Below are 1,153,433 nucleotides of genomic sequence, written 5' to 3' on the forward strand. Positions count from 1 at the left end.
GGAGGGAGATTCTCAACTAATTATAAACATGATTCAAAAGATCCTACATGACACCAAGATCAACAAAATATATCGCATTTGGATACTTGAAAACCTATTCATATGAGTAGCATTTCTCCTTCCTTCAATTCTAGTGATCATCCCTACTCACATTAGAAGAACTAGAAGTAAGATTGAAAATAAGTTAGTCAATCATGGATGCATGTCATCAACTTCATATATCTCCTCCTTATGGAAATCCTTTGAATACCCTCCCCTTAAGAAATAATTTTGTACCATAGCTAAGTAGGACAAATCAACTTGAACGATCTCTTTCTGTTTTATTTATTCATGATTTTTGTTTGTATCTTTCAGTCTTTAATTGGCCTATGTAATCCAATTTTTAGTTTTTATATCAACAAGCAGAAATATGTCCTCTGTTCTTTTGAAAAGATTGAGATTCTGCGTTTGGTTTGGTTTTCCCAATGACAGAATAACCCAAACCCCCATGATTTAATATGTACTTTATGTTTTTATGTAATACAAAATATTTACTTCACAAAAAAAACATTTGCAATAGCTAATAGGAAATCCATAATAGTAATTGAACATGCAACATGGAAAACATAATATTGATATGTGACAATCGTACATGTAAGACTATATCACAATGATATATTTTGACGGTATGGTCCATATAGTGGCAAAGTTCAAGAAAATTGCCATCTTTTTTAGTTTTGGCAGTGTAAAGTCTCGGTGTTCATCGCAATTCGATGACCTACTTCTATGGTGTTGTAATTGTAATGTCAGAATAATTCATTTGTTTCCAATTGAGCTCCAATGTCACAACTCAATGAACACTTCCTTGAGCTTAGAGGAATCGAGTCGTGATAGATCCTTGCTCCAATTATTTTCCCTGAGCTTCGATGAGACTCGAACCATCACTGCTCCTTGCTCCAATTTTTTTTTGCAATGATTTTTTTTTGCTAAGCTCTGATGAGACTCAAACCATGACTATTCCTTTCTCCAAAAAAAATTCCATAAGCTGAGATTAGATTTATTGCCCCAATTTTTTTCCCTGAGCTCTGTGTTTGATCCTTCCTCCTTGCTCCACTTTCATTCCTTGCTTCACATTATGAGACGAAGAGGCTACATTGCACTCACCCATTCGAGCGTTGCATCAAAGGAGACAATGAAAGGTTGTGAGCAAAATGGTAATCTCAATGATACCCTACTTTTGTGAGTATTTTTATATAAATTTTGTTTAATTGAAATTTGAACCATGATTGTAGTATGAAATTGACCATTCTTTTGTGCCCCACCTTCCTCCTTATCCTTTTACTACTTCTTGAACCTTCCCACCGATACCTTTTCTGCTTTGCTCAAATTACATGACCCTTTCCACCCATAGATTTGGTGTGTAAATTTGACTTAGTCCCTCGACTTGGTCATTCTACTTAGTGGAGTGTACGTGGCCGCCATTGGTTGTACAAAAATAGGCGCATGATTTGTTGCCCATGGTAACTTACAACTCGGCCTGTGAACTGCGCTCCAGAAACTTAGCTTGCAGCTACCCTCCCACATCTCAATCACCGTCATTCTCTTCCTGTGGTCACTCACAACTTGACCCAGGAGCTATATCATGGACTCAGCCTGTATGCATCTTGGGTTCTTTCCTTGGGGGCATAAATCATGGTGTAAACCTGCCTGGATAATGAACTTCCAACCAATGAACCAAACATAAGGTCTAGATTCAGTGTGTAAATTTGACTTGGTCCCTCGATGGGGTATTTCACATAAATCATAGTGTATCTTGACATACCTTGGACATATGCTACATATCTTGGACTACTATCTCAATCTCACATACTCGAATCTATGAAAAATAATTTCACCATAGAACTCAGATATGTACTTCAAAATTTTTGTCAAGTCACCATAGAGTTTGGATAAGAGACATAGAGCTTGATCAAACCCCCACAGAGATTAATTGGATATTTGTTGTAGACTTTGGTCGATGCAACAAAAAATTGATTTTATCTTACAAGACTTTAGATCAAGCTCTTGGATCACTATTATTAATATCAAATCCCACACTTAGTATCAATTTTGATACCAAAATGGTGAGTTCCAATTATGAAATTATAAATTTTGATTCCAAAAGTGTTAATACTAAATTGTTATAATGCATATTTTGATTTCAATATTTTTAATTTATTTTATAATGTGTATAAAGTATCTGAATCCAAGATTCACGTGTATGAATAGCATTATAATGACATACATTACTAAATATATCAAGATTGAAGAGACATAATAAAGTAAAAACAAGTATAACAATCACTGCATTGCAGAGTTGTACTGTTTTCACAAATATTTGAGGCAATGTCCAATAAGGTTCCATATAAACAAATTTATGACTAGGAGTTAGTTATTTTTATCAACTTCCTCACCTTAGCTAAAAACATTATAACTTGTTTTAATTGTGGAAAAATGATCGACAAAACCTGTATCCCAAAAGAGAAGAGAGAAATCAACATTCAATGTTTACATGAAGCAACAAGTATTAATTAAAACTAACTACTAATTTATGAGTTCTTACAGGATATAAGGCATTAAAAATGACAATTGTAGAGGTTTTTAGTCCTTCGTTCAAATAAAGCTTAGTTTGTCGACATCATTATCACTCCCTCAATTTTATTCAACTTTTTTGCGTTGTATCTCGTTTTCCTCAATTCCCTTCCAATTTACTTTGATTACCTCTCCCTTTCACCATGCCTTTGATGACGATGCCCATATGATGCTATTCATTAATGGAGAGCATTATTTTTGTTCCAACAACTCACTATTATGTTCCTTTAAAAAAAATAACAAAAAAATGTTTTTCCTTATTTTCTTATGGGCTTCCACAAATGAACCACTATTTTTTATGTCTTAGTGGAAACATCTAAATATCTGTAGACATTATCCTTTATCCTACCCAACCATATTTCATAATGTGGGTTGTATGATCGCAATATGATCATTCTAACATATTCTCTGAGATAGAATTCATGCTAGGCTTGTTACATAAGAGGTCCAATATAGCGATTCTCAATAGTATAGACATTATCACTTAAGTAAGCTTCCATGAATTCATGTGTGGGTTGTATATTGTCATTGATTCTTATTTCTTGCCTTAGGAATGTCCAGTAATTCTTTTTTGAGTTCTCAATGGTAAAAAAAGTGTTTCCGTGGATTTTAATATATTCTCCCAATAAGTTATTTTAGGATGCCAATATTTTCTCCCTCGATTATCAATCCCTTTCTTTGATAATAAAATATATGCTTCCAATCCTTCTTTTTTTCTTCCATATTAGAAGGTCCATTTACCAATAGATTTGACAATTAAGGTTGCCATGTAAGTAAGTTTGGATGGTCTTCAAGAGAAGAATTCCATAGTTTAACAAGAGGTGACCACTTTCATCCTAAACTAAGGCTTTATATTTCATAATAGGCATGTAGTTAATGGGTTGAAATTTGAAATATTGACATTCTTTGATACCAATTATCTTGTAGTTACCATCCAACATGTTTGGATCCATAAAGCTTCGAATTTAAAGAGTTCATAAATTAGATATGGAACAAAGGTCCTCACGTGTCCTATATGTGTACATCATCTATGCAAATGAAAACATGTCTTTCCACTTTATTTTGCAACTTATACCATCTCATAAGTTTCATCTATGTTTTCATGTTTGTGTCACATTATGAGGGAACCAAATACAAGAATGTCAAACACCATTTTTGTTATTAAAAGGTATTTAAATTCCTACACATTGTTAATTTCATTATTGCTCACATAACTATCCATTTGCTACATTAATATTGGTGGAAACTTTCTATTTTACCTATAACAATTTATATTATCAAGTTTTACCTTGTGTGATTTCATATAATATTAGTTTTAGAATCAATAGTTTTCATAAGATTAATTTTGTAATATATATTCATGTAATGGGTTGTTTGATGTGCCCATTTTATATAGCAAATCCCAATGTATATGCACCATTGGTTTTTGAAGATCATTGAGCCATTTAACTAATTAAGGGACAATAAAGTTTGAACCATGTTTAGAAAGGAAAGACTAAAGTAGACAAAGCCCCAATTTTATGTCCATGTGTAAGCATGATAGATAAATAAGTTGAGAGATTCATGACACTATTGTTCAACTTTTTCTTCTTACCTAACCTTGGTATATAAGTCTTTTCCTTTTCCATTTTGGCATAAACAAATTTCAAGTAGGTATGAGCATGCTTCTCTAAATTCAATCTATGGCTATAGTACACACTATGAATAGCTTGTAATATAGTTATCATGGGTCACCTTAATTACCCACAACCTTTTTTATTTGAATGGGTTAGTGATGGCCCTAAGTATGTCAATGATTTAGAAATAATCATCACACCTTTCAAATAAGTTTTTATTTGTGATCAACACTTTTAGAAATTGATTTATGATTATTATGTTGAAAATAAAATTATGACACTGGAGGAACACCCAATAGTTGCATTTCCTCATTGACCATTTTTCCATGTGAATTCCAAGTCATATTTGAAGCAAATAATATGAGATATTCCTTTATTCTAGTTTGAAGTATCAAGAGCATTAGATGGCGAACCTTACTTGAATTTTTTCCACAATATCATTAAGAATATCCATTATTACAATTCTATTGGACCTATGTTTTAGTGCACTATTATCATTCGTTGGCCTTAAGTCACCATTTTCATATCAATTACTTATTTTCATTCCATAAGCCTACGCATACCATGCACTTTGATAGACATTGAATGTTTCCAACTTCATTATAAGTAGATATCTCTTATTTATTCCCCCTTTCGCGATAATAACAACATTTGATGCTAAAGTATTTAGCACAAATTATCTTTTGAATTTTGATTCACGAGACACACTTCTTTAATACTCTTAACAACCGATCCCAAAGATATTTTTATAAATACAATAATTTTGAAAATAAGGTGTAGTGTGCATGCTTTGAAAGAAATAAATTTCATAAGATAATTTAACAAACTTTATACTAAATTTAGTTTTAGAATATGAATTCATCCTTTGGTTCTTATCACAATTTTACATTGAAAAAATAAAGAATATCTATAGGTGGAGACACCAATTGTAGAGGAGAAACTGCTTCTATTACATCATATAATTTGACCTTAATTTCCTATGAACTTTTGTTAATATCACATTTAAGGGGGTACTAATAAGGTCAAGTAGGTGGTAATTGACCATCTCTTAAGAAATCCTTTTGATATGTAATAGTTCTCACATTGGATGAATCTTAAAATTTGTTACCATATAGTGGTGCAAAGTGCACAACCTCTTCTTGCATAACATTTGAAATTCCTGGTCACATAAAATAAGGCTATTGGTGTGTGTAGCTCTGATAACCAAAGTGAGCTTGGATTCCATAGAAATATGTTACCACAGTAAGCTTGGATTCCACAGATAGGGATGAAACCCATAACAAAGAACCTGGAGTTAGGGGCAAACATGGTTCTCCTTTGCATCACAACTAGAATATATCAGTATAGGATCATTTTTCGATCATCCTATCACTTCCAAAATGAGTGCTCTACCATGTTTCCTTGCATTCATGAGTAAGGAGTAACTAGAAGTCAACTTTGATTCTCCAAATATCAAGTATTTAAGTCTGGAAACCCTACTTAACTCACCCTCTTCAAACCCTAAAATTAAAGAGACTTGCTAAAATACCTAAGGATGAAACTAGGGTTTCAGACCTAGGGCTAGCCAAATCTCTTAAAATAGCCAATAAATCTCAATCCTTTTCAAGGGAAATTATTGGCTAGGGAAGGTTGAATTTGGGGAAAATATGCCTCTTTCTTACTTTGAGGAAATTTTCATGCCTTCCTATACAAAATTGGTGGAACATTGAAAGGCACAAGAAACACATCAAAATATGATAATCAACTATTTAGCTACTCTAAATATTAAATGGTTGGAAATATTATTAACACAAAAAATCAAACAAGTTGAATTAAGATGTTCTAAATAGAATGTTAATTTCATGTCGACTAAAGGATTTAAGAGAACTCATCACTTACATAATTTGAGACAAAAATTACTTTGACTTGATTATTCATTCAATTTTACAATTTTACCAGATTTATTTTCTTTTATTTTACTACTTTGAGGAATTCTTACGGTAGGAAAATAAAATGTTTTCTTTTGTTAAAGATGTATTTCAGAAATATTGAAAAGGGTTGACAATAAGGTAGGAGATTATTTGTTTAAATAATTGAAATAACTTAATGTGAAATTGATTATTTGTTTAAATAATAGAAACAACTTTTATTTTGTTGAAATATGTAGTATGGGGAACATGAACATGATGATTCTGATTGGTTTTATGAGGATGAGTTGTTCATTTCTCCTAACCCAATCATAAGAATCAATAAACTTGTGGTTAGAATGAACAAAAAACTTGTTTGTTTGATTCACATTAGAGATAAAACTCCTGAAATTAAAGATAAGATCAACATATTGAACCAAGATCCTCAGAGATATCAGGTAATAACCATATTTTAAAGTGATTTATTATGTCATAATTTGAGTTATGAAGGTTTTTTTTTCAACTTTTACATTATCTAATCGAAAAAACATTTTCTTTCTTATATAGGATTTTTTGGTAGAGACGCCACAACATTCAACCATCACAAGCTATCTTTCAATGGCAAAGCATGTCATACATGAAGATCCTCTATCAGAAGAGGAGCACAGGGTATCCATTCTAACAATATCAACTAGGGCACGAGGTAAATAATTACCTTGCAAATGAATTTTTAGTATTAATAAATTACTTCAAAGATATTGCCTTTGAATGAGTTCTTTGAATCATTCGGTAGCCTCACATTTTCTTCATGTAGAAAGAGGATTATAATTAAAAATATTTAATTGCAAATGGTGTATTAATTAAAAAAAATTGTTTAAAATCCAAAGAATGTAGAGGATGAGGTCACACAAGAAGAGGAACATATGGCCACATCTAAAACTAATCCTCTTGCCTCTGCTACTGAAGCAGGTAAAGAAAACTTTGATGCTCTTTTTATTAATGAAATACTTAATAATAATAATAACTAGAAATATAAATTTAGCATTTCTTTGTTGTTACAACTAACGATCCACCCCTCTTTTAGTAGCCTCGACAATGTCGTGAGTAAACTAGGTGTTCAATGGGAGCTAGAGAGGCCATAAGATATAAAAGGGAAGAAGCAACCGATGAAGTCATTTCTAAATTCTTTTCAAAAATAAAGAAAAAGAAAAAGAAATGATTTTACTAGTTATATCATTAGAAACATCACATACCATATTATGAAAAGATATTTTTTATGATAAAATTTATTAAGATGAAGTACTTTTTGTCTATGATTAATGAATGAATGATTGTTATATGTTTCTTTATGTACAAAACTACATATGTTTCTTTATCAATTTTCTATTTTTCTAGTGTGTATGTATGAATCTTAATGTGTTGTTATCACCTTTTTTATAATAGATAAATTAGGTACTGGGGAATGGAGAGTGATGAGGGGGGATGGGGGATGGGGTTAGGGGCCATAAGAGCTTCCACCTTCATGTAATTGGCCCTGCTCAATAGAGAATAAATTATAATTTTAATAGTCTTGGAGAAAACCTCCTTCGTTCCAACAGACGAACAACTAAGTCAATGTTGACTTCGATATTGCTCCGTCAAATCAAGGAATGTTTTCTCCAAGATTAGACTACTCCAATAAATTATTATTGAAACCAAGAGGAGCTTATTTAGATAATCATGTGCCTCATCTTGCCTAATTTTTATTTTGTCATAAAAATGTTTCTTAATTTATTTTATTATTTTTCTTATTCTTTATCTACCTTTAACACTTTTTATGTGCATTGCATGTATTCTTATTCCAAAAAGTTGTTATCCATAAATGTAACATGGTTGGAAATAAAGTGGATGAATTTTTCCTCTTGAGTAGCCATTCCATGTTAGGTGTTCACCCTACCTTTTGCATTTCATAAAATATATCCAAATATTATGTATAATGTGTAATTGTGCTATTATTATTCTTATGTTTTAGATTTTGCTAATATTTATTTTCTTGCACAAGTTTATCAAACCCTTTAAATATTCAAGTATTAGATCTCACTATTGATATTCGAGTGCAAGAGAGAATTTATTATCATGATAATTACTTGTAATAAATATGTTTATTTTTTCCTCTTATTATTCATTTTATTTAGTTAAACATAAAGCAATTACACATCAATAATTTATCCATTGAGATAGAGATCACGGTACATAAGAAATCATAGACAAGAGACACCAAAAATTAACCTAGATGCCAAGGGAAAACCCACAACGGGAAAACCTAAAAATCCTTTCCTTATATAATCTTTTGTCAACAAGAGAAATCCAAGTCATATACAAACTGACCAATATAAGCATGACAACTAATTCCTCCAATGCCAAGTCATCCCTCCACCAATAGCCTAAACAAGTCTTCCATATTCATGTCCTTAGATACCATGCCTCTAAGCCTCCTCCAATATACCCTATTTACCAAGAACGTGCATCATTGTATTGTAGGTCAAAACCCTTGGTCTAAATTGTATTCACCAACATCTCAAAAAGCACTTTCAGAGTAGCTATGTCCATGTTCAACTTTGTCAAAACCTTCAATAAAGTATGATACCCTTCACAATTTAGTTTAAAATTATTCTTATGGATTTGATCGAGTGTTTCCATGACCTTACCAATATCATCCTCTTCCTCATAGGCATTTATCATATTAATCCTCAAATTATTTGTTGTGCCCCAAATATGCTTAGATATTAGCAAATTTATAATAGAAGCATATGACTCTACATTGTGTCTATATTTGGGACAATGTTCAATTAAGTGAAAAGATGTCGAGTAGACCCTTGTTGAAAAGGTTAAGTAGAGCTTCTCAAGTATTATGTTCACAAGTACTTTTGGACTTAGAAAACCCTCAAAATTCATGTAACATGTTGCACCTCCATTCTTAAGACCAACATAGACATCTATTGTATTTTGTCCATAAGATGATGGTTGTTCCTAATCAACTAAGTCATACGTAAAGTTTATTTTGACCAACAATTCAACAAGCTCATGGAGGCTTTCTATACAATGAGTCACTAATCAAATAAATAACTGGAATTCCTTGTCACGACATGCTTGTGTAGCACATTTTGACTGAAACAATCTATGACTTTCTAGGGATATATAAAAAAATATATATATATTCATATATATGTATTTTGACTAGAAAAGAAAATATATGAATCATTATATATATTTTCTTCCAACATTCTATGCAATGGTTCCACCATTATTAGGGGATTTTAACCTCACTTGAACTTGAGAGCTGATAATACAATTTGAATTGAAGACAAACCTAGAATTGAGGAAAAAAAAGATGAAACCAATAGCAAAGAACCCAGAGTTATGGGAAAGCATGGTTCTCCTTTGCATCCAAATTAGAATATATTCGTATAGGATCGTCTTTTGATCATAATATCACTTCCAAAATGATGAATACGAAGACCGGGTGATCTTCATTTTCAGAATTTTTACCCGCTCGATCCTGGGACCTATGGGTTATGGGCCCAAAAAGGCTATCCACCACTGCATTCTGATGTCTCTTGCTTCCTTTTAACTAAGGAAGGCCCACGCCAGGACAAACCTAGAACAGACCAGGCGACAACCCCTGATGACCTTGTCATCGTTCTTCATCCGCCCACGCTCTTGACTGCCACGGGTTCTTCATCCTCGTCATCACTACTTTCCAATGCTTGCCTACCAGATGGATTAGAGCCTCTTCTGTTCAACAAATCACCTTCTCCTCGTCCACCTAGATCGATGAATGTATGTTTCCACATCTCTTGGTGGTTCACACTGAATTATAAGCTGAACATCATTGATGTCCAAACCGCGTGCTGCAACATCTGTCGCAACTAGGAGTGGAAACTTTCCAGAACGGAATCCCGCAAGAATCACTTCACGTTGTGATTGTTGTATATCCCCATGCAAAGCACGAGCATTTTGCAAAGATCCAGCGAGTTCAGATGCATCATTCTTTGTCTCAGTAAAAACAATCACACTTCCCCCACTGCTATAGCAGTGAATAACATCTGGTATAACTTGTGTTTTTGCTGAATAAAAACAAGGAAGAACGATGTGTCTCACACTTCTACTAGCTTTCATCTTATCACCTCCCACAAGATCTGCAGTTTTTCTGTCAGGCGAGTCCTGCACACCTTCCGCGGCTGCAAGGAAGGGATCATCCTCGCATCGACATAAATCGGAAGCCATCCCAATTTCCAGATATAATATAGACCCGCGAATTGACAATTTCCAGAATAAAACTCAATTATAGCGCTGCATATTAACATGCCTGTACTGCGGCATTTACATTTTCATTTTCAAGAGAAAATAAGACCGGAAAAACAACAAAGACATATAAATACGCAAGTTCACACAGATACGCTTCTATTACACACAAATGCAGATTACAATTTTAAGGCATTTCAGCCTTAACCCAGAATTTCTCAGGCAACTACATCTCGTCCTCTCTCTCACGCACAGGGTTTTCCTACTCTCGTCTTCTTTATTTTCTCAAGAATCCTACAGCTCTTATTACACATACATTCAGTTTTAACTGATTTTTAACTAAAATTAGTTTATTAACCGTATCTTGTTCAAGATTGGCCTGGCTGTCCATGTGGTTGTCCACCTGTCCTCTTTCTCTATTTTGCTTTCATTGAGGTGTCCGGATGCTCCTGCATCAGACTCCCGAGGTACAAAAATTATGACCTCCTGGTCATATGCTCCAGAGGTACAAAATTATGACCTCCTGGTCATATGCGTTTCCTTCACAATTCGTAATTCTATCCACTGTTTCACTTCGTCAGTGGAACTACCTTCTGTGAGCTGCAACCAAACCTCTGCAATAGCAAGTCCTCCTTGCTACCAGATGCCCTACCAAGCTTCGCTCCTGAGCTTAGTCCTCTAGGCATCTCCGCGGTTCTCTCCTCTCGAACCAATTGAGCACTCCTGCTCTAGGTTTGCTGCAATCCTCTCACCTTCATAAAATAAATTAAAAATTAAAAACTGTACCTCTTGTTTCCTTCGTACCTTCTTTCTTCCTCTCCGCAGGAAATCTTTCCCGCTCTGATACCACTTGATGAAAACGAAGTCTAGGTGATCTTCATTTTCAGTATTTTTACACGCTCGATCTTGGGACCTGTGGGTTATGGGCCCACAAAGCCTATCCGCCACTGCATTCTGATGTCTCTTGCTTCATTTTAACTAAGGAAGGCCCACGCCAAGACAAACCTAGAACAAACCAGGCGACAACCCCTAATGACCTTGTCATCGTTCTTCATCCGCCCACGCTCTTGACTGCCACGGGTTCTTCATCCTCGTCATCACTACTTTCCAATGCTTGCCTACCAGATGGATTAGAGCCTCTTCTGTTCAACAAATCACCTTCTCCTCGTCCACCTAGATCGATGAATGTATGTTTCCACATCTCTTGGTGGTTCACACTGAATTATAAGCTGAACATCATTGATGTCCAAACCGCGTGCTACAACATCTGTCGCAACTAGGAGTGGAAACTTTCCAGAACGGAATCCCGCAAGAATCACTTCACGTTGTGATTGTTGTATATCCCCATGCAAAGCACGAGCATTTTGCAAAGATCCAGCGAGTTCAGATGCATCATTCTTTGTCTCAGTAAAAACAATCACACTTCCCCCACTTCTATAGCAGCGAATAACATCTGGTATAACTTGTGTTTTTGCTGAATAAAAACAAGGAAGAACGATGTGTCTCACACTTCTACTAGCTTTCATCTTATCACCTCCCACAAGATCTGCAGTTTTTCTGTCAGGCGAGTCCTGCACACCTTCCGCGGCTGCAAGGAAGGGATCATCCTCGCATCGACATAAATCGGAAGCCATCCCAATTTCCAGATATAATATAGACCCGCGAATTGACAATTTCCAGAATAAAACTCAATTATAGCGCTGCATATTAACATGCCTGTACTGCGGCATTTACATTTTCATTTTCAAGAGAAAAGAAGACCGGAAAAACAACAAAGACATATAAATACGCAAGTTCACACAGAAACGCTTCTATTATACACAAATGCAGATTACAATTTTAAGGCATTTCAGCCTTAACCCAGAATTTCTCAGGCAACTACATCTCGTCCTCTCTCTCACGCACAGGGTTTTCCTATTCTCGTCTTCTTTATTTTCTCAAGAATCCTACAGTTCTTATTACACATACATTCAGTTTTAACTGATTTTTAACTAAAATTAGTTTATTAACCGAATCTTGTTCAAGATTGGCCTGGCTGTCCATGTGGTTGTCCACCTGTCCTCTTTCTCTATTTTGCTTTCATTGAGGTGTCCGGATGCTCCTGCATCACAAAATGAGTGCTCTGCCATGTTTCCTTGCATTCATGAGAAAAGGGTAACTAGAAGTGAATTTTGCTTCTCCAAATCTCAAGTATATTAGTTTGGAAACCCTACTCAAATCACTCTCTTCAAACCATGAAAGGAAAGAGACTTTCTAAAAGACTTAGGGATGAAACTAGGGTTTTAGACCTAATTCTAGCCAAATCTTTCAAACTAGCCAATAAATATAAACCCTTTTCAGGGAAAATTATTAGCTAAGGAAGGCCAAATTTGGGGCTAATGTGCCTCTTTTTGAATTTTACGAAATTGTTGTGCCTTCCTATACACAATTGGTGGAACACTGAAAGGCACAAGAAACACATCAAAATATGATAATCAATTATTTAACTACTCTAAATATTAAATGTTTGGAAAGATTGTTAACGCAATAAATAAAACAAGTTAAATTAAGATGTTTTAACTAGAATGTGGATTTCTTGTTGACTAAAGGATTGAAGGGAACTCATCACTTAAATAATTTGAGACAAAAAATATGTTGGCTTGATTATTCAATCAATTTTACAATTTTTCCAGATTGATTTTCTTTTATTTCACTACTTCGAGGAATGTTTATGATAGGAAAATAAAATGTTTTCTTTTGTTGAAGATATATTTCAGAAATATTCGAAAGGGTTGAAAAGAAGGTAGGAGATTATTTGTTTAAACAACTGAAATAACTTAATGTGAAATTGATTATTTGTCTAAATAATCAAAATAAATTTTATTCTATTGAAATATCTAGTATGGGGGACATTACCGCGATGATCATGATTGTTTTGATGATGATGAGTTGTTCATCTCTCCTGACCCAATCGTAAGAATCAATAAGATTGTGGTTAGAAAGAATGAAGAACTTGTTTGTTTGAACATTAGAGATAAAGCCCCTGAGATTAAAGATAGGATCAAAATCTTGAACCAAGATCCTCATAGATCTTAGGTAATAACCATATTTTAAAGTGATTTTTTTTTTTTTTCATAATCTGAATTATGAAAGTTTGTTTTTAACTTTTACATTATCTAATAAAAAAAAATCTCTTTCTTATATAGGATTTTGTGGAAAAGACACCAAAGCATCCGACCACTACTTTCCATCTTTCAATAGCAAAGCATGTCATACATGAGGATCCTCTACCAGAAGAGGGGCACAAGGCATCCATTCCATCGATGTCGACTAGTGCACGATGTAAATAATTATATTGCAAAGGTGTCTTTTAGTATTAATCAACTATAATGATTGAGTTCTTTGAATCGTTGGGTAGCCTCACTTTTTATTCATGTAGAAGAGGATTACAATTAAAAATATTTAATTGCAAATGGTGTATTAATTAAAACTTTTTTTTGTTTCAACTCCAAAGCATGTAGAGGAGAAGGATACACAATAAGAGGAATATATGACTGAATCTAAAACTACTCCTCTTGCCTCCGCTACTAAAGGAGGTAAAGGAAACTCTCATGCTCTTTTTATTAATGAAATACTTGTAATAATAATAATTAAAAATAACAATTTAACATTTCTTTATTATCACAACTGATAATCCACCCCTTTTGATACAACCTCGATGACGTCATGAGCACATGACCATGTCATCAATGGGAGCTATAGAGGCCATAAGATCCAAAGGGGAAGAAGCAATTGGCGATTTCATTTCTAAATTCTTTTAAAAAATAAAGACAAATAAAAAGAAATGATTGTGCTAGTTATATATTTAGAAACATCACATACCATATTATAAAAACATATTTTTGATGATGAAATTTATTGAGATGAAGTATTTTGTGTCTATAATTATTGAATGAATAAATGAATATTATATGTTAATGAATTATTGCTATATGTTTCTCTATGTACAAAACCACATTTGTTTCTTTATCACTTTTTTGTTTTGCTAGTGTGTATGCATGAATCTTAATGTGTTCCTATCAACTTTTTTATAGTAGATAGATTGGGTACTAGGGAATGGAGAGTGATGTGGGGGGGAGGGGGGGTGCATGCATGGAGGTGCCATAAGATATTCCACCTTCACATGGTTGGCCCTGTTCAATGGAGAATAATTTAGGGTTTGGATAGTCTTGGAATAAACCTCCCTCATTCCAACATACGAACAACTAAGTCAATTTTGACTTCATTGTGTCGAGGAATGTTTTATCCAAGATTAGACTACTCCAATAAATTATTATTGAAACCAAGAGGAGCTCATTCAGGTATTCATTCACCTCAATGTTGTCTAATTTTTTTGGTCAAAAAATGTTTCTTAATTTATTTTATTATTTTTCTTATTATTTATCTACCTTTAACACATTTTATGCACATTGCAGGTATTAGTATTCCATAAATTTGTTGTCCACAAATGTAACATGGTTGAAAATAAAGTGGGAAAATTGCTCCTCTTGAGTAACCATTCAGTGTCAGGTGTGCACCCTACTTTTTTCATTTCGTAAAATATATCCAAATATTGTGTATAATGTATGATTGTGCTATTGTTATTCTTATGTTTTAGATTTTGTTAATATTTCTTTTCTTGCACAATTTTATCAAACTCTTTAAATATTCAAGCACTGGATCTTATTGTTGAAATTCTAGTGCAAGAGAATTTCTTATCATGATAATTACTTGTGACAAATATGTGTATGTTTTTCTCTTAATATTCATTTCATTTAGTTAAGTCATCAAGAAATTATACATTAATAATTTATCCATTCAGATATAGATCACAATGCACAAGAAATCAGCGATAAGAGACACTAGAAATTAGGCCAGAGGCTAGGGAAAATCCCACAAGGGGAAAACCCAACAATCCTTTCCTTATATATTCTTTCATCAACAAGAAAAATCCAAGTCATATACAAATTGACCAATATGAGAATGACAATTAATTCCTCCAATACAAAGTGAACCCTCCACCAATATCCCAAACAAGTTTTCCATATTCATGTCCTTAGATGTCATGCCTTTAAGCCTCCTCCAATTTACCTTATTTACTAAGCAGGTAAATAGTCATATTGTAGGTGAAAACCCCTAGTCTTAATTCCATTCACCAACATCTCAAAAAACATTTTGAGAGTAGCTATGGTCGTGTTCAACTTTTCCAAAACCTTTAGTAAAGTATGATACCATTCATTTAGTTTAAAATGTTTCTTATGGATTTGATCAAGTGTCTCCATGACCTTCCCAATATCATCCTCTTCCTTGCAGGGATTTATCATAGTAATCCTCAAATTCTTTGTTGTGCCCCAAAGCTACTTAGATATTAGCAAATTTATAATGGAAGCATATGACTCTACATTGTGTCTATATTCAGGACAATGTTCAATATGGTGAAAAGATGCAGAGTAGACTCTTGTTGAAAAGGTTATGTAGAGCTTCTCAGGTATTATGTTGACAAGTATTTTTGGACCTAGAAAACCCTCAAAATTCAGTGCTATACTTTTTCTTGGCATCCATACACAACAGTCTTTTGAACTTCAGGTTGCATGAAGAGTTGTTGAAAACCAAAATTCATGTAACATGTTGCACCTCCATTCTTAAGACCAACATAGCCACCTGTTGTCTTCTTCGCATAATATGATGGTTGTTCCCAATCAACAATGTCATATGTAAAGTGTATTTTGACTAGTATTTCAATAAACTCATGGAGGCTTTCAATACAATGAGTGACTCAACAAATCAATAGCTAGAATTCCTTGTCAGGAAATTTTGATTGAAACACCCTATCACTTTCCAGAGATATATAGAGAAAATTCATATTCATATATGAATTTTAACCATAAAATAAAATATATGAATCATTATATATATTTTCTTCCAACTTTCTACTCAATGGTGCCACCATTATCAAGGGATTTTAACCTCACTTGAACTTGAGAGATGATAATAAAATTTGAATTGAAGGTAAACCTAGAATTGAGGAAAACAAAGATGAAACCCATAGCAAAGAACATGGATTTAAGGAAAAGCATGGTTCTCCTTTGCATCCCAACTAGAAGATATTAGTATAGGATTGTCTTTCGACCATCCTATCAATTCAAAAATGTGTACTATGCCATTTTTCATTACATTAATGAGAAAATAGTTACTAGAGGTCAACTTTTCTTATACAGTGTCTCTAGTCACTACTTGAACTTGTGACATGATTCTAGTCTTTCTTATAAAGTCATGAACCTGCATGTCATCCTCTAGGGATGCAAACCCAATACATTCCTGAAGAAAATTGACTAAGGTAAACTAGTTTTTCTTCACAGAAACCAAGCATTATAAAACACAAAAGCTTGAACTTAGAGTTTTTATACATCCTAACCATGACCAACGTTTTAATTAGTGGGAAATTTTAATTTGGGTTTTATTGAAATTATAATTTAAAATTAATATAAATTTGGTTTAAATTCTATATATATATATATCTATATATATATATATATATAGATATATATGGATCGATATTTTCACTTCATATTTAACTATAAAGTATATAGAATGATGCTTTCGATAATGTGAATCACATTTATCATTTTCTCCATGTAACTCTTCTCACTTGTAGGAGAGGATAACGACTTCACACGGACCACTACATGTGGGATGTATGACTGGAATGATATGCATGTTAGTCACATTTCTAAAATGAAAACCACTACGATGGGAGCATCTAAGTGTGTGACAGAGAGATCAATTATCAAATTTTTGATAACTAATTTTTCCATCACATGCTTAGATGCTCCCATCACCATGGTTTTCATTTTAATAACATTGTTAACACACACATCATTCCAATCATACATCCCACACGTAGTGGAGTGCATCATCTAGAATTTTGGTCACCAAGGTTGGTGGTAAATCTGTCCTTATAGATTTGCACATGTTGGATGTGCTACTTGTCAAACCTGGTGCAACACTCTTAGGATCCAAATCTAAATCAGATGTTATTCTCTTAAGTAGTTATGGTCCTTGGTTTAATCATCAAGAAGTCTTGTCGCCTTATTCTCCATGTTTCCCAAGGTTCTAGCACCTTATACACTTAGCTCTCATGCCAACTCTCCTAAAATTTCCATGGTGGCCTCTTCAAGGATTTTGGATCCCAAGTGGTGTAGCTTCTTGGAATATCATAATGCATCCACATGACCTACACTAATTCTAGACCAAATTACTTGAGCCTTCAAAGGATTCTTAGTGAGGTTGACAACTTCCTCCTAATTCCCCATGATGTCTTCCACATGTTCTAAGTCTAGCATCAATGGTGGCAATTTCACCCTATGTCCACCTTGGCTACTCCTATAGAAAACCTGCTATGAAAACCCCATCCTCTCACCACAGTCCACAAACATTCATTTAGATTGTTGTATTCATTTACTCAAATAACATATTCTCTAAGAATGCCTAAATTGATAAGGAAATCTTCTTACTTTAAAAAAGTATGGTTTCCCACAGATTTCTAGTGAGTTAATTGGGCCTTAAAATCCTCATTTTGAGATCCATTTGTTTTTTAATATGCAATTTACAACCTTGAGATCTTGGCATTTAATAATGAGGAAATCTATGTTGGCATTCTACTATACACGCCAAAATTCATGATGAAATAGGAAATTGAGTAGTCAACTCAATCAAAATCTACATTGAAGAATCCACAAGTGCAATACCAAGAGCTTGTCTTCTCCTCGATCATCATATGTGAGTTTTTAAACTAGTAGTAAAAGAGTATTGCTATATGTGTGTGGATGTATGTATTTGAGGGCAATGGTTTGTAAATAACCTAGTTTTTTGTTTGTTATTATGATGATAAAACCCAATATTTTATTTTATGATGATTAGTTGATGATAATTTAACGGTTTAATAATTATTGTTATTCTCTTGACTTGCAAGAAAATTCCAAAATACCAAATATGCGAAGAAATACAACCCAAAACATAGAACAAAATGAGAAAAACAACAAATATTTTATTATTTAGAGATGAAAGTAATGTTCACTTTCCTCTTCGAGGGGGAAACCTCCAATAGAGAAGAGCTCAATTACAAAATAAGACACGACATTCCTCAATGGGGAGTCTCTATCCTTTATATAGGATTCATACATACAATACCATGGTTCTCTTAATACCATCTATCTAATACCATGACCCGTTTGCAACTAACTGTGGTCCCTTTCTTAAATGCAGGTCAACCACTTACAATTATTAATACGGGCTTTATTGACTCTTTAACTAACTATAACTATGACTCGACCCTATTATATAAATAAATTGGTGAGGGTTGGACCCTAACATGCCCTCCCCCATAAAAATAAGCCTTGTCCTCAAGGCTGAAGTTACGGAAACTGCTGAAGAATAGTGACTGGTTCCTAGGTCGCATCTTTTGGAGAGGTGTCTTTCCACTTGACAAGGACTTCCTTGATCGTGTGGCCATGCAAATGTCGTTCTCGTGTATCGAGGACCTATTCAGGTTGGATCCCAAGTGAACCTTCTTCATCCAATTCAGGTAGACTGGTTTGAATTCTGCAATTATTTCCCACCACTTTCTTGAGGCATGATACATGGAAGACTAGATGGATTTTTGAAGTTGGTGGCAAGGCTAGCTTGTAGGCTACTGCTCCAATGCGCTGAAGTATTTGATAAGGTCCGTAGAATTTGGAGCTAATTTTTGGCAGCCCTTGTCTTTGAGTGATGTTCGCTTATATGCTTGCAGCCTTAGGAACCCCTGATCCCCTTCTTGAAATGTGTGCTTTGAACGATGTTGGTCTGCCTGTTGCTTCATACGCTTATGAGCTTGTGGAAATTATCTTTGAGACGGGCTAGCATGGTTGCATAGTTCTGTAGGAATTGATCCACTGCTTGCACCTTAGAGCATCCAGGGATATAAGAAGTAGGTGAAGGTGGGAGTTGACCATACACTGCTTCATATGGAGTCATCTTGGTGGCTACATGATAGTTATTATTATACCACCATTCAGCTAGAGGTAGCCACTGTACTCATTAATGTTTCTTTTCTGAAGTGAAGCACCTTAGGTATGTCTCCCAACATTTGTTGACTGCTTCAGTTTGACCATCAGTTTGGGGACAATAGGAAGTACTTAGTTGGAGTTGGGTGCCTCGTAGCTTGAAAATCTCTTGCCAAAAGTTACTGGTGAAAGTAGGGCCACGATCAGAGACAATGGAAGTGGGCATTGCATGCAGTTTGAAGATCTAGTCCATGAAAGCTTGAGCCACCAAAGTGGGGGTAAATGGGTGGGGTAGAGTGAAAAAATGAGCATATTTAATGACTTACTTGTTGCCTGAATCCGGAAGACCAGTAATGAAATCCATAGAAACATCCATCTAGATTGAGGTAGGGATGGGCAATGATTGTAAGGTGCCTGGTGATTTGGTTGTTTCTCCTTTGTGGCATTGACACACATCACATTCAACTACAAAAGTAAGAATGTCAGTTTTCATGTCTATCCAAAAGAAAGAATCACGAGTGTGAGCATAAGTCTTCTGAAATCCTGCATGGTTTGCAGTGGGAGATGAGTGCAACTCTACCAAAATTCACATTTTGAGGGCAGATGTCGGTGATATAACTACGCTATCCTTGTAGAGAAAAATCTCATCCTTCCAAGAGTAGCAAATTGAGGAATTAGGATCTGCTCTCAAGTTATTAATGAGTTGGGAGAGAGAGGGATGCGAAAACCATTCCTTGCGGGATTCTTCAATCCAATTTGGTATGGGAAGAGAGATTGATAGCAAGGTGCTTTCATCCTCAAATTGGCGTGATAAAGAATCCATTACTACATTGTCACGCCCTTTCTTGTAAATTATCTCATAATCATATCCTAGCATTTTGGCGAGCCATTTATTTTGCTGGGGCGAGGATAGAAATTGCTCCAAAAAATATTTGAGTCTTTGATGGTATGTGTGGATTTAGAAATGTCGCCCCAATAAGTATGGTCACTAGGTATCTATTGCATGTAATATGGACATCATCTCCTTCTCATAGGTAGATTGTCCCATATTTTTCGCACTCAGTTTTTGCTTGGTGAAAGCCCAGGGTCGACCTTGTCGCATTAAGACAACACCAATACCAGTACCTGAAGCATCACATTCAATCACAAAAGATTTGATGAAGTCGGGTAGTGCCAATACATGAGTGGAACACATGCCCTGTTTGAGAGCCATAAAATTTCTGTTGTGCTGCATCAGTCCAGAGGAATGAATTTTTCTTTAGAAGGTTAGTGAGGCATCTAGCAATGTGACCATAATGGCGGACAAATTTGTGATAGTAGCCAGTGAGACCCAAGAATCCCCTCAAACTCTTCAAGGTTTTTGGTTGGGGCCAATCTTGCATTGCTTGTATCTTTTTGGGATCCACCTAGACACCTTCACGACCCACAATGTGGCCCAAATACTCGACTTCTTCCATGTCAAATGATCACTTGGACAATTTGACAAATAATTTATGATTCCAGAGCAGTTGCAAGAGGAGGTCTACATGCTGAAGATGTTTTTCCCAGGTGAGGCTGTAGATGAGAATGTCATCAAAGAAAATAAGGAAAAATTTTCGGAGATATGGTTTCAGCAGGTGATTCATGAGGCTTTGAAAAGTGGATGGGGTACTACAGAGACCAAATGGCATGACCAAGAATTCATAATGGCCTTCATGAGTTCAGAAATCAGCCTTGGGAATGTCTACTTCTTTCATGCGCATTTGGTGATAGCACGAGCGAAGATATAGCTTAGTAAAGAATTGAGCACCATGTAGTTAATCCAACAAATCATCAACAACTGGGATAGGGAATTTATCTTTGACCGTGAGCTTGTTGAGGGCCCTGAAGTTTGGACACATGCGCCATTCCCCATATTTCTTGAGCACCAAGACCACTGGTGATGAATAAGGATTGATGCTAGGATGAATGACACTGGCTTCAAGGAGGTCCTTGATGATTTTTTCAATTTCATTCTTTTGGGCGAAAGTATATTGATATGGCCGCACATTTGGTGGTTGTGCCCCCGAGACCAAAGTGATGGTATGATCATGTTCCCCTCTAGAGGGTGGAATCTCTTTAGGTGTCAATTCAAGACTTGTTGCATGCCAGGATGAATATGAAGAGCGGTGGGATTGATGGCTTGGATGGCATTAAACTGGGCGATAACTCCATGATGGCCCTTTTTCAACAACTTTTCCATGCGATGCGAGTTGATGATAGAAGGAGCACTTGCCTAGAGTCCATAGAGGGTATGCATGTGGTCATTATAGAATACTAGACCTAATATTTGAGGTGTTCCCCACCCTGTAAACAATGTAAAATAGGTAGGATAAAGATGGTATCCTAGTAGTCTAGGTGAATAAGGAAGTGGATGTCAGATTTACAAAGAAGAGATATTCCATCGTCCAGATTAAGAAATCTTAGGAACACTTCATTTTGATCCATTGACACCTGAGAAAGTTTTGTAGATAGCACACCTTTATGTCGAGCACTCGACCAACTAAAAATACTATCTCCCTCTTCCAATCAAAAGGTTGAGTGCGAATCTAATGTATGTCAGACACAAAGAAATCTCCCATTCATGTATATTGTAATTCCCTTTGGGAACACATATACATGACTAATTATGAGAGAATATGTAATGGTTTCTTTTTTTTTAAACTCATATACTATATTTAATTAACACTAAATTTACATCGCATAGCAAGCTTCTTAGAATGTCATGGCCTACCAATATGTAAACTAGACCAATGCAAAATATTAGGATTGAGCATAGGTCCATCAAAACTATCAAAATATTCATAAGAGGTCTATCAAAACAAAACTAGAGTATGGGTTTCTCCACCCTATAGACTAACTTAACAATAAATAAAAACCAGAGCCCTTAGGTTGAGACAAAATGACATAACTAGCTAACATCAACACAAAAAAATATGCAAGTAAATAGAACCAAATAATCAAATTATGTTTTTACTAACTACAAGTCTATGAAGAGAAATATAATAATTCACCCACCAAATATGAAGAGGAGTTGGGCTCCATGATTTTGAAAAAGGACGATTTGTCCCATTCCAAAGGCCTATGAGATAATGTAATACATTTTTCAACACATGTTGTGCATGTCTTATGCGTTTCATTGAAGTCTTTTGTATGCATTTCAGTTGTAAGGGCTTAAGTCTAAGGTATGCCCAACGGATCTAAATTATAATCTTCAGGTTCTTGTTGGAATTATGGTGCATGTGTTGTCCTTGATGGCAAATCATATATATGAAAAAGAGATGTATGATATCAGTTTAGAAATGATAAAGTGATGTATGATGGCAACTCACATTGTAACAGGTCAATTCATAGGTAACAAAGTAATGGCACAAAAGAACAAGATGATGGGACAAAGGGTTATAGATCAAAATCAAGAAATTGAGGAAAGATAATGTTTTAAGTTGTATACATTGTTTAACTTAGTCTAAGTCACGTATACATGCAGGTACATAGAATAAAAGGCACGTATATGTATGCACGTAGCTTCACAGAAGGAAAAGCGTGTATGGGATGGAAAAATAAGGTTAAAGACTACCAAGGGTCCATACCATGGTATTAGCCCACAATATTGAGCAGAATAACAGTTAGTTGATCGCGTCTAAGAATACCATAGGTTCTAAGTGTTGTTTTGGTCCATGGTATTGACAAAGGCTCGAAGTATATAAGGAGGGGAAAATAAAAGGGCTAGATTTGCAAGTGAAAGGGTTTTTCATGAATACTTCTATTTGAAGTTTATTTTGTGTTGTAAAGGTTATGGTTATGATATAGATCTGAAACATCTTGTGCACCCTTGGATACAATTTTGGATTAGGATTATGAGACCTGAAATGAATTATCATTGTATGATCTGATAATGGATAGGATAGATCTGAGTGCTACCACATTTTTTATGCTTTAAATGATATGATCTCGATATATCTGACATCTTGAAAAGATGTGAAGTTATCAGTCATTATTTTCATATCTATACGCAATTTCACCTCGGTGAAGGCACGTATACACGCGGATTTGACCCTTCCAAGTACCGTATGTAGAGGAAGGGCTCGTTGTTCAGAAATGAATGATATATTTGATCAATGCTGTTGTTTTACTATTGTTTGTCAATGATGTCTTCATTAGATCTGAAGTTAAATTGATTGTATAAGGAGATTGGTTTAGAAGTGTTATGATTCAGTATCTTTAGAGGTATACACAGGTTGAGTCACAGAAAGTAGCATATACATTCAGGTTGTCCTCATTGAAGTAGCGTATACATTTTGACATATGATTTTTTAGGTTGCAGCTAGTTCTAGTTGTTGATGCAGTGTTCTGGGTTCAGCTCTGTATTCTGGTGATAGTGATCAGACTATTCAAATTGATTGATTGTGTTTTGCTTCAGAGTTGATGGGTTTTAATGATTGGTTGACGCAATTTTGTTTGATGGTTTTATTGCAGTGGTGATTGATTTGGAGCTTCAATGTCACGGATGGGTCCAGTTTGAATATTTGATGAAACATGGCCTACATATTTTGTTGATGTGTACCAGGAGTATCCAGTCTGAAAATTTGTGAAACATGGCCCTTGGAGAATGAGCGAAGGTGGTAGATTTCTGTAGGCCAGTGCCTACGTACTGGTAATCATATCAACAATACAAGAGATAGGGGGTTGGAGCTCCCTTCCAGTAGAAGTTGGAAAATGAGTGAAGGTTGTAGCCTTCAATAGGTAGATGCCTGCGTACTGGAAAGAGTCTACACTAGTACAAAACTTGTAAACACTTTTAATAATAAGAATATTGAAGACTGAGACGACAACAATGGTGGTTTTTTCCCACATTCGGTTTCCACCTGAAAAATCCTGGTGTTCATGTGTGCTACTTATGTGTGTTGATTTATTCTGTTCTTATTGCACCTGTTTACTACTTAGTAAATGCATCACACCCTGATTTAAGTTCAATAGACAACGAATTAGTTGTTTTTACAAGTTTATTATCTATACGCCGGTTTCATTCATTGTAGTCGCGGACATACGTTGTTTGGTTTCTGTAAGTTTGCATATACAGTTTGAAAAATAAAATTATTATTGTGAAAGTTTAAATGTTGATTCACCCCCCCTCTTAGTATTTTTCCCAAAAATTGGTATCAGAGCAGGTCCTCCAGAAGAAGCTTGATCGCTTGAAGGAAGATCTCTCAAGATGAGAAATCAAGATGGAATGGCATCTATCAGACAACCAATATTCAATGGAAATAACTTATCATATTGGAAGATAAGAACCAGAGCCTATCTTCAGTCAGTTGGAGCTGATGTTTGGGAAATTGTGGAAGGAGGATACCAATATCTAGCAATAGTCCCCACAGATCCAACAGAAAATAAATCATATGAAACTAATGCCAAAGCTATCAATGCATTATTGGGAAGTCTATCAGAATCAGAATGCGCCAAAGGCATGCAACTCAACACAGCCAAAGCAATATGGGACAAAATCATTCAGAGCTACGAAGGAGACTCCCAGGTAAAACGTGCTAAACTCCAAACTCTTAGAATTCAATATGAAAATCTCAAGATGCATAGTGATGAAAGTATTGCTAGTTACTTTTTACGAGTAGATGAGATTATAAATTGTATGAAGAATCTGCGTGAAGGAATAAAGGAGGCTACTTTAGTAGAGAAAATTTTGAGATCTCTATCTTCTAAATTTGAGTCAAAAGTATCTACCATTGAAGAGAAGTAGGATCTACAATCTGTTACTGTTGTTCAACTTTATGGAATTTTAATTGCCTTTGAAATGAGGAAAGGAGGTCCATTAGAAATCAAAGAAGCTGCTTTCAAAGCCTATGCAAAGGGAAAAGAAAAGGAAGATCTCAAGGAATTAGGATATATATAAGAAGAAGATGAGATAAACTTTGTGAAGAAACTTCAACGGGGTTCCAGAAGATTCAGAGGTAAGCTTCCCTTCAAATGTTTTTCTTGTGATAGAGTTGGTCATTATGTTGGTAAATGTCCTCATAAAGATAACCATGACAAAGGAAAGGATTCTGCAAAAGGTAATAAGAAACAACTTGTTAATAGAAGAAGTTATTAATAAGAAACAACTTGTTAATAGAAGAAGTTATTATACTCATGAAGATAGTGATGGCCTGTCTAATAGTGATGAAGGTGAATCTAATGAAGATATTAAAATACTCATGGATTATGAAAATGATAAGTTTATGGATGCCTTAGAAGAAGAATATTTTCTTGAAGAAATCACTCAACTCAAAATTTGCTTGGATGAAAAGAATATAGTCATAGACACTTTGACACATCAACTCACCGAAAGGGAATGAAAAATTAGAGTGTGAAGTAGTGAGTCTAAGAAAGGAACTTGAGAAAGCAAAATCTCTGAATCTTAGATTTGCTAAAGGATCAGAAACCTTAGATGAAATCATCAAGGTTCAGCGTTCTCCTCCTATAAATATTGTTCTTGGATACATTGGAGAAACATCCCAACCAAAAAAGTCTTCATCCATCAACAAAAGCTATCTTAATGCAGCAAAAACTAGTCAACAATGCATCAATCCTTAGCAAAAGCCTAAAGGTACTCCCCAAGTAAATCATGCTCATTTTACTCCAAGGGTGAACATCAATAGAAGCACTAACCAAAAGGTGAACAATACCAAAAGATTTTATGGTCACAAAAACTTCTTCTTTAATGGACAATGCTTTTCATGCCATAACTTTGGTCATAAGGCTACTCAATGTGTTGCTTACAAAACTATCATGACTAGAGAAGCAAGAAAACAAAGGAGCATGACAGGAATCAAGAAGAGCTCTTATAATAACTTTTCACCTCTTGAAGATGAAATTGAATGTTCATTTTGCAATAACTTTGGTCATGAAGAATCTGAATGCAGGAGAAAATTTCAGCCAACATATCAAAAGGAGCAAACATCATCAAACTCCAAGGTATGGAAAAAGAAGGAATTACAGTCAGAAAGATGTGGCATAGCTCTGTTTGCAAAAGGATAAGAAAATCAATGGTACATTGATAGCAGATGCTCAAAACACATGACAGGTGATAAAGATAAACTCATTTCATACAATGCTTTAGAAAAGGAAAAGAATGTCTCTTTTGGAAATGACACACCAGTTGTCATTAAGGGTAAAGGTTCTGTTTATCTAAAAGAAAAGGTTAAAGTTGGAAATGTTATGTATGTTTATGGTTTAAAGCATAACTTATTGAGTGTTAGTCAAATGTGTGATCAAGGAAATGAAGTTGTGTTTTGATCAAAAGAATGTGTGGTTCGTGAGCTTGACACGGGAAAGGCCATAATCAAAGGTACACGAACTCCAAGCAATATATATATATATATACACACTAGAAGGAGGTCAAGAACAATGTTATCTAAGAAAAATAGAAGAGAACTGGTTATGGCACAGAATATTGGGGCATCTAAGCTTTTCTCAAATAAGAAAATCATGCAGGCTCAAGGTTGTTCGTGATCTTCCAGATATCATCATCCTAGAAAATACCATCTGCAAACCATGTCAATTCGGTAAGAAAACCAAAGTTCAATTCAATGCCAAAGAAGGATCAACAAGTAAGCCTCTTGAACTCATTCATACTGATTTGTGTGGACCAACAAGGAAAAAGTCACCTCGTGGAGAAGAATACTACATTTTATTCATTGATGATTTTTCTAGAATGTGCTGGATTGGTTTACTAAAACATAAAGATGAAGCATTTGAAAAGTTTAAGGTATTCAAAGCTTTAGTTGAAAATTAATTAGATCTAAAAATCAAATGTCTTAGATCTTATCATGGAGGAGAATTCATATCAGATGATTTTTTTGAATTTTGTGAACAATATGGAATAAATAGACAAATCTATGTTGCCAGAACTCCTCAACAAAATGGCGTGGTGGAAAGAATGAATAGAATAGTTCAACAAAATGGCATGGTGGAAAGAATGAATAGAATAGTTCAACAAATGGCTCGAGCTATGCTTGATGATTATGGAACTTTTGACACCTTCTGGGGTGAAGCTACACATACTGCAGTAAATATTCTCAACAAATCTCATGTACATGTAAATAATGATCAAACTCCATATGAACTTTGGTATGGTAAGCTTCCCACTGTAAAACACTTCAGAGTTTTTGGAAGCAAATGTTTCATCAAAAAGACTGATGAAAAACGTGGTAAGTTTGAACACATAGAAGATGAATGAATATTTCTTGGTTATTCATCTAGAATTAAAGGATACAAATGTTATAATAAGAGACTTCAAAAAATTGTTGAATGCATTGATGTTGTAATTGATGAAGCATGCAGAAATCCGAAATAGGTGACATCAACAAAAGAAGATGATAATAATGAAGACGGTGAATTCTTTCCCGTATCAAATCGAAATGATATAGAGGAAGAAACCAATGAAGCATCAGAAGAAGATACATCTGATAGGGAAAAGGCTCCATCCAGGTATGTTCAAAAGAATCATCCAAAATCTCAAATTCTAGGAGAAAAAGGGTCTGGAGTACAAACAAGAAGAACTCTTGTAGGACCTTCTAGTTATATAGCCTTATTATCCTCCATAGAACCACAAAATTTAAATCAAGCTAGCAAATATGAATGTTGGTTTAAGGCCATGAATGACGAACTTGACCAAATTGAAAAGAATGATACTTGGGAATTATTTCCTAAACCTCATGATAAAAATGTTATAGGGACAAAATGGATATTCAAGAATAAGTTGAATGAAAATGGAGAGGTAATTAGGAATAAAGAATGGCTTGTTTGTAAAGGGTATGAACAACAAGGTATAGACTTTGAACAAACTTTTGCACCTGTAGCTAGACTTGAAGCCATAAGAATGTCTCTTGCTCTTTCAAGTTTTCAAAATTTCAAATTTTATCAAATGGATGTAAAATCTACATTTATTATTGGAGATCTAGAAGAAGTATACGTAGAAAAACTAGAAGGATTCATTCCGGGAAATGATGAAAAGCTTGTATGCAAACTCAAAAAGGCTTTATATGGATTGACACAAACTCCGAGGGCATGGTATTATCATATTGACAAATATCTTCAACAACAAGGCTTCACAAAAGGATCTGTAGACAACAACTTTACAAAAATTGAGAATGATAAACTACAAATTATTGTTGTTTATGTTGATGATATCATTTTTGGCAGTAATGAGGAATATATGAGTCAAAAATTTGCTTCTCTTATGCAGAAAGAATTTGAAATGTCTTTACTTGGATAATTAACCTATTTTCTTGGTCTACAATTGCAACAAACAAAAGATGGCATCTTTCTCTCAGAAACTAAATATCTCAAGCATATTATGAATAAGTATGGAATGGAAGATTCCAAACTAGTATGTACTCCAATGGTAACATGATTTAGTCTCAGTTCTAATGATGATTCTCCTACAGTGAATCAACCAGAGTACAGATCTATGATTGGAGGTCTACTTTATCTAACAGGTACCAGAACAGATATCATGCATTCAGTATGAATTGTTGGAAGGTTCCAAGCCAATCTGGAGGAATCACATCTTTAGGCAGTAAAGAAAATATTCAAATATCTCCAAGGAACTCAAGACTTTGGTCTATGGTATCCTAAAGATATAGATCTCACCCTTCATGCATATACAAATGTGGATTGGGTTGGGAATGTTGATGACTGAAAAAGCACTAGTGGAGGTGCATTTTATATGGGATCATGATTAGTATCCTGGTTCAACAAGAAACAAAGTTCAATTGCCTTATCTACAATGGAATCATAATATGTGGCTGCTGCATCTTGCTGAACACAACTTCTCTGGATGATGCAAACATTACAAGATATTCAAATTAAATGTTCTCCACCCATCTCCATCCTATGTGATAATACAAGTTAAAACCTCATCTTCCTCATCTTGCTGTTAAAAACCAGTTTGTTCAGTATACATGTACAAAATCAGAGGGCTTTTATCTATACGTGGATTTCATGAATCAGAGTTGCGTATATATGTGAGTTTATGTGCCAAAAGTAGCATATGTGTTTTTCTGACAGAAAAACAGTGGGTCAAACTCAAAATTAATTTTTGACATGCATGTTTAGTCTGGTGTTGATGGATACAGTCTATTGATATGATGTTTATTTGATTGATGTAGATGACTTGATGAATGAATTGTTGACAATGCACAGGTAGCACAGGTTTAGGGGGAGCATTAGCCTTCAAAATATTATGCATTGTTGGCATCATGGTTATTGAATTTAGCTATGGTCTCAGTTATTAATGTCATTTGATGAAAAGGTCATGTAAAGACCTATGGTGTAATAATATGTCTCTTTCTATCATAGTCTATTATGGATGAGTCCTTTTGGACACATGATGTAATTTGTACCCCCACTATGCATGGGAAGGATGATGTAATAATTGTAATTTTCAGTCATGTATGAACATTTGATGTATCCCCACTTGGTTGGGTGATTGATGTATGTATGAGTCATTGGTGATAGGAAGGTCATACTCACATAGTTGAGTTATAGAGTCATGTTATTCTTTTGAAAAATATTTCTGCAGACTCTACATGTGCTCAGGGGGAGCATGGATAGTATAGTGCATCTCATCATGTACTAAGGGGGAGAATATATTGGTTCACCCTTTTCCCTTGATGTCAAAGGGGGAGAGTATCTTGGTGTTGTTTGATATATCTAACAGGTTCTACAAATTGAAGTGATCAACACCAATATGGTTGCCATCAAGTCCAAAGGGGGAGATTGTTGGCATTATGGTACATGTGTTGTCCTTAATGGAAACTCACATATATGATAATCAGATGTATGCTATCAGTTCATAAATGATAAAGTGATGTATGATGGAAACTCACATTGTAACAGGTCAATTCAGAGGTAACAAAGTAATGGCATAGAAGAATAGGATGATGGGACAAAGGATTTGTTGACGGTGCTGGACCCGCCAAACAGTCACGAGATCTCCTCGGTAAGAAGTCCCAATTAGACCTCAGATCGTTTGGTGTAGGAGTCCTAGCAGTGGGTCTTATGATATCACCTTGACTGCAGTTTCGCACAGAGCCAAGTAAAATGTCCCAGTTGGTAGCAAGGGTGTGACAGCTGCAGCAAGTCAAGGAAGGTGCATGAACTATTCTAACATGCACAAAGTGGGGTGAGTGCACCCCTTGGAAACCTATGATAGCACGTGGCTGGAAAGGAACACACAAGCGAAGATGCATCAAAAACTGGAAAGCAAGTTAGCTAACAATCCAAAGTGATGGTTAAACCAACATCACATTTTAGTAAGATCCATACATACTTATATAGAATAGTCCATACATGCATGCGTGAGAAAATAGATATATAAATCATTTAGAGTAAACAAGATAGCTGGAATGCAATACGACATATGCATCAAACATGCTGGCTCTGTTATATTAAGTAGTGTAATTTCCAGTCATACAATACATCCATGTCCAACCACTAGTTCCGACAGCGGAACGTTACAGTCACTGTTCCATGCTCCTCCAAAGAGATATACTAGCTCTACGTAGTGGAGAAACCAAGGCTCATTACAATACTATCCAAGCTCTCTCTAAGATAGTCCTATCAGAAGCTTGGCTAACCAAAAGCCTCTACAATGAGTTATGAGGGACTATTTATAGCAAAGGGTGGGGTGACCCTTGACATTCCCCTTTGTGATCATTCATCTATCCTCATGACTCTTCAACCACTCTATGACTGTTACATTCAACTATCGACACTTGAACTTACACTTGATAACATGTTACATTACAATGCACATGTACCCATGTGAGACAAAATGGCTTGAGAAAGCCATCAAGACATCACTAACATTCGGACTGTTGTGGTGAGACCAACTCTTTGGCATCCTTGTGATGGTTGATGGTGGTGAATTGATGCCAAGCTTGGTCGCCCATGATGGTGTCCGTGCGCTCAATGGTGACATCCTGCTGAAAGCGAAATCTCGCCTCCGTTGCATCTAGGTACACTGATATGGCCCCTCTGTCCAACTCATTTGATAGAATGCACATAATCATATTGAGTGTGGCTAGATCAACAACATACTTATGCATAGTGTCTATGTTGATTTCCAAGTGTGTGATGGTGACCATGCACGTTAACTTGTCGAAGTACATGTTCAGCTCCAATTATATTTTCTTCTTGTCTTCACCTCGGTGAGTGTGCCAAATGGTTGGGATCACATGCATGCACACAATGACATGCATGTTGCTAAATTCCCTTGCATGCTATCAACAACACTGCTCACCTTGGCTGCTCCATGCCAGCTACTGGGATGGATCTATAACTTGTACGGGCACAGTTTCATCTGTCTGTGCATGTTGTGCCCCCTATTGTACCTGTTCCTACTACAACTCATTCTCTCGTCTATGTAGCACTTGTTCTCGCTTGAGTTGCTGATTCAGCACATGCAGCTCCTTCTTTGTGTCTCTCTCTGCCTTCACGTGATCTTCGTGTTGTGCTGTCACCTCATAGCCTCAATCTCCAACGCTGTTTTCATCATGAGTGGGCCTGCTTTGAACTTGTAGCTTTTCTCCACCTCTGTGTTGTTAACAACCTTCCTCTTGCATTCATTGCGTGTAGGTGTGTTGCCTTCTGCTGCTGCCGATGGTGCTGTTTCCATTCATCTTGATATCCTTGTCCTTGAACAACTTGATCTCTTCATAGATAGGCAAGTTCATAGACACTTGATTGACTGCATCTCCAAGTGTGCTTTGAACGGTGCTTTCGACTCTACTCTCCTGGAAAGTTGTTGTACCTGTGTTGCTGAGAAGCAGACAAACACCTATGATACCTGGAGACATAACAACACTCATGGAAAGAAATCTGTCAGTTGAAAACCAAAACAAACTAGAGGACTGACATGCAACATACTTGTGTGACTGTCTGTGAAGATTGTGTAATTTTCACCAGGAGGCTGGGAGACTAACTACTAAAACTACACAAGGCACAATTTGAGTTGTTAGGAGGTTGACTGATTGCTAGAACTACACAATGCACAATCCAGCCTGGCCTGCTGAGGACTGAAACTGTGCAATGCGCGATATCAGTTAGCAGTGACATGCAACAAACAAACTGCATTACGTAGTTGCTGGGACCAGGAGGACACTGCCTCCAAGAATTGTGCAATGCAAGCCTGAAGGTCAGTGCTAGGCCATACTTGCACAATTTCTGGAGGGAAGGTAGAGCCTTCGCTTCCAGAAATGTGCAGTGATAGCTAGACAAGGCATGGTTCGGGCCAAGGTAGCCCAGACCGGTCGATAGGTGACTGAAAACATAAGAAGTCTGAATGCATGATGAGGTGAGTGAAAACAAGAGTGAATGATCATACATGCAAACAACAAGTGCAATATTCAGAAAACAGGAAATCATGCATGTGTGTGAAGCGAGTCACCGCAATGGCAACCCTTCGTGCAAAAGCAGTGTCATGTATGCGACAACAGTGAGATGCAAACGAAACTAAAACGGTGCTTCTAGAAGCTAACATACATAAAAAAGACAACAAGTACTCATTGAAATCAAGTAGAAAACACTCACATGAAGCGAAACACAAAAAGCGATAGAAACACAGCGCGAGACGTGAAAAGCAGGCTTAGCCTGAAACCACTGAGTTGAATGTGATGACGACTCCTAGATGCAATTTGGGATGTCAGAGTTGCATGGTCAATGTGAGGAATGAGCTTTGTAGTGTCTGGTTGATGAGTTTTGATAAAATCGAGGTTGTGACACGCATGCCACAAATCTAGGAAAAGCAACACTTGGCGGGAGGTTTCTGAAATGATCCTTGCATGTAACCTCCAACTGCTAAAAAGAGATCCTTGAATCAAGGGATGCCTTTGCATGTTGCCTTGGGAGAAGGATTCCAAGCATGCAAATTAGTTTTTCTTGGTCCCAGAGGGAACTGGTCAACTTGAAGGCACATGCATCGGTCTACGAGCCTGGGATGAAAATTTGCGCAGTTTTTAGGCTGAGCAGGTCTAGCTACCCCAGAGGGATTGCACAATTTCTAGGAGGAATAGGTGACTATCTCCCAGGATTGTGCAATTTATGGGTTGAGCAGCTGTCTTGTGTCAGACCTCTCAATTTTCTCAAGGAAGTTTGTCTAACTGTATTGTACAATTTCTTAGCCGAGCAGGCTACCTAGCTGGAATTGCGCAATTTCTGCTAGCTGTTGGGCTAGCTTCCCAAAGGGATTGCACAATTTCTGGGTTGAGAAGCTGTCTGTTTCCCAGAATTGCGCAATTTCTGGGTTAAGCAGTCCTACTTGGACAGATTGTGCAGTTTTTTCAGTGAAGGTTGGCAGGCAGATTTACGCAATTCTGGAGCCCAGCAGGCTGCCAGACGGGATTGCGCAATTTCTGGAGGGAAGGTTGGTTCCCCTTTAGAATTGTGCAATTTCTTGATGGAGCTTCTCAGCCTGTAGTTGGACCAAGCCCGGAGAAACAACCTATGAGGGGGATGCAACAAGCTATCATGCACAGGCTAGTAATCTTCTAGAAAACCTATTGAAGCATATGTACTTGAGAGTGCAAGACATGTTGTTGAGGATGGTTGGTAGGAAGGGTCCAAAATTAAGCTAAGGAAAAATTTTGGAGGGTGATTGTAACCGCTACAACACTTGGCGACACACTGGTAGAACTCCAACTCTCTGAATGGACCTTGTTCGTGAAAAGCAAGTCTAACACCTCCGGAAGTATTGTTCGGGTTTCTGTTCATATTGGTTTCCACACTTGCTATATTGTACGATGTAGCATCTGCCAAGCTCTTGTTCGGTCGACACACATTCCAAGCCAAGTCAATATAGTTGTTTTGAATGGGGTTGAGGGGTATATTGGTGCACAAGCAGTATAGTCGTCAGAGTCTTAGTTTCATCTCTGGTGTTGCTCTGCTACCAGTAGGCCTAGGCAGTACCCTGGTGGAGTCATGCAGAAACACAAGCATTGCTCCTCTGCCAGCAAGCCTGGTCAGTATCCCGATAGATTTACTTGTGTCACCTCTCTATGCAGGAAGCCTTTCTCTTCTTTCGCCTTATTCATTTTTCATTTTTTCGACATTTTTCACTTTTTATTTTCATAACTGTGCATAACACTTATTCATTTTAGAGGCGGAAGAGGGATCCCAACTTATTAAGAGTAGAAGAGGTTGTTCCTTCAGAGAATTGGTTTATTATATACCTCTGACGTGCCTGTTAAGGTTTTCCCCTCACATTACTCTACTTGACTGAGCTGCCAAGGGTTAACCCAAAAAAACTGACTAGAGAAGGTGACACTAGTTAACGTGTAAGTGTTGTGTTTTCACCAAGGTTCACTTTGAACATTACATATTTTCCATCATTGTATCATGGACCAAAAGTAACAAGTTCTTCACACAGAGGTAGGATGACAGATAACCAAGTAGTGATAGTTGCACAAGGCCTCTTGTACTTTACCTAGCTTGTTTCAAGAGTTGCGCACGGTTTCATGCGAAACTAACCTACGAAAAAAAAAAAAACAAACATGCAAAGCAAGTAAGCAACAAGCATGCAAGCAAACAAACTGAAAGAAAACACTATTCCTACTCCTAAGCTAACGGTTCATGGGCCTGATCACATGAAGTGATACTTCCAATGCAGCCACCAACGCATTGGTTGACCTATGTTGGTGAAGGCATGGTCAGCGAGCAACCCGATTGTGCGAACCAAAAAACAAGAAAGATATAACAATGAAGACAAACACACTTCAAGCTTAAATGTGTCCACATGACATAAGTGAGTGCAAGGACATGACATGCAGTGCGTGGACTTATCACGGTGTTGTGCTACACTGTGTGCAGCTATGAAGCATATGCATACTCTTGACTGTGACATGAAAGCAATCGAAAGAAAAAAACAAGACTTGTGTCATGCACGTGTGCTTGCAATGTAATATTCCTCCAATGCATGAGTGATGGGATTGTGCAGTTCGAGTGGAGGAAGTATGATCTGTGTCTGAGATTGATCTTCAATGCACACAAATGAGTGATGAGGAGCCTCAGGTGATTCAACAATCTTCTGATCGGAAGTGAAACCAACCTCAGGACAGCGAGGGCCTGACATAACCATCATCTCGGGTTGAAGTTCCTTGACAGTCTAGGGTGTTTCGACTTCGTCGTTAGATAGATCATGATAAATAGGTGGCTTCAAAAAATCAACTATCATCGTGATTGAATATGGGAGTAAATAGATCACGACAACTACGATCAGAAAAATCAATGATTTCAGCAACATCCTCATGATCTAATAAATCAAATAGAGGGATAGATGAGAAGCGAAAAAATTCATCCTCTGTTTTTCCGGAAATGCAGATGAAAATTCAAGTGGATTTTCAATGAATAATTTATCCTCTCTGTTGTCGAATGATGGATTGACATCTGGTGTGTCCTGTGAGTGATCAACAATGGGTGCATCTGTAGATGGAGATACACACGTGAAATCATGGATGGAAGGTTCACCAAAGATGTTAGGAAAGAACGGAGGAGGCTCAGACAGAAGGGAGTCATCCTTCATCGAGTGTTGATGCTCAAGCTCCCAGTCATACTCTTCATGAATAACAACGCATGTTGGTTCTGCAACACCAACTCCATCAATGGCTTGATCCTCATTTACGATAGGTGTAGAGTCTGGAATGGAAGAACACAAGACAGTATCATCCGGAGGATCATTCGAGTACAAAGATAGAGGTTGTGGTCCAAAATTCATATGACAACTCGATGGACTCACAACCAAATCTGTACGAAAATTTAGTGAATTGATGTTGGGAGGATGTGATAGTTGAAAAAATGTGTGTTCTTGTTCTCCCACATCACTCTGTAGTGGTGGAGTTGTTTGATGAGGGGATGACAGACAGTCACTTGTGATAGCGACCATATCCATATGTGATTGCACAACTCCATCACTGAAGTATGTTGAACAAGGCTTGGGCTCATACTTCTTCTTGGTATTGACATATTTGATAAGGCAATACTCGAATCTGTCAATGAGATATTGAAACTTCATCTAGCTTTTCGGAGCTTGAAATTGCAAAACACGGAAGCACTGCCAAAAATCATCAGGCGATTCATGAGGGGACTTCCCTTGTCGTAATAGTTTGTGGTCAAGATGTTTTGGATCAAAATGATGGAAAGTATCTTCAATGAGATCATAGAAATTCTCAAGTGAGTGCACGATATTAGCTGGTAGGCTGCACAACCACCGTAGTGGAGATTCATGAAGTGTGTATGCAAGCAACATACTGGCCTGTTCATCAGAACATCAATCATCCTCATCAAGCATGGGAAGGAAGTCATGTAAGAACATAGCCCAGGCCACTTTGCCTTCACCATCATACATGTATTTAGACAAGAGATAAAAAAACTCCCTCGAGATCTTGAGAGGTTTGACATGCGAAAAACACCATGGAGGGTTGAGTGTGCAAGACTCCATGATAGATGTGAAAAGGTTCAAAATAGGATGAGAGGACATAACTTGTCATATGGCCCTCCTTCTAGCACCAGAAATGTTGACGGTGCTGGACTTGCCAATAATTTAGGGGATCTCCCTAGTAAGAAGTCCCAATTAGACCTCAAACCATTTGGTGTAGGAGTCCCAATAGTGGGTCGTACGGTATCTCCTTGACCACGGTTTCTCATAGAGGTAAGTAAGATGTCCTTGTTGGTAGCAAGGTTATAGCAGCTGCATCAAGTCAAGGAAGGTGCATGAACGGTTCTAACACACAGAAAGTGGTGTGAGTGAGCCCTTGGAAACTTGTGATAGCACGCAGCTTGGAAGGGAACACACGAGTGAAGATGCATCACAAACTAGAAAGCAAGTTAGCTAACAATCCAAAGAGACGGTTAAGCCAACAACACATTTTAGTAAGATTCATACATACTTAGATAGAATAGTCCATACATGCATGTGTAAGCAAACAAATACATATATCATTTAGAGTAAACAAGATAGTTGGAATACAATACAACATATGCATGAAACGTGCTGGATATGTTATATTAAGAAGTGTAAGTTCCAATCATACAATACATCCATGTCCAACCACTAGTTTTGACACCAGAATGTTACAATCACTGTTGCCTGCTCCTCCAAAGAGATATACTATTTCTACGCAGTGGAGAAGCCAAGGCTCATTACAATACTGTCCAAGCTCTCTCTAAGATAGTCCTATCGGAAGCTTGGCTGACCAAAAGCCTCTACAGTGAGTTATGAGGGACTATTTATAGCAAAGGGTGGGGTGACCCTTGACATTCCCCTTTGTGATCATTCATCTATCCTCATGACTCTTCAACTACTCTATGACTGTTACATTCAACTATTGACACTTGAACTTACACTTGACAAGATGTTACATTACAATGCACATGTACCCATGTGAGACAAAATGGCTTGAGAAGCCATGTAATACATCACTGATGCTTAGACCATTGTGGTGATACCAACCCTTTGACATCCTTGTGATGGTCGATGGTGGCGAACTGATGCCAAGCTCGGTCGCTCGTGATGGTGTCCATGCGCTCAATGGTGACATCATACTGAAAGCGAACTCTTGCCTCCATTTCATCTGGGTACATTGATATGCCCCCTCTGTCCAACTCTTTTGACAGCATGTGCATCATCATCTTCAGTGTGGTTGGACCAGTAACATATTGATGCATAAAGTCTGTGTTGATTTCCAAGTGTGTTCTGGTGACCATGCGCATCAACTTGTCGAAGTACATGTTCAGCTCCAGTCAGACTTGCTTCTTGTCTTCACCTCGGTGAGTGTGCCAAATGGGTGGGATCACATGTGTGCGCACAATGAAATGCATGCTGCTGAATTCCCTTGCATGCGATCAACAACACTACTCACCTTGTCTGCTTCGTGCTAGCTGTTAGGATGGATCTATAACTTGTACGAGTGCAATTTCATCCATCTGTGCATGTTGTGTCCCCTGTTGTACTTGTTCCTATTGCAACTCATTCTCTCATCTGTGTAGATCTTGTTCTCCCTTGAGTTGCTGCTTCAGCACATGCAACTCCTTCTCTACGTCTCTCTCTACCTTCACATGATCTTCATGTCACACCGTCACCTCATAGTCTCAATCTCCAAAGCTACTTTCATCATGAGTGGACCTGCTTTGAACTTACAGATTTGCTCCACCTCTGTATTTCGAGCAACCTTCCTCTTGCATTCATTGCATGCAGGTGTGCTCCCTTTTTTTGTTGCTGATGGTTCTTCTTTCATTCATCTTGATATCCTTGTCCATGAAAAACTTGATGTCTTCATAGATAGGCAAGTTCATAGACACTTGATCGACTTCATCTCCAAGTGTGCTATGAACAATGTATTCGACTCTACTCTCCTGGAAATCCATTGTACCTGTGTTGCTGAGAAGTAGATGAACACCTGTGATACTTGGAGACATAGCAACACTCATGGCAAGAAATCTATCAATTGAAAACCAAAAAAAACTGGAGGACAAACATGCAACATACCTGTATGACTGTTCGTGAAGATTGCGCAATTTTCACTGGGAGGCTGGGAGATTGACTGCCAAAACTATGAAAGGCACAATCTAGGTTGTTAGGAGGCTGACTGACTGCTGGAACTACGCAATGCACAATCCAACCTAGCCTATTGAGGACTGAAACCACGCAATGCGTGATTTCAGTCAGTAGTGACATGGAACCAGAAAAATGCATTGCATAGTTTCTAGGGCCAGAAGGACACTGCATCCAAGAATTCCGCAATGCAAGCCTTTACTTCTGGAAATTCGCAATGCTAGCCACGCAAGGCATGGTCCAGGCCAAGGCAGCCCTGACCAGCGGACGGGTGACTAAAAAAATGAGAAGTCTGAATGCATGATGAAATGAGAAAACAAGAGTGACTGATCATACATGTAAACAAAAAGTGCAGGATTCAGAAAATGAGAAAGCATGCATGTGTGTGAAGCGAGTCACCACAACGATGACCATCTGTGAAAAAGCAGTGTCATGCATGCGACAAAAGTGAGATGTGAATGAAAATTTAAACAATGCTTCTACAAGATAACGGACATCAAAATGACAACAAGCCCTCATTGAAATCAAGTATACTACACTCACATAAAGTGAAACAAAAAAAGCGACAGAAATGCAGCGCGAGATGTGAAAAGTGGGCTCACCCTGAAATAGCTGAGCTGAATGTACCGATGACTCCTAGATGCAATGTGAGACATCATAGCTACAAGGGCGATGTGAGGAATGAGATCTGCAACGTTCGGTTGATGATTTTTGATAAAATCGAGGGTGTTACACACATGCCACAAATCTAGGAAAAGCGACACTTAGCGGGAGGTTTCTGAAATGATTTTTTGCATGTAACCTCCAACTACTAAAAATAGATCCCTGAATCAAGGGATGCCTTTGCATGCTACCTTGGGGGAAGTAGTCCATGACGCAAATCAATTTTTCTCTGTCCCGAAGTAAACTTGTCAACCTGAAGGCACATGCATTAGTCTGCGAGCCTGGGATGAAAATCTACATAGTTTCTGGGTTTTGCAGGGCTAACTGTCCCAGAGGGATTGTGCAATCTCTGGGAGGAACAGGTGACTGTCTCCCAGGATTGGCAATTTCTGGACTGAGTAGCTGTCCTGGGTCAGACCTCGTAATTTTCTCAAGGAAGCTTGTCTTACTGTATTGTGCAATTTATGAGCCCAACAGGTTGCTTGGTTGGATTTGCACAATTTTTGCTAGTTGATGGGCTGGCTTCATAGAGGGATTGTGAGATTTCTAGGCTGAGCAGCTGACTGTTGCCCAGAATTGCGTAATTTATGGGCTGATTAGTCCTACTGGGACAGATTGGGTAGTTTTTCTGGTGAAGCTTGGCAGGCAGATTTGCGCAATTTTGGAGCCTAGCAGGCTGCCAGACAGGATTACACAATTTTTGGAGGGAAGGTTGGCTTCCCTCCAGAATTGCGCAATTTCTTTAGGGAGATGCTCAACGTGCAGCTGGACCAAGTCCGGAGAAATAGCCTGTGAGGGGGATGCAACAAGCTATGATGCACAGGCTGGAAATTTGCTAGAAAACCTACTGAAGCATATGTACTTGACGGTGCAAGATATGCTGCTAAGGATGGTTGGTAGGGAAGCTCCAAAACAAAGCTAAGGCAAAATTTTGGAGGGTGGTTGTAGCCGCTACAACAAGATTACATATCAAAATAAAGAAATTGAGGAAAGAGAATGTTTTAAGTTGTATATGTTGTTTAACCTAGTCCAAGTCGCATATACACGTAGTTACACAGAATAAAATATATGTATGCACACAGTTTCACAGAAGGAAAAGCGCATATGGGATGGAAAATTAAGGTTAACGAATACCAAGGGTCCATACCATGGTATTAGCCCACAATATTGAGTGGAATAACAGTTACCTGATCCTGTCTAAGAATACCATAGGTTCTAAGTGTTGTTTTGGTCCATGGTATTGATAAAGGCTCTAAGTATATAAGGAGGAGAAAATCAAAGGGCTAGATGTGCAAGTGAAAGGGTTTTTCATGAATACTTCTATCTGAAGTATATTTTGTGTTGTAAAGGTTATGGTTATGATATAGATCTGAAACTTCTTATTCACCCTTGGATACAATGTTGGATCAGGATCAGGAGACTTGAAATGACTTGTCATTGTATGATCTGGTAATGGATAGGCTAGATCTGAGTTCTAACACATGCTTTATCCTTTAAATGCTATGATATGGGTATATATAAAGTCTTGAAAAGCTACGAAATTATAAGTCATTATTTTCATATCTATACACAGGTTTGCCTTGGTGAAGGCACGTATACATGAGGATTCAGAACTTCCAAGTAGCGTATGTAGAGGAAGGGCTTGTCGTTAAGAAATTACTGATATATCTGATCAGTGATGCTATTTTACTGTTGTTTTTCAATGATGTCTTCATTAGATATGAAGTTAAATCGATTGTATAAGGAGATTGAGTCTGGTTGACTGATTGATTGAGTAAGAAGGGTGATCTTTGTTTCTATCTATTTATAACTCTGTAATATGGCAGTAGATCTTTAGATTGTCTTTGGTTAGTAAAATTTTGATTCAGAAGGTTTATGATTCAGTATCTTTAGAGGAATACACAAGTTGAGTTACAGAAAGTAGCATATACACGCAGGTTGTCCTCATTGAAGTAGCGTATACATTCTGACATATGATTTTTGAGGTTGCATTTGGTTCTAGTTATTGATGCAGTGTTCTAGGTTCAGCTCTATGTTCGGGTGACAGTGATGAGACTTTTCAGATTGATTGATTGTGTTTTGCTTTAGAGTTGATGGGTTTCAGTGATTGGTTGATGCAGTTGTGTTTTATGGTTTTATTGCAGTGGTGATTGATTTTGAGCTTCAATGTTACTGATGGGTCTAGTCTGAAAATTTGATTAAACGTGGCCTACATATTGTGTTGATGTGTACTGGGAGTATCCAATCTGAAAATTTATGAAACATGGTCCCTGGAGAATGAGTGAAGGTGGTAGCTTTCTGTAGGTCGACGCCTACGTACTGGTAATCATATTAGCCAGTACAAGAGCTAGGGGGTTGGAGTTCCCTTCCAGTAGAATATAGAAAATGAGTGAAGGTTATAGCCTTCAATAGAAGAATCTGCACTAGTACAAAAATTGTAAAAACTTTTAATAATAAGACGATTGAATACTGAGACGACATCAATGGTGGGTTTTTCGTACATTGGGTTTACACCTAAAAAATCCTGGTGTTCATGTGTGTTTCTTATGTGTGTTGATTTATTCTACTCTTACTGCATCTGTTTACTGCTTATTAATTGCATCATACTCTGATTTAAGTTCAACAAACAATGAATTATCTATTTTTACAAGTTTATTATCTATACGTTGGTTTCATTCATTATAATCGTGACCATACGTTGTTTGGTTTCTGTAAAATCGCGTATACAGTTTGAAAAAGGAAATTATTATTGTGAAAGTTTAAATATTGATTCACCCCCGCTCTCAGTATTTTCCCAACAGTTCTATATGGTTGGAGTTCATCAAATAATTAGAGTCTAAATCATGGACAACCTAGCAAAAATATATTATATATTGGTTGCATTTCTAATCTATATTAGTCTAAAAAAATTCTAACATATATTAGTTTCCAATTCAAAATATTTTATGATTATGATGATAATTTAAGTACATAGGTGTGTAATTTCCATGATGAGAGGTTTGAAATATCCTCCCCACATTGTCTACTAGTGATTATAACCTTGAATGGGCTAGCACTGGTCTCTCATCATCATCTCAAAATGACCTGACAGATGAAAATTTACCATGTCTGTCATGATCACTTCACATTATCTCATAGATGACCCCTTTTATAGTTTATATGCATGAATTTTTGTTAGGCCATCCCCTCTACCTAGCTTGTGATTAATTGTGACAACAGGCGAATAAAGGACAATTGATAAGAAGGGGATCATCGTCAGTTCGTTCTCCTCCATCCACTCCATAGCTAGTGATTTCATAATTTTCCACTTCCAACATTCTATTCAAGAAATTCATTTTGGCAGCTAATTCTATTGATAGTCACAACATGCTTGGAAGTCAAGGAAATTGTCATATACACTACTCAACTCAATGGAATCTATGTTCTTTGTTATTGTACTTTCCAATAACAAAGAACTTAGTGTTCATTGAGCTTAGTAGTGTTTCTGAAAATTCCTTTGACTTCTAGGTGTGTTGTCATTATCGATAGAATTATCTACCAAACTGAATTTCCATAATAGAATGTTGGAAGTGGAAAATTAGGAAATTGCTAGCTATGGGGTTATGGAAATTCCAAGCGCCATTTCGTTTTTAATTGCCAACACTGACAGTGTTCCGACATCATTTCCATCTAAATGTCATCACAAATATGGCGAGTTCGTTACAATACTTTGAAAAATTGGTGACTGTGTCGATATTGCAATGTCACTTCCGACGGTAGCAATGTCACAACCATGGCAGGTTCATCGCAATATATTTTAAACAAAAATACAAGTGTGTTGGTATTGCAATGACACTTTTGACGGTGATATGTCACAATATATTTTATAAAAATTGGTGATTTTGTTGGTCTTGTGACGTCGGTTCCGATAGAGGCAATGTTGTAACCATGACAAGTTCATTGCAATATATTTTAAAAAAATTCTAGGCCCGTTGATCTTGCGACAACATTTCTGGCTGTAGCAATGTCACAATCATGGGAAATTCTGACAAGTCTTTGTGACAAATAGGTGTCGGTTCTTCGACGATGCATCCCATCGGACTTTCGCCGAACTAGAAGGGGTCAAACATGTGACTGCACTGGAAACAACGTTTCAAGAAATATCCTTTTGTCATTATAACTACAGAACCTTGTTGGCAGAATGATAAAGAATGATCGAAAATTATATTAGTATTTAGTAGTGGAAGTGGATAGGAATGCTCACAACACCATTTCAAGGGGAAAACCTCCAAAAGAATAGAACTTCAATAAAATGTAAAATATTTCATACCTATTAAATAACTCTTTGCCCATATAAATAACTTGTAGAAACTTCTAATCATAATCAAATTAACCCTTACATTAATGAATGGTCCATATCACATTATTGAATACCGATTATTAAAGGGATTTATTTAATAAGGCCACATACATACCAATGACCCAATGGGCCTTGTTAATGAAAAACATTACATTATTATATTATTGAGTACACATACAAACTACCGTAGTGAGGCTTATTTAATGATGCCACATGAAATTAATGAGTCCACACTCCAATTATCTAGTAAGTCTTATTTATTGAGAATAGTGAGGATGACCATCTTACATTAATGGACAAAGTACCAATATCTATAGAGTTAGGCTAGGAAACTAACAACTTCTATCACACTAATAACACAAATGTTTGAAACTTTTTTTTATAGTTTATTACATTAATTTTCCTTAGGAACTTTAGGGCCAAAATAGTACTATGAATTTGACATTTACACAAGGGATTTGAAAAAGGTTATTTTCGTAAGTTCCCATTTAGAAAGGTTTTTAGAAGAGGCTTTGGAAAATTTTGTAGATATATATTTTACCATAAATACTTTTTAGTGCACCAAGTTATCATCAACACACTAATGTACCTAAAACAACAACGCATTGGTGCTCCCTGACACACGTCTTAGAGAGGTTATGACACAATATGATGGTGCACTAAGTGGACCATAACGCATCATTGAGGTATGTTTACTTTCATAAAAAATCCAAGTGGTGCTTAGATTTTTTATACGACAAATGATAAACGATGCTTCACATCACTTACTAGTTCCAGTTTTCATGATTACCATTTACATACATATGGCGATGTCTAGTATGATATTGCATCTATTATTGTATGATATTGCATATATTTTTTATACATAAGAATTTGAACTTATTGGTATGTCATTTGGTAGAGATTTAATGTAAAGTGGTGCTCCATTGAGTATTTAATTTAGTCCTATTGAAGAAACATAAGAACATATATTTCTTAGTGCATTAATTAGAGAGGTGCATTACACTATGCATAAAAATATATAAAAATTAATATTATATGTTTCTTTCCCATTGCATTTTCTTGTTAGCACTTTATTTGTTGCTTCTTAGATTAAATCGCTCCCACTTACATACTAATAACTCATTGTCCATTAAGTATTGCAACATTATCTAAGGGAGAAGGATTTTAAATTTCCTCTCAAAGATCTCATTTCGATTTTTTCTACATTGGTGCTATAGACCCTTGAGAGTGAACAAAAAAATAAATAAATCATTTTGTTATTCTATTTTAAAAATTGTACTACAATCATTTTCCTTCATATTTATTTGAATTTTATTTTTTTTAATTTTTTCCCACATGATGCATGATGCTATAGACTAATTTTCTATTGGTGCATTATAACTTAGTGTCCTAATTTTTTTTTAGTACACCAAAATTGTAGTGCAACAAAAAAAATTGGCTCATAATCCTAATGCACTACTAGTATTTTGAAATACTATATGAATGATAGAATAAGTAGTTTTTAATTTTTTGTGTGGATGGAAATTAGTTTTATTAGCATCAATTACATCGAAATATCATTGAAAACATCATGATGTTATCAGTGTACATCTAACTATGTGGAGAATTACAATTGCAAGAAGAAAATTTATTTGTTTTTCTACATACTGTATAATGTGCTAATTATGGTAATCACATTTTATTAGTCCTCTATATATAGAAAGGTGCATTAATGTATCTCTTGTTTTACATCTACATTTTTTAGCATTGTTGCACATGGGATCTATTTTTGCACTCCATTGGAAGGTCTCCTTAAAAATCTTCCTCTTTTGAGTTGGATTAACTTCTAGTCACAATAGTTTAAGTATTGTACCTATTTGTCGGATCTATTAATTTTTTTGTTTAAATTTGGAGATAGTAGAGAAGGATCTATATTGCAAGGTTGTTTATTTCTTTTCCTTTTCCAAGTAGTGACCATGGGTTGTTTTAGTTATAGTCATGAGTTCTTGTATATTGCATTTTCCCATAGTGCAAAGAATTTCTTGCACTAATAGAATATTATTTATCAAAACACAAGTAACATCCAATTTGTTGTATAATCGCCCACATACATACCTATAAAGTTGAAAATTTTATAAACTTAAAAAATCTACTTATACAATTTTGTAGTTTTCTCTAAAATTTTTACTTTTTCTTCGTTGTTTGGCAACCACCAAAATCCTAATTTTAAGTTTTATAATTTTATGATTTCATTGACATAAAGAGAATTTTAATTTTTTCTTTGAAAATGTAAAACAAGAAAAAATTCACTTTTAGTACGATTTTGAGACTAGAGGTAATGATTAGATCAACATTTTCAGTTTTGTTGTTTAGTAGTTTACATTGAGTTGAAAACATTGAACAATTGAAAAGGATAGAAAAAAGTATTTTCCTTGCATCTTGGGTCCCATGGAGTATAGAAAGTGATTGTGGTTTAGAGTGAAGAGTAGTGTGTATGGATTGCATGCCTTACACATTTAGAAAATTAATTTATTGGATTACAAGTTAGAATCATATAATCATTGTCATTTTCAAACATTATGGTAAATATTTGTAGTTTAATGAATTTGGTTTCAATAAGAAAGTTACGATTCATGCTTCCTTTTGTTTATTTCAACACTTTGTTATGAAAAGCAACATAGTCAATCTATTCACTCTTTTTCAAGTAATTAATTGGAATAAAAAGCAACACAATATTGAAAAGAACTAGAAATTTTATTTTGATAGAAAAAACACAATATTTTCAATCATAAGGCATTGGTAGTATGTTTGAGAGTAAATGATCCAAATACACATACAACGAAACTGGAAGTCGAATAGGTAAGAGTTAAAATCCTATAGCAGTGAAAGATGCTTGCTAGGAAAGATCCTCTAACCTAGGCATTAAGCAGGAGGCAAACGCCATTTAAGTTTTGAGATTTCCCCTCACACTTAGGTAGTAGGTAGATGGTTAATAGTGGAACTTGGGTAGTTGGAAGGTTACTCAAAATAACACTTTTTATCCCATGTTTTGGCCATGGGATGAAGTCTTATGTGTCCCTTCCCAATTCAAAAGATCGATCCCTAATAGATTTTCCTAGCTATATATCATGAAAATGAAAATTTAGTAGCCTCTTCTAGCCTCTGCATAGGTGACTACAAGTGGTAATCACATGTAGTGGCTAAGTCATATCCATAACCTTTATCAAAGCTCTTCTTGGAAGTTTCCTTAACTATTGAAGGAGTTTTCACCTTTGATGGTAACTTCATGAGGCTATGATAGTTATCTCTGAAAACTTTGCAAGTTAGACTTAGACTGTCATCATCCTAGGCCAACCCTTGAAAGGCCCCTTTTCATATCTTGAATAGTTAGACCCAAGGATTTAGTCACCTTGGGTTATAATTTGGAAATGTGTGTTATTTTGTTGGCATCTTATACAAGTCCTTTGAAGCATGTATAGTAAATTGTTGTTGCATGTACAAGGCCAAACATTTTTTTTGATCTCCAAAACTTAGTTATCTCCCACATAGTTTCAGGTATTTCAAGGTGGTTGATTATTCAAACTATCCTTCAAGGAGGAACCATGGACTTCATCCCTAGTTCATGGAGTTTCCACTAGTGATGAATAGACCTAAATTTTTTGAATCATCCTTGAGCTAATTGGAGGAGGTGGAAACCACATTGAACAAATCCATAATTGGGAAACATGTTTAAGAGAATCCTAATTTGAAGAAGAAGACAATAATTTTTTGGAAATCATCCCACTGTGAGGTGATGAGGCTCCTTCCCCCCCTCCTCAAGGTGATGACAAAGATTACAATTGATCAAACATGGAGGATATTGATAACAATCCTCTAGTTAATTTAAACCCTCCACTTATTAATTTAAGTGATCCTCTTCTTGTTCAAGTAAATGAGTTCCCTCTAAGGGAAGACCTTTCTTCCTTTTATGAAATTATCCATGTCCTAGTTTAGAAATGTTATATTTTATTGAAACATTAGGTTTTGGGGTTAGAAACCATGCTAATGCCAATATTTTTGTTGAGGCTAGAAATGTCCCTTTAGGAATGCTAGTTTTCTAAATGAGTGCCTCTATTAGTGTCCTTAGGGTACAAAAAATGACCATCTAGTAATACGAATAGTAGGAACATTATTCCCAATGGAATCCCTGTTGAAAATGAAACTGTTCTCAAGACTAGAATTCCATTTCGTGGAGGATCTACACCTAATTATTCTCCAAATGAGTGTTTTCCTTTTTATTAGTGGTGGAAACATAAAAAAAGGTAATAATGTATGTGGTAATGTCTTACAAAGTGGGATTCCATGTATGAACCTAGGTAGCCCTAGTTCCTTGTTTATGTTTCCCTTGTTATGTTTGGAACATAAACCTACTACATTAGTATTTCCTAACAAATGAACCCCATTATACATGATCCCACGTGCTCAGTTATTCCCACCAAGTTTCCTTTGGACATCCCGAAGTTTAAAGATAAAGTTGGGGAAGATCCCATAAAGCACATAATGACTTTCAACTTATGATGTTCTTTGAAAAACCTAATGGAAGAAAACATAATATTGAGGTTTTTCAAATAATATTTACAAAGATTTCCATATATGGTACTTGGGTTGAATAGGGCATCTCATTTCTTTTACATCTTTGAAAATTTCATTTCCAATTGTATATCGAATACGCAACAAGGATAGAGTTATTAACTTATTTGCATAAAAATAATCCTATGCATATATTAGATCATATACACAAGTGGAGAAGAAGATAAAGGATCATTCATAGTGAAAAAAATCTAGTGGAATGGTTTATGAGTTTTCTTTTGTTGAGCATCATTAAGTATTTTTATGATTCAGAATTATGTGGGAATGCAACAAAATACATATATACACATAAACACAAAGATACATCAGAAATAAAACTTCATTTCATTAATATCAAAGAATTGAAATATGATTACATACAGAAATGGAAATAGACATGCCTTTGAATTGTGTTACAATGAGGCTCAAGGGCCTTTTTATTATTGAACAACAAGGGAAAAAACTAAACAACCAAAACCCTAACCCCAGGAGATGGAATGGCAAGAGTTTGTGGGCCCTGTTGGGGTTATTTGGGCATCCAACTTCCTAGGTTCGTAACTTCTTCATATTATCTTTGTTTGGAACGTATGATACCTCGCTGGAAAGATATCTCCGAGTACTATAGGATTTTCCTCAGACCCTTGCCTATGGAAATGATCCTGCTGCAAACCTCAAAAAAGCACCATTTAGGTGGTCAAAATTGCTCCGGAAGTTTAGAAACAGGAAAATAGCTAAAAATAGTAAATGTTTTTATAAACAAGGAAACTCATGAAACCGACTGGAGGTCTAGGTGGAATGGGTGGGTGGCCACCAATATCCACTTGGATCAGTCCTCCCTCCTTAGGAATAAATGGTCCCCATTGTATGCAGAGCCTCCATGAGGTGAGGAAATTTCTTTTGAACCTGGTCCCTAGTGAACCACTTTCCCCGGTGAAGTTGGATTGATTTGACAACTCGATATAGCGAGATCCTCTGTTGGTGAGTGTTCTTGATCTGCGTGTCCATGATCCTATCATTTGTGGCCTATTCCATGCAGTCTGGGTTTAACTTCGTTGTTGTGAGTTGTTTTGTAATTTCGGATGTGTCCAATGATGGTGGAAACTATAGCCGAAGGTGGTCCACATTGAATATTGGGTGCAGGCCAAGGAATGATGGAATGATGAGCTCAAAGGCATTGTCCCCTACATCCTTTTTTATTATGTATGGCTCATATCAGAACAGGCGAAGCTTGCGGTGGGCCTAGCAAGGCGTTCCTTCTATAGATGTAGCCAAAATTTGTCTCCCACTTGGAACTTGTGTGGCACCTGATGTTAATAATTTCACTACTTGTACTTAGCATTGGATTTGTCCAATATGTCATGGACCTACTGGAAGATGTGCTAAATGCGCTTAATGAAGTTGTTAGCCTTGTCAGCTTCGGACTGGACATGAGTCAAATCTGCTTGAGTAGCTGCAAATGGTATGGCCACATCAATGGGACATAGTGGATGGAACCCCAATCCCACCTGAAGGGGGTTGTGGCCAGTTGAGATATGGAGAGCTCTGTTGTAGCTGTGTTGTACATAGGGGAGACTTTTTGTTAGGTCCCTATAATACTAGTGATTCCCCCATTAATATTGTCATTGTATCCCTTATTGTTATTGTTGTGCCCCTATTGTCCCCATATTTTTATTATTGTTCCCCATAGAAGCCCACTATTGTTATTTTTGTGTCTTATATTATTATTGTTAGGTCGAATTTGGTTATATTGTGACCCCTTAGACTCCTATATATAGAAAGGAGGTTTCTTCATTTGTATCATCCAAGAATTGTTCATTTGTGTAATGTAAAGGAGGTTTCCCCCTCGAAGAGGTTGATTTCTAAGTCGTTGATCTATCTTTTCTATCTTTTTGTGAGTTGGTTTCATAACATTTGGTATCAGAGCTTTGGATTCTAGGGTTTCGCTGCTCCAAACAGGTCATCGTGGTAGTTTCGCTATAATGTTTTCGCTACGAAGTTTTAGAAGATAAAAAAGAATCCATTTGAGAAGAAATTGGTTTGAGCCTCGGTTCCAAATTTCATATATTTTCTCGCTATATTTTCAGAGATATAATCTGAGGAAGTTAGGGTGTTTGCAAGCTCTATAATTTCATCTCAAACAGGTCATCGTGGAAGTTTTGCTATAACTGTTTTTCTACGAAGGTTCAGACTCTAAAATTAAAACCCATTTGAGCTGAAATCTTGGTGAAGCTCGGGTCCAAATTTCAGATCTTGTCTCGCTATATTTTCAGAGATATAATCTGATGAAGTTATGGTTTTTTTCAGACTCCTGAATTACATTTTATATAGGTCCAAAGGTCGAAACAGTAACACGTGGAACTTCGTACAAGCTCTCTCTACTGAAAAAGTATATAAGAAGGTCATCTTGTGAGGTGGGGCATAACTCTTTCTTGAAGAAACCAATTTTGATCAGACTGGTGGCATTGGAAAGAGGGCACAAAGGGATACTGGAGGCAATTTCAGACCTTGGAGATCCAAAATTACAGAGTTATAGTTGTTTCAATATCGAGCTCCGACAAAGTGAAAAACGGTGTGTAGTTTTCAATTTTTTTTTGCATAAGTTTGGTTTGAAAAATTAGTTTGAAGGAATTCAAAGGGCATAGTGAAGCATTATTATCAGTAATTGATGCCCCAAAGAAAGAAAATGGAAACACCTAGTAAGCAACATGAAAGCTCTAGCATGACTCATGAAGAAGAGGAAGAAATGCAACATGATATATCAAAATTACAAGACCAAGTGCAACAAATTTCACTCGCACAAAATGTAACAGAAGCTAAGATGGATGGTTTAAAGAAAGATGTAGAAGCTAAGATGTATGGCGTGGAATCTAAGATAGATGGTTTAAAGAAAGGCGTAGAAGCTAAGATGGATGGTTTAAAGAAAGGCATAGAAGCTAAGATGAATGACGTGAAGCTAAGATGGATGGTTTAAAGAAAGGCGTAGAAGCTAAGATGAATGACGTGGAAGCTAAGATGGATGGTGTTGATTCTAAGATGGATGGTGTGGAAGCTAATATGGATGGCGTGGAAGCTAAGATGCATGGCATGGAAGCTAATATGGATGGCGTGGAATCTAATATGGAGGATTTGAAGACAAATTTAAAAAAAATTCTACAAGAAATGCTTACTAATGGTGAAAGGGTAGTAAAGGAAACTCATGATGAGAACAAAATAAATGTTAATCATGATTTCATAGACTTGAATGTTGGATCAAAGAACCACCATGTTCCAAAGATCTATAGGATGAGGTTTGATGGCAAGGATCCCACAACATGGATACTACAAATGGAGCAATTTTTCGATCTCCATAATGTACAAAACACACAAAAGGCATGCATTGCAACTTTATATTTGGAACCAAATTAGTTTGTATGGTATCGATGGATTTTATCTCATAAACAAATTTTCACTTGGGCTATTTTTACAGATGAAATGATAGCACATTATGAGGATACAAAAAGCAACACTTTTTGTAGCCAATTAATAAATCTCAAAAAAAAGGGTTCAATGATGGAGCAAATTGAGGACTTCCAAAAATTTAATATAAGGGTAAAATATATTCTAGAGGAGCATAGGATTGATGTGTTCATAGGGACTTTAAAGGATAACATCCAACATGAGGTTCGCCTTTGGGAGCCTGATTCATTGGAGAAGGCGTTCAGGTTGGAAAGAAAAATGGAAAGAAAAATCATGGCAACAAGGAAGCCTACAACTCACAATCATAAATATGGAAGTGTTGCTGCCCCTAGCCATACACAACCTACAAGGTTGACACCACAACAATTGGAAGAAAAAAGAGCAAAAGGGCTTTGTTACAGTTGTGATAGCAAATACACTAAAGGTCATAAGTGTGTTGAGAAGAAATTATTTTACATAGATTGTGAAGAGGAGGATGAAAAGGAACAAGAAATGTTAAAAGAAGAGGATATACACCAGGAACAAACCCTAGAGAAAGAAGAAATGAATCCGACCATATCTTGTAATGCATTGGCTGGAATTACCACTCCTCAAACTATCAAGATAGAAGGGCATATCAAGAAGAAAAAGGTAATAGTGTTGATTGATTCGGGCAGTACCCATAATTTTATTCATTGTAAGATAGCTAAGGAATTGAATTGCTTCCTATATCTAGCACCAGAGTGTCAAGTGAGGGTTGCAAGTGGAGGAACCATAACTTGCTCAGGAAAGTGCCATAATATCAAGTTATCCATGGCAGAATATGTATTGAATAGCCCAATGCTTTCCATTCCAATGGGTGGTGCTGATGTTGTACTAGGAGTCGAATGGCTACAATCCTTGGGTACAATAGCTTTTAATTTTCAATAACTTTTCATGAAATTTTATTTAGAAGGAAAGGAAGTTGAATTAAGGGGTATCACAGGGAAACCAGGAAGGATAATAAGCTCTAACGAAATGAAAAAGCTTCTAAAGAAAGAACAACGAGGCATAATTTCACAATTATGTTCACTAGAGGTTCCCACATCGAAATCATCTATTTCTCCAGATCTCCAAAAAGTCTTGGACAATCATTCCAGGGTATTTCAGACTCCCAAAGGCCTCCCACCTATTCGTGATCATGATCATGCTATTCATTTGATTCCAAAAATTGTTCCACCAAACGTCAAGCCTTACATATATCCCTATGCCCAAAAGAGTGAAATTGAACATGTGGTTGCAGAAATGCTAGAGGCTAGTATAATTCAACCTAGTCAAAGTTCTTTCTCTGCTCCAGTAGTATTGGTTAACAAGAAGGATGGATTATGGTGCATTTGTCCAGATTATAGGGAGTTCAACAAGCTCACTATTAAAGATAAATTTCCCATTCCTATCATTGATGAATTATTGGATGAATTGCATGGATCAATTTACTTCACCAAGTTGGATCTTCGTTCAAGATATCATCAAATCAGAATGAAGACTGAAGGCATTCCAAAAACAACATTTAGAACTCATGAGGGTCATTATGAATTTTTAGTCATGCCTTTTGGCCTTACCAAGCACCTTCTACATTTCAAGTTTGATGAATTCCATTTTAAAACCCTTCCTTAGAAAATTTGTGTTAGTATTTTTTGATGATATACTAATCTACAACAAGTCTTGGAAGGATCATGTTCAACATGTTGACAAGGTGCTCAAACTATTGGAGGAGAAACAATTATATGCAAAAATCTCCAAATGTTTCTTTGGAGTAAGAGGTGGAATATCTGGCTCATATTGTATCTCATGAAGGTGTTAAGGTAGACCCTAGCAAAATTAAAACCATTAAGGAATGGAAAATCCCCACATCTGTAAAGCATTTACGAGGATTTCTCAGGTTGATAGGGTATTATCGGAAGTTTGTTAAGAATTATAGGAGAATAGCAGCACCTTTAACAACATTATTGAAGAAAGATGCATTTTCATGGACTCCAGAAGCAACGACGGCCTTTGAACATCTTAAAGATGCAATGTGCCAAGCACCGGTCTTATCTACACCAGACTTCAAAAAAACCTTTATTTAGGAATGTGATGCCTCAAGAAATGGAATTGGTGTTTTTTTAATGCAAGAAGAAAGACCCATTGCTTTTGAAAGTCATCCAATCAAAGGAAAGTATTTACACAAAGCTATTTATGAGAAGGAAATGTTTGCAATACTACATGCACTTAAGAAATGGAAACCCTACCTAATGGGAAGACACTTCAAGGTAAAAACAAATCATGATAGTCTTAAATACTTTTTAGAACAGAGATTATCTTCAGAAGAGCAACAAAAATGGGTCACAAATATGTTGGGTTATGATTTTGAAATCATCTACAAAAAAGGGAAGAAAAATTTAGTGGCAGATGCACTCTCAAGAAAGGATGAGGATGTGGAAGCATTTCTTTGCACCATTTCTATTATCCAACCAGATTGGATAAATGAAGCAAGGGATGAATGGAAGAATGAGAAAGAAGTGTGGGCACTCATTCAAAAGTTACAACAAGATCCCATCACATCTGATAGATTTATCTAAAAAAATGATTTGTTATGGTACAAAGATTGGTTATACCTATGTAAGAACTCCCAACTCAAACAAAAGATTCTTAGGGAATTGCACACCTCTCCCTTATGAGGGCATTCAGGATTTCTAAAAACTTACCACAGGGTTAAGAAGGAATTTTTTTAGGATGGCGTTAAATCGGATATTCAAGAATTTGTGGCATAATGTTTGGTTTGCCAACAAAATAAAGTTGAAACAATTAAGACCCTAGGTCTATTACAACCTTTATCCATTCCAAGCCAACCTTGGGATGAGGTTTCAATGGATTTTATCATAGGTTTACCCAAGTCCGAAGGAAAGAGTGTTATCATGGTGGTAGTTGACAAACTTACCAAGTATGCACACTTTTATGCATTATCTCATCCATTTAAAGCGAGTACAGTTTCTACTACATTTATGGAAACAATTCAAAAGCTACATGGAAACCCAAATATTATTGTAAACAATAGAGATCCCATTTTCACTGGAAAATTTTGGACAGAATTATTTTCTTGTCTTGGTATACAGTTAGCTCATAGCTCATCTTATCATCCTCAATCTGATGGGAAAATGGATATAGTAAACAAATGTTTGGAAGGATATCTTCGTTGCTTTGTATCTGATAAACATACACAATGGGTCAAATGGTTGCCTCTGGATGAATGGTGGTATAACACTTCTGCCAATACTGCAACAAAAATGACCCCATTTATGGCTCTTTATGGATATCATCCACCATCCATCACATCATATTTAAGAGAAAATTCTAAGGTTCAAGTAGTAAAATATCACATCGAGCATCAACAACAAGTTCTCCAACTCTTAAAGGATAACCTCACCTTGGCGCAGAATAGAATGAAACAGGAGGTAGATCAACATCGCAACGAAAGAAGTTTTGATGTAAGTGATTGGGTATTCCTATGGCTACAACCATATAAACAAATTTCCCTCAAGCAAGCTAAGAATGATAATAAATTATCACCAAAGTATTATGGTCCGTACAAGGTGTTACAAAATATAGGTACTATGGCATACAAATTGGAGCTTCTAGCAGCTTCCCGAGTGCACCCAATTTTCCATGTGTCATGCTTAAAGAAGGTTATAGGTGACAAGCTCCCAGTTCAAACAATATTGCCAAAACTTGATGAGGAAGGAAAAATCATATTGGAACATGAAGTAGTCAAAGAAAAAAGAACTCGACAGCTACGAAATTGATCAATTTCAGAGTATCTCATCAAGTGGAAGAACTTACCCGTTGAAGATTCCACATGGGAGGATAAGAATTTTATACAAAAACATCCAGAACTACTCAAGCATTGAGGACAACAATTTTTTTAAGGAGAGGGGCATGTTAGGTCCCTATAATACTAGTGCTTCCCCCATTACTATTGTCATTGTATCCCTTATTGTTATTGTTGTGCCCCTATTGTCCCCATATTGTTATTATTATGCCCCATAGAAGCCCACTATTGTTATTTTTGTGTCCTTATATTATTATTGTTAGGTAAACTTTGGTTATATTGCGACCCCTTAGACTCTTATATATAGAAAGGAGGTTTTGTCATTTGTATCATCCAAGAATTGTTCATTTTTGTAATTTAAAGGAGGTTGCCCCCTCAAAGAGGCTGATTTCTAAGTCGTTGATCCATCTTTTCTATCGTTTTGTGAGCTAGTTTCATAACACTTTCATCCCTTGTGCATGGATGCTTCGAGTTGTACATGTGCATAATGTCTATGACCATCCTGTTGACGACCTCTATTTGGCCATTAGTTTGTGGGTAGAAAGTTGTGGACTTAGTGAGCTTGGTATCCAACATCGACCAGAGACTTGACCAAAATATACTTAGGAACCTGCTATCCCGATCTGAGATTGACTATGGGATCCCAAAGTGTACCCACACTTGTTGAAAGAAAAGCTTAGCAGTGCCTTCTGTTATGATACTTTTCTTGCACGGTGCCAAAATGGTCATCTTAGAGCATTTGTCGATGACCACAAAAATGCAGTCTTTTCCATGCTTAGTAGAAGGAAGGCCCGACATGTAATCCATGGAGATGGATTCCCAAGGTCGAATAGAATTAGGTAGAAGAGTATATAGGCCTTTCTTCTTGATGGTCGATTTGGCAATGATGCAGGCAGTGCATGATCTTATGTACTTCCCAACATCCTGTCAAAGGTTCGGCCAATAAAAATAATTTTTCACTACTTCCACTGTTTTCTCTACCCCGAAATGTCTAGCAACCTGACTATAGTGTGCCTCCCAAATAATCTTGGCACACTCGCTTGAAGGAACACAAAGGTGTCCCAGGTGGCATAACAGTGCATCCTGGAGGTGAAAATTTGGAACTTTCTTGCCTTTTAGGAGTGTTTGGTATGTGTTGTTGAATTATGGATTGCTCTTGTAAAGATGCAGCCACCCAATAGTCTCATGCCCACAAGAGTCGAGCATAGTGGTCAGTGACATGACCGAAGGTCGGCTGAGGAAGTCTGCAACATTGTTGGTGCTTCCCATCTTCTACTTAATTTTCAAATGGAATTGATTCATGTATGTGTACCATTTCTAATGGCGATTGTTCTGCAACTTTCCTTGTGTCTATATGAATTATAGGGGTTGGTGGTCTGTGTGGATGACTGTTTCCTTCCCTAAAATGTAATGCTTCCATTTTAGACATACCTACATAATGGAATACATCTCGTTGTCATAAGTGGTGTACTTTCAGACTGTGTCGGAAAGTGCCTCACTATGATATGCCACTAGATGCTGCTGTTGAGTAAGAACTACACCAATAGCATATTCAGAGGCATTTGTCTCGATCTCATATAGTTTTTGCAGGTCTGGTAATGTTATCACTAGGGTAGAGTAGAGGTGACGCTTCATCTCGGAAAATTCCTTCTGTCAGGATTCAGACTAAAAGCACTTTTTTTCACTCCTCGCTTGGTGACATGACTCAAAGGCCAAGTGATATGAGAGAACCCCAACACGAACCTGCGGTAGAAGTTGGAAAGACCTAGAAAGTTTTGGATCTCTGTAAAAGTGGTTGGGGCTAGCCAATCCCGAATGACTTGTATCTTGGCTATGTCCACATGCACACCCCACTCATCAATGATGTACCCCAGATATTGAACATAGGTCATAGAAAAAGTGAATTTCTCCAAATTGGCACACAACTTGTGTTGACGCAAGGTTTGGAGGATCTATGGAATATGATGGAGGTGCTATTCCCAGCTGGCTGAAGATCAAAATATCATCCAAATACACCACCACGAATGAGTTGGTGAAGGGTCACAAGATGTCGCCCATCAACCTCATGAAGGTTTCGGGGGCATTCATTGATCTAGGTGGATCTTCAAAAAGTACCAGTGGCATGGTAAAAGGCTCAAAAACCAAAGTGGCATAGTTTGGATAAAATTAGCATCAGATCAAAGTGTTATTCATCCTGATTCCAACAGTGTGAACAACACTCAAATCTGAGTTCATATGAAGAAGTTAGAGCAAGTCAAATTTTATGTTTGACTTGTCTAGGTGGCAGGAGGAGATGACGTGGTAGACACTCTCAACGAATGGGGAAGTGCCAAGTGGCAGACTACCACTTGGTACCACATATTGCATGATGTATAGCAGAAGAAAGAGGCCATGGTTTAAGGAAAATCGACCATTGTTGCGATGCGATCAAATCGTAATCGCATTTTGCAAGGGTTAAAGGATCGGCCCCCCGAACTAGTCCTGGTTGCAATATGATATATCGCAATCGTAGAATCATGTTGTGATTTGCGATATCACAATTTCATTTCGCAAGGGTTAAAGAATCGGCTCCTGGAGCAAGCCAAGTTGCGATGCGATCGAAATCACATAATCATGTTGTGATTTGCGATATTGCAATTGCATTTTGCAAGGGGAAGCAGTTGCATGTTGAATCAAACTTGGGTTTCTGCCGATTGTGATTTGAGATATGGGCTCCTAGATCTGACATATTATATATTATAGTTAATATCTCGTCGGGTTCGTGGTTATCATAGGGTGCTTGATGTATGGGCTTTGGGTTATCCACCAATTGGAAACGCCAATGGGGAGCTGCCGATAGTGAAAGCCGCTGGTTTAAAAATGTGCGGCTAAGATTTTTTTCCATGTTTATAAGGTTTGTTGCCGCATATCATGTGGGACTTGAGATTCTCGTATTAAGAAACAAACCCACCTACTAAACTTGGTCTATTGTTTAGAATTACCTGGGAGTTGAGGGGTTTACCGCCAACATATGAAAAGGACTGTCCGTGTTGTAGAAAGGTAGAGAGTACTAGCAGATTCATTCAGAAGCTATTGAGCGTAGCAGACCCTGACTTGGTAGAAAGCCAGGACCTCACCTTGAGTAGCAGGGAGGTTCCAAGAAGTTGTAGAAGACTCGATTATCCGAATTGGTTTTTCGAATAGGCATTTTTGCATGATTTTTCGCTAGGATTTCAGTGATAATGTATGTTTTCTGAAGCTAGGCTCTCCATTCTTCATCCATATTCCATCTTGGAGGTATAAGGATTGTAAATAATGTTTCTTGTACTTTTATCTCTTTTTATGCCACTTAATGAAAGAAGGCCTCCCCACTATTGAGCAAGGCCCAGAGACATAGTCCAAATTGGACGAACTCTATAATCAAATATTTATGGCATGGTTTCCTGATTATCATGTTATTTCCACGTTGTTTATGTGCTTTTAATTTCCATGGTTTATAAGCTTTGTTTCATGTAATTCTAATGCACATATAAGTAAAATATCTTGGATCAAGTTTGGTATCAGAGCGGGTCTTTGTTGATGCGAATTGCATAAGTATATGCTAACCCGGAACAAGCTACAAAAAGGAGAAGAAATGCTTAAATCATTTGATCCTGAAGCAGGACGTGCACAACAAAGGAGAAACATGGCAAATGAAGAAGCTCGTTGGGAAGAGGAACATAATTTTCACAAGGTATTCTACAATATGGCAGAGAAAGTGGACAAGTTGTTTTCAAAGTATGAGAAGGCACTTGGGCATGGGAAGGAAGGTGTTGATGATAATAGATCAACAAATCATGAAGGTGGTGGAGAAGTGCCTCCTCCCTCTCGTTCTTCAAATGATAGTTCTCATCACTCTAATCGTGATTCCAAACATACATCTAAGAAATAATTCTTCAAGCTAGATGTAAAGTTTGACATGCCCATGTATAATGGAGAGTGTAGTGCAGAAAAACTTAATAATTGGATAAGATAAATAGACGTATACAATTGGATTTAGCAGATCGAAGAAGATGAGGCAAAGGTCTAGTTAGCATATCTTCGGCTGAGTGGCGCTACTCTCATTCGGTGGGAGAGAAAGTTGTAGAAGGGCAACAAAAAGTCGGGTAACCTTCTTTCCTCTTGGTGAAGTTTTATTTATGTATTGAAAGACCAATTTTACACTTTGGGTTATAAACAAAAGGTGTTGATGGAATGGAAATATCTAAGGCAAGGTAAAGGCCAAAATTTGCAAAGCTTCACTGAAGAATTTCAGAAACAAGCATTGAATTTGGGCATCTCATTAGATTCGCCCAAGGCTGTAACTAAGTATGTTGGTGTGCTACATAGTTACATAAGACACTCAATGTTATTGTCTGAGCCTAGTATGATTAATGGAGCTAGCATAAAGTCGAATCATCTTGAAAGCTGAGGCAATAATGACAGAGATGATCAAGCCAAGAAAACATCGTTCAACCCTCACATGGAAAATTCCAGAAGAAAGGAAAGGGGAAGGCTAAGAATATCATCGCAACCAAGAGAGAGGACGAAGCAACACCATCTTGCACACATTGCAAGAGAGAAGTTCATGATGAGGACCATTGTTGGAGGCTACATCCAAAACTGAGACCAAAGAGATTCAGCAGAAAGGGCAAAAAAAATATAGTAGCAATAATGCAACCGGACCTTGGATCAGATTCTGATGATGAGACATTGATCACAGTAGTGGGTGCAAAATGTACTCCTTCTGTTAATAATAGTTCTGATGCAATTGCAAGTGCTAGTTATTTGAATGACCTTGTAAGTAATGAGTGAAAGAGAATTGAATTATTCCACATTAGAGTTATTTTAAAACACACAAACGTGGAAACTCTGCTCGATTCAGGTTCCCAGGAAAATTTAATCTCAGATTCCTTAGTGAAAAAGTTAGGACTCGAAACTAAGCCTCATCCAAGTCCATACCCAGTTGGATGGGTAAGCGATAAAGAAAAATTACAAGTAACCAAGCAGTGTAGATCCAGATTTGTTATTTCTTCCAAATTAGTTGATGAGGTAGAGTTATATGCTATGCCTTTGGACATCTATGGAATTATCTTGGGAAGTCCGTATCTATATGACAGAAAGGTAGTTTTCTTTTGACATGAAAATAAATACCACCTCACAAAGGACAGGGTAGAATATATAGTTAGAGCTCATTATATGAAAGTTAGTGCTAGCCTTGTAAGTGCAGGACAGATTAAATGATTGGTTAATTCTAGTAAAGGGTACATGCTCATGGTAGTGAGAGGAAAAGAGGTCGAGACTGCTTTCAAAGGTTGTGATCCTGATCATAAGAAATAATTGTTTGAAATTATTTCTGACTATGATGGAATTTTTCAGGAACTGATAGGATTGCCCCCCAAAATGGGAAATCCAACATGAGATCCACTTACAACAGGATGCTCCTTTGTCGAATATTTGCATGTATAGGATGGCTTCTATAGAGAGATGGAGGAGATCAAGAAACAGGTGCGGGAGTTGCTAAATCAAGAGGTCATCAGACCGAGTTCTTCTCCGTGCGGCTCACCGATCATGTTGGTGCCAAACAAAGACAACACATGGAGAATGTGTGTAGACTATAGGGCACTAAAAAAACTTACGGTGAAGAATCCATACCCTGTCCCTCGCATTGATGAATTATTAGATCAGTTGAAAAATGTTGTCTATTTTACAAAACTAGATTTGCATAGTGGATATCACCAGGTTAGAGTTGCAGAACAAGACGTTTGGAATACTTTATTCACAACCAAACAGGGGTTGTTCGAATGGATGGTGATGCATTCAGACTGTGCAATGCTCCGACCACATTTATGAGGGTAATGAATGATTTGTTTAGGCCTTTTCTTGATAATTTTGTGCTTGTATATCTAGATGATATTCTTGTGTTTAGTAGGACATGGGATGAACATGTATGTCATGTGAAGGAAGTGCTTGATGTTCTGAAAAAAAAGAAAAATTGTATGTAAAACTGTCAAAGTGTGAGCATGGGAAGACCTCTCTGGTTTATTTAGGTCACATATTTGGTAATGGGAAATTGAAATAGATCCCTCTAAAGTAAAAGCAAGTATGAAGTGGCCTGAGCCCACAAATGTTATAGAGGTTTGAAGCTTTTTGGGTGCGATAAAGTATTGGAGAAGGTTCATTGTGAACTTCTCTATTATCGCAATCCCCTTACACGCATTGACAAGTGTGAAGCAGGCCTTTCAGTGGGGAGGAAAGCAGCAAAAATCCTTCGACATGTTGAAAGAGAAGATCAACACATCACCAATGCTAGCCTTACCAGAACTTCCACAACCTTTTGAGATTGAAACAGATGCCAACAGATATGCCATGGGTGTTGTATTTATGCAACAAAGAAAGATGGTATGTTACCATTCAAATATTTTCTCCCAGGTTGTTGTGAATTATCCCACGTACGACAAGGAGTTGTGCGCCTTGGTTCAGAGTGTAAAGAAGTGGAAACACTATTTGATCAGCTAGGATACCATCATCCATATGGATCATCAGCCCTTGCAATACCTTTAGTCATAGACCAAGCTTCAGAAAGCCCTTCATTTTAGATGGATGGGATTCCTCCAACAGTTTCATTTGGTAATAAAATACAAGAAGGGCGCCAACAACAAAGTAGAATATATGCTTTCTCGCCCTCCTATTTCTTCATATATAGTTTTGTAAAATTCTTCTTTATCATTAGAAATTTATGTTGAACAATATGCTAACAATAATGATTTTAAAGAGATTTACGAAAAATTGACTCGTGGATCATAGGAGGACAATTATTATTTGCAGGGAAAATTATTGTATCACCTTGGAAAACTGTTCATACCCATTGATGAAAGGGTACATGTAATCCGAGAGGCTCATACATTTCTTGTGTCTGGTCATTTTGAGGTTGAAAAAACTTTATGTCATTTATGGAGGTATTGTTTTTGGCCTCATATGAAAAACATTGTGACTCACTTTGTAAAGGGTTGTGTGTTGTGTTCTGTTTCAAAGCCCTCTAATAGAAAACTTGGGTTTTATACACCACTCCCTATTCTGAGTCAACCATGGGAAAGTGTGTCCATGGATTTTGTAGGTGGTTTTCCTATGTATAGGAAAGGTCACGACTATTTGTATGTCATCGTGGATCATTTTAGTAAAATGTGTATTTTAATGCCTTGTAAAAAGCAGGTCACTGTTGAGCAGATTGCTTATCTTTTCTTTCAGCATGTTTGGGTCCATTTTGGGTTTCCCACATCTATTATGTCAAATTGAGACTGTTGCTTTCTTGGAGAGTTTTGGACCATATTGTGGAGAATGATGGACACTAAGATGAAAATAAGTATGGAATTTGATCCATAGAAAGAAAGAGGTCATCAATCACACCGTGGTACCTTGCTACAAGGATATTGTAGAAAACATCCCAAGTTGTGGGATGAACAATTTCCTTTTGTGTAGCATGCATACAATCGAGTAGCACATTCATCCACACAGAGCTCATCGTTCGAGACATGTTTTGGTTACCTAACAAGGGATCCCTTAGACATGGTCTTTGGGAAAGATGAGGATGGAAATGGACAAGATGATAGGGAGAAAGAATGGAATTTTATTCAGCAGATACAGGTGATTCATCAGGCAGTATAGGAGCAGCTGGAGAAGAGTCAGACTCGGTATAACGCTCGACATGATAATCACCGAGTTGACCATTAGTTTCAAGTTAGGGACAATATGACATCTCAGAAAAAATTCCAAGTGGGTGTGTGTTAGAAAATTATATATTATGAAGCAATGGAACACATAAAATATTGCAGAAATATAAACACAAAAAACGCATAAAACAAGAGAGACATAGATATACGTGGTTCACCCAGTTTGGGCTACGTCCACCCCGAACAGCCAGTCCTTCCTTTCTATTATCCAGAAAAATGAAGAGACACAACCTACAGCAAATCCACTATAATATCCTCTGTTTTCTCTCACAGTCTCACCTCTCTGCTTCTCACTCGGAGAATACACATCTATTACACAGCCTCAAATACAATGCCCTCATACAAAGAGAGGGGTTGCCTTCTAGGGCAAAAAACCTTAAACTAAACATAAGTTCTATCGTCAGATCATCTGCCTAATGAACGGACCTAGATTGACTAGAAATTACTATACTTTTACAAGGCAATTTTACATCTATTTTTAGCTTCAGGGGTGTTGCCCCCAAAACCCCCGCCAGGGGACCGCTGGCCCCCGGATCCCCAACCGAGGGGGATTGACCCCCCCGAACCCTTGCGGGGGGGACAAGTCCCCCTCGCACCCCCCCGCGTGGAGGGGTGTACAAACTTCCTGGGGTATACATTCTGCTGAAACAAAGACCTCCAAATAATCATGCTCCATATTCAACAATCTCCCACTTGGAGAATGATTGTATCAACTCCACCGCTGCTTCATTTGCTGGACAATGACTCCTCTTTGGACCTGGCTGTTTCTCATCTTCATTGTCATCCTTGAAGACCAATTGAAACTGAGCATATTCTCAGTTTCTCCCTGGTTACAACGTTTGTTAGCACATCTTCAGGATTCTGGCTAGGGTGTATCTTTTCCAGCTTCAACTCTCCATCTTCCAATACTGATCGTATGAAATGGTACTTGAGCTGTATGTGTTTAGTCCTGGAATGAAATGTTGAGTTCTTTGCAAGATGAATGGCACTTTGGCTATCACTATATAACGTGCCCATATCATGCTCCTTACCCAGTTCACCCATAAACCTTTGTAACCAAATCATTTCTTTACTAGCCTTTGTAGCAGCAACATACTCTGCTTTTGTTGTTGAAAGTGCAACAACACTTTGGATTTTTGAAACCCAACTAACAACTGTTCCACCTACAATAAATACATATCCTGTAGAGCTCCTCCTGTTATCTCTGTCACCTGCCATATCTGCATCAACATATCCCTGTAGAGGAATGTTTGAACAACCAAAGCATAATGCTTGATTTGTGGTACCTTTCAAATATCTGAGAATCCATTTCACTGCCATCCAATGTTCCTTTCCTAGATTGTTCATGTACCTGCTTACAACTCCCACTGCATGTGCAATATCAGGCCTTGTGCAGACCATTGCATACATTAAGCTTCCAACTGTTGATGCATATGGAACTTTAGACATATAATCCATGTCTTCTTGGGTCTTTGGGCACATTTCCTTACTAAGTTTGAAATGGCTAGCAAAAGGTGTACTAACTGGTTTTGCATTGTGCATATTAAATCTTTTCAACACCTTTTGTATGTACTCATTCTAGGACAATGTTAATTTACGATTTTTCTTGTCTCTAGTTATTCTCATACCAAGGATTTGTTTTGCGGCTCCCAAATCCTTCATTGCAAATGAATTTGCCAATTTTATTTTGAGCACATTTATTTCCTACATGTTAGACCTTGCAACAAGCATGTCATCTACATACAATAACAATATAATATAGCTACCATCATTTTGCTTTTTCAGATAAACACAATGATCAGAGTGACATCTAGTATAACCTTGTTTAGACATAAACTTGTCAAATTTTAGATACCACTACCTTGGAGCCTGTTTTAAGCCATACAAGCTCTTCTTCAACCTGCACACTAGTTTCTCCTTCCATTTCACTTCATATCCTTGTGGCTACTGCATATATATCTCTTCCTCCAAATCCCCATGGAGAAAGGTTGTCTTTACATCTAACTGCTCAAGATGCAAATCTTCAACTGCTGCTAGAATTAAAATAGTTCTGATTGAAGTCATTTTAACAACAGGAGAAAATATTTCATCAAAATCAATACCTTTCTTCTGTGCAAACCCCTTCACCACAAGTCTAGCTTTGTACCTCTGTTTTCCTCCATCTTCTTCCTTCATCCTGTAAACCCATTTATTCTTCAATGTAGTTTTTCCTGCAGGCAACCTGACTAAGTCCCAAGTTTGGTTATGCATTAATGAGTCCATCTCTTCTTCCATGGCTACCTCCCACTTCTTCCTACTTTCAACCTGCATTGCTTCTTCATAACATTCGAGTTCACCAGAATCAGTCAACAATAAATAATATAATGAAGGAGAGTATCGTTCAGGGGGTCTGCTTATCTTGGTAGATCTTCTAACCCCACTTTTAGGTGTTTTGGGTGCTTGTTTCTTTTGTGGTGGTTGCTATTGTTGTGGTTGTTGATTATTATTATTTTCAGGCACCTTTACTTTTTTAGTGATTTCATCAAGAACTGCATATTCCTTGTTTTCTTTTTCCTGTTTCTTTTCTTGCAACTAATTCTTATACAAGACCTTTTCATTGAATATTACATCTCTGCTCCTAATGATTCTGTGATTTTCGTAATCATATAAACGCTAACCAAAATCATTAACACCATATCCAATAAAGGTACATTTCTTTGACTTTGCCTCAAGCTTTGTTCTATTTTCTTTATCAATATGGACAAAGGCCTCACAACCAAAAGGCTTTAAAAAGGAGTAGTTTACCTTTTTACCTGTCCATGCTTCCTCTGGAACACCACCATCCAAGGAACTTGAAGGCCCTCTGTTTATTAGATAAACAACAGTATCTACAGCATCTGCCCAAAACTGTAAAGGCAATCCTACATGCAATCTCATGCACCTTGCACGGTCCATGATTGTTCTATTCATCCTTTCTGACACACCATTTTCTTGTGGTGTTCTTGGAACTGTCTTCTCTATACAAATTCCATGCTCTAAACAGTACCTATCAAACTCTTTGCTGCAATATTCACCTCCATTGTCTGATCTAAGAAACTTCAATTTCTTTCCTGTCTCAATATCAACCAAAGCTTTCCATTTCTTGAAAGTATCAAATACATCAGATTTATTCTTAATACAATAAATCCAAGTTTTTCTAGTTGCATCATCAATAAAAGTAACATAATAACGAGAGCCACCGAGAGATGATACCTGAGCAGGTCCCCATACATCTGTGTGCACAAGCTCTAATATTTCGCACTTCTTTTCTTTCCCAACTCTGAGAAATCTGACTCCCTTCTATTTTCCGTAAATGCAATTCTCACAGAAGTCCAAATCAACATTCTTCAAAGTCGGCAAAAAATTCCTTGAGTGAAGAATCTTCATCCCCTTTTCAGTCACGTGTCTGAGCTTATGATGCCATAATGTTGCATCTGCTGCTTTGGAAGTTAAAGCATTAACAGAGTTAGAAATACCATTGCATAAATACAATGTACCAACCTGTTCACCTTTTTCTATTACCAGGGCTCCTTTGGTGACCTTCCAAGCTTTATCTATGAAAGTTGTCACACAACCTTCACCAGCTAACTGCCCTGTTGAAATCAGATTTTTCTTTAGATCTGGAACATGCCTTACCTCCTTTAATAGCCATTGGTTTCCATTCTGCTGTTTTACAAGAACCTTACCCATTCCAACAATTTTACAGGGTTTATCATCATCCAAAAGAACTTGTCCAAAATCTCCTTGAACATAGTCATGAAATTATTTCTTATCAGGTGTGGCATGGGATGAGGCCCCTGAATCTACCACCCAGGAATCAGTAATATTTTCGAAAGAAAGAATCAAAGCATCTTGTAACACCTCACCTATCACATTTGCTTCATGATTGTTTTCTTGCTATGCATCTCCTTCTTTTCCCTTCCGAGATCTACAGTCTTTATTTAGGTGTCCTTTCTTTCCGCATTTCCAGCACACTATCCCCGATCTGGACTTGGATCTGCCTTTCCTTGATTTACTGCGATATCCTAAGCTCTTTCCTCTTTCCAATTTTCTTCCCCTAGACTCTGCACTCAAAGCATTACCCTATGTCTCACCGGAGCTTTTCCGTCACATTTCCTCGCTAAGGATAGCACCGACAACATCATTAAACTTTAAAGTACTAGATCTAGAAACAGAGTTACTAATGGCCATTACTAAACCATTCCAACTTTTTGGTAATGAGCACAAGAATAATAGAGCTCTAACTTCATCATCAAAGTTTACCCCTATAGAACATAACTAACTTGTAACAGTATTAAAATCATTTAAATGGTCTGCAACAAATCCACCTTTTGACATCTTCATATTAAATAACTGTTTCATAAGAAATACCTTGTTTGAGGCCAAGGGTTTTTCATATAGTTTCTCCAATGCCTTAATCAAACCCTCTATCGTTGTTTCCTTCGAAATGTTGAAGGCAGCCGATGCTGCGAGGCACAACCGTACTGTTCTGAGTGCCTTTCTATCAAGAAGGTTCCATTCTTCATCTGTCATACCTGTTGGCATCTTTTTTTTCCGCCCAATGGTAGGTACAGATCTTTCTAATACAGATAATCTTCCATCTGCATCTTCCACAGTGAGAAGTTTTGGCTATTAAATTTCTCGACCCTAAACTTACCATCTTCTGCCATTGCTCCCACTCGAACCAGGAACGATTCTATCCTGCGAGTTTGTTAGCCAAATAGACCTTCGGCTCTGATACCAATTGTTAGAAAATTATATATTACATAGCAATGGAACACATAAAATATTGCAGAAATATAAACACAGAAAATGCATAAAACAAGAGAGACATAGATATACGTGGTTCACCCAGTTTGGGCTACATCCACCTTGAACAGTTAGTCCTTCCTTTCTATTATCCAGCAAAATGAAGAGACACAACCTACAACAGATCCGTTGTAATATCCTCTGTTTTCTCTCACAGTCTCACCTCTTTGCTTCTCGCTCGGAGAATACACATCTATTACACAGCCTCAAATAGAATGCCCTCATCCAAAGAGAGGGTTTGCCTTCTAAGGCAAAAAGCCCTAAACTAAACATAAGTTCTATTGTCAGATCATCCGCCTAATGAACGGCCCAGATTGACTACAAATTACTATACTTTTACAAGGCAATTTTACATCTTTTTTTAGCTTCAGGGGCACTGCCCCTGAAACCCCCGCCGGGGGACCACTGGCCCCCGGACCCCCCAGCTAGGGGGGATCAGCCCCCCCTGAAGACAAGTCCCCCTCGCACCCCCTCACGTGGAGGGGTGTACAAACTTCCTGGGGTATACATCTGGCTGAAACAAAGACCTCTAAACAATCATGCTTCGTACTCAACAGTGTGACTAAAAATAGTGAGGATTCCCTCTCATCCTTTTGTTCACACTAGGTTTCCCACCAGTCCTTGACATGTGGGGAGACTTTGAGGAGTGAAAAAGTAATATTTTCCTGATTGGAAAAGCCATGAACCGAAAAATATACTTCCAAGAGATTTAACCATCTATCTACAACATCTACATCTATCTGGCCTTCAAATATGGGAATGTCAAAGTTAATTTGTGCCTTAAAAGGAGTGGTTCCTTTAGAGTGGCAGCTGGATGAATATGCGTTGCCTGTGGGTAGCCACTATAGAATCTGGGCAGAGTTATTCATCATCACTTTCCTTTGTCACTCAAGGGATTCCTCAAGCAATATTATGAAAGGATCTCCTGCCCCCTCATATTTCTTTTCTTCCGCCATGGGAGGTCGTCAGGGTTTGCGAGGCTGGTCTTGCAAACGTTCAACCAGTTCAAGCCCTAACTTCTTATGCCCTAACCTTGTTGGGGACATGGAAGGAAAAATAGAGAAAGAGAAGACCGCTCTGATATCACTAATCCAGACTTATGCTGGAATGCAACAAAATACATATATACACATAAACACATAGATGCAACAAAAATAAAAATTCATTTCATTAATTTTTTGACTTAGTTATCGGAGAATCCACAGTACGAACCATTTTTCGTCAACGTTTCAAATCCCAACCGGGATCCATCATCAAGACTTTATGAATGATGATATAAGAAGAGCTTATTTGAAGGATTGATTTCTCTGATCAAGGGAGGAGATTAGTGGGAGCTAGCTTCCCTTGATCAGAGAAATCAATCCTTCAAATAAGCTCTTCTTATATCATCATTCATAAAGTCCTAATGATGGATCCTGGTTGGGATTTGAAACATTGACGAAAAATGGTTCGTCCTATGGATTCTCTAGTAACTAAGTCAAAAGATATAAACCACAGATGTCATTTCATTAATATTAAGGAACTGAAATATGCTTAGATATAAAAATGGAAATAAAATAGCTCAGGTGATGGTAGCTTATCTCTAAGAAAATATGTGGTAGCTACATGCCTCTAAACTGTGTTACAATGAGGCTCAAGGGAATTTTTATTATTGAATAACAAGGGAAAACCCTAACAACCAAAACCCTAACCCCGAGAAATGGAACACCAAGAGTTTGTGGACCCCATTGGGGTTAGTTGGGCAACCAACTTCCGGGGTTGTAACTTGGTCACATTATCTCTGTTTGGCACATACGATACCTCGTTGGAAAGATATCTCTGAGTAATACAAGGTTTTCCATTGGCCCCTTCCCATGGGTGTAGGCTTGTTGTAGACCTAAAAAAACACCTTTTAGGGTGTCAAAACTGTTCCAGATGTTCAAGACCCGAAAAGCTGCTATAAACAAGGAAACTGATCAAACTCACTCGAGGTCTAGGTGGAATAGGTGAGTGGCCACCAATATCCACCTATATCAGTCCTCTCTCCTTAGGAAGCAATGGTCCCCATTGTGTGCAGAGCCTCCATGAGGTGACGAAATTTCTGTTGAACTTGGTCCCTAGTGAACCACATGCCTTGGTGAAGGAGTCTACCCGCTTTAACGACTCGATATAGTTGGATCCTTTGTTGGTGAGTTTTATTGATCTACATGATCCGATCCATTGTGGCTTATTCCATGCAGTCTGGGTTTAACTCCATTGGTGTGAGTTGTTTTCCAATGTCACATGTGTTTAGCAATAGTGGAATGTATGGCCAAAGGTGGTCCACATTAAATAATGGGTGCAAGCCAAGGAATGGTGGAATGCTGAGCTCAAAGGAATTTTCCCCTATAGCTTTATTGATGGTGTATGGACCATATTGGAGAGGGAGAAGCTTGCAGTGGGGCCTAGCGAGGCGTTCCTTCTATAAATGTAGCCAAACTTTGTTGCCCACGTGGAACTTGTGTGGCACCCAATGTTGATCATGTCGCCGCTTGTACTTAGCATTGGCTCTGTCCAATATGTCATGGACTTGCTGGAAAATGTGTTGAATGCACTCAATTAAGTTGTTAGACCTGTCAACTTCAGACTATACATGAACTGAATCTGCTTGAGTAGATGCAAATGGTATGGCCACTTCAATGGGACATAGTGGCTGGAATCCCAATCCCACCTAAAAGGGGTTGTGGCCAATTGAGTTATGGAGAGATCTGTTGTAGCTGTGCTAGACATAGGGGAGGATTTCATCCCATGTGCATGGATGCTTTGAGTTTTACATGCACATAATATGTACGAACATCTTGTTGTCAATCTCTAGTTGGCCATCAGTTTGGGAGTGGAAATTCATGGACGTAGTGAGCTTGGTATCCAACATCAACCAAAGACTTGACTAAATTGTACTTAGGAACCTGTTATCCCAATCTGAGATAATGGACTGTGGGATCCCAAAGTGTACCCACATTTGTTCGAAGAAGATCTTAGCAATGGCTTGTGTCATGATACTCTTCTTGCAGGCCGCCACAATGGCCATGTTAGAGAATTTTCTGATGACCAGTAAAACGCAGTCATTGCCATGCTTAGTAGAAGGAAGGCCCAACATGTAATCCATGGAGATGGATTTCCAAGGTGAACTAGGAGTAGGAAGAGGAGTATATAGGGCTTTCTTCTTGATGGTTAGTTTGGGCGTAGGCAGTGTAGGATTTGATGTACTTCCCAACACCCCGTCAAATGTTTGGCCAATAAAAATACTTCTGCAATACTGCCACTATTTTCTCTACTCGAAAATATCTAGCAACCCGACTGCAGTGCACCTCCCAAATGATCTTGGCACGCTCACTTGAAGGAACACATAGGTTTCCTAGGTGGTGCAAGAATGCATCATGGAGGTGAAAATTTGGAAATTTTTTGCTTTCCAAGAGCGTTTGGTATGTGTTGCCGAATTCTAGATCACTCTTGTAAAGATACAGCCACCCCGCAGTCTTGTGCCCACAAGAGTCAAGCGTTATGGTAGCACCATGACCGGTGGTCGCATGAGGCAGTCTGAAACATTGTTGGTGTTTCCATTCTTCTACTTAATATTCTGATGGCGATCATTTTGCAACTTCCCTTATGTCTATGTGAGCTACAGGGGTCAATGGTCTATGTGGATGATCATTTCCTTCCCCATAATGCAATGCTTCCATTATCAGCAGGCCTACATAATGGAATACATATCTTTGTCATAGGTGGGATACTTTCAGACTATGTTGGAAAGTGTCTCACTATGATATGCCGTTGGATGCCCTCGCTGAGTAAAAACTACACCAATAGGATAGTCAGAGGCATTTGTCTCAATCTCAAATTGTTGTTGTAGGTCTGGTAATGTGAGCACTAGCGCCTAGCAGAGAAGATGCTTCAACTTGGCAAATGCCTTCTGTTGGGATACAGACCAAAAGAAATTTTCTTTCACTCCTCCCTTGGTGATTCTACTCAAAGGCTAAGTGATATGAAAGAACTCAAATACAAACCTATGGTAGAAGTTGGCAAGACCTAGAAAGTTGTGGAGCTCTATTAGAGTGGTTGGGGCTGACTAATCCTGAAGGACTTGTATCTTTTCTGGGTCCACATGCACACCCGGCTCATCAATGATGTACCCCAGATATTGAACCTAGGTCATACCAAAAGTGAATTTCTGCAAATTTTCACACAACTTGTGTTTCCACGGGGTTTGGAGGACTTGTCGAATATGGTGGAGGTGCACTTCCCAACTCTGGATGAATATCAGAATGTCATCCAAATACACCACCATGAATTAGTTGGTGAAGGGTAGCAAGATATCTTCCATCAACCTCATGAAGGTTGCGGGGGCATTCGTCAACCCATAAGGCATGAACAACCATTCAAAAAGGCCCTCCTTGGATTTGTAGGCAATATTCCACACATCGAAGGGTTCAAGCGATACCTAATGATAATCACACTTCGATTCAATATTGTTGAAATATTTTTCCCACTTGAGATGGTCCAGAAGGTCATTAATTAGTGGGATTGAATTCCTATTCTGAAAAATGATCTTGTTCAATGCCTGATAGTCAATATAGACTCTCCAGGTCCTATCCTTCCTCTGTACCAACATGATCGGGCTCCCACAGGGTGATGAACTTGGCCTGATGTGCCCTTTCTGCAACAACTCCTAAATATGGCTCTTGATTTAATCATTCTCTAGAATAGAACATCTATAGATCAGTCCATTAGGTAGCAGTGCACCCGGGGTAAGACCGATGGAGTACTTGACCTGATAGTGTAGAGGTATCCTTGAGGTTGAGGTGAATATGTCCCTGTACTACTCCTCAAATTTATCCATTTGTTGCTGTCATGCAAAGGGGCCCTATCTAGAGGCCATGGCCACAATCCTCTTCTTCCCTTGAGGGTGAATCATAGGGAAGATAAATTTCCCAGTCTGGGAAATAATATTACTGCATTGCTTCGCTGTGATCAAAGAAATGGAGGTATGTGGTGCTACCTCTAGTATCCTTTACAACTTATTGCCCAAATTAATAATAACAGTGTGAGGCCTAGAGTCATACACAACATGCCACTTCCACAAGTATGGTTGGTCTAATAATAAATCAAAAACTTCAAGAGGAAAAACATCACACAGTACCTCATCTCTGAAGGGCTTGTTGTTGGAACCACTATTGGCTGACACAAAGATCACACCCTTGGTGAAGCCACCCAATGGTGTACTGTTGCAGGTGTGGTGTGGTTGATAGGCCCATCCGCTTCACAACCTCTACTGAAATGATGTTCTTTTGGCTCCCATTTCTGACAATGAATTACAATGGAGAACCATTCACCCACTTTTGTGAGTGGAAGATTCTCTCCCCCTCCTCTGGATATTCAGGATCATCCTTCTAGATCTTGGTGGTGGAAACAGTGGAACTAGGCTCCACATTGATAATGTGCTTCCCTTTTTCATTCCACTTGTCTGTTTCTAACTCAGAGTCAAAACGTGCATTTGATTCAAAAGCCTTTAGCTCAGCCAACAGTGACTACTTGGCTTGACACTCACTTGTGTTGTGAGTGGGGCTCTTGTGGAACTCACACCATTTCCCTATGTCCTTCTTTGTCTTTGTGGTGTCGTTCTTTTCTTTCATATTTGGCGGGTTTTCTTGGGTCACCCCACCTTGGCATTTTCCTTTTTCTATGGTTTGGGGGCACCTTTACCTTACTTCGTATTCACAGATCCAAAGTCTCGCTTCTTTTGTTTAAACTTATGCTCGATCTGGATAGTGTATCAACAGATAGTGCCAAGTGAGGAGATATCCAGGAACTCCATATTGTCCTAGATGTACTTTTGTAGATAGCCATGGTACTTGAGTACCTAATTCCGCTAAGAATCCTTGACACCCAGCTTCATGAGAAGGGTTTAGAAAATATTTGTGAACTTCGACACATCTTGGTACCTTAGTCCCTTCCCTGCTGCAACATGGTCCACTTTATGTATTTATATTCATAGATCCTGACAGGGTAATATTGTTACTTGATGGCATCACGGAAAGAATTCAAAGTGGGTGTGGCTGAAAACGGTGAGGATTCCCTCTCATCCTTATGTTCAAGTAGGTTTCCCACCAGTCCTTGAAATGTGGGGCAGCTTTGAGGAGTGCAAAAGTAATCTTTTCCCAATTCGAAAAGTCATGAGTAGAAAAATATCCTTCCAACATATTTAACCATCTATCTATGGAATCTACATCTATTTTCCATTTAAATATGGTAATATCAAAGTTAAATTATACCGTAAAAGGTGTGGTGCCTCCAGAGTGGTTGTTGGATGAAGATGTGTCACCTATGGATAGCCACCGAATGATCTGGGAAAAGTTATCCATCATCGCATTCCTTTGTCACTTAAAGGATTCCTCGAGAAATATTTTGAAAGGATCTATTGCCCCCTTGTATTTATTTTCTTCCGCCATGGGAGGCCATCAGGGTTTGTGAGGTTGGTCTTGCAAAGGTTCAACTAGTTCGAGCCCTAACTCCTTATACCTTGACCCCGTTGAGGACATGCAAAGAAAAATAGAGAAAGAGCAGAACACTCTAATACCAATGATCTGAACTTATGCAGGAATGCAAAAAAATATAGATATACACACAAACACAGAGATGCATTAGAAATAAAACTTCAATTCATTAATATCAAAAAACTGAAATTTGCTTACATACAGAAATGGAAATAAACTAGCTCGGGCGATGCTAGCTTATCTCTAAGAAGAGATGTGGCAGCTACATGTGTCTGAATTGTGTTACAATGAGGCTGAAGGGCCTTTTTATTATTGAACAACAAGAGAAAACCCTAAACAACCAAAACCATAACCCCAAGAGATGGAACACCAAGAGTTTGTGGGCCTCGTTGAGGTTAGTTGGGCAACCAATTTCTCGGGGTCATAACTTGGTCATATTATATCTATTTAGTGTGTACAATACCTCATTGGAAATATCTATCTGATTACTACAAGATTTTCCATAGAACTTTTCCTATGGCAACGGACTTGCTACAAACCTAAAAAAAACACCTTTTAGGGGGTCAAAACCATTTCAGAAGTTCAAGACTTGAAAAACTACTAAAAATAGTAAATGATGATATAAACAAGGAAATTGATGAAATCGGCTAGACATATAGGTGGAATAGGTGGGCTGCTAAAAATATCCACATAGATCATTCCTCCCTTCTTTGGAAGAAATGGTCCCCATTGTGTGTAGAGCCTCCATGAGGTATTTCTGTTGAACCTGGTCCTTGGTTAACCACTTGCCCTGGTGAAAGAGTTCGCCCACTTTGACAACTCAATATAGCTGGATCCTCCATTGGAGATTTTTCTTGATCGATGTGTCCATGATCTGATCAGTTGTGGCCTATTCCATGAAGTTTGGGTTTAACTCGGTTGGTGTGAGTTGTTATGCAATTTTAGATGTGTCCAACAATGGTGGAAAGTATGGCTAAAGGCATTCCACATTGAATACTGGGTGTAAGCCAAGGAACGGTGGAATGCTCAGCTTGAAGGAATTCTTCCCTACAACCTTGGTGATTGTGTATGGCCCATGTTAGAGTAGGCGAAGCTTGCAGTGGGGCCCAATGAGGTGTTCCTTCTGCAGTTGTAGCAAAAATTTGTTGCCCACCTGGAACTTGTGTGGCACCCAATGATGATCATGTCGTTGCTTGTACTTAGCATTGGCTATGTCCAATATGTCATGGACTTGCTGACGGATGTGCTAAATGCGCTCAATGAAGTTGTTAGCCCTATCATCTTAAGGCTAGACACGAGCCGAATCTGCCTAAGTAGTTGCAAATGGTATGGCCACATCAATGGGACATAGTGGCTGGAATCCCAATCCCACCTGAAAGGGGTTGTGGGCAGTTTAGCTATGAAGAGATCTATTGTAGATGTGTTAGACATAGGGGAGGCTTTCATCCCATGTGCATGGATGCTTCTAGTTGTACATGCACAGAATGTGTAGAATCATCTTGTTGACGGCCTCTATTTGGCCGTCAATTTGGGGGTGGAAAGTCATGGACTTAGTGAGCTTGGTATCCAACATCGACCAGATACTTGACAAAAATGTACTTAGGAATCTGTTGTCTTGATTTGAGGTAATGGACTCTAGGGTCCGAAAGTGTACCCACACTCGTTCAAAGAAGATATTAGCAATGGCTTCTGTTGTGATACTATTATTGCAGGTCATCGGAATCACCATCTTACAAAATCTATTGACGAACACAAAAAAGTAGTCATTGCCATATTTAGTAGAAGGAAGGCCCATCATGTAATCCATGGAGATGGATTCCTAGGGTCGATTAGGAGTAGGCATAGGAGTATATAGGCCTTGTTCTTGATGGTCGGTTTGGCAGTGGTGTATGTAGTGCAAGATCTAATGTACTTCCCAACATCCCGTCGAAGGTTCGGCCAATAAAAATACTTCTGCAATATTGCCACTATTTTCTCTACCCCGAAATGTCCAGCAACCCAACTGTAGTGCACCTCCCAAATCATCTTGGCACGCTTGCTTGAAGTAACATAAATGTGTCCTAGGTGGCATTATAGTGCATCAAGGAGGTGAAATTTTGGAACTTTCTTACCTTCCAGGAGTGTCTGGTATGTGTTTCCGAATTATGGACCGCTCTTGTAAAGATGCGGCCACCCCACAGTCTCATGCCCATAAGAGTCTAGCAACATTTTTATTGTTTCCCTTCTTGTACTTAATGTTCAAATGGAACTATTGTAGGTATGTGAACCATTTCTGATGGAAATCGTTCTGCAACTTCCCTTATGTCTATATGAACTGTAGGGGTCGGTGGTCTATGTGGATGACCATTTCCTTCCCCAGAATGCAATTCTTCCATTATCAAAAAGTTTTCATAATGGAATACATCTCTTTTTCATATGTGGGATGTTTTTAGACTGTGTCGGAAAGTTTCTCACTGTGATATGCCATCGGATGCCCTTGCTGAGTAATAATTGCACCAATATCATAGTCGAAAGAATCTATCTTGATCTTAAATGGTTGTTGTAGGTTTGGTAATGTTAGCACTGGTGCATAGCAAAGGCGATGCTTCAACTCGGAAAACACATTCTATTGGGATTCAAACCAAAATAAATTTGCTTTCTCAGGTCCCTTGGTGACTTGACTCAAAGGCCAAGTGATATAAGAGAACCCCAACATGAACCTGCAGTAGAAGTTGGCAAGACCCAGAAAGTTGCAGAGCTTTGTTAGAGCGGTTGGGGCTAGCAAATCCCGAATGACTTGTATCTTAGCTAGGTCCACATGCACACCCTGCTCATAAATGATGTACCCCATATATTAAACTTGGGTCATATCAAAATTTCATTTCTCCAAATTGGCACACAACTTGTGTTTCCATAGGGTTTGGAGGACCTCTCGAATATGGTGGAGGTACTCTTCCCAACTCTGGCTGAAGATGAGAATGTCATCCAAATACACCACTACGAATGAGTTGGTGAAGGGTCACAAGATTCCTTCCATTAGCCTCATGAAGGTTGTGGGGCCATTCATCAACCCAAAGTCCCTCTTTGGATTTGAAGGTAGTCTTCCACACATCGGAGGGTTCAATCGATACCTAGTGATAACGGGACTTCAAGTCAATCTTGCTGAAATATTTGGGCCCCTTGATCTGGTCTATAAGGTCATTAATCTATGGGCTTGGATACCTATTCTAAACAATGATCTTGTTCAATGCTTGATAGTCAATACAAAGTCTCCAGGTCTTGTCCTTCTTCTGTACCAACATGATCGAGCTCCCACAGGGGATGAACTTAGCATGATGTGCCCTTTCTGCAACAACTCTTGAATCTGCCTCTTGATTTCATCATTCTAAAAAACAGAGCACCGATATATCAGTCCATTGGGTGGCAACGTACCCAGGGTCAGATCAATAGAGTGCTTGACCTGACAATCTAGAGGTACCCCTGTGGGTGAGGTGAATATGTCCTTGTACTCCTCCTCAACATTGTCCATCTGCTGTTGTCATGTGGAGGGGCCCTATATGGAGGTTGTGGCCAATATATTCTTCTTTCCCTGAGGGCGAATTATAAGGAAAACAAATTTCCCTGCCTAGGATTGATCTTATTGTATTTCTTCGCAGTGATCAATGAAATGACAATAGGGGTGCTACCTCTAGTATCCTGTACAACTTATTGCCCAAAGTAATAATAATAGTACGAGGCCTAGACTCATACACCCATGTCACTTCCACAAGTATGGTTGGCCTAATAATACATCACAAACTTCAAGAGGAGCAACATCACACAGTACCTCATCTATGAAGGGCTTGATGCTGTAGGAAAGGCGACTCTATTGGTTGACGCAGAGATCTTGCCCTTAGTGAAGCCACCTAATGGTGTACGACTATGGGTGTGGTGTGGTCGGTAGGCCCAACCACTTCATGACCTCTACTGAAATGAGGTTATTTTTGGCTCCCGTTGTCGACAATAAATTGTAATGGAGAACCCTTCACCCACATCTATGAGTGCAAGAGTCACTCCCCCTCCTCTGGATCTTTGGGATCATCCTTTTGGATCTTGGTGGTGGAAATGTGGCACTAGGCTATGCATCAATAATTTACTTCCATTTTTCATTCCCCTTGATGGTTTCTAACTCAGAGTCAAAACATGTCTCTGATTCGAAAGCCTTCATCTCAGCTAGCAGTGACTACTTGGCTCAACACTCACTTTTGTTGTGAGTGGGGCTCTTATGAAAATCACACAATTTCCCTGTCCTTCTTTGTCTTCGTGGTGTTGTTCTTTTCTTGCAGCTACGGTGGGATGTCCTGGGTCACCCCGCAGTGGCTTTGTCCTTTGTTATCAAACTTGGGGGCGCCTTTCCCTTGCTTCAGATTAACAAATCCAAAGTCTCACTTGTTCTGTTTAAATTTCTGGTCAATCTTGACAGCGTATTGATAGGTGGTGCCAATTGAGGAGATGTACATGAAATCCATCATGTCCTAGATGTACTTGTGTAGATAGTCATGGTACTTGAGTACCAAATGATGCTCATTATCCTTAATACCCAGCTTCGTGCGAAGGGTATGGAAAAAATTTGTGAACTTCGACATATCTTAGTCCCTTCCCTGCCTCAGTGTGGTCCACTTTATTTATTTATCTTAATAGCTCCCAAAAGGGTAATAATATTCCTTAATGACACCTTGGAAAGAATTCCAACTGGGCGCAACTAAAAATAGTGAGGATTCCCTCTCGTCCTTTTGTTCACAGTAGGTTTCCTACCAGTCCCTGACATGTGGGGTGGCTTTGAGGAGTGCAAAAGTAATATTTTCTGGATTGGAAAAGTCATGAACTGAAAAATATCCTTCCAACAGATTTAGCAATCTATCTACGATGTCTTAGTCTATCTGGCCTTCAAATATGGGAATGTCAAAATTAACTTTTATCTTAAAAGGAGTGTCGCCTCCAGAGTGGCTACTAGATGAAGATACGTTGCCTATGGATAGCCATCAAAGGATCTAGGAAAAGTTATCCGTCATTGCGTTCCATTGTTACTTGAGGGCTTCCTTGAGCAATATTTTTAAAGGATCTCCTACCCCCTCATCTTTCTTTTCTTTCGCCATGGGAGGTTGTAAGTATTTGCAGGGTTGGTCTTGCAAAGGTTCAACCCGTTCGAGCCCTAACTCATTATACCCTGACCTCGTTGGGGACATGAAAATAAAAATAGAGAAAGAGAAAACCGGTCTAATACCATTGATCTAGAATTATGCAGGAATGCAAAAAAAATATAGATATACACATAAACACAGAGATGCAACAGAAATAAAACTTCATTTCATTAATATGAAAGAACTAAAATATGCTTACATACAGAAATGGAAATAAACTAGCTAGGACGATGGTAACTTATCTATAAGAAGATATGTGGCAGCTACATGCCTCTAAACTTTGTTACTGTGAGGCTCAAGGGCATTTTTATTAATGAAAAATAAGGGAAAACCCTAAACAACGAAAACCATAACCCTACGAGATGGAACAACAAGAGTTTGTGGGCCCTGTCGGGGTTAGTTGAGCAGCCAACTTCCTGGGGTCGTAACTTGGTAATATTATCTTTGTTTGGCGCGTACGATGCCTCATTGGAAAGATATCTTTGAGCACTACAAGATTTTCCACATTCCCTTGCCCATATCTCTAGTCCTGTTGTGGACCTCAAAAAAACATTTTTTAGGGGGTCAAAATTGCTCAAGAAGTTCAGGACTCGAAAAATTTCTAAAAATAGTAAATGCTGCTATAAACAGGGAAAATGATGAAACTGACTTGAGGTATAGGTGGAATAGGTGGGTGGCCACCAATATCCACCTTGATCAATTTCCCTTTCAATTGTTTTCACTAAAGAACAAGTGATCCTCAAAGCCCAAAAATTAGCCCTAGTCTATTCCAGTCTAGGATTCTCTATGAAATCATGCCAAATACAACTAGGTTATATATTAAGAAGACAAAATCAAGGAACAACGCTGACAATGTGATAGAATCCATTGGAAATGTAGCAATATATTAGGCCATGAATCAGATGGGGTAAAATATTATATAAAGCAATGCCACTTATTACCACATCATATGCTCAACCTGCCCAAATTCTTATCCATACCTCAAATATTATTACAATTCTATCGATGAACCAAAAAATTAATTATTAAGCCACCATAGGTAAGAAAAATAATTAACAAAAACATAATAATTATAATCAAGGAAAAGGAACTAGCATAATGTTCAATGATAACAAAAACAATGTCGAGATAATAAGAACAAGAAGAAAGATAAATTGTCTTGCATGTTATGTATTAATCATCATTTGACACACCAATGCTCTAAAAGAGAGGAATTTATATCATTAGTTCAATGTGATTCTCAACAAGAACAACGATCAATGCTCCAAAACTAGTTTCCTCCCTATTTGGTTCAAGACAATGATACTTATGATTGTACCTTGACTTGAAGCAACCTATGAGTGCACTTGTTATTTATTGGTTAACACCTATGAGAACCCTCAAAATGGATTTTGCATGTTTGTGTGTGCAAAATGCACAAATATTTCAATATTTGAATGAGATAAACCAAGGCATACACTTTTTTTTCCTTGATCTTGACGCTCAACCACTAAAACCAACTTCTATAACTATATATAATATGATAGGATTGGCTTAACTAGTCCACGAAAGACTAGGATAAAATATTTAGTCGCAAATCCTCTTCTATGAGAAGAAACCTTAGTCTATGCAAGTTTGACATAAGGTCTCTTAGGGTGCCTTAGAGCCATGCATGGCTCCCTTTTCATTTGGAGATACATTTCCTTGAAGTGTGAGAGGGTTTGAATAGAGGTTAAGGTGGGATGAATCTAGGCCCTATATGATTGAAATTGTAAATTTTACACTTTTATGAATGTAATTTCTTTACATGGAATCATATATAAAGTGAGAGATAGGGAATTATACCTTTTATGATCTTCTTTTTTCTCCACTCTGATTGATGATTTCTTAGATGGTTCAACAATATTGAGATCCTTTTAACAATTTTTTACACACTTAAAAGACAAAGACATTGCTCATTGTTTACATAAAATTCCACATAATGAAAGTACATGCACAAAAGCATCAATGAACTTACAATAGGCCCACGATTCCTCTAATACAATTCTATAAAATGAATACATAACTTTAAATTATAAATTGAACTATAATTTGTTGGGCATGGGAGAAGATAGATTTATATATTAAAATTAAGAAGTGTTACAAGAAATATGCATACCTTCTTTTATTGTTGATAACCTTCGCATTTGAGCCTTGGTTTCTCATGCCTTTTCTCCATTTAAACTCTCTCACTTCAAGGACATGGATCTCCAAATGATATGGGATACAAGGATTACTTTGAAGCATGCTAAGGTGTCTTGGTCAAACTTTATCAAATTAAAGTTTCTTCTTAAATAATAGGAATTGGGTCTCAATATTTTCTTATAATCTTTTATTGAGTAATCGTGCTAATCCTACCCATCCTTGAACTTCTTATTTATGGTAAAACCTATATCATTCATACTTTTTTATATTTTCTTAAGGCTAATTTGAGGGTTCTTTCAGGTTTGTGAGAGATTTTTCAGCGAAAATCACATGGAGTACCATTTGTCGACGCGTTTCGAACCAACTAGTGTGGTTCATCGTCAGGACAAGATGAAGAAACAGATCCAGCTTAGCATGCTAAATAGTCTGAGCGGAGCCTCCAACAACTAACTAGACCAACAGCTAGTTTGACATTAGGACCGGGGTCAAAATTATTATATTAGTTTAATTAGTAAGATTTAGGACCAGTATCTATAAAAATAAATAAAATATTATCGAGGGTATTCAAGAAATATTATTAAAAATATAAGTTAGCTAGAATTTAGATAAATAAATGACCTTATAATATATGAAAAAGTTAAATGCCTAAATAAAAATATATAAAGCAATTATATTTAAAAGTATTATTAAAAATTAAAAGTTAATTAATAATTAAAAGGAAAATTAGGTGCATAAAGGACCTTATAATAACAGAATATAATAAAGAATATCAAAAGATGTTACGTTAGTTAGAAAATTAGTTAAAAATAATTAGATTAGAATTTAAATGGAAAATTAGTTATATAAAGGACCTTAAGGTAATATAATATATATATAAAATTAATTGAAAAGAGAGCTAATTTCTAAGTATTATCAAAGTTAAAAGCTAATTGGTAAAAAATGATAATAAACTAATAAATAAACAAAATTAAAAAAAAAAAAGAAAAAAAAAGAAGGAAAATTAATTAAATAAAATAAAATAAATAATATTAAATAAATAAAAATCAGTTAAAAATAATGTCAGTTAAAAAAAAAAAAAAAAATCAATAAATAAATAAAAATAATAATAAAAATCAAATAACATAAAATAACAAATAAATAAAGAAATATAAATAATAAATAAATAAGTAAAAATAAAAATAATAATAATTAAAAATAAAGATAAAAGAAAAAACTTAAAGAGGAGGGCGGAAAAACGACTAGGACGAGAGTGCAGGGACCCAACACCTACTGACTTTCCAGCCATCCTCTCTATTGAGATTGCTTGGTCTCTTTTCAATCTCAAGCGCTTCCCTAAATTTTCGATGATGGAAATGCGAGACCTTAGCAATAACACTAGCCTCCTCAATACAAACATGATGATTGGTTTTCTCAGCATGTTCAGCTAAAGCGGAAGACTTAGCTTTCCTATGCCTAAGATCCGCTGCATGCTCGCTAATCCTTTGATTAATGGAGCGACCAGTCTCCCCAATATAGGGGGTCCCACAGGAACAAGGGATCAGATAAACGCCCTTCATATCCTTAGGGTCGATCGGATCCTTCACCGATTTGAGGGACATACGAATGGTGTTCAGGGGCCTAAAGGTCACAGGGATACTATGCTTCCTGAGAATCCTTCCAATTCTATCGGTGGTCCCTTGAACATACGGAAGATGGACACCAGGAATTCGCTCTTTGGGTTCTCTTTTAGACCGAGAATTCTTGGAAGCTTTAAGGAAATCCCTCTGACCCATGAATCTACTATAACCATTCTCAACAAAGACATCAAGCAAATGGGATTTTTCTTTCTCAAAGCTCTTCTTGTCCGAGGTCCTCAGGGCCCGAGTAGCAAGGGTATTGAGAACACCCATCTTTTGAGCCGGGAAATGGTGGGAACTGGCATGAAGATACTGCTCCGTATGAGTTTTCTTTCGAAAAACTTGATGGGCGAGGGAACCATCACTATTCTTAGAAATAAGAATATCAAGGAATGGAAGGCATCCATCAACTTCCTGCTCCTTAGTGAACTTAATGGCTGAGGATTGCTTGTTGAGATGATAAAAGAAGAGATCAAGCTCATCCTGGCCATGAGACCAGATGACATTGGTGTCATCCACAAACCTTCTCCACAGTTTGGGCAAGAGCTGGGAAGAGTTGAGAGCCCTGGACTCAAAATCTTCCATAAACAGGTTTGCAACAACAGGGGAAAGGGGTGAGCCCATCGCAACCCCACAGGTTTGCTCGAAGAACTCTCCCTCAAAACTGAAGAAAGTGGAAGTGAGACAGATCTCAACCAACCTGGCCGTGTCAGGATTCGTTAGGCGGTTGATCACATCCATGGCCTCATTAATAGGGATGCAAGTGAACAGGGAGACAACATCAAAGCTAACAAGAATGTCCCCAGGATCAAGCTTAATGTCCTTTAGTTCTTCAATAAAGGAAGCAGAGTCTTTTACGAAGGACTCCGAACGACCAACTAAGGGCTTAAGCTTTAACGCAAGGAACTTTGCAAGAAGGTAGGTAGGGCCTCCAATGGTGTTGACGATGGGCCTTAAGGGGGCACCTTCCTTGTGAATCTTGGGGAGGCCATAGATTCTGGGGGTAATAGGGTTGCTTTCAATGAGCTTATGGTGCAAGGAACTCAATGAGCCAATGGATTTAATGGCCACAACCACATTTCTAGCCACCTTCTTCAAAGGATTTTTGGGAAGCTTTTTGTAGCTACCACTATTATGAAGATGATCCAACATCTTGCTGCGGTAATCATCCCTGTTAAGAATGACGGCAGCCCCACCCTTGTCTGCCTTAAGAACAATGATATCCTTGTTCTGGTTTAAGGATCTGAGAGCTAAAGATTCTTCCTTGCTGAGGTTACTCTTAGGCGGCTTAGCCTTTCTCAAGGCAACTGCACAATCCTGCCTAATAGTATCCTTGATCCTATCAGGTAAACTTCGGATCCCAAACTCAATATCACAAATAATGTCCTCCACAGGGATTTTTCTAGGGGCTAAGGCAAAATTTAAACCCTTGCCCAAAACTTTAAAAACAGAAGGGGGAAAAACAAAACTGGAAAGATTAATAACCTTGTTACTAGAAGGAGAAATACTAGCAGCCCTTTTATTCCTATTATTTTTCAAGTTAGAGATGCTTTTGTTAGTCTTGTCCATCCAGTTATTATTAAAAATATTATCATTATTGATATCATTATTACTAAAATGAGCATTATTATTATTATTAACACAATAACTATTATTACTATTATAAGTAATAATGTCACTATTATTATTCATATTGTTATTATGATTCATAATACCATTATTACAATTCTTAATGAATTTACCATTATTATAAGTGTTATTATTATTATAATTATCCTTAATAAAGTTATTACCATTAATCATAATGCGTTCATCACTGTTAATATCACTATTATAACTCTTATTACAAGTGCTGCTCTGTTTATTCATGATATTAATATTAAAATTCCATTTATCATTATTATAAGCGTTATTATTATCATTGCTATCCTTAATAAAATTATTATCATTAATCATAATGCGTTCATTGTTAATATTATTATAACTATTATAATAAGTGCTGCTCCGTTTATTTATGATATTAAAATTCCTATCAACCAAACCAGCGCTATCCTCAGGCAAAGCAACCCCCGTGGGATCTCCAAAATTGAACGAAGAGCCAGGGACGGGGATCGAACCATCGATAGCCTCTCCTTTGCTTACCGGGAACCCGGTTTTACCAGGCGACGGGGACGAGGAGCTATCCAATGGCGACCTCGAATCAAAAGGCTCCACGTTAACCAAACCCAACCGGTCTGGGGAGGTGGAGGATGCGTCGGTCGATATCGCAGTTGGATCCGAAACGCCGAAATCAGGCACAACACCACGGCTGCTGCCTGAAGAAACGTGTTTAGGATCCCTGGCGACAGGATCGAAGCATTGCCCCGCAACGCAGGTACCAGGAATAACGCTGCCCTGAGAGACAAACACCATTTCATGCTCTGCGCAGAGAAGACCCTGCTTACTCCCATCCGGTAAGACAGAACCCATTGCAGCTGAATGCCGGTCTGCAGAGCACGAAACGGCTTCATCAAAGTGCGCTGAGGTATCCAGAGACGGGAAACCAGAGACTCCATCTGAGCGGCCAGATAACCAATCATTCAACGTTGAGATTTGCCCAGATGAGATACGGCTATGGGAAGCAGCTCCCATGGCTCTATCAAGAAACTCTGAATTCTTTCACAATCTTGATATGGATCATAGAAGCCTGAATTCTTTCAGGTTTTTAACATAAAAATGCTAAGCGTTTATGGGTTGATTCAAGGAAAGATGTGGACATAAGGAAGCATTGTCAAAATAATGCCTAAAAACTAGTTTATTTTAATATAAAATAATGTATGATGTATTTGCTTATCTATGTAGTCATATAATTGTGTTGGTGGTTGTGACAATCCCAAATAACTTAAATCTATGTATGCAATGTAAAAATTATGATAAAAATAAAATGGGCTAAGTAATGGGACACATATTCTAGAGGGATGGGGTGATTACTTGTTGGAAATAATATTAATGTACAAAAAATTCAATTAAGGAATTTGAAAGGTCGAGGGAATTCGAAAAGTCAAGAAGAGGAAAAATTGAATTGCTTGAAAAAGGATTGGAAAGAAAAGAGGAAGGGGAACAAAAAAAAAGAGAGAGATAAGAGAAGAAAGAGAAGTTGGAAAATATGAGAAATGACAAAGAGAGAAAATTTTAATTTCCAAGAGAGGTTGAACACTTGAAAGGAATGAAGATTTTGGTTAGCAAAGGAGCTGGAAAAAATCACCAAGTGAGAAATTGATTGCCTCTGGAGTCCCCGGTGACCTAGAGGGTAGAGATGGCATTTCTTAGGAAATCCGAAAAGGTTGGGGTGGAGGAATTGATTCTAGATAATTCATAGAGGATTTCTATATGTTTCTTTGTTGTATGTTGATTTCACTGTGGGCTCTAGAATCCCTGCATTGGGTGGAACCACAATATTGTGTTTTGAAGGGTGGAGATTACTAGTTTCTAGAATCTCTATGTGTTTTGTTGGTTTTAATTAAGCTGGTGGGTGGTGGTGGCTGAATCTTTGGAGTCCCTGTTTCAGTTGATGGATGTGTTTTAATCCCTGAAGCAAAAGATCCCAAAACCTCTAGAATCCATCTCAGGGGAGACAACTACAAGTGAGACTTGGTTGTAGTTGTCTATGGTTGGGTGGAGAGTCATAGTCCCAAACTTAGTTTCCCATTAGTTTTGAGATAAGTATCTCTTATGTTCTCAAGAAACCAAGAATTGTGTGTCTATATATATATATATATATCTATATATATATATATATATATATATATATATATATATATATATATATATATATATATATATATATATATCTATATATATGTATATATATCTATATATATGTATATATATATATATATGTATATATATATATATATATATATATATATATATATATATATATGTATATATATATATATATATGTATATATATATATATATATATGTAGATATAGATATAGATATATAGATATATATATAGATATGTCATTGTTGGTTTGAAAAAGATGTTTATAGATGACATGGTCAATGATTTCATTTTCTATATATTGACCAATGTTTTTGTTTTCACTATATGTAAGGTGTTGGTATGACATGTGGAAGAATTGATTTAGTCCTTGTAGTAACTAGCATTCTCTCTCTCTGAATGCAGTGATATGATTTTGTTTAAATTGAAGTACTGTGCATGTTTACTATGTGTAAATGACAAATTGCATGAAGATGTGAAATGCATGAGATGCATGGTCTTATACAAACATCTTGGATGCAGGGTAATTCACTATTATGGTGTTGGGTTGTGCTGGCAGAAATGAGTGCTCAACAATGTGAATAGATAATTTGTAAAAAAATGTAATATAGTGTTATTTCCATGTTTAGTTTGTTGTATAAGTATTGGAAGATTTATTGCATGCTAATGTGTACATTCTTAATTGAAGGGAAGAAGGTTTTGATTCCATTCCTTGAGGTTCCATTCTGTTATATCATTAAAGCATGCACGAGTTAGTGTATATGGTTCAAGAAAACAATTTTTCTTGTCCGTTAATGAGTTGTTATAACTCTTTGTATTTTGGGAGTTAATGCACTTGAACATTTTGTTAAATTGATATCATGCATATGATTTAGTATTTCTTAAGTGTAGACTTATATTCCTTATGTATATGCTAGCTATTAAGTGCTAGAGATTGTGATTGAAAAGTTGTAAAAGTTTGAAAAGTTCTAGCATTTTTAAAGAGTTGGAAATTGCAAAAAGAATTGCATTTTTAGTCTGCAGGTCAGCCAGGTCAGATGTCAAGAGGTCTGCCTATAAGGCCCAACCTCTGGTGGGATGACCTAACTCTTTGCGCCTGGAAGTCGAGAGGTTAGGGGAGTTAGGGAGGTTGGGGGTCGTATTGCTTGACCCATTTCAATTCAATCCCAGAAAGTGGGAGATGACCTCGACCTAGGTCAGAGGTCAGGGGTTGGGCCCACATGTTGTTAAGTAAGTGCATCATGGAAGGGTCAACCTCGACCTTCCTCAGGGTTCGTACCTTCCATGTGGGGTTGCCATGTGGATGTGTCAATGCCATGTGGGTGCATCAGGTGCCACATGGGTCTATCACGTGGGTGTGTCAGGAGCCACTTGGGTGTCATGATGACATGGCAAGGTGTAATTGACCAATCTTTAAAGGTCCATAACTTTTGATCCATAAGTTGGATTGAGGTGAAATTTATATCGTTGGAATAAGTTTGATGAGATGAACGTAATGATGTTGTTTACTTGAAATTGTAGAAGAGTAATAAAAGTAAAAAAAACTCTGATTCCCATAATTGTACTTTGAGAGCTTGGTCAATAGAGTATCCACCTCCTTATAACTCCGATTGGGGTTGGGGTTAGGATGGGGGTATTTACAAGGTGGTATCAAAGAATCTTCATTCAACACTTGGATTGGATGGGCTCTACCATGAGAAAAAGTAGCATGTTTAATTGATTGTGTGAATGATTGAATGCAAGCATGCATCATTGATATGTTTTTACTGTTACCGTGGAACTAAAAATTTGTGTTGGAAGTAATATTGTGTTGGTAATTCATGCATGTATATTGGAACTAATATGGTTGTTTGTTATAGATAGCCTTATTATGACACTCACAAAAGCAATTCCATGGCATGATTTATTGTTTTTTAATTTTATTTTATATTATTATGTGTCTAATACTTGCATGTGAATGACAACACATCGCAAGAAACAAAAGACACAGAAAGAAAAGAAATGTGGAAAATAATGGTACAAGACAACTTTGATCAGTCGCAACATGGGTATGAATAAGTAAGGATGAATGAGGAAGAAATATTTGTCAGCCAAGGGGGAGGGGTAAACTCTCTTTATTGGATGGATATATTGAGAAGCCTAAAGGATGAGATTTGAAGTTGCAAAGCAGATAATGAAAGGTTTATCAAGGTTCAAGAAAAGAAGGTGGAGGTGAATGTAGTCATATTGCAAAGCCTCTTAGAGTTGTAGAGACAAAAGAAACATGGACATGGAACTAGTCATAGAGGCGAGCAACACTCTTTGGGGTTAGAAGAGAAAAAATATGGGGCAGATGGTGGTAGGTCTAGGAACAAGCACAAAGGTGAAAGTTAGGACACTACAAAAGGAGACGCACTATTGAGAACACTAGAAAGAAAAATCAACACACATGGGCATCACTCTAGTAGGCATTCTATCTCTACTATCAAGATATATCACCATCATTCTCATCACTCTCATCATTCTCATCATCAAAGAAGAAGAAAAAGGGACTATATGCCTAAAGAATTCAACAAGGCCAAACCACCTACATTTGATAGAGAGATGAAAAAATATGAAGATGCAGAAGCATTGTTGTTTGGCATGAAGAAATTTTTCAGAATCCATGATTATTCGTAGAACATAAAAGAAAAAGTGGCCACCTATAATTTGAAAGGAAAATGAGACATACAGTGGGAGGATTTGAAGAATATAAAAGGCATAACTTAAGAGATATTGAAATGGAGCAAGTTTGAGAAATTATTCAGAGATAAATATTTATCAAAAACATATTATAAAAGCAAGGCAAAGGAGTTTTTTGAGCTTAAAATGGGATAGTTGATAGATGAAGAATAATATATTACCAAATTTCTGGAATTGATGAGATATGTGCCATATCTCAAGGAAGAGAAGGAAAAAGTTCAACGATTTATTAGTGGATTATCTATATCATTTAAAGCCAACATAGGGTTTTATGAACCACAAACTCTGAATAATTCCATAAAGAAATTAAAGTACTATTATGAAAATGAAAAGTGCAGACTCAGATTTCAAAGTGATTGGAAATCAAAGAATAATGATAAAGATAATAAGAAATGGCTTAGGAAGACTATGAACAATAAGGAAGGAATGCATTCAACCAATGAAAATCAATTTTAGTAGAAATGTAGTCCAACTGCCAAAGGTAGTACGCATCAGCAAGAAGGAAAATAGTGCAATTTGAAATGAAAGAGCAATTGAAATGTTGTACTTGTGGGGAGAATCACCAAAAGAGGGATTGCCCACACCAGAAAACTGCAGGTCAAAAAATTTACAACACTCAGGAAGCTCAGACTATAGGGGATGTGGAACAAAGTTTTCCAGAATCTATGTAGTTGTCCATAATCGCCAAGAAGACCACTAGGAATCCATCATTAAGATGGGAGTTGAGTTGTTTAATCATATTATATCTATTTTAATTGATTTTGGTTCTAATCACAATTACATTAATCAAGAGCTTGTGGAAAAGTGCAAGTTGGGAAAATAATTGCATGCAAAACCTTGGTTAGTTGAGTTGAAAATGGGAACAAAGAGAAAAATCAATTATTGGGTGGAATCGGGTATATTTGAGCTGAATGATATGCCACAACAACACACTTGAATTTTCTTTCATTGGGTGCATGCAACATTCTATTAGGCATGGATTGGTTGTACATGCACAAAAATAAAGTTGATTGCTATGAAAAGCCTATTGAATGCCTGGAGGATGCTACGGAAAGAATAATTTTGTAGGGTAAGTAGAAGCCAAGTTCAGTGAGACTAATTACAACCATGCAAGCTAAGTATGGTTGTCAAAAAGGTTGCAAATTATTTTTTGTACAAATTTTCAGCGATGGAAAGGCTAATGACAATGCTAGGAAAGAAGAAATTAAAGTGTTGGAAAAGTATCCTATGCTTAAAAAATTCAGAGATGTGTTTCCAATTGATATTCTAGATTACTTCCTTGTAGAGAAGTTGATTTTTCTATCAAATTAATTTCTAGAGCAGTACCAACATCTAAGGCATTGTACGAGATGATTACGCCTGAGCTGGTTGAGTTAAAGCTACAACTGAAAGAGATGATTGATAAAGGATACATATGACCAAGTGTGTTACCATGGGGAGCTCCAGTATTTCTTGTGAAGAAAAAGGATGGGGCACTCAAACTTTGCATTGATTATGATAGTTTTCAAACAAAGTGACAATCAAGAATCAATATTCACTGCCAATGATTGATGATCTATTTGATTAGTTGAGAGGAGCAGCGATCTTATCCAATATTGATTTGAGGTCTGGATATCATCAAGTGTGCACGAAAGAGTACGACATCCGCAAGACTGCTTTACGAACAATATATGGACACTATGTGTTTGTAGTGGTACCCTTTGGGATTACTAATGCCCCTGCCACTTCCATGTGTTTAATGAATGGTGTGTTGTGTGCTTACTTAGACAAGTTTGTGATTTTTTTGTTGATGACATATTGGTGTATTCGAAGACTGAGGAAGAGCATGAGAAACACCTAGTTGTAGTACTAAATTTGCTAAGGGAGCACAAGATTTATGCAAATCTTAGTAAGTATGATATCTTTTAGACTTAGGTACACTATTTAGGGCACATTGTCTCCAAGGAAGGGATCTCAATTGATCCAAAAGTGGTAAAAACCATTATGGAATGGCCAATGATAAAAATATGAATAAGATTAGATCATTTATGGGATTGGTAGGCTACTATAGGAGTTTCAATAGAAACTTCTCCAAGATAGGTCATCCTATCACATCCTTGTAGAGGAAGGGAAAGAATTTTGAATGGATAGATAAATATGCAACAAGCTTTGAGCAATTGAAGCAATTTCTCTCTAATTCTCTAGTGTCGAAGATTGCAGATCCGAACAAATATTTTTTGGTTTGTATAGATGCATACGAAGAAGGGCCCAATGGAGTCTTGATGCAGGAAGGGAGTGTATTCTATTATGAGTCACAAAAATTAAATGGGCATGAGATAAACTTTGTGACTCATGACTTAGAGTTAGTGGCCATTATTCATGCACTCAAGATGTGGAGGCATTAACTCCTCGGTAGAAAGTTTACGTGCATGATAGATAATGGTGCACTCAATATTTATTTGATCAACCTAAGTTGAATGTAAGACAAGCTAGATGGCTAGCTATACTTAGTGAATTTAACTTTGAGATAAAGTACATAAAAGGAAAAGAGAACAAGGTTGTTGATGCACTTAGTAGAAGAATCCAATTGAATCACATAGTAGCCATAATTTCTTACGGAATGGATCTAGTGGAATGGATCAAGCATGCAAGACAACATGATGAGAAATATTAGCTAGTGAAGGAAAAGTTGTAATAAGATGGTGAGAATGAGGAATATCATCTCACAAATGAGGGTCTAATTAGATTCAAGAGCATAATCTATGTACCAAAGAATGATGAATTGAAGAGGATTATAAGGAAAATGTTTCATGCAAAACCATATTCCAGCCATTAGGGATACCAAAAGACTCTCACATTCATCAAGAAGTTTTATTATTGGCCTAATTTGAAAAATGATGTGGCTGATTTTGTTGCAGTATGCATAGAATTCCAGTAGGTAAGGGATGAATGTAAACATCCAACAGGACTATTGCATCCAATTCTCATTCCATAATGGAAGTAGGAAGTGATATCCATGGACTTCATTATCAGTTTTCCAAGAACTTCAAAACAACATGATGCAATTTTGGTTGTGATTGACACGTTGAGTAGGGAAGCTCACTTTGTAGTGGTTAAATCCACCAACTCAACAAGTGAAGTGGCTCAAATATTCATAAAGGAGATTGGGAGGTTGCATGGAGTTCCTAAGTAAATTATTTCAAATAAAGATGCCAAGTTCACTTTCAAGTTTTGGAAGGAATTGTTTGTAGGATTGAGGATCGAATTGGCTTTTAGTATAACTTATCATCCACAAATGGGAAAATAAAGAGGACAAATTGAATCATGGAAGACATGTGTTGGAAATAATACTGAGAGGGGGGGTGAATCAGTATTATCAAGCAATTTACCAAATCTTCCTTATTTGATCTTTTGAATTATTCTTGCATATCAGTACCATAAATAATGAGCATGAATATAGAAAATAGACAGTCACACCAAAGAACACAAGATGTAAGGTGGAAACCCAATGCGGGAGAAAACCACCTGCTGCAATATGTCTCTATCTTCTTTCAAGAAATTATTTTTACAATGATTTTGTACTGGTGCAGTCCTTTACCAGCACGCAGGCTGCAACCTGCAGAGAGCTACAACTCTCTCTCGTTTTCCAGTTTCTCCTGGAAGGGAGCTACAACCCCCTACTTCTTTTCATGAAGAATCAAATGATCAACAAGTATACAACAGATACAGTCCACTACAGATATCAGATCAGTAATTACAGAAATAACCCAGAACACCTTATGAACAGAAATATACAGTCAACAGATCATCTTAAGACAGGGACGCATATTTTCTTTCTGTGACCTGCGACTGGACGCAGTCTACCTTCCACTGTTCTGCGTGCCGACGCACTGTTCCTCTATGCTTTGCTGCGACCGGCGCACCCAGAAACACTATCGCGCCGCGTCTTTTTCTTCAGAGACGCACCCAATAACACAGTCGCGTCGCGTCCTTTGCCTCAGAGACGCACCCAATATCACAGTCGCGCCGCGTCCTTTGCCTCAGAGACGCACCGGAGCCTTTACTGTACTGCGTCCCGGCGCACTTTCCCTTTACTGAACCTGCGTCCCTTCAGATATAAAAGATATGAGGACTTCAGAACCAACCCAAACACTCAGATCCACAGATCTGATCATGCGCCATAGAGATCACAGTCCATTAGAAGATTCGCCTTCATAGATCTGGACTAGATCTCACCAAAAGATCTTCAACCAAGATGATGCTAAATCCAAATGAATTCCTCTGCTTTATATAGGCAAGCTTCTCCCCAAAACATGGAACAATACCACGAGCCGACACCATAGAAACACAAAACCGTCGGCTAGATACCACACAAGAAACCCCCACGTGCTTTTCTCTGCCTTGAAATGTGTGCACTGGGCGGACGCACCTCCTGAACGGCTGGCCTGCGTCCCTGGACGCGGGTTCTGTATGGTATACCTGCGGGGACGCACTTGCTGAACATATTTCCTGCGTCCTTCTTGATTTATCACCTGAATGGGTTTGCCATCAAGGACAACACCTGAATCATAATGCCAACAATCTCCCCCTTTGGACTTGATGGCAACCACATAATCTTCAGCTTCATTCTCCCCCTTTGACATCAAGGGCAAAGGGTATGCTCCCCCTATGCTCATGCATCTCCAGATCTGTAACCAAAAATCCATCATGAAGGAGATAGAGACATATTGCAGCTATTTCCAAGATCTCCTTCTCCATAATGCCAACAATGCATTATGTGCTCCCCCTGAGCCTATACCACCAATAGGAAGATGATCAACAGTAAGATGATGCATCAACAACCCCCAGCTTTTGCCTGAGGTATTCAAAAGTGTCCCTGGGCAACGGTTTGGTGAAAATATCAGCAACGTGTTCCTTAGAAGGAACATACTCCAACTTGACCTTCTGTTCAAGTACTTGTTCCCGGAGAAAATGGTACTTGATTGGTATGTGCTTGGTTTTTGAATGCATAACCGGATTCTTTGAGATGCTGATTGCACTTGTGTTGTCACATAAGATAGGAATAGGAGGTGTACAAGTGATGTGATAATCCTGCAAAGTCTGCATCATCCAAAGAAGTTGGGTGCAACAAGATGCAGCAGCAACATATTCCGCTTCAGCTGTAGACAAGGCAATTGAACTCTGTTTCTTGCTGAACCAAGATACCAGTCTGGAGCCCATAAAGAATGCACCGCCACTTGTGCTTTTCCTGTCATCCACGCTTCCGGCCCAATCTGCATCTGTGTAAGCATGAAGAGTGAGATCTGTATCTCTAGGATACCATAAGCCATAATTTTGAGTCCCTTGAAGATATTTGAAAATTCTCTTCACTGCTTGAAGATGAGTCTCCTTTGGATTTGCCTGAAATCTTCCAACTATTCCAACTGCATGCATGATGTCTGGTCGGGTACCTGTCAAATATAGTAAACTTCCAATCATAGATCTGTAGGTTGGTTGATGTACTGCTGTAGATTCATCATTTGCACTGAGACTACATCCTGTGACCATGGGTGTACATACTGGTTTTGCATCTTCCATGCCATATTTCTTCAAAATCTGCTTGAGATACTTGGTTTGAGATAAAAAGATTCCTCCTTCCTTCTGTTGGATTTGCAAACCAAGGAAATATGTCAGTTCTCCTAGCAAGGACATTTCAAATTCTTTCTGCATGACTGAGGCAAAGCTTTGACTCATAGCCTCTTCATTGCTGCCAAAAATAATGTCATCTACATACACAACAAGTATTAGCAATTTGTCATTTTCAACTTTTATATATAGATTGCTGTCTGCTGAACCTTTTAAGAAACCTTGTTGATGAAGATATTTGTCCAACCGGTAGTACCAAGCCCTTGGAGCTTGTTTGAGACCATAGAGAGCCTTTTTCAATCGGCATACAAGATTTGGATCATTTCCAAGAATGAACCCATCTGGCTGTTCAATGTACACTTCTTCTTCCAAGTCTCCATTCAAAAAGGCTGATTTCACATCCATTTGAAATACTTTGAAGTTCTGAAAACTTGAGAGAGCAAGGAACATTCGGATGGCCTCAAGTCTTGCAACAGGAGCAAAAGTTTCTTCAAAGTCTATTCCTTCTTGCTGCGCATACCCTTTACAAACGAGTCTGGCTTTGTTTCTAATTACTTCTCCATTTTCATTCAATTTATTTTTGAAGACCCATTTTGTTCCAATAACATTCTTATCATTTGGTCTAGGAACCAGCTCCCAAGTGTTGTTCTTTTCGATTTGCTCAAGTTCTTCATCCATTGCTTTCACCCAACATTCATCTTTGCATGCCTCTTTCACATTTTGTGGTTCGGTGGAGGAAAGTAATGCCAAATAGCTTGAAGCTTCTGCAACTGTTCTTCTAGTTTGTATACCTGCTTCTTTTTGTCCCATGATCTGAGATTCTGGATGGTTCTTCTGAACATATCTGGATGGAGTCTTTTCTTCTATTCTTGTCCGTTCTTCTGCTTCTTCGTGAGATTCTTCTTGAGATTCTTCTTGAGGTTCTTCTTCTTCATCATTCTGTCTTTGAGGGTAGCTCTCATCTTCTTCGATGTCTTCACGATGTATTTGCCTAGGAATATATCCCTTTTCATCAACCACTACATCAATGCTGTCAACAATTCTGCCAAGTCTTTTATTGTAGCATTTGTATGCTTTGCTATGTGGAGAATAGCCAAGAAGAATGCCTTCATCTGCTCTAGGATCAAGTTTGCCAAGCTGCTCCTCAGTATTCTTGATATAGCATTTGCTCCCAAAGATTTTGAAGTGCTTTACCGAAGGAGTTTTACCACTCCAGAGCTCATGAGGGGTTTGAGTGCTGTTCACCCGGACATTTGTCTTGTTGAGAATAATAACCGCAGTATGTGCAGCCTCACCCCAGAAGGTTGCGGGGGTTCCTGATTCATCAAGCATAGCACGAGCCATTTGTTGGACTGTTCTGTTCATTCTTTCAACAACTCCATTTTGTTGAGGCGTTCTAGCTGTAGAGAATTCTCTCCTTATCCCATGTTCATCACAGAAATCGAAAAATTCATTTGAAGTAAATTCCCCACCTCTGTCAGATCTGAGGCACTTAATTTTGTGACCTGATTCATTTTCAGCGAAGGCTTTGAAGGTTTTGAATTTTTCGAATGCTTCATCTTTGTGCTTCATAAGTCCTAACCAAACAAACCTGGAGAAATCGTCAATAAATAATATCAAGTATTCCTCTCCTCTAGGTGTTCTTTTCCTGAATGGCCCACATACATCTGTATGTACTAGCTCAAGAGGCATGCTAGCTGATCCTTCTTTCTCTGGAAAGTTAGTCCTGGTTTGTTTTCCAAACTGACATGATCTGCATATGGTGTTGTCAGGAATTTTGATATCTGGAAGATCGCGAACTGCCTGATATTTACATGCTTTCCTTATTTGTGAGAAGCTTAGATGTCCCAACCTTCGATGCCATAACCAGTGCTCTTCATCCTTGCTTAGATAGCATTGTTGTTGTCCTTCTTCAAATATGTACAGATTATTTGGAGTTCTTTTCCCTTTGAGAACTGTTTTACCTGTATCAAGATCACGAACAAGACATCCATTTGATCTGAATATAACCTCGGTTCTTTGATCACACATCTGGCTGACACTTAGTAGATTATGCTTCAATCCATCAACAAACAAAACATTTCCAGCCTTAACATCTTCTTTTAAAGGAGCAATACCTTTTCCTTTTATAGTTGCAGGAGTATCATTTCCAAAAGAGACTTTCTTTCCCTTTTCTAAATTAGAATAAGACTCAAGTTTTTCTTTATCACCTGTCATATGCTTCGAACATCCACTGTTTGATAAGCCATCACTATCTTCATGGGTGTAGTAGCTTTTCTTATTTGTGCTTTGTTTCTTATTCCATCTAACTGGTTCCTTTCCTTTATCCTTATAAGAGCATTTTGCAGCATAATGACCTACTCTTCCACAAGCAAAGCATTTGAATGGTAGCTTACCTCTGAACCTTCCAGAACCCCTTTGAAGATTTCTGACAAAATTTGATTCTTCTTCTTCTTCTTCTGGATCATGGCTTGCTTCATAGTAATCTTCTTTGCCTGATGCTTTAAAAGCAGCCTCCCTTCTGTCTGATGGTCCCCCCTTTCTCATTTCATAAGCAGTTAGAATTCCATGTAGCTGAGACATAGTGAGAACTTTGAGATTTTCCTTTTCTTCTATTGCAGATACTTTAGATTCAAACTTGGGGGATAATGATCTTAGAATCTTTTGAACTACTATAGTCTCTTTTATTTCTTCACCCAAATTTTTCATACAATTAACAATCTCATCTACCCGAAGAAAATAATTAGCCACACTTTCATCATTATACATCTTGAGAGTCTCATATTGAATCCTGAGAGTTTGAAGTTTAGCTTCCTTTACCTGTTCATCTCCTTCATAGCTAGTGATCATTTTGTCCCATATCTCTTTTGCTGATTTGAAGTGCATGACCTTCATGAATTCTGTTTGGGATATACTTCCTAATAGGGTACTGACTGCTTTTGCATTTGTTTCATATGTCTTTTTCTCAGCTGGATCGATAGGAGTAGCTGAAGGAAAAGCATAGCCTGTTTCTACAATGTTCCAAACTTCAGTACCAAGGGATTGAAGATATGCAGTAACTCTTACCTTCCAATAATTGAAGTTTGTCCCATCAAAAACTGGTGGCCTGATTGATGCTTCTCTCTCGTAGTTGCTCATGATGAACGATCTACCTTCAAGCGATCAAGCTTTTCTGAAGGACCTGCTCTGATACCAATTGTTGGAAATAATACTGAGAGGGGGGGTGAATCAGTATTATCAAGCAATTTACCAAATCTTCCTTATTTGATCTTTTGAATTATTCTTGCATATCAGTACCATAAATAATGAGCATGAATAAAGAAAATAGACAGTCACACCAAAGAACACAAGATGTAAGGTGGAAACCCAATGCGGGAGAAAACCACCTGCTGCAATATGTCTCTATCTTCTTTCAAGAAATTATTTTTACAATGATTTTGTACTGGTGCAGTCCTTTACCAGCACGCAGGCTGCAACCTGCAGAGAGCTACAACTCTCTCTCGTTTTCCAGTTTCTCCTGGAAGGGAGCTACAACCCCCTACTTCTTTTCATGAAGAATCAAATGATCAACAAGTATACAACAGATACAGTCCACTACAGATATCAGATCAGTAATTACAGAAATAACCCAGAACACCTTATGAACAGAAATATACAGTCAACAGATCATCTTAAGACAGGGACGCATATTTTCTTTCTGTGACCTGCGACTGGACGCAGTCTACCTTCCACTGTTCTGCGTGCCGACGCACTGTTCCTCTATGCTTTGCTGCGACCGGCGCACCCAGAAACACTATCGCGCCGCGTCTTTTTCTTCAGAGACGCACCCAATAACACAGTCGCGCCGCGTCCTTTGCCTCAGAGACGCACCCAATATCACAGTCGCGCCGCGTCCTTTGCCTCAGAGACGCACCGGAGCCTTTACTGTACTGCGTCCCGGCGCACTTTCCCTTTACTGAACCTGCGTCCCTTCAGATATAAAAGATATGAGGACTTCAGAACCAACCCAAACACTCAGATCCACAGATCTGATCATGCGCCATAGAGATCACAGTCCATTAGAAGATTCGCCTTCATAGATCTGGACTAGATCTCACCAAAAGATCTTCAACCAAGATGATGCTAAATCCAAATGAATTCCTCTGCTTTATATAGGCAAGCTTCTCCCCAAAACATGGAACAATACCACGAGCCGACACCATAGAAACACAAAACCGTCGGCTAGATACCACACAAGAAACCCCCACGTGCTTTTCTCTGCCTTGAAATGTGTGCACTGGGCGGACGCACCTCCTGAACGGCTGGCCTGCGTCCCTGGACGCGGGTTCTGTATGGTATACCTGCGGGGACGCACTTGCTGAACATATTTCCTGCGTCCTTCTTGATTTATCACCTGAATGGGTTTGCCATCAAGGACAACACCTGAATCATAATGCCAACAACATGTTGAGGATGTTTGTGATGCACCAACAAAAGAAGTGGGAAGAGTATATTCCACTTGTAGATTTTGCATACAACAATGGGTACCATGAATCTTTAAAGATGAGCCCATTCAAATTATTGTATGGAAGGTGATGTAATACTCCTATCCACTAGAATGATCGAGTGAATACGGTCCTTATTGAGAATTATATGATAAAAGATATGGACCATCAAATGTAGATAAGCAAAATTTAACGGTGGCACATGACAACATAAAAGCTATGTGGATCAACATAGGGTGCATAAAGAGTTTCAAATTAGGGAACATGTTTACTTGAGAATTAAACCCAAGAAAATACCCTTGAGGATTAGGTCATGTGCCAAGATGGAACCATGGTTTTTTGGACCTTTTGAGATACTTGAAAGGATAAGACTAGTGCCCTATAGGCTGACCTTACCTCCATTAATTAAAATCCATGATATTTTCCATGTTTCTTTTCTTAAAAGATATGTGGATGATTATAATCATGAGATTGATTGGTCTATGCTACATGTGGAACCAAAGGGATAATTCCAACTAGAACCACTTTGTGTTCTAGACCAGTGGAGCCTTATGCTCTAGAATCGAGCAATAAAGAAAGTTAAGGTGCATTGGGCCCAAGGACGCCACTTGCAAAATGGTTGAGTCAATGAGGGAAACATATCCTTATTTATTTGTTCATTGAAGCAAATGTATATAATTGTAAATATTGTATATCGTTGGGTATATAAAACTCCAATAAACTATATGTGTGTGTGTTCTTTAAAGCATGTTTTGGTGTTGCATATGGGATAAGAACATCGAGGACAATGTTCCCCCAAGGGGGATGGATTTATGACAACCCCAATTAACTTATATTTATGTATGTAATGTAAACATTATCATAAAATTAAATGGGTTGAGTAATGGGACATGGATACCAGAGGGATGGGGTGAATACTTGATGAAAATAATATTAATGTGAAGAAAATTCAAATGAGGAATTTGAAAGGTCAAGGGAATTTGAAAAGTTAAGAAGAGGAAAAATTGAATTGCTGGAAAAAGGATTGGAACAAAAAGAGAACGGGGAACCAAGAAGAAAAAAAAAGTGAGGAGAGAAGAGAAGAAAGAGGAGTTGGAAAACAAGAGAGAGAACAAAAACATCAACAGAGAGATAAAATTCAAATTTCCAAGAGAGGCTAAAAAAATGAAAGGATTGAAGATTTCGGTTGGTGAAGGAGCTATAAGAAATCACCAGGTGAGGAATTGATTACCTCTTGAGTCCTAGATGACCTAGAGGGTGGAAATGGTGTTTCTCAGTAAATCCCAAAGGGCTAGGGTAGAGGAATTGATCTTGGAAAATTCCTGGAGGATTTATGGATGTTTCTTTGTTTTATGTTGATTTTACTATGGGTTCTGGAATCCTTGTGTTGGTTGGAACCACAATGTTGTGTTTTGAAGGGTGGAGACTGCTAGTTTCTAGAATCCCTGTGTGTTTTGTTAGTTTTAATTAAGTTGGTGGGTGGAGGTAGCTGAATACTTGGAGTCCCTGTTTTAGCTTATGGATGTGTTTTCATCCTTGAAGCAAAAAATCCCTCAACATCTGGAATCTGGCTCGGGGGTGATAAGTACAAGTGAGACTTGGTTTTATTTGTCTATGGTTGGGTGGAAAGTCATAGTCCCAGACTTAGTTGCCCATTAGTTTTAGGTATATGTGTGTGTGTGTGTGTATATATTTCATTTTTGGTCTGAAAATGATGTTTATAGATGGCATGCTTTAGGATTTCATTGTCTATATGATTGACCAATGTTCATGATGTCACTGTGCATAATTTGTTGGTACAACACGTGGAAAAATTGATTTAGTCCTTACAATAACTACCATGCACTCTCTCTCAATGCAGTGATATGATTTTGTTTAAATTACAGTATTATGCATGTTTACTATGTGTAAATGACAAGCTACATGAAGATGTGAAGTGCATGAGTTACATGGTATTATAGTAACATCTTGGGCGCATGGTAATTCATTGTTATGGTCTTGGGTTTCACTAAAATAAATGAGTGATCAACAATGTTAATAGATAATCTAGAAAGATTTGTAATCTTGTGTTGATTGCATGTTCAACTTGTTGTATAAGTACTAGAATATTTATTGCATGCTAATGGGTACATTCTTAATTGAAGGGAAGAAGGCCTTGATTCCATTCTATCCTATAACTAAAGCATGCATGAGTTAGTTAATATGGTTCAAGAAATAATTTTTTCTTCTTTGCTAATGAGTTGTTATAACTCTCTATATTTTGGGAATTAATGCACTAGAAGATGTTGTTAAATTAATATCATGCATATGATTGATTATTTCTTAAGATTAACCTTATATTCCTTATGGATTTGTTATCCATTAAGTGATGGATATTGTGCTTGAAAAATTGTAAAAGTTTGAAAAGTCTTAGCACTTTAAAGTGCTAGAAATTACAAAAAAAATCGCATTTTTGGTCTGTGGGTTAGCTAGGTTAGAAGTTGAGAGGTCAACCTAGAAGGCCCGACCTCCAGCGGGCCGACCTAACTCTCCACACTTTTAGGTCGGGAGTTCAAGGGTTGGACTGACCGACCCATTTCATTTCAACACTAGAAAGTGGGGGTCAACCCTGACCTAGGTCAGAGGTTGCGGGTTAGGCCCACTTATAGTTGAGTAAGCGCATCATAGAAGGGTCGACCCTGACCTTCCTCAATATTTGTGTCTGCATTATAGGGCCACCATGTGGGTGCATCAGGTGCAACATGGGTCCACCACGTTCCATGTGGGTGCTTTAGGTGCCACGTTGGTCCACCACATGGGTGTGTTAGGTGCCACCTGGGTGTCATGATGATGTGGCAAGGTGTAATTGGCCAATATTTAAAGGGCCATAACTTTTGATTTGTAGGTCGGATTGAGGCGAAATTTATATCATTGGAATCAGCTCGATGATATGAACACAATGATGTAGTTTATTTGAAATTCTGTAAAAGTCAAAAAAGTAAAAAAATTTAACTCTCATTCCCATAACTGTAATTTTGGAGCTGGATCAACAAAGTATGCACCTCCTTCTAACACTGGTTGGGGTTGGGGTTAGGAGGGTGGTTGTTACAACAATACTTTTTTATTGTCGTCTCCTCATATTCTAAGAGACAAATGTAATCCTTTTTATTAAACCATTGGACATGTGATTATGATTACTTTGGGGTTTCCTGAGTTATCAAACGAGTTCAAGATAAACTAGAGTAGTAGAATCTATAACAACAATTAACAATGATGCCTTACAAGTACTGCAACCCACTAATTTCTCCAATGTACAAAGGAAGTTTTCCAGAAATCATGTTAGTTGTTAGCACTCTACATAAAACATGATATTTTAGAAATCCCGTTGATAGGAAGACAAATAACGAATTGAAATGAATTGCATTAATGTTCACAAAAGGCTATTTTACTTTAGTAGAATTAATTTGTTCAATATTTTTAAGATTGACAATGATGAGAAGCCATCACTTACTCTCCTACCATTGTGGATAGAGAAAACATGCCAACAAATAGTGAACTCTAATGTTAATTTAGGGTAGAAAAATGCCAGTGGATATAGACAAGAGTAAATTTATTTTTCACTCGTCTTAGGTGTGAGAGGAAGGCCACTATATATGTGTATGTGTGTGTGAGAGAGATTACTAGAAAATAGTATAAAAGAGATATGTAATTCTTTTCATGTAATATGGAGTTGATATATGAAATTAAAACAAACTGTAATAACCAAAATAAAATATTATGTTGACCATAAATAAAATATTCCAATTTTCTATATAAAAAATAAAAAATATCTTATTTTACTTATAGTTACTTTTTACTTTAAAACATGAAAAAGATGTGTAATTTGTTCAATCCTTAAGTGGGAGTTTATATTTAGTCTCTTTTGTGGTCAACATGAAGTTTACACATGTAGAATACTAAGAAGTAACGTATCTATAATATATTTGTCAAGAGTGAAGAATTTATTACTATTATTTTGTGTTGACAATTATTAAGATCATATAATCGTTAGAGGATAATTTTGCAAAGTTAAATGAATCATAAGTGCAATCAAAATTGGAAAAATAATTTGATGCTAGCATGAAACTCTTCAAAAAATTAAGAATCGAGGAAACACAATCTTATATATATATATATATATATATATATATATATATATATATATATTATAATTAAAACAAAATTATATCTAAATTAAAATATATTAAATATTTTGTTTGACATTCATATTTGATGTTAATATGGAAATATTCAAGAGATTAAGAATTGAGAAATCAAAACACACACGTGTATATATATATATATATATATATATATATATATATATATCAAAACTTTAATTTTAATATATTTCCATATATGAGAAGGACTACGCTGCCCGGATGTGCTCTGCGAGGGTAAGTCGAGAAGGCTTCTGTTGCCTGGGATTCCACCTGCAATGGGTGCAGTCTCTCCTGGCCTCATTCTATGTGGCATGGATTACGCTGCTGCCACATCCTTGCTCTTTTCACCTTTATATTGAAGTTGGTTGGTTCTCCATCATTGATTGTGGACAACTTTTTAGGGATATCAATCAAATGTTGTGTTTGTTATGTCGTTCAATGCATGAACAATGTATACCATAAACAAATTCGTGAAGAAGGTAGAATCAATCCCTTCTTTGGACCTAGATTTTTCTTCCCCACTAAAAAAGAATGTGGAAACTTTAAAGGAAAAAGGGTTATTGGGAAAGATTACTGGCCTATTTCCAAACTATGTAGCCATTGAAGATTGGGTTTATGTCAACTAGGGAAATCATAAACTCTTTTTCTATTGTGGAAATGGGTATTACACATTTATTTTTGAAAACAAGGAAAATAGAGAACAAATCTATAAGTCAGGTCCTTATTTCATGGGTACTAGAGATTTTTTTCTCACTCATTGGCCTATGGAATATAATCCCATTATGGAAATTTCATCTGCACCTGTATGGATCGGATTGCCATTTCTCTGTCTTGTTTGCTAGGGTGAGGGAAATTTTAAGGATATAGGAGATAAACTAAGTCGATTTATTACTAGTGACATGGAACATGGGAACAATTTTCATGTGCTAGAATTTGTGTTGAAATAGATTTCTCAAAAGGCCTCCTTGAGGCGATTCAACTAAATATGGATGATTGGTCTCACCTTGAGGCTCTGTATTATGAACAAGTTCCTTTCAAGTGTAATTTGTGTCATGAGTATGGACACTTTGCGAAAAGTTGTCCAAAAGCTTTAATTTCTTGAAGTTCTCGAAATCCATCACCTCTTGATAAAGGTGAGCAAGGAGAAAATAAACAAGCATTCATTCCTACTAAAAGGAAACATAAGAAGCAACAGACATGTAAGGCCGAATCTCTGCATCAACCCCTTTTGAACAATAATTTTGAAGTCCTGAATGTTCGTGAGGCATAAGGTGAGAATCATGAGGTCCAAGCGGATCAACAAGTACAAATCAAGTCTCTTCAAAGAGTAATATTGTTCCAAAGGTCCTTCTTGATTCAAAAATATGAATAAGGCCCAAATCATGACTCTCCAAAGAAAACTTCTACCATGGAATTTTTTTCTCCAAAGGTTCCTCCTGCAATGAATGATGAAGAATCTAGTAAGGTGGTTGGAAGAAGTTCAATCCGTCCTCTTCTTCCACATCCTATTAAGATGTGCTTAAAATTAGCGTTATTCCCCACCAATAACAAGAAAGAAGAAATATCGTAGTAGAAAGAACTCATCTTGAGCTTTATCCTTCACCTCATGGATCTAGCAGTGGGATGTCTTATAGTAATGTATAGAAATGTTATGTTTTTGCATTTTCTTATGCAAGCAATTTATTAGAATTTACTCCTACTTTCATGAAGCAATAGGAATAAACATTCAAAGATTTAATTTTGGACCTTTGGCCCCCTTTTTCTTATTGGGAGAAGGTTGAGTTTTAGCCTTTTTAGAATTTTGTGAGGAAAAAGAAATGTAACTCCTGATTACTCACCACATCCATTGGCGAATTTTCAATATAATATATATACTCATTCTTGTTTTTTTTTTTTTCATATATATGTATATATATTCAAATTAAAACATATCAAATATTTAGTTTCATATATGTTATCACTCCTTCGAATCTCCAAGGATGAGGAAGAGTCCAGATGAGGTAACCACAAATGAAGCTTTTGACTTGGTATCTAGCCCTACCAAGCCAGAGAGGGCTCTCTCCACAAAATCACAGCCAAGAGGGCTAGATGAATTAGGGTTTTAGGCTAGTTATGATGTGCAGAAGGGTTTGATTGTTTGAAATTGGGTTGCTGGATGAGGATTGGGTCAAAGAGACTAGGTCATGGCAAATAAGGGTATGATTGCAGACATCTGATGGAGCAAGTTAGGTATACATTCAAACACTTTAAGGTTCTTGAGTGAGATGGATTAGATTGGTGAGGTGCTAGAAAGAGAAAGACAAGCATGCATTCTTTCTAAACTGAAGAAAATGGACAAATTATGAAGATTTCCCCAAAACAGAGCATGTAAGATGTATTCTGCATATCAACTTGAAAATCAACATATCATAGAATTGAAATGAAACATGAGAGTAAAAAACATTCAAACATATGAAACATAATAAATAACTATGTCAAAATGCCATACCACAGGTATTCCATCAAAATAGTTGCAACTCATTCATTAAATTTCTACCAAATACTGATTACACTAGCGTCTCTAATCAATACAACAGCGTCCAACTGAGTCCAACCTATGAAAATACTGAAAAATTACAAGATATAGGCCTCAAAAAAACTCCTCGCAGCCTCAGGGGTCGAATCCATGAGTGGAGGAGTAGTTCCACCAAAATCTGAACTGATAGCTAGAGTATAGTGTGGTCAAAGTGACTCATCCCTAATTATAATGAAACTAATTCATTTGAATATCATGATAACATTTACATAATGAATCTACCCCTATGTAACTCATCCACATGATATTTACATTTAAATTCATTAATTACATAGGTAAAATCATCATTTCCCAAGATGAAAATCAAATTTGCAGTGAAAACTTAGAAAAATCAGAAAATTGTTGAGTGCGCAGCGCGAGTGGAAGGTGCGCTCTACGTCTTGCAGGTGAGTTTTAGGATAGCTTATTGGAAATATTATCCTATCTACTTTCCAAATATGTCTTTATTTTTCAGAATGGAGTTGATTTGACCCCTCAAAACGTGTTTCTCCCAAGACTGCTCAATGAATAGCGCCTAGGCAAAAAAAGAGGGAGAACATTGATGTTTTGAGTGTTTTTTCACTTTTTCTCCTGCCAGTTGGACCAAACAAGGCTAGAAAATTGGTTTTCCTGTATTTCTTCCCTACTCTGAATCCAATGGTGGTATTATTTTGGAAAAAACGCGCCTCAAACAAAAGCGCAACGCCCTAGCATTTCAGCTGTCATAAAATTGCCTAGAAATGCACAAAATTTCCAAAACTTCAAAAATTTACTGAATGATGACTGATGATAAGGGTTATGCATGGAGTGAGGCTTTAGAAATTATATCAAGCCTCCTTTTCTCTTATTGCATGATTAGGGTTTCAATTTTGGCATCTGCCCTTTTAAGCTTTGACCTAACAATTTTGTTCCTCATGGCATAATGATTTTCCATCTTTCCCTGAATGTCATTGTCTTTGTTGGCCTTGTCCAAGAGCTTCTCCAAATGCTAGTTTACTCTATCAAGCCACTTCTCTTGGTTCTCATTAATCATGATGGCAAATTTTTCATTCAATGTGAGCTGATTTGCAAGTTCAGCCTCCTTTTGTCTCTCTAGTTCTAGAGCTCTTTTCAGCCCTCTAGTTCTAGGTCTCCTTCTTGTTTCTTGTTCTTGTCCAGGTTCACCATACCTTTCATAGGCTTGATCAAGAAATTCCTTGGCTTTTATTTCTTCTCTTTTTTCCTTGAGGAGCCAAATCTCCATGATTTCATGCTTGTCTTGAAGTTGCTGGTTTTCTTGTTCATAATATGAAATAACAAATTTAGACCTCTCTAAGTTGGTCTGGAGCTCCCTGATGTATGCATATTTTTCTTTGATGATCAAGGAGGTGTCATCATCATCAATCTGATCTAAATCAATGAGATCAAAATCAACCTCTGTCTCATGTAGGTTTGCCTCCTTATGGACATCTTCCGAAATGTCTGCCTCTGTGATTTTTTCTTTACCTTTGTGTATCTGCTTTGTTGGTGAAGAAGGTAGGGCCCCTCCCACAATCTTTGGGGCAAACATCTACCTATGACATCTTTGATAAGTACGTTACAGTATGCCCAACTCATCCCTCTTAGGCTTGATGACCTCAACCTTATTAGTCTGCTCAGGCTCACTGATCTCAGCTCTGCTAGGTGACTCAATGTGCTCATGCAATGGTGATGGTGGAAGTGATGGTGATGAAATGGGTGAAGAGGAACGAGGTGATGGAATGGCAGACACTGTAGGGTGGGATGGAGGAATGGATGTGGAAGGATGAGATGATGAAGTCACATATTGAACATGTTGAATAGGTGGAGCTATGAATATGTCATTAGCTATGAAAGTAGTGCATGCAATGTTCAACTCTTTGAGGTGATGGAGGACAATGATTTTTATGAGGGAATGATGAAAATGACTATTCATTTGGTGCTCATATTCTCTCTTTTGGACAATATATGTCATCTTGTCAATGCTTCAGAAGACGTAATAAGGTAGATTGAGCATCTTGACCTTTGTGAAATGCATGAGAGGCTTGATGTGGTAGGTGTAAAGTCTAGAGAACCTACCTTCACAGGAAAAGTATTTCATAATGATTTTCATCACGGGGGCATATCTGTCCGAGAGGTAAGAGAAAGGAAAACCCTCTTTCTCTCATTTTTGTACCTTGGTTTTATGTAAGGTTCATGGTAATGCTCCTCCAAGTCTTTTTGCTTGAACCATTTTCCCTAACATTTGGGATCCCAGTGGCAATGGATATGATGGAAGTGGACACAGTGAAAGTGACACCAGCAAGGGTTACCTGATTGTCATGGAGATTAGAAATGAAAAGTATGGTCAACATAGGATGATTTTGAACCCTTTGTATCTGCTCATAGAATTCAAAACATCCTACATGCTTGAAACATGTCACAACCATGGGAGAGACCATGAGTTCCCTGGTATTTGTTGGCTCAAGTCTAATGATTCTCCCTTCATTATGTGGCCTCCTCTCTTCTCTTTCTTCCTCCTCACAGTAAATTATGTTCTCTTCTTCTACCATGGTATCTTAGTGTTAAAAACCCTAGGGAGACGAAATAATAGTGGAATGTAGGTATAGGGAGTAGGGAATGGTATGAGGAAATTTCAAGGAGATGGGGGAAGGGATTTTTGAATTGAGGGAGGTGACAGGGAGTAGAACTGATGAGGGATTTGGGATAGGGAATTTAATTACACGTTAGGGGTTTTGGGAGCCTAGGCAAATGAAACACATAGGTCTTAGGGTTTTAAGAGAATAAAGGTTTTGGGAAGAATTAATATGATATGGGGGTTGGGAAGGGGTTTTAATAGTGATGTGAGAAGGGAATAGAAGTGCTTAGGGAGTGAAATTGTTATTGTAATTAGGAATTGACTGTGACACTAGGGTTTCAAACTTGAATAAGACACCAAATTTTGTAATAACACTTAAAACACCACACAATCGAATTAAGAAGAAAATGGATGATGCAATTATGGCTTACTTGCTTGTTGGAGGCGTGGAGAACAATTGTTGAAGTGTTGGAGGCGTTTTGACATTTGTTGTGCAAATTCGGGCAAGTGTGTGGTGTAATGAACATGCATTCCCTCCTTCTTCCAAGCGTGTAGCGCATAACACAGGTGCACAATGCAAAATGCAGGCACGCAGTGCAAAATGCAGGCGTGTAGCGCAAAACGCAGGTGCACATGGCTTCCTCTGTTTTGTCAATTTCACCCTCTAAAATTGAAAATTGCTCTTTTGCTGAGGTTGCTCGATGATGATAAGAGAAAATAAAGTTTGAATTGATGTCTTGAGGGTTTAAATACTTTGTGGAATTTAATTTTTATTCATTTGAAACCCATTTTTCTAATGTTTCAAATTACCTTTCAAACTTTTGCACTAATACCCTTTACCTTGTCTTTTTGGCTTTGCAGATTGATCAATTGCTGGAGTAGGAACTCTTTGATTTGAAATTTATTGTTCAGTTGGCATGTGGAAATTAGTTGGCATCTTGGGAAGTAGATACTTATTACATAAAATTGACATAAAATTACATAAATAAAAAAATAAAATTACATCTCTAGTTTTTGGAATAAAATTACAATTTGGAATGAAACTCATACTTGAAATCAAAATTACAACCTTGGAAACCATGTTTACATGTTTGAAAATCCTCTTTAGATGAAAAATAGATATTATTTTGTTCACTCTCATACTTTTGCTGGCCTTATGCAATGAAATGGTGTTTTATTGGACCTTGGAAAAATGAAACCTAGACACCTAATGAAAACCTTGAGTGAGAAGACTTCATGGTGATTTGACTAACATAAAGACATGATGAATGAGCTTTCATAATTGATGTATGCTCAGTAAGACATGAAGGTGGGCTAGCAAGTATGAATTTTTGAGGGAGAGTGAGGTTTTTTTACTATGACTACCATCAGTGAGTAAATTTTTGAATGAGGACCTAGGTGGAATGACAAAAATTTCTGAGCGAGACCCTAATATGAATATGAAAAGAGGAGTTTGGATCACTGATGAGAGTATGAAAATACTGACACTAACATTGGCCTTATAGGGGATGGCAGCTCCTTGGAGGTTTCAAGAACACCGTAGACCAAGTGCCTAACCATGTGGGCCAATACGGTCAAAAACTTAATAACTAATGAGCATGACTAAATGCTGCAAACTCAAATGACATAAACTGACTTGTGACAAACTGAAAATTGACTGAAAAATGACTGAATACTGACTTACTTAACTGATAACTGAACTTTGAAAATGGTAGAAAATCAGTGAAGCTCCATTGCCTTTACTTCGGGCTCCAAACTCTAGTGATTCTCTACTTCGCACTTGCATAAAGTTAAACTGTTATTTACAATGAAATTGGGAAATTTTTGAGAAGTATGCTTCAGAAAAGATAGTTCTTAAGGAGCCTACCATTGATTGGTCCTCCTAAGCATGGTTCTCCACTCATCTCATCTAGCATGAAAGAATTTTTCCCTCGGAAAGTTGAAATCTTATAAGGCCCTTTCCACCAATTTTCAAATTTATTGTGCTTACCCTTGTCCTCATTTTTGGCATCCCAACAGAGTACCATATCTCCAATTTTGAAGTCATCCTCCTTTGTTTTCCGGTCATAGATTTTATTTATCTTGTCATGGAGCTTGGAGGTGTTCTGAAATACCTCGTCTCATGTCTGCTGAAGGTGAATAATTTGACTGATATGGTGTTGTATATCATTCTCTTCACTCCTTGCTTCTTGTAACAACTTCATGACCAACACTGCTAATGATGAAGGAAACACATTATCTAATCCATACACTGTTTGAAAAGGAAAGAGTCCAATAGACTTCTTACTACTCACCCGATATGCCCACAATGCATTGATCAACTTTTTGTGCCAATTCGTTTTGTTGGCCTCCAACATTTTCTTGATGACGCTGATCAAGGATTTATTGGAGGACTCCGCCAAGCCATTTCCTTCTGGGTAGTAGGTTGTTGAATGTCCCAAATTAATTTTATATCTATCACAAAACTTAGTCATCTTCTTAGACTTGAAAGTTGCTGCACTGTCTATGATGATCTTATTAGGACAACCGAAACGGGACAAGATATTAGTTTCTAAAAACTGAATGATAACAGAATCTGATGCTTGCATGGTTGGAATCGCTTCGATCCACTTAGTAAAATAATATGTAGCGGTCAATATCCACTTGTGTTGTGCAGATGATGATGGGTGAATCTATCCTATGAAGTCGAGGCCCCACTGCTGAAAAGGTGCATGGACTGATATTGGTTGTAGAGGCAAAGGAAGAAGCTTTCGTTTACCTTGGAAAACTTGACACTCGTGAAAGCTCATGACTGCCTTGTAGATATCTGCAAAAAGTGTGGGCCAATAGTAACCTGCTCTTAGTACTTTGTTGGTCGTGTTCTTCCAGTATAGGTGGTCCACACAATCTCCTCTGTGGAAGTCATTTATTACCTCTTTAGACTCATCTTCGGTCAAATAGTTTAGCAACACCCCTCCAGGATCCTTCCAATAAAGTGCACTGTCCATTATGCAATATTTAGAAGCCTTCATCTTCCATGACCTACTCTTAGCCTTAGACATGCCTGGACGGGGGCTTAGATGTTGCAAAACATAGATAATATCAAAATATCGTGGAGATGACAAAAAGATATCAGATACCTAAATGAGATCTACTTCTTCTTGGTTATCGGACAATGCTGATATAAGGTTGATATCTAGAGCATGGAGATTTGACTCAGCCATGAGATTGGCTAAGCCCTGACTCTTGATCAGCTTGGTGGGCCTGATCTCAAGGTCATATTCTAATAATGTTTCTATCCATCTACCTCTTCTACATTCTTGGTCATTCTACATGAGAACTTCTTTTACCACTGTATTAGGCACATAAGCGAGAGTATGCAAATGCAAAATGTAAACTTTGAAATATTTCACTGCTTTTACCAAAGCCAAAGCCTGTTTCTCTATGATGTTGTACCTAAGGGCTGCATCCATGATATTGCGACTGAAAAATGCTATTGGCAGCTCGGTCTTATCCCTTTTCTTCATCAAAATTGCTGCCATGGTATGCTCAAAAGCAAAAGAGAATATTATGAAATCAATGGAGTAATTGGGACTGATTAAAATAGGGGCAGTGGTCAAGGAAAACTTTACTGCATGAAAGGACTTGTGGGATTCTTTAGACCACTTTACATCATTATCCTTTTTCCACATATTCGTCAACTCTCTAAGATGTTCAACCAAATTATGGATAAATCTGTGTAAGAAATTCATATTACCATTGAATGATTGGATTTCTTTTTTGCTGCGAGGGAAATCAATTTGATGAATGGATTCTACATGTGAAGGGTTAATCTGGATGCCATCCTTGGAGATGATGTGGCTGAAAATATTGCCTTCCTCCATGGAAAATAAGCTCTTCTTCGGGTTAAGAGAGATTCCAAACTTTCTTCATTTTTGGAAAATAACTCTTAAATGATGCAAATGCTCATCATCTGAATGTGAAAATACTGTCACATCATCTAAATGCACAACCAAGAAAATATATTTTTTGTTGGAAAAGGCTATGTCCATGGCATGCTGAAAAGTGGCCCCTGCATTTTTGAGACCGAATGGCATTTTTGCATATTTGAATGTGCCCCAAAGTGTGGTAAATGATGTCTTGTCCTGATCATCCTCGTGCACTAAAATCTGATTGTAACCGGAGTAGCCATCCAACAATGACATTTGAGAAGCACCAACAACTCTCTGAAGGATATGATCCATTTTGGGAAGTGGATAATTTTCTTTCAGAGATACTTTGTTTAAGTTTCTAAAGTCTATGCAGAGCCTTATTTCTCCTGTCTTCTTTCTCACCAGAACTAGATTGGATATCCAATTCGAGAATCTGATAGGAACAATGATGCCTACCTTGAAGAGTCTGCTAACTTCTTTCTCTATGGATGGAAGCAACCTCAGGTTGATCCTTCTTAGCTTTTGTCTAAAGGGATTTTGATCGAGTTTTATTGCGATGGTACGCTGAATTATTTTCTTGTCATACTCCTTTAAGTCTGCATAATCCCATGTGAAAACATCAGAAAATTTAGACAATAAATGAATATACTTTTCTTTTACCTCTAGAGATAATGATTTGGATAGCTTGATCATTTTTGGCTTATCTATTGTTCCGATGTTCACATCTTCGACACCTTTCTCCGTAGGAACCAAAGTAGGCTTCCTTGCTACATCATCTCGATCAAACAATTCTTCCAAAGGTATAAGACCTTTTGGAATATTGTTGTCCTTTAGTTGTAGTATATCAACTTGAGCTACCTCGATGACTTGATCATCCTTGTCATAAACTTCATCCATGGAACAATTCTCAAACTCTCCTTCACTCTGAAGAAAGTTATTTACCTGCTTATCATCCCAGAATACTTGCCAATATCGCAAGTTATCAGGAACAGAGGGCCGATGCTTTACATGAATCTCAAATTTCCTGTTTGAAAAGATGGGGATTTTGAAATTGCTTGCAGTTGTAGCCAATGAATCTTCCATAAGATTCTGACTCCTTGGCACAACTGAAATTGTATACTTAGGAAACATTCTCAAAATATCTAATACAACATTCCTATATTGTCTCATTCGTGGATGGTTAGCTTGATATTCACCTTTAACTTGCTTGATCACAAGTTCTAAATCACCATACACAAAAATTCTTCATGCACCCAATTTTTTCAAGATCTTTAAGCCTGTGATCAGTGCTTCGTACTTTGCCTCATTGTTGGTGCAATCAAAAACTAACTTGTACGATCATAATCTAACATTCTGAGGAACCTCACCTTGTTGATGGTGTGGAATTCAGATCCAAATGCCAATACCTACCCCATCTTTCCCAAGAGCACCATCAAAGTCCATGGTCCAAAGACCATGCTCCTCTTCCAAGTGCTGGAAATCTGGTTTCTACTTTAGCTCAACTTTCTGAACTTTTTCTTCATGCCTTTCTGAATTTTCCACTACCTTTTTTGATGGTTGTTTTGAGATTTTCTCTACCTTGTCTGGTGGCTGTTCTGATGAACTTGGCAGATTTTCCTTTCCCTTATCTAAAATTTCTCTCACACAATCTGAAATCTCTGGTACATATTCTATTTCTACAAGCTCACTTTCTACATCATTCAATCCACTATCATTATATAAAATAAATGATTCTAAATTTGTATGTACAACATTTATAGGATGATTATTTGGCCTCTCCTTGCTAGTTATCATAAATTTCATTTTGGTCTCTCAATACAATTTCCTCAATTTCCTGAAAACTGGGATGGTGGCATAAGAGAAGTCTAATTGCAGTGTGCCTCTTAGCTTTGATCCCCAAGACCTTAATAATAACATACCAAACCGTGGTGGTATATTAACTACCACGACATCCATTAAAACATTCTTTGCTGGGATTTGCTCTAGGGATACTACTAAATCCTTGATTTGACCAAGACAACAGACCTTACCAGAATCAAAAGAGTACAAGTCATGGTATGGACGAGTTATATATAGACCCAACTTTTCCATGATGGATTTGGGTATTAGATTATGGGAGGCTCCGGAGTCAAGCATGGAATTATGAAGGTTGCACTGTTGGATTCTCAGACTCAGGTAAAATGGAGGAACCTCGCTATCTTCTGACTGACCATCTATAGTTGGACCAAAAATCAATTTAGGTTGGTCATCCTCAACATTAACCATGTCAGAAAAAGGATCAACTTTCAACATTTTAACTATATGAGACTTGTAATGACTATTTTTGACTAGCTCGGTAAGAGGGATTAACACTTTTAACTTTGAAATTTCAGTTTCCAGACTGAATGAGCTAGATTTATCTACCTCTTTTTTGATGATGTCTCTCTTCTCAGGCTGATATTTTGATGTATGATCCTTCTTCTGACTGTCATGTTCCTTTTTCGGAGTGCTTGTAGATGGCTGATTGAATTTGTTTTGGTTAGCTATTGTAGGCTCTTTACCTTTACTTTGATTACCTTGAGGATTTATTTTCTGTTGGGTATCCTTCTGATGTGATGCCCTTTTCTGAATGGGAGTGATTGGGACATCCCTGTTTCTCAAGGAATATTGCTTCTACTGAGAGCTGAGTGCATTCAAGTATCCTCTTTGATAATCATACGATTGGGTTTCCAATGCATAGCCATTTGCTACTCTGTAGTCTTTGTTTTTGGGTCTTTGTGTTTTCTCGATATACTCCTCATCTTCAGTCAAGAAAATGGGATAGTAATCTTTCTTGAAGAAATGGTTCTCCTCAACAATCGGGTCTATTTCATCCTCTGATTCTCCTTGAGCATAGTTCTGCTAAAAGGGTGTCTAAACTCGCTGTTGTGGTGCTGGTGGCTCAGGAGCTTTCTTCTCTCTTTGTTTTATCTTGTACTAAAATTGCTGTTGGGTTTTGAAATTCAGATTTCTGACTTGTGGCTCCAGCTATCTATCTGAATTTAACATTCGGTCTGTCATCCTCCCCATGGTTCTGATTAGTGTGTCTAGCTTAACATTGGTAGAAGAAGAAGATTCCTCCTTAATTCTTACTCTCCTCTCTGATTTCTCATGTTTTAATTGAGACTTTTTAATAATTAAATTTGCTTCCACGCTTACTGCATTATCCTTCATTTCTTCCAAAGTTACAGGATCTCTTTCCCTTAGTTGATAAGCCATATTCAGATCAAAGGAATTTGGATAGTGTTGAAGTGCCAAATCAGGTGGTGGTTTCATGTTATTTGGAATGGAATTGTAGATCAAAATGAACCTTGTAGTAAAATCCTGAACCATCTCATTTGGATCCCTTTTCAAAGTATTGTACTTCGCCAAAATTTGCAATGGATTTTTCTTTTCCCACCACCAGGCTAAGAAGAACTTGTTTAGCCTATGAGAAGTATCAACAAAGCCAGCTGCCAAACCACGGAACCATTTTTTTCACATCTCCCGAAAAACTTTGAGCTATTAGTCTCATTTTGGCATCATCAGCATTGACCTCCTCTAGATCAATGAAATGAGCCATTTTTTCAATATGTTGTTGTGTTGTGATTACTGGGCTGCCATCAAAAAGTGGAAGTCTTTGGCCATAGGTCTGAGGTAAATCTACCAACTGAGTAGGCAATACTAAGGGATAAAATCTCGCCATGTCTACTGGGGGAGAGTGTATAGGAACTACAATGGATTGCGTTGGCTGGGATGAAGATGAAGATAACAATGCGGATGTATTCGGAGGTGTAGTAGAAGATATAGCATAAGACAAGCTTTCAATATGATACTAGATATAGGATTTTTCTGATATAATTTGAAGCTGGTCAGCTAGGCTTTGAAGTTTATCAAAATTAGACCAAAGCTCGTGCTCAAGTTTTGAAGAGAGGGATTTCGCAGAAGGTCGAGTAAACAAAGATATCGAGGTGGGTAAGTAAGAACCAAACTTTATGGGATCAAACACAATCTTTGTAAGACAAGACTCAGACTTTGAATGAAAAAGGGATAGCTAGAATTGAATATCAAAAGGAAGATCCTTAACACTTAGTAGTTGATCCGGCAGAGAAGTGGTTCTTTCCAATTTTCTACTTCCAGTCTCGGGGAAAGGGATTTTAGGTTTTCTTAACAATATTTCAGGATCATCAATAGGAGAAGGCAGGTTTGTGTCAGGATTTGACCTGGTATATATTTTAGGAGCCAGAGTCTTAAAAGGGTCAAAGACTATGTCAGATAATGAGGATTTAGACTTTGATCAGAACAAGGAGAGTTTCAAACTTCAAAACAAAGGAATGTCTTCAAGAGATAGAAATTTAGGAGCTAATGATCAATACCTTACTCATGGAATGAGTTCTGATTGAACTTGTGATTTGTTGACTGCTTTAGTTTTGAACAAGCCTTTCTGAATCTTCGACTTGATCAGCTGGAGTAGGATCTGGATTTTTCTCTTGTGTTTCTCCTCGAAGCCAACTCTACAATCTTGACGCTGCAACTATGAAATTAGCCTTTCTGAAACTTAGTCCTATCATCCAGAGGACCAAATCCCAATGAAATCTTGTTGTACACCCAGGGAAAATGAATCTTTCTTTCCCCGGCAACGGCGCCAGTGTGTTATCACTCCTCTAGATCTCTAAGGTTGAGGAAGAGTCCAGCTGAGGTAACCATAGGCCAACCTTTTGACTTGGTATCTAGCCCTACCAAGCTGGAGAGGGCTCTCTCCACAAAATCACAGCTAAGAGGGCTAGATGAATTAGGGTTTTAGGCTAGTTATGATGTGCAAAAGGGTTTGATTGTTTCAAATTGGGTTGCTGGATGACGATTGGGTCAAAGAGACTAGGTTAGGGCAAATAAGGGTATGACTGCAGACATCTGATGGAGCAAGGTAGGTAGACACTCAAACACTGTAAGGTTCTTGAGTGAGATGGATCAGACTGGTGAGGTGGTAGAAAGAGCAAGACAAGCATGCATTCTTTCTAAACTGAAGAAAATGGACAAATTATGAAGATTTCCCCAAAACATAGCATGTAAGATGTATTTTGCATATCAACTTGAAAATCAACATATCATAGAAGTGAAATGAAACATGAGAGCACAAAACATTCAAACATATGCAACATAAGAAAAAACTATGTCAAAATGCCATACCACAGGTATTCCATCAAAATAGTTGCAACTCATTCATTAAATTTCTACCAAATATTGATTACACTAGTGTCTCTGATCAATACAACAACATCCATATGAGTCCAACCTATGAAAAGACTGAAAAATTACAAGAAATAGGCCTCAAACAAACTCCTCCTAGCCTTAGGGGTCGAATCCATGAGTGGAGGAGAAATTCCACCAAAATTTGAACTGATAGCTAGAGTATAGGGTGGTCAAAGTGAATCATCCCTAATTATAATGAAACTAATTCATTTGAATTTCATGATAACATATACATAATGAATTTACCACTATGTAACTTATCCACATGATATTTACATTTAACTTCATTATTATTATTATTATTATTATTTTTCGCTGTGGTTCATGGACACCCTGGTCAATGGGTGGCGCTACGTCCACGGAAAAATCTGGGCTGATCTACCCCAAAGGGAATCTAGACCCACGACCCACTAGCTAGGCCTAACCCCAAGGGATTCGGGGAGAATGGACCCTGTGACCTCCCGATGGCGAGGCACTGATTTTGACCAATTGAGCTAACCCTTGGGGCTCATTTAACTTCATTAATTACATAGGTAAAATCATCATTTCCCAAGATGAAAATCAAATTTGTAGTGAAAACTCAGAAAAATCATAAAAATTTTGAGTGCGCAACACTAGTGCCAAGTGCACCCTCCATTTTGCAGGTGAGTTTTGGATGATTTTACGTTGTCCAAACTAGGCTCAGGATGGCTTGTTGGAAATATTATCCTATCTACATTTCTTTAGTTTTAAGAATGGAGTTGATTTGACACCTCAAAAAGTGTTTCTCCCAAGACTGCTCAGTGCGCAGCACCTAGGCAGAAAAAGAGGCAGAACATGGATTTTTTGAGTGCTTTTTCACTTTTTCTCCTACCAATTGGACCAAACAAGGCTAGAAAAGTTGTTTTCCTGCATGTCTTCCCTGATCTGAATCCAATGGTGGTCTTATTTGTTGGAAATAATACTGAGAGGGGGGGTGAATCAATATTATCTAATTCTTTTAATAAATCTTCTTTATTTGTTCTTTGAATTATTTTTGCATGTCAGTACCATAAAATAATGAGCATGAACAAAGAAAACATATAGTCACACCAAAGAACACAAGATGTAAGGTGGAAACCCAATGTGGGTGAAAACCACCTGCTGCAATATGTCTCTATCTTCTTTCAAATTAGAAACTCCTTTTACAATGGTTTTGTACTGGTGCAGTCCTTTACCAGTACGCAGGCTACAACCTGCAGAGAGCTACAACTCTCTCTCGTTTTCCAGTCTTTCCTGGAAGGGAGCTACAACCCCCTACTTCTTTTCTTACAAGGACCACTTTTCATAAATTTTCAAACTGGATCCATAAGCGTCAAATGATCATCAAGTATAAGAGAATCACCTAGTCAACTGTAGTAACCAAATCAACAATAATAGGACCAAACCCAGAACACAACAATGATAAACAAAGATTTTAAGAGAATTAAGCACCCTGCTCAACTGCTCGCCTGCTTACGTAAGCACCCTGCTCAACTGCTTGCCTGCTTACAGTACTCACCCTGCTCAACTGCTTGCCTGCTTACAGTACGCACCCTGCTCAACTGCTCGCCTGCTTACGTAAGCACCCTGCTCAACTGCTTGCCTGCTTATAGTACTCACCCTGCTCAACTGCTTGCCTACTTACAGTACGCACCCTGCTCAACTGCTCGCCTGCTTACGTACGCACCCTGCTCAACTGCTAGCCTGCGTACCTCGCTCTGAATCCATTGAACTGCCTGCGGACCTCCACACCTACAACCCTTCTGTGCCTGCGTACTGGCGCACCTGCAACCCTTCTATGCCTGCATACCGGCGCACCTGAAACCCTTCTGTGCCTGCGTACCAGCGCACCTGCAACCCTTCTGTGCCTGCGTACCGGCGCACCTGAAACCCTTCTGCGCCTGCGTACCGGCGCACCTGAAACGCTTCGTTCCTGTGTATGTACGCACTTTTCTCTCACTGTACCTGCATACCTTCGAGCATAGATGATTTCAAGACTTCAGAAATAACCCAGACAGTCAGATCTACAGATCTGAACATGCGCCGAAGAGATCTCGGTCCATCAGTAGATTCGCCTTATTTAGATCTAGAACAGATCTAGCCCTCATAAGATATTCAACCAAAAGCATACTCAAGCCAAATGATCTCCTTTGCTTTATATAGGAAAGCTCTTCCTTAAATCATGGATCAATACCACGAGCCGACACCATAATAACACAATACCATCGGCTAAATACCAAGAGTAAAACATAAGAAAACCCCACATGTGAATTTCTTTGCCTTGAAATGTGTGCACTCGGGATACGCACCTCCTGAACGGGATAACTGCGGGTATGTACGCACTTTATGTAACACTGACCTGCGTGTACGCACCTTATGTAAAGTGTACCTGTGTACCCCTTATTTTCTTCAATATTTGATAGCTGATCATCAATCTCTGCTGCTGACTTGAAAACTGAGATCTATCACCTGAATGGGTTGCCATCAAGGACAACACTTTAGCCATAATGCCAACAATCTCCCCCTTTGGACTTGATGGCAACCTCAAAACTTCAGCTTCATTCTCCCCCTTTGACATCAAGGGCAAAGGGTTATGCTCCCCCTGAATGTGAACCAGATCTACAATGAAGAACCATAATCCACCATGAAAGAGATAGAGACATATTGCAGCTACTTCCAAGATCTCCTTCTGCACATCCTCCATAATGCCAACAATGCATTATATGCTCCCCCTGAACCTGTACCATCAATCAGAAGAGGTTCAGCAATAAGATGATGCATCAACAACCCCCAGCTTTTGCCTGAGGTATTCAAAAGTGTCCCTGGGCAATGGTTTGGTGAGAATATCAGCAACTTGTTCCTTAGAAGGAACATACTCCAACTTGACCTTCTGTTCAAGCACTTGTTCCCGGAGAAAATGATACTTGATTGGTATGTGCTTGGTTTTTGAATGCATAACCGGATTCTTTGAGATGCTGATTGCACTTGTGTTATCACATAAGATGGGGATAGGTGGTGTACAAGTGATTTTAAAATCCTGCAAAGTCTGCATCATCCAAAGGAGTTGGGTGCAACAAGATGCAGCAGCAACATATTCTGCTTCAGCTGTAGACAAGGCAATCGAACTCTGTTTCTTGCTGAACCAAGATACCAGTCTGGAACCCATAAAGAATGCACCACCACTTGTGCTTTTCCTGTCATCCACGCTTCCGGCCCAATCTGCATCTGTATAAGCATGAAGTGTAAGATCTGTATCTCTAGGATACCATAAGCCATAATTTTGAGTCCCTTGAAGATATTTGAAAATTCTCTTCACTGCCTGAAGATGAGTCTCCTTCGGATTTGCCTGAAATCTTCCAACTATTCCAACTGCATGCATGATGTCTGGTCGGGTACCTATCAAATAAAGTAAACTTCCAATCATAGATCTATAGGTTGGTTGATGTACTGCTGCAGATTCATCATTTGCACTGAGGCTACATCCTGTGACCATGGGTGCACATACTGGTTTTGCATCTTCCATACCATATTTCTTCAAAATCTGTTTGAGATACTTGGTTTGAGAGAAAAAGATTCCTCCTTCTTTTTGTTGGATTTGCAAACCAAGGAAATATGTCAGTTCTCCTAGCAAGGACATTTCAAATTCTTTCTGCATGACCAAGGCAAAGTTTTGACTCATAGCTTCTTCATTGCTCCCAAAAATAATGTCATCTACATACACAACAAGTATTAGCAATTTGTCATTTTCAACTTTTATATAAAGATTGCTATCTGCCGATCCTTTTGAAAAGCCTTGTTGATGAAGATATTTGTCCAAACGGTAGTACCAAGCCCTTGGGGCTTGTTTGAGACCATAGAGAGACTTTTTCAATCTGCATACAAGATTTGGATCATTTCCAAGAATGAACCCATCTGGCTGTTCAATGTACACTTCTTCTTCCAAGTCTCCATTCAGAAAGGCTGATTTCACGTCCATTTGAAATACTTTGAAGTTTTGAAAACTTGAGAGAGCAAGGAACATTCGGATGGCCTCAAGTCTTGCAACAGGAGCAAAGGTTTCTTCAAAGTCTATTCCTTCTTGCTGCGCATACCCTTTACAAACAAGTCTGGCTTTGTTTCTAATTACTTCTCCATTTTCATTCAATTTGTTTTTGAAGACCCATTTTGTCCCGATAACATTCTTATCTTTTGGTCTAGGAACCAGCTCCCAAGTGTTGTTCTTTTCGATCTGATCAAGTTCTTCATCCATTGCTTTCACCCAACATTCATCTTTGCATGCCTCTTTCACATTTTGTGGTTCAGTAGAGGAGAGTAATGCCAAATAGCTTGAAGCTTCTGCAACTGTTCTTCTTGTTTGTACACCTGCTTCTTTCTGCCCCATAATCTGAGATTCTGGATGGTTCTTCTGAACATATCTGGATGGAGTCTTTTCTTCTATTCTTGTTTGCTCCTCTGGTTCTTCTTGAGGTTCTTCTTGAGGTTCTTCTTCTTCATCATTCTGTCGTTGGGGGTAGCCTTCATCTTCTTCGATGTCTTCATGATGTACTTGCCTAGGAATGTATCCCTTCTCATCAACCACTACATCAATGCTGTCAACAATTCTGCCAAGTCTTTTATTGTAGCATTTGTATGCTTTGCTATGTGGAGAGTAACCAAGAAGAATGCCTTCATCTGCTCTAGGTTCAAGTTTGCCTAGCTGCTCATCAGTATTCTTGATATAGCATTTGCTCCCAAAGATTTTGAAGTGCTTTACTGAAGGAGTCCTACCACTCCAGAGCTCATGAGGAGTTTGAGTGTTGTTCACCCGGACATTTGTTTTGTTGAGAATAACAACTGCAGCATGTGCAGCTTCACCCCAGAAAGTTGCGGGAGTTCCTGACTCATCAAGCATAGCACGAGCCATTTGTTGGACTGTTCTGTTCATTCTTTCCACAACTCCATTTTGCTGAGGAGTTCTTGCTGTAGAGAATTCTATTCTTATCCCATGTTCTTCACAGAAATCAAAAAATTCATTTGAAGTAAATTCCCCACCTCTGTCAGATCTGAGGCACTTAATTTTGTAACCTGATTCATTTTCAACCAAGGCTTTGAAGGATTTGAATTTTTCGAATGCTTCATCTTTGTGCTTCATAAGTCCTAACCAGACAAACCTGGAGAAATCGTCAATGAATAATATCAAGTATTCTTCTCCTCGAGGTGTTCTTTTCCTGAAAGGATCGCATGTATCTGTATGTACTAGCTCAAGAGGCATGCTAGCTGATCCTTCTTTCTCTGGAAAGTTAGTTCTGGTTTGTTTTCGAAACTGACATGATTTGCATATGGTGTTGTCAGGAATTTTGATATCTGGAAGATCGCGAACTGCCTGATATTTGCATGCTTTCCTATTTGTGAAAAGCTTAGATGTCCCAACCTTCGATGCCATAACCAGTGCTCATCATCCTTGCTCAGATAGCATTGTTGTTGTCCTTTTTCAAATATGTACAGATTATTTGGAGTTCTTTTGCCTTTGATCACTTTTTTACCTGTATCAAGATCACGAACAAGACATCCATTTGATCTGAATATAACCTCGGTTCTTTGATCACACATCTGGCTGACACTTAGAAGATTATGCTTCAATCCATCAACATACAAAACATTTCCAGCCTTGACCTTTTCTTTTAACTGAGCAATGCCCTTTCCTTTTATAGTTGCAGGAGTATCATTTCCAAAAGAGACTTTCTTTCCCTTTTCTAGAGTAGAATAAGACTCAAGTTTTTCTTTATCACCTGTCATATGCTTCGAACATCCACTGTCAATGTACCATAGATTTTCCTATCCCTCTGCATAAAATGCTATCCCACATCTCTCTGTTTGAGGTTCCTTTATTCTCCATGTTTTGGTGCTTGAGGCTTGTTCCTTTTTCTGTTGAAACCTGCTCCTGCATTCAGAGTCTTCATGACCAAAGTTATTGCAAATAGAACATTCAACTTCATTTTCAAGAACCAAAAAGTTGTTATAGGTCCTTTTTGTAATCCCCGTCATACTTCTTTGTTTTTGAGCTTCCCTAGTCATGATCGTTTTATATGCAACACATTGAGCTGCTTTGTGACCAAAGTTATGGCAAGAAAAGCATTGTCCATTGAAGAAACTTCTGCGGTTATCAAATCTACCAGCCAATTTATTGTAATTTCTATTGTCATCTATTCTTGACCCAAATTGAGAAGATTTTACCTATGGTTGGTTGTAGCTTTTGTTCACCCTTAAGATGGATTGCCCCTGATAGTTTCTGTTTGTAATTCGTCCCTGCTTTACCTGATGATCTTCATTGTGCTTTTGATCATTTCTTCTTGCTGCATCAAGATAACTTTTTGAGGTGGATGCTTGAGAAGTTTCTCCATTATAGCCCAGACTTGTCTTGTTTAGTGGAGACCGCTGCACATTGATAATCTCATCCAAAGTTTCAGATCCTTTGACAATCTTTAGATTAATAGCTTTTGTTTTCTCAATCTCTTTTCTAAGACCAACAATTTCACCTTCTAATTTTTCAAGATGTTTTTCCTTTTCATCAATTTGAAATTATAGAGTATCAATGATCATGTTCTTTTCTTCTATACATCTCTTGAGTCTAGTAATTTCATCATAAAGGTTATCCACATCTATAGCATCCATATAATCATCATCTTCAAATGCCATTAACAACTTATATTCATTACCTTGTTCATCTTCATCACTGTTTGATAGACCATCACTATCTTCATGAGTGTAGTAGCTTTTCTTATTTGCATTCTGTTTCTTGTTCCATCTAGCAGGTTCCTTTCCTTTATCCTTATAAGGAAATTTTGCAGCATAATGACCTACTCTTCCACAAGCAAAGCATTCAAAAGGTAACTTACCTCTAAACCTTCCAGAACCCCTTTGAAGATTTCTGACAAAATTTGATTCTTCTTCCTCTTCTTCTAGGACGTGGCTCGCTTCATAATAATCTCCTTTGCCTGATGCCTTGAAAGCAGCTTCTCTTCTGTCTGATGGACCTCCCTTTCTCATTTCATAAGCAGTTAGAATTCCATGTAGCTGAGACATAGTAAGAATTCGTAGATTTTCCTTTTCTTCTATTGCAGATACTTTAGATTCAAGCTTGGGGGACAATGATCTTAGAACCTTTTCAACCACAATAGCCTCTTTTATTTCTTCACCCAAATTTTTCATACAGTTAACAACCTTATCTACCCGAAGAAAATAGTTAGCCACACTTTCATCATTATACATTTTGAGAGTCTCATACTGAATTCTGAGAGTTTGAAGTTTAGCACGCTTTACCTGTTCATCTCCTTCATAGCTCGTGACAATTTTGTCCCATATCTCTTTTGCGGATTTATAGTGCATTACCTTCATGAATTTTGATTGAGATATACATCCTAATAGAGTATTGACTGCTTTCGCATTTGTTTCATACTTCTTTTTCTCGGCTGCATCTGTAGGAGTAGTTGAAGGAAAAGCGTAGCCTGTCTCTATGATGTCCCAAACTTCTGTACCAAGAGATTGAAGATAGGCAGTAACTCTTACCTTCCAATAATTGAAGTTTGTCCCATCAAAAACCGGTGGCCTGATTGATGCTTCTCTCTCGTAGTTGCTCATGATGAACGCTACCTTCAAGCGATCAAGCTTCTCTGAAGGACCTGGCTCTGATACCAATTGTTGGAAATAATACTGAGGGGGGAGTGAATCAGTATTATCTAATTCTTTTAATAAATCTTCTTTATTTGTTCTTTGAATTATTTTTGCATGTCAGTACCATAAAATAATGAGCATGAACAAAAGAAAACAGATAGTCACACCAAAGAACACAAGATGTAAGGTGGAAACCCAATGTGGGTGAAAACCACCTGCTGCAATATGTCTCTATCTTCTTTCAAATTAGAAACTCCTTTTACAATGGTTTTGTACTGGTGCAATCCTTTACCAGTACGCAGGCTGCAACCTGCAGAGAGCTACAACTCTCTCTCGTTTTCCAGTCTTTCCTGGAAGGGAGCTACAACCCCCTACTTCTTTTCTTACAAGGACCACTTTTCATAAATTTTCAAACTGGATCCATAAGCATCAAATGATCATCAAGTATAAGAGAATCACCCAGTCAACTGTAGTAACCAGATCAACAATAATAGGACCAAACCCAGAACACAACAATGATAAACAAAGATTTTAAGAGAAGTAAGCACCCTGCTCAATTGCTCGCCTACTTACATAAGCACCCTGCTCAACTGCTTGCCTGCTTACAGTACTCACCCTGCTCAACTGCTTGCCTGCTTACAGTACGCACCCTGCTCAACTGCTCGCCTACTTACGTAAGCACGCTGCTCAACTGCTTGCCTGCTTACAGTACTCACCCTGCTCAACTGCTTGCCTGCTTACAGTACGCACCCTGCTCAACTGCTCGCCTGCTTACGTACGCACCCTGCTCAACTGCTAGCCTACGTACCTCGCTCTGAGTCCATTGAACTGCCTGCGGACCTCCGCACCTACAACCCTTCTGTGCCTGCGTACCGGCGCACCTGCAACCCTTCTGTGCCTGCGTACCGGCGCACCTGAAACCCTTCTGTGCCTTTGTACCGGCACACCTGCAACCCTTCTGTGCCTGCGTACCGACGCACCTGAAACCCTTCTACGCCTGCGTACCAGCGCACCTGAAACGCTTCGCTCCTGCGTATGTACGCACTATTCTCTCACTGTACCTGCATACCTTTGAGCATAGATGATTTCAAGACTTCAGAAATAACCCAGACAATCAGATCTACAGATCTGAACATGCGCCGAAGAGATCTCGGTCCATCAGTAGATTCGCCTTATTTAGATCTAGACCAGATCTAGCCCTCATAAGATATTCAACCAAAAGCATACTCAAGCCAAATGATCTCCTTTGCTTTATATAGGAAAGCTCTTCCTTAAATCATGGATCAATACCACGAGCCGACACCATAATAACACAATACTGTCGGCTAAATACCAAGAGTAAAACATAAGAAAACCCCACATGTGAATTTCTTTGCCTTGAAATGTGTGCACTGGGGGTACGCACCTCCTGAACGGGATAACTGCGAGTATGTACGCACTTTATGTAACACTGACCTGTGTGTACGCACCTTATGTAAAGTGTACCTGCGTACCCCTTATTTTCTTCAATATTTGATAGTTGATCATCAATCTCTGCTGCTGACTTGAAGTACTGAGATCTATCACCTGAATGGGTTGCCATCAAGGACAACACTTTAGCCATAATGCCAACATTATTTTGGCCAAAACGTGCCTCAAACAAAATCACAGTGCCCTAGCATTTCAGCTATCATAAAATTGCCTAGAAATGCACAAAATTTTCAAAACTTCAAAAATTTTCCCAAAATTTGTCAAAATTTGCTGAATGATGATTGATGGTAAGGTTTATGTATGGAGTGAGGCTTTAGAAAGTATATCAAGCCTCCTTTTCTCTTCTTTCATGATTATGGTTTTAATTTTGGCATTTGCCCTTTTAAGCTATGACCTGGCAATCTTGTTCCTCATGGCATAATGATTTTCCATCTTTCTCTGAATGTCATTGTCTTTGTTGGCCTTGTCCAGGAGATTCTCCAAAAGATGGTTTACCCTCTCAAGCGACTTCTCCCATTCTCATTAATCATGATGGAAAATTTTTCATTCAATGTGAGATTATTTGCAAGTTCAGCCTCCTTTTGTCTCTCTAGTTCTAGAGCTCTTTTCAGCCCTCTAGTTCTAGGTCTCCTTCTTGTTTCTTGTTCTTGTTCAGGTTCACCATACCTTTCATAGGCTTGATCAAGAAATTCCTTGGCTTTGATTTCTTCTCTTTTTGCCTTAAGGAGCTGAATCTCCATGATTTCATGCTTGGCTTGAAGTTGCTGGTTTTCTTGCTCATAATATGAAATAACAAATTTAGACCTCTCTAAGTTGGTCTGGAGATCCCTGATGTATGCATCTTTTTCTTTGATGATTAAGGAGGTGTCATGTTAGGTCCCTATAATACTAATGATGCCCCCATTACTATTGTATTTGTATCCCTTATTAATATTGTTGTGCCCCATAGAATCCCTCTATTGTTATTTTTGTGCCTTTATATTATTATTGTTAGGTCGGCTTGGTTATATTGTGACTCCTTAGACTCCTATATATAGAAAGGAGGTTTTGTCATTTGAATCATACAAGAATTGTTCATTTATGTAATGTAAAAGGGGTTGCCCCCTCGAAGAGGCTGAATTCTAAGGCGTTGATCTATCTTTTCTATCTTTTTGTGAGCTGGTTTCATAACATTTGGTATCAGAGTTTTGGATTCTAGGGTTTCGTTGTTCCAAATAGGTCATCGTGGAATTTTCACTATAATTATTTTTCTGTGAGGTTTCATAACTGAAAAAAACCCATTTGAGACGAAATCGCGTTGAACCTTGGTTTTGAATTTCAGAGATTTTCGCGCTATATTTGCGGAGATATGATCTGAGGAAGTTGGTATTTTTGCAGACTCTTGAATTACATTCCAAACAGGTGACCTTGGGAAAATCGTCATAACTTTTGTTTTGAGCATCATATTGCAATTTCGTAAGAATTTGTAGAAGGAGGACGGACTGTAGTTTCCTGTGTATATTTTTTAGACCCGAAGGTCAAAACAGTGACACGTGGCACCTCATACAAGTTCTCTCTTCTGAAAAGGTATATAATTAGGTCATCTTGGGTGATTGTGCATAACTCTTTCTTGGAGAATCTAAATTCGATCAAACTGGTGGCATTGGAAAGAGAACATAGAGGGCTGCTGCAGGTCGAAATTTCAGAACTGAAAGATCCAAAATTACAGAGATACATCATATTCAATATCGAGTGCCTACAAAGTGAAAAAAGGTGTGTATTTTTTTTAATACTTGCATAAGCTTGGTTTGAAAAATTAGTTTGAAGGAATTCAAAGGAAATAGTGAAGAATTATTATCAGTAATTGATCCCCCGAAGAAGGAAAATGGAAACACCTAGTAAACAACCTGAAAGCTCTAGCATGACTCATGAAGAAGAGGAAGAAATGCTACATGATATATCAAAATTACAAGATCAAGTGCAACAAATGTCACTCTTACAAAAGCTAACAGAAGCTAAGATAAATGGCGTGGAATCTAAGATAAAGGGCGTGGAAGCTAAGATGAATGGTGTGGAAACTAAGATCAATGGCATGGAAGCTAAGATGAATGGCCTGGACGCTAAGATGGAGGGCATGGATGATAAGATGGAAGAATTGAAGATAAATTTGAATAAGTTGCTATAAGAAATGGTCACTAATGGTGAAAGGGTAGTAAAGGAAACTCATGATGAGAACAAAAGAAATGTTAATCATGATTTCATAGACTCTAATGTTGGATTGAAGACCCACCATATTCCAAAAATCGATATGAGGAAGTTTGATGGCAAGGATCCCGCAACATGGATACTACAGATGGAGAAATTTTTTGATCTCAATAATGTGCAAAACACACAAAAGGAACATATTGCAATTTTATATTTGGAACCAAATTAGTTTGTATGGTATCAATGGCATTTCTCTCATAAACAAATTATCACTTGGGCAATTTTTACGGAAGAAATGACAACACAATATGAGGATACAAAAAGTAACACATTTTTTAGCCAATTGATAAGTCTCAAACAAAAGGGTTCAATGATGGAGCACATTGAGGAGTTCCAAAAATTGAACATAAGGGTAAAAAATATTCCAAAGGAGCATAGGATTGATGTGTTCATAGGGACTTTAAAGGAGAATATCCAACATGATGTTCGCCTTTGGGAACCTAATTCATTAGAGAAGGAATTCAGGTTAGCAATAAAAATGGAAAGCAAAATTATGGCATCCAAGAAGCCTACCACTCACAACTATAAAGATGGAATTGTTGTTAACCCTAGCCTTCCACAACCTATAAGGTTGACACTACAACAATTGGAAGAAAAAAGAGCAAAAGGGCTTTGTTATAGTTGTGATAGAAAATACACTAAAGGTCATAAGTGTGCTGAGAAGAAATTATTCTACATAGATTGTGAAGAGGAAGAAGAAAAGGAACAAGAAAGGTCCAAAAAAGAGGATATACTCCATGAACAAAGCCTAGATAAAGAAGAAATGAATCCGACCATATCTTATAATGCATTCGCTGGAATTACTACTCTGCAAACCATCAAGATAGAAGGACATATCAAGAAGAAAAAGGTAATAGTGTTGATTGATTCAGGAAGTACGCACAATTTTGTTCATTGTAATATAGCAAAAGAATTGAATTGCTTCCTATATCCAGCACCAGAGTGTCAAGTGATGGTTGCAAGTGGAGGAACAATAAATTGATCTAGAAAGTGCCATAATATCAAGCTATCCATGGGAGAATATGTATTGAATAGCCCAATGCTTTGCATTCCAATGGGAGGTGCTGATGTTGTACTGGGAGTTCAATGGGTACAATCCTTGGGTACAATAGCTTTTAACTTCCAAGAACTTTTCATGAAATTTTATGCGGAAGGAAAGGAAATTGAATTAAGGGGCATTGCAGGGAAACCAGGAAAGATTATAAGCTCTAACGGTATGACAAAGCTTCTAAAAAAGGAACAACGAGGTGTAATTACACAATCATGTTCGCTAGATGTTTCCACATTGAAATCATCTATTTCTCTAGATCTCCAAAAAGTCTTGGACAATCATTCCAAGGTATTTGAGACTCCCAAAGGTCTCCCTCCTATTCGTGATCATGATCATTATATTCATTTGATTCCAGGAAGTGTTCCTCCAAACATCAGGACATATAGATATCCTTATTCCCAAAAGAGTGAAATTGAATGTATGGTTGCAGAAATGCTAGAGGCTGGTATAATTCAACCTAGCCAGAGTTCTTTCTCTGCTCCAGTAGTATTGGTGCACAAGAAGGATGGATCATGGCGCATGTGTCCGGATTATAGGGAGCTCAACAAGCTCACTATTAAAGATAAGTTTCCCATTCCTGTCATTGATGAATTATTGGATGAATTGCATGGATCAATTTACTTCACCAAGTTGGATATTTGTTCAAGATATCATCAAATTAGAATGAAGACTGAAGACATTCCGAAAACAGCATTTAGAACTCATGAGGGTCACTATGAATTTTTGGTCATGCCTTTTGGCCTTACCAATGCACCTTCTACATTTCAAGGTTTGATGAATTCCATTTTCAAACCCTTCCTTAGAGAATTTGTGTTAGTATTTTTTGATGATATACTAATCTACAGCAAGTCTTGGAAGGATCATGTTGAACATGTTGATAGGGTGCTACAACTATTAGAGGAGAAACAATTATATGCGAAAAGATCCAAATTTTTATTTGGAGTACAAGAGGTGGAATATCTGGGTCATATTGTATCTCATGAAGGAGTTAAGGTAGACCCTAGCAAAATTAAAGCCATTAAGGAATGGAAAATGCCCACATCCATAAAGCATTTGCGAGGATTTCTCGGGTTGACAGGGTATTATCGCAAGTTCGTTAAGAATTATGGGAAAATAGCAGCACCTCTAACAACATTATTGAAGAAAGATGCATTTTCATGGACTCCAGAAGCAAAAAAGGCCTTCGAACATCTTAAACAGGCAATGTGCCAAGCACCGGTCTTAGCTACACCAAACTTCACAAAAACCTTTATTGTGGAATGTGATGCTTCAGGAAATGAAATTGGTGTTGTTTTAATGCAAGATGAAAGACCCATTGCTTTCTAAAGTCATCTAATCAAGGGAAAGTATTTACAAAAGGCTATTTATGAGAAGGAAATGTTGGCAATACTACATGCACTTAATAAATGACAACCTTACCTAATGGGAAGACACTTCAAGGTAAAAATGGATCATGATAGCCGTAAATACTTTTTAGAACAAAGATTATCCTTTGAAGAACAACAAAATTGGGTCACAAAGATGTTGGGTTATGACTTTGAAATCATCTACAAAAAAAGGAAGCAAAATGTTGTGGCAGATGCACTCTCAAGAAAGGATGAGGATGTGGAAGCATTGTTGTGCGCCATTTCTATTATCCAACCAGATTGGATAAACGAAGCAAGGGGGGAATGGAAGAATGATGAAGAAGTGTGGGCACTTATTCGAAAGTTAAAACAAGATTTCAGTACATCTGATACATTTAGCTGGAAAAATGATTCGTTATGGTACAAAGATTGCTTATACCTCTGTAAGAATTCCCAACTCAAACAAAAGATTCTTCTGGAATTGCATGCTTCTCCCTTAGGAGGGCACTCAGGATTTTTAAAAACTTACCACAGGGTTAAGAAGGAACTTTTTTGGGATGGCCTTAAATCAGATATTCAAAAGTTTGTGGTGGAATGTTTGGTTTTCCAACAAAATAAAGCTGAAACAATTAAGACACCAGGTCTATTACAACCTTTATCCATTCCAAGCCAGTGTTGGGAGGAGGTTTCAATGGATTTTATCACAGGTTTACCCAAGTCTGAGGGAAAGAGTGTCATCATGGTGGTAGTTGAAAGAATTACCAAGTATGCACACTTTTGTGCATTATCACATCCATTTAAAGCCAATACAGTTTCTATTGCATTTATGGAAACAATTCAAAAGCTACATGGAAACCCAAAGATTATTGTAAGTGACAGAGATCCCATTTTGACTGGAAATTTTTGGAAAAAAATATTTTATTGTCCTGGTACTCAGTTAGCTCATAGCTCATCTTATCATCCTCAATTTGATGGGAAAACTGAGATAGTAAACAAATGTTTGGAAGGATATCTTCGTTGATTTGTATATGATAAATAAACACAATGGGTCAAATGGTTGCCTCTGGCCGAATGGTAGTATAACACTTCCTTCCATACTGCGACAAAAATGACCCCATTTATGGCACTTTATGGATATCAGTCACCATCCATCACATCATATTTAAGAGAAAATTCTGATGTTCAAGAAGTGGAACATCACATCAAGCACCAACAACAAGTTCTCTAACTCTTAAAGGATAACCTTGTGTTGGCACATAATAGAATGAAACAACAAGTAGATCAACATCATAGTGAAAGAAGTTTTGATGTAGGTGACTGGGTATTCCTACGGCTACAACCATATAAACAAATGTCCCTCAAGCCAGCTAAGAAGGATAATAAATTATCACCAAAGTATTATGGTCCGTACAAGGTGTTGCAAAAAATTGGTACTATGGCATACAATTGGAGCTTCCTGCAGCTTCTCGAGTGCACCCAGTTTTCCATGTTTCATGTTTAAAGAAGGTTATAGGCGACAAGCTCCCAGTTCAAACAATATTGCCAGAACTTGAAGAGGAAGGAAAAATTATATTGGAACCAGAAGCAGTCATGGAAACAAGAACTCGACAACTACGAAATCGATCCATTTCAGAGTATCTCATCAAGTGGAAGAACTTATCCGCTGAAGATTCCACATGGGAGGATGAGAATTTTATACAGGAGCACCCAGAACTACTCAAGCATTGAGGACAACACTTTTTTGAAGGGGAGGGGCATGTTAGGTCCCTATAATACTAATGATGCCCCCATTATTATTGTAGTTGTATCCCTTATTAATATTGTTGTGCCCCTATGGTCCCCATATTGTTATTACTGTGCCCCATAGAATCCCTCTATTTTTATTTTTGTGCCTTTATATTATTATTGTTAGGTCGGCTTGGTTATATTGTGACTCCTTAGACTTCTATATATAGAAAGGAGGTTTTGTCATTTGAATCATCCAAGAATTGTTCATTTATGTAATGTAAAAGGGGTTGCCCCCTCGAAGAGGCTGAATTTTAAGGTGTTGATCTATATTTTCTATCTTTTTCTCAGTTGGTTTCATAACATGTCATCATCATCAATTGATCTAAATCGATGAGATCAAAATCAACCTCTATCTAATGTAGGTCTGCCTCCTTATGGACATCTTCCAGAATGTCTACCTCTGTGATTTTTTCTTTGCCTTTGTGTACCTGCTTTGTTGGTGAAGAAGGCAGGGCCCCTTCCAACATCTGTGGGGAAAACACCTGCATATGACCTCTATGATAAGTATGTTCCTATGCAAAAATCATCCCTCTTAGGCTTGATGACCTCAACTTGCTTAGTCTGCTCAGGCTCACTGATCTCAAATCTGCTAGGTGACTCAATGTGCTCATGAAATGGTGATGGTGGAAGTGATGGTGATGAAATGGGTGAAGAGGAATGAGGTGATGGAATGGTAGACACTATAAGGTGGGATGGATGAATGGATGTGTAAGGATGAGATGATGAAGGCACATCTTGAACATGTTGAATAGGTGGAGTTGTGAATATGTCATTAGCTATGAAAGTAGTCCATGCAATGTTCAACTCTTTGAGGTGATGGAGGACAATTATTTTTATGAAGGAATGATGAAAAAGACTATTCATTTGGTGCTCATATTATCTCTTTTGTAGAATATATGTCATCTTGTCAATGCTTCAAAAGAGATAATAAAGTAGGTTGAGCATCTTCACCCTTTTGAAATGCATGAGAAGCCTGATGTGGTAAGTGTAAATTCTAGAGAACCTACCTTCACAAGAAAAGTATTTCATGATGATTTTCATCGTGGGGGCATATTTGTCCGAGAGGTAAGAGAAAGGCAAAACCCTCTTTCTCTCATTTTTGTACCTTGGTTTTATGTAAGGTTCATAGCAATGATCCTCCAAGTATTTTTTCTTAAACCAATTTTCCCCAACATTTGGGATCCCAGTGGTAGCTGATATGATGGCAGTGTACACAGTGAAAGTGACACCAGCAAGGGTTATGTGGTTGTCATGGAGATTAGAAATGAAAAGTCTAGACAACATAGGATGATGTTGGACCCTTTGTATTTTCTCACAGAATTCAAAACATCCTACATGCTTGAAACATGTCATAGCGATGGGAGAGGCCATGAGTTCCTTGGTATTTGTTGGCTCAAGTCTAATGATTTTCCCTCCCTTATGTGGCCTCCTATCTTCTCTTTCTTCCTCATCAATGTAATTTTTGTTCTCTTCTTCTGCCATGGTGTCTTGGTGTTAAAAACCGTAGGGAGATGAAATAATAGTGGAATGTAGGTATAGGGAGTAGGGAATGGTATGAGGAAATTTCAAGGAGATGGGAGAATGGATTTTTGAATTGAGGTAGGTGACAGGGAGTAGAATTGATGAGGGATTTGGGATAGGGAATTTAATTATAGGTTAGGGGTTTTCGGAGCCTAGGAAAATGAAACACCTAGGTCTTAGGGTTTTAACAGAATAAAGGTTTTTGGAAGAAGTAATATGATATGGGGGTTGGGAAATGGTTTTAATAGTGATGTGGGAAGGGAATAAAAGTGCTTAGGGAGTGAAATTGGAATTGTAATTAGGAATTGACAGTGATACTAGGGTTTAAAACTTGAATAAGACACCAAATTTTGTAATAATACTTAAAGCACCACACAATCGACTCAAGAAGAAAATGGATGATGCAATTATGGCTTACTTGCTTGCTGGAGGCATGGAGAAAAATTGTTGAAGTGTTGGAGGTGATGAAATGGAGTTTGGAGGTGCTTTGACATTTGCTGTGAAAATTTGGGCAAGTGCACAGTGCAATGAACAAGCGTGCCCTCCTTTTGCCAGGCCCGCAACACATAACACAGGATCGCAGCGCAAAATGCAGGCGCGCAACGCAAAATGCAGGTGTGTAATGCTTCTTCTGTTTTGTCAATTTCACCCTCTAAACTTGAAAATTGCTCTTTTGTTGAGGTTGCTCAATGATGATAAGAGAAAATGAAGTTTGAATTGATGCCTTGAGGGTTTAAATACTTTGTGGAATTTAATTTTTAGTCAGTTGAAACCCGTTTTGCTAACGTTTCAAATCACCTTTCAAACTTTTGCACTAATACCCTTTACCTTGTCTTTTTTGCTTTGTAGATTGGTCAATTGTTGGAGTAGGAACTCTTTGATTTGACATTTATTGTTCAGTTGGCATGTGGAACTGAGTTGGCATCTTGGGAAGTAGATACTTATTACATATAATTGACATAAAATTACATAAATAAAAAAGTTAAATTACATCTCTATTTTTTGGAATAAAATTACAATTTGGAATGAAACTCATTCTTGAAATCAAAATTACAACTTTGGAAACCATCTTTACATGTTTGCAAATCCTCTTTAAATGAAAAAGGGATATTATTTTGTTCACTCTCATACTTTTGCTGGCCTTATGCAATGAAATGGTGTTTTATTGGACCTTGGAAAAATGAAACCTAAAGACCTAATGAAAACCTTGAGTGAGCATATTTCATGGTGATTTGACTCACATAAAGACATGATGAAATGAGCTTTCGTAATTGATGTATGCTCAGTAAGACATGAAGGTGGGTTAGCAAGTATGAATTTTTGAGGGAGAGTGAGGTTTTTTTACTAGGGCTACCATCAATGAGTAAATTTTTGAATGAGGACCTAGGTGGAATGACAAAAATTCTGACTGAGACCCTAATATGAATATGAAAAGAGGAGTCTTGATCACTGATGGCAATATGAAAATACTGACACTAACAATATCCATACTGAAAAATGAGATTCATCAATTAAAATGAGATTTATCAATGACACATAATAAATATTAATATAACATTTGTAATACCTACCAAATATAATACTCAAATGATAATATATATATATATATATATATATATATATATATATATATATATATATATATATATATATATATATATATCTATCTATATTTTAAATAGTCTCCTCACAGGACGACTAAGAGGTTGGAACAATGAGATATTATCCCCTTCACCTAGTTTCAAATCCCATAGAGGGACATATTTGGCCCCTTGAGTAGGCTGCCCCACCCTAGTGGAGTCTCAAATCTTGTTAAGTCATAAATTCCTTGATCCAAAATCTTTTGCTTATAGATGTGTTAAAGAATTACATGCATAAATGGTAGCTTAACATAGAAAACTTAATGTGCACATGAGAGAAGAGGAGAAACACATAAAGCATGAAAGAAGACAACAAACTTGATAACGGAGTTTGTCTGAATTGGACTACATCTCCGGGCCTTGTTCGATCACTGGGAAGGCCTTCATTCATTAAGTGGCATGAGAAAGAAGAGTACAAGCATCAGTCACAAAAAAGGAGTTTTATTCCTCCATATTGAAAAATGGCCAAAAAATGTGGAACTATGATGGAGAAATGGACATTTCCATTGCGTTCGTGGTGTCGAGAAATGCTGAAACCATATAAAATTTGTCAGAATCTGACAATGTGAAAATTCGGCCCTCCTGCAAAATTTTGCCTCGAACTGCGTGCATTGCCTCCTCCCCTTGGCGCACTGATAAACTGCGTTTAAATATAAATTATGGTGCCAAATTTCTCAATAAGTCCATTGTGGTGCAATGGTTATGGATCCAAATAATGTGGAGGAGGTCGGGTGGTCAAACCCCGCCTCCTCCCTTTTTCTACATAACAAAATGTTAAGTTAAGAATTGGTTCGGGCTAGGCCCGCCTTGGGTGGCCCGCCCCCCGTACCTACCTCTGTTGGTCTTCATTGAATGACGAATCGTTATTTTTTTTGGGCGTGGTTGGGTCCGTGCCCCAAGGGCCGACCCACCACTTGTCACATATATTGCATAACGGTGCCAAGGTGTGGGTTGTGGGGTGGCGGGGTCATGGCCGCCCACCCCTTTTGGTTACTGTTTGGTTCTGTGGGAGGGGCTAGGGGTTGTGGCCTACTCATCCACCAATATATATTTATGGTTTGTGCAGATAAGATTTGGGGTGGCGAGGTTGGTGGCCCGCCACCCTTTTATCTATATATATATATATATATATATTGTTATATAAAACAAAGTGTTCATTTTTGGAATTTCGATTTTTGACTGAAGGAGTCATTTTAACCAGGCAACAATTTCGCCCAGAATCTGGCTGGATTTGGACAGATTCTGTCCGTCGGAAAATGTCCAAATTGTGCCTTCATTAATCCTGCCCAGTCATCAAAAAGTCAACCCAAATTTGACTGCCCCTATCTCCTTCATCCGGACTCGGATTGGAGTGTCGTTTGCACCGTTGGAATCAGGGTGACGAGCACATTGATCTGATGTCAAGTTCATCATCTTTCTTCCACTTTGAATTTTGAGACTTTTCCATGCCACTGGTGTCTGGAGATCCACCTGGATCAATCCTCCCTACTGAGGAGCTTTTGGACCCCAAAATCATTTACACTTATCACATTGTTTGTGTCCTTTCAACCTACACTTTCAATCACTTGCACGGAAAACTAGTACATTTGTTTTGTTGCAATCGTGCACACTGTTATCACTCAGGTTGTTCCCTAAGCTCCTCAAAGGGAATACAACCGAGGTAACCACAGACCAATCTTTTGGTTGCAGATTCTAGCCAATCTACAGCCAGAGAGGGCTCTCTCTTTTTAATTTAGCTTTGTTTTGTTGTATGTTAGGCTAGTTATGAAGTACAGGTATTTGTTTGGTGTTTGGATGGTGTCATTCAATAAAACAGGTCTGCAAAGTGTGAGAAGTTCAGACCATTGGGTTAATGGAGTCAATGAAGGTGAACTGCTGGGTGTGATTTCTTTGGCAAAGGAGGAACTATAGAGCAGGATAGTTAAACATGGAACAATATTCAAGCTGGAATAAGATGAAATGGGGTCAAGGAATGAAAGGCAATTAAGAATATTTCATTATGCTAACAGAGGGAAAATGAGTAAATATTACCAAGGAGCAGTTAAGAATTCCTTAATTCTATTCAGAGTGTAATAACCAGGGAGACAAGAGAAATAAAGAATTCTTGCCTGTGCTAGTCCTGAAGAAAACATAAAAAATGACAGGAATTGAGCACAGAGTACAGCTAAGTAAATTCTGAACTATTATTTTTTCCTGCAATTTAAGATTATGATATATAACACACAGAAATAATAACACAAGAGTTTAAAACACTTATTGATCCATGAGTTAACACGAGAATTCTGTAGTATATTCTTCTACCATTAAATCCACAACCAGCATGTTCATCAACAAAGCATTCCAGCAATCTTTATTCAAAAGGGTTCTCAAAATTTACAGCACAAGTCCAGAATGATATTCACCAACCAACAACCCCTAATACATCGCTTGGGGAGGTATTTATATCCCAAAATGTGTACCATCATGTTGTGGGGAAAAGTATCCGATGCGGATGACCCTATCCCTACTCTAAAGGTGACAGTCTTTAGCAACAACTGAAAGTAAAGCTTTGATGATTTCCTTTATGAAAGTACAGAGAGAAGGAAAAGAAGGTCAACCAACCTGGTGTCCTTCGCTTAGTCGATCCTTATCCTCTTTCTTTGTCTCTTGTTCCCAGCTCCTTGCTCTCTTTGCCGGTCCAGCTACACACAGATCCTGCACAAAACAAGAGAGGAAACTACAAGATACATGTACTCATAACTGAAGCATTGATTAGGGTGAATCAAATATACATGTAAATACAATACATCAATGCAATACAAGTATATAGGAGAACATGCAAAACTTTATTGATAGGAGTAACAGGGTTCTGAGAAGGTTACAACCAATGATGGCTCCAATCCAGCAGCACCTCCCCAGCAGCAAGAACTCTCCTCTTCACCTCTAGTAAAACAATCACCCAATAGCTCTAACTGTAATCCAACAGCACCTCCTTGCTTTACACAAAATTCCAGCCTCCTTAGACCTCATAGAAGAGCTCTATATATAGGAGAGAAGAAGAGAGGATGAGTCAGCTTGAGGCTGGCATAGAGCTGACTAGTGTCCTCTCCCTCTTCAGTTAATCTTCAGTTCTTGAGTCCACTTGGAGATCCTTGCTTACACATGGTGATCAAGTACCTCTTACTCATCACAGGGCGAATCTCATGAACCAAGTGTCAGTTTGGAAGCTTCCTGGGCAGTTGACACCTTGCAGGATGACTGTGCCACTTGGCCAATCTCGCCCAGCGCAGGTAGCCTTCATTAATCTTGACTTCCAGCGCAGGTACAAGGAGGGACAGTTGCATTCCAGTGCAGAAGCTCAGTGGAGCAGCTGACATGATCCAAAATAAGCCTGTTTTGAAGTGTTTTCAGGTGGAGAACTGATTGGAAGTGCTGTTGTTTGATGACCTTGTTCTTTTAGGGGTAAGAACAACATGTTTAGGGACTGAGGATCCCTGTAATTATCGACATTTCATGCTCCATGACGCGAGGCACAAAAATGTCTATAACAGTTGCCCCCTAAAGTATGAGGCCGTTTATCGGGTGAAATGCTTTATCTAGAGGATCCGAAGTTCGTTCCAGTGCTGAAGAGGAGCCCTGTAATACAATACAATACAATACATTATTTTTCATTCTATTTTCATGATCTAGCTGAGGCGGGCATTCCCATGCTCATCTTTTATAAATACATTTTGGTACATATGACAGACGATCGTCTGAAGGTAGACTGATAATTTTCTGCTGAAATTATCATCCTTTGAATAGGATGATCATCTGCTGCAATGATGTACATGGCAAATGCTTTTATGTTTCCTGAATATATATCGCAGCCCGGATGGATGAAACTAGATCCGGGGTCTTCAAACTCGTTCGATCTTCACTCTAAGTACAAGTCGATCCATGTGAGAATTGCGCTGAAGTCGAACATGGAAAGACATCGCTTGATTACCGGTCAATAATGAAAACCGTTAACAAGCGCGAGAGGAATCACCAATAATGACGATGACCCTCAAGGTACTGCAGTACAATTCACGTGGCGTGAATAAAGGACTTGGCGTCGAACGCCACGCAAAATCTTCTGGTCGAAGGTCATTGATGTATACCTGTCGCCGGAAGTGAGAAACTTGCCATTGAGGCATGCAAGCTTCAAAGTACTGATGGGGGTGTTCCTAGATCAACTTCTTGGATAATGAGCTGAAGTCGACAAGAAGCGATCCCTCAAAGGAGGGCCTTAATGAATCCCACATCAATGACACGGAACGGAGCTAATGATTTTAGTGGAGGTGAAAACAAACTGTGACATATGATTCAGGGTGGCGATCATGAATGGATGAAGGATAATGTATGGCAGTGGATGGGACACGGTTGACACTTTCAGAATGACCCCTCTTGAACATATAACGACACTGATGCGATGGATCGGTAGCATTACCCCAAATGTGGATGGTTTGGCGAGGACCATGGCGATGAGACCGGTGAATGAAACAACCCAACCCGATGTGGTACGGAGGAAAAGTGTCATGTTCAAGAGTGACTTGCTACCATTAAACTTTGAATGTTCTCCCAATTTTTCCCCAGTCATTTCTGACCAGTACCTCTTTATTTTTGTCAAGCTTGAGGAGGATAACATATGCCTGTTCTATAACCTGCCCTTCGAGCAAGCCCATCGCTATGATTTAACGAGCCTAGCGATAGGGAAACTCGTTCTCGTCTAAAGACAAGTTTGTCGCTATTTAATCATTTTAACGAGTCTAACGACAAAGAAAACTCGGTCCTTTTCATTTTTAGAGAGTCTGAAAAGGTACAGAAAGTCAACTCCATAATTCCTTTTTCGTCAGCTAATCCCTTAAGTCCAAAAAAGTATAAAACAATACAGAAGGGATGGCTGTTCGGTACTTTTAACGAGCCGAACAAGACAAGCGCTCGATCCTTTTGTGCAATAATCCCTCAGGTCCAAAAAGATTAAAATTTAGAGGAGGGATAGCGTTCCGGTCATTTAACGAGCTGGAAGGCCAAAACTCGGCAAACTTTTCATATTTTACGAGTCAGTGAAAAGAGCTGAAAGAAGACTCGTCTTTTGAGGAACGAGTGATAAACAGGGATAGCTACAGATTCCAGGTACAGGTTGGAATTTTTTAATCACGGCAGTGTCACAAGGATGGCTAGGTGAAATCACTCTTCGCAGTTGTTTCTCAAAAGAGGTAAACACACAAATGGAAGTGAATGATCGGCCAAATGATGGTGGAGGTGATGGATGAAAACACGACCAAGGCTCTTATGGCTGATGAATTTACGATCTCAAAAGGTTATTTATCGGTTCATTTTTTCCATGAGCTTGAACTCTGGGGGAAACTTTTGCTCACACTTTTCTATTTTTTAACGAGCATAGATTCAGTCATAAAACTGCTCGAATTTTGCGTTTATTTTTTAACGAGCATGAACTATATGCTAAAACTGCTCGATATACCAGTCATAAAAAAGAACGCCCTCCGTAAGGACCAATTTTTATAGAGCTTATGCCTTACCACAGCTATGCTCCAATTTTGGCAAATTTTACTTTTGCCCCACAGGCTTCTTTCATGCAAGTTTGGAAACGGCTAATCTTAAAACCAGATAAATAACCGCCCCTAGCTTGCACTCCAGAAGGTTTGCATGCCCCCAGGTATAGGATAGAATTTCGAGGCTGCCCCTCCTCTCCCCTACTTCTGCTTTTCTTTGGGTGTTCACATTTACTTGTCATCTTGCCAATCTAATGCTAACGATACTTGTCTTCTCGTTATTCTAAGGGGTCTTACGCAGTACTCAGGCTTCCCGTCGGCCCACTTTTAACAAACAGCTATTTGTGACAATAGAAGAACATCACTCAAAGATAAAACATTGGCATTATTGAGGGAGGCTTGCCTCTTTCTTATTATTCCAAAGACGGTTCGATTTGCTGCCACAGATCAATCTCTTTCTTCGGTGGTGTCTATCATTGGGTTGTCCAAAGACGGTTACCCTCTGTCACAACAATACGGTCTCCTACTTTGTAGGCTGCCCCTGCTTATCCTTCAAAACATATGTTTCGATGGGCGAGGCTTGAATTCAAAGATGGTGACTACTTGTTGCAATAAGGGAATTCCTACTTGGGCATTGCCCACTTTTAGACAAAGGTGAATGACTCTTTGGTCGAACACATAACTTTAACAAAAGATCATTATTCCAGAACAACCCCACTTCCTACGGACGGGGTACGGACTAGTCATGTTCTTCTGCGGAAATTCTTTCTTATACCCGGAGTTTCTTCTGCCCGAAGCAGACCAGGGTGCATGCCCCCTGGGTCCTAGTCTTTCTTTCCGAATCACTCGCATTCATCGGGAAGGAGGACTGGGGGCGGAGGTGTATCTTGAGTGAACAGACCATTTAGGATTGGTATTTGACTATTTGCGATGCGAGATCCCGGAAATGAAAGTTGGTCTATGAGCTTGACCACCCTTCCTTCGTGTGGAAAACACATTACTCTAAAGAGTGAGGAGACTATCGCTCCCATGCAATAAATATAGTCGCGTCCAAGGAGTAGGTTATAATCCAAGGGTCCTTGAACTACCAACACGTTCATCCTGACGGTCTTCCCTTTCAATGTAACAGGTACATCGGGGAGGATCCCTAATGGTCGACTGGTTCCTTTATCAAAACCTGAGAGATTTCTCAACTCAGGTAAAAGCGCTGGGGAACCCAGTGCTTTCCAAGCAACAGAGGAAAGGATACTCATAGACGCCCCTTCATCAATGATAGTACCAGCCATAATCATTCTATAGATCTGGACAATGATTCTGAATGGTGTACTGGCTGGTAACCGGGGTCTGCCTAGTTGATTCCAATCAAAGGATACAACCAGGTTGCTTGGTGGTGGGACCGAATATACGGCCGGATATGACTCTGATGATGTTCCTTCCTGCGATAAAGGAATGGGCGCATTGCCCTGATGCTCATCGGAGTCGGTGCTGATGAAAAGAACCTGGATGGTGTCATCCTTATTCTCTTCAGTGAGGGTGTCGCATGAAGATGACTCTTCGGCGACAGTGTCATTTGAAGACGGGTCTTTAATGACGGAGTCATTGGACGATAGAACCTCTGAAAGAAGAACCGGGCCAACTGCCGTATCGACCTTTAGACTTTCGTCTGGTCTGGATTCAGTAGGTTCATTCTCAATGACCGACACTTCAGCTGACCACTTGAGCGGGTCAACTGGATTTTCAACTATCGAGGGATTAGGCGCGAGTTTTTGATATCCAGGAGGAAGTCGCAACGGTGAAACCGGGCGATCTTCCAAAACTCTCTTTGCCTCATCTAAGAATGGACATTTGTGGAGGGCATGACTGCCTTCACACAATAGACAGGGTGATCTTGGTCCCCTTCTTCATCCTTCACTCTCGCTAGTTGACGGAATGCAATCAACATGACAACCAGAGGTTGATGCTACCGGATTGTGCAACCTTGGGGACCAGTCCCTTAGTATCCGGGGAATACAAGGACAATCACGATGGAAGTGGATCCCTTTGCAAATGACACATGGCGATTTAGGCCCGGTCGGTGCAGTGTGTGTGTTTTTGTCAGCTTTCCTCTGCTTGCCCCCAGTCGCCTTCGCCAGAGGCTCCTTCTGCTTCTTTTCTCTCTTCTTCTTTTCCTTCTTCTCCTTGGCAGGCTGACTTTTGCCGGCTCTACCTTGCGAAGATGAAGGATCAGAGGAAGTATCATAAGAAGTGGAAGGCTGGTGGGTAGTTCTAGATTGTTCTGACTGTTGATTCGACTGCTCAGGATTAGTGGCGATTTGGACTACATTAGTTGAAAAGAGCCATACAGGGAGGCCGATTGTCAATCCTGGAAGCGACAATGTAGCCATATGAGGCGCACCAACATCTCCCCAAGAGGAGAAGGGATTTGGACTTCCGCCAAGGTTACTTCCTTGGTTGGTGGGCTCCATACTTTTCAACTGAAATATCAACGTGGGAATAACAGGTGATTATGTTCCGCTTAAAATAAATTTTATTAACGACGCTTTTAGACACAAACTTGCTTTTTCATGTTTTAAGAGTCGAGAAAAAGCTAAAGATGACTCTAGTCGCCTTCGATGTATTAACGAGCCCGAAGTGACAAATGCTCGGTTGGACTTTTTCAGTTATAGAGTTTGAAAAAGGCCAAAAGAAACTACTCTGGAGATCTAGGCAGAGGGTGTGCCAAACCTTTCGCGAAACCACAGAATACGTTTTACGGTACGGGTGGTCGATCTTCGTGAATGCTGTGTTCACTTCATCGCGATCAGTAGGGTGGCCGACACGGTTTCCTAAGGATAAAGGATAAAAGCCTATAGGGGTCTCCCAATATATGCGACGGTACGCGGGAGCTCAAGTCCGTGTTAGTGCCACCGACTCTCAGGAGGAATCACCCACCTTCGTAGAGATCGACAGTCACTATGTTTAACGACGCCGGAACACGTCTCTACCTAGACCTCTAGATGTTTGCGTTATATTCCAAAGCGTTGTTATGTAAATTGAGTTTATTTTAATGTTGATCTTTCTTAACAGTTTGCCTTTCAGGTTCGCCACGAGATGTATATATACAACTTCCTATATGCAATCTAAGAATGAGAAGCAAATCTTTTCAATCTTTCAACTTTGAAAACCTTAATCTACTAAGGGAAAAGGAAGACACAACTTTTTCCACAGATCAAAGAACACACACTAAAATGCACATTTTCCTAAATCGTCAAGCATACAGTCAAATGCAAAATGCACAATGCATGTATTTCTTTTCGTTATCCTTAATGTTGATGCTAGACAAAAAGGAAACTGTTGTATAATTTTGAATCTAATTTCAAGTAGAAATAAACAAGCTTGTCCACAATCAAAAAGACACCTTATGATAGACTTGTTTAAACACAGGAAATGTATAGATTCAAACCATAAAATGAAAAACAAACAAACTCAAACAGCCATGAACAGTAATAAAACTAGCTCATAAGATCACAAAGACACTTTTACAGTTCAGGGTCTAAGAGGTCACAGCTATACTGGTTCGCTTTTCACAATGGGAAACTGTAACTGAAACAAGAAATACTGAAAGAACATTCACAGTTTCATCACACAACTGAGGCGGAATAATGTCAAGGAGAAGTGGTTTACAGCAAGTACAATGACCAGCAAGCAATCAGCAAAAAACAAGTGAAAACAGGGCTAAGACACAAAGGGAAAGCTGAGCAAGACAATGGCTAACTGGACCAGCGCAGGTTCTAGTCTGCCAATTTGACTCTCAGCGCAGTTCCCGAAGGGAGCATCTGCGCTGTAATGCAGACTGCCTGTGGACAGCCTGCACTGACTCACGAGAGTTTCGTCTACAAAGAATTCCGGGTCATAAAAAGCTCAAAAATGCACTGTTTTTTCTGAAATAAAAAGCTATAGGTCAAGTACAGGCTAAGGGATGATCAAGAGGATGAAGATCTATCACAAAGAGTAAAGAGTCTTTTGTAGATAAGCTCTTCAAATCTTGAATTTGCTCAGCAAATGAGCAAGAGTAACAGTCCCTCTACTTCGCTTTTGATATAGTCAAAAGCTTTTCGATTTGGTACTCTTTTCTTCAAGAAATGAATAGCAAAATACTACAAACACCAACAAGATACTAGGCTCCCCAGTGGAGTCGCCAGTTTGTTGTGGGGAAAAGTATCCGATGCGGATGACCCTATCCCTACTCTAAAGGTGACAGTCTTTAGCAACAACTGAAAGTAAAGCTTTGATGATTTCCTTTATGAAAGTACAGAGAGAAGGAAAAGAAGGTCAACCAACCTGGTGTCCTTCGCTTAGTCGATCCTTATCCTCTTTCTTTGTCTCTTGTTCCCAGCTCCTTGCTCTCTTTGTCGGTCCAGCTACACACAGATCCTGCACAAAACAAGAGAGGAAACTACAAGATACATGTACTCATAACTGAAACATGGATTAGGGTGAATCAAATATACATGTAAATACAATACATCAATGCAATACAAGTATATAGGAGAACATGCAAAACTTTATTGATAGAAGTAACAGGGTTCTGAGAAGGTTACAACCAATGATGGCTCCAATCCAGTAGCACCTCCCCAGCAGCAAGAACTCTCCTCTTCACCTCTAGTAAAACAATCACCCAATAGCTCTAACTGTAATCCAACAGCACCTCCTTGCTTTACACAAAATTCCAGCCTCCTTAGACCTCATAGAAGAGCTCTATATATAGGAGAGAAGAAGAGAGGATGAGTCAGCTTGAGGCTGGCATAGAGCTGACTAGTGTCCTCTCCCTCTTCAGTTAATCTTCAGTTCTTGAGTCCACTTGGAGATCCTTGCTTACACATGGTGATCAAGTACCTCTTACTCATCACAGGGCGAATCTCATGAACCAAGTGTCAGTTTGGAAGCTTCCTGGGCAGTTGACACCTTGCAGGATGACTGTGCCACTTGGCCAATCTCGCCCAGCGCAGGTAGCCTTCATTAATCTTGACTTCCAGCGCAGGTACAAGGAGGGACAGTTGCATTCCAGCGCAGAAGCTCAGTGGAGCAGCTGACATGATCCAAAATAAGCCTGTTTTGAAGTGTTTTCAGGTGGAGAACTGATTGGAAGTGCTGTTGTTTGATGACCTTGTTCTTTTAGGGGTAAGAACAACATGTTTAGGGACTGAGGATCCCTGTAATTATCGACATTTCATGCTCCATGACGCGAGGCACAAAAATGTCTATAACACATCAATATCTCATAAAAGCTCTGAGATAATATCTAAGTTTAACCTAACGTAATTTACAAGTAAGGTAGAAACAGCTAGCTTATGCTGTGCTGGAGGCTAGCTCTTTAGGGTTCAGCTTGCAGGTGTCCTTTGTAGCTTTGTGCTGACTGTTTGTAATAACTATTCCTTGACTTCTGATCTGCTCCTCTTAGTCGGCTCCGATGTTCATTAATTCTGATTTGATTTAGCTTTTAATTCTCCACTGATACTCTTTGACTTGTTTGGATCCTCTTTAATGTTCCTCTGATACCCTTTATTGTTGAACTGCCCTTGCCTACCACTGTATGGCAGAATAGAACTGCTATCGCGTCCCCTTATTTCTTTTTAGTGGGCTAGGAAGTCCTTCGACGCTGGCTCGAACAGTATTTAAAAAAGGAGGGGGACTATACAATGGTAACTTTGCTTGAGGCTGCGAGCTCGTTGTTTGGAGCTTTTCTGGTTGGAGGGGGTCATAACGGCTGAAAATGCAATCTTGGTCTCTTTTATACCTAGAGCGCGCAGGGGCGCTAAATGAAAAAACATAACAAAATGACCTCTTCACCCCTTTTATTGAAAAAAATGATTTTAGGTGGGAGATTTTTGATTTGAAGGACGGATGATGTCAGCGGGAGGTACGGGACAGACGACGTGGCAGATGGGAAGGTGGTAAGTTGCTTTGCCCGCACTATTTTTGGGGACGAGTGATTTCGGGCCAAGAAGGAGCGATATCAATATATGTCGTTGGATGTGCGGAGGTTGATCGGACGGCGGACGGACGATCGCAATATCGCAACGACGGAGGACAGGGGTTTTGGAGTCTTCATATATATATGCGATATGCGATTTTGCGATTTGCGATCAGATCGCATCGCATAATAGCATATCGGATGGTAAGGGGTGAAGGTTTACACAGGCGATAATGTGATATGCGATATGCGATCAGATCGCATCGCAGAATATCATCGGAAAAAACGGAGGTGGCAGGGAAAAACTGAGATCTGTGATTTGCGATTTAGATCGCATCGCGGAAATTCAAATGAGTGTGTTTTTATGGTTTTAAGAGCTCGGGGTTTTGGTTATTAATCAACCAGATGTTGTTTAATTCGTTTGGGCACAGGGATGGGGGTTCTTAATAAGTTCCAAGTAAACTTATTAATCCCAAAGAACATACTTATGGTTATATTTCAACCAGGGCGGGGATATATATTTATATGGGGATTTTTATTATATTTTTAATACGGGGAGGAGAATAAAATGGGATTTATATATATAATAAAGTTAGAAGTTAGTATAAATTTCGACAGAAAGTGCCAAGTTTAATGTTAGGAAACTTAGGCTTTAAAGGGGAAAAAGAATTTATACAAGAAATATGGCTAGCCCCTAAGTAAAACAGATTCTTACTTAGGAAAATGTTATGGAATGAGATGAGTGATTCAGTGATATTAAGCAAATCTTAATATCTTCTAGGGGAAATTAGTAAATGATTTAGGGAAAGGTTTAAGGGGATTTAGTCATGCCTCGCTTGTGCTGCTGCTCCAAGTGAAATATTTGCCATAGTAGTTGCGATGGAGGTAAAATTTAACAGTTTGAAAGACAAAATTTATCACAAGTCTCATTCTGCAACATCAGACTGCCTACCCAGCCTATTACACCTAGCATTTTTTCTTCTTTTCGATTGGGTGTGTTTTGAACTAGCAAACCCTCACTCTCTTCTTTTCTTTTAGCTGCCCTCCTATCTAAGTCTGCCCTTATTTCTTCTAGGGGCTCAGATTTCACTGTTGAGCACCCTTGCTTCTCTACCTAGCTAATTACCTGCCAAGATTGAACAATTTGGATAGGTTTCATTCTCTATCTCTAAAACATGAAATTTAAACATGAACTGGCCAAGATTGAGCTGTTTGACCATTCATCAATTGTGACAAAAATCACTATCTGCACACAATTCAATTCTTCAAAAATTGGAACAGTAGTGGCATTTGAGCTGGCACACTTTCCTGGCTTTTGGTTGGGGTTCATTTCTTTCATTTTTCTCTTGGCCATTTCCTTCCTTTTGCCCTTTGATTTTTCTTTTAGGGCATACCCTCTTTTCATTTTTTAATTTTTTATTTTTCTTGGAAATATGGAACCTTTACAGCATGGAAAGGATGACATATTTGGCACTTTCACAGTCAATCATGAAATATGACACCTATTGGTATAGGAACCTAACACACACCACACATGACTTAAGAACCCTTCCTTGCCAAGAGTTTATAGCACACACTCCTTGGCCAAGGATTACATAAAAAGTAATCAATACCTCAACTACTAATAAAGAAAGGCCAAAATATCATCGTTGCATTTTGAAGTGATAGGAAACACACCATCACTTTTACATTTACTTGCAACGTATGATTTACAATGGTGGCCATAAAAAGCTACTACCTTAGAAAAACCAACTTAATAAAGTAGACCACCGTGAATGGGGTGGATTCATTTGTTGAACATCTTCACCTTTCGGCTCCTCCAACGATGTTTCCAGAGCATGGAGCATTGGACATGCAGTTTGTTGGTGTCCCCCTTTGTTGCAAATGGCTACATCAATTCTTTTTCCTCCAAACTTTCGGGGTTGTCTTAGGGTGCTTTCCCTTGGTGTTCCTCCGATAAGTGTTTATGGGGCCCTCACTATCACTAGACTCTGAGGAGGGAATTTCATCGTTTGTCATTGGCTGGTTACTAGTTGTATTGGAGCTTTCTCCCATTTCCTTTCTGGCGTATCCGAGTCCTGCACAATGCGGCAATTCCTTGACTTCAATGGGGTTTACGATGCATTGGCCTTTGATGCCAAGGCCCTTTCCCTGATACCCCATATTCTTCAATAGTTTAGATCCAATCCCTATAGTATGTTTTTCAAAAGCAACAAATTCATCATCATGAGAATTATATGAAATCAAGGAATCGCTTTTTACCTAGGGATAGCGATGTTGTAGCTTTTCCAAGGCCTCATCCTTGGCTTGCAACTGGCATAGTAATCTTTGTCTTTCTTCCCTTGCCTCCTGTAGAAGTCTCCTTAACTCAACATTCTTTGCTTGGATGTGGAGGTTGATCTTGTCAAGTTCTTGGCGTCCTAGTGTGGGGAGTTCCCTTTTCGTTATGTTTGTTGAAATCCTTGATTCATGGCTAGAATCAGACCCCAAATCTATGGGTCCTCTTGCCACGACAAGGGCTGCAAACTTTGTTTCATCGCCGAAATCAGACCCCAAGTCAATGGGCCTACCTTGTGCAAATCCTGCACCTACGACCTTCTCATTTTCCTTTGACTCAGAATCTTGGTTTTGTTGCACAGTGGTGACGACCTTCTGCTTCCCCTTTCTGTCATTCCTTTCAAGTCTCAGCTCAGGGTGTAGCTTCCAACAATTTTCTTCATCATACCCCTCTTTCTCACAATGTGTACAAGAGGGATTTTCTCCCCTTCTCTTGGCTGTTGTGACTCTCTTTGGGTGGTCATCCCGTTCAGGTGTTCCCCTGTTCTCTAGATGAATGGCCTTTACACTAGTCGAGTCAATGGTAGTAGGTTCAAATAATAATAATTAATGTATAATGTAACTGTGTAATGATCCAATATACTTAGTTACTACTTCAGGTGAGTCAAGTGCAAAGCCAAAATTAAGTGCTTGTTTTCTAAACTCCTCGGTAAAGATTTGAACATCCTAACCTCTACCTTGCCTTAAGTATTGCCAATCCATTAAGGATTTTTGCTTATAACCCAAGGGATAAAATTGTTCCTTTAATGCAGAAATGAAACTAGGCCAGGAAAGAATATTACCCACACTTTTACTGCTTCAAAATTTTCTCTCCCACCAGACGAGATCAGTGCCACTCAGTCGAAGAGAGGCAAACTGAATCTTTGCCTCATCCTCTTCGATCTGCTGAATCCTGCAGTAGATTTCAACCTGCCTAATCGAGTTATTAAGATTTCTTGCATTACCTTCACCATTATACATGGGAAGATCAAATTTGACATCTAATTTAAAGAAAGGTTTCTTATATGCACCCCTTGAATTTCTACGACGATGATGATGAGAGGAAGAAGGGCTTTCACTTGTGGAAGGAGAAGGAGGGGGTTCTTCTTCACCATTTCCATGCACTGAACCTTGTTCTTCTGCCTTTTTCCCTTCTGCTTTCTCCAGCCTTGAAAGAAATTGACCAACATTTTCTGCCATTGTATAGAAGGTTTTGCAGAAATTGAGCTCCTCTTCATAATGAGCCTCTTCATCTGCCATGTTTCTCCTTCGATGTGCACGCCCCACTTCGAGATCAAAAGACTTTAGTTTCCCTTCGCCTCTTCGGAGCCTGTTTCTTGTTAGCATACAAACATGCAATTCACATCTAAAAATACCTGCTCTGATACCACTTGATCCAAAATATTTTGCTTATAAATGTGTTAAATAATTACATGCATAAATTGTAGCTTAACATAGAAAACTTAATGTGCACATGTGAGAAGAGGAGAAAGACATAAAGCATGAGAGAAGATAACAAAACTTGGTAATGGAGTTTTTCCAACTTGGATTACTTCTCCAGGCCATGCCCGATCAATGGGGAGGCCTTCATTCATTAAGTGGCATGAGAAAGAAGAGTACAAACATCAGTCACAAAAAAGGAGTTTTATACCTCCATACCGAAAAATGGCCGAAAAATGCAGAACTCTGATGAAGAAACGGATAGCGCCATTGCATTTGTGGCATTGAGAAATGCTAAAACCATATAAAATTTGTCAAAATCTGACAAAGTGAAAATTCATCCCTCTTGCAAAATTCTGCCTCGAACTGCGTGCACTGCCTCCTCCCTCGGCACACTAATAAACTGCGTTTAAATATAAATTGTGGTGGCAGATTTCTCAATAAGTCTGTTGTGGTGCAATGGTTATGGATCCAAATATTGTGGAGGAGGTTGGGTGGTCAAATCCCGCCTCCTCCCTTTTTTACATAATGAAATGTTAAGTTAAGAATTGGTTCGGGCTTGGCCCGCCTTGGGCAGCCCAACCCCCATATTTACCTCTGCATGTCTTCATTGAATGATGGCACGTTATTTTTTTTGGGCGTGGTTGGGTCTGTGCCCCAAGGGCCGGTCCACCACCTATTACATATATTGCATAACAATGCTGAGGTGTGGGTTGTGGGGTTGTGGGGTCATGGACGCCCACCACGTTTGGTTAGAGTTTGGTTCCGTGGGAGGGGTTGGGGGTCGTGGCCCGCTCCTCCACCAATATATATTTATGGTTTGTGCGGATAAGAGTTGGGGTAGTGGGGTTGGTGGCCCGCCACCCTTTTTTTATATATATTTTTTGTTATATAAAACAAAGTGTTCATTTTTAGAATTTCGGTTTTTGATCGAAGGATTCATTTTAACAGGCAATGATTTCACCTGAAATCTGGCTGGAGTTGGCCGGATTCCATCCACGAAAAAAATTTTGAGAATAGCAACAAGAAATGCTAAAAATAGCATTCAGAATATTCTAATTTTAATCTGTCCTTGAATTAAAATTCGAATTTAGTCTCACTAGCTGCTTGAAAAATAATTAGTTAATTCATCTTGAGTTAATTAGTTGGAGAAATTCAAGCCAGAAGTCTTTGTGAAGTCATGCAACAGTTATCCCTTGAATTAAGGAATTTATCCCTTAATTAAGGAGATAAGGATGAGTTGTATTTGAGTTGTAATTTTAGTTGGCTCGGTTAACTGAGTTAAGTCCAGTTAAATTAGTTCCAAACAGTTTGAGGAACTAATTGTGAGTTCAGTCAGTTAATGCATGCATGCATGAAACTAGTGTACTTTAGATAACTAAATATGCTCTCATAAATAACTCATGCATGTCAGTTTAGACAAAGACCCAGTTGAGATTAAAGACAGGGAAAGTGTACTATCAGTTGCAAATTTTTTCCTATAAGAAAATCTCTTCCATGCATAAGGAATTCATTCCTTGAGATTTGTACAGTTTTACAGTGTGTTGGAGCAGTGTGTGAGATTAGTGTCACACAAGGTTATAGTTGGAGCACCCAGGGAAAACTGCGCAAGGAAAAAGGAGGCTTGGAGGACAGAGGAGAAGGCATATGAGTTGTTTATTCTATCTATGAGTAGCAGTGAGGATTGTACTGAGACCTGGATAACTGTGAGAGCTAAAGATGTGTGTAATCCTAAGATATTTCCACTTGTATGATAATACAGATAGCGGGGTTTTTAGTTGAGGCTTTCCCCAGAGTATTCTTTTGTGTTTCATGTGTATTGATTCTTCTTCTCTGTTATATGTGTTCTGTTTGATCTTGATCAAATAGATTAAGCTTTCGCAAGTTTGATTGTAGAAGTAGATTAAGTATTATGCTTTAGTTATATTGCATAATCAGGTTAATCTACAGTGAGAATTTCTACATGGTATCAGAGCAAAGGTGATCAGAGCTGTGAATAGTATATTGAGAAGGGAAATTTGAAGTTTGATGTTCTTGGTTGCAAGTGCAAAATCGAATTCTTATCACACCTCAAAGTTCACCAATGGCTTGAAACTCGAGTATGCTCTGGATGGCAGCTCAAATTACATAGCATGGAAGGATCACATGGAAGCAGTATTAGAAGACAATGGTTTCAAGGATTTCAATGATCAAGAAATCCCCAAGCCAACTGCAGCTAATGCACAAGAATTAGCTGAATGGAAGAAGTGTGTGGCAAAGGCGAGAAGGATTCTTCTGGAGGGAGTTTGAGACCATATTGTCTTGAGTCTCCATGGGAAGGAGACTCCATTTTCAATGTGGAAGACATCGAAGGACCTATATCAGAACAGTAGTGACCAGAGTAAACTGGCGCTCAAGGATAAGCTTCGAAAAATCAAGATGGAGAAGGGCGACACTATTTCCACATACCTAAACAAGCTCACCACCTGCAAAGATGAGCTTGGTAGTGTGGGAATAACAACAACTAATGATGGTATCGGAGCCAATTTTATTGGAGCAAAGTTTATCGAAGCAGTGAACAGTATACGAAGTAGAGAATTCGGAAAAAAAAAATAATAATAATAAAAATTAAAAATTAAAAATTAAAAATTAAAAAAAAATTAAAAAAAAAAAATTAAAAATTAAAAATTAAAAATTAAAAATTAAAAAAAAAATAAAAAAGTAAAAATAAAAAAACAAAAATAAAAATAAAATAAAAAATTAAAAATAAAGAAATTAAAAAAATTAAAAATTAAAAAAAAATTAAAAAATTAAAAAAATTAAAAATAAAAATTAAAAAAAAATAAAATAAAAATAAATAAATAAATAAATAAATAAATTGGGCCACGAGTTTGCAGAGCAGATCTGAAATTTTTTGTGCAAAATTTTTAGAAACAAATAGCAGATCTGGATTCCTTGCGAAAAAATACCCAAATTCAAAAAAACAATCAGTTGAATTGGAGTTCGGATGAGGGAGATATCGCTCATTTAAAATCAGCGCTTTTTCCAGAAAATTTCATGACGGCGGGAAAGATGAAACAGATTGGTGTGCTAGCCAAGAACCTGTATGCACTTGAGGTACAAGATGCATGCAAAGCCTTGAGGAGCAAGGCAAAGGTTAGATACTTGGTGGTTGAGAGGGAAAGTAAATGACCTCTCAACATGCAGTCCCAAAAGAAGTCTCAGACAATTGTGGAGAAGCCCCAATTGGAGACGCTGAGAGGAGACTGAGTGGAGGCATCCACTCATGCAGAAACCTCTAGTAGGGGGGGATTTTTGAGCCAAGTGGGCATAGGGATCACATGTAGCCATACCTCCAAGTGTGAGGTGGGGCGATGTGAAGTGATAGTCTCAAGAAGGTTGAAATTGGGCAGGGTCCATTGTGAGGTTTTATTTCATGGATCGTACCTTGCTACGAGAGCCCAAAGTTTAGTAGCGAGAGGAATCAGTGGGATTGATGCAGTCAAATGTCAAAGTGACAAAGGCTAGAGCAGTCAGATACTAAAGAGCGCAGAGAAGGATTGACAATAGTGCAGAAAGGCAGAGTCAACAGAAGCGCAAAGTTTTTCAGTTGACAGAGGCAATAGTAGTTAGAGATTTTGATGACAGATGCATCATATTGATTTAGGTTGGATGTTTTTTTGTTTCTGGAATTGCTGGAGCAACAACACTAGAGAGAAGTGTTGCATGCAGAACATTCCAAAGGTTCAAGATCGGGATCGAGTTGAATTCCTTTCTTGTTGAGAGGGAGTGTTGAGAATAGCAACAAGAAATGCTAAAAATAGCATTCAGAATATTCCAATTTTAATTTGTCCTTGAATTAAATTTGAGAATTAAAATTTGAATTTAGTCTCACCAACTACTTCAAAAATAATTAATTAATTCATCTTGAGTTAATTAGTTGGAGAAATTCAAGCTAGAAGTCTTTGTGAAGTCATGCAACAGTTATCCCTTGAATTAAGGAAGTTATCCCTTAATTAAGAAGATAAGGATGAGTTGTATTTGAGTTGTAATTAGTTGGATTAGTTAACTGAGTTAAGTCTATTTAAATTAGTTCCAAACAATTTGAGGAACTAATTGTGAGTTCAGTCAGTTAATGCATGCATGCATGAAACTAGTGTAGTACAGATAACTGAATATTCTCTCATAAATAACTGATGCATGTCAGTTCAGACAAAAACCCAGTTGAGATTAAAGGTAGGGATAATGTACTATCAGTTGCAAAAATTTTCCTGTAAGAAAATCTCTTGCATGCATAAGGAATTCATTCCTTGAGATTTGCGCAGTTTTACAATGTGTTGGAGCAGTGTGTGAGATCAGTGTCACACAAGGTTACAGCTAGAGCACCCAGGGAAAACTACGCAAGGAAATAGGAGGCTTGGAGGACAAAGGAGAAGGCATATGCGTTGTCTATTCTGTCTATGAGCAACAGTGAGGGATTGTACTAAGAGCTGGATAGTTGTGAGAGCTAAAGATGTGTGTAATCCTGAGATATTTCCACTTGTATGATAATACAGATAGCGGGGTTTTTAGCTGAGGCTTTCCCCAGAGTATTGTTTTGTGTTTCATGTGTATTGATTCTTCTTCTCTGTTATATGTGTTATGTTTGATCTTGCTCAAATAGATTAAGCTTCCACAAGTTTGATTGTAGAAGTAGATTAAGTATTTTGCTTTAGTTATATTTCATAATTAGGTTAATCTAGAATGAGAATTTCTACAAAAAAGTCCAAATTTTGCCTTCATTAATCCTGCCCAGTCATAAAAAAGTCAACCCAACTTTGACTACCTCTATCTCCTTCATCTAGACTCGGATTGGAGTGTCGTTCACACCGTTGGAATCAGGGCAACGAACACTTTGATCTGATGTCAAGTTCATTGTCTTTCCACCACTTTGAATTTTGAGCATTTTCCATGCCATTGGTGTCTGGAGATCCACCTGGATCATTCCCAATATAACTCTTGTATAAATTCCTAGTATATTGAGCTTATAGACTGCTAAGTCATAACTTTTTAATATATTTAACTTACAAACTATTGGATATACCTTTAATCTTATTAATCCAACAATAATTTACCATGGTAAAATATATATATATATATATATATCTATCTATATATATATATATATATATATATATATATATATAGATATATATATATAATTAAGAAAACATTTTCTGGTTTCACTCCAAATATTTCTCAAACCCTAAAAAAAATAAAATAAAGAAAAAAATAAAAAATATGTAAAAAATGTTTTTTTTTTCTTTTATTGAGGTTTATAACCGACTAAAATTAATAAACAATATTTAAAAAATAATAATGAAGGAAACACTTTTTGGTTGTACTCCAAGTATTTCTCAAATTCTCAAAGAGGAAAAAATAAAAAATTGATGTAAAAAGTGTATTCTTTCCCTTTTATTGTGCAAAGTCTATAATTCAACAAGGGCAACTGCATAGCGGCAGTCCCTGCCTATAAGAGACTACTAACAGGTCTGAGGCTTCTGCAGTTGTGTATTCTGAATTATTAAGCTACACATTTTTGAGCCACGAGTTCAAAATTCTTATAGATATTTGATATCTTTGTTGTGGTAGAAACTAACATCTGATGATTTGATATCAAGGTTGCCCAGTAAATGGATGAGTATGCTTGTAGTTTACACTGTGTTCATATTGAGTAAGGACTGAGTTTCATATTTATGAATCTTTCCCTGTTTTACTCATCTTCTTCATAATGCAACCATCTGAACCTCAGCGTCCTGATTGACAAGGGGCCCAAAACGCTATAGTTAACTTAAAAGCCCAGCAACAAACCTAAAAGTATGTCAGCGTGGAACAAGGTCTAATGTGTTCAAAACAAATTTAACAATATCGTCAGACATATGAACAGGGTAACCTTGAGCCATGAAAGAAATGAGATGTAAGCACTCCAGAATAGTTACAAAACAATGGGAAAACAACAAACTTAAAAGCACTTTATCCATTTGAGGACCACGACCAGGACAAAAATCCTGCCATTCATTAAGAAAAACAATAACTATTACAGGGAAGTGAAAGTAGCTAAGTACCGTGCATACCTTTGACGCTTCAACCCATTTGTTTTCTGTGAATTCGAGATGCACCACATGCCCTAATGCTGCAATAAATGTTACACATTGCAGTCTCGGGATTGACAAGACTTTTCCTTCCTCCTCCATGAATTATAGCAATCATGGCATAATTCCCAGGTTGATATATTGACTCTTTCAACTGAAGGATCGATGGGCTAAATAACATATGCATGGAGGAGTAGATAGCTAGTGTTTCACGAGGCCTGAGTTTGGAAGCTGGTTAGGTGAAGAATTAAGGGAGGAATTTGTACGAGTGGGAGCACAGCTAGATTTTGCAGTGTTTAGTGAGGAGGAAAAAATGAAGTTGAACAAGGGTGACCTGGTAGAGGTGTCCAGTGATGAAGAGGGGTACAGAGGGGCCTGGTTCTGTGCAAGTTTTGTGGAAAAGCAGGGGGCAGGGTTCATAGTGGAGTAGAGGGACCTTGTGAGCGATGAAGATGAGACAAAACAACTGAGGGAGAAAGTGGATAGCCATCATATAAGGCCAAACCTGCCAGAGAAATAACAGGCTTTAAACTTCTGAGCCATATATAAAGGTAAGGCCTATAGGCTCCTGGCAAAAAGGTAAGGCAAAAGGTGAGCAGTGCTGGGCAGCCAAGTTGGTATGGAAGAACTGTTGAAAGCATCTAAGCGGATGCCGGGAATGGGTGCAATAAAATGACAAACACCATATCAATGGACCCCTAATCTCTCGCATGGTCAGGCATCTTTAGATAAGAGAATACGCTCCCACATTGGTTTTCTTGTAGAAAGCTTTACCACCAAGACCATACTTCAGGTCAAGAGTAATTCTAAAAGATGCAAAAACACATTACAACCAATTAAAGGCTACTTTGAACCAGCATATATTTTTAAGAACTTCAAGTTTTCAGTACTGTATAAAACCCTGTCAAGGACAATTGTATCAATACATTTGACAAACCAGCAATTTTTTTGTTTTGGAAAGTTTAAATTAGCCAGTGAGATTCTTGAAGAAGTTGAAAATCTTATCTTACAATCTGATGTATCAGAAAATTGGTTTGCTCTAAACAAGAAAAGAGATTAATTTATGCACAGAAGCCCTTGTAAATTTAGATACGTAACTATCTAAAAACATTTCAATTTTAAATTGAAAATTACCTAAATGAGAATTTACAACTGGAATCAGGAGGAAAATGGTTAAAAAGAAACTTTTGAGAAGTATTTTGTAAAATAGAAACGTTTACAAGAATATACAATATTAGGCACCCTATATATCCCATTAGCTCTAAGTGTCTTGAAGATTCTGAGATCAACAGGGACAGAGAATCTGAATCCCAAAGTGAGATGAATTTCTTACTGAAATTAGGCAACTATATTATGAAAATGAAAAGTAACTAGTTACTTCACAGATTTCCCTGGCATTGAAAAACTTGAGGGAAAAGATGAAACAGTTATTCAAGCCCACAATTAACTAGGACATTTCAGGTGTCCTGATACCTCTTGCCGCAAGTTGTCATGAATCAGGAACTTCAATTCCCTTGAGCAATTAATTAACAAGAATTGCATTCTTCTGCAATGAAAATGTTAACTTCCTCTTGAACGCTTATACACTAGGCTGACCAGTCTGCTCAAGCCCAAATACAAAGAAAATTCATCACAGGCTCCCCTACCTTTACTTCACCATGTTTTCACCTTTCATACCCCAAGGAAGCATCCCTCCTTTCATGGACGAGTCAATACACACAGATGAAATTGAAATAGGCCTTTGTCTTGTCCTCATCATAGAAAAAGAACCCGAGAACCGACTAAATGAGCTCCTTAGTTGTTTCTTTTCCCCTTCATCCAACTGAGTTTGAGGGGTGTGTTGAACAGTGGCAACATGAAGACCCAAAGGTAGTACATAGTTACAATGTAGTCCTGCATAACAACAAAATATATTTCTATCAGCCTGCAATATATTCAGCAACTTGCCCTCATGTAAATGCTTTTTTATTCTATAATATGCTCGAAGCCCACCTTGTAAGTACTATTCCCCCATATGTAGCTACCCTTTTTCTCTTTCAATAGACAAGCTGACAGGGGTTGTTTTGCTTGTAGCTAAGTAGGCTTATGGATGCAAATAACTACTTAGAAAATTCTAGTGCAGTTCTTAAAATGGTGTGCTCATGGATGCAAATAACTACTTACATAGAAAATTCTAGTGCAGTTTATAAATAACATATGAATTAGGCAGATCAACAAAAAGTGAGCATTATCCAGATTCCAAATTAATTAGAAAAGTGGAAATCGTGAAAGCTCAAAATAGAATGAAGAAGCTAGGTGGCCATAGCCTGTTGTGGAAATAATGTTTGCAGATGTCAGAGCAATTCAATCAGGAACTCAACATATCAGGCAAAATCCCATCTGGGCTATTTAATGCTATGTTTGAATTCACAGGGTCATGGCAGAAAGATGCATCCACCACTGACAATCCTCTCATGAATGAACAATTGCAGAAAGGCTCTGAGTTAAAACAGAACTGAATGTTTGATAAGAAAATATCTTTGAAGGGAGAATTTTGAATGCCTTCTATAAAACTAAGAACATCTTCTGGAGCCTATGCAAAACCTGTAATGGATGTAGAGATGTACCTTTGCAAAGGACACTTGGAGTGCATGCAGAGATGTCACATACAAAGTAGTAATAAATCACCACGTTTTATGCTATGGGCCCACAAATTTACCATTTGTCTAACTCTTTGGGCCCACTACCCTACAACTTGTCTCACATGCGATAGCTCAAACTGCAAGATGGACAACTTGTCTTCGAGAAGGTTCTTTGTTTCGTCTTTCATGCCCAGCATAGCATCCACAATATTGTGCCCAATATTTTCGGCAGCGAAATCTGAAGCTTTCCGACCGCTATGACCATCGAAGATGCCGAAGAAGGCCTGTTTGGAATCGCCATGAACATTGAGAATGGCTTTGTGGGTGTCCTCCATCAATTCTCGCCGACCCTTTTTGCTTGAAACCGCATAATGAAGACCCTGCACATTGACCTCCGTTGCCTGCTCTACTGCTGAGAACAACGAACTTATGTCGGGCAACTGGGGCAGAATATCCAGCCTCTGCAGGCGTTTCCTCTTTAGTGAAGGCGAAGGTCACTTGCGGGCAATCGAACCATTCTCCTCCAGGACATTGACACTGAAAGAGACCACCCTCATGATCAGACTCTTCTTGCTGTCGCTCCACAGAATATTCTCACTTCTGTTATTCAGCTCAGGACTCAGCGCATCGTGGATAAAACTATCCTGGATCTTACATTCTGAGGGAAAACTCACAGAGAAATGTATTTGGTGTAGGTTTATGGACAACACAACAGGTTTGTTTAGTAGTTATAATGAACGTAACTAGGACTAACTAAAATAGGTTCGGTGTATACCCGAGAGAGCAGTGAACTCATTAGGTAGTGAAACTTACTACTCTAATTGCAGGGGCAGCGCTGAAACACGAAGCATCAACAAATTGTGTAGCTTTACTTGATGAACTCACTTTGATGTAGTAGCCAAAAAAAAATAGAGGTAAGAGTTGCTGAACTTACTTTGATATAGAGATGATATAGAGATGATATCTCGTGTTGCACCTCTCCATACATAATACAGACTCTATGTTTCAGTAGTAATAATTTGGCACAGCACAACGTCTACTGTCATGTAGGAGAGAAAAGAATGAGAAACAACTATCACCTTACAGCCCGAGGAAGGATGCTTTGCTCCTAACACTCTCTGCTCTACTCCTCAAACTAGCTCGAAACTGAAACTCACTCTCTCCCCTGCTCCTCTCCTCCAGAGGAAGGATTTCTGGACAAACGTGGATGCCTCTGCACAGCCATCAAACCTATGGCACTTGCAGCATGCAGGGCGCTGCATGCAAGGCACAGAGAACAGGCACTAGAATAACTTTGTTTTGAGAAAACTTAGGATAAATTAAGTTGTGCACACTAAAATAACATCAGGGCAAGTGATGCGGGCAATAAGAAGGTAAATTGAAAACTTTGGTTAAAATTTTCTTGCAGAGAAAGTTCCCAGCATAAACTTTGGTTAAAGAGTAATTAACCCGTACAAATTGATGGTCAACGCGAGAATTAATAGCGAGTCAACACCGTATCGAATGCTATAGTCCCTGCTATGCCAGAGGCAGGGACTAATAAGTTTGATCAAACTTTCTTTAATTCTACCCAATCTATTTAATGGATTCATCCTATTGAACTAAACTTTAAGATGATTCATAATTTGACTTAAGTATATCCAAGTTTGAAAAGTCAAAGAGTGTAAATAATAAAGTGATCTATATGTTTGATGAATATACAGAACATACTCAAATTCATATGATTGGTGACCTAAGAAGTTTAGCAAATGTTAATGTTGTGATATCATAAAGAGAATATAAATAAATTGTGGCAAGGCTAGTTATTTTGTTCGATAAATTGTTGTTGTACAAAAATCTAAATAAAATTTAAAATATGCCATAACTATGTCATTAAAAACATGTTCATTTACTTAAGAAATGGATTTGATTTAAAATATATAGACATGATAAACAAATCCACCCATTTTGTTTTCTCAATTACTCTATCAAATTCCATCCATCCAAAATTGTCCCCTAACATGTTTCATATTATTAAACATTTTAAACCTTTAATTATCAAAATTTAACATTTTAAACCTTTAATTATCAAAATTTTAACATCTACATTGTATTACATTATCAAATAAAGTTTAAAATTTGATAAACATCCTAACAATTAAGAAAAACACACCATAAATTAAATCACTCTTAAAAATATATAATCCATGAATTTCAATATCTTCTCTCGGATTTATTTATTTATTTACATAATTCATTTTATTTAATTTCAAGTTATCTTATTATATTTCTAAATTATTCTAATTCATTTTTTTTTTAAATTAATGCTTTCTCTTATCACAAAAACAAAATTACATTGTTATAGTAGTTGTTCATCTAAGGATTTTGATCGCCCATGGTTTGATAGACCCAAAGAAAAGACTTCCATGGATTTGATAGACCCAAAAGACTCACCCGACTTGGGGATGATCTTCAAAGCGACTTATCTTTCCTCTCTTTCTTACAACCATGGTCCAACTTATAAGAGGTGGATCAACCAAAGTAATTTGCAGATTATTGTTGAGATCCAAAGGAGATTCCTTGTTAGTGTAAAAAGATGTTGATTCATGTGCACACTTCAAAATACCCAAAGATACATCTTGACATGGGCGTACTGAGACCCTTGCCGAATCCTCATAAGTATGATGAGTAGTGATGGTTTGATATTGTTCTTCCGAAATCATATCACCGTCAGGACCATCCTACTCTTGATAAGAAATAGAATAAGTCTCGCCCTCCATAGGGGCGGTTCCCAAGGTTTCCAACTTTTAGATTTAGAAGATCTAATGTGTCATTTCTTCTTGGAATTTGACAAAGGGTGGGAATTTTGTGCATGCGAAGTTTGAAGACAAACGCAGCACCGAAACATTGTATTCTCATAATGTATAGGTTGGGTTCAATGATAATCACTGATTTTTAAATTTATTTTATTTAGTAGCCCTTTCCTAATGTAAATTTCCACACATATTCTTCCATAGGTGTATAGGCCATACTTCCATCGAGAGGTATTTGTGGTAAGATAACAACCAAAGGAATTTCCTATGCCTTGAAAAACTAAAAAGTCTCAAAGATGGGCAGGATAATTTGGAAGTTGAACCCAAATTGAAAGCTTGGTAATCACTACTGAAGAGGGATCAAAATCTGCAAACTAGGGGGTTATGAATAGACCAACTTTACGCCAGAACCCAGGCCTGCCAATTAGGGCCTTATGGTAATCTTTTAGTTCAACAAACAACACTTAAAAAAACCCTTAAAGCAGAAGATGACCTTGCACTTCTTTGTCCAGGCCAAATGAATCCACTTATAAATATCTACTGAACATGGACATAAGCCATTGAAGTGACAAATGAGGTCTGATTCAATGTAGAGCTGAAGGTATTCCTCCAAATTTGGGTGTGAAATTTCAGCGGAACCTCCTTATATTTATCCACCTAGAATGCCCTAGGATCTACCTAGGGTGGTTGAGAGTTGGGTCTTGTTTTTAGGACCTCCTTGAAGGAAAAAGGTTTCAAAGTCGAAGATGCCCCAACGCCCCTGAGTCTACCATTCTAGCATGAAAAAAGAGAGATATAGGCATCCTTCTTGATGCCATAAAATTTGAGCACCTATTCCATCTTAAGTTTCCTTCCTTTATAAAGGAGCCACAATGAACCCACCATAATTCATGTCAAATCTTTAATATTAGTTACGATCTTGAATACATTGTCAACTTCATTGACCATGATGTAGAGGGATTTTCCAGACAGAGATTTGACAAATATGGGGAAGTTTTAGAGATAAGTATCCCAATTCCTTCCTCATATGACTAGATAATTTTGTCAAAGACATTTTGTACTTTCTCACCCTTGCCATTCCATAGGCACGTGTCTTGTTTTGTCATTTCAACAAACATTTTGTGGGCATTCATCCCTCTTTCCACATAGATATCATAAATTTGGTTATACTATTAACATTTACGACATATATGTTGGTGAAAAGAAGAACCCCCTTGCCCTTGGGATTTCATTCACCGACCTCAACTCTGTTCTTGAAATTGGGATCCATTGATTGTCCCTTGTTGTAGGATGGATGCCTTTGGGGAGAGAGAGAGGTTCCACACTCACTGTGTTGCGAGGATAGATCCAAACACTTTTTGTTGTTGTGTTGAAATAGCTCCTTTTCCAAATTCCCAAAAGCCATAGTGATCGATACTTCCATGAATTCCACGCCCACATCTTTGCAGAACCAAATCAACACTTCCCATCTGTAGAATTTGGAAGATTATAATTATTGAAATACTTATATATTATTTGTAACGATGAGAATTTATAATGTTACATCCGACTTAGAAAACTGCATTTTCACATAAATCTTAAAAACAAAATCTTTAGAGAAAGAATTATTCTAATTCATTTTAAATTAATTTATCTTTAAATTATAAATGGTTAAGTAATCATCTTTTTTAACCTATAAATGTCTACTTGTTGGCTCTCTTTATTTTTCAACAAGGTTTTATTCTCAATTTCTTTTAAAATTTCATTATTACAAATAAAAGCCCAAGAATTTGATATGGATATATCATATGACTCTAATTCCCAAAAGGTTCAAACAGGGGTGTGAGGTTCCATAAGGTGTATCCAGTCACACGATATTCTTCGCCTCATGGGAAAACACCAACAATCACTTTATTATAAACTAATGAATTTGGTGTGCATACAAATCCAAATAATATTCACAAAGCTATAATATATTATGATTGAATAAGATGATTTTATGTCTAACAAATGATCTTCAAAGTTAAGGACTAAAAGTGTACATCAAATATATGTATGAAGTGGGAATGATAAAGAAACCTATAGATAATTTTTTAAGTAGAAAAGATAAAGAGAATTGATGTTTAGCTAGTGAATAAAGGCTAAATATATTGGCTTGTCATATTAGGAGGAGATTATCCATTACAAACATAATTGTTGTACTGCAACAAAGGCTTTTTGGTCTTGTGATTGGAATAAGAAATGCCCTCTACGTTGAAGAATTGAGTTGACTATGTGTTCTTGAGACGCATGTGCAAAAGAGATGTCTTATGTACCATTATATGAATTGTAAACTAGTATGTTTTAAGAAGGTTATAACTCAATATGCTTCATGGCCAAACCAAGTAGATGGATGAGAATTTGATTGGTAATGTGGTATTTGGATAGGCACTTCCTTGTTGAAGTGTGAAACCTATGGAAGAGTTTGTGTTTTTACTTAAAAATGTCTATGTGATTATATTAGTGATTATCGAAAAATGTCAATTATCAAGCAAAGAGAAGGCTCCATAAAGCTATTAATTAGCATCACAAATGCAATTGGTTAACTATTCGACAGATCAAATTTTAATTAGACTGCGCAAAAGTACAATTTTGAAACTACACAGAACCATGCAATTCTTTATTTGACTGCAATGTTGATCCATAAAAAGAAATAGTTCAAGAATAGAAATCACAAGAAACCGTAATTATTTGTGTCTGGGTATGTACAAGGCTCAAGCAACTAACTTTGAGATTCTACACACTTTAAGAGGGTACATGAGCCCCCAAGGACTTCTCATGCTTCATCAAAGCACGAGAAGCCCACACAAGAATAAAAAATCATCAATGAGCCAATATTATGACAAATTTGAGTTTTTTTATGAATAACAGGACATTTGGAGCCATTTAACAAGAAGAGAAGAGAAAATTTATGCTGGAAATTTTGTTTTGAGCCTCCTCCTTCAAGTATATATTTTCTTTGGCAATTGTCGAATTTCATTATTTGTGAGTTTCATAGCTTCTTCAGAGAAAAAGTATTTGCTAAGGGAGAAGAAGAGGGCCCTCCTTTAGGGGATATCAAATGGCTACATCAACTTCTTATCTCTTATTGTGTCTTTGAAATAGACCCCATTGTGTTCTATCCATATATAACAAAAATTGTTTGCTTCCCATTCTATTCTTGTTGTATTGTTGATTTCTTAATTTCTCATTCACTCATGTTCAACTTTTTCCTTGTTAGTTTTCGTTTTGTTATTTGTTTTTATAACAACTTCCAACCATATGTGGAGGGGACAACAACCTATGCATATTGTGGAATTTGGGACACCTTTCCATCAAAATCCACATAGCCAAATGGAAAGTCCACACTCTCTTTTTCTCTAACCTCTATTGTTTGCAGGTCCTCTCTCTATTTCCATTTTATTTTATATTTCATTTTCAACCTTTTTTTATAGTCTGAGAGCATTCATTTGGCCTCCTGTTTTTATGTAGATGAACAATGCAACTATTGAAGAAACAGATGTGCAGATCCTACAACTAGTGTTTACATATTGCTCGAAACTACATGACCGTCAGTTACATACCCGCATGGATTTGGGTTTTTCATCATTTGTAATTTATCTCTTAGCCAACAATAATCTCCCTTTTCTCCTAAATACTTTGCAGGATAGTTTAGGCTATTTTGATTAGCATTATCCACTAAGTAAAAGAATCAATATTGTATTTTTCCAAATTAATGGCCCTTACTTCATAGAAAGTCATTTTTTTTAGTTTGGGACTTGAAGGGATCTCCCATTTTTTGGATCATTCTCTTCCCATTGCACCATAAATGATTTGGGGAAATTAGAGAAAACAATGGAAACCATTTTCGCCTCCCTTATGACTAGAGGATAAGCCACATAATTTAATTAGGGGAAAGTAGGTGTCATTTCATATGCATATCTTTCATTTTGTTGCAAGGTACAATATCACCTGTTTCAATAGATTTAAAGGTAAGTATCTATTGATGGTGTCATGTCCCTCAAACATACAGGGGATGTCCCTAATATGAGGTCCTAATTAGACCTCACACTGTTTGGGATAAGAATCCCATCCGTATTATGATTCGACCACCATTTACTTAAATAGCTTCCTTGGCTTGAGTAGTTAACATGATAGAGAAGTGCATATGTACTTTTGAATGAGAAAGAAATGTCCAATTGTAGAATGTATCAGGGTTCTTTCACTGAAAGGAACAGAAGTGAGCCCTTAGGAGACAAGTATTATTATTGATCTAGTGAATACACAAGAACATATGCATGAAAGAATCGTTAGACATCAAGCGAAATAGTTAACATAAATACAACGATCATTATAACTGCCACAACACACTTTCAATAAGATAAACACCCAATCCACTGAAATAGTTGTGTTTCTTCAGTACATAAGAATGACAACATAAACTACAAAACATTAAAATAATAGTCTCAAAACATCCACGATCTATGCATGAAAACGCATTGGCCTAATGGGCTTCAATTATTAAGAAAAAGTTCCTATATACACGAGTACAATGAACACCATTTTCTATAAATAGTGGAGTGTTAGAGCCACCACTTTTTCTCCAAATGAACTATCTCTATCTCTCTAATTCCTTGTGGGATAAGCCCAAGTGAAAAGTCCTCTTTTTGAGTAACGAGTCCTCTTTTATAATAATAGACATGAATCTTCATATCCTCATGACTCTTGAACTTCTCATATAAATTTTCAACTTCTAATGACCTTTGGACTTCTAAATAACCCTTGGTCTTCCAAATGACTTTTGAACTTCAACATGACTTTTGGACTCCTTTGTGTCTTTTGGAATTCTACATGTGACCTTTAGACTTCCACATGTGGCTCTTTTGTCCATACATGACTCTTGGACTTCCACATATTTATATTTACAATAATTACATCATTATTTCCACATCATGATGTGGTGACAACAAGACAAGTCACTAACATTGATGACTTGGACCCATAGTGACTTGTGAATGGAATTCATTAAGAGATGATAATGTTTCCACCTATGTATTCAATTCTTGAGGTTGATTCCTCATTGTTGTTTACATTTTCCATCCAAAGGGTCTTGAGATATATGGAGTCTATATGGATTACTTTGGTCATCATAATATGGTGTTCTTTCACCTATCGCAATCACGTATTCTTTGTCTTTGAATGCTTCTTTGTGTTGCTTCCTTTGATAGATATTGTCATGCCTCCTTTCCATATTTTTATAATAACTCTTGCAAGTAAGATAACTCATGGAGAGCAAGAATCAACCTGAAAAATATCCTACTATATCATGTTTCATGAAAACCTTCCAACTATGAATCAAAAATGCACTTGGGAAAGGAAGGGAAAGCTTTTAGGTGGAAGGCACACTATCAAGAGACAAGGTTTTCTATCAAGCACTAAGAGTGAAATGTGCACTCCATTGGGAGGAGGAGGCTTGATGGAGGGTGTAGGGCATAGTCTCAAGGGACTAGGAGGCTCAATGATGCTATTGATGGAACATGTGCTCAACTAAGGAGGCATGAGTCACAAAGAATGTGTAGGGCACAATGTCAGGAATCAAGGGAGGCGTTATGCTCATTGTTGGTGCACCATGCGATCAGTTGATGGCATAGGGAAAAGTGTCAAGGCTTAAGGAAGGCCTAATGACCACATTTGGTGCACTATGCACTTAACCGGGTGACAAGCTTCAAGAAGGGCGCAGTTTAGAAGAACAAGGAGAGCTTGTAGTTTGAGAGTGCATAGTGCACCCAAGAGAGAGGGAAGGCTTACTCTGGGCACAGAGTACATCCTCAAAAAATAAGAGGGGGTCTAACTAAGCCTTGAGAGGTCGCAGTGCGCTCTCCCATGCTTAGTGGGTAAGCTTTGTGAAACCTGAAATTCATCCAAGTTTGGAGGGTAAGGCATGAGAAAACGCAATGGGTTTAGACTAAAACAAGTGCAACACATAATAACTAAATTAGACATAACTCAATAATGAGAAGTATACATCAAAAATTCAGTTTACAAACACTCTCCAAGTATAATGGACAAAGTATGTGCGACTGCGACCAAAAGTGTCATTTTGTGAATAAAAGTGTACTAAGACTGTGAAGTGCATCATGGATGTTATAAATGGTGCGATGACACTTAGGAAAGAAAAAAGGACACTTGAAACATATGGAGTAACATGAAAAATCACTTGGTTACCAAAAGTGACACTTAATATGACAAACGGTAGGCTCCAAAATTTGAATGTAACAAAGTTTTGGAGGGTGTTGTAGTTGCGACAACACTTGGTGACACATTAGGCGAATTTTAGCTTCTCTTCCTAGGAATAGATTTCAGTAAAGGTTTATCCCTTTAGGAATTATTGATTCATTAATTGGATTAAATTGGATTCCCCATTTAACCTATTTATAGATGTAGCATCAACCATTCGTTTCCTTGGTTTCACACACAAAGATTATGCTATATCACAATTGTTTAAATTCGGGAAATGGTAATATATAATTACGATTTTAAGAAATTCAGAGTATGAGTTTCATCTCTGGTGTTGGTCCGCTGCCAGTAGGTCTGAAAATTTTCCCGAAGGAGTCACTATAGGAGTACGAGCAATGCTTCGCTGCCGCTGAGCCTATTCAGTACCCCAACGAAGTTACTTGCTTCACCTCTCTGTGCAGGAAGCCTTTCTCTTCTTTCACCCTTTATCTTTTTATATATGTTAACTATGCTTTGGCACTTATTATTTTAATGGGGCAGAAGAGGGATCCTGACTTATTGAGGGAAAAAGAGGATGGACCTTCATAGAATTATATATATAACCTTTGATATACGTTTTCTTGCTATAGATTTTCCCCTTATCCTGTCTCTAATAAATTGGATGAGCATGTAAAACACCAACTAGATTTAATGCCAAGTTTGAGGAATAATGATGTTATTATAGATACAAGTTCACTCAAGGTTTTCTTATTGAGTGTATCATATTTTCCATATGGACTTTACTTGACCTAAGACATATTCCCAAACAAAGAATAAGAATTAATAGGTGGCCAAGTGTTACCATCATTACATCCCTTATGTATCTCGCCACACAGCCTTTTAAATCCATACACACACTTTCACACAAGGTCTTAATTATGTGCAATGACCTAAACAAAGGGAAACAAGACAGGACATAACAAGATACGACGAACAAAATAACAAATAAAAAAATACAAACTATATAAGGAACACAAATTGAGCTACTACTGAAAATAATGTTTGAGATCTCGGCCATTAATGGGAATAAGGTCAATCCTCCCATCAAAATATCAACTTGAAAGCATTATGACCAAGCTTTTGTTCAATGGTAAAGGGGAAAATCCACAAAGATTGAAACTTCATGTGTTTTCCTTTCTCTTCATGGGATTTATCCCACTTCAATACTAAGTCACCCACATCGAAATTCTTAGTCCTTGTAAATTTCTTATCAAACCAATGCTTGATACAATTTTGGTGCATGGAAAATCTTTCTTTCGATTTGAGCCTTTCTTCCTCAAGTTTAAGCAAGGTGTCTATCCTACTTTGAACCAGAAAACATGGATTTCCTTGGGACTCTTGGGAGAGTTGCAACGACAAGAGATACATATTGAGTGGTAGGATAATTTTTTTATAATAGGAAGTATGGTGAGGTTTTGAGAGAGGGCTTGGGAATTACATGGTCAGCCCATAGTGCATTCACGAAAGCATTGTGCTAGTTCCTTTGTTCAAAGAAAACAATTTTCTTGATTATGCGAATAAGATTTTTATTTATTGATTCTTCTAAACTATTCCCCTATTGGTAATAATTAAATGCATGCTTCAAAACAATACCATTTTATAATGCAAACTCATAAAGTTTCAACAATGAAAAGTAAGTTTCATTATCAAAGACAAATGATGTTGGAACATTGAACCTGGTTATGATGTTCTGTTTTAGAAATTGGATGACTTCTTGGTCATCGACTTGTCTTAAAGGAACTGCCTCAACCCATCGAGTAAAATAATTTGTTGCTGTTAAAAATGTATCGATGTTGCTTCGATGAATGTGGAAAGATCTCACCATTAACATCAAGTCCCCACTGTTGAAAAGGTTCCTTGACTGCTATTGGTAGCTGTGTGGCAGCTAACTTCTGATCTCAACTTGCACATCTCTGACATGTTGAGCACTTCTGGGTGTAAGCATGATAATCCTTAAATCAAGTGGGCCAATAATAACCAAGCCTCATTAATTTATGTGAAGTTTTGTCACCTGCGGAGTGTCCACCTGTTGGAATATCGTGCAAATATTTTAATACCCTTTTTATATCCTGAGGCTCTAGGCATCTTATCAGGACACTGTTATGGTGCTTCTGGAAAGACACTCCATGTATGAGTTGATAGGATGGGGCTTTAAGGCGAATTTTCCTTTTCTACTTATTCTACAAATGTGTGGGAAAGGTGCCATGCTCTATATATTTCCGCATATATGAATACCAAGGTGTGGTTGAGCTTGTTGGAGGAACTTGTTCAAGATTATACATATCTATTTCTTGTTCCCATCCTAAAATATCTTCTTGTTGAGAATCTCTTGCTTTGACTGCGAGTCGACAAAGGTCATGACCCTTAACAATATGAAATGGCTTTAACTCTAGATGATATACTTGTAAATAGGTCATCCATTTTTCTCTCTTCTCACCCATCTCTTGCTGCACAAAGAGAATTTTGACCATTGGATGAGGAACATATATAATTGTGTGAGCTTTGAGGAGATAGGGACTGAAATTCTTGACTTCTTTATATATTGCATAGGCCTATTTATCAATAGCAAGGTAATTCAACTTTGACCCCTGTAAACCGACACTGATAAAAGATATAGGTCATTCATTTCCTTCATTGTCCTTTTGTGTTAATACGACCGTGATAGATGCATCATAAGAAAAAGTATATAACAAGAAGTCTTTACCATAATATGGACTATACAATGCAAGAGTGTCAGTGATATCTTCCTTAATACAAGCAAAATAATCCTTCTCCTTTTTATCCCATTTTTAGATTGCATCTTTCTTAATTGTCTCTTGTAGTGGCTTGACAATCTGAGCACAATTAGAGATGAACTTACATAGGAAATTAATCTTACCCAGGAAAGACTACATAGATTTCTTATTCACAGAAAAATGGATTTGAGCTATAGTTTTGATTCTTTCTAGATTGACCTTGATTCTGCTTTTGGCGATGATGTGTCCTAGGAGAGTACTTTCTGACACACTGAAGATGCTCTTTTTGGGATTCAATGAAATCCCATACTTACGACACCACTCAGATATCTGATTCAGATGATGCACATGGTCTGATCTCTTCTTTGAAAATACAATTACATCATCCCAATAGACTACAACACTTTGTTGAATCAAGCCATTAAACGTGATGTCCACAACCCTCTGAAAAGTAGCTCCAACATTTCTAAGTCTAAATGGCATGCACTTGAATGAAAAAGTTCCCCAATTTGTTCTGAAGGTGGTCTTTAGACGATCTGGTTCTGCTACTAACACCTAATTATATCCAGAAAACCCATCTAGAAATGAGAACATCTTTGACCCATATACTATTTGGAGTATTTGTTCCATAGATGGCACTGGGTTTTCTAAGTCTAAATGGCATGCACTTGAATGCAAAATTTCCCCAATTTGTTCTGAAGGTGGTCTTTAGACGATCTGGTTCTGCTACTAACACCTAATTATATCCAGAAAACCCATCTAGCAATGAGAACATCTTTGACCCATATACTATTTGGAGTATTTGTTCCATAGATGGCACTGGGTCATTATCCTTATCTGATGCCGAGTTGAGGTTGCGAAAGTTAACACACAGATGTGTCTCACAGGGATTTTTCCTCACATGGACCAACTTGGAAACCCAGGTAGAATGTCTTACTTTGATGATGATCTAAGCATCTAGAAACTTCGTTAACTCCTTTTGGATCAGGGGCTCAAGCATTGGATGAATTTTCCTTAGCTTTTTTTGAAACGAATTTGCCCCTTCTTTAATGGGAATGATGTGCTGGATGATACGCATATCATATGTCTTTAAATCATCGTATTTCCATGCAAACACATCATGGTACTTCTTGAAAATATGAATAAATGCCTGTTATTCTTATGGATAACAACATAAACTAACGTTTACATACTTCAGATCGCTATGGGTTCCCAAGTTGACTTGGTCATACAATAACCTTGAGCTTTGAGTCTTTGTGTTAATTGGTCCTCTTAAACAGTTTGGCAGGTCATAAAGAGTTTCCAGAGACACCACACCTTTAGGAATAATATTTCCTTTTGATGCTTCAACTACTCCCTACAAAGCCTTATCATGCTCATCTTCATCAATGGTCGTATCTTTTAATACATCCGAATTTTCCATAAAATGCAACATCTAATGGTCATCATTAAAAACATAGAAGTTAGTCACGTTATAAGGCACAGATGGTTTATAAATAATCTCTATAGAAAAAACATTGCTTAAAGGTGGCATCCAAGCATTTTCATTAGCTAATATGTCTACGAAAACATTTATAATTATAGGAACATAAATAATATTAAATTCTTTAAAATGAGAAATAAGTCGCCATACCTCTTGCTGGTAGTTTCTCAAATTTGGTGATACACAATGGATAGTGTTCCATACATGATGGGTGACAATATCTTAATCATTGATTACCTTAAGAACCTCCACCTTGAGGTCGATGGCTTTCTTTAATCCCAAAATAAGTGCCTCATATTCAGTGGTATTATTTGTGCACTCGAACTCCAAGCGACATGATAAAATATACCTTTTTTTATGTGGGTCTATAAGAATACAAATAGCTCTGAAGCCATCCTGAGTCTTAGATCCATTGAAATACAAAGTCCAAAAATCAGTAGTTACTAAGCTAGTCCCTACATTACTACTACTATGTACATCTATATTACAAGATTCATTTGCACCAGTTGGAATACAAGGAAGGAGCTCCAACTGTGTATCTGGTGGGATGAGTGATGGTTGCGCTTGATAAATCTTGTGATCAATCTCTAAAAATAAATTTCCAAAAATAATTTTAGCAAAGCTGACTAGCTCATTATTCCCTTCAAACAGTGTCACAATGTTCTTCATATAAGACTTGCTTTTTACTCGAATCTAGTTGTTTTTGCCCTTATACGGAAGCCATAAATGTGTCTAGTCTATTGAGAAATACCCTTATATGTTACTGGACCAATCTCTACTCAAAAGTAAACCATATGCTTAAAAAATGTCCACAATAACAATATTGATGCATTGGTGTACTTTATGGTTTGATGACAAGAAAATGATAACATTGTTGAGTTCACTAATTGCCTGGACCAGTAATCTATCTAGATGTATGATATGTGCATCAACTTTATCCCATTTAGCATTGATTTTCTTGGCTACAAATAGAGGCATTAAAGTTGCGTATGCACTAGAATTGACCGAGCAATTATGGACATTATAATTAGATATTTCAAAAGTTAAGAGAAAATGGGGGCATAGAGTGTTAGTATTTAAATTTACAACATTAATTACAAATTCGAGAATACCAAGAGACTTACCAGACACGACTTGAGAAGCAGAGACTTTGTCCCCTGACGGGGGTTGTGATGAGAATGCTTAGACAATCAAATTGTGTTGGCCTGCTATCTTAGTAAACTTGAAGATTCAAATATTGGCACGATCTCTATTCATATCTTCAATGATGTTATAATCAATATTTTCATTTCTAACATGAAGTGTTGTGGTATCTGGAGATGTAACTTTGTCGTAAACTTCTAGAGTGATGGGCTTGTTTTTATTTCTTGTGGAAGAGTTATTAGAAGTTGAATTTGTTGGGTCGTGTAATACTCTTTCCATGACTAGCCCACGTAGTTAATTGGGGGGTTAGAGGGGGTGGAGCCCCCCCTTCGTTGCGCCGATTGCATAGCGGGGGGGTTACAGGGGGTTTGAGGGGTGCAGGTAACCCCACTCTATGGGGTCCGGGGCAGCGCCTTGAAAAATTTTGGTTTTTGACCCTCTGTTAGGTTGGGCGGACCTACCTATGGTTTTGTGCATGATTTTCGCACATGGTTTTGGACACATTGGTTTTCGGTCCATGGTTTTGGATGCGATGGTTTTCGGTCCATGGTATTGGATGCTTCGGCATGTATAAATATGTATTGTAACATTCAAAGGAACATAATGAAAAATCAAGTTGGTAGTCCCGGTTTTGGGATCCAGGGGAAAATATCTGTGTATATGTGTTTTATATGCTATGCTCTCGCATTGTTTATTTTTTGTGTTTTAGAATTCGTATGCAGGTAATTTTTGTATGGGGTTAAAAGCCTACAGAATCACTTCTAGACTTGTTCTATGTATTCTGAGTAGGTTGAGTTGGTGGTAGAATCTTCCTTAACAATTGTTTATTCAACTCCTACTTGGAAACTAGCCCTTTACTCCTTAGGTTATATCGACTAGTTTTAGAAGGAGGAGGAGCTTCACTTACCTGTGGTTCTTCAACACTTTTCTTATCAAAGTTTAATATTATGTCAAGTGAATTAACTGAGTGTCCTGCACTTGTAATTTCCTTAGACACGACAAGTTCATTTGTCTCTTTAGTATGCTCAGACTGCTCATCTGCTAATAAGGTATCAACAATGTGAGCTTCCATAACATTCATGTTGTAATTCCACTACGGGAATGTCTTCTATGAATTCCACTCCTAATGGAAGGTGCAATAGTTTTCCATGCCTAAAATTTCAATATTAAACACAACATTTGAGCTATGAGCAGATTTGGACGTTTGACTGTTGTTATTTCTTTTAAGGAAAAATGGCTTGGAAGCCTTGTTGTTGATAGATGCCTCACTCGACTTTCTCATTAATTCAGATACTTCATTAGTAAGTATCTTCAAAGATTTTGCCAATCTTTCCATGTCAAAAGAATCATTTTCCTTACTTTTGGTTCAAGAGGCTTGAGGTTTCTTACTCACATCCTTGGAGTCTTTAGAATCATTAGAGTCTACAATGACTCCAATAGAACGCAGATACTTTTCAACAACAAGGGCTTCTGCAAAATTTAAATCCAGTGTCTCCTTTGCATCTCTCTTGGCAAACGTGGATATATTGGTGGGAAATACATTTGTATAATAATATTTAGTGATTTCATCGCGTGGTTTCATATCTGTGAGAAACTTATTCAATATACGGTTAAATATTTGATTGAAATATTTCACCCCTTCTTTGTCTCCCATCTTGAGCTTCCTGCGTTTTTTTAACAACATGGCGGGAGTTTTATCATCTACAAACTTATCTAAAAACAATTTCAAAAAATCCCTCCAATTGCGAATGGATTTGGGCAAAAGATTGTGACAACACATAGATGCTCTACCTTCTAAGGCCTACAAGCAACATCCTCAAATCATACCTCAAGCATTCGCGAATGCATGTAGAAGTTGTCAATATGATCTTCAACTTTTGTCTTCTTGTCAGGATCAAACTTTGATAACAAATTATCTGGATGTTTAGGCATGTGATGAAGATTATTCGAAAGAGAAAGTGGCCCTTGGTCCATCCAATCAAAACCTTGATCAACCATGTCTTCTCCTCCTTCCACCTCTTCCCCGGAAGCTCAATATTCTTCTCCTTCTCTGTTCAAATCTTCATTATAATCAAGTTGTTCTTCGTACCTCAACTATTCTTCGTTAGAAAATTAAAAACATCCCCCGTCACCTTCATCAATATATGGAAGATCACCATTAGGGGAATATTGAGGTATAAAATGGGCCTCCTAAGGAAATTATAAAATAATAATGGAAATAATAAAATATGATTAGATTACATTATCAAATTTTAGAGGGAAAAAAGAAAAAACTATTTTTTCAACTTGTATTTTCAACTTATCTCCCTATGAGTTTACTCAAATTTCTAGAGGAAACACTCATTGGATGCATAATTTGATTCCTTATCCAAGGAGTACCCATGTTACATACTTTCGATGGACCCTACTACATGAAAAATGAGAAATACATGAAAAGGATGATTGCAATCATGTTTTTTGATGTATTTCTCATTTTTCATGTAGCAGGGTCCATCGAAAGTATGCAAGATGAGTACTGCTTGGATGAGGAATTAAATTTTGCATCCAGCGATTACTCCCACTCAATATTTGAGTAAAACCTTAGGGACACAAGTTGAAAATACGAGTTGAAAAAATTATTTTTTTATTTTTTTAATCTTTTTAATTTTTTACTCCAAAAATGGTGAATCATCCCCCATGGTTGACATCATCATCTTGAATCCTATTGGTTCTTATAAAGTTTATTTTGGTTGTACATTTTTCTTATGAGGCCCATTTTAGACCTCAAAATTCCCCTAATGCTTGTTGAATTGTTTCTTCTGAAGTTTCTACTAACTCTTCAAGGGTGACAATAACCAAACCTTCCACTGATGAAACCAATACACCAGTAAGAGTTATCTCTTTCTTTCTTGGATTATGAGGAAGATCATGAGTAACAAGAAGTAATCCAAGAGCTCTTGTGAACTAATGAGTAATTGGCTAGATTGTACAAATTTGATTGTAGGTAACTTCAAAATTTTGTTTCAGACTAAGACGAGAAGAATCTCCAGTTTTAGTAATATAACTTGGAATTGAACTTGGACTAACAAATGTTTCGTTGTTCGAGTGAGGTAAATTTTCAGCCATAAAAAGGTGTCCACCCTCCATCTAGCGCCAAAATTTTGACGATGTTGGATCCCACTAACATACAAGGGATCTCCCCGACATGAAGTCCCAATTATACTTCACACCATTTGGTATAACAGTCCCATTTGGATAATGGCCCGATTGCTATTTAATTAAATATTTTCCTTGGCTTGAGCAACTAGCATGAGAGAGAAGCACACACATGCTTTTGAATGAGAAATAAAGTATGCCTTGTGAAATGTCTAGTGTTAAAATGTATCAGGGTTCTTTCGATGAAAGGAACAAAAATGAGTCCTCAAGAGACAAGTATTAGTACTAATCTAGTGAAGACACGTGAACATATGCATGAAATAATTGTTAGACGTCAAGAAAAATTATTCACATAAATGCAACAATCATTATAACCACCATAACACACTTTAAATAAGATAAGCACCAAACCCACCCAAATAGTTCAATTTCTTCAATACATAAGAAAGCCAACATAAACTGCAAAACAATCAAAGAATAGCCTCAAAAAATCTACAATCTATGCATGAAAATGTGTTGGACCAATGGGATTTAACTATTAAGAAAAAGTTCCAAGATACATGAGTAAAATGAACACCACTTGCTCCAAATAGTGGAGCATTAGAGCCACCACTTTCTCTCCAAAAGAACTATCTCTATCTCTCTAATGCCTTGTGGGAGAAGCCAAGGTGAAAATTACTCTCTTTGAGTAATGAGGCCTCTTTTATAACTAGAGAAATGAATCTTCATATCCTCATGACTCTTGAACTTCTCATATAAATTTTCAACTTCTAATGACCTTTGGACTTCTAAATAACCCTTGGTCTTCCAAATGAATTTTGAACTTCAACATTACTTTTAGACTCCTTTATGTCTTTTGGAATTCTACATGTGACCTTTAGGCTTCAAAATGTGGTTGTTTTTTCCATACATGACTCTTGGACGTCCACATATTTATATTTACAATAATTACATCATTATTTCTACATCATCATGTGGCGATAACAAGACAAGTCACTAACATTGATGATTTGGACCCATAGTGACTTGTGACTAGACTTTCTTAAGAGATGATAATGCTATCATCTATGTCTTCAATTATTGATGCAGATTCCTTGTTGTTGTTTCCATTACCCTCCAAAGAGTCTTGAGATATATGGAGTCTAAATGGATCACTTTGGTCATTGGCATATGGTGTTATTTCACTTGTCACAATCACACATTCTTTGTCCTTGAATGCTTCTTTGTGCTGCTTCCTTTGAAGGATCTTCTCATTCCTCCTTGCCATGTTGTTATAGTAAAACATACAAGTAAGATCACTCATGACAAGAAAACATTAGCCTGGAAAATATCTTATTCTGTCATGTTTCATGCAAACCTTCCAACTGTGAATCAACAATGTGCTTGGGAAAGGAAGGGAGAGATTTTGGGCACACTGTCAAGAGATGAGGGTTGTGTGTTGAGCACTAAGAATGTGTTGTGCACTTCTCTGGGAAGAGGAGCCTTGATGGAGGGTGCAGGGCATAGTCTCAAGGGACTAGGAGACTCAACTTGTTGATGCACCATACACTCAATTGAGGAGGCCTGAATCACAAAGAAGGCACGGGACACAATGTTAGGGCTCAAGAGATGCTTCATGTTCACTTTGGTGTGCCATGCACTCAACTGAGGATGCAGGTCACAATATCAAGGCTTAAGGAATGCCTAATGACCACTTTCAGTGCGTTATTCACTCAGTTAGGTGAGAGGGTTCAAGAAGGGCTATAACACCTCCTCCCACATTTACCCACTTTTACAAGCTCTCCTGGGTAAACATGAGTTGAGTTTTTCTATGATATGACCCGACCTCCAATTTATAATTATGGAAGTGGTTCAAACTAAATGGAAACTTATAGCCATCCGTCAGGGACTACAGACCACATAGGAGCCTGCAAACCACCCCAAGTGATCAATCCCTGATTTGTAACTCTTGTTCACAAGATAATCTCCATAAACGAACCCATAACACCTCACACATGCGTTTATGAGGCTATAAATTCACTCATAAGTCTGATTCCATGTGGTTATGACCCAAAAATTCTAGTTCTGTGCATGCGGTTATGAGATCTGAGCCACTTTTCGATTCTAGCCTCCAGACCACTGCCCATAACCACCTATGACTTTCTAGAAACATAAACAAGATGCTAACAATTCTAACCATTCAAAAATTGAACAAGAACTTGATCTAACCATGTCTAATCCATGATAGACATTTCATCAAAGATGTCATAAAAATATAAGCTACAGGTCATGAATACATATCTGATCAAGCTAGCTGCAACAAAACTTGTTAGCCCATGCACTCATTAACCATTCAATAAACTATCAAATCATGAGGAAGAGCCATAGTTGGAGCACATCATAGAACCATGCTTATAATTGCCATATAACCAGAATAACAACCATGACAAATAAGTCATAAAATCCACATAGTAACAAGTAAAAGTGCTCATAGATCACAATAGGAAAAAATATCATATATTAATTTATGCAAAATCCAACCAAGTCAGGGACTTCCACATACCACCTAAGCATAGATTGGTCTAAACTAAATCTTTCTTTAATCTAATCACCCCTGTGCCATATTCCAAGCATGAATGTGGGATCTCATGGGATAAACCAAGACACAACCAAACAAAGAATCCATAGGTTAAACCACCTTTGCCCTAAAACAACTGTTATCTCACCTAAACTGGTCCCAAGATCACAAAACCAAAACAAGCTTGGATGCCTCAAAATTCCTTCACCATATTTTGAGGAATTTTCTTGTCTCCACCCACCTGTTGAGGGCTTCCTGGAGAAAACCATCTCCACCCGCAACCGTTGCGATTTTCTTAAGACCACCTGATATGGCTCAAAAATCTTTAGGCAATCCAGAGTTCAACCAAGAAGGAATCCCATCACACCATGGCTATCCAAGAATGGCAAGGCAAGGTTTAAACCATTGTAAAATCAAGAAAAGCCCACGCTAATGACAGAAAATGAATCAAATAAACAAATGCATGTACCATGGATTCACGTCTTAGAAAGTAAATCACAAATGTAACCTGTTACCTACAAAATCCTCTTGTTGAAGCTACTGATCCAACCTTCTCCTTTCTTTCCTTTGCTTGTCCTTTTCCTTCCTTTTCTTGCTTGATTGCCTTTCTCCAAATCCAAGTGAATGCCCAAGTGCTCCAAGAATTCTCTAAGCATGCAAGAGTGTAAGAGAGCCAAAAGCTAAGACAAAAGTTGTGAGTTGTTTCTCTAATGCATTTTTATCATTGATTTTCCTTTTCCTTCTTTTTTCTTCTAATTTCCCTTGCATGCAAATTTTTATCTCTTCACCTTCATTTTCTCCTATTTTACTTATTTCTCATAATTAAATGTCAATTAATGCCTCTTTGTCTTTTCCAATACCTTTTCCAATTTCCATATCCATTAATAAACTGCAAGTGATGCCCACTATAATGTTTTCCCAACATTCAACTTGGAATACGTGTCCCGTGACCTTGGTCTTATTTTTCCTTTATTATCCTTTATTACATGAAACTTAAACCCAAGGTTGTTACAAGGGCACAATTTGGAAGAATAAGGGGTTCTTGTGGTTTGAGAGTGTGTTGTGTGCCCAAGAGAGAGGAAAGGCTTAGCCTGGGTGTAGGGCACATTGTCAACAAACAAGGGGGGGTTTGACTAAGCCTTGAGAATGCACTATGTGCTCTCCTAGGCTTAGTGGGTAAGCTTTGTGAAAACCAAAATTTGTCTAAGTACGGAGAGGAAGGTGTGAGAAAACATAATACATTTAGAGTAAAACAAGTGTGACACATACTAACTCACCAATACAAATTCGACAGAACCCAATACTGAGAAGTATACATCAAAATGTCAGTTTACAAACACTCTCCAAGTATAATGGACAAACTATGTGTGACTACGATCAAAAGTGTCATTTTGTGAATAAAAGTGTACTAAGAATGTGAAGTGCATCATGGATGTTCTAAATGGTGCGATGACACTTATGAAAGAAAAAGGACACTTGAAACATATGGAGTAACATGAAACATCAATGGTGATCGAAAGTGACACTTAATATGACAAATAGTAGGCTAAAAAATTTGAATGTAGCAAAATTTTGGAGGTTTTTGTAGCAGTGACAACAAGATAAAATGATATTCACATGTTGACATGATCCAGGTGGCTTCAGAAAGGCTCAAAAATCAAATTCTTTGGATTTCGTCGAAACCAAGACTAAAGAATAGATCTCATCTTCTTAATTCCAACAATGCAAACAACACCTCAATCTGAATTCATATGCAAAAGTTATGCAAAAGTCAAAGTTTCAGTCAAACTAGGAAAAAGTCAAAGTCATAGTCAACATTCTGCCATGTGGCAGGGCATACAAATGACACGTGGCATAAAATTTAGCAAACCAGGTGGACCCACAAGCAGATGATGTGGCAACACCGCGAGTCGACACATGGCAAGTAAGTGACAAAAGTGGCATATGATGTGCACCAATGAGAGCTTGCCACATGGCCCAATCACATGGTGCCACATGGCACCTCAAATTAGGCCAAAGTGGGAGTCATTACAATATGGACATACGATTTCCATATATTATATGGTTTGAAAAATATATTAAAACCAAAATTGGGCTTTAAAACCATATTAAAGCAAAATTGGAAGTCCATGGGTTTTGAACCCAAAACCACCCCAACAACAAGTAAATTAATATGACTATGCCAATAATTGTGCCAACCACACACTTTGTCTTATTCATCCCCACATTGTGTTATAAAATGCCATTCAAATTATTCAAAGGGAATCAGGGAGAATACATGAGAGATGAGGGCGTAGGTATGCCAATGAAGACACGAAACTCAAGAATATTGGCGCTAGATGGAATATTTCAAAGAATATTCTCAATGAAGAATCTTTGTGGAATCTTGGAAATTCCCCAGGGGCAGAGTTTTGAAGGCATTAGAATTATGTTGAGTTATACCCATTTCAACCAGTTTTTCGCCAAGAGTTTGATGGTGCAATCCATTTCTTCATCTGAGCATCATATTTTTCACAAGCGTCCAAAAGAGAATCTTGTGAGGAATCTAAAAGATTCCCAGGGAGCCCAAATATGACTGTGACAGAAAGGGGTTCTGTTTATACTAAGATTTCATGGTTTTTCGTAAGGAACATGATGTCACAAGCTATTTCTTCATCCTAGTAGCTAATTTTCAAGTCGTCCCCAGACTTGGAGGTATAAGGTGCATTGTTTCCATTTGTTCATTTGATTTTTGTTGAGATGATGATTTGATTCTAAGATCCATGTATTCCACATTGTGAGAGGATCATTGTATGCCACTTTATGTGAGATTGTTCCTGGTCATGCTGAAGGAGAAAATCTTGTGAGTGAGAGTTATTTATAGGAGAATGTGTCGTGGAGATACATACCACTCTATATAAGGCAGCTCATCCTTGTATTGATAGAAATTACATCATGTACTCATCATTTTCTTGCAGAAACTATTGAAGCGACCTCCCCACTCTTGCCACCGGGCTTCGAGACGTAACCCACACTAGGTGAACTTTGTTATCAATTTGTGTGTGTTATTTGATTTGATGGTTGCCTTTATGTTTCCTCTTCTTTAAAGTATGAACATGTGGTTTTTCATACTCTTTCACCTGAAATCTGTGAACATCACAGAAGTAAAAGATCTTGGTTAATTCCGGTAGATGAGATAAACATAGTGCAATTCACATATTTTCCACTATGTACCCACGTCACCCCACTTGTTAAACTTCTTTTAGCTCCTCTTCATATGAGTATGATTTTTCATTTGCACTCGTTGAGATCTGGGGGAATCAAAATATTGGATTGGTTTTGTAGAGTATTTTCATTTCACACGCTAAAGTTTCCTAAAGGGAAAGTTTCTATGTTTCAAATGTAAAATGAGCTTAAGTTATCATCCTAACTTCAAGTCACTTAAAATCAAATATAACTTAGCAAATTAACCTTCCCCATCTAGGGGACACAAAATAATTTTATATTTTAAGTTAGGACTTTGAGGTATGCATCCAAATAATCCCTCTTAGTCATCTTCCATTTGAAACATAGAAGTTTTCCCTTTAGGAAACTTTAGATCCTCTACCATCCTATGTAAAATAGTTATAGCATTAAGAAGAAACTCATGCAAGGGGTAAGGCTTTGAACTATGATCTTGGGAGGCCTCTTGGGTCTCCCAACTCTTTGTAGAGGCTCTAACTCCATGGTTGATACACAAAAGTTGGGATTCTCCTGTCCACATTGGACGAAGGTAACTTAGTGGACAAACCTCAGGGAATCCACCCAAGGCAGTGGTTGTGGGTATAAACTACATCTAGATGTGATTTTCAATGTCTACTAGAAGTGTTTCCAACCCTCTTAAGATGTGCCCCAATACTCCTCATTATAACCATGCTTTCAACATTCACTAGTTATTTTTCGATGGAATCATCCCCCACTGTTGAAAAATTTTGATGGCCCAGTTAACTCTTTTAGTATTTCATGTATTAATACCCATTTTCACCATCATTGAGATGGTATGCTGACAACTAGGAAATATCATTTAATGATGAACCCTTTTTTTTCTTTGTTTTATGCATTGCCTCATGTTTCAAAATCCCCTTCATAGTGCACACAACATATCAAGAATCATAGGGAACCATTTAGATCTCGGTGGTCTCGTCACCTTCAAGGCCTTCCACCTTTGGAAGGAGGAGTTAGAGGACTTGCATCTTTTCCTGCTTGATCTTCACCTCAGTGGGCATCATTTGATCCAACCATGTTAGGTTCATCTATCTTAGGCACAACATTTTTAGGTACAATGGTACCTCAAGGTAGCCCTACATCTAACACTTGTCAATATCAAGTCATGGAAAACCCAAATCCAACCCCTAATCTCTCACTTTTTTATTTTTTTAATCTTCCACACTTGTTGAAGCTAACAAATCATCCCATAATGCATCAAACCTTTTGGCCCACAATGGAAACCAAACTACTTTAATATATTCCATAGTTTTATGATAAGTTAGGAGAGGATCTTGATTACCATGTAATTACCTTTCATTTGTGGTGCTCATCAAAAAGTATAACTAACAACTCAATACAATTGATGATTTTTCAATGCATCTTAACTATCTCCTCGACCTACATTTGAGTCCATGACAAAGTCTTTTCTCACATTTTTGCAATTACTAGTCTGTCATGACTTGGGATTGGAATTATTAATAGAGTTTAGAAAAACATCATCTACCCACATCACAAATCATATCCATGAATGGCTAAGATGCTGCAACATCTACAAAATGAAGGTTCCAAAAGAACATCTTTTACACGTTTTCCTCGAGTTGTTTTTCCTGTCATAGAAAATTATGTCGCAACCACTATGCCTCAAGACAAGGAACAAACCATGAGAAAGGCTCAACAATTTGATCTAATTTATGCACAATTGGGATGCCTCTACATGGTAATATTTGATGCCACACAATCCTAACCTTTCAACAAAGAGAAACCAAGGGCATCAATTTTTTTTGATGATCTTATCAAGTCCATTACCTAGTATAACCCTTAGTGTAGGAATCAATTTCCCTATAATATTCATGGAAATCCATATGGGCCACCCCCACATTTTTTGCCATTGGTGTGGTACCATATACACCTACACCCATCTGGGTGGCTATTATAAAAACTCTCATGTTACATCAAGTGGTCCTCCCATGTAGGGAAAATGTTACTCTGCGTAATTCTTATTGGATGTCTACATCCCAATCTTCATATAGGAATATTACACAAGGAAAACCTTACTTCCCTTTGCTTTTCCCACCCCAATCTAACCCTACAAACCAACATCCTCAGTAGGATGCAAGTTTTAACTTTATTCAAACTTCCTTTCTACAATAACAATAGCCCTTTTAGAAATTCAATATGGCCAACACCCGTTCCCAACAAAATAGTGGGAAGAAGTAAGGAAAGAAAAAGAAAAAATAAACTGGGAACATGGGGAAAACCTCCAACAATAAAATAAATAAGGTGGAGGAAATGCCCAAAACCAGAATCAAGATTCTAACCATGGTCCTAACAATTTGCAGAAACAAGGAAAGAACATTGATCTTTGGACTAACTTCTTTTACACATTATGCAGAGAGTATGGTCATTACATGCATAACTGCCCTAAGATTGTTGAATTCAAGCATATGAAGGAGGTTGTGGGTAGTCATGGCCCTAGTGGCTAACCAAGAATCAAGCATAAACTTGTTGTATTATAGACTCCCTTTCCTTAACAAAATGTGAGATCCAACCAATAAGAGACAATGCTCCCCATTTCAATAATTTTGTACTAATAAATTAAAAAAAAACCACCAATTGGGACACCGATATGAATTCTACAAGTATCTTACTACAAACCCACCCTCATGATTATATCCCAATCCCTCTTTGAACGATGATATGTTGTCTACTCCCAGTGCACCCTTGGTGATTCCACATCCGAAAATTGATACATTTTCAATATTGACCAAAGGACCACTAAGGCACACCACTCATAATGCAAAAGTGACACATAGTTTAGCATCATTAATTATTTAGCTCAATCCCATGTTTCCATGTTAGCATTGGATGTTCTTCAAACCTACCCAACACAATTTAAGGAATTTCTCTCACATTGGGGCCAATTGATCCTTTCATTTTTCTATCTTATCACACTTAATTTTAACAACTTGGAATTATGGCTTCCATCACTTGCTACCTTTTAGATCCTTTTTACCATTCATTGTTGGATTCATTGATAAAGTGCATCTACATGCATCATGTCTAAAACAATGTGGCAGAAACACAAATCTCCTGAACTTGTTACTTTGTCCATCACCTTGAGGGTATATGATGATTGCCCTTCACAACTTGATGGCCTCTTTCAAAATGTACTTGTGGAACTTTTAGGGAAAGAAATCCTTATGGACATTGATGTTCTTGGTACCCTTTTGGATTATAACATTTTTTTCTTAATGAAGTTACATGTACGCTATGAAGATTGTAGCCTCAGTTTTTTGTACAATGAGCTTTCGCCATAGTGGAAAGATCATCACCTAGAAAAACTAACACACTATGAGCCTTGACCACCACCCTCTGCAGATAACATGTTACCATTTTTTGGGTCGCAACAAAAACATGTACCTTTCTTCATCGAAGTAGGACCTAAAATCTTTAAAGATTCCTTTCTCCGCGATACATACCTTAGAGACCCCCCATGATGCCTACTTCTAGCTCTACCCTATTTTTGTGTTTACCATTTCTCCCCTAGAATCATATCAAGAGACTCAACCACCTATGGCATAAACATATATGACCTCCATGAGTGATAGGCCATTCATCCCTTATGTTATCACTCAAACACCTTTCTTGTACCCACCACTTGGATTTGCATCACATCGAGTGATGGCCACATTAACCCTTCCCAATATGGTTTTGGCATTTCACATGCGGTATCTAACACCTCTTGTTATGTCCTCCATGCTAGAAGCCATGCCTAATAGTTACATCCATCTCATCTCATCATCCACAAACCAAATTCCTACCAAGCCACCTAATTCTAAGAGGACACTAGATGACACCAAGAAACATACTAGGGGAAAGTAGGAAAAGAAAAAAAAAATGCCTCAGAAAATTCCACCCCTATGGCTATCCCCTCTTGCGCCCTTTCCAATGGTTAGGGTCACCCTGCAAACCTAGGTCTTTCCCTTATAGAGTTAAAGGATTTTATGCATACCACATAGGCACCTCTTTTTCTCCCCAATCCATCAGTTAATGTAATTATACCTACATGCACTAAATCCTTGTGAACTAAGCACATATGCACCATTTACGCTCAACAAAATCACTATACACATTATTGTCCTAATCTCCCATGATATCAAGATGCATTAGTCGCATCACATCAAACATCCATGTTAGATTTGGAATTCCCACTAACATTGGATCCTAAGGATGACCCATCAACCATATATGGTGACAAAAATGATTTCACTTATCTTTGCACAATTATCATCGCACACTGCATACAAAGAATGACTTGTTTATCAACCATTACCCAATATGATATGGTTCAACCACTCATCAAGGCCTAACTGACTCCCTTGGAGTCCCAAATTCCTCCAAGAGTATAAGGAACTATTTACTGGAATTTGTGTTTATTCCAACAACAATAGGAACATCGGAGGTACAAATTTCCTTCTCATAGGGAGAAAGGGAAGAAATGCCACCTCCCCCAAATTCTAATTATAAACACAACTATGAGCACATCTACTTTGATTCTTCCTATGTGGGGCGAATATAGTTAGCCATCTATTCATCGTTTATCGATGTCAAGATCAATTCATCCACGAACAATTTAGCACCAATGAGGACAATGACAAGCCATATCATTTGCATTATTTCCTCCACTATTGGCCCTATGGAATCAAGCTTGAGGTCACATGTTTGTACCTCATTCAGTACCTCTATGTGTTTTCCTTTACTTCATGACTCTTCTCAAACACTACCATCTTTTTTAGAGGTATTCCATTTAGATGAAGACATTCTTGAAGTCATTATAGAAGCTGACCACCCTAGGGATGACATGAATCATCAATAATTTTTACCCGAAGGACCATTCAGACCTCCCATACAACCTGTTGTAGACGTTTATGTAGTGGAGATAAAATATTTCATTCCGTCAAGCCATGTCAATTGGTTTAAAACTCATATTCTTGCAACATACTCCTTCGAAGAAGGTAATATGGCTAACATCTCATCGATTATCAAGATTTACATATCTACTAATGTTAAAATTGGAAACTAGGGCCAAACTCCATGTCGGTCATCTTATTTATGGCAGCTGATATTTTTATTGGATCCCTCTCATTGAGAGGTGTAGGATTGATCTAAAGATCATCCGATTCGAATAAGTATTTATGAAGTTATGAATTTGTTTATGTTATAAAACAAATTGTCAAGACGGCCAGCAACTTGAGTAAGCTCAGAAGCCCAATAGATGTGTCTATTCATCATCTACGTTTTTAGTATAAATAGGTGAGGACTTGAAGTCATTTGGTGAGACATTCTTGAAGTGATCTCCTCCTCTCCACGTCTTAGGTTTTCGGAGAATGAGAGACACCAAAAGAATACGTTGGCCTAGCTGTAGATGATGCCCTAACCTTATCCGCTGTAAATGAAGGCATACATAGGTCATGAAGGTCCCTACACACAATCAATGGAATAGTTGAGCGCAGTCAAATGATGCCCTAAATACACTATCCAGATGCCTTATACGGAGGCCCTATTACGTTGTCTAGAAGCCTCATGCGGAGGCCCTAATAAGCTGACTAGATGCCTTATACAGAGGTTCTTTATACGCTGCCTGAAGAAGTCCTAATACATCTAAATGCGGTCCTAACAAGGAGACCTATTCACGCAAAGGAGACCTGTTCATACATCTAAGAAAAGGAGACTCTATAATGCTGCAAGGAGAGGCTTTCTATACGCTGTCTAAAGGAGCTTCAATGCAGTCAAAGGAAGCCCTAGAAGAGCCCTAGCCACAGGTCTAGAAGAGATCTTAATTCGTTGTTAGAAGAAGCCCTAAAAGAATCACTAACTCATTGTTCTAAGCCGCAGACAACGAGGGGTTCATCAACAGCTAAAGAAGGTATTACACAAGCTCTAAGTAGAGCCACAGGTGGAGTCAAGACCTTGCTCAAATGAAGTTGTATAATCTCAGGTAATAGAGGCAGCAGTGATGTAAGGTCTGAACACATCACCGTAGTTAACTAACCTCTCATGGGAAGAAGGAGTCCTGATACCTGACCTCGGTGGCATACCTGTAGCAACCCCAATACAATGATCAACAGTGATAGATCTTACCTGTAGCATGAACAACAGTGATAGATCTTACCTATAGTAGCCCTATCACAATGAACAACAGTGATAGAATGCCATCTCTGTAGTAATCTAAATAAGGGTAGCATGATGATGATGATGCACATTAGCAAGGGCAGCATGATGATGATGATGCACATTAGCAAGGGCAACATGATGATGATGATGCACATTAGCAAGGGCAGCATGATGATGATGATGCACATTAGCAAGGGCATCATGATGATGAATGAAACAGTGGGCATGATAAATAATGAGCAGCATGATGATGAAATCAGGAGCAGCGCAGTCATCTAGGTTAAACACATGTGATAGTACGGCATGGTGTCACACAGCTATGTGCAGCAAATGAACGAAAGGCATCACTACGATAGGTGAAGCCGTCACCTTGGAGAATTAATTGAAGCAGAATGTCTTCAACTGATCTCATCGTTATAGGAGATGATCTATGCTCAGATCTAGATAAGTCAAAGTGTTGACTTCTGTTGTAAATGTACTATCTCTCTCTCTGTTGAACTTTGAAGAACATAAAAGAAGAATTGATCAAGGGTTCCCCACATTGGGGTTTGTCCCTGGCTAGCTCCATAGCTTGTGTCCTCTTGTCTTGGCTTGTCTTATGCGTTTTATATTTATGTTCTATCTACAGTTTACTTTAATGTTGATGTGATTGCTAATCTGGAAAAGATATTGAGCTAACTGTGAAAATTGAAATAAATTGCTCTAGCATAGAACATACCTAAAATTAACATGGTATCAGAGTTGAGGTGAAGACAATGCCCAAGCAAGAGTGAAAGAGAAATCACCAAAGACAATAGGGACAAGACAAAAGGATCAATGGGTTCCACATCTCTCTTCTAAGTTCACAAAGGGTGAAGTTGAAGCAGAGCATATTATCAGAATGGTGTAGCGGAAGTTTCTGATGGCCCATCTAAAGATCACTTCATTGGGAAGTTCGGATCTAAGGGTGGAAGGAAAGGCGGATGCCTTGGTTACAATAAGTTGGACCATTATGAGAAGGAGTGTCCAAATGGCAGGGACACATCACTTGATGATCATTCCAGGGACATCTTCATAAGAATGGCAGGTAATGCAGTTCATCAAGGAAAAATGGTCAACTCTTCAAAGAAAGCAAGGAACCCCACGTATGAAGAATCAAATATTGTTTCTGATAAGATAAAGAAGTGTTATCTTGTATTGGCCCTCTCCTTCAGATTCTTTGGGAATGTGGCATATTGATTGTAGTGCTTCAAGGAACTTCATCGGATAGAAGGGTGCACTCTCTAATTTGGTAGAGATGGAAACAATCGTGGGATTACACTTGGAGCCGATGCCACCTATCTCGAAAAGGGAATGGAAGTCAAAGGTTTTATGCTGGCATTCGTCGATGGAAAGGTACGTGTTTGAAAATAGAATTTTCGAAGATGTTTTTGAGTTCAGGATTGTAGGAAGTCCACTAGGGACCATGTCCATTGACACATAGCACCGGAGGTCTGTGAGTCAGATGGTGACAGGGAATCCTAAATTCAAAAGGAGAATGAAAGTACATGTCTGAGATGTACCGAAGGAAAATATTACAAGGGGACCATTCCCCTCCTGTAGTAGGGCCACATGTTTGGAACAACCCGTGGAGTTTGAGATTCATGAACGGGAATCTCATGTATACAGGTGGAAGAAAGCCCTCTATGGCTTGAAGCAAAACAACCCAGGCGTAGTATGAGAGGATTGATAGCCGTTTGATGAAGTTGAGATTCACTAGGAGTGAAACCAATCCAAACCATTACCGGAAGGTTGTGGATGATAGGCCTCTCATACCGGTACCTTATGTGGATGAACTATTTCTGACAAGTGCAAACCCTCTCATTTGCAGAAGTAAGAGGGAGTTGGATTCCAGACATATGTTTTACAGTTAGCATGGTGAGCTCATATTTGGTTGAGCCTCACTGGATTGGTGCCAAGAATCTTCTAAGATATCTTCGGGGCACAATCTCTCATGGATTGAGATACACTGCCAGAAATATGAAAACTAGATGATTATTCGAATGCTGACTAGGCAGGCAGTGTGGAGGATCACTAGAGCACTTCTCAGTGTTGGTTCTCTTTGGATTCTGCTTCGATATCATGGGTGAGTAGGAAGCAGAAGTCGGTTGTTATAAGTACCACTGAGACTGGATACATAACTATGAGTATGACCTCGTATGAAGTTGCCTAGTTATGGAAACTCTTCAGTGAGTACACATGATGAATACCACTGTGATTCTCTGTGACAACCAGAGGTGGGATTAAATTATTGAGGAATCCCGTATTCAATGATTGCTCTAGCAGATAGAAATCAGATACTACCTTATCTGGGATATGGTAAGTCGATGAGTAAGGAGGCTCCATCGCATTGAGATGATGTATGGTTGCTACACTTTGTCAGAGCCCCGGGGAAAGATCAAATTTGTGATTTTCCCGAACGACTTGGAGTCGTCGAGAGAGACTTGTAAAAGGGTCCTGCATGTTGCATACTTTGAGCTCTAGGGGCTTGTGGTTCTTACTGGAGCAACATATGACCATAGGGTGACTCACCCTCCCCTGGTGGTGCGCACTGGGACAGAATGATTCGCTCTCCTATGGACAAGATGATTCGCTCTCTTGTGGGACAAAATGATTTTCTCTCTGGTGGTATAGGATGATTCGCTCTCCTGTGTAGCAGGATGATTAGTTCTCCTGTGAGGTCTGGATGATGTGTTCTCCATGACGATTGTGTAGCAAGATGATTAGTTCTCCTATGAGGTCTGGATGATGTGTTCTCCATGACGACTATGTAGCAGGATGATTAGTTCTCCTGTGAGGTCTCGATGATGTGTTCTCCATGACGATTGTGTAGCAGGGTGATTAGTTCTCCTGTGAGGCCTCGATGATGTGTTCCTCATGGCGATTGTGGAACAGGATGATTCGCTCTCCTGTGGGCCAGGATGATTAGTTCTCCGTGGCATCCACTAGACAGGATGATTCGCTCTCCTGTGGACAGGATGATTAGTTCTCCTATCGATGCATCCTACCCATGCAGTCTAGGACTCATGGGAAGTACCTCTCATTTGATCAATGACCAGGGAAATGAGAATAGGGACCATAGTAGTACTGATGGACACATCATTGTATCTACCGTACTCCCTATGCTAGGATGACCTTCATTGATCTGGGATCAATGATACTGTTCTGGGACCAATTGTAGGAGTTGTACCCACTATGACGCTGACTTCGGGTCGGTTGAGACTGGTCTAGGACCAGTGGTACACACTATGAGACTGACTTCGGGTTAGTGGAGGACTGGTCTGGGACCAGTGAGAGTGGCACATACTATGACACTGACTTGGGGTCAGTTGAGACTGGTCTGGGACTAGTGGCATACTCTTTGAGACTGATGATACTGGTTTGGGACTAGTAGTAGGAGTGGTACCCACTATGATGTTGACTTTGTGTTGGTTGAGACTGGTTTGGGACCAGTGGTACGCACTTTGAGACTGACTTCGGGTCAGTGGAGAATGGTCTAAGACATTCTCGATCAATTCTTCTTCTTCATAGTTTAGCAGAGCAGAGCTGAGAAGAGTTGAGCAGAGTAGAGCTAAGCAGAGTAGAGCCAGCAGAGTTGGGCAGAGCTAAGCAGAGCAGAGCCAGCAGAGCTGAGCAAAGCTAAGCAGAGTAGAGCCAGCAGAGCTGAGCAGAGCGAAGCAGAGCAGAGCAGAGCCAACAAAGCTGAGCAAAGCCAGCAGAGCAGTGGAGGGCACTGATGGCAGAGATAGTACAGCCGAATATATGGATTAGCGGATGGAGTTCTCCCTAGTTGAGAGGGAGTGTTAAAATTGGCAACTAGGGCAAAATCCATGTGGGTCATCTTATTTATGGAAGCTGATATTTTTATTGGATCCCTCTCATCAAGAGGTGTAGGATTGATCTAAAGATCACCCAATTCCAATAAGTATTTATGAAGTTATGAATTTATCTATGTTATAAAACAAATTGTCAAGACGACCAACAACTTGAGTAGGCTCAGAAGCCCAATAGAGGTGTCTATTCATCATCTACTTTTTTAGTATAAATAGGTGAGGACTTGAAGTCATTTGGTGAGACATTCTTGAAGTGATCTCCTCCTCTCCACGTCTTTGGTTTTTGGAGAAGGAGAGACACCAAAAGAATACGCTGGCCTAGATGCAGATGATGCCCTAACCTTATCCACTATAAATGAAGACATATGCAGGTCATGAAGGTCCCTACACACAGTCAATGCAACCGCCCTAAGCACAGTTAAATGATGCCCTAAATACGTTGTCCAGATGCCTTATACGGAAGCCCAAATACGCTATCTAGAAGCATCATACGGAGGCCCTAATACGTTGACTAGATGCCTTATACGGAGGCTCTTTATATGCTGCCTGAATAAGTCCTAATACATCTAAATGCAGTCCTAGCAAGGAGACCTGTTCATATAGCTAAGAAAAGGAGACTCTATAATGTTGCGAGTAGAGGCTTTCTATGTGCTATCTAAAGGAGATTCAACGCAGTCAAAGGAAGCCCTAGAAGAGCCCTAGCCGCAGGTCTAGAAGAGATCTTAATTCATTGTTAGAAGAAGCCCTAAAAGAATCCCTAACTCGCTGTTCTAAGCCGCAGACAACGAGGGGTTCATCAACAGCTAAAGAAGGTATTACACAAGCTCTAAGTAGAGCCACAGGTGCAGTCAAGACCTCGCTCAAATGAAGCTGTATAATCTCGAGTAATAGAGGGAGTAGTGATGTAAGGTATGAACACATCACCGTAGTTAACTAACCTCTCATGGAAAGAAGCAATCTTGATACCTGACCTTGGTGGCATACCTGTAGCAGCCCTAATACAATGATCAACAGTGATAGATCTTACCTATAGCATGAACAGCAGTGATAAATCTTACCTGTAGTAGCCCTATCATAATGAACAACAGTGATAGAATGCCATCTCTGCAGTAATCTAAATAATGGCAACATGATGATGATGCAACACATTAGCAAGGGAAACATGATGATGATGATGCACATCAGCAAGGGCAGCATGATGATGATGATGCACATTAGCAAGGGTAGCATGATGATGATGATGCACATTAGCAAGGGCAGCGTGATGATGAATGAAAAAGTGGGCATGATAAATAATGAGCAGCATGATGATGAGAGCAGGAGCAGCTCAGTCATCTAGGTTCAACACATGTGACAGTACGACATGGTGTCACACAGTTATGTGCAGCAAATGAACGAAAGGCAGCACTACGATAGGTGAAGTCATCACCTTGGAGAATCAGTTGAAGCAGAATGTATTCAACTGATCTCATCATTATAAGAGATTATCTATGCTCAGATCTAGATAAGTCAAAGTGTTGACTTTTGTTTTAAATGTACTATCTCTCTCTCTGCTGAACTTTGAAGAACATAAAAGAAGAATTGATCAAGGGTTTCCCCACATTGGGGTGTGTCCCTAGCTAGCACCACATCTTGTGTCCTCTTGTCTTGGCTTGTCTTCTGTGTTTTATATTTATGTTCTATCTTCAGTTTACTTTAATGCTAATGTGATTGCTAATCTGGAAAAGATATTGAGCTAACTGTGAAAATTGAAATAAATTGCTCTAGCATAGAACATACCTAAAATTAACAACTAAACCTGACATCATTGAATAATTATTTTTGGGAGTGGTTTATTTACTAGAAGAGGTTGCATCCTGTACAAATCTCTTTCAAGAAGTTTGAGATATTTTTTCTTGGTCATACATCAAAATGCCTCGACTAAACCCCACCATTATGGAACACCACATTGCCAACATGGACTAATGATTCTCCAGTTCAATAGAAGCTACACTTGTTTCACCCATCTAAATTCATGGATATCGAAGGTGAAATTGATAATATACACAAATAAAGCTTCATATACTCCATTTCTTACACATAATGGGTTTCAAACCCTATCCCTATTATGCAAAAGCATTTCAAATCTGCATTGATTTCTGACATCTGAACAAAGCATGTTTGAAAGAAAAGTTTCATATTTCATTTATTGATTAGTTAATTGATTCTTGCACAACAAATGAAGCATTGTACTTCATGGAAAACTTCTTAGGATACAATTAGATTCAATTTTCCCATATGGATTAGTGCAAGATAGCCTTAACAATTCGTTTGGGCACCTTCACCTATCGTCTTATTCCCTTCAAACTCAAGAATTCCAAAGCTACTTTCTATTGAGCCATGAACTATATTTTTCATGATATGGCTCATCTCATACTTTCTTACTTGGAGGATCTCATTTCTTGTTCGAAAAAACATTCTCAATACTTGAGGATCTTTACATGTTATTCTAACATTGTTTATAATACAAGCTCTGCATGAACCCTCTCAAGTACATGTTTTATGTATCTACTAGAAATTTTCTTGGATTAATTGTATCCCAACAAGGTTTTTGGTTAACCCCTTGACGGTCCAAGCCATTCAAGAGATCCCCCCACCCAAAAACTATGTGCCAACTATGGATCCTGCAAGACAAGGTCAATATCTTGTGATTCTTTGTCCCTAGTTACGCAACTTCAGCTCACAATTTTCTATGTATCCTTTTTTTCGAGATTTTCCATTCCAATGGGATGAGAAAGTTCAACAATCATCATTCTATGCTTTAAATGATGCATCATCAAAAGCCCCATTGGTTAGTCCTCCTGATTTCACTAAGGATTATACCCTTTACAAGTCATCTTCCAAAGTTTCCATCATTAGAGTATTAATTTATGAAGGAGATGACAATCAACAACACTTCATCTACTATGCAAATAAAAACCTATAAAGAACACCCCTCACTTATGAGTAGGATAAAAATTTGTTCTTGGATTAGTGCACATAGTCCAAAATTTATGTCATTACATCATCTTATGGCTATGCGAGTAGTCACAATTTCTAATCCCATGCATTAGTTTCTCAACTGGAGAATGATGAACAATAAGTTTTCTTGATAGATAACAGTGTTCCATGGGGGCATGTCCCCCATGTTGGGGGTCATACTCCCCACATTTTCCATACTCGGAGGAGGGGATGCCTGGAAAACATTTTCCCCAATGTGGGGGATGCATTTCCCCAAAAGGGGTGGTTGTAGGTGACCCCCCTCAAAAAGGGGTGGGCACCCCACTTGAATTTGCCTAAAAGAAATAATTTATGGTTGGGAAGCCTAACATTCAACGCTAGGACCCTACTAATGCTATGTAATTAATGGTAATGTTAAGTAAAAATATATCCTTTTACTTAGTTTTTCAACATTGCCATTAATTATTTCTTGATGTTTGAGAGTGGTTCCAACCTCATTGGATTTCACATGGAGAAAGTAAAATTTTGAATCCAACTCAAAATCCTTTCGAATTAACAGTTTTGAGGACTCAAAGGTTGAGGCAATTGCAATGTTTACTTTGGATTCTATAATGTATAAGGGTATAGAACTAATATTTAATCAAGAGAATGAAGCCCTCTATGTACCTTAATGTTGGCGGCATATATTGTTGAACTCCTCTGTCATGGCCCTTGTAAAAATCTTCCCATCACTCAAAAATAATATCGAGTCAACATGTTAAGATTTTTCTATCTTATTTTAATACTTAAAGGGTGATATTGATGACGAGGATCCCAATATAGGCAATAATGTAGATTTTATGTAGGTATTTGTTATAGCATCATTTTTTTAAATTATATAAGCCATCTGGAGCCTCTTTGTTGATGTATTTTTAGTTCAAATATGGATGACACTTAGTGTTATTTTGATTATAAGCACCATAATGGGCCCATTGCCTTATAATCCATAACCCTTACTTGCTATAGATATGAGAAACTTAGTTGTCTATAATGGCTTGGATGGCTGGGTATGGGGAGAGTATTTGTTGGACAAGAGTATGCTCTAGAGAGTAGAGGGAGCCTTTAACCATCTCCACCAGGTTTTAGCACATAGAGCTTTGTTGAGGGTTTATGAGTCCCTGAGTCCTAGACCTCTTGCCACTTTGGACTGACATAATTTTTCCAAGCTACTAAAGCCCACTTTTTTTGGAGATTGGCTCCCCCCCAAAGGAAAGAGCCTTGGAGGTTGTGAAGTTTATTTAGAATAAATTTAGGGGCAACAAGAGTGGACAAAAGATAAGTGGGAAGAGATTCAAGAACCAATTTTAGCAAGATAAATCGTCCAACAAAGTTTAAAGCACGAAAATTCCAACATGAGATATTAGCTTCAAATTTTAGTAGAAGGTATTCCCAAACAACCTTTATAAGAGGGTGAGTAGTGAGGAGGGCTTCAAGATATTTGGACGAAAGAGAGATCTTATGGAAGTCCATGAATCATGAAATGAAGAGTTGAACCGCTTGAGGAGTATTAAAGAAAATAATCAGAGGTTTACTTTTATTGATTTCCATACCTGAAGAGGAAACAAAAGTGTCAAGGATGTCTTTGAATATTTTATCTTCTTTGCTAGAGGGATGCCCTGGGAGGAGAGTGTCATCAATGAATTGTTAATGGGTAGAACAAATATTATGAGTACCCAGTGGAATACCCTTTAAATGATTATTAGCGAGGGTGTGCTTGATGGAGTGGCTTAAACCTTCCACAACTAATAAAAAGGTGTAGGGAGAGAGAGGGTCTCCTTGATGAATACCATAAGAGGAAGGGGAAGAGGAGGAGGGGGAACCATTGACAATGATTGAAAATAGTGTTTTAGAGACTAGTGCCAGCGCCCAAGAGATTCATTTTCCATGAAAATCATATGATCGGAGAACATGAGAGAGATATTGTCATCTGAGTTGATCGAAGGCCTTTTACATGTCCAACTTAATGATCATACCTAGCTGCTTGGATGATTGGAGGGAGTGAATTTGTTCTTGGACAAGAATGGTACTATCAAAAATCTGCATTCCTTCAATGTACCTAGTTTGATCAAGAGAAATAATACCCAAAAGAATGAGCTTGAGGCAATTGGTAATGGTTTTTGAGATGATTTTGCAAATTACAAATGTGCAAAGAGCTATCGGATGGTAGTCTGAAGGATAAGTGGCATGTTGGGATTTGGGCATAAGAGAAATGAAGGTTGCATCGAAAGCATATAGAACAAAAACAGAACATCTAGAGTCCTTCACGATTTCACAAACATCTTGACCGAGAATGGACTAGTAAGCTTGGAAAAAATTGGTCGTAAAACCATCTAGGCCTGGTGCTTTATTCTTTGGCATGTTCCTGATTACTTCCTCTACGGCTTAGAAGGTGATTTTACTTAGGAGCATTACATTTTGATCTGTAGTAATTAGGTTTGGGATATGCTGAGTGATTTTTTCAATATTCTGAGTTCTATATTGTATGGGCTCTTTGAGAAGAGAGCTGAAATGTTGGGTGAGTGTGGCTACCATTGCCTCATGATCTTCTACAAAGTGATTATCTTGGTTGAAGATTCTGGAGATGCCATTACGGTGCCTGTAATTGACCATGCACTTGTGAAATTTTTTTGTGTTGCGCTCTCCCTCTTTTAGCCATTTTATTCTCAATTTTTCCCGGTATAAGATCTCTTCCTAAGACCTACATTACATATCACATAAGAAACACTCTACATTACCCTTCTATATATTATAGGGGATATGGAGATGTAGAAAAAAAAGTATATTTGAACAACAAGATACAAATATCAGGGAAACAATAATAAATACTACTGCATACTTCGGGGAGATTGGACCTATTATTTGAAAATGCCATAGATGTACCAACAAGTATATCGACATCTGGAGTGAACTCCGAACTAGTTTTTTTTATGGGGTGTGTGTACAAAGGAAGTGTGGATGCGGGGCATATTTTGTTATGACACTTGGTACATTTTACCACTTTTGGTGGGAAGGAGGAAGGGGAAAAAATAACCAGAAAGAACTTATTTCACTATGGGGGACATTACTATGTGCAAAATGGTTGGGTATTGAGACTTTAAAGATTTTCGGGGACTCAAAAAGTGTCATCGAATGGGTACATAGATCTTCACAATTTAATCCTTTAATTATTATTGTATGGATGAGGTGCATCTGGATTTTTGAGAAATACTTTCGTTAGATCAAATACATGCATGTGTACCATGAACAAAATAGGGTTGCAAACATGTTGTCAAAAAGGTGAATTGCAGCAGAAACATGTATAATTCACTTTTATGCATATCAACAGGGTTCTGTAGTTAATGAAGGAACTATAGAGATATTATAACATAGCATTTTCATAATATGAATTTTGAAGTTGTAATGATTCTTATTGAGTCAATGACAATGATACTATAGAAACAATCAGAGGGGTTATACTAATAGATTTCTAAGTGGAATCATAGGTAGATTTCGCGGATATGATATGTAAGCAGAATTTTGTATTTAAGTTTTGAATGGAGGTAGAATGATAAATCGATGACAGAAATGTTTATTTTAGGAGGAATCAATTTGGAAACAAGCTATTGTAATCACTTTTATTAATGAAAGATGATTTTTTTCGACTGCCAAAAAAAAAAAAAAAAACCCTCTTCCTGAGCCATTATTTTGTGGAGCTAATGCTGAAGGGTTGCCTCTACATCTTTACTTTGTTCGGTGATACCTTCATTTATAATTTTTTATTATACTTCTTTCATTTGAACTTTTACTTTTTTGCTTTGTCTTCCCGGATGTGTCCAAAGTCCTTTTTATTCCATTCTCACAACTTTTCTTTAAGGAAATTTAATTGCTACTGTAAGCAAAACATTATTCGGCCTTGAATGCCTACATATTCTTCCTACCAAGGTTCAAGTTTAGCAAGGTAATCAGGATTCCTTACCCAAAAGGCCTCAAATCGAAAGGGTTGATTTTTTGGAGAGGAAGACTAGTCGAGTTGTAGAGTGATGGGCCAATGTTTTGATCTGAAGCTTGGAAGTATTGAAGCATCTATATGCATACCAAAAATGACTAAGGCTTTTGAAAGTTGGAAACAATCCAACTTAAAAGCAACTTGATGTTGTCACCCTCTTCTATTATTCCATGTGTAAATACCATTAGAAGTTTGGATATCCATCAGATTCGTTGAGTCGATAAAAGAATTGAAAGTTATGTATTCTTCTTCCAAACATCTTATACCTCCCTTCTTTTCTTGCAAAGATCGGATCATATTGAAGTCGCCTCCCAAGATCCACTGGTTAGAGGATTCCAGACAAACAATAGAGGAGATGTTGGTAAGGAAAATTCATTTATCCTGAGGGAGAATGGGGCCATAGACATTAGAAATTATACCTAAATGGGAAGAGCCGGGGAGTTGAAATCCAGCCGATAAGATTCACAGGAGAGAGAAAGAATGAGTAATTTCCATTTTCTTGGGGTTCCAACGAATGGAAAGCCCTCTTGAAGCGCCTGAGGGTGCCTCCAGATAGAGTTGATAATCCTTCAGAGGTGTTGATGGGTGCATTTGGTTTCTTGCAAGGGTAGAATGTCTGGATTTCTTTAGAGATGTGATTCTTAAGGATCTGACGTGTAGATCTGTCTTTTAATCCTCTCGCATTCCAAGATATGATCTTCATCATGTAGGTTTGGTGATGGCAAGGAAAATGGAATTCACTGGGGCTACACTACTTGAATCAACCAAAAAATCACCAAGATCTTGAAGGAGTTGGCTATTTGTTCCTTTTTCTCGGGCTCCTCGAGAGTGAGAGAATTATCTTGAACATCATTTCTTTTAATCCCTTGCATGGAAAATGAGCGGCAGGAAGAAGGAGAAGTACCTTGAGCAATTTTATTTTATTTTATTTTATTTTATTTTTTACTTTTTATTTTTTTATTTTATTTTATTTTATTTATTTATTTATTTTTATTTTTATTTTTATTTTTTTAATTTTTAATTTTTAATTTTTAATTTTTATTTATTTATATATTTATTTTTTTTTAGTTTTATTTATTATTATTATTATTATTTTATTTATTTTTTCTTTTTCTTTTTCTGAAGAAGCGCATCCTGATGACGAAGATATGCTCTTGCTATGAGTTGGATCTGGTCCTCGAGAATGGCTACTGGATCCTTGTTTTCTAGTAGATCTTCCTCTTCCATGGGGGTTGGTGTTTCTTCATTAGGAGTCTTCAAAGCTGGTGATGTATCTCAGAGTGGAGGGTCATCTTTTGAAGTGTGATTTGAAAAATTTTCATACTTTGGCTCCCCCTGGGCCTGGGGTCTTTCCTTGTCCTCATGTTGAAGGATGGAGAATCTATTCACCCCTAGTTTTTCTTGAGATGAAGAAGGATACCATTTCTTTTTGGTTTCTTTCTTTCAACTTGCAAAAATGGTGAAGCCATCATTATTCACCAACTGAGCATTCGAAGGATGTGCCATATCTGTGACAAAGGGTTTCTTTGGGAAATCTTTGAAGAGATGCCCATATGCATGGCAGTGTCTATAGTAGAAGGGGATTTTCTGATAATCAATTATTTGTTCCTAGATAATGTCCTCACAAGTGAGATGAATATATATTGGCAGAGGTTTGGTTAAATCCATATAAATGCACAACATGGAATAGGAATTATATCTTCCAACTTTTGTGATGTTAGATGACATAACACATTTCCCAAGCTTATTAACAATTTGTTCTAGGATTTATGGATCCCAATATTAGTATGTGTTACACAAACTATTGTCACCATGACTATTTGCAGTCAGTATGGGTCTATCATCATTCATACTGTCCTCCTAAGCAAGTCTCAAACCTCAACTTTTCATGTCAAGCTTTGAAAATGAGAGAAAGACTTTAAAAATCAATAAAGCTCTGGTTCCGCACTTTCTCTCATTGTTACATGTGGTCCCGCACCCCTTGTTCATATTACCTGCGGACCTGCCTGCTCTGTCTCTAGAGTGGGTGCGAACCCCTGTGAAAGTAAAAAAGGCACAAGTTTATCCTTAAAAACTCACTTTAGGTTAATTCTAGATGATTCTAGAAGGAATTTTGACGTGGATGGTTCGCTCCTAGGTGGTTCATGCATCCCAAAAGTAAAGGAGCTAATCCCTTGATGAGAGGAGCTTATCCCTTTGAAGGAGGGTTTTATCCCTTTGAAGGTGGACCTAGTAACTTCCCTCCATTGCACTATAAATTAAGGCATTGGGCTGGTTGCTAGGGAGGTTAGAAGCTGAACATTTTTTAGGGTAAATGCTGGTGGAATTGAGACTTCCTAGTTAAGCTTGAGAGAAGAGATCACATACCTTTTGGCTTCATTGGGAAGAGAGTGAAACTTGTCAAAGTAGAGGAGACTTCTTGCTGGACCCTGGGAGGAGCTTGTACAGCATCAAGGCACAGGTTGTAAAGTTCTTCTTTGATCTAAATTAATACAATCAGATTCATTTTTCTCAACAAATTGTCTTATGTGATTTGTTTCATGAATTTCTTGATCATCATATAAGTATGCTTTATTATATTGGCTTTTCAGGTGCTATTTAATGTGTGTGCTTGTTTGTGTTTGCAGATTCTCTACAAGGGAGCTCATTTGGATCGACGGAGCGAGGCTTCGACAAACTTGCATTGGACCCAAGGTAGGCCTAAAACACTTGTTTGCCTTTGTTTATAAATTGCATACTTAGAGAAAGATAGGATTTGATTAGTTTGCTTGTCGCTAGATATCTTTAGATACTAGGGAGGTCGGTCTTGTCCGCAAGAACGACTCATTCCGTGTGACAAAATGGCGACTCCACTGGGGACTTGATTTTTTGATTTGCTTTATTTTGACTTCAGAAACTGTGTTTTTGTTTCTGTTTTTGGCTTGATGTGTGTGGGATTGGGTAGGTTATTTAATCTTGAATTATTTTTTGTTTTTCATACTTTTGGGAGAGGACCGCACCCTCTGCTTGTAACACAGTGCGGACCTATCCGCACTTTTTCTTTACACACAGAGCGGTACCGCACTTGTGTGGACTGCGGGTCTATGGACCCTATCAAAATTTTGAAAAACTTAAGATTTTCTCTTTCAGTCAGCTTATGATTTGTTTGGGTGTTTTTGCCTCTGCCCAGACCTGCATGTGACTTGTCAAGAACTTTTCTTAGGTTAATTCCATTGGCATTAGGGTTTTAGGTGAAATTCCTAGAAGTTTTGGTTGCCGAGCTTGATTTTCATTTTGGTCTTGTAGTAGCTCAGAGCTTAGAAGCTTTAGAAGCCTTAGATCACCTTGGTTTTTACTGGCCTTCTTATGAGTCTGACCATTTGCAAAATCTGCCTTTGTTGAGGAATCCATCTTGTGTTTCTCTTTGCGAAACTTCGAAAAGACTTGTGTTAAAAGTTTTGGATTTCATTTTTAGAAAAGAAAACAAAAATTGATTGTTTTTTGACTAATTTGTGATTCTGGACAAATTAGTCCTTAGTGTGCTTATAGCTAAGTAAAACATCCTTGAAAAGAAATCTTGTAAGATTTTACTTCAAATAGTTCTTAGAATTTATAGATCTCAAGATTAGGTTTTTCCATAGTTTTGAGTGTTTTATAGAAAATAAAAAAAATCTCTTTTGAAAAAGTTTGTTTTTGTAATATTTGAGTGTTTGAAAGAAAAGGGAAATTTTCATGAGCATAACTAGTTGTCTCGTTTTTTAGTGTATTGGAAAAGACGAAAAGCTCTTCTTTTGATTTGTTTGTTAAGGAAAAGATTTGTTTTTACAAGCATTTGCATTCTCAACTCTTTCCTAGCTAGAAATTCATTGAAGGGAAAAAATTTCTTATCATCTTAAGTGCATTTTTTAGTGATTTCGAGTCGAGTCTTCACACCATAAGTTTCATCTCCGCACCTCTTGACTTAAAGAAAAACCAATAAAAATAACACTTAAAGTAAAATCTATCTAGTAATCTTTTTATTTCTAGGGCTCTATTACACCAACATAGCTTAGGCTAGTATCTTGGAGTAGGGAGTAATTAACTCTCCAAGATAGTAAAACAAACAAGTAGCTGTATCTTGCGGTAGGAGATAAAATCCAATTGTTACATCTATGCTCTAGGAAAGCTCCTCTGAAAGGAGAAGCACGAGATCATATATGAACCAGTGTGGGAATCAATCCTTCCTCATTGGGAACGATAGAAGATATTTACGTATTAAAAACGGTAAACCTCAGATTAACCATTGTCGAGGAGCCTGGGGTCACTTGTTGGTAAACCTTGGATTATGTCAAGGAGCCTTCAAGGGGATTGAGCTTGTTACTCTACCCTTGCGTGCGTATCGGATCGTAGACTGTTCCCCCAGGTATATTTGTTTCCGTTGGTAACCATAGTGACCATATTCTATAGGATTCTTTCCTAAGGTGACGGTGGAGGGAAGATCCCACTGTACCTGGAGCAGACGTCGGCTAGACTCACTTGGATTTTCTGGGGGGTTCTCTTCACTCGAGACGGTTTAGTGGAGAAACTTGTGTCAGTCTATTCATTAAGCAAGTTGCCAGGGTAACTGTTCCAACCGCCATTTCTGTATTGAACTCCGCGACGTTGGATTTCATCACCAACTAGTGTTTTCGGTACGGAAAGTTACTATTTGTGTGTGGTTTGATCTCCTAGATTCTTTAGGCGTGTGATTCAAAATTGTTTGGTTCTTTAGAGGCTTTAGGTGGTTTTCATTGAGATTTTTCTTTGTTTGCATGTGAAGTAGTTAAAATATTTAATCGTGGCTGAATTACCGAGGAAGTCCCGTAGACTTCGGGGCCAACCTCCTGAGTTTTCACCGAGCTAGCCTAAAGGGCTACGAGCCCTTGTAACTCCTAGAGACAGTAGAGTAGGGTCACCTAAAGAAGGAGAGTCTTCTTTAGTGGTACATCCTGATTATCAAGCTCTAGTAGCAGATTATAATCCACAATCTGTTTCTGTTTCCGAAGTTACTGGTAGTTTTTCATCTACTAGTGATTTAGGTGAGGAACCTGAAATATCTGAACCTAAAACTGAATTTGCTGCTACGCCAACATCGGGATTTGCCTCTCCAACTTCTAGTGGTCCTGGTTCACCCAGGGTAGAAAGAATAATTACCCAAAATCTTCCTTCTGGACTTATAGCTATTGAAGAACTTGCTACTCCGGAAGAAGAAGGTATCCCTATCCCTGAAAATCAACCAGTTATAGAACTTAGGGAGCGTGAATCGATCTTTTACAGTCCGCCTAGGAGCGACGGTTGGTATCTTTCATTGACCAATTTTTTGGAAAACCCGGGACTAGCTTTTTCACCACCTCACATTCCTTTTCACCCAACACCTAGGGGTTACTATCCTCCATTAAATATGTCAAGACAATCATCCATGTTTTCTCAATATCCAGAAACCTTTATATACGACGGTCCTTCTGTTCCCTCTGGGTATCAGTAACTTACTGGTACTTTTTCGGGAGCATCTCCTCAACCTATTGAACAAGGTTTATTAACTAGTAATAACGGAACTAAGCCGTTGAGTGTAGAAGATATTCTTATGATGTCAGGTACTATTCCTAATCCTCAACCTCAAGGTGGCTAGTTACTGCCTAGGGGGCAGCCTCAAAGCCCTCAATTATTGCCTGGGGGGCAACCTCAAGGTACCCAATTTCCACCTTGGGGGCAACCTCAAGGACAGTACATACCCACGGGACAGTACATTCCTCAAGGTCAACCCCAGACTCAGTATGTACCTCAAGGTCAACCCCAGTATCAATATGTACCCCAAGGTCAACCCCAGTATCAGTACGTGCCTCAGGGTTATCAACCTCAAGGTCAGTACCCAACCCAAGGTTACCAACCACCTTCCGGTCAATCATTTGTCCAAGGAGCCGGAAATGTACCTTTGAATTATCAACCCTACCCTCAACCCGGTTATGGTCCTCAATATTCTCAACCTGTTATGGGTCCGTACTCTGGAATGAACGTAGTGTGGGATCCATCTCAATCCCAACAGATCTTGCAACCGAATGTGCAGTTGTCATCTCAAACTAGACAACCCTTGGTTTCTGGTTTAGCCCAGCAACCTATCCAGCCTACCATTCAAACTTCTGCACCTTCTATAGTTTCTTAGCCTGGGCCTAGTTCGCCTCGAACTCCGCCTCAAACGACTACTGCAACTGCTGCAACATCTGTTCAATCTACCCCACCTACTTCTGGAGTATCGACAGCTCTGGTTTCCATTGTTCCTGTATCAACTCCTCAGACATCTTTACCTCAGTCTGGACCCACAATTCAGACTTCGGTTCAAATGCCTATAGGACAACCTGGTCCAAGCACGGTTGTCACAAGTCAAGCTCAATTTACTTATCAACCATACCAGGGATAGTACCAATTCAGTCCTGTTGTGCAACAGCCAGTCTATCAGTATCAACTGTACCCTGGGTATACATATCAACAACCTCAACAACCCCAGTACGGTCCGGTTAATCCTGGTTTTCTGGGAGGATATAATATCCCAAACGCAATTCCAATTCCTAGTTATTCTGGATATCCTCCTCCTAGGGCTGGTCTCATGACCCAAGCTTTCAAGGACCCTAATCGTCAGTTACCGTTCATTGCAACTTTGGACTTGCTTGACTTGTTGCGCCTTACGAACAATCCAATTAACTATCTTCCGTTTTGGCCACCAATTCCGAACAAGTTGCCTAGTGATATTCATAAGTTTGAAGGCAAATCAAGAGAGGACCCGTCGAACCATGTGATGACTTATCACCTCTGGTGTGCATCTAACTCCATTTCAGATGATTCAATCCGTTTAAAGCTTTTCCAACACACTCTAATTGGTCTTGCGGCCAAGTGGTACATTGAGTTACCGCGAGCCACTTTTTATAATTTTAGTCAGTTAGCTACTTCGTTTTTAACTCATTTTCAGTTGCCAGTCAGATATGACAATGGCACGGAATTATTAACTTCATTAAAGTAGTCAACGTCCACTTACATTTCAGATCACATTCATGAATGGAGACGTCGACGGCGTTTAGTGAAAGTTTTTATCCCGGATCAAATCTTAGCTGAATGGTTTGTAAAATCTTTATTACCGAAGATCATTGAGGATGTAGCTAAGGCAGGAGTCATTACTGAAGAGCAAGTAATTTCTCAAGCTCAGTACCTTTACTTAGTTTATACGCAGTCAGGTACGTTACACGAGAAAATCCCCGACCTTCCTAAACAAAATCAAATAACTACAGCTCCTTCAGGGTCTCATGCCGCTGATGGTGTGATTGGTACAGTTAATACCAAAAGTAAGAAGAAGTCTTCCAAGAATTCTTCTCCTATCATAACTTTACCAGATTCCCCGACAGGAGATTCTTCTGCAGAAATTTCCGCTGATATTCATGTTGTAGATTCATCTACAGCCAAATCAAAATACGGCGGTAAGAAGAAAGGGAAGAAGAAAAATAAAACAGATAAAAATTCGAAAGAGAAACCAGAAAAAGAGGAATCTACTGATGAGAAACGCAAACCTCGTTATCCTTGTCTCATTTGTGACGAAGCGCATTTTACAAAAGACTGCCCTCATCGTGCAGAGGTTGCGAAAATTGTCAAAGGTTCCCAAACGCCTGCTGTTTTGAAGGATCCTTTTCCTAGTCAAGACAGTAAGATGATAGGCTCTTCCTCAAATGCCTCCGAAGAACCCATAATGATGATGTCCCATGTTAGGATTACGACTCGATCGCAAGATTATGGAAGTAAAAGTCCTGTTGACGGTAAGGAAGCAGAATCTTCTCATTCGAACCCATCAACTTCAACTCCCGGTTCCGATCCACTACAGATCGAGAAACCTAACCTAGACTTAGTAATCAAACCGCCCGCCAAGGGTATACTTCGAAAGTCAGCTTTCAATCCACATGCGAGAGCGGCTCAGAACTATAACATTGTTGAAGATTTGGCTATTTCACCTTCAGCAATGTCTGCTTTGGAAGTGTTGCAATCATGTCCAGCATAGCGTAAATTGCTATTGTCGGCTATAGGCGCTGTTGACGTTCAGGACTCGAACCTTATAATTTTCGATCTAGAAAGTAGTACACCACGCTTACCTCATCAAATGGCTTTCCAGATTCCAGTGTTAGTAAAAAACAGACCTTGTTATAGGACTGTGATTGATGAGGGAGCCTCAACATGTATTATGTCGATCTAGTGTTGGAGATCGCTTGGTTCTCCTACGCTAAATCAATCCCCAACGATTCTAAAGGCCTTTGATGGCCGAGGGTTTCATCCTTTTGGCATTCTACAGGATTTACCTATAGGGGTTGAAGGCAAAACTATTAATCTAGACGTGGAGGTGGTTGATGCCCCTCTAGATTACAACCTTCTCTTGGGTCGTAGTTGGTCTTACGCTATGACAGCTGTTGTTTCCTCGATCTTTCGGCTTATAAAGTTCCCTCATAATGGAAAGATCGTAACTATAGACCAGCTGACTTACTTTTCATCCGACCCAGCCTCTTCTGAAAGTATTCAGCATGGCGGCAAAACAACTATCCCGTATAAGGATGTTGGAGTAGGACTAGTTAAAGATTCTGGTTTACTGGGAACTTTTCCTTTTCCTCCTATCAACGCATCGTCTTCTACTGCAACCATTCATATGATTTCGTTAGACACTATGTTTATGATGATCCTTGGATCGTACCTTCCAAATCTGAGATAGATTCATTTGGTGAAGTTATGCCTTTGAGTCCATATGAAATTGTGTATTAGGCCGTGCAGTCGTTTTCCGACCCTTCTTCAACCAAAATCGACTTAATGAATGTGGTCCATGAGGAATCATTTTCAACATCAAACTCAGACTCAACAAAATTTTCCGAGCTCATTCACACTGATGAGCAAATTCGTGAAATCCTATGTGTCGATGACTTACCATGGGAAGATCTTCATCATAGATCTTCGTTTTTACCTGGGATTGATCGCTTTGAAAATGATTTTTAATCTATTTTTACGACTGAATATGTCAAGGAACCTCAGAATCCAATGAAAAATCCTGATTCTGAGCTAAGTTTGGGAAATATTTCTCGAACTATTCCTATTGATATTTCGGTTAAGCCTGGAATTGTTGAAAACATTCATATAGGTGCCTCTTGTACGGAAGATGAAATTCAAACATATAAGGCCCTATTTCAAGAATTTCGCGACGTGTTTGCCTGGTCATATGAGGAAATGCCAGGAATCGACCCAGCAATTGTTGTTCATGAAATCAAAACTTACTCGGATGCTAAACCCGTCCGGTAACATTTGCGTCGGATCCACCCGAGAAAAGTTGCTGCCATTAAAGCAGAAGTTGAAAAATTACTCAAAGCAGGTTTCATTTATCCGATTCCGTTAACGGATTGGGTATCGAATATTGTTCCTGTTAACAAAAAGCAAGGGACAATAAGAATATGTATCGATTATAGGGATATTAATCGAGCCTGTCCAAAAGACAATTACCCAACTCCCTATATCGATCAAATCATTGATGATTGTGGCGGCAGTGAAATATTCTCCTTCATGGATGGTTTTTCCGGATACAATCAAATAAATATTCTACCTGCTGATCAACCAAAAACTGCGTTCATTTGTCCATGGGGGACATTTGCTTATTGCAAATTATCTTTTGGGCTCAAGAACGCCGGGGCAACTTTTCAAAGAGCCATGTCTTACACGTTTCATGACATCAAGCACATTGTGCAACCCTATCTCGATGATTTACCTGCTCATTCATTACATCGAGATGATCATCTCATCCATTTACGAGCAATCTTTATGAGGTGTAGGCATTATCGAATTAGGTTGAATCCACACAAGTGTGTTTTCTGTATAGAAACGGGTCGGTTACTGGGGTTTGTTGTTTCGAAAGCCGGCATTCGCGTCGATCCCTCGAAGGTTGAAGCTATTGTCAAATTGCCTCCTCCTTCGAGTCTACGCCAACTCCAAAGTTTGCAGGGGAAAGCAAACTTTTTACGACGATTCATTCCTAACTACACCGAGATCACAAAGGGTTTTACCCGATTGTTGAAACAGAATACTCCATTCTTTTGGGATGAGATAGCTGATAAATCTTTTGATGCACTAAAACACGCGTTGACCCATGCACCATTATTGCATCCTCCCAACTACAACCAGGACTACTTCTTATATCTCACCGCCTCGCATTCCACTATTGGAATGGTGTTAGTTCAGGAAGATGAATTCAGTACTGAACATGTGATATATTACCTTAGTCGCACTTTAAATCCAATTGAGCTAAAATATTCACATGTGAAGAAATTGGCATTGGCAGTTGTTCAAGTTGTCCAACGTTTTCGTCATTACATCTTACTACGCAAGACTACAGTAATTTCTAATTACAACCCTATGATATATATTTTGACCAAACAATTTCTAGGGGGCAAGTACTCCAAATGGATTGTGATCCTGCAGGAGTTCGACTTGGAATTTGAAAAGTTTAAGTCGAAGAAATCTTTAGTTTTTGCGGAGTTGATGTGTGACTTCCCGCGTGCTGACACGGAAACTGTGGTGGAGGAGCCCATTGCGGACGAATCCTTGTTTCTAATCAGCACTTTAGATCCATGGTATGGGGATATCATAGTTTATCTCCAGACCCAATCCTTTCGGCCAGAAATTTCAAGGTCAGAATGTCGAAAAATACAATTCCAGTCCCAACAATTCAAAATTATTGGAGATACACTTTATCGTCGTGGGGCAGACTCTGTTTTTCGACGTTGTTTAACTCATGAGGAAGCTGAAAGGGTTCTAAATGACTGTCACTCTAGAGCGTGTGGCGGTCATATGTCTAGGTTTTCCACAGCCCAAAAGATATTGCGCGCTGGCTACTTCTGGCCGTCTTTGTTTAAAGATTGTATTAGCGCGGTCCGAAAATGCCACAACTGACAAATTTTTAATCGAAAGATGCGCGCTCCACCTGCTCCTCTCCACCCTATAATTGCCGGCGGTCCTTTTGCGAAATGGGGTATCGATTCTATTACATGTAACCCTCACTTGGCTAGGGGGCATGCGTATATCATCCTTGCGGTAGATTATTTTACCAAGTGGGCCGAGGCGATGCCTACATTTGAGGCAGACGACAAAACTGCTACGATTTTCATGTTCAATCATATAATTGCTAGGTTTGGTGTTCCACAAGCAATTATCACTGATCATGGGCATCATTTTCGAAACATTATGATGACTGAACTTACAGGCCAACTTGGCTTGCGTCATGACAGTTCAACTCCATATTATCCACAGGCTAATGGTCTGGTTGAAGCCATCAACAAAGTTCTAGTCATCATGATCTGACGAATCATTGGGATTGATAGGTCGAATTAGCATAACATGTTATTTTCAGTGCTTTGGGCGTATCGAACCTCAGTAAAAACATCAACCGGTTTCACTCCTTTCCAACTAGTGTATGGTCTGGAAGCTGTGTTACCCATTGAATGCGAAATCCCGTCATTGCAAATGGCCATCGAATTACTTCCAACCACTTCCGAAGAGGAAAAACGTTTGTTATACTTGGCTCAGCTAGATGAGAATCGACGTGATGCTGCATTAGCAATCGAAACTCATGCCAAACGTATTAAAGCTCAGTATGATCGAAATGTTACCCCTCGAAATTTTTTGGAAGGAGACCTAGTCTTATTGTACGATCAAGCAAATGATAAATTAGGTGCTGGAAAATTCGTACCCATGTGGCATGGTCCTTATGTTGTCAAGCGAAAGCTGGCAAAAGGGGCCTATGAATTGGTAGACTTTGACGGGGTCTCTTTAGGTAAACCCAGAAATGGTCTTTCCCTGAAGAGGTATTATGCTTAAATCTGGGTGTGGAGATTTTTAGTTACGTTCAGTTTTCTTTCTAGCTGGTGTGTTTTAGATTAAAAAGTGTGCTTAGCTTAGAGAGTGTTTTTGTCATTATTCCTACTTATCTTGGTTTTACTCTTGATATTGCAGATGTCGACGCCTCTCCAAACATACATTGGTTTTGTTGATGGTGCTTGTCGTAATACATGGAACATTTCTTTCGCAGCTTGGGTTATCTATTCGCCCTCTGACGAGTTGGTATCTATGCATGGGGTAAGCCTCGATCAAACAACAAACAACATTGTCGAGTACAGTGCAGTGATTGAATTATTATCTGAATCTATTTCATTTGGGATTCGGAGTTTGATAGTGAGATTAGATTCTGAACTCATTGTATTACAGCTTAATAGAGTATATGTCATTAGAAATCCAGTGTTATTGAGATTATTTTTGAGAGTTCGTCTCTTGGAACGTGAATTTGACTATATTGAATATCAGCATATTCCAAGATATTTAAATACATTAGCAGATGCAATTGCTTCTCGAATGTTAAGTAGACATTTGCAATAATCATACAAGTAAATTTAAAAACATTCCATAACATGTTTTACAAGATAAGCCGGTAATAGTGATATAGTATAATATAGGAGTGTGTCAAATATACATCATCTTCGATCATAGGTTGAAAAACACATTATGATCGGCAAAAATGATAGTACAAAAAGCAAAAAATGTCATATGTGTCTACAACATGCGATCATCCTATCACTGGTGATGATCACGATAAGAAACCACTGTACGGGCCACCCTGCAAAGGAACCTCCTGAAAGGTCCTGGGACCCCAATCACATAGCGCTGTAGCCTAAGAGGAATGTCATCTATGCTAGTCTCCGGAATGTCTGCTGTCAAACGCTCTAGATGACTCTCCAATTCGGCCAAGGTCTCTGCTGATTCGTCCTGTGGGACTGGTGCTGCTGTAGCTGGTTGTTTCCTCTCATAGGGCCGGAGAGCGGCTGGTCACCGTGGACCTACATCTGCATTTGAAACTTTTACTATAAATTTTGGCACGAGATAAAAACAAAAAAAAAAAATTAGGAAAATGTTGAAAATGATTTTACCTGAGTCATCCCATTGCTCTCCTGGTGGAAGAGCCATGTCTGGGTCACCACGAAAATCTACCCCAGCATAAGGAAAGTCCTGAATAGCAAAAAATTGGTTCTCCAACCAATGGAAATACTCAGGAGTGAATCGAACGACTTCTGTCCCCTCCTCAGGATGACGGGCCATAACTGCAACCCATCGCATCAGTTTGGGCTCTCGGGGAAGTCCAGCTCCAATAGTGAGGTGCTGTGGGACCAACATTGGGACCCTCTCCAGACCAAAGCTCATGACTAAAGCACCATATCCAAAGGTATTCAGTTGTCCATTCTTTGCTCTAGTCAGTTGGCCTTTTATATTAGCCAACACAGCATCGCACCAGTTGAAGATGGTGCCTCGAAAGCAGTCTATTGCCATCCGCATTTGGGATCTAGTGGCTATATGTAGTGCTGCGCTCCCGTAGAGTCTGGTAACAGTAAACACAATCAATTTCAGTTCAGGAAGGGATATGGTTTTGATATCTATCCCTTTGTCTCTAGTCTAGGTGTTGCAAAACTCTAGCCGGAGGCTATCGACAGACTGGCCACCTGGCCTAGTCCCGAATAGAGTCAAGTGTTCACCTCTCTTAGGCAAACCAGTCAAAAAGTAAATGTCTGCCGGCTCCATTTCAAGCTGGTGACCACCAATGAAGAAGCATTGGTCCTGTATGCTCCACCTGTCTACCAGCCACTGCAAAAAGTCCACCTGGGCCCTCATGCCAGGTATGGCCTAGAATTTGTATAAGTTGCATGCCTTCAATGCATCAATCGAAGGTTGATGATTTATCGCGGTGAGATCTACATCCTCATGCTCTCGTTCTCGCCAATCAAGCATGATGTATACTCTACATTCAACAAAAAGGCGAATTAGAATATCTAAAAGCAAAATTTTTGGGTGAAATTTGAGAAATTTAGGTTTAAAAACCCTTGCTGCGGGGACCGCACCCTCTCTGTTAGAGACAGTGCGTGGGTCCGCACTTTGCCTTCACGGCAGGTGCAGACCCCTGACTTTTTTCCCTTTACGAAAAAGTCGGGGTCCGCAGGTTACCTGTGCTATGCCTGCAGACCCCCGCACACGGGTTTCTAACCTAAAAATCCCTTAAAAAATGAAATTAAAGCCTAAAAATAAATTTGAAACGGATGAAATGAAAGAGTAGGATGATGTGGATTACCTGGAGGAGACGACGTTCGATTCCAACGGACGGATTTTCCGCAATCTTCACGGGAAGTTTCTGACCAAAAGCTCTATTTTCTCACCCAGAACTCAAACGGTAAAAATGAATTTACAAAAGCCCTTTTTATAAGTTTTTTGAATAAATGAGTTTTTAATTTGTTTATGTTTCACTTTAAAGAGGTAACTTTTGAAGCATTTTTATCCATTTTAAATAGGTATGAGTAATGTTTGAGTTTTTGTTCAGGATAACGGATTTTTCAGGTGAAATCGGTCATTTTCGACGAAAAAACATTAGAGTCACCTTTAAGCTCTTTTCTGACTCCTAAAACATGAAAAGATTGCCGAGTTTTTCTTTTTAAGCTCGTTAAAACGGAACTAAAAAGACGGTCCATTTATAGCTCTTTTTTTACTGTAAAAACATGAAAAGATCGCCGGATTTTTGTCGTTTCAAATTCGATATTGGTTATAAAACGACGTGTCATTGATCGTTTTTTTACTTTTTCGGATCAGAGACACTAACTATGAAAAGTACTCCTTGGTCGTAATGATCAAGCGGTTCTCTCAAGTATTATTTTATACTTTTTCGGGCTTGGGAGACACAAATTTACGAAAAAGGACAACCATGGAGTCTTCTTAAGTTTTTTCAGACTCTCTAAAAATGAAAAACACCGAGTTTCTCCTATATTGGGCTCATTAAAATTTAACAGTAAAGGACCTGTTCAATTACAAACAGGAACGGACCACTCCTTCTTAGGGTTCGAATTTAAACTAAGTTGGACTCATCCGAAGGATGAGCTTATAATCAAGCAAATGTTATCCTCCTCAAGCTTGTCAAAAATAAAGAGGTACTTGCCAGAAATGGTGGGGGAAAAGAGAGAAAAATGAGCCTGTTTGTCATACTTTGTAACCACTCTTGAACACGACACTTTTATTCACCTGGGTTGGGAAATCCTTTACCTAACAGTTGATCAAACCATATTGAAAGTCTTCAGCCGGTTTCTGGGTATTAACTTTGGGTCAATTGTCACCAAACCATCTGCTGTGTCGTTATGTGTTCAAGAGGTCAGTGCAAATAAGCCATTCATCTGCAAAATATCTGTCATCCATCTTGACCATCCCTGAGTCAGTCCTTGCAACTAAATCTCTTCGAACTTGACCTATGATTTCGTGTTGTGGGCTTGCCCACGACGGATCGCTTTCTATCGACTTCAGATCATTATCTAGAAAGATGATCTAGAAATCGTCAGTACCTTGGGATCTGCATGTCTCAATGGCAGGTTTCTCGCCTTCGACGATAGGTTGCATCATTGACCTTCGATAAAAGGATTCCGTGACATGTTCGACATCAACACATCTATTCGCATCTCATGGATTGTACTGAGTACTTTGAGAGCCATTGACATTACTGGTGGTTTCTCTCACACTTGTTAGCAGTTTACATCATTGACTGGTAATCAAGTGGTTTCTACCATGTTCAACTTCGACACATTCATTCACATGGTTAGAATAGTATTATTTCGGGAAGTAGAAATCAAGACCCTGGATCTAGTTTCCACCATCCAGGCTGCGAGGAATTTTGTATTCATTATACAGTGGACTATTCATAAACAGATGGCTGCGTCCATACTGTGTCTACATGTGTCTATACTTGTGATGTATTACAATATCATTCCTATATCAGAGCAGTAGTTAGTTTTCTAGTCAGTTTTGATCTGAGTATGGGAATGCCTACCTTAGCGATGATATGATCTCATATATATATTTTGCATTGAATGTTTTTACAGGTTCCAACCGGGCTCTCCACAAGATGATCCTCGAAATGATAAAGTACTTCACTCTTCCTAGATGATAAATGAAATCCTCATCTACTACAGACTTCGCACTTTAGGGGGCAATCCGTTACACAAAATATTGTCACCATGACTATTTGCAGTCAGTATGGGTCTATCATCATTCATACTGTCCTCCTAAGCAAGTCTCAAACCTCAACTCTTCATGTCAAGCTTTGAAAATAAGAGAAAGACTTTAAAAATCAATAAAGCTCTAGTTCCGCACTTTCTCTCACTGTTACCTGCGGTCCCGCACCCCCTGTTCATATTACATGTAGACCTGCCTACTCTGTCTCTAAAGGAGTGGGTGCAGACCCTTGTGAAAGTCAAAAAGGCGCAAGTTTATCCTTAAAAACTCACTTTGGGTTAATTCTAGATGATTCTAGAAGGAATTTTGACATGGATGGTTTGCTCCTAGGTGGTTCATGCATCCCAAAAGTGAAGGAGCTAATCCCTTGATGAGAGGAGCTTATCCCTTTGAAGGAGGGCTTTATCCCTTTGAAGGTGGACCTAGTAACTTCCCTCCATTGCACTATAAATTAAGGCATTGGGCTAGTTGCTAGGGAGGTTAGAAGCTGAACATTTTTTAGGGTAAATGCTGGTGGAATTGAGACTTCCTAGTTAAGCTTGAGAGGAGAGATCACATACCTTTTGGCTTCATTTGGAAGAGAGTGAAACTTTTCAAAGTAGAGGAGACTTCTTGCTGGACCCTGGGAGGAGCTTGTACAGCATTAAGGCACAGGTTGTAAAGTTCTTCTTTGATCTAAATTAATACAATTAGATTCATTTTTCTCAACAAATTGTCTTATGTGATTTGTTTCATGAATTCCTTGATCATCATGATAAGTATGCTTTATTATATTGGCTTTTCAGGTGCTATTTAATGTGTGTGCTTGTTTGTGTTTGCAGATTCTCTACAAGGGAGCTCATTTGGATCGGCAGAGTGAGGCTTCGACAAACTTGCATTGGACCCAAGGTAGGCCTAAAACACTTGTTTGCCTTTGTTTATAAATTGCATACTTAGAGAAAGATAGGATTTGATTGGTTTGCTTGTCGCTAGATATCATTAGATACTAGGGAGGTCGGTCTTGTCCGCAAGAACGACTCATTCCGTGTGACACTAGGACAAGGAATAAAACATGTTCCATACTAGGAGGTAGGAGAAGTCTTCCTTTTCTGGGTCAAATCGTGGTTTCATGAAAAGACCAATGAAGTTCATAAAATACGACCCTCCTTGTAGTGTATTATCCCGATCTGTGATGTTGTTAAATATGATGGTGAAGAATCCTCTTGACCCTAGTTTTAGCTTGGCTTCTCCCTTGATTGTCCAATTTTTTCGAATCCAATTGAGGAGAGTCTTCTCTGATGGCTAAGGACCTATAAATTTGCAGATAATCGCTTTCTCTTTCATGTGCTCTATTGTTGATCCTAGTTTCTCAACTGGGACCTCCAATAATGGAGCTTCTTGAGCTTGAGGCCGGCATGGCCCTACTTTTTGTTCAGCATTTGCTTGTAGTTTAGGGGAAATGCTTGATGGTGGATGTGGATTAGGGTTGGTTGTTGTTGATCCTGGCGCTTGAGCAGAGGATGACTGACTACTAGACTTACACGGTTGTTGATGAGAGGAGCGACCAACAACGGATTTGAATGAGGAGCCGGCCTTGACCCCCCCATGGGGGTGCCATTCAATTGCATCAGAGGATGTAGAGCACAAATCTAATGAAACCCTAGTTTCAACGTTGATGTCATATTTCCTTCACGTAAAGTAATGGATGTTTCTTAAACTATATTGACTGCTAGGATTTTCTATCATTCCCTTCCCTTTTTTACCCTCTCAAGTTATTGATTATTATTATAAATATAAATAAATATTTAAAAGAAAAAATTAAATAAAAAAATTAATGCAAGAGTGAATTATCCACAATTTAATAATGGGGCAGTCTAATTAATAGATGAAGGGACTTTCTTGGTAAGAATTCAATTCCTTCAAGTAAGATTGTGATTTTTTATTTATTTAAAATGCCCTTATGCATGAATGAATTTAACGCCCTAAAAAACTCATGATTGAACTTTGCTGATTAAACAAATTAAACTTATGTTTAAAAAAAATACCATTTTTTATTTTATTTTTTTTACCAAATTGTAGACAAAATTGACTAGAAAAAATGCCCGAACCAAAAAAAAATTGTCATTTATGAATTAGACTACACATTCAATAATTAAATGTAGCAATAAAAACATAAAATAACAATTGATGTCATATAAAAATACATAGATTAACGTGCAATTTTTTAGCTAGGAGAGTCATTCTACATATCAGAATGAGGGAGATGTGTAATTCCGTGAGTGCTCAACCTCAAGTTCCTTCAAAAAAATATTCTTTAAATAAATAAAAATGTCGGCTATAATAAAAAACAAAAATAAAGAATATATGTGTCTTACTCTCAACATAAATTAAATATTTAAACGTCCATATGAAATATCATAATTATATATCAATTTTATAAAGAATTAAAGTAACTTAAAAAACAATTTTTTTCATTGTGAAAAAGTTGTATTAAAAATATTCTAATACATGACTTAAATAAACTTTTAAAAAATATTTCAATACATTATTTGAATAGAGTTTTTAAATATGCACGTTTACTAATTTATTTCAATTTCAAATTCATGCATATATATAAAGGAAAAAATGAAAAAATATTTTAGTATTGATCATAATAAAATATTTCAATGCAAGAGAAGTAATTAAAAATATATGTAATTCAATAACAAAAAAGATAGGTAATTTATTTAATGTTAGTATCATATTTAAAAAATATTATTAATAATAATAATTCAATGTGAATAATAAATAAATATTTTAATATCTATAGTTAATTAATATTGAAGTATATTTATAAATATAATAATATTGAAATATATTTATAAATATATTAACAACAGAAAAAACATTAAATTTTAATGTAGACACATAATCCATAAATAAAATATTCCAGGTCAAGTATTTAAATGTGTATATATTATATATGATTAAATAAAACTATGTATGCATTATATAAATGAATTGAAAAAAAAATCCATGGTTAAAACATTTTAAGTGGCCTTCTTATTATTTTACATTGTGCCCATTTTTATGTATAGTTTTTGGTCAATTTTGTTTGAAGCCAAGTTTCCAAGTAAATTTTGAAGAAATTAAATCCAGCTTATAAATTCAAAAAGGCAATATTAGGCGATTGAATAATAGTTATCCATGAGATTAATAGTAAATTAATAGTTAATAATAGTTTTAGGCTAATAGTTAATAATAGTTAACGGGTAGTGCAATCCCCTCGCCAACATTTCGTATTGCCTATAACTGCCTTTGAAAAGATTGCCTGTTACATTTTTATGAGGTATGAAGCTTCTGATCTCCGAGAAGAACATCACTCTGGTTTCGTTGCTTAGAGTTTGCCTAAAGAAAGATATGACGACATTGGAGAATGTTTGAATCCTATAAAACCTGAGGCTAAGAGAAATGCAAGAAAAATATATAGCCCACGCATTAAACTTGACTTAGGATCAGTTCAATGAAATACTATGCCAACAGAGTCACAACTGAAGAGGGATAAATTTGCATTCTTTAGTAAGGAATGTTCAAGGGTTGCAGAACAAATCTATCATGCCAAAAATAGAGAGGTTCTTCATTCAATTTCTCTTTGATTATGGTTTTTGAAGTTTGAAACTAATTCATGCCATTTATATTGATTTTTGGGGAATTTAATTTTTAGAAAATTATGCAGATCCCTTTTTTCCCATAAGGAAAAATCGTAATTTTATTAATGAATAAAATTACATTTTGTAGATGCTGAGGCACATATGCATAAAGCAGATCAAAAAACTGTTGTCAAAAGAAAAACCAGAAAACGTATAATGTACAAACGGGGAGGAAATCATGCTTTTCTCCCTTTTTTCTTCTCAACCTTTCGCCATTCCCCTTGAGTCGATGAGGACGAATAAAGTATGAGAGAAGCGCCCTCCATAGGGTGAGGATTTTCCTTGTCAGAATCGGAGTGATCTGGAGAATGTTGTCTTTTGGCTCCACTGGTGTCCATTGTATCTGGTGTCTTCTTCGGCAAAGAGTCCATCAGTTCCTGTGCTACAATTTCCTCTGTTTCTGGCGCCTTGTGTGTCTGATTGTTTGCTTTGGGATGGTTTACGTAGCTTCTTCTTCAATAGGACCATCATCAAGATCTGGTGGAGGGATAGTTGCCTCCTCATCCTCTGCTGCTTCATATGGGTTCATTGTGCGCTACCAGCCTCTTGGTTTTTGTGTTTGTTTCTTGTTTCTTCTGGTTTCTTTTTTGGCTTATGGGCAGTTACTAAGAAGGTGACCTGTTTTTTGACAGCCACGGCACTTGAAGGCCGTGTTCTCATAATCTAGTGGTTGATTCCACTGTGTGTTGTTATGGATCAGAATTATGCTGTCAGGTAAGCCTTGGCTAAGATCTACTTCTACACAAATTCTGGCAAAAGTATGTATACCTCTTGTAATTCTTTCCATGTCTTGCTTGAGGTATTTTCCTATCGCATTCCCCATTGCTTCGAAGACTTTGGGAAGCCAGAAGTGTAGCGGGAGGTTGTGTAACCTGACCCATACCGGCATTTTGGAAACCACCATAGTATTGGCGTCAAAACCTGGGAACCAGGGAGTCATGAAGAGTCCTGCATTGCCCCAGAACCATGGACCCTCATGGAGGGCATATTCCCTTTCCTTGACCGTGTCGAATCTGACAATAAAAAAACCTTTGGAGCATAAATGGATATCACAGTTTGTTGTCCATGTGGAGTAGATCCATTGTTGTAATGCATCTGTTTTGGGCCAAAAGCCATTGAATCTGCATATGACAGCCTTTGTAGAAAAATCAGTATAAAATTTGTTTACCTTAGGCAGAGCGATTATCAATATTGGAGTTTGCATTTTTTGCTCCATAATATAGGGTCCAGGTAGATCTTGTGGTGGTGCTGGCTTATTACTGGCTTCCCCCTTCCCTTTGACAACATCCTTGAAAGACGTTGTACCCTTTGAGATGGGTCTAGAGCTTCCACCTCTTAGCCTCGTGCTTAGTATGATGGTTGAGTCTCGCAAAATTCCACAGTCCTGCACTGTGTATTGGTCTTGTAAAATTTGTCCTGCATATATCAAGATTTGCATGTTTGCTGATATGCCTGTATTTTCTTGTATTTCATATTTTAGATCTTCTATCAACTTCCCCTTCTAGGTTCGCTTGCATATCGTTCTCCCTGACAGGGTTCTGATAAAAATTTGTATCAATTCATGGCCGGAGTCCTTGGTGGCTATTGTTGTTCTTGTCCAGGATCCTTCTGCTATTTGGGCCACCAAAGCAGTGAGATGTTCAAGCTCTCTGAGGGCATTTTTCAGATGCCCATTCATAATGCCCAGGGTTCCTATTTGTATCAAGGAAGCCTGGACCTCTCGATGTATGGCAGTTTTGATAAGGAGAGTCTCGGTCATGAGTTTCTTTTACCCCTTGATGTCATCATCTCGCGTCTGTTTGGAGGAGAACAGGGGTGCTGCAAGCCGCGTGACCCACGACCCTTTATTTGCACCCCTTTCTTTCTTGTCGACCTTCCCTTGTTGTTTTGCCTGAGAATGGCGGAGCGGTCGACACGGGACAGTCCGAAGGAGGATGGGGGTTTGACAAGATGCACATCCTTCAACCCATCGCGTGCAACCCTACCTTGCCTGACTATTTCTCCCTCGTTGTTTTGAACGACGGATCGAACGAGGGTACGGTCTGGTCGATGTTGTGGTAAATCTATCATTCCTTGTCCCGGTGGTATGGATCCCCGCTCCGCCCAGTATAAATTACCCTGAGTTAGGAAAAGAGAACCCACCCTTGGCCAATGTATGAGTCGATCCGCCCCATGGGAATCATTTCTTGATTCAGATCCAGGCCTAAACATTGACAGAGAAACTTGCATGGCTATCCCAATTGCCGAACTCCTTGCTGTTCCATTGCAGCTCTGTTCTCTGGTTCGCTGAGCGGCGGTGATGCAACTCACTCCTTCTGAAACCCTAGCCATCGCTCTCCCTGACTCCCTCCCTCAAAATTATGCAGATCTATTGACTCTAATGTTTAGAATTTTGGACTGGGAAGTTCTTGTTTGTTTAAGAATAGATCTTGCAAATGATATAAAAAATATTTCATACTTTTCTATAGTTATTTTGTTGATGATGATTTACATGTGGTTAGAGAAACTGAAGAACCAAATGAGTTTTGGGATAACTTTGTTAGTGGCTGAGGGCAATGACATGTATATAGAAAAGTTGCAGCGAGAAGAGGAAATAGTAAGCTCCTCTACTGCATTTTTGTTAAGTTGGTGAGGAGAGGACAACCTCATCCTTTTTAGAAGGAATATTGCCTTCAAGTCTCAATTTTTGTGTTTGCAATGTTTTTTCGTTTTCTTAATACCTTTTTAGCTTTGTGCATGCAAATATTCTTTTTCCTTTAGGGCTTTTATTTAGGGTACTTATACACTTGTTAAGAAACTGCAGGTTGACTCAATTTGATGTTGCACATGTCAATTATATTCTTTGTATCTTATTGATTACAGTATATCCAAATAAGCAGAGCTTGTCAAGACAATGGCCACAAGCTCGGGCTTATTCATGCAACTATTATACGGATTTGGTAATCAATCTGGGCTATCGAAACAAACTTTTGTACTATTTGCAAGTTTTTTTAGTGTACATTATTGCAAAGTAACTATAATTGATTGGAAAATTGGAAAATTAGATGCAATTATGCATTTAATGCCTACACCCAAATCAATGCATTTGTTAGGAACTATATATGCTTGGTTGTCTTTGCAATCAATTTTTTACAACCATATGATTTGCAACACCAAAGGTGTTGACAAGAACCTCCTGTGTCCCTTCTCCATCTATTTGATTGAGTAGCCACAATAAATCAAACCCAACAAATGCTTTCCTAATAACAATCTAAAGCAAAATCTGAATATTGTTTGGGCAATCAACAGAATGGCAGGGTGACACAATTAGCAATAGGGATTTTGGGGTAGTTGACTGCACTGGAGATTAGTTATGCACAAGTATCTCAACAAATATGTGGTCTTTAATTGCATTTTAATAACTTGAAAGAAAATCTCTGAAGGCATTTCTATCCTCTTAATGACCTTGGTCTCTGCATTCCCTTGGATTTGATTTTGGTTATTTGTTTTTCATTCCTTTATTTTCTCTTTATTACTAACATTATAATTGGTAGGGTTGGGTACATTATATTGAGCATATACCGATTATTGAAGATGAGGTGTTTGATATACATGTCTTTAGATTTGCTAACTAAAATTCCCACATTTAATATGTCTATGATGAACATCCAATAATGAAACAAAATTGCATAAAAAATTACTTCTTTTTTCTATTATTGTTTACTATAGTAGCTTTATGGCCTTTCCTTTGCAACATGTGGTGCAATTGTTAGTTTAATTTTTATCTAATTTTTCCACTCTAAAAAAAATTTGCACTTCAATTACTAATTTAATTTCTATCTAATTTTTCCACTCTAAAAAAAATTTGCACATCAAGAGATTTGATCCTTCCACATTTTCACTAAATCCATGGTTAAAATAAATCTATACTCAACTCACATTTTTACTAAATCGATAGGTAAAATAGATCTATACTCAACTCAGCGGCCATCATTGTATCTCATTCTATGTTTATTCATTCTGAACACTGTCTCACTTTTTCATGCATTCATTGCTCAAAAGGCATAAGCGGGTAGCAAAGGCGAGTTTGAGTATTTCCGCAAAGAAAACGAAAATCAAAATCTATTTGAAGTGAGATATTATAATCTTTTCATTCAGAATTGGTCACATTTTTGCATATACATCTCTGTTTTAAAAAAAATATAGGTGAATGCAAATATTACCAAATCTGTGAACGGAGAGCCCTCATTCTGTTGAACATGTCCTACGGAAAGCATGGTTTTTTCGCTATAATATATGTCCTGGAAGTCTCATATTATATAACACAAACTCACCTAATAGACGATACCGTAACAACTATGTAGCAAATGGAAGCCTAACCTAATAACAGAATGAAATACGATGAACTTTAAACCTATTAGAGAATTCCCAGCAAACAGTCTCGCGCTTCATAATCTTAATGCTCGAGTCAGCTCTCATCGGCCTTCTTTTCTATCACTATCAACCTTTGATGGAGTTACGTTCCCCTCTGCTGAAGACAATGCCACGCTGCCATGGCTTAAAATTGATGAGCTCTCTACGCTGTTGTAGAATGGTGGTGTTGCTACAACAGGTGTACTGCCACTGCCGGCAATGGCAGCGTTATATTGCAAATCTTTAATATAAGCAGGACGAGAAGCAGCAGGAATAATCTCTACATCACCAATCAACATTGCTAACACTCGAGACATCGATGGACGCATTGTAGGCACAGCTTGAGTGCAAAGAAGCGCTACTTCAATAACTCTGAGGACTTCTTCTTTTGAGCATGTTGATTCTATATCAGGGTCCATCAATTCTAGCGGCCGTTCTTTCTCATAAAGAAGCCAGGTCTGCAAAGCCATGCGATATTGAGGAGTGGGCAGTTAGTAATGGCTAAAGTAAAATTGCATGGATTACATATTAGAATTTGAAGTATACACACCCATTCGAGAAGATGAACCATTTTTTCTGGCAAACTTGGGTCTGTGTTGCTTCTCCCACTGACAAGTTCCAAAGCAACTACCCCAAAGCTGAACACATCTACCTTTTCTGTAAGATGACCTCGCATAGCATACTCCGGAGACAGATATCCACTTCAAACATAAATATGGAACGAGTTGAATTAGATTATTTTAATAGTTAAATTGGCAAAAGTACACATAGATTCATAGAGAGTTATTTCCCTGTGAACACAAAAAAGACACGACAATTTTTCATTTTTGGAGTAAATTTGGATATGTAACCAAACATAGTTTTAAACCATTAACACTTTAAAATGAAATGAAATCACAATTTTCCAAAAATGTTTTGAAGTTTCACATGATAGTATAGCTTTATAAAAGAATATGCTTCAAGGACAAAGACGAGGTCTCTGATTATAAAAGCTTGATGGCAGGAATTGATCCAAACGCCAAGCTGCTGTAGCGCATGTATGTATATATCAAATTTAAAACCATTAAAACATAAATGAAATCATAATTTTAGAAAGAAGTTTCCAAATTTCATTATAATACTATTTATATATCTGTTAAAAGTTTGGAAGATTTTTTTGGGTATATTTTTACTTTGCTATTTTAGTGAGAAAGATGTTTCCAAATTTCATTATAATACTATTTATATATATTTTAAAAGTTTGGAAGATTTTTGGGGTATATTTTTACTTTGCTAATTTACAGGAAATTATTGGAATAACAAGTTTGAGTTGTGAAGATTTTTTGGATGTATTTTTACTTTGCTATTTTACAAGAAATTGTTGGAATAACAAGTTTGAGTTGTGAACTTTCTCAATCCGAATGCCTCCTGAGTTTTTCAAGGTGCCAATCTCAAGTGCCAAATTCATATAGGTAGTATGTCTAATTCATATACCAAATTCATATATGTAGTATGTCTAATTCATATACCAAATTCATATATGTAGTATGTCTAATTCATATATGTAGTATATGTAGTATGTCTCATGAGTTTTTCAAGGTGCCAAATTCATATAGGTAGTCAAAAACACATTTTAAACCATAGAAGCTCACCATTTAACTAAAAATTGTTTCCTTGGATTCCCACCAAAAACTCTAAAACTTTAGAAAACACTTTTAAATTTATTAACTATTAAAATAAATATATATATTTTTAATTTTATACTTCATAAATCTAAATTTCATAATAAATTATTGTTTTAAGCAAATCTTTTGGTAGATATCACATAAGAGAATTTTTTGGCCAACGAGTGTGGTTTATCATCAAGATTAGATTTCTACCGAAAGACTTTGCTTAATTCATTATGAATCACAAAAGCTTGAATACAGAAATTATTGTTTATTAAATTTATTTAAGCCCTGAACAGAGGTTCAAAGCCTGCCTATTCACCTATTCATACTGAAGTAAGAAACTGGCCTAATTTCCTATCCTCTATATATAGGATGACATTTTTCTTTAATTGTAGTTATTTATAATAGATTGCCATTTTCTTTTAAGTAAAGTTATTTTTCAGTTTTACGTAAAAATAGACCTACATAAAAAATATTGTTGAAGATCTCCCTCACTCAAACTGTAAAGCACCTTATGGCTGTGGACACAAAAGTTACATCTTCTAACAGTTAATGGTGAACATAATTTCTCATAGTGGTCAGCAAACCAAAATCTAAGCTTCCAATTCAATCTTACATTGTTCCGGCAACTCTGGTGCTGATGTGAGTTTTCTTGTCATCGAATAGCCTAGCCAACCCAAAATCTGCTATCTTAGGGTTCAGAGAGTCATCCAGCAGAATGTTACTGGCTTTGATATCTCGATGAATTATCCGAGTACCGGCCTCCTCGTGAAGGTAAGTGAGTCCACGTGCAGTGCCAATACAGATATTGTATCGAGTAGGCCAATCCAGTTGTACATGAGATTCCTTACTACCTGCAACATACAAAACGCCAGCGTATTTGTTGCTATGTGGTGAATGAGCAGAAAATGAAAATTTTCAATTCAGAGTAACTGATGAACTCACCTAATAAAGCTTGATCGAGACTCTTGTTCTCCAGGTACTCATAGACCAAGAGCGGGTCATCTGCTTCTAGACAACATCCATGCAACTTTACAAGGTTCTTATGTTGTACTGCGGATATTACAGCTACTTCATTTATGAACTCGCGTTTTCCTTGTTTAGATTCAGAAGAAAGTTGCTTCACTGCCACCATTTCACCATCTGAAAGAGTGCCCTATTTTAGTGCCACAATTGAAAATGACAGTAGTCAGAAAAATTTAAGAGAAAACACAAACAGTACAGGAAGAAATAGTAAATGCTTACACAATTCAATCATGATAGACAAAGTTTCATAACCAAAAGAGTGTAAAAGATGGAAAGAGTATTAACACACTTTATAAACTGCACCATATCCTCCCTCCCCTAACTTATTCTCTTTAGCAAAATCCCCTGTTGCAGTTTTCATATCCGCATAGTTGAAAATTTTCAGTTTCGAACGAATAACGTTTATTGCTGACAAAAAGGAAGAAGTCGTCATTAAGATGGGAAAAACATGCCAACCCTTGTTTCTTCAACTAAATTAAATCAGAAAATGAACATTATAGGAGAAGTATCCTCTGCAACAGTCCTCAATCTTTTGTCAATACCTTCGTCTTCCTCAACATCTGTTGCTGCGCGCTTTTGATCTCTCCTCCTCCGAAGAAGAAAAACCAAAATTGCGCATATCAAAGCTACAGCAACTCCAAGTGTGATTCCAATCACTACTCCCGTCTTACGTTTCTTCAATTTAGTGCCGCGAACAGTGGGAATGAATTCTACACACGCTTAAAAAATTTAAGTGACAAAACAAGCTGAAACGAGAATGCGTTTTCAATTTTATAATTGTACATATAGCATCCTACAGATCGTTTTTCCATCCAACATTGGTGGACAGATCGTTTTTCCATCCAACATTGGTACAAGCCTGGCCTAGACTCAGCCTAGTTTGAAATAAAAAACTCATGACAATAAAAGAAGAATTATTTTAGTACACATCCATGGTGGAAAACTGTTCTGTCCACGACTTTTTAATTTATTGAAACACATTAACTTTTATGATTACCAGGCGTAACACTTATAGCTGACACTAGTGGTCCATAGGATCCTTGGAATGGAATACAGCAAGTTCCCTTTCCAGCCCAGAAAAAATGAATTTCAAGGAAATTTGCTGTTACGTTGGTCTTGTTGAAAGATTTAATAACACCTATATTTGAGCCTCCAGCCTCCTTTCGGATGTCAAAATCTGTTAATACTTTCTGCCCCTGCAACATCAACGTACATAATATTTATAACATTTAGATATGCTATAAACATAATTTTGCCTCAACAGGAACAAATAAAAATGTGCAAATATACTTCAAACATCGATCGTACTTGAACATAAACATCGAAAATGCGTTTTTCAAGACTCTTCCAAGTATTTCCATTTTCAATCTGTATCTCTGCAAATTGTAGTTTTACTGTATATAGTCCATTCTCAAGCCCTAAACCATAGTACCGAAGTGAGCTGGGAGATAAGCGTGCTGTCTCGTACAGTTCTGAATCTGATGTCTTTGTAATTTGAGACAGATTGGTTGCTGTATAAGTTACATGGCTAGAATCCATAAAAGATCCAGTATCGCTGACTCCCCACTTTTTTGTATCGCTGACGTAAAATGAGGCAGCATTGAGTGTTTCGTTCTCCTGCTCATAAACATCTCCTGTAGCATAAGTTGTCTGTCCGCCTCCACAACTTATAGCAAAGCGAGCATCTGAAAAAATGGCCACTCAAACTCAGCTTTGTTAGTTATAGTTTGAACAACACTGAGATGCTCAGTAATACGTCCAAAAAAGTTGTCCTTTTAGCTAACATAAATAGCTACGCTGAAATATAGATTTGAGTACTCAAGAGAATGGAATTATGTCATTTTAATAGCAAATCTACATTTGAAATTTACATGTATGCTTTGTGGTCCTCTCAAATCAACTAATGCACTTGAGGAAAATTGATATTTGGTGATACATGAATGTGTTGTAGCCAGAGAAAAGCCAAAAACTGCACACAAGTTGCACATTGCAATTGAGATTTTAAAAGGCCATAATATTTGTCTTAATAAGGTTGACTTGAAGAATTTGACTATCACAAAATAAGCTTGACGCATCCAATTGATTTTGAAGATCCTTAGTGGTGTGGAGTAGAAGTTAATGATGCATGTGAGCTAATGAGAAAAAGGGAAACCACACAATGAGAGATAAGAGAAGTATATTGTACATTGCTTTGGGAAACCACACAATGAGAGATGAGAGAAGTATATTGTACATTGCTTTACTTCCTCCATTGCGTGACTTTAAAAGAAGTATATTGTACATTGCTTTACTTCCTCCATTGCGTGACTTTAAATATTCTTATGGTATATGTTAATAACTTATATAATAATATGGTTGGCTGGCAACTATGGTTATCAATCCAACCTGCCTAATTATAAAATATTTACAGAATTGTGGTTGATGTGCAACTATTGATTTCAGCATGGATGATTATCAATTGAATATTGACAAACGGAAGCATTCTCAGAGTTAGAGCATGTCTCCAAATTCTCGGTTTGGGGACTGTATGATGGTTTGGGACTACCTATCTCGTATATTAAAAATTAAAAATTTATTATAAATATTTTAGGTTGTTTGTAAATTTAATAGGTTATATAATATAATATTATGCACAACTTTTACATTGGTTAGTTTTGAAAAGGTTTGGGCAATTTAAAAAAGAGCCTAATAACATGTCCTTATTGGTCCTAAACATGCCATTCAGCTCAACTTAAGGAGTAACTATTTTCAATTTGTAATAAGGTCCATGAAGTACCTATGAGATAAAAAGTTATCTCTATAGCAACTTATTTAAGTACGCTAAAACTTTAAAGGCATAAGTTTTGGACATTTTTGTGTTGAAAATCACAACTACAAAATACTTTATTCTAAAAAGAGATTAGATTTATATTTCATATTTTAGGAAGGCGATTGAATATAAATTTATTCAAGCACTAAGTACTCAAATCCAAATCACTACTATCTTATAGTTTTTAAAATGCTTGAGGTTGGGATGGTGAAAGAACATACTTGAATGACTCGTGGAAACACATGTACAATACATAAAGGTTGATATGAGCCAAAATGAGAAGGACAAGAGCAATAACCACAAAGATTATCTTTTTTGAGGTTGGGATGGTGAAAGAACATACTTGAATGACTCGTGGAAACACATGTACAATACGTAAAGGGTTATATGACCTAAAATGAGAAGAACAAGAGCATTAAACACAAAGATTATCCTTTTGAAATGTTGCATTTCTTGGTCTTTTTTTGACATTGCTATGATGTTTGTTACTTAACAAACAATAGTTAAGTCACCAGAAACCCAAATCGAAACTCATCTTATTGACCCATGTTTTGAGTTGCTACTTGTACAACAAATTTAGATTCAACGTAATAAAAAAAAAATGAATGGAAAGATAATATTTTCAATCGTCAATGTCCATTGTCAAAATTGAAGATAGATGATTGGAATATATTTGAAATAAGACGAGAACATCTCAAAATATGTTTATAATGTCATTGAAATCCACTTGGAATGTACTGGGGATGGACAACAAGTCCTTGACCTAGATGAAGTCCTTAGCACTTTGGGGATGTTTTATAGGGTTCCCCAAGTCCTTGAAACCATGGGTATGTGGTTTTTTTGGGGAGATGATTCCTTGTGCAACATAACATGCAATTATAAGAACTAGTCCACATTCACCATGTCAAACATTGATAATATACTATTTAGAACATAACGCTAAGGAATTTAGTTGGTGGCCATTAGTTCTCATCAATGTCAAACCAAGGTTCATAATCAGTGTCCTTAATAAACATTTTAAATATGACCTTTAGTAGATATTTGAATGCTAGTACATCTAAAAGTATTTGAAAAACAAAGCTCCTAAAAATACACTTTCTACTTTCAAAGGTAGATTTACATTGATTTGACCAAAAAAAGACAGAACTATCCATCTCAATGTAGAAGAGGAGATAAAAGACTATATTGCTTAATGTTGAATCACCAACAAAAGTTTTTCTAAATGTACAGAGATGTCTTTCCATAAGGTCTTAGCATAGAAACCCTACCAAAATGTATGTGTTATACCTTTTGTTCTTTCACATTGTACACAAAACAATTTAGAGTGTTATCTTGGCTAATTTGTGTCCTTTTAGGGAAAAACTTGTTAAATAATGAGTTATTTGATTCGATTTAATTTAAAGGTATAAAGTGATAAACATATTTTTTAAGTCACTTGTTTTCTCAATCGTTCAATTTATATCTCTAATTTACTTTATTATCAAGTAAGGGCCTTCGCCTAATCCAACCATAGAGCATATGGGTATCACATATGTATATGGATATGTTATACATTCTCTTTCAAACTCAAATTGTTTTTAGTTTAAGCTCACTTTGAAGCTATCTCATGGTTCAAAGCACAGATAATGTCTGGAATAAGAGACTTACATTTCCCTCCAAGGGAATCAATCATTTCTCTCAAGGACTTAAATATATGAACATGTGAACATACCTTTCTTAGGAACCTTTTTTTTGACCCTAAAGAGAAAACCAAGATAACTTGATGACAATTTGAATCACCAAATGCTACAAGAGCTCATGTTCCTACCATTATAAAATTACTAGACATTCCAAGATGTTAAAAATATGTAACTACAGTCAAATTCCACTTTGGACAGCTCTTTTGATTTAGATGAAATTGACATTGAATTCCTCTTTTCGAGAGGACCAAAATCGACCTAAAGATCACTCAAATCAGATAAGGGAAAGTGTACTTATGAAGGAAATCCCACATATGCACATTTGATCAAGGTCGGCCCTAAAGCAAATTTGTCACCCTTGGAAGCCTATAAATACAAGTGACCTCGAGCTCATTTGAACATCACCAAGAATCTTCTTCTTCTCTTCTTCATCGATTGGGTCACACAGGTCTTAGGCAGGGACGACAACAGAAGTTCGCAAAGGTACGAAATCACAGGGTCCAAGGCTCGCATTTCTTTTAGGGTTTTTGGATTACAATCACAGGCACGCCATAGGGAAAATTCGACCAAAGTCGCTGGATTGCAGGCAGCAAGGGTGCGACTGTTTCTCGCACAACTCCTCCTACATGCGACCAAGAAGTTTGACTCAGATTTGAGCAAAAACCGAAGTTGATCATAGAAAGGAAAAGTTGTCTCTGATATATTTTGATCCTGGAAACTTATTTTTGAATGTTGTTGGGTTGTTTTGTTGATGATATTGTATTGGACTCATTGTATTCTTTGCTGAAAATTTTATGACAATCTAATAGAAGAATAATTTCAAAGGGTTTTCCCCCTACTGGTGTTTTTCCCTAGTCTTTGACCAAACCTAGTGTCTCTTGTTGATGTATTGATTGTCTACTTTTTCATTGCATTTATTGTTCTATCTTCAATTACGGTTGATGAATGGAAAGACTAATTGTAGTTGGAAAGATTGCTAATTGAAGTATTGAATTGGGCTAAATTAATTGATTCATCATAGAACAATCATAAAATTAACATGGTTTTAGAGCTAAGGTGAAGGACAAGCTCAAAAGGAGACAAGAATTGAACCAATCATCTTTGGAAAGTTGAAAGAACCAATCTAGCCAAGTCAAGATGTCTTCCTTCTTCAAGGAAAATGAGAAGTTGGGTGACTCATCCAATTTTGTTGCATGGAAAGTCAGGGTGGAAATCAAGCTGACAATAATGATGTTCTGGACTACATTTAAGGAAAAGTACAGGAGCCTCCAGAGAATGCTTTCGTTGCTGCCAAGAAGAAGAACAAGAAAGGTGAGTTAAAAGAAAATCAAATTATAATTGATGGTTTATGAGGTATTTACTTGCATATGTTGGAAATTTGAGAAGGTCTAAGGATATGTATGATAAGATAGATGGAAAGTACAAAGTCAACAATTTGAATGAAATCATCTACTTGAAAGATCAACTCAAAGAGACAAAAATGAACAAAGGAGAATCTGTGGAAAACTACATAATATAGGATATCTCGTCTTGGAGATCAATTGTAAAGAGTTGGAGAATTTGTGCCTGACAGGGAATTTGTGATTGTGAATCTAAGAGGTCTCCTTCCTATTTGGGAAACCTTTATTACTACTATAAGAAACAACAATGTCCTCCCGTCATTTGATGAAATTGTTGCAAATCTCACTCAAAAAGAATCAAGGATAATATCAAAGAGGAAGGATTCAAAAGCATGAAGAGGGAGAGCTTGCTGCATTCATCACTCGCTGGAAATTCAAGAAATCCTCCTACTTGAAATACAAGAAAAGAATGCTTGCACATTGAATGCTACAATTGTCACAAGAAAGGCCACTATGCTCGAGATTGCCTCGAGAAGAACAATGGACCACACTACAATACTAGAAGCAACAACAAAAGGTTTAATGATCAAAGAAGAAAAGATGACCGGAGGAATGATGCAATGGAAGAAGAAGAAGAAGAGATGCTCCAAGTGATCATGAAGAAGATTGTCGCCCACAAAAGAAGCCAATATTCTCCAGGTATGAAGCAATGTTGTGAATCAATATGAATATATTCTTATTTTTTCCCTTACTAGTTCATCTCCTTCGGATTCGTGGGATAGTGGGGCCACTCATCACTTCTCTGGTTATAAGGAAGTTCTCTCTAATTTGGTGGAGAGGGAGTCAAATTTGAAAATCATTCTTGGAGACAACTCCACTCATCTCGTTAAAGGCTTTGGGTCTGTCAAATTTCCTTTGAATTCGGGAGAATCTATTTTGCTCCGTGATGTGATGTATGTGCTATGAAAATTCCTACACTTTAGGAACCCCTACTGCAGCAAATCCGAATCTACTTCACCTACTTGATTTTTAAATTACATTCATAAAGTTATTCTTCTGAATACTGAAGTAAATTACTTCTGCAGCCTACACTAATTAAATATTTGATCTCATGAAATAGAAAAAGAAACAAAGAACAAGATACATACAACACACTTATTTTTGGACACAATAGTCCCTGGAAAAACCCAATTCGGGAAAATCGGTGCAACAGTTCTGAGGGTTTATTATTATGCAAGAGAAATATCTGATACATATCTAGGATCCTCATATAGCAATCCTTTACAGAGAAAATACTGGCGGAAAATTTGAGTGAGTTTTACCTCACTTCACCAAGCAGAATTCAAGCTGATCCGACACAAGACTGGATAACCCCGACTACTTCTGCACTGGCCCTGTGTTAGCCTTTCAGGCTTTGCATCAGCCCTGTATCACCTCTTCTACCCTCTGCGCCAACTATCCCGGCCATTACGACAGTTCTGGCTGTTCCCGACAGTTCTGGCTTCTGTGTAACAGGCAGATTTTCTGCTCTGCGTAGGCCTTTCTAGTTTTGCGTCAAGGTTGCGTGGGCCCAGAGTGGCCTAGCATCAGCTCTCCTGGCTACTGCGCTGCCTCTTTGTAAGCTCTCTCCGCCTCTCTGTCTGTATCCTCAGGAAATTCCTTCTCCCGGATTCTCTCTGCGCCTCAGCTGCAAGATCTCCCCAATCGATTTCCCTCTTGAGAACATCTCACCTCAAAAAATCGATTTCCTCAATCTCTCTGTGTGTTTCTAAATGAACCCCAAGACTCCATTTTATAATTTTCCTGTTGAGTCTTCAATGGCCGAGATTAATTCTCTAATCAATGGCTAAGATTAAAACATGACCTGATCCACCTTCTAGATCATTCTCACCCATATTTATATTAATACCCATTAGTTTTTTAATTTTCCTAAAAATATTAATTATTTTAATAAAATACAATTCGGGTGGACTTTCACCAAACGGTTTCTGGGTTATTTAGAACTCATGTGCCTTAGCCTCTCCACCAATTTTCAAGGCTAGAGCACTTTCCATGATACAGAAAACTAACACTCCCTCTTAGCAAGGAAAGTGCTCTAGCAACAATGTCCACCTGCATGCTGCTCTATTTCTAAAGCACCTCCTTTCTGCATTGCTCCGCATGTCACTGCCACTACCACTATTGCATATGTACTACAACTCCCTCTCAAACGCTGCATCTGTTATGCGGCTAGCACTACCATTGCTAACTCTGCATCCATACTGCAACTCAGTTGATGAGAGAAGCAACTAAACAACATCCAAAATTAGTTGAACTTAACTGTGTTCAACATAATACAATGAATGTTGGAATCCTACAGCTGTTGATTCTGACCCTCTGGATCTTTCGCGCTATCGCTGACTCCTGCACTGTGCCAACTGCACTGCTGCCAACCTTGCTCTGTGTTGATCAATCTCTCGTCCCCAACGACTGCATCTGCCCTCCAAACACTCCACTGCATCATTTAAGAGGCCCTTTGGATCTTTTGCGCTGTCACTGACTCCTGCACTATGCCAACTGCACAACTGCTAGCCTTGCTCTGTGTTGATCAGTCTCTGGTCCCCAGCGACTACATCTGCCCTCCAAACACTCCGCTGCATCATCTAAGAGTAAGTCCATCTTGCTACTGTTGAATCTTTGTAATATCCCGTTTCAGAGATATTCTCCAAAACCCAGTAACCCCAACCAAATACGTACAAATGATATAATAATCAGGAAGCTTAAAATGATAAAAATGACAGTGGTGCAATATATAATAATATAAACATGAAATATAAGCAGATACTCAAGAAATGCAGAGAGAAATGCTAAGCCATTTTATTATACTGAGCAATAGAATGAGTACAGGAGGTGATCAAAAAGATGGCACCTCGACTTGCACAAGGCAAGTGAAGAAATACACTCAGAATAGCAAAGGAATGGCCTCTCTCTGATTTGCGTCCCAACTGCTGGAAAATTGTCGTGCTGCTACTACTGGAAATCAAATGAGGATTTGGGGCTACTCCCCTCCTCAGAAATAGCTGAAACTATGGAATTGGACTCTACTCAAGAAACCCAGAAAACCCAGAAAGCTCTTCTGAAATGGCTGACCCTCGAAAATCACCCCCTTGGGGTTCTGCGCAGTCCCTCAATGCTTTGCGCTGCCACTGAATGAAACTCTCCAGTAATCTACCTGAAACCTCTACCAAAACCCTCCAATATGCAAGGGCTGATCCCCTGCTCAATCTCCCAGCACAAATCTTGCTGCAAACCCTCAATCCAGAACTCCTGCTAGAAAGAACTGCGTCGTCCCTCTCAGTGCTGCGCAGTCCTCCAAGATGCTCAATCCTACTGCCAAAAATGCTGATGAAACTACTGCAAGAATTCTGAGGGAAATACCATGCTCGAGCAGGCACTCGAAGTCCCTCGGGGCTAAGGGTGAGATCTCCGAACGGAGACACTCAATGCACTACACAGTGCTGCAGACAAGGTAAACAACCAGCGTGCTCTAAGTCGAAGTGACTAGCTCAATTGCACATAATCGAATGCCAAAATGAGGAAGCTCCTCTCTCCTTTATAGCCTTTGCCTCTCTCGATCCCAAGGCCCACCTTCTCCAGTGTAATTCCTCTCTTGCCACGTGTTTCTTCCCTCCTGCGCAGTCCCTCCAAGTGTCTGCGTGGGCTCCATTTCTGCGTCCCCCTTTGGCCCCCTTGGCTCCCCTTTAAGTCACAACGTTGTACTACTAGGAAGTGAATTTTATTCTAAAAGTGAGTCATGTCCCCTTTCCCTCACCTTTTTATTCATAAATAACTATAGAAAGCAAAAATAAGCAAAATCGAATATTCCAATTAGCCATGGCTAATTAGGAATATTACAGTCTCCCCCGACAAAATGTTGCTTGTCCTCAAGCAACTGAAGTGATGGATGCTGCCAGATTTTCTCACTCTCCCAAGTGGCATCATCATTCGGCAAATTCTTCCACCTCAGCAAGAATTCCCGGACTGTCCTGCTCTGCAGCTGCCTCTCCCTGGTATCAATAATAGCCGCTGGCTGCAACACCAAATTCCCCTCATCATCCATGGGTGGTAGCTCATCTGTCACTATCACCTGCTGCCCCAATGCCTTCTTCAGGCATGATACATGAAAAACGTTATGAATCTTGCTGCCTTGGGGCAGCTCCAACTCATATGCAACCTGTCAAATCCTGCATATCAGCTTGTATGGCCCATAAAAGCGGGGCTTGAGCTTCTCAGCCCCCTTTTGCTTCAGTGACAACTGTCGGTATGGCTGTAATCGTAGGTAGACCATGTCTCCTACTTCAAACTCTCTCTCCACCCGACCCCTGTCAGCATACAACTTCTGCTGGTTCTGCACTGTAGCCATGTTATCCTTGAGAGCTCGAAGGATATCCTGACTCTCTTGGATCCAAATCTTGGCTCTCGGAGCCTTGCTATCACCAAACATCATGTCAACAAAAGATAAAGGATGATACCCATACAAAGCATAAAATGGTGACATACTAATGGACATGTGATGTGTAGTGTTGTAGCAGTAATCCCCTAGATGCAGCCACTTCAGCCATGCTCTCTACTGCCCACTCACATAGTTACGCAAGTAGCCCTCCAACCACTTGTTAACTATCTCTGTCTGTGGGTGATAACTGGTGCTCGGTGTCAACTTCGTACCCACTAGCCGAAAAAGCTCCTACCAAAACCCGCCCATGAAACCCCTGTCTCTATCACTAACGATGGTCTTAGGAAGACCATGTAGCCTGAAGACCTCTCTGAAGAACAACTCGGCCACCTGTGTTGCTGTGTAGTGTGAGGATATGGCAAAGAAATGTGCGTACTTCGTCAGCCGATCAACGACGACAAAGATATAATCCTTGCCCTGTACCATGGGCAACCCTATGATGAAGTCCATCGAAATACTCTCCATTTTCCCTCCGGAACGGGAAGAGGCTGCAATAAACCCGCGGGATGGCTCATCTCCCCCTTGTTCCTCTAGCAAACGTCGCACTCACGGATATGTTGGAGTACGTCCACCTTGAGGCCCTTCCATGAGAACCTCTCTCTGATGGCCCTGTAGGTTTTGGTAAACCCCTGATGGTCGGCCAATGGTGAATCATGTGATGCTTGAAGTATCTTCTTCTTGAGCTGAGATCCCTCAGTTAAGAAGATTTGATCCCTGTAGTAGATGATCTCATTGACCACCTGTTGTGGTCACCAACAACCCCCCTCTTTGTTTGATATTAGCAATAACACCAAGCAAAGGGGGACCCTTAGCAAAAAATCCAAAAAATATTTTTATTAAAATTTTTGTATTTTAACTCCCTAAAGCTAGATCGCATCGCGAAAAGAGAGTGAAGCGTTTCCTATGCGCATAAATAAGCTGCAAATAAGCGACGCGAAATTCATCACATCGTATATTTTGAAAGCGCTCTTAAATGAAAAACCTAAGGAATCGCCGACGGCCGATATGCGACGTCGCATATCGCAACATCGCATAAGCAGCACACAGTGGTTAAATGAAAAACGCGATCTCGCGATCTGCGATCCTGCGATTTGCGATCTGCGATGAATGAGACTATCAATTGCTGCGATGACACTTCTCGACATCGCAATCCTCGATGCTGCGATGCGAATCGCAGAAACCACTCATCGCAAAGTTTCCTCGGCATGATCTGTAAACCCAAAATTGAGCGCGCACCTTAAGGGAAATTAATGATTGTACGCCTGAGTATCCAAGGATGATCGTGTTGCGTTTTTCGAAGAGTCAAGTCATTATGAGTGTCATGATTATGCATTCATTAGAACTTAATGTTTTCATGTCAATCTTTTCGTAATTCTTCTTTTCCTTTGCGTAAACTGTAAGGCAGCAACTAATATAAATCAATATGCAGGAAACATCTAAGGAAAAGGCGAAAGCGCCAATACTAGGAGAACAGAGAGGAGATGCCTTCGCAAATGGTTGCCGCATGCAGCAGGACCGCGGATTCCAGAGTATCACTCAACAAACACTGATGGAAATAGACTATCCAAGACTCAGAGTCAAAGGCGCACAAAAGCAGCATGTTTGCAAAAGATCCTGAAGCTCAGACTGGGTAAAGCAAAAAAGAAAAACGCTAAAGAGGGAAGACGCTCCAGAAAAGCCTGGAACAAAGAACGGAAGCAAGTTTCAATACAGAAGATTGTTCAGGCAACAAAATCCCTAACTCATTGAGTCATTCGCACGGCCGGAAACCGAAATAGCAATAGCACAATCAGTTTGAAAGAAATCTGAGTTACACTAAATATACGCGCAGCGAAGACACCCAGTCAGAGGAAGATTTTCAAAAATATCTTCTAGTTTGTCAGAAAGAGGTGCCAGCTCTTGTTATTTCTACTTTTATCGCTTGAACAAAAGGAAAAGACAACCAGCCGACTCTTTCCAGGCGAACCTTGCATTGCTTACAGCACTAAGGAGCAGATACAGAAATGGTTAGAAATTAGATTCAATTTTTTAGAAATAAATTTGTTTTAGTAAAAGGGCGGTCATTTGAAGCCGTTTCCTAAATTTGTGTAATTAAGATTAATTAGTTAGTAGTATTTAACCCTTCTCATGGCATTTGGAGAAGGGTCCAGAAATTTGTCAAAAACTTGTCCTCGGAACATGCACTTCTGCACCCTCAGAGGAGGTTTTGATGAATGGAAGGATCGAGATTTATTTATGTTTGCATTTTAATGTCTGCTACTGATGTTGCACTTCTGTACTCTTAGTAGATATTAGAACAAATAGAGATAAATCGTTATTGCTTGAAGTTTATGAGTGAAATCAGTCATAAATGGTACTTTTATCTCTTGACCAATTTCTGCTTATATTCTTAGAGTGATATGCAGCTGAGTTGTTTGTATGTTAATGTATGAATGTGTGGGTTACCATTTGGCACTTTTGTACGGTGGAGTCATTTATTTGTGCTTGACATATGAATAACTTATTATGCGATATGCTGTTCACAATTGTTCTGTCTAACTTTTTATGCAGAATGGTTTATCTTAATTGATTTCTATTCTTATGATAGCTGAATGATCTTTATTACCAGTTATTATTCGAAATCCTTTTAGATCGCATAATAGAGGAAATTTAGCCCGGGTTAGCGTAGATTAGATGTGTTGTTTTTATTAGATTACAATAGCATAGAGTCAGTTTAGAAGTTAGAATTAAATTAGCATAAAAATATACTTCTATATCAGCATCATCAAACTCTACACACACACACACCCCTTAGATTGGGAAAGTGGTCCCATTATCCCCAGTCGGACCCGCTATACCGAACGGACAAGGAGCTGCCAACCAAGTTCCGGACCGGGTGGGTATCCCCCTTGTTGTCGACCCGATTTCCGGGCCCTCAACATATTTGGCGCTAGAAGGAGGGCACGAACTATGAATGGCACCTAAATCAAAATCTAAATACCATTCTGAGAGTAAATCACCCTCATCAACTCCCCCGACTTCTCTAGTATGGTTAAACCCAGAATTAGAAGTCGCTCGAGTATCCACCACTGCTACACACCCTAATATATCAGACCAACTTATCATTGAACCCCCTGAAATTCAAACTCTGATTCGTAAACTCCAGGGATTCTCTATTTTCAATCAGTGGTCTGATAAATCTCAAAGCAGCGTGACTTCGCAATACAATCCTGCTCATCCCCTGACTAGATTGAAGAGTGAAAAGTTTGGCATCCAGCCAACTGAACTTCCTCTCCCCACTAGGAAAAGAGCAAGGAAAACACCACCAGAGTCTGACAGTGAGACTCTCTCATCTACTTCGTCCATTTCAACTCCCTCACCGCGAAGTCAACCACCCACATCTTCACCCCAAATCACTCATCCATCTTCCACAACCCTTCCTCTTCAATCATTAAAGATCATAATATCTTCATCTTCTCAGCATAAGGGATCATCCCCTGCACTTTCATTAACTAGCAGCTCAACGATGGCCCAGTCTCCATGGAACAACCCTGGGGCGGTTTTAATGCCTCCACCCCTGAGCCCAATACCAACCCATCCTGAGAAATGGCTACCTAAATTCAATCGAGAAACAGGCATGCTAGCTGAAGAGCATATCAATAATTTCATGCTTTCTGTTAATCTCAATGGAGTTACCAATGAGGATGCTGTTGTCCGGCTTTTTCCCTATAGAATGCAAGGAACAGCCGGGTCATGGTACTTTTCGTTACCTTCCGGGTCTATCACAAGCTGGGACATTTTTCAGAATCAATTCCTTACCAAGTTCGGTGATGACAAATCAGCAGCGACATTGATTAATGACCTATCCAATCTTAAAGTTGAGGCTAGAGAACCCATTAAATATTTCAATTTACGGTTTAATAAGATCCTCAACAAAATTCCCGCTGCTTCTCAACCCAGCGAGGAAGTAAGATGTGAATGGTATATCACGGCCTTACCATCAAACTTGGCTATCTTCGTAGATAGGGCAAACAAGACAACCTTAGTTGAAAACTTGACGGAGGCGTTAGCAGTAGAAAAGCGCGTAGTGGCCCTAGAAAAGAGATCTGCAATAGAAGAATGCAAATCTAAGAAAATCTCTTTCAAAGAAGACACCAAGAAGAAACAAACGAAAGATCCTTTCGATTTGGAAGGATTACAAAAAGTGTTAAAGGCCATGTCCAATGAGATGATTGACATAAAAAAACAAGTAGCATAAACTTCTTTGAAAAAGCCCTACAAAGCTTTTAAAAGAAATCCTCCCATGGATGTCAGACCACCCAATGTTGTCTCAAACGTCAAATCTGAAGAAGAACAAGAAGAAGAGAATACCACTGAAGGGCAGACTGATGATGAAGAAGTTGTGGAACTACAAGGAATGTGGGATTTCATCCTCCCACAAGAAGAAGATCAAGAAGCATTCCCGGTTAGCACACGAAGCAAAAACCAACTTGATCCTCCCCAAACTACCCCTAAACAGAAGGGCACAAGCCCTGCAACAAAAGATAAGGTCGCAACAAAGAAAACAACCGCTAGAGCGACCCAATTTAGCCCAGTCCAATCAGATCAAGCACCTCCATCAAGAACACTGATAGTGTCGGATGAAATGGAGTATAACATTATCGATGACATGAAAAAGACTAGGGCTAATATCACTCTTTACGAGTTGAGCAAATTGAAACATCAACAGAAAATAATGATGAAGGAATTACATGTCGTGCCTACTACATCTTTACCTACAGCCGTAGCTTCCCACAACATGGGAAGACCTCCAACCAACACGATCAATAACATTGATCCAAATGACATCGCCTTGATTGGAGGAAGATCAAGATCTCATACTCCTCCTTTTCTCCTCACTTATGAAATTTTCAATAAAAACGTGCACAATTGCTTGGTTGATTCTGGTGCTTCAACGAATATTTTACCCAGATCAATTTGTGCTAAATTGAATGTTCAACCATAAAAATCCTCAGTGCGCATAGTTCAACTTGATCGATCTCAAGTCGAAGTGATTGGTGAACTTAATCAAGTGACCATAAGATTGTCGTCTAACCCGAAGGTATGCCAGGTTATTGACATTCTAGTAGCTGATATCCCTGAATTCTATGGTTTGATTCTTAGCAGGGATTGGTCCAAAAAACTCCACGGATATTTCTCAATCGAATGGTCGCACATGTGGTTACCCTACAACGGTAAACCGAATCAAATAAAGGTTGAACGAGAGTTGCACCAAAAATACATAGTGACGGAATTGGAAGGAGAGAATGAAGCAATAGCATACAACAGCAGTATCATAGGCAATTACTCGGTAGATTCTTTCCTCGGTAATTTCAATGCTCATACCTCGCCTTACTTAGAAAATTCAGTTTTGTCCCAAGTTGAAAATTTTTCCCAAACTGATAATTCGAAATGTGTTACTTTTTTAGATAACCCTGTAAATACATCTTTGTTTTGGAAATTATATTTTGATGGCTCCAAATCTAACGAGGGAGCAGGAGCAGGATGCGTTCTGATTAGCCCAGATGGTAATAAGACCATGCTTATGTGCAGACTTGAGTTCGATTGCACAAACAATACAACGGAGTACGAGGCCTTGGTACAAGGCCTATACAAAGCAATCGGGTTGAATGTTAAGTATCTTCAAGTCTTTGGAGATTCTGAGATTGTCATCAAACAGGTACGTAACACCATACATTTCCTGTCAAGTCATTTAAAGCACTATCAATCTTTAGTACAAGATCTGACTTCACATTTCATAGCATTCAATATTTCGTCAATCCCAAGACTCCAAAATGCAAGCGCAGACATGTTAGCTAACGTAGCCTCTAGACTTATTCCAGGGAAAATTTTAAGAGGCCACCCTAAATTTATAAATATAATAAATGGGCGAATCTCCATGGTATATAGGAAAAATGGAAGGCGATTTTATCAATAATATAATATGTATATATAATTTTTTGGCGAATCTCTCACCAGGCATGGCGAATATTTTACTCAATTATAAAATCTTGTAGGATCTTCGCGAGTCTTTCACTAAATAATAAAACTTTGTAAAGTCGTAGTGAATCTTAGCATAGGCTACATGCTGGTTTAATTCCCCCATTTAAATAGGCTGCATTCCAGGTGAATACCATGGGTCAATACCATGTGCCATTTTTATTTTTATTAATTCTAATATTAGGGTTAATAATGGTTTTTTGCATGGTATTAATAACAATCTAGTCCATGGTATTTGTCCCATAGTATTCTAGCCATAGGTTTCACCTAAATATAACCCATTTTTTGAGTGTTCGTAAATATAAGGTGACTTATGGAGTAAATATAAAAAAATGTTTTATTTGTTTACCATACCTCTCGTTTATTTATATTTTTATTAATTTACCATACCTCTCGTTTATTTATATTTTTATTAATTTACCATACCTCTTTTACAAATATGGTATTTGGCCCATAGGATTCACTTAAATAAAACCTCTTTCTTGAGCCTTCATAAATAGAACAAGGGTTATGGACTAAATATAAAAAGAGGTTTTATTTATTTACGATACGTCTAGTTTATTTATATTTTTATTTATTTACCATACCGTTTGGGTAAGTATAAAAATACGTTTTATTTATTTACCATACCTCCACTTTACTTATATTTTTATTTGTTTACACCTTTACATGTATATAAGGTGACTTATGGAGTAAATATAAAAAATGTTTTATTTATTTACCATACATCTTTTATAAATATGGTATTTGGCCCATAGGATTCACTTAACTAAAACCTATTCTTGAAAATGGGCAAATGGATTCACTTAAATAAAACCTATTCTTGAAAACGGGCGAATGGAAGGTTGTAAGTCCTAATTTCAAGGGCTAAATTTACCTTTTTTACCCTCTCCCTTAAAATAAGGTGGGCTATTTGAGGTGATTTGTAAAAATGTACTATGATACAAAATATTCGCCCACTAAAAATTTAAAACCCCTTAATTTCGCCAAAGGGCGAACATTCGCCCCTAAAATTATCCTTGACTTATTCCCTCCGAAGATTTTAGTCCAGATAGATTCTCAATAGAACTAATCTTTAGACCATCCATCCCTGACAACATCACCAACTGGAGAGTATTCAACGGCGATCCTGACATTGTAAACTTCCTCACTTCTGAAGGATCCTACTCAGACCAAATAATTGACGAAGACCATCATGATCACCAAATACAACAAAATAGCACTAATAATGCTATACCTAAATCGGTGGTTAAGTTAGAAGACTTATATGATCTAAAAAGTCAGTTTAAAAGGTCTGCCAATTCTAAACTCTACAGTTCGACTCTGAACTATGAATTAGTGAACCTAGGAGCCGATGAGAAGCCACAAAACGTTAATCTAGGCCACGGCCTAGCCCCTGAAGCAAAATCAGCATATATCCATCTTCTGGGACAATACAAAAACGTTTTTGCCTGGAATTACGGTGAGCTGAAGACATACAACACTTCTATCATTCAACACACTATCCCTATGATTGACAATGAAAAACCTGTCTAGCAGAAACTCAGAAAAATTCACCCCAACTTAGAAAATCAGATAAACGTTGAGTTAAATAAGTTGTTGAGAGCCAGAATAATTTTCCCCGTTAGACATTCCAAATGGGTATCCAATATGGTGCTCGTTAGAAAGAAAAACGGAGATATTAGGATCTGTATCGATTTCCGGAATCTCAACAAAGCCTGTCAAAAAGACAATTTTCCCCTCCCACCTATGGAGCCAATATTACAGGCAGTAGGAGGCTCAGAATTAATGTCTTTTCTGGATGGATTTTCAGGATACAATCAAGTGCTGGTACATCCCGATGATCAGTTAAAAACCACATTCTGAACCAAATGGGGCACATATGCATATCGGAAGATGCCATTTGGTCTGATCAATGCCGGCGCTACCTTTCAGAGAGCCATGGACATCGCGTTTAAAGGATTAGTTAATAAATCTGTAGTGATTTACCTGGATGATATAACAGTGTACTCCAAGAAGCGAAGTGACCATCTCAAAGACTTGAAACAAATCTTTCAAAGATGATTAAGGTATGGGATTTCACTTAACCCAAAGAAATCTTTTTTCGCATTAAGTGAAGGGAAATTACTAGGATTCATAGTGTCAAAATCTGGTATTCACATTGAACCTGACAGAATCAAAGAAATTTCCGAAATATCCATGCCCCATAACAAAAAGGCCATGCAATCTTTCCTTGGTCAAATCAATTTTGTAAAAAGGTTCGTCCCGGATTTTTCACGTATTATTTCTCCTTTACAAAATATGATAAAAAAGAATTCAAATTTTAAATGGGGTCAAGACGAACATGAAGCATTCAATTTGATCAAACAAGCTATCATCAACGCTCCATCTTTAGCGACCCCAAATTTTTCAGAATCTTTTATCTTATACACATTTGCCTCAGAGAAATCTTATGCCGCGATTTTAACTCAAGCAAATCAAGAGAAGGCGGAAGCTCCAATCGCATTTTTTAGCTCGAACTTACAAGGTGCTGAACTCAATTATTCAGACGTGGAGAAACAGGCATATGCTGTTTTCAAAGCGATCAAGTATTTCAGACCTTTCTTACTTAAAGCCCATACCAAAGTCATAGTGCCATTTCCAGCGGTAAGAAACCTTTTGATACAGAAGGATGTGGGCGAAAAGAGAGCAAATTGGATTACAGCCTTACAAGAATACGATCTTGAGATCAAACCAGCAAACATCGTAAGAGGTCAAGGCTTCTGCAAGATGTTAGCTGGAGCATCGCAAATTCTTGAGAACTCATTGAAGAGGTACATATGTATGAGGTAAGCCTAAACGACGCAGAATCCTTATATGCTGACACCATTTATTATCTTAAAAACGGGTATGCTCCATCACACCTGGACCACACCAAGAAAAGAGCTCTGAGATTGAAAGCTAAACAATACCAACTCATAAATGATGTTCTGTTTAAAAGGAATTATGATTCTGTTCTTCTTAGGTGTCTTGAGAAAACTGAAGCCGAAAAGGTTTTGCAGGAACTCCACAATGGACCAGCAGGTGGACACTATGCTGGAGAAGCTACTGCACATAAAATTTTACGTGCAGGATATTATTGGCCCACACTGTTCAAAGACTCATACAATTACGTAAGGAAATGACAAGTCTACCAGACTGCTGCAGGGAGACAAAAGAAATCGTCCATGCCACTGCAATCGGTTAACATCGAGCAACCATTCAGCCAATGGGGCTTGGACATAATAGGTGAGATCGTTCCTCACTCTTCTAAGAAGCATAGGTATATCCTTATGGCAACAGATTATTTTACTAAATGGGTAGAAGCAGTTCCTCTCAAGACAGCTAATTCTGAAAACATTATTGAATTCATAGATCAATTTATCATCACTAGGTTTGGATTGCCAACGGCCTTAATGTTTGATAATGCCTCATACTTTTCTTGAAATACAATGACTGAGTTTGCACTTAAAAGAGGGTTCAAACTGAAGTATTCTTCCAACTACTATCCACAAGGTAATGGGTTGGCTGAATCGACAAACAAGAACCTAATCAGGATTATTAAAAAGACAGTCGACCAAAACCAAAAGAATTGGCACAAAGCGCTGGTAAACGCTTTATGGGCAGATAGAATTACGAAGAAAGCTTCAATCGGCACTTCTCCCTTTAATTTAGTTTATGGGAAAGAAGTGGTTCTTCCAACTCACCTAGTCATTCCCTCTTTGTCTTTAGTACAATACATCAATGAAGTACCTACTTCCTCCTTACAACTGAGACAAATGGAAATAATCAAACTAGAAGAACGACGAGAACAAGCTAAGAAAACCCATGCTCACCACCAAGCGCTAATAAAATCCTCTTGTGACTCAAGCATAATGACCAGAAAAAACTTTCAGATGGGAGATTTAGTTTTAAAATGGGATAAGGCTCATGAAGAAAAGGGCAAACATATGAAATTTCAGAAGCTGTGGCTCGGTCCTTTTCAGATTGTAGAAGTCGTAGGCCCATCGACGTTCGTGTTGCAGGATTTGGCAGGTAGAAGAGATTCTTTGCCTGTGAATGGACAGATTCTTAAAATGTATTTTCCATAGAAGATCACTCTTCTATTTTTGTAGGATAGTTTTAGTTTTGATTTGTTTTTCTCTTTCTTATAAATAAAACCGATTGTAAATGATCATTAAAAAGGATTCATGAAAGAGCACACCAATTCTCTATCAGATTTTGATTTCGCTTGTACAAATAGCAAAACTTTTCGAAAAATATGATTTTTATTATTGACAAGTAGAGTTAACTTTAGCCTAAATATGATGTTAGTTTCAAACTCAAAAAACTTTGATGAAAGCAACCTTTGGTAAAAAATTGCTTCATGTCAACACAATGAAAGGTATCATCAATAATAAAATAACTATTCTCTGTAAAGCTGCTGTTTTCAAACTCTATTATTGTCGTCCAGAGCTTTCTTAAGGAAAAACAATGACTTCCTCCCTGCTAAAGGAAATCGCAGCATTCAGAGAAACAATCCGAGAAAACACTATATCTCAAAGAATAAGAGGTCTCATCACGAGCCGGCTTATCATGATCACAGATATTATAACTTGCTGACTTTGCCAATACTGTCTATCAAAACAGGGCAATGACTCAAGATTGTTGCAATCAAAAGACAAGGGGTCTCATCACGAGCTAGCTTGTTCAGCAAAAGTGTAAATCAAATGAATGACTGTGTCATAATTTGGCCACCAAACCAAGACATTGTTCTTTAGAGAATAAAAAAGGAAAAAGTGTCAAAAAAGATTTTTCTCTGAAATGTTGTAAATAACCTCAAGCAGGAAAAAGGATCATTGCTGGATAACATGGTAACCCTGTCGAGGCTATGGACGCTTGCAGGCAGCAGAGGCTCTACCTACGACAAATGAGCATATTTTAAAAAGCCAGTACGCAGAGAAGACCTTATTTTATCTTTAAAAAGACCGAGTAATATCTGGTATGAATGCAAGAACTAAGCCTGAGGAAGCAGACAAATGGAATATGAAAAGGTTGAGACAAAGTATCGTTGACAGGATAAGGGGTAACGTACTCTATCTGTCCATAACAAAATTTAGACATATGAAAACTTTTCTGTTTCGGAAGTAGAAATTCAGTAGAAAAGCAGAGATAACTGGTTGTTCACAGTGAATCGCCATTGTTGTCGTCACCAACAACCCCCCTATTTTTTTGATATTAGCAATAACACCAAGCAAAGGGGGACCCTTAGCAAAAAATCCAAAAAATATTTTTATCAAAATTTTTGTATTTTAACTCCCTAAAGCTAGATCGCATCGCGAAAAGAGAGTGAAGTGTTTCCTATGCGCATAAATAAGCTGCAAAGAAGCGACGCGAAATTCATCGCATCGCATATTTTGAAAGCACTCTTAAATGAAAAACCTAAGGAATCGCCGACGGCCGATATGCGACGTCGCATATCACAACATCGCATAAGCAGCACACAGTGGTTAAATGAAAAACGCGATCTCGCGATCTGCGATCCTGCGATTTGCGATCTGCGATGAATGAGACTATCAATTGCTGCGATGACACTTCTCGACATCACAATCCTCGATGCTGCGATGCGAATCGCAGAAACCACTCATCGCAAAGTTTCCTCGACATGATCTGTAAACCCAAAATTGAGCACGCACCTTAAGGGGAATTAATGATTGTACGCCTGAGTATCCAAGGATGATCGTGTTGCGTTTTTCGAAGAGTCAAATCATTATGAGTGTCATGATTATGCATTCATTAGAACTTAATGCTTTCATGTCAATCTTTTCGTAATTCTTCTTTTCCTTTGCGTAAACTGTAAGACAGCAACTAATATAAATCAATATGCAGGAAACATCTAAGGAAAAGGGGAAAACGCCAATACTAGGAGAACAGAGAGGAGATGCCTTCGCAAATGGTTGCCGCATGCAGCAGGACTGCGGATTCCAGAGTATCACTCAACAGACACTGATGGAAATAGACTATCCAAGACTCAGAGTCAAAGGCGCACAAAAGCAGCATGTTTGCAAAAGATCCTGAAGCTCAGACTGGGTAAAGCAAAAAAGAAAAACGCTAAAGAGGGAAGACACTCCAGAAAAGCCTGGAACAAAGAACGGAAGCAAGTTTCAATACAGAAGATTTACACTAAATATACGCACAGCGAAGACACCCAGTCAGAGGAAGATTTTCAAAAATATCTTCTAGTTTGTCAGAAAGAGGTGCCAACTCTTGTTATTTCTACTTTTATCGCTCGAACAAAAGGAAAAGACAACCAGCTGACTCTTTCCAGGCGAACCTTGCATTGCTTACAGCACTAAGGAGCAGATACAGAAACGGTTAGAAATTAGATTCAATTTTTAGAAATAAATTTGTTTTAGTAAAAGGGCGGTCATTTGAAGCCGTTTCCTAAATTTGTGTAATTAAGATTAATTAGTTAGTAGTATTTAACCCTTCTCATGGCATTTGGAGAAGGGTCCAGAAATTTGTCAAAAACTTGTCATCGGAACATGCACTTCTGCACCCTCAGAGGAGGTTTTGATGAATGGAAGGATCGAGATTTATTTATGTTTGCATTTTAATGTCTACTACTGATGTTGCACTTCTGTACTCTTAGTAGATATTAGAACAAATAGAGATAAATCGTTATTGCTTGAAGTTTATGAGTGAAATCAGCCATAAATGGTACTTTTATCTCTTGACCAATTTCTGCTTATATTCTTAGAGTGATATGCAGCTGAGTTGGTTGTATGTTAATGTATGAATGTGTGGGTTGCCATTTGGCACTTTTGTACGGTGGAGTCATTTATTTGTGCTTGACATATGAATAAATTATTATGCGATATGCTGTTGACAATTGTTCTGTCTAACTTTTTATGCAGAATAGTTTATCTTAATTGATTTCTATTCTTATGATAGCTGAATGATCTTTATTACCAGTTATTATTCGAAATCTTTTTAGATCGCATAATAGAGGAAATTTACCCTGGGTTAGCGTAGATTAGATGTGTTGTTTTTATTAGATTACAATAGCATAGAGTCAGTTTAGAAGTTAGAATTAAATTAGCTTAAAAATATACTTCTATATCAGCATCATCAAACTCTACACACACACACACCCCTTAGATTGGGAAACTGGTCCCATTATCCCCAGTCGGACCCGCTATACCAAACAGACAAGGAGCTGCCAACCAAGTTCCGGACCGGGTGGGTATCCCCCTTGTTGTCGACCCAATTTCCGGGCCCTCAACAACACCCTGTACCTGTCATCCACCACCTGCCCATCCAAAACCTCACATACAAACCTGTCCTTGGAGAACTCTACTAAGAGTTGAGCCCTCCAGTCTGTGTCCAAACTCATAAGAGACAACATGGCTGGTCTATGTGAAAGAGCATCTGCTACCACGTTGTTCTTACCCTTGACATACTCAATGTCAAAGTCATATGCTTGTATCTTGCTGATCGACTTCTGCTGCCTCTCTTGTAGCTGCTTCTGCTCCAAAAAGAATCTGAGGCTGTTGTGATCAGTCCTCACCCTAAACCCGTTACCCACTAAATACTGCTGGAACTTTGCCAATGCATGCATGATGGCCAGCATCTCCTTGTCGTATATAGAATACAACCTCTCGTGCAGAAGGAGCTTCCGGCTCTCATAGGCTATAGGGTGACCTCCCTGCATCAATACTGCGCCGATCCCCTCTCCCAACACGTCACACTCCAAAACAAATGGTTGTGTGAAATCTGGCAATGCAAGCACTAGGCAGCTACTCATAACCTCCTTGAGCCTGTCAAAGGCTCGCTGCGGTGTATCCGACCAACTGAAAGCCCCCTTCCTCGTCGAATCTGTCAGGGGTGCAGCAAGCTGTGAGAAACTCTTGACGAACTTTCGGTAGTAACTACAAATGCCAATGAACCCCTGGAGTTCTGTCACGTTTCTCGGCTCCGGCCACTCTCTAATGGCCCTGATCTTCTCCTCGTGGACTCTCACTCCGTCCACCCCTATGATGTGCCCCAAATACAACATCTCCGTCAACCCAAACTCACACTTGGAGAGTTTGGCATAGAACTGCTGCTCTTGCAAGATATGCAACACTATCTCGATGTGCTGGAGATGCTCCTCTCAAGTCCTGCTGTAAATGAGAATGTCATCAAAGAATACCAACACAAACTTCCTCAAGTGACTACAAAAGATGTGATTCATGCAGGACTGAAATGTGGTGGGGGCGTTGGTTAGCCCAAAGGGCATCATCAAGAACTCAAAGTGCCCATAGTGACACCTGAAGGCAGTCTTGGGAATGTCCTGCTCCCTCACGCGAATCTGATGGTACCCAGATCTCAAATCAATCTTTAAGAAGAACCGTGCTTCTCTCAACTCATCCATCAACTCATCGATCCTGGGAATGGGGTACCTGTTCTTCAGTGTCTTCTTGTTCAGGGCCCTGTAGTCAATGCACATTCTCAATGTGTCGTCCTTCTTCTTCACCAACACCATGGAAGAAGCGAAAGGACTCGTGCTTGGCCGAATGTGCCCAAGAGCCAACAACTCCTGGATAGCCCACTCAATCTCATCCTGATAGGCCTTGGGGTGCCTATAGGGGGTGGTAATCACTGCATGTATGCCCTGCTCAAGCTCGATGGTGTGCTCAAACCCCCGGTCCGGTGGCTGTCTTGGCGGAATCTCCCCAAACACTATGGCATATTGGTCAAGGATGGACTGTATCTCCAAATGTACCGTCTGCCCTGTAGTCCCTGCCTCTGATGTACGCAGCTCTACTGCCCACTCTATGTCCCCCTTCCAAAAGACTGCCTCCATCCGATGAGCCGAAACAGTTTGAGGCGGATATGTGTGTTGTCCCTGTATCTTCTCATGCCTCCCTATCTTCTCATCATCCCACTCCATCTCTAGGGTCTTCCAATCTGTCGTGACCTTCCCTAGAGTGATAAGCCACTGGACACCCAGTATTATGTTGGTGTCCAGAATATCAACCACGAAAAAGTGGTCAATCAATGTGTAGGTGACCATCCTCACTGACAGCTTTGGAACATAATGAGCACACATCATGGTCTGATCTCATGGGACCAAGACTGAAAACCCATCAAAGCTCTCTGTCTGTATACCTCTCCGCTCAACCATCTGTGCATCGATGAAGTTGTGGGTTGCCCCACTGTCAACCAAAATTGATACTAGTTGGCCACGTATTGTCCCCCATACAGCGTCAGATACTTGGGAACTCCTCGCAATGCTACAAGGGCCCCTTTGGTAGGTGCAAAAGATGCACCACCTGCTGCTAGCAGTGGAGGTGGCAAAGGTCCCTGGATGGCATGACTATCTCCTGCCTCCACATCATCCTCATCATCCTCTTCCCCACTGCTCTCGGAGAAGACCTCAATAAAATGTGCTTTGCCAGTAGCATATCAATGTCCTGGTGCCCACGGCTCCTGACAGGTGAAGCACAACCGCTTCTTCTTCAGCTCCCTTCTGGCATCATCGTCAATCTGTGCTCGTCCTGGATGCCCCTTTGGAGGTGGAATCCTCACATCCTTCCCCTTAAATTGGAAAGTCTGTCTCTAGGGGTAAGGTGTCGGGTCCTGGGTAGGACATCTTGTAAGTCCCGGGTCCTGCTAATGGCATCCTAGAGTGTGGCTGGTCTAGTGGATCAGACTAAACCCCGAAGTGGCTCTGCTAACCCCTCAACATACATATAGATCCTCTGTGCCGTGGATAGATCTGGCACCATCACTGAGACCCTCAAGAAATTTGCAATGTAGGTCTCTGGGCTCCCTGTCTGTTTGAGCCTCGTCAGCTCAACAAAATGCTGCTCTGGATCCCTCCGATCAAATCGCTCCATCAATCTCCTGGTGAACTCGGCATATGTCGTCACTGTGGAGTGTCCGAGTGTAACCATCCCATGAAACCACCAATCCTGAGCCTCACCATCCAAATGCAATGTTGCCACCTTGATGGCCTCTGTCTCTGACATCTGGTTAAGCTGGAAATAAATGTCCAGCTTCTCCACCCAAGACTTTGCCAAACTGTTTGATGAACCATCAAACTTAGGCAAGTGGAATCTACTCGCTGCACGGTGGGTGTCACCATCATGGTAATGTCGGTACCCTTTGTGATGGTCGCGAGGTCTACTATCCCGCTGGAGCTGAACAAAGTCTCTGAATGAAAGAGCATCCCTGAACTCCTGCCCATAGGCCTGGTACTCTGTAAAATAATTGCCCATATGACCGGGCTCTGCCTCCTGCTGGGCTCCGGCCCCCATGTCTGCTCCTAAGAAAGTGGGCATGGTAGAGCGTGTAGGAGCATGCGAGGCCACTTGCTGCGCTATGTCACGCTGCTCTGGAAAATGATGGGATGCACCCGATCTCTCACCAATCTGAAAAACCCATGGGCTCTCACGCTGTCTGGCCTCTACTGCCGTGAATCTGTGCCCCATCACCTCAATCTGCTTTGACAGATCCTACACTGATTTGAGGAGCATATCCGTAAATCTCTTCCCATCCTCGTTTGCCATCGGATCCTTCTGCTCTGCGTCCACCACAGGCTCCTCCTGTTCTGCGTCCACCACCGAAACACAGTCTCCCTCTCCGTAGGTATTCTCCAACCTACGCCCAGTGTCTTTGTATCTCCTACCTTTGTAACAGATGTAGGGTTTTTCCCCCGGTGTCATAGATTGCTAACTCCACAGGTTGAGCCAGATATATGCTCTGATACCACTGTAATATCTTGTTTCAGAGATATTCTCGAAAACCCAGTAACCCCAACCAAATACGTACAAATGATATAATAACTGGGAAGCCCAAAATGATAAAAATGATAGTGGTGCAATATATAATAATATAAACGTGAAATATAAGCAGATACTCAAGAAATGCAGAGAGAAATGCTAAGCCATTTTATTATACTGAGCAATATAATGAGTACAAGAGATGATCAGAAACATGGCACCTTGACTTGCACAAGGCAAGTGAAGAAATACACTCAGAATAGCAAAGGAATGGCCTCTCTTTGATCTGCGTTCCAGCTGCTGGAAAACTGCCATGCTGCTGGAAATCAAATGAGGATTTGGGGCTATTCCCCTCCTTAGAAATGGCTGAAACTCTAGAATCAGACTCTACTCAAGAAACCCAGAAAAACCCAGAAAGATTTTTTGAAATGGCCGACCCCCGAAAATCACCCCTTGGGGTTCTGCGCAGTCCCTCAATGCTCTGCGCTGCCATTGAATGAAACTCTCCAGTAATCTACTTGAAACCTCTGCCAAAACCCTCCAATATGCAAGGTCTGATCCCCTTCTCAATCTCCCATCACTAATCCTGCTGCAAACCCTCAATCCAGAACTCCTGCCAGAAAGAACTGCGTCATCCCTCTCAGTGCTGCGCAGTCCTCCAAGATGCCCAATCCTCTTGCCAAAAATGCTGATGAAACTATTGCAAAAATGCTGATGGTAATACCTTGCCCGAGCAGGCACTTAAAGTCCCCCGGGGCTAAGGGTGAGATCTCTGAACGGAGACACTCAATGCACTAAACAGTGCTGCAGACTAGCTAAACAACCAGCGTGCTCTAAGTCAAAGTGACTAGCTCAAATGCACATAATCGAATGCCAAAATGAGGAAGCTCCTCTCTCCTTTATAGCCTTTGCCTCTCTCAATCCTAAGGCCCACCTTCTCCAGTGTAATTCCTCTCTTGCCACGTGTTTCTTCCCTCCTGTGCAGTCCCTCCAAGTGTCTACGTGGGCTCCATTTCTACGTCCCGCTTTGGCCCCGTTGGCTCCCCTTTAAGTCACAACGTTGTGCTACTAGGAAGTGACTTTTATTCTAAAAGTGACTCATGTCCCCTTTCCCTCACCTTTTTATTCATAAATAACTATAGAAGGCAAAAAGAAGCAAAATCAAATATTCCAATTAGCCATGGCTAATTAGGAATATTACAATCTTGGGCTCCCGTAGCAAGGAATTGATCCAAGAGGTGAACTCCTCAAGGATCCTGCCCACATGTAGTCCTCCTGGCTACAATTCAATATTGCCCCATCTCCCTCTTGAAGATGTGTGGGCGCTCATGGCAAACTTATCCTCGTTAATCTTTGTTGAAGCAACCTTAGGATCATGTTTCTCATCCTTATCCTTTTTCTTCAATGGACACTAGGATACATAGTGGCCCATCTCGCCACAACTAAAACATTTCACCTTCCAAATGTCCTCCTTTCGCTTTGGTTTCTGCTGTCCCTTCAATGCTAGAGTTGTGTTCTCCTCCTCCTCCGTCTTTGTGCCACTCCCACTGCTGCCATTGAGGTTGACCTTTACTAGGTCCCTCCTTAACTCCTCTTGTTGAAGAGCCGCTCACATCTCCTCCCATGAACGTAGTTTTTCTCTGCCCAATATGCTTTGCACTAAAACTTGCCATTCATCCGAGACTCCATCAGGGCTATCCTCACCATCGCGATTGGCTAAGGAGTGGACCCCACTGCAGCAAACTGGTCTCTGGTGTCCTGAAGATGCTGAAGATAGAGGTTAACCCCTTCTCATTTCTGCATCAAGGTCCGCTGCAACTTCTGCGCTAAATACATCTTCCGCTATTCGGAAGAGCCTTCATACAAAGAAGACAAGCCTTTCCCCATCTCCCAGGGTGTATCCTTTCCCTGCAAGGGTGAGACCACATGATATCAAACTCCATTGAGAATGAGCCTCTTTGCCTTCCCCTTATCGGCCATGTACTTCTTCTTTTGATCGTTGTCAGCATGAACAACTACAACACTTTTGACATTCCTCCATAATAGCTAAGATTTTGGTCTTCCATATGACATAGTTGGAAGCTCCTTCCAACCTGTCCTGATCCTTGAGCCCATGCGATGCCATCTCACCCAACTGTCAAACTGACTCCTCTAGTCACTGCTTTGCACTACTAAGCTACTCAGCAAGTGAGAAATTCGAACTTTCTGGCAGAAAGTTCTCTGAGGAGAAAATTCCTCTTCTACATATCTTCATTCTTTTCTAGCGGATTTCTACCTTGGCAGAAACTACGCCCTTCAAGCACTGCACTGAGGCTCTGCGTCACTCCCTCTGCCTCTGCAAACTCACAAACTAGAAATCGTACCTCTCTGTCGTCTCACTTAGAGAGAGATTTCCTCGGATCTTCTTCCTAGCAAGGACTGCACAATCCCTTCAAGGGGATTCAAATTGCTGCCAAGTGAAACTTTCGGCCTCACTGCTTAGCATTGAATCTGCTCTTCCTGTTTCAAAATCAATGCTCTGATACCATGTTAAAATTCCTACATTTTAGGAACCCCTATTGTAGCAAATTTGAATCTACTTCACCTAGTTGATTTTTTAATTACATTCATCAAGTTATTCTTTTCAATACTGAAGCAAATTACTTCTATAACCTACACTAATTAAATATTTGATTTCATGAAACAAAAAACAGAGCAAAGAACAAGATACATAGAACACACTTATTCATTAGGGGAATTTTGAGGTCTAAAATGGGTCTCCTAAGAAAAATGTACAACCAAAATAAAATTTATAAGAACCAATTGGATTCAATATGATGATGTCAACCATGGGGAATGATTCACCATTTTTGGAGTAAACAAGTAAAAAGATTAAAAAATAATAAAATAATAAAATTACATTTTCAACTTATCTCCCTAAGGTTTTATTCAAATTTCGAGTGAGAGTACTCGTTGGATGCAAAATTTAATTCCTCATCCAAGGAGTACCCATGTTGCATACTTTCAATGGACCTTGCTACACCAAAATGAGAAATACATGAGAAAATGTTATTGCAATCACTTGTTCATGTATTTCTCATTCTTCGTGTAGCAGGGTCCATCAAAAGTACGCAACATGGGTAATCCTTGGATGAGGAATCAAATTTTGCATCCAACGAGTGTTTTGGCTTGAAATTTGAGTAAACCCATAGGGAGATAAGTTGAAAATACGAGTTGAAAATACAGTTTTTTTCTTTTTTCCTCTAAAATTTGATGATGTAATTGAATATTATTTTATTATTTCTACTATTATTTTATAATTTCCTTAGGAGGCCCATTTTAGACCTCAAAATTCCCCTAATGTTTGGACACAATAGTCCTCGGAAAAACCCAATGCAGGAAAAACGGTGCAATAGTTCTGAGGGTTTATTATTATGCAGGAGAAATATCTGAATACATATCTAGGATGCTCATCTACCAATCCTTTACAAAGAAAATACTGGCGGAAAATTTGAGTGAGTTTTACTTCACTTCACCCGGCAAAATTCCTGCCTATCCGGCAAAAGATTGGCAAACCCTGACTACTTCTGCACTGGCCCTGCGTTAGCCTTTCAGGCTCTGTGTCAACCCTGTGTCACCTCTTCTGCCCTCTGTATCAGCTATCCCGGCTGTTATGGCAGTTCCCGGTAGTTCCCGGTTGTTCCCGGCAATTTCGGCTTCTTCGTGACAGGCAACTTTTTGCTTTGCACAGGCCTTTCTGGCTCTACGTCAAGGGTGCATGGGCCTAGACTGGCCCAGTGTCATCTCTCTCGGCTACTGTGCTACCTCTCTGCAATCTCTCTCTACCTCTCTATCAATATTCTCCGGAAATTCCTTCTCCCAGATTCTCATTGCCCCTCGGCTGCAAGATCTCCCCAATCGATTTCCCTCCTGAGAACTTTTCACCTCAGAAAATCGATTTCTTCAAATGAACCCCAAGCCTCCATTTTATACTTTTCCTCTTGAGTCTTCAACGGTCGAGATTAAGTCTCTAATCAACGATTAAGATTAAAATATGACCTAATCCACCTTCTAAATCATTTTCACCCATATTTTGATTAATACCTGTTAATATTTTAATTTTCCTAAGTTTAGACTTAGGAACTCCATTAAAAATATTAATTATTTTAATAAAATACAATCCGGGTGGAATTTCACCAAACGGTTTCTGGGTTCTTTAGAACTCATGTGCCTTAGCCTCTCCAACAATTTTCAAGGCTAGAGCACTTCCTATGGCACCAAAAACTAACATGTGCTAGGGTTAAAGAAAAATTTGGTATCAATATCTGCTTTGGAAGACAAAGGGATGAGGGTTTCCTTCATCAGGGGAAAGGTTCTTACTTGGCCTATTGAATCACCTATGAGAGATGCATTCACATTGGAATCAAGATATGAAGGAATCTACAGAGTTACTGGAAGACCACTTCTAGCATTGGTCCATGATACTAATCATCTAAGCAAGCTATGGCACTGAAGATTGGCCCATCTATATTATGATGTTCTTTCGAAATTGGAAAAATTGGTCTCAGGGATTCCCAAGGTTCAAGCCCATCATGATGGAGTATGCCCAAGTTGTGCCAATGGGAAAAAGACAAGGGGACCATTCCCCTCTAGCGAGAATAAGTCAAATGACATCATCCATCTCATTCATTCCAACGTATGTGGTCCAATGCACGTACATTCTATTGGTGGCCATTTCTACTATATCACCTTCATTGATGATTTCTCAAGGAAGACATGGATATATTACTTGAAGCACAAGGATGAAGCCTTCGAAATGTTCAAGGAGTTCAAAGCTTTGATCGAAAATCAAACAGGGAAGAAAATCAAAATATTTAGGTCCGACAATGGTGGAGAGTACACATCAAAGGAGTTCATTGATTTTTGCAAGAAGGAAGGTATCAAGAAAGAAACAATTGTTCTCTATACTCCCGAAAAAAATGGAGTGGATGAAAGAAAGAACAAGTCCATTATAGAAGCCACCAGTGCCATGCTCCATGATCAAAAGTTGTTGAAGTTCCTTTGGGGAGAAGCAACAAATGCCACTGTATATGTTCAAAACATGGTACCTCATCAAGCATTGGACAACAAGACCCCCGAAGAAGTGTTCACAGGTGTTAAGCCCAATGTTGGTCATCTCCATATCTTTGGTTGCCTCATATACTTTCATGTGCCGAAGGACAAAAGGCGCAAGTTGGAAGCCTCTAGAAGAAAAGGTATGTTTGTTGGGTATTGTGAAAATTCTAAAGAATTTAGAATATATATTTCTGGTCAAAGGAAGGTTGAAATTAGAGGGGATGTTACATTCGATGAAGATTTCGCCCTTAGAAAAGAAAGGGACCTTCCTCTGCCTGCTCTTGCTGAGGAGAACAATGATATGGATATTCTAGATGGTCCTTCCGTGCCCGAATCTGAGATAGATATTGTTGATGATCCCATGGAGCCCATGGATCCCTTAGATCCTCCTCCATGTGATCCTCCCGCTAGGAAGAGGCCACTTTGGCTTTGTGATACTTTATAGGATGACGAGAGACGTGTTCCTGTTCGAAGATCATTTAGAGAAAGGAAAAAGCCATGCAGGTATGCGGGATATGTTGTAGCCATGAGCACTATGATTCAAGACGAACCTCCCACATTCGAAGAATTTATAAAGGAACAAGTTTGGAAAGATGCTATGGCCGAAGAATATGAATCGATTATGAAGAATGACATATCAGATGTTGTGCTGAGACCAAAAGGGAAAAATTTGGTGACTTCTAAGTGGATATTGAAGATCAAGCATGGAGTTGCTGGTAGCATTTAGAAATACAAGGCAAGGTTCGTGGCTCGAGGATTCTCCCAGAAAGAGGGAGAAGATTATAATGAGATATTTGCACATGTGGCTTGATATACAACCATTCGTTCGATAGTGGCCCTTGCCACAAGTCAAGGATGGACCCTTCATCAGATGGATGTGAAGATTGCATTTCTTCATGGCATGTTATAAGAAGAAGTGTATGTTGAGCAACCATAGGAATTTGAAGTAGAGGATCGAAAGACACATTTTTGCAAATTGAAGAAGGCATTGTATGGTTTGAAGCAAGCCCCAAAAGCATGGTATGCGCGCATAGACAGTTATTTGATGAAGTTGGGTCTCACAAGAAGAAATGCCTATCCCAACCTCTACTTCAAGGTAGTCCAAGGTATGTCGTTGATTTTGGTTTTATATGTTGATGGTCTATTCTCGACAGGTAGTGAGCCTCCGATGATCGAGTGTAAGAGGGAGCTAGCTTCTGAATTTGAGATTGCACTACGTTCTAGGCCTTGAGGTGTGGCAAAGGCCTGGAAGGATTTCCTTTCCAAAGGTGTAATATTCCTAATTAGCCATGGCTAATTGGAATATTCAATTTTGTTCGATTTTTGCCTTCTATAGTTATTTGTAAATAAAAAAGTGAGGAAGGGGGACATAACTCACTTTTAGAATAAAAAGTCACTTCCTAGTAGCACAACGTGGTGACTTAAAGGGGAGCCAAGGGGGCCAAAGGGGGACGCAGAAATGGAGCCCACGCAGACACATGGAGGAACTGCGCAGGAAGAAAGGAACATGTGGCAAGAGGGGAATCATGCAGGAGGAGGTGAGGCTTGGGATTAAGAGAGGAAAAGACTATAAAAGAGAGAGGAGCCCCCTCATTTTGATCATCCCGGTTATGAGCATTTGTGATAGTCATTTCGACTTTAGAGCACGTTGGCTGTTTAGCTAGTCTGCAACAATGTTTAGTGCATTGAGTGTCTCCGTTCGGAGATCTCACCCTTAGCCCTGGGGGACTTCGAGTGCCTGCTTGGGCAAGGTATTTCCATTGGCATTCCAGCAGTAGTTTCATCAGCATTTCAACAGCAGTTTCATCAGCGTTTTGGAGGACTGCGCAGCACTGAGAGGAGGACGCAGTTCTTTCTGGCAGGAGCCTGGGTTGAGGGTTTGCAGGAGGATTTGTGCTGAGAGGTAGAGCAGGGGATCAGCTCTTGCATATTGGAGAGTTTTGGCAGGAGTTTCAGGCAGTTTTCTGGAGGGTTTCATTCAGTGGTAGCGAAGAGCATTGAGGGACTACACAGAACCCCAAGGGGGTGATTTTCGGGGGTTGGCCATTTCAGAAAAGATTTCTGGGTTTTTCTAGGTCTCTTGAGTAGAGTCCGATTCTAGAGTTTCAGCCTTTTGTGAGGAGGGGAGCAGCCCCAAATCCTCATTCGATTTCCAACAGCAGCAGCAACACGACAGTTTTCCAGCAGTTGGGATGCAGATCAATGTGAGGCCATTCCTTGTTATTCTGAGTGTATTTCTTCACTTGCCTTGTGCAAGTCGAGGTGTCGTCTTTCTAATCACCTCTGTACTCATTCCTTTACTCAGTATAATAAAATGGCTTAGCATTTCTCGCTGCATTTCTTGTGTATCTGTTATATTTCGTATATATATTATTGTTGTTGCACTACTGTTATTATATCTCTGTGATTTTCTCGGCTACTATACCACTTGTGCGTTTTTCTGGTTGAGATTTCACTGGGGTTTGAGGAATATTCTGGGTTAGGAATATTACAATGGTATCAGAGCATAGATCTGACTTAGCCTATGGAGCTAGCAATCTATGACACCGGGGAAAAACCCTAAATCTATTACAGAGGTCGGAGATACAGGGACACTAGGCGTAGGTTGGAGAACACTTACGGAGAGGGAGACTATGTTCCGATGGTGGACACAGAACAGGAGGAGCCTGTGGTGGACGCAGGACAGAGGGAGCCTGTGGTGGATGCAGAGCGGGAGGATCTGATGATAGATGATGACGGGAAGAGATTTGCGGATATGCTCCTCAAATCCGTGCAGGATCTGTCGAGGAAGATTGAGGTGATGGGGCAGAGATTAACGACAGTAGAGGCCAGACAGCGTGAGAGCCCACGGGTTTTTCAGGTTGGTGAGGGATCGGGCGCATCCCACCATTTGCCAGAGTAGCATGATACTGCGCAGCAGGTTGCCTCACATGCCCCTACACGCTCTACCATGCCCACTTTCTTAGGAGCTGACATGGGGGCCGTAGCCCAACAGGAGGCAGAGCCCAAACATATGGGCGATTATTTTGCAGAGTACCAGGCCTATGGGCAGGAGTTCAGGGAAGCCCTCTCATTTAGAGATTTTGTTCAACTCCAGCAGGATAGTAGACCCCGCGACCATCACAGAGGGTACCAGCATTACCATGATGGTGACACCCACCGTGCAGCGAGTAAATTCCACTTGCCTACGTTTGATGGTTCATCAAACAGTTCAGCAAAGTCTTGGGTGGAGAAGCTAGACATTTATTTCCAGCTTAACCAGATGTCGGAGACAGAGGCCATCAAGCTGGCAACATTGCATTTGGATGGTGAGGCCCAGGATTGGTGGTTTCATGGTATGGTTACACTAGGGCACTCCACAGTGACGACATATGCTGAGTTTACCAGGAGACTGATGGATCGATTTGATCGGAGGGATCCAGAGCAACATTTTGTTGAGCTGACAAGGCTCAAATAGACAGGGAACCCAGGGACCTACATTGCAGATTTCTTGAGGGTCTCTGTGATGGTGGCAGACCTATCCACAGCATAGAGGGTCTATATGTATGTTGAGGGGTTATCAGAGCCACTTTGGGGTTTAGCCCGATCCACTAGACTAGCCACACTCCAGGACGCTATCAGCAGTACCCGGGACTTACAAGATGTCTTACCCAGGACCCGGACACCTTACCCCCAGAGACAGGCTTTTCAGTCTAAGGGGAAGGAGGTGAGGATTCCACCTCCAAAGGGGAATCCGGGATGAGTACAGCTTGACGATGATGCCAAGAGGGAGCTGAAGAAGAAGCAGTTGTGCTTCACTTGTCAGAAGCCATGGGCACCAAGACATAGATGTGCTGCTGGTAAAGCACATTTTATTGAGGTCTTCTCCGAGAGTAGTGGAGAAGAGGATGACAGGGATGATGTGGAGGCAAGAGATAGCCATGTCATATAGGGTCCTTTGCCACCACCACCGCCAGCAGCAGGTGGTGCATCTTTTGCACCCACCAGAGGGGCCCTTGCAGCATTGCGAGGAGTTCCCAAGTATCTGACGCTACGCGTACGAGGGACAGTACGTGGCCAACGAGTATCAATTTTGGTTGATAGTGGGGCGACCCACAACTTCATCGATGCCGAGATGGTTGAGTGGAGAGGTATACAGACAGAGAGCTTCGATGGGTTTTCAGTCTTGGTCCCAGGAGATCAGACCATGACGTGTGCTTGTTATGTTCCAGAGCTTTCAATGACGATAGGCACCTACACATTGATTGACCACTTTTTCATGGTCGATATTCCGGACACCAACATGATACTGGGTGTTCAGTGGCTTATCACTCTAGGAAAGGTCACGACAAATTGGAAGACCCTAGAGATGGAGTGGAATGATGAGAAGACAGGGAGGCATGACAAGATATGGGGACAACACACATATCCGCCTCAGACTGTTTCGGCTCATCAGATGGAGGCAGTCTTCCGAAAGGGAGACATAGAGTGGGCAGTGGAGCTGCGTGCATCAGAGGCAGGGACTACAGGGCAGACGGTACATCCAAATATACAGTCTATCCTTGATCGGTATGCCATAGTGTTTGGGGAGATTCCACCAGGACAGCCACCGGATTGGGGGTTTGAGCACACCATCGAGCTTGAGCAGGGCATACAAGCCATGATTACCACCCCCTATAGGCACCCCAAGGCCTATCGGGATGAGATTGAGCAGGCTATCTAGGAGTTGCTGGCTCTTGGGCGTATCCGATCGAGCATGAGTCCTTTTGCTTCTTCTGTGGTGTTGGTGAAGAAGAAGGACGATACATTGAGGATATGCATTGACTACAGGGCCCTGAACAAGAAGACCCTGAAGAACAGGTACCCCATACCCAGGATCGATGAGTTGATGGACGAGTTGAGAGGGGCACGTTACTTCTCCAAGATTGATTTGGGATTTGGGTACCATCAAATTCGCGTGAGGGAGCAGGACATTCCCAAGTCCGCCTTCAGGTGTCACTATGGGCACTTTGAGTTCTTGGTGATGCCTTTTGGGCTAACCAATGCCCTAGCTACATTTCAGTCCTGCATGAATCACATCTTCCGTAGTCACCCGAGGAAGTTTGTGTTGGTATTCTTCGATGATATTCTCATTTACAGCAAGACTTGGGAGGAGCATCTCCAACACATTGAGACAGTATTGCGTATCTTACAGGAGCAGCAGTTCTATGCCAAACTCTCCAAGTGTGAGTTTGGGTTGGCGGAGATGTTGTATCTGGGACACATCATAGGGGTGGACAGAGTGAGGGTCCACGAGGAGAAGATCAAGGCCATCAGAGAATGGCCGGAGCCGAGAAACGTGACGAAACTTCGAGGATTCATTGGCATTTGTACTTACTACCAGAAGTTCGTCAAGAGTTTCTCACAATTTGCTGCACCCCTGACAGATTTGACGAGGAAGGGGGCTTTCAGTTGGTCGGATACAATGTAGTGAGCCTTTGATAGGCTCAAGGAGGTTATGAGCAGTTGCCCAGTGCTTGCATTGCTAGATTTCACGCAGCCATTTGTTTTGGAGTGTGATGCATCGGGAGAGGGGATCGGCGCAGTATTGATGCAGGGAGGTCACCCTATAGCCTTTGAGAGCCGGAAGCTCCTTCCGCACGAGAGGTTGTATTCCATATACGACAAGGAGATGCTGGCCATCATGCATGCATTGGCTAAGTACCGACAGTATTTGGTGGGTAATAGGTTCAGGGTGAGGACTGATCACAACAGCCTCAAGTTCTTTTTGGAGCAGAAGCAGCTACAAGAGAGGCAGCAGAAGTGGATCAGTAAGATCCAAGCATATGACTTTGACATTGAGTATGTCAAGGGTAAGAACAACGTGGTAGCAGATGCCCTTTCACGTAGACCAGCCACATTGTCTCTTATGAGCTTGGATACGGATTGGAGGGCTCGACTCTTAGTAGAGTACTCCAAGGACAGGTTTGCATGTGAGGTTCTGGATGGGTAGGTGGTAGATGATAGGTACAGGATGGTCAATGAGATCATCTATTACAGGTACCGGATCTTCTTGACTGAGGGGTCTCAGCTCAAGAAGAAGATACTCCAGGCATCACATGATTCACCTTTGGCAGGACATCATGGATTTACCAAAACCTACAGGGCCATTAGATAGAGGTTCTCATGGAAGGGCCTCAAGGAGGACGTACTCCAGCACATCCGGGAGTGCGATGTTTGCCAGAGGAACAAGGGAGAGATGAGCCATCCCGCGGGTTTATTGCAGCCTCTTCCCATTCCGGAGGGGAAATGGGAGAGTATTTCGATGGACTTCATCACAGGTTTGCCCATGGTACAGGGCAAGGATTGTATCTTTGTCGTCGTTGATCGATTGACAAAGTACACACATTTTTTTGCCATATCCGCACACTATACAGCAGCACAGGTGGCCGAGTTGTTCTTCAGAGAGATCTTCAGGCTACATGGTCTTCCTAAGACCATCGTCAGTGACAGGGACAGCCGTTTCATGGGCGGATTTTGGTAGGAGCTTTTCCGGTTGGTGGGGACAAAGTTGACACCGAGTACTAGTTATCAGCCACAGACGGACGGGAAAACAGAGATAGTTAACAAGTGGCTGGAGGGCTACTTGCCTAACTATGTTAGTGGGCTGCAGCGAGCATGGCTAAAGTGGTTGCATCTGGGGGAGTACTGCTACAATACTTCATATCACATGTCCATTGGTATGTCACCATTCTATGCCTTATATGGGTATCATCCTTTATCTTTTGTTGACATGATATGTGGTGATAGCAAGGCTCCTAGAGCCAAGATTTGGATCCAAGAGAGTCAGGATATCCTCCGAGCTCTCAAGGATAACATGGCTACAGCACAGAACCAGCAAAATCTGTATGCTGAGAGGGGTCGAGTGGAGAGGTAGTTCAAGGTAGGGGACATGGTCTACCTACGATTACAGCCATACCGATAGTCGTCACTGAAGCAAAAGGGGGCTGAGAAGCTCAAGCCCCGCTTTTATGGTCCATACAGGGTGATATGTAGGATTGGACAAGTCGCATATGAGTGGAGCTACCCCAAGGCAGCAAGATTCATAACATTTTTCATGTATCATGCCTGAAGAAGGCACTGCGGCAGCAGGTGACAATGACAGATGAGCTACCACCCATGGATGATGAGGGGCATTTGGTATTGCAGCCGGAGGCTATCATTGATACCAGGGAGAGGCAGCTACGGAGCAAGACGGTCCAGGAATTCTTGGTGAGGTGGAAGAATTTGTCGGATGAGGATGCCACTTGGGAGAGTGAGAAGATCTTACAGCATACATAACTTTAGTTGCTTGAGGACAAGCAACATTTTGCCAGGGGAGACTGTAATATTCCTAATTAGCCATGGCTAATTGGAATATTTTATTTTTGCCTTCTATAGTTATTTGTAAATAAATAAGTGAGGAAGGGGGACATAACTCACTTTTAGAATAAAAAGTCACTTCCTAGTAGCACAACGTTGTGACTTAAAGGGGAGCCAAGGGGGCCAAAGGGGGATGCAGAAATGGAACCCACGCAGACACATGGAGGAACTGCGCAGGAAGAAAGGAACACGTGGCAAAAGGGGAATCACACAGGAGGAGGTGAGCCTTGGGATTGAGAGAGGCAAAGGCTATAAAAGAGAGAGGAGCCCCCTCATTTTGATCATCTCGGTTATGAGCATTTGTGATAGTCATTTCAACTTAGAGCACGCTGGCTGTTTAGCTAGTCTGCAGCACTGTTTAGTGCATTGAGTGTCTCCGTTTGGAGATCTCACCCTTAGCCTCGGGGGACTTCAAGTGCCTGCTCGAGCAAGGTATTTCCATTGGCATTCCAGCAGTAGTTTCATCAGCGTTTCAGCAGCAGTTTCATCAGTGTTTTGGAGGACTGCGCAGCACTGAGAGGAGGACACAATTCTTTCTGGCAGGAGCCTGGGTTGAGGGTTTGCAGGAGGATTTGTGTTGAGAGGTAGAGCAGGGGATAAACTCTTGCATATTGGGCAGTTTTGGCAAGAGTTTCAGGCAGTTTTGTGGAGGGTTTCATTCAGTGGCAGCGCAGAGCATTGACGGACTGCGCAGAACCCCAAGGGGGTTATTTTCGGGAGTTGGCCATTTCAAAAAATCTTTCTGGGTTTTTCTGGGTTTCTTGAGTAGAGTCTGATTCCAGAGCTTCAGCCTTTTCTGAGGAGGGTAGCAGCCCCAAATCCTCATTTGATTTCCAGCAGTAGCAGCAGCACGACAATTTTCCAGCAGTTGGGACGCAGATCAATGTGAGGCCATTTATTTTTATTCCAAGTGTATTTCTTCACTTGCCTTGTGCAAGTCGAGGTGCCGTATTTCTGATCACCTCTGTACTCATTCCTTTACTCCGTATAATAAAATGGCTTAGCATTTCTCACTGCATTTCTTATGTATCTGTTATATTTCGTATATAAATTATTGTTGCTGCACTAATGTTATTATATCTCTGTGATTTTCTCGGCTACTATACCACTTGTGCGTTTTTCTGGTTGAGATTTTACTGGGGTTTGAGGAATATTCCGGGTTAGGAATATTACACAAGGAAAATATGTTGTGAAATTGTTAGCAAGATTTGGAATGATAAAATGCAAGTCGCTACCCACACCTATGGAAATGAACTTCAAGAAGCTATGTAGAGAGGTTGCAGGAACCGATTTGGTGAATCCACCCAAGTATAGAAAGTTGATTGGGGCTCGGATGTTCCTAGTGAACATCTGTCCAGACATATTGTTAAAATTGGAAACTATGGCCAAACTCCATGTGGGTCATCTTATTTATGGTAGCTGATATTTTTCTTGGATCCCTCTCATCGAGAGGTGTAGGATTGATCTAAAGATCATCCGATTCCGATAAGTATTCATGGATTTATGAATTTATTTGTGTTATAAGACAATTCGTCAAGGTCGGCAAGCAACCAAATAAACCCCACATGTGCTCAACGTTTTAGTATAAAAGGAGATGACTTAAGATTCATTTCTCACACACACTTCTATCTTGATTTCTCTCCACTTGTATTGAGTTTTAGTGGAAGAGAAATCTAGGAGTGGAAGCCCTAATCATTGGAGAAAAAGAGGCAGCCCTAGACGTAGATGGAAGGCAGCCCTAGACGCAGACTAAAGGCAACCCTAACGCAGACCTAAAGGCTGCCCTAAACGCTGGTTTAATCCAACCCTAAACGTTGATCTAATTCAGCCCTAACGCAATCAAGTTTATGGGCTGCAATGAGGGTTTGTTGTAGGTGACAACATGGTAAGTAAGGGTTGTTCCAAGTGCATAATGCTAGGAAGATTAGGCCGAGGAACAACTGTGTGGACATTGTATTTAGCAGAAGTCTTAGTCGCTGTTTGGAGGGGTCCGAAGTGTTGGAGAAGGGGCCAAGTTCCCTTGTTATCATACCGCAACAATAAGGACTGTTTTAGGATCATTTGGAAGAGTGTAGGGCTGCCACAGTCAAGAGGAGACTTGATATAGCAAGCTGCAAAAAACAGAGGAAGGCTGAAGTTGTTGATGAAGGATAGGCTGCCCAGAAAATGCAGTATAGGGTCTCCTCCTCTCTTATAGGGGCAGCCGCAGTAAAGGAGGGCAATTCTGGGTAGATTGAAGGGTTGTTGTAAGTACCCTAACCAGTCCAAGATTGTTGTAGTCAAGGACCCTAGAACTGTGAGCTGAAGGAAGTGTTAAGGGCTGCCATATGCCCAAAACAACAGTGTTTTGGGCATGAATTTTAGGGACAGCAGTACAACTAGGGCAACTAGGCAATGGTACATACTTATTTAGAGCAGCATAAGTATGTTGGGACAGCAACAATGTTGGGTTGTTCTAAGTATACTGGGATAACAAGTCGTGATGGGACAACAGTACTAGCAGCAATGATATTGTGCCACCGTGTTCAATGGGATAGGACAATGATGAGGCAGTGGCACAATGGGGCAACAATGACATTGTGCAGCAGTGGCACAATGGGACAACAAGCATGGACAACATGGTGCAACATGGCAAGCATGGTGCAGCATGGACAACATGGTGCAACATGGCAAGCATGGATAGCATGGAAAGCATGGTGCAGCGTGGCAAGCATGGACAACATGGATAGCTGTGGCAAGCACATGAGACATGTTGTATGACAACATGGTTCAACAGTGGCACATGGGACAACAGCGCAACATAGGGTGCAGCGTAGTGCAGCATAGTAAGGTGCAACATGATGACAAGATGCAACACAATGATAGGTGAAGGAGTCACCTTGGAGAATCAGTTGAAGCAACATGTCTTCAACTGGTCTCATGTATCATCTTTTTAGAGATGATCTATGATCTTATCTAGATAAGTCAAAATGTTGACCTCGGTTGTAAATGTACTATCTCTCTCTCTCTCTCTCTCTCTGCTGAACTATTGAAGAACATATAAAAAGATATTGAGCTAACTGTGAAAATTGAAAGAAATTTCTCTAGGCATAGAGCATACCTAAAATTAACATGGTATCAGAGCTGAGGTGAAGACAAAGCCCAAGCAAGAGTGAAAGAGCAATCACCGAAGACAGTTGGGAAAGGACAAGAGGATCAGTGGATTCCTCATCCCTCTTCAAATTCACCAAGGGTGAAATTGAAGCAGAGAATATTATCAAAATGGCGCAGCGGAAGCTTCTGATGGCCTACCTAAAGATCACTTCAGTGGGAAGACCGGATCTCAGGGCAGAAGGAAAGGCAGATGCCTTGTTTGTAATAAGTTCGGCCATTATGCGAAGGAGTGTCCAAGGTAGGGAAATATCACTCGATGATGATAACAATCATTCCACAGACATCTTCAATAATCAAAGGAATGATAGATAATGCAGGTCATCAAGGAAACGACCAACTCTTCAAGAAAGCAAGGAACCCTAGGTATGAAGAATCAAATGTTGTTTCTGATAAGATAAAGAAGCGTTATCTTGTATTGGCCCTCTCCTTCAGATTCTTTGGGAATCTGGCGTATTGATTGAAGTGCTTCAAGGCACTCCATCGGATAGAAGGGTGCTCTCTCTAATTTGGTAGAGATGGAAACAATCATGGGATTATACTTGGAGCCGATGCCACCTATCCTGGAAATGGTGTAGGGAATATTACCCCTCAATTGAATGAGGGTAACTCAATTCATTTTCAGAATCTCTTTTACCTGATCGCAAGAAGAACCTGGTGTCCATTTCGGCAATTGAAGTCAAAGGTTTCAGGGTGGCATTCATCGATGGAAAGGTATGTATTTGAAAATGGAATTTTCATAGATGCTTTTACTCATGGGTTCAGGGTTGGCAATTTGTATCAAGTTGCATGATGGTCCATTGGGGAACATGTCAGTTGACACATCTCATCTATAGCACCAGAGGTCTACTTATTATGGGGCCCTACTCGATGTGAGTTAGATGGTGACAGGGATGCTTGAATTCAAGAAGAGCATGAAGGTACATGTCCGAGATGTACTGAAAGAAAATCTTATAAGGGGACCATTCCCCTCATGTAGCAGGTCCTTAGGTTTGGAACAACCTGAGGGATTTGAGATTCATGATCGGGAGTCTCATGTATGCAGGTGGAAGAAAGCCCTCTATGGCTTGAAGAAAAACACCCCAGACTTAGTATGAGAGGATTGATAGTTGTCTGATGAAGCTGAGATTCACTAGGAGTGAAGCCGATCCAAACCATTGCTTTAAGGTTGTGGATGATAGACCTCTCATACTGGCAACTTCTAAGGACGACCTATTTTTGATAAGTGCAGGTCCTCTCATTTGCAGAAGTAAGAGGGAGTTGGATTCCGGATGTGGAATGGTAAATTGCAAGCCTATGACTACCTCGAGGATCTTAACTTTCAGGAGTTATATGGTAGTAAAGCCGGACTAGATTTGGGAAATGCCTCTGAATTTCATAAACTCATTCACGTTGATGTTCTTGGTGAACTTCCATCTGGACATATGATTCGAAGTTAGTATGATGAGCTCATATATGGTTGAGCCACACTAGATTGGTGCCAAGAATCTTCTGAGATATCTTCGGGGCACAATCACTCATGGATTGAGATACACTGCCGGAAATATAAAGATGCATGATTATTCGAATGATGATAGGGCAGGCAATGTGGAGGATCGCGAGAGAACTTATGAGTGCTGGTTCTCTTTGGGTTCTGCTTCGATATATGGGATGTGCAAGAAGCAGAAGTTAGTTGCTATAAGCAACGCTGAGGCCGAATACATAGCTACAAGTATGATCTCGTGTGAAGCTGCCTAGTTGTAGAAGCTCTTCAGCGAGATTTTTGTACACATGATGGATACCACCGTAATCCTCTGTGTCAAACAAGAGGGGATTCAATTATTGAGGAATCCCGTATTCTATAATTGCTCTAGCATATAGACATCAGAAACTACCTTATCTGGGATATGGTACGTCGATGAGCAAGGAATCCCCATTGCAATGAGACTAATGTACAGGTCGCAGACATTCTATCAAAGCCCCGAATGACTTGGAGTTGTTGAGAGACCTTCATATAAGGGTCCTGCATGTTGCATGCATTGAGCTCTAGGAGCTCCAGGGGGCTTGGGGTACTCACTGGAGCAACATGCGACCATAAGGTGACTCACCTTCCCATAATGGTGCGCTGTGTACAGGATGAATGGCTCATCTTTCCCCTGTGATACCACGAGGCGACTTAGGGACAGGATGAATGGTTCTCCTGTCGAGGCATCCTACCCATGCAGTTTGGGACTCATGGGAAGTACCTCTCATCTGGCCAATGAGCAGGGAAATGGGGTTAGGGACCATAGCAGTACTATTGATGGACGCATCGTTGTATCTACCATCCTCCCTATGCTAGGATGACCTTCATTGATCTGGGATCAGTATGAGTGGTTTGAGACATTCTCTTGTGATATTGATCAGGGATCAATAAAACTGACTTCGGGTCAGTAGAAAATGGTATGAGACATTCTCGTTCAATTCTTCTTTTTCATGGTTCAGCAGAGCAGAGCAGAGAATTGCAGGGCACTAATGGTAGAGATAGTACAGTCGGACAGATGGATCAACGGATGGAGTTCTCACTAGTTGAGAGGAAGTGTTAAAATTGGCAACTAGGGCCAAACTCCATGTGGGTCATCTTATTTATGGTAGCTGATATTTTTTTTGGATCCCTCTCATTGAGAGGTGTAGGGTTGATCTAAAGATCATCCAATTCCGATAAATATTAATGGAGTTATGAATTTATTTGTGTTAGAAGACAATTCGTCAAGGTCGGCCAACAACCAAATAAACCCCACATGTGCTCAACATTTTAGTATAAAAGGAGATGATTTGAGAGTCATTTCTCACACACACTTCTATCCTGATTTATCTCCACTTGTATTGGGTTTTAGTGGAAGAGAAATCTAGGAGTGGAAGCCCTAGTCATTGGAGGAAAAGAGGCAGCCCTAGACGTAGATGGAAGGCAGCCCTAGACACGGACTAAAGGCAGCCCTAACGCAGACCTAAAGGCTTCCCTAAACACTGGTCTAATCCAGCGTTAAACGCTGATCTAATTCAGCCCTAACGCAGCCAAGTTTATGGGTTGCAGTGAGGGTTTGCTGTAGGTGACAGCGTGGTAAGTAAGGGTTGTTCCAAGTGCATAATGCTGGGCAAATTAGGCCGAGGAACAGTTGTGTGGACAACGTATTGAGCTGGAGTCTTAGCCGTTGTTTGGAGGGCTCTAAAGTGTTGGAGAAGGGGCTAAGTTCCCTTGTGATCATATTGCAGCAATAAGGACTATTTTAGGATCATTTGGAAGAGTGCAGGGCTGCTGCAGTCAAGAGGAGACTTGATATAGAAATCTGCAGCAAACAGAGGAAGTCCGAAGTTGTTGATGAAGGATCGACTGCCAAGAAAATGCAGTATAGGGTCTCCTCCTCTCTTAGAGGGGCAGTTGTAGTAAAGGAGGGCACTTCTGGGCAGATTGAATGGTTGCTGTAAGTACCCTAACCAGTCCAAGATTGTTGCAGTCAAGGACCCTCGAACTGTGCGCTGAATAAGTGTTAAGGGCTGCCATATGCCCAGAACAACAGTGTTTTGGGCATGACTGTTAGGTACAACAGTTACAGTAGTACAACTAGGACAGCTAGGCAATGGTACATACATATTTAGAGCAGCGTAAGTATGTTGGGACAGCAGCAATGTTGGGTTGTTGTAAGTATACTGGGATAACAAGCCGTGATGGGACAACAGTACTAGCAGCAATGATATTGTGCCACAATGTTCAATGGGACAACACAATGATGAGGCAGTGGCACAATGGGACAGCAATGACATTGTGCAGCAGTGGCACAATGGGACAGCAAGCATGGACAACATGGTGCAACATGGCAAGCATGGTGCAACATGGAAAGCATGGACAGCATGGTGCAACATGGCAAGCATGGTGCAACATGGATAGCATGGCAAGCATGGTGCAACATGGCAAGCATGGACAACATGGATAGCTGTGGCAAGCACATGAGACATGTTGTATGACAACATGGTTCAACAATGGCACATGGGACAGTAGTGCAGCATAGGGTGCAGCATGGTGCAACACGGTGAGGTGTAGCATGATGACGAGATGCAGCACAATGATAGGTGAAGGAGTCACCTTGGAGAATCAGTTGAAGCAACATGTTTTCAACTGATCTCATGTATCATCTTCTTAGAGATGATCTATGCTCTTATCTAGATAAGTCAAAGTGTTGACTTTTGTTGTAAATGTACTATCTCTCTCTCTCTCTGCTGAACTATTGAAGAACATATAAGAAGAATTGATGAAGGGTTTCCCCACATTGGGGTTTGTCCTTGGCTAGCGCCACATCTTGTGTCCTCTTGTCTTGGCTTGCCTTCTGCGATTTATGTTTATGTTCTATCTGTAGTTTACTTTAATGCTGATGTGATTGCTAATCTAGAAAAGATATTGAGCTAACTGTGAAAATTGAAATAAATTGCTCTAAGCATAGAACATACCTAAAATTAACACATATGCTATGCAGTGAACACATTAATTCAATTCATGACCAAGCCTCTCCATGCACATTGGACCGCTGACAAACAAATTTTTGAGATATTTGCATGGGACAATCACACTTGGTCTAATATAGTCTGCTGGAAATGTTCGACTTCATGGATACACCGACGCTGACTAGACAGGAAATGTTATTGACAGGAAGAGTATGCCTGGATTTTTTTTTAGTCTTGGATCTGCAATAATATCCTGGATGAGAAAAAAGTAGAAGACTGTAACATTGAGTACCGCTGAGGCAAAATTTATTGCTGCTAGCATGGCTAGCTGCGAAGTAGTTTGGTTGAGGAAGCTCTTTGGAGAGATATTTGAGAAGGTTCTAGACACGACAGTGATATATTGCGACAACAAGAATGGGATCTGTCTGGCAGAGAATCACGTATTTCATGACAAGGCCAAGCACATAGAGATCCGATATCACTTCATTTCGAGACATGGTGCAGAAAGGAGTTGTTAGACTCCATCACATATCGACAAATGAGAAGATTGCGAATATTCTCACCAAGGATTTGCCAAAAGGGAAGTTCTTGGTATTTAGAGAACAACTTGGAATTATGAATGTGACCCCCCCTGATAAGGGGCATCACTGATCGAGGACACTGAGCCAGATCTTCCCCCCCTGTTTGAGCTCCCAAGGTGTGGAATTGAAATAGAGGGCTCCTGGGGTTGAGGGATCTCTAGAAAATAGGGTATCACCCCTATCTCTTACACATAGGGTTGGAGTAGTAGCTCCCCTATATTGGTCTTTGCAGAGTATACCCCAATTGGCATCATACCTACAAGCTGGGCTTGTTGGGATTGGCCCTCCCGATCTGGCCAATGGGTTGAGGAGGCTTGGGGGCATGCGATCCTTACCTTTTCATAAGTCGGGTATTTCACCCAAGCTCAGATTATGATGTAGACCATATGAATTTTGAGGGTCGTTATTGGGAAGATTGGTAGAAAATAGGATGGGTTGAGTAGTAGCTCTCCTACATCAATTATTGCTTGATATGGGGTCGGAGATATTTAGCCCCTCCATGAGATTTCGGGTTGAGATGTACTCCCTGATGTGGTTTTGGATTGAGATATGCTCTCCGACGAGATAGAGGGTGGTAGCTTTTGCTCCCTGATGATTCTTCTTCTTTAGATTCAAGAATGTTTCAACAGATAGAGTTGAGCAGAGATGGGACATATGATGACAGGATGACATGTTGATCAATGGACAGATATTGACAGGTGGAATTCTCCCTAGTTGAGAGGGAGTGTTAAAAATATGCAACTACAATCAAATTCCACTTTGGATAGCTCATTTGATGAAGATGACAATGGCATTGAATTCCTCTTTTCAAGAGGACCAAAATTGACCTAAAGATCACTCAAATTAGATAAGGGAGAGTGTACTTATGAAAGAAATCCCACATATGCACATTTGATCAAGGTCAGCCCTAAAGCAAATTGGTCACCCTTGGAAGCCTATAAATACAAGTGACCTCAAGCTCATTTGGACACCACCAAGCATCTTCTTCTTCTCTTCTTCATTGATTGGCTTGCACAGGTCTAAGGCAGGGACGACAATTGAAGTTCGCAAACGTTCGAAATTACAGGGTGTGAGGCTCGCATCTATTTTAGGGTTTTTGGATTGCAATCGCAGGCACATCACAAGGAAAATTCGACCACAATCACTTGTTTGCAGGCATCAAGGGTGCGACTGGAAGCCTCTAGTTGCTCGCATAGATCCCTTGCATGCAACCGAGAAGTTTGACTTAGATTTGACCAAAGACTGAAGTTGACCGCAGAAAGGAAAAGTTGTCTTTGATATATTCTGATGTTGGAAACGTATTTTTAAATTTTTTTGGGTTGTTTTGCTAATGATATTGTATTAGGCTCATTGTACTCTTTGCTTAACATTTTATGACAATCTAATAGAAGAAGAATTTCAAAGGGTTTTCCCCCTAACGGGGTTTTTCCCTGGTCTTTGACCAAACTTGGTGTCTCTTGTTGATGTGTTGATTGTCTACTTTGTGATTTCATTTATTGTTCTATCTTCAATCACTGTTGATGAATGGAAAGACTAACTGTAATTGGCAAGATTGCTAATTGAAGTATTGAATTGGGCTAAAGTAATTGACACAACATAGAACAACTTGAAAATTTAACACAAGAAAGACATAGTGAAACCATGTACCATGCTTACCAAATCTTCTTGACCATTGGATACCCTTAATTAGTAAAATCCAAATAATTATAAGCAATGTCTACCACAATAAAACTTCCTTTAAAGCCAAAAATTTGGGAAGTTGAACTTATTTGGTGCTTGAAAAGAATTTGCAAATTTCCATCACCTTGAAATGCTTAAAACCTATTTAACAAATAGAACCAAACCTTGATTTTGAACATCTATTAGCCACAAGCCTCCTTTATTACTCTCAATTCTCTAGAATGTAGATATTCAAAGAAGAAAAATGTACTCCTTGGTCCCCTAAAGGTTTTTCTCAAAGTATATGTGATTCAATTTAGGAAAATTAGAAGCATTAGGGAACTAACGAGAGTAATTCACATGACTTTCAAGAAGCATATTATACAGCATTGTAATAATTCCTACTAAACATATGGTTCTATTGAACACTCACAAGTGTTGGTCTCCACTATAGATAAAACCCAATCTCACATGACCCTAAGTGAGGCATCTATGCCATAAGAAATATCTAAATCATTGATAAGGACCCCTTCTAGGACTTTACGAAGATGGATTCATCAATCGAGAAATGTGTCAACACCAATTAACCATTATTTTATCTTGTGATATTTATTTCGAGCTTTAGTGGTTATGTAAAAAGTCTCTAAACAATTCACTATACTAGTTATTGATGTTTGAGTTAAATATGGAGAGTAAAGAGTTAGTAGCAAAGTGTACATTCATCTCATACAATGAATATTCCTTGAAACTCCCATAAATTAAAATATCCTACAATAAATAGGCTAAATTAAATTAGCCTACAATAAATAGCCTTTGTGAATATGTAATAATAACATAAAGAAGAGTGACTAGTGAATAACCTTCTTTGAGTAACATATGCTAAGAAGGAATATTACCTGCCCAATAACCAACACCTTAATACATGCATCGAAAAATAGAGTGTTGATTAGCTATTTGAACCATGGGAGAAAACCAATCCACTTCTATATATCTATGATAAAGTCCCATTCTAATATGTTGTATGATTTGTCAAAGTCAAATTTATGAAATAAATCTTTTTGTTAGTCCTTTTTGCACATTCAATAGCTTCCTATACTTGCATAATGTTATTAAGAAAACTATAACTTTGATAAGCCCTGTACTCTGCCTACTTTGTGTAATGACACCAGTACCCTCAAGTCATTTTTAAAGGAATGAGGTGTCTAGACCCAACCTCCAAGGTTACTTTATGAAGATGAGGTTATCAAAATCTCCATTCCTTCAACCACATTAAATCTTTTTTCTGAGATCGCCATCATCTTCTGATCATCGAGAGATATTGAATGATATAAATGTCATCAAAATCCATGCTCTAGAAGAATCTATGCCCATCATAAGATTTTACCTCCAAAATTCCATGCCAATATTTGTTCCATTGCCACATGGTAGAAACGTGGTAATCCTTCCCCCCTGTATCCCAAATCAAACAATGCCATGTTAGCTAGTGGAAATCCATGACCATGTGTCAGCACCACATAGGACCACATCCTCAAAAGGATACGTAAGCATGCCTAATGCTTACATTCAAATTTAGAATCATGGAAAATTTTAGGGGCTAATGTTCGCCCAGTGGGCTAATTTTCCATGATTTTTCCACAGAAAAGATTAGCCAATTTCCAATTTTTATAAAAGACGATTCGCCCAAATTTTAGAATATAAAATTATTTTACCTTAAAAATCGCCATCATTATATAGAGACTATATATAAAATCATTATAAATTTGAATAATTTTACAAATATATCAATAAACATTTTATAGTTTTCATATTAGGGATTAGTGAGATTCGCCAATGTTTTTAAACTTCAAGAAAATTCTCCATCCTTAAAATTTTCCTTGTTTAGAATTTCCAAGAATCCCTCTTATAGTGATTTGAGATTTTCAAAACTTCTAGATCCTTTAGGATTTGGGGTTTTCCTTTTTCCCACCGCAATCAATGAGTTTGCCTTTTAGATAATTTGTAGCTCAGAACTTTGAAAAGTCTCATTTAAATAAATCTATATATTTCTGGATCTCTGCTACCCAATACTTTTTTCTATCCACAAACATCACCTCGCCTTCCACTTGGCCTCCACATCAACACCATTGCACCACTCTAATCCACATCATCATTCCATGTCATAATCTATAAATATGAGTCAAAACCATGCTCATCTGAATATTTGAGTTTATATTTTTTCTAAATTCAGTTGGATCCATCTAGATTCAACATCACTTGCCATGATAAGTGACATGTCGATCGCCACATCAACTCATTTGCACCACCACACCACATCACCATGCCACGTTGACATACCACTTCAGCATGTCATGTCACCCAAAACTTGCTTTATGTGCCATGTCATCATGCCACATCCGTATGCAACTACCCATAGGGTCTAGCTATGCCTCCATGGACTCATGTAACTTCCATATGGCCTGCTACTCTAGCAGATAGATTCAAGGTTTTCAATATATCCCTTTCATTTTTTCTAGATGCTTGGACTTCCACTCCCTCACAAACTCTGATTTTTTGTCTCCAACACTTAACAGAATCCAGTGCCAGTCTGCGACCCTTGATAGGTTCTAGATCCTTCCTTCCTCCAAATCATGGTTTCATCACATACAGGTTTCATCATCAACATCCAACATTTTGGAAAAATGCATCTATAAATTTTTTTGCGATGTTTGAACTTTCAGATAACAGATCCTGGATTTCATGTTCACTACACTAAATAGAATTCCTATCTCTTCCCATTTTCCAATCTTCTTGATGGATCACTAAGCCACCAAGAAAACTAAAGCAAGGTCTCCAACAACCTAAGGCTGGTTTGGTTAACAAACCACTAAGCCACTAGGAGAACTAGGAGAGTCTTTGAAAACTTAAGGTTATTCAATTTAGTAGACTTTGTGGTTAAGCCCCTTCATAGCTAAGCTGACAGTCATGGTTCCCACCATCCTATGTGACTAAGGGATGAGGCTAAATCCCGCAATCCCCAAATTTAAAATTCAATCCTTGAAAACCAATGGGATAAACCAAAAATTCAAAACTTCAACTAAGATTTTTAGGTGTCATGTCCCTTCTCAAATGTATTAGTCACGGGGTGCATCTACACATTTTTGGCTTAGGAGGAGGACCCCACATGTAGACTTAGGAACTATAAGGGAATTCTACTTTATTTTTGCAGCTAGTGGAATGTGGGGGCAACCCACATGAGTAATTCGAACTTGGCCATGGCATGAGCTTGGAGGGAATCGAATTAGTGGAGGGAGGGACCCACATGAGGATAAGGGGGTCAAAGGTGATAAAAGGAGAAGGAGCTCTCATTTTGCAGCATCTTGATCATTTGCAAACAAACACACCTTTGTACGCTCTACTGCTTAGCGAGTCTATCGGTTGTTTAGCCACGAATCTTCCAAGCGGGAGATTCAACCTCTTCTTCGGGGGACCATCCGTGCCCGCCCTAGGGAGGCTATTCCACAGGGATTTCAGAGAGTTCAGCACAGTCACACTCTTCAGCCAGCAACACAGAGCAGGGGACTACGTATTTCCTGGGTAGCCAGAAACACGTAGGGGGAGTTAGAGCCAACAGTGAGGACCATAGCTTGCTGGGAGTTACGGGAGCTGGGAAGGCTATTCATTGAGGGCATTTTCGTTGGGTTTTGCAACCAGCTAGACCGAGGTATTAGTAGTATGAATTTATGGGCAAAGGGATTGCATAGAGGCCTCTGGCAGCAAATTTGTGGTGCTTGGGAGAGCAGTCATCTTGGCCAAGAATCATCCAGGAAGCAAGGAGTTAGTTAGCACAGGTGAATCCAGCATTTTAGTGGTGTTTTCAAAGGGATTTGCAGGCTATCTCCTGCAAGTCGAAGTTGGCAACAACAACTGGGGAGAGGCTCCAAGGAGGCAAAAAATCCAAAGTCAAAACCAGAGAAATTCCCTTCTAGTTTTTTCTGGGTTTTGTCCAAGGAGTCCGGGCAGAAAGGATATAATTTTCTGGGCAGTTTTTGGGCACATTCCAGCAGGTCGAAGTTCAGCAGGGCAATAGTTTACTGGGACAACGCAGTGCAGAGTGGTGAAACAACTGGGCAGCGTTCTACTCAGCTATTTCATAACCTAGGTTTTGTCAAGCTTGTCCTCGAGACAAGCCTAGGTGCACCATTTCATTTTATATTGTACCTAGCTCTCAGATTTTATAATATATGGATCATCAGTTCCAAATTTACAGTGTTTTCATGGATGTCTAATGTATGTTTTTAATTTTATGCTGTTGCACTATTTATTTGTTTAAATATCACTCATCTTCCTACTTAGGAACATTACAGTGGTATCAAAGCCTAGTTTTTGGCTCAGCTGTGGGGTTTGTTTCCTATGAGAAGAGACAAAACATCACCTGCTTTAGGCATAGGTATAGGAGCAGAGAACGGGAGTTAGAAATTACGTTAGATATGGAGGAAGAGGGTAAGCAGTGGCCGAAGAGGAGGAAATGGTAGAGCCCAAGAGCAGGGAGGAGATGGCTTTCGATAGCCTCTTGAGGGCCTTGAGTGACTTGGCCAAGGGGCAAAAAGACATGTTGGAGGAGATCAAGTCATAGAACAGGGACAGGGCCACACCTAGAGGGTTTCTATGTGGAGAAACTTTCGGGGCCTCTCATCCTTTCGATCACACCTCACTAACAGTGCAGCACCCTTCAGTTAGTGTGCTGACTCGCGCTCAATGTTGCATGAAGCAGGGACTTTTTTGGAAGTGGGGACGTGGAAGCATCATTTTCCAAAAATCCAGGAAGTGAAGTGTCTCGGAAGCATCTACTATATATATATATATATATATATATATATATATATATATATATATATATATATATATATATATATATATATATATATATATATATATATATATATATATATATATATATATATATATATATATATATATATATCTTTTTATATTTTTTTGCATTTATATTCAAAACAAACATCCCAAATGCCAAATTAGTTGTAGAAGACATGAAAACATGCATATTTTTACATAAATCAAGATAGATATGGCATCCATTCTACATCAACGATTAATTATTCCAGCATCAACCATCTACAATCTAGATTCCTCTTCTCTTGTCTACCCTTCGCCTCTACTTCAATTCTATAGTGATTTTAGTCAACATTACCTAATTTTGATCAAACGGATTAATCCAAGCCTTATAATATGGTAGATAAACCTTAACATGCTTGATCAATGATTTTGACTTGATTGAAGAGTACATAATTGCTAAGGCCGTGACAAAGGAGTTCAACAATCAATAACACCAACACTGGGGTACATATAGGGCGTGTTGTTCTTGATTAAATGCCAATCACATGCCCTCATACATGATATAATCCAATGAAATGCCACAATCCCATTGATCCTAAAAACTATTAATTCTGTTGAATTTTGAATGGGATATGAAATTCTATTTTCTCCATATGATTTCTGATGAGGTTGGAACCGCTCTCAAACATCTTGAGTAATTTCATGGTAATGTTAAAAATTTACGTAAAAGTATGGAAATGAAAGATAAAGAAGAATGTCACTTTTACTTTAATTCTAGGAAGCGTCTAGGGAGCATCAAGGGGCACCTTGGGAGTATTTGGAAAGTGTGGTTCCTCATAGAATAGTTCGAAATTTCCAAAAACAAAAAAAACAAAAAAAGCCCCGTGGAACCATCTACCTTCTCTCGGATTTGCTCGCGATCCGCAGTGGATACACACCCGAACCTCCACAGATCCGCACTCGATCCTTTCCAGATCCGCGGATCGAGCAGTAGGAGTCATGCATCGGGCCCCCACGAATCTAATTTTGCAGGAATCGCTAAAAAAAGGAGGAACCACAAATCCAATTTTCCGATCAGCAGTTCCACCGAAGGATCGGTGGTGGATTCGTACGGGACACGGATCTACCTTTGGATCCTTTGGGGGGGGCAGTTCCTGCAACACTACTTGGGATACATTACCTTCTTTGGTGCCAATGGCACAAATCAAACCCGCAAGGGAGGAAGACACTCCTCAGATGGGGGATTACTTCAGAGAGTGGCAAGAAATGGATGAAGACTTCAAAGAAGCCCTCTCCTTTAGAGATTACAGCAAGCTCAAACAGAGCGAGAGGAACAAGGGGTATGGAGGACAAGGGACCCAAAACTATGAGCTGCAAAGAACTATAAGGAGGATGTATTTCTATATATTTGATGGCGTTTCCAAGTGCACAGCCAGGGCTTGGGTTGAAAAGATGGACACATACTTTCAACTCAACTGGATGATGGAGAAGGAGGCCATTAATATGGCAGCGCTGCACTTGGAGGGGGAAGCCCATGACTGGTGGTTTCATAGCCTAACCACTTTGGGGCATGCCCAGATAGTTTCTTATGAGGACTTTACCCAGAGGGTGGTAGAGCGATTTGATCAGAGGGTTTCAGAAGCATCATTAAGGGAGCTGATGCAACTGCGCCAGACAGGCAACCCAGAGAAGTGCTTCTCATATTTTTTGCATGTGTCAATGATGGTCCCAGATTTTTCTGAGGCAAGGAGGGTATACACCTTCATTGAGGGCTTGCTTGAGCCCCTTCATGGACTAGTGAAGTCACGTAGACCCTCCACGCTGCAAGAAGTGGTTGTGTGTGCCATAGATTTATAGGGGGCCATCCCCAATACCAGAGCACCATTTCCTGCACGGACCCCTTTTCCACAGAAGGGGCATGAGACTAGACCCCCACCACCAAGGACCATGCAGGGGAGGGGGCAATTAGCTGAGGAGACATGGAAGGACCTCCGGAGGAGGAAGCTATGCTTCAAATGTAGAGAGTCCTAGGCACCTGGCCATAAGTGCACTGCAAGTAGAGCACATTACATTGAGGTCTTTTTTGACAGTGACCAGGAGGACGAGGTGGAGCAGGATTGTGGTGGGACAAATGGAGATAGTCCAGCAAACAGAGGGCCACCACCACCACCTCCATAGGGAGGGGCATCTCTTTCCCCATCAGGAGGAGTCCTTGCTTCTTTATGACGGATTCCTAAGTTTTTGACACTCAGGATCATAGGCACTGTACATGGATAGAGGGTGTCGGTGCTGGTGGATAGTGGGGCTACCCACAATTTCATAGATGCATAGTTGGTCCAGAGGAGGGGCCTCACCACAACAAAGTTCAAGGGGTTCTTAGTCCTAGTGCCAGGTGACTGTACTATCCAGTGTACTAGATACATGCCCTCCTTGACAGTAGTTATGGGGAACTACTCGATGACAGACCACTTCTTTGTGGTCGATGTGCCAAACACCAACGTGTTGATGGGTGTCTAGTGGCTGTATTCCCTTGGGCGAGTCACAACGGACTGGAGGAAACTTGAGATGGAGTTCATTGGGCCAGATGGAAAACTGGTGGTCTTGAGAGGCATGTAGTCTTATCGACCTCAGATAGTTTCGGCCCACAAGATGGACGCAGATCTCCGACATGGGGACATTGCATGGGCAGTCGAGTTGAGGATCTCAAAGATCAGGGGACAGGCGCAGGCACCACCAGCAGACATACAGTCTTTACTGGACAGCTATGCGGTAGTGTTCGGGGACATTCCACTAGGGTAGCCACCAGATAGAGGATTTGAGCACACCATTGAGCTAGAGCCGATTATATAAGCAGTTATCACTACTCCTTACAGACACCCCAAAGCCTATAAGGACGACATCGAGAAGGCCATTCAGGAGTTGCTAGCATTGGGCCATATTAGGCCAAGTTCCAGTCCTTTCGCTTCTTCAGTAGTGTTGGTGAAGAAGAAGGATGGAACCCTTCGGATGTGTATTGACTACCAAGCCCTTAACCAGAAGACTCTTAAGAACCGATACCCCATTCCCCGCATTGATGAGCTGATGGATGAGCTTAAAGGAGCCAAGTACTTCTCTTAGATTGATCTGCGTTCAAGGTACCACCAGATCCGAGTACGGGAGCAGGACATCTCGAATACATCTTTCCAGGGCCACTACGGGAACTTTGAGTTTTTGGTCATGCCATTTGGGCTGACCAACGCTCCAGCCACATTCCAGTCTTGCATTAACCATATATTTTGGGGACAGTTGAGGAGGTTCGTGCTGGTGTTCTTCGATGACATCCTGATCTATAGCTGGATGTGGGAGGAGCACCTCCAGCGCTTAGAGGAGGTATTGCGCATTTTGGAGGAGCAGCAGTTCTATGCCAAGCTCTCCAAGTGCGAGTTTGGATTGACAGAGATGCTTTATCTCGGGCATATCATTGGAGTAGATGGGGTAAAAGTTCACGAGGAGAAGATTCAGGCCATCCGGGATTGGCTAGTACCCTGAGATGTGACTATGCTGAGAGCCTTCTTGGGTATTTGCACTTGCTATAGGAAGTTTGTCAAAGGGTTCTCGCAGCTGGCAACACCTTTGACCGACTTGACCAAGGGGGCCTTCGCATGGACTGATGGAGCACAGGCCGCCTTTGATCGCCTCAAGGAGGTGATGAGTAGTTGCCCTGTTTTGGCACTCCCGGACTTTTCCCAGCCATTCACGATGGAGTGTGATACATTAGGGGTAGGAGTTGGAGTTGTGTTTTCATAGGAGGGGCATCCCATAGCTTTCAAGAGTTGGAAGCTCCTACCGCATGAGCTATCATATTCCATATATGACAAAGAGATGCTGGCCATTATGCATGCATTGGCCAAGTTCCGCTAGTACTTGGTGGGCAACTGTATCCGAGTGAAGACTGATCACAACAATCTTTGACATTTCATGGGGCAGCATGGCCTCAACAACAGGCAACAAAGATGGGTCAGAAAGGTGCAAGCTTATGATTTTGACATTGAGTATGTGCGAGGGAAGCACAATGTCGTGGTCGATGCTCTATCCAGGAGACCAGCAGGGTTATCTCTCATGAGCATCTGCCAGAATTGGAAGGCTCAGATGTTGGTGGAGTACTCCAAGGATAGGAGGGCATGCGAGGTACCGGAGGGGGCACATGCAAATGAGCGTTACCGTGTGATGGATGAGGTCATCTATTACAAGGGGCGCATTTACTTGCTGCCCAACTCGCAGTTGAGGGAGAGGATACTCTAGGCAACTCACGATTCACCACTGTTCGGACACTAGGGGTTCTGGAATACTTACATGGATGTTTAAGAGAGGTTCACGTGGAAGGGCCTCAAGGAGGACGAGTTGCAACACGTACAGGAGTGTGAGGTCTGCTAGCGAAACAAGGGGGAGATGACTCACCCTGCAGGGATACTACAGCCACTTCCCATTCCAGAGGGGAAATGGGAAAGTATTTCAATGGATTTCATCACTAGGCTCCCCATGGTACAGCGGAAGGATTGCATATATGTAGTGGTCCACAGGTTGACCAAATTTTCCCATTTCTTCGCCATCCCCACCAGGTACACGACTGCATAGGTTGCCAAGTTGTTCTTCCGGGAGGTTTTCAGGCTCAATGGGCTGCGCATAGTGAGTGACAGAGACAACAGATTTATGGGTGTCTTTTGGTAGGAGCTCTTCAAGTTGGTCAAGACGGAGCTCACTCCTAGCACGAGTTACCACCCTTAGATGGACAGCCAGATGGAGAGGGTCAACCAGTGGTTAGAGGGGTACCTGAGGATTCAGGAACTATGTGACGGGTCAACAGAGGATGTGGATTCGGTGGTTGCACTTGGGTGAGTACTGCTACAACACCACGCACCACATGTCTATCGGTATGACTCCTTTCCATGCCCTCTATGGATATAATGCACTAACTTTTGCTGATATTGTTTTTGGAGACAGTTGGGCACAAAGGCCAAATACTGGGTCCAAGAGAGATAAGATATCCTCACGGCTCTCAAGGATAACTCAGTGACAACCCAAAATCAGCAAAAATTGTATGCAAACTGACACATGATAGAGAGGCACTTTGAGGAGGGGGACTTAGTATACCTTCGATTGCAGCCGTACAAACAATCTACACTGAAACAGAAGGGGGTCGAGAAGCTACAACCACGCTTCTATGGGCCCTACAGGGTGACTAGGTGGGTTGGGGAGGTGGCTTACGAGCTGGAGATGCCTCCCGGGAGTAGAATCCATAACGTGTTTCATGTCTCATGCCTGAAGAAGGTGCTGGGACAATAGGTGACGACAGTAGCTGATCTACCCCTGTTGGATGATGAGGGCCATTTGGTGTTAGAACCAGAGGCCATTTTGGAGAGCAAGGAGAGGAGATTGAGGAGCAGAACCATCAGGGAGTTCTTGGTACGCTAGAAGAATTTTCCAGATGAGGATGCCACCTAGGAAGGTGTGCACATACTGGAGCACCCAACTTTGAGGTTGCTTGAGGTTAAGCAACATTTGGGAGGGGAGGACTGTCATGTCCCTTCTCAAATGTATTAGTCACAGGGTGTAGCTACACATTTTTGGCTTAGGAGGAGGACCCCACAGGCAGACTTAGAAACTATAGGGTAATTCGACTTTATTTTTGCAGCTAGTGGAATGTGGGGGCCACCCATATGAGTAATTTGAACTTGGCCATTGCATAAGCTTGGAGGGAATCGAATTAGTGGAAGGAGGGGCCCACATGAGGATAAGGGGACCCAAGGTGATAAAAGGAGAAGGAGCTCTCATTTTGTAGCATCTTGATCATTTGCAAACAAACACACCTTTGTACGCTTTGCTGCTTAGCAAGTCTACTAACTGTTTAGCCACGAATCTTCCAAGCGGGAGATTCAACCTCTTCTTCAGGGGACCATCCATGCTTGCCATAGGGAGGCTATTCCATAGGGATTTCAGAGAGTTCAACACAGTCACACTCTTCAGCCAGCAATGCAGAGCAGGGGATTGCGTATTTCTTGGGCAACTAGAAACACGTAGGGGAGAGTTAGAGCCAGCAGTGAGGGCCATAGCTTGCTAGAAGTTACAGGAGCTGGGAAGGCTATTCATTGAGGGAATTTTCACTGGGTTTTGCAGCCAGCTAGACTGGGGTAACAATAGTATGAATTTCTGGGCAGAGGGATTATGTAGAGGCCTCTAGCAACAAATTCGTGGTGCTTGGGAGAGAAGTCATATTGGCCAAGAATCATCTGGGGAGTAAGGGGTCAGTTAGCGCAGGTGAATCTAGCATTCTAGTGGCATTTTTAGAGGGATTTTCAGGTTGTTTCCTACAAGTCAAAGTTGGTAGCAGCAGCTAGGCAGTGGCTCCAAGGAGGCCGAAAATCCAAATTCAAAACCAGAGAAATTCCCTTCTAGGTTTTTTAGGGTTTTGTCCAAGGAGCTCAGGGCTGAAAGGATATAATTTTCTGGGCACTTTTTGGGTGAAGTTCAGTAGAGCAGTGGTTTACTGGGACAGCGCAATGCAAAGTGGTGCAGCAACTGAGCAGCCTTCAGCTCAGCTATTTCATCACCTGGGTTTTGTCAAGCTTGTCCTTGAGACAAGCCCAGGCGCACCATTCCATTTTATATTGTACCTAGCTCTTAGATTTTATAATATATGTCTTAGCAGTTCCAGATTTATAGTGTTTTCATAGATATCTAATGCATGTTTTTTATTTTATGCTAATGCACTATTTATTTGTTTAAATATCACTCATATTCCTACTTAGGAACATTACATTAGGCCTATTCCAAGGGTCTGAAACTGAATCCAACAAGGCAGAAAACTTGCCCACAAACTTTTGAAGTCTTTGAAATCTTCAACATCCTATAATGACAGTCCAATAACACTGCCCCAATGAGGGTACTTCTCTAATGAAGACAAAGAGATGGCATGTGGCCAACTCCAAAACTTCACCCAAATGAAATGAGCAACGTTGCATAAAGCGGGGATGATTCAGGTGAGTTTTTTAGAAGCGAAGTGTCAAAAGTGACATTTTCCAAAAATCCTCGGAAGTGAAGTGTCCCAGAAGTAAAGTGAAGTGAAGTGTTTGTATACACACACACATACATACACACACACAGATCAAGTGCTCACAATTCAAAGTTATCAGATCGGTGTGGAACCTAAATGACCACGTAGTGGTCGTCATCCTGAATCCAGTGCAACTCGTTTCACATGAAACGGACACCGTATGCTCCCAGAATCATGTTCTGTTCGCTTTTCCAAATAGCCAAATTTTTGCAAAATGTGATAGCCCAGTCAGCAGTCCATACTGTTGACGTGGCGCTGACTATGCAGGCTGAGGTGGCAGGGTTGATTGGTCAACGAGCCTTTGGCGAATCATTTTGTGCCAAGTGGCAGGTTATCATTGGGTGCAACTGGTGGTTTTTTATTGGGTGGTTAGTGGCCAACCACGGGCTAACATGTGGCCCATCCAGAGTGTTAAAATTGGCAACTAGGGCCAAACTCCATGTGGGTCATATTATTTATGGCAGCTGATATTTTTCTTGGATCCCTCTCATCGAGAGGTATAGGATTGATCTAAAGATCATCTGATTCCGATAAGTATTCATGGCGTTATGAATTTATTTGCGTTAGAAAACAATTCGTCAAGGTCGGCCAACAACCAAATAAACCCCACATGTGCTCAACATTTTAGTATAAATAGAGGTGGCCTTCAAGTCATTTCAACACACTTGGGATCTCTTCCTCTCTCTACTTGTCTTTGGGTTTTAGTAGGAGGAGAGATCCTAAGGAATAATGTTGCCCTAATCTAGAGGACAGAAAGTCGGAACTGCCGGAAAAGCTGGAATTGCCGAAAAAGCCAGAAAATCCGGAATTGTCGGAAAGGCCGGAAAAGCCAGAACTGCCGGAAAAGCCAGAAAAACTGAAATTGCCGGAAAAGTTGGAAAAGGTAGAACTGCCAGAAAAGCCGGAACTGCGAGAAAATCTGGAACTACCGAAACTACCGGAAATGCCGGAAAAGCCAGAACTGCTAGAAAAGGCGGAAAAGATGGAAAAGCCGGAACTGCCGGAAAAGCTGGAACTGCCAGAACTATCAGAAAAGCCGAAACTGCCAGAAAAGCCAGAATTGTCAGGACTGTCGGAACTGTTGGGAACAACCGGAACTGCCGGGAACCGCCGGAACTGCCAGAGCTACCGAGAATGACCGAAACATCCAGAGCATCTGTCTCTGAAGGAGAGCAGCATGCAAGGGACAACTAACTAACATTGGGATAGTTGTATGGTACTTAGTAGCAAATACACCAAGCATGAAATGTTACAGCTAGTATGCAAGGGACAACAAGCAAGCAAGGTGCAGCCAACACATAGGTCAGGATGGCAACATGGTGCAGCAATGGCACATAATGCATTACAGTGATGGTTACAGTCATGATTAATGAAGTGTGATGAGATGCAGCATAGTGATGATGGGTGCAGCGTGGTGCAATGCAACATGATGACGAAATGCAGCACAACGATAGATGAAGGAGTCACCTTGGAGAATTAGTTGAAGCAGCATGTCTTCAATTGATCTCATGTATCATCTTCTTAGAGATGATCTATGCTCTTATCTAGATAAGTCAAAGTGTTGACTTTTGTTGTAAACGTACTATCTCTCTCTCTCTCTCTCTGTGCTGAACTATTGAAGAACATATAAGAAGAATTGATCAAGGGTTTCCCCACATTGGGGTTTGTCCCTGACTAGCACCACATCTTGTGTCCTCTTGTCTTGGCTTGTCTTCTGCGATTTATGTTTATGTTCTATCTCCAGTTTACTTTAATGCTGATGTGATTGCTAATCTGGAAAAGATATGGAGCTAACTGTGAAAATTGAAATAAATTGTTCTAAGCATAGAACATACCTAAAATTAACACAGAGGCTACCACGTGGCAACCCAGGGGCCACCAAAAGTTTTGTTCAAGGTTCGGACAGCAGCATCGGGGGACGAACACGCGACCACCAAGCAAAAAGCCAAGCCAACTACCAACACGCCATCGGAGAAGTTCTTAACCATATAGTCTATGACATATATTTAAAATTAATGTGCATGTCATTTCGGGGGAAAGGGCCAACCCTTGGATGCACCTCCACATGTGACCACCAATGGAGTGGTGCGGGGGCTCGGTCGGCGAGGGCGGGCCGTTGGCCTTAGCCTCGGGCACGTGGCCCCCATATGTCCACGAATTTTAGATTATAGGCATTAGAGGACATTTAAAGTGTTCGACAATTTCACCCTAAAATCGGCGGAAATGGCACCTGGTTAGTGGAAATCTGGGCGAAATTGTAGGACGATGTCGAGTTTTGGAGAATTTGCAGTGCGATTAGTAGAAATACTTGGGGAAGCCATAAATTCTCCAGTTTTTTACCAAATCAGGAGCATAAAGAGTTTGCACAGATATTTTTGGGAATTCTGGAGCCATTGGAATAGGTTTCAGAGCTTTCTGAGCATTGTAAACTGATGTATTCACACTTTTGAGCATAATAGAGAGGGAAAGCCATTGGAAGCTAGACCAAGGAGACGTAGCCCAGGACGGGTGAACTCCTTCATCATGTGCTGCGGTGATACCGTTTTTGGTGATGTTCATGTCTGTTATATGTTGTTGTTCAGTCATTTGTTTATGTTAATTTGTACATAAAATTTACATAAAAACACTCAAAAACTCATGTTTTAAACTTGCAATTAACCTCATGAATCCTTAAGCATTTTTAACATATTCTGAAAAGGAATTTAGTATAGCAAAACTGATTTTCCCAATCAGATCAAGTTTGGTATCAAAGCTCTTGGTTTTCTTTGTGCAAGAAGGATTTAACTATTTCTAATTGAATGTCATGCTTACAAGGTTGAAGCTCAAGAGAAGAGAAGGAAAGGTGGTTGAAAGCCTTGAAGTTGGGTCAAGGAGAAGGAGTGCAAGGTTGCCACAATCTCCTCCACCAGTTCTTCCTCAAGTTGCAGTTGAGGCTTCAGTGAGCATGTCTCATGAAGGAAAGCCTACAAACATGACAGAGGATGAGAAGGTCTTTAGGAAGGCTTTCTTTGATATGACAGAGATGGTGAAGGTCCTCTATGAAGAGAGTAATACCAGACTGCAGGGTGAAAGCTCCAAGTCTCCAAAAGGAGAAGGTTTTTCAGGAGGAGGTAATGGAAACGGAGGTAAACTTCCACCCTCTCCACCATCTTCTTCATCTTCATATTCACAGGAATCTTCACCCTCTTCCACTAATACAACCCTTACTCATACTCAATAACATACCACAAAAGGAACTGGTAAATCACCCCTGTTAAAACTTGATGTTAAATTTGAATTGCCCGTGTATAATGGTGGAGTGAATGCAGAGAAGCTTGACAATTGGGTTCATCAGTTGGAGGTCTATTGTAGAATTCAAAACCTTCAAGATGATAACATAAAAATTCATCTAGCTTCCTTGAGGCTAGAGGGTGTAGCACTAGTATTGTGGGAATCAAAGACCCAAGAAGAGATTAAAAAACACGGTAAGATCTCAATTTCCTGGTCTGATTTCATCGCTGTAATTAAAAGACAATTTTACCCTCTAGCATATATGCAGAAATCCATCATGAATTGGCGGAACTTTAGACAACTTAAAAGTCAAAATGTGCAAGATTACACCCAAGAATATAGAAAAAGTCCTTTAATGTTAGGTGTAGATTTTCAATCACAAGACACGTTGCTGAAGTATATAGGGGGTTTACACAATTACTTTAGGCATACTATCCTTATGTTTAATCCCAATAATATAGATGACGTGTGTGTGCAAGCCACTCATCTTGAGGCAAGAGGAAAAAACACTCCAGAAGAGGGTAGTAAAAAGCCATTTAAGGGTAAAGGAAAAGAAAAGGGTTTCAAAGGGAAGGGAAAGAAAAATGCATCCATTAAGAAGGAAGGAGAGAAATTAACATGCAAGCATTGTTCCAAATAGGGTCATGATGAAGCTCATTGTTGGAAGCTTCATCCCGAGATGAAACCAAAGAAATTCAACAACAAGGGAAAACAAAAGACAGATGCTACCACTCAACAGGGTTTGGGATCCGATTCTGGCGATGAAACTAAAATTACAGCCATGTGTATGAAAGGAAAAGAATCCATTACTAGCACTAGTACTTCAAATTTACACAATGAAACTCTAAATGAAAAGAAGAGGATAGAACTTTTTCACATAAGGGTAATCTCAAAACATAGCAAAATTGATACTCTTTTTGATAGTGGCTCTCAAGCCAATCTCATATCTGAAAACATTATCAAAAATTTAAACATGGAAACCATTCCACATCATAAGCCATATCCATTAGGATGGGTGTGTGACAATGCACAATTGCAAGTAACTAGAAAGTGTAAACTGAAATTCGCCATTACTGCAAATTTCATAGATGAAGTGGAGCTTGATGTTATGCCATTAGACATGTGGTATAGTTTTGGGCAGCCCGTATATCTATGACAGAAAATCTATCTTCCATAGACATGAAAACAAATACCATTTGTTCAAAGATGGAGTAGAATACATTGTGAGAGCCCATAGAAAGAAACTAAATCTTTCACTTGTTAATGAGGGGCAGATGAAAAGACTAGTGAATTCTAGCAAGAATTTTGTGCTTCTAATGATCAAACCCAAAAATGATATTGATAATGAAGCTTTTCAAGGTTCTAACACAAGATTGAAATCTGAATTGGTTGATGTTGTTAACCAATATGATGAGATGTTTCAGGAACCAAAAGGATTGCCTCCCAAGAGAGGAATCCAACATGAGATACAGTTGCAACAAGATATTCCTCTTCCTAACATTGGCATGTACAGGATGTCAGTGATGGAAAGTGCCAAAGTTAAAATGCAAATTCAAGACTTGTTGGATAAAGGGATCATCAGGGCAAGTCCCTCGCCATATGGGTCACCTATTGTTTTGGTGCTAACAAAGGATGGAACATGGTGCATATGTGTGGACTTCTATGCATTGAACAAGATTACGGTAAAGAACCATTACCCACTGCCTAGAATAGATGATTTACTTGATCAATTGAAAGATGCAAAGTATTTTACTAAGTTGGAGTTAAGGAGTGGCTACCATCAAATTAGAATTGCTGAAGGAGACATTTGGAAGACATAATTCAAAACAAAACAAGGTTTGTTTGAATGGCTAGTTATGCCTTTTGGTTTATGTAATGCTCCTGCTACCTTCATGCATGTGATGAATGATGTGTTGAGGCCATTTCTTGATGAGTTTGTTATAGTCTACTTAGATGACATATTAATTTTCAGTAAATCTCGTGATGAACATGTCATGCATGTGAGAAAAGTACTTGATGTCTTAAAGAAAGATCAATTGTATTTAAAGATGTCAAAGTGTGAGTTTGGAAAAACTACTTTAGTTTACTTGGGTCATATTGTTGGAGGAGGTGAGTTAAAAATAGATCCCTCCAAAGTTGATGTCATTTTGAATTGGCCAAGGCCCAAGATAGTTACTGAGGTAAGAATTTTTTTGGGAGAAACCCAATATTGGAGGAAATTCATTGCTGACTTTTCTTCTATAGCAGCTCCTTTGCATGCATTTTCTAGTGTGAAAAAGGTTTTTCGGTGGGGAGGCACACAGCAAAAGGCCTTTGATGCATTGAAGGATAAGATCAGTTCAGCTCTAGTACTTGCACTTCCAGACTTGAACCAGTGATTTGAGATCTAGACTGATGCTTGTGACTACGCCATGGGTGCAGTCCCCATGCAACACGGTAAGCCTATCTATTTTCATTTGGAAACTTTCAATGGTGCAATGATTAATTATCCTACATATGACAAGGAATTCTATGCATTGGTGCAAAGTGTGAAAAAGTCGAAACACTAATTGATGGGTAAGGAAACAATCATTCACACTGATCATCAGCCATTTCAATACTTGCAATCTCAATCTAAGTTGCAGCAATCAAGGCACTTCTAATGGATGGGTTTTCTTCAAAAATTCCACTTGGTAATAAGGTATAAGAAAGGTATCTACAATAAAGTTGTTGATATGCTTTCTAGGCCTATTATTAGTGTAGCTACTTTACTCAAGCATAATTTTGTTTTGCATGAAAGTTATATTGAGCAATATGCATTAGACAATGACTTTTAGGATGTTTATGCAAAGTTGAGTCAAGGTAACCAATTAGAGGAATTGGATTATCATTTGCATGATAACTTGTTGTACCATCTTGGTAAGCTTTGTATTCCACAGGGGGAAAGAGTCAACATCATAAGAGAGGCACATACTTCTCTTATTGCTGGTCATTTCGGTGTAAGTAAGACGATGGCACATCTACAGAGGTATTGTTATTGGCTTCGTATGCTTGAAAGTGTGTCACATTTTATTAAAGAATGTTCATTATGTGTAGTCAGTAAGCCTAGAAATAGGAAGTTAGGATTGTACATACCACTTCTGGTCCTTCACGACCGTGGGAGAGTGTTTCTATAGATTTTGTGGGAGGTCTTCCATTGTCAAAAAGAGATCATGATTATTTGTATGTAGTTGTTAGGTTCAACAAAATGTGTATTTTGATGCCATGTAAAAAACAAATTACAGCTGAAAAAACTTCTCAGTTATTCTTTCATAATGTATGGGTGCATTTTGGATTGCTCACATCCATTGATAGTGATCGAGATTCTCGCTTTGTTGGGAAATTTTGGTCAAATTTGTGGGGATTCATGGACACCAAATTGAAAAAGAGTACAACATTTCATCCGCAAACAGATAGTCAAATAGAGGTGGTGAACAAGACAATGATACATCTTCTTCGTGGGTATTGCAACAAGCATCCTAAGTTGTGGGATGAACATTTGCACTACATTCAACATGCTTACAACTGGGCCAAGCACTCTTCAACTCAAACATCGCCATTTGAAGCATGTTTGGGATACTTGCCTAAGTCTCCTTTGGATTTCATTTTTGGAAAGAATGTTGCTATTGATGGTCATATTGACATAGAAAAAGCAAGAAGGTTCATTGAACAAATCTAATTGGTACACCAAATAGTTCAATAACAGCTGGAAAAGAGCCAAGGCAAGTAGAAAGCAAGAAACGGCAAGCATCGTGTAGGTCACAAGTTACAAGTCGGTGATGAAGTTTAGCTTCACATTAGCAAAGAGAGGCTCCAAGGAGAAGGTAAAAAACTGAAACCAATTAGATATGGTCCATTCAGAATTCTGGAAAATATTGGTAACAATGCCTTCAGGTTGGATTTTCCTTCATATATGCAAATTTATGTTGTTGTTAATGTTGAGAACTTAAGGTTGTATGAGCCTCCTTTGATTGAAGATCAAGGAGAAAATGTCCAAATTCCTTCCATTGAGGATTTTTCTCCTGAATACCTTGATGAACTACAGCAAGACACCATTCTTGACAGAAGAACAAGGTCTTCAAAACGAGGGAATGTGGATTACCTTCGAGTGGGGCTCAAAGGAACAAATCCTTCAAAAGCCAAATGGATCGAGATTGGAAAGGTGAGGGAACTATACCCTCACCTGCTGGACAATTGAAAGTGATCTTTTGGGGTCCAAAAGGCTTCTAGTGGGGAGGAATGATCAGGTGCTCAAAAGTTAGTAATTAAAATTTATCTGATCGGTGTGGAACCTGAATGACCGCATAGTTCTCTTCATCCTAAATCTGGCAAAACTCGTTTTGCGTGAAACAGACACCTTATGCTCCCAAAATCATGTTCTGTTCGCTTTCCTAAATAGGGGAATTTTTGCAAAATGTGACAGTCCAATCAAGCGTCTGTACTGCTAATGTGGCGCTGACTATGCAGGTTGAGGTGGTAGGTTTGACTGGTCAACGGGCCTTCGGCGAATCATGTTGTGCCAAGTGCCATGATCTCATTGGGTGCAGTTGGCGGTTTTTATTTGGTGGTTGGTGGCCAACCACAGGTTGACACGCGGCCCAGCCAGAGGCTGTCACGTGGTAGCCCGGGGACCACCAATATTTTGGGTCAAGGTCTGGGTAGCAGCAGCAGGGGTCGAACCCGCGACCACCAAGCAACAAGCCAAGCCAACTACCAACATGCCATCGGAGAAGTTCTTAACCATATAGTCTGCGGCATATATTTAAAATTAATGTGCACGCCATTCCGGGGGAAAGGGCCAACCCTTGGACGCACCTCCACATGTGACCACCAACGGAGCGGTGTAGGGGCCCGACTAGGGGGGGTAGGCTCTTGGCCTTAGCCCCGGGCACGTGGCCCCCATATGGCCATGAATTTCGGATTATATATGTTAGAGGACATTTAAAGCGTCCAAAAATTTCGCCCTAAAATCGGCAGAAATGGTGCTCGGTTAGCGAAAATTCGGGCGAAATTGTAGGACAGTGTCGAGTTTTGGGGAGTTTTCGGTGCGATTAGCAAAAAGACTTGGGGAAGCCATAACTTCTTCATTTTTTGACCAAATCAGGAGTAGAAAGAGGCAATACATGCATTTTTGGGCATTTTGGAGCCATTGGAACATGTTTCAGAGCTTTCTGAGCATTGTAAATTGATGTATTCACACTTTTGAGCATAATAGAGAGGGCCAAGCAATTGGAAGCTGGACCAAGGAGACGTAGCCTAGGAGGGGTGAACTCTTTAATCATGTGCTGCTGTGATACTGTTTTTGGTGATGTTCATGTCTGTTATACGCTGTTGTTCATTCATTTGTTTATGTTAATTTGCACATAAAATTTACATAAAAACACTCAAAAACTCATGTTTTAAACTTGCAATTAACCTCATGAATCCTTAAGCACTTTTAACATATTCTGAAAAGGAATTTAGCAGAGAAAAACTAATTTTCCCAATCAGATCACACACACACACTTCTGGGACACTTCACTTCCGAGGATTTTTGGAAAATGACGCTTTTGACACTTCGCTTCTCAAAAGCACACCCTAATCATCCCCGCTTCATGCAACATGGCTCATTTCATTTGGGTGAAGTTGTGTAGTTGGCCATAGGCCATCTCTTTGTCTTCATTAGAGAAGTACCCTCATTGGGGTAGTGTTATTGGATTGTCATTATAGGATGTTGAAGATTTCAGAGACTTCAAAATTTTGTTGGTAAGTTTTCTGCCTTGTTGGATTTAGTTTCAGATCATATATATATAATTTCATTACATATATATAATTGTATTTATATTTAAAAAAAACATCAAAATGGCAAATTTGTTGCAGAATATATGAAATCATGCATACTTGTACATAAATCAAGATAAAAATGACATCCATAGAACATTAATGATTAATTATTCGAGCACAGGCATCTAAAGTCTATATTCTATCAATTACAATCAAACATACAAATTTTTAAGTCATATAATAGAAAGCAGACCATTAACTTATGGAATCGAATAGGTTATTTAGCAACTGTCAACAATAACATGATCAAATAGTTATATTTACAAAATAGACCATCTAAACACTGAAATATGAAGACCAAAAGGTCCAAAAAAATAAACTAATCTAGACTCTAGTTGTTAAAAAACCTCTATGTAAAAGAAGTGTTCACCAACTGTGAAAGTGCCCATGTTGCCAAATGTTGTAGCTGTGGGGTAGCACCACCATGCATGTTCCAGCATCACTTATATCGGGATCCTTATCACTTGTATCATCCTTCATTCTTCTCCTATTGTTTAGCCTTTGTATCTACCTCGATTCTCTAGGGACATCAGTCAACACTGCCAAATTTTGATCAAACTGCCTAATCCAAGCCTTAAAATATGGTTAAAAAAGCTTCACATGCATGGTCATTGATTTTGTCTTGACTGAAGGGGGGAGGGGATGGTTCCTGCAACTATTGTCTCACTTCTTTGGATTGAAAACTTCAAACTTGAACTCCAAAACTTGCAAACAGAGAGGCCAACAATTTGGCTTATCTCTTAAGGAAACAAAGTCCCCTAAGCAAAGAATAACCTTCAAGTATTCTCATCACCAATTAGGGATAGAAGACAACTGTTCCATCCCGTAGTAGTCCTAATAATGGAAAGGCACACTAAAAGAACTTGTGCTCAAATCAATTTATACATCATACTTCACAAACCATACATCACACATATATCCCAGGCAACATGTCTCAAAGCATACTTATATAAACATAGTTCATTTATCAGATAATTAATAGCTAGTAACCACACAACAAAACATTGATCCATATCATCATTAAAACATACTTAATAAGCCAACATAGCAATAGTTATGAAACACTAAACTATAATTAAAATAAAAATAAATACACTTATTTGTGTCAGTTTAAGCTTTGTTGGAAATTGAAGAAGGGAGAGCCACTTTCCACCAAACCATAGGCTCAACTACATTGCAGTTTTTTTGCAATTGGCCACCCCAAAGATAAATCTATTACCTTGAGAGGAAACTCACTCAGAGAAATAAAAAGGTTTAATTTAGGGCAGAGAACATGAAGGCCACTGTCCTTCACCTATAAGAATCATCGGTCTACCTTTCAAATATTGATCAAGGTCTTGTTAACACACAATATGGCCACCATGGGCTTGCACAACATAAATGGAGTCCTTCAATGATCCATCAATTCCTCAATAATTCTCTTACTCAGTGCCTTATGTGCTTAGTTAAGTAAAAATTTTCAAAAAATTCTCCTGGCCTTATAGCTCATGTTGAAGGCCTCCACACTAACTTATGCAAATTCAGTTAAAATCAATATTGCAAGCAAGACTATTGTGACTCAGAAGGTTGTGTCTTCTTTTGTTTAGAGTCATAGTACCTGTTGAAAAATGTGTAACTAGGTTCGGTCTTCATAAATATGAAATGTACTTTTGATTCTTGTATATTGTAAAATGAAAGAAAATTTTTTATTGCTATTTTGAAGCATGGGTTTCATGCTCAAGGTCTTTTATTTTAGAGGTCAAGCACCCATTGAGTGCTTCCAGGGTTTGTCCTAGGTCAAGAAATCAAAAGAGTTATTGTCATATGTTGAAGACACCATCGCGCACATTGTAACTTGTAAAAGGAATGATTTTGTATTTAAAAGTGTCAGAATACCCTCCAAGACCAAGTCGGCATGCCAGCTAAGAAGTCAGCCTATTTTGAGGAGCCTCGTCCACCTTAGAAGCCTATATAAAGGAAGGATCTCGATCTCCCTTGGACACACATTCACTTCTCATCATCTAAGCAAAGGAGAAGAGCAAGAAGGCTAGCGAAGAAGGAGAAGGATGAAGGAAGAATTTTTTGGGTTAATGCTCTCACATGTGCAAAGAAGAAGAGTTAGGGTTTGTTGCTTCAAGGTCAAAATTCTCAAGTTGCTGGAAAAGGGACCTACTAGGTCACTCTCTATCCCTAGAGAAGGAAGCAATTCAAGCGAACCTGTTGGGAGTCCTTAGAAGGGTAATTTTCGCTCACACGTGTGGATGAAGTAGCAGTTGCAGGGGCCAAAAATTTCAAACCTGCAGTAGAGGCCGAAAATCTGTATCTAGGGGTCAAAGTTGTGCTGCTGGAAGAGATTTGACTGGGTTTGACTTAGACAAAGGAAACACATCATCAAGAAGGTTGGACTTGGTCTTGGAAGGGTATTGGTCTTGGTTTAGAGGTCTTGGAATTCGTAAAATGAAGAATCTATGAGAATAGAAGATATTTACGGGTTTTCCTCTCAAGTGGAGAGGTTTTGGCCCTGGCTTGCAGCTTATATCCTATGTTCTTGTGTACTATTGTTCTTCTTGTTTTGATAGTTGGTTGATGATAATAACAAAAATAATAATAAGAGAAGCTAATAAGAAAGAAAAAGCAAAAAGACATCACAAGCAATTATCAAGAATAGAGAGATCATCCTAACTATTTCCCTATATATTTCTTGACATGGTATTAGAGCTAAGGTTGGCTAAGGACATAATAAAGATCTCTTCTACATTGAAGAAGTTCCTAAAGAAGTGTACAATGGTGGATGGAAGGGCATCAAAGAAGTATGGGATCTCTTATTTTTTCTTAAGAAGGAAGTGACCAAGACATCTACAAAGGACAAAGGACTATTCTCAAAACTCACTGGCACATTTCAAGATGAGAATATTTGGGTAGCCGATAGTGGAGCATCGAGACATATGAATGGTTAACACTAGTATCTAAAAACATTGTCAGAAGGAAATTCCTCTTACTCCGTAGAGCTTGGTGACAATAAGAGCTACCCTATAAAAGGAATTGGATCAACCTTGTTGGAGCTGGAGAATGGAGGAAATATTCATCTCAACAATATCCTATTTGTTCTAGGTTTGCACAAGAATTTACTTTCCATTTCATGTCTAGAAGATAAGGGTGATATAATTGTTTTCATAGATGGAAAGGTTGTAGTATGGGATAAAAACTCAAGCATAGAAGATGCAAGGATGATTGGGATTCGTGAAGGAAGACTTTATAGATTGTTAACTCCCCTCACTCAAGCCTTTGTCCACATTGAAGTTATCCCATCTGAACTTTGGCATAGAAGATTTGGTCATCTTCACTATAAAAGCTTACGAACCCTAAATTCAATGGTGAATGGCATCCCTGAATTAAAAGAAGATCATGATGGAGTATGCAAGGGATGTGCATTGGGTAAAAACACCAAGAGACCATTTGGAAGCAGTGCTTCAAGGTAAAAAGAAATTTTGGATCTCATTCATTCTGATGTTTGTGGTCCTATGACTCCAAAATCTGTTGGAGGTCATCTATACTATGTAACATTAATTGATGACCATTCAAGGAAAATTTGGGTTTATTTAATGAAATCCAAGGATGAAGTATTCATCAAATTTCAAGAATTAAAAGTTGAAGTAGAAAACCTTACAGAAAGGAGAATCAAGATTTTAAGGTTTGATAATGGAGGAGAATACACATCAGAGGGAATTATAGCCTTCTATAAGGAGTCTGGGATTAAGAGGACGCTGATAGTCCCATATAATCCCAAAAAACCCTACAAAAAGGAGCATCAATATTTTAAGGTTTGATAATGGAGGAGAATACACATCAAAGGGAATTATAGCCTTCTATAAGGAGTCTGGGATTATGAGGGAGCTGATAGTCCCATATAATCCCAAACAAAATGGAGTTGTAGAACTAAAAGAATTGATCGAATGAAGAAAGTGTAAAAGCCATGTTACATGATCAAGATTTGACAATTTTTTTGTGGGGTGAAGCTACTAAGATAGTTGTGTACATACAAAATCGAAGTCCCCATAGATAACTAGATAACATGATTCCCAAAGAAGCATTCACTGGGAAGAAACCAAGAGTGGACCATCTCTGAATTTTGGCTGTCTTGTATATATTCATATACCAAAAGACAAGATAAAGAAATTGGATCCTTTAAGCATGGAAGGAACATTTGTTGGCTACAATAATACTTCAAAGGAATATAGGATCTACATAAAAGAAGGACACCAAATAGAAGTTAGTCAAGATGTGATATTTGATGAAATTATTGCATTCAAGGAATCCAAGGATCTCTCGATGGACTCTGATGATGAAAAACTTCCTATATTTGAAGAGGAAGGTGCAAGGGAGGAAGAATAATAAAACATGAAGATGAAGGTCCCAGTGAACCAGTGGTCATCCCTGAAACTAGAAAGAGACTTGGTTGAAGTCTACTCTACTAGATGCAAAAGGTCATGGAGCAGTCAAAGGCACATTTAGGGAAAGTAAGAAGCCAAAAAGATATTCTAGATATGCAGCATATATGAAAAAATTGATAGAAGTAGAACCATCCACATTTGAAGAAGATGTAACACACCAAGAATGGAAGGATGCCATGAATGAAGAGTATCAATTGATAATGAAAAATGGAGTTTGGGAGATCATGCCGAGGCCTGAAGACACATCTATGGTAATATCCAAATGGCTCTACAAGATTAAACATGCAGCGAATGGAAGTACTGATAAATATAAAGTAATATTTGTGGCTAGGGGCTTCTCTCAACAAGAAGGCATCGACTATGAAGAGACATTTGCACCTACAACAAGGTATACAACTATACGTTCGTTGGTCTCTTTGGTAGCATCGATGGGATGGAACATCCACCAAATGGATGTCAAGACTGCATTTCTGAATGGCACCATTGATGAAGAAGTCTATATAGAGCAACCCTTGGGATTTGAAGTCAAAGATAGAGAGGCTTATGTTTGCAGGTTGAAGAAGGCATTATATGGCCTTAAGCAAGCACCAAGGGCATGGTATGCTAGGATGGATGCATACCTACAAAGATTGGGCTTCACAAAGAGTTTTGTTGATCTGAATCTCTATATCAAGGTTGTGAAGAATGAGCCTGTTATCATTCTTCTATATGTGGATGATCTTCTCTTGACAAGTGTGGAAGGTCAAATCCAAGAGTGCAAGAAGCAACTAGCAGTAGAATTCGACATGAAGGATCTAGGGCTGATGCACTACTATTTGGGATTGGAAGTTTGGCAGGGACCTGATGAGATTTATCTAGGTCAAGGAAAGTATGTGATCGAGATGCTGAAGAGGTTTGACATGATGGATTACAAACCTATGACAACCCCCGTGATCACAAACTTGAAGAGGCTAAGAAGTTTTGAATCAAGCCCTGTGGATCCAACTAGGTATAGACAATTAATTGGCTCACTGATGTACTTGGTGAATACTCGACCAGACATATGTTTTGCAGTGAATGTTCTTAGTCAGTTCCAAGTTGAGCCGAAGCATGATCATTGGATAGCAGCCAAGCATATACCCAGGTATTTGCAAGGAACAATCCACTATTGTTTGACGTATGAAAAGAGGAATGATGTCCACTTGATTGGATATACAGATTCCGACTAGGGAGGCAGTGAGAAGGGTGGAAGAAGCACTACTGGAGGATGTTTTAGTTTGGGACCTGATGAGCCCCAAAAATGGATAATTATTTGGGCTCATTCAACCTCCTAATTCGACTTAATCCACCATTCTCATTAGTTTACTGCATGTTTTTTATTATATTTATGCTAATAGAGTGAATTGGGTTAGTCATTATGCCAACAAGTCTAATGTGTGCTTTGTGTAGCCTTTTTGGTCAATTTGGAGACAAAATTGAAGGTTTTAATGAGCACTTGGCAGCCAAATTCGTGGGAGAACAAGGGAGAGGATTTGTAGGAAGGTGTCCCCTTCATTTATGGGCCCTTACTTCGAATTCTCCACCATCAGCTCGGAGTTCAAGGGCCACCAAGTCAATTAGCACAAGGGCAGCCAAGCAAGTCAAGTAGGACTGCTGTTAACTACAAGTTTTGGGCAGCCGAGTCCCTAAAGTTTAGGAGGACTGTTGGGGTCCTCAATTTGTATAAATAAGAAGGCTTAGGGCCTCATTTTGGTTAGCTAGTGGTTAGTCACTTTGTAGCCAGTAGTTAGTCATTTTGTATTCATTTTGTAGTTCGATTTTTAGGCAGTAGATTAGCTTTGCTTTCAGCACATTTTCAAGTTCTCCTTGTGGACAGTTTTTGGAATGTAACATTTCTTTTGATCAATAAAGATGAATCCAGCTTTGCACCAGCTCTAAATCTCTCTTAGGAGGCTGTAGTTCTTGGGGTTGGGCCCATCTCAAGTGCCCAGTACCTCCTTTGTTTACTTTCATGTGTCTTTGTTGCATTCTTAGAATAAAATCTGCTATTTAGATTTAAAATAGTGTTGTTGTTTAGGTTGCTTTTGATGATTAAAAAGGTTTTTCATGTTCAGATTTGCTTGATAGGTTAATCATAGGGAAGATCTTCAGAAAAAGGCTACCAAACACTTTGGATCTCACCTCCCCCTCAGTGGAATCATGAGTTGGGACCAATGTGACTTTGCTGCCAACAAAAATGCTGTCTTGCTTTGCCATGCAATTCTTAGTGTTGGAATCCTCTTTTGTAGATGCTGATATTAGTAGTGTTTAAATGCTTCAGTTGATGATTTCTTAGTGGCATAAGTTAGTTCATGCATTTCATTTCGAATAAACTGCTGTTCATTTCCTTTTGTTGTTACTTAGGTCAGAATAGAGTAAAGTAACTAGGTCATAGGTTTTATAAGTGTTTGTTTGTTCAGTTTGAAAAACCACTTGCAGAGTACCTATTACTCGTCCTTACCTGCACATACTCCATCCAACCTACCTGTTTCATCCTTCACTTAGAACCCTTACCTTACATTTGCCTCATTCGCTTACTTTGCCATGATTCTCATCTTCTTGTGCAACATCGTTTCATCCCTCCTTGAACAAATCTCACCATCTGCGCCACTCCTCGACTCCATCCTCCAAGTCTTGAACTCCCCTACACCCCTATTTCACCTCCATACTCGTTCCTCCACCTTTTTCCCTCCATCCATTCTCCAAAATCCTCTTTTCAGAACATCCTGTAGAAAATTACAGAACATCCTGTAGAAATCTCTGAACATCCTGTAGAACCCCTGCAGACTTCCTGTAGAAGCTCACAAATGAGGTTTCTTGATAGCCAAACTTTGTGAAACTCTCTGGAAGGGTGTTAGGGACTCTTTAGACCCTCTCTGAACCTTCCCAACCTTTTCCAAACATTTCTCCTCCTTGATCCACCTCTGCACAGTCAAAAATAGTTAAAAGCACATGCATGATAATTCCAACAACTTAAACAAAAATACAAAAAGATGTTTCCTTTAGACAAAGGTAGTCTAGACACATGTATTTCACCTTCATAGAAGTAATGGCATCTCTCTCAGTAGTTTGCATGCTCCCCTTTGCATCAGTAGGACTAGCTGGTAGAATTAGGGTTTGCTAGGGTTTGCGTTTCTTTTTGGCTTTCAGTTTCTTTTCGCAATTAGATTAGCTTCCTTCGAGTTAGCTTTCATCCATCAATTAAAAAGCTTCTTCTAAGAGCTCATAGAAGTTGGCTTAAGCTCCTAGCGGACTTGTGCCAGCTGACCAAGTGACAGCTGCGGCAAGAGCTAGTACTTGTGCATACAGCATCGTCGCTTCCAAGTTTGTTACGAACTACCGGGTTGATAAAATTAAAGAAGGGAGTTCCAGGAGTTGCAGCATTATTGCTGCAATACTGGAGCCCACCATCTTTTTGGCGCCGTTTCCGGGGAAGCATCAAAGTATTGGTGATTGTTGCTTTTCTTCTATTTTCCACTACAACCTTCTGCTAAGTAGTTTATTTCATTTCCATTATGCAATTTCGTTTTTGCAAAAGTAGGCTAGAATTTCCCGCTTTCATAGATTAGCATTTCAATTCCGCAATTTCATTTCTGCAAGCATAGATTAGCATTTCAATTTCGCAAGCGTAGCCTAGCATTTCATTCCTGCAATTTCATCTGAGCAAAATAGATTAGTCCTTTCGTGCTTTCATTTCAATTCCACATTTTCGTTTCAACAAGATAGTTAGTTGCAGTTCAATCTATTTTAGTTTTGCAGGTACAAGAAGAAAAATACAAAAATCAACCAAAAAGATTTCTTTTCATGCCTTGTAGGAGTAGAGATAGTTCAGAAAAATGATTTCACAACACCCCCACTGCTTCACACAGCCAACATTCTCTCTTCTTCGATGGCTGTGATCAAAGAACCCTTAGGTGGACAGCAAGACATATTTGAAGAACCTCAAGGGAAGAAGAAGAAGAAACCATTCCTCTGGAGCAAATGGCTACAAGAAAAAATGTTGGGAGCAGTCCCTTGTCCAAAGACGAATTTGAAGATCAGATAGAAGATTTCAAGAGTGATATGAGGCAGTTTCTTGCCATGCAATTGGATACCCTGTGGATCCAAAAGAAGCAAGAGGAAGCCAAGAGGGCTTTGGTCATCTTTTGTCCCAGGTGCACTAGAAAGCATCCTAGGAACGAATGTCCAATGCACTCCCTAGAAGTGTGTTTCATCTGTGAAGAATACCATCCTACGAATCAGTGCCCTTCCTTGCCCGGAATTAAAGCTGCATATCAAAGAGCCAAAGGAGCCACTGAATCACTCTATTATATGAACCAAAGGAGGCCACATGGACCTAGATCTTACCAGGAGGAACTGTAAGGGACATCCGAGACCTATTATGACCCCTATCAAGCCACTCTCATGCCTTCTTGGGGTCCCCCTGCTCATCCTTCCTAGTTCACACCTCCTCCTTGTTCCTTCACAGATCCATATTATGCCCAACCAGCTGCTCATTCATTTCACTCTTATGCTCAGCCACAGCCTCAGTGGAATGCACCTCATCAGGGTTGGAGGCCCCAATACAACACTCCTCCCCCTTCTTTTCCTCCACCACCTGCTCGTCCACAACCATCACCTCCTGCTCCACCAAGGCAACCCCAAATGCCTACCCAACCACAACCCCATCCACATCCATCTCAAATACACACCTCCACTCAACTACCCGTACCACCATTCCCAAACCTGCCCATTGGAGCAGCTCAACACAATTGCAAAGCTGAGGCACAACATGTCCAAACAACTCCTCTTGAGCTCAATGATCTTCACCATAGCTCAGGAAGAGCATTGCAAAAAAGAGATCATCTTGAAAGCATTGAAGGATCACATCTAGCAAAAGAAGATTCAAGAGAGGGGATCAAAGAACCATGGGCTGCACTTGATGAAGAGAAGAGATCAGAATCAGAGATCAAGAGAGTTCCCTCATGGTTACCATCAAATCCTCCATGTACTCAAGAGAAAGATCAGCAAAAAAAGGAAGATGAGAAGGTCATGATAGAAGGTGACATGAAGAATGATCCAGATCAGCAAAAGGACCAAGGATATCAGAGCTATATTGAGATATGGTTTCAGACGGTCACTGAGTTGCAGTGGTACTCTCTTCCTCAACTATGTTTGATCCCTTCAAAGTCAGATCATTTGGTCTCTGAAATCCGGATAGCTGTCCAAGCATGCATTTCGAGCCTCCACATCATTTTGTCTCTAATCTCGATGTGCACATGGCTCCATTGGAAGTATTCTTACACTTGAAAATGATTTTGCTTTTCAAGTAAGGTAGGGTAGAGAAAAAAAAAGAAAAAAAAAGAGAAAAAATGAAAATAAGAAGAGAATAAAAATATAAGGTGAAAACCTCCTTGGAGGCGCCTTAGATTGGCTCATTGATTGAAAACCTTCATGAGGCGGTCAATGGGTTGGGAAAAAAGAGAAAAGAAAATAAGATCTCTGGGTGAAAATCTCCCTTGGAGGCGCCCAGGGCAGGCAATTAGGGTGAAAACCTCCATGAGGCGCCCTAGTTGTTTTTCAAAAAAAAAAAAGAGAAAAAGAAAAATAAAAATAAACCTAATTTCCATTGGATGATTGCAGGTTGCAAGAAGGACATTGCAGGTCAGGAGGATCACTCAAAGCAAAGACAAAGGAATTTTTGTGCCTTCTACAGGAAGTTCTGTATTTCTACAGGAAACATCCTGTAGAACCTTTGGACAAACCAAATTCAATTTTAAAAGGGAATCTGATGGTGGGAATTTGTTGGTTAGGCCTGCAAGCACCTCTGTGTCCATCCCTCGCCTTTCTCCATCATTTTTCCACCTCATTGTGCTTCTACATGAAGTTCCTGTAGAAATTGTAGGAAGCTAGAAATGGATTTCAAAAAGGTGGTTTGGCGAACATGGTAGCTTCCTCAAGGGTTCAGAAGTCCTCTTGCAATCTTCAAACTCCTCCTCCATCATCTCCATACCTGCATCACAGCCCAAGTTCATTTTTCTTACCATGTAACAAAACTGCAAAATGCCTTGAAGCACAAATACCTAGAACAGAATTTGTTTTTGCCCTAACTTGAAAACCATGCATCCATTTGAAAAATCCTTTTATGGGGAATTGTACAAGGGTGATGGCAACATGCCTGAGCAGTTTCAGCCAATTCCGGTGCACGGTTTCCGAGAAATCAACCTCCATCTCCTTCATCCATTTTTGCATTTTCTCCATATCCGTGCATCCGTTTCAAAACCTGTTTCATGGGGAGATGCACATGGGTGATAGTAGCCTACCCAAGCAGTTTCAGCCGATTCTGATGCACGGTTTCCGAGAAATTGATCTCTGAAATCTTCAGCCATTTTCCATTTTTCTCAAAATCTGTGCATCCATTGATCACAATTTTTCTATGGGAGGTGCATCATGATGGTAGGAACATGCTCAGCAATTTTCAGATCGATCCGATCTATCGTTTGGGAGCAATGGCGAAAACAAGTTTTGATCCTGTGAAAATTCAGTGGCAGCAGCTTGAAGGTGCAGATTTGAATGTGGAAATGAACTCCTGCAGCTGGGATCCGGCCAGAGGACACCTGCACAAGGAAAAAACAACCATAAATCATCAGCCAAGCCCTCATGCAACCAAAGAAACCAGTGCATGCAGCAATGACTAGCCTCAGCACCTCACAGCAGCCATTTGACTTCAGGTACGTGACTGAAACTCGTTCTTCTATTGCACAAATCTAATTTAAAAACTGCATGAATGAATGGAATGGTGGAATTAAGCCACGAATATAGCAAGGTTAACCTGTCATCCAGTTCAATAGCGCTCGGTGGGTGAATGAGACACGTGCGCTTAGCCATCTCAGGAGGGAATCAGAAAATAGGTAGTGATGGACAGTTAAACTTCAGCGTGATTGATGGACGAGATTACAGGCAGAGAACAAATAGTTAAGCATTGCAGGGGACTAACAGTTTGCATGGGCCAGCGCACGTCTCTGCCACCTCACCACAAATCACATAGTAATTAAAGGAATGCTCGGCTGAAGACTCACGTTAACTGCTGTTCATTTACACTTGCAAACCTCTTCGGCTGAATCCTCTGCCTCTGAATTCTGTTAAACTGACGTCCTTCGCCAAGTTTTAAGGCTTGTTCAAAATTCTCCCACATACCAAGATCGTTCAAAGGCGCAGAGACATCCTACAGAAGCCGGCCAGCGTTCTACAGGAAGATGTTCTACAGGAAATACAATATATCCTTCTGAAGCAGAGAAACCCGTGTCTGTTGCGTCGGAATTGGAAATCTCAAAACAAGGCAGGCTCGAAAAAACTCCTCTATGCATGGTATGTTTTGAAAAGGTGGTGAATTGAACAGCATAAGATTGGGGAATCAGAGAAAAAATCTGCCTGTGAATTCGAAGAAAAACGTTTGCCTGTGTATTGCACTAGGTTTCCCAGTTGTTTTTGCATCAAGATTCTCCTACACGTTTCCTGTTTTTAAAAACATTTCTCCTATAGGGAAGATATATGCAGCTGTGGAGGCCAGCCTGTGTATGAAAAATTTTAAATTTGCATATCTGTATGTGTGCTGAGAAGAAAACTTGATCTTTGTACTCTGTCTGTAAAAACAAAATTCTTCTTTTCAAAAGCAGAGAGTCAAATTCAGGATAAAAGCAGTTTAAAACAAAGGGAAATATTGCAATTTGATGTTGTAAGGAGAAGCACATGGGGAAATTCCTTGTTTGGTTTCAGAAAAAAGTGAAAATTCAGCTATCCCTCTGTTTTCAGTTCTACCTGCTTTCTCACCTGAGCATTTTATTTAAAAAAAAAAACACTCAACACCACATGGAGGACAAGCTAAAGGAATTAAGAGAACAATTGGCCATGGTGAGACATATTGAAATCATTACAAAAATCCCAGCTACAGGAGGAAAATGCACTGCTAAAAAAGCAGTTAGAACAACACGAAGGCATAGAGATTTCTACAGGAAGTGAAGGGAAAGAATAGAAAAAAGAGAAATCCCCTGAAATGTTGACAAGGGAAGCAGCAGCTGTGCTTGTTGCATTAAGGCCAAGAAAAGCACAAGAGTTCAAACAAGCAGAATAGGAGGAGCAGTGGAAGGACATGGAAAAGAAACACAAGACATACCACCACAGAAGGAACAAGAAGAATGAGTGAAATGCCAAGCTACTGAGGCCAAAATTGTGGGTGGGATGAAGGCACAAACACCAAGGGAGAAACGATTGCAAACACGGGCAGAGAGGACTGAGAATGTCCAAACAAGTAAGGGCACACCCAAGGCAACCAAAACACAAGTCAAAGAGAAGGCACCCCCAGCTAAGCAAGCCTAATCAAGGAAAACTGTTTCTACAGGAAGCCAACTGACTGCTTCTACAAGAAGCGAGAAAACGGCCTCCCAGCACAAGCAAAAGGGTCCCTACCAAGTTCCCAGGCATCCTCACATCCATCCCCTCCATGAACACTCATTTTTTTCAGGGTTCGGGCACAATTTAGTCATGGTTCAACCTTCTACAGGAAGCTACAGGACTTTCTACAGGAAGTTTTGTATTTTTACCAGAAACATCCTGTAGAAGCCTTTGGGCAGGCCAGAATCAATTATGGAGAGGGATTTGAAGCTTGAAGTTTGTTGAGGAGGCATGAAACCACTCTTTTCTTCCATCCTCCACTGGTTTCATCTCCTTTCACCACCATTGCCACCATCAGATTGAATATATTTGCACAATCATACCAAAGCTAAGAATTCTCTAGAAAAAGGAGCAAGTAGTGGAAAGAAGCAAAGAGGAAAACATGGTTTCATGACAGAGAAGAGGACATCACTTCAGAAGCTTGGCATGACAAGGAGGCCGCAAGGCCATCAAAGATGAGGAGATAGATTGGTTGCTCAAAGGATGAGCAACACCTTCAGTAGGGGGGTGATGATGAGCCCCAAAAATGGATAATTATTTGGGCTCATTCAACCTCCTAATTCGACTTAATCCACCATTCTCATTAGTTTATTGCATGTTTTTGATTATATTTATGCTAATAGAGTGAATTGGGTTAGTCATTATGCCAACAAGTCTAATGTGTACTTTGTGTAGCCTTTTTGGTCAATTTGGAGACAAAATTGAAGGTTTTAATGAGCACGTGGCAGCCAAATTCGTGGGAGAACAAGGGAGAGGATTTGTAGGAAGGTGTCCCCTTCATTTATGGGCCCTTACCTCGAATTCTCCACCATCAGCTCGGAGTTCAAGGGCCACCAAGTCAATTAGCACAAGGGCAACCAAGCAAGTCAAGTAGGATTGCTGTTAACTACAAGTTTTGGGCAGCCGAGTCCCTAAAGTTTAGGAGGACTGTTAGGGTCCTCAATTTTTATAAATAAGAAGGCTTAGGGCCTCATTTTGGTTAGCTAGTGGTTAGTCACTTTGTAGCCAGTAGTTAGTCGTTTTGTATTCATTTTGTAGTTTGATTTTTAGGCAGTAGATTAGCTTTGCTTTCAGCACATTTTCAAGTTCTCCTTGTGGACAGTTTTTGGAATGTAACATTTCTTTTGATCAATAAAGATGAATCCAACTTTGCACCAGCTCTAAATCTCTCTTAGGAGACTGTAGCTCTTGGGGTTGGGCCCATCTCAAGTGCCCAGTACCTCCTTTGTTTACTTTCATGTGTCTTTGCTGCATTCTTAGAATAAAATCTGCTATTTAGATTTAAAATATTGTGTTGTTGTTTAGGTTGCTTTTGATGATTAAAAAGGTTTTTCATGTTCAGATTTGCTTGATAGGTTAATCATAGGGAAGATCTTCAGAAAAGGGCTACCAAACACTTTGGATCTCACCTCCCCCTCAGTGGAATCATGAGCTGGGACCAGTGTGACTTTGCTGCCAACAAAAACGTTGTCTTGCTTTGCCATGCAATTCTTAGTGTTGGAATCCTCTTTTGTAGATGCTGATATTAGTAGTGTTTAAATGATTCATTTGATGATTTCTTAGTGGCATAAGTTAGTTCACGGATTTCATTTCGAATAAACTGTTGTTCATTTCCTTTTGTTGTTACTTAGGTCAGAATAGAGTAAAATAACTAGGTCATAGGTTTTATAAGTGTTTGTTTGTTTAGTTTGAAAAACCACTTGCAGAGTACCTCTTACCCGTCCTTACCTGCACATACTCCATCCAACCTACCTGTTTCATCCTTCACTTAGAACCCTTACCCTACATTTGCCCCATTCGCTTACTTTGCCATGATTCTCATCTTCTTGTGCAACATCGTTTCATCCCTCCTTGAACAAATCTCACCATCTGCGCCACTCCTCGACTCCATCCTCCAAGTCTTGAACTCCCCTACACCCCTATCTCACCTCCATACTCGTTCCTCCACCTTTTTCCCTCCATCCATTCTCCAAAATCCTCTTTTCAGAACATCCTGTGGAAAATTACAGAACATCCTGTAGAAATCTCTGAACATCCTGTAGAACCCCTGCAGACTTCCTGTAGAAGCTCACAAATGAGGTTTCTTGATAGCCAAACTTTGTGAAACTCTCCGGAAGGGTATTAGGGACTCCTTAGACCCTCTCTGAACCTTCCCAACCTTTTCCAAACATTTCTCCTCCTTGATCCACCTCTGCACAGTAAAAAATAGTTAAAAGCACATGCATGATAATTCCAACAACTTAAACCAAAATACAAAAAGATGTTTCCTTTAGACAAAGGTAGTCTAGACACATGTATTTCACCTCCATAGAAGTAATGGCATCTCTCTCAATAGTTTCCATGCTCCCCTTTGCATCAGTAGGACTAGCTGGTAGAATTAGGGTTTGCTAGGGTTTGCGTTTCTTTTTGGCTTTCAGTTTCTTTTCGCAATTAGATTAGCTTCCTTTGAGTTAGCTTTCATCCATCAATTAAAAAGCTTCTTCTAAGAGCTCATAGAAGTTGGCTTAAGCTCCTAGCGGACTTGTGCCAGCTGACCAAGTGACAGCTGCGGAAAGAGCTAGTACTTGTGCATACAGCACCGTCGCTTCCAAGTTTGTTACGAACTACCGGGTTGATAAAATTAAAGAAGGGAGTTCCAGGAGTTGCAGCATTATTGCTACAATACTGGAGCCCACCAGGACCCTCCATGATCTCATGTATGAACTAAAAGCAAGAATCGTTTGCTTTGAGTAGTGTTGGGGCTGAATATATTGCAGCCTGTGAAGTAAGCAGATAAGTTGTATGGTTGAGGAAGTTGTTGTCTGACTTGTTTGAAGGACCAATGGACCCTACAGTGATACATTATGACAAAACCCACTGTATAAGATTGTCTAAAGACCCAGTGTTTCATGGAAATGCAAATCATATAAACAATAAGTATCACTACATTTGAAAGCTGGTGCAGGATGGTGTGTTGCAGCTACTGTATATCTCCACTAATGAATAGGTAGTTGACATCTTGACAAAATCTATTCCTAATAAGAAGTTTGTGTATTTGAGAGACAAGCTTGGATTAGTTGATATATCCTCCCTAGTTTAGAGGGAGAGATAGACACATCATTCTTGTCTTCACTTGGGAAGAAATAATGGAGGATTGGGTAAGCATCTGGCATCTGATACTCTTTGAGGATGAGGTAGGGCATCCAAGATAAGAGTAGTTGTAGAGGAACGATATTCTTTGAGGACTGGGAATCCAAGATAAGAATAGTCCTGGAATGTCATAACCTTTGAACACCCGGGTTGGGTATGTACCTTGAGAGACAATGATAAAGGTGTTAATAAATCATTGGTCCCGCCAACATCTTGTTTTGATATTATGGAGAGATAGAGTTGTTAGTCAAGGCCTTGCTATGCGACAATGTTGCTTGATATGATGCTAAATAGATGGGTTACCAATTCGACTCTTCTTATGAGATCTCTTCAGATTGAGATTGTTCATGTACCATTTATGAATATCTCCCTAGTTAAGAGGGGGTATTGAAAAATGTGTAACTAGGTTCGGTCTTCATAAATATGGAATGTACTTTTGATTCTTATATTTTGTAAAATGAAAGAAAAATTATTATTGTCATTTTGAAGCATGGGTTTCATGCTCTAGGTCTTTTATTTTAGAGGTCAAGCACCCATTGAGTGCTTCAAGGGTTTGTCTTAGGTAAAGAAGTCAAAAGAGTCATTTTCATAGGTTGAAGACCCCATTGGGCACATTGTAACTTGTAAAAAGAATTATTCTTGTATTTAAAAGTGTCGGAATAGGAGCTTCGTCCACCTTAGAAGCCTATATAAAGGAAGGATCTCGACCTCCCATGGACACACATTCACTTCTCATCATCTAAGCGAAGGAGAAGAGAAAGAAGGGTAGTGAAGAAGGAGAAGGATGAAGGAAGAAGTTTTTGGGCTAATTCTCTCTCACACATGCGAAGAAGAAGAGCTAGGGTTCATTGCTTCAAGGTCAAAATTCTCAAGTTGCTAGAAGAAGATCGAAGTTGCTAGAAGAGGAGCCTACTAGGTCACTCTCTAGCCCTAGACAAGGAAGAAAGTCAAGCAAAGTTGTTGGGAGGCCTTGGAAGGCTAATTTTCGCTCACATGTGTGGATGCAGTAACAGTTGTAGGGGCCAAAAATTTCGGACCTGCAATAGAGGTCAAAAATCTGAAGCTGGGGGTCGAAGTTGTGTTGTTGGAAGAGATTTGACTAGGTTTGACTTAGACAAAGGAAGCACATCATCAATAAGGTTGGACTTGGTCTTGGAAGAGTATTGGTCTTGGTCTAGAGGTCTTGGAATTTTTCAATTGAAGAATCTATAAGAAGAGAAGAGATTTATAGGTTTTTGTCTCAAGTAGAGAGGTTTTGGCCTTGGCTTGCAACCTATATCCTGTGTTCTTGTGCACTATTGTTATTCTTGTTTTTATAGCTATTTGATGACAAGAACAAACATAATAATAAGAGAAGAAGCTAATAAGAAATAAAAAGTAAAAAGACATCACAAGCAGTTATCAAGAATAGAGAAATCATCCTGACTATTGCCCTATATATTTCTCAACAGTCCCAACACCCACATGGGGTTTTGTTATGCTCCCATGGGTTTCTCTAGTTCTCTATCTCTCTCACACACTACCACCATATTTGATTGCTCATGACAATCCTTTGTTACCTAACCACATGCACACTTCTGAAAATGAGAATTCAGGATCTCTCCTTGGCCTGCGTGGTCAATTCAAAACTTTGTAGAATGGGTGTGTAGCCCATACCACTAGAGAAATCCAGTGTCACTCCCCATTACTTCCCATAACTATTGGTAGTAAAAAATTTGGACGTTTAATTCAATTAAGATAGGAAACTTCCCAAATCCCTCTTACAACTTCCTCTCAAGATTCGGGATCCATGTTGGGTACTCTCATTTTCAAATTTTGGCAATATATATAAATATTAAAGAGAATGCATATTGCATCACATAAATTTTTTCAAGCTATCCCTGTTTTCCATCCCCATCACTATAAATATTAATTACAAATTACAAAACTTGGGGGTTTAAAAAGGAGTGTTACAATCCCCTCCTCCCTAAAGGAACACCACTATTTACAATAAAAAAATGAACATGCATTTTTCATGGCATCCTCTAGTTCTCATGTTGGCTCTTCTACTCCAAAATGCTTCCACTGCACCTTTGATTTGTGTAATGGCTTAGTTCCAGAATAGGGTTTCCTTCCAAGTATGTATTGGGGTTTTGGCTGAAACTCTCTTTTGGGATCCACCTATATCACAACGTAATCAATAACATGATTAACATTGTATACATACTTTTTAAGAAAAGATACATGAAACACATCACGAGCCTTTACAAAAGGGGGTAGAGCAAGTTAGTATGGCACTAGCCCCACTCTTTCTAGAACTCAAAAGGTCCACAATAACATTGGGCCAACTTGCCACATGTTCCCATTTTTAAGGAACTTCTTTTGGGTACGACCTAGAGATACACATAATTCCTTGTGAGTTCTATTTGGATCTGCATAACTCTTCTTCTGGTCTTGTGCCACTTTTAGATTTTAGTTAATCCACATCACTTCTTGCTCCATCCTTTTTAGGATGTTTTGTCCAATGGTAATTTGATCCACTTGGTTATTCTAGTTGATCAGAATATTGAATTTTTTTCCATACAGTGCTTCAAAATGTACTTATCTTAATTGACTCTTGATATCCATTATTATAAGAAAATTCGACCAGTGGTAGGTATTTTTCCCACTTCTTGGGATGATGCATAACATACATTCTCAACATATATTCTAGTATTCTATTCACCCTCTCCGTCTATCCATCAGTTTGAGGATGATATGATATATTGAATGCTAATTGTGTTCCAAAACCTACAAATAAAGACTTCCAAAATTTCGAAGTGAACTTGGCATCTTGATAAGATATAATTACTTTAGGAATGCCATGCAATCTAAAATTTTCTTTTATAAAAAAAATTGCAATGCCAATTTCTTTATGGGTGGATTTAATAGGAATAAAGTGAGTTTCCTTGCTCAAATTATCCACAGCTACCATAACTGGCAATGCACTGATGAAGTCAATAGAAATGATTTCCCACTTCCATGATGGAATTGGTATTGTTTGTAGTAACCCTATTGGGTGCTTATGTTCCACTTTTTCTTCTTGACATTCCAAACACCTTCGAATGTATTCATAAATTTCTTTCTTCAGTCTAGGTGAAAAATAAAACTTTTGGGTGGTCGTTATCATCTTTTGGTATCTCAATTTGGCTAAGGCATTTTATGTAGCTCATCCATTTTGAGATTTCATAATTCTACTAAATTTGACACATATAATCTACTTTTGTACAATAGTGAATTATCTTGTTTTAGTTAATATCCTTCACACTTGTGTCCTTTAGACTCTTTCTCTAAACATTCCTTCATAGTTTTAAAATATTCATCGTCCCATGAGGCATCTTTGATCATCTTTGCAAGGACTGGGAGTAGAGTGTCAGTATTGGGAGGTGAACATGAGAGTGGTACTGGTTCTACTTCAGCATCAGTATCTACAACCAGCCCTGTAGCTACCTCATCATATTTTGTTCCTAGAACCACACTTGGTTCAGAACCATCTATCTCTTCAATTATTAAGAAAAGGGAGAAAGAAGAAGCTGACCAGTTGTTGAGCAAGTTTCTCTTTTGGATTGATATTCCTTTCAGCGTTGCAAGGAACAATCCATTTTTCCAGCCCGCGGCTGATGCTATTGCAGTTGTTAACCCATGGTACAAAGTCCCTTCTTATGATGACTTTAGAGGGCGCATTCTTCAAAATGAAAAAGTTGACTACACCAAGAGATTGGAGTTTAGGGAATCATGGGCACACACGGGATGCACAGTGATGTCAGATGGTTGGACCGATCAAAAGGGTAGAAGCATTATAAACTTCTTGGTTAATTGTCCCAAGGGGACAATGTTTATGAAATCTGTTGATGCATATGCACATATCAAAGATGCACAATTATTATGTGATTTGTTGGATGTGTTCATTTTGGAGTTGGGTCTAGAACATGTTGTCTAAGTCATAACGGACAATGCTGCAAATTATGTTGTTGTTGGCAAAATGCTTATGGAAAGGCATCCTACCTTATTATAGACACCTTATGCTGCACACTGCATTGATTTGATGTTGGAGGACATAGGAAAAATTCTTTTTGTCAAGGATATTGTTGACTCATCAAAAAACATTACAAAATTTATATATAATCATGCATCTGTGCTTCATTTGATGAGAACATTCACCAACAATAAGGAGTTGGTGCGCCCTGCCATTCATTAGGGGAATTTTGAGGTCTAAAATGGCCCTCCTAAGAAAAATGTACAACCAAAATAAACTTTGTAAGAACCAATACAGTTCAAGATGATGATGTCAACCATGGGGGATGATTCACCATTTTTGGAGTAAAAGAGTAAAAAGATTAAAAAATAATAAAATAATAAAACTACTTTTTTCAACTCGTATTTTCAACTCATCTCACTAAGGTTTTACTCAAATTTCGAGAGGGAGTACTTGTTGGAAGCAAAATTTAATTCCTCATCCAAGGAGTACTTATGTTGCATACTTTCGATAGACCCTGCTACAAGAAAAAGGAGATATATATGGAAAAACGTGATTGCAATCATGTTTTTCATGTATTTTTCCTTTTTCGTATAGTAAGGTCCATCGAAAGAATGCAACATGGGTACACCTTGGATGAGGAATCAAATTTTACATCCAACTAGTGTTTCTGCTCGAAATTTGAGTAAACCCATAGGGAGATAAGTTGAAAATACGAGTTGAAAAAATAGTCTTTTCTTTTTTCCCTCTAAAATTTGATAATGTAATCTAATCTTATTTTATTATTTTCACTATTATTTTATAATTTCCTTAGGAGGCCCATTTTAGACCTCAAAAATCCCCTAATGACACGGTTTGCCACCAATACCATATCTCTTCAATCCCTCTTGAATTCTATGTGGGATGTGAAGAGAATGTTTCTTTCAGATGAGTGGCATACTTTGGCATTTAGCTGCAAACCAAAGGGAGAGGCCATATGTAGATTAGTTTCATACCAGGAAAGCTTCTGGGCGGGAGTGCAAGAGGTGTGCAACATTACTGAACCTTTTTTAAAGGTTCTTCAATTAGTTGATGGAGACAAGCCCACAATGGGCTGCTTGTCTAAGGCCATGGAGAGGGCCAAAGAATCCATTCGGACCTACTATGATGATAAGGGGGATGAGGGGTTTCGAAATCAACTCCTCTTATGGGAAGTGATTGATGAGTGGTGTAACAATACACTCCATCGTCCCATTCATGCTATAGGGATCTACCTGAATCCCACATTTTCTTACTCCAGTGGTTTCTGATTTGATGCTGAGGTCATGGATGGATTCTTTACTTGTGTTCAGAGGATGGTACCATCTCCAGTAGAACATGCAAAAATCTCCAAAGAAATGGAGATATACAAGATGGAACGTGGCACATTGATCCCGATTTAAACAAGAACACAACAAATTACAGAGATAATCATAAACACAGAGATGCAACAGAAGTAATACTTCATTTCATTAATGTAAAATACTAAAATATGCTTACAAACAGAAATGGAAATAAACCAGCTAGGGCGATGGTAGCTTATCTCTAAGAAGAGATGTGGTGGCTACATGCCCCTGAACTGTGTTACAATGAGGCTCGAAGGCCTATTTATTGTTGAGAAACAATGGAAAACCTTAACATCCCAAAACCTAACCCTAGAAGATGAAATGCCAAATTGTGGGCCCCGTTTGGGTAAATTGGTACATCAATTTCCCAGGGTCGTAACTTTGGCATATGATTTCCATTTTACGTGTACAATAGCTCGTTAGAAAGATCTATCCAAGCACTACCACTTTGGGAAGGCAACGGACAAGAACAAGGCAGGGATGGAGAGACAGAATGAAGCTACCGGGCGAAGGATGCTTAGCCAGAAGTTGATTCAAGAAGATGGGAGTTAGCCAATTCTACTCGCTACCGGTCTTGGTAATGGTGACATTATATCACAGCTTGAAGACCGATTGCAGAGCGATCGAGAGAGCCATAATTTGAGCAGGATTCTCTCAAGAAGTACTTGCAAGCAGGAGATGCGCTAGAAGGGTCTGGACACCTCCTGCCCAGTTATTGGCCTTCGATTGATTGAGAGTAGTAGCTGTAGAGCAGTGGACAGAAGTTTCCGTCTACGTAACTCCATGCCCTCATTAAAGGCAGACAATGCAATAGCTTCGGTTCAGGGAGAGGGATAACCAACCCTCCCTATTACGGAGTGTTCAACTAGAAAGTCTTTTGGGGTCAACCCAGGGCCAGATCTTCCAAGGTGATTTGATTCTCCACCCACCAAATCGAATTGAAGTGGCCTCCTAAAGTGGTTTCCCCAACTGAGAGAGTGTTGTTCCACCAAGTTGAAAGCCCCCAGATTTCCCAAAAAACGTCGTTTAGGGCCTCAAAATGGCTCTGGAAGTTCAGGACCCGAAAAACTGCTAAAAATAGTAAACTGGGCTACAATTACGGAAACTGAAAGAGACAGTTGTGGGGGTCCAAATGGAATAGGTGGGTGGCCACCAACATCCACCTGGATCATTCCTCCCCCTTTAGGAAGCAATGGTCCCCATTGCGTTGAGTTCCTCCATCTGCTGAACTTGTTCTCGGGTGAGCTATTCTGCAATCTCTGATGTGTCCAGTAATGGTGGGAAGCATGGTCGATGACGGTCCACATTGAACACTCGGTGAAAACGAAGGAATGAAGGAATGCTGTGCTCCAAAGAATTGTTTCCCATAGCCTTGTTCATGTTGTTAGGACCATGTCGGAGTGGTTGGAGCTTCTGATGGGCTCTTGTAAGGTGTTCTTTCTGCAGATGCAACCAGAATTTGTTGCCCACTTGAAGCTTTTGTGGTACCCCTGTGGGTGAGGAGAAGTTGTTCCTGTGTTCTGTCATGACCGTATCCCTTTGCTGCTGTTGCTGCGTGGAGGAACCCTTCGCGGGGGTCATGGATGTGGTGACGATCTTCCCCTTACTTTGGGAGTGAACCAGACAGATGAATTTCCTAATCTGGGAGATGAGCTTGCTGCCTTTCTTAGCAGTGATCAAAGAGGTGGCAGTAGGTGGGGCTACCTCTGGCATCCTGTATAATGAATCATCCAAAGAAATAATAACAGGGATACATAGCATGTCACCTCCACAAGTATGGCTGGCCTAATAGTACATCGCAAACATCCAGAGGTGTAACATCACACAATACCTCATCTGTGAAGGGCTTGATGCTGTAGGGAAGGCGGCACTGCTGGCGAACTTTGAGATTTCGTCCTTTGTGAAGCCACTCGATATTGTATGGCTGCGGGTGTGGTGTAGTCGGTAGGCCCAACCGCTTCATGACCTCTGTTGAAATGGGGTTCTTTTGGCTACCACTATTGACAATGAATTGCAGTGGTGAACCCTTCACCCACATTTGTGAGTGGAAAAAACGGTCCCCCTCCTCTGGGTCTTCAGGCTCATTCTTTTAGATCTTGGTGGTTCCAACAGTGACGCCAGGCTCCGTATCAATGATCTGCTTCCCTTTTCCATTCCCCTTGTCGGGTTCTGACTCAGGGTTGGAACATGCATCTGATTCTGAAGCCTTCAACTCGGCCACTAGCGACTGCTTGGTCCAACACTCATTTGTGTTATGAGTGGGACTCTTGTGGAACTCACACCACTTTCCTGTGTCCTTCTTTGGCTTCGTGGTGGTGTTCTTTTCTTGCGGCTTCGACGGGTTGTCTTGGGTCACCCCGCCTTGGCTTTGTCCTTTGGGCTTCGGATTTGAAGATCCAAAGTCTCACTTCTTCTGTTTGAACTTTTGCTTGATTTTGACAGCGTATCGGTACGCCGTGCAGAGCGAGGAGATGTTCAGGGACTCCATCTCTTCCTGGATGTATCTGTGTAGGCAGCCGCGATATTTGAGTACCAGATGCATATCAGAATCTTTGATACCCAACTGTGTGTGAAGGGTATGAAAAATGTTTGTGAACTTTGACACATCTTGGTGCCACTGATCCCGATTTAAACAGGAACGCAGCAAATTACAGAGATAACCATAAAGATAGAGATGCAACGGAAATAATACTTCATTTCATTAATGTAAAATACTAAAATATGCTTATAAACAGAAATGGAAATAAACCAGCTAGGGCGATGGTAGCTTATCTCTGAGAAGAGATGTGGCGGATACATGCCCCTAAACTGTGTTACAATGAATCTCGAAGGCCTATTTATTGTTGAGAAACAATGGAAAACCCTTAACATCCCAAAACCTAACCCTAGAATATGAAACGCCAAATTGTGGGCCCCGTTTGGGTAAATTGGTACATCAATTTCCCAGGGTTGTAACTTTGGCATACGAACTCCGTTTGACGCATACAATATCTCGTTAGAAAGATCTATCCGAGAGCTACAACTTTGGGAAGAGGAACATCGGTCTGTGAACCCATGTTGTTCCCAGTTTTCCCAAAAAACGTCATTTAGGGCCTCAAAATGGCTTCGGAAGTTTAGGACCCGAAAAACTGCTAAAAATAGTAAATTGTGCTACAATTAAGGAAACTGAAACGCTGAAAGAAACAATGGTGGGGGTCCAAGTGGACTTGGTGGGTGGCCACCAATATCCACCTGGATCATTCCTCCCCCCTTAGGAAGCAGTGGTCCCCATTGCATTGAGGTCCTCCATGATATGAGGAAACTTCTGCTGAACTTGGTCCCTGGGGAGCCACTTGCCTTGGTGAAGGAGTTCGCCTGCTCTAACAACTCAATACAGTTGGATGTTCTGCTGGCGAGTGTGCTTGATCTGTGTGTCCATGATTCGATCAATTGCAGCTTGTTCCATGCAATTTGGATTTAACTCTGTGGGTGTGAGCTGTTTTGCAATGTCGGATGTGTTTAGTAATGGTGGAAAGTATGGCCGAAGGCGGTCCACATTGAATGCTGGATGCAGGCCAAGGAATGGGGGAATGCTGAGCTCAAATGCATTGTCTACCACAGCCTTGGTAATGGTGTAAGGACCATATCGGAGTGGTCTGAGTTTCCAATAGGCTCCTGTAAGGCATTCCTTTTGCAAATGCAACTAGACTTTGTTGCCCACCTGAAACTTGTGTGGCACACGATGTTGATCATGTCGTTGCTTGTACTTGGCATTTGATTTCTCTAGAATGTCATGGACTTGCTGGCGATTATGTTGGATGTGCTCAATGAAGCTGTTTGCCTTATTTGTTTCGGACTGGACATGAGCCGAATCTGCGTGAATAGCTGCAAATGGCATGGCCACATCAATGGGACATAGTGGCTGGATTCCCAAGCCCACCTGAAAAGGGCTGTGACCAGTCGAGCTATGGAGAGCCCGATTGTAGTTGTGCTGAACATAGGGGAGGCTCTCATCCCATGTGCGTGGATGCTTTGAGTTGTACATGCGCATAATGTGTACAATCATCCTGTTGACAACCTCTGTCTGGCCATCAGTTTGAGGATGAAAGGCTGTGGACTTAGTGAGTTTAGTGTCCAGCATCGACCAGAGACTGGACCAAAATGTACTGAGGAACCTGCTATCTTGATCTGAGATGATAGACTGTGGGATCCCAAAGTGCACCCACACTCGTTCAAAGAAGAGTTTAGCAGTGGCTTCTACTGTGATATTCTTCTTGCAGGCCGCCATAATGGCCATCTTCGAGAACCTGTCGACGACCACAAAAACACAGTCGTTTCCATGCTTAGTGGAAGGAAGGCCTGGCATGTAATCCATGGAGATGGATTCCCAAGGTCGACTAGGGGTAGGCAGGAGGGTATAGAGGCCTTGCTTCTTGACTGTCGGTTTGGCAATCGCGCAGGCAGTGCATGATTTGATGTACTTCTCGACATCCTGTCAAAGATTCAGCCAGTAGAAATACTTCTGTAGTACTGCCACTATTTTCTCGACCCCGAAATGCCCAACACCCCGACTGTAGTGTGCTTCCCAAATCATCTTGGCACGTTCACTTGAAGAAACACAAAGGTGACCCAGGTGGCATAACAAGGCATCCTGGAGGTGAAAATCTAGAACATGCCGACCCTCCAAGAGTGTCTGGTATGTGTGGCCAAAGTCTGGGTCGGTTTTGTAGAGAAGTGACCAATCAGAAGTCTCGTGTCCACAAGAGTTGAGCACGGTGGTTAATGACATGATTGGTGGTCGACTGAAGCAATCTGCAACATTATTGGTGTTGCCCTTCTTATACTTGATATTCAAATGGAACTGTTGCAGGTATGTGGACCACTTCTGATGGCAATCATTCTGTAATTTCCCTTGGGTCTGTATGAACTAGAGTGGTCAGTGGTCTGTGTGGATGACCGTTTCCTTCCCCAAAATGTAATGTTTCCATTGTCAGCAGGCCTGGACAATGGAATACATCTCTTTGTCATAAGTGGGATACTTCTGAACTGTGTTTGAAAGTGTCTCACTGTGATATGCCACTAGATGCCCGTGTTGAGTAAGGACTGCCCTAATGGTATAGTCAGAGGCATCTGTCTCGACCTCAAATGGTTGTTGCAAGTCTAGCAATGTGAGCACTGGTGCCGAGCAGAGACGGTCTTTCAACTCTGTGAATGCCTTCTGTTGAGATTCAGACCAAAAGAATTTTTCTTTCGCTCCTCCCTTGGTGACTTGACGCAAGGGCCAAGTGATATGAGAAAATCCCAACAGGAACCTACGGTAGAAGTTGGCAAGACCTAGAAAGCTGTGGAGCTCCGTTAGAGTGGTTGGAGAGAGCCAATCCTGAATGACTTGGATCTTGGTTGGATCCACATGCACCCCCTATTCATCAATAATGTATCCCAGATACTAAACCCGGGTCATGCCAAAAGTGCATTTCTCCAAATTGGCACTAACTTGTGTTGCCAGAGTGTTTGGAGAACCTGTCGGATGTGCTGGAGGTGCTCTTCCCAATTCTGGTTGAAGATCAGGATGTCATCCAAGTATACCACTACAAATGAGTTGGTGAATGGCCGCAAGATGTCATCCATTAGCCTCATGAAGGTTGTAGGAGCATTCGTCAATCCGAAAGGCATAACCAACCATTCGAAAAGGCCCTCCTTGGCTTTGAAGGCAGTCTTCCACATTAGAGGGTTCGATTGGTACCTGGTGATATCCTGACTTCAAATCGATCTTGCTAAAATATTTTGCCCCCTTAAGTTGGTTCAGGAGGTTATCGATCCGTGGGATCGGATACCTATTACGGACAGTGATCTTGTTTAGCACCCGATAGTCAATACAGAGTCTCCAAGTCCCATCCTTCTTCTATACCAACACGATCGGGCTCCCACAGGGCGATGAACTCGGACGGATGTGACCGTTCTGTAGTAGCTCCTGAATCTGCCTCTTGATTTCATCGTTCTCGAGAACGGAGCGCTGATAGATTGGTCCATTAGGCAGTGGTGTGCCTGGGGTCAGATCGATGGAGTGTTTGACCTGATAGTGTAAAGGAACCCCTGCGAGGGAGGTGAAGATGTCCTCATACTCCTCCACGACCTTTTCCATCTATAGTTGTCGTGCGGAGGGGCCCTGTCTGGAGGTGGTGGCCACCGTCTTCTTCTTTCCTTGAGGTTGTATCATCAGGAAAACAAATTTCCCGGTTTTGGAAATGAGCTTACTGCATTGTTTTGCAGCAACCAAAGAGATGGCGGTAGGCGGTGCTACCTCCGGTATCTTGTACAACTTATTTCCCAAAGTAATAATAACAGCACAGGGCCTTGATTCATACACAGCATGTCACTTCCACAAGTATGGTTATCCTAATAATACATCACAAAATTCAAGGGGAGCAATGTCACACAATACCTCATCCGTGAAGCGCTTGATGTTGTATGGAAGGCGACACTGTTGGCTCACGCAAAGATCTCATCCTTGGTGAAGCCACCTGATGGTGTACGGTTGTGGATGTGCTGTGGTCGGTAAGCCCAGCCGCTTCACGACCTCTGCCGAAATGAGGTTCTTTTGGCTCCCGCTGTCGACAATGAACAGTAGTAAGGATCCCTTTACCCACATCTGGGAGTGGAAGAGACGCTCCTCCTCCTCTGGATCTTCGGGTTCCTCCTTCCGGATCTTCGTGGTGGCAACGGTGGCATTGGGCTTCACATCGATAATATGCTTCCCTTTGTCATTCCCCTTGTCGGGTTCTAACTCAGAGTCGGAACATGCATCTGATTTTGAAACCTTTAGCTCAGCCACCAGTGACCGCTTGGCCCGACACTCACTTGTGTTGTGAGTGGAGCTCTTATGGAACTCACACCATTTTCCCCTGTCCTTTTTCGACTTCCCGGCACTGTTCTTTGCTTGCAGCTTTGGCGAGTTGTCTTGGGCCACCCTGCCTTGGCTTTGTCCTTTGTTCTGCGGTTTGAGGGCACCTTTCCCTTGCTTCGGATTTGCAGATTCAAAGTCTCGCTTCTTCTGTTTAAACTTTTGCTCAACCTTTACAGCGTATCGGTATGTCGTGCCAAGTGAGGAGATGTTTAGGAATTCTATTTCTTCCTGGATGTACTTGTGCAAGAAGCCATGGTATTTGAGTATCAAATGCTGCTCCGAATCCTTGATACCCAAATTTGTGCGAAGGGTATGGAAAATATTGGTAAACTCCGGCACGTCTTGGTCCCTTCCCTACAGCAGCGTGGTACACTTTATGTGTTGATCCTCATAGCTTCCGACAAGGTAGTACTGCTCCTTGATGGCATCCCGGAATGAATTCTAGGTGGGTGCGGCTGAAAATAGTGAGCCAATACTTTCATCCTTCTACTTGCAGTAGGTTTCCCACCAGTCCTTGACGTGGGGGGCTGCTTTGAGAAGAGCGAAAATAATCTTTTCCCGACTGGAAAAATCATGAACAGAAAAATAACCCTCTAGCAGATTTAACCATTTATCGACGGCATTTGCGTCTATCTGACCCTCGAATATGGGGATTTCAAAATTAACTTGTACCTTAAACGGTGTGGCGTTTCCAGAGTAGCTGTGGGAAACCAATGCGTCGCCCCTGGGTAGCCGCTGAAGGATTTGGGCAAAGTTGTCCATCATCGCGTTCCTTTATCGCTCGAGGGCTTCTTCAAGCAAGATTTTGATAGGATCTCCTACTCCCTCGTCTTTCTTTTCATCCGCCATGGGAGGCCGTCGGGTTTTGCGAGGCTGGTCTTGCAAAGGTTCGACCAGTTCAAGCCCTAACTCCTTATATCCCGACCTCGTTGGAGACATGCAAAGAAAAACAGAGAAAAAGCAGACCGCTCTGATACCACTGATCCGGATTTAAACAGGAGCGCAACAAATTACAGAGATAACCATAAACACAAAGATGCAGCGGAAATAATACTTCATTTCATTAATGTAAAATACTGAGATATGCTTATAAACAGAAAATGGAAATAAACAGCTAGGGCGATGGTAGCTTATCTCTGAGAAAAGATGCGGTGGCTACATGCCTCTGAACTGTGTTACAATGAGGCTCGAAGGCCTATTTATTGTTGAGAAACAATGGACAACCCTAAACATCCAAAAACCTAACCTTAGAAGATGAAATGCCAAACTGTGGGCCTCGTTTGGGTAAATTGGTACATCAACTTCCCGGGGTCGTAACTTTGGCATATGATCTCCGTTTGACGCGTACAATATCTCGTTAGAAAGATCTATCTGAGAACTACAACTTTAGGAAGAGAAATATTAGTCCATGGACCCATGTTGCTCCCAATTTTCCCAAAAAATGTCGTTTAGGGCCTCAAAACGGCTCTGGAAGTTTAGAACCCGAAAAATTGCTAAAAAGAGTAAACTGTGCTACAATTAAGGAAACTGAAAAGCTGAAAGAAACAATGGTGGAGGTCCAAGTGGACTTGGTGGGTGGCCACCAATATACCACTGATCCCAATTTAAACAGGAACGCAACAAATTATAGAGATAACCATAAACACAGAGATGCAGCGGAAATAAACCAGCGAGGGCGATGGTAGCTTATCTCTAAGAAGAGATATGGTGGCTACATGCCCCTGAACTGTATTACAATGAGGCTTGAAGGCCTATTTATTGTTGAGAAACAATGGAAAACCCTTAACATCCCAAAACCTAACCCTAGAAGATGAAACACCAAATTGTGGGCCCCGTTTGGGTAAATTGGTACATCAATTTCTCGGGGTCGTAACTTTGGCATACGATCTCCGTTTGACGTGTACAATAGCTCATTAGAAAGATCTATCCGAGCACTACCACGTTGGGAAGGGCACTGTGCTGCCCCCAGATTTCCCAAAAAACGTCGTTTAGGGCCTCAAAACGGCTCTGGAAGTTCAGGACTCGAAAAACTACTAAAAATAGTAAACTGGGCTACAATTACGGAAACTGAAAAACTGAAAGAGACAATTGTGGGGGTCCAAATGGAATAGGTGGGTGGCCACCAACATCCACTTGGATCACACATTTAGCTTTGACATAGCTGTGGTTGATAGGAAGACTAAAATGGTAGGTATGTTTTAGTTGGTTTCAAATTTCATTATCTCTTCAAGTTCATAACTTCATACTTTGCTTCAACTTTTAAATTTTATTTTTTCTTATGTTTATCTTATTTGTTGTAGATGCATGGTGGAGAAGCTATGGTCGCAGAGTACCCAATCTATGAAGGCTTGCCATTCGAGTGCTCAACCAAACATGTAGCTCCTCAGGATGCGAGCGCAACTAGAGTGTATTTGAAAAAATACACACTAAGAAGCGCAATAGGTTAAAACTTAAAATATTCTAAATTTCCAATTAATTTTTTGAATTCATTAAATAATATATTTTTTATAATTACTATTTTATTATTTATAATTTATTAATTTATGGCTCTTGTACAGGTTGGAGTCCCAACAACTTAATGACATGGTCAATGTCTACTACAATCTTCAATTATAGGTGAGGCAACTTGAGAGGACACTTGATGTGGAGGCCATCTCATTAGATGGGATGGGCACCACTGCTGCATGGAGGGTTGAGACCGAGAGGCCTCTCATGGAGTCAGTCGCTGATTGGTTAGAGCAGGAGGTAATGGAGGGGGTAGAGGAGGAGGAGGAGGAGGAGGAGGTGACAACACCTACCCAGGCTACCCCTGTCACCAGTAGAGGACGTGGTCTACCTCCTATAGCTCCTAGTTCTTCAGCTTCTAGAGCACAGCAGAGTCCACTGCCAACTCCACCGCCATCTACATCTAGAGGGAAAGCTATTGCATTTTCTCGCAAGAGGGGCAGAGGAAATCAATAGTATTAGTTATTTGGTTCATTTCATTGTATATGACATTATGACTCATGATATGAGATACATTATTATATTTTTTGTTGATATTTTGAGGCTGAGTTGGGACTCAGGACTTACTATTCAGGACATGATTCACTGTTATGTGTGATGTAGCACTAGAAATGATATTACACATAATATATATTAGTTCTTTTATCATATTTATGTGTCAATGCATTTATTTTATGTTGTAGATGCTTTAGATATTGAAAAAATTGGGAAAAAATGAATATTTTTGTATTTGCTGATTTTTTCCCCTTCGCTAATTTAATCTCGATTGCGATGTTCGCAACATTGAGTTAAGCTACCTTTAAGGCCTCCTTAACTAAGAAAATTCATCTGAATTCATAATCATTCTTGACTGTAATCTCCCCAAAGGATTAGGCACTAGGCTACCATAGGTGATCACCCTAAAACCTATTTTTCTTCACTTTCTCCTCTTTTTTCTAGGTCTAGCCCCATAGGTCACCTAGGGCATCAAATATCTCACAATCTAGCCGTCCAAATACTTCAAGTTTTGGTCCAAACTTGTGCTGGTGTTTCCTCAAAAATCCCTCCAAATTTCATGCCATTCCAGCAGTAGGATCTTGAGATATCACAAGCCCTAGCTCAAAGACCAATTCTTGCCCTTGGTTTCCCTTAGGCTAGAAACCTCACTAGGATCTTTGCATTTCCTTTCATTGAAAATTCATTCCCTGATTCCTTTCCCCTCCCTAATTAGGTCAAGTATATCATTGGTAGCTAAATCCTATCCCCTTGACCTAACCTCGAGTCCACTTGGTCCCATGTGGTCCCATGCATTATCAAGGTTAATTCTTCAAGGATCATTGGGAATCCAAGCTTTCACAAGAATTTCAAGGCCTAGGAACCTCCATTACAAGATACAAACCCTAAACCTAAACCTTGAAATTCCCCTTAAGCCCTTCCTTGAGAGCTTTAAACCTTGCCTCCAAAGCAAGTAGCCACATATTTGAGGCTTTCTTGTGAATATGCTTCTAGGATCACCCCTCACCCTATCATTGGTCTATCCATTTATTGGTCCTCATCATAACGGGTCTCCTCCCATCGATGAAAGTCCATAAAGAGTAGGGAGCCTTGGCTTAGGTGACAGTGGGCTATTGCTCCAATTGCTGCCCTTAGTCTAGTAGTATCCCTTCAAGGACCCCCTTATAGGACCTCTGCTAGATTGAGCGGTAACAAGGATCATCTAGCACATTTAAAAGAGAAAAAATTGACCTTTAATTTGATCAAGGAATGATGATCAATAGGGTTCTATAAGCCAAACAACAACTTTATATTTGATGCATATTTGGATGTGTATTTTGTAGATGACATCAATGATAAACATCAACATCAGGTTATTTAATGAATATGGGTGCAATTGGCTATATTGGAATTGTAAGAAACAATCTACAGTCGAAACTTTTTAGCACAGGCATAATACATTTCAGCTTGGGAAGCAACATGTAAAATTGTTTGGATGCATAGAATTATGAAAGATCTTCATGATATTTAGAAAGAACCAACTACTTTATTGATTGACAATTAGTTGGCAATAAAAATGGCCAAGAACCCAATATTTCATAAAAAGCTAAGCATGCCGACATAAACTATCACTTCATCAAACTACTCATCAACAACATCATTATCAAAGCCAAAATATTGTCTATATGAAGATCAAATTGCATATTACTTTACCAAACTATTAGGAAAAATAAAATTCACATAGATGAAATTGGCATTTGTAAAGATAAACTTTATGATCAAAGGGGGGAATGCTAGCCTAAAATTCCTAAAATTTATTTAGATAGATATTTTTTCTAGAATAATAAACTTCTTCTAGATAGCTGATTTCCCTAGAATAATAAAGTTATTCTAGAAGTTGTGTATACCCTAGGAATAGATTGGCCTCATCAAATCCTTGTCAAAGTGATCATCCTTGAGTTGTTGATCAAGGATACATGGCATGCTAAGATGAGGCTCCAAAGGTTATATGTATGTTATGCCTCTCACCTATTGTGTAGTAATTTATTTTTGATTAATGAAATTACATATATGAGGACACTTGTATAAATTAACATTTCATTTCTAAATTCTTATGACATGGTGAATAATCACTTTGCAAATGTTTTTTTTATATGTACAAATTGACCAAGAGTTAATGTTTGGTGCCTGAGATTTCTTGTTTATGTTTTTCTAGGTCTCTAGGTATGGTTTGTGATTGGAGGACTCATTATTGATTGGTTGCTCTAGATGAGCCTATTGATTGCAATCCTCCTGATTGTACCTTCATCCATCCAGGTGTAGTAGTGAAATATTTTGGCATTCCTTTTGGTATGGGGATCTCTCCAATGGTTATGTGGGATTGATATTTAGAGCATCCACAATGTGGGAAAAGAACACACCTTATTTTGGTAGTAAAAAGAGCATCCTTTCGCTAGAAAACTCATTGTAGTGAGAAGGATTCTTTAAGCCTCACATATTTATTATGTATCTTGTTGGCTTCCGAGTAAGGGTTAGTTTCATAAAATGGAGCAACGTTTTTCATCATACTTATGGGCCAAGTATGAAGGGGTTCGGGGCCCTCATTTGATACCTTCAAGCATATGTATTATGCTTGATAAAGAGGAAGGTATACAATTGATTGACATTACAACTTGTTAGTTTTTTTTAGTCTCGACTTTGGTCAGACAGGCTAAGGAACACAAGATCTCCAAAATCTAGCAAAGGTTTTGGGAGAAAACAACCTGAGACAACTCAATTAAATTAATTGATCAATAATTAAACATTTCCTAAGTCTAACTTAAGAAAAGTGATTAATTAACAACAATTAATTGAGAAAGGTGAGAATGCTCTAGAAACTCACATGGATTGAGTTTGAGTTGATCTTAGCCGTTGATGGGGATCTAATCATGGTCGTTGGTTCACTAACGAGAGATTATAAGAGAAACTCAATGGGGATGGAGAAGATACACTAGAGAAGTTGCGTTCCTTGGCAGATTGAGCTATTCAGCTGCAGCGGTCAAGAAGGGGAGAAGAGTTTGAGCCAGAAGGGGTGCAGGAGCGAGAGGGAGAAACAAAAGTGAATTCTAGAGGAGTTTTCAGTTCTCGAGAGGCAACAGCAAGAGGTCGAGTTATTCCACTAGAGTTTTCACAGGGACTGCATAGGCAACTTTAGAGGGCAATTCGATTTGACTAACAAGGAGGTCGATTAAGGTTTCAAAGGGCGAGATAATTTTCCAGAGGGCTAGAGAATCACTTCCAATAGCAGCAGTAGGGATGACCTCTTGATCATAAGCAAGTTCAGGAAGTGCAAGTTACAATCTACACAACATCCACACAGAGCCCCGCGTAAGGGTTTTGGATAGCGAGTTTGATTGGCCAGTTTGCAACTGGATTTCTTGTGGAGAAGGGAAAAATTCCCATAAAAATTTTGGCCATATTATTTGTTGAGGAATGCCAATTTGGCATTTAGATTGTACTAAAAGAAATCATTGATGCATAATAATAATAAAACCCTCATTTGCTGCACTGATTTTCCCACACTCGGTTTTTCTGGGGACATTTGTCCAAAAATAACAGTGTCATATTTTTATGTGTTCTCTATTTTCTCAGTTCCTGTTTTATTTTCCCCAATGTTTTTATTGTGAAGAAATTGCAGTGTGATTTATTCATTGTTTGTCGTAGCAAATAAACTGCATAATTAATCTGTTAGAAGAATAAAATCCAGTTGTTTCCTTTTCAAGGAATTTTCGCATGGTATTAGAGCTACTTTGAAGACAGATCAGGAGCTCAGCAGCGAAGGAGAAATTTTGCACCCTCAAAGGGAGTCTTTGGGAAAAATTTCTAGATCTGCACAGTGGTCTAGCCAAGCAGTGTGAATTGCTGGGAAGGGGTTCAATTACCAGATGTAGATGCAGGAAAAGTTTGAATTGCCAGTGGTAGTTCCAACAAATAGTGGTATTACCAAGAACCAGTTCTGGTGAGCAAATCAGATATTTTGTTGAGCATATCTGGGCACAGTGATTTTATAGCAGTTCTTGCAATAGTAGATTAGCATCGGGCCAGGAAGAGAAAAAGAGCACAAAGAGGAATTTCTTAGAGGGTTTCCATATCTGGTTCTAGGAGGTAATTTGTGATTTCCAATAGCAGAAGGTAGTACTAGCAAGAAAATTTGCGCATTCCAGGAAGGAGTGTGAGTAGCACAGCAAAAATATGAGCAAGAAAAGGGAGGAGATTCTTATTTATTTTCCTAGTTTTGAGTTTTACATAAATGTCCTCAGTAGGACTTCGAGATTAGGATAGGATAGATGGAGCCTCAAATTATTGTATCTGGAAAGTCAGAATGTCTTTCCCACTAGATGAGCATGGTATGAAGACATATGTAGAGATAGTTGTAGCCGTACTTACAGACCTGGAGCAGCTAGAGAATTACAATAAGGAGATGGCCAAGGCAGGGCAGTTGATCCTTGATGGAATTTGAGATTTTATAGTCTCACACTTAGCGACCATGAATACACCCAAAGAAATGTGGGATGCAGTCGCCACGCTTTTCCAAAATCCTTCCGAGAACCAAAAGATGTTCTTGAAAAAGAAGTTGAGGACCATTAAGGTTCAAGGAGTCACTCCTTATCTCACTCGAATTAAGAATGTCTAAGATGATCTTGCAGTAATTGGAGAAGCACCTAAAGAGAGTGAGCTAGTGCATATAGCTCTCAATGGTTTCACCATGGAGTGGACTACTTTCGTCCAAGGTATCACTGGACGAGATAATAAACCTGGTTGGGATCAACTGTGGGCTAATTTCATGCAGGAAGACATGAGGCTTGCTCTAGTTGAGAGAAACATCAACGACAACAGTAGAAAAGGACCAAAGCGTACAAAGGAAGAGGAGAACTTAGCCCTTGCATGAAAGGGGAAGGCAAAGAAAGGTCCTAGTCAGGCACAAGGCTCACAGGGAGGAGAAAAGAAGAAGAAATATATGTCGAAGATCAAGTGCTTAAGATGTGGTGAGTTTGGTTACTACAGAACCCAGTGTTCGAAGAGGAAGAAGGACAAGAAGGAGAAGCAAGAGTAGGCTACAACTTCGATTGAGATCGACAATTTTTCTTCTAGGTTGGAGGATAAATTCGTTTTGTATCCAACTATACCTCTAGGAGAGAGGTGCCTAGACATTGAACTCTAGACTCCAGAGTTGCAAAGATTTGGGCATGGTTCATAAAGGAGTAGTAATAGTTGTTGTTTACTCCTCATATGGATCATCACCCTTGCTATAAGGGCCGAAAATATTTAGTATCAGATGGATCAATTTTCAGCATGGTGTAATCAGATATTAAGGGACAGTTGCAAAGCTAGTTGCAGTCAAATGTTGAGGGGCGTAGAGCATTTGTAGTGCAGCCAATTACTCAGTGGATAGTGCAGAGAATAGTATCAGTCAAAGACTCGGGAGACAGTTGCAACACAGGGACATAATTGATTTAGAGTTTATTTCTCAGTTGCAGTAGTTGCAGCAGCAGCAGCATGATATCAATGGCAGCATAGATCAGAGTTGGCAACAGTATAAGTAGTACAGTGCAGTGCTAGTAACAACGAAGATGTAGTATGGTTCAACTACAGAGTGGACAATGAATCAGAGTATGCACAGTGGCTTGTTGGGCAATGTGATATGATTGGGAAAATCAGTTTTGTTGTGCTAAATTCCTTCTCAGAATATGTTAAAAGTGCTTAAGGATTCATGAGGTTAATTGCAAGTTTAAAACATGAATTTTTGAGTGTTTTTATGTAAATTTTATGTACAAATTGACATAAACAAATGATTGAACAACAACGTATAACTGACATGAACATCACAAAAAATAGTATCGCAACAGCACATGAGGAAGGAGTTTACCCCTCCTGGGCTACATCTCCTTGGTCCAGCTTCCAATGGCTTGGCCCTCTCTATTATGCTCAAAAGTGTGAATACATCAGTTTACAATGCTCAGAAAGCTCTGAAACCTATTCCAATGGCTTCAGTATGCCCACAAATGCCTATGTAGCCTCTTTCTGTGCCTGACTTGGTAAAAAACTAAAGAAGTAATGGCTTCCCCAAGTCTTTTTGCTAATCGCACCATAAATTCCCCAAAAACCGACACCGTCCTACAATTTCCCCTGGATTTCTGCTAACCGGGCACCGTTTCCGCTGATTTTGGGGTGAAATTTTCGGATACTTTAAATGTCCTCTAACGCCTATAATCCAAAATTCATGGCCATATGGGGGCCACATGCCCGAGGCTAAGGCCAATGGTCCGCCCCCTTCAGCTGGGCCCCCACACCACTTTGTTGGTGGTCACATGTGGATGTGCGTCCAAGGGATGGCCCCTATGTGCTGACCCTTTCCCCCAGAATGGCATGCACATTAATTTTAAATATATGCCACAGACTATATGGTTAAGATCTTCTCCGATGGCGTGTTGGTAGTTGCCTTGGCTTGTTGCTTGGTGGTCGTGGGTTCGACCCCCGCTGCTGCTACCTGGATCTTGACCCAAAATTTTGGTGGCCCTCGGGCTGCCACATGGCAGTGTTTGGCTGGGCCACATGTTAGCTCGTGGTTGGCCACCAACCACCCAATCAAAAACCGCCAACTGCACCCAATGAGATCATGCCACTTGGAACAATATGATTCGTCGAAGGCCCGTTGACCAGTCAAACCTGCCACCTCAGCTTGCATAGTCAGCGCAACATCAGTAGTACGCATTGCTGACTGAGCTGTCACATTTTGCAAAAATTCACCTGTTTGGGAAAGTGAACAGAACATGATTCTGGGAGCATACGGTGTTTGTTTTGCGCAAAATGAGTTGCGTCGAATTCAGGATGACGAGCACTACGCAGTCATTTAGGTTCCACACCAATTCGACAACTTTGAATTTTGAGCACCTGATCAATCCTCCCCACTGGAAGCCTTTTGGACCCCAAAAGATCACTTTCAGTTGTCCAGAAGGTGAGGGTATAGTTCCCTCACCTTTCCAATTTTGATCCATTTGGCTTTTGAAGGATTTGTTCCTTTCTAAGTCTATCCGTTAGAAAATTAATCTGTATTCTACTGGTTTATTTCTTCTACTTGTTTAAATTTGAACAAGTTATTTAGTACATTTAAATACCAAAATAAACACAATATAGTCACAATATCTACAGATCAACAATTGAAAGAAAACAAGCACACAAGTGACACCATTATTTTTGGACAAATGTCCTCGAGAAAACCTAATTCGAGAAAACCGATGCAGCTATTCTAAGGGTTATATTATTATGCAGTCTTTCTAAGTACAATAGGGTGCCTAACCGGCTCACTCGACAGAGAAAAATACACAGCAAAAATATCTCTATATTTGGAAACAAGTATTTAGAAAACCTGTCCCACGAAACCCTCTCTGGCACAACTGAAGCTCAGCGATGGTCCTTCAGGCCTTTGCATCAGCCTCCTGCTGACCCACGTTAGCCCCAGGACCCTCTACGTCAGCCCTCTTAGCCACTGCGCAGCCTCTGGGACCCTCCGCGTCACTCCAACAGCTTCTGCGTGGATGACGCAGTCCCTCTGGCCTCTATGCTGTCTTTGTTGGGCTCCACGTGGCCTGAACTGGCTACTGCTCTTGCTCTCTTTGCTTTTGTGCTGGTCTCTCAGTACTGTCTCTGCCTCTCTGCCTCGTACTCACTGCCCCTTGCTGTTGATCACTGATTCAACTTTGCTTAGCAACCCTGCTCTAGCAAAATGAATGACTAATCACTCGTGTATTCTCCAACTAACCCTCAAGCCTCTTCTTATACTTTTCTCGTTGGTCCTTCAACGGCTGAGATTAAATCTCTAATCAATGGCTAAGATTAGATTTAGCTTGATCCTTATCCTTTGGAACACTCTAAACCAGTTTTATATTAATACCCATTAATATTTTATTTTTACTAAGTTTAGACTTAGGAACTCCATTAAAAATATTAATTATTTTAATATCTCCCAAACCGGTTAGAATCTGCCCAAACCCTTTTTGGGTCTTGGAGATCTCATGTGATTTAGCCTCTCCACCAATTTTCATGGCAAGAGCACATCTAATGCTACCCAAAATCAACACTCCCTCTTAGCGAGGACTGTGCTCTAGTAATACTCCTGACTGAGTATCACACTGATCATCCGGCACTGGTACCTGTGCTGATGTTAGGCCTCCCTTCCCAACACCTCTGCACTGTTGCATCCTGTACTATTTCCCATGGCCCTCCCACTACCACTGCTGCATCTGTACGACAGCTCCCTCTGCATCCGTGCTATTGCTGGTCCATACTCCCAACACTGCATCCGCACTACATCCCCCTCTCATCATGCTGCATCGTGCTATTGCACTACAACTCAGTTACTGAGAAGTAAGTAACTGATCCACCTAATGTTTGACATCCCTGTCAGGCTAAAAACACTTTTGATGCTGAAGCTCGCTTTGCTGCTAAGAAGTGCTCCCTCTACTGACCTCTGCGTTGTTGCAACAACTCTTTGCATCTCGCACCGTTGCAACCCTCTCTATGTCATCCTGCACCATTGTAACACTCTCATGCCTCTCACACTATTGCAGCCTGCCAGTCTCGCGCTGCCCAGGGACATCTGCACTGTAGCACCCTCTACCGCATCATCCGCATTCGTCTCTACCCACGTTTTCCAGTCCTGCTACTCCTCTTCGGGGCTCCCGTAGCAAGGTATAATCCAAGAGGTTGGGTACCTCAAGGATCCTGCCCCTCATCGCCTATAGTCTTCCTGACTACAGCTCGATGTCTCCCCACTTCTTCTCAAGTAGCACACGAGCACTCATGGCACAAAAGTCATCCTCCTCGACTTCTTTCTCCACCTTCGCTGGCGCTGCCTTCGAGTCAGAAGCCTCTCCCTTACTCTTCTTCCTCGGACATTGGTTCGCATAGTGACCAAGTTCCCCAAAATGGAAGCAATTGACCTTGGAGGGGTCCTTCTTCTTCCTCTCTCGTGTTTTCCCGCAGATGCTAGAGCTGCATCCTTTTCCTCTTCCTTCTTGATCAGGACTCCTTTGCTGCTACCTACCGTCTTGGTTAGCCGTCTGATCTCCTCTTGACAAAGAGTCGCCCACAGTTCTTCCCAATCTAGAAGACTCGCCCTGCCCAATATGCTTTGGACAAATATCTCCCACTCCTCATAGACTGCGTTAAGTGTGGTCCTTACCATCAACTCCTGATCTGGTGGCCCCTATGGAAGTCAGTTGGTCCTGGATCTCCTGCAACTTGCTGAGGAAGTGATCTATCTGCTCTCCCTTCTACATCTGGTATGATCTTAGCTGATTCTCAAGGAGCATCTTCCTCTGCACAAAAGTATGTTGGTACAATGTCTTCAAAGTGTCCCACATCTCCTTTTCCGTTTCCTTCTCGGCAATATGTTGGACCACATGATCCTTGACCCCATCAAGGATGATGCACTTTGCCTTAGCCATTGCCTCCTCGTACCTTTCATTAGCTACCGGATCAACTGGGATAGCCATTACTCTCAAGGCAAAGCCCTTGATACGATGTTTGTCTAGAATGGACAAGATCTTGGCCTTCCAGACCACAAAGTTGGACACTCCGTCCAGCCTGTCCTGATCTCTCAGCGCATTCACAACCATCTCACTACTCTTCTTTTGACTCCTCTGATTCTCTCTACTTCCCTCCTGGAAGTCCTCTGTTCGACTCCTGCTGAGTCTCTCTACTTCCCGTCTGGAAGTTCTCGGTTCAACTCTTGTTGAGCCTCTCTAGTTCTCGTCTGGAAGTTCTCTTCTGGACTCCCTATGAATCCCGATTTCCCTCCTGGAAATCCTTCTGCCAGCCATCAAGTTTTCCCTCTCCGATCGTCTGTGCAACTGCAACACTGATTCAGATTCCTTGGCTAGAAATCCACCTCGGCAACAACTCCCTCTACCTTAGTCTTTCCCTGTTAGGTATTGTTCTGACCACAGTACACCACCAACTTTGCTCCCGCAAACTACCTATAGCCTACTTCGCCCCAGCAACTGAAGGACTGAGCCTCTTGGCTCTGCACAATCTCGGCACTGGAAAAACAGCTCCCTCAACCAACTGCGTCAGTTCTCCTGGCCTCTGCGTGAGCCAGTTTCTGCCCTTCTCAGCCTCTGTGTTGGCCTCTCTCTGGCCCGAACTAATGACGCAGTCCCTCTGCGTCAACCCTTCCTCTGTCGCTTCTGCAAGGATCAGCTACTATCACTCGGGATAGTTGATTCTGCTGCAAATGCTCTACTTAGCTAATGCCTTCAGCTCTCCTGCAATTTGCAACCACGCTTTGATACCATGTTGAATTTTCTAAGTCTATCCATTAGAAAATTAATGTGTATTCTGCTGGTTTATTTCTTCTACTTGTTTAAATTCAAACAAGTTATTTAGTACATTTAAATACCCAAATAAACACAATACAATCACAACATCTACAGATCAACAACTGAAAGAAAACAAGCACACAAGTGACATCGTTATTTTTGGACAAATGTCCCCGGATAAACCCAATGCGGGAAAACCAGTGCATTTTGAGGGTTATATTATTATGCAGTCTTTTTGAGTACAACAGAGTGCCTAACCAACTCACTCGACAGAGAAAAATACACAGCAGCAACACCTCTATATTTAGAAACAGGTATTCAGAAAACATTTCCCACAAAACCCTCTCCGGCACAACTGAAGCTCAGTGTCGGCCCTTCTCGCCTTTGCGTCAACCCCAGGACCCTCTACGTTAGCCCTCTGAGGCACTGCGCAGCCTTTGGGACCCTCTGTGTCACTCCAACAGCCTCTGTGTGGATGACGCAGTCCCTCTGGCCTCTACGCTGTCTTTGCTAGGCTCTGTGTGGCCTGAACTGGCTGCTACTCTCACTCTCTCTGCTTCTGCGTTGGTCTCTCAGTATTATTTCTACCTCTCTGCCTCGTACTCACTGCCCCTCGCTGTTGATCACTGATTCAACTTTGCTTAGCAACCCCGCTCTAGCAAAATGAATGACTAATCACTCTGATGTATTCTCCAACTGACCCTCAAGCCTTGTCTTATACTTTTCTTGTTGGTCCTTCAACGACCGAGATTAAATCTCTAATCAATGGCTAAGATTAGATTTGGCTTGATCCTTATCCTTTAGAACATTCTAATCCAGTTTTATATTAATACCCATTAATATTTTATTTTTCCTAAGTTTAGACTCAGGAACTCTATTAAAAATATTAATTATTTTAATATCTCCCAAACCAGTTAGAATCTGCCCAAACCATTTTTGGGTTTTGGAGATCTCATGTTCTTTAGCCTCTCCACCAATTTTCATGGCTAGAGCATATCCGATGCTACCCCAAATCAACACTTTTGGACCCCAGAAATTCACTTTCAGTTGTCCAAAAGGTGAGGGTATAGTTCCCTCACCTTTCCAATCTCGATCCATTTGGCTTTTGAAGGATTTGTTCCTTTGAGCCCCACTCGAAGGTAATCCACATTCCCTCATTTTGAAGACCTTGTTCTTCTATCAAGCATGGTGTCTTATTGTAGTTCATCAAGGTATTCAAGAGAAAAATCCTCAATGGAAGGAATTTGGACATTTTTTCCATGATCTTCAATCAAAGGAGGCTCATACAACCTTAAATTCTCAAAATTAACAACAACATAAATTTGCATATATGAAGGCAAATCCAACCTGAAGGCATTGTTACCGATCTTTTCTAGAATTCTGAATGAACCATATCTAATTGGTTTCAGTTTTTTACCTTCTCCTTGGAGCCTCTCTTTGCTAATGTGAAGCCAAACTTCATCACCAACTTGGAACTTGTGACCTACATGATGCTTGTCGTGCCTTGCTTTGTACTTGCCTTGGCTCTTTTCCAGCTATTCTTGAGCTCTTTAGTGTACCAATTGCATTCGTTCAATGAACCTTCTTGCTTTGTCTTTGTCACTACGACCATCAATAGCAACATCCTTTCCAAAAATGAAATCCAAATGAGACTTAGCCAAGTATCCCAAACATGTTTCAAATGGCGATGTTTGAGTTGAAGAGTGCTTGGCCTAGTTGTAAGCATGTTGAATGTAGTGCAAATGTTCATCCCACAACTTAGGATGCTTGCTGCAATACCCACGAAGAAGATGTATCACTATTCTGTTCACCACCTCTGTTTGATCATCTTGTTCGAATTTCTAAGTTTAACTCGTTAGAAATTATTCCTGTACTATCTGATTTATTTATTCCTACTTGTTCTGTTAATTAACAAGTTATTTACCATGTAAATACTGAAAATAAATACAAGTACAATATCAACACATACAGATCATCAACTGAAGGAAACAAGCACACAAGTGACATTGTTATTTATGGACTAATGTCCTCGGAAAAACCGGTGCAGCTATTCAGAGGGTTTTATTATTATGCAGTTTTCAGAATACAACCTGGGTGCCAGAAATGGCTCACCCAACAGAGAATGCCCTCAACAGTAGTACCTCTCAATCAGAGACGGATATTCCGGCTAAATCACCAGATGAACGATCCCACAACAACACTGCAACAATTTTGCTGCTCTGTGTCACCTAGATAGGGACTGCATCACCCTATCCAGCTCTCTAGCTCCAATCTGCCCCACAAAATCTCTGAACGTCAGCCTCTCTGGCCCATCGTTAGCCTATCTGGCCTAGCGTCAGCCTCTAGAGCCTCTGCGTCTCCCACGATGGCCCTCCTTAGGCTCTGCGCAGCTTCTGGCTGCCTCTGCATAGCCTCTCGCTGCCTCTGTGTGGCCTCTAGCTGGCTCTGCGTCAACCCTCTCTTGGCTTCTGCATTGATGCTCCTGGTACTCTCTCTACGTCTCTACTACTATATTCACTGCCCCAGAAAATCGAATTCTTGATCAACTCGGTGTGTTCTCCAACTGACCCTCAAGCCTCTTCTTATACTTTTCTCGTTAGCGATTCAACGGCTGATTAAGTCCTTAATCAAGGGCTAAGATTAGATCTATCTTGATCCATGACTTTTGGACCATTCTAACTCAGTTCTATATTAATTCACATTAATATTTCATTTTTCCTATGTTTAGACTTAGCAACTCCATTAAAAATATTAATTATTTTAATATCTCCCAAACTGGTTAGATTCTGCCCAAACCATTTCTGGGTCTTAGAGATCTCATGTGCTTTAGCCTCCCCACCAATTTTCGTGGCTAGAGCACGTCCGATTCTACCCCAAATCAACACTCCCTCTTAGCGAGGACTGTGCTCTAGTAATACTCCTTACTGAGTATCACCCTAATCATCCAACATTGGTCCATGTGCTGATGCTAGGCTTGCCGCCCAACATCTTCTGCACTGTTGCATCATGTACTGCTACCTATGGCCCTGCCACTGCCACAGTTGCATCCGTATGACAACTCCCTCTGCATCTGTGTTGCTGCCCATGGCCCTGCCACTGCCACTGTTGCATCTGCACTGCATCCCCTCTCATCATGCTACATCGCGCTGCCCATAGCACTGGCACTGCTAACTACTGCACTGCAACTCAGTTACTGAGAAGTAAGTAACTGATCTCCCAACTCTGACATCTATGTTAGGTTAGAAACACTCTCGATGTTGAAGCTCCCTCTGTCGCTAACAAGTGCTCCCTCTCTGACCTCTGCGTTGCTGCAACAACTCCATGCATCTCGCATTGTTGCCTCACGTTGTCCTGGGACTCCTGCACTATAGCGATCTCTGTCGCTCTATTGACCACTACGTGTCAACTACCCATAGCAGTACACCCCCTTTTTCACAAAAGGGATAGCGTTTGATCGACGTGTCTGTGCCATTCGACTATTATCATCAGCCCGATCATGTTATGTTGTAAACCCAGTCTGCATGTGTAAATTGTAAATAATCTTAGCAGATCTGAATCATGTATGTAAAATTGCTTAGGCAAACCTAATTTTCTAGTGATAATTTACGTTCCGGAAGGTTTTTTGTCTCACCAATCCATGATCGGCAGAGTTTTCCTTCAGCCTAACCCCAAAGCCGGAATGGATTTTGTCATTAGAATCTTAGGGGAATCCTAGTGTGCTTCGAGTCTATGTAAAAGTAATTCGGAAATAATTCTAACTATTTGGTTAGGTTATTACAAATTGCTTGATCTATTAGATTATAGTTGTGTCGCAGAACTGGGTGGTCTGTGAGGGTCTATGTCAAATGGGTTTTCCCCCTTAAGATGTAAAGTGTCTTGAGGGTTAGAAAATGTTTTATCCCCTCATAAGTCCTAAGTCCTAGGTCCTAGGTGTTTTTTTCCAAAGGCTAAGTTCGAGGATCCAAACATAAAAAATAAAAAATAATAAAAAAATAAATAAAAATAAAAATAATAATAATAATAAAATTAAAAAATTAAAAAATAATAATAAAAAATAAATAAAAAATAACTAAAAAATAAAAATAAATAAATAAAAATAAAATTTAAAAATAAATTAAAAAAGATAAATAAAAATTTGAAAAATAAAATAAAATAATAAAATAATAACAAGTCAAAATTTTGAGGAAATAAATGCAAAATTTTAATTTTTTTAATATATTAAAATGCATTTAAAATTTCGACGAATGAGATTAAAAGGGATTTTGATCCTCATCAACGGTCGAGATTAGTTTGACATGGATCACTCGAACTAGCCGTTGGGAACTTTTCCTTTAAATAGGGTGTTAGGGGTCATTTGAGATCATGGGATCTGTGAGTCTTGTGCTAAAGAAAGCTCTCTTGTAGTCATTTTTTGTGCAATAAAGAAAGACTTTGGAGTTGAAAATCTTGCTGGTGTTACTCTTCTGGAAATGCTGTAAGATGTTTTATTTTTCTGCCTAATTTTATTTTCAGCCATTGATGATAACTTGATGAAGATTGATTGAGGCACATGTATCTTGTCTGATCTCTAGGGTTTGAATGATAGTTTAATTTCTGAAATATAATGGCAGGTATCTCCATTTGATTTAAATTTCATTGTCATTTTCTCTCTCTATGTTAATGGTTGATTTTAAGCTGTGTAGGAAATCCTTTTTGCTTAGATTACCGGGCGTTCGGGGAAGTTCTCGGCTGAACCAGCCAACTCCCGGATTGCGTTTTCTGAAAAAGCCCAGCCAGTTTTAATCCTGGGCTTATCATTCGAGTTTTTCTTGTGAATGCATGAGGGTTTTTTGAAGAATCTCATAGTAAATCTAAAATTCTGAAAATATTTCTGTGGCATATTGATAAATTTGGCTGTGTAGAGTCGTTAATCTGTAAATACTGTAATTCTTTAGCTGGTTTTTGGGTTTCTTTTTAGGTTTAATCCTTGCATATATTATTTTTGGGTGTTCTATTTTTTCCCATTGCAGGGTGCAGGTACAGATTTTGAAAAAATTTCAACAGGCAATCTGGAGCAGGAAAGATTTAAAATTTTGATTAAGTTTCTAGATTACGGGTCTGTTACCTCCAATTTAAGTTTCTTTGCTGCCCAAGATCGATTTTTTTTTTTTGCCTACTCCGTCGAAACACAACTTCATTTCACTGCACTATTCCATTACGCCCCTCGCTTTTCTGCTCCCTCGAAGATCTGGCCAATCTCTACCTACAGATCTCTTCAAATCTACGCTGCCAGAACTAGTCTTCCTTACACGGCTCTTCCAGCAGCCATCGCTTAGGCATTTTTCACCCATAACCGCCAGCGTGTTGCCCTAGCTCTCCCTCACGACTATCTTGCGCAGTCATTCCCCTGTTCTTGCATTAAATCCGCAGCTCTATCATCATATTCCCTCATCCTCCACGCAATCTTCATGCTTCCGATCCCGCAGCATCTCCACCATTGCAAATTCCCGCACCTGCAAACAAGACTTAAAGCCCTCATCTCTGATGCAGTTCATCAATACTCCAAGCGTTCCCTTCCGTCGCTACCAAAACGTTGCAGATCCGTTCTTGCCATCATGCCCCATTACGTCCTCCATTTCCTGCGTCCAAACCTGTGTACTTCCCTCTTTTCTCCACGTGAGTTCCTCTTCAAATTCGCTGCCTGCTTCATGCTGCCAAACCCTTCACTCTGCGCTTTTCCTGTGGCTGCGTCTTTTCCATCTCCACGCAGCTCTCTAAGCGTCTTATCCTTCCCATGGCTCTATCTCCTCCGTGCCCTCAACACTGTCTACCTGCATCAAGGAATCTCCTCTCTGCCGTCAAACGTCCAGGCCTGCACACATCGAATGCTCAGCAAAATTTGGATTTCAATTTATGAATGTATTATCTCTTTAGGATTTAAGTTAGCGTTAGTTTTTTTTTTTATTTAGATTTTAGTTTTAGTTTTAGAATTACAATTATTTTTTTAGTTTTATTTATTTAGATTTTATATATGTATGATCAAGTGAGCAGTTGCTTTTTCATTTTTTTTTAGATTTAGATTAGTTTTAAGTTTTATTTTTAGTTTAGAGCATAGTTTAGTTTAGGGTTTGATTATAGAAATAGATTTTAATTTTGAGTTTTATTTAGAATCTAAATTTAGAAAAAAATAAAAATAAATAAATAAATAAATTTAAATTTTAGATTTTGGCTAGGTTTTGGTTTTAGATATTTTAGATTTTAGTTTTAGAAATTAAATCTTTGTTTTAGTTTAGTTTAGCTTTAGAACTATAAAAAATAATAAAAATAAAAAATCATAAAAGGTTTTAGTTTCATTTTAGACTTATTTAAGTTTAAATTTGATTAAGAAAAAAAAAAATTCCCAAAAACATAAAAAAGTAATCCTTAGGCTTTTTTATTTTGTTTTAATCTTAAAATTTTATAAAAATAAAAAAAATACAAAAATCTCAAAAAAATATAAAAAGTTCCCTTTTAGGTTTTAGATTAGACTTTAGTTTAGATTTAAAATTTTATTTTTGTTTTATTTTAAGCTTAGAATTTAAACAAAAAAAAAGTAGTTTAACTAAAAATTGAAAATTCATTTCTTTTGGTGACTTTTGTGGTATCTATGTTCCACTTCTCTATAGTTGAATGCACTTAAATGTTTATTGAAGTTAGCTATATGAAAGTAGTAATTGGCTAGCATTTAAATTGTATGGTTGTTTAAAGCATTCAATCTTTAGAAATTTAATCGCTGGATCATTATTAAAGCGTTGTGAGTTTATTGAATAGCTTGTATTGCTTGGGATATTTGATGATAAATGATTGTTTTACAAGGTTCATATTTCTGCAACATTTAATAAATAATCATTAACTCCATAAGGCATTGGTACTTTAAAATCAATCAAGTGCTAAAATGCCTTGCTGTGTTTCCAAACCCAACTGGTCCACAGTTGGTCTTCCTTTATCCCACAGGGTCTACCCCCCTTAGCCTCGAGAGACGGCTTAAACGGAGAAATTGGGGATCGGGGTGACAGCACCCGGTCTGAGCGTTGTCGCGCTACCCAAACAGTCTGTGCAACAACATTTTTTGGCGCCATTGCCAGGGATAGAGTTTTTTCTGTCCTTGGTTTATTTGACATTCATCATTCTTTCATCTTTCTCATCTTTTCATTTGAGCAGGCAAAGTCAACATTTTTTGGCATCATCTCGTCTTTTCCGCCATTCATTAGCCTGTCAAATAGCCAACATTCTTGGGCGTCATTTGATCTTTTCATCGCCTTATCTTTCGTCATATCATTTAATCAGCACCTACTCTTTAGTTCGTTTCTTGTTTGGGTGGCGACTTCATTTATTTTATTTTTCCCAGACAGAAGCCTCCCTCATATCTGTTTGTTGGTTGCTTTTTGGATCCTAGAATTAGATTCATTATTTAAGTGGCAACTCCACTTCTTTCATCTCTTGATTTTCTTGAGCAGAGATCTCTTTCTATCATCCATTTGGTCCCTCATTATTCATCATGGATTATACATTTACCCCATGTCATTTTACTGATGATCTCCATGATGTTTCGGAAGTGGCCATTTCTAAATTACCTTTGTTCTCAGGTGGTGATTCAGTCGCTGTTAGAAAGAATTTAAGCAAGTTTACTCGTATAATGATCATATTGCAGACTTCCTCAATATAATCATGAAGATGTCAAAATGCATCTATTTGTCCTTTCTTTAGAGGGTGATGCTTGAATTGGTTTAATAATTGTCCTAAAGATTTTTTCACTTCTTTACAAGACATTGTCAATGCTTTTAAAGATAGATATGGTTATCAAGATAGCTCACCTTGTGCCCCTAAAATTGTGCAACAGAATGAAAGTAATCTTATGAAAGATGAAATATTTCAAGACAATTCTTCATATCAGAATGTGCCATCCACATGTACCATTGCAGATCAAATCCATGATAGTGGAAAGCAGGGACAAATTGTAAAAATAGTGTTGACAATGAAAAGGAAGATCAGAAGCAAAGTATACAAGAGCTAATGCGGCTGGTAAAAAATATGGAGATCAATCAAACTAACTACGCCAATAATGTGAGAACTTTATGCACCCACCTGGAAAAACGTAATAAGGAGATGGAGATCATGAAAATTTAAACACTCTAATTACATAACCGACATGCAAAATCAACATGCTAAGGAAATTGAGGCCATGAAAACTAATGCTGACAAGAAATTAGTTTTATGCAAAGCAAGTTATCAGGGTTAAAGGAAAATATGATGACCATGCAAGCAAATCATAAGAAAGAAATAAACTCTATGCAGCATTGCTTGATGACCATAAAGGAAAAGGACAATAAAGTAATAAAAGATATGGAAGCTAATCAGATATGTCTTCAAAATAAGTTATTGACCATGGAAAAAGACCATGCTAGGGAAATCAGTGCTATAAATGTTGAACACTCTAGTCAGATAGATGGCATTAAAATACAGGTTCAGAAATATCAAGAATGGTCAAAGGATGAAAGAAACTAGGGAACGTCAATAGATCAGGAGCCTCCTTATCTGTTGCAACAAGCTCCAACTTATTATGAGGTCCTTTGTTCCATTGAAAAGTGGATAATTGAAGGTGACCTGGATAAAAGGAAAATTAATAATAAGGTTGATGCTCACACGGTTAATCCACCAGTTATAGAAGATCAAGTTATAACTCATGGCACCTGTGAGATTGATCCATCATCCTTGGCAGGGCAGATGCAGAATGAAGAAAGACATGTCACGCATATCTTACATACTTCATCTGAGAGCTTTGAAGCAGAAAGTTCCACGTCATTAGTGACACAGCCTGCCACGAAGAAAAAGTGCAAGAAAAAGAAAACGAGAAGAAGATTTGATGCATCAGACGGCCGTGAGCAACTTGATTTTCGGATAGGAAAAAGTCCTACCGTATGCAGAATTGGACATGGCACATCCAAGAAGCAGCCGATAGATTTGCCTGAAAGCAGGCAAATGTTCAGTATACACTATATTGAACACATCTGATGCCATGGGGCATCCTCTGTATTTCAAACCCTACTCCTTGTTTTTTCAGCATTTTCATTTTTGTTTTAGGATTAGATTTACTTTTCATGTTATTAGATAGTTAATAAATGAAGAGCTTATATCTTTCCTGTGCTTAACGTTATATGATGATTTTTGGATGGACGCTACTTATGTTTTGTTGTGTGTTGCGTGGATGCAAATTCTGGATTCTCACATTCCTACAGTGCAGCAACGTGTCCCCAAGTAGAGCTAGATGTTGACCACTACGTGTCAACTACCCATAGCAGTAAACCCCCTTTTTTGCAAAAGGGATAGCGCTTGATTGACGTATCCATGCCATTCGACTATCATCATCAGCCCGATCATGTTATGTTGTAGACTCAGTCTACATGTGTAAATTGTAAATAATCTTAGCAGATCTGAATCATGTATTTAAAATTGCCTAGGCAAACCTAATTTTCTAGTGATAATCTACGTTCCGGAAGGTTTTTTGTCTCACCGATCCATGATCGGCAGAGTTTCCCTTTAGCCTAACCCCAAAGCCGGAATGGATTTTGTCATTAGAATCATAGGGGAATCCTAGTGTGCTTCGAGTCTATGTAAAAGTAATTTGGAAATAATTTTAACTATTTGGTTAGGTTATTACAAATTGCTTGATCTGCTAGATTATAGTTGTGTCGTAGAACTGGGTGGTCTATGAGGGTCTATGTCAAATGGGTTTTCCCCTTTGAGATGTAAAGTGTCTTGAGGGTTAGAAAATGTTTTATCCCCTCATAAGTCCTAAGTCCTAGGTCCTAGGTGTTTTTTTTAAAAGGTTAAGCTCGAGGATCCAAAAATAATAAATAATAAATAAATAAATAATAAATAATAATAATAAAATTAAAAAATTAAAAGAAAATAAATAAATAATTAAAAAAATAAATAAATTAAAATAAAATTTAAAAATAAATTAAAAAAGATAAATAAAAGTTTGAAAAATGAAATAAAATAATAAAATAATAATAAGTCAAAATTTTGAAGAAATAAATGCAAGATTTTAATTTTTTTAATATATTAAAATGCATTTAAAATTTCAACGGATGAGATTAAAAGGGATTTTGATCCTCATCAATGGTCGAGATTAGTTTGACATGGATCACTCGAACTAGCCGTTGGGAATTTTTGCTTTAAATAAGGTGTTAGGGGTCATTTGAGATCATGGGATCTGTGAGTTTTGTGCTAAAGAAGCTCTCTTGTAGTCATTTTTTGTGCAATAAAGAAAGACTTTGGGGTTGAAAATTTTGCTGGTGTTACTCTTCTAGAAATGTTGTAAGATGTTTTATTTTTCTGCATAATTTTATTTTCAGCGATTGATGATAGCTTGATGAAGATTGATTTAGACACATGTATCTTGTCTGATCTTTGGGGTTTGAATGATAGTTTAATTTCTGAAATATAATGGCAGGTATCTCCATTTGATCTAAATTTCACTATTATTTTCTCCCTCTATGTTAATGGTTGATTTTAAGCTGTGCAAGAAATCCTTTTTTTTTAGATTACCGGGCATTCAGGGAAGTTCTCGGTTGAACCAACCAACTCCCGGATTGCGTTTTCTGAAAGAGCCCAACCAGTTTTAATCCCGGGCTTATCATTCGAGTTTTTCTTCTGAATGCATGAGGGTTTTTTGAAGAATCTCATAGTAAATCTAAAATTCTGAAAATATTTCTGTGGCATATTGATAAATCTGGCTGTTTAGAGTCGTTAATCTGTAAATATTGTAATTCTTTAACTGGTTTTTGGGTTTCTTTTTAGGTTTAATCCTTGCATATATTATTTTTGGGTGTTCTATTTTTTGCCATTGCAGGTTGCAGGTACAGATTTTAAAAAAATTTCAGTAGGCAATCTGGAGCAGGAAAGATTTAAAATTTTGATTAAGTTTTTGGATTACGGGTTTGTTACCTCTAGTTTAAGTTTCTCTGCTGCCCAAGATCGATTTTTTTTTTTGCCTACTCTGTCAAAACGCAGCTTCATTTCACTGCACTATTCCATTACGCCCCTCGCTTTTCTGCTCCCTCGAAGATCTGGCCAGTCTCTACCTACAGATCTCTTCAAATCTACGCTGCCAAAACTAGTCCTCCTTACACGACTCTTCTAGCAGCCATCGCTCAGGCATTTTTCACCCATAACCGGCAGCATGTTGCCCTAGCTCTCCCTCACAGCTATCTTGCGTAGTCATTCCCCTGTTCTTGCATTATATCCGTAGCTCTATCATCGTATTCCCTCATCCTCCACGTAGTCTTCACGCTTCCAATCCCGCAGCATCTCCACCATTGCAAATTCCTGCACCTACAAACAAGACTTAAAGCCCTCATCTCTCACGCAGTTCATCAATACTCCAAGCGTTCCCTTTCGTCGCTGCCAAAATGTTGCAGATCCGTTCCTGCCATCGTGCCCCATTACGTCCTCCATTTCCTGCATCCAAACCTGCGTGCTTCCCTCTTTTCTCCGTGTGAGTTCCTCTTCAAATCCGTTGCCTGCTTCACGCTGCCAAACCCTCCACTCTGCTTTTTTCCTATGGCTGCGTCTTTTCCATCTCCACGCAGCTCTCTAAGCGTCTTATCCTTCCCGCAGCTCTATCTCCTCCGTGCCCTCAACGCTGTCTACCTGCATCAAGGAATCTCCTCTCCACCGTCAAACGTCCAGGCCTGCACACATCGAACGCTCAACAAAATTTGGATTTCGATTTATGAATGTATTATCTCTTTAGGATTTAAGTTAGCGTTAGTTTTCTTATTTATTTAGATTTTAGTTTTAGTTTTAGAATTACAATTATTGTTTTAGTTTTATTTATTTAGATTTTATATACGTATGATCAGGTGAGTGGTTACTTTTTCATTTTTTTTTTAGATTTAGATTAGTTTTAAGTTTTATTTTTAGTTTAGAGCATAGTTTAGTTTAGGGTTTGATTTTAGAATTAGATTTTAATTTTGAGTTTTATTTAGAATCTAAATTTAGAAATTAAAAATTAAAAATTAAAAAAAAAAATCATAAAAATTTTAAATTTTAGATTTTGGCTAGGTTTTGGTTTTAGATATTTTGGATTTTTGTTTTAGAAATTAAATCTTTGTTTTAGTTTAGTTTAGTTTTAGAACTATAAAAAATGATAAAAATAAAAAATCATAAAAGGTTTTAGTTTCATTTTAGACTTATTTAAGTTTAAATTTGATAAATAAATAAAATAAATAAATAAATTCCCAAAATCACAAAAAAGTAATCCTTAGGCTTTTTTATTTTGTTTTATAGTTTAGATTTTTATTTATATTTAAGTTTTATTTATTTAGACTTTGTTTGGTTTTAATCTTAAAATTTTATAAAAGTAAACAAATACAAAAATCTCAAAAAAATATAAAAAGGTCCCTTTTAGGTTTTAGATTAGACTTTAGTTTAGATTTAAAATTTTATTTTTGTTTTATTTTAAGCTCAGAATTTTATAAAAATATAAAAATTAAAAAAGAAAAAAGTTTAACTAAAAATTGAAAATTCATTTCTTTTGGTGACTTTTGTGGTATCTATGTTCCACTTATCTATAGTTGAATGCACTTAAATTTTTATTGAAGTTAGCTATATGAAAGTGGTAATTGGTTAGCATTTAAATTGTATGGTTGTTTAAAGCATTCAATCTTTACAAATTTAATTGCTGGATCATTATTAAAGCGTTGTGAGTTTATTGAATAGCTTGTATTGCTTGGGATATTTGATGATAAATGATTGTTTACAAGGTTCATATTTCTGCAACATTTAATAAATAATCATTTAATCATTAACTCCATAAGGCACTAGTACTTTAAAATCAATCAGGTGCTAAATTGCCTTGCTGTGTCTTCCAACCCAACTGGTCCACAGTTGGTCTTCCTTTATCCCATAGGGTCTACCCCCCTTAGCCTCAGGAGACTGCTTAAACAGAGAGATCGGGGATTAGGGTGACAGCCACCGGTCTGAGCGTTGTCGTGTTGCCCAGACAATCTATGCAACAACACGCTCCATCTGCATCCGTCTCTACCGACATCCGCCAGTCTTGCTACTCCTCTTCGGGGCTCCCGTAGCAAGGTATAATCCAAGAGGTTTGGTACCTCGAGGATCCTGCCACTCATCGCCTGTAGCCCGTCTGACTACAGCTCAATGTCTCCCCACTTTCTCTCAAGTGGCGCATGAGCACTCATGGCACAGTCATCATCTGTCTCCACTTCTTTCTACGTCCTCGCCGGGGCAGCCTTGGTTTCAAAGGCCTCTCCCTTACTCTTCTTCCTTAGACACTAGCTCGCATAGTGACCCAGTTTCCCACAGTGGAAGCATTTGACCTTGGAGAGGTCCTTCTTCTTTTGTTTCTCCCGCTTTCCCGCAAATGCTAGGGAAACATCCTCCTCTTCCTCCTTGATTTTGATCCCCTTGCTGCTGCTTCTCGCCTTGGTCAATCTTCTGATCTCTTCTTAACGAAGGGCCGCCCAGAGTTCCTCCCAATCTGGAAAGGTCAACCTGCCCATCAAGCTCTAGACAAATACCTCCCAATCCTCTCAGACTGCATTCAATGCGGTCCTCACCAACATCTCCTCATCCGGCGTGGCCCCTATGGAAGTCCGCTAATCCTGGATCTCCGTCAATCGACCGAGGAAGTGATCTATCTGCTCCCCCTTCTGCATCTGGTATGACCTCAACTAATTTTTTAATAACATCTTCCTCTGCATGGAAATATGTTGATATAACTTCTTGATCAACTGGGATCGCTATCGTTTTCAAGGCGAAGTGCTTGAGATGATCCCTGTCTAGAATGGACAAGATCCTGGCCTTCCAGACTACGAAGTTCGAAGCTTCGTTCAGTCTATCTTGATCTCTTAGCCTATTCACTGCCATTTCGTTGCTCCTCTTTCGACTCTTTCGAGTCTCTCTACTTCCCTCTTGGAAGTCTTCTGTGTGACTCCCTCTGATCCTTGATTTCTCTTCTAGAAATCCCTCTACCAATGTCGAGATGCCCCACTCCGATTGTTAGTGCAGTTGCACCACTAATCCAGATTTCTTGGCTAGAAACCCTTGGCAATAACTCCCTTCTTCTTGGTCTTGCCTTGTTAGGTATTGTTCTGACCACAGTACCCCACCAGCTTTGCTCCGCAACTTACTCACAGCCTCCTATGCCCTAGCAATTTGAAGGTTAGAGCCTCTAGGCTCTGCGCAATCCCGACACCAGCAAAATCTGCACCTCCTGGCCACAACGTCGATCCTTCCTGATTGAGAAATATGATTGGGCACTGCATAAGTCAGGTCTGCTCCTCTCTGCCTCAGTGCTGATCCTCCTCCTGGCTCGAACTGATGATGTAGGCACTTCTGCGTCACCCCTTCCTTACTGCTTTTTGCTAGGAACAACTTCTGTCACTCGCGGCAGTTGTTTTTGTTGCTACTGCTCGGCTCTATTGATGCCTTCCGTTATCCTGTGATCTGCAACTACCCTTTGATACCATGTTGGAATTTCTAAGTTTAACCCATTAGAAATTCTTCCTGTACTATCTGATTTATTTCTTCCTACTTGTTTTGTTAATTAACAATTTATTTACCATGTAAATATTGAAAATAAATACAGGTACAGTCTCAACACATACAGATCATCAACTAAAGGAAACAAGCACACAAGTGACACCGTTAGTTTTGGACTGATGTCCCTGGAAAAACCCAATGTGGGAAAACCGGTGTAACTATTCAAAGGGTTTTATTATTATGTAGTTTTCAGAATATAACCTAGGTCCCAAAAATGGCTCACCCAATAGAGAATGCCCTCGGCAGTAGTACCTCTCACTCGGAGATAGATATTTCAGCTAAATCACCAGATGAACAATCCCATAGCAACACTGCAGCACTTTTGTTGCTCTGCGTCACCCAGATAGGGACTGTGTCACCCTATCCATCTCTCCAGCTCCAATTTGCCCCACAAAAAGTCCCAACGTCAGCCCCTAGGGTCTGCGTCAGCGTCTCTGGCCCAACGTCAGTCTCTTCCGGCTCTGCATCAGCCTCTGGAGCCTCTGCGGCTCCCACGTTGGCCCTGCTCAGGCTCTGCGCAACTCCTGCCTGCCTTTGTGTGGCCTCTAGCTAGCTCTGCGTCAACCCTCTCCCGATTTCTGCACTAATGTTCCCGGTACTCTCTCTGCCTCTTTGCTACTGTATTCACTGCCCCTCAGCTGCAACTCAGATCACTCTTTCGATTTCCTCAACAAGCCTTACCCCAGAAAATCAAATTCTTGATCGACTCGGTGTGTTCTCCAACTGACCTTCAAGCCTCTTCTTATAATTTTCTCATTGATGATTTAATGGCCGAGATTAAGTCTCTAATCAGGGGCTAAGATTAGATCTGTCTTGATCCATGACTTTTGAACCATTCTAACTCAGTTTTATATCAATTCACATTAATATTTTATTTTTCCTAAGTTTAGACTTAGGAACTCCATTAAAAATATTAATTATTTTAATATCTCCCAAACTGATTAAATTCTTCCCAAACCATTTCTGGGTCTTGGAGATCTCATGTGCTTTAGCCTCTCCACCAATTTTCGTGGCTAGAGCACATCCGATGCTACCCCAAATCAACACATGTGTTTGCAGATGAAATGTTGTACTCTTTTTCAATTTGGTGTCCATTAATCCCCACAAGCTTGACCAAAAATTCTCGACAAAGCGAGAATCTCGATCACTAACAATGGATGTGGGAAATCCAAAATGCACCCATACGTTTTGAAAGAATAACTGAGCAGTTTGTTCAGCTGTAATTTTCTTTCTACATGGCATCAAAATACACATTTTGCTAAACCGAGCCACAACTACATACAAATAATCATGACCTTTTTTTGACAATGGAAGACCTCCTACAAAATCCATAGAAACACTCTCCCATGGTCGTGAAGGAACCAAAAGTGGTGTGTACAATCCTAACTTTCTATTGCTAGGCTTACTGACTGCACATAATGAACATCCTTTAATAAAACGTGACACACATTCAAGCATACGAGACCAATAACAATACCTCTGTGGATGTGCCACCGTCTTATTTACACCGAAATGACCAGCAATAAGAGGAGTATGTGCCTCTCTTATGATGTTGACTCTTTCTCCCTGTGGAATACAAAGCTTACCAAGATGGTACAACAAGTTATCATGCAAATGATAATCCAATTCCTCTACTTGGTTACATTGACTCAAGCTTGCATAAACATCCTGAAAGTCATTGTCTAATGCATACTTCTCAATATAACTTTAATGCAAAACAGAGTTATGCTTGAGTAAAGTAGTTGCACTAATAAAAGTCCTAGAAAACATATCAACGACTTTATTGTAGATACCTTTCTTATACCTTATTACCAAGTGGAATTATTGAAGAAAACCCATCCATCGGAAATGCCTTGAATGCTGCAACTTAGATTGAGATTGCAAGTATTGCAATAGCTGACGATCAGTGTGAATGATTGTTTCCTTAACCATCTAGTAGTGTTTCCACTTTTTCATACTTTGCACCAATGCATACAATTTATTGTCATATGTAGGATAATTAATCACTGCACCATTGAAAGTTTCCAAATGAAAACAGAGAGGCTTACCATGTTGCATGAGAAATGCACTCATGGCGTAGTCACTAGAATTAGTGTGGACCTCAAATGACTGTCTCAAGTCTGGAAGTGCAAGTACTGGAGCTGAACTGATCTTTTCCTTCAATGCATCAAAGGCCTTTTGCTATTTGCCTCCCCATTGAAAAACCTTTTTCACACTAGTTAATGCATGCAAAGGAGCTGCTATAGAAGAAAAGTTAGCAATAAATTTCCTCCAATATTGGACTGCTCCCAAAAAACTTCTTACCTCATTAACTGTCTTGGCCCTTGGCCAATTCAAAATGACATCAACCTTGGACGGATCTATTTTCAACTTACCTCCTCGAACAATATGACCCAAGTAAACTAAATAAGTTTTTCCAAACTCACACTTTGACATCTTTAAATACAGTTGTTTTTTCTTAAAGACATCAAGTACTTTTCTCACATGGATGACATGTTCATCACGAGATTCACTGAAAATTAAGATGTCATCTAAGTAGACTATAACAAACTCATCAAGAAATGGCCTCAACACATCATTCATCACATGCGTGAAGGTAGCAGGAGCATTACATAAACCAAAAGGCATAACTAGCCATTCAAACAAACCTTGTTTTGTTTTGAGTGTTGTCTTCCAAATGTCTCCTTCAGCAATTCTAATTTGATGGTAGCCACTCCTTAAGTCCAACTTAGTAAAATACTTTGCATATTTCAATTGATCAAGTAAATAATCTATTCTATGCAGTGGGTAAAAGTTCTTTACCGTAATCTTGTTCAATGCATGGAAGTCCACACACGTGTCATGTTCCATCCTTCTTTGGCACCAAAACAATAGGTGACCCACATGGCAAGGAACTTGGCCTGATGATCCCCTTTATCTAACAACTCTTGAATTTTCTTTTTACTTTTTGAACTTTCCATCACTGACATCCTGTACATGCCAATGTTAGAAAGAGGACTATCTTGCTGCAACTGTATCTCATGTTGGATTCCTCTCTTGGGAGGCAATACTTTTGGTTCCTGAAACATCTCGTCATATTGGTTAACAACATCAACCAATTCAGATTTCAATCTTGGGTCACAACCTTGAAAAACTTCATTATCAATATCATTTTTGGGTTTGATCATTAGAAACACAAAATTCTTGCTAGAATTCACTAGTCTTTTCATTTGTCCTGCATTAACAAGTGAAAGATTTAGTTTCTTGCTATGGGCTCTCACAATGTATTCTACTCCATCTTTGAACAAATGGTATTTGTTTTCATGTCTATGGAAGATAGCTTTTCTGTCATAGATGTACGGGCTGCCCAAAACTATACCACATGTCTAATGGCACAACATCAAGCTTCACTTCTTCTATGAAATTTGCAGTAATGGTGAATTTCAGTTTACACTTTCTAGTTACTTGCAATTGTGCATTGTCACACACCCATATTAATGGATATGGCTTATGATGTGGAATGGTTTCCAAGTTTAAACTTTTGACAATGTTTTCAAAGATCAGATTGGCTTGAGAGCCACTATCAAAAAGAGTATCAATTTTGCTATGTTTTGAGATTACCCTTATGTGAAAAAGTTATATCCTCTTCTATTTATTTGGAGTTTCATTGTGTAAACTTGAAGTACTAATGCTAGCAATGGATTATTTTCCTTTCATACCCATGGTTGTAATTTTAGTTTCATCACCCCAATCGTATCCCAAATCCTATTGAGTGGTTGCAGCTGTCTTTTGTTTTCCCTTGTTGTTGAATTTCTTTGGTTTCATCTCGGGATGAAGCTTCCAACAATGAGCTTCATTGTGACCCTCTTTGGAACAATGCTTGCATGTTAATTCTCTCATTCCTTCTTAATGGATGCATTTTCCTTTCCCTGCCCTTTGAAACCCCTTTTTTTTCCTTTACCCTTAAATGGCTTTTTACTATCATCTTCTGGAGTGTTTTTTCCTCTTGCTTCAAGATGAGTGGTTTGCACACACTCCTCATCTAGATTATTGGGATTAAACATAAGGATACTATTCCTAAGGTAACTGTGTAAACCCCTATATACTTCAACAAAGTTTCTTGTGATTGCAAATCTACACCTAACATTAAAGACCTTTTTCTAAATTCTTGGGTGTAATCTTGCACATTTTGACCTTTAAGTTTTCTAAAGTTCTGCCAAATCACGATGCCTGTTTGCATATATGCTAGACGGTAAAATTGTCTTTTAATTGCAGCAATGAAATCAGACCAAGAAATTGAGATCTTACTGTGCTTTTTTATCTCTTCTTGGGTCTTTGATTCCCACCATACTAGTGCTGCACCCTTTAGCCTCAAGGAAGCTTGCTGAATCTTTATGTCATCATCTTGGAGGTTTTGAATTTTGCAATAGACCTCCAACTGACAAACCCAATTGTCAAGCTTCTCTACATTCACTTCACCATTATACATGGGCAATTCAAATTTAAAATCAAGTTTTAACAAGGGTGATTTACCAGTTCCTTTTGAAGTATGTTGATGAGGATGAGTAAGGGTTGTATTAGTGGAAAAGGGTGAATATGCCTGCGAAGATGAAGATGAAGAAGATGGTGGAGAGGGCAGAGGTTTACCTCCATTTCCATTACCTTCTCTTTAAGAACCTTTTCCTTTTGGAGGCTTGGAGCTTTCACCCTACAGTCTAGTATTCCTCTCTTCATTGAGGACCTTCACCATCTCTGTCATATCAAAGAAAGCCTTCCTAAATACCTTCTCATCCTCTGTCATGTTTGTAGGCTCTCTTTCATGAGACATGCTCACTAAAGCCTCAAATGCAACTTGAGGAAGAACTGGTGGTGGAGATTGTGGCAACCTTGCACTCCTTCTCCTTGACCCAACTTCAGGGCTTTCAACCAGCTTCCCTTCTCCTCTCTTGAGCTTCAACCTTGTAAGCATGACATTCACTTGCAAACAGTTAAATCCTTCTTGCACAAAGAAAACCAAGAGCTCTGATACCAAACTTGATCTGATTGGGAAAATTAGTTTTGTTGTGCTAAATTCCTTTTCAGAATATGTTAAAAGTGCTTAAGGATTCATGTAGTTAACTGCAAGCTTAAAACATGATTTTTTGAGTGCGTTTATGTAACTTTTATGTACAAATTAACATAAACAAATGACCGAATGACAACATATAACATACATGAACATCACCAAATACAGTATCACAACAGCACATGAAGAAGGAGTTCACCCCTCTTGGGCTACGTCTCATTGGTCCAGCTTCTAATGGCTTGGCCCTCTCTATTATGCTCAAAAGTGTGAATACGTCAACTTAAAATGCTTAAAAAGCTCTGAAACTTGTTCCAATGGCTCCAGAATGCCCACAAATGCTTGTGTAGCCTCTTTCTGCTCCTGATTTGGTCAAAAACTGAAGAAGTTATGGCTTCCCCAAGTCTTTCTGCTAATCGCACCGCAAATTCCCCAAAACCCAACATCGTCCTACAATTTCGCCCGGATTTCTGTTAACCAGGCACCATTTCCGCCGATTTCAGGGCACAATTGTCGAACACTTTAAATGTCCTCTAACGCCTATAATCCGAAATTTGTGGCTATATGGGGGCCATGTGACCGGGGCTAAGGCGAACAGCCCACCCTTGCCGGCCGAGCCTCCACACCGCTTCATTGGTGGTCACATGTGGAAGCACATCAAAGGGATGGCCCTTTCCCCCGGAATGGCGTGCACATCAATTTTAAATATATGTCATGGACTATATGGTTAAGAACTTCTCCGATGGCGTTTTGCTAGTTGGCTTGGCTTATTGCTTGGTGATCATGGGTTAGACCCCTGCTGCTGCTGCCCGGACCTTGGCCCAAAATTTTGGTGGCCCTCGGGTTGCCATGTGGCAGCCTCTAGCTAGGCCACGTGTTAGCCTGTGGTTGGCCACCAACCACCCAATCAAAAACTGCCAACTGCACCCAATGAGATCATGCCACTTTGCCGAAGGCCCGTTTACCAATCAAACCTGCCACCTCAGCCTACACAGTTAGCAATACAGACTGCTGACTAGGCTGTCACATGTTGCAAAAATTCGCCTGTTTGGGAAAGCGAACATAATATGATTCTGGGAGCATACAGTATCCGTTTCACAAAAAACAGGTTGTGCCAGATTCAAGATGACAAGCACTATGTGGTCGTTCAGGTTCCACACTGATCCGACAACTTTGAATCTTGAGCTAAATTTTGAGAACCTGATCACAGTGGCAAGTTGTCATAGTTGTCAAACATTAATAACATATGAGGAGATGTTATGAGGTAGTAGAACACCTTCCTTTCTAAGAGGGAGAGTTATTTTTTGTAGCATCAGACAGGTGTTCTAGTCTCAACTTTGGTCAGAGAGGCTAAGGAACATAAGATCTCCAAAACCAAGAAAAGGCTTCTGGAGAAAACACACCGAGACAACTCAATTAAGTTAATTGATCAATAACTAAATATCTCCTAAGTCTAACTTAGGAAAATTGATTAATTTACAACAATTGATTGAGATAGATGAGAATGCTCTAGAAACTCACATGGATTGAGTTTGAGATGATCTTAGCCATTCATGGGGATCTAATCATGGCCGTTGGCACCAATGAGAAATTATAAGAGAAAATTGATGGGGATTGAGAAGACACACTTGAGAAGTCGAGTTCCTTAGCAGATTGAGCTATCCAACTACATAGGTCGAGCGAGGAATAAGATTTTGAGCTAGATGGGACACGGGAGTGAGAGGGAGTAGCATAAGTGAATTTCAGATGAGTTTCCAGTTCCAAAGAGGCAACAACAAAAGGTTGAGTTATTCCACTGGATGTTGCACAAGAACCACGCAAGCAACTTTAGAGGGAGTTTGATTTGACTGAGGAGTAGGCCGAAATAAGTGCCGAAGGCTGGGATCATTTTTCAGAGGGTTGGAGAATCACTTCCAACAGCAGCAGCAAGCAGGACGTCTTGATCAAAGGAAGATTTAGGAAGTGCGAGTTACACATTGCACAACATTTGCACAGGGGTCTTGGATAGCCATTTTGAGTGGCCATTTTGCAACCAGTTTGCTTGTGGAGAAGGGAAAAATTCCCTTAATAATTTTGGCTAGACTATTTGCTAAGGATTTCCTATTTGGCATTCAAATTGTACTCAAAATATTCACTGCTACATAATAATAATAAAACCCTCATATTCTGCATCGGTTTGCCCACACTGGATTTTTCCGGGGACATTTGTCCAAAAATAATGGTGTCATATTTTTACGTGTGTGCTCTATTTTCTTAGTTCCTATTTTATTTTCCGCAACATTTTTATCGTGAAGAAATTGCAGTGTGATTTATTTGTTGTTTGCCATAACAACTAAATTGCATGATTAATTAGTTAGAAGAATAAATTCCAGTTTCTGCTTTTTCAAGGAATTTTCACATGGTATCAGAGCTATTTTGAAAATAAATCAAGAGCTTAGTATCGAAGGCGAAATTTTGCAGCTTCAGAGGGAGTATCTAGGAAAAATTTCTAGATTTGCATAGAGGTCTAGCCAGGAAGTGCAAATTGTTGGGTAGGGGTTTGATTTCTAGTTGCAGGTACAACAAAAGTTCGAATAGCCCAGTGGCAGTTCCAACAGACAGTGGTATTGCTAGGAAGTAGTTTCAATGAGAAAATTAGATATTTCATTGACCAAATCTAGGCACAGTGATTTTGTAGTATTTTTTTCAGTAATAGATCAACATTGGGCCATGAAGAGAAAAAGCACACACTGAGGAATTTCTCAGAGGGTTTCCGGATCTAGTTCCATGAGGAAATTCGTGATTTCCAAAAGAAGAAGGCAGTAGTAGCAAGCAAAATTGCGCATTCCAGGAAGGAGTGTGTGTAGCATAGTAGGAAACCAAGTAGGAAAAAGGAGGAGATTCCTATTTATTTTCACAATTTTGAGTTTTGCAGAAATGGCTTTAGCAGGACTCTGAGATTAGGGTAGGCTAGATGGAGCCTCAAATTATTTTATCTAGAAAGCCAGAATGTCTTTCTTGCTAGATGAGCATGAACTGGAGACTTATGCAGAGAGAGTTGTAGTTGTACCTACATACTCGTAGCAACTGAAGAATTACAATAACATGATGGCCAAGGTGAAGCAGTTAATCCTCGATGGAGTTCGACATCATATAGTCTCACATTTAGTGACCAAGAATACAACCAAAGAAATGTGGGATGCAATCACCACGCTTTTCCAAAATCCTTCTGAGAACTGGAAGATGTTCTTGAAAGAGAAGTTGAGGACCACCAAGATGCATAAGGGTGAAGGAGTCACTCCTTATCTCACTTGAATTTAGAATGCCTAAGATGAGCTTGCAGCAGTTGGAGAAGCACCTCAAGAGAGTGAGCTAGTGCGTACAACTCTCAATGGTTTCACCTTGGAGTGGACTACTTTCATCCAAGGTATCAATGGTTGAGATAATTTAACTGGTTGCGATCGATTGTGGGCTGATTTCACACAGGAAGAGATGAGGCTTGATCTAATTGAGAGAAATATCATCGATAGCAGTAGCAAAAGATTAAAGGGTCTGAAGGAAGAGGGGAATGTAGACCTAGCATCAAAGGGGAAGGCAAAGAAAGGTCCCAGTCAAGGACAAGACTCACAGGGAGGAGAAAAGAAGAACACAAATTTGTCAAAGATCAAGTGCTTCAGATGTGGTGAGTTTTGCCACTATATGTTAAATTTTCTAAGTCTATCCATTAGAAAATTAATCTGTATTCTGCTGGTTCATTACTTCTACTTGTAAATTTTGAGCAATTTATTTAAAAAATTTAAATACTGAAATAAACACAATATAGTCACAACATCTACAGATCATCAACTGAAAGAAAACAAACACACAAGTGACACCGTTATTTTTGGACAAATGTCCTCGGAAAAACCCAATGTGGGAAAACCAGTGCAGCTATTTTGAGGGTTATATTACTATGCAGTCTTTCTGAGCACAACAGGGTGCCTAACCGGCTCACCCGATAGAGAAAAATACACGAAAGCAATACCTCTATATTTAGAAATAGGTATTTAGAAAACCTATCCCACGAAACCCTCTTTGACACAAATGAAGCTTAGTGCTGGCCCTTCTGGCCTCTACGTCAGCCTCCTGCTGACCTGCGTCAGCCCTAGGACCCTCTGTGTCGGCCCTCTGAGGCACTGCGTAGCCTCTAGGACCCTCTACGTCACTCCAGCAACCTTTGCGTGGATGACGTAGTTCCTCTGGCCTTTGCGCTCTCTGCTCGGCTCTGCGTGGCCTGAACTAGCTGCTGCTCTCACTCTCTCTATTTTTGCGTTGGTATCTCAGTACTGTCTCTGCCTCTTTGCCTCGTACTCACTTCCCCTCACTGTTGATCATTGATTCAACTTTACTTAGCAACCCTGCTCTAGCAAAATGAATGACTGATCACTCTGGTGTGTTCTCCAACTAACCCTCAAGCCTCTTCTTATACTTTTCTTGTTGGTCCTTCAACGATTGAGATTAAATCTCTAATCAACGGCTAAGATTAGATTTGGCTTGATCCATGACTTTTGGAACTTTCTAACCCATTTTTATATTAATACCCATGAGTATTTTATTTTTCCTAGGTTTAGACTTAGGAACTCCATTAAAAATATTAATTATTTTAATATCTCTCAAACTGGGTACAATCTCTCCGAACCATTTCTAGGTCTTGGATATCTCATGCGCTTTAGCCTCTCCACCAATTTTTATGGCTAGAGCACATTCGATGCTACACCAAATCAACACTCCCTCTTAGCAAGGACTGTGCTCTAGTAAATACTCCACACTGAGCATCACTCTAATTATATGGCACCGATACCTGTGCTGATGCTAGGCCTCCCCGCCCAACATCCTCTGCACTGCTGCATCCTATACTGCTGCCAATGGTCCTGCCATTGCATCTGCTTCATTCGTACGATATCTCCCTTTGCATCCATGTTGTTGCTGGTCCATACTCGCAACACTGCATCCCCCTCTCATCATGCTGCATCGTGCTACTGCACTATAACTCAATTACTGAAGAGTAAGTAATTGATCCACCCAACTTTTGTTGATTTGGGGTAGCATCGGATGTGCTCTAGCCACGAAATTTGGTGGAGAGGTCGGGGCACATGAGATCTCCAATACCCAGAAAGGGTTTGGGCAGATTCTAAACAGATCAAAAGATATTAAAATAATTAATATTTTTAATGGAGTCCCTAAGTCTAAACTTAAGGAAAATAAAATATTAATGTGTATTAATATGAATCTGTGTTAGAATGGTTCAAAAAAACATGGATCAAGCTAGATCTAATCTTAGCCATTGATTAGGGACTTAATCTTGGCCGTTGATATGTCAACAGGAAAAGTATAAGAGGAGGCTTGAGGGTCACTTGGAGAAGTACACCAGATGATCAGTCATTCTATTCTCTAGAGTAGAGCTTGCTAAGAGAGATAGAATTAGTGATCGGGAGAGCAGCTGAGGGGCATTGAGTATAGAGAAATAGAGAAGGCAGAGATTGTGTCGGGAGAGCAGCGCAACAACCAAGGAGAGTGATGCAGAGCCAGCAAGGGCTCACGCAGAGGCAGCCAAGTGCTGCGCAGAGCACCAAAAAGGCCAACGTGTCTGATGCAGAGGCCCAGAAAGCTGACGCAAGGCCTCCTGGGGCTAACACAGGGCCAGCGTGATACATAGGGGGGCTGACGCAGTCCAGATTGGGCAGACGCTGGGGTTGCAGGAGCAGTTTTGTGCTGAGGAACTTCCAGAAGAGTTTTCCGGGGTTTCAGCCAGGAGATTTCTCTTAAACTGTGAGGTATAGCTGCCAAGGAAATTCTCTGTTGGGTAGGCTAGTTACGGCACCCAGATTGTACTCTGATATTACTTAATAAGAAAACCCTTTGAGTTGCACCGGTTTTCCCGCATTGGGTTTTTCTAGTGACAATGGTCCAAAAATAATGGTGTCATGTGGTGTGTTTGTTCTTGTTTTTTTTAGTTGCTGATATGTAATATGTTGAGCATGCACTGGTGTTTATTTCCAGTATTTACTTTGTAAATAACTTGTTAAGGAAAAAATAACAAGTAGGTAGGAATAAATTAGATAAAGTGCATGAAGGGTTTCTAAACTAAGTAAACTTAGAAACTTCAACACGGTATCAGAGCGTGATCGCAAATCACAGGAGGACTAAGAGACATCAATTGAGCAGAGCAATAGGAGCAGAAAACCGCTGTCCCGAGGTGACAGAAGTTGTTTCTAGCAGCGCAAAAGCCAGGAAGTGTGACGCAAAGCCAGCCAGAGTCACGCAGAAGAAGTCGGTAACTACGCAGAGCCTCTAAGAGGCCAGCGTTGTTGACGCAGAGGGACAGAGGGCTGACGCAGGGCATCCCAGGGCTGACGCATACCCATCCAGGGTGATGCAGAGCCAGAGTGGGGCAGAGAAGGGCTGACGCAGTTCATAGAGAGGCAGTTGCTGGGGTCTAGAAGGCTGCAGGAATATTGCAAAGTGGAGTTGGTGAGGTACTGTAGTTAGAACAGTACCTGACAGAGCAAGGCTAGAGGAGTTGTTATCGAGGGTTTCTAGCTGAGGAACCTGGATCAACAATGCAGTTGCACAAGATGATCAGAGTAGGGGGCATCTCGACAAGTGGCAGGAGGATTTCCAGGAGGGAAATAAGGACTCAGAGGGAGTCCAGAAGAGAAATTCTAGATGGGAAGTATAGACTCAGAGGAGTCAAACAGAGAACTTCCAGGAGGGAAGTAGAGGAGTGCCATGGCACTACACGAGGTAAGAGACCAGGATAGATTGGACGGAGCATCGAACTTCGCAGTTTGGAAGGCCAGAATCTTATCAGTGCTTGACAGCGATCGTGTCAAGAACTTCGCCTTGAAGGTTATAGCTATCCTAGTCGACCCAAATGAGAATGACAAGTACGAGGAGGCGATGGCAAGGGCCAAGTGCATTATCCTTGATGGGGCCAAGGGACATGTGGTACCACATATAACTGAGAAGGAAATGGCAGTTGAGCTGTGGGAGGCTCTCAAGAACCTGTACCAGCATACTTCTGTGCAGAGAAGAATGCCACTCGAGAACCAGATGAGGTCGTATCAGATGAAGAAGGGTCAATCAATTGACACCTTCCTCAAAGGAGTGAATGAGATCCGAGATGATTTGAGTGTTATAGAAGCGACTCCGGATCAGGAGCTTATGGTGAGGACAACCCTAAATGTTGTCTCAGAAGAGTGGGAAGTGTTTGTCCAGAGCACCCTGGGCAGAGGGACTCTCCTACCTTGGGATGAGATGTGGGCAGCTCTTCTCCACGAAGAGATCAGACGGCAATCGAAGACAGGTGGAAGCAACAAAGGGATCAAGGTCAAGGAGGAGGAGGAGGATGTGGCCCTAGCATCTGGGGGAAAGCAGGAGAAGTGAAAGAAGAAGGATCTCTCCAAGATCAAGTGCTTCCACTATGGGGAGATGGGTCATTATGCGACCTAGTGCCCAAGGAAGAAGAGTAAGAGAGAGTCTTTCGAGACTAAGGCAACGCCAGCACGGGCAAAGAAGGAAGTTTTGACAGATGATGATTGTGCCATGAGTGCACACGCACCACATGAGCAGAAGTGGGGAGACATCGAGTTGTAGTCATGCGGACTACAGGCGATGAGGGGTAGAATCTTTGAGGTACCCAGCCTCTTGGATTAAACCTTACTACGGGAGCTCCGACGAGGAGTAGCATGACTAGCTGGGTGGGTAGAGATGGATGCGGATGGAGTGACCGAGAGAGCTACAGTGCAGGAGTCCCAGGACAATGTAGAGCTAGCAGGTTGCAGTAGTGCGAGAGGCACAGAAGTGTTGCACCAGTGCAGGAAGGAACAGAGAGGTGTGCAATGGTGCAAGATGTAGGGAGTTGTTGCAGCAGCACAGAAGTCAGAGAGAGGGAGCACTTGTCAGTGGCAGAGGGAGCTTCAGCATCAGTGAATGTTTCTAGCCCAAAAGGGAGATCAGTTGGAGGATCAGTTACTTACTTCTCAGTAACTGAGTTGCAGTGCAACAGTGAGCAACACGATGCAACATGATGAGAGGAGGTGCAGTGCAGATGCAGTGTTGGGAGGAAGGACCAGCAGCAGCATAGATGTAGAGGGAGCTGTCGTACAGATGTAGAGTAGCAGTGGCAGAACCATGGGAAGCAATACAGGAGGCAGCAGTGCAGAAGATGTTGGGCAGGAAGGCCTAGCATCAGCACAGGTACCGATGCCGCATGATCAGAGTAATACTCAGTGAGGAGTATTGCTAGAGCACAGTCCTTGCTAAGAGGGAGTGTTGATTTGGGGTAGCATCGGATGTGCTCTAGCCACGAAATTTGGTGGAGAGGTTGGGGCACATGAGATCTCCAATACCCGGAAAGGGTTTGGGTAGATTCTAAACAGATCAGGAGATATTAAAATAATTAATATTTTTAATGGAGTCCCTAAGTCTAAACTTAGGGAAAATAAAATATTAATGTGTATTAATATGAATCTGTGTTAGAATGGTCCAAAAAGGAATGGATCAAGCCAGATCTAATCTTAGTCATTGATTAGGGACTTAATCTCAGCCGTTGATATGTCAATAGGAAAAGTATAAGAGGAGGCTTGAGGGTCACTTGGAGAAGTACACCAGATGATCAGTCATTCTATTCTCTAGAGCGAGGCTTGCTAAGAGAGATAGAATTAGTGATCGGGAGAGTAGCTGAGAGGCATTGAGTACAGAGAAACATAGAAGGCAGAGATTGTGCTGAGAGAGAAACGCAGCAGCCAAGGAGAGTGACACAGAGCCAGCAAGGGCTCATGCAGGGCCACGTAGAGGCAGCCAAGTGCAGCGCAGAGCACCAGAGAGGGCAGTGTGTCTGACGCAGAGGCCCAGAAAGCTGACGCAGGGCCTCCTGTGTTGACGCAGGGCCAGCGTGAGATAGAGAGGGGCTGACGCAGTCCAGATTGGGCAGACGCTGGGGTTGCAGGAGGATTTTTGTGCTGAGGAGCTGCCAAAAGGGTTTTCCGGGGTTTCAACTAGGAGATTTCTCTCAAACTGTGAGGTATAGTTGCTAAGGAAATTCTCTGTTGGGTAGGCCAATTACGACACCCAAATTGTACTCTGATATTGCTTAATAAGAAAACCCTTAGATAGCTGCACCGGTTTTCCCGCATTGGGTTTTTCCGGGGACATTGGTCCAAAAATAATGGTGTCATGTGGTGTGTTTGTTCTTGTTTCTTTTAGTTGTTGATCTGTAATATGTTGAGCATGCACTGGTGTTTATTTTCAGTATTTACTTTGTAAATAACTTGTTAAGGAAAAAATAACAAATAGGTAGGAATAAATTAGGTAAAGTGCATGAAGGGTTTCTAAACTAAGTAAACCTAGAAACTTCAACAACTTCTGACATCCTTGTCAGGCTAGAAACACTCCCGATGCTGAAGCTCCCTCTGCTGCTAACAAGTTTTCCCTCTACTAACCTCTGCGCTGCTGCAACAACTCCCTGCATCTCGCACCATTGCACACCTCTTTGTGCCATCCTGCACTGGTGCAACACTCCCATGCCTCTCGCACTATTGCAACTTGCTAGCCTCGCACTGCCCGGGGACTCCTGCATTGTAGCACTCTCTGCCGCTTCATCCCCATTCGTCTCTACTGACATCTGCCAATGCTGCTACTCTCTCTTCGGGGCTCCCGTAGCAAGGTATAATCCAAGAGGTTGGGTACCTCAAGGATCCTGTCCCTCATCGCCTGTAGTCTTCCTGACTACAACTCGATGTCTCCCCACTTCTTCTCAAGTGGCACATGAGCACTCATGGCACAATCGTCATCCTCCTCGGCTTCTTTCTCTGCCTTCGTTGGCGCTGCCTTTGAGTTAGAAGCCTCTCCCTTACTCTTCTTCCTTGGTCATTGGTTCACATAGTGACCTAGTGCCCCACAATAGAAGCACTTGACCTTGGAGAGGTCCTTCTTCCTCTTCTCCTGCTTTTTCGCAGATGCCAAAGCTGCATCCTCTTCCTCTTCCTTCTTGATCCAGACTCCTTTGTTGCTCCCTCCCGTCTTGGTTAGCCGTCTAATCTCTTCTTGACGAAGAGCCGCCCATAGTTCTTCCCAATCTGGAAGACTCACCTTGCCCAGTATGCTTTGGATAAATGTCTCCCACTCCTCAGAGATTGCATTAAGTGCAGTCCTTACCATCAACTCCTGATCCAGCGTGGCCCCTATGGAAGTCAGTTGGTCCTGGATCAACTCCAACCTGCTGAGGAAGTGATCTATCTACTCTCCCTTCTGCATCTGGTATGACCTTAGCTAATTCTCAAAGAGCATCTTCCTCTACACAGAAGTATGCTGGTACAATGTCTTCAAAGTGTCCCACATCTCCTTTGTTGTTTTCTTCTCGGCAAATATGTTGGACCACATGATCCTTGACCCAATCAAGGATGATACACTTTTCCTTAGCCATTGCCTCCTCGTACCTTTCATTAGCTACTAGGTCAACTCGGATAGCCATTACTCTCAACGCGAAGCCCTTGATATGATGTCTGTCTAGAATGGAAAAGATCCTGGCCTTCCAGACCACAAAGTTGGACACTCCATCCAGCCTGTCCTGATCTCTTAGCCCATTCACGGGTATCTCTCTGCTCTTCTGTCAACTCCTCTGAGTCCCTCTGCTTCTCTCCTAGAAGTCCTCTATTCGACTCGTGCTGAGTCTCTCTACTTCCCGTCTGGAAGTTCTCTTCTGGACTCCCTTTGAGTACCGATTTCCCTCCTAGAAATCTTTTTGCCAACGTCAAATTTCCCCTCTCCGATCCTCTGTGCAAATACAACATTGATCTAGATTCCTTGCCTAGAAATCTGCCTCAGCAACAACTCCCTCTACCTTGGTCTTGCCTTGTTAGGTACTGTTCTGAACATAGTACCCAACCAGCTTCGCTCCTGCAAACCGCCCATACCTTTCTTCGCCCCAGCAACTGAAGGACTGAGCCTCTAGGCTCTGCACAATACCAGCACCGGCAAAACAGCTCCCTCAGCCAACTGTGTCAGCCCTTCTGTCCTCTGCGTGACCCTGTTTCTGCCCTCCTTAGCCTCTGCGTCGACCTCTCTCTAGCCCGGACTGATGACGTAGTCCCTCTGCGTCAACCCTTCCTCTATTGCTTCTGCAAGGATCAACTACTGTCACTCGGGACAGCTGATTCTGCTGCAAATGCTCTGCTTAGCTGATGCCTTCAGCTTTCCTGTGATCTGCAACCACGCTCTAATACCATGTTGAATTTTCTAAGTCTACTAGTTAGAAAATTAATCTGTATTCTATTGGTTTATTTCTTCTACTTGTAAATTCTGAACAAGTTATTTAAAACATTTAAATACCTAAATAAACACAACAGAGTCACAACATCTACAGATCATTAGCTGAAAGAAAACAAACACACAAGTGACATCGTTATTTTTGGACAATGTCCCTGGAAAACCCCAATGCGGGAAACTGGCGCAGCTATTCTAAGGGTTATATTATTATGTAGTATTTCTGAGTACAATAAGGTGCCTAACCGGCTCACCCGACAAAGAAAAATACACGAAAGAAATACCTCTATATTTGGAAATAGGTACTCAAAAAACCTGTCCCATGAAACCCTCTCCGGCACAACTGAAGCTCAGCACTGGCCCTTCTGGCCTCTGCGTCAACCTCCTGCTGACCTGCATCAGCCTCAGGACCCTCTGTGTCAACCCTCCGAGGCATTGCGCAGCCTCTGGGACCCTTTGCATCACTCCAGCAGCCTCTCCGTCAATGACACAGTCCCTCTGGCCTCTGCGTTGTCTCTGTTGGGCTCTGCGTGGCCTGAACTGGCTGCTGCTCTTGCTCTCTCTACTTCTGTGTTGGTCTCTTAGTACTGTCTCTGCCTCTCTACCTCATACTCACTACCCCTCGTTGCTGATCACTGATTCAACTTTGCTTAGCAACCCCGCTCTTGCAAAATGAATGACTGATCACTCTGGTGAGTTCTCCAACTGACCCTCAAGCCTCTTCTTATACTTTTCTTGTTGGTCCTTCGATGACCGAGATTAAATCTCTAATCAACGGCTAAGATTAGATTGACTTGATCCATGACTTTTGGAACCTTCTAACCCAGTTTTATATTAATACCCATTAATATTTTATTTTTCCTAAGTTTAAACTTAGGAACTCCATTAAAAATATTAATTGTTTTAACATCTCCCAAACTGGGTACAATCTATCCAAACTATTTCTAGGTCTTTGAGATCTCATGTGCTTTAGCCTCTCCACCAATTTTTATGGCTAGAGCACATCCGATGCTAACCCAAATCAACACTATAGTACCTAGTGTCCGAAGAGGAAGAAGGACAAGAAGGAGAAGTAGGAACAGGCTGCAACTTCAGTTGAGATCAACAATTTGTCTTCTAGGTTGGAGGATGAATTCGCTTTGCATGTAGCTATACCTCTAGGAGAGAGGTGGGAAGACATTGAGCTCTAGACTCCAGAGTTGCGGAGATTTGGGCGAGGTCCATAGAGGAGCAACAACAGTTGCAGTTTACTCCTCGTATGGATCATCACCCTTGCTATAGGGTCCCACAATATTCAGTAGCAGATGGATTAGTGTTCATCATGGCGCATTTAGATATTGAGAGACAATTGTAGAGCTAGTTGCAGTTAGATGCTGAGGAGCACAGAGCAGTTGTAGCGCAAACAATTACTCAACGGAAAGTGCAGAGACTAGTAGCAATCAAAGACTCAGGAGATAGTTGCAATACAGGGACACAGTTGATTCAAAGTTTAGTTCTCAATTGCAGTAATTGTAGCAGCAGTAGCATGAGATCAATGGAAATGCAAAGCAGAGTTGGCAGTAGTATAGGTTGTACAGTGCAGTGTCAGGAACAACGCAGATGCAGTATGGTTCAATTATAGAGTGGTAAATGAATCAAAGTATGCGCAATGGCTTGGTGGGCAGTAGCAAGTTGTCACAGTTGTCAAACATCAGCAACATATGAGGAGATGTTATGAGACAATAGAACACCTTCCTCGCTAAGAGGGAGTGTTAGTTTTTGTAGCATCAGACAGGTGTTTTAGTCTCGACTTTTGTTAGAGAGGTTAATGAAAACAAGATCTCCAAAACCCATAAAAGGTTTTGGCATAAAACACCGAGAGTAAGCTCAATTAAGTTAAACGATCAATAATTAAATAATTCTTAAGTCTAACTTAGGAAAATTTATTAATTAACAATAATTGATTGAGAAAGGTGAGAATGCTCTAGAAACTCACATGGATTGAGTTTGAGATGATCTTAGCCGTTGATGGGGATCTAATCATGGTCGTTGGTTCACCAACAAGATATTATAAGAGCAAACTCAATGGGGATGGACAAGACACACTTGAGAAGTCGAATTCCTTGGCAGATCGAGCTATCTAGCTGTAGAGGTCGAGTAGGGAAAAGGAGTTTGAGCTAGAAGGGACGCAGGATTGAGAGGGAGAAACAGAAGTGAATTATGGAGGAGTTTCCAGTTTCGGAGAGGCAACAGCAAGCGGTTGAGTTATTCCACTAGAGGCTGCACGGGGACTACACAAGAAGCTTCAAAGGGCAGTTCGATTTGACTGGGAAGGATGTTGATTCAAGTGTCCAAGGCCGAGATAATTTTCCACAGGGTCGGAGAATCACTTCTAGCAATAGCAACAAGAAGGACGTCTTGATCAAAGGTAGATTCAAGTAGTGTGAGATACACGCTGCATAACATCTATGTAGGGCTTGGACAAGGGTCTTGGATAGCCAGTTTGCAGCCGAATTGCTTGTGGAGAAGGGAAAATTTCCGTTAATAATTTTGGCTATATTATTTGTTGAGGATTGCCAGTTTGGCACCCAGATTGTACTTAGAAAATTAACTGTTGCATAATAATAGTAAAACCCTCATTTGCTGCATTGGTTTTCCCACTGGATTTTTTCGCCAACATTTGTCCAAAAATATCGGTGCCATATTTTTATGTGTGCTCTATTTTCTTAGTTCTTGTTTTATTTTCCTCGACATTTTTATTGTGAAGAAATTGTGGTGTGATTTATTCGTTGTTTGTTGTAGGAAATAAACTGCATAATTAATCAGTTAGAAGAATAAATTCCATTTGTTGTTTTTTGAAGGAATTTTCGCACAACTTATTGTAGCATCTTGGTTGTGAAATGTGTAGCCCATTTTTTGGAGGAATGCTCTCCTTGTTATGTATTATTGCGATGTTGTCTTATCATGGCACAACACATTGGTAGGATTAGGGGATATTTTGGATTGTGTAACATAATTTCAGCTCCTCATAGCTTACATATCTCAAGCCCTTTTAAAATTAGAAGTATTTGGGTAGCACAAAGGAAGGTAGCTCATTGCAATGGAAGATGTCAAGTATTCAAGGGGGTGGGATTTGGCCAGAAGACCAATTTGGAGTTGGAAAGTGCAAGGAACATGTATTGCATACATTCCCCATTTTTAGAGGTTGCATCTAAGTAAGAAGAATACTTTTTATTGGAAGGATATGTGGGATCATAGTGCTCACTCTTGGAAGGACCAAAGATCCATTACCCATGAGATTTCCTTGTCTTCAATAGAACAACATACTATTATGGAGATTATCGGTCTTATTCCATACGAAGACTTGTTCAAAATGAATCTAGACATGCCTAGAAGGTTGGTGCCTTTTGGAAATAATGGGAGTGGAGCTTTGGGCAACCCTTGGTCCAATGTGATTCTAGAGGTTGTGCTCTCTTCCTCGATGATGTCATGAGCTCACCACTATTCTTAATAAATGGTGGGTTTCTACTGATGAGAAGAGATGGTGGATTGGGAGATTGCATAATGTGTGGTTGGTTTGGGTCAACTAAAAACTGTTAGTTTTTGGTAGCATCAGATGTGCTCTAGCCATGAAAATTGGTGGAGAGTCTAAGGCACATGAGTTCTAAAGAACCCAGAAACCGTTTGGTGAAATTCCACCTGGATTGTATTTTATTAAAATAATTAATATTTTTAATGGGGTTCCTAAGTCTAAATTTAGGAAAATTAAAGTATTAATGGGTATTAATCAAAATATGGGTGAGAATGTTCTAGAAAGCGAATCAAGTCAAGTTTTAATCTTAGTTGTTGATTAGAGACTTAATCTCGGCAACTGAAGTCTCAACGTGAAAAATATAAGGAGGCTTGGGGTTCATTTAGATACACACACGTAGAGAACGAATTGATCTAGAGTTCGATTTCTGAGCTAGGAAGCTGAAAAATTCAAACTGAGTGATCATTTTGCAGCAGAGGGGCAGGGATGGTTCGGGAATACTGGACAGAGAGGCCGAGAGACACTAGTGGAGGAAACACAACATCTAGAGGGACTGATGTTGGGTCAGTTTGGGGCCATGCAGGCTTGACGCAGAGCCAGAAGGGCCAGCGTAGAGCAGAAGATGCCCTCACAGAGAAAGCTAGAACTATCGGGGAACTGTCGGCCGAGAGCGGTTGACGTAGAAGTTCTAGATGCAAAAGAGATAGTGCAGAAGTTGACGCGGAGCCTGTAAGGCTAACGAAACGAAGGGCCTACAAAGGGCCAATGCAAAGATAGCCAGGGTTAGCCAGTTCTGTTGTCGGATCAGCCGGAATCTGCGAGGTGAAGTGAGGTAAACTCACTCAGTTTTCTGCCATTATATTTTCTCTGTCACTGGATTGTCGGGAGGGCATCCAACATTGTATTCAAAATTATTGCTTAATAATAGAAAACCCTCAGAGCTACTGCACTAGTTTTCCCGCATTGGGTTTTTCCGGGGACTATTTTATCCAAAATTAACTGTGTCATATGTATCTTGCTCTTTGCTCAATTTTCTATTTCATGTAATCAAATTTAAAGAAGTGTAGGCTATAGAAGTAACTTACTTCAGTATTTAGAAAATAACTTGATAATGTATATTAAAATCAAGTAGGAGAAGTAAATTCAATTTTTCTGCAGTAGGGGTTCCTTGAGGATAGGAATTTTCACATGGTATCAGAGCATTAATTTTGAAATAGGAAGAGAAGATCTAGCACTGAGCAGAGAGGCCAACAATTGCATTTGGAAGCAATTCGAATCCCCTTGAAGGGATTGCGCAGTCCTTCTTCGGAAAGTAGAGATTCCGAGGAAATCTCTCTCTGAGAGAGTCGATAGAGAGGTAAGATTTCTGGATAGTGAGCTTGCAGAGGCAGAGAGAGTGACACAAAGCCTCAGCGCAGTGCTTGAAGGGCGTAGTTTCTATTGAGGCATAAATCCCTAAAAAAAGAGAAAAGACACATAGAAGGGGAATTTTCTCCTCAAAGGACTTTTCTCACCGAAAGTTTGAATTTCTCACTTTCCGAGCAGTAGTGCTGAGCAGTGATTAGAGGAGTCAATTCGACAGTTTGGGTGAGATGGCATCACATGGGTTCAGAGATCAGGATAGGTTGGAAGGAGCTTCCAACTATGTCATATGGAAGACCAGAATCTTAGTTGTTTTGGAGGAATACGATCTCGAAGCCTACTTCAAGAGTGTTGTGGATGTTCCCGCTGAAAATGATCAAAAGAAGAAGTACAAGGCCAAGTAGGGGAAGGCGAAGAGGTTCATACTTGATGGAGTTTGAGATCATGTGGTCTCACACTTGCAGGGCAAAGATACAACCCGAGAAATGTGGGAAGCTTTGTCTTCACTGTATGAAGGTTCTTCTGAATAGCGAAAGATGTACTAAGAACAATAATTGCAGCGGACATTGATGCATAAGGGAGAAGGTGTTAACTCCTATCTTCAACGTCTTCAGGACACCAGAGAGCCGCTTGCTGGAGTGGGTTCTACTCCTCAGTCTACTGCGATGCTAAGGACGACCCTGAATGGAGTCTCGGATGAATGGCAAGTCTTCATCCAAAGTATATAGGGTAGGGAAAGACTACCTTCATTGGAGGAGATGTGGGTAGCCCTTCAACAGGAAGAATTAAGGAGGGATCTGATTAAGGTCAACCTCAATGGCAGCAGTGGGAGTGGCATGAAGACCAAGGAGGAGAACACATCTCTAGCATCAAAGGGACAACAGAAGTCGAAGCAGAAGGACATTTCAAAGGTGAAACGTTTCAAATGTGGCGAGATGGGCCACTTTGCATCCTAGTGTTCTTTGAAGAAAAAGGATAAGGATGAGAAACATGACCCTAAGGCTGCTCTAGCAAAAATTGACGAAGATGAGTTTGCCATGAGTGCCCATGCATCTCCAGGAGGAAAATGGGGCGATATCGAACTGTAGTTGGTAGGACTACATGTGGGCAGAATCCTTGAGGAGTCCACCTCTTGGATCAATTCCTTGCTACAAGAGCCCGAGATTCACTAGTAGCGAGATGGACTTAGTGTCAGATGATGCAGTGGGTTGGTTGGAGAGACAGATGCAGTAGCCTGAGACTAGAAACTGATCAGTTGCAGAGCAAGGTTGGCAGTAGTGCAGATGGCACAGTGTAGAAGTCAACAACAACACAGAAGATTCAGAGGGTCAGAGACTAGTAGCAGTCAGATTCCAACATTCACATGGTATTATGCTGAACATAGTTAGTTCAGAAATTTCGGATCCTTTTTCGTTGTTGAACAACAACAATTGGAAAATGACGTAGTGTAGAGCTAGCAGGGGCAGTTTTACCAACAGATGCAGAGGGAGCTGTAGTACAGATGCAACAATGATAGTGGTAGTGTCATGGGCAGTAGTATAGTAGCAACAACAACACAGTGTTGGTGGCAACAATAGTGCGGAAAGGAGATGCTTTAGAGACAGAGCAGCATGCAGTTGGACATTATTGCTAGAGGCTAGAGCACACTCCTTGCTAAGAGGGAGTGTTAGTTTTTAGCAGCATCAGATGTGTTCTAGCCATGAAAATTGGTGGAGAGGCTAAGGCACGTGACTTCTAAAGAACCCAGAAACCGTTTGGTGAAATTCCACTCGGATTGTATCTTATTAAAATAATTAATGTTGATTTTTAATGTACCTTGGACAAGTGGTTTCCCATGGGTTATTCTCTACCTAGGGAAAAGTGTCCAAAATAATTTTTCTTCTAAGTGTGACTTTATAAAGTGAAAGTGACTTTATAAGTGGTAAATTCAATGTTAAATTATAAAGTGAAAAGTGACTTTAGACATAACGTACAGTGTGGGTACTTTATTTAATGGGTGTGTTAAAAAATAGAAAGTGAGAATTAAATGCACATTTGTTCTCATCCCTTGATCTAAATGAATCTGAGCCATTAGATTTTAGGGTTGCCCAAAAGTCATGTAAGGAAAGAAAAGGGAGAAAAGAAAAGAGAGATTCATTCTTCATGAGCTGATTGGAGAAAGGAGGCTGAGAGCTGGAGAAAAGTTCTGAAAGAGAAATTTGTGGCAGCACGCTGAATGAGTGATTTCCGGGCAAAGTTGGGCATGGAAATCATAGCATAGAAGACAACATAAGGTATAGTACGAACAACTTTGAATGTTGTGAGCTGCATGCCATTCAAAAGAAGTTTTTGAAAGGAAAAAAATTGAAAAAAAATCTGTACAGCCCGTACAGTGGTACGGAAATCCATACAGTACAGTCTGTATAGTATATATTTTCAGCGTCAAGTGGGCACAAAAATCAAGGCAAAGTGGGAAAGGTTTTCAAGGAGTTTTGGGTTGAAGAGATAAGTTGTATTTTGTTGTTTTGTTTTGTCTGCAAATGTATTTTTCCTAAACTTGAAAGATAAAAAAATTTGAAGAACTCTCTAACAGGTTTTCCTAGGAGAAGATTGAAGCGGATTTGCCTGGGTCTAAGTTGACCAAAAATAAGTGTATTTTTATGTGTTTTGCTGCTCTGGTTAGGTCCATATTTATTTTCAGCATTTGTTGACAGTCCCATGTGTTTTAATCTGAAAATTTCATGTCCATCTATATGTTGAATGTATGTTTATGGGAAAGGGCATTTAACTGAATGAGAGTGATAAGATGAAATTTAAACTAGGTTGGGATTGTAGGAAACGTTTTTTTAGTCATCAAATTTCAACAATTAATATTTTTAATGGGGTTCCTAAGTCTAAACTTAGGAACATTAAAGTATTAATCAAAATATGGGTGAGAATGTTCTAGAAAGCGAATCAAGTCAAGTTTTAATCTCAGTCATTGATTAGAGACTTAATCTCGGTCGTTGAAGTCTCAACGAGAAAAGTATAAGAAGGAGGCTTGGGGTTCATTTAGATACACACACGAAGAGAACGAATTGATCTAGAGTTCGATTTCTGGGGCTAGGAAGTTGATAAATTTGAAGTGAGTGATCATTCTGCAACAAAGGGGCGGGGATAGTTCAGGAATATTGGACATAGAAATGGAGAGACACTAGTGGAGGCAGCACAGCATCTAGAGGGACTGACGCTAGGCCAGTCTGGGCCCACGCAGGCCTGACGCAGAGCTAGCGCAAAGAAGAAGTTGCCCTCACGCAGAAAGCTAGAACTGTCGCAACAACTGGGAGAGGTTGACACAGAAGTTCGAGAAGCAGAAGAGATAGCACAGACGCTGATGCAAGGCCTACGCAAGGCCAGCGCAAAGATAGCCAGGGTTACCCAATTCTGTTGCCAGATAAACCAGAATCTGCAAGATGAAGTGAGGTAATCTCACTCAGTTTTCAGCCATTATATTTTCTCTATCACTAGATTGTCAGGAGGGCATCCAGCAATGTATTTAGGATTACTACTTAATAACAGAAAACCTTCAAAATTGTTGCACTGGTTTTCCTGCATTGGGTTTTTCTGGGGACTAATTTGTCCAAAAATACTGTCCTATGTATCTTGTTCTTTGCTCAGTTTTCTGTTTCATGTAATCAAATTTAAATAAGTGTAGGCTGCAGAAGTAATTTACTTCAACATTCATAAAATAACTTGATAATGTATATTAAAATCAAGTAGGAGAAGTAAATTCATTTTTTCTACAGTACGGGTTCCTTGAGGATAGGAATTTTCACACAAACTCTAGGTGTTTCCATGGCTAAGCATTTACAGAGGCAAAACCGGTCAAAAGTGGTCTCTTGGATGGGATTTTCCCTTCACTGGAAATTGTGAAGCACCTCATTGGGATTGTTCTTTTGCAAGGTTTGTTGGGAGTTTGTCCCATCTAAGCATGAAACAATTTTGTATAGGAAGTTGCATTGGAGAGCAGTGTTATTGGGTGGTTGTAGATATTTAGTCCACTCTTCTCTTAGTGGTGTTTGCAATACTTGAGAATTTCAGCCTTGTTCTCCATAAACTTTAGTGCAAATATGTTTTTAAGAATGAGGTTAGCTATTTGTTTGCATTTTTTCCATTATGAAGGAAGATGTATGTATGTAGTAGTGTTGAAAACACCAGCACCGACAAAAAATCAGTGACGGTCTAGAAAACATCTATCCACAAACTATGGCGAACATTAAAGAATACAAATTTTATTCATTATTTTCAAAATTGGAAAAAATTGGAAAAAATCGCTTAAAGAAAAAAACATGATTCTTTTGGGCTGAAAAACTAGCTGGCCAAAAATCATGACCAAAAAATCAGCTATGTTATCAACATTGGTATGTAGTTGTTAGCTAAAGAATTTCTATTGATCAAAGTTGCCAAGGGGTTGGATATAACGGCCTATTCAAATTCTATTGTTTTTTCAAATGTAAATATCTTTATACATACCTATCTATTATATTTCTTTTTTCTTATATAAATATTAAAACAATTTTAAAAAATAAAATAAAAATAGTACAACTGATGTTGAAAAAGATTTCCAACTTTCCTATTTTTTTTTTTCATTTCAAATTGGTGAAACTTCAAAATTTTTCCAAATATTTTAACTTCAAATTTTGTATTTGTTTAATTTTATTATAATTTTCTCATTTTGTGACATGATGACTACTGCCAATATTTTATCCAATGATGAGTTCAATTAATCCAAAGATAGGTTATTTGACTCATAGCTAGTTATCTCTGCAATACCAACATATAACCTAAGTCACCTACTTCAGGTTTGTGTTCATGTTCATCAACCATGAAGTTTGAGAAAATATCATCATTGCAAAAAAATGGATAAAATTTATTATTAAATTTTAGGAAATATGAAAATTCTAAATTTGAGTTTAAATGAATTAAATCTGAATTTAAACAAATTTAATCGAATTTGAATTTAAATGCACCTAACGCCAAACTTCTAACAAATTTATTCAGCCGCACATGCAATTCACCGAATTCGAACTTAAAGGATCAACTTCGGTAAACACAGTAACTTAGACTATAACCATGTCACTTTAAGATGAGCCCTAGCCTGGACTTCATGGCTGAACAAATTCTTAAGAGTCTTTAATACCACTCTCTCGGAGCCTGTAAGAAAACTCAAAGTATCTATTGAGTGATGTTCAACGTACTGTACTGTAGCATTGTCTATGTTTTTATTCTGGTTCAAATTTAAGTCATTATGAATTTGTGTCATTTCGAAATAATAGCAATATTTTAAAAGATGATCCCAAGGACGATGATGGCTAGCTATCAGCCTATGTACAGCATACAACAGAGTGATGAAGTTTCAGAAAAGCATCTCAGATAAATGGCCAAATTGGAGGTTCTCGTGTGAGAATCATTTAGGGCAGTTTTAGTTTGGTATCTGCTATCAACTTTAATGGGTGAACATATGAGACAAGGATAGGGTTATAGAAAAATTTATTCTGCAAAGAGCTCATTACTGAATCTTGTCAATAGAGACCAACAAGAAGATCAAAAATTGAATAGACAATGGGAATGGTATCATACCACATTGATTCCTTTGGATTATAATCTGTCTTACAGTATAGTGAATTAATTTTATAATTAAGGAAAAATGCATACTAAAACATACTAAATTGAAAATGAAAAAGAAAACCTTAAATTTGTTAGTCTCATAAATAAAAACCCCATCTCTATGAATAGTTATCCCCCACTTGGCAAGCGTAGGGTCCTATATACAAGCTATCACATGGGAAGAAAACAGAGAACCCTTTGGAAAATGCAGCTAAATGTGGTTAAAAAGGACACAACTAGAATCACTCACAAAGTGGATTTCTTTTATTGCAAGGAAAGGTCCGTTGGAGGCAATCTAACCCTCCCTGAGAAAATCTGTAATAGCAAAGTTGTTGATAATCAACAATTACAATGATTATTCACAAAAGAAACATCACTTAATATTCTGAAATATGTAAAACAGATAAAAATCCAAGCTATTGGTACAGAGCTTTCAGATTCATGCCCAGTTGCTCGCATCCTGAATAGATATTAGACGGATAACTTTTGTGTAGTCTATGAAATTCAAAAACTTTTTCTTGAAATAAAATAATATGTTCAATATTAAGTTTTATCTCAAACTTTTCCCTCCCTTGCTCTCTAAGAAAATATGAACAGAAAGAGGGCATGCCTACCTATTATCTATTTCATTTGTTGTGAAGTAATTTCCTACCAGATTCCTGCATGCCATGATATTGCATATTATAATTTGTACAATGTGGTTGATAGGAAAAATATTTTTGATTATCAAACCCAACAATAGATACTGAAATTTACTAGAAAAGAAGGAAGACTCTAATTATAACAATGATGGAAATAAAGATGGGTGATGATATACAAAGAGAGAAAACAAGGCTAGAGTGGAAGAGCTATATCAAATTTCCAATCATAAGTTTGGAAATTCAACTAATGAAATTACTCGTCTTTGCATACACATTCAAATTGTCGTCGCTTAGCCATGTTGGAAGAGCTCCTGAAAACTGGTTGTAAGATAGATCTCTGCAGACACAGAACATTGGCAATACAGTAAGACATAAATGCTAATAAATTTGAGATCCCATTAACAATAGTATAGGATCTAAATTACATATTTACTGGAGTGTTGTGATTCCTAAAGGTAATATACATTATGTTAGACATTTTCATATAATGTAATCATGTATTCATTCGTACTTTATGTTAATCATGAAGGCTGTATGTACTCTATAATTTATGGTTGTTGTTTGTACATTATGTTAGTCATTAGGGTTTTAGCTAAGCTATGTTTGGTGAGGTATTTATTGTCATAACGCAATTATCTTTTATAAGGATGAAATGTTAAAAGATAATGCATGCCTGTAAAGCCACTTATCTCACATGCAAGGATCAAAGGGGTAAGAGGGCCAATAAATTATAAATAGGCTTATAGATCTTAACAAAGGTTATGCTGATGAGATTGTGGGTAATTACGAATATATTGTTGAAGAGTTTCTTTATTAACAAATTTTATTTGGGAGATTAACATTGTCTATCACATGTCTTGACTTCGTTTCTAGAATGTTAGTGTTACCCACCAAAATGGGTAACCCTATAGGAAAGAACTTTTTCTCCTATTTTGAATATCCAACTAGCCAACATCCCTACATATTTGCTCATTGATGATGATATGCTGGTTTCCTCCGCCATATGTACCATTCATACACCTCTCACCATCCAACATTCCTCTTGGATAAAGGTGGGCTATCATTCAACAGGTACTTTGATCATTTTGTAATCAAGTGCTTTTACTTAATGTTTTGGCCATTTAGTATGGATAAAGGGGTGATCTGGATCACTAAATGATCTTGTCTGTAAGCTTGTTCTCTCACCTTACCAAAGGGTTAATATTTAGCCCTACTCTAGTGGGACCTCCCTAAGGCTTTAGGGTCATATGAGGGGCATTACTTAGGAAACTTAGATTGAAGCGGTGTGTTCAGTATCCTTTTTGATACTTTCAATTCTAATATTCTTAATAGAAAATAATGTGATAAACAAGCAAATTCTACCATGCATACACAAAAATTTAACAAACAATTAAACACCAACAATTCAGCCAAAAAATTGTTGCAAGCTGAGCTATTTTATTATCAAAGAGGAGAGTACAAATGTATGGAATATGTGCACCTAGACTTGCCAAAGCAAGCAAGACAAACCCCCAAGTGAGAGAAATGTTGCTATGATGCTATGAAGTGCTTCTTCCTCAAGCTTTTGTGTTGGCCATGAAAATATGCAACTGCTAGCTAGAAATAAACCCCTATTTGAGCCCTCTAGATTGCTTGGCCAAATTAATTTCAGACTCCCCTCAAATAAACCAAAAATGTTAGGTTTTTGTAGCATCGGATGTGTTCTAGCCACGTAATTTTGTGAAGAGGCTAGAATACATGAGATCTCAAAAACCCATAAATCGTTTCTGGAAATTCTACTTAGAAATTACTTAATTAGATTATTAGTCGTTTTTTAAATATTTCCCAAGTCTAAACTTAGGGAATATGACTAATTAATCAGAACTAATTAAGTTATGGTGTGAATCTAAGTTCCCTGAAATGGGGAAACGGGTATGAGTTTCCGAAATGGGCACGGGTACGAAACGTAACCCCCCCAAATTTTGGAAACGGGGAAACGTGATATATATATATATTAGAATTTAGGACATTTAAGAAATGTTATGTGCAATCATAAAGCATACATGATACATTATAATTTATTACATTTAAAGTTTAAACATTATGATTAAATTTACATCACATTTACTCATGAATGATCACATAATGAAAATAGCAATATCGGAATATCCAAAATCAACCTTTATTATATATATGAGGTTGCAAGTACAATAAAGACTATGAGGTTGCAAGAACTATAAAGACAAAATACCACTGCTCTCTTCCTCTTTTCTCCTTTGCTAAAATCGTTCATCTCCAAGAGAAACGACTTGCTCAATTGTGTGATGAGGGAATGAGGCAAGAGTCTTTTTATAACTTGAGAGAGGCATCTAGAAGCATCCACAAGATATTTTATTCACCCAATAAAAAATTAGAACTAAGAAAACAAAAAAAAAAACAAGAAAAGAAAAATCGCAATATGAAGTGGAAACTCCGTCATACGGCCTGGAAACTCGTTTCCGACCGTACTGGCCACGTTTCCCCAGGCCGAAAACTCGTTTCCAGGCCGTACGATACGCGTTTCCACGTTTCCGTTTTGTTTCCTGGTGGAAACGGACCTGGGGGCAACGTTTCCTGCAACATAGGTGTGAATCTTCTAAAAGCTCACGCAGATCAACTTTTAGTTAAACCTAGCCATAGATTAAGATCTAATCTTGGTCATTGAAGTCTCAACAGAGGATTATAAGAAGAAAGTCGATGGAGCTTGGAGAGCACACTTCAGCAGTTTGATTTCATGAGCAGATCGATTTCTAGAATAGTAGAAGTTAGTTGTCGGAGAGAGAGCTAGTGAAATCGAACCAGTGATTGAGGGGAAGGGACAGTGAAGCTGGAGGAAGATTTCCTTATCCGATGAGTGCATTTGCAGAGAAGCAAATGAGGCACAGAGAGGCTGACATAGAGTAGCACAACAGCCTCTAGAGACAAAGTCGAACTACTGGAGAGATTGACATTTTCAGTTCTAGACACCGGGGAGGAGTCCTAGAGTGTCAGAGAAGTGTCTTTCTGGTCAGCAAAAGGCATAATGACTTCATCAGAGTCTAGTCCGAGGCTAGTTGTCCAGCTAGCTACGCAGAGTAGCGTAGAGGCTGACGCAGAGGCTCAGAGGGCTAAAATTTTGAAGGCAAGTTGTGCCAGGAGATTGCTTGTGGGGTGAGGAAAATTCCTCACTAAATCTTTGCCAATATTTCTCAGTAGAATTGCCAATTTCAAAATCCAGTTATACTCAGATTATTTCATTGCTCCATAATAATAAAACCCTCAGTTGTTGCACCGGTTTCCCGAGTTGGGTTTTTCCTGGGACATTGGTCCAAAATAACTGTGTCATTTTATGTGTGTGTGCTAGTATTTCTTCCAGTGTTTATTTCTTTTGCAGTGTATTTGTGTAGATTGCATTGTGATTGATTCAATATTTGTTGTAGTACACAATAAATAAATTGTTAAGAGTTAATTTAACAATTAGGATAATTATTTCTAGTTGCTGCAATAGGAATCAGGTTTCCAATTTTTCACATAGTATCAGAGCACAGATGATCAGCCGGAGTGCTCAGTAGCGAAGAGGGAGTTTTACTGTTCATTGAGGGGCAACAGTTCAAAACCCCAAAGGCAATGCAGTCACCTTGGCCAAGAGGTCGAATTTTTGAGGAGAAATCGATTCTTCTAAGAGAGGGGCAGAAAAATTCGATCTCTCCAGATCGAGGGTTTGCAGAGGCAGAGGGAGCAGCCAATATTTTTTGCGGAGCAGATATCTAGTTGGACGTAGTAGTTTTGCAGCAATTTATAAAGCAGAGATAGCGTCGAGAGGAAGAAGAGCACACACTGAGTGTGATATCCTTGCTTAGCAATATTACTAAGGGAAATATCAATCTTCCCAATTTTGTCTTATTTCATGTTTGCACTTATGAGATGTGAATTTAGAGGTCCCACATGAATTTTGGGATTAAGTGGGGGCCTGAACAATAAGAAGGAAGGAAAATATTGCGGTTCTGGTGGAGCACGGGGGCCACCCCATAGAGAATTACAGCCCACATTTGGAGTACGTTCTCATTAGAGCGAAGTTGGTGGGGGAAAGTTGAACTGGGCCCACTGGTGATTTCTGGTAGCATCGGATGTGAAGTCTCAAATTTTGTAAGGAGGCTTAGGCACATGTATTCTAAAGAACCCAATAATCGTTTGAGGAAATTCCACCCAAAAACAGTTGTACTAAAATAATTAATTATTTTTAATGGGACCCTAAGTCTGAACTTAGGAAAATAAAATAATTAAAGGGTATTAATTTAAATTTTGGGTGTAAATTCTAGAAGAAGGCGAGGATCAAGCAGAAATGATCTTAGCCATTGATTAACTTCTAATCTAGATCGTTGAATGTCAACGAGGAGATTATTTAAGGAGGCTTGAGGGTCACTTGGAAGATACATAGAGAGAGTTCAAAGAATTGATTTTCTGAATCAAAGTAGCGGTTGGGAGATTTTTGATAGTGAGCTTTTGCAATGAGGGGCAGGGATAGTTGGGTTGGAGTATCTTCTCCGGGACCCATGATCAGCAGCAGAGAGGCAGAGAGACACCAAGAGGAGGTAGCATGTGAAAATTTCTAACTAGATATCCTACTGCGGTGATTAATATTATTTCTTCTACTTATTAATTCAGAAATAAGTTATCCATAGTATTATTACGGCAAATATCGAAATATATTCTACTGCAGCTGTAATATTCCTAACCCGGAATATACCACAAACCCCAGCAAAAACTCCAACCAAATATATGCAAATGATATAATAACCCAGAAGTGATAAAATGACAGTGAAACAACATATAATAATGTAAACCGGAAATATAAGCAGATACAAGAAATGCAGCGAGAAAGTGCTAAGCCATTTTATTATACTGAGCAATAAAATGAGTACAAGAGGTGATCAGACAGATGGCACCTCGACTTGCACAAGGCAAGTGAAGAAATACTCTCAGAATGACAAGAATGGCCTCTCTGCATGGATGCTGCTATTGTGTTGTTGTTGCTGCTAAGAAACAAATGATGATTTGGGGCTGCTCCCCTCCTCGGAAAAAGCTGAAACTTTGGATTCGGGCTCTACTCAAGAAACCCAGAAAAACCCAGAAAGATTTCCTGGAATGTCCGACCCCCGAAAATAACCCTCCTGGGGATCTGCGCAGTTCCTCCAAGGCTCTGCGCTGTCTCTAAAACCTCTTTAAATCCTGCCTGAAACTCCACTTGAAAACTGTGCCAAAAATCCTCTGATTGGCAAGGGCTGGTCCCCTGCTCATTCACACAGCATAAATCCTCCTGCAAACCCCAATCCCCATCAGCTGCCATACTGAATTGCGTCCCTCTCCCAGTGCTGCGCAGTCCTCCAAAATGCTGCTAAAACTACTGCTAGAATGCTGATGAAACTACTGCTGAAACACCAAAGGAAATACCTTGCCCGAGTAGGCACTCGAAGTCCCCTGGGGCTAAGGGTGAGATCTCTGAACGGAGACACTCAATGCACTAAACAGTGCTGCAGACCAGCTAAATAGCCAACGTGCTCAAAAGTCGAAACGACTAGCTCAAAATGCACATAACTGAATGATCCAAAATGAGGGGGCTCTTCTCTATTTTATAGCCTCTGCCTCTCACAATCCCTAGGCTCACCTCCTCCTCCGTGATTCCCCTCTTGCCATGTGTTCTTCCCTCTTGCGCAGTCCCTCCATGTGTCTACATGGGCCCCATTTCTGCGTTCCCCCTTTTGGCCCCCTTGGCTCCTCCTTAAGTCACAACGTTGTGCTACTAGGAAGTGAATTTTTGTTCTTAAAGTGAGTTATGTCCCCCGTCCTCACTTTTGATTTGAAAATAACTATAGAAGGAAAAAATTGGGCAAAATCGAATATTCCAATTAGCCATGGCTAATTAGGAATATTACAGTCTCCCCCAGCAAAATGTTGCTTGTCCTCAAGCAACTGAAGTGATGGGTGCTACAAGATCTTCTCACTCTCCCAAGTGGCATCCTCATCTGACAAATTCTTCCACCTCACCAAGAATTCCCGGACCATCTTTCTCCGTAGCTACCTCTCCCTAGTATCAATGATAGCCTCTAGCTGCAATACCAAATGCCCGTCGGCATCCATGGGTGGTAGCTCATCTGTCACTATCACCTGCTGCCCCAATGCCTTTTTCAGGCATGATACATGGAAAACGTTATGAATCTTGCTGCCTTGGGGCAGCTCCAACTCATATGCAACCTATCCAACCCTGCGTATCACCCTGTACGACCCATAAAAGCGGGGCTTAAGCTTCTCAGCCCCCTTCTGCTTTAGTGACGACTGTCGGTATGGCTGTAACCGTAGGTAGACCATGTCCCCTACCTCGAACTGTCTCTCCACCCGACCCCTGTCGGCATACAACTTCTGTTGGTTCTGTGTTGTAGCCATGTTATCCTTGAGAGCTCGAAGAATATCCTGACTCTCTTGGATCCATATCTTGGCTCTGGGAGCCTTGCTATCACCAAACATCACGTCAGCAAAAGATAAAGGATGATACCCATATAAAGCATAGAATGGTGACATACCAATGGACATGTGATGTGAAGTATTGTAGCAGTACTCCCCTAGATGCAGCCACCTCAACCATGCTCGTTGCTGCCCACTGACATAGTTACGCAAGTAGCCCTCTAGCCACTTGTTAACTATCTCTGTCTGCCCATCCGTCTGTGGGTGATAACTGGTACTCAGTGTCAACTCCGTCCCCACCAACCAGAAAAGCTCCTGCCAAAACCCGCCCATGAAATGGCTGTCCCTATCACTGACGATGGTCTTAGGAAGACCATGTAGCCTAAAGATCTCTCTAAAGAACAGCTCGGCCACCTGTGCTGCTGTATAGTGTGCGGATATGGCAAAAAAGTGTGCGTACTTTGTCAGTCGGTCAACGACGACAAAGATGCAATCCTTGCCCTGTACCATGGGCAACCCTGTGATGAAGTCCATCGAAATACTCTCCCATTTCCCCTCCGGAATGGGAAGAGGCTGCAATAATCCAGCGGGATGGCTCATCTCTCCCTTGTTCCTCTGGCAAACATCACACTCTCGAATGTGCCGGAGTACATCCTCCTTAAGGCCCTTCCATGAGCACCTCTTCCTAATGGCCCTATAGGTTTTGGTAAACCCCTGATGTCCTGCCAACGGTGAATCATGTGATGCCTGGAGTATCTTCTTCTTGAGCTGAGACCCCTCAGTCAAGAAGATCCGGTCCCTGTAATAGATGATCTCATCGACCACCTTGTACCTGTCATCTGCCACCTGCCCATCCAGAAACTCACATGCAAACCTGTCCTTGGAGTACTCTACTAAGAGTCGAGCCCTCCAGTCTGTATCCAAGCTCATAAGATACAACGTGGCTGGTCTACGTGAAAAGGCATCTGCTACCACGTTGTTCTTACCCTTGACATACTCAATGTTAAAGTCATATGCTTAGATCTTGCTGATCCACTTCTGCTGCCTCTCCTGTAGCTGCTTCTGCTCCAAAAAGAACTTGACGCTGTTGTGATCAGTCCTCACCCTGAACCTGTTACCCACCAAATACTGTCGGTACTTAGCCAATGCATGCATGATGGCCAACATCTCCTTATCGTATATAGAATACAACCTCTCATGCGGAAGGAGCTTCCGGCTCTCAAAGGCTATAGGGTGACCTCCCTGCATCAACACTGCGCCGATCCCCTCTCCCGACGCATCACACTCCAAAACAAAAGGTTGTGTAAAATCTGGCAACGCAAGCACTGGGCAGCTGCTCATAACCTCCTTGAGCCTGTCAAAGGCTCGTTGCACTGTATCTGACCAACTAAAAGCCCCCTTCCTCGTCAAATCTGTCAGGGGTGCAACAAGCTGTGAGAAACCTTTGACGAACTTCCGGTAGTAAGTACAAATGCCAATGAATCCTCGAAGTTCCGTCACATTTCTCGGCTCCGGACATTCTCTGATGGCCCTAATCTTTTCCCCGTGGACTCTCACTCCATCCACTCCTATGATGTGTCCCAGATACAACATCTCCGTCAATCCAAACTCACAATTGGAGAGTTTGGCATAGAACTGCTGCTCCTGTAAGATATGCAATACCATCTCAATGTGCCGGAGATGCTCCTCCCAAGTCCTCTGTAAATGAGAATGTCATCAAAGAATACCAACACAAACTTCCTCAGGTGACTACGGAAGATGTGATTCATGCAGGACTGAAATGTAGCAGGGGTGTTGGTTAGCCCAAAAGGCATCACCAAGAACTCAAAGTGCCCATGTTGACACCTGAAGTGTGCGTACTTTGTCAGTCGGTCAACGACGACAAAGATGCAATCCTTGCCCTGTACCATGGGCAACCCTGTGATAAAGTCCATCGCAATACTCTCCCATTTCCCCTCCGGAATGGGAAGAGGCTGCAATAATCCAGCGGGATGGCTCATCTCTCCCTTGTTCCTCTGGCAAACATCACACTCCCGAATGTGCCGGAGTACATCCTCCTTAAGGCCCTTCCATGAGCACCTCTTCCTAATGGCCCTATAGGTTTTGGTAAACCCCTGATGTCCTGCCAACGGTGAGTCATGTGATGCCTGGAGTATCTTCTTCTTGAGCTGAGACCCCTCAGTCAAGAAGATCCGGTCCCTGTAATAGATGATCTCATCGACCACCTTGTACCTGTCATCTGTCACCTGCCCATCTAGAACCTCACATGCAAACCTGTCCTTGGAGTACTCTACTAAGAGTCGAGCCCTCCAGTCTGTATCCAAGCTCATAAGATACAACGTGGCTGGTCTACGTGAAAAGGCATCTGCTACCACGTTGTTCTTACCCTTGACATACTCAATGTTAAAGTCATATGCTTGGATCTTGCTGATCCACTTCTGCTGCCTCTCCTGTAGCTGCTTCTGCTCCAAAAAGAACTTGAGGCTGTTGTGATCAGTCCTCACCCTGAACCTGTTACCCACCAAATACTGTCGGTACTTAGCCAATGCATGCATGATGGCCAGCATCTCCTTGTCGTATATAGAATACAACCTCTCATGCGGAAGGAGCTTCCGGCTCTCAAAGGCTATAGGGTGACCTCCCTGCATCAACACTGCGTCGATCCCCTCTCCCGACGCATCACACTCCAAAACAAAAGGCTGTGTAAAATCTGGCAACGCAAGCACTGGGCAGCTGCTCATAACCTCCTTGAGCCTGTCAAAGGCTCGTTGCACTGTATCTGACCAACTAAAAGCCCCCTTCCTCGTCAAATCTGTCAGGGGTGCAACAAGCTGTGAGAAACCTTTGACGAACTTCCGGTAGTAAGTACAAATGCCAATGAATCCTCGAAGTTCCGTCACATTTCTCGGCTCCGGCCATTCTCTGATGGCCCTAATCTTCTCCCCGTGGACTCTCACTCCATCCACTCCTATGATGTGTCCCAGATACAACATCTCCGTCAACCCAAACTCACACTTGGAGAGTTTGGCATAGAACTGCTGCTCCTGTAAGATATGCAATACCATCTCAATGTGCCGGAGATGCTCCTCCCAAGTCCTGCTGTAAATGAGAATGTCATCAAAGAATACCAACACAAACTTCCTCAGGTGACTACGGAAGATGTGATTCATGCAGGACTGAAATGTAGCAGGGGTGTTGGTTAGCCCAAAAGGCATCACCAAGAACTCAAAGTGCCCATATTGACACCTGAAGGCGGTCTTGGGAATGTCCTGTTCCCTCACGTGAATCTGATGGTACCCAGATCTCAAATCAATCTTTGAGAAGAATCGTGCTCCCCTCAACTCGTCCATTAACTCATAGATCCTGGGTATGGAGTACCTGTTCTTCAGGGTCTTCTTGTTCACAGCCCTGTAGTCAATGCACATCCTTAATGTACCGTCCTTCTTCTTCACCAACACCACAGAAGAAGAAAAAGGACTCGTGCTCGGTCCAATGTGTCCAAGAGCCAGCAACTCCTGGGTAGCCCGCTCAATCTCGTCCTGATAGGCCTTGGGGTGCCTATAGGGGGTGGTTATCACTGCCTGGATGCCCTGCTCAAGCTCGATAGTGTGCTCAAACCCCCGATCCGATGGCTGTCCTAGTGGAATCTCTCCAAATACTATGGCATACCGATCAAGGATGGACTGGATCTCCGGATGTACCGTCTGCCCTGTAGTCCCTGCCTCTGATGCACGCAACTCCACTGCCCACTCTATGTCTCCCTTCTGGAACACTGCCTCCATTCGATGAGCCGACACAGTCTGAGGCGGATATGTGTGCTGTCCTCGTATCTTCTCATGCCTCCCTATCTTCTCATCATCGCACTCCATCTCTAGGGTCTTCCAATCCATCATGACCTTCCCTAGAGTAATAAGCCAATGAACACCCAGTATCATGTTGGTTGCCGGAACGGAGGAATATCGACCATGAAAAAGTGGTCAGTCAATGTGTAGGTGCCCATCATCACTGAAAGCTCTGGAACATAACGAGCACACGTCATGGTCTGATCTCTTGGGACCAATACTGAAAACCTATCAAAGCTCTCTGTCTGAATACCTCTCCGCTCAACCATCTGTGCATTGATGAAGTTGTGGGTTGCCCCACTGTTAACCAAAACTGATACGCGCTGGCCACATAATGTCCCTCGTACGCGTAGCGTCAAATACTTGGGAACTCCTCGCAACGCTGCAAGGGCCCCTTCGGTGGGTGCAAAAGATGCACCACCTGCTGCTGCTGGTGGAGGTGGCAAAGGCCCCTGTATGGCATGGCTATCTCTTGCCTCCACATCCTCCTCGTCATTCTCTTCTCCACTGCTCTCAGAGAAGACCTCAATAAAATGTGCTTTGCCAGCAGCACATCTATGTCCTGGTGCCCATGGCTCCTGATAGGTGAAGCACAACCGCTTCTTCTTCAGCTCCCTCCTGGCATCGTCGTCAAGTTGTACTCGTCCTGGATTCCCCTTTGGAGGAGGAATCCTCACATCCTTCCCCTTAGACTGGAAAGTCTGTCTCTGGGGGTAAGGTGTCCGGGTCCTGGGTAAGACATCCTATAAGTCCTGGGTCCTGCTGATAGCATCCTGGAGTGTGGCTGGTTTAGCGGATCGGACTAAACCCCGAAGTGGCTCTGCTAACCCCTCGACATACATATAGACCCTTCGTGCTGTGGATAGGTCTGGCACCATCATGGAACCGTCAAGAAATCTGCAATGTAGGTCTCTGGGCTCCCTATTTGTTTGAGCCTCGTCAGCTCAACAAAATGCTGCTCTGGATCCCTCCGATCATATCGCTCCGTCAGTCTCCTGGTAAAATCAACATATGTCATCACTGTGGAATGCCCGAGTGTAACCATCCCATGGAACCACCAATCCTAGGCCTCACCATCCAAATGTAATGTCGCCACCTTGATGGCCTCTGCCTCGGACATCCGGTTAAGCTGGAAATAGATGTCCAGCTTCTCCACCCAAGACCTTGTCGAACTGTTTGATGAGCCATCAAACGTAGGCAAGTGGAATCTACTCGCTGCACGGTGGGTGTCGCCATCATGGTAATGCCGGTACCCTCTGTGATGGTCGCGGGATCTTTTATCCCACTAGAGCTGAACAAAATCTCTGAATGAGAGGGCTTCCCTGAACTCCTGCCCATAGGCCTGGTACTCTACAAAATAATCGCCCATATGTCCGGGCTCTGCCTCCTGCTGAGCTACGGCTCCTGTGTCTGCTCCTAAGAAAGTGGGCATGGTAGAGCATGTAGGGGCATGTGAGGCCACCTGCTGCGCCGTATCACACTGCTCTGGCAAGTGATGGGATGCACCTGATCCCTCACCAATCTGGAAAACTTGTGGGCTCTCATGCTGTCTGGCCTCTACTGCCATGAATCTCTGCCCCATCACCTCAATCTACCTCGACAGATCCTGCACAGATTTGAGGAGCATGTCCACAAATCTCTCCCCGTCCTCATCTGCCATCTGCTCTGCGTCCACTACTGGCTCTCTCCGTTCTGCATCTACCACAGGTTCCTCCTGTTCTATGTCTGCCACAGGAACACAGTGTCCCTCTCCGTATGTATTCTCCAACCTACGTTCAGTCTCTCTGTATCTCCTACCTCTGTAACAGATGTAGGGTTTTTCCCCCGGTGTCATAGATTACTAGCTCCACAAGCTGAGCCAGATCTATGCTCTGATACCATTGTAATATTCCTAACCCGGAATATACCACAAACCCCAGCAAAAACTCCAACCAAATATATGCAAATGATATAATAATCCAGAAGTGATAAAATGACAGTGAAACAACATATAATAATGTAAACCGAAAATATAAGCAGATATAGGAAATGCAACGAGAAAGTGCTAAGCCATTTTATTATATTAAGCAATAAAATGAGTACAAGAGGTGATCAGACAGATGGCACCTTGACTTGCACAAAGCAAGTGAAGAAATACTCCCAGAATGACAAGAATGGCCTCTCTGCGTGGATGCTGTTGTTGTGCTGTTGTTGTTGCTAAGAAACAAATGATGATTTGGGGCTGCTCCCCTCCTCGGAACAAGCTGAAACGTTGGATTCAGGCTCTACTCAAGAAACCCAGAAAAACCCAAAAAGCTTTCCTGGAATGGCCGACCCCCGAAAATAACCCTCCTGGGGATCTGCGCAGTTCCTCCAAGGCTCTGCGCTATCTCTGAAACCCCTCTGAATCCTCCCTGAAACTCCACCTGAAAACTATGCCAAAAATCCTCTGATAGGCAAGGGTTGGTCCCCTGCTCATTCACATAGCATAAATCCTCCTGCAAACCCTAACCCCATCAGCAGCCAGACTGAACTACGTCCCTCTCCCAGTGCTGCGCAGTCCTCCAAAATGCTGCTAAAACTACTGTTGGAATGCTGATGAAACTACTGCTGAAACACCAAAGGAAATACCTTTCCCGAGCAGGCACTCGAAGTCCCCCGGGGCTAAGGGTGAGATCTCCGAACGGAGACACTCAATGCACTAAACAGTGCTGCAGACCAGCTAAACAGCCAGTGTGCTCAGAAGTCGAAATGACTAGCTCAAAATGCACATAACTGAATGATCCAAAATAAGGGGGCTCTTCTCTATTTTATAGCCTCTGCCTCTCGCAATCCCTAGGCTCACCTCCTCCTATGTGATTCCCCTCTTGCCATGTGTTCTTCCCTCTTGCGCAGTCCCTCCATGTGTCTGCGTGGGCCCCATTTCTGTGTCCCCCCTTTTGGCCCCCTTGGCTCCTCCTTAAGTCACAACATTGTGCTACTAGGAAGTGACTTTTTATTCTTAAAGTGAGTTATGTCCCCCGTCCTCACTTTTGATTTATAAATAACTATAGAAGGCAAAAATTGGGCAAAATCGAATATTCCAATTAGCCATGGCTAATTAGGAATATTACAACAGCCTTCACAACTAAAACATTGTAGAAAGTAAATGTAAGAAAAAACACTGGCACAAATACAATCAAAATGAGACAGTTATTTTTGGACAATCGTCCCCAAAAAAACCCAATGTGGGAAAATTGGTGTAGTAGATGAGGGTTTTATTATTCTTCAACAAATTCTCATGTACAAATTACAGCTAGCAAAATAGGAATGAGAAATTTTACAGACACTTCTTGACCAAGTTCTACCCTAGTTGAAGCACATCTTCCTCCCCGGAATACTTCTTATCCTCTCTACGTCAAACTTCTCTCCTTGGCTCAGCATCAAGATGCCCACGCAGGCTCTGTGTCAAATTGCCTCTACGCTACCTCTTTCTTCGTCACCCTATTCCTGCTTTGTGTCTTGCTACCTTGCACTCTCTGAATATGATGATGCCCTCTCTCTCTTTCTCACCTACAACTCTCCCTCTGATAAGATTTTCCATTGCCAAACTTCGACCAGTGAGAAAATCGATCTTATTCGGGTAAGTGGGTATCTGCCTCTGGTGTGTTTTCCAAGTGCCCATCAAATCTCCTCTTATAATCCTCTCGTTGATCAATCAATGGCCCATATTAGATTCTAATCAATGGTTAGGATCATTTGACTTGATCTCTACCTTCTTCTAGAAATTCCATCCACAGTTTATATTAATACCCATTAATTATTTTAATTTCCTAAGTTTAGACTTAGGGTCCCATTAAAAATAATTAAGTATTTTAATAAAACTGTTTCCGGGTGGAATTTCCCAAAACGATTTCTGGGTATTGGAGAATGCATGTGTCTAAGCCTTCTTGCAAATATTGAGGCCTAGAGCACATCTGATGCTACCCCAAATCAACGCTCCCTCTTAGCGAGGAACGTGCTCTAGCAATATATTGCTACTGCATACTGCTCCGACTCTGAAGCATCGTCCTCTACGCTGTTGATGTCTGACATGTTGTCCAACAACTATTGCGCTGCTACTGCAAGTGTATTGCTGCGTTTGACACTTCTACTTCCAATGCTACATCTGTACTACAACTCCCTCTTAATGTCTGCATTTGTGTTTTTGTTGGCACTGCCACTTCCAACTGTCCCTTCACTGCAAACTATTGCTGCTACTGATACGGATTTTCAACCATATCCATCTGCTCGCTGAACTAAGGGAACTTAGCCCTTCCGAGAGCCTTTGTGAGTAGATCGGCCACTTGCTCTCCTGTGGGGACATATTGTAGCTGTACTACCCCACGCTGAACACGGTCTCTGATAAAGTGACAACGGATATCTATATGTTTCGACTGATCTTGAAATACTTGATTCTCAGAGGGTTTGATACAATTTTTATTATCGCAGTAAACCTTGGTCACTTCTATCCTTTTTCTGAATAAGCTCACAAGCAATTTTCTGAGCCATATGGTTTCGCACGTAGTTGTGCTGGTTGCCATATATTCTACTTCTGTTGAGCTCAGTGCTACCAATTTTTGCTTCTTGCTGCACCAAGATATCATCCCTGATCTAACACTGAAGCCCTTGAGGTACTTTTTTGGTCTACTGAATTACCTGCCCAATCTGCATCAGTGAACCCATTCAAACGGATGTCCTCCCCTCGAAAGTACTTCAACCCACACCGACTGTTCCATTTACATACCTAAGAATGTGCCTTGTTGCTGCCCAATGCACCCTATTTGGTTCCACCATGAACTGACTAAGAGTTTTGACAGCAAAACAAATGTCTGGCCTAGTGTTGACCAGATACAAAAGCGACCCAATGAGCTGCCTGTAAAAGGTGGGATCTACTTCCTTGTCTTCTGATGCATCTATTTTCTTCGAGTTGGTGATCATGGGAGTAGCCATGGGTCAGCAATCTTGCATTTTGAATCTCTTCAGAATTTCTGTAGCACACCTTCCTTGTCCAAAGAAAATCTCCCCATTCTCTTGCCAAACATCCAACCCTAGAAAATAATGCATCAATCCCAAGTCCTTCATGTTGAATTCGGCTTCAAGATTCTTCTTGCAATCTTGGATGAGCCTAGATGACTCAGTTAGGAATAGATCATTTACATACAATACCATAATAAGCGGCTCATTCTCTATCAACAAATAGTAGAGATTGCGATCAACATCACTCTTGACAAATCCCAACTGCTGCAAGTAACTATCAATCCGACAATACCATGCTCTGGGTGCTTGCTTGAGCCGTACAAGGCTTTCTTTAACCTGTAAACATGAGTTTTCTTCTCATGAGTTTTGAAGCCTTCGGCCTATTCTATATACACCTCCTCTTCTATCACTTTGTTCAAGAATGTTGTCTTGACATCCATCTGGTGAATCTCCCATCCCATTTGAGCTGCTAGGGATATAACAGATCTGACAGAGGTGTATCGAGCAACTGGGGCAAAGGTCTCTTCATAGTCTATTCCTTCTTTTTAAGCATACCACTTTGCCATGAACCTTTCCTTGTACTTCTCTATACTGCCATCTGTAGCATAGTTGATCTTGTAGATCCATTGTGCTCCTACAACTGATCTATCTTCTGGTCTAGGTACTACTTCCCAGACATCATTTGTCATGATGGAGTTGTATTCTTCAACCATGGCATCCACCCATACTTTGTGTTAAACAGCTTCCTAAAAGCTAGAGTGTTCTTCAACCTGAGCTACCAATGCCTGATATCTATCTGGTTGTCTACGCTGCCTCTTCTTGGCTCTAGGAGCTCCAACAAACTCCTTTGTGTCCCTCATTATCTATCATACTTCTCTGTTGGTTCTACCACTGATGGTGGGACGCTCAACCAGTGCTTCCTCCTGATCCTATTGTTCCATCTGTTGAGAATCATCTGCTTTTCCTCCTTTTGAGGAGACACTAATGCTGGTCACTGTACTTGATCTGGGTGTATGTCCTCCTGCCTGTCCTCCTTGCTGCCCCTGCTGCTCTTGGACTAATAGAACATCTCCTGATTGATCTTTTGCAGGTATCTCACGATATTTCTTGAAAGCTCTGACCTCCATGAACTTTGCATCCCGTCTTTCTACAATCTTCCTGCTACCAGGAATGTAGATTCTATATGCCCTTGAGGTATCGTTGTATCCTACGAGATACCCCTTTTATGTAGACTGATTCAGTTTATTGTAGTTCTCGTCTGGAATGTGACAATAAGCCACGGTTCTGAATATCCTAAGATGAATGAATTCCGACTTTTTCCTGTGAAAACTCGTTTGGGCGTTCTCTTCCCCAATGCTCTATGCGGGGTTCTATTCTAGATATATACTGCTAGGTTGCAAGATTTTGCCCATAGATACCTAGGTAGATCCTGATCATACAACATAGCTTTGGCTGCCCCAGCAATAGTTCTATTTTTCTATTTTGCTACTCCATTATGCTCCAGATTATATGGAGTTGTCCACTCTCTTTTGATGCTTTCCTTTGCACAGAAATCTGTGAAGTCTTTGTCTGTATATTCTCCACCATTATCTAAATGCAATATCTTTTATCTTTTTCCCTGTCATATTTTCAACAAGAGCTTTCAACTCTCGGAAATGATCAAAGACCTCATCCTTGGTCTTTAAGAAATAGATCCAGGTTTTTCTGGAGTGATCATCGATAAAGGTGACGAAGTATTCGCCACCACTAAGAGCCCTTGTGGACATAGGACCGTAGATATTTGAGTGTATTAATCCTATACACATTCTGCTCTATTGTTACTTCTGGAAAAGGTTGCTTTCACGTCCTTTCCTAACACACATCCTCTGCATAAGTCATCATGTTCACTACTAAGGACTAATACCCTTGTAACAGTCTCTTTAAGCATCCTCAGTGCTCCATGTTGTAAGTGCCCCATTCGTCTATGCCATAATTCATTTCGCTCCTTCTCACCATTATAGTTGTTGTCTATCAGTGTCATTGGTGATTCAAGCTGTAACCTATACAACTTGTTGCTTCAAACACCAATTTGCTTTATCTTTTTCCAGCTTGGATGCTTGATGTATAATTTATTTCCCATGAAGTATACATCTTATCCCTTGTCTTTTAACTAGGACACTGAAATCATGTTCATTCCTAATCCTGGCACATGTAGAACATTGGTGGCTCAGATGTTGGTCTCTGCTTCTGTCTGAAATGTTATGGTGCCTCTCCCCACTGGAGTACATTTCGTTTTGTTTCCCATAGTTATTTGGAAGTCCATTTGTTCTTCTTGATAGTTTGAGATATGTTCTCGTACTCCAGTCATATGAGATGAAGCCCCACTATCAATGTACCAAACATCCACTGATGCTGAATTTTCTAGGCATACAAATTCTTCATCTAATCAGGTAGATAAATCAGAGACACTTTGAGTATCCATATTGTGCCAATTTTTGACACTATCCTGTCCCAGCAACTGTTGGATGAAAAACTACGTCCCAACTGAGACAACCCTCCTTGTTGAATGTTCTTTTGCGATGTTCCTTCTACCACTAAAAAATTTTGGATTTCGATTGGAAAGACTACCACTCTGTCAACTCACTCAGAGAGAGTTTTCCCGCGAAATCCAATCTCCTTGGCTTGAGCTACGCAATCCTCTGGGAGATTCAAATTTCTGCCCCTGTAGGAATTTCGAATTCCCTTCTCCTTTCAATGCTGGGTCCTCCAACTTTTTTATTCTGCGTTCCTTTAGCTCTAATACCATGTGAAAATTTCTAAATAGAAATCCTACTACAACGATTAATATTATTTCTTCTACTTATTACTTCAGAAATCATTTTTCCACAATATTGTTACAGTAAATATCGAAATATATTCTATTGCAGTGTTCTTAATTAGAACATTGTAGAAAGTAAATGTAAGAAAAAACACTGGCACAAATACAATCACAATGACAGTTATTTTTGGACAATCGTCCCCAGAAAAACCCAATGTGGGAAAACCGGTGTAGTAGATGAGGGTTTTATTATTCTTCAGCAAATTCTCATGTACAAATTACAGTCAGGAAAATAGGAATGAGAAATTTTACAGACACTTATTGACCAAGTTCTACCCCAGGTGAAGCACTTCTTCCTCCCAAGAATCCTTCTGATCCTCTCTGCGTCAAACTTCTCTCCCTGGCTCAGCGTCATGCTGCCCACGCAGGCTCTGCGTTAAATTGTCTCTATCTGCGTCACCCTATTCTTGCTTTGCGTATTGTTGCCTTGCACTCTCTGAATATGTTGATGCCCTCTCTCTCTTTCTCACCTGAAAATCTCCCTCTGATTCGATTTTCTCTTGCCGAACTTCGATTAGTGAGAAAAACGATCTTACTCGAGTAACTGAGTATCTGCCTTTGGTGTGTTCTCCAAGTGCCTATCAAGTCTTCTCTTATAATCCTCCCATTGATCAACATGACCTATATTAGATTCTAATCAATGATTAGGATCATTTGACTTGATCTCTGCCTTCTTCTAGAAATTCCATCCACAACTTAGATTAATACCCATTATTATTTTAATTTCCTAAGTTTAGACTTAGGGTCCCATTAAAAATAATTAATTATTTTAATAAAATTGTTTACACGTGAAATTTCCCAAAACGATTTCTGGGTATTGGAGAATGCATGTGTCTAAGCCTTCCTGCAAATATTGAGGCTTGGAGCACATCTCATGCTACCCCAAATCAACACTCCCTCTTAGCGAGGAATGTGCTCTAGCGATATATTGCTACTGCACACTGCTCTGACTTTGAAGCATCGTCCTCTACGCTATTGATGTCTGACATGTTGTCCAACAACTATTGCGCTACTGCTGCAAGTGTATTGTTGCCTTTGACACTTCTACTTCCAATGCTACATCTGTACTACAACTCCCTCTTAATGTCTGCATTTGTGTTGTTGTTGGCACTGCCACTGCCAACTGTCCCTTCACCGCAAACTACTGTTGCTACTGAAATAGATTTTCAACCATATCCATCTGCTCGCAGAATTGAGTGAACTTAGTTCTTCCGAGAGCCTTTGTGAGTATTGTTGTCGCACAGATTTTTACAACAACGCTCAGACCAGGGGCTGCCACCCTGATCCCCGATCTCTCCATTTAAGCCTGTCTCCCACAGCTAAGGGGGGTAGACTCTATGGGACAATGGATGACCAACTGTGGACCAGTTGGGTTGGGAGACACGATGGAAAACAAGCACTTATTTGATTTTATTAAGTTAATAGACCAGTGCCTTATGGAGTTAATGATTGAATGATTATTTATTAAATGCTTGCAGAAATATGAGCTCATTAACAATCATTTACCATCAAATAACTCAAACAAAGGTTAACTTTTGCCAAATGTGAGATAATCGATAAATGATCAATGGCTTAACGATATTCCAGCAATTAAAATATGAAAGATTAAATACTTTAAATAACCACGTAAATCTAAAAACTGAAACAAAATTTAATAAATCCTAAACTAAAATTAAAAAGAAAAATTTAATTCTAACTGAAATGAAACTATATAAAACAAAGAAATATACGCTATACCTATGCTAACTTACCCATACGCATACAGAAAATCGAATTTTTTGCTGTTGTGTTTTGCAAGTCTGTGGATGAGAATGACCAGACGAAATCGAAAGGACAGCCGCAGTGGAAGTCGACATCAAGGAAGATGGAGCTCAATGGAGGAGAGCAGCGTGAAGGCGTTGGTATTCAGTGTTTTCAGGCATTGAGGATGAAAAAACTGCGCAGGTTTGGACAGCAGTAATGATGGACGCGTGAGGGTTATGGAGTGTGGAAATATCGTAGGTAGTGTGGTAAATAAAATTCGTTTTATTACTGTGTGCAGGTGATAGGGAAAGCGTCGGCTGAGGAGGGAGATGCATAGTGTTTCCAGGACTGACTTTGCGTGAAGAGGGTGATGGCTAGTGTGAGGATGGCAGAAGGGTGCAGTGAAAAACAATGGAATACGCAGGCAGAGGGGCGTGAGGGATGTGGAAGCAAAAATCGATTTTTTTTTTATTTTTTTACTGCTCGATGTGTGCAGGGTAGTGGTAGCAAGGAGAAGGATGCAACGTTTGTGTGGAAATGAACAGGTAGAAAATGCGATTCTGGAAATTTTGCAGCGAAAACGCAGCAGTGTGGAAGGATGCCCAGCGTAGGAGAACTGAAGGGTGAATGGACAGTGCTGTAGTTTGAATAATGCACACTTGAAACAAAATTTCAGAATCCTTCTTCAAAAAAGAAACCCTCCAGGCAGCAGCAGAAAACCCTTGAATTACTTCAGAAATTGTAAAAAAAAAATTTAAATCAACCCACTTCAGATTGCTTGGTGGAGACTCTGAAAAACTTTTAAAACCTATACCTGCAACCTGCAATGGCAAAAACAGAACACCCAAAAATAATATGTGCAAGAAACAAAACTGAAAACCCTAAATCAACTAAATAATTACAGTATTTATAGATTTTCGACTCTTAAGCAGCCATATGTGTCAATAATCACAGTAATATTATCAAAATTTAATTTTAATGTGAGATACTTCAGAAAACCCTTCATGCATTCATAAAAAAATTTCAAATGATAAGCTCGGGATCAAGAACTGGCTGGGCTCTTTCAGAAAACACAACCCGGGAGTTGGCTGGTTCAGCCGAGAACTTCCCCTAATGCCCGGTAATCTAAAAAAAAGGATCTTCTGCACAACTTAAAACCAACCATTAACATAGAGGGAGAAAACAATAGTGAAATCCAGATTAAATGGATATACTTGCCATTATATTTCAGAATCTAAACTATCATTCAAACCCCAGAGATCAGACAAGATACTTGTGCCTAGATCAATCTTCATTAAGCTATCATCAATGGCTGAAAACAAAATTATGCAGAAAAATAAAACAATCTTACAGCATTTCTAGAAGAGTAACACCAGCAAGATTTTCAACCCCAAAGTCTTTCTTTATTGCACAAAAAATGACTACAAGGGAGCTTTCTGTAGCACTCGACTCTCAGATCAAATCCAATCTCAAATGACCGCTAAAACCCTATTTAAAGGAAAAATTCCCAACGGCTAGTTCGAGAGATCCATGTCAAACTAATCTCGACCGTTGATGAGAATCAAGATTTCTTTTAATCTCATCCGTCGAATTTTTAAATGCATTTTAATATATTAAACAATTAAAATTTGCATTTCTTTACTCAAAAATTTGACTTATTATTATTTTATTATTTTATTTTATTTTAATTTTTTTTTTTTAATTTTTTAATTTTTTTTTTTAATTTAATTTAATTTAATTTTTTATTATTTTTTTAATTTATTATTATTATTATTTTTAATTTTTTTTTTAGTTATTTTTAATTTATTTTTATTATTTATATCTTTTAGTTTTTATTTTTTTATTTTTATTTTTAATTTTTTAATTTTTGGATCCTCAAACTTAGCCTTTGGAAAAATCACTTACGACCTAGGACTTAGGACTTAGGAATTATGAGGGGATTAAAACATTTTCTAACCCTCAAGACACTTTACATCATGACTTTTACAACTTTACATCTCAAGGGGGAAACCCATTTGACATAGAGCCTCATAGACCACCCAGTTCTGCGACCAAATATAATCTAGCAGATCAAGCAATTTGTAATAATCCTAACCAAATAGTTAGAATTATTTCCAAATTACTTTTACATAGACTCGAAGCACACTAGGATTCCCCTAAGATTTTAATGACAAAATTGATTCCAGCATTGGGGTTAGGCTGAAGGAAAACTCTGCCAATCATGGATCGGTGAGACAAAAAGCTTTCTGGAATGTAGATTATCACTAGAAAATTAGGTCCACCTAGGCAATTTACATACATGACTCAACTCTGCTAATATTATTTACAATTCACACATGCAGACTGGGTTTACAACATAACATAATCAGGTCGACGATGACTGTCGAATGGCACGGACATGTCGATTAAGCGCTATCCCTTTTGAGAAAAAAGGGGGTGCACTGCTAAGGGTAGTTGACACGTAGTGGTCAACAAGTATATTGGCCACTTGCTCTCCTGTGGGGACATATTGTAGCTGTACTACCCCACGCTGAACACGGTCTCTTATAAAGTGACAATGGATATCTATATGTTTCGAACGATCTTGAAATACTTGATTCTCAGAGGGTTTGACACAATTTTGATTATCGCAGTAAACCTTGGTCGCTTCTATCCTTTTTCTGAATAAGCTCACAAGCAATTTTCTGAGCCATATGGTTTCGCACGTAGTTGTGCTAGTTGCCATATATTCTGCTTCTGTTGAGCTCAGTGCTACCAATTTTTGCTTCTTGCTGCACCAAGATATCACCCCTGATCTAACACTGAAGCCCCTAAGGTACTTTTTTGGTCTACTGAATTACCTCCCAATCTGCATCAGTGAACCCATTCAAACGGATGTCCTCCCCTCGAAAGTACTTCAACCCACATCGACTGTTTTGTGTACATACCTAAGAATGTGCCTTGTTATTGCCCAATGCACCACCATGAACTGACTAAGAGTTTTGACAGCAAAACAAATGTGTGGCCTAGTGTTGACCAGATACAAAAGCGACCCAATGAGCTGCCTATAAAAGGTGGGATCTACTTCCTTGTTTTCTGATGCATCTATTTTCTTCCAGTTGGTGATCATGGGAGTAGCCATGGGTCAGAAATACTGCATTTTGAATCTCTTCAGAATTTCTATAGCACACCTTCCTTGTCCAAGGAAAATCTCCCCATTCTTCTGCCAAACATCCAACCCTAGAAAATAATGCATCAATCCCAAGTCCTTCATGTCGAATTTGGCTTCAAGATTCTTCTTGCAATCCTGGATGAGCCTGGATGACTCAATTAGGAACAGGTCATTTACATACAATACCAGAATAAGCGGCTCATTCTCTATCAACAAATAGTAGAGATTGGGATCAACATCACTCTTGACAAATCCCAACTACTGCAAGTAACTATCAATCCAACAATACCATGCTCTGGGTGCTTGCTTGAGCCGTACATGGCTTTCTTTAACCTGCAAACATGAGTTTTCTTCTCATGAGTTTTGAAGCCTTCGGCCTGTTCTATATACACCTCTTCTATCACTTTGTTCAAGAATGTTGTCTTGACATCCATCTGGTGAATCTCCCATCCCATTTGAGCTGCTAGGGATATAACAGATCTGACAAAGGTGTATCGAGCAACTGGGGCGAAGGTCTCTTCATAGTCTATTCCTTCTTTCTGAGCATACCACTTTTCCACGAACCTTTCCTTGTACTTCTCTATACTGCCATCTGCGACATACTTGATCTTGTAGATCCATTGTGATCCTACAATTGATCTATCTTTTGGTCTAGGTACTACTTCCCAGGCATCATTCGTCATGATGGAGTTGTATTCTTCAACCATGGCATCCACCCATACTTGGTGTTAAACAGCTTCCTGAAAGCTAGAGTGTTCTTCAACCTGAGCTACCAATGCCTGGTATCTATCTGGTTGTCTATGTTGCCTCATCTCGGCTCTAGGAGCTCCAACAAACTCCTTTACGTCCCTCATTGTTTGTCATACTTGTTTGTTGGTTCTACCACTGGTGGTGGGAGGCTCAACCAGCTCTTCCTCCTAATCCTGTCATTCCGTCTGTTGATAATCATCTGCATTTCCTCCTTCTGAGAAGATACTAACGCTGGTCATTGTACTCGATCCGGGTGTATGTCCTTCTGCCTGTCCTCCTTGCTGCCCCTGCTACTCTTGGACTAATGGAACATCTCCTGATTGATCTTTTGCAGGCATCTCATGATATTTCTTGAAAGCTCTGTCCTCCATGAACTTTGCATCCCGTCTTACTACAATCTCCCTACTACCAGGAATGTAGATTCTATATGCCTTTGAGGTCTCGCTGTATCCTACGAGATGCCCCTTTTATGTAGTCTGATTCAGTTTATTGCAGTTCTCGTTTGGAATGTGACAATAAGCCACGGTTCTGAATATCCTAAGATGAATGAATTCTGACTTTTCCCTGTGAAAACTCGTTCGAGCGTTCTCTTCCCCAATGCTCTATGCGGGGTTCTATTCTAGATATATACTGCTAGGTTGCAAGATTTTGCCCATAGATACCTAGTAGATCCTGATCATACAACATAGCCTTGGCTGCCCCAGCAATAGTTTTGTTTTTCTATTTTGCTACTCCATTTTGCTCCGAATTATATGGAGTTGTCCACTCTCTTTTGATGCCGTCCTTTGCACAGAAATCTGTGAAGTCTTTGACTGTATATTCTCCACCATTATCTAAATGCAATATCTTTTATCTTTTTCCCTGTCATATTTTCAACAAGAGCTTTCAAGTTTCAACTCTCGGAAATGATCAAAGACCTCATCCTTGGTCTTTAATAAATAGATCGAGGTTTTTCTGGAGTGATCATCGATAAAGGTGACGAAGTATTCACCACCACTAAGAGCCCTTGTGGACATAGGACCGCAGATATCTGAGTGTATTTATCCTAATACACATTCTTCTCTTTTGTTACTTCTGGAAAAGGTTTCTTTCACGTCCTTTCCTAACACACATCCTCTGCATAGGTCATCATGTTCACTACTTAGGACTGGTACCCTTGTAACAGTCTCTTTGAGCATCCTCAGTGCTCCATGGTGTAAGTGCCCCATTCGTCTGTGCCATAATTCATTTCCCTCCTTCTCACCATTACAGTTGTTGTCTATTAGTGTCATTGGTGATTCGAGCTGCAACCTATACAACTTGTTGCTTCAAACACCAATTTGCTTTATCTTCTTCCACCATGGATGCTTGATGTATAATTTATTTCCCATGAAGTATACATCTTATCCCTTGTCTTGTAACTGGGACACTGAAATCAGGTTCATTCCTAATCCTACATGCAGAACATTGGTGGCTTAGATGTTGGTTCCTGCTTCTGTCTGAAATGTTATGGTGCCTCTCCCTATTGGAGTACATTTTGTTCTGTTTCCCATAGTTATTTGGAAGTCCATTTTTTCTTCTTGATAGTTCGAGAAATGTTCTCATACTCCAGTCATATGAGATGAAGCCCCGCTATCAATGTACCAAACCTTTGCTGACGCTGAATTTCCTAGGCATACAAATTCTTCATCTAATCTGGTAGATAATTCTGAGACACTTTGAGTATCCATATTGTGCCAATTTCTAATGCTATCCTGTCCCAGCAACTGTTGCAGGAAAAACTGTGTCCCAACTGAGACAACCCTCCTTGTTGAATGTTCTTTTGCGATGTTCCTTCTACCACTAAAAAATTTCGATTTTCGATTGGAAAGACTTACCTCCCTTCGACTCACTCAGAGAGAGTTTTCCCACAAAATCCAATTTCCTTGGCTTGAACCGCGCAATCCTCTCCGAGATTCAAATTTCTGCCCCTGTAGGAATTTCGAATTCCCTTCTCCTTTCAATGCTGGGTCCTCCAACTTTTTTATTCTGCTTTCCTTTAGCCCTAATACCATGTGAAAATTTCTAAATAGAAATCCTGTTGTAGTGATTAATATTATTTCTTCTACTTATTACTTAGGAAATCATTTTTCCACAGTATTGTTATGGTAAATATTGAAATATATTCTATTGCAGCCTTCTTAATTAAAACATTGCAGAAAGTAAATTTAAGAAAAAATACTGGCACAAATACATTCACAATGACAATTATTTTTGGACAATTGTCCCCGGAAAAACCCAATGTGGGAAAACCAGTGTAGTAGATGAGGGTTTATTATTCTTCAGCAAATTCTCATGTACAAATTACAGTCAGCAAAATAAAAATGAGAAATTTTACAGACACTTATTGACCAAGTTCTACCCCAGGTGAAGCACTTCTTCCTCCCCAAAATCCTTCTGATCCTCTTTGCATCAAACTGCTCTCCCTGGCTCAACGTCAAGTTGCCCACGCAGGCTCTGCGTCAAACTGTCTCTATCTACGTCACCCCGTTCTTGCTCTGCGTATTGTTGCCTTGCACTCTCTGAATATGTTGATGCCCTCTCTCTCTTTCTCACCTGCAAATCTCCCTCTGATTCGATTTTCTCTTGCTGAACATCGACCAGTGAGAAAATCGATCTTACTCGGGTAATTGAGTCTCTGCCTCTGGTGTGTTCTCCAAGTGCCTATCAAGTCTCCTCTTAAAATCCTCCCATTGATCAACAAGACCTAGATTAGATTCTAATCAATGGTTAGGATCATTTTACTTGATCTCTGCCTTCTTCTAGAAATTCCATCCACAGTTTAGATTAATACCCATTATTATTTTAATTTCGTAAGTTTAGACTTAGGGTCCCATTACAAATAATTAATTATTTTAATAAAACTATTTACGGGTGAAATTTCCCAAAACGATTTCTGGGTATTGGAGAATGCACGTGTCTAAGCCTTCCTGCAAATTTTGAGGTCTAGAGCACATCCGATACTACCTGAAATCAACACAGCACAGACACAGGAGGGGTTGACGTTGGGCAAGAAGGGCCCACACAGAGCTGACGCAGAACCAGAAGGGCTCACGCATAGGCAACGCACTCTTCCAGTGAAGAAATCTGAAATTTGTTAGGGAGCTGAGATTTCTGAGCCGAGAGGGCTGGAAACCACTCCAGAGGGCAGATGTTTCCCAGTTGGGTTGACGCAGAGCCTGTTAAGGCTGATGCAGGGCCAGCGCAGAGATAGTCGGGGCCAGTTGGTTTAGCTGTCAGAATTTCCGAGTAGAGTAAGCTAATCTCTCTAAGTTTTTCTACCAGTTTATTTTTCTCTATAACTAGATTGTCGGAAGGGCATCCAGAGTTGTATTCAGAAACTACTACTTAATAATATAAAACCCTCAGAGCTGCTGCACCGGTTTTCCCGCATTGGTTTTTCCCGGGGACATTTGTCCAAAAAATATTGTCACTAGTGCATCTTTCTCTATTTGTTTTGTTATTGTTTTGGGCAAATTAATTTATTAAATCAAGGTTGCAATGGGTTAGCTTTGATATCTGTTGTAGGAAAGAGTAAATAATTTGTTTCAATAATTAACAAATAGGAGAAGTTCAATCAGTTGTTACAGTAGGTGACTTGGGTGGGATTCTCAAATTTTCACAAGGTATCAGAGCATTGCACGTGAAGCAAGAAAGAACAGTACAAGAGACCCAACACAGAGCAAAAGAGGGAGTTCGAAAAAGCTGCAGGACGCAACATTTCGAAACCCGAGAGGGTTTGTGCAGTTCTAGCTAGAGGCTGAAATTCGAGGCAGTCTCTGTTGATTTGGGGTAGCATCAGATGTGCTCTAACCATGAAAATTGGTGGAGAGGCTAAAGCACATGAGATCTTCAAGACCCAAAAATGGTTTGGGGAAATTCTACCCGGAGAAGGAGATATTAAAATAATTAATATTTTTAATGGGTTCCTAAGTCTAAACTTAGGAAAATAAAAATATTAATGAGTATTAATATAAAACTGGGTTAGAAGGTTCTAAATGACATGGATCAAGCCAAATCTAATCTTAGTCGTTGATTAGAGATGTAATCTCGGCCGTTGAAGAATCAACATAAAAAGTATAAGAAGAGGCTTGAGGGTCAGTTGGAGATACACCAGAGTGATCTGTCAGTGCGATTTTCTAGAGCGGGGTTTGCTAAGAGAAATCAAACCAGTGATCAGAGTTGTAGTGAGGGGCCATGAGTGCATAGCAGAGAGGTAGAGATAGTGTCGAAAGGACCAGCGCAGAGGCAGAGAGGCAGACGTAGAGCCAGCAGGAGCCACGTAGAGGCCAACAGTGACTGCGGAGAGGCCCAGAGGGCCTGCATAAGTGACGCAGAGGTTGCAAAAGTGACACAGGGGGGCAGAAAGGATGCGAAGAGCATCAAAGGGCTAACGCAGAGGGTTTCAGGCTGACACAAAGGCCAGGAAGGTTGATGCAATGCCTCAGAGAGGTGCTGGAGAGAGTTTCGTGGAGCAGACTTTCAGAATATCTACTTCCGAAGAGAGGTATTACTGCCAGATTATTTTCTATGTCAGGTGAGCTAGTTTGGCACCCATTTGTACTCAAAAAAATCTTCTTAATAATAAAACCCTCAGAACTACTGCACTGGGTTTCCCAAGTTGGGTTTTCCTGGGGACGATTGTCCAAAAATAACGGTGTCCCTTGTGTGTTTGTCTATTTCTTTCAGTTGATGATCTGTAGATGGTTGAGACTGCATTGTGCTTATTTCAGTATTTATATGGTTAAATAACATGTTCAGTAATTAAACAAGTAGGTGAAATAAACCAGATAGTGTAGGAAAATTTCTAACGGGTTAGACCTAGAAATTTCAACATGGTATCAGAGCATTGCAGATCACAGGAGAGCTAAAGGTACCAGCTGAATCAGAGAATTTGCAGTAGAAACAACTATCTCGAGTGACAGAAGTTGTTCCTAAGCAGAAAGCAGCAGAGAAGGGGTGATACAGAGGGCTTGCGTCATCAGTTTGAGCCAGAGAAGGGACCAACAAAGAAGCAGTGAGAGCGCAGAAGAGGCTCACAAAGAGCCACGTCATCTTTCTCAGCCAAGTAGGACTGACCCAGTTAGCTAGTGGAGCGATTCAGCCACTGTCGGGATTGCGCAGAGCCTAGAGGCTCAATTCTTCAGTTGTTGGGGAATAGGAAGCTGTGGGCAGATTGTGGAGTGTGAAGCTGGTGGGGTGCTCTTGTTGTCAAGGCAGAACAGTACCTAACAGAACAGAATCAAGCTAGATGGAGTCACTAACTAGGCGGATTTCTAGCCAAGAAATCCATATTAGTGTTGCAGGAGCAAAGGGGATCAGTGAGGTGCGATTCGATTGCTGGCAGAAGAACTTCTAGAAGGGACGTAGAGACTTAGAAGGATTCGAAGAGAGAACTTGCAGGAGAGAAGTAGACACTCAGAGGAGTTGAAAAGAAGAGCAGAAATGGCAATGAATGGACTGAGGGATCAGGACAGGCTGAACGGGGCGTCCAACTTTGTCATCTAGAAGGCCATGATCTTGTTTGTTTTGGATAGACATCGCGTCAAGGCCTTCGCCTTGAGAACCGTGGGTATCCCAATTGACTCGGCTAATAACAAAAGATATGAGGATGCGATGGCCATGGCGAAATGCATAATCCTTGATGTGGTCAAGGATCATGTAGTGCAGCATATTGTTGAGAAGAATACAGCAAAGGAAATGTGGGACACTTTGACGACGTTGTATCAAGGCACTTTCGTGTAGAGGAAGATGCTACTGGAGAATCAATTGTAGTCGTATCAGATGCAGAAAGGGGAGCAGATAGATCACTTCCTCAGCAAGTTGCAGGAGATCCAGGACCAACTGACTTCCATAGGGGCCACGCCAAATCAAGAGTTAATGGTGAGGACTGCCCTGAACACAGTCTCCGAGGAGTGGGAGACGTTCATCCAAAGAATTTTGGGCAAAGCGAATCTTCCAAGATGGGAAGAATTGTGGGCAGCTCTTCGCCAAGAAGAGATCAAACCGCTGACCAAGGCGGGAAGTAGTGGCAAAGGAGCACGGGTCAAGAAAGAGAAGGAAGAGGATGCAACTCTGGCATCTGCAGGGCAGCAAGGGAAGAGGAAGAAAAAGAACCTCTCCAAGATTAAGTGCTTCAACTGTGGGGAGATGAGCCACCATGCAAGTCAATGTCCCAAGAAGAAGAATAAGGGAGAGGCTTCTGACTCTAAGGCAGCGCTAGAAAAAGCGGAAAATGAAGTCGAGAATGATGACGATTGTGCCATGAGTGCTCATGTACCTCTAGAGAAGAGGTGGGCTGACATTGAGCTGTAGTTATGAGGACTACAGGAAATGAAGAGCAGGATCCTTGAGGTACCCAAACTCTTGGATCATATCCAGCTACGGGAGGCTCGAAGTGACAGTAGCAGGATGGCAGAGGTCAGTAGAGGCGAATGCGGATGAAGTGGCAAAGAGTGCTAGAGTGCAGGGATCTGTAGCAACACAGTGAGAGTTGCAGTAGTGCGAGAGGCACAGAGTTGTTGTGACAGCGCAGAGGTAGTAGAGGGAGCACATGATAGCAGCAGGGGGAGCTTCAGTATCAGGAGGGTTTCTAGCCTGACAAGGATTTGAGTAGCTGCGTAGATCAGTTACCATCATCTCAGTAACTAAGTTGCAATGCAGCAGTGGCAGTAGTAGTGCTATGGGCAGCACAATGCAACATGAGGAGAGAGGGTTGTAGTGCAAATGCAGTGTTTGGAGGAAGGACCAGCAGCAGCATGGATACAGGTTATGTCTTGTTATGTTGTCTTGTTATAGTGTTTTGTCTTGTTATGCTGTCAAGTTGTCTCTACCTTATTTTGTCTTATATGGATACAGGGGTAAATTGTAATATTATTTGTAATTATGTTATGAGTAAAATTCCAAGTGTCAATATTGGAATATGAAGAGTCATGATGTAATGTAATGAGTCATTTTGTAAAGAAGTTGAAGAGTCATGAGGGTAGTCCAAAGGTCACAAAGGGGAGTTGAAGAGTCAACCCCTCTTGCTATAAATACAACATCATAACTCATGTAAAGGGCTTTTAGGAGCCAAGCATTTGGCTAGGCTTAGGCTTAGGAAGAGCTTGGGAGTCTTGTGAAGATCCTTGGCTTCTCCATAGTGTAGAGCGAGTATACTTCTTTGAAGGAGCAAGTGTTCTTGACTTTAATGTTCCACTATTGGGGCTAGTGGTCCGTCAATGATGTATGTATGAATGGAACTTTCACTTATAATAAAACTCAGAGCCGGCACACTTTCATGCATATGTTGTGAATATAGTAGGACTATTCTTGTTGTATTTGCAATGTATGTTATTTAACTTACGCTTATGCTTATGAACTATTTCGTTTGCATTTGTATGAATCTTGTTGAATGTGTGTTGTTGTATTAATTCATCACCTTAACTTGTGGACTATTTCGCATGTTAGCTCGTGATGTCATTATGCTCGTGTGTTCCTTTCAAGTTGCGTACTATTACAAGCTTCCAAGGGGCGCACTTCCTTTTCCCTTCATATGTTAGAACCTTCATGCATCGCACTTGACTTTCTGCAAGGTCACACACTTGCTCTCACCAAAGTTACCGTACTTCAGTCTGCGCGTTTTCACAATCAAGGCATAACATTATCACCCATTGCTAGTACTCCTACTCCAAACAGTGTGAGGTCTAGTTGTGACTTCATATCGGGGAGATCTCCTTTAATGTTAACAGGTCAAGCACTGTCAACATTTCTGACACTAGAAGGAGGGCCAGATTACAAGCTGAGCCCTTGAAGTCTGTTTTGAATTTTTGCACTCACTTAATGACTTCTCCCCAAATCATAACCCGAACATGTTTTTCTAGACACACAAATCTGAAAGTGTCGTCGATAATTATTGATATCTTGTCAAATGTGAAATTCAATGGCAAGGGTGAAACAACCTTATTTGAGCACACCATTGATTTTCATTATTTCTGCACAAAGCAATATCCATTGTGAGGATGTTGGTTGTAGGTTGTTCATTCTCACGTTCGAAGGGCGTGTACGAGAATGGTGTAACACATTGCCTAATGACTCCATACACTCTTTCAAACACCTTGTCACAAAGTTGTTTCATGCTTTTGATATGTATGATTGTAAAACTCTGTGCAAGAAAATTATGAATTTGCGAAAGGCACCTAATGAATCTATCCAAGATTTTCATGATCGTTTTATTCATTTATGCTTTGAATTTCTAGAAGATGATGTTGATTGGTCTTTCTTGGTAGACAGATTCCTATATCTTGTTCACATTTCTGAAAATCCGCACGAGTTTGAATCTTTTGAAGCTCTCCCAGCATACCTCGGTATTGGAGATTCTAAATCCGCAACGGATGAAGTTGTTGTTCCAAGTGACCCTCCGTCCCCTTCTGTTAAAATTTTCAACTAGCACCAAACTCCATGTGGGTCATATTATTTATGGCAGCTAATATTTTTCCCTGATTCCTCTCTTCGATAGGTGTAGGATTGATCTAACGATGATCTGATTCTGACAAGTATTTATGGAGATATGAATTTATTTGTATTTACTTGACAAATTGTCAAGATGGGTCAGCAGCTAAATGTGTGACACACATGCCCAGCACATCATATAAGTACGAGTGAGGTTGAGTCATTATCAACTCATCTTCTCTCTCCTCATCTTATTGGGCCAGCAAAAGAGCATCTTCTCTCACACGTGCAAGAAGAAGGACACATTTTCTGTTTAGGGCAGCATTGACTGATTTTAGGGCAACATTGACTTTCTGGGCAGCGTTGACTTTATGGGTTGCGTTGAATTTCTAGGTTGCGTTGACCAAGTGTTGGGCTGTTTTGTGAAGCATTGACAAAGGGCTGACCTGCGCAGGCTGTTTGGGTGTTGTGTTGACCAGTGTTGACCAAAACGTTGACCAGCATTGACTGGTTAGGGCTGACCGCAGACTGCTGATCTTTGACTGTTGTTTTGACTGTTGACCAAGGGTTGTTTTGGGCTACCGAAGTTTGCTGTTGAAGACCGAGTTCTTCAAGGTTGACTAGAAGTCAATCCGGGGTTGTTTGACCAAGTTTGACTTTGTTGATTTAGGGTTTGTTGCTGCTGTTATAAAATTACAGATTTCTGAATTGTACTATTTCTCTCTGCTGAACTATTGAAGATTAAAGAAGAATTGATCAAAGGGTTTCCCTGCATTGGGGTTTGTCCTTGGCTAGCCGCCACATCTTGTGTCTCTTGTCTTGGCTTGTTTTCTGTCGATCTATTAATGTTCTATCAGCATTTTACTTTATGTTTATGTGATTGCTAAACAGTGGCTAATAAGAAGAATTGAAGTAAACTGCTCTAAGCATAGAACATACCATAAATTAATATGGTATCAGAGCTTAGGTGAAGACAAAGCCCAAGAAAGAGCGATCACCGAAGGCTGTTGAAGCAATCTCGAAGACTTCATGGGGTCCTCATCACACTTCCCAGCTGAAGACAAGCTCCATGAGAAGTATGACTATCATGGATGGAAGATGTCTCTCGATCTGACATTAGAAGAGGAGGAAGTGTTGGACCATGTGAGAGGTAGAATCATTGAGCCTCCATCAAACGCATCTACTACTGCTAGGAACAAGGGGACCAGGGGAGAAGTCAAAGCAAAGAAGATCATTCGGGACTCTATCAACAAACGCCTGGTGGCCTATGTTTCCAAGCTGACCACCTCCAAGGAAATCTACGATAGACTGGTAAGCTTATTTAAAGTTAATGATGCAAATCAAGTTTTGTTCCCTAGAAATACGCTGAAGGAAATTAAGAAGGGCAAAGATGAGAGTATGCAATCATATTTCTTAAGGATCACCGAGATCAAGAATGATCTCCTATCAATTGGGGAAGTTGTTCCTAACAGGGAAATGACCATCACAACTCTCGGAGGGCTCCCATCTAAATGGTATATATTCAGAACCACTCTTCTCAACAATAATGTAATCCCAAGATTTGAGGAACTGATGGAAAGATGCATTCAAGAAGAAACTAGGATGGAAGAGCAGGAAATGCCTGCACTTAGAGGCAATCCTGCTGCATTCTCCTCTCATGCTAAAAGGAGAAACAATTCTAGGGCTAAATCCAAAGGAAAGGCCGAACCGAAGGGTGGAAGAAAAGGACGATGTTACAACTGCAACAAAATGGGCCACTATGCGAGGGAGTGCCTGATAAAAGGGACTCACATCATGACGATGACCAAAATCACTCTCGAGGCAATCAAAGGAATGGCAGGTTCAATGGCAAAGGAAAGATGAATGTCGGAAATCAAGGAAGTGGTCAACCCTCCAAGAATGCAAGAAACTCCAGGTATGAATCTAACGTTGTTAACAATAAGCAAGATGAATACTATCTACCAGTGGCCCTCTCTACTACTGCTCGCCTGGACTCACTGGGAAATTGGCTTATTGATAGTGGTGCCTCAAGGCACTTCACTGGTTACAAAGAAGCTCTCTCTAATCTAATAGAGAAGGACACCAACCTGGAAATTGTTCTTGGGGACAATTCAAAATATCCCGTGAAAGGTGTAGGGAATGTCACTCTTCAATTGAATCAAGGTAATAAAATTCATTTGCAAGAAGTCCTATATGTACCTGATCTCAAAAAGAACCTGGTGTCTATTTCGGCAATGGAAGACAAAGGCTACAAGGTGGCCTTCATCGATGGCAAGGTAGGTGTATGGAAAAAAATTTTAAAGATGCTTTCACTCTTGGGTTTCGAGTTGATTCATTATATCAGGTCAGAGGAAGTCTGCTGGGTGTCATGTCTTGTGACACATCTCTTCAATCCAAACATGGCATCAGAGGTTTGCTCACCTTCATTATAAAGCTCTACCCGATGTAAGACAAATGATGACATGGATGCCCGAGTTCAAAGTAGAGCAAGAAGGTGTATGTCCGGGATGTGCCAAAGGAAAGCTCAAAAGGGGACCATTCCCCTCAAGCCATAGCAAGACCTCCAATATATTGCATTTGGTTCACTCAGACATATCTGGTATGATGCCTGTGAACTCCTTGGGAGGATATTTATATTACCTCACTTTTACAGATGATTATTGTCGCAAAACTTGGATATACTTCTTGAAAAAGAAGGATGAAGTGTTCTCCTAGTTTCGTCATTTCAAAGCCTTGATCAAGAATCAAACCGAAAAGAAGATCAAGATCTTAAGGACTGATAATGGGACTGAGTATGAATCCAATGAGTTCCATGGCTTTTGCAAAGAGGCTGGCATTAAGAGGGAGACTACAACACCATATACTCCTGAGCAGAATGGTGTGGCAGAAAGGAAGAATTGTACGATTGTGGAAGCTATCTGTGCTATGCTCCATGATCAAAGGCTTCCGAAGTTTCTATGGGTCGAAGCTGCGAATACCGCCGTATATGTGCAAAACTGATGCCCTCATCAAGCGTTGGGTTCCAAGACTCTCGAAGAAATATTCACTGGTAAGAAACCTGATGTATCTCATTTTAGAATTTTTGGAAGTCTTGTATATTTTCATGTGTTGAAAGAGAAAAGGAATAAATTGGGCACATCTGGAAAGAAAGGAATATTCATGGGCTATAGAGAAAATACTAAGGGCTATAGAATCTGTGGCTAGTCAAAGGGAAGTCGAGATTAGCCATGATGTCACCTTTGACAAAGATATGGCTCTTAGCAAAGTTGATAATCTTCCTACTCTAAGGGAACCTAAAGACGCTGACACTAGGAAACCGTAGGAAAAGGAAGATAAGACGATGTCCGATGTGGAAGAACTTATGGATCCTATTGATCCCCCTCTACAAGAGCCTTCCTCTTCTAGGAAGAGGCCTTCATGGCTCAGGGGGACACTTGATGATGCCGAAGGACACATTGCACCCAGAGGGACTTTCCGTGAAAGTAAGAAGTCGGCCAGGTATCAGGGATACTTGACCATCATGAGCACGATCATCCAAAATGAGCCTTCATCATTTGCAGAAGCTGTCAAGCATCAAGTATGGAAGGATGCTATGACTGAGGAATATGTGTCCATCATGAAAAACAATGTCTGGGATGTGGTCCCCAGACCCCAAGACAAAGCAGTGGTCACTTCCAAATGGCTTTACAAAATAAAGCATGGAGCTGATGGAAGTGCTGAAAAGTATAAGGCTCGTTTTGTCACTCATAGCTTCTCTTAGAAGGAAGGTATAGACTATGACGAGATATTTGCACCCGTTGCCTAATATACCACCATCCGCTCGATCATAGCTCTCGCTGCTTCGCAAGGATGGAACCTACATTAGATGGATGTCAAGACCGCATTCTTGCATGGTTCAATCAAAGAGGAAGTCTATGTGGAACAACCCAAAGGATTTGAGATTCATGATTTGGAATCTCATGTGTGCAGGTTGAAGAAAGCCCTATATGGGTTGAAGCAAGCACCTCGAGCATGGTATGAGAGGATCAATAGCTACTTGATGAAGCTGGGATTCACTAGGAGTGAAGCCGACCCTAACCTTTACTTTAAGGTTGAAGATGACAAACCCCTCATACTGGTGTTGTATATTCACGACCTCTTTCTAACATGTGCAGACCCTCTCATTCACAAATGTAAGAGGGAGTTGGCTTCTGAGTTTGAGATGAAAGACCTCAGACTAATGCACTATCTCCTAGGATTGGAAGTTTGGCAGAAGCCAAGGGAGATTTTCCTATCTCAAGGAAAATATGTGGTGAAGATATTGGAGAGATTCGGTATGGTGGACTGCAAGCTCGTGACTACCCCGATGGAGCTTGACTTCAAGAAGTTAAGCGGTAGTGTTGCTGACCTATTTTACAAAAAGCTACCAAGTATCTTCAATTCATCGGAGCATTGATGTTCATGGTGAACTCCCGTCCGAATATATGTTTTGCAGTCAACACGTTGAGTCAACATATGGTTGAGCCTCACCACACATATTGGATTGGTGCCAAGAATCTGTTGAGATACCTTCGTGGCACAATCACTCATGGGTTGAGATACACTGTCGGAGATGTGAGACTACATGGATATACCGATGCTGATTGGGCAAGCAGTGTGGTGGATCGAAAGAGCACTTCTGGGTGTTGTTTCTCTTTGGGATCTACCTCGATATCCTGGATGAGCAGGAAGCAGAAGTTGGTGGCTTTGAGCACCGCTGAGGCATAGTACATTGCTGTGAGTATGGCCTCTTGTGAGGAAGTCTGGTTACGAAAGCTCTTCAGTGAGCTATTTGGATTTACATTGGATCTACTATGATCTTGTGTGACAACCAGAGCAGGATTTGTTTATCAGAGAATCCCGTGTTTCATGATTGCTCCAAGAATATCAATATCAGGTACCACTATATCTGGGATATGGTGCAGCGGGGAGCAATAAGGCTCCAACATATCGGTACAGATGAGCAGGTTGTCGACATTTTGACGAAGCCCCTAGGAAAGGTCAAATTCTTGGCTTTCCGAAAACGACTTGGTGTCGTTGAGAAACCCTCTTATGAGGGTCGTGTATGATGCATATATTGAACTCTAGGAGCTCCAAGGGGGTGCGGGGTACTTCTTGGAGCGACATACAACCACAGGGCAACTCACCCTCCCCTAGTGGCGTGTTATGTACAAGGTGAAAGGTTTAACCTTCCCCTGTGATACCCCGTGGCAACTTTGGGACATGATTATTAGTTCTTCGGTCAAGGCATCCTACCCATGCAGTTTGGGACTCATGGGAAGTACCTCTCATCTGATCAATGAGTAGGGAAATGGGGTTAGGGACCATTAGTAGTACTATCGATGGACGCATCGTTTTATCTACCGTACTCCCTATGCTAGGATGACCTCCATTGATCTGGGATCAATGATACTGATCTGGGATCAGTGAGAGTGGTATGACACGCTCTGAGACTGACTTCGGGTCAGTGGAGGATGGCATGATACATCCTCGATCATTTCTTCTTCTTCATAGTTCAGCAGAGCAGATCCGAGCAGTGCAGGTCAGTGCATTTGATGGCAAAGATAGTACCGATGGTCAAATTGAGTAGCAAATGGAGTTCTCCCTAGTTGAGAGGGAGTGTTAAAATTGGCAACTAGGGCCAAACTCCATGTGGATCATCTTATTTATGGCCAATGATATTTTTCCTTGATTCCTTTCGTCGAGAGGTGTAGGATTGATCTAACGACATCCGATTCCAACAAGTATTTATGGAGATATGAATTTATTTGTATTTACTTGACAAATTGTCAAGGTGGGCCAGCAACTAAATGTGTGGCATACATTCGTAGCACATCATATAACTACCAGTGAGGTTGAGTCATTATCAACTCATCTCATCTCAACTCATCTTCTCTCTCCTCATCTTATTGGACCAGCGAAGGAGCATCTTCTCTCACACGTGCAAGAAGAAGGATGCATTTTCTATTTAGGGCAGCGTTGACTGATTTTAGGGCAGTGTTGACTTTTCCAGAGACAGAGTGACTAATGGCCATAACTAAACCATTCCAACTTTCTGGCAATGAGCACAGAAATAACAGAGCCCTAACTTCATCACCAAAAGTTACCCCTATAGAACTTAACTGACTGGTAACTGTATTAAACTCATTTAAATGATCAGCAATAGATCCACCTTCTGACATCTTCATATTAAATAAACGCTTCATAAAAAATACCTTATTTGAGGCTGAGGGTTTTCCTTTGAAATATTAAACACTACTGACACCGCTAGGCACAGCCATATTGTTCCAAGTGCTTTTCAGTCGAGAATATCCCATTTTGTGTCTGTCATACTCGTCGGCTTCTTTGTCTTTCCGCTCAATGGTTGGTATAGATCTCTTTGGTACAAATAATCTTCCATCTACATCTTCCACAGCTGGTAGTTTTGGGCGTTAAATTTTTCAACCCTAAACCTACCATATTCCGCCATTGCTCCCACTCGAACTAGGAACCCTTCCCTCTTGCGAGTTTATCAGCCAACAAAAAGACCTTCGGCTCTGATACCAGTTGTTAGAGAATTATATATTACAGAACAATGGAACACAAAATATTGCAGAAATATAAACACAGAAACCACATAAAACAAGAGAGACACAGATATACGTGGTTCACCCAGTTTGGGCTACGTCCATGGAGAAACAGCCTGTACTTCCTTTTATATTATCCAGCAAACTGAAGACTCAAAAGATACAACCTACAGTAGATCCATTGTAATTCCCTTTTCACTCTCAATCTCCTCTCTCTTCCTTACTCAGAACATAGATATACATAGACGCAATACAATTCCCTCATATATAGCAAGGGGTTGCCTTCTAGGACAAAAAACCCTAAGTTAAACTTAACTTCTACCGTCAGATCTCCACCTAATGAACGACCCAGAATGACTACGAAATTACAAAATTTTACAAGGCGATTTTACATCTATTCTTAGCTTCGGGGGTGCTGCCCCCGATCCCCCCGCCAGAGGGGGCTCCCAAAGGTCGCAGTTGCCCCCCCTGGACCCCCCACTACAGTGAATATTTTACGGGCGACATTGCCACCCCATTACGAACTGGGATCCAATGCGGCAATACCTTTGAATACAGAATATAATCAAGCTCCACACCCAACAAAGACACTTGAGCGGTTCGATTTCGTGAGCAGATCGATTTCCAAAGTAGCAGAAGTCAGTTGCCGGAGAGAGCCTAAGATAGAAGCAGTGAGAGAGGGGAAGAGACAGTGAAGTCGAAGGAAGGATTCTAGATCCAGTGAGTGCATTTGCAAAGAGGCTGACGTTGGGGTAGTGCAATAGCCTCTAGAGGCAAAGTCAATTTGCTGAGAGAGATTAACGTTCTTCAGTTCCAGAGGCCGGGAAAGAATTCTAGAGTGCCGAAAAAGCGTATTTCTAGTCATCTGAAAGCAGACCGACTTCATTAGAGTCCACTCCGAGGCTAGACGTCTAGCGAGCTACATAGAGTAGCGCAGAGGCTGACACATAGGCTCAGAGGGGCTGCATTCTGAAGGTAAGTTCTATCGGGAGATTGCCTGTGGGGTGAGGAAAATTCCTCACTAGATTTTGGCTATTATTTTCTCTGCAACATTGCCAGTATTCGGCATCCAGATTGTACTCGGATTATTTCACTGCTGCTTAATAAGAAAACCCTCAGCTACTGCACCGATTTTCCCAAGTTGGGTTTTTCTGGGGACTTCTGTCCAAAAATAACTATGTTATTTTTATATGTGTGCGCTAGCATTTCTTCTTCAACAGTTTTATTTGTGTAGATTGCAGTGTGATTCATTCAGTATTTGTTGTAGCAAACAGTAAATAAATTGTTAAATTAAATTAACAATTAGGAGAATAATTTCCAGTTTCTACAATAGGATTCTAGTTAGCAATTTTCAAATATTCGATCTTGGAGCTCTAGCATTCTCGAGGAGATTACGGAACCTTCAGAGGAGTTGTCGTCGCTTTGCCAGGTGAGTTTTTCTTTTATCGCTTTTTTCCACTTTTTTTGTCGCTTTTTGTCGTTGCCCTTGTGTGAGTGTTGTTTTTCTTGTTTCTCTTCATGGTTGTTGGCGTTTCAACATATTTTAGCTTGTAGAAGTGTTGTTTTAGTTTGTTGTTTTCCTTTCACAAGTGTCGCATTGGTTTTCTTGTTTTTGCACCGATGGTCGTCGTTTCAGCAACTCTCCTTGCATATTTGTTTTTCCTTCTGTTTCTTGAGTTTCTTCACTTGATTCACATTGATTTATCTGTACTTAGACAGATCCACACTCAAGCTCACATCATCACTCATATCTGCTTGTTTCCCACACTTTGACGAAAAAATTTGCACATTCCTTAACCAGTTTTCACCTGGCCCATCTAGGCACTACGCAATCCTAAGGCTCAAGCTGAGATCTTAACCTCTGATACTTTGTAGTGTGCAATACGGGCTGGCCCAACTGCGCATTGCATAGTTCCAAGGATCAGTTTGCTACCCTCGGCTACTGAAACTGCACAATGTGCAGTCTCTCCCAATCTCTACCCAGGCTGAATTGCGCATTACGTAGTCTCAAGCCCCAGGCTGCACCCTTAGCTGTTGGGCCTGCAGAATGCGCAGTGCCCATAACTAGTGCCCCTCACTTGTTCATGGAAACTGCGCAATCACTCTCACTAGTTGCCCAGTTTGTTGCTTGATCATGCTTTGAAGTTAGATTTGCAAAAGCTAATGTTTGCTTTCCATGAGTGCCTTTTTTGTCTGACAAATACCACAGTTGTTGAGCACTTCTCTCCAGTAATCATTGTTACCATGGCACCCAAGAAAGTTGCTTCAAAATATAGCACTGAGAGCAGTACTAGGGAAGCATTTGAGCAAACGTCAGTGGACTTGCTAGTGTATGTGGACACTCAACTGTTTGTAGAAAAGGATTTAGATCTAACATGGCACAAGCTTAAGGAATCTTTTCAGCAAGGAGCTTCAAAGATGATCTAGAGGACCAATAGGTTTACATCAGTGTTTACAGTTGGGATTACACAGGATTGTATGCCGGTATCCAACCTTCCCATGTGCATATGTCATCAGCATACAGTCCAAGGAAGGAAAGAATCCACAAGATGAAAGTGGATACTATTGTTATGAAAGCAATTTTAGTAAGTGAGACAGAGGAAATAGAGGTTGCAAAAAGCGGAATGGAGGAAGAGAACAAGCAGGGAGAAGAAGAAAGGCAATGCATAATAGCAGTAGAAACAACGCAGAAGGAAGCTGGAGAGCATTGATTTCTGGTAGCATCAGATGTGCTCTAAGGCTCAAAATTTGCAGGGAGCCTTGGACACATGCACTCCACAATACCCAGAAATCGTTTTGGGAAATTCCACCTATTGGGAAAAATACTAAAAGGGGGGCGTGAATCAGTATTTACAAATCAATAACTTTTTCATTTCATCATCAGATTTATATACACTACTTCAGTTAAGGGAACTCACGTGTGCACGCAACTCTTCTTAACGAAACCAGTGTATATCTAGTGAACTTATGATTCAGTTAATTCATCATATGTTGATCTTTAATCAATGCATTAGTAGTGCAGTAATAATAGAATAAACCATCACACATAAGCAACACACATGAACACCAAAATTTAAGGTGGAAACCCAATGTGGGAGAAAAACCACCTGCTATTGTCGTCTTTGTCCTCTTTTAATATAAAGAAAATTTGCTTACAATCTTGTACTGGTGCAGACTGATACCAGTACGCAGGCTCCCACCTGCAGGAGGCTACAACCTTCCCTCGTTCTCCAGCGTCTACAAAAAGGGAGCTACAACACCCTAGCTCTTATACTAGCCAATATGTTTACCCGTACATAGGCATCAGTGACAGAAGGCTCCAACCTTCACTTGTTCTCCAACTACTACTGGAAGGAAGCTCCAACCCCCTGTCTCTTATACTAGCCAATATGTTTACCAGTATGTAGGTGCCGGCCTACAGAAGCCTACGAATTTCTCTCTTCCTCCAGGGACCACGTTTCATAAATTTTCAGACTAGATACTCCTGATACACAACAATACAATATGAAGGCCACGTTTGATCCAATTTTCATACTGGACCCATCAGTAACATTGAAGCTCAAAATCAGTCACCACTACAATACAACCAATCACTAAAACCCATCAACTCCGAAGCAAATCACAATCAATCAATCTAAACAATCAAATCATTGTCACCAGAACAAAAAGCTGAACCCAGAACTCCGCATCAACTACCAGAACCAACTACAACTTCAAACATCATATTTCAGAATGTATACGCTACTTAGAAGCGCTGAACCAGCGTGCATATGTGCCTTCACCAAGGCGAACTAGGATATAGATCTGCAGATAAATACTTATAACTTCGCAGCTATTCCAAACTTCATATATACTCATATCATAGCACATAAAGGATAAAACATGTGTTAGCAATCAGATCTAGACTATCCATTATCAAACCACATAATGATAATTCATTTCAAGTCTTATGGTCCTGATCCATCATTAGATATCATCCATCATCAAACACTTAAGAAAAGCACCAGAAACCCATAACATGCATATTTGCTTTTGATGTAAATATTCATAAGATATTCATTGCTTGCACACTTAGCCCTTTGATCTTCTCCTTCTTATATTCTTAGATCCTTTTTCAATAACTCAGACCAAAACCATAGTTATGTTGTTGGTATTCTTTGATGGTATCAACATTCTTTTCTGTGCTCATTACCATGGGTCAATACCATCGTAGGAACCCCTAGTATTCTTTAATCTTAGTTTTCCATCCCATATGCGCTTTTCCTTCTGTGAAAGTGTGTGCATACGTATACGCTCTTTTTGTTCTGTGTACCCGCTTGTATATGCGACTTCGACTAGGTGAACCAGCGTATACTTCTTAAAACATTCTCTTTCTTCAATCTCTAGAGTCTGATCTGTAATCCTTTGTTATTACCTCTGAATTGACCTGTTGCACTATGAACTACCATCATACATCACTGATTCATTTCTGGGTATCATATATGTGAGTTTCCATCAAGGACAACACCTGTATCATAATGCCAACAATCTCCCCCTTTGGACTTGATGAAAACCATATTGGTGTTTATTACATCAAGTTGTAGAACCTGTTAGATATATCAAACAACACCAAGATACTCACCCCCTTTGACATCAAGGGCAAAGGGCGGACCAAGATATTCTCCCCCTTAGTATATGTTGAGATGCACTATACTCTCCATGCTCCCCCTTAGCACATGCAGAGTCTGCAGAAATAATTTTTAAAAGAATAACATGACTCTATAACTCAACTATGTGAGTATGACCTTCCTATCACCAATGACTCATACATACATCAATCACCCAACCTAGTGGGGATATACAAAATTTGACATGATCTCAAAAGTCCTTACATGACTGAATATAACAATTATTACATCATAGGTATTTACATGACCTTTACATCAAATGATATACATGACATTTATAACAAAGACCAACAATCTAGACAAGACTATGATAGTCATCAACCACTATCATACACCATATATGATTTGCACCATAAGCATATGTCAGCAGCATGAAGATCAACAACCTGTATATGTCCATCATCAAAAGAGTTATCTGAATCAAAACAACTATGTGGATCAAGCAATATAAGTATCATCTGAGATTTCATCATAGGCCACCTCTGTCTTCAGCATAGTATGATGTAACATTTCAGCAACATAAGAATTATAATGTACCAAGGTCTTCTAAAGCAAAACATAATGCCAACAATGTATTGTTAGAAGCATAGCATATGCTCCCCCTAAACCTGTTCCAATTGTTCACTATCAGATCTGATCATTGCATTTGTCAATAAGAATTATCAAGGCATCGTCATCAACCAGTTATTCATCAAGTCATCAACAACATATGAGGGCCAAAAGCACTTCTATATATCATCAACACTGAACAGACTATAATCATCATCAATCAGAATATAAAAGATAATTGATAAGTGACTGAACAATATTAGACCCCTTTTCCTGATTTTGTCCCACTTCTTCTTCATCAAACCAACATATACGCAATTGTGCAGCTTCTAACTCACGTATATACGCGACCTGTCTTCATAATAACTCTGTATGAGAATTGGAATACTGAAGTTTCACACTTTCAGCTCCCCTTGAGTTTGTTATGTCTGTATACTAAGCTATGCCACATCTTTCTGACTGTAATTTCTTCTTCTTCCATACCTTGGAGTGTGATGATGTTTTCTCCTTTTGGTATGTTCGCTGAAATTTGCTCCTGCATTCTTTTGCTATATGCCCAAACTTGTTACAAGCATAACATCTTATATGTTTCATATTCCTTCTATAGCAATCAATGGCTTTGTGACCAAACATATTGCAAGAAAAACAATATCCCTTAAAGTACCTGGAAGCTGATGATCTTTCTATGAGACGGTTATTAGCTTGAAACATTCTACTTCTGCATCTGGTTGCAACATGTCCAAAATTATGACATCTAAAACATTCAACAATATTCATTTGATTAACACTTCCATAGTTAGGAGTAAATGATTTTCTTTGAATACTTTATTTCCTTGGTTGTTGATAGGGTAGACCTCTTATATCCTGGTTGAGCATTTTAGAATTTGCATTAGAGTTCCTTGCCTCATCTTGTGAGCTAGATTCACCTTCAACAGTTTCATGAAAACCAAGACCAATTTTGATAGTAGGAGACCTTTGACTACTAAGAATATCATCCAATATCTTAGTACTATCTTGAAATCATAAGTTTATCCTTTTCTTCTAACTTACCTTTTAAGATATTTACTTCAACCTGATATTGCTTTTCTTTTTCCAAATATTGCTTCTTCATGATTTCTTCAACCTTTCTTCCTTCTTCCACTTGTTGTCTTAATTTGAGAATCTCATTTTCTTTTTCTTCAAATGCTTGAAGTAATTTTTCATTCTACTTATTTGAATTTTCAAGATCTTCTTATAGAGAGATGACCTCAGCTTCAAGACCTTCACAGTAACTGGTTCTTTCTTTAAGATCCTTGGTTGTTGTATCATTTTCATTCTCTTCATTTCTCAATGATGTCACTTCATCTTGCAGCGTTTGACATTGATCTTCCTTTTCCTTGTACTGATTCCTTGCTTTGTTTCCTTCCTCCAACTGAGCTAATCTGGTAACTTCTTCTTTGAAGGTACACTCCCTTTTGTTAAATAGATCTTGTTGATCTCTAACTTTATCTGAGAGCCTTTTAACTTCTGCCTTCATTAGATCTCTCACACATTCACTATCTTCAATATAACAGAGAAAGGGATCACCAGAGGACAAAGAATCAGTATCTGATAATTCTTTTGCTTGTTCATCTTCATTCTGAGGTGATTCTGAATCTGAATATTTACTTCCACCTGACAGCCAATCGTCTCTAACACTGCCACTGTTGCTTTGAGCTGTCTTCTTCTTTTGAGTTTCTTTCTTCTTTTGCTTCTTTCCTATTGTCTCTATGGATCTCCTTCAAGCAATCAAGCTTCTGCCAAAGGACCCGCTCTGATAACAATTGTTGGGAAAAAAACTGAGGGGGGTGGGGGGGTGAATCAGTATTTACAAATCAATAACTTTTTCATTTCATCATCAGATTTATATATGCTACTTCAGTGAAGGGAACTTGCATGTGCATGCAACTGTTCTTAAAGAAACCAGTGTATATCCAGTGAACTTATGATTCAATTAATTCATGATATGTTGATCTTTAATCAATGCATCAGTAGTGTAGTAATAACAGAATAAACCATCACACATAAGCAACACACATGAATACCAAGATTTAAGGTGGAAACCCAATGCGAGAGAAAAACCTCCTGCTGCTGTCATCTCTGTCTTCTTTTAATATAAAGAAAATTTGCTTACAATCTTGTACTTGTGAAGACTCATACCAGTACGCAGGCACCCACTTGCAGAAGGCTACAACCTTCTCTCATTCTCCAGCTTCTACTGGAAGGGAGCTACAACCCCCTAGCTCTTGTACTAGCCAATATGTTTACTGGTATGTAAGCATCGGCCTACAGAAGGCTCCAACCTTCACTCATTCTCCAGCTGCTACTAGAAGGAAGCTCCAACCCCCTGTCTCTTGTACTGGCCAATATGTTTACTAGTATGTAGGCACCGGCCTACAGAAGGCTACGAACTTCTCTCTTCCTCCAAGGACCACGTTTCATAAATTTTCAAACTAGATACTCCTGATACACAACAATACAATATGAAGGCCACGTTTGATCCAATTTTCATACTGGACCCATCAGTAACATTGAAGCTCAAAATCAATCACCACTACAATACAACCAATCACTGAACCCATCAACTCTGAAGCAAATCACAATCAATCAATCTGAACAATCAGATCATTGTCACCAAAGCGTAGAGCTGAACCCAAAACTCTGCATCAACAACCAAAACCAACTGCAACTTCAAACATCATATTTCAGAATGTATACGCTACTTAGAAGTGCCGAACTAGCATGTGTACGTGTCTCCACCAAGGCGAACCAACGTATAGATCTTCAGATAAATAATTATACCTTGGCAGCTATTCCAGACTTCACATATACTCATATCATAGCACATAAAGGATAAAACATGTGTTAGCAATCAGATCTAGACTATGGATTATCAAACCACATAATGATAATTCATTTCAAGTCTTAGGATTCTTATCCATCGTTAGATCTCATCCATCATCAAACACTTAGGTTCATACTTCATAAGATATTCATTGCTTGCACACTTAGCCTTTGATCTTCTCCTTCTTATATACTTAAATCCTTTTTCAATACCTCAAACCAAAACCATAGTTGTGCTGCTGGTATTCTTTGATGGTATCAATATTCTTTGCCGTGCTCATTACCATTGGTCAATACCATTGTAGGAACCCCTAGTATTATTTAATCTTAGCTTTCCATCCCATACGCGCTTGTCCTTCTATGAAAGTGAAAGCTCATGCATACGTATAAGCTCTTTTTGTTCTGTGTACCCATTTATATACGTGACTTCGATTAGGTGAACCAACGTATACTTCTTAAAACATTCTCTTTCTTCAATCTCTGGAGTCTTATTTGTAATCCTTTGTTGTTACCTCTGAATTGACCTGTTGCATTGTGAACTGCCATCATACATCATTGATTCATTTCTGGGTATCATATATGTGAGTTTCCATCAAGGACAACACCTGTATCATAATGCCAACAATCTCCCCCTTTGGACTTGATGGCAACCATATTGGTGTTTATTACATCAAGTTGCTGAACCTATTAGATATATCAAACAACACCAAGATACTCTCCCCCTTTGACATCAAGGGCAAAGGGCAGACCAAGATATTCTCCCCCTTAGTATATGTTGAGATGCACTATAATCTCCATGCTCCCCCTTAGCACATGCAGAGTCTGCAGAGATAATTTTTAAAAGAATAACATGACTCTATAACTCAACTATGTGAGTATAACCTTCCTATCCCCAATGAACCATACATACATCAATCACCCAACCAAGTGGGGATATACAAAATTTGACATGATCTCAAAAGTCCTTACATGACTGAATATAACAATTATTACATCATAGGTCTTTACATGACCTTTACATCAAATGATATACATGACATTTATAACAAAGACCAACGATCTAAACAAGACTATGAGAGTCATCAGCGACTATCATACACCATATATGATCTACACCATAAGCATCTCTCAGCAATATCAAGATCAACAGCCTATATATGTCCATCATCAAAAGAGTTAAATCTGAATCAAAACAACTATGTGGATCAAGCAATATAAGTATCATCTGAGATTTCATCATAGGCCACCTCTATCTTCAGCATAATTTGATCCAACATTTCAGCAACATAAGCATCATAATGTGCCAAGGTCTTCTAAATCAAAACATAATGCAAACAATGCATTATTAGAAGCATAAATTATGCTGCCCCTGAACCTGTTCCAACTGTTCACTGTCAAATCTGATCATTGCATTTGTCAGTAAGAATTATCAAGGAATCATCATCAACCAGTTATTCATCAAGTCATCAACAACTTATGAGAGCCAAAAGCACTTCTACATATCACCAACAAACTATAATCATCATCAATCAGAACAAAAAAGATAATTGATAAGTGACTGAACAATATCATATCCCTTTTCCAGAGTCTATCCCACTGCTTCTTCATCAAACCAACATATACGCGATTGTGCAGCTTCTAACTTGCGTATATACGCGACTTGTCTTCATAATAACTCTGTATGTGAATTGGAATACTAAAGTTTCACACTTTCAGCTCCCCCTGAGTCTGTTATGTCTGTACACTAAGCTATGCCACATCTTTCTGACAGTAATTTATTTTTCTTCCATACCTTGGAGTGTGATGATGTTTGCTCCTTTTGGTATGTTAGCCGAAATTTACTCCTGCATTCTTTTGCTATACGCCCAAACTTGTTACAAGCATAACATCTTGTATGTTTCATATTCCCTCTATAGCAATCAATGGCTTTGTGAACAAACATATTGCAAGAAAAACAATATCCCTTAAAGTACCTGGAAGCTGATGATGTTTTTGTGAGATGGTTATTAGCTTGAAACATTCTACTTTTGCATCTAGTTGCAACATGTCCAAAATTATGACATCTAAAACATTCAACAATATTCATTTGATTAACACTTCCATAGTTAGGAGTAAATGATTTTCTTTGAATCCTTTATTTCCTTGGTTGATGGGGTTGACCTCTTATATCCTGGTTGAGCATTTCAAAATTTGCATTAGAGTTCCTTGCCTCATCTTGTGAGCTAGATTCACCTTCAACTGTTTCATGAAAACCAAGACCAGTTTTGATGGTAGGAGACCTTTGACTACTAAGAATGTTATCCAAAATCTTAGTACTATCTTGAAATCGTAACAGTTTATCCTTTTCTTCTAATTTATGTTTTAAGATATTTACCTCAACCTGATATTGCTCTTCCTTTTCCAATTATTGCTTCTTTATGATTTCTTCAACCTTTCTTCCTTCTTCCACTTGTTGTCTTAATTTGAGAATCTCATTTTCTTTTTCTTCAAATGATTGACATAGTTTTTCATTCTGCTTATTTGAATTTTCAAGATCTTCTTTTAGAGAGATGACCTCAGCTTCAAGACCTTCATAGTAACTGGTTCCTTCTTTAAGTTCCATGGTTGTTGTATCATTTTCATTCTCTTCATTTCTCAATGATTTCACTTCATCTTGCAGCCTTTGACATTGATCTTCCTTTTCCTTGTACTGCTTCCTTGATTTGTTTCCTTCCTGCAACTGATCTAATTGGGTAACTTCTTCTTTGAAGGTACACGCCCTTTTGTTAAACAGATCTTGTTGATCTCTAACTTTATCTAAGAGCCTTTTAACTTCTGCCTTCATTAGGTTTCCCACACATTCCCTATCTTCAATATAACTGAGAAAGGGATCACCAGAGGGCAAAGATCAGTACCTAATAATTCTTTTGCTTGTTCATCTTCATTCTGAGGTGATTCTGAATCTGAATATTTGCTTCCACCTGATAGCCAATCGTCTCTAACACTGTCACTGTTGCTTTGAGCTGTCTTCTTCTTTTGAGTTTCTTTCTTCTTTTGCTTCTTTCCCATTGTCTCTACGGATCTCCTTCAAGCGATCAACCTTCTGCCATTAGACCTGCTCTGATACCAATTGTTGGGAAAAAAACTGGGGGGGGTGAATCAGTATTTACAAATCAGTAACTTGTTCATTTCATCGTCAGATTTATATACACTACTTCAGTGAAGGGAACTCGCATGTGCATGCAACTGTTCTTAAGGAAACCTCCGTATATCCAGTGAACTTATGATTCAGTTAATTCATCATATGTTGATCTTTAATCAGTGCATTAGTAGTGTAGTAATAACAGAATAAACCATCACACATAAGCAACACACATGAATACCAAGATTTAAGGTGGAAACCCAATGCGAGAGAAAAACCTCCTGCTGTTGTCGTCTCTGTCTTCTTTTAATATAAAGAAAATCTATTTACAATCTTGTACTGGTGCAGACTCATACCAGTACATAGGCACCCGCCTGTAGAAGGCTACAACCTTCTCTCGTTCTCCAGCTTCTATTGGAAGGGAGCTACAACCCCCTAGCTCTTGTACCAGTACGTAGGCATCAGCCTACAGAAGGCTCCAACCTTCACTTGTTCTCCAGCTGCTACTGGAAGGAAGCTCCAACCCCTTGGCTCTTGTACTCGCTAATATGTTTACCAATACATAGGCGACAGCCTACAGAAGGCTATGACCTTTTCTCTTCCTCCCGGCACCACGTTTCATAAATTTTCAGATTGGATACTCATGGCACACAACAATACAATATGAAGGCCATGTTTCATCCAATATTCATACTGGACCCATCAGTAACATTGAAACTCAAAATTAGTCACCACTACAATACAACCAATCACTAAACCCCATCGACTCTGAAGCAAATCACAATCAATCAATCTGAACATTTAGATCATTATCATGTGAACACAGAGCTGAACCTAGAACTCTACATCAACAACCAGAACCAACTTCAACTTCAAACATCATATTTCAGAATGTATACGCTACTTAAAAGTGCCGAACCAGTGTGTATACACGTCTTCACCAAGGCAAACCAGTCTATAGATCTGCAAATAAATACTTATAACTTCGCAACTATTCCAGACTTCACATATACTCAAATCATAGCATATAAAGGATAAAACATGTGTTAGCAATCAAATCTAGACTATCCATTATCAGACTACATAATGATAATTCTTTTCAAGTCTTATGATCTCGATCCATCATTAAATCTCATCCATTATCAAACACTTAGGTGCATACTTAGTTCAGATCAAGCAAAGCACCAGAAACCCATAACATGCATATTTTCTTTTGATCTAACTCTTCATAAGATATTCATTGCTTGCACACTTAGCCCTTTGATCTTCTCCTTCTTATATACTTAGATCCTTTTTCAATACCTCGGACCAAAACCATAGTTATGCTGTTGGTATTCTTTGATGGTATCAATATTCTTTGCCGCGCTCATTACCATTGGTCAATACCATGGTAGGAACCCCTAGTGTTCTTTAATCTTAGTTTTCCATCCCATACCTGTTTTTCCTTCTATGAAAGTGCGTGCATACATATATGCTTTTTGTTTTCTGTGTACCCGCTTGTATACGCGACTTCGATTAGGTGAACCAACGTATACTTCTTAAAACATTCTCTTTCTTCAATCTCTGGAGTCTGATCTGTAATCCTTTGTTGTTACCTCTGAATTGACCTGTTGCACTGTGACCTGCCATCATACATCACTGATTCATTTCTTGGTATCATATATGTGAGTTTCCATCAAGGACAACACCTGTATCGTAATGCCAACACCACCAGGAGACAGTTTTATTAAAATAATTAATTATTTTTAATGGGTGCCTAAGTCTAAACTTAGGAAATTAAAATAATTAAAGGGTATTAATCAAACTGTGTGTGAAACCTCTAGAAGAAGACGAGGATCAAGCCAAAATGATCTGAGCCATTGATTAGAATCTAATATGTGTCGTTGGCTCTCAACAGAAGGATTATAAGAGGAGGTTTGATGGGCATTTGGAAAACACATCGAGTGGAAGATCAGAGATTGAATTTATGAAGAGAGTAGCGCCGCAGTTGCCAGTGAGATTCGTAGTGATTTCTTGCAGTGAGGGGGAGGGATAGTTTCGGTTGGAGATTTCTCTCGATCTGGGAATACTCAGCAGAGGAGGTAGAGAGAGATCTGGGAGAGGCAGCAAAAAGGCTACACTGGGCAGCGCAGGCTGACGCAGAGGCAGGCTGCAGCACAAAGGCTACACTGGGCAGCGCAGGCTGACGCAGAGGCAGCGCAAAGGCTTGAGGAGATACGTATTTTTGCTGGAGAGGTCGATTTCTAAAGCCGAAATCTGGGTTGTGAGACTGGGAGGACAGAATCGAAGTCTTCGAGGCAAATCGAACAACAGAAAGGGTGACGTTGTCCCTAGAAGCTGTGACGCTGGGCCTTTGCAGTGACTGCGCAAAGATAGCAAGGGACAAGCCATTCTCTGGCTGGATTAGTCGAGATCACCAGTGATAGTGTGAGGTATTTCTCACTAATCTTCTCTCAGTGATATTCACTATACTGGATAGCCAACAAGGCATCCAGAGATTGTATTCAAAAAACCACTGCTTAATAATACAAACCCTCAGTTGCTACACCGGGTTTCCCACATTGGGTTTTTCTAGGGACATTTGTCCAAAAATAATTATGTATTTGTTTCTTGCTCAGTTACTTGCATATAATCTTAATTGGTGAAGGTTGTAGTTTATTAGTTTCGATATTTGTTGTAGGAACCAGTAAATAATTTGTTCAGTAATTAACAAATAGAAGGAACTTAATCAGTTGTTGCAGTAGAAATTTGAGCTACCAAATTTTCACTTGGTATTAGAAGTGCAGGTGAAGAAGGAGAGCAGATCCGGAAGAACCCAACGCTGAAGAGAAGGTGGGTCGAAGTGTTCTGTAGGCATCAAATCGAATCCCCAGAGGGATTGCGCAGTCTAGGCCAGGAGGGCAAATTTTTTGAGGAAGGGCTCTCTCTAAGTGAGTCGTCTGAGAGGTAAGACTTCCAGATCGAATTTTTCCAGTGTCAAAGGGTGCAGCACAAAAGCTTCAGCGAAGAGGAGGTTTCTGGTGTGACGTAATTTTTTGCAGCAATTGTTGTGGCAGAAAAATGACAGAAGGAAGAAGAGAGACATTGTTGTGGGAATTCTTCCTTTAAGGACTTCCAGCCAAGAAGTCTGAATTCTCATTTGCTGAGCAGCAACAAGGAGCAACAGATCTACTAACTCCAACAGGGAGTGCATAGGCCAGCCCAACAACAGTGCAGAGGAGAGAGGAGGCAGTTGGACATTTCGTTGGCATAGATGTTAGCTAATGGGTTGCGAAATCAGGATGATTGGAGGGTGCATCCAACTATCTGATATGTAAGGCAAGGATCTTATGCCTTCTGGATGAGCACGATCTCAAAACATACGTTGACAGTGTGGTAATTGTACCTACAGATCCGGATCCGCTCAAGAAGTACAAGGTCGAAATGGCAAAGGCCAAACGATTGATCCTCGATGGAGTGAGGGATCATGTAGTGTGTCATATTGCCGACAAGGATACTATAGACGCAGAGACAACACAGAGCTTTGAGGAGATCCGTATTTTTGCTGGAGAGGTCGATTTCTAAGGTCGGAAGTCGGGATGTGAGATCGAGAGGACAAAATCAAAGTCTTAGAGGCAAATTGATCAGCAAAAGGGGTGACGTTGTCCCTAGAAGTTGTGAAGTTGGGCATACGCAGTGACTACGCTGAGGCAGCAAGGGACAAGCCATTTTGTGGCTGGATCATTCGAGATCGCCAGTGATAGTGTGAGGTATTTCTCACTAATCTTCTGTCAGTCATATTCATTGTATTGGATAGCCAGCAACGCATCTAGAGATTGTATTCAGAAAACTACTTCTTAATAATACAAACCCTTAGCAACTACATTGGTTTTCCCACATTCGGTTTTGTCGGGGACATTTGTCCAAAAATAATTGTGTAATGTGTTGTGTATTTCTTTCTTGCTCAGTTACTTGTTTCTGCATATAATTTTATTTGGTGAAGGTTGCAGTGTATTAGTTTCGATATTTTTCGTAGGAAGCAGTAAATAATTTGTTTAGTAATTAACAAAGAGAAGGAACTTAATCAGTTGCTGCAGTAGAAATTTGGGCTACCAAATTTTCACAAAGAGTGGGAATAGAACCAGACAACAATAGAGGAAAAGAGCAAATAGATGCAGGACAAGGAGCTTGCTCAGCAGATTAAAGAACTAATTGAGATCAATGACATGGAGGTAGAATTGGAGCCGCAGAATGAAGATGTCGACCTGATGCCAAGCGCACCGCAAGTCACAGTTCAATCTCCACCACCTCCAGCAGTAGAGTTAGCTCCAACCAAGGAAGGGGAAATTGTTCCTCTTGATGATGATCCGGTAATGGGCTTGTACAATCTGTCATATGATGAAATACAGAAGAATATTGTGCAAACACAAAGAAAGAATTTTCCAGATGGCCTCACATCGCTTGCATTCATTAGAGAAAGGGTGATAGTGGCGGACACTAGGAAGAATCCAAATGCCATTGTCGAAGCCAACTTGGCCTTCGCAGGTGCAGCAAGATCAAACACTCAGTATTTGATGGCTGAGAATAAGCAATTGGCACAGGATTTACAGGCTACCAAGCAAGAGGCAGAACAACTTTGCGTAGCAGCACAGAATGTAGCTTTCACACGGGTCCACTTTTAGGAGATGAGAACAATGATACTTGCTGAAGTATCAACACTTGGAGAGACCATGTGCGACCTCTATGAGGAGCTCATTACCGTACATAAGGCAGTTGTCTGCCTACATGGCTTGCAAGAGCAGAGCAAAGACTTCGTTAAAACTCTCAAGAATATACAAGTTGTCATGGCATTTGCATGAATGGACAATGCGACACAAAGGAGCACCACTTAACATGGGAATGAAAGTGAAGCCACAGGAAGTGTTGGAGAAATCAAAGGTCTGAATGTTGATTCAAAACAACAGGAAACTTGCCTCTTTCATTGGTAGTATTCGGGCCTCATATGTACGGTTATACAACCATTTGGATGTCTTGTTGAATGCAAACAAGATCCCATCAGTTGGTTCGCTCACCGAGTCTAAACCCAGGAACTAGGTCAAGCAGGAGAACGAAGAGTTCTTGGAGCAGCTAAGATAGATTGCCACCAAGGAAGATTTGGAGTTGAATAGATAGAACATTCAAAACTACATCAGTGGTCCTCTCCAAATTAGAACAATGTTGCTCATGCTTCAGAAGGAGGTTGAAATTGGTTCCAAATCATTGTACTTGGATGCCATGGAGGCAAGAGTCTGCTTCCAGTCAAACACCATTACGTAATTTGGGGATGTCAATGCCCAAGGAACCTTTCACATTGAAAAATTCTATCAAATAACTAAGGGAAGGGAAGACATTCGGGAGTTCATTCAAAAATTTGATAGGGTAGTCAAGGATATCCCCAATCATTTGAAACCCTTTGAAGCTAACATCCTTGACAAATTCTTAAAAGTCGTGGGTGGTCACTTGACCTATGCATTAAGGGACAAGAAGCCTTCCACTTTGGCTGAAGCCAAAGAGATAGCAATGGAAGTTGAAGAAAACTTACAAATCTCGAAAGTGGATGTCACTGACCACCCTAGAGATAAAATTGAAGTCAAGACGGAAAAATCTAAAGATCAACACGAAGAAACCCTCTTGGCCATCCTTAAGAAAATGGAGTTTAGTGAACAAGTCAACTCATGTGACAGGGTTATCATGAATAAAATAACTACTTTGGAAAGGGCCCAAAAATCTAGTTATATTCCAAAAGGAAAACCCTTTCCCAAAAAGAAAAATGAAGAGGATAAGTCGATCTCATCTCAAATCCCAAACACTTTGGTTCCAACTAACGCAGTTGAGCAAGACTCATCTTCCAAATATGAGAGAAGTGTAGAAGGGGGAAGTGATGATGAAGAAATAGATGAGCAAGCTAACCTTGTATAATCTGACATTTTCAATATTTTGTTGGGAGGTTCATACACAGACCCTCCCATTAGTGAGGTCATCCTTAAAGAGGAAAAGGAAGAATCCATTCTTAATACTGATAGCAAAGGAAGGTTCAAAGGGGTCCAATATTCATGAAAGGACAATAATAAAGACCCTACAACCTCTAAGGAACCACCTAAAGAGGACAAAACATTCATATTCCTGATCGAAACCCTGGGTATGAACCATTTATGCTCACTTTGGCTATCAATGACCTCCTCTTACACAATTGTATGTTAGACTCAGGGGCTTCTGTAAACATCATGCCTTTAAAGATTATGAACCAATTAGGTCTCAACATCACTCGCTCATACAAAAAGGTATGTGGTTTTTTAACTCTAAGCCTGTAGAGGTGGAAGGTCTTATAAAAGACGTAAAGGTCTCTTTGGATTGGAACCCTGATATATCACTTCTCATGGATGTTGTGGTCATAGATGTCCCTGATGTATGGGGGATGCTCTTATCTAGGAAGTGGGGAGCCATAGTTGGAGGCCATCTCCAAATGGACTTGTCATATGCTACTATCCCACAAACCGATGGTACCCCTTTTGTCCTCTATAGAGAGCCTACCTACCTTTCTCATGTGATCAAGCCTGGACCAATCCCATACTATTAAACACATGAAATCGAGAAGCCTTCTCCTATTTTCCCATCACAAGAAGTTTGCATTCTCAAACAACCAAATCACAAGACGAGTAAAAAGTGGAAGCCTAAAAAGGAATATAAGGTCGGGGACTTGGTCTTGGTTGATAGAGACCCAATGCCTATCAAGATTCATGAAAAAGTTGGGGAGAACTATTATTATATGGCTAGACTAAACGACAAACTTTGGTTTGAGCCGGTCAAGTTCAGTCATATCACCCCTTTCCTTGAGACGTGACATTGTACCATATGCATGGTAGAGTAGGATGCATTGCATGTTGATTTTGCATTAGAACTAATATCATATGATATTTCTCATGATAGATTTGTTGCATTTATATTTAAAAAATGGAAACCTAAAAAGGAATATAAGGCCGAGGACTTGGTCTTGGTTGATAGAGACCCAATGCCTATCAAGATTCATGAAAAAGTTGGGGAGGACTATTATTATATGGCTAGACTCAGCGACAAACTTTGGCCTGAGCCGGTCAAGTTAAGTCATATCACCCCTTTCCTTGAGACTTAACATTGTACCATATGCATGGTAGAGTAGGATGCATTGCATGTCGATTTTGCATTAAAACTAATATCATATGATATTTCTCATTATAGATTCGTTGCATTTATATTTTAAAAAAGCATTTGAAAGTTTACTTTTATGAGTCGATTTTATGGGACTAATCCAAGCATGTGCGATCATGAGACACTAAGAAAGCATGTTGCCCCATGTTTTTCATCTATTATATGTGCAGGTAACAGGTCTACGGTAACCAAGAGATTGTTGGAGTTCGAGTAGCTTCATCCACTTCTTCAAGAGATCATGTCCCAGTTGCAGCCAGATGTTACCCACCATTTTGTGGGGGATATCCCTAGGAGAAATTTTTTCTCCAAGATGGCCCTCTGCCAGTAGCCCCTTGCAGCCACCAACTAGCTTGTGCCATTTCTCCGCCACCTGAGCGAACCATGTGGTCCCTCACCCATCTGTTATGATCGTATGTTTGAAGATGGACCTCCCGAACCTAAAGGTATGCCTTGTCATTTGGTAATTGAGTATTGTAGTTTGCTTATCATGGATACCTTTGGGCATGGATTAATGGGGGGATTCGGTGCAAAGAGTGGACTAGGTCTTTCCTCTTTTCCCCTAGACCTCTTTTGGATGTTAACCTTGGATCTTAGTCCCGTGGGATCTCTTTTACTGACCTTTGGGATTTAGGGATGGTGCTACATGGGAAACCCTGATTTTGGTTGAGTGGTCCTACTCCCTCATCCACATTATATCACTCCGCTTCCACTCATTATAACCCCATTCATCATTTATCCCACCTAGGTCCACATATCTCCACTGGGTCCACATAGGGTTAGCCTTCCCCTTCCCCTTTCCCACACCTTGGGTCAGCGCTGGAATGATGCCCTGGAGGTTGATGCAGCTGAAAAGAAAAGTAAAAGAATAATTGGCCATATTCAATGGGAAGATGTACCACAAAATGCAAAATATGACTGAGACAAACACATTTATCACGTGGGCAAAAGCCAATACATGAGCTCTACCCCATCATCATGGCCATCACACTAGATCCTATAGGCCCTAGATGAGCCTCCTTTGTCATTCAAGAACCCATGATTTTCGAATTCCCTCTTGGCTTCTGTCCTACCTCTGCATGGCCCTGTGTGGCCCTGCGTCAGCCTCTCTAGCTTTGCGCTACCACTGCTCCATCTCTCTCTGCCTTCTCTGCTAAGTATTCTCCGACTGGGAAATATTTCCCTTCGAATACTATCCCTGCCTCTCTTTGCAAAAGATCACTATCGAAAATCTCCCCAGCAATTGCTCTGCTTCAAAAAATCAAACTTCTGGTCTCCCCTCTGTGTGTTTTCCAAGTACCCCTCAAGCCTCTTCTTATATATTTCTGTTGGACAACCAACAACCCATATTAACTTCTAATCAATGGCTTAGATCCTTTTGGCTTGATCCTCGTCTTCTAGTAGAAGTTACACCCATAGTTTAGATTAATACCCATTAATTATTTTAATTTCCTAAGTTTAGACTTAGGGTCCCATTAAATATAATTAATTATTTTAATAAAATTGTGTCCAAGTGGAATTTCCCAAAATGTTTTCTAGGTATTGGAGAATGCATGTGTTTAAGCCTCCCTACAAATTTTGAGACCTAGAACACATCTGATGCTACCAGAAATCAACACTCCCTCTTAGCGAGGAATGTGCTCTAGCAATGCAACCTGCTGAAGCATCACTCTGTTTTGTAACATCTCCTTCTGCGCTGCTGATGTCTGACATCCTATCCACCAACTACTGCGCAAATATTGCATCTTTGCTGTTGTTGACCCTGCCACTGTCAACACTACATCCGTACTGCAACTCCCTCTCAATTCTGCATCCATGTTGCCACTGGCACTGCCAGTGCCAGCTGCGTCTACACTGCAACCTTCTCCAACTATTGCTGCTACTGCATCAGCAATGGAAAAGCATCCCCGATTACTAAACTGGTGTTTGGAATGTTGCATCTCGTTGCTGGAGTTCTGACTGCTGCTAGTCTCTATGCTAACCCTCTAAAGCCTCTGCGTTGTTGCTGACCTCTGCTCTGTGCCATCTGCACTGCTGCCAACTCTGCTCTGCGCTGCTCAGTCTCTGGCGCTACTAGCCACTGCAACTGTCACTCTAGCACTCCTCTGCACCAACTGACACTGGTCCATCCTACTACTACTGATCTGGGCTCCCGTAGCAAGGAATTGATCCGAGAGGTGGGCTCCTCAAGGATCCTGCCCATCTGCAGTCCTTTCGAACTACAACTCTATATCACCCCACCTCCCTCTTAGAGATCCCTGGGCTATCACGGCGAACTCCTCGATCTTCACAACTGCAACTTTCAGATCATGCTTCTTATCTTTGTCCTTCTTCCTGAGAGGACACTATGTTGCGTAGTGACTGAATTCACAGCACCTAAAGCATTTGATCTTTGAAACATCTTTCTTCTTCTTCCGTTGCTCCTGTTGTCCCCCTTGGATGCGAGGACTGCATTCTCTTCCTCCTACTTGGGCTTCAACCCACTGCTACTGCTTCGGTCAAGTTTACACTTGACCAAGTCTCTCCTCAGCTCCTCTTGCTTAAGAGTTGCTCACATTTCATCCCAGTTTGGCAAAGTCGCCCTGCCCAGGATGCTCTATACAAAGACTTTCCACTCCTCAAATACTAAATTTAGGGCCATTCTTACCATCTCGGAACCTTGAGGTGTTGACCCCGCAGCTGCCAACAAATCTCGGGTCTCCAGAAGCTTTGCAAGGAATGGATCAATGCATTCCTCCTTCTGCATTTGCATAGATCTCATATTTTTCTCCAAGTACATCTTCTGCTACTCAAAAGATCCCTGATATAGCTTCAACAATGCATCCCACATCTCCTTGGCAATGTTTCTACCAGCAATGTGATAGAATATATGATCCTTCACTCCGTCGAGGATCATTCTCTTTGTCTTCGCCATTTCTCCCTTGTACTTCTTGAGCGGATCTGGATCCACAGGTTTAGCTACCACACTGTCGACGTAGACTTTGAGAAAATGCTCATCCAGAAGGCATGACATCCTTGCCTTCCAAATCATATAGTTGGATGCCCCATCCAACCTATCCTGATCTCTCAGTCCACTGGCTGCCATCTCTGACAATCAAAATGTCGAATGACCTCCTCTCTGCTGCTGTTGCTCAGCAAGTGAGAATTCAGACTCCTTGGCTGGAAGTCCTCTGAGGAAGAATTCCCTCAACCGTGTCTCTCTCTTCCCTCTGATGTCTTTCTGCCCAGCAACTGCTTGTATAAAACTGCGTCCCACCAGAACCCCTCTTCGCTGAATCTTTTGTTGTGTTGCTCCCTATGTCACTGACAAATCTCGATTTGGAAATCCTACCACTGTGTCGACTCACTCAGAGAGAGATTTACCACGAAAATCTTACCCTCCTGACCTGATTGCATGAACCTTTAGGGGATTTGAATTGCTTCCTCTGCAAGAATTTTCAACTCCCTTCCTCCTTCAATTCTGGGCTCTTCCGACACTCTATTGTTTCACCTTCAAATCTGATACCATGTGAAAATTTGGATGCCCAAATTCCTACTGCAGCAACTGATTACGTTTCTCCTATTTGTTAATCACTGAACCAAATTATTTAATGTTTTCTACAGTAAACACTAAAATGAATACATTGCAACCTTCACCATTTAAATAAAATAAGGAAACAAGAAATTGAACAAGAAAGAAATACACAACACATCTACACAGTTATTTTTGGACAAATGTCCCCGGAAAAACCTAGTGTGGGAAAACCGGTGCAGCAGCTAAGGGTTTTATTATTAAGCAGTAGTAATTTCTGAATACAATCTATGGATGCCTTCCCGGAAATCCAGTTATAGAGAATATCAATGGCAGAAAGATAAGTGAGGTTACCTCACACTATCACTGGAAATCCAGGCTAATCCAGCCACTGAATGAACTGCCCCTGGTTGCCTCTACGAAGTCACTGCGTCAGCCCAACATCACACCCTATGGGGACAGCGTCACCCCTTTAGCTGATCAATCTGCTGCTCAGGAAATTTGATTTTCACCTCCTGGACTCACACCCCGGCTTTCGACTTCTGCAGACAATTCCTTCAGCTGATTTTCGAATTCCCTCTTGGCTTCTGTGTTGCCTTTGCGTGGCCCTACGTCAGCCTCTCTAGCTCTGTGCTGCCACTACTGGATCTCTCTCTTCCTTCTCTGCTAAGTATTCTCCGACCAGGAAATATTTCCCTTCGAATACTATCCCTGCCTCTCTCTGCAAAAGATCACTATCGAAAATCTCTCCGCCAACTGCTCTGCTTCTGAAAATTGAACTTTTGATCTCCCCTCTGTGTGTTCTCCAAGTGCCCCACAAGCCTCTTCTTATATTTTTCTGTTGGACAACCAACGTGTTGATTTTGGGTAGCATCGGATGTGCTCTAGCTCCAAAATTTTGTGGAGATGCTAGAACACATGAGATCTCCAGAACCCAAAAATTGTATAGAGAAATTCCACCCGGATGATTAGTTATTAAAATAATTATTATTTTTAATGAGTTCCTAAGTCTAAACTTAGGAAAATAAAAATATTAATGGGTATTAATAAAATTATGGGTGAGAAGGTTCTAAGTGACGAGGATCAAACCTACTTTAATCTTATCCATTGATTAGGGACTTAATCTCAGTCATGGATTCATCAACAGGAAAAGTATAAGAGGCGACTTGAGGGTCAGTTGGAGACACGCCAAGTGATCAAAGAATTCGTAATCTGGGGCGACGTTTGCTAAGGAAATCGAGTTAGTGATCAGAGTTGCAGTGAGGGGCAGTTCATCAAGGGATTTTCATCTGAGGTTGAAGAATACATAGCAGAGAAGCAACGCAGTGCCGGGAGAGAGCACAGGGCCTAAAAGGGTTGACGCATAGGCCGAAGAGCTGACGCAGAGGACGCAGAAGGCTAACATAGGTGATGCAGAAGCCGTGGAGGCTGACGTTGGGCCTCAAAAACAGTGCTGGGGAGATTTTGTTGGGCAGACTGGGAGCAGATCAACATATTTTGAGCCAGGAGAGGCTGACGCAGCTCCTAGAGGAGTGACACGGTTCTAGAGCAGTGCTTGGAGCAGCTTTCGCTGTCTAGAATAGGGAACAGTCGTAGTCATTATGGGGTTTGATCATCCGATTGTTGATTTTCTGGAATATTTGTCTCTGGATAGAGGTGCTATTGTCGAGGATATTCTCTATTGGGTGAGCCATTTTTGACACCTTAGTTGTATTCACGAAATTTGCTTAATAATACAAACCCTCTATATGCTGCACTGGTTTTCCCGAATTGGGTTTTTCCAGGGATGATTGTCCAAAAATAACGGTGTCCCTTGTGTTATTGTCTTAGTTTATTTCAGTTCATGATCTATATATTTGTGTAGGATGCAATAGTATTTACATCAATGTTTATGAAATTAAATAACTTGTTAATGCAAAGAACAAGTAGGAGATTGTAAACCAGTAATTGTAGTAGGGGTTTTTGTTAAATTATGGTATGTTCTATGCTTAGAGAAGTTTACTTATTTTTCTTCTTATTAGCCATAGATTAGCAATCACATATACATTAAGTAAAGTGTAGATAGAACATTAAATGATCAATAGAAAACAAGTCAAGACAAGAGACACAAGATGTGGTGGCTAGCCAGGGACAAACCCCAATGCGGGGAAACCCTTTGATCAAATCTTCTTTTATCATCAATAGTTCAGCAGAGAGAAATAGTACAAAATATGAATTCTGTAATTTTATATCAGCGGCAGCAAACCCTAGATCAGCAAAGTCAAACTTGGTCAAACTAGCTGAAATTGACCTCTAAAATACTTGGTCAATTTCCGATCAACTTGTCCTCGAATAGCCTAAAGAAACAACCATTGAACAGCCCCAATAGTTCACTCAATTTGCAGATTTCTAAAGTCAACCTACAGCCCTAAACTAGGGCAGTCAACACTAGTCAAACCAGAGGTCAGATCACCTCAATTTTCATGCCAAAAATTGTGGCCTATCTAGGAGAGGCAACCACACCCAATCCAAACTTCTGGAAGGTCAACACTGGTCAAAGAGATGACTTTCTGCCCTAGCGTCCTTTTTTCTGCGTCTTCCTTGCACTAGGATGTCTTCCTTGCCCTAGGATGTCTTCCTTTCAGCCACATGTGTGAGAGAGAGAGAGAGGCTCCTTTTATGCGTAGGAGAGAGAGAGAAGATGAGTGAATTGAATTGTCCAAATGAGGAGAATGCTCCTTGTATTTATATGCAAACGTTGAGGTTGAATAGACATGACTATTGGGCTTCTGAGCCTACATAAGTTTGTTGGCCGACCTTGACAATTTGTCCATAATCAAAATAAATTCATATCTCCATAAATACTTATCGGAATCGGATGATCTTTAGATCAATCCTACACCTCTCAATGAGAGGAATCTAGGAAAAATATCATAAGCCATAAATAAGGTGATCCACATGGAGTTTGGCCCTAGTTGCCAATTTTAACACTCCCTCTCAACTAGGGAGAACTTCATCTGCAATCTGTCAAACCGTTGCTACTATCCATCCATCAAATGCACTGTCCTGTACAGCTTGACCCCACTCTGCTCTGCTCGAACTATGAAGAAGAAGAAATGATCGAGGATGTATCATACCATCCTCCACTGACCCGAAGTCAGTCTCAGAGTGTGAACCACTCTCACTGATCCCAGAACAATGGAGGTCATCCTAGCATAGGGAGTACGGTAGATACAACGATGCGTCCATCGATAGTACTACTATGGTCCCTATCCTCATTTCCCTACTCATTGATTAGATGAGAGGTACTTCCCATGAGTCCCAGACTGCATGGGTAGGATGCCTCGACAGGAGAACTAATCATCTTGTCCATAGGAGAACAAATCATCCTGTCCAGTGGATGCCATGGAGAACTAATCATCCTGACCTACAGGAGAACTAATCATCCTGCTCCATAGTCACCACGGATAACGAATCATCCTGGCCCACAGGAAAACTAATCATCATGTTCCACAGTCGCCACGGGGTGTCACAGGGGAAGGTTGAACCTTTACCTTGTACATAGTGCACCACCAGGGGATGCTGAGTCGTCCTGTGGTCACATGTCACTCCAAGAAGTACCCCGTGCCCCCTTGGAGCTCCCAGAGCTCAATACATCATACTCGACCCGCATAAGGGGGTCTCTAAACGACACCAAGTCGTTCTCGGAAAGTCAGGAATTTGACCTTTCCTAGGGGCTTTGTCAAAATGTCGTCGACCTGTTCATCTGTACCGATATGTTGGAGCCTTATTGCTCCTCGCTGCACCATATCTCGAATATAGTGGTACCTGATATCGATATGCTTGGAGCGATCATGAAATATGAGATTCTCTGATAAATGGATCCCACTCTGGTTGTCACACAGAATCACGATGGTATCCAATGTAAATCCAAACAGCTCACTGAAGAGCTTTCGCAACCAAACTGCCTCACAGGAGGCCATGCTAGTAGCAATGTACTCTGCCACACTGCCTGCCCAATCAGCATTAGTATACACAAGTAGTCTCACATCTCCGGCAGTGTACCTCAACCCATGAGTGATTGTGCCACGAAGATATCTCAACAAATTCTTGGCACCAATCCAATGTGAGTAGTGAAGCTCAACCATATGTTGACTCAATGTGTTGACTGCAAAGCATATATTCGGATGGGAGTTCACCAAGAACATTAATGCTCTGACGAGTTGATAGTACTCGGTAGCATTTCGTAAAATAGGTCCGGTAGCACTACCGCTTAACTTCTTGAAGTCAAGCTCCATCGGGGTAGTTACGGGCTTGCAGTCCACCATGCTGAATCTCTCCAATATCTTCACCACATATTTTCCTTGAGATAGGAAAATCTCTCCTGGTTTCTGCCAGACTTCCAGTCCTAGGAAATAGTGCATAAGTCCTAGGTCTTTCATCTCGAACTCAGAAGCCAGCTCCCTCTTACATTCGTGAATGAGAGGGTCTGCACCTGTTAGAAAGAGGTCATCAACATATAGCACCAGTATGAGAGGCTTGTCATCTATAACCTTAAAGTAAAGGTTAGGGTCGGCTCCACTCCTAATGAATCCTAGCTTCATCAAGTAGCTATCAATCCTCTCATACCATGCTCGGGGTGCTTGCTTTAGCCCATAGAGGGCCTTCTTCAACCTGCACACATGAGATTCTCGATCATAAATCTCAAATCCTTCGGGTTGCTCCACATAGACCTCCTCTTTGATCGAACCATGTAAGAATGCAGTCTTAACATCCATTTGATGTAGGTTCCATCCTTGCGAAGCAGCAAGGGCTATGATCGAGCGGATGGTGGTATATCGAGCAACATGTGAAAATATCTGGTCATAGTCTATACCTTCCTTCTGAGAGAAGCCACGAGCGACAAAACGAGCCTTATACTTTTCCGCACTTCCATCAACTGCATGCTTTATCTTGTAAAGCCATTTTGAAGTGACAACTACTTTGCACTGGGGTTTGGGGACCACATCCCAAACATCGTTTTTCATAATGGACTCATATTCCTCGGTCATAGCATCCTTCCATCCTTCATGCTTGATGACATTTGTGAATGATGAAGTTTCATTTTGGATGATCGTGCTCATGATGGTCAGGTATCCTTGATACCTGTTCGGCTTCTTACTTTCATGGAAGGTTCCTCGGGGTGCAATGTGTCCTTTAGCATCATCAAGTGTCCCCCTAAGCCATGAAAGCCTCTTCCTAGAAGAGGAAGGCTCTTGTAGAGGAGGATCAATAGGATCCATAGGTTCTTCCACATCGGACATCGTCTCATCTTCTTTTTCCTTCAGTTCCCCGCTGTCAGCTTCTTTAGATCCCCTTAAAGTAGGAAGATTGTCTACCTTGCTAAGAGCCATATCTTCGTCAAAGGTGACATCATGAATAATCTCGACTTCTCTTTGACCAGCTACATAGATTCTATTGCCTTTAGTATTTTCGCTATAGCCCACGAAGATTCCTTTCTTTCCAGATGCACCCAATTTATTCCTTTTTTCTTTAGGCACATGAAAATATGCAGGGCTTCCAAAAATTCTAAAATGAGATACATCAGGTTTCTTACCAATGAACATTTCTTCGGGAGTCTTGGAACCCAATGCTTGATGAGGGCATTTGTTTTGTACATATACAGCGGTATTTGCAGCTTCGGCCCATAGAAACTTCAGAAGTCCTTGATCATGGAGCATAGCACGGACATTTTCCACAATTGTACGATTCTTCCTTTCCGCCACACCATTCTTTTCAGGAGCATATGGTGTAGTAGTCTCCCTCTTAATGCCAGCCTCTTTGCAAAAGTCATGAAACTCATTGGATTCATATTCAGTCCCATTATCAATCCCTAAGATCTTGATCTTCTTTTCGGTTTGATTCTCAATCAAGGCTTTGAAGTGCCGAAACCAGGAAAACACTGCATCCTTCTTTTTCAAGAAGTATATCCAAGTCTTGCGAGAATAATCATCTGTAAAAGTGAGGTAATATAAATATCCTCCCAAGGAGTTCACATGTATTATACCGGATATGTTTGAGTGAACCAACTGCAATATATCGAAGGTCTTGCTTTGGCTTGAGGGGAATGGTCCCCTTTTGAGCTTCCCTTCGGCACATCCTGGACATACACCTTCTTGCTCTAATCTGAACTCGGGCATCCCAGTCACCATTTTTCTTACATCGAGTAGAGCTTTATAATGAAGGTGAGCAAACCTCCGATGCCATAGTTCGGACTAAAGAAATGTGTCACAAGACATGACACCCAGCGGACTTCCACCGACCTGATATAATGAATCAACTTGAAACCCAAGAGTAAAAGCATCTTTAAAGTTCTTTTTCCATGCACATACCTTGCCATCGCTGAAGGTCACCTTGTAGCCTTTGTCTTCCATTGTCGAAATGGACACCAGGTTCTTTTTGAGGTCAGGTACATATAATACATCTTGTAAATGGATGGTATTACCCTGATTCAATTAAAGAGTGACATTTCCTATGCCTTTCACGGGATAATTTGAATTATCTCCAAGAACAATTTCCAGGTTGGTTTCCTTCTCTATCAGATTATAGAGAGCTTCTTTGTAACTAGTGACATGCCTTGAGGCACCACTATCAATAAGCCAATTTCCCAGCGAGTCCGAGGAAGCAGTAGTAGATAGAGCTGCTGGTAGATAATATTCATCTTGCTTATTGTTAACAGTGTTAGATTCATACCTGGAATTTCTTGCCTTCTTGAATGGTTGTCCTCTTCCTTGATGTCTGGCACTTCTTTTGCCTCTGCCATTTGACCTGCCATTCCTTTGATTGCCATGAGAGGGATTTTGATCATCGTCCCGGTGTGAGTCCCTTTTATCAGGACACTCCCTTGCATAGTGACCCGTTTTATTGCAATTGTAACATCGTCCTTTTCTTCCACCCTTTGGTCTAGCCTTTCCTTTGAATTTAGCCCTGGAATTGTTTCTTCTTTTAGTATGAGAAGAAAAGGCAGAGGGATGACCTTTAAGTATGGGAATTTCTTACTCTTCCATCCTCGTTTCTTCTTGAATGCATCTGGCCATTAATGCCTCACAATCCAGGAATTACGTTATTGTTGAGAAGAGTAGTCCTGAATATATACCATTCAGATGGCAGTCCTCCAAGAGTTGTGAGTGTCATTTCCCTATCAGGAATTACTTCCCCAATAGATAGGAGATCGTTCTTGATCTCGGTGATCCTTAAGAAATATTCTGGCATACTCTCATCTTTGCCTTTCTTAATTTCCTTCAGCTTATTTCTAATAAACAAGACTTGATTTGCATCATTAACTTTAAATAAACTCACCAGTCTATAGTAGATTTCCTTGGAAGTGTTCAGCTCGAAAACATAGGCCACCAAGCACTTGTTGATAGAATCCTGGATGATCTTCCTTGCTTTGACTTCTCCCTTGGTCCATTTGTTCCTAGCAACAGCGGATGCATTTGATGGAGGCTCAACAATCCCGCCTCTCACATGGTCCAACACTTCTTGCTCTTCCAATGTTAGATCGAGAGACATCTTCCATCCGTGATAGTCAGACTTCTCACAGAGTTTGTCTTCAGCAGGGAAGTGTGTTGAGGACCCCATGATTTCTTTTTAAGATAGCCTTGCCAACCTTCTCTTTGGTGATTGCTCTTTCTATTGCTCTTGCTTGGGCTTTGTCTTCACCTCAGTTCTAATACCATGTTAAATTATGGTATGTTCTATGCTTAGAGCAATTTACTTATTTTTCTTCTTATTAGCCACAGATTTGCAATCACATATACATTAAGTAAAGTGCAGATAGAACATTAAATGATCAACAGAAAACAAGCCAAGACAAGAGACACAAGATGTGGCGGCTAGCTAAGGACAAACCCCAATGCGGGGAAACCCTTTGATCAAATCTTCAATAGTTCAGTAGAGAGAAATAGTACAAAATCTGAATTCTGTGATTTTATATCAGCAACAGTAAACCCTAGATCAACAACGTAAAACTTGGTCAAACTAGCTAAGATTGACCTCTAAAATACTTGGTCAATTTCCGATGAACTTGTCCTCAAACAACCTGAAGAAACAGCCCTTGAACAGCCCCAAAAGTTCAGTCAATTTGCATATTTCTGAAGTCAACTTGCAGCCATAAACTAGGGCAGTCAACACCGATCAAACCGGAGGTCAAATCACCTTGATTTTCGTGCCAAAAAATGTGGCCTGCCTAGGAGAGGCAACCACACCCAATCTGCACTTTTGGAAGGTCAACGCTGGTCAAAGAGATGACCTGCTACCCTAGCGTCCTTCTTTCTGTGTCTTCCTTGCCCTAGGACGTCTTCCTTTCAGCCACACGTGTGAGAGAGAGAGAGGCTCCTTTTATGCGTAGGAGAGAGAGAGAGAGAAGATGAGTGAATTGAATTGTCTAAATGAGGAGAATTCTCCTTGTATTTATATGCAAATGTTGAGGTTGAATAGAAATGATTGTTGGGCTTCTGAGCCTACATAAGTTTGCTGGCCGACCTTGACAATTTGTCAATAATCAAAATAAATTCATATCTCCATAAATACTTATCGGAATCGGATGATCTTTAGATCAATCCTACACCTCTCAATGAGAGGAATCTAGGAAAAATATCATAAGCCATAAATAAGGTGATCCACATGGAGTTTGGCCTTAGTTGCCAATTTTAACAGTTTCTAATGTGTTAGATTTAGAAACTTTCACATGGTATCAAAGTGATTGCATATCAAAGGTGAATGAAGACACCAGCCAAGAAATCTGAGAGTTTGCAGCAGAGAAGCAGTTGTCCCGAGAGATAGCGTTGTTCCAGAGCCGAAGAGGCAGAAGGAGGAATGACACAGTGCAGAAGAGGTGACGCAGAGGCTCACGCAATGCTTACGTCAGCGTTCTGAGTTGGGAGAGGAAGATGAAGTAGCCGAGAGGAGCCCACGCAGTAGCTGAATTAGCCATCAAGGCCAGCGCAGAGGCAGCGAAGGGTAGATCAGGCTCACGCAGAGCCACGTCATCTTTCTGAGCCGGGAGGGATTGACGCAGTTGGCTGGGAGGAGCAAATTCAGCCCATGCAGAGATTGCACAGAGCCTGAATGGCTCAGATTCTTCGAGTTGCCAGGGCTAAGGGAGTTGTACAGACTTTGATTTGAGGAGTTGGTGGGATGCTATTTATGTCTGTGTAGAATATTGTCTAAGGAGACTGAACCAAGGTAGAGGGAAGCACTACCTCGACAGATTTCTAGCCAATAAATCTAGATTCGGGTTGCTATGAAAAAGGAGTATTAGAGAGGAGTGTTTTGACGGTTGGCCGGAGGATTTTCGAGAGGGAAATCAGGACTCAAAGGGAGTCTAGATAAGAGGAGCTAGATCGTAATGAATGGGTTGAGGGATCAGGACAGATTGGACGGAGCATCCAATTTTGTCATCTGGAAGGCCAGGATCCTGACAATCCTAGACAAACATCGCATCAAGGACTATGCCTTGAAGGTTGTTGTTGAACCGATCGACGTTGATCCATTGAAGAAATACGAGGAGGCCCAGGCTAAGGCCAAGTGCATGATCCTAGACAGGGTCAAAGATCATGTAGTACCACACATTGCTAAGAAGAACACAACAAGGGAGATGTGGGAGACCCTGACCACCTTGTATCAGGGCTCTTCCGTACAATGGGAGATGCTATTAGAAAATCAGCTGAGACAGTATCAGATGCAGAAAGGAGAGGAGATAGATCTCTTCCTTCTCAGGTTGCGAGGGATTCACAATTAGCTTACTTCCATGGGGTCTACACTGGGTCCAGAGTTCATTGTCAGGACTGCCCTAAATGTAGTCTCCGAGGAGTGGGAGACGTCTGTCATAAGCATTTTGGGCAAAGCAACTCTCCCCAGTTGGGAGGAGATGTGGGCATCTCTTCGACTAGAAGAGCTCAGGAGATTGACCAAGGCAGGGAGTAGCGGTAAGGGAGTTCGAATCAAGGAGGAGGAGGAGGAGGATACAGCTCTCGCATCAGCGGGACAGCAGGGGCTACACAAGAGGAAGAAGAAAGACGTCACCAAGGTCAGATGCTTCAATTGTGGGGAACTGGGACATTATGACACTTAGTGCCCCCGGAAGAAGGGCAAGGGGGAAGCTTCTGAATCAAAGGCTGCTCCAACGAAAGTTGACAAGGAAGGCGACGATGACGATTGTGCCATGAGTTCTCATGCGGCTTTGGAGAAGAGGTGGGGCGACATCAAGTTGTAGTCAAGAGTACTACATGGGGGTAGGATCCTTGAGGTGCCCAAACTCTTGGGTCACATACGGCTATGGGAGCCCTTAACGATAGTAGCATAATGACGGGTGTCGGTTGGAGCGAGGCGTGATGGGGCGACAGTGGTAGAGCTAAAGTGCCAAAGTATGAGGCAGCGTAGTGGATGTTATAGTAGTGCGAGAGGCACAAAGCAGTTTGCAGTAGCGCAGTGGGAGCAGAGAGTCAACACAGATTGGCATCAGAGGTAGCTTCAGGATCACGAGGCATCCATACTAATCAAGATGTCAGTGTTTGGGTGAAGTTTCAGTTGCTTACTTCTCAGCAACTGAGTTGCAGTGCAACAATTAGCAGCGGCAGTGCTATGGGAAACATGATGTAGCATTTTGAGAGGGAGTTGCAGTACAGATGTAGCAGTGGCAGTGGCAGAGTCATGGGAAGCAGTACAGGAAGCAGTGGTGCAGTGGATGAAGGGTAGCAGGCCAAGCATCAGCAGCACAGAGGACCGATGCAGTGGATCAATGTATGCTTCTATGGGGAAGTATTGCTAAAGCACATTCCTCGCTAAGAGGGAGTGTTGATTTTGGGTAGCATCAGATGTGCTCTAGCTCCGAAATTTTGTGGAGGGGCTAGAACACATGAGATCCCCAGAACCCAGAAATCGCATGGAGAAATTCCACCAAAATGAAGAGTTATTAAAATAATTAATATTTTTAATGGGTTCTAAGTCTAAACTTAGGAAAATAAAAATATTAATGGTTATTAATAAAAATATGGGTGAGAAGGTTCTAAGTGACGAGGATCAAGTTTGTTTTAATCTTACCCATTGATTATGGAATTAATCTCAGTCATTGATTCATCAACAGGAAAAGTATAATAGGAGGCTTGAGGGTCAATTGGAGACACACCAAGTGATCAAAGAATTCGATTTTCTGGGGCGAGGTTTGCTGAGGAAATCGAGTTAGTAATCAGAGTTGCAGTGAGGGGCAGTTCAGCAAGGGATTTTCATCCGAGGCTGAAGAATACATAACAGAGAAGCAGCACAGTGCCTGGAGAGACAGCACAGGCCCTAGAAGGGCTGACGCAGAGGACGCAGAACGCTGACGCTGGGTCTCAGAGGCAGCGCTGTGGAGATTTTATGGGGCAGACTGGGAGCAGATCGGCAGATTCTGAGTCGGGAGAGGGTGACGTAGCTCCTGGAGTGATGCAGTTCCAGAGCAGTGCTTGGAGCAGCTTTCGCTGTCCAACATAGGGAACATCAGGAGTCACTGTGCGATTTGATCATCCGATTGCTGATTTTCCAAAATATGTCTCCGGATAGAGGTATTACTGTCAAGGATATTCTCTGTTGGGTGAGCCATTTCGGGCACCCTAGTTGTATTCACGAAATCTACTTAATAATATAAACCCTCTATATGCTGCATTGGTTTTCCCAAATTGGGTTTTTCCAGGGATGATTGTCCAGAAATAACCATGTCCCTTGTGTTATTGTCTCAGTTTATTTCAGTTCATGATCTGTATATTTGTGTAGGCTGCAATAGTGTTTACATCGATGTTTATGAAATTAAATGACTTGTTAATGCAAAGAACAAGTAGGAGATTGTAAACCAGTAATTGCAGTAGGGGTTTCTGATGTGTTAAATTCATAAACTTTCACACAACGGCCCAGATTAACTTCTAATCAATGGCTTAGATCATTTTGGCTTGATCCTCGTATTCTTCTAGAAATTACACCCACAGTTTACATTAATACCCATTAATTATTTTAATTTCCTAAGTTTAGACTTAGGGTCCCATTAAAAAATTAATTATTTTAATAAAATTGTCTCCATGTGGAGTTTCCCAAAATGATTTATGAGTATTGGAGAATGCATGTGTCTAAGCCTCCCCGCAAATTTTGAGACTTAGAGCACATCCGATGCTACCAGAAATCAACACTCAGCAAAGAAGATAGAGCTAGAGGGTGAGTAGCAAGTGGAGCAGGAGAGAAACAACATTCCGGGAGAAAGTTTTCAGTTCTCGAAAGAACCAAAGGAAGGAAGGTCGGAATCTTCATAGGACCAATGTAGGGATTGGGTAGAGGCTGACGCAGAAATCTCACGTAGAGGTTGGGGAAGCTATTTTGGAGGCAGAAAATAGTCATGGGGTGAGAAAATTCTCACAATACTTTTGCCATTGTTTTATTCAGATTAGATTTCTAGCTGGGCATCTAAATTATTGTACTCAAATTTGCTGCTAAACATTAATAAAATCCTCATCCGCTGCACCGGTTTTCACAAGTTGGGTTTTTCCAGGGACAATTGTCTAAAAATAACTGTGTCAATGTTATTGTGTGTGCTAGATATTCTCAGTTTCTAGCATTTTATTTTCCGTAGTATTTGTATAGTGAAAATTGCAGTTGTGATTTTACTTGTTATTTGTCGTAGTAAATAAACTACAGAATTAATCTCTGAGTTAGAAGAATAATCTCCAGTAGCTGAAATAGATAGAACTTTCACACTCAAAACCCCTATTAGGTGGTCATCCTGGTAGAATGTCTCCAAACACTATTGGCTACGTGTCTAGAATGGCTTGGATGTCCAGATGTTGTGGTTGGGGCTTCCCCCCTACGTTTGATATTCTCAGTGTTGATTTGGGGTAGCATTAGATGTGCTCTAGCCATGAAAATTGGTGGAGAGGCTAAAGCACATGAGATCTCCAAAACCCATAAATGATTTGGGGAAATTCCACCCAGTTAGAGAGATATTAAAATAATTAATATTTTTAATGGAGTTCCTAAGTCTAAACTTAGGAAAATAAAATATTAATGGGTATTAATATAAAACTGGGTGAGAAGTTTCTAAATGACAGGGATCAAGCCAAATCTAATCTTAGTCATTGATTAGAGATTTAATCTCGGTTGTTGAAGACTCAATAGAAAAAGTATAAGAGGAGGCTTAAGGGTCAGTTGGAGATACACCAAGATTGATCAGTCAGTTCAATTTTCTAGAGCAAGGTTTGCTGAGAAAATTCGAACAAGTGATCAGAGTTGCAGCGAGGGGCAGTGAGTGCATAGCAGAGAGGTAGAGACGGTGTCGAAGGACCAACGTAGAGGCAGAGGAGGCTACGCAGAGCCAGCACGAGCCACGCAGAGGGCCAGAAGGATTATGCAAAGGTTACTAGGGCCTGTGTGAGTGATGCAAAGGGCCAGAGAGCCAGCCCACAACACTAGAAGGCTAATGCAGAGGGTTCCAGGCTAACACAGAGGCCAAGAGGGTTGACGCAGAGGCTCAGAGAGGCGTTGGAGAGATTTTCATGGAGTAGACTTGCTGAATATCTACTTCCGAAGAGAGGTATTACAACCAGATTGATTTCTCTATCGGGTGAGCCAGTTTGGCACCCAGTTGTACTCAAGAAAAGTTGCTTAATAATAAAACCTTAAGAACTGCTGCACCGGTTTTCCCAAGTTGGGTTTTTCTGGGGACAATTGTCCAAAAATAACGGTGTCCCTTGTGTGTTTGTCTATTTCTTTCAATTGATGATATGTAGATGGTTGAGACTGCGTTTGTGTTTATTTTCAATATTTATAAGGTTAAATAACTTGTTAAGAAATTGAAAAAGTAGGTGAAATAAACCAGATAGTGCAGGAAGAATTTCTAACGGGTTAGACTTAGAAATTTCAACATGGTATCAGAGCATTGCAGATCACAGGAGAGCTGAAGGCACCAGCTGAAATCAGAGAATTTGCAGCAGAAACAATTGTCCTGAGAGACAGAAGTTGTTCCTAAGCAGAAAGCAGCAGAGAAGGAGTGACGCAGAGGGCCTGCGTCATCATTTCGAGCCAAAGAAAGGGTCAGCGCAGAAGCAGTGAAAGGCAAAAGAGGCTCACGAAGAGCCACGTCATCCTGCTCAGCCAAGTAAGAGTGACGCAGTTGGCCAGAGGAGCGATTCAGCCACTGTCGGGATTGCGCAGAGCCAAGAGGCTCAATTTCTTCAGCTGCTGAGGCCTAGGGAGTTGTGGGCAGATTGTGGATTGTGAAGCTAGTGGGGTGTTGTTGCTGTCAAAGCAGAACAATACCTAACGAGACAGAACCAAGGTAGAGAGAGTCATTACCTAGGAGTATTTCTAGCCAAGAAATCCAGATCAGTATTGCAGGAGCAAAGGGATCAGAGAGGAGTGGTTCAACAGTTGGCAAGAGGATTTCCAGGAGAGAAATCGAGACTCAAAGGGAGTCTAAGAGAGAAATTACAAGAGGGAAGTAGAGACTTAGAGGGAGTCGAAGAGAAGAGCAAAGATGGCAATGAACAGACTAAGGGATAAGGACAGGCTGGATGGAGCATCCAACTTTGTCATCTGGAAGGCCAGGATCCTGTCTGTTCTAGATAGACATCACATCAAGGCCTTCGCCTTGAGAACCGTAGCTATCCCAGTCGACCCAGCTGATAAAAAAAAGTATGAGGATGCAATAGCCAAGGCAAAGTGCATAATCCTTGATGGGGTCAAGGATCATGTAGTTCAACATATTGCGAAGAAGAATACAGCAAGGGAGATGTGGGATACCTTGACGACATTGTATCAAGGCACTTCCATGCAGAGGAAGATGCTACTGGAGAATTTGTTGCAATTGTATCAGATGCAGAAGGGGGAGCAGATAGATCTATTACTTAGCAGGTTGCAAGAGATTTGGGACCAACTTACTTCCATAGGGGCCACACCGGATCAGGAGTTAATGGTGAGGACTGCCTTGAACGTAGTCTCCGAGGAGTGGGAAACATTCGTCCAAAGCATTTTGGGTAGAGTGACTCTTCTAGGATGGCAAGAATTGTGGGCAGCTCTTCACCAAGAAGAGATCAGACGGCTGACCAAGGAGGGAAGTAGCAACAAAGGAGGTCGAATCAATAAAAAGGAGGAAGAGGATGTGTCTCTGGCATCTACGGGACAGCAAGGGAAGAGGAAGAAGAAGGACATCTCCAAGATAAAGTGCTTCCATTATGGGGAGTTGGGCCATTATGCAACCCAGTGTCCCAGGAAGAAAAATAAGGGAGAGGCTTCTGACACCAAGGCAATGCCGGCTAAGGTGAAGAAGGAAATGGAGACTGATGACGACTGTGCCATGAGTGCTCATGCACCTCTAGAGAAGAGGTGGGGTGACACCGAACTGTAGTGAGGAGGACTACAGGAGATGAGGGGCAAGATCCTTGAGGTACCCAAACTCTAGGATCATATCCGGCTACGGGAGCCCCGAGAGACAATAGCAGGATGATGGATGTCGGTAGAAGCAAGATGCGAATGAAGTGTCAGAACATTTCTAGAGTACAGGGATCTGTAGCAGCGCAATGGGGGTTGCAGCTGTGCGAGAGGCACAGAGGAGGTTGCAGCAATGTAGAAAGACACAAAGGTGCTTTCAGCAGTGCGAGAGGCATAGAGTTGTTGCAGCAGCACAAAGGCAACAAAGGGAGCACAGGATAGACGGCAAGGGAGCTTCAGCATCAAGAGGGCTTCTAGCCTAACAAGGATGTCAGTAGTTGGGTAGATCAGTTACCAATGTCTCAGTAACTAAGTTGCAGTGCAGCAGTAGCAGTGGTAGTGCTATAAGCAGCACAATGCAACATGATGAGAGAAGGCTACATTGCAGATGTAGTGTAAGGAGAAAGGATGAGCAGCAGCATAGATGCAGAGGGAGCTGTGGTACAAATGTAGCAATGGAAATGGTAGAGCCATGGGCAGCATTACAAGAGGCAACAGTGCATAGGATGTTGGGCAACAGGCCAAACATCAACACAGGTACTGGTGCCGGATAATCAGGCTGATGTTCAGTGGTGGAGCATTACTAGAGCACATTCCTCGATAAGAGCGAGTGTTGATTTGGGGTAGCATCGGATGTGCTCTAGCCATGAAAATTGGTGGAGAGGCTAAAGAGCATGAGATCTCCAAGACCTAGAAATGGTTTGGGGAAATTCCACCCAGTTAGAGAGATATTGAAATAATTAATATTTTTAATGAGTTCCTATGTCTAAACTTAGGAAAATTAAAATATTAATTGGTATTAATATAAAACTAGGTGAGAAGGTTTTAAATGACATGGATCAAGCCAAATCTAATCTTAGCCGTTTATTAGAGATTTAATCTCAGTCGTTGAAGACTCAATATAAAAATTATAAGAGGAGGCTTGAGGGTCAGTTGGAGATACACCAAGATTGATCAATCAGTTCGATTTTCTGGAGCGGGGTTTGCTAAGAAAATTCGAACAAGTGATCAAAGTTGCAGCGAGGGACAGTGAGTGCATAGAAGAGAGGCAGAGACAGTGTCGATGGACCAACGCACAGGCAGAGGAGGCTACGCAGAGCCAGCAAGAGTCACGCAGAGGGCCAGAAGGATTGCGCAGAGGCTACCAGGGCCTGCGTGAGTGACACAGAGGGCCAGAGAGCCAGCGCAGAGCATCAAAAGGTTGACGCAGAGGGTTCTAGGCTGATGCAAAGGGTTCCAGGCTGACGCAGAGGCCAGGAGGGCTAACGTAAAGCCTCAAAGAGGCGTTGAAGAGATTTTCATGGAGCGGACTTGCTGAATATCTGCTTTCGAAGAGAGGTATTACAACCAGATTGATTTCTCTATCGGGTGAGCCAGTTTGGCACCCAATTGTACTCAAGGAAAGCTGCTTAATAATAAAACCCTCAGAATTGTTGCGCGGGTTTTCCCAAGTTGGGTTTTCCCGGGGATGATTGTCCAAAAATAACGGTGTCCCTTGTGTGTTTGTCTATTTCTTTTAGTTGATGATCTGTAGATGGTTGAGATTGCATTTGTGTTTATTTTCAGTATTTATATGGTTAAATAACTTGTTAAGAAATTGAACAGGTAGGTGAAATAAACCAAATAGTGTAGGAGGAATTTCTAACAGGTTAGACTTAGAAATTTCAACACTCAGCTCCACGACCCACTCTATATCCCCATGCCTCAAGTCTGCCTCCATCCTATGCACTGACACTATCTGTGGGGGGTATGAGTGCATGCCTCTCAACAAAACCACCTTCCTGTCAAGCCTCGCGAACTCCATCTCCAACTTCTATTACCCAGTGGTGATGCACCCAAGGGAGTATAGCCACTACACACCAAACACTACGTTGATGTCCAGCAGATCAACCACAAAGAAATGGTCCATCATAGAATAGTTCCCCATCAACACTGTCATCCTGGAAACATATCTAGTAGACTTCATGGTACATTCTCTTGACACCAAAACCAAGAATACCTCAAAGGACTCTGTGTATGCCCCTCCTCTCAACCATCTGGGCATCTACGAAATTGTGGGTGGCCCCATTGTCTTCTAGCACTGAAACACATTGCCCCTACACTGTGACCCTGATCCTCAAAGTAACGTACTTCAACACTCCCAGAAGTAAAGCGATAATCCCTACTGTAGGCAAGAAAGGGACTCCTCCTGGTGGGGGTGGTAGGCCTCCACCTCCTCCTTCTATCACCTGAGGCTCATCCTCACCAACGCCTATCTCCTGCTTTGCATCATACTCTGGCTCACTGTCAAAAAACACCTCTATGACGCGTGCCTTGCCTTTGGTACACCTATGTCCTGGTTCCCATGGCTCCTAACAAGTGAAGCACAACTTCCTCCTATGTAGGCCTCTCCAAGCCTCCTCATCTAGCTATCCACATCCCTGAGCATCTCACTGTGGTGGGGGTCTAGTGTCCTTTCCCCTCTGCTGGAATACAGGTCTGGTGATTATCTGCACTTTGGTCCTGGGAAGAGAACCTGCAAGTCCCTAGCTCTACCTACTGCATCCTGCAAAGTGGCTGGCCTATTGGATCTCACCAAGCCCCTCAGTGGCTTTGCTAACCCCTCCAAAAACAAAAAGACCCTCTTGACTTGCGAAAAATCTGGCACCATCACATATATCCTCAGAAACTCAAAGATATATGTCTCTGCACTACCAGTCTGCTTAAGCCATGTCAACTCTCCAAAGTGCTCCTCCGAGTCTCTCATCTCAAAGCATTCCAGCACCCTCCATGTGAAATCCTCCTAGGCTGTAACTCTTGCATTCCCCATAGTGGTCAACCCATGGAACCACTAGTCATGGGCCTCTCCCTCTATATGTAGAGTGGAAATCTTGATTACCTCCACCTCTATCACCTGGTTAAGCTGGAAATAGTCATCCAGCTTCTCAACGCACACCCTGGCTCAGATCTTAGGCAAGCCATCAAATGTTGGGAGCAATGTTGATAATATTTCTGAAATATCGAGGATATTCGGAAGTATCGTGATATTTTTGGCAAGCTGAAATATCACAATATTTTCTTGCCTAAAAATATCACGATATTTCAACAAAATATTGTGCTACGACATCAAATATTGCTGGGTAGGCTGGGCCGCGGCTAGAAAAGCGATTTTGGTAGTTTTATTTGCTCATTTTGGTTTCTTAGTCTTGGAGAAGGAAGGGGAAGAGCTTTGTGGTGGATTTCAAGGAGGGATTGAGGATCAAACAAACGTTTCACCACTAACTAAAAAAAATTGTGGATCGAGGATTGAAGATCAGTAAGACAAACTTCATTTCTTCCATTAACAGGTATGTTCTTAAAAACCCCTATGTTAATGATTTTTTTCATAAATTTAGGGTTATGCTTGCTTGCCTCTTTGCCTACCAACATTTTGCTTCTTTGCTTTTTTTCCATTTGCTATAATTTTCATGTCCATGAACCAATGCATGGGTTTTCTCCATATTTGGACAGCAAGCTTCATTTTTTTTTAACTTTCTTATGCACCCTCTTATTGCCATTTTTCATTCACATTGTAAATAATCTAAGTCACCTGACACGGGGATTCGGGATTCGATGGATACGGGGATTCAAGTGTCGAATACGGGCACGTTGACCCCTAGTAACTGGACAAGTTCGGATACGTTATATATTATTTTATTTTATATATATGTATATCAAAAATTAGATATTTTATTAATTTTAGGTATGTTCTATGCTAAGACCAATTTATTTCAATTTTCATAGTTAGCTCAATATCTTTTCCATATTAGCAATCACATTAGCATTAAAGTAAACTACAAATAGAACATAAACATAGATCGCAGAAGACAAGCCAAAACAAGAGGACACAGGATGTGGCACTAGCCAGGGACAAACCCCAATGTCGGGAAACCCTTGATCAATTTTTCTTATATCTTCTTCAATAGTTCAGCGGAGAGAGAGAGAGGGAGAGAGAGATAGTACATTTACAACACAAGTCAACACTTTGACTTATCTAGATAAGAGCATAGATCATCTCTAAGAAAATGATACATGAGATCAGTTGAAGACATGTTGCTTCAACTGATTCTCCAAGGTGACTCCTTCACCTATCATTGTGCTGCATCTCGTCATCATGCTGCACCTCACCGTGTTGCACCATGCGGCACCCACCATCACAATGTTGGACCTTATGACCATGCTGTACCCATCATACTGCTGCACTGTTGTCCCATGTGTCATAAACATGTTGTCATACAACATGTCTCATGTGCTTGCAGCACCATGCTTGCCACTGCTATCCATGATGTCCAGGCTTGCCATGCTGCACCATGCTTGCCATGCTGTCCATGCTTCACCATGCTTGCAGTTGTCCATGCTTGCTGCTGTCCATGTGTCTTTGCTGCCATGTCACAGCTGTCCTATTTACTTTGCTTCACTTGTTGTGATGCCACAGCTGTCCTATTTACTTGCACTGTTGTACTATTGCTGCTCCATACTACACCATGTTGCCTTCATCATGTTGACACTCCTTTTATCACAGTGTTGTGCTTTGTTACCCAACACACAACATGTTGCACTACACTTCTTTATGATGTCTGTCATGCTGTAGCAGCATTCCACACCATGCTGCTCCAACACTACCATATCTTATCATTTGTTGCATAGTTCACTGTTAAGAGGATTCTCTATATGGTGCACTGGAAGTCATTCTAATACTAGGTGGACAGCCTTCATGTTAATACAGTCCTACCTATCCTCACATAGCAACATCTCTCTATATGTTGCACTGGAAGTCATTCTAATACTAGGTGGACAGCCTTCATGTTAAGACAGTCCTACCTATCCTCACATTCATTTGGTTGTAGCCTTCGATTCTCCAACAGACTTCCAAACAACCTTTGAAGGACTGCGGCATACCTTAATAGAACCCCTCCCTAGCTGCGTTGCTGCCTTAGGGCATATGACAGCCCTTTGCTGCCCTACGCAAGCCCAACTGTGGTGCTATGGCCTGCGGCCTAGCACAACAACATTCGGTCCTCAAAACATGTCACAATCATCATGCGTTTAGCCCTCAAACTCGGCCTAACAGCTAGCTAAGATGACTGTGTTTTAGGTCTGCGTTAGAAGTCTCTTTTGCTGTGATGATACCTGCGGCTAGGGCACATTTTGCATCAGCTGTAACCCTTCCTTAGATCTGCAGCTAGGGCACATTTAAGGCCTCCTCATGACAGCGGATTAAGGCATCCTTTAGGCAGCATATTAGGGTAGATTAGGGCAGCATATAGGAGCAGGTTTAGGTTGTGAAGGAGCCTCTTTACTATGGCCAGATCTCCTCTCTTGGACTGCAGTTAGATCACCCTCTGCAGCTAGGGCATCATCCTCTAGGACTGCGTTTTTCCCTTGGAGATTCTTCTTTCCACTAAAAACCCAAAACAAGTGGAGAAGAAGAAATCTCAAGAGAGTTGTGTGTACAAATGACTTGCAAGGCACGTGTATTTATACCAAAACGTGGAGCACAAGTGGGGACAATTTAGTTGCTAGCTGACCTTGACGAATTGTCCCATAACACAAATAAATTCATATCTCCATGAATATTTATCGGAATCGGATGATCTTTAGATCAATCCTACACCTCTTGACGAGAGGAGTCCAAGAAAAATATCAGCGGCCATAAATAAGATGAACCACATGGAGTTTGGCCCTAGTTGCCAATTTTAACATATTTCTTACACAAATTCTCATTCATGATACAAATTCATTGATTCAAACATAGATCTTCATCTAGATGTAAGTTTTACAAAGTAACATTGTGCATAAAAATACAATTGCGACATAAATGATAAATCATAAATTATAATACACATTCAATTCATCAATGATCCAATAGGAGAAAGACAAGCTAGTAAGATAAAGATACTGTAGTTTTCTCAGTAAGTCATCAAAATAAAATTATAAAATGTGTTAATGTTTACATAGGTAGTGCAATGCCAATGGAAAATAGAAATAGCAAATACAAAACAATTACAACTACAAGTGTACAAGGCTCAAGGCTAGGTATCTCATAACTCATGAGTCATCAATCCTCATAGTCATCATCAAAATCAGCATCACTGTCCTCATCATCATGGTCACCACTGATCTCCTCTATTGCATCCTCCTCCCCTGTATCCAAAGTCATCATTGCATCTGCTGGTGTGGAGGATGACCCCTTTACAATATCGCCATCATCAAATGTGACAGGCTCTAGCACTGGATCATTGAGATCCAAGTTGGCCAATGCCAACTCAACACTGTCGTCCAGACCCATATCATCTAGAAAGACATCCCACATCTTTGTCTTTCCCTTCAACCACTCATCCCTCTGCCTATAAATAAGATGAAGGTTGGTGTGCACATACACCATTGTCTTTGCCCTGGACTGCTCAAGCTTGCTCTTCTTGACACTATACAAATTCCCATATGTGCTCCAATTCCTCTTGCAACAAGAGGATGAAGTCACCTAAGAAAGGAGCCTCATGGCTAATTGTTGTGGAGGAGGGCTTGTTGCCCCATAATTTGCCCACCAAGAATAGGGCTTCTTAGCCCCCCTGTCTCTAATCAAATCATATCTTGCAAATCGACCAATGCCAGTGGAAAACTCTACAAAGGCATCCTACACCATATCAAGGGATGCTTGATCCTAAAAAACCCTCTTGAATACAACTTTCCTCCCTTGTGAGATTTCAACATCCATATGAGGAGGGAATCTGCGGGAAGGTCTACCATTCAGTCACTCATGGCTATAGTATTTTGGGTTCAAAGAGTGAGCCAAAAAATGTAAAGGTGCGTAATTATTGTCCCATATGTGGACAAGAATATCTTGTATAGTGGCGAAGAAGGCCTTTGATGATGTCTCATACTCGGGTCACTCACTCTATAAAATAATGCTCCTCAAAAACTCAATCATGGAATTCCATCCCTTATAAACCTCTCCTAGGATGGGTTGGTCTATATCAGCAAATTGAAGCAAAGAAATGATAGGGTCCATGATCTGAATAAGTAGATCTACCTTCTCCCACCAAGCATCATCTAACACTGTGTCCTGTGAAAATTCTATCTCTAAAACAACTGATATATTTTTCCTACTTATTTTCCAATAATTTATTTACTAAAACCCTTCAGTAAACATTAAAATAAATTCTGCTGCAGATATCACACCATAATCCAGAAACAAATACATGCACAAGAATCAAAACACATAGACACATATATTTTGGACAATTGTCCCCAGAAAAACCCAATGCGAGAAAACCGGTGCAGCGGAGGAGGACTTTATTAATCAACTATGCTTCAGTACAACTAGGTGCCAAACTGGCTTACCCAACAGAGATAAATTCCCCAGCACTTCTCTCAGCCTCAGCGTCAGGCTTGTTGGCCTCTACGCAACTCCTAGACCCTCTGCGTCAGCACTGGGCCTCTCTGCGTCAGCACTGGGCCTCTCTGCATCACCCACGCAGGCCCTCCAGTTACTGCACAGTCCCGCTGCCTCTGCGTCTGCCTCTCACCCTCTGCATTGATCTTCTAGTGTTGTTCTCGACTCTCTATTCCATACTTGCTACCTCTTGCTTCTGTCCAAACCTCTAGTTCAAATTTCTCAACTAACCCTGCTCGAGGAATCGAACTAACTGGTCTCCCTCAATATATCTCCATCTGACCCTCAAGTATCCTTTTATACTTTTCTTGTTAATGAATCAATCGCCGAGATTAATTCCCTAATAAACGGCTAAGATTAAAATAGATTTGATCCTTATCTTTTGGAAGCTTCTCATCCTTATCTTTATAAATACCCATTAATATTTTTATTTCCCTAAGTTTAGACTTAGGAACTCATTAAAAATATTAATTATTTTAATAACTCTTCATCTGGATGGATTTTTCCAAAACGATTTCTGGGTTTTGGAGATCTCATGTGCTTTAGCCTCTCCACCAATTTTCATGGCTAGATCACATCCGATTCTACCCCAAATCAACACTCCCTCTTAGCGAGGACTGTGCTCTAGTAATACTCCTCACTGAGCATCACTCCAGTTATACGGCACCGGTACATGTGCTGATGCTGAGCTTCCCCGCCCAACATCCTCTGCACTGCTGCATCCTTTACTACTGCCCATGGCTCTATCACTACCACTACTACATCTGTATTGTAGCTCCCTCTGCATCCATGTTGTGGTTGGTCCTTCTTCCCAACATTGCATCTGCACTGCAACCTCTTCTCATTATGCCGCATCGTGCTATTGCTAACTGCTACTACACTGCAACATCATACCCATTTCTTCTACTAAAATGGATTCCTTATCATCCCCATCTTCTCCCTAAAATAATCAAACTTGGTTCTTCCAAGGGCCTTGGTGAGGATATCTTCCACCTGTTCTCCTGTAGGAGTGTAGCTCAACTATACAGCTCCTTGTTAGACACACTCTCTGACAAAGTGACACTAAATATCAATATGCTTTGACCGATCATGAAATACTGGATTCTCATAGAGCTTGATGCAACTCTGATTATCACACATGATCCTCGTCGCCTCCATCTTTCTTCTGAATAGGTTCACAAGTAGTTTTCTAAGCCATATAGCTTTGCACGAAGCTGTGCTTGTGGCCATATACTTTGCTTCAGCTAAGCTCAGGGCTACGGATTTATTTTTCCTACTGCACCAGGAAGCCATTCCTAATCCAATGTTGAAACAGTACCCAGAGATACTTTTCCGATCCACTGAACTTCCAACCCAATCTGCGTCAGTGAATCCACTCAATCTAATATCCTTACTCCTGGTGTACAAGAGTCCATAATCGACTATTCCTTGTAAATATCTAAGAACATGTTTGGCTATTGCCCAGTGCGCCCTCTTTGGTTCCACCACGAACTGAAAAGGGTGTTGACAACGTAACAAATGTCTGACCTCGTATTGACCGGATACATCAGGGACCCTATGAGCTGCCTGTATAAGGTGGGATCAACATCCTTGTCCTCTGATGCATCAATTTTCTTCCAGTTGGTTATCATTGGAGTAGACATAGGTCTACAATCCTCCATCCTGAATCTCTTCAGAATTTCTATAGCATATCTCCCTTGCCCAAGGAAGATCTCCCCCTTTTGCTGCCAAACTTCCAACCCCAGGAAATAATGTATTTGTCCCAAATCCTTCATGTCAAATTATGTGGCTAGATTCTTCTTGCAGTCTCCGATGAGCCTGGACGATCCTATCAAGAAGAGATCATCCACATATAATACTAGGATTAGAGACTCATTCTCTACAACCAAATAGCAGAGATTTGGATCTGCGTCACTCTTGACAAATCCCATCTTCTACAAGTAGCCATCAATTCAACCATACCATGCCCTAGGTGCTTGTTTCAGCCCATACAAGGCTTTCTTCAGTCTGCATACATGAGACTTCTTCTCATGTGTCTCAAAGCCTTTTGGCTGTTCAATGTATACTTCTTCTTCTATCACCCCGTTCAGAAAAGTCGTCTTGACATCCATCTGATGAATCTCCTATCCCATCTGTGCTGCAAGAGATATCACGGTTCTAATAGATGTATACCTGGCTATTGGGGCAAACGTTTTTTCGTAGTCAATTCCTTCCTTCTAAGCATACCCCTTAGCCACAAACCTGGCTTTGTATTTTTCCACACTGTCGTTTGCAGCATATTTAATCTTGTAGATCCATCTCAAACCTACCACCTATTTGTCTTGAGGCCTTGGCACTACCTCCCAGACATCGTTCACCATTATGGAGTTGTATTCCTCCACCAGCGCATGCAACCAAACCTGATGTTGAGCAGCCTCCTGAAAACTGGCACACTCCCCGTCCTGAGCTACTAATGTCTGATATCTATCTGGCTGTTTTCACTCCCTTTTACTGTTTCTTGATGCACCGATGAAATCCTCTGCATCTCACTTATATTTCCCTCTTTCTCCTATGTTGGGACCCTCCTTAGCAATCTTAATCAAGTTGGGTCACCCTAACCCACTTCTCCTAAGTTAAGCACCCAAAACATCAAAATTTACATGCCTTAGACAAAATTGCAAAACAAGTGTAGCCACTGGGTGAGATTAATTAGAGGGGGCAGCACACAAAACAAATGTTTGGGATCAAGAAGAAAGTGGGTTTCTAAAATCCAAGAATATGACTTGGAGATCCATCCTAAAGAGATCCTCAAGAGCCAAGGCCTAGCTAAGATGCTAACTAAAGGAAATGACATCTTTCCAAATTGGTGAGGGAGAAAAATTTGTGCCACATCCATAGAATTAGAAGGAGATGAATGGTACTCATCTATGATATACTACCCTAAGAATTTGTTCGCCCCTCCTGGATTGGTAGATCATAAAAGGAGAGCTCTTAGGTTAAAGGTTGCTATATATTACTTGACCCGAGATGGTCTTGGTTGGATGAGCCTTGATGGAGTTAATCTTCGTTGTGTTAACAAAGATGAAGCTGAGAAACTTATTAAATTATTTTCACGCAGGGTCTTTTGGTGGGCATTATTCTGCTAGAACTGTTGTGCACAAAACACATAGGGCTGGTTACTATTGGCCCATTATTTTTGTTGATACGTTTAACTTTGTTAGGACCTTCCAATCGTGCCAACTATTCACAGGCAAGTAGAAACTCCTTGTCTTACCACTAAAGAGTGTTGTTATTGAATCCCCATTACAACAATGGGACCTTGATTTCATAAGGTATTCAACGAAAACTCTAGTAATGGTCACAAATGGATTCTTACAACCACTGACTACCTAATTAAGTGGGTTGAGGCTATATTCCTACTAAGAAAGCAAATGATCTAGTGTTGATTGATTTCCTTGAAGAACACATTATCACAAGATTCGGTGTCCTTGCCAAAATCATCACTACCAATGCTAAAGCATTCAATTCTATGCCCCTTGCATCAATGTGTTGCAATTATGGAATAATGTTGGCCCACTCTTCAAATTACCATCCTCAAGGAAACAAACAAGCTGAGTCAAGCAAAAAAACCTTATGAAAATTATTAAGAAAATCATAGGAAATAATAAGAGGAGTTGGGATAGTAAAATTAAGTATGCTTTATGGGCTAACCACATAACTATGAAGGCCTCCATAGGTTATAGTCCTTTCCAACTTGTGCATGGGGCGGTAGTGAAGTTACCTATCCAATTGAATTTACTTGTACTTGAGTGCCTTGAAGCATTCTCGAACCAACAAGATGTCATACAATCAAGAATTAACCAAATTGTCGAAATGGATGAGTCAGAGTGCAAGGCCCTTGACCAAGTTGGTAAGAACTAGGAAAGGGTTAAGAATACTTTTGATAAGGAGGCCAAACCCCAAGATTTTGAACCTAGAACCATGGTCCTTTTATGGGACAAGAAAAGAGAGAAGCCCAACATGCATAATAAACTTGATAATCTATGGATTTTCCCATACATAATACTTGACATTGCTAGCATCAATACATATCATCTTGAAACCTTGGAATGAGAGCTCCTCCCATTGCTAGTAAATGGTCAACTCTTGAAAGAGTATTTTCCTAGAAATAATGTAGACATATATATATATATATATATAGCATGCATAGCAGTTTAGTTGCATCGCATGTTGGGTGAGCATTCTAATATTTTGCATTTCATTTCGTGTCTCATGCTAGAGTAGATTACATTTATTATAGATTTTATTTTCTGTACAGATTTATTATCTTCATAAAAACACGGGTGATACCCTACCTCCAATGCACATCCTCCCAAACAAGTTGATTGGAATGTGTAGGTTATAGGTGCATGCGCCCAAGGATGTTGGAGATCTCATGAACTCCCCATTTGAGCTAATGGATCATGCGCTCTATGGTGAGCTCATTTCCCTGGGTTGGATCCAAATGTTACCCACCAAAATGGATAACCCCATAGGAGAAAAAATTTCTCCTACAACTGAAAGCTAGTCAATCAGCCGACAACCAATAGCCACTGACAGCCACCACTAGCTAATGATACGCCATACATCTCCACCACTTGCATCAGCCATTTGCTTCTCACCCATCTGACGTGAATACATGGATGAAGGTCGGTTTCCACTCAAAGGGTACTTTGGTCATTTGGCAATTGGGCACTTATACTTGTTTGTTTTTGGGCATTTAGTATGGATTAAGGGGTGATCTAGAAGAATAATGAGCTTTGACCATGATCTTGTTCTCTCACCTTACTTGGGGGGTTATTCTTTGATCCTAATCTAGTGGGACCTCCCTTAAGGCCCAATGGGTATAGGAGGGGCACTACTTGGGAAGCCTTGACTGAGATAGTGTGGTTCCATCTTCTAATATGCCATACTTAACACCTTCCATCTTACATTACAATCCCATATCTCACCTCTAATACTCAGGTTCAACATGTCATTGGTTCTTTGGGATTTGGCACTCATATGTCCACATACTTGGGTAGGGCCTAGAAACTTTTCCCTAGGAGGTTTATGCAGATAAAAGAAACATAAAGAGCATATCATGGCCACATAAATTTTAGCATGTGGGAAAAGCATAGCATGAGCTCTATGTCTCCCATATGGCCATCACCCAGTTCCTAAGCATTCGTTGCTCGATCACATCAATGGAAGGAACTCTTGGATGTCCCAACCCCGATGAACAATAAACTCACTAATCATTAAGGGCTAACACAACTCTTACATCATTCAAAGCAAGCTCTAAACCTTGAGATATAAGCATCAATACAAAGAAAAATCAAGAACAAGTAAAGGGCACACAAGAGGGGTGGAAAAATAAAGGCCGAGTTGGTAATTCATGCATCCACGATTTCTCCCTCTTCACATCTATACACTCAGGATGTGGACACCCCCATCAGCTGGTCCCTTTGACCATGGAACTTGAACATGAAGCCTTATCCCCTTCATTACCATCATTATATTCACTAACACCTATCAATTGAAGGGTGGATTAGGGAAACACTTCTTCCCTTTAGGGGCTAGAAAAACCTAATAGGGTTAAACTTTAGCCACACCTATCTAGGGAGAAAACACCATTGCGAGATTACGGTCTTGATTTTGGAAGGGGATCCTTGTTTGAAGTATTAAATAGCCCATGACATTCAAGTTTGGTTCACTTAGATGCACTAATGATCACTATCCCCTATCATTGATTGCTTTCACTAGAATTCATGTTGTTAGGTGGTTCAACAACCTAGGTCTTAAACCCCTGATCCATGGGTACCAAAGTCCTCTACAAAAGTATATTGGCACAAATAGATGAAGCATTGAGACTCTTGGGCCTCCTAAGAGCAACATCAAATAACACATGTCCAAGGACACCTCCTACACCCAAGACGTTGGATCACTTTGTACTAGATTCGATGATTCTTTAGGATGACTTAGTTGAACCCAACATGCCTCCAGGCTGTAATTGACACCAATTGATGGATGACAATTGATTCAGAGCCCAAATGAGGATGGTCTCACCATGAGGTACTAGGGAGGGCTTATTTCACCTAAGAAGCCCTCAACACTAGAGCATAGGAGGCCACTTTGAGCAGTTGGAGACACATGGAGGCCACTTTGTGGTGCCTCAGCTTGATCTTGGGACCCCATAGGAGGAAATGAGGTGGATTTGAGGGCCAACCCTTAAATCATGGACTTGACATGATTCTACACCACCTTGGACAACCCATCAGCCTTGTACATGCCATTTGGATCACTTTCATTAGATGATGTCAACCCTAGAGAGCTTACGGCTCACACATGTAGGCTAATTAGAACATATTTCATAAAGTTAGTGGGTTGACTTGTAACCTAACTACATTGTGGCATCAAACTTTTTTTAGGGGTGTTAATAGGCTAATTTGTAGTCATCCTCCTCATATAAATAGAGGATAGGATCATTGTATTTCATCATCATCACTTGTGACATAAATTCAACCCTCATAGTGATTTTTACCTCCTGAATTCTTCTGGAGATGTGACTCTATGGTATATTTTGGCATATTGGAGCTATTTCTTGGCATTGGAGATGTTATCTTGGATCAACAAAGGAATGTTCATGCATTTCGTCTTGTAAGTAAGCCTTGTGTTTGATAAATATTTGATTTTATGTCTAATGTATGGAATGAATTGAGTATCTAAGGTTTTTCTATTATGCCATTTATTATTGAAGATCAGTTGTATATAATCTAGATACATCATTGTATGTGTTGGATACCTATAGTAATAGGTTTCATATTTCATGATTGATTATTGAAAATCCAAATATGCTCTGCTTTGTTACTACAAAGATCCCATATTTCTAGGAAATCAGAGGTGTGTGAAATACTTCAAATATTGAGGACCTTATTACAAATTTTGTGGATGATTCAACAGTTCAAGCTGGATCATGCCATGTTTCAATTTTGAGTTGTAGAATAGAGAAAGAAGTCTGTCCAAACAGCTTAATCTTGGCAGACAAGTAGTTCAGGTAGAGAAACAAAGGTTCCCAAAAGTCTAATCTGGGACCTTGGAAGAGATAAGGGTAGAAGCAGATAGAGTAAAAAAGGAAAAAGCCAAAGAAAAGAAAAGGCAATTGAGGGTTGCAAGTTCAAGTGCCCCTCCAAGGAGAAACAAAAAATGCTAGGTGAAATAGTGGGGTAGGCAGTTGTGGTTGCAGAAAAGACATGTTCACCATCACATAGTTGTCAAAGATGTTTTGCCAAGGCAATGAACATATCAGCAAAAAAGGTGGTGAATTTCATGGATTCACAGCAGAGAGCATCACTAACTTCACTTTTTCCCCTCTACTCCATCATTAACACCCCCTTTCTAAATCCCCCTCCTTCCCTCATACTAACTCCTAACTCTACTATGTAATTCCCCTATTTTACCCCTACCCCTAATAATAATAACACTAAGGTGTATAAAACCCCAAATGATATATATTTTCCCTCCCCTAGGCATAATAGCCGAGAATTCTGCAAAGAGGGACCATAATGGCACCTGGCCACCATGGTGAACCTATCTCCACTATTTTTCCTTTGCTGCAAATCATTTCCCCCAAAAATATACCTTTGCATGGGTAAAACCCCTCTCTAAACCCCTTTGATCTATAAAACCCTCTGCAAACCTTACAAAAATCAAATTTCCGCCTTCAGCACGTTCCCAAATGCAAGCGCGGGTGGTCAGAATCAAAACATTTGGAAAACCATGCCAAAAACCCACAGACGGTTAATATTTCCGCCGCATTATCGGCCGTGCACCTCACACCTCCGCCAGCCGTCGGATCAAGCCTTCCAGATCCGACGGCCCACAGCAATATCGGAGCGCCATCCGCAACCGCACGTTAACTCCCGAGAACGTGACGTTGCGCCTCGTCACGCCTCCGCCACGCGTCGCCCGATGGACCATCTCGGAGCTCCCTCTGACACCCTGGGCGCCGTACTCTAACCGCCCCGAGAGACCGTGACGGTTAGAGCCTTAACCATAACTCTCACGGTTTCACTTCCGCCCGTCCACCATTAACCTTTCTGCCACGTCCAGCTCACCGCTGACTGGACTGCCACCTCACCGCCCTTTGACCGGTCGTCTTCTGCCACGTCCTCCCTGATGATGTCAGCTGACGTCACATCACCGTGACCCACCAATGACGTCATGCTGACGTCATTGTAAAAAAGCGCCAAACGGGTAAAAAACTCATATTAACCAAATTTTACGCGTTTTTTCACCATTTCATCGTTATTCCGTCTGAACTCTCTGCTCAACCATTTCTGCCTGGATTTCCGCCAACCGGCAAAATTAGCTAAAGCGACCACTTCAGCAGCTGCAGTACACCTTGCCACGACCTCTGCACGTCGAATTACAGGTATTTACACTGCCCTGCCTTCCATACGACCTGCATTCAGCTCAAAACTGCTCACAGGCATAATAGGACCATAAGATCGACCTTTTCACCGTTAGAATCTAGTTGTACCTCCACCATTGTCACTGTGAGGTCCAAAAATTCCCTGCAGAGCCGTAATAAGCTGCAATTCATCTAAAAACCCCTCAGTTCTGCGTTTCCCCGGCAAATTCACTACTAAATATCTCTGAACTACTACCAGAAGCTCACTTAGGCCCCAAAGAGGCTCTGTTACCAATTACCAGCAGTATTTCAATTTCTAGCTGGTGAATTCCCCTCTGACAGTTCAGAAAATCAAGCTATTTTCCACTGAGGGCAGTCTGCGGTCTGTTTTTGCCCATTCACCTGTCAGATTGCAATAGTTTACCCCTTCAGAAGCTATGGAGACCCCCATTGCTCTCAATATCAAGCCTATCAATGCTCCCCACCAAGAATTGGCATGGAAGCCCCTGGGAGACATGGACTACCAAATGCTGGACTGGTTTCCTATGGGAACTAAGTATAATATCCTGATGCTAAATGAACTGAGAGCCCAGCACCTGAGTGGAGCAGATATCTTGGGGATTTGGGAATCAAATTTGCCCATATACAACCTTCCCCAAGTTAATCCCATGCCAGAGCTTATCTACAGTTGCCAGGAGTGCTATGACCCCAGCCAAAGGGCAGTCATTAGCCCCACAGGCCTAGTCCTGTTTCAGATCACTCCAGAGAGTATAAATCAGATGCTGCATTTCCATACAGCCAAGAAACTGACCCCTCTTTCCATGCAAGATTTGATAAAGAGAGGAAATAACCTGTCTAATGACCAGATTGTGAAGATTAACCAGCTATTTCTCACACCTAGCTCTGAAGCAGTCAGAACCCCTCCCATTGGGTACCAATGTCTGAATGAGTTGGGCAGAATGCTGGTGGACCTAATTAGCTATGTCCTAGGGTTCAGGGGGCTGGAAGATGTAGATGACAGCATATTGGCAATGCTGTCTATATTTGCCCCGGGTAAGCCTCCAGCTGTGCAGTATGACTATGCAACCTACATTGCAGAGAAGATTCATGATCAGTTCATGAACCTCAAGAGAGAGAGACTGTTCAGATACTCCTCATATATCTACCATTTGTTCCTTTTCAATCAGCCAGCCACCTTCTCAGTTCCTTTGAGGCCACTCAATGCCCAAGGAAGCCCAAGATCAGTTATTTTCTGGACCTCTGTGTTTCATTTTACCTCAGTATCACCTTATACATACTGTGAGTTCATTGATCTGTTTGTTCATCCGGCCCTAACAGTTCTGCAAGGTACTCCTCCTCCCAGATTAACCGACGAAATGAGGAGGATTTTACATCTGAACAAATCCTACAATATTGGCAACTGGTACTTCTACCAGAACCACACAGTCCTTAGGATATATGGCTGTGAATTGAACCCATTTAGATTGCCAAGGTATGTCCCCATGAGGCTTTTTGCCCTGGAGTATTTCAGGCAGTTTGGGAACTCAGATTACCTTCATTTTCAGAGTAGAAACAAAAAGTCACAGCTGAAGGTAAGAAGCCAGCTAGGTTCCTTCTTGTATAACAAGAAAGAGGAAGGATGGAAAGAGGCACACAGCATGCTAGAAGGCCTCAGATTGCAGACCAGTTTTGAGTGGATTCCTTATGACCCCAATCATAGTATCTCCCTCAGGAGAATTAGATACAGACTGGGCAACTATGCACATAAAAGACAACCGGAAATAGAAAAGTATGCCAATGCACTAGATTGGGAAGAGGGTACACTAATAGAACAACTCACTGAGGTAGAACTGCTTGAGAAAGAAGCCAGGAATGTACAAAAGGAAACTGACTTGGAAACTTGTGCACAGGTGCCTTACTCCTACAGAAGACAAAGTGGAACAGCTGCTGGATCTGCAGCAGCACAGCAGCAAACCACTGAAAAGACATCCCAGGCAGCAAGCAAAGACAAAGGTAAACAGGTGGAACAGCCACCTGTATTGACAGAGGAACAAGTGGACACCTTGCTACAGCAGCAAGAGGAAATGGAACAGCAAGAGCTGGGACAGCAACAAGAAAAAGCACAGTCCAGTGAGCAGCCCTTACAGCAGGAAAAGGGGACAGATCAACCTGGCAGTACCGAGCAGCAGCCTCAAACAAATGTGCCTCCCAGGACAGACACCAATGTTGACACATCAGTCCTCCAAACACCACAAAAGGAGGATGTGACAAGGAAAAGGGATAGAGAGACCCCCCACACCTCATCTTTCATCAGGGGAGAGAAGAGACAAAGACTGAATGACTCCCAAGAGGAGGACATTGCAGTAAGGCAAGCCATGGGTATGGGCCCACCCAGTGGAGAACTTTCGGCCAGCTCATCCCAGCGAGGACATGACATGACAATGGGAGGAGAGGTCAGCTCCTCCAGTGAAACAAGAAAAGGACAGTCAAGTATAAAACAGCAATTCATTGACATAAAAAGGAGGAGTGATCCAATAAAAGTGCAGCTATATGATCACTTGTTGAACCTAGCTCCTAGCAACCAGCAGAGACTCATGTCTGCTTTCGATGTGAGCGAAGGCAAAATGATAATGAGCCATTTCATGCCTACATCTTTGCAGCCTCAGTCCACCTCAGATTATCTAAGAACCAACATGGAGGTTCTTGCCAAAGACATACACCCCATGGACAAAATTGAACTACATAAGCAGACTGGGGAAATGGTGTATGCCTCCTTGGCAGATGAGACATTAGAAAATTATAAATTAAAGAGCAGCCTAGACAACACAGCTTCTCAGCTGGAGTTAGAAAGAGCTTCATCACAGGCCAAGGACAACAGGATCAAGTCCTTGGAAGAGGTAATCATAGAGATAGGGCATGACCCTAAAGATGTCAAAGGCATCCAAGAGCTCCTGAAAATAAGGGATGCAGATATGGCAGCCCTAAGAAAGAAGATCAAGCTCCCGGCCACCATCCATCCACAGACCGATGAAGTTGCCCAGCAAAGGCAAGAGAAGGAGGCTACAGATCTGCTGATATCCTTATATAAAGAGCTGGTCAGGACTCAGGACCAGCTAGGACAGACTGAAGCTGCAAAGGCAGCACTACAGGAGACACTAAAGCAAAGAGAAGAGGGCCAACCCTCCCAGCCTCCTCCTATCATAATAAACCTTGAGGAAACCCCTCCCAAGATTACTCCTCCTCTTCAGCAAACAGAAACCACAGCACCATCCACAGCAGCAACAACAACAAAATCAGAACAGGCTGCTAGCTTAGACATGCAAAAGCTGCAAGCTGAGATCCAAGCCATGGAATCTCAAATGAAAGAGCTGGATGAGCTTAAGAAAACCTTGACTAAGGTTAATGAAAGGTTTGACAGGAGTAAACAGAATGAGGCAACCAAAGACAGAGAGGTGAAAGCTCTTAAAAAGAGGATTGCTGAACTAGAGAAGGAGCTTGCACTAGAAAGGGTGACAGCTGAAATGAAAGCAGTATTATGGAGCAACATTGGAAGGTCCATTGCCAAACAGTGGCAATATATTGAGACCATGGATGAGCAAATGGTGCTCATCACCAAAGCAAATAAAGAAATACAGAGAGCCAGGGCGAGCCTTGGACACATGCCAGAAGCTGCCACAAGGATAATCAACACTCTGAACTATAAGACTAGCTCTCAATTAGCTGTCATGGGAATCACTAACAGGACAGAAGCAATTGCTGTAGCAAAGAGAGTCGTTACATTAAGGAACTTAGTTGGAACATTGGAGAGGAGGACCCAGGATATGCAAACTGAGATCAATAGATTCCTGGAAAAATTCGTGACTCTGCAGAACAGAGGCCTCCCCAGCATCTTAAGCAGTGTAGGAAGACTGCTCACCCTGGACAATTATAACAAGAGGATTGATGCCCATGCAGTGGCAGAAATTGCACAACCACCCAGCACTTCAGCAGAGCCAGGGCCAGCCACAGGGCAAAGTATGTATGACAGAGTGGAAAACCTGTTTTTCCTAATGAATGAAGTGGACCATCTGTTTGACACACCACCTAACTTCTTCAAATTTACAGAAGCAGATGAAACTCTGGGTGCAATTCTAGCACACCAACTGCCCACTCAGGATGCCTGGAGAAATTTGACACAAACAGTTCTGTCAGGCCAGAATCAGTAGCGCTGTTCCTACAGGCAAATAAGCATCATGCGCAGGCACAGTTTTGAGGAAAAATATCTACAGGAAAGAGGCAGAGGCTGAGCCAACTCAGCAGGACCATTGAGCTCAACACAAGCAACAGTCACAATCACAGGTGACAAGTCCAAGACACAACGTACAAAGCATTAAAGACAGGTTTTCCAGCATTTACTCAGAAAATCTTGACCGACTTAGCTATCTCCAAAGGCTAAAATATCTTCTGACAGAGCATTTAAATGCCTGTACTCTGTAATCAATGCTGCATTAAATTGTGCCCATAATATCTTAAATAGTTGGTAAGGAAGTAAAATCTGAGATAACTCAGGACTCAGATATTTTGTAAATGACCGCAAGTATATATTCACCCTTCACAGCAGTGAAAGGGGTTGGTTGATAGTTGTTATTTTCTTTTGAAGAGCTCTAGCTCGTTGTAACATTTTCAGAGAATTAATACAAAGGAAGAATGGAATTTCCAAGGCTCGGTGTTCTTTGATGTAGTGTGGTGAAAGATGAATGTTACAGGATCCCAGGGTGTTGCATAAAACAGCAAGTATTCTCAAATCTCTTTGTCATGTGTGTTTTGAGTCTTTTGTTCTCTTTGTTGTTCTAATGTTTTACACTTGATAGCAAGGTGAAAGGATAGTACCAGGATTTAACCATGTTTACCCTGGACTCAAACTGAGCTATCATATATGTTTTCCTCATATACAGTAACAGAATTGTAATTCTTAATTGCTGCAATTCAAAACTGTGTTTTTATTGTAACAGTCATTCTCAGGGATTCAACTTTTGCCCCTAAGACCTCTGTTTTCTCTTCTTAAAGCTATCTGTTGGGAACATATAAATAACTAGTGAAAATTCTTAAATGCTTTCACTGTTTGTGTTACCTGTTTCCAGTCTTTTAATCAAAAATCTGTTCTATTAAACACTCAAATGGCCCTGTAAGTCCCATCTTTCATCTCAAAATTTCAAACACATATAGCTACAGACTCCATTGCCCAATGGTACTCAACCTCTCAAAAAAACACTTCACTAGAACCTAAAAGGAACTTCATCAACCAAACACAAACAAAAAACAGTGCATAATAGCTAGCCTAAAACCCTATAACAAACAGTTACAAATCATAAAGAGAGAGCCCTCTCTGATCACAGTTTGGCTAGAAACAGTGATCCAAAGATTGGTTAGTGGTTACCCCGGCCGTATTCCCTTGGGAGTCATAGGGAACAACCTGGGTGTTAACATAAATGGCGACTCCACTGGGGAACTTAGAGTTTTTCAATCACTATCTATTTCCAAAAGCTACCATCAAGCCTGAAACTAGCCAAGAGGCCTTAGGACTGTTTCTGTAAACACAGGGACAGCTTTAGGGAAGAGCTAACTAGGGAAACTTCATCTTAGTTTTGACAAATACATAGCCATTCCAGAATTCTTACCCAGTCCTTGTACATACAAAACCTTCTGTATAAAGTTCTGAAAGAACACTTAGAAGCTGGCTCCTAAAAGAAACCCAAGGCATACTAGGGCACACCCTGACCCTGATCAACCCATCATTGTTGATAACCCAAATATCATCCCAAAGAACATAAGGAAACAGCACAAGCAGGATAAACCTGCTGATCCAGTTATAAGTTTAGACCAACCTATCCTCATACCCACTCCTTGTAAAGTCCTTTTCCGTTCCACACCTAGTTCCCCTAGCTCATCATCAACACCTCACAGCCCTTCTCTCCCATCTTCACCTTCTGCACATACTCCCTCAACCAGTTCCCCACTTATTACCCATCCTCTTAACCCGGTTACACCTGTAATCCCTGTTGTCCCATTTGTTCCTATTAACCCTATAAATCCCACAAACATGGCTAACAGATATGCACCGCTGCAGATACCAGCCAATGCTCCAGCTCTACCCCAAGACTACCAAACTAGACTCTCATTTTTTGACTCCCATGGCCCTTTGACAGCCATCCAGCATGCTAAAAAGATGCAAGACCACTTTGAGACCTATGAAATAGATGATGACAGTGTTAGAATGAGAATTTTTGTCCAAAGCCTAACTGGGGATGTCAGAACTTGGTTTAGATCCTTGAATGCAAATTCCATTGCAACCTCTGAAGTTCTATACCAGGAATTTACCAACAGATGGGAGAAAAAGAGAGATCCACACCATATACTTGGTGAATATAACACTATTAAAAGAGGTCCCCAAGAAACGGTGTTGGAATATTGTGCTAGGTTTAACAACATATACAATGCTATTCCCTAGAACTTAAGGCCCCCTCCTGATTTGGCCCTTTATAACTTCCCTGATGGTTTTGACTCTGATATGGCCTATCAGTTGAGAGAAAGAGACCCTCCAACCCTTGCAGAAGCCCAAAGAGTTGCAGTCACTGTAGAGGCCAACCTAATTGCCAAAAGAAACAGGGCAAAGCTGGAAAAGAAGGTTGGTTTCAAGGAAGAGCCCTCGGGCTTTGATCAGAAGTTGGATGCAATACTAAACAGCATGAAAAGACTAGGTGAGAGAGTGGAATCAGTAGAAAGAAAGTCATCATGGGAAGCACCACAAAACAATACTCCTAGAAACCCAAATTTTAGGAGGACACAGAACCCCAATATAGGAAAAACAGGTGCTGACCAAGATATCAGACCACCTTTTCAAGAAAATTATGCAGAAACTTCCTCGGCTAATCAGCTCAATGAAGATCCTGAGATCAATTTAATAGGTCTGGATGGTAAAAGCCATGTTTTCCTAACACAAGAAGACCATGATGAGGATGAAAACAAAACATTCCAAACACAATCAGGAGAATCCTTTGACTTTAAGCAAGGATATGATACTGCTGTCTATGAAGTCCATAAGCAGTACAAACTAAGAAGTCGGACTGTAAATGCAAATCAGCCTGAAAAGGTAAAGGAGAAACAGCAATCTAAAGAAGCCTCAGTCACTGAACCTAATGACAAAACAAACTTGCCTGCAAAGGAAGTAGTGGTTGAGGAGGTCACTGAATTTCTGTCCACACCACAAGAGCCCACAGCAACATCATCCTCTCACCCAAATCCGAACATCACCCCTCAAGACATGGGCATGGGGGGCAGGTTCCAAAATCAAGATGAAATCCAACAAGAAGATTCATTGAACAAGGAAAGGACTGCTGTCCGTGACCCTAAAATTCAGGTGGATAAACCCTTTGACCTAGGAACAGAGATTGGCAAGTTAAAGATAGCAATTCCCCTTTCAGAGCTAGCCAAGCATGACATATATAAGCAACAGATCAAGAAATCCCTTCAGCTCACCAACAACAAAGATGATGTAAATGTGCTAGATGACACTCCAGAATTACTGTTTGGTCCAGAGGTAGATGGAAAAACAGTAGTCACAGGGGTTTTACCTTTTTATGTCAGCTTACACGTTCATGATAAAATACTGCACAATGCAATGTTTGACTCAGGTGCATCTCACAACCTCATGCCAAAAGCAGTCATGGAAAGATTAAATTTGGATATAACAAGACCATACAAAGACCTGTTTTCTTTTGATTCTAGTCAAGTAAAATGCTTGGGCCTGATTAAGGATTTATGTGTGTCCCTGGTTCAATTTCCCAACAAAACCATTTTAATGGATGTTGTTGTTGCTGATATCCCACCCAAATATGGAATGCTCTTATCAAGATCATGGGGAGCCAAGCTCCAAGGCTCCCTGCAATTAGACATGTCATATGCAACCATCTCTGTCTTTGGACAACCCAAGAGACTTTATAGGGAAACACTCATGAAATACATGGTCAGCAGTGAAGAAAAGCCTCAAAATTTTCCAATATATGCTGTCCATTCGGACATAGACTCCTTCATCCTTTTCAATGACAGCACAAATTCCTTAAGCAATAACATTAAGACCGAAACACCCATACAAGAACAAAACATCCATCAAACAAGTGGCACCTGCCAAAATTTAATCAGCCCAACAATACCCATTCACCCTCCTTTAGTTGTCAAAAATTGTCAAACAAATGATGAAATTATCCTAGGAGACAAATGGGAAAAGAAACCTCAACTCATGCTCACATGGCCATCCCATGAGAAGAATTTAAGATCCCCTGACCAGCAAGATAGTCTGTGGGTCCTAGAGTTTGATGGCTCAGTTAACAAGTTAGGGGCAGGAGCTGGAGTATGGATACATAACAAAGAGAAAGCCTGTGCACAAGGCCGGGCATATAGACTGAACTTTAAATGCACTAACAACATGGCAGAATATGAAGCTCTGCTACTAGGTCTCAAGATTGCAAAATCATTACAAGCACATAGCCTCTCAATCATGGGGGACTCTGATCTAGTAATTCAACAAGTAAAAGGGGATTTTGTCACCAATGACAAAAGATTAAGGTCCTACAGGTCTGCTGTAATTGAAATACTAGAAACTTTCTCCGAGTTTGTTCTCACAAAGATTCCAAGGGGCCACAATCTCCATGCTCACAGCTTGGCAACATTTGCCAGCACCTTCAAATTCCCACTACAACCCAACAATTGTTTCACAGCAGAAGTCAAATATAGGCCTTCTATTCCAAACAATGTCAAAGAATGGCAAGTATTTGAGAATGATAGGCAAATAAACAACTTTTTAACTTTGCAACAAGAGTTTACAGGATTAAATATTGACCTTGAGACAGCAAGTCAATCTCAAATTGTTGATGGAGCAAGTCAATCACAATTACAGTTTCAACAGTCTGCCCACCCAATGTCACCTAGGACAGCAAAACAACTACTTAGTCCAACCATTTTCGACAAAGAAAACATTCAGCAAATTCACCAAATTGACTGTGAAGAGCTGGGCAATGCTGAAGATGAAATCATACAACTCAAAGACAATCTTCTCCCAGCAGGCCTTACCCCACTAGAGGACATTTTTGACTCAAATGATGTCCCCAGGAAACCAAAGATGCAACCATTAGATGCAACAATTGAAGAATGTAACATTGGTACCACTGACAAGCCTAAAATAATAAAGCTGTCTGCTGCTTTGCCCCCTGATCAAAAACCCAAATATGTTGATCTCTTTAAAGAATTCCAAGATGTCTTTGCCTGGGGTTATGAAGACTTGAAGTCTTATGATACCTCTGTTATACAGCACACCATTCCCCTCAAGCCTAATCAAAAACCATTCAAACAAAAATTGAGAAGAATCAATCCTGTGCTTCTTCCTTCCATTGAAAAGGAATTACAAAAAATGTTCAAAGCTGGGATCATAGCACCAATCAGGTTTTCTGAGTGGATTTCAAATTTGGTCCCTACAAGAAAGAAAACTGGTGAGATTAGACTTTGTGTAGACTTAAGGAATTTGAACCTAGTATCACTCAAAGACAACTATCCCTTACCCAAAATGGACCACATCCTTCAAAGAGTAGTAGGAGCCTCAAGAATATCATTGTTGGATGGCTTCTCAGGTTTCAATCAAATCCTGGTACACCCTGATGATCAAGACAAGACTGCATTTACTACCCCATGGGGTACTTTCAAGTATGTGAAGATGCCCTTTGGATTGAAAAATGCAGGGGCAACATTTCAGAGAGCAATGGACATTGCTTTTGCAAAGGAAATTCATGATTTCTTGGTCATTTACTTAGATGATCTTACACCCTTTTCAAAATCTGACCAAGAACACTTGAAACATCTGAGACAAATCTTCATAACATGCAGGAAATATGGTATTTCCTTAAACCCCAAGAAGTCTTTATTTGGTTTAGAAGAAGGGAAACTTCTAGGACACATCATTTCGAAAGATGGCATAAGAATTGATCCAGATAGGATACAAGCTATCCTACAAATGCCTCACCCAAGGAATGTCAAAGAGCTTCAAGGATTCTTGGGAAAAATCAACTTTTTGAGAAGGTTTATCCCAAATTTAGCAGAATTAATCAGATTACTAAACAATATGCTAAAGAAAGATTCAAAGGTCAAATGGACTGTTGAAGCAAAACAAGCTTTTGAAAGTATAAAATTGGCCTTGACTCAAACCCCAGTGTTAACTAACCCTCAATTTGACAGAGACTTCGTCATTTTCTCCTTTGCCTCCCAACACACTATTGCTGCTGTTTTATTGCAGAAAGATGACCAAGGGAATGAAAAGCCCATTGCTTTTTTCAGCAGAGCTCTTAGGGATGCCCCCCTAAAGTACCAAATAATGGAGAAACAAGCCTATGCCTTGATCAAAGCCATCAAAGACTTTAGGATTTACATCCTTTACTCCCATGTTGTAGCTTATGTACCAAGTCCTATTGTCAAAGACATTCTCACACAAGAAAACTTAGAGGGAAGGAGAGGAAAATGGATTGCAAACATACTTGAATTTGACATTGAAATAAAGCCTACAAAGTTGATAAAAGGGCAAGGTTTGGCTAAGTTAATGACAGAAGCAAATTTCCAAGCCTTAGATATCAACCAACTGGACAGTGAAACAGAGCTGGCGACTCCAAAGATCAATGTAGCCTTTGAACAATCTCCATGGTACTCTGATATCTGTTATGTGTTACAAAACCTGTGTGCTCCCCCAGGACTGTCCAGAACTAAGTCTAGGTTCCTAAAAATGAAAACATCCAAATTTTGTGTGTTAGATGAGAATCTACTCTGGAAAAACCATGAAGGTATTTTGCTGCACTGTCTTCTTGAGAATGAAACTGATAAAATTATGCAAGAATTCCATGCTGGAGACTGTGGTGGACATTTGTACTGGAAGTCCACTGTGGACAAGATATTAAGGGCTGGTTATTACTGGCCCACTATGTTCTCAGATATGAAGAAATTCACAACATCATGCCACAAGTGCCAACTGTTTGAAGGCAAAAGACAATTGCTGCCACTCCCTTTGAGGCCCATTGCAACAGAGAGACCTTTTCAACAATGGGGCTTGGATTTCATCGGAGAAATTCACCCCTCATCTTCAGGACAACACAGATGGATTCTAACAGCAACAGACTACTTCACCAAGTGGATTGAAGCTGCCCCATGCAGACAAGCAAATGATTCAGTAATCATTCAATTTTTGGAGAACAATATACTGGCCAGATTTGGCTGCCCAGACAAGATAATAACAGACAATGCTGCTGCCTTCAGATCCAAGAAGATGGTGAACTTTTGCCATAAATTTCACATTACTTTGGGCCATTCTACAGCTTACTATCCTCAAGGAAATGGTCTTGCTGAATCATCAAACAAAAGCCTGATAAACATCATAAAGAAAGTGCTGGAAGAGAACAAAAAGAACTGGCATAAGAAACTAGTAAATGCTTTATGGGCAGACAGATTAACCACCAAAAGATCAATTGGGACCAGCCCATATGAGTTAGTCTATGGATTAGAGGCCAGATTTCCTTCATCACTAGGTGTGCCAGTTATGAAACTTCTACAAGAAAGCCAAGCAGAGCCAAATGATATGCAAAGAAGGATCAACCAGATAATTTGTCTACAGCAGACCAGAGAACAAGTTTTCAGCAGAGTGCGGATACTACAAGAGAAACTGAAAAAGGCTTTTGACAGAAGAACTAAAGCTGAAGATTTCAATGTGGGGGACAAAGTTCTAAAGTGGGATGCAAGAAGAGAAGAGAAAGGGAAACATGGGAAATTTGATTCCTTGTGGAAGGGACCATTTGCTGTCCAAGCAGTACAAGGTAATAACACTTATTTCCTTAAAAGTTTGACTGTGACTGAACTAGATGAAGGTCCTGTCAATGGCAGGATGCTGAAGCACTATTATGATGGTTCACTATGATAAGGATCCAAAGGTTCAATGTATATATGCAGGCCTACATATGTTTTCTATTGTTAGTTTGTAAAAAGAGGTTTTCCAAGTGCTGCAACTAGCAGCAATAGGCAGATAGAACCAGAGGTTCCCCAACAAAAAGCACACAATTTTGACAGGTTACACGCATCAGATCTCAAAGATTAAGATGGACAATCAAGCAACAAGGCAATATGACCTGCTGTTCTTGGTCTTTCAAAAGAAAAACCATCCCCATGTGGAGCCACTGTTGGATACCTATAGTAATAGGTTTCATATTTCATGATTGATTATTGAAAATCCAAATATGCTCTGCTTTGTTACTACAAAGATCCCATATTTCCAGGAAATCAGAGGTGTGTGAAATACTTCAAATATTGAGGACCTTATTACAAATTTTGTGGATGATTCAACAGTTCAAGCTGGATCATGCCATGTTTCAATTTTGAGTTGTAGAATAGAGAAAGAAGTCTGTCCAAACAGCTTAATCTTGGCAGACAAGTAGTTCAGGTAGAGAAACAAAGGTTCCCAAAAGTCTAATCTGGGACCTTGGAAGAGATAAGGGTAGAAGCAGATAGAGTAAAAAAGGAAAAAGCCAAAGAAAAGAAAAGGCAATTGAGGGTTGCAAGTTCAAGTGCCCCTCCAAGGAGAAACAAAAAATGCTAGGTGAAATAGTGGGGTAGGCAGTTGTGGTTGCAGAAAAGACATGTTCACCATCACATAGTTGTCAAAGATGTTTTGCCAAGGCAATGAACATATCAGCAAAAAAGGTGGTGAATTTCATGGATTCACAGCAGAGAGCATCACTAACTTCACTTTTTCCCCTCTACTCCATCATTAACACCCCCTTTCTAAATCCCCCTCCTTCCCTCATACTAACTCCTAACTCTACTATGTAATTCCCCTATTTTACCCCTACCCCTAATAATAATAACACTAAGGTGTATAAAACCCCAAATGATATATATTTTCCCTCCCCTAGGCATAATAGCCGAGAATTCTGCAAAGAGGGACCATAATGGCACCTGGCCACCATGGTGAACCTATCTCCACTATTTTTCCTTTGCTGCAAATCATTTCCCCCAAAAATATACCTTTGCATGGGTAAAACCCCTCTCTAAACCCCTTTGATCTATAAAACCCTCTGCAAACCTTACAAAAATCAAATTTCCGCCTTCAGCACGTTCCCAAATGCAAGCGCGGGTGGTCAGAATCAAAACATTTGGAAAACCATGCCAAAAACCCACAGACGGTTAATATTTCCGCCGCATTATCGGCCGTGCACCTCACACCTCCGCCAGCCGTCGGATCAAGCCTTCCAGATCCGACGGCCCACAGCAATATCGGAGCGCCATCCGCAACCGCACGTTAACTCCCGAGAACGTGACGTTGCGCCTCGTCACGCCTCCGCCACGCGTCGCCCGATGGACCATCTCGGAGCTCCCTCTGACACCCTGGGCGCCGTACTCTAACCGCCCCGAGAGACCGTGACGGTTAGAGCCTTAACCATAACTCTCACGGTTTCACTTCCGCCCGTCCACCATTAACCTTTCTGCCACGTCCAGCTCACCGCTGACTGGACTGCCACCTCACCGCCCTTTGACCGGTCGTCTTCTGCCACGTCCTCCCTGATGACGTCAGCTGACGTCACATCACCGTGACCCACCAATGACGTCATGCTGACGTCATTGTAAAAAAGCGCCAAACGGGTAAAAAACTCATATTAACCAAATTTTACGCGTTTTTTCACCATTTCATCGTTATTCCGTCTGAACTCTCTGCTCAACCATTTCTGCCTGGATTTCCGCCAACCGGCAAAATTAGCTAAAGCGACCACTTCAGCAGCTGCAGTACACCTTGCCACGACCTCTGCACGTCGAATTACAGGTATTTACACTGCCCTGCCTTCCATACGACCTGCATTCAGCTCAAAACTGCTCACAGGCATAATAGGACCATAAGATCGACCTTTTCACCGTTAGAATCTAGTTGTACCTCCACCATTGTCACTGTGAGGTCCAAAAATTCCCTGCAGAGCCGTAATAAGCTGCAATTCATCTAAAAACCCCTCAGTTCTGCGTTTCCCCGGCAAATTCACTACTAAATATCTCTGAACTACTACCAGAAGCTCACTTAGGCCCCAAAGAGGCTCTGTTACCAATTACCAGCAGTATTTCAATTTCTAGCTGGTGAATTCCCCTCTGACAGTTCAGAAAATCAAGCTATTTTCCACTGAGGGCAGTCTGCGGTCTGTTTTTGCCCATTCACCTGTCAGATTGCAATAGTTTACCCCTTCAGAAGCTATGGAGACCCCCATTGCTCTCAATATCAAGCCTATCAATGCTCCCCACCAAGAATTGGCATGGAAGCCCCTGGGAGACATGGACTACCAAATGCTGGACTGGTTTCCTATGGGAACTAAGTATAATATCCTGATGCTAAATGAACTGAGAGCCCAGCACCTGAGTGGAGCAGATATCTTGGGGATTTGGGAATCAAATTTGCCCATATACAACCTTCCCCAAGTTAATCCCATGCCAGAGCTTATCTACAGTTGCCAGGAGTGCTATGACCCCAGCCAAAGGGCAGTCATTAGCCCCACAGGCCTAGTCCTGTTTCAGATCACTCCAGAGAGTATAAATCAGATGCTGCATTTCCATACAGCCAAGAAACTGACCCCTCTTTCCATGCAAGATTTGATAAAGAGAGGAAATAACCTGTCTAATGACCAGATTGTGAAGATTAACCAGCTATTTCTCACACCTAGCTCTGAAGCAGTCAGAACCCCTCCCATTGGGTACCAATGTCTGAATGAGTTGGGCAGAATGCTGGTGGACCTAATTAGCTATGTCCTAGGGTTCAGGGGGCTGGAAGATGTAGATGACAGCATATTGGCAATGCTGTCTATATTTGCCCCGGGTAAGCCTCCAGCTGTGCAGTATGACTATGCAACCTACATTGCAGAGAAGATTCATGATCAGTTCATGAACCTCAAGAGAGAGAGACTGTTCAGATACTCCTCATATATCTACCATTTGTTCCTTTTCAATCAGCCAGCCACCTTCTCAGTTCCTTTGAGGCCACTCAATGCCCAAGGAAGCCCAAGATCAGTTATTTTCTGGACCTCTGTGTTTCATTTTACCTCAGTATCACCTTATACATACTGTGAGTTCATTGATCTGTTTGTTCATCCGGCCCTAACAGTTCTGCAAGGTACTCCTCCTCCCAGATTAACCGACGAAATGAGGAGGATTTTACATCTGAACAAATCCTACAATATTGGCAACTGGTACTTCTACCAGAACCACACAGTCCTTAGGATATATGGCTGTGAATTGAACCCATTTAGATTGCCAAGGTATGTCCCCATGAGGCTTTTTGCCCTGGAGTATTTCAGGCAGTTTGGGAACTCAGATTACCTTCATTTTCAGAGTAGAAACAAAAAGTCACAGCTGAAGGTAAGAAGCCAGCTAGGTTCCTTCTTGTATAACAAGAAAGAGGAAGGATGGAAAGAGGCACACAGCATGCTAGAAGGCCTCAGATTGCAGACCAGTTTTGAGTGGATTCCTTATGACCCCAATCATAGTATCTCCCTCAGGAGAATTAGATACAGACTGGGCAACTATGCACATAAAAGACAACCGGAAATAGAAAAGTATGCCAATGCACTAGATTGGGAAGAGGGTACACTAATAGAACAACTCACTGAGGTAGAACTGCTTGAGAAAGAAGCCAGGAATGTACAAAAGGAAACTGACTTGGAAACTTGTGCACAGGTGCCTTACTCCTACAGAAGACAAAGTGGAACAGCTGCTGGATCTGCAGCAGCACAGCAGCAAACCACTGAAAAGACATCCCAGGCAGCAAGCAAAGACAAAGGTAAACAGGTGGAACAGCCACCTGTATTGACAGAGGAACAAGTGGACACCTTGCTACAGCAGCAAGAGGAAATGGAACAGCAAGAGCTGGGACAGCAACAAGAAAAAGCACAGTCCAGTGAGCAGCCCTTACAGCAGGAAAAGGGGACAGATCAACCTGGCAGTACCGAGCAGCAGCCTCAAACAAATGTGCCTCCCAGGACAGACACCAATGTTGACACATCAGTCCTCCAAACACCACAAAAGGAGGATGTGACAAGGAAAAGGGATAGAGAGACCCCCCACACCTCATCTTTCATCAGGGGAGAGAAGAGACAAAGACTGAATGACTCCCAAGAGGAGGACATTGCAGTAAGGCAAGCCATGGGTATGGGCCCACCCAGTGGAGAACTTTCGGCCAGCTCATCCCAGCGAGGACATGACATGACAATGGGAGGAGAGGTCAGCTCCTCCAGTGAAACAAGAAAAGGACAGTCAAGTATAAAACAGCAATTCATTGACATAAAAAGGAGGAGTGATCCAATAAAAGTGCAGCTATATGATCACTTGTTGAACCTAGCTCCTAGCAACCAGCAGAGACTCATGTCTGCTTTCGATGTGAGCGAAGGCAAAATGATAATGAGCCATTTCATGCCTACATCTTTGCAGCCTCAGTCCACCTCAGATTATCTAAGAACCAACATGGAGGTTCTTGCCAAAGACATACACCCCATGGACAAAATTGAACTACATAAGCAGACTGGGGAAATGGTGTATGCCTCCTTGGCAGATGAGACATTAGAAAATTATAAATTAAAGAGCAGCCTAGACAACACAGCTTCTCAGCTGGAGTTAGAAAGAGCTTCATCACAGGCCAAGGACAACAGGATCAAGTCCTTGGAAGAGGTAATCATAGAGATAGGGCATGACCCTAAAGATGTCAAAGGCATCCAAGAGCTCCTGAAAATAAGGGATGCAGATATGGCAGCCCTAAGAAAGAAGATCAAGCTCCCGGCCACCATCCATCCACAGACCGATGAAGTTGCCCAGCAAAGGCAAGAGAAGGAGGCTACAGATCTGCTGATATCCTTATATAAAGAGCTGGTCAGGACTCAGGACCAGCTAGGACAGACTGAAGCTGCAAAGGCAGCACTACAGGAGACACTAAAGCAAAGAGAAGAGGGCCAACCCTCCCAGCCTCCTCCTATCATAATAAACCTTGAGGAAACCCCTCCCAAGATTACTCCTCCTCTTCAGCAAACAGAAACCACAGCACCATCCACAGCAGCAACAACAACAAAATCAGAACAGGCTGCTAGCTTAGACATGCAAAAGCTGCAAGCTGAGATCCAAGCCATGGAATCTCAAATGAAAGAGCTGGATGAGCTTAAGAAAACCTTGACTAAGGTTAATGAAAGGTTTGACAGGAGTAAACAGAATGAGGCAACCAAAGACAGAGAGGTGAAAGCTCTTAAAAAGAGGATTGCTGAACTAGAGAAGGAGCTTGCACTAGAAAGGGTGACAGCTGAAATGAAAGCAGTATTATGGAGCAACATTGGAAGGTCCATTGCCAAACAGTGGCAATATATTGAGACCATGGATGAGCAAATGGTGCTCATCACCAAAGCAAATAAAGAAATACAGAGAGCCAGGGCGAGCCTTGGACACATGCCAGAAGCTGCCACAAGGATAATCAACACTCTGAACTATAAGACTAGCTCTCAATTAGCTGTCATGGGAATCACTAACAGGACAGAAGCAATTGCTGTAGCAAAGAGAGTCGTTACATTAAGGAACTTAGTTGGAACATTGGAGAGGAGGACCCAGGATATGCAAACTGAGATCAATAGATTCCTGGAAAAATTCGTGACTCTGCAGAACAGAGGCCTCCCCAGCATCTTAAGCAGTGTAGGAAGACTGCTCACCCTGGACAATTATAACAAGAGGATTGATGCCCATGCAGTGGCAGAAATTGCACAACCACCCAGCACTTCAGCAGAGCCAGGGCCAGCCACAGGGCAAAGTATGTATGACAGAGTGGAAAACCTGTTTTTCCTAATGAATGAAGTGGACCATCTGTTTGACACACCACCTAACTTCTTCAAATTTACAGAAGCAGATGAAACTCTGGGTGCAATTCTAGCACACCAACTGCCCACTCAGGATGCCTGGAGAAATTTGACACAAACAGTTCTGTCAGGCCAGAATCAGTAGCGCTGTTCCTACAGGCAAATAAGCATCATGCGCAGGCACAGTTTTGAGGAAAAATATCTACAGGAAAGAGGCAGAGGCTGAGCCAACTCAGCAGGACCATTGAGCTCAACACAAGCAACAGTCACAATCACAGGTGACAAGTCCAAGACACAGCGTACAAAGCATTAAAGACAGGTTTTCCAGCATTTACTCAGAAAATCTTGACCGACTTAGCTATCTCCAAAGGCTAAAATATCTTCTGACAGAGCATTTAAATGCCTGTACTCTGTAATCAATGCTGCATTAAATTGTGCCCATAATATCTTAAATAGTTGGTAAGGAAGTAAAATCTGAGATAACTCAGGACTCAGATATTTTGTAAATGACCGCAAGTATATATTCACCCTTCACAGCAGTGAAAGGGGTTGGTTGATAGTTGTTATTTTCTTTTGAAGAGCTCTAGCTCGTTGTAACATTTTCAGAGAATTAATACAAAGGAAGAATGGAATTTCCAAGGCTCGGTGTTCTTTGATGTAGTGTGGTGAAAGATGAATGTTACAGGATCCCAGGGTGTTGCATAAAACAGCAAGTATTCTCAAATCTCTTTGTCATGTGTGTTTTGAGTCTTTTGTTCTCTTTGTTGTTCTAATGTTTTACACTTGATAGCAAGGTGAAAGGATAGTACCAGGATTTAACCATGTTTACCCTGGACTCAAACTGAGCTATCATATATGTTTTCCTCATATACAGTAACAGAATTGTAATTCTTAATTGCTGCAATTCAAAACTGTGTTTTTATTGTAACAGTCATTCTCAGGGATTCAACTTTTGCCCCTAAGACCTCTGTTTTCTCTTCTTAAAGCTATCTGTTGGGAACATATAAATAACTAGTGAAAATTCTTAAATGCTTTCACTGTTTGTGTTACCTGTTTCCAGTCTTTTAATCAAAAATCTGTTCTATTAAACACTCAAATGGCCCTGTAAGTCCCATCTTTCATCTCAAAATTTCAAACACATATAGCTACAGACTCCATTGCCCAATGGTACTCAACCTCTCAAAAAAACACTTCACTAGAACCTAAAAGGAACTTCATCAACCAAACACAAACAAAAAACAGTGCATAATAGCTAGCCTAAAACCCTATAACAAACAGTTACAAATCATAAAGAGAGAGCCCTCTCTGATCACAGTTTGGCTAGAAACAGTGATCCAAAGATTGGTTAGTGGTTACCCCGGCCGTATTCCCTTGGGAGTCATAGGGAACAACCTGGGTGTTAACAGTATGTATTACTCATGTATGAAATGTGAATTGCAATTCCCTTGGTGAATATTTGGAATAGCTCTCCCAAGTGGCCTTGATCCCTGACAAAGATAATAGCTAGGGTTTTGAGCTAGCGACAAAAATTCCCTTACTCCTTACCAATATTTAGCAAATATTTCACCTCCATAGACTCCATCATCCCAATGACTATGCATTGGCCTCGTCATTTTGGTCATCACTCATTAGTTTATCCCCAAACTCATTTTCACTCTCCTATTTCTGATTTCAACCCTCTTAAGGTCAAGCCACTAGCTAGGGCTAGGGTGCAAGTTGACCTAGAGGTGCAGTATTGGCTTGTGGAAGGATTCAACATTGAGGGGAGACTTGATTGCCTCAAAATCAATTCCCTTTAGTGGCCAATTCATCCATTCTAAGGCTAAATTCTCTTTCCCTAGCTACACTTTTCCCTCGGAAACCCTAGCTAGCCCTAGGCTTCAACTTGGGGGCTGATTGAAGGTTTCTTGTTCCATTTGATTACTGATATTCATTGTTGGAAACCTTTTCTTGTCCTTTTGATTCTAGGCTAGTTTATTTGGCTTGTTATCTCTCAAGCCATATATCAATTGTGCCCTAATAAGGCCTTACTAGACAATGCAAGTTGCCTTTATTTGCTTGATTGAGCCTTGTATTTAAGAAGAGCCATCCTCTATAATCCTCTCTTGTCACCTTGAGCCTTGAACCTAGCATACCTCTCTTAGGTGACTTATCTAAAGGGAATCCTCCCATTGGTGAAAATCCATAACGAGTAGGAGGTAGTGGTTGTGGTGACAGTGGGCCACACCTCATTGTTTTCCCTTAGTCTAGTTTTAATTTTTTTCCTTGTAGGTTACCTCCCTTACAAGACTTGCTAGATTTTGAGGCAACACAACTCATGAAAGTTTGTTCTTCTTTTAGAAATGTCGATTTTCTTCTTAATGTTAGTCAAAACAAAGAGATACTTCTGATATTTTAGATTAGGGTTAATCTTATTCTCATATTATCTTAATTTTTCTTTTTCCTATAATTCTTTATCACACCACAATTTCTCCTTAAATTTAGACAATAATATTTTTAATATTACTGTTATTTTATGGTGGGGGCTCTTCCTTTATTCTCCAATGATTTAGCCAAATTTTCGCATCTTAACGCTGCCTTCAGTTGAGCCACAAGCGGTTTGGAGTAGAGATTGAATAAATCTTAGGAATCCTCTTATATTCCATGTCGTTTATCTTTTTCTTGTGCATTAAGTACCTAGTCATAGTTTTTCTCTTAATGGGGAATTACTCACTTCCATGAGTATGATAGGATAGGGTGTATTGTCTCTAATTTTGAGATTATAGTTTATAAAACACTTTTGGATTTGCCCTATTTTTCTCCACGATTCTCTATATATACTACAATCCCAAACTTCAAAACTATATATGACAGCAGGAGTGATGAAAATTTCAAACAGGAGTTTTTTCTTATCCCATAACTTATTCACAATTGTTTTCAAGTCCATAATAAGCTTTCCACCCTCCATTTACGCTTTTCTCAATGCTAAAGTTCCAATTAAGCTTGTGATGAAGGTAATTTTGAGATATTTGCATGAAGTAACTTCCTCTAAACTTGGATTGTCATACATGAAACTAGCATAAGTGACATTTTTGGATTTAATCATCATAACCTTCATTTTGTCGTTGTTAATAGTAATACTTGTACTAGAGTAGAAATCCTTGAATATTTTTAGTTGCTTGTCAGGATCATAGGAAATCCTCACCATAAGAATGATACATAATTGGTATAACAAAGAAGGATGGTAACTATACCAATGAGAGTCAGGTTAAAATAGCCTACTTCTTCCAAATATCCCTCTAACTTGTCAATATATATGACAAAAATGGTAGGGGACAGGGATAACCTTTCTTAACTCCTATATTATAATTATTTTTTTTCGACCAGCGCTCAGTGTTCCTAAACTTGGCAACAACACTCATACAACCTTACCACAGTCGCTGTCAGTTTGGAAGAAACTTTTAGCTCTTCTTTAACCTACTCCAAAGGCTAGTCCTCGTAACTATGTCAAAATATTTTTTGAAGTCAACAAAACGATATAGGAGATTAGTTTTATTATTGTGACTTTCCTCCTTAATGATGCTAAGCATAACAAGGTGGTCCACAGTTAAATGATAGCTCCTAAATCCAAACCAGCCTTTAGCTCCTTTTTTTGTGGTTTTCTAGCCATAGCATGGCTAAAAGGAGGCTCATCATAATGGTCCTATAAGTGGAGGGATTGTTTTTATCCCCACTTTAAAAAATTGGCACAATGAATCTTTCGGTCTAGGATTTAGGAAAGCCCCCTTGACAGCTAAACTGAAAAACCTACGGATCTGAGGATATTCATGTTATTATTATAATATTGAATTTGAAGCTGATCTTCCTCACAATTAAAGTCCTATTGAGAAAATCTTAATCATGAATCCTAGTTCTGCCCTTAGCACTGGTCACCCTAAACTACACTTAGTCCACTTCTATTTTTTATTTTTCGAGCAACAGTTCTTGATGTTTTTTTATTTACACGAGTGATCATCAACAAATGTTGGAAACTACTCACTAGCATGGTATGCTTTGCAATGGTAGGTGCCAAATGCTATTTGATATTGGGTGAGCTACATTGACAATTAAATGAGCAATGGCAAATATGATAAGCTAATAAAACATCCGCTATCAAACTGACTTTTTCCCATCAAACAAAAACATTATACATATATTTGGGAAGCATCTAATTTGCATAGGCATCCATCCGAATTATCGTTTGAACTATGCATATCTATGTGGATGGTTATTCACATATAATCCGAGATATGCAAAAAACCGAATATATGCATACCTGTTTGTTTGTTATGGTCTGTGTGTGAGAGAGTGTTAGAGAGAGAAAGAACTTTACATGTAATTAAGGGATGCGATCTTTTGGGAAGGAAGCCTTCCTGATAAGTTGTTATTTCCAAGGAACCTGCAATCATTGCAATGTAAGTTATCTGGCAGGTGATTTTACTTGTGACATGCCATATGTTAAGTTGTTAGAATTTTTGGAGAAATAATTGCATTTCACACAATTTCTGAGCATATTTTTTTATTAAAATACATATATTTTTGTCCAGTAATCCACTTACAAGAATGTCAGACTCCCCAAATTTTGGAATGAATCTGGAATTCCTCCGGTAAAATTATTAAAGCTCAAGTCCCTAGCACAGTAATATGTTCAAGTAAGTAGGCATGCAAGAATAAGACTGTCAATAATAGTCAAACTAAGGGCTGTGTATTGTAAATTAGATTATGATATTTTTCAGAATTCAAACTTCTGTCCTTATATTGTCCAGATAAGAAGCCTATCTCTCCTTTCTCTAGGAGTACCACGAACTAAATTCATGTAATGCTTTCTATACTCACTGAAATGAAATGAAATACTCAATGTGCAAAATGAAAAGGTTTGAAAGTGGTAGCACATTCCTGTAATATGTAAAGTCATATAACTCCGTCTTGCAAAAGACAACCTGCATCCTATTGTAAAAGCAGAAGAATGATGCTTAGGTAGATACGGTATCAATATTTAATTGTCCAACTAGAAGCATGCTCAAGCTGGGTACAGACAAGAAAATCAAAGTCCAAGTAATGTGTATGAAGAGAAATTTTAGAAGGTTGATTCAAAAAAAATTATTTTCACATTATGTTAGTTTAAATTGATTTTATATTACCTATATCAGTGGTAAAGAATTGACCATGGTCCACTGAACATTAATGGAGTGATCATTGAAAAAGGGGTATAATTTTTTATTTTGAAGCAGCTTCTTCATATCACAATTTAGGGTACATATCCAGATTTTAAATTCAATCTGGTCATTTTTTACTAAGTAGCGATGAGTGAGGGAATATATTCTGTTAAAATTGGCCAAGACTTGCACCTGGACCCAGCTATTGTTGCATGGACAAGTGCAAGCACAAACACTGTGACTAGCAGGTCTTGAATTCTGGTGAGGGCTATATTACCTACCTCTTTCATCAACCAGACAAGCTGCAATTGACTAAAGCTATAAAAAAAAAAAAAAAAAAAAAACACTTCTAAGATAGATAGATTTATGTTTTTATGATTTGAATGCAAATTCTATAAATCCACTTGCATATTTTGAGTCAGTTACTGACAGGTTATCTTTAATAGTTTGTGAGTAGCATGAGCATCATCAGCAAAAATTCATAGAGAAATAAGGTATAAGCAATTGAATTAACAAAGAAAAATAAGAGGCTTTCTAAATGTGAGCATAGGAAACACAATAAGAAACACAACGCAGGAAAAATGCACCATCAGAAGAAAAAAAAAATAGAACTGCATGGCATGTGCACAAGTGGAGTGATGAAAATGCTCACGCATGAAGCAAAGTGTAAGAAACGAATTACTGCAACTCTACACTTTATGTTCCATTAGGTATATGAAGGAGAACAAAAGTGGTAGATGGAGAATATTTACTAAGTCTCCTGTGATATATTTCAAACTAGCAGTTGAGGTAGGTAAGACATACAAAAATGCAAAATACATATATAATATATCTCTCAATAAGGAAATTGCCATCAATTTCATCTGGTGGTACACCCTTTCCAGGGAAGAACGGTACAATCCTATGGCTGTTTAGTTCGGATACGAGTATGTATCTATGTTTTTGTTGAAATAGAGGGCATAAACCAATGGTAAAACACTCTGTTGAATGTTAGAGGTTAAAGGAAAAAAACTGTTGGATGTCTTTCTTGCCTAAGAATATTAGGAACCTATTGGTTCATGAACTAGAAATTTGGAAAAAATCCAAAATAAATAAGACAAAGTCCTTCCATTCATTCATATATATATTGAAATAATACTTCTTATATTCAATTAAATATATTTACAACAGCAAAGAAAATATAAAGGTGGAAGGGTGTATACAATGTATCATGTCCCTTCTCGAACACATTTGTAGCAGGGTGTTTCCACACATTTTTGCACAATTTTGGCTAAGGGAAAGAGTCCAACATTTTCGACTTAGGGACTTAGGAGGAAATTCAACTTAATTTGGTTGATAGTGGAAGGTGGAAGCCACCCATGTGGGAATGCAAACTAGGCCATTCAAATGGTTTGGAGGGAATTCGAAGTGCTGGATGGAGGGGCCCACATGAGGCAAGGAAGGCCCACAAAGATAAAAGGAGGAGAGAGCTCTCATTTGGATTCATTCTTACACCTTGCAATCAAAATTACTTGACTGTTCACTCTGCTATTTAGCTTAGTCAACCGGCTATTTAGCCACGAATCTCTCAAGCGGGAGATTCAACCTCTATTTCGGGGGACCATCCGTGTCTGCCCTAGAAAGGTGTTAGGATATTCCGACACATAGGAAGTAGTTAAGTATAACTTAGTCTAGTATAGAGTTAGGTAAAGTGTGTTTCTTTACTATGTACTTTTTGTAACTTACAATCCGACAGTCACGATATGTAGTGATCCAACGGTTCATTCTCTCCTCGGTATTACCGACACTTGATCCGTGGCTTAACACCCGATTGGTCCATGATCTCTATTTAAAGAGCATGGAGGGTCATTTGTGGGGTAACCGTTCATGAGAGAAGCTTATGTAAATTTTCATTCTTTTATTAATAAATTGCTTGAAGTGGCCGCGTTGGCTTAGGCTGTGGACTATTTCCCTCTTTGAGGGTTTTAACCACGTCAAAAATACTGGTGTATTGATCTGTGATCTATTTGTGAGTGGTCTCCTTTGGTGTTCTGTCTGAGGAACTTACCCTGTAAATTCCTAAATGGTATCAGAGCTATTTGAGGGCCACATCCGTTGGTGATCCAAATCTGAAGCCGGTAGAACTGCATCCGACTGTCGTTTTCTAGATCTACTGTTTCTGACTGCTTTCGGGTTGAGAGGACTGCTCTATTGTGTTAGAAGCATCTGTTCCAGTGAGGAACCCCTTTCGTTTCACGCGAAAAGGTTTCTGGTAGCCCTAGCTACGCCATTTTAAGATCTGGAGGTATACAATGTTTATTTGCAGTTTCTAGTTATTTTCTCTCTGTTTATTATTTCGGTTTATTTAGCTCCTTTTTTATTACCGGATCTATACCTCTCATTTCTGCGTATGCTCTTTGCCCCGCGACTCTGTGCGATCTGGGCAAATCAGAAACAGAGAGGAAGGATTTTTCTCGTGCGTATGCTCTTTTCCGCCGCGCCTTAGTGTGATCTCGGAAAATCAGAAACATTGAGGAAAATATTTAGTTTCCGGGTAAAGCTAACTTCAAGCCGCAAGGTTTGTTTTTTTTTGTATGTCCGTGTTGGGTTTTGTGTTTTTTTTTTTGTAGGGAAAAAGAGCTTTCTCAAGTAAGCACGCAACCCAAAGCTTCAGTGAATAATAATAAAAAAAAAAAACCCCTTCCTCTTTTCAAAAAATTACTAAACTTTTAGTTTAGCTCACTTGGTCCAAATCTACTTTATGAGAGTAGAGGTCTTGAGTTCAAGTCTTCTTTTTGTTGAGCTAATTAGATTAAGTTTGGAAAGGGTGCGAATTTTTTTTTTAATATAACATTATCATTCATTTCCGCACATTCCCGCACTTCGTCGGCATCTTCATCAACTTTTCTTCCAAAAGCCATAACTTCTTCATCCAGAAGCTGTTTTCAGAGCCGTTTTTTTTTAACCAGCCTAATTTTTCGAGATCTTTCCATTGGAACACTTAGTTTCAACATCTATAGCTTCAATTTCTATTAAAATGGAAAGTCCATGCCAAGTTATTCTTGACAACACCAACTACTTCCAATGGTGGTCCTACATTGTGGATTTATTTAGAAGTAAAGGTCTCTACAGAATAGCCTCAGGCCATGAAACCAAACCGAAAGATGAAGATAAGGTAGCCAAATGGGAAAATAGGCAAGATCAAGCACGTGGGTTGATAGGGATGTCTATTTCTCTAGATCTTAGATTCCATATTGCAGAACTTGATACTCCCGAGGAAGCAATGAAACAGATTACTAAAGTTTTTGGAATTAAAAATGAACTTAAAACCCATCAACTTGAAAATGAATTGCTTACATTGGACCCCAATAATTTTTCTTGCATTGAAGATTTTTTGTCCAAGTTCAAGACCCTTAGACTTCTCTTGGAAGGTGTTAAGGTTAAGAAAGAAGATAGTAACCTTATCTATTCCATTCTTACTAAGTTGGGACCAATCTATTCTATGTTTGTTTCCACCTTCCACTCTACAAGAGAAGCCTTCATTTCTCAAGAACAAGCCTACAAGTCCCCTTCCTTTGTTCCTTTTGTGATTCTTTAATAAGAGAACAAGAAAAAGTCTTACACCTTGGTCTTCTTAATCTTGGAAACTCTTCTAAGAAAGCGTTAGCTGCCCAACAGCAACCAAATTCAAAGAATCCTAAGAAGTTGTATCCTAAAAGGAATGGTCCTAAACCAAACAAGGGTCCTAAGCAATTTCAGCCTCAAAATGAAAAATCATTTCAACAAAATGATAAGGCAAATAAAAACAAAGGGAAGAAGATTGATAGACGTTGCCACTTTTGTAATCGAGATGGCCACTTAGAATCCAAATGCTTTAAGAAGATGGAAGCCTTGGAAGCAACAATGAAGAAGCATAACATCCATTTGGAGCACTCTTCAACTTCAACTTCATCTTCAGGAATAACACTTTCTGCATGTGGTTGTCAAGCATCTCGGTCTGGCTATGCACTAAACGTATCTTCTTCTTCTCATTCTCATGAGTGGCTCATTGATTTTGGAGCTTCTTATCACATGGCCAAAAACAAAGCCATGTTTTCTTCTTTAAATGATTGTAACACCAAAAATATATATGTTGGTGATGATAGATCTCTTAGTGTTGTAGGGACTGGAACTGTTCATATAGACAATGGTCAATTTAATGATGTATTATGTGTTCCAACCTTATCCTGCAACCTTCTATCTGTATATCAGATAACTCATTTAGGTGAAGGTAAAATCGTTGAATTTTCACCTCCCGATGTTGTAATTAAGGACCTAAGAGATCCTCGACAGATTTTAGCTACTGGCATTGCTGATCACTCTATAAGGTTGTATAAGTTTAACAACTTTGGGTCATCAAATCTTCCCTCAGTATTTGTTGCTCATAACGATGAAGTGAGCAAACTTTGGCATGAGCGATTTGGTCACTTAAACTATCGCTCCCTTCAGAATCTATGTAAAGAAAATATGGTGACAGGTCTTCCAATGGTATCTTGCAGAGATGGTGTTTGTTCCGGATGTGTACTCGAAAAACATCATCGGGATAGTTTTGAAAAACGTGCCTCTTGGCACGCCTCAGCCCCTTTACAGCTTGTGCATAGTGATTTATGTGGTCCACTTCCAGTTGTTTCATTCTCTGGCTACAAGTATTTCTTAACTTTAATTGACGATTTCTCCAGATGCACTTGGGTATACTTCTTAAAACTCAAGAGTGAAGTATTTAACATATTCTTGGCCTTTAAGGCCTTTGTTGAAAAACAATCTGGACATCAACTTCTTAAGCTAAGATTTGATAATGGCGGAGAATATGTTAACAACAAATTCATCAACTTTTGCACTGAGAATGGAATTCAAATGCAACATACTGTTCCATATATTCCACAACAAAATGGTGTAGCTGAAAGGAAGAATCGCACCTTAAAGGAAATGGATAATTGTATGCTTCAATCTAAAGGACTTGGTCTTAATTTTTGGGCAGAAGCAATTAACTGTGCAAATTACATAATAAATTGCACTCCTACTAAGGTTTTAAAGAATATCATTCCAGAAGAAGCATGGAGCTCAATTAAACCAGATGTAAGTCACTTTCGTGTTTTTGGAAGTGAAACATGGGCCCATATTCTAGATGAGAAACATAAAGCTTTAGAACCTAAGAGTGAAAAATGTGTTTTTGTTGGATATTCTGAAGATGTCAAAGGATAGACTTATACCACTTAAGTCCAAAAATGTTATCATTAGAAGAGATGTAAAATTTGCTGAAAATATATCGGCCTACGAGCTTAGTTCGGCGGATGTGCCACCTCTCCCTATCTCTTCTACTTTTGAAAATGTTTCTTCTTCAGATGATGAAAGCGAGGATGACAATCCTCCCCCACCTTCTCAAGATCCTCCTTCAGCTCCTCAGCTTCCAAAATGGGTCCATGCTACTCAGGATGCAACAGGTGATCTTGCTAGTGATCCTACAGATCAGCAACGTACACGTTCTCAGTTCGATAGAGCCTCTTCTTTACTGGCTCAAGCTTCAGCGAATTATGATCCTGACACCTTTGCAGAAGCTTCAGGCCATCCAGATTGGGACGCAGCTATGAATGAAGAATATCGTTCATTATTGGCAAATGATACATGGGATCTTGTTCCTCTAACAAAGGGACAAAAACTTGTTAGATGCAAATGGGTTTACAGAACCAAATATGGACTAGATGGGAACATTGATAAACATAAAGCTCGTCTTGTTGCTAAGGGTTTTTCACAAGTTGAAGGCATTGACTATACCGAAACCTTCTCCCCTGTTTCCAAAATGAACTCTATGCGCCTTGTTCTTTCCCTTGTTGCCTCTTTCAAATGGGAAGTCCATCAGATGGATGTTAAATCTGACTTCTTGCATGGGGACTTGCATGAAGAAATCTATATGGAACAACCTATTGGCTTTATACAAATAGACTCCAGCCTTGTATGTTGACTTAAGAAATCCCTTTATGGTCTCAAGCAAGCTCCTCGGGCTTGTATGCCAAAATGGATAGCTTTCTTTTAGAATCTGGCTTTTCTAGGTGTCATTCTGACAATACTGTCTACACAAAGAAAGTGAGCAAGTCTCTTATCATTCTTGTTCTTTATGTTGATGATCTTATCCTTACTGGTAGTGATCTCAACCTTATCAACCATGTAAAGTCCAGCCTTAAAAGAAGTTTGAAATGACAGACTTAGGACACTTGCATTATTTTCTTGGTCTTCAAGTCTTGCAATCCAAGGAAGGTATTTCCCTTTCCCAGTCCAAGTATGCCTGTGATCTTCTACGCCATTTTCACATGGAAGACTGTAAGCCAGCCCCTTCTCCCTTTCAATCTGAAGCCAAACTTTCAGTCTCTTGTACTTCCCCTGAAGTTGATGCTACCTTATACCGTCAACTTGTAGGAAAACTTTTGTATCTAACCCATACTTGTCCTGACCTTTCCTTTGCTATTGGCCTTGTTGCTTGGTTTATGCAAAACCCACATGAAAGTCATTGGAAATCAGCGAAAATAATACTTCGTTATGTTCGAGGTACAGTTCAGTTTGGGATTCATTAAAGTGCCGAAGCATCTCCTCTATTGGTTGGTTTCACTGATTCCGATTGGGCTGGTGACCCTGATGATCGGAAGTCTACTGCAGGTTATGTGTTCACTCTTGGTTCAGGACCTATTACATGGGCTTGCAAGAAACAAGGTGCCATTTCTCTTTCTTCAGCAGAAGCCGAGTATCGTGGTGCAGTAGAAGCTAGTAAGGAAGCCTTGTGGCTTCGTCAGGTCCTGTCAGAGTTTGGCTTTCAGCAGTAGCATCCGACTACACTTTTGTGTGATAATCAAAGTGCCATTCAACTATGCAAAGATCCAGTCCAACATCAGCGCAGCAAACATATTGAACTGCACATGCACTTCATCAGAAAGCTCATTCACGACCATGTTCTTGAAGTGCAATATTGTTCAACAAATGATCAAGTTGCAGACATCTTTACAAAGGCTCTCACAGAGGCGAAGTTTACTAAACTTCGATTTATGGTTGGATTTCAGGAAGTTGTCACTAAGGGGGGATAGGCTCTAGTGCCTCCTTCCTTCTCCTATTGTGTCATCCTTCAATCCTATCCCAAATTGTTCTTAAGGGAGGATGTTAGGATATTCTGACACATAGGAAGTAGTTAAGTATAACTTGGTCTAGTATAGAGTTAGGTAAAGTGTGTTTCTTTACTATGTACTTTTTGTAACATGCAATCCGACGGTCACGATATGTTGTGATCCAGCGGTTCATTCTCTCCTCGGTATTACCGACACTTGATCTGTGGCTTAACACCCGATTGGTCCATGATCTCTATTTAAAGAGCATGGAGGGTCATTTGTGGGGTAACCGTTCATGAGAGAAGCTTATGTAAATTTTCATTCTTTTATTAATAAATTGCCTGAAGTGGCCGCGTTGGCTCAGGCCGTGGACTGTTTCCCTCTTTGAGGGTTATAACCACGTCAAAAAAACTGGTGTATTGATCTGTGATCTGTTTGTGAGCGGTGTCCTTTGGTGTTCTGTCTGAGGAACTTACCCTGTAAATTCCTACAAAAGGCTGTTCCATAAGTATTTCAGGAGTTCTAGGAGTGTGTTACAGCACTACCATTTAACCACAACAGGGAGTGCGTATTTCTGGCTAGCTGGAGAATACGCAAGGGGAGTTTGGAGCTATCAGTGATCAAGCATTTGTTGGGAGAGTTACAGGATTGGGAGAGCAACAAAGGGCCATCCTTTCTTACGAGTTTGCGTTGATTTGCGGTAGCATCGGATGTGCTCTAGCCATGAAAATTGGTGGAGAGGCTAAATCACATGAGATCTCCAAAATGCAGAAATGATTTGGGTAAATTCCACCCAGTTAGAGAGATATTAAAATAATTAATATTTTTAATGGATTATTGATTTGAGGCTTCTGCGATCTGTATTTTGTGTGGTGTTATCTTCCGGAGTCATCGCATTCATGTTTTTTCGGAATCGACGTTTCGAACCAACCTCTGTGGTTCTTAAGTCTAAACTTAGGAAAATTAAAATATTAATGGGTATTAATATAAAACTAGGTGAGAATGTTCTAAATGAAATGGATCAAACCAAATCTAATCTTATCTGTTGATTAGGGATTTAATTTCGGTCTTTGAATATTCAATAGGAAAAGTATAAGAGGAGGCTTGAGGGTCAGTTGGAGATACACCAAGATTGATTAGTTAGTTCGATTTTCTGGAGCGAGGCTTGCTAAGAAAATTCCAACAAGTGATCTGTTGCAGCGAGGGGCAGTGATTACATAACAGAGAGGCAGAGATAGTGCCAGAGGGTCAGTGCAGTGACTGAAGAGGCTGACACAGAGGCAGCCAAAGCTACAAAGAGGCAGCAGGAGCCACACAAAGGCAGCTAGAGACTACACAGAGGCTGAGGGGCCGGCATGGGTGACGCACAAGGCCAAAGAGCTGATGCGAAGAGGCAGAAGGCTGACGCGGAGGGTTCTAGAGCTACGTTGAGGCTAGCAGGGCTGACATAGAGCCTTGGAGAAGCACCGGAAGGATTTTTGTGGGGCAGACCTGCTGAATATTTGTCTCCGAGAAGAGGCATTACTGACGTGTAAAAATCTCTGTTGGGTGAGCCAGTTTTGCATCCTAGTTGTACTCAAGAAATCTACACAATAATAAAACCCTCAGAACTGTTGCACCGGTTTTCCCGCATTGGGTTTTTCCAAGGACGATTGTCCAAAAATAACAGTGTCTCTTGTGTTTTTGTCTCAGTATTTCAGTTGATGATCTATATATAAGTTAAGGTTGTATCTGTGTTTATTTTCAGCGTTTAGATTTATAAATAACTTGTTAATGTAATAAACAAGTAGGAGAATTAAACCAGAGGATGCAATAGGGATTTCTAATAGGTTAGACTTAGAAATTTCAACATGGTATCAGAGCATTGCAGATCACAGGAGGACTAAAGGCACCAGCAATATCATAAATTTGCAGTAGTAGTAGATGTCCCGAGAGACAGAGTTGCTCCTAAGCCGAAGGCAGTAGAGGAGTGATGCAGAGGGCCTGTGTCATCATTTCGAGCCAAAGCGAGGGCCAGCGCAGAGGCAGAGAGAGGCAGAAGAGGCTCACGAAGAGCAACGCCATCCTACTCAGCCAGGTAGGATTCACGCAATTGGCCAGAGGAGTGATTCAGCGTTTGTTGGGATTGCGCAAAGCTAGAAGGCTCAGTTTCCTCAGTTGTCGGGGCCTAGGGAGCTGTGGGAAGATTGTGGAGTTGGTGGGGTGTTGTTTCTATCGGAGCATAACAGTACCTAATGGGACAGAACCAAGGTAGAGGGAGTTGCTACCTTGATGGATTTCTAGCTAAGAAATCCAGATCCAAGTTGCAGTTGCAAAGAGGATTGGAAAGGAGTGGTTCAACATTTGGGGGGAAGATTTCCAACAGGGAAATTAGGACTCGGAGGATGTAATATCCCGTTTCAGGAATATTCCTCAAACCCCAGCAAAACCCCAACCAGAAAATGCACAAGTGGTATAATAGCCGAGAAACTCACAGAGATATAATAACAGTAGTACAACAAACAATGATGTATACATAAAATATAATAGATACTCAAGAAATGCAGCGAGAAATGTTAAGCCATTTTATTATACTAAGTAATGAAATGAGTACAGGAGGTGATTAGCAAGATGGCACTTCGACTTGCTCAAGGCAAGTGAAGAAATACACTAAGAATAGAAAAGAAATGGTTCTACTCTGAACTGCGTCCCAGCTGCTGGAGAACTGTCGTGCTGCTGCAGCTGCTGGAAATCAAATGAGGATTTGGGGCTATTCCCCTCCTCAAAAAAGGCTAAAACTCTGGAATCGGACTCTACTCAAGAAACCCAGAAAAACCCAGAAAGATTTCCTGGAATAGCGACCCCCGAAAATCACCCCCTTGGGGTTCTGCGCAATCCCTCAATGCTCTGCGCTGCCACTAAATGAAACCCTCCAGAAATATGCCTGAAAGCTCTGCCAACATGCAAGGGCTGATCCCCTACTCAATCTCCCAGCACAAATCCTACTGCAAACCCTCAATCCAGAACTGCTGCCAGAGAGAACTGCGTCATCCCTCTTAGTGCTGCGCAGTCCTCCAAGGTGCTCAATCCTCCTGCCAAAATGCTGATGTAACTACTACTGAAATTATAATGGAAATACCTTGCCCGAGCAGGCACTCGAAGTCCCCCAGGGCTGCGTCATCCCTCTCAGTGTTGCGCAGTCCTCCAAGGTGCTCAATCCTCCTGCCAAAATGTTGATGTAACTACTACTGAAATGTTAATGGAAATACCTTGCCCGAGCAGGCACTTGAAGTCCCCTGGGGATAAGGGTGAGATCTCCGAACGGAGACACTCAATGCACTAAATAGTGCTGCAAACTAGCTAAACAGCCAGCATGCTCTAGGTCGAAGCGACTATCTCAAATGCTCATAACAGAATGCCAAAATGAGGAAGCTCTTCTTTCCTTTATAGCCTTTGCCTCTCTCAATCCCAAGGCCCACCTTCTCTAGCGTAATTCCTCTCTTGCCACGTGTTTCTTCCTTTCTGCGCAGTCCATCCAAGTGTCTGCGTGGGCTCCATCTCTGCGTCGCCCTTTGGCCCCCTTGGCTCCTCTTTAAATCACAACGTTGTGCTACTAGGAAGCGACCTTTATTCTAAAGGTGAGTCATGTCCCCTTTTCCTCACATTTTTATTCATAAATAACTATAGAAGGCAAAAATAAGAAAAATCGAATATTCCAATTATCCATGGCTAATTAGGAATATTACAGTCTCCCTTGGCAAAATGTTGCTTGTCCTCAAGCAACTGAAGTGATGGATGCTGCAATATTTTCTCACCCTCCCAAGTGGCATCCTCATTCGGCAAATTCTTCCACCTCACCAAGAATTCCCGGACCGTCATGTTCCACAGCTGCCTCTCCCTGGTATCAATAATAGCCTCTGGCTGCAACACCAAATGCCCCTCATCATCCATGGGTGGTAGCTCATCTGTCACTATCACTTGCTGCCCCAATGCCTTCTTCAGGCATGATACATGAAAAACGTTGTGAATATTGCTGCCTTGGGGCAACTCCAACTCATATGCAACCTGTCCAACCCGCGTATCACCCTATATGGCCCATAAAAGCAGGGCTTGAGATTCAGTGACGACTGTGAGTATGGCTGTAACCATAGGTAGACCATGTCCCCTACCTCAAACTGTCTCTCCACCCGACCCCTGTCAGCATACAGCTTCTGCTGGTTCTGAGCTGTAGCCATGTTATCCTTGAGAGCTCGGAGGATATCCTAACTCTCCTGGATCCAAATCTTGGCTCTCGGAGCCTTGCTATCACCAAACATCATGTCAACAAAAGATAAAGGATGATACCCATACAAAGCATAGAATGGTGACATACCAATGGACATGTGATGTGTAGTGTTGTAGCAGTACTCCCCTAGATGCAGCCACTTCAGCCATGCCCTCTGCTGCCCATTGACATAGTTACGCAAGTAGCCCTCCAGCCACTTGTTAACTATCTCTGTCTGTCCGTCTGTCTGTGGGTGATAACTAGTACTTGGTGTCAACTCCGTCCCCACTAACCGAAAAAGCTCCTGCCAAAACCCGCCCATGAAACGGTTGTCCCTGTCACTGACGATGGTCTTAGGAAGACCATGTAGCCTGAAGACCTCTCTGAAGAACAGCTCGGCCACCTGTGCTGCTGTGTAGTGTGCAAATATGGAAAAGAAATGTGCGTACTTCATCAATCGGTCAACGACGACAAAGATACAATCCTTGCCCTATACCATGGGCAACCCTGTGATGAAGTCCATCGAAATACTCTCCCATTTCCCCTCTAGAATGGGAAGAGGCTGCAATAAACCCGCGGGATGGCTCATCTCCCCCTTGTTCCTCTGACAAACGTCGCACTCCCAGATATGTTGGAGTACGTCTTCCTTGAGGCCCTTCCAAGAGAACCTCTCTCTAATGGTCCTGTAGGTTTTGGTCAACACCTGATCGCTGGACAATGGTGAATCATGTGATGCCTAGAGTATCTTCTGCTTGAGCTGAGATCCCTTAGTCAAGAAGATCCGATCCCTGTAGTAGATGATCTCATCAACCACCCTGTACCTGTCATCCGCCACCTGCCCATCCAAAACCTCACATGCAAACCTGTCCTTGGAGTACTCAACTAAGAGTCGAGCCCTCTAGTCTATGTCCAAGCTCATAAGAGACAATGTGGCTGGTCTACATGAAAGATCATCTGCTACCACGTTGTTCTTACCCTTGACATACTCAATGTCAAAGTCATATGCTTGGATCTTGCTGATTCACTTCTGTTGCCTCTCCTATAGCTGCTTCTGCTCCACAAAGAATCTAAGGCTGTTGTGTTTAGTCCTCACCCTGAACCTGTTACCTACTAAACACTGTCGGAACTTGGCCAATACATGCATGATGGCCAGCATCTCCTTGTCATATATAGAATACAACCTCTCGTGCAGAAGGAGCTTCCGGCTCTCATAGGCTATAGGGTGACCTCCTTGCATCAATACTGCATTGATCCCCTCTCCCGACGCGTCACACTCCAAAACAAATGGCCGCGTGAAATCTAGTAATGCAAGCATGGGGCAGTTGCTCATAACCTCCTTGAGCCTGTCAAAGGCTCGCTGCGCTGTATCCATCCAACTGAAAGCCCCCTTCCTCGTCAAATCTGTCAGGGGTGCAGCAAGCTGTGAGAAACTCTTGACGAACTTCCGATAGTAAGTACAGATGCCAATAAATCCCCGGAGTTCTGTCACGTTCTTCGGCTCCGACCACTCTCTAATGGCCCTGATCTTCTCCTTGTGGACTCTCACTCCGTCCACCCCTATGATGTGTCCCAAATACAACATCTCCGTCAACCCAAACTCATACTTGGAGAGTTTTGCATAGAACTGCTGCTCCTGCAAGATACGCAACACTGTCTCAATGTGCTGGAGATGCTCCTCCCAAGTCCAATGTCATCAAAGAATACCAACACAAACTTCCTCAAGTGACTACGGAAGCTGTGATTCATGCAGGACTGAAATGTGGAGGGGGTGTTGGTTAGCCCAAAGGGCATCACCAAGAACTCAAAGTGCCCATGGTGACACCTGAAGGCGGTCTTGGGAATGCCCTGCTCCCTCACGCGAATCTGATGGTACCCATATCTCAAATCAATCTTTGAGAAGAACTGTGCTCCTCTCAACTCGTCCATCAACTCGTCGATCCTGGGTATGGGGTACCTGTTCTTCAGTGTCTTCTTGTTCAGGGCCCTGTAGTCAATGCACATCTGCAATGTGTCGTCCTTCTTCTTCACCAACCCCACAGAAGAAGCAAAAGGACTTGTGCTCGGCCGAATGTGCCCAAGAGCCAGCAACTCCTGAATGGCCCCCTCAATCTCATCCCAATAGGCCTTGGGATGCCTATAGGGGGTAGTGATCACTGCCTGTATACCCTGCTCAAGCTCAATGGTGTGCTCAAACCCCCGGTCTGGTGGCTGTGTTGGCAGAATCTCCCCAAACGCTATGGGATATCGGTCAAGGATAGACTGTATCTCTGGATGTACTGTCTGCCCTGTAGTCCCTGCCTCTAATGCACACAGCTCCACTACCCACTCTACGTCTCCCTTCCGGAAGACTGCCTCCATCCGATGAGCCAAAACAGTCTAAGGCGGACAGGTGTGCTGTCCCCGTATCTTCTCATGCCTCCCTGTCTTCTCATCATCCCACTCCATCTCTAAGGTCTTCCAATCCATCGTGACCTTCCCTAGAGTGATGAGCCACTGAACACCCAGTATCATGTTGGTGTCTGGAATATCGACCACGAAAAAGTGGTCAGTCAATGTGTAGGTGCCCATCGTCACTGATAGCTCTGGAACATAATGGGCACACATCATGGTCTGATCTCCTGGGACTAAGACTGAAATCCCATCAAAGCTCTCTGTTTGTATACCTCTCTGCTCAACCATCTGTGCATCGATGAAGTTGTGGGTTGCCCCACTGTCAATCAAAATTGATACTCACTGGCCACGTACTGTCCCCCGTATGCATAGTGTCAGATACTTGGGAACTCCTCGCAATGCTGCAAGGGCCCCTCTTGTAGGTGCAAAAGATGCACCACCTGCTGCTGGCGGTGGAGGTGGAAAAGGTCCCTGCACAGCATGACTATCTCCTGCCTCCACATCATCCTCATCATCCTCTTCCCCACTGCTCTCGGAGAAGACCTCAATAAAATGTGCTTTGCCAGAAACACATCTATGTCCTGGTGCCCACGGCTCCTGACAGGTGAAGCACAACTGCTTCTTCTTCAACGCCCTCCTGGCATCATCGTCAATCTGTTGTTGACCTGGAATCCCCTTTGGAGGTGGAATCCTCACATCCTTCCCCTTAGACTGGAAAGTCTGTCTCTGGGGGTAAGGTGTCCGGGTCCTGGATAAGACATTCTATAAGTCCTGGGTCCTGCTAATAGCATCCTGGAGTGTGGCTGGTCTAGTGGATCAGACTAAACCCCGAAGTGGCTCTGCTAACCACTCAACATACATATAGATCCTCCATGTCGTGGATAGATCTGGCACCATCACTGAGACCCTCAAGAAATCTGCAATGTAGGTCTTTGGGCTCCCTGTCTGTTTGAGCCTTGTCAGCTCAACAAAATGCTACTCTGGATCCCTCCGATCAAATCGCTCCATCAATCTCCTAATGAACTCGGAATATGTCATCACTGTGGAGTGTCCGAGTGTAACCATCCCATGAAACCACCAATCCTGAGCCTCACCATCCAAATGCAATGTTGCCACCTTGATGGCCTTTATCTCCGACATTTGGTTAAGCTGGAAATAAATGTCCAACTTCTCCACCCAAGACTTTGCTGAACTGTTTGATGAACCATCAAACGTAGGCAAGTGGAATCTACTCGCTGCATGGTGGGTGTCACCATCATGGTAATGTCAGTACTCTTTGTGATGGTCGTGGGGTCTACTATCTCGCTGGAGCTGAACAAAGTCTCTGAATGAGAGGGCTTCCCTGAACTCCTACCCATAGGCCTGGTACTCTGCAAAATAATTGCCCATATGTCCGGGCTCTGCCTCCTATTGGGCTACGGCCCCCGTGTCCGCTCCTAAGAAAGTGGGCATGGTAAAGCATGTAGGGGCATGTGAGGCCACCTACTGCGCAGTATCACGCTGCTCTGGCAAGTGGTGGGATGTGCCCGATCCCTCACCAACCTGAAAAACCCATGGGCTCTCACGCTGTCTAGCCTCTACTGCCGTGAATTTTTGCCCCATCACTTCAATCTGCCTCGACAGATCTTGTACTGATTTGAGGAGCATATCTGCAAATCTCTTCCCGTCCTCATCTGCCATCGGATCCCCCTGCTCTGCATCCACCCTAGGCTCCTTCTATTCTGTGTCCACCACTGGCTCCTCCTGTTCTGCAGCCACCACCGGAACACAGTCTCCCTCTCCGTAGGTATTCTCCAACCTATGCCCAGTATCTCTGTATCTCTTGCCTCTGTAACAGATGTAGGGCTTTTCCCCCAGTGTCATAGATTGCTAGCTCCACAGGCTGAGCCAGATCTATGTTTTGATACCACTGTAATATCGCGTTTCAAGAATATTCCTCAAACCCCAGCAAAACCCCAACCAAAAAACGTACAAGTGGTATAGTAGCCGAGAAACTCACAAAGATATAATAACAGTAGTACAACAAACAATGATGCATACATAAAATATAACAGATACTCAAGAAATGCAGCGAGAAATGCTAAGCCATTTTATTATACTGAGTAATGAAATGAGTACATGAGGTGATCAACAAGATGGCACCTCGACTTACTCAAGGCAAGTGAAGAAATACACTCAGAATAGCAAAGAAATGGCTCTACTCTGAACTGCGTCCCAGCTGCTGGAGAACTGCCGTGCTGCTGAAAATCAAATGAGGATTTGGGGTTGTTCCCCTCCTCAGAAAAGGCTAAAACTTTGGAATCGGACTCTACTCAAGAAACCTAGAAAAGCCCAGAAGGCTTTCCTAGAATAGTCGACCCCCGAAAATCACCCCCTTGGGGTTCGGCGCAGTCCCTCAATGCTCTGCGCTGCCACTAAATGAAACCCTCTAGAAATCTGCCTGAAAGCTCTGCCAAACTCTCCAATATGCAAGGGTTGATCCCTTGCTCAGTCTACTAGCACAAATCCTACTGCAAACCCTCAATCCAGAACTGCTGCGAGAAAGAACTGCGTCATCCCTCTCAGTGCTGCGCAGTCCTCCAAGGTGCTCAATCCTCCTGCCAAAATGTTGATGTAACTACTACTGAAATGCTAATGGAAATACCTTGCCTGAGCAGGCACTCTAAGTCCCCCAAGGCTAAGGGTGAAATCTCCGAACGGAGACACTCAATGCACTAAACAGTGTTGCAGACTAGCTAAACAACCAGCGTGCTCTAAGTCGAAGCGACTATCTCACATGCTCATAATGGAATGCTAAAATGAGGAAGCTCTTCTTTCCTTTATAGCTTTTGCCTCTCTTAATCCCAAGGCCCACCTTCTCCAGCGTAATTCCTCTCTTGCCACGTGTTTCTTCCCTTCTGCGCAATCCCTCCAAGTGTCTGCGTGGGCTCCATCTCTGCGTCCCCCTTTGGCCCCCTTGGCTCCCCTTTAAGTCACAACGTTGTGCTACTAGGAAGTGACTTTTATTCTAAAGGTGAGTCATGTCCCCTTTTCCTCACCTTTTTATTCATAAATAACTATAGAAGGCAAAAATAAGCAAAATCGAATATTCCAATTAGCCATGGCTAATTAGGAATATTACAGAGGAAGATTTCCAAGAGGAAAGTCGAATCTCAGAGGGAGTCCAGAAGAGGAGCGGAGATGGCAATGAATGAACTAAGGGATCAGGACAGGTTGGACAGGGCCTCCAACTTTGTCATCTAGAAGGCCAGGATCCTGTCAACCCTAGATAGACATCGCATCAAGGGATTCGCCTTGAGAACCGTGGCTATCTCAATAGACCTAGCTGATAATGAGAAGTATGAGGATGCAATGGCGAAGCAAAGTGCATAATCCTTAATGGGGTCAAGGATCATGTCGTACCACATATTGCTGAAAAGAACACGACAAAGGAGATGTGGGATACTTTGACGACATTGTATCAGGGCACTTCCGTGCAACGGAAGATGCTATTAGAGAATCAGCTGCGATCGTATCAGATGTAGAAGGGGGAGCAGATAGATCTATACCTCCTCAGATTGCAGGATATTCGGGACCAAATTACTTCCATAGTGGCCACGCCAGCTCAGGAGTTCATGGTGAGGACTGCCCTGAATGCAGTCTCCGAGGAGTGTGAGACATTTGTCCAAGGCATTTTGTGTAGAGCTACTCTTCCAGGATGGGAAGAGATGTGGGTAGCTCTTCGCCAATAAGAGATCAGACGGTTGACCAAGGCGAGGAGTAGCAGCAAAGGAGGTCGAATCAAGAAAGAAGAGGAGGAGGATGCAGCTCTGGCATCTGCGGGACAGCAAGGGAAGAGGAAGAAGAAGGACATCTCCAAGGTGAAGTGCTTCCATTGTGGGGAGTTGGGTCATTATGCAACCCAGTGTCCCAAGAAGAAGAATAAGGGAGAGGCTTTTGAATCCAAGGCAGCTTCGACTAAGGCGGAGAAAGAAGTCGAGACGGATGACGACTATGCCATGAGTGCTCATGCACCTCTAGAGAAGAGGTGGGGTGACATCGAGCTATAGTCAGGAGGACTACATAAGATGAGGGGCATGATCCTTGAGGTGCCCAAACTCTTGGCTCATATACGGCTACAGGATCCCTAAATGATAGTAGCAGGATGACAGATGTCGGGAAGAAGCAAGATGCGATGGAGCGACAAGGCAGTGCTATAGTGTAGAGGTTTATAGCAGCGTAGTGGGGGTTGCCACAGCGCGAGAGGCACAATGGAGGTTGTAGTGGTGCGAGAGGCACAGAGGTGTTTGCAACAGCGCAGAGGTAGCAAAGGGAGTACAAGATAGCAGCAAAGGTAGCTTCAACATCAGGGAGCTTCCAGCCTAACAAGGATGTTAGAATTTGAGTAGATCAATTATTTACTTCTCGATAACTGAGTTGCAAATGCAACAGTTAGCAGTGGGAGTGCTATTGGAAGCATTCAAGAGAGAGTTGCAGTGCAGATGCAGTGTTGGGAGAAAGCACAACCAACAACACAGATGCAGAGGGAGTTGCAGTACAGATGTAGCGGTGGTAGTGGAAGAGCCATGGGCTGCAGTACAGGAAGCAGCAATGCAATGGATGTTGGGCAGCATGCCAAGCATCAACAAAGGTACCGATGTGGAAGGATCAGCGTGATGTTCAGTGGTTGAGCATTACTAGAGCACATTCCTCGCTAAGAGGGAGTGTTGATTTATGGTAGCATCAGATGTGCTCTAGCTATGAAAATTGACGGAGAGGCTAAATCACATGAGATCTCCAAGACCCATAAATGATTTGGGGAAACTCCACCCGGTTAGAGAGATATTAAAATAATTAATATTTTTAATGGAGTTCCCAAGTCTAAACTTAGGAAAATTAAAATATTAATGGGTATTAATATAAAATTGGATGAGAATGTTTTAAATGACATAAGTCAAGCCAAATCTAATCTTAGTCATTGATTAGGGAATTAATCTCGGCCGTTGAAGACTCAACGGGAAAAGTATAAGAGGGAGCTTGAGGGTCAATTGGAGATACACCAAAATTGATCAGTCAGTTCGATTTTTTGGAGCGAGGCTTGCTGAAAAAATATGAACAAGTGATCTGTTGCAGCGAGGGGCAGTGAGTACATAGCAGAGAGGCAAAGATAGTGCCAGAGGGTCAGCACAGTCACTGAAGAGGCTAACGCAGAAGCAGCAGGAGCTATGCAGAGGCAGCTAGAAACTGCGCAGAGGCCGAGGGACCTGCGTGGGTGACGCAGAAGGCCAGAGAGCTGACACAAAGAGGCAGAAGGCTGACGCAGAGGGTTCTAGAGCTACGCTGAGGCTAGAAAGGCTGACACTGAGCCTTGGAGAAGAACCAGAAGGATTTTCGTGGGGCAGACTTGCTGAATATCTGTCTCCGGAAAGAGCTAATACTGCCGTGTAAAATCTTTGTTGGGTGAGCCAGTTTGGCACCCTAGTTGTATTCAAGAAATCTGCATAATAATAAAACCCTCAGAACTGCTGCACCATTTTTCCAGCATTGGATTTTTCCGAGGACGATTGTCCAAAAATAACGGTGTCCCTTGTGTTTTAATCTCAGTATTTCAGTTCATGATTTGTATATGAGTTAAGGTTGCATCTGTGTTTATTTTCAATATTTATATTTATAAATAACTTGTTAATGTAAGAAACAAGTAGGAGAATTAAACCAGAGGATGCAGTAAGGATTTCTAACGGGTTAGACTTAGAAATTTCAACAGTTTGGAGCCAGCATCCCAACAGTGTGATTTACAGTTACCTGGGCTTGCGCAGAGAACCATCACTAGGCTCACGTGGGAGTTGGAGGAAGGAATTGTAGAGCTAGAGCTAGCCGGGAGAAGTAGGAGATCACTTGGAGGGCCATTTGAGGAGAATTGTTGGTGTTGGGAGAGCAAAGATTGATAGGATCAGTCACAGTAACAGAATTCGAAATTGGAGGAGGGCCAAGTTGTGAAAGATCAATTTTTGAAGGTTGGAACCAAGGGAAACCCTTTCTGGGTTTTTCTAGGTTTTGGGCAAGGATCACACTCTTAAATTTATAGAATTTTCTTGGGTAGATCTAAGGGGTCAAACAAGGGTCCCAACTTAGCCAGTAGCTAGAGGAGCTAAGGGGAATTTGGGCCAAAATTCCGAGGTCAAAATTTGGCCAATTCCTTCGTGGGTTTTTATGGGTTTTAGGCCAAGAAGCAAGGAGCTTAAATCTCATAATTTTCTGAGCACGGGAAGCAGTGATTCCAGCCCTTCAAAGTCAACAGACAGAGCAGTTTTCTGGGGTAGCGCAGTTTAGTTTGGTGCAGCAGTTGTAGCAACCTTCAGTTCAGCATTTTCCCACCTGGGTTTTGTCATGCTTGTCCATTGAGACAAGCCCAGGTGCACCATTCTATTTTACTATTGTCTTTGCTCCTGAAGAAGTAATAAAATGGCTTAGAACTTCTCTATTTCCAGTGTTTTCATAGGTGCTTAATGTATATTTCTTTTTTCTGATTGTTGGATTGTTTGCATGCTTTGTATATCACTTATATTCATGTTTAGGGACATTACAGTGGTATCCGAGCCATGAACTTGGCCAACTGTGGGGTAGCTATCTAAATCATGGAAGATTTGAGCATATATGCACACTGACGGGTAAACCATAGACAACTTTTGGCTCAAATAATATTTAGTATACAGGAATTCTGGGGTGGAATCCATTGGAATGATGAGAGATTGGCCCAGCTAAGGAAGGCCTCAGACCAAATCCATTCTCATCCTTACAGCAGAGACATTAGTGGTGCATAGGCTGTGGGGGTGCAACCATCTACATTGTGTGGGGAAATTCGACAGAATCAGGGCATCAAATCTCATCAAAAGGAGCAGACAGGATAGGGACAGTTTGAGGGTGAGACCCGGGGGCGGTTTTGCTGGTCGAAACCTTGCTTTAGATCAGGAGCCTAAGGAGGAGGTTTTCTTGGGCACACTAGAGCATGAGGAGCATGTCAATGTGTCCAGTGTGACGCAGGAGTCACCCTTGTTGGAGATTCTTTGATAGCTCTGGCTGACACCTTGGGCAAGAGAGTAGAGCACACACCCATAGGACCTTCCATTGACAAGGTGCCAAGAGACACGAAGGCGTCCACCATTGAGGAGGTGCCATCCGTTGTTGAGGTATCCATTGATGAGATGTTCAGGGTTGTGACTGAGTACTCAGGTGATAGTAGCACACCACAGGTTGATGAGGTGCCGGGAGACATCTCCACCGTTGATGAGGAGTCGATAGGTACAGAGGCATCTAGATCTTTGCCAGAGTTACCCGATGATAGTCACCTGCAGCTGATTGGCAAGTATGTCTTGCATTTTGGATTGTCTATGGAGGAGAAGTTGGAGGCTCATGTTGAGTCCATGATGGAGGAGGATGTGCAACCATCCTTTGGGCTAGCCATTGATGAGGGGTAGCATAGAGACTACACGTTGGGATTTCAGCACAGTTCATTTCAGAGGCACATTGACGAGATCTACAACGTTATTAGCCCACCCTTATGCATTGGATTGAGGGAGGCAATGTTGTCTAGACATACCCTAGGGGATGGTCAAGTTAGCAGGATTGAGCGACATGAGTTGAGTATGACACTACATCAGCTTGGAGGCCTTGTTTCTTCCATAAGGAATTGTACATCCGATCCCTCCATTGGGATTGGGTGACGAGAGGTACTGAGTTGGTACTCGATGGAGCAGACTAGGCAATTGGAAACATCCATGGCCACATTTCAGCAGAGGCCATGGATAACCATAGGGACTCAAGGGCCAAACTGTATCCAGGTGGGATTTCCCATCACATCATAGAGTCGTTAAGTGACGGTAGTAGCTGCGTGATGGATCCGACATTTGGGCGCACATACATTTTCAGATCTCCATCAAAGCCCGGGACAACACTAGTGACAAGATGGTTTGACAGGGGAGTAGATCAATTTCATGAGTTGTCTTGGCATATTGATTGTGCATGGAGTCATAGAGTGATTAGCCTACTCTGGCAGCAGCTGGTAGGAAGAGGTGGCATCGGCAGACCACTGGACAAGGCATTACATGGAGTTGTCTTGGCATATTGATTGTGCATGGAGTCATAGAGTGATTAGCCTACTCTGGCAGGAGCTCGTAGGAGGAGGTGACATCAACAGACCATCGAACAGGGCATTACATGGAGGTGGTGCTATCTCATTCGTATATTGGACACTGGAGCTACTGAGGATAGGCACAATAGTGTCATTCCCATTGGCATGTGAGGAGTCAGACCGCTCAGGTCTTTTAGGGCAGATGGGGAGATGTAGCCCACATCATGGAGGGATTACTAGTAGATTGGTGGATGCGTTGGCACATGCAGGATGGCATATGATATAAGGTGGTACGACGGTAGGCAGTGGTACCCAAGGGTGCACAAGGATATGTCGCAGAGTCCAATCTTATGCAGAGGGATGCAACCTGATGCATACATACCCAATTTTAGAACCTAGCATCCAGTGTTGTATAGAGGTATGCAATGATGAGCAGTGGCCTGCAGAGGAGCATGGAGATGCGTGGTTGTTTGATGTAGCATGTTGGTTTTCATTGAGTGACTCACCTCACATCAAGTACACGTGGGGAGAGCCAGATACAGTGACACAGGCAAGATACGAGACAATACAGGATGGTACAGCAGTAGCACGAGGTATCCATTGGTGTACAGGGATAGGCTGCAGGGTACAGTACCAGGTCGAGGACTACAGGGATACTCGGTGGGATGCAGGGGCATATGGTGTTGCACAGTGAGGTCTTGGAGGGTTGCCTCCAAGGAGACTTATGGGCAGAGACACCGAGCATACCTTTGGGTGTACTTCACCCAGGATCGACGGGGACGCAGATGAGCGATACTCGATGGTATCCATGGGGACTCACATGCCTGTCCCTCTTATACATCACTTACAGGCATAGACGACTTGGTTGTTGTCCTTTGACACTCTGGGCGCGAGCAACAGGGGACAGGGAGCTCACTCGAGATATTGGGATGACACTCAACGCACTAGGGGAGAGACTTCTCAGTGGTGGCATTGGTTCGGTACATAATTTGAAAACCATAGGTTGGGGATGAGCTGATCATCTACAAGGGTGGCATATCATTCATCAGTGAGCCTACGCCTGGAGAGCAGGTCACGAGGGAGACATGTGTCACTCTTTCCACAGGGAATGTTGGGACCAATCATGAGCATAGGATACCGTGTACAATTGAGGTAGCTTTCCAGTATGTGTCCGACCTCCAGACATTGTATTGGCACATTATCAAGAGGGCAGATGGCAGACCCAGGGGAGATGGTTGGCAGGGACAAGAGGGGTCCACATACCCTAAGTCGATTACGAGTATCGAATACCCATCTTTTGGTTCCATTCAGGGGGTAGCTCTTTGGCACACGTGGCTCCCAGCGATCATTGGTACTACACAGTGGCAGGCATAGGCCAGATTAGCATGCATCAGATTAGCCCGCAGTATATGGAGCCTATATAGTGATCACATGCAAGGAATAGAGATGAGGGCCAGAGGAATTCCATCCATTGACAAGGCTATGCCGCAGTAGGTTAGGCTATGGGATGTAGGGATTCAGTTGATCGATAGATCACTCGAGATAAGAAAAGTCATGGCAGAAGGTGATATAGTTCGCTCATGGGATGATACATGGGGGTTCACAGAGGGTTTCATCATATGGGGAGGCAAACGTTCTATGTTGTTGCACAAGTTCAGAGTTAGATTTGGATGGGTAGGTCTTGGTGCCATGGATATGCCTAGGTAGGATGTGTCCCTCCTCTTTTAGTACTCCACCATTGAGTTCCAAGAGAGGAGGATACTGACTATGCACGATGGGGAGTATGAATAGTCAAGGTAGCGTAATGTCTGAATGGTGGCACCACTCTGGGACTAACTGGGAACGGGGGCACCACAACTCTTCACAGCTCAATAACCTTTAGGGATGCGTCAGATACTGCAGGGGGAGATCATAAAGATCTTCCATTGGGCTTTAGCGAGTCACTGATCGAGCAGGGGACTTCTGTTACTTTCACCACGTAGGATAGTGAATGGAGCGAGGGGAGATTCATGTTGGACAAGATTGCCTAGGATCCTGGTATTGAAGGATTCTTTCATATCAGGATAGTGCATAGGTCAAGCATGATCCAGTGGCACATCTGGGACCCTAGCACATTTTACAATGACATTGGGGAGAAGCAGTTAGAGAGGATGCTTGGTTAGGCATTGCTTGAGGACAGGGTATTTTTGGTGCATTGGAAGAGCTTGCCAGATGAGGATGCCACCTAGGAGGGTGAGCATGTTTTGGAGCACCCAGCTTTGAGGTTGCTTGAGGGCAAGCAACATTTGGGAGGGGAGGAATGTCATGTCCCTTCTCAAACTAGTAGGGTGTTTCCACACATTTCTGCACAATTTTGGCTAAGGGAAAGAGCCCTGCATTTTCGACTTAGGGACTTACGAGGAAATTCAACTTAATTTGGTTGCTAGTGGAAGGTGGGGACCACCGACATGGGAATTCAAACTAGGCAATTCGAATGGTTTGGAGGGAATTCGAAGTGTTGGATGGAGGGGCCCACATGAGGCAAGGAAGGCCCACAAAAATAAAAGGAGGAGAGATCTCTCATTTGGATTCATTCTTACACCATGCAATCAAAATTACTTGACTATTCACTCTGTTGTTTAGCTGAGTCATCCGGCTGTTTAGCCACAAATCTGTCAAGCGGGAGATTCAACCTCTACTTCGGAGGACCATCCGTGCCTGCCCTAGAGAGGCATTTCCATAAGTATTTCAGGAGTTTTGGGAGTGTGTTACAGCACCACCATTCAACCACAACAAGGAGTGTGTATTTCTGGCTAGTTGGAGAATATACAAGGGGAGTTTGGAGCTATCAGTGATGAAGCATTTGTCGGGACAGTTAGAGGATTGGGAAAGCAACAAACGGCTAGCCTTTCCTGTGAGTGTGGAGCCAGCAAAGCCAGTATCCCAGCAATTTGATTTACAGTTACCTCGGCCTGCGCAAAGAGCCATTACTAAGCTCACGTGGGAGTTGGATGAAGGAATTGTAGCACTGACGCTGGCCGGGAGAAGTGGGAGATCACTTGGAGGGCCATTTGAGGAGGATTGCTGGAGTTGGGAGAGCAAAGATTGATAGGATCGGTCATAGCAACAAAATTCGAAATTAGAGGAGGGCCAAGCTGTGAAGGGTCAATTTTTGAAGGTTGGAACCAAGGGAAACCCTTTCTAGGTTTTTCTGGCTTTTGGGCAAGGATCACTCTCCTAAATTTATATAATTTTCTGTTGGCATTGTGACACAGGTGTGGCGCTATGGCATAAGTTTTGTCCTTGATGGCAACTCACTCAAGTGGCAAATCACAGTTCAGGCTCTCAAAATGATAGAAAATGAGATACCCGCAGGTGCGCCGAACAAAAGTCGCGGACCCGCAGGTGCTACGAATAAGAGGTGCGGACATACTCGCAAGTTCTCCGAGAAAAAAGTGCGGACGTCAAATTCACACACCTTCATGCATAGAAACGCGCGCACATGGGAAATTTTATGATTGATCCATGGTATTTAGTCCGACGTTTTTGATCCAATGGTTTTGGTCCGTGGTTTTTGTTTCTAAAGTATTGAACCCCGGTTTTGGGTCCCTTGTATTGGCTTTCTATGGTTTTGGTCCATGGTTTGAGTAAGGGCTTGTCTATAAAAAGGAAAGGAGATCATTTGGCTGAGCACTCATGTGTTGAATATATTAAGGAGAGCAAGATCTGAAATTCTGGTGATCGGTTGGTGAGTGATAGCTGGATCTGAATCAAGGAGAAACCGGAGCTTTATAAGGCAGATCTACTGATGGGTCGAGATCTCCTTGGCGCATGATCAGATCTGTAAATCTGATAATCTGGGGTATGCTTGAAGTCTGAAAAACTCTATAACCGCAGGACCACAGGCGCGACACGGTGCAGGTGTGGAGATCCGCAGGCCAATGAAGGAGAAAGTGCGGAGATCCGCAGGTCTATCAAGGAAAAGGTGCGGAGGTTTGCAGGTTTTTCACACCGCAGGTGCAGAGGTTCGCAGGTTTTGCACACCGTAGGTGCGAAGTTCACAGGACTGACACAATGTGGGCATGGAGACCCGCAGATTAGACTCAGAGAAGCCGCGGATGTGCACAGGTTTCTATTGGTGAAGTTGTGGACTTTTCTTGAAATCTGTTTTAACTGCTTCTTTCTGTTATTGTTGTGTTCTGAGTTTTGAATTAGTGTCTGGTTACTGGTACTGTGTTCTGAGAAGTTATTGATTCCGTAGTTGCACAAGGAAGTTTATTAATTGCAGATCTATTTGATGTTTGATTGATATTCATGGATCCAGTCTGAAAATTCATGAAACGTGGTCCTTGAGAGAAAAGAGAAGGTTGTAGCCTTTTGCAGGTCGAAGCCTGCGTGCAGGTATAAGACTGCACCAGTACAAAAGCATTGTAAAAAGAAGTTTCTAATAGAAAAAAGATAGAGACATTGCAGCAGGTGGTTTTCACCCACATTGGGTTTCCACCTTACATCTTGTGTTCTTTGGTGTGATTGGTTGCTCTATTTTTCTTGTTCCTGTTTACTGTTACATGGTTCTGACACACAGATTAATGATCCACATCTGAAGAATATATTAAATTATAAGTCTGGAAGGTATACACAAGTTTCATTAATTAGAACTGCAAATATTTGTATAAATTGAAAAGAGTTTGATAATACTGATTCACCCCCCCTCTCAGTATTATTTCCAACAATTGGTATCAGAGCAGGTCCTTCAGAAGAAGCTTGATCGCTTGAAGGAAGATCTATCATCATGAGCAACTACGAAAGAGAAGCATCGATCAGGCCACCAATTTTTGATGGGATCAACTTCGTCTATTGGAAGGTAAGAGTCACAACCTATCTTCAATCTCTTGGTACAGAAGTCTGGGATATCATAGATACAGGGTACACTTTTCCTTCAACAACTCCTGCAGATCCGGCTAGTAAGAAGCAATCTGAAACAAATGCAAAGGCTGTCAACACTCTATTAGGATGTCTATCTCAATCAAAATTCGTCAAGGTTATGCAGTATAAAACCGCAAAAGAAATATGGGACAAGATCGTTCTGAGCTATGAAGGAGATGAACAGGTAAAACGAGCAAAACTTCAAACCGTCAGAATTCAGTATGAAAATCTCAGAATGCACAATGATGAAAGTGTGGCTAACTATTTCCTACGTATAGATGAGATTGTTAATTGTATGAAAAACTGGGGTGAAGAAATAAAAGAGGCTGTTGTGGTTGAAAAGGTTCTAAGATCTTTGTCCTCTAAGTTTGAATCAAAAGTTTCTACAATAGAAGAAAAATAGAATCTACAAAACCTTACTATGTCACAGCTACACGGAATTCTAACTACTTACGAAATGAGGAAAGGAGGACCATCAGACAGGAGAGAAGCTGCTTTCAAGGCTTCAGGCAAAGGAGATTACTATGAGTCAGGACATATGTCAGAAGAAGAGGAAGAATCAAAATTTGTGAAGAACCTTCAATGGGGTGCTGGAATATTCAGAGGTAAGTTACCTTTCAAATGCTTTGCTTGTGGAAGAGTTGGTCACTATGCTGCCAAGTGTCCTCATAAAAATAAGCTTGACAAAGGTAAGGAACCTGTTAGATGGAACAAGAAACAGAATGTAAATAAGAAAAGCTATTACACTCATGAAAACAGTGATGGACTTTCAAATAGTGATGAAGATGAACAAGGTAATAATTATAGACTCTTAATGGCTTTTGAAGATGATGATTTCTTGGATGCTATAGATGAAGAAGGTCTTTATGAAGAGATTTCTAAACTCAAAATTTGCTTAAAAGAAAAGAATATGATCATAGATACTCTGCAATTCCAACTTGCTGAAAAAGAAAAACATCATGAAAAGTTAGAATGTGAAATTGTGGGACTCAGAAAAGAGATTGAAAAAACAAAAGCTCTTAATCTTAGATTTACGAAAGGATCTGAAACTTTAGATGAGATTATCAAAGTGCAGCGTTCTCCTCTAATCAAGACAGGTCTGGGATATAATGAAGAATCATCTCAAGCGCAGAAGCCATCCACCTCCAAAAGTTATCTTGATGCAGCAAGGAGAAGTGAAAAGTTTGACAATCAACAACGAAGGCACAATGCTGCTCTCCAAGTAAATCGGGGGCAATCTACTTTAAGGATGAACAGAAGCTACAACCAGCCACAAGTAAAACCTTCTCAATTTGCCTCAAGAATGGATGTCAATAGAAACTACAATCATTTGGCTGGCAGATTTGATAATCACAGGAGTTTCTTCAATGGCCAATGTTTCTCTTGTCATAACTTTGGTCACAAAGCAGCTCAATGTGTTGCCTATAAGACAATCATGACTAGAGAAGCTCAAAAACAAAGAAGTATGACTGGGATCACGAAAAGGACCTACAATAACTTTTCTGCCCTTGAAAATGAAATTGAATGTTCTATTTGTAACAACTTCGGTCATGAAGATTCTGAATGCAAGAGCAGGTTTCGGCAAACAACTCAAAAGGAACAAGTCTCAAGTGCCAAAACATGGAGAATGAAAGAACCGCAACCAGAAAGATGTGGTATAGCCTTATATGCGGAAGGGCAAGAAAATCAATGGTACATTGACAGTGGATGTTCGAAACATATGACGGGTGATAAGGAAAAACTTCAGTCATATAGTGCCTTAGAGAAGGAAAAGAAGGTCTCATTTGGAAATGACACCCCTGCGCTCATAAAAGGTAAAGGTTCTGTCCAGTTGAAAGAAAAGGTCAAAGCTGGAAATGTTATGTATGTTGATGGCTTAAAGCATAACCTATTGAGTGTCAATCAGATGTGCGATCAAGGAACTGAGGTAATATTTCGATCAAATGGATGTAGTGTTCGTGATCTTGATACAGGAAAAACAGTGATCAAAGGCATAAGAACTCCAATTAATTTATACATATTCAAAGAAGGGCAACATCAATGCTATCTAAGCAGGAATGATGAACATTGGCTATGGCACCGGAGATTGGGGCATCTAAGCTTCTCACAAATAAGGAAAGCATGCAAATACCAGACAGTTCGTGGTCTTCCAGACATCAGAATACCAGACAATACAATATGCAAATCATGTCAGTTTGGTAAGAAAACCAGAACTCACTTCCCTGAGAAGGAAGGATCAGCTAGCAGGCCACTTGAACTTGTCCATACTGATGTATGTGGTCCATCCAGGAAAAGGTCACCTCGGGGAGAAGAATACTTTATATTATTCATTGATGATTTTTCCAGGATGTGTTGGATAGGACTTATGAAGCACAAAGACGAAGCCTTCGAAAAGTTCAAATCTTTCAAAGTCTTGGTTGAAAACGAATCAGATCAAAAAATTAAATGCCTCAGTTCTGATAGAGGTGGGGATTTTACCTCAAATGAATTTTTTGATTTTTGTGAAGAACAAGGAATAAGAAGGGAATTCTCTACTGCAAGGACTCCTCAGCAAAATGGAGTAGTGGAAAGGATGAACAGAACAGTTCAACAAATGGCTCGTGCTATGATGGATGAGTCTGGAACTCCCGCAACTTTCTGGGGAGAAGCTGCATTTGCTGCAGTTGTTATTCTCAACAAGACAAATGTCCGGGTGAACAGCACTCAAACTCCTCATGAGCTCTGGTATGGTAAGACTCCTACGGTAAAACATTTCAAAAATTTTGGAAGCAAATGCTATATTAAAAATAATGATGAAAATCTTGGCAAGTTTGAACCTAGAGCAGATGAAGGCATTCTCCTTGGTTATTCTCCCCATAGCAAAGCATATAAGTGTTACAATAAAAGACTTGGAAGAATTGTTGACGACATTGATGTAGTAGTTGATGAAGAAGGAAACATTCCTAGGCAAGTAAATTCCGAAAATTTTGAAGATGATGAGGACTATCCTTCAACATCAAATCAGACTTATAATGAAGAAGAAGCTCAAGAGGCACCAGAGGAATAGATAAGGATAGAAGAGAAGACTCCATCCAGATACGTTCAAAAGAATCATCCAGCAACTCAAATTCTGGGGTAGAAAGAGGCAGGTATACAAACAAGAAGAAAAATTGCAAAAGCCTCAAGCTATTTGGCATTGCTCTCCTCCACTGAACCACAAACTGTAAAAGAGGCATGCAAAGATGAATGCTAGGTCAAGGAAATAGATGAAGAACTTGAGCAGATCGAAAAGAATAACACTTGGGAGTTGGTTCCTAGACCAAAAGATAAGAATGTCATAGGGACAAAATGGATCTTCAAAAACAAGTTGAATGAAAATGGGGAAGTGATTAGAAACAAGGCCAGACTTGCTTGTAAATGGTATACTCAACAAGAAGGAATAGACTTTGAAGAAAATTTTGCTCCCGTTGCTAGACTTGAGGCCATCAGAATGTTCCTTGCTCGCTCTAGCTTTTAGAAGTTCAAAGTATTTCAAATGGATGTGAAATCAGCGTTTCTGAATGGAGACTTAGAAGAAGAAGTGTACATTGAGAAACCAGATGGTTTCATCCTTGGGAATGATCCAAATCCAGACTAAAAAAGGCTCTCTATGGTCTTAAACAAGCTCCAAGGGCTTGGTACTATCGTTCGGACAAATACCTTCATCAACAAGGTTTTTCAAAAGGATCAGCAGATAGCAATCTTTATATAAAAATTGAAAATGACAAATTGCTAATACTTGTTGTGTATGTAGATGATATTATCTTTGGCAGCAATGAAGAAGCTATGAGTCAAAACTTTGACTTGGTAATGCAGAAAGAATTCGAAATGTCATTGCTTGGAGAACTGACATATTTTCTTGGTCTACAAATCCAACAAAATGAAGGCGGTATATTTTTATCTAAAACCAAGTACCTCAAGCAGATCTTGAAGAAATTTGGCATGGAAGATTTGAAACCAGTATGTACCCCTATGGTTACAGGATGCAGCCTCAGTGCAAACGATGAATCAGCAGCAGTGCATCAACCAACCTATAGATCCATGATTGGAAGTCTGCTTTATTTGACAGGTACCCAAACAGACATCATGCATGCGGTGGGAATAGTTGGAAGATTTCAGGCAAATCCAAAGGAAACTCATCTTCAGGCAGTTAAGAGAATCTTCAAGTACCTTCAAGGAACTCAAAACTATGGCTTATGGTATCCTAGAGATACAGATCTCACACTTCATGCTTATGCAGATGCATATTGGGCCGGAAGCGTGGATGACAGAAAAAGCACTAGTGGTGGTGCATTCTTTATGGGTTCCATATTAGTATCTTGGTTCAACAAGAAACAAAGTTCAATAGCATTATCTACAGCTGAAGCAGAGTACGTGGCTGCTGCATCTTGTTGCACACAACTTCTTTGGATGATGCAAACTATGAGGGATTTTCAAATCACTTGTACTCCACCTATCTCCATCCTATGTGATAATACAAGTGCAATCAGCATTTCAAAGAACCCAGTCATGCATTCAAAGACCAAGCATATACCTATCAAATATCATTTTCTTTGGGAACAAGTGCTTGAACAAAAGGTCAAGTTGGAGTATGTTCCCTCTAAGGAACAAGTTGCTGATATACTCACCAAACCACTGCCTAGGGAAACATTTGAATACCTCAAACAAAAGCTGGGAGTAGTTGATGCATCATCTTGCTGTTGAATCTTGTCTGTTGTACGCAAATTTCATATGGGGTATACGCGTACATGGATTGGTCAGATACCAGTTGGCACAGGTTCAGGGGGAGCATATATTCTTCTAAATATGCATTGTTGGCATTATGGCAGAAGATCTTGGAGGAGCAAGTACAGAAGAAGAACATGGATGCTGATCTGAATAATGCTGCTAATGTTTTGTCTCTGTCTTATATTTCATTTGTCAAGGTCATGTAACGACCTATTTTGGTTTCCCCACTATGCCTGGGATGAATGATATAATGTTCTTGGTTGTTATATGTAAATTTCTGGATGATCCTCACTTGGTTGGGTGATGAATGTATGTATAGAGTCTTTTGGTGATAGGAAGGTCATTTATGATGGATTATGGTTCTTCTTGAAGAACATTTTTTTGCAGATCTGGCCTACAGTCAGGGGGAGCACGATCAGCACAGCAGAACAGAGTTTTCAGCATGTTCTCAGGGGGAGCATAACCCTTTGCCCTTGATGACAAAGGGGGAAATGATATTGAGGATCTTGGGGTTGCCATCAAGTCCAAAGGGGGAGATTGTTGGCATTATGACACAGGTGTGGCACTATGGCATAAGTGTTGTCCTTGATGGCAACTCACTCAAGTGGAAAATCACAGTTCAGGCTCTCAAAATGATAGAAAATGAGATACCCATAGGTGCGCCGAACAAAAGCCGCGGACCCGCAGGTGCTCCGAACAAGAGGTGCGGACATACCCGCAGGTTCTCCAAACAAAAAGTGCGGATGTCAAATTCACACACTTTCATGCAGAGAAGCGCACGCACGTGGGAAATTTTATGATTGATCCATGGTATTTAGTCCGACGTTTTTGATCCTATGGTTTTGGTCCGTGGTTTTTGTTTCTAAAGTATTGAACCCCGGTTTTGGGTCCCTTGTATTGGCTTTCTATGGTTTTGGTCCATGGTTTGAGTAAGGGCTTGTCTATAAAAAGGAAAGGAGATCATTTGGCTGAGCACTCATGTGTTGAATATCTTAAGGAGAGCAAGATCTGAAATTCTGGTGATTGGTTGGTGAGTGATAGATGGATCTGAATCAAGGAGAAATCAGAGCTTTATAAGGCAGATCTACTGATGGGTCGAGATCTCCTTGGCGCATGATCAGATCTGTAAATCTGATAGTCTGGGGTATACTTGAAGTCTGAAAAACTCTATAACCGCAGGACCGCAGGTGCGACACGGTGCAGGTGCGGAGATCTGCAGGCCAGTGAAGGAGAAAGTGCGGAGATCCGCAGGTCTATCAAGGAAAAGGTGCGGAGGTTCACAGGTTTTGCACACCGCAGGTGCGGAGGTTCGCAGGTTTTGCACACCGCAGGTGCGAAGTTCGCAGGACTGACACAGTGTGGGCGCAGAGACCCGCAGATTAGACTCAGAGAAGCCGCGGATGTGCGCAAGTTTCTATTGGTGAAGTTGTGGACTTTTCTTGAAATCTGTTTTAACTGCTTCTTTCTGTTACTGCTGTGTTCTGGGTTTTGAATTAGTGTCTGGTTACTGGTACTGTGTTCTAAGAAGTTATTGATTCCGTAGTTGCACAAGGAAGTTGATTAATTGCAGATCTATTTGATGTTTGATTGATATTCATGGATCCAGTCTGAAAATTCATGAAACGTGGTCCTTGAGAGAAAAGAGAAGGTTGTAGCCTTCTGCAGGTCGAAGCCTACGTGCTGGTATAAGACTGCACCAGTACAGAAGCATTGTAAAAGGAAGTTTCTAATAGAAAGAAGATAGAGACATATTGCAGCAGGTGGTTTTCACCCACATTGGGTTTCCACCTTACATCTTCTGTTCTTTGGTGTGATTGGTTGCTCTATTTTTCTTGTTCCTGTTTACTGTTACATGGTTCTGACACACAAATTAATGATCCACATCTGAAGAATATATTAAATTATAAGTCTGGAAGGTATGCACAAGTTTCATTAATCAGAACTGCAAATATTTGTATAAATTGAAAAGAGTTTGATAATACTGATTCACCCCCCCTCTCAGTATTATTTTCAACATTTTCTGGGCAGATCTATGGGGTCAAACAGGGGTCCCAACTCAGCGAGCAGCAAGAGAAGCTAAATGGAATTTGGGCCAAAATTTCGAGGTCAACATTTGGCCAATCTCTTCCGGGGTTTTTTTGAGTTTAGGCCAAGGAGCAAGGATCTAAAATCTCATAATTTTTTGACCACGGAAAGCAGTGATTCTAGCCCTTCGAAGTCAACAGATAGAGCAGTTTTCTGGGGCATCGCAGTTCAGTGTGGTGCATCAGTTGTAGCAACCTTCAATTCAGCATTTTCTCACCTGGTTTTTGTCATCCTTGTCCATTGAGACAAGCCCAAGTGCACCATTTTATTTTACTATTGTATTTTCTCCTGAAGAAGTAATAAAATGGCTCAGCAATTCTTTATTTCCAGTGTTTCCATGGGTGCTTAATGTATATTTTGTTTTTCTGATCGCTGGATTGTTTGCATGCTTTGTATATCACTTACATTCCTGTTTAGGAACATTACACAATGGAACCTATATTCTCTTCCTGGGTGTTACTAAATATATTTAAAGTATGAATAGGAATCAGGTTCTAACAACTTGGCATCCTTGATAAGGAAAAGAGTTTTTTTCCAAAAGTTGCAAGCCAACCTCATCTCTCCATATATGACAAAAGGTGGACAAATTGCTAACCTCATTCTCAAAAACACACTTACACCAAAGTTTCCATAGGACATAGAAAGAAAAGATCTTCAAACAATGCAATGCCAAATGCCACTAAGAGAAGAGAAAATTAAAGACCGAAAGTCACCAAACAAGATTGCATGCCAATTCACTCTCTTCTGAAGAATAGTTGAATGTTATGCCCACACATGATCCCAACCACTACTTTCGAACTTAACTTGCTAGAACTCAGACTCGACTGAGTTGAGTAGGTTGACCCCTAATTAAGTAAACTTAACCGTCTTCTTGATTTGGAGACTGGTTTGGTACTAAATGGATCTAGCTTGACTGAATCCATACATATTCAACTATGTTGTTCCAAGACTAACAATGGCTCCTTTTGCAAGAAAAAGTCAAATTTAAAAAAAATTACCTAAACCCTAATACTTAGATACCTAAACCCTAATTCTTAGAAACCTAAACCCTAGAAAAGAACTCTAAAGATTCCCCCCCCCCAAAAAAAACTATTATTGCCTCACAACTCTCTCATTGAGCATTTTGATTTTTGGAGTGTTGTTGAAGAGTAGTGATTTAGAGTGAGATTGGAGCTTGTTTAGCAATTCTATCAGAGTATTTGCAATGAATTTGGCATCTAAGTGAGGAGCTTATGGTCGGTAGTCCATACTCAAGCTTGGAGAAGTTTTGGACTGGAATCTCGTGTCCACTGTCCATTCTTCTTATTTGAAGGTGTGTTAATATTTGAAACTTCCCTTAATTTTTTCTCTCATGATATTGCATATTTGAAATTTGTCTTTTAAGTTTAGTATTTTTAGCCTTCTACTAGTTTGTACTTTGAATTCTGAACCTTGCATATTAAGATATGGTTTGCAATGTTACATATTTGAATTTGTAGATTTCTTTTTATTTAAATGTTACATATTTGAATTTAAATACCATGGCCACAAGAGTCAACGAAGATCCATGCAGGTGTGTTATGAAGATCAAGTGCTTGGAGAGGATTGTAACTTGTTGAGCTTGTGCTTTCATTTGGAGGAGGGTGTGTGGGTTCTTGAATTACCCTAATGTCAAGGCTCTCCTCATATTCCTCTTCTTCAACTATTTCTCAAATCCTGCTAGGAGAGCAAGGCGATTCTTCTTCATTTTTTTTGTACAAGTAGAATTGTATTCTTTTAATTCCACCACTTGGTCTTCCTCAATGGGATCCTTTGCTACTCTTCTCCTTTTGGGATTGAAACCATTCTTCTAGAATTTTTTGTGCTAAATAAATCCATTCTATTTCTTGGATAATGGGAAGCCAACTCTCTAAATCATGACTCCATCTTGCACAAAATACTTCTAGAAATTTTGTAAAGGATGAAAACACACCCTTGCCGAGGTTGTTGAACCAAATTCATGTAGACCCTTCCAAACTTATAGTGAAATGAATCATCATAACACCCTCGTGGATGAGGTCGTTCTTCTTACAATATTAGATGAATGTAGAAAGATGATTTACAAGTAATTCCCCATATCAATGGAAAATCAGTTACCCTAAGGCATAAGTTTATAACCATGGGGAAAATCCCTCGTACCTGAAAAATCAATTGGATCATAGAATGGTGGTGTAGAAATTTTACTGGAGAGAAACAAATTTACTAAGAGAAACATTAACACAGCTATAAAACTCAAATTTTGAAACATAAACATTACACCAAGTTTACCCTCGGAAAACCCCAACCTCAGGAAAAGACCCAACTAATTGAATTCCATTAGATCCCTTGGCCAAACCTAGTCAAGCCACCCAAGTGAGCCATCACCACTCACCTCCTTGGTACATTACAATAGAGTTCTTCCCAGCCTTTTAAATGTTGATTTTTGTAGCATCGGATGTGCTCTAGCTTCGAGATTTTGCAAAGAGGCTAAGACACATTCATTCTCCATGACCCAGAAATCGTTTGGGAAATTTCCATGTAGAGATGGTTTAATTAAAATAATTAATCATTTTTAATGCATTCCTAAGTCTAAACCTAGGAAATGCGATTAATTAAAGGGTATTAATTAAATATGGTGTGAATCTTCTAGATACAGAGGAGGATCAACTCCCAGTTAATCTTAGCCCTTGATTATGTTTTAATCTTGGCCATTGATGCTCCAATGAGAGATTATAAGAAGGAGCTTGATGGGAACTTGGAGAACACACCAAGATAGTGAGTTCTAGAGATCGAATTCTCAAAAGTGGCAGCGCTGAGCTGCTGGAGAGAGATCGAGTGATCTTCTTGTAGTGAGCGGTAGGGATAGTAGACCGGAGGGGATTTTTTCAGTCCCGATGAGTGCAAGGTATAGAAGGCATTGAGAGGTCCAAAGAGGCAACACAGTGCTTCACAGGGAGTCCTCAAATTTGCTAGGGAGCACACAAGATCCAGTGCCAAAAGCTGAGGCGTGAGTCCAGAAGTTCAAGGAGTTGAGTTTCCAGGAGCAGACAAGATCAGAAGGAAGGGCAACACAATCCCTTGAGGCGTGACACAATGATTGCGTGAGCCCACGCAGACACTACGCAGAGATAGCGTAGGGTAGCTCATCCAGAGCCTAGATCAGTGTCAGATCTCTAGTGACAGTGTGAGATATTTTCTCACTATCTCTTTGCCAGTTTATTCTTTGTATCGGATAGCTAGTTTGGGCATCCAATGATTTGTACTCAGATTACTACTACATAATAATCAAACCCTCAGCTGTTGCACCGATTTTCCCACATTGGGTTTTTTCGGGGACATTTGTCCAAAAACAACAGTGTGATTGTGTGTGTGTTTATTTGTCTCTGTGCAGTGTTTTTTTCCGCAATATTTTATGTTTTGAAGGCTGCAGTAGATTTTATTTCGATGTTTACTATGTAACACTGTAAATAACTTGATTCAGAAATTAACAAGTAGGAGAAATCTAATCAGTTGTAGTAGCGATTCAGGTTTCCGAATTTTCACATTAAAGACACCATTCCATGCAATCCACTAGCACAAAACCATGGGCCCAAAACCACTATTGTTGACCCGATCAACCTTGACTTTTTCCCCAGGTCAAGTTTACTTAACAATCTCCCCTTAAACCTTGATTGGCGATTTCCTTCACCAAATCTAGCCAAACTGGCGAAGTGAGTCAACCCCACTCACTCTAGCTTCTACCTCCTCAAAGTTTATACCCAGGGATTTGTTAACCCGACATCCCCCTATCAACTAAGTCTAACACCAAACATTTACTAGAAATTTCCCAGGGTATGCATGCCTTACTAGGTCTTACAATAGTATGCCCATTTACAAACAATTTAAACTTTTTGACTCCATTATAATAATTATTTTTTTATTTTTTTTGTTGTTGCTATGCTAACCCATCCTCTCACCTTGACACAGTCTGTGTCTCATGCTCTCCTATCCAAATCTAACTTCCATGGTTGCATCTCATTTAAACATTTAACATACCTACAACAACTAACCTCCACAGAAAAGTATCCAACTGACATGATTCATTAATGCGTGTAACCCATTTGTCTTGATGTTGTCCTTGACCTATCAAGACCCTTAGTTGTAAATAAATCCAGCTATCACAACTAACATCATTTCTCCACAACCCACTCAACTTTCTCTAAGATCCCATCCTTGCATAGTCTGCTTTTATAAATCATAAGTGTTATAGCTAGCAGTAAATTCCTATGGTTATTTGATCCTAAATAAACTATCTGCATTGGCCTCACTCTCTACATATTTGCTTATCTCAAATTTCAAGCAGACTTAGCAAAGCTACTAAATAGTGCTACTAATCATGACAGATCTAAAAATAATGAGGTGGCCCTTGGTGATTGTGACAAGCCCTCAATCGTTTCCACAAATCTGCCATTATAGTAGGGTCACTAGATCTCATTTCCTGAGACCATACAAATGATCATCTATTCACACTCTCTATAAACCTAAGAGTATCATTGCGATGGTAGGCACACTAAGCCTCATGAAGGAGGCTAGTAGGTTCTCGAACTTGATCCTGATTGTGCTCTTTCTTCTCACATGAGCGCCTTGAACACAAAGTCCCTCAACCTTCTCTCTAAAATGATGGCTCCTCTACGTGCACCCTCAAGGACTTGGGCCACCGTCTTTTCCCTCTTCCCCAATCTCATTCTTTGCTGCCATTCTACCAAGAGAGCATTGGTCTCGTCTTATGCTAATTATTTACCTTGATCGCACTTCTTTGGCTCCTTTCTCATTTTCCGCCACCACCTCCTACTCGTCCTGCCATGCTTGACTCATTCTCGAGCTATTGTTTGAGTTGGTCATTGTAACCGTATTGCTTTCATTATGTAGGCCCTTTGGATTTCTAGTATCTACAGATCACCAGCCACACCCATCATCTTCCTAGCCACTGCCTATTCATTTTCATCCCGGGGTGTACTAGGAATGATACTCTATAATGCACATTGCATAACTAACCACACCACATGATCATGTTTCAGATCAATTTCCATTAGTTCCATTTTGTTCAAACACATCTATCCTCTTGCAATTTTAGGTTGTTGATGTGCTTTATCGGAAACAACATATTAGCATCCACTATACTCCTTCCACCCCCACTGACATTGCAAATAGCAATTGTCGCCTCCTCTAAGTTGTGATCCATAGGCAATTGCAACACCCTTTGTGTTTCATTCTCTTCAGCGCTCCATGACCTAGTCATCATGGCAATTCGAAATCATTTTCATGACTACTTACAACCATGGTCGTGTGTTGGGTTGTCACATGACACAACACGACTACTGGAGGTTCAAATATATTTTCTAGAAGAATGGCCTTCCATGTCACTTCTTTCTAATCTCAAATTTCATTCTCAAGCCATCATAGACTTGCCACCATACATGGCATGCAAGGTCACGTACACATAGGCTTGATTCTTCACATTTTTCACTACGAAAAGAAAACTAGTGGTAGCAAAGGCGTCCTCTTGAAGCAAAACCTGGCTTTGATACGAAATGTAGAAATTTTACTGGAGAGAAACAATTTACTAAGATAAATATTAACACAACAAAAAAGTCAAACATTGCAACATAAACATTACACCATGTTTACCCTAGGAAAAACCCATCTAATGGAATTCCATTACATCCCTTGGTTAAACCCGAACGAAGTAGGCCAAGTAAGCCTTCACCACTCAACTCCCTGGAACATTACAATACAGTTCTTCCCATCCTTTTATAGACTCCATTACATGCAATCCACAAACACAAAACCATGGGCTCAAAATCACTACCGTTGACCTGGTCAACTTTGACTCTTTCACCGAATCAATTTAGTTAGCAGACCTTACAATGATGGTGAATCATGCACTGAAAAATATATGTACCCTCATTGATAGAGGGGTAACAACATAAAAGAAAAAAAATTGAATTTTTTTATTTTTTATTTTTGGTTGTTTGGAGTAAGCTTAGTGTTTTGTCTCAACTTTAGGGCTTATGGGGTCAAGTAAGATGTCCCTCTAAGAAATGGTTATTTATGCCTATGGATTAGAATAAGAGAATAGTGTTTAGAGACCAAGTAATGGTTTGTCTAATCAAGACAAGTCATTAAAACTAAGGCCCTACAAAAAGGGTTTCTATAAAAGGAATATCCTTCACCAACAAGATCAACAATGGAATGGAAAAGAATAATAAAAACCCTTATCAAGGAGCATAAAGCTAAACAAAGCAAGATATTGAGCACTTAAAACACAAAATGAGGAGAAATTGGGAGATACGATCCTAGATGTCCCCTTTCCAAGTGAAAAAAGTTTTCCTTTTAATGGATCGATCTTGCAAGCTAGTGAAAGTCCTAAATTGTTCATAATAATATCTTCAATCAATCAAGAAAAATAGCCAAGGAAGAGAGAGCTCAATGGATTTAACAACATAACACCAAGGAAGGTCTTCTATTAATGGCTTCAAAAAATGTTCTCTAACATTACACATCAATTTGGAATGAGAGGAGGACCACCTTTATAGATGAGGCTCAAAATTGCTTATTCTTTATTAATTAATTTTAGCCTTACGAATCACACAAAAGTGACTAGTCATACAAAGAACTTAAAGAAGACAAATTATCCTTAATATTTATTCCTTACTTTTAGCCTAATGATCACACAAAAGTGAATTGCATCCACAAAACTTAAAGAAGTCAAATTACAAGTAAATGATACTTTTACGTGTGCACAAAGCCCTTGAAAGGGGGGGTGACTTAATTGAATGCCCATCCCAATATCTCAAGTCAAGGCACTTCTAGGAAGCATGAAAGGGACCTACAATTCATAAAATGGGTCATAAAACCCCCAACAGTCAAAGTGATTTCAAATGAAGCTCAACTCTCTAGTCTTGAAGTTGTGTCTTTTGTGAAAATTTCACCACACGAAATTCTATTCTAGCAACTAGAATTAATTCTTCTAACTGTAAATTAATTAACAATTTATTTGCGACGACAAATATAAAATAAATCACACTACAACCTTCACAAATAAAAAATATTGCGGAAGATAAACTAGAATCTGAGAAAACACTAGCACGCACTAAATTTAACACAACTATTTTTTGGCAAAAGTCCCCGAAAAACCCAACTTGGGAAAATCAGTGCAGCAGCTGAGGGTTTTTTATTATTAAGCAGCAATGAAATAATCTGAGTACAATCTATGGATGCCCAAATAGTTATCCAATCAGCAAGTATCTGACAAAAGTAATTAGAGAAAATTCTTTCACTCCACAAGCAATCCCATCACTGGCTCCTCCAGACAATCTGGCCATCTAAACCCTTACACAGTCCTGGCACTGCCTCTCACATGTGTGGCTCTGTTAAGCCTCTGATCAAGCCATATTGTCTGTCTCTATTGCTAGAAGTGACTCTTCGGGCCTCTAGAAAACTTTCTCGACCTATGGAAGTTGAATCGATTTCCTCTCTAGCAAATTGAACTGCTCCGTTGAATCTTCTGTGCATCCCTTGCACAGCTTCTGCGTGGAATACTTTTGCCACATGATGTTGCCTCTTCGGATCTGCAAAACTTCCTCTGGATCATTGTCCCTGCCCCTCTCAGTCTCTGCTTCCCTTCTCTAGCTCGAACTCTTCTGGCTGATGCTCTTTGGAAAATCGAACTACCCAAGGAAATCAATCTCTTGTGCCTCAAGTGTATTTTCTCCATCTACCCATGGACTTCTTATAATCTTTTGTTGGACCTCCAACGGCCAAGATTAAAACTTACTCAAGGGTTAAGATTATTTCTCAGTCAATCTGTGTGAGTCTCTAGATGATTCACATCTTTCTCAATTAATACTAATTAATTAACCCGTTTTCCTAAGTTAAACTTAGGAAATATTTAAAAATAGGCTAATAATCTAAATGAGGCAATTTTAGGTGGAATTTCCATAAACGATTTATGGGTTATGGAGAACTCATGTGTTTTAGCCTCTCCACAATATCTCGAGACTAGAACACCTTCAATACTACAAAAAATAACACTTTGTATTAGCGAGGAAGGTGTTCACAACAGCTACAACACCCTGTATGTGTGTCACCCTCTGTCACGCTGCTAATGTCTAGCCTATTCATTTCTGTAGCATCAGATGTGCTCTGGCCTCAAAATTTTGCAGAGAGGCTAAGACACATGCATTCTCCAAGACCCAAAAATCGTTTGGGAAAATTCCACCTAGAGATGGTTTAATTAAAATAATTAATCCTTTTTAATGTATTCCTACGTCTAAACTTAAGAAATGCGATTAATTAAATATGGTGTGAATCTTCTAGAAAAAGACGAGGATCAACTCCCAGTTAATCTTATCTTATCCATTGATTATGTTTTAATCTTGGCCGTTGGTGCTGCAATGAGAGATTATAAGAAGGAGCTTGATGGGCACCTAGAGAACACATTGAGATATTGATATCTAGAGATCGAATTTCTCAATAGTAGCAGTGCCGAGTTGTCTAAGAGAGTTCAAGTGATATTCTTGCAGTGTGGAGCGTGGATAGTAGACCAGACTGGACTTTTCCAGTTTCGTAGAGTGCAAGGCAGAGAAGGCAACGAGAGGTTTAGAGAGACAGCACAATGCCACGCAGAGGCAGTGCAGTGCTTCAGAGGGAGTACGAAATTTTACTAGGAGAGTCAAGATCTAGTGCAAGAAGTTGGAGTGTGAAACCGGAGGGCCAAAGGGTCGAAGTTCTAGTCAGCAAAAGATCAGAGGAGGAGGTGACGCAGTTCTTAGAGGCTGTGACACAGATCTGCGTAGGTTGACGCAGACACTGCATAGAGGCGACGTGGGGCTAGCCATCCAAAGCCTAATTAGTGTCGGATCGCCAGTGACAGTGTGAGAATATTTCTCACTACCTCTTTGCTAGTTTATTCTCTATATCATATTGCTAGTTTGGGCATCTAATGATTTGTACTCAGATTACTACTGCATAATAATAAAACCCTCAGCTGTTGCACCAGTTTTCCAACATTAGGTTTTTCCAAGGACATTGGTCCAAAAACAACGGTGTAATTGTGTGTGTGTTTACTTCTCTCCTGTGCAATATTTTATTTCCGTAGTATTTTATGTTGTGAAGGTTGTAGTATATTTTATATCGATGTTTACTATGTAACATTGTAAATAACTTGATTCAGAAATTAACAAGTAGGAGAAATTTAATCAGTTGTTGTAGTAGGAATTTGGGTCATCGAATTTTCATATGGTATCAGAGCACTGATCGTAAGCTAGAGAGCTCAGCGCAGAAGGAAGGAGGTAGTTTGAATTTTTGCGTAGGCAACAATTCGAAACCCTCAGGGGTAGCGTATTTCCTTGGACACGAGGGTCAGTTTTTCGTGGAAATTTTATTTCTCTAAGTAAGTCGACAAAGAATAAAATTTTCCAGGTCAAAGAGTACCAGAGGCAGAAGGAGTAGCAGCAGTTTCCTTGCAAAGCAGATCTTCAGCTAGGACGCAGATTTTGCAGTAGTTTTCTAGTGCAAATAGCGTCAAGAGGAAGGAAGAGCACACATTGAGGGAATTATTTCCTCAGGGGACTCCTAGCCAAGTATTTTGAATTTTCTTAGCAGAGCAGCAGTAGCTGTGTGCGGGATTTCTCACTCTAGAAGGGAGTGCGAATAGCTGGGCAGCAGCTGCACAGAGGAGAAGAGGAGGAATTCGACTTTTTCACAGAGATGGCATCAGCTGGGTTGAGAGATAAAGATCAATTGGAATGATCCTCCAACTATGTGATTTGAAAGGCTAGAATTTCCTGCCTTCTAGATGAGCATGATCTCAAAACTTATATCAATAGTGTGGTAGTTGTACCCGCAGATGTAGATCTGCTTAAGAAATACAAGAAGGAGATGGCGAAAGCAAAGCGATTGATTCTCGATGGAGTTCGAGATCACATAGTTTCTCACATAGCTGGCAAAGATACTGCTCGGCAGCTGTGGGAAGCCATTTCTACGTTGTATGAAGGATCTTTCGAGTAGCGGAATATGTATCTTGAGGAGAAGCTGAGATGCCCGAGGATGCAGAAGGGGGAGCATATAGACCCCTTCCTTACTAGGCTTCAAGGTGTCTGGGATCAGCTGGCTTCAGTAGGGACAGCGCCCAAGCCTACAAAATTTGTACAATTAGCTCTGTTGAACACCCTGTGTCAACGACGTCATAGAAATACACCCATTTTTTCGCAAAAGGGATCTATCATATCCAAGTGTTCGTGCCTTTTAGATTTCATCATCAGCCAACAGTTTTGTTAAAGATGTAAACCCATTCTGCATGGCTATAGTTTAAATGATCTTAGTAAGACCATCATGTATGTAACAACTTAGGTAAGCATAATATTTTGATGGCAATTTCTACCTTAGGAGATTTTTTGTCTCACTAATTCATCTATGTCTCTAGACACAAATTATCGACAATTTTTTTCCCTCCAACCTCACCCCAAATCTAGGGTGGATTTTGTCGTCAAGATATTAAGTGATTCATAGTGTTTTTTATCAAGTCTTTGTAAAAGTAATTTGGGAATAATCCTAGCTAATTGGCTAGATTATTTTATTATAGATTACTTGGTCTACTGGATCATATTTTGTGTCGGAGATATGGGTAAATGTTGAGGGTCTAGAACGAACGGGTGTTCCCCCTTCATGTATTAAATTTTAAAATCTTCATGTAAAAAATATTTAGTACATAGTCCTTCATAGTTAGACACCATCGCTAAATATTAGAGGGTTGGATAAATTATTAATCCTCTCATAAGTCAATTTATTAAATATTCTAGCAAAATTAAATTTAAATCCTAAGCCAGAAATTTAATTAATTTTGTGTCCCAAGTAAAATTAAATTCTCCAATGGTGAAATTTGTGGGTTTTAAAGAAGTTAATTTTTGGAGGTCCCCAACCAAGGGAATATTGAGGAAATCAAGAAATTTTGGACCCTTGAGCCTTGGTTGTTAAGTCAAAATCAAGTTTTTGAGGACATTAACTCATAATAATTAATTTTGAGTTAATTAAAAATCAATTAAATGATAAATTCGATTTTTCCTCAAAAATTAAATAATTTTGACAATGATGATTAAAGATTAGTTAAATCTTTATGAACGGTCAAGATTAATTTAACAGGTATCAAGACAACTAGCCGTTGGAGATTTTACCTATAAATTAGAAGTCAATGTCAGTCTGTATTTTGATCCGATCTTTGAATCGTGTACTAAGCTCTCAAGCTCTCTTGTATACGTTTTCGAAATTAATGCAAAAGTCTTAGGGTTTTCAACGTGCTGTGGTGTTCCTCTTCATGAATTTATGGTAACATTGTTTTAATTTCTGCTTAATGTTATGTAAAAACTATCCATCAATAGCTCTTTTAGAATAATTTGAATACAGGTACCTTATTCACTTGGTTGGATCTAGGGTAACATTCTTAATTTTGATTGAAGTATTAGGTATCTCTATTTCTTCATAATTTCATTGTTGTTCTATTTCTCTACTTGATTTGATGGTTGATCTAGTGTTTGCAAGATATATTTTAGGTTTTTGTTGAGAGTTTGAGGACAGTTCTCAGTTGGACCAGTGAACTCTCTACGTTTATTTTCTGAAGATCCAACTTCACATAAGCTCCGGGTCTTATCTTAAGATTAAATTTTTTCTGCAGAGCGTTTTTGGACTAGTACCTCTCTAAAATTTAAAAAAATCTATTTTTTTAAATATTTGTGGAAAAATTGATAGATCTGGCTATTGAGAGTCTTAGATTATCGGATTTGGGAGCAGAGTTGGACTCATACTCCTCAGATCTCATAGATCTACAATCTTTGTGCATAGATCTATAATGTTTTTTTAGATCTGAAATTTTTTCTAACTTGGGTTTCCGGAGTTTTATTTATCTTTGTATATCTGGGTTTTGGGTATTTTAGTTTTCATTTTTGCATGTGTAGATCTGAAAGAGAATTTTTTATTTGAAGCCAGATCTAGGCCTTAGAAGGTAAGATCTGGCCTCAATATTGCAGGGACATTATTCAAAGTTTTTAACACTCCGAGGGTTTTCAAACTTTGGATCTGAGGATTTTATAAGTTTTTCAAGGATAAATCTGAAGTAGAAGAATATATCATTTTAATAAAAAAAAAATCTAGGAATTTTTTTTAGTTTTTGGGCTACCATTTTCTGCTGCATTTTTCTTCCTCTCCCTAGAAAAATTCATTTTTTAACCCACCTCTATGTCTCCTACGTTTTCTTCAGCTCCTTTCTGCTGCCTGCATTTTTTTTTAGGATTCTTTTCCTTCCACGTCCCTACATAGATCTCTCCTCCACTTTCATTACCCTTCTCCCTCACGCGGCTTTCTCCTCATCCATTTTGCATGAGTGTTCTTCTCTCTTTGTAGCTCCAAATCACTCGTGTTGCCTATGTTCTTTAACTGTCGCTGCCCTCCACTCTTGTTGTTCAACCCACAGCTCCAGCTTCCTTTTTCCCATCAAGTCTCTGCTCTCTCCTTCCACTGGCTCTGTGTGCCTCGCTCATTTGACCTGCGCGCGGTGTTCTCCCTCATTGTTGCTCGAAGCTCCTTCCTCGTTGTTGTCGTCGCTCTCTCTTGTAGTCCCTGCTCCCTCGAAGCTCCATCCTTCGTTGTCGACTTGCAGTCGCTACATTTCCATTCTTCCATACCATCGCTCCTCCCTTTGTCGTCACTGCTTCTCTTCGAGCCTGCAGACAAACGATACGAATTCCACTTTTATCTATTTTTTTTTTCTTTGTTTTAGTCTTTGCTTTTGTGTTAGGGTTAGGTTTCATAACATAATAATTCGATTTTTCTTTTGTTGCTTTTCATTTCAATTTTTGTGTTGATTTTCATTTTATTTTATGTTATTTTGTTTTGATTTTGTTTTAAAAAAAAAAAAAATTTCTTCATTTTAAATTTTGTGTGACATTGAATTTTTTTTAGGAATCAATTTTCATTTTTTAATTTTGGCTTTTCCCTTTTGTTTTGATTCTTATGACATTTTGATTTTAATTTACAAAAAAAAAAAAATCTTCTTTTTCTGTGACTTTGATATTTCTAGAAAATTAAATCAAAAGAGAACTTTGTGCTCTCACAATAAAATTTTAAATTTTTATGTGGCCCTTGGCCCATTAAAAATTTAATTCATTAAGCCTTTTGATTTCATCACATTAGTCACATTAAGGAACTTAATTAAGCATTTGCCACATTAAAAATGCTTCATAAAACTTGGGTTTTTCTGTGTTAGGGGTTTTTTGAACTTCAAAATTTAAAGGGAAAATTTTGTGGTAGAAAAAAAAAATAAAAAATTAATTTCTCTATAGTCAAACACGTCTAAATAATTTTTAAATTATCTCTAAAAATTGACTATAGGAAAGCGATAAAAAAATTTCTGGATTTGGTTTACATAAGAAAAATTGTTTTTCTTTGTGTTAGGGGTTTTTTGAACTTTAAAATTTAAAGGGAAAATTTTGTGGTAGTAAAAAAAAAAAAAAAAAATTCTATAGTCAAACACGTCTAAATAATTTTTGAATCATCTCTAAAAATTGACTATAGGAAAGCGATAATTTTTTTTGGTTTTGGTTCACATAAGAAAAATCATTTTAATTCTGGAATTGTTAATTGCTTAGCATTTGAATTCCATGGTTCTGCATGGTATTTAAATTTTTGAAAATTAATTGCTAGAATATTTTGCATGCTAAGGTTTTTTAGTACATCATTTTATGCTTGACATTTATTGAAATTGCTTGTCTTTAAATAACTTTCAATTTGGTGTTAATTGCTTGAATTATTTGATATTTATTGCATGTTAAATATTTTGTGAATATTTCGAGTAATTATTAAAGTACTTTGTCATGGAATTGTGATAAATTGCATATCTTTTGTTACCTAAGTTGAGTATTTTTTGAGCATCTGATATTTAATTGTGAAGAAGCTTTTCTTCTCTTTGAGCTATAATTGTATTAAAAAGAATTAAAGTAAACTTGTGGTTTAATTGTGATATTGCTGAGAGTTTATCTTTCAATATTTGTTTAGTGAAGTGAAAATTTCATTTTGGTGATTAATAGCTTTGACAAATTGTGGCATAAGTGCTTTTCATCCTTGAATCTAACTTCATCTCGTCTTCTAATCATATCGTGCATTTGCATATTTAGTCCTGCATAATTAAAATTTACTTCCAAGCATAAGATTGGTCGATAGAGAGGTAGGTATCCATCTATCTTTGCTTGAGAAGCTTGCTTTAATAGTACTTAAAACGATGACCTTGCAGTCGTCAAAGGCACAACTCTCTGCAGTGCCAGAGGCACTAGGTATGTTAGATTTTCACAAGAGGTATCGTTAGTTACACCTTAGTGTGTTTCACCTTATCTTATCTCTGCCAATTACTACAAAATCTAGCTCAATATAGAAATGATTGAAGGGTTTAAACTTAGATAGAAATTTAACTAAGATTTGCATTTCATATAGGATAGTCATTCATCCAAGCAGTAGTTGCAAATAAATTACTTGGTCCTAAATTTCCTAGCAAGATTGTTGACTCCATAAGGCATTGGTATCAACCGTTTAAATCTAATCAAATCCTATAAGTCTTGCGAAATCTTAATCAAGTACTTGGTCGCTTAACTGTGTCTCTTGAACTGGTTGGTTCCCAACTAGTTCTCTCTCATTCCATTTCCATAGGGTCTACCCCCTTAGCCTGATGTAGGGAGACAGCTTAAACAAAGAGATTGGGGATCAGGGTGACAGCGCCCCGATCTGAGCTGTTGTCGCAGTGGCTAGACATTCTGTGCGACAACATTTTCTGGCGTCGTTGCCAAAGAATATTTTATTCTTAGCACTTCAACGACATTTTATCTTCATTCACCTCATATCATCTTTATTCATTTTGTTGGCAACAACAACATTTTTTTGCACTGTTGCACAACATTTTTTTTAATCATTTAATTTTTATGCCATTCATTAACCCATCAAGGGGCACAACATTTTTTGGCGCCGTTGTATTTCTTCATCTTTTCATCACCTTATCTTTCGTCACCTCACTAATCCTTTCATCTTCTCTATCTGCACATTTAGCACCTAGACATTTCAGTTGGTTTCCTATTTGTGTGACGACTCCACTTATTCATCCATTATTTCTCAGACAAGAAACCTTCCCTGGTATCCATCTGCTTCTCCCTGACTAACCGTTCAGTTTTTACCGTTTGGATCTTAGAGTTAGATTCATGTTCAAGTGGCGACTCCATTTCTTTCATTTCTTACAAGAATTTCTACTAGAAGCTCACTTCTTGGGGATCTCTTGATTTTCTTGAACAACGGTCTCTCTCTAGCATCCATTTGGTCCCTCCTTTCCCTTCAAGCAAGTCATCATGGATGACTTGTTTTCCCCATGTCATTTTACTAACTTTCTTCATGATTTTCCAGAATATGCCATTAATAAATTGCCTTTGTTCATGGGTAATAATGCAATCACTGCTGCAAAACGTCCCTTCATAATATATTATATGCCTTCACAGTATAATTATGAAGATATCAAGATGCGACTCTTTGTCCTTTCCTTGGAAGGTGATGCTAGAAATTGGTTTCGTAATTATCTTCATAATATTTTCGCTTTACAAGACATCATCGATGTTTTTAAAGATAGATATGGAGATCAAGGTGGCTCACCTTGTGCCCCTAGTACTATAGAAAAGGATGAAAGTGATCATGTAAAGAATCCAACTGTCAATGAAAGATTTCAAGACAATTCTATATATCAAAATGTGCCATATTGCGAGCATTGTGAATGTTCTCATGATGAATCCACTTGTACTGTTGCAAGATGAATCCATGATAGTGGAAAAGAAGGAACAAGTTGTCAAATCAGTGTCGAAAATGAAAGGGAAAATGATAAGCATATTATTGAAGAACTAAAGCAATTGGTTAACGACATGCAGTTCAATCAAACACAGCTAGTGAAAAACATGGAACTTAATCATGAAAAATTGACAGCTAATTACACCGAGGATATGAGAACTTTGTACACCAAAATAGAAAAACGTGATGAGGAGATAGAAATCATGAAAATTAAACACTCTAATCACATAGCCACCATAGTAGAAAAGTGTGCTCAGAATATGGAGGCTATGAGGATTGACATGCAGACTCATCATGAGAAAGAAATGAGTACTATTCAAGTAAGTCATAACACAATGATGAAGGACATGGAAGTTGGTCAGATTTCTCTTCAGAACAGATTATTAGCCATGGAGGAAAAGCAAGTGCAATTAATAAAAGATATGGAAGCTAGTTGGATATGTTTTCAGAATAAATTATTGACCATGGAGGAAAGCCATGCCAAGGAAATACAGTTATGAAGTTTGAACACTCTAACCAGATTGATGCCACCAGAATTGAAAACGCCACTCTTCAAGATAAGCTGCAAATGATGAAAAAGACACAAGTTCCGAGACTTCAGGTTAGATCAAAGCACAAAGGATTTGTCACGATTCATAGATCCACTGGTCCACCAAAGCATTTCCCATCTCATCACAAGGAGGTTACTTTTCCCATTAAGGACAAGTCGACTTTGGTTAAGGAAGACCGAGCTTATGTATCACCATTAATAGAGTATATTCAGAATAAGATTGGGCATACTTCAAATTATTCAGATCTTTCGTCCAAACATATTCAATATTAGGACAAGAAATCTATAGTGGTTTCATTGTTGACTTCACAGCCCACACAGAAGAAGAGAAAAAAACAAAAAAGCAGAAGGAAGCAATTTAATGCATCTGATGGTCGAGAGCAGCTCCATTTTCGGATAAGACAAAGTCCTAAGATATGCAGGATCAGGCATGGCACATCCGAAAAACAACCCACAGATTTGCCAGAAAGTAGGCAAATGATCAATATGCACTATATTGAACACATTTGATGCCACAAGGCATCCTTTGTATTGTATTTCTAACCCTACACCTTGTCATTTCAACATTTCATTTCTTTTTTAAGATTAGATTTACTTTTCATGTTAATATAATATTTAATAAATGAAGAGCTTCTATTTTCATGTGCTTAATGTTATATGATGATATTTGGATGGACGCTACTTATGTAATTTTTTGTGTTGTTTGGATGCAGATTCTGAATTCTCACATTCCTTTGATGAAGCAAAGTGTCCCCAAGTAGAGCCAGATGTTGACAACCCTGTGTCAACAACCCCATAGCAGTACACTGCTTTTTTCGTAAAAGGGATCTATTATGTTCAAGTGTTCGCACCTTTTAAATTTCATCATCAGCCGACAGTGTTGTTAAAGATGTAAACTCATTCTGCATGGTTATAGTGTAAATGATCTTAGTAAGACCATCATGTATGTAACAACCTAAGTAAGCATAATATTTTGATGGCGATTTCTACCTTAGGAGGTTTTTTGTCTCACTGATTCATCTGTGTCTCTAGAAATAAATGATCAATAGAGTTTTTCCCTCCAACCTCACCCCGAAGATAGGGTGCATTTTGTCGTCAAGATATTAAGTGAGTCCTAGTGTTTTTTATCGAGTATTTGTAAAAGCAACTTGAGAACAATCCTAGCTAATTAGCTAGATTATTTTATCACAGATTACTAGGTCTACTAGATCATATTTTTTGTCGCAGAAATGGGTTAATGTTGAGGGTCTATAGCAAACAGGTGTTCCCCCTTTATGTATTAAATTGTAAAATTTTCATGTAACATATATTTAGTGCATGGTCCCTCATAGTTAGACACCATGGCTAAATATTAAAGGGTTGGAAAAATTATTAATCCCCTCATAAGTCAATTAATTAAATTTTCTGGCAAAATTAAATTTAAATCCTAAGCCAGAAATTTAATTAATTTTGTGTCCTAGGTAAACTTTAATTCTTCAATGGTGAAATTCGTGGGTTTTAAAAAAGTTAATTTTTGGAGGTCCCCAGCCAAGGGAATATTGAACAAAACAAGAAAGTTTGAATCCTTGGGCCTCGGTGGTTAAGTCAAAGTCAATTTTTTTATTAAATTAACTCAAAATAATTAATTTTGAGTTAATTAAAAATCAATTAAATGATAAATTCGATTTTTCCTCAAAATTAAATAATTTCGACAGTGATGATTAAAGATTAGTTAAATCTTTATGAACGGTCAAGATTAATTTAACAGGTATCAAGCCAACTAATTGTTGGAGATTTTACCCATAAATTAAAGGCAAGTGTCAGTGTGTCTTTTAATCCAATCTTTGAATTGTGTACTAAGCTCTCAAGCTCTCTTGTATAGTTTTTTGAAATTAATGCAAAAGTCTTTGGGGTTTCAACATGTTGTGGTGTTCATCTTCATGAATTTATAGTAACATTGTTTTAATTTCTGCTTAATGTTATGTGAAAATTATCAATCAATAGCTCTTTTAGAATAATTTGAATACAGGTATCTTATTCAGTTTGTTGGATCTAGGGTAACATTCTTAATTTTGATCGAAGTAGCAGGTATCTCTATTTCTTCATAATTTCATTGTTGTTTTATTTCTCTACTTGGTTTGATGGTTGATCTAGTGTTTGTAGGAGATCTTTCAGGTTTTCGTTGAGTGTTTGGGGATAGTTCTCAGTTGGACCAACCAAATCTCAGCGTATATTTTCTGAAGAGCCTACTTCACATAAGCTCCGAGACTTATCTTAAGATTAAATTTTTCTGCAAGGTGTTTTTGGGCTAGTACCTCTCTAAAATTTCAAAAAAAAAAAATTTAAATAATTGTGGAAAAATTGATAGATCTGGCTATTGAGAGCCTTAGATTATCGGATTTGGGAGAAGAGTTGGACTCATACTCCTCAGATCTGATAGATCTACAATCTTTGTGCATAGATCTGTATTTTTTTTAACAATTGAAAATTTTTCTAACTTGGGTTTCTGGGGTTTTATTTATTTTTGTATATCTAGGTTCTAGGTATTTTGGTTTTCGTTTTTGTAGGTGCAAATCTGAAAGACAAATTTTTATTTGATGTCGTATTTAGGCCCTAGAGGGTAAGACCTGGCCTCAAAACCATTTTGCATCGACATTATTCAAAGTTTTTAACAGTTCGAGGGTTTTCAAAATGTGGATCTGAGGATTTTATAAGTTTTTCGAGGATAAATCTGAAGCAGAAGAATATATAATTTTAATAAAAAAGAATTTATGGGAATTGTTTTTTTAGTTTTTGGGCTACTATTTTCAGCTACGTTTCTCTTCCTGTCCTTGGAAAAATTCGTTTTTTCACCCTCCTCTCTGTCTGCTCATTTTCTTCAGCTCCTTTCTGATGCTTGCGTTTTTTTTGTTCGATTATTTTCCTTCCGCATCCCTACGTATCTCTCTCCTCCGCTTTCATTACCCTTCTCCGTCACGCAATTTTCCCCTCGTCCATTTTGCATGATTGTTTTGCTCTCTTTGCAGCTCCTCATCACTCTTGTTACTTGTGTTCTTTAACTGTCGCTGCCCTCCACTCTCCTTCTTCAACCCGCAGCCCAACTTCCTCTTCTTTGTCGAGCCTCTACCCTCTCCTTTCGCTGGCCCTCTGTTCCTCGCTCATCTGACCTACGCTTAGCATTCTCCCTCATTGCTGCTTGAAGCTCCTTCTTCGTTGTTGTCATCGCTCTCCCTCGAAGCTCCATCCTTCGTCATCGACTTGCAGTCCCTGCATGTCCATTCTTCCATACCCTTGCTCCTCCCTTTGACGCCGCTACTTCTCTTCGAGCCTGCAAAACAATATGAATTCCACTTTGATCTAATTTTATTTTTTTATCTTTTGTTTTAATTTTTGCTTTTGTGTTAGGGTTAGGTTTCATAACATAATAATTCAATTTTTCTTTTGTTGCTTTTCATTTCAATTTTTGTTTTGATTTTTCATTTTATTTTATTTTTTGGTTTGATTTTGTTTAAATTAAAAAAGAAAACTAAAAAAACATTCTTGATTTTAAATTTTGTGTGACTTTGATTTGTTTTTAGGAATCAATTTTCATTTTTTAATTTTGGCTTTTCCCTTTTGTTTTGATTCCTATGACATTTTGATTTTATTTTTTAAACAAAAATAAAACAAAAATAAAACAAATTTTTTTAAAAATTCCCCTTTTTAATGTGACTTTGATATTTCTAGAAAATTAAATCGAAAGAGAACTTTGTGCTCTCACATTAAAATTTTAAATTTTTATGTGGCCTTTGGCCCATTAAAAATTTAATTCATTAAGCCTTTTGATTTCATCACATTAGTCACATTAAGGAACTTAATTAAGTATTTTCCACATTAAAATTGCTTCATAAATCTTAGCACATTAAAATTTGCCTCAGGAATAATTTAAAAAAAATTAATCTAATGTTCTTTCTTGGGTTTTTCTTTGTGTTGGGGTTTTTTTGAACTTTAAAATTTAAAAGGAAAATTTTGTGGTAGAATTTTTTTTTATTTTCTCTATAGTTGAACACATCTAAATAATTTTTAAATCATCTCTAAAAATTGACTATAGGAAACCGATAATTTTTTTCCTGGATTTGGGTCACATAAGAAAAATCATTTTAATTTTGGAATTGTTAATTGTTTCGCATTTGAATTTCATGGTTCTGCATGGTATTTAAATTTTCGAAATTTAATTGCCAGAATATTTTGCATGCTAAGGTTTCTTAGAACATCATTTTATGCTCGACATTTATTGAAATTTCTCGTGTTAAATAACTTTAAATGTTTTGTTAATTGTTTGAATTATTTGACATTTATTGCATGTTAAATATTTTGCCAATATTTCGAGTAATTATTAAAGTACTCTGTCATGGAATTGTGATAAATTGCATATCTTTTGTTTCCTAAGTTGAGTATTTTTTGAGCATCTGATATTAAATTGTGAAGAAGCTTTTGTTCTCTTTGAGCTATAATTGTATTAAAAAGATTTGAAATAAACTTGTGGTTTAATTGTGATATTGCTAACTTTATCTTTCAATCTTTGTCTAGTGAAGTGAAAATTTCATTTTGGTGATTAAGAGCTTTGATAGATTGTGGCATAAGCGTTTTTCATCCTTGAATCTAACTTCATCTCATCTTCTAATCATCTCGTGCATTTGCATATTAATTTAGTTTTTTATAATTATAATTTACTTGCAAGCATAAGCTTGGTCGATAGAGAGATAGGTACCCATCCATCTTTGCTTGAGAAGTCTGTTTTAATAGTACTTAAAACGGTGACCTTGTAGTCGTCAAAGCCACAACTCTCTGTAGCGTTGAAGGCACCGGTATGTTAAATTTTCAGGAGAGTATCGTTAATCACATCTTAGTGTGCTTCACCTTATCTTCTCTCTGCCGCTTACTATGAAATCAGGCTCAATATAGAAAGGATTGAAGGGTTTAAACTTGGATAGGAATTAACTAAAATTAACCAAGATTCCTGCATCTCACATTAGTCGTAGGATCTACATTTCATATAAGATAGTCATTCATCCAAATAGCAATTGCAAATCAATTACTTGGTCCTAAATTTCCTAGCAAGATTGTTAACTCCATAAGGCACCGATATCAATCGTTTAAATCTAATCAAATCCTATAAGTCTTGTGAAATCTTAATCAAGTACTTGGTACCAAACTTCACTGTGTCTCCCAAATTGGTTGGTTCCCAACTAGTTCTTCTTCATTCCATTTCTGTAGGGTCTACCCCCCTTAGCCTGTTGTAGGGAGACATCTTAAACGCAGAGATTGGGGAACAGAGTGGCAACCCCCAGATCTAAGCCTTTATCGCTATGCCTAGACATTCTGTGCGACAACAAGTTCTGAACAGTGTTTTCGAAGAATGGCAAGTTTTTTTCCAAAGTATCCTGGGCAGAGAAAAACTACCAAATTAGGAACGTGTGTGGACTGATCTGCAACAGGAGGAGATGAGGCGATATCTGGTGAAGAGCACCATCAGTGGTGCCAGCAACAGCAGTGGGACGAAGCAAGTAAAGGAGGAGGAAGATGTGGTCCTCGCATCTAAGGGGCAATAGGAGCAGCACAAAAGAAAGAAGGACATTTCAAAGATCAAGTGCTTCAGGTGTGGTGAGCTTGGCCACTATAGCAATCAATGTCCTCTCAGGAAGAAGGGCAACGAGGAGAAGCAACACTAGCAGGTTGCATCGACTGAGATCAACAGGTTGTCCTCCAGATTGGAGGAAGAGATTGTCATGATCACCGAGTTACCTACAGGGGTGAGGTGGGGTGATTTGGAGTTGTAGCCTCATAGAGCCACAAGATGTGCAGGATTGTTGAGGAGGTCCACCTCTTGAATCAGTACCTTAATACGGGAGCCCATAGTCAGCAATAGCAGGATGGACCAGTGGCAGTTGGTGCCGTCAAGTTCCAGAATGACAGATGCAATGGCTAGTCGTGACCAGAGTCTGAGAAGCCCATAGCAGAGTTGGAAGCAGTGCAGTTGGTACAGAGCAAAGTCAACAGTGGTGCAGTGGCTTCAATAACAGCACAGAGTCTAGCCGCAATCAGAACTCAGGTGATAGAAACATCATACTGACCACAGTTAGTTCAATATTTTGGATGCTTTTCTATTGCAGTTGTTGTAGTTGCAGCAACAATAGATCGAGAGGCTTGCAGTACAGATGGAGAGTTGGCAGTAGTTCAATACAGTTAGTAGTAGCAAAGATGCAGTTATCAGAGTTGCGCAGTAGTTGATGGGCAGCAAAGCTAGACATCAGCAACATAATAGGAGATGGTGTAGAGACAGAATGATGCTTCAATGGGTTGCAGAACTAGAGCACATTCCTCGCTAAGAGGGAGTGTTGATTTCTGTAGCATCGGATGTGCTCTAGCCTTGAGATTTTGCAGAGAGGCTAAGACACATGCATTCTCCAATAACCAAAAATTGTTTGGGAAAATTCCACTTAGAGATGGTTTAATTAAAATAATTAAGCATATTTAATATATTCCTAAGGCTAAAGTTAGGAAATGTGATTAATTAAAGGGTATTAATTAAACTTGGTGCGAATCTTCTAAAAGAAGACGAGGATCAACTCCTAGTTAATCTTAGCCATCGATTATGTTTTAATCTTGGTCATTCGTGCTCCAACGAGAGATTATAAGGATCTTGATGGGCACTTGGAGAACACACCGAGATAGTGGGATCTAGAGATCGAATTTCTCAAGAGTAGCAGTGCTGAGTTGTCGGAGAGAGATAGAGTGATCTTCTTGCAGTGAGGGGTAGAGATAGTAGACCGGAAAGGAATTTTCTAGTTCCTAAGAGTGCAAGGCAGAGAAGGCAATTAGAGGTTCAGAGAGGCAACACAGTGCCACGCAAAGGCAGCGCAAAGCTTCAAAGGGAGTCCGAATTTTTTTTGGGAGAATCGAGATCTAGTGCAAGAAGTTGGGGTGTGAGACTGGAGGGCTAGAGGGTCGAAGTTCCAGTCAGCAGAAGATCAGAGGAGGAGGTGATGCAGTTCCTAGAGGCTATGACGCAAAGCTGCGTAGGTTGACACAGAGAATGCAGGGAGGCAAGGTGGGGCTAGCCATCTAGAGACTGACCAATGTCGGATCGCCAGTGACAGTGTGAGAATATTTCTCACTACCTCTTTGCCAGTTTATTCTCTGTATTAGATTTCCAGTTTGGGCATCTAATGATTTGTACTCAGATTACCACTGCATAATAATAAAACCCTCAGCTGTTGCACTGGTTTTCCCACATTGGCCTTTTCTGGGGACATTGGTTCAAAAACAACATTGTAATTGTGTGTGTTTACTTCTCTCATGTGCAGTATTTTGTTTGCGTAGTATTTTATATTGTGAAGGCTGAAGTAGATTTTATTTCGATGTTTAGTGTGTAACATTGTAAATAACTTGTTTCAGAAATTAACAAGTAGGAGAAATTTAATCAGTTGTTGCAATAGGAATTCGGGTCACCGAATTTTCCATAGCCACTGCCCACCAACTACTGCACAACTTTGATGTTGCATATGTCCTGCGTCTAACAATATTGTACTGCTGCCTGCGAAAATTATTAAACCAGAATCCCTACTGCAGCAACTGATAATATTTCTACTATTTGTTATATTCCTTGAAACAAATTACTTGTAGTTTCCTACGGCAAATATCAAAATTCATTCACTGTAGCCTTCACTTAATTAAATATAATGCGGAAACAAGAAATTGAGCAAAAAAGAATATACAACACAATAACACCATTATTTTTGGGCAAATGTCCCTAGAAAAACCCAATGCGGGAAAATCGATACAACAGATCTGAGGGTTTTATTATTATGTAGTAGCAATTCTGAGTACAATTCGTTGGATGCTCAACTAGCAATCCGATACAGAGAGAAACTGAACAAAACAAATAGAGGATGCTCTCACCCCGTCACTTGAAGAACTTGACTCTGATCACGCTGCACTGGAGCCTCTACACAGAACTGCGTAATCCTCACACAGTCTTTGCATCACCCTTGCTGGGAATCACGTTGCTCCTCCTTCAAACCCTCTGTTGGCTGGAAATTCCGAATTTCTGACTCCCGGTCTCACATCCCGACTCCCGGCTTCTGAAACTCGATTTTCTCAGCAGGTATTCGATCTCCCTCTAAGGCCTGCACTGCCACTGCGTCAACTCTGCGTGGGTCAGTGTCTGCCTCTCTCTAGACATTGTTTTCCCCTCTCTGCCTTGTACTCTTCAGCCCAGGAAAACTTCCCTCTTCCAGATATTATCTTTGCCCCACTGTAAAAGATCACTTTGATAACTCTTTTAGCAACTACGACGCTGCCCTCTCTGAGAAATTCGATCTTCTTGATCTCTCTCGGTGTGTTTTCCAAATGGCCCTCAAGCCTCCTTAAATAATCTTCTCGTTGACATTCAACGACCCAGATTAGAAGCTAATCAATGGTTAAGATCATTTCTACTTGATCCTCGTCTTCTTCTAGAAGTTACACCATATTTAGACTAATACCCATTAAGTATTTTAATTTCCTAAGTTTAGACTTAAGGACCCATTAAAAATAATTAATTATTTTAATAAAACTGTCTCAGGGTGGAATTTCCCAAAACCCTTTCTGGGTTCTTTGGAATACATGTGCCCAAGTTTCCCTGCAAAATTTGAGCCTTAGAGCACATCCGATGCAGCCAGAAATCAACACTCCCTCTTAGCGAAGAATGTGTTCTAGCAATGCCTCTCACTGAAGCATCATCCTGACTTCATAACATCGTCCTCTACGCTGCGGATGTCTGACATGTTGTCCACCAACTACTATGCTGCTGCTGCAAATGTACTGTTGCTGACACTGCTACTGTCAACACTGCATCCATACTACATCTCCCTATGAATTTTTACATCTATGCTGTTGTTGGCACTGCCACTGCCAATTGCCTCTGCACTGCAAACTGGTGCTACTCCTACATCAGCAATGGAAAAACATCTCAAATTATTGAACAAGTGTTTAGCATAGATGCATCTCGATGCTTAAGATCTGACTGTTGCTAGTCCCACGCCATCCCTCTGAAGCCATTGCGTTGTTGCTGCTAGCGCATTGTGCCTCGCTGCACTGCTGCAACTTTGCACTACACTACTCAAACTTGGCATTCTAGCCACTGCACCTGTTGCTCCAACACTCCTTTGCACCAACTGACACTGGTCTGTCCTGCTAATTCTGATCTGGGCTCCCATAGCAAGGAGTTGATCCGAGAGGTGGGCTCCTCAAGGATCCTGCCCATTTGTAGCTCTTTCAAACTACAAATCTAAATCAGCCCACCTCCCTCCTGGACGTATCTCGGCTGTCATGGAAAACTCCTCCTCTTTGATCTTTGCAGGTGCAGCTTTCGGATCATGCCTCTCATCTTTGTCCTTCTTTCAGAAAGGACATTGTGTTGCGTAGTGACCCATTTCACCACACTTAAATCATTGGATCTTCGAGACATCCTTCTTCCACCTTAGCTGCTCCTGCTACCCCTTGGATGCAAGGGTTACATTCTCTTCCTCCTCCTTGGGCTTCGACCCACTGCTATTGCTTCCATCAAGCTTACAATTGATTAGATCTCTCCTCAACTCTTCTTGCTTGAGAGCTTCCCACATACTATCTCAGTTTGGAAAAGCTTCCCTGCCCAAGTTGCTCTCGACAAAGACTTGCCATTCTTCTGAGACTGAGTTTAGGGCTAGTGTCACCATCTGGGAACCTTGACGTGTAGATCCCATAGCTGCTAACTCATCCAGGGTCTCCTGAAGCTTCATGAGGAACTTTTTTATGCGCTCCTCCTGCATCTATGCAGATCTCAGTTTCTACTCTAAGTGAATATTTCGGTGCTCAGAAGATCCTTGATACAGTGTTACCAAGGCATCCCACATCTCCTTAGCAGTCCCTCTGCTAGCAATGTGACATACCACGTGATCCTCTACTCCATCAAGGATCATCCTCTTGGCCTTCGCTATTTCACTCTTGTACTCATTCAGTTGATCTGGATCCGTGGGCTCAACCACCATGCTATTGACATAGACCTTGAGAAAATGTTCATCTGGAAGGCACAACATCCTTGCTTTCCAGATCACATAGTTGGATGCCCCATCCAACCTATCTTGATCTCTCAGTCCACTGGCTGCCATCTCTGCCACGAAAATGTCAAATTGCTCCTCTTTGTTTCTCACTGCTCCTGCTCAGGCAAGAAGAAAATGGACTTCTTGGCAGGAAGTCTACTAAGGAAAAATTCCCTCACTATGCTTTTTCTCTCTCTTCTGATGTCTTTCTGCCCAACAACTACCTGCAGAAAACTGCATCCCACCAGAAAAACCCCTCTTCGTTGATGGTTTTGTTACGCTGCTCTCTTTACCGCTGACCTATGAAACCGTATTCGTCCAAAACAGGGCACGTGTCTGAATCCCACGAATCTGACACAATTCGATGGGAATTTGAATCCAAAAATGGGACACGACGTGTCCTAACAAGACATGATCGAATCCCAGTCATGTCCCATTAACGGGACACATCGTGTCCCAATTTTGGGATTCGAATTCCAAAAAATTGAGGGTTTATGAGGTTTATGAGGTTTGTGAGGGTTTATGAGGTTTGTGAGGTTTGGGAGGGTTTATGAGGTTTATGAGGGTTTATGAGGTTTGTGAGGGTTTATGTAGATATTTGAATTTTGTATGTACTATGCATGCTATAATGTTACTAACTTACTTTGTAAATAGTAAAACTAACATCTAGATGAAGATCTATGTTTGAAATCAATGAATTTGTATCATTAATGAGAATTTGTGTAAGAAATATCTAATTTTTAATATATATATATATATATATATATATATATATATATATATATATATATATATATATATATATATATAATATAATATATAGCGAATCCTACATGTCGTGTTCCGGGGGGTCAATGTGTCCGAATCTGACACTCGAATACCCGTATCCTACAAATCCCGGATATCAGTGTCAGGTGACTTAGCCGCTGACAGATTTCGATCTGGAAATCTTACCTCAGTCGACTCACTCAAAGAGAGATCTACCACGAAACTATAGCCTTCCGACCTGAACTGCGCAAACCCTTTGGGGATTTGAATCCCTGCCTCTACAGGAAATTCAAATTCCCTTCTTCCTTCAGCATTGTATCTACCAGCTCTGCTCTTCTTGCTTCACCTGCAGCTCTGATATTGTGTGAAAATTCCTAAACCGGAATCCCTACTACAGCATCTGATGATATTTCTCCTGTTTGTTAAATTCCTTGAAACAAATTACTTGCAGTTTCCTACGACAAATATCGAAATACATACACCACAGCCTGCACTTAATTAAATATAGTGTAGAAACAAGAAACTGAGCAAGAAAGAAAATACAACACAATAACAACGTTATTTTTGGACAAATGTCCCCGAAAGAACCTAATGCGGGAAAACCAGTGCAGCAGATCTGAGAGTTTTATTATTATGCAGTAGTAATTTTGAGTACAATTCATTGGATGCTCAACTAGCAATCCGATACAAAGAGAAACTGGACAAAACAAATAGTGAGATGCTCCCACCCTGTCACTCAAAGAATCTGAGTTTGATCACGCCGGACTAGAACCTTTGCGTGGCCTATGCGCAAAAGTGCATAAGCCTCACGCGGTCTCTGTTTCACCATTGCTGGGAATCACATTGCTCCTCCTTCGGACCCTCTGCTCACTGGAAATTCCGAATTTCTGCCTCCCAGTCTCACACCCCAGCTCCCGACTTCTGAAACTCGATTTCCTCAACAGGAATTCAATCTCCCTCTAAGGCCTGCGTTGCCACTGCATCAGCGCTGCGTGGTTCAGCATCTGCCTCTCTCTGGACATCGTTCTGCCCTCTCTGCCTTGTACTCTCCAGCCCAAGAAAACTTCCCTCTTCCGAATACTGCCAACTCTGCATCTGCACTATAACTCCCTCTCAATTGTTGCTACTGCAACTGAGAAGCATCCAAAACACTGAATCAATTGTCTTTGTGCTGCATCTGTCTCTTGAGTGTTAGTTTTTGGTAGCATTGCAAGTGCTCTAGCCTTGCAAATTGGTGGACAGGCTAAGGCACGAGTTCTAAAGAACCCAGAAACCGTTTGGTGAAATTCCACCCAAATTGTATTTTATTAAAATAATTAATATTTTTAATGGGGTCCCTAAAAGTCTAAATTTAGGGAAATTAAAATATTAATGGGTATTAATCAAAATATGGGTGAAAATGATCTAGAAGGCGGATCAAGTCATGTTTTAATGATTAGAGACTTAATCTCGACCGTTGAAGACTCAACAGGGAAAGTATAAAATGGAGGCTTGGGGTTCATTTGGAAACACACAGAGAGATTAAGGAAATCGACTTTCTGAGGTGAGAAGTTTTCAGGAGGAAAATCGATTGGGGAGATCTTACAGCAGAGAGACAGTGAGAATCTGGGAGAAGGACTTTCTGGAGAATACTGACAGATAGGAGAGAGCTTGCAAAGAGGTAGCGCAAAAGCCGGGAGAGTTGATGTAGAAAAGTTGCCTGTCACGCAGAATCCAGAACTATCGGAAGAACCGAAACAGTCGAGGATTGCCAGAAATGTCAGGAACTACTGGAACAGCTGTGAAAGCTTACACAGAGGCAAGGCAATAGCTAGGAGAGCTGACGCAGAAAAGTTGCTTGTCATGTAGAATCCATAACTACCAGAACAACAAAAACTGTCGGGAACTGCCAGAACTTCCGGGAGAGCTGACGCAAAGGGAAGAGAAGGTGACGCAGAGCCAGTGCAGAAATAGTCGGGGTTATCTAGTCTTGTGCCGAATCAGCCAAAATTCTGCTGGGTGAAGTGAGGTAAAACTCACTCAGATTTTCCACCAATATTTTCTTTGTAAAGGATTGCTAGATGAGCATCCTAGATTTGTATTCAGATATTTCTCCTGCATAATAATAAACCCTTAGAACCGTTGCACCAATTTTCCCGCATTGGGTTTTTCCGTGCACTATCGTCTCCAAAAATAAGAGTGTCATATGTATCTTGTTCTTTGCTCTGTTTTCTATTTCATGAGAACAAATATTTAATTAGTGTAGACTGCAAAAGTAATTTGCTTTAGTATTAAGAAGAATAACTTGATGAATGTAATTTAAAAATCAAGTAGGTGAAGTAGATTCAGATTTTCCAAAGTAGGGGTTCCTTCAGTAGTAGGAATTTTCATATGGTATCAAAGCATTGATTTTGAAATAGGAAGAGCAGATTCAGTACTAAGCAGTGAGGCTAAAAGCTGCACTTGGCAGCAATTCGAATCCCCTTGAAGGGATTGCGCAGTCCTTGCCAGGAAGCATATCTGAGGAAATCTCTCTGAGTAAGACGACAGAGAGGTACGATTTTCAATTTGTAAGTTTGCAGAGGCAAAGGGAGTGACGCAAAGCCTCAGCGCAGTGCTTAAAGGGTGCAGTTTCTGTCGGGTCAGAAATCCGCTAGAAAAGAACGAAGACACATATAAGGGGAATTTTCTCCTCAGAGAACTTTCTGCTAGAAAGTTTGAATTTCTCATTAGCTGAGCAGCTGAACAGTGCTAAGTAGTGACTAGAGGAGTCAATTCGACAATTGGGTGAGATGGCATCGCATGGGATCAAAGATCAGGACAGGTTGGAAGGTACTTCCAACTATGTCATATGGAAGAGCAGAATCTTAGTTGTTTTGGAGGAATATGATCTTGAGGCCTACATCAAAAGTGTTGTAGTTGTTCTTGCTAACAATGATTAAAAGAAGAAGTACAAAGCTGAGCAGGGGAAGGAAAAGAGGCTCATTCTCGATGGAGTTCGAGATCATGTGGTCTCACACTTGTAGGGCAAGGATACAACCCGAGAGATGTGCGAGGCCTTGTCTTCTCTGTATGAAGGCTCTTCCGAACAACGAAAGATGTATTTGGAGCAGAAGTTGCAGCGGAATTTGATGTAGAAAGGAGAAGAGGTGGACCTCTATCTTCAGGGCCTTCAGGACAGTACAAACCAGCTTGCTACAGTGGGGTCCACTAAGTGAACCGTGATGGTGAGGATAGCCCTGAATGGAGTCTCGAATGAATGGCAAGTTTTCATCCAAAGCATATTGGGAAGAGAAAAACTACCTTCATTGGAGGAGATGTGGGCGACTCTTCAATAGGAAGAGTTAAGGAGGGACCTAGTGAAGGTTAACCTCAGTGGCAGTAGTGGGAGTGGCACAAAGACAAGGGAGGAGAAGGAGAACGTAGCTCTAGCATCAAAGGGACAACAAAAGCCAAAGCAAAAGGAGGACATTTCGAAGGTGAAATGTTTCAGTTGTGGCAAGTTGGGCCACTATGCATCCTAGTGTCCTTTGAAGAAAAATGATAAGGATGAGAAACATGATCCTAAGGCTACTTCAGCAAAGATTGACGAGGATGAGTTTGCCATGAGTGCCCACACATCTCCAGGCAGGCGATGGGGCGATATTGAGCTATAGTCGGAGGACTACATGTGGGCAGGATCCTTGAGGAGTCCACCTCTTGGATCAGTTCCTTGCTACGTGAGCCCAAGATCCAGCAGTAGCGAGATGGACTTAGTGTCGGATGATGCAGTGGAGTGTTTGGAGGATAGATGCAGTAGCTGGGGACCAAAGACTGATCAGCGCAAAGCAAGGTTGGCAGCAGTGTAGATGGCATAGTGCAGAAGTCACCATCAACGCAGAAGATTCAGAGGGACAACAATAATCAGATTCCAACATTCATTGTATTATGCTGAACACAGTTAAGTTCAACTCATTTTTGATGTTTTTCAGTTGCTTCTCTCAGCAACTGAGTTGCAGTACGGATGCAGTGTTAATAGAGGCAGTGCTAGCAGCATAGCAAATGTAGCGTTTAAGAGGGAGTTGTAGTACAGATGCAGCAGTGGGAGTGGAAGTGTCATGGGCAACATTAGAGTAGCAGTAGAAGCACAATGTTGGTGGCATCAGCAGTGCAGAAAGGAGGTGCTTCAAAAACAGAGCAGCATATAGGTGGACATTGTTGTTAGAGCACTTTCCTCGCTAAGAGGGAGTGTTAGTTTTTGGTAGCATCAGAAGTGCTCTAGCCTTGAAAATTGGTGGAGAGGCTAAGGCTCATGAGTTCTAAAGAACCCAAAAACCATTTGGTGAAATTCTACCTAGATTGTATTTTATTAAAATAATTAATAATTTTAATGGGGACCCTAGTCCCTAAGTCTAAACTTGGGCAAATTAAAATATTAATAGGTATTAATCAAAATATGGGTGAGAATGATCTAGAAGGTGGATCAAGTCATGTTGTAATCTTAGCCGTTGATTAGAGACTTAATCTCAGCCGTTGAAGACTCAACAGGAAAGGTATAAAATGGAGGCTTGGGGTTCATTTGGAAACACACAGAAAGATTAATGAAATCGATCTTCTGAAGTGAGAAGTTCTCAAGAGGAAAATCGATTGGGAAGATTTTGCAACAGAGGGGCAATGAGAATTCAGGAGGACTTTTCGGAGAATACCTATAGAGAAGTGGAGAGAGCTTGTAGAGAAGCAGCGCAGAAGCCGGGAGAGCTGACGTAGAAAAGTTGTCTGTCACACAGACTCTAGAACTGTCGGAACAGCCGAAACTGCCGGGAACTGCCGAAACAGCCGGGAAAGATGATGCAGAGGCAGCGCAGTAGCAGGGAGAGTTGATGCAGAAAAGCTGCCTGTCACACAGAATCCAGAATTACCAGAACAGTCGGAACTACCGAAACTGTCAGAACTTCTGGGAACTGCCAGAACAGCCGGGGGAGCTGATGTCGAGGGCAGAGAAGGTGATGCAAGGCTGACGCAGAGCCAGCGCAAAAATAGATGGGGTTAGCCAGTCTTGTGCCGGATTAGCCAGAATTCTGCCGGGTGAAGTGAGGTAAAACTCACTCAGATTTTTCGCTAGTATTTTCTCTATAAAGGATTTCTAGATGAGCATCCTAGATTTGTATTCAGATATTTCTCCTGCATAATAATAAACCATCAGAACTGTTGCACCGCTTTTCCTGCATTGGGTTTTTCCGGGGACTATTGTGTCCAAAAATAAGTGTATCTTATGTATCTTGTTCTTTTCTCTGTTTTCTATTTCATGAAATCAAATATTTAATTAGTGTAGGTTGCAGAAGTAATTTGCTTCAGTATTCAGAAGAATAACTTGATGAAAGTAATTTAAAAATATAGTAGGTGAAGTGGAATCATATTTGCTACAATAGGGGTTCCTTTAGTAGTAGGAATTTTAACACTGAGCATCTGGCTGCTACTAGCCTCTGCACTTCCCACTAAGGAATCTATGTTGCTACTGAGTTTGCATTGAGCCACCTGCTTTGTTGTCAACAATGCATCTGCGCTCCTCAGCACCTGACTGTAACTAGCATGCAACTGCCCACTAAGGAATCTATGTTGCTACTAAATATGCACTGAGCCACCTACTCTGTTGTCAACACTGCATCTACGCTTCTCAGCACCTGACTATAACTAGTATGCAACTGTCACTCTAGAATCTGACTGCATCGCTAACACTGATCCATCCTACTATTGAATATTGTGGGCCCCTGTAGCAAGGTAATGATGCATGAGGAAGATACATCAATGGATCTTGCCCATCTTTGTGTTGTTCTGGGACTATAACTCCATATCACCCACTTCACTCCTAGAGGTATAGATACAAACATGGTGAAGTCTTCCTCTAGCCTGGAGGACGATTTGTCTATCTCTGTGGATGCTGCCACCTGGTCCCACTTCTCTTGTTTGTCCTTCTTCCTTTCAGGACAATGAGTATTGTAGTGGCCAAACTTGCCACACCTAAAACACTTGACCTTACATAGGTCCTTCTTCTTCTTCTCCCCCTAACCCTTTGATGGTAAGGCCACATTCTCCTCTTCCTTCTGTTATGAAACCAGCTCAAGAAAAGATAGAAAAGATAGATCAACGCCTTAGAATTCAGCCTCTTCGAGGGGGCAACCTCCTTTACATTACATAAATGAACAATTCTTGGATGATACAAATGACAAAACCTCCTTTCTATATATAGGAGTCTAAGGAGTCACAATATAATCCAGCCGACCTAACAATAATAATATAAAGCCACAAAAATAACAATAGAGGGATTCTATGGGGCACAGAAATAACAATATGGGGGTAATAGGGGCACAACAATATAAATAAGGGGTATAACTACAATAGTAATGGGGTAATCACTAGTATTATAGGGACCCAACATGCCCCTCTCCTTCAAAAAAGTGTTGTCCTCAACGCTTGAGTAGTTCTGGATACTTCTGCATAAAATTCTCATCCTCCCATGTGGAATCTTCAGCGGATAAGTTCTTCCACTTGATAAGATACTCTGAAATTGATCGATTTCGTAGCTGTCGAGTTCCTGTTTTTGTGACTGCTTCCGGTTCCAATATAATTTTTCCTTCCTCGTCAAGTTCTCGCAATATTGTTTGAATTGGGAGCTTGTCACCTATAACCTTCTTTAAACATGAAACATGGAAAACTAGGTGCAATCGAGAAGCTGCAGGAAGCTCCAATTTGTATGCCATAGTACCAATCTTTTGCAACACCTTGTACGGACCATAATACTTTGGTGATAATTTATTATCCTTCTTAGCTTGCTTTAGGGACATTTGCTTATATGGTTGTAGCCGTAGGAATACCCAATCACCTACATCAAAACTTCTTTCACTGCAATGTTGATCTGCCTGTTGTTTCATTCTATTTTGTGCCAACACGAGGTTATCCTTTAAGAGTTGGAGGACTTGTTGTTGATGTTCGATGTGATGTTCCACTGCCTGAACCTTAGAATTTTCTCTTAAATATGATGTGATGGATGGTGGTTGACACCCTTAAAGTGCCATAAATGGGGTCATTTTTGTTGTTGTATGGAAGGAAGTGTTATACCACCATTCAGCCAGAGGCAACCATTTGACCCATTGTGTCTGTTTATCAGATACAAAGCAACGAAGATATCCTTCCAAACATTTGTTTACTATCTCAGTTTGCCCATCAGATTGAGGATGATAAGATGAGCTATGAGCTAACTGAGTACCAAGACAAGAAAATAATTTTGTCCAAAATTTTCCAGTGAAAATGGGATCTCTGTCACTTACAATAATCTTTGGGTTTCCATGTAGCTTTTGAACTGTTTCCATAAATGCAGTAGAAACTGTACTGGCTTTAAATGGATGTGATAATGCACAAAAGTGTGCATACTTGGTAAGTCTGTCAACTACCACCATGATGACACTCTTCCCTCAGACTTGGGTAAACCTGTGATAAAATCCATTGAAACCTCCTCCCAACGTTGGCTTGGAATGGATAAAGGTTGTAATAGACCCGGTGTCTTAATTGTTTCAACTTTATTTTGCTGGCAAACCAAACATTCTGCCACAAACTTTTGAATATCTGATTTAAGGCCATCCCAAAAAAATTCCTTCTTAACCCTGTGGTAAGTTTTTAAAAATCCTGAGTGCCCTCCTAAGGGAGAAGTGTGCAATTCCATAAGAATCTTTTGTTTTAGCTGGGAATTCTTACAGAGGTATAAGCGATCTTTGTACCATAACGAATCATTTTGCCAGCTAAATGTATCAGAAGTACTGGAATCTTGTTTTAGCTTTCCAATAAGTGCCCACACTTCTTCATCATTCTTCCATTCCTCCCTTGCTTCGTTTATCCAATCTGGTTGGATAATAGAAATGGCACACAACAATGCTTCCACATCCTCATCCTTTCTTGAGAGTGCATCTGCCACCACATTTTGCTTCCCTTTTTTGTAGATGATTTCAAAGTCATAACCCAACATCTTCGTGACCCACTTTTGTTGCTCTTCAGAGGATAATCTTTGTTCTAAAAAGTATTTAAGGCTATCATGATCCGTTTTTACCTTGAAGTGTCTTCCCATTAGGTAGGGTCGCCATTTCTTAAGTGCATGGAGTATTTCCAACATTTCCTTCTCATAAATAGCTTTGCTTAAAAACTTTCCCTTGATTGGACGACTTTCAAAAGCAATGGGTCTTTCATCTTGCATTAGAACAGCACCAATTCCATTTCCTGAAGCATCACATTCCACAATAAAGGTTTTTGTGAAGTCTGGTGTAGCTAAGACCGGTGCTTGGCACATTGCCTCTTTAAGATGTTCAAAGGCCTTCGTTACTTCCGGAGTCCATGAAAATGAATCTTTCTTCAATAATGTTGTTAGAGGTGCTGCTATTCTCCCATAATTCTTAACAAACTTGCATTAATACCCTGTCAACCCAAGAAATCCTCGTAGATGCTTTATGGATGTGGGGATTTTCCATTCCTTAATGGCTTTAATTTTGCTAGGGTCTACCTTAACTCCTTCATGAGATACAATATGACCAAATATTCCACCTCCTGGACTCCAAAGAAACATTTGGATCTTTTGCATATAGTTTTTTCTCCTCCAATAGTTGTAGCACCCTGTCAACATGTTCAACATGATCCTTCCAAGACTTGCTGTAGATTAGTATATCATCAAAAAATACTAACACAAATTTTCTAAGGATTGGTTTGAAAATTGAATTCATCAAACCTTGAAATGTTGAAGGTGCATTGGTAAGGCCAAAAGGCATGACCAAAAATTCATAATGACCCTCATGAGTTCTAAATGCCGTTTTCGGAATGTCTTCAATCTTCATTCTGATTTGATGATATCCCGAACGAAGATCCAACTTGGTGAAGTAAATTGATCCATGCAATTCATCCAGTAATTCATCAATAACAGGAATGGGGAACTTATCTTTAATAGTGAGCTTGTTGAGCTCCCTATAATCCGGACACATGCGCCATGATCCATCCTTCTTGTGCACCAATACTACTGGAGCTGAGAAAGAACTTTGACTCGGTTGAATTATACCAGCCTCTAGCATTTCTGCAACCATACGTTCAATTTCACTTTTTTGGACATAGGGATATCTGTACGGCCTGATGTTTGGAGGAACACTTCCTGGAATCAGATGAATAGCATGATCATGATCACGCATAGGTGGGAGACCTTTGGGAGTCTCAAATACCTTGGAATGATTGTCCAAGACTTTTTGGAGATCTGGAGAAATAGATGATTCCAATGTGGAAACATCTAGCGAACATAATTGTGCAATTACACCTCTTTGCTCCTTTTTGGGAAGCTTTGTCATGCCATTAGAGCTGATTATCTTTCCTGGTTTCCCTGCAATACCCCTTAATTCAACTTCCTTTCCTTCCTTAGAAAATTTGATGAAACGTTCTTGAAAATTAAAAGCTATTGTACCCAAGGATTGTAGCCATTGGACTCCTAGTACAACATCAACACCTCCCATTGGAATGGAAAGCATTGGGCTAGTCAATACATATTCTCCCATGGATAGCTTGATATTATGGCACTTTCCAGAGAAATTTATTGTTCCTCCATTTGCAATCATCACTTGACACTCTGGTGCTGGATATAGGAAGAAATTCAATTCTTTTGCTACCCTACAGTGAATAAAATTGTGAGTGCTTCCTGAATCAATCAACACTATTACCTTTTTCTTCTTGATTTGTCCTTCTATCTTGATGGTTTGAGGAGTGGTAATTCCCGCCAATGCATTACAAGATATGGTCGGATTTATTTGTTCTTCATCTAGGCTTTGTTCCTGGAGTATATCTTCGTCTGTTGACCTTTCTTGCTCCTTTTCTTCTTCCTCTTCACAATCTATGTAGAATAATTTCTTCTCAGCACACTTATGACCTTTAGTGTATTTGCTATCACAACTGTAACAAAGCGCTTTTGCTCTTTTTTCTTCCAATTGTTGTGGTGTCAACCTTATAGGTTGTGGAAGACTAGGGGCAACAACACTTCTGTTTTTATAGTTGTGAGTGGTATGCTTCCTGGTTGCCATAATTTTGCTTTCCATTTTTCTTGCTAACCTGAATGCCTTCTCTAATGAATCAGGTTCCCAAAGGCGAACATCATGTTGGATATTATCCTTTAAATACCCTATGAACACATCAATCCTATGCTCCTCTGGAATATCTTTTACCCTTATGTTCAATTTTTGGAACTCCTCAATGTGCTCCATTACTGAACCCTTTTGTTTGAGACTTATCAATTGGCTAAAAAAGTGTTGCTTTTTGTATCTTCATAATGTGCTATCAATTCTTCCGTAAAAATTGCCCAAGTGATAAATTGTTTACGAGAACAAAGCCATTGATACCATACAAACTGATTTGGTTCCAAATATACAGTTGCCATACGTACCTTTTGTGCGTTTTGCACATTATTGAGATCGAAGAATTGCTCCATCTGTAATATCCATGTGGCGGGATCCTTGCCATCAAACTTCCTCATATCGATTTTTGGAATATGGTGATTCTTCGATCCAACATTAGCGTCTATGGAATCATGATTAACATTTCTTTTGTTCTCATCATGAGTTTCCTTTACTACCTTTTCACCATTAGTGACCCTTTCTTGTAGCAACTTCTTCAATTCTTCCATGTCTGTCTTCAAATCTATCTTCAAATCTGCCATGTCTCTCTTCAAATCTGTCTTCGAATCATCCATCTTAGCTTCCATGCCCTTTAACTTAGATTCCACGCCATTTATCTTAGCTTCTGTTAGCTTTTGTGAGCGTGACATTTGTTGCACTTGTTCTTGTAATTTTGATATATCATGTAGCATTTCTTCTTCTTCTTCATGAGTCATGCTAGAGCTTTCAGGTTCCTTACTAGGTGTTTACATTTTCTTTCCTCGGGGCATCAGTTACCGATAATAATGCTTTACTATGCCCTTTGAATTCCGTTAAACCAAGCTTACACAAAAATTTAAAAAAAAACTACACACCTTTTTTCACTTTATAGAAGCCTGATATTGAATCTGATGTATCTCTGAAATTTCGGACCATCCAGCTCTGAAATTGCGACCTGTAGTAGCCTTCTGCGTCCTCTTTCCAATGCCACAAGTCTGACCCAAATTGGATTCTCCAAGGAAGAGTTATGTGAAATCTCCCACAGTGACTTTCTTTTAGACTAGTTCAGTAGAGCGAATTTGTACGACGTGCCACGAGTCACTGTTTCAACCTTTGGATCTGAAACACGCATACAAGAAACTACAGTCCGTCCTCTTTCTTTACCTTCTTACGAAATTTCAATCCAATCCCCAGAGAGAAAGTTACGACGATTTTCCCCAGGTCACCTGTTTTGAATGTAATTCAGGAGTCTTCAAAAAGACCAACTTCCTCAGATCATATCTCCGCAAATATCGCGCGAACAACTCTGAAATTTGGACCCAAGGTTCAGCGCGATTTCTTCTCAAATGGGTTTTTTTTGCGACTTATTAAACGTCCCAGACAAAAAGTTATAGAGAAAATGCCACGATGACCTGTTTGGAGCAGCGAAACCCTAGAATCCAAAGCTCTGATACCAAATGTTATGAAACCAGCTCAAGAAAGGATAGAAAAGATAGATCAACGCCTTAGAATTCAACCTCTTCGAGGGGGCAACCTCCTTTACATTACATAAATGAACAATTCTTGGATGATACAAATGACAAAACCTTCTTTCTATATATAGGAGTCTAAGGAGTCACAATATAATCCAGCCGACCTAACAATAATAATATAAAGCCACAAAAATAACAATAGAGGCATTCTATGGGGCACAGAAATAACAATATGGGGGTAATAGGGGCACAACAATATAAATAAGGGGTATAACTACAATAGTAATGGGGTAATCACTAGTATTATAGGGACCCAACACCTTCTCACACTTTGTGTCCTTGCCGCTGCTTCCGTTGATGGTGCTCTTTAATAGAGTTGACCTTAGCTCCTCTTGATGTAGGTCATACCACATTCTGTCCCATCTAGGCAATGTGGCTCGGCCCATGATACTTTGGACAAAGACTTGCCACTCCTTTGAGACACTGTTCAATTCCATCCATACAATCTTTGTTAGTTGAGGTGCCTCCGTAGTGGCTACAAGATGATCACGGACCTCCTGAATCCTGGTGAGGAAGGGATCTACGTCTTCACCCTTCTGCATCCTTATGCTCCTCATCTTTTCTTACAAGAACATCTTCCACTACTCAGAAGTATTTTGATATAGCTGGTCGAGAGCATCCCACATCTCCTTGGAAGTATTCTTGCCAGACATATGAGAGACTATATGGTCCCAGACTCCATCCAGGATCAAACACTTCATCTTCGCCATATCTTTCCTATATTCCTTTAATATGTCCAAATCTTGAGGTACTACCACAACATTATCTGCATAGGTCTTCAGGCCAAATTCATCCAGTAGGAAGGACATTCTAGCCTTCCAGATGACATATAGTTGGAGGCTCCCTCCAACCTATCTTGATCTCTAAGCCCAACTGTGGCCATCTCTGAATCTGATCAAAAATCTCCCTCTTCCTCTGTTCAATTGTTGAATATGCTACTCACACTCCCTTCTGGAGTGAATAACTCTACTTGCAGCTACTGCCGACTGCAATTGAAAAAAATGGATTTCTAGGCTACAAACCCTCTAAGAGAAATTTCTCTTTGTGTGTGCACTTTCTCTTCCACCCAACGTTAATTCTGCTACTGCAACTGTTCCAAAACCCTTCTGTGCCCAAACAAGAAATCTGCTCAACAAAAATCTGAACTACAACTGCCCTTCTACCTGCTAGAATCACTCGAACTAGCAAGAAATATTTTCATGCCAACCTACACTGTAAAATTTAACTTGCTCAAGAAACTCACACTACCTGGTTTAGGCTCTGTGCAGCCACCAGAAATTCGTCACGTTGCTCCCTCTGAACAATGAATTTATGCTTTCGCTTCTGAGCTTCCCTGACTGATCAAAATTGCTCTGATACCATGTGAAAATTTCACCACTTGAAACTTCATTGCAGCAACTAGAATTAATTCTTCTAACTGTAAATTAATTAACAGAGTATTTTCTATTACAAATATCAAATAAATCACACTGCAACCTTCACAAATAATAAATATTGCAGAAGATAAACTAGAATCTGAGAAAATACTAGTGCAAACACAATAAATTTGACACAGTTATTTTTGGACAAAAGTCCTCGGAAAAACCCAACTCGGGAAAACCGATGCAACAGCTGAGGGTTTTTTATTATTAAGCCGCAGTGGAATAATCTAAGTACAATCTATGGATAGCCCAACTGGCTATCCAATCAGCAAGTAGTTGAAGAAAGCAATTAGAGAGAAAATTCTCTCACTCCAGAAGCAATCCCAACGCAGTCTTCTACAGACAATCTAGTCGTCCAAACCCTTGCGCAGTCCTTGTGCTATCTCTCGCACGTGTGGCTTTGTTCAACCTTTGATCAAGCCGTCCCTCCTGTCTCTGCTGCTGGAAGTGATTCTCTAGGCCTCTGGAAAACTTTCTCGGCCTCTGGAAGCTGAATCGACTTCCTCTCCAGCAAATCAAACTGCTCTGCTGAATCTTATGTGCAGCCCTTGCGCAGCTTTTGCATGGAATGCTTCTTCCACTTATTGTTGCCTCTCCGGATCTGGAAAACTTCCTCCCGATCATTGTCACTGCCCCTCTCTGTCTTTGCTTCCCTTCTTTGTCTCGAACTCTTCTGGCTTCTACTCTCTGGAAAGTCGAATTCCCCAAGGAAATCGATCTTTTGTACCTCTAGTGTATGTTCTCCATATACCCATCGACTTCTTATAATCTTCTGTTGGACCTCCAATAGCCAAGATTAAAACTTAATCAAGGGATAAGATTATTTCCCTATCAATCTGTGTGAGTTTCTCGATGATTCACACATTTCTCAATTAATACTGATTAATTAACCCCTTTTCCTAATTTTAGACTTAGGAAATATTTAAAAATAGGCTAATAATCTAATTGAGACACTTCTAGGTGGAATTTCCATAAAAGATTCTGGGTTATGGAGAAATCCTGTGTTTTAGGCTTTAGCCTCTCCATAAAGTCTCAAGACTAGAACACCTCCGATGTTACAAAAACTAACATCCTTAAGCTATGTCCACATTGTCATGTTTGCTTTAGATGAGTGCCATGTCATTTATTCAAGGTTGAAAATCACCCAAGTAATCTGTAATGTTCCTAATTGGAAATAATCAACAAATACGAAAGCAATTTACAAGGAACAACAAAATAGGTGAAGGACACAACCACAAATTAAAACACAACAGATAGTAGCCAATATTTTGAGCCATTTTATTAATAAATTGGGAACACATACATAAAATGATCTGAAATGATAGAACCTAGGCTTGCTATGCAAGCTCCGCAAAACCCATGTGAAAATTTGATGACCCAGATATTGGAAATGGGCCCCCCACGAAATATGCACACTGCCTAGAATTTCTGCTAATTGTTGTTGGAAGGAAACTGAATATTTTCCCTCAATAATGCTCAGATCGATCTAAAATTGCAACCACAGACTCCTCTCCTAAAACCCAGAAATACCCAAAAAAGGTTTGGCTCAACTCCAAGCCAAAATTGAACCCACAATGTGATGTGAATTGCGCAGCTAACCAACAATACACCCTGCTATAAAATCGTATGATTTTGGCTCAAATATTGCTCAAAAAAATCTATAAAGTTAGTTGGAACCTCCTCTGAATAATCCCACAAAAACCTAGAAATCCTTTGGGTTGATTCCAACTTCACCCGATGACCCCAAGAAATGCAAATTTCCCTCTCTGTCAAGCCAAACGAGCTGCTGGAAAATATACTGCTAAATGTGAGCCAAGTCCTCCTGGAAAAACTGCCAAACTCCTGTGAATATCCTCTGATAAATACTCCCTAACTTCGACCATTATCTCTCCACAACTCTACTCCTCCAAACCCTGCAAAATCTTTGATTGCGAGTTCGTGCGCACTACTTGAAATGTATAAATTCGGCCGCAAGATTTCCCTCGAATTCAGCCCTTTAAATCACCAAGGAGAAGTTCGTCCTCCCTATGGATAAATCTCTACAAATTCTCTAGCCCAAATTCTGTTGTTTGTTGGTATTTCTAACTCCCACGAGTTTCCTTCTAGACCCTTGGAGAAATACACACCAACTGAAGGAAATCTTGTGAAATGGCTCCTCAAATGCCCAGAACTAATTCTCAATTTCTCTCCTAGGGTGACACTCAAAGTTTACCTAAGGTAGAGGTGGAATTTCCACCTGAAAATCCCTTGTGCTAAACAACACTGGTTGTCTTGGTTGAACAGCTCAAGAGAACTCGAGTTCAAATGTCAAATTATCAAAGGTTCTGAAAATGAGGCCCTCCTCCTTATATAGTTGTTTCTCCCTTCTCTCCTTTTGGGCTCCACCATTTTGACCTCTTTTCTCTCCCTTCGTATCTCTAGCTTGATTTTCCTAAGGTGTTTGAATTCCCCTATTTGGGTGGCCCCACATCCCACTACCAAATTAATTTTTCCTTTTCTCTAATATTTGTGGCCTCCTTTTCTCCAAAAATTAAGTGGGGACTCACTCAACCCACTCTTCCTAAGTTTTACATGCCAAAATTGCAAAAAGGGAGGTCTATTTAGCAAAACTATTTATTGGGGACATGACAATCCTCCCCACCAAAAATTGCTTATCCTCAAGCAATGTCTAACAAGCGCACTCTCTATCTACTATCCCAAACGGTCGCTGCAAACAATACCAAGATCCCAAATGTGCCACTAAGTCATCCCTGTCTCATGTACTAACCAATCATAAAGGAATCCCTCGACACCAAGATCCTGAGCCACCCTGATCAATGTGGAGCACTCCCTACTCCATTCACTTTCCAACGAGGTACAGGTACCAAAATCCCTCTGCATCCTATCAACAAGTAGAGCATCATAGTAATATAAAGTCCTAACCAACCCCTTGTGAATCTGCTCTACCAAGTAATCTATCTCAAGCACTCCAAGAGCAGATTCCTAAAGATACAATCCAACCCTTGTGGAGATGAACCCTTGCATGCATGAGCTTCCCCTGATCTCCTCCTATTGATCATCCCTCCATGTTGGTGAAGTCCCCCATGCCACCAGGGAATCATTAGAACCCAGTGGAAGACTCAGATGATCTCCCCCTATAATAACCAACTCATCCATAAGAGTAGTTGAACTATCAAGTAATGTGATGTCTGGGTGTCATGCCCGCCGTGCAAAGAAACTGTCGTGTTGACCCTGTGACACTCTGGTCATGACTGGTTGCCCAACATGCTCATACTAGAGCCTCCTCTCCTGAAACTCTCGACCATAATATATTTGATGATCTAGGCTATGCCAAATCTTCCAAGGCGACTCAACAATGCCAAAGCCTATCACTCCATGGCCCATCCCAATCCTGAGCAACAACCTGCCTCGCCATATGGTGAAGACCTTAGTGATCCCTCATGTGTCAGTTTGAGAATGAACTAGGACACCTGCTATCCTAACTGTATCACTAAGGAATGGAGTGTCCCACCAATCAATTGCATCCCTGGATCCTATAGCCATACTAGGGGTCCACAACTCCCAATCCTCACTTCCTACTGTTGTGACATGCTGCTAGCCGCTGGGACCCCTCTAGGCCTCGTCTCTGACCCCTATGTATCCAAAAGATGGGCACCGAGCATCAAGAATCTGTCCCACATATGAAAAACTTATCTGCTCCTGCCAAAGCACATAGTGAAATAGACTATCCTAGCTCTTGATGATGTACTCGGATCCTGCCTAGACCCTAGGTATCCTCCTGCCAACAAGGACTATCATCCCCGGTACCTCATGCTCACATAATGCCTTGGGCTATCCTATCGAAAGCGCACCCTACATCTCACTCATGGTCACCTCCCTAAGTGCGAACTTAGGGATGGAACATACTCTACCTCTATAGTAGGCCACGCACTCCCCAAGGTTGTACTTGCCAGCTCGTGCCCTGACCAATCGCCCCCACTAAGAAGTTCCTCTTTGGACACCCTGTGTCCTACTCAACTGTCTCAAGTAAGTCGCCTGTGTCTTGCTGCTCATGCCGAGACCACCAAGGGGCAACATCCAAATCCTCTGCCCCTGCAAGTAATGTGGAGGAGAGACGTGTATGTGAATCTCTATGGATGTCATCGAATGATGCCCATCTGTGTCCCCATCGATCCTGGGTGAGTTACCCCCAATGACATGCCTATCGTCCCTATCAGGAAGTCTCCCTAGAGGTAACGCTCCAATATCCCATGGGCCAATGTCTATCGTCCCTATCAGGCAGTCTCCCTGGAGGTAACACTCCAAAACCCTACAAGCCAGTGTCACACACCACTGCATATGGCCAAGTATCTCTACACTCCTCCGCATATAAACATGCACCTCCGTGCGCCAAGGCACACGACTATACCTAGTTGCATGCCTTTCTGCAGTGCTAGACACCACTACCAGCAACCATATCATCCTGAATCAGCTGGTATCTATCCTGTGATGAGGTAGCTGTCACTCTATGCAGAAACTCAAGGTGGTGTGAATTTCTCCTCCTACTCCATAGCGCGAACCAACATATCACGACACTCCCCAAAACACCTCTGTGCTCCTTTGCAGGCCACTGCTCCTTGTTGTATACTCCTCTACACCACTGTATGTCTTGGTCTAGTGTAGTATGCGCCATTCCACACCCTGCTCGTATTACCACCTCCACTGTTGCACCACCATACCCTCTGATGCATGGATCTCCCCTCTGAGAGACCCAAGAGGTGAATATCCTTATGTACCAGAGGAGATGCCACCATTGTGCTACTCCTCGGTGTCTGTTGTGTCCCAACTAACTGCAGAAAATCCTCATCCCCATATAATGCTTTGCCTGGTGACCTGCCTATGCCACCTTCGTTCAACTCCTTCCTGAGTAGGTTAACCACCCTGTGTCCCCCCGCACAGTCAATACGCCGAGGAAACTCATGAAATCTGCCTACTCCCCAATCAAACCATCCTGTCACTAGTGTTGTACAGGGCCCTGATGGGGATCTAAAAGTGCGTGTATGCTCAATCACCGGACCCGTCACACCGCCAATGCCCTCACTAGCCAAATCCATGATGTGGTGGTGGGGAGTTCCGCTTGGATCCCAAAACCCATCATCTCGCGTCTCGAGTATATGGTAGGAAGCCCAACTTGGATCCCAATGCCAACCTGGGCCTCCAGTATCCCCAATGTCTGGGAGCTCTTGCTGAGCTTCACTCTCTACTATGACCATCTTCATAAGTGTAACCCAGTCCGTTGAATACCAACTCAAAATATCGCGCCATCCAACCCTAAGCGCGGGATCAAACGCATATGTACTTGCACGCACAACAACCTCAACATGCAAACGCTGCCCCTTGTGCAATGCATGTTGCCTCATCTCACTGTCCTGGTCAACACATGAGATCTGAATAGGTAACTCTTCCTCTCTCTCACCAATGTGCAAAGGTAACCTATGAGTGCTACAAGCCCCATCTATATATGCTTGAAGAGAGTTGCTCTAATGCTCCAATGTGTACTCCTCTAACTGTGTCACTAGGGAATCCAACTATTCCCAACACAAGTTAGTTTGGCCACTGACTCTGCACAAACCACTCTCATGCTCTCCAACTCCTCATTTTGCTACATAATGGTCTCTCAGACTATCGTGGCGTTCCTTTTTAATGCTAGAAGGTCATCCTGGAGCTATTGAAACTATTGTGAGTGGATATCATCTATAAACTCGATCACAACTTTGGATACCCCTGTGTCTCCTGGCACCTCATCAAAGGAGAATATGTCTCTTGCCACCTCATCAACGGTGGATACGTCTTTTGATACCTCATGAATTGGTGGCTCGATGGTGTGTGCTCTACTCTCTCCACCAATGTGTCAACTGGAGCTATTAAAGGAATCTCCTCCTCATGCTCAATGTCGAGAATCTCCTCCATGTAGTGGGCCTTGCCCTTGGTGCACCAGTATGATGATCCCACGCTTAATCTATGCTCCTCAAATGAGAGATCCCTTTTGAACCTGGAGTCTAACACCTCATACTCATCAATCCTATTTACTAAGGACCTCATCAAATCTGCAAAAGTGTCAAGCTTCTTCTCCTTCTTCGGTTCATTTGGAAAATGAGGCATGGTAGGTCGACTAGGTTGGCCATGGGTGTTGTTCTGCTAGACTGTGTGTGCATATGCGTGGCTTCTCTGCTAGTTATGTTTCAACATTCACATCATTTGTTGCATCCTCTCTAGAGCATGTTAGTTTTTCCTCACCAATTGTTGGTTCTGCCTCATCAACTCCTCCATGATCCCCTATGTGCTCTTCCTTTTTTGTGACATTGGAGTGTTTATAAATTCACTAATCACGGTGCATGTATGTCTAAAACCTCCATGATCTTTCTAGCTCCCCCCTAGTTGGTCAAGATCATTCTTTGATACCACTATAATGTTCCTAATTGGAAATAATCAACAAATATCAAAGCAATTTAGAACAACAAAATAAGTGAAGGACACAGCCACAAATTAAAACACAAGAGATAGCAACCAAATATTCTTGGGAACATGTACATAAAATGAGATGAAATAATAGAGCCTGGGCTTGCTATGCAAGCTCTGCAAAACCCATGTGAAAATCTGATGACCCAAATGCTGGAAATGGCTCCCCACAAAATATGTGTAATGCACAAAAGTTTTGCTAAAAATCTCCATAACGAAACTGAAGTTTTGACCTCAATAATGCTTAGATCGGTCTAAAATTGCAACCACAGACTCTTCTCCTAAAACCCAGAAATACCCAGAAAAGGTTTGGCTCAATTCCAAGCCAAAATCAAACCCACAATGTGATGTGAATTGTCCAATTAACCAAAAATACGCCCTGCTAGAAAATTGTACGATTCTGGCTCAAATATTGCCTAGAAAATTCTATAAAATTAGTTGGAACCTCCTCTCAATAATCCCACAAAATCCCATAAATCCTTTGGGTTGATTCCAACTTCACTCGATGACCCCAAGAAATGTGAATTTCCCTCTCTATCAAGACAAACGCACTGCTGGAAAATATAATGTTGAATGTGAGACAAGTACTCCAGGAAAACCTCCCAAAATCTAGTGAATATCCTCTAAGAAATACTCCCTAGCTCCGACCCTCACCTCTCCACACCTCTACTCCTCCAAACCCTGCAAAATATTTGACTGGGAGTTCCTGTGCACTGTTGGAAATGTATAAATTCAGCCCCAAGAATTCCCTCGAATTCAGCACTGCAAATAACCAAGTTGAATCTCATCCTTTTATGGATAAATCTTTGCAAATTCTCTAGCCCAAATTCTATTGTTTGTTCGTCTTTCTCACTCCCACGAGTTTCCTTCAATGCCTAGATTAATTTTGCTTCTAGTTTTTCTTAGCTTTGTAACACTTAGTTTCATTTTGTGCATACTCAAAATTAACACATTTCACTCCACATGCAATTTTTTGAAATCTTGTATTTAAATTATCATATGCATAAGCTTCTAAATTGTAAACTTAAGCGAATTTTATCTTATGTGTAAACACTTCATACTTTGGCAAGTTTTAATTGTTTCGTAATTTCTTCAAGCATATGCTTCACTACTTGGTCAATTTATGCTATATGTCATGGAAACTATTGGAGTACTAATATTTATTTGAAACAATTGTAGCTTAAAGTAATCTATTCCATTTTACTTGCCTATTTTCCATTTAATGGTGTAAACACATATGAGTTCATCTACATTCTAGTCTTTCAAGTTTTGCAACTATCTTATTTCTCTTTGAAGCACACATCTTAGAGACCCTCTACTCTTCTATTGACTCCTCACTGTGACATCCATATCTTTGGGTGAGGGTCACGTCTGAGGATAGAAGAGTTCAATTACAATCTTGTTGTATAGGTAATAAATAAAATTAACCAAGAGCACTTTCCATTATATTTACTTTACTTGTCTCTTGATGGTTTGAGTTTTCATATGTAAAGTTTATTCCAAAAGGAAGTATTTTAATCCATTCAAACACGTGCTTTCTTTTCATCCTTCAAGTCTAATTGCATATTGATGTCTTCGTTTAGCACTTCCTTTATTTTACATTTCCAAGTTAATTACTAATTGTTGGGTTTTGGAAAAACATGTTTCACATGTTTTGATTCATAAAGTTGATTATCTCAAAAGCATTTTTGTATCTTGCAATATGTTGTGCTAACAATCTTTTGTTTACATTTCAAGGTTACTCTGCTTTTTCTTTTGAGAGAATTTCATTTTACTTTGAGCAAATATATCTTTAAATTGTCAAGCAAATTCCTTAGAAGGCACTGGTTTTATGGTTTTTCTCATGTTAATGATTTGCATTGTTATTTCAAGTTGCTCACATCATATTTGCTCATAAATCCTTAAAAGTAATCCATTTTCACTATAATACTTTCCTAGAAACTCACATCTTTTAACTTAATTTTTCATTAGAGACCACCCACCTTAGCTCAAATGAAGAGAGTCGGGATTAGTGTGAAAGCCCCTTCTCTAAATTCCCTACCACCAACCACATCTTGTGGGATTGAAGGTTTTTCTCACTAACTTGTAGGTAGGTGTAGGCAGCAAGTGATAGCATTTTTGGCGCCATTACCAAGGACAAGCTTTCTTGTACCTGGGAAATCGACTAACCTTTTGGTTTTATCATTTTTTACCCTTAGATTTAGATTCTTGCTCAAGTGGTGACTCCACTAAATCCGAATTTTGCAAAAGTCTCTACTAGGAGAAATTCAAGTGGTCTAGTTAGCCCCTCCCCTGATCCTTAAAGTGTTTTTAGAGAGAGGTTGAATAGACTTTATCTTAGTATAGCTCTTGCTAGTCTTGGGCAGGAGGCTATTTCTGATATTCATTTTCTTTTTCAAAAACAAGTAGAGCCTAGCATCATGAATGATATTTTTGCTCCTTGTGAGTTCACTAACATAAATGGTTTTCCTCACAATATCCCTGACAAGGCTATTGAAAAGTTTTTTTCCTTTCAAGATAACAATGCCATTAGTGCTACATCACATGTGAAAAACTTTAATGTTTGTATCTCTAAATGGTGTAACACTGTTAACTATGAGGATGTGAAGATGAAACTTTTTGTTTTATCTTTAGAAGAGGATGCTCTTGATTGGCTCACTGAGAAACCTGCTAACTCATTTAACTCTTTACAAGCCATTGTAACTGCATTTTTAGATAGGTTTGGAGAGAATAAGGAAAATAGACATTTGATCAATGCCATTAGCAACATAAAGAAAAATGAGAATGAAGCCATTGAGGAGTTTAACAAAAGATTCAATGAATTAGTAAAAAGCATGCCTGCTACTGTTAAACCTCCTGATGAATTTCTTTTATGCTCATATATAGATGCTTTTGGTGTTCACACTGCCTATGAGTTGAGGAGGAAGGAGCCTACGAATTTAAGTGTAGCTCAACCTAAAGCCTTGAAGATAGAAAGGGCTAAAAAGCAATCTGGGAAATCTGAAATTCCTGGTTTCAATAGAGTGCCATCAAAATCTAATGATTTCAAAGGCAAGAACAAGGAAGAGACTACACATAATCCTATTAAAGAATTAACTCAACTCATTAAGAGCATGGAAGCAAATGACATTAAAGAAATGAAATCAATGTAAAATAGGTTCGTGGCCATGGAAAGATCACAAGTGCAAAGATTTCAACCTAGGCCAAATGATAGATGGGAAAAGAATAAAGTCCCTCCACAAGATTATAGGCCTCCTAATCCATTGGAATCTACCAACATGGTAGATCAAATTCCCCCTTTTTGTAGGCCATGTAATGAGTTCCATGAAGAGGCCACATGCCCATATGTAAAGAGAATCATGGAAAGTGGCATGTTAAGAGATTAACAGGGGGCCCCTCAACCCACTACCAAATTATTTTTTCCTTTTCTCTAATGTTTGTGGCCTCCTTTTCTCCAAAACTTGAGTGGGGACTCCCTCAACCCACTTTTCCTAAGTTTTACATGTCAAAATATTTTCTCAACGGCAAAATTGCAAAAAGGGAGGTCTACTTAGCAAAATTATTTATTGGGTATGTTGCACTCTGTTGAAGTTTCTAAGTATAACAGTAAAAAACCCTCCATGTACTCACTGGTTTATTTCTTCCTACTTGTTCTAATTAATTAACAAGTTATTTACCATGTAAATACTAAAAATAAACACAAGTACATGCTCAACATATTACAGACCATCAACTGAAGGAAATAAAAACAAGTACACAAGTGACACCATTGTTTTTGGACTAATGTCCCCGTAAAAACCCAATGCGGGAAAACCGGTGCAGGTATCTAAGGGTTTGATTTATTAAGAAATTTCAGAATACAATCTGGGTGCCAAATCCGGCTCACCCAACAGAGTAAAATCTCGGCAATAGTACCTATCTACTCAGAAGCAGATATTCTGGCTGAAACCCCGGATAAACACTCCGGCAGCTCCAATCTGCCCCACGAAACCCCAGCGTCAGCCTCTTCTACCCTTTGCGTCAGCTTTCCCAGCAGTTCCCAACAATTCCCGCCTCTGCCCTCTACATCAGCTTTCCCGGCAGTTCCAGCTTCTACCCTCTGCGTCAGCTTTCCCAGCAGTTCCCAGTAGTTCCGACTGTTCCCGAAAATTTCGGCTTCTGTCCTCTTCGTCAACTTTCCCAGCAGTTCCGGTTGTTCCCCGCTGTTCCGGCTTCTGCCCTCTGCGACAGCTTTCCCGATAGTTCCGATAGTTCCCAACAGTTCCTGCTTCTGCCCTCTGCGTTAGCTTTCCCGGTTGTTCCGGCAGTTCCCGACAATTCCAGATGTTGCGCTGATCCTCCTGGTGTTATCTCTACCTCTCTGCTTCTTTATTCACTGCCCCTCAGCTGCAACTCTAATCACTCTCTTAACTTTCTCAGCAAACCCAGCCCTAGAAAGTCGAAATCTTGATCTCTTGGTGTGTTCTCCAAATGACCCTCAAGCCTCTTCTTACACTTTTCTCGTTGGCAAATAAACGGCCGAGATTAAGTCCCTAATTAATGGCTAATATTAGATCTGGCTTGATCCATGACTTTTGGACCATTCTAACACAGTTTTATATTAATTTTCATTAATATTTTATTTTCCCTAAGTTTAGACTTGGAGACTCCATTAAAAATATTAATTATTTTAATATCTCCCAAACTCTTTAGGATCTGCCCAAACCCTTTCTGGGTATTGGAGATATCATGTGTCTTAGCCTCTCCACCAATTTTCGTGGCTAGAGCACATCCAATGCTACCCCAAATCAACACTCCCTCTTAGCGAGGACTGTGCTCTAGTAATACTCCTCATTGAACATCACTCTGATCATCCAACATCGGTCCCTGTGCTGATGTTCGGCCCACTGCCCAACATCCTCTACAATGTTGCATCTTGTACTACCACCCATGGCCCTGCCACTGCCACTGCTGCATCCATACTGCAACTCCCTCTGCATTCGTGCTGCTGCCCATGGCCCTGCCACTGCCACTGCTGCATCTGCACTGCAACCCCTCTCATCATGCTACATCGTGCTGCCCATAGCACTACCACTGCTAACTGCTGCACTGCAACTCAGTTACTGAGAAGTAAGTAACTGATCTCCCAACTCTGACATCTCCATCAGGCTAGAAACACTCCTGATGCTGAAGCTCCCTCTGTCACTGACAAGTGCTCCCTCTCTGACCTCTGCGTTGCTGCAACAATTGTGCATCTCGCACCATTGCACACCTCTCTGTGCCATCTTGCACTGGTACAACACTCCCGTGCTTCTCGCACTGCTGGCTCACGTTGTCCTAGGAAACCTGCACTGTAGCTCCCTCTCTCGCTCCATCCACATCCGTCTTTATTGACATCTGCCAGTATTGCTACTCATATTCGGGGCTCCCGTAGCCAGGTATAATCCGAGAGGTTGGGTACCTCAAAGATCCTACCCCTCATCTCCTGTAGTTCATTTGACTACAGCTCGATGTCTCCCCACTTCCGCTCAACTGGCATGTGTGCACTCATGGAACAGTCATCGTCTGTCTCCACTTCCTTCTCTGCCCTTGCTGGCGCTGCCTTGGTCTCGGAGGCCTCTCCCTTATTCTTCTTCCTTGGACACTGGGTCGCATAATGACCTAGCTCTCCACAGTGGAAGCACTTGACCTTGGAGAGCTCCTTCTTCTTCCGTTTCTCCTGCTTTTCCTCAGATGCTATGGCAGCATCCTCCTCTTCCTCCTTCTTCATTCTGATCCCCTTGCCGCTGCTTCCCTTCTTGCTTAGCCTTCTAATCTCTTCTTGTTGATTTGGGGTAGCATCGGATGTGCTCTAGCCACGAAATTTGGTGGAGAGGTTGGGGCACATGAAATTTCCAATACCCGGAAAGGGTTTGGGCAGATTCTAAACAGATTAGGAGATATTAAAATAATTAATATTTTTAATGGAGTCCCTAAGTCTAAACTTAAGGAAAATAAAATATAATGTGTATTAATATGAATTTGTGTTAGAATGCTCCAAAAAAGACATGGACCAAGCCAAATCTAATCTTAATCGTTGATTAGGGACTTAATCTTGGCCGTTGAGATATCAACAGAAAAAGTATAAGAGGAGGTTTGAGGGGCACTTAGAGATTACACTGAGGGAGACTAGTCAGTGCAATTTCTAGAGTGGGGTTTGCTGAGAAATTGAACTAGTGGTCTGGAGAGCAGTCATGAGGCAACAAGTACGGAACAAAGAGATGGGAGATCAGTGCAGAAGAGGCAGACACAGAGCCAGAGGAAGCCACGCAAAGGCAGCAGAGACTGTGCAGAGCCAGAAGGGCATGCGTCATCCATGCAGAGATTGCAAGAGTGACGCAGAAGCCCAGAGAGGCTATGCAGAGCCTCAGTAGGCTGACGTAGAGGGTTTTGGGCTAATGCAGAGGGTTTCAGGCTATAGCAGAGGGCGGTAGGGCCTACGCTGGGTTTAGTAAAGTGCTGGAAGTTTGTCTATCTGTAGGTAAGCCAGTTTGGCACCCTGTTGTACAAGAAAATTGTTGAGTAATAAAATCCTCTCTTGCTGCACCGATTTTCCCACATTGGGTTTTTCCGGGGACATTATTCCAAAATCATTGTGCCAATGTGTGCATATTTTTTTTTTCTGTATTACGATGTGATATCTGCAGCAGTATTTATTTTAATGTTTGTTGAAGTAATTTCATGAATAACTTATGATGAAATAAGTAAGAAAAGTAAATCAGTTGCTGTAGTGATAGAATTTTCACATGGTATTATAGCAAGTAATCAGAGACAGAAAGGCAAAATCAATTATGGGTCGAGACCACGATGCAGAGGCATCCACCTCAGGGGACTCACGCAGATTTTCAAAAGATTGCACAAGAGAGAGAGATTTTGATTTCTCTATGTTGGCTTCCAGGTTGGAAGAAGAAGTGGTGTGCATGACTAGTGCTGCATCATCAGAAGTATGGTATATAGACAACGGAGCTTCATGGCATATGACGAAAATCAGGGAGTGTTTCTCAGAATATCGAGAAGAGAAGATGAACTTTCAGATCACCATGGGGAACAAGGTAAAGTGTACTCCAGTAGGAAAGGGTACCATAGTTTTTTAGACAGAAAGGGCAAAGCGGTCTGGTGCCACAAATGTGCTGCATGTGCCAGGATTGGGTATGAACTTACTTTCCATGTCACAACTACAAGGAAAAGGTATACGTCAAACACTTGAGCTGGAAAAAGAAAGTGCAGATCGGGATCAAAAGTAATCGGTTGTACAGATTACAACTAGAATCTCCAATGGCACTAATAGGCAGTCATGGAGACAAAGACTTGAACGAACTATGGCACATAAGGATGTGTCACTTGCACCATGGAGCTTTGAGAATTCTTAGGAGCACTGTAACAGGAGTTCTGGATCTGAGTACGGAACGAGATGATGTATGCAGGGGATGCGCTCTAGGAAAGTATGCCAAGGCGACATTTCCTAGGAGCAACCACAGGGCAAAAAGTGTACTAGGATTGATACACTTAGATATCTGTGGACCTATGTCCGTCAAAGCTCTCAGTGGTGCCGAATATTTCCTTACTTTCATTGGTGACCACTCGAGGAAAACTTGGATCTATTTTTTGAAAACCAAGGATGAGGTTTTCAGTCGATTCAAGGAGTTCAAGGCTCCAGTGGAGAATCTGACAGGTAAGAAAATAAAAGTCTTGCGCTCAGATAATGGTGGAGAATATGTCGATAAGGACTTCACTAATTTTTGCGCTAAGGAGGGCATCAGAAGAGAGTGGACAGCTCCATACAATCCGGAGCAGAATGGGGTGGCAGAAAGGAAAAATAGGACTATTATAGAAGCAGCCAGGGCCATGATGTATGATCAGGATATGCCAAAATTCTTATGGGCAGAAGAATGCAACGCAGCTGTCTACGTTCAGAACACGACTCCTCATTGGGCATTGGGCAAGATTACTCCAGACAAAGTCTTCACTAGGAAGATACCTGAAGTCAGTCATTTCAAGATATTTGGGAGTTTGGCATATTGTCACATACCCGAAGAAAAGAGGAAGAAACTGGATCAGACTGCAGAAAAGGGGTACCTAGCAGGATATAGCGAGAACGCTAAGGCATACAGGATCTATCTTCTAGGGAGCAGGAAGGTAGTAGTACGACGAGATGTAAAGTTCATGGAGGATAGAGCTTTCAGAAGATCTCGCGAAATGCCTTCCAAGGAGCAGTTGAAAGAGGATCTGTTGGTCATGCCTCTTCAACCAACGGAAGTGAAGAATCCTTCCTCAGGTCAGGAAGATTCTCAGGATGAGGAAGAGGAGAAAACAGAAGCACCTATTGGTAGAGGAAGAACAAGCAGGGAACTTTGTTAGATTTTGTGTGATGCAGAGAACTTCATCAGAGAGCCAAGGAACAGTAAAAGGGAGCAAAAATAGTTAGACAGGTATCAGGCGTTGGTAGCTCAAGATGGAGAGCCTGCCAGCTTCAAGGAGGCAGCTCAGCATCAGGTCTGGCTAGATGCGATGGTAGAAGAGTATAACTCCATAATGGTAAAGGATGCCTAGGAGGTGGTATCAAGGCCTCAAGACAGATTTGTGGTAGGTTCAAGATGGATCTACAAGATCAAATATGTTGCAGACAACAATATTGAAAAATACAAGGCCAGGTTTGTGGCTAAGGGGTATGCTCAAAAGGAAGGGATTGACTATGAGGAAACCTTCGCCCCGGTAGCCAAGCATACATCTATTAGAACCGTGTTATCTCTTGCAGCCCAGATGGGATGGGAGATCCATCAGATGGATGTCAAGACAGCATTTCTGAACGGGGTAATAGAAGAAGTATACATTGAACAACCAGAGAGCTTTGAAAATCATGAGAAGAAGTCTCATGTATGCAGACTAAAGAAAGCCTTGTATGGGCTGAAGCAGGCACCAAGAGCGTGGTATGGTCGAATAGATGGCTACTTACAGAAGATGGGGTTTGTCAAGAGTGACGCAGATCCGAATCTCTACTATTTGGTCATAGAGAGAGAGCCACTTATCTTAGTATTATATATGGATGATCTCTTCCAAACAGGATCATCCAAACTCATTGAAGATTGCAAGAAGAATCTAGCCACAGAGTTCGATATGAAGGACCTGGGACGAATGCACTATTTTCTAGGGTTGGAAGTTTGGCAACAGAAAGGAGAAATATTCCTTGGGCAAGGAAGGTATGCTACAGAAATTCTGAACAAGTTCAGGATGGGAGACTATAGACCTATGGCTACACCAATGATCACCAACTGGAAGAAGATTGATGCATCAGAAGACAAGGATGTCGATCCCACCCTATACCGACAGCTCATAGGGTCCCTGATGTATCTAGTCAATACCAGGCAAGATATTTGCTACGCTGTCAACACCCTCAGTCAGTTCATGGTGGAACCAAAGACGGCTCACTGGGCAACAACGAAGCACGTTCTCAGGTATTTACAAGGAACAGTTGATTATAGGCTCTTGTACAACAAGGGGAAGAATATCAAGTTGAGTGGATTTACTGATGCAGATTGGGCAGGAAGTTTAGTGGATCGGAAAAGTACCTCTGGGCACTGTTTCAACATTGGATCAGGAATAACCTCTTCGTGTAGTAGGAAACAAAAGTCTGTGGCTTTGAGCTCGTCTGAAGCAAAATATATGGCATCAAGCACAGCTTCGTGTGAGGCCATATGGCTTAGAAAACTACTAGTAAACCCATTCAAAAGAAATATGGAGGCGACCAGGATCATGTGTGATAATCAGAGTTGCATCAAACTCTCTGAAAATCTAGTATTTCATGATAGGTCAAAGCATATTGATATCTGGTGTCACTTTGTCAAAAATTGTGTCCAACATGGGGCTGTACAGTTGAGCTACACTCCTACAGAGGAACAAGTGGCAGATATCCTCACCAAGGCTCTTGGAAAGTCAAAATTTGACTACTTCAGGGAAAAGATGGGGATAGTAAAGAACCCCTTTCAGAAATAGTGTGTTAGCAGCACGAATGAAAAGGGAGTTGCAGTGCAGATGCAGTGTTGGGAGAAAGGACCGACAGCAGCATAGATGTAGAGGGAGTTGCAGTGTAGATGTAGTGTTGGGAGAAAAGACCAACAGCAGCACAGATGCAGAGGAAGGTGCAGTGCGGATGCAGTGTTGGGAGAAAGGACCAGCAGCAGCACAGATGCAGAGGGAGCTGTCATACAGATGCAACAGTGGCAGTGGAAAAACCATGGGCTGTAGTACAGGATGCAGCAGTGTAGAGGATGTTGGGTAGGGAGGCCTAGCATCAGCAAAAGTATTGATGCCGGATGATCGGAGTAATACTCAATGAGGAGTATTGTTAGAGCACAGTCCTCACTAAGAGGGAGTGTTGATTTGGGGTAGCATCGGATGTGATCTAGCCACGTAATTTGGTGGAGAGGTTGGGGCACATGAGATCTCCAATTCCTAGAAAGGGTTTGGGCAAATTCTAAACAAATCAGGAGATATTAAAATAATTAATATTTTTAATGGAGTCCCTAAGTCTAAACTTAGGGAAAATAAAATATTAATGTGTATTAATATGAACCTATGTTAGAATGATCTAAAAAGACATGGACCAAGCCAGATCTAATCTTAGTCATTGATTAGGGACTTAATCTCGGCTGTTGAGATGTCAACAGAAAAAGTATAGAGGAGGCTTGAGGGGCACTTGGAGAATACACTAAGGGAGACCAGTCAGTTCAATTTCTAGAGTGGGGTTTGCTAAGAAATTGAACCAGTGGTCTGGAGAGCAGTCAGGAGGCAGCAAGTACGAAACAGAGAGACAAGAGATCAGTGCAGAAGAGGCAGACGTAAAGCCAGAGGAAGCCACGGAGAGGCAGCAAAGACTGCGCAGAGTCTGAAGGGCATGCGTCATCCACGCAGAGGTTGCAAGAGTGACTCAGAAGCCCAAATAGGCTGCGCAGAGCCTCAATAGGTTGATGCAGAGGGTTTCAGGCTATAGCAGAGGTCAGTAGGGCCTACACTGGGTTTAGGAAAGTGCTGGAAGTTCGTCTATCTGTTGGTAAGCCAGTTTGGCACCCTGTTGTACAAGAAAATTGTTGAATAATAAAATCCTCCCTTGCTACACCGGTTTTCTCACAGTGGGTTTTTCCGGGGACATTAGTCCAAAATAATTGTGTCAATGTGTGCATATTTTTGTTTCTGTATTACGATGTGATATCTGTAGCAGTATTTATTTTAATGTTTGTTGAAGTAATTTCATGAATAACTTATGATGAAATAAGTAGGAAAAGTAAATCAATTGCTGCGGTGATAGAATTTTCACACTTCTTGGCGAAAAGCCACCCACATGTCCTCCCAATCTGGAAGGGTCGCCCTGCCCAGTATACTCTGGACAAACACCTCCCAGTCTTCAAAGACTGCGTTCAGGGTTGTGCTCACCACCAATTTTGAATCTAGCGTGGCCCCTATGGAAGTCAGCTGATCCCGGATCTCCTTCAATTGACCGACGAAGAGGTCGATCTATTCTCCCTTCTTCATCCGGTATGACCGCAACTGATTTTCTAGTAACATCCTTCTCTGCACAGAAGTATGCTGGTACAATTTCTTTAGGGCCTCCCACTTTTCATGTGTCGTTTCCTTTTCGGCAATATGTGGTACTACATGGTCCTTGACCCCATCAAGGATGATGCTCTTGGCCCTCGCCATTGCCTCCTCGTACTTTTGGTTATCAGTTGGGTCAACTGGGATAGCTATCATCCTCAAGGCGAAGTGCTTGACATGATTTCTATCTAGAACGAATAAGACTCTGGCCTTCCAGACTACGAAGTTTGAGGCTCCGTCCAGCCTATCTTGGTCTCTTACCCCATTCACTGCCATCTCGCTGCTCCTCTACTTCCCTTCTGGAAGTTCTCGATGTGACTCCCTCTAAGCCTCGATTTCCCTCCTGGAAATCCTTTTGCCAATGTCGAGATGCCCCTTCTCTGATCGTCTATGCAACTGCACCACTGATCCAGATTCCTCGGCTAGAAACCCTCGGTAGCAACTCCCTCCTCCTTGGCCTTGCCCCATTAGGTACTATTCTGACTACAATACCCCACCAACTCCACTCTGCAACTTACCCATAGCCTCCTAAACCCCAGTAAAATGAAGTTAGAGCTCCTAGGCTCTGCGCAATGTCGGCAACAGCAAATCAGCCTCCTCAGCCAACTGTGTTAGCGCACCTGGCCTCTGCATGGCTTTGCATGAGCCTATCTTTGCCTTCCTCAGCCTCTGCATTGCCTCTTCTTGGCTCAACCTCGATGACGCATGCATTGTGTCACCCTTCCCTTGTTGCTACTCTACTAGGAACAACTTCTGTCACTCGGGGAAGTTGTTTTCTGCTACTGTTGTTCTGCGCGGCTGATGTCCTTAGTTCCCCTGCGATCTGCAACCACCCTCTGATACCATGTTGAAGTTTCTAAGTCTAACAGTCAAAAACCCTCCCTGTACTTACTGGTTTATTTCTTCCTACTTGTTTTGATTAATTAACAAGTTATTTACCATGTAAATATTGAAAATAAACACAAGTACATGCTCAACATATTACAGAACATCAACTGAAGGAAACAGAAACAAGCACACAAGTGACACCATTGTTTTTGGACTAATGTCCCCGGAAAACCCAATGTGGGAAAACCAGTGCAAGTATCTGAGGGTTTGATTTATTAAGCAGTTTCAAAAAACAATCTGGGTGCCAAATCCGGCTCACCTAACAAAGTAAAATCTCGGCAGTAGTACCTCTCTATTTAGAAGCAGATATTCCGGCTGAAACCCCGGATAAACACTCCGACAACTCCACGGCTCCAGTCTGCCCCATGAAACCCCAACGCCAGCCTCTAGGGACTGCGTTAGCCTCTTCTGCCCTCTACATCAACTTTCTGGCAGTTCCCGGCAGTTTCGACTTCTGCCCTCTGCATCAGCTTTCCCGGCAGTTCTGGCTTCTGCCCTCTACATCAGCGTTCTCGACAGTTCCAGCAGTTCCCAGCAATTCCGGCTGTTCCTGGCAATTCCGGCTATTCCCGACAGTTCCAGCTTTTGCCCTCTGCGTCAACTTTCCCGACAGTTCCGGTAGTTCCCAGCAATTTCCGCTGTTCTCAGTAGTTCCGACTTCTGCCCTCTGCGTCAACTTTCCCGATTGTTCCAAAAGTTCCGGATGTTCCCGACAGTTCCGGCTTCTACCCTCTACGTCAGCTTTCTCGGTTGTTCCCAGCAGTTCCGGCTTCTGCCCTCTGCATCAGCTTTCTCGGCTATTCCTGGCAATTCTGGCTACTGCACTGATCGTCCCGGTGCTATCTCTGCCTCTTTGCTTCTGTATTCACTGCCCCTTAGCTGCAACTCTGATCACTCTCTCAAGTTTTCAGCAAACCCAACCCCAGAAAGTCGAAATCTTGATCTCTTGGTGTGTTCTCCAAGTTACCCTCAAGCCTCCTCTTATACTTTTCTCGTTGACAAATCAATGGCTGAGATTAAGTCCCTAATCAACGACTAAGATTAGATCTGGCTTGATCCATGACTTTTGGACTATACTAACATAGTTTTATATTAATTCTCATAACATTTTATTTTCCCTAAGTACTCCATTAAAAATATTAATTATTTTAATATCTCCAAAACTGTTTAGAGTCTGCCCAAACTCTTTCTGGGTATTGAAGATTTCATGTGTTTTAGCCTCCACCAATTTTCGTGGCTAGAGCACATCCGATGCTACCCCAAATCAACACACTCAAATTGTCAAAGTTCGAGGGAAGCGAAAGTACCAACTTTTTTCAACAAGGAATGGATCACATATCAACGGTCCCTGTGTCATGGTCATCCCATTCTGCAAGTTATATATTGTAAATGATCTTAGTAAAAACATGAGTCTATGTAACAAACTAGGTAAGCCTATAATTTGACAACGAATTCCATCCTATGAGGTTTTTTAACCTCACTGATTACTTGCGTTTTTCGACACGATTAATCAAAAGAGATTTTTCCCTACAACTTAAACCCCCAAAGCTAGGGTGAAATTTATTGTCGAATGATTAGGTGAGTCCTAGTGTTTTAATCGAGTCTGATGTAAAAGTGGTTTGGTAATAATTTAAGTTAATTGGCTAAATTATTTTATTACAAATCACTTGGTTTGCTATATCGTATTGAATTGCAGATGGGTTATGTGTCTTGAGGATTGAAGACGAATGTGTATTCCCTCCTTGAGCCTTGTAAAAGAAAAATCATATGTATTAGAGGGTTGGAAAAATAATTAATCCCCTCGTGTGTAAATTAATTAATTTTTCTGGCAAAATAAAATTAAATCATAAGCCAGAAAATTAATTAATTAGAATCAAAATTAAATTGTCTAGGAAAATAAATTCTTCAAACGAAAAAATTCGTGGGTCTTGAAATAATTAAATTTTAAAGGTCCTCCACCAAGAGAATATTTTATTTTTCAAGAAAATTTGACCCTTGGACCTTGGTGGTTAGGTCAAAGTCATTTTTTTTTAGGAAATTAGCTCTAAATAATTAATTTTGAGCTAATTAAAATGGAATTAAATGATAAATTCGAAAATTCTTCAAAAATAAGAAATCAAAGGCCAAGATTAAAAGACATTGAAGTGTTTATCAATGGCCAAGATTATTTTGACAAGGGTCAAATAAACTAGTCGTTATTTTTCCATTTGAATGATTTATCTATAAATTAGAGAGTCATTTGAGTCTCTAGTCATCTTGATCTCTGGCTAGAATTGCTGGTAAAGCATTGTGTAAATTATTGTCCCGCTAGGAACTATTTTTTCTATCATAATAAAATTATTTCAGGTGCAATTCAAGGTATTATTGCTTATTGATTTGTGGGATGTGCTGACTACGGACACTTCTATATTGTGTTGAATATTGGTAAGATCTGTTTTTCATTAGATGTAGATAAAATCATGCTATTAATAGTTTTGGGCTAATCTTCGCTGGTTTGATACCCCATGTGATTTAACAGATTATTTTTGAGATAAATACATTGTGTTTGCAGGTACTTCAGTCTTTTCCCTCCAAGTTCACAAACTTGGGCCAGAATCATTATTGCTTGGATCTCTAGTTCTTATATGGTGGATTTAATCTTCTCTTGGGCTATAGTGAATCATTAATTTTTCTAAAGTATTTTAGCCATTCGTTCATGTAAAAAAAAATATTGAAAAAATTATTTTCTCAAAAACCATTTAAAAACCCATTTATATTTTGTAAATAAGATTGTAAATTTAAATTGAAAAGGGATTATTGGGACGAACTCGGAGGTGAAGACGATTTCGAGCGAACAGCCAGGGTTTCAGATCGCTGCAGAGGTTTTTCCATGGAAAATTGCAGAAGAGGGAGCTCCCTCCCTCCTACAAGGAAGTTGTGACCAATGAGGGCAAGAAATTTCTAGATAATGGAAAAGATACCGTTGAGGAAGGAAGAAGAAACATGGAAGAAGAGACAAAAGGTACCAAAATGAAGAAGAATAACAGCACTAAAGACAAGGAGGAAGATGACAAAAAACAGGGAACAAAAGACAAAATACAAAAGGGATCTTGTAAACCCAAAGCTAAAATCACACCCAGAGTGGTATTAAATGATCCAGCGCAGAAGGCGCACAGGGATCACATGTGCACCTATGCAATCATCTGTAAATTCATGGGATTATGGCCCACTGAAAAATATTTACAAACATGGATCAAATACCACTGGAAACCTAAAGGGAGCATTGATCTACATCTTGGGTCAAAGGGTTTCTTCACAGTGGTGTTCACTAACATTGAAGATAAAGACAGAGTGTTTGAAGGAGGGCCCTACTTCTATGCAGCAGCAGGTCTTTATATGAGGCCATGGATGATGAACTTTGTACCAGAGCGGGAAACTTTTACTTCGGTCTCGGTCTGGGTAAGACTTTATTCTCTATCTCTTGATTACTGACAAACTGAATTGTTCGCTGCTATAGGCAATAAATTAGGTCGATTTGTTAAAGCTTCTGAAGCCACAAGAAGGGGAAAATACACCTCCTTTGCAAGGATATGTGTGGAGATGGATTTATCCGGAGCTCTTCTAGATGAGGTAATCTTGGAAGTCTATGACGAAGATTGGGTACAAGCAGTAGACTACGAGCACATTCCATTCAGATGTCGTAGATGCCATGAACATGGGCACCTTCTCAAAGACTTCCCTCTCAGCAAAGCAGACAACAAAAGCAAAACTAATACAATGAAAGACACTGATAGTTTTCACAAAGTGGTACATAAAGGAAAAGGCAGGCAAAAAGGGCCGAAACAACAACAAAAGGAAGGACAACAGGTTAGTCAAAACCAGTTCCAAGTTTTTGAAGTGGATGAAGAATTAACAGCAGAAGATCAAGCAAGGGAAAGAAGTCCTGGGGAAAAGGAGAAAGAAGAAAACAGGGAACAAACACAGGAAAATGATAAACAGAAAGAGATCATGATGAGTGATATAGAGCCGGAGATGGATCAGGAAATGACCTAAAGTGAGATGGATCTGGAGGACCATGAGCTTCAGGAGATTCTCGAGAGAGAACACCTAGATCTGGAGGGGTTCTTAATTCAGGGAACAACCGGGGGGGTAGAATCGTTACCTCAAGAAGAGTTAAATAGAATAAAACAGTTGTATTTATGGAGAACTCAGGCTAAGGGTTTGGAGGGGGCAAAAAACATTGGCAAGCAGAGCAATGAAGGAGTAAAAACGATGAAAACGACTCTGGGATTAGCACCTAGAAACCCAAGAAAGAAAAGAGGCAGGAAACAGAACGAGCTATTGATGGAATGTGGAAAGCTCATGATAGACTCAGGTAAGATGAAAGATCTAGCCAGCTATTCCTTTACTAATCTTTAAATATGAAGTTTACATCTTGGAATATTAGAGGTTTAGGAAGCAAAAGGAAACAGAGAATGCTTAGTAATAGACTGAAACATGAGGCTCCGGATATAATTTTTATCCAGGAAACAAAATGTTCCATTCAAAAGTTAAGACAAATACATAGCAAATGGCTCAATAGATTTGAGTTTCTAGAAGTTAAGGCAGAGAATTTAGTAGGAGGTATTCTCACTCTCTAGAATCCTCAAAGAATAGGCATAATAGATGCTGAGGCATCTAGGAATTATTTATCAGTGGTCATTCAGCCTGTTGGAGATAGGGAAACCTATCTAGTCACGAATGTTTATGGCCCTCAAAGGATAGATGAAAAACTCTGGTTCATAGAATCCCTTGTGGATCTCAGGGATAGACATGCAGGGATACCTTGGATTATGGGAGGGGACTTTAATATGATTAAATCTCTTTCGGAGAAAAAAGGGGGAACCAGAGCTCTAAATAAAGACTCTTTGGCCTTTCAAACCTTTACAGATAATATGAAGCTAGTTGATATGGAGACAAACAATGGTTGCTTTACATGGAATAATAAAAGAGGAGGAGAGTCTCATGTAGCCTCCAAGTTAGACAGATTCATAATCTTTGAGGACCTTATGCTAATAGATAAGGAAATAATAACGAGGGTTCTTCCCTTTGGAGGCTCAGATCATTGGCCGGTTCAAATGGAGATTCAGGGCATAGGGACCCCTCAGAATAGACCTTTCAGATTTGAGAATATATGGCTTTCACACCTAGAATTTATGAGCAATATTGAAAAATGGTGGGCAGAAGATTTGCAGATTCAAGGAACAAGAATGTTCCTTCTGCACAAAAGATTAAAGCACATCAAGATGAGACTAAAAGATTGGAACAAGAATGATTTTGGCAACATTTTTGTTGGAAAGAAATCTGTTGAAAACAAAATGCAGGAACTCAACCAAGTCATGATCAAGGAAGGCTTTGATAAAGACAAAAATGATCAAGTCGAGAAACATCATCAAGAATGGGATAACTTGTGTAAACAAGAGGAAATATTTTGGAGACAAAAATCTAGAGTTTAATGGCTAAAAGAGGGAGAACGCAATACTAAATTTTTCCACAGATCCACCATGGCCAACAGAGCTCACAACAGGATCTCTTTGATCAAGAATGAGAATGGGCAGATTCATCAATCCCATGAGGACATAGAAGCTGTGTTGGTCCAGCACTTCCGAGGCATAGCTCAGGAAAACAACCTAGAAAGAGATCATTACATTAGGGACTTGACCAGTCATATTCCTAAGCTAGTGTCTAGAGAGGACAATTTCAACCTTAACAGACCAGTGACTGAAAAGGAGGTCAATGAGGTCCTCAAAGAAATGCAGAATGGTAAAGCACTGGGCCCAAATGGCTTCAATGTTGATTTCTTTAAAGCCTACTGGAATATTGTTAAACAGGATATTTTGAGTGTTGTGGAAGATTCCAGGTTGAACAAAACTATTTTGAAGGTGCTCAATACCTCCTTCATCTCCTTGATACCCAAACAAGACAATGCTCAAACACCAGAAAAGTATAGAGTCGTTGCTTTATGCAATGTGGTCTATAAGATAATATCCAAGGTAGTGGCCAACAGACTCAAACCTCTACTTCCTTCTCTAGTATTGGGGGAACAATCCAGTTATGTAGAAGGCAGACAGATTCTAGACAACATCATTCAAGCTCATGAGGTGGTTCACTCGTTAACTAGCAAGAGGAAAGCTGGAATGATCATGCAACTGGACATAGCCAAAGCATATGACAAAGTAAACTGGACCTACATCAGGAAAGTGCTTATTGCGTTCGGTTTTGATCATAACTGGGTCAGATGGGTCATGGCCCTCGTGACTTCTTCTAGCTTTTCAATTTTGGTTAATGGCTCTCCCTCTGAGATTTTTCTTCCTTCAAGAGGCCTCAGACAGGGAGATCCACTCTCACCCTTTCTCTTCATCCTCATGATGGAAGGACTTGGTCGTTCTATCAAGCAGGCTAGAGTAACGGGTAAAATTCAGGGTCTTCAACTAACAGAGAATGGATAGGTTTTGACTCATCAACAATTTGTAGACGACACCTTGTTATAGGGTATTCCCACAGTCAAGGAGGCTTTAGCATACAAACAAATACTGAATGAATTTGCCATGGCTACATGTATGGAAGTTAATCTTTCCAAAACAAAAATATTTTTCTTTAATACCAATATTGCTATTCAGAAAAACATCTCCAGAATTCTAGGCTTTCAAAGGGATTCCCTCCCTTATAAGTATCTGGGAGTGCCTCTAACTGCAAAACCTTTGCATAAGAGCATTTGGGAACCATTGATCAATAAGATGCAGGACAAAGTCAGGAAATGGACCATCAAATCTTTAAATCTGGCTGGGAGATTGGTGCTGACAAAGACGGTGCTCCAATCCATCCCAGTTTTTATGCTATCAGCTCTCCCAACTCCAAAAAGAGTATTGCAGCAATTCAGAAACATCCAAAGGGAATTTCTCTGGGGCAAGGACGAGACTAGAAATAAATGGGCCTTAGTTTCTTGGGAAAAGATTTGTAAACCCAAGAACCTAGGAGGCCTAGGCTTGGATGATCAAGAGATACTCAGCAACGTTCTAGGGGCCAAACTATGGTGGCGTTGGGTTAAAGATCCAAAGGCTCAATGGGCAAGTATTTGGAAAGAAAAATATACCATCTCTTGGCAACATACTGATCTCATAAGGATGTCTGGAAATATAAGGGGCTCATCCATCTGGAACAAGGCCTAGGAGAACAGAGGCTTAGTACAAAGAAACAGTTTTTGGGAAATCAGAGAGGGTGATCTAGCACTATTCTGGGAGGATAAATGGCAACAAGAACCAACATTGTTAAAACAGGACTTTTTGGGCCTTAAGCATGAGACACATAATCAAGGATTAATAAAAGGAAAATAATTTTGGGATCATACTAACAATTCAGGAAAATGGAGAACTTGGAGAAACATAGATTGCAAGGATGATAGGCCCATGATAACAAAAGCAGAGGCACTCATGAGAATTTTGGAACAAAGGATGATTTTAGTATCTAAGGGGTAGGACCAACTTAGATGGGGCAACAATAAAGAAGGCATCTGTAATATTAAGGAGGCTAAAGGTATTTTTCTTGAGCTGGAATCCCATGCTCCGGACAAAATATGGCTGAACCTATGGAGATACCAAGGATGGATGAAGATCAAACTCTTCATGTGGCTGGTGTATCACAAGAAGATCTTGACTTGGGACAATATCTGGAAAAGAGGTATTATGGGGCCTTCCAGATGCCAGCTCTGTGAAACCCAAGAGGAGACAATGGAACATCTTCTCAATAGCTGCACTTTCACTTCTAGGTTATGGGATACATTTGCCACCATTTTCCAAAAGACTGACAGGGACAAAGAGAGTATCATCAACACCCTGAGCAATTGGAGAAGAAATTTTTCAGATAATGAAGTTCTTAACTATGCTTGGGCTCTCATGCCAAGCTTCATTATATGGAATGTCTAGAAAGAAAGAAACAAGAGAATTTTCAAAAATGAAAAGAATCCATCTCTTTGCCTGTTTGAGCAGATCTTAAAACAGCTCAAGGAAACGGTTGGCACCACAGTGAGGAATCTCCCCAATAATCCTCCCTCAGAGGCTAATAAAAGAATTCTCCGGGAGTTGGGTATGCAGGGGCTCATTCCACAAGGCCTGGACAGGAAAGTTATCCTAAAGGAAACTAAAAAGGAGTTCTGGCATCCTCCCCCGAAAGGTTTTTTGAAATAAAACATAGATGGAGCTTCAAAAGGTAACCCGAGATCTGCGGGTTTTGGAGGGGTTCTGCGAGATGAATATGGGAGCATTCTCTTCCTCTTCCATTGTCATTTAGGAAAAGCTACCAACAACATGGCAGAACTAATGGCTCTAGAGCAATGTTTAGATTTTATAAAGCAGGACGACTGCCTAAATGTGATAATAGAAGTTGACTCTGAGTTAGTCATTAACTCAGTCAAAAGAATCAGTTGTGGTACATAGCCAGAGAAAGTCTCAAATCACTGGAGATTAATCTAGGTATTCCAAAGAATTCAGGGTCACCTTCAGGGACTACGTACGGTAAGATTCAACCATGTACGTAGAAAGGCCAACAAACTAGCGGATATACTGGCAAACCAAGGTGTGAACTGTAAGGAACGCAGAGTTTCAATGGGATGGCAAGTAGTGCCTCAGGGCAGTCTTAAAATTCTCTGTCACAATCAAGCGGAAGAAGATAGAGAAGTGTATCGAAACAAAACTATAGAAGCAAGATCGCTATGATTTGGTCTCTGTATGTTTCCCTAATTTTGGTCAGGAAGGTCTTTGATGAGAGGTAGGCCTCGGTCGGCCTCAACAGCACGGGTAATGTCATCTTCAAAAATCTCTAGTGTTTGGTGGATGGGTTTCTCAGTTTATTGGGTGTTTAGTACAGTTTTGGTTTCGGGTTCAGGAATACTGGCTTGTTGGCGAAGGACGAGATTCCGCTCTTTTCCGGCAGCCGTATTTCACCTTTTTCCCCTCTTCGGGAGACAAAACCCCTAACTGAGTGGCATTGGATTGATCGCTCCCCTCTCAAGCAGGAAGCGGTTTTCGTGATTTGGGAGCGATCCCATACAGTGTCTGACACGTGGCGGGGGGCCGGTACGGTAAACCGCCCTCATCGCACACTAAAGATCGGTACCGTGGAGCAGCGCGATATTGCTATCATCCGTTGGATTTCGAGGTTTGGATCAACGATCAGAAATGATCGTGTAGTTTTGTGGGACCCGAACTTAACTTATTCGATGGCTTTATTTGATTTCGAGTCCGGGTACAATGTTATCTTTCGTGCTTGTTTCGCTTCTAGCTTAGGATCGGTGGATTTCGGGTGGACTACTTGCTCGAGGGTTATCCCCCTAGGTGAACCCGAAATCCTTTTATTGTGGTCTCTATTTCCTCATCGAGTCTGATTCAAAAATTAAAGAGGTTGTTTGTTTTCGTTCCGATATGAAGCCTCGTCTATCAGATCTCTGAAGGCGGATTGGACGGTCTCAACAATTGTTTGTATTGTGAAGGACTCGTTGTTTTGTTTGTGGGCCCTTGGCTCGGTTTTGAGCCTTTGGCTCGGAGCCCAAAGCTTTGTGTGGCTAGTTATTTCTAGGGCCCACATCTCCTTTGGGCTTGTTGTATTTTATGTAATTTGTTTTTTCCATTACAATTGAATAGAAGGACAAACTCTTGCTCTAGCAAAAAAAAAGATAGTAAATTTAAATTGTAATTTATTTTTTCTATCTTGGGTTGGGGTTTTAGATCCATTTTGTATATATTTGGGGTTTGGGTGTTTCTATTTTCATTTTTTGCAGGTTAGATCAAGGACTTAAGTGGAAGAAGAGCTAGATCTAGGCCCTTGAGGGATTAAAGTCTCAAAATTTTTATTTTTCAAGCGGCAAGATAATCCCAAAGTTTCAATGATTTTCAACGATAGGATCTTCAAGGCCTTGGGCCTAGCGTTTGACCTTCAAATGCTCATTTTGCTTCAGCTTCATTACAACAGTTAAATCATTAATTTCTAGGCCTTACAATCATATTATAATTGGTCAACATCGATTAAAATTGCAAAATATAATTTTTCACAAGTTTTGGCCACTTGGGCATCTCTATTTTGACCTAAATCTAACATTTTAGCTTGCTGGAAATTATTGCATAACTGTGAAATTCAAGTCTGAAAATTTCCTGAAGCATATACTTAATTACGACTGAAATTTTGAATTTTCAGTGCCCCAACAAAAACTTACGATTTTTAGACATTTGGTGCAGCGTATTTAGTATTTTTAGCTTCCTCATCTGTAACTTACTGTTGTAATTAGATTATCAGTTCTGAATTTTTTGAATCATATTCTCTAAAAACTCAAAAAATCATTTTTTTCAATTTTGGTGAAAAGTTTCTATTTTTAGAAAGTTTTGAGCAACTATTTTTGGCCGAGTAAATTTGCTGATATGTGGTAAATTCATTGTTTTAATAATCATATCATATCTGAAAATTACTAAGGCAAACTCAACTAGAGTCCTAAATTTGAAATTCTCAAGTTCTGGTGCATTTTGCTATTTTTTGACATATTGGATATCTAGTTTGGGAAGTTTTATGTTGCTGATCTGTTTTTACTTACTGCTGTAATCTTAAAATCAGATCCGAAATATTGTTGAAAACTCCATTGTGATGTGTGCTAAAGAAGCTAAATTACATTGTTGGTTACTTTGGAAATTTTATGCTTCAAGGTGTTGAGTAATTCTCATTATTTTGAGTGGTTTATGCACTGCTGTTATATATTGGTAAACCTAAATTTTCTGAAGTAGTAGTGCTGATATAAATTGTCATCAACATCTTGATTAACTCTTGTTATCATTTGGCATCTTGGGTTATTCAATATCTTGTGAAATTTCCACTTATATCCATAACATCTCACATAGGTTAGTCAATCATTCGAGCAGCAATTGTCTATCTGGTCATTAGGTTCCAATTCATAAGAAGCAAAAATTTGTGACTCCATTAAGGCATTGATCTCATAATAGAAAATCTAATTTAATCATAATCTCTCTTGATTTCAACCAAGTGGCTAGGCCACTCATCCGTGTCTCCCAAGTAAGTTGATTCTCAACTTGTTTTGCTTCACTTCATTCCATAGGGACTACCCCCCATAGCCTATTGCTAGGTGACATCTAGAACGAAGTGGGCGGGGATCAGAGTGATAGCCCCCATCCTGAGCGTTGTTGCGGTGCCTGTACAATCTGAGCGATAACATTTTTTGACGCCGTTGTCAGGGTTTACAACAGTCTATCATCTTATGATCTTTCATCCTTCATTCATTTGTCCCGCCAATTCCACAACATTTTTGGCACCATTTCCGGGGACCAATTCATTGGATTATGGTGTTGACAACATTCTCATTAATCTTCATAATCCTCTTTCACCACACCGCATTCATTAATCTCCTTATCGCCTTATTCACTCCTCAAATCTGCACTTTAGCACCTGGACATTTGGGTCAGTGTCCTGTTTGGGTGGTGACTCCACTGTTTCATCCATTCACAAAATCTTACATTAGAAAGAATCCTGGTAGCTTGGTTGACCCCGCTCTCAGAACTCGGTTAAACAAATTGCATTCTAGTAAGCATTTATTTTTCTCAAACATGGAGTCTTCCTTGACATCCACCTGCTTTTCCCTGACTAACTTTTTGGTTTTTGCCTTCTGGATTTTCGAGACAGATTGATGTTCAAGACGCGACTCCACTTCTTTCATTTTTTGCAAGAATTTCTACTAGAGGCTCGCTTCTTGTGGATTTCTTGATTTTCTTGAGCACGGATCTCTCTCTCTGACATCCATTAGCTTCCCCGTCCCTTTTTGTTGTACTAACACTCAAGGTTATCCTGATGACCCTCCAGAAGAGCAAAACGAGGTTGAAAAATTAATAGAGATCGTTGAAAGAATATAAGTTAAGGAGGATGAACAATTTGCTGATATGCAGAATTTCATAAAGAAGATGCAAGAGAATCAATTACACCATGTTAGTGATCAACAGGATGTGCCGTATTGTAGATATTGTAATCACTGTCATGATGAATCCACTTGTGCCATTGCAAGAAGAATTTTTTATAGTACAAAGGCAAGGGCTAGTAACCAAATTAAACATTTTGACAATGAAAAAGAAAATGATAAGTGTCTTATTAAGGAATTAACTCAAATGGTCAAGGACATGCAGTCTGGTCAAGCAAAATTAATAGCAGATCACACCAGAGAAATGACTTTCCATGGGAAATAGGTTACAGGCAATGGAAGTTTCTCAATATAATCAAATGATCAACTTTCAGAACATGGTGGATACCATAGAGGAGGAATATGTTGAGAAGATAAGTTCCATAAAAGAAAATCTTAAGGAAATGAATTCCATTCAAGAAGATCATAATAGAATGATAAAGGACATGGAAGCTAATCAAATGTCTCTTCAAAACAGGTTATTAGCTAGAGAAGAAAGGCATACTGAGGAGCTGAAAATCATGGAAACTAATCATTCTAATCAAATGACCACCATGCAAGACAATTTGACCACCATGGAGGAAAATCATGCCAAGGAATTCAATGCCATTGAGGATAGGCTACAGAACTTGATTAATGACATGAAGGTTGATCACATACAACAAATGAAATTTATGGAATAAATACATACAGGCGAAATGAATTCCATAAGAACTGAGCATGTCACTCTTCAAAGTGAGCTACAAATGTTGGAGAAATCACAACTCCAACCAAGATTGAAGGATTCGGTACATGAACCTCCCAACTCGTCCAAACAACCTTCATCTTTTTATGAATAAGTCATTGATTCCAATGAGAAATGGTTAAATGAGGATGATCCAGGCAAGAAAGAAACTAAAGGAAATCAAATCAATGATTGCAACACCGATCCAGCACCTTTAGCAGAACAGGGTCACGAAAATAAGGAAGAGTGGGTCACAAAAATCAGTGGCATTCCAAATTTTCCAGATGAACGATATCCGAATTAGATAGAAAGTTGCATGTCAATTGCGTCAACATCAACATCGCATCCTACCGATAGCAAACATAAAAGGAAAAAGAGAAGAAGGAAGAAGTTTGATGCATCTGATGCTCGAGAGCGGCTCAATATTCGGATAAGACAGAGTCCTAGCATTGTCAAAATTCAACGTGGCACATCTGAGAAGTAGCCCACAGACTTGCCGAACTATCGGCAGATGCTCAGTATGCGCTATGTTGAGGGAATCGGATGCCATGGGCATCGGATGCCATGGGCATCGTTTTGTATAGTATCTCTAACCCTACTCCCTTTCATTTATGTCATTAGCTAGTTTATTTCACGCATTTATATTTTGTTTTTTACATTTCAGTTTGTTAGGATAAATTTTCTATCCCAGCGATATTTTCTATATATGCATGATGATTTCGATGATGAATGGATATCTATTTGATAGACTTTTATTTCCTTGGATGCAAGATTATGGGATTCTCACGTTATCATTTGGCATCTCGAGTTATTTGATATCTTGTGAAATATTCACTTGTATCCATAAGCATCTCACATAGGTTAGTCAATCATTCAAGCAACGTGTGTCCATCAGGTTGTTGATTTTTGGGTAGCATCGGATGTGATCTAGCTCCAAAATTTTGTGGAGGGGATAGAACAAATGAGATCTCCAAGACCCAGAAATCATTGGGAAAAATTCCACCCAAATTATGTTTTATTAAAATAATTAATATTTTTAATGGGGTTCCTAAGTCTAAACTTAGGAAAATTAAAATATTAATGGGTATTAATAAAAATATGGGTGAGAAGCTTCTAAGAGACGAGGATCAAGTATAATTTAATCTTAGCCGTTGATTAGAAATTAGATCACGACTGTTGATTTCTCAACAGTGAAAGTATAAAAGGAGGCTTGGGGTCAGTCGGAGAAAACATACAGTGAGAGAAACACTTAAGCTAGTTCGAAATTCTGGGGTGTGGTTTGCTGAGAATTTCGGCGTAAGTTTCTAGTGCAGTTCGGCAGAGGAACTTCAGTCTAAGGCCGAGAATACATAGCAGAGAGGTAGAGCAACACCAGGAAGAGAAAACGCAACTCCAGAAAGGGTGACGCAGAGGCTTGAGGGTTGATGCAGTTGTTGAATTTTCTAAGTCTATCCGTTAGAAAATTAATTTGTACTATGTTGGTTTATTTCTTCTACTTGTTTAAATTCAAAAAAGTAATTTAAAACATTTAAATACCGAAATAAACACAATACAATCACAACATCTACATATCAACAGCTGAAAGAAAACAAACACACAAGTGACACCGTTATTTTTGAAAAAATGTCCCTGGAAAAACCCAATGCGGGAAAACCGGTGCAACTATTCTGAGGGTTTATTATTAAGCAGTATTTCCTTGAGTACAACTCGATGCCTAACCGACTCACCCAACAGAGAAAAAATACACGGAAGAAATACCTCTATATTCATAAATAGGTATTCAGAAAACCTATCCCACGAAACCCTCTCTAGCGACTCTGAAGCTCAGCACTGGCTCTTCTGGCCTCTGCGTCAGCCTCCTGCTGACCTGCGTCAACCCTAGGACCCTCTGCGTGAACCCTCTAAGGCACTACGCAGCCTCTGGGACCCTCTGCGTCACTCCAGTAGCCTCTCTGTGGATCACGTAGTCCCTCTAGCCTATGCGTTGTCTCTGTTGGGCTCTGTGTGGCCTGAACTGACTGCTGCCCTCGCTCTCTGCTTCTGCGTTGGTCTCTCAGTACTGTCTCTGCCTCTCTGTCCAGTATTCGCTGCCCCTCGCTGTTGATCACTGATTCAACTTTGCGTAGCACTCCCGCTCTAGCAAAATGAATGACTGATCAATCTAGTGTGTTCTCCAATTAACCCTCAAGCCTCCTCTTATACTTTTCTCGTTGGTCCTTCAAAGGCTGAGATTAAATCCCTAATCAATGACTAAGATTAGATTTGGCTTGATCCATGAATTTTGGAACCTTCTAACCCAGTTTTATATTAATACCCATTAATATTTTATATTTCTAAGTTTAAACTTAGGAACTCTATTAAAAATATTAATTAATATCTCCCAAACCGGGTACAATCTACCCAAACCATTTCTGGGTCTTGGAGATCTCATGTGCTTTAGCCTCTCCACCAATTTTCATGGCTACATCACATCCAATGCTAACCCAAATAAACGCTCCCTCTTAGCGAGGACTATGCTCTAGTAATACTCCACACTGAGCATCACTCTGATTATACGGCACCGATACCTGTGCTGATGCTAGGCCTCCCCGCCCAAAATCCTCTGCACTGCTGCCCATGGCTCTACCACTGCCACTGCTGCATCCGTACGGCAACTACCTCTGCATCTGTGCTACTGCTGGTCCATCCTCCTAGCACTGCATCTGTAGTGCATCCCCCTCTCATCATGTTGCATCGTGCTACTGCATACTGCTACTGCAATGCAACTCAGTTACTGAGAAGTAAGTAATTGATCCACCCAACTTTTGACATCCATGTCAGGCTAGAAACACTCCTGATGCTGAAGCTCTCTCGACTGCTAACAAGTGCTCCCTCCACTGACCTCTGCACTGCTGTAACAAATCCCTGCATCTCGCACTGTTACAACTCTCTCTGCACCATCTTGCATCATTGCAACACTCTCGTGCCTCTCGCATAGTTGTAACCTACCAGCCTCGCATTGCCCAAGGACTCCTACACTGTAGCACTCTCTGTCGCTTCATCCGCATCCATCTCTGCTACATCCGCCAATCCTGCTACTCTCTCATCGGGGATCCCGTTGCAAGGTATAATCCAAGAGGTTGGGTACCTCAAGGATCCTGTCCCTCATCGCCTATAGTCTTCCTGACTACAGCTTTATGTCTCCCCACTTCTTCTCTAGTGGCACATGAGCACTCATAGCACAATCATCATCCTCCTCGACTTCTTTCTCCGCCTTCGCTGGCCCTACCTTAGAGTCAGAAGCCTCTCCCTTGTTCTTCTTCCTCAGACACTGGTTCGCATAATGACCCAGTTCCCCACAATGGAAGCACTTGACCTTGGAGAGGTCCTTCTTCTTCCTCTTCTCCTGATTTCCTACAGATGCCAGAGCTTCATCCTCTTCCTCTTCTTTCTTGATCCGAACTCCTTTCCTACTACTTCCTGTCTTGGTTAGCCATCTGATCTCCTCTTGGCAAAGAGTTGCCCACAGTTCTTCTCAATTTGGAAGACTCGCCCTGCCTAGTATGCTCTGGGAAAATGTCTCCCACTTCTCAGAGACTGCGTTAAGTGCGGTCCTTACCATCAACTCCTAATCCGACATAGCCCCTATGGAAGTCAATTGACCTCGAATCTCCTTCAACCGACCGAGGAAGAGATCTATCTGCTCTCCCTTCTGCATCTAGTATGACCTTAACTGATTATCTAGTAACATCTTCCTCTGCACAAAAGTATGCTGGTACAATGTCTTCAAAGTGTCCCACATCTCCTTTGTTGTTTCATTCTCGGCAATATATTGGACCACATGATCCTTGACCCCATCAAGGATGATGCACTTTGCCTTAACCATTGCCTCCTCGTACCTTTCATTAGCTACCGCGTCAATTGGGATAGCCATTACTCTCAAGGCGAGGCACTTGATACAATGTCTGTCTAGAATGGACAAGATCCTGGCCTTCCAGACCACAAAGTTGGACGCACCGTCCAGCCTGTCCTGATCTCTCAGCCCATTCACGGCCATCTCTTTGCTCTTCTCTGTCGACTCCTCCGATTCTCTCTACTTCCCGCCTGAAAGATCTTGGTTTGACTCCTGTTGAGTCTCTCTACATCCCATCTGGAAGTTCTCGGTTCGACTCCTGCTGAGTCTCTCTACTTCTTGTCTAGAAGTTTTCTTCTAGACTCCCTCTGAGTCCCGATTTCCCTCCTGGAAATCCTTCTACCAACTGTCAAGTTGCCCCTCTCCGATCGTCTGTGCAACTGCAACGCTGATCTGGATTCCTTGGCTAGAAATCCGCCTCGGCGACAACTCCCTCTACCTTGGTTTTTCCCTGTTGGGTATTGTTTTGACCACAGTACCCCACCAGCTTCGCTCCCGCACACTGCCCGTAGCTTCCTTCGCCACAACAAATAAAGGATTTAGCCTCTTGTCTCTGCGCAATCCTGGCACTGATAAAACAACACCCTCAGCCAACTACGTCAGCCCTTCTAGCCTCTACGTGAGCTTGTTTCTGCCCTCCTCAAACTCTACGCTGACCTCTCTCTGGCTCGAACTGATGACGCAGTCCCTCTGCGTCAACCCTTCCTTTGTCGCTTTCTGCAAGGATCAACTCTGTCACTTGGGACAGCTGAATCTGCTACAAATGCTCTTCTCAACTGATGCCTTCAGCTTTCCTGTGATCTGCAACCATGCTCTAATACCATGTTGAATTTTCCAAGTTTATCCATTAGAAAATTAATCTATATTATGCTCGTTTATTTCTTCTACTTGTTTAAATGCAAACAAGTTATTTAAAACATTTAAATACCGAAATAAACACAATACAATCACAACATCTACAGATCAACAGCTGAAAGAAAACAAACACACAAGTGACATCGTTATTTTTGGTCAAATGTCCCCAGAAAAACCCAATGCGAGAAAACCGGTGCAACTATTCTAGGGGATTATAATTATGCAGTATTTCCTTGAGTACAATTGGGTGCCTAACCGGCTCACCCAACAAAGAAAAAATACATGACAACAATACATCTATAGTTGGAAACAGGTATTCAGAAAACTTGTCCCACGAAACCCTCTCCGACAACTCTGAAGCTCAGCACTAGCCCTTCTGGCCTCTGCGTCAGCCTCTTGCAGACCTATGTCAGCCCCAGGACCCTCTGCGTCAGCCCTATGAGGCACTGCCAAGCCTCTGGGACCCTCTGCATCACTCTAGTAGCCTCTGCATGGATGACGTAGTCCCTCTGGCCTCTGCGTTGTCTTTGTTGGGCTTTGTGTGGCCTGAACTGACTGCTGCCCTCGCTCTCTGCTTTTGCATTGGTCTCTCAGTATTGTCTCTGACTCTTTGTCCAGTACTCACTGCCCCTCGCTGCTGATCATTGATTCAAATTTGCTTAGCAACCCCACTCTAGCAAAATAAATGATTGATCAATCTAGTGTGTTCTCCAACTAACCCTCAAGCCTCCTCATATACGTTTCTCGTTGGCCCTTCAAAGGCCAAGATTAAATCTCTAATCAATGACTAAGATTAGATTTGGCTTGATCCATGACTTTTGGAACCTTCTAACCCAGTTTTATATTAATACCCATTAATATTTTATTTTTTCTAAGTTTAGACTTAGGAACTCCATTAAAAATATTAATTATTTTAATATCTCCAAAACCAGGTACAATCTACCCAAACCATTTCTGGGTCTTAGAGATCTCATGTGCTTTAGCCTCTCTACTAATTTTCATGGCTAAAACACATCCGATCCTAACCCAAATAAACAGCAGTCACTTAAAGGCAGTGATGGGGTTTCTATGAGGCAGATCAAGCAATAGTTCAAAAAATCCATTCTAAGCTGGGAAGGCTCACTGGTAGCAGCTTCTAGAGGACCTAACACAATTCCAGTGCAGAGCTTGGAGCAACAATCGCTGCACAACACTTGGGACACCGCAGCCACCTGTGGGGTTTGTTCATCCAGTTGCTGGATTCGTCAAAATATCTGTCTCCAGATAGAGGTACTTCAGCCAGATTCAGTCTCTACTGGGTGAGTTGGAATTGGAACCCTAGTTGTATTTAAAAATCTGCTTAATAATAAAACCCTCATATCTGCTGCACCGGTTTTCCCACATTAGGTTTTTTCGGGGACGTTTAGTCCAAAAATAAGTGTCCTTTGTGTGATTGTCTCATTTATTTTTCAATACTTGATCTGTATATTGGTGTAGGCTGCAATGTATTTGCATTAATATTTTTTGAATATTTCTGAAAATAACTTGTTAAAATGAAGAATACAAGTAGGTAATGCAAATCAGCGTACTGCAGTAGGATTTCTAGTTTATTAGATTCAGAAATTTTCACATGGTATCCGAGCAATTGCAGATCAAGGAGGATTGAAGCCATGGATAGAGGAAAATCTATGTGTGAATGCAGTTGTCACATGAGACAGCGCAGTTTCTGGCTGAGAGAGCAGAGGAGGGGTGATGCAGTCACCAACGGAGGCTCACGCAGACCCTGCATCAACCTGATTGGGTGACATAGTTGCTGCAGAGGGTAGCGGAGTGGTTACTGGGCCAGCGCAGAGACTGTTGAGTCTCGTTTTTCCAGTTGTCGTGGCTAGAGGCGCAGCGCAAATTTCATCTGGAGTTGCTAGTGGGGTGTTGATTTTATTGGTGCAGAACAGTACCAAGTGAGGCAAAAGAAAAGTATAGGGAATCAATTCCTCAGAAGATTTATTGCCAAGAAATCTAGATCCAATGCTGAGTAGAAGCAAAGAAAGATCAGAGAGGTGTGGTTCGACAGTGGTTGGCAGAAGGATTTCTATGAAGGAAATCGTAATTCAGAGGGAGCTTGTTCCTTAGAGGATTTCTAGTGCCAATAAAATCTGGATCCGAGTTTTGCTGGGGCAACAGTGAAAGAGGGAGAAGATAACCAGTTCGACATTCATTTGAGTAGAGATGGTCGTTAACGGACTAAGGGATCAGGACAAATGGGTGGAGCATCCAACTTCGTCATCTGGAAGGCCAGTGTTGAAATTTCTAAGTATGACACATTAGAAATCCCTATTGCATTATCTAGTTTATTTCTCCTACTTGTTTATCCCATTAACAAGCTATTTATAAATATAAATACTGAAATAAACACAAATGCAGTCTTAACTCATATACAGATCAACAACTGAAATAATCGAGACAAACACACAAGGGAAACCATTATTTTTGGACAATCGTCCCCGGAAAAAGCCAATGCGAGAAAATCGGTGCAACAAATATGAGGGTTTTATTATTAAGAAGCTTCTAAGTACAACTAGGGTGCAAAAAATGGCTCACCCAACAAAGATTGTTACACGGCAATACCTCTTCTCAGAGACAAATATTCAGCCTCTCAGCTCTAGTCTGCCCCACGAAAATCCTTCTGGTGCTTCCTCTTGGCCTTGCGTTAGCCCTGCCAGCTTCAGCTCAGCTCCTAAAGCCTCTATGTCAGTCTCCTGGCTCTCTGTGTCAACTCTCTGGACCTCTGCATCACCCACGCAGGCCCCTCAACCTCTGCGCAATCCCTAGCTGCCTCTGCGTAGCTCCTGCTACCTCTGCGTGGCTCTGGCTGCCTCTGCGTCAGCCTCTTCGGTCACTGTGCTGACCTTATGGCACTATCCATGCCTCTCTGCTATGTACTCACTGCCCCTCGCTGCAACAAACCACTAGCTCGAATTTTCTCAGCAAGCCCGCTCCAGAAAATCGAACTCACTGATAATCTTGGTGTATCTCCAATTGACCCTCAAGCCTCCTCTTATACTTTTCCTATTGAGTCTTCAACGACTGAGATTAAGTCCCTAATCAACGACTGAGATTAGATTTGGCTTGATCTATGTCATTTAGAACATTCTCACCCAGTTTTATATTAATACCCATTAATATTTTAATTTTCCTAAGTTTAGACTTAGGAACCCCATTAAAAGTATTAATTATTGTAATATCTCTCCAACCAGGTGGAATTTCCCCAAACCATTTCTGGGTCTTGTATATCTTATGTGCCTTAGTCTCTCCACCAATTTTCATGGCTAGAGCACATCCGACGCTACCACAAATCAGCAATCCCTTTTAGTGAGGAATGTGCTCAAGTAATGCTTCACCATGGAAACATCACATTGATCCTCCCGCACTGGTACCTGTGCTGATGCTTCACACCATTTGCATTGTTGCTTCCTGTACTGCTACCCATGACACTACCACTGTCACTGCTACATTTGTACTGTAGCTCCCTCTCAATATGCTTCCCATGCTGCCCCTGGCACTACCACTGCTAACTATTGCACTACAACTCAGTTATCGAGAAGTAAGTAACTGATCTACCCAAGTACTGACATCCCGGTTAGTCTGGAAGCCTGAAACTGCCTCTGCTGCTATCCTGTGCTCCCTCTACTACGACTACGTTGTTTCATACACCTCTGTGCCTCTCACACTGCTGCAACCTCCATTGCGCTGCCTCAGATTTTTGCACCCAAGCACTACCTTGTTGCTCCACTACACTTTGCTCCACCCGACCTCTGTCATCCTGCTACTGTTGTTAAGGGCTCCCGTATCCAGATATGATTCAAGAGTTTGGACACCTCAAGGATCCTGCCCCTAGTATGTAATCCTCCTAACTACAACTCGATGTCTTCCCACCTCTTCTCTAGAGGTGTATGAGCACTCATGGCACAGTCGTCATCAATCTCGACTTCTTTCTCTGCCTTTGCTAGAGTTGCCTTGGAGTCAGAAGCCTCTCCCTTGTTTTTCTTCCTAGGACACTGGGATGCATAATGTCCCAGCTCCCCACAATGGAAGCACTTCACCTTGGAGATATCCTTCTTCTTCCTCTTCCCCTGTTGTCCCGCAAATGCTAGAGCTGCATCCTCCTCCTTCTCTTTCTTGATTCGACCTCCCTTGCCACTACTCCATGCCTTGGTAAACCGCTTGATCTCTTCTTGGCGAAGAGCTGCGCACATCTCCTCCCAACCTAGAAGAGTAGCCCTACCCAAAACACTTTGGTCAAATGTCTCCCACTCCTCGGATACTGCATTCAAGGCTGTTCTCACCATGAATTCCAGATCCGGTGTAGACCCTGTTGACCACTACCGGTCAACTACCCATAGCAGTACACCCCCTTTTCTTTGCAAAAAGGGTAGCGCTTGATCGACATGTCCATGCCATTCGACAGTCATCGACAGCTTAATCAATTTATGTTGTAAACCTAGTCTGCATGTATAAATTGTAAATAATCTTAGCAGATATGAGTCATGTATGTAAATTTCCTAGGTGGACCTAATTTTCTAAGTGATAATTTACGTTCCGGAAGGTTTTTCGTCTCACCGATCCATGATCGGCAGAGTTTTCCTTCAGCCTAACCCCAAAGCCGGAATGGATTTTGTCATTAGAATCTTAGGAGAATCCTAGTGTGTTAATCTGCTAGATTATAGTTGTGTCGCAGAACTGGGTGGTTTATGAGGGTCTATGTCAAATGGGTTTTCCCCCCTTTGGATGTAAAGTTGTAAAAGTCATGATGTAAAGTGTCTTGAGGGTTAAGAAATGTTTTAATCCCCTCATAAGTCCTAAGTCCTAGGTCCTAGGTGATTTTTCCAAAAGCTAAGTTCGAGGATCCATTTAAAAATAATTTAAAAAATTAAAATATATATATATATATAAATAAAAATAAAATAAAAAAATAATATATATATATATATATACATATATAAAATAAAAAATAAAGTAAAAAAACCTAAAAATAATAAAATAATAATATTTTGAGTAAATAAATGCAGAACTTCAATTTTTAATACATTAAAAATTCGACAGATGAGATTAAGAGATATCTTGATCCTCATCGACGGTCGAGATCATTTTGACGTGGATCACTCGAACTAGCTGTTGGGAATTTTTCCTTTAAATAGGGTGCTAGGGGTCATTTGAGATCATTGGATCTTGGAGTCTTGTGCTGAAGAAGCTCTCTTGTAAACTTGTCTGGTGCTAATAAAGAAAGACTTTGGGGTTGAAATCTTGCTGGTGTTACTCTCTGGAAGTGCTGTGAGCTATTTTATTTTCTGCATATTTTGATTTTCAGCCATTAGTAACAGCTTATTATAGAGTATTGTTGAGCACAGGTATCTTGTTCACTTGCTAGGGTTTGAATGGTATTAGGTTTTCTGAAGTAATGGCAGGTATCTCCATTGCTTTTTGAGATCCAGTATTATTTTTTCTCTCTTTATTGATGGTTGAAGTGAGCTGTGCAGGAAACCCTTATTGAAGAAGATCAGCGGGCGTTTGGGGAAGTTCTCGGCTGAACCAGCCAACTCCCGCAAGCATTTTCCTGCAGAGCCCAGCTAGTTTTGATCCTGGGTTAATCATTTAGTTTGTTTTCTGAATTGCATGAGAGATTTTCTAAAGTTTTTCATAGTAAATCTGGAATTTTCGATAATATTACTGCTGATTATTGATCAATCTGGCTGTTTAAGAGTCAAAAGCTGTAAATTGCTTAGCTGATCTAGGGTTTCATTTTTGTTTTATACACATATTATATTAGGGTTTGCCTTTCTTCTGCAGGTTACAGGTACCTTTGGAGCAGGGAAAATCAAATATAATTTCGTGGAGCTTCAGTGGTTTCTTTTGGAAATCTGGGTAATCCTTTTCATTCTCCATAGTTGCCAAATCCACAATCTGTCACGCAGTTCCTTCTGGCATTTTCAGCTGCCCAACCTGCAAATATATTTTCACTCAATCTCCACCAGCCCCCAAACGCTGCATAGCTGCCATCAGACCTGTGTTTTCATTCATAAAAACTCCACTCATCCCTGTGGCTCCCTCGCTGCTGTCCAAAAACTACACCTGCCTCAACCCTTTTCTCCACAACGTATTACTCACTCATTACAATCATACCCACGCCCATCCTCCATCTAAACCTGCTGCCTTCACGCAGTCAGTTCAGTGCCATATCCCTTGTCCTTGCTCCTGCGTGAAATCTCCAGCGTTTTCCCTTCTGTTGTCCAACCTTCAGCTGCTATCCAAGCCCACACGCAGTCCAGCAGCTGCTGCTCCACGCTGCCAGAGCTCCGTTTTGCCGCTGTGGAAGACCTGCGTATCAAAAGAAAAATATACGCGCAATTCATAACCGTCCATTTTAATTTTCTGTGTTTCAATATTGGTTAATGTAAGTTAGTATAACGTAGTATATAGTTTCATTTCATTTCACGTAAGTTTTAATTAGATTAGACTTTATTTAGTTTAGGTTTTAGTTTTAGATTATATTCGAATCATTTTAGATTAGATTTTTTTTATTTGGTTTTTTTATTTAGATTTTAAAGTTCTATTTATTTAGATTTTAAAATTTATGATATATTTTAGATTTTAGTTTAAGTTTAGAATTTTATAAATATCAAAAAAATATAAAAATATAAAAAATCGATTTTTTTTAGGATTAGATTTTATTTTAGTTTTGTTTCATTTTAATTTTAAAATCATAAAAATATAAAAAATATCCAAAAGCATAAAAAGTTTTAATCCTTAGGTTCTTTCTGGTTTAGATTTGATTTTTGGTTTAGATTAAAGTTTTCTTTTCTTTTTGTTTTATAAATAGTTAAAAAAAATAAAAATAAAAAAGATCTGGATCTTCCTTTTCATTTTATTTGTTTTGATTTTATTTAAAAGAAAAATAAAAATAAAAATAAAAATGTTTCTTTTAGTTTAGTTTTATATAGATTTTTTTTTTATTTAGTCTTTAAATTTCTTTGGAAATATAAAAATATTTTGGGAAAATTTTTGCCAATTTCAGTCTTGGCTCGGGAATTTTTAGGCTGAGGCTAAAATATTGATGTGGAAATTAATGTTTAATATGATTTGATGTTCATCTGAAGATTAACTGCATGAATGTGATCTTTGGTTAATATTTTACGTGGTTGTTTAAAGCATTTATCTTTCGAATTTTTTAATCGCTGGAATATCGTTATTGAGCTTTAATCGCTGGATCACTATAAGAGCATTGTGTGTTTATCGAAATATCTTGCATTTGCTTGAGTTATCTGATGGTAAATGATTGTTAATGAGTTCATCTTTCCGCAGCATTTGATAGATAATCATTCAGCCATTAAATCTATAAGGCACTCGTCTATTGACTTACCAAAATCAATTTAGTGCTTGTTTCTTCGTGTCTCCCAACCCAACTGGTCGACAGTTGGTCTTCTTCACCTCATAGGGTCTACCCCCCTTAGCCGTGGGAGATAGGCATAAACGAAGAGATCGGGGATCAGAGTGACAGCCCCCGGTCTGAACATTGTCGTGTCAATCTGTGCGACAACATTTTTTGGCGCCGTTGCCGGGGATAGAGTTTTTCTGTCCTTGGTTCTTTCATTTCGAGCTTTTTCGGTTTTTACTTCTTGTTCAGGTGGCGACTCCACTTCATATATTATCTTCAAGAGTGTATACTAGAAGACATCCAAGCAGTCTGTGCAATCCTACTCCTGATCCTGAAAAGGTCCTCAGGGTACGATTACACAAACTCTCTTCTCGTACACTTCTTGTTAACCTTGGACAAGAAGCCCTCTCTGACATTCATTTGCTTTTTAAAGGTCAAGTTAGGCACAACATCATGGATATGTATGCCCCTTGCAATTTTTCTAACATTCCAGGCTATCCCAATGCTATTCCATCAGTTGGGATAGATAAATTGCCTAACTTTCAGGGAGATAATGCTATTAGTGCAAATTCGCATCTAAGAGACTTTAGTATATGGATGGCTAAATATGCAAGGTCTCCTGATTTCGATCATGAAGATGTTAGAATGACTCTTTTCATTTTAACCTTGGGGGGTGATGCTCATGAATGGTTTACTGAAAAACCCCAAAATTCATTTGATTCCTTAGAATCGATCATTAATGCATTTAAAGAAAAATATGGAGATAAGAGAGAAGGAAGACACCTCGTAAAAGCTATTATCCTAATAAAAAAGAGAGAGGATGAAACTGTTGAAGAATTTAATAAAAGGTTTAATGGTATTGTTAGAGAATTACCTCAAGACTATAAGCCTACAGACAAAACTCTCCAAGATTTTTACATTGATGCCTTTATTCCTGAGCCATCTTATGAATTAAGGCGTGCTAAGCTTAATTATTATAGAGATTGCCAAGCCTTAGTTATAGAGCTTGAAAAGGACAAGGCCGCATCTGGGAAATCTGAGATCCCAGGTTTCGATAGGGTTGCAACGAAACTAAAGGAACCTAAAGGAAAAGCAGTTCAAGAACTTGAAAGTGAGCTTGTTCTCAAATTGCTTCAAAAAATTGAAACTATGGAAATTAATCATAATAAGGAGATAACCACTATGCAGAATAGGTTGATCCAAATGGAAAGAGCGCAAACGCAGAATTTTCAACCTCGAAATAATAATAATAGAAATAACAATTGGCAAAGGAAGGGTCAATCTAGTGAGCAGAGACCTCCTAATCCACTAAGTAATTTGGTTGATAATGCTCCTCCTTACTGTCACGTTTGTGATGCTCTTCATGAAGAGGCCGCTTGTCCCATCGTTAGAAGAATTTTGGATAATGGAATGTTTGGAACAGGTGATCAAATAAATGTAGTAGGCAACAAGTTTCCTTTGTCTATGGATGATTGGATAGAGGTCAAGGAAAAGAGTCGTGATGTTGTGAATCCTTCATCAGCTTTTAGTATAAATAACCTTGAAAATGAAGATGATATTTTGGCTAGGTTATATGGTGAAAAACCCTCTCCCGAGCAAATCTTGGAAATTGCTAGAGATAAGGGTTTGACCTATCAGAGAAGGGATAAAGATCAAAGCGGGAATCAAATTCCCCCTCAAACTTTTAACCCTGGTGTAAACTCTGGAATAGATGTCGATTTGGGAAGTTGGTTTAACAATGCAAAAATCTGGGTTCCTGTCTCCGAGATTGCTAAAATCCCTTCCCAAAGAGACAAGTTACTAAAAGCGATTCAAGGTCCTCAAGTCAATACTTCTCAACAGAAGACTCGGGAAGTTGACTATCATGATGCTCCCATATATCTGCAAATCTTAGATGCTGATAACAAAGATCACTAGCCTTTCTTTATCACCTTATTAGTTAATGGGTATACATTGAATAATTGCATGTTGGATTCTGGTGCATCAGCTTGTGTAATGACTAAAAGGGTCATGGAACAGTTTAACTTAAGAGTTTCTAGACCCTACTATAACATATGCGCCATGGATTCTAAGAAAATCGAAGTACATGGTTTAATCAAAGATTTGCAAGTTCATCTTTCAGTTTACCCAGACATCATGGTTGTCATGGATATTGTTGTTGTGGATGTGCCTGATGCCTGGGGTATGCTGTTATCTAGAAAGTGGGCCTCTGATCTAGGAGGAAGTATTCAAATGAATTGGTCATATGCTATGATTCCTTCTCCTAGGGGTGATGGTTTTGTAAGACTAAATAGAGAGCCCGAAAGAAAATTTCATGTTGAAGATCCTAAGAGACCTCACAACGAAATAATCAAAGAGAAATCTGACATTGGGAACTATGCCATCATGTCTAATTTTATAATTCCTCCCGATGATAAGATTAGGGATCTCAAGGGTAAAGTTTGGTATATGTACTTCGATGGTCCATCGTCTAGGCATGGTAAAGGTGCTGGAATAGTGCTTAAATCTCCCCTTGGTCACATTTTCAAATTTGCCTATCGATTAGAATTTGAAGCAACCAACAATGTCGTTGAATGTGAGGCTATATTGTTGGGGCTTGAGTTGGCCAAGTCTTTGAAGGTTAAATTGCTTAGCATTAAGGGGGATTCTGATTTAGTTATCATGCAGCTTAAAAATAAATTCACATGCAGAAATCAAAGATTAAGAAATTATCAAAATGCTGTATGGGATACTATGGAGCATTTTGATGCCCTTGACCTCGAAGCAATTCCAAGAGAGCAAAATAGTTTGGCAAATGAACTTGCCATAGCTGCTACTACTTTCCAGTTATCTGATGAGCTAATTAACGATAAGATCAAAATGGAAGTAATATTTAGACCATCTGTTCCAGATAACTCAGAGCATTGGCAGGTCTTCAATGATGAAAAGCAAGTCATTCGTTTTCTTAATAGTTTGGATGAGTTTGAGGATTTCCGGATAGTTTCTGAGGAGTATGGATCTTTAAATCATGAGCATATCATAAATCCTACTCCTAGGAATGTGGTTGCCTTAGAGCAACATTTTGATCGGCATGATGCCACGAAGCTGAGAGAAGAAAATAAGATGGACCTAGGCGAATATCTCGAGATAAACATTGGTACTTCTGAAAACCCAAAGATCGTTAAAATTGGTAGAGGTACTAGTGTGGAGGAAAGAAAAAGGTTAACTGATTTACTTCGCGAATATCAATATATTTTAGCTTTTTCTTATGATGAATTAAAGGGCTATAAGGAAGATGTCATGGAAAATACTATCCCCTTAAAAGATGAAAATGCTAAACCCTTTCGTCAGAAACTTAGGCAAATTAATCCTAAATTAGCCCCCTTGGTTCAGAAAGAACTTGGGAAAATGCTTGCAGCAGGGATTATCGCTCAAAAAGGCATTCGACATGGTGTTCGAATCTGGTGATTGTTAGGAAAAAGAATGGTACGATAAGGCTGTGTGTCGATTTTCGAAACCTCAATCTAGCATGCAAGAAAGATAATTACCCTTTGCCAAACATGGAGACTTTGTTGCAAAGGGTAACCGGTTCTGGAATGATGTCGCTGCTAGATGGTTTTTCTGGGTACAATCAGGTATGGGTTAAGAAGGAAGATCGTCATAAAACCACGTTCACCACACCATGGGGTACCTTTGAATACATCAGAATGCCTTTTGGATTAACAAACGTTGGGGCTACATTCCAAAGGGCTATGGATTATGCCTTCAAAGGGGTAATCGGGAAATTTATTGAAATTTACCAAGATGATCTTACTGTTTTCTCTAAAGATGGTATCAGTCATGTAAATCATCTTAGGCAGGTTTTCGATAGATGTAGAGAATACGGGATTTCTTTGAATCCAGCTAAGTCTGTTTTTGGAGTAACGGAAGGGAAATTACTTGGCCATATCATTTCTAAGGAAGGAATCAAGATTGACCCTGAGAGAATTGAAGCAATCCAAAAGATTCCTCTCCCTCATAATCTTAAATCCCTTCAATCTTTCCTTGGAAAGATAAACTTTATTAGAAGATTTATTCCAAATTACGCAGAAATAGCGAAGCCTATTCAAAGTCTTCTAAAGAAAGATGCAAAATTTGTTTGGCAAGAAGACAACAAAAAGGCTTTCCAAGAAATCAAATGTGCTATCGCAAGAGCTCCTGTCTTAGTTAGTCTCGATTATTCCAAGGCTTTCATGATTTTTTCTTTCGCTTCCGAAGATACCATTGTTGGTGTCCTGCTCCAAAAAAATAAAGATGGTCACGAGCAGCCTATTGCTTTCATGAGTAGAGCACTTCAAAATTCCGAATTGAAGTACAATACCATGGAAAAGCAGGCTTATGCCCTGGTCAAGTCTCTTAAGCACTTCAAAACTTATGTGGGTTATTCTAAAATCATTTCTTTCGTCCCACATTCTGCTGTTAAGGATATATTAACTCAAACCGATTGCTTAGGGACTCGCACTAGGTGGGTCACTAAAATACAAGAGTATGATTTAGAAATCAGACCCACCAAGCTGGTCAAAGGCCAAGGTTTAGCTCAGATGTTAACTGAAGGTAACGAAAAGACTCTTGGTTTGTTCTGTCTTAGCGATCTATCTTCGCCGGAACTGCAAAGATTAGCAGAGCATGAGTGGTACAAGGACATAGTTTATTACTTGATGAATCTTGCATGTCCTAACCATTTAATTGCTCATAAGAGAAGGGCTCTTAGACTAAAAGCCACTAAGTATTGCCTTATGAAGGATGGCCTTGGGTGGAGAAATCCTGAGGGCATAGTGCTTAGGTGTGTTGATGACGTTGAGTCCAAGAAATTAATCTCTGAGTTTCATTCAGGATTTTGTGGTGGTCATTATGCTGCTAGAACTACCGTCCACAAAATCCTGAGAACTGGCTATTATTGGCCTTCAATCTTTTCTGATGTGCACAAGTTTGTTAGAGCTTGTCAAGCCTGTCAACTATTCACTGGGAAACAGAAGCTTGCTGCCTTGCCCCTACAACCTGTCATTGTAGAGGCACCTTTTCAGCATTGGGGTCTGGACTTCATAGGGAAGTTCCATGAAAATTCTAGCAATGGCTACTCATGGATTTTGACTGCTACAAATTATTTCACTAAATGGGTTGAAGCCATTCCTGCTAAGAATGCCACTGAAAAGGTTATTATGGATTTCATTGAAAATAACATCATTACTAGATTTGGTGTCCCTGCTAAGATCACTACTGATAATTCCAAAGCTTTTAGTTCCTTAGAGTTTTCATCTTTTTGATTCAAGTATGGCATTGTCTTATCTCATTCGTCAAATTACTATCCTCAGGGTAATGGTCTGGCTGAATCAAGTAACAAGAATCTCATAACCATTATCAAGAAGATAGTAGGAGATAATAAGAGGTCATGGGACAGCAAAATCAATTATGCTTTATGGGCAGATAGAATCACTAGGAAGAAAGCTACTGGTAAATCTCCCTTTGAATTAGTTTATGGCTTGGATGTAACTTTACATGTGCACCTCAAATTGCCAGCTTATCAGCTCCTCCAAAATTTTTCTACTAATAAAGATGTTGTTCAGAATATAATAGATCAGATTGTGGAGTTAGATGAAAATCGTAGGACAGCTTTTGATGCTATACGTAAAAATAAATCTAACATTAAGAAAAGCTTTGATAAATTCTCGCGATCTAGATCTTTACAGGTGGGAGATATGGTATTGCTTTGGGACCTCAAGAATGAGAAACCAGGAAAACATAAGAAGTTTGACAGTTTGTGGCTTGGACCTTACATCATTCGAGATATAGCTGGACCAAACTCATTCCACTTGAGCAAACTGGATGGCGAACCACTTGATCTACCAGCGAATGGCCAAATGCTCAAGCTGTTCTTCAAAGATGATATCTGATGCCATAGGGCATCCTTTGTATTGTATTTCTATCCCTACTCCTTGTCATTTCAGCATTTCATTTCTGTTTTAGATTAGATTTACTTTTCATAGTTAAAGAGCTTCTATCTTTTATGTGCTTAAATGTTATATGATGATTTTTGAATGGACGCTACTTATTTCTGTTGTGTGTTGCGTGGATGTAGATTCTGGATTCTCACATTCCTACAATGCAGCAACGTATCCCCAAGTACAGCCAGATGTTGACCAATACCGGTCAACTACCCATAGCAGTACACCCCCTTTTCTTTGCAAAAAGGGTAGCGCTTGATCGACATGTCCGTGCCATTCGACAGTCATCGACAGCTTGATCAATTTATGTTGTAAACCCAGTCTGCATGTATAAATTGTAAATAATCTTAGCAGATATGAGTCATGTATGTAAATTGCCTAGGTGGACCTAATTTTCTAAGTGATAATTTACGTTCCGGAAGGTTTTTCGTCTCACCGATCCATGATTGGCAGAGTTTTTCTTCAGCCTAACCCCAAAGCCAGAATGGATTTTGTCATTAGAATCTTAGGAGAATCCTAGTGTGTTAATCTGCTAGATTATAGTTGTGTCGCAGAACTGGGTGGTTTATGAAGGTCTATGTCAAATGGGTTTTCCCCCCTTTGGATGTAAAGTTGTAAAAGTCATGATGTAAAGTGTCTTGAGGGTTAAGAAATGTTTTAATCCCCTCATAAGTCCTAAGTCCTAGGTCCTAGGTGATTTTTCCAAAAGCTAAGTAAAAAAAACCTAAAAATAATAAAATAATAATATTTTGAGTAAATAAATGCAGAATTTCAATTTTTAATACATTAAAAATTCGACGGATGAGATTAAGAGATATCTTGATCCTCATCGACGGTCGAGATTATTTTTGACGTGGATCACTCGAACTAGCTGTTGGGAATTTTTCCTTTAAATAGGGTGCTAGGGGTCATTTGAGATCATTGGATCTTGGAGTCTTGTGCTGAAGAAGCTCTCTTGTAAACTTGTCTAGTGCCAATAAAGAAAGACTTTGGGGTTGAAATCTTGCTGGTGTTACTCTCTGGAAGTGCTATGAGCTATTTTATTTTCTGCATATTTTGATTTTCAGCCATTAGTAACAGCTTATTATAGAGTATTGTTGAGCACATGTATCTTGTTCACTTGCTAGGGTTTGAATGGTATTAGGTTTTTTGAAGTAATGGCAGGTATCTCCATTGCTTTTTGAGATCCAGTATTATTTTTTCTCTCTTTATTGATGGTTGAAGTGAGCTGTGCAGGAAACCCTTATTGAAGAAGATCAGCGGGCGTTTGGGGAAGTTCTCGGCTGAACCAGCCAACTCCCGCAAGCATTTTCTTGCAGAGCCCAGCTAGTTTTGATCCTGGGTTAATCATTTAGTTTGTTTTCTGAATTGCATGAGAGATTTTCTGAAGTTTTTCATAGTAAATCTGGAATTTTCGATAATATTACTGCTGATTATTGATCAATCTGGCTATGTAAGAGTCAAAAGCTGTAAATTGCTTAGCTGATCTAGGGTTGTATTTTTGTTTTATACACATATTATATTAGGGTTTGCCTTTCTTCTGCAGGTTACAGGTACTTTTGGAGCAAGGAAAATCAAATATAAATTTCGTGGAGCTTCAGTGGTTTCTTTTGGCAATCTGGGTAATCCTTTTCATCTCCATAGCTGCCAAATCCACAATCTGTCACGCAGTTCCTTCTGGCATTTTCAGCTGCCCAACCTGCAAATCTATTTTCACTCAATCTCCACCGGCCCCCAAACGCTGCATAGTTGCCATCAGACCTGCGTTTTCATTCATAAAAACTCCACTCATCCCTGTGGCTCCCTCGCTGCTGTCCAAAAACTACACCTACGTCAACCCTTTTCTCCACAACGTATTACTCACTCATTACAATCATAACCACGCCCATCCTCCATCTAAACCTGCTGCCTTCACGCAGTCAGTTCAGTGCCATATCCCTTGTCCTTGCTCCTGCGTGAAATCTCCAGCGTTTTCCCTTCTGCCGTCAAACCTTCAGCTGCCGTCCAAGCCCACACGCAGTCCAGCAGCTGCTGCTCCACGCTGCCAGAGCTCCGTTTTTCTGCTGTGGAAGACCTGCGTATCAAAAGAAAAATATACGCGCAGTTCATAACCGTCCATTTTGATTTTCTGCATTTCAATATTGGTTAATGTAAGTTAGTATAGCGTAGTATATAGTTTCATTTCATTTCACGTAAGTTTTAATTAGATTAGACTTTATTTAGTTTAGGTTTTAGTTTTAGATTATATTTGAATCATTTTAGATTAGATTTTTTTTATTTGGCTTTTTTTATTTAGATTTAAAAGTTCTATTTATTTAGATTTTAAACTTTATGATATATTTTAGATTTTAGTTTAAGTTTAGAATTTTATAAATATCAAAAAAATATAAAAATATAAAAAATCCATTTTTTTTTAGGATTAGATTTTATTTTAGTTTTGTTTCATTTTAATTTTAAAATCATAAAAATATAAAAAATATCCAAAAGCATAAAAAGTTTTAATCCTTGGGTTCTTTCTGGTTTATATTTGATTTTTGGTTTAGATTAAAGTTTTCTTTTCTTTTTGTTTTATAAATAGTTAAAAAAAATAAAAAAAAAAGATTTGGATCTTCCTTTTCATTTTATTTTGTTTTGATTTTATTTAAAAGAAAAATAAAAAATAAAAATAAAAATGTTTCTTTTAGTTTAGTTTTATATAGATTTTTTTTTAATTTAGTCTTTAAATTTCTTTGAAAATATAAAAATATTTTGGGAAAACTTTTGCCAATTTCAGTCTTGGCTCGGGAATTTTTAGGCTGAGGCTAAAATTTTGATGTGGAAATTAATGTTTAATATGATTTGATGTTCATCTGAAGATTAACTGCATGAATGTGATCTCTGGTTAATATTTTACGTGGTTGTTTAAAGCATTTATCTTTCAAATTTTTTAATCGCTGGAATATCGTTATTGAGCTTTAATAACTGGATCACTATAAGAGCATTGTGTGTTTATCGAAATATCTTGCATTTGCTTGAGTTATCTGATGGTAAATGATTGTTAATGAGTTAATCTTTCCGCAGCATTTGATAGATAATCATTCAGCCATTAAATCTATAAGGCACTGGTCTATTGACTTACCAAAATCAATTTAGTGCTTGTTTCTTCATGTCTCCCAACCCAACTGGTCGACAGTTGGTCTTCATCACCTCATAGGGTCTACCACCCTTAGCCGCGGGAGACAGGCTTAAACGAAGAGATCGGGGATCAGAGTGACAACCCCCGGTCTGAGCGTTGTCGTGTCAATCTGTGCAACAACAGACGCCACGTAAGTAAGTTGGTCATAAATCTTCTGCAATCTGAGGAGGAACAAATCTATCTTCTCTACCTTCCGCATTTGATATGACCGCAACTGATTCTCTAGTAGCATCTTCCGCTGCACGGAAGTGCCCTGATACAAGGTTGTCAATGTATCCCACATCTCCTTTGTTGTGTTCTTTTCAGCAATATGTGGTACGACATGATCTTTGACCTTGTCAAGAATTATGCACTTTGCCCTCGTCATTGCATCCTCATACTTCGCATTATCAGCTGGGTTGACCGGGATAGCCACAGTTCTCAAGGCAAAGTCCTTGATGCGATGTCGATCTAAGACTGCCAGGATCCTAGCCTTCCAGATGAAAAAGTTCGAAGCCCCGTCCAACCTGTCCTAATCCCTCAATTCGTTCACTGCCATTTCAACTCCTCTTCTGGACTCCCTCTGAGTTTTGACTTCCCTCCTAGAAATCTCCCTCTAATGTAAAAACCTTTAATCTCAAGCTAATTTCAAAATAGCAGAACATGAAATTTTGAATACAGAATTTAAATAATTAATCTAATGAATAACCTGTCTACTTTGCTGAAAATATGTATGCTCTGCTGCAATTCTTGTCCGGCTGTTTGCTTTACTGAAAATCTATCTGCTCTGCTGCAATTCTTGTCCGGTTGTCTGCTTTGCTGAAAATCTATCTGCTCTGCTACAATTCTTGTCCGGCTGCGTTACCAAAACGGCCAAAAACCACCCTGTCGAACTGAGTACGACCTGGGTACATAGTTTCAGAATGATTTCCAGTCGAGGCAATCTGATCCCCCGTGCCCAAAAACTCCAGTACAATCCAAAACTAAAAACTCCAAAGTGTCTATATCTCTATGTTAAAATCAGTGAAACAGGAATCGGCGATTAATCGGCAAAATCGCGATTCGGACTCGGCTCGGCCATGAAACGATCTGAATTGAATCTTTGCGAGTCGGCTCGGCCATGAAACCCTAGAAACCACAGAAACCTTAGCACCTGCTTCTCCATTTTTGTTTCCTTCCGGAATTTCGTCTGATCTGGGGATATTTAAAATGGGTATTTCGGGATTACTGTTCTCTGACCGCTTGGCCTTTCCGTTAATATATCATTGATTGATCCGAGCAAATGCACTGGTTTTAAATCAGCGGGGAGTCGTTTTGGCAGATCAGAGACCTTAATGAGCGATAGTTTTAAATTCAACAGATTTTTTCAGAACTGCGTGGGTTCGCTTTGGCAGATCAACGCCCTCACTGAGTGATAGTTTTAAATTCAATAGATTTTGGCTACGATAGTTCATTAATTTTTTCTTTGATTGACCATATTAAAAAAGCGATTTTTTTATTCCCATTACAATGTCGGCATAAAGTTCCAGCGCTAATGAATAACGTGGATGGAACGTAATGTTTGACGAGTACCATTTCTCAGAAAAATATACTCGAATATCAATCCAATTACACTGGCTATGAAAATAAAACAACACTTTATAATAAAATATGATAATATAATATACCAAAAAAATATACTCGAATATCAATCCAATTACACTGGCTATGAAAATAAAACAACACTTTATAATAAAATATGATAATAGAATATACCACCATATTGGTTTTATTGGACTTTTATTTTTATTTAAAGTGTAAAAAAGTGAGATTCATAAAGTAAGTTCCATAAAGTAACTTTAATGGTAATTTAATTTAAATATAAAGTAATTTCAATGATTATTTAATTTAAATATAATAATGGTTAATGGTCATTTAATTTAAATATAAAGTAACTTTAATGGTTATTTATTTTAAATAAAATAATAGTAATTTATTTCAAATATAATAATAGTACTTAATGTTTGAATATTATGATACATTAATTTTAATATTATTAAATTAATAATTATTTTAAAAGTATCATATAGAAGTTCTATATTTTAAATTTTAAATATAATTTCTTATTTTATATAAATTTAATTAATATTTATCAATAATATATTAATTATGCTATTATTTATCTAACAAATATTATATATAAAAACTATATATTTAAAAAGTGGGATACTTATTTATTCATGACATTTTGGACATCTATTGATATTATGCATTGTTTGGACATGCCTTTACCCAATATTAATGAAAAACGGTTTTTTTAATTCAATATATGTGTATATTTTTATTTAATGAATTCAACGATTTTTTGCCGATTTTTTCCCGATCCGATTAAAACTCTTCGCTCTTTTGCCTCACCGATTTATTGCCGATTCCGAGTCTGGTAACATTGGTTAAAATTCCAATTTTTCTCTGTTTTTCCTCCTCCTTTTAATTCCCCGTCCACCGCCTTCCTCCCATCTCCGTGTCATTATTTTGATACATGTAATTTTTATAAAACCAAATCTTATTTGATTTTTGTTGATTTTATTTGAATATGGAGATTTGATTTGATAAGTTTATTTATTATTTTAATGAATTAATTTAATTAATTTAATTTATAATTTTAATTAATTAATTTTATTAATTTTAAATTTTAAATTTTAATTTGTAAATTAAAATTAACATTTTCTGTTAGTTTAAGGATTTATCATATATATAGTGTGATACATGCAGGTCCATGCATACGTAGCTATCGTATGGAGGTCTCGTATGTATGCTAATACTTGTATTTTATTTATAGTTATAGGTGGGTCATTACATACATCCCTCCTTCCAAAAACTTCGTCCCGAAGTTAGGGTTTCTAAAATATATTAATGATTAATGTGAGTATATAAGTCTTTATATTTCAAGATTGAATTCATTTTATATGGGTACTTAAAATTTGTTTTCTTCAATATTTTAAAATTTTACAACTATAATATTCATGTTCTGCCCCAGTTGGTTCCCTAGCTACTCTAGAATCATCTTATCCTTCCTAATCTCTTCCGCTTCCATCCTATCCTCCCTCTACTAGAGTGTTCTATGGCATCAACGATACTAACTAACCATTCATAGACTTTCAAGGGTATCAACGTCGATTATATCAACCTGATTGCCCAATAGGCATCTGGCAGTCATCATCACACGTCCAGGGGAGCGTGATTCGCACAGTCCTCCCATGACTCCAGTTTTTGGAGAATAAACGGTGGACAATACCTCCACCTCTCCTAGTGGGACTTAAATCAATACTCTTTCATGGAACCTCATTGAGCTTTAACTGTATTGAAGTTTTTGTCATCACGTGGCCATTTTGGTAACCTATAATGTAAACACTTGACCATATATTATAACATGTTCATCAATATTTATAAAATAAACAGTTTATGTATAGCTCGTACATATTGTTATCTACAGTACAACATACTTGGTCATGTCCTACTCATGTTATTGGCTTTCATATTGAAATTGTAATCATTCTTTCATTTCTATCTCATTAGTCAGATCAATATGCATAAATAAAGCAAAATTTATAATATCTTAATTCATAGCATAATTCAGGATTTCGATTTTATAACGAAGTTAATCAAATATTGAACTTCATCTTAGTATCCACGCACTAGTAGAATTAAGCAAGTAACATATATCATATTTTAGTACATAAAAATTTCTTCCAAAAATGGTTTTGAGTATCTGATTTAAAGTAAAGTAAATATATACAAAATATGTCTTAAAGTTCTTCAAAATTGACACAAGTTGGGGTATTTTTGACATATGATTTTCGTATCTTCCCAAGTAGTCGATCTAGGACTATACTTGTTCCACTGGACCTTAACTTGGTCTACTAGACGATTACTGAGCTATCCAATACTACGTTCCAGTATATGTAATGGTTCGACCGATATGATTGCTTCGTCCGATACCTGCAGTTCCTTCCATTGAAGGCTATGAGATTTGTCACTTATGTAATGCTTTAATACAGATACATGAAATACATTATGAACTTTATGCAAGTGAGCTGGCAGTGTAAGATGATAGGCGAGAGGTCCAACTCTTTCCATGACTTTAAATGGTCCGATAAATCGGGGTGACAACTTTGTCCCTTTTCCAAATCGGATAGTGCTTTTATTTGGTTTGATGCGTACGAAACCCTGATCCACTACTTCATATTTTCTGTCAATTCTGTAAGCATCAGCATAACTCTTTTGTCTATCCTGTGCTTCTTTTAACCGTTGTCTAATTTGGTTTACCTGTTCTTCCATCTCTTGGATTAATTTTGGCCCTACTATCACCCGATCTTCTAACCTGTCCCAACTTAACGGTGTTCTGCAAGGTCTACCGTATAATGCTTCAAATGGAGGCATTCTGATTGAATTGTGGTAACTATTATTGTATACAAATTCGACTAAGGATAAGTACTTTTCCCAGTGCGATCGCTGATCCATAACATACATCCTCAACATATCTTCTAGTACTTGATTTACTCTTTTTGTTTGCCCATCAATCTCGGGATGATAAGATGTACTCAAATTTAGTTGAGTCCCTAAGGCTGACTGCACGCAAGTCCAAAATCTTGAAGTGAATCACGAGTCTCTATCTGATATTATCTTCTTAGGTATTCTATGAAATCTGGTAATTTCATTTATAAATACTCGAGCTACGTCAGCAACTTCGTAAGTATCTCTTATGGAAATGAAATAGACACTTTTCGTTAATTTATCCACTGCCACCAAAATAGCATTGTGTCTTTGAGAAGTAAGAGGTAGCCCAGTGATAAAATCCATAGAAATGATCTCCCATTTGGTCATAGAAATGTCATGAAGTTGTAGGAGACCTGTTGGATGATAATGATTAGCTTTTACTTGTTGACATTCCAGACATTTTGCAACGAATTAAACGATATCGCGCTTCATGCTTGACCAGAAGAAGAGTTTCTTGGTATCAGTATATATTTTCTTTACTCCGCAATGTGCGCAATATATTGCTCTGTGGGCTTCCTTAAGAATGGTGTTTGGAGGTCCCCATTATCAGGAATATACATCCTTCCATAAAATCGCAAGATTCCATCATCTTCTAGTTCATATCCCTCAAACTTAGGTTCTTTTGACTTTTTACTATCAAGATTAGATCTTACCTTTAAATACCAATTATCTCTTATAAGATGTTCTAGTACTCATTGCCTTAAGTGTACCTTGATAGGTATGAGGGAAAATATTCGGGGTCTTCTGCGTAAAACCTCTGCCACTATATTATCTTTTCCTTTAATGTATGATATTCCAAAGTCATATTCACTTAGGAATTCACTCCATCATCTTTGTCTAGCATTCAAGTCTCTTTGGGTGAACAAATACTGTAGACTTTGATGGTCGCTTTTAAGCATAAAGCTTCGCGCTACTAGATAATGTCTCCATATCTTTAAAGCTAATACTACAGCGGATAACTCTAAATCGTGAGTGGCGAAAAGTTCTTCGTGAGACTTTAACTTCCTTGACGCATATGCTATTATTCCTCTATCCTGCATTAATACTGCACCTAATCCTTGCTTGGATGCATCAGTACATACAGTAAAATCTTTGTCCATATTCGGGACTCGTAAGATTGGTGCACTGGTCAGTAGTCTTTTGAGTTCAGAGAATGCTTTATTACATTCCTCAGTCCATTCATACTTAACACCTTTACGTTGAAGAGTTGTAATTGGCTTTGTGATTTTGGAGAACCCTTCCACAAATCTTCGGTAGTAACCGGCTAAACCCATAAAGCTTCGCACTTCATGTGCATTTTTTGGTATTGGCCATTCCATGATTGCCTTTACCTTCTCGGGATCTACTGAGATTCCTTCACCATATATGATATGACCTAAGTAATGAATCTTTTTCTGAAAGAAAGAACACTTGGATAACTTTCCATATAACTGGTGTTTTCTGAGGCAAGATAATACTATCCGTAAATGGTCTTCATGCTCTTTCTCGTTCTTAGAATAGATAAGAATATCATCTAAGAAAATTTGTACAAATTGATCAAGATATTTGCGAAAAACGTTGTTCATAAGGTTCATGAATATTGTTGGTGCATTAGTCAACCCAAATGGTACCACTATGAATTCATAATGCCCAAAGCGTGTTCGAAATGTTGTTTTAGAAATATCGCTTTCCGAAATCCTTCACTGATGATAACCTGATCGAAGATCAATTTTTGAAAAGACAGTAGCTCCTTTCATTTGATCGAATAGGTCATCAATTCGAAGCATTGGATACCGATTCTTTACTGTAGCTCGATTCAAGTTTCGGTAATCTATTCATAATCTTAAGGAACCATCTTTCTTCTTGACAAAAATTATGGAAGCACTCCAAGGTGATACACTGGGTCGAATGTGTCCTATATCCAATAGTTCCTTCAATTGAATTTGTAATTCTTGAAGTTCTGGAGCTGTCATTCTATAAGGTGTTTTAGAGATTGGTTGAGTACCAGGTTTCAATTCTACTGTGAGATCTAGCTTTCTTTTGAGAGGTAATCCTGGTAATTCCTTTGGAAATACATCCGAAAATTCAGCTAACACCGGATATTGTTCTAAGGATGGTCCTTTTTTTTAACTTACTTCTTGAATAACATATGCCTGACAACCTTTCCTTAAGCAATGCTTCATTTTCATTGCTGATATGTAGCGTAAAGATACTTTTCTCTTGATACCTTGAATTTGGATCACCTCTCTTTCATCATTTATACCGAGAACCCATAACAGCCTACCCAAGCTTGATGAGCTTCTAACCAGTCCATACCTATGACAAGATCATAAGTTCCTAGGGTTGTGACATACACTTTCAATTTAGTCGAACAGACCCCTAGATCAATTTTGCATTGATACACACTTAAGTCTACGGATTGGAGTTCTCCTGAGGCCATTTCTACCTATCTGAAATCATTTTGTTTGCGAGCTGCCAAACCACATTTATTTAATGCATATGACGAAATGAAACTATCTGTGGCACCAATATCAAATAAGATTTTGAATTTTATACCATTAATAATACCTGAAGATTCCACTATAGTGGATTGATGTGTTGCTTGATTGTTGTTGACTAATGCATCAATTCTATGATTGCCTTGGGTATTTGGTATTGGTTCTTTTCCTGTCCTATGCAATATACTTGATGAAGCTTTTGGACAATCACGTTGAAAATGTGGTTCTCCACATCCCCAACAATTAACCTGGGTCGGTCCTCTTGAATTATAATGTGAGTTTCTAGATAAAGAGCTTCGCCCTCTCATGCTACTTCCTCTCGAATTTCTTCCTCTATTAACAGTTCCACGAGATTTCCATGGACTTATGTTTGATGATTCAGCGGCTATAGTATTAGCTGCCATGGAAGCTCTTGCTCCTACACTTCTTGGGGTAAATTTATTACCATAAGGTGGTCTTGGGCTACTTCCCTTGAAGAAATTTTGGGGAGTCTTTCCTGGAAATCCTTATTGTAGAGGTTCTGCTACCCTGACATCCTTTTTGATTCCTAGATGCTCCTCTGCATAGCGACCACATTCTACCGCCTCGGCTATTGATGATGGCTTCCACATCCTAACCAAGGCCCTGATGCGAGGGTTTAACCCAAATATGAAGCGTTCAGCTTGATGTTCATCAGAATCTAAGTAGTGAATGTATTTCACAAGCTCCATAAACCTTATTTCATATTATTCCACTATTTTATTACCTTGAATTAATGTATGAAAAGCCCCGGCTGCTTGTTCTTCAAAATATGGAGGTAAATACTTAGCATGTAATCTTTCCTCGAACAATTCCCAAGGGACATTATCCGTTGTGAGGTGTAGTTGTTTTTCCAGATTTCCCCACCAAATCAAGGCACTTTCCTTTAATTGAAATACGACAATTTTTGTTTTTGAAGAAGAAGAATACTCTCTTAGTTTAAAACATCTGTTCATTCCTTCTAACCATGCCTCAGCACATTCTCCAGCTCGTCCTCCAGAAAATTCTAGGAGTTTAATTTTCTGTAACTCCCTAGAAATATCTTCCTTTGATCTTTTATACTTAGAATTTTTTGGTTCCGCTGAATTGGTTTCTATGGGTTGAGGTTGCTCTTCTTTGGTCTTAGCCATTGTCAACCCTTTTAATGTTTCCAATAAGGCTTCCAATGAGTGCATTATCATGGTCAACTCCAGTGCTAGAGCAATTGGTGTTGATGATGGTCTCAATGGAGACGGTGATGGTGGTGGTGATGACGACGGTGGTGGCGTTAATGACGGGGTCGCTGCCCAATCACGTCGTTGTCGCTGATATGTCCTTACTATCGTAGTGTTTCCTATATACATAATAAAAATGTTAAAATTTTGAGGTATACTTTCAGATTTAACATATATTTTTGCAATTTTAAGGTTACAAACAGGTATAGTTTTTTTTTGCTATTTTTCCCTGCTAGGCAGGTCTTACTGGTACCGAGGTCAAGGAGGGTGGTCTCGCGACCTCCTTGTCCTAATGCATGGTATTCTATCCTAATGCCTCATAATTCTTAATAAAATGCATGGATCGTCATAAACCATAATATTACTTCATAATTTTATATATTATAATTTTTTTTTAAATATAATATAAATTTCATAGAGATAATAAATCACATAAAACATATAATTCATATGTATATATAGAAGATATAAATAATATAAAACCATTATAACAATGTCCTATAATTATGTGTTTATAACATGATACTAAATTATTTATTAAAATTTAAAGATTTAAAAGTTTCTAAAGATTGTAATACTTTGTCATATACTTTATAAAATTGAACTTTAGCGTGTACATGAAATATGCATAAAATCTTAAAATTTTTAATTTAACTATTAAAATCTTAAACTAAACTTTTTGATACAGATTTATTTAATCATAAATTTCAAAATCGTATTATACTTTTACACACTAAGTTTCCAATTAATATAAATTGACGTTGTAATACCTATATTATATATACTCCTTGCACGATTTATAACAAGAAATGCCGATAGTATATGAAAAACTTTTAACATTCAACAATTAATTAATTAATTAATATATATATATATATATATATATATATTAAAATCAATAAACAATGTTCAAATAATGATTTATTAGTAAAACTATATATATATTAAAATCAATAAACAATGTTCAAATAATGATTTATTAGTAAAACACAGTAATGATTCGCATACTACAGCGGTGATTTCAAGTTCCCTCTAAAACTCGGTTAACTCGGTCGATATTAACGCTGACACTATTTACACAGTATCGTATATTTACAAAATGTATAGCACCCACGCAGAAACGCCTCCGTTGAAAAAAATGAAGATAATGTTAATAGTTTTGGCCGGATAGTAAGCCAATTAAAACGATTTATTTCTTTTATAACCATGTGTATATTTAAAAATCTGTGTGTGTTTTTTTTAGATGCAGTAATTAGCAATTGTTATTGTTAATTTAGCATCGTCTCTGTGGTTTCGAAATTAAACATATAATTCCATGTAGGAATTAAATATAATCCCTGTCATGGCTCATTCTTTCTCTAATAAATAATGTTAAATTTATAAAATATAATTTTTCTACTTTGATATTGGCCGGATGAACTATTCTACGTATCACTGTTTTGCCAAATGTAAAGAAATGGTTCTACCACGAAAAAGCTTAATTGACGCGCGTTAATCTTTGGACTTGGTCTGGTTTCACTTGACACCGTGTGACAGTACCCAACTTTAAAGCCGAGTATTTTCACCATGCGGCTAGTCGACTCACGGCATTCTTTCAGGGAGTTTACCACCTCTGCGCTAGAAGGGAACTGACATTTTAATTGATGCCAAGTTTGAGTGGGTCAGGCCACTATGAGGGCGGGCATCAGCTTCACTGTGTTCGGTTTCTTTCTGTGCTCAAGAATTAGACCGAAGAGTCCACGGTCCTCTCAAACCTGATATTTCTAGTATTTCGATTATCGGTTCCAATTACATGCGTGCACACATCTGCACATGCACGCACACTTGCCCTAGCACTCAACATTACCAGAGGGACTCAGTGCTCACATACAGAGTCTAGAGTCTGACGGATATAATTCAATTTAAGTGAGTGCATATTGTAATGATTCATGTTTGTGAAGATGAAAACGGTTGTCAGAAGACTGGAAATTAGGTCGACTCCAAGTCAACAGCAGAAATGAATGCAGTCGTCAATTCCTGTAATGCACTGGGGAATTCTTTTTCTTTTAATTTTTTCTTTCACACAATTTTATTGTTGTTAAATTTATTTTTAGTTTTCATTCACACAATTTCGTTGTTAAATTTATTTTTCATGTAAAAGGAAGTGGGTTAAGCCCAATAGCTGAGAACTGGACTGTCATATTACATATTTATATTTATGAGTTAACAATTTTTTTTGTACAGGATGTTCAATTTGTAATACAGACAGAACTTACAGTTGGATGACAGCAAGGTTTCTATGGATAGTTCGGGTACAAAAAAAAAAATTAAATAAATAAAAAATTTCTCTTAAAGGGTGTACTTCTAGACAAACCTATATGTACAGTATACCTAGGGTTTCAGCCTTTGCAGATTTGATATGTGTAATTTTGATCTTGCCATAAATAAATGTCTGAAGCAGATAGTGGTCGAATTTTCTTAATATCCTTACTGATTTTAATGCAGAGAATTTCTAGGGACAGCTTTTAAGTCTTGTTTGTTTATTTTATGCAAACCATCTAAACACAGATCCAATCCCCTTCAATAATCTCCCTTTTAGTAAGCTCAGATTCAGACAGAAGTTAAAAAAATCTGTAATTTGGTGAAGGGTTTTGGCTTGGGAATAATTGAACAATTATTCTTAGCTACTAAAACGTGTTACAAGGAAGAGCGACATCAAAACATAATACTTATTCACAATTTTGACAGGAATGACATATATATATAACCAACAAAGCTTTTAAGTCTTGTTTGTTTATTTTATGCAAACCTTCTAAACACAGATCCAATCCCCTTCAATAATCTCCCTTTTAGTAAGCTCAGATTCAGACAGAAGTTAAAAAAATCTGTAATTTGGTGAAGGGTTTTGGCTTGGGAATAATTGAACAATTATTCTTAGCTACTAAAACGTCTTACAAGGAAGAGCGACATCAAAACATAATACTTATTCACAATTTTGACAGGAATGACATATATATATAACCAACAAACATGTTGATAGATTTATACATTTAAATACCTGAATTAGTTACTTCTAGCCTACAAGGTCTCAGGTTTAAAAACTGGACTCCCAAGGGTTTAAAAACTTGACTCTAATACCATAATGTAAGAACCTGTAAACTCAAGCTGAACCTCTAAACTCAAGCTAATTTTAAAATAGCAGAACATGAAATTTTAAATACAGAATTTAAATAATTAATCTAATGAATACCAATCTGTCTGCTCTGCTGCAATTCTTGTCCCACTGTTTGCTTTGCTGAAAATCTGTCTATTCTGCTGCATTCTTGTCCGGCTGTCTGCTTTGCTGAAAATTTGTCTGCTCTTCTACAATTCTTGTCCAGCTGGGTTACCAAAACAGCCAAAAACCACCTTGCCAAACTGAGTACAACCTGGGTACACAGTTTGAGAATGCTTTCCAGTCGAAGTAATCTGATCCCCGTGCCCAAAAACTCCAGTACAATCAAAACTCAAAACTCCAGAGTGTCTGTATCTCTGTGTTAAAATTCCAATTTTTCTCTGTTTTTCCTCCTCTTTTAATTCCCCGTCCACCCCCTTCCTCCCATCTCGGTGTCATTATTTTGATACGTGTAATTTTTATAAAACCAAATGTTATTTGATATTTTTTTATTTTATTTGAATATGGAGATTTAATTTGATAAAGTTTATTTATTATTTTAATGAATTAATTTAATTTATAATTTTAATTAATTTATTTTATTATTTTATTAATTTTAAATTTTAATTTGTAAATTAAAATTAACATTTTCTGTTAATTTAATTTATAATTTTAATTAATTTATTTTATTATTTTATTAATTTTATATTTTATATTTTAATTTGTAAATTAAAATTAACATTTTCTGTTACTTTAAGGATTTGTCATATATATATATAGTGCGGTACATGCAGGTCCATGCATATGTAGCTATCGTATGGAGGTCTCGTATGTATGCTAATACTTGTATTTTATTTATAGTTATAGGTGGGTCATTACATCTAAGCCCTGATTTCCTTGCTGGAAATCCTCCCGCCAAATGTCGAACCACTCCTCTCCAATCCTCCTTGCCACTGCAACTCGAATTTGGATTTCTTGGCTAGAAATCCGTCAAGGTAGCGACTCCCTCTACCTTGGTTTTGTCCCCTTAGGTATTGTTCTGCACCGACAGAAACAACATCCCACCAACTTCCCAATCACAATCTGCCCACAGCTCCCCATGCCCTGGCAACTGAAGAAACTAAGCCTTTCAGGCTCTGCGCAATCCCAGCAACGACAGAATCTACTCCTCCTCGCCACAGTGTCGATCCTTCCTGGCTAAGAAAGATGGTCGGGCACTGCGTAGGTCTGATCTGCCCCTCTGCCTCTGCGTTAACCCTCCTCCTGGCTCGAAATGATGACGCAAGCCCTCTATGTCACTTCTTCTCTACTGCTTCTGCTTTGGAACAATGTTGTTTCTCGGGACAGTTGTTAATGCTGCAAATTCTTCATATTACTATTGGTGCCTTCAGTTCTCTTGTAATCTGCAATGCTCTGATACCATGTTGAAATTTCTAAGTCTAACACGTTAGAAATCCCTACTGCATTATCTGGTTTATTTCTCCTACTTGTTTATTCCATTAACAAGTTATTTATAAATATAAATACTGAAATAAACACAAATGCAGCCTTAACTCATATACAGATCAAAAACTGAAATAAATGAGACAAACACACAAGGGACACCATTATTTTTGGACAATCGTCCCCGGAAAAACCCAATGCGGGAAAACCAGTGAAGCAGATATGAGGGTTTTATTATTAAGCAGCTTCTGAGTACAACTAGGGTGCCAGAAATGGCTCACCCAACATATATTGTTACATAGCAGTAATACCTCTTCTCGAAGACAGATATTCAGCCTCTCAGCTCTAGTCTGCCCCACGAAAATCTTTTCAACACTTCCTCTTGGCCCTCTGTCAGCCCTGCTAGCTTCAGCTCAGCTCTTGAAGCCTCTAAGTCAGCGTCTTGGCCCTTTGCGTCAGCTCTCTGGACTTCTGCGTCACCCACACAGGCCGCTCAGCCTCTACGCAGTCCCTAGTTGCCTCTACGTAGCTCCTGCTACCTCTGCGTCAGCCTCTTCAGTCACTGCGCTGACCCTCTGGCACTATCCCTGCCTCTTTGCTATGTACTCACTGCCCATTGCTACAACAAACCACTAGCTCAAATTTTCTCAGAAAGCCCCGCTCCAGAAAATCAAATTGACTGATCAATCTTGGTGTATCTCCAACTGACCGTCAAGCCTCCTCTTATACTTTTCGTGTTGAGTCTTCAACGGCCGAGATTAAGTCCCTAATCAACGGCTAAAATTAGATTTGGCTTGATCTATGTCATTTAGAACATTCTCACCCAGTTTTATATTAATACCCATTAATATTTTAATTTCCCTAAGTTTAGACTTAAGAACCCCATTAAAAATATTAATTATTTTAATATCTCTCCAATCGGGTGGACTTCCCCAAACCATTTTTGGGTCTTGGAGATCTTATGTGCCTTAGCCTCTCCACCAATTTTCATGGCTAGAGCACATCCAATGTTACCACAAATCAACAGCCAGGATCCTGGCCATTTTGGATAAAAAATGCATCAAGGATTATGCTGTGAGGACGGTTGTTGTTCTGGTTGATGTTGATCCTCTCAAGAAGTACGAGGAGGCTCAGGCAAAATCAAAGTGCATGATCTCAAACAGGGTCAAGGATCATGTGATCCCACATATTGCTGAGAAAGACACAGAGGGAAATGTGGGAGGCCTTGACCACATTGTAGGAGGGAACTTCCTTTCAACGTAAGATGTTTCTTGAGAGTCAGCAAAGACAGTTTCAGATGCAGAAGGGAGAAGAAATCGATCCCTTCCTTCTTAGGTTGCAAAGGATTCGTGACTAGCTAATTTTCGTAGGGGCTACACTAGATCCTGAATTTATGGTCAGGATTACCCTGAATGCAGTCACTGAAGACTGGGAAACCTTTGTCCAAAGCATCTTGGGTAGGGCTTCTCTTCCTAGTTGGGAGGAGATGTGTGCAGCTCTTCAACAGGAAGAGATCAGATGGTTGACCAAGGCGGGAAGCAGCAGCGAAGGGATTAGAGTCAAAAAGGAGGAAGATGAGGATGCGGCTCTTCCATCAGTAGGAGAGCAAGGGCAGCGGAAGAGAAAGAAAAAGGACATATCCAAAGTCAGATGCTTCAGATGTGGAGAAATGGGTCATTTCGCCACACAGTGCCCTCGGAAGAAGGGCAAAGAAGAGAAGTTTGACTCAAAGGTTGCTCTAGTGCAAGCTGACAAAGAGGACGATGAGGATTGCGCCATGAGTGCTCATGCACCTCTAGAGAAGAGGTGGGGCGATATTGAGTTGTAGTCGGGAGGACTACACAGATGGGCAGGATCCTTGAGGTGCCCAAACTCTTGGATCACATACGGCTACGGGATCCCTTAATGATAGTAGCAGAATGACAGGAGTCAGTTGGTGCGAGGGATGATGGAGCAACAGTGGCAGAGCTAGAGTGCCAAAGTTTGAAGCAGCGCAGTGGAGTGTTGCAGTAGTGCAGAAGGCACAGAGCAGATACAACAGCAGCGCAGTAGCATCAAAGGGTCAGCACAGATTAGCAGCAAAGGTAACTTCAACATCAAGGGGCATCCAGACTCACCAGCATGTCAACCTTTGGGTGGTTTTTCAGTTGCTTACTTCTCAGCAACTAAGATGCAGAGAAGCAGTTAGCAGTGGCAGTGCTATGGGCAACATGATGAAGCATATTAGTGGCAGTGTTATGGGAAGCAGTACAGATTGCAGCAGTGATAGTGGCAGTGTTATGGGAAGCAGTACAGATTGCAGCACTGTAGTGGACGAGGGGCAACAGGCCGAGCATCAGCGACGCAAAGGACCGATGTCGTGGATCAGGGTGGTACTTCAGCTAGGAAGTATTGCTAGAGCACATTCCTTGCTAAGAGGGAGTGTTGTTTTTGGGTAGCATCGAATGTGATCTAGCTCCGAAATTTTGTGGAGGGGCTAGAACACATGAGATCTCCAAGACCCAGAAACCATTTGAAGAAATTCCACCTGGATTATGTTTTATCAAAATAATTAAAATTTTTAATGGGGTTCGTAATTCTAAACTTAGGAAATTTAAAATATTAATGGGTATTAATAAAAATACAGGTGAGAAGCTTCTAAGAGACGAGGATCAAGTCTAATTTAATCTTAGCCGTTGATTAGAGATTAGATCACGGTCGTTGATTTCTCAACAGGAAAAGCATAAAAGGAGGCTTGGGGTCTATTGGAGAAAACACACAATGACAACGACACTTGAGCTAGTACGAAATTCTGGGGCGTGGTTTGCTGAGAATTTCGGAGTAAGTTTCTAGTGCAGAGAGGGGCCATTCGGCAGAGGGACTTTAGTCTAAGGCCGAGAATACATAGTAGAGAGGTAGAGCAGCACCAGGGAGAGACAATACAGCTCCAGAAAGGGTGATGCAGAGGCTTGAGGGCTGACGCAATCACTTAGAGGCACCGTTAGGGTTTTTGTAAGGCAGATCAAGCAGCAGTTCAGAAAATCAATTTCTGAGCTGGGAAGGCTCACTGGGAGGGTGACACAGCTTCTAGAGGAGGTGACGCAGTTCCAGCATAGAGCTTGGAGCATCCATCGATGTTCATCCAATTGCTCGATTCGCCAAAATATCTGTTTTCGAATAGAGGTACTTCTGTCGGCTTTAGTCTCTGTTGGGTGAGCCGGATTTGGCACCCTAGTTGTATTAAAAAATATGCTTAATAATAAAACCCTCATATCTGCTACACCGGTTTTCCCACATTGGGTTTTTCCAGGGACGTTTAGTCAAAAAATAAGTGTGACCTTTGTGTGATTGTCTCATTTAAATTTCAGTGCTTGATCTATATATTGGTGTAGGCTGCAGTGTATTTGCATTAATATTTTTTGAATATTTCTGAAAATAACTTGTTAAAATGAAGAATACAAGTAGGTACTAAAAATCAGCTTACTGCAGTAGGATTTCTAGTTTATTAGATTCAGAAATTTTTACACGGGTCATTTGGTTCCAATTCATAAGAAGCAAGAATTTGTGACTCCATTAAGGCACTGGTCTCATAATAGAAAATCTAATTTAATCGTAATCTTGGTTGATTTCAACCAAGTGGCTAGGCCACTCATAAGTGTCTCCCAAGTAAGTTGATTCTCAACTTGCTTTCCATCACTTCATTCCATAGGGACTACCCCCCATAGCTTGTTGTTGGGAGACAGCTAGAACAGAGTGGGCAGGGATTAGAGTGACAACCCCCGTCCTGAGCGTTGTCGCGGTTCCTATACAATTTGGGCGACAACAGGGTGCATGACATAATCCCTCCAAGTCATAATATGCTCAAAATAAACCATGTGGCTGTCATAAAATGCCACACATGTGGATCAGCCCTCATTAGTGACAAAAACCAACTCAAAAGTGAAAAATGATGAGTGCTCTACCATCTTCCATGTGGCATGTGTATAGGGTGTGCATGTGGAAGTAAATATCCCATTTGTGCCTTGAAGAGTGTAACTAATTCCTCAATAAATGTTAGACTACCTAGGAGAGTGCAGAACTGGATATCACAAGTAGAATCACCTCCAAGGGCTCATGGCCAATGTGTGGCACATATATAAGAAAAGAGGGTCCATGTGGGGTAAAATAGGTGTGCTAAACCATGGGTGTGACAAACCTTTACAACTTAGTGCAATCACCTTTACATAGCAAATAAAACAGGGGAGTAGTTAGGGATCTTGTTAATCATGTGTCCTAGTAGATCCATCTCAAGATTGCTAAATACCTACCCAAGACAGAAATGTCCAAATTAATAGGAGTTACCATCACAAAGGGGTAGTTGATTAGAGCAATAAAAGCGAGCACCATGAGAATGAGGACTGAAAGGACCAGCCATCATCGTCCACTTGAGGGGATCTAGGATACCAACTAAATAACACCTACACATCCATCATCCCATTATGGCCACATGCAACAAAAATCATCACAATTTTTGGCTCATCATAGTGGTCATGTCTCATGAATAAAATGTAGGGTACACTGTAGAGAATTTGAGGTGTAACGAAAGGCAAAGGGGATTCCTTAGAACTTGAACACTTCGCAAAATTGAATCAAATCCCATCCATGAGCTTAAAACCAATCAATAATATCATTACGACTTTTTGTAAAGCATTGATTTTTTTCCATTTGAATCTTGCTTCATAGAAAAATTGTAGGAAGTCCATCATGTTATACTTTCAGCATTTGTCTGACAAGATTGTTAACCAAATGGCCATTAACTATCTACCCCAAGCCAAGGTTTGACAATGGAATGCCTTATTGAATACCTTGATCGTATTATGGAGAGAAAAAATTGGGCTTGGGAGACAATTACATACAATGCAAAGACTTTGGGAGTAGAGATTCTCCCTTACCAAGATATGACATTGAAATTCTTTAGGCTTTTTCCTGGAGTAATAGAAACCCTTTCTTCTTACTTGAAGAAGAAAAAAAACATTAAAAAAACTTATGTTGAAAATCTATCTAATATCTCCCTCACAATGAGTCACTTCCTTTTATGACACAAGGAAATATAAGTGGTATCCACTCTACAAAAAATAAGAATGTTAGATTTTGATTTTACATATCAAACCATCTATATATAACTCTATAAATGTATTTTTCATAGTTTCGTATGGTTCTTTTGAATGCTTTAAGGATGTAGAAAATTTATTTGTTTCAACCAGCCTAACCTTATAGGTAGTAAATTCAAAAAATCAGTTTATTCTAGCATAAAGTAGTCTATTTCCTGTTTGTTTATGTGCATAGCCAATCAATGTGTTTGTGAGACAATTTTATCCCTGACTCCACATATATTCCAAGAGACCAATCTAATTCTTTCCATTTAACCATTGAACATGCTATGTGATTGAGTTAGGGCTTCTGAATTTATGAGAATGGTCCAGGGCACGCCATAATCCTAGAATCTATCAGAACAATAAACAACAATGTCTTACAAAAATTGCAGCCCACTTAGTTCTCCAATATACGAAGGAAGTTCACCAGAAATCTTGTTGTCTCTTAGCACTCTGCACAAGACATGAAACGTTACAAATATTGTTATTCAGAAGACGAGCAGCAAAGTCAAGTGGCTTGTATTTAGTTAAGGTTTACAAGCACAAGAGGGTATTTCACTTACAGTTCAGTCAAATTTTTCAACTTCTTTAAGAATGACAATGATGAGACACCTGACGTTATGTCACTTATTCTCCTGCCAGCATTCATGGCAAAAATATTCATACAAATAGTGATTTCAGATGTCAATTTATGATCCAATTTACTTAATATGTACACTTCCATTACAAGTTTAAAAAGGACTAGCACAAATGACAATGAATACATTAACAAACACATACAGTTTTGTCAAAGAGGCTAAGTAGGAAACGTTTGAAGGAATTGGACCCTTTAAAGCACTCCCCTCGATCCGCCTGCATCACCATTTGATTCAACATCATGTTCAAAGCCTTCAAAGAATGTAAAATTAAAATGGACAAATGTCTGGACCAAATTTCTGCTTCCAGTGGTACATTAAAATTATGATTAATAGGGAAGAACAAATGTATGAACCAATGTATAATACTTTTATATATTAATAATTTAGGTAGCCTCTTCTTACATTTTGAAAATATTTTTGTATTACATAATTTTTTGAATTAATGTTTACAGCAGATAAGGTGGTGTACAGCTGGTTGGAAGGATCTGCGTTCAGCACAATTCTTATACATATACATATAAATGCTGCCCAAGTTGTTCATAACTACATATACAAATAACTGCCTATACGTACACCCTAACAGTACCAAGTGTGTATAAGTTGACTACAAATCAAGAAAGCCTAAGCTGATGTATGATATGTTAAAAGGATCTTATGCATCTTGAAGATATTCAAATTGATGAGATTAGGATTTCTAATTATCCCATTACTGTAATATCACAAACTGGATATTTGACTAATTTTGCAGAAATATAACTCAACCCATGTTGCTTGGGAGCGGGAGCGGGAGCAACCATTTTCAGAAGCTCACAGTTTGGGAGCGAATCCGAGAGCAATTTTTAATATATATATATATATATATATATATATATATATATATATTTTAATTTTTGATACATATATGTCAACAAAAACATGTAGAATGATGAATTAGACATAAAAAACATAAAAAAACATAGATTGATCATTGAACCATATCACATCAATCATCTAGAAATTATAATCGTCATCAACCATGTCCACAAGTTGGTAAAATACATATTACAACTGCAACATATTGAGTCTCATGAATCATGATTCATCAAATTCAATCTTAAAGTTTCAACTTCAAGCTTTCAAAATTGAAAATTCAATAACATTTATCATCATTGATCACCAAAGTTGTACTTGTAATCTAAGTTTAACCATTACAAGAAGTAATATCTTAGATATTTCTAAGTCCTAACTTCTAACTGTTAACATGATATGAAATGTTATAAATTTATAAAATGAAACATGAATAATGAAATGAAATGAAACAAATTTAGTATTTCACGAAGCATCATATTCATAATTCACAATCATTACCAATGAGTTATAATTGCCAAGGCCCAACTTCAAATTTCAAATTTTCATTGTCACAGTGATATATTGTTTACAAAAAATATCATTATGATATGAAAGAGTCAAGAGTCAAGAGTCAAGGACTCAAAACTCAACAGTTATGAAAACTAAAGTCTAATAGAAACTAAAAAAGACAAGTAAACTATAAATCTACATGTGGCCCTTGCCACGAGAGTCTCCAGGAGTATAAGCAGGTCGTGGTGTCTTTTAGGAGTCTCCCGCACAAACCGACGACCAGAACTAGAACCTCCACGTGAGGGTGTAGATGGAGGTGGCGACAGCAAAGGAACAAGACTCGGACCTCGAGCACTGCTACTGGATGGTGGAGGTGGAGGTGGCATGGCTACTGCAGCTGCTTCATCTTCATCCCTTACAAGTTCCTCTTCCAGTTCTTCAATATGTACAATGCCATCCTCCAAATTGTCATCCTCTGGGTGATTGTCCCAAATTTTATATGTGGGATCCCCATAAGCCCGATCACAGTAATGACTCAACAACCTCAAGTTGTAGTGCACATAAACCAAGCTTTCTACTCGGTTTTCATTGAGTCTGTTTCTTTTCACATTATGTATGTAGCTGTAGGTGCTCCAACACCTCTCTGCAGAAGAAGTATTTACAAGCTGTGAAAGAACTTTTATTACCAATTTTGGCAAAAGCCCCTGGCCGCCATATGTTTCCCACCATGTGAGAGTATCAAATCTATCTCTGTCGTCCATTGCATGGAAGTTACCATACAAACCAGTGCCACTGAAGTAAGTGCCTATTTCAAGGCGCACAGCTGCACATTCCTCCCTGTCAGGTACCAACTTTTCTAATGCTTCCAAATATCCTCTAGTTACCTCTGGATCTAAATGGGGTTTGGTCCTAACCCCACCCCCTGCTGCAGGTTGGCCCAACCAAGATGTAGAGTAGTATTTTGGCGTAATGATATACGCCAAGCAATGTAGTGGAAGATTAAGTCTATTCCATCGTTCACACACACAATCGTGAATCAGTTTGTACAAGTCGGGATCTCTGTTATGAACAATATCTTTTATTTCCCCCAACATGGTATCCATCTGCTCATACACCTCGCCAATCACTGGTTTGTCTATATCTGCAAACCGAATCATGTGATAAATGGGCTTGGTGAAATCTAATACTTGCCTCACACTTGTCCAAAACTGACCATCAAGAGCGGCCTCCTCCACCATTTCAAAACCTCCCCTGTCAGCTGCATTTGTAGCCCTTTCCTTTAATACCTGCCAATGTGGACTTGATACCATGCTAGCCAATGACTCTCTTACCTTCAAAAGGCGCCTGAAGGTGAGGTAATAGCTACCAAATCTGGTCTTCGCAATCTTCAACAACTCCAATCTCGAGTGACTGCGGAAAAGGCCATGGGTATTTCTATTATTTGTAATAAATTTTATCATTTGTTTTCCTTTCTTGTACAAATCACCAATCCATTGGTATTGTTCATTTTTGTTCTTGACAATATCATGCAACAGAAGGTTCAATGTGTGAACCAAACATCCAGACCAAAATATGTTGGGGTATTTATCCTCAATAATTGCTCCCGCTGCCTTACAATTAGGAGCATTATCAGTGATGACTTGGATGACATTGTATGGCCCAATACGGTCAATTGTTTCAAGTAATGCTTCTGCAATGTTGATGGCGGTCTTGAACTTGTCTGAGTAATCATGTGCAGTTAGAAAGATGGGACCACTAACAGACACAACAAGAACACTTATCAATGGCTTGCCTTTTACATTTTTCCATCCATCAGATACAATGGACACCCCATGGTCAGTCCAAGAACTTGTCATTCTATTCAAAGAATGTGATATTTTTGCTTTTTCATGATCAAGGCCAACGGTTCTTGCCTTGTCATACCCAGGGCTCTTGTATCCTCTAGGGGCATCATTTATGGCAGAAACCATTTCGTGCCAATAAGGTGAGCGAAGAACATTGAATGGTATCCCACATGCATAAAGAAACCTGTAAACCTTTGAATCCACATCATTCCTACACCCCTCATCAAGGAAATCTGATATGGTTCTACGCCTTAAAGATGATGACCCTGTGCCTCCATATCCACTGCCTTGGGAGGATGCTGAAGGAGTTCTTTGTGATTGTGTGCTTGGTTCAAAGAAACCCCTTGATTTTTTTGATTTGTATTGGGCTTCCTCCTCTTCCCTTATGTATTTGGCTCTATCTGCTGCTGACACCGCTGTACAAGTTTTGATTCCTATTTGTTTGTCTCCATCCCATGGCCTTTTCCCACAGAGGTGTCTTCTAGCACGGGTGTATGAACCTGTGTAATCAGTGTTGCAATGGGGGCAATGAAATTTAGTGGTTCCACCCCCTCTCCCTGTTTCAGCCCTGTTAACATATTTCCACAATGGGGTTTGGTCTTGTTTAGTTTTTTGAGGGTCATGTTCACCCTCCTCCAACTCCTCCTCACCGGGGTTTTCATCAATTCGACTTTCTCCAGCTTCTTCATCCCCCTCTTCAGTTTGGCCCCTTCGTTTCCTACTCTCCAGCACCATAATAACCATAAAAGGGACCAAGAAGAGGAAAATGCCAAGAAATATAGCCAGGTCCATGTTGTTTGATGTTTGTAGAGTTTTGAATCTGCAAATTAATTTAATTTATTGGGATTAATTAATTTAATTTAAATTCATGATTTTTAAACTAAATAAACTAAATTAATTAACTAACTTACTACCTAACTAAATTAAACTAACTAAACTAACTAAATTACTAAGTTACTTACCTCTGCAGGCTTGCTGCTCGCTCCTTGGCGCTTGCTCCTCGCTTCTCCTTGCTCCTTTGCTCTTGCTCTCCAACAAACTCAACTCAATGAAGTGATAATGAAGTTTTTTTAGGCCCATTGGGCTTTTAAAACAAAAAAAAAAAAATTTAAAAATTTAATTTTTTTTTAGGTCCGCGGAATTTTTTTCCGCCGGATCGCTCCCGGCACCGCCCGAAACGCTCCCGGAGCGATTTTTTAATGCCCGGGAGCGATTGGGAGCGATCGCTCCCCGATTGCTCCCAGGCTTAAAATTTCGCTCCAGGAGCGACGGAGCGACCACTCCCTACAGCGCTCCCGAAAATGGCAGGGAACGCAAATTTTTTTTCGGGAGTGCGCTCCGTAGCCGCTCCCACCCAGAGCGCGATTCGGGAGCGGGTTTGAGGAGGGGGGGGGGGGCTCCCCTGCAGCTATGAACTCAACCAAAATTTCTCCATAAAATTATCATTCATTTAACAGAAAATTGCCATTTAAAACATAACCAATAGAGTGCATGTAATTCAATAATACGATGAGCAGAAATAATCTCAACTTTCATTATAATAAATAACTAGAAAGAGTGTACATGACGATACAACTAAAATCGCTGAGATAGATAATCTAGTCTCCAAAAATAATCTACTCCAATGCTGAAACTGACCCTCCAAAACTGAACTGAAATGCAACTGCTAAGCTCTCCTATAAATTTTGGATGAATTCACAAGTGGAGATGGGTACTCGCCCATTCTCACTAAATCACCCAAGGGTTTACGTCCTGGGGCTACAAATGAAGTAGAGAACTAAGTTCTCAAACCTCTCATACAAGAATAAAGATCAAATCCAATATGTCCTCTAATGGCCTCCTCCTCCTCTTTTATAGATCGGATGGACCCCTTTAGAAGCACCTATTTTATTATTATTATAATCATTGGGCACATTCGCTCAATTAAAATATCTTTTTAATGTGGGAAAATGGTAAATTGGCCAGCATGCCTCCTTAGCGAATTTAGTCAACTTTAGTCAACTTTGGCCTCCAAATAGCAAGATGAATCAGCCCTCAAAACAGCCCAAAACAGGCCAGTCAAATAGCCCACCTGCGGTCAACCCTAGCTGCAGTCAACACTGGTCAAAGTCAATGTTTAGCCTCGATTTCTATGCCTAGAAATGTGGCCTGCCCAAACAGAGATAGCCCTCACAAAAACACTGTCAAAGGAGGTCAACGCACGCTGGTCAACGCTTGCTCAAACTGTCCAGAAATTCGGTCTCCTGAAATTTCGGCCTCTCGAAATTTCAGACGTGTGGAGAGAGAGAGGCCCATAAATCCATACCCAATCAATAACGAGACAAAGAGAAGTGTGAATATGAGTGTGTCCAAATGAGGCTAACTCACCTTCTATTTATATGCAACGTTGAGGATGAATAGATGTCACTATTGGGCTTTTGAGCCTACATAAGTTTGTTGGCCGACATTGACAATTTGACCATAATCAAAATAAATTCATAACTTAATTTGTACATGTCAGAATCAGATGATATTTAAATCAATCCTACACCTCTCGGAGAGAGGAATCCAAGAAAAATATCAGCTGTCATAAATAAGATGACCCGTGTAGAGTTTGGCCCTAGTTTCCAATTTTAACACTCCCTTTCAACTAGGGAGAACTCCATCAGCTAATCCATCTATCAATCTGTACTCTCTACGATCAATGCACTACTCTGCACTACTGAACTATGAAAAATAAGAAGTGATCGAAAATGTATCATACTATTCTCTACTAACCCGAAGTCAGTCCCAATCAAAGGAGAGTGTGTCATACTAATCTTATTGACCCAAAGTCAGTTCCAATCAAAAGAGAGTGTCTCATACCACTCTTATTGACCCGAAATTAGTTCCAATTGATCCCAGATCAATATTGGTCATCCTAGCATAGGGAGTACAGTAGTACACGATGCGTCCATCGGTAGTGCCATGGTCCCTATCCTCATTTCCCTACTCATTGGCCAGATGAGAGGTACTTCCCATGAGTCCAGAAGGATGAACCACTCATCTTGCCTACATGTTGCCAAGGGGTATCACAGGGGAAGGCTGAACCACTCACCCTATGGTTGCTCATCGCTCCAAGAAGTACCCCAAGCCCCCTGGAGCTCCCAGAGCTCAATGTCCATCTCATACAAGACCCTCATAAGAGGGTCTCTCCACGACTCCAAGTCGTTCTCGGAAGGCAAATAACTTGACCTTCCCCAATGGCTTTGTCAAAATATCGGTGACCTGCTTATCAGTCCCAATGTGATGGAGCTTTATTACTCCTCATTGTACCATGTCCCAGATAAAGTGGTACCCGATATCTATATGCTTGGAGCAATCATGAAACACAGGATTCTCTAATAATCGGATCCCGCTCTGGTTATCGCAGAGAATTACAGTGGTATCCAGCACATGTCCAAACATCTCACTGAAGAGCTTCCTCAACTAGACAACTTCACAAAAAGCCATACTAGCAGCTATGTATTCGGTCGCGACGGTGCTCAAGGTAACCGATTTCTGCTTCCCGCTCATCCAGGATATCGAAGCAGAACCCAAAGAAAAACAACATCCAGAGGTGCTCTTGTGATCCACCATACTGCCAGCCCAATCAACATCAGAATAACCATGCAACCTCACATTTCCGGCAGTGTATCTCAGTCCATGAGTGATTATGACCCGAAGATATCTCAGAAGATTCTTGGGAGCAATCCAATGTATATGATGAGGCTCAACCATATATTGGCTCAATGTGTTAACTACAAAACATATGTCTAGACGGGAGTTCACCAAGAACATTAGTGCTCCTATGAGTTGATGATACTCAGAAGCATTTCCCAATTCAGGTCTAGCATCACTCTCACATAACTTCTTAAAGTTAAGTTCCATCGGAGTAGTCACGGGCTTGCAATCCACCATCCCAAATCTTTCCAATATCTTCACAACATATTTTCCTTGAGAGAGGAAAATTTCACCTGGCTTTTTCCAGACCTCCAACCCTAGGAAATAGTGCATCGGTCCTAAGCCCTTCATCTCAAACTGAGAAGCCAACTTCCTCTTACATTTTTGAATGAGAGAGTATGCACTTCCATCAGCTCCATGCTTGATTTTGTAGAGCCACTTAGAGGTGACAACCGGTTTGTCCTAGGGTCTAGGGTCCACATCCCAGACATCATTCTTCATAATTGACTTGTATTCTTCATTCATAGCATCCTTCCATACTTGATGCTTCATGAATTCTTCGAATGATGAAGGCTCATTTTGAATGATAGTGCTCATGGCGATCAAATATCCTTGATACCTTTTCGGCTTCTTGCTTTCACGGAAAGTCCCCCCTGGTGCAATGTGCCTCTCGGCATCTTCGAGAGTCTCCCTAAGCCATGAGGGTATCATTTTGGAGGAGGAGGGCTCATGAGGAGGAGGATCAATAGGATCCATAGGTTCATCAACATCAGGCATCGTTTCGTCCTCTTTTTCACCTTGATTTCTGGTGTCAGCTTCTTTGTCCTTCCTTAGGATAGGAAGGTTGTTGATCTTCCTGAGGGCCATATCTTCGTCGAAGGTGACATCATGACTTATCTCAACTTCCTTTTGACCAGCCACATAAATTCTATATCCCTTAGAATTTTCACTATAGCCCACAAAGATTCCTTTCTTCCTAGATGCACCCAATTTGCTTCTTTTCTCTTTCGGCACATGAAAATATACGGGACTTCCAAAAATTCTAAAATGAGAGACATCGGGTTTCTTACTAGTGAACATTTCTTCGGGAGCCTTGGATTCCAATGATTGATGAGGGCATCGATTTTGAACATACACGACAGTATTTGCAGCTTCAACCCATAGGAACTTCGAAATGCCTTAATCATGAAGCATGGCATGAACTGCTTCTACAATAGAGTGATTCTTCCTTTTGGCCACACCATTCTGCTCAGGAGTGTGAAAATTTCTAAACTGCAATTCTACTGCAACAACTGATTTATTTGACCTACTTATTATTCACAATAAGTTATTTATGAAATCCCTTCAGCAAATATTAAAATAAATTCTACTACAGTTATCACACACTTACCGAAAGAAAAATACATGCACAAGAACCAATCACATAAACACAATTGTTTTTGGATAATTGTCCCTGAAAAACCCAATGCGGGAAAATCGGTGCAGCAGATGAGGGCTTTATTAATATTCAACAGCAATTGCTTTTACAAGGAATGATTTTACAGAGAAACTCAAAGAAAACACCTGAGACTTTCTGACACTTTGGAGACCCTACTCCCACTCCTGTGTCACCTATGTGTGGCTCAACGTGGCTCTGTGGCTATGTGTCCCTCTGCGTCAGCCTGCGTGAGGGCCACGTCTCTCCTTTGGACTGTGTCTCTCTCTGCGTTGTCTCCCACTATCCCTGCGTCACCTCCCCCTCAGTCATTCCTTGCTGCTGATGCCCTCCTCTTCCTCCACGCTGCAACTCTCCCTCCGAAATTGATCTCCTTTACTTGAGAATCGATTTTCCTAGAGATATTGAGTATCTGCCAGTGTATCTCCAAATGATCCTCAAGTCTTTTCTTATCCTTTTCCTATTGATGAATCAACAACCGAGATTAAGTCTCTAATCAATGGCTAAGATTAAAACAGACTTGATCCTCATCTCTTAAAAGCTTCTCACCCTTATCTTTATTAATACCATTAATATTTTTATTTTCCTAAGTTTAGACTTAGGAACCCATTAAAAATATTAATTATTTTAATAACTCCTCATCTGGGTGGAATTTCTCAAAACGATTTCTGGGTCTTGGAGATCTCATGTGCCTTAGCCTCTCCTCAAAATTTCAAGGCTAGAGCACATCCGATGCTACCAAAAATCAACACTCCCTCTTAGCGAGGAATGTGCTCTAACAATGCTTCACTATAGAAACATCACACTGATCTTCTGCATCAGTACCTATGCTAATGCTTGGCTTGTTGCCTCACATCCCCTGCACTGCTGCTTCTTGTACTGCTGCCCATGACACTGCCACTGCCACTGCTGCATTTGTACTATAACTCTCTCTCAACATGCTACATCATGCTGCCCATAGCACTGCCACTGCTAACTGTTGCACTACAACTCCCGACACTTATCCATTTTTGCTATTGAAATGGATTCTTTACCATCCCCATCTTCTCCCTGAAATAAACAAGCTGTGTTCTTCCTAGAGCCTTGGTGAGGATGTCTGCCACCTGTTCTCCTGTAGGAGTGTACCTCAATTGTACTGCTCCTCGTTGGACACAGTCCTTGACAAAGTGACACCTGATATCAATGTGCTTCGACCGATCATGAAATACTGGATTCTCAGAGAGTTTGATGCAACTCTTATTATCATAGATGATCATGGTCACTTCCATCCTTCTCCTGAATAGATTCACAAGCAATTTCCTAAGCCATATGGCTTTGCACGAAGTTGTGCTAGCTACCATATATTCTTCTTCAGCTGAGCTAAGAGCCATGGGTTTCTATTTCCTACTACACGAGGAGGTCATTCCTGATCCAATGTTGAAATAGTACCGAGTTGTACTTTTCCAATCAACTAAACTTCCAGCCCAATCTGCGTCAGTGAACCCACTCAACCTAATGCCATTGCCTCTAGTGTACAATAGTCCATGCTCGAATGTTCCTTGTATATAATGCCTAGTGCGCCCTCTTAGGTTCCACCATGAACTAACTGAGGGTGTTGACAGCGTAACAAATTTCTCGCCTGGTATTGACCAAATACATCAGGGACCCTATAAGCTGCTTATACAAGGTGGGATCAACATCTTTATCTTCTGATGGATCAATCTTCTTCCAGTTGATAATCATTGGAGTAGCCATCGGTCTACAGTCCTGCATCCTAAATCTCTTCAAGATCTATGTAGCATATCTACCTTCTCCAAGGAAGATCTCACCCTTCTACTGCCAAACTTCCAACCCCATGAAATAATGCATCTGTCCCAAATCCTTCATGTCGAATTTTGTAGCTAGGTTCTTCTTGCAGTCTTTGATGAGCCTGGATGATCCTGTCAAGAAGAGATCCTAGATGATCCTGTCAAGAAGAGATCATCCACATATAACACTAGGATTAGAGGCTCATTCTCTACGACAAGATAGTAGAGATTAGGGTCTGCGTCACTCTTGACGAACCCCATATTCTGCAAGTAGGCATCAATTTGACTGTACCATGCTCTAGGTACTTGTTTAAGCCCTTACAAGGCTTTCTTTAATCTACATACATGAGATTTCTTCTCATGTGTCTCAAAACCTTTTGGTTGTTCAATTTATACTTCCTCTTCTATTACCCCATTCAAGAATGTCGTCTTGACATCCATATGATGAATCTCCCACCCCATCTGTGTTGCAAGAGATATCACGGTTCTAATAGAAGTATACCTAGCTACTAGGGCGAAGGTTTCTTCGTAGTCTATCCCTTCCTTCTGAGCATACCCCTTAGCCACAAACCTAGCTTTGTATTTCTCCACACTGTCGTCTGCAACATATTTGACCTTGTAGATCCATCTTGAACCTACCACTGACCTGTCCTGAGGCCTAGGTACCACTTCCCAGACATCATTGACCATTATAGAGCTGTATTCCTCCACCATAGCATCTACCCATACTTGATGTTGAACGGCCTCCTGAAAACTAGAAGGTTCCCCAACCTGAGCTACTAAGGCCTGGTATCCATCTAGCTGTCTTCACTCCCTTTTATTATTCTTGGTGCACCAATGAAGTCCTCTGCATCCCGTAGAATCTGTCGGAGTCCCCGGCTTATTCTTCCACTAGTAGTAGGCACATTTATCAGCGCTTCCTCTTCTTGAGATTCCCCCTGTTCTGAGGCTTTGTCTTCAAGGGGATTTCTAGTACTAGTTTCTGCTGGTCGAAGTGGTTTGACCAACGGCTCGTCTTTTGACTGCTCCTCGGAAGGCATTTCTCAGGATTTCCTGAAAGCTCTGTCCTCCATGAACTTTACATCCCACAGAACTACTACCTTCCTACTCCATGGAAGACAGACTCTATATGCCTTAGCATTCTCGGTATATCCCACAAGATATCCTTTCTCAGCAGTTTGATCTAAATTCTTTCTCTTTTCTTCGGGTATACGACAATACGTTAAACACCTAAATACCCTGAAATGACTGACTTCATGTGTTTTCCCTGTGAACTTCTCCGAAGTGATTTTGCGCAATGCCCTGTGTGGAGTCTTGTTCTGGACATAAACTGTCGTGTTGCATGCTTCTACCCACAGGAATTTAGGCATATCCTGATTATACAGCATTGCCCTAGCTACTTCCACAATAGTCCTGTTTTTCCTTTCTGCTACTCCATTCTGCTCTGGATTGTAGGGAGTTGTCCACTCCCTTTTGATGCCTTCCTTAGCACAAAAATCAGTAAGTCCTTGTCAACATACTCTCCACCATTGTCTGAGCACAACACTATTATCTTCTTTCCCGTCAGATTCTGGAATGGTCATCAATGAAGGTGACAAAGTATTCGACACCACTAAGAGCTTCTCTGGACATCGGTCCACAGATATCTGAGTGTATCAATCCTAGCACACTCTTAGCCCTATTGTTACTTCTAGAAAACGTTGCTTTGGCATACTTGCCCAGAGCACACCCTCTGCATACATCATCTCGTTCAGTACTTAGTTTTGGAACTCTTGATACTGTTTTCCTGAGAATTCTCAGAGCCCCATGGTGTAAGTGTCCCATCCTCCTGTGCCATAGTTCATTCAAATCTTTGTCTCCATTACTGCCTATCAGTGCCATTGGTGATTCTAGCTGCAACCTATTACTTCTGATTCCAATCTGGGCCTTCTTTTTCCAACTCGGGTGTTTGACATATACTTTCTCCTTAATGAAGAAAACGTCATAGCCCTTGTTTCGAAGTTGAGATACGAAGAGTAAGTCCATCCCCAATCCTGGCGCATGCAACACATTGGTTGCTCGAAGCTGCTCTCCTGCTTTGGTTTGAAAGACTACTGTACCTCTTCCTACTGGAATACACTTTGCCTTATTTCCCATGGTGATCTGAAAATTCATTCTTTCTTCCTGATAATCTAAAAAAAATAAATCTCAGATTCCTGTCATATGCCAGGAAGCTCCACTGTCTATATACCAAACCTCAGAGGAGGCAGAGCTTGCTAAGCAAGTGACTTCTTCTTCCAATCTAGAAGCTAACATAGAATAATCGAAATCCATGTCCCTTGTGCATTCTTTTGGAAATCTGCGCGAGTCCCCTTGAGTGGATGCCTCTGCATCATGCTCTTGAACCATAGTTGATTTTCCTCTCCAGTTACCAGATCTCTGCTCTGATACCATGTGAAAAATTCTAAACTGAAATTCTACTGCAACAATTGATTCACCTACTTATTATTCACAATAAGTTATTTACAAAATCCCTTCAGCAAATATTAAAATAAATTCTACTGCAGTTATCACACAATTACCCATAGAAAAATACATGCACTAGAACCAATCACATCAACACAGTTGTTTTTTTACAATTGTCCCTGGAAAAACCCAATGCGGGAAAATGGGTGCAGCAAATGTGGGCTTTATTAATCTTCAACAACAATTGCTTTTACAAGGAATGATTTTACAGAGAAACTAAAAGAAAACACTTGAGACTTTCCCTTTGAGACTTTCTGACACTTTGGAGACCCTGCTCCCACTCCTGCGTCACCTCTGCGTGGCTCTGAGTGGCTCTGCGTCCCTCTGCGTCAGCCTGCGTGAGGGCCATGTCTCTCATCTGGATTGCGTCTCTCTCTGTGATGTCTCCCACTGTCCCTACGTCACCTCCTCCTCAGTCACTGCCTGTTGTCGATGCCCTCCTCTTCCTCCACCCTGCAACTCTCCCTCTGAAATCAATCTCCTTTACTTGACAATCGATTTTCCTAGAGATACTGAGTATCTGTCAGTGTATCTCCAAATGATCCTCAAGTATTCTCTTATACTTTTCCTGTTGATGTATCAATGGCCGAGATTAAGTCTCTAATGAATGGCTAAGATTAAAACAGACTTGATCCTCGTCTCTTAGAAGCTTCTCACCCTTATCTTTATTAATACCCATTAATATTTTTATTTTCCTAAGTTTAGACTTAGGAACCCATTAAAAATATTAATTATTTTAATAACTCCTGATCCGGGTGGAATTTCTCAAAACGATTTCTGGGTCTTGGAGATCTCATGTGCTTTAGCCTCTCCTCCAAATTTCAATGCTAGAGCAAATCCGATGCTACCAAAAATCAACAAGGAGTGTATGGTGTTGTAGTCTCCCTCTTAATGCCAGCTTCTCTGCAATAATCTTGGAATTAATTGGATTCGTACTTAGTCCCATTATCAGTGCTCAATATCTTGATTTTCTTCTCAGATTGGTTTTCGATCAAGGCTTTGAAGTGTTGGAACCAGGTGAACACTTCATCCTTCTTCTTCAAGAAGTAGATCCAGGTCTTGCGAGAATAATCATCCGTAAATGTGAGATAATATAAGTATCCTCCCAAATAGTTTACAGGCATCATACCAGATATGTTGGAGTGGATCAATTGCAATATATCTGTGGTCTTGCTATTACTTGAGGGGTATGGTCCCCTTGTAAGTTTTCGGACATACACCTTCATGCTCTACTTTGAACTCGGGCATACCTGTCACCATCTGTCTCACATCGGGTAGGGCCTTATAATCAAGATGGGAAAACCTTCGGTGCCATAGTTCAGATTGTAGAGATGTGTCACAAGACATGGCTCCCAATGGACTTCCTTCAACTTGATACAAAGTGTCAACCCTGAACCCAAGAGTAAAAGCATCTTTAAGATTTCTTTTCCAAACACGTACCTTTCCATCGATGAATTCCACCTTGAATCCTTTGGTCCTCCATGGCTGAAATGGACACCAGGTTCTTCTTAAGATCGGGTACATATAGTACTTCTTGCAAATGAATAGTGTTACCTTGATTCAATTGAAGGGTAACATTCCCTACTCCCTTCACGGGATAGATGGCACCGTCTCCAAGGATGATCTCCAAGTTTGTATCATTTTCTATCAGATTAGAGAGGGCTTCCTTGTATCCGGTGAAGTGCCTTGAGGCACCACTACCAATCAACCAATTTCCCAAAGTGTCTGGAGGAGAGGCAGTGGAGAGGGCCGATATAAGATAATACTCTTTTTGCTTATCGTTAACAACATTTGATTCTTCATACCTGGAGTTCCTTGATTTCTTGGAGGGTTGACCATTTCCTTGATGTCCCGCATTCCTTTTCCCTTTGCCATTGGACCTACCATTTCTTTGATCGTTGTTGTTTACGTTGCCCATGGAAAGATTGTGATCATCATAATGTGATGTGTCCCTTCTATTTGGACACTCCCTTGCATAGTGGCCAAACTTATTGCAAACAAAGCACCTGCCCTTCCTTCCTCCCTTAGATCCATGCTTTCCATGGAAATGACCTTTAGACCCTGCATTATTTATCCTTTTGGCATGAGCGGAGAATGAAATGGGGTTGCTTCTATTAGAAGGCATTTCTTGCTCCACCATTCATGTTTCTTCTTGAATGCATCTCAACATCAATTCTTCAAACCATGGAATTCGATCATTGTTGAGGACGGTGGTTCTAAATACATACCACTCAGGTGGGAGTCCTCCAAGGGTGGTGAGAGTAAGTTCCTTATCAGAAATGACTTCTCCAATCAAGAGTAGATCATTCTTGATCTCAGTAACCCTCAAGAAATAGGATTGGATATCCTCGTCCTTGCCCTTCTTAATATCCTTCAACTTATTCTTAAGAAATAGAATTTGATTAGCATTACTAACCTTGAACATGCCGACCAACCTGTCTAGATCTCCTTGGAGGTCTTCAATTCAGAGATATAGGCCACCAGACGCTTGTTAATGGAATCCCTAATAATCTTCTTTGCTTTGACTTCAGCCCTATTGTACTTGGTCTTCGTAGCAGTTGGTGCATTTGAAGGAGGTTCAGGGATTTTATCCTGCACATAGTTCATCACTTCTTTTTCTTCCAAGGTCAAATCAAGAGACATCTTCCATCCATGATAGTCAGATTTATTATGGAGCTTGTCTTCAGCCGAGAAGTAGGATGAGGAACCCATTGAACCTTTTGTCCTTGTCCAACTGTCTTTGGTGATTGCTCTTTCACTGTTGCTTGGGCTTTATCTTCACCTCACCTTTGATACCATGTTAATTTTAGGCAACAATGGTATGTTCTATGCTTTAGAGCAATTTTACTTCAATTTCTTTATTAGCCCAGTATCAATATTCAGATTAGTAATCACATCAACATGATAGTAAAATGAAGATAGAACATAAACATAAACAGTAGAAGACAAGCCAAGACAAGAGGACACAAGATGTGCACCAGCAGGGACAAACCCCACTGTGGGGAAACCCTTGATCAAATCTTCTTTTAGTCTTCAATAGTTCAACAGAGAGAGATAGTACAATTTACAAATCTAATAATTTAAAGCAGCAGCAAAAGAGCCCTAACCATAAAAATCACAGCTGGTCAAAATGGCAGATTTGACCTTCAACAAATTTGGTCAACTTCAGTCAACTTCGGCCTCCAAACAGCAAGATGAATCAGCCCTCAAAACAACCCAAAACAGCCTAGTCAAAATCTGGTCACACAGCCCACCTACAATCAGCCCTAGCTGCAATCAACGATGGTCAAAGTCAACGTTTAGCCTCAATTTCTGTGCCCAGAAATGCGGCCAGCCCAAATAGAGATAGCCCTCACAAAAATGCAGTGAAAGGAGGTCAACACATGCTGGTCAATGCTTGGTCAAACTGTCCAGAAATTCGGTCTCCTGAAATTTCGGCCTCTTGAAATTTCGGACTCCTGAAATTTCAGAGATGTGGAGAAAGAGAGGCCCAGAAATCCATACCCAATCAATGAGGAAATAGAGAGAAGTGTGAAGATGAGTGTGTCCAAATGAGGCTAAGTCACCTTCTATTTATATGCAACGTTGAGGATGAATAGACGTGACTGTTGGGCTCCTGAGCATACATAAGTTTGTTGGCTGACCTTGACAAATTGACCATAATCAAAATAAATTCATAACTTCATTTGTACATGTCAGAATTGAATGATATTTAGATCAATCCTACACCTCTCGGAGAGAGGAATCCAAGAAAAATATCAGCTGTGAAAAATAAGATGACCCATGTGGAGTTTGGCCCTAGTTGCCAATTTTAACAATTTTCCATACAGGAAACATAATTAATTACAATTACAATATTTGTGGGTATTAAAAACTGGGGGTATTACAATTAGATGGAGGTTTACTTCTTCTTTTTTCAGAAAATAATCATATGAACAAAAAATTCTGGCCAAAGCATACAAACCATAAATCAATTATTAGTATGGCAGTTGAATTGAATTTGTACAACGACAAATGGAATTTGTATAATTTGTATGGTATTCACCGTTTTTTTATAATTTGTATGGTAGAAAAAATGTAGGGCAACAAAAACAGTACAATAATTGGTCAACTTTGTATGGGAAAAAATTAAAATTAAATTAAACAATGAAAACAAGTTAAATTTGTATGGTGACAACAAATTAAAATTGTATAGTGGTAAAAAAATTGGAGGTGGATTGAATTCGAATTGAATTGTACGATGGTTTTGAGTGGATGAATGGCGATGCAATTAAGTTGTATGGTGTACAAAAGTTGCAATAAGCAATTTTCATTAATTGAGATTAATTTTACACAACAACAACTCTATGACCAGCTTGTATTAGTGAAAAAGTTAATGAGAATTGTATGGGTGGAAAAGCTACAATTTTCCATTCTTTATTTATATCCTTACTTTTTGGGGGTAAATTGTACAGATTTGAAGAATTTTAAATGTGATTTTTGAAGGAATATACACAAATTTATAAAGTTTTTATTTGTTAAAAATGAGTTATAGAAAGGCATAATAAGGGCTTCTGATTTCTTGGAGGTTTTTTTTATATTTTAAAGATAAAATGGCCAATATTAATAACCTCATAATGCTTGAGTTCCATAAATTAAATGGTAAGAAGTTTCCCACATGGAAACAAAAATGAAGCAAATTTTACCATGATTTCTAGGAAATCATTACAAATACAACTCCAAAACTAGAACTCATGACCAATGACTATAAGAAGAAAAATAAAAATACATTACTTCTTCTTACCTTTGCCTTGAAAGAATATATTCTTCGTCACATTCATGGTATTATCAATCTTGTTGAGGTTTGGATGAAATTGAAGGATTTGTATGAAACTTTGAATGAACTTTGAATTGTTTTTTTGAGAAACAAGCTAACTAGTCTAAAAATGGTAACTTTAGATTCCATTATAGAGCATGTTTAGAAGTTGCAAGAACTGAAAAATGAATTATCAGTGATTGACTCGAATATTAAAGATAAGGAATTCATCACCATTCTATTTAATAACCTTCCTGATGAGTATCCAAAGAATGTGATATTTTTGCTTTTTCATGATCAAGTCCAACAGTTCTAGCCTTGTCATACCCAGGGCTCTTGTATCCTTCAAGGGCATCATTTATGGCAGAAACCATTTCATGCCAATAAGGTGAGCAAAGAACATTGAATGATATCCCACATGCATAGAGAAACTGGTAAACTTTTGAATCCACATCATTCCTACACCCTTCATCAAGGAAATATGATATGGTTCTATGCCTTAAAGAGATGTTTGGTGACCTTGTGCCCCCATATCCACTACCATGGGAGGATGATGAAGGATTTCTTTGTGCAGGTGATTATGAACTTGGTTCATAGAAACCCTTTGATTTTTTAGATTTGTATTGGGCTTCCTCTTCTTCCCTTATGTATTCGGCTCTCTCTACTGCTGACACACATGTACAAGTTTTGATTCCTATTTGTTTATCTCCATCCCATGACCTTTTCCCTCAGAGGTGCTTTCTGGCACGGGTGTATGAACCTATGTAATTATTGTTGCAATGGGGGTAGTGAAATTTAGTGGTTCCACCCCCCTTCCTTGCTTCAGGCCTAGTAACATATTTCCACAATGGGGTTTGGTCTTGTTTAGTTTTTTGAGCTGAATCATGTTCACTCTCCTCCAGCTCCTCCTCACCAAGGTACTCCTCTCTGGGGTTTTCATCAAATCCACTATAACCCACTTTTTCATCCCCTTCTTCATGTTCAACCCTCCTTTTTCTACTCTCCAACACCATAATAACCAAAAAAGGAACCAAGAAGAAGAAAATTCCAAGAAATATAACCATGATGTTTGAAATTTGAAGTTTTGAATCTGCAAAAAAATGGAATGGGAATGGGAATGGGAAATAGAGAAAAAAAAATTATTTATTTATTTAGCAATGAACATAAAAAAAATTGCTAGATTAGAGTGTAGATCCTACCTCTTTGGCCTCCAATCCCAAGCTCCAATCTCCCCTTGCAAGCTCTTCAAACTCCTCCAAGCTCCTCTCTCACCAAGCTCCTCTCCTTGCTTCAAACTCTCTCCAAACTCTCTTGCTCTCTCTCCAAATTCTCTTGCTCTCTCTCAATGGGATGAAGTGAATAATGGGAGGGGAGAGGGTTTATTTATTCCCCCCGCCTTCCCTCTCTCCCTTTTTCCCTCCCTTTCCCTCTCTCCTATGCCACAGTCGCCTCTCTCTTGGTCGCATGGGCGTTATTTCCACCGGTTAGGAGCGACTTTTCCAACCGGGGAGCGGTCGGGAGCAACCACTCCCTGACCACTCCCCAATTGGAAAAGGTGCTCCTGGAGCGGCAGAAACGACGCTCCCAACTTCAATCCAAAAAAAACCAGGAGTGGTTTTGCGCTCCCAACCGGAGCGCGGATTGCGAGCGAGAACCGGGGGGCGAGGGGCACTCCCCCACAACCCTGGTATCAACACTTTGTAACTTCATATGTATCTCTTCTTGAAATGAAACTCCCACATTTGAAAATGTTGTAGGTTAACTCCTTTAGGAAAAGCAATGACACAAGAAGAATGAACTTACACCAGAATGAGTTTTTACAAGAAGACACAGAAGAAGAGGTCGTGACAGAGGTCGTTGAGGAGGTAGATCTAATTGACATCAAAATCAAAATTGAAAGTTAAATTTTTCAAATTAGACGGGTACTTCTCAAAATCCTAAGCACTGCAAGTATTGTAGCAACAATAATCATACTGAAAAAGAGTGTTATCTTAAACAAAGACATGAATCTGAAAGAACTAAAAGTAGAGGACATCATATAAGAAGAAGTAGAGGGGGCAGGCATAAAAGTCATTTTGTAAAAAGCAACATTTTGTTTCTTAAGAACTTTCCATTTATTTGTTTATGGCTTTTTACATTGACACCTTTGCTTCTCAATGTGTTTGGTACTTTGATTCTACAACCACCAAGCATGTGACCAGTAAACACGAAATTTTTCAAAACTTGCTCCCTATGACACCGAAGTTATTATTCTTGGTGATGGTAGCACTCATGAAGTACAAGGAAGAGGTAATGTACCCATGCAAGTTGTAGGATAATGTATCAAAAGTATACAAAATGTCTTATATGTTCTTGGCTTGAAAAAAAACTTGCTTTCAACTGGTAAAATTAGTGATGAGAACTATATTGTTGTGTTTGATAAGAAATTGTGTTTGATTAAAGATTGCAACAACAACATTATTGCTATAGGATTATGGTTTAATGATATGTACATGTTTGACAATGTCCCAAAGCAACAAGAAATAATTTTGACATGTTCCACAAGATATGGTCATCTTAATTATTTTTATTTCAAGTTTCTTCATAAAAATAACTTGGTGAATGGAATTCATGATATTGAAGAAGATAAAGGTGTATATGAAGCATATCTGGTAGGAAAACAACATTGCTTAAAATTTGATTAAAAAAAAAACCAAGAAAACTTAGGTACTTCAATTAATTCATAGTGATCTTTGTGGTCTAATGAGAACTCAATCTCTTGGAGGTGTTAAAAACTTTGCCACATTCATCGATGATTTTTCGAGAAAAATATGAATGTATTTTTTGAATAACAAATCTGATGTCTTTGCCATTTTTAAGAAATTCAATACTATCGTTGAAAATGAAAGTGGTCAACACATTAAGGTGTTCAGGGGTGATGAAGGAGGTGATTATGAATCATATACATTTTGTGACTTTTTCCATCATCATGGTATTCAAAAACAAACTTTTGTTGCCAAAACACCTTAGCAAAATGGGGTAGTAGAGAGGAAAATTGATCCATTATGGAAATGTCTAGGTGCATGTTGAAAGGGCATAATCTCAATGATCAATTTTGGGATAAAGCAATTCAGACAACAATGTTTTTGTTAAATCATAGTCTCACAAAGGTTGTTCATGCATAGACTCTTTCTAAAGCTTCATCAGGAAGGAAACTGGATCTACCAAACTCAATTTTTTTGGCTTTTTAGCATATCCACATGTTCCCAATTAAGATATACATAAGTTGGCAGCGAAAAATAGAAAATGCTTATTTACTGATTATAGTACTAAATCAAATGCATATAAATTATACAATCCAATAAAAAGAAAGGTTATTATAAGGAGAGATCTTATTATTCATGTATGAATCCCACATGTGCATACATCCAAATATAGATATGAACCTTTGCATAATGATATTGATAAACATAAATTCAAAAATCCTATCACACATAATAAGTGCAAAAGAAAAGAGGACAAAAGTAGAAGAAGAAAAAGTAGAGCTACAGTTTGAAGAACAAGATGGAAATTGGTGTTCCAATTATGATAGTCAATCTCATCAAAGACCAAAATGTGAAAATTTGGAGACCCAAATTCCCTACTTAAGCAAACTGATATTACTTCTCCTACTTGTTAATTCATGCAAGTTATTTACTGTGTTACACTGTAAACATCGAAATATATACAACTGCAGCCTTCACAACTGAAATAATATGCGGAAACAAGAACTGAGAAAGAAAGAAATAGCACATACAAGTGACACATTTGTTTTTGGACAAATGTCCTCGAAAAAACCCAATGCGGGAAAACCGGTGCAGCAATTGAGGGTTTGTATTATTATGCAGTGATTTCTTAGTACAATTCTTCAAATGCCCAGACTGGCAATCCTATAGAGAGACCTAACTGGACAAAAAGATAGTGAGATGATCTCACCCTGTCACTGGGAAATCTGGCACTGATCTGCGCTGGAGATGAGCCTATGCGTTGTCTCTGCGTAGTAATGCGTCACACCCACGCAGTTACTGTGTCACTACTACTGGGATTGCGCTGCACCTCCTCTGCTTGCTGGAAACTTCGGCCTCTGGCCTCCCGGTCTCACACCCCAGCTCCGGCAGTGCACTGCACTACTGGGATTGCGCTGCACTTCCTCTGCTCGCTGGAAACTTCGGCCCTCTGGCCTCCCGGTCTCACACCACGGCTCCGGCACTGCACTGCACCTCCTGTCGATCCTCTGCTCGCTAGAAACTTCGGCCATCTGGACTCCCAGTCTCACACCCCGGCTCCGACACTAGATCCCAACTGTTCCCCAGCAAAAATACGAACTCTCTCTGAAGCTCTACGCTGCCATAGTGTAGCTCTACGTTGCCTCTGCGTGGCCCAGCACTGCCTCTCCGAACTACTCTCTGCCTTACACTCTCCTGATCAGGGAAACTTCCTTCGGAAAATTATCCCTGCCCCTCACTGCAAGAAATCTCCCTGATCACCTTCTCCAGCAACTGTTGCGCTGCTCTCTTGAGAAAATCAATCTCTGATCTCTCACCTGATGTGTTTTCTAGATGCCCATCAAGCCTCTTCTTATAATCCTCTTGTTGATCAATCAACGGCCCAGATTAGATTCTAATCAATGGCTCAGATCATTTTGACTTGATCCTTCTCTCCTTCTAGAGGTTTCACCCCCAGTTTAATTAATACCCTTTAATTATTTGAATTTCTGAAGCTTAGACTTAAGCATCCATAAAAATAATTAATTATTTTAATAAAATTGTCTCTAGGTGGAATTTCCCAAAACAATTTATGGGTATTCTGGAATACACATGTCCTAGCCTCCCTACAACTTTTGAGGCTTAGAGCACATCTGATGCTACCAGAAATCAACACTCCCTCTTAGCAAGGAATGTGCTCCAGTAATGCAACCTGCTGAAGCATCACCCTAACTTTGTAACATCTCCCTCTGCGCTACTGATGTCTGACATCACTACCCACCAACTACTACACAAATGCTGCATCTGTGTTGCTGCTGACTTTGCACGTTACTGCCACCTGCATTTTCACTGCAACTCTGCTCCAACTGTTGTTGTTGCCTTCTGCAACAACTACAACGGAAAAACATCCAAAGTACTGTACCAAATGTGTTGAGTATGATGCATCCGTCATCTGAGTTCTGACTGTTGCTAGCCTCTGCGTTGTCACTGAAGTCTTTACGTTGCTGGTGACTCTGCTCTGTGCCAACTGCACTGCTACCAACACTAGCTCTGCATTGCTAAATATCTGACTGCTACTAGCCACTACATCTGTCACTCTGGCACCTAACTGCACCACCTGACACTGGTCCATCCTGCTACTGCTGACTATGGGCTCCCATAGCAAGGTCTTGATCCAAGAGGTGAACTCCTCAAGGATCCTACCCATCTGTGGTTCTTTCAAACTACAATACTATATCATCCCACCTCTCCCCTGGAGGTATTTGGGCAGTCATGGAAAACTCCTCCTCCTCGATCTTTGCGGTTGCAGAATGCAAATCATGTTTTTTGTCCTTGTCCTTCTTGAGAGGACACTACGTAGTGTAGTGACCAAATTCACCACACCAGAAACATTTGATCTTTGAGATGTCCTTCGTCTGCCTCCGCTGCTCCTGCTGCCCCTTTGATGCAAGCGCTGCATTCTCCTCCTCCTCCTTGGGCTTCATCCCACTACTGCTGCTGCCATCAAGTTTGAACTTGACTAAGTCTCGCCCCATCTCTTCCTATTGAAGAGCGGCCCACATCCCTTCCCAATCCGACATTTTTTCTCTGCCCAGGATACTCTGGACAAATACTTGTCATTCTTGTGAGACTAAATTCAGGGCCAACCTCACCATCTCTGTAGGCTGAGGTGATGACCCTACAACTACCAACTGATCTCGAACTTCCTGAAGCTTCGATAGGAACGAATCAATGCATTCCCCCTTCTGCATCCTCGCATATCTCATTTTCTCCTCCAAGTACATCTTTCGCTACTCAAAAGATCCCTGATACAACGTAGCCAAGGCATCCCACATCTCCTTAGCAGTCCCTTTGCCAACAATGTGACATACAAGATGATCCCTCACTCCATCGAGGATCAACTGTTGGTTTTTGGTAGCATCAATTGTGCTCTAGCCATGAAAATTGGTGGAGAGCCTAAGGCACATGATTGCTACACCATGTACTTGATGTCCCATGTACCATGCTGTCCCAAGGACCATTGTTGCACCATGTGCTTGTTGTCCCATCTACCATGTTGTCCCAATTACCATTGCTGCTATGTCAAGCCACCAATTTGGCTCCCACTAACTGCCCAACAATCTGATCCACACTGACCTAAGGAACGGATCCAACACACATCACAATTGTTGCTGCAAGTCTGAGTTATTGTTGTGATGTCTGTGACTGGTTAGAGCATATTTACCTACTGTAATAACCCTTGATCAACCACCAAAACAGCCCTCCTTAACTGTGGCCTACTCTTGAAGAGGTGATGGCACCCTTGGCTGCTATCTTGGGCATAGATAGCCCCTAAACAACTCCATGCTGCCGTCCAAAGAGAGTTAGGACCTGCGGCCCACCTACAACATCATACACTGCCCTTCCTTGCACCCAAGACACCTCCATGCAGGTTGAACCAGCCTCTCCTTGCCTCGACCCTCTAGGGAGTTGTCTCGGCCTCCCCTCACAGCAATCCGACCCTCAAACATACCCTAGAAACAACCCTAAAACACCACGTTGTTCTGTCCCTCTTTGCTGGTTAGGGCATCCTTAAAACAACGAGTTAGGGTGCCTCTTTACTGCGGTTAGGGTCACCCTTGGGACAACGTATAGATGAGGGCAGTCTTCCTTGATAGCGTAGAGGATTAGGGCATCTCTTCTTCACAACATGACTGCGTCTTCCTTGCTAGGGCGTCATCTAGGACTGCGTTTAGTCTTCAAGCTTTAGTCTCCTTCCTTATTGCATCTAGGGCTTCCTCCTCTTAGACTTCTCTTCCACTAAAACCCAAAACAAGTGGAGAGAAATCAAGAGTGAAGTGTGTGTCCAAATGACTATCAAGTCACCTCCTTTTATACTAAAACGTTGAGCACACGTGGGGGGTATTTGGTAGCTGGTCGACCTTGACGAATTGTCCCATAACACAAATAAATTCATATCTTCATGAATACTTATCGGAATCAGATGATCTTTAGATCAATCCTACACGTCTTAATGAGAGGGATCCAAGAAAAATATCAACTGCCATAAATAAGATGACCCACATGGAGTTTGGCACTAGTTGCCAATTTTAACAGGCAGAGAGTGATCCAGTAGCCCAGACGCAGAGGTTGACGCAGGGCCATGTAGAGGCAGCGCAGAGGGTGAGAGAGACTCTCAGATTTTGCTAGTGAGAGTCAATTTCAAACGCTGGGAGTCGAGGTGTGAGACTGGGAGGCTGAGAGCAGAGACTCTGGGCAGCAAATCGATCAGCACACTGGCTGACGCAATGCCTAGAGAGGTTGACACAGGGACTGTGTGAGAACTGCATAGAGGCAGCATAGGGCCTGCCAGAGGAACTTCATCCAATATCTGGATCAGCTAGGATTTTCTCAGTGATTGTGTGAGGTAATCTCACAAATATTTCTGCGTGTATTTCTCTCTCTGTAACTGAATAACCTGAGAGGTATTCAGAGATCTATTCAGAATTTGCTACTGCTTAATAATAATAAACCCTCAAATCTATTGCACCGATTTTCCTGCATTGGGTTTTTCCGGGGACATTTGTCCAAACATAACATTGTCCATTGTGTTGTATTTTCTTTCTTGCTCAGTCTCTTATTTCCGCATAATATTTAATTAAGTGAAGGTTGCAGTGTATATATTTCGATATTTGCCGTATGAAACTGCAAGTAATTTGTTTGAAGGAATTTAACAAATAGGAGAAATATCATCAGCTGCTATAGTAGGAATTCTGGTTGAAGAATTTTCACATGGTATCATAGCTGCAGGTGAAGCAAGAAGAGCAGAGTCGGTAGATCCAGCGCTGAGCAGAAGAGGGAGTTCGAAAAAGCTGCAGAAGGCAACAACTCGAAACCCCAAAGGGTTGACGCAGTTCTTAGCCGGAGGGTAGATTTTCAAGGCAATCTCTCTCTGAGTGAGTTGACGGAAAGGAGAACTCCCAGTTCTAATTTTTGTCGGGGCAGAGGGAGCAGCGTTGAAGCCTCAGCGTGAGGAGAGCTGGTGGGACGCGGATTTTTCTGCAGGCAGTTTGTTGGGCGAAAGATCGTCAAAAGAAAGAGGAGAAGCTGTTGGGTCCCTATAATACTAGTGATTACCCCATTACTATTGTAGTTATACCCCTTATTTATATTGATGTACCCATGTAGTGCCCATATTGTTACTATTGTGCCACATAGAAGCCCACTATTGTTATTGTTGTGCCCTACAATATTATTGTTATGTAGGCTTTGATTGTATTGGGACCACTTAGACTCCTATATATAGAAAGGAGGTATTTTCATTTGTAGCATCCAAGAATTGTTCATTTATGTAATGTAAAGGAGGTTGCCCCCTCGAAGAGGCTAAATTCTAAGGCGTTGATCTATCTTTCCTATCTTTTCTTGAGCTGGTTTCATAACATTTGGTATCAGAGCTTTGGATTCTAGGGTTTCGCTGCTCCAAACAGGTCATCGTGGAATTTTTGCTATAACTTTTTTTCTGTGGCGTTTCAGAAGTAGCAAAAGAAACCCATTTGAGAAGAATTGGCGCTGAACCTTGGGTCTGAATTTCAGATCTTTTCGCGCGATATTTGCGGAGATATGATCTGAGGAAGTTGGTCTTTTTGCAGACTCTTGAATTACACTCAAAACAGGTGACCTAGGGAAAATCGTCATAAATTTCTTTCTGAGCATCGGATTGAAATTTCGTAAGAAGGTACAGAAAGAGGATGGACTGTAGTTTTCTTTTATATATTTTTCAGAGTCAAAGGTTGAAACAGTGACACGTGGCACGTCGTCCAAGTTCACTCTACTGAACTAGTCTATAATCAAGTAACTGTGGGAGATTTCGCATAACTCTTCCTTGGAGAATCCAATTTGGGTCAGACTTGTGGCATTGGAAAGAGGACACAGAGGGCTACTACAGGTCACAAATTCAGAACTAGATAATCAGAAAGTACAGAGATACATCGGAGGAAATATCGAGCTCCTACAAAGTGAAAAAAGGTGTGTAGATTTTCTTTAATTTTTGCTTAAGCTTGGTTTGAAAAATTATTTTGAAGGTATTCAAAGGGAATATTAGAGAATTATTATCGGTAACTGATGCCACGAGGAAAGAAAATGCAAACACCTAGTAAGGAGCCTGAAAGCTCTAGCATGACTCATGAAGAAGAAGAAGAAATGTTATATGATATATCAAAATTACAAGAACAAGTGCAACGAGTGTCACTTGCACAAAAAGCAACAGAATCTAAAATGGATGGTTTAAGGAAATATGTAGAAGCTAAGATGGATGGTTTAAAGAAAGGTGTAGAAGCTAAGATGGATGGCATGGAAGCTAAAATTGATGGCATGGATGATAAGATGGATAAGTTGCTACAAGAAATAGTCACTAAGGGTGAAAGAGTACCAAAGGAAACTCATGATGAGAACAAAAGAAATATTAATCATGATTCCATAGAATCTAATGTTGGATCGAAGACTCACCATGTTCCAAAAATCGATATGAGGAAGTTTGATGGCAAGGATCCCGCCACATGGATATTACAGATGGAGCAATTCTTCGATCTCAATAATGTGCAAAACACACAAAAGGTACGTATGGCAACTTTATATTTGGAACCAAATCAGTTTGTATGGTATCAATGGCTTTGTTCTCGTAAACAATTTATCACTTGGGCAATTTTTACGGAAGAATTGATAGCACATTATGAGGATACAAAAAGCAACACTTTTTTTAGCCAATTGATGAATCTCAAACAAAAGGGTTCAATAATGGAGCACATTGAGGAGTTCCAAAAATTGAACATAAGGATAAAAGATATTCCAGAGGAGCATAGGATTGATGTGTTCATAGGATCTTTAAATGATAATATCCAACATGATGTGCGCCTTTGGGAACCTGATTCATTAGAGAAGGCATTCAGGTTAGCAAGAAAAATGGAAAGCAAAATTATGGCAACTAGGAAGCATACCATTCACAACTATAAAGATGGAAGTGTTGTTGCCCATAGTCTTCCACAACCTACAAGGTTGACACCGCAACAATTGGAAGAAAAAAGAGCAAAAGGGCTTTGTTACAATTGTGATAGCAAATACACAAAAGGTCATAAGTGTGCTGAGAAGAAATTATTCTACATAGATTGTGAAGAGGAAGAAGAAAAGGAGCAAGAAAGGTCAAAAGAAGAGGATATATTCCAGGAACAAAGCCTATATGAAGAACAAATAAATCCGACCATATCTTGTAATGCATTGGCGGGAATTACCACTCCTCAAACCATCAAGATAGAAGGACAAATCAAGAAGAAAAAGGTGATAGTGTTGATTGATTCAGGAAGCACCCACAATTTTATTCATTGTAGGGTAGCAAAAGAATTGAATTGCTTCCTATATCCAGCACCAGAGTGTCAAGTGATGATTGCAAATGGAGGAACAATAAATTGCTCTGGAAAGTGCCATAATATCAAGCTATCCATGGGAGAATATGTATTGACTAGCCCAATGCTTTCCATTCCAATGGGAGGTGCTGATGTTGTACTAGGAGTCCAATGGCTACAATCCTTGGGTACAATAGCTTTTAATTTTCAAGAACTTTTCATGAAATTTTCTGTGGAAGGAAAGGAAGTTGAATTAAGGGGTATTGCAGGGAAACCAGGAAAGATAATCAGCTCTAATGGTATGACAAAGCTTCTAAAAAAGGAGCAAAGGGGTGTAATTGCACAATTATGTTCGCTAGATGTTTCCACATTAGAATCATCTATTTCTCCAGATCTCCAAAAAGTCCTGGACAATCATTCCAAGGTATTTGAGACTCCCAAAGGTCTCCCACCTATGCGTGATCATGATCATGCTATTCATCTGATTCCAGGAAGTGTTCCTCCAAACATCAGGCCGTACAGATATCCCTATGTCCAAAAAAGTGAAATTGAACGTATGGTTGCAGAAATGCTAGAGGCTGGTATAATTCAACCGAGTCAAAGTTCTTTCTCTTCTCCAGTAGTATTGGTGCACAAGAAGGATGGATCATGGCGCATGTGTCCGGATTATAGGGAGCTCAACAAGCTCACTATTAAAGATAAGTTCCCCATTCCTGTCATTGATGAATTACTGGATGAATTGCATGGATCAATTTACTTCACCAAGTTGGATCTTCGTTCAGGATATCATCAAATCAGAATGAAGATTGAAGACATTCCGAAAACGGCATTTAGAACTCATGAGGGTCATTATGAATTTTTGGTCATGCCTTTTGGCCTTACCAATGCACCTTCAACATTTCAAGGTTTGATGAATTCAATTTTCAAACCATTCCTTAGAAAATTTGTGTTAGTATTTTTTGATGATATACTTATCTACAGCAAGTCTTGGAAGGATCATGTTGAACATGTCGACAGGGTGCTACAACTATTGGAAGAGAAACAATTATATGCCAAAAGATCCAAATGTTTCTTTGGAGTCCAGGAGGTGGAATATTTGGGTCATATTGTATCTCATGAAGGAGTTAAGGTAGACCCTACCAAAATTAAAGCCATTAAGGAATGGAAAATCCCCACATCCATAAAGCATTTGCGCGGATTTCTTGGGTTGACAGGGTATTATCGCAAGTTTGTTAAGAATTATGGGAGAATAGCAGCACCTCTAACGACATTATTGAAGAAAGATGCATTTTCATGGACTCCGGAAGCAACAAAGGCCTTTGAACATCTTAAAGAGGCAATGTGCCAAGCACCGGTCTTAGCTACACCGGACTTCACAAAAACCTTTACTGTGGAATGTGATGCTTGAGGAAATGGAATTGGTGCTGTTCTAATGCAAGATGAAAGACCCATTGCCTTTGAAAGTCGTCCAATCAAGGGAAAGTTTCTAAGAAAAGCTATTTATGAGAAGGAAATGTTGGCAATACTCCATGCACTTAAGAAATGGCGACCCTACCTAATGGGAAGACACTTCAAGGTAAAAACAGATCATGATAGCCTTAAATACTTTTTAGAACAAAGATTATCCTCTGAAGAGCAACAAAAGTGGGTCACAAAGATGTTGGGTTATGACTTTGAAATCATCTACAAAAAGGGGAAGCAAAATGTGGTGGCAGATGCACTCTCAAGGAAGGATGAGGATGTGGAAGCATTGTTGTGCGCTATTTCTATCATCCAACCAGATTGGATAAATGAAGCAAGGGAGGAATGGAAGAATGACGAAGAAGTATGGGCACTTATTCGAAAGCTACAACAAGATTCCAGTACGTCTGATACATTTAGCTGGAAAAATGATTCGTTATGGTACAAAGATCGCTTGTACCTCTGTAAGAATTCCCAGTTAAAACAAAAGATTCTTATGGAATTGCACACTTCTCCCTTAGGAGGGCACTCAGGATTTTTAAAAACTTACCACAGGGTGAAGAAGGAATTTTTTTGGGATGGCCTTAAATCAGATATTCATAAGTTTGTGGCAGAATGTTTGGTTTGCCAGCAAAATAAAGTTGAAACAATTAAGACACCGGGTCTATTACAACCTTTACCCATTCCAAGCCAACGTTGGGAGGAGGTATCAATGGATTTTATCACAGGTTTACCCAAGTCTGAGGGAAAGAGTGTCATCATGGTGGTAGTTGACAGACTTACCAAGTATGCACACTTTTGTGCATTATCACATCCATTTAAAGCCAGTACAGTTTCTACTGCATTTATGGAAACAATTCAAAAGCTACATGGAAACCCAAAGATTATTGTAAGTGACAGAGATCCCATTTTCACTGGAAATTTTTGGACAGAATTATTTTCTTGTCTTGGTACTCAGTTAGCTCATAGCTCATCTTATCATCCTCAATCTGATGGGCAAACTGAGATAGTAAACAAATGTTTGGAAGGATACCTTCGTTGCTTTGTATCTGATAAACAGACACAATGGGTCAAATGGTTGCCTCTGGCTGAATGGTGGTATAACACTTCCTTTCATACAGCAACAAAAATGACCCCATTTATGGCACTTTATGGGTATCAACCACCATCCATCACATCATATTTAAGAGAAAATTCTAAGGTTCAGGCAGTGGAACATCACATCGAACATCAACAACAAGTCCTCCAACTCTTAAAGGATAACCTTGTGTTGGCACAGAATAGAATGAAACAACAGGCAGATCAGCATCGCAGTGAAAGAAGTTTTGATGTAGGTGATTGGGTATTCCTACGGCTACAACCATATAAGCAAATGTCCCTCAAGCAAGCTAAGAAGGATAATAAATTATCACCAAAGTATTATGGTCCGTACAAGGTGTTGCAAAAGATTGGTACTATGGCATACAAATTGGAGCTTCCTGTAGCTTCTCGATTGCACCCAGTTTTCCATGTTTCATGCTTAAAGAAGGTTATAGGCGACAAGCTCCCAGTTCAAACAATATTGCCAGAACTTGACGAAGAAGGAAAAATTATATTGGAACCAGAAGCAGTTATAGAAACAAGAACTCGACAGCTACGAAATCGATCAATTTCAGAGTACCTTATCAAGTGGAAGAACTTATCCGCTGAAGATTCCACATGGGAGGACGAGAATTTTATGCAGAAGTATCCTGAACTACTCAAGCGTTGAGGACAACACTTTTTTGAAGGAGAGGGGCATGTTGGGTCCCTATAATACTAGTGATTACCCCATTACTATTGTAGTTATACCCCTTATTTATATTGATGTACCCATGTAGTGCCCATATTGTTACTATTGTGCCACATAGAAGCCCACTATTGTTATTGTTGTGCCCTACAATATTATTGTTATGTAGGCTTTGATTGTATTGGGACCACTTAGACTCCTATATATAGAAAGGAGGTATTTTCATTTGTAGCATCCAAGAATTGTTCATTTATGTAATGTAAAGGAGGTTGCCCCCTCGAAGAGGCTAAATTTTAAGGCGTTGATCTATCTTTTCTATCTTTTCTTGAGCTGGTTTCATAACAGAAGCACAGCTGAGGGAATTTCTTCCTCATAGAATTCCGAGCCAAGGAATTTGAATTCTCTAGAGCTGAGCAGCAGCAAGGGGCAGCAATTTTACTTGCTCTAGCAGGGAGTGCGTAGGCTAGCCCAACAGTAGCACAGAGGAGAGAGAAGGCCATTCGACTTTCTATTTTTTTGGCAGAAATAGCAACCAGTGGCTTGAGGGATCAGGACAGGTTGGATGGAGCATCCAACTACGTCATCTGGAATGCTAGAATGTCATTCCTTCTAGATGAGCATCCCCTCAAGACATACGTCGACAGCGTGGTGGCTTAACCAACAGATCCAGATCTGCTAAAGAAGTACAAGGCAGAGATGGCGAAGGCCAAGAGGATGATCCTGGATGGAGTCAAAGATCACATGTTGTGTCACGTTGCTAGCAGAGGGACTGCTAAGGAGATGTGGGATGCCTTGGCCACGTTATATCATGGATCTTCCGAGCAGTGGAAGATGTACTTGGAGCAGAAGCTGAGATCTGTTCAGATGCAGAAGGGAAAGCGTGTGGATCCATTTCTCACGAAGCTGAAAGAAACTTGTGATGAGTTCTCTATTGTGGGGCATGCACCTCAGGATTCAAAGTTGGTTAGACTAGCCCTCAATTCTATCTCAGATGAGTGGCAAGTCTTTGTCCAGAGTATCCTGGGCAGAGCAGCATTGCTAAATTGGAATGAGATGTGTGCAGCGCTAAAACAAGAGGAGCTGAGGAGAGACTTAGTGAAGGTCAAACTTGACGTAATCAGAAGTGGCAGTGGGTTGAAGCCCAAGGAGGAGGAGGATAATGCAGCCCTTGCATCAAAGGGACAGCAGAAGCAGCGAAGACATAAGAAGGACGTCTCGAAGATCAAGTGTTTCAGGTGTGGTGAGATGGGTCACTACGCTACTCAATGTCCTCTCAAGAAGAAGGAAAAGTTTGAGAAACACGATCTGAAGGCTGCACCCACGAAGATCGAAGAGGATTTCACCATAACAGTCGTGATACCTCCAGGAGGGAGGTGGGTTGATTTGGAGTTGTAGTTCGAAAGAGCTATAGATGGGTAGGATCCTTGAGGAGTCCACCTCTCGGATCAATACCTTGCTAAGGGAGCCCAGATCAGAAGTAGCAGGATGGACTAGTGTCAGTTGGTGCCGAGGAGTGTTAGGAAGACAGTTTCAGTAGCTAGGAGTGCCAGAAACTGAACATCGCAGAGCAAAGTTGACAGCAGTGCAAATGGCACAGAGGAGAGGTTAGTAGCAGCGGAGTAGATTCAAAGGGTCAGTGCTGAGACTAGCAGCAGCCAGGCTCTAGCATTTACGTGGTATCATACTGAACACAATTAGTTCAGTAACTTTGGATGTTTTTCTATTGCTATCAGCAACAGTTTGCAATGCAGTGGAAGTTGGCAGTGGCAGTGCTAATAGCATCACAGATGCAACAATTGAGAGGGATTTGTAGTACAGATGCAGTGTTGGTTGTGGCAGTGTCAGCAGTAGTACATTTACAGTAGTAGCGTAGTAGTTGGTAGACAGCATGTCAGACATCAGCAGCGCAAAGGACGACGCTTCAGAATTAGAGCAGTATGCAGCAACAATATATTACTAGAGCACATTCCTCGCTAAGTGGGAGTGTTGATTTGGGGTAGCATCGGATGTGCTCTAGGCCTCAAATTTTGCAGGGAGGCTTGGGCACATGTATTCCAAAGAATCCAGAAAGTGTTCAAGGAAATTCCACCCAGAGACAATTTTATTAAAATAATTAATATTTTTTAATGGGTCCCTAAGTCTAAACTTAGAAAATTAAAAATATTAATGGGTATTAATCTAATTGTGGGTGCAACTTCTAGAAGAAGTTAGAGATCAAGCCAAAATGATCTGAGCCTTTGATTAGGAGTTAATCTAGGTCGTTGTTTGTCCAACTGAAAGATATAAGAAGGGGCTTGACCGTCATTTGGAAAACACACACCGAAGATCAAGAGATCGAACTTCTAGAGCGAGAAGTTCTCAGGAGGAAGTTCTAATCGAGGAGATTTCTTGCAGTTGAGGGGCAGGGATAGCATCCGGAGAGAGAGATTTTCTCAGCCAAAGAATCATCAGCAGAGAGAGGCAGAGAGTGATCTAGTAGCCCAGACGCAGAGGCTGACGCAGGGCCACGTAGAGGCAATGCAGAGGGTGAGAGAGAGTTCGAGATTTTGCTGGGGAGAGTCAGTTTCAGAAGCCGGGAGTTGGGGTGTGAGACCAGGAGGCTGAGAGCAGAGACTCCGGGTAGCAAATCGATCAGTAGACTGGCTGACGTAGTGCCTAGAGAGGTTGACGCAGGGACTGCGTGAGGACTGTGTAATGGCAGCATAGGGCCTGCCAGAGTAACTTCATCCAATATCCGGATCAGCCAGGATTTTCTCAGTGATTGTGTGAGATAATCTCACAAATCTTTCTGCGAGTATTTCTCTCTATAACTGAATAACATGAGAGCTATTCAGAGATGTATTCAAAATTTGTTGCTGCTTAATAATAAAAAACCCTCAAATCTGTTGCATTGGTTTTCCCACATTGGGTTTTTCTAGGGACATTTGTCCAAAAATAATGGTGTCCATTGTGTTGTATTTTCTTTCTTGCTCAGTCTCTTGTTTGCGCATAATATTTAATTAAGTGAAGGCTGCAATGTATATATTTCGATATTTGTCGTAGGAAACTGCAAGTAATTTGTTTGAAGGAATTTAACAAATAGGAGAAATATCATTAGTTGCTGTAGTAGGAATTTTGGTTGAGGAATTTTCACAGACTTAGCTAGTGGTATAGATGAAAAGCTATCTACAATACGTTACATTTTTTTCCTTGGTAGTGGAGAGGGTTCATGGGCAAGTAAAAAGCAACCATGTAGTGCTTTCCACAATAGAAGCAACAAAGCAATTTCTGAAGCAATGAGATTACGAAGAATTTTAAGTGATTTGAAGCTTCCACAAATGCATTATAGAACTTTACACTATAACAACAAAAGTGCCATCAAGATGATTAAGAATCTGATTTATCATTCAAAGACAAAACATGTTGAAATTCAGCATCACTATATCAGAGAACAAGTACAGAACAAAGAGATAGAGTTTGATTTATAGCATGTCCCAAAATCAAGTGGCTGAGGTTTTCACTAAAACACTCAATAGGGAGAATTTTGAAAATTTTGAAAATATGTTAGAAGTTGTTAAAAATGAAATCAACTTATTAGGGGGTATTATATATATATATATATATATATATATATAAATGACACGTAATTTTATTTATCAGATAAGAAGAAAATTGCATTTTGTATATGTGCAGGCACATTTCTTGAAGCATTCATCGACCAAGGACCATGGAAGAATGCATTACATTCAAAAAAAAAACTAAAAACCTTAGGGGCTGAAAACCCTAGGCCACAAAACTATTAAAAAATACATAGGGAACACAAGCCGGCCTAAGAAAACCCCAAAGGGAGCATTAGTCAAAGCCCAAAACGGGCATCGAAACATTACAGTCCTAGTTAAAAAACCCAAACAATTTTTTTTTTAAATGACACAAGGCCAACCAACAGAACCACAAGGGGAGCAAAAACCATAGTGGATTTGTAAGGAGTCAATGACATCTGCAAAGCCCAACCAATAAAATGGTGGCATCCTTGAAGCAAGCAAACCTCGCACCAGCCGCGAAAGAGACAACTGAGCAACAAGGAAACAGGGAAACCCACGATGACCTTCACGCCGACGACCCCAAGAGCGCCAACAGGGAGCGAAAAAACGATGGCAGTGATAAATGAGAGACAGAAACCACGAAAAAACAGACCTCGGATGAAACCGCAACAACTGAGAGCGAGCCCAACATGCACCGCACACTGCTGAAGGAATGCCCATGAACCCACGTTGTCTGAGTCACCAACGAAGAAAGACACCACAACATCGAAGAAAGCGAGGCACGAAATAGGGGCCACGACAGCTATGGTTCAGCCGACTCGCCTTGCTCCCTCATTCCCCAGGGGTATTAGATATTGTAATAATGATTTCATCTATTAATTAATAATATAATTGTGATATTCCCACTTAGCAATATTGCTAAGGGAAATATCAATCTTGCCCAATTTTGTCTTATTTCATGTTTGCACTTAGGAGATGTGGATTCAAAGGTCCCACATGAATTTTGGGATTAAGTGGGGGCCCAAACATTAGGAAGGAAGGGAAATATTGTGGCTCTAGTGGAGTGTGGGGGCCACCCCATGGAGAATTACGGCTCACATGTGGAAGACACTCTCATTGGAGAGAAGTTGGTGGGAAAATTCATGCTGGGCCCACATGGGCATCTTGGAGGCTCTTTGATAAATAGATCAAGAGGCACTCATTTTGGGGGATTCATTCATCTATTCAGAAATTGTGTCTCTGACATAGCACGCTTGAGCAGAAGGCAAGTCTATAGTGTTGTTTAGCACACGAGTGTCTCCGAGCAGAGATCTCAACCCTTGCTTTGGTGGACTTCGAGTGCCAACCCCAGGAGGGAGTCCTGAGTGCGAGTTTGTGGAGAGAATTGACAGCAACAATACAGGGACTGCGCAGCTCTTGGAGGAGGCACACTTGGAAGTTGTGGAGTGAAGGGAGTTAGGCGCCGAAGATTGAGGTGGAGTCCGGAGAAGTGTTGTAGGGGATTTTCCAGCATTTTGGTGGAGTAGTGAATGCAACATTTGCTACAGGTTACATCTTCTGCTTGTGGAGGAGGGCCAAGCATTTGGAGGTAAATTTTGGAGTGTCAAAACTAGGACAAACCCTTTCTGGGTTTTCTAGGGTTTATTGAGGAGAGACCAATATTAATTTGGCAGAATTTTCTGGGCATATTTGAGGGGTCAAATCAAGGTCCCAACTCAGCCAGCAGCTAGAGGAGCTAGGGGAAACTGGGCCGAAATTATGGGGTCAACATTTTGCCAATTCCTTCACGGTTTTTGTGGGTTATTAGTGGAGAGCTCGGGGTTAATTTCCAGGAATTTTCTCAGCACCCGAGGAGGCCCTAGCAACAGTTCTTTGCAGTAAACAACATATTTTTTTGGGTAGTTTCAGCACAAATCCGGAGAGAGCAACAACAGATTTGATGAGGGATTTCTTATTGTTCATTTGGGCTTCGCTAGCTTGCCTTGAGCAGGCCCAGGTGCACTCTTTCCAACAGCTCATTGTACCCTCTTATTATTATAATAAAATGGCTCAACAGCGCAGATTTTCGTGAAATTTCATGGTCTAACTCGTGTGTTTGATTTTCATGATTTTATATCTATGTTTGCTTTGTTATTTATTGTAAAAATTCCCTAGAAATATTACAATAATAAACTAAGTTGTAAGTTATAAATATTTATGTTATTTGCAATATAAATTAGATGACTTGTTCCTATACCCCACATATATATATATAATCTAATTTGACATACTATATTGAAATAATACATCGTTTTCGTTCATTCAGATTCTGAGTTGTTTCTCCTATTCTCTATAGTTTAACAAAACCCATCTCTTACAACACGTCATTAGTTGCAAATGCACACTTACTCCATTGTCCAGGCTAGATTTAGGGCCCATCCAAAATAAACCACTCTTCTGCTGGTCCTTCAGCTTCTACACTGTGACTAATCAATTACACACAATTCTATACAATAAGCACCTTCTTATCAAGCCCAACACCAATATTCCAAATAAATCTTAATTTCGACCATGATATTCTTGAAATGAAATGAAATGGTTTTTAATGACGTCCACGAGACTTCGCGGTCTAAGGGACCACCCACTATGGCTTAATTCATATTCAGTTTTTTTTTTCTGGGCTGATTCTGTTGTTATGGATCTTGAGTAAGAAACTTGTTATGGATCTTGAGTAAGAAATTCTTTGTTTTGTGAAGCCTTGTCTCCTCAAAAAGCTCACTAAGATGGTTCACCTTTATGCTGCTATCAAACTAAGGGATAACTTCATACCCTGCACACACTTTAATAAAATGCCATTCTGTTTCTACCACCCCTTTGTTGAGAAATGCTACCAGTTAATGCTAATACTGCCAAATTATCTCATGGTCATTCGTGGGCATTAATATAATTATTCTATGCAATTCTTTACTATCATTATTATAATTATTTTATGTGCAGTATTCTAATAGTCTCATCAACAGATTATTATTTCAACAGTTCACTATATCAAAGTTAATAAATATTCAAGGGTTTCTCTTTTGCAAGCGTCTTGCCATATGTCAGTTTATCTTGCAAAAATGGTTACAAGGCTAAGTAGAGGCATTTTGTATTTTGCTAGCAATGGGAATTAAGTTGAATGAAAACCAACTACCTTGCACAGAAACAGATGAATGACGATATCTAGCTTGACTATGAAAGTGAACCACACTATATTCATATACATTATAAATCTTCGATTAATTCAAGGTAAACTCAATCACACACATACAGGTCAACGATGTCCTTCCAATTTCCAATGAAATCTGGTATTTCTCCTGTGAATAGATTATCAGATGCCCATCTGCATTTCAAAACCAAAGAAACGTTATCCAAACATGCTAATCTTACAACATACTTTAGAACAATTTTCCAATATACGGAGACTCATTTTCTGATCCGCATAAGGGAAATTTTTAGAAAGAACAACACACTAAAGGATGCCAAGATTAATAGAAACCAAAACTCACAGTACTTTCATTTGTTGTAGCTTTCCGAATGTGGATGGAATCTCTCCAGTCAGTCCTGCGCTATTGATGTACCTATTTCGTAGAAAAATAGAAACAGAACTTCAACACGAGTATCTGAAATGATTTCTTCATGGAAAGCATAAGCACTTTGCGTCCCCAAAACAATAGCTCTTAGGAAATGATTTCGGCTGTATTAATGGTAGTAATTAAATGTTTGGAAGGACAATGATACGATGGAGTGGCATTCATTAAAAATCTAAAAATTTGAAATTATTTTTAAACTCCACGTTACATATACGAGAGTTGCTTGTGACTGTGAGAGTGGACACCCAACATTGTTTTTTCCATTGGTTGGATTGAGTCACTTAGATCGCCATAATAACACACATTTATAATCACTTTGCCTTTATATATTGGGTTCAAACATTAAACAAACTTCTTCATATATAACGTTGGACTATCGAGAGAAAATTTAAATTTGTTATTATCCAAAGACTTTTTTAAAGATCGTATATCGTTGTTGTGTAACGTGCATAAGATTTGAATTTTGTTATATTAGGTATTTAATGAGACTTTGTTATATTATGTATGTTTTCGTAGACGAAAAAAACCGTGGAAAGAATGAAACCATAAGTTAATTTGATTATATGGTAAAAAGTGTATATATCATATATAAGAAATATAAAGACTTAAATATTATAAATGATAAAAACAATTTTTTTCATTAAAAAAAATGTTGACGATTTCCATTAAGATGAAAAAAACTAGTACATATAATTTACATATAGTTAATAAACAACATCTACTACATAGAAAAACTAATATACTTTCAACTATACACACGTATTATCAGTGAATGCCATCTTTATATAAGCCTAAAACTTCCATAATTAAACCGTTAATATTATAATATTAGAGTCATGCCCATGATAGAGAGCCATAATCCATCCTACAGCCATAAATATAGTGAAAAACACGCCGCTTAGGTGATATTTATAGGAACAAAAAATGCCAAAAAGAGAGATTACGATTAACCTATTTGGAGAGTACCCTCCTCCTTGATGTCGCCATTGCAGAAAACCTTTTAATGAAAAGACCCGACATCGCTTCAAAACCCTTTTTGGAAAGTGAGACTGCAACCCCATTTAGCTCTCTAAAAATATGTAGGAAGGAAATGTTTGAAAAAGACTTTCTCAAAGTTTATATGTGAAACATCCAGTTCGACATATTGAGAGCACAAATTTTTGCCAATCCATTAATCCATTCAATGATTACCTTGGCATCTCCAAGACTATTCATCTGCACTAGGTTCAATCTTCTAGCAAAAAACATGACCCCATAAAGCAATGACTTATGCTAGAGTATTAGAACCCTTTCCACTGAACTAAACGGATATAGTGGTATTAGTTCCGATATAAGACCGCTCCACAACCATCCTTACCCTATTGTGCTACCCCATCAAAGAAAACTATTGGATAAACCATATCATGATTGCAGCTCAGATCCCTGCTAGGTTTATTACTTTTCATCTTCTATGCATATTACCCGTAATGTGCACTTATCTTGTATGCAGCCTTGCCAATATCCAAAGGGTATTCATCAATAATCATTGCGTTCTGAGTCCGCCATATACCCCATTTAATGAACCAAGGAAGGGATTTGTGAAAATAGTGATGTATAATCCACCATTTGAAATAAGATGTGATTGAAGAAAAACACCATCTGGACTGTAACATGAAAACCTGCACAACCTTGCACTATATAGCAATAGAAAGGGGACATTGCAGAAATAAATGTAATATACTTTCATTTGTCTCCATGCAAAATATACAACAATTTCAGCCACAAATTCCCCATTTGTCGATGTTGTCCCAAGTTGAAATGTGATTCTTCCACGTTAACTAGCCAAAAAGAATAATCTTTGTTAGGACATTCTAGCGCCATATATCCTTGAACCATGGTTTTTCCATGTTGGGATGTAATCCATGGGAAATGTATGAGTATACTTCTGACACCACCAAATTGCCATTTCTTAAATTTCCATTCCAACATAGCACATCCTCGAGATCCCTCATCGTAATCCCAACCATCCTGAGATTATATGTGTGTGTGTGTTCCACCTATCAGCTTTGGAGCCTCCAAGTTCAATCGCTTCTGCCGATTTCCATTTTAGACTACTATTCCATGGATTAGAGCTTTTAATGACTTGCGATAAAAGGAAGTAACTACATGCATGCAAATGATGTATAACGTCCTCAAATAAAGGTTGACTTTGCAAACCAAGAACGATCTCAATACTAATAAGAATTTTATGTCCATTTCCAAAGGACCATTTCAAATTGTTGAATAGCCAACAATGGATCTTATGAAAACCATTCCAAATGTATGAGCCACTCAGACATGAGTCAAAGCCAGACCTGAATCACTCAGTAGTTGACATCCTTTTTAAATACTTTCTCTTAACAATGTCATACCAAATACCTTCATCCGATAAAGCCCTCCAAAGACTCTTGATAAGAAGTGCCCATCCAAAATTTTAATGTCCTTGAGACCCCAACCACCAAAATCCTTATCACAAGATAATTCATCTAACCGAACCAAATGGAATTTATTGCTACCTCTAGCCCCTTCCCACAAAAACTTCGTCATAATATATTTAATGTGATTGATGATTATGCCAGGAAACAAGAAAAGGTGCATCCAAAAAACAACTATATGTTGAAGGACAGATTGTACAAGAATATACCTGCCACATAGAGAAAGCCATCTATGGGTCCAATGCAATAGCGTGTTCTTGAACTTGTCCATGATCCAGGACCAGTCTCTTAAGCGATAATTATTAGGTTTCAACATGAAGCCTAAATATGAAAAACCCTCATCCAATAGAGCAGTGTTTATCCTAAAAATGCTAGAAATCTCAGCCACAAGTTCATTATTCTCATATGCCTTTATGAGCACAAATTTCTAGTTGTTGGCATATAACCCAGAGGCCTCCCCAAAGCTAGTGATGATATTATGAAGGTAGCACCATTGTGGCTTCGATACTTGTGCAAAAATAAAGACATCATCTACAAACATTAGATGGGAGACAGAGGAATTCTTGATAACCTGCAAGCCACAAAATAGTTCATGTTCTCGTGCCTCCATGATCTTCCTGCTCATACAATTGATCACCAAGAGGAACAATAAAGAAGACAATGAACATCCTTGTTGAAGCCCTCTCCGTGATCTGAAAAAGGCCGATAAGGAACCATTTATCAAAACAACATGATGAACAAATGAGACACAATCCATTATCCAATCAACAATGTTGTTTTTCAACTCGATCTTAAACAAAACCAAATGGATGTATGTAAAGTCGACACAATCATATGCTTTATGTAGGTCTAGTTTAAGTGTCAAGGCTTCTTTCTTATGGGTCTTGATAGAGTGTATACACTCTTGGGCGATGGTGACAACATTATGTATTTGTCTATTGTTGAGAAACCCAAACTGTTCATCTATAATGTATGTCAAGAACTTCTCTTTGATCTTGATTGCAATAATCTTTGAAATCAATTTATAACAATGGTTACATAAAGAAATGGCGCGGTAATCTCTAAATGATTTAGGGCATGAGGATTTTGGAGTGAGAGAAATTACAAAATATAAATTAAGAGTATATAAAAATTAGTTTATCCATAAAGTAAATAAATATATTTTAGTTATAGTATTACAATGTAAATAAAAAGTATCTCAATTTAAAGTGTGAGAATGAAATGGACTAGTTTCTTCTAAGGAAGGTAAATATTTTTCAATTTAATATTTTTTTGGAAGGACATGGAATCTACCAATGCAATACTTTAGGATATTCTATTTATGAAGATGAATTTTCAACAAAACTTGCAAAAAAGTTAAAGGACCATTTATTTTTGACAAATTTGCAGCATTAGGAATTGTTGTATGAAAAGTAATCGTCATTCTCTTGCATGATCACTCTTGATGGATATCATCAATATGCCTTTTTTTTTTTAAATTCTAGATGGATCTCATCAATTTGCTTCTTTGTTTTGTTCAATGGAATGACATAAGGTTATGTCAACAACTAGACTTCTTGTTCTTTTAAAAATGCCTGTCACTACCTTATTCTAAAGATGTAGTGTCATAAATCGAATAGTCCTATGAAGTGAGGATGGTTAGTTCTTAGTGAATAGCCATTTTGTTGATAAATGTTTCCTTGTCGTAAAATTTAAACAAAATAACAGCATAATTCAAGCACAAACTAGTTAGTATGATGCAAATAAAGTGTGAGTGATCATTAACAAATACATTGTACTAGAACTGTAAACAGGTTGCACATGTCACATTTACATAATGAAATTTTTAACACCTTTTGAATGATTATATGACTATTGAAATACTTAACCCTTTACGTATCTACTTGCCACTTAAACCTTTCAAAACTTTTTGCGTAATGATCCATGTATAGATAATTAACATTACTCTAACACTCCATTTAATGCTCTTATTCACCACCATGTTAATCATTGTTGGGTATGTGTTATATTCTTTCCACAACTAGCTCCAAGAGTTGTTACGTTGCACTGGGTGCAGTGAGGGAGTTGCACGGTGGGTAGTAGCCTCCCCTGTTAGGGGATTGCTGCACAGGGTTTGAGGCAATGCCCGAGGATTTTTTTTATGAGGACCCAATCATGGTTGGGTGGACCCAAGGGTGGGGGGCAGACCCAAGGATGGTTTTTGTTCATGGTTTTGGCATTGATGGTTTTTTCCCATGGTATTTTGTAGATATGGTCAAGGGAACTATAGTTATGTTCTAATCCAGGGTTAACGGATTGGCATTTATGAATGCTTCGACATGTATACAATGTATTGTAGCATTGAAAGGAATATAATGAAAAAAAATCTGGTTTTTGCAGTTTTGGAATCCAGGAGAAAAACTCTGTGTATATTTTATATGTTCTCACCATTGTATATTTTTTTCTTCCGTTTTTTAGAATTCGTCTGTAGGTAATTTATGTACAGGGTAAAAACCTACAATCACGTCATTGAAATTTTCAAACTTGTCTTTACCTAGATGGTTGGTAGGCTTGGTGAACATCTTCATGATTTTATTGTATTTATATCTAATTAAATGTTTATGTACCTCAACATGAATGATTCTTGTATTAAAGACTATTTTTTTATAAAATTCATTATACCCTAGTTGTCATACAATAACTATGCTATTCCATCTTAAATTTAATAGAAACTTGAATAGATAACCTGCAATTTGTCATTATTGTTTATCTACATTATCCTCCAATATTTTTTCTATCAAGAAGGTTGGTATGGAAGATACGGTTTAGGGAGAAAATGAGGGTTAGAGTGGATCCCTAGGTTGGATTTATGGAGGATCAATAATTAGTTATTTTTTACATATCCTTGAAAATGTTCCTAAACAATGTGTATGATCATGTAGAAATTATATTGTTTGTGGATCCTCCCAAGTGTGAATATATATAACCTATTATAGAGAAAACAAAGGTGTGCACAAATTTAGAGAGAGAATGGTGGAGAGTGTAACTAATCCATAAACTATAGACTTATGGCCCATCCATTCTCTATTGAGTTGACTTCAAGCTTCTCAATCTTTATTGAAATTTGGATTCAATGATTGTTTGTTTTCTTTTGTTGCAAGGACAATGTCCAATAACAAAAACAAATCCAATTCAATCCATACAATTCCTTTATGCCAATTAACAACATGCTCTATAATCTAAGTGAATAAACCCAATGGGCGTTCAACCATATCTCTAGAATTCAATAGTATTCAAGTCAATACATAGTCATATTTCTATACTTGAGGATGGTTGTAGGTGAAACATTGCATACCCATCATATATTGCAACATTATGACTTCAAGATATAATCTAGGCAAATTGAAATCCAAATTCCCTCTTATTCAAATTCCAATTTCCTTCCTTACATTGGTTATTAACATATTCACAACTAGAACTCTACATGCAACACTTTCTCCCCACTTATGACATCTTCTCGTAATAAACAAGATGCACAAACACCTATATTGGTTATTAACATATTCACATCTAGAACTTTGCATGCAACACCTTTTTCCCCACTTATCACATCTTCTATTAATAAAGAAGATGTACAAACACATGATGGCTACAAAATATTAAATGTGTAATTTAATATGCTTATTTCCCCACTTATCACATCTTCTATTAATAAAGAAGATGTACAAACACATGATGGCTACAAAATATTAAATGTGTAATTTAATATGCTTATATGGAAATGGTTGTAAGTGTTGTGCTTTGAATTCAGGGTGTGAGGAAGCTCTGTGATAGACATGAATTTTACATTGATCCAAATGATACGTTGATTGTAGCATATAACTAGCACAACCATATAAATTAATGTCTAGTAAACATCGATAGACATCAATCCATGATAAACATCAAAACACTTCATGATATATCTCACAATGGTAAATTTAAAAAAAAAAAAATCATAAAATTTAACGAAACTATAACTTTATTATTATTATTATTATTATTATTTATGATAAAAAGAATTAATGTATAAGTTAAGCATATATACATTTAAAAAAATGAGTAACAAGATAATTAACCATGGAGATTTACCCCCCACTTTACCATGGAGATTCTTACTTTGTAAATAGGCTTTGTTACAATACCATGACTCACTACCATGGCTTATGAATACCACATGCCCAAAAAACCATAACTCATTTCATATGCTACTTGTTCATATGTCATTTTTTTAATTAATCAATTTAATTAAAAGGGAAAAAAGGGCATAACTATTTTGGAGATAAATCTCAACATTTGATTTATAAATACTACGAAGAATATTCTAGAATATTTTGTCAAGATTATATCTCTACCATCCACCTAATAAATATTGATAATTAAATTAAAATTTTGGAATCCTTATTCCAAAATAGACACACCGATTCGCATAATTACAAATCACCAACATTTAGTGTCCAAATCATATGATGGTTGTAGCATATACTTACAAAAATAACCAACGTGGAAAATCATAATTTAAGTACTCAATTATCTCAACCAGTGATTAAAAATTTGAGAGATTGGGCTATCAAGATTAAAATGTGATATATGAATGAATAGATCATAAATGGATCATTATGGTTAAAAAATGACTTAGATGTGTGTAACACATCTAAATACCATTTATAGCGATCAAAAAATACACAATAACATAAGAGCGTGTGGTTATCACTACATTAATCAAGCAATAAATTTGATAGTAGTGAATAGAACCATTTGTTAAGCCCAAACAATAAATTTAAACTAGAACTCAAAGGATTGAATTCACACACTATAAAAAATGATACCTATCCTAGAAAACCAAATGGGAAAAGCAACATTAAATTACAATACTCAATTTTAAGCTCTTGGTAATTACAAAATTGCAATGACATTTCAACTATTTAGAGATTTATAGATTACAAAATCAAGAATATTTTATGCAATCCCTTTCTTCTTTCCTAAAGAACCCATTCTCTAATTCTATACAAAAGTTTATAAGTATAATTTTCTTATTGGGAATAGCCAGAAGGATCCATGCCCCCAACACCAATGCTCTTCCTATCCTTTGTCTTTTTCTAGTAATGTTCTAATTTGTGGTTCTTTTGTCATTACCTTTTTTTCACTATTTATGTTTTCATTGGGAAATTTGCAATGTTGAAAATGCACGAAGAAATTCTTAATTTATTTTTGCCCAAAATTAATTAGGAGAATTTGAATTCTAATTTCATAAAAATACTTGGAGGAATTTAACGAAAGTTATATTTCTCTTATCACTCAGTTAAATCAGTTAATTCAAGTTGGAAACACTTGAGTTCAGTTCTACATGATTGATTTCTAATTTGTAGCAATCTAGTTCAGTTAATTTGAGTTATTGTCAGTGTAACTAGTTCTCACTGTTAGTTGAACTAGTGGAGGTTAAGTCAAGGATGTGTAACATTTTTCACACTAAGTGATCATCCAGTTGAATTGATCAATCAACCTAAATTAACTCATCTATGCAGGGAATTCGAGTTACCCAGTTGAGATTGGAGTTCAAGGGCAGTGTGTTATCAGTTGTAGACAATTCCAAATTGTACAGGTGGTGCATGCAGTCATAGAAGGGCCTACATGGATTGCGCAATTCTAATTGGGAATTTCCCTAATTAATAGGGGGCTACTTCCTTGAGGAACAATGCAAGGAAATAGGGACTTGGTCAAGCTTGGATTTTGTTAAGTATTGACCAAAGCTTGTCTAGGAAGCATTGAGATAGATTATACTAGTGTAGAGGTTGCTTGGGGTTGAGCAAGCATTGCATTTCTTCTATATTTTCTTACTAATGCAATACATATAGGAAGGGGTTTTGAGCAATTGATTTCCCCTTAGATAATTCTTTGAGCATATGTGATTGAATTGTGTCTCATGTTTATGTTGTGATTTCTCGATTGATTAATTGTTTCCACTAATGAGTAGAGTAGCTTCAAGTCTTTTGTTTTAGAAAATTACATAAGCAGTTTGAATCTACAAGGAATTTATACATGGTATCAGAGCACAAATCACAATAGAAGAAAAGAATTCGAGTTTGTCTGTGTGGGTGAATCAAACTTGCAGTATCATTCTTCAGAGTCAGGAGGATGTTGTTCTATGGGTTGAGACTCGAGTATGCCCTTGAGGGTAGCTCTAATTATATTGCTTCGAAGGAAAGATGGAAGAAGTGTTGGAAGATAACAAGCTAAAGGAATTCCTAAGTCCCCAACAACTGATGCTCAAGATCTAGTAGAGTGGAATAAATGTGTGGCAAAGGCGAGGAGGATCATACTAGAAGGAGTTCAAGATCTTATTGTCTCGAATCTCCACGAGAAGGATACCCCATATGCAATGTGGCAAGCCTTGATATACTTGTTTCAGAACAATAGTGACCATAGGAAGTTGGCACTGAAGGACAAGCTTTAGAAGATCAAGATGGAAAAGGGAGACATAATACCACAGTACCTGAGTAGATTCACCCAATGTCAGGATCAACTTGGGAGTGTTGTTATTACAATTGTTGAAGATGATCTGGTAAGCCTCGCACTTATAGGCCTTCCTAAGAGCTAGCACAATTACTAAGATTCGGTAAATGGGAGGGAGAAGCTACCAAATTGGGAGCGATTATGGTCTGACTTGGTGCAAGAAGAGATAAGGCAGAACACCAGAGATGGAACCTCATCCAAGCATGAAGATGAGGATAATTGTGCCTTGGCTGGAAAGGAAAAGAAATTGAAAGGGAATAAATCCCAATCCAAAGGGGATTCCAGTCAAGGCGGAAAGAAGTAAGACTTGTCGAAGATTAAGTGCTCTCACTTTCATGAAATGGGGCACTATTCCATGAAGTGTCTAGACAAGAAGGTGAGTAAGAAGTCCTAAGGAGGAGTGGCAGGTGAAGCTCTTGCTTCACAATTCAAACTTGATTTCACCCTCATCTCTTGTATGGTGAGCACTGTGACAAGTAGTGTGTGGTCTCTAGATAGTGGAGCCTGTTGGGCATGGAATCCCCACAAGGCATGTTTTGGGGCTTAAAGCCCAAGTTTTGACCAAGTCTTTTGTAAAAGCTCCGCAAATTGTGGGCGCGAGGCGTGAAAGTATAATAGATTCACAAGGTTGTCCGCCCTAGTTGTTGTAAATTAATGTCGGCTGCATAGACCTACCCATGGTTCGCAAACCATGGGATTGTATAAATAGAGTGAGGCTCTAAGTTGTAAAGGAGATACATGAAATCTAAAAGCGAAAGATTGAGTCTAAGTGTGTGAGTGTGTCTTTGGGTTGTAGAGTAGGAGAAGCCTCTGTAGCTGAGTGCGCAGACCCCTACAGCTGAGTGCGCAGGGTAGGTCGAGTCTGTAATCGTGGGGAAAATCAATAAAGAGAAGTTTTACTACATTTCTGTGTATCTTGTTTGGGTTTAATCCATGATTGAATATAAATTGCAAGTATACTATTTCTTTACTACGCGAACTTGTATAAATGTTTTGTATAACTATTTATTACTTAAGGCATTCAAGTAGGCAAAGATAATTAACTAATATTGGAATATAAGAAAGGTATTGGGTATTAACGCAGAGCGCGGCGCACAACTCCTGGGTAGGGCTTCACAAAGGCAGTGTATCAGGCCGCGAGGGACGGGAAAGTACACAAAGCAACCTGCGCGTAGGAACAAACAGTGGACTAGTTGAACTTCTCAAACATCTCAAGGGTGCGGAAACCTGGTTATAGAACCCTCCCGTACTACTTTAGGTGATACCTCAGTCCACACTCCACAGACTGTTGCCGAAAGGGCTAGTAGTACCGAGATTTTCTTGGCTAACTAACTCTGAACCTGGGTCAGACCCCAACAAGTCAACAAATGGTTCCGTTGCCAGGATCGAGATCTTCATAAGAGATGTCTGATGTCGTATCACTAGAATCCAACAAAGAAAGAAATTGAAGGTTGGTTGGACAGGAAGATTCACGAGTTTGTGGCGTAGGAAAACATGAATCCGCGGCTATCAAAATAAAAGTGGTTAGACTGCTACTTATATACAGAGATCCATGAATTTTTCTTTTTTTCCTTCCCCACTGAGTTGTATGAGTGGATCACGAAGCTAGCATATAGCTAAGGAAGGTATAAACGCGACAAACCGATTGTGTGGACCCCAGAATTGGTGCGTTGATTGGAAGCATCGAAGGATAAAATCGTGTGCGCTATCGATCATTGGCTCGATCGAATCATAGGAGGATTCATCACCGAATTTGCGATAGATACTTCAGTCAGTTATAGTGAGGCAGAACGACACTTCCTCAAGGGACTGCGAGGTAAGTACGTTAAATCTTTAAACACTTGGATTAAAATGCTACTGCGTGAAAAGAAGGTTATGCGAATAAATTGATGTTTGGGGCTACGTGAAGTGGGAAAATCTATAGAAACGAGGGTAGCGCAGAACCAGAAACTAGCCCTTTGATTTCACCTCCGCGAGGGGGCGAAGAAGAGCTCGCAAAAGTCTCGCCAAGAAGTGCGATCAATCTGATAAGACAAAGAATTCCGCGCATACCAACTCCACCTATGCCACCTCTAGTTTCACCATTTTCACCCCCATCTTCGCCCATACCAACCCTGCCACCACCGCGAAGCAATATGGCAAGCGCAATAAAGCTACTAGTGTTTAAGGGAGTAGGGAATGAAGATCCGGACCAATTTTGGTTCATGACAAAAGCTATATGGGAAGCACAGGGAGTCACAGATGACAATATAAAGAAGGCAACATTGGTCAGCGCTCTGCAGGATCGCGCGTTGGCTTGGTACATTAAGCATTCCAACGACAATTCGAATGCAGGGATCACGAATATCCAAGTGGCGCTAAACAAAGAATTTAGCAGGCTGAAGTCAGAGGCACAATCAATCATTGGGTTCAAGGAAATCACAATGCTACCAAGCGAAACCCCATGGGATTTAGATCAAAGATTGAAGTGAAAAATTCACGAAGCAAACATGACATTAACAGATGGGAAACACCGCGAATGGTTTGTAGCATCGTTAATGCCACATCTACAGAACGCGCTGTTGCAACAAAGGCTAAACACTCAAGCCGAGGCCTTGGAGGTCGCAATGAGATTGCACGAGACCCCGATACAAGATCCTAACCTGGGAGTTCAGCAGATTCATGCGCAGTTGCAAAACTTGTGCCTGGAGATGCAGAGTTTGAAACAAGACAGGACAACCCACCCAGAGGTGCGCGACGAGGTATGGTGCATAAAATGCAAGGGTCAGGGGCACGACAAAGACCACTGCCTGGTGTTTGCGAATTACCTTGCGGGAGGAGGGCCAATGCCACTAAGACCGGAGGCACAAGTGGGACCGAGCATGGTGCCTGCATTATGGTGCACGATTTTCCAGATAGGAGGGAAGCATGCTACAGATAATTGCCATCTATTACAGAAGTACACTCAGAATTCACAACAGTTGTTCTGCAATTTCTGTAGATCTGTAGGACATGATGAGCGCACTTGTAGAAGTTATGAGCTGATGATGGATCGAACTCCTACCTACAGAGTTCAGGCCGTAACGTGGCCCCTTGACCAGAATGCAGGATTAGCGCAAACCAGATTTCAGGGGTGCGAACGAGGCCGAGGTGGAGGGGGACCAGGAAGAGGTCGCGGATAGCTAATCTATTACAATTGTGGAGGGATAGGGCATTATGCTCGTGATTGTACAAATCCAACACGACCATCATGTTTGTATTATACGTTGTTTGATCGTGAGGCAGAGGACTGTCCCACACTGATAGAAAGGTTGCGCAACAAGGGAGCACTCCAACCTCCCCCGACCCAGAACCTGCAAATGATGAGGTCTGAGCCGCGCGAGGAGGACCCTAACGTAAATAACGTACTCCAAAATGGAATTACGATAGGGGGTGATAAGGGCAAGCAACCTGAAGAAAGTACCTGGGTTCGCAAGGATCCCACGAAGGAACTAGAATTTGATTTGGAGAGCCCTAAGGAGACTTTCATGGAAGTGTTGTGCTGTACAACAACCCCAACATTTCATAAAATTTTTATACAAAATCATAATATGAAATGGGTCCCTTTTAAAATAAAACTTAAATGTGTAAATAAATTGGTATTAACCCATCATAAGAAAAACCCTTATCAAAAGGCTTAATGTAAATAAACTATTTTAAAAGCCTTTTGAATAGAAATAAAGTGGGTCTTTAAAGAATTATAAAATTCTTCGTTATTACGATAAAGCGAATGGAATATCGCATATCGCAACAACAAAGGAAGCACACACAAAGACATTCTCTCCTATCCGAAAAGCATATTGCAATCGGATATTGAGGAAGCGAAATGACAAAGCACAATGTAATAGAACCCCTTTAATTTCTCCGATGCGATAAAGCGTATCGCCGTCGGCAATCGGCGAAATCATAGTGGCACGACAATAAGGCCCGGATCCATTCCCCGATTGTGATGCATTAATAAGGCGCATATCTCGAGAACATATTTAAAAGGCTTGCATGCATTGTATCACCTTTCGGTGATTGGAGGATGTTTAAGAGAAATATTAAAGCCTTTCCCTTCACGTTATCAATCGCCGATTTGCGATTTACCTCTGATTATCAATCAAAGAAATCTAAGCCACGCTTCAATGAATCATTTGGCATATAAACGACATGATGGGCATTTAAAACCTCCTTTACCATGATTGACAGGTTAAGCGGCTAATCAATGAAGCAGTTAAGGGTAGATCTTTTCATTAGATTTTATCCGCGACGATCTTATTATAATCCATTATCACCTACTGATCGACGTAATTCTTTTTCATTTTCATATTGGTCTATAGTAGCATTTCTCTGTATCACGTTTTTCCCATCGCTTGTGCAGAACTCCGCTGAAATAAGAAATTTGAAACAAATGGGAAAGAAATCAAAGAAATCTGCAGCAGCGGCTCATACAGCAGCAGTCCAGCCAGCCAAGGATCCTCGACCAAGCAAAAAAGGGTTAATCTCAGACACTACGTGCCTCGGTCTTAGAAATACGAGCTGGGAGAGCATTTACAATCTAATAGAAGCAGAAGAGCCTGAGGAGATATCAGAGGAAACCACAGCTGACTCAAGTAACAAATCGGAAGCATCCCTCAAAGATTTAGCTTCTTCAAATTTACATAGAATAGTAGCACAAGCAAAAAATCTCCCATATACTGACGTAGTGAGATGGGTTGTAGAGGAAATTTCAGTCTCAAACAAAATGTTTTGCACAATTGACGGGAGGATATTTGGTTCGTTTCAGCCTGATGATCTAATAAAAATGTATCACTTGCCCGAGCCTAAAAAGCGGTACAACAAAGCCTTCCTTGAAAAATTTGCAAATGAAAACGAGACAGAATCAGCCTCGATTAAGCAGTGGAGACATAATCCCGAGAAGCACAAACACAAATCATCAGGTAAGTACTCTTTGGACTCATTGGCTTCTCCTTACTGTGATGCCGGGGCTATGATGTGTAGAATGTGGGGAATACATGACTCTGCTAAGTTCACCATTGAAATGGTCCCTCTAATGGAGGTAGCAGTCAATAGTTATTTGATGGATTGGGCAAACATTTTTTTCGACAAATTAGCCACAACAATTCTCGAATTCAGATCAAATTCACGTAAAACTACCAGGAGCATTCCCCCTTTTTATTACAATGCTTATGTTATGGATACTCTTTGTTTTAACTCTGAATATCCGATACTCGGATGGAGATGGATTCCCGAAGACCCTAAGCCAATCCATATTTATCATCAAATTTTATGGAAATCTCACTACAAAGATCATTTGTACAAGATTTGCAATGGTTTTGTGTTGTCTGTCTACTATGCTATTTTTGATAAGCCTGCCCCCAGGATTTCCAAGGAAGCAGGGATCGACTTGACTACAATAGGTAACTGATTCGGAGAAGACAAGTTCACTTATGTAAGGCTTTTTGGTAGCCTTACAAAACCCCATGTCCTTCCCTTATATGTGCCCAATAAGCTGTTAGCTCGGGAATTGTCCTATCAGATAATAACAGAAGGGACATCTAAAACCCTTAGAAATTCTAAGAAACATGTATGGCCTACATTTCCTTTAAGATGCGGTGTTTACACCCTCCATGATTACAAACAGGCAGAAAAGGAAGCAAAAAATATACAAATGCTCAATCTTGCAACAATTCCCAACAGATAATATGATCCAAGAAAAGTTGCCTATAATGTTCTTGAACAAGTCAAACTTTCAAAGTTTGATCATGAAAAAGATGACTTTGATGACCTATTTTCCTCAGCAGAATCATTATTTTAGGTAAAAACATTGGCCAGGATCAAGTATCAAGATGAAGGAATAGAAGTGTTCAATAGGCTTAGAGAACAGAGGTTGCAAACCCTACCTCTTGACTTATTAGCCACCACCCCAGCAATCTAGTCAAGCGAGCCTGAACAGCAAACTGTTGACAAATCCCCTACTGTGGAAAAAATTCCTGAGAAAGGAAAAGCGCTAGCACATGAGAAAGAATAGGAGAAAGGACAGGGAAAAGGTATTGAACACATGGATATAGATACTCATATTGATCCCAAGCTCCTTAAAGAATGGAAACAGTTCAATTCCATTATAAAAAGTCCTGAGAGTTCAAAGGGTTTCAGCACGCCTAAAGTGACAATTGGTCACAAGACAACAACAATTACGGTTCCAACTGAAGGAATCAGCGGCCTACCCATAAGTAAAGATGTAGAGATAATTCCTAAGGATCCATCAGATTAAATTGTTTTGCATATAGAAGAAATACCACCTTTAGATGTCTTCTACAGCCCTAAGCATAGGGCTGTAGTAAAAAAACAAATGAAAAAGAGAAGGATTGATCAATTTTCCCTTTTACCTGCACAAACAGAGATGGCTAATGTGGTATGGAAAGAAGAATTCAATCCTTCCGAAAACCTCACAAAACTCTCTCAATATGCCGGGGCTTACTCAGCAGCCACTATGGATAAAGCATCAGAAGTGAGCAATTTACTCAAGGAAAAAGATCAGACAATTGTTTCATTGGAGGCATAGGTATCCCAAAGAAAATAGAGAATAGATCAATTGGAACAGCAGTTAGTAGCACAATAGCAAGTAAACAATCAGCTAAATGAGCAATTGCTCAAGGAGAAGCAGAGAATAGACCAAAGTGCAGTACAGAAACAAAAGGAATTATCCTTAGCATTGGTCAAGCTAAAGACAATTAATGAACAAATGAGCAAAACAAAAGATGAGCAAATCGCTCAACTATCACAACAAATAGAAAAGTTCAAGAGTTTTCCTCAACCAGCAGAGTTCAGGTCCAAAGCTCTCCAGATCAATAAGGCATTAATTAAACAACTAAATTTACTATGTCATAATATTTCCCTTGCTGAGCCCCTCTGTGAGATTGCTTCATCAATGATTGAAAAATCAGTTGACGCAAGACAAAACTTGGAATAGACCAATGAGACATTAATAAACTTTCTTGCCTGGCAAGAAACCAGTGAAGGGCAAGCTGCAAATCTACCTAAAATTTTAGAATCACACAAGGAAATCCTTTTCCTAGAATGGCAATCACAATTGATGAAAACAAAAAGGGAAACTTCAAGATGTAGATCAACAACCAGTAATTTGATTGAGTTAATTTTTGATACTCTTTATCTGTCTAATTTGATTTCACAGTGCACTCCAGGTAAATTGCCATCAGCCAAAGAATTGGAACAAACATGCAATCAAGAATTGTAAAAGAAGGAAAGATTAATCGCAGGCATCCAAAGTTTAACTTGGGACACCTTTTGGTTCTTCCTAGTTAAACCATACAGTCAAAGGGTAGCACTGAAATGTTTAACCAATGCGATCAGTTACATGATTCCCGAAATTCATGATGCTACATATTCAGCCCAACTGCATTCACGTCTGAGTCACCCTCCAGAATTGCAACCAATGCTTGCTATCTGCCAGCTCAAGCCAAAGGATGATCGGCCGAAACAGTGAATCATTCTACCGACTACAAGCAGGCCTATTTTAAGGAGATCTTTATGATTTGGTTATACCACCTAATAGCATTTTTATTTAATAGTCAGTTAGCTTAGATAGTATTTAAAAACCCTTTCATGTCTTTAGAAAGGGTCTTCAATTTTTGTATAAAACTTGGATCGGGAGTCACACTACTGTGCTTCTAATAAATATTTTTTTTATAAAGACCGGGCCTATATTCTGAATTTTAATGAAGAATGCTTTGATGAGATATGAACTACTGCTTTTTGTGAGAGTATTTCTAAGTTAGAAGACAGAATCTGAATGCGATTGATATCGGGAGGGATCCAAATAACATATGGTACTATTATCTATGTCTTTTTTCCATTCCTTTATATGAATCAACATTTATTCAATCTTGCTATCATTGGATATATGTATGTGTTTTAACAGCAGTCCTTATATTTATCACTATTGAATGTTTAAGGAATGTTATTCTTTCAATCATATTTATGTCAATGATATATGAAGAAAAGTGTAATAATGTTTTAATGATTACTTTGTTCAACTACTTGAACAAAGTAATTATCATATGAATGAATGTCTTTGTTTATCAATGGAGTCATCTATATGCCTATTTGTAAATAAAGATCATCAAAATTTACACTAAAGTGGAAATTTACAGGGATAGATTAGTTGTTTATTATTTTGCATTTTAGAATAAATCATCCATCATTATCATTAGATAATAAAAATCAACCACTTATCCATCCTATTTACAAACCATTGGGAAACTGGTCCCATTATATCCAGTCAGAGCCACCACACCAAACGGAAAAAGAGCTGCCTTTAAGGTCCAGACTGGGTGGTTTTCCTCGATGTTGATGCAGTGATTTTCGAGGCATCAACATTTTTGGCATTAGAAGGAGGGCATAAACTGTGAATAGTGAGCCAACCCAAACCTACAACTCATTCTGAGAGTAAATCCCCCTCCACCTCACGTCCGACCTCTCCTTTGCATGTTGGAACTTCAGTCTTCAAACGAGAAGAAGAGGAGTCAACTACCACTACTCAACCCCAACATACCCCAGAACGATTAACTCCTAAGTCTCCTGAAGTTCAGTCTCTTATCCATAAACTTCAAAGCTTTTCTATATCACCACAAAAATATGAGGTATCTCAAGGCAGTGAGACTTTGCAATTCATTCCACCTCACCACCTCACTAGACTTCAAAGTGGGAAGCTTGGTATTGAATCTCCTGAGTTGCCTTTACCTAAAAGGAAAAGGGTAACAAAAACAACTGAAGGATCCGATAGTGAGACTATCTCATCATCATCCATTTCATCTTCTCCAGTTCGAAGTCAGCCATCCACTCCTCCATTACACATTGTTGTTCAACAGGGATCAGGAACTTCAACATCCCAACCACCTCAAACCTCAATATCATCTCCTTCCCAAACATCTAGAATTTCATCGGCAATATCATCTAGTATTAGTTCTACAATGGCTCAGAATCCATGGAATAATCCTGGTGCAGTCATGATGCCTGCACCATTACATCCATTGCCAGCACATCCTGAAAAATGGTTGCCGAAATTTAATCCAGATGCAGGAATACAAGCCGATGAGCATATTAACAATTTCATGTTGGCAGTTAACTTAAAAGGAGTGACAGAGGAAGATGTTGTTGTTAGGCTTTTCCCTTATACCTTACAAGGATCAGCTGGGTCTTGGTATTTTTCCTTGCCCTCGGGATCCATTACAAGTTGGAACATTTTTCAAGAACAGATCCTAACTAAGTATGGTGATGACAGATCTCTAGCAACGTTAATCAATGATCTCTCGAATCTTAGGATAGAATCTAAAGAACCTATAAAGGAGTTCAATTCATAGTTTAATAAACTCTTGAATAAGATTCCAACTGCCTCTAAACCAAGTGATCAAATCATAAGCGAATGGTATATAACAACTTTACCTTCAAATATAGCTATTTTCGTAGATAGAGCTACAAAACCAACTTTCGCTGAAAACATGAAAGAGGCACTTGCTGTAGAGAAACACATTATTGCTTTAGAGAAGAAGGTTGCTCTTGAAGACCAGAAAATCCAAAAAAAATTCTTTCAAAGATGATTCAAAAAAGAAAATGCCTAAAGACCCATATGATATGGAAGGTCTCCAAAAAGTTCTTAAGACTATGTCAAACGAAATGGTAGAAATAAAGAAGCAAGTAGCTAAGACTTCAACAAAAAAGCCATTTAGAAACTTTAAAAAACCTGAATCAAAACCACCAAATGCCATATCCAATGCAGACTCAGATCCCGAAGAGGAAGAAGAAGAAGAAACAGTCTTATCATCCAAAGAACCTGAAGAAGAGGAGACTGTAGAATGTCATGGGATGTGGGACTTTATTTTGCCTAATTCCGATACAGAAAATGAACAGGAAGCTTTCCCTGTAATTACCAGGAGTAAGGGTACTCCTGAACTTGTTTCAATAACTCAGAAAAAAAGGAATGTAGGTACTATACTACCAAAGAAAAGGTTCCCACAAAGAAATCTACAGCGATACCGTCCCAAAATCAGCCATCAGCTTCAAATCCACCTCCAACATCTAAGACATTAGTAGTTACCGATTCTATGGACTACAATATTATTGAAGACATGAAGAAAACAAAGGGAAATGTCACTATGTTTGAACTTAGTAAACTCAAACATCAACAAAAATTGCTGCTTAAGGAGTTAAATGCTGTACCTTCTTCTCCTATTCCCAATGTTGTATTGTCCAACGCTGCTAATGAGACAGGTAAACCACCTCCTGGTAGAGTAGAAGCTACTAATGCTATTTTAATTGGGGATAGATCCAATTCCATACTCCTCCTTTTCTCTTAACCTATGAGATCTATAATAGAAATCTACACAACCGTTTGATTGACTCAGGGGCTTCCTCTAACATAATGCCAGCTTCAGTTTGTCCCAAATTGAATATTGAACCCCAAAAGTATGCAATTCATATTGTACAGTTGGATAGAACTAAAGTCAAGATTTTAGGAGAAATCAACTCAGTTACTATTAGGTTATTAGCTGATCCAAGAGTGGTTCAGAGAATTGATATTTTAATCACTAATATACCTAAATTTTATGGCTTGATTTTGAGTAGAGACTGGTCTGAGAAACTTCATGGTTATATTTCCACCGATTGGTCTCATATGTGGATGCCTTATAAAGGAAAGCCAAATCAGATCAAGATTGATCAGGAGAAACACATGACCCATATTGTTATTGAATTCGAACAAGAAAATCAACCAATAGCTTTCAATAACAATATTTTGGGGAATTACTCATATGAATCATTCTTTGGCAATTTTACCGCTCAACCATCACCTTTCTCACTTAATAATTTCACATCTCAAATTGAAATTTTTTCAAAAACAAATACATCAAGATGTGTTAATGTTGCCGAGGAAACTGTAAATAAAACTGTAGATAAATCTTTGTTTTGGTCATTATATTTTGATGGGTCCAAATCTAGTGAAGGTGCAGGAGCAGGATGTATTTTAGTTAGTCTTGAAGGGGAAAAGACCATGTTATCATGCAGATTGGAATTTGAATGCACAAACAATACAACTGAATATGAAGCCTTGATTCAAGGACTCTACAAAGCAATTGGTCTTAAAATTCAATATTTGAAAGTGTTCGGTGATTCAGAAATTGTTATAAAACAAGTTAGAAATATAATTCATTGCCTTTCTAGTCACCTTAAACACTATCAGTCTTTGGTGTAGGACCTTATATCGCAATTTTTAGCATTCAATATTTCTCCCATCCCTAGGTCCCAGAATGCAGTAGCAGATTTACTAGCTAATGTTGCTTCCAAGCTCCTTCCATCTGAAGATTACAGCCTAGATAGATTATTAGTAGAGTTAATTTTTAGACCATCAATTCCTGATAATGTCACTAATTGGCGAGTGTTCAATCACGACGAAGACATTTTGAATTTCTTAACTTCTGACAAATTCTATGATGATCAAATCATTGATGAAAGTGATCATGACCTTCAAATGAAAGAAAAGCAAGAAGAAAACTCAACACCTAAACCAGTGATCAAGCTTGAAGATCTTTATGACATCAAAGACAAGTTTAAACAGGTGACTAATTCAAAGCTCTAGAGTTCTACTTTGAGATTTGAATTGATAAACCTAGGTACTGACGATAATCCTCAAAACATCAATTTGGGATTAGGACTTTCTTCAGAAGAAAGAATTGCATTGATTAGATTATTGCATAAATATAAAAATGTCTTCGCTTGGAAATATGATGATTTGAAAACATGCGATACATCGATCATTCAGCATACTATTCCAATGCTTTCTAAACAAACACCAGTACAACAGAAGTTGAGGAAGATTCATCCTAACTTAGAGAGTCAAATAAAAGCTGAATTAAACAAACTCTTGAAAGCTAAGATAATTTTTCCTGTTAGACATTCAAACTGGGTGTCCAATATGGTGCTAGTAAGGAAGAAAAATGGCGATATCAGAATTTGTATCGATTTCAAAAATCTTAACAAAGCAAGCTAAAATGATAACTTCCCTTTATCTACCATGGAGCAGACACTCCATTCAGTAGCTGGTTCTGAGTTAATGTCCTTTTTAGATGGTTTTTCAGGGTATAACCAGATTTTGGTCCATCCTGATGACAGACTTAAGACTACCATTAGGACCAAGTGGGGAACTTATGCCTACCAAAAAATCCCTTTTAGATTAATCAATGCTGGAGCTACATTCCAAAGAGCGATGGACATAGCATTCAAAGGATTAATCAATAAATCAATAGTTGTCTATTTAGATGATATTACTGTATTTTCTAAGAAAAGATCAAATCATTTACATGATTTGAAACAAATCTTTGAACGCTGCAGAAGGTATGGTATCTCACTCAATCCAAAGAAGTCCTTTTTTGCTCTTAATCAAGGAAAGCTCTTGGGCTTCATTGTTTCAAAGGATGGCATTTATATTGATCCAGATAGAATCAAAGAGATTTCTGATATTACATTCCCTCATAATAAAAAATCCATGCAGTCATTTTTAGGTCAAATTAGCTTTGTAAAAGGATTTTTTCCAGATTTTTCCCAGATTGTTTTGCCATTACAAACCATGATCAAGAAAAATTCGGTGTTTAAATGGGGGCCTGCAGAAAAAGAGACATTTGATTCCATCAAACAATCAATCATAAATGCCCCTGTTTTTAGCACTCCTAATTTTTCAAATCATTTCATGCTATATACCCTTGCATCTAATTCATCTTATGCAGCGGTGCTGACACAAATTAACAATCAAAACTTGGAAGCACCAATCTCATTTTATATCCCAAACCTTTAGGGTGTTGAACTTAATTACTTGGAAGTTGAAAAACAAGCCTTTGTTGTGTACAAAGCTATTAAACACTACAGACCCTTTCTCTTAAAAGCTCACACAAAAGTTATAGTCCCTTTTTCGGCAGTAAGACAATTACTAGTTCAAAGGGAATTAGGGGAAAAGAGAACAAATTGGGTCACAACATTACAAGAATATGACTTGGAAATCAAACCAGCAAATATTGTCAAAGGCCAAGGTTTTTGCAGTTTGTTAGCAGGAGCATACAATATTCAGGAACCTGAAGGTACAAAAGAGACTGAAGAAATCAATTAGATAAGTATCACTAATCTTGAATCTCAATACGCAGATCTCATTTTCTGTTTGAAAAATGGATATGCTCCTTCTAATCTTTCCTACAAAAACAAACGTGCCATAAGATTGAAAGCAAAAAACTTCATAATTGTAGATGATGTATTATTTAGACGAAATTATGATTCAATTTTGTTAAGATGCTTAGAAAAACCTGAAGCGCAAAAGGTCTTGCAGGAGCTACATGACAGAGCAGCAGGAGGACATTTTGGCGCTGATACAACAGCTCACAAAATCATTCATGCTGGATATTACTGGCACACCCTGTTTAGAGATACTCATGAATATGTAAGGAAATGCCAAAGTTGTCAAATCACTAGTGGAAGACAAAGGAAGCCAGCTTTCCCTCTACAACCAGTCAACATTGAACAGCCTTTTGAACAATGGGGATTGGACATCATTGGGGAAATCACTCCACATTCATCCAAATAGCATATGTATATCCATACAACTACCGATTACTTTACTAAGTGGGTTGAAGCAATTTCTTTGAAGACAACAAACTCTGAAGCAATCATTGAATTCATAGATCAGTTCATTATTACCAGGTTTGGTGTCCCAAATGCTCTTATTTTTGATAATGCATTTTATTTCTCTGGAAATTATATATTTGAGTTTGCTATCAAAAGGGGATTTAAATTGAAGTATTCTGTGAACTACTACCCTCAGGGTAATGGTTTAGCAGAATCCACCAATAAAAATCTTATCAAAATCATTAAGAGAACTATCAAGCTGAATCATAAAAACTGGCATAAATCTTTGATATTTGCACTATGGGCTGACCGAATAACACAGAAGGCCTTCATAGGCACTTCTCCATTTAATCTAGTATATGGAAAGGAAGCTGTCATATCAACAAACTTAGTACTTCCATCACTAGCTTTAGTGTAGTTTATTGAAGAAAGTCCCTCATCTTCTATTCAAATGAGACATGATCAGATCCTGAAATTAGAAGAAGAGAGGGAGAAAGCCCAAATTATACATGCAAAACATCAACAGATTATTAAGTCATCTTTTGATGCAACTTCAACCGGCTCAAAACATTTACAAATTGGTGATCTGGTTTTGAAGTGGGACAAAGCCCATGAGGATAAAGGAAAACACACTAAATTCCAGAAAATGTGTTTTGAACCATTCCAAATTAGCGAGAAGATAGGCCCTTCTACATTCATATTATAAGATCTATTAGAAAAGAGAGATTCTCTACCTGTCAACGGCCTTATCTTGAAAAAATTCTTCAATTGAGGAGGTAACCCCTTCTCCTTTTGTAAATATTTAATTTCCAGCAGAATTTGTGTGAATAAATATTTTTGTTTAAAATCCTAGGAAAAGAAAGTTGTCAAAAGCCTTCCATTGGTCTTTGCTATATGGAAAAAGTTACTCAAAAGAAAATAGTTTTGATATTTACTTTTAAGAAATGGAAGCTTTAAAGGAAAAAGAAAGTTATAAGAAATTAGGTATAATTAGATTCTAAAAACCCCATTTTATTTTTGTGAAATCTTCTCAAAACTTAGAAGTACTGTAAATCATTTTAATGTTTTAAAAAGCCTGAAAACGGTTATCAATACAAAACAGAGACTGATTCAATCTTAGCATCTTCAACTCTCACCCTGTCATCCATATTCTCTTAAGGAGAAAATTGTTCATCCCATCCATCAAAGTTTATAATTACTCAGAGTGTAATTCTAAAATATACTTGATATAAAAGATAAGAGGTCTTATTACAAGCCTACTTACCATGATCATAGGGGAATAGTTCAATTGACATTACCAACACTGCATACCAAAATAGGGTAATGGCTTATAATTATAAGACAAGGGGTCTCATCATGAGCCAGCTTGTTCAGTTAAATTACAACCAGTGAATGGCATTGTCAACAGCTGGTCACCAAACCAGGACAATGGGTTTTTATCTTACAAAATAAGGAAAAAAGGAAAAAGTAATACAAAAAATATGGAAACATATTTTTTGGATTCATTCTTTTTAATTATACTCTGAAATGGATGGAATAATGAATGATCAAATGGTTAAAAGGTAACCCTGTCGAGACTATAAACGTTTGCTGGCAGCAGAGGCTCTACCTATGACAAACGAGTCATTATAAAAGCTAAGTTGGAAAAGTCTTTTGTTTTATCATTATCAACCAATTAAGGTTTACTTAAAACTTAGAATGTATTTAAGTTTAACAAGGGAAGGAAATAGCAAAAATAGTTAACATTACTTCCAGAATCTATGATTATCTAGTTATATTAGATTTTTTCCATCATTTAAGATTTCTAGATTAAGAAAGTTTAAGTATTTTAATTAATTTCTCAGAGATAACTGTTTCTCCCAGTGAATCGCCAATTGTTGCGCTGTGCAACAACCCCTCCATTTCATATTTTTTTTATACAAAATCATAATATGAAATGGGTCCCTTTTAAAATAAAACTTAGATGTGTAAATAAATTGTTATTAACCCATCATAAGAAAAACCCTTATCAAAAGGCTTAATGTAAATAAACTATTTTAAAATCCTTTTGAATAGAAATAAAGTGGGTCGTTAAAAAATTATAAACTTCTTCGTTATTACTATAAAGCGATCGGAAGATCGCATATCGCAACAACAAAAGAAGCACGCACAAAGATACATCCATTCTCTCCGATCCAAAAAGCATATCGCAATCGGATATCGGGTAAGCCAAATGACAAAGCACAATGTAATAGAACCCCTTTAATTTCTCCGATGCGATAAAGTGTATCGCCATCAGCAATCGGTGATCGGTGAAATCACAGTGGCACGACAATAAAGCCGAATCCATTCCCTGATTGCGATGCATTAATAAGGAGCATATCTTGAGAACATATTTAAAAGGCTTGCATGCATTATATCACCTTTCGGTGATCGAAGGATGTTTTAGACAAATATTAAAGCCTTTCCCTTCATGTTATCAATCGTCGATTTGCGATTTACCTCTAATTATCCATCAAAGAAATCTAAGCCACACTTCAATGAATCATTTGGCATATAAACGACATGATGGGCATTTAAAACCTCCTTTACCATGATTGACAGGTTAAGTGGCTAATCAATGAAGCAGTTAAGGGTAGATCTTTTCATTAGATTTTATCTGCGACGATCTTATTATAATCCATTATCACCTGCTGATCGACGTAATTATTTTTCATTTTCATATTGGTCTATAGCAGCATTTCTCTGTATCACGTTTTTCCCATCGCTTGTGCAGAACTCCGCTGAAATAAGAAATTTGAAACAAATGGGAAAGAAATCAAAGAAATCTGCAGCAGAGGCTCATACAGTGGCAGTCCAGCCAGCCAAGGATCCTCGACCAAGCAAAAAAGGGTTAATCTCAGACACTACGTGCCTCGGTCTTGGAAATATGAACTGGGAGATCATTTACAATCTAATAGAAGCAGAGGAGCCTGAGGAGATATCAGAGGAAGCCACAACTGAATCAAGTAACAAATCAAAAGCATCCCTCAAAGATTTAGCTTGTTCATATTTACACAGAATAGCAGCACGAGAAAAAATCCTCCCATATACTGACGTAGTGAGATGGGTGGTAGAGGAAATTCCAGTCTCAAACAGAATGTTTTGCACAATTGACGGGAGGATATTTGGTTCATTTCAGCCTGATGATCTAAGGAAAATGTATCACTCGCCTGAGCCTGAAAAGCGGTACAACAAAGCCTTCCTTGAAAAATTTGCAAATGAAAACAAGACAGAATGAGCCCCTATTAAGCAGTGGAGACATAATCCCGAGAAGCACAAACACGAATCATCAAGTAAGTACTCTATGGACTCATTGGCTTCTCCTTACTGTTATGCCGGGGCTATGATGTGTAGAATGTGGGGAATACATGACTCTGCTAAGTTCACCATTGAAATGGTCCCTCTAATGGAGGCAGCAGTCAATAGTTATGTGATGAATTGGGCAAACATTTTGTCTGACAAATTAGCCACAACAATTCTCGAATTCAGATCAAATTCATGTAAAACTACCAGGACCATTCCCCCTTTTTATTACAGTGCTTATGTTATGGATACTCTTTGTTTTAACTCTGAATATCCGATACTCAGATGGAGATGAACTCCCCAAGACCCTAAGCCAATCCATATTTATCATCAAATGTTATGGAAAGCTCACTACAAAGATCATTTGTACAAGATTTGCAATGGTTTTATGTTGCCTGTCTACTATGCTAATTTTGATAAGCCTGCCCCCAGGATTTCCGAGGAAGCAGGAATTGACTTGACTGTAGTAAGTAACTGGTTCGGAGAAGACAAGCTCACTTATGTAAGGCTTTTTGGTAGCCTTACAAAACCCCATGTCCTTCCCTTATATGTGCCCGATAAGCTGTTAGCTCGGGAATTGGCCTATCAGATAATAACAGAAGGGACATCCAAAACCCTAAGAAATTCTAAGAAATAGGTATGGCCTACATTTCCTTTAAGATGCGGTGTTTATACCCTCCATGATTACAAACATGCAGAAAAGGAAGAAAAAAAAATACAAATGCTCAATCTTGCAACAATTCCCAACAGACAATATGATCCAAGAAAAGTTGCCTATAATGTTCTTGAACAAGTCAAACTTTCAAAGTTTGATCATGAAAAGGATGACTTTAATGACCTATTTTCCTCAGCAGAATCATTATTTCAGGTAAAAACATTGGCCAGGATCAAGTATCAAGATGAAGGACTAGAAGTGTTCAATAGGCTTAGAGAACAGAGGTTGCAAACTCTGCCTCTAGACTTATTAGCCACCACCCCAGCAATTCAGTCAAGCGAGCCTGAACAACAAACTGTTGACAAATCCCTTGCTGTGGAAAAAATTCTTGAGAAAGGAAAAGCGCCAGCATAAGAGAAAGCACAGGAGAAAGAACAGGAGAAAGGACAGGGAAAAGGTAGTGAACACATGGATATAGATACTCAGATTGATCCCAAGCTCCTTAAAGAATGGCAACAATTCGATTCCATTATAAGCAATCCTGAGAGTTCACAGGGTTTCAGCACGCCTGAAGTGACAATTGGTCACAAGACAGCAACAAATACAGTTCCAATTGAAGGAACCAGTGGTCTACCCATAAGTAAAGATGTAGAGATAATTCCTAAGGATCCATCAGATGAAATTGTTTTGCATATAGAAGAAATACCACCTTTAGATGTCTTCTAAAGCACTAAGCATAGGGCTGTAGTAAAAAGACAAAGAAAAAAGAGAAGGATTGACCAATCTTCCCTTTTACCTGCACAAACAGAGATGGCTAATGTGGTATGGAAAGAAGAATTCAATCCTTCCGAAGACCTCACAAAACTCTCTCAATATGTCGGGGCTTATTTGTTGGCATTATGGCTAAAGTGTTGTCCTTGATGGCAACCCATTCAGGTGATAGATCACAGTACTTCAAGTCAGCAGCAGAGATTGATGATCAGCTATCAAATATTGAAGAAAATAAGGGGTATGTAGGTACACCTTACATAAGGTGCGTACACGCAGGTCAGTGTTACATAAAGTGCATACATACCCGCAGTTATCCCGTTCAGGAGGTGCGTACCCCCAGTGCACACATTTCAAGGCAAAGAAATTCACATGTGGGGTTTTCTTATGTTTTACTCTTGGTATTTAGCCGACGGTATTGTGTTATTATGGTGTCGGCTCGTGGTATTGATCCATGATTTAAGGAAGAGATTTCCTATATAAAGCAAAGGAGATCATTTGGCTTGTGCATGTTTTGGGTTGAATATCTTATGAGGGCTAGATCTGGTCTAGATCTAAATAAGGCGAATCTACTGATGGACTAAGATCTCTTTGGCGCATGTTCAGATCTGTAGATCTGACTTTCTGGGTTATTTCTGAAGTCTTGAAATCATCTATGCCCGAAGGTACGCAGGTACAATGAGAGAAAAGTGCATACATACGCAAGAACGAAGCGTTTCAGGTGCGCCGGTACGCAGGCACAGAAGGGTTTCTGGTGCGCCGGTATGCAGGCACAGAAGGGTTGCAGGTGCGCCGGTACGCAGGCACAGAAGGGTTTCTGGTGCGCCGGTACGCAGGCACAGAAGGGTTGCAGGTGCGCCGGTACGCAGGCACAGAAGGGTTGCAGGTGCGGAGGTCCGCAGGCAGTTCAATGGACTCAGAGCGAGGTACACAGGCGAGCAGTTGAGCAGGGTGCGTACGTAAGCAGGCGAGCAGTTGAGCAGGGTGCATACTGTAAGCAGGCAAGCAGTTGAGCAGGGTGCTTACTTCTCTTAAAATCTTTGTTTATCATTGTTGTGTTCTGGGTTTGGTCCTATTATTGTTGATCTGGTTACTACAGTTGACTGGGTGATTCTCTTATACTTGATGATCATTTGATGCTTATGGATCCAGTTTGAAAATTTATGAAAAGTGGTCCTTGTAAGAAAAGAAGTAGGGGGTTGTAGCTCCCTTCCAGGAGAGACTGGAAAACGAGAGAGAGTTGTAGCTCTCTGCAGGTTGCAGCCTACGTACTGGTAAAGGACTGCACTAGTACAAAACCATTGTAAAAGGAGTTTCTAATTTGAAAGAAGATAGAGACATATTCCAGCAGGTGGTTTTCACCCACATTGGGTTTCCACCTTACATCTTGTGTTCTTTGGTGTGACTATCTGTTTTCTTTGTTTATGCTCATTATTTTATGGTACTGACATGCAAAACTAATTCAAAGAACAAATAAGGAAGATTTATTAAAAGAATTAGATAATACTGATTCACCCCCCCTCTCAGTATTATTTCCAACAATTGGTATCAGAGCAGGTCCTTCAGAGAAGCTTGATCGCCTGAAGGTAGATCGTTCATCATGAGCAACTACGAGAGAGAAGCATCAATTAGGCCACCAGTTTTTGATGGGACAAACTTCAATTATTGGAAGGTAAGAGTTACTACCTATCTTCAATCTCTTGGTACAGAAGTTTGGGACATCGTAGAGACAAGCTACGCTTTTCCTTCAGCTACTCCTACAGATGCAGCCGAGAAAAAGAAGTATGAAACAAATGCGAAAGCAGTCAGTACTCTATTAGGATGTATATCTCAATCAGAATTCATGAAGGTAATGCACTATAAATCCGCAAAAGAGATATGGGACAAAATTGTCACGAGCTATGAAGGAGATGAACAGGTAAAGCGTGCTAAACTTCAAACTCTCAGAATTCAGTATGAGACTCTCAAAATGTATAATGATGAAAGTGTGGCTAACTATTTTCTTCGGGTAGATGAGGTTGTTAATTGTATGAAAAATTTGGGTGAAGAAATAAAAGAGGCTATTGTGGTTGAAAAGGTTCTAAGATCATTGTCCCCCAAGTTTGAATCTAAAGTATCTGCAATAGAAGAAAAGGAAAATCTACGAATTCTTACTATGTCTCAGCTACATGGAATTCTAACTGCTTATGAAATGAGAAAGGGAGGTCCATCAGACAGAAGAGAAGCTTCTTTCAAGGCATCAGGCAAAGAAGATTATTATGAAGCAAGCCACGTCCCAGAAGAAGAGGAAGAAGAATCAAATTTTGTCAGAAATCTTCAAAGGGGTTCTGGAAGGTTCAGAGGTAAGTTACCTTTTAAATGCTTTGCTTGTGGAAGAGTAGGTCATTATGCTGCAAAATGTCCTTATAAGGATAAAAGAAAGGAACCTGCTAGATGGAACAAGAAACAGAACGCAAATAAGAAAAGCTACTACACTCATGAAGATAGTGATGGTCTATCAAACAGTGATGAAGATGAACAAGGTAATGAATATAAGTTGTTAATGGCATTTGAAGATGATGATTATATGGATGCTATAGATGTGGATAACCTTTATGATGAAATTACTAGACTCAAGAGATGTATAGAAGAAAAGAACATGATCATTGATACTCTACAATTTCAAATTGATGAAAAGGAAAAACATCTTGAAAAATTAGAAGGTGAAATTGTTGGTCTTAGAAAAGAGATTGAGAAAACAAAAGCTATTAATATCAAGTTTGTCAAAGGATCTGAAACTTTGGATGAGATTATCAATGTGCAGCGGTCTCCACTAAACAAGACAGGTCTGGGCTATAATGGAGAAACTTCTCAAGCATCCACCTCAAAAAGTTATCTTGATGCAGCAAGAAGCAATGAGCAAAAGCACAATGAAGATCATCAGGTAAAGCAGGGACGAATTACAAACAGAAACTATCAGGGGCAATCCATCTTAAGGGTGAACAAAAGCTACAACCAGCCACAGGTAAAATCTTCTCAATTTGGTTCAAGAATGGATGACAATAGAAATTACAATCATTTGGCTGGTAGATTTGATAACCGCAGAAGTTTCTTCAATGGACAATGCTTTTCTTGCCATAACTTTGGTCACAAAGCAGCTCAATGTGTTGCATATAAAACAATCATGACTAGGGAAGCTCAAAAACAAAGAAGTATGACCGGGATTACAAAAAGGACCTATAACAACTTTTCGGTTCTTGAAAATGAAGTTGAATGTTCTATTTGCAATAACTTTGGTCATGAAGACTCTGAATGCAGGAGCAGGTTTCAGCAGAAAAAGGAACAAGCCTCAAGCACCAAAACATGGAGAATAAAGGAACCACAAACAGAAAGATGTGGGATAGCATTTTATGCAGAGGGACAGGAAAATCTATGGTACATTGACAGTGGATGTTCGAAGCATATGACAGGTGATAAAGAAAAACTTGAGTCATATTCTGCTCTAGAAAAGGGAAAGAAAGTCTCTTTTGGAAATGATACTCCTGCAACTATAAAAGGAAAAGGCATTGCTCAGTTAAAAGAAAAGGTCAATGCTGGAAATGTTTTGTATGTTGATGGATTGAAGCATAATCTTCTAAGTGTCAGCCAGATGTGTGATCAAAGAACCGAGGTTATATTCAGATCAAATGGATGTCTTGTTCGTGATCTTGATACAGGTAAAACAGTGATCAAAGGCAAAAGAACTCCAAATAATCTGTACATATTTGAAGAAGGACAACAACAATGCTATCTGAGCAAGGATGATGAGCACTGGTTATGGCATCGGAGGTTGGGACATCTAAGCTTTTCACAAATAAGGAAAGCATGCAAATATCAGGCAGTTTGCGACCTTCCAGATATCAAAATTCCTGACAACACCATATGCAAATCATGTCAGTTTGGAAAACAAACCAGTACTAACTTTCCAGAGAAAGAAGGATCAGCTAGCATGCCTCTTGAGCTAGTACATACAGATACATGCGGTCCTTTCAGGAAAAGAACACCTCGTGGAGAAGAATACTTGATATTATTCATTGACGATTTCTCTAGGTTTGTCTGGTTAGGACTTATGAAGCACAAAGATGAAGCATTCGAAAAATTCAAATCCTTCAAAGCTTTGGTTGAAAATGAATCAGGTCACAAAATTAAGTGCCTCAGATCCGATAGAGGTGGGGAATTTACTTCAAATGAATTTTTCGATTTCTGTGAAGAACATGGGATAAGAAGAGAATTCTCTACAACAAGAACTCCTAAGCAAAATGGTGTTGTGGAAAGGATGAACAGAACAGTCCAACAAATGGCTCGTGCTATGCTTGATGAGTCAAGAACTCCCGCAACTTTCTGGGGTGAAGCTGCACATGCTGCGGTTGTTATTCTCAACAAAACAAATGTCCGGGTGAACAACACTCAAACTCCTCATGAGCTCTGGAGTGGTAGGACTCCTTCGGTAAAGCACTTCAAAATCTTTGGGAGCAAATGCTATATCAAGAATACTGATGAGCAGCTTGGCAAACTTGAACCTAGAGCAGATGAAGGCATTCTTCTTGGTTACTCTCCACATAGCAAAGCATACAAATGCTACAATAAAAGACTTGGCAGAATTGTTGACAACATTGATGTAGTGGTTGATGAGAAGGGATACATTCCTAGGCAAGTACATCATGAAGACATCGAAGAAGTTGAAGGCTACCCCCAACGACAGAATGATGAAGAAGAAGAACCTCAAGAATAACCAGAGGAGCAAACAAGAATAGAAGAAAAGACTCCATCCAGATATGTTCAGAAGAATCATCCAGAATCTCAGATTATGGGGCAGAAAGAAGCAGGTGTACAAACAAGAAGAACAGTTGCAGAAGCTTCAAGCTATTTGGCATTACTCTCCTCTACTGAACCACAAAATGTGAAAGAGGCATGCAAAGATGAATGTTGGGTGAAAGCAATGGATGAAGAACTTGAGCAGATCCAAAAGAACAACACTTGGGAACTGGTTCCTAGACCAAAAGATAAGAATGTTATCGGAACAAAATGGGTCTTCAAAAATAAATTGAATGAAAATGGAGAAGTAATTAGAAACAAAGCTAGACTTGTTTGTAAAGGGTATGTGCAGCAAGAAGGAATAGACTTTGAAGAAACCTTTGCTCCTGTTGCAAGACTTGAGGCCATCCGAATGTTCCTTGCTCTCTCAAGTTTTCAAAATTTCAAAGTATTTCAAATGGACGTGAAATCAGCCTTTCTGAATGGAGACTTGGAAGAAGAAGTGTACATTGAACAGCCAGATGGGTTCATTCTTAGAAATGATCCAAATCTTGTATGCAGATTGAAAAAGGCTCTCTATGGTCTCAAACAAGCTCCAAGGGCTTGGTACTACTGTTTGGACAAATATCTTCATCAACAAGGCTTTTTAAAAGGATCAGCAGATAGCAATCTTTATATAAAAGTTGAAAATGACAAATTGCTAATACTTGTTGTGTATGTAGATGACATTATTTTTGGGAGCAATGAAGAAGCTATGAGTCAAAACTTTGCCTTGGTCATGCAGAAAGAATTTGAAATGTCCTTGCTAGGAGAACTGACATATTTCCTTGGTTTGCAAATCCAACAAAAAGAAGGAGGAATCTTTTTATCTCAAACCAAGTATCTCAAACAGATTTTGAAGAAATATGGTATGGAAGATGCAAAACCAGTATGTACACCCATGGTCACAGGATGTAGCCTCAGTGCAAATGATGAATATGCAGCAGTACATCAACCAACCTACAGATCTATGATTGGAAGTTTACTTTATTTGACAGGTACCTGACCGGACATCATGCATGCAGTTGGAATAGTTGGAAGATTTCAGGCAAATCCGAAGGAGACTCATCTTCAGGCAGTGAAGAGAATTTTCAAATATCTTCAAGGGACTCAAAATTATGGCTTATGGTATCCTAGAGATACAGATCTTACACTTCATGCTTATACAGATGCAGATTGGGCCGGAAGCGTGGATGACAGGAAAAGCACAAGTGGTGGTGCGTTCTTTATGGGTTCCAGACTGGTATCTTGGTTCAGCAAGAAACAGAGTTCGATTGCCTTGTCTAGAGCTGAAGCGGAATATGTTGCTGCTGCATCTTGTTGCACCCAACTCCTTTGGATGATGCAGACTTTGCAGGATTTTCAAATCACTTGTACACCACCAATCCCCATCTTATGTGATAACACAAGTGCAATCAGCATCTCAAAGAATCCTATTATGCATTCAAAAACCAAGCACATACCAATCAAGTATCATTTTCTCCGGGAACAAGTGCTTGAACAGAAGGTCAAGTTGGAATATGTTCCTTTTAAGGAACAAGTTGCTGATATTCTCACCAAACCATTGCCCAGGGACACTTTTGAATACCTCAGGCAAAAGCTGGGGGTTGTTGATGCATCATCTTATTGTTCAACCTCTTCTGATTGATGGTACAGGTTCAGGGGGAGCATATAATGCATTGTTGGCATTATGGAGGATGTGTAGAAGGAGATCTTGGAAGTAGCTGCAATATGTCTCTATCTCTTTCATGGTGGATTATGGTTCTTCGTTGCAGATCTGGCTCATATTCAGGGGGAGCATTAACCCTTTGCCCTTGATGTCAAAGGGGGAGAATGAAGCTGAAGTTTTGAGGTTGCCATCAAGTCCAAAGGGGGAGATTGTTGGCATTATGGCTAAAGTGTTGTCCTTGATGGCAACCCATTCAGGTGATAGATCACAGTACTTCAAGTCAGCAGCAGAGATTGATGATCAGCTATCAAATATTGAAGAAAATAAGGGGTACGCAGGTACACCTTACATAAGGTGCGTACACGCAGGTCAGTGTTACATAAAGTGCGTACATACCCGTAGTTATCCCGTTCAGGAGGTGCGTACCCCCAGTGCACACATTTCAAGGCAAAGAAATTCACATGTGGGGTTTTCTTATGTTTTACTCTTGGTATTTAGCCGACGGTATTGTGTTATTATGGTGTCGGCTCGTGGTATTGATCCATGATTTAAGGAAGAGCTTTCCTATATAAAGCAAAGGAGATCATTTGGCTTGTGCATGTTTTGGTTTGAATATCTTATGAGGGCTAGATCTGGTCTAGATCTAAATAAGGCGAATCTACTGATGGACTAAGATCTCTTCGGCGCATGTTTAGATCTGTAGATCTGACTTTCTGGGTTATTTCTGAAGTCTTGAAATCATCTATGCCCGAAGGTACGCAGGTACAGTGAGAGAAAAGTGCGTACATACGCAGGAACGAAGCGTTTCAGGTGCGCCGGTACGCAGGCACAGAAGGGTTTCTGGTGCGCCGGTACGCAGGCACAGAAGGGTTGCAGGTGCGCCGGTACGCAAGAACAGAAGGGTTTCTGGTGCGCCGGTACGCAGGCATAGAAGGGTTGTAGGTGCGCCGGTACGCAGGCACAGAAGGGTTGCAGGTGCGGAGGTCCGCAGGCAGTTCAATGGACTCAGAGCGAGGTACGCAGGCGAGCAGTTGAGCAGGGTGCGTACGTAAGCAGGCGAGCAGTTGAGCAGGGTGCGTACTGTAAGCAGGCAAGCAGTTGAGCAGGGTGAGTACTATAAGCAGGCAAGCAGTTGAGCAGGGTGCTTACGTAAGTAGGCGAGCAGTTGAGCAGGGTGCTTACTTCTCTTAAAATCTTTGTTTATCATTGCTGTGTTCTGGGTTTGGTCCTATTATTGTTGATCTGGTTACTACAGTTGACTGGGTGATTCTCTTATACTTGATGATCATTTGATGCTTATGGTTCCAGTTTGAAAATTTATGAAAAGTGGTCCTTGTAAGAAAAGAAGTAGGGGGTTGTAGCTCCCTTCCAGGAGAGACTGGAAAATGAGAGAGAGTTGTAGCTCTCTGCAGGTTGCAGCCTGCGTACTGGTAAATGACTGCACCAGTACAAAACCATTGTAAAAGGAGTTTCTAATTTGAAAGAAGATAGAGACATATTGCAGCAGGTGGTTTTCACCCACATTGGGTTTCCACATTACATCTTGTGTTCTTTGGTGTGACTATCTGTTTTCTTTTTTTATGCTCATTATTTTATGGTACTGACATGCAAAACTAATTCAAAGAACAAATAAGGAAGATTTATTAAAAGAATTAGATAATACTGATTCACCCCCCCTCTCAGTATTATTTCCAACATTATTCAGCAGCCACTATGGATAAAGCATCAGAAGTGAGCAATTTACTCAAGGAAAAAGATCAGACAATTGTTTCATTGGAGGCATAGGTATCCAAAAGACAACAAAGAATAGATCAATTGGAATAGTAGTTAGCAGTACAGCAGCAAGTAAACAATCAGCTAAACGAGCAATTGCTCAAGGAGAAGCAGAGAATAGACCAAAGTGCAGTATAGAAACAAAAGGAATTATCCTTAGCATTGGCCAAGCTAAAGACAATGAATGAACAAATGAGCAAAACAAAAGATGAGCAAATCGCTCAACTATCACAATAGATAGAAAAGTTCAAGAGTTTTCCTCAACCAGCAGAGTTTAGGTCCGAAGCTCTCTAGATCAATAAGGCATTGATTAGACAGCTAAATTTACTATGTCATAATATTTCCCTTGCTGAGCCCCTCTGTGAGATTGCTTCATCAATGATTGACAAATCAGTTGACGCAAGACAAAACTTGGAACAGGCCGATGAGACATTAACAAACTTTCTTGCTTGGCAAGAAACCAGTGAAGGGCAAGTTGCAAAGCTGCCTAAAATTCTAAAATCACACAAGAAAATTATTTTCCTAGAATGGCAATCACAATTGATGAAAACAGAAAGGGAAACTTCAAGATGTAGATCAACAACCGGTAATTTGCTTGAGTTAATTAATGATACTCTTTATCTGTCTAATTTGATTTCACAGTGCACTCCAAGTAAATTGCCATCAGCCAAAGCATTGGAACAAACATGCAATCAAGAATTGAAAAAGAAGGAAAGATTAATTGCAGGCATCCAAAGTTTAACTTGAGACACCTTTTGGTTCTTCCTAGTTAAACCATACAGTCAAAGGGCATCATTGAAATGTTTAACCGATGCGATCGGTTACATGATTCCCGAAATTCATGATGCTACGTATTCAGCCCAACTACATTCACGTCTAAGTCACCCTCCAGAATTGCAATCAATGCTTGCTATCTGCCAGCTCAAGCCAAAGGATGATCGGCCGAAACAATGAATCATTCTACCGACCGTAAGCAGACTTATTTTAAGGAGATCTTTATGATTTGGTTATACCACCTAATAACATTTTTATTTCGTAGTTAGTTAGCTTAGATAGTATTTAAAGATCCTTTCATGTCTTTAGAAAGGGTCCTCAATTTTTGTATAAAATTTGGTGTAAGTTTTAACCTCGTACAGAAATTACTTGCATACGAATTCTAAAACATAGAAAATAAATAATGCGAGAGCATAACACATAAAACACATATACACAGAGATTTTCCCCTGGATCCCAAAACCGGGACTACCAGCTTGATTTTTCATTATATTCCTTTCAATGTTACAATACATATTTATACATGCCGAAGCATCCAATACCATGGACCGAAAACCATAGGTAGGTTCGCCCAACCTAATATAGGGTCCAGTTTTTTTTTTCCCGGGGCGCTGCCCCGGACCCCATAGAGAGGGGATACCCGCCCTCCTCAAACCCCTTGAACAGGGGGGGCTACCACCTCCCCCTGTGACCCCCTCGCAGTGCAATCGGCACAACGAAGGGGGGGCTCTGCCCCCCCTCTAACCCCCTGGTTCACTACGTAGATTAGTTGTAGAAAGAATATAACACAAACCAACACTTGGATCGGGAGTCACACTACTGTACTTCTGATATATATATTTTTTATAAAGATTGGGCCTATATTCTGAATTTTAATGAAGAATGCTTTGATAAGATATGAACTACTGCTTTTTGTGAGAGTATTTCTAAGTTAGAAGACAGAATCTGAATGTGATTGATATCGAGAGGGATCCAAATAACATATGGTACTATTATCTATGTCTTTTTTCCATTCCTTTATATGAATCAGCATTTATTCAATCTTGTTATCATTGGATATATGTATGTGTTTTAATAGCAATCCTTATACTTATCACTATTGAATGTTTAAAGAATGTTATTCTTTCAATCATATTTATGTCAATGATATATGAAGAAAAGTGTAATAATGTTTTAATGATTACTTTGTTCAACTACTTGAACAAAGTAATTATCATATGAATGAATGTCTTTGTTTATCAATGGAGTCATCTATATGCCTGTTTATAAATAAAGATCATCAAAAGTTACACTAAAGTGGAAATTTCGTGGGATAGATTAGTTGTTTATTATTTTGCATTTTAGAATAAATCATCCATCATTATCATTAGATAATAGAAAATCAACCACTTATCCATCCTATTTACAAACCATTGGGAAACTGGTCCCATTATATCCAGTCGGAGCCACCACACCAAACGGAAAAGGAGTTGCCTTTAAGGTCCAGACTGGGTGGTTTTCCCCGATGTTGATGCAGCGATTTTCAAGGCATCAACATTTTTGGCACTAGAAGGAGGGCATGAACTGTGAATGGTGAGCCAACCCAAACCTACAACCCATTCTGAGAGTAAATCCCCCTCCACCTCACCTCTGACCTTTCCTTTGCATGCTGGAACTCCAGTATTCAAACGAGAAGAAGAGGAGTCAACTACCACTGCTCAACCCCAACATTCCCCAAACGATTAACTCCTGAGTCTCCTGAAGTTCAGTCTCCTATCCATAAAATTCAAAAATTTTTGATATCACCACACAAATTTGAGGTATCTCAAGGCAGTGAGACTTCACAATTCATTCCACCTCACCACCTCACTAGACTTCAGAGTGGGAAGCTTGGTATTGAACCTCCTGAGTTGCCTTTACCTAAAAGGAAAAGAGCAAGAAAAACAACTGAAGGATCTGATAGTGAGACTATCTCATCATCATCCATTTCATCTTCTCCAGTGCGAAGTCAGCCATCCACTCCTCCATTACACATTGTTGTTCAACAGGGATCAGGAACTTCAACATCCCAACCACCTCAAACCTCAATATCATCTCCTTCCCAAACATCTGGAATTTCATCGGCAATATCATCTAGTATTAGTTCTAAAATGGCTCAGAATCCATGGAATAATCTTGGTGCAGTCACGATGCCTGCACCATTACATCCATTGCCAGCACATCCTGAAAAATGGTTGCCAAAATTTAATCCAGATGTAGGAATACAAGCCAATGAGCATATTAATAATTTCATGTTGGCAGTTAACTTAAAAGGAGTGACAGAGGAAGATGTTGTCGTTAGGCTTTTACCTTATACCTTACAAAGATCAGCTGGGTCTTGGTATTTTTCTTTGCCCTCAGGATCCATTACAAGTTGGAGCATTTTTCAAGAACAGTTCCTGACTAAGTATGGTGATGACAGATCTCTAGCAACGTTAATCAATGATCTCTCGAATCTTAGGATAGAATCTAAAGAACCTATAAAGGAGTTCAATTCACGGTTTAATAAACTCTTGAATAATATTCCAATTGCCTCTAAACTAAGTGAGCAAATCAGAAGCGAATGGTATATAACAACTTTACCTTCAAATATAGCTATTTTTGTAGATAGAGCTGCAAAACCTACTTTAGCTGAAAACATGAAAGAGGCACTTGCTGTAGAGAAACGCATTATTGCTTTAGAGAAGAAGGTTGCTCTTGAAGATAGAAAATCCAAAAAAAATTCTTTCAAAGATGATTCAAATAAGAAAATGCCTAAAGACCCATATGATATGGAAGGTCTCCAAAAAGTTCTTAAGACTATGTCAAACGAAATGGTAGAAATCAAGAAGCAAGTAGCTGAGACTTCAACAAAAAGGCCATTTAGAAACTTTAAAAAACCTGAATCAAAACCACCAAATGTCATATCCAATGCAGACTCAGATCCCGAAGAGGAAGAAGAAGAAGAAACAGTCTTATCATCCAAAGAACCTGAAGAAGAGGAGACTGTAGAATGTCATGGGATGTGGGACTTTATTTTGCCTAATTCCGATACAGAAAATGAACAGGAAGCTTTCCCCGTAATTACCAGGAGTAAGGGTACTCCTGAACCTGTTCAATAACTCAGAAGAAAAGGAATGCAGGTACTACTATTACGAAAGAAAAGGTTTCCACAAAGAAATCTATAGCGATACCGTTCCAAAATCAGCCATCAGCTTTAAATCCACCTCCAACATCTAAGACATTAGTAGTTACTGATTCCATGGACTACAATATTATTGAAGACATGAAGAAAACAAAGGCAAATATCACTATGTTTGAGCTTAGTAAACTCAAACACCAACAAAAATTGCTGCTTAAGGAGTTAAATGTTGTACCTTCTTCTCCTCTTCCCAATGTTGTATTGTCTAAAGCTGCTAATGAGACAGGTAAACCACCTCCTGGTAGAGTAGAAGCTACTGATGTTGTTTTAATTGGGGATAGATCCAATTCCCATACTCCTCCTTTTCTCTTAACCTATGAGATCTATAATAGAAATCTACACAACTGTTTGATTGACTTAGGGGCTTCCCTTTAACATAATGCCAGCTTCAGTTTGTTCCAAACTGAATATTGAACCCCAAAAGTCCACAATTCATATTGTACAGTTGGATATAACTAAAATCCAAGTTTTAGGAGAAATCAACTCAGTTACTATTAGGTTATCAGCTGATCCAAGAGTGGTTCAAAGAATTGATATTTTAATCGCTAATATACCTGAATTTTATGGCTTGATTTTGAGTAGAGACTGGTTTGAGAAACTTCATAGTTATATTTCCACCGATTTGTCTCATATGTGGCTGCCTTATAAAGGAAAGCCAAATTAGATCAATATTGATCAGGAGAAACACATGACCCATACTGTTACTGAATTCGAACAAGAAAATTAACCAATAGCTTTCAATAACAATATTTTGGGGAATTACTCATCTAAATCATTCTTTGGCAATTTTACCGCTCAACCATCACCTTTCTCAGTTAATAATTTCACATCTCAAATCGAAAATTTTTCAAAAACAGATACAACAAGATGTGTTAATGTTGCTAGGGATACTGTAAATAAAACTGCAGATAAATCTTTGTTTTGGTCATTATATTTTGATGGGTCCAAATCTAGTGAAGGTGCAGGAGCAGAATGTATTTTAGTTAGTCCTGAAAGGGAAAAGACCATGTTATCATGCAGATTGGAATTTGAATGCACAAACAATACAGCTGAATATGAAGCCTTGATTCAAGGACTCTACAAAGCAATTGGTATTAAAATTCAATATTTGAAAGTGTTTGGTGATTCAGAAATTGTTATAAAACAAGTTAGAAATACAATTCATTGCTTTTCTAGTCACCTTAAACACTATCAGTCTTTGGTGTAGGACCTTATATCGCAATTTTTAGCATTCAATATTTCTCCCATCCCTAGGTCCCAGAATGCAGCAGCAGATTTACTAGCTAATGTTGCTTCCAAGCTCCTTCCATCTGAAGATTACAGCCCAGACAGATTCTCAGTAGAGTTAATTTTTAGACCATCAATTCCTGATAATGTCACTAATTGGCGAGTGTTCAATCACGACAAAGACATTTTAAATTTCTTAACTTCTGACAAATCCTATGATGATCAAACCATTGATGAAAGTGATCATGACCTTCAAATGAAGGAAAAGCAAGAAAAAAACTCAATACCTAAACCAGTGGTCAAGCTTGAAGATCTTTATGACATCAAAGACAGGTTTAAATAGGTGACTAATTCAAAGCTCCATAGTTCTACTTTGAGATTTGAATTGATAAACCTAGGTACTGACAATAATCCTCAAAACATCAATTTGGGATTAGGACTTTCTTCAGAAGAAATAATTGCATTCATTAGATTATTGCATAAATATAAAAATGTCTTCACTTGGAAGTATGATGATTTAAAAACATACGATACATCGATCATTCAACATACTATTCCAATGCTTTCTGAACAAAAACTAGTACAACAGAAGGTGAGGAAGATTCATCCTAACTTAGAGAGTCAAATAAAAGTTGAATTAAGCAAACTCTTGAAAGCTAAGATAATTTTTCCTATTAGACATTCAAACTGGGTGTCCAATATGGTGCCAGTAAGGAAGAAAAATGGCGATATCAGAATTTGTATCGATTTCAGAAATATTAACAAAGCAACCCAAAATGATAACTTCCCTTTACGTACCATGGAGTAGACACTCGATTCAGTAGCTGGTTCTGAGTTAATGTCCTTTTTAGATGGTTTTTTAGGGTATAGCCAAATTTTGGTCCATCCCGATGACAGACTTAAGACTACCTTTAGAACCAAGTGGGGAACTTATGCCTACCAAAAAATGCCTTTCAGATTAATCAATGCTAGAGCTACATTCCAAAGAGCGATGGACATAGCATTCAAAGGATTGATCAATAATTCAGTAGATGTCTATTTAGATGATATTACTGTATTTTCCAAGAAAATATCAAATTATTTACATGATTTGAAACAAATCTTTGAACGCTGCAGAAGGTATGGTATCTCACTCAATCCAAAGAAGTCATTTTTTGCTCTTAATCAAGGAAAGCTCTTGGGCTTCATTGTTTCAAAGGATGGCATTTATATTGATTCAGAAAGAATCAAAGAGATTTCTGATAAAGAATCTACCTACGTATCATGGGGTGCGTTGCATATCAACGAAGGTAAGGAATCTACCTACGTATGATGGGTTGAGTGAGGTGGATGACTTCTTGAATAGATTTGAAAAAGAAGTGTTGGAACCACAACGGTTCGAAGTGTTAAAATGGGTACTGTGCGCTACGCTCGCAAGATGGTGGGGTATGAACCAAAGAAGTTTTGAGGACTGGCGCGACTACAGAAGAATGATGCACATGTAGTTTGGGAAGCCTCAGATGCGATTAACAGACAAGATTTCTAGACGAACGATCCGCGCGCCCACCTATCCAGATGGTTGCAAGCATATGGTGCAAAACCTGCGCGGATGCATATAGTCTTTACGTTAGGAGACACGGTCATTAAGCAGGTGTGGGCAAGGCAATGGCGTGAATGTTCCCCCCAGTTGGGGCCACAGAGTATGGAAAGACCAAGTGCACCGAAGGACATCCACGCAGAAGCCTTTAACAAAGTATGCGAAGCGCTGAACAAGGTCCACAATGCGAAGCGAACTACTGGGACCTGCACGTGCCAATGGTTCTATGGGCTAATAGGATAGTGTGCAAGAACTTGACGACGCAGGCACCTCCGTGGCTAGAATATGAGGCAACTACGGTAATCCCCATGATGCAGGAATTGTCTAGTCCACGCATGGTAGCACCAGTAGATATGACGGCTCGCGGCGCCTTGAAAGAAGGGATCACACAGCCAAAAGAAGCAGAACGCTTGGGACTTGAGGAAGAAGTCCAACAAAGTAATTTTAGGCTCCAAGAACTTTAGAAGGAAAGGGTGCGATTAAGGAAGAAGAGCACTCTGGTAGAAGTGGAAGTCAAGAAGTTGGAGAACGAGATAAATAAAGATTTTCTCGATAAGAAGACTAGGGTGGAAAAACAGGGTGCGCATGATCCCACTGACAAGTTTGAGGCCTATCGCCATGAATTGATCAGTCTGATGCCTTGGCTTGGACCACACATTACTAAGTGAATCAACCACGGTAGTGCGTTGCAGATGGTAAAGTGTGCGATGCCGCCTGTAACAATGAAAGGTGGGTATTTCCCAGGAAAAGTGATGGATGACAGGATGAAACTTTACACAGGTGGTGCGACCACCTGACTAGCTGAGGGAAGTACAGTCTTAGTGCTCCAGGCAGTTGAAAGGAAGTGCGGGACTATAAACTACTCTACCCGGGAGCTGTGCGCGTAAGCAAAGAGTCACAAGGTCCGTGACCACGCATGGGGTGCTGCGTTCCTGCGCAGGTTTGCCAGAAAGTGACCATTGAAGTCACTATTCATGATGGGATGCTCGACTTGAGCCCAAATGGAGCGGGCAACAGGCATTTAAGATGTGAATTATGGGCAAGATTTGGGAAAATCTACCACCAAGGGAGCATTTATGAACCGAATTTGGGGGGAATGGCTGAATTGAGTTATTGAGCAGCGCCTTGTTTGTTTGGTGTTGAGTGTTGATTGAGCCCCTGAGTTTGAAAGTGCTAGATTTATGGACGGACACGATGGCAGCATCTGAGGAAGTTATGAGAACCCCAAAAATAACCGTTGAAGAAGCCGCACAGGCCCTAACTGTGGGGGATGCACTAGAAGGCACCGGGACCGTGGTAGAAATCCCGAGATCACCACGCATGCCAAGACCCAAGAAGGACAAACAAGCATTGGTTCCCGCACATGTGTCCTTGCAGAACCCGCTACGCACCAAGCTGACAATGGAGGACAAGGGGAAAGCCGTTACCATTGAAACTGATGAAGAAGAAGAAGACTTGGAGGACCTAATTATCAAAGAAGACGAGGATGAAGGCATGGAGGCGGAAGCTGAGCTTGCGCACCCTCCTCTGAAAAAACTGCCCGCCTATGTCCCCCCATGTAAAGGAAAGGCTAAAGTGCCCAGGGACATTGATGAGACCAAGAGCTCACTCCAGACTCCATTCCTCCCAGACAAAATTATCTTTGAGGGCACGCACTTGGGACGAGTGCCAGGCTTAAAATTCAAAGATTGGGACCTCACTGACCACAAGAAGTTCCCTCATCTTGCAACTGCAAACCTCATGAGGCCCTAGCAAAACACCGCGGTGGGGGTTACAGAGTTAGAGCTACGAAAGTGGTTACGTGGAGTGGAAAAGGCCAGACTTCTTAACCTGCTTTGGGTTTCGCATTTCCATCGTGCCCCAATAACCATTTTCGTCATCAGGGAGTTGCTCTGCCTGGTGCATGATGGGTGTTTGTGGTTGGAGGAGCCCATCACCATCATGGCAGACTTGATTCACCACATTTCCTGACTTCCATGCAAAGGAGAAGACCTCGCGGTCATATCGGAAGGGAAGAGTAGTGACTTGGCCATCGCGGAGGCCATGAAGAAAAAGTACAAGCTGGAAAAGAAGAAGAGGGGCTACGCCATCTCTAGCATCAAGGACAAAGTAGTATGTGTGGTGACCCAAATCCTGGCAGGAAAGGTTATGCGCAAGTGCCGCGCAGATGAAGTACCCGCGCCGGTGGTAGCACTGGCTGAGCAGTGCGCGAAGGGGTTCCACTTTAACTAGTCCGCATTCCTCTGTAAGGAATTCTTGGAGAATTTCCGTGAAGCCCAGGAACAAGGCAAGTCATAGTGCTCATGGCTGGGGAGTTTCCGGAGGATAGTCAATTCCCTATAATTGACAGGGATTTACCAGAGGCCGCGAAGTATGCTTCGCTATGGGCCACAAATGATGCCACTAGGATCCGTGACAGTAAAATATTTTGGGTGTCCATGGAAATGAACCTTAGAATGGGGATCAACCGCAAGCCATAGTTGTCGCCCACTGTCTACAACAGTCTACAGAGTTTTGCGAAATTCAAAGCAGACATGCATAACATTTACATCAGAGCGCGTAAGGACCCGACCAAACAATAGAGGAAGCTACCCTTTGTAGCCACAGACGATGTCATCTTTAACACCCATGAGACATGGCCGTCGGAGTGGCACGCTCCAGACATCACAGAGATAGAGAAGTTGGCGGCTCAGAGGAAGAAAGATGAGGCCAAGCTACGCATCGCACAATTGGTAGAAAAGAGAAGGGAGGAAGCAATGATAGTAGAAGTGCGGACGGTGTGGGATGCTACACAAAAAGCAACTGAGCAGGCAAATGCCGCAGCACAGGAGGCAGCTGCAAGGGTGGGTGAGGGCCAAATGACGCCTTCGCATGGGCTGAAAGCAGAGGAAGTAGAGACAGAAGTGGGAGGCGCAGATCCACAAACCACGTCAATACAATTGAAGCGCCAACACCCAATCGAGTGAGGAGGGTTGCGTAAGAAGGTCAAGGCATCTAAGTTGTCTATTGAACCAATCACCCTAACCGATGGTGATCTACACGACATCAATGAGACAGTGCGCGATGTCACCTTTGAGGCTCTCCAATATTTCATGCAGGAGAACTAGATTGTGTTGGGGGCCCTCAGAGCGCAGTTGCAGGAATTACATGTGCGCCCTCCTCAGGTTGATACCTTTTCGACCAACCTCGCAGTGGGAACAACAACAATAGAACAGATGTTGCGCGCGTGGATGAAGAATACCATAATGCTACCGAAAGGGGAACTTGTGATGACAAATGAGGCCGACAGGCCTACGGTGAGCACGCTGAAGGGTCTCGATATTAATATGGCTGCACTCCCGCGAGAGACCTTATATGTTTTGCAGGATGGGAAAACCGCAGAGCTGCGAGCTAGGGAGAGCCGCATAGTGCAAGTCCTCAGCGAGCAGAAAATCAATATGGAGCAATTGAGCTTGCAGCGCGATGAATTGGTGTCGCAGAATCAATAGCTGGTACAGGTAATCGACAAAGCTTGCCAAAGCATCCTGGAGTTGGCCATCCCAGCGGACATACCAGTAGAGGCGCGCATCCACAGGTTAGCAGAAGGGGTGTGTGAGGTGTGGGAGGAAATGACAACGGTTCAGTTGGATCTGAACCTTCAGATAGCCGAACTACGGTTAAAGGCGCAGCCGTCCACCCCTTTGGAAGTCAGAGAACAACGCGCTAGCGCTATCACAGTGGGACTGGACAAGATTGGCGGTGCAGTGCGAGACTGTACCAACATGTTGGAAGAATCACTTGATGTCCTCACAAATCTGCAGGAGGACCCCAATATCCAGCGCCTCGAGACAGAGGCGCGAGAGCTCGAATAGCAATATGACAGCATCCGAGGAACTGTGCAGACAGTGGTCCTCACTTAGAGGCTTGTGCGGATGTAATAGGCCAAGGCGCTGAAAGAACAGGTGGATGCGACACAACACAAGGAAGCAGTCCTGAGGGCGCGTGTTCAGCCTTGGATCGACGAGGCCTTCGCCATCATAACAGAAATTGAAGGCAAGCTGGCGCACATGCAGGGGATTCACATACTGATGTAGAGAAGCACTTCCGACACAGAGGTCTCAGAACAACGTATGCGGAAAATCTAGCAAGCAACAGCTCAGTGCGCTGCCGACCTTACAGTAGCTCGGACACAGTTTGAGGGACTTTGCGCAAAGATCTCCGCGCCAACAGAGCGACTCGAGGGCGAGTGACGATATTTTTGTTGGGGGCCTGTTGCGCATGGAATCCCCCCAAGGCATGTTTTGGGGCTTAAAGCCCAAGTTTTGACCAAGTCTTTTGTAAAAGCTCCGCGAATTGTGGGCGCGGGGCGTGAAAGTATAATAGAGTCACAGGGTTGTCCGCCATAGTTGTTGTAATGTAATGTCATCTAAATAGACCTACCCATGGTCCGCGGACCATGGGATTGTATAAATAGAGCAAGGCTCTAAATTGTAAATGAGAGACATGAAATCTAAAGGCAAAAGATTGATTCTAAGTGTGTGAGTGTGTCTTTGGGTCGTAGAGTAGGAGAAGGCTCTGCAGCTGAGTGTGCATAGGCCTACTAGTCCGCAGCAGAGTGCGCGGACCCCTGCAGCTGAGTGCGTAGGGTAGGTCGAGTCTGTAATCGTGGGGAAAATCAATAAAGAGAAGTTTTACTACATTTCTGTGTATCTTGTCTGGGTTTAATGCATGATTGAATATAAATTGCAAGTATATTGTTTCTTTACTGTGCGAACCTGTATGAATGTTTTGTATAACTAATTATTACTTAAGGCATTCAAGTAGGTGAAGATAATTAACTAATATTGGAATATAAGCAAGGTCTTGGGTAATAACGCAGAGCACAGTGCACAACCCCTGGGTAGGGTTGCGCGAAGGCAGTGTATCAAACCGCGAGGGACGGGAAATTACACGAAGAAACTTGCGCGCAGGAACAAATAGTGGACCAGTTGAACTTCTCAGACATCTCAAGGGTGCAGAAACCTGGTTCTAGCACCCTCCCATACTACTTCAGGTGAGATCGCAGTCCGCGCTCCGCGGATTGTTGCTGAAAGGGCCAGTAGTACTGGGATTTGCTTAGCTAACTAACTCCGAACTTGGGTCAGGCCCCAACAAGCCAACAGGGCCTCATTCCATATGAAGGGCAACTAAGAATTCTTTAGTGACTTGGAGGAGAAGGACCTTCAAATGCACATCGAAATGGGAGATGACGGAAGGTATAGTTCTATCGGTATTGGTACAATTACGTTTTAGAGGAAGTTTGGCTCCCCTCTCAAATTAAATGTGATATATGTTTTGGGTTTGAAGAAGAATATCGTTTCACTTTCTATGTTGGAAGAACATGACTACGATGTGATATTTAGCAAAGGAAAGGCTTTCCTTAGACACATCGCCATAGTACAAGTGAAGTGGATTGGGGTTCAGATGAAGAACATCTACAAATTGGATGTAGTAGACTGTGCAACATTGAGCACAAAAGCAAAGAAGGTGAAAAGCTGAGACATCGGTGAATTAGAGATACATCAAAATGGTGTACATTGGGGAAGTACATGAAAGCCACCTTCAATGAGCGGGAGAGTAAAGCGCAAGCAGTCCTTGAAATATTTCACTCGAATGTGTGTGGGCCTTTCTCAAAAGCATCCATGGCCAAACACATGTATTATGTCATATTCATAGATGATTTCTCACGGAAGTGTTGGATCTTCTTCATGCAGAAGAAATACCAGACATTCTCCAAATTTTTTGAATTTAAATCACTTGTTGAGAAAGAGATTGGTAGGAAAGTGAAGGCTCTCATGAGCGACAACGGTGGAGAATATGTGTTGAATGAATTTAAGAAATTTTGTGCAAAAGAAGGAATTCGATGGGATTTTACAACACCTCATAACCCACACCAGAATGGGGTGGATGAGAGGAAGAATAGAAATATTATGGGAGTTGCACGGGCCATGTTGCATGATTAGATCCTACTGTTCCACTTGTGGCCTAAAGCATGCAACACAACTATTTATTTTGAGAACAGGAGTCCTTACAGGATTCTTGGCATGAATACACCAGAGGAAACTTTTTTCAGGGAAGAAACCAGATGTGTCACACTTCAAGATCTTTGGATCATAATTTTACTGTCATGTTTCCAAGGATGCAAGGAAAAAACTAGAGCCTATAGCTGATTTGGGAATATTTGTGGGGTACACTAAAACTGTAGGAATTTACAGGGTAAGTTCCTCAGATAGAACACCAAAGGACACCGCTCACAACCAGATCGCAGATCAATACACCAGTATTTTTGACGTGGTTAAAACCCTCAAAGAGGGAAACAGTCTACGGCCTGAGCCAACGCGGCCACTTCAGGAAATTTATTAATAAAAGAATGAAAATTTACATATGTTTCTCTCATGCACGGATTACCCTACAAATGACCCTCCATGCGCTTTAAATAGAAATCATGGACCAATCGGGTGTCAAGCCACGGATCAAGTGTCGGTAATACCGAGGAGAGAATGAACCGTCGGATCACTACATATCGTGACCGTTGGATTGTAAGTTACAAAATGTACAACGGTAAAGAAACACACTTTACCTAACTCTATACCTAACTCTATACTAGACCAAGTTGTACTTAACTATTTCCTATGTGTCGGAATATCCTAACATCCCCCCTTAAGAACAACTTGGGATAGGATTTAAGGATTTACAAATATGACACAATAGGAGAAGGAAGGAGGCACTAGAGCCTATCCCCCCTTAGTGACAACTTCCTGAACTCCAACCATAAATCGAAGTTTAGTGAACTTCGCCTCTATGAGAGCCTTTTTGAAGATGTCTGCAACTTGATCATCTGTTGAACAATATTGCCCTTCAAGAACATGGTCATGGATGAGCTTTCTGATGAAGTGCATGTGCAGTTCAATGTGTTTGCTGCGCTGATGTTGAACTGGATATTTGCATAGCTGAATGGCACTTTGATTATCACACCAAAGTGTAGTCGGATGCTGTTGCTGAAAGCCAAACGCTGACAGGATCTGACGAAGCCACAAGGCTTCTTTACTAGCTGCTACGACACCACGATACTCTGCTTCTGCTGATGAAAGAGAAATGGCAACTTGTTCCTTACAAGCCCATGTAATAGGTCCTGAACCAAGAGTGAACACATAACCGGCAGTAGACTTCCGATCATTAGGGTCACCAGCCCAATCAGAATCAGTGAAACCAACCAATAGAGGAGATGCTTCAGCATTGTAATGAATCCCAAACTGAATTGTACCTTGAACATAACGAAGTATTCTTTTAGCTGCTTTCCAATGACTTTCACGTGGTGTTTGCATAAACCGAGCAACAAGGCCAATAGCAAAGGAAAGGTCAGGACAAGTATGGGTTAGATACAGAAGTTTTCCTACAAGTTGACGGTATAAGGTAGCATCAACTTCAGGAGAAGTACAAGTGACTGAAAGTTTGACTCCAGACTGGAAGGGAGAAGGTGCTGGCTTACAGTGTTCCATGTGAAAATGGCGTAGAATATCACAGGCATACTTGGACTGGGAAAGGGAAATACCCTCTTTGGATTGCAAGACTTGAAGACCGAGAAAATAATGTAAGTGTCCTAAGTCTGTCATTTCAAATTTCTTTTTAAGGCTGGACTTCACATGATTTATAAGGTTGGGATCACTACCGGTAAGGATAAGATCATCAACATAAAGAACAAGAATGATAAGAGACTTGCCCACTTTCTTGGTGTAGATAGTATTGTCAGAATGACACCTAGAAAAGCCAGATTCTAAAAGAAAGCTATCCATTTTGGCATACCAAGCTCGAGGAGCTTGCTTGAGACCATAAAGGGATTTCTTAAGCCGACATACAAGGCTGGAGTCTGTTTTTATGAAGCCAATGGGTTGTTCCATGTAGATTTCTTCATGCAAGTCCCCATGCAAGAAGGCAGATTTAACATCCATCTGATGGACTTCCCATTTGAACGAGGCAGCAAGGGAAAGAACAAGGTGGATAGAGTTCATTTTGGCAACAGGGGAGAAGGTTTCAGTGTAGTCAATGCCTTCAACCTGTGAAAAACCTTTAGCAACAAGACGAGCTTTATGTTTATCAACTTTCCCATGTGGTCCATACTTGGTTTTGTAAACCCATTTGCATCTAACAAGTTTTCGTCCCTTTGGTAGAGGAACAAGATCCCATGTATCATTTGCCAATAATGAATGATATTCTTCATTCATAGCTGCTTCCCAATCTGGATGGCTTGAAGCTTCTACAAAAGTGTCAGGATCATAATTTACTGGAGCTTGAGCCAGTAAAGAAGAGGCTCTGTCAAACTGAGAACGTGTGCGTCGCTGATTTGTAGGATCACCGACAAGATCACCTGCTGCATCTCGAGTAGCACGAACACATTTTGGAAGCTGAGGAGCTGAAGGAGGATCCTGAGATGGTGGGGGAGGATTTTCATCCTCACTTTCATCATCTGAAGAAGAAATGTTTTCAAAAGTAGAAGAGATAGGGAGAGGTGGCACATCCGCCGGACTAGGCTCGCAGGCCGATATATTTTCATCAAATTTTACATCTCTTCTAATGATAACATTTTTGGACTTAAATGGAATAAGTCTATAGCCTTTGACATCTTCAGAATATCCAACAAAAGTACATTTTTCACTCTTAGGTTCTAAATATTTATGCTTTTCATTTGGAATATGGGCCCACGCTTCACTTCCAAAAACACGAAAGTGACTTACATCTGGTTTGATTGAGCTCCATGCTTCTTCTGGAGTGATATTCTTTAAAGCCTTAGTAGGAGTGCGATTTATTATGTAATTTGCATAGTTAATTGCTTCTGCCCAAAAACTAAGACCAAGTCCTCTAGATTGTAGCATACAATTAGCCATTTCCTTTAAGGTGCGATTCTTCCTTTCAGCTACACCATTTTGTTGTGGAGTATATGGAACAGTATATTGCATTTGAATTCCATTCTCAGTGCAAAAGTTGATGAATGTGTTTTTAACATATTCTCCGCCATTATCAGATCTTAGCTTAAGAATTTGATGTCCAGATTGTTTTTCAACAAAGGCTTTGAAGGCCAAAAATATGTTAAATACTTCACTCTTGAGTTTTAAGAAGTATACCCAAGTGCGTCTGGAGAAATCATCAATGAAAGTTAAGAAATACTTGCAGCCAGAGAATGAAACAACAGGAAGTGGACCACATAAATCACTATGCACAAGCTGTAAAGGGGCTGAGGCGTGCCAAGAGGCACGTTTTTCAAAACTGTCCCGATGATGTTTTCCGAGTACACATCCGGAACAAACACCATCTCTGCAAGATACCATAGGAAGACCTTTCACCATATTTTCTTTACATAGATGCTGAAGGGAGCGATAGTTTAAGTGACCAAATCGCTCATGCCAAAGTTTTCTCACTTCATCGTTATGAGCAACAAATACTGAGGGAAGATTTGATGACCCAAAGTTGTGAAACTTATACAACCTTGTAGAATCATCAGCAATGCCAGTAGCCAAAATCTGTTTAGGATCTCTTAAGTCCTTGATTACAACATCATGAGGTGAAAATTCAACGATTTTACCTTCACTTGAATGAGTTATCTGGTATACAGATAGAAGGTTGCAGGATAAGGTTGGAACACATAATACATCATTAAATTGACCATTTTCTAGATGAACAGTTCCAGTCCCTACAACACTAAGAGATCTATCATCACCAACATATATATTTTTGGTGTTACAATCATTTAAAGAAGAAAACATGGCTTTGTTTTTGGCCATGTGATAAGAAGCTCCAGAATCAATGAGCCACTCATGAGAATGAGAAGAAGAAGATACATTTAATGAATAGCCAGACCGAGATGCTTGACAACCACATGCAGAAAGTGCCATTCCTGAAGATGAAGTTGAAGTTGAAGATTGCCCCAAATGGATGTTATGCTTCTTCATTGCTTCTTCCAAGGCTTCCATCTTCTTAAAGCATTTTGATTCTAAGTGGCCATCTCGATTACAAAAATTGCAATGTCTATCAGTCTTCTTCCCTTTGTTTTTATTTGTCTTATCATTTTGTTGAAATGGTTTTTCATTTTGGGGCTGAAATTTCTTAGGACCCTTGTTTGGTTTAGGACCATTCTTTTTAGGATATGACTTCTTAGGATTCTTTGAATTTGGTTGCTGCTGGGTGGCTAACGCTTTCTTGGAAGAGTTTCCAAGATTAAGAAGACCAAGGTGTAAGAGTTTTTCTTGTTCTCTTATTAAAGAATCACAAAAAGAGTCAAAGGAAGGGGACTTGTAGTCTGTTCCTTGAGAAATGAAGGCTTCTCTTGTAGAATGGAAGGTGGAAACAAACACAGAGTAGGCTGGTCCCAACTTAGTAAGAATGGAATAGATAAGGTTACTATCTTCTTTCTTAACCTTAACACCTTCCAAGAGATATCTAAGGGTCTTGAACTTGGACAAGAAATCTTCAATACAAGAAAAATTATTAGGGTCCAATGTAAGCAACTCATTTTCAAGTTGATGGGCTCTAAGTTCATTTTTAATCTCAAAAACTTTATTGATTTGTTTCATTACTTCATCCTATCAAGTTCTGCATTATGGAATCTAAGATCTGGGGAAATAGACATCCCTATCAATCCACGTGCTTGATCTTGCCTATTTTCCCATTTAGCAGGCTTATCTTCATCCTTCGGTTTCTTTTCTTGGCCTAAGGCTATTCTGTAGAGACCTTTACTTCTAAGTAAATCCTCAATGTAGGACAACCATTGGAAGTAGTTGGTGCTGTCAAGGGTAACTTGGTATTGACTTTCCATTTCAACAAAAACTGAAGCTAAAGATGCTAAAACTAAGTGTTCCAATGGATAGATCTCGAAAAATTAGGCTGGTTTAAAAAAACGGCTCTGAAAACGGCTTCCGGATGAAGAAGTTATGGCTTTTTGAAAAAAAACGTTGAAGTTGCCGACGAAGTGCGGGAATGTGCGGAAATGAAAAAGTCCGCCCCCACAAAATGGAGACTTGAACCCAAGACCTCTACTCTCTTAAAATAGCTTTGAACCAATTGATCTATACAAAAAAGTTGCAAAAAACACAAAACCCAACACGGATATGCAAAGAAAATGAACCTTACGGCTCGTAGTTAGCTTTAGCCGAAAAACTAAATATTTTCAAAAATGAACCTTGCGGCTCAAAGTTAGCTTTAGCCGGAAACTAAATATTTTCCTCAATGTTTCTGATTTTCCGAGATCACCCTAAGGCGCAGGGAAAAGAGCATACGCATGAGAAAAATACTTCCTTTCTGTTTCTGATTTGCCCAGATCGCACAGAGTCGAAGGGAAAAGAGCATACGCAGAAATGAAAGGTATAGATCCGGTAATAAAAAAGGCTAAATAAACCGAAACTGAAATAAACAGAGAGAAAATAACTGTAAACTGCAAATAAACACTGTATACCTCCAGATCTTAAAAATGACGCAGCTAGGGCTACCGGAAACCTTTTCGCGTGAAACGAAAGGGGTTCCTCACTGGAACAGATGCTCCCAACACAACAGAGCAGTCCTCTCAGCCCAAAAGTAGTCAGAAACAGTAGATCTAGGAAACGGCAGTCGGATGCAGTTCTACCGGCTTCAGATTTGGATCACCAACGGACGCGGCCCTCAAATAGCTCTGATACCATGTAGGAATTTACAGGGTAAGTTCCTCAGACAGAACACCAAAGGACACCGCTCACAACCAGATTGCAGATCAATACACCAGTATTTTTGACGTGGTTAAAACCCTCAAAGAGGGAAACAGTCCACGGCCTGAGCCAACGTGGCCACTTCAGGCAATTTATTAATAAAAGAATGAAAATTTACATATGTTTCTCTCATGCACGGATTACCCTACAAATGACCCTCCATGCGCTTTAAATAGAAATCATGGACCAATCGGGTGTCAAGCCACGGATCAAGTGTCGGTAATACCGAGGAGAGAATGAACCGTCGGATCACTACATATCGTGACCGTCAGATTGTAAGTTACAAAATGTACAACGGTAAAGAAACACACTTTACCTAACTCTATACCTAACTCTATACTACACCAAGTTGTACTTAACTATTTCCTATGTGTCGGAATATCCTAACAAAAACACCTCACAATTATCATGTGTACTTGCCATCTCTTAGTATGACAGTTGTTAGGACAGATGTGAAGTTTGATGAGGAGAAGGCAATGAGGTGTTTTCTTGAGAGGGAGCTTCAGTTGCATTCAATTGAGGAGATTTTAGATCCAAAGTAAGAACCTTAAGAAGCTGTGGAGTAGCCACAAGCAGAGGAATAGAGAATGGAGACACACACTCAAGTAGATACATCTAGATATGGAAGGAAGTGCACTAGAGAAGCTAACAGATTAATGCAGGATGCTAGATAGAATGTGGGATCACCCACATCACAACATAGGCAGAGAAGGTCACCGGATTGGTATACTGGCTACATGGCTCTGATGAGTGAGCTTGTAGAGACTAAGACATCCTCGTTAGAGGAAGCAATACAACAACCAATATGGGTTGATGCCATGGTAGAGGAGTATGACTCCATTATCAGAAATAGTGTTTGGAAAGTGGTCCCAAGACCAGAGGATAAGTGAGTGGTAGTTTCCAGGTGGATCTACAAGGTGAAGCAAGTAGTATATGGAAGCATTGAGAGACACAGGGCTAGATTTGTGGCCCAGGGGTTCTCTCAGGTGGAGGGAATTGACTATGAGGAGACCCTTTCTCCAGTTGCAAGGTACTCTTCAATCAGATCAATTCTAGCTCTTGTAATGCAGATGGTATGGAAGATACATCAGATGGATGTGAAGACAACATTCCTCAATGGAGTGATTGAGGAAGAGGTTTACATCGAGCAGCCATAAGGATTTGAGACCTTCAACAAAAGTCACATGTGTGTAGACTCAAGCGAGTGCTATATGGCTTAAAACAAACACCCCATGCTTGGTACACCAGGATCGACATATATCTCACTGGGTTGGGCTTCATCAAAAGTGAATAATATGAAAACCTTTACCATATTGTTATTGAAGGTAATTATTGATTATAGTATTATGTGTTGATGATTTAATTTTAATCGATGATGAGAAGTTGATCAAGTCTTGCAAAGAGGATTTTGCAAGAGAATTCGAGATGAAGGACCTAAGGCTCATGCATTATTCCCTCGGCATGGAAGTATGGCAAGGAGATGGGGAACTGCTTGTCTCTCAAGGCATGTATGCCAACTCAATACTGAATAATTTCCACATGGAGAGTAGCAAACCTATGGAGACTCCTCTAGTAGGGAATTGGAGGAAGGAAGATGCTACTTCAAGTGAAGTAGTGGAGGCTACCATCTACAGACAACTTGTGGGTTCACTTATGTATTTGGTGATCACATGATCATACATGTGTTATGTATTTAACCAACTTAGTCAAGCTATCGTTAAGCCTACCAAACTATATTAGAAGGAAACAAATCATGTGTTGAGATACCTTAGACGCACCAATATTTTTTGTCTTTGGTACAAGTAGACAAGCAGAGTGACGCTGCAAGGCTTCACAGATGCAGATTGGGTGGGTAGTCCATCAGACAAGAGGAGCACATCAAGAGGTATTTTAGTGTTGGGTCAACAACAGTTTCTTGGTACAACAGGAAGTAGTGATTTGTTTCCCTCAGCTCAGCAGAGGCAGAGTACATGGCTGCTATCCAAGAAACATGTGAGGCTATCTAGATGAGAAAGATCCTTGTTGGGTTATTTGGTCAAATGATGGATCCTACAGTGATTTACTATGACAACCATAGTTGTATCAAACTCTCTGAGAATCCAGTTTTTCATGATCGGTCCAAGCATATCGACATTCAGTGTCACCATCTACAAGATTGTGTGCATAGGTGAATCATGTTGTTGGAGTACATTCCTACAAAGGAAAAAGATGCAAATATTTTGACAAAGACATTGTCAATATGAAAATTTGATTTCCATAGAGGCAGGATCGGCGTAGTAGATAATCCCTTTCTTGCTGAGAGGGAGTGTTCAAAATGCAGCAAGAAATTCCTAATTTAACTTTTCCCAAAATTATTAGGAGAAATTCGAATTCTAATTTCATAAAAATACTTAGAGGAATTTAACTGAAGTGATATGGCTCTTATCACTCAGTTAAATCGGTTAATTCGAGTTGGATGCACTTGAGTTCAGTTCTACATGGTTGATTTCTATATTGTAGCAATCTAGTTCAGTTAATTTGAGTTATTTTCAGTGTAACTAGTTCTCACTATTAGTAGAACTAGTGGAGGTTTAGTCAAGGGTGTGTAACTTTTTTCACATTGAGTGATCATCCAGTTGAACTGATCAATCAGCCTAAATTAACTCATGCATGCAGAGAATTTGAGTTACTCAATTGATATTGGAGTTCAAGGGCAGTGTACTATCAATTGTAGACAATTTCAAATTGTATAGGTGGTGCATGTAGTCAGAGAAGGGCTACAGGGATTGTGTAATTATAATTGGGAATTTACCTAATTAATAGGGTTTATTTCCTTGAGAAAAAATGCAAGGAAATAGGGACTTGGGCAGGCTTGGATTTGGTTAAGTATTGACCAGAGCTTGTCTAGGAAGCAGTGAGATAGATTATACTAGTGCAGAGGTTGCTCGGGCTTGAGCAAGCATTGTATTTCTTCTCTATTTTATGACTAATGCAATACAGATAGGAAGGGTTTTTAAGCAGTTGATTTCCCCTTAGATAAATATTTGAGCATATGTGATTGACTCTTGTCTCATGTTTATGTTGTGATTTCTTGATCGATTAATTGTTTTCGCTAATGAGTAGAGTATATTCAAGTCTTTTGCTTTAGCAAATTACATAAGAAATTTGAATCTACAAGGAATTTATACAAAATTCTATAAGTATAATTTTCTTATTGGGAGTAGCTAGAAGGATCCAAGCCCCCAACTCCAATGCTCTTCCTCTCCTTTGTCTTTTGCTAGTAATGTTCCAATTTATGGTTCTTTTGTCATTGGCTTTTTTTTTCAATATTGGTGTTTTCATTGGGAATGCATCACTTAGAGGTGAGAAATAGTGGATTGGATAAGTGGGGCTCCATTCAAGTTTTCAACTACTTCCTCTAGCCTCATCATCAACCTCGGAACCTCAAAATTTTCTTCCATAGCCAACCTTCTAACTTCATTATCCTTTTTCATTGAGTTAAGCCACCAGGTCCATTAGCTATTTGCTCAAATCCATTTCAAATCAATTATCACCAATGGGAGGATTTTATTCTCTATAATTTTATCTATGCAGAAGGTTGAAGCATATGTCCTCCACTTGTCTCTCTAATTCTATTAATCAATCAATTATGAAGGATACATGCTTCTTTTTTTCTTTATTCAGGGTGCATGTCTGCACATATTCCATTTCGACCAAAGATGTTAGTCCTCTTATTATGCATGCTTTTATTGCGTAGCTTTAGCACATTTAATCAATATATATTTATTCTCTCCCACATATAAATTCACTTCCCCTTTCTGTAGTTATGGGTTACCAAACTTCACTTCACTAGAATCTAGTAGTGCAACTATACACCTTACTTCATAAAAAAAAAATTAGCTTTATTTTGAAAATATAATTTTCCATATTCTAGTGATCATCATGGCATATTTATCTTGGGTCCAACTAAATGTTCATGGCTATACTAGATCATGTCTACTAAGGATTCAAATATATGACTATATTGAGAACAACTATCAAACACAACATTTATGTTTCAATCCTTCACTTGAACTTTGATTTGGAATAATGCATTTATCTCTCCACTTTCCCTTTATTGTTGCAATGTGTTGTATACTATGGCTTACTATCCACATCAAAGGTGCTTTGTATCATTATTTAATTTTTCTGAGTAGCTATTTTTTCTCCTAACCTAGACTTGTGCCATTTTTGATGTAGTTCTAGATGAAGTTTTCAACACTTCTCATTGATGTGGTCATCGACATCACAATGTTTGCAATGCCTATTAGGATACTTCCTTTTCTAGACTATGGCTACAATCCTTTCCCTTTTTTACGTGTTGGTCTATTCTTGGTCATTTTGTTGTTACACCTTTTTGGAGTCCAAATAAATGTAGAAGGATTTGTTGCTTCTTCATCTATGATTTTCACATCGAGGAGTTATGATTTTATTCAAATATGGTTGAATATCACTCCAAGGTAATTCACCACCGCCCTCATCTCCTCTATGGAGATACCCATCTTGATGGCTTGCTTCTAGAATTTCGATGTGTATTCTTGTACACCTTGTCCTATTCTTGTTGAAGGTATTACCATTTCATGAGCTCCTCTTCCTTGTATCCAATGGAATAAAATTGTGATTTTACTAATTCCTTGAAATCCTTTCATTTGTAGTCGTGATCTATTTTCTATCATCAATTCATCTACATAGCTCTCCCACTATAATAGAGCATTTTTGGTCATCTTCAAATAGGTAAAATAAATCTAATGTGTTTCTTTTATTTGGGAAAAAATAGATAAACCTTTAATTGTTTCAACCATCTATTCATTATTTCAATGTTAACTTGATTATCAAACTTTGGTATTTCAAACTTCACTTCAAATTTAAATGGAATATTGGAAAATGAAGGAAGATATGTGTTTTTACCTAAGTATTTGGTCTTTTTTCCTTTGGAATTTTATAGGTTGGCCTTATCTTCTTCAACCTCAATATTTGTCAAATGCCCTTGTTCTTCATCACCAACATCCATGTTACTATCTTTGTCATTGAAGGAATGATTTTTTCTAGCCAAGTAAACCTAGGTTCCAAGTTCCTTGTCTTGTTCTTCATGAGAAATTCTATCATTCTTGGATTTTTTCTCCTCTCTAGGCCTTGCAACAATGATTGTAAATTTTTTAATATCTATTGCAAGCATATACCATAGACATCTTTCACCAAGTTTCTTTTAAATTAGGTATAATAAATTATGATCCATAAAGGGTAAGCTCATGGCCTATCTTTCTATCGGACTATCAATGAGGAATGTAAGTATATTGATTTTACAATTCTTTGTCAATATGAGTTCAAGATCCTCGATCTTTGTTCAAATTTAGATTAATTTCTTGCTTGTTTGTGGTACATGGCCAATGCCCAACAATATAAATAAGTCCAATTATTTCCTAACAACCATGTTATGAAAATTAACAACACAATACAATCTAAGTGAGCGTCCCCAACACTCCTTAACAATATCTTTGCAATTTGATAGACATTCAAGTCAATATGTCATGTTCATATATTCAAATGTGATGATAGTTGTAGGTGAAACACAACATCAACGTCATAGATTGGAACCAATGTTTTAAAACTCAAAATTATCCTTGAAATCAAATGAGGATAAACTCTGAGGATAATCGGACTTGGACCAATTTGAATTTTATGACTTGATCTACTTAAAAATACATAGAATATCAACATTTTATTGAAATTTGTTTTTTAAAGATTCGAAACTATTAGAGAAAAAATATGCAATGTTTACTCTTGTATCTATCATTTAAGGGTGAAGGCATCAAAATGTCACCAAGTGCAATACATATTAGAAAGAAAATACATAATAATAAAGCTCCAAAGATCTCTAGGGTCCAAAAAGCAACTAGTTATAAGCTACTGGCCTACTACATATCATTGCTGAACATGATCAATCATCAAACTCAACACCACTGTTATAAGTAAAATCCTTGGCATGAGCTCACTCTAAATCACAACTCTTTAATGCTGCTCCAAAAGATACAAATGCTCACAAATGCTCAATGAGGGAGATGTGATAAAATAAAGGGTGAGGGTGGGGATGATGGGGGGTGGGGGGGTGTGATAGAATCTAGGTTTTATGTAAAAAAAAATTAATGATTTTTTCCTCAAATAGTGCACTACATTGAGGAAATAGACTAACTAAATCGATGAAGTAAGGAATTGGCAAAGCTGATATGTTTGGTACCAAATTAGCTAATGTGTGCATCAATTCATCTAGTTAGGTACCAAACCAATCTTAAAACCAATTAGATGGTTGATTTTATATTGTTTAAGGTCAACTTGGTCAACTCAATAGAGTTTGAGTTTGATTTGATCAATTTTTGAAACATTGATTACAACATTGTGGCTCCAAGATATAATCTAGATAGATTCAAATCCAAGCGACCTCCAATTCGAATGTTAATCTATTTCCCCCCACTAATTATTAACATATTCACACCTAGAACACTATTCTTGACATTTTTTTCTCACTCATCACATCCTCAAGTAATAAATAAGATGCACACTCTCATGATGGCTATAAAATATTAAATGTGTACTTCATATTTCCATACAAAAATGATAATAAGTGTTATTACATGGTTATTACTATGTGTTGAATTGAATGTGTCAGGAAGGTTTGGGTTGTATGTGGAGTTTACACAAAGACAAATGATAAACCGAATACATAGCATGTAATTATAAAAATCACTATTTTTTAGTCTCTGGATTATATGCTAATTATAACAAATATTACATAATGCAACAATGTTCAATAAACCCACAATTAAAGTGCTCAATTACCTAAACCAGTGATTAAGGAAATTGAGAGATTGGATTGTGGGGATTGAAATGGGATATACAAGATAATAGAGAATATATGTATTGTTGTTGATATAATGAATTAGATAAGAGGAAAAAATAATAATTATCATTGATAACAATCAAACCAATAGGAAATAGTGTTGTGGTGTAGGGTTGTAACTATAAGCAAGAAAATGAATTTGAGACTGGTGAACATAATTTTTAATTAAACCCAACAAAATTAAACCAAAAGTAAAATAACCATATAAACAATAACATATTTATGCACCATAAACAATAGTATTTACCCTAGCCCATGGGGCTTTGGATTGATAATGAATGGGTGCACTGTTAAGGCACTCCTTGTGATAGGTCACTGGTTCAAATCCTTTGTGGGTGCTTACCTACCAAAAAAAATAACAATAGTATTTACCCTAGAAACCTACATGGGAAGATGGACATTGAATGACATTACTTGTTCTTGAGTTCTCAATAAACACAAAATTTCAATGTTGCTTTGACTCTTTAGAGCTTTAAATATTGCAAACTTAGAATTTTTTGATGCAATCCCTCTCCTCTACTAAGGAACCCCTTATTTAAAATTGTAGGCACAATTTTCTTTGTAGGGAGTTGTTGGAAGGTTAGGTATCCCCAAGTCTTCAACTCCCCCAAATCTAACACTCTTTCTTTCCTTTGTATTTTGCTTATAGTATTTTGATTCGCAACTCCTTTATCATTTGTCTTCCTCTCTTTTATTTCTTTATTTTTCTTTTTGTACTTTCATTAGTATTGTAATACTTAGAGGAAATTCATAGAATATTGGACAAGCGTGTAGCTCTTCCCATTATCAATTGAACTTGTCATCAATCTTGTAGCTTGAAGTTTTTCTTTCGTAGCTAACTCTCTGATTTCACTGAATATTCGTCATTTCATTAAGCTATTAAGTCCATTTATTTTTTGTTTGGATCCACCAAAATAAATTACATGTTATGCAACCAACTCACAAAATAGAAAAAGAGATAGATCAACAACTTCAAAATTAGCCACTTTGAGGGGGAAACCTCCTTTACGTTACACAAATGAACAATTCTTGGATGATACAAATGACAAGACCTCCTTTCTATATATAGGAGCCTTTGGGGTCACAATATAATCAGAGCTTACATACCAATAATATTGTAAGGGCGCAAGAATAACAATAGTGGGCTTCTATGGGGCACAATAATAATAATATGGGGACTACATGGGCACAACAATACAATAATGGGGTTGCACTAATAACAATAAGGGTCTACACTAGTAGTATAGGGACCTAACATGCCCCTCTCCTTCAAAAAAGTGTTGTCCTCAAAGCTTGAGTAGTTATGGATGCTTCTGTATAAAATTCTCATCCTCCCATGTGGAATCTTCAGCGGTTAGGTTCTTCCACATGATGAGATACTCTGAAATTGATCGATTTCGTAGCTGTCGGGTTCTTATTTCTGTGACTGCCTCAGGTTCCAATATGATTTTTCTATGAATAAAATTATGGGTACTACCCGAATCAATCAACACTACTACATTTTTCTTCTTGATATGTCCTTCTATCTTGAGAGTTTGAGGAGTGGTAATTCCTGTCAATGCATTACAAGATATGGTCAGATTCATTTCTTCTTTCTCTGGGGTTGGTTCCTGGTGTATATCCTCTTCTTTTGACGTTTCTTATTCCTTTTCTTCCTCCTCTTCCCAATCTATGTATATTAATTTCTTCTTATAACACTTATGACCTTTAGTGTATTTGCTATCACAATTGTAACATAACCCTTTTGCTCTTTTTCCTTCCAATTGTTCTGGTGTCAAACTTGTAGTTTGTGGAAGTCTAGGAGCAACAACACTTCCATCTTTATAGTTGTGAGGGGTAGGATTCCTTGTTGCCATATTTTGCTTTCAATTTTTCTAGCCAACCTGAATGCCTTATCCAATGAGTAAGGTTCCCAAAGATAAACCTCATGTTGGATGTTATCCTTTAAAGTCCCTATGAAGACATCAATACTATGCTCCTCTGGCACATCATTTACCCTTATATTCAATTCTTAGAAGTCCTCAATGTGCTCCACCATTGACCCCTTTTGATTAAGATTTATCAATTGGCTAAAGAAGGTGTCGATCTTTGTATCCTCATAATTTGTTATAATTTCCTCCATAAAAGTTGACCAAGTGACAATTTGTTTACGAGAAAAAAGTCATTGATACCATACATATTGATTGGGTTCTAAATATAAAGTTGTAATGCGTACCTTTTTTTTGTTTTGCACATTATGGAGATCAAAATATTGCTCCATCTATAGTATCCATGTTACGGGATCCTTGCCATCAAAATTCCTCATATTGATTGTTGGAATATGGTGGGTCTTCAATCCAATTTTAGAGTCTATGAAATCATGATTAACATTTCTTTTGTTCTCATAATGAGTTTCCTCTACTACCTTTTCGCCATTAGGAAGCATTTCTTGTAGCAACTTTGTGAAACCTTCCTTCAAACCTTCCATGTATTTCTTCAAATCATCCATGTTGCTTTTCAGTTTTTCTTCTATACCATCGATCTTAGGTTCCATCTTAGCTTCTGTTACATTTTGTGAGAGCGACATTTGTTGCACTTGGCCACGTAATATTGATATATCATGTTGCATTTCTTCCTCTTTTGTATGTGTCATAATAGGGATTTCGGGTTACTTACTAGGTGTTTCCATTTTTTTTCTTTGGGGCATCAATTAATGATAATTATTCTTCACTATGCCCTTTGAATCAATTCAAACTATTTTTTCAAACAAAACTTATGCAAATTTTAAAAACTACACACCTTTTGTTTTTTACTTTGTAGGAACTCGATATTGAATATGTTGTAACTATATAATTTCGGCTCTTAAAGGTCTAAAGTTTCATCCTATGGTAGCCCTCTAAGTCCTATTTCCAACCCCACAAGTCTGATCACGATTGGATTCTTTAAGAACGAGTTATGCCCAATCTCCCATGATGTCCTTATAATTTATAGACTCGTTCAGTAGAGCGAAATTGTATGCAGTGCCACGTGCCACTGTTTCCACCTTTGGCCTTGAAAAAGATAACCAACAAACTACATTCCGTCCTCTTTTTGTCACATTTTACGAAATTTGAATCTGATGCTTAGAGAGAAATTTATGATGATTTTCCCTAGGTCACCTGTTTGATATGGACTTCTGGAGCCTGTAAAAACCATAACTGCCTCAGTTCATATATCCAAAAATATAGCGAGACAAGTTTTGAAATTTGGACATGAGGTTCATCAACATTTTGGCTCAATTAGGTTTTAATTTTAGCATCTGAAGCTTCGTAGAAAAAAGGTATAGAGAAAATTCCACGATGACCTTTTTGAAGCAGCAAAACCCTAAAATCCAAAGCTCTATTACCAAATGTTATGCAACCAACTCACAAAATAGAAGAAGAGATATATCAACGACTTCAAAATTAGCCTCTTTGAGGGGGAAACCTACTTTACATTACACAAATGAACAATTCTTAGATGATACAAATGACAATAACTCCTTTCTATATATAGGAGTCTTAGGGGTCACAATATAATTAGAGCCTACATAACAATAATATTGTAAGGGCACAACAATAACAATAGTGGGCTTTTATGGGGCACAATAATAACAATATGGGGACTACATGGACACAACAATACAATACAGGGGTTGCACTAATAACAATAGGGTCTACACTACTAATAGAGGGACCTAACATTACATATTGATACTTAGTAACTATTAATAATAAAAAATATTGATAAAAATAATTAACCACCCACAATCATAACCATTAACCTTGTGACCAATAAATAATTATATATGTGGCCATAGAAGTTTTGATGAATCATACTTCAATCATGTATTCAATAATACAAGAAATATTAGACATGTTTGTGTTATTAAGTATTTACCTCAGTAGAATGGAGTATTTCAAATTAGACAATGGTAATACATATAATAGTCATGGCTTTGTTTAATCTCTACCCATCCAATAATGTTGGCTTAGGGGGTCCTGACCCAGGTTCAGAGTTAGTTTCTTCAAACAAATCCCTACATTACTGGCCCTTTCAGCATCAATCCGTAGTGTGCGAATTGAAGTCTCACCCGAAGTAGTATGGGGGGATGCTGAAACAAAGTTTCCGCACCCAGAGATCAATGTGATGTCTTCTTGAGGCCTGGATCTGCCTCCATGCAGATCGATAAACCTTTATGGCTTATCACTATAGATTCCCTTAATCGGCCTTTAGACCTCCGCAAAGGTCTACGACTGGCTTTTGCAGACCTTGAACAAGCAGATTATCTACTTACGCGCATCTTATATTACCTTTAGGTTGGTATTTACTTAGATCTACCCAAGTGTTCAATAACTTTAATAAAAAGTATTAATATCTTCGCATAAACACTTAACAATAATTGCATTTAGATAAAAATACATATCAAGTAAAGTCGCGCATCAATACATTGTTATTTCATAAATGCATCATTCATCACAACATATATCGCAATCATACATAACAGAAGTAAAGATATAAAACAGAAGAATTTCTTGTAGCAATATTCTTTATTGATCTTCAGTGTAAGTTTACGGACTTAATACTTCCCTGCACACTCAGCTGTAGGGGTCCGTGCGCTCAGCTGCGGATACTACTCTAGGCCTCTACGCACTCAGCTGCAAAACCTCTTCCTCCTCTAAGACTTATACTTTTGCACTAGTATTCTGTCGTCGTACCCATAGGTTACTTCTTACTATCCCTTAGACTCTCTAAGACACACCTATTTATACAATTCCATGGTCGGTGGACCATGAGTAGATCTACAAAAAACGACTCAAGGTGACATAAAAGAGGGTAAAAACCCTTTTTGACTCTTAACTATCTACGCGCTCTGCGACCACAACTTGCGGAGACTTTACATCTTTTTACATCAAAAATTGGGCTTTTGCCCCAAAACTGACCCAGGGGACCCCATCCCAACAGGCCCCCAACGCAAAGGTTGTGACTTGCCCTTGAGTCACTCAGCTGGCATGGAGATCTTGCTGCGAAGATCCCCCAGATTGTTAGAAAATTATATATTACAGAGCAATGGAACACATAAAATATTGCAGAAATAAAAACACAGAAAACGCATAAAACAAGAGAGACACAGATATATGTGGTTCACCTAGTTTGGGTTACGTCCACGGAGAAACAACAAGTCCTTCCTTCATATTATCCAACAAACTGAAGAGATATAACCTACAACAGATCCGCTGTAATTCCCTCTTCACTATCAATCTCCTCCCTCTTCTTCACTCAGAATACAATTCTACATAGATGCAATACAATTCCCTCATATATAGCGAGGGGTTTCCTTCTAGGGCAAAAAACCCTAAATTAAACATAACTTCTACCGTCAGATATCCACCTAATGAACTACCCAAATTTACTACGAAATTACAACATTTTACAAGGCAATTTTACATCTATTTTTAGCTTTGGGGGTGCTACCCCCAATCCCCCTGCCAGGGGGGGCTCCCAAAGGTCGCAGCCGTCCCCCCCCTGGACCCCCCCGCAGCGAATATTTTATGGGCAGCGTTGCCGCCCTATTATGAACTAGGGTCCAATGTAGCAATACCTTTGAATACAGAAGACAATCAGGCTCTACACCCAACAATATCCCACTTGGACACTGATTATAGCAACTCCATTGCCGCTTCATTTGCTAGACAATGACTCCACTTTGGACCTGGTTGTTTCTCATCTTCTTCATCATACTTGAAGACCAATTGAAACTGAGCAGATTCTCATTTTCTCCCTGGTTACAACTTTTGTTAACATATCTGCAGGATTCTGGCTAGTGTGTATCTTTTCCAACTTCAACTGTCCATCTTCCAACACTGACCATATGAAATGGTACTTGAGCTGTATATGTTTAGTCTTGGAATGAAATGCATATTTCTTTGCAAGATGTATGGAACTTTGGCTATCATTGTATAACCTGCCCAACCCTTGCTTCTTACCCAATTAATCCAGAAACCTTTGTAACCAAATCATTTCTTTACTGGCCTCTGTAGCAGCAACATACTCTGCTTCTGTTGCTGAGAGTGCAACAACACTTTGCAGTTTTGAGAACCAACTAACAGATGTTCCACCTACAGTAAACACATACCCCATTGTGCTCCTCCTATTATCTCTATCACCCACCATATCTACATCAACATATCCCTGTAGAGCAATGTTTGAACCACCAAAGCATAATGCTTGATTTGTGGTACCACTCAAATACCTGAGAATCCACTTCACCGCCATCCAATGTTATTTTCCTGGATTGTTCATGTACCTACTTATAACTCCCACTGCATGTGCAATATCAAGCCTTGTGCAGAGCATTACATACATTAAGCTTTCAACTACTAATGCATATGGAACTTTAGACATATGAGCCATTTCTTCCTGAGTCTTGGGACAATCCTCCTTACTTAATTTGAAATGGCTAGCCAAAGGTATACTAATTGCTTTTTCATTCTACATATTATGTTGGAAATACTAAGGGGGGGTGAATCAATATTTCTTTTTCTGACTATTGTTTTACCAGTTAAAACATTTCTATTAAAAACACAAGATGAACAACAAGAATAAATGCTTTTATTAATATAATCTTTGCAGTAAAATAGATACAATATATAGGTGGTTGCAATCAGTTGCCAAGCACCAACTTGGACTTTTGTGAGGCTCCAACCTCCAGAGCTCCAACTCTATTTTTCCAAGGCACCAATCTTGGACTTAGGAGCACCAACTCCGAAGGACTTCAATCCTTCCAGTTCCTGAGACACCAGTTCCAAGGACACCTATCCTTCCTACTTCTGAGGCACCAATCCCAAGGACTCCAATCCTTCTTACTTCTGAGGCATCATCCCCAAGGACTCCAATCCTTCTTACTTCTGAGGCATCAGCCCCAAGGGTTCCAACCCAATCTTGTAAAGGCATGTTTGATAGTAATGTTCTGCTCTCAGAACTCTTCTTTACTGAGTTCTATCTATTTATAGCTTCAGTGTATTTTTCATGCTACAGCATCAATGCAAACCAATCTTCTTATGAAGGAGTCTTTACAACTCTTCATACTACGCACACAAAGTCTCCAGTAGCCTTCATGACCTCTGATAATGTCTCCACATAGCTTTAATGAGTCCACTATTAGCTGCACTAGGCTCTACATAAGAACCAGCTTTGTGTTCAAGTATATGTTCTTATTGTCACAATGAATGCTTCAACATGACTGTTTCTCTGCTGGCTACTTCTCCCCTTCGACTGTCTCTTGTCTTGTTGGTCCTTCGGCCCTTTTTATTTTCTGCTGGACCCTCTCCAGCTGCCTCTATTTCCTCCAACTGTTTCAACAACACAACAACCACCTTCAACACCCATTGTTCTCTATTTTTGTTGTTGTATACATTTATGATGCCTCTAACTAGCAGTTTCCTCTTTCCCCTGGCTCTTTGGCTTCCTCAACACTCGCTTCAGCTCCCTCTGCGCTGGCTTGTCCTTTGGCTTCCCTCTCCTTCATTTCTTTGGCTTTTCGGTCGTTGTAGCTCCCTCTGCCTCGCTTGATCCTCAGTTCCTGTGGCTTCCTCTGCGCTGTCTTTACTTCTTCGACTTCCCGATTCTTTGGCTACCTCTGTCTATTCAGGTTTGCAAATGCTCATAGGACACGTTCATTCACAAGAGAGGACCGAATAATACACAGAGAGAAAACTGCTGCATGTTAAAGCTGTAACAGAGCCCTGTTTTTTCAATGATAATAGGCATACACAGAGACATTTTTCTTTAACAGACATGCCACGTTCCAATCACAATCACAATCGGCTTTAGTTTAGCCTCCTGAACTATCAGGTGCATTTTATATGGATCTTTGGCCTTAAAACCCCGCGCAATACAAAAAATTGAATATATAGAGTTATATGAAAAAAACACGACCGAACTGCTTAAGGGTGGACTTCAAATTTAATTCACCTGAGTCTATAACCGCATCGGATCCGATGTGCAATCGCAATCGGTAGTCGCACTCATGACATTGCTGATGGCCGATGGCCGATTATCCACTGGACGCGATATTATATTAAGCAATAGTTGATAACTCCATCGGATCCGTGGAAAGGCCTTACACACTTGCGATATGGTGGATGCGATATCATATTAAGCCCAACTATAATGTTGCATCGGGTCCGGTCTTGCAATCGTAATCAACGCTTTGTGGAGGACAACCCTTTGGGCATTATTGCGATGGGTGGATGCAATATACAATAAAATGTCTCATAATGTGCAGTGGGTCTGCACATATCACAGTTATATGATATCCATATATATATTGCAGTTGGGGGTTTCGGGGTGATGGCATGGTAGAACCCACCAATTCCACTGTCGCCGATATATATATATATATATGCTGATATATATATATTTCTCCGCTCCGATAGTGTATTCCAATACAACTATGATTTCCCCCTCCGATAGTGTATTTGTAATACAACCAAGTCTTCCACCTCTGATAGTGTAAATGCATATATATGTGAGTTTTGGCCTCCGATAATGTTAATGCATATATATGAGTTTTGGCCTCCACTAAGTATTTTCATGCATATACGTGCTTTCTGCCTCCGATAGTGTATTCTTTGGCATTCTTTGCCATGCTTTTCTCTGATAGCGTATTTGCATGCATATATGCTCTCTGATAGCTCCCGATAGTGTAAATGCATCCATATATGCTCTTTGATAGCTCTGTTTTTCTCTTTGCTCCTCCAATAGCTCTGTTTTGCTCTCCTCTGGCATGTTGACTCCTATTTTGATGACTTCTTCCTCTTGATTCTTCTTGGGCATGTATTACATGCAATGCTCCTTTGATATGGTTCCTCTTGCTCCAATGTGGCTCCTCTTGTTCCAATGTATTCCTTTGGCTTTGCAATGTCTTTCAATGACCTCCTCTTGATACCTTCATACCTTGATGGCTTCTGCCTTTTCCGACATGCCTCTCTTGCTCTGATATTCTGCCATATACTTTGATATTCCTCCTTTGTTAACTCTTCATTAACAAACTCATGCTTATGGCTTAGCTATCCTAATGGCCTTGCTCATGTCTCTTCATGGATCTTCTCTGCTTCCCATTGGCTTCATATCATCATCTAGTATCTAGAATATTGCCATATTGACATAAATGACAACCTAGGTCAACAATCTCCCCCTTTGTTATTGATGGAAATATTCTTCTTCTCTCCCCCTTTGACATCAATGGCAAAGGAGTGATCTGGGACTCCCCCTATCAAATTGCCTCTATTCTTCATGAGTGGTAGATCTTCATGGGTTTGTGACTCTCCCTATCATAGTGCTCTTCTTCTTTTTACTCAAGATAGAAGGATTGATGATTTATCATCAATTAGCACATCATTCCCTCATCATGTCTCAGAGCTACTTTATCATGGCTTCAACAATTCTTAAAAAATGCTCTACTTCAATGCTTTCAATCAGATTGCAAATAGCCATACACCAAGTGTCTAAGTCCAGGTTTTTATGCTTCAATCCATGTTGTTATCTCCACAGTCAGAATTGAGAGGCCTTCATAGTCTGAATCAAGAGAAAATGCCACTGAAATTTTCTTTCTTGTTATCTTTCTTCAGATCCGAGTTCCTTTGTGTCTCTGTGCTTCTCCTTGAGTCACTGCCATCCAGTATTCAACATCATTGCATTTGGATGAAATGGTGAGAGGTTGTGCCTTACTGTTGCTATATTTTCTCAGTGACCAGTCTTAGCATAAGTTATATTTGACTGCACAACATTCTCCTTTCTATGAGCCATATTTTCCTTGTGTTCTTGTACATATCTCAGCAAGTTATTTCACTAGCAGATTTAGATATCCAATCTGTGACTATCTTTTAAAATCATTCTGTTGATTTGCATCTTTTTGTAATGCTTCAGTTTTGTTATATGCTGCCCGTTTCTCTTACTTCAAACTCCATTCCAGAGGTATCTGTTTGTTTGAAGATTGCCTCTATTAGTGTCCATAATTTTTGTTCTCACATCAAATCCCCAAGTCAAGACATTTAGCATCTGTAATATCAGCACCATAATTATTTGCCCTATTTCTCTAGCGTTAGATGACTTTCTTCGTTGCTCCAAATACTACTAACTGATTAAGTGGAAAGCTTCTTTAACAACAGTCCAAAGAATGTTTACAGGATCATGTTCTTCTATGGAGTACTCCTGAGAAATGATCTTCATCAAAGAATGATTGTTAATATAGCTCAGCAAGGATTTTATAAGGACACTTTCACTAATAGCTTCTGCAATAATGATCAAGAATCACAGGCTCCCCCTAACTGTATGCATCATCTCTTTTTGGTAGAGTCTTCCCATCAAATGCTTAGATTGTCAAAATTCAGGCCAATGACATATGCTATTCGCTAGAGAGTTCAAGGGACTTTCGGATTGTATTTTCTTCCTTCTCCATACTTGTGTAACTTTCTTCTTTTGCATGGTTCTAGCTTGTGTAAGAGCCCAAGTTAAGTTACAATCACGTGCCATATGACCAATGTTGTGACACTTGAAGCATTCTACATTGTTCATGAATAAGAATTCATGATTTCTTCCTGCAAAATTGTTTCTTGGAGATTGTTGGGGACTATAATATCTATCTCTATGATATGATTTACAGTCTTTTACCAGGTGACCAAAGTTTGTACAAGAATAACAATAACCAAAAAATGAACTTTGGTACCTGGGAGATGGAGATTTCCTTGATTTACTTCTGAAGCATTTCTGCCTTGAGATCCTTTGATGATAACCATTGCCTCTCATATCTTTGACATCATCTACATTTCTTCTTGGAGCAGGATTTCTTCTATTGTAGCCTTGATTTTTCTCCTTGCCTTTGTTGGAACTGGGGGCATCACCATTTCTTTCTAGCTTCTTCACATCCCTTTTGTTTGAAGCATTTGCATTCTTGTTTGAGGATTCACCTGCATACCCGAGACATGATTTATTAAATGGACATCTGTGATAGTTGAGCATGTCATCCAAGGTCTAAGAGCTCTTCAAGGTTTTTTTCATCCCTTCAACCTTTTTTTTTGAGGAAGACAATCTCTTCTTCCAATCTTTCACATTCATTATTCTTCTTAGCAAGTTGTTTCTTAGTTTCTTCCTTGATACGAGTAGCTTCATCTGCTTCTATTTTAAGGGAGATGATATCTAACTTCATTTTGAAGATTTCTTCATTCTTTGCTTGACTGCTCTCCATTTCTTCCTTGATCCTTGTAGCTTTACATGTTTCAGCCTTGAGAAGCTTGATGTTAGATTTTAATTTGAAGATTCCTTCATCCTTTGCTTTTAGTCGACAGATCATGGTGTTTCTTTCCTTTCCTGCTTCATCAAATTGTCCTTCTATGACTTCCAATGCTTCCATGGTCTTTTCAGCTCCTTGTGCTTGTTTCCTTGCTTCTTGTAGTTGAGATTTGAGAGAGGAAACCTCTAACTTGTACTAACCAATCTCTTCTTCAAGTTTGTTCAAGCTCTTCTGCCATTGTTCAAGTTGACTTGACAAGGTATCTTCCCGTTTCTTTGCTTTATCCAATTGATTTGTCATGGATATGACTTCTTCATGATGCTTTCTTTTTCTTTGATGAAATTCCTTCTTAAGCTTAGCAAGCTCTTCATCCCTTTCTTATATTTGAATCTTGACAAGATCAACTGTATCCCTTGTTTGATCTTGGTCTCCAGCTAGTGCTATCTTCTTAAGTTCCTCATTTTACTTTTTCAAATTGTTAATATCTTCCATGGAAGCCATAAGTTGAGCAAGGAGATCTTTTATAAAATCTTTTTCATTCTCTTCATCTTCTAGGTCTACTTTGGCCTTGATGTCATCATTCTCATTTTCAACTTTTATGATGGGTTCCGGACTTCTTTCTTGATTTCCATCATCTTCTTGACTGATGGTCATGGTCAATGCTCCTTTTGAGTGAAGGTCATGAAGTTTGTCCCATATACCCTTTGCTGATGAATATTTTCCTAGATTGTTCTTTATAGAATCAGGTAGTCCATTTAAGATTGCCTTCATTGCTTTTATATTGTAGTCCTTGGATTCTCCATCCATACTGCTATCATCAATCACTGATTTCCAGACTTCAATGCCTTGAGTCTGTAAGAAATTCCTCATTCTTGCTTCCCCTATATTAAAGTTCCCATTGAACCATAGAGCCTCCTCAAATTGATTGTCTTCTATCTTAGTAGTAGAGGGAGACACATCCTTGGGAGGATTGGAGAATTTCTTCCTTGACTTCACCATTTTTGTTCTAAAGATCAACCTTCAAGCTGTTAAGCTTTGAATGAAGGTACTGGCTTTGATACCAATTGTTGGAAATACTGAGACGGGAGTGAATCAGTATTTCTTTTTCCAACTATTGTTTTACTAGTTAAAACATTTCTATTCAGAACACAAGATGAACAACAAGAATAAATGCTTTTATTAATATAATCTTTGTAGTAAAAAAGATACAATATATAGGTGGTTGCAATCAGTTGCCAAGGACCAACTTGGAATTTTGTGAGGCTCCAACCTCTAGAGCTCCAACTCTATTTCGCCAAGGCACCAATCTTGGACTTAGAAGCACCAGCTCCCAAGGACTTCAATCCTTCCAGTTCCTGAGACACCAGTTCCAAGGACACCTATCCTTCCTACTTCTGAGGCATCATCCCCAAGGACTCCAATCCTTCTTACTTCTGAGGCATCAGCCCCAAGGGTTCCAACCCAATCTTGTCAAGGCATGTTTGATAGTAATGTTCTGCTCTCAGAACTCTTCTTTACTGAGTTCTACCTGTTTATAGCTTCACTGTAGTCTTCATGCTACAACATAAATGACAACCAGTCTTCTTATGAAGGAGTCTTTACAACTCTTCATACTGCCCACACGGAGTCTCCAGTAGCCTTCATGACCTCTGATAATGTCTCTAGACAGATTTAGTGAGTCCACTGTTAGCTGCACTAGGCTTTGCATAAGAACCAACTTTCTATTCAAGCATATGTTCTTATTGTCACAGTGAATGCTTCAGCAAGACTGTTTCTCTGCTAACTACTTCTCCCCTTCGATTGTCTTCTGTCTTGTTGGTCCTTCGGCCCTTTTTCTGTTTTGCTGGACCCTCTCCAGCTGCCTCTATTTCCTCCAACTGTTTCAACAACACAACAACCACCTTCAACACCCATTGTTCTCTGTTTTTGTTGTTGTATACATTTCTGATGCCTCTAACTATCTGTTTCCTCTTTCCACTGGCTCTTCAGCTTCCTCAATGCTCGCTTCAGCTCCCTTTGCGTTGGCTTGTCCTTCGGCTTCCCTCTCCTTCATTGCTTTGGCTTTTCGGTCGTTGTAGCTCCCTCTGCCATGCTTGATCCTTGGTTCCTGTGGCTTCGTATGCGCTGGCTTTACTTCTTCGACTTCCCGATTCTTTGGCTACCTCTGTCTATTCAGGTTTACCAATGCTCATAGGACACATTCATTCACAAGAGAGGACCGAATAATACACAGAGAGAAAACTACTGCATGTTAAAGCTGTAACAGAGCCCCGTCTTTTCAATGATAATAGGAATACATAGAGACAATTTTGTTTAACGAACATGCCACGTCCCAATCGCAATCACAATCGGCTTTAGTTCAGCCTCCTGAACTATTGGGTGCATTTTATATGCATCTTTGGCTTTAAAACCCCGCATAATACAAAAAATTGAATACACAGAGTTATATTAAAAAACACAACCAAACCGCTTAAGGGCTGACTTCAAATTTAATTCACCTGAGTCTATAACCACATCGGATCCAATGTGCAATCGCAATCGGCAATCGTGCTCATGACATCGCTGATGGTTGATGGTCGATTCTCCACTGGACACGATATTATATTAAGCAGTAGTTGATAACTCCATCAGATCCGTGGCAAGGCCTTACACACTAGCAATATGGCGGATGCGATATCGTATTAAGCCCAATTATAATGTTGCATTGGGTCTGTTCTTTCAATCGCAATCGGCGCTTTGCGGAGGACAGCCCTTTGGGCATTATTGTGATGGGCAGATGCGATATACAATAAAATGTTTCATAATGTGCAGCGGGTCCGCACATATCACAGTTATATGATATCCATATATATATCGCAGTCGGGGGTTTTGGGGTGATGGCATGGTAGAACCCGCCGATTTCACTGTCGCTGATATATATATATATATATATATATATATATATATATATATATATATATATGACGATATATATATATATATATATATATATATATATATATATATATATATATATATATATATATTTCTCCGCTCCGATAGTGTATTCCAATACAACTATGATTTCCACCTCCGATAGTGTATTTGCAATACAACCAAGTCTTCCGCCTCCGATAGTGTAAATGCATATATATGTGAGTTTTGGCCTCCGATAGTGTTAATGCATATATATATATATATGAGTTTTGGCCTCCACTGTGTATTTGCATGCATATACGTGCTTTCTGCCTCCGATAGTGTATTCTTTGGCATTCTTTGCCATACTTTTCTTTGATAGTGTATTTGCATGCATATATGCTCTCTGATAGCTCCCGATGGTGTAAATGCATCCATATATGCTCTCTGATAGCTTTGTTTTGCTCTTTGCTCCTTCGATAGCTCTTCGATAGCTCTGTTTTTCTCTCCTCTGGCATGTTGACTCCTCTTTTGAGGACTTCTTCCTCTTAATTCTTCTTGGGCATGTATTGCATGCAATGCTCCTCTGATATGGTTCCTCTTGCTCCAATGTGGCTCCTCTTGTTCCAATGTCTTCCTTTGGCTTTGCAATGTCTTTCAATGACCTCCTCTTGATACCTTCATACCTTGATGGCTTCTGCCTTTTCCGACATGCCTCTCTTGCTCTGATATTCGGCAAGATACTTTGATATGCCTCCTTTGTTAACTCTTCGTTAACAAAGTCTTGCTTATGGCTTGGCTATCTTGATGGCCTTGCTCCTGTCTCTTCATGGATCTGCTCTGCTTCCCCTTCGCTTCATATCATCATCTAGTATCTAGAATATTTCCATATTGACATCAATGACAACCTAGGTCAACATATTAAACCTTTTCAACACCTTTTCTATGTATTCACTTTGAGATAATGTTAATTTGTGATTCTTCCTATCTCTAGTTATTCTCATACCAAGGATTTGTTTTGCAGCACCCAACTCCTTCATTGCAAATGAGTTCACCAATTTTCTTTTGAGCACATTTATTTCCTGCATGTTAGAACCTACAACAAGCATGTCATCTACATACAATAATAATATAATATAGCTTCCATTATTTTTCCTTTTGAGATAAACACAATGATCAGAGTGACATCTAGTATAACCTTGTTTAGACATAAACCTGTCAAATTTTAGATACCACTGCCTTGGAGCCTGTTTTAAGCCATACAAGCTCTTCTTCAACCTGCACACTAGTTTCTCCTTCCCTTTTACCTCATATCCTTGTGGCTGCTGCATATATATGTCTTCCTCCAAATCCCCATGGAGAAAGGTTGTCTTTACATCTAACTGCTCAAGATGAAAATCTTCAGTTGCTGCTAGACTTAGAATAGTTCTGATTGAAGTCATTTTAACAACAGGAGAAAATATCTCATCAAAGTCTATACCCTTTTTCTGTGCAAACCCTTTCACCACAAGTCTATATTTATACCTTTTTCTACCTCCATCTTCTTCCTTCAAATTGTAAACCCATTTATTCTGCAATGTTGTTTTTCTTGCAGGCAACCTGACTAAGTCCTAAGTTTGGTTATGTGCTAAGGAGTCCATCTCTTCTTTCATGGCTTTCTCCCACTTCTTCCTGGTTTCTACCTGTACTGCTTCTTCATAACATTCTGGTTCACCAGAATCAATCAACAATACATAATATAATGAAGGAGAGTATCGTTCAGGGGGTCTACTTATCCTGGTAGATATTCTAACACCACTTTCAGGTGTTTAAGGTGCTTGTTGCTGTTGTGGTTGTTGTTCTGGCTGTTGATCATTATTATTTTCAGGCACCATCACTTTTTTTGTGATCTCTTCAAGCACTGTGTATTCCCTGTTTTCATTTTTCTGCAGTTGATCCTTAAACAAAACATTTTCATTGAATATGACATCTCTGCTCCTAATGATTTTGTGTTTTTCATAATCATAAATGTGATAACCAAAATCATTAACACCATATCCAATAAAGGTACATTTCTTTGATTTTGCCTCAAGCTTTGTTCTATTTTCTCTATTAATGTGGACAAAGGCTTCACAACCAAAAGTCTTTCAAAAAGAGTAGTTTACCTTTTTACTTGTCCATGCCTCCTCTGGAATACCACCATCCAAGGAACTTGAAGGCCCTCTGTTTATTAGATAAATAGCAGTATCTACAACATCTGCCCAAAATTGTAAAGGAAATCCTACATGCAATCTCATGCAACTTGCACGCTCCATGATTGTCCTGTTCATCCTTTCTGACACACCATTTTCTTGTTGTGTTACTGGAGCTGTCTTTTCTTTGCGAATTCCATTATATGAATAGTACCTATCAAACTCTTTGCTACAATTTTCACCTCCATTTTCTGATCTGAGACACTTCAACCTTTTTCTTGTCTCATTTTCAACCAAAGCTTTCCATTTCTTGAAAGTATCAAATACATCAGATTTATTTTGAATACAATAAATCCAGGATCATCAATAAAAGTAACATAATAACGTGATGAGCACATAGTATGCACAAGCTCTAATTTTTCACTCTTCTTTTCTTTCCCAACTCTGAGGAATCTGACTCTCTTATGTTTTGCATAAACACAATTCTCACAGAATTTTAAATCAATATGCTTCAAACCTGACATCAAATTTCTTGAGTGAAGAATTTGCATCCCCTTCTCACTCATGTGCCCGAGCCTATTATGCCACAATGTCGTATCTTCTCCTGTAGAGGTTAAAGCATTAACAAAATTAGAAATACCATTGCATAAATACAATGTACCAACCTTTTCTCCTTTTGCTATTACCAGGGATCCTTTAGTGACCTTCCAGGTTTTATCTGTAAAAGTAGTCACACAACCTTCACCTCCCAACTGTTGAAAAATGGCAACAAGAAATTGCTAAAAATAGAATTGCTAAAAATAGCACTGCTAAAAATAACAGTTTGGGTATCAGTGCTGGATTGGGCAACAGGGAATGAAAAATGGAAGTGCTAAAAATAGAAGTTCTATTTTTAGCAGTTCAGTGTGGATTCCTATTTTAGTCAATCCCTGGACTAGAAATAGGAAGTAAAATTTGAATTTGATATTAACAACAATTTGTAAATTAATTAATTAATTCAGTTTGAGTTAATTAGTTAAGGAATTATGAACTTGAAGTCTATGTGAGGACATGCAACAGTCTCTCCTTTGATTAAGGATTTAACCATCAGTTAAAGGATGAGGATGAGTTGTAATTAGTTGGCTAAGTTAGCTAAGTCAAGTCTAGTTATATTAATTTAACAAGTTGTTAAATTAATGAGATTCAGTTTGATAATGCTTGCATGCATGTAACAACTGGTATTTTCAGATAACTGAAGATTCACTCATGGATAACTCATGCATGTCAGTTCAGACAAAGAACCAGTTGAGATCAGATGGAGGGACAATGTACTATCAGTTGCTAGGATATTCCTTGGTGAATATTGCTTGCATGCAGAAGGAATATTATTCCTTATGGATTGCGTAGTTGGACTTGAGGTTACAGCAGGTATGATGTGGCCAATTCACACATGTTATGACATTGGACCCCAATCAAAACTACGCAAGGAAATAGGAGCTTGGAGGACTTGTGCAACCTATATATACAGGCCTAGGTAGTCCATGAGCTACATCATCAGAGTACAGAGAGAGTAGGATAGCTTTTGAGCTGATTCTTTTTGTATGTTGTTGAGGATTTTCACTTGATTGATAATACAGAGATGGGGTTTTAGGCTGGTGCTTTCCCCACGTTATATCTTCTGTGTTATGGTTGATTACTTCTCATTCTTAGTTATATTTGTTCATGCTTGATGTTGCTCATGTTCAATTAAGCTTCCACAAAGTTATGGTAGATGTAGATCTAGTATTATGCTTTAGTACATTGCATATATCAGTTTGATCTACAGGTGAAATTTCTACATGATATCAGTGAGCTAGCTGATTTGTAGAGAAAATTCTACACCAACTGCCCTGTTGAAACAAGATTTTTTTTCAGATCTGGAACATGCCTTACCTCCTTCAATAGCCATTTATTTCCATTCTGCTATTTTATGAAAACTGTACCCATTCCAGTGATTTTACAGGGATTATCATCACCCAATCGAACTTGTCCAAAATCTCCTTGAACATAATCATGAAAATGTTTCCTATCAGGTGTGGCATGGAATGAAGCCCCTGAATCTACCATCCAAGCATCAATAATATTTTCTAAAGAAAGAATCAAATAATCTTGCAACACATCACCTGTTACATTCGCTTCATGATTATTTTATTGTTGCATGTCTCCTTCTTTTCCCTTCCAAGACTTGCAGTCTTTCTTCAGGTGTCCTTTCTTCCTGCATTTCCAGCACACTATCCCCGATCTGGACTTGGATTTGCCTTTTCTTGACTTACTGCGATATCTAGATCTCTTTCCTCTTTCCATTTTTCTTCCCCTAGTCTCTGCAGTCAAAGCATTACCTGATGTCTCATCGGATCTTTTCCATCATATTTCCTCACTAAGGATTGCACCGATAACATCATCAAACTTTAAAGTACTAGATCCAAAAAACAGAGTTACTAATGACCATAACTAAACCATTCCAACTTTCTGGAAATGAGCACAGAAATAACAGAGCCCTAACTTCATCATCAAAATTTACCCCTACAGAACTTAACTGACTGGTAACTATATTAAATTCATTTAAATGATCATCAACAGATCCACCTTCTAACATTTTCATATTAAATAAACGCTTCATAAGAAATACCTTATTTGAGGTCGAGGGTTTTTCATATAGTTTTGCCAATGTATACATTAAACCCTCTGTTGTCGTTTCCTTTGAAATATTAAACGCTACCGACGCCGCTAGGCACAGCCGTATTGTTCCAAGTGCCTTTCTGTTGAGAATATCTCATTCTGTGTCTGTCATACTCATTGGCTTCTTTGCCTTTTCGCTCAATGGTTGGTACAGATCTCTCTGATACAGATAATCTTCCATCTTCATCTTCCATAGCTGGTAGTTTTGGTTGTTAAATTTTTCGACCCTAAACCTACCATCTTCCGCCATTGCTCCCACTCGAACCAGTAACCCTTTTCTCTTGCGAGTTTATCAGCCAAATAGACCTACGACTCTGATACCAGTTGTTAGAAAATTATATATTACAGAGCAATGGAACACATAAAATATTGCAGAAATACAAACATAGAAAACGCATAAAATAAGAGAGACACAGATATACGTGGTTCACCTAGTTTGGGCTACATCCACAGAGAAAAAACGAGTCCTTCCTTTATATTATCCAGCAAACTCAAGAGATACAACCTATAGCAGATCCGATGTAATTCCCTCTTCGCTATCAATCTCCTCTCTCTTCCTCACTCAGAATATAGATCTACATAGACGCAATACAATTCCCTCATATATAGGGAGGGTTGCCTTCTAGGGTAAAGAACCCTGAATTAAACATAACTTCTAATGTCAGATTTCCGCCTAATGACCCAGATTGACTACGAAATTACAACATTTTACAAGGCAATTTTACATCTATTTTTAGCTTTGGGGCATTGGCGGGGGGGCCTCACAAAGGTCATAGTCGCCCCCCATTGGACCCCCCCTGCAGCGAATATTTTATGGGCGACGTTGTTGCCCCATTACGAACTGGGGTCCAATGCGGCGATACCTTTGAATACAGAAGATAATCAGGCTCCACACCCAACACATCTCCACCTACACTACTGCTACTTCATCCGCGTTTTGCGTGGCTACTGTTGGAAATAATACTGAGAGGGGGGGGGGTGAATCAGTATTATCAGAACTATAAAACTTTTTCAATGCTCAGAAACATATACGCTACTTTCGTTAAGTGAACCAGCGTGTACACGCAACTGTGTCTAAAGAAAACAGCGTATAACCAGAAATCTTATAATTCAGTTAGTTTATCTTCAGTTAAGTGCATAAGGACATTATTCACCATATTAAGAGTAAACAGATGCAGTAGAACAGATCACACAAAAACCACACACATGAACACCATGATATAAGGTGGAAACCCAATGTGGGTGAAAACCACCTGCTGCAAGTCGTCTCTATCTTTCTTTAATATGAAACTTCAGTTTACAATCTTTTTGTACTGGTGCAGCCTTATACCAATACGCAGGCTACAACCTGCAGAAGGCTACAACCTTCTCTCGTTCTCCAAACTTCCTTGGAAGGGATCTCCAACCCCCTTTGCTCTTGTACTAGCCGAGATACTAGTACGTAGGTGCAGGCCTACAATCTTCTTTCTTTCAGGTACCACCTTTCATACATTTTCAGACTGGATATTCCTGAAGCACAACATTACAATCTGAAGACCACAATTCATTAAACTCTCACAACAGATCATTGAAGCACTAGCATCGTCAATCTTTGAATCACTGAACCACTGAAACCCTGTCAATCACCAGTTACCAGAACACAGAGCAGACTACAGAACTCTGCAATAACAGTCAGACCCAACTGTAAACCCAAAAATCAAGCTTCAAAAGATATACGCTACTTCAATGAGAGAAAACCGCGTATACACGCGCTTTTACCGAAGGCAACCTGCGTACAGATCTAAACATAAATTCTCTCAACTTGTAGCTATACCAGACATCAGTTAGACCCAGAACATAACATTGCGTCAGTATGCAGATCTAGAAATACGCATAATTAACCATATCATAATAGTGCATTTCAAATCATAGATCCCGATCTATCCTTAGATCTAGTCTTCCATCAACCGAAGTGATCTCTCCTTAGCTTAGATCAAGCAACCCAGAACCTGCATACCAGATCTCTTTCCTTTTCAGATATTCAAGCCTTTTCAAAAAGATGTGTTTGCCTAATAACCTTCTTCTCCTTATATAGCCTTATACCTTGCTCAATACCAAGAGCCAAAACCATAGAGATCCAATACCATCAACTTAAAAACTAGGGATCAGCACGTCTGTCGAGATACTTTGGTCAAAAGACATAGGCTCAAGTACCGAGGACTAACTACCACGGACCAAAAGGAAGTTTCCCGACATATACGCCCTTCTCTGTTCATGCATCTGCGTGTATACGCGCCTTCTTATATAGCTCTCCTGCGTATACGCGGCTTAGTATGCAGATCACCAGCGTGTATACGCAACTTCGACTTAATTAACCTGCGTATATGAGATTTTCTTCATTCTGTAGTCTGAACGGAGATCTGTCATCAAAGAGAGTTGCCATCAAGGACAACACCAGAATCATAGCGCCACACCTGTGCCAAAATGCCAACAATCTCCCCCTTTGGACTTGATGGCAACCTCAAGCTCCTTAGAATCATTCTCCCCCTTTGTCATCAAGGGAAAAGGGTTGTGCTCCCCCTGAGTACATGCTGATACCTCTGCTTGGCTGTGCTGAATCATGCTCCCCCTGATTGTAGGCAAAATCTGCAAACGATGTTCTTCAAAGAGAACCAAGACTTATACATCATAAGGGACCTTCCTATCACCAAAAGACTCAATACATCCATACTCCCTACCAAGAGGGGACACATCAAAAACAACCAATTACATCATTCATCCCAGGCATAGTGGGGAAACCAACATAGGCCATTACATGACCTTGACACCATAAAAGAGATATCACAAAAGAGATACATGGCATAGAGACAACAGATCTAGACCAAGACTTATGAAAGTCACCAGCAGTATCTGATAAACATCTTTTAGATCAGCAACCAGGATTTCTTTCTGAATTCCTTCTCCTGAAACCAACAACCAAAACATCTAAATGCCAACAATCTTTATGAGACTTTTAAGCTGCTCCCCCTGAACCTGTGCCTGAAGAATTCTGGCATACCCATCTCAGACCTTCTCCAACCGGAGTCTGCCCTTGCTGTTCGGAACTCCATATACGCGACTTCTCCTGCATAAAATAGCGTATGCACGCGGATATGCTTTCTGCAACACGCGTACACCATACACGCAACTTTCCCACCATAAATCTGCGTATATACGCGGATATCCCTTACGTAACTTGCGTATACCAACTTTTCTGTAGAACAGACAAGCTTCAACAGCAGGATGAAGCATCAACTACTCCCAACTTTTGTCTAAGATATTCAAAAGTTTCCCTGGGCAGTGGTTTTGTGAGAATATCAGCAACTTGTTCCTTAGAAGGAACATACTCCAACTTGACCTTCTGCTCAAGCACTTGTTCCCGAAGAAAATGGTACTTGATTGGTATGTGCTTGGTCTTTGAGTGCATGACTGGATTCTTTGAAATGCTGATTGCACTTGTATTATCACATAAGATAGAGACTGGTGAAGTGCAAGTGATTTGAAAGTCCTGCAAGGTCTGCATCATCCAAAGAAGTTGTGTGCAACAAGATGCCGCCGCCACATATTCTGCTTCAGCTGTAGATAAGGCAATCGAACTCTGTTTCTTGCTGAACCAAGATACTAATCTGGAACCCATGAAGAAAGCACCACCACTTGTGCTTTTCCTATCATCCACACTTCCAGCCCAATCTGCATCTGTGTAAGCATGAAGAGTGAGATCTGTATTTCTCGGATACCATAAGCCATAGTTTTGGGTCCCTTGAAGATACTTGAAGATTCTTTTGACTGCCTGAAGATGAGTTTCCTTTGGGTTGGCTTGAAATCTTCCAACAATTCCTACTGCATGAGTAATATCTGGTCGGGTACCTGTCAAATAAAGCAAACTCCCAATCATGGATCTATAAGTGGGCTGGTGAACTGCTGCTAATTCATCATTTGCACCGAGGCTACATCCTGTAACCATGGGTGTACATACTGGCTTTGACTCTTCCATGCCATACTTCTTCAAGATCTGCTTGAGGTATTTGGTTTGAGACAAGAAGATACCTCCTTCATTTTGTTGGATTTGCAATCCAAGAAAATATGTCAATTCTCCAAGTAGTGACATTTCGAATTCTTTCTGCATAACCAAGGCAAAGTTTTGACTCATAGTCTCTTCATTGCTGCCAAAGATAATATCATCTACATAAACAACAAGAATTAGCAATTTGTTATTTTCAACTTTTATATAGAGATTGCTATCTACTGATCCTTTTGAAAAGCCTTGTTGGTGAAGATATTTGTCCAACCGATAGTACCAAGCCCTTGGAGCTTGTTTGAGTCCATAGAGAGCCTTTTTCAATCTGCATACAAGGTTTGGATCATTCCCAAGAATGAAACCATCTGGCTGCTCAATATATACTTCTTCTTCTAAGTCCCCATTCAGGAAGGCTGATTTCACGTCCATTTGAAATACCTTGAAGTTTTGAAAGCTTGAGAGAGCAAGGAACATTCAGATGGCCTCAAGTCTTGCCACAGGAGCAAAGGTCTCTTCAAAATCTATTCCTTCTTGCTGGGCATACCCTTTACAAACAAGTCTGGCCTTGTTTCTAATTACTTCTCCATTTTCATTCAATTTATTCTTGAAGACCCATTTTGTTCCTATTACATTCTTATCTTTTGGTCTAGGAACTAATTCCCAAGTGTTGTTCTTTTCGATCTGTTCAAGTTCTTCATCCATTGCTTTGACCCAACATTCATCTTTGCATGCCTCTTTCACATTTTGTGGTTCAGTGGAGGAAAGTAATGCCAAATAGCTTGAAGCATCTACAAGTGTCCTTCTTGTTTGTACTCCTGCTTCTTTCTGCCCCACAATCTGAGATTTTGGATGATTCTTTTGAACATACCTGGATGGAGTCTTCTCTTCTATTCTTGTCTACTCCTCTGGTTCTTCTTGAGGTTCTTCTTCTTCTTGAGGTTCTTCTTCATCATTCCGCCTTTGAGGGTAGCCTTCATCTTCTTCAATGTCTTCATGATGAACTTGCCTAGGAATATATCCCTTCTCATCAACCACTACATCAATGCTGTCAACAATTCTGCCAAGTCTTTTATTGTAACACTTGTATGCTTTGCTATGTGGAGAATAACCAAGAAGAATGCCCTCATCTGCTCTTGGTTCAAGTTTGCCAAGTTGCTCATCAGTATTCTTAATATAACATTTGCTCCCAAAGATTTTGAAGTGCTTCATCGAAGGAGTCTCACCACTCCAGAGCTCATGAGGCGTTTGAGTGCTGTTTACTCGGACATTTGTTTTGTTAAGAATAATAACCGCAGCATGTGCAGCTTCACCCCAGAAGGTTGCGGGAGTACCTGATTCATCAAGCATAGCACGAGCCATTTGTTGGATTGTTCTGTTCATTCTTTCCACAACCCCATTTTGCTGAGGAGTTCTAGCTGTAGAGAATTCTCTTCTTATCCCATGTTCTTCACAGAAATCGAAAAATTCGTTTGAGGTAAACTCCCCACCTCTATCAGATCTGAGGCACTTAATTTTGTGTCCTGATTCATTTTCAACCAAGGCTTTGAAGGATTTGAATTTTTCAAATGCTTCATCTTTATGCTTCATGAGCCCTAACCAAACAAATCTGGATAAATCATCAATGAATAATATCAGATATTCTTCTCCTCGAGGTGTCCTCTTCCTAAATGGACCACATACATCTGTATGGACTAGCTCGGGAGGCATGCTAGCTGATCCTTCCTTCTCTGGAAATTTAGTTCTGGTTTGCTTTCCAAACTGACAAGATTTGCATATGGTATTGTCTGGAATTTTGATATCTGGAAGACCACGAACTGCCTGATATTTGCATGCTTTCCTTATTTGTGAAAAGCTTAGATGCCCCAACCTTCGATGCCATAGCCAATGTTCATCATCCTTGCTTAAGTAGCATTGTTGTCTTTCCTCAAAGATATATAGATTATTTGGAGTCCTTCTTCCTTTGATAACTGTTTCACCTGTGTCAAGATCGCGAACACAACATCCATTTGATCTGAATATTACCTCAGTTCCTTGATCGCACATCTAACTGACACTCAGAAGATTATGCTTCAATCCATCAACATATAAAACATTTCCTGCTTTGACCTTCTCTTTCAACGGAGCAACACCTTTTCCTTTTATGGCTGCAGAGATATCATTCCCAAAAGAAACTTTCTTCCCCTTTTCTAATGCGGTATATGACTCAAGCTTTTCTTTTTCCCCTGTCATATGCTTCGAACATCCGCTGTCAATGTACCATAGACTTTCTTGACCTTCTGCATAAAAGGCTATCCCACATCTTTCTGGTTGTGATTCTTTTATTCTCCATGTTCTAACATTTGAAGTTTGTTCCTTCTGAGTTGTCTTCCGGAACCTGCTCCTGCATTCAGAGTCTTCATGACCAAAGTTATTACAAATAGAGCATTCAACTTCATTTTCAAGAACCGAAAAATTGTTATAAGTCCTTTCCATGGTTCCAGTCATTCTCCCTTGCTTTTGAGCTTCTCTAGTCATGATTGTTTTGTAGGCAACACATTGAGCCGCTTTGTGACCGAAGTTATGGCAAGAAAAGCATTGGCCATTAAAGAAACTTTTGCGATAATCAGATCTATCATCCAACCGATTGTAGCTTCTATTCATTCTTGGAGCAAATTGAGAAGATTTTACCTGTGGCTGATTGTAGCTTCTGTTTTTCCTTAAGGCAGTTTGTCCCCAAATTTCTTGATGGTCTTTATTTGTTCTTGAGGTAAACTGTCCCTGATTCACCTGATGACTTTTATTTGGCCTTTGCTCGCTTCTCCTTGCTGCATCAAGATAACTTTTAGAGGTAGAGGCTTGAGATGTTTCTCCATTATATCCAAGACCTGTCTTGATCAGAGGAGATCGCTGCACATTGATAATCTCATCCAAGGTTTCAGATCCTTTAACAAACTTAAGATTAATTGCTTTGGTTTTCTCAATCTCCTTTCTAAGACAAACAATCTCACATTCCAATTTTTCAAGATGTTTTTCCTTTTCAGCTAGTTGACATTGTAGAGAATCAATAATAGCACTCTTCTATTCTAAACAAACTTTGAGATCTTTCATTTCTTCATAAAAGCCTTCTACATCTATAGCATCCATGTAGTCATCATCTTCAAAAGCCATTAAAAGTTTATATCTATTACCTTGTTCATCTTCATCACTATTTGAAAGTCCATCACTATCTTCATGAGTGTAATAGCTTTTCTTCTTTTCATATTGTTTCTTGTTCCATTTAACGGGTTCCTTTCCTTTGTCATTCTTATCTTTGTGAGGACATTTGGCAGCATAATGACCTACTCTTCCACAAGCAAAGCATTTAAAAGGTAACTTACCTCTGAACCTTCCAGAACCCCTTTGAAGATTTCTGACAAAATTTGATTCCTCTCCTTCATCTTCGGGCAGGTGACTTGCTTCATAATAATCTTCTTTGCCTGAAGCCTTGAAGGCAGCTTCTCTTCTGTCTGATGGACCTCCCTTTCTCATTTCATAAGCGGTTAGAATTCCGTGAAGCTGAGACATAGTAAGAATTTGCAAATTTTCCTTTTCTTCTATGGCAGACACTTTAGATTCAAACTTGGGGGACAAAGATCTGAGAACCTTTTCAACTACAATAGCCTCTTTTATTTCTTCACCCAAGTTTTGCATGCAATTGACAATCTCATCTACCCTAAGGAAGTAATTAGCCACACTTTCATCATTATACATTCTGAGAGTCTCATACTTAATCCTGAGAGTTTGAAGTTTAGCACGCTTTACCTGATCGTCTCCTTCATAGCTCGTGACCATTTTATCCCATATTTCTTTTGCAGATTTATAGTGCATTACCTTCATGAATTCTGATTGAGAGATGCATCCCAATAGAGTATTTACTGCTTTCGCATTTGTTTCATATTTCTTTTTTTCGGCTGCATCTGTAGGAGTAGCTGAAGGAAAAGTGTAGCATGTCTCTACGATCTTCCAAACTTCTGTACCAAGAGATTGAAGATATGCAGTAACTCTTACCTTCCAATAATTGAAGTTTGTCCCATCAAAAACCGGTGGCCTGATTGATGCTTCTTTCGCGTAGTTGCTCATGATGAACGATCTACCTTCAAGCGGTCAAGCTTCTCTGAAGGACCTGCTCTGATACCAATTGTTGGAAATAATACTGAGAGGGGGGGGGGGGAGGGTGAATCAGTATTATCAGAACTATAAAACTTTTTCAATGCTCAGAAACATATACGCTACTTTCGTTAAGTGAACCAGCGTGTACACGCAACTGTGTCTAAAGAAAACAGCGTATAACCAGAAATCTTATAATTCAGTTAGTTTATCTTCAGTTAAGCGTATAAGGACATTATTCACCATATTAAGAGTAAACAGATGCAGTAGAACAGATCACACAAAAACCACACACATGAACACCATGATATAAGGTGGAAACCCAATGTGGGTGAAAACCACTTGCTGCAAGTCGTCTCTATCTTTCTTTAATATGAAACTTCAGTTTACAATCTTTTTGTACTGGTGCAGCCTTATACCAGTACGCAGGCTACAACCTGCAGAAGGCTACAACCTTCTCTCGTTCTCCAAACTTCCTTGGAAGGGATCTCCAACCCCCTTTGCTCTTGTACTAGCCGAGATACTAGTACGTAGGTGCAGGCCTACAATCTTCTTTCTTTCAGGTACCACCTTTCATACATTTTCAGACTGGATATTCCTGAAGCACAACATTACAATCTGAAGACCACAATTCATTAAACTCTCACAACAGATCATTGAAGCACTAGCATCGTCAATCTTTGAATCACTGAACCACTGAAACCCTGTCAATCACCAGTTACCAGAACACAGAGCAGACTACAGAACTCTGCAATAACAGTCAGACCCAACTGTAAACCCAAAAATCAAGCTTCAAAAGATATACGCTACTTCAATGAGAGAAAACCGCGTATACACGCGCTTTTACCGAAGGCAACCTGCGTACAGATCTAAACATAAATTCTCTCAACTTGCAGCTGTACCAGACATCAGTTAGACCCAGAACATAACATTGCGTCAGTATGCAGATCTAGAAATACGCATAATTAACCATATCATAATAGTGCATTTCAAATCATAGATCCCGATCTATCCTTAGATCTAGTCTTCCATCAACCGAAGTGATCTCTCCTTAGCTTAGATCAAGCAACCCAGAACCTGCATACCAGATCTCTTTCCTTTTAAGATATTCAAGCCTTTTCAAAAAGATGTGTTTGCCTAATAACCTTCTTCTCCTTATATAGCCTTAGACCTTGCTCAATACCAAGAGCCAAAACCATGGAGATCCAATACCATCAACTTAAAAACTAGGGATCAGCACGTCTGTCGAGATACTTTGGTCAAAAGACATAGGCTCAAGTACCGAGGACTAACTACCACGGACCAAAAGGAAGTTTCCCAACATATACGCCCTTTTCTGTTCATGCATCTGCGCGTATACGCGCCTTCTTATATAGCTCTCCTGCGTATACGCGGCTTAGTATGTAGATCACCAGCGTGTATACGCAACTTCAACTTAATTAACCTGCGTATATGAGATTTTCTTCATTCTGTAGTTTGAACGGAGATCTGTCATCAAAGAGAGTTGCCATCAAGGACAACACCAGAATCATAGTGCCACACCTGTGCCAAAATGCCAACAGCTACCTTCTTCACCTGTTCAACCAGCTGCTCTTTGGCTGGTCCTTTGCCGACTCGCTTGATATTCTGTTGTGTAAGTTGCAAGTTCATCAACTTTTCTTGTACATTGGTGGAGACTTGGTAGGCTTCTTCCAACCAAGGATCCAACCGCGCCTTAAGGACTACTTCCCTTTTCTGCACTGCTTCCACCTGTGCAAGAAGTTACTTTACCTCTTGCAACTTGGTGAGGCGCTGCGCTGTAGCCACAGTGCGCGTCCTCACCCTTACTTCACCGTATTGCTACTGGAGTTCGTGGATCTCTATTTTTAATCTCTGTAGGTTGGGATCTTCCTACAGTGTTGTCACCAGCTCCATGGCCTGCTCGAACAAGGTTATGCAGTCCCCGATTGCTATATCCACAGTTGCTAACCCTTCCTTGACAACAACATCGTGATGTTCCCTAACTTCTGGCAGGGTCGAAGAATGGGACTTAAGTTCCAACTCCGTAATTTTCATATTGAGTTCGAATTGAACTCTAACCACCTCTACCTTGGCATCACAGGTGCCTGCAACTAATTTTCGGATCTTGGCTTCTAGCGGCGCCTCCTCAAGTATGTGTAACTCTGGCACTGTCTTGCATGCCTCTGCAACTGCGGCCTCCAACTAGGTGCGTTGTGCCTGAATCGTGTCCCTTGCCTTCTGGGCCTTTGTCTTCTCGTCACATATATTCATTGTTCACCTTGTATTTGTTGATTAGGCTGAGAACGCGTTGCTCCCACACTCGTAATTCTTCTGTTATACCTGTCTGCAGCACATGAAGATATTCGTTAGGGAGCTCTGCGATGTTGAGGCCAATGTTCTTCAGAGTGGTAACGATGATCTTATCATCGACCATATCTGCGCTCAGGGATCCTTCTAGCAATGCGACTATCCTAAGATCCATGGTTCTGACCATCGCTGCAACTTGGCTAGTCCCCAGTGCCAAGCTCGTCTGTGCGGAGCTCACCTGTCATGCGCCCACCTCTATCCTGCTGGTCTGGATCTGCATCTCACGCAGATCCTTCTGAACAAGTCCCAACAACTGCATATACTGTTTCTCAAATTGCTGCAATAGTTTGCAGGTAGCATTGTGCACTTTGTCTCTAATCCGATCGAGATCGCCCTCCATCAGCGTAATGGGATCCAGCAGTGGCTTGGTTGCCTTCGTCTTCTTCCGGGGTCCTTCCTACTGCTTTTCTCTGTACCTCTTTACCCGAAATGGAAGGTTCTCCCCCTCATCACCTTCACCGCTCTGCGCTGACTGTGCTTCTTCCTCTATCTGGGGCAAAGGGGATTTACCACTTCGTTCGGAGTCGTGTTGCTCCTGTTCGACCTCCTGCTTTACAGCGCGCTCCTATTCTAGTCGGGCCTTCTCCTCGACCTCCTTTCTTTGTTACGCGGACAACTTCTGCGTTGCCAGTTTACTTGCATCCTTCTTCTCTTTTTCTGCGCTTTTGTTGGTACCTGCCACCAGATCGGATGGAGAGTGCCAATCTGCCAACCAACGCTTTATGACTTCCTGAATGGCAACATCTGTGGCAATATGAGGGAGATCGAACCACTTCGGTTGTGGATCCTTTCACGCCTTGATATAGATGCAGTGGAAGTCTGCCTTGAACTCCGCGTACTCTGAGAACTGCTCATACACAGTTGGGGACAACCATGGCTACTAGTTAATGGCCATGTGAATGCTTCCGTCCATCGTTTTTTTTTTACTCTATGACCCACGTAGGGTCCTTCATTGCCCGAAGGGAGGAAAACTATGCAGCCTCTGACAAATCATTCTCAAAGGGAGGAAACTGACTATCCTCCGGCAGCTCCCAAGCGACCAACACAATAAATAGCAGCAACCACGCATAGTCGAAGGCCTTGTTGTCATCCTGAGCCTCATGACATTTTGCGAGGAACTCGCTACAGAGGTAGTGCAACCAGTTAAACTGCATACCCTCCGCGCACTGTGCAGCTAACGAGATCACGCGTGCCGGAACCTTATCTACATGGATTTCCTAATGACCTTACCAACTAATATATGTGTAGCAATTTTCTCCACGAGGTCGTTGATGGACGTTATGGAGTACCCGCACGACTTCTTGACAAGCGCAAATTTCTCCTTCATCTTTTCTGCGAAGGCCCACTCGCTTGTCTTTCCACCAAACTCCTTGGCCAAATTCAAGCCTTTTGTTGGAATAGGCACACCAAGACATAAACAACCATCATGCACCAAGGTCAACAGTTACTTGATATAGATGATGTTGATGTTGGAGCGGTGATAGTGGGTCACCCAAAGTAGGTTCAACAACCCTGATTGATTCACCTCGCGAATCCACTCAACTGGCTCCAATGCAGTGACACCAGATTCTTTGTAAAACACCTGTTTCATGTAATTCATCATTGCAAGGTGGGGGAAACTCTCATGATCCGCCAAGTCCCAATCCTCCATCTTTAAAAGGGAAACCCTTGCCAGGTGCAAACCTTCAAAGATTATCTTTTCTGGCAGCAGGGGCATATGAATACCAAATTTGTTCGCGTCCGGGTCCTTGGTGATCTTTTCCTTTCCTTTGTGCAAAGGGATATACTCTGGAAACTTTGAGATGGGCTTGCACCCTCGGCATCTATATCCTCTGTGCCCTCTTCGGTCTCTAAATCGGCAACCTTTGTAGGTTGCTTGTCCTTCTTCTGTGCCTGGGTTGCAGAGTCCTTTCTCGGTGACTCGCGCATTGGCATCGACCTATTTTGTTTTTCTTTCTTCGTCTTCTGGGTTTTGTGCACTGGTGTAGACTTCAGCCTAGGTGACCTCAGCACCGTAGGCATAGTAGTCGAAGCCTCCATGCTCACCACTTCTGGAGCGGCTCCTTCGGAAGCAATGGTTCCTCTGGTGCTTGCAGTCTCCCCTAATCCAAACATAATGCTACGAATGAATTGTTGGGTATATTCTAGTAAAGTATCAAACACAGAGCTTGCAACCAAATCTGGGTAAAACTAAGGGTTCATCAGCCACGGACAACATAGCTAAAAAATTATCTGAATGCAAAGTGTTTTATGCTAGACTGGCACGTGTAATTTATAGGCCGATTTGAATTCAAATTCGATCGTCCCCCCCAAAATGTGTTGATAAATGTTGATTTGGTGGTAGCTCTCCAAAGATTTCAGCCATAAATGTCAGTTTCCCACTCCTCTTAACCGCCTCCAAGCTGTCACATCATGAACAGTGACCCTAACGGTCACTTTCTGGCTGTGTTGCATGATATCTCTCCCCATAGCGTAGCTTCCTTTGCACCACTCCTGGAACTGTGACATCACCCTTTGATGTACAGTCCCTCGTGCATGTAGTTCCCACAATCGGGTAGCGTAGTTTATAGTCTCACGCTCCCTTGAAACTACATGGAGCACTAAGACTGTGCTACCATCATGTAGTCATTGAGTCAGATCCCCTGTATACGGCTTCAACCGGCTCCCATTCACTTTTCCCAGAAATGGTTCTCCATTCAACTTCGCAAGCTGAAATGCGCCACCATCTGTAATTCCTTTGATAACATACGGTCCCAGCCAATGCATCTGAAACTTTCCTGAAAATTTAGCGAAATTACTATCATATAACAATACCAAATCATTTACCTTGAATGTGCGTAGCCTGATGTGGCGATCATGCCAAGCTTTTTCACGTCCCTTCTGAACCTGCTGATGGAATCTAGTCAAGAATCTATCTTCTTCAGGCTCTTGTAGCTACGCAAGCCACTCTTCCAAGGCTTCGCGATCCGCCATTCTTGTGAATGTCGCTATGCATAGACTAGGCATGATATACTCCATGGGCATCACAACTTCTACGTCGTAGACCAACCGGAAAGGTGTCTAACCTGTCAGCATTTTTCAAGTAGTCCTATATGCCCACAACAATGCTGGTACGCGCATGTCCCAATCATTCTGTTGCGCGTTGAAAATATTTGTCAGCACATTCTCCAATATGTTATTGAAGGCCTCAAATGTTCCATTAGTTTGAGGGTGATAGGGCATATTCTTCTGATGATACACCTAAAACTCTTCTGTTAGTGCTCTGATCGTTTCATTGAGGAAGTGTGTACCACAGTCACTCATCAAAACCTTTGGGCAACCAAACCCGGTGATAACATATTCAAACAGGAACTTTGCAATCGTAGCCCCTTTATAATCCTTCACCGGTTGTGCCTCCGCCCATCTAGTCAGATATTCTATTGCGGTGATGATGTAGCGTGCCCCTATCTTCTTGCCCGGGGGCTGAATCGGCCCCATAAAGTCGATTGCCCATTTCTCAAATGGCTGCAATGATACCTGAGGGTTCATAGGAAGCTAATCCCTTCGCGATGGCCTACCTGTTATTTGTCATGCGTCACATGCCCTACAATATGCCTTAGAATGTTTATGCAGCGTAGGCCACCACAACTTTGCATGCAAAATCTTCTGCGCTGTCAATTTTCCTGCATAATGCCCTCCTGCAGCCCGTCCATGAGCTTCAGCTAAGATGTTGTTTCGTTCAAACTCTGGCACATATCGTCGAAGTTTCTCATTAGCACCAATCTTGTACAACTGTCTTGCAATTACTGAGAAGTCTGTCACGCGTACTACTAACTCCTTCTGTTGGTTAGTGTATCCTTCTGGAGTTGCCCCAGTACTCAAGAAGTGGATAATATATGAAAAATAGTTGTCCGCTACGCGCACTGCAAAGAGTTGTGCGTCGGTCAGCCCTTCCTCCAAATTAGTAGGCTCCTCCCCCATTTCAATTCGCGACAAGTGGTCAAGTCCTACATTCAACCTTCCAGGCTTGACAATTAACTCAAAGTCATATTCTTGAAACAAAAATAGCTAGCGACATATCTTACCCCTCAACATAGGCTTATTGACTAGATACTTCAATGTGGAATGGTATGTATACATCTTGAAATGTCTGCCCAACAGATAGTGTTTGAACTTTTGGAGCGCATACACCATAGCCAATCCTTCGCGCCTTGTTGTTGAGTATTCTTCTCTGCTTTTGATAATTTCCTACTTGCAAATAAGATAGGATGATCGATCTCTCCTTTCCTAACCTGTGTCAGTGGTGCTCCTAGTGCAATACACGAGGCATCAATATGCACACGGAATTCCTTCTTCCAATTCAGGAAGACCAAGATCGGTGCGGTGACCATCTTTTCTTTTAATACATCTAAACTACACTAACATTCTTCACCCCAACAGAATGTAACACCCTTTTTCAATAACTTCTCCATAGGCGCGGTAATTTGAGCGTAAGATTTGATGAACTTTTGATAATATCCAGTATGGCCTAGCGTTGTGCGCAATTGTTTGACACTCCTTGGGTCTTTCAAATTGATTATTACAGCGATCTTAGCACTGAACAGAGTCCACCATTAGTTCTTGCTTGCACACCACATGACCCAACAAGATTCCAAAGGGGACACAGAATAAGCACTTCTGTAGGTTCAACGCGATCTAATACTTTCGGCACGTATCCAACATTAATCACAAATTGGCTACATGGCGCTTTACCAACCCAAACACTGTCAAGTCATCAAAAGATACCTCCAAGAATTTGTGAATAAACTCTTTGAACATCGTGATGACTACGCACGAGAATATCGCTGATGCATTCTTAAGTCCAAAGGGCATCACCGTATACTGAAAGCACCCCCATTCTGTCGCGAAGGTTGTTTTACTCTTATCTTTTGGCGGGATCTTGATCTGGTGGTATCCAGAGAACCCATCAATAAATGAGTAGGCCTCCTTCCCTCCAACATTGTCTAATAACTCATATGTAAATGGTCTCGGGAAAGGATCATAAACACAGGCATCATTAAGATTTCTCAAATCTACACAAATCCTTTTTTTGTCTTGTTTCTTCTTTTCCTAAACTACCATTGGTTCACCCAATCAAATTCCTGCACTGGTTCAATAATACCTATTGCAAGCATCTTGTCCAATTCCATGCAGACCTTTTCCTTGTATTTGGGATTAAGACGATATGGCCTCTGCTTAACGGGCTTCGTGTCAAGCTTCAAAGTGCTTTTCATCATTCCCAAATCGCCTATGATGCCTTTTAAGTCCAAAAATTTTGTAGGAAAAAGATCCTGGTACTCACAGAGTAACTCAACAACTTTATCCATAGTGGAATCATCCCAATAATCTCCGATCTTCACGAATTTAGGCTCTACTTTAGTACCAATGTTTACCTACCTAGTTTTCAGCGGAGCAGTGATATCCAGGTTCTCTATCTGCGGACCTTCAACCTCGCGTTGGCCTTCCTCTTCTGGGATGTTGATATTTCTTGGATCCTCGTCCTCCCCTTCAACAATCATATTATAGCATTCCAGTGCATGGCACAGCTGGGTGCTCCAATCTGGCTGAACTAATTCCAACGGATCTTGTGGAATTCGAAAGATCGTTGCTTTAACTTCCTGTAGAGCTTCATCAAAGCATTCAAACCCATCTTCAAAAGTGAAGGTCATCAAGAATCCCTGTCTCAAGATATCCCACTCCGCGGTGTCGTGGCGGAGCTCCGTTTCCAAATACCAATTCATAGGGATTATATCCAGAGTGTGACAGAATAAATGCACCCACTCTGGTTGTGGCTCTGTTCCATAGACTTCAGTCCATTTAGCTAAATAAACGCACAAATCATTTCTCCCATCATATTTCTCAGTCAACTGTACGTTAGGTTAACCAAATCACATCCTCATCATCCTCCTATAATCATGCCATTTATCAAAGCTGTCTTTGTGCGTACCCCACCACCGTTTGGGCGCATCATCAAATCCAGCACTTGGAAGCCATGATCCTCTGAGAGTTCTCTTTCAAAAGCATCCAAAAATTTATCCACATTAGTTAAACCATCATAATAAGGCAGATTTCTTACCTCCGAGGACACACATTGCAGCGATTTAGTCATGATGTTGTAGCGCAACGTAGTAATTCATGCAACTTGTTCTGCCAGTGTTCCAACTCTTCATCTGAATCCGATGTATAGGAGCTTTTGCGGTCCCATGCAATCCGCCCATCTGTTGTCAGATTAATCCAATCCTGGTCTCGCACCGTTATTTTGTAGATTTGATCCAAATCATCACCACATTCTTCATAGTCGTGGACAAGTTCAGTATAGAGCGGTCCTTCTGCAGGGTCCAATCTTACTACAACGCGAAGTGATTTCCTTTCAAACGACATCGTCCACTTCTTCAGATTGATGACCCCATTCATATCAATAGCCCAATCAATTCCAAGGAGAGCGGGGTATGGATTGTCATCATCAACAATTTCTATCACTTCAAAATCAGCCAGCGTGCTCGCACCTTCTATCTCTGCAGTAACTCCTTGCAATCGTCCCGTGGGATAATCTTCTGTGGGTTCGACATCCTTAGTTGAATTGGGGACCACTGCAGCATATGTCTCCCCATTCTTTCCCAGGTCTATTTAGGCAATACATTCGCGTCAGACCTCAAATCCAAAATAGCTTGTTCCATCTCATAGTCTTGTATTTGCACAGTAAGCCTCATCTCACGCCCCGTTCTTGCCTTATGCTTATCAATATTTCTGACTACGCGGGGTCCATCAAGAGAATTTTCCTTATCAACGCACTTATTTACCAACTCTTGTAGCCCTTTTACAACCTTGCTATCGCGCAGTAGTTTCATACAAGTCTCCAAGAAGGTGGTAAGCACAGAAGGGTCAACCTGTGTAGGTGCATCGGTTTCTGGAAGTTTGTCCTGACTTCCTAAGGTAGATGCCTCAGTGAAGCTTTTCTTTGCCTCCATGAATGTCTCCTTTATGCACTCCAAATCAAAACTAGTCTCCCTTTCTAGGGCCTTGCGGACCCATCCACCTTCAGGTTGTTTTCCCTTTTCATCACTGGTCAAGATTTCGCTTCACAACACAATATTTACATTCTGGTCCTCTTCGTGGGGCTCGACCCTTATCATCTGTAGGTTCTAGGTAGGGTGCTGAGGTTGTGCCTTCTTCTCCTGCATATTAGCCATTAGCACAGGACATTCTTCGATTGTATGGTCAAACTGAGTGCAGTATTGACATGACAGGCATGTCTGATTCATACACTCCTACCCGTAGTGTCCTGGCGTCCCATAATTTTAGCAAATGACCTGCCCATGACCCCTACCAGGTCCTCCTCACCCTCGGCCTCATCTGCGCCCCTGATATCTTCCACACACTCCCCCAACGTCCTGATCCAGAGGCTGAGCTTTCACTTGCATTTGATACGTAAGCGTCCTTTCCATCATTAATTCATAGCTTCGATAGTTGTGCTCATCGTGGCCTACTAATTTGTAGAAATCGCAGAATAATTGTTGTGGTGTCTGTACAAACTTTTGTAGCAGATGAAAATTATCTGTGACATGTTTTCTGGCTACTTGACAAATGGTGCACCATAGCATGGGCCCCATACTTGGTCCTGTTGGAGCTTCCTATCTTAGGGGCATCGGCCCCCCTCCTGTTATATAGTTCACGAAGATAGGGCAATGATCCTTATCATGCCTTTGGATCTTACACTTGAGGCACTAGACTTCTTCGCGCACTTCTGTCCTAGCCTCTTTTTCTTTTTTCAATCTCTGGAACTCCAGACAGAGGTTCTGCAACTACGAGTGAATTTGTTGGACTCCCAAAGATGTGTCCTAAATAGGTGTCTCATGCAATCTCATCGCGATTTCTAGAGATTCCGCCTGAGTTCCTATCTTTTGATGCGATAAAGCAATCCTCAGGTGGGGCAACAACGCGACTATAAATGAATCGTGGCGCTAACTATATGAGAGATTCATATTAACTTTATGGATTCCGCACTCTAGCCTTTGATCTAGCTCCCATGGCGTTTCATTGGGCCTCATCATGATTTCCTTAAATCTGATTACCGATTGTGTGGCAGACTTAGGCTTATCGAATTCTTTGTTCAAAGTAGCCCGATTTTCTACTAATGTTGCCAACGGACTATCAGTGCAGTACTTAACGTACCGTGTCAGCGCGCGGTCCTATAGAGCGGTAACCAACTGCGCCTTCTTTATGTTATCATATATAATCTGTTGCGTTGTCCACATAGCCTTCGTAATAAACCAAAATTGATCCAGACCCTCGCTTCCTAAAACTTTGAAAACTGGCAACTTCATTGTATTCGACATGTTGAACGACGACGGTGGTATTGGCGGTATGGGCGAAGGTGTATGCTGTGGAGGTGAAGGTGGAGGTGGCATGGAAGAATGATGTATTCATGGGAAACCCTATCTAATCAACTGAAGAACGCTCTGCGGTGAAGCCTATGTTGCTTCCTCATCATCGCTCACAAGAGGTGCTATCAGTGGGCTATATTTAGGGTCTGTTCTTCCACTATCCCTCAAGAGCTTCCCACTTCGCGTAGCTCCAAACATGAAGGTAGTGGCATAACCCATTTCTCACACAACAACATCATAATCGAAGTATTCAAAGATTTCAAAAACTTACCTCGCAGTCCTTTGAAGAAGCGTCTCTCAGCTTTGTTGTAACTCACTGAGGTGTCAACAACGAACTCTGTCACAAATCCTCCTTTGATGCAATCAAGCCAATGGTAAACAATGCACGCGATCTTATCTTGAGAATCTTCCAACCTCCGTACTAGTTCTGGAGTCCACACTATTGGAACGTCAAGCTTCAACCTCCCTTGGTCATCTGCCAATTTAGCTATCCATTCATATAGTTTGATCAGGAAGGTGCAGAAGAAAATTTCGTGTATTTTTGTGTAGAAATATTTGTCCAACCACTGTTCTTTTGACAGGCACAGATTCCTATTCTCCTGTGCCACCAATTCGTGGATCTTTCTATCTAACCAATCCTCTATTTCCTTTTTGGTCGGATTCCAGTGATGTGATATCACACATCTCTTTATGCAGATCCTAGTCCCAACAATGAAACCATTTGTTGGCTTAGGGGGTCCTTACCAAGGTTCAGAGTTAGTTGTGCCAAACAAATCCCTACACTATTGGCCCTTCGGGCATCAATCCATAGTGTGCGGACTGAAGTCTCACCCGAAGTAGTATGGGGGGATGCTGGAACCAAGTTTTTGCACCCAAAGATCGATGTGATGTCTTCTTGAGGCCTGTATCTGCCTCCGTGCAGATTGATAAACCTTTATGGCTTATCACTATAGCTTCCCTTAATCGGCCTTTAGACCTTCGTGAAGGTCTATGACTAGATTTTGCGGACCCTGAATAGGCAGATTATCTACTTACGCGCATCTTATATTACCTTTAGATTGGTATTTACTCAGATCTACCCAAGTGTTCGATAAATTTAACAGAAAGTGTTAATATCTCCACATAAACACTTAACAGTAATTGTGTTCAGATAAAAATACATATCAAGTAAAGTCGTGCATCAATACATTGTTATTTCATAAAGGCATCATTCATCATAGCATATATCGCAATCATACATAACAGAAGTAAAGAGATAAAACACAGGAATTTCTTGTAACAATCTTCTTTATTGATATTCAGTGTAAGTTTACAGACTTAATACTTCCCTGCGCAATCAACTATAGGGGTACGCGCACTCAGCTGTGGACACTTCTCTAAGCCTCTACGCACTCAGCTGCAGAGCCTCTTCCTCCTCTAAGACTTATACTTTTGCGCTAATATTCTCTCATCGTACCCATAGTCTACTTCTTACTATCCCTTAGACTCTTTAAGACACACCTATTTATACAATTCCATGGTCTGCGGACCATGGGTAGCTTTGCAAAAACCAACTCAAGTTTACATAAAAGAGGGTAAAAACCCTTTTTGACTCTTAACTAGCTATGCACTCCGTGACCACAACTTGCGGAGATTACATCTTTTTACATGAAAACTTGGGCTTTTGCCCCAAAACTGACCCAGGGGACCCCATCCAACAAATAATTTAACCATTTGATTGAAAATGAGAGTTTTTAGAGTTAGAAAATGACAAATATCTATTGAGTAATGGTAATCCTTATCAATGTTCATTGTACTACTAATAACAATATGCATGGGCGTTGTGGGCCAAATTGTTGTGAGTCACCACTTCAAGATAAGTTGTACTTCAACTATGGTCAACAAGTATGGATCCATGGAAATGTTTTTAGACATTTTCAAATAAAAACTAGGAGGAATCATGTTGCTCATCAAACTTTATAATATCACCTAAAGCCATACTCCAGATTGGGGTGAACATAAAGCTCCCTGCAAGGCAATGCAATATTGAATGTTGCATGAGGGGACATATGTACCATTGAATTATTAACAATAATAATCTAATGGTTCATACCCACCTTTATGTAGGATTCAATTCCACGTGGTGGGGTGGATAGTGTTTTTCCTACATTGGTCATCGCAAATGCATGGGATTAATTGTATGTCTTTTTGTGACTACACCACCTTGGGTCATCATCCACATTTCTAGCCACCATTTAGAGTTTTTCCTACCCAATTTTGTGCAACGAGGCATTGAATTCCCACCAAACATACAAATATTGTTGATATTTGTATAGGACAACATCTTTTCATTTGAACTCACCAATTGGAATGCAACAATGTGCATCCTCCCATACAACTACAAATTTCAGTTAGTTAATGTTGTTGGGTATGTATTATATTCCTTCCATGACTATCCTCATGCATTGTACATTGCACTAGATATGGTGGGGGTGCCAACCCCATTTTTTAGGGGGCTCACAAGAGGGTAGAAGCCCCCCTACATAAGGGTTCAAGGGAAACACCCCTTAAAAATTAACTTTGGTCAATTCTTTTGCATCCTTTTTTGGTGGTTTTCATCAAACAATTTTCTCTTTTAGTGGTTTTGTGGTGCATGGTGATGATCCCCAATATTACAACAAGAATGCTACAACTCCCAAGGTTACCAACTTTAATTTATCAACATGGAGTTCATACAAACCTAAGAGGCGTCAATGCTATATGCACAATAAGCGAGGTTCTACTTAAGTTGATATGAAGCAATGAAATGAATCAATATGTACAGAGACCACTTTGGAAAATCCAATAAAAGGAAAACTACTTAGCTTATCTTTGAAAGAAAAGAGATGACTGAAGCATAACTCATTCTATTGCATGGAAGAAACCCTAATTTTTTGCATGAGAGTAAATATGAGACAAAGAGCCTAATCTATCTCGCAGAAAGTAAATGACATAAAATTAATCCTAATCAACTTTCTTGAAAGTAAATGAAAAAAGGTAACTCTGATATATTTTGCAGGAAATAAATCTATTCTATTTTAGACAAGGAAAATTCTATTCTACTTGCAAAAATTCAACCAAATGCTCAAGAGTGCTAAAGGTAGATTAATTTAATTATATTTAACAGAAACAATATACCCTAGTTGCATTATTAAAGCTTCAATGATTAGAGGGTACCTGGTCTTCTCATGTTCATCTTCAAGGATTAGAGGATGTTTTGGAATGAGAAGAAACAAAAGGAAAGGTTTGGATGCAATTTTGGATGCGTTCTCGCTATAGGAAAGCATCTGAGAGAAATATTATGGATCTAGGAGCAATTTGAAGGTGAAGGAATGAGGTGTGAAGCTATGGAAGGGTGTAGGAGACCTTACCAAGCCAAGATCTACTCGGGAGACTAACTTGTGCAAGGGAGTATGGATCTAGGAGCAATTTGAAGGTGAAGGAATGAGGTGTGAAGATATGGAAGGGTGTAGGAGACCTTACCAAGCCAAGATCTACTCGGGAGACTAACTTGTGCAAGGGAGGAGTGAAACTATAAGTCTCTTGTAGCTCGATGAGGAAATTTCCAACACAGAAATAGTTTCCAGAAATGAGTAGTAATGGAAGGAGGGGTGTTGAATGACGTGATGCTCATGCATATAAAATGATGTTATTCTACTCTATGAACCAATATATTACATTTGCACACAAAGTTCATGCCCAGCTAATGAAAAAAGTTATTAAATGATTATCAAACCATTGAAGGTGTCAGCGAAATGATGAGTTGAATTTAGAACATAATCTACTTATTGCATAAAAGAAAAACTATTTTTGGTGCTTGTACACATAGGGTTCATAACCAAGATTCCAAAGGAACCTCACTTATCAACCTACAAAGACAATGCTTTTCTTGTAGTGCCCAAGTTTCGAATTACAACAACATATAAATATTCATAAAATTGGAAAACAATAATGCATAAAACTGTAATCTGCCCATACCTGAACTGCTAGCTGATTTTCGATTCTGCTACTGAACTGGCAATCCCGCTGCTGGTGATGCCGTGGCTGTTTTGACCCAATTTTGAGATGGCCAATACCACCCAACCAGACATAGCAACCTAGTTGCTCAATCCAGAAAGCTCTCCACAGAGGCTCTCTGTCCCTCTGTGCCCAGAACCCAGACCACTTAAAGCTCTTCCACTGATAAGTCCCTTCTCCTGGTTTCCTGTTGATGAATTTATGCTTCTCTGGTTTTTCTGCCCCCACTTCCGGTTCAGGCCTCTGCTATTTATTCCCTGACCTGGCGGTGGCCGCCCTCCCACTTGCAGCCACCGCCTCCCACGCATTGATGGCTCCTGATATTTCTTACTGTCCCAGCGCTCAGTAATAAGTGTTCAGCAGGTTCGACCGACTTTTATTAATGGCTGGGATATGTATAGATTTTTTTAGGGCAGCTGATATTTACGATTATAACATTTCTAGCATACGTTATAAGTTTTATAACTGATACCTTTATAACTTACATTATAATGTTATAAAGTTTAATGACACATTGTATAACGTTTATATTATAAATGCTATAAAGTTTTAAGATATATATATTATAACATTTAAATTATATATGATATAAAGTTAAGTAATATATCTTATAACATTTCTTTATATATGTTATATAAGTTTAATGATATGTTTTATAAATTCATATTATAAAGTCTAACCATATACTTTATAAAATTTAATATATATATATTTATAAAGTTTTAAAGTCTAAAATTTTATTAATGGGTTGTTACATTTCTCATAAACTAGTTTTGCATAAAATCATAGCTAGACTAAGTGCATGCAAAAGAAATGCATAAAGAAATGTACAAAGGAAGGGGCTTGAGCACTTGGGTTGGGCCCTAACCCAAGGACACTTAGGTCCCTTGAAGCAAAGTTAGGTTGGAAACAAAATTATGCTTTTGTCAAAAACTATTCAAACATGTAACATAACAATGGAAATAACAAGCAGAAGTCTCATTCTTTGATAGTCACTATCTTCCTCTAGAATTTGAATCCCTACTGAGTTGTTAGGATCTCTTATTTATACCAAAAAGTGATTGAGGGGCACTGTCCTTAAAGGGAGGGTTGCATTCCTCCAAAACTCCTAAAAAGGTGGATCTGGTCTCTTGGTGTACTCACAGCCACTGAGGGGTAGTAACTGTTCATGAACCATGCGAGTTGTTGATGGGCCTGAAGCAAGGAACAAGCCTCCTAGATCTTCTCTTGCTAGTCTCCAACGTGACCTACACAATAAATCTTCAATATCCTAGACATTTAATGCATTAGGCCATATGATATATCAAATATCTCCTAACCTTCTTAAGAACACATTATAGCTTGAAAAAGATATTATCAAATGCAAAATGAGGTTAAAATGTGCCGAAGGATGGTCAAATGAGCCTTGAATTGTACCTATTTGGGAGGACCATCATACCTTATACTAAAAGTGTTTCTCATCCATTGAGAAAATTAGTCACCTAGCTATACTTCAGTCATGGCCCTGGTGGCATCCCTGAAATCCCAAGCTATCTCAGAAGAGATGTCTTCTTTTGGATGGAAGCTCACATTGTTTTTAATCTTAGCCCATTCTCTATTTTCTTGTTCCTCGTCCCTATTATCTTGTAAGCCCAATAGTAAATGGATACTAAACTTGAGTCTAATCCAATTTCTTTCCAATCTCTAGACTATCCTTTTGTACAAAGGTGTTCTATCTAAAGCGTTCCTCAGCCTCTTTGGTGAGTGATATTCCTTCATTCTCAAGTTGTGCGGAAAGGTATGCCACCTTCTTTGACAAGCTTGCAAGCTCTTATTTCCTAATAATTTAAAGGTGTCTTCAAAATGGAGGATTGCATGCTCTTGTTTTTTTTATAGGTGTTGTCGTTGCTACAACACCCTCCAAAATTTCACTATGTTTAAATTTTGGAGCCTACCTAACTATCACATCAAATGTCGCTTTGGTCATCAAGTGTCATTTCGAGTCATTATACATGCTAAAAATGTTCTTGATCATCCCCAAGTGTTGTCGCATTGTTTAGAACATATCTAGTGCACTTCATGGTCATAACACCTTTGTTTGTTGTAAAATGACACTTTTGGTTGCAACTGCACACTTTGGTTATTGTACTTGGGGAGTGTTTGTAAATTGAAATTTTGATGTGTATTTATCATTGTTCAAGCCTATCTAATTTTTATTGATGAGTTGGTATGTGTCACACTTCATTTCATTTATAGACTCATTATTTTCTCCCCTTGTTCTATCTTCTAGACTTAGAAAAATTTTGGTTGCAAAGTGAATCCATTAAGGCTAGGAGCGCTAAAGAGCACTCTTAAGCCTTGATTGAGAATCCTTTGTTATTCAGAAATGTGCCCTATGCTCTCCAAGACTGCATAACACACTCCTAAGCGTCATTCCCGTTGTTCTGAATTGTGCCCTCAACGAATGCCTTCCTCCTTATTGAGCACATGGTGCATTATCGAAGCATCATCATGACACCTTCAACCTTCAACAATGCACCTTGTGCCCTCCTTAATCCTCTTGAGCACATGAGCATGCCCTAAAGCCTTGAAGCCTAACTCCTCAGCCTTCAGCCCTGTGCCCTGTGCCATCTCTGGCTTCCTTGTGTAGGTTTTAACCCCGTACAAAAATTACCCGCATACGAATTTTAAAACACAGAAAATAAACAATGCGAGAGCTTAAGACATAAAACATATATACACAAAGATTTTCCTCTGGATCCCAAAACCGGGACTACTAGCTTGATTTTTCATTATATTCCTTTCAATGTTACAATACATATTTATACATGCCGAAGCATCCAATACCATGGACCGAAAACCATCGCATCCAAAACCATGTGCGAAAAATCATGCACAAAACCATAGGTAGGTCCGCCCAACCTAATATAGGGTCCAAAAACAAAATTTCCCCTCAAACCCCCTATGACCCCCCCCCCCCCGCTACACAATCGGCGCAACGAAGGGGGGGGGGCTCCACCCCCCTTCTAACCCCCCGGTTAACTACGTGGGCTAGTAGTGAAAAGAATATAACACAACCCAACATTCTCCCACTTGTTGTTTTCTTTCCACAGGGGGCCACAAGAGAGCTTAGTCATTTAACCAGCCCTGCAACGCCCATTGTTTCTATACACCAAGAGAACTTCTCAGAGCTCACAGATTTTGTCAATGCATCTGCATTATTCTTCAAAGTGTCCACCTTTACCAGCAACACCTTTTTGTCTTCTATCATATCCCTCACAAAGTGATACTGAACATCAATGTGCTTTGTCTTTGAATGATATGCAGAGTTATTTACCAAGAAAATTTCACATTGGCTGTCACAGTCTATCCTTATAGCTCCCTGTACTAACCCCATACTTGAACACAATCTCTACAACCAAATTGCTTCCTTTCTTGCATGAGTGGTTGTCATGTATTCTGCCTCTATAGTTGATAGTGCCACTACAGATTGTTTCTTACTCATCCAACTGACTGCACCTCCAAATATGTTAAACACATACCCACTTGTAGATCTTCTCTGATCCAGATCTCCAGCCTAGTCTACATCAAAAAAGCCATGAATATCCAACACTCTATCCGATCTGGGTCTTCCTTGGTAGTACAAACCATAATCACTAGTGCGAACAAATACCTGAAAACTCGCTTCACTACTGTCCAATGCTCCTTCCCTGGTTTTAACATAAACCTGCTTAATACTCCCACTGCATGTGCAATGTCTGGTCCAGTACAGACCATTGCATACATCAGGCTATTGACTGCACTTGCATATGGAACATGAGACATGTCCTCTTCCTCTTCTTGTGTCTTAGGACACTGTTCAGCGGATAACTTCACACCTACAGGAATAGGAACCTTCACTGGTTTACTATCCTGCATATTAAAAATCTGCATTATTATCTCGACATACTTCCTCTGGTTTAACCAGAGCTTCCTCTTTGCCCGATCTCTTTTAATTTCCATGCCCAAAATATAGTTTGCAGCACCAAGATCTTTCATTCCGAATTTGGAGGACAAATGGGTCTTCAAATCTTGGATAATTTCTTTGTCATTTCCAACCAGCAACATATCATCCACATACAAGACCAGATAAATAACACGATCACCAATTAATTTAAAATACACACAGTGATCTACTTTGCTTTTGGTGAAGCCAAGTCCCTATATAAATGTATCAAATTTCTGAGACCACATCCTTGATGACTGTTTTAACCCATACAGAGACTTCTTTAACTTGCATACCAGTTCTTTCTTACCCTTCACCGCAAAACCTTCAGGTTGCTTCATGTATATCTCCTCTTCCAGATCCCCATGAAGAAATGTCGTCTTAACATCCATCTGTTCTACCTCAAAATCAAAAGCAGCAACAACAAATAAAAGTAATATAATAGAAGTTACCTTGACAATAGGAGAAAAAATATCACCAAAATCAATTCCCAGCACCTGGGAATAACCTTTTGCTACCAACGGAGCTTTGTATTTCTCCACCTTTCCTTCTGCATTTGTCTTCTTCTTGAACACCCATTTGCTGCTAATGGGTTTCCTTCCAGCTGGCAACTCCACCAGATCCCAAGCTTCATTTTTGTGCAAAGATGTCATTTTATCAACCATGGCTTCTTTCCAGAGTTTTCCATCCTTTGAATCTACTGCTTCCTTCACAGTTCTGGGATCATCGTCAGCAATAGATAAAGCAAAATTTGAACAGAAAGCAGATGGACTATACCTTTCTGGCTATCTTCTTTCTCGAACTGATCTTCTCACACCCGTAGTTTGTGGCTCTTCATCTTCTAATTCCTCCTCTGTTGTAGAGTCTGATTCTTCCTCAAGTTCAAACTCCATCTTCTCAGGTTACTTTGGTTGGACTTCATGTTTCATAACATCTTTTACCTCTCTGAACACCACAGCTCGATTGTACACAACCTTCCTTGTTACTGGGTTCCAAAGCTTATAACCCTTTAAACTATCCTTATACCCAATAAAGATGCACTTTTCAGATTTACTATCCAACTTGGTTCGTTTCTCCTTTGGAACATGTACATATGCATCACATATAAATACCCTCAGATGTGAAAGAGAAGGTTTCTTACCATTCCATACTTCTTGTAGAGTCGTATTCTCCAACACTGATGAAGTTGATCTGTTGACTAGGTAACATGCTGTCTCCACCGCCTCTGCCCAGAATTCCTGTTTTAACCCGGCACCACTGAGCATGCTTTTTGCCCTTTCCATCAACGTCTTATTCATTCTTTTTGCAACTCCATTTTGCTAAGGTGTATATGGAGTATTCTTCTGCCGTGCTATACCAGACTTCTTACAGAATTCTTCAAATTCCTTATTGCAAAACTCTCCATCGTTATCTGTCCTCAGCACTTTTATCTTCTTCTCTGTCTGGTTTTCCATCAGAGCCTTAAATTCTTTAAACCTATCAAAGACTTCAAATTTCTTCTTAAGGAAATATATCCATGTATTCCTTGAGAAGTCATCTATAAATGATACATAGTACATAGACTTACCCAGTGATGGAACCTTCACAGGTCCTATTAGTGTCGGTATCTTCATCCCTCCGTCAGAGATCAAATTCTCTTTTCGCATTGCATATTAGGTGTCTCGCTCAGTCAGCTGCATTCCATTAGGAGCATGGATCATCTGAGGGTAGTGGCTTGTTGTACATTTTCCCTCATGTCCTTTACCTGCTAGCCCATTTCCATTCATCAAGATCGTCTGCAGTCACTTTTTGTCTCTAAATTTGCAAGAGTCATTTCTAGGGTTTCAGTTTCATTAGGTCCATGGTTTCATCAAAAAGCTCTTCAAAATGTCCAATAATGATCAACAGGTGCATGAGGAGGTTGAATAAAGTTGCAGTACCAATTTCATAATCACTTGCTCAGAAATGTATTTTTCCTCAAAACCCTGTTTTGAGGGAAAATAGAGTATTTTAGGTTTTTATTGTATAAATTGGTGTAATTTCAGTTCTCTCATATGTAAAAAACTTCAGCGGCAACCCTGATCACCTTGCCAAGCTTCAGTTGCTCCATTCCCTGCAAGGCAAACAAAAAATCAAGTCATTCAGTTCATCAAAGGCACAAATAAAGTAAACTACCCACAAAATAGAGTTGAAAAAGTAAGTCGCAATGCAAACATTACAAAAGTGGGTTTTATGAATGAAAAATCAAAAGCTCCTGTATATAAATCATTTTCCATGATTCAAAAAGCTCATTTGCATTCAAAGAAGAAAGATTGAGCAAGAGAACGCTGTGTTAAACAAAGGGAGCAAAATTGCAGCAAAACTGTGCAAGTTCGTGGGCGCGACGCATTGGGTGAGTGGCGCGACGCACACAAGAGGCACGACGCATAGGGCCGCGATTTTCAGTGTAAATGTTTTCTAGCGCGGCGCACATAGGAGGCGTGGCGTGTTGGGTTTAAGGTGCGTTGCATAGAGCTGCCAAGCCCGACTCTCTCAAACACTCCCTCAAATCGCCAAATTCACTCAACTCTTCCATTTTGCAAGTAAGTTAAGCCCTCTTCATTGCTAGTAAAGGAGTTTTTCATACAATTTATGGTGGTTGTCTAAAGGAAAAATCAAACCCTACTTCCTTGCCATTTCTCAAGAAACTATTTCCTAGGGTTTGCATTGGTTATTTTCGCTGCCAAGTTCATTCTACCACCCCCTCACTTTTTCACTCCTTCATTCATTTTTCCCAGCTTATTCCCTCATTCCTTAACTCCCATATTCCCAAAAATCATCTATCCCTATCCCCAATCCCCATTTTCCCAAATCCTAAATATAAATCCCTAAACCTTAATTGTTGTCCCTAAAGCTTACAATTCACTCCCTAATCCCCTGTTTCCCTAACAAAACCCTGTCCTAACAGTCCCAAAAATCCCTCATACTCACCCCCTCCATAGTCCCTCATATACTTTTCCCTTGGTAGCAGAAAATTGAAAATACCATAAATTTCCTTCTACTCACTAAGAAAACTCACTCACTAGCAAGCATGGAGTCTGATCCTTCATATGATCGTGAGGAAGAGACACACAGTGACTCTCCTACAGAGGTACATGCACCAAGGAGGCCTCATAAGGGTGGCAAACATATACGAGAGGAACCTACTACCCTTGCTGAGCTATAGGCCTGCCCTCTCGCCATCACATGCTTCCAACATCAATCCTGCTATGAGTTCTGTGAGATGGTTGCTAGAGTCCAGTATCACCATGAGTTGGCCCGGTTGTTTGTGCTTCATTTACATAATGGTCAAGCCACTCTAGCTGGTGTAACATTCACTTTAACACCAAAATCTATTTCTCTAGCAACCAAAATTCCTAATATTGGAGAGCAATGGAATAAGAGGCAGCAAATTGACAGGGAACACTATGAACCATACATCAAGCCCGGTTATTTGAGACAACTCAACAGAGTTTTTCCCTTTCGGTACTTGAAAGATTCATATGCTCCTTTGATGAAATTGATAATGAAATATTTCAGATGTGAGGGCCGGTTTTCTCGCCTATATGCCTACCATATCAGACTGTTGATGCACTTTACTAGGGTGAGGATGATGAATCTCCCCTACTTCATGTGCTGAAACATTGAGAAGATGACCACCCTAGTACAACAAAAGACTCCTCAGTAGCAGTTCAATAGTATATATCATTTTTCTCTCATTAAGATTGTGGTCATGCATCAGCTTGGTTTGCAGGGAATCACTTGAGAGGAGTTCATTTCTCGTGAGTTCTTCACAGCTCCTCAGGGACTTCCAGAGACTTTTCATGAGATAGGTGGGCCTTCACATCAGCATGAGGGTCATGAGACACAGACCGCTAGTATGCCGGTGTTTATCACCTATCAAAAGGGGACTAGACAGTTGTTTGCAGCAGCAAAGCGAGTATTATCTCCACCCGGGGTGGAAGGGGTCTCGCTTCCTTCATCACCACAACAGGTTTAAGACAAGGGCAAGAGGCCATTACAGGATGAGGGACCTTCAGGTGAGCAGGAGACTAATTTCATTCTCATTGAGGGTGATGATACTGATTTGGGGCCACAAAGCTCAAAACTCAAAGAGGTCATCCAAGAGCAATAGGCGGACATCAATGCTTTGTCCCTCAACTTAGAAAGAGCTAAGTGGATAATAAAGTGCCTAGAGCAAATAAATAAGCAGCTTGAGGATCAGCAAGTGATTATGGAGTTGCAAAACATACAGGAAAACCGCCAAGCTACCAAAAGGAGGAAGGTGAAGCTCACATCACTTGAGCAAGAGATCAATGCTGATCAGGAATCTTGGCTTGAAAGAGCTAATATCCACTTAGAGAGGTTGTTAGAGAAGGCCAACAGGGAGAAGACAATGTTGAGGCATATGGCCTATCATGACATGGCGAGAAACAAAGTCTGCAAGGCAAGAATCTGGAGCTTGAAAGCAAAGTTGAAAAGGGCATTGAGGAGGTGAAAGGAGCAAGATAGACTTCAGATATTGGCTGAGGCTTCCTTGGCCCAACACAGCACTTGATGAAGAAAACTCAGCCCAAATTTCAAAAAATTTGGGACACTTTTTGCATTTTTGGAATTTTTGGCACAAAACACAGAATTTTCTGCCCTATGCATCGCGCCACCTAGAGCTCGCTTTTGATGGGAGCCTCCAAATGAAAAAAACTCAGCATTTTTGGATTTAGCATGGAAAAATATGCTTGCCTACCAATGGCCAAGAAATTTTGATAGGTTTTGAGCCCTCAAAAAGGTCAAAAACACTCAAAAAATGACCTCACTGCCCCTATTTTGACACACAGGAAGTAGTGTTGGGAGAACTCAATTTTGGAGGGGAAAATGGAGGCCAAATTCAAAAATTCCACTTGGGTTGGAAAGTAGACAGGAAGACCTTTCCGACAAGCACACTTAGACCAAATTTTGACACCGGAAAGGCCTCCAAAAGTGGCTGCAAATTGGCGCTATGCATAGGGACATCAGCGCGACGCATTGGGTAAATTTAGCTCAGTTTGACCAAGAACGCTCTATTTTTCGCCTAGCTTTTGACAGTTTGACTTTTTCTCCTTCTCAATGTCAAACTTGTGATGTAATTTAATATAAATTGATGGATCTTGATGTAATTATGTCTAATTTTCACTTATGGAGGTAGATTCATGTATCAAAAAGTTGTTTGAAACTGAATGAATCAGTTCCCTAGTTTCTAGAGGCAAGCTGTTCCACTGCCTAATTTCTAGTTCTCAATTTAGAATTAGTTGGAACAGCTACTAAACTTGTGAGCTTGACCCCTAGAGGCTATGATGAGTTATGGTTTGTCTATATCTTGTGATCTTTCATTCATTAGCAGGGTTGGACTTTTGAGAAAGCAATGAGCTTCATTGTATACTCATATCCGCATTTTGGCTAAGGAATTGAGACCAGGGTTTGCAGCACTCTTTGGGATTCATGTGGAATTTTGTTTTGGTATAGTGCTTTCTTCTATAATTGTGAATTTATTTATGTGTTATGTATGCCATTATCTATCTTGTTTCTTCTTATCTAAATCAAACAAGGGAGAAGGTAGAATCCATTGAAATTGTCGTGCTCTACCTAGGGTTTGTTTTAGTTTTTGATGTTTTTAGCTGTTTGAAGAGGATCCCTGAGTTTTCTTGCCCTTTTCAACTCCTCACCTGTCTAAATTTCTCAATCTCATTCGATTTGAAGTGCCAAATCAATTGCCTACCTTTCCCCATTGAGATCTCTGCAAAACTGAGCCTCATTCCCCGCACCCAAAATTTGCCTTTCCATCTGAACCAACAAAAACATCATTTTATTCAATCAAACTCATGTACACATATACCTAGCCTAAAATCAATCAGCATATTAGTCATCTCAAGCCCTCATTGATCATATTTTTCTGAGATTGATGAGGAGAGAGCCCTCTCCCGACCTATTAGGGCTAACTACCAGGTTAAGCGTGGTTTGATGTTACCCTAGATCCTACCTTTCTCAGCCTGAGGTATATTTAGGCACTAACAGGTCCAAACACATCACTGTGCACAAGCTCTAATATCTGTTTCGCCCTCTTACCACTAAAGGGGAAACTCACCCGATTATGCTTCCCATATACACAATTTTCACAGAAATCAAAATCCAGAGAGCTATTACTCATACCATCTACCATACCTTTACCATGAAGTATTCGAAGGCCCTTCTCTCCAATATTTCCAAGCCTTTGATGCCACAACATGGTCTTCTCTCCAGAGACCACTAGATTTTCTTCTCCACTTTCAGGAACCACAGAACTGTTGCACCCGTCAACAACAGTGCTACCTTGCAGCTTGTACAGAGTTCCAATCTGAACACCCCACATCAATACCAGTGCTCCCTGAACCATATTGTAGGTATCCTTCTCGAACACTGTTTTTACGCCTGCGTCATCTAGATTTCTTACAGAAATCAACTTTCTGGCCAACGCAGGAATACACAGAACACCCTAAAGTGTTCTAACCCTTCCACCTTGCAACTTCAACTTTACTTTACCGCGACCAACGATTCTGGCCTTCTTATCATCACCTAAGAAGACATCACCACCATCGTATTTCTCATACTTGCATAACCACTCTCTATAGGGAGTGAAGTGAAAGGATGCACCTGAGTCAATCAAGCATTCCTCATGATCTACGTGTGTACTTGAAGAAACCAAGTACACATCCCCACCTTCATCGGAGGTGGTTTTTGCCTTTGCAGAAGGAGCATCATCAGATCCCTTTCCTTTGTCAGGAGCTTTAGATTTACAGTCCCTTTTGTAGTGCCCTTCCTTTCTGCATTTCCAACAAACCACCTTTAAAGGTTTTCCTAGAGATTTAAATTTCCCTCTAGATTTAGATCTCCCACTCGATGACTTATTTTTGTTTCTGTTCTGGGACTGTCCTCCTAAAGACAAGGCATCACCATTCTAGCTCTCCATATTTTTTCGTCTCATCTCCTCCGTCAGTAAGGATGAGACTATTTCATCAAACTGCAAGGCAGTTGCATTGCTACCTATTGCAATAACCAAACTATCCCATGAATCTGGTAGAGAACACAACAAACTGATGCACTTATCTTCATCTGAAATTTAAATATCAACAGATGATAACTGACTTACCACAGTATTAAATGCATTCAGATGCTCTGTCATTGAGTCTCCATCTTTCATCCTCAGGGTATACAACTATTTCCGTAGGAACAGTTTATTCACCAGAGACATAGATTGGTACAAACTCCCAAACTTGTCCCACAAAGCCTTTGCCGTAGCTTCCCCTGATACATTTAGCAATACTAAATCTGAGACACACAATCGTATTGTGCTCTTTGCCTTCCGATCCAACTTCTTCCATTCTTCATCGGACACTCCCATTGGTTTCATAACCGGATCTACCGCGATCCACTGATCTTTATCCACCAACAGATCCTCCATCTTGAGTTTCCACACTGAAAACTATGATCATTAAATTTCTTAATCTCTATTGGACATGGAATCCCCCCACAACATGTTTTGGGGCTCAAAGCCCAAGTTTTGAGTAATATTGTTGTAAAAACTCTGCGAATTACGGGTGTGAAGCGCGAATTGTATGTTAGATTCATATGGTTGTCTGCCCTAAGTTTTGAATGTAGTGTTGAATTACCCATAGTCCGCAAACCATGGGATTGTATAAATAGAGTGAGGCTCTAAGTGGTAAAGGAAAAAAAGCCATGAAGAAGGAGTGAAGGGATAGAATATGATAGTAGCAAGAGTCTAAGTGTCTTGGGTCATAGTAGTAGGAAGAGGCTCTGCAGCTGACTGCACCAAGGCCTAGTAGAGTCTGTAGCTGGGTGCGCAAACCTCTGCAGCTAAGTGCACAGGGTAACGTTGAGTCTGTAACAGAAGGAAGAAAATAATAAAGAGAAGTTTTATCTGAATCTTGTGTATCTGTTCTGAGTTATTACATGTTTGATATTACTTGCAATTGTACTATTTGTTTACTGCGCGCACTTATATGAATTGTGAATGTTGTTAAGTATAACTAAAAGGGTATAAAAAAGTTTAGTTAATCATTTAATATTGGGATGCGAGGAAAGACTTGGGTAATAACACAGTTCGGTCCCTGAGTAGGGCTGCGCAAAGGCAACATGTCAGGCTGCGAGGTACAGGTAAGTGCATGTAGCAACGTGCATGTAGGATCGAACCGCGGACCACTTGATACAATTAGACATCTCCAGGGTGCGGAAACTTGGTTCTAGCACCCTCCCATACTACTTCAGGTGAGATCTCAGTCCGCGCTCCGCAGACTGTTGTCGAAAGGGCCAGTAGTACTGGGATTTTTTTGGCTAAATCACCTCTGAACCTGGGTCAAGCCCCAAGAAGCCAATAAATGGTTCTGTTGCCGGGATCAGGATCTACATAAGGGATGATGTCGTGTCATTGGAATCTGAAAAAGAAAGAAATTGAAGGGTGGCTGGACAGAAACATTCACGAGTTCGCGGCACAGGAAAATAGGAATCCGTGAGTATCGAAGGAACAATGGTTAGAGCGCTACTTATGTTGGCATTATGATACAGGTATTGTCCTTGATGGCAACTCACTCAGATGAAAGATCATAGTGCAACATGTCAACAACAAAGAATTACAGATCAGACTTCAAAGAATGAAGAAAGAAAGGTATATGCAGGTTCACCTTGTCCAAGCTGCTTATACACACAGGTTTACTGAACAAAATGAGCGTATACGTACACACGCACTTTCACAGAAGGAAAAGCACGTATATCTTGGAAAACCAAAAGTTCTTGGTCTAAGGTATTTGATTGGTCTGAGGTATTTGGTCCAAGGTATTGGTTCTAAGTAGTTTTGGTCCATGGTATTGAGAAAGGCCTAAAACTATATAAGGAGGAGAAGATCATTAGGCCAAGTGTGTGCAAGTATTTTGAATATCTTATGAAGTGTTGGATCATATATGCAGGTTAATGAGCTTCTAATGGTTTGCTTGATCTGATCTAAGGAGGCACCTATATGGCTGATGAAGGCTGATGGACCGGGATCATAAAGGCTTAAAAGTATTCTCATTATGTGGTTTGATCTTGAACAGTCTAGATCTGAATAATTGACGCGTGTTTTATTCTGTAAATGTGATGATCTGGGTATGACTAAAGTCTGGAATAGTTGAGATGTTTTAAGTTAGCATTTACAGATCTGTATGCAGGTTCGCTTTAGTAAAAGAGCGTATACACGCTGGTTCAACATATCAAAGTAGTGTATACATCATAAATTGGAATTTGCAGATCTGTATGCTAGTTCCCTTTGGTAAAAGTGCATATACATGCTGGTTCGACACATGGAAGTAGCGTATACCTTATGAAGCATGATGTTTAAAGTTTCAGTTGTTTCTGTTTGCTGTTGCAGAGTTCTGGGTTCTGCTTTGTGTTCTGGTGACTGTATTCTGGTAACAGTGTTCTGAATGATTAGATTGATTGATTGTGATTTGCTTCAGTGATGATGGGTTATTGATTGATTCAGTTGTGGTTGATTTAGAAAATGATGATTGAGTTTCAGTGATTGGTTGATGTAGATGTATTTGATGGTTGTATTGCAGTTATGATGTTCTGAGTTTCAATGTTGTTGATGGGTCCAGTATGAAAAGTGGATGAAACGTGACTTTCAGATTATGGTGTTGTGTTCCAGGAGTATCTAGTCTGAAAATTCATGAAACGTGGTCCCTGGTGGAAGAGTGGAGATTTTTGTGGGCTGGCACCTATGTACTAGTAAACATATCTGCTAGCACAAGAGCTATGGGGTTGTAGCTCCCTTCCAGTAGTAGCTGGAGAACGAGAGAAGGTTGTAGCCTTCTGCAGGTGGGTGCCTGCATACTGGTATGAGTTTGCACTAGTACATGATTGTAAACATATTTTCTTATTATGAAAAGAAGATAGAGACGACAACAACAGGTGGTTTTTACCCACATTGGGTTTCCACCTTATATCTTGGTGTTCATGTGTGTTGCTTATGTGTGATGCTTTATTCTGATTTTACTGCGGTGTCTAATAAATATCTGATATACTGGTTTAAGCTCAATACATGATAAATTGTCTAAGTCAAAAGCTCTCTACATATATGTTGGTTGCTTTAAGTACAGTCGCATGTACACGCTAGTTCACTTCACTGAAGTAGCATATATAAATCTATTTGGAAATAAAATTATAGATCTGATAATATTGATTCACCCCCTTCTCAGTATTATTTCCAACAATTTGTATCAGAGCAGGTCCTTCAGAAGAAGCTTGATCGCTTAAAGGGAGATCGATCATCATGAGTAGTCAAGAAATTTGGGATCCATCAGACCGCCAATATTTGATGGGAGCAATTTTGTTTATCAGAAAATAAGAACCACAACCTATCTACAATCACTTGGAACGGATGTCTGGGAAATTGTGGAAGGAGGATATACATTTCGAACAACAATTCCTATAGATACGACAGGTAAAAAGCAATATGAAACCAATGCCAGAGCTGTCAATACTTTATTAGGAAGTCTGTCACAATCAGAGTTTGTCAAAGTCATGCAGCTCAAATCAGCCAAAGAAATATGAGACAAAATCATTCTGAGCTACGAAGGAGTCTCTCAGGTAAAACGTGCTAAGCTTCAAACTCTCAGAATTCAGTATGAAACTCTTAAGATGCACAATGATGAAAGTATAGGTAGTTACTTCTTACGTATAGATGAGGTTGTTAATTGTATGAAGAATCTGGGTGAAGAAATAAAGGAAGTTACCTTAGTTGAGAAAGTTGTTTGCTAAATTTGAATCAAAAGTGTCTGCCATAGAAGAAAAATAGGATCTGCAGACTATCACTATGACACAACTTCACGAAATCTTAACTGCCTTTGAGATGAGAAAAGGAGGAGCATCAGATATGAGGGAAGCCGCATTTAAGGTTTCAACAAAAGGAAAGGAAGAACACAATTAATTATGACATATTTCAGAAGAAGAAGATGAGGTAAACTTTGTTAAGAAGCTTCAATGGGGTTCCAGAATATTTAGAGGTAAGCTACCCTTCAGCTGCTTTGTCTGTGGTAGAGTCGGTCATTATGCTACCAAATGCCCTCATAAAGATAAATATGAAAAAGGGAAGGAATATGCAAAATGGAATAGAAAAACGTTGTAAATAAAAGGAATTACCAGACTCATGAAGATAGCGATGGTTTATCAAATAGTGATGAATATGAAAATAGTAATGATTATAGACTTTTAATGGCTTATGATGATGATAATTTTTGGGATGCTTTAGAAGAGGATGACCTTCATGAAGAAATATCTAAACTCAAAATCTGTTTAGAAGAAAAGAATATGATTATAGATACGTTGACATACCAACTTGCTGAAAAGAAAAACACAATGAAAAACTAGAATGTGAAATTGTGGGTCTAAGAAAGGATCTTGAGAAAACAAAATCTCTCAATCTTAGATTTGCTAAAGGATCAAAAAATTTAAATGAAATTATCAAAGTGCAATGTTCTCCTCTGATAAAGACAAGTCTTGGATATACTGAAGACGCATCTCAATCTCAGAAGCTGTCAACCTCCACCAAAAGCTATCTTGATGCCGCAAAGACTAGTGAACAATATGACAATCGTTAGCAAAGGCATAAAGAAGATCACCAGGTAAATTAGACTCAATTTACTCCAAGGATGAATAGAAGCCACAACCAACCTTAGCTAAATCATACTGAATTTGCTCCAAAGTTGAATATCAATAGAAACTACAATCACCAGGTCAGTAGATTCGATAGTCGCAGGAACTTCTTTAATGGGCAATGTTTTTCATGTCATAATTTTGGACACAAAGCTTCTCAATGTGTTGCTTACAAAACCATCATGACTAGAGAAGCATGAAATCAAAGGAATGTGATAGGGATCAAGAAAAGTTCCTATAATAACTTTTCTCTTCTTGAAAATGAAATAGAATGCTCAATCTATAACAACTTTGGTCATGAAGAATCTAAATGCAGGAGCAAATTTAGGCAAACATCTCAAAAGGAGCAAACTCCATTAAATCCAAAGATATGGAGAAGGAAAGAATCTCAAACATAAAGATGTGGTATAGCCTTGTATGCATAAGGACAAGAAAATCAGTGGTACAACGACAGGATGCTCAAAACACATGACATGTGACAAAGGAAAACTTCACTCATATAATGCCTTAGAAAAGGAAAAGAATGTCTCATTTGGAAACGACACTCCTGCTGTCATAAAAGGTAAAGGCTCTGTTTTCTTGAAAGAAAAGGTTAAAGCTGGAAATGTTATGTATGTAGACGTTTTAAAGCATAACTTGTTGAGCGTCAATCAAATGTGTGATCAAGGAAATGAAGTGGTGTTTCGATCAAACGGATGTGTTGTTCGTGGGCTTGATACAGGAGAGACAGTGATCAAAGGTACAAGAACTCCAAACAAGTTATACATACTCAAGGGAGGACAACAACAGTGCTATCTAAGCAAAAATGATGAAATCTAGCTGTGGCATAGAAGATTGGGACATCTAAGCTTTTCTCAAATAAGAAAAGCATGCAGATTCAAGGTTGTTCATGATCTTCCAGATATCAACATCCCTGAAAATACAATATGAAAACCATGTCAAATTGGTAAGAAAACCAGAGCTCACTTCATTGAAAAAGAAGGGTCAGCTAGTAAGCCTCTTGAACTTGTCCATACTGACTTATGTGGACCATCAAGGAAAAAGTCACCTCGTGGAGAAGAATACTTTATTTTGTTCATTGATGATTTTTTCAGAATGTGTTGGATAGGTCTTCTAAAGCATAAAGATGAAGCATTTGAAAAGTTCCAAGCCTTCAAAGCTTTGGTTGAAAATGAATCAGATCGAAAAATCAAATGCCTCAGATCTTATCGAGGAGGGGAATTTACCTCGGATGAATTCTTTGACTTTTGTGAAAAACATGGAATAAAAAGGCAATTCTCCACCGCAAGGACTCAAGAAAATGTAGTGGTAGAAAGAATGAACAGAATTGTTCAACAAATGGCTCGAGCTATGCTAGATGAATCTGGAACACCTGCAACCTTCTGGGGTGAAGTTGCATTTTCCACCGTAACTATTCTCAACCAAGCAAACGTTTGGGTAAATAGCACTCAAACTCCACATGAACTTTGGTAAGGTAAGACTCCTACTGTAAAATACTTTAAAGTTTTTGGAAGCAAATGTTATATCAAAAGGACTAATGAAAAACTTGGTAAGTTTGAGCCCAGAGTAGATGAAGGTATTCTTCTTGGTTACTCTTCTCGAAGTAAAGGATATAAATGTTATAATAAATTACTTGGGAAAATTATTGAAAGTATTGATATTGTAGTTGATGAAGCATGCAAAAATCCAAAATAGATAAAAACAGAAGATTATAAACATGAAGAAGATGGGGATTATTTTCCCACATGAAATCACAATGATGTTGAAGAAGAAACCAATGAAGCACTAGAAGAAGAGATAACAGTAGAAGAAAAGACTCAGTCCAGGTAGGTTCAGAAAAATCATCCAGAAACTCAAATTTTAGGGGAAAAAGAGGCAAGTGTACAGACAAGAATAACTATTACAGAAACCTCAATCTATCTAGCATTACTATCCTCCACCAAACCTCAAAATGTAAATGAAGCATGCAAAGATGAATGTTGGGTCAAGGCCATGAATGAAGAACTTGAGCAAATTCAAAAGAATAATACTTGGGAATTAGTTCCTAGACCTCATGATAAAAATATTATAGGAACTAAATGGATATTCAAAAACAAGCTAAATGAAAATGGAGAAGTCATTAGAAACAAGGCCAAACTTGTTTGTAAAGGGTATGCTCAACAAGAAGGTATAGATTTTGAAGAAACTTTTTCACATGTTGGTAGACTTGAAGCCATAAGGATTTTTCTTGCTCTTTCTAGCTTTCAGAAATTCAAAGTATACCAAATGGATGTAAAATCTGCTTTCCTTAATGGAGATTTAGAAGAAGAAGTTTATATTGAACAACCAGAAGGATTCATTCTTGGAAATGATGCAAAACTTGTATGCAGACTCAAAAAGGCTTTATATGGTCTGAAACAGGCTCCAAGGGCCTGGTATTACCGCTTTGACAAATATCTACACCAACAAGGTTTTACAAAAGGTTCAGTAGATAGCAATCTATATACAAAGATTGAAAATGATAAATTGCTAATTATTGTTGTTTATGTTGATGATATCATTTCTGGTAGCAATGAAGAATCCATGAGTCAAAATTTTTCTTCAGTAATGCAGCAAGGATTTGAAATGTCTTGCTTGGTGAACTTACCTATTTTCTTGGTCTACAAGTTCAACAAAATAAAGATGGTATTTTTCTTTCACAAACCAAATATCTCAAACAGATCTTGAAAAGGTACGGAATGGAAGATTCTAAACCTGTATGTACCCCAGTGGTAAGAGGATGCAGTCTCAGCTCAAATGATGAATCATCAGCAGTACATCAACCAACTTACAGATCCATGATTGGCAATCTGCTTTATCTAACAGGTACCCGACCTGACATTATGCATGTAGTAGGAACAATTGGAAGATTCCAAGCAAATCCAAAGGAATCACACCTTCAGGCAGTCAAACAAATTTTCAAATATCTTCAAGGAACTTAGGACTTTGTTTTATGGTATCCTAGAGATGCAAATCTTACTCTTCATGCATATACAGATGCGGATTGGGCAGGAAGTGTTGATGACAGAAAACGCACTAGTGGTGGTGCCTTGTATATGGGTTCTAGGTTAGTGTCTTGGTTCAACAAGAAACAAAGTTCAATTGCTTTATCTACAGTTGAAGCAGAATATGTGGCTATTGCATCTTGCTGCACACAACTACTTTGGATGATACAAACATTACAAGACATTTAGATCACATGTACTCCACCTATCTCCATTCTATGTGATAATACAGGTGCCATTAGTATTTCAAAGAATCCAGTCATGCACTCCAAGACCAAGCACATACCCATCAAATACTATTTTCTACGTGAACAAGTTCTTGAACAAAAAGTCAAATTGGAGTATGTTCCCTCCAAAGAATAGGTTGTTGATATATTCACTAAACCACTGCCCCAAGAAACATTTGAATATCTCAGGCAAAAGCTCAGAGTAGTTGTTGCATCATCCTGCTGTTAAATCAAAGAAAGGTTATTATATATGCGTGTTTCATGAAGTTGATTTGTGTACACCTGCGGGTTTTTGTGGGACAAGGAGCATATATGTTTTTCATACAAGAAAAACAGTGGGCGGGCTCTAATATGGGTGCTATGTCTGATGTTGATGATCACAGTCTATTGATATGTTTTGTTCATTAATTTTTATCTAACTGACAAAGATGCCTTGATCATTGACTTGTTAACAATGCATAGGTAGCACAGGTTCAGGGGGAGCATTAGCCTTCACGTACATTCAACATTGTTGGCATTATGGTTGCTTAGTCCAGCTATGGCTTTAGATATTTATACCTTTTGTTGCTTAATCCATGTAAAAGTCTAGGATGTGATATGTCTTCTCACACATTTGAATGAGTCCTATTGGACGAATGATGTAATTTGTATCCCCACTTTGCATAAGATGGATGATGTAATATTTATTGTTTTTGTCATGTATAAACAACTAGTATATCCCCACTTGGTTGGGTGGATGAGTCAAGTTTGGTATATCCCCACTTGGATGGGAGATGGATGTGCTTAGGGGGAGCATGGACGGTTTCAGTGCATCTTAGCATGTACAAAAGGGGAGCTCAATCAGAGAATTCAGCATGTACTGAGGGGGAGCATGAACAACATAATGTAGGTCAAAGGGAGAAAATATCTTGGTCCATCCTTTGCCCTTGATGTCAAAGGGGGAGAGTGATTCAGTGTTGTTGTTGCCATCAAGTCCAAAGGGGGAGATTGTTGGCATTATGATACAGGTATTGTCCTTGATGGCAACTCACTTAGATGAAAGATCACAATGCAGCATGTCAACATCAAAGAATTACATATCAGACTCCAAAGAATGAAGAAAGAAAGGTATAAATAGGTTCACCTTGTCCAAGTTGCATATACACGTATGTTTACTGAACAAAAGGAGCATATACGTACACACAGACTTTCACAGATGGAAAAGCGCATATATCTTGGAAAACCAAAACTTTTGGGTCTAAGGAATTTCTTGGTCCAAGGTATTTGGTTCAAGCTATTGATTCTAAGTAGTTTTGGTCCATGGTATTGAGAAATTCCTAAAACTATACAAGGAAGAGAAGATCATTAGGCCAAGAGTGTGCAAGTATTTTGAATATCTTATGAGGTGTTGGATCATATATGCAAGTTAATGAGCTTATGATGGTTTGTTTGATCTGCTTTAAGGAGGCACCTATATGGCTGATGAAGGCTGATGGATCGGGATCATAAAGGCTTAAAAGTATTCTCATTATGTGCTTTGATCTTGAACAGTCTAGATCTGAATAACTGACGCGTGTTTTATTCTGTAAATGTGATGATCTGGGTATGACTAAAGTTTGGAATAGTTAAGATGTTTTAAGTTAGCATCTACAGATCTGTACGCAGGTTCGCTTTAGTAAAAGAGCATATACATGTTGGTTCAGCATATCAAAGTAGTGTATACATCATAAATTGGAATTTGCAGATTTGTACGCTGGTTCCCTTTGGTAAAAGTGTATATACATGCTGGTTCTACACATGGAAGTAGCGTATACCTTATGAAGCATGATGTTTAAAGTTTCAGTTGTTTCTGTTTGCTGTTGTAGAGTTATGGGTTCTGCTTTGCGTTTTGGTGACTGTATTCTGGTAACAGTGTTCTGAATGATCAGATTGATTGATTGTGATTTTCTTAAGTGATGATGGGTTATTAATTGATTCAGTGGTGGTTGATTCGGAAAATGATGATTGAGTTTCAGTGATTGGTTGATGCAGATGTATTTGATGGTTGTATTGCAGTTATGATGTTTTGAGTTTCAATGTTGTTAATGGGTCTAGTATGAAAATTGGATGAAACGTGGCCTTCAGATTTTGGTGTTGTGTTCCAAGAGTATCCAGTCTGAAAATTCATGAAACTTGGTCCCTAGTGGAAGAGTGGAGTTTTTTGTAGGCTGGCACCTACGTAATAGTAAACATATTGGCTAGTACAAGAGCTAGGGGGTTGTATCTCCCTTCCAGTAGTAGCTGGAGAATGAGAGAAGGTTGTAGCCTTCTGCAGGTGGGTGCTTGCATATTGGTATGAGTATGCACCAATACAAGATTGTAAACAGATTTTCTTATTATTAAAAAGAAGACAGAGACGACAACAACATGTGGTTTTTACCCACATTGGGTTTCCACCTTATATCTTGTTGTTCATGTGTGTTGCTTATGTGTGATGCTTTATTCTGCTTTTACTACATTGTCTAATAAATCTTTGATATACTGGTTTAAGCTCAATATATGATAAATTGTCTAAATCAAAAGTTCTCTGCATATATGTTGGTTTCTTTAAGTACGGTCGCGTGTACACGCTAGTTCACTTCACTAAAGTAGCGTATATAAATCTATTTGGGAAATAAAATTATATATCTGATAACACTGATTCACCCCCCTCTTAGTATTATTTCCAACAACTTACATACGTAAATCCATGAAATTTTCTTTGCGTCCTTCCCCTTTGAGTTGTATGAGTAGATCGCGAAGCTAGCACACAGTCAGGGAAGGCATAGGCTCGACAAACCAATTGTGTGGACTCTAGAATTGGTGCATAGACTAAAAGTATCGGAAGATAATATCGCGTGTGTTGTGGATCATTGGCTCGATCGAATCATAGGAGGGTTTATCACCGAATTCGCAGTAGATACTTTAGTCAATGATAGCGAGGCAGAACGACGTTTCCTATGATAGTGACGATGATAGTGATGATGATCTCAACTATATCTATAAGATAACCGTGCGAGAATAGGATTGGGTGAATCCTACAGCGGATGGCAGGATTTCGTGGGAACGTGAAAGTTCCTGCACATCGGATTTGGATGAGGAAATAGAGCAATGGCAGAACTTGTTACATGAGGTAACCACACTCAATTGTAACATGATGGTACGATCACTACGCTGCTTGACAACAAAGGTAAGGGATCTACCTATGTATGATGGGTTGACAGCGGTGGATGAATTCCTGACCAAATTTGAAAGAGAAGTGCCAGAACAATAGCGTTTTGATGCTTTGAAATGGACACTACGCGCTACGCCCACCAGGTGGTGGGGTATGCATCAAAGAAGTTTTGAAAACTGGCGCAGTTGCAAAAGGATGATGGTTATACAGTTTGGAAAGTCTTAGCCACAAATGAAAGGCAGGTATGATGGATTAAACAACCTGTGCACCCACCTCTCTAGATGGGTACAGGTGTATGGTACGCAACCTGCACAAACGCACAACGTCCTCGCAGTGGGAAATAGGCACAACAAGCAGGAGCAGGCAAGACAAGGGCACGATCAACGAAGTATGATAAGACCAAGTGCACCAAAGATTATACACGGGGAAGTCTTTAACAAGGTGTGCGACATGTTGAACACAGTCCACCATGTGAAACACACTGATTGGGACCTGCGCGTACCAACAGTTCGATGGGCCTATAGGACCATGTGCACAACCCTGATCGTGAGAGCAGTTCTGAAGCTGAAGCATGAAGCAGGGGCTGTAATCACTAAGAAGCATGCAAAGCCAAGTCTGTGCATAAAAGCACCCGTAGACACAATGGTCTGCGAAGCCCGGAATGAAGGAATCACACAGCCATGAGAAATAGAACGCATAAGACTCGAGGAAGAAATTCGGCAAGGAAGCCTTAGACTTCACGAACTTGAGAAAGACCAGGTACCGCTGAGGGAGAAGAGCGCTTCGATGGACGCAGAGGTCAAGAAGCTGGAAGACGAAATAACGGGAGCATTTCTCGTCAGAAAACCCAAGATGGTAAAGCGAGGTGCGTACACTCATACTGACAAGCAAGAGAACTATTACCATGAACTAGTTAGTCTGCTGCCTTAGCTTGAACCGCATATCACTAAACGTAGTGACCAGGGTAGTGCCTTGCGAATAGTAGAGTGCGCAATGCCGATCACCACACTAGAAGATAGGGATTCTTCGCGAACCATGCTGGAGGACGAGATGGAGCACCGCACGGGTGGTACACCCACCTGACTAGCTGTAGGAAGAGCAGTCTTAGCACTCCAGGCAGTTGAAAGGGAGCGCGGGACTATAAAAGACTCTACTTGGGAGCTGCGCGATATTGGAGATGCGCACAGAATCAGAACATCACAAGGTTCGCGACCGCGCACGGAGGACTGCACTGCCATGCGGGTTGGCTGGGAAGTGACCATTGAGGTCACTGTTCATGATGGGATGTGCGATTTGAGGCCAAATGGAGTGGGCGGCGAGCATTTAAGATGCAAGTTATGGGCAAGATTTGGGAAAATCTGCTGCCAAGAAAGAATTAATGGCCTGAAATTGGGGGGAACGGTCGAATTCAAATTCAAAAAGCGCTATAAAACTAAAAGGGTTGGCCAACAAACAATACTTGGTCATTTGAGATTTGAGCGCTTGAGCAGAGCACAGACCATTGAGAGCCAAGCGATAATCGAGCCCCTAAGTTCACGAGTGACAGAATACAACCTAGATATAATGATAGCCACTAAGGATGGGTTGGGAATTGAGGAGGGCACCGCCGGCGAGGCCGCGCAGACCCCAATAGTGGAGCATGTTCCAGAAGGCGTCGAGGTGGTACTGGAAATCCCCAAATCACCGTGAACACCAAGGCACAAGAAGGATAAACAGACAATGGGTCAAGCACGCATGTCCCCGAGGAATCCATGGCACAACAAACTGTCCATGGAAGAGAAGGGGAAAGCAGTCACAACAGAAATAGATGAGGAGGAGGAAGACTTGCAAACCCTGATCGCGGCAGCAGAAGAAGAAGAAGACATGGAGGAGGATACCCAACCTATACGTTCTGCAATGAAACTTCCCGCATATGTCCCTCCACGGAAAGGGAAAACCAAAGTGCCGAAAGACCTGGACGAAATGAAGAGTTCACTCCAGACCTTGCTCCTCCCTGATGGCATTGTATTTGAGGGAACGCACCTAGGCCATGTGCCAACCCTGAAATTTTAAAACTGGGACCTCGCTGATAGTGAGAAGTTCCCGCACATTGAGACCGGGAACTTAATGAAACGAAATACTAAGGGGCCGGTGATCACATTAGAGCCATGAAAATGGCTGCGCTGTGTGGAAAAGGCTGGATTGCTGCATTTGTTATATATACCATATTTCCACTGTGCACCCATCACCATTTTCGTCATCAGGCAGCTGCTTTTCCTGGTGCATGATGGGTACCTATGGCTGGAGGAGCCTATTCCCATCACGGCTGACCTCATCCACCGAATTTCTCAGCTTCCCTGTAAAGGAAAGGATCTCGCGACGATAGCCAGGAAAAGCAGAGATTTGGCGCTCATAGAAGCAATGAAGGCCAAGTATAAACTGGAAAAGAAAAAGAGGGGTTACGCTATCACCAATATCAAGAACAAAGGGGTGCGCGTAGCCACCCAACTCCTGGCTAGTAAAGTAATGAGAAAATGTCGCACCGATGTGGTACCAGCATTGGTGTTTGCGTTGGCTGAATAGTGTGTGTAGGGGGTCTAGTTCAACTGGGCCAAGTTCCTCTGTGAGGAGTTTTTGCTCAACTATTGCGAGGCCCAGGAGCAGGGTAAGACCTTCCAATATGCGTGGTTGCTCTTAGCCATCTTGTTGGTAGCAGGGGAACTGCTGGAGGATAGTCAGCTCCTGAGCATTGATCAAGACCTACCAGAGGTTGTGAAGTACGCTTTGCTCTGGACCACCAAGGACGTGAAATAGATTCACGATACCAAGAACTTTTGGGTGCTCATGGAGGCAATCATCCGAATGTGGATTAATAGGATGCCGCACCTATCCCCCACGGTGCACAACAGTCTGCAGAGTTTTGCAGACTTCAAGGCGGACATGCACAACATCTACATCAGGCCACGAAAGGATCCGGTGAAGCAATGGACAAAGCTCCCATTTATAGCCACTCACGACGTGATATTTGCAGTGTTAGAGACATGGTCTTCTGAGTGGCTCGCCCCGGCTTTAGCGGAGTTGGAGAAGAGGACAACACAAAAAAGGAAGGATGACACCAAGTTGCGCGTCACCCAACTCATCGAGAGAAGATGAAATGAAAACGTGTCAGCCAAGGTAAGGGCAGCCCACAAAGCGGCACAGGCAGTCACGGAACAAAAGAAGGCCCTAGAAGCAACAACAACAATGTAGACAGCAGAGGCCACAACAGTGCATGCAGAGGAGGGCCAACCAGTGTCCGTAGGACAAGGGGCAGAGGACACGGAACTTGCAGAAGAGAGCGCAGACCCGGGGACCGCCTCTACACAGATCAAATGGATGCACATTGCAGAAAGATCGGGTCCATGAAAGAAGGCCAAGGCCTCGAAGCTAGTCATCGACCCGATCACCTTAACTGAAGGTGATCTTCATAACATTGGCGAGACGGTTCACGATGTCACCAGTGAAGCGCTCCAAGAGTTTATGACGGAGCAGCAGAATGTGTTGGGGGCCCTAAGGGCACAGTTGCAGGACTTATAGGTGCGGCCCCCGTAGGAAGGAACCTTGTCTACCCACGTCACAGCAGGGACGTCAGTAGTAGAACAGATGCTACGCACGAAGATGGAAAATACGATAGTATTACTAGATGGAGTGCTGGTCTCGGAAAACACGATGGACCGGGTGACGCTTAATATGATGAAATGCATTGGCCTTAACTTGGTTTCCCTTCCCCGAGACACACTATATCAGCTACAGGATGGGATAACAACAGAATTCCGCGCCAGGGAGAGTCGCACAATCTAGGTTATGAGTGAGCAGAAGATTAATATCGAACAGCTTAGCTTGCAGCATGACAAGTTGGTGTCACAAAATCGGAAGTTGGTATAGACGGTAGATGACGCTTGCTGACACGTCCCAGAGTTGGCTATCGTAGCAGATCTACCGGTAGAAGTGCGGATCCACAGTTTGGAAAGTGGATTCTGCGATGCGAAAGAAGAGACAACAAAGGTTTAGCTAGAGCTAAACCTTAAGATTGTTGAACTGCGGTTGAAGACGCAACCTTCCACCCCCCCATAAATCAAAGAACAGTGTGCAAGTACTATTACAATAGGGTTGGAAGATATTGGAGATGCAGTGTGCGACTGTACAAATATATTGGAACAGGCACTGGAGGTCCTCACGACTTTGCAGGAGGATCCCAATATCCAACGACTGGAGACAGAGGCACGCAAACTCCAACAACAGTACGACAACATCAGAGGGACTGCACAGACATCAATCCTCACTCAGTGGCTTGCGAGGATGCAACAAGCCAAGGTGTTAAAAGAGCATGTGGATGTAGCGCACCATAAGGAATCTGTTCTCAAAGTGTGCGTCCAGCCACGGATCGATGAAGCCTTCACAATCACGGCAACTATTGAAGGAAAGATCGCGTAGATTCAGGGGATGCATGCACAGATGCAGCGCAGCATGCCGGAAACAGAGATCTTTGAAGATAGAATGTAGCAGGTTCAGCAAGCAGCATCTTAGTGCGCTGCAGACATTAAGACTGTTCGAGATCAGTTGGAGGGACTCTGCGCCAAGATCGCCATGCCGACAGAGTGACTCAAGGACGAGTCAAAATGTTTGTGTTGGGGACTTGTTGGGCATGGAATCCCCCCACAACAGGTTTTGGGGCTCAAAGCCCAAGTTTTGAGTAATATTGTTGTAAAATCTCCGTGAATTGCGGGCGCAAAGCACGAATTGTATGTTAGATTCATAGGGTTGTCTGCCCTAAGTTTTGAATGTAGTGTATAAAGAGAGGCTCTAAATGGTAAAGGAAAAAAAAGCCATGAAGAAGGAATGAAGGGATAGAATACAATAGTAGCAAGAGTCTAAGTGTCTTGGGTCATAATAGTAGGAAGAGGCTCTGCAGCTGAGTGCGCAGAGGCCTAGTAGAGTCCGCAGCTAGGTGTGTGGACCCTTGCAGCTGAGTGCGCATGGTAAGGTTGAGTCTATAATAGAAGGAAGAAAATAATAAAGAGAAGTTTTATCTGAATCCTATGTATCTGTTCTGAGTTATTACATGTTTGATATTACTTGCAATTATACTATTTGTTTACTGCGCGCACTTATATGAATTGTGAACATTGTTAAGTATAACTAAAAGGGTATAAATAAGTTCAGTTAATCATCTAATATCGGGCTGCGAGGAAAGACTTGGGTAATAACACGGTTTGGTCCCCGAATAGGGCTGCACGAAGGCAGCATCTCAGGCTACGAGGTATGGGTAAGCGCGCATAGCAACGTGTGCGCAGGGTCAAACCGTGGAACATTTGATACCGTTAGACATCTCCAGGGTGTGGAAACCTAGTTCTAGCACCCTCCCATACTACTTTGGGTGAGACCTTAGTCCGTGCTCCACGGACTGTTGCGGAAAGGGCCAGTAGTACCGTGATTTGTTTAGCTAAATCACCTCCGAACCTGGGTCAGGCCCCAACAAGCCAACAATCTCTATCTTTTCACTGCTCGCCATCTTCTTTCACCACCAGAATCGATCTCGGAGATCTCCCACTGAACATGGTCTACCATAGGCCTGAGCGAAATCCCTCAGCAACAAAGGCATCCCCTTGAAGCCAAAATAGCTTTGATACCAAATGTAGGTTTTAACCCCGCACATAAATTACCTGCATACGAATTCTAAAATACAGAAAATAAATAATGTGAGAGCATAACACATAAAACATATATACACAGAGATTTTCCCCTAGATCCAAAAACGAGGACTACCAACTTGATTTTTCATTATATTCCTTTCAATGTTACAATACATATTTATACATGCTGAAGCATCCAATACCATGGACCAAAAACCATCGCATCCAAAAACATGGACCGAAAACCATCACGTCGAAAACCATATGTGAAAATTCATGCACAAAACCATAGGTAGGTCCGCCTGGACCCCATAGAGTTGGGTTACCTGCACCCCTCAAACCCCCTGTGACCCCCCCCCACTATGCAATCGGTGCAATGAAGGGGGGGGGCTCCACCCCCCTTCTAACTCCCTTGTTAACTACGTGGGCTAGTAGTGGAAAGAATATAACACAACCCAAAACCTTGAGCAAATGAGTGCACCCCGAAGCCTAACCCTTCAGCCTTCAACAATGTGCCTTGCACCCTCCTTGTCTCCCTTGAGTGCACAACATGCTTGGGAATCCTGCATTCTCTTCCTTCATCCTTCATATATGTGCCCTGCACCCTCCCTTGAGTTATTTTTATCTCTTTTTGAGCGCATGAGCGCATCTTGAAGCCTTGAAGCTTCATCTCTTCAGCCTTTCGAAGTGCACCCTTGCGCCCATAAGTTTCCTTACTCTTCCCGAGCACATTCATAAGTCATGAACATAAAACTTGAATGAAACATGTTAGGATAGGATATTTTCAGGTTGATTTTTGCTTGCCATGAGTGATTTTAGTTGTAGTTATTTCAACAACAACATGGTAAGGATGCATGAAGAAGATCAGGTAAAGAGGGAAGTAAAATAAAGAATTCAAGAACAAAGAACACATTGAAATCTTGATGATCGAAGTAGCCCAAAAGAATCAATGAGATCAAAGACACTTTGGAGGGTGAAGACATCAACAACATGAAATTTGCATGCAAGATCGAAGAAACAAGTCACAACCTTGTCACCTATCAAAGAGAGTCCATGTCACTATGAGTCCTAGTCATCAATGATAGTGACTTTCCATGTCCTCATCACATGATGACGTTGAAATTATGATGTAATCATGTAATTATTTTAAATACAAATAAGTAGAAATCGAAGAGTCATATATGGACAAAGAGTCGTGTGAAGAAGTCCAAAAGACATGTAATTTCAAGAGTCATATTTAATTCCAAAAGCCATTTGGAAGTTCAAGGTTTATAGAAGTCCAAAGGTCACTAGAAGTTGGAAAGTCAAGAATCATGAGTACATGAAAGGTCATGCCTCAAGTTATAAAAGGAGCCTCATTTCTCAAGGAAAATACATTTAACCTTGGATTCTCCCACAAGGTATTAGAGAGATAGATATAGTACTTTCGAGGAGCAAGTAGTGGCTCTAACGCTCCACTATTGGAGCTAGTGATGTTCATTGTACTCATGTATCTTATAACTTTTGCTTAAAACTTGAAGCCATTTGGCCAACACATTTTCATGAATACATTGTGGATGTTTTAAGACTATTATTCTAATGTTTGCGGTTTATGTTGGCTTGCACATGTACTAAAGTAACTGAAATATTTTGGTGACTTTGGTGCTAAAATTGTTGGAAATGTCTTGTGATGAATTAATGATCGTATCATCTATGTGAGCTATTTTGCTTGATTTCTAATGATTCTTCTTATTTATGTGCATGTGTCTCCACTAGATTAATATTATTACTTCTCTTTTAGAGGCTCACTTTCTCTCCCCTACAGTGAAATAACCTTAATACATCTACAACTGAACATTCACAAGGCACACTTTCTTTCTCATTCAAAAGCACATGTGCGCTTCTCTCTCATGTTAATTTCTTAAGACAAGAAAATTACCTAAGTAAATGATAGTTGGACTGTATTTCCAGATGGGACTCTTACACCAAACAATGTGAGGTCTAATTGGGACCTCATATCAGGGAGATCCCCTATATGTTGGCAGTATCCAACACCGTCAACAATAGGTTGTTTCCATCCTTGGATCTTTAGCTGTGAGCCTATCGTTACTATCAATGAGGTGAGTACCTCTTAGATATACACTGATCCAGAAAGGTTAATCTACCTCTCTAGTCATGATTCTTTTGATCTCTTCAGCTCTGGCCTCTTCATGGTTTATCCAAGAGGCTAGGGCCATCAATTTCACATCTTCTCGCTGTGAGTTGGGATCCCATACATTCATATAAGGGAGTATTAAATTATGCATGTAAAACTCAGACATTTTAGCTCTATCTTCAATGTTGCACCTAAGACAGAAATCAATGAATTTCCTGCAGTATCGTAAAGGGAGAGAGCCATGTCGGGCCAATTCCCCAATCTGAAATTGGCACCACTGGTCTTTGAGGAACACTGAGAAGGTTTTTGATGGATGTCTCTAGTGTATGGATTCCATGGACAAACTAGATATGGTGGCAAGTTGTTCCTCCTTTTCCTATAGTTGGGCCTTCAACCTTTCATTCTCTTTTTGCAGGTGGTCCTTTATATTTGATTCTATGAATTCGAGGTCAGCCATTTCCTCCCTCATATTTTTCATTTTCTCCTCCATGATATCCACATCTTCAAATCCTTTTGATTTTTCAATTTGCATCCACTTGTGAGTCCTACCCCTCTCCTTCTCTAGTTCAAAGAAAATTTAGTCTGCAAAATGAGTAGGGAGTATCTTACCTACCTCGATCCAGACATAATAAGATCCATGGTTTGGTTGGGGACCTGGCTCTTGTAAATCAGGATTTTATTCCTGTAGCCCCATGGTCCCTTCCTATAGCTATTTCATCTTTTCCTCTAGCTGTACAATACCTTCCTGTAGCTTTACAGGTTTTTCCTATACCTTTATAGGCCTCTCCTATATCTCTATAGATCCATCTTGTAGCTTTGAAAATCTTTCATGTAGCTTTATGGTCTATCTTGGAATCTTGGTCCCCTTGGTACTCAATCTCTTTTTTGGGATATGTGGTTGTTTTCCTTTGATTTTTCATGGAGGCTATTTCCTTTGGTTTCTTCTTGTCTTTTTCCAATTCCTCCCCCTGATGGCTGGTTGACTTTTCAATAGTGTTGGGGCTTGGAGAAGGTGGTTGAGGCTTCCAATGCCTTATCCTATTTCTTTTTCTCCTCTTGAAGTACTTGGGGAATTTCCTTGGTCTCTTTCATTTTGGTTTAGTATGGGTACCTAATGCTGCCAAGGTGGCAACAATTTCTTCCTCTATGTTCCTCTCTGAAGTGCTTTCCTTCTCCTCTATCCTTCTTCTCTTTTGTGGCCTGTATGTTGTTCGAATGGCCTCTTGGGTCATTTCTTCTTATATTTTTGTTACAAGAGGTTTGGTTTGGCCTTCTTTAGGAACTTTCATTCTTATTTTTGTCTCAGTTTGTGCCTCTACCTTTTCTTCTTCCCCCTCTACTTATTCTTCTTCTTTTCCTTTGGATTCTTCTTCTTCAACCTCAACTTCCTCTTCCATAGATTCTCCCTTTGTTACTTCTCCCTCAGGTTTTGGTCGAGATTTTTCTTGGGTATCTAGGAAGGCCTCCTCGTCCATATCCACAAATTTAGCACAAGTCAAAGGTTTTGGAGACCTTCCAGAGCATCCATGACTATTAATTTTATCAGTCCATGGTGTGCAAAGATGCTTCCCTCTTTTCACCTTCTAAATCATTTCCTTGATTGACTAAAGGAGGAAATTAGGGATTCTCAACCTTCCCTGTATAGGCAAGTTCATTTGAAATATGAGTTGATAGAGAATCCTAAACTGGTATGAATAAATAATACTAAGTCTCCCTTCACATGAAATATACTTTAAGACATGGTAGGCTACCTCTTCCAAAGGATAGAGTAAGCTCTCCCTTCTTACCCCATTCTTGTCCTCAATGGGAGGTCATCTTGAAGGAAGACATTTTTCTTTGTTGTGATGGCCTCATTCCTTTCTTCTTTGATCCACCTCATCCCTAGGGGAAGTGTGGTGAGTATGTTGATGACTTCCTCAAGTTTTTCTTTAATGTGATGGCCTCTTTCCTTTCTTCTTTGCTCTAGCTCATCCCCATGGGAAGTGTGGTGAATTTGCTAATGAATTCCTCATTTAAGTTAATAATTAGGACCCTTACTATGGTAATGGAATTGTGTTCTCCTTGTGGATGCAGGTTCAAAGCAAATTCTTGGGTGATCTAATCATCGAAGCCCCTGGATCTTTCAAAAAACCTTAACCACTAGTGATTGGAAAAAATATCCCAGACATCAAGGTGCTGATGAATTATGGAGGGATATGTGGGTTCCCTATGGTTGAATCCTCCCCTGCATAGACTCAATACATTTTTTTTACTAGCGTGGAACAAGAAATTTCCCTTTTCTGCTATAGGGTTCTTAGAATTTTTGTGCAATTAGGGTTATTGAGGCAGAAATAAAATAGGCACTCTTTTTAGAAAGCCAAGGAGAGGGAAAAATTCATAATGCAACTTAAGATAATTTCATTCCCTTATCTTATCATGCTCATAACAAAAATGCTCAACACTTCACTTATATTCCTAACTAAAATTAAAGCAGAGACAACTATAAGGTATGATTCTGACTATTTAAGGGATTTGCAATCCCTTTCATCATAAGGTGACAAAGAGAATTTGTACTTACCCCTTATCTGGCGCTTCTCTTCGATTTCTAGGGTTTGGATGGCAATAATGTTCAGAATCGAGCTTCCTACAACTCCCTATAATTTTCATGTAGTACCATGTAACTTTCCTATAATAGCAATGTACAAGTCTTGTAGCTCTCATGTTGAAGTCTACGAAAGAGATAATTTGGGTATATCATCCTTCAATGGCATTGGTTTGCCTCCCTTGACTTTAAAATAAATATATATATATATATATATATATATATATATATATATATATATATATATATAGATATATATTTATGTAAAATGAGGCTTACGGGCCCAAATTATGTGGTTGGTGGTTAAGTGGATGGGCTCAGCACACTATGTGAGTTGGCCCCCACATACCACCTTTGCACATTGAACTATGTGATGAGTAGGCACATTGGCCCACTTCATGGAGTCATCACCTTTTCTCGTTCCTTTTTCTCCACACGTGTGGTTGATGTAGGAGATGATTGAATTTCACTACCAAAGGTTGCTGAGACTACTAAACCAAACATTTCCCATAAAATCTCTTCTTTTATGAACCGATAATACTTTTTAAGCTAATATGAGTTCGTGAGAAAGGTTTAAGCCTTTGCATACCTGAGCCTTACTTGGTTGTGCTCTTATCGGTGGTGTTGTAGCTAGTGATTTGACTGATTGGGGCTTGCATGAGGTTGTTGGAGAATTGATGTGGCTGTTGGAACTCCTTCTGATGGTACTAAGGTGGTTGGTAATGAAATTTTAAAGATTTAGTAGTCCTTTCATTGGATTTGATTTTTTTATAATGTTTATTGCTAATGGAATTCTCTCTATTCAGGTTACTAGAGTACATGTGCTACAATTGATCTAATGTTGTTGTTTCTTGAGGATGAAGGGTCTTGTATTAGCCTACAAGAAATCTTGTAGTTGGTCAGGCCTATTATTAGAGTCTCATGAAGCTCTGGGGTTTTCAAAATTCTTGGAATGATGCTTCAAGTTTGATCCTGTATGGTTTATGCAGGATACTACAGGACTGTGTGTCTTCCTATATCAACCACATAGACTCCTCAGGATCATAATTTTCTTTGAGTGTGGTCTCTAAAAATCCTGACAATTCATGGTGAAACTGGTGGTGGTGGATAGAGAGTCTCCCTTTGAAGGAGATGGGTGGAGAAGAGGTGAAGGATTGAGTTTTTAATGGATGGTGAGTGGGAAAGAGGTGAAAAAAATAAAGTTTGATGGAGTCGATGGGTGTTAGGACTCTCATGCACCTTCTCTCTCATCCTCAAGTGAAAAAATTCTAATTTGGTCCTTCTTTCTATTCCTATCAGATTCTTGTAGAAATACTTGGACTTTCCTGTAGCATTTCAGTATACTGGAAGAAATGAGTGAGAGGGACTAGGTAATGTTAGGGAAGGCTTGGGAAAGGTTAAGAAATGAGTGGAATGGACACAAGGGTTGACTGAAGGTCTTGAAGGTGAATGAAAAGACTTTTGATGTTGACCTTCTTTGACTGTGATGTCCTTCTTTGATTGTTGTTGAGATCTTGTTGCACCTGCAATAGTGTTAGAATAGATAAAGCAGAGGTTTCTTTCATTCTTCTATTTTCTCTTGGTTTTTTATTTTCGTTATTTTTCCTCCTTTTTATCTATTTTTATTTTTTTTCTCATGAGACCTATAAGTTGCCTCAAAGGAGGTTTTCATCCTACTAGGCATGCCCCAGGTGCCTCAAGGGAGGTTTTCACCTAGAGATATTTTTATTCTCTTGTTTTTTCCTTTTCAGGTTCTTTGGTTGCCTCATGGAGCTTTTTAGCCTAAAAACTTGCCTTAGTTGCCTCATAGAGGTTTTCACCTAAGGTTTTTTTCCTCTTTTATTTTTGTTTTTTCCTTTTTCTTTTTCATCAGGGTCTAAATGGATTGGGATCTTTGAGGCTCTCAATCACATTCAATTCACTGCTTATTGAATTGGTAAATTCAACCTTTGAGAGGGGCTTCCTATAAAACTTAAACCTATAACCATTGACCAAAAGTGGTATCTTTTCCTCATAAATTGTTCATATTTAAACAGAGCCATTATCATGACATTTCTCGACCAGGTAAGGACCCACACATCTGGTCATGAGTTTCCCTTTGAAGTACTTTAATCTGCATTCATATAAGAGGGCCCAATCACCCTCGTGAAATGTTCTTTCCCTTATGTCCTTATCATGCAAAACCTTTCTTTGTAATTGAACCACTTCAATATGCATAAGAGCTTGCAGCCCGATTTCATCAAGGGAATTCAATTGTTGCAACCTCTCTTCCGAAGCTCTTGTGATGTCTAGATCAAGTTGTGTTTCCATTCTCAAGGTGTTATATTTATATTCAATCGACAACGATGCTTTCTTAGCATAAACCAACCCAAAGGGTGTGAATCCAATGGTGTTCTTCCATGTAGTATTATAGGCTCAAGTGGCCTCCATAAGCCTCACTTCCCAATCCTTCTTGCTGCTGCTAACGGCCTTAGTAAAGATGCCTTCTAGTGCTCTATTGGTCACTTCCAATTTCCCACTTGCTTGAGGGTGATATGGGGTGGACTTCCTATGCTTTATGTGATGCTACTTCATTATACCCTCTATCAATTTGGAAGTGAATTGAGTTCCTTGGTCAGTGACTAGTTCCCTTGGGAAATCATATTTGTAAAAAAATTTATCCCTTAAGAACTCTTCCATTTTTGTTATATTTCTACTTTGACTGCCTTTACTTCAACCCACTTGGTTAGATAAGTTTTGCATACAATAATATACCTCTTCTGTCCATATGGGGGGTCAATAGGCCCAAAGAAATCCATTTCCCACTTCTCAAATGGCCCAAGAGTCACTTGAGGTTGTAGTGGTATCTCATCCCTTTGTGTAGGTTTTTGTTATGAAACCAGCTCACAAAAAGATAGATCAACACCTTAGAATTCAGCCTCTTCGAGGGGGAAACCTCCTTTACATTACACAAATGAAAAATTCTTGGATGATTCAAATGAAAAAACCTCCTTTCTATATAAAGGCACAAAAGTAACAATAGTGGGATTCTATGGGACACAATAATAACAACATAGGGACAATAGGGGTAGGACAATAACAATAAGGGATACAACGACAATAGTAATGGGGGAATCACTAGAATTTTAGGGACCTAACATGCCCCTTTCCTTCAAAAAAGTGTTTTCCTCAACTCTCGAGTAGTTTTGGATGCTTTTGTATAAAATTATCATCCTCCCATGTGGAATCTTCAACAGGTAAGTTCTTCCACTTGATGAGATACTCTGAAATTGATTGATTTCGTAGCTGTCAAGTTCTTGTTTCTTTGACTGCTTCAGGTTCCAATATGATTTTTCCTTCCTCATCAAGTTTTGGCAATATTGTTTGAACTGGAAGCTTGTGACCTATAACCTTCTTTAAGCATGAAACATGGAAAACTAGGTGCACTCAGGAAGCTGCGAGAAGCTCCAATTTGTTTGCCATAGTACCTATCTTTTGCAACACCTTGTATGGACCATAATACTTTGGTGATAATTTATTATCCTTCTTAGCTTTCTTGAGGGACATTTGTTTATATGGTTATAGCCGTAGGAATAACCAATCACCTACATCAAAACTTCTTTCGCTGCGATGTTGATCTGCTTGCTGTTTCATTCTATTCTGCACCAAGGTGAGGTTATCCTTTAAGAGTTGGAGAACTTGTTGTTATGCTCGATGTGATCTTCCACTGCTTGAACCTTAGAATTTTCTCTTAAATATGATGTGATGAATGGTGGATGATATCCATAAAGTGCCATAAATGGGGTCATTTTTGTTGCAGTATGGAAGGAAGTGTTATACCACCATTTAGCCAGAGGCAACCATTTGACCCATTGTGTCTATTTATCAGATACAAAGCAACGAAGATATCCTTCCAAACATTTGTTTACTATCTCAGATTGCCCATCAGATTGAGGATGATAAGATGAGCTATGAGCTAACTGAGTACCAAGACAAGAAAATAATTCTATCCAAAAATTTCCAGTGAAAATGGGAACTCTATCGCTTACAATAATCTTTGGGTTTCCACGTAGCTTTTGGATTGTTTCCATAAATGCAGTAGAAACTGTACTCGCTTTAAATGGATGAGATAATGCACAAAAGTGTGCATAATTGGTAAGTTTGTCAACTACCACCATGATAACACTCTTTCCTTCAGACTTGGATAAACCTATGATAAAATCCATTGAAACCTCCTCCCAATGTTGGCTTGGAATGGATAAATGTTGTAATAGTCCCGGGGTCTTAATTGTTTCAACTTTATTTTGTTGGCAAACCAAACATTCTGCCACAAACTTTTGAATATTCGATTTAAGGCCATCCCAAAAAAATCCTTCTTAACCCTATGGTAGGTTTTTTAGAAATCCTGAGTGCTTTCCTAAGGGAGAGGTGTGCAATTCCCTAAGAATATTTTGTTTGAGTTGGGAATTCTTACATAGGTATAACCAATCCTTGTACCATAACGAATCGTTTTTCCAGATAAATGTATCAGATGTACTAGGATCTTGTTGTATCTTTTGAATGTGTGCCCACACTTCCTTGTCATTCTTCCATTCATCCCTTGCTTCGTTTATCCAATCTGGTTGGATAATAGAAATGGCACAAAGAAATGCTTCCACACCCTCATCCTTTCTTGAGAGTGCATCTGCCACAACATTTTTCTTTCCTTTTTTGTAGATGATTTCAAAGTCATAACCCAACATCTTTGTGAGCCATTTCTGCTGCTCTTCTGAAGATAATCTTTGTTCTAAAAAGTATTTAAGACTATCATGATCTGTTTTTAACTTGAAGTGTCTTCCCATTGGGTAGGGTCACCATTTCTTAAGTGCATGTAGTATTGCCAACATTTCCTTCTCATAAATAACTTTGTGTAAATACTTTCCTTTGATTGGATGACTTTCGAAAGGAATGGGTCTTTCTTCTTGCATTAAAACAACACCAATTCCATTTCATGAGGCATCACATTCCACAATAAAGGTTTTTGTGAAGTCTGGTGTAGCTAAGACTGGTGCTTGGCACATTGTCTCTTTAAGATGTTCAGAGGCCTTCCTTGCTTCTGGAGTCCATGAAAATGCATCTTTCTTCAATAATGTTGTTAGAGATGCTACTATTCTCCCATAATTCTTAACAAACTTGCGACAATACCTTGTCAACCCGAGAAATCCTCGTAGATGATTTATGGATGTGGGGATTTTCCATTCCGTAATGGTTTTAATTTTGCTAGGGTCTACCTTAACACCTTCATGAGATACAATATGACCCAAATATTCCACCTCTTGTACTCCAAAGAAACATTTGGAGATTTTTTCATATAATTGTTTCTCCTCCAATAGTTTGAGCACCATGTCAACATGTTGGACATGATCCTTCCAAGACTTTTTGTAGATTAGTATATCATCAAAAAATACTAACACAAATTTTCTAAGGAAGGGTTTGAAAATGGAATTCATCAAACCTTGAAATGTAGAAGGTGCATTAGTAAGGCCAAAAGGCATGGCCAAAAATTCATAATGACCCTCATGAGTTTTAAATCCTGTTTTTGAAATGTCTCCAGTCTTCATTTTGATTTGATGATATCCTGAACGAAGATCCAACTTGGTGAAGTAAATTGATCCGTGCAATTCATCCAATAATTCATCAATGACTGGAATGGGAAATTTATCTTTAATAGTGAGCTTGTTGAGCTCCCTATAATCGAGACACATGAGCCATGATCCATCCTTCTTGTGAACCAATACTACTGGAGTAGTCTATCTTTTGACACTCATCACACCGAGCAGTCTATCTTTTGGCATCTTGATGTAGGGTAGGCCAATAGTAATCTACCTGAGGAATCTTGAAGGCTGTCCTCTTGGCGTCAAAATGGCATGCACAGCGTCCATCATGGCATGACAAGAGGATTTTAAATACTTCATTTTCCCTCACACATCTCCTCAAAATATGATATGGACCTAATCTGAAATGGTTGCCCCAATCCAAGTGTAAGCGACAATATTTTTGAAAAAAATTCTCTTTTCTTTGGAAGACAGATTAGGAGGAAATTGTCCAACAACCAAGAAGTTTTCTATGTCAAAAAACCATGGTGAAAACAATGATATGGAAAAGAGGTGCTCATCTGGGAGCTAATAATCTATAATCTCTTCATTTTCTGTAGATAGGGTTAGTCTAGACAAGAAATATGCAACAACATTTTATTTCCATGGCTTGTCAACAACAGGTAGATCAAACTATTGTAATAGCAATAACTATATGTTGACGATGTTGGATGCCACCAACATACAAGGGGTCTCCTCGGTGTGAAGTCCAAATTATACCTCACACTGTTTTGTGTAGGAACCCCATCCAAATATAAGGTCTCGCCACCATTGCAAGTGATTTTAAAGGAATGCCTTGGCTGCAAAACATACATGAGAGATCATGTGGCATAATGTTGGGGTAACAAGTTTGTAATATTTGTGAGGCATCAAGTTCAAGGTGTAAAAGGAGCTTCCATGTGAGAGGGATAAGAGACGGGCCTATAATATAAAATTATTAGCACTCTCCTAAGAGAGACATGCGAGAGAAATTAAGACAAAACTATAATAAGACAAAGCTTTCCTCATATAGGAGAAAGAGACAAATCAGTAGCTTGAACATGGATTTCATTTGTGATGTATGAATGCCATTATCTGAAATTTGTTGACATAAATTTAACTTTGATTGGAACCTGTGCGAAATATCGCATCTTCACCTCCAATACATCTGATAATATGGATTTGGAGTTTGACTGTATGTTATTCCACAACCAAGATAATTTAATGTGAACTTTAGTTTGTCCAATTACATACTATAGAGTAATGTTCTTTGTGATCTCACAGCCTTCTTGATCTGTTGCTTGCTTAATTTTCTCAATAAATCTTTTATCTCACGCATGATGACATCCTTTCCTCTTATTTCTCCAAGTGAACCCACATAAGGAATTTTATGTTTTTGTGCCAGGGACTCTAAACCACTATGCAGTTGAACATAAGAAACTATGGTGTTGGTCACTTGTTCACTAAGATGGATGTAATTTTGAATATGGAGCCTTAACTATGTTTTGTCCACCTCAACAACCAATATATCCTTCTTGACCAAATTTTTAGGAACACCAATATACTTTATGCCCAAATTCTACATCAAATATACAACTCTGCTTGTAACCTTCAGAAGCTTCAAGATCTCTTGATATTTCTTTTGAATTTGGACCAGGGGTGCCACCACCTCATGTAAGAACCATCCCAATGTATAGCTACTTCGTGGTGTCTTCCATCAGCCTTAACTCTTCAGATATGGTTAATTGTAGCTTCTTCATGCTAATAGTAGTAGAAGACAATCATTGATTCTTTGCGTCTAGATGATCAATCTGTTGTTTTGCGGTGGCTAGCTCTTTTTGTAATCATTCATTCTCACTCATAAGATACTCTGTATTATATTTCACTGTTGTCACAAAATCCTCATTCTCCAGAATGACTACTTGGGGATTTCTATTGGTATTAGATGTTATCACCTTCTCTATGGATATGGAGAATGCATGAACATGATAATTTTGAAAGTACCTTTGCCTTTCTTGTACAATCCTCTTCTTCAGCTGGTTGAAGGTAAAACTTGACACATCCATAATCCTATCATCAGGTGGAGGAACAATTCCCATTTCACTGAATGGGAGATGGCCACCAGTGAGAGGAGGTTTTGACAGAGTGTTGGGTTCATCTGAAATTGGTTCAATGGCATCCTACTCCATCTCTGCTTCAATTTCATGGGCCATCTATTATTCCTCCATTATCTTTGTGGCTTCTTCCTCTTGTTTGTTCCTTCTTTCTTCTTCCTGTAACCATTTCTGTTGTTTCTCTTCCTCAATTAGTTTCCTTTCCTCTTCTGCTTTCTGTTGTTGTCTAAGCAAGTCATATTGCTTCCTCTTTTCTTATTCTTATTTCTGTAGGCACTCCTCTTCTCTTTTTCACTCTTCTAAATTCTTTTCTACTCCTAACCTTTTCTTCTCCTCCTCCTTTTGTTTCCTTTGCTGCTTTGCCTCAATTGGACCTTTGCACATCAGATCAACTTTGAAATTTCTACTTCTCTATGCAACAGGATATTGTTTGAGCCTCTTTCTGAGTGCTACGATGTTGATTTGGGCAGTTGCTTCCTATCAAAAATCCTCCATCTATACATATGGTACCTATGAAACCTAGGAATGCCCTGCCTCGTCTCCTGACCGATTCTTTCTCAATGGATTCTACCAACTCTTGATTTTTTCATCTTCTATAATGGTTATAGGTCCATACAACCAATTGTATTGTATCATGTCACAATGTTGTCTACAAATTTTTTTAAGATCATATCTATGAAAAATCACCGTTCCAAAATGAAGGTGCATGAGTTCTTCAATTTTAGCATCAATCGCCTTGAGGTTCTTGAGATCTTAAAGTTTAATCCATAAAAGAAAAGAGGTCCAAGGGGTTCTTCCTCCTCTGGATTTGCATAGAAAATCTATTTTTCAACTGATAGATTACCTCCTGCAAGACTACCTTATTGGTCACATACTCGGCATAAGGTGAGGGGTTTGTATGACACTTGAAACATCTGATGTATGTGCCCTGCAGTGAAGCAAACCAATCTGCAATCTCATAAAGTGCTTCCTTCACCTGATCTATCATGTAGGGAGGTTTTGTCTCAAAGATAATCTTGTAGATAACTGCAAAAAAATGCTCAGCCAACTATGTATATACTCCTCAAAAACTAACTTCTGATAATAGTTTGCAATGAAAGTAGACAAGAAACATCTCTTGAGCGGTTTAGTTCCATTTCATCCCGGTGAAATAATAGTGGGCATAGATACCATCCAACGGATAAGCTAACATGTAGAAATATGGTTCTTTTTTGGCTTGTAATGTTGTCTTGGCCTACTATATGTGAAGTTGTAGTTCGTGGGAGAGGATATCTACCAAATTGAAAAATTTACCTCTTGAGACAACCAAGTTGAGCAAGTAAATCCAATTCTCCTCAAAGTTTTCTACATTCTTTCATCCATGTAGTCTGCAACTCATCGCCATGAGATACTGCTAACCCTTTCTCAAAGATTTGGTCCAGTGAATTACACTTGGTCTCTGGTAGAATTTTGTAGGCTCTTGGTACCAGGGTTTGATAACTTCCTTGGTATTCATATTTGCCCAAGTTGCATAAAAATGTGTGTTTTCATAATACTTGGGAGTTACCATATTATAGTAAGAATTTATGTCATGCAGATGGTAGGTGGAAATATCATTCTCGCTTTCACTGCTAAGGACCAAATTCTTTCTATCAATGTGTAACAGGATCCATTAGATAGCTTATGCACAAGGAATCACTGGGAATCTACATGCAACTTTATGTATCCTAGACCTCTTAATATTTATGTACACTTCCTTGTCTTCCAAGTCTTATTGGAAATGCTTTTGCATGAAAGCATCTTTGATGTCATTCCACGAGACCTTCAAATATTTATCAATCAAGCATTGTGTCTGAAAGAATATGGAAAATTGGCTTAGTAATTTCAACTCCCTCCTCAGTACTAGCATATGAAGTTTCCTTTGAAATGACTTGACAGGTGGTAGGAAGCATTGTCTTAGCAGATGATGAGAGAGTGATGTATTCTGTATTTGTAACAGATGCATGTCGAAATTCACTCATGACAAACAATAATTAGTTTCAAAAAATCCCCCAACTATCACATGAAAACTATTCAAAGACGATGATTAAAGGCATAATGAGAATGAATAATAGGCTAGGAAACTTATAGAAGAATTCACATGCAAAGTGAGTGTTGACGGTGCTGGAAATCCGTTAACCAAGGGGATCTCCTAGATATGAAGTCCCAATCAAACCTCACACCATTTGGTATAGGAATCCCATCCGGTATAAAGGCCTGGTTGGCAATTCCTTAAAGATTTTCATGGCTCTAGCTGTCAGCACAAGACAGTGATGCAATTATGTCTTCAAAAAGAAAGGGAGGTGTGCCTAGTGAGTGTGCAGTTGAAACTGTGTCAAGGTTATTCTACTGCAAAGGGGGGAGAAAAGTGAGCCTCTAGGTGAGAGGTAATAGTAGTACCCAGGAAGAGACACACATGAACCAAAAGGCTCAGTCTAACATCCAACAGAATAGTCCACAACAGATGTGACGACCATTACAACCAACAAACAAGGAAAGATCTGTCTAGTATCCCACAGAGTATTTCACAAGGATGGGACAACAATAACAACCATTGCAACACATTATCAATAATATAAGCACTAAAATAACCGAAATTGTTCAAATATATTAGTACATGTGAAAGAAAACATGAAATACAAATGTCCACAGAATAGTCTTACAAACATTCATAGTCCATGCATGAAGAATGTGTTGGCGTTAAAAGGCTTATGTTATTAAGCAAAAGTTCCAAGACACATGTTTACAATATACATCACTGGCCCCAATAGTGGGACATTGGAGCCACTCTTTTCTCCTAAAAGAACTAGATGATCTCTCTAATGCCTTGCAGGAGGAGCTAAGGTGAAAAGTCCTTTGCACATACAATGAGGGGGTATATATAGTGAAGGGGTGATTCTTCCCCTTTGTGACTCTTTGACTACCCTCACGATTGTTCAACTTCCTACGACTTTTCAACTTACACGACTCTCCATATTCATGTGTGTCCTTTGGAATTCCACTTTACAATACATTTGAATATAATGTACATGGTTTACAATAGTGATGTGGCATATGATCAATCATGATGTGACATGACATGACACTACTCACATGGACTTCTTGGTGATGTGAAAATGTCAAGTCACTGTTGATGCTGTTAATGATGTCTGCTTGAGAATACTCTTTTCTTCCACCTCCTCATGGCTTGGTGACAAGAATCTTTAATGATCTAAATGCTTAGGTTGTGGTCGCGAGTTGGTGTTCTTTTTACTTGATATATTAGTTGGCATGATTAGCTACAAGAATGTCCTTTGCATGTCTTCCTCATTCATGTCCTTCTTCAACATCCCGCTAGGTTCCTGTATCTACAATTCACTCATGATGAGATGACATCATCTCAAAAACCTACTAGCCTAATATGGTGCATTCTGGTCCAGGGACTGAGCCAGAATTGAGTTACAAGTCGCGAAAGGAGGCTTAGTAATTGCGCATTCACAGTACCAGTAGCCAGGGTTGAGGCTTGAGGCCTAAAATTGCACAATGCGCAGTTCAGGTTGGGTTGAGAGGTTGTCTTCTACGTAGTTTTGGAGATGAGTGAATCCGGCTGAAGGAGGGGCCACTGGGAAATATTTTTGCGTAGTTCTAAAGAGTAAGGCTGACTGAATTTTGTGTAGTTCTAGGAGGCAGTGGGTCAGGATGAGGGGCGACCACTGAAGGAAGCTTCTGCACAGTTTTGGAAGGGAAGGTTGGCTTAGGCTCAGGAATTGTGCAATGAAGTAGTCCTGGGGGTTAGGACAATCTCATTACACAGATCCAGCGGTCAAGGTCACAGCTTTCTCACTAGAAATGTGCAATGCGCATTCCAAGTAGGCTGGGTGAAGCCAACTTGAAGGGTCGGGGAGTGGCATCGGAAAAGGCTAAGTGTTGGACCAGTGAGACTAACAAGTGAAGTGATGAAGCTTTGAATGTGTCCCAACACTTAGAATGCTTTGCGACTCAAAAACATTGATCACCCATGACACATGAACAAAACTTTCTCTTGCATGTGACTGCTTCATGACCAACTACGACAAGTGTGACACCTAAGATAGACTTTCTAAAGACCGTAACGAAACTTGTGCGACAACAATCAAAACTTTGTGAATGAGTGTGACAAGTTTTTACATGGTTAGGAAAACTCATAAAGACAAATACAAGCCCTTGGAACCACCATAATGAGCTTATGCATAAAGAGCGACAACTAGCATGCAAAAAAAAGACATATTTCCTATCATGCGAAAGGGAGCAAAACACTTGGTGAAAACACATAGAATGAATTTCAGTGTTTGCGACCATATATGTTATTGAAGACATAATGATATGGAAATGATAAGTTTTCCTTCATACTACACTAAGAGGTGCATTTCAACTTCATGAAAAATGTGCTTTTTTTCGTACCTACATTACAAAGGGTTGTGAATTAGATGGAGTCTCCATGTGATCCTGATCTCTGATCTTCTATCATACCCCAAGGTTCCTTGGTCTTCTTATTTGATGATTATCTTTTCTCCTAAGATCCTTAAGTGTCATCTAGCATGACCTCCTTCTTCATCATCTTGCCGTAGTGTAAGAGAGTACATGCATTTGCAACTCACTCATGACGAGACGACATCAGTCTAAAAAACCTTAACCTAAGATAGAGCACTTGAATTCATGAACTGGGCCGAGAATGAGTGATAGGTAAGGGGATAAGGCTTAGTGACTACGCAATTATTTAGTTCAAGAAGCCAAGGGTCAAGCTTCATCACTAAGACTGTGCAATGCGCAGCTCGGGCTAGATTGAGGGAAATTTCTGCACAGTCCTCACTGAGGGAAAAAATTGCGTAGTGCCCACTAAGGGACATAATTGTGCAGTTCAAGAAAGAAGTGGCTGGTGCGAGATGGGGCCATAGGAGGAAAAGTTGTGTAGTTTCAAGAGGCAAGGGGGACTAGGCAGCTGTGAGGCTTGAGGGACAAAACTACGTAGTTTTGGGAAGCAGTGAGCTTCAGTTGAGGGAGGAACGCGAGAGGAAGCATCTACATAGTTTTGGATTTCAAGGGTTGGGATTTCTGCATGTTGCGCAGTTCAAACAAACAAAGGAAAATATTATAGGTTGAAGATGCGAAGTGCGTATTTTGGGAAGGCTTGATGAGGCTAGGTTACTAAGAATCCTCTGGAATTTGGCTAAGTGTGGGATCGGTGGAACCGATGTGAGTAGTGATAGAACTTGACTATGACCATACACTTGGACACTTAGTGATACAAAATGGATCATACAGAACATATGAAAACATACTTCCCTTAATGCAACAACCTTTGTGGCAACCTACGACAAGTGCGGCTCTGACGATACACTTTATGAGGATAATGAAAACACTTGTGTAATAGTGCGTGAAACTTTGGAAATGAGTGCGAAACATGTCTATATGATAAGAAAAACTCAATTTTACAAATATTTCCCCTTGAAGCAAACCATAACTCCCCTTTGCATGATAAGCAATAATTCCCATGCCCGAAGACGACACTAGCTATATAAAGATAAAAGTGTGGACAACACTTGAGATCCAAGAAGGGAGCTTGAAATCATCAGATAAAAAATAAGTGACTAAGGAATGAATGATCACAGGATCCACAGTAGGCTCCAAAATTTGAGTGTAGGCCAAAATTTTGGAGGGTGTTGCAGCCACTACAACACTTGGCGACACATTGGTAGAATCCAACTTCTCTGTTTTGGTTAACTCTTTCGTGCAGGGCCTTGGTTCTTCAAGGAGTATTGATTCATCGTGTAGATCACTTTGTCCTTTTCCACTTACCCCATGACTAGGCATGGCCCCCCTTGTACCTTATCGGTTGAACACGACATGCGATTTAGAAATAGCACAGTGTTTCGAGTTGGGAAAGCTAGTGTAGCTCGCAAGATTATGATTTTCAGAGTATAATTTTTCACATCTGGTGTTGTTGTGCTACTAGCAGGCCTAGATAGTACCCCAACGGAGTCACACAAGAACACAAAAATTGCTCCGCTACTAGCGAACCTGAACAGTACCCCAACGGAGTTGCTAAGCTTCACCTCTCTGCGCAGGAAGCCTTTCTCTTCTTTCACCTTTATTTGTTTATTTTAAAGAGGATTATGCATTGGAACTTATTCATTTTGGGTGGAAGAGGGATCCCGACTTATTGAGAGCAGAAGAGGTTGTTCCTTCAGAGAAGTATATAAAGACCTCTGATTCAGGTTTGCTCGTTTAGATTTTTTCCCTTTCTCCTTCTCTACTAGTTGGATAAGCATGAAAAACAGAACACAAGAACTGATTGTAGGCATGAGGTTTCCTGGAAAGACACAAGTTCATGGTTGGACCAAAACTCTCCTTATGGACAGATCATATTTTCCATTAGAACTTCATCGACCAAAAGAAAAAGCCAACACAAAGAAGATTGGTTGGAGGTTCAGCCAAATGTTGCAGTGTCACAAGACTCTTTAAACTTCAGCCACATATGTACTAAGAAGCCAATACAGGTCCAAAAACAACACTTATTCACTTAATGAAAACAAAAGGAGAAACTCAACAAGAAAGGAAAACAAGACGAAAGGAAAGAAAACACACAACCAGAAGAGAAGAAAGAAAATGGTTACACTCAACATGATGTAGAACAAAAATAAGAAAATCAGGACAAACTATCGAGAATGAGTGCAATATGTGTCCACGAAAAGGAAAACTAGGATGCATCTAATCGTACTTCTAACTTAATAGCTAGAAGGTCAGGGTTACGTATAATGAAATTTCTAGTGAAGCCATCATAGTTGTTCCTGACCTGCATCCACAAATATATGAACAATTAAAACAGATATAAAGTGATGTGTAACAAAAAATATAAAAACTTGAAAAACTTGCACAAGAAAAGGAAGGTCTTTCCTATGGGTGAAAATGTGTGTCACAACCACTACTTTAATCCAATTCACATGCTTACCTTTTCGATGAACACCATTTTCCAACAAACCTCGAAAGCTTCTTGCGAATGTGTCTTCATCTACACCAAGTTCCTTAGCAAGCGCGAGGAAAGATTGAAACTTCTTGTTTGCTACGGAGATTTCTAAGTAGGACTGTTCCAACCATTTAGTAATTGGATCATAAGGTTCATGATGGCCCTCTTGAAAACCCCAAAATCTTGTTAAAGGTGAATTTTCAATTAGAAGAGTAGGATCACAATGGGAATTGTGTGAGGAAAAATAGATCTGATCATGCTCGACAGTCATGTCAAGACAGTGAGGACCTTCCATAACCATTAACGAAGGTTGAAGTGCCTCACCTACTCGAAAAAATATGAATAGAGATATGTTGAACAATGAAGATAAAGGGGTATGAAACAACTGTCATTAGATGTTCTAATGGGAAAATGATAATCTGAATGATGGTCACCAAAGATAGAAAAATGATTAGATGAGTTGATTAAAAATCAGATTCCCAGTTTGCAATAAATGAAGAAAAATCAATTTGAACAGTCTCACGAATGCTATGAATAATCGAACCAAGTTCCTTGCAATCCAAATATGACAGATCATTTCCTGCAACTGGTGACAAATTGTACAAGCATCGTAGTCATCATAATAGTTTAAAAAGGATGCTAGCGCCACTAATGCATGAGACCATTTGGGACATGGTGAATAAAGAATAACTTGTTTCGTTTGACAACTTGTGCATTCATGACCACTAAAGAGGATTTCTAGTGCAATGAGAGGACAAATTTACAACATCAAATTCGCAGGAAGACCCTGGAGCTGACCATTAAGGGATAAATTTGATAAGCATGATTCTTTCCGAAAAAGGTAGTCCTTGAGACAAATAAATTCACAATTCCATGACTCTATGAAAGATGTACATTCCCAACCTGATTTTTACGAGAGAGATTTGTTTGAAGATGAATGAACCAAAAAAGATTCATGAGTCCAGGAATAAGTAAAATATTGAGAGTTTGAAAGATTACATCCGAAATACCAAACATCTTTGAGAAATAAATTTATACTGAATGAAACCATGCAAAAATAAGGATTGTGTGAGAGAAACCAGATCTGACTTAGTTAAGGGGGCTTACAAGAGTCACGAGGTCCTGACATAACCATCAACGGAATTTGAAGTGACTCGACTCCCTAGCTAGTCCTGAAACTTCCCAAGATTGTAGAATTGTGTTTTGAAGCTTGAACCAAATCATGCATGGTTTGAGGATAATTGTTGTTTCTTGTTTCAATACTACTCATCAGATGGAAGCCATCTCTGTCACAAGTTTCACTTAAATTTTCAACTTCAACAATCAGATTACTCAAGTGGAGAGGTTCTTCTGATAACAAATTCAATGATAAATGAATCAGGGAAATTTAGTGAGAAATATGATTTAAAGAGTTGTATTCATGCAAGAAAAGAGACGATGGGGGATGGGAAGGGTAATATATGTTTTGACTATTTTCAATATCATCATGGACAAACTCATCGTCTTGTGATAACTTATCAGATGAAGAAACTGAAGAGCATGGAGTATCTCTGTCGCAGGTAGATGCATTGTAAACGACAGGACACAAGGGATAATGAGGTGAAGGGGAAGTTTCGATATGAACATCTTACTTGACCGAACTATATTCTAGATATAAATTAAAATATTCATGAGAAATCGAAATATCATATGATGTGATTTGGAATTCGTCACGACATACGGAAATATAGTTATCATCATTGGAGTGATCACTACCTAAGGCTGGGGGTTGATTTAAAGAATTGATTGCATTGGATTCTCTACAGAGATTAGAAGAATGAGAATCATTCAAGAATGGAAACACAATATATTGACATGGAACATTCTAAAAAATAGAGGAAAGATTGAAAGTTTCTTCACCTTTCTGCTCCTCTACCCACATAATGTGACTACTTTGTTCCTAATTGCAATTTGAGCCAGCATCTTGAGAATCAAGAGAATGTGAAGAGCCAACTAGTGGAGTAGATTGATCAAGTGGGTCATGGTACAAAAAGTCAGGATGTGTAGATGATAGAGGATAACAAAAATTCATATTAACTTTGAGACTAGAGTTGTGAACGGTGAAATTATCTTGTGGGATGGAGGAGTGAGTCTTCACCATAGGCTTCATGACCCATTCTAGAATTTCCTCCATTGAATCTGGATCGTGAGAAGCGGAAGAAGAATGAGAAGACGGATTAGAGATTTGATTTGCAGATTTCCCAATTTTACAACCACTACAAAGAGGCACCCACATCGAGACTGGAAAGGGAGGAGGACAAAGAAAAAAAGGGGCAGTATGCTCCTCCTCTAAAATTTAAGGTGCCTCATGATTCACAAGAGTTGGGGAAGCAGAAAAATCAGGAGGTTCAGGTTCACCGTATGAAGAGACAAGAACCAAGCGCTCAAACTCTTGTTTCAAGAAATCCCAGTTTAGATGTTTTTTAGGAATTTCATAATAGAGGTGAAGGAATCGATCGAAAAAATCCTCAACTGATTCATTAGGCTTCATTCTTAAAATATTGATTCTTCCACAAACATCTCGGTAGTTATACTTATCGAAGGCTTTATGAAGCTTCTTGGCAAGTTGGTTGAATGAATGGATAGAAGAAATGGGTAATGTATGGCACCATCGATTAACACGACCTTCGAATGTGAGGGTGAGTAATCTAGCCATGACATCTTTGGAATGTATTTTGTTAGAAAGACAAAGACGAACAACTTGAAACAGATGTTCACGAAAAGTTGATTCACCCTCACCATCGAACTTAAATTCAGACAGGTTATGAATAACTTCTGCAGGGATGGTACAATTAATATATTTAAAAAGAACATCCTGGGATTATGATTTGGGGAAGAGCCATTTTAAATAAGAGATTCAAAACAGATTCAATGGGCACAGTCTATCGTCTAGCCCTCCTTCTAGCACCATTTTGTTAACGGTGCTAGAAATCTGTTAACCAAGGGAATATCCTCGATATTAAGTCCCAATCGGACCTCACACGGTTTGGTGTAGGAGTTCCATCCGGTATAAAGGCTCGGTTTCCAAACCCTTAAAGATTTTCCTTGGCTCTAGCTGCCAGCACATAGGAGTGATGAAATGGTGTCTTCAAAAAGCAAGGGAGGTGTTCCTGGTGAGTGTGCAGTTGCAACTGTGTCAAGGTTCTTCCACTACAAAGGGGGAGAAAAGTGAGCCTCTAAGTGAGAGGTAATAGTACCACCCGGGAAGGGACACACATGAACCAGAAGGATCCTTCTAACATCCAGCGGAATAGTCCACAACGGATGCGACAGTCATTACAACCAAAGAAGAAGGAAATATTTGTCTAGTATCTCACAGAATAGTCCACAAGGATGGGATAACAATAACAACCATTATAACATATTCTCAATAAGATAAACACTAAAATAATTGAAATAGTTCAACTATCTTAGTACATGTGAAAGAAAACATGAAATACAAATGTCCACATAATAGTCTTACAAAATTTCACAGTGCATGCATGAAGAACGTGTTGGACTTAAAAGGCTTCTGTTATTAAGAAAAAGTTCCAAGACAAATGTTTACGATGTACATCACTAGCCCCAATAGTGGGACATTGGAGTCGCTCCTTGCTACTCAAAGAACTAGCTGATCTCTCTAATGCCTTGCGGGAGGAGACGAGGTGAAAAGTCATTTGTAGATACAATGAGGGGGTATATATAAGCAAGGGGTGATGCTTCCCCTTTGTGACTCTTTGACTACCCTCATGATTGTTCAAATTCCTATGAATTTTCAACTTACATGAATCTCCATATTCATTTGTGTCCTATGGACTTCCACTTTAAAATACATATGAATATAATGTACATGGTCCACAATAGTTACATGGCCTATGATCACTCATGACATGACACTGTTGACTTGGACAACTTGTTGATGTGGCAATGTCAAGTCACTGTTGCTGTAGTTAATGATGTTTGCTTGAGAATAATCTTGTCTTCCACCTGCTCATGGCTTGGTAACAAGAATATTCAATGATCTCAAGTCTTAGGTTGTGGTCGTGAGTTGGTGTCCTTTTTCCTTGATAGATCAACTGGCATTCTCAACTGCAATAATGTCCTTTTCATGTCTTCCTCCTTCATCTCCTTCTTCCTCATCCCGCTAGGTTCCTGTATCTGCAATTCACTCATGACGAGACGACATCAACCCGAAAACCTCCTAGCCTAATATGGTGCATTATGCTCCAGGGACTGAGTCGAAACCGAGTTACAATTTTGTAAGGGAGGCTCAGTGGTTGTGCATTATGAAATCCTAACAGCGAGGGCTGAGGCTTAAGGCCTGGAACTACACAATGCATAATTTAGGATGGGTTGAGAGGCTATCTTCTACACAGTTTTGGAGACGAGTGAGTCTACCTGAAGGAGGGCCAAAATGGAAGATTTATGCACAGTTCTGGAGAGGAAGGATCACTGATTTCTATGCAGTTCTTGGAGACAGTGGGTCAGGATGAGGGGGGGACCACTGAAGGCAACTTTTGCACAATTATGGAAGGAAAGACTGACCGAAACGATTGCACAATTATGGAAGGGAAGGCTGGTCTTGGGCTCTAGAATTGCGTAATGCAGCAGTCTTGGGGGATAAGAACTGCACATTGCACAAATCTATGGGTCAAGTTCATAATTCGCTGATTGGAACTGCGCAATGCGCATTCCAGTTAGGCTGGGTGAAGCCAAGTTGAAGGGCCAAGGAGCTTCTTCAGAAAAGGCCAAGTACTAAACCAATGAGATTGACAAGTTTAGTGATCAAGCTCCGACTATGTCCTAACACTTACAATAATTGATGACTCAACAACATTGATCACCCATGACACATGAACAACACTTTCACTTGTGTGTGACCGCTTCGTGACCAGTTACGACAATTGTGACACCTAAGATAGATTTTATGATGACCGTAGCGAAACTTGTGTGACAATGCTCAAAACTTTGTGAATGAGTGCGACAGGCATTTACATGGTTAGGAAAACTCATAAACACAAAGATGAGCCCTTGGAACCACAACAATGAGCTTATACATAAAGTGCGACAACTAGCATTCAAAAATATGACATCTTGCCTATCATGCGAAAGGGAGCGAAACGCTTAGTGAAAACTCATGGAATGACTTTCAGTATTTGCGACCATATATTTCATTGAAGACATAATGATATGACAATGATAAGTTGTCCTTCATACTACACTAAGAGGTGCATTTCAACTTCATGAAAGATGTGATTTGTTTTTCGTACCTACCCTCCAAAGGGTTGTGAATCAGATGGAGTCTTCATGTGGTCCTGATCTCTGATCTTCTATCATACCCTAGGGTTCCTTGGTCTTCTTATCTGATGATTATATTTTCTCCTCAACTCCTTAAGTGTCATCTAGCATGTCCTCCTTCTTCATCTCCTTCTTCATCATCTTTCCATAGTGTAAGAGAGTACCTTCATCTGCAACTCACTCATGATGAGACGACATTAGTCTAAAAACCCCTAACCTAAGATAGAGCACTTGAATTCATGAAATGGGCCAGGACTAAGTAACAGGTCAGGGAAGAAGGCCAAGTGACTACAAAATTGCGTAGTTCAAGTAGCCAAGGGTCAATCTTGATCACTGAGACTACATAGTGTGCAGCTCATGCCATATTGAGGGGAATTTCTGCATAGTCCTCACTAAGGGAAAAATTTGCACAGTGCCCACTAAGGGATAGAATTGTGTAGTTCAAGAAGGCCGTCGCTGCTGTGGGATGGGTCCCTGGGAGGAAAAACTACGCAGTTTCAGGAGGCAAGGAGGACTATGCCATTGAGAGGCTTGAGGGACAAAACTGCGCAGTTTTGGGAGGCAGTGAGCTCCAGCTGAGGGAAGGACACTAGAGGAAGCATTTGCGAATTTTTGGAGGCCAAAGGAGGCTGGGTTTTCTGCACATTACGTAGTTCCAACAAATAAAGGAAAATCTTGGAGGTTAAAGATGCGAAGTGCACAGTTTGGGAAGGCTGGATGACGATAGGTTGCTAAGAATCTTCCGACATTTGGCTAAGTGTGGGATCAATGGAACCGATGTGAGTAGTGATATAACTTGACTATGACCACACACTTGGACACTTAGTGAAACAAAATACATCATCCAAAACATATGAAAACATACTTCCCTTAATGCAACAACCTTTGTGGCAACTTACGACAAGTGTGGCTCTGATGATAGAGTTTATGAGGATAACGACAACACTTGTGTAATAGTGCATGAAACTTTGGAAATGAGTGCAAAACATGTCTATATGATGAGAACATCCCATTTTTACAAATATTTCCCCTTGAAGCAAACCAGAACTCCCTTTTGCTTGATAAGCGATAATTCCCATGGCCATAGATGACACTAGTTATATAAATATGAAAGTCTAGACAACCCTTGATATCTAAGAAGGGATCTTGCAATCATCAGCTGACTAATAAGTGACTAAGGAACAACCAATCACAGGATTAAAAGTAGGCTCCAAAATTTGAGTGTAGGCCAAAATTTTGGAGGATGTTGCAACCAATACAACAATAAGTTAATGCATGCTCACCACTTGTCAATTGATGAGTGAGTTAGTTACATTAAGTGGAGAGGGCCCCTATTTTTTAGGAGTGCGCTTAGCATGAAAATAAAGAAGGGTGCATGCATGAGAAACAAGATTGCACACCTTTTATTGACAAGGAATGCACTATAGTTTAGGACAAAGAGGGCCCAATCACTGTTAACAAGGAGTGCGCTCTTCTTGTGGGAAAGACGTGCACTTGACTGGGTGAAGGAAGTGTGCTCCACTGAGAGATAGAAGTGAGCTCAAGATTAAGAGGGCATATTATTCTCCAATAGTGCTTGTGTGTTAAATAAGTTTAGTAAGTGCACTTTCTCTAGGATAAAAACTTGTGCTTTTGTGCTTTTTTGTGATATGCATGTCAGTGAAGAAAGTTGATCACTAAGTCAAAGAAATATAGTGCTTTTCCTATCTTTATAAAGATGACATAAGCGCTTCCAAAGATAAGAAGATGAAACTTAGGAAAATTTTACCTAGGAGGAAAAGCGACACTTAGGAATGTTGTAAGGATAGTTGACACTTAAAAAAACATGAACAAATAACAAGACGACACAAGATAACTTGAAATGACAGTTCATGTAGGATCCAAAATGGACCGAGGAAATTTTTTTTGGAGGATCGTTGTCGTACTTACAACACCATCTATTAATTATAGCATTGACATTAGGTTTATTCATCAAATACTTAATGATTGAATGATCAGTGTTCACAAAAATTAATACCCTGTAATGTAATGTCTAAATTTATTCAAGAAATGTACAACAAATAAGAGCTCTTTTTTAGTGAATGTATAATTGAGTTCAATCTTGGACAAATTCTTACTAATAAACTAGATAACATAATGAAACTTACCTTCCAATTGCTCCAAGGATTCTCCTACTACTTTGTCTGATGCATATGTGTGATATGGAAAGGAAAGGCCCAATTTGGGCTCTTGAGAACTGGTGCATCGGCAATGACACAAGCAATGCAGGATATGATATATTTTCCAACATTCAGTCAGAGTTTTGGCTAATAAAAATACTTTTGCAGTACTGCCACAATTTACTTCACAAAAAAGTGTCTTGTGACCCAACTATGGTGCACCTACCAAATTAGCTTGGCACACTCACTTGAAGGAACAAAAAGGTTTCCCAGATAGCACAATAATGAATCCTAGAGGTGGAAGTATGGTACTTGCTTGTTGTTATCACTCAGGTTGTCCCTTTTGACTCCTAAAGGGATACGGCCGAGGTAACCACAAACCAAGCTTTGGACTGCAGGTCCTAGCCTACCAGCGGTCAGAGAGGGCTCTCTCTTTATGATTTAGCTTTGTTTAAGGGATGATTTTAGACTAGATATGATGCAAAGGGATTTTGATTGAGTTTGGTGGGAAGGATGAAGCTTTCAAGCAGAGAGGCATGCATAGTGTGATAAGTTCAAACCATTGGGCATGGAGTCATGGAGTAAGACTGCTGGTGCGTTTTCTTGGTCACAAGAGGAATATGGAGCAAGATAGCTACACATAAAACAACATTAAAACTAGATAGAGATGGAATGAAGGCTAAGTGATGAGAGGCAATTAAGAATCTCTCATTCAGCTTAACAGAGGGAAGGTGAATGAGCTCTATCTAGGAGCAGTTAAGAATTCCTAGATAACTGTCATACATGGGTGAAATAGGGGAAATATGAGCCAACAGGAATTCATACTCATGCCTAAATCAAGAGGAAAACATAAAGAAGTTACAGAAACTGAGCAGAGAGTGCAGCCAAGCAAATTCTAAGCTAATATTTTGTTCTGTAACTTAGATGGTAATACATAGGCAATATAAGCATATATGAATGGACAACAGAGGTAAGAAGCACTTATTGAGTCATGTAACAGCACAAGAATTCCACATTCACTCTTCAACCATTTAGACACAGCAAACAGTCCATTCTCCAAGCTTGTAAGCAGTCTTTGATTATAGAAAATATCAGATATACAATGCGAGTCTCTCTTGGAGTGAATCAACCAACCAACCCTTTACACTATACAGAGGGAGGTCTTTATAGAGAAAATATCTAAAAATATGTACAAACGGAAGATCTGATAGCAGATCTGGAGAAATGAATGCTTCTAACCTAACATTTATTGAAATGAATGTAAGAATATCTATCTAGCAGCTGTGCTGGAGGCAGCAGGCACCAAAAATGAATAAATGATGGTCTCTTGAGCCACGCGCTATCCTTATGGCCATAACTGCGCATGGGGCTCAGCAGCACTGCCCCCAAAATATGGCTTGATACACTGTTTCTGCAAAATCTAGGCTTTAAACACTTGAATTGCCTCTTTAGGCGGTTCTACTGCTGCTGAGTGGCTTTAATGCTCATAATTGTGATCTGGCGGGCTTTGATGGCTCTGAGCTGCTTTATTGACTTTGATGGGGGCCTCTTAAAGTTTGCCTGCATTGGAAATACAGATTTCCACTAAGAACATTAACTGATACTCTCTGCCGCTTCCTCTGATACACTTTGACACTGAATCGGGCCACTTTCTCTCTCTGGTACTCTTTAATTATCAAATCGCCCCTTTCTAGCCGTTGTTCAGCCAAAAGGACTACTGTCGCTGTCTACTACCTTAGGAGCTGCTATCGGCACTTGGCCGATCAAAAAATGGTCCTTAAACTGTTAAAATTCCATAATTAATGGAGAAGCAGTGCTCTAGAGGCACCTGAGGAGGAAACATGCCTTTAGAAGTGTTTTTTGGGCTAGAGCGACTTAGAAAATTGCTGCAAAAACCATTGTTTCTTCCTTGCTAGGCGGGCGCAGTCACCGCATACAAAACCTTTGAAAACGGCCCATTTCCAAATAACACAGAAAATGTGTTAAAAACATGAAATTTTAATGAAAAATTGGCTTTGGCTGGCACTGTAGACAACTTTAAGTCCTGGCTGTTGGATCCGACGCGGGCCGATCCAACGACCCAGATCTCATCACAATATCGGCGTCGGGGCGGACCGAGGGGCGGCACACATAGAACTTGTGATGAGCGAAACAAAGGGCAGACCCGAAATGCTTTGAGGCCCTTTTTATTTTATTTCGGGTCCGGCCCGTCGGCGACTTCAATCAGCGGATTTAATAAAAAAGGGTTAGCGGACCCGAAATGCTTATTATGCCACGCTTTTTTATGGAGATCGGGTCCGAACCATCGGAACCCATCATATCAGCAGATTTATATTTGAAACGGGTCCAACGGACCCGAAATCCCTTTCAAAACTGCCCTTTATAAATTATCGGCTCCGGAATATCAGAGACCTCCCTTTCGCTGCGCCCGGGGACCTTACAGACCCGAAATGCTCTATAGGCCCACTTTATTTCATTTCGGGTCCGGCCCATCGGCCGAACCCAAATCAACGGTTTTATAAAAAATGGGTCTATGGACCCGATACACCATTAAGCTCTGCTTTATTGTTATTTCGGCTCTGTCATTTCGGAGCCTTTCCACTTCGCTGAACAAGGGGCCCTTACGGACCCAAAACATATATGTGTTGCGCTTTATATCTTTTCGGCTCCGCCCAGTCGGAGCCATATGTGGGGTTGCTGCGATAAAACATTAGCCGTTGATCTGGGGATGCGATGGATGGCTGAGATTAAGTCGTTGCTTCGCCATCAGGGAAACCCGGGAGGCAGGATATTATATACATATGAATGCCGATGCGATATGGAATATATATGCATATAACACTAAACCTGCGATACAATACAAATATCGCAATCGGCCTTTATTGATCGGACTCCCATATATGAATTGTGTTAACACACGACTCCCCTCCCGACTGCAATATCACATCGGAGGGGGACCAAATGACAGTTTATTACATCGGGGCCATTTATTATGAAAAAAGGCAAGGCAAATGAATTCGGAGGGGTCTCCTTTGGCATGTTAAATGGCTTATAAGGCATCGGAAGGGGTCCGATGGCCCAAAAAGGAGGAATTCATACCTTGGAAGGATTCCAAAGGCACTTGGGAGGATTTCAATGGATTTGAGAAGGATTTTAGGCCTTTAAAAGGGTTTGTGCCTTGGAAAAGGTAGAAACCAGGCCAAAAGATGGTTTTTTATACATATGAAGGGAATTTATGCTTTGTGAAGGAATCAAAAAGCATTAGAGGGGTTTTGTGGAGTGATGAAGGGCTTTATGCATCGGAAGGAGTCCGAAATGCATCTGGAAGATGCTTGGAGGGGGGCAGTGTGGGTTCTTGTTGAGTTTCTGATAAACTTAGCAATTCCCAAGGATGTATATGGTTATCTTTCAACCAGGGGGAGGGGATAAGTATATAGGGGAGTTATATACATAGTTTTAGTAGGGGAAGGGGAAATAGATAGGGAGTTACATAATAATGTTAGTAGTTAACATGACAATGATGAGAAAAAGTGCTAAGAATGATGTCTTAGGTTATAAATGGGGGAAAATGACTGATAGAAGAAGTGTGAACATTCCTTGAGTGAAGCAGATCTTCACCAAGGCAAAAGGTATGGAGAATGATGAAACTAAGAGGTATCAAGTAGATCTTGACCTCTTTTAGGGGAAGTTAGTGAGTGATTTGGGAAAGAGGAAGAAGGGGAAGTTAGACATGCCTCGCCTGAAGTCCTCCAACTGAAAAATTGCCTCAAACCCAAAATGAATTGCTTTATCAAAATTGGAACACAACAGTGGCATTGAGACTAGCACACTTTCATGGACAGTTCTTTGGCCATCTGTAGCAAATATGGAGCATTGCAGCATGCATGGAACGACATATTTGGCATGTAAAAATGTCGATCATGAAAGATGATTAACCTGCTGCAGCAGGAGGCTAACACTTGTCATCTAGTAGAATTTGGTATGTGGTGGTTGTTGGCAGGTTTAATCACTGTTTAATTTGACTGAACTGCAAGCATTTAATTGTCAACCGAGGTAAGTCCATTTATTTCAAAGGTGTCTGCACAATCTGTGCCAATACATAATAGCCAAGGAAAGAAATGAAAGAAAATATCGTTGAACACAATCATAGAACTTAAAGCAATCATGTAGAAATTAGAAAGACATTCTATAGGAATGAAATTCACTCATCACACTTCATGTTTTTCTCAAAGAATAGGCGCGCTACACATCATTAATAAAATTGTATCAAATGATTAAATATTATAGTTCTAACCAATCCTGTGTAACATCATATAATGAATATGAAAAAAGAAGTGCATTAGTACTACAATTCATACAAAAAAATTAATGAATCCAGACTTAAAAGAAAGACAAACCAAACATCTAATCTACTATTACTGCAATCCATGCTAAAGAGGAGGGCCCTTCCTGCCTAGGAGGGCGCAGGGATGAAATGGAAACTAGTTTAAAAATCAACACGAGATCTGTATGAACATCCCCATAAGTGTTCTATATTAAAAATGATTGGAAATTACAAGATCAAAATGTTGATGGTGTTCTTGTGTTGTCATTCCATTTTCATAGAACAAAACCTTTTTATAAATTTTACAAGCCCCAAAAATTAGAGAATAGATTAGTCATGATAATCTCACGATTCTCATGCTGATCAATATTAAGAGAAAAATAGAAAGAGTTACAAATAGTTTCCCAATAAAAGACCAATTCAAGTTACACCATCTCCACAATCATAACTACTGAGATCCTTTGACCGTCCGTAGATAATTCATGATTCTTGATAACTGTCTTTGAAGACAGCAACCACGGTCTTTGGCAGTTGCGGTGTAACAACAAAACTTCAGACTGTAACAATAAATTCTCAAAATGTAACAATGAGTAACAACAAAAAATGCTCATCCTTAGTCCTTAATTGTAGGAAACACTTGAAAGAAAAATAACCAGAAAACTTCTTCCACAATTACCTTGGTTAGCCATCTTAAAAAGACATCACTTTATTTGATATTTAATGAAAAATGGAAAAATAATATGTTGAGAAAGGATTGTTCTTATAACCAGGGAAAATGGTAATTGGGACATAATGTTCATAGCTTTAGAGAGAGAGAATGATAAAATATGAGGAAAGAGGTGTCTAAGATATGCTTAAAAACTACACCCAACATCTCCCCCCAGCTAAAGCAATTGCATGTCCTCATGTAGCATCTTGAAGTATTGTTGTTGTATCACTGCTATAAATATTTCATGTTATAAGCACCAACAATATCTTCGTCAACTAGTCAATAGCCTTGAGTAGTTGTCGGCTGATGCGGCCATGATTCCTCTTCATAATCACACAATTGGTAATGGGACTAGTATTCTTTGACCGGAAGCCAAATCAAGGGATACTTAAATCTAAGCCCTATCCAAAAGGCTCCCATTGATTTCACAATCCGGGCATATTCTGGAACCCGTGTAACAACAACCACAAAATTAGGAAACCCAAAAGGGTCACACTCCTGCAGACTTGCACTACCAGCCTCTGTACGTTTAAGGCATCCAGTCAATGCTCGACTCTTCAGCTATGCAAAGAGGTTGAGGAAAAATATGACAATCCTCCTCCTGTAGATGGCTGATTGTTCCCTCATATCAGGGGTACTCAGAAACTTCCTAAATTCACGCCTCAATTTAGTAGCCATGCCTAATTCTGCTCTTATCGATAAGGCATCCTTCTCTTCATTGGTGTCAGATGACTTCATGGCCATATGCCATGCTACTTGATTTCTCATGAAAGAGATGACAGTGCACAACTGTAAGTCCCCCATGTAGGAGAAAATGCATACAATCATATGTAGGCTAGCGTATTCACAAATCATATTATGTAGAAAAAGCTCACAAAGTAAGATTTTCTCATCAAAATCACATGCATGAAAAATATCTGAAAATTCTGGGTAGAATTACCCAGATAAGGTCTATTCTCATAGATAACTTTTAACTGAAACAAATAAAATCTTTCCCAAATAAAGATTGGATAGGATGGGGAAGGCCTTTTACACCCTAACAGGTTCAAGGTGAGTTTGTACAACTTATCTTTATCATCTGTTAAGTCCTGAACTTTCTGCTATAACTGTTGCACTAGTTCCTCCATTTCCTTAGTTTTCTTCCTTTCCCATCTTGTCCACTCTTCCGTCAAATTCCTCTTAGCCCACTGTTCTTTGAGAGTATTTATAACTTTTTGATGCTCTTCTAGCGAGATCACTCCCTTTTGCAAAGAGAGGGCCAACTGCTTCCAGATCTTGTGTTCTGTCACATGCAAGATCAATAGGGGGTGTAAAAACATCTCGAGATTCAAGTTTTTCTACTTCAGTTGCTGGTTTTTGTGTAACAACAACTTCATCAGCAAGTTCTCGTGGATCATCTCTTACCTCTTCTTCTTGAGGGACCTCTACCTCAACTGCTGGTTCTTGTGTAACAATAGTATCGTCGATAGGTTCTTGTGTCTCGGCTTCCAAGTCAATTATCATGGGATGCTCCATTTCAGTTTTTGGTTCTTATGTAACAACAACATTGTAAATGAGTTCTTATGTAACAACTTCCCAAGGTTCAGTTTGGGTTTCTATCGAGATGGTACTTGCAGCACAAACTTTATACCTAGCTGTTGCTAAATTCTTAGCACATGTTGTACATATAGAACCTGGTGTAGTTTCTATTCTCATCTTATCAACAACCTTTGCCAAAGTATCCAGAATCAAGACCCTTGTTTCTACTTTACTATCCTCTAATTGTTGCCTTAATACTTTAATTTATTTTTCTAATTTTTCAATTTTCTGTAGCAGGGTTTGGGTCTCGTACTTACCTAGTAAATGAACCTCTTTAGGATGGGTATGTTCTTCTTCTTTTTACTCCCCTGCGTGCTTGACCTCTTTCTAGATGGAGGCGGGGGCTCTGGCTGGGTGCTGACTCTGACCGTCCTTTTTGGTGTCCTACCACCTATTGGCTTTTCCAGTGATTTTATTATTATTATTATTATTATTATTATTATTATTATTATTATGCTTCCTGAGGATTTCCCTTGCTCTTCAGTCACCCTAGCTTCCTTTGGAGCATCAATGGGGGTTTCAACTTTCTTTCGGCGTGAAGTCCTCATCTTTATGCTCATAAAATCTTCCCAGCTCTGGCCTTGGTGTTCTAGGGTGTCCATTATGATTAATTTTATAAGGTCATGATTGGTGACACAAGTTTCCGGATGCGAAGCAACCTTCACAACAACAAACATATGCTTCAGGTTCTCCAACAAGAAATATGGAAGGTTAACCAATTGCTTGTGTCGGAGATGGTTTAACAACTGGAAATGATAATTAAAAACGATTGTCGCCCCATCCTTCATGAGTAATGTATTTGATAATGTATAAGGAAACATCTCCCCATGGCCGAGGAAGCGACAATCAGTCAATTCCCCTATCCTTCTTCTCCAATTGTTCCTCCCGTTTCTAGAAATTCCACCTTGAGGGAAGGATCATTAATTTTCTAGATAAACCATCTTTTTCCTTTAGATTGCAATGCGGATACTTGGCAATTACTTCTTCAATGACTTCTAACTTCAACCCCCTAACCTCCATCTGATTCCTGTTCAAATTCTTGGCAAACTCCAGGGAAACAATTTCTTTCGACCCTTTGAGTCGTTCGAAGAATTCAAACCATCCCGCCTCTTTAAAAATCTGGCATGCCTCTGGGAAATTCTCTAATGCTTCTGTGGAATTGGGCTCGTGCTTGACTGCTACTCCTCCCATCTCTGCTTCAGACAATACCCTCTGTGCTCTATATACTTTCTCTCCTAAGAATTCCGTGAAATGAAGATGCAGTGCTTCGTTGGGATAGATATCAAGGAAGTAAAAGAAAGGATGTTAGATTAGGGGATCATATGATATGCATTATGGTCTCATTATTAATCCGGGGTCGTGGAAATTTGTCTTAAATGTAATTTAAACCTATAGCACGATTGACATAAAAATCATGATTGTAGGATTTGCCAATGATTACAAGGTCTGTCACTTTAAGTCTGATTTAAATTACAGATTGTGAAATGATTCACCCTCCCCCCGAGTTTTAATGCGACGACCGTCCTCGACCGTCAGATGGAACATCATATTAATTTCCATAATTGTTAAATAAAGAAAAGAAATATACCTTTCGAATGACTCACCGATGGTGATGTGGTGGAAAAGTACTGGTGACATGATTGATTCTGGTGGCAACATGCTGATTAGGTCATTTATTCTGGCGGCAACATCCTGGTGATATCATTTATTAAGGCAGACGATTGTGCCCAATTCGTTGCTGCAAATTGTTAGTTGTTACAAGTGTAACAATAGATGTAATCGTTAATGCTACTCTTTACAACATAACTCTTAACTCTTATTTACAATACTTTGAAAAACTTTTAAAGAAAAAAGGAAAAGACTTAAGTGTGCAAAAACATAAGATAACACATATGAAATAGATGATGCTTTTACAAGGAAAAAATGTGTAACAACTGCCACATAGTGGTTTTCAATTGTTACCATTTGGTGCAGGGTAAAAACCCTACACATACCCACAGTATGCATTAATATGCACAAATGCACCTGTCCCAGGTAGTTGACTCTTCAAAGGAGTCAAATCTTCCAAGGTCTAATGGTTAAGGCCCACTATAACATAGTTCCTTTGTATTGGAACCAATCACCCCGCCTGAAACCTCCTATCAGAATTAAAACCCCGTAGAAACCTTTAAACGATCCATTGACTGTTCATATATATATATATATATATATATATATATATATATATATATATATATATATATATACCCACCCTCTCATAACTCTCCTACGGAGGCTCTTAGTTAATACATATTAACACACAAATTACATATTGGCATTGTTATGCCCCTATACCAGTAGGTGTCATATATCATGATTGACTTGATGAGCTATGTAATATGTTCATATCTTTACTTGTTGCAAAGGTTTTCCATATTTTCAAAAAATCAAAAAATTTAAAAAATGTAAAGAGGATATGCCCTAAAAGAAAAATCAAAGGGTAAAAGGAATAAAAGATGGTCAAAAAATGAAGGAAAATGAACCCCAAACAAAAAAAAAAAACCAGGAAAATGTATAAGCCTAAATGCCACTACTTTTTAATTTTGTGTAATAAACAATTGTGTGCAGCTTGTCACTTATGCCACAATTCATGAATAGCCACATAGTTTAATCGTGGCTAGTTCATCTTTCAATTGCATGTTTTAGAAATAAAAAATAAAAATCTGACCAAATAGTTTAATTTTGGCAAATAAGTAGATAGGTAGAGTGAAAAAAGAGCTCAACAGTTTAATCTGAGCCCTTGGATGTAATAAGTGTAGACTTAGATAGGAATTGCCATGTAAAAGAAAAGAAAAGTTTGATAAGGGTTTGCCAGTCTAAGTGCACCTTAATAAACAAGTAAAAATGCTAGGTTAAAGTAGGTAGGGTAGGTAGTTGATGGTTGCTGAATAACATGTGGTGAGTGATGATGTTCAAATGTGCAAATATTTTATTTTCATCATAAGGCAAAGCATGCAGTACATAAAAGACATATCAAGCAAGCAAAGTCAGACTAATTAACTCCCTTACTCATTTTCCTTAAATTTTTACTAATTTCTCCTAAGTGCCAAGGTATCGATCAAATTTGAGGGGCTCAGAGCATTTCTCTGACTTTTGGAGAGACCGGACCCTCGGCCCAATAATTTATAATGCCTAAGTACTTAAGCCCATTCATCAATCAGCATACCCCTGAATAAATCATTCATTCCCTTTATAAAGTTTTTTCTAAGTAAAATCCTATTTTACTTGGGGAAATTAAAACATTTTCCATAAAAACCCTCATTTTTCACTTTAAGCCTAAGTTTGAATACACACATAAAATGATTTTATATTTAGCGCTTTCTGTTCATTATGTCATATTAACTTCTAACTTATATTAATTTATATATCCCTTATAAAGTCTACCCACTCCAGTATTATTATAAATATGAAAAAAACCCCGAATTCTTATATATCCCGCCCCTTGGTTAAAATATAATCATAATGCATTTTTAATTGGGATTAATTAGTTAATCTGTAACTAATTAAGAACCCCGACCCCCGCCATATTAAATAAGGATTAATTAAGCCCCACGGTTAATTATAACTTTCCTGACCAATCCCGTTCCTCCCGATATGATTAAAAAATCTTTAATTATGTTGGGCCCACCCTCATTAAACTCCCGTCACCTCACCTCCCTGATAGCCATCCGATCAAGCCCCTTGCATCCAACGGTTGTCATGCATATCGCACGACCCTCTGCGACCGAAAGTTAGCACGCCATGGCGGGCGGTTTTCTAAACAGTACCCTCGCCACGCGTCGCTATCGTATGGAATCGCTCAGTCGAGCCCAAATACCACCTCCCCTCCAATAGCGGTGCGATAAAAACCACTTACCGCCTCCCACTAATGACAAAACGTCACATGATCAAGTTGACGCCATCTGTTCACTGTTCATTCAAAGCTTACCTGCCAATATCAACCGTTTACCCGTTTAAACACAAAAACCCCAGTTTTGCTCGTTTTCACCTGATTGTGCAGTAAAACCCTATGAAACCCATCTGCGCCACCTGAAGCCTTTGCTAAACGATTTGAGCATCGTTTACCTTCGTAAAAACATTCTGGACTCACTCCACAGACCTTTCAAGCTCAAATGAAACCTTTTCGACCTCCCATGCAAACCAATGCTTTCTTAACAGTTTGTTTTGTTTTACAGGTGATCAGAAGACCACAGCCTTGGATAAACAATCTTAATACTAGTCATAAGACCTGTTTACTCCAAGATTGTTATCAGTTCTATTCAAATAGAGGATAAAACATACAAGCAAAGGAAACATGAAATTAGACGATTTACTGTTGAAACAGATAGTAAAAACCTAAACTACACATTGAAGGTAAAAGGACATAGTAAAGAATAGTCAAAGTGTATCAGGGTTAAAGAGTATCAGATTGAAGACCAAGTCATGTAAATCAACTAGGATGAATATAAACATCAGGGAAGATAATTACAAAACAGAGCATACAAATTCATGTCAAAGTGAAGACAGAGGAAAAACAGAGTGGTAAAAGTAAAAAGTAAATAGTAAAAGTAAAAATAGATGCAGTAAGGGTTGAACAAGGATGAAAACACTTCACCAGCAACAATGAAGTTTATGCAAAGTAAAAGTGAAAAATAGTTAAAACAAATTTAAGGTTAAAAGATAAAATTAGAGCAAAAATGGTACATTCTTCAGAAATTTCCTGTTTAAGTCATAGTTTTGCAGAAACTATTGTGGCCAATCCAGGAAGTATTTCAAGAAACGGGAGGAGGTTTTTGTTCCTAATAGGATAATATACAAAAACCTATCTCACGTTTTACACAGGTATTACCAAAAGGGAGATAAGTGCATGTCTTCACAACCTATTTTTCAGTTTGTACAAAGTCCTGTTTTTGACATCTTTTTGCAGAGAATATTGTGAAAAACTGGAGCTGCATTTTGGGAAACGGAGAGAGATTTATCTCAAAAACATCCGTATCTACAAAAACCTCTTTCACTTTTTACATATATTTCATGGATTGAGATATAAAAGCATATCATTGGACCTTGAGTTTGTAAAATTTCTGGGGCAGAATGCACAAAGGAAGGATGCAGTTAGTGACTGGGATGCCTCATCATCAACTAAGAGTTGCTATCAAATTCGAATTTCTCTTCTTTTTCACCATAAATCCATATAAATAGTGCCAAATAGATTCATTAGTTTTGAATGTCCTTTATTTAAGTTCTATTATTGTAAAACAGTTTGAGATATTTGTAAACCAATCTTGATATTTTTTCAAGATAGTTCTATTTAGAATTAGTATAAATACTTCTTCATTTGAAGTGTTTTGGGTGGATTTTTAGAAATTTCTGTAAAGCTAATTACTTTGGGATAAAGTGTTGTTGGACAAACTCTTGTATGGTTGACTAGAGGAAGGATTAATACAAAGGACTTTTCACAGGATTCATGTGCAAAACACCGGACAAATAAGTATTTTATAACCCATGTGTTATTGTTTTCTTGTTTAAATATTTCAATTATGTTCCATATCTGAATATTAAAACAAAAAAGCATAATTCAGAAAGTGCTTAAGTGCAATCTGTTTTCAATCGTTTTTATTCTTAATGTTTTCCTCTAAACTATCATAGGCAAGGAATTCTTAATTGCTCCTGCTTCTTAGTTTATCATTTAGATCATTTAGTAAAAAATCCTTAATTGCTTTTTATTGGTGATCATCTAAATTCCCTCTTCTCAAAACATGTGGAAGGATTCTTAATTTCCCTTCTTCCCTTTTGAGCCCATCCCATCCTTTCAAGTTACCATTTGCTCCTTGTTTTAACTATCTTGCCTTCTGAAGCCATCCTTTGTTGAAAAACAAAATCCAGTTGAGACATCTTCTGTTGACTCCATTAGCCCAATGGCCTGAAATATTTAGTTATACTCATCTGCTATTTAATTTCACCACCAAACCCGATCAAAATCCCAAAGCTTTCATAACTAGCCTAAAACCTTATAAAACAAAGCTAAACCTTAAAGAGAGAGCCCTCTCTAGGTACATATTGGCTAGATTCTGTACCCAAAAGTTGGTTTGTGGTTACCTCAGACCCCTTTCCTCTTCTTACAACTTCTAGGAAAATCTGAGTGCTAACATAGTGGCCACTCCACTGGGGAAGAACAAATCCTCAGTTAAAATAAACCTTTGAGAAAGCACTAAATTAAATATTTTATGTATCTTAAAGGAATGATTTGAAGTTGTTTACTTTTTTCTTCATAATTGTTTTACAGGTTTAGATCTGATCTATGATGGTGGACAATGATCAGACACACAAAGGTTAAAATCATCCACTTGGCAACTCCACATCAATTTCACAACTAAGACTCCACTGGAGTAACGAACCTGAAAGAAGAATACGAAAAGATCAGGCTTTTAACTTGGATTATTATCCAAGACATTATGTTCTTTCTAAATTGATAGAGTTTTCCAATGTATATTGTTTATTTTAGAGAAGATTTTAGATTAATTTTTTAATTATTTTCCTTTGAAAATTGTAAATATATTTTTTTAATTATTTTCCTTTGAAAATTGTAAATATATATCATCCTTTTGAATCTTATGATGATCACTTTCCAATCAAGAAGCCTCAAATACTCAAGACTCCATTACTAAAAGAAATCATAATTGTTGAGAACCTATGGTGACTCAATTTTAGCATTAAGTGTCTTCAAGATGAATTTAAAAAATCAACGCAAGTATGCTCCTTTGGACAGGACAAAGATTCCAGGTTTTCCAAACCCTTTGCCAAAATTTGATTGGTCAAAAAATCTTCCATTGTTTAAAGATGAAATAGGAGATGATTCTAGTTTACATTTATTAAAATTTCACATGCACATTCGAAAGTTTAAGGTCAAATTCCATGAAGATTGTCTTATGAAAATATTTATGGCAACTTTAGAAGAAAAAGCTAGATCTTGGTATGAAAATTTACCAGCCTCTAGCATATGTTCTTTAAAGCAGTTTCATGCTGCATTTCATGACAAATACAAGGAAAGGTATTCATCTCTATTGCTAATTCAAGACTGTTGTGACAATTTTGAAAGTTTTATTCAATATCTTGAAAATTACTATGATGATGATGATCAATTCATGGATCATGAAATATTAGAGGTTTTAGAAGAAAAGCCTTTTCAAAAAGTGGAAGCCTTGCTTGAATTATCTTCCCCTCAGAAAGAAAAAGATGATGTATGTTGTTTAGAGGCCCATGAAGTTTCCCCACAGGAAACAATTCTTGCAGCACAACAAACTGATCAGAATAAAGAAGAAATTCAGTTCCCTGAACTTGCTCAAATAGAAAACAACAATGAAAACCAACAACAGTCTGGAGATCTGGAGGTAGAGGCAATAGAGCTTAAAAGTATTGAACCACAAGATCATCTTCAGCAAGTAGTGGTTTCTTCAGAAGCTAAAGACCAGTCAAATTCATTTGATGAAAACCATGTCACAAATTTTCTTTCCTTGCATGTAAATGAAATAAGACAACATACTTTGATAGATCATGATCTTTCATCTAAAATTAATGAGAGTTTGCAACTCCCTTGCAAGCTTCTATATGACAAAGATAATGATAAGGATTTTCCTGTTGTATGTGATAAGGTTGTTATATTTGATGAAGATCAAGAGTATTCAGAGCACTTGGCTACAATGGATAATAAGGAGGAGAAACAATTGACCAATCACTTAAATCAAGCAGCAGTTTGGAATGAGGTTTGTTTTCCTGGTATAAATAATCTAGAAGATCTTATATGGCAGGATTACCATTATCCTTTGGTCAATATATTGCAGCCATTGGTACAAGAAGAGATTAATAATCATGAAAAAATTTATGCTAATTCCAACTACCATAGATTAGAATATAGATTTATAAAGCAATATGTGGAGGAGAAAGCTCCTGATCTAATGTGTGTGTTTGATAACATTACTTCTTTTGATGATTCGCCCAAATATGATGAGTATGATGATAATTATGTTCTTCATATCCAAACTAACTTTATAGAGCAATCAAAGACTAGTTTTGAGAATAAGGAAATCCGGTTTCACCAACTTGAGAATAGTGATTAGCTTGTTCATTTCAGCTGTGAAAGTGAGGAAGAAAATGCAGAAAATTTGGAAATAAGTGAAGTTTCTTTGCCTCTTCATTTTGAATCATTTCAGTTTTTAAAAGGAATGTGGTATAAAATCTCTAAAGAGAAGGGTAAGCAGCTTGTAGAAACTTATGAAGTTCCATTTAAACCTATATGTAATAAGTTGCATCAATCCTTCCAAGTTTTTCATGATCCCATAACTGATGAGTTTGATAATGAATGCAATCATAATTTTTCTCCATCAACAGACTATGAGAGTCAAAATCAATATGATAATGGTTTCACCAGCCAGACATTTCAATCAATAGGAGTATCATCACAATGCTCATCTGAAAGTCTGCAGGGTGGTAAAGATGAAAGTGACATTTCAGTTTCATGGCATGAAGGCTATCCAGAACAATTATATAGTTGTTTGAATCAGTTTAAAAATAGTGTGCACATTTTGGAGGATCCTTTTGTACAGTTTTTGGAGCCTACAAAGGAAAGCCAGTATTTACTTATCTTATCTTTGGTTGACAAGGTTATATTTGACTTTAGGATCTCAGTTTCAATCACAAACAAGCCCAAGTAGCAAAATCCATCAACATATATATTGCTTGAGTGGTTGCATTGGTTGTTTCATTTTACCTAACCAACAGTTAGAAAGCTAATTAGAGTAAGTAGGTAGGATTTCAGTTTGATTTAATTCAGTTTTCAGTAGATTATGAAATAAATACTTAAAGATTTGAATCCAATCAAAAGGCCCTAAGATCTTGATGATTTAATAATTTGGTTTGAAGGTTGCGACACCTTTTAGTTTCAGGTCAAATTGCAAGTTGTGTAGGAAAAGGTTAAAAAGATTTTTAATAAAAAGACCAAGGCTGAAGATTCCTACCTAAGTGACAAGGTGCTCAAGTGGGATTCAAGAATGGAGAATAAAGGTTTGGTGTTGATTGGATGGTAATTTTGGAGTTGAAGCCCAAAGAGAAGGCCCTAAGCTCCAGAAGCTTTATTGTCATACATACAAATGAAGCAGCAGGAAAAAGGAGATTTACAGAGCACAATCAAAGTCTCTCAAAGGCCACTGATCTACTATTCTTGATTTTCCACCAGGGAAAGCCATCCCCAAGTGGAGCCACCATTATGACCCTATACCAATAGGTGTCATATATCATGATTGACTTGATGAGCTATGTAATATGTTCATAACTTTACCTGTTGCAAAGGTTTTCCATATTTTCAAAAGATCAATAATTTAAAAAATGTAAAGAGGGTATGCCCTAAAAGAAAAATCAAAGGGTAAAAAGAATAAAAGATAGTCAAAAAATGAAGGAAAATGAACCCCAAACAAAAAAAAAGACCAGGAAAGTGTGTAAGTCTAAATGCCACTACTTTTTACTTTTGTGTAATAAACAATTGTGTGCAGCTTGTCACTTATGCCACAATTCATGAATAGCCACACAGTTTAAGCTTGGCTAGTTCATCTTTCAATTGCATGTTTTAGAAATAGAGAATAAAGATCTGACCAAACAGTTTAGTCTTGGAAGATAAGTAGATAGGTAGAGTGAAAAAGGAGCTCAATAGTTTAATCTGATCCTTTAGATGTAATAAGTGTAGACTTAGATAGACATTGCCATGTAAAAGAAAAGAAAAGTTTGATAAGGGTTTGCCAGTCTAAGTGCACCCTAATAAAGAAGTAAAAATGCTAGGTTAAAGTAGGTAGGGTAGGTAGTTGATGGTTGCAGAATAACATGTGGTGAATGATGATGTTCAAATGTGCAAATATTTTATTTTCATCATAAGGCAAAGGCATGCAGTACATAAAAGACATATCAAGCAAGCAAAGTCAGAATAATTAACTCCCCTACTCATTTTCCCTAAATTTTTACTAATTTCCCTTAAGTGCCAAGGTATCGATCAAATTTGAGGGGCTCAGAGCATTTCTCTGACTTTTGGAGGGACCAGACCCTCGGCCCAATAATTTATAATTCCTAACTACTTAAGCCCATTCATAAATCATTATACCCCTTCATAAATCATTCATTCTCTTTATAAAGTTTTTTCTAAGTAAAATCCTATTTCACTTAGGGAAATTAAAACATTTTCCATAAAAACCCTCATTTTTCACTTTAAGCCTAAGTTTGAATACACACATAAAATGTTTTTGTACTTAGCGCTTTCCGTTCGTTATGTCATATTAACTTCTAACTTATATTAATTTATAAATCCCTTATAAAGTCTACCCACTCCCGTATTATTATAAATATGAAAAAAACATCAAATTCTTATATATCCCGCCCCTTGGTTAAAATATAATCATAATACATTCCTAATTGGGATTAATTAGTTAATCTGTAACTAATTAAGAACCCCGGCCCCCGCCATATTAAATAAGGATTAATTAACCCCCACGGTTAATTAATAACTTTCTCGACCAATCCCGTTGCTCTCGATATGATTAAAAAATCTTTAATTATGTCGGGCCCGCCCTCATTAAACTCCCGTCACCTCACCTCCTTGATAGCCATCCGATCAAGCCCCTCACATCCAATAGTTGTCGTGCATATTGCATGGCCCTCTGCGACCGAAAGTTAGCGCGTGATGGCGGGCAATTTTCTAAACAATACCCTTGCCATGCGTCGCTCATCGTATGGAATCGCTCGGTCGAGCCCAAATACTGCCTCCCCTTCAATAGTAGTGCGATAAAAACCACTTACCGCCTCCCACTAATGACAAAACATCACATCATCAAGTTGACGCCATCTGTCCACTGTTCATTCAAAGCTTACCCGCCAATATCAACCGTTTACCCGTTTAAACACAAAAACCCCAGTTTTGCTCGTTTTCACCTGATTGTGCAGTAAAACCCTATGAAACCCATCTGCACCACCTGAAGCCTCTGTTAAATTATTCGAGCATGGTTTACCTCCCTAAAAACATTCTGGACTCACTCCACAAACCTTTCAAGCTCAAATGAAACCTTTTCGACCTCCCATGCAAACCAATGCTTTCTTAACAATTTGTTTTGTTTTACAGGTGATCAGAAGACCACAGCCTTAGATAAACAGTCTTAATACTAGTCATAAGTCCTATTTACTCCAAGATTGTTATCAGGTCTATTCAAACAGAGATGGAAGATAAAACATACAAGCAAAGGAAACATGAAATTAGACGATTTATTGTTGAAACAGACAGTAAAAACCTAAACTACACATTGAAGGTAAAAGGACATAATAAAGAACAATCAAAGTGTATCAGGGTTAAAGAGTATCAAATTGAAGACCAAGTCAAGTAAATCAACTAGGATGAATATAAACAGCAGGGATGATAATTACAAAACAGAGTATACAAATTCATGTCAAAGTGAAGATAGAGGAAAAACAGAGTGGTAAAAGTAAAAAGTAAACAGTAAAAGTAAAAATGGATGTAGAAAGGGTTAAACAAGGATGAAAACACTTTCACCAACAACAATGAAGTTTATCCAAAGTAAAAGTGAAAAACAGTTAAATAAAATTCAAGGTTAAAAGATGAAATTAGAGCAAAAATGGTACATTCTTTAGAAATTTCCTGTTTACGTCATAGTTTTGCAGAGACTATTGTGGCCAATCCAAGAAGTATTTCAAGAAACGGGAGGAGGTTTTTGTTCCTAACAGTCTAATCTACAAAATTGTATCTCACTTTTTACATAGGTATTACCAAAAGGGAGATAAGTGCATGTCTTCACAACCTATTGTTCAGTTTGTGCAAAGTCCTGTTTTTGACATCTTTTTGCAGAGAATATTGTGAACAACTGGAGCTGAATTTTGGGAAACTGAGAGAGGTTTATCTCAAAAACATTCTTATCTACAAAAACCTCTTTCACTTTTTACATATCTATCACGGATTGAGATATAAAATCATATGATTGGACCCTAATTTTGCAGAATTTCTGGAGCAAAATGCACAAAGGAAGGATGCAATTAGTGACTGGGATGCCTCATCATCAACTAAGAGTTGCTATCAAATTTGACTTTCTCTTCTTTGTCACCATAAATCCATAGAAATAGTGCCAAATAGATTCATTAGTTTTGAATGTCCTTTATTTAAGTTCTATTATTGTAAAACAATTTGAGATATTTGTAAACCAATCTTGATATTTTTTCAAGATATTTCAGTTTAGAATTAGTATAAATACTTCTTCATTTGAAGTGTTTTGGGTGGATTATTAGACATTTATGTAAAGTTGATTACTTTGAAATAAAGTGTTGTTGGAAAAACTCTTGTATGGCTGACTGGAGGAAGGATTAATACAAAGGACTTTTCACAGGATTCATGTGCAAAACACAGACAAATAAGTATTTTATATCCCATGTGTTATTGTTTTCTTTTGTAAATATTTCCATTATGTTCCATATCTGAATATTAAAAAAAAAAAGCATAATTCAGAAAGTGCTTAAATGCAATCTGTTTTCAATCGTTTTTATTCTTAATGTTTTCCTCTAAACTATCATAGGCAAGGAATTCTTAATTGCTCCTACTTCTTAGTCTATCATTTAGATCATTTAATAAAAAATCCTTAATTTCTTTTTATTGGGGATCATCTAAATTCCCTCTTCTCAAAACATATGGAAGGATTCTTAATTGCCCTTCTTCCCTTTTGAGCCCATCCCATCCTTTCAAGTTACCATTTGCTCCTTGTTTTAGCTATCTTGCCCTATGAAGCCATCCTTTGTTGAAAAACCAAATCTAGTTGAGACATCTTGTGTTGACTCCATTAGCCCAATGGCCTGAAATATTCAGTTCTACCCATCTGCTATTGAATTTCACCACCAAACCTAATCAAAATCCCAAAGCTTTCATAACTAGCCTAAAACCTTATAAAACAAAGCTAAACCTTAAAGAGAGAGCCCTCTCTAGGTACAGATTAGCTAGATTCTGTACCCAAAAGTTGGTTTGTGGTTACCTCGGACCCCTTTTCTCTTCTTACAACTTCTAGGAAAATCTGAGTGCTAACAGGTGCTAAATCCCTTTAAATCCATTTAAAAAGGGAAACATATTCAAATCATACCTTTCTCCCTACCGTACAGCCTTGTCACGGTTTCCGAGGCTAAACCTCATCGCAATCGTCCATCGCTCGATTTGTGGTTCATGCATACATATATGCCTTCCGCTGCAATATGCGATTTCCATTTTAGAATCGGGAAATACAATATCGCACTTAATTCATGCCCTTTTTCATTTACAAAGGAAAACTCTGCCCAATGCATATATATCGGACTTCAAATTCATTAAGCCTGCGACTATATTTGTCGTCGGGTCCATTTCTTAATCCATCGTTTTTCTGCCACGCCGATCTCCATTCTCTGATGCTGATACCTCTAATCACCCAATACCTTCGATAGCCGATTAGCGCTTAATCGCTACACTCCATTCCATTGACGATGTCATTTATATTTGCCAAAATGCGATTGCGATTTCGATCGTGACCGTTGATCTGATCCCGATCCAATGGTCCACGATCAATTGGTAATCGTTTGCCAGATTTGATGCCTCCAAAGGATTCCGCCGATGCAATACGATCTGGACTGTTGATCTCACAAATCTAATGGCTCCTAAGTGATTAACACTTCACTTCTCCGCTTGTCCCTTTACTTATTTTTTACACCATTTTCAATGGTTTCTGTGGTCTTTTGCGTTCTTCAAAGGTTCTTCCTCCTTCGCTGTTTTGTTGCGAATCTTCCTCCTGGCTTCACTTCACATGCTCCTCTAATTGCTGTCACTTCAAAGAAATTCTTGATCCTTCAAGTGGATCAATACAATTACTCAGAATCGTTCTGCAACTCTGTGCAGTCTCACTTCACTATTTCTTCAGAGATCCACTTTGTCCATCAATTGGATTCAATGACCCATTGTGATTCCTCTGGATCACTCCATTCCTCTACGTCCTACAGAATTCTTCTTGCAATCTCCTGTAACAAAACCTACGAATTAAAGTAATTCATTCATGAAAACATTCTTCAATACTCTGACACAGTTAGGAATAAACTCTGAATATATATTAATGTAAAAGCAAATATTACATTCGAGACACCTCGGTCTCGCACAAACCTGATTTTCAACATTCGTGGCCTCTCTCCCTTTTCTGCGCGTAGGATTACATATATTTATATGGAAACTTTGGATTGGATCACTGTGAAGGATCCGATCACATCCTTTCCTTGAATCACTCAACTAAAGCCCCTAAAGCTCGCTATAGAATACATATGGCAGATTACATTTAATTAAGTCTTCTAGAGACTTATCCATTCCATCTTTTTCTCCGTTTTAAAATAGAAAAGTCCCTTTATTCAGCTCGATGGTCCACGTCCTCTCTTATCTAATTAATTCACTAAAAGGCCTAAATTACATTAACTTGAGACTTAGGAAAACTATTTCCTAAAAATACATGACCCCCTATGTATACTATTTACAATGATTTTCCCTTGGGTGAATGCTCCTGCATCACCATTATCCGTCTGTGACCCTATAAGAGGTTTTCACAGACATATTTTTATTTATATATTATTTTTTTATTACTTTTTTTTCTCTTTTTTTTGTGTTTTTGTTTGTTTGTTTGTTTTTTTTTTTTTTGGTGTATCAGCCACCAACAGAGTTGGTTTTCAGCTATCACACTTATTTAGGATTAAAAATTTGGCAGTGCAGGAGAAGTTTCCCCTACTCCTATAATTTGAAGATCAGATTCCGAGTGTTGACAAATGAATACTTTGAAGATGGTTGTGATATAACCAAAGACGATGCCCATTAGCAAGTAATGGTGTCCTAGCATTGTCGATGGTGACTAAATTCGCAATCCCATTGTCAAAGGCCATATCAAATTCATAAGGACCTAGTCATCTAGTGCAGAGCTTCCCCTTGAAATCCTTGAATCACGAATCGTATAATAGAGCCCAATCTCCTTTCTGAAACACCTTCTTTTTTATGAATTTGTCGTGCCACTTATCCCTTTGTTTCTAGATGATATCTTTTTTCTGATTGGCAGCCAACCTCTTCTCGTCAAGTACATTTAGTTGATTTAATCGTTGTTTCTGTGATGTAGCCAAATCTAGATTCACTTGTAGTGCTATTCTCAATGTCTTTATTTCGAACTCTATGGGAAATAAAGGATTTTTAACATATACTAATTTGTATGGTGAGAATCTCGTAGTGTTCCTCCATGTAGTCCTGTATGCCCAGAATGCTTCTAACAGTTTATCAACCCAATTCCTCCAGTGGCTGGCCATAATCTTGGTAAGAATTCCCTCAATAACCTTATTGGTTCTTTCCACTTGGCCATTTTCTTGTGGATGATAAGGTGAAGTAATCCTTTGACAAATTTTGTATTTCTCAACTAGCTTCTGGATCAAATGAGATGTGAATTTCGGACCTCGTTTGTCACTTTTTCTCGAGGAATCCCAAACCGAACAAAAAATGTCTACAAACAAAAAGTTTGAAACAACATTTTCTGTGGCTCTGGTTAGTGCCTTTGCTTCAACCCACTTTGTGACATAATCTACGCAGACCAGGATGTAGGAATTTTGTTGAGATAGGGGATTAATTGGCCCTACAAATTCCAAGGCCTAGGTTATCAAATGGATCTAAAACTATCTGAGGGTGTAACGACCTCTCATATGACTGGAGTGGTTGAACCATTCTCTGACAACTGTCACATCCTTTCAAAAATTTCTTTGCATCTTGAAATATAGTAGGCCAACAATACCTTATTGAAAGCACCTTATACCCTATCCTTTTATCTGCAAAATTCCCCCCACAAGGTTCTTCATGACAAGCTTTAAGGATATCAGATATTTCATCCTCACTCACACAACGCCTGATTTGATGATCTGACCCAGTGTGATAGAGGTTTCCTTCGATCCAATAGTATCTTGCACTTTGCTGCATAACTCTCTTCTTCTCGTGTGAGGATAGGTGTTGTGGGAATCGTACTACAACAAAATAATTAGCTATGTATGCATACTGATGAGCCCCAAAAATGGATAATTATTTGGGCTCATTCAACCTCCTAATTCGACTTAATCCACCATTCTCATTAGTTTATTGCATGTTTTTTATTATATTTATGCTAATAGAGTGAATTGGGTTAGTCATTATGCCAACAAGTCTAATGTGTGCTTTGTGTAGTCTTTTTGGTCAATTTGGAGACAAAATCAAGGGTTGAAATGAGCACTTGGCATCCAAATTCGTGGAGAGGATTTTTAGGAAGGTGTTCCCTTCATTTATGGGCCCTTACCTCGAATTCTCCACCATCAGCTCGGAGTTCAAGGGCCACCAAATCAATTATCACAAGGGCAGCCAAGCAAGTCAAGTAGGATTGCAGTTAACTACAAGTTTTGGGCAGCCGAGTCCCTAAAGTTTAGGAGGACTGTTGGGGTCCTCAATTTGTATAAATAAGAAAGCTTAGGGCCTCATTTTGGTTAGCCAGTAGTTAGTCATTTTGTATTCATTTTGTAGTCATTTTGTAGTTCAATTTTTAGGCAGTAGATTAGCTTTGCTTTTAGCACATTTTCAAGTTCTCCTTGTGGACAGTTTTTGGAATGTAACATTTCTTTTGATCAATAAAGATGAATCTAGCTTTGCACCAGCTCTAAATCTCTCAAAGGAGGCTGTAGCTCTTGGGGTTGGGCCCATCTCAAGTGCCCAGTACCTCCTTTGTTTACTTTCATGTGTCTTTGCTGCATTCTTAGAATACAATTTGTTATTTAGATTTAAATCTTGTTTTGTTATTTAGGTTGTTTTTGATGAGTAAAATAGCTTTTCATGCTCAGATTTAGTTGATAGGTTGTTAACAGAAAAAGCTTCAAGAAAAGGGCCATCAAACATCTGTGGTTTCACCTCTCCCTCAATGGGATCAGGAGCTGTGACTAGGATGACTTTGCTGCCCACAAAAACACTGATTTTGCTTTGCCATGCAATCACTAGTGTTTGATTTTCATGTGTAGAAGTTGGTTACAAGTTCAAACTTTCGTTTTCTTAGTTGCATGAGTTAAAATACATGGTTTCATTGCAGGTCACACTTCTGTTCATTCTCTTTACTGGCAGCTAGCATATTAGGTCAACGTAACTAGGTCTTTGAATTTACAAGTCTTTGTAGGTTCAAATTGAAAAAACGACTTGCAGAGCACCTATACCACTCCTTCATCTACTTATTCTCCATCAGCACCATCCACTCCACCCTCTACTTAGAATCCTTACCTCACGTTTGCCACATTTGCTCACATATCCCTAGTTTTTGTACATCATTGTTTCAACCTTCTTTGAGCCAACTTAGCTATCTACACCTTCTCACCACTCCATCCACCAGTCCCTGGGCCACTTTAGACCCCTATCCTACCTCCATATCCATTCATGCATCTTCCCTCACTCACCCATCCTCCAAAATCCAATTTTTAAACATCCTGTAGAAATTTCTGAACATCTTGTAGAAATTTCTGAAACATCCTATAGAACCCCTGCAGACTTCCTGTAGAAGCTCACGAATGAGGTTTCTTGATAGCCAAACTTTGTGAAACTCTCTAGGAGGGTGTTAGGGACTCCTTAGACCCTCTCTGAACCTTCCTGACCTCCTCTAAGAATTTCCTCTCGCCAATCCACCTCTGCACAGTAAAAAAAAATAGTTAAAAGCACATGCATGATAATTCTAACAACTTATTCAAAAATACAAAAAGATGTTTTCTTCAAATAGAGGTAGTCTAGACAAATGTATTTTACCTTCATAGAAGTAATGGCATCTCTGTCAGTAGTTTGCATGCTCTCCTTTGCGTCAGTAGGACTAGTTGGTAGAATTAGGGTTTGCTAGGGTTTACGTTTCTTTTTGGCTTTCAGTTTCTTTCCACAAGTAGGTTAGCTTCCTTTGAGTTAGCTTTCATCCATCAGTTAAAAAGCTAAGAGCTCATAGAAGTTGGCTTAAGCCCCTAGCGGACTTGTGCCAGCTGACCAAGTGACAGCTGCGGCAAGAGCTAGTACTTGTGCATACAGCACCGTTGCTTCCAAGTTTGTTACGAACTACCGGGTTGATAAAATTAAAGAAGGGAGTTCCAGGAGTTGCAGCATTATTGCTGCAATACTGGAGCCCACCATCTTTTTGGTGTCGTTGGCGGGGAAGCGTCAGAGTATTGGTGGTTGCTGCTTTTCTTCTATTTTCCACTACAACCTTCTGCTAAGTAGTTTATTTCATTTCCATTATGCAATTTCATTTATGCATTTCCCGCTTTCGTAGATTAGCATTTCAATTCCGCAATTTCATTTATGCAAGCGTAGATTATCATTTCAATTCCGCAAGCGTAGCCTAGCATTTCATTCCTGCAATTTCATTTGAGCAAAATAGATTAGTCCTTTGCTGCTTTCATTTCAATTCCGCATTTTCATTTCAGTAAGATAGTTAGTTGCAGTTTAATCTATTTTAGTTTTGCAGGTACAAGAAGAAAAATAAAAAAATCAACCAAAAAGATTTATTTTCATGCCTTGTAGGAGTAGAGATAGTTCAGAAAAATGATTGCACAACACCCCCACTGCTTCACACAGCCAAACTTCTCTCCTCTTCGATGGCTGTGAGAGAAGAACCCCTAAGTGGCCAACAAGACATATTTAAAGAACCTCTAGGGGAGAAGAAGAAGAAAACATTCCTCTGGAGCAAATGGCTACAAGTAGAAATGTTAGGAGCAGTACTTTGTCCAAAAATGAATTTGCAACTCAGATGGAAGATTTCAAGAGCGAGATGAGGCAGTTTCTTGCCATGCAACTGGATACCTTGCGGATCCAAAAGAAGCAAGAGGAAGCCAAGAGGGCTTTGGTCATCTTTTGTCCTAGGTGCACTAGAAAGCATCCTAGGAACGAATGTCCAATGCACTCCCTAGAAGTGTGTTTCGTCTGTGGAGGATACCATCCTACGAATCAGTGCCCTTCCTTGCCTGGACTTAAAGCTGCATATCAGAGGGCAAAAGGAGCCACTGAATCACTCTACTATATGAACCAAAGGAGGCCACATGAACCTAGATCTTATCAGCAGGAACTGCAAGGGACATCCGAGACCTATTATGACCCCTATCAAGCCACTTTCATGCCTTCTTGGGGTCCCCTTGCTCATCCTTCCTGGTTCACACCTCCTCCTTGTTCCTTCACAGATCCATATTATGCCCAACCAACTGCTCATTCATTTCACTCTTATGCTCAGCCACAACCTCAGTGGAATGCACCTCATCAGGGGTGGAGGCCCCAATACAACACTCCTCCCGCTTCTTTTCCTCCACCACCTGCTCGTCCACAACCATCGCCTCCTGCTCCACCAAGGCAACCCCAAATGCCTGCCCAAACACAACCCCATCCACATCCATCTCAAATCTATGCCCCCACTCAGCTACCCATACCACCATTTCCAAACCTGTCCATTGGAGTAGCTCAACACAATTGCAATGCTGGGACACAACATGTCCAAATGACTCCTCTTGAGCTCAATGATCTTCACCATAGCTCAGGAAGAGTGTTGCAAAGCAGAGATTATGTTGACAACATTGAAGGACCAAAGGCAAAAGAAGATTCAAAAGAAGAGATCAAAGAACCCTGGGCTGCACTTGATGAAGAGAAGACATCAGAAGCAGAGATCAAGAAAGCTCCCTCATGGTTACCATCAAATCTTCCATGTATTCAAGAGAAAGATCATCAAACAGAGGGAGATGAGAAAGTCATGATAGAAGGTGACATGAAACATGATCCAGATCAGCAAAAGGACCAAGGATATCAGAGCTATATTGAGATATGGTTTCAGATCGTCACTAAGTTGCAGCGGTACTCTCTTCCTCAGCTATGTTTGATCCCTTCAAAGTCAGATCATTTTGTCTCTGAAATCTGGATAGCTGTCAAAGCAAGCATTTCGAGCCTTCACATCATTTTGTCACTAATCTCGATGTGCACATGGCTCCATTGGAAGTATTCTTATACTTGAAAATGATTTTGTTTTTCAAGTAGGGTAGGGTAGGAAAAAAGAAAAAAAAGAGAAAAAAATGAAAATAAGAAGAAAATAAAAATATAAGGTGAAAACCTCCTTGGAGGCACCTTAGATTGGCTCATTGATTGAAAAAATCCATGAGGCGGTCAATGGGTTGGGAAAAAAAGAGAAAAGAGAATAAGATCTCTGGGTGAAAACCTCCCTTGGAGGCGTCCAGGGCAGGCAATTAGGGTGAAAACCTCCATGAGGCGCCCTAGTTGTTTTTCAAAAAAAAAGGAGAAAAATAAAAGTAAAATTAAACCTAATTTCCATTGGATAATTGCAGGTTGCAAGAAGGACATTGCAGGTCAGGAGGATCACTCAAAACAAAGACAAAGGAGTTTTTGTGCCTTCTACAGGAAGTTCTGTATTTCTACAGGAAACATCCTGTAGAACCTTTGGACGAACCAAATTCAATTTTAAAAGGGAATCTGATGGTGGGAATCTGTTGGTTAGGCCTGCAAGCACCTCTGCTTCCATCCCTCACCCTTTTCCATCATTTTTTCCGCCTCATTTTGCTTCTTTTATGAAAACTGTGTTTTCTACAGGAACTTCCTGTAGAAATTACAAGAAGTTAAAAATGGATTGCAAAAAAATTAGTTTGGTGAACATGGTAGCTTCCTCAAGGGTTCAGAAGTCCTCATGTAATTTTCAAACTCCTCCTCCATCATCTCCATGCCTGCATCACAGCCCAAGCTCATTCTTTTTCACCATGCAAAAACTTGCAGAATGCTTTGAAGAAAAAAAACATAGAACAGAATTTGTTTTTTCCCTAACTTGAAAACCACGCATCCATTTGAAAAATTGTTTTATGTGGAATTGTACAGGGGTAATGGCAACATGCCTGAGCAGTGTCAACCAATTCTGGTGCACGGTTTCCAAGAAATAAGCCTCCATCACCATCAGCCATTTTTGAATTTTCTCCATATCCGTGCATCCGTTTCAAAACCTGTTTCATGGGGAGATGCACATGGGTGATAGTAGCCTACCCAAGCAGTTTCAGCCAATTCCAATGCACGGTTTCTGAGAAATTGATCTCTGAAATCTTCATCCATTTTCCGCTTTTCTCGAAATCTATGCATCCATTGATCGCAATTTTGCTATGGGAGGTGCATAATGATGATAGGAACATGCTCAACGAGTTTCAGATCGATCTGATCTATCGTTCGGGAGCAATGGCTAAAACAAGTTTTGGTCCTGTGAAAATTCAGCAGCAGCAGCTTGAGGGTGCAGATCTGAACGTGGAAACGAACTCCTATAGCTTAGATCCGGCTAGAGGATACCTGCACAAGAAAAATAACCACACATCAGACAGAAAATAGCTTATAGCACAAAGGATCCATCATGCAACCACCGAAATAGATGCATGCAGCAGCAAAAAACACCTCACAGCAACCATTTGACTTCAGGTACGTGACTAAAACTCATTCCTCTGATTGCATGAATGTAATTCGGAAACATCATTAGTAATGAGATGGTCGGGATTAAAAAAAATCGTGCGCTCAGCCATCTCAAGAGGAAATCGGAAAACAGGTAGTGATGACCAGTTAAACTTCAGCGTGATTGATGGACGAGATTACAGGTAGAGAACAAACAGTTAAACACTGAAGTGGGGACCAACAGTCTGCATGGGGCCAACGTGCAGTTGGCCAGCTCACCCTCCATCAACGGAAATCTTCATAAACAGCCAATCGAACTCTCACCACTGTTGTTTCCAGTTTATCATAGTCCTTGCAGCTGCAACAAGCTCCATACCAACCCCATAGAAGCAAACCAAGCTTTCTCGGCCATTTTTTTAAACCCACCTACGCAAGGGTGTTCTACAGGAAACGGGGGGGTCTTCTACAGGAAGTATGGCACAAAGTTTTGGAACAAAGAAACCTGAGCTTTCCCTCGTCAGATTTGGAGTTCCGAGAAGGGTAGGCTCGAAAACACTCTTCCATGCATGATATATATTTTGAAAGGTGGTGAATTGAACTGTCTGGAGCAGGAGAATTAGAGACCAGTTTGCCTGTAAGTCAAAAATAGCAGTGTGATTGTGTGTTGCATGGAATTTCTCAGTTTTTCTACATCTCTCCACGTTTCCGATCTAAAATTCTCTTATAAGGAAGGCATATGCAACTGTGAGAGCCAGCCTGTGGATGTAAATTTTAAAATTTGCATATCTGAATGTGTCCTGAGAAGAAAACTTGGTCTCTGTCCTCTATCTGTAGAAGCAAAATGCTTCCTCTCATAACCAGATAGCTGAAGAATTTTTAATATCCTTGAGATCTCTTTCTACCAAAAAAGAAGAGAACCGAAGAAAAAACTTGGTTAGGGTCTTTTGCATGCATGAACATAATTGTTAAAACAGAGTAAGGTATCATATCAGAATTTGATGCAGGTGATCCAGGATTGTAAAGGGATGGAAATATTAAAGTTGGTAGGGGACTTGGAGAATGGAATTAGAGTCTCACATCAAAGGAGAGACATGAAGATTATGTCACATATCCAAGCTAGTTTGGAGCTATCTAAATCGAGAACAGGGGAACAATACTTTGAGAGTGCTTATAAAAGCGATCAGGCTGGGAATACAAAATTTATTTACTATGACGGATCAGGCTTGGCAGCTGACAACCGGCTACAGCAAGAAGGATTAATTGAAGGTGCCCAAAATTGTACAAATGAAGGTTTAGCAAACATTGGTGCGACTTAAAATTGACCATAAGACTAATGAGATGAAATAAGTGTAAGGTGGAAATCAGTCGTAGGTTGGACAATTCAAGGCATGTAATTAACCAACCACGAACAATAAGTTTGTGTCTTGTCATAGTATAGTCATACAATGAATAGGTGGGATCTTTTACATGATCAAGAGAAATACAAGGAGCCAAATAAAAGCGAGAGGGGGAGGACAATGCTGGATACTCAAAGAACTAATGTTGATGAGTTAGTGGAAGTGCTGAAGAAAAATAAAGGATGGCAAGGAAGAAGAACACATTGAAAAATATGAGAAAACCAATGATGAAGAAACACAAGACATTCAGGCAAGGCAAGAACAAAGAGGAAAAGGGGCAAAGGCCAAATTGCTGAAGCCTAAAACTGTGGGAGGAACAATGGCACAAACACCCAAGAAAAAAGATTTCAGAATAGAGCAGAGAGGACTGAAAAAAGTCCAAACAAGTAAGGGCACACCCAAGGCAACCACAACACAAGTCGAATAGAAGGCACCCCCAGCCATGCAAGCCAAATCAGGGAAAACTGTTTCTACAGGAAGACAGAAAACGACTTCTACAGGAAGCCAGAAAACGGCCACTACAGGACGTTCTATGGGAAGTCTAGGGAAAGGGCAGCAGAAGGAGAAATTGGCCGAGATTTTAGCTAGGGAGGCAGCAGTTGTGCTGGCCACCCTAAGCACATCCCCAAGCAGAAGGAGAAGTGAAAGAGGGAGCATTCCATGTATTTTAAGGCGAGAAGGAGCACATGGATCAAAGTGGGTAGACCCAAACCACAGACAAAGGAGAAAATTGTCATTGAGGACACAAAAGCTAAACAAAAGGAGGAGCCTCCTTCAAGGATGTCCATCACCTATGAATGAGGAAGCCAAAAACCTTCACTTGGAGAGAGAAAATTCAGATAATGGACTCAAAGACAGTTCTACAGGATGCTGAGACAGTTCTACAGGAAGTTGAGAATTCTCTAGGAAAAGAAGCACAGGCAGTGGGAAGGAACAGAGAGAAAAGCATGGTTTCATGACTGAGAAGAGGACATCACTTCAAAATCTTGGCATGACAGGGAGGCCACCAGGGCCATCAAAGACAAGGAGATAGATTGGTTGCTCAGAGGATGAGCAACACTTTCAGTAGGGGGGTGATGATGAGCCCCAAAAATGGATAATTATTTGGGCTCATTCAACCTCCTAATTCGAATTAATCCACCATTCTCATTAGTTTATTGCATGTTTTTTATTATACTTATGCTAATAGAGTGAATTGGGTTAGTCATTATGCCAACAAGTCTAATGTGTGCTTTGTGTAGTCTTTTTGGTCAATTTGGAGACAAAATCAAGGGTTGAAATGAGCACTTGGCAGCCAAATTCGTGGAGAGGATTTTTAGGAAGGTGTTCCCTTCATTTATGGGCCCTTACCTCGAATTCTCCACCATCAGCTCGTAGTTCAAGGGCCACCAAATCAATTATCACAAGGGCAGCCAAGCAAGTCAAGTAGGACTGTTGTTAACTACAAGTTTTGGGCAGTCGAGTCCCTAAAGTTTAGGAGGACTATTGGGGTCCTCAATTTGTATAAATAAGAAGGCTTAGGGCCTCATTTTGGTTAGCCAGTAGTTAGTCATTTTGTAGTTCGATTTTTAGGCAGTAGATTAGCTTTGCTTTCAGCACATTTTCAAGTTCTCCCTGTGGACAGTTTTTGGAATGTAACATTTCTTTTGATCAATAAAGATGAATCCAGCTTTGCACCAGCTCTAAATCTCTCTTAGGAGGCTGTAGCTCTTGGGGTTGGGCCCATCTCAAGTGCCCAGTACCTCCTTTGTTTACTTTCATGTGTCTTTTCTGCATTCTTAGAATAAAATCTGCTATTTAGATTTAAATCTTGTTTGTTATTTAGGTTGTTTTTTATTAGTAAAATAGCTTTTCATGCTCAGATTTAGTTGATAGGTTGTTAACAAAAAAAGCTTCAAGAAAAGGGCCATCAAACATCTGTGGTTTCACCTCTCCCTCAATGGGATCAGGAGCTGTGACTAGGATGACTTTGCTGCCCACAAAAACACTAATTTTGCTTTGCCATGCAATCACTAGTGTTTGATTTTCATGTGTAGAAGTTGGTTGCAAGTTCAGACTTTCTTTTTCTTAGTTGCATGAGTTAAAATACATGGTTTCATTGCAAGTCACACTTCTGTTCATTCTCTTTACTGGCAGCTAGTATATTAGGTCAACGTAACTAGGTCTTTGAATTTACAAGTCTTTGTAGGTTCAGATTGGAAAAACGACTTGCAGAGCACCTGTACCACTCCTTCATCTACTTATTCTCCATCAACACCATCCACTCCACCCTCTACTTAGAATCCTTACCTCATGTTTGCCACATTTGCTCACATAACCCTAGTTTTTGTACATCATTGTTTCAGCCTTCTTTGAGCCAATTTAGCTATCTACACCTTCTCACCACTCCATCCACCAGTCCCTGGGCCACTTCAGACCCCTATCCTACCTCCATATCCATTCATGCATCTTCCCTCACTCACCCATCCTCCAAAATCCAATTTTTAAACATCCTTTAGAAATTTCTGAACATCTTGTAGAAATTCCTGAAACATCCTGTAGAACCCCTGCAGACTTCCTGTAGAAGCTCACGAATGGGGTTTCTTATAGCCAAACTTTGTGAAACTCTCTGGAAGGGTGTTAGGGACTCCTTAGACCCTCTCTGAACCTTCCCGACCTCCTCCAAGCATTTCCTCTCGCCAATCCACCTCTGCACAGTAAAAAAAAATAGTTAAAAGCACATGCATGATAATTCTAACAATTTATTCAAAAATACAAAAAGATGCTTTCTTCAGATAGAGGTAGTCTAGACACATGTATTTTACCTTCATAGAAGTAATGGCATCTTTGTCAGTAGTTTTCATGCTCTCCTTTGCATCAGTAGGACTAGCTGGTAGAATTAGGGTTTTCTAGGGTTTACGTTTTTTTTTTGCTTTCAGTTTCTTTCCGCAAGTAGATTAGCTTCCTTTGAGTTAGATTTCATCCATCAGTTAAAAAGCTTCTTCTAAGAGCTCATAGAAGTTGGCTTAAGCCCCTAGCGGACTTGTGCCAGCTGACCAAGTGACAGCTACGGCAAGAGCTAGTACTTGTGCATACAGCACCGTCGCTTCCAAGTTTGTTACGAACTACCGGGTTGATAAAATTAAAGAAGGGAGTTCCAGGAGTTGCAGCATTATTGCTGCAATACTGGAGCCCACCACATACCAGGTTAGTGAGATGAAATAGCGAAAACATATTAATCGAGAAAAGAATATTCAACATGCATGCATTCACCACCAATATTGAACCTAGAAAGAAAATCAACCACTACATTGTCTTTCCCAGGTTTATCTAGGATTGTTATATCAAATTCTTGTAACAACAATAACCAACGTGTAACCCTATCATTATTGACTGGTGTATTCACTAAAAAACGAATGGCAGAGTGGTCAATGTGTACAAACACTTGATACCCCATAATGTAGTGTCAAAATTTTTTGATGGAATGCACTAATGCAAGAAATTATTTTTCTGTCACCATGTAATTCAGTTCAGCTGGGGTCAAATTCTTGCTTATGTAATAGATGGCATAAGGTTTTCTGTCCTCCAGCTGACCCAACACAACTCCCACAGCAATATTAGATGCATCTGTGGTTATATGAAATGACAAGCTCTAGTTTGGTCCTCGCAAAACAGGGGCTACTGATATACACTTTTTCAATTCTATAAAGGCTTGCTCGCATTTCCCTGTCCAAACAAATTCCACATCTTTAACAAGTAGAGAAAATAAAGGGGATGAAATTCTTGAAATTTTTTCTATGAACCTTCTATAATACCTTGCATGTCCCAAAAAACTATGTACCTCTTTTTGTGTTTTGGGAACTAGAATTTTCAAAATTACCTCTATCTTAGCAGGGTCTACTTTAATTCCATCAGCAGAGATAAAATGTCCCAACACAATTCCTTCATTCATCATCATGTGACATTTTTCTGTACTTAAAGAAACATTAGTTTGTACACATCATTCTAGTACTTTTTCAATATTAACTAATGTTGTTTCAAAGGCTTCACCATAAGGTGTAAAGTCATCCATGAATACTTCTAAACAGTCATGTAACAGATCTGAAAATATTCCCAATATCGCCCTTTGGAAAGTTGCTGGCGCATTACAAAGTCCAAAAGGAAGAACTTTGTATGCAAAGGTTCCCCAAGGGCAGGTAAAGGTGGTTTTATCCTGATCTTCTAGGGATATATGTATCTAATTGTAACCACTAAACCCATCTAAAAATGAAAAGATTTCTTTCTAGACAAGGTATCAAGGACCTGGTCTATGAATCGTAAAGGGAAATGGTCCTGTTGGGTGGCCTTGTTAAGTTCTCTATAGTCTACACAAACTCTCCACTTGCCATTCATTTTAAGGAAAATGACAAGTGGGGGTACCCATTGACTATTAGAAATTGGATAAATGAAGTTAGCATTTAGGAGTTTTTGCAATTATTCTTTGACTACCTCCTTAAGTGTTGGGTTCATACATCACTGTGGCTGTCTAACTGGATTGCAACCCTCTTTTAAATAGATATGGTGGGTGCACAGGCTAGGATGAATTCCTTTCATATCTGTGTAATCCCATGCAAATGCATTTTTATACTTCTGTAACAACTGTAACAACATTTTGTTTTGTTCGAGAGTCAGGTTCGGGTTAACATTCAGATGTTTACCTGGTTCTATTTCAACTAGGTTGCTCTTGATGTTCAAAGTGGTCTTCATATGTTCAAAGCTCAAATCCTCCACAACCTCTTCCTCCCCTGAGTCCTCAATAGAAGTAACAAAAATAGGATTACTGATAAAACCATTTATAATATCATCATCTGTCTCATCCTTAAAATACTGGGCTTTACTGAGGGTAAGAAGTGGTTGGGATTTATCTGATTTGGGTTCGAACTCATCCCATAAGGGGTTTCCCAACTCCCTACTTGGCTTTGCAGGGGGATAAAGGTTGAGGTTTTTTGTAGACTGACCATCTGAAATTGTAATACAGCCTAACCTACAACCTATAAATGCATCTGTAGTGGCTAACCAATGTCCTCCCAAGATCAAGGGATGGCCCCCTAAGTTTGATTTGGGTTGCAAGATAAGAAAATCTATTGGATATCTCCAGGAATCCATTGTAATAACTACATCTTCTAATACCCCTTCTGGTTTAACACGGGACATGTATGATAATTCAAGTACGATAGGTGTTTGTCTCAGCCAGTACAAACTTAGGACGTAAATACTTCTTTAGTCATTACGTTAACTGTTGCCCCTAAATCAATTAGTTTATTTGGGATGGGTGTTTCATCAATGTAAATGATAACTGTAGGATTCCTTGGATCATTATAATTAGTTAATGGAGACTGAACATTCATTAATTCTGATAATTTCCCCTTCACATGGATAGTGACAAGATCTTTAGGTTTTCTTCCAGGTTTTTAACACATGGGTCCCTTACTGTTTTTGCATAGATGGGAACGTCCTTGATAGCTTGCAATAAGGGAATATTGGTGTGTATATTTTTCAACTCTTTGAGAAAATCAAAGTCAGGTTGTGTAGTCATCCTAGTTTCTGATAATCTTTGTGGATATGGAGGGTCCTTAGTTACTATAATAGATGGGTCAGCTGATACAAATGTACCATCATTATTTGGGTTAGCTGTTACAGGTGTAACAACATCACCTTGACCTATTATAGCAGTCTTGTGAGAGTCCGCAAGACCGTCCTTAGGAGATTCATATTCTTCCTCAATGATAACATGAGAGGTTTTACTACTTTTCCCAATCGTAGATGGATTTCATTACATTCAACGAGAGTGATGTAGTAAGTTTGGAAGGAAGCGAGAGCTTCTAAAGCACGCTGCCTTATTATTTCGGTTAGGATTAGGTTGTATAGGTAATTTGGGTCATAAGGGAGGTATAGTAGGAGGTGTTGAGAGAGGTGGCAATTGCAGTTGTTGTTGCTTTGGTAATGCAAAAGGGGATGGACCTAACGAATTTCCTCTTCAATTTTGGGGCCAAGAATATGGCTGAGATGGAGGGTATTGAAAAGGTGGAGAGGGAGACCATTGGTTCCATGGTGAGGAAAACTGAGTTGGAGGAGGAGAGGAATATTTCCATGGAAATTGATGTGCATTATATACATTATTCCATGGATTAAAAGAAAAATCTTGAGACATACCTGGTGGTCATGGCTGCTAAGGCTTCTTGGACCCAATGAAGTAGGAGGACTGGACTTCCTCACTTGATTCCTTAAGCACTGCTTTCAGTCTAGGAAGCTCTAGACAATAGCCTGTAGAATGCTCCAAATAAAAAATGTTGCACAAGTTGATGTTGTCGACTTTACAATCCCTCAAGGAATGTTTATCCTTACATTTCGAGCAGAATATAGCCAAAGATTTCTCGGTTTCATCCTGTGCCTTTTTTACTTGTGCAATTGTCAGTTGGGTAGATAAAGTACTAAGGAGGTTAGTCTTAAGATTCTTGAACAGGTTCCCGATCTCAGCTTTGGTCACACCTCCATTTGCATATTTTTGTATTTGAATGGAGGCGTCTCATGTCATGCTTCTTCCTCGTGATGATCCTCTTGAGCATCTTAAGCAAAGTTTTATTATCTCCTCAAATGATTCTTGAGATATATCTCCCTTCCCCAGTAGATTCAATGTATCTAGGCAATCATCTCTCATTCCCTATATGAATATAGTTTTCAGGATTTCCAGATCCAAATCACTATGTTTAGATCTCTGTAGATTATAGTGGAATTGCTCCACATAATCCTCCAAGATTTCTTCTTCTTTTTGTGTCATCTTGAATATTTCTTCCCTCAAGTCCTTGGTCTGACAATAGTCTTGATATTTTGATAGAAAGGTAGTTTTCATATCTCCCCATGTCCAAATAGTAGCAGAGCCCAGTCCCATGAACCATCTTAATGTTGCTCCCTTTAGAGTAGCAGGGAACAATTTCAGCTTCTGAGCATCTGAAGTATAATCATAGCTCCTGCACAGGACATCAAATTCAAACAAGAATGTATCAAGATCTTCTACAGTCATTCCTTGAAAATATGGAAGAGTTGATAAGGGAATGTTTTTCATGGGAGCTTTGCCCCTTATATCACCTATTGGGAATTCAAAGGTGGTAATAGTGGCATCAATCCTAGTATTGTTATTGTTATTGTTGTTGTTGTCTCCCATTGTATATTCCCTTGCTTCTTCTTTTGATAAGTCATCTCCCAAAGATCGTTCAGTTGAATGTCCTATGGAAGAAGATTCTTGTGATGATTGTACAGGTTGCTCTGGGTCTATTTATTTCATGTCACTGCCTGAATTTGGGTATTGATAAGTAAAAGAATGTTTTTCCAATTCTGGCTCTTAGTGCTCCCCACTAGTTTCCCCTTGGACTTTAGATCCAAAGTTTCATCCAGTAGCTTCTCCCTGCAGTTCTTGAATTGAATCTATAGTTTCGGGAGTATGTATACTAGTTTGAGGGTGATGAGGTCCTAAGACAGAGGAACCAGATGCTTCTGAACTTAATATGGGAGTAACAACTTTTTGTGGTCCTGTTTTTCTTGTATCCCTCTGTGAATTTCACGATTCTTTCTCTTCTTATGAAATTAATTCCTGAATGAATGTTTTCCTCCCTAAATCTCCGCTTTTCTTGTTCCTTTTATGACCCGTTTTTCCTGTAGGTTTATTAGAGTTATTATTAGGTTTTTATGTTTCAGAGAGGTGAGGGGTTGTGTAGGAGATAAAGCGTCATAAGGCAGATATTGACAAAGGAGATGCACAAATACTTACCTAATTCCTAGCATGACCTTTCCATTCTTGGAATCAACATAAATCCTAGCACTAGACAGGGGCACACAACAAGCTTTCATCGCATCGATAAGCTAAGGGCTCTTGCGACCAAAAAGAAATGTAAGAATGAACTAGGGGTCATCCTTTATATATTTTTTTCACAAGAATAGGTAATTTAATGTGCATTAAATGTTGTGTTGTGGGGAAACCTATGCACTAATCAAAGGCGATGTGCTAAGACTCAAAGGATGTGATGTGCCATGTAATGAGGCAACTTTACACTGTGCCAATGAATAAAACTATAATGTTACAGTAGGCTAGGGAGATGCGATGTGCTAAAGATTAGAATTGTAACTACCTTCAACTTATTGAATTAGGGTTAGACAAGGATGTTTATTATCTGAAAAAAAATGGGTACTCCAAATTTTAGAATATGTGGAAAATTTGAGGTTGTTGTAGTGACTAAAATAGGTGTATAACTTGTACTATTATAGGGTGCTTACATCATACTACATGTCTTACAAATTCTTTGCCCATGTTTTGTTGAGGACAAGGATATTATCCAAATATACAACCATAAAGGAATTTTCTTAATGGACGCAAAATATTTCCCATCATCCTCATGAATGTTGTTGGGGAATTATACAAGTCGAAAGGAATGGCCAACCACTCATTATGCATTTATTGGAATTTAAGGCTATATTTTGTGCATCATTTCACTCAATTCACACTTGGTGATATCCTGGATTTATACCAATATTATTAAAGATTTGGTGCCCTTGTGGTGATCAATAAGACCATTAATTTGGGGGATTAGATACTAATTATTTACTATGGTTTTTTTAAGGGACTTTTAATTGATATAGAGTCACAATTCCCCATCCTTCTTATAAAATAACACAATTGGGCTGCCACAACTTGAGGAGATTAGTATGACGTGAACATTTTAAAGTAGCTCTTGAATGTAACACTTGGTTTCCTCACTTTCTAGAAGGGAGAATTATATGACTTGTTAGGTAGAGAATCATAGGGTTTTAAATAACCTACATGATTTTTCCAACATCATAGGGGCACCCCTATAGCTGAGGCAAAAATATCTTAGTACTCTTACATTATTTTCTCCACCTGATTTTGTTGTGTAGAGGCCCTGGTACTTGTGGTGATGTTCCATTCTCCTTTCAACTATATCATGAAGAGTGAACTTCTCTTGGTTTGAGAGATTACCTTCATCCACCACATCCTTAATATCAAGGAGATTAAGATAATCAAAACTAATTTTAGTACCCTATAAAAATGACCTCCCAAAGTAATAATTATCAATATAGACACTATACTTGTAGATAGTGTGACGCTTCCACATATGATGTTATAAAAGAACATCACAAACTTCAAGAGGGGTATCATCACACAATAACTCACCTTTGAAGAGTTTGATGCAGTAATAAATGAGACATGATGAGCTAATGTGGATGGACTATCCCTAGGTCAACCAACTAATGGTGTATGCCTAGGGGTGTTTTTTTTTTTAAGTAGCTTCAACCTCTTGATGAACTTCATTGACATTAAGTTTTGTTGGCTACCATTGTTAATAACGAAATGTTGTGATTCCCCTTCACCCAAATTTGTTGGTGGAATAGGCATTTACCTTCCTTAAGCTCTTGTCATTCCTTTAATTGAATCTTTGCAATAGTGATGGTATCATTAGGTTATGCTTCATTTATCCCTTTTCACGTATCCAACTTTAAATTAAATTATGATCCCTAATACAATTATACGATTTTCATCTTAGCCAACAATGACTACTTCAAATATATACATTCATCATTATGGTGTCTAGGGATTTTGAGGAACTCACACCACTTTCTAGTGTCCTTAGATTTATAATGACTCTTCCTAGATTGTAGCATATATTGGTTGACATGAGGTTGTCTATCCTTACTTTGTCCTTTTTTTTGCAAGTTAGAGTTTCCTTTCACAAGCTTCTAGTATGGTACATTTGCAAAATCAAACTCCCTCATACTCTTTTTATTAAATAATTTCTTGATCCCGAGAACATATAAATAAGCGGTTCTATTTTAGGAGATTTACATGAATTCCTTCCTTGTTTGGATTTACTTATCTAGATAACTACAATACTTTATAGCCATGTGCTACATAGAGTCTCTCATACCTATTTTTGAGCATAAAGTATGGAATATATTGGTATATAATAACATAATTTGGTTTTTCTTATGGTGTAAAGTTGTCCATCTCATGTATTTTATATTATAGTTTCCAACATGATAGAATTCCTCCTTGAGGGAATCAACAAGATTCACCCAAGTGGGTTCTACCCTAAATGTTGTAGACTAATTTTTGACATGATGCTCACAATAACTGTCCCACCAATATTTGACATAGGGAGACACTTAAGGAGTGCAAATATTATCTTGTCATTGTGAGAAAAAAATGAATAGAGTAGAAACTCTCTATTAGAATTAAACATTTATCCGAAGAAGTTGCATCATTCTAGCCTTCAAATAAAGGAATATAAAAGATAAGTGATCCCTTTATGGGAATCATACCTCTGAAGTGATTGATTCTTAGAGGTTATTTCATCATCGTTGGAATTTGTTGAAGGATCTTGGTGACATTACCCATCATCTTTCTCTTATTTTAAAGCCCATTTCCCAATACCTCAACCTTGTCAAGGGACATGCATAGACAAAAAATAAATAGAAAATTTCTTTGATGCCACTTGATAAGCCTTGGTATTGCATCAAGGATGTTGCAACTCCTAAGGCTCTCAATTTAAATTATCAACTTGGGCTTCATACAAACTTAGAGGTGACAATGCTATATGCAAAACATGTTAAGTTCTACACATGTCAACCTCAGTCATTAGATCATATCAAGGTATTCAAAGATCACTTCTTCAGCTAACTACAAAGAGAATTTATTATGAAAGCATATTATGATTTCAAGGAAATGAACATGATTTTAACCATATAAATGAAAATTCCATTCATTAAATGTAAAGGCTAATTATAATTGCATGAAAGGAATATACTAGTCTAGTTGTAGAAGTAAACCATGCCACCATACTTGCACGCTAATACAATCAATAATATACTTGCATGCATCATTTATCTAATTGCAACTTGCTTGAAAAGGAGGAATTCAAAAATACTAAGACTAATTATACTTTCTTTCGTGTGGTTGCAATGAGGAAAATATGGGGCTGGAGTGGTCTTGGAATCTTCCTTAATCATGAAATTAAAGACTCGGGGCCATTATTCAATTTAAAAACACAATATTCAAGGTTTAGATAACATCTCGTAGGATTTTAACAATGCTACATGATTTCTACAAGAAGTGCTCCGGGGGCCCTATTTTTCTACAAATGTGGGTTCGAGAGCTTTTTGAGGGAAACGATGGTGTCTTGAAGGGGGATGAATGTGGATGGAAGTGAATGAAGGGTGTGGGATCCATTTTTCCAAGCTTAGTACCCCTTAGAGGCCTATCTTGCATACAAGTTCATGCCCACAATGTCCTTCATTGGCCCTGTAAGGGTGATCTCAGTGGCATAGTTTGAGAGGAGTATGCGGTGTCCAGGAGAAAGGTGGAATGGCCTGAGTGGATTTGGATGAGTGTGCAAAAATCCATGCAGACTAATCAAGTACATGCATTAAGTGATCAATATTGCAGCAACAAGAATCAAAGTGGAAAGGATGAGTTTAATTTTATTTCTTTAATTTCTACTCTAACATATACCTACTCTAATTGCAAAATCAATGTTACTAACTTATAATTTGCAACAACCAAGCATGCAAAAGAGTTTTAATCCAAAACTTAACAATTTTCTAACTAATCATAAACACATGTTTTTGGCTTGTTGTTATAGATATTCTAGCCACCATTCCCACAAGAGAGGTAATGGTCAAACCTGCAACTACAAATTTTGTAATATAATTCCTACAAAAAGTGGCTGAGGGAAACTTCCTTGAAAAGAGGAGTGATTCCCTCCAAAATTTCGAAATTGGTGGATCTAGTTCCCTTGGATATTCACATGCACTTGAGCTCCCCGTATGCTAGTGAATTCAAGCTATTGGTGAGGAGTCTTTGATATCAAGCTGAGTTGGAGAGTTAATGTAGTGGACAAGCCCCCCTATATTCTCTCTAGATGTCTCCAATCAGCCCATGCATAGTAAATATCTCAAAAAATTCTTCTTTTGCCTGCATATTAATCACATTAGGCCATGAAATATGAAAAGCACCCTTTAGTATTCCTACTAAGCATATTATGGTTAAAAATGCAAATTAATGTGAGAAAATGAGATTTTTAAGGGCAGCAGGATAACACAATAGGCCTCAAAATATACCTATTGATGGGACCCATCATCACCCCCCTGCTGAAGGTGTTTCTCACCCTCTGAGCAACTCAGTCACTGATGTGAAGTTCATTCATGGCCCTAGTGGCCTCTTTGACATCCCAAGGCATCTCATATGGTGTGCCTTCCTATGGATAGAAGCCTACATTTTCTTTTATGTCTGTCCACTCCTTTTGTTCTTCTTCCTGGTCTCTTATCTCCCATAGGCCCAACAATAAGGGAGGACTAAGTTTGAGTCCTATCCACTTGATATTCAACCTCTGCATGATTTTTTTGTAGAGTGGGGTTCTCTTCAAGGAGTTTATTAGTCTTTCTGGAGAGTGATACTCTCTAATTTGCAAACTATGAGGAAAAACATGCCATCTTATTTGACAAGCCTGAAAACTTTCTGTCCCCAACATCCTAAATGTGTCTTAAAAATTGAGGATAGTTTTTTGTTGAGTTTCCATATACCAAGGTGCCAATTCAGGATGAGAGGAGATAAGGTTGTGGTTACTGATGACATCCTTGGGGCTCATTAATTTTTCTATGATGTATAAAGGCTCCCTCTCTTCTTTTGTCATCACCCTCCTTACTTCTTCAACTCTTGTATCTTCATGGGTAAACCAAGAGATTAGTTCCATTAGTTGCATGTCCCCCAATATTGAGTTGGGGTCCCAAAATTTCATGTATGTGAGGATCATATTATGCATGTACATCTCAGCCAGTTTGGCTCTATCCTCAATACTTTCCTTTTTGCAAAAGTCAATGAACTTTCTATAGTCTTGGAAAGGTAGATAGCCATACTGAGCTAATGTCTTTATCTGGAATTACAACCACTACTCCTTGAGGAATATGACATAGGATTTGGATGGTTTCCTTCGTTATATGGATTCCATGGATAAACTTTCCATAGTGGCAAGTTGTACCTCTTTTTCTTACAGCTTCTCTCTTAGCCTTCTGTTTTTTGTATTTAGCTGCTCCCTCATGAATGACTCCCTTAACCTTAAGCTATTCAATTACTGGCTAATTTCATTCACTTTCTCCTCCATGAGGCCAACATCTTCCACCCTCTTGGATCTTGCAATTTTCATCCATCTATGAGCCCTACCTCTTTCCTTTTCCAACTTAAAGAAGAGTGGTTTTGCAAATTTCTCGGGTATAATTCTACCTCCTCCAATAAATTTGTAGTAGGATTCAAGGTTAGTTTGTGGACCAGGCTCTTGGAGTTATTGGATACCTTCTTCCCTTCCTTTTTATGTGACTGACCCTTCCTGTAGCATCTCCTATTGCTCCTATAGCAACTCCTGTTTCTCCTACATCAACCCATGTTTCTATTATAGCAGCCCCTGTTTCTCCCGTAGAAGACTTGTTTTTGTATACAACTCCTTTGTTTTCTCTTCTAACAAGGAAAATTGTGCTTTGAGACTCTTATATGTGACTTCTCTACTGGTTGGCGTCCCTATGGGTGATGAAGGTTGTTTACCCTTGGCTTTAGGGGAAGTAACCTCAATTTTTCCTTCATCAAATCCCACTTCTTATATTTTGTTGGTTGATTCATCAATGGCGATAGGGACTTTTGAAGGAGGCTGAGGCTTTCCTAGCCTTATCCTAGTGCTCTTTCTTGTTTTAAAGTACAACGGGCCTTGCCTGGGCTACCCTCTCTTGGGCTTGATAGGTGTTCCAAGTGTGGCCAATGTAGCAACCACCTCTTATTCTATGTTTCCTAGTGAGAGGCTCATTTTCTTCCCTTGTCCTTCTATCCTTTGAAGTTTGGAGGGAACCTCAGGTTTGGAGGGAATCTCAGGTATTTATTTCTCTTCCTCTCTTTCCTTTTCTCCCCTACTCCCAGTACTAGATGTTGGTGTTTCTTATTGCTGTGTGGAGGTAAGGTCTTGTGTTTCAATGAAGGCCTCCCTATTCATGTCCACAAAGTCAATCCACAACACATGGTTCCTTAGGTGGCTTAAGGAATCTATGACAGTGACCTTGATGAGGTCACGATGGGAAATGTGTTGGTGCTTCCCTTCCCTAAATTTCTTGCTCATTTCAATGGTGGAATGTAAGAGAAAACATGGGGCACTAAATCTGTTTGGAATTGGTAACTCTTCCTGTAACCTTAGCTCATAGAGCAACCTAAATTGGTAGGCATACACAATTATCAACCTCCCCTCATAGAATATGTACTTGAGGATGTGATGCACCACTTCATCCCAAGGGTAAGGGAGGCTCTCTCTTCTTACTCCATTTTTGTCTTCCACAGGCGTCTCTTTATGGAGAAAGAAATTTTTCTTGGATGTAACACCTATTTCCTTATCCTCCTTGCTCCATCGAACTCCTAAGGGTATAGTGGTTACTCTGCTTATGAGCTCTGCGTTCAAATGAATTTCAAGTCCTCTAAAAATAGTAATGGCACTATTTTCTCCCTGAGAATTTAGGCCATGGAAAATTGATGGGTTACTACATCATCATACCCCTTTAACTGCTCAAAGAATCCCATCCACTGATGTCTCAAAAAAATGTCCATAACAGGGGGATGCTGATGGATTATTTTGGTGTCTATGGGTTATCTTTGATTGAAACCTCCTCGCATTTCTAATTTTCTAGGTTATCTGAGGGAATTTTTCAATATTTTCCCCTGAGCAGTCTCGGGTGCAGAGGTAGTGGTTAATTTTTCTTTTTGTCAAAGGAGGAGAAGGATGATACTCTTGACTATGGGAAAGTATTTTTCTCTGTTCTTGTATTTCCTTTTTATGTGATAAATCTTCAAGGGAAATTACTTGCACAAGGACTTGCTACAGAATACCCATATTAAGATTTTTTTGTCATGTAATCGTATGAATATTAGAGAGGGAGGAGGCCACTTACCATTTTCAGGATGACTCTCTTATGTGCATGAGGGTTTGAGGAATATTTCTGGTGATTTTGTCTCCTTTTCTCCCCTTAATTCATCCATGTAGCTTCTCTTATGTGCTCCTATAGCTCTTCAAGTCCTCCTGTAGCCGTGGTATCTAGTCCTTTAGCACCTTCAAACTCATCCTGTAGAAATTTAGTGGCACTCTAGGTAGACTCTGGTAGCATCTAGCCCATCCTTCGGTACCTTGGTGGGTCTCTTCGACTATTTTCTTGGAATGAGAAATTGTGTAAGTGGAATCGAGCTTTGTAATTTTATTCCCTTTTGTGGTAATGACTCAAATCACTTTGGTGACTTGGCTCTTGCATGAATTTCCTATTTTAGTTGTTATCCCCACTCGTAATTATCACCTCCCCTCAGTTTGACTTTTCCATGTTGCATGTGTGGATGAGTGAACTATAGTTTACTAATTTAAGGTGGTCGAGTTTACAGGCCACCTCTAGCCCATAAAAACTCCATTCTCTATCATTAAACAAATTTCCTTTTTACCATGATGTTCATAGGGAAGAGGTGAGGTGTGTCATACCTGAGCCTACTTGCGATGTCGAATTGCCAGAGGTGCATGCAAGCTGCTGCTGCTAGTGATCAATCAACTGACCCATGGGGTTGCTAACTTTATTTTTTTGCTTATGCACATGTATTCACAACATAATGATGTAGTTGACTAATGAAATATGTCTTCCATGTAGGTCTCTTTCCAGTGTTTGATCTTCTGTTGTTGGGTTGCATTGACGACCTTAAAACTTCTCCTTAAGGTGACTTATCTAGACCTTAGGAATGGCCTCTTGTTGCCTCAGGGTGGCCAAATCTTCATTCTGGAGCTGCAATAATTTTTGGTCTATGGTCTTGTTGTGTTTGTGAAAGCCATTATAGGACTAATCTCCTTCATGTAGCATTCACTCAGTTCCTCCATAAGACCTCATAGTGTATTAAGGGATTAGGAAAACCATAGTGGGTCAAGGGGTAGGAACAAAATCTTCAGAAGGTGGTGAAAATGGTGAAAAATAAAAAGGTGAAGGCAGTGTCCTTTTTCTGTGTTTTTTATATATGTGCAAAAGTGGATTCTTGAGGATGGGTTTGGAAAAATGAAGTGGGTGATGGGTGAAGGAATTTGGGTGGACCTTTATCAACATTTCCCAAGAAAAACATGACCTTTTTTCCCCTTTTCCAAGTTGATCTCGCTCCCGTAGCATTTTAGGTTGCTCCTGTAGAAATTTAGGATAGCCTTGTAGCATTGCAAGAATGAGGCAAAATATGGTTAAGTTGATTGCTAGATGATGGAGAGAGGTAGGGAGCTGGATGAATGAGGATGAGAATGCAATGGATGGCTGGGGAAAATGGAGAAATGGGTTGTGTAATTTGTTCTATAACCACTTTGGCTGTCTGGAGTCCTGCAAATAGAAAGGTTGGCAGAATTGATGTAAGGACTCCTCCTTGTGTCTTTTTTTTTTCTCTTTTTTTTGTTTGTTTTGTTTTGGTTTTGAGACATGCAGACTGCCTCTAGAGAGGTTTTAAACTTGCATGCCACCCTAGGCACCTTAGAGGAAGTTTTCACCTGGGTATCTTTTTATTTTATATATTTTTTCTCTTTTTTTTTTGTTGGGTTGCCTTGCAGAGGTTTGCAACCCTAGAGTTGGCCTTATATGCCTCATGGAGGTTTTCATCTAGGACCTTTATTTATTTATTTTATTTTATTTTTAATTATTTATTTCATTTTATTTTATTTTTCTATATATATATTCAGAAGCTTGGTGGACTAAGGGCTGTGAGCCTCCCAATCGCATTCAACTCCTTGCTAATTGAACTAATAAACTCTTCTTTGGACAAAGGTATTTTGTACAACTTCAACCTGTAACAATTAACAAGCAAGGGAATACCTTCCTCATCAATTGTTCTGATTTGGATAATGTTAGCACTCTGTAATTTTCTGAGGTTGTGGAAGAAAACATAGAAGTAACCAAAAAACCACTTTGGGAGTTGGGAATCTATCCCTTCCAACTCCAGAGAGGGATCTCTCTGTCTGATTTAGCTATATTATTCTGAATAATATTAAGCTAGCTATTAGGTTCAGGTTTTGATTTTAAAATTGATTGGTTGATTAAATGCCTAAAACTTCCATTGGGCTATGGAGTCTACTAATTCAATAGGGATCTCTCACATATTTTCAAAGGAGTTTCACAGGGCAAGGTAGCTAAACTAACTCGATCTTTTAGAGTTAAATGAAATGTAATAGAAGAAAAGATATAGGTTCAACTGAAGTTAAAGAGAAATTAAGAATTATTTAGCATGATATCACAAGAAAACATTTAAATTATCCACAGCCATAATCAAAGTGTATCTTGCAACAAATTATGTTCGTCAACTTTCTGTAAAATAATTCATATTTAAGAACACATAAGTATGGAAACAAAAGAAATGAACACATAGACAGTGAGGGAAGCACTTCACCAAATAGTCCAACACATGAATCTTGTGAAGAATTTCCTTTTTATTACTGATCAACCCATCAAATTGAAATAATACAATAGCTTTCTGGAATGCCAAAATCAACATGTCTTACTTCAAATGATGAAGTATTTTATACAAATCCTAAACTAAAATATCTTGAAAAATATCAATATTTGTTACAAATATCTTGAAACAAAATTCAAGATTTATTATAGAAATTATATAAAAATAGGTTAAGTTGCTAATAATATAAGTCGGCTGAGTTCTGGCACTGTTTCTGGGCCTTTAAATAAGCAATGTTGTTTGTCCTGCTGATAGATGTGCTGTGTTGTCCCACTTTTCACTACATTCTATTTTGATGACTGTTGTGATGAATGTGCAATGTTGTCCTCTATCCTTTTGCTACTTGCTGCTTAAAATGTGCTGGAAAGGTCCTCGCTGTCTTCTTTTCCTTTGTTGCTTCTGCTGTTATTTTAGTTTAATTATTTTCCCCTTTCTTTACATTAATTTAATTCCATTGATAGACTATTGGGAAATTTGGGGAAATAATTTTTAATCATAATATATCCAGAGCAAAGGGGGCGATTCTTTTGGAAATCTCATTGTGATCCATTTTAACGATGAAAGCCAGGGGGACTGATTCTTTCGAATTGTGAATGGATGCACGTGGAGGGGCCACGTGGCAGCTGGGGACTGGAGGAAATGAACATAATCGAGACAGTGAGTTATAACAACTGCGTGAATGGAGGCAGAGAGAATGAAATAGTAAGTGGGAGTGGGATCAGGCTGGAGGAGGTACGTGGTAGTAGGGGAGTGGAGGTGGAACGGAAGTGTGGGACCGTTGATGGGAAAGAAGTGAGGGTTGAGAGATTTTTGGAGGGGGGTGTGAGTGGTTTGTGGTAAGTAAGGGGGGGTGCGAAAAAATATGAGAGGGACACATAGTGGCGGGGCCTGGCAGAGAAAACCACACTTTCAGACCCCCCCATCGATAAAGGTAGGATGGAAATGGGGGCTGAAAAACACTATCGGTCGTTGATCTGGGCAGAGTCAATCTAGGCCATTTAGAGATAGGGGTGTTTTAAATAGACGCGACCCTTTTAAAAGTCACAATCGAAGCAGGGTTGGACCCGAAAGTCATTTAAATCCATCGTATAGACTATCACATCTGTCGGGGCTTTCTCGCATCGCAATTGGAGAGGGGTTGGCGAAAGAGGGACTTAAGACTCATGCGATCCTCGATTGCGATATCGCAATCGGCGGGAAAGGACTTATCGCAATCGGTGAGGGGTCTGAACTTGCGATATCGCAATCAGTGTGTGGGACTTTATCGTAATCAACGAGGAGTGTTAACCGTAAACCCGTACCCAAAATGTATTAAAACTTAGCATATAGTATTTCAGGTCTATCAGGGCTCACGCATATCGCAATCGCAATGGTTGGGGGAATGGGCCTTGGTTATTGCGGGTTGCAATTGCGATTGTGCAATTGCAATCAGAAAGGAGACAGGGGAGCCGATTTATGTATACATGGCACTGTGGGGCCCAAATCTCTTGCAGCTGAGGAAGAAGTAGAAGTGTAAAGGATTTCGGGAAATGTAACAACGTATTAACAAAAGGAACAAAGGTATGGACTAGGCAGGAGAGTTAACAACAATAGCACAAGACTAGAGTTAAAATGGATTAAGGCTAGAGTTTATGGAAACATACGTAAAATGGGCATGATTGGGTTAATGGAAATCTAGAAATGAGGCAAAGGTTATGTGGGTCTTGGTTAGAGTTAAAAATCATAGTACATATTCAAATGGGGGAAAGATTTTAACAAAGGATAGATGCAAATGTAATTTAAAACTATAGCAGAAATAATTCACGAGCCTTTACCTACTTTTGAAGTTCATCTTCGTTCTGGTCTATCTTTCAATCCAGGAATCGGATTTAAGCACATGATATACCGTTGGAAAGATGATTCTAAGAACTTTATGATGAAAACAGCTACAGTCTGATCTAATCCAAACATTATCATGCAAAAATATCCTTGAATCCTAATACTTGGTGTCTCTTTGGAAATAATTTGTAGGATGAAATATTATTTACAACATCTCAAACATAATAATGATCAGTTTGTAGAAATTCCCACTGTAGATCAACAGATTATGGAATATACTAAAACACAATACAAGATCTAATTCTACAACACTTTGCGGAAGCTTAATCGAATTGAGCAAGATCAATTGAACACATATAACTGATAAGGAGAAATCAATCACACATAACACAGAAGAAATAACCCGGGGAAAGCCTGAGCGTAAAACCCCAATCTCTGTATTATCATACAAGTGGAAATATAGTCTGGATTACAAAAAGAATCAGCACACAATCTATCCTACTCTCTTTGTAATCCCTCTGCTGCTCATAGACAGTCAAAGACCTCTCTCAAACCTTCTCCTCTGCCCTCCAAGCCTCCTATTTCTTTGCGCAATTTTCCATGGGGTCCAGTGCATCCACTTGTGTGAATTGGCGTCTTCACACACTCACTAACCTCTGATCCAACTGCGCAATCCTGAAGGAGATAAATCCTTCTCCATGGATGAGCTTCCTTTATAGGAAAAATCCATCCAACTGATAGTACATTGTCCCTCCTTTGATCTCAACTAGGTTTCTGTCTGAACTGACATGCATGAGTTATTCATGAGAGAATATTCAGTTATCTGAAGTGCAGTAGTTATATGCAAGCATGCATTAACTAACTGAACTCACATTAATTTAAAAAAATTGTTTAAATTAATCTAACTGGACTTGATTCAGTTAACTGAGCCAACTAATTACTACTCAAATTAGAACTTGTCCTTATCTCTTTAACTGATGGATAAATTCCTCAATTAATAGAGAAACTGTTGCATGTCTTCACATAGACTTCATGTTTGATTTTTCACAACTAGTTAACTCATGGTGAATTAATTAATTTATTTTCAAACAGTTGTTAAGTTCAAATTCGAATTTTACTTCCTATTTTAGTCTAGGTACTGACTAAAATTGGAATCTATCCCGAACTGCTAAAAATAGCAATGTTATTTTTAAAACTTCCATTTTTCATTCCCTGTTGATCAATCCAGTACTGGTACCCAAACTGCTATTTACAGCAGTGCTATTTTTAGCATTTCTTGTTGCCATTTTCAACACTCCCTCTCAACAAGAAAGGCATTCAACTCGAACCCGATCCTGTACCTTTGGAATGTTCTGCATGCAACACTTCTACCAAGTGTGGTTGCTCCAACAACTCTAGAAACAAAAAAAACTCCCAACTGACCTCTCCATTGGGCTAGAAACATACTCTGATGCTCAAGCTCTACTCGTTGCTGACAAGTGATCCCTCTTTGACCTTTGAGCTGTTGCAACACTCTATGCATCTCGCACCGTTGCACACCTTTCTGTGCCATCCTGCATTGGTGCAACACTCCTGTGCCTCTCGCATTGTTGCAGCGTGCTAGCTCTACACAGTCCTGGGACTCCTGCACTGTAGCTCTCTCTACTGCTCCATCCGCATCTGTCTCTACCCACTCAGCCAGTCCTGCTACTCCTCGTCGGGGCTCCTATAGCAAAGTCGAATCAAAGAGGTTGGGTACCTCAAGGATCCTGCCCCTATTCCAACCTTCTTTGGACTGTCACTCCACATTGCCCCACCTCCAACCTGGAGGTATGAATGCATGTGATCCCTCTGCCCACCTGGCTCGAAATTTCCCCCTACTAGACGTCTCTGCATGAGTGGATGCCTCCACTCTATCTCCTCTCGGCTTCCATAGTTGTAGCTGCTCCACAACCTCCTAAATCTGCTTCACCAATCGTGGCTCCTCCACAATTGTCTGAGACTTCGTCTGGCATTGCATGTTGAGAGGTAATGTACTCTCCCTCTCAACCACCAAGTCTCCATCAGTTTCCTTGCTCCTCAAGGCATTTCATGCATCTTGAACCTCAAGTGCATACAGGTTCTTGACCCGTGAACCGATCTACTTCACCTGTCTAGTGATGATGTGTCTAAGGAAAACCTTTCCCTTACTGAAGACTACATCATAGCCTCTGTCTTCTAGCATCATGATCGACACCAAATTTCTCTTCAGTACTGGTACATACTTGACATCAGTCAAGGTAATGCAAGCTCCATGCTCCCTCTGAAAAATAACCGTGCCTACACCTGAGACACTATACTTTTCATCATTACCCATCGCTATGAGTATCTGGAGATCTTTCTCCTCCAAAGTACTGAAAACACTCTTGTCGCCGGTCATGTGGAAAGAAGCTCCACTGTCAAGAAACCAGCCACTTCCCCCCATGGATGAAACCATGCACGCGAACAATGTGAAATCCAACTCGAACTGTGAGGCCAGTGCCTCACCTTCTGATCCTTCCACGAATCCCTTCTTGGATTTTCTTAGTGGACAATTTGTAGCAAAATGGCCCACCTCATGACAACGAAAGCATCGCACTTTCGATTTGTCAAACTTCTTCTCACCTTGGGAAGATTTGGATTGGGAAAGAGAATCCTTCTCCTTCCCCTTCTTCACCTTACTCGCTAAGGCACAATTTTCTTCATCCTCCATGGATGAAGAACCATCTCTGGTGCTTCTTCTTATCTCCTCCTGCATCAGATTCGACCAAAGTCATTCCCAATCTGGCAGTTTCTCTCTTCCATTAACCGAGTCCTGGTAGCTATGTCGGCTCTTAGGAAGACTGAGGAGTGCAAGACTCACCATGTCATCATCAGCTATCACGATCCCTACACTTCCAAGCTCATCCCTGCATGTGGTGAGCTTGTTCAGATACATAAAGATCGTGTCGCCATTTTCACACTTGATCTTTCGAAGCTTGTCTTTCAGCGCCAGCTTCCTCTGATCACTGCTATTCTGATATAGATCTTCCAATGTTTTCCACATTGAAAACGATGTCTCCTTTCCATGGAGGCTCGAGACAATGTGGTCTCAAACTCCCTCCAAGAGGATTCTCCTTGCTCTAGCCACACATTTCTTCCATTTTGCCAGTTGAGTAGCATCAGTCGGCTTGGGGACTTCTTGATCAATGAAGTCCTTTAGACCGTTATCCTCTAATACTGCCTCCATGCGATCCTTCCAGGCTATATAATTCAAGTTTCCATCAAGGGCATACTCGAGTCTTAAACCACTGAACGCCATAGGTGAAATAGAGATGTGATAGGAACTCGATTTCTATATTCAAGAACCAAACTTCAAACTTCTCCTTCTTGTATACTGTTCTTCGCCTTGATCACCTTTGCTCTGATACCATGTAGAAATTCCCAATGTAGATCAACAAATTATGCAATATACTAAAACACAATACAAGATCTATTTCTGCAACACTTTGCGGAAGCTTTATCGAATTGAGCAAGATCAATTGAACACATATAACTGGTAAGGAGAAATAAATCACACATAACACAGAAGAAATAACCCGGGGAAAGCCTCAACCTAAAACCCCAATCTCTGTATTATCATACAAGTGGAAATACAGTCTGGATTACAAAAAGAATCAGCTCACAAGCTATCCTGCTCTCTCTACAATTCCTTTGCTGCTCATAGACAGTCAAAGGCCTCTCTCAAACCTTCTCCTCTACCCTCCAAGCCTCCTATTTCTTTGCACAATTTTCCTTGGGGTCTAGTGCAGCCACTTGTGTGAATTGGCCTCTTCACACACTCACTAACCTCTGATCCAACTGCGCAATCCTGAAGGAGATAAATCCTTCTCCATGGATGAGCTTCCTTTATAGGAAAAATCCATCCAACTGATAGTACATTGTCCCTCCTTTGATCTCAACTGGGTCTCTATCTAAATTGACATGCATGAGTTATTCATGAGAGAATATTCAGTTATCTGAAGTGCAGCAATTATATGCAAGCATGCATTAACTAACTGAACTCACATTAATTTAAACAAACTGTTTAAATTAATCTAACTGGACTTGACTCAGTTAGCTGAGTCAACTAATTACTACTCAAATTAGAATTCATCCTTATCTCTTTAATTGATGGATAAATTCCTCAATTAATAGAGAAACTGTTGCATGTCCTCACATAGACTTCATGTTTTATTTTTCACAACTAATTAACTCATGGGGAATTAATTAATTTATTTTCAAACAACTGTTAATTTCAAATTCGAATTTTACTTCCTATTTTAGTCCAGGGACTGACTAAAATTGGAATCTATCCCGAACTGCTAAAAATAGAAATGCTATTTTTAACACTTCCATTTTTCATTCCCTGTGGCTCAATCCAGCACTGGTACCCAAATTGCTATTTATAGCAGTGCTATTTTTAGCACTTCTATTTTTAGCATTTCTTGTTGCCATTTTCAACACAGTTATAATCAAACGATCCTATAAAAATTATAGGACCCTAACAGACAAATCCACTCTCATGAAATATTTCGACCAGATAAGGGCCCAACCATCTTGTCATTAATTTTCCCTTAAAATCCTTGAATCTAGAATCATGCAATAGGGCCTAATAACCTTCTTGAAAATTCCTCTCCCTAATGTGTTTTTCATGCCAAATCCTCCTCTTTAGCTGGATTACCTCATTGTGTAGAAGAGCTTGCAGCTTGAATTCATCTAAACCATAGAGTTGGAGAAACTTCTCCTATTGTGCTGCAGTGAGGTCAAATTCTAACTGAGTTTTCATCCTTAAGGTGTTGTATTCAAATTCAATGGACAATAGGGCCTTCTTCCCATAGACTAGTTCGAATGGAGAAAGTCTAGTAGTGGTCTTCCAAGTGGGGTTATAGGCCGAAGTGGCTTCTACAATTCTATTTGCCCAATCCTTTCTATTGATACTAACAGCCTTGGTCATAATGTTCTCTAATACCCTGTTTGTGACCTCCACTTTCCCATTTTCTTGAGGGTGATAGTAGTGGATGTTCTATGCTTGATGTGGTGCTGCTTCATGAGGTCTTTGATCAGATTTTATATGAATTGGTTCCCTTGATCAGTGACCAACTCTCTTGTAGAAGATGTTCTCCCTAAAAAACTCAACCACCTTTTTCTCAGTGGTTGCCTTAACTACCCTTTGTTCAGCCCATTTAGTCAAGTAATCAGCGCACACAATGATATACTTTTGCTATCCTAATGGGGGATCAATGGGCCTAATGAAGTCCATGCTCCATTTCTCAAATGGATCTAAAGTCACTTGAGGTTGTAAGGGAATTTCATTCTTAGGTGCGGGCTTACCCATCCTTTGGAAATGATCAAACTTGGTGGTGTATCTTCTTGCATCTTAACGTTGGGTGGGATGGTAGTAACCTGCTTGTAGAACCTTAAAGGTTGTTCTCTTAATAACAAAATGGCCTCCACAAGGTCCATCATGGCATGTTGAGAGGATTTCAAAGATATCCTCTTCTCCCACACATCTCATCAAGATCTGATCTGGCCCCAACTTGAAAATATTTCCCCCAATCCAAGTGAATGGGGCACTTTTCCTAACAATCTTTCTTTTCTCCTTGGAGGATAGATTAGGAGGGAACTTACCAGCAACCAAGTAGTTGGATATATCATCAAACCAAGAAGAGAGGACTGAGATGGAAAAGAGGTGTTCATCTAGGATTTGATCATCTACCATTTCTTCCTTCTTTACAAGAAAGGTTAGTCTTGGCAAGAAATTTGCAACAACATTCTCTTTTCCTGGTTTGTCAATAATAGTCAAATCAAATTGTTGCAATAACAAAAACCATCTAATTATCCTAACATTGGCATTAGGTTTATTCACTAAATACTTAATGGCTGCATGATCAATGTGTAACAAGTTTGATAACCAGTGATGTAATGCCTAAAATTGTTCAAAGAGTGTACTACAACTAGGAGTTCCTTTTCAGTGATTGTATAATTTAGCTCAACTTTAGAAAGGTTCTTACTAATGAAATAGATAGTATAAGGAAATTTGTCCTCCACTTATCCTAAGGCCGCCCCTACAGCTTTGTCTGATGCATCTATGCGTCTATGGAAAGGTAATTCCCAGTTGGGACCTCTAAGGATGGGTGCAGTGGTCAAATTTTCTTTTAGCACTTCGAAGGCTTCTTGATAGTTGTTTGTCCAACAAAAGTTTGAATCTTTAGCTAGTAGTCCAAACAAGGGTGAAGCCAATTTACTGAAGTCTTTAATGAACCTTCTATAATACCCATCCAATCCAAGGAAGCTCCTGACATCTGTTTTCTTTTGAGGGATATGGACCCCTTTAATGATGTAAATTTTGTTGGGGTCAACCTATATCCCTTCCTTAGATATGGAATGGCCAAGGATAGTCCCTGCATTCATAAAAAAACCACATTTCTTAGGACTCAATGAAAGATTCACTTCAATGTATTTCTTTAAGACTTTCCATACTTTAGAAAGAGATTCATAGAATTCACATCCATAAGGAGTGAAGTCAGACATGTATATCTCAGTAGTGTCATGAACAAGGTCAGCAAAGATACTTAGAACCACCATCTGGAAAGTAGCAGGGCATTGAAAAAATTGAATGGAAGGACCCTATAGGCAAAGGTACCCTAAGGACTTGTGAATGTGGTCTTATCTTGGTATTCAGGGCTAATATGTATTTGGTTGTACCCACTACATCCATCTATGAACGAGAAGAATCTATTCCCTGCAAGGCCATCTAGAACTTGGTCAATGAAGGGAAAATGGAAGTGGTCATTCTTGGTAGCCTTGTTAAGAACTTAATAGTTAACATAGATCCTCCACTTCCCATTTTTATTTAGGACTAAAATGAGAGGGCACACCCACTCACTATCTGAAATGGGGTGTATGAACCATGCATCAAAGAGCTTCTGTAATTCCTTTTTTACAATTCCATTAAGAGATGGGTTCATCCTTCTCTCGGGTATGTGCATAGGATTGCATCCCTCTTTGATGTAGATATGATGATTACAGACTAAGGGATGCACACCCTTCATCTCCTTATAGTCATAATCAAAATCATCTAGGTGTTGCCTCAACACACTACATAATTGTTCTTCCTGCTCCACTGAGAGAGAGGGGTTGATATTTAGAGTTTTAGATGGGCCAATCTCCACAACCTTGGCATGTTCTAGGCCAAAGTCAACATAACACAAATCAGTCCAATGACTACTCTTGGGTTCCTTTATCAATTCATCAACTGGCATGGTAGTGAGAGGTTGATTCTGTAAGATATGGTCAATAATGTCATCTTCATCAAGTCCCCCCCCCCATATAACAGTGTCCATTGTGAAAACTGAGTAGAGGGATGTCTAATAAAATTATTCCTCTTCCTCATCCTCTAACCACAAGGTCAAGTCATGCTCAATATAAGGTTGAGAAAGAGGATACAACACAAGCTATTTTGATAGATGCCCATTCTTGATGTTCATGTTCCCAAACCTACAATTAACGTAGGCATCAACAGTGGCCAACCAAGGTCTTCATAGGATGAGAGGATAGCCATTAAACTTGGTTTTTGGGCTGTAGGAAAAGGAAATTGGTGGGATACTCCCAGGAGTCAATGGAGACCATTACATCCTCAATAACTCCCTTAGGAATTACTGTGGATCTATCTACAAGTTGTAGTACTATAGTGGTCTTCCTCAAGGCCCCTTAGAGGTGGGCTTGAGCATGGTTTCCCTGGTCATCACATTGATTGTAGCCCCAAGGTAAATCTAGGTATCTGTTGTGGCCACCAACAACCCCCCTCCTTCTTAAGTACTAGCAATAACACTAAAGAAGTGGGGACCCTTAGTAAAAAAAAAATCAAAAAGATTTTATTAAAATTTTTGTATTATACTCCTCAAAAAATACATCGCACGAAGAAGAGTGAAACATTTCTTTATGAGCACAATAAACCACTGCGAAGAAACAACGCGAAATTCATCGCATCGCATACATTAAGAAGCGCCCATAAATGAAAATCTTGAGAAATCTCCGATGGCCGATATGCGACATCACATATCGCATACATCGCATAAACAGCGCACAATAACTTAACGAATGGCAACAAAATGCGATCTTGCGATAAATGCGATCCTGCGATCTGCGTGATTCTGCGCTAAAATGATCAGGAATCTCTGCGATGACACATCTTGATAATGCGATCCGCGATGCTGCGATGCGAGTCGCAAAAATCACCCATCTCAAGTTTTCCTCGGCTCAGCATTCAATAAAAGTTGTCCCTAAACCAAAAATTGGGCGCGCGCCTTAAAGGAAATTAATAAATGTACACCAAAGTATTCATGAAGGACAGTTTTGTGTTTTTCGAAGAGTTAGTTCACTGTGGGTGTCATGATTTTATACATTCGTAGAGCTTAAAGCTTTCATGTCAAAATTTATTATCATTATTCTTTTCCTTTGCGTGAACTGCAGGAATAAAAAATAGAGAACAACATGAAGAAATGTGCAGGAAACATCTAGGGAAAAAGGGAAAGCGTCAATGCTCGAAGAATAGAGAAGAGGTACCCTCATAAACGGATACCGCATGCAACAGAGACGCAGATTCTAGAGTATTACTGAACAGATGCTGATATCAATAGGCGATTCGACACTCAAGGTCAAAAGCTCACAAAAGCAGCATGTTTACAAAATTCTGAAGCTTATGCCCAGTAAAGGAAACAGCGCTAAAGGCAAAAAATGCACCAGAAAGCCCCGGATCAAAGAACGGAGGCAGTTTTTGATGATTAGCGCATCGCTAAGAAAATTGTTCAGAAAGCAAAGTCCCTAATTTGCTTAGTCATCCACGAGTCCGAAAACTGAGATAGCAAAAGCAGAGGCAGTTTAAGAGGAATCTGGGTTGTTACCAAGTATACACGCAGTAAATTCGCCCAACCAGAAGATGATTCTCAAAAATATCTTCTAGTTTACTAAAAAGTGGTGCCTGCGCTTGCCATTTCTATTTCTCGTAGCTCGAACAAAAGCAGAAGACGACCAACCGACTCTTCCCAGGCAAATGTTGCATGCTCGCAGCACTAAGGAGAAAATACAGAAACAGTTAGAAATTAGATTCAATTTTTAGAAATAAGTTTGCTTAGATAAAGGGCGGTCATTTAAACCGTATCCGAAATTTATGTAATTAAGTTATTTAGTTAGAAGTATTTAAACCCTTCTCAGGCATTTAGAGAAGGGTCCAGAAATTTGTCAAAAACTTGTCCTCAGAACATGCACTTCTGCACCCTCAAAGGAGGTTTTGATGAATGAATGGATCAAGGTTTATTAATGTTTGCATTTGATATCTGCTACTGATGTTGCACTTCTGTACTCTTGGTAGATATTAGAACAAGGAGAGATAAATCATTGTTGCTTGAAGCTTATGAGTAGGACCAGTCATAAATGGTACTTTTATCTCTTGACCATTTCTGCTTATATTCTTAAAGTGATATACAGTTTTTAGTTGTTTATATGTTATTGCATGAATGTTTGAGTTACCATTTGGCACTTTTGTACGGTGGATTCATTTATTTATGTTTGATATATGAATAACTTATTATGTGATATGTTGTTCACAACTGTTTTTCCTAACTTTTTATGCAAAGTGGTTCATCTCAATTGATTTCCATTCTTATGATAGCTGAATGATCTTTATTACCAGTTATTATTTGAAATCTTTTTAGATCGCATAATAGAAGAAATACGTCCCGGGTTAGCATAGATTAGATGTGCTGTTTTCATTAGATTACAATAAAGTAGCTTAGATTAGAACTCTTAGACCAGCAACATCCAACTCCGCACACACACACACCCTTAGATTGGGAAACTGGTCCCATTATCCCCAATCAGACCCGCTATCCCAAAAGGATAAGGAGCTGCCAACCAAGGTCCGGACCGGGTGGGTATCCCCTTTGTTGTCGACCCGATTTTCGGGGCTTCAACAGTATCACATACCATAATGCCATCAATGTACGCATACACTACTGGGCTACCAGGATCCAAGTACTTTGGAGATATTACCCTCCTAAGCATTAGGTCAGACAATTGTCCAACAACATTGATAGTGGGGGTATCTCTTCTTCTTCTCCTAGGCCTTTTGAAACACTCTTCCTTGATAATATTGTTGTAAATGGGGACATCTTTGATGGCCTGGAGAAGGGGTATTTTGACACACAAGTTCTTCAATTCTCCTAGAAGTTTAGCCTCTTCTGGGGTGTGTTGTTTAGGGTGGACCAACCTTTCAGGGTAAGGAGGTGAATTGGCTTGAGGGGCACTCTCTTCCTTCTCTTATTCAAGCTCTCCAGGTGGAGAAGGTGGGTGATTATATGGGAGCACCTTCCCAGACCGAAGGTTGATCTCTTGGATTTCCACAACATAAGCAAGATAGGATGTCTCCCCACTATAAACCTATTGTGCATGCTTATTATTCGGGTTCAGATTGGGTTGAGCAGGCATTTGAGGTTTCTTAGGTGGGGTATGGTGAGGGATTTATGGTTGAGGTTGAGGTGGAGGCAGTAAAGCAGGGGGTTGGGTTGTATGAGGCCTCCACCCCTATGAAAGGTTTCCCCATTGGGAAGATTGAGGTGGATAAGGCTGGAAAGGAGGGTTAATAGGTTGAGGAAGATATTAAGGAGTATAGGGCCATGGAGGAGGTGTGGGCCATGATGGGTGAGTGGAAGGGTACCAAGTCTAGAAAGGTGCATTCTGATTTGAATTGTAATGAGGGTAGTGTGCACCTTGCATGCCTTCTTGATATGGTCGAGGCCCTTGAGGCCTCCTTTGGTTAATGAAGTAGAGTTTCTTTGAACCACCTTCTACCCCTAGGTACAAACCCTTCAAACCTGGAAGAGAGGGACATTTGTATATTTCATGGTTTTCTTCATAGACAAAGCAAACTTCTATGACATTTAGTGGGCACTCATTCCTAGGGTGTCTCTTAGTGCATCTAGGGAAGAAGATAGCTAGTGCCCTTTCTGCTTCCTCTTGCTTCCTTTTAATTTGCATAGTATCCATATGTAGGGAAAATGTATGCAACATTTCACTCTTAAAATCCTCCAACATACTTCCTATCTCATGTTTGATGGTTGATGTAGAGGGAGATGAACTAACCAAGCCTTGGCTAGACCTACCCTTTTTTCTAGTAGCCCTAGAGTGATTCCTGAATATTGTTTTGATGTCATCATAAGGAAATTGGTAGATGTCTCCTCGAGACAACATGTTGAGGGTTTCCATTACATCCTCCCTGATCCCTCATAGAAGAACTAGCTTGAGTGACTCAGGGTCAAGGGTACAATTAGCCCTCCTATAATTGAGTTGGAATATTTCCTCATAGTCCTCTAAGGATTCATCTGGTCCTAGGGTCATCCTAAAGATTTTCTCCTTTGTTTATTTGGACCTACAATAATCCATGTACTTTTCATTGAAGGTTTTCTGCATTTGGGCCCAAGTAGTGATGTTGCCTCTAGGTAAACTCATAAACCAATGCAAGCCTACATCTTTGAGAGTATATGGAAACAACTTCAACTTTTGTTCATCCAAGGCATAGTCATAGGTCCTACAGACAACAAAAAATTCAAACATGAAGGTGTTAGGATCCTCAGAGGTTAGGCCATGGAAATGTGGAAGGGAAACAGGGCTTATATTCTTCATTCTGACCTCTCTATTGGTTTCTATGATATGAAAAATCTCATTTTGTTTGTTTGCAACCATGGTTTGGGTAGCTGAGATAGGTTCTTCTTCCCTTATGGGTTTCTAAAAAAAATCAGGTTGCTCTCCTAGAGGGTCTTCTAACTCCCCTGTAGTCAGAGAGGGAAGTTCACAGTCACCAAAGAAGAATGAAGGTTGAATGCTTGAAGGGTGGGGGATTTTGGTAAGAATTTCCCTTGAATATCCCTACTCCTATGAGGCATGAAATAAATAGCTCTGTTTTTGAATTCTTTTTCTCTCTCTTTTTTTAAGCTTTCAAATCAATAAGACTGATGCAAAAAAAAACAAGTAACTCCTAAGTAGAAACAACACTTACTTGAACATGTCCTCGACGATGGTGCCAAAAAGTGATGAGCCCTGGTATTGCATCAAGGATGTTGCAACTCCCAAGGTTCTCAACTTAAATTATCAACCCGAGGTTCGTACAAACTTAGAGGAGACAATGCTATATGCACAACATGTTAAGTTCTACTCATGTCAACCCCAATCATTAGATCAGATCAAGGTATTCAGAGACCACTCCTTCTTCTAACTACAAAGAGAATTTCTTATGAAATCATATCATTATTGCAAGGAAATGAACATGATTCTAACTACATAAATGAAAATTCCATTCATTAAATGTAAAGGCTAATTGTAATTGCATGAAAGGAATAGACTAATCTAGTTGCAGAAGTAAACCATGCCACCCTACTCGCACATTAATCAAATCAATAATCTACTTGAATGAATCATCTATCTAATTGTAACTTGCTTGAAAAGGAGGAATTCAATCTTCAACACAACTATGGAATTAAAAAATACTAAGACTAATTCTACTTGCTGTCTTGTGGTTGCAGTGAGGAAAATATGGGGTTGGAGTGGTCTTGAAATCTTCCTTAATCATGAAATTAAAGACTTAGGGCCATTATTCAACTTCAAAATGCTAGAGTCAAGGTTTAGAGAAAATGTGGTGGGATTTACGCAATGCTACATGACTGCAACAGGAAGTGCTACATGAGGCCCTGTTTTGCTACAAGAGTGGGTTCGAGAGATTTCTGAGGGAAAATATGGTGTCTTGAAGTTGGAGGAAGGTGGATGGAGTTGAATGAAGGGTGTGGGAGCCCTTTTTCCAAGATTAGTATCCCTCAGAGGCCTATCTTGCACACAATTTCATGCCCACAATGTCCTTCATTAGCCCTGTAAGGGTGACCCCGGTGGCAAAGTTTGAGAGCAGTATGAGGTGTCTAGGAGGAAAGTGGAATGACCTGAGTGGATGTGGATGAGTGTGCCAACCCTTGCAAGTCAAAAAATCCCTGAATTCTAATAAAGTATATGCATTAAATGATCAATATTGTAGCAACATGAATCAAAGTGGGAAGGATGAGTTGAATTTTATTTCTTTAAGATATACTCTAACATATACCTAGTCTAATTGCCAAATCAATGCTACTAACTTCTAAGTTGCAGAAACCAAGCATGCAGAAGAGTTTTAATCCAAAACATAACAATTTCCAAGAAATCATAAACACATGTTTTTGTCTTGTTGTTGTAGATGTTTGAGCCTCCCTTCCCACAAGAGAGGTAGTGGTCAAACTTGCAACTACATTTTTGTTATATAATTCCTACTTAAACAAAAAAATAAAAGCAATGCATTGAAAAAGAATAATGAAATAATATAGAGAGGGACTAAAGCCTTTAGGTTGGGCCCAAGGCCAAGAAGTTTCATCCCTCCAAAATTAACTAAGATGCAGGCCAACAGTAAACTTTTCATTGACAAAAAATGAGAGTCACATACATCATATGAAAGCTGAAATTAACAGTGTCAAGCACTAGGATCTCAGTAGATACTCCTATCCCCAACAAAATTATGAATCCTAATGATCCTTTAGGCTTGTTTCTTTATACAAAAAGTAGTTGAGGGAGACTTCCTTGAAAGGAGGAGTGGTTGCCTCCAAAATCTCAAAATTGGTGGATTTGGTTCCCCTTGGATCTTCACATGCACTTGAGTTCCTCGACTGCTAGTGAATTCAAGTTTCCGGTAAGGAATCTTTGATCTCAATCTGAGTTGGAGAGTTAATGTAGTATAAAATCCCCCCTATATTCTCTCTAGATGTCTCTAATCAGCCCCTACATAGTAAATATCTCCAAAATTGCTTATTTTGCCTACATATTAATCACATTAGGCCATGAAATATGACAAGCACCCTTTAGTCTTCCCGCTAAGCATATTATGGTTAAAAATGAAAATTAATGTGAGAAAATGAGAGTTTTAAGGGCTAGAGGATAGCATAATGGGCCTCAATATATACATATTGATGGGACCCGTCACCACTAATATGATTTTTTTGGAGAAATGAATTAAGATAGAAATATAGATGGAACCACATAGATTTGTTTCAAATAGCATAGTAATACATTGAGACCCAAAATCTACTAATGAATGAAATAGAAAACATCACAAAAAGAGAAACAACACAAATTAGCTAGAATGGTGGTAGCTTATTCCTAAAGAGAGATGTGTTAGCCATGATCATTACAGGATGAACATTACAAGGAGTTGGAAATAAAATTTGACGTACAATATAAAACATTTAAGCAGAAAACCCTAAATATCCAAAACATTAACACTAAGAGATAAAGTGGAAAAATGAATGTGGTCACTAAGGGTCCCAGTTGATTCATCAACTTAACGCCACAATTTTCTCATAAAAACCCTATTTAGTGAATTTCTTGGATTTTTATAAAGCTTATTCCATGTTCTATGTGTTTGGTAGGTTCCATGATACAAAATTCTAAGGATGTGTCAATTCCAAAAAATGCATGGGAACTATCCAAAACATGTGTTGGAAGTTCAGGACCTACAACGCTGTAGTAGAACTACCAAGATGTAGAACCATTCTGAGTTGGTGGAAGATGTGGGTCGTGGCGACAAGTATCCACTTTGATCACTTAGGATTAAAGGTGTAGCAAAATCAAGACAACATATTTACCTCTCAAAAAAAGTATGCAAGAGTGTTACTCCAAAAGTTTAAAATGTCAAATTGCAAGACTTGTTCATCACCCATTGAAACAAGTTCCTAGTTATTAGTGGAGTATAATTTTAAGCTAGTGAGCAAGATAATATACAAACAATTAGTAGAATCTCGATTTATATATCTCAAACCAAAAAATTATATCTAGTGGCTATGGTGGAAAGGTAAATACTTTCACCTAAAACCACATGTTGAATGTTGGCAAAGAGAATTCCAATTTGAAGGAAACAATTTGTTATGGGATCAAGCACAACAAGTTTGACATTTTCAACACACATAATGCGTATGTTGTGGGCAAGTTCAATGGATCACAAAAAATTCATGTAAATATACATGTTTAGTCTAAGATTGGGTGCAATAGACAATCTGGGAGAAACATACAAAGGCATTGTCTATTATAGAGAGAGTGTGTACTTAATGGTGAAGAATATGTGTTTCCTCACTAGAAGCCACAAGTTGAAATTTGAGCCAACTCACTAATCAATCCATTAATCGAAAAAATATTTTGGAATGAACCTATTTGTAATACAAGGGAGATTATAAAGGTAGATTGTGTTCAGGGGAGAACTCTATAGCAATGAATTTGGGGAAATCCATTTTGGAACCTCTTCTTGTTTGTCTAAGAAATCTAGTGAATACGATCTTTACAAGATTGGAAGTTAGGGATAATGGTTATTTCCTAGTCACCTTCCATTTTGCAACATTAATCTTCGAGAAGTGGAGTTTGTTAGGAGCTCTTACGATCAAAACCATAAGTGAAATCAATGCCTTTCAAGGAATCAAATGGTGGAGTTAGCAAGGGATCAATATGCCCTTTGCTGTAAATCATAGTATTGAGTTTAGCTTAGAGGCTTAACAAATTCTCATATAGAAATTTGGTGTGTAATTGGAGACAATGGCTCATATGCATGCAAGGCATTGCCTTATCTATGAGACTTCTAACATTAAAGGAAATGTTAGGACTTGGGAAGCCAATATCACCGATGAAAACTAAGCAATTTTAAAGTTTACATAGCAAATTTAAGCATAGGAAGCAAGCAAGGATAGGGAAATAACATTACTTATGAAAATAGTGCAACGCCAAAAGTAGGAAATTCTTGAGATGAATATGGAATGTGCCACTCTTGGGCACACTATTAATGATTTGATTAGTTATCAAAACATGGCTTATTCTATGTCACACCTCTTTCTGGGATATTCAAGCAACAAGGAAGGAGAAATGGAGAAATGGTGTAGTAACAACTAGCAATAGTGGAAGTGTAATTTGAAGAACATTCACATATAATTCAAGTTACATTGATTGAGACAATTTTTTAGTTTTTATGTCTTTCAAAGTTTGTCTTCTATTACGAGTTTATATTAGAATATAACCCTACATTGTAAGTTAGGAATACTGTTTTGAATTTAGATGTCTTCTATTACGAGTTTATATTAGAATATACCCCTACATTGTAAGTTAAGAATAATGCTTTAAATTTAGATATAACACAGTTGATAGTAAGACACAAATTTCAAATTTATTAATACTTATTTGAAAATATTTATTTTTATTTAAAACAGAAAAAACATGAAAATAAAAATAAAAATACTAGACTTGAACACTTACTTTTAACTCAAATTCACAATTTTTCATTTAATTAGTTTTTCACTAATTTCTTAATAAATTCATAATAATCTTAATTTTTTATTTTCTAAATATATATAAACATTAAAAATTATTTCAAAGATTAATGTAGTATTTTTTATTTTCCTTATAAATTTTAATATTTGATATTAATTTACTGACACTATTACCGTTAATTAATAACACTATTATAATTATATTCATTTATTTAAGCATCATTTAAAAAAACTGATTTATAATTCAAATATTCACATATACCAGTTGAGGGAAAAAACCACCTAACAATAATACGCATTTAGACTTTGTTACTCCAAATCAAATCAGGTCATAGGTCAAAAGTTAAATAACTTATTAACAATGTCTTACCATTCTTTCATCACTAATAATCAATTCATACTAATATACTTAAGTAGATAATCTTATCATATATAAGGAAATCATTCGATTTGCGATTGTGATTGAATTATATTTTTAAAAATATTAAAATATAATATAGCTACTATTAATTTTTATAAAGAAAAACAAATTATTATTAAAAATATTTTTACATATTTTAAAATGAAATGGTGTTTATGATAATTAATTAATTATTATATTAATAAAATAAAACAATTTTATTATTATTTTTATTAATATAAAATAAAAATAAAAATAAAATATAGTTTATTAAAATTTATATATAATAATAATTAATTATTATATTAATAAAAGAAAATACTCTTACAATAGTTTTTAGGTTAATAAAATTGTGATATGTTCAAATTTATGTATAATTATAAAACAATTTTTACCATCTCTATGATAAAATAATAATATATGGTAAATATTTTTATAATAATAAAAATAAATACAAATTATAATAAAAGATTGAAAATTCAGTAATATGTTTTTAATATTAAAAAAAATATTATTATTTAAAAATGAAAAGTAAATATAATTAATTTGTTGATTTATTTTAATTTTGGGATGTTATGGATTAATTTAATAATATAAATAAATTCAAGTTTAATTTTTTTTTGAAGTATAATATAGTTTGAGTGGGTTTAATGGTTAATGGTTAGAGGTAGAGTATGCGTGTTTTTGTAGATTTAGCATCAATAAAATCTTTGTACTGAAGTGGATCTCTTGTCCTACAAACAAAAAATTTTATACACCAATTTGATGTCTGGCTTTAAAAATAAATAATAATAATTATTATTTAAATTATTCCATTTTCAGCTTTATATTTTCTAACAGTAAAAATTCTTTTTTTTTTTCTTAAAAAAAATCATTCTTGAACTAAAAATAATATAATATAGATATAATTTATACCATATCAATAATAATCATAAAGAACATGACCAACAACAAAAACGTGGATACAAATATCCTTATCGAATTGTACCAACAACTTTACATGTTTTTCATAACATGGAGGTAAATATGTTATCATATTTTGTTTATGTTGGACTTGAAATGAAATCTATATATGTGTATCATTTGCTCTAATTACAATTTTTTTAAAACATAATTTTAAATTTGGATAAATAAAATATAGAAATAGATATAAAAAGCAATTTTATATGGAAATATAATAATGAATAATGTTAATTAAAATTAATATATTTTATTAGATTTTGAGAAAGTAATAAATCATTTGGAATTTGATTTTTGTATTTAAATTTGTTAATTTAAAAAGATAAAATAAGTGGTATTTTTTCATTTTCAATCTTAGATTATCATAGTTTAGTTTACTTAAAAGGTTAAGAATATTGATAATGTAACAAATATTTTGAAAATTATGTAGAATATAAGTATAAGAGAAAATTTAAGAGAAAACACTTTTCATCTTTAATCCTTTTAGTGTCTCAAAAGTGATACACTCTTTTATTCCATGTTATTTTGACAATTAACCGAAGTCTAATTTTACTATAAAGTTCATGAAAATTTGAATTTATTTTAGCAATGTTTATTTCCTTTTTCAATCTCAATCTTATTTTCAAGATTGAGCTAATCACCTCCTTATAGTATATTAATTTTATTTTTCCCTCTATCTTTTTATCACTCCATAATTTCTCCTTAAAATTTAATGTAATAAGAATTTTAAGATTATTCTTATCCTACAAAATGGGCTCTTTTATTTACTAATAGTCTAACCAAAATTCATCTTAAAGAAGATGAATTTTAGAATCCTTTCAACTTATAACATTCATATAGTTTGGTAATTAAGTATATTTAAAAAAAAAAAAAAAAAATCCAAGGAAAAATCACAATTGTGTATTAATAAAAAATAAAAGTTACATAAGCAGATACACAAGTGCATTTAAGTATTGTCCCTAAAGACCATTTGTATGTACTATAAGCACTTATGGTAGTCAAGATAGCAAAAAATAATATTTACTGAGATAAATTGGTTTTTTCTTTTTTACCCTTTTCCTTTTGAACTTTGTCCCATATCGGAGAAGATGGAGTAGCCATAACCATTGTCAAATCTTCTCCTTCTAAAATCATTAGGACTTCCTTGTAGGAGTCCGAACTTATGTGTTTACACTTGATTCCACCTGGACCTCGACTATTGCTCTTTCCCTCATGCTGATTTCCAAGAGTCTCGATCACTGCTAACTCATTGGGTTCCTCTGTATGTGTGGTTGGGTCCATAGGTTTCTCTTCTTCCTCCTTCATTTGAGAATCTTGTTGATTCTGTGCCTCTAGTTGTTGTTTGCTCTCGTGTATTTCTTCATCTTCATCATAAGAAGAGTGTGAATCTCGAAATTCCTATCCTTTTGGCTTTTGAGGTTTTTTTTGTTCTTTTCTTTGCTTGTGGACATGTAGTCTGCCTTGTCTCATGGTAGAGTTTTGTTCTTTTCTTTGCTTGTGGACATGTAGTCTGCCTTGTCTCATGGTAGAGTTTTGTTCTTTTCTTTGCTTGTGGACATGTAGTCTGCAGGTGCCCTGTCTCATGGTAGATCAAGCTGTATTTTGGAAATCTAACCATTGAGTACACTTGAAATCTTGGTGAGTAAGATGGACACAATATGGAAGGCCTTTGCTTAAGCCTGTCTCCACACATATGCGGGAAAAAGTGAAAATGCCTTTCTCCATTCTTTCTCGATCCATCTTTAGGAATCTCTCAAGTGAATTTCCAATGACTTCTAAGACTTGGTGGTGCTAGAAAGGAAGAGGAAGATTATGTAACCTTACCCATACTCACATTTTTCGTAACCACCATTGTATTGACATCGAATCCGGGAAACCATGGAGTTACAAAGAGACCCGTCCTTCCCCAAAACCATGGTCCTTCATTAAGGACAAAATCCAAGCCTTTGCTTAAGCCTGTCTCCACACATATGCAGGAAAAAGTGAAAATGCCTTTCTCCATTCTTTCTCGATCCATCTTTAGGAATCTCCCGAGTGAATGTCCAATGACTTCTAAGACTGGGTGGTGCCAGAAAGGAAGAGGAAGATTATGTAACCTTACCCATACTAACATTTTTCGTAACCACCATTGTATTTGCATCGAATCCAGGAAACCATGGAGTTACAAAGAGATCCGTCCTTCGCCAAAATCATGGTCCTTCATTAATGACAAAATCCAAGTCTTTCCTTCGCCAAAACCATGGTCCTTCATTAATGACAAAATCCAAGTCTTTCTGCTCGGCAAAAAAATCTCTTCATACATAGGTAAATATTACAATTTTTTGTCAAATTGAGGTAAATCCATTGATAAAGATCTTCATATTTGAGCCAAAAGCCAATAAATGGCCATATGATAGCTTTGGCCTATATCACAAAGAACATACTACTCACTTCGGACAATTATTAAAAGATATGGAGCTTTCTCCATCTTCTCAACGAGGTAAAGACCTAGAATTGTTAGATTTGGAGATTGTTTCTGTGATGTGGTAGCTTTCCCTCTTAATGCGTCCTTAAACGAAACTGGACCCCTATCAGTTGAAGATGATCTAGTTGGGATGCTCGCTCCTAGGCTTCCACCTTGCAACCTTAAGTTTAGGATAACAATTGAGTTGCTTTGAATTTCATAAAATCAGGCTTTATGAGGATGTTGGTATACCTAATGCGTTTTGTATGCGTTGCTTCCGATCTTTTACTATATTCGTTCCTCGGACACCTAGTAGGATCGATTTCCCACTGAGGATTTTGATAAAAACTTGGAAAAACTCCTTAGGATCTGGATCTGGATCTGGTACTATAGGCTCCTATCTACTTGTCTCTCGTCTGGTTCTGGTTCAGAGTGACAAATCTGGCGACAGATGGATAGGAATAATCATTGATCATGAAGCATATCGCCCTCACAAGTTTGATGCAAAAGGATCCAACCTTCCATCAGGCCAAAAAGACCTTTGATCCATATCTAAAATACCCTGGCGACATGGATTTACCTGCAAAAAGATAGATCGGTACAGGGCATCTCGAAATATAATGAAAAAAAACCAGATCCTGCATATCTACGTCTCATCATATCTGCAACTAAGGTGAGAGAAAGTAGAGATAGAGCTAGCCAAAATCTTGAAATGCCCACCGCATAGCATATCCTTTCACAAAGAAATAGCCTGATGTCAAAAACCTTCTTGTTGAGCTTTTACAATCTTTCCCGTCGCAATGAAAACTCCTGATCGCAGTCAAGACTTCTCTCGTGGCTTGATATACCTCCGCGAATACCCAGCAGAACGGTGGACTCCCTCGTTGTATCTCTCCTAAGGCGAACAAACATGCAGGATTGTCTGCAGCATCTTCCCAAAGCGATACCCTAGTGCTGGACGCCATCCTCCGTGTCTCAACTTATTTTTACTCATTCATCTTATATTTTAAAACAATAATTATATTGTGATATAATTAAAATAAATAAATAAATATATTTATTTTTTAATAATATTAAAAAAAATTATTTTGAATTGGGATTTATTAAATATGATAAAAGAATTAAGTGGGAAAAATTATATTAATTTTTTTTTCAATATTTAATAAATTTAATTTATATTAAAATTTAAATAAATTCATATATTTATATATTTTTCAAAAAAATACACAATTTTATAATTTAAATTAAAATTTAACTAAATCGTTAAATTCATTTTTTTTTTAATGAGAACAATTTGTTTATACAAGCAAAAATCTGCAACTTGAACAGGCAGCTGAAATACATCTGAATCTATAGAAATATACTTCAATGAAATTCATATACAGTAGAAAAATACACAATTTCATAATTTATATTTATAATCTAAATAAATTGTTAAATTCATATACTATACAAAAATACACAAATGCACAGTTTCATAAATAGAGAGACACAGTGCATCTGAAAAATATAGGAAAATATCCAAATTGAACTTACAGTTCTTGCAACGCTGCCAGGTTCCCAAGCTCTGGGGGAAGTGTCCCATTAAGATCGTTATGACCAAAGCTCCTGAACATAAAACTCAAGTAAGAAATAATCAAGAAATAATTCCTGTTTTCTTTACTTTGTTGTTTCTTTGAAAAATCATGGAAACCAGTAGTTTCTATATGGCATAAAGGGATATAAGCACACGGACTACAAAGAGCTGAACTTATGGCCTGTTACATCTTCTCAAATTGACACAGATATAACATATATGCATTTAATAAAGTAGGGAAATCACAAGTATATGAAGAGGAAAATGTGAAACAACAAATGAGTTTGGCAAGTATCTTCTTATTTAGTGCTCAATTTGATATTTGTGTTATAAGTATGCATGTGTACATAGAGAACTTATCTCACAATACAATCAACTTCTGAAGATTTCCAAGCTGCTTTGGGACAGGGCCAGATAATTTATTTCGTGCGATGGACCTGAATCAATGAATGTTACTGAACATGAGTGGTGCACGGATGAAATCCATTTTCGTAATAAATTTTAATAACTTCAAGTGGTATGACCTATATGAAAGATTGAGATCAACAAATTCTACAGGATCTACATAACTTCAGCTTTATTCATTATCCTATCTAACACAAGAAGAAATGGAAGTTCTACATAATTTCAAGATCTTGATTGGGATTTTAAAGAACATAGAACAAAAGGAAAGGATCTCACAATTTCCGCATCTCTTTGAGGTCGCCTAAGAAGGCAGGTATCGGTCCTGTTAAATAGTTCTTATCCAATTTCCTGCCATCAAAATTCCACAGATCGGTCTGTCAAGTTCTCAGTTAATATAGATGGAATAAGCAAGCCTTAAGGGTTCTTTTCAAGTGGAATTGACTATATAAAGATGCAGAGTCATATGCATTTGTTCAACTTGCAAGAACATAATCCCATGTGCCAGTGAAATTACTGATCAATGATTTTGGAAATCAGAGCCATGATATGTTAGATATTGTGCATCCATTTTCCTTTTTTCCCTGTGTAAAAAAAAGGGCAATTCCCTCCGCCATTAGACATAATAGTATTCAATTTCACTAAAAAACAGAAATAGTCTTACAGAAACGAAAGATAAGTCAGGTTAGCCAGTTCTTTTGGAATTTCCCCCTTTATGTCCACTCCATAAACTCTCCTGCAAGGCCAGATAAGTCAGGTTAGCCAGTTCTTTTGGAATTTCCCCCTTTATGTCCACTCCATAAACTCTCCTGCAAGGCCACTCATGGGTTAAATTAATTGGGTTTTGCAATTCTAATACGAAAATACGCCAATTTGGGCTTACACCTGAAATAATTAAAACCCCTTCATGCTCGTTGGAACTTGGAACTGTAACAGGGCGTTGAATCTAATTTAAGCAGATAATTTAAGAAACTTGGGAAACAAACTGGCAGATTTAAGACAAGTTATTACAATTGTGTAACATGGCAAGTGGCTCCGTTGTTGAAGGTGCAATCACACTTGAAGACAGGATTCACATAAGTATCGTCCATATCGTCCGTATCCGTATTGTCAATGGCTAGTCCAGTGCAAGGATCTCCAGTAAGGTTCCATGGAGTTTTCCATGTATTCGAGTCGGAAGTCTTTAAATCGTTACTCCACTTCCGAGCAAGCGACTTTAATACAGTAACTGTCACCAGGAAGAGAAAACCAATTGATGAAGAAAAATATATTGATGAAAACAGAAACCCCACATATATATATCCACACACGGAAGTACTGAAACTTGACCAGGCTGAAGCCATTGGAAAATATACTCAATATAAGAATTGAACCTAATAGAGAGAATACATTTAATTGGCACATTTTTCTTTAAAACATTTCTGTGATGACCTTCTTTCGGATCCGTGACGCCTGCTCCTTGAGCTTGTTGAAATAAAGTGACACGACGACTAACGATCAGAAATGTGCAAAGAAGCCAAATCGGCAGTGAGATTTGAAACTCAGACATGACGATGGCAGGGTCCGGTACTTCTGCGCGCACTGGCAACTCTGGATTATCCAGTAGCGCGTCTTGGTTTTAGATATTATTAAAAACACATGGATTGGTCGTCTGCCACGTTTCTTGCTGAATTAATAAACATTAATGTATACATTCGTATCTCCCTATGTAGAGAGTATATTTAATATATTAAATTATAATATTATAATAAAATCAATATTATGTCATAAAAATAAAATGTAAATAAACAAGATGCATTACCTTAAATACGATAAACATTAAAGTAAAGTAGTTGGAAATAAATTTAATTGTTAATTTTTTATAATTTAAATTTAAATTTCGGTTAGTTGTTATAATAGTTAAAAATAGGTGTTTTTTTCCTCAAGGATTTTATTTCTAATGGTTTGGTGAACAATTTGTTTTCCTAAGAGTGTGGGTTCAAGTAAAAATATGTGATACTTTGTAAGAGATGACTAGAAAGATGTAAAGTATGTATATCTTCGTAAATACAAACAAAATGAGTCTCCTACATCAATTTGGTGGTTGGTTTGACTTTGACTTTAAAATTATATCATTATTACTACTAGTACAACCATATAAATTAAATGATTAGTAAATGTGAATAAAAAGAAATTCATAAAAAAGACATCAAAACACATATTTCATTATACCTCTCACATTACCTAGGAAAAAAAAGTCTAAATTATAATTTTATTTTAAATTATATATATATATATATATATATAACACAAATTTTAACAATGGAGATTCACTTTTTCTTTACCATGGAGATTCTTAACTTATAAATATCTTTTTTGAAAATACTATGGGTGGACACCATGGCTTATCAACACTATAAGCCCAAAATGACATGTGTTGATATGACATTTTCTTTAATTAATTAATTTGAGATAAATTAATTAAAAGATGATAAGTAACTTGGAGATAAATCTTAACTCTTGATATGTGGATACTACTCTCAATATTACAACAAATTCTATGGAGGTTAAATCTCTACTATTCATCTAATAATTATTGATAATTAAACTAAAATTGTGGAAGACCAATTATGAAACCGGCCAACATAATTATTATTATTTAAATTAAAATGTATGCAAAATATAAGAAATGATAATAAAGTGTAATCTTAACATCCTCTTTGTTTAATTTAAATAAAGACAACTTCCAAAATAACTAATATATTAAAATATTAAAATATTAATAAATTATTATCTATAAATATCTAACTTATTTTTAAAAGATAAAAGATATTTAGATTTTAATATAAATAAGATTTATATTAGTTATTTAAATTAATAAGTTAATTTTTGGACGAGGTCTTGGATATACTGTGATGCCTTTTGTTAAGGTCTTGGATATACTTTGTGATATATTAGACATGATGAAGATGTAGTTTTGCCAAATTTACAAAATAAAATAAAATTAACAAATCAATTTAAAAGATAAAAATGAGAAATCCAGTGTAATAGGTTATTATTAATATAATTAAATATTTTATAATTTTATGTTGGATATTTTTTAATTCAGAAATCTAATGTAATTGTTAAAATATGTTATCATGATTCATTGTGATTAGACACTTAACTAATTTTATCTTGACATTTTTTAATTCAAAGATATAATTTAATGGTATTATCAATATTATTAACTATTTAATTAATACCTTGGCCAAAAATTGATTTCTATCGAAAGACTTTGCTTAATATGATTAGATATTTAAAAATTTTTATCTCCGTGCGTTTTAATTCAAAAACATAATTTTGATATTATTATTAAAACATGTTATATCAATGTGATTAGATCTTTAATTTATTTATTTTGACATTTTTTAATTCAAAAAATAATTGAATGTATATTATCAATATTATTGATTTTTATTTTAAAGAAAAAATGTCACACAATATCGAGTCTAATAAATAATTATTATATTATTCAAACTTACTTTCATGTGTACATTTTCTTAAGAGGGAAAACAATATTCCACATAAAAAGTTCATTATTTTAATAAATGTCTAATATAATTATTATTATTGAAATTGAAATTGATTTTCATATTTTTAATTAACTTTCTAGAGTGTATATATATTACACGAGCTTTTACGATAATTGATATAAAAAATAAATTATAATATATATAATTTTTAATGGTTTTAATTTAAATTAGTATTTATTTTTAAAATATAATTTTCATAATTAACCTAATATATGTCATGATGGACTTTTTCTTACTTTCATCAATTTTAGAGGTAATATGAACTTTTTTTATTTTCATCAATTTTTTTAATAATGTTTCTTTTCCCGGTTGTAATTATAACATAAAAAAAATTACAATTAAATAGTATAAAAACACATTTCATTATAGTATTTATAGCGAAAAAAAACAATGTCTTTCCACCCAAAAAAAACTAAGGATTTTCTAATCCAAATTTTAACGCTAAAAATTGGATAAGTATTTTGTCTTACAAGTCAACACAAAGTACAATAACACACGAAAACATGATATAACTAAAAAAGAATTTTGAGAGTTAGCCCTAAAAGGTAACTTCTACCAAAGTCCTTTGAAGTCTCAACGACAATTTTTGCAATGCGCATTTTCAAATCTAGTTGGTTCAAAGAGCAAGCTTTAGCTACAATACCATCTAGTTTCGATGACGATGGGTGTGTAATGTCGATAACAACTTTCTTAATCACATCATGTTGTAGTTTAAGGAAGAGTCCCCCAGAGAGAAATACCAGGGATGGGTACATAAGAACCTCATATAAGATAGACAAATGATCCACAACCCTATTAACCCTGGAAGATGGAGTCACCAATTTGGATTCTAGCTCAAGATATTTCCTTTGGAAATTTTGCACGAAGGAAAATACCTTTTCTTTAGATTTCCCGAGTGCCAACAACTAGGTGGTGATTTCCATCATGCATCAATCCCTCACATTATCTGAATTTGAGCCTTTTGATCCCACTCATCTTGCTAGTGTGTCCATTTCATGGGAGGAATTCATAAGAAAGCACTGAACTTGGACCATTTCTTTCTCACAATGCTTAACCCCTATCTTAAGTCCTCCATTTTACATAATACATAACAATTGTTTTTCTAATGACAATGGTCCATTGCTTCCACTAAAGAATGAACTCCTAGGCCAATGATAATTTAGATACCAATTGATTCTAGAGAAAACCAAACCCTTACCCTATCCTCTTGAATTTGAGTTGCTTGGCTTGATTCCAATTCACAACATAGATTGTGACGTGAATTGAAACCAAATAGAACAATGATTCAAATTTGATCATTATATTATTTGTCATTTATCTTTATACTTTGAGAGTGAAAGAAATGAAGGAATCAACTACTAGGGCCACTTTTACTAATGGTCCTAGTTTGGAAAATTGGGGGCGAACAACTTTAGGAGCCATTTTGAGGCTGTTGGCGTTATGATACAGGTGTTGTATTTCATGGAAACTCACACAGAGGACAGTTCACAGTGCAACATGTTAACAACAAAGGATTACAGATCAGACTTCAGAGATTGAAGAAAGAGAGTGGTTTAAGAAGTATACACTGGTTCACTTTGTCCAAGCAATGTATACACGTGGGTTAACAGAACAAAAGGAGCATATACATATACATGCACTTTCACAGAATGAAAAGCACGTATGGGATGGAAAATCAAGGTTTTGGTCCAAAGTATTGGTCCGAGGTATTTGGTCTGAGGTATTTGGTCCAAGGTATTGGTCCTAAGTGGTTTTGGTCCGAGTTATTGAGAAGGGCCTAAAAGCGCGTATACACGCTAGTTCGACACATCAAAGTAGCGTATACATTATGAAATATGATATTTGAAGTTGCAATTGGTTCTGGTTGTTGATGCAGAGTTCTGGGTTCTGCTTTGTGTTCTGGTTGTGTTCTGGTGATAGTGTTCTGAATGTTTAGATTAATTGATTGTGATTTGCTTCAGTGATGATGGGTTTTCAGTGATTGATTGATTCAGAGATTGATGAGTGAGTTTCAGTGATTGGTTGATGCAGATGTATTTGATGGTTGTATTGCAGTGGTGATTGATTTTGAGCTTCAATGTTACTAATGGGTCTAGTATGAAAATTTAATGAAACGAGGCCTTCAAGTGTATTGTTGTGTACCAAGAGCATCCAGTGTGAAAATTTATGAAACATGGTCCCTGGAGGAAGAAGGTCGTAGCCTTTTGTAGGTCGGCGCCTACGTACTGGTAAACATATTAGCCAGTACAAGAGCCAGGGGGTTGGAGCTCCTTTCCAGTAGTAGCTAGAAAAAGAGTGAAGGTTGGAGCCTTCTGTAGGCTGGAGCCTTCGTACTAGTAAATGGATCGGCTAGTACACGATCCAGGGGGTTGGAGCTCCCTTCCAGTAGAAGCTGGAAAACGAGTGAAGGTTGGAGCCTTCTGTACATTGGCACCTACGTACTTGTAAACGGATCGGCTAGTACAAGAGCTAGGGGGTTGTAGCTCCCTTTCAGTAAAAGCTGGAGAACGAGAGAAGGTTGTAGCCTTCTGCAGTTGGGTGCCTACGTATTAGTATGAGTCTACACAAGTACAAGATTGTAAACATGTTTTTCTTATATTAAAAGAAGACATCAGTAGGTGGCTTTTGTCTCGCATTGGATTTCCACCTTAAATCTTGGTGTTCATGTGTCTTGCTTATGTACAATGGTTTATTATGTTATTACTGCACATGGTTACTATTTATATGGTTAATGAAGTATTGATGCATTGATTAAAGATCAACATATGATGAATTAACTGAATCATAAGTTTGTTGGATATACGCTGGTTGCTTTAAAGACAATTACGTGTACACGCAAGTTACCTTCATTGAAGTAGAGTATATAAATCTGAGTATGAAATGAAAAAGTTACTGATTTGATAATACTGATTCACCCCCCCTCTCAGTATTATTTCCAACAATTGGTATCAGAGCAGGTCCTTTGGAAGAAGCTTGATTGCTTGAAAGAGATCTGTAGAAACAATGGGAAAGAAGCTAAATAAGAAAGCGCCTCAGAAGAAGAAGACATCTCAAAGAAACAGTTACAGTAGGAGAGATAATTGGCCGTTAGGTGGAAGAAAGTATTCAGATTCAGAATCACCTTAGATTGAAGATGAACAAGCAAAAGAAGTATTAGGTACAAATTTTTGGTCTTCTGGTGATACTTTTCTCTGTTCATGCAATGTTGAAGATGTTGAAAGTGATAGTGAAAGAAATATAGAGGCATAAGTTAAAAGACTCACAAATAAAATTAGAGATCAATAAGATCTATTTAACAAAATGGAGTGTGCCTTCAAAGAAGAAGTTACCAGATTAAAAGCTCAGTTGGAGGAAGGAAACAAAGTTAGGAAGCAGTGCAAGGAAAAGGGAGATCAATGTCAAAAGCTACAGGATGAAGTGATATCATTAAGAAATGAAGTAAATGAAAAGAGCACAACAATCAAGAGACTTAAAGATAGATCTAGTTACTATGAAAGTCTTGAAGCTAATATCCTCTCTCTAAAAGAAGCTCTTGAAAAATCAAATAGGCAGAATGAAGAACTACCTCAAGCAAATGAAGAACAAGAAAATGACATTCTCAAATTAAGGCAACAAGTGGAAGAAGCAAGAAAGGCTAAAGAAATCATGAAGAAGAAATATATTGAAAAGGAAGAACAATGTCAGGTTGAGGTAAATATCTTAAAAGGTAAATTAGAAGAAAAGGATAAACTGTTACGATTTCAAGATAGTACTAAGATTTTGGATAATATTCTTAGTAGTCAAAGGTCTCCTACTATCAAAATTGGTCTTGGTTTTCATGAAACTATTGAAGGTGAATCTAGCTCACAAGATGAGGCAAGGAACTCTAATGAAAATTCTGAAATGCTCAACAAGGAGATGAGAGGCCAACCCCATCAACAACCAAGGAAAGAAAGTCTTTTACTCCTAACTATGGAAGTGATAGTCGGTTATTTTCTCTGATGAATAATGTTGAATGTTTTATATGTCATCATTTTGGACACATTGCAACGAGATGTAGAAGTAGAATGGTTCAAGACCATCACACAGAAAGATCATCAGCTTCCAGGTACTTTAAGGGATATTGTTTTTCTTGCAATATGTTTGGTCACAAAGCCATTGACTGTTATAGAAGGAATATGAAACATGTAAGATGTTATGCATGTAACAAGGTTGGGCACATAGCAAAAGAATGCAGGAGCAAATTTCGGCCAACATACCAAAAGGAGAAATCATCATCACACTCCAAGGTATGGAAGAAGAAGGAAGTACAACCAGAAAGATGTGGCATAACATAGTATACAGACATAACAGACTCAGGGGGAGGTCAAAGTATGAAACTTCAATGTTCTAAATCTCATAAGCAGTTATCATGAAGACAAGTCACATATATATACGAGTTCAAAGCTACACAACCGCGTATATGTTGGTTTGAAGAAAAAGCAATGGGACAGAATCAGAAAAAGGGGTCTGATATGGTTCAGTCAATTATCAATTATCTATCTATTTTGATTAATGATGGTTACAGTCTGCTGATGATATGTGGAAGTGTTTTTGGCCCTCATAAGCTATTAATAAGTTGATGAATAACTGGTTGATGATGATTCCTTGATGATTCTTACTAACAAATGCAATGATCAGAGCTGATAGTGAACAATTGGCACAGGTTCAGGGGGAGCATATGTTTCTAATAATTCATTGTTGACATTATATTAGAAGACCTTGGTACATGACAATAATTATATTGCTTGATCCACATAGTTGTTTGATTCAAGTGACTCTTTTGATGATGGACATATACAGGTTGTTGATCTTGATGTTGCTAATAGATGCTGATGGTGCAGATCATATATGGTGTATGATAGTTGCTAATGACTATCATGGTATTGTTTAGATTGTTGGTCCTTGTTATAAATTTCATGTATATCATTTGATGTAAAGGTCATGAAAAGACCTAATTTGTAACCCCACTATACATGGGAAGGATGATGTAATAATTGCTATTTCAGTCATGTATAAAAATTTGATATATCCCCACTTGGTTGGGTGGATGAATCAAATTTGGTGTATCCCAACTTGGTTGGGTGATTGATGTATGCATGAGTCATTGGTCTTAGGGATGTCATACTCACTTAGTTGAGTTATAGAGTCATGTTATTATTTTGGAAAATATCTTTGCAAACTCTGCATGTGCTGAGGAGCATAGACGACTTAGTGCATCTCAACATGAACAAAGGGGGAGCTTAATCAGAGAATTCAGCATGTACTCGGGGGGAGCGTAGATAGTATAATGTATATCAAAAAGGGAAGAATATCATTGGTCCGCCCTTTGCCCTTGATGTCAAAGGGGGAGAGAGTCTTGGTGTTGTTGTTGCGATCAAGTCCAAAGGGGGAGATTGTTTGCATTATGATACAAGTGTTGTCCCTGATGGAAACTCACATAGATGACAGTTCCAAGCGCAACAAGTTAACAACAAAGGATTACAGATCAGACTTCAGAGATTGAAGAAAGAGAGTGGTTTAAGAAGTATACATTGGTTCACTTTGTCCAAGCAGTGTATACACGCATGTTAATAGAACAAAAGGAGCGTATACATATACACGCACTTTCACAGAATGAAAAGTGCGTATGGGATGGAAAATAAAGGTTTTGGTCCAAAGTATTGGTTCGAGGTATTTGGTCCGAGGTATTTGGTCCAAGGTATTGGTCCGAGGTATTTGGTTCGAGGTATTGGTTCGCTGTATTTGGTCCAAGGTATTGGTTCGAAGTATTGAGAAATGCCTAAAACTATATAAGGAGGAGAAGATCATTAGGCCAAAGTGTGTAAGTAATGAATATCTTATGAAGAGTGAGATCAAAAGCAAATATGCATGTTATGGGTTTCTGGTGATTTGCTTGATCTGAACTAAGGATGAACCTTAGTGGTTGATGAGGGATGAGATCTAATCAGGATCATAAGACCTGAAATGAATTATCATGTATAGTCTAGATCTGAATGCTAATGCATGATTTACACTGTAAGTGTTATGATCTGGGTATGACTGAAGTCTAGACTAGTTGTGATGTTTTAAGTTAGTATTTGCAGATCAATACGCTGGTTTGCTTTGATAAAAGTGCATATACAGGCTAGTTCAGCACATCAAAGTAGCGTATATATTATGAAATATGATATTTGAAGTTGCAGTTGGTTCTGGTTGTTGATGTAGAGTTTTGGGTTCTGCTTTGTTTTCTGGTGACTGTGTTCTGAATGTTCAGATTGATTGATTGTGATTTGCTTTAGTGATGATGGGTTTTCAGTGATTGATTGATTCAGTTGTGGTTGATTCGGAGATTGATGATTGAGTTTCAGTGATTGGTTGATGCACATGTATTTTATGGTTGTATTGCAGTGGTGATTGATTTTGAGCTTCAATGTCACTAATGGGTCTAGTATGAAAATTTGATGAAACGAGACCTTCATGTGTATTGTTGTGTACCAGTAGCATCCAGTCTGAAAATTTATGAAACGTGGTCCCTAGAGGAAGAAGGTCGTAGCCTTTTGTAGGCCGGTGCCTACGCACTGGTAAACATATTGACCAGTACAATAGCCAGGGGGTTGGAGCTCCGTTCCAGTAGTAGCTGGAAAACGAGTGAAGGTTGGAGCCTTCTGTAGGCTGGCGCCTATGTACTAGTAAATGGATCGGCTAGTACAAGAGCCAGGGGGTTGGATCTCCCTTCCAGTAGCAACTGGAAAACGAGTGAAGGTTGGAGCCTTTTGTAGGTCAGTGCCTACATACTAGTAAACAAATCGGCTAGTACAAGCGTTGGGGGGTTGTAGCTCCCTTCCAGTAGAAGATGGAGAACGAGAGAAGGCTGTAGCCTTCTACAGGTGGGTGCCTGCATACTGGTTTGAGTCTGCACCAGTACAAGATTGTAAACAAGTTTTTCTTATATTAAAAGAAGACATCAACATGTTGTTTTTTTCCTGCATTGGGTTTCCACCTTAAATCTTAGTGTTCATGTGTGTTGCTTAAGTGCGATGGTTTATTCTGTTATTACTGCACATGGTTACTGTTTATATGGTTAATGAAGTATTGATGCATTGATTAAATATCAACATATGATGAATTAACTAAATCATAAGTTTGATGGATATAGGTTGGTTGCTTTAAAGGCAGTTGTGTGTACACGCGAGTTACCTTCATTGAAGTAGCGTATATAAATCTGAGTATGAAATGAAAAAGTTATTGATTTGATAATATTGATTCACCCCCCTCTCAGTATTATTTCCAACAGAGGCCTTAAATGATCACCATTTGTGGTCCCAAAATTACTATGGACATAGATTCCATAATCTACACATTGATACCTTTCTAAGACATGAGAATCACATCAATTAGAGCTAATATGAGAAATTTATGTCTCCCAAAAGTTGACCTATCATGATTTACTACCATAATTCAAGAGGACACCATAGTATTTGAGTTGTAACTCATGTGAGGGTTGAATGGGTCAAATATAACCCCTAGTTGGCTATCAGGTTGTGTTGTAACTATGCTAATATGAGGAAAATGGATTCCATTCTATTTGTTTCGATTTTGTTCCATAATAGAGCAGAGTAGTTGAGTTTGGATAGAGAGAGATAATAAGAAAGGAGGGTTGTGTTTTTTAGTAACCCACAAACCACAGGTCTTAGGAAACTCCATCAAGAGTTCCTTTTCCTTTGTAGTTGCATCATTTCCATTCCAGAAAAGGAGAGTAGAGCAACCTCACCTTTTAGCTAGGTTTTCTCCCATAAGATTTTCCTAGAGAACATCTTGGTGTTCATTGTGGTTTGTGAGTGATTTTATTTGCCTATTCTTTATTTTCAACATGCTATCTATTGCATGCATAAACAACAAAATAGCAATAAAAAATATAGAATATTAAAGGAATTAACCCTTCATAATATATATTTTGGTTTATTTTCACAGACATGTTGTGATGAATTATCCAATGGAACATACAAGGTAGTTTATAGATCATATTGTTATAAGAGTAGATTCCTTTGAGTATTTTATGAGAAGTTATAAGGGGTCATATCAATTTAAGAATGAATTTATAAAACCATAGGCATAACCAACAGATTGGTTTATGATTTAAATCCTTCATATCTAGCAGAGGAGAGGTTTATGCGGCTGGACGCCCAAGCAAAAATATAAAATGTAATGTGAACCTCCTCATGGAAGACCTAACTAATAAACTTATGTTATCTACAGAATTTGGGGATTCCAACTCAAAGGTTAGATAAGAGGGAAAAATAATAGATTAGGAAGAACTAGAGAAGGAGTCGAACAAACCTGAAAAAGAATGGCCAAGTTTGAGTTCCATGAACCATTCATAGTCTCTATTCAAGATGAAAGTGAAGGTGAATAACAAACCATATCAAGGTCAGATGGATGATTTGAAATTAAATCATTGGTTTTAATAGTTAGATGTTTTCTTTAGTTCTCACCACATACATTAGGAACATAAAATTTCATTTTCTTGTTTAAAATTAGAGGGTCATGCCTTGACCTAGTGGGAAATCCACATAGAAAACCTTAGGCTAGAGGGGGATTGTCTAGTATCTAAGTGGGAGAATTTTAAAACTCTCATAAAATCCCAATTCTATTCTATCAACTATGGAGAGGACTAACAGATCTAGTGGAATTAATTCAGATGGAGAAAGGGAAAAAGTGTACAAGAGTACATCGCATAATTCATGAAGCTGGAAATAATTCTAGGTATCACTCCCAAGAACCCAAATTCAATCCTCATGTTTACAATGTATTTCTTTACAATGCACCTAGGAGGAGCACATTTTACACTTGATGTAGGGGATAAATTCTTTGAAGAAACACTATCTATTGGAAAATCTCATGAAATATGAGTTTATATGACATTTTTTTGTGTTTAGGCCTTATGATTGGTGGAGGAGATTTCAAGGTAGACCCTAGCAAGATGGAGGCCATCATGAAGTGGATGACGCATACAAATGCTTTTTAGGTCAAGAGTTTTACCAGGGCAACACAATACCTGAGGAAATTCATAGCCTCACTTTTATCAATAGTTGTACCACTCCATTGCCATATTATTGAGTGGTAAGAGTTTATAATGGGGGGAGGGTTAGCATAAGGTCTTCAAAGAGTTGAATAAGAAAAATTGTCAAGCAATACTTTTTTCATTTCTAAACTGACATTATTCTCTTTGAAGTGGAGATAGATGTGAGTGGGTATGGTATGTAAGTGGTATTGATGCAGGGAGAAAGGCCTATATGTTAACATTATAAAGTGTTCCATCGGGAGGTTCTCAATTACCCTACCTATGACAATGAGTAATAAGCCATAGTGAAAGAAGTCAAAACATTATCTGATGGGAAAGGAAACAATCATCCACACATATCACTAATTGCTATAAAACTCACAAATGTAGAGGAAGTTACAACAAGCTAGCCACTGCAAGTGGACGGGTTATTTTACTGTCGTTTCATTTAGTGATAAAGTATAAGAAGGGAAACATAGAAAAGTTGGCTAACATTCTTTTAATGACACACACATCAAAAATCACAACTTCGGGAGCTCTGATGCACATGGATCCTTTCACCCGTGATGCATACAAAGAGTCATATATAGAGGATAAGGACTTGAGGGAGGTGTATCAACAGCTATAAAGCTAGATTCATGTTGATGATGGTGTAAACAAAGTTGAATATCAACTCCAGAATGGGCTATTCTACAGGCTAGACAAGATATGTGTTCCTAAAGGTGAGAAACTACATCAAATCAGAGAGGCTCACACTTCTAAGAATGCAAGGAACTTTAGTGTTGGGAAGACAATTTCCAATTTTTAAAGGCATGTGTATTGGCCTAGGATGCAAGAATATGTAGTTAGGTTCATTAAAGGATGTATAGCTTGTTTTATTAGTGAATCAAATAACAAGAAATAGGGTGTATATCATACCTTCCCTATACCCACTCGTTGTTGGGAAATAAGTTCCACGGATTTTGTGGGAGGTCATTAAGGAAATTTTAAGGTCTAAAATGGGCTTCCTAAGGAAAATAAAAAAATAATAGTAAAATAAAAGAAAAAGTTATATGAATTTTTAAAGGAAAATAAAGGAGACTACTTTTTATTTATTTATTGTATTTTCAACTTATCTCTTTATAGGTTTACTCAAATTTCAAGTGAAAGAAAGAAACACATTTTTTCATGTATTTTCTTTTTTCTTGGTGTGTCTCTACTCAAATGTGTGGAAAGTGGGCAGTTGTTGGATATGAAATCTAATTCCACATCCAAAGAGTACTCATGCTTGAAATTTGAGCAAACCTATAAGGAGATAAGTTGAAAATATGATTAAAAAAGTTGTTTTATTCTTTTCCCCCAAAAATATTTACTCCTTTGGATGGCATTGTCATCATGAATTCTATTGGTTCTTTTAAAGTTAATTTTGTTGGTACATTTTTCATTTTCAGACCCATTTTTTACCTCAAAATTCCCCTAATGTTACCAACTACTAGGAAGGGACATGAATACATGTTTGTGGTAGTTGACAGTTTAGCAAGATATGCATTTTGATGCCTTATAAAAAGAATATTATGGGGGAAGAAGCAAAAAATATATTCTTTGAACAAGTTTGGGTGCAATTTGGTTTATGAAGGAGTATTGTTTCAGATAGGGACATTAAATTTCTAAACGTGTTTCAAACTACATTTTGGGAGAGGATGGACACAAAATTGAAGAGGTATACAATGTTCCATCCAGAGATATATGGAAAAATAGACGTAGCGAACAATACTTTGGTACATATTTTCAGGGGTTACTATCCAAATATTCCAAGACCAAGGATAAAAATATGGTCTACATACAACACTCTGAAAATAGAGTCGTCCATAATTCAAATGGTAAGTTAACATTTGAGAAGTCTTGTTTTGGATATTTTCCACCTTCACCTTTAGATGTTATATATGGGAAATGGAGAGGAAAGAGAGAGCATCTCATATGGGATGTTTACGAGGAGAAACATTTTTTGAGAAGGTAAGGTATATCCATTTATAGGTATGGGAGTTACTAAAGAAGTCATAGGAAAAATACAAGGCCATCCATGATCAATATAGGATAGAGAGGTCGTTCAAAGTGGTATAAAGAGTATGGTTATAGTTACATAAGGAGAGGCTATATGTTCATGGTAAGAAAATCAAGGATCTGTGATATGCTCCTTTTAGGATACTAGGAAAGGTGGGAGATAATTCCTATAGAATTAGTTTACCCCCATACATGCACATTTACTCAATGATGAATGCGGAAAATATGAAACTCCATTATCCTTCTACGTTAGATCAGGAAGAGGAGCATGCCCCACCTTCTATAGAGGATTTAGCACCAAATGATCAAGTAGAGTTGACAAAAGATACAATTTTTCAAAAGAGATCTAGAATGACAAGCCATGGGAAACATGAACTTTGGAAAATTGGGTTGAAAGGACAACTTCTAGGCAAGAATAAATGGTACTTTAGGAAGAAGTTATAGCAAAAATTTCCTCACCTCATTTAGTAAAAAAAATTGGGGACCAAAATCCTACCAAGATGGGGAGGTATGATTGTATGTCATCCATATTGATGCTTTCAGAGTGGAATTAGAGGAATTGGCTTGTAGGGTCATTTTTACAAACAATCTTAGTTTGGAAAATTGGGAGGTGAAAAACTTTAGGAATTATTTTTAGGCCTTAAATGACCACTTTTTGTGGTCTCAAAAATACTATAGAACTATATGCCATAATCTACACATCAATACCTTTCTAATGATCTACAAATCACCTCAATCAAAGCTTGCATGAGAAATTTATGCTTCTCAGAAGTTGACTTGTCATGTTTGACCACCATAATTTGGTAGTATGCCATCCTAGCCTCATTACTGATGCAAAAGGGGCCATCCATGTGGGGAATATGAAGAACAATTTAGAAGGCTCAAGTTGTAACTCATGTTGAGTTTTGAATGGGCAAAATCTAGCCCCTAGTTGGCTATATGGTTATGTTATAGCGAAGCCACTAGGAGGACAAGGGGTTTCATTGTACATTCTTGAATTTTGTTCCGTAGTAGAGCAAAGAAGATGATTGTGGATATATAGAGATAATAATATGGGGGGATTTTGTTTTCTAGTAGCCCATGGGCCATAGGTCTTAGGAAACTCCATAAAGAGCTCCTTCTCCTTTGTACTTCCATCAATTCCATTCTAGATAAAAGAGAGTAGAAAAACCTTAAATTCCAACTAGGTTCTCTCCTATAAGGGTTTCCTAGAGTATAACTTGGTGTTCATTGTGATTTGTGGATGACTGTATTTACCTATTCTTTATTTTCTGCAATATTATCTAAATAAAACAATAATAACAAATATGGAATATTAAAGGAGTTAACACTTTGTAGTATGTTTTGATTTTTTTCGTCTTTTTCTTGTGATGATTTGTTTAGTGGAATATCCATAGTAGTTTACAAAATTAAAAACCCCAACAACAAGAGTCATTCAATCCCACACTCAAGAGATGAATTCCTATTTATATTCCTCATTATAAAACATGGAAATGAGAAATTGCCATAGGGTGATGTTCGTTAGGTGTGTATTAACTCCACATTCACTCCCAATTACACAAGAATACACTTGTTAACATATGAGCCACATGATTTACTACAAATTACACTCATGAGATTGCTTTGAATATTACTCTTCTCCATTATGACTATTGATCCTTCACTCATGTGCACATAAAGGTTTTCTTGGTGATTTCTTCTTTTATTTTGAGTTCTTAGAACCTAAAAAAATTTGTCTCCTCAAGGACTCAAGCTAATTTGCGAGCTTGTTGAATGAGATGTGTGAGGGTAGTATTTTGTGGGGGATAACACAAAACTAGGGAGTGGATAATATTCAAAGACTCCCAAATCACAATAGTAGTGTTAATCCCATGTTGTTTTAGCATAATTAGGCCCTGATAAATTGCAATTTCATTTACTTCATTATTGGATGTTATGCCAAAATCCCATGAAATTTTTTATTTCTTTTGTTCATCACGACCATATATGGCCCCACCCACTCCTTTCACCTATAGATTCTCCATTAAAGAAAATAATGTATTGTTTTCTATATGATCTCCATCTCTAACATTTTAGGTCCCCTAACTTTAACTACCACTCGTAGGACCAATTTGGTTTTGTTAATTATAACTTGAGGAAATTTGGCAACTATATGATACAATTTTCTAGCCAAGACATTCCTTCTGCTACATAGAAATATATATTAATTTTTTGCATGATATTAGAGTGATTTTTCTCAAATAATAAGTTCTTTATTTAGTTTTCCATTCCCTAGGGGATTTCCTAGTGAAAAATGACTTGATTATGAAATGGTCATATTTTTCAAGAGAGAACTTCTAGCATAGTAGTCCAAAGTCTTATGAGCAATTGTTTATTTGCTAGACTTCCCAGGTACAAAATTGACCATTTTAGAAATGTTTTCCTCTAGTATTGAGGCATATTGATTGAGGAATTCAATTCTTCAAAGGCTATTAACCATTATGAGAGAGTGAACTTGCATTTCAAAAAGAGGTAATTAGTAGTTTCTTAAGCAATGAGAAATAAGGGGCATGGGGATGGTCCTTCCACTCCTCACTTAATAATATTGTTTTTTGTTAATGATTTTCATCTAGTAGAACATCCTAACTTTTGGAATATGGTCATGGGAGTTGAATTTGGTGGAATATTAGTTTTTTTCCAACTTATGGGAATATCCTTGTTCAACAAAGTAAATTTCTTTAATTAATACTCAAATAAATTACCATCATATATCTTACCTCACTAGTGCCACTCCACAAGGTTTTGAGAAGAGAAGGGAAAAATAAGATTTGAGGTTCTCTAGAGGGAAAATGGTTTTCCATCCAAATCACTTTCTTTTTTTTGTGTTATCTTAATTTGATAAATTAAAGAGTGGCTAAACTCCATTAGTTTTAATCAATTCCTTGGTACAATGAATATATGGATATTGTTTTATAAAACTTGCACCTTAAAAATTACAAGAAATTGATGGTTATAGTCCACTTTGAAGGGGAAACCCATTTTTACAATGAATATAATAAATAAGAAAATATTTGATGATCCTAAGACCAGGTCTCCTTAGTATATATAAGAGACAAAGGGTACAATTATAATAAAATGGGAATGTTACCACAAAATCTAACAATCCTTGGAGAGGAGAACCCTACAAGACAAAGCTATACAAATTGATAACAATGGGGTAAAGGCGCAATGTTACCTCAACCAAAACCCACTGCTCTTTACAAAATTTCACCGATGGGGGAGTCCCAGTAGGAAGGAGATCACTTAGAATATATATGCTAGGTATAAGGAACAAATTGATAAATCTAGAGCTCATTCGAAAGATAGGCTCAATATTGATTCAAGGCTTCCAAGAAGCAAAATCATCTCAAAGAAAATCCCTAGAAAAGGAGGCTCAAGACCTAGGGTTTTGAGATTTTCAATGGCCATAGGTATTCACAAGGTCAAGGCCCAAGAGAAAAGGCTTCTTGAGATATACTTCAACAAGTACTAAGCCCATGCAACCTTCAAGGAAGTCCTCAAGTTGAGGGAGAAGACATTAATGTTTCCCTCTTAAAAGAAAACCTAAAACAAGATATTTTATGGACAAAATTTGAGTGGATTCCCACCAAATTGATCGGTTAAGTAGCCTAGACCTATCTCTTGATGTTTAGGCTATCAAATCACCAAAAATCTTCCCCCATCAAATTTCGCTACAAGTCCTAGATTTTCACCCTAGCCTTGACAGGACTGAATTTAAGGATAGAAATTTATGGAGAAAATTTTGATATGATCACCAAAGACTTGGAATAGTGCCTTGTCCTTTAAGAATATAGAGTGAAGGAGGCTTAAGATAATCTAGACCATTTCCAAGGAGGCTAAAAATTGATGCCCTAGGTATCAACTTCTTGCATTTACCCACTTCTAAAGAAAATGGAGTTTGATGGAGAGATTAAATATTTTCCTCCACTAGGAAAATTCATTACATGTTGTACAATGAATAACATATGAAATTATTAACTAGATAGCCTTTCAAAAATAATTTTCAATAAATAGGGCACACATTTATCATAATCTAAAAGCAGAAATTCCATACATTAGACAACTTCAAGATAAAATTCATCAACAAAAGGCACTTACAATACAAATTATGGTATATCCATCCATTATCTAAGTACATAGCTCCAAATATAATTAAAAATAGCTTCCAAACATCGAAATACATATGAATGATCTCCAATAACCAAGAAGGAACAAGTGTGAGTTTCTATAGAGACTTTGAATTGTTGAAGTGATGATGATGAGAGAGTCAAATGAGCTATCTCTTATCTATACATGTCATATGAGGTCTAATTTAGCCTAAAATCCCCTCTTAGTTGTAAATTGATGGGAAAAGCTAATCAAGGTTACAAGCCAACCTCATAGCCAATGTAAAATCATAAGAATTAACCCACAAGAGGCCTAAAATGATGACATGGTCAACGTGTGGGACTCTTGGAGGTATGCGTTGAGCTCCTCAAGTGCCAATTTGAGTGAATAGGGCTGCAAAAATCATCCTCTATAGGTTGGCCCCTAGATCTCTATGTGAATCGTCATATGGACCTTAGTTTTGTGTTTGGGGCATAAAATAAGTCTCATGGGTCTCCCAGTGAGAGAATAGCTTGGATAGGATCCAACGTTGAGGGCTTAGAGAATGGTGCTAGCCCTCCCATGTCTCAAAGGATGAGTTAAACCTCATCCAGGCCTTAGATCAGCTACCAAACTATTTGCACATTGTTAAGTGAACATGGGACACATTGGTCGAAGTGCATCATCTCATGAATAGTGTGGGGAGAAGTACAAATTACTATGGTGTTGAAGGTACCCATGGAGTATAGTGATGATATGAAAGTGATATGAGTCCCATGGCTCTCAATGCTTTACATGTAGGGTTTCATATGCTCATCTAGTGGACTTGAGCCCCAATTAAGTTTCCAAAACCATTATGAAAACCTGCTTCCAATCACACATAATGTCTAATGCTACATACTTACCATTATGTTCAATTAATCATTAGTATATCTAAGTGAATGAAGCTTGTTAGTCAAGGTAAAATTGAGACTTCATATGGGGTTTCTCTTCCAAATTTGGGGTTTTGATCACGTTATAGTGTTACCTCCCTAGGTAGGAGTGGCTAATAAATGATCCTATTAGGTGTTCCCAGCCCTTAAGGGGAAATAAATGTCCTGGTACATCCTTGAATTAATACGTGGCATGTGAATAATGATAAAACAAGTAGAGGATGAAAGGGATTCAGGGCCAAATGACATGGGTACAAGGATAAAAATATTGAGGAAGTCCACATATTGGGTATAAAAATATGAGGAGGGAGTAATCATGGTTTCCACTCCTCTTTATTTTCCTTTTTCTTTTTCTTTGTATTTCTGCTCGAAGCTCTAGGAAACAAGAACATGCTATGAATGATATAAAGCAATTATTGTCCCCTTAAAGGTGGGTAAATTCATTACGCACCATGGGTTGGGACATGCATAGGTTCCTTTAATGACGTGATGGCGCAACAAGTGGTCGTAGGAACGAAGGTGATACCCATAATAATAAGGTATAGAGGTCATGCTTGGATTTTGCCCATGTGTTATTGTTAATGTATCGGTCATATTTTTCATTTTTTATGATTTTATTTTTCTTTTGTTTATTGGTTGTTGCCATGATATGCTTTTGACTTTCTTTTAGATGCATCAACCTCTAGGGAAATGTGTCCATGCCCGACCCAGTTACATGGACAAGGGAAGGGGGTGTGCGAGTGACCTATGGACCCAATGATCATGTGGACCTAGAGAAGGGAAATGGTAGAATAGGGCTTGTAATGTGTGGAGGGGAATGAAAAATATGGAACGAGAAAATGGGACCACACTACCAAAACAAGGTTTTCCCAAGCAGTGCCCTTCCTAAAACCATAGGCTAACATGGAAGATCCCATAGGACTATGATTGAATATTAAACCCCCATTTAAGGTGGGGAAATAAAACCACGATCAAAGCCCTTCCATTTTTTATCTCACCTAGTAATCCATGCCCAATATGCCCAAATTAAAAACAAGCATAAGAACCTGATTTCACAATGAAAAACATACCTTTTGGGTCGGATTTCCCACCTTCTAATATGCGCTCTTAGAAACTGGGTGAGAAAACATACAATTGATGCAAGTGGCAGAGATGAAGTGGCACATTGCATCAGCGACAAAGTGGTTGTCAGGGACTTCTAGATACTGGTTAGAAGAAGATGAATAGGAGAATAGTTCTCCTAGAGGTACCCACTTTTGGTGGGTAACAAGGACCATGAAAGGTTATAGTCTACACAACAATATAAGAATATAAATGTAATCACTCAATATATAGGGTTTAATAAGAGGTTTTTGGGTTAACATAGGGCTTATATAAAGCTTAACATGCCCCTCCCTCTTAAGCAGGCGATGTCCTAAAAACTTGACTATCTACGGGTGTTTGTGCATGAACAACTCATCTTCCCATGTCACCTCTTCCATTAATATGTTCTTCAATTTTATGAGGTACTCAATAATTTCTTGATTTCTTAACTACTTAATCCCTATTTATAGGATTGTTTCTACTTCTAGTATTATTTTCCATTCTACATTAATCTCTACTAAAATAGTTTAGATTAGGATCTTGTCAAGGATTACCTTCTTTAAGCAATAAACATGGAAGAGTAGATGTACTTGTGAAGATATAGGAAAATCAAATTTATAATCCGCATACATCTAGTCATTTGCAACAACTTATAGGGTCCATAATATCTCAATGCTAATTTATTGTCCTTGTTTCGTTGCTTGAGACACATCTGTTTATATGATTGTAGTCTCACAAATACCCAATCCCCCAATTCAAGTTCCCTCTCATTGTGATAATAATTTTCTTGTTATTTCACCCTTTTTTGTGCTATAACCAAGTTGTCCTTTAATAGTTTGGGAACCTCTTACCGGTTCCATATTTGGTCCTTTACTATTTGATCCTTTGCAGTCCCTTTCTGTGTTGATGTGATAGATGGAGGACAATATCCATAACGTTCCATAAATGGAGACAATTTTGATGAAGCATGGAAGGATGTGTTCTAATACCATTCTACCAATGGGAACCACTCAACCCATGATTGTTTCTAATTATCAGATACAAATAAATGTAGATGTACTTCTAAACATTTCACAATCTCAGTTTTTCCATCAGATTGATGATCATAATATGAGTTGTGATGCAATTAAGTACCCAAACAAGAAAATAACTAATCAAAAACTCCTAGTGAAAATTTAATATTTGTCACTTACAATAAAATTTTGGTATGTCATGTAGATTTTGAACCATTCCTATGAATTCTTCCTCCATTGGAATTTATTTAAAAGGATGAGAAAGGGAGCAAAAATGGGCACACATTGTCATTCCATCTACCACTACCATAATGAAGCTATCTTTTTCAAGTTTGGCTAAACCTATACTAAAATCCATTGAAACTTATTCCTAATTTTGGCTTGGTACAACTAATGGTTGTAAGATCCTTGGGGTCTCAATTATCTCTCCCTCATTTTGTTGGCATACGACACATTGAACCAAAAGCTTTTGCACATCTACTAGAATACCTTCCCAAATAAAATTCTTTCTTGATCCTATGGTATGTCTTCAAGAACCTTAAATTTCCTCCTATAGGAGAAATGTGTAATTCCAAAAGGACCACTTGTTTTAGTTGAGAAGTCTTACATAAGTATAAAAAATATTGATACCACAACAAATCATTCTTCCACATAATTTTTTCTACTACATCAGGGTCCTCCTATAGTTGTTGAATGATTTTGCATACCAGTTGTCATATTAATTCTATTATATTCTTACTTCTTCCACCCAGTCAAATTGTGGAATGGAGATAATACATAGTAAACCCTTTGTTCCTTCCTCCTTCCTTGAGAGTGCATCTGCCACAATATTTATTTTTTCCTTTTTGTAGATAATTTCAAAGTCATAACCCAAAATTTTTGTAACCCATTTTCGTTTCTCTTTTCAAGATAATATAATTTTTTCTAACCAATACTTCAAAATATTGCGACTTGTTTTTACTTTGAAGTACTTTTAAATTAGGTATGGATCCCATTTCTCAACTACATGTAGTATTACCAACATTTATTTTTCATAGATGGATCTAAGTAAGTTATTTCCTTTAAGTTTGTTACTTTTAGAGGCAAGGGGATGATTTCTTATTGCATCAAAACTACACTGACGTCATGGCCTGAGGCATCACACTTCACAATGAGGGTATTTTTCAAATGTTGGGTGTACTAGGATAGGATTTGTACACATATCCTCTTTAAGTTTTTCAAAAACTTTAGTTTCTTCTTTATTCCAAGAAAATGCTTCCTTCTTTAATAATTTTGTTGGAAGTGTTGCTATTTGACAGTAATTCTTGACAAACTTGTAGTAATATCTTGTCAATCCTAAGAACCCTCTAAGTTTCTTCAAGGTATTAGGGATTTGCCATTCCCTCATAGATTTTATTTTGTTAGGATCCACTTCAACACCTTCATGTTGTACAACATGACCCAAATATTCCACTTCTTGATCCACAAAGGCACATTGGGAAGGCTTTACATATAGTTTTCGCTTTTCCAATAGTGTTAATACGTTGTCAAGATGTCGTACATCCTCTTCCCAATATTTGTTGTAGATTAGTATGTCATAAAAAATACTAACACAAATTTTCTATGGAAGGCTTAGAAAATATAATTCATCAAGATTTGAAATTTTGAAGGTTCATTTGTAAGTCCAAATGGAATCACCAAAATCCCATAATGATGTTCATGTGTTTTAATGGTTGTTTTTGTAATGTTTTATCGACTTATTTTGATTTTATGATGTCTAAAATGGAGATCCAAATTAGTAAATACAATTCCTCCATGCAAGTTGTCTAATAATTCGTCAATGAAAGGAATATGAAACTTGTCTTTAACTATCATTTTGTTGAGTTGTCTATAATTTGGACACATACATCGTGAACCACCATTTTTATAACCATCACCAATGGTGAAGAGAAATCACTTTGGCTAGGTTGAATCATGCCATGCTCTAACATTTCTTGACCCTTATGGTCAACCTCACTCTTATATTCATATGGATACCTATAAGGCCTAATTTCAAGTGGTACACTTCCAAGTTGGAAATTAATAGCATGTTCATTATCTTGAGCAGGTGGAAGAACTTGAAAACATACATTATGAACCATCAACGCAGGTGAAGAGAAAGCACTCTGGCTAGGTTGAATCATGAAACCTCTAACATTTCTTGAACCATATATCAATCTCACTCTTATATGGATATGGGTACCTATAATGCCTGATTTTAGGTGGTACACTTCTAGGTTGAAAATCAATGGCATGGTCATGATATTGAGCAAGTGGAAAACCCTTGGGCATCTCTCCAAATACGTTGGAATGATCGTTAATAACTTTTTGGAGATCCACTGGAGAAAAGAATATAGATGTTTGAACATTTAATAAACACAATTGTGCAATTATACCTTGGTGTCTCATTTTTAGCAATTTTTCCATGCTATTAGATATTATCGTTTTATAGGGTTTTCCTTGTATACCTCTAAGCTCAATTTCCTTTCATTATGAGGAAATCCTTATGAAAAGATCTTGAAATTAAGGACCATTGTTCCTAATGATTGTAACCGTTGGACCCCTGATATAAAATTAGCACCACTAATTTGGATTACAATAATGGAACTACCCAATAAATACTCCCCCCATATTCACTTAATACTATGGAATTTCCATGAACAATTTATGGTACCTCCATCTGCAATCATTTCTTAAATTTTTTGTTGGATATACAAAGTAATTAAGGAGTTTTTCCAATTTGTAATTGATGAAGTTATGGATACTTCCTGAATCAATCAACATTGTTATATTTTTATTTTTGATATATCCTTCTCTCTTGATGGTTTGTGGAGTATTGATGACTGCTAATGCATGACAATATATTGTTGGAGTAATCCCTTCTAGATCTATATATTGTGATGGTTCTAATTCTTGAACTTCTTGATCTTCACAATATATGTAGAATAATTTCCTTTCCCCACATTTATGCCCCTTACTATATTTTCTATCACAATTGAAACATACTTCCTTTTCTCTTCTTTCATCCATTTATTGAGGTGCCAACCTTGTCAAATTAGGAGAGGGGGCATGATTTTCTCTATAGTTATTATTGACCAATTTTTTAGTAGCCATATTTTCACTTTTGACTTTCCCTACTAGACTAAAAGCATGCTTTTGAGATTTAGGTTCAAATAGATGCACCTCACGTTTGATGCTTTTCTTTAAATTTTTCATAAATAGGCCAAACAAATTATCTATTGACGACTATTTTTTTCAACAATATCTAACCAAGTTTGACTAACATCTCTCGCCTCATTGCATTCTAATATTGTGCCTAAATTTCACAATTGATATCTCCAACACTCCCATGCCCATATCTCCATGTTAATTTTTTGTCACATGTTCTATAGGTTTTCATGTATTTCAAAGAAAAAAGGCCCCATCCCCTTGTCCCCAAGAGAAAAGGTATTACATTAAGTTTCAAAGAAAAAAGATTTTTTTTTCCTAATTTAAGTTGGAAAATGTATTTAATGATTTTATTATCCGAAATAAAAGTAAAAGAAATATTGGCCCTATTTATCATTATAAGAGGAAATTATGCTCCGTCAACCATTCCTATCGAAATGAAAATATTTTCCCTTCCCATAAAAATGAAAACATTGTTCATAACTTGTTGTAAGAATGTTAAAAGAAAGTGTTCCTTCATATCCCTAAGTTTTGAGCCTTGATTTATTGTTAATGCCAATATATGTTTATTCTTTATCATTGTGCCTGTATTACTAGGCCTCTTTATGTGCTTAATAAAAGTAAAAGAAATCGTGGCCCAATTTATCATTATAAGAGGAAATTATGCTCCTTCAACCATTCCTATCGAAATGAAAATATTGTCCCTTCCCATAAAAATGAAAACATTGTTCATAACATGTTGTAAGAATGTTAAAAGAAATTGTTCCTTCATATCCCTAAGTTTTGAGCCTTGATTTATTGTTAATACCAATATATGTTTATTCTTTATCATTGTGCCTATATTACTAGGCCTCTTTATGTGCTTATATTATTGTGCGAAGGAGGTTCCAATCTATAGATTCTGAGACCCATAGACCACCCAAATGGTCACCTCATCATCTAACAAGTTAACCATTGGAAGCGATATATGAAAAATATAGTGCATTTATTCACGTTACATGTGCGATAGTGCTTTATTTTTTTTGTTTTTTTGTTTTTAAATATAAGGCATACAAATTGCATATTGATGATGAAGCTGTGAAGTAGCCACTTCATGCCTATGATTATCAAATTATCATATACATTAGAGAGTGTGGTCCATTCACATGAATTTGGTTTGAGACCCCAAAAATCACTAGAGGATGTCATCATTGTCAAAAGCTATTGCATAAAATCGTCCTTAAGGTAGGATGAAAATGTTGGATAGGAATTACAAGCTAAGGAGAGGCACAATTTCACAACCTTGTTGACCAACCATTTACCAATGGCTACTCATGTCCTTATTGACAAGGGAAATAAGGCAAATTAGCTTGGCGGAAGGAAGAGGAGAACTATATCGATGATATCATCCAACATTTAAACAATGTAGACTCATAAAAAAAATACAAGTGAAAAAATTGGATCTCTCTGCTCAGATTAAATCCTTATTTAAAATGGATTTTTATAAAACAGAGAGATTAAACATGGTCACATACCAAATAAACAAGAAACAATTTTGAAAGTGTTGAGTCCTCTTCAAGGTGAAAATGTTATATGATGAAAGTTGTGAGCTTGATGTCCACATGACAAGTAATGCCATTGGAATTTGTTCGGGGTCGAATATCAAAGGATGCTTTGCGCGTATCAAACACAAGCCCCATTTTGTACCAAGAATGGAGGCTATGCGAACCATTATCAAAGCGGCTACGACAAGGATAAAGAATGGTTGTGATACTTGTTTCTCATCATGTACTAGAGGTAATGAATATGACAATTGGAGAAGAAGTTGATTATAACATTCGATCTAAAGATTACAGTGTTTCAAAGATTATTATATTGTATTTGACAAATCATGTCCGGTGAAATTTTTATTGGGTCAACATCTTGGGAAAATTCTATCGACTATGTGAACATTACTGACAGTTGTTTGACAATTCTGATGCATGAAATCTTCATCAATGAATGCAAATACAAATTCGAAATTGACAGACATCATGATGTCCAGGCAATTGAGTATAATGTTAATATTCAAGAAAATATAATGAAAACCTATTCTCGTATTTGATATTAGCTACGCTACGATAAGATAGGTATTATATCTGCTAGAAAAAATTGTTATCATTATCCACATGATGTAATTCGCTTCGTGACATATTTTGAATGCAAGAAACAACTATGATAGGTTGCATGCATGTGACAACAACGACGAAAACATGGCTACTTGTGGTCCCTTGGCCTCTTCTAGATGAAGTAATTGTTTCAATTGCAAAAACTATTGGTGTGAAGTTGTAAGTTAAAGTCAGATGGTGTTGTGCTTAATCTATTGGATCTAAGTCACTGAAGATGAACGAATCACTTCAATTTTATGAACAGGCCCATCAAATACTGTCTATTTTGAATAAACTTGGACCACTAATATTGTATAGTGTCAACACAACCATAATGGATGGCTTCCCTTGGGTCACCTTGGTTCCTTGTGTTAATAGGCTAACGAATTAACGAAAGTATATTTAGTTGGCCGAATGTTTCTTTCGTATGAACAGGCCCATCAAAAACGGTCTATTTTGAATAAACTTGGATCAATGATATTGTATAGTGTAAACATAACCATAATGGATGGCTTCCCTTGGGTCACCTTGGTTCATTGTGTTAATAGGCTAAAGAATTAACGAAAGTCTATTTAGTTGGTTGAATGTTTCTTTCATCCAAAATTCTTGTGACTACCAATAAACATAAAGACCCAAAGTTCAAAAGACAACTAAGTCATACTGCAACATTTTTGATGGAATTTTGAGTGGTTTTGATTTTCAATGAAAATAATGTAGTTAATGCAAGGAAAGCTCCATATGAAGATGTTGCAGGTATTTTCTGGGTGCCTAACACAGAGCAGTTAATTTGAGAGATGCTAATTTTCGCTTTCAAATTATTTTACTAAACTCTAGGGAGTTGGAGTAAGGTGTGGACAATTTAATGAATGCATCACACATAAAATGACAATGATAACAAGAGAATGGATAGTTTAAGTGTGGTGGAATAGGGAGAAATACTCCTTAGGTGTGTTCCTTCGACCTTTAAACTATAACCTTCTTTGTTCTTGCACAACTATTGATCTGTATTGGATCATTATATTGTTTGTCATCCAATAGATACATTTGGAGTGGAAAAAGTGGAGGAATCATCTCATGGGACCATTTTTACCGGCGGGACCCAGTTTGGCAAAACGAGGTCTGCAATCTTCTAGGAGCGTTTTGAAGGATTAAATGATGTTTCATTGGGTATAAATTTGCCGCTTAAGCATGCACCATTTCATATTATTCTATAGACAATTTTCTTTCCAACGACGCAAGAAGTGCGTCAATTAGAGTCCGTATGCAAAAGTTATGCTACTCAAATGCTGACCTTCTTGTTTTCACACCTATAGTTCGGGAGGATGCTGTGTCAGTGCCCATTATTCATGGAAAAAGGGCTAGCCATGTGATTATGATGTAAAAGACTCTAGAATATTGTAACTCTAGTTAAGAGTTGATGTAATCAAAATTAACCACTAGTAGACTATCGAGTTATGTTATAACCGGCCACTAGGAGGAAGAGACATTCCATTCTTTCGAGATAATTTTGCTCCATAAATAAGCAAATATAGCTATGGGGGATAGGAGATAGAGCACACATAGAGGATTTGTGCACTATAGCAGTCCACAGGCCACATGCCTTACTTGTTTGTATCTGCAACCATTTCCAGACAGAAAAGAGAGCGAAGCGACCTCACCTTCCAGTTGGGTTTTCTCCAGAAAGGGTTTCCCAGATCATATCTTGTGTCTTATTTGTGTGCGTGAGTTTATTTTTTCATTTTCTATCTTTCTGCATAATTTCCATTCACATGCATGCACTAATTACAGTTAAGTTTACAGATCTTAAAGTTTAATAAAACTATAATAGTGTAGAAATTCAGAATTTTAATACATTATTATTAGATCTATTGTGACGAACTGTCCAGTAGAATATCCACAACAGTTTACAGGTATAAATCTCATTGCATTTGATTAATTAAACAAAATTTTAAAGAAGATGTAACAATTGCTAGACAATTTAATGAGTGCAACCACCCAACACTCATATGATGACCATTCGAGGAAGATTGAAGCCATCAATTAATATGAAGAAATATATAAAAGAAAGAATTTACTTTGAAGAAATATTTCTTGATTTTTTATGCCCAAATGTTGCCTGAGTATTGAGTGAGGGCCTGACCAATTAGTGAGGGTTTCCCTTTTGTTTATTTTTCAATCCATTTTCATGTGTAAATTTCTGCTAGTATGACGTCATTGCTAGTTTTCAAGTCATCTTTTGAAGTGATTCCTAGAACATGAATGCAAAGCTCCATTAATTAATAGCCCATGGAAGGTATAAATCTCTTTATTTCTACATTCTTTCCACTGTACTAATCATGTGATGGTTTTGCAGGAATATGATCATCTAACATGTTAATTGATTATTTTAAACCTCACTTTGTATCACCTTCTCTTTCTCATGCATATACCATCGTGTAGATTTATGCACCATGTTTTGAAGCAATAAAAGATTCCGTAGCTGGTCATATCTCACTTCATTTTTCCTTCTGGCATTTTGGCTTTTGTCTCTTTAATAATGTTTGAATATGTTTTTACTTTTCTTAGTATAAATGTGTTATCTAGTTTCTTGTACAATTGCCAATTTTATGTTTGTGTATCTTTAATTTGTGATATTAAATAAATTTTACTTTATTTTATTTTTTTACACTAACCTCGGTTCTTGTAAATATTTTTTTAATTATTACATTAAATTTTAAGTTTTGTATGGTAATTTATTTATTCTATTTTAAATTTCATTGGTAGCCTTACTTCTTCTAATCTAGTTTTACATTTTGTACATAATTTGGTTATGCCTTAATTTTAGAATTGTTTATTGGCTACAATATGTTTAAACATCTAATTTTTGTTTTTTAAAATTAATCTTATTCACTACAACTTAATTATATATTCTATATAATTGATTAAGATTTCAACTTCAGAATATAAATACATAAAGAAAAAATCAAACTATACAAGAAATAATTAATATTTAAATGATGCCTTCACTTAATTGACCAATCATTTAAGTATTTGAATATTTTTCTTTCAAATAGGAGGAGGTATAATTTATTCAATTTTCTTGTATAAAGAAATATTGTGGTCAATTTCCTTACATAGGGTTAGGGTAGTTAATGTCTTATTTTTCTTTCATTCGTTAGGGTTGTGAGTTGCAGAACTATTCCTAGTTGCGACTGCTTTGATAAGCAAGAGGGTTGAGTTGTGCCAGTGTTGGTGTGGATTTAAACCCTACTCATGCGACTATAAACCCTGGGATAATGTTCCCATTACTTCTAATTAGCAGTTGAGAAGTTCAAGATGTTTATGTAGTGCTAGAACGACACTTAATTTCAAAATGTCAACATTATCTAGTGATCGTACTAGGGAATTGTTTAGTTTCGATCCATTTTAGTTTTCATTCCATTTTTCTTTAGTCAAGTATGGCTGTCACTAATTATTTTTTTCCTTGTCATGGCTTACCAACCATTTCTTCTTCTAACCTTGATAAGATTGTCCACCGTCAGGGAATCTTTACCTGGGAGGAAGACAAAAATCCATACTCTTGCTTTACACTTGCACCTCTAAATCTTACACATATAGTCAAGTCTTTACATCACAAATTCAAACATCATTTTACTTTGTTTCATGGTAATGGAAATTTTATCGTGAATGAGCATTTTCACGGATTCTGCGATGCATGCATGATCCTTGGCATCTACCCTTGGTATTCATCCTCCCATGATATTTATCCACTCATGGAATTTACCATGGTATTGTAAGTGACATCCACCCATGGTATTCATTCACCCATGGTATTTACACACCCATGGAATTTACCTGTGGTATTATAACAAAAAAAGGGCATAAGTAACAAGTCACATTTTGTAAAAGAACAAATTGTCTGCCACAATGTAGCCTTTATAGTTGTTATTTGTTTTAATAAAAAAAATGTGGTTTTGTTTATTGGGTGTTCTCCTCTTTTTATTTTGGAATTTCAATTTTTCAGATCTTAGGGGTGTCCCCCCCAAGATCCATTTCAATCTTTTAGATATTGGAGGCCTCCCCCCAAGATCTGGATTAGTGGTATCAGAGTCAAGTTATGGTTCCATGAGAATGAAGGTTTGATGCATATTTCAATTTAAAAATTTTGTAGCAATATTCAAAAAACTTTAGGCACGTGCTACGACCTCCACACAACACTTTCTTGGGCAAAGTGGGAAGATTTTTTATTTTTTCATTTTTTTGCAGGATTTTTTTTGGGTAGCGAGTTTCCAGATCAGATCTGAAAATTTTGGTGCAAAATTTACAAAAATAAATAACAGATCTGAATTCCTTGCGAAAAAATACCCAAATTCAAAAAAACAATCAGCCGAATCAGAGTCCATATGAGGGAGATATCGCTGATTTAAAATGAGCTATATTGTAGAATTTTTTCTGACGACCATTCATGGACAACGACTCTCCTATCATTTTTTGCAATTTTTGTTTAGAATTTCAGAAAAATGATTATAGATATGAGCTCCTCTTGAAAAATCACCCAATTAAAAAAAAATAATTGGTTGAATCAGAGTTCGAATGAGGAAGATATCGCTGATTTAAAATCAACTATTTTTTCAGAACTTTGTGATGGCGGAATAGTTGCAGCGCAAATTTGAGTTTCCAGAGTGTCTAGATAGAGATTTAAAACTCATGGGGAGATGAAGAATGATCATTCCGTTTCCAAAAATAGGTGATAATAAATATTCTTAGTTATATTGACAGAGTTATGCCCATTTTAAATCTGGAGCAGCATTTAAAGCGGGTTCCCTTTGGAGACGTGTCCTCCTACCCCGCTTTAGTAGACACCTGCTTCACATTCATCAACATCTGACTTGGATTCTTTGGAGACATTCTATCCCACCCCAAGCTATGTAGGCACCTGCTACTTCATCAACAGTCAACATCACGATTATGGGTCAACTGCACAAAATCCTTGTCATCGAAGTTTATTTTCTAGGTCGCACACTGTTAGTATCACAATTGGTCACAAGCATTACAGGGTATTCTCAGATCTTCATTTTTCATGGTTATGGGTCATCCACAAAACCACACTTCAACGAAGTCCATTTTCTAGGCTGCACATTGTCAGTATCACAGATGGTCACAAACATTACAGGGTATCTCTATCCTCGGATCTTCATTTGTCATGGTTATGGGTCATCCACAAACCCACACTTCATCAAAGTCCATTTGCTAAGTTGCACACTATCAGTATCATAGTTGCTCACAAGCATTACAAGGTATCTCTATCCTTAGATCTTCTTTTGTCATGGTTATGGGTCATCCACAAATCCACACTTCATCAAAGTCCATTTTTTAGGCCGCACACTGTTAGTATCACAATTGGTCACAAGCATTACAGAGTATCTCTATCCTTAGATCTTCGTTCATCGCGGTTATGGGTTAACCACACAAAAATCTTCCCTTTAGTGGCCCTTCATATTCAACGTAGGCTTCTCAGGAGGGAAATTCACGCAATGGGGACCATTGCTTCTTAAGGAGGGAGGAATGCTCCGAATGGAAAATGACATCTATCCATGCTGTTCATCCACAAATTGTATTCATACACCCATGGAATTTATCCATTGTATTGTAAGTGGCATCCACCCATGGTGTTTGCCCATGGTATTGTATGTCACATTAGCCCTTGGTATTCATTCTCTTATGGTTTTTACCCACCCATGGAATTTACCTGTGGTATTGTAACCAAAAAAGGCTATAAGTAACAAGTCACATTCTGTAAAAGGACAGATTGTCCACCATAATGTAGTCTTTACAATTATTATTTGTTTTAATAAAAAAAAGTTTCTTTGTGGTTTTGTTTATTATGTGTTCTCCTCTTTTTCTTCTGGCATTTCAATTTTTCAGATCTTGGGGGCCTCCCCCTCCAAAATCCATTTCAATTTTTTAGATTTTGGGGGCCTCCCCCCAAGATCTGGATCAGAGGAAGACAAAAATCCATACTCTTGGTTTACACGTGCACGCTAAATCTTATACATATGGTCAAGTCTTTACATCACAAATTCAAACATCATTTTCCCTTGTTTCATGGTAATGGAAATGTTACTGTGAACGATCATTTTCATGTATTCTCCGATGCATGCATGATCCTTAGGGTAAATGAAAATGAAAATCACATGCTTTTGTTTTCAAAGTCCCTTCAAGGATATGATACTTCTTTGTTTTCCAACTTGCCTAATGAATGTTTTTCCACTTGGCATGAACTTTCTTACTGGTTTACCTAGACCTTTGGGAAGCTAGAAAATCTCCATGATCATCTTAGAAACTTTAAACAACTGTGCATGGAAAAGGCTTAAATCATTTGCTCTTTCAATCTTAGACTTGCTAAGATTTACAATTTATCCCTAAGTTTATTCAACCTACCAATCTAGCTTCCTATCTCCATTATTATGATCTCATACCTCCTCTTTATCGATTTAAGCTAGAGGAGAGGAACATTTAAAGCCTTGACCAAGCCTTTATCACTTACATTGATTAAAAAGAGCAAAATTGCAGAAATGGTTTCTCTCCTAATCTTAATGACGTGCATCTTGATCCCTCTTATTTAATCCTTATCACTCGAGATCTATAGGATCAGATGTGTCATATTGAGAATGGTGTTTTCAACCAATCTCTACCCGATTCTTTCAATGAACCCTTTGATTTGAAGCTTGATTATGATTCTTTTGCCATTTGTGACCAAGAGTGTGCATTTAATGATAATCACGATCAAATCATCATGCATGATAACCATTTTGTTTTTCCAAACCCAATTCCTTTTCCGTTCGAGGGTCATCAAAGCTCGCCTCAAGGTTGTGATTTCCCCATCACCTTTCATATATTTTCATGCGACGACGTTCATTCCCATATTGATTCTAGCCTCCTCTACCTTGTGTTTGATGTCGTGTATAATAATGTTAGTGATAAAGGGTTAACTCATGATTGTTGGAAATGCTTCCCTGATGTGAATGATGAGTTTTTCTTTGATGAACTTAGGGAAGAGGTTCTTACTTATGAAAGGTCGAGTCTTGATTGTGAGAAATGTTCTCCTGATATGGACGACAAAACATTCTTTAATGAACTCGAGAATGAAAGATTTACTTTTGACTTTAGGGAAGTTTTTTTCAGTCTAACATGTTGAATATGAAGTGTTTGGGTTTGAAACATCTTATGCATGTGAATATTCTTGCAGTCATGATGCGAGGAATGTTCAACATGGCTTGGATGTGGTTTTTGATGTAAACTCTAACTATGTTTTGTCTACATCCTTTTACGTTTCTGGTCTGTGACACAAGCTTGCACTGGTTGGTTGGCATGTCATGGGACATCGTCAAAACTACTTTTGGCTTCTTGTTAAGCCATTGTCATTGCCACGCATGCTGGTTGACATGACAATTATTCTTGCCTAATTTCCACCCAATGAGCCACAAATATCACATGTAAGACTCATGATGTTTTCCTCTATGCTCAGTTTCATCCACTATGATTATGAGAAAATCTTAAATTCTTAAACATGTACATAAATAAACATTCCTAAAACAAAAGTAAAAAAGTATATAATGCATAGAAAAAAAAATTCTTCCTTTTAATTTTTGAGCTTTGTCTTCATTTTCTTTTGACATCATTTTGAATTTTTCTTTCCTTTTATGTTATGCTTATTGCTTCTGATTCACAATTTTGAGCCTCATTTCTTATTGGTTTTGTCATGCTTTCGTCACATGTTTTGTTTTGTTCATCTATGCGTGTAGTTACTGTCACTTTTATTTCCTTTTTAGCTCACTTTTTCCTTATGCCTCTAATCATTGATCAACTCTGCTACCCTTCATCCTCATTCCCTATTGTTATGAAGAAAGGTTAACCCAGTGAAGTCTGGATGAGTCAAAAGGTGAGAATCAAGACCTATTTGTGCATTACTTATCACTGACATAGTCACATTTTGATGAGAACATGGAATAAAAATACTTTAAATACCTCTTGAGCTCATCCTTACAGAGCCCATTGGAGCTGAGTTCAATTCACTAATGTGGAGGCTCTCGCTCAAAGGAAATCCATGGCATACTTGTGGTTTTCTTTTCCTAGTCCCCCTTCTTTCCTTTATTCTGAGTGAACTAGCTCGCTCATGTGTGGACCCCTTAAGACTCGTATTTTGCCACACTGATGACCTTTCTTTATTTTTCATGATTTCGTTCAATTTGACCATCTTTCTTTGTATTTCCCGCATTCTTGGTTCCTCTTTTTTCTTGAAATCCTTACTTGCGCACCACTATAAGAACCACACCCTATTGCTTGGCAAGTTGTTGACGACTGGTTTCGTCAACATTATGTACCTAATCACGACTAGCATCTCTCACCTCAACACATTCTAATCTTATGTTCGCATCTTGCAATTGACATCGCCAACACTCTCATGCCCATATCTCCATGTTGATATTCTATCACATGTTCTACAGGTTTTCATGTGTTTCAAAGAAAATAAGGCCTCATCGCCTTGTCCATAAGCGAAAAGGGATTACATTAAGTTTCAAATAAAAAAGAAAAAACTTTCTGAAATGAAAGCATTGACCCTTCCCATCGAAATGAAAGAATTGATCATAACTTGTTTCTGTAAGAATGTTAAAAAAGGGTGTTCCCTCATATCCCTGAGTGTTGGGCCTTGATGTATTTTTAATTCCAATATATGTTTATTCTTTATCATTGATGTATTGTTAATGTCAATGCATGTTTATTCTGTATCATTGATGTATTGCTAATGCCAATATATGTTTATTCTTTATCATTGTGCCTATATTATTTCCCCTCTTTATGTGCTTATATTATTGTGCCTCGACCCCATCATATTCATTCCTAAGGACCCAAAAAGAAACTTGTGTGTTTGTCTATGTTTATTCTTTATCATTGATGTATTGTTAATGCCAATATATGTTTATTATTTATCATTGTGCCTATATTATTTCCCCTCTTTATGTGCTTCTATTATTGTGCCTCAGCCCCATCATATTCATTCTTAATGACCCAAAACGAAACTTGTGCGTGTATCTCTCTTCCTTAGGACCCAAAAATAAACTTATGTGTGTCTCTCTCTTCCTAAGGATCCAAAAAAAACTTGTGTGTCTCTCTCTCTTCACCCCTCTTTATGTGCTTATATTATTGTGCCTCAACCCCATCATATTCATTCCTAAGGACCCAGAAATAAACTTGTGTGTGTGTCTCTCTTCCTCATGACCCAAAAAGAAACTTGTGTGTGTCTCTATCTTCCCAAGGACCCAAAAATAAAAGTTGCGTGTCTCTCTCTTCACCTTGGTCCAATGTATGCTCATAAGTGAAAGAGGTCCCACTCCATAGATTCTAAGACCCACAAACCACCCCAAACGGTCACCTCATTGTCTAACAATTAACCATTGGCAATGTATATGAAGAATATAGGGTATTTATTTATGATACGCGTGGGATAATTCTAATGCTTTGTTTTATATATATATATATATATATATATATATATATATAGTGCATATAGATCACATATCCATGATGAATTCATGAAGTAGCCACTTCATGTCTATGATTATGATATTCTCATACATATTAGAGAGTGTGGGCCATTCACATACATTTGGTTCGCGAAATCACCTGAGGAAATCATCATTGTCAAATGATATTGTGAAAAATTGGCCTTAAGGTTGGATGAAAAAGCTGGAGAGGAATCACAAGCCAAGGGAGAGGCATGGTTCCACGATCTTGTTGACCAACCATTTACCAATGGCTACTCGCATCCTTATTGAAAGGGGAAACAATAAAAATTAAGTGGGGCCAAAGGAAGAGGATAACGATATTGATGATATCGATCACTATACATACAATTCATGTAATAACAGTTGAGAACTAGGCTTTAGTAGAAAGAAATAAAATTTTGAAGGAGCAAGTGGAATTACTACAACAAACTCTCCTGATAGGGAAGACATAATGGCAATGCATGAAGGTGGATGTGGAAAACATGAAGAAATTTGTAGTGGAGAGTATAGAGGTGGTGAATGCAAAACCATCCTAGGATAAAGGGGAAGTGGTTTCCCAAATAGACAACCATGAAGAGACAACAAGAGAAGAAATGAAAGGAGGTTCCACAAAAGTTTTCAAAACTTGGGCTCAATTTATTAGCAATTTTGCTAATAGGGAAGGAGAAGAAAACATTAGGTTTGGTGACATGTAAGTTAAAGAAAGCAAGGAAAGGAAAGATAGAGCCACAAACATAATTATTAAATGGGTGAAATACTATGGGAAAAATGAATCTACTCTTGACCTTGCAAGGAACTTCTTGAAAGACAAGCTGCTATGGCAAGGACAAATATGCCAAGCATGGAGGGTTGGAAAGTTAAACAGTGAGAGAGAAAGGCCCATAAAATTCATCATGCCTATCTTGCATGATAAATATATCATTCTAAGCAAGAAGTAACTCTTGAGGTGTTCTCACTTATTTCTAGAAGAAGATTTAACTGTAAGACAACAAAAGGAAAGGAGGGATGAAATGTCAAATGTTAGGGTAGCAAGAGACGAGGGCAAGAGAGCATGGATTTATAAGGGTAAATATGTGATAGCATGATTTGGATCTCCTTCCAAAACCGGGCAGCAAGATGATAATAAAGAATAGGCAACAAAATATTTAGCAGGAAATCAGGAAGCAAGGTCAGTATGGGCAAGTAGGGACAAAGAATCAACTGTGATTCTTGCATGTCAAAACAAATAGCAATCAATTCATACCCATATTTCCCTAAGATTAGTTTGTTGGAACTGTAGAGGTTACACATGGAGACGAGGACCTAGATTAGGGCCTAATGTGGAAGATAGAGACATAATTTGCCTCATAGAAACACATGAGCATGAAGGGTGCAAGACACCTTTGTTTGAAGGGTATTGGAAGATGGCAGTGTGGAACAAGGCAACAGGGAATGGAAAAGGACAAGGGGGTATGGTATTAGTGAGATAAAAGAGGGTCGTTTCATTCATCTAGAAAAGGAATACTCAAATAAACAATTTGTTTGGTTTAAAATATCAGAAAATGGAAATCACATCACAATTTCAGCATGTTATTTTGCATCGCAAGTTTAAAAAATATACAAAAGTAGAGGGCTTGACCACAAAGATCCCTTTACAACCTTAAAGGCAGATATTGCAACATATTCTCAGCTAGGTGAAGTCATTATAGTGGGTGATTTCAATGCTAGGACTACAAGTGAGCAAGCTAGCATTCTTTGTTGTAAAGAAAACCGTGACCCTATCTGGCTTATAGAAGAGAGTAATTATCAGTGGGAAAGAATTTTAGAGGACAAGGGCTGCAATATCTTTGGTGAACAATTTCTTACTCTATGTGGGGCTTTCAATTTAGTCATTTGTAATGGTTTGAATAGATGGGAAACTCTGGTAATTTCACTTGCAATACTTACAATGGAGAAAGTGTAGTAGACTATGTAATTTGCTCACATAGTTTGTGTGAGAAAATGGAGGAAATTTTGATTGGAGATCAGCTTTGGGACTTAAAATCAGATCACAAACCAATTTCTTTTTTCTCTTGGACCAGAAAGAAGCAATTAGGGTAAAAAAATCAATGTGTTCAACAAAATCTCCCAAAGGGCAGAATTCTTTTGACTCCATAAAATTGTAATACCTTCAAAATAGCGTTAGAGAGGCTCTTCGAGAAGGAGAAAATCCCATTTCACGACCTTCATAGTCACGAATTAACACATTTAATTCAAAGCACACTTGTAGAATGCAAAAGAGAAAAAATTAAAAAGTCTAAAACAAATTTTTGTTCGGTTAATGCTTGTTTTGACGAGGAATGCAAAAAGGCAAGGAGAATGTGGAAAGATTCAAACAAGGATAACATAAAGTTCAAAGCTTACAAGCATATATTAAGAAATAAAAAGGTTTATTTCATGGTTTCGAGGAGAGAAGAACTAATCTTCCTTGGGAAAAATAACCCCAAATTATTTTGGAAGGAGCTCTAATCGAGAAAGATGCAAAATGAAAACAATATTACAACTTCTAAATGGTTTGATTATGCAAGACAACTTTATGAGCAGGATCCCAAGGTTGACCCTCCTCCCTTGGTCAACACTGATACAAAAATATTCAAGGTGAAAGAGGTAGAGATGGGTATCAATAAGTTGGGTGTTGGAAAAACAAAAGACTTACTTAACTCCAAGAAGAGTGTCTAAAGCGGGGCTTAAAAATTCTTGCACCTCACATTACAAAAAATTTCAACAACATCATATAACAGGGGTTCCCCACAAATTGGACAACTAGTCTGGCAATACCTCTTTTCAAGAGTGGTGACATCAATAATCCCTCCAATTATAGGACCATAATGATAAAGCCCTTGTTTGAAAAGTTATTTGGAAGCATGTTAGAAAATAAAATCAACAAATGGGCAGAAGAAAGAGATAAACATGCTAAAGGGAAAGCGAGTTTTAGACCTAAGAATTCCACAGTTGATCATGATATAACTTTAAGGCACATCATTGAAAAAGTTTGGGAGAAAAAGGAAGAAGTCTTTTGTTTCTTTGTTGACTTTAGAAAAGCCTTTCACACGGTTCTTAGGCATAAGCTTTGGCACAAAATGGAGGAACTTAGGGTTCCCAGGCATTTGAGAGCACCTGCGCATAGGCTGTATGAAGAGGTGAAAGTCAAAATTAGAACTTCAGCAGGCATTTCTGAAAGTCTTAGAAGTGATATTGGGGTCAAAAAAGGTTTCCGATTGTCTCCTACCCTCTTTGGTTTATATATTGACAAGCTTGAGGAGTGGTTAAATTCGCAAGAGGGTGACGGTATCCATTTGGGAAAGTTTGTTATAAGGCTTCTTTTATACACAGATGACCTTATTCTGATTTCTAAATTTGATCTTGGTTTGCAAGAGCACTTACTTTCCCTTGATCATTTTTGTAGAAGAGTGGGGATGCAAGTCAATATTAGCAAAACGAAAGTAGTTGTTTTCTCTAACAAAAGGAAACATAACCAACAAAATTTCTACTTTGAAGGAAACATTCTGGAAGAAGTTATAGATTACAAATACCTCGGAATTGACTTCAACAAAAATCTAAGCTAGGATGGATGTAGAAAGAAAAGAACTTTGGGGGGTTGGAAAGCATTTTATGCTTTTCAAAATAGGTGTAGAGAGGTATAGTTATGGAACTGGAAAACCACTCTAACTCTTTTTGGGCTTTTGGTGATTCCAATGATTCTCTACGATTGTGAATTGTGGGCCAGTAGTACATCCAAAATGTAGTGGAAACAAATTGAGAAAATTTAAAAGCGTTTGATTACAAACAAATTCAAAATTAAAAGTGCAGTTCCTTATGTTATCTTGTTAAGTGAAATAAGGGCTTTTGATATTGAAGACATTTCTATGGTGCGGGTCATAGTGTATTTAAAAAAAATTGACCAAATGGAAGAGGGCATATGGCCTAAGGTTGTGTTTAATGACATATTGTGCAAAATAAAGAAGACTTAGATGCGACAAAATAACAAATGGTTTAGTAAATGGGGTATTTTCTTGAGCATGTGTCCCACAAACAGTAAAGAGTTAAAATCTTTTGTTATGGATAAGTTCCAAAAACGTACTTGGGAGAAGGATCTAGGGGGGGGGGGGATAAAATATTATATTGAAGAGTTTAATCCCACTCATAATCATCAACAAAAAGCGTACATAGGGGCCAATATTTCTTGGTGAGCCAAAATTCTTATTTCTCAATTAGGGACTAATTATCATCAACTCCTTTGTGAAACAGGGTGATGGAAAAGGCCAAAACAAGTCTGGGAGGAAAGAGTATGTATTTTTTTCTCTTTCAAAAAAGTGGAAACAGAAAAACATTTCATTTTAGAATGTGAGGCCTTCAAATACAACATGGAAAGTTATGCATATATTTTGGAAGCTAGCTCTCGAGATAATCTATTCAATGAGGGGCTTGTCAAGAAGCTTAGAGTGTTTATTGTGAAACCTCACAAGAAAATGGCCGAATACAAGAGCTAGATAGAGAAGCAATTTTTCCCATAGGCTATCTTTAGCCTCATGGATGTTAAAATAACTACTTCTTATTCACAGGGTTGCGATTATACAATGAAGGGATTAAGCATGGTCACTTACCAAATGAATGAGAAACAATTTTGGAAGTGTTGAGTCCTCTTCAAGGCGAAAATCTCCGATGATACAAGCAATGAGATTGATGTCCACGTGGAAAGTAATGCTATTGGAATGAGTCTAGGGTCTAATATCAAAGGAAACTTTGTGCTTATCAAACACATGCTCCCTTTTGTACTAAGAATGCAAACTATGTGGGCCATTATCAATGCAGTTGCGACAAGGTTAAAGGACGGCCAAGATACATGTTTCTCGTCATGTAGTAGAGGTAATGGATATGAAAATTGGAGAAGAAGTTGATTATAACTTTCAGCATGAAGATTGCAATGTTTCAAATACTATTATAAAGTATTTGAAAGTATCATGTCTAGTGAAAGTATTACTGGGTCAACAGCTTGGAAAAATTATATTGACTATGTGAAACATTATTAGCACTTGTTTGACACCTCTGATGCATGACATCTTCATCAACGGATGCAATTACAAATTTGAAATTGACAGAAATCACAATGTCGAGGTAACAAAGTATAATGTTAATGTTTAGGAAAATATAATGAAAACATATTCTTGTATTCAATATTAACTATCCTACTCTAAGACATGTATTATATCTTCTGGAGATATCATGAATGCAAGAAACAACTATGATAGGTTTCATTCCTGTGACAACAACGATGAAAAAAAGACCACCTGTGGTCCCTAAGCCCCTTTCAGATGAAGTACTTATTTCAATTGCAAAAAATATAGGTGTGAAGCTGCAGGTTATGTTGGGCTTCGTAGAGTCATTAATAATTTAATCATACATGGCAAGAAATGCAAGAAATACACAAAATTAACAAATTAAATCACACATTAACATAAGGCTATTTTACGTGGTAAAAGCTTAACAATGTGTCAAGGAAACTTCCACGGGGAAAAGGATTGGAAACTTCTATTAATTAAGAATGAATCTCCCCATACAAGCCTTTCACGCCATCCCAATTAATATGGGCTTTTCCTCTATTACATAACTCCTTCTCGTTATGAATCCTGTTACAAAACTAACTAACAGTGATTAATAATTTTTACACATAATTACATTTTGTTGTCATATTTCAATAAACTCCACCTTAACAACAATTTTCCTAATCCCTTGCCCATGCCCATTCATCATCTCTTCTGTAAACCAAGAGAAGCCAAACACCATCGAAGCTTCTCTACTATAACTGGCTTCATGAATATGTCTGCACAATTCTCCCGTGTATGGACCTTATTGAGAGCTACTTTTCCATCATCGATCATATGTCCCAGAAAATGATACCTTACATCAATGTGCTTAGTCTTGCTGTGAAAAGATGGATTTGAAGCCAAATGAATAACACTCTGATTATAAAATAATACATTCACTTTCTCCTACATCCTCCCAATCTCATTAAGCAAACCTTTCAACAATATTTCTTCTTTACTGGCATCTGAAGCAGCTATATACTCTGCTTCGGTGGTGGAAACAACAACTGTTTCTTGAAGCTTTGACATCCAACTAATTTCTCCACCTGCAAGAGTAAAGACATAACCTGTAGTATATCTCCTCTTGTCCAAATCACCTACATAATAAACATCCACATATCTGCAAACTAATCCTTCACTACCATTAAAAATGATGCACTTGCCACTTGTGCTTCTTAAATGCCGAAGCACCCATTTCATTGCTTGCCAATGTTATTCACCTGGATTTGCCATGAACCTACTGACAACTCCAACTACATGTGAAATGTCAGGTCTTGTAGATACAATCACATACATTAAGTTGCCTACAACATTTGCATATGGTACACAAGACATATACTTCTTTTCTTCATCAATTCTAGGACTCAAAACCGAAGAAAGTTTAAAATGGTAAACTAATGGAGCATTAACAGGTTTCACATTGTTCATACTGAAGTTTTCAAGTACTCTTTCGACATACTTCTACTGTGATAACCAAAGATTTCCATTTTTCCTATTTCTATGTATCTCCATGCCCAAGATATGTTTTTTCACTCCAAGATCCTTCATATCAAACATCTTAGAGAGATGAGCCTTTAACCTGTTGATCTCTTCCATGCTTTTGCTTGCAATAAGCATATCGTCAACATACAAAACCAAGATAATGAATATTCCACTAAAACTCTTGAAGTATACAAAATGATCATACTCACTTCTAATAAAATTTTGGCTCACCATGAAGGAGTCAAACTTCTTGTACCATTGCCTGGGAGTCTGCCTCAGGCCATACAATGATTTCCTGAGCTTGCAAACTAATCTTCTATTGCAACCTTGTACAAAATCTTCTGAATGTTCCATATATATCTCTTCATCCAAATCACCATGTAGAAAAGTTTTTTTAACATCTACCTGTTCTAACTCAAGATCAAGTAATGCAGTTAGTGCCAACACAACATGAATAGAACGAAGTTTTACGACTGGTAAAAAAATCTCATGAAAGGCAATACCTTCAACCTAAGAATACCCTTTTGCTACTAGCTTTGCCTTATACCTTTCGATACTTCCATCAACTTTCTATTTCAATTTGAAGACCCATTTGCATCCAACAATACTTCTCCCTTCAGGAAGTTCTACAAGATCCTAGGTATTGTCCTTGGCTAAGGAATCCATTTCTTATTCCATAGCCTTTTTTCCATTTTTCATTACCCGCATCATCATTTCTTCCTGATAACAAGAAGGTTCCTCATCTTCAGTAATCAATGCAAAAAATGAAGCAAAATATTCATACCTTTTTGGGTTTTTTTCTTTCCCTTGTAGACCTTCCTAGAGTGTTTGATTGCTAAACTGGTTCTAAAACTTCAACAATTTCCTTTGCATCTTCTTCACCTTTTCCTTTAGAAGTCTCTCCTTCCTTTCGGCTTTCTGAAAATGGTCTAGCCTCCAACTAAATTTGTTGATTTGGCGATACTTGTTCCTGTTCAATGTTTTCAACATCTGATTTTAAAAGAGAATATTGAACAAATTTTACATCTCTACTAATGATTATCTTCCGTGAAGTAGGATCCCACAACCTATATCCTTTCACCACATAGTCATACCCAACAAAGACATAACATTTTGATTTGGATCTAATTTTGAGCGCTCATTTTTAGGAATAAGAGCATAGACATCACAACCAAAAATCCTTAAATGTGAATAATCACAAGACTGACCTGACCAAACTTCTTTAGGAATTTTACAATTGATTGCAACTGAAGCTGATCTATTAACTAAATAACAAGCAATAGATAGTGCTTCTACCCACAACTCCTTTTGCAAGTTAGCATTGCTGATTATGCTTTTGGCTCTTTCCATAAGAGTCTGATCCATATGTTCAATAACACCATTTTCCTAAGGAATATAAACAATAGTTTTATGTCTAACAACTCCTTCATCTTTACAATATTGTTCAAATTCTAGAGAAGTAAATTCACCACCATTTTCAGTTCTCAAACATTTAATTGATTTTCCTGTTTTCTTTTCCGCCATTTCTTTAAATTGTTTAAAAACATTAAATACATCATATTTCCTTTTCAACATATAGACCCAAACTTTTCGGGAGAAATCATCAATAAATGTTAAGAAATATAAAGCACCTCTATAAGATACAATAGGAGACAGTCCCCACAGATCAAAATGAATATAGCCCAAAATTTCTTTACTATTATGAATTCCAGTGTTAAACCTCTGTTTACATTATTTTCCATACACACAATGTTTACAAAAATCCAACTTCAAGGATTTCAAATTAGGAAGCAATTTGCGATTCATGAGTACCTGAAGGCCTTTCTCACTCATGTGACCCAATCACTGATGCCATAAGCGAGTACCTTCTTCTTCTTTCTCTAATAAAGTTGCTACCTCACTGACCTGAGTACTTCCTTTGAGTCTGTAAAGATTTCCGACCTTTTTTGCCTTCATAACTACCAGGGTGCCTTTTGAGACTTTCATCACTCCATTCTGACCTGTAAACTTGTAACCATCCGAGTCCAACACTCCCAAAGAAATCAAATTTTTCTTCAATTCAGGTACATGTCTAACATTAGTTAATGTTCTAACTGTGTTATCATACATTTTAATCCCGATGTTTCCCATCCCAACAGTCTGATAAGATACATTATTTCCCATAAACACAGAACTACCATTAACTGCTTCATATGTAGTAAACCAATTTATATGCTGACTCATGTGATGAGAAGCACCAGAGTCTAACAACCAATTTTCAAAATTCATAGATACATTGCATACAAGTAAAGTTTCATCTACCATACCTAATTCATCAGAAGATAAAACTTCATCAATCATACCTGAATCAACTTGATTTTCTTCATTCTTTGGGTTTTCAGAGTCCTTTCATTTCCAACAGTCTTTCTTGAGGTATCCAATTTTGTTGCAGTACCAACATTTGGCCTTACAATTTTTACCCTTTAATTTAGACATGGAACAGCCCCTTTCTTTCTCTCCTCCTTCTTTTGACCATCCTCTGGCTACCATGGCTTCTGATGCAGAGATTTCAACATTGGACTTCTTCCTTACTTCTTCAGATAACATAGCTCCCACAACTCAATCAAATTCCAAGGACTCATTTGTGCTCAAACTGGTAGAGGTAAGGTTCAAGTGGTCCCATGACTTAGGCAGAGAACACAACAAAGTGATAACTTTGTCTTCTTCTTGAAATTTAACTTCCATATCCGACAATTGGCAAGTAAGTGTATTAAAAACATTTATATCTTCTACAATTTTTGTACCCTCCTTCATCCGAAGAATGTACAATTGTATTTTAAGATAAATTTTGTTGGTTAACTATTTGGTCATATATAATATTTCCAGATTTCCTCACAAATCTACTACTGAATTTTCTTCAACAATATTGAAGAGAACTTCGGCCACGAGGCATAACCTAATGGTACTTAGAGCTGAGGCATCCAAGTCCTCCTAGTCCAAATTTGTCATACTATAAGGTTTGTTCTTCACCCCATCTAATGCTTTGTGCAAACCTTGTTGCACAAGAAAACCCCTAAATTTTAGTTTCCATAAAGCAAATTTGTTCTTGCCGGTGAATTTCTCCACCTCGAACTTTGCATTCGTCAATTTAGCCATTTCTTTCCTACAAATCCTTCCTCCTAGGGTTTCTTTTTTTCAGCAAAGGTTTATTTTGGTTTCCCTTCTTCAAAAATCTAAGCCTTTTTTTAATAAACAAATTCCTTTCTACAATTCTAAGCGTTTTAAAAAAAAATTGAGCTTGTTTATTAAATAATAAATTTTTGAATTTCCCCTTAAAAAAGATCCTTATTTTAATTTTCTAGATTCTGTTATTTTTCTTCAAAATTTCTTTAAACCAAAAAACCGTTCAACAAATTTTGTTGAAAAAGAGAGCCTGTTTTTCTTTCTTTCAAATTAATGAACCCTACTCTTCTAGCCCAATTATTTTTTGGAAAAAATTTTCTTTCAAAAAATTATTTTGCTGTAAAAAATTACTCGGATCTTCCACAGTGGATTGATAAAAAACCCTCTTCCCGTATGGCTGCAGCGGCAGAGTCTCCATGCATAAACCCTTCGATCCCTTCGAATTCCCTTTATTAAACCAACGTTCCCTTCACAGCGGCCGCATGGACTTTCTCTTTTCAATAAGAGTGGCAATAGTTCACAATGTGTTTCCCTCGAACCGTGGCTCAAGCAATGGACAACGGCAGAGGTCGCGTTTTTCTTCACACGTAAAGGGACGAAAATGTTATCTTCACGGGGCAGACACATGGGCTTCCCTCCGACAGCTCTTTCCAACGACACTATCCCTTTTTCATTTTCGTTTGCAGCAACAAATTTTCTCATGTTTTCTATTTGGTGACGACTTGCTGCCTGGAAAAAAACGGTTGTCTTTCTCCTCTGCGGCACTCTGGAAATTTTTTCACGGTGGCTGATGTTTAATCGGTAGTTTCTTTAGTTCTTCTCCAACAATTGACAGATGGGGTGCGTTTGACTTGACTCAAACGCTGCTCTTCGATGGCGACAACATCTCTCTCCAACGGATTTCTCTCACGGCTACGATGGAAGCAGATTTCTCTCATGACTATGATACCAATTGTGGGCTTCATAGAGTTATTAATCATCTAATCATACATGGCAAGAAATGCAAGAAATACACAAAACTGACGAATTAAATCACACATTAACACTAATGATTTTACGTGATAAAAACTTGATGGTGTGGCAAGGAAACTTCTACAGGGCAAGGGATTGTAAACTTCTATTAATCAAGAATAAATCTCCTCATTCAAGCGTCTAAGACGATCCCAATTAATATGGGCTTTTCGTCTGTTACATGAATCCTTCTCGCTATGAATCCCGTTACAAAACTAACTCACCGTAATTAATAATTTTTACCCATAATTACATTTTATCGTCGTATTTCAATAGGTTAAACTCAGATGGCATCATGGTCAATTTATTGGAGCTAATTCATCGAAGATGAAAGAATCACCACAAATTTATGAACCGTCCTATCGAATAGAGTATATTTTGAATAAACTTGGAGCATTGATATTGTCGACATAACCGTAATGGAGGGCTTGTCTTGGGTCACCTTGGTCCCTTTTGTTCTTAGGTTAAAGAGTTAATGACAGTCTATTTAGCCGACTAAATGTTTTTTCAGCCCAACCTCTTGTGAGTGACAATAAACTTAAAGACTCAAAGTTTAGAAGACAACTCAGTCATACTATAACTTCTTCGCTGGACTTCTAAGTAGTTTCGATTTTCAATGAAAATGATATAGTTAATGCAAGGAAATCTCCATACGAAGATGCTACCGGTATTTTATGGGTGCTTGGTAGAGAGTAGTTGATACGAGAGATGCTAATTGCTTCTTTCAAATTATTTTAAACTGTGAGGAGATGGAGTAAGGTGTGGGAAACTTAATGAATGCATCACAAAGAGAATGATGATGACCAACAAGAGGATGGACAATTTCAGTGTGGAGGAGTAGGGAGAAATACTCCTTTGTGTGTTCCTTCAAACTTTACACTGTAACCTCTTTTTTTCTGCACTACTGCATGTAAAAGGGAGGATAAAAATGTATAAAGCCCATTGCATTTAATTAATTAAATGAAGTTCTAAAGAAAATGTAACAGTTGCTAGACAATTTAACAAGTGCAACCGCCCATCACTCATCCGATGGACATTTGAGGAAGAAATGTATAAAAGAAAGAAGTGTCTTTGAAGAAACATTTCCCAAATTTTCATACCCAAATGCTATCTGATTATTGAGTGAGGCCCTCACTAGTTAATGAGGGTTTCCCTTTTGTTTTTTTTTTTCAATCCATTTTCGTGCGTAAATTTCTATTAGTATGAAGTACTAGTTTGTAGGTTATCCTCTCGAGTGTTTCCTAAAACCTCAAGGTAGAGCTCCATTAATTAATAGCTTAGGGAAGGTATATATCTCTTTATTTCTACATTATTTCCTATTATCATCCTATTGGCACTAATCATATGAGGATTCAATAAGAATATGATCATCGAACATGCTAATTTATTAATTTAGACCTGACTCTATATCACCTTCTTTTTCTCATTCATATACCATCGTGCATATTTATGTACCATGTTTTGAAGCAATAAAAAAATCCCAAATTCTTTATCTCACCTCATTATTCCTTTTACATATTTTGGCTTATTTCTCCTTAATAATTTTACTTTATGTTTATTCTTTTTAGCAAATTTTATGTTTGTATATGTTTAAGTTGTGATGTTAAATAAAGTTTACATTGTATATTGAAATTCTTTCGATAAAAAATAGTTTAAATTTTTTATGTCTACGCCGTTTCTAACCATTAGTGTTGTTTCAAACCATCGAGTGTGGTTCATCGTAGAGAGTCTGTTCATGGCAAGAGAATAAATAATGAAAACAATGCACAAATAATTAATACAAATAGTTGAAATAAAACAATCAAATAATAAAAAACTATTAAAATACTCCAAATATTATTTCAACTAACGTTCAAAAATATATTAATAAATAAATATTAATTCTAATAAATATTTTTTCAAAATCATTAAATAATAAAAATAAAAATAAAATAAATCAGGAAAAGAAAAAGATCCAAGTCAAACACAACAATTTGTATCACACAGCAAAAAATAAAAAATATATAATTATAAAAGGCAACCAATATAAAACAATTATAAATTATTTAAAAATCATGATACAAAAGAATAATTCAATATATATATATATATATTAAAAAAAACAAGGAGAACAAACATAAAATTATATATATATATATATATATATATATATATATATATATATATATATATATATATATATATAAACTAAAACATTGAAAACAATTTTCATAAATATAAAATAAATAAAAATTATACAAAATACTTATATACAAAACTTAAATAATAATGAAAATAAATAAATCAAAGGAGGTGGAGCTCTGAAATCTGAGGAGGAGAATGGAGAAAAGATGGAAAGAATGGGGCTAGGGTTTCGACCGGAACTTGCAGGCTGCGGCACGCCTACGACCGCCTGACTATGCTGCTGCACTCTCCGCCCTCCCGTACTCCAGCCCCGTTTACTCTCACACCGCTCCCATTTGTCGCCGTTACGGTCACTCCTCCTTTCTATTGCTTGGATTTTTACCCTTACCCTCCTCCTCGACAAACCCCCACCTATTACTCGGTCACTACAACGACAGGAGACCTTGGTTTCTGAAGGCAGCTGGCGCGGGAATATAGCGACGGTTATGGAGGACCTAGTCGACTACTCGAAAGACCCACTAGCGGGTACCTCCATCTGGAATTCTCCCCAGGTTAACCCGGCAAGCAGTTTTCATTACGGCTGTGAATTCACTGACACCGTTGCCTCACTTCCCTCGATCTTAGGGCCCTCGTACTCGGTAGCTACACTCTCAGAGGCCTCCCCCTCCATCCCTGACCTCACAACCCAACCATTGTCCCCTTCTACCCTAAATTTCGTGGATCAAACCCTTGATCCTAGTCTGGGCATCTCCTCTGAGGGTATTTCATCTTTCCCTTCCTCCGCCAGCTCTCGCATCCTCTCTGCAATGACCAACAACGATCCTGTCGCCTCTGTTTTAGGGATGCCTGTGTCAGACTCATCGGCCCCCCCTTCTGGCAATATCACTGAGTCCCACCCATCTCGGGGGTTTTTCCCTCAAATCCTCCCTTGGGTGACCCTGCACCTGAGACTAACACTTCCCGAGAAACCCATCAGAACCCCACATCGGATGAAGGAACCCAGAAAGCAAAGAAGCAGAGGGTCCTAAGACCAAAAGCTTGGGAGGTTTTCCTGAGTTTGGGCGAGGATTTCCAGTGGAGTGAGGCGATGGACACAGCCGAGCGTGTGCTAGTTGAAAGAGTCAGGGGCCATTTTTACAGTGCTACCAGATTGAGGCAGTGGGCCACAGAGGCTTGGGGACACCATCTAGCCGAACCACCGGTGGTTTTTTGTTAAAGGATGGTTCGTGCTTCGTTTTTCCAAGGCAGAGCATACCAACTAGGTTCTTTCAACGGTTTGGCACATTGAACAAGCCCCGGTCCTCCTTCGGAGATGGACACCACTTTTCGACCCAGAAAGAGAACAGCTTGGCGCTAGCCCTCTCTGGGTTAGACTACCCGACCTGTCCCTTCAGTTCTGGTCTGAAGACATCTTTAGGCATATCGAGAACTCTCTAGGAACCTATCTGGAATATGACAAGACCTACCTCTTGACAAGAAGAATGGCGTATGCAAGAATTCTGGTTCACATTGACACCAGTGATGGGCTTCAGGAATATATCACAATCCAATGGAGGAACTTCTCTCGAAGGCAGAATCTGGACTACGAAGGGGTTCCATTCAAATGCAGGAGATGCCATAAGGTTGGGCATCTCTTCAAGGATTGCCCCCTCAACAAAAACAAGGATAGAGGAGAAGCTGGGAGGACAATTCCCCTAAAGACAGACCAGAATCAGGGGGAGCAACCCCATAACAAGGATGATGGGATTCAAAGTGATCCACCTCAATCAGACATGTCTCTCTCGCAGGGGACCCCAAAGAAACATGGTAGGCCTCCGCTTCGACCTCCCTCCCCTCCTCTCACTAGGGCAAGAGCGGTTGTTGGGTCAGTGGTTTCTTCGGGTAAGCAAACAATCTCTCCTACTCCCTCTTGTAATCATGATATTGATGGATTAAATGATTTTCTGGTAGATTGTTCTTTAAAAGGAATTGTAAACCCTCCCTCACAACCCCCTCTGGTTGACCCCTCTCCCTCATCATTTCTCACCTCCTCTGGAGCCATCCCATCACCCCCTCCCCCCCCCCCCCAAATCACTCCTATTCCTATAGCTGATCCTCCTTCCCCCGGTGCTGGACCCGATCCAAGGCTAAGTAGAAGATAATAGCGTAGGATTATATTGGACTTGATCATTCTTTAACCCCCTTTCCTCCCAAGCTTCCACGGGGTCGACCCTCCTCCCTCTCAAAAGCTCAAATCCGAGTCAGAGGCGAAATTTCCTTGGGAAAGCAATCAACCATTCACGTGGCACTCAGAGCTTTGAACCCCTCATCTGACTCCCTCTCATGAAGATTGCCTCCTTCAATTGTAGAGGGTTGGCTAGACTTGAAAAAAAACTAGCCCTCCGCAGATTGTTTCATACCTCTCCTGTTGATATCATCCTTCTCCAAGAAACTCTGGGTCCTGCTGACACCATTACTCACCTCCTCGAGGCCATGTTCCTTGGATGGAAGTTCATTGGAATAGATGCTAATCGAAGATTAGGAGGCCTTGCCCTGAGATACAACTCCCACACCTTAAACCTTTGTAACTGTTGGGGAGGTCTCAGGCACATAGGGGAAGACCTCTTCTCAACTGATTTGGGCTTGGAGTTTCGAGTCATTAATGTCTATGGGCCTTGCCAACAAAGGCCTGCTTTCTAGGACCATCTCCTCGGCTCAGAAGTTTTTCAGAATGATTATTTAATTATGAGAGGGGACTTAAACTTCTCCATAGGAAACTCTAAGTCATGGGGGCATCATGCACAACAAGACCCCTTATCTACCTATTTTGAGAATCTGATGGACTCCCATATCTATTGGACATCCCCTCTGCCAAGCTCATGCCTACCTGGAGGAACAATAGAGTCGGAAAGGACTGTCTTGCTCGAAGACTTGATCGTTTCCTTATTAAGGAAGGACTTTTGACCTTGGTTCTTCTCCACAGACAATGGGTGGGATCGGGATGAGTCTCTGATCACCTACCTATCTTCATGGAAATCAGTGGGGGTCCTCGAAAGCCTAAGAGACCTTACAAGTTCAACTCCTCTTGCCTCAAAGACCCCACTTATAATGAGATGATCAAGGAATATTCGAGGGTGCATCCCCCGAATGCGGGTGGGAACATAGTAGAGGGTTTTGCCCACAACCTCATGGAGCTGAAGAAACTATCAAAAGCCTGGGCACACAACATGAGAATAAAAGATGATCAATCTCTCTTGAATGCCGAGAAGGAAATCGCTCAGATTGAAAATGACTTGGTTGGGGCATATAGAGTGAACGATCAGAGAAATAGACTTATGGAGCTTCATACCACCAGAAGAAAAATTCTAAAGGTTCGTGAGGAAGTTTGGCGACTAAGAAGCTGGGTGACCTGGCTGCTCGAGGGTGATGACAACACAAAGTTATATCACAAGTTTGCAAATGGCAGGAAAACCATCAACACCATCTGGCAACTCTCAAATGAGCAAGGCCACACTGTCAATACTTTCCCTCAGCTGGCTACCTTAGCAAACTCACACTTTAAATAGACATATAGGCCCCCCCTGATACTAATCTAGCCGAAATTATACAAGTAGCCTAGCTATCCCCTCGATTTGTGGATCAGGAGGCATGCATGGAACTGACAAAGGAGATTACCATTGGGGAATTAGAAGCCACGATCAAATGGTTTAAGAAGGACAAGAGCCCAGGACCGGACGGATGGGTGATTGAGTTTTACTCAACTTTTTTTGATACTCTGGGGGAGGACCTTTTAAAAGTCATTGAACACTCCAGAACTAGTGGAAAGATTCCCGAATCCTTCACCTTCACTTTCATCACCCTCATTCCAAAATCCGACAACCCTTCCAACTTTGATGACTACAGCCTATATCTTTATGTAACTGCATCTATAAGATCATGGCAAAGATTATTGCAAACACGATGCGGCCCATTTTATCCAAGTACATTTCGTCGGAGCAATTTTCCTTTCTACAAGATCGAAAAATTCATGAAGCAGTGGGAATTGCCTAGGAGGTGCTACACTCTCTACACTCCAAGAAAATCAAAGGTATGATCCTAAAGGTAGACCTCTCAAAATATTTTGATAGAGAAAATTGGTTATATATTAGAATGCTCTTAACCCACCTAGGATTCCCCTTTGAGTTCATAAAATGGATCATGAGCTGCATCACTAACATACCTTTCAATGTGCTGATCAACGGGGTAGCTTCCCCCTTTTTTACTCTGAAATAGGTCTTCGACGGGGGTGCCCCCTATCCCCTTTGTTGTTCCTACTGATAATGGAACGTCTTAGCAGGCTGGTTAAAGAAGAATTCAGAAGAGGCAGACTAAAGGGAATAAAAATCACAGCTGATTGCATCTTGACACATCTATTATTTGTGGACGATGTTCTTCTCTTCGTCAATGGAAGCATTAGAGACTTAACAAACATGAAGAATACATTTGAATTATTCCAAAAGGCCACGAGTATGATTGCCAATTGCAATAATTCGACCCTCATAGAGACTAGATGTTCCCCCCATGAAATCCAATATGCGCTACAAAGATTCCAATACACTCTTCTCAGGCTGGAGGATGGTCTTAGATATCTGGGCTATAAGTTGAAACCTCTGGGGTAAAAGATTGCAGATTGGACCTGACTAATCTCCAAAATGGAGAAAATACTAAACATTTGGTACCATAAATACCTTTCCAGGGCAGGTAGACTCATGCTCATTAAAGTTGTCCTGGAAGCCACCCTGGTATACTGGATGTCACTGGCTTGGATCCCCAGGGGTATTCTATCCAGAATACAGGCTTTATGCTGCAGATTCCTTTGGAAAGGGGAACAAACAGGAAGAATCTTCGCAAGGGTGAAGTGGGAGGCCATAACTTTTCCCAAGAAATGGGGTGAATGGGGCATTAAGAAATTAGAAGACTTCTCCTCAGCTTTGGCGGCAAAACTAGGATGGCAACTTCTTACATCGAATAGTTTATGGACTAGGGTGGCCTGCTCAAAATATATTGCCCACTCAAATCTGATGGATTGGATAAATTAGCCGCCGAGATTAAAATCAGGGGTCTCCATTATATGGAAGGCGGTATCAAATTCTCTTAACATCATTAGGGATGGCATTACATGGAAAATTCAGTCCAGAATGAAAGTAAGGATTGGTCAGGATCCTTGGATTGGATGCTGAAACCTACATAGGCTGCCAGACGACCTCCGATATTTCCATAGGGACAACAACATTACTCATATTGGTCATATAGCAAACATGGAGCGCTCCACCCCTTTTCAGCAAGCTTGGAAATCGGCCTAGAGATTAAACATTTCCCATCAATGGACTCAACAATGGAATACCTTCATCAGGGCTCTCACTGAGGCACATATCAGGATTGGTGAGGAGGAAGATAAAGTTGTCTGGGCACTCTCAAAAGTAGGAAGATACACATCAAAGGAGGGATGTCTGGTACTAGCTGATGATCGTCACCCACATGTCTTAGAATCATGGTGGAAGCATCTATGGAAGCTAAACCCCCCCCAGGAGCAAACTTCTCATGTGGACCATTCTAAAGAACAAAATCCCCACTGGAGATAACCTACTTAAGCAATCTGATCATGGCCCCTTCTGGTGCTACCTATGTAAATGCAACAATGAATCTGTCAATCATCTTTTTATTGAATGTCTAGCTACCCGAGAACTTTGGCATTCGATCTCATCAGTGATCTCTTTCCTGACAAGGTGGCAAGGTGCTTCTGTAAAGGAAGCTTGGTCGTATTGGTGGACAAGTGCTGGCCCACAAAAACTCAGAAATCTGCCTTTACTTATTTGTTGGGGACTGTGGATAGCCCGAAACAACATCATCTTCCACAACTCCCTACTGCACTGGCCCTCCATTACTTCTCGTATCATTTCTGGCTATTCCATCATTCCTGATGACGAGGAAAAAACCTGAACTAGAACCATCACTCCCGAATCCATAGACCATTCAATGCCATGGGCCTATTTTGACGGGTTTGCCCAAGAGGACGGATGCGGGGGAGGAGCCATACTAAACCTCTCTGTCTCTCATTCCCTCCACATACAGATGGGTTTAGGGGGTGGTACTAATAATTTTGCAGAACTATCCTCTGCAAAATTCCTCATCCAACATGCTTTACAAATCCATTGCCGAGACCTTCAACTCTTTGGTGACTCAAAAATAGTTTGTGATTGGATTAACAAAAAATCCAGATGCTCAGCATACTCTCTGTTACACATTCTGGAAGAGGCCCACCATCTTATTATTTCTTTTGACTCATTTACATGTCATCACATTTTCAGGGAGTGAAATGCAGATGCTGACAAATTATCCAAAGAAGCTACGCACAGGCCATCCAACACTTGGATGATTCAGGAACACAGAGAGGGAAATTTCTACCAATACTACCATCGGCCCTATATGGACATAGATGATACAACAAGCTCTCAGGGAGCTTAGATCATGGTTTTTTTGTTTACCACCTGTAAATATCCATATGTTTTTATTTATACTTCAATTTATTTAGCAAGAACTACGAACAGACTATATAACTACCAGCCATTCTATGCTACTTTTTCTTTCTGATAAAAACAATATGATGATCATTTCATAAATGGATGCCTCCCTGCATGGAAGAAAGGCGTCAAATTTTTTGGATTTCTTTTTTTGAAACTGATAGGCACTGCCTCATACAGCATATGCTCATGCATATACATCATGTAATTTTTATATATCAATGAAAATTACGTTTTTTCCGAAGGAAAAAAAAATAAAAAAAAAATAAAAAAATAAAAAACAAAAATACATTCATTTCACCTCAGATAAAAATAAAGATTCAAAATAATCCTAAAATAAAATAAAGATTCAAAATAAAATAAAATAAATCAAAATAGAAAAAGAACATTCTAGTAAAAGTAAAACGCAACAAACAAAACCACTAAAATCAAATTAAAGAATAAATATATATGGTAAAGAATCAAAGTTAAGAATAATAAAGTTAACTCATAAATTATAGTAATTTTCAATAAATAATTTAATATAAAAGAAATATAAATTATTTAGAAACAAAAATACACATTATTAATAAATGACTACATAAATTAAAGAAATAATAAAGGAATATTGTTAAAATATAAATAGAAATAGAAATATCTAAATAATATAAATAAATTAAAAATCTAAAAAATTCAACATAAAGACATAAAAAATAAATAAATTAAAAATCTAAAAGATTCAACATATAGACATAAAAAATAAATTAAGTGAAAAGTCTCTTAAAGAATAACATAACGACATAAATAAATAAATAAATTAAAAATCTGAAAGATTCAACATAAAGACATAAAAATAAATTAAGTGAAAAGTCTCTTAAAGAATATACAAAAGTTAGGTTAAAATATATATATAAAAAATTAAATTAAGGAAAAAATTAAAAAATATATGATCATAAAAATAAGAAAAAAGAAAAATAGAATAATTTCAAAGGGAAAATATAATTAATTAAACATTATAATTTTATAATCAAATAATTAGAAATTTGAGCAAGAAAATTAGGAAGAGTCAAATAAAACAAGTCAAAAAAGGAGAAAAAAAAACATTTAAGAAAAAAGGTAGGGATCCAACAATTACTAGTTTTCTAGCCATCATCTCTATTAAGACTACTAGGTCTTCTGTCAATCTCTATGGTCTCCCTAAACTTTTGGTGATGGAAATGATTAATCTTTGCAATACCTCAGGCCTCTTCAATACATATGTGGTGTTTTGTCTTTTCTGCATGTTCCACCAATGCTAATGAGCGGGTCCTACCATGCTTGATGTTGGTTGCATGCTCTTAATGTAGAAATTCCTTGTAGATTCAAACTACAGATTGTAATATGCTAAATGATCCAGGTGAATCCAGGAATAGAAGTGGCCTTGAAAATAGATTTAAAAAAAAAAAAACAAAGTCTTCATATGGAAGTGAAACCATGACAAGATTGTAGCACTCGCCACCCTGATTCCAACAGTGTGAACAACTCTCAAATCCAAGTTTGTATGCCCAAGTTACAACTAGTCAAATTTCTTGTCAAACTTGGCCAAGTGGCAGTCACTAACGAGGCAACAATTTGGGAGAGTCCCAGTGCACAGAATCTAGCCATTGGATCAGGCCAATTTGTCGCCTCTTTAATTTGTCTAATATCTCTTATTTTCCAGTGGAAAAATTTCAACTATTGTTTATATATATATATATATATATATATATATATATATATATATATATATATATATATATATATATATATATATATATATATATATATATATATATATGGGAGGGTGGGCTACCACCCTCGCCACCCCCCAATGGTCATTACCAACAACACATATGTATAACAATATATTTTAAAATGGTGCGTGGGCCACCCCGACGGACCTTCCCAACCTCGGTGGAACCATAACATAACATTTTTTGTGTATATATAAAAACGTCGGAATCATATAACCGTCGAACCATATGTTAACAAAAAATGTTTCCACATTTAAATTATTAGAATTTATATGGGAGGCTGGGGCTTCGAAATCGGAACCACCACCGACCTAAACGAATCTACCACCAACGAGGCACGACTCGTTATTTTGTGGCTTTTCCCACTTTCATATATAAGAAATCTATGCATTTTCCTAGGGGACCGATGGAGGTCCGGGCACGGAACCTTGAGTGGAAGAGGCAGTGGAACCATGAGTGGGGGGGAATCCACAGGATGTTGAAAAGACTCCCCTAGAGGGCCAGAGGTGCCAGTTTTATAATTTGACAAGTTTATAGTTGATTTTGCACATTTTCACGCTAGGAATCCAACCGTGCAGTTCGTTTCTCTAACCGAGGTCTCCATTTTCGGTTCATCATCCGAATTGGAGGTATAATGGTCATTTTTGTAAAGTTGCTTGTAACTGATTTCTTTGATGCCACTTAATAAAATAAGGCCTCCCCACTTTGAGTAGGGCCTGGAAACGTAAGCCACATTAGGTGAACTCCGTAATGAAATCGCTTGTGTGCCTTTGATCTTATGGTTGCTTTATGATTTCCTCTTCTTTTCATGTGTTAAGTTACTTGGTTAATATGCTCTTTTGTATGCAATTTTGAATGCATCCTTCAAGTTAAAAGATCCGGATCAATTTTGGTATCAGAGCAAGTCTTCTTGATGCGAGTTGCATGAGTGAATGCTAACCAGGAACAAGCTCCAAAGAGGTGAAGGAAAACTTAAATCCTTTGATCCTAAAGCGGGGTGTGCACCACAAAGATGGAACATGGCAGATGAGGAAGCTCGAATGGAGGAAGAGCGAAATCATCGAAAGATATTCTTCACCATGGCAGAGAAAGTTGACAAGTTGTTCGCAGAGTATGAGAAGACAATCAAGCCCAAGAAGAAATAACCATTTGACCATGTGTTGGTAAATCATGAAGGTGGAAGAGGAGATCCTCCTAAACCGCCCTCTCCATCCTCTAGTGACATTTCTTCTTCTTCTTCTTATTCTTCTCATCACTCTAATAGGCATCATAGGAATACATCTTAGAAGCCATTTTTTAAACTAGATGTAAAGTTTTATTTGCCCACATATAATGGGAAAATGTAATGCAGAGAAACTAAACAATTGGATTAGACACATTGAGGTTTATTTTCAGATTCAATAGATCGAGGAAGACAAGGCAAATATCCAATTAGCATATCTTCGGCTTAGTGGCACCACTCTCGTCGGGTCAGAGAGAAAGTTGCAGAAATGCAACAAACACTTGGGTAATACCCTTTCTTCTTGGTCCAATTTTGTTTCTGCATTAAAAGATCAATTTATCCTTTGGGTTATCGACAAAAGGATTTAATGGAATGGAAATATTTAAGGCAAGGAAAAGGTCAAAATGTACAAAGCTTCACAAAAGAGTTTAGAAAAAAAGAAATGAATTTGGGCATTTCACTCGATTCTCCTGAAACCGTAACAAAGTATATTGGTGCTTTACATAGTTACATCTGACTTTCTTTGTTATTAGTTGAACCTACTACTATTGATGCATCGAGTGTGAAGGTCATTCACCTTAAAAGTAGGGGCAAGAATGATAAAGAAGAGCAACCAAAGAAATCATCTTTCAAACCTCATAATGGTGAGTTCAAAGGGAAAGGACAAGAAGGTAGCTACAACCAAGAAGAAGGAAGGAGAAAAGCCATCATGCACACATTACAAGAAGGAAGGCCATGATGATGAACACTGTTGCAAATTGTATCCGAAGATGAAGCCAAAGAGATCTTGTGGAAAGGGCAAGTAAAAGATGGTGGCAACCGCTCAACAGAACCTTGGATCCGATTCCAGCGATGAGACATTGATCACTGCAGTGGGCGCACAAGGTACTCTTTCTCTTCATGCTAATGAAAATTATGAATCACATGAAGTACAATTTATAATGAGCGAAAGAGAATTGAATTGTTACACATTAGAGTCGTAATGAAACATACTAAAGTGGAAAACTTGTTTGATCCGAGCTCACAAGAAAATTTGATTTCAAAATCCTTGGTTAAAAAGTTAGGATTAGAGACCAAGCCTCATCCGAAACCATACCTGCTTGTTTGGGTGTGTGATAAAGAAAATTACATGTAACCAAGTAGTGGAGAGCTAGATTTGTGATTGCATCCAAACTAGTGGATGAGGTTGATCTTGATGTTGTACCCTTTGATATCTATGGTATTGTATTAGCGAATTTGTATTTGTATGATAGGAAAGTGGTTTTCTTTTTCCATGAAAACAAGTATCATCTCACGAAAGATGAGGTGGAATACATTGTTAGAGCTCATCGTGCCAAAATTAGTGTCAGTCTTGTAAGTGCAGGTCGTATGAAGACATTGATTAATTCCAGGAAAGGATGCATGTTCATGGTTATGAGAGAAAAGGATGTCGAGACATTTGAAGCTTTCCAAGGTTGTGATCCCACTCGTAAAAATGATTTGTATGAAATTGTTTCTAACTATGATAGGATTTTTTAGGAACCAAGTGGGTTTCCTCCAAAGCGTGAGATCCAACATGAGATTCACTTGCAATAGGATGCTCCTTTACTGAACATTGGTATGTATAGGTTGTTAGCTATTAAGATGGAGGAGATAAAGAAGTAGGTACATGAATTGCGGAACCAAGGGGACATAAGACCAAGTTCTTCTCCATGCATCTCACTTATCGTGTTGCCGCCAAAAAAGGATGACACATGGAGGATGTGCATAGATTACATGACACTCAACAAAATAACGGTGAAGAATCGGTACCCTCTCCCTCGTATTTATGAGTTATTAGATCAATTAAAAACTGTTGTCTATTTCATAAAACTGGACTTGCACAGTGGTTATCATCAGGTCAGGATTGCAGAACAAGATGTATGGAAGATTGCATTCAAGAGGAAACAAGGGTTGTTTGAATGTTTGGTGATGCCATTCAGTTTATGTAATGCTCCAACCACATTCATGAGGGCGATGAATGATATTTTCAGGCCTTTTTTTGATGATTTTTTACTAGTGTATCTTGATGACATTTGTGTTTACAGTAGGACATGGGATGATCATGTGTGTCATGTTAAAAAAGTACTTGATGTTTTGCAAAAAAGAAAAATTGTATGTTGAAATGTCGAAGTGTGAGTTTGGGAAGACCTCTTTGGTTTACTTAGGTCACATTGTTGGGGTGGACAATTGAAAATAGATCCTTCTAAAATTGATGTGATTGTAAAGTGGCATAAACCCACCAAGGTTACAGAAGTTCGTAGCTTTTTGGGTGTAGTACAATACTAGAGAAGGTTCATTTCCAACTTCTACATCATTGCATCCCCCTTACATGCATTAACGAGTGTGAAGCAAACCTTTCAGTGGGGAGGAAAGCAGTAGAGATTCTTTGATGCACTAAAAGAGAAGATCAGCACCGCACCAGTTTTGGCCTTACCTTACCTCCAACAGCCTTTTGAGATCGAGATCAATGCAAGTGGATATTCCATGGGAGCAATATTGATGCAACAAAGGAAACATGTATATTAGTATTCAGATACATTCTCCCATGCTATTGTGAACTATCCCACATACGACAAGGAGTTGTATGCCTTGGTTCAAAGCGTGAAGAAGTGGAAACACTATTTTATCAGTAAGGAGACCATCATTCAGACAGATCACCATCCCTTGTAGTACCTTTAGTCACAAACCAAGCTTCAACAAGCATGTCATTTCATATGGATGTGATTCCTTCAGCAATTTCACTTGGTGATGAAATATAAGAAGGGAACCAACAATAAAGCAACAGATATGCTTTCTCGCCCTCCTATTTCTGCATCTATATTTTTCCAAAATGCCTCTTTATCTTTTGAAAGTTATGCTAAACAGTAAGTTGATGATGACGATTTTAACGAGATTTATGCAAAACTGACTCATGGATTGCAGGTTGATAATTACCATTTGCAGGGAAAGTTGTTATATCACCTTGGAAAGCTTTTTATCCCCACCAATGAATGAATACTTGTAATCATAAAGGCACATACCTCTCTTGTGTTAGGTCATTTTGGTTTAGGGAAAAATTTGTGTCATTTACAGAGGTGTGTTATTGGCCTCGCATGAAAAATGTTGTGACTCGATATGTAAAGGGATGTGTGTTGTGCTCAATTAGCAAGCCCACTAAAATAATATTGGGGCTCTACACACCACTCCTTGTTCTGATTTGTCCATGGGAAAGTGTGCCAATGGATTTTGTAGGTGGTTTTCCTTTGTCTAGGAGAGGTCATGACTATTTGTATGTTGTTGTGGATTGATTTAGAAAAATGTGTATATTAATGCCTTGTAAGTAGAAGGTGAATGCAGAGTAGAATTCTCATCTATTCTTCCAATTTGTATGGGTCCACTTTGGGCTGCCCACATGCATTGTGTCTGATCGAGACTCTCTCTTTCTTTGAGAATTTTGGACGAGTTTGTGGAGAATGATGGACACCAAGTTGAAGAGAAGCACGACATTTCATTCGCAGACCAACAGACAAACAGAGGTTTCCAACCGCACAATGATACACTTACTCCGAGGCTATTTTGGAAAGCATCCCAAGTTGTGGGACACACAACTTACTTATGTATATCATGCATACAAACGAGCAGTGTATTCATCCACATAGAGCTCAATGTTTGAGACATGCTTTGGTTATTTAGAAAAGGATCCCTTAGACATGGTCTTTGGGATAAATGAAGATTCCAGTGGGAAAGATGACAGGGACAAAGTGTGGAAGTTTGTTCAGTGAATTCAGTTGATTCACTAGGCAATGCATAAGCATTTGGAGAAGAATCAAGCTCAATACAAATCCTGACATGACAAGCACTCAGTCTATCACCAATTCCAGGTTGGAGACAAAGTGTGGCTCCATGTTAGCAAAGACAAGATGAAAGGGGAATGAAAGAAGTTGTGACCAATCCGATATGGCCCATTCACCATATTAGAGAAGATTGGAGACAATGCTTTTCGTCTTGATTTTCCAGCATACATGTAGATGTACTCAGTGGTGAACGTTGAAAATTTGAAGCTTTATGAGCCTCCTTTGATCATGGACACCAAAGAGGTTGGATTAATTCCTACAGTGGATGATTTTTCACCTAAATACTTAGAAAATATACCATAGGATATCATTCTCGATAGTAGGACTAGGACTTCACGACGGGGAGACATGGAGTACCTTCATATTGGTTTCAAAGGAATGCATCCAAGTAAGGCTTCATGGATGGAAAAGGAGAAAGTGAGGGGGAAATTCGCTCACTTTCCAATTGACTGATAAAGCTTTTGGTGGTCCAAAATCTCATTAGTGGGGAGGAATGATCCAGGTGGGTCTAGGTATAGAAGTGGCCTTGAAAATAGTTCAAAAATCAAAATATTCATATGGAAGTGAAACTAGGACCAGATCGTAGTGCTCAATGCCCTAATTCCAATGGTGTGAATGACACTCAAATCCGAGTTCGTATGCTCAAGTTATAGCTGGTCAAAGTTATGGTGAAACTTGGCTAAGTGGCAGTCACTGACGAGGCAATAAATTGGCAGAGTCCCGACGCACAGAATCTGACCATCGGAGTGGGCGGATTTTTCGCTTCTTTAATTTGTCTAATATCTCTTACTTTTCGGCAGAAAAAAATTCAAATATTGTTTCTATAAAAAACAAAAAAAAATATATATATATTTTTTTTGGGGGGGGGGCGGGTGCCACCCCCCAATGTTCATTACCAACGACACATATATATAACAATATATTTTAAAAAGGTGGATGGGACACCCCCAACGGACCTAACCAACCCCAGTGGAACCATAACATAACGTTTTATGCATATATATATAACCGTTGAAGCATATGTTAACAAAAAACATTGCTGCATTTAAACCATCAGACTTTATATGGGAGGCGGGGGATTTGAAATCGGAACCACCGCCAACCTAAATGACCCTGCCACCAATGAGACACGACTGGTTCTTTGGTGGCTCCGCCCACTTAAATATATAATAAATCTACGCATTTTCCCAGGGGACCGACAGAGGTCTGGGCATAGAACCTTGAGTGGCAGAGGCAGTGGAACCATGAGTGGGGGGAATCCACAAGATGCTAAAAAGAATTCCTTAGAGGGCCAGAGGTGTCAGTGTCAGAATTTGACAAGTTTATAGTCAATTTTACATGTTTCGTGCCAGGAATCCAATTCTGTAGTCTGCTTCTCTAGTTGAGGTCTCCATTTTCAAGCCATCATCCGAATTGGAGGTATAAGGGTCATTTTTTTAAAGTTGATTCTAACTGATTTCTTTGATGCCACTTAATAAAAGAAGGCCTCCCCACCTAGAGCAGGGGCTGAAGATGCAGCCCACATTGGGTGAACTCTGTAATCAAATCGTTTGTGTGTCTTTGATCTCATGGTTTCTTTATGATTTCCACTTATTTTTCATGTGTTAATTTGGTTAATACGCTCTTTTATATGTAATTATGAATGCATCCTTGAAGTTAAAAGATACAAATCACTAAAACAATTTACTCGAATCTACTCTACTCATCAGCAGAAACAATAAATGATTGACGAAATCACAAAACATAAAAAAGAAATAATTCAATCACACATAACACAATAATTTTCTTGGGAAAGCCACAACTAAAAACCCCTGTTATTTGTATATTGCATTAATCAGAAAATATGAGAAGATTACAATGCTTTTCTCAAGCCTAAGCAACCTTTGCACTATCTTAATCTATCTCACTGCTTCACAAACAAGCTCCAGCCAATACTCAACCAAATCTGTTGCCTGCCAAGCTCCTATTTCCTTATGTTGTTCCCTTGGGAATTAGGCCATATTTAATTGTTAAATTCTACAAATATGAATTACGCAATCCTCATAGGCCTTCCTATGATTGCATGCACCACCTGTAGAATTCAAATGATTATACAATTGATAGTACAATGTCCCTGAACTTCAATCTCAACTAGGTCGTTCTCTAATCTGACATGCATGAGTTAATTATGAGTGAATCTTCAGTTTACTGGTTGATCAGTGTTGGTTACACCCCACTACTATAGGTTACACCCCATTACTGGATCTCTCACTAATTCCTTCATTAGTTGGAACTCGTTTAACTGAATTTAACTCAGTTAGACTGAATTAAATAGTTACAACTCAAAATAAACTCAACTAGGGGTCGTATAAAGTGGGGACACTCTACATGACTCAAGTTAGACTTCCAACTCGAATTAATTGATCCAACTAAGTCAGATTAACTTAATTAACTAATACAAGTTGTCATGAGATGTGGAATTACAATTTAATTCCTAATTTAATTCAAGGAAAAAATTAAATTAGGATTTTCTTGTTGCATTTTTCAGCACTCCCTCTCAACAAGAAAGGGATTATCTGCTACCATTAGGGAAACTTTGAGGTCTAAAATGGGCCTCCTAAGAAAATGTACAACCAAAATAAAATTTATAATAACCAATAGGATTCAAGATGATGACGTCAACCGTGGGGGATGATTCACCATTTTTAGAGTTAAAAAGTAAAAAGATTAAAAAATAATAAGATAATAAAACTACTTTTTCAATTTGTATTTTCAACTTATCTCCCTAAGGTTTTGCTCAAATTTCAAGCGGGAGTACTCGTTGGATGCAAAATTTAATTCCTCATTCAAGGAGTACCCATGTTGCATACTTTCAATGGACCTTGCTACACGAAAAATGAGAAATACATGAAAAAATGTGATTGCAATCACACTTTTCATGCATTTCTCATTTTTCGTGTAGTAGGGTCCATCAAAAGTATGCAACATGGGTACTCCTTGGATGAGAAATCAAATTCTGCATCCAACGAGTGTTTCCACTCGAAATTTGAGTAAACCCATAGGGGGATAAGTTGAAAATACAAGTTGATTTTATTTTATTTTTTATTTTTTTAATTTTTTTTTCCCTCTAAAATTTGATGATGTAATATAATATTATTTTATTATTTCCATTATTATTTTATAATTTCCTTAGGAGGTCCATTTTAGACCTAAAAACTCTCCCGATCCTGGCTCTGTGAAACTCAAATTTTTCATCTTGAAAATGCCTTTGTCAAAATAGCTGCATCCTTCTCCTCTGTAGGAATGTGCCCCAACAACATGATTCTCCTCTGCACACAATCCCGTATATGGTAATATCGAATGTCAATATGCTTGGACCGATCATGAAAAATGGGATCCTCAAAGAGTTTGATACAACTTTGATTGTCACAGTAAATCACTGTAGGATCCATCCGCTGACCAAATAACCCAACAAGGATCTTGCTCATCTAGATAACTTAACAAGCTACTTGACTAGGAACCATGTACTCTACTTCTGCCGAAATGAGTGCAATTGATGTCTACTTCCTGTTGTACCAATAAATTTTTGCTGACCCAATACTGAAGATTCCCCCTGATGTGATCTTTCTGTCGTATGGACTCCCTGCCCAATCTGGATCTGTGAAGCCTTGTGTTTCATTCTCTCTGTCTGTCTATACCAAAGACCAAACTGAGTGGTGCCTCTAAGGTATCTCAACACATGTTTAGTTGCCTTCAATAGAGTTTGGTTGGATTAATCATGGCTTGACTAAGTTCATTAACTGCAAAACACATTTCCGATCATGTTTCACCAAATACATAAGTGAACCCACAAGCTATCTATAAACAGTAGCCTCCACCACTTCACCTGAAGTAACATCTTCCTTCCTCCAATTACCTACTAGACAAGTCTCCATGGGCTTGTTGCTCTCCATGTGGAACTTCTTCAGTATCTCGTTGGCATACTTTCCCTAACAGACAAAAAGTTCCTCATCTCCTTTCCATACTTCCATACCAAGAAAGTAATGCATGTGCCCTAGGTTCTTCATCTCAAATTCTCTTGAGAGATCCTTTTTGCAAGATTTTATCAGATTCTCATCACCTGTTAGAATCAAATCATCGACATATAATACTATAACAACAATTTACCTTCAACCACAATATGGTAAGGGTTCACATCCATTTCACTTTTGGTGTATCCGAACTCGGTGAAATAACTGTCAATTCTGGTGTACCAAGTATGTGGTGCTTGTTTTAGTCCATATAGTGGTTGTTTGAGTCTGCACACATACAAATCTCTGTTGAAGGTATAAAATGCTTCCGGTTGCTCAATATACACCTCTTCCTCAATTATACCATTGAGTAATGTTGTCTTCACATCCATTTGATGTATCTTCCATCCCATTTGTGCTAACAATGCTAGGATAGATTTTATTGATGAATACCTTGATACTGGAGCAAAAGTATCATCATAATCAATTCTCTTCACCTGAGAGAATCCTTTGGCCACAAATATGGCCTTGTGTTTCTCCACACTCCCATTTGTTGCTTGCTTTACCTTGTAAAGCCATATGGAACTCACCACTGACTTGTCTTCTAGTCTTGGGACCACTTCCCAAACACTATTTCTGATAATGGAGTCATACTCCTCAACCATGGCATCAACCCATACTGGTTGTTGCACTGTTTCCTCGAATGAGGATGGCTCAATCTCTACACTCTCACTCATTAGAGCCATGTAGCCAATGTACCGATCTGGTGACCTCCTCTTCCTGTGCTATGATGTGGGTGCTCCCACATTCTCTCTAGCATCATGCATTAATCTGTCAACCTCTCTGGTGCACTTCCTTCCATCTCTGGAAGTCTCTGCATGAGTGGGTGCTTCCACTCTCTTCTCCTCTGCATGTGGCTGCTCCACATCATCCTGAGGTTCCTCCTTTGGAGCTAAAAGCTCCTCATATACATGCAAATGAAGCTCCCTCTCAAGGGAACATATCATGGCCTTCTCTTTGTTGAACTTCACATCTCTACGAACCACTGTCATCTAGTTGGATGACAGGTACACATGATAGTTGTGAGGTGTATCAGTGTACCCCACAAATATACCCAACTCAGCTGTTGGCTCTATCTTTTTCCATGCATCCTTGGTAACATGACAGTAGACTGATGAACCAAATATCCTAAAGTGTGCCACATCTGGTTTCTTAGCTAACAAATCTTCTTTTGGTGTACTCATATTGAGAATTTAATGAGGGGTTATGTTTTGCAAATAAACAGTTGTGTTGCATGCTTCATCCCACAAGTGCAACGGTAGCCCTTGATCATGTAACATCACCCATGCAGCTCCAAAAATACTTTTTTTTCTTCTTTTCAGCCACCCCATTTTGTTTTGGGTTAGGAGGTGCTATTAACTCCCGTCGAATGCCTTCTAATGCACATAAGTTCTTAAATTCATTCGACACATATTCTCCATCGTTATCGCTTCTAAGATATTTAACTTTCCCATGAGGATCTTTCTCGATAAGTGATTTAAATTCAAAAAATTTAGTGAATGTCTAATCTTTCTTCTGCATGAATAAAAACCAACACTTACGAGAAAAATCATCAAAAAATATTAGATAATACCTGTGCTTGGCCATGGATAGTGTTAAGAATGGTTCACACACATATGAGTGAACTCTATGAAGGATCGCTTGTGCTCAATTGCCTTTATCATGAAAGGAAGCTTTGGTGTACTTCCCCAATGTACACCCTTTGCATGCGTCTCTCTTATCTAGTGTACCCTTGGGAAGTCTTGTAGAAATTTGTTGAATGATCTTCAAAGCTCTGTGGTGCAAGTGACCCAATATTCTATGCCACAACTCATTGATGTCTTTGCTTTGCACCTTCTCTAATTTTGTGCTTAAAGAAATGCAGTCTTCTACATCCAATTTGTAGATATTCTTCACTCGAACCTTGATCCACTTACCCTGTCCTAAGGCTATGTGACGAAGGAAATCCTTTCCCTTGCTAAATATCACATCGTAGCCACAATCATCCAACAAGGAAACTAAAACTAAATTCTTCTTCAAACCTTGAACATACATGACATATTTTAATGTGAGAGTAGAACCAAACTCCTTCTAAAAGGTAATAGTACCGATGTCGGTCATGCTATACCTCCCATCATCTCCCATCTCATTGTGCATATGGAGGTCCTTCTCCTCCAAGTCACCGAAGAACTCTTTGTTGATGATCATATGGAATGAGGCTCCACTATCTAGGTACCACACATTACCAAACACCAATGTCACCATGCAAGTGATGAGCGTGAAATCTAGTTCGAATTGTGAAGCAAGAGCTTCACTTGCTGCTCCTCCTGAGGTCTTCTTACCAACCTTCTTGTGTAGGAAATTTGTGGCATAGTGTACCAACTCATGATAGTGAAAACATTTAATCTTCGACATGTCCTTCTTCTTGCCGCCCTGACTAGAATCTGATTTGGAATGGGATGAATTCCCCTTCCCTTTCTTCACCTTTCTAGCTAAGGCACAATTCTCCTCATCATCATTCTTCGATGAGGATCCATCTCTGGTGTTCCACTGAATCTCTTCTTGTACCAAGTCGAACCATAATCTCTCCCACTCTAGTAGATTCTCCCTCCCATTAACTGAGTCCTGGTAGTTGTGCCATCTCTTGGGAAGTCCTGGAAGTGCTAGGCTCACCAGATCGTCTTCAACAAATATAACTCCGACACTTTCAAGCTCATCCTGACATTGGGTGAACTTGGTCAAGTACTTCGGTATTGTGTCGCCCTTCTCCATCTTGATTTTTCTGAGCTTGTCCTTCAGTGTCAGCTTCCTATGGTCACTGTTGTTTTGAAATAGATCTGTCAAGGCCTTCCACATTGCAAATGGAGTTTCCTTACCGTGGAGGTTCAAGACAGTTTGATCTTGAGCTCCTAGGATAATCCTTCTCGCCTTTTCCACAAATTTTCTCCACTCTGCCATATCTTGAGCATCAACTCGCTTAGGAATATCTTTGTCTATGAATTCCTTAAGCCCATTGTCTTCCAACACTACCTCCATCCTATCCTTCCAATAAGTATAGTTCAAACTACCATCAAGGTCATATTTGAGTCTTAATCCATAGAACGACATCCTGCTAGCTCTGAAGTATGACACAAAAGACAAACTCGTATTCTCCTCTTCTATAGTGATTTCAGCTGTGATACCATGTAGAAATTCATTTTAGATTCAAACTGCAGATTGTAATATGCTAAAATAATTGACTTGAATCTACTGTACTCGTCAACGGAAACAATAAACAATTAATGAAATCACGAATCATAAAAAAGAAAGAATTCAATCACACATAACACAATAATTTTCCAGGGAAAGCCACAACTAAAAATCCATGCTCTCTGTATATTGCATTAATCAGAAAATATGAGAAGATTACAATGCTTTTCTCAAGCCTGAGAAACCTTTGCACTATCTCAATATATCTCACTGCTTCCCAAACAATCTCTAGCTAATACTTAGCCAAATTTTCTGCCTACCAAGCTCCTATTTCATTTCACTGTTCCCTTGGGAATTAGCCCATATTTAATTGGGAAATTCCACAAATATGAATTGCGCAATCCTCATAGGCCTTCCTCTAATTACATGCACCACCTCTACAATTCAGATGCTTATACCACTGATAGTACACTATCCCTGAACTCTAATCTCAACTAGGTCTTTCTCTGATCTGACATGCATGAGTTAATTATGAGTGAATCTTCAGTTCACTAATTGATCAGTGTTGGTTGCACCCCACTACTACAGGTTACACCCCACTACTGGATCTCCCACTAATTCCTTCATCAGTTAGAACTAGTTTAACTAAATTTAACTCAGTTAGACTAAATTAAATAATTACAACTCAAAATAAACGCAACAAGGGCTCCTTTAAAGGAGGAGACACTCTACATGACTCAAGTTAGATTCCTAAGTCGAATTAATTGAGCCAACTAAGTCAAATTAACTTAGTTAACTATTACAAGTTGTCATGAGATTTGGAATTACAATTTAATTCCTAATTTAATTCAAGGAAAAAATTAAATTATGATTTTCTTGTTGCATTTTTCAACACATGAATCCTTTGATTTATTGAGCAATCAATTTTGTCAATGTATGGGGTCTCGTAGGAACATGAGATTACATAAAAACCTTTCATATTCTTAGGGTCCAATGGGTCTTTGACTGATCTTAGGGAGATACGAATTGTATTTAGGTGCCTAAAGGTTGAAGAAACCTTATGATTCCTAAGGATCCTAGAGATCCTATCAATGATTCCTTGGATAAAGGGAAGATGAACCCTGTAAATATGATCTCTAGGTTATTTTATTATCCTGGTACCTTGGGATACTTTAAGGAAAGCTATGAGACATTGACACCTACTATAGCCATTATTTTCAAATACCTTAAGGAGATGGGTCTTCACATCATCAAGGTTATTATCATCAAAAACTCTTAAAGCACGTGTAGCTCACATGTTAAGAACTCCCAACTTTTGAGTAGGATAATGATGGGACTTGGCATGAAGATATTTCTCTGAGTGATTTTTCTTTCAAAAGATCTAGTGTGAGAAAAAACCATCATCCTTATTAGATATAATAACGTCAAGGAAAGGTAGGCTACAATTCGTTCATACTTCATAGTAAACTTATTGGAGCTAGACTAATTGTTAAGATGATAAAAAAATAGATCCACTTTTCCCATCCATGAGCCTAGACACATGTTTCATCCACAAAACTTTTCCAAAGATTTGGCTTGAATTGAGTGGAGGCCAATGATTTGGATTCAAAGGTGAGCCAATGCTTTGGCTCACCTTTGGCATAGGAATTTTCAGCTGACACATATAGCAAAGTCACTGCTTGTTTAGTAGAGGAAGAGATCACCAATGTTGGTATGATATATAACAAAGGTTGAGTTGCACAGTTTCCAAAGCCATTTTTTTGTCGATATAAGTCACAGAGATCTAGCCCCACCACATTTTGGTTTGAAAACTTATCAATTCCAACTGACTATTCAACGGTGTCATTGAATGTTGGGATGTCATGAGGTTGGACCCCACTTCCCTCAGTTGAGTTAGCACATTCACATTTTAGGTAGATGAAATGGAAAGAAACAACATAGAGCGCAGTTGGTATGTCACTTGTTTTAGATAGAGAAGGTCATAGGTTCAAACCTTGTCCAGTATGTGGTTAAAAAAATATTTTTATTTTACCCCACTATTTACATTTTGTAGAATAGTGAAGTGAATGGAATAGTACATTATGTAGATTCATTGCTAAAAAAGGAAAAATTTGTAGAATGCACCATGAAGGGGTTATTTTGTCAAATGATTAATCTTTTGTATGGTTTTATATGTTTTTTGGGGGGTTTATGGGCTCATTTCAAAGCCAAATTTGATTTTGGAAGGAACATGATGATCAGGGTTCAGTGGTGAACATTTATAAAGGAATGAAAAGCCTTGATTATATATTTTTGATGTCTAGGATCAATGTTATGTATTTTGGGGGCTTATCAATGGGTTGTAGTGAGTGTTGTGTATATGACTAGCGCAGGTTCTTAGATGAGTTTCATGTGACTAGATTAATGAATATATTGTAACAAAGTATGGAAAGGTTATGACAGGTTGATGATAAAAATATGAAAACAATAACATGATTAGTTTTGAAGACATATATCTAAGATAAAGTGGATCCAGTTTGAAATATTTTGAAAAGAGGTCCATAGGAAGTTGAAGAAGGATGTGGGTTTCTCCATTGAGGTTGGTGCCTCAATCAAGTTGAAGCCTACAATAGGTCAAAGCTTGCTCATCTCTGAGGTTGGTACCTCAATAATGTTGTATCCTATTGCAAGTGGTTTCTTGTACATTTTCGAGGTTGGTTCCTTCATAAGGTTGTGGCCTATTTCAAGTATTTTCTTGCATATCTTGGGGGTGGGTCCCTCCAGTAGGCCAATGCTTACAAACCTATGTAATGAATTGAATTGAAGAATAAGAATTTATGGTTTTCTCCCGTAAGGGTTTCCATGTAAAATATTGTGTCCTCTTGTGTTGATGTGATAATGACTTCTTCATGCATGATTTATTTTATTGTTATGATAAACTACAACATGGTTAAAAGTGTTAAAATTATAAGTTTGTTGATACACTAATTCACCCCCACTCTAAGTGTAATCTTTGGCCTAACAATTATTTCCTTGGATATTTTCCGTTTATTTTTACACTATGGAGCCTGTATGTCCTCGCCCTTGAGCCTAAGAAAATATGGTCTCTTGTGGGTTCTAACCTGGTGCATTTTTCCTTGGCGTGGAGAAAATCAAGGGCTGAGTGCAGAATACAATTAATAAAGTAGGGGAAATTGTTTGATGGCATAATTAAGGAGAAATACTGACACCCTTTGGACTTGGTCTTCAAATTGTGACTAGATACCTCTATGCCTATTCTTTGTTTGCATTTGAATTGGTCAAATTCTTGCGATGTGCTCTCTGTAGTAATCTATGAATGCTCATTTGCATTCTATCCTTTTTAGAGTCTATTCTATGGTCTTCAATTCATGTATGTTGTTAGTTCTCTATGGTGTCTAGAAATATGTTCTGTGGAGATAGACCCAGAAACTACACATCCCTTGGATTGTCTAGGGTCCTTTTACCCCATTTTATTTTGTTTATGTTGGATTTTACTGGGTCACTCTTTTTGGGTTGCACTTATTTTCCTGATTGAGTCTATTGGTGTCTTGTTTGTATCTTGAATCCTCCTTCTATAAAAAGTTGTGTTTAATTCCTAGTTCCTATTTCTATATCATCATGGTCATTATGCCTTAGAAGCACATTCATAGATGTTGAGGAAGGGTTAGATGTGTAGAAAATCCTATAGATTCACAAGCGCATGCAATGTACTAAAGCACCGAACAAGAATCTACTTCTACTTTCAACTAGCGGAAGCCAATAGATCGATGAAAACAATATGAATAAGAAGAAGATAAATCAATGGCACATAATACAAGGTGTATCTAGGGAAATCCAATGCTCAAAACCCCGTTATCTGTATTGCATTAATCAGAAATATGAGTGAAGATACAATCTTGTTCTCACTAGAACGATTCCACACAAGTATGCTCAACTCTCTCATCTCACAAGCTAGCTCTTGACCAACACTTAGCCAATTCTGCATCTCTCCAAGCTCCTAATCTCTTGCGTAATTCCTAGGATGAATAACCCATATTTAAAGGGAATTCATGCTTCCAAAACTTCACAATCCAAACATAGGATCAATCTTTGATGCATGCTTGATATTTACACTCCAGTAAATAATACCACTCATAGTACACAGTCCCTGCACTCTAGTCTCAGCTGGGTCTTTCTCAGAATCAACATACATGAGTTTCTGATGAGGGAATCTTAAATTAGCTAGAGTGACACTTGTGGATGCATTAGTGCACTAACTGAATATTAACTATCTATTAGTTCCACAAATAGTTTGGAACTAATTTAACTAAACTTAACTCATTAAACTGAGTGATCTAATTTCCAACTCAATTTAAACTCATACTAGACCCCTAAAACTTAAGGAGAACATATACATGACTACAAAAAGACTTCCAACTCGAAATTCCTAAGATAATTAAGTTAATTTAACTTAATTAACTATTTACAAGTTGCTATAAGAATAGAATTAAATTTTAATTCTCAGTTTAATTCAAGGACAAATTAAACTGGAATTTCTTGTTGCCATTTCTCAACACTCCCTCTCAACAAGAAAGGGATTATCAGCTACCCCAATCCTGTCTTTGTGAAACTTGAATTTACATCTTGACAATGCCTTTGTCAAAATGTCAACATCTTGCTCCTCTGTGGGAATGTACTCTAACAACATAATCCGCCTCAATACACAATCTCTAAGATGATGATATTGGATATCAATATGCTTTCACCGATCATGAAAAAATGGATTTTCAAAGAGTTTGATACAACTCCGATTATCATAGTAAATCACAGTTGGATCCATCTGCTGACCAAACAAACCAACCAGGATCTTCCTCATCCATGTGGCCTCACATGCTGGTTGACTCACAGCCTTGTATTCTGCCACTTCGAACTGAGTGCAACTGATCTCTATTTCCTGTTGTACCAAGAAACTGTCGCTGACCCAATATTTAAGATCCTTCTTGATGTGCTCTTCCTATCGGATGGACTCCCTTCCCAATCTGCATTGGTGAAGCCTTGAAGCTTCACTCCCTTAGTCCGTTTGTACCATAATCCATACTGAGAAGTGCCCCATGCAGTATCTCAACACATGCTTTGTGACTTTCCAATACAACTTGTTAGGCCTAACCATCGCTTGACTAAGATGGTTAACTGCATAGCACATATCTGGTTGTGTGTTCACCAGGCACATGAGTGAACCCACAAGCTGCCTGTAAACAATAACTTCCACTACTTCCCCTGAAGTAGCATCCTCCTTCCTCCAGTTACTTGCTAGAGGAGTTTCCATGGGTTTGCTTCTCTCCATGCAGAATCTCGTCAGTATCTCATTGCCATACTTTCCCTGAGACACAAAAACTCCCCATCTCCCTACCCTACCTCCATGCCATGAAAGTAATGCAAGAGCCTGATGCCCTTCATCTCAAACTCTTTTGCAAGGTCCTCCTTGGAAGACTTGATCAACTGATCATCACCCGTCAGTATGAGATCATCAACATAAAGTAAAATGATCAACAATTTACCTTCCACCACTATGTGGTACAGGTTCGCATCCTCTTCCATCTTCATGAATCCCAAATTGGTGAAGTAGCTATCTATCCTAGTGTAACAAGCAGGAGGTTCTTGCTTCAGCCCATACAATGCTTTCTTGAGCAGGCACACATGTGACTCACGGTCAAAGGTCTCAAAACCTTCATGATGTTCTATGTACACCTCTTCCTTAATCATCCCATTAAGGAAGGTTGTTTCACATCCATCTGATATATATTCCAACCCATCTATGAGGATAGTGCCAATATAGATCTGATTGATGAATACCTTGCAACAAGAGCAAAGGTCTCATAATAGTTAATCGCCTCTACCTATGACAATCCACAGGCCACAAATCTAGTCTTATGCTTCTCCACACTACCATCTGCAATTTGCTTTACTTTGTAAAGCCAACGGGAGATCACCACTGACTTGTCCTCCGATCTTGGGACGACATCTCAAACACTGTTATGAACTATGGAGTCATACTCCTCCACCATGGCATCAACCCAAACCTACTGTTGCACTACTTCCTTAAAGGAAGATGGCTTTGTCACAACACATTCACCCATAAGATCCATGTATAAAGTGTACCTCTTAGGTGACCTCCCCTGCCTATGATGAGAAGTGGGTGCTCCCACATTCTCCTGTGCATCATCCAACAATATGTTAGCCTCTCTGGTGTGCTTTCTTCCCTCTCTGGAAGACTCTTCCTAAGTGGATGTCTCCACTCCTGGATCCTCTGCATGTGGCTGCTCCACATCAATTTGAGGCTCCTCAAAGGAGATGAAAGCTCCTCATCGGCATGTAGCTCAAGTTCCCTCTCAAGGGAAACTCACATGGCCTTCTCCTCATCGAATCTGACATCCCTGTGAACCACTGTCATCCTGTTGGTCGACAAGTACACCCGATAGTTGTGAGGTGTATCAGTGTACCCCACAAATATCCCCAACTCTGTTGTAGGCTCAAGCTTCTTCTGTGTATATTTGGTCATATGGAAATATAACGAGGACCCAAAAATGCTGAAGTGACCAACATTTGGCCTCTTACCGGAATAAGCCTCCTTTGGTGTCTTCATCTCAAGTATTCGATGTGGGCTATGGTTCTGAGCATAAACCACTGTGTTGCATGCCTCAGTGCACAAGTGTAGTGGTATGCCCTGATCATGCAAAATCGCCCTTGCTTCCCCTACTATGCTTCTATTCTTCCTCTCACCCACACCATTCTGTTGAGGTTTATGGGGCATCGTCAACTCCCGTTTAATCCCTTCCACTGCACAAAAGTTCTTAAACTAATTTGAGACATACTTACCAACATTATCACTCCATAGATCTTTAACCTTCCTGCCCGACTCTTTCTCCACTAATGCTTTAAACTCACAAAACTTTGTGAAATTTTGATCCTTTTTCTGCATGAAAATATCCAACATTTACGAGAATAGTCTTCAACAAATATAACATAATACATGTGTTAGGCCATGGATGTTGTTGAGAATGGTCCACACACATCTGAATGGACTCACTCTAGAATAACCTCTGCTCGACTGTCTCTATCGTGAAAGGAAGACTTGGTGTATTTTCCCAAAGTACACCCCTTACATGTATCAACTTGCTCAAGCGTATCTTTGGGAAGATCAATAGAGATCTGCTGCAATATCTTCAAAGCCGCATGATGCAAGTGGTCCAATCGCCTATGCCACAACTCGTCAAGGTCTCAGATCTGCACCCTTTCTCCTTTAGTGCTCAAATCAACACACTCCTCTACCTCCAGCTTATAGATATTCTTCACTCGAATCCCTATTTTCTTTACTTGACCCCTGGCTATGTGTTGAAGGAACTCCTTTCCTTTCGAGAAGATCACATCATAGTCTCTATCCCCAAGCATGGAAATGGAAACCAAGTTCTTCTTCAGCCTAGGCACATACATAACATTCTTCAAGGTGAGTGGAGCCCCATGCTCCCTCTGAAAATTAATCATGCCCAATCCAATAATACTATACTTCCTGTCATCACCCATCTCGATATGCATCTAGAGATATTTCTCCTCCAGGTCACTGAATAACTCTTTGTCGCTAATCATGTGGAATGAAGCTCCACTGTATAAGTACCATACACTTCCCATCATTGATGATACCATGAATTCAATGAGGGAAAAGTCCAATTTGAATTGAGAGGCCAAAGCCTCACCCTCTGCTCCTCCTAAGGACTTCTTCTTGGACTTCTTGAGTCGACAATTTGTAGCAAAATGGCCCGGCTCATGAAAATGAAAGAACTTAACTTTCGTCATGTCTTTCTTCTTACGTCCATGATAAGAATCCGATTTGGAATGGGAAGCTTTCCCTTTCCCCTTCTTCGCCTTAATTGCTAAGGCACAGATATCTTCATCATCAATTTTTTATGAAGAGCCATCCCTAGTGTTCCTCCTGATCTCCTCTTGCATCAAATCTGACCAAAGTAATTTCCAATCCGGCAGCTTCTCTCAACCATTGACAAATTCCTGATAACTATGCCAACTCTTTGGGAGTCCTAGAAGAGCAAGAATCACCATATCATCTCTGACAACCATGATTCCAACAGTTGCAAGTTCATCACGACACTGAGTGAACTTGGTCAAGTATTTTGGAATCATCTCGCCTTTCTCCATTTTGATTTTTTGAAGTTTGTCCTTCAGTGTCAATTTCCTTTGTTCACTACTATTCTGATACAAATCCGTCAATATTTTCCACATAGCATACAGAGTTTCCTTACCATGGAGACTCGAGACAATGTGGTCTTGAACTCCCTCAATGATTATCTGCCTCGCCTTCGCCACACACTTCTTCCATTCAACCAAATTCTATGCATATGATGTTGTTGGCTTAGGAATTTCTTGATCAACGAATTCCTTCAAGCCATTATCCTCTAGCACAACCGCCAATCTGTCCCTCCAGGCTATAAAATTATAGCTGCGTTCTAAGGCATACTCGAGCCGCAAATCGTAGAATGGCATTTTCCAATCTTGAAATATGTATTGGAAATTTGAATTTCACATGTAACCCAAAGCTCAAAAATTCGAAGTCTCCTCTAGTATACTATTCTTAGTTCTGATACCATGTAGAAAATCCTGTAGATTCACAAGCTCATGCAATGTACTAAATCATAGGACAAGAATCTACTTCTACTTTCAACCAGTAGAAGCCAATAGATCGATGAAAACAATATGAACAAGAGGAAGATAAATCAATGGCACATAACACAAGATGTATTTGGGGAAAGACACTACTTAAAACCCTGTTATTTATGGTTCTTTAATCAGAAATATAAGTGAAGATACAAAGCTTGTTCTCAATGGAACAATTCCGCACAAGTATGCTCAACTCTCTCAACTCGCAAGCTAGCTCTTGACCAACACTTAGCCAATTCTATAGCTCTCCAAGCTCCTAATATCCTGCATAATTCCTAGGATAAATAACCCATATTTAAAGGGAATTCATGCTTCCAAAGTTGCGCAATCCAAACATAGGATCAATCTCTGATGCATGCATGATATTTACACTCTTGTAAATAATACCACTGATAGTACATTGTCCCTACACTCTAGTCTCAATTGGGTCTTTCTCAGAATCGACATGCACGAGTTTCTGATGAGGGAATCTTCATTTAACTAGAGTGACACTTGTGGATGCACCAACTAACTATTAACTCTCTATTAGTTCCACAAACAGTTTGGAACTAATTTAACTAAACATAACTCAGTAAACTAAGTGATATAATTTCCAACTCAATTTAAACTCATAATGGACCCCTAAAACTTAGGGAGAGAATATACATGACTATAGAAAGACTTCCAACTCGAAATTCCTAAGCTAATTAAGTTAATTAAACTTAATTAACTATTTACAAGTTGCTATGAGAATAGAATTCAATTTGAATTCTCAATTTAATTCAAGGATAAATTAAACTAGAATTTCTTGTTTCCATTTCTCAACAAGCTAAGGCCCTCATCTTAGATCTCATGCCCATACCTAGGCAAATGAGGTTGTGACCATATACAACCTAGCTAGTCCCTTAGAAATTTGGTCAGAAATTAACCATCTTGAGTCCTTATTTGCTACAAATCAGTAAGATTTCTCAGATTGTGATATTATTGATGAGGTATCCCAATGGGTTCTTGAACTTGGTCACACCAGGGGAAGGTGAAAGCAACACCACATTTATATAACTTTGCATTGGCAATTGAAAACCATCTTGGGTCAAGTCCTGAAAGAAAAAAAAAGGAGAAGTATAACATCTTTGCATCCCAGGAAGATATCAAGTGTGCTTAAAGGTATCATCGCTTTTTATTAGAGAATAAGGATGACATGAGAGCCACCTTCACAGTGAGGAGAAAAATCTAGCTCCTCTAGGTTCTAGTGCTAAAAATCCTACCCCAGTGACATCATCTGAATGATGTTTCTATTATGTAATCTTGTGATAGTTTTATTAAGAAATCAATCACTAGATAAGACTGGTCATTTCTAGAAGTTGAAATGTTTTACTCAGAATTTATCGCTAATAGACAATCAATATATCGGATTTCCCAAGTGACATATTGAGATCACCAATAACTAATTTCAGTTCAACCATGATTAGTTAAAGAATGTATTGATATTTTGATGTTTTGAGACAATACAAATTTAACTTAAAAAAAATTAATTCTAACATTAATATAATTAATACATTGTCATTAACAATTTAATATATTAATATCACTATTTACATTAATAGTAATATACTAATTCTAAAACACTATATATATATATATATATATATATATATATATGTTATTATTATATATATATAGTAATATATATATATATATTACTATTATATAATGTTATTATTATATATATATATGTTATTATTAATATCACTATTTACATTAATAGTAATATACTAATTCTAAAACACTATATATATATATATATATATATATATATATATATAATGTTATATATATATATCAACATCAATATAATTAATACAAATATATTACCATCACTACATAATTTCTAGTCTATACTAACCTTAGTATTTTAATATATTAACTTTACTTGTTTTAATTTAAAACATTAATATATATTTTAATTATCTCTCTCTCTCTCTCTCTCTCTCTCTCTCTCTATCTATATATATATATATATATATATATATATATATATATATCATACTAACATATTAATGTTAAATGACAAATGAAAGTTGAAATGGTGATTTAATTAGTATATTATCAATTTAGCCCCATTAATTATCATTAATTTAACCTTTTTTAGTTTTTAGGTTTCTTGAATCTGACTCCCTTTATACCTCATTCCCTGAATAGGATATTTGCTTATCCTCATATGGATCCAGCCCTCAAACACTTTTGTTCTAAAGATGGATCTCCATTTCGATCCCCCACATCGACACCAATAAATAAATGCTCTTGAAAATTCATGTTGTCACTTTTCAAATAGAAATGTAATCACTTAATATCTAGGGATTAATAAGGGGTTTAAAGATTAACATGGGGCTTATGTAGGGAATAATGTTTTGGGAGAGATGCATGAACCCCGAGATTTGATCATTCCATGGATCAATTTTCTACTTCCAAGCACCCACGAGTGATGATCCTATAGTATGGGGGTAACTAATTTGCCTACATACCATATCACAAAGCCACTTATGGAATACAATTACCTAAGATTTTAAATATACCTCTAATAACATGTTGCTTGTGTAATACTTCCTTCCATAACTCTAGCTCTCATGAGGCAAACCACCATAATATTTTAGCTCCTAAAGTCAATTTCATCAAGGGAGGATTTTAGATCACCAAACCTCCCCTTTTTGAGGGGGAATGCACTATATTCCATTGCAAAAGGTGATAATTTTTTCTATTAGAATTCCTTCTTTGCTATATGACTTTTCAAATTTATATCCCAATCATTTGTGTAATAATAAACGGATCTATTAGTCTTGAGCCTTGATAGGACTAGAGGGATGATAATATATAGCTTGATCAATACAACCCAACTTATTGGATTCAACCACTAATGTCACCATTGTGCCATTTTTATTAATTCTTATAGGATATGCATCCAATCTAATGCATTTGGATCTTTTAAGGAAATAAGGATCCCCAAATAAAAGGGATAATTCCAATGTCCATGCTATTTGTTGCAATGTGTGTAAACATGGATTCCAACCATAAATGCTACTTTGGGATTTATTAATTTTTCATCCAAAGGAATTGAAATAAGAACTTAGAACATACTTGAATCTATTTGTTATAACAACCTAGGTACCTCTCAATAAGAAGATTCCATTTAAAAATTGAGAATGGTTAATCACCTTAATGCATTTAACAATTTTTATTCCCATCAAGATTCCAATCCACTTCTCTTGCTCTAGTTTTTCTTCCCATTAATTATTCCATCAAAATATATAGCATGGGGAAAAGAGGGCATCCCCATCGCAAGCCCCATCTACTTTGGTAGAAGGTAGATGACCTACCATTTACCAAGGGAGCAATCCACAATTGTTGAATACAAGATTAATTTTTCCTATAAAGTGATGCACAAATTCAAATTGTCTAAGTATTACAAAAAGGAATGCATGCCTCACTCTATCAAAGGAATTAGCCATGTTGATTTTAGTTACCATTCCTTATTGTGAGTGTTATTAATGTGTATAGATTCTTTCACAAGGAATATTTTCTCTTTATTTGATGTTGTTGAATGAACCCCCCTTGATTCCCCAAAATTAACTAAGTGAGCATGTTACTCAATCTATTTTCTAGGATTTTGGTCAAATTTTGTGAGAGATGTTACATAAGAAGATTAGGAAAAAAAATGGAAAGGAGGAGGGATTACTTTATTTATGAATAAGATCCATAAAAAAGAGTTTATCCCACTCCCACCTTAGATTTTAGGCAATATATATCTATCATAAGGTAAAGATTAGATTTTATTATATGTTAGCACGCCTTATAGAAGTGGATAAAGAAACCACCTATGCCTAAAGATTTATCTGGATCTAGTCCTCATATGATTATATCTACACCTTCCTCCATTGTTGGTTATACTAAGGATATATTATCTTATGATAAGATTGTGTTTTATATGACCTACAAAATCTCCTGCAAATTACTTCTAAGGTTGGATCCTATTTGAATATAGGCACTAGAAATTATTAGGAACAATTTTCCAAACTGCCTCACACTCTCTAAGCTACTCCCCAAAATAGAGATGGATTTTTTATACATGATTTCTTAGTTGTATATCACAAACCTACTTATGAAAGAAGGGAATGCCCCTATCTCCTACCTTCAACAAACAAATTCGTGGTTTCGAAAACCAAATTATTCTCTACAAAAATCTTGGTGTAGTTTCCGAGTTAAGAATGATCTCTAGAGTTTCCATTGTTACTTGGAGAGTATTCAATTGCTACTATCATTATTCTTTTTCTTTGAAATGGGGGAATAAAAAAATAAAATTACTCATTCTTTTGGGTTCCACTTAATTTCTCTTATTTTTCTTTCCCATATAATTGGTTGGTATCCATGAATCATTTGACTATACACGACATAGATAAGTTCCATGGATATGAGATCATGCAACCATAGAGGATGAAATAGGAAGGGGTTAGGCCTATAACTTATGATCTATTGAATATTAATATTGAAGGATGATTATGGCTGGCCTTTATAATATTATTGGAGGTCAAGTGGCCTCTTGTTGTACATAATTACACATTCCCCTATGGTTCAACAAAGAATTTTCATTTTTCTAGATTTGGAGTTTTTGTACCACCCCTAAAGGTGGTTTCCAACATTGGTTGAGAATTATTTATGACTTATTTACATGCTAAAAGTAAAAAATATTCTTGGATGCATCACTGCTTGGTGTTAATACAAGCTCCATATACTACTTTCATGTAATATATCTCATGTTTTGTTATTTGTAATGTGATTTGCATAATTTGATGTAAATGTAAGATATATTAAATATTGAATAATATTGTAAAATGTGATAGTTTCATATTTTAAAAAACCAATAATGGGGTAAAATTATATTGATAAAAACTACAATTGGTGTTGCAGTGGAAACCATATCATACTGTTGTTCAACGAATTTTCAAAATAGCTACTAAATAGTCCAAAAATGGGCCTAATAGAATCCCAAAGTATTTATCCATAAACAAAACTACTTAGTGCTCAACACTATATATTCTATAGTATGCTAAGATTCTTAATGCCCTAGAAAACATAATAATTATCAAGAAAACATATCAGCTAGCTATTTCTTCTAGACATGTACTAAGAGGCTCAAGGTCTCGATTCCTAACTTTCATTTCTTCATTAGGTTGATGCACCATTTGATCCTCTTCTTCCCTTCGAGAAGAGTTGACTTAGACTCTTTGGTTTGAGGCCACAAACTAATATCCCTTGCTCAAATTTAGTGTCAAATTTCTTAAATATTACATTTAATTCCCAAAATTACTAATTGTTGCTTCAATTCCACTGGAGGCCCCATAATTTCTATATATAGGACATGGCTTGACATTCTATTTCATGAAGTTTTGATGTGATAGTAAAAAATGAAGATTTGTTGCAATGGATATGCTCCTTGTGGTCTTTGAAGACTCTATGAAATTCTTGGAGTTCTACATCAAACACCCATTTGACTTTTAACTCTTATTGGTGCTAAATGCACTACATTCCAAGTAGTCCAACTTCCACACCACATTCCTATTTCCTGGGTGAGCTTAAATGCTTTAATTTCAAGATTCAAGAACACTTCCCCATAAATGAATTAGGGACTCGATAAAATTTTTCTAAATGTAAAGCCAAGGAGAATCATTGTACTTCAAAGTGCTAAAATAACCAATAGCCTGATATCATCAATGTCCATGTGTGTGAATATAGCTCCAAGGGGGAAGATACATTGAAAACATAAGACAAGCCAACAAAAAACAAATCATTAGCCAAGAGAAATCAATGAGGTTTCTTACAATATTAGGAGACCTATCTTTACCCCAGTACATCTTGAGAAAGAAGGATAATTTTCCTAGTAAAAGTAGGGGTAAAGAAAACACCTTATAGATATGCACACACATTTATAACTTGGTGCATTTGAAGAAGGGACTTAAGTCCCTTCTCATGATTATTTAGACACTTAATGAGGTGACCTGGGTTATGATACATGTGATAGAGTAACAACTCAATACATGTTCTAGTGCCCATAAACTAGGGGATGATTTTTTTATTCAGGGTGACATTAACCATAAGCTACTCCTATTATAGAGTTGATCGATAATTTTTCCCACCGAGTTGCTTCAAAATTATTCTCCCACATGGTGTGATAGATTTTGTTGAAGATGCTCCCCACTTGTTTGCTTCATACCGTTAGTAAAGCTAAAGGGTTATCTATTAACACTAAGCTATAAATTATATCATTTATCATTGTGTTAAATTCTCCCATCACAATCAATGATTGAACAACACTACATTTAACTATTTTTAGTCTTTTCCATAATACATATATTTCAGTTTAATTAATAAATATAATATAAAAACCTAAACAAAAGAAATTCATATTATTACTCTAAAATCTATAATGATCCTCCACCACACTCACCACCCCAATAAAATACAATAATTTTAAAATAAATTAAGGATATCAATATACAAATTAGAGGGTTAATAACATGTATTTAAAACTATATACATATATTAAACATTAATTTTCATATAATATTTCTCTAAACATATAAATATTTAAAAATAAAAATAAAAATCATATTAATTATTTATTATATTCTATTCTTATTCCATAATTTTTAATTATAATAACATTGTTAGGAAATTGAACCTTTCTCCTTTGAATTCTACAATGAAATTGGAAGCATGACAAATACTCCGTAGACAAATTCAAGCCACTCTTGTATATATCATTTTCTTTCTCCTCCGCCATCATTATTATCGAAAAGGATTTAAATAATCTTTCTAATTTTCAAAGCGCACTTGCCATGACAAACTATGTCGTCGCTTCAATTAGTATCTAGAACTTGAACCGTACACTGATTGGTGAATGCGTTATGATAAGGTGATGTTAACATTAGGAATTCGAATTTATTAAAGAATTTGATTCTTGATAGTTGACACCAATCTTTATTATATGTTAAAAAATAATTTTAATTCTAAAGTTGTTTTTTGGTTTTTTTTGTTTTCCACTTGGTATTTTTTTAATTTATAAATTTACATATTTTTAGCAGATATAGTCAAAATCTGAATATTATGGTACATAATTCACTATATTACACAATACCTAATTCTAAATTTCTTTCATTCAAAGGCTAATGGTTAAGGAGTTTCTATTTGATGTTAAAAATGTTGATATCTAAATATTGAATTTCAACAATGAAATGATTCCCCTATTTGGACTTTGGGGCTTATAAAATTCACACTTCAAAAGCCTGACCTCTGAAATAGGTTGACCATCAAAACATTCATAGGTCACAAAAATCCACAATTACCAATGAACATTATACCATTGATCTATTCTCTAGATACATATATAATTTAGAGCATATTGGTTAAGATTGTGAATTTCAGTCTTCCTCAAAGAGTATCAAACATCCTAAGTCTTGAGTCCTAAATGAAGCATTCCAAGGTCATAACTCTGCAAGTTTGTCACATCACTTGTAGTTTTCTACTGTCAATTGCATGATGCCATGTGTTTCACTATGGGGCTCACTATTTCAGTATAAATTTGAGATAAAAATTAAAAGGAGTGGAAGAATCAATTAAAGGCTCTAGTCGTCAAATCTCTCAAATGGAATTCTCATTAAATTACATTTTTGAAGGGAGAACTGCAAGGATGCATCTCTAGTTCAAGGGAACTTGGGTTTGGACCAACCCATGGTGTAACAATTGTCATACCTAGCAACATTGGGAAGAGTATTTGGTTCTATGATTGAATCTCTTTGTAAGGCACTCTCCTTAACTTGATATGCCTTCATGAGCAACTTTGTTTATGATGACCCTTGAATCAAGTTGCTTCACACCTCTTTCATTCTAGCTTCTATTTTCCATACCATTAACTAGCACAAGGTCAAGTTGGTATCCACTCTAATTTTTTTGTTCAACTAGTATTCCTCATTTTAGAAAGAAATAAAAGAGTCCTAATGACCTTATTGGTTAGGTTGGTTTCAACTCTAAAGGTAAATGTAAATACAGATCTTGTTTAGATTGAAGTTTCTTATTAAATGGTTTTCATCATGCATTTGTCAATACTCAATTCCTATTGAAATTTCCCCTTCAGGTCAAATAACATGTTATTAATCACTATGAAACACCATTGTTCTCACCTATGTAGGTCATTCAAAATACATCCAAGGTTTTATAGTGCTCAAAACGTTCTCTTAGATAGTAATTCTTGTTTTGTAAATCCATCTACCTTCATTTCAGTGCATTTTCACATTACCATGGTTGCAAAAGCCTAACAGTAATTAAAAGAGTTTACAATTATCTTAATATGGAAAATGAATAATATAAAAATGATAACATCCACAATAACTAATAAGAAAGGAATAATTGTAATTAAACACATGAAACATAAATCCTAATATTGATATTGAAATTGATAATAATTTTGACAACACCATTTCGAGGGATTAACCTTGAAAATAAACGCGTATATAATGTAAAATATTTCTAGCAATCCCTAACTAGCATATTACATTATTGAATTCCAACTACATATTGTTCCTTAGTTAAATATGCCACATTATATTATTGAATACGAAATTTGAATGCTTAGTGGACCTTTTCTAACAAGGTCACATTACATTCTTACATTATTAAGTACACACTTTACCTACCTAATGGGTCTTATTTAGTGAATATGAAACCTCACATTAATAAATAACCTAAGTTTTAGAAACGTACAAAGTTAGAATGAGACTCTAACATGCCCTCTCCCACTCGTAACATTTTATCTTCTTCTACTATATATCCTATATCATTAATTATTAAAAACCTATATCATTAATTATCCAAAATATGTCGAAAGATGCCTCTTTTTTTTATATAAATTGGTTAGAATTTCCACATAGTTTTGGAATTTCATTCATACATATGTAAATATATTGTAGAGTAGGTTGTGGAGTCAACTTATCCAAAATGGTTTTGATACCATTTAAAAATGAAACAATTTAAAGGTAAATATATGAGTTAACTAGCCAAAAATTATAACCAAAGCAAGTTGAAAAATATAAAGTATATTGATATTATCAATTACATTACATGAACATCTTGAATTATGATAAGAAAGTAATATTTAATTAGCGTCTAAGTTGTAGATCACTTGGCAAAACATGTTATGTAAATATTATGAGGTCCTTGGTTCAAAACCATAGCTTTCATGTGTGCATGTTTAGAGCATTTCTGGTGAACCTAGTGGTTATAGTGGTAGGGAATGAAATTGACCTGATGTCATGTAATTGCAATATTGGCCCACTTGTCGATTTGACTAGTCACACAGAAAAGAAAACAAAATAAGAAAGTAATATTTAATTGGTAGATATTTTACAAGGTTGTATTGGATCATTCTCCTGAGAGTGATATCTAAAATGAAATTTAATATCATGTCTACATGGTTATGGTGAGGTTGGAATAAGATTTTATGTGGAGGAATGCAAATTATCTAATAGAGAACATAAATACATGATCAACCTTTAATTTGGAATTAGATTTTATGTGAAGGAATAAAATTATCTAATCAAGAGCATCAAGATATGATTAACCTTTAATTTGGTAGGTGAATTTAAAATATTTCAATGATGGAATTCCACAAGAGACAATGTAGCCAAAATGTATTTTTGTATATGTTTTTTCTAGAACAAAAATAAACTTAGGAAATAGCAAGGCATATCGTATTAATCATTTTATCCACTCTACCTAATTACTCTCTTTTGTACCTTCCGTTACATATTCCATGGGTTGATGTTGAATCCCTCCATAGAATCCATGAATAGTCTATATTCTATCATAGAAAAGTATAGTGACAAGTAAAGGTGTCAAAATGAATTTGATTATTGATTTTACCTATAACAATCATTGTCTCATCCTTATCACCAATATATCAAATTGGAAAATATGAATAAATTATTTGTCTAAGAACTTTATCAAGTCCCATCAATTTAAATAATATTTGATTGATTTGATTGAAAGATAAATGAAAAATAGAAAATAGAAAAAATAACATGTATATCATAATATTATTTAATGAAAATGCTTACTTTTAGACTATCCAATTGAAAAAACATCTTTTATAACACTAGCATCACACAAGATCCTATTTAGGTGTATAATATACATTTCTTAACTTTTTAAAGAAACATTGAGCACAACTATTAAATATTAGGTTCCAAATGATTTGATGCCATGGTTATTTACAATAATTTTCTCCGTCTCAATGTATTCCATTCCAAATTAATTGATGTGATGGATACTTGAGATTTTATAAGAGTAAACATTGTTACATTATTATTATAATGGTCTTGAATCATTATGTTTATGTGGTGCCGATTAAAATTTGAATCTTTCTATTTGCGTGGTACAAAGTCGAATATAAATGAGTATAGATACTGATTTTTTTTTCATATACACCATTACTACTCTTCACCTGTCTTAGCATTGGTCCAAACTCAATGCAATATGCTTATTATAGAATATATAAGACCAAACTGAAATCCCTACTTTGAAACCATTTTTTATTTTAAAATAGAGAACTACCAAGGCGAATAATACTAGAATGTGAAAGCAATTTATTTTGCATAAAAGCTCAAGTTGCACCACCATGAAGTAAATATAAGCATCCTTGGGAGATATATATTTATGAGATAAATGGGGTAATTGGATTTAAGGACAATAACCATCCAGTTAAAAAATCATGATCTGCAAAAATATTCCTAAATCAAAATAAAAGATAAATGAGTAAAAACTACAACTATTATTCTTTAAGTATGGAAATTTTTTAAAAGCTACAATAAGGGAATAATTTTACATTAAATATATTTTTTCCTATTTTAGTGCCCACAAGGCCATTAACGTTTGTCTCACGACCTTCTTATCAAATCATGGGAAACTTTGGGGAAGACAATGGTTCACATCTTCTGTTAAATTGTGGCATGGAGATAGCTGACGCTATTGATCAGAATGATCCCAACATGCTCCTCCCAAGATCGGGTTAACCATATTATGCTTTCTCATATTTATATTCACCTTGTCATCTCTAGGCTCTCATGGTCATCCCTAATTTACATCATCCTTCTACTGCCATGATTTTTAAATATTTCTACAATGATTTTTTATTCTTAAGCTTCATAGAAAAACCACCTAAAATTAAAATCCTTTAAAATAGATCATACTCAGGTAAATAACCTATTTACCATCAATTAATTCCCATCATAATTTAAGCAAGTATTTGTATAAAAATGGATAGGAACAAGTCGAAAATAAATATACCTACTAGGAGTTACGATTATTTATGTTTTCTTCAATGCTTTAACATGTAGAAGTAAAAATGTAGATATGAGAACTTAGTAGTGATTACTACCCACCAAATATTTATGCAAGTCCTTATCCCTTAGTAGGCAATTAACTTTTCCACTTCATATATCAATCTGCAATTTTTCTAAAAAACATAACATCCACTTAAGTGTCTGGGACTATGCTGCCCTGTCACACTTGTTATGGATTGATGCCTATTAGCCTTGACCAACCATTTAATTTATATGGTTGGATAGTATATGAGTTAAACATATATACATTTAAAAGACATGTAACAAGATTCTTAACAATGGATATTCACCCCTACTCTTCCATGGAGATTTAATAAGCTTTGTTACAATACCAAGGTTTATCAATATCACATGCTCAAAAAGCCATAACTCAGATATATATATATATATATATATATATATATATATATATATGATATCTATATATATATATATATATATATATATATATATAGATTATAGATGATTCAAATTAAGGATTTAAGTTTATGTTAATACACATCTCCTAAAGCAAAAATATACATATATATATATATATATATATGAGATTATAGATGATTCAAATTATGGATTTAAGTTTATGTTAATACAAATTTCCTAAAGCAAAAATATGTGCACGTGAATAAATGTTATGTATACCTATGATTGAGCTATAAAATTTATAATAAATAATATGGATGTTTGAGTATATGTAATATCTTTACAGTGGTGTCGGTTTGACAATGGGTTTGTGCTGAGGGTATTTTTTGTGATGGGGGAATATTGGAGTTCTTCGTGACAAGTAACTATTGGTAGGGGCCTGCATGTAGGGATTATCTCTTGTTTGTAGGTCATTTATTTTATGTAATTGGTGAAAGGATATGCTCTTAGTCTAGGGTGTCTATGGGATGGAGGAAATAATGGACTATTCATTTAATCTTAGTGGTTTTTTCCCTATTTAGTTGGATATGCCACCTTAGACACTTAAGGTGGAGGCATTAGGTACAAATGCCTCTTTGTATCTAGGATACAATGCGATATTTCAGATATAGGAGATGATAATGTCTGATTCCCTTTCTCCACCTCTCTCAGTTTATCCTCTGAACAGGGTCAAGGTTTACCATTGGTGTTTGGGTCCCAAAATTTGTTAGGGGTTCGCACCTCAGTCTTGACATTATGTAGTGAGAAGTACATTGGGTCCCCCCCTGCATGGCTAATTTCCTGGTGTTTTCTCTGGTGGTTTTCCTAGTTTTGAGTAGTCACAGATTGGGTCGGATTTGGAAGGAATTGTGTTTTCTTAGGCAGGCGGTCCTCTTGAAGGGAATTTCAGTGGAGGGTTTGATAATGGTATGGAGAAAAGGCCAAAGAATTATTTTTTAGTCAATCCTCCCCAAGGGCTTGCAGGGAAATTTCTTCGGGGGTCAAATAATCTCATGTCTATTCCTGAAGGGGAAAATAACAAGCTTCCATGTATTGGATATGGGTATAAACAATAGGTGGAAAATCCAAGAGCTTAGGTGATTCCAAAAGGACAACATCATTGCAGGAAAAAAAGAAAGAAAGGAAGGTGTGAAAAAATCAAATGTGATGACCAGAAGCTAGTGCTTGGGGCCAATGTTCAACTAGGTGAAGTCATGAAGATTTCAGAGAAGGTGTTGGTGGGTTGGGACAAAGGTAGGTTGTTTTTGGTGGAGCTCCTATGTGGTTGGATTGAAAAGGAATGAGAGAAGGTGTACTTGAATCAATCGCCTAAAGTAAGTACCCTTTCTCGTGGTTGGTTCACATTCAAATTCAATCTAGTGGATGTGGCTAGTTAGTTATTGGAAAAACATGGAACATAGACTCCTCTCCAATGATGATGAACCTGTGGAACCCATTATTTGACATCAACCATGGGAGGCTAGAAAATTCCCCTGTGTTGATAAGACTCCCTGTGTTATCACCACAACTGTGGTCGATGGATGTATTCAAGAATAAATTAGGGTTATTTCTAGAGGCTAACATGTCTTATGAAACAAGTGGGAAGATGACCATGGCGAGGGTACTAGTGAACCTTGACTCACAAGAAGGATTAGATGTAGAATTGAATCTAAGCTATCAGGGTTTCACTCATAGATATGTGTTTTACTATGAAGGAATACACTTCAAGTGTCATAGATGTCACAAACAAGGAAACATCATGAAGGATTTCTCATTACCTTTTCAAGCAAGAAAAGGATGAGGGGTTTGTATCAGGGGGGGTAATAGTGGAGGGAAGCATGAAGATAAAAGTTGTCAGTTGGAGGATATCCTTCCTTAGGTTCCATAGAGGGGTACTACAAAGCCTCAACAAATGGATGTGGGAGTAAAAGCAATGGGTGGTGTGCCGATAAAGTTAGGGTGGCTCGACACTTTCAAAGGAATTCCCTCCTCCTCTGGAATCTCCCCTCGAGGTAATAGTATTCCTCCACTTTCTATTACAAATTTAATTAGCTCCTTTAGCTCACTATATATGGGGTTGGGTTATCTATCACATTCACAATATTAATCATTTGTTAATGTTTCATCACTCAAGTTGGCTCTTGTTTCTTGACCTATTCACCCCCCTCCCCCACTCCCGCCCACCCTCCCTAACTTCCCCACTCCTAAATATATCCCTTCTTGGCTATGGAGGCATCTTCTGAATCTATCTCACACTATAATCTCCAATCTAAAAATAAAATGGGGGATTCCATCCCATGTGTGGGAGACCTTGGCCTTTCTTCCCCTATTAAGCTTGGAGGGCACTAACAGGGAAGAAAATACTACATATCAAGGGAAAATATTAAGGCCAATATTGATGTTGCGGTTAGCAAAGAAATGCCTATTATTGGCACACTTAGAAAACCACAAGCTCCTGGCTAGTTCCCCAAATGATTTTTCTTTCTTTCAACTACTAGGGCCTAGCTAGCCATCCAAAAAATTAGCTTTGAGGAGAATTGTCAATTATGAATATTTAGACATTGTTTTCCTCCAAGAAAAATTGGTGGATGGGGATAAGGTTGTTGGGGTTTTGGAGTCTTTGGTTATGGTATTGAGTTTTGTGGCTTTTGAAAAAAAAATACCATGGGGTTGACTATTGGATTCAACCAAAAATATATTAAGATAATAGGCACATGGGGCACTGATACAGTTTTGGGAGTTTGATATATTTTTTTTTGAACTGGGGAAGGATCTAAACATGATTAATATTTATGGGCCTTTCCAAGGAATGATTTTTTTTTGGAATCTGTTGATGGCTAGATCATTTATGAAAGATGAAAATTTAGTGGTTTGTGAGGATTTGAATATTTTTCTTGAAGCTTATGAAATCTAGGGTCCTGACGCTCATGTGGAATCCCTATTTGGCTAATTCATACATCTCCTGGAGGAGAATCAATTGTGATGTGGAACTAATTAAGTACAAGCCTACTTGTAGAAATAGAAGACCTAGCGACGCGTTGGGCGATAGGAAGATATATCAGTTATGGTGGAGTCTTTGCTGGAAAGGACTCCTTTGTTTCAACAATGGCCCTAGGGTTGGTGGTGAATCTAAAAATCAACTCATATTTCTTGAACTGAAAGGGGGTTTTAATAAACTAGGAAGCCATTTCAAATTCAATGTTTCATGGTTAAAAGACGAATCTTTTCATAATCTAGTCTCTAAAAATTGGATTACGTACAATCCTGTTGTGGATGTTCTAGTTGCAGTTGATTTTACTAAAAATATCAAAAGGGTAAAAAAAGGTATGATCTAGTGATCCACCATCAAAATACGAAGGAAGAGGAAGAGCTTAAATCCATGGAGGAACTGATGGGGCACTTGGAACCTCTTGATGGGGGGGTGGGGGGTTATTTGAATGAGGAATCTAAACGTAGGATCTTTCATCAAGAGAATATCAAAAGGAGAATTCCGAAATAAAAGGAGGAGACTTGGAGGAAAAAAATTAGAGCCATTTCATTGAAGAGTGGTGATGAAAATATAAAGTTTTTTCAAAATTTTGCAAAGGTTTACAAAGTTCACAATACTATATGGTCTCTAGATGACCGGGATGGGGGAAAAGCTTTATCATTTGAGGAGCTTGCTAGGATGAGAAAAAATCATTTCAGTAACTTGTATAAGGCCCCTCCCAAAGGTTTCCATTTCTGAAGTAATCCTTTTGGCCTAGTATTTTCCTTGGTTCTTAGGAACTGAAGACAACTAGAGTTTAATGGAGCATGTGGTAGATGTGGAGTTGTAAAATGTTCTTCATAGTTTTCAGATGGATAAAAGTCTTGGACCTAATGGATGGTCAATTGATCTAGGTGGATGTTGGTGGCCACCCACCTATTCCACCTAGACCCCCACCATTTTCTCTTTCAGTTTTTCAGTTTCCTTAATTGTAGCACAATTTATTATTTTTAGAAGTTTTTCGGGTCCTGAACTTCTAGAGCCATTTTGAGACCCTAAACGATGTTTTTTGGGGGAAACTAGGGCATACATGAGATTTTGACTTATGTTTTCCACTCAAAAGTTGTAGTCCTTGGATGGATATTTCTAACGAGGTATTATGTGTGTCAAATGAAGATCGCATGCCAAAGTTACAACCTTGGGAAGTTGATGTACCAATTTACCCAAACGAGGCCCATAATTTTGGCACTCTAGCTCCTAGGGTTAGGTTTTTGGATTTTTAGGTTTTTCCATTGTTTCTTAATAATAAATAGGCATTCGAGCCTCATTCTAACATAGTTCAGAGGCATGTAGCCTCCACATATCTCCTTAGAGATAAGCTACCATCGCCCGAGCTAGTTTTATTTCCTTTATGTTTGTAAGCATGTTTCAATATTTGACATTAATGAAATGAAGTGTTAGTTTTGTTGCATATCTCTATTTATGGTTATATCTGTAATTTGTTTCATTTCTTATCTTTAAGAGATATTCTAAGATTCAAGCAGTGGAAGATCATACCAAGCATCAACATCAAGTTCTCAAACTCTTAAAGGATAACCTTGCTCTGGCGCATAATCGAATGAAACAACAGACAAATCATCATCATAGTGAAAGAAATTTTGATGTAGGTGATTGGGTATTTTTATGGCTAGAACCATATAGACAAATGTCTCTCAAGCAAGATAAGAAGGATAATAAATTATCACTCAAGTAATATGGTCCTCACAAGGTGTTGCAAAAGATTGGTACTATGGCATACAAATTGGAGTTGCTTGAATCTTCCCGAGTACACCTAATTTTCCGTGTTTCATTCTTAAAGAAGGTTATAGGTGACAAGCTTCCAATTCAAACAATGTTGCCATAACTTGATGAAGAAGGAAAAATCATATTTCAGCCTGAAGTAGTCACAGAAACAAGAACCTAACAACTACGAAATTGATCAATTTCAGAGTATCTCATTAAATGGAAGAACTTACCCGCTGAAGATTCCACATGGGAGGATGAGAATTTTATATACAAACATCCATAACTACTCAAGCATTGAGGACAACACTTTTTTGGAGGAGAGGGGCATGTTAGGTCCCTATAATACTAATGTATCCCCCTTATTTTTATTGTTGTGCCCATGTAGCCCCCATATTGTTATTGTTGTGCCCCATAGAAGCACATTATTGTTATTGTTGTGCCCTTACATTATTATTGTTATGTAGGATCTAATTACATTGTGACCCCTTAGACCCCTGTATATGCAAAGGAGGTCTTGTCATTTGTATCATCCAAGAATTGTTCATTTATGTAATGTAAAGGAGGTTTACCGCTCAAAGAGGATATTTTTTAAGTCGTTGATCTATCTATTTGTGAGTTGGTTGCATAAAAAATATTGGGTAGGGATTGAAGTGGCATGAACCGAAGACAACTACTTGCATTTTGATGAATGGTTCAAACCATCTCAATGGCCATTGAATCTACCCATAACAATAATGACTATGTTTGGCTAGAATGACTCAACAAACAATAACAATGTCAGATTTGTTGGAAGGGCTTAAGAACCAAAAGGTGGTGTCATTGGTTTTTGTGTCATTCAAAGGTGAGATAGTTCTATTTAGATACCACACTTGTGAATTAACTCTTAAGGTGGAGGTGAGTGAGCTCATGTTTCTCTAGTTGCGAAGTGCTTTGTTGTTCTTGGATAATCTCTTAAATCTACTTCCAAAGGGATTTGAGACTCAAACCCAAGGCTCGGGACTAGTGTTCTATGATTGGGTGTCGCAAGTGTTGATCTCTTATACCTATTAAAAGGCAAGTAATTAATCCACATAGGGTGGAGCTATGCCGTGGAGGTGCTACGCTACATATTTCTTATCATCTTTCTATCCATAAGGCTTTACATGAAATCATGCAAACATGTATCACAATCATGATGAACTAATAAATCTGTATTGCAAACACAACTATATTAACCACATTGTACATAAGCTTGATAAGAGGATACAAACAAAGATGGATAATTGATGATGCCTTAATAATTGTCTAACAAAATAAAATATTAGACATCAATAACACATCCAACACCCATAAAAAACTCCTTCTATCTTAACTATTAATTTATATTTGCTTCACTTTTACATATAATATAATAAGAAAATATAAAATAATATTACTTATTATTTAAAAACACAATGTTTAACCTATGTTTATTTCTCATATTTTTAAAAATACTTTTAATTTCCAATTTAAAAAATATAAAAGAAAAAACAAATCTTTTCATATTTTTATGATGTTGTGATTAAGTTTAAATCTTTAATACATAATTAAAATATTATAAGTCCTTTGGAAAGGCATAACAATCCATTTATCATTCATTTTGTATTAATTAAATTTTGGATTATAAAATTTTGTGTTTATTATATTGTTTTATATTATAAAAATATATTATTTATTTAATTTGAATTATTTACTATGTTATTCATTAATATATTTAAAGTGTTTTTTGTGCAACTACAAGTAAGGCTTGAACATTTTTTTGAGCTTTTGCTAAACTTTTGTTGATTTTCCCTTTTTTTTAGTCTACAAAGATAGATTAGGTAATTTTTAAAGCCAAACAAATTCTAATTTTTGTTTATCTTTTGCTAAGTTTTTTCTAATTGGCTATAATAAAAACAATGATTCATTTTCAAAGCATTTATGTATAATGACACTGCAACTTTTGTTGAATTACCTTACTCTTTCTAGCTTTATATCTAGAAAAAAAAAATTGGAAAATTACAAAAAAGAATTGTATGCTTTCTCTTCTTAAATCCACGCATTAAAGAAACTATGAACTCGTCTTTCACAAGTTATTATGGTTGCAAATGAGACCAGAGAGATGGCCGATTTGAGATTAGTTTACATCGCGGGGGTTGAGACTAGATTCTTTCCGATCAAAATTAATTGGGCACATGTAACACAATTTCATTTCATTTGTTTATTTTTTCGTTGCTTCCCTTTATTCTAATCCAGAGATGTAAAAAAGACGTGTTCCCTTAATAAACATGTTTATTCTGCATAGATTTACGACACACAATTACTAGAATTTTAATGGACAAATGACGCTTTAGGCTAGAACAATAATGTGATTCCGTCCATGATTATAAAATGCTTTATATTCTCAAATGTGCGTTATGTTTCAAATGGTGTTATTTAAATTGGCCCATCACTTTATAGGACTATCCATTTACAGTGATGGAGTTTACATGACTATTAATTTGCAAATATTTGATAAGTCTCATCACTTTGAAAATGTTACCACCTCACTGGTGCTTCCTTCATTATGAACCGATGACTATTGTTTGGTTTTGTGTTTATCTAATCTAGTAGATTGTCTTTGATAGCTCCTAGTTGTATGACCATTTCTACATGACCATTTAGCAATATAGGTTATGTGAGTTGTGAAAGAGTATAGTTTTTTAATAGGAAATGTGGTTTTGTCTATGTGAGGGGAGACTATAGTTTAACTTAAAGAAACTAAGTAACAAAGTTTGTAATGAAATAGACTATATTAGCTACAACTCTTCTCGATATTAGATGGTTTAACAAAATATCAAAAATACAAATTGTTGTGTAAATATAGTTTTGTTTGGTCATTAGTAATAAGGGATATCATAAGCTAGAAAGGGATTGTGTGTCTCTTTAAATTTGGTAAGCTAACTATTCATTTAATCTTTAACCTTAAGTAAGGGGCTTTTTATTCGAATCTTTATGTTTGGTGGTCACTACCTTTTATTGGCAAGGAATATGCATTAGAAGTTATACCCAATTTCTTTAGCAAAGTTTCGAAGTAATTTTTTTCTCCATATGTACTATTTTTATGAGGGTGTTTTCTAAAAATTCAAATATTATGTTTATGTATAGTATTATAGGCAATTATTTTGGTTTGAAAAGCCAAACATATAGAATGTGGGGGAATATTCAATAAAAAAACATGCAATTTACTATTAAAATTGGTAAATTGTTGGTGAATATTATCCATCTAATCATATATATGTAAAAAATAGGTGAATGTTTAACCAAATGAGCAAATATTTTTTTAAGAAAATGTCCAAAAAATAGCCAATTAGCAAAATTTCGCCCTAATTTTTTTTTGTATCCATAAAGGTTAAATCCCCACCATCCATGTGTTACTTATTGACAATTAAGCCCTATTCCAAAATAGACACACCTCAACATAATCACTATATAATTAATTTAAATAATTTCTATTTCATATCTTTACCCATGTGAATATCATTAAATATAATAATTATTATATAAATGATGGTAATGATGACGATGATTAATGCCCACTAAAACCTATATGGTGTACCAAACCTTAAGAAGGTAAGATATTAATTAGAACTCTTTAATATTTTATTTCTATGCTAAAAAAGAAGTGAGAGAGGTGTTCCGAGATCACCATAATTTTTCTTAGTTAAAAGGTCAAGAAGGTTGGTAGTATGACACATATTTTGAAAATTAGATCAAATGTGAGTATAATATGGACAATCTAAGAGAACAAGTTTTTCATCTTGAAACCTCTTAAGATTGCACAAGTGACAAATTCTTTCATCCCATGACATTTTGAGAATTGACCAACACCTAATTTCACTATGAAGCTCAAGAGAACTAGTTTTTATCTTGGTAATGTTCATTTTCTTCTTAATTGTAGTCAAGATTGAAAGATAATTTTGGTTTCAAGATTGGGATTGATCGCATCCTTATAATATCATGGATTCCTTTTCCCCTCTAGATCTTTATTTCCCTACAATTTATCTTTAAATTTGGAAGTAATAATATTTTTAATATTATTTGGATTTTGCAAGACGATTTCCTCCTTTATTCCCCAATTATCCATCTAGGACTAGGCATATTTATGCCACCCCCATTTGCGTTGAAAGTGGGGATTTTGGCTACAAGTAGATTTTTTTTTTTTAAACTTCTTAGCATCCTTGTTATATAACTTCTTCTTATACATAAGATACTTAGTCATACCCTTGCTTTCAATGGGGAGAACACTTGCTTTAATCAAGAGGATATGGTAAAGAGTATTTATTTTAATATTGATGTTGTAGGTTATAAACTAGTTTTGGATCTATTCAGTCTTCTTCGATGACTCTTTAGATATATTGCAACACCAAACTCACATCCATAGAAAATAACAAGAGTGACAATAGTCTCAAAGAGAAGATTTTTCTTATCACAAATCCAAAGATCTACCCACTTACAATTGTTTTCAATCCCATAGTAAGCTTTCCAACCTCCATTTATCTTTTTTTCAATGTTATAATTCCAATTGAGGTTATGATGGAAGTTGATTCCCATATATTTGTATGAAGAAACTTCCTCCAAGGAACTATTATCATAACTGAAAGTATCATAGGTGATCACTTAGGATTTAATTATGATGACTTTAGTTTTGTTAGTATTAATAATGATATCCATCTTGGAGCATAAATCTTGGAGGATTCTGAGTTTCTTACCAAGATCGTAATGTCTCAATGGGAAAGGAACAATATCATTTGCATAAATGAGAAGAGTCATGACCCTACCAGTGGGTGTGGGACCAACACAACCTGCATCTTCCAAACACTCTTCTAGCTTACCAATGTATATGCCAAAATGTGTAAGGTATGAAGGACACCCTTGTTTTACTCCAATATTGAATTTAATTTCTTCAGACCAACCCTCAATGGTCCTAATATTGGAAATAACATTCTCATATAGCCTTGTCACAACAACCCTCAACTCGAGAGGAACCACTATCCATTTTAGCCTATTTTATAACTTTGTTCTAGGAACAATGTTTAGAGATTTTCTGAAGTCAACAAAATAGCAAAAGAGATCAGTTCTATTATTACAACATTCCTCTGCAATTATCCTGAGAGTAACAAGATGGTATATGGTTGAATGATATCTCCTAAACCCAGCTTAGCCTTTAGTTCTTTCCCCATGGATTTTAAGCCAAAAGTTAATCTTCTTTTCCAAAATAAGGTTGTACAACTTGGCTAAAATGTGGCTAATCATAATGTTCTTGAAATTAGAGGGAAAACTTTTATCCCCACTCTTAAAGGTAGACACAATTAAAGAGCTTGTGTATGTGAGGGATGAGGATACGTTCTCTCATTTTAAAAATTTCATTTTGGTAGTCTTTAATCTCCTTAATTTTACCATTAGAAATCTACTTAATCCCAAAGTCATTGTGTTCCACAAAAAATACACTGTGTTGTATAAGGGCATTCAAAATGGTGTCCATGGCATTAAGAGATTCATAGAGGTTTTTTAAGGTAAATATTACTATTCTTCAAGGGAATAAAATGATTTTATTTAGTCTTATTGTTATGTGGAATTTTGCATCTACAGATAAATACAATTTCTCCCTAGGTGGGTAGCTACACCTAGAACAATAGATTTAAAACGCTTAACCTTTTTCTATAGAAGATAAATAATACAAGGGACCTACTTTTTATCTTTCTCTTTCCCTTTGTTTCCTTTGTATGGCTCCCGTCGCTCCTTCTCGAACTTAATTTGCTCGACAAGTACCTGCAATCATAAACAGAGGACAAAAAACAATCAAAGCAAGAGACCTATGTACTATAAGCAAATGGAATCGAAAGAATTTAGACATATAATCATCATACATAAAGGCGAGAATATGGGAAAAGGTGTAAAAAACTTTTTTAAGTAGAAGGGAGAATTACAGCCATGAAGTCTGATCCATTGTCACTCTTCCAGTTGAGGTTCCAACCAACATCACATCAAAAGCACAAGACTCCAGTAGCATAACAATAGTTGCTTACAATCTCAAACCTCACACCAACAGTATCTCCTTACAAATTCTCAAAGTCCAGCCCCTAATCACTTAAATGAGTGCTCAATTTATAGAAAAATGGAGTAGGTTTGGTCATAAATGAGGGTATTGAATGGCCTTCCAAACTTAGAGTTAGTTTCCATGGAGGAAGGGATGAGAGGATAGGAGGTTACTTAACTCATTCCCTATCCAATTTCGAGCTCATAGGAGATGATAAGGGTGGGAAACTTCTAGATGGCTCCAAAAGATAAGAATATTCCCAGAACCCTATGATGATTTCGCTCAATCTCGCCCAGCGAAGGTCAAAGTGGGCCTAAGTGCTCTGGAAAGAACCCTGACATAGGCCTACCTGCACTGAAGTGCACTTACCCCTGACCAAGGCTGCGCTAGTCCCTCAAGGAGGCATTTCTGGAGGGCTTCAGGCCAAGAAACTCTCAGGGAAGGAGGCATTCAAAGTGATGAATTGTCTAGGGCATGTAGCAACTGAATTAGGGTTTGATGAGCCCTAAAAGTAATGATCTGAATGATGGGAGTGATGTGCCCAAATAGATTTGTAACAACTCCCCCCTAAAGCATGAAGTTGAAAATAATAATGTCGAGTGATATGCTTTATGATGTGATGAGGAGGCTCCGAAGTGGATGGTGACCTGCATCGATTACAATACATAATATCATGATATTTTTATTTTTTCTCATGAATTTCTGAGGGAAGGCATACCCATGCTTAGCATATAAAATTTCATTACAAGTACATAGATAGTCATCTACAGATATAGACCCATGATGGGATGACCATCAATGTAAAGCCATTGTAAAGATGATTTGGTACTTTCCTGAAATCGCAACTCGAATGGATCAAACTAGATCCGGGGTCTTCTATCTCATTCAATCGTTTGTTCAAGTACGATTCTAACCATGTGAATATGTGATTTGAAGTCAAACAGGGGAAGACACCATCTGATTACTAGCCAATGATGTAAGTCGTTAACAGACGCGAGAGAAATCACCGATAATGATAATGATCCTCAAGGTACTGCAGTACATTCTGCATGGTGTGAATGTATGTTTTGATGTCAAACACCATACAAGGTCTTCGGTCGAAGGCCAATGATGTCAACCTATTGCCAGAACTGAGAAACCTGCCATTAGTGTATGCAAGCCTCAAGGTACTAGAAGGGTGTTTCTAAGTCAACTTCTTGGATAATGTGTTGATTTCGACAAGAAGCGACTCGTTGCAGGAGGGCCTTGATGTATCCCACATCAATGACATGAAACGAGTGTAATGATTTTTGGATACGAAATGTAACTGATGATAGAAGGTTTAGGAATGGCGGTCATGAAAATGAAGGTTTATGAGTATTTCCAACGATGAATTTTGACTGAGTGACTTCTCTTAAACATGTTGGCGACACTGAATGAATTGGCAACATTGACCCAAAACAAAATTAATGGATGGTATGGTAGACCAAGGTATGATGACCATCAAGCAGATAACCCAACCCATGTAGTCACAATAATGAAGTGAAAGTGTCATGTTCAAGAGCGATCTGCTGCCATAAGGTGGTTTATCGCTTTTCTCATTTTCTCAAATCATTGCTGACCAGTACAACTTTATTTTTTATCAAGATTGAGGAGGATAACATATGCTTGTTGTATAATTCCACCCTTCAGGTGAATCCATCGCTATGTGATGTTTTAACGACTCTAGTGAAGGTGAAACTCGGTCTTATCATGATGGACAAGTTTATCGCTATTTGATGTTTTAAAGAGTTTAACAACAATGATAACACAGTCATTTTCATGTTTAAAGAGTTTGAAAAGGGATAAAAAGAAAACTCCACAAGTTCTTTTTCGTAGATTTGTCTCTCAAGTCGGAAAAAGTGTAAAACAATACAAGAGAGAACCTATTGACCATGTTCGATCAACGTATTCCTTTTTCATAAGTAATCTATCTCAGTTTAGAAAAGGGTTAAACTTATACTGACTAGATGTAGTTTCCAATCCATTAACGAGCTGAAAAGGACAAGCGCTCGGAAATATTTTCATATTTTGAGAGTCTAAAAAGAGCTTAAAGAGGACTCCACTTTGAGGAACGAGTGGTGTCTAGCATAGCAATTGGTTCCAGTGATTTTGGAACTTCTCAAAACATGTTGATTTATGTGAAGAGGCTAGATAATAAGACCATTCATTGCAATTGTTCCTTAAAAAGGGTAAAACAACCAAGTGAAAGCATATGATCGGCCAAGTAGATAGTGACGATGGAAGGAGAAAAAACCAAGGCTCATATGATGGAAGAGGCTGATAGAATGGCAATCACGAGGGTTAAAATGGAGATGGGTTCATTTTTACACAAGCTTGAACCATAGGGAACTATGTTTGGATTCAGTTTCATGTTTACACAAGCTTGAAATGAAAAACTATGCTTAGATTCAGTTTCATTTTTACACAAGCTTGAAATGAAAATTATGCTTGAGATTGGTTTACATGCCCCTAGCATGATGACTCGATTCTAGGTGCATGCCCCCCAAGCTTCATTGCATTCACCTAAGTAGACTACTCGTAGCTATGAGGTGGATGGAATGAAGGTTCATATATGAGATCAAGTGAAAGACTCGACTGGGATTTTACAAGATCTAATCAAAGACTCGAATTGGAACTTTGCTCCAGGGGACCTTGTTTCATTTTTTAATGAGCTTGACACAAGACAAGGAAATTCGCTCAGATTATTTGTTTCATTTTTTAACGAGCTTGACACAAGACAAGGAACTATGCTCATGGGAATTGTTTCATTTTTTAATGAGGTTGATATAGTAAAAGAACTATCCTCATCTTCCTTGTTTCATTTTTTAACGAGCTTGACACAAGACAAGGAACTATGCTTTTGGGACCTATTTCATTTTTTAATGAGGTTGACATAGTAACAGAACTATCCTCATATTCCTTGTTTCATTTTTTAACGAGATTGACACAAGGCAAGGAACTTTGCTCATATTCCTTGTTTCATTTTTTAACGAGCTTGACACAAGACAAGGAACTATGCTCTGGGACCTGTTTCATTTTTTAATGAGGTTGACATAGTAAAAGAACTATCCTCATATTCCTTGTTTCATTTTTTAACGAGCTTGACACAAGACAAGGAACTATGCTCATATCCTTTGTTTCATTTTTTAACGAGGTTGACACAAGACCAAGAACTATCCTCATATTCCTTGTTTCATTTTTTAACGAGCTTGACACAAGACAAGGAACTATGCTCATATTCCTTGTTTCATTTTTTAACGAGCTTGACACAAGACAAGGAACTATGCTCATATCCTTTGTTTCATCTTTTAACGAGGTTGAGACAAGACCAGTAACTATTTTTCATATTCCTTGTTTCATTTTTTAACGAGCTTGACATAAGACCAGGAACTATCCTCATATTCCTTGGTTTCATTTTTTAACGAGGTTGACACAAGACAAGGAACTATCCTCATATTCCTTGTTCACGACCCATAAGAGGTCATGACTTTCAAGAGGTTCTCATCAGATGGGAGAACAATGCTCTGGAAGGGATACATAACAATGAACTCACTAGAGAGATTTGGTTCCAATGCCCCTAGTACATAATGCACAACATCACGGAATTGATCGTCAGTTGATGTAGGCATGGAACAGGTTGCCACATAATTTACCCATGGCGGGGAAGATACCATTGGGACAAAAGGACCATTTAGGGAAGATGGTTGACTGGAAGCCATATTTGGACCGGGAAATGAAAGTTGTTCAACGGTGACAATTCTGCCTTCATGTGGGAAACACATCACTCGAAAGAGTGTTTAAATAATAGCTCCCATGTCATAAACATAGTTGCACCCAAGAAGTAAATTATAATCTAAAGGGCCTGGGACTACCATCACATTGAGATAAACAATTTTCCGTCCCAAAGTAATAGGCAACTGAGGAAAGATCGCTAATGGTTGACTGGTTCCTCTATTAAAAGCCAACAGATTATGGGTAACAGGCACAAGTGGTGGCAAACCGAGAATTTTCCAAGAATTAGAGGAAAGGATACTCACTGATGCACCTTCATCTATAATAGTTCCAGATACAATCATATTATAAACTTGTACTATGATTTGGAAAGGCACATAAGAAGGAAGATGATATCCTTCCAGTTGATTCCAATCAAAGGAAGTGACTAGACTACTTGGAGGGTGTATCGTAAGAACATGAGAATTACCCCCTTGAGTTATGAGAACTGGAGGATATTCCTCTTGTCTTGATGGAACAAGAGGGTTGCCCCCAAGCTCATTAGAATCTGAAGAAACGAAAAGAACCTGAGTGGTATCATACTCACTCTCTACGTGAAAGGTATGATTAACTGAAGGTGAAATTAGGTTAACTGTTTCCTTGACCTGTGATGGGTCAGGTATAGACTCATGGGATTCACATTCAGAGAGAGTGGGTTTGAACGACGGTTGATTTGGGTCAGCAATTTCATCAACTAGTGAAGGATTAAGGGAGAGTCTCTTGTAACTAGATGGAAGTCGCTACAGAGAAGTAGGACGGTTATCCAACACTTTTTTGGCTTCATCCAGATAGGGACAAAGGTGAATGGGGTGATTCCCTTCACATAACATACTGGGAAAATTAACTTTACCCTTCTTTCCATGAACTTTACTACTATTAGTTGATGGTGTGTCACCAGCATGATCTCCAAACGTTGATGACATAGGATGATGTGAACGAGAATACCATTCTTCTAAGATATGATGAACACTAGAACAATTTCGAAGAAGATGATCTCCTGTACAAAGTTTGCATGGATATCGAACTTTGTGAGGCTTATCAGACGGTTTCTCATCAGAAGTTGCATTTAAATCAATGGTTGCTTAGTTTCCCCCATGCTGAATTTTCTTCTTCTTCTTCTTCTTAGCCACCTGGTTAATACTTTCACCAGGTGAAGAGGAAGAAGGGAAGGAAGAAAAAACCAAGGAATAAGGAAAAGGGTCAACTTTAGGATCAACTGGAGGTTGATTTTGTCCTGTTGGAGGAGTACTAGATTTTGGAGAAATCACAACATTTTGAACCAAGGAGGTTGAAAGCAACCATATTGGCAAGCCAATGGTAAATCCCAGAAGGGACATTGTAGCCATATAAGGAGCACCAATATTTTTGAAAGGAGGAAAAGGACTAGGATTCCCATCAAAAGGAATTCCTTGATTGGTGGACTCCGGAGTTGTTGCCCTATGTCTCAACCTAAGATCAACTAAGGAGTGAGCGTGGAGGACGTTATTCACGATCAATTAATTTTATTTTAATCAAAATAACATAACAAACAAAAGAGGGATAATCTAGGGAAAAGGACTATGAAGCAAATGTGAATTGCAATATACTGCCTCAGTAAACCAAGGACTTAACATACGTACATGAAATCTCCTCGAATGCTATGTTTGGTGTATCACAGTGTACAAGATGGCTGACTTAGTTACCTAAGGATGGATAGAAACCTAATGTAGTCCTCCCATATATACCCAAAAGTACATGGAGGCCCAATCTGTGTTAGCGTTGTCTAATGTGAAATCACACAGTGAGAGCATTCCTTTATACTTTATGTACTGTAATACGCCCTATATACCCGAAGGTACATGGATGAGCTATGATATACTTACATATGTAGAATGAGGTATCACACTCGGAATGTATCGTAGACAATTAGTGACAACTGCTATGTTTAACGACGCCGGAACACGTCTCTAGCCTAGACCTCTAAATGTTATGTGTTAAGTTACAGTGCTCCATTAGGTTAATTGAGATAACTTTTAAGTTGATCTTCTTAAGAATTTTCCTTTTAAGGTTCACCACACGATGTATATTTGCAATTCCTAGAATGCAACTAACATGAGAAACATTCTTTCATTCAATTAACAATGAAAACCATAGCTAGTAAGGGATAGAGCAATCAAATCTTTGACAAAGAGCAAAGAGCACACCTAATGCAATTTACATAGCTATTCCTATCAAGAATTCACAAACTAAAATATGCAAAATGTAAGTTTTTATTTTCAGTTCCTTTAGTGTTTAGATGAACAAAAGGAAACCAATGCACATACAAACAATCAATCTTTTTGCAAGAAATGAAGACTTTATGACAGTTCCTTTTCGAAAGAAATGAAGACTTTTACGACACTTTCTTTTCAGAAAAAATTAATCGATTATAAGCTAACTTTTACAATGAATTGATAATGATAAAGAAATCATTTAAGAAACACTAAAAAATCAAGGTCAAAGTAGGGCTAGGAGAAGAGATACAAGTTGATTTCAGAACCGTAGAAACATTGATCTTTAAACAAACAACTTCAGAAGAAAAATTGTAAAAACCCAAGCCAAAGATTGGTTTTTAAGCTTAAGGAGGATCAGCGCAGGTCAGAGTGGGAGTAACTACGTTGTAGAGCATTGTCTCCAAGCCAAGGGTGATCTACAAAGCACTGTCCCCTGACCAAGCCTGCATTCGTGCTAGAGAGGCCAATCAAAAGACATCTAACCTCAATTTTTTTACCAAAAACACTTCAAAAAGACTGAAATAAGATCAATGAAAGCAAGTAAAGTCTACTAGGGTGTACTATGATGAGGATAAACTACCTGGAATGATGGTCAATCCCCAGCGGAGTCGCCAATTTGTTAAGTGGAATTTTTCATCTACGAATAAATACAATTTCCCTAGGTGGGTAGCTACACCTAGAACAACAGATTTAAGGCACTTAACCTTTTTCTATAGAAGATAAATAAGACAAGGGACCTACTTGTTATCTTTCGCTTTCCCTTTGTCTCCTTTGTATGGCTCCCGTCACTCCTTCTCGAACTTAATCCACTTGACAAGTACCTGCAATCATAAACAGAGGACAAAAACCAATCAAATCAAGAGATCTATCCACTATAAGCAAATGGAGTTGAAAGAATTTACACATATAATCATCGTAAATAAATACAAGAATATGGGAAAGGTGTAAATAGATTTATTAAGTAGAAGGAAGAATTACAACCATGAAGTCTGATCCATTGTCACTCTTCTAGCTTGGGTTCCAACCAACATCACATCAAAAGCACAACACTCTAGCAACAAACAATACTTGCTTACAATCTCAAACCTCACGCAATAGTATCTCCTTACAAATTCTCAAAGTCGAGTTGTTGATCACTTAGATGAGTGCTCAATTTATAGAAAAATGGAGGAGGTTTGGTCGTAAATGAGGTTATTGAATGGCTTTCCAAACTTAGAGTTAGTTTCCATGGAGGAAGGGATGATAGGATAGGAGGTTACTTAACTCATTCCCTATCCAATTTCGAGCTCATAGGAGATGATAAGTGTGAGAATCTTCTAGATGGCTCCAGAAGATAAGAATATTCCTAGAGCCCTATGATGATTTCACTCAATCTCGCCCAACGCAAGTCAAAGTGGGTCTAAGCACTTTGGAAAGCACCTGACATGGGCCTACCTACATTGAAACACACTTACCCCTGACTAAGGTTGCACTGGTCCCTCAAGGAGGCATTTATGGAGGGCTTCAGGCCAAGAAACTCTCAGGGAAGGAGGCATTCAAAGTGATGACTTGTCTAGGGCATGTAGCAACTGAATTAGGGTTTGATGAGCCCTAAAAGTACTGATCTGAATGATGGGAGTGATGTGCCAAAATAGATCTGTAACACTTCTGAACCAAATTTTTCCTCCAAAACTTTCTAGAGCTAGACTTAGAGAGGTACAATAAATATTCTTTCTTTATACTTATATAGTATCTATTATTTTTTTCTACTTATATAGCATCTATTCTTTCTTTTATCTTATCAAGTTTTAAGGTTTCATTAGGATCATTCCTAATTGTTTTTCTAGAAATTGTACAATCATTATCATACCAAGGGTTGGTAGTTCTATTTTTATTTTTATGTGACACGTTAGTAGAGAACTTGCTAATGGTAGTAGGAAGGGTTTTATTAAAATTATGATAGATGTTGTTAGATCTAAGACTTTTGTGATCCATAATGTAGATATGAGTCTTCCAGATGTTTTCAATGTTCAATTTATAATTTATGATGTGTAAATGCTATTTAAATCCTTTAAAAAGAGATGCAGTTTACCCTTGTAAAAAACTAGATGATTTGATTCTCACAATTCTCATGCATGTGTTTATTTTGCATGGAAAAAATTAGAGTTAAGGTTAAAGGTATATGATTAGAGTTAGGATCATGGTCATGTAAGAGGTCAAAGTTTAGAAATTGGTTGGAAACGTTTATATCATATATTACATAATACAAGACACTATCTCCAATCCGATCAATACAAGTCATTTTCTTGGAGTTTGGCCACTTGATTAAGCTATTGTAAATTATAAGGTATTAAGAACTATAGGGTTTGACTAATCAATACTAGATAAATCCTTGGTCGGGTCTTCAAAATTTCTTTTGAATGTACTTGCTAAATCAAGGTCCTCATCTAGCCAAAGAGGATTAGGGTTTGAATAATTACATAAAAGAATAATTTGGTTGGATTTGGTTCTAGCATTAAAGTCCCCACACAAGAGAATATTACCTTCATTTCTTAGACTATGAATATGTCGCTCTAAAATATCATAAAAGAAATTCTTCTCTAGATTATTTTTCTTATAAAAGATAGAGTTGATAAATGCAAAATAACAAATATAACATTACTATGAAAAATTTTGATCCAAATATAATGACTAAAAAATATATATTATAAAACCAAATATAAAAAATACTCTTTTTAATATAATAAATTATTCTTCTAATTTTACAAAATTATTAAAATAGATTTAATTTAATAAAAATATTTATACCACTTTTAAAAATTCATTCATTCAATCAATCAATATATATATATATATATATATATATATGGTGTTTTATATCCCATCATCATTTATCTCAACTGAGAAATTTTACTTAATAAAAAAGTGAAAAGTATAGACATCAAATTGGGCTTTTTAAGCCTTTGAGGCCACCAGAAGGGGAAAATACATTTCCTTCACACAAATATGTGTGGAGATGGATCTCTCTGGAGCTCTACTGGATGAGGTCATATTGGAAGTTTTTGATGAAGAATGGGTGCAAACAGTATATTATGAACATATTCCCTTCAGATGTCGAAGGTGCCATGAGCATGGGCACCTACTTAGAGACTGCCCTCTTAGTAAAATAGAGAACAAAAGTAAAGCAACCACAATGAAAAATACCGAAAACTTTCACAAAGTGGGATATAAATGAAAAGGGGGAAAAAGGGGGCAAAAGCAATAGAAAACAGGAGGGAAACAGTCCAGTCTGAACAAGTTTCAAGTTCTCGAAGAAGAGGAAGAAATAACAAAAGTAGATCAAGTAATGGAAGGAAGCCCAGGGGAGAAGGAGAAAGAAGAAGATAGGGAGCAAACACAAGATAGTAATAAACAGAAAGAGACTATGCTGAGCAATGTAGAACTTGAGATGGAACAAGAAATGACCCAGAGTGAGATGGAAATGGAGGATCATGAACTACATGAGATTCTTGATAGAGAACACCTAGATCTGGAAGGGTTCTTGAAACAGGGAACCATGGGAGGGGTAGACTCAGTACCTCAAGAAGAGTTCAATAGAGTACAACAGTTGTTCCTATGGAAAACACAGGCTAAAGGGTTGGAAAGGCAAAGAAACAATGAAAGGCAGGACAATGAAGGTGTGAAAACTATGAAAACCACACCAGGATTAGCTCCTAAAAACCCAGGAAAGAAAAGAGGTAGAAAAAAGAAGAACGAGTTATTGATGGAATGTGGAAAGCTAATGATAGATTCAGGTAAGATGAAAGACCTAACCAGTTACTCCTTTACAAATATTTAATAATGAAGTTCACATCTTGGAATATCAAAGGTCTAGGTAGTAAAAGAAAACAAAGAATACTTAACAATAGAATGAAACAAGAAGCTCCGAATATGATCTTTATCCAGGAAACTAAATGTTCCATTCAAAAAATAAAAGAGATTCACAGCAAATAGCTCAATAGATTTGAGTTTCTAGAAGTTAAAGCAGATAATACAATAGGAGGCATACTCACTCTTTGGAACCCCCAAAATCTTGGCATAATAGATGCTGAGGCATCTAGGAATTATTTATCAGTGGTTATTCAACCTGTGGGAGGTAGGGAGACTTATTTGGTCACAAATGTTTATGGCCCTCAAAGAATGGATGATAAACTTAGGTTTCTAGATTCTCTTGTGGATCTAAGAGATAGAAATGTAGGAGTACCATGGATCATGGGTGGGGACTTCAACATGATCAAATCACTTTTGGAGAAAAAAGGAGGAACCAGAACTTTAAGCAAAGACTCCATAGCATTTCAAAATTTTATCGATAGTATGAAGTTAGTTGACACAGATATGAGTAATGGCCTTTTTACTTGGAACAATAAAAGAGGAGGAGAGTCTCAAGTAGCCTCAAAGTTAGACAAATTCATAATCTCAGAGGACCTTACGCTCACCGACAAGGAAATGATAGTGAGAATTCTCCGCTTTGGAGGCTCGGACCATTGGCCTGTACAACTTGAGGTTTAGGGCATTGACACCCCCAAGAACAAACCTTTTAGATTTGAGAACATCTGGCTCACCCACCCAAATTTCATCAGCAACATTGCAAAATGGTGGATAAAAGATCTGCATATTCAGGGTACAAGAATGTTTCTGCTACACAAAAGACTAAAGCACATCAAGCTCAGACTTAAAGACTGGAACAAGAATTAATTTGGAAATATTTTTGAAGCGAAAAAATTTGTTGAATACAAAATGCAGGAACTCAATAAAGCCCTTATCAAGGATGGCTTTGACAAAGTCAGAAATGATCAAGTTACCAAACATCATCAAGACTGGGAGAATTTATGTAAACAAGAGGAAATATTTTGGAGATAAAAATCTAGAGTTCAATGGTAAAAGAAGGGGAGAAAAACACTAGATTTTTCCATAAATCCACCATGGAAAACATATCTCATAATAGGATCTCCTCGATCAAGGATGACGGAGGTCATCTTCTTAATTCTCATGAAGAAATAGAAATTGTGTTAGTCCAACACTTTTGAGGTATAGAAAAGGAAACCATTTCAGACAGAGATCATTCTATCAGGGACTTAACAAGGCATATACCTAGGCTTGTAACAAGAGAGGATAACTTCAATCTTAATAGGCCAGTGACTGAAGAGGAGGTTAGTGAGGTCATCAAAGAAATGCAGAATGGTAAAGCGCCAGGCCTTGATGGTTTCAATGTGGATTTCTTTAAAGCTTGCTGGAACATTGTTAAACAAGACATTCTGAATGTGGTGGAGGATTCCAGAATGAATAGAACCATTTTGAAGGTGCTCAATACTTCCTTCATCTCCTTGATCCCCAAACAGGACAATGCTCAGACTCCAGACAGGTTTAGACCCATAGCTTTATGCAATGTGGTGTACAAGATAATTTCTAAGGTTGTTGCCAATAGACTCAAACCACTTCTTCCTATTCTAGTTTCTGTGGAACAATCTGGTTATGTGGAGGGCAGACAAATTCTCAATAATATCATTCAAGCACATGAGGTGGTGCACTCATTGTTAAGCAACAGGAAGGCTAGCATGATCATGCAATTGGACCTAGCCAAAGCATATGATAAGTTGAATTGGACCTATGTTAGGAAGGTCCTCATAGCTTTTGGGTTTGATCATAACTGGGTAAGATGGGTCATGGCCCTGGTGACTTCTTCTAGATTTTCAATTCGGGTTAATGGGTCTCCCTCCAAGACTTTTACTCCTTCAAGAGGCCTCAGGCAGGGAGATCTGCTCTCTCCCTTTCTCTTCATCCTCATGATGGAAGGACTTGGTCGGTCAATCAAGCATGCAAAAGAAGTTGGCAACATCAAGGGGCTCCAAGTTTCTGAGACTAGACAGACTTTGTCCCATCAACAATTTGTTGATGATACCATGCTGCCGGGAATCCCCACGGTCAAAGAAGCTCTAGCCTATAAACAAATCCTGTGTGACTTTTCCATGGCTATAGGTATGGAAGTCAATCTCTCCAAATCTAAGATTTTTTTTCTTTAATATCAATATTGCTATTCAGAGAAATATCTCCAGAATTCTGGGCTTTCAAAGGGATGTCCTTCCCTCCAAATACTTGGGAGTTCCTCTAACTGATAAACCTTTGCACAAGAGCATTTGGGAGCCGGTGATTAATAAGATGTAGGATAAAATCAGGAAATGGACTATGAGATCTTTAAACTTGGCTGGTCGGTTAGTGCTTACAAAAGCTGTTCTTCAATCTATCCTTGTCTTCATGCTATCAACCCTTCCAGCTCCAAAAGGAGTTTTGCAACAATTTAGAACCATTCAAAGAGACTTTCTTTGGGGTAAGGGGGAGCAAAGAAAGAAATGGGCCTTGGTAGCCTGGGATAAGATTTGCAAACCTAAAGATCATGGGGGTCTTGGATTGGATGATCTAGAAGTACTAAGCAAAGTATTAGGGGCCAAATTATGGTGGCATTGGATAAAAGATCCAAAGGCTTAGTGGGCTAGTATCTGGAAAGAAAAATATGCCAGCACTTGGCAAGACAATGATCACATAAGGATGAATGGCATCATAAAAGGCTCACACATCTGGAATAAGGCCTGGGAGAATAGAAGCTTAGTACAAAAAAATAGTTTCTGGGAAATCAGAGAGGGAGATCTTGCATTTTTTTGGGAGGGTAAATGGAAACAAGAACCTACACTATTAAGAGAGGACTTTCTGGACCTCAAGAAAGAAACTGATACCAAAGGTTTTCTTAGGGTAAAATATTTTTGGGATCAAACCAATAGTGAAAGAAAATGGAGAACCTGGAAGAATATAGATTACATGGATGATAGCCCCTTGAAAGCAAAAGCTGAGGCACTTCTGAAAATGTTGGACCAAAGGAAAATTTTAGTGATATGTGGGCATTACCAACTTATATGGGGTAACAATAATGAAGGTACCTTCAATCTTAAGGAGGCAAAACACAAACTCCTTGAGCTGGACTCCAATGTACCGGACAGGGTTTGGTAGAACCTATGGAGGCATCAAGGATGGATGAAGATCAAACTCTTCATGTGGCTGGTTCATCATAAGAAAATTCCGACTTGGGAAAAAATTCGAAAGAGGGGTGTTCTGTGCCTTTCCAGATGCCAGCTCTGTGAGGCCCTGGAGGAAACAATGGAGCACCTTCTCAATGATTGTATTTTCACCTCCAGTTTGTGGGATACTTTTGCCACTATTTTCTGACAGACAGATAGGGACAAAGGATGCATTATCAACACCCTAAATAACTAGAGACGAAACTTCCCTGATTATGAATTTCTTTGCTCAGCTTGGGCTTTAACGCCAAGCTTCATAATATGGAATGTTTGGAAATAAAGGAACAACAGAATCTTAAAAAATGAAAAAAGTTCCTCCCAATGCATTTTTGAGCAGATCTTAAGAAAACTTAACGAGATGGTAGGTACTATTGTGAGAACTTCCCCAAAGAATCCACCTTCAGAAGCTGAAATGCAGATACTTCTTCAGTTGGGTATGCAGGGGCTTATACCATAGGGCTTGGATAGGAAGGTAATGAAATTGGACACTAAGCAGGATTACTGGCATCCCCCCCGTAGGGTTTTTTGAAATACAACATTGATGGGGCCTCAAAAGGCAACCCGGGTGTTGCTGGCTTTGGAGGGGTGTTAAGGGATGAGAATGGCTGTATCCTTTTTATTTTTCATTGCCATTTGGGAAGAGCCACGAATAATATGGCGGAATTAATGGCTCTTGAGCATTGTTTAGAATTCCTGAGGGAGAATAATCTCCAGAATAAAATAGTTGAAGCTGATTCTAAGTTAATCATTAACTCGGTCAAGAGAATCAGCTATGGCACGGAGCCAGAAAAAGTCTCAAAACACTGGAGGTTGCTTCAGGTCTTTCAACAGATTCAACTTCACCTCCTGGGCTTATGTACTGTGAGTTTTACCCATGTGTTAAGGACGGCAAATAAATTGGCGGACATCCTGGCCAATCAAGGGGTGCTCTGCACCAAAAACTGGGCCAAGCTGAGTTGGTAAGAGATGCCTCAGAATAGATTAAAGGCATTGTGTCAAGATCAGGTGGATGAGGACAGAATGGTGTTATGCAACAGAGCCACAGAGACGAGGTCTAATTGATTTGGTCTATTGATGAAATGTTTTGGTTTATTTATGAAGTGTTATTTCCAAAGTGAGGTCATTTTTGGGATGCAGGTCACTGTCGGCCTCCTCAACCCTGGCAAGAACAAACATAGAAGTCTCTGGAGGAGGTTTCTTGGCAGAATCTGTTTCTTGGATAGATGGCTGGACAGAGGAATTTTCAGCTTCCTTTGGTTCAGTCACCCAAGGAGATGGGTTGGTGCGAGGGACCAGATTCCTGGCTTTCTCGACAGACTCAAACCCCCAGTTTTTCTTTCTGTGGTGGCAATACCGCTCGCAGGGTGGTTTCTGGATTATCGCAGGGCCTTCAAGCTGAAAGTGTTTTTTCAGAGTTGGGAGCGATTCCACTCATGAAGCAACACGTGGCCAAGGGATGGGAAGGAATACCGCCCTCATCGCGTGGTAATTCTTGGTGCTTTTGGTGCGTGCGATATGTTCCACAGCCGTTGGATCAAGCACGACGATTCTACGGTCAAGATTAAGCGAGCATGTTGGTGGGTCCAGGGTGTTTATCGCTTAGACTCAAAAACCCTAGTTTTTCTTTCTGTGGTGGCAAGACCGCTCGTTGGGTGGTTTTTGGTTTATCACAGGGCCTTCAAGCTGAAAGTGGTTTTTCGGAGTTGGGAGAGATTCCACTTACGAAGCAACACGTGGCCAAGGGATGGGAAGGAATACCACCCTCATCATGCAATAATTCTCGGTGCTTTTGGTGCGTGTGATATGTCCCACAGCCGTTGGATCAAGCACGACGAATCCACGGTTAAGATTAAGCGTGCATGTTGGTGGGTCTAGGGCGTTTATCGCGCGGTCATTTTCTGTGCTTTTAGGTCTTGCGATATTATCCTCCGCCGTTGGATCTGGCGAGGAGATTCGATGATCAAGGTTAAGTATGCAGGTCCGGGTGTGCGTTATCTTCTGTGCTTGTTGTGCTTCATGATGGGTATCGGTGGATTTCGGGCAGACTACATGCTCGAGGATTATCCCCCTATTCAGACGCGAAATCCTTTTAGAACAGTCCCTATTTCCTCATCGGGTCTGTTTCTAATTTTAAAGTGGTTGCATGTTCTCGCCCCGATTTAAGCCTCGACTGTCTAATCTCTAAGGGGGGATCAAATGGTCTCGACTTTTGTTTGTATTTTGTGGGTTTTGTAGTTTTGTTTGTGGGACCTTGGCCCGGATTTTAAGCCTTTAGCTCGGTGACCTTGGCTTTAAGTGGTTTGATATTTTTTTGGCCCACAGTTCCTTTGGAACTATTGTATTTTATGTATTTTTTTTTTTTTTTTCTGATTTAATGAGATAGAAGGTACGACTCTTGCTTTAGCAAAAAAAAAACTATATAAATTCCTATTCCAAATTCCTCATTAACCATTAGATAAAATCTTCATCATTACATAGAGTAACTTTAGTAAAGGAATAATAAGTTACTTAACCATTAACAACGACTATTGTAAAATATTAATATAAACTCTTTAATGTAACCTTGCATCATTTTCATGATTCCTTTAAGTAGATTAGTTAATCGCATACTTGATATTATAAACATAAAATCATGCAAGGAATCCACATCATAAAAGTAGAACAACAGGAAACCACATCATTAGACACTAATATACCCTCGAAACCCTATAGGGGGGAAACAAACAAACGTTTAATTTTATTATTATATTCTCGTGAGGGTGTTCACCCCTCACTCAATGGTTATAAGGGAGTCCATCCCTTGACCATTGTCAGAAAATGTTACAAAGAATATTATCTCAAAAAAACATAACTCGTTATAAGCTATTACAATAATCATGACATCATTGACCCACAAACGCTTGAGCATTGTGTCTTTAAGGCCTAGTTATTCCCATTAGTGTATTATCCTGCAGCTGACATTTCTTCAATCTCTAAATACCACTAACTTATTTCCTGCCATAACGGTAACCATAATCCATCTTTGCATGTGTTGCAGCCTTTTCCTACAACTACTACTATCAGCAACCTTTGATATCATGATTAAATCAAGTATTAATCAAACCAATTCTTAAATATATACTAGTGATTCTTCACCATCTATTCATGTACATTCATGAAATGCAAACAAATATCGCGACATGCTTCCTTTAACAACACTACATATGCATTAGTTATAAGCATATAACCATGAAAACATGTTTATAAATAAATACCACATTAGCCATTATTCCCCTCACACAAACACACATTCTTGCAAGACAAATCACGACAAGTATCCAAACATTCCTTTAAGGGAAATTAACGCATTGTTATGATCTTCATGCATGTGAATTACATAAACTTTCTCAAAAGAGCTAGCCCTTTAGCTATTACTTTTGGTGCATGCAAATACGTAAATAAAGCTAACACAACGAATTTTGTTCCTATGCATACAAATGCATATACATTCCAAAAGAATCTTCCCAAAAGAGAGCTTAACGCAATAGAGCATGCAAATACATGTTTCCTTTTCGAGGAAATATAGCACAACAAGGCATGCAAAAACATGTTTTTTTATTCCCATAAAACTAATGCAATAAAGCGTATGTCTTGTTTTCTAAAATATTATACCACCATTACCAATATATGTATTGTAAGGAAACTAGCACATTACTATGATTATTGTGCATGTAAATTCATCTTCTTTCCCAAAAAAATATTTTCCAATGTAGGCTAACACAACATGCTACCATTGCCTGCATGCGAATCTATATTGTTTCCAAACAAAAGCTAACACAAATCTTGCATGCATATACATGATCTTGTTCCAAAAGAAACTAGCATAATAGTTATGATAGCATAAAAATAATCACATATAATTTTTCTAAAGAAGTATAGCTCAATAGTTCTATCCATGCAAATGATATATCCCTATAACACGATGACTATTCTTTGTGCATGCAAGAGCTTATCAAAATAGTTCTTCTTTAATGTATGCAACACATATTTCTTTCTGTAGAATTCAGCTTATCATCATAGCCCTTCTTTGATGTATGCCACACATATTTCTTTCTCTAGAATTCTACCATCATTAGCTATTCTTTTCATGCAAAAAAATATATATACTTCTTTTTCAAAAGGAAGTTAATATAACAGTTAATGTCTCTATACATAAACATTCTTATTGTTTTTAATAATAGCTATAGTCTTTTGTCCATAAAGAGATTTTACCACAATCAACTAATCTTTGAATATGTAAATACACGTTTCTTTTTCCAGAGATCTAGGAAAATAGTTATTCTTTGGTTGTGCAAGGTTTACATGTAACATTTTTTCAAGAAAAAGGGTTTAGACAATTTAATCAAGGAACATTTTAAGGATGATTATTTTTTTTTTTTAATGAAAGTTTAAAAACCTTGGTGAATCTTACCAGGCCTTATTATGCAAAGTATAAAATGTTTGGTGATATTTTTTGCAAAAACATTCAAATTTCTAATGATTTTATATAGTCTCAATAATTTGTTTGCAATTTTTAAATTAAAATAATTTTAGCATAAAAAATTTGGGCGAATCATTTTTAGAAAAAATAGAAAATAACGAATCTTTTTTTTGGAAAAAACATGGAAAATTAACCCATCTGCGAATATTAGCCCCTAAAATTTTCTTTGAGTTTAATTATTTTCCACAAAAATCCATAAATACTTTCCAAGGATTGCACAACAGATCATTTTAAGAGAATAAATTTATTTAAACTAGGCTCATGCACACAAGAACCCTAGAAAATTTTTCCAAATATTTTTAACACACTTAGAACATGCAAATATATATATTTTCTTTTCAAGAAATTATTCTTTTGTTGCATGTAAATATATGTATTTTATTTCCCATATATTAATATAATAATCATATATTCTTTTTTCTGCATGCTAAGTTGGACTTTTTGAATATATATATATTTTCAAAAAAGTCCAACTTAATAATTATTTCTTTCCATGCATGCAAATGCATATTTCCTTCTCAATAATTAACACTAATTTATTTCTTCCTGTTCATGCAATTTCACATATTCATTTACAAAAATTAAATATAATAGATAGTAATCAAACTCAAGCTTCTGTGATCCATATTTTGATTACAGACTCCCTCCCTAACTCCTTATTTAACTTAGAGCTATGATCTATTTTTTCATCTTGTCTTGATGATGAACCACATTGGTTGGTTCGAAACGCGTCAGCCTAATTCTACCAATGTGATCTCATCCGAAAATGTCTTCAAATAATTATAATAGATATTATTCTTAAGCACATAGACTCATATGTTCTTTAAGAGTCTAATGTTTCTCTTAATTATGAATCTAATGCATAGGCATCATGCGAATATCTCCTGCAAACTTTTAATGAGATAACTTAGTTTCCTTGTCTTTTCATAAGGAAAGTTCCCATGCATTTCTTTTTCATGGAGAATGTCATGAATTCTTAAATATTTTTGTGTGTAAGGTTCACAAGATTCTTTTTCAAGAAAACAATAAAGCTAGCTTATGAACAATATTTTGATGCATTCTTCCTCAAAATAATAAAACTAACTTACCTTATATTTCCTTAGGCATATGAACCTTTTAAATCTTTTCAATAAAATTAACTAGATACTTATCTTCTATGTGCAATAACCATGAAGTCCCATGTGCATACCTCATGTTTAGGAATGCCTTTTGTTGGAGCCACAACATTTTTCACCAAAGTTGTGATGATCAATGCCTCAAGGCTTCACATGCTGAAAACTCTAGCAGATGAAGATGAAAGTCATTTTTTCTAGTTCATGAATGAACTTAAAGAAATTGTAATTTATTTATTTATTTTTTTGTTTTTTTTTTGCTTTTTGTTTTTTTTGTTTTTTTTTGTTTTCGTGAATTATCAGTTTATTTATTTGATTCAAATTAGTTGTCAACTAAATCACAACAGTTCTTGTTTTCAACCATTTTGTTAAACATGTTAAAAATAATATTTTCCATTGTGAATGACAACATAAATGCAATTTATAGGGATATTACATACTCCCCCCTTGAAGTAAACACCGTCCTCAATATTTATCATTAATTTTTACTCATGATATAATGATATAAACAACCAAAAGAGAAACATTTCCCTTCAAAATTAAGGATCTTATTTCTAGGCAATATCAATAAGCCGAAAAAAAAACAATAATGTTGATCAATAGTTATAAGCATTTACAAGTGCAAAAATAAGCAATTTATACTTTCCATCACTTAGTAATTATTTAGTTTTTAGAGAAAAACAAAATCTCTATACCAACTTACCATTACTTACTAATTACTCTTGAAAATCATGGTTACCTTACACAATAATTTTAATTGTAGGTGGTTTCACAACCTCCATGGCAAGCACCCTGTAATATATGATCAACAAATTCAACATAGTCACATTAGTCACAACATTTTCAATCAAATGCAATACTTTTAACTATCAATCATTCATGCAATGTCAAGAGATATTTTTACCAAAATAATTCTATAAGTACTTAGAGATCACCAACCCTTTAATCATCAAATTGATAAATCACTGCATCATGTGCACATTATCTTAGTTCTTGCTAAAGACATCCACATAGTACTTTTAAAATTACTCAAAGAGCACCTAGTTCTCTAATCATCAAAATGATCAACAACTACACCAAGTGCATACTTTCTTAGTGTCCTACTAAATACATTCACAAGATTGGTAACACAATAAAGGAACTCACACTTCTAGTAATTCCTTTCTGAGCACTAGGCTCCTTTCCTGTTAATATGTAGATAAAATTATTTCAAATTCATTTTTAATACAACACCTAATTTATTACTTAACCTGTTTTTCTATCACAACCACAGTGACAAAAGAATGCTTCTCCCAACCAAAGGGAATTGGTTTCCACAACCAAATTGAACCATTTTCATAGCTAGATTGTTCTCTAACAGAGATCATACCAAGTCTAGTTTGGAATTCCACTGGACGACCAGCTTAAGAATTTCAATGACCACAAAGGGTCCAATAAAGGATTTCTCTTGGAAGTGTCCTTCATATTCTTACAACAATGTCCCATCTATGAGTACTTTTGGGTCTCTTCCAACAGGCTCCAAAATCAACAGAGTTTCCTTAGACTTTTTCCCCTCTTCACCATCTTGGCCAACTCTTTTCCCTTACTGAGATCATCTATCTCTAGGGAGAGGAAATCTAGGTAGACAACTTCCATCAACCCCTCTGGGAAGTCAATCACCATAACCCCAAGTCCTTTTGGCATTTCATAACTACCCATAACTATTTGGCAGGTGAAATTATCTTTAGCACTGATATGGTGCTAAAAAATATGCTCAAAAATGAAAGTTGTCGAATTGATATGAAACCCAAATGACCATGTAGATCTCGTCATCCTAAATCTGGTGCAACTCATTTCACGGAAAACAAATGTCATATGCTCTTAGAAATGAGTTTTGATCAATTTCGCAAACATGCAAAATTTTGTGCAGAGTTGCCCAGCCAGCAGTCCATACTGCTGACATGGCATGCTAACTAGGCCTAGTGATTTAGAAAATGATTGGGCTTCAAAAAGAGCCAACGACATCATGCCACTTCTCAACAGTTGGCAGTGTCTTATTGGTCAATTTGGTGTTGGTTATGTGGACCAATCGGAGGCCGCCACATGGCCGAGTCAAAGGCTACCACCTGGCACCTTGGTGGCCACTAAAAAATTTGAAGGTTAGAACTACACCTCTATGGGGTTTGATTATTAAACTTATTGCTAACTAAACACTGCCATCACTAACATGCCATGGGTAGTCCTTGTTTAAAGGAACCACATAAATGTTATATAAGCTTAATTTGGGCAGAGTTATCAGTTAGGGGTTGAGGGATAGCTGCAGCCTCGATAGTCATGACCACACGGACCAGGGGCTAGGTTTTATCCTCCCCCCCCCCGACTTTAAATACTCCATGTGACCATAGAGCCAAGAAGCAAGGGTGCCCTGAAAGGGGTCCACACCCTAAGCGCCAGCCCCTAGTCACATGGGGGTCATGTAACCATTGACACGCACACATGGGTCATTAGGAAAATTAATGATCCCACAATTTGCGCTGATAATTCGCCAATTTGTCTCCCAGTTAGGAGAAAAAGGGGCAAATTTTTAGGACAGTTAGTTGGACTTGGCGAATTTGTAGGTCAACTAACAACAAAACTGTGGGATCTCATAACTTTCTGAGTTTTTGGTCTTTTTGGGAGAAGAAAGAGCCTACAAAATGGGTTTTGGATAGATCTCAATCTCTTGGAATGGGTTTTGAAGCCATTTGAGCACTGTAAATCATTGTAATCACCATTTTGTATTATAATGAAAGAGGGCCAAGCATTGGAAGCTCGACCCGAAGACGTAGCCCAAGAGGGGTGAACTCCTTTATAACTTGTTGTTTTGTGGTTACTGTTATGGTTTTATTCTCTTCATTTTTCTGCAATTTATGAGTTAAATTCATGTTTTAATATGTGTATCAATTCAGCTTAAAGAGCCATAAAAACTCATTTTATTAACTTGTAATTTACATAATTCTTAAGCACATACATATACAAATAAAGTTTAGTATCAAAGCGTATGTTTTCTTTGTTTCTATGATGATTTAATTGTTTTCAAGTGTTTCTGATACTTACAAGGTTGAAGCTCAAGAGAGGAGAAGGAAATCTTATGGGTGTAGGTTCTCAATTTGCGACAAGGACAAGGAGAGCACATTTTCCACAATATCCACCACAAGTTTCACCTCAAGTTGTTCATGAAGCTTCAATAAGCATGTCTCATGAAGGAGTAGTTGATAACATGCCAGATGATGAGAAGGCTTTCTGAAAATCATTATTTGACATGACCCATATGGTGAAAGTTCTTTATTAAGAAAGAAATGTTATTGCAAGGTGAGAGCTCCAAGCCTCCAAAGGGAGAGGGTCCTTCAGGAGGAAAATGAGGAGATGAGGAAAAGCCTTCAAAAGGGAATGGAGGTAAACCACCACCTTCTCCACCTTCATATTCATCCTCTTCCACAACTACCCTTCACAAACACCTCCATAATCTCCAAAGGGACATGGTAAAACTCCCTTATTGAAACTTGATATTAAATTCAAATTGCCTATGTATAATGGTGAGGTTAATGCTGAAAGACTAGATAATTGGGTTCGTCAACTTGAAGTATATTGCAGGATAAAAAAATCAAGGATGATGAAACAAATATTCAGTTGGCTTCATTAAGGTTGGGAAATGCCGTATTGATTTGGTGGGAAGCAAAAACACAAGAGGATATGAGAAATAATGGTAAGGTATCAACCTCTTGGATGGATTTTATTGCTACACATAGAAGACAATTTTATCCTCTAGCTTATATGTAGAAGGCTATAATGGATTGGCAGAATTTTAGACAATTAAAAGGACAAAGTGTTCAAAACTATACTCAAGAGTTTAGGAGAAGAGCACTAGTATTGGGTGTAGATTTGTCATCTCAAGACACTTTGTTAAAGTATATTGGAGGTTTACATAGCTACCTTAGGCACACTATTCTCATGTTCAATCCCACAGATTTAGATGAGGTTTGTGTTCAAGCCACACATCTAGAAGCAAGAGGGAAACATGTTTCAGATGAGAAAAGTGAGAGTCCCCTTGAAATTGGAGAAAAAGGAAAGGGTAACTTTAAGAGAAAATGGAAGAAAAATGCTTCTATTAAAATGGAAAAAGAAAAAATCACATACAAACATTATTTTAAAAATGGCCATGATGAAGATTATTACTGGAAACTCCATCCAGAAATGAGACCCAAAAAACTTAAAAAAGAAGGAGAAAACAACTGCAATTATAGAACATGACTTAGGTTCACATCCAAGAGATGAAACCAAGATTACAAAAATGGGTTTGAAAGGTAAGAACATATCAAGAACTACTTCTTCAAGTTGTTCCAATGATACTCAAGATGATGGAACAAGAATTGAAATTTTCCACATTAGAGTTGTTTCAAAGCATACAAAAATTGACACATTATTTGATAGTGGTTCTCAAGCAAATTTGATTTATGATGACTTAGTCAAGACATTAAATCTAGAAACCATTCCACATCCAAGATATTGTCCTTTAGGATAGAGATGTAGGAATGCAAATTTACAGGTAACAAGGAAGTGCATCCTTAGATTTGCAATTACTGCAAACTTTCTGTTAGATCCCTATAATACTAGTGATTACCCCATTACTATTGTAGTTTTATCCCTAATTAATATTGTTGTGCCCCTATTGCCCCCATATTGTTATTATTATGCTCCATAGAAACCCTCTATTGTTAGTTTTGTGGCTTTATAGTATTATTGTTAGGTCGGCTGGGTTATATTGTGACTCCTTAGACTCCTATATATAGAAAGGAGGTTTTGTCATTTGTATCATCCAAGAATTGTTCATTCATGTAATGTAAAGGAGGTTGCTCCCTCAAAGAGGCTAAATTCTAAGGCGTTGATCTATCTTTTCTATATTTTCTTGAGCTGGTTTCATAACATTTAGTATCAGAGCTTTGGATTCTAGGGTTTCGCTGCTCCAAACAGGTCATCGTGGCATTTTCGATATAACTTTTTTTCTGCGACGTTTCAGAAGCTAAATAAAAACCCATTTGAGAAGACATCGTGCTGAATCTCTGATCCAAATTTTAGAGCTTTTCGCTCTATATTTGCGGAGATATGATCTAAGGAAGTTGGTCTTTTTGCAGACTCCTGAATTACATTCCAAACAGGTGACCTGGGGAAAATCATCATAACTTTCTCTCTGAGCATCAGATTGAAATCTCATAAGAAGGTACAAAAATAGGACGGACTGCATTTTTCTTGTATATATTTTTTAGAGCCAAAGGTGAAAACAGTGACTCATGGCACGTCATACAAGTTTGCTCTACTGAACTAGTCTATAATCAGGTCACTGTGGGAGATTTGGCATAACTCTTTCGTGGAGAATCCAATTTGGATCAAACTGGTGGCATTTGAAAGAGGACACAGAGGGCTATCGCAGGTTGCAATTTTAGAACTAGATAATTCGAAATTACAAAGATACATCAGATTCAATATCAAGCTCCTACAAAGTGAAAAAAGGTGTGTAGTTTTTTTAAATTTTTGCATAAGCTTGGTTTGAAAAATTAATTTGAAGGAATTCAAAGGGCATAGTAAAGCATTATTATCGGTAATTGATGACCTGAGGGAAGAAAATGAAAACACCTAGTAGGCAACCTGAAAGCTCTAGCATGACTCATGAAGAAGAGGAAGAAATGCAACATGATATATCAAAATTACGAGACCAAGTGCAACAAGTGTCACTTGCACAAAAAGCAACAGAATCTAAGATGGATGGTTTAAAGAAAGATGTAGAAGCTAAGATGGATGGTTTAAAGAAAGGTGTAGAAGATAAGGTGGATTGTTTAAAGACAAGCATGGAAGATTTGAGGACAGATTTGAAGACAAATTTGACAAAGTTTCTACAAGAAATGCTTACTAATGGTGAAAAGGTAGTAAAGGAAACTCATGATGAGAACAAAAGAAATGCTAATCATGATTTCATAGACTCTAATGTTGGATCAAAGACCCACCATATTCCAAAAATTGATATGAGGAAGTTTGATGGCAAGGATCCCGCAACATGGATATTACAGATGGAGCAATTTTTCGATCTCAATAATGTGCAAAACACACAAAAGGTATGTATTGCAACTTTATATTTGGAACCAAATCAGTTTGTATGGTATCAATGGCTTTTCTCTCGTAAACAAATTATCACTTGGGAAATTTTTACAGAAGAATTGATAGCACATTATGAGGATACAAAAAGCAACACTTTTTTTAGCCAATTGATAAGTCTCAAACAAAAGGGTTCAATAATGGAGCACATTGAGGAGTTCCAAAAATTGAACATAAGGGTAAAAAATATTCCAGAGGAGAATAGGATTGATGTGTTCATAGGGACTTTAAAGGATAATATCCAACATGATGTTCGCCTTTCGGAACCTGATTCATTAGAGAAGGCATTCAGGTTTGTTAATGGGAAAAGTGTCTATTCGGAACGACCCTATCCCACTAAGGTGTGACAGTGACCTTAGAAACAAATAGAGAAAACTACTTTTGTATTCTTCTTTATGAACCATAAACAAAGAGAAATAGGATGAACCAACCTGTGTCTTGCGCTAGTCCTTTGATCCAATCTCTCTCCTCTTTGACAGCTTCCAGCTACCTGCTCCCTTACTTGCCCAGCTTCACCAAGTACCTGCAAGATCACAGAAGAAGGAAACTATACAAAAACATGGGTTTATACTCATAAAAAGCTTAGGATCATATTTAAGCCAAACATGCAAATGTAACAAACATCAATGATACACAAGCATGTAGGAGAAACTCAAATAGTTTTATTGATATAACAAGAAGATCCAGGAGGAGTTACAACTGATGATTCCTGATCCAGCATCAACCTCCCATCAAAAAAGCCCCTCTTCACCTCCAACAAAGCATAAATCATCCAATACTCTGATATCTTTCTCAAAACCAACAACAATTCTTTGCAATGTACAATATTCCAGCCTCTGGATCTCTGGGATGAGGGATCCATATATAGATGTATGCAAGGAGTATGAGTCAGCTTATGATTTGACTAGTGTCTTCTCTCTGTCAATTCTTGCTTCCACTTGGAGACTGAGAGCCTCTTACTCATCCTTGGTCGAATTCAGTGAGGCAAGTGTCATTGGAGAAGATTCTGGAAGCTTCCATTGTCTCTCCACCTCGCGGAATGACTCTGCCACTTGTCATTTCCCGCTCAATGCACCCTGGTAGTGCATTTAGGTGCGTTGCAACGCACCTAGCTAGTGGACCTGGGTGCTATGAAACACACTTGGCTAATGGTGCAGCTGAAATCATCCTGATTTGACTGATTCTGAGCAGTTTCTGGTGGAGAACTTCTGGGAGAAGCTGTAATTTGTTGACCTTGTTCCTTTAGGAGTTCGAACAACACTTTTAGGGACTTAGGAGCCCTTGGTTTATGGACATTTCATGCTTAGAGCTGTAAGGCACAAAAATGTCTATAACAGTTGCCCCCTAAAGTATGAGGTCGTTTATCGGGTGAAATGCTTTATTAGGAGGATCCGAAGTTCTTTCAATGCTGGGAGGAGACCTGTAATAAGATACAATACAATACATTATCTTCATACTGTTTTCATGATCTAGCTGAGGCGGGCATTCCCATGCTCAGCTTTATAAATTCATTTTCATGTACATAGGACAGACAATCGTCTGATGGTAGACTGATGATTCTGATAGAGTCATCATCCTTTTGGTAGGATGATTATCTGTGCTGCAATGCTGTACATTTCAATGTCTTTATTTTCTTGAATATATATCGCAGCCCGGATGGATGAAACTAGATCCGGGGTCTTCAATCTCATCCGATATTCACTCGAAGTACAAGTCGATCCATGTGAGAAATGTTTTGAATTCGTACATGGAAAAACATCGCTTGATTACCAGTCAATGATGTAAACTGTTAACAAGCGCGAGAGGAATCACCGATAATGATAATGACCCTCAAGGTACTGCAGTACAATTCACGTGGTGTGAATAAAGGACTTGGCGTCGAACACCACGCAAAATCTTTCAGTCGAAGGTCATTGATGTATACCTGTCGCCGGAAGTGAGAAACTTGCCATTGAGGCATGCAAGCTTTAAACTCAGCAATCTTTTCATGTTTTACGAGTCAGTTGAAAAGAGCTTAAAGAAGACTCGTCTTTTGAGGAACGAGTGATAAAATGGGTAGCAGCTGATTCCAGGTAAGGTTTGGAATTGTCCAATCACGGCAGTGTCACAAGGATGGCTAGTGAAATCACTCTTCGTAGTTGTTCCTAAAAATGGGTAAACAATCAAATGGAGGTGAATGTTCGGCCAATGGAAAAGTGGAGGTGACGGTGCAAACACGACCAAGGCTTTAATGGCTGAAATGCTTCATTCACGGTGGTTATTTACTGGGGAATAGTTCATTTTTTAACGAGCTTAAACGCGGATGGAAACATTTGCTCAGATCTTATGTTTATTTTTTAACGAGCTTGAACTATGTGCTAAAACTGCTCGATTAGATGGTCTCGTTTTGATTTTTACCATAGATAGCTTTGTCCTTCCAAAGATCGTACTGTATTTTCAACTGCTTCATCAAACTAGTTATAAATGAACAACATTTGCTTCGAAAACGAGATTAAAACGCTAATATTTTACTTTGAACTACGTAAAAGTAATTAAAAAGTGTTTTTTACCTCTCATTTTACCATTTCATTTGAACTTGGTTTGTTGGAGCTTTGGAGGTGTTTTCCCCCTCGATTTTCATCAGTTGATTTCTGGAGATTCTGTGGACGATTCTCGGCGCCATCTGGACCAGGTAGGAGCTAAACCTGAGCTCTTTCATTTCATGGTTTCCATTTTGCATTTTGTGCCTTATTCCATGCTTTTCTGAGCCCCTGGGGTTTGAGGGATTTGTTCTGCCATCAACGCACCCTCAGTACATCGAAACCTGCGTTGAATACTGGCCTGTATGAAGGAAGTTTGACATTCAATGCACCTGGAACACTGCTGCAGGTGCGTTGGGCGCAGAAAGGGAAATTGTTGCACAATTTTTGATGGAATGTTTGCCTGTTTCTCATCAAAATCAGGATCTAACTCCTCTCTTGTTTGTTTTTCAGAGATCTTGGAGCTAGATGACCCTTACATGGCGAGAACGAGAACATGAAGAAGAGGACATGATTTCCCTACATGATCCAGTTACAGTGAACGCGCTGCGGAATTGTGGCTTGCTGAAGTTCTTCCGCATCTCTAGCATGAGACAACATATTAACTTACTGCAGTATTTTCTCGACGCTTGGGATCCTATCAATCAAGTTTTCCAAATTAGGGGCAAATTTATCCCCTTGACTGTAGCAGACATCTACTTCTTGACTGGCTTGTCGAGGCGGGGTGCCCCCATCTCTTTGTCAGGTTCGGCCCGAGGAGGCGATTCCGTGAGAGATTACGTTCATCGGTATTGCAGAGAAGGATCTCAGCCGAGTAAAGACGGCAAGATCATCATCCGTGATGTCACTGACAGGTCTCTTAGGACTATCCTATTTACTTTTGGTAGGATGGCCAGTAGTGTGTCTCTTCATGTGGCCAACAGATCCTATATGCAGCATGCCTTGGATTGCCTTCAACCGAAGGTGTTCAACTGGTGCGACGCAGTACTTCTTGTGATGAAGGAACAGTTGACCAAGATAAAGAACAGGAGGTTGAAGAACTTTGGGTACGGTTCTATTTTGACCGCCTTTGCCTTGGAGAAAATACCACTGATGCAGCCGCAGTACATTGCACTTTGACTTACCTTCTCCTACCGAACCACGTATGCAGAGATGGGTTGACCATATGTCTAGGCATGCTGGCCAATCTCAGATTTCATTTTCTGATACCTTCTTCAGGTGGTTTGATCGTCAGGAGATGGTTTATGCCGAGTATCCATATGCTGGCATGGACTTCCGGGGTGATCCAGATTTAGTACTGTCAGATGGCGAGTAGTGGGGTGCTATTGGTAAAATCTCTGACCATATTGCTGTTTACTATTTTTGTTTATAATGTCCTTGTGCTTTGTTCTATCAAGACTCTAATCAAACTCATGTGTACATGCAGATGTTGGTCCTGTTCGTCCAGTGGTTCACCTGAGGGTACCAGTTGCTGCCCCAGCAGGAGAGGCCGCCGGAAGAGCTATTCTTCGCGACCTCGATGTGGCCGAGACTCTCACAGCTTTGCAGGAGAAGGTTGAGGGCCTCACTCTTGGTATACCTGATGTGAGGACCGACGAGCTACCTTTGTGGTTACAGCGGCATACTACTGGTGTGCCCAGACGATGGACTCGTCTCCTACGCATGATCGCACAGGCTGTGACTTGCTATCACGAGCATCATTAGACTAGGGTGCCCCCTAGAATTTTGAGTTTTTGGGTCGCGTGACCGATTTTGTCTTGGTTACAGAACATTATATGTAAACCATAAACAGCTATATATATTTTTGATTTTCGGAGTTTTATTCTGGTTGAGTTATATGGTCCACATGTAAAACATTGATGATGTGTTTCTTTTTATAAATGTTGCATATGTCTATCTAACACATAGTTTGCTAATGCGTCGGTTAATGTGTTTAAGTTTCTGGAAATATGTTGGTATTGAATAAGATCAAATTGTCTTTCCAAAATCTTAACCCTTAGGAACATGCGATAAATAGCTGGGTTTCGGACGGAATATATACCATTGAGTTGTAGTATTACGAGTTGTGAGTCTAGCCTGACAATTAGTCGGTGTATACCATGAGTGATGGCATCAGAGAGAAGCTCTATCAACGCGCTATACTCAGCGATGGTATTCGTTGATCGACCAATACATACACCTCTGAAACTTACTAACTCGCCGCTTGGATCAAAAATGGCCCAGGCTGTGGAGGACAGGTTCCGCGAACTACGACTCGCTCCGTCGGCATATCCAACACATGGCTCCAATGGGTTTGACATCTGCAATAAATGTAAAAAGGCGGATTACTCGACCAAAACAAACACTTTAGCGAAAACAAAAATATAACAAAAGCATACTGGTTACTACTACGCGTAGTAACGCTTAAGGTACAACCCATTACGAGGTTGCGCTAGTGGAATTCCGTCATAATCCACCAACTCGTAGGCTCCCTTTGCTAACACCCGCTTAACAATATAGGGGCCCATCCATAAAGACTTAAATTCACCTGCTCCCAATTTGTCGGATTCTTGGTCATAAAGCAAGACCAAGTCACCTTCTGAGAAGACACGGGGTTTGACATTTTTGCCGAACTGCGCCTTGACTCGTTTCTTGTGGGCTTCGTTAGCCAAAGCGGCGTCACGACAGGTTTCATCCAATTGGATTAATTCCAAGAAATGAGCCTCTTCCTCTGAAGTTCCGGGGAGGAGATCAATTGCGAGTTTGAGAGACGAGATTTCACACTGGACTGGTAAGACTGCTTCCAGGCCATATACCAGTTGGAAGGGTGTGAACCCGGTTGCATTCCTTACCGATGTTCGGTAATCCCATAAAGCTGAGTACAGGATTAGGTGCCATCTTCTTTTTTGAAATCCGATCATCCTTTGCAGCATGCGCTTCAGGACCTTGTTGATTGCTTCAACTTGTCCGTTGGCCTGCGGATAATATGGAGTAGAGCTGTCGTGAGACAACCCTAGTTTGGCAGCGAATTCAACCATCATGTGATTGCGAAAATGCGATCCATGATCTGTGACTATAGCCTGTGGTACACCAAATCTGGCGACTACATGATTGAAAAAGAAAAGGGCAGCTGTTTCACCAGTATTATCTAATGTAGGCATCGCCTCGGCCCATTTGGTAAAATAGTCAACTACGACTATGATATACCCATGCCCCCCAGTCGAGGTGGGGTTACATGTCATGAAATCGATGCCCCATTTGGCGAATGGCCCAACAGCCACTATTGGCTGTAGAGGTGCGGGTGGTCTTCTGGTTTTGCTATCGAAAATTTGACAAGCATGGCAACTTCTGACTACGGTTATGCAATCTTTGAACATTGTTGGCCAGAAGTATCCTGCTCGTAAGATTTTTTGTGCTATAGCATATCCAGATTGATGCCCTCCACATGCGCCTAAATGACACTCATTCAGGGGTTTTTCGGCCTCCTCATGGGTGAGGCACCTTCTCAGAACCGTATCAATACCACGACGGTAAAGCATATCACCGACGATCATGTAGTCTTTTGCTTGGTATCGAATACGTTTTTGTTCAGAGTGGGAGGTGTTTGGCCTGAATTTTTGGGTTTGGAGATAAATGATTATATCCCCATACCACTCATTGCTTGTAGATATCAGAAACAAACTTTCATCCACGATTGATTCTTCGGATGTTTCATCCTTGGACGACGATGGGAGATCGCATAATAATTCTGCGAAAAACTAGAGCTTTCTTTGACAAATTCCAGATCAAACTCTTGAAGGATTGCTATCCATTTTGAATATTTGCCCCCTAGCAACTGTCGCGACAATATATAAGTCTTGGGGTTGCAATCTGACAGAATGGTAGTCTTTCGAAAGAGGACATAGTGTCGAAATCTTTGTATCGCTTGAACAGCTGCAAGCGCTAGTTTTTCAACATAAGAATATTTTCTTTCTGTATCATTTAAGTTCTTACTTAAATAATAAATAGGATGCTCAATTCCATCGACTTCTTGAGCTAAAACCATTGTGATGGTCGTATCTGCTGCAGCCAGATACAGGTTAAAATCTCTTTGATAATCAGGGGCGTACATTAATGATGCTTTCATTAGGGAATCTTTTAAAGCATCAAAGGAAGCTTGCGCGACCTGATCCCAGACAAAGGGTACCTCCTTTTTCAAGAGACGAGTATAACCTTTAGCAAGTTCAGCATAATTCGGAATGAACCTCCTCAGAAAGTTCGCTTTCCCTTGGAGTTTCTGAATCTGAAGCAAGTTCGAAGGTGGAGGCAAATTTATGATTGCCTGGACCTTACACGGGTCGAGACAAATCCCATCCTTGGAGACCACAAAGCCAAGTAAACGACCAGAACTGACGCAAAATACACATTTGTGCGGATTGAGTCGTATCTTGTAGTGTCGGCAACGTAGAAATATCGCTCTTAAATGCTGCGGATGATCAGTCCGCTTTCGCAAATGAGCTGGAAGGTCGTCGAGGTAAGGTTGAACGATGCTTTTGATGTCATGGAAGGCATAATTCATTGCCCTCTGAAACGTCGCCCCTGCATTCTTTAAACCAAAGGGTAATTTTCAATATGCGAATGTGCCCCACAGACAAATGAATGCAGTCTTTGACTGGTCCTGTGGACGGATATTTATTTGATTATACCCAGAGAATCCATCCATAAATGAAAATATTTCGCATCTGGTGCATTCATCAATTATCTGGTCAATGAAGGGTGTAGGGTAGTTGTCTTTTGGACAAGATTTATTTACATCCCTATAATCGACGCACACTCTAATTGTCCCTTGTTTTTTCATAATAGGGACAATATTCGATACCCAATCGGTTAGTAGAACCGGGTAGATGAAACCAGCATGGAGGAGTTTTTCAACTTCTGCCTTAATGGCAGCGGCTTTCTTGGGGTGCACCTGCCTTAGCCGTTTCCATACTGGTTTGACATCTGGATACATCTTAATTTCGTGTTCAACGATACTCGAGTCGATGCCTGGCATTTCACTGTATGACCAAGCAAAGACATCTCTAAATTCGCGAAAAAGAGCGTTATATATTTCCAACTCTGAAGGAGAACAACATTTGCCGACATAAATATTTTCTACAACATCTGTTTTGGTCGAGATATTTATGGCTATAGTCTCTTCAATGTTGGACAAGTTTCGCTCGGAATCCACCGTATTTACAGTATTTGATAGAAAATCAACTACTGGAGGATGGTAAAGGTCATTTTGAGTATCTTCTTCATAATTCGGAAGAAGAGAACGATGGTGGGAATCATTCCATGGTGCCCCTTCAATTACCATGGCTTGGAGAATTCCTTCGTCGGTGCCATGCACTTGCGACCAAGGATCTGAAGGAGTACCATATTCTCTAGACCTATCTATCCAAACGCTTGATGAGCGTTGATTTGGGTTTGCCTCCCACGCTAGAAACATTGATTGCTATAATATTTCCATCGGGCTTGGGGGTAAAACCATTGCATGATCCATGTTGATATCGTTTTCTGAGATCTTTGTGGAAGATATCATGTTGCAGGTTCCTATTGATGCTACTTCTGCCAGATTGATTGGAGGTGGAAGAGCGAAAGTTCCCATTAATATAGGATCTTTTAGTAGGCCTACTCCGATATTCTGAAGCGAATGGGGGCTTCCATGGATCATGGGAATGCTTCCTGTAACTTGAGAACCATTGGGGAGGAAGTTTTGTTGATCGACAATTGTAAAATCCCTCCTTGGAAAGGAAATGCAATCTTTCTAAAATAGGTCGACACAACAGCTGCCATGGCGTATATCCATGGTCATCCCAGTAGGATGTTGTAATCAAGATTCCCATCGATGACTTCAACATCTATTTCTACTGTTTTCCCTCCTAGTTCAACTTTCAAGTTATTTAGGATACCATATGGGGTATATGTCCTTCCGTCGAATGCTTTTAATGTCGTCGCAGACCGCGACAAGGTTGGAGATCGTAAAGTTTTCCAACAACTCATCGACATAATACATGTAGATGCCCCCTCATCAATAATCGTTCGGTGAATAGTTTTGTTGAGGGCTTTCACTTGAACAAGGAAAGCTAATTGAGCTGGTAATTGAGGATCGTACCCTTTGTGGTCGAAGGATACAAGATTGGAATCCTTTGGATCAATCCCACCAATGGCCGATAACAAAGCCTGCCTTTGGGATGGGCAATTTTGTAGTACTTCAAGAGTCGACATAGCGGATGGCGATTGGGCCAAATCTTCCACTATATTATAATGCTGCGCCACTCTAGCGCAAGGATTAAATGTCGACTTGTGTACTATTCCCTTCGGCGGTTTTATTGTCAATTCAGGGATGGTGGGTGGTACAACTTCTGTCAAAGTTGTTGTTGAACTACTTGGTTGATCTTTTTCCTTGTTGTTCGACAGTTGCGGATTCCCATAATCTTTGTTCCTTGTCGAAATCAAAGCATCATTCTGCTGTTTTGAAATCGACAGCATTAGCACTTGAGACGGGGAATCATTTCCACTTTCAACCAAATTTGTTCCTGGATTTGGAAATGGATCAGTTAACACTGCTGAGGTTTTCAAACTTTTAAAGAATCTCTTAAGCTCAGCTTTGTATGGACATTCTCTCGTCCAATGATCCTCATCGCATATATGACACCTTGCAGGGGGTTTCCTATTTCCAGGAGGATTTGAAGAAGATTTTTCAGGAGATGACTCATCCTGTTTCTTCTTCTTCTTCCCTTTGCCTTTCTTCTTGCTTCCTGGTTGTTTGGTTTCTTTGCCCTTATCTGTCGATACGACATTTACTTCCGAAGCAAGAAGTTCGTCTTTTGCATTTTGACCTGAAATCTTACGGGCTTTCTTGGATGTAGCCTTTGTCGATTTCGTGTCTGTCGTGCCAATCACGCCATCGCCGGCATGAGAGTCATTGTTCGATTTAGGAGGAGGAGGAATTGAGAATTTCGGTCTAGGGGCGTCAGGTATTTTGTCGTAGAGCGTGTCGGACTGAGTGTAAATCAAGTCCAGATATTATGCACGAGCGATCACTTGCTCTTCCGTTACGACTCCTCCATTTGCCACATCTTCCGTGATGGAAGGCAGTAATGACTTGATAAACCATTCAGCCAATAGCTGATCGGGAACATACGTTTTTACCATCCTATGACGACGTCGCCACTCATGTATATGATCAGATATGTGAGTGGCCATTGTCTGTTTGAAGTTGGTAAGCAGTTCTATTCCTGTTTCATACCTTATTGGTAATTGAAAATGGGTTAAAAAGGTTGTGGCTAAGGTACTGAAGTTGTTGAACGAAGCTCTAGGCAATTCAATGTACCATTTTGCCGCTGGACCCGTTAACGTCCTCTGAAAGAGGCGAAGTCTTATCGAATCATCATTTAGGGTGTTTGATGAACACCATAGATGAAAGGTCATCACATGATTCGATGGATCTTCACCCGGATTTCCATTAAATTTAGGAATATCTGATGGAAGTTTATGTGGAATCGCTGGCCACCAAGGGGCGTAAGCAATTGGATTGTTTGTTAACCGGTTTAAATCAGGTAACTCTAAAGTTGCCACGAATGGTAACTGTTGATTCAGGTTAGGTGAAGCATACCCAGGATACGATGGAATCGCCTGAGCAGTTGGTCTTTGCATACCGACATAATGCATTTTATGCTGGTATGTTTGATAAGGTTGGTGGACTTGACCATTATAAAATGGTTGGTTTTGACCGTTTTGAATGTACGGATGTCCACTATTTGCAAAGATATGCTGCTCAGCACCTTGGTATACTAGTTGGAATTGTGGTTGTTGGTATTGCACCAGCCATGGTTGTGAAGCCATGTGTTGTTGCCCGATACTAACCGTTTGACCAAGGTGAGGGGTAATTGTACCCGTCTGGGCCTGTGTCGACCCATTAGTCGGAGATTGTGGTTGAGTCGCAGGGTCAAGTGGCTGTTGCATTACAACTTGAGAAACCTGTGGTTGGCATATAACAGGTAGCGCTTGAACTTATGACACTGTCACAATAGCTGGCGTAGTCAGGATATTTGACATAGGTACGCATTGTTGCATCGAATACACAAATCTTGGTTGTTGAGGTAGTATAGGTACCCAACCACTTGAGGTAATTCCAGTATAACCTGAATGTTGTTGTGAACTCCCGTATGGATATCCTCCCGGAGGGGATAATGAAAGGGCATACTGCCCCCCATACGGCGGTAATCCAGAACTCAAGGGAATTGTTTGCCCTTGGGGACCGGACTACCCAAATTGACCTCTAAATGGATCAATTTGTTGAGACTCAACGTAAGAGTTTCCGGATATTATTCTGTATGAACAAACAGGAACGGACCAGACTGTCGAAATAGCCTCTGGGTGGGCTCCTTCTAGCGGTTGTGAGCTAGTCGGGACAGATGGTATGCCGGCGAACATTGTCAGAGTGACAGCAGGGAGTTCTGCCATCGCTGTGTCAGAAGACACAGTCCTAGATGTTGACGGTTGTTCATACATTTGTAGTCTATCCAAAAGATTACCTAGCGATTCTACAGGGACTTCTGCTGGTGGTAGACTAACTTCTGATGTCGAAGGATATAGAGTGATCCCGACTCCAAAGTGCGTTGGAGTACTTGTTTGAGGATCTTCTACAATTTCTTCTATTGCAATCAGACCAGGTGGAAAGGGAAGACCGTCAGGTCCGTAAAATATTTTTGGTGCCGAAGAAGCAGAGACAGATGTTTTAAGGGCAAGACTCTCTGAACCGGTTATAGGTGGAACTGATTCAGTAACACAAGTGCTTACTCTCAAACTAGGATCAGTACCACTGTCTTTCTGTGGCTGTTGAACTTCTTCTTTTGAGGTAGGGATTCCAGAAATGTTTGGAGTTACCAGAGTCTCTGATGTCGTTGGAACACTTGTTCTAACTTTGATAGGAGACATAGAACTGGTTAAACGAGTTCGCTTTGTCCGTACTGGCTTCGCTTCCGGAGACAAAGACGGTTGACTCATAAGCCTCTGCGAACGACGGGGTTTCAATTGACTTTGTTCCACGATTGCGGATTACTCGATCAACTAAAATAAAAGGGAAAGTATGTTTCCGTATTAAATGAATTTTAGACTCTTTTGACCCAACTTGTTTTTTCAGTTTTTAAGAGTCGAGAAAAAACAAAAGATGACTCTAGTCTCCTTCGATTTTTAATGAGCGTGAAGTGACAAGTGCTCAGATGGACCTTTTCCGTTAAGGAGTCTGAAAAGGAATGAAAGGGACTACTCTGGAGGTCTAGGTAGAGGGAGTACCAAACCAATCACAAAACTGCAGAATACTTTTTACGGTACGGCAGTCAATCTTCCCGAATGCTGTGTTCGGTGCATTGCGATCAGTAGGGCGGCCGACACGGCTTCCTATGGATAAAATGTTTTATGCCTATAGGGGTCTCCCAATATATACTCGACGGTACGTGGGAGCACAAGTCTATACTGGCACTTATCGTCTCAAAGTGGAGGAATCACCCAAACATCAGTGAGGACAACAGTTACCAGGCTTTACGACACCGGAATACGTCTCTAGCCTAGACCTCTAAATGTTGTGCGTTAAGTTCCAAAGCGTTGTTAAGTTCATTGAGTTTATTTTAAGTTGATCTTTCTTATGAAGTTTGCCTTTTAGGATCACCACGAGATGTAGATGTAATTCCTAAAATGCAATCTAAAGATGATAAACAAACTTTTATCCCTTTTCAGCAATGAAAATCCTAGCTACTAAGGGAAAAGAAAGACACAATCTTTTCGCAAAGATCAAAGAGCACACTGTAAATGCACTTTTCCTAAATCAAGCCAAACAGACTGCCAATATGCAAATGCACATGCATGTGTTTTGTTTTTCACTTTCTTAATATAGATGCCTAAAAAGAAAGTTGTTGTACAAATCTGAATTCGCTTTCAAGTGAAAAACACAAACAAGTTTCTTTTCGAAATCAAAAGGTAGAGACGATTACGACACTTTATGATTTTGAAATAAACACTCGTTTCGACACTAGAAAGTCACAAATTCAGAACAAAGGAAAAAGTAAAAGCATAATCGACTGTCAACAGCAAATAAACTTTCTCCTATGATCAAAATCGACACTTGCGACAGATCTAAATCAAAGGACAATAGTATGACTATTCTACTTTTGCAATGGAAAACTGTAAATGACGTATCAAACACACAAAAACATCTACAGTTTCTTTTATACAACTGAAGAGGAATTACAGCAAGGAAAAGGGGTTTTTAAACAAACACACACACTGATCACAGGCTGCAAAAATCAGAGACAAAACTGAAAAAATTGAGCAAAGAACCTCAGCTGCACAAGGCTAGGCTGATCAACGCACTTGCTACACAGAGAAACTGGATTGCAACGCAGGTTGCCCTCTCGGGAACTGCGCTGAAATGCAGGAACTCTTCACAGTACCTGCACTGGGACAGAAACGATAATTCTATCCGGGTTCTGGGTCACGGTTTGCAGTTTAATCTATGGTTTTTGGCCGAGTAAAAGCGATCAGTAATGCACTATCAGAGGGTAGATTTAAAGGAGGTCTAAGAGCTATCACAAAGGGCAATCATATCATTTGTGAATCAGCTGTTCAAATCATAAACAGAGCCAGTGAATGGATTGAAGCAGCAGATGTCTACTTCGCATTTGTTAATGTCAAATGCAATTCGATTTGCTACTTCTAAGTTTATGAAATAAACAACAAGAGAAACACAAACAAACTAACTAGACAATCGTCCCCAGTGGAGTCGCCATTTTGTTAACGGGAAAAGTGTCTATTCAGAACGACCCTATCCCACTAAGGTGTGACAGTGACCTTAGAAACAAACAGAGAAAACTACTTTTGTATTCTTCTTTATGAACTATAAACAAAGAGAAATAGGATGAACCAACCTGTGTCTTGCGCTAGTCCTTTGATCCAATCTCTCTCCTCTTTGACAGCTTCCAGCTACCTGCTCCCTTACTTGCCCAGCTTCACCAAGTACCTGCAAGATCACAGAAGAAGGAAACTATACAAAGACATGGGTTCATACTCATAAAAAGCTTAGGATCATATTTAAGCTAAACATACAAATGTAACAAACATCAACGATACACAAGCATGTAGGAGAAACTCAAATAGTTGTATTGATATAACAAGAAGATCCAGGAGGAGTTACAACCGATGATTCCTGATCCAGCATCAACCTCCCAGCAGAGAAGCCCCTCTTCACCTCCAACAAAGCATAAATCACCCAATACTATGATATCTATCTCAAAACCAACAGCAATTCTTTGCAATGTACAATATTCCAGCCTCTGGATCTCTGGGATGAGGGATCCATATATACATGTATGCAAGGAGTATGAGTCAGCTTATGATTTGACTAGTGTCTTCTCTCTGTCAGTTCTTGCTTCCACTTGGAGACTGAGAGCCTCTTACTCATCCTTGGTCGAATTCAGTGAGGCAAGTGTCATTGTAGAAGATTCTAGAAGCTTCCATTGTCTCTCCACCTCGTGGAATGACTCTGCCACTTGTCATTTCCCGCTCAACGCACCCTGGTAGTGCATTTAGGTGCGTTGCAATGCACCTAGCTAGTGGACCTGGGTGCTATACAACGCACTTGGCTAGTGGAGCAGCTGAAATGATCCTGATTTGACTGATTCTGAGCAGTTTCTGGTGGAGAACTTCTAGGAGAAGCTGTAATTTGTTGACCTTGTTCCTTTAATAGTTTGAACAACACTTTTAGGGACTTAGGAGCCCTTGGTTTATGGACATTTCATGCTTAGAGCTGTAAGGCACAAAAATGTCTATAACAAGGTTAGCAAGAAAAATGGAAAGCAAAATTATGGCAACCAGGAAGCATACCACTCACAACTATAAAGATGGAAGTGTTGTTGCCCCTAGTATTCCACAACCTATAAGGTTGACACCACAACAATTGGAAGAAAAAAGAGCAAATAGAAAATACACTAAAGGTCATAAGTGTGCTGAGAAGAAATCATTCTACATATATTGTGAAGAGGAAGAAGAAAAGGAGCAAGAAAGGTCAAAAGAGGAGGATATACTCCAGGAACAAAGCCTAGATAAAAAAGAAATGAATCCTACCATATCTTGTAATGCATTGGTGAGAATTACCACTCCTCAAACCATCAATATAGAAGGACAAATAAAGAAGAAAAAGGTAATAGTGTTGATTGATTCAGGAAGTACCCACAATTTTATTCATTGTAAAGTAGCAAAAGAATTGAATTGCTTCTTATATCCAGCACCAGAGTGTCAAGTGATGGTTGCAAATGGAGGAACAATAAATTGCTCTGGAAAGTGTCATAATATCAAGCTATCCATGGGAGAATATGTATTGACTAGCCCAATGCTTTCCATTCCAATGGGAGGTGCTGATGTTGTACTAGGAGTCCAATGGCTACAATCCTTGGGTACAATATCTTTTAATTTTCAAGAACTTTTCATGAAATTTTATGCGGAAGGAAAGGAAGTTGAATTAAGGGGTATTGCAGGGAAACCAGGAAATATAATCAGCTCTAACGGTATGACAAAGCTTCTAAAAAAGGAACAAAGAGGTGTAATTGGACAATTATGTTCACTAGATGTTTCCACATCAGAATCATATATTTCTCCAGATCTCCAAAAAGACTTGGACAATCATTCCAAGGTATTTGAGACTCCCAAAGGTCTCCCACCTATTCATGATCATGATCATGCTATTCATCTGATTCCAGGAAGTGTTCCTCCAAACATCAGGCCGTACAGATATCCCTATGCCCAAAAGAGAAAAATTGAACGTATGGTTGCAGAAATGCTAGAGGCTGGTATAATTCAACCTAGTCAAAGTTCTTTCTCTGATCCAATAGTATTGGTGCACAAGAAGGATGGATCATGGTGCATGTGTCCAAATTATAGGGAGCTCAACAAGCTCACTATTAAAGATAAGTTTCCCATTCTTCTCATTGATGAATTACTGGATGAATTGCATGGATCAATTTACTTCACCAAGTTGGATCTTCGTTTAGGATATCATCAAATCAGAATGAAGACTGAAGACATTCCGAAAACAACATTTAGAACTCATGAGGGTCATTATGAATTTTTGGTCATGCCTTTTGGCCTTACCAATGCACCTTCTACATTTCAAGGTTTGATGAATTCCATTTTCAAACCCTTCCTTAGAAAATTTGTGTTAGTATTTTTTGATGATATACTAATCTACAGCAAGTCTTGGAAGGATCATGTTGAACATGTTGACAGGGTGCTACAACTATTGGAGGAGAAACAATTATATGCAAAAAGATCCAAATGTTTCTTTGGAGTACAAGAGGTGGAATATCTGGGTCATATTGTATCTCATGAAGGAGTTAAGGTAGACCCTAGCAAAATTAAAGCCATTAAGGAATGGAAAATCCCCACATCCATAAAGAATCTGCGAGGATTTCTCAGGTTGACAGAGTATTATCGCAAGTTTGTTAAGAATTATGGGAGAATAGCAGCACCTCTAACAACATTGTTGAAGAAAGATGCATTTTCATGGACTCCAGAAGCAAAAAAGGCCTACGAACATCTTAAAGAGGAAATGTGCCAAGCACCGGTCTTAGCTACACCGGACTTCACAAAAACCTTTATTGTGGAATGTGATGCTTCAGGAAATGGAATTGGTGCTATTTTAATGTAAGATGAAAGACCCATTGCTTTTGAAAGTCGTCCAATCAAGGTAAAGTTTTTACACAAAGATATTTATGAGAAGGAAATGTTGGCAATACTACATGCACTTAAGAAATGGTGACCCTACCTAATGGGAAGACACTTCAAGGTAAAAGCAGATCATGATAGCCTTAAATAATTTTTAGAACAAAGATTATCCTCTGAAGAGCAACAAAAGTGGGTCACAAAGATGTTTGGTTATGACTTTGAAATCATCTACAAAAAAGGGAAGCAAAATGTGGTGGCAGATGCACTCTCAAGAAAGGATGAGGATGTGGAAGCATTGTTGTGCGCCATTTCTATTATCCAACCCGATTGGATAAACGAAGCAAGGGAGGAATGGAAGAATGATGAAGAAGTGTGGGCACTTATTCGAAAGTTACAACAAGATTCCAGTACATCTGATACATTTAGCTGGCAAAATGATTCATTATGGTACAAAGATCGCTTATACCTCTGTAAGAATTCCCAACTCAAACAAAAGATTCTTATGGAATTGCACACTTCTCCCTTAGGAGGGCACTCCAGATTTTTAAAAACTTACCATAGGGTTAAGAAGGAATTTTTTTGGGATGGCCTTAAATCAGATATTCAAAAGTTTGTGGCAGAATGTTTGGTTTGCCAACAAAATAAAGTTGAAACAATTAAGACCCCGGGTCTATTACAACCTTTATCCATTCCAAGACAATGTTGGGAGGAGGTTTCAATGGATTTTATCACAGGTTTACCCAAGTCTGAGGGAAAGAATGTCATCATGGTGGTAATTGACAGACTTACCAAGTATGCACACTTTTGTGCATTATCACATCCATTTAAAGCCAGTACAGTTTCTACTGCATTTATGGAAACAATTCAAAAGCTACATGGAAATCCAAAGATTATTGTAAGTGACAAAGATCCCATCTTTACTGGAAATTTTTGGACAAAATTATTTTCTTGTCTTGCTACTCAGTTAGCTCATAGCTCATCTTATCATCCTTAATCTGATGGGCAAACTGAGATAGTAAACAAATGTCTGGAAGGATATCTTCGTTGCTTTGTCTTTGATAAACAAACACAATGGGTCAAATGGTTGCCTCTAGCTGAATGGTGGTATAACACATCCTTCCATATAGCAACAAAAATGACCCCATTTATGGCACTTTATGGATATCAGCCACCATCCATCACATCATATTTAAGAGAAAATTCTAAGGTTCAAGCAGTGGAACATCACATCGAACATCAACAACAAGTCCTCCAACTCTTAAAGGATAACCTTGTGTTGGCACAGAATAGAATGAAACAACAGGAAGATTAACATCGCAGCGAAAGAAGTTTTGATACAAGTGATTGGGTATTCCTACGGCTACAAGCATATAAACAAATATCCCTAAAGCAATCTAAGAAGGATAATAAATTATCACCAAAGTATTATGGTCCGTACAAGGTGTTGCAAAAGATTGGTACTATGGCATACAAATTGGAGCTTCCTGCAGCTTCTTGAATGCAACCAGTTTTCCATGTTTCATGTTTAAAGAAGGTTATAGGTGACAAGCTCCCAGTTCAAAAATACTGCGAGAACTTGACGAGGAAGGAAAAATTATATTGGAACCGGAAGCAGTCACAGAGATAAGAACTAGACAGCTACGAAATCGATCAATTTCAAAGTATCTCATCAAGTGGAAGAACTTATCCACTGAAGATTCCACATGGGAGGATGAGAATTTTATACAGAAGCATCCAAAACTACTCAAGCATTGAGGACAACACTTTTTTGAAGGAGAAGGGCATGTTAGATCCCTATAATACTAGTGATTACCCCATTACTATTGTAGTTGAATCCCTTATTAATATTGTTGTGCCCCTATTGCCCCCATATTGTTATTATTGTGCCCCATAGAAACCCTCTATTGTTATTTTTGTGGCTTTATAGTATTATTGTTAGGTCGGCTGGGTTATATTGTAACTCCTTAGACTCCTATGTATAGAAAGGAGGTTTTGTCATTTGTATCATCCAAGAATTGTTCATTTATGTAATGTAAAGGAGGTTTCCCCCTCGAAGAGGCTGAATTCTAAGGCGTTGATCTATATTTTCTATCTTTTCTTGAGCTAGTTTCATAACAATTTCTTGACGAAGTTGACCTTGATGTAGTTCCGCTTGAGATTTCTGGTATTGTTTTGGGAAGCCCATATCTTTATGATAGGAGAGAAAAATTTCATCGCCATGAGAATAAGTATCACTTATTCAAGAATGGGATTGAGTACATAGTTAGAGCACATCATAAGAAGATGAGTTTATCTCTAATGCATGCTGGAAAAATGAAGATAATTGTGAATGCAAGTCAAAATTTTGCTTTGTTAATGTTCAAGCTTCAAGATGTTGTGAATGAGGCCTTTCAACGAAATGCATCAAATGAAAAATTTGATTTCATTAAGGTTGCTAATAGCTGTAATAAGTTGTTTCAGGGTTCTAACATGTTGCTTCCTAAAAGAGGTAAACAAGATGAGGAAAAATTGCAGCAACATACATCATTGTTGAATAGTGATGGGAACAAGACGCTGATGCTAAATAGCACAAAGGTCAAAGAGAAAGTGCCAAATAAATTTGACAAAGAAGACATAGGTTCCAAAAGTTCTTCTTGGAGATTTTTAAAATGGTACATGGTAATGGTGAACACACTTGGGCAAGAGTTGAGCCAAGTAGAGGGCAAGACAAGTTAAATATCATCATGTTGACAATGTTCGAGGTGAGAAGAATTTTAAGTATTTTATGTTTTCTTTGATTGATGATTGAGGAAGGAATATGTTTGTTCCTTCAAGGAAAAAAAAATGTTTTGAAAATTCTGGTAAATTGCAGCAAGATGGTATCTACAATAGCAAGACAGATTCTCCAGAATCAAGGAAAAATATAAGTTTTCATGAAAAGCTGAAATTTTTGAATTTAGGAAAATTCCAATGGATTGAGACCAGAAGTATGAGGGGAGTATACCCTCATCTAATTTTTCAGTAATAAAAGAGCTTTTGGGGTCCAAAGGCTTCCAATGGAGATAAGTGATCTGGTGCTAAAAAATATGCTCAAAAACTAAAGTTGTCAGATTGATGCAAAACCTAAACGATTGCATTGATCTCATCATATTGAATCCAACACAATTTTTTTTTTGGAAAATGAATGTCGTATGCTCCCAAAAATGAGTTCTGATCGATTTGGCAAACATGAAAACGTTTGTGCAGGGCTGCCCAGTCAGCAGTTTGTACTACTGATATGGCATGTTGACTTGGCCTATTGATTTGGAAAATGAATGGGCTTCAAAAAGAGCCAATGACATTGTGCCACTTGTCAAGTTTGTAGTGGTGCTGAGTTGGCAGTGTCTTATTGGTCAATTTGGTGTTGGTTATATGGACCAACAGGAGGTCGCCACATGGCACCTCGCTGGCCACTAAAACTTTTGAAGGTCGGAATTGCACCTCCATGGGGTTCAATCACTGGACCAATTGCTAACTAAACTCTGCCATCACCAATGTGTTGCGGGTAGTCCATGTTTAAAGGACCCACATGAATGTTATATAAGCTTTACTTGGGTAGAGTTATGAGTTAGGGGCCAAGGACTAGCCCCAGCCCCGGTCACTGCGCCCACATGGACCAAGGGCAGGACCAGGGGCTACGATTTAACCTTGCTCCCTCGCTCAAATTTAAATATTCCATGTGACCCCAGAGCTAGGAAATAGGGGTGCGTTGGAAGGGGGCCAAACCTTAGGCGCCAACCCCCAGTCACATGGGCATCATGTGACCACCAGCGCGCGCACATGGGTCATTAGGAAAATTAATAATCCAACAATTTTCACCAGCATTTCGCCAATTTTTCACCCAGTTAGCAGAAAAAGGGGTGGATTTGTAGGACAGTTAGCCAGACATGGTGAATTTGTAGTTCGTCTAGCAATAAAACTTGGGGAGCTCATAACTTTATGAGTTTTTGGTCTTTTTTGGGAGCATAAAGAGGCTACACAGGGGTTTTTGGATAGCTCTGAAGTTGTTGGAACATGTTTTGAATCCATTTAAGCATTGTAACTCATTTTAATCACCATTTTGAGCATAATGAAAGAGGGCCAAGCATTGGGAGCTTGACCCGGAGACGTAGCCCAAGAGGGGTGAAATCCTTCAACACTTGTTGTTTTGTGGTTATTGTTATGGTTTTATTCTCTACAATTAATTAGTTACATTCATGTATTAATATGTGTATGAATTCAACTTAAAGATCCATAAAAATTCATTTTATTGACTTTCAATTTACATAATCCTCAAGCACATACGTATACAAATCAAACAAAATTTCCCACTATAATTTACATAAATAGCCATTTGCATGATATCATTAAAGCAAAAGAAACATTTATGTACATCATGCATTTATACTTGACCCTTAACTTGGGTCCCATAATCTATAAAAATAAGTTGGTAAGAAAACATAAGTAACATCTCATATCATGCAGGTGGTATTTATTTCAATATTTTCCACCTCATAACCATCATGTAATTTAGAAAAACATTGTCATATCTTTCATATCATAACATTATACCATCTTATTTGTAGTTGCAATTCACATTTCAACATTTTACATTTCACAATCTCTTATGTTTCCACAAAGCTACCCCTGCTTAATCACATTAGCAACATTAGTCACAATTGTTTTATTAAAACCATACCTTCTACAAAATACTGTTATGCACAAAATATTTGTCAAATACATCCAATATGCATTTCACTTTCACATGAATCTATGTTATCAATATTTTAACATAATAGAAGGTATTGGTTTTGTTACTTTTCATGCATTTAAAGTAATATAATAAGTAAGGATACATCCTCCAAATGTTAAAACAAAATTTCCATAATTTTTTTTTCTAAAACAATAGTTGAAGGAATAGTACTTTAATAGTTAACATTTTCATAATTTATAACTCATGCAACATGCCATTTCATTTATGCATATTCATTTAATCAACAATCATTAATGCATACCAATTAACATCACCATCATATCATCAATTTGAAAGGTTGTGAGGTTTTAACAAACAAGGTAATAATCATCATCTGATCATTTCTATCATTAAGTTGATAGTGCCATCAAATCAATCACTTTAATGACACCACTATATCATAATCCAAGTTCTTTATCACCTTTAAGAAATTCCAGTCATAGGTACGCATGGTTAAACTAGTATTCACTTTTGCAATCATTCTAGTTTTCTTGCATATGCATACAAGCTTAAACAAAACTATATTCATTCAAAGATAAGTATTTATCACCAATGTGTATGTGTCAATAACTATTAGTGTAACAATCCAAATATTCCCAATTTCCACAGTGTGTTCTTACCAACAAATCAACACATGAAGTAGCTACCATATTCACTTGTTTACAACTTGTAGTAAGCTTTAATCAAATTGATTCATGCATATAAGTTTTACTAGTTATCCATACAAAACTAACTAATAAATGCTACCAACTATCTTAATTTTGACCATGACAGGACTCAGTCACCTTTTAGTCACTACAATCAATACTTACCGCTTGACTTATTATCTTTATTTAACATCCAAAGGGGTTCTTTCAATATCTTTTAAAAAATCCTATTTTCCTCTTCAAGGACAACCACTCCCACCTTTTATATTTATGTATTTTTTTCACACATAATCACTTTAATATGCGTTAATCTTTTATAAGTAGTGCATGTAACTTTGGTTATGTTCATTAAATGTATCATTAATGTTGTCATATATGCGAAGGTTGATAGTTAATTCTCACTTTCACTAGTGAGTTCTCAGGATTGTTCATAGGTCCAACAAAGGTTTTATTGTATTTTATCCTCATCAAGATACAAATGTCACGAGCATAGTTTTGCAGTAAACTTTATTACTTACAACTCCTCAATGCAGTTAAAAACATGCATCATGCAACTCATGTCAAAAGTATTCTACTACATATATAGATCTAGTTTGTTAGAATCATACATGAGTTGTTTCCAACTAGTATCATACCTCAAATTATTTTCCACTTACCAATTCCCAAAGGCACCAATGCTGCAACCTTAAACTATGATACCACTTGTAACATCCACCAGTAACTTCGCATGAAAATGCATGGAGTTAGAATTTTTTTACACAATTTACCCACGGTGAACTATCCAAATTCCTATTCCAGAATCATCATTAACCATTAAATAGAATCTTCATCATTACATAGAGTAGATTTAGTAAAGGAATAGTAATTTAACCATTAACAACCATTGTTGTAGCATATTAACATAAACTTTCTAATGTAACCTTGCATCCTTTTCATGATTCCTTTAATTAGATTACTTAATCACATACTTGATATTATAAACATCATCTCTTGCAAGGAATCCACACGATAAAAGTATCACAACAGGAAACCACATCATTAGACACTGATATACCTTGGAAACCCCGTAGGGTGAAAACAAACAAACATTTAATTTTATTATTAAACTCTCATGAGGGTGTTCACCTCTCACTCAATGGTTATCAGTGAGTCTATCCCTTAACCATTGTCATAAAATTTTATAGAGAATATCATCTCAAAAACAACATAACTCGTTACAAGTTATTACAGTCATCATGATATCATTACCCACAAACCCGTGAGAATTGTGGCTTTAGGGCCTAGTTCTTCCCATCAATGGGTTATTCTGTAGCCGACATTCCTTCAATTTGCATAGACCACTAAATTATTTCTTGCCATAATAGTAAGCATAATCCATCTTTTCATATGTCGCAGCCTTTTCTTGCAACTACTACTATGAGAAACCTTTGATATCATGATTAAATAAAGTATTAATAAAACCATTTCATAAATCTATACTAATGATGCTTCACTATCTATTCATGTACATTCATGAAATGCAAACAAATATCGTGATATTCTTCTTTTAACAACATTGCATATGCATTCGGTATAAGTGTATAACCATCAAAGTATGTTTATAAATAATTCCACATTAATTATTATTCTCATCGCATAGGCACGCATTATTGCAAGACAAATCACTACAATAATCCAGACATTCCTTTAAAGGAAACTAAGACATCAGCTATGATCTCCATGTATGTGAATTACATAAAATTTATGAAAAGAACTAGCCCTCCAACTATTACTTTTGGTGCATGAAAACACGTAAAGAAAACTAACACAATGTATGACGTTCCTATGCATACAAATATATATACTTTCCAAAAGATTCTTCCCAAAAGAAAACTTAACACAATAGAGCATGCAAATACATATTTCCTTTTCGAGGAAATCTAGCACAATAGGGAATGCAGATACATGTTTTATTTTCCATAAAACTAATTCAATAAAGCATACATCTTCTTTTCCAAAGATTATACAACTATTACTTATATATAGGAAACGAACACATTACTATGATTATTGTGCATGTAAATTCATCTTCTTTCCCAAAAGAATCTTTTCCAATGTAGCCTAACACAACATGCTAACATTTCCCGCATGCAAATGTATATTCTTTTCAAGTGAAAGTTTTTTTTCCGAAGAAGAAAATTCATAATTTCTATTAAAAAGAAATTACATGTTGTAGATGCCCGTAGGCATATGTTGTATTGTGGCTGTCACCACTGATCAAAAGAAAAAAAGAGATACATATAGTTCCCGAAGAAATACAGTATTATCAGCAATAGTTCATAAAATATTCGCTATACAATGCAGATCAAAACTGGAATGTGCTGTAGTATATACAAAATATATAGCATACTGATGCAAAATTAGAAGAGGCCATTGCCTCCCTGAAGGGGGCCATCTATATATGGTCTGTGATAGTAGCTGTGCATCCCCTCAGGATTATATTCCTCGATCAACCAATCTCCTAGAGGACGATCCGCCGCTTCTTTCGAGAGCCGGTCAGCAGTTGCATTTCTTTCCCTGTAAATATGAGAAACAGATATCTGGTCAAAATGTGTTTTGAAAAAAACAATTTCTTCCAAGATATGTTTCAAAGAATATGCATGACACATGGATTTATTGTTAAACCAATCAACCACAGTTAGTGAGTCCCCAAAAATTTGTAGTTGATGACAGTTTTTGGACAGTGCGAAGTATAGAAGATGCCTCAGGGTCATAAGTTCCGCATGATTGTTTGTGCCCGGGCCGAGGCCCAATCTCATATGGAAGTAATGTGAGTCTGTAATATGTAGAAGAATGCCTCCCCCACATCCCTGACTCTGTGCGGCACCATCGAAGTATGCCCATGGCATATCTCTGTTTATGGGTTCCGTGGCAATAATCCTGGGCTTATTCTGTTTGCTTTCAGATGGCAGTTCAAGATAGGCCGCACAAATGATAGGGGGGAGTAAATTCCAGTTTACTATTCTGTTTTCAAAGATAATCGCATTCCTCCTGTTCCATATATACGAGGCCATCAAGAGAGGTAAATTCCTAGGTTTTTGAGAGGCCACGGAAGTCCACCATTGTTCCCATGCCGATTGTATATCTGTTCCTTGCCATGCTGCATTTATATGAAGAGCCTGGGTGGTCTGGGACCATACAGTCCTGGTAATCAAACAGTTTAGGAATAAGTGGTGGGTAGTTTCTTCCTCCTGCCTGCATAAGACGCACCATGATGGGCCTGCAAAAGCCCTCTTTCTAAGGTTGGAGCCCGATGGAATTTTATCCGCGAGAATGTTCCACATGAGAAGTCTAGTACGCGGCTGGGCCTGAAGGTGCCAGATATCTGTCCACCAACTTTTATGCGAGGCCGGGTTTTTTCCTTCAATCAGTTTGTAGTACCCTAACTTCGGCACATACTGTCCAGATTTGGAAACTGCCCAGATGAGCTCATCCTCCTCCTCCCTGAGTCTGATGTGTGTTTCGATTAGTGCCTGAATGTACTCCTTCCATAAAATACTCCAATGCTCTGTCAATTGCCAGTGCTGATCTGTAATCCAGGCTTGTGAGAAAACGGTGGAGTGCTGATTATCTCCAATCTACGAGAGGAATTTGATATCTCTGTTATTGAGATGATGCACCAGTTCTTCCGGTAGAATGTGAGCATTTCCCGAACCAGGCCATGGATCATAGCCAATGCGGACAGAAGCACCATTACCAATGCGCCATAAAAGATTATCTCTTATGAGTGGCATGGCATTTAGAGTGGCCTTCCAAATCGCAGAAATGCCCAATCGATTCCAGTGTGGTCTTCGGATCCAGTCAATAATGTCCATAGGCCAAATATACTTCTGGTAAATAACTTCTGCCCAAAGATTGTTCTGTTTGAGTAGGGACCAGCCCTGCTTGGCTGCCAGCGATAGTGCAAATTCCGGTAGAGCTTTGAGGCCCCACCCCCCCCACTTTTTTGGAGTAGTGATCTTTGTCCATCGAGCCCAGGCGAAAATCTTTCCTTTTTTGTTTCCATTCCATAGGAATCTGTTGCAGGCTTGTTGAATCCTATTAAGAATGCCTTTAGGGATCCATGAGAGGGACATCCAGTATACTGGAGTGGCCTCAAGTACAGATTTGATAAGCATAAGTCTGCCTGCTTTGGATAGGAGCCGATGGTGCGAGCTGTTGATCCTCTTTTCAATCTTTGATATGAGCCAAGACCAGTTCTCTATTTTATATCCATCTGGTTTTAGTCTGAAGCCCAGATATTTGATACCCTCCTTCAGTTGTATTTCCGGGAAAGGGAAGTACTGTGAAGCCAGCTGTGATTCCTGTAGTGTACACCCCTCAATGGACTTAGTCGATTTCCCTCTATTTATCTCCATGCCCGTAGCTTTACAGAACAGCAGAAGGATGTCATTTAGGGCAGTGGAGTCCCGGACGCTCCCATTAATGAAGATAAGGATATCATCTACAAAGAGTAGATGAGTAAGGTAATAATGCTCCATAATTTTGAGACCACTGATGTCTCCGTTCCTTTTAGCAGATGCAATGAGCCGGCTTAACCCTTCCATGACAATAAGGAAAAGAAGCGGGGAGAGAGGACATCCTTGTCTGATTCCTCTGTTGATATTGAAACGAGCAGATGCCGAGCCATTGATGAGGATAGCGAAGGAGGTAGAAGAGATGCAGCCCATGATCCATTGAATAAGAATATGGGGGAAGCCCAAGTGGGTGAGCATCATCTTCAGATAGAGCCAATTAACTTTATCAAAAGCTTTTGCAAGATCAATCTTAAGAGAAATGCCTTTAAGGTTTTTATGCTTTATGGAATGAAGAGCTTCCTGGGCTGTGCCAATGGCCTCATGAATGTGTCGGTTCTGAAGAAAGGCAAATTGTTCAGCAGAGATGTGAGAGGACAGAATGGGCTTGATACGGTTTGCTATGATCTTGGATATGATTTTGTAGAGGCAATTGCATAAAGAAATTGGCCGGAAGTCGTTGAAGGAGGTAGGGTCATCTGATTTAGGGATCAGAGCTATGAAGGTGTAGTTCATAGGGGGGTGAATATGCCCAGTGATCCGGCTCTCTTCAATGACTTCCAAAAGGTCCCCTCCCAGCAGATCGAAAAAAGCGAGATAAAACTCTACTGGCCACCCATCCGACCCCGGGCTCTTATCTTTTTTGAACCATTTGAGAGTACCTTCCAATTCCTGCTTCGTGACTGGTTGAGTGAGGTTTTCTAAATCCTCCTGTCCCACAAATCTAGGGAAGTGACCCGCCAGATTGATGATATCTGGAAGATTGATCTCAGGCGGGGCCGTGAATTGCTTTTTGAAATGTTGAATCCCCATTCTGGCCAGTTGTTTGTGCGTAGTAGCCCATCCTTCTGTTTCGCTGGGAAGTTGCCATATAGTATTTGAGGCCTTTCTTCCATTTTCTATGCTGTGGAAGTATTTGGTATTACAATCCCCTGCTTTGAGCCATATGGCTCTGCTTTTCAATCTCCACAACTCCTCTTTTTCTTGTAGGATTTTTGATTTCTGAGCTACCAGATTATTCAGTAAGGCTTTAGATGCCTCTGATAGGTATCCGGTTCCCCTATCGTCCGTTAATTGAGCAATTTGGGATTCTGTGTCGACAAGTTGCTGTTCATCCTTGATGTGTTTCCTCCTTGCCCAGGTCTCTGTTAAATTCTTTAGCTCATTTAATCTGTCATAAAAATCCACAGCTTTTCTTTGATCTCTGAGGGGTGGTTGTGATCTCCAGTAGTCCGAGACCATGTTGGTAAAATCCTGGTCTTGGAGGAAACCAGCAAAAAATTTAAAAGGGGAGCGTGGTTTGCTGGCGGCCTCGCTGACTTGAAGGAGGATTGGGAGATGATCAGAGAGTCCGCCAGAGCTGACCCATTGTCTGTACAGAGGGAAGAAAGGAATCAAATCCTCGTGCACCAGAAATCTGTCAAGTCTTCTGCCCAAAGCTGCCTCCCCAGTTCTCTGGTTGTGCCAAGTAGGGACTTTTTTATTCATGGGAATATCAACCAGCCTGTATGAGTCAATTAGCATATTCATCTGTTCAGATATAGGATCCGGCTGAGCATGGTGTCCCCATGATTCCCCAGCTCCCAGGGAGAAATTGAAATCTCCTCCCACAACAGTATCACTAGTTATGTGGGAGCTTCCCAGGAAATTTTGCCAGAAAGTCAGCCTATCCAGATTAGGTCCATAAATGTTGATAATGCGAATAGGGCGGCCTAGCTCGCCCGAAAATATGTCCATACCTAGAAATCCTCTGCCCCCCCAAGAGGAAAGAGTCTTGCCTTTTCTAGGGTTAATACCAATGATCAGGCCACCAGAACGGCCAATAGCGTCCATACCCTGAAATATCCAGCCAGGGCGCAGGGACTGGAGGGTTTTCACAGCCACTTCCGAGGTGCAGAGGGTCTCCTGTAGGAAGAGAATGTCACATCTGGATTCTTGGATCAGTCGCTTCAAAGCCAAACGCTTTTTGGGGTTGGCTAATCCCCTACAGTTGAAAGAGAGCCAGATCATGGGGAACCAATAGCCAGGGGCCCAATTGCTCTAAGTGCCCGTTCAATGGTATGTTGTCACCCCTGGGCGACATCAGCTACCGCATGCTGCTTAGCCGAATTGATTTTAGATGGACGGCCCCTCTTAGGCTTACAAGAGTGTTTTCCCGGGGAGGCACCAAGTCCAAGCACTCTGGCTCGGACTCGAGGTCTGAGATGATAATGATGAGAATCGGAGCCAGAAGGGGGGGTGGAGGAATCAGGGAGGCTTTGCTCCAGTCTGTGAGATGCGGGCGTAGTGGAGAATACAGGGGGTAGGGGAGCAATGGAGCAGGGGATGGATGGAAGCGGCTCCAGGTTAAATAGTGGGGGCTGTAATGAGGAGTGCATACCCGGATGCAAAACATCAGATAAAATAGGAGAACATGAAGGAATAGATGCTTTACCCAGGTGAGATGATGTCGTCTCCACTGTCTTGGACCGGGTGCGCGGCGGAGCAGGAGTGGATGTAGCCTTCCTTCTGTTGGATTTCTTTGTGCCCTCCGGTACCGCACTAGTTGGAGTTGCATCTTGAGGCAGATCCCCTTCCACAGGATTGTTATCTCCTCTGTGTTGATCCACTGTAGGCTGCTGTCTAGTCCCTTTTGTATCCTCTGAGGTCACTCCTGAAAGAAGTGGGCAGTCCTTGTACAGGTGACCTATTTTGTGGCATCGTCGGCACCGAAACGGAACACCTTCGTAGTCCAACAATTGTTTGCGCGAGAAATGTCTTCGATGTAGGGTGATTTTCTCCTCCAGTCCGGCCCTAGTGTCCAGATGAACCAGGATTCGGGCCATAGTCATAATTCCGGTTTGCTCGAAGGATTTATCGTGCTCCAGGTAGGTGCCAAGGGCGTCTCCAATCCTCTTGAAAACTTGCGGAGTCCAGAATTGCATGGGTAGGCCAGGAAGACGAACCCAAATCAGACCAGCCCCCAATTGTTCCCTCTCTGGGTCAAAAAGAGGATCCCAGCGTTTTAGCAAGACAGGAGCCAATTCAATGTGCCAGTACTGGGATAGTATCCATTGGGTATATTCCGGTCGGTGAAAATGCAATGCAAACCAGCCCCTTGCCAGAACCCTGATCACTGGTAGTTCCTTAAGAAGGGAGCCCCAAATCTCTTCTGTCCATAGCTTTAATCTTTCAACTGAATAGGTGCGACCTCTTACCCTGCCAACCAGTACCTTGCGAGCATTTTCCAAAGCATCCTCCATCTGAACGTCTTCCCCAAACGTAAGATTAATATCAGAGTCCAGAGCCCTCAGACACTTTCCTTTTTTCAGATTCTCCGAGCGCTTTCCAATAGGAAATTCTTCTAGTAGCTTTCGGCAAGGGTCAGAAGAGCTAAGCTGAGCTGAACCTGCTGAGCGAATAGGTAGCGGCGGAGTGTTAATGCAGCCCGAATGAATGGGGGAGTCGGTACTGCGGATGCCTTGAAGACGAGGGGAACGGGCGGAGCGCTGAGACCCTTGAGGGTCCTTCGGCATCAATGAGACTGATGAAGGGTGTGAGGGCTGAGCAGACGGGGAAGGAGGTGGCACAATGGGAAGAGCAGGGTTTTGTAGGGGCGTTTCAAGCGATGGGGAGGTATTCAAGACATTGCCAAGAAGGCGGAGTGTGGCTGGCGAGAGGGGCGAACATTCGAGCACCGGGAGATCCGCCAGATTAACATCAGGGTGTTGCTTCTTACCCGCGCGCGTCGGAAGGGGATGAAGGGAGGAGGTAGCTGTCCCGGAGGTAAGATCATTCGCCCAGGGCTCCCTGGTGGGGGTATTATTGTAAGCCCAAATGTCCTGCTGCGGCATGGGGTCCTCCTCGTAGTCCACGAGGTCCTCTTCCACCATGACTAGCTGACAAAACTGTGCCCAAAACACCGACCTGTGAACTGACCGTCAGAGAGTGGAGGAATAACCTGCTCACGAGATCGACGGTGAAATATGAACCTCGGGGATCCCAGGAAGCCAGGAAAACCGGATGGGTTGCAGTAGTCCCGAGCCGGTCAGCCATCCGTGATACCTGTATGCTGTCTGTAGATCGCCATGCCGAAAACCGAAAGCCAGATCGCCATTAGGGTTAGGGTTCCGCCATTTTCGCCTCCTGCAGAGCTCTCTCCTACCTATTCAAGCGAAAGTTAACATAAATCTTGCATGCATATACAGGATCTTATTCCAAAAGAAATTAACATAATAGTTATGATAGCATAAAAATAATCACATATAAATTTTCTAAAGAAATATAGCTCAATAGTTCTTTTATTCATGCAAATGACATATTTCTATAACACAATGACTATTCTTTGTATATGCATGAGCTTATCATAATAGCCCTTCTTTAATGTATGTAACACACATTTCTTTCTCTATAATTATACGATGATTAACTATTCTTTTCATGCAAATAAATACATACTTATTTTTTAAAAGGAAGTTAATATAAAGGTTAATGTTTGTATGCATGAAGATTCTTATTCTTTTCCCTAATAGCTATAGTCTTTTGTGCATAACGATATTCTATCACAACCAACTAATATTTGAGAATGTAAATACACATTTATTTTTACAGAGATCTAGGAAAATAGTTATTCTTTGGTTGTGCAAGGTTCACATGTAACCCTTTTTAAAGGAAAATAGCTTAAATAGTTTAATTATTTTCCACAAAAAGTCATAAATACTTTCCAAGAATTGCACAACAAATGTTTTAAAGAGAATAAATTTATTTAACCTAGGCTCATGCACACAAGAACCTTAAAAGTTTTCCAGCTATTTTTAACACACTTAGAACATGCATACATATATATTTTTTTTCAAGAAATTATTCTTTTGTTGCATGCAAATATATGTATTTTCTTTCCCAGAGATTATATATATATATATATATATATATATATATATATATATATATATATATATATATATATATATATATATATATATATATATATATATATATATATATATATGCCCACGGGGCTTTGGATTGACGGCGAATGGGTGTGATGTTAAGGCACTCCTTGCGATTGGTCACCGGTTCAAATCTCCCATGGGTACTTAGGTTAGTCTTAATTAGAATATATATATATATATATATATATATATATATATATATATATATATATATATATATCTTCTTTTCAAGAAGTCCAACTTAATAGCTACTTTTTTCCATGCATACAACTTCATTTTTAGGAAAATCTATTACATTTAATTATTCCTTTTATGCATGCAAATGCATATTTCCTTCTCAATAATTAACACTGATTTATTTCTCCTTGTGCATGCAATTTCACATATTCATTTCCAAAAATCAAATATAATAGATCTTATTCTTATGCACATAAAATCATACTCTCTTTAAGAGTCTAATGTTTGTCTCAATTATGAATCTAATGCATAGTCATCATGGGAATATATTCTACAATATTTTAATGAGACACCTTAGTTTCTTTGTTTTTTCATAAAAAAAAGTTCACATGAATTTATTATTCATGGAAAATGTCATGAATTCTTAAATATTTTTGTGTGTAGGGTTTGCAAGCATCCTTTTTAAAAAAAAAGTAAAGCTAGATTATGGACAAGATTTTTATGCATTCTTCCTCCAAATAATAAAACTAACTTAACTTATATTTTCTTAGGCATATGAACCTTTAAAATAATTTCAATAAAATTAACAAAATTCTTATCTTTTGTCCACAATAACCATGAAGTCCCATATGCATACCTCATCTTCAGGAATACCTTTCGTTGTAGCCACAACATTCATCACCAAAGTTGTGCTGATCAATGTCTTGAGACTTCGAATGATGAAAACTCCAGTACATGAAGATGAAAGTCATTTTACCCAGTTTAGAATGAATTTAAAGAACATGTAAAACTTTCTTTATCTTCGTGAGTTATCATTTTCTTTATTTGATTCAAATTACTTTTCAACTAAATCATAACGATTCTTGTTTTCAACCATTTCATTCAACATGGTAAAAATAATTGTTTCCATTGTGTTTGCCAACGTAAATGCAGTTTATAGGGATATTACATACTCCCCCCCTCGAAGTAAGCATCATACTCGATGTTTATCATTAACTTTTACTCATGATATAATGATCTAAACAACCAAAAGAGAAACCTTTGCCTTCAAAATGAAGGATCTTATTTCTAGGCAGTGTCCCAAAAAAAAACAATAATTTTGATCAATAATCATAAGCATTTACAACTGCAAAAATAAGAAATTTCTACTTTCCATCACTTAGCCATTATTCAATTTATATATATATATATATATATATATATATATATATATATATATATATATATATATATATATATATATATATATCTATAATTTTCATACCAATTTACCATTACATACCAATTAGTATTGAAAATCATGGTTACCTTACACAATAATTTCAATTGTAGGTGGTTTCACAACTTCCATGGAAAGCACCTTGTAATATATGATCAAAAAATTCAACATAGTCACATTAGTCACTATAGGGATATTTTTACCATATTACTTCCACAAGTACCCAGAGAGCACCAACCCTCTATTCATCAAAATGATATGTCCTGCACCACATGCACACTATCTTAGCTCTCATTAAATACATCCACACAATACTTATAAAAGTACTCAAAGAGCACATATCTCTCTAATCATAAAAATGATCAAAAATTGCACCAAGTGCATAGTGTCTTAGCCTCCTGCTAAAGACATCACAAGGTTGGTACTACAATAAAGGAAATTACACTTCCAATAATTCCTTTCTGAAATCTAGCCTCCTTTGCTATCAAGATGTACATAAAATTCTTACAAATTTGATATAGAAATTTCATTTTTAATACAATGCAAAATTTATTAGTTAACTTGTTCTTGTATGAGAACCACAGTGAAAAAATAATTCTTCTCCCAACTAGAGGGAGCTAGTTTCAACAACTAGATTGAGCCATTTTCACATCTAGACAATTCTCTAATAGAGAGAATACCTGGTCTAGTCTGGAATTCCACTGGCCAGCCAACTAAATAATTCCAATGACCATAAAGGGTCCAGTACAATATTCCTCTTGGCAGCATCCTACCTTTGACAACATCCCGTCTATGAGGAATTTTGGGCCTCCTCTAACATGCTCCAAAATCAACAGAGTTACCTCAAGATTTTTCCCCTCTTCACCATCTTGCCCAACTATTTTCCCTTACTAAGATCATCTGTCTCTAGGGAGAGGAAATTCAGGCACGCAACTGTCATCAACCCTCTGGGCAGGCAAATGCCATCAACCCAAGGCCTTTTGGCCTTTCACAACTATCCATAATTGTCTGGAAGGTGAAATTCTCTTAAGCACCTTTTCCAACTGTAATTTACATAGCTGCTCGTTTGCATATTATCATTAAAGAAAAAGCAACATTTGTGTACATCATGCATTTATACTTGACCCTTAACTTGGGTCCCATAATATGTAAATATAAGTTGGCAGGAAAACATAACTAACATCTCATATCATGCATGTGGTATTTATTTCAAGATTTTCCACCTCATAACCATCATGTAATTTAGAAAAACATTGTCATATATTTCATATCAAAACATTATACCATCTTATTTGTAGTTTCAATTCACATTCCAACATTTTACCTTTGACAAGCTCTTATATTTCCACTAAGATACCCCTTCTTAGTCACATTAGCAACATTAGTCACAGTTTCTTTAATAAAACCATACCTTCTACAAAATACTTTTATACACAAAACATTTGTCAAATACATTCAAGATGCATTTCACTTTCGCATGCATCTATATTATCAATATTTCAACATAATAGAAGGTATTGGCCATGTTACTTTTCATGTATTTAAAGTAATATAACAAGTAAGGATACATCTTCTAGATATTAAAACGAAATTTCCATAAAATTATTTTTCCAAAACAATGGTTGAAGGAACAATACCTTAATCATTAACATTCTCATAATTTCTAACTCATGAAACATGTAATTTCATTTATGCATATGCATTCAATCAACAATAATTAATGCGTACAAACTAACATGACCATTCAATTTCAATTTCCTCATCATAATGCTAAGCCCTTTCTTACTTAACCTTTTAACCTAGAGTGTGATGTTGGTGCTCAATTGTCACAAGTAGGAGCAATGAAAAGACTCACAACATCTCATGTTGTCATCTCCATTTGGGTTAAAAAATCATCACTTTCCCATGGTGGGAAAAATGTGGAGCCATGGAAATCCATAAGATCCACAAGAAGAAGGAAAACATAGATTGAGGATATCTTTTGTGGAGAGTTGAAATGTAAATAACATATATGAAGGTAGTGAAGGAGAGATACAAATAAAAAATTGGATAGCGATGGAGGTGGAGTCCAACATATCTCAATTGCATAAACTTGATGGTGATACCTTCCATCATGATTCTTGTTGTAACTTAATTCATCATGCCATAAATTCGTTTTAGTATAACCTTGGACCTCATCTTACACATGACAAGCTAGTATGAAGGTGACATCTAGAACCTTGTCTGGTGGGGAGAGCTCATGGTGACACAAGTTAACCAATGGTGCCATCTCACCACCCTTGCCTGTAAACAATCTCTATCACACCTTCAAACACCCAATATCAAGAAATATATCTTATAATTATAATATAAGCATATTTAAAAAAAAAAATTAATATATATGAATGAAAGAGTTTTAATATTACTATAAAAAAATAGAAACCTAAAATTTTGTGTTAATTCTTTTTTTTTTTTAATTTTTTAATATATGTATATATATACTCAAAATCAATCATGAAAGAGTTTTAATATTACTAAAACAAATAGAAACCTAAAATTTTGTGTTAAGGAATTTTCTACTTACGATTTAATCATAAATTGTTTTTAAATTTCAATATTATTAGTCCCCTTTGTTGATAGGGACTATAGTTTTCATAAATTGCTTTTAAATTTCAAAATTATTAGTCACTTTTCTTGATAGGGACTATAGTTTGTTCTAGCAATTAAAGGGAGTTAATATATATTAATTCATTTTTCAAACATAACCAATGTTTCTAAAAAATATATTTTATTTTTATTCATTTAGAAAAAAATCCACAATTATTATAAAATTATATTTCAATTTTCTTATTCATCTATAGACATGAGTGATAGACTAAATTTCGTAGGTGGTGAGCCATTTTTTTATTTGTTAAACATGAGTGATGGGACTAAATTCCCCATGTAGTGAGTCACTTTTCAATTTTCTTTGTCATCTTATTAGTCCTTGCCTCGTGGTCACAGTGTTGGAACCGCCAACATTTAGGGGACCTCCTTTGTATGAAGTCCCAATCATACCTCACACCATTTGGTGTAGGAGTTCCATTCGGTATAAAGGCCTGGTTTCCAAATCCTTAAAGATTTTCCTTGGCTCTAGTTTTCAGCATAAGAAAGGGATACAATGGTGTCCTTGAAAAGAAAGGGAGGTGTGCCTAGTGAGTGTGCAGCTACACTTGTGTCAAGGTTCTTCTACTGCAAAAGGGGAAGAAAAGTGAGCCTCTAAGTGAGAGGTAATAGTACCACACAGGAAGAGTCACACATGAACCAGAAGGGTTCGTCTAACATCCAGTGGAATAGTCCACAACGGATACAGTGGTCATTACAAGCAACAAACAGGGAAATATCTACATAATATCCCATAGAATAGTCCACAAGGATGGGACAAAAATAACTACCATTACATCACATCCTCAATAAGATAAGAACTAAAATAACCAAAATAGTTCAACTATCTTAGTACATGTGAAAGAAAACATGAAATACAAATGTACACAAAATAGTCTTACAAACATTCATAGTCCATGCATGAAGAATGTGTTGGCCTTAAATGCTTCTGTTATTAAGAAAAATTTCCAGGACACATGTTTACATTGTACAATATCACTAGCCCTAGTAGTGGGACATTGGAGCCACTCCTTTCTCCTCAAAGAACTAGATGATCTCTCTAATGCCTTGCAGGAGGAGCCAATGTGAAAATTATTTTGCTCATACAATGAGGGGGTATATATAACCAAGGGGTGATGCTTCCCCCTTGTGACTCTTTGACTACCCTCATGATTATTCAACTTCCTATGACTTTTCAACTTACTTGACTCTCCATATTCATGTGTGCCTTTTGGACTTCAACTTTACAATAAATTTGAATACAATATACATGGTCTACAATGGGGATGTGCCATATCACCACTCATGACAAGACATGACATGACATGACATTGATGACATGGACTGCTTGGTGATGTGGCAATGTCAAGTCACTATTGTTGTTGAGTGTTGGATGTATTCTTGGATGTGCTTTCTCTTCACCTCTACATGGCTTGGTTATGCAGAGTCTTCAATGATCTTTAGGCTTGGATGGTAGTTTCAAACTTGTGTCCCTTTGCTTATTCTTGATTGATTAACCTGTGATTGCAGCTATATGGGAGTCATTATGCATGCTTCCCTCCTCCTTCTTCATAATCTCACCATAACTTGATAATGTACATGTTCCTACAATTCACTCATGACAGGATGACATGAATCCAAAACCCCCGTAGTCTAAGATGATGCATTCTTATCCATGAATTGATCCCCGAAGTCATAGACCGGGGAAATGGGCCCAATGATTACGCATTACATAATTCCAATAGATAGGGGGAGAGTAGGATCTAAGACTACACAATGCACAACTCAGGGAGGCTTGAAGGACATAACTGCACAGTTTCGGAAGGCAGTGAGGTCTGGCTAAGGGAAAGGATATTGGAGGAAGAATTTGTGTAGTTTTGGAGACCAATGGAGGTTGGTTGTCTGCACATTGTGATGTTCTAGTAGACAAGGAAAAGGCTTGAGGGTTGAAGATGCGAGGTGTGCAGTTCAAGGCATAAGGGGAGACACAAATGGTCAATTCTAGAGGCTACGCTCAGGAGCTAGAGTCGGGAATTCCACAGAGTAGCAGCCCTAGAAAACAGGGACTGCACACCAAACAATTTCAAGCAGCAAGGTCATAACCTAGAGGGCTAATATTGCACAGTGCACAATTTAGTTAGGGCCCGATGAAGCTAAGTTGCTTCGTCAGGAAGTTTTTCCGAAAATGGCTGTGTGGGATGGGTGATGAACCTTGAATGTGATTAGGCACTTCCCATACTTTGAACACATGACAACATAAATCATTTGAACATGTAAGAAAAACATTTCTCTCTGTGTGACTGCCTCACAGAAAGATACGACAAGTGTGACACTTAAGATAGGCTTTAGGACGACCGTGACGACATTTGTACAAGAGTGGTCAAGATTTTGTGTATGGATGCGATAGACATTTACATGGTTGGGACAACTCATATACACAAAGACCGACCTTTCAAACAATCAGAAAAGGCTTGCAAACATTGTATGACAACCAAACATGCCAAAAGATGACAGTTAACCCAATATACAAACGAGACCAAAGAACTATGAAAAATCTCATGAAATGAGCTTCGGTGTTTGCAACAACAATAAAAAGACCAAGGAAAGCTCTGAAATTTGAGTATAAGCCAAAATTTTGGAGGGTCTTGCAGCAACTACAACACTTGGTGACATGCTGGTTGAACTCCATTGTCTTTGTCTTGGTTAACCTCTTTTGTGTAGGGCCTTGTTTCTTCGAGGAGTATTGATTCATGATGTAGATTACTTTGGCCTTCCCACTTACCAAACAAATAGACCGAGTCCCATCTATACCTTCTCAATTGAACACAACATAAGATTTAGCATAATCACAATGTTTCGAGTTGGGAGGGGTACTGTAGCTCGTTAGCTTAAGTTTTTCCAAGTATATTTTTTTATTTTTGGTGTTGCTCTGCTGCCAGAAGGCTTGGGGAATACCCCTGTGGAGTCACGTAGGAAAAAAACATTGCTCCACTTCCAGTGAGCCTAGAAAATACCCCGACATAGTTTCTTTCTTCACCTCTGTATGTAGGAAGCCTTTATCTTCTTTCGCCTTTATTTATTTATTTAAAGAGAAATGTGAATTGGCACTTATTTATGTTGGGGCAGAAGAGTGATCCCAACTTATTGAGAGCAAGAGATGTTGTTCCTTCAAATAAGTGTATAGAGACCTTTGATTTAGGTTTCCTCGTTTATATATTTCCCATTCTCCATTTCTACTAGTTGGATAAGCTTGAGAACACCATAGAAGAAAATCCGAGCATAGCCATGAGGTTTTTGAACTAGACATGGGTTCATGGTTCGACCAAAACTATCCTTACGGACAGATTGTATTTTCCGTTGGAACTTCGTTGGTGAAAAGATGTAACCAACACAAGGAAGACAGGAAGAAGGCTAGCCAAATGCTGAAGTGTCACAAGCCTATTTATAGTTTAGTCACACACACACTTAGAAGCCATGACATATTCATGCATAACACTTATTCACATAACAAAACCAGAAACAAAATTCAAACAAACAAACAGACAACATACAACAAAAGAAAAGACTATGTACACAGTGTAGGGCACAACCCCATATTTTCACTAAAAATATTGTTTCAAGTATTGGCCATTGACAGGGAGAGAGTCGATCTTCTCGTCAAGTCATTGAAGACAATAAGTGTGCCGACCAAGCTTTTCGTGCATCGTGAATGGCCCAATCCATAGGGACAGAAACTTTGTGTGTTTTCTTTTGTCCTCGTGGGATTTTCCCCAATTTAAAACTAAGTCACCCACACTAAAGATGTTTTTCCCTACAGACTTATCGAACTGCCTCTTGATATGACCCTGGTTAAGTGAAATTTTTTCTTTAGATTTAAAACTTTCTTCCTGTAGCTTATGAAGAGTGTCCATCCTACGATGAACTAACAAGCAAGACTTGCCTTGGGATTCTTTTGATAGTTGGAGAGTGAGAAATTAGATGTTAGGTAGGAGGATGGCTTCTTTTCCACACACCAAGAAGTTAGGGGAGGTGTTCAGAGAACGTTTTTGGTGTGATTCGATCAACCCATAAGGAATTCACCAAAGCAGAGTGTCAGTTTCATTGTTCAGAGAATATGATATTTTTGAAAATGAAAATAAGGTTTTATTTATGGATTTAGCAAGACCATTCCCCTATGAATAATAATTAGTTGAATGCTTCAATATGATACCATTTTACAATGAAAAATCATAGAGTCTTAACGATGAAAATTATGTTGCATTTTCAAAAACAAGTGATGTAGGAACGTTGAACCTGGAAATGATGTTTGGTTGCAGAAAGCTAATGACTTTTTGATCGTTCACCTGTCTGAGTGGGACTTCTTATGTCTACCACATGAAATAATTTGTAGTAGTTAATATGTAGTGGTGTTTTTTTGATGTGCGTAGGAAAATTTTCGCAATAATGTCCAAGCTCCACTATTGAAATGGTTCTTCCACTGTGATGGGGTGCAGCGGGGCAACTGCCTTCTTGTTTTTTTCAACAAACCTTAGATAGATCAGACACTTGTGGGCATGAACATGTGAATCTCTGAATAATGTGGGCTAGTAAAAGCCAACCCGCATAACGTTATACGTTGTAGTGTTTCTTGCAAAGTGTCCCTCGACTGGTCCATCGTGGAGACCACACAATACCTTTTTGGAATCGTGCACCTCCAAATACCTAAGAAATACTCCATTGTAGTTATTTATTAACAGCACCCCATGCACCAATTGATAAGATAATGTTTTAAGTCAGAGTACCCTCTTCTGTTGTGTGAAACGTTTGGAGGGCATTGTGATGTGCTCAAGGTATTGGCATGCATCTATGTACCAAGAGTTTATGCTTGTAGTGGGGGAGGTTGCTCAACGTTATACATCTCAATCTCTTGCTCCCATTCTAAGAGCTCTTCTTCTTCCTCATTTTCATTTACTACTTTTGCTTCTAGTTGGAAAAGACCATGACCCTTGATTGTGTGAACTAGCTTGATTTATAGATCATACTCTTGTAACCCGATCGTCCAGTTTCTCTCCTTTCACCCAACTCTCATTGAACAGGAAGTGATGTGACTATTGTGTGTGGTACAAAGATAACACAATGGTTCTTCAATAGATAGGACCCAAAGTGCTTTACCTCCTTGTACATTGCATAAGTATGTTTTTCCACGACAGGGTAGTTAACCTTTGGACCTTGCCGACTTTCACTCATGAAGGAGATAGGTGGCTCATTATTCACTACATTCTTATGAGTGGGTACAAAAACGAGAGAGGTATCAGAAGTAAAAGTGTAGAGCATGAAATCTTTACCAAAGTCTGGGTTGTACAATGTAGGTGCTTTTGTTATAGCCTACTTGATACATGAAAACGCGTCATTTTCCCTTTTATCCCATTTGTAGGCTATGTCCTTCTTCACCACATCCTGTATTGGTTTGAAAATGTAGGCATAGTCGGAGATGAACTTGTGGAGGAAGTTGATATTCTCTAAGAAAGACTGCATGGATTTATTATTCCCTGGGAAGGGAATCTGCATGATTTTCCTGCCCCTGCCCAAGTCTACCTTAATCCTACTTTTAGCAATGATTTGTCCCAAGAGATTACCCTAGGACACTACGAAGATACTTTTCTTGGTATTTAAGGATATCATGTACTTGTGACACTACTAAAAAAAAAATTCAAGTGGCGTAGGTGTTTTGACCTCTGTCTGGAGAATATTGTTACATGATCAAGATAGAACACAACGATATGCCCAATGAGTCTACAGAAAGTGATTTCCATAGCACGCAGGAATGTTACGCGAGCATTGATTGGCCCAAATGAAATTCGTCGAAATGCAAACGTGCCCCACTTCATTCTAAACGTAGTTTTGAGTCTGTCAGGCTCTATAACTAGAACTTGGTTATATCTAGAATGTCTTTCTAATAGAGAAAAAAATTCAGACTTCGATACTATTTACAGTATTTTCTCCATGGACGACATAGGGTAGTTGTCTTTTTTTGAGGCGCAGTTGATATTCCATAAATATACACACATACAGATCTCCCCAGACTTCTTCCTTACAAGGACCAAATTTGACACCCATGTCAAGTGCCTCCTTCTATATATGATCTAAGCATCCATAAATTTTCTCAACTCTTTCTATATGGGAAGCTCAAGCATTTCATGTACTTTCCTTAGATTTTGTTGGAATGGCTTGGACCCTTCCTTGATTGGTATCACATGCTGGATGATTCATGTGTCATATTTCTTAAGTTCATCATATGTCCATGCAAAGACATCACAATACTGCATGAATAAGAGGATGAAGGCTTGCCGCTCTTGTGGTGTGCAACAAGTATAGAGATTAACATACTTCAAATCCTCATTTGTTCCCAAATTAATTTGCTTGTGCGACAATGTGGAATTTGGGTTTTGGCATTGACAGGTCCCTAAAAGTGGTTTTGCAAGTCATATAGCTTTTCCAATAATACCACACCCTTAGGGATGAGGTTTCCTTTACTTGCCTTGGTTGCATCCTGCAAATCCTTTTCATGCTCGTCCTTATCGATCACTGCATCTTTGAATACGTCAATGTTCACCATGAAACACGATATCTGTTGGTCGTCATCAAAAATGCGTAAATTAGTGATATTATTTGGGATGGAAGGTTTATAAAGAATTTCAATAGCAAAACCATCCCCCATCGGTAACATCCTAACAAAAACATTTTCTAATGCATCTGCAACTGCATTACGCATTCTTGGAACATAAATAATATTAAAATCTTGGAAATGTGAGATAAGATGCCATACCTCTTGTTGATAACTTTTAAGGTGAGGTAACACACAATGTATAGTGTTATGTACGTGTTGCACCACAATTTCTGATTCACTTACCTCTTTTAGGATGGAAATGTCGAGGTCAATGGCCTTTTTCAAGCCCAAGATGAGTGCTTTGTACTCTATACTGTTGTTCATGCACTCAAATTCCAAGTGGATAGAGGTCAAATGCTTTCTCTGTAGTGGGTCTATAAAATGCAACCAGCTTCAGAGCCCACTCATGTTTTGGAACCATGGAAGTATATAGTCTAAACATAATATGTATAGGGACTGTGGAATACACTAGTACTACTACACCTACTACTAAATGTACATAGTTCATTATTGCAAGTTGAATAAGGAAGGAGATCCAACTGTGTGTCTAGTTGAAATGGGGATGGTTGTGCAAGATAACACCCTAATTGAGTTTCAAGAAAGCAATTGCTGAAAACTAATTTTGCAAAATCCATTGGTTCATTAGGGTTGTTCAAGGGGGTGACAATGTGTTTCATATATCTCTCTAATTATAACTAGATTTGATTATTTCTTCGCTTGTATGGAAGCCATAAGTGTGACCAGTCTGTGGTAAAGTACCCTTGTAGCTTGCTAGACCAGTCTCTTCTCAACAACACTCCGTATGATTTTAGAATGTCCACAATCACTATGTTGATACATTGGTGGACTTGTTCATCAGATGATAAGAGGATGGTGACATCTATGAGTTCATTAATTTCCTGGACATGAGTCATGTCCAGCTGAATAATCTGTGCATTTGTCTTGTCCCATTTAGCATTTTTCTTGGCAACATATAATGAAATTACATTCATCGATGCACCTGAATCTACCAAGAAATTATGCACATTAAAATTAAATATCTCAAAAGTTAACAAGAAATGTGGGCAAAGCATGTTCACATCCATCGTAAGTGCATTGAGTACACATTCGAGAGAACTAGGAGACCTACTAGATCCCTTGTCCAATGTTATGAAACTAGCTCACAAAAAGATAGAAAATATAAATCAATGCCTTAGAATTCAGCCTCTTCGAGGGGGAAACCTCATTTACATTACACAAATGAACAATTCTTGGATGATACAAATGACAAAACCTCCTTTGTATATATAGGATTCTAAGGGGTCATAATATAATCAGAGCCGACATAACAATAATAATGTAAGGGCACGATAATATAATAAGGGGGTTGTACTAATAACAATAAGGGGTTACACTAGAAGTATAAGGACCTAACAAGACCCTCTCCTTCAAAAAGTGTTGTCCTCAATGCTCAGGTAGTTCTTGATGCTTCTGTATAAAATTCTCATCCTTCCATGTGGAACCTTTAGCAGGTAAGTTCTTCCACTTGATGAGATGCTTTGAAATTGATCAATTTCGTAGCTATCGACTTCTCGGTTCTGTGAATGCTTTAGGTTCCAATATGATTTTTCCTTGTCAAGTTTTGGCAATATTGTTGGAACTGGGATCTTCGGCAAATTTTGAATGAGTTCCCACCATGCTTCGCCATTCTTCCATTCATCCCTTGCTTTCTTTATCAAATTTGGTTGGATAATTATACTAATCTCTACCATTTCTGCAACCGTATGTTCAATTTCACTCTTTTGGGCTTATGGATATCTATAAGGCCTGACGTTTGGAGGAACACTTCCTGTAATAAAATGAATAGCATGATCATGATCATGAATACGTGGGAGACCTTTTGGAGTCTCAAATACCTTGGAATGATTGTCCAAGGATTTTTGGAGATATGGAGAAATACATGATTTCGATGTGGGAACCATTAGCGAACATAATTGTGCAATTACGCCTCGTTGTTATTTCTTTAGAAGATTTGTCATTCTGTCAGAGCTTATTATCTTTCCTATTTTCCTTGTGATACCCCTTAATTCAACTTCCTTTCCTTCTAAATAAAATTTCATAAAAAGTTCTTAAAAATTAAAAGTTATTGTACCCAAGGATTGTAGCCATTGAAATCCTAGTACAACAGCAGTACCACCCACTGGAACAGAAAGCATTGGGCTATTCAATACATATTCTCCCATGGGTAGCTTGATATTATGACACTTTAGAGCAATTTATGGTTCCTCCACTTACAATTGTCACTTGACACTCTGGTGCTGGATATAGGAAGAAATTCAATTCCTTGGCTATCTTACAATTAATAAAATTATGGGTACTACCTAAATCAATCAACACTATTACCTTTTTCTTCTTGATATGTCCTTCTATCTTTATAGTTTGAGGAGTGGTAATTCCAACGAATGCATTACAAGATATGGTCAGATTAATTTCTTCTTTCTCTGGGGTTGGTTCCTAGTGAGTATCCTTTTCTTTTGATGTTTCTTGATACTTTTATTCCTGATATTTCACTGCTTGAACCTTCTTCTTCTTGATATGTCCTTCTATCTTGAGGGTTTGAGGAGTAGTAATCCTTGCCACTGCAATACAAGATATGGTCCGATTCATTTGTTCTTTCTCTAGGGTTGGTTCCCGACGTATATCCTCTTCTTTTGACATTTCTTGATCCTTTTCATCATTAGGAGGCCTTTCTTGTAGCAACTTTGTCCCATCTTCCTTCAAACCTTCCATGTCTTTCTTCAAGTATTTCATGCCTTTCTTCCAATATGCTTTCATATCATTGGTATCAACTTCCATGGCATAGATAAAACTATTTATCTTTTGCTTCTCTAGAATATCATTTATCCTTATATTCAATTTTTGAAAGTCAATTTTCTCTGCCATTAAACCCTCTTGTTTGAGATTTATCAATTGGCTAAAGAAGGTGTTTCTCTTTGTATCCTCATAATGTGTTATCATTTCCTCCATGAAAATTGACCACGTAACAAGTGGTGTATGAGAACAAAGCCCTTTATACCATAAAAATTGATCTAGTTCTAAATATGAAGATGCAATACATACCTTTTGTAGCAGTGGTACACCATGTAGATCAAAATATTTCTCCATCTGTAGTATCCAATTTACTGGATCCTTGCCATCAAAATTCCTCATATCCCTTTTCTTGATTTTGGGAGCTCGATCTTGAAAAGGCTGTAAATTTGTAATATCGGATATTCCAATTATGAAATTGTGACCTAGAGTATCCCACTGTGTCCTTATTCCAATGCCACTAGTCTTATCAAAATTGGATTCTCCAAGAAAGAGTTATGCACAATCTCCCAAGATGATCTGATTATATACCGTTTTAGAAGAGCGAAATTGTATGAAGTGACACGTGTCACTATTTTTACCTTCGGATCTGGAAACTATACATAGAAAACTACAGGCCATCCTATTTCTGTAACTTCTTACGAAATTTCAATCTGATACTCAGAGAGATAGTTATGATGATTTTCCCCAGGTCACCTATTTAGGATGTAATTTGAGAGTCTGCAAAAACCCTAACTTCCTTAGATCATATATACGAAACTATAGTGAGCCAAGATCTGAAATTAGGACCCGAGGTTCAAACTGACATCTTCTGAAATGAGTTTTCTTTTTAGCTTCTAACACTTTGTAGCAAAAATGATATAGCGAATATTCCACGATGGCCTGTTTTAGATGAAATTTAGGAGCTTGCCAAAACCCTAACTTCCTTAGATCATATCTATGAAACTGTAGCGAGACATGATTTGAAACTTAGATCCACGGTTCAGTGAGATTTCGTCTCAAATGGGTTTTTTTTCACTTCTGAAACGTCGCAGAAGAAAAGTTATAGAAAAATTCCATGATGGCCTATTTGGAGCAACGAAACCCTAGAATCCAAAGCTCCGATACCAAATGTTATGAAACCAGCTCACAAAAAGATAGAAAATATAGATCAACGCCTTAGCATTCATCCTTTTCGAGGGGGCAACCTCCTTTACATTACAAAAATGAACAATTCTTGGATGATACAAATGACAAAACCTCCTTTCTATATATAGGAGTCTAAGGGGTCATAATATAATCAGAGTCGACATAACAATAATAATCTAAGGGCACAATAATAACAATAGTGGTCTTCTATGGGGCACAATAATATGATAAGGGGGTTGTACTAATAACAATAAGGGGTTACACTAGAAGTATAGGGACCTAACATCCAAATAGGTAGCGTTACCTATGAAGGTTTGCCCAAGTGCCCGTAGAAGGATGTCCCACTCGCTCGTGACCTTTGTCAATTCAAACATTGATATATTTGCACGAACCTTCTTCATGTCATAAAAAATGTTATAGTCCATAGCTTGATGACTGGCCGAGGTGTCTAGGGATGGAACTTAGTTTGTGGTTTCCAGAGTGATGTTTCTCTCCTTACTGTTGTCAGAAACATTTTTCTTTGAGACTGATTTCCCATACTTGCTCTAAATGTTCTACGCTAAATTATCTATTGGGTTGATTTTCCTTAAAATATTTTCTTTGAATTTATGCTTCGACAACTCAACGGTAGTCGTTGACCCTTGGCTTCTCAAGTTGTATCGATTGTTCTGCTTCTGCATCGGACTGTCACTCAGAGGTTGCTTATCAGCAATACTCTTTTGGGCTATAAGTATACATTTGAGCATGTTTAATACATGCCCAACACTTGGATCTTCATCAGTGACAATAGCTTCTTCCTTTTCTTCAGCAGGCTCAATCTACTCTTCAGCCATGACCGAATCAACAAGTTGCATAGCAACCATGCTCATGGATTGATTCCATTGTGGGCACGTCCTTTCTAAATGATGTTCTTGATGAAACATGCAATATTGATCTATTCCCATCTTCTCAATGTTCAGGACAACATTGGAACTTTGCACAAACTTTTTCGGTTGGTTACTGCTACTGCTAGAAGTTGCAGTCCTTCTGAACAGGTTAAAATTGGGAGGCTTGTTACTCATAGTGGTCTCACTTTTCCTCTATTTGATTTCTACCATTTCAGTGGACAAAGACTTGACAAGATGAGTTAGGCTTTCAATCTCAGTTGGTTCTTTCTCTTTCTCCCTACTCCTAGAGGCCTGAGACCTCTTACTCATGTCCTTGGATTCTTTTGCTAGTTCATCATATGAGATGAATTCAATAGCGTGCAAGTCCTTCTCAATAGCAATAACATCTTCATAATTTTCTTTCAATGTATGTTTTGTTGTTTGCTTCACAAATTGCGCAATGCTTGCTGGCAAGGAAAAGATGTAGTAATCTATGGTGATGGAGTCATGAGGTTTTGTGTTTTCTAGAAATTTGTTGAATATGCGATTGAACCTCTAGTTGAAATATTTCACTTATTCCTTTTGCTCAATCTTAAGATTACCGAGCTCTTTCAATAACGTGGAAGGGGTCTTGTCATCAACAAATGTTTCAAGGAAGATCTTTTTGAACCCCCTACAATTTTGGATGAAGTTTGGAGGAAGGTTGTGATACCATACAACTACTCTACCATCCAAGCTACATGGTGTTACACAACATTTTGTCACTGTCCCTGCACTCCCTGTCCATGATCCTGGAGTACCTCTACAGTGAACCTTGCATGCTTTCCTCTCATGAAGAAACTCCCACTATGTCCCTCTTCATGAGCAGAATAATTCCCTTTTGCATCATTTCCCAAAAATCTTTTGTTTACCCCAGTTTACAAGATCGACGCTAATGACCCGCATCCTCCACGCAACGATATGCAAGGATTAAAATTGTCATCAGCGTCGATCGGACTGATTGAGATCTTTATCAGTTGCGTCGATCCTCTTTTGGAAAGTTTTTTAAATATGAAGCTGAAAATTCTAGCTCTAGAAGCTTTGTAACGAAAGTCTGGTAAATGGTTAGACCAGATGGAGCCGTGGAGGTCAGTTTGGGCTCCTTGCCCCTATTAGGATGGAACAAAATCAAGAGATAAAACCTTCTCCCATGAAGAGAGGAACCATGTCCCATCCATCCAAGCTATATAAACCTCTCCTTTTCCCAAGCAAAAGCTAGTTTTTAGTTTGGAGATAGAGCTTTTAGAATTGGAATAATCAGCAAGACATTTATAGCTTGAAGCTTTCTAGTGTATGTTTGAGGGAGAATAGTGTGCTTTGGTGTGGTTTGAGACTAGAGGGAAATAGGCCTTACAACCTATATTGTTGGGGTTGTCCATGAAGTGCTAGCAGAAGTGTGGGAACCTGGATACGTCGGAAGAGACCAGAAACGTCAAGGCACCGGTTGTAACCTCTTTCTGATTTATATAAATGAAACTGTCGATTGATTTCCTGCATGAAGTGTCATTTTACATCTTTATGGTTTAATGTTCCTTGACCTATTAAGTAGGTTGAATACAATATTGTATGCTATTATATTTGTTGTTTGTTTTTGTTTGCTTGTTTCAGGTGTTTGAATGAAGGAAACGAAAGATAGCTGGAGCAGGGAAGCAGGATCATCACCAAGCGAAATAGCGTTCTAAGAGGTAGGCCCTCTTAATTGATTCTAGCTTAAGGAGATTTTCCATAGATTGTTTATTTGTGACTAGAACCACTCTCTCGGGCTAGAGGAATTGTTTTTGTCCGCACTTAGAATTTACCTGCATCACAAATTGGTGACTTCGCTGGGGAGCCAATCCTTCTGTTTGATTGATTGTAATTTCATGGTTTTGTGTGAACTTTTCTAGTATCACCATTTCCCTCTAGTGTTCTCTACTTTGCCTGGTTTACTGCTCTAAGTCTGAAATTTATAGTAGCAAGTATGGTTTTTACCTAAGGAAATTTTCATTTTTTCCTTTGAATCCTCGGCCAGCGCGGTTTTTCTAAAACAGTCGCGCTGACCCCCTTCCGGCACTTGTTTTTGGTTAGGCAATTGCGCCGATGCTTGTAGGTGGAGATCAGGGTTTACCCCAAATCTCAACTAGTGTGTCTTGCTCTCCTGATTTCTGCCTCTTAGCTTGTTTTAGACTGTTTCTCCCTGACTGGAAAGCTTGATTTGGCTTGGTTTATGTGCTTATTGGTTTGCCTTCTTTTGCTTGATTTCTTAAGTCTTTGGATGGTTAGTGGCTCTAGGACATCTAGGTTTTCATCCATTCAGCTGATTTTGAACTCAATGAGTCAAGTTGTTGGTGAATTTACTCCTTGCATTTCGTTTGTAGTCCTCTTATTGCTTTGATCTCCATCATTCAATTTTGAAAAGTTCTGTTTGGTTGTTTAAACGTCTCTTTTTTGGCATAGATCACGTTGCTTGTCTTGTTTTTGGTAGAGTCATTGCATCATTAGTTTGGAAGAATTTCTATTTTTTGTTTTTTCATTTGCTTGAGGATTGATTGTCTCAAAAACGTTTTATGAAAAACTCCCTTTTGTCATTTCATGAAAAGTACACAATTCTAGTTTGCTGCATCAATATGTTACGTTAGTTAGCATCATTGAAGACTAGAGTTGCATTTTCATTTGAAAAGAAAAATAATTCTCTTTACTTTTGAAAGGACTGCTTGAAGTGCACTTGTTAGGAAAATAGGAATTGGAAAGAGTTTTTCATTATTTTGTTTTCAAAAAATAAAGTAGTCAAAAAATCAATTTTCTTTTAGTTGCTTCATTGTTAGCATTTGATTGTGTTTTCTACCCTCTCTAGTGTAAACAATTCATCAAATTGAAAGAGTCTTGTCTCATTTAGCTACATATAGGATTTTTCGAGTCACATCGCTAAGGCCTGAAAACCGAGACATAATTCAAGATAAACTTTAAAATGAACTCAATTAACCTAAGGCACATTTGAAACCTAACAATCACATCTAGAAGGTCTAGACTAGAGATGTGTTCTGGCATCTTTAAACCTAAAAGTTGTCATTTGCTTCGACACTAGACAGTGCTGGTATGGACTTGTGCTCCCCATACCATCGATTATATAAAGGGAGACCTCACTAGGCTGCAATCCTTTATCCATAGCAAGCTTAGTCTATTTCCTTTTAAATGTGATACACCGAACACATCATTCAAGGAGATTACCTACCCGTACTTCTCGGTTTGTCGGGAGGTATTTTGCAGTTCACGGTTACTTAGTAATCCTCTTTACCTAGATCATCCTGAGTTGTCATTTGATCTTTTTTACTCTTTAAACTTAAAAGATCATCCGAGCACTTGTCCTTTTGAGCTTGCTTCAAATTGAAAGTGATAGAGTCACCTTTGCTTCTTTCTCAACTCTTAAAACATGAAAGAGCACCAGTTTGTTTATGCTTCTTAAAAAATTGTTGCCCATGATCTCATAACACCCTTGTTGGTCTTTCCTAGACCAAATCATGAGTATCCCTTTTAAATTACATTTAAAGCATTGGAATTTATCTCTCTTTTCCTGTTATTTGAGACGAGGCCATTGTGGCTGAACCATCCAGTTCACCTAGTTCCTCTTCCTCTCCTCCGTCTGAAAGATTGTCTGAGGAGCCATTTCCTAAATTACCGCAATCACTTGAGGACCAAGGTGTTGAAATTGGAATTGTTCTAAGCATTCAACCTTTTTCATCTCATCCTCCACCTCCCTCATATACTGGGTCACTTTCTGATATTGGCCTAGAATCTTCAGATAACCCTATCGAGACTCCCCAGAGTCATCCAATTACCGAAGGTCAGCTTGGACTGGTTGTTTATCCTCTGAATCCTTTCTTCGACCATGTTGTCATATCACCGTAGTGTCTTTACAGTCCATACGATTATCTGAGTATTCCTTTGGAATTATCCCCTCGAACATCTTCGGTCATTCGTTGTCGCTTGTTTCCACCCATGGAACCAGAAGGTGAAATTCCAGTCTTCTCTCCAGGCCACTCGGAGGTTTCAACTCCACACATTGTCGAAGAGGAAGAATATCAGTTTCCTCCTGAAGGTTTCCCCTACACAGGTAGCATTCCCATCAGTGTTTATTAGGACTTACCTCCTAATTATGTGACTTTAGCACAGTTGTTCTCAGGTACACCTAGTGCCCCATCACTTTATCATAATCCTGTTTGGGCATCTAGCGCTATTCCTACCACGGGTCCATTCATTCGGAACCCGACCCCCCAACAGATGGCAATTTCTGCAGTTACTTCAGTCCCAATGCAACCCACCATTCTGAACCCTCTTTTCTTGTCATTCCAAGTCACTCGTCCGGTACAACCAATAGTCTTAAGTCCTACTTCTGTCAGTCCTCCGATCCCTCCAGTAAGTGCACAGGCTGTGCCACCACCTGGGGGGCAGAATTTGAATGTCTATATAGTGTCGGGCACAAATAATGTGAGTATCTCACAGGCTCACATGGTTGGGGTGAACCATCCTTTTTCTGGTGCTATTCAAAACCCCGTTGGATCAAGCAATGTCCAGTACCAATAGGTCCAAAATCCCATTGGTCTGTCTGGGTCAAACAATTTCCATTATCAGTAGCCTTATGAGGCTTAGGTTTAGTTCCAAACTCCTTATGTTCCATTTGGTTCCCAAGGAATGGTAAATCCACCTTACGTCCTTCACCCTGGACAGTACGTTCAGCCTGTCTTGACCACCATTCCCGGTGGCTATGGCCAGATACAGTTAAGAAATTTTCAAGGTTTCAATCCGAGAACTGTCCAAGTACCCTTGCAGTAGCAAGGACAACCTTTGTAGCAACAAGGGAAACCTTCATTGCAGCAAGGGCCATCGATGTAGCAGCAAGGGTTGATGATGTGGCAACAGGGAGCACTGCAATAGCCACATGGGCAACCCTCGTAGCAGTTGCAGCAAATCATGTAGCTGTAAATGTAGTATGTTCAACAAAACTCCCAACCTATGTCTTTGCAAGGCCAACCTCTGTGGCTGTAGGGACAACTTTTGTAGCCGCAAGGACATCCCTTGTAGTAGCAAGGCCAACCGGGGAACAACAACCCTTATATACATATCAATAGGGTCAATCTTTGCAAGGATAAGGTCAGGGTCAAGTCCTACAGATGCAGGCCCAAAATCCTAATGTACAAGGGCAACAGGTTCAAAATCCTTTTGTCCAAGGACAACAGGTCCAAAATCCTTATGTCCAAGGGTAGCTATTATGAAACTAGCTCACAAAAAGATAGAAAATAGAGATAAATGCCTTAGAATTCAGCCTCTTCGAGGGGCCAACCTCCTTTACATTACACAAATGAACAATTATTGGATGATACAAATGACAAGACCTCCTTTCTATATATAGGAGTCTTAGGGGTCATAATATAATTAGAGCCGACATAACAGTAATAATGTATGGGCACAATAATAACAATAGTGGGCTTCTATGGGGCACAAAAATAATAATATGGGGACTACATGGGCACACCAATATAATAAGGGGGTTGTAATTATAACAATAAGGGGTTACACTAGTAGTATAGGGACATAACATGCCCCTCTCCTTCAAAAAGTGTTGTCCTCAACGCTTGAGTAGTTCTTGATGCTTCTGTATAAATTCTTGTCCTCCCATGTGGAATCTTTAGCGGGTAAGTTCTTCCACTTGATGAGATACTTTGAAATTGATCTATTTCATAGCTTTCCATTTCTCGGTTTTGTGACTGCTTCAAGTTCCAATATGATTTTTCCTTCCTTTTCATGTTCTTGCAATACTGTTTGAATTGGGATCTTCTCTAACTTTTGAATGAGATTCCCACTCATTTGGGCATATGGATATAAGTAAGGCCTGATGTTTGGAGGAACACTTCGTGGAATCAAATGAATAGCATGATCATGATCCCGAATAGGTGGGAGGCCTTTGGGAGTCTCAAATACCTTGGAATGATTGTCCAAAATGTTTTAGAGATCTAGAGAAATATATGATTTCGATGTGGGATCCTCTAGTGAACATAATTGTGCAATTACACCTCGTTTTTATTTATTTAGAAGCTTTGTCATGCTGTTAGAGTTGATTATCTTTCCAGGTTTTCCTTTGATACCCCTCAATTCAACTTCCTTTCCTTCCCAAAAAAATTTCAAGAAAAGTTCTTGAAAATTAAAAGCTATCATACCCAAAGATTGTAGCCATTGGACTCCTAGTAAAACATCAGCACCACCCATTGGAATGGAAAGCATTGGGCTATTCAATACATATTCTCCCCTGGTTAGCTTGATATTATGGCACTTTCCAAAGAAATTTATGGTTCCTCCACTTGCAACCATCACTTGACACTCTGGTGCTGGATATAGGAAGCAATTCAATTCTTGGGCTATCTTACAATCAATAAAATTATGGATACTGCCCGAATCAATCAAGACTCTTACCATTTTCTTCTTGATATGTCCTTCTATCTTGATAATTTGAGGAGTGGTAATACCTTCCAATGCATTACAAGATATGGTCGGATTGATTTCTTGTGACTCGATGTGATCTTTCAATTCTTGAAAATTTTTCTTCTTGATATGTCCTTCCATATTGATAGTTTGAGGAGTGGTAATTCCCGTCCAATGCATTACAAGACATGGTCGGATTCAATTCTTCTTTCTCGATGTGATCTTTCACTTCTTGAACCTTTTTCTTCTTGATATGTCCTTCTACCTTGAGAGTTTTAGGAGTGGTAATTCTTTCCAATGCTTTACAAGATATGGTCGGATTCATTTCTTCTTTCTCTGGGGTTGGTTCCTGGTGTAAATACTCTTATTTTGACGTTTCTTGATCCTTTTCTTCCTCCTCTCCACAATCAATGTAAAATAATTTCTTCTCAGCACACTTATGACCTTTAATGTATTTGTTATCACAATTGTAACAAAGCCCTTTTTCTCTTTTTTCTTCCAATTGTTGTGGTGTAACCCTTGTAAGTTGTGGAAGGCTAGGAGAAGCAACACTTCCATCTTTATAGTTGTGAGGGGTAGACTTCCTTGTTGCCATAATTTTTCTTTCCACTTTGTAACAAAGCCCTTTTTCTCTTTTCTCTTCCAATTGTTGTGGTGTTGTTCTAAAGAAGGTGTTGCTCTTTGTATCCTTATAATGTGCTATCATTTCCTCCGTGAAATTTGACCACGTAACAAGTAGTTTACAAGAACAAAGCCCTTTATACCATAAAAATTGATCCAGTTCTAAATATGAAGATGCAATACATACCTTTTGTAACAGTGGTACACCATGTAGATCAAAATATTGCTCCATCTGTAGTATCCAATTTACTGGATCCTTTCCATCAAACTTCCTCATACCGCCTTTTCTTGATTTCAGGAGCTCGATCTTGAAATGTCTGTAACTTTTTCCTTTCAGATCTCAAAGTTCTGAAATTTTCACCTGCAGTAGCCCTCTGAGTCCTCTTTCTAACCCCGCAAGTCTGATCAGAATTTGATTTGCCAAGAAAGAATTATGCCCAACCTCCTAAGATGACCAGATTATATAATTTTTCAGTAGAGAGAACTTGTACGACATGCCACATGTCACTATTTCGACCTTCGGATCTGAAAACTATGCACAGAAACTATAGTCCGTCCTCTTTCTACGACTTTTTACGAAATTTCAATTTCTTGCTCAGAGAGAAAGTTATGATGATTTTCCCAAGGTCACTTGTTTAGGATGTAATTTGAGAGTTTACAAAAACCCTAACTTCCTCAAATCATATATCCAAAAATATAGCGAGACAAGATCTAAAATTTTGACGCATGGTTCAGAAAGATTTTTTATCGAATGGGTTTTTTTTTAGCTTCTGAAATGTCGCAGAAAAAAGTTATAGCGAAAATACCACTATGACCTGTTTGGAGCAGCGAAACCCTAGAATCCAAAGCTCTGATACCAAATGTTATGAAACCAGCTCACAAAAAGATAGAAAAGTGAGATAAATGCCTTAGAATTAAGCCTCTTCAAGGGGACAACCTCCTTTACATTACATAAATGAACAATTCTTGGATGATACAAATGACAAGACCTCCTTTCTATATATAAGAGTATAAGGGGTGATAATATAATGAGAGCTGACATAACAATAATAATGTAAGGGCACAATAATAACAATAGTGGGCTTCTATGGGGCACAATAGTAACAATATGGGGACTACATGTGTACAACAATATAATAAGGGGGTTGTACTAATAACAATAAGTGGTTACACTAGTAGTATAGGGGCCTAACAATAGTAAGTGAAAAATCCTTATGTCTAGGGACAGCAGGTCCAAAATCCTTTTGTTTAGGGCCAACAGGTTCAAAACACGTATGTCCATGGACAACTGGTGCAAAACCCATATGTCCAAGGTCAACAGGCTCAACAGCCTTTTAACCCATATGTTGCTTATCAACAACCTATGGTTGGACAGTTTCAAGGCTTTCAAGGTCAGAATCCTCCCTACGGGCAAGGTAACCTACAGTGGGGGAAAAATCAAATGCCATATGGAAAAAACCCTCCACTATGGGGACAAAATCCTTACCAGCAGGGATGGGCTCCTCCAGTTGGACCCGCTTATCGACCTCCAATGCCTTTCAATACTCAATTGTCATTCTTGGCTACATTAGAGTTTCCAGATGTGTCTCGACTCACAAATGATCCAGTTCTTCATTTTCCATATGGGCCTCCGGTCCCATCCAAGATCTCGAGCGATTGTCCAAAGTTCGATGGGAAAGTGAAAGAAGATCCTCAAGCCCATGTGATGACATATCACCTCTGGTGCTCTTCAAATTCCTACATTGACGATTCTATTCGTCTCCGTCTTTTCCAATGAACTCTCATAGGCACTATAGCCAAGTGGTACATCAAGCTCCCTTGAAGTACTTATCATGACTTCAACTCTTTAGCCATGGCTTTCGTCACACATTTCCAATTGTCGGTTCACTATGAAGCCAACACCTATTTGCTTACATCACTCAAGCAAAATACTACGACCCACATCTCCGATCACATTATAAGATTGTTGATCAGTTACTGACCAAATGGTTCAACAAATCATTTGTCGCTCCAATTTCTTGCGATATTGTTATGGGTGGGTGTGTCATAAAGGAGCAAGCCATTGCTCGTGCCCAGTACTTAGATCTCGTTTACTCTCAGTTTGGCACTTTGTATGAGTTATTACCCGATGCTCTGAGGCCATCATCTGATCCAACAACATCGAAGTCACAGGCTACACCTCTTGTTGATGGAGTAATTGGTTCAGTGTCCCAGGCCCCTGCAAAATCTTCTTCCAAACAGAAGTTAGCCTCAAACACTGCTTCCAATAGTCCCTCTTAGAATTCACCTAGCCCTAGTAAAACCTTAGAGGTCCATGTTGTTCAGTCTACTATAGCAGACAAATCCTCGAAAGGTAAGAAGAAAGGCAAAGGCAAGGGTAAAGCCGATGCCCCAAAACAAGGTCCTCCTAAGTCATCTGTTGGTGATAGTTCTCAACGGAAGCCTAAGTATCCATGCCTCATTTGTGAGGAATATCACTATACTAAGGATTGTCCCAGATGGTTCGAAGTTATTCAGTTGCTTAAAGGGACCCTAGCTGTCCTGAAAGATCCCTTTCCATCCCAATAGACCCAAATGGTAGACCAGCCTCAGTCATCCACTTCCTCGGGTTCACAAGTGTTCATGATGAGTACACAGATCAACGTGGCTACTAGAACAAAATATTATCAAACTCCTACTTCGACAGTAGGGAAAGAAAAAGAAGGTGCCCCTTCTTCTTTTACATCGTCAAGTTCTGGTCCTCTCCATATAGCGACCTAATCCTGATTCCACCATTCGACCACCTTCTCGAGGTGTGCTGTGAAATTCCTTCTACAACCCAAATGCTTGAGCCACTCAGCATTATAACATTGTTGAGTATTTGGCTCAAGCGCCATCAGCTATGTCTGCTCTCAGGGTCCTTCAAAGCTGTCCTTCTCAGTGGAAATCATTACTGTCAGCTATTGGGGGTATTGATCCTACTCATTCTAATCTTATTTGTTTTGACTTGGAAAACCACATTCCACATTTTCCTCATCAAATTGCCTTTCTGATCCAAAATGGATTTTGGATAGAACCCTGAGTTTAAGCGTTCCTCATTGAGGAAAATGGAAGTCCAAGGAAGTTCCTGGAACTAGCCCCATTGCAGAGATCGTCTCATTCTAAATCTACTGCAACTTGAATGGGCAAAAACTGACTTAGGATGTAGAAGTTATCCCAAAAAGAAGGTACCCTTTTTCCAAAGGAAAAAGGGGCAAAATCCCTTAAAAAGGGATCTAAAAAACCCTCTAAATCTTCAAGTCTTCCAAAAAAATCCAACAAATCCATTGCTAAAGGAAAAGTTTTAGACTTATTGGATAACACTATCGGGAGGCAAAAAACATGAGAAAACAGTGAAAATCGAGCCTATCGAAGGTCAACAGAGCAATGAACAGGAGCCGTTGGATCTGGCCAATCAACGGCCTAGATCCGATTGGCAAATCGCATCGCATGAGGGAAAGAGGAGGACTTAAGGTTGGGCAGAAGGCACCCCCGATCAGCAACCTTCGATGATCAGATCGAAGGAAGGCACATGTGATATAACATAGGGATCGGGCCGAGCGATATGCCGATCGCTGATATTGACAAATTGCAATCGAAAATGCCATGAGGCAAAGGTGGGACCCCACGATACACGTGAATTGTGATATATATATATATATATATATATATATATATACGGACCTGATGGGGCGATAAACGACATATGATATATTTTGAAGTTCGTTAAAAAGGAAATTTTATGTGTATTTCGCATATTTCGTTTAATAAACGAAAAGCGAAGGAATGCGTCGATCTGATGAAACCGGACCCGAAAGGGTTCCAAAATGCAAATACATATTATTTTAAAATCAATGATAAGACCATTTTCCGGATTTTTAATGTTAATGTATTTTATAAATACAGAGGGAAAGCCATGGAATGGGCAATTGCGACTTGCAACAACGATTAAGGGAATACCTGATAATGTTATAAAGCGGAATTAAGGACTTTTGAAGTCCGATGAATAGTTATTTGGCGATTTTTCCTGTGTTTTACAGTGTTCTCTATGTAAACATGGAACGACTATTTTTGGGTGATTTCAAGCGCCAATGCACTCTCTCGTTGTGGAACAGGTGGCCACCATCCCTGAGGACGTTTAACAATGATTGCTAACGCTCAGAGAGGGGATTTGAGCGGACCAAAACAGGGAGACAGAGAGCTCGAGAGGGAAAATGAACCAACAACGCTGATTTGGCTTAAAAGCCACAGAACGACATAGACAGGGGTGGTTGTTGATTGTTGGTTGTTGAGGTTGTTGTTGGGGTTGTGTTGCTAAAAGTGAAGCCAAAGCAGGAAGTTAAGGCTAAGAGGTAGAACAAAAGCAAAAGAATAGCCAAGGGAGTCACTTGGGAGCCAAGTGAAAAGCCAAGAGAGCTGTAAAATGATAGAGGGCAGAAAGAAGCCAGAGCCAGAGCCAGAGTCGAAGAGCCAGAGTCAGAGCCAAGAGCTAGGACCAAGAGCCAAGAGCCAGGACCAAGAGCCAAGAGCCAGAGCTTCAAGAGCCAGGGATAAACATGGTGTCTGAACCCACTGTTTCTGTGTAAAGTAGTAGGATTTGAGCCAAGAGCTTGGAAAAAGGACTTATACCATAATCCTAGAGAGCCTAGTTGAGTTGACTAGAGCTCACGGAGATGTAGCCCAAGAGCTGTGGGTGAAATCCTAATTAAATTGTTGTTTCTATGTGATTGTTTATTGTTGCACTGTTTATTGTTATATGCATTTATATATATCAGTTTAAGCACATCAACTTACATCACAGACAATAGATTTTAAAGCATATAATCAATTAAAAATAAATATAAGCATACACCTAAATTTTCAAGCATTTCTTAATTCCGCATTGGTTAATCAATAAGACTTGGGAATATTTAAAGCTTTGGAAGTGGGAGAGGTTCTTGTAAATTAAACAAGAAGCCTAAATGCCCCATTTTCAGATCAGGTGGTATCGGAGCTTAAGTTTTATTAAACCCACCTTCAAAGGAGGTTATATCAGAATGCTTGATTGACAGAGCAAATATTGCTTGTCTGAAAGGTGTTTGGGAAGTCAAGGATTGACTACCTGATTGATGTATGCTTGTTGTGGACTGACTATTTTCTGAGTTTGTAGAGGTAAATGGAAAGCTACTGATAGCTCAGTCCAGGAAGGACAAATAGGAAGAAGGGCTGAAGGAATTCTTCTATCCCAAAGGACCTCAAGGCAATCCTTAAAGAACAAGAGGCTTGTTGCAAAATGTTGTTGAATAAGCTCTTTATTTATCTTGTTGAGGTTCTTTTTGTTCATTGGCATAATGACAACTTCTACAAGTGGGTCCTCAAATTCTTCCTTCTTCACAAGATTCTTTGATGAAGAAATGAAGCAAGAATTGTTCACCATGATGGATATGGTGAGAGAAATGTATGAGGATGAAAGGAAGAGCAACATTCTTAGAGAGCAGTTGAACTTCATGAAGGAAGAGAAGCAGTTGCTTTCTGAAAAATTGCAAGAAATGGAGAGGCAACTTCATATTGCAAATATGAACCTGAAAAGGATGCATGAGTTGGAGACACAACTCTTTGTTGCCCAAGAAGCCTTAGTCAAGTATCAGCTTGAAGAAGAGGTAAACCATTCTAGTTTGTCTTCAAATTCCTATAGGGATGCTTATATTGGTTCTTTTGAAAAACATACTAAAGGCATAGGTTCCAAGCTAATGTCCAAGATGGGCTATGAAGGAAAGGGCTTGGGTAGACATGCAAAAGGTATCGTTGAGCCAATAATGATTGAGGAGAGGCCTAAGTATTTGGGTCTTGGCTATGGACAAGCTTATGGAGAAAGTTCCAAGGCTTCCATGAAGGCCATTGAAATAGCTCCAAGAAGGAGTTGCATTACAGAGTGTGAATATTGTATTAAGGAGGAATGCAATAGCTTGAAAAATCATTTGCAGGATGCAGGTGTTCAGAAGCACACACTTGAACCAGAGAGTTGGGGAGACTCCAACAGCCTTGAAGAGATTGATGGTGTTCCAAAGGGAGCCACTTATTCATTTGCTTCACCTCCTCATGAAGGTGATAAAGGTGAAAGAGAAAGGTATAAATATGGTTCTAAACATTTTCCTTTTGATTGTGCAAAGCATGATAAATTTCCACATATGTATGAAAAAAAAGTTTGCATGTTCCTTTTGTGGGTTGGATAACCATAATGTTTCTAGATGTTGGAATAGAATGGCCACGTACAGGAAAATTTTGAAGGAAAAGAAGCAAGAAGCCAAAGGTCCATTGGACAAGGAAAATCATGTTGTCAAGAGGATGCACATGCAGTGCACTTACTGCCATAAGCAAGGACATGTTGTTGCAAAATGTTGGACTCTGAATCCAGCAATGCTTCCATAAAAGCTGAAGAAAGTGGAAAGAGAAGATGGCAGAAATGGAAGTGAAGATTCCATGAATGATGTGTCTCAGAATGATTCACATGATGATGGTGATGTGTAGACAAAGGTAGTACCTTTGAAAGGAATTGGTAAGGAATGGTTAGAGTTCTTATACAATTAAGATTGCATGTCTATTGATGCATCTACATTATATTTCATTTCAGCTTCAAAAGTACAATGTGCTTAAGTGAAAGTTGAAGGATGAAATGCATGCATGAGCATGAGATGCATGAACACTAGAATGATGATTTCCTTGTTTTTGAACATGTATGTGTAATTAACTTGCAGGGTTGATTGCATTGACATGCATGCGATGCCATGTTGACTTGGGAGAAGTTAACTTGGTCTCCAAGTGGAGATAATGATTAAGTGTTTCATCTTTTGAAAAAGAGTCCTAATGGCCTTTTTCTACATGCTTGAATTGAAGGGTCATTTCTTTAAAGACATGTTTTGTGGGCTTGTTATCTAGTCCATCATTTGTATGCAGATGTAAGACATGGAGGTGTTCACAAGATGTGAAATCTGTTCTTTTGTTGAAGCAGGAGTTTAAGCCATCCAGTTGTTGTCTGTATTTCTGTTGTTGTTAACAGTTATTGTTGACAGCTTGTCAAATAGGTACAAATGAAAGTTTTGTGGAGTAGATGTACTTCACATTTGTTTGAGCCACCTTGGATCAATGATCAAGGCAGAGAAGCTCAAACTACCTTCTATAACCATTTCAGGAGGAGTTCTGCAAAAGGGAAAGGAGGAAGATAGTTCTTCCCAAGAAAACTAGCCCATCCAAGAAGGGAAGTGGTCAGAAAGTTTGGTTCAGAGGCACTATGAAAAGGCAAGTGTAGGGAGGCTAAAAGAAGAGGGTGAGTCACTCTCCTTTACTGTTCAAATTAGTATATCAGTCTTTTGGAGACCAAAAGTTCCTTTAGTAGGAAGGTGTTTTCCAAAATGGATTTTGGATAGACCCATGAGTCTAAGTGTTCCTCATTGAGGAAAATGAAAGTCCAAGGAAGTTCCTGGAACTAGCCCCATTGCAGAGATCGTCTCATTCTGAATCTACTGCAACTTGAATGGGCAAAAACTGACTTAGGATGCAGAAGTTATCCTAAAAAGAAGTTGCCCATTTTCCAAAGGAAAAAGAGGCAATCCCTTTAAAAGGGATCCAAAAATCCCTCTAAATCTTCAAGTCTTCTAAAAAAATCCAAAAATCCATCGCAAAAGGAGAAGTTTTAGACTTATCGGATAACACTATCGGGAGGCAAAAAACATGAGAAAATAGCGAAAATCGAGCCTATCGGAGGTCAACAGAGCAATGAACAGGAGCCGTCGGATCTAGCCAACCAACGGTCCAGATCCGATTGGAAAATTGCATCGCATGAGGCAAAGATGACTTAAGGTCGGGTGGAAGGCACCCCCGATCAATGACCTCCGATGATCGGGTCGGTGGGTCGGATCAGAGGAAGGCACATGCGATATAACATAGGGATCGGGCCGAGCGATATGTCAATCGGCGATATCGGCGGTTCGCAATCGGCGATGCCATGAGGCAAAAGGTGAGACCTCGCAATACACGCGACTTGCAATATATATATATATATATATATATATATATATATATATATATATATATATATATATATATATATATATATATATATATATATATACAGACCCGATGGGGCAATAAATGACATTTGTTATATTTTAAAGTCCATTAAAAAGGCAGTTTTATGTGTATTTCGCATATTTCGTTTAGTAAACGAAGAGCAAAGGAATGCGCCAATCTGATGAAACTAGACTTGAAAGGGTTCCGAAATTCAAATACATATTATTTTAAAATCTGCCATAAGGCCATTTTCTGGATTTTTAATGTTTTAATGTATTTTTTAAATACAAAGGGAAAGCCACGGAACAGGCAATTGCAACTTGCGACAGCGATTAAGGGTAGACCCGATAATGTTATAAAGTGGAATTAAGGACTTTTGAAGTCCGATGAATAGTGATTTGGCAATTTTTCCCATGTTTTACAGCGTTCTCTGTGTAAACAGGGAACGTCTGTTTTTGGGGGATTTCAAGCGCTGATGCACTCTCTCGTTGTGGAACAGGTGGCCACCATCCTTGAGGGTGTTTAACAATGATTACTAATGCTCAAAGAGGGGATTTGAGTGGACCAAAATAGGAAGACAGAGAGCTCGAGAGGAAAAATGAACCAACAGCACCGATTTGGCTTAAAAGCCACAGAATGACAGAGACAGGGGTGGTTGTTGATTGTTGGTTGCTGAGGTTGTTGTTGGGGTTGTGTTGCTGAAAGTGAAGTCAAAGCAGGAAGCTAAGGCGAAGAGGCAACGCAAAAGCAAAAAGAGTAGCCAAGGGAGTCACTTGGGAGCTAAGTGAAAAGCCAAGAGAGTTGTAAACTGATAGAGGGTAGAAGGAATCCAGAGCTAAAGAGCCAGAGCCAGAGCTAGAGCCGAAGAGCCAAAGTCAGAGCCAAGAGCCAGGACCAAGAGCCAAGAGCCAGAGCCAAGAGCTGGAGCTTTAAGAGCCAAGGAATAACATGGTGTCTGAACCCACTGTTTTTGTGTAAAGCAGTAGGAGTTGAGCCAAGAGCTTGTAAAAAGGACTTATACCATAATCCAAGAGAGCTTATTTGAGTTAACTAGAGCTCATGGAGACGTAGCCCAAGAGCTGTGGGTGAACTCCTAATTAAATTGTTGTTTTTGTGTGATTGTTTATTGCTGCACTGCTTAATTTTATATTCATTTATATATCAGTTTAAGCACATAAACTTACAACACAGACAATAGATTTTAAAGCATAAAATTAGTTAAAAATAAATATAAGCATACACCTATATTTTCAAGAATTTCTTAATTCCGCATTGGTTAATCAATAAGACTTGGTAATATTTAAAGCTTTGGAAGTGGGAGAGGTTCTTGTAAGTTAGAAAAGAAGCCTAAGTGCCCCATTTTCAGATCACTTTCTCATTCAGGTCATCATCAATGAGAAAACCATTCACAGGACCATCATTGATGAAGGTTCTTCCACCTGCATCTTGTCTGTCGCTTGTTGGAAGGAAATTGGTTCTCCTACTATGAACGAGTCCCCTAACACTTTGGAAGCTTTTGACGGGCATGATTCATGACCATTCGGTGTCTTACACAACCTTGCCATTACTTTGGAGGGCAAGACAATACACGTCAAAGTAGAGATCATTGACGCTAATCTCAATTATAATATCCTACTCGAACAGAGTTGGATCCATGCCATGCATTCTGTAGGCTCCTCCTTGTCCCACGTGATTCATTTTCCCCATCAAGGGAAGATAGTCACAGTTGACCAATTGTCCTTCTTTGCCTCTTCCTCCTCGGATGGAAATGTTCCATATGTCAAGCACACCGGTGCTCCTTATGAGAGTGTGGGGGTAGGACGTTTTAAAGATCCTTCTCTAATGGTTATTTTTCACTCCCACCTCCTCATGTTGCCTCTGTTAACATGATTTTGGTCAAGTCTAATCTTTGGGTCATTCCCTCTCTGGATCTTATTGATACATGGGGCAAGGTAATTCCATTAAGTCTCGTCGAAATTAATTACGTGGAAATTGTTTCAGCTTCGCCTCCGGTGTCCTCTAATTATCTTGTTTCAAAAACCTCACTTGATGCATATTCTCAATCCCAAGTGGCTTGGTTCTTCAGAATCTCCTAATCCCTTAGTCGAGACTTTTCTTTCTAATGAGAGTATCATGGAAGTAATGTCTCTAGAAGAAGTACCTTGGAACAATATTCATCATCGTTCCTTGTTCTTGCCTAGCCCGACGATCCTGTCTACTTGTCTCGAGGAGTTCTCTTCTCAGTTCCCCTCCCTACCACTTCAGACATCGATCATGAATCATGAAGTTTGGTCGGAAGGGAACAAGGGTAATATTACCCAAATGATGCCAATTGATATTTCTATTAAGCCTGGTGTCGTTGAAAATGTCCATATCGGGGTAGCTTGTTATCTAGAAGAGATCAAGCTCTATGCTCATCTATTCCAAGAGTTCTGGGATGTTTTTGCGTGGTCATATGAAGAAATTCCCGAGATTGACCCAAGTATAGTTGTGCAAAAAATACCGACTTATCCTCATGTGAAGCCCGTTCGCCAATAGCTCCCCCAATGCACCCTAGAAAAGTAGCTGCCATCAAGGGTGAAGTTGAAAAACTTCTCAAAGTTGGATTTATTTGTCCAATCCCTCTTAGAAATTGGGTGTCGAATATTATACCCATGACAAAGAAGTAAGGCATAATCCGCATTTGCATTGATTACCGTGATCTCAATCATTCCTGTCCAAAGGATAACTACCCCACTCCCTTCATTGATCAAATCATTGATGAATGTGCTAGGAGTGAATTCTTTTCTTTCATGGATGGTTTTTCTGGCTACAACCAGATCAACCTTGCATTGGTTGATGAAGACAAGACAACCTTCATCTGTTCGTGGGGCACTTTTGTGTACAAAAAGATACCCTTTGGCCTTAAAAATGCTAGGGCTACATTTCAGAAAGTGATGTCCTATGTGTTCCACAACATCCGAAACATCGTTCAACCTTACTTGGATGACCTTCCCACTCATTCTCGTAAGCGTCGTGATCACCCTGATCATCTTTGGAAATTTTTTCTTCGCTGTCGACACTAAAAAATTTGGCTCAATCTGCATAAGTGTTTCTTCTGTGTTGAATCTGGATGACTCCTTAGCTTTATTGTTTCCAAGGCAGGCATTCGCCTTGATCCTCTTAAAGTCAATGCCATAGTTAATTTACCCCCTCCATCTTCGTTGCACCAACTACAGAGTCTGCAGGGAAAAGAAAATTTCCTTCGTCATTTTGTACCAAATTATGCTAAGCTAGCTTCAAGGTTCACCCGGTTGCTCAAGAAAGGAACACCATTTGCTTGGGATGAAATTTCCCAAAAGTCTTTCAGTGACCTCAAGGTTGTTCTCATAAATGCTCCTTTGCTGCATCCCTCGAATTACCATCGAGATTACTTCCTTTATCTAGCTGCAGCCTCTAGCACCATCACTATGGTTTTGATACAAGATGATGACGAAGGCAATGAACATGTTATTTACTACCTCAGCCGCAATATCCTTGACACCGAGACACGTGATTCTCGTGTCAAGAAGTTGGCTTTGGCTGTCGTCTAGGTTGTTGAGCGCTTTCGACACTACATTCTCCTACGCACTACCACTGTGATTTTAATGCAACCCCATGACCTACATCCCGACTCCTCAGTTACTGGGGGGAAAGTATTTGAAATGGATTGTCATCCTACAAGAGTTTGAATTGGTGTTCACAACTGCCAAATCTAAGAAAACACTTGTTTTTTCCGAATTGATTTGCTCCCTTCCTTCTGCATCTCTTCATGTTGGTGCCACCGAGCAGCGTCTAGATGAGACTCTTTTCCTGATTAGCACCCTCGACCCATGGTACGATGATATCATCATGTCTCTCCAGACATCCACCTTCTAGTCTGCGTTGACTAAGGATTATCGCCAACCCATTCGGCATCACTCCTAACCCTACCATATTATTGGAGATACTTTATATCGTGTCAGTGTCGATTTAGTTCTTCACCAATGTCTTACTCTCGAGGAGGCTGAGAGTGTTTTAAATGACTTCCATTCTGGGGCATGTGGTGGTCATATGTCTAGATATGATACTGCTCAAAAAATACTTTGCACTGGTTACTTCTAGCCCTCATCTTCAAGGATTACATCGTTGTTGTTTGAAAATGCCATGAGTGCCAAATTTACTAGTAAAAAATGCGAGCCTTGCCCGCTCACCTACACCCCATTATTACCATTGGTCATTTTTCCAAATTGGGCATCGACTATATGACATGTAACCCTTGTTTGACTGGGGGACATGGCTATATTATCGTTGATGTGGATTGTTTCACCAAATGGGCTGAAGCGATGCCTACATACTCTGAAGATGACAAAACGAAAGCTCAATTTCTATTCAATCACATTATTTCAAGGTTTGGAGTGCCTTAGGCCATTGTCACTAACCATGGCTCCCACTTCTGAGATTACATGATGGCTGAGCTGTCCTCTATGTTGGGTTTACGCCATGAAGGATCAACCCCGTATTACCCTCAGGCCAATGGCCAAGTTGAAATTGTGAACAAAGTCTTGGTTACAATGCTTCAGTGCACCATTGGGATGCATAAGTCAAATTTGCATCTCATGCTCTTTTCAGCTCTATGGGCTTACCAAACCTCAACCAAGGATGCAATTGGATTTACACCATTCTAGCTAGTCTATGGTCTGGATTCAACTTTACTGATTGAGTGCAAAATTCCATCCCTCACGCTGGATGTCGTACTTCTCCTTGAGACCTCACCCTAGGAAGAGCATCTCTTGTACTTAGAATGACTCGATGAGACTCACCATCTTGTTGCTCTGGTGATCGAAGCATAGAAAAAGTGGGTCACATACCACTTTGATCAGTTTGTCTCTCCTTGAGCCTTTTCTCAAGGCGATTTGGTTCTTTTGTATGATCAGGCTAATGATAAGCTCGGGGAAGGAAATTTCTAACCCATGTGGCATGGGCCCTACATTGTTAAATGTGTATTATAAAAAGGAGCCTATGAGCTCACTAATTATGAGGGAAATCTTTTTGACAATCCCCGCAATGGGCTTTATCTCAAAAATTACTATGATTAGATGGTACTTAAGTCATGTTTTAGCTTTTTTCTCAACTCGTAAATCTCAAATGAAAAGATTGCCGAGTCTTTTTCCCTTTTTGACTTGTAAAAGAAAATAAAATGGGGGGGTCCGCTTTCAATCTCTTTTATGACCTTTTAAACACAAAAAGATTTTCGAGCTCTTGTCATTTTGAACTCATTAAAAGATGCGAAACGTCGTTTACCTAATATACGTTTACCCCTTTTTCGGGTTGGGATAAACTATTTACGAAAAAAGGTACTCCTTGACTGAAATGGTCAAGTAGTTCTCTCAAATATCATTTTCTACCTTTTCAAGCTCGAGAGACACAAATGTATGAAAAGGGACCATGTGGAGTTTTCTTTTCCATGTCTTTTTCAAACTCTCTAAACATGAAAAAGATATTGAGTTACACCTTTTTCAGACTCGCTAAAGCATTAAACGACATCAGATTCGTCACCATGACAAACATGAGCTTGTCCTTCCTAGGGCTCATTAAACTTACTAGGTCAGATTCGTCTGAAGGATGAAATTACAATGCAAGCACATGCTATCCCTTTCATGCTTGCGATAAAAAATAATTGTGGTACCTGCCAGAAATGGTGGGCAAAAATTGGAAATCCTATCAGTCATGTCGGCAACTCGCTCTTGAACATGATACTCTCTATTTTGTGTCGGGTTGGGATATCCTCACTCCATCATTGCCTTTCCTAGTTTGGGCCATTCACTTGGCCTTCCATTTGATCACTACCACATCATCATGACCACCGATCCCATGGATCCAAAAGCTGCCAAACTCTGGAATTGTGTCGTCGATATGTTCAAGAGTTAGTCCCTCTATAGTTACACTTACTCCTGATTCTTTGTACAATCTGAAATAATTTTCATCCCTTTGTCTCATGTCGATGATGTGGGATACATCATGGCCCTCCTTTGACATGGTCACTTCTTGTCAACTTCAGCTCATTATCCAAGAAGCTGACCGAGAGACTCCCTTCCAGTACCTTAGAGCTTGCATGCCCTAATGGCAAGTTCTTCGCACTCGACAACAATTTCACATCATTGGCTTTCAATCGGGTGATTTCACGGGTGTTCAACTTCAGTACCTTTATTCACATTCCATGGATTGTGTTGCTAGTACCTTGAGAGTCCTTGTCGTTATTGGTGGCTTCTCTCGCACTTGTTAACAATTTTCATCATTGATCGGTAATCAAGCGATTTTCTAGCTTGTTCGACTTCAATACATCTATTCACATGTTAGAATTTGTACTTTGATCGGGTCATGTTGGAGCGCAAGACCCTAGGCTCAGATTACCAACAACCAGGTTGTGAGGCGATGTGATATGATCATGCTGATATACATGTCTCTTTCAGATGGATGGATGCGACCATATCATGAGTTGTTATATGTGATTCTTCTCATTGTTGGATGGCTGCGACCATACCTTGGTTTCATTATGATCCTCTCTATTGGATGGTTGTGCCCATGCCTTGGATCCATTTATATGATCATTCTCTGGATGGCTGCACCCATGCCTTGGATCCATTTATATGATCATTCCCTGGATGGTTGCGTCCATACCACGATTCATGTATCATTTGTCAGATTTTTCAGTGATGTATATGTATCTATGCTTGCTTGCAGGTTCTCCAATGACGAAGTTTGGTTCCCCACACACACTTGTAAAACATCACTCCTCACTCTAGTTCGGCCTTCATGCTTTAGGGGGCATCTGTTACACAACATTTTATCACTGTCCCTATACTCCCCATCCAAGATCCTGGAGGACCTCTACAGTCAAATCCACATGCTTTCCTCTCATGAAGAAACTCCCATTATGTCCCTCTTCATGAGCAGTATAATTCCCTTTTGCATCATTTCCCAAAAATATTCTGTTTACCCCATTTTACAAGACTGATGTTAATGACCCTGATCCTCCTCGTGTTGATATGTAGGGATTAAAATTGTCACCATCACCGATTGGATCGATTGAGCCCTTTCTGAGTCATGCTGATCCTCTTTTGGAATTTTTTTTAAATATGGAGTCGAAGCTTCAAGCTTTAGAAGCTTCGTAACGGAAGTCTGGTAAATGGTTAGACTGGATGGAGCCGAGGAGGTCAGTTTGGGCTCCTTTCCCCTATTAGGATGGAACAAACTCAAGAGATAAGACCTTCTCCCATGAAGAGAGGAACCATCTCCCATCCATCCAAGCTATATAAACCTCTATTTTTCCCAAGCAAAAGCTAGCTTTTATTTTGGAGTTAGAGCTTTTAGAATTGGAATAATCAGCAATACATCTATAGCTTGAATATTTATATTGTATGTTTGAGGGAGAATAGTGTGTTTTGGTGTGGTTTGAGACTAGAGGGAAATAGTCCTTAAAACCTCTATTTTTTGGGTTGTCCATGAAGTGCTAGAAGAAGTGTGGGAACCTGGATACATCAGAAGAGACCATCAATGTCAAGGCACTGGTTATAACCTCTTTCTGATTTATATAAATGCAACTGTCGATTGATTTCCTACATGAAGTGTCATTTTACATCTTTATGGCTTAATGTTCCTTGACCTGATAAGTATGTTGAATACAATATTTTATGCTATTATGTTTGTTGTTTGTCATTGTTTGCTTGTTTCAGGTGTTTGAAGGAAGGAAATGAAAGATAGCTGGAGTGAGGAAGCAGGATCATCACTAAGCAAAATAGCATTCTAAGAGGTAGGCCCTCTTAATTGATTCTAGCTGAAGGAGATCTTCCATAGATTATTTGTTTATGACTAGTCCTGCTCTCTCGGGCTAGAGGAATTGTTTGTTTCCGCACTTAGAATTTACCTGCATCACACATGGGAAAACTATACGTGCAACATCATCCTAACGTAAATCAAGTGTTTGAAAATGTAGGTAAAAGTTATCCAAATGGTCTTCAACCTTCACAGTATTATATGGGTCATAATTTGTTAAACTATTCTCTGAATGCCTTGGCATATTATGCAAGACACCTGGAAGTGTGAGTGGGCCTTGAGTCATCGAATCCAAATTTTGGTTTGACATGTCTTCTTCTTCGTTTTCCTCCTCCTCCTTATCAGAGTCTGATGGCTCTTCTACCTCTTCTTATTCTCTGTCTGTCCCGCTAAAAGTTGTGCCCAAGAGTTGAATGTTACCTCCATCACCACCGTGAAAGAGTGGGGGATCTTCTTCCCTTTCCATAGAGTCTACTAATTATTCAAGAGTGGAAAGAACCATGTCTTCAACAAATGAAACTACTATCCCTATGGTAGTGGTCTTGTTCTTCTTTGGAGAATATGGAAAACCGATTACTCCTGAAATCAGTCCAAAAACTTTTGCAAATTAACGGGTGATGGAGCGGATGACCCGAATCTAAGTGTATGAAATTTCACGTTCAGGCCTGGGCTGAGAAGAGTCACCAACTTCAGAAGCACGATTATGGTAGGTGCAATGTACATTTTTTCCTTGACCATAAGATGGAATGATGGGGTTGGTGGGTCTATCAACCATAAAATATTGGCTGCCCTCCTTCTAGTGCCAGAAATGCTGATGGTGTTGGCCTTGCCAACATTCATGGGATCTCCCCGGTATGAAGTCCCAATCAAATCTCACACTGTTTGGTGTAGGAGTTCCATTTGGTATAAAGGTCTGGTTGCAAAATCCTTAAATATTTTCCTTGGCTCTAGCTACAAACACGAGAGAGGGATGCAATGGTGTCCTTGAAAAGCAAGGGAGGTGTGCCTGGTGAGTGTGTAGTTGCACTTGTGTCAAGGTTCTTCTATTGTGAAGGGGGAAGAAAAATGAACCTCTAAGTGAGAGGTAATAATAACACCAAGGAAGAGACACACAAGAACCAAAATCGTCCGTCTAACATCTAGCAGAATAGTCCACAGTGAATGTGATGGTTGTTACAACCAACAAATAGGGAAAGATCTGCCTAATATCCTGTGGAATAGTCCACAAGGATGGGACGACAATAACAACCATTACAACACATTCTCAATAATATAAGCACTAAAATAACTGAAATAGTTCAACTATCTTAGTACATGTGAAAGAAAACATGAAATACAAATGTCCACATAATAGTCCTACAAACATTCATAGTCCATGCATGAGGAATGTGTTGGTGTAACAGCCTCCTCCCACATCTACCCAAGCAACCGACCAGCCAGGGTAACCATGTTATGAGAGGCTACTGTTAGGCCTAGAATATGCCCATTTTTCCATTGCACAATACCAGTATTTCATAACCTAAATTCCGACATTTTAACTCATCTCATACCGTAATTCCACAAATTGTTTCCAATTCATGTCTTACACTTTATGGTTAATTATCATTAGTTTTATTGAATTTTTAATGATTAGAGATGATTTTTCTATGATTTTCAATTGATGGTTTTTCTAATTTCATTTGTCACAGGGTTCCATTGTCGAAATTCCTCTCAAGTCAATTAAACTAGCTGCTACAGGTTAAGTACAGAATGCAAAATTCATGTAGGTGAAAATATAAAATTTGTGATAAAATTAAGAAGAATATTGAGATTCCGACACACGGATTTTGTTCATAGTACCCTCATTCGGGTAACCCACAAATTGTTTAGAAAAATTAGGCATTATGAGGAAGTTATGATTAGGGAAATTTTAAGTACAGAGTCAGTGCCTACATAAGTACATAATCATTGAACGATTTTGGTCTGCCACAGTTTTGGGTCAGCCACAATTGGGCCAGTTGGTTGCACATTCTAGAAGACTCTAATTTAGCATTTTGTTCCACTCTAAGTAGCCTTGATCCATTCCATTCCTTACGTAGTGATTTTTTGAAATTGTCCTCTCCAATTTGTTATAACCATTGGCTGCACTCTTTAAATTAATGATTTTGTAAACGGGGGCATGACATAAATCTGCATGGTTTGCTGCACATGAAATATGAGCTGGGAGAATATTGTCATGTAATCTTTACTGCAAGGAATTATTTCCCTCGAGCAGGCATATGTATGATGACAATACATAGATGTATAGTTTGTTGTACAAGGAGATGAGTCTGTATGGTTTTGCTGCATGGGAGAGCTGAGCAAAAGGACTGTTAAGTAGTTTTTGTTGCATGAGAGTTTGAATGTTGCACAAGAGTTTAAGTTCATAAGTAGACATTTGATGATGATGTATTTTCCGTTTGAATCTTGATTCTTAATATAATTTTGATTCAACATTTGAATTTTCTGTGAGTATTATGATTTTTTTTTATTCTTAAGAACATTGCATTAATCTAGACTTGCTCTAGGAGTGGCAAGGGCCCACCATCGCCTGGAAGCAAATCCTGTAAATTTCATAGGTTATAGGCAGCATGATTAATTAAGACCTAGGCATAAAGGATTTTGTTTTGAATGCATTTGTTAATTAGATCTCATAATTACGATTCTGTACTCAAGACTATAATTTGTTTTCTTGAAATTAAATAAATACTTCATACCCAACTCATTGCAAACTAGCGAATTGTCTTGATCAACGATTGTATTGCATAAATAATCCCTTTGTTACATGTTTACGATTGGAATACTCAAAGGTGATTCTTAATTGGATAAAAAAAGAGATTGATGACTCTATTTATTTTAAATATGAATTGAAATCAATTTTGTACCTTCTGATTCACTATTATTTCTTGTAACATTGTGTTTTGGAAATCAAGTATTTGAAAGCAATGTAATGAGACCATTAAATCATTGTTTGGAGTTGTAGTTTAGTTTTGAAATTCATTATTATTGTAATTGGTTATTGGTAGAACCATTAATCAATATGCTTATGTTTGAATGATTTCTTGAGTTTGATTAAAGTAATCTAAGGATAAAATAGTTTCTTATCTAGCAGTCTTTTAGATTTGAAAGCATGTCAATTAGAATCTCAGTTTACTTAGTTTCCTTTGAAGCAATTGCAGAGTGATGATAGAAGTTAGTTTGAATGCTTATTTGATTTGTTTTATGCATCTCGATAATTAGATTTGTTGAAGTCTTGTTTGTCCATTGCCTTAGTTTAAGATCACTTGAATGAGAGAGAATTTATTGGAATTAGGATTTAGTATGAGTTTGGCATCATTTTAAATTAATCTTGACTGATTTAAGATTCTTGTAATTAGATTAAATATATATTATTATATAAATTGAGATTTCCATTTATATTAAAATCATTTGGATAGTAATTTGTATTTCTTGGTTTATGATTAATTAGAGTTAGTTTTGTTTGCATAGTGACTAGAATTTCTTATTCGTATTGTTTCAACATGTTTTCCTCAATTGATTAGTTTCATACTATAAATAACAATTTTGTACTTAGACAATAAATTGATTTCTCACTCTAGTTCATGTTAGATGATATGAACCTACGTTACCTGTGTTTGTGCCTTGAAGATTACACGTTCCGGATTGATAATTTAATGTTGGAATTATAACACATTTAATTTCCCCAACAACTACTATGATATTATTCAACCTCCTAGGTGATCTTAAGGAAGTGGAATTGACGAAAACATAACATATAGACCTCCCTCAGGTGCTTGACGACCACCAAGAACTAATCCACCACTCCAGGTGCCCAACCCCTTAGTTAACCTAGCATTTACTTAAATTAAACCCAAAGTCTCTCCCATGAAAAGGCATGCATGTGACTGTAACCCTATAGTCTTTCTCAAAGGCTTGCCTACTAGCAATGAGAGACCCAAGTTGTCAGTGCTATGTCAGCGACTCTAGGATTTGAGTCACTTTTTTAGGCCCAAAGCCCAGCTCACTACTTAGAATTGAACCATCTCTTCAAATCAGTCAAATAACATGGAAATGACAGTACTAAAGTAAATACTTATTCAAGACCTTGGTTGGACCCCTACTAGCCATGACAAGAATTTCATCAAACATATTGCAAATATGTAACCTACAAGTCTAAAGAATAGATCTGAGCATAGGGGTCTCATACTTATCTGAGATTCGCTATGAACCATTGTCTCCTTATCACATTAGCTGATACTTCATCCATTATTTTATAGATAAATTGATCATTTTATAACAAGTAAGAACATGATGAGAATGACTCATGGTTGTTGTCATAAAACATGTAAATAACCAGCATAATAGGGACAAAAATACCAATGAAATCACATCCATATAAACCACATATAATCCATTATAATGCTCATAGAGATACAAGGAGAAATAACCTTTCATTAATGATGCAAAATCCAAACTTGGGATAGGACTTCCACATTCCATCTGAACGTAGAATGGCTGAGCCAAATCTCTCTTCAGCCATTCACCCCCGTGCCATATTCCAAGCATGAATGTGGGATCTCACAGAACACATCAATCAAAACTCATACAAGGCTTCCATAGGCCATCCACCTCAACCCATCAAACAATGATAACACCACCCAGTTGGACATCACCAAAACCATCATCAGATTGGTCTCCATCCAAGCCTTGCAGGGATTCCAAAGCATTTGTTCCAACCAAGGCTTCTAGGACTAGTAACTCAACCCACATCTTATACATGGATTTCAGAGCATTTGTCTAACCAGGGCTTCCAGGACTAGTAACTCAACCGACAAAGGGCTTCTAGAGCATTTTTCCAACCAAGGCTTCTAGTACTATTAACTCAACCCAAGCTATTATAGGGTTTCTAGAGCATTGTCCAACCAGGACTTCTAGAAACTATTAACTCAACCCAAGCTAAGGAAACATGAGAACCAACTTAAAAAAAACAATGAAAATAAACCAACAATCACCATGGCTATTCAAGAAATGGAAAGTCTAGGAAATACACTGTCCATCCCAACCATCCTCCATGCCAATGAAAGATCACAACCAAAAATCCACATGCATATGCCATGCATGCCAAAACTAGTGTAGGAAACATACATGCAACTTAGTACCTACAAGCAAAGCTGATGTAGTTGTTGATCCTGATGCCTTCTTACATTTTCTTGCTTTTCCTTTATCTTCTTGCTCCAAGAATCCAAGTATGCCACACCCTCCAAGAGTGATCCAAGAAAACTCTAAGTCTCTGAGAGTATAAGAGTGAGAGAGAGAGTAATGAGAGAGCTCCACCAAAACCTGTCAAAAGCTTTCCCATTGATCCTTAGAAGCCTTTTTATCAATGAGGCCTCTATTTTCTTCGTTTTCCATTATTTTCCTTCATTTTTCTCCTCACATGAAATCTATGACCTTTCACCTTCCTTTTCACCTAATTTCCATTATTTTCATAAATAAAATTCCTCATGGCTTTCTAAAGCCTTTTCCATTTCCTTTGCAAATTTCCTGAGCCATAATAAACCAAATCAACACCCACTAGGATGTTCCCCCCACCATTCAGCTTGGAATATATGTCCCATCACCGTGGCCTTATATATATATATATATATACATGGAATTTTCACCAACAATGTTACAGAACCCCCCCCCCCTTATGGGAGCACCGTCCTTGGTTTTCAATGACACCTATAACCAACAAGATTGTTGAAAACAAAACATACTTCCCATGGAGATTTATAACATAGATCATTGTAGTATTTACAATGACCACTACTGAAACATGACAACCATACCACTTACTGGAGCTTTATAACATAACTCATTATAGTATTTACAATTACCACATATACACATACACATTTTCTTCAACCAACAAATTACCATACTATCTATGGAGCTTTATAAATCCATCTCAATATAGTATTTACAATAATACACACATATACACATATGCACATTTGTTCAACCAGAAAATAAAAGGATACGATGTCTACATTCACAGCGAAGGAATCTAGAGGCTCACACCTCCACCCTCAAAGTAATAATAGGACTCACATCCTTTTCAGGAAGTCCAAAATCCACTACCACAGTCAAAATACATCTAATGTCCAATACTATAATCTAGCGCCACTTGTCCTCTCAGTGAACAGTTATCAGTTCATTGTTCTAGTGTGCACTCTCAATGTGCATCTAATTCCATTTGGCAATGATAATGATAAAAAACGAATCCATCCCTGACATTCCCTTCTCTGCTACACAGTCCCTTGGGCAATCTGGTAACCACTTCCATGTAGTCACTCACCTTCGAAGTTCCGCTGGCACCCCCAAATCGGGCAGTCCATCCCTTGGCAAGGTTTCCTCGCATTGGAAGATACAAAAACCAAGGCATATCTCTACCTCAAAACCATCATATTGATCATAGCATGCTCATGGAAATCAATGGACACTATTGGGTACCAGTGTCCCACAATGGCCCTCCTCCTGAGGTACTTTACCAACATACTGCTACCTGTTTCAATTCCTTTGTTGATGCTTCTAATTCTTGTAGTTGATTTCAACCACTCGACTGGGCATGTTCATGCATTCCTATACCAAGGACATAACTTCCATTAGATTTAAAATAATTTGAAATAAATTCACATCATACCTCGTTGGTATCTCGTCAATAAGGTACGCTTTCCATCCTATGTAATTCCTGTCAGAACAAGTAAAACTAGCATCTTTAACGAAATCATCATGTATAAACATATCACATCAATTTAGCTCAAAACACAACCATCATAAATCACATGTAACCATCATAAATCACACGAATAATAAATCTGAAATAAAATATCGATACTTATCCTTCATCGATCCTTACTTCTGCCCTTTTTCTTATTTTGTACACACACTGGATCAGTTGCAACACTCGACAAACACCCAGTGCCTTCTCATCAACTAGGTGCACATATACATAGTGTGTGTCACACACATACAACCACACACGACATACGACTCCATGCAATACATGCACCTACCCTAACATATAACACATACACCTACACCCAGTGTATACAATACAATACATATGCCTACATCCAGTGCATAGCACAATACATACACCTACACCTAACATACAACAAAACCCAATACATATATACCCAATGTACAACACCACACAATACATGCACCTACACAATCCACATACATAATACCACATGCCCTCAACACAACATGTATGACTTGCACACAATACCGCACGTGCACCAGTACCATATGTACAACATGTACACAGTACCACCTATACACTGCACTACCTGCACAATGTGTGCACATAATCACATGTACATGACACCACCTGCACAATGTGTACACAATGCCACATGTACACTACACCACTTGCAAAACGTGAACACAATACCACATGTACATAGTACCACACGCACAGCATGTACGTGACACCACATGTACAGAACACCACTTGCACGAAATGTACACAACACCACTTGTACAACATGTACACAACACCACATGCACACAACACCACTTGTACAATCATGCAAACCACACCATATGTACATAACACCACATGTACAACATGCACACAACACCAAATGTACGTAGAACTGCACATCCAACATGTGCATAACATCATCTGTACACAACACCACATATCCAACATGAACAAAGCATCGTATGCATACAATATCGCATATCCATCATGCACACAGTACAATATGTATGCATCGTATATACAACATGTACATAGCACCATATATACCCAACAATGAATATGCGACATTCATACAACACTATTTGTACTAACACCCTGTACATAATATTGCATAAACAACATGTACACCCACTACATATGCACAATACTGCATGCACACAATCATCACAGATGTAAAATGTACAACATATGCACAACAGTAATACCACACATCTGAAACCACACTGTCCTTATGAAGAAACCTTTCTTCCAGTGTCTTATTCATGCTTATACTAGCATGCTGCAGACTACACTGATTTCATTTCATTGATGCATCCCTCAACGTCACATGTCATAACATAAACATAGGCATAATACAAGCATACAATAACAATTCATATCCACATGATACTAACCTCATATAGTTTTCCTCACTATTCGCAATTTATGCCTCGTAAGACTAGGAACCTCTTCATGTCATTTGCCTGCATAAGAAATCATTCCTCCACAAGAATGATTCTTGATGACCCTGTTGGACAGTGACATAGATACATAGACACATACATACATATACATAAAAATTAGCATAAAACAATCATGATCCATGATGACCCTATTAGATAACAACATACATACATATATATGCATATAATCATTAGCATAAAGCAACCATTATCACAACATAAATACTAGATATCAAGGTTAGGGTTAAGAGAACTTCCTTTATTCATGCACAACATTGAGAACCATCATTCCCAAATTTTTCAATCCATCCGACATCTCAGATCCATTTACTTTACCTTTTCTGGTTGCATTACTCATGACTACACTGCCACCATCCATTTACCGCAATGGACCCAACTAGTCCAACCGACTGTCATAGTCTTACCTTCCGCTGCGCTTACTCATGCACAAAGCTTCATCAAAGTTCTTACATTACCTATTGGGTGCCACACAACTCTCCCCGAGCTCCATCAACTTTCCTCTCCCCCAAGTAATTCCCAAGACACTCAAAACATAAAAAGAAAGACAAGAAACAACCAAGAAGGAAACCATGAAACCAATAACGACACCACAACCTAAGTGGCATGGCCATGTACAAGACACAAACAAAACCGAAATCAAGAAAAACAAAGCACCAAAGGACCAAAATCACAAGACTAGCAACAAACACCATGACTCAATTCCCATGGTTCTAAAGGAAAGATCAACCCAAGCCTTCTTCAAGATTTTGTGGTAGTCTTTTTTCCATGCAATCTCCTACATCATAATGTCATAAACACATAATTGTTAGTGCATAAATAAATTTAACAATACATCAGTTACCTTACCTTTCTATGCCCAATAATTTGCTGGCAACTGAACACATCCACACCATCTCTCAAGGGACTCCAATTCCTTTGACAAATCCACCTGCAGCTAGAGACTAGCTAATATGCATGTCAAGTACATGTTCATGACTATAGCATGTATCCACATAATGTTAGACAAAATCAAGGTTAAGAAGCCTCCCTGTATGTGAGGCACTCATTCGTTTGGAATTAGGGTGTCCAAACATAGACAAAGGAATTCTTGTCCAAATCCTCTCTTTTACCCTTTTACCTTATTTCAATTGAGGCTTACTATGTATTGTAAGATTACCCAACTATTTGTTATATAAACACGTCAAGTGTTACCTTGTCACGCTAATACCTAACATGTTACCCTGCAACTGCTCACATATGTAAACCACATGTTCAAAATATCAAGACAATCATATTTATCAATTTGAAATAAACCTTTACCAAGACTAACAATCACGTTATAATTCATAGTCAACTCATAGTCCTTAGACAAAATGCTACAATTGTCACCTACTATACTCAAGTACATATCAATTGTCTCAACATATATGTGTTACTACAATCCTCTTAAAATAAGATCATTTTGATATGAAACCTTATAAACACATACTCATATTATGTAATTCATCAAACATTCAACCAACTTGCAAACATATCATGTTAAATAAATCAACTAAATGACATAATAGACACCAAACACTCAAACACTAAATAGACGACATAATCAATCATTCAAACACTAAATAGATGATATAAGAAAGTTTGTACCTTATTGTATCTCAGGGGAGGCTATCTTGTCTGCACAATCAATCTAGTTAGTAAGATATAACTTTACAACATGTCAAATAAACATAAATACGTTCATGATATCCATAACAATAACTAACTAACATGTTCACATCATAAACTCATAAGAATTTATCATTTATGCATAGCAATCACATATGTACGATTGGTCTAGATTAGTAACACACAATTCAACACAAAAAGTCGACTCATACCTGAATGTCGTAACCCTAAGCATCTTCATAGGCCAATCCAATTTAGCATGATACATAAGACATCAAGATCTTAATCAAATAACCCTAATCATCAAGTTAACTAACATATAACATGCTCATCAACAACATATGACCGAATCATCAAGCTAACTATCATATAACAACAATAAGTTAACCTATAGCATACTCATCAACACCATATAACATGATCATCAAGTTATCTAACATGAAACAAAAATAACAATGCATACAACCACAGGTTACTGTCATTCATGACACATGTGCATGTGACTGTACTAATCAACTATCATCTACCATGTATGTAACCATAACATAAAAAACATGTACATAAACCTAATGTATATAAACCTAATGCATATGACAATCCTTAACTTACATACCTGCATGCCAAACATACAATACTTGTATGACTGTCTACTCTTGCCTCGAGGTCTAATGTTGCAACTTCACTTTAATTATTTGCATCTGTTCTATCTCAGCCAACACATTAGCATCATAACAACCAATAGCACCATGATGACCTAAATTTGCATACAATGACTTCACAAGGCATTTTTGACCTATTATTCATGCATAACTATAACCAAGACTATACATGCATAACAACTACATATAGACATATAACACATGAGTGAAAAACCATATACACACCATTCTAGCTAGAGTCTAGTCATCAATGCATGACCATATTAACTACATAAACCATGACAACAAGAACCACCTCACATGTATTTGATAACATGTGAACATTGACGTGCATAACAATGCATAATCAACCATACACACATGAAGACATACTCCACGACAACACCTTCAACCTTCACATGGCGACATCACAACAAACATGATCAGCATCGTGAAAATGCGACAAGGACATAACTACATCCATAAGGAACACATATGCAACCAACATCAACACACAACCAAAGGAGAGCGTAACCACACTCAGATACCACTCTGTAACACTGTCCTCCCATATCTACCCAGGCAACCGGCCAGTTGGGGTATACATGTGACGAGAGTCTACTATGATATGATTCATCCTACCAAGTGACCTTAAGGAAATGGAATTGATAGAAACACAACACACAAACCTCCCACAGGTGCTTCAGGACCCCTAAGAACTAACCCTCCACTCCAATTGCCCAACCCCTGATTTAACCTAGAATTTAGATGAATTAAACCCAAATTTGCTCCCATTACAAGGCATGCATGCGACTATAACCCTATAGTCGCTCTCCCAGGCTTGCGTGCCAGCAACCAGAGACCCAATTTGTCAATGCTATGCAAACGAATCCAGGATTTGAGCCACCCAGATCCCAGGTCATTGCCCAAAATTGAACCATCTCTTCAAATCATTAAAATAACATGGAAATGACAATACTAAAGTAAATACTTGTTTAAGACCTTGACTGGAACCCTACTAGCCACGACAAGAATTTCGTCAAACATATTGCAAATATGTAACCTACAGGTGTAAAGAACATATCTGAGCATAGGGGTCTCATACTTATCTGAGATTTGATATGAAACATTGTCTCCTTATAAAATTAGCTTCTATTTCATCCATTAGGTCATAGATACATTGATCATTCAATAACAAGTAAGAACATGATGAGAGCCACTCATGGAAACTATCATAAAACATGTAAATAACCAACATAATAGGGACAAAAATACTAATGAAATCACAGCCATATAAACCACATATAATCCTCATAATTCTGATAGAGATACAAGGAGGAATAACCTTTGATTAATGATACAAAATCCAAACCTAAGATGGGACTTCCACGTTCCACCCGACCGTAGAATGGCTAAGCCAAATCTCTCTTTAGCTATTCAACCCCGTGCCATATTCCAAGTATGAATGTGGGATCTCTTAGAACACATCAATCAAAACTCATCTAGGGCTTCCAGAGTCCATCCACCTCAACCCATTAAATAACGATTCCACCATCTAGTCAGACATCACCAAAACCATCATCAGATTGGTCTCCATCCAAGCCTTCCAGGGCTTCCAAAGCGTTTGTTCCAACTAAGGCTTCTAGGAATAGTAACTCAACCCACAACTTATAGAGGGCTTCCAAAACGTTTTTCCAACCAAGGCTTCCAGGACTAGTAACTCAACCCACCAAGGGCTTCCAGGGTATTTATCCAACCAAGGCTTCCAGGACTAGTAAATCAACCAAAGCTATTACATGGATTCCAAAGCATTTGTCTAACCAAGGCTTCTAGAAACTAATAACTGAACCCAAGATAATGAAACAAGAGAACCAACCAAAACAATAATGACCATGGCTATCTAGGAAATGGAAAGGCTAGGCAGTCCACTGTAAATCCTAGTCATCCTCAATGCCAATGACAAATCACAACAAAAAATCCGGATGCATATGCCATGCATGCCAAAACTAGTGCATGAAAATTACATGCAACTCGGTACCTGCAGGAAAATTTGATGTAGGTGCTGATCCCGATGCCTTCTTGCACTTTCCTCCTCTTCCTTTGCCTTCTTGCTCCAAGAATCCAAGTATGCCACACCCTCCAAGAGTACTTTAAGAAAATTCAATGTCTCCAAGATTATAAGAGTGAGAGAGAGAATAATGAGAGATCTCCACCAAAACCTGTCAAAATCTTTCCCAATGATCCTCAGAAGCCATTTTAATCAATGAGGCCTCTATTTTCTTCATTTCCATTATTTTCCTTCATTTTCCTCCTCACATGAAACCTGTGACACTTCACCTTCCTTTTCTCCTAATTTCCATTATTTTCATAAATAAAATGCTAATAAATGTCTCATGCCTTTCCAAAACCTTTTCCATTTCCTTTGCCAATTTCCTTAGCCATAATAAATCAAATCAACACCCACTAGGATTTCTCCCCCCACCATTCAACTTGGAATATGTATCGCTTCATCGTGGCCTTATATATATTTTTCACATGGAATTTTCACCAAGGTTGTTACAACTAGCCTTAAAGGCTTCTATTATTAATCAAAACTTCCAAGACACATGTTTACATTATATATCACTAGTCCCAGTAGTGGAACATTGGAGCCACTCCTTGCTCCTCCAAGAACTAGTCGATCTCTCTAATTCCTTGCGAGATGAGGAAAGATGAAAAGTATTTTGCTCAAACAATGAGGGTGTATATATAACCAAGGGTTGATGCTTCCCCCTTGTGACTTATTGACTAACCTCATGACTATTCAACTTCCTATGACTTTTCAACTTACATGACTCTCCATATTCATGTGTGTCCTTTGGACTTCCACTTTACAATACATTTGAATACAATATACATGGTCCACAATAGTGATGTGGCATATGACCACTCATGACATGACATGACATGACACTACTGACATGGACTACTTGGTGATGTGGCAATGTCAAGTCACTGTTTCTGCTGAGTGCTGGATGTCTTCTTGGATGTGTTTTCTCTTCACCTTCGCATGGCTTCGTCATGCAGAGTCTTCAATGATCTTTAGTCTTGGATGGTAGTTGAAAAATTGTGTCCCTTTGTTTCCTCTTAATTGATCCACCTGTTAGTTCATCTATAAGACAATCTTTATGCATGCTTCCCTCCTTCTTCTCCTTCTTCATCATCTCACCATGACTTGATAGTGTACATGTTCCTGCAATTCACTCATGACAGGATGACATCAATCCAAAAACCCCCTAGTTTAAGATGATGCATTATTGTCCATGAACTAAGCCTGGGACAAGTCAAAGACTAGGGAAAGGGGCCTAATGACTGTGCATTGCACAGTTTTGGTAGAAAAGGGGAGATCTTGGGCTTTGAGACTGCGCAATGCGTGGCTCAGGGAGCTTTGAAGGATAGAACTGCACAACTTGTGGCGGCAGTGGGGTCCGGATGACGGAAAGGACACTAGAGGAATAATCTGCACAATTATGGAGGCCAAGTTAGGCTGGGATTTTGTGCATTGTGCGGTTCCAGTAGACAAGGAAAAGGCTTGAGGGTTGAAGATGCGAAGTGCACAGTTCAAGGCAGACTGGGAGACACAACTGCGCAACTCTAGAGGTCAAGATCAATTGTTGGACTAAGGAATTGCGTAGAGTAGTAACCCCAGAGGAAAAGGACTACACGGTGCATAGTTCCAATGAGTAGGGTCACAACCTAGAGGGCTAATACTATGTAGTGCGCAGTTCAGTCGGGGCCCGGTGAAGCTAAGTTGCTCTGTCGAGAAATTGCTTTGAAAATGTCTAAGTGTGGGATGGGTGATGAACTGTGATGAACCTTAACTATGATCACACACTTATCATACTTTGACGACACGATAACATAGATTATTGTAACATGTACACATATCATTTCCCTCTGTGTGACTTCCTCACGGCAAGATACCACAAGTGCGACACTTAAGATAGGCTTTAAGACGACCATGATGACTCTTGTACGACAATGCTCAAGAATTTGTGTATGGATGCGAAAAATGTTTACATGGTTGGGACAACTCATATACACAAAGAACAACCTTCAAAACAATCAGAAAATGCTCGCAAATGTTGTATGACAGCCAAACATGCCAAAATATGATAGTTAACCCAATATGTAAACGAGACCAAATACCTATGAGAAAGCTCATGAAATGAGCTCTAGTGTTTGCAACAGCAATGAAAAGACCAAGGAAGGCTCTGAAATTTGAGTGTAAGCCAAAATTTTGGAGGGTGTTGTAGCAGTTACAACACCTCACTAGGGACTATAGCATTTGTCTCGGTCAAAGTGTGTTGACTTTGCATCATTTTTCTGTGTTTTTTCAATTTTAACCAAAGCTTCAGGAAAATGCTTAATATTTCTATTTTCCGTAAATTCAAAATTATTTTTCTAATTTTATGGAAATTTTATTTCTAATTTACGGTTGGATGAGGAAACTATGATGGAACATAATTCCCTTGGTGGAGACATATTATTTTCGGTATTTTTCAGTGCCTGACAATTTATTTTGAAAAAAAAAAACTAATTTTATGAATGGAAATTTCATTGGTGACAAAAAATAACATGGTTACAGGTCTTTTACATAGGCGGGGGGAGAGGGACGCTAAATAAATGTCCAATTAATTGTGTGGAACTTTCATTATGCGAAAGAAGCTTCTTCCGCACAGTGAAATATCCACACAAGAAAATTTACGAGGACCATAATCATGCTAGGCATGAATCGGCAATTCCATGTTAGATATGGAAGATGACTCTAGAGGATCCAAGCTTGGTTATTTACCACGACTTATGATTTTGTGGCCCATATGGCTTGGCCATGCTACACACAACCCCATTCACCATCATATCTTATAATTCAAACAAGCCCGACTGAATTTTCTATGCTCCACATTTATACCAACATCTCCACACAAATGCATAGAAGAGCTTTCAAAGGAACACATGCTTGGATGGTGTTGTGCTGATTTCAAAGAAACACAAGCTGTTTAAAAGTTGTGGTCGATGATCTCAAAAGCGAGAAATAATTTCTTTCTTTTGCATTAAAAAACTATTCCATTTCTATTACTTTATTTTTGTACACTACATTACATTAAATAATGCACTAAAACATTATATAACTTAGATCGGGTAAATTCGCTATTAAAGATGGTGAAATTATATTCTTATGCTCTAGGTTCCTGAACAGCCAGCTATGTGGGAACCAAAACCCTCTTTCGACAAGATCTGTCTACGAGATCATCTTTCTCTTGACAAATTTGCAACAATGGATTATTTAAGATTATGGCCATAAGGTATTAGCATGGTTGAAGCATAAGTATAAATTGTCTTATTTTCGCCACCTTTAATAATAATTGTTCAATAAGATTCATCTTTTGCAAATATGGGTTTGGGTGTGACCATTGTTGGGTGTTAGTTACTTGATTATTTCCATTCAACTATTAAACCAAAAATTTTCAGATCCTTTAAATAGATTTGTTGGACAACACTGTAAAACTAAACTCAGTCTTCTAGCTCGAATCCAAGTTTTTACCTATAAGCTGAAGGGAAAATTATTGATCAAATCAGACTATTATAAAGACCTGAATGGCCAAGTGAGCAACTATAGCGCAATGCACCTTATTGTATGACGGAAAGAATTCTGGTATCCAAATCTTGAAATGAAAGAGTATTCAAGAATTACGCTTTCTAAAACAAATTAAAGGCTTAGTTCAAACTCTGGAGAAAGGGGGTTACTGATTTATTTAAATCTAAAAAACCTGAGCATTATCCCATTTTCTAAAAAAGAATGCAGATGTCTAGCCTGTCGAAACAAAAATTAAACCTTAGAATTTTTCCTTAATTTTGTCCTAAAAATAGAGTTCCTTACTTTGAAAGTGACATAGCATGATACCTGGGAGGAGAGATGGCAATACTAGAGAATTTTTCTGTGGTTGAAATACTTATTTGGTTTTGTATAGCAGACTTCCCCTTAGCTTACAAATTTCTACAACAATAGCCATCATAAATTTCGAATTATAGTCCACATGAGCAAGGACCAATGCGAATTCCTTCCGTGATCGAGTTTTTTAACCAAATCCACAAATCCCGAGCGTTCAAATTTATGCATAAATATTTCTAATGTTTAGAAGATTTGCATAATGTAATCACTCATAGGTAATTAGCTAAGGTTCAAAAAGTGGAGAGTTTTTCATAATGGCAAAGGTCCAGGATGTTTTGCAGAATTTCATTGTGCGGAAGTTTAATGTGCGGAGGTATTCTACACAATGAACTTCTGCACAAGGACCTCCACAATGAACTTCCACACAAAGTCTTTACCTTGTAATTTATATGTACATTGCTTCATGGAATTCACTGTGAAATTGACATGGGCTATAAAACTCATCCATCATTAAATCATAAATTATATTTTTCTATGAGGCCCACTTCACTCTAGCTCTTAATTCCCACAAAATGTGCAAGTGGCTCAGTTGAAGACACATGATTGCATCCATTTGATGTTTACTCAACAAAATACATTTTGGTTCAAACATCAATTAACGAAAGGAACATCTAACCAAAAAAGTTCTTGAATGCTATAGTTATCAGAAGTATGCACATCTATATATATTTCATAATCGTCACTAGCGTAGATTCAAACAAATAATTAATCTACCTTTGTCCAATTCCTTCTCTTGAGATCTCCTTGATTCTTAGAATCTCAATGTGGTACAACTCTTAACTTTTACTCACCACTCAATCACTACTATGGGCAATTCTAGTTGTTTTAATGTGTTACATTGCAGATCAATGGAACAAGTTAAGAGCATTTCCATGACCCCATTGTTGGAAATTTGCATAATGTAATCGCTCGCAGGTAATTAACTAAGGTTCGAAAAGCAGAGAGTTTTAAGTCATGGCGAAGGTCCAGGATGTTGCGTACAATTTCATTATGGATAGGTATTTCGCTCAAGGACCTACGCACAATGAAATTCTGCATAGTGTCTTTACCTTATAATTTTTAAGTACATTGTGTTATGGATTTTGTTGTGAAATTGGCATGGGCTATGAAACTCATCCATCGTTAAATCGGAAAATATTTTTTTGCTATGAAGCCCACTTCACTCTGGCTCTTCATCATCAATGTTTCTCGTCAATTAATTCCCACAACATGTGTAGGTGGCTCAATTGAGGACAGGTGATTTCATCCATGTGTTGCTCACTACATTTTGGTTCAAAAATCAATTTATGATGGAACCTCTAGCCAAAACATAAATTCCCGAATGATACAACTTTCAGAAGTATACACATCTATATATATTGCACAATCGTCACTGGCATAGATTCAAACAAAGGAGTCATCTTCCTTTGTCTAAGTCCTTTGCTTGAGATCTCTTTGATTATCAGAATCTCAATGAGGTACAACCATTTTGACTTTTACTCACAACTCGGTCACTACTCTGGCTAGTTCTGGAGTTGTCTATAATGAGACTTTTTGGAGATTCCGGTGACGGAATCCGGCGGAAGAAATTGAGGTCAAATCTTGATTTTTTGCAGTTAAAATGGTTTTTTAACTGTATATTTGGATTCAGCACCCTCGAAAACCCCTGATACGCTTTCATTGTGCAGAAACTAGCTATCAAACTTGAGATTCCAATAAATTCCTGCCGGATTTCGACCAAAAAAACCCGCCGGAAAGACTTTCAAAAAGTCGCGTTATAGACAACTTCGTTCTTATTGTGTTAATGTGTTACATTGTAGATCAGTGGAACTATTCAAGAGCATTGACATGATTCCATTGTTTGATATTTGCATAATGTAATCGCTTGCAGGTAATTAGTTGAGGTTCAAAGTGGAGAGTTTTGTGTCATGGCGAAGGTCCAGGATGTTGTGCGGAGGTATTCCGCACAATGAACAAGTTCACACAAGGACCTCTGCACAATAAAATAACAAATAAAATCGCGGACAACAATGGCCGATAGAATTATATGTGAAACTACGTGTTAATTAGTTACACGATCCCAACATAAACACTAAATATTATTGAAATTACGTGATGCAGAGGCAATTCGTCGGGCACTGTTTCGAACTTTATGTTATGTACATCTTTGGTCTTACTTGTCACCATCAAATCACGATGAATTCTACTTCCACCAGATTCTGCGAGGGGCACTGACAAAAGTGACATAGAAGCCCCGACTAGAAAAAATATTGGCCAAGTTCATGAAAGGATTGATGTGGCCCTGTAATGAAAATGGAAATAATAGGGCGTGGGGGTGTTGCTCATCAACTAAAGCAAACTACAATTCCATGGAGGGCGCAAATACGAACTTTGATTTTGCAATGAGCGCAGAGATACATAGTTATTCTCATAGGAGACACCTAGGTGTGTTGCAACAATTAGAATATATAGGTGATCGTCACATAAGAAAATGACGATAGGATGCCTCATCCTATTTGTTAAATGTGTAATTTCAACGCAGCCGAAAACCACCAAACAAAACCACAAACCGGCTGAAGGGATATCGCGCCGCTTTTCCGAAAAGGTTGTTTCCGTAAGGAAGGCTCCGAACACATTCACTTGCCGCCACGCGTCCCATGTACGAACGCCCAAAACCACTTTCCCCGGACGATAAAAGTCGTTTGGTTTGCCGGAGGAGGGTGTGCGAACCACGTCGGATCATCGGGCGCTCAATCACAGCCGTTGACTTCCCGAAGGTGCACTGCCCGCGTCAAATCAATTTTTACGTGGAGTGAATGACTTTTCCGTTGACCGCCGTAGTGGAGTTAATGAATTTAATGTTTGTTCGTAGTTTTTTTTGGTAAGGCTTTTAATATGTTATGGGCATACGTCAAATGCCTTTAATATAGTCATGGGCATATTATATATTTTTTTATGATGTAGTAAATAGACTACGTGTGGTAGTTTAGAGTAATTTTTTTTGTATGTATGTTTTATATAAAACATTGTGTCGTGCCCGTGGGTTGTGTTTTTTTTTTTTTGTTTTTGTTGTGAGTGGAGTGGCTACGCACGAGGGTGAGTGATTTTTTTATGCACAGCAGTGCTGTAGTGTTGTCTGAAAATGAAAGACACAAGAATGTTTTGAAGCTGTTTATGTAATATCCACAGCAGTGGAAAATTTGTGTCTGCAACAGAGTTTTTTTTTTATTAATAGAAATGTTTTGTGACTGTGTAATGCTGTGTTCTGAGTGAGTTTGTTTTTTAAGAGGTTGTCTGCAAAAGATCCTGGACAGAGTAAACAGAGCATTGTCTCTGTGGTGAATTTTATTTTGCTGGTTTTGGTATTTCTCCATTTAAAAATACCCAACAGTGGTATCAGAGCAGGCTTAGGCTCTTTAAAGAAGTTAAAGAAGCTGAAGGGAGAAGGTTGTTGCTGCAGCAAAACTTCTCAGGCAGACAGAAGACTCAGACAGCGAAGGATTCAGGTATTCCCCAAAAGCATTTCTCTTGTTATTGCTGAAGACAGTCAGTTTTTTTTTTTTTTAAATCACAGTCAAGGATTTAAAACCATAGTTCAAGATGCAAGGAATGGCAAGCACAAGCATGGGTATGTTCAACACCCAGCTCCCACACTTTAATGGGAAGAACTATGACTACTGGTCTATAACCATGAGAGCTTTGTTCATCTCTCAAGATATATGGGAACTAGTAGAATATGGGTTTGAGGAACCAGCAGATGAAACTGAGTTCAATGCATTAACTCAGGGAGAGAAGGATCAGCTGAAGCTCAATAGGAAGAAGGATGCAAAGGCCATTGTCTTGTTGTATCAAGCAGTGGACCAGAGTATATTCCCAAGGATAGCAGCAGCTACAACATCACATGAAGCATGGCAAACTCTCAAGACAGCCTATCAAGGCATGGAGAGAGTGAAGACAGCAAAATTGCAAATGCTGAGAAAGGATTTTGAAAACTTGAACATGAAGGAGTCAGATAACATTGACTCATTCTTCACTCATGTGATTGGTGTAATCACACAAATGAGAACTCATGGAGAAACAATTGAAGATAGAAGAATAGTGGAGAAAATATTGAGGGTCTTACCCTCAAGGTTCGATGCCATAGTCACCACCATTGAAGAGACAAAGGATCTCTCAAAATATTCAGTTGATGAGCTACATGCATCACTGATAACTCATGAGCAGAGGTTGAGTAGGAATGAAAACTCATCCCTTGAGCAAGCCTTCAAGACCTAGATGTCCTTTGGAAGAGGAAGAGGTCAAGGAAGAGGAAACTGAAGAGGAAGAGGCAGAAGCCAGAACAGAGGTGGAAGGAACAGCCCAGCAAATGCACAAGGAAGAGGCAGCAATACAAATCAGAACCAAGGCCAAGGCAACAGCGAACAAAGAGAACAATATCATGCTCAAGGACAAAGGTATGATAAATCTAATGTTCAATGCTATTATTGCAAAAAGTATGGACATTATGCTAGTGATTGTAGAAAGAAACAGCATGATATGAATAGCAGACAAAATGCAAATGTTACAAGAGAAAACAACAGTCAAGAAAATGTCCTGTTAGCTTGTAACATGGCTGAAACACATAGTGAGGACATATGGTTTTTAGACTCAGGTTGCAGCAACCATATGACAGGGAATATAGCCCTCTTTTCAGCCTTAAATCAGAATTTGAAATCAGATGTCACACTAGGAACTGATAGTAAAGTGTCTGTTATGGGAAAAGGGGAGGTAAAAATACTTACAAAGCAGGGAGAAAGGAAAACCATAGCAGATGTCTACTATGTCCCCGGAATGAGATGTAACCTATTGAGTGTTGGACAGCTTATCCAAAAGGGTTACAATGTTTATTTTGTAAATGATGTGTGCACCATCATGGACATACCACCCAGCAAAAGATGCATTGCTGAAGTGAAGATGACAAGGAACAGGATGTTCCCTCTCCGGATCCGGGCAGACTTGAAAAACAAAAGGGAAATGGCAGCAGTCACCCAAGAGGCCTTCCAAAGCATGCCAAAGGATGAGAACTGGTTATGGCACTTGAGATTCGGGTATCTAAACTTTGGAGGTCTAAACTTATTGAGCAGAAAAGGAATGGTAAAGGGATTACCATTGATAGAGAAGCCGGACAGCCTTTGTGAAGGTTGTATATTGGGCAAACAACATAGAGAGAGTTTTCCATCAGGGAAAAGCTTAAGGGCAAAGACACCCTTAGAGATTATCCACTCAGATTTGTGTGGACCAATGCAAACTCCATCTTTAGCTGGCAGCCTATATTTCTTGACATTCATTGATGATTTTACAAGAAAGACTTGGATATATTTCCTCAAGAACAAAAGTGAAGTCTTTGAGAAATTCCAAAACTTCAAAGCACTAGTGGAGAACCAAAGCGGGCTGCACATAAAAGTATTGAGAACTGATAGAGGAGGTGAGTATATCTCAAATGAATTCCTAAAGTTTTGTAGAGAAAATGGAATACATAAACAATTCACAACTCGGTACACCCCACAGCAAAATGGAGTTGCTGAAAGGAAGAACAGAACCATCATGGAGATGGCAAGGAGCATGTTGAAGGCAAAGCATTTGCCAAATGAGTATTGGGCTGAAGCTGTACATTGTGCAGTTTATATTTTGAACAGGTGTCCTACAAAAGCAGTCATGAACAAAGTGCCAGAAGAGGCATGGAGTGGGAGAAAGCAAGGAGTCACTCACATGAGAGTTTTTGGATGTGTGGCCTATGCACACATTCCAGATCAGCTAAGGAAGAAGTTGGACAGCAAAGGGGAGAAATGTATCTTCATTGGATACAGTGATGAATCCAAAGCCTACAGGCTGTACATTCCATCAACCAAGAAGTTCTTTGTCAGCAGGGATGTTCAATTCATTCAAGAGGAAGCTTGGGATGGAAGCATAGAGAAAACAGTGAATGTTAAAAACTGTCTGTCTCATGATGAAGATGAAGAGGAGGTGGCTGAAATGAATCTCCAAACAGCAGCACCAACACAAGAACAACAAGGTACACCATTGAGGATCAATGAGAGTGCTTCTCCAAGCACACCACAAGGAGGAAATTCAAGTGCATCTTCAAGCACTTGCACACCAAGTGAAAGAGGTAAGAAGTTTAGAAATCTAAGTGATATTTATGATGAAGGAATGAATTCTTTGTTTGCCTTGTATTGTCATGTTGATGATCCTATTCATTTCGAAGAAGCAATTAAAGATAGGAAATGGATAGAAGCTATGGATGAGGAGATGAATGCCATAGAGAGAAACAAAACATGGGATTTGGTTGAGCTACCAAAAGGCAAAGAAGTCATTGGTGTGAAATGGGTCTACAAGACCAAGAGCAATGCTGAAGGCAAGATTGAAAGGCATAAAGCAAGGCTGGTTGTCAAAGGCTACAAGCAGCAGTATGGGAGAGATTATGAGGAGACTTTCGCCCCGGTTGCAAGAATGGAAACCGTGAGAGCAGTGCTGTCCATAGCAGCACAAAACAAATGGAAAGTCTACCAAATGGATGTGAAATCAGCATTCCTAAATGGAGTGTTAATTGAAGAAGTTTATGTGGAACAGCCTCTCGGATATGAGAAGAAAGGTGAAGAGCACAAAGTGTGCAAATTGAAGAAAGCTCTTTATGGGCTGAAGCAAGCGCCAAGAGCATGGTACAGCAGGATAGATTCATATCTATTGGAGAATGAATTTAACAAATGTGAAGGAGAACCCACAGTCTACATCAAGGAAAAGGATGGTAAAATTTTAATTGTTGTCTTGTATGTAGATGATGTTATTTTCACTGGAAATGATATGTATCTTATTGAGAATTTTAAATCAGTCATGAAGGATGAATTTGAAATGACTGACATGGGTTTGTTGAGATACTTCTTAGGCATAGAAGTAGATCAAAATGAAAAACGAATTTTTATATCTCAAGCAAGATATGTAAATCAAGTTTTGGGCAGATTTAAGATGGAAGAATGCAAGGCAGCAATCACTCCCACAGTGATGGGATTAAAACTCAGCAGAGAGGACAGCAGCAAGGATTTTGATCCTAGCTTGTATAAAAGCATTGTGGGCAGCCTTATGTATTTAACAGCAACTAGGCCTGATTTAATGTATGCTGTTAGTTTAATTTCCAGATTTATGGAGAGGCCAAAGGAGGCACATTGGCAGACAGCAAAGAGAATTTTGAGGTATGTCAAAGGTACCAAAATGTTTGGAATTCTATATCATGCCTCAGAACATTCAGATTTGGTTGGGTACACAGATAGCGATTGGGCTGGAAGTGTAGATGATCGGAAGAGCACTTCCGGTTATGTTTTCAATATGGGTTTAGGAGCCATTTCATGGGCTTCTAAGAAGCAATCCATTGTAGCGTTATCTATAGCAGAGGCAGAATATGTGGCAGCTACAGCAGCAGCATGTCAGGCAGTATGGATGAGAAGAATGTTGAGAAGCTTAGGCCAAGAGCAGGCAAAAGCAACAGTGGTCTTTTGTGACAATAGCTCAGCTATTGCCTTGTCAAAGAATTCAGTGTTTCATAAGAGAACGAAACACATCGACACAAGGTTTCACTACATCAGAGAGTTAGTGAACAATGGAGAAATTGTCCTAGAACATTGCAGGACCCAAGAACAGGTTGCGGACATCTTGACAAAGCCGCTGGATCAGAAAAGCTTTGAATTTTTGAGGAAGTGTCTGGGTATGACCGAATACCCAGCTGTTGAAATTAAAGGGGAGTGTTAAATGTGTAATTTCAATGCAGCCGAAAACCACCAAACTAAACCACAAACCGGCTGAAGGGATATCGCACCGCTTTTCCGAAAAGGTTGTTTCCGTAACGAAGGCTCCGAACACATTCACTTGCCGCCACGCGTCCCATGTACGAATGCCCAAAACCACTTTCCCCGGACGGTAAAAGTCGTTTGGTTTGCCGGAGGAGGGTGTGCGAACCACGTCGGATCATCTGGGCGCTCAATCACAGCCGTTGACTTCCCGAAGGTGCACTGCCCGCGTCAAATCAATTTTTACGTGGAGTGAATGACTTTTCCGTTGACCGCCGTAGTGGAGTTAATGAATTTAATGTTTGTTCGTAGTTTTTTTTGGTAAGGCTTTTAATATGTTATGGGCATACGTCAAATGCCTTTAATATAGTCATGGGCATATTATATATTTTTTTATGATGTAGTAAATAGACTACGTGTGGTAGTTTAGAGTAATTTTTTTTTGTATGTATGTTTTATATAAAAACATTGTGTCGTGCCCGTGGGTTGTGTTTTTTTTTTTTTGTTTTTGTTGTGAGTGGAGTGGCTACGCACGAGGGTGAGTGATTTTTTTATGCACAGCAGTGCTGTAGTGTTTGTCTGAAAATGAAAGACACAAGAATGTTTTGAAGTTGTTTATGTAATATCCACAGCAGTGGAAAATTTGTGTCTGCAACAGAGTTTTTTTTTTATTAATAGAATTGTTTTGTGACTGTGTAATGTTGTGTTCTGAGTGAGTTTGTTTTTTAAGAGGTTGTCTACAAAAGATCCTGGACAGAGTAAACAGAGCATTGTCTCTGTGGTGAATTTTATTTTGCTGGTTTTGGTATTTCTCCATTTAAAAATACCCAACACTATTTACAATTGTAAGGGAGATATGCCACAGTAGTTAAAGTAATGACGAAGGCAGGCCATAAAATAAGTTTTGCAGAAGCTTACTTTCACCCTAACTTTTTGTGAAGTTGTATAAAACATCATCCATTACCACTTACATTTTCATACACAGCCATTGTAACCGCATGTGAATATTATTGAAATTACACAGACAACACCGACGATAAGAGAGAACAGACCGCCGAGAATGCAGAGTGCAGAGGTGGCTTTGTGCGGAGTGCCAAGCCACTCCGCATTCTGCACAACGATATGTCTTAAAGTGACTGTGATAGATTTTGAAATCAATGTTTGAATATTGATTTTTTATATTACACTATTCAAAGCTTACAACAAGCTAATATGCTTTTTCCCACCCACAAAATATTCAACACTGAGGAGGTGGCTTTGTGTAGGAGTTCCATAAGTTAATGTTTGTGCAGGAGTTCCATAATTTAATATTAAGGCACAAAACTTCCACACAAATATTAAGTTACGAAAATCCCGCATAAATATGAGTTATGAAACTTCCGCATAAACACACCATTAATGAGATAAGGCATAATGTTTCACATTTTCTCTGCAATCGATGATTTAAGAAATGAGTGACAATGTTCAAGGTTTTTTTTTGTGTTTGAAGCCTACGGTTACAACTATCACATAGGGAACGAGTGTAATATGATTAGAAGTGAAGTGCGGAGAGGAAGCATGTATGGATAAATTTGTGTGGAGGTGGATTTTGTTGTGGAGAGTGTGGGTGTGCAGAGGAAGCATATGTAGAGACGGAAATGAAAAACCCTAAAGTAAGGATAGCCTTAATCAATTAATTAACGATATAGACATGGACTATGTTGCATTGCAGTGATTATCCTTGTTCTTCTATACATGATGATAGGATTAAATTCCTCGAGTGGTGTGTCCTTTTAAATTTTCTTATTCATCCATATATGATACATGAGTGATGGAACTAAATTCCCTTCATGGCGAGCCATTACTTTTAGATATTTGTTAAAAAAGAAAGATTAATTTCAATAAAAAAAATTCAAATTATTCATGGTTCATCGGTTTGGAGGTCACATTGAGCATTCTATGAAACTAAATTTTATGAAATTACATGTAGTTCTTTGCAGTCGATGATCTTGGCTATTCCATAGTCTACTCCCCACCACATCAAAGACCACCACCTCAACATCGAAGGCCACTGTCTCATGATTGCTTTCAAAGTCAGAGGTAAAGGGGCCAAGGGAATAAGGAAGAACTTAGAGTCATTTCCTTGTTGGAGATAGTTGGTACAAAATATAGACCACTTTAGACCACTTGAGAGGATCCTGATGCTCAAGGAGTAGTATTCATGATCAATATTTTTTGAACTTGAGAATTGCTAGCAAGAGATCCACAATCAATGAAAATATTACAAATGCCCACTGAAATAGTGTGGGTCATAGAGTCTGTAATAAAGAAAAAGTTGTATGGAAATAAAGAAAAAATTAGTTACTTCCTTCAATTATAGGTTCATTTTCTAATTATCAAAAATATAAAAACCTAAAAAATAAAATTTTTGAACTTGCTTTATTATAAGTTCATTTGCTAGTGGCTAAAATTATAGAAACTTGACAAATAAATCATTTGAAATATAGTGTTTGTTATGTTTTTCTTGGGTGATTGTTTGAACATATGACAGAGAGATCCATGGTAATCTAAGTACGAAATGTGTTTTTGTAGGTTGGGATTGAGAGCACTATTATAGTCCAGCCCATAAGGGTTTTCCAACTTGAAGGAGAATTAATCATGTTAACTACATAAGGTAATGTATGGTCTTGTATTCTCCCTTGGTCATTTATAGTCTATTGATAATGCTAATATTAAGAATTTTAAGGATTATATTAATATTGGGATTAATAGAAAATGGAATGATTATCAAGTCATGGATGAACCTAATGTTAGATATAATGAATTTACATGAATAGATGAGGGAAATTGGGAATCTGAATTTCAAAAAGTAATTTTAAACACAAGCACTCACTCCTCTGACAAAGACAAACATTTGAATATAGAATCTGAGTGATGATGATGAATACCAATCCAGAGGTCTACAATTTTTGATCCCCCAATGGCTTCACTTCAGAAACCTGTGGGTTATGGGTCAATGAAACTAGATCTCCTCACCTTAATTTGTAGCAAAGAACTTGAGATGTCTCCAATCCCCCAAATCAAAACCATAGTGTGTAGGCCCCCATTATTCTTCAGACCTCATCTTTCTCAATTGCCTCTAAAATTCTTCTTGGTGCACATTTCCTCTAAACCCGCATTCGCAGGTCCCACCTTGAAAGTCGGGGGTATGAAAAGGTAACTACTATGCTCTCTGTGTCTCATCTCAACTAAAGTATGGCCCGAACTCATGGGCTCATCCTTTCCTATATAATATGCATTTACTGACCTCTTCAATGGTCCTGATCTCCATCACTGTAGGGTCCACTCCAAGTTGGGGGTCAATGATTGTTCAATGTTCGAATAGGTAGGTCCCAACTAATTTGAGGCCCAACCCAATCGACTGGATATGTCAGGTTGGTCGGATCCCCTCTTCTTTCCTTGACTTAAGTTGCAGAACAACTAAATGGATCTAGGCCTAATTCTCCACAATGATTGTTGATTAGATTTCAAGCCTAGATAAATGCTTAACTCTACACCTAAATTCCTTCTTTGTATTTATATTTCTTTGTAAATTTGACTCTAGAGGCTTCAACATCACATGGAATTGGTGCCCATGATACTGTCTTTTGCACCATTTCCTTCAACAATGATTGCAACCATATGCGATTACAAATAGACCTTATGGCTCTCAAGAAAAATACAACAATCTGGTAAGGGAAACCATGACACTCAACAGGGTTTGTGAACCCATACCAAACACAACACAGATTTTTATATTAAAAGAAAATGATTACATATGGCCTCTTGGGCCAGATGGCCTCTCGTCCTAGTTCTTGTATCATCCTGGGTTGTCTCTAACAACTCTAAGGAACCCCCTATAAAAACAAAAACCATAAAAATGTAAAAGAATATTTCACTCTCCAACTCATGCCTTCAAGAGGCTTCAAATAAGTAAAAATTGCATGAAAATCAAAGGAAACATTGTCCTCTCTCCAAGGTTTCCTTGTCGCTCCTTTTGGAGGCTTCAAAAAAATGGATGGGGTTTATGCCCCTGCATCATACTCGCATGCTTGAAATTCTTCATGATCTCTTGATCATGCACCTTCGTTATTACATCTTATTCTTCTCACTTCGGTCTTCCTTTGGCACATGTATCTCCAAGTGAGATGCAACCAAGTCTCACTGATGCCGCACCAAGCTCTCTCCTCTGCTCAATATTTTGGCATCATAGGCTCAGCTCCTCTATAAAGTTTTTGAACTCCCTCTTCTCCTATGTATGTTACATGCTTGTTCACCTCCCTTGAAAATTCTACCCACAAACGCAACTGTGAAATTGCCTCATAGCTTCTACCCATCCGTAACTATAAATTGTTCTCCTATATTTCCTTACTTAATACCATTTACTTTGATACCAATTGATGAAAATTGATCTAGGGGTCTTCAAATTTCAATCCACTGATGGCTTCACTCTAGAAAATTGTGGGTTATGGGCCCACGAAACTAGCTCTCCTCGCCGTAATTTGCAGCAACAAACTCGCGAAATATTCAATCCCCCAAATAAAAACTACATTGTTCTTCTTCTAACCTTGACTTTTTCAAATAACTTCGAATTTATTCTTGATGCACATTTCTTCTGAGCCCACACTCGTGGGTCCCACCTCGAAATTTGGGGGTCTGAAAAAGTAACCTATGTGCTCTTTATTTCTCAGATTGAATAAAACATGCGCTGACCTCACGAGTTCAACCCCAAGATCGGGATCAATTCCATCTTCATGTACAAAATTCTTCAGACCTTTCACTCTAGATGCTTTAATGCGGCATGGAATTGGTGCCTGTGATACTGGATCCTACATTATTTCCCTCAGCGATGACTACAACCACCTACGGTTATAAATAAACTTTGTGGATCATGAGAAAAATACAACAATATGGTTAGGGAAACCACAACATTCAATAGGGTTTTTGAAATCAGATCAAACACAACACATATTCTTATTTAAAATAAAACTATACATGTGGCCTCTCAGGCCTGACGACCTCTCGAATTGGTTCTTACATCATCCTAGATCATCTATGACATCTTGTAGGGAACCCTATATAAAAACAAAAACCCTAACAAAAAAAAATCTTTCCCTCGCCATCTCATGCTTTCTAGAGGCTTCAAATAATTAACAATTACATGAAAATAATAGGAAACATTTTCCTCTCTCCATGGTTTCCATGTCGCTCCTTCTGAGGCTTCAAAAAAACCAAATTTGATTTGGGGTGGGGTTTATGCCCCTACATTAGATGAAAATATTAATAATTCTGACATCATCACTAGATGAATAATAATTCAAGCTACCATAATTCTATTTGACAATAAGGAAAATGACATAAGTGGTCCAAATGGAGGTTGTATAAATAATGTAAATTTAGAAAATAAAATCTTACTTTCTAGGAGAGAAATTAGTTTAAGGATATCGAGTGAAGAGAATGATATGAACATGGATTTATAATCAGAACACTCCACCAACAATGAAAATAAACCAAATATTTGTCTACAAAACTAGAAAACTCCCAGAAGTATCAATTCATTCATTACCTTACATGTACACGTGCCAAATAACTCTCTTTATCTAATTTTCTCCTAGGCTTTCCATCTTTCTATAATAGAATGAAAAATATGTACACATAAGAATCAACAAATTACCATACTTGTAATACTATTTATGGATGTGTGTCTTGGCAGGTATTCGTCTAGAACTACACCTATATATCAATCATTAGCACATCAAATCAAGTTGTAGCCTATGCTAGAAGAGATAAATATTAGCATGTTTTTTTTATTAGCTTGTTTTATGAGAACCAACATATGGAATCCCTTAAATTAGGCCAGATACTACTATCACTCACAATCGTTTTTTAGTGAGCCATAGATTTTTATGTTGGATAAGACCACTTTATGGGTTAAGATTGTTAACCCAAAAAATATCAAAGGAAAAGAGGTATTAGATGTTCATTTTTCAAATGCAATAGATATAAGCTCTAATTTATGAAAACTTATAATTACTTCTAATGATGTAGATATTCTTTTAGCACCTTTAGTGTTATCATTAAGTAATTACACTTGATAAATTTAACCATTAAACAAAAATAGTAGAGATTGCAATGCATAAAGATAACATAATATTTACCCTAGGAAAATCCACTTGGTGGATATACCCAACAACCTTTTACTTAGATAAACTCTTCAGTTCAAAAAGAGATATATTGAATTCTTCTAGTAAAATACGATGCTCAAACTAACCAACAATACAATGGTAAAACCTAGTCTAAAATACCTCTTGTTAAGTCTTGAATCCTCCCAAACAACTTTATCTTGCCTAATCTTCCTAGGCTGAAATTCAGCCTCCCAAAAACTTGGCCTTGCTACTGAGAAATTTTGGACCTATTGCCCAAAATCTACCCAAAAATTCAAACTTGTGAAGCTGCAGGAGGAGAGAGAAACCACACATGCGAGGTCAAGAGATAAAGAGAGAAAGTATACTTGAGATGACTTCGTCCCTCATCTTATTTTTTTCTTCTCCTTCATTTGGATGCCTATAATATATCTTGTTGTGTGTGAGATTGAATTGTGCTTGAAGGAGGGGGTCGAGTGCCTTATATATAGACTTCTGGATGGTCGAATGGGTGTCTCTTCAACTTGGTCAAATTGATCTCTTGTAGGGATGCATTAACATTGTTTATAGCCAAAAAATCAAATGTAAAATTTCAAAATTTTTCTTTTGAAAATGATATGAAGAGCATGCCTTACATGTTTCATTACATAAATTTCAAGGGCTAAAATATTAATTATGGAGACCAACCATAGCTAAAATTTCAACACTCCCTCTTAGCTTATAGGGAGGTATTCATAATGATTATCTAGATGTTCTCTTATGGACAAATTTCTCTAAGGAAAGGTTACGATAATTCATCATCAACATCAACATCATCCAATTACCATAATCCTAGTCAACAACTCTGGCCCATGGTAAATAAACAACATCAAGTAGTCACCATAACTATGGTTAGTACCTTTGACCATAATTCTGGTCGATACATCTGACCCATGGTGTATCATTAGCATCAAATAGTCACCATAATTTTTTCCAACGTCTCTAACCCATGGTATATAGACTAGTCCTAGTTCACCATCATCTAGGTCAACATCTTTGACCCATGGTGAAACTCCAAATGCCTCACTCTACATGAATAATTCTAGTCTTTATTCTAATTGTGCCACTCAATCTATTTGGAGAGTGTGAGCCTAATTCTAGAAGGAACCTACTCAACTAATTAATTTTTGGCCTCTAAGACTATTCTTCTGGTTAACATCTTTACCCAAGAATAATGTTTTTCCTTTTTCGAACTATTCTCCTTAATCCTTGTCAACATGCTTGACTGAAGGAGAATGTATGTCTCTCATGCTATCGCATCAACACTCCCTCTCACTGAGGGAGGCATTCTCAAAAATTCAAATCTTATCCCTAAAGTATACAAACTTGACTTTGGACAAAGGCTTTGTGAGGATGTCATCTATCTACTCATTTACGGAGATGTTTTAGAGCTTCACTACTCCCTTCCGCACCATGTCATGAATATAGTGGTACTTGATCTCGATGTGCTTTGACTTATCATGGAAAACTAGATTATCTACAATCTTCACATAGCTTTTATTGTCAGAGTATATCACAGTTGGTTTTAGAACCTCATCAAATAGTCCTACAAGTATATTTTAAAGCCACACTACTTCACAACTTTATAAACTAGCTATAATATACTTGGCCTCGATAGTGTTGAGTGCAATATATGTCTACTTCCTACTCATCCATGAAATCATACTAGAGACCAAACTGAAGCAACTTCCAGATGTACTCTTTTTGTATTTTGTACTCCCTTCCCAATCAAAATATATATATCCTTGCAATGGTATATCACCATCTGAGACATATCACAAACCATAATTAATTGCACCACATAGATATCTCAATTCATGCTTTGCTACAATCTAACGATCATGTATCGGTTCCATCTAAAACTAGATCAAGGTGTTCACTACAAAGCAAATGTATGACCTAGTATTAACCAAATACATCAAGGGTCCAATCAAATTATGGTACATGGATGGAACCAGATCTAACTCAGAGTGTCTCAACTTCCTCGGATTAGTCACCATGGGGGTTTCCATAGATTTCAATTCCATCATTCCAAACTTCTCGATAATCTCAATAATATAATTTCCTTGACCAAGGAATACTTCACTAGGCTTTTTCCATACTTCTAGTCTGAAATAGTAGTGCATCAAGAAAATATCCTTCATATCAAATTCAAAGGCCAATTCCCTCTTACACTAAATAATGAGATGTTGTACACCTATCAACAATAAGTCATCAACATACAACAATAAAATCACAGGTTAACTTTTCTCAACCTTGATATATAGGGTTGTATAAAAATAACTTTTGAAGAAACCAAGTCTTTTTAGTAGCCCTTGATTCGAGAATATCGAGCTCTAGGTGCTTGCCTAAGTCTATAGAAGGATTTCTTCAATATACAAATGTGGTACTCCTTCCCATGAACCTCAAAACCTTGTGGTTGTTCTATGTACACTTCTTCCTCGATCACACCATTGAGGAAAGAATTCTTTACATCCATTTGATGTAAATTCCAACCCATAAAAGAAGAAATAGACACAATAGATCTAATAGTAGTGTACTTCGAAACTAGAGTAAAAGTCTCATCTTAATCCTATTCTTCTTCCTCGAAGAATCCTCTAGCCACAAATCTCACCTTGTACTTGTTAATATATCTATCCATTTCATGCTTGATCTTGTATATCCATTTGGATGTCACCATTGACTTCCCTTCAGATCTTGGCACAATCTCTAATACATCATTCTTCGCAATAGATTGATATTATTCCATCATAGCATCCTTCCAAACTTGTTGGCTAGCGACCTCTTCATAGTTGGAAGGTTCATAATCAATGAGATTAGTCATTAGTGTTTCATATCCATAATACTTATTAGGTATCTTTCTTTCCCTGAAGGTGCTACATGGAGTTGCATGTCCTTCTATTTCCTACAAGGTAGATCTAAGCCAAGCTGGCCTCTTCTTGATTTCAAGAACAACTGGATCTATTGGTTCACTAGGCACTTCTGGATCTTCTTGAGGATATATGGGATGTTCTATAGAATTGGAAGGACCTGAACCCTCTTCCTTGGTAGCTTCATGTTCTTCATCATCATAAGAGTCCATGGAAGCTTCTTTAGACTTCTAATAGGAAACATTCTCATCAAAGGTAATGTCCCTGCTAACTTCAACCTGCCTCCATCCTGGAACATATATTTTATAGGCCTTTAATGACTCGTTATATCCAACAAATATTCCTTTCCTTCCTAGAGCCTCTAGTTTCTTCCTCTTATCCTTGTGTACATATATGTGAATTGGGAGACCAAATATTCTCAAACGCCTAACCTTTGGTTTTTGTTTAGTGAACACTTCTTTAGGAGTCATATCTTCCATGATTTGATGAGGACTCCTATTTTAAATGTAGATTGTTGTCATGGATGCTTCTCTCCATAAGAACATGGGCAACTCTTGATCATGGATCATTACCTTAATAGATTATTCAATGGACCGGATCTTTCTTTCAACAAATCCAATTTTTTGATGATTTTAAGGGACTGTCAACTCCCTCTTAATACCATCTTATTTATAGAAAGAAATGAGTTCATTGGAAGTATATTGTCCTCCATTATCTGATCTCAGAATATTAATTTTTTTTTCATTCAAGTTCTGTACTTCAACCTTGAATTATTAAAATTTGTTGAAGAATTCAACCTTGGCCTTCATGAAGTAAATCCATGTCGTGTGAGAGAATTCATCAATAAAAGTTACACAGTACATAGATCCTCCTAGATATTTCACTTACATTGGACCACACACATCAAAATAATCTAGTTCTAATATTTCCTTGGACTCTTTGTCACTCCTTGGAAAAGACTTCTTGAAATTCTTCTCAAGTGCATAAACTTTACATACTCCTTCATGCTCCATCTACATGTCTAGAACACCTAAAACCATCTGATTTAAAGTTTTCAAATCTTTGTAATGAAAGTGAGAATATATTCTATGGCATAGTTCACATGGATTGATATTATTATGCACTAATTCTTGACCCGATTGTTTCAAGAGTATATACAACCTTCCTTCATGAATTCCACTTATTATAGCAGTCTATACTTGAGCCCTTAGGCCATACACAGACTTGACCATCAACAAATGTTACTCTAGATAATTCTTCTTCCAAACATGAAATAGAAACCAAAATATTTTTCGAACCCGGTACATATAGTATGTTTCTAAGATGAAATCTTTCACTTGATTCTAGCTAAATGAATGTTCACCCAATGCCTTTGATTGCATAACTATTGTTATCTCCAGGCTCTAACTTTTGTGATGATTTCATTTCCTTCATACTTGTGAGTTTGTAACGATCTGCTGACATATGTATTGAGGCAACACTATATACCAACCACATGTCATTGTTATTTCCAATAGAATTTGTAAGTGAAGAGAAATAGAATAAATATTTATCACTTAGATTTTCATTCTTGGATTTCTTTGGATTCTCATAAATTTCTAATGTGGTAGCATGTTTCTTTTCCTTTCTCTTTCTATCATTTGATCCTTTAGGACATTGGTTTCTATAATGATAAAATGTTTTACAAGATATCATTGAATGTTCAACATATCTTACTTCCTTTGAGGAGCAGGTCTTCTACCTTCAATTCTTCTTTGGAAGCCAAAATTCTTTCTTCCTCCAACCTTCTTGGGATGTGCTGCAAATGCTTGAGAGTCACCTTATTCAAATCTATGAATGCTTCATTTTGATACAAGTCTATATTCTTCTTGAGTACATGAGGTCCATAGTTCTTCAAAACTTGGAATATTTTCTCTGCCACAAATACTAGATGCAAATGATTCCTATGAGTCAGAATAACCATTAAGTGTTGTAGTCACAAGTTCCTTTTTAGAAATAAATTCATCAATTACTTGAAGTTGATCTCTTAGTTGAGACATCCTCATGAAATATGAAGCCACGATATCATTTCTTGTCAATTTAACAATGTGAAGCTCATTCTTCAAACTCATTGCTTGGCCAATGTTGTTGATGGTATATAACCCAACTAGGGCATCATACATCTTCTTTGAAGTGTCAAGATTTGATACACATGGAATCAAATGATCTCTAATAGAATCCACAATAATAATTGTGGCAATAATTCCATCCTTCTTGTATTTTTCTTTCCCTTAATTATCTAAAGGTTCAGTAACCTTGCCCTTCACCAGATCCAAAACATAATTCTTTACAAGAATGAGGTCAATCCTTGTCTTCCAAGCCCTAAAATTTGTAGCTCCTTATAACTTGTTCTTTGAATTCATAGAGGAACCCATGGTTATAGTTAAACAATTATATTACAAATGTAGGTATCTTCAAGAGTGATCTCAATACCATTTCCTTTACCAAACCTATGATAACATGTTGATTTTTTAATTGCAATAGATATAAGCGCTAATTTATGAAAAATGATATTTACTTCTAATGATCTAGATATTCTTTTAGCACTTTCATTTTTATCTTCAAGAAATTACAATTCAAAAATTCCACCATTAAATACACAAGGATAATAGAGATCACAATGCACAAATATAACATGAGATTTACCCTAGGAAAACCCACTTGGGGTAAAATCCCAATAACCATTTCCTTAGAGAAATTATTCAGTTTAACAAGAGATACACCTAATTATTCTAGTAAAATATGATGGTCAAGTTGACGAACAATACAATGGTTCTCTTACTTAATATTTGGAGTTGTTACAGTAACAAAGAGAACATATGTGTTCATAAACCAAAGTAGCACCATGGTTAAAAACCATTCAAACTCAATTTGTAAATATCTAACATGGTATCAAAGCAAGCTTAGGTATCTTCACAAAGTGGAGATAAAATTTTGAAAAATGAGAGCAGAGAGCTAGAAGAGCCAAGCATATCATATCTAGCTTAAGTCTGTTCATAAAGTGGAGAGCGCAATAGACTATGAGATCTGAGGGTTTGAATTTCAGAGTGTGAAGTAGAATATCTGAGTGTGAGGTTTGCATAAAAGCATTGAAGAGTTTTTCATTTTGTTGATGATCCATTTCCATTGTTAGTGAGTTGAGCTACTGGCACCATTTATAGCCACCGCCACTGCCATCATGAGCCCTTGTTGTTGTTTTCAACCATTATTCTAAAGTTCTAACAAGTCATAGTTTGTAGTTTTCATACTAAGGTTTTGACCAATTGCAGTTTGCAAAGTTGTCATGTTGCCACAATATCCACTATCATTGTAACTCTCCATCATATGGTTGGTATGTTAACGAAAGCATCGATTATTTGTGTAGAAGCTTTGTCATGTTTCCACCATATCCACTATCATTGTAACTCTCCATCATATGTTTGGTATGTTAACAAAAGCATCAATTATTTGTGTAGAAGCTTGTGTGAGAAACAAGTTTAAAAAAGGTGACATGGAAATATTCTTTGTAGAGAAAATTATAATCGAAACTTTATTAAAATAATAGTCCCCTCGAGGTTGGGATTTTTTATTTTTCTTATATTAAGGGCTTTACTTGAAAAGTCACTTATTTATTTAATAAAAAAAAATTGGTATTTAAAAGATTGGGATCTAAAAGGCATGTTATATTATAAGTCATGTATAAAGTATATTAGAGATATTAAAAAAAAAATGTTCTATAAAGTGTGATATTTCTTTTATGATTTTGGTATTATTTAAGAAGAAAGAAGAAAGAAGAAATGATGTGTTAAAAGTCATGTATAAAGGATGTTTTGGATATTTTTTCAAAAAATGAGTTTTATAAAGTGTGATAGTTTTTTTAAGATTTTCTTATTATTTAAGAAGAAAAGGAAGAAGAAGAAGAAATGCATGATATGGTAAAAGTCAGGTATAAACGGATATTTTGGACATTTTTTCAAAAAGTGAGTTTTATAAAGTGTGATAGTTTTTTTAGGATTCTGGTATTGTTAAAGAAGACGAAAGGGGGTGAGGCATGATATGTTAAAATTCATGTATAATGGATATCTTGGAGACTTTTTTTAAAAGTGAGTTTTATAAAGTGTGATAACTTTTTTAAGATTTTGGTATTATTTAAGGAGAAGAAATACATGATATGTTAAAAGTCACATACAAAGGATATTTTGGATATTTTTTTAGAAAGTGAGTTTTATAAGCGTGATAGTGTTGAGCATAATGTTGCATTGATGTCAAATAGGTTAGAATGGCAGATGCATGGAGAGTCAAGTTCTGGGGGAGTCTTTTGGTAGCTATAATATTTAGTAGAGAGCCATCATACTAGTAGGTTAAATAAATAAAGCTATAAAATCTTATAACTATGGTGGTTGGAAGACGTAGGCTTTGAAGCATTTATACATCAAGATAGTTATTTAGATGTTCCTAGAAGTGGAACATTTGGAAAATGATTGGAAAGAGTTTTCCAATGGTATGTTGAAGTTTGAATTTGGCCCTCAAGAACGAAATATATAGATGGTCAAAGTTGGTTGACCTTAAGGGTAAAATTTTGTGTTTTACCACAAGGGCCCAATGGTCCATTCAACATACAAGTGGTGCTTAATGGAAAGATGGTAGCATGGGATAAGCTCATGATATATTTCATCGATCTTCCCTAGGACATGTAATCTCAGAGGTTTTTCTCGAGGAGTTTATAAACAAGGACACAAATCCAAAACCCAGGGGATCCGCGGTGATTGTATAGCAGGGTGAGCTAGTGAGCGACATGGGAAAGTGGCAGGGACCCAACTAAGACAACTAGGCAAATAAACAAGCTTATGAGGGAAAATGGTGGTCCTACCAAGGGACACATCACCCTGATGGATATTTCCCTGTCGTCATCCAAATTTGGCACAACTATTAAGTTTCAAAGATAGAACCGTCGAGACGAGGTGTAAGACATAGTGGCTTGGAAACGTAACCTCACTAGAAATATGATTGCGTCGTGATCAGAGTAGGGGACACCACAAAACACATCACCTAGAAGGTTTTATCCCTAGGAGTGTCAAAGGAGGCACATTATGACAAATGCCCGAGGTCCTGGGGTGATGTAGATAAGTGAAAAAGGACTACAAATTATTGGTGAAAGTCATCAAAGCAAGGTGTTGGTTGATAAAAGGTGCCTTTTAAAACTCCTAATTATCCCACATTAATTATCAATCCGGGAAAGATTTTCTATTTCAAGAGTGTACACAGTTTGTGGCGGCTATTTACTCAAGAGTAATGTTTCTAAATTGCAGTACAATGCTTTCAAATACAAGAGTAAACAGATGCTTTAAATAAAACTCACTTGCAATTAAAGGAAACTCAATGCTCTAAAACGAAATCATTTACTTGACAAAGTAACAGCAAATACCAGTCAAGGATACAGTAGCAATAACTCATTCCTTATTTAACTGATGTAAACTAAATCAAGCATAAATAAGATCCTCAATCTGAGAGCTTTGATAGTAATAGCCAATGTTCTTTACAGTTGTTGATCTTACACACACCATACTAAATAACTAATTGGAAATGGTAATGAATTAAATCAATAATGTTACTGCAACTGATCGAAATGAGATAAATATGCTAACTGTAAGAATGCTAAAAGGAAAAACTAAATCATTACAAAAAGTAAATGAGCAACAAAGCTATATAATACAAATGAACAACAAAGCTTATGTGACTACAATGAACAACAAAACTAAGTTACTGAAATGAACACCGAAGCTTTGTAATTAAAATGAATAGCACAACAACATACTTGCAGAAAGCAATGATCTTGTTATGAGGGAAATGAACAGCAATGCAATTCAATTGTAGAAGGTAATAATTAAACAAACCACACTTGCCGAAATGAGAAATTAGGAAAAACACACTGTATGGTACAGGAGCAGCAAGTAGATCCACCAGGAGCTGGGCCCTTAGCCGCCGGCGAATACCGCTGAATTACTTCAGGAGATGTGAAGAAACAACAACTGTTTTTATATATTAATCATTGCATAATCGTTACAGCAAGTTTGTGCTCTGCTTCAACAACGAGAGTCAATGATCAAAGTTACAATTTCAATAGTAATTCTCCCATTCCTCCTATCCTATCCTATCTATCTCTAATCTAATAATCCATCTAATTCTCCATAATTCCCCTCCCTTGCTTTGATCTCTGTTTTCATTTAAATACACAGAGAGCAGAGAGATGTTACAACAGAGATGATTACAATGTGATTCCCATTACAAAATTGGATTGTTCACAACAAATTGATCAACAAGATCATATCTAAAATATCTTTCTATCAACATTCAACAAGAACAGGTCGAATTTGTTATTGCAACTGAGATAATTTGGAAAATGGCCACAATAGCGAATCTGAGAAAAATGTCTTCAGAGAACCTTTCGTTTCTCTTAATATGGACCGAATTTTTGGCTCCCCATTAGTGGCGGTGTAGAAGGTCAATGCTCCCCATGTGTTTCATGGCATGTGCTTAAATCTAGCGATGTGTATGTTTACTAATACCTGCGGGTTTTGGTGTAATGACAATCGTGACTCCAACAAGTGGTATCAAAACCAGAGGTCTCGAGTTCGAAACACACTGGGCTTGCGTTGGGGGGAAGATTGTTGGCTCCCCGTTAATGGCGGTGTAGAAGGTCAACGCTCCCCATGTGTTTTGTGGCATGTGCTTAAATCTAGCGATGTGTCTATTTACTAATACTTGTGGGTTTACAAAACTAATTTGGTTCGTTTTGGAAAAAACCCATGTTTCGGATTTTCCAGATTCTTCTCCATTTGCCCAAAACATCTAATGAAAAATTGTCACTTCTTATTCAAGCGAATTTCTGAGTTGACACATTTAATGATGAGCTGGAGATCAAATCTGCAATATGGAAAATATATTGGAGGCTAAAATGGTGAGTGATGTTACAACCAATTTATTAATAAACCATCATTGGTAAAAACATGCATAATAATCAATTTATTAAAAATAAAGGAGAAGAAATAATATTTATCCATAAGAGCATAAATAATTATAAAATGGGATTATATGATAAATCATGATAAATGACATGATAAAGAAGAGTAGAAATGGATGAAATAGGTGTTAAAAAGTGATAATAATAATGACATATTAACGGCCCAACATAACCCCAAACTGAATATATTGCATGTCCTCATGCAACCCAAAACTGAATATATTGCATGTCCTCATGCAACCCAAAGACTTTGTGTTAACCAAGCAATGAATTCTTCCTCAAATAATGAATATTCAATTTTAGCAATGTTGATGAAGGCGTAACAATTTTTTCATTGACGTTCAACTTATGTGTATATGAAGTTGCAACAAAATATGATATAAGTAACAACAAACTTCATTAACCATTTTCTAAAAAAATACGAACCAGGTTTTGCTGAAATTTTGCAAGTAGATTTATAATATATTAATGTTTCTATGATCCAAAAATCATATCGTTTTGATGCATGGATCATGAGATATAAACAAAATGGCTGTAAGTGATAGTGCATGATTTCTGAAATTTTATGAACTAATTTAACTTGAAATTATCTAGGTTTGTGTATTTTAATGATACGTCTTTGTTATCCAAAAATTGCAAGCATTCAGTTCATAGTTTTAAAGATATATGCCAATCAATTTCTGCACTGTATAAAAATGAAATTGTATGCCTTAAATGAGAAAGAAAGTAGAAAACATTCATCATGTGTAGCAATTCCTTCCCCAAACTGGAGAATTAGCATGCCCTCATGCAATGCTAGAAAACAAAATGAGGTGGGCGCTACCATCTGTTGAAATTTATGCTTGTTGTAAAGCAACATGGAATAAGGGAGGCGTTGAGAATGAATAAGAATATCAATGGATGATAAAGAATATTAATGACATGGTCATAAGAAAGAAATGAATGAAAGCAACACTCCCCCAAACTGAAAGATGATATGTCTCTGAAAAATGGGAAGTGGTAAAGATGTGGAATGAATGATGATAAATAATTCTCAATGGATTTTCATGAAATTCTCCTAAATTCGTAATAAATTAGAAAATTATGCTATTTTACCTCAAATTTTATCTCCAAAAAAAATGTAGAATGAAATGTATGGACTGGCATTTGTTGAAGCTAATGTAGGCAGAGTTGGTGCTGAAAGTGATGCAAAAGGTGGAATCCAGGCAAGCACATCATGTCTGAACAATTGTTCGTGTTCGCGAGTTTCTCAAGCCTCTTCTGTTAGTTGCAATAGTGTGGTCATGCTACAAATAGAGTTTCCCCCCCATACTTGTTGTTCTCCTGTAAACAAATGACTATTTTGCATACAATGCTCTTGAATCCACAGTGTTAGTTTTGAATAGCAACAGATAAGATGCATGCAAAAATTTCAATCAAAAAAACTTTTGTATACATGCAATACTAATATTGTGTCAAATCAACAAGTTGTGGCAGAGTGCTGTAATTATATCACATGCTATCCCATAATGCATACATTCCCCCCTCCAATTGGAAAAGGGATTCCATGACCATAAATCATATGAAAGGTGTTGTGTTGATGACAAGGCAAGGAATGAACAATACAACAGTAAATGAAGCAGAGGACACATATCAATGATAGGACGACAAGAATTATGGTTATAATGAGAGAAGAGTGTGTAAAGATAGATATGAATAGGAGATAGGACACTTTGGAGTGATGATAAGTTATGTAAAAAAGAAAAAGGACAACAATATGCCAAAAAGATGCTTTGCTGATGGTATTCTAGTTGAAAATGATGCGATTGATTGGAAAACAATTTCTCATGCGTAAAGGTTCAATACAGGGAAAAATTTAAGGAAATAACTTCTTTGATAAAAAGAAAGAATAAGAAAAGGGTATTATAGTAATATTTGACGATAAGATATAACTTCAATACCATAAGCAGAGCCTCTGCTGCCAGCAAGCGTCCATAGCCTCGGCAGGGTTTCTTTTTAACCCATATGAGCCAGGATCCTCAATTTATAAATGGAGAGTTCCAGTGTTGTTCTACAGAAGAGATCAGTGTGCTGGCGTGGTAACTAGATAACCACACTGCCATTCACTGGGATGTAGAAAAAGTGATCAGGCCGACTCATGATGAGACCTCCTATTCCAAGGATATTATGGCTATCCAATGGATCATAACCCTGGTGTGGTGGCCATAATGGGAATGTCACTTTGTTACAGCCTTATGAACATGGTATGCTGGCTTGTAATGAGACCCCCTATCCTCCATCTGCAAACAAAATTTTGTTGTTATTACACATTTTTATGATAAAAAGAGGGAGGCTCAGTACTCCTTAAGAGCAGGGATGGTGGAAGAAGTTGAACATGTCAATAGAAAAAATATACCCATAATCTCATTTATTACAGATAGAAGATTATAACGAGGAACGGTGGAACCAACATGGTATATAAGATGATCAATCAATATCATGTACAACAGAAAATAATGCAGTAAAATAGTATATAAATAATTGTGTCCCTTTTGAAAAGAATCTATCATCAAGGAGTTGTCTTGTTAAAGATCATAACGTAAATGATATTAACTCGCTTCAATAGAATCCATAATTCTTGTTCTCATAAAAGTAGTGTACTTCATGCCATGAAAAGGAATCAGTAAAATATGGTTGAGATGAACTAGGAATAATCCCATAAGAGGAAAGAAGGGTTGTTCTCGAAAATACTTCAAAGTGTTGTTCCCTTGAAGGAATAGCAAAAACACTCGAAAAAGTGTTGTTCCTTGTAGGGAACAGTAAAGGAAATGCACACCAAAAAGTGGTGTTCAGAGATATCTGAGTAGAGGAGGTATGATGGATATCAGAAGGTATGAGACCATTTCATATCGTCAAACATCAGGTCTCCATCATTTGTCGAGAAGTCATTCCAAGGAACAAGCCATTCACCACACATAAGGGACGGTTTTTCTTCAAACTGCATTTCTGGGCAAGAAAAGATGAATTCCCCCGCAACGGCACCAAAATGTTGGTTGATAAAAGGTGCCTTTTAAAATTCCTGATTATCCCACATTAATTATCAATCTGGGCAAGATTTTCTATTTCACGAGTGTACACAGTTTGTGGCAGCTATTTACTCAAGAATAATGTTTCTAAATTGCAGCACAATGCTTTCAAATACAAGAGTAAATGGATGCTTTAAATAAAACTCACTTGCAATTAAAAGAAACTCAATGCTCTGAAACTAAATCATTTATTTGACAAAGTAACAAAAATTATCAGTCAAGGATACAGTAGCAATAAATCATTCCTTGTTTAACTGATGTAAACTAAATCAAGCATAAATAAGATCCTCAATCTGAGAGCTTTGACAGTAATAGCCAATGTTCTTTATATTTGTTGATCTCACACACACCACACTAAATAACCAATTGGAAATGGTAATGAATTAAATCAATAATGTTACTACAACTGATCGAAATGAGATAATTATGCTAACTGTAAGAATGCTAAAAGGCAAACCTAAATGATTGCAGAAAGTAAATGAGCAACAAAGCTATATAATAGAAATGAACAACGAAGCTTATGTGATTGCAATGAACAACAAAACTAAGTTACTGAAATGAATAGCGAAGCTCTGTAATTAGAATGAACAACACAACAACATACTTGCAGAAAGCAATGATCTTGTTATGAGGGAAATGAACAACAACACAATTCAATTGCAGAAGGTAATCATTAAACAAACCACACTTGCAGTAATGAGAAATTACGCAAACCACACTGTATGGTACAGGAGAAGGAAGTAGATCCACCAGGAGTCGGGCCCTTAGCTGCCGGTGAATACCGCCAAATTACTTCAGAAGATGCGAAGAAACAACAACTATTTTTATATATTAATCATTGCATAATTGTTACAGCAAGTTCGTGCTCTGCTTCAACAACGAGAGTCAATTATCAAAGGTAAAATTTCAATAGTAACTCTCCCAGTCCTCCTATCCTATCCTATCTATCTCTAATCTAATAATCCATCTAATTCTCCATAATTCCCCTTGTATCATATCGAAAATATCTTCATTGGATTTGCAGTAGTCTTGGTACTTCTTCAAGAATATTTTTTTCACGTCCTCCCATGTTTGGATGTAGTTCCCACCTAGGCTCATGAACCATTAGAGAGCTGTTCCTTTTAGAGTAAGAGGAAACACTTTCAACCTTTGATTGTTAGTACAATAATCATATCCTCTACAAAGTATTTCAAACTCAAGTAAGAATGTATCTGGATCTTCATTTGTCAAACCATGAAAATTTGGTAGAGAAGATGGAGGAATTATGTGCATTTGTGTCATTCCTCCTAGATCTTTGATAGGGAATTCAAAAGTAGAAATGTGAGCCATTTCTTATCATAATAGAAGATGTTCTTCATGTGTTTCTTTGAGGCTTCTCCTTCAAATGTTCTTGTCAATTGGTTAGTGAAATGGGTGGTGCTTACATACCACTTGAGTGGAATCATAAGATTTTTTTTTCAAAATTTCTATTTTTTATTATTATTTATTTTTAGTCATTCATACAGAAATTCAAACATTTATTTCTACCCTAAGTTCTTTAACAATCCTGCTGGAAAGCGGGCGGGGGTGCAGGGCTTTTACATGCTCCATACATAGGTTCTTACCTTTCGTTTTTAAAACCCAACTCTTTCCTAACAGTCACCCATCAGATGGACACTACTCTTTAGAAATGGCTACACTCTCCCCGGCAACGACGGCAAAATGTTGGTTGATAAAAGGTGCCTTTTAAAACTCCTAATTATCCCACATTAATTATCAATCCGGGCAAGATTTTCTATTTCAAGAGTGTACACAGTTTGTGGCGGCTATTTACTCAAGAGTAATGTTTCTAAATTGCAGTACAGTGCTTTCAAATACAAGAGTAAACGGATGCTTTAAATAAAACTCACTTGCAATTAAAGGAAACTCAATGCTCTGAAACTAAATCATTTATTCGACAAAGTAACAGCAATTATCAGTCAAGGATACAGTAGCAATAACTCATTCCTTGTTTAACTGATGTAAACTAAATCAAGCATAAATAAGATCCTCAATCTGAGAGCTTTGACAGTAATAGCCAATGTTCTTTACAGTTGTTGATCTCACACACACCACACTAAATAACCAATTGGAAATGGTAATGAATTAAATCAATAATGTTACTGCAACTGATCGAAATGAGATAATTATGCTAACTATAAGAATTCTAAAAGGCAAACCTAAATGATTGTAGAAAGTAAATGAGCAGCAAAGCTATATAATAGAAATGAACAACAAAGCTTATGTGACTGCAATGAACAACAAAACTAAGTTACTGAAATGAACAGTGAAGCTCTGTAATTAGAATGAACAGCACAACAACATAGTTGCAGAAAGAAATGATCTTGTTATGAGGGAAATGAACAACAACACAATTCAATTGTAGAAGGTAATCATTAAACAAACCACACTTGCAGAAATGAGAAATTAGGCAAACTACATTATATGGTACAGGAGTAGCAAGTAGATCCACCAGGAGCCTGACCCTTAGCCGCCGGTGAATACCGCCAGATTACTTCAGGAGATGCGAAGAAACAACAACTGTTTTTATATATTAACCATTGCATAATCGTTACAGTAAGTTCGTGCTCTACTTCAACAACGAGAGTCAATGATCAAAGTTACAATTTCAATAGTAATTCTCTCATTCCTCCTATCCTATCCTATCTATCTCTAATTTAATAATCCATCTAATTCTCCATAATTCCCCTCCCTTGCTTTGTTCTCTCTTTTCATTTAAATACACAGAGAGCAGAGAGTTGTTACAACAAAGATGATTACAATGTGATTCCAATTACAAAATTGGATTGTTCACAACAAATTGATCAACAAGATCATATCTGAAATATCTTTCCATCAACATTCAACAGGAATAGGTCGAATTTGGTATTGCAACTGAGATAATTTGGAAAACGGCCACAACAGTGAATCTGAGAAAAACGTCTTCAGAGAACCTTCCGTTTCTCTTAATACAGATCGAATTTGGGAAAATGGTTCATTACAAAACTAATTTGGTCCGTTCTGGACAAAACCCATGTTTCGGATTTTCTAGATTCTTCTCCATTTGCCCAAAACGTCCAATGAAAAATTGTCACTTCTTATTCCAACGAATTTTTGAGTTGGCACATTTAATGATGAGCTGGAGATCAAATCTGCAATATGGAAAATATCTTGGAGGCTAAAATGGTGAGTGATG

At 39.1% G+C, this 1,153,433-nt stretch overlaps 1 protein-coding gene across 3 annotated transcripts; it reads right to left on the bottom strand.

Moving 5' to 3' along the window:
• Positions 1-225,837: 225,837 nt before the first annotated feature.
• LOC149227109 (putative LRR receptor-like serine/threonine-protein kinase At1g56140) lies at positions 225,838-912,355 on the bottom strand. 3 transcript variants are annotated; one of them, XM_089377692.1, is made up of 24 exons: positions 912,082-912,355; positions 911,704-911,920; positions 911,357-911,428; positions 910,972-911,043; positions 910,656-910,727; positions 910,251-910,322; positions 681,762-681,833; positions 681,524-681,595; positions 643,648-643,719; positions 643,431-643,502; positions 643,249-643,320; positions 497,440-497,511; positions 497,214-497,279; positions 383,215-383,280; positions 382,917-382,961; positions 382,553-382,617; positions 230,155-230,531; positions 229,844-230,042; positions 229,389-229,556; positions 229,136-229,254; positions 228,766-228,976; positions 228,437-228,674; positions 226,722-226,872; positions 225,838-226,629 (listed from the first exon to the last, which is right to left on the bottom strand). In XM_089377692.1, exons 1-24 carry the CDS (start codon positions 912,239-912,241, stop codon positions 226,234-226,236), a joined length of 3,198 nt encoding a protein of 1,065 aa, XP_089233818.1. In that variant the 5' UTR covers positions 912,242-912,355; the 3' UTR covers positions 225,838-226,233. The 3 variants fall into 3 exon arrangements, with proteins under 3 accessions (XP_089233818.1, XP_089233820.1, XP_089233819.1); XM_089377693.1 differs by having other exon boundaries at positions 225,841-226,629; positions 912,124-912,354; XM_089377694.1 differs by lacking the exon at positions 912,082-912,355 and having other exon boundaries at positions 225,840-226,629; positions 911,357-911,501; positions 911,704-911,840.
• Positions 912,356-1,153,433: the final 241,078 nt, after the last annotated feature.

This window comes from Pinus tabuliformis, chromosome J (genome assembly GCF_031772625.1).
Source record: "Pinus tabuliformis cultivar Carrire ecotype Pingquan chromosome J, CPIR1, whole genome shotgun sequence".
In the NCBI taxonomy this organism is placed as follows: domain Eukaryota; kingdom Viridiplantae; phylum Streptophyta; class Pinopsida; order Pinales; family Pinaceae; genus Pinus; species Pinus tabuliformis.

What these genes read in the sequence shown, in the direction of transcription:
- LOC149227109 (XM_089377692.1), bottom strand. Translation starts at nt 912,241, where the DNA reads ATGTCTGAGTTTCAAATCTCACTGCCGATTTGGCTTCTTTGCACATTT. An exon ending in CTGGCAGCGTTGCAAGAACT is followed by an intron (nt 681,834 to 910,250) that starts GTAAGTTCAATT and finishes TCTACGAAATAG; the next exon opens with GTACATCAATAGCGCAGGAC. An exon ending in TGGTTCATCTTCTCGAATGG is followed by an intron (nt 226,630 to 226,721) that starts GTGTGTATACTT and finishes ATGGCTTTGCAG; the next exon opens with ACCTGGCTTCTTTATGAGAA.